The sequence below is a fragment of the Callithrix jacchus genome, chromosome 17 (assembly GCF_049354715.1).
Source record: "Callithrix jacchus isolate 240 chromosome 17, calJac240_pri, whole genome shotgun sequence".
NCBI lineage: Eukaryota > Metazoa > Chordata > Mammalia > Primates > Cebidae > Callithrix > Callithrix jacchus.
In genome coordinates, this window is record NC_133518.1 from 39,394,904 (window position 1) to 40,548,336 (window position 1,153,433).

Genomic DNA, 1,153,433 nt, shown 5'->3' on the forward strand with positions numbered 1-1,153,433 from the left:
CTTCTGCCTTCCTCAATGCCTCTTTCTTTGTTTTTGTGTTAAAACCAGGTATACAACACATCTGATGTTTTGTTGTTGTTTTTATGAAGGTGCTTTTTCATGTGGGTAGCTGTTCAGTTTGGTGTTCCTGCAGGGGGCCAATCAAGGAAACGTTCATTTTTTTTTTTTGAGATGGAGTTTTGCTTTTGTTACCCAGGTTGGAGTGCAATGGTGCAATCTTGGCTCACCGCAACCTCTGCCTCCTGGGTTCAGGCAATTCTCCTGCCTCAGCCTCCCGAGTAGCTGGGATTACAGGCACACAACACCATGCCCAGCTAATTTTTTGTATTTTTAGTAGAGACGGGGTTTAACCACGTTGACCAGGATGGTCTCGATCTCTTGACCTCATAATCCACCCACCTCTCAAAGTGCTGGGATTACAGGCTTGAGCCACCGCACCCGGCTAAGGAAAGGTTCTATGCAGCCATTTAGCTCTGCCTCCTCCCCTTTAGACTTAGAATCAAATTTCTTACTAATCAGCTATGTAAAATGTGGTAAATACCACACAAAACATGAGGAATGGAGAGCTACAGTTCTACTCTGATGTTTCTGGTAAAAATGGAATAAAAGAATGAAGCTGCTTCACATTTGGATTATGCTTTCTTAGAGAAAATGTTTGTTCCTTCTGTTGGAGAACTGCTTAGTGTGTAGTAGAAGGTATGCGGAAAATACAATACATATAATTTGACATAATTATTTGGTTCTCTTCTATATTTTCACTACTTAGGCCATATTATCAACTTATGCTGAGAAATGAATTATATGAAAATGCAGTTTAAGTTAGAATTCAAGTAACATTTTAACTGAAAGTTAGATATGATAATCTAAAATTATGAGTAACTTTATAATTCAGTTTGTATTCACATAAAACAAAAAGCATATTTTATCAAGAATAAATAGTTCTGATTTTCCAATGAAGTTGATAAAGTAATACAGAAATGAAATACTAGTAAGATTTTTATTGTAAGAGCATATCCAAAATACTTGCTTCAAGCCATTTTTCTTGATATGTATCTACATCTATCTACCTACCTTACCAAATTTATTAATTTTTATTAAAAATTATTTGGTTTTTAGTTGTTCATACTGAATAAGATTCAAATAATATTTTTTTTTCTTAAAAAATACTCCTAGTATAGTCAACTTATGGGAGAATATTATGTTTAAATATTTGAAAGTATAATAACATATCTTAAGACTTGTGACAATTGGTTGTTTAAACTAGTGAGCACTGCTTGCTATGATAATGCTCCATAATGCACTTAATTTGACTTATTATATGTCTGAAAATATATATTAATGTTACGTTGAGTTATTTAAACCTCTTAGCTTATACATCCTACCACTCTTCCCTGTCTCTATGAATCCAACATTTACCCAGTAGGATATGCTCTAATGTAATCCTTAGTCTTCAACCTCCTCTTCAGGATTTCTATGGGCTCTAGATTTTGTTTCTCTGCATTTGTGTCACTCTGATCTATCAACAAAATACATCAAATGAAATATAATCTAGATTTCACAATATATGCTACAAGGAAAGTTAAACCAGAAAATTTGTAATTTATACACCTTAGAACTGAAAAAAAATAACAGCACTTCTATTATTTTCTACTGCTTGTATGGATGAAATGAGAGGAGAAACTGTATTTGATAATTGATGGTAACAATTAGTTTTTTAGGTTAAACAATGTTTTTTGATTTAAAAGTTTCCAGACATAAGATTAAGCAATTTAAATTTAAAGCATTGCTAAAGTTGTTTATCCCACATTTTCCTACTTAAAATGACTTCTGGTTCACATGTCTTCATATTGCCTAAACACTGTTAAAAAGTGGCTCTAGAATTTGTTGATGGCCATAAGTTAACCTTCTGTTTCTTCTGTTTGCTTGTCATGGCTTATGTATTTTGTCAGCTCTCCTCCCTTGCCCCAGTGCTTGCCATTGCAAGAGGATGTGCCCCAATATCTTTGGTGATTTCTGACACGCAAGCTCTGAGACATCTTAGCTTGAAAGATTCATCTCATAATTTTTGCTTCCAGCTTGCGTTCTCCACAGCCGCTCATGGTTGTTCTGAAGATTTTCAGCTTTAAATACTACACATGTTTCCAAAAAAATAGAGAAGGAAGAAACACTTACAATTCGTCCTATAAGGTCAACATTGCCTTGAAAACAAGGCCAAATTAAGATAACACAAGCAAAGAAGTCTACAGATACAAATCCCTCATGAATATAGATGTAAAAATCAGGAAGAAAATATTAGCTTACTAAATCCAGCAATATGTAACAGGGATTATGCATTACAACCAACTAGGATTTACCTTAGGAATTTAAGTTTAGTTTAACCTTTGAATTCAGTTTAATACACCAGTAAATACAATGAAGGTCACAAATCACAATTGTCTAAATACAGAGAAAAAGTGCTTTACAACATTTAACATGCATTTATTAGAAAAACTCTCAACAAAATTGAACTAGAAAACGTTCTGACTTGATAAAGGACTCCGTGAGAAACTTACATCTCACTTAATGGTGAAAGACTAAAGGTATTCTGTTAATATCAAGAAGAAATCAAGAATGTCTACTGGTGTCATTCGTGTTCAACTTTGCACCACAAGTTCCAGCCAGTGCAATAAGCACTGATAATCATCAGCAGAATAAAGTATAGTCAGAGTGGAAATGAAATATAGAAAGATAAAAGAAGATTATCAGATAAATCTAGTTTGCATATTTTTGCTAATTGTTTCAGGTTATATAATAAAATATATTCAGTGCATAGAATATGGAAGACCAAACAGTAAATATGAAGGAAAAATATTTCATATTTAGAAGCCATAGAGTGAGTCAAATTTAACATTTTGGAAGACTTATGCAGAATCTTTTTGCATATTTAATATTGTACCATATGTGCAACTCTTTCATGTATATTAATAAAAATATATAGAAATAATCTACATGCCAATTTAATTCAAATATTTTCTATTGTTGAACACTTTAGCTTTCAGTGCTACTTCTATACATTATATAATTGATCCATTTTAAATACATTTCTCTCACTTTGGATTAATTCCTGAAGGATATTTCTATAATAGGAATGACTAGAAATATTGCTATTATAGGAATGACTATAATAGAAATGACTAAATAAATAACATTTCTTTCACTTTGAATTAATTCCTGAAGGATATTTCTATAATAGGAATGACTAGAAATAAAGCATATATGGCACTTATTATATTAAAATGCTATTGATTGTCTTATTTAATTTTTTTAATCTGTGTATCTACTAACACTATTTGATAGTACTGATACCATTATACAACATCCAGTATTATGTATGAATTAATTTTTAATAATTATACAACATTGATATTATGGTATTAATTTGTTGACTAATAAGGTCTAAGTTTTAAGATATATGTATCAGGGGACTTGGCGAAGATGGTGCTGTGAGAACAACCCAGGATTGGAGCTCTCGTTGAATCCGCAAACGGTGAGTCAGAGTTGCATTTCCAGACTGATCTTTGTTGCCCACAGAACGGGGAAACTCCCAAGTATAAAAAAGACACGGGACGCCAGGCAGTAGGTCTGCCTGGCGAAGCCGGCAGCCGGGGCGGCGGCGGCCGGCCCTACCCAGCAATCCCCACAGGGCGCGCTTGTCCAGGTGCCCTGTTGAACTGGCAACCTGAGACTTGAGAGGGCTGGACTTGAGACTGAACGAGACTTGGACAGTAGGCCAGCCCAGGGGATTGCAGGGACAGATCGTTTGGGACACCCAGTGGGACGAACAAAACCGTGATTTCAAACTATCCCGAGCAGACGCTCTGTGGGGGAGGGGCATCCACCACTACTGAGGCAACCCGCTCCAACTGAGATACACGCCCACTGCTGACGCAGCCAGCCATTGCCGAGGCAACCCGTCCCTACTGAGATACACGCCCACTGCTGACGCAGCCTGCCATTGCCGAGGCAACACACTACAACAAAGAGACTCCGCTGCAGGGCGTGGCGGAGACCACAGCAGAGGCTGCAGGAACAGGGCGAATCACACAACAGCAGGGTGGAGATTCGGCAGCCAAACAGTGGCTAGTCTGCCTTCTAGCTGGGCAGGACACCTCATCAGACATCGAAAAATAAAGCCCGAACCCCCCAACACAGAGCATTTGAGAAAAAAAGGGTTTTTTTTTAATGAGCTCTGTTGCAGCAGAATCAAACATAGCAGCCTAACAGCCCTGAATGAACAACAAAGCTCACAGCTCAGCAATTGACCTCCAAAAAAGTACAGACTGTCTCCTCAAGCAGCTCCCTGACCCCGCTATATCCAAAAGACTGACATTTGGCAGGCATCATCCTGGGACAAAGATAGCAGAAAAAGAAACGGGTAGCATCCCTCACTGTGCCACAGCTGCTAGAGGTGCACCCCAGACAAGCAGGGCCTGGAGTGGACCTCAGCAGTTGTACAGCAAAGGGGCTAGGCTGGTAGAAGGAAAACCAAGTAACAGAAATACTTCATCATCAACAATCTGGGTGTCCACTCAGAGACCCAATCAAAAAGTCAGCAACTACGCAGACGACAAGCGGATAAACCCACAAAGATGGGAAGAAACCAGCGAAAAAAGGAGGAAAACACCCGAAACCAGAACACCTCACCTCCTAGAAAGGACCAAAACTCCTCACCAGCAAGGGAACAAAGCTGGATGGAGAATGACAGTGACGAAATGACAGAATTAGACTTCAGAAGGTGGATAATGAGAAACTTTTGTGAGCTAAAAGAACATGTATTAAATCAATGCAAAGAAACTAAGGAACTTAAAAAAAGATATGAGGAAATGATAACAAGAATGGATAACATAGAGAGGAATATGAATGAATTAAAGGAGCTGAAAAACACAATACGAGAACTTCGCGAAGCATGCATAAGTTTCAATAGCCGAATTGACCAAGCAGAAGAAAGAATATCTGAAGTCAAAGACCAACTCAATGAAATAAAACGAGAAACCAAGATTAGAGAAAAAAGCGCAAAAAGGAATGAACAAAGTCTCCAAGAAATGTGGGACTATGTGAAAAGACCTAATCTACATTTGATAGGTGTACCAGAAGGGGACGAAGAGAATGAATCCAAGCTGGAAAATACTCTTCAGGACATCATCCAGGAAAACTTCCCCCACCTAGCAAGACAGGCCAACACTCAAATGCAGGAAATACAGAGAACACCACAAAGATATTCTGCAAGAAGAGCAACCCCAAGGCACATAATCATCAGATTCAACAAGGTTGAAATAAAGGAGAAAATACTAAGGGCAGCCAGAGAGAAAGGTCGAGTTCCCCACAAAGGGAAGCCCATCAGACTCACAGCAGATCTCTCGGCAGAAACACTACAAGCCAGAAGAGAGTGGGGGCCAATATTCAACATTCTTAAAGAAAAGAACTTTCAACCCAGAATTTCATATCCAGCCAAACTGAGCTTCAGAAGTGAAGAAAAAATAAAATCCTTTGCGAACAAGCAAGTACTCAGAGATTTTGTCACCACCAGGCCTGCTTTACAAGAGCTCCTAAAAGAGGCACTACACATAGAAAGGATCAACCAGTACCAGCCATTCCAAAATCACACTAAAAGTTAAAGAGCATCAACATAATGAAGATTCTACAACAACTAACAGGCAAAACAGCCACTTAGCATCAAAATGGCAGTATCAAATTCACACATAACAATATTAACCCTAAATATAAATGGACTAAATGCACCAATCAAAAGACACAGACTGGCAAATTGGATAGAAATCCAAAACCCATCAGTGTGCTGTATCCAGGAAACCCATCTCACATGCAAGGATACACAAAGGCTCAAAATAAAGGGATGGAGGAAGATTTACCAAGCAAATGGAGAGCAAAAAAAAGCAGGAGTTGCAATTCTCATCTCTGATAAAATAGACTTTAAAGCAACAAAGATCAAAAGAGACAAAGAAGGCCATTACATACTGGTAAAAGGATCGATAAAACAAGAAGAGCTAAAGATCCTAAACATATATGGACCCAATGCAGGAGGACCCAGATACATAAGGCAAGTTCTTAATGACTTACAAAGAGACTTAGACTCCCACTCAATAATAGTGGGAGACTTTAACACTCCACTGTCAATATTAGACAGATCAACCAGACAGAAAATCAACAAGGATATCCAGGGCTTGAACTCAGACCTGGAGCAAGCAAACCTGATAGACATTTACAGAACTCTCCACCCCAAATCCACAGAATATACATTCTTCTCAGCACCACATCACACCTACTCAAAAATTGACCACATAATTGGAAGTAAAGCACTGCTCAAAGAATGCAAAACAACTGAAATCATAACAAACAGCCTCTCAGACCATAGTGCAATCAAGTTAGAACTCAGAATACAGAAACCAACCCAGAACCGCGCAGCTTCATGGAAACTGAACAACTGGCTCTTGAATGTTGACTGGGTAAACAATGAAATGAAGTCAGAAATAAAGAAGTTCTTCGAAACCAATGAGAAGGAAGACACAACATGCCAGAACCTCTGGGACACATTTAAAGCAGTCTCTAGAGGAAAGTATATAGCAATAAGTGCCCATATGAGGAGAATGGAGAGATCCAAAATTGACACCCTATCGTCAAAATTGAAAGAGCTAGAGGAGCAAGATCAAAAAAACTCAAAACCCAGCAGAAGACAAGAAATAACTAAGATCAGAGCTGAACTGAAGGAGATTGAGATACGAAAAACCCTTTAAAAAATCAATAAATCCAAGAGCTGGTTTTTTGAAAAGATCAACAAAATAGACAGACCACTAGCCAGATTGATTAAAAATAAAATAAAAGAGAGAACAACCAAATAGATGCAATAAAAAATGATAAAGGGGAAATCACCACAGATTCCACAGAAATTCAAACCATCATCAGAGAATATTACAAACAACTCTATGCACATAAACTAGTAAACCTGGAAGAAATGGATAAATTCCTGGACTCCTGTGTCCTCCCAAGCCTAAACCAGGAGGAAGCTGAAACTATGAATAGACCAATAACAAGGTCAGAAGTCGAGGCAGCAATTAAGAGCCTACCACACAAAAAAGCCCAGGTCCAGACGGGTTCACAGCCAAATTCTACCAGACATACAAAGAGGAGCTGGTACCATTCCTTCTAAAACTATTTCAAACAATCCAAAAAGAGGGAATACTTCCCAAATCATTTTATGAGACCAACATCATCCTGATACCAAAACCCGGCAGAGACCCAACAAGAAAAGAAAACTTCAGGCCAATATCCATGATGAACATAGATGCAAAAATCTTCAATAAAATATTGGCAAGCCGAATGCAACAGCAAATCAAAAAACTTATTCACCATGATCAAGTAAGATTCATCCCTTGGATGCAAGGCTGGTTCAACATATGCAAATCTATCAACGTAATTCACCACATAAACAGAACCAAAAACAAAAACCACATGATTATCTCAATTGATGCAGAGAAGGCATTTGACAAAATTCAACAGCCCTTTATGCTAAAAACCCTCAATAAACTCGGTATCGATGGAACGTATCTCAAAGTAATAAAAGCTATTTATGACAAACCAACAGCCAATATCATACTGAATGGGCAAAAACTGGAAGCATTCCCTTTGAAATCTGGCACTAGACAAGGATGCCCTCTTTCACCACTCCTATTCAATATAGTTCTGGAAGTTCTAGCCAGAGCAATCAGGCAAGAAAAAGAAATAAAGGGTATTCAAATAGGAAAGGTGGAAGCCAAATTGTCTCTATTTGCAGACGACATGATAGTATACCTAGAAGACCCCATCACCTCAGTCCAAAAACTCCTGAAACTGATAAGCAACTTCAGCAAAGTCTCAGGATATAAAATCAATGTGCAAAAATCACAAGCATTCGTCTACACCAATAACAGACTTAAAGAAAGCCAAATCAAGAACGAACTGCCATTCACAATTGCTACAAAAAGAATAAAATACCTTGGAATACAACTCACAAGGAACGTAAGAGACCTCTTCAAGGAGAACTACAAACCACTGCTCAACGAAATCAGAGAGGACACAAACAGATGGAGAAACATTCCATGTTCATGGTTAGGAAGAATTAATATCGTGAAAATGGCTATACTGCCCAAAGTAATTTACAGAATCAATGCTATCCCCATCAAGCTATCATTGACTTTCTTCACAGAACTGGAAAAAACCACCATGAACTTCATATGGAACCAAAAGAGAGCCCGCATAGCCAAGTCAATTCTAAGCAAAAAGAACACAGCGGGGGGCATCACACTACTGGATTTCAAACTATACCACAAGGCTACAGTAATCAAAACAGCATGGTACTGGTACCAAAACAGAGATATAGACCAATGGAACAAAACAGAGGCACCGGAGGCAACACAACATATCTACAACTATACAATCTTTGATAAACCTGACAAAAACAAGCAAGGGGGAAAGGATTCCCTGTTTAACAAATGGTGTTGGGAAAACTGGCTATCCATGTGCAGAAAGCAGAAACTGGACCCCTTCCTGACACCTTACACTAAAATTAACTCCAGATGGATTAAAGACTTAAACATAAGACCTGGCACCATAAAAACCCTAGAAGGAAATCTAGGCAAAACTATCCAGGACATAGGAGTAGGCAAGGACTTTATGAACGAAACACCAAAAGCATTGGCAACAAAAGCCAAAATAGACAAATGGGACCCAATGAAACTCCACAGCTTCTGCACGGCAAAAGAAACAGTCACTAGAGTGGATCGGCAACCAACCGAATGGGAAAAAATTTTTGCAGTTTACCCATCTGACAAAGGGCTGATATCCAGAATTTACAAAGAACTCAAACGGATTTACAGGAAAAAAACAAACAAGCCCATTCAAAAGTGGGCAAAGGATATGAACAGACACTTTACGAAAGAAGACATATATGAGGCCAACAATCAAATGAAAAAATGCTCATCGTCACTGGTCATCAGAGAGATGCAAATCAAAACCACATTGAGATACCATCTCACGCCAGTTAGAATGGCGATCATTAAAAAATCTGGAGACAACAGATGCTGGAGAGGATGTGGAGAAAAAGGATCACTTTTACACTGTTGGTGGGAGTGTAAATTAGTTCAACCATTGTGGAAGACAGTGTGGCGATTCCTCAAGGCCTTAGAAATAGAAATTCCATTTGAGCCAGCAATCCCATTACTGGGTATATATCCAAAAGACTATAAATCGTTCTACTATAAGGACACATGTACACGAATGTTCATTGCAGCACTGTTTACAATAGCAAAGACCGGGAATCAACCCAAATGCCCATTGATAATAGACTGGATTGGAAAAACGTGGCACATATACACCATGGAATATTATGCAGCAATCAGAAATGATGAGTTTGTGTAGTTTGTAGGGACATGGATGAATCTGGAGAACGTCATCCTCAGCAAACTGACACAAGAACAGAAAATGAAACACCGCATATTCTCACTCATAGGCGGGTGATGAAAAATGAGAACACATGGACACAGAAAGGGGAGTACTAAACACTGGGGTCTATTGCGGGAAAAAGGGGAGGGCCAGTGGGAGGGGGAGGTGGGGAAGGATAGCCTGGGGAGAAATGCCAAATGTGGGTGAAGGGGAGAAGGAAAGAAAAGCACACTGCCATGTGTGTTCCTACGCAACTGTCTTACATGCTCTGCTCATGTACCCCAAAACCTAAAATCCAATGAAAAATTAAAAAAAAAAAGATATATGTATCAGGTATTTGTATATTTAAATTCTTTTTTATTATGAAATAACACAAATAGAGAGGTATGTAAAAGCAATTGTAATATTTAAGAAATTATAAATTAAACACCTATGTAACCATTATATGAGTCAGGTCAAGGTATATTACCAGCCATTAAGAACATTTTCACAAAAACTCCATCTCTACCACCTAAGAATAACAAATAAATTGGCTACTGTGGTAGTGAATTTTTTAAAACTTTTCTTTATTCTCTTACTATTGCATGTTGTGATATTAATCACGAAATCATTTTTTTGTATTTTTTTATGTTTTAGAGGGAACTCAATGCACTGAGACAGTATAGTATATAATGTTTTATATGTGAGCTTCTCTAATAATCATTGTTTGTGGAATTCATCCACGTGTGATGGTATAGTTTATTTTTATTTCTGTGTGTATTTGCCTATATGTATACATTATTTTATCTGTTTTTACTGTTTATGGGTCTCTTAACAGTTCCCAGCTCTTGATTTTTACAAATAATGATGCTATAATCATTATTTTAATGCCTCTCAGTGCATAAGCACACGCATTTTTGTTTATTATGTATCTAGATGTCGAGATTTGTAGTAGGAACAGCTGTATATGCTAATCTTCAGTAGATAATGCCAAATATTTCTACTGAGTGAGTGTATTGATTCTTCCTATCACCAACAATATGAAGGAGCTTCCCTTGTTCTACATTCTTGCTAAGCCTTACCTTGCCACTCTTTTATTTTTGGTTTTTTTAGCCATTCTTTGGATATTAATGCTATTACATTTTACTGTAATCTATATTTCATGGCCTTGTACTTATTGACCAGTGGCTATTATATTTGTCCCCTTTTATATTGAAATACCAATATGTCATTTTCCCACTTTTTTGTTGATTCGTAAGAGTTCTTATATGTACTAAATATATAATCTTTGTTTTATGTGATGTGAAGATCTTTTCCCATTCAGTGGCCTTTATTTTCTATTTCTGAATGATGTCTTTTGGTGTTAAAACACAGTCAAATGCACAAGACTTTGATGTTAGGATCTTTTTATTGCCTTCACTTAAAACATTTTTTTCATATAAGTACTTTCATTTAAATTGGAAAAGTCTTGTTGTCCTGTCATTCTTATTACATTAAGAATGTCTTTATTACACCAGGGATCTAGAGCTTAAATGCACTGATATAATTTTGAATTGCCTGATTTTGTACAAATATGTTTTACCTTCTGCTAGTCCATTTTTAGCAGCAATATATAATTACCTAAGTTTTGATTTCTCAACTAATTAGTCAGTTGAGACCCTCTGCAGTGACCCTTGTTGGTGGGGGTTATTTATATTTAGATTGGGGAAAGAAATTGAATTTTATTTGTGAAAATTTTTCTCAGGCTATCAGCACACATTGATACAAGTTAGACTACCTTGTTTGTGCTGCAGTCCCATGAAAGAATAAACCACTCAGTTACATTCACAACCTTGCTATATAATCAGTGCAATCTATAATGAGCACAGACAGCAGTGTAAATATCACACTGAAACATATGTCAAGGTAAACAATTCTTTAAAAAAACCACCCATTTCCTCTAATGTGTTACTATAGGAACTGAAATTGGATGTCACCCTGATGCCTGTAAATAGATTATTTTTGAATTCAAAGGTCTATGCCTGAAGAAGCCATTAGTTCTCAATCCTGGACAAATCATGCTGGATCATGAATAGTGGTCCATTGATAAATTGATCTGGTTATTGTATTGTAGTGTCTAAAAACTATTAAAACAACATTATCAGGTTTGTAATTAAACATCTCTTTATTCAAGCACATGGTGAAGAAGTCACCTTGGTTTTCAGTCAAGAACATGGATATGAATTAATTCATTTATTCATTCATCATCAAATATTCATTAATTGCCAAGTCAATACTCACTGCAGTTTCTATGCTGTACATGAGGGTTCCTTCCAAAAGCATCTAGTATTGCCTTTAAGAATCTGTTAGTTTGCTATGAATATGTCTTTTGTGCTGGAAAAGTCTATTCTCAATCACCTGCCAGCAATTTTGCATGTGCATGTGTGTGTGTACTTCCTGATGAGGTCTTGTCTGTGTGTGTCTCAAGATAACAACAAAGATTAAATTAATAATTGATGTTAAGTCTCTGGTGAACTTACATCATAAAACTCAGTATAGGAATTCATTTATTTTTAAAAGTAATTTTATAATATTTTCATTTTTCAAGTAAAACCACCAGCTATTTTACAAATCTGAAGGCATAGGATAACTATTAAATATTGTAAAGATATTAAACAAATTAAGTATTTAAAAACAAATCATGACATCTATTTCTAGGCAGGCACACTTATTATTTTATTTTTTCATAACATTATTATAATATCTATACCAGATGACTTTTTGATAATGTGCACTGTAAATTTTTGTAAATGTGTGTGTGTGTGGTAGTAGTACAAGCAATAGTAATAGCATTTAATCACTAATTGAAAGTAGAAAACCTTAAATTTAGATATTCATTCACATTATTGGGTTTTTTCCTTTCAAATACTGAAATTTTACTTTCCTTTAAAAATATTAACACAATCTAATATAAAATGCTAACAATTTTAAATCAAGAAGTGACAAGTTGATTAAAGGCAAATTTATGATGTATATTAGTATTAACAGAACTTGAGTTGTAATGTTGGCTCTGTAATTGTGTACCTTACCTCTGGCTGAAATAATATGTAGACAGGGATTATTTATGTCAGATGAGACTATAAGTATATGAAATGTTTGGGATTAACACAAAGTGAAACAAAACGCTATGGAAGAGGCCCATGGAAATGAGAAGCTGTGTAGTTTAACCTTTAATATCTTTATGGCAAGCCCTTGATTATAAGTAAACGCACAGGGAATTATAAGTCTGGAAAAACAAAATATTATTAATATTTTACTGAGATTTCTAAATATATAAAACAGAATTATTAAGAATTCATTCATTATATATTATCATACAAGCAAATGAGTGGCTGTTCAACTTCCAGGTATCTGTGAATAACCTAGGCTGTTTATTAAAACTGCTGTTTTGTCCCATGCATAAATGTTCTGATTCTATGAGTCTGCAGGAAAGCTTAAGAATCTACAGTATTGATAAGCAAACCATGTAATTGTTACAAAAAACAAGCAAGTTTTTTAAGACACTACTTTACCCAGGGGAAGTTAGAAGCTGTAAAACTCTAGTTTCAAAAGAGGCAGTAGGGACAGGCTAATAAATCCATTTATGAAGGACTTAGGTAGATTCTGCATTTCTAAATTTGTTGCCAACAACTTAGGAAATTTGGAAATGTCAACTTACAAGCTAAATCTTTAACATTAATATCAACTTACTCTAAAAACTGTTCACAATCAACATGAAATCATTCAAAATACTTTCCCTGAATACAAATAATGAACCTATGATCTAAGTTAAAAATTATTTTTCTTAGAAATTTTTACATCCAGTCAACTGCCCTATTACTGTATCTTACATCCCTTATAACATGAGCAAAGCCATCAACATACCTTGATTGAATTACTGAAATATCCTCCTGTACTTTTTGTCTTGTGTTTGCACTTGTTATAGTAAGTACCGTGAGCAGAGCAGGAGAGGGCTTCCCCCGACCAGGAATGTCAGGGGAACATCAGGTGATGGTCAGGCAGTTGTTAAGCTGTCTCTCTAAAATAATAATTGGTCACGGCTGGTGCCAGGGAAAGACAGTCTCCCCAGAGATAGAAAACCCTGAAACTAGTGATCAGCAGCTTCCTATTTAGAAGGCAAGGTTAATGGTACAGGGTAAGACTGGCTCATTCCAAAACCCCAAGGGTGAACAGTTGGCCCACTATTCACTCTGGTATGTCCTTTGTTCTCAAGTAGGTAATTGTGATGAGATGATAAGAAAGTTGAGAGTAAATGGTAAGACTGGTTTATTCCAGAACCCTAATTATGAATGACAGATGCCATATTCAAGAGAGTAGAAGAGTGAAAGGGGAGTTATTCTTTTTCCTTATTTTTCCCTCCTCTGTTCTCTCTTTGTAGATGGGTAATGACATGTCCACAGGACATGTACCTCAGATGCATACCCCAAAGCTGGGAAGTTTGATTCCTCCAAATCTTAAAACAAAAAGCTAGTTTTCCTTTGTAATACTGTTGGACTTAAAAAAGAATGGGGAGAAAACTACAGAAGTTGGCTTTAGAACCCAGTGAAAATCCTCAAATTAGCCTCTTCAGTCTCTTATAACTGAGATCAGCACAAAGAGACCAGGACTAAGAAAAAAAAAAATGAAGAGACAAGAGGCAGGCTCAACCATTGACAAGCTTTCCAGCTCCCAAGGACACTCTGCATGTGACAAGTAAACATAACTTTCCCTTTTGGGTTCAAGAGCTGTCTATCCTGTGCTAGTCTCCTTCTCTGAGCAATTCTCCTTCAACTCCTGTTCAGTAATGGGGACAAATATCACCTCCTCCAAGATGGGTGCCTACTTTACTCAACCTCTGAATTCATCTTTCCCTCTAGTCCTGTTTCTCCTGTGAAAGCTACTTAAGTCTTTAATGAATAACTTTAACCTGAACAGTGCTACCTCAGAGGCATAGAAATAGGATGTAACTAAAGTAGAATGTGGTTTTGGCAAAAGAGTATAAGAAGGCATGGGAATGTGAATTATTTTTGCCTAGTTTAGAATGTTAAAGTATTGTTTTAAGTTAGGATAAAGATAGAGGTTTAAACAATTTGTGAAAGGTTTGTGAAAAAATTAATTCTACAAAAAAATTCTGTGTCTCTTATAATTCTGATATGACTCAATATGTGTTATCAATAATAATTACAATTGTTATGTTAAATTATTGTACGTCACAGAGGTAACAAATTTCCTTTTAATCGTGTTTTTGGCTGTAGCTGATATAAGATGTTCTGTCATCAATAGACATTTCTTGTCTTATTTCAATCCTCTTTAAAAAGTGGTTTTATAATAAGTTATAGGACTCTAACAAGTGCTCTTAAAGGCATGTTCTTCTGATAACTCCAGAGGCTGGGTAGTGTGACATTAGAATAGGGGAAAATATTTTCAAGACTCTCATGGAGAGCTGAAAGTGTTCATGAATATTAAGCAGAACAGGTGTTAACTGTATTGGCTGAACTAGTAAAAGATTAAAATTATCCTCTTATGCCTTTTTGCTTAAAACATTGCTAATGTTTTGTTTGTTTTCCAAAGCCAAGAAAACTGTTCTTTTGTTCTTTTGAACTCTGTACAGCTTGTAACAATTTAGAAAAGTATACTCCTATAAATAAAATTTGAAGCATATTTCTACCAGATTTCTCAAAAATTTTGAAACTATGAATATTCCTAACTCATAGCAATAAAGTTACTTGCAGACGTGTAATAAGAATGTTTATTTTTTATTTTTATTTTTGCAACAGGGCACAATTAAAGAAACTGTTTATTTTACCAAGACGTTAACTTGAATGCTCTTCTTTTAAGAGCTCAGTTTCAACTTATAGAGCTAATAAAAGCCCCTTGGAAAAACTGGCCTCATAACTTGTCTACACAATCTCTTTACAGGATTTGTTCTTATGGCAAGTAAAGATGTCACTTTCTGACAGGCCCAGGAGCCTGTCAAAATCTGGATCAACGTAACAATCTGGATCAGTATTCTAAATCTGAGCACATATTGGAATCAGCTAGCAACCTTATGCACCCAAGTCTTAGCAGGCGTGACTATAGCCACTGTCTACCTGGGCATGTCAGCAGTCTTGAGATTTTTTTATCTTGGGACCTTGAAAGGAGAGATTTTTAATATCTTAGGACCTTGAGAGGAGAGAAATCTACCCAACTCATACAGATATTTGATGGCACAAACTCATGGCTAGGCTTAAGGTGTTAAAAAGGTCTTATCTGAGATTCCTTATGAAATGAAGTTTCATCAAAGCCAATTTAAAAAGAAATGTATATGGCAAATAATTACTATTGCTGTGGTTTGTGGAAATAATTGGGCCAAATATAGTAACTCTAAAGCTTGTTTTGCAAACAAATTTGTCCTATCATGATTTATTTTTAATAAAATTGGCAGGGGGAAAATTATATTTGAAGAACTATCATACTAATAACACTAATATACTAGAACTATTAGATTGTATACTTATCGTTTGTTTTTGAACTTCTGTCTGCAATTTAGATTAACCTTGCTTTTTCCTGTCAACTAATTAGTGACCTCTAGCTGCAGCTCAGAAGAAACAAGAGGGTGGATAATGTAACAATATGGATCAATATTCTAAATCTGAGCACACGTTGGAATCAGCTAGCTACCTTATGCACCCAAGTCTTAGCAGGCGTGACTATAGCCACTGTCTACCTGGGTATGTCAGCAGTCTTGAGATTTTTTTTTTTTTGAGCTGTCCTTACCACTTTATTTCATTTTGACATCTCTACTTATCTTAAAACCCAAGGGTCCGTCTATATTTGTGGCTCCTTATTATCTCCCCACTAACTGGATTGTAACTTGTACCATAGGCTATGTATCCCTAGATATTTTCATAGTCCCTAGCAATCTCTCTTTTCCAGTAGTGATTCTGTCTTGCTCATTGTGAAGAGTGCTATCCAACTAATTTTCCTTCTCATGGGATTTGGCATTATACTTGGTCCGGGAACGAGGATTGTTAGAATCACAAAATCCTCCTAAACCTGTAGCCAGCTCTCAAAGAAAATACTCAAAAACTTTGATGCCATGGCTAAAACCTTAACAACTGTGCAAGAACAAATGGACTCCTTAGCAAGTATAGCTCTCCAAAATCATTAAGGACCAGATATGTTAATGGCAGCACAGAGAAGAATTTGTTTATCCCGAGATGAAAAATATTGCCTTTGGGTAAATCAATCAGGAAAAGTACAAGACAATGTCAGATAACTCCCAAACTAAGTCACTTCTAGTTTATAGGAACAAGTCTTCCAGAATTAGTTAAATTGGGAAGGAAGCTGCAAATGGTTCTGCTGGGTTCTTCCCTTTTTAGGATCACTTGTTAGTCTCATCCTTTTGGTCTTTTTTGGTCCATGTCTTCTAAATCAAATAACCCAATTTGTCTCCTCTCACCTTCAGGCCATGAAGCTCTAGATGATCCTCAGTGTGAATATTGAGACTCTTGACTCTTAATATTCAAGAGTCATTCATCTACAAGGGACCCTAGACTGCCCATCATTGAGACATGGCAGGTGAAGTCCTGCCCCTGTCTCCTTTGGACCTGATCAGATACAGCTTTCATCAATCCATGGAGCAAACCCTGCCCTGACAGCTAGCAGGAGGCCAAGACCAAGAGTACAAGTGCAACCATGCTTCTGTCAGCAGGAGGCAGTAACAGTAGACACCTTCATCCATTTTCCCCAAAGAAGTGTGGTCTTTGACTCTTGAGGGGGAAAATGTTATAGTAGGTAGCTAGTCAAGCATAAGCAGGACAGGAGAGGGTGCCCCCTCACACCAGGAATGTCAGGTGATCATCCGGGGATGGTTAAGCAGTTGTTAAGCTGTCTCTCTAAAATAATAATTGATTACAGCCAGTTTCGGGAAAAGGCAGTCTCCCATCTCCCACTAGATAGGAAAACATGAAACTGGTGATAACTTTCCTGATGAGATCTCATGAACTGGATGAGTGGGTTTCAGCATAAGTGCTAAGATTTATGGCAGAGTTTAACTGGTATATGATCTTTCCCTAGGAATGTGACTGGTAAGAGAAGAACATCTCAAGTGAGCATGTGCAAAATTTTGGTAAGCACAAGACACATGTGGCCCCTGTGTGCTGACAAGCTACTGAGCTTGCAGACAGCCCATCCCAAAAGAAGAATCATGCACATTCCCTAAGACAGATACTATGTGAATTGTATTGCTCTTATCAGTGCTTCAATTCAGAGTTTCTTTCTAAAATACTTTCAGAAAATTCCGGGAGGAAATATTTCCTGCATATATAAAACATTTTTTGTGTTGTCCATCATTATATCTCCTCTCTCCTAAATACTTTCATGCTTCCTCACTGTTACTATCTATAAGAACTTTTGGTAATCCAAGAACTTATCACAAAAAAAGACACAATTTTTGGAAACACAAATATTGCAAGCTCTAAACAAACTCCTTCCTTTTAATTTTCTCAGTGACTCTACTTATATTTTACCTATTTTAAATATAATCTAAACAAAACCATTTGTTAATATATGCTACATTTCTCACATAGCTTTCAGTCTTGTGAGAGACATTGAATAATAAACAATTCTATTACAATATGATTCAGTGCTGTGATAAGCCAGCATTTTCTGAGGTCAGCATTTTATTTACTTAATACTTCCCAAATTCATCTACCAATTTCCCATCTTGATTATATGTTTTTAAGAAAGATCGCAGCCATCATGACTTATAGAAATGTGTTCAATTCATTTCTCATGGAGCAGCCAGAATGATCTATTTAATAGAAAGATACTTTAGTCCTTGCTTAAAATATTTCCTTGTGGTTATCCCATTAATACTGAAGTACTAATTTTTTAACATGATTTACTAGACCCATGCGATGTTTCCTTCACTATCCTATCTCTTTATCTTCACCTTATTTCCTACCTTCTATTTGTAATATGTAATCTACAGTCTAGCCATGCTACATCGTTTTGGATGAATTATGCTTCATATTCAGCAACAATGCACATGCCATTTCTCTGATTGAAACACACTTCTCATAATCAGCTTCCTCAGCATCTAGTTAACTTCTCTTTTCTTTGGCCTCAGAATTTTATGCACTGGTGGGAATAATAACCTTTCGTTGTGTTTATTGCATTTTTTAGCCAGGTTGGAGGCCAGGACCGTATAAAGCTAAATTCTGCATAGATGTATGACTTTAAATAGAAAGTCCTATGAATTAATAATTTAATGTCCATGCCGTTAAATAAAAAGTTCTTGGATGTGGGATCCCTCTGAAAGAAACACCCCAGCTTTACTTTTTAAAAAATTGTATTTGGTAATAATTACATTTCTGACTCTAGCAATACCCAAGGTATCTTTTTTTTTTTTTCCGGAAATCTCTTCAAAAGCAACTAAACCACGTTAATATCTTTTTCACTTTCATAGCAAATTTTATTGATTAGTAAGAGGCATTAGGTTTACTATTTAAATTTATAATTTCTGTTGTTTTTACTTCCATTTTCAAACCAAACTATACAAATTAAATTGTGGGATTCATGTAGCTAGCCCATGCTAAGTATCTGCCATCTACAACATGGAATTCTATTTATTCTGAATGCCTTACTCACATAAGCATCACCCTTGGATTTGAAATTCAGATTTCTAGACCGTCACTAACATTAATAGAGGTAGAGTTTAATAAAGAAAACATGAGAGCCCGGGCGCGGTGGCTCAAGCCTGTAATCCCAGCACGTTGGGAGGCCGAGGCGGATGGATCATGAGGTCAAGAGATCGAGACCATCCTGGTCAACATGGTGAAACCCCATCTCTACTAAAAATACAAAAAAAAATTTAGCTGGGCATGGTGGTGCGTGCCTGTAATCCCAGCTACTCAGGAGGCTGAGGCGGGAGAATTGCCTGAACCCAGGAGGCGAAGGTTGCGGTGAGCCGAGATCGCGCCATTGCACTCAAGCCTGGGTAACAAGAGCGAAACTCCGTCTTAAAAAAAAAAAAAAAAAAAAAAAAAAAGAAAAAAAGAAAAAGAAAAAGAAAATATGAGAAAATAACAGGAGTCTTAATTCTGAAGGCAGCATGCCTTCTCTTTTGATTCAGTAAAGACAAAAACATATTGAAGTTATTGCTAACCAAAAACTAAAAAAGGAATCTGAAACATGTGCACAGTGGAGTCTCTCTCTACAAATTGAATTTTCTTATGAAGTCAAATAATAATGGAATCTGCTTTAAAACACACTTATTTAGTTTTACCTTCATAATAGGAGAAGTGTAAGTAGCAAGGGCATAAAACAATTCTAAAGGAAAATATCCTAGTTAAACCAGAGGAAGACAGAGAATTCCTTAGCAGAACACTGAAGATCTTAGGGAACAGAGTAGATAGATATGAAAGAGAAAAATAAATGAACCTAGGTCTAGTTGCTTTTTGAGATATTTCCTAAAAAAGATGTCTTAGGCATTACAAGAGTGTAATTATTACCTAAAGAAAAATGTAAAAATGCAGGCTAGAGTGATTCTTTTAGAGGGGTCCTAGGTCCAATAAAGTATGTAGTATCATATTGTTAAGGTATAGATTGTACAGTGAGAGCAATTGGTGAACAAGCTCTTGAAGACTGAGATAGCTTTGCAATGTGTTTACATAAAAGTTGGACTGATTTAAGAGGCAAACAAATGAGAATATCAGAACAAGTGTTAAAATGTTTTCGAAGTGTTTCACCTGACACGATTACTGTGGTTGTTAATGCAGATACTGCCTGTGTTCTGAGAATATGTACAATAAAATTTTGAAAATGTAAATTAATAGGATGTGATATATACTAAATATAGAACATAAAATATACTAAAATTGATCTTGACATGGATGCTGTATTAGATTAGTTGTTAGCCTAACTGAAAAATGCCTCCTGTATGCTATTGTCTAACTTAGGGAAGTAAAGAAAGGCAAGATTATCTTTAAGCAGCAGATAATTTTTCACTTATAAGCAAATGAATTCATACCTATGACTGAGTTCACCCACAAGAAAAAAATGTAAATGATGTGCTGTGAAATCAATATTTTAGCCTGAAAGCAAAGGTTAAGTTAAAGGAAAACAGGAAGTACTGGTACACAAGCAAGAGGCCAACTTAACCAGGTTACATGGTAAAAAATGCAGATGATTGCCTTCTCAAAAGGAATACATCAGAGAAAAATAACACCCAGGTTACATATCTCACAACTGCACAAATAAGTTTGCCATCATATATAGTAACAAGTTTGTGTCATCCCCAAATAATTACAATAGTAATTTCAAAGATCACTAATCACAAATCACTGTGACAGATATATAAATAATGTAAAAATTTGAAATATTGCAACAGCTGCAAAATGTGGCACAGACACAAGGTGAGCACCTGCTCTTCGAAAACGTTCTCAATAGAGTTGCTCAAGGCAGGATCACCGTAAATCATCAACTTGTGAAAAATGCAATATCTGCAAAGTGCAAAACAGCGAAGTGCAATAAAACAAAACATATTTGTGTATCTTCAACATATTAAATAATGGCAGTTTTTCTAGATGCTTGTATCAGTTACATGCTGGTGCAAGTATCCTGACAGACACTCCCAATATTGGTCCTTAAATTCCTCATGCTACATGTTGTCACCAATACTTGAAAGTATCAAACATTATAAATTGTATCTATAGATTGCTTTGGGCAGTTCGATAACTTCCAGTGTATTGATTCTTCCAATCCATGAGTGTGGGATGTATTTCCATTTATTCATGTCATTTACAAATTCTTTCAGCAGTATTGTATTCTTCTTTTAGAGAACCTTCACCTCCTTTGTCAAGTATATTTCTAGGTTGTATTTGTTTTGTTTTTGTCTTTATGCAACTGTTTTTAAAAGGAATTGAGTATTTTATTTGATTCTCAGCTTGGTCATTGTTGATGTATAGCAGTGATACTGATTTGTATACATTGATTTTTTAATCTGTGACTTTACTGAATTTATTTATTAAATCTAGAAATCTTTTGGCAGAGTTCTTAGGATTTTCTAGGAATATGATCCTGTCTTTGATGAACAGTGATAATTTGACTATCTCATTTCCAATTTGGACAACATATCTTTCTCTTTCCTGATTAGTCTAGCTAGTACTTACAGTAGTATGTTGAATAGAATTGGTGAAAGTGAGCATCCTTGTCTTGTTCCAGTTCTCAGGGGAAATTTTCAGCTTTCCCTACTCAGTATGATGTTGACTATGGGTTTGCCATATGTGGCTTTAATTAATTGGGGTAAGTCTCTTCTATGCCTACTTTGTTGAGGGTATTTTTTTTTCAGAAAGGGAAGCTGGATTTTATTAAATGCTTCTTCTGCATCTATTGAGATGAATATATAGTTTTTTATTTTTAATTATGTGTATGTGATGTATTATGTTTATGTTTTTGAGACAGAGTCTCTCTCTGTCACCAGGCTGGCATGCAGTGGCACAATCTCAGCTCACTGCAACCTCTGCCTTTTGGGTTCAAGGGATTCTCCTGCCTCAGCCTCCCACGTAGCTGGGACTACAGGCACCTGCCACCACACCAAGCTAATTTTTGTATTTTTAATAGAGTTGGGGTCTCACCATGTTGGCCAGGATGGTCTCAATCTCTTGACCTTGTGATCCACCTGACTGGGCCTCCCAAAGTGATGGGATTATAGGCATGAGCCACCACACCCAACCAACTCCATGTTACTTTGTTGAACTTCTGTTGAAATCATCTGTTCATTAATTACAGTGGGATATTGAAGTCCACTAATATTTAGGTATTTTAGTCTATGTCTTTTTTAGTATTAAAGTTTGTTTTATATATGACATGTCGGATGCATATATATTCATAATTGTTGCATCCTGTTGCTGAACTGATTATCTTTATATACTGACCTTTTTTCCTCTCTTTTTACATGGTTATCTTATCTGTTATAAGTATAGCCACTTCTAATCTTTCTTGACTTCCATTTGCATGGCATATTTTGTTCCATTCCTTTACTTTTAGTCTACATGTGTCTTCATATGTGAAGTGGATATCTTGTACACGTATATAGGTCTTATTTTTCCATCCATTTGGCCACTCTGTCTTCTAATTGGAACTATTAGTCCACGTACATTTGATACTATTATTGATAGGAAACAATTTACATCCACCATTTGTTACTGGTTCTTCGGTTGTTTTGTAACTCTTCTGTTCCATTCTTCTCTTATTTCTGTCTTCCTTTGTGATTAAGTGATATTTCTCTGGCAATACGTCTTAAGTTTTTGCTTTTTAAATTTTATTCTATTATGGGATTTTACTTTGTGGTTACAACAAATCTTGGAAAAAAGAGTCTTATAGATAAAGCAAATTATTTTGAGCAGATGGTAAGATAAATCTGATTAGAAAAAAAGAACAAACAAAAGGAAGACTAAGAACTTTACATTAAAACCCAATCCTTCTCACATTTTGACTTTTTATTGTCTTAATTACCATCTTCTTATGTTGTTTATTTCTTAATAAGTTGTAGTTATGATTTTTTGTCAGATTTGTTTAATATTGATACTAGCGATATGAGTGGATTACACACCACAATTAGAGTATTGGAGTATTCGGTTTGTTGTTATACTTACCCTTTTCATTGAATTTTAAAGCTTCAAATGTTTTCTTTGTGTATGTTAGCAATTTTTTTCTTTCAGATTAAAGAACATGCTTTAATTTCTATGTAGACAAGTCTAGCAGTGATAAAAACCCTATATTTTTATTTGTCTGGGCAAGAGACACTATCTCTTCTTCATATTTGAAGAATGAGCTGATGGATACAGTAACCTTGGTTGACAGATTTTCTTCATTCAGCATTTTGAATATGTTGCCACATTGTCTCCTGGTCTATATATTTTATATTGAGAAGTCTTTTTCCAGGAAAATCAAAGCTCCTTTATATGTTATTTGTTCTGGATAAGGTGTCAGAACCCTGGCATCAGAAAGTGGTCAACTCATGTTTTGGGATGAAGAATTTACTAACAGTATAGGTTTGAAAAATGATAGTTCTATTAGAAAAAATAACACTTCAGAAGTGGACAGTGGGCCATCTCAGCAAGAAAGGACTGAGTGTACCATGGTGAATTTTTCCTTAGGGTTATTTAAGGACATTAAAGCAGGAGCTTAAGGTAATTTGGACAGTATTAGCCACATAGGTGATTACATTTGTAGAAATTTTCATGCCTTAATGACAGCACGGGTTGCACAATGTGTTTTGACATGCATGCATTCCAGAGATGCATAGTAATTCTAGTTACTTATAAATTTGGGAAAGAAATCTGGAACCAGATGCCATCTTAGATAATAGGACTCCAGTTACTTCTAAGTTCCTCAGATTTAGGAGTTTTGACTCTGGGTGGTCTGCTTCAGGTGACCTTTACTCATCTCATTTAGGTCCCCTGCCAACTTGCTACTTTATGGATCTCCTCTTTACCCTTCCTCTTTGAGACTTTGATTGTTACATACCTTGGAGTAGTTTCATTTGGATTAAATCTGTTCGGTGATCTCTGACCTCCTATACCTGTATATTTATAGATTTCTCTAGGTTTGGAACACTTTCTGTTAATATTTCTTTGAATATTTTTTTTTATCTTCCTCAAATCCCTCTTGAATGCCAATAACTTCTAAATTTTCTCTTTTAAGGTTATTCTGTGTATCTTTCAGGGGATTTTGTTTCTTCCCATATTTTAAAAATTTTTTTTATCTGGTTCTATTTTCCAGTATCCTGTCTTTGAGCTCATAAGAGTGTTCCTGTTTTTTTTTTTTTTTTTTTTTTTTTTTTTAACTGATGGAGTCTTGCTCTGTCACCAGGCTGGAGTGCAGTGGTATGATGTTGGCTCACTGCCACCTCTAACTCCCTTGTTCAAGCAATTCCTTTGCCTCAGCATCCCCAGTAGCTGGGATTACAGGCACGTGCCATCAAACACAGCTAATTTTTGTATTTTTAGTGGAGATGGGTTTTCACCATGGGTGTCCAGGAGAGCTCATTGATTGTTTCTTCTGCATGATCCATTATGCTGTTCAGAGCCTCTAATGCATTTTTCAGTTCAACAAATATCTTTCTCCTTTCTAGAAGTTATGTTTAGTTTTTAAAATTATATTAGTTCCTTTGTTATTGTGTGTGTGTGTGTGTGTGTGTGTGTGTGTGTATGTGTGTGTGTGTGTGATGGAGTCTTGCTTTGTCATGGCTCACTGCAACCTCTGCATTCTGGGTTCAAGCTATTCCCCTTCCTCAACCTCCCAGTAGCTGGGACTTCAAGCTCGTACCACCATGCCCAGCTAATTTTTTGTATTTTATTAGAGGTGGGATTTCACCATGTTGGCTAGGATGGTCTCAATCTCCTGACCTCATGATTCACATGCCTCAGCCTCCCAAAGTGCTGGAATTACAGGTGTGAGCCACCGGGCCCAGCCTCCTTTGTTAAATTTTTCTAAGGTTTTGAATTGATTTTCTTTGTTTCCTTAGAGTTTGCTGAGTTTTATTAGAATTGCTATTTTTAAATCTTTATTTGAAAGCTCATGCATTCAATCACTGGCTCTTGCTTTTTTCATTTGGAAAGGTCATTTTTCCCTATTTGCTATTGTTTCTGTTGGATCTCCATATATGGCTTCACATGAAGGATTATTTATTCCAGTCTTTAGTAAGGCTCGTTGTGGTTATTCTAGGGTATGTTTGCTTAGAAGAATTTTTCAGTTGCCTGTGGATGTTAAAATTACCAATCAAAATGAGGGACTTCTCTTCCTGGGTCGGTGAGGGGCATGGTTCAAAGGCAGGAGTTTCCTGGCTCCATACCTCCATCTGGGAACCACAGGAGTTTCAAATGTAAAGTTCTTTGTCTGGGTTTCCTGTGCACCTGCTAGGAAGAGAAAGACAGGTGAAGCTCTTTTGTCCCAAAAAATCCACAGAAAGCTCTGGGAGTAGGGGGCTCTGTAACTCAGAGTTGTGGACCAAACAGCCAATCTAGTATCAGAGTCAAAGATCAGTCATTCCAGAGGAATTTTGAAAGAACTCCTCTCCTTGGACAAGAACATGAATGGGGAGCGAATAACTCAAGGGTTAAAATTCCAGCTGCTCCTGGATTCCTTCTGTGGGTCTCCTCCCACAGCTTGGGAGCTGTCTCTTTCTCTCTCTCTCTCTGTCTCATAAATTGCTTTTCTGCAAAACTTTTTCGGTCCATGATATTTACTCCACAGCAAACTCACCAGGCCTCCAGGGTCCCTTTACCCATTGTTCTGGGTTAGCTAGACTAAGAACCTCTTCAGAACTGGGAGCTGGAGATGCTCACTCCCCCAGTTACAAAAGTAACTGGGAAGGAGTGGGATGTTAAAATAAATAAAAGCTGGCAACATTTTGCACTTGAGGAATTACAGGAGAAATGCTTTGAGTCAGATATGCAGTATAGTGGTGACCTTGAATGTTCTGTTCAGCTTGGAGTAGGATTCTGCTCATGGCTTGTGTTATAGCAGAGTATCCATCCTTAGGAATAAAATTGTAATGATATGAATAGAAATATGAGAGAACTAGTGTACAAAGGAATGAGATAGTGAGATAATCGAATACATGACTTTGACAAATAAAAAAGTGGATGCTGAAAAGACCATGACTTAATATGCAAGTACTTACATAGGGTTAGGCAAAGCTATGCATGTGAGGGGTAAAGCAGAAATACTTAGTACAAGCCCCCCAAGTTGTGGTGGTCATGGCAAGGAACTGAGGGAATCCTTTTCTGAAGAGACTAGAAAGTGACCTTGGAATTAAAATTATTGTTTTTTTTAATGCTAGTATAAAGAAAAGAGAGAGAAAATGTGCAACAATTTTGAAAAAGGATTGCATTTTAGGCAAACAGGTTAATGTGGTAGTGAATTAATCTTTAGGAAACTCATTTTTAGTAGATGTCCAGTCCATAATTATGTAAACTGCAACTTTTTTCTGGTCTTAATATTCTGTGGTTTAGAAATATTAGAAACAGCTAAAATAAATGGACTTTAACACCCACAAAAATACAGATAGCAAAGAATTAGAGAAATCAAAACTATCTTAAATGCTATTAATTAATTCTAAAAGTACCTAGCTTTCATTAAATTCTGCTTTCTGCTGCATTCTTAGGAGGATGGGACTGATTTGTGAGCAGCAAATCTGATACAGCCACAGTATTGTTTTTTCAACATGAGAAAGGAGGGAAATAACTTTTAAGACATCAAGTCTTTCAGAGGCACATTTGTGATTAAATTGAGCAATTTCAGCTCACTGTTTAAAAAAGGACTATATAATGCAAAAATTATGCACAGAGTGGATAATAAAAGATGTGACTGGAGAGATTAAAAGTTAAACAAACCTGCAGAAATCACAGCATGACAGCAAATTCCAGATGGCTGCATTCCCCGGGGTCCTTGAGGAACTTTGAAAGGGTAAGCTGCGTGTCATCCAACAGATTTTCATCTCTGAAAGCCTATAAATGAAGAAAGAAATGTTTCTGAAAATCCACCACTTCAAAGAACAGTTGTTTTGAACTCTGTGTGAGGACTTGGCCGAGTTCATGACTCAGTCACCCAAAAAGCCCATGCTCATGGGATTAGAATTGTTCTAACAAGAATTTGCTCCTATGCTCTGAATACTATTTATTTTGCAGATGTATCTGAAGACAATTCCAAAATCTTGTATTTTCTTTTCTATCTTCATTGAGGTATAATTGTTGAATAAAAATAGTATATGTTAAAGGTGTATAACGTAATGGCCTTATATATGTAAACACTGTGAAATTATTATAGCAATGGAGTTAATTAACATATCCATCACCTCACACAGTTATCTTTTTATTCGTGTGTGGTGAGAACACTTAATATCGACTCTCTATGCAAAGTTGAAATATGCAAGATAGTATTACTTACTATAGTTACTATACTGTACATTAGATCCCCTGAACTTATTTATATTGTACCCTTTGATCATTGTCTCCCCTGCCCAGTTTTTTTCTCCCTCCTCCAACCACTTCCCATCCCTTGAAACTGTTATTTTACTTACTGTCTCTATGAGTTTGACTTTTTTAGACTCCACATGTGAGATGATACAATATTTATCTTTCTATGTCTGGTTTATTTTATGGAGTACAGTGTCCTCTAGGTTTATTTATGTCATAAATGGTCAAAAGAATTTTCTTTTTTAAGGCTGAATAACAAACATTTAATTTTATATTTATCTCACATTTTCCTTATCCATTGTTCCAATGACAGACACTTAGATTGCCTTTATAGCTTGACTATTGTGAATAATGCTGCTATGAACATGAATACCAAAATCTCTTTGAGATACTTACTTCAATACTTTGAATATATACTCAGAAGTGGGATTGCTGGTTCTTATGAGGTTTTACTAAGACTTTAAGGTAACTTCATACTATTTTTATAATATCTACACAAATTTACGTTCTCACCAAAAGTATATAAAATTCTCATTTGTAAAACATCTCTGTGACACAGGTTTTACCTGTATAACAAACCTGCATAGCTTCCTTGAATCTAATATAAAAGTTTTAAAGAGTTCTCTTTCTTCCATATCCTCACAAACATTTCTTATTGATTGCTTTTCTGATAATAATCATCCTAACATATCTGAAGTGATATCTCACTGGGGTTTGATGTGAATTTACCTGATGGTTGGTAAGACTGAATACTTTTTCATACACCTGTTAGCTATTTGTATATCTTCTTCTAAAAAATGTCTATTAAGATCCTTTGCCTATTTGTAAATTGTGTTATTTGTGGAGGATTTTTGCTTTTGAGTTGAGTTCTTAAATGAGCTTTAGCCTTTATCAGACACATGGTTTTCAAATATTTTCTCCCATTTCACAGGTTCTATTTTTGTTATGTTGGTTGTTTCATTTACTGTGCAGAAACTTATTGGTTTGAAATAATCCCACTTTACTTTTGCATTTGTTGCCTTTGCTTTTGGTGTCATATATCATAAATCATTTTCAAGACCAGTCTCAGGAAATTTCCTCCTCCTATTTTGCTAGTGGTTTTGTGGCTTTATGCATCACATTTAAGCTTATAATTCATTTAAATTTTGCTTATGGTGAAAGATAAAAGTCCAATTTTATTCTTTTGCATATGGATATCAAGTTTTCCCTCTACCATTTATTGAAAAGACTATCATTTCTTCATTGTGGATTCTTGGCACCTTTGTCAAAGATTAGTTGACCATATATTCATAGTTTCATTTCTGGCCTAGCAATTCTGGTCCATTGTTCTATATGCTGTCTTTTGTGCTGGTATCATGCTGTTTTGATTACTAGAACTTTGTAATGTAGTTTGACATCAGGAAGTGTGATGCCTTCCTACTGAAGATTGCTTTGTTTATTTAGGGTCTCTTGTAGTTCCATATGGATTTTGAGATTTTTTTTTTAATTTTTGTTAAAAATGCCATTGAAATTTTGTTGGGATTGCACTGAATCTGTGGATCACTTTATGCAGTATGGATATTTTAATAGTGTTAATTATTCCAGTTCATGTAAAGAACATAGCTTTCTGGTTTTTTGTCTTCTTCAATTTCTTTCAGTTAACTTCCTTGGTTAAATCTATTTCCAAATATTGTATTCTTTTAGATGCTTTTTAAAATAAAATTTTTTCTCATTTCCTTTTCTGATAGTTTGTTATTAGTATATAGAAACACTATTGAATTTTGCTTGTTGATGTTGTGTCTTGCAATTTTACTAAATTTATTTGTTCTAATAGTTATTTTGTTGGATATTTAGGGTTTTGAATATGTCAGATTATGTCATGTCTAAATACAGAACAAAATCATTCTTCCTTTATAATATAGATGCTTTTTCTTTCTTTTTTCTGGTCTAACTGAATTTGGTGAGGACATCTAGTAGTATGTTGAACAAAAGTGGTAAGGTGGACAGCCTTGTATTATTCCTGATTTTGGAGAAAAATATATCAGCTTTTCACCAATAAATATGATGTAAGCTGTGGGCTTGTCACATATAGCCCTTATTAAGTTAAGGTTAATTCATTCTATAACTAATTTTTTGAGAGTTGTTTTATGATAAAGATGTGATAAGTGTTGTCAAAGGCTTTTATTGCATCTCAATATAAATTATATTTTTATCCTTGACTCTGTTAATATGGTGGATCACATGTACCAATTTGCATGTGTTTAACGATTCTTGCATGGAAAGGATAAATCCTTCTTGATCATGATGTACAATCCTATTACTATGCTATTGAATTTAATTTGCTAATATTTAGTTGACAATTTATGCATTTATGTTCATCATGGATATTGCCCTGCATATTTTTCTTTTTTCTGATGTTTTCATTTTCGGATGCATGTATCAGGGTAGTTCTAGTCTCATCTAATGAGTTTGGATTTTTTTTTCCATTTTTTTGAAGTGTTTGAGAGGAACTGGCATTCAATCTTCTTTAAATGCTTGGTAAAATTCACCTGCTAAGCCCGTTGGTGATTGACTTGTCTTTGTTAAGAGGTTTTTAATAACTGCTTCAATTGCTTTACTGTTTATTCTGCTGTTCAGGTTTTCTGTTTCTTTGTGATTTCATCTTGGTAAGTTGTATGTTACTAAGAATTTCTTAGTATATTTCTTCTAGTATATTAAATTTTTGGCATATAATTATACATAGTAGTTTTTGAACATTTGTATTTCTTTTGTATCAGTGATGTCTCCTCTTTCACTTATGATATTATTTGAGTGTCCATCTACAGGTTTATTTTTTTGTATCTTTTCAAAAAACAACTCTCAGTTTTATTGATTTTTAAAAATTGTCTTTGTGGGTCTATATTTCATTTATTCTGCTACGATATTATTATTTTCTTCTGTAATCTTCTATAATCATTACTTTCTTCTGCTTTGTGCTATTTGTTTTTTCGATTTCTTGAGGCATAAAGTTAGGATGTTTATTTGAGGTCTTTCTTATTTCTCCATATAGGCATTTATTGCTAAAAACTTTGGGAAATACTTTTGCTCCATCCGATAAATTTTGATATGTTGTCTCTATATTTGTGTTTATTTAAAGATATATTTAATTTATTTTTTTATTTTTCTTTGTCATATTGTATTTCTTTGAGTTCATATTTACCTTAACAGTGAGTTTTATATTTTCTTGTATAGTCATGTTCAGGATGATTTGTAAATTTCACATATTTGTGAAATTTCCAATTTTCCTCAAGGTATTTATTTCTATTTTTATAACAGTATGATCAAAAAAGAAATTTGATGTAATTTTAATCTTTGACAATATATTCAAACTTGTTTTGTGGCCTAAAATGTGATCTATCCTTGAGAATTCTCTATGCAAGCTAGAGAAGAATGTGTATTCTGTTGCTGTTATATGTAATATCATATATATGTCTGTAAGGTCTATTTATCTAAAGTGTAATTCATGTCCAAAGTTTTCTTATTGCTTTTCTATCTCCATGATCTATTCATAGCTAAAATTGGAATATGGATGTCACCTGCTGTTATTTTATTCTTATATATCCCTCCCTTGTGTTCTACCAATATTTACTTGATATGTTTAAGTTTTCTGATATCAGGTTATTGCAGATTTACAACTGTTAAATCTTTTTGATGGATTGAATCCTAATTATTGCAAAATGACTTCTTTTGTCTGTTTCTACAGTTTTTGACTTAAGTTCATTTTGTCTGATATAACTATTCCTGCTCTCTATTTGTTTCTATTTGCATAAAATATATTTTTAATTTCCTTTGCTTTCAGTCTCATGTGTGCCTTTAATGCTAAAACAAGCTCTTGGGTGGAGTATATTATTCTTTCATGTTTATTTTGAATTTTACCCATTCAGATACTCTGTACCTTTTGATTGAAAAATTTATTCAATTTACGTTTTTTTTTAACTATTTTGTAGTTCTTTGTTCCTTTCTTTCTCTCTTGCTTTCTGTGTTATTTACTTGCATTTTTGTTTGTATATTTAAATTTTTTTCTATTTATCTTCTGTGTATATACTGAAAAGTTTTTTCTTCATGGTTACCATGAAGCTTACATGAAAAAAAATCTTATAGTAATAGTCTACTGTATACATATATATATATACATATATATATATACATATATTTATATACATATACAATATATATATATTTAATTGTGTTTTTGGTTTTGGGGTACATGTGAAGAACATGCAAGATTGTTGCATAGGTACATACATGGCAATGTGGTTTCTTGCCTTCCTCCCCATCACCTATATCTGGCATTTCTCCCCATGTTATCCCTCCCCAACTTTCCACCCTCCACTCTCCCTCCCCTGTTCCCCCCCACAGACCCCAGTGTGTGATGCTCCCCTCCCTGTGTCCATGTGTTCTCATTGTTCAACACCTGCCTATGAGTAAGAACATGCAGTGTTTGATTTTCTGTTCTTGTGTCAGTTTGCTGAGAATGATGGTTTTCAAGGTTCATCCATGCCCCTACAAAGGACATGAACTCATAATTTTTTATGGCTGCATAGTATTCTATGGTGTATATGTGCCACATTTTCCCAGTCCAGTCTATCATTGATGGGCATTTTGGTTGCTCCCACGTCTTTGCTATTGTAAACAGTGCTGCAATGAACATTCGTGTGCATGGGTCCTTATAATAAAATAATTTATAATCCCTTGGATAAATACCCTGTAATGGGATTGCTGGGTAAAATGGAATTTCTATTTCTAGGTCCTTGAGGAATCACCACACTGTCTTCCATAATGGTTGAACTAATTTACACTCCCACCAACAGTGTAAAAGTGTTTCTATTTCTCCACATCCTCTCCAGCATCTGTTGTCTCCAGATTTTTTAATGATTGCCATTCTAACATAATAGTCTGTTTTAAGCTGATAACAACATAAGTTTAATCACATACAAAAACTTCACTTGTACTTGTCCCTACCACATATATGCTATTATTGTTACCATTTATATCTTTTAAAATTATGTATCTATTAACTAATTATTGTACCTATAGTTATTTTTAATAAATTTTTCTAACTTTTATACTATAATTAAAATAATTTACTTACTACCATTGTAATAGTAATCTGAATTTAACTCTATATCTACCTTTAACATCAAGCTTTATATTTTCTTATATGTTCATGTTAATACTTACTATTCTTTTATTTTAACTTGAAGAACTCCCTTTAGCATATTTTGGTAAGGCTGATCTAGCTGTAATTAGCTTCCTCAGATTTTGTTTCACTGGGATTTTTTTTTAACCTCTTTTTAATTTCGAAAAGATATAATTATTGGGTGTAGTAATCTTAGTCAACAGGTTTTTTTTTTAATTTAAATACTTTGAATATATAATTCCACTCCCTCCTTGCTGGCCAGCTGTCTGCTGAGAAGTCCACCAGTAGCCTTATGTGACAGCAGTTAATTTGTATGTGACCACACTCTTTTCTCTTGCTGCTTTAAAGATTCTCTTTATCGTTCACTTTTGACAATTTGTTGATAATTTATACTCTGGTGATGTTTGTATTGCTATTGCCTGAGATCCCTTGAGATTTGTGAGTCTGTATGTTATATCCCTCCCCAAATTTGGAAAGTCGTAGTCTTTCCCCCTCCCTGCTTCTCTCTTCTCTGAAATTCCAATAATGTGTATACTTTTTTTTTTGTATAATGGTATACCATTGGTCCTATATGGTTTCTTTACACTTTAATATTTTTTTTTTCTTCTAACTTGGCAATCCCTAGTCAACTGTTTTCAAGTTTGCCAGCTATTCTTCTGCATGATTGAGTCTGCTGTCAAAGCTCTTTACTGAATTTTTCAGTTCTGTTATTATATTCTTCCGCTTCAGGACATCTGACAATCCTTTTTTATGGTTTCTAAATGTTTATTAAGCTTCTCATTTTGTCCATATATTATCTTTGAGGTTTTATTTAGTTGTCTACATGTGTTCTCTTACATCTTCTTGACCTTCCTTTGGATGATTATTTTTAATAATTTCTCTGGAAATTTATAGATATTAATTTCTTTGGGATCATTTATTGAAGCCTTGTTAATTTCCATTGGTGGTGTCTTGTTTGCCCAGTTCTTTATGATCTATGTAGCCTTGTACTAATGTCTATGCATTAAAAGGAACAATCACCTCTTCTACTTTTTACAGACTGCTGTCAGCAGGCAATAAATAACCTCCTACTGTGTCCCTAAGGATTGCAGTCAATTAAGCATTGAAACCAAGTCATATAGCTGCTCCTTGGTCTGCAATGGGGTCCATGGTTCACATGTTACCAGGTGCTTGGGTGAGTGTGGATTCTGTCTGGTCTTCAGACAGACAGGAGTGTCTCATTTATCTTGGTCAGTGGTTCTGGTACTGGACAAGGGTTTACCTCATGATCTGCAATTGGATTCACAGATGGTAGGGTTTATTATCAAGTCTATGGGCAAGTGTAGCCTCCAGCAGGTCCTGGGAAATCTCCCACTGGGCAAGTGAGACTGTTCTGGTGGTATAGGTGATTGAAGCTAAAACTAAGTCATGTTGTCACTTCAGGATCTACAGTCATACTGAGGCTGGTAGCCTACCTTTGATAACACAAACAGGCATGTCTCCCACTAAGTTGCTGGGCAGGCAGGACTGCCCCTTGACCATGTCTGAGAGGGGCCAGAACTCAGTAACAGGCTCATTTTAGGATATGCAGCTGGACCAAGGTCAGTTGCCTGTCTTCATGGAAAAAGGTAGGCTTGTATTTCATTGGTCCATGCATGGCCAAGAAACATGTATGTTTCTGAACTTCTATGAGAGTCTGAGCCACATCACAGGCTGATCAGGGTCTACAGCTGGTCCTGAGGTCAGTAGGTCTTATGCCAGAGGCATGGCCAGGTGCGGCTCCTTCTAGATGCTGGGATAGATGGTGTTGGTGGCAGGACAAGTCCAAATGGGACTGTAACCAAGTCCACAGGGACACATGGTTGTTTCTGGGTCTGTAGCTGGGACTACAGCCAGTAAGCCTGGCACCTAGACACTGACCTACCTTCTCAAAACAATTTTATTTGGTCTTGGGCTTCACCAGGGTTTTTTCAGCCTCTTATCTGGATACCAAAGCTCTCACAAAGACACATTTGTCTCTGGTTTACTGCTAAAATACTGTTGTTGGAGGGATAAAAGTGGGAAAATTTTTATTCCTCCAACTTGCTGATGTTATTTCTAAGGATTTTGCATTTTGTTAACTCTATAATAGAGGTCACAGGAAAACATGGGATTAGGTAATACAGGAAAAACTTTGGAGCTCCCAAGTGAGACCTATGTACTTGATTTATGAGGTACCCTGGAATTTAGGAGAGGCTTGTTTCCAGAAAACTTTCCCTTCTAAAAATCCTTAACTCTTTTTTATGGAAAATAATTTTGCTTTGTATAATAGTTAAAAAGCATTCAGTCTTTGAAAGAAGACAAAACTGGTTTTGACTGTCGGACTTGCTGCTTTCTTGGCACTATGCTCCTTAATTAGCTTCAGTTTTTACATCCTTTTAAAAAAGGGGAATAACAATGCTTATTTCAAGAGTTGTGACTATAAATGGAACATGCTACTTAAAGCACCCTACACATTGTAAGGCACTCAATAAATGTATCAATGTCAGTTTTTCTTCCTTTCTAGTGCCTGTGTGTGGATGTGTGTGTTTTGGATTTCTAAATCACTGATCTCCTCACATGTTGTTTCTAAAATTTTACCCTAATTCACAATAATCTCCCATAAATAACATGAATATAATGCAATATGAATACAATGTTCCTGATAACCGAATCCTCTCTGTCTGTAAAACAGTGTGCAAATGTGCGCACACACACACACAGATACAAAAGCATATAACACAAAATAGTTACATTTTATATCCTCAGTGGCTCCATGTAACTACTGTTACATATTGGTATAGCAGTTTTAGAATTAAAATATGAATTTAAGCTTAGATGGGAAATAGATGTTTTGCTGTTAGCTCAGAAAAAATTCCTGATATTTTAATAGAAATTTTATATTGTGCTACTAGCAAATTTACTCTCCCCTATACCAAACCATGGTTTTCATATTGTTTCTTGCTTTCAACTTCTAGCACCACTTGCACCCATTTTTCAGCTGATGACCTTGCTTAGAAATTCAAAAAGAGATCAAATAATCAATATTTTACCTTTGCATCCTCCTACTATTGGTATGCACATACACATATGCATTCTGCCTCTCTTGAATTAAAAAAAAGATGAACTATCTTGCCATTATTTAAAATTAACTCATCAATTTGTAATGGGTTGTCCCACTTTATCAATGATTCTGCTGTTACATACAATTATCTCCCTTCTTTTCTTGAAATTATATATTTTAATTTTCTATGGGAATTCTTCTCACTAGCTACCAGACATGTTTATTAGTGCTCCTCTAAAATAAAATAATAATCACAAATACATTCATAATTACAGCCATAATTTGATATTCCCAATCACAGCCAAATTATTTTAATATTTAAATATTCTGCCCTACTCCACATTTAATTTATAATAAAATTCCATCAGGTTTCATTAAAAATATATATCCTGAGTCCATCAATTTCTGATCACTTAACTTTCTCCAGTGTTCTAATAGACCAATCCAACATTGCCCCTCTCTCCACAATTAAAAGAACCTCATGGTTACTCTCTTTGCTTTAACCCTAGCCCCTAGATGTTTTTTTTAAGTTAGCAATTAACCTAAATTTTTAATTACATCATATGAGTTTTCTAAACTCAACCATCTAAAGTTTTCTCATCAGAATTGGAATAATATTCAAAATTCCTGTAAATATCTAAATGTCACACTTGGCTTCATCTATGAAGTTGCCTATTATTTACTGCTCCAATCTTGTTTGATTATGAGAGAGATAATTTTATTGGGTACCTTTTTCCTTCCACTGGAATAGAAGCTTCATGAAGACAGTGACTCTTTTATAAACAATGTTATATTTCTAGTGCTCAGAATAATATTTTGCAAATGGTAGGTAGAAGAGGAGGAAAGTTTGTGCATATGTAAATTCTAGGCCTTGCTGGATTTGACATTTTTCTACCTGAGCAGTCTTATTTCTTAGCATACTCCCTTTTGATGCTTATACTCCCCCCACACTTACTTTTCCTTGTCTTCTGTCTCAGTAACTTTCTCACAGTTTCCTCTGCTCAGAATGCTCTTTCTGGTCTCCGTAACTCTGTACTCTTCTAGTTGTATACTTAGTGTCAATCCTCAAGATAGCTTTTGCCTCCTTAATTCAAAATATCTCTTCCCATCACCTTTACTTAAAATGTCAGCTTTCCTCCATAGCCCTTATAAAAATTGTGACTCAATTGTTATTTACATCGTTATTTGCTTTTTGTATTCCTCCCCCGCTAAACTGAAATCTTCATGAAGGAACGGCTTATGTTGTTTGGTTTTTGTTTTATCTTTCTATTCCTAAGATCATGCTTGGAATCTAATAAGTATTCAATATTACCCTAATTAAATCTGTGTCTCCTCTTAGTTGGTCACAAAATGATGCCATATTCAAAAGTAATGTTACAAGTAATGAATCCTGTAAAATACTTTAAGACTTCGTTTAGCATCTCTGGAAGAGGCACCATACGGGCAATTTTATTTCATGAAAATATTTGTCTCCTGAGTCATCATAGTCACTCCAAAATCTTATCTTACTCTGTATCTTTCTAGCTGTTTGTCTATCTATCTATCTGTCTATCTATCTATCTATCTAATATTTATCTGCTTCTTCCATGTTAAGATTAGCTCTTCAATTAATGGATAAATTTATTATTTTCAGGGTTATTTAAAACATCTCAATATTACCAACATGATAAACACTATCTAAAAGGCTTTCAGATAAATACAAAAACATTCTTATTAATTTTGTAGCAGGTGAATATTTAAATACTTATAGATGTTTGTCCATTTTAAAACTAAAAGAATAGATGATTGATTGATTGAACCATATTCTACATGTGACTTGATATACTGCAGTAGAGAAGCATGCATTTCAAGCCAGTCTGCCATGGCCTCAAACTCCTTCTGTGGCACTTATTAATGGCTGAACATTGATATGCTAATTAACCTCTCAAACTTTGTTCTGGTCTGCAAAATGGCTGTAAAACTTATCTATCATGTGTGCGGAAAAGTGAGCATCATATGCGTTACATAAAATGATACTAAATGACTAGCAGATGGTTTAGACTTGAAAGTATAGGAGAAGCTCAACAAATAAATGATGCTTATTTTGAATTCACATGATGTTAAAAGTACAGATGCTGCTCAACTTACAATGGGGTTATGTTCTGAGAAAGTCTTCGTAAGCTGAAAGTGTAAAAGTCATTTAACACGCCTAACCTCCCGCACATTACTGTTAGCCCAGACTACATTAAACATGCTCAGAACACTCACATTAGCCTACTGTTGGACAACGTCATCTACCACAAAGTCTGTCTTACAGTAAAGTGTCAAACATCTCATGGAATTTATTGATTACTGGACTGAAAATTAAAAGCAGAATGATTGTTCTCAATGTGCAGTTTCTCTGGATGATGCCTTTGCATGATTGTAAACTTGAAAATAAATAAAACAAATAAAAATAAAAACACAAATAACCCATACAAATTGTGCTTCTAGTTTTTGCCACTGGAATGATTTCATTTTTTTTTTCAGTTTCATTATAATCTTTTTTAATTTTTTATTTGATTATAGGTTTTGGGGTACATGAGCAGAGCATGCGAGACAGTTGCGTAGGTACACACATGGCAGTGTGCTTTGCTTTTCTTCTCCCCTTCACCCACATTTGGCATTTCTGATTTCATTTTTTATAGTTTTTCATATCAAATACCTCACAATAGCTTCAGAACACTATCCCTGGAAAACTGCATTTTTTTCTTCCTAGAAGTGCTGAGAATTATTAGATGTTTTCCATCACTGATCAGAAAGCAGTTAGCATCTCTTTATCAAAAACACACAAAAAATTGTATATATATTATAAAATTTCTGAGGAAAATGCATTTTAATTTAACTGTATGGATTTTTTTATGAAAGTGTTAAAGCCTTGTATCAGCCTTACAAGATACATTCTGTGATTTGATTTAAATGGCTGTTATTCATTTCCTTATTTTTAAATTTATTCTTTAGAGTCTGCAGAAAAAAATTATATAATAATATACTCAAATTGCATCCATCTTTGAAGCTGAGAACAGTTGGTCTCGGAGAGATGATTAGTACCCCTAGCAGGCTCAACATCACATAATTCAGTATCCTTTGAACCTGAATTGAGTGCTGATAGTGCTATTTATTCTGCATTTGAGATGATGGTTGATGGCTAATATTTTCTGTGGGAAAAACATATCCTTAAGAAACAAATTTGGAATGCTTAACAGTGAATTGTGGTACAACAACAATAGAGACCCACCTTATTTTTAAAATTCCAGCAGCAAAAACAAATAAAACATGTGATGTTATAAAGTACATACTATAATATTTGTTACATTGACAGAAAGTGAACTACATGTTATTGTGACAGAAAATCCAATTTACTGTCTGTTGCCTTCAATTTTGATTTGACAAATGCTCAGTCTTATGCTGTGTTTCAAGTCCTGTCATTTATCTTTTGCAGCATGTACTGTAATGTCTCCTTGAGGCAAATAAAACTATCTTTCCATTTAATTTACTAAAAATGCTTAGGTATATTTGAGTTTATTAGGTGCAAATATGTGAGAAACTAATTCTGTTGTTAAGATCTTTTTGGCATGTGAAATCCATCATGACTTCAAGTTTGAAACTATTGATTGCATCCTTATTTGTGTGACAAGCAGCATACACATGAAAACTATATTATCCTCGCATATATACCATGTAATTTTGTGATCCATATCAAACTCACTTAAACAACTTCATCAATTGTAAGTATTTAATTATTTACTTCAAATAGTTTAATTGGATATGAATGAAAGCTTTCCATAGGCTGTAATTATTTTACAGTATGCATTAAAGAAAAACCTTAACACTGTAAAATGTTAGTTTTCTTTATTCATTTACTATTAGGCAGCTATTCCAGAGAATGCAAAATGGTATGGAAGGAACATCTTAGAAACAAAATCTCACATTTTAAAAATAATTACAGCCAGGGGTGGTGGCTCATGCCTGTAATCCCTACACTCTGAGAGACTGAGGTGGGCAGATCACAAGGTCAGGAGATCGAGAACATCCTGGCTAACAGGGTGAAACCCCATCTTTATTAAAAAATACAAAACAATTAGCCGGGCTTGGTGGCATGTGCCTGTAGTCCCAGCTACTTGGGAGGCTGAGGCAGGAGAATCACTTGAACCTGGGAGGCAGAGGTTGTAGTGAGCCTAGATTACACTACTGCACTCCAGCCTGGGTGACAGAGCAAGACTCCATCTGAAAAAATAACAGTAATAATAACAACAATAATAATTACAAAGACTGCCAGTTCATGTTTTCATATGAAACATTATTTTGTCATCACTCTCTCCAAAAATTCCAACAAAAAGACAGTAAATAAATAAGAAGATATATATTCTGTAACATATAGAAAACACAGAGGAAAAGAAAGCAGGTGAAATACATCAACAATATTTTAGAAGATGGAAAGAGTATGAATGACTATACTACCATTTGCATAGTGGAAAAAGCTGAAATCCAGATGCTGTGTTAAGAGATAGCTAATCAAATTTAATTCAATGCATCACAAAAACAATCAAGGAAAGATTGAAACTGCAGGCAACTAGAGCCTCTTGTAGGGTTGCCAGGTAAAAGAGAAGACAAACAATTACATTTAAAAATCAAAGAACATTTTTTTAGTATACTATAATTGCATGGGTTGTACTTACACTGAAACACAATCAATCTATCTGAAATTCACATAGGACTGAGCATCCTCTAATTTTTATGCTAAATCTTGCAGCCTGCTATGAGGCTAGGTTGAAAAGTGGCACTGAAATTTGTATGAGGATTAGTTGAAAGTGGAAGTAATAAGCACTGTAATTACTATATCTCCCTCTCACCCAACTTGTAGTGAAGACTACCTCACTGCAGCCCAACAGGCAGTGGAATTTTACTCCCTGAAGAAAATGAACCAGAGATACTATATTTAGGGAAAGGCATTCTGTACAGCACATCAGGGTTGAGTCACCATCCTAAAAATACTGAAAGTAAAAGTCTGAATAATAGGAAGTAAGACCCTTTACCATATTGTCTTCACTCAGGGTTATAGATTCTAGGAGGCAGAATTACCTACCCCCACTCCCATTAAATCAGAGATTAAGAGACCCCTTTTGAGAACAGGCTCCCCCAACAAAAGTGCACAGAGGATTATGTTTGGGGGTCATCAAACCAAGTAGCCCAGCTCTCTCTCTTTTTGATCACTCCACAGCAAAACTGAGATGTTGACAGGGTCATCTCATGCTCATAGGAATTAGTTAAGATTTTCAGTATCTCCTTTTGAAATAAGAAAGATTGCCAAATATTCATCCATTTATTCATTCACCAGATATTCGTTGATCCAAGCACTGTTTTAGTAACTGGAGACACCTCAGTAAACAAAAGGTCAAGATATACTTAACAAAACTTCTAACATAAAAGGGAAAAACACAAAAATGTAAAATACAAAGAGATAATAAATCAATAGCAATAAAAATAGATGGTTAGTGGATTTGAAAAAATATATCCTGCACTAATACAAGAACAGCTTGTTTTTAAAGATTAAGATAATAAAAGGTATTTGGAAATGTAAAAAAATTATTGAATCAAAACTTTTTTAAATGAATTTGAGTAAAATATTACATTAAAAATAGCAAAAGACATTTAGAAAATAAGAGAAAAATAATAATTAATTAGATAATACAGCTAGGTCAACCAACATAAGTTACAGAAAGGGAATAAAGAGAAAATTGGAGAGTATAATTACATAAAGATAGAATTCCAGAATTAGAGAAAATAGGTTTTTACATTAAAATGTGGGTCAAATATTCAGAGCAATAAATGAGGAAACACACATACACACAAAGAACACACCATTTGTGAGATAGCAAAATAAGACGGATTTTTAAAAAATCTCCAAATATTCCAAAGTAAGAGTAAAATAATTCAACTTTGTATATGAAGGACTAGAATGAAAATGACATCAGAATTCTTCATAGCAGCAAAAAAGCTGAAAGTCTAATGAGTAATACCTTTTAAAAATCTAAGAAAACTGTATTTGTGATTGAAAAGTCTAAATCCAGCCACCCTACCAATCAAGTAGGAAGACAGAATGTTTTGAGATTTGTTTTCTGATTTTCAATATTTCAAAAACTTCTCTCCAGCCATCTTTTTTCAGCAAGAAATTTAAGGGAATTTAACCCTTCAATAGCAGAATACAGTAGGTCATTTATATAGGGTAAAATAAAGAAATAGCATTGTAAACTTATTTGGTAAGTTTATTTGGTAGCTGTGTTCATATCAAAATATTTAAATAACTGAAAATGGTTTCTTCTGGAGTTTGCAACGTGACCGTGTAGTTTAGCCTAGGATATTGTGTTTTATTGTTTGTTTGTTTCCTTTAGGCCCTAAAGTACTCTGCCTTCTAAAGCTACATATAAGCAATACTTTCATAAAAATAAAAATTTTTAAAAAATCCATAGAGAGCTACATGATTTAATTACCTCTATTCATAGAATAAGACACTCAAGTAAACACTATATCAATTGGAGCCACAGAATTCCAATTATCTCTTGAAATCAATTTATGCAATTTGGATAAAATGCTTGTTGAATTGTGACATTAATTACTTGAGCATAATAATATTAACAAATCAATCTAAGAAATGTCCAAAGATTCATACAATCTCTAAAGCAAAACATCAATAAAAACATATCTTCAGACAGTACACAATTTGTTATACTTCTAAAAATCATTCTATAGTCACTTAGTAACAGGGATACAATGAAGTGACACGTTACTTAATATCCTATATAGATCTACATTCTTTAGCTCCAAACATTACACTCTGGTGATGAAATTTTGTTAAGCACAGGCTTAATGATTAAAGTGAAAGTAACATCTAGTAAAATAGTAAAAATACAATCAATAATTGGTCCTACTAAGGAAATCAAGCCAAAAATTGCTGTCTATTTTTAAAATAAGAGCAAGATAAAAAGTGATAGTAAAAAACTGAGACAGTATTGTGCTACTCTAGTTACCTTAAAGCAGTAATTATTTGGAAAGTTATATAAATCTAAAGTGGACTCTGACTGATAAAAGAAGCAGATGTCTTCTTTCTCGCTTTTCAAAAAATCATTACTTAAATTATCCATACAATACAATAATTTACAAAGAGCATGCTTAAAGTGAGCTCCTTTACTTATACTAATTTAATTACCTTATACCAATTTAAGTATTTTTGGTAAGTATCAGAAATAATGGTACCTAATGAAACAAAATCTTGGCTAACTTCTTCAGCCTGGGAATGCAAATCATTTTTATTTTTCTACTATTTCTGATGACAGCCAAAGTCAAGCTAGCTTTAGTTTAGAAAGGACTCAAGACAGAGTCTATTTTAGCAAGCAAATGAACTGGCTTCATTGGTATGTGTTACACTGTCTTTCTTCTAAATGATTTTCCAAAACGGGTTCATTAACTTGTTTTTGGAAATTGTGTGCTGAATGATGTGATATCAATGACTTAGAACGACTTACTTGGTTCATTAGCATATCATTGGAGAAAGCGGAATTGTCTTAAATGAAACGTCTTTAGTCCAACTATCCTCAGGGTTCGGTATGTGCATATAAGTGTGTGTGTGCGTGAGAACAAACTCAAATTTTTGCTATAGTTAAAGTCAATGGTAATGACTTCCTTCTTATTTATGATTTTCATACAATATTTTTGTTTGTAGTGCTTCTAAAGGGGAGGAAAGATATAAATAGCAGCAATTTCTGGACTGTGAACTATGGTAGAAAGATGAAATGACTATGCAGGGGATGATTGAAAATGTTTAATAACATGCTTATGAAAGGACTCAAAATATTAAGGCCAGAACTGAATTATTTTTGATAAAAACCTTTGGGTTTATTCATTATGGGTTTAAATGAGAAAGTTTCCCTCAATATGATACATAAAGTTGAAATTTGCATTTGCATCAACTGTCTCTAGTAGTTCAACTTATACAAAATATGTTTGCTACAAAATAGGCTAAGCTAATAACAATTATGGTAAAGGTAAAAGGCAATGTCAACACCAGGAAAAAAAAAACTGGGGAGCAGAGAGGAAAAAGTTACCTCACCATTCTTCCTTCACTTATCCATAGAGGTTCACTGAACACTTATTAAATAACAGACACTGTGTCCAGAACAGGGATATTTTCTGTAACAGTTATACTCCATGGGATACATAGCCATAGAAAGAAAGTTACACCATGCCCTTTGCAGTAATATGGATGAAGCTGGAGGCCATTACCCTAAGTAAACTAATATAAGAACAGAAAACCAAATATAACATGTTCTCACTTAAAGTGGGACCTAAACATTGAATACACATGAATGTAAAGACGAAAACACAGACACTGGGAGTGTGGGCTGAGAACAACATATTGGGCACTGTGTTTACTGCTTGGATGATGGCATAGTTGGAACCCCAAGCTTCAGCATCACATGGTATATCCATGTAACAAACCTACATGAGTACCCCTTAATCTATGATAAAAGCTGAAATTGCAAAAAAAAATCATTTTTACTTTTAATTAATTTTTAAATTACTCAAACATCTACAAAGGGAAGTTTGCATAAGTAGCATAATGAGTTTTATAGAATTTTTTGTTCAATAGGACATCAAAAATCTTTCTAAAATAAATGTTTTGCTATTGTAATTTTTTAAATTCAATATGAATGATATAGATAAAATTTAAAAAATGAAACAATGCAAAAAATGCACCGAGACAAAATGTTGATGCAAACAACAAAAACTGCAGAAAGCAGTCTAATTTGTCGGGATGGTAGGACTTTCAAACTTTGAGAGGAGTAACAATTTATCATCAAACAAGATCAATAACTTTCTAATGAAATAACTCAGGATAGTATTTTCCTAATGATTTAATACCCCAGAAGCATTCTCAGGACCATAATGAGAGTAATGATGCTATATGAACTTAATAGAAACTGAAAGACTTTGGAGTGTGTAAACCAAAGTACCAAGGTATTGATTTATATCAATAATTTAAGTTACAGGACCATCTTAAATTGACATGAACATTCTTTGCTCAAGGAAAATTATTTGGGAAGTCAAATTATTAAATGATTGCATGGCCTGAAGAAATTCAGAGCAATCAATTGTGTAATTCAAAACTGTAATGGCATTCAACTGATTGGATTGCCTTCATCATATGATTTATACACATCAAAAATGAACAGATGTTTTCCTTGCAATATGGAGCATCATTGCTCTCGGGCAGAATTTAAACTAGCAATGATAGTGTTTCCCTATACAGTTGACTACTGTTATTTGTAACAGTCCCAAAAGTTTTGACTACCTTTTCTATATTCTGATCATGCTCCGCAGTGTGGAGATGCTACATTTTCAATGTGCTTTCACACAAACTCACTGCAAACTCACACTTTAACAAAATTATGTAGCTCTCTATGGATTTTTAAAAAATTTTAATTTTTACAAAAGTATTGCTTATATACAGCTTTAAAAGACAGAGTACTTTAGGGCCTAAAGGAAACAAGCAACAACAATAAAACACAATATCCCGGGCTAAACTACACCGTCATGTTTCAAACTCCAGAAGAAACCATTTTCAGTTATTTAAATGTTTTGATATGAACATAGCTACCAAATAAACTTACCAAACTCACACTTCCAAGAGTTCTTTGCTGCCAGGACACAGACACAGACAGGTTTTGTCAATAAAAAGACACATCCGTATAAATCTGAAAATGGATGACTCCATTTTTTGGGAAAGGTAAAGCTTACCTCTTATGTCAGTGGTAGAAATCTTGCTGCTTTTTCAGGTTAGTTATGCAATGATTCTGAGAATATCTCTAAGAAGTTCCAGTTTAATCTTATTTCACCCTTTACAAAGATATGTTACTAATACCTGGAAATAAATTCCTCCTACTTAATCTAGCTAAAGTTACCTCTGTTTTCCACACTGAAGAACCCTGCATGCCACAGTCTATCACCTTCATAGAGTGTTCTATTTCTGACTACTCCGCTTTGGTACCATAGTCTTTTGGGTGAATTTTAGCTCATTATATTTAGAAAACTATCACAACAGTCTTCAATGCCATTTACACCATGTACTAAGAAAAAGACCAGGATAGAAACTTTATTTCTATGAGTATAGAAAATGAGTCTCTTATTTTGAAATCACATTTCAAATGTGGATTCTTATGAAACAACTAAGATTTAAACCAGAGTTATTTTTTTTTACCACAAAGCCCCTACCTCATAACATGTTATATTAGAATAATTTGTATAAATATCTTACAATTCTGTATTATTTTCATAAAAATATATAAAGATATTTTGATCCAATGCATCAGTTGATCTCACAATATTTGTCATATTACTGCTACTATATTTTCAAATAATGATTATTCTTATTCTTATTTTGTTGTCTTTTATATGTGTACAAATAACTGAGAATATTTGTTAAAAGTACTAATGTGTATCAAAACCATTGTCTTGATATGCAATGGGAGAAGATATTTTATTAAAAATTGATTTATAAAGACAGCTATTGATTCCAAGGTATCTACTAAAAGATAAGCTTTAAGCAATCAAAATGTGGCTACAGGACAATGTATAAAGAAGAATGGGTAATGGATGATCCATTTTCATGAAAGTTCCATGTGTGTTTGGAAAGCAGGTGTACTCTGTATTTTTACAGTGTAGTGTTCTATATATATTAAAAAGATATACTTTATGTCTTTTAAGGATTTTACACTCCAAATAAGTTTTGTTTACTTGCCTGTCTCATGTGAGAATGAAGTGTCTTCTTCTCTTATCAGCACGTTCCTAATTATCATTGCATCCGCCCCAGTTTTTGTTTAATATAGATATTTATTATTTGTTTGACAAATAGGCTCAACAGCTATCTGCATTTTGGAAGGTGGCTTTTAACATTATGAAGTATACCTTTTCTGTTTCATTTAATGCTCTTTAGGTTGAAGTCTACTTTGATATCAGAACTGCAAATTCTGTTTTCTCTTTGTTTCATTTGTCGGGAAAATCTTTATGCATTTTCTTATTTTCCAGCTATATGAATCACTGCATTTTAATGTGTCTGTTAAAAGCAGCATAGAGTTAGATTTTGTTTTATGAGCCAATTTTAAAATCCTTTACTTTAAATAGACCCATTCCTACTGGTTATTATTCTCATGTTTGATCTCAATTCTGCTATATTATGTTGTAATTACTGTTTATATTATTTTATATTTACTGGGTTTCTTTTTTTATTTGATTATCTTTGTTTATATACCTCCAATTTCTTGGGGTTTTTAGAAAAGTGTGTCTTTCGATTCAGGTAGTTTTTGTGTATTAATGCTTTTTGCAGACCTTTCAAATCCCTTTTTCTTATTTAAACTTTTACTTCCCATCAATTTTAAATGGTATTCTTTGAATACAGTCTATTCTGTAGTGTAGTCAATTTTTCTACCATCTCTTTTGTATTTTTCTACCATCTCTTTTGTTTCTGCTTCCATCTTATTAGGTGCATTATTTCTTCTTCATCAATAACAGTATTGTCTTTTATTTACCTATGACCTGGAAGCCCCCCACTTCAAGTTTCAGCAAATCAAAATTGGGCACCTGTCATCAGGACCTCCTCAGATTGTGTCCTGGGTGAGTCTTTAACCTTGGCAAAATAAACTTAAATTGATTGAGACCTGTCTCAGATACTTAGGGTTCACAATGTCCCACCATGCCCAGCCAATTTTTGTATTTCTAGTAGAGAAGGATCTTCACCATGTTGGCCAGGCTGGTCTCGAACTCTTGACCTCATGATCCACCTGCCTCAGCCTCCCAAAATGCTGGCATTAAAGATGTGAGCCACTGTGCCTGGCCACATGTACGTTTCTTTGAAGTCTATAATTGGTCCAAATTTATCTTGATTGCAGAAGGAACCAAACAAAACATACAACATTTAAAAATAAATGTGACCTTACTGTTTAAAGCACAAAACAACATGCATGTATTATTCTGATTAATTTAACACTGACATTCTGTAGTATGGCAGTTTTTCTGCCTTTTTGTTTTCTTTCAAGCAAATTCATTATCACCGTGTAGTATCTGGGCACAGTGGAAAGCTTAAACAATTGTTTTTACTTTTAGTCTCAGCATAAACATACACACAAATTGACACACTGGATTCTAGAAAACACATGGAACTTTCTAGACATTATACTATGCAGATCAAACGTGAAGGTTGACAAATACTATAGGATGAGGTGATCTTAACCAGTAATAATGGTAGTTAACACTTAGAATAATATAAACTGGATATATATTATTTTCATATTTAATATATTTGTAGAAGTAGAGACAAGAGGACAAAAGTTTTAACATTATTATATATTTAATTTTATAAAATAACTCAATGGTTATTTAGCTCTTAAAAAACTGCTTTTGAAATACTTTTGTTGTTGACTTTATTGATTAATTAAATTTGTTAATTTCTCAGAAAATTTTCTTTAATAATCATGTACTTTGTGACTCTCATGTTTCCAAACTAAAATAATTGTTATACATTTAAGTCAGTGTCTCAAAATTACACGTGAATGCAATTAATTGTGAAAAAGGAACCTAAATATCTGTCTTTATTATCTATCCATAATGTCTGTCAATCTGCCTTCTATTCATCCAGACATACCCACACCTACACCTGAACACACACATGAAAACATATCCATACATACATTCTCTTTTTCCTGTTTTGAAAATTCTTATTAGTTGTTGTAAAACAGTTCAGTTTAGTAGCTGTGGAGCAGATTACAATGTGAATTTGTTAATTGTCTGAGAATATTCAATTCTAGCAAGAAAAAAATAAAAGAAACTCACAAGTTGTGGGGATCGCTCCTGCAAAGGGCCCTTGACAGGACCCTCGCCATCTTGAGCTTGAGCCCATACACATTTCTCCTCTCCTGGAGGCTGTTGAGCTAAGGGAAAGGAGAAAGTCTGGTTGCACTGATTTTATAAACATCAATCTTTGCCTCTGACATTTGCAACAGAATGGCTGAGCTCAGGCCTTGTGATCTAATGAGACATTGTATGATTAGACATTTTGTGCCTCCTAATTCCTTCTCTGCACAATAACTCTATGACTTTGTTTACCTCTGCTAACTCAATCATATTGTTTGCATATGATCCTATATGAATAGGCAAGGTTAGAATGACATTTGGAAAGGTCCAGCTATACCTTGTTAATGATCTTACTTGCTTGCTTAACTGATTTTAGAAAAACATGTTTAGATTTATGACCCCCTTTTTGCAAACTTTATTGTCCCTTTGCTGTACACCCTTTGATTAAGAGTCATCCTTTCTGTACCCCTTTCCTTGTGATTTTTTGTTCTTGATTTTCTTTCAAGATACAATGGAATGTATGTCACTCCTCAAGCACTGAAAGGTATATAACCTGTAGTTTGCACAAATAAACTTGCTCTCTTGGCACTTCTTGCTCCGACATTGCCTGGCAGTCCTCCAGACCCCGCTCTCTATCTATCTTTTCTTCCATACACTCCCTCTTCCAGGTTAAGAACACTTGAGTGGGGCTGAGGCTCTCCGCTGGTCGGAAGCCCCCTGGCAGATGTGCCGGACCCCCACAACGAGTCACATTAAGTACAGATAAGCAGTTAGTAATTAGAGCACATGTAGGTTAAACATAGAGAAGGATAGAAGGACCAAGAGTGCAGATTATTCATTAGGCATTAAATATTCATGAGGCCCCACAGGCAGGCATTGAGTATCCGAATATGGTAAATATGCATGAAACAGGAAGCACTCATTATTCATGGGTCTTAATTTAGACACCCATTGTTGACACCCATGTTGGCCTTGATAGTTCTATGCCTAGTAAACTCACATAAGACCTATGGCTGCCCAACAAGTTAATTGGCCAGCCATACCTGTTTGCCACACATATTTGTCCCTGTGTCTCTCTGTCATTTGTTGAGATGTCATTCACCCAGGGCACTTAATGCCACTGGGTCCCCCTGATTGAACCTCAGCTCTCATTCTGGTAACCAAATCACATTGGGAAGGCAGAGAGGGAGGACAATTGAACATTGTGTAACATGAATTCAGATAGCCTGGTCGTTCCAATGCACTCACACTCTATTTTAAATGGCTTAACTTACTTCATCTCTTTCAACTTGCTTCATTGAAGTTAGTATATTTAATAAACCATGTGATCTGAGCATTTAATTTGGTCTGTGAACCTGTCAGGTCCATGCCCACTATTGCATCAGGGTAAATTTCCACAGAAGAAGGATGCCAAGTCCTACTTCTTTAATCAAATACTGTCTTTATAAATATTACATTGGCAGAAAATCAACATTATTTTCAAGTAACTATATGCTGCAGTTATTAGTTCTTTTAATCCTTACAAAAATGTGTGTGTGTGTATATAAAATATAAGCAAAAGCAACTCATTCTTGAGAGGTAAACACACCCAAAGAAACAATAACTGACATGCTTGTTCATTGTGGCAAATCAGTAAATTTGTGTGTGTAGATAATCATAGCTAGCAGTTATTTACTGACATAAATTAATTATAATTACTCTTTTCAAATGATCTCTTGATGTTCAGTCAAACTGCAAGTGTTAGCTGGTTGACTCTAGACTAAAAAGATATTACAGTCTGTCAGGACATCCATGGTCATTCTATGTATTTTTCTCTCCACTGGTGATGAGTTCCTGCTGTGACATTAGCATTTTCACTGAGGCCCAATTGTGAGAGGCTTTTGGACTCCTCACCAGGAAGTTGACAGTTTTTAGTTTAAACCAACAAGCCAATCCGTTAAATCTATGACCTGGGCCTCTTGTGCAATGTGAAAACACTGGTTACTATAACTGCTGTTGAAAACTCTAAATTAAACTAAGACTGAAAGCAAGGCTCAACTTACAAAAAATTACTATTTTCGAACTAACTGAAAAGCCCATTAAAAATGCTATGTGGATTAAGCCTGCTATTCTTGAAAAGCTAGTTTGCAGATAAATTTTTTACCCTCCCTATAGCACTTGTTTTATAACTGTTTTGTGGTATTGTCTGAGTGTTACATACCGCCTGAGGCAAGATTATCTATATTTACATTTTCTCTTCAGAATCTTCTTTTGAAATGTAAACATTTTTCACAAATAATACAAACTGAAAATAAATGTTAATATTAAAAGAAATCAAACTGTTGAATAACAACTGTTATGTAGTGATAATTTAGGAAATACAATAATGTGCTTCTTAAATACACAATTTAAACTTCTCTGAGCCATAAACACATGTATTAGTCAGGGTTCTCTAGAGGGACAGAACTAATAGGATTTACTAAGGAGTATTAAACTTACACAATCACAAGGTCCTAAGATAGGCCACCTGCTAGCTGAGGAGCAAGGAAACCAGTCAGAATCCCAAAGCTGAAGAACATGAAGTCTAATGTTTGAGGGCAGGAAGCATCTAGCAAGGGAGAAAGATGTACACTGGGAGGCTAAGCCAGTATAGCCTTTTTACATTTTCCTGCCTGCTTTATATCCTGGCCTCTCTGGCAGCTGATTAGATGCTGTCCACCCTGATTTAGGGTAGGTCTGCCTTTCCCAGCCCACTGACTTAAATGAGTTAATCTCCTTTGGCAGCAGCCTCACAGATAAACCCAGGATCAATAATTTGCATCCTTCAATCCAATCAAGTTGAAAATATTAACTATCACAAGTCCACCCCTTGTCAACTTGAACCCATATGCATCTCCTGAGATTATACATAATCTTCAAATAAAGGTAATAATAAGGTCATAATTATGTCTAACATAATACAACTATCCTTCATACAACTGGAAACACACTAATCCCCAACCCAAATGCTATTACATAAAGTTAATGATAATTAAATGCTGATATAAAGTTAACAGATTTTATGTCACATGATAAAGGAAAAAGAAATAAAATGAAAATATATTCTTAGAATAAGTATATACATGCACAAACATGTTTTTAACAAAAGAGGGAGGAAACACTTATGACAATTACAATCCTTGTACCTGCAACTGGTCATGTGGTTATAGCTGGCATTGATGACTACCTTCTATTACCCATTCTGTATTCCTTTTGCCTTCACTAAGCATTTCAGCAGTCATGGTTTTATTTTGGTGAAGTGACCCAAACCTTAATTCCTTGAAGGTTCTGGGCCATTTGTAGTCCATCTGGATTGGGCTGTTGTAGTTTCTGATTGACCTTAATCACAGGGCATGATAATACTAAGAGACACCCTAATGAATCTCCTGTGTCCCATATGTACTCTTCCTTACCTCCATTGTGGAGTAGGACTGATTTCATCTTGTTAGTCTGGGTCAATTACCCCAGCCAACACTGTAACTGTCTTCTTAGCCTGTTGACTTAAACGTAGGAGGAGCCCAAAGTGTCCAGGTGTCAATCTTAACTTCCAGTTTAGCGGAATCCTTGTTATGTCTCCAGGTGGCAGCATTCCCAAATATTTTGCTAGTGGCAAATATAGAAGACCATGAATGGTCTTCTAGAGCTCTTTTCCCTGGCACTACAAAGTGTTGTCACCTAGTTGGTGGTGTAATTGTGACTTCAAAAGGCCATTCCACTGTTCTATAATTCAGCTGCTTAAGGATAATGGGAAACATGGTAAAACCAATGAATTCTATGATCATGAGTCCAACGCTTCACTTCTTTAATCATAAAATGAGTGCCGTGGTCAGAGACAATTCTGTGTGGAACACCATGACAGTGGATAAGATACTTAGTGATTCCACCGATGGTAGTCTTAGCAGACTTAGCATTTCTCCTTCCATGCAAAGGGCACAACCAGGTGCACTGCTTAAGTTCTGCCCCCTGTGAAGATTTTCCTTCACTGCTATCCTTCAGGGATGTCCTAAAAATGGGATGTAGTGCTGCAGCTGTCCTCTTTTGGATGATGCCTGCATATCATGCAGAGCCATCTGTGGATCAGGCCCTAGTCTTCTCTTCCTCTGTCAACTGATCATAGGGAACTCCCCATGGGGCCATCATTGTGTGCTGGGGGAGAGAAAATAGGGTGGCAGGAGTAGAGATCTTGAGCATTTGAAAAACTTTCTCATTTAACTAGTATCTTCAGGACCTGCTTGAGCCTAATTATATATATACCACTTCCATTCGATGATGGAATGCTATTGTGCATGACCCATTTAGTGGCTAGATGGGTCAGAAAGCATGCAGTTCCTGACAGGCAGTTCATGTTGCGTGGCGTCTTGATGACTGTATTTGCCTTGTATTAGTTCATTTTTATGCTGTTAATAAAGACAGGGCAGTTTGCAAAAGAGAGTTTTAATGGAGATTGCACAGTTCCACATGGCTAGGGAAGCTGCAAATTCATGGCAGAAAGCAAGGAGGAGCAAGTCACATTTTACATGGATGGTGGTAGGCAAAGAGAGAGCTTGTGCAGGCAAACTCCCATTTTTAAAGCCATTAGATGTCACTGATGAGAGTCTCACAGGAAAGACCCAACCCCATGATTCAATTATCTCATCTCCCACCACCTCCCTCCCACAACATGTGGGAATTACAGGAGTTACAAGATGAGATTTAGGTGGGGACACAGAGCCAAACCATATTATTCCACGAGTGGCCTCTCCCAAATCTCATGTCTTTATATTTCAAAACCAATTACACCTTTCCAACTGTTCCCCAAAGACTTAACTCATTTCAGCCTTAACTCAAAAGTCCACAGTTCAAAATCTCATCTGAGACAAGGAAAGTCCATTCTGCCTATGAGCCTGTAAAATTGAAAGCAAGCTAGTTACTTCCAAGATACAATAGGTATTGGGTAAATACAGCCATTCCAAATGGGTCAAAACAAAAGTTCTACAGGCCCCATGGAAGTCCAAAACGCAGTGGGGAAGTCAAATCTTAAAGCTCCAAAATTATCTCCTTGGACTCTGTGTCTTGCATTCAGGTAACATTGATGGAAAAGGGGGTTTCCATGGTTTTGGGCAGCTCTGCCACTGTGGCTTTGCAGAGTACAGCCTCCCTCCTGGTTGCTTTCATGAGATGGCACTGTGTCTGTAACTATTACAGGTGCACAGTGCAAGCTGTTGGTTGATCTACCATTCTGGGGTTTGAAGGATGGTGGACCTATTCTCACAGGTCCACTAGGAGGTTCCTCAGTAGGGACTCTGTGTGGAGGGTCTAACCCCACATTTCCCTTCTGCACTGCTCTAGCAGAGGTTCTCCATGAGATCCTGCCCTTGCAGCAAACTTCTGGGTGGGCAGGCAGGCATTTCTATACATCTGAAATCTAGGTGGAGGTTCCCAAACCTCAATTCTTGACTTTTGTGCACCTGCAGGCTCAACACCACATGGAAACTACCAAGGCTTGGGACTTCCACCTTCTGAAGCAACTTAGAGACTAAGGCAGTGCTCTAAAAGGGAAACAATAACTCTAGATATTTGAAAGTTCAACTTACCAAATAATGTGGGAAGATAGTCACCTTCTTTTATAATGAGGGGTTTTTTCCCCTCAATGGAAATTGTCTACTTTGGTGCCCTACAAGACATTGTTTCTAAAATACCTGTAAGCAGTTTAGTAGTTTGCATTGATTGTGGGATGGCCAGGACAGTGTTCCTACAGAGATGCAGAGAACGTTTTCAGCTTCAATGGAGGAAAATCAAAAGGCTTTTAGTAAAAGGAAACAGGCTAACAATCATTAACAAAGGATTTGCTTTGATGTGCTAGAGTCAAGCTTTCCCACTCCCTCCTTATACTCTTTCTCAGTAATATTCCTCATGCTCTATAGTCATTTGTAATAGGCAAAGTAACTCTTCTTCTGTCAAAGCTTAATTCAGTTCCTGAGGTGTTAAATAACACAGTGGGTCTCCTCTCCAAATTCACATAAAAATCGGAATATTTTCTTAATATCCATCTTTGCTTTTCTCTACTTTTAATATGTAAATTATCCATACTTATAAATTATCTCCATGATCAAATAGCAAATATCTATCTATTTCTCTAACCATCCATCCATTTGGTCTTCTTCTTACTGTAGAGAATGAAAAAATGTCTTTCTTCCACCTTCCTAAGTTCTTTGCCTGGGGTACAAATGAAATTGACATAAAACAGATTAACCAAAAAAAACATACTAATTACATGCTCACACATAGGAGTCCTACAAAAATGTGAAACTCAAAGAAGGACCACATGATTGAAGCTTATATAACATCTTGAGCTACAAAAAGGAACAAGAGTTTAGGGGTCCTGGTGGAGGCAAATTGTGGGAGGATGAAGGGCAGAAATGTATGGTGAGTAAAGGTTGCCTTGTTATGCAGATAAAAGTATCTCAGGAGATAAAAGTTTTCTGTGAGCAGCTCTCTTTCTGATACAGATCCCTTTTACTAATGAAAATTTTCTTTATACTTTGCCTTTACAAAAAGACAGGTTTTTAGAGGTACTCCTGTGTTTACAATTTCTTAATATAACCTGCTCAAAATATGCCAAAAATTTGTATTTTGTGGTGGTACATTCTGTTTTTCTACAGTCATATTTAGGGGGATGTGTTCTGACACCAGTTAGGGCTCAGATCCTCCAAATTGTGGCACTTTGGCATGCTGGGTACTTTGAGCTGAAGAACTTTGAAGGGGTCTCAGAAGCAAGAACTCTCTGACCATTAGTCCTCCTGTCTCCTGCCTCACTTTCTCCTCTAAAGTAAGTCATAGAAACCAGAATCCTTTTTATCCAAGGCAGGTCATAGAAACTAGCACTCCTCTCCCCAAAAAACTAGACAAATCCGGCTTCCTGTCCTCTCTTCCCCCTTTAATACCCTCATTCCAGAGAAGTCCTGTCCCCTACCAGTGGGAAGGAATGCTACACAAACAGGCCAAGAAGAATACAAACAGACAGACTTGTTGGGTTCCCTCCTCAGTCTACTATTAGTTTATAACTTTTATGCATTTGCATTTCTATATGGCTGTACATTTTTTCATCTAAAACAAGCAAAAGAACAGTTTTTCCTGGGTCTTCAAGGTTTCATTTCTGAAGACTGCTTCATTATATAAAATTTTAATTAAACTAATCTGTTATGCTTTTCTTCTGTTGATGTATCTCTTACTGTAAGAGTGTAGGCTGTGACCCTTATGATGGGTGAGGAAAAGTATCATGCATTTCAGCCCCTTCAGCACCAATTCTACCAACTTATTTGTTATAAAAACAATATTGATTATACCCTGTACCTTACTGCCAATTGATGAATAAAATACAATGATTATACCCTGTACCTTACTGCCAACTGATGAATAAAATGCAATGCTTTTATGACAGTTTCTCACTATGAAACTATACTGTTTAGAAAATATTGGAAAAATTTTCTGCAGCTGTCAGTGATGAAATTCAAGTAAATTTAAGACAAAAACTGAAAGCAAATGATATCTCCTTAAAATTGATACTTTAATTATTATCCATTACAATCTTATCATTCTAAACTCCTTTTATTAAAAATAAAAGTGTGTTTCAATAAATTCAGGAAAAAAATGTGCTCTGAAAGACAAAATAGTTAATGTTTCTATATATTTATTTTTCAAAATTTTAAATTTCATCCTTTTCTATTGACTCAAAACAAAGATGTAATGAATGCAAAATTATGCCGGTAAAATCTGATTTGAGTACATCTGCACATCTAAGTTTGCTCTTTTTTTACTACTGTTCTCCCTAGTTCTATGTGACTCTTTAGAGCATTTACGTCTCCAGTGAGTGTAATCTATAAGTAAAGTTTGCTTTACTCTTATCTCAAAATTCTCCTGCTAGGTGAGCAGGGTGGAGACACTATGTTGTTTAATTATTAGCTCTTGTACTCAATACTCTAACTTGTTCTTTTACTTAATTTCTAGAAGAAGAACCACAATATTATGCTACATTTTAGTGGAATGTAAAAAGTTAATTTTACAACTTTTAAGTATACCAACTTTCATAAACGCAGTAGGGCAAAGCAAGTCCTAACTGAGAACACAAAATCAAAACTACCAGGGAGGCTGCATGGAAGTACAATTGTCATTATATCTAATAAAATGAAATAAAATCTTTCTAATCTAAGTAGTATTTGGTGTTTTGTTTCCATTGTGCTAGTGGTGTATGTAGTAATAAAATTGTTTTAACTATCATGTAGTATCAAAATTATATCTCATATAAACTTAAAAAATAGCTGTTGAGTATAAGCAAGAAACAAATGACATAAATATGAGAAAAATAGCAAGATGTCAATATAAAAATCTTATCTGTATTTAAATTGTATGCAATTTGTGTAAACAATCTTATTAAAAGAGTCTATCTTATGGTCATTTTTAAAATTTAAATTGCCTTTATTGGCAAATATACAAGTAGGAAATGTGAAAATCAAATTGGCATTTAAAATACAAATAAAATGGGATTTGCCTGAGAAAAAAGGGAAACTAAAATGCAATTATACTAATTTAAGTAGTACTAAAGGGATGAGTTTCAAATGACTTAATCCTTCGGAAATTAGAAACTATACTGGAGCATTTTCCAATTATGTGTTTTACTATATTTTATGTCCTTCATAAGTTTAGAATACATTAGTTATAAATGTTCATTTTTTCATTTATTTACTCAGCAAATGTTTTTGAACATATATTATGTGCTTGACACTATATATATAACTACCATTGAAAAGTGAAATATATAAATAAATGCAAAACACACACACACACACACACACACACACACACACACACACACACAATAGAAGGGAGGCAGCAATCTTGCCATAATTTGGACTACATAGTCCTCAATGTGGTGGTTACATTTGAGCAGACTTGAAAAGGTGAGGGAATCAGTAAGGCAACTATCTTGAGCTTTTCAGCCAATATAAGTGTTCTAAGATGGGGGTGTACGTAATCTGATCTAGAAGGAGAAAAATGACCATTGTGGATTGAACAGAATGAAAAACAAAAAACATTTCTGGCTTTTATTCTTAGGAAAGAAAGAAGCTACTTCTCCACAATGAACATCTGGTCTTTCAAGTGTAGAGAAGCCTGTAGAGATTACAGTGCATTTTACTGACAAATATTTTATGCAATACATCTCACATACTGTCTTGACTATGTCATGGCATATTTTTCAGGGCACTTCTATATTTTTTTTCACATTTTAAAAATTCTGTAATCATCATTAATCTTTATAAACCTGGTATGTGATATGGAAATGGAGATTTAAAAAAGAAAATAGGTAATTTGGGCTTGTTAAAACATATTCTGTTTTGTGTCTGTGGTTATTATTGTTATATTTTGCTTTTGTTTTAGAAACTTGCTCTGTATGTGTATGTGCATATGTCTGTTTGACATAAAATATATGAAATATTAGATTAATAAATGATGTAATCTATTTCAACTTGATCACCAAATATGCAATGATAGTCTTTAACTCACATATCTTTTCTGTGTCCATTGCTTATTTTCTTGTCTGTAAAATAGAAGAAAGTGTCAATAAAGGAGAAAAAATCTCCTTAAGAACATTTAGGATTTTACTGGTACGGGAATTGAAGATCTTAGAAATTCACTGTATACCTGAAGAAATAAAAGAGAGTGATTTGCCTATAATAACACCAGAAGACATAAAGGCTACATTGCCTTTGACAATGGAGAAGAATCCAGACACAAACCTGTGTGTGTAAATACATTAATAACTGTCTATTGTAGAAATAAATTTCTCCATTATTTGTCCTAATGTTGTGATAAAATAAAAATAGGGCATAATTCTCAAAATATGATAGTTATAAATGCTATCAAATATTGTGATACTTTGCGTAGACACAGGATATAATTTACTATCCTAGAACTTACTTGTGCTTCGATGAGTAAAACATGGTTGAAAAAATGTACTTTGTACATTTTTGGCTGACAGCATTGAGCCTGAGCATAGTTTACCATGTGCATTTCTTCTCACTTTAGCAAGTACCCAAGCCCAGAGATTGCATCTGTTTAGCCTGGGCCCTTGGGTGAATGGCATAGTACAACCCCCAGCTGATCTATGATGGACATTTATTGTAAGTGAACTATTAATGTTTCTGTAAGCCACTGAGGATGTAAGCTTGTTTTAGCATATCACAGCCCCTCCTGACCGAGAGATACAGGTTTGCTTGCTTCCCGTATCTGCCCTGGAAAATGGAATATAAGATTTGAGGCATAGCTCTTATCAATCAATTATGCAGTGAAATTGTATGGGACCATGTTGGTTCACAGAACCTAGACGTTCTTATCATTTGTACCTGTAGATTCTTGGGCCTGCTGCCTAGGTGTAATGACACATTTGTCAATTTCACTCCTTGATTAGATTTATGTAATATCTTTTAGATTTAGATAATATTTTACCTTTTCTTATACATTTCATCAGGTTGCTTTTGTTTTTGTAGCTGATATTTTTTGTTAGTTGTGTTAGCAAACGTCAAGCAGAAATGGCCTGTTTGAAACCACCTAGGATTTTATTAAGAAATTAAGGCCCTTAAAGGCTCATTTTACAGATAAGGAAAATACATTTATTTTAGAAAGACTAAGAATAAAATAAGCCTTTGGGGGGTAAAAATATAAAAATATTTTTATTTTACTGTCACATCTGAGTGTTTTTGTCACTTATATAATTATAGGATCCATGATAGTTAACATTTTGGAGAAAAAAAGGCCTTATTTTTTCTATTAATTGGCATCAAATGTTATTAATGAGACATCTTAGGTCAATTTTATTTTGATGAATTTTAAAGTTTATTATTATTATCAAATACTTCTTTTTATTCTTTGTGAAGTATAAGTATGTATCTAGATATGTAATTTTAAAAATTATTTCCTGCTTCATCATTTGGTGAGCCATCTAAATGTGAAGACTAGTTTAAGTCAGGGATATTTTCATTTATTTACTGCCCTAAATTCTCTTTACTTTCTCCTGTTAGAACTCCTGTGATGCAGATGGTAGAAGTTTTAGCTTTGTGCTCTATATCTCTGAACTGCTCTATTATATTTTTATTTCTTTTACATGTAGCTGAACCTTTTGGGAAAAATTGTGAATTTTAAATTACTGGTCACTTATATGTGTGTCTTCTTTTCTGGATATTCTATTGAAGTTTTACTTATAGGAATTACATTTTAATTTACAATAACTTTATGTTCTCTGATTCTCTCCCTTATAGAGAAGTTCATACAATTTTCTGAATGGAAGATGCTCTTGATTCTATTCTATTGATTAGATAATATTGTGGTTTTATCCTCAGATCTATAGATCTAGTTTTGTTACTGAACCAATAGTTCTCAATGTTCATAGTAAAGATTTTCTTTTATGTAATCTATAGTTAAGAATTTTTTCTGTTGTTGTGCTTTTATGTTTGAGGGCAGCACTATGATAATTAGTCTATTTTCCTTGTAGTTGTACTAGTCTATTCCTCTGAATATGAGAGCTGTTGCTGAGGCTTCCTTTGAACAGGCATGGTCTCCTCAGCAGACTAAAAGGAGGATGAAGCCTAACCTGGAATGCATTAGGGTAATGCTACATTGTTGAATGGAAAAACAGATCATTTAGACTTCTGACATTTTTATCTGTATTCCTTACACAGATCTGTAGTAACACTTGGCTATATTCTGCTTTTCAACCCTATGATCTCCCATGTAAATAGTTTGCTGTGTTTAGGAAGTAATTCTCAAAGCTCGAAGCAAAGCTGCTCTCTATATTTCTAGGAAGGAGAGGTTCCAGGCCCAGTCTTGACAGGAGGTTCAGTATTTATTTAACTATGCTAGCAATTCTCAAACTCCTCTATCTGAGTACTCATTTCTATGCTTTTATTAGGTGAGTTATCTCTTTTGATTTTTGTCATATTAATAGTTAAAACCCCAAAATGTTTAAAACTGAAAAAAACACAAACACACATTCCATAGCCATTGAGCAATGATGTCATCATACGTAGAGTAGTCTCTGGGATGTATCCTACTGTACATTCTGAGAGAATGAGAATGAAGAGATTATGTAATATTAAGAGTTTTTATTATTAAAAATAGTTTTGAACGTGTAGACTGTCTGAAAAGATCTTAGGGTTTCTTAGCCATCTCCTAAACCTGAGTTTGGTTCTCAAACTGTGAAAAACACTAGAGACATGATTTTTTCTCTCTATGCTGCTTTGCTTTGTCCATGATCTGTGGGTGGATAGATACACTGCTCATTCCTGCACGTGTATTGGTTGGCTCTAAGTTTTAGTTCTATTGGGAAAATAACAGTTAATTCTGCAAGACCCTTCTTTGCTTGTGTTTGATTTTTCATCTCTCTATATGTTCCCACAGAGTTATCACACCTGCTTTCTGTGTTTCTTTCTGGTCAATCTCCTTTTCTCACTCCCAGTTCCTGGCAACCATGTATCTGCCATCACTATTGTTTTGCCATTTTAGAACTTAAAAATATAATTCTACAGTATGCAGTCATGTGTATCTTGTTTCTTTTACTTAGCATAATGCTTTTGGGTTTCCTTCATGGTGTATATATCAGTAGTTTGCTGCCTGTTATTATTCAGTAGTTGGATTCATTTTATTGCTTTTACATGGACATTTAGATTGTTTATCAATTTTTGCTTTTATGAATAAAGTTGTAATGAATGTGTTGTACCAGCCTTAATGTGGACAGATTTTCATTTAACTAATGTGTTTTTAATTATATTACTTCATTATTAATTTGATCTTGAAGTGATTTGCCATCTGCCACAAACATGTCATTGTTTTCATTTTAATAAGGGAACAGAAGATGAAATAGGCCTCTCAATTCAATTGATTTCAAAAAGAAAATTTTGGTATATGGTCAGTTACAATGGGAAAATTATAATTAAAGGAATTTTGGAACATTTCAATAGTATCTTAAATTTTTTTATTATCACAAGAAATTATAACAGCTAACAACTTTTAAATAAATTGGTTTGTTACAAAATACTTGTGACCCCAAATTGATGTTATACTACAATCAAACTTCATGACTGTAAAAAACCATAAATCTTAGGGAATATTTTTCCAGTTTACTACCTAGTATAGAATTATTCCCAAATGTTTTGGGGAATATTGGGCTCTATTCAGATTGGTAAATATCTTGATCTTTAAAAGACTTTTTTTTTTTTTTTTTAGTTTCATGGGCTTTCTCATCTTACAAATCATTTTACTTTATTTTAATCATTTAATAAATATTTACTGAAATCTAATATGTTTTAGGGCTATCATAAATTCAAATATCAGAGAGAAGAGATGAAAATATGCAAAGAACATTTCATAGCCAGTTCAAGACAAGGCTTCAACTTTGCCCTGAAACCATAGCTATAAAGACACACACACACACATACACACACACACACAAAGTTTCTGAGCAATGTTACATTGTTGAATGGAAAAATGGATCAATCCTTGATGGAACAATCCTTTATTCTACTAATTCTGCTTCCTAGACCGTTTTGGAGTTCTTCACCCTCTCCACTTGCCTCACCAGTGAAATTTCTTATATGTAATTTTGCTCTCTGAATGAAGTATTTCATTGTTTTTAAGATTGATTGAGAAAAGTTTCCATTAATGCTGATGAATCTGAACCCTGAAAGAGATTCTTCAGTCATAACCCCTCTTTTCTAAGTAGAGAGATCTTTTAACAACTGCTGACTTATTGAAAGCAATCTATCTACAAATTAAAATACTTGACCCAATTTATTGTGTTAGAGAAAGATCTATATTTTTGTATCCAATATACTAACCATAAATCTCTAAAAAATAGGAAGTTATTAGCAAATGTGGACTGAGTTAATGTATAAAAGAAAATACAAATAAATGACTGAAAATTAATTCTTATACTATGAGACAAATTGCTCTGTCCATTAATCCTACAGGTTTCTGTTTCCCCATTTAAAATGTTTTAATTATGTAAATGAAAAAAAATTAATAGAATAAAAGAAAATTTCAGAAAGCAATTTTAGTGACAGACTATTAAAAGAATCACAAAACAATATTAGTAACATATTCATTACCTCAGAATGATAGAATACTGTGGATATCCAAAAAAGCTGATGTTACTGGGTGGATAACAGGGAAGATTATTATTTGCTTAATAATTCAGAATCACCAAAAAAATAAATTTGAAAATTTCATGAGAATATTAGAAATAATTTCTCTGAATGAAATTTTTGGTACCAGGGAATTTACTTTTAAATTAGAGAAATTACTATTTCTTTTATAAATATCACTTAAAATAGTATCTTTATACATAGATATTTATACCTTTGTTCTTTTCATTGCTGAGTGATTTATATTTGTGTCCTAACTTGTAAACTTCTTTTAGGCTAGATCATTTATTTAATAAACTTCAGATGATTCAAAATATCTCTTTATTCTAAAGTTACACAATTCTGAAAGTACACAGTGGAAAGCCAGCCTTTAATTCTGGTCTTCATTGTAATTGTTCACTGTCTTAAAGAGTTTCTATCATAAACAAACAAAGAAACAAACAAAACAAAACAAAACAAAACAAAAAAGAAACTATTTTCTGTGAGGAATATCAGGTCATTTTATTTACTTATCTTTCGAAAAATTCTGGAAAGTAATTTTCATTCTTTTCCACAGTTGGGAGACGTGCAGACAATCTAGGGCTATGGGAGCCATTCCAGCAGCTTGCCAGTTACTACCACTTTAAAAAAAATTTCAATTTTGTGTGTACACAATTGATATATATATTTATGAGATACAAGGGATATTTTGATACAGGCATGCAATGCATAGTAATTACAACATGGAAAATAGGGTATCTATCCCCTCAAGCTTTTATCCTTTGTGTTACAAACAATCCAATTATACTTTGTTAGTTATTTTTAAGTTTGCAATTAAATTATTATTGACTATCGTCATCCTATTTTGCTATCAAATACTAGGTCTTATTCATTCTATTTTTTGTACCCATTAAACATCCCTACCTTCTCTATCCTGACTCCCCGACTGGACTCTGGTAAAACCATCCTTCTACTATCTATCTCCATGAGTTCAATTATTTTCATTTTGTTTTCTTCTTTTATTATACTTTAAATTCTGGGGTATATGTGTGGAACGTGCAGGTCTGTTACATAGTTATATGTGTGCCATGGTTGTTTGCTGTCATCTACAGTAGGTATTTCTCCTAATGCTAACCCATCCTAGCAATGGTAAGATACCAACCTATCCCTCATCAGTCATGGTGACCAAAGCAGTGATAAATGTTGAGCCAGGCTATTCTCACAACCAAAAGATTTATATGTATTTATATATACTTATATTTCAGAGTTACAAATGATTTGCAATAATGTTGAGAAAGTATCAGAGTAATGGAAGAGAGATTTCTGAGTTGTTATTTTGTCTTACTCTTTAGAAGAAAATGCCAACTAAGGGCATAACATCTAAGTTGTACTCAGACTGCTATAGTCATATGTTAAACATTGGCTTTATATTTTTTTATTAATAAAAATGTGTTGAGTGCATAAAATGTACAATTATTATGGTAATATAATATTAGCATAAGTTTTCTGAAAAACTCATGAATGTATGCTAATGTATTTATGCTAACATATCACACATATATCTGTATGTGATATATATTTAATATATATCCTATCTAATATCTAATATGCATCATATAAAATATGCTAATATATATTATATCTATCACATACAACTTGCTAATATATAATATAATTTGTATTATAATATATTAACATAGACATAATATATATTTGCATAAATACATTAGCACATATTTATAACAGCTTTTCAGAAAAAGTGCTATTAGTCACTTCATTTTATAAATAAGAAAACTGAAATGGGCAAAACCTGGAACCACTGCTCTTTAGAACTGGAACAAGATGAAGATGCCCACTGTCATCATTCCTATTCAACATGGTGCTTGAGAGCAATCAGTCAAGAGAAAGAAATAAAATATATCAAAATAGGAAGAAAGTCAAGCTATCTTTCTTCACAGATAATATGATTTTATACCTATAAAGCTCTTAGTTTCTGCCCAAAAGTTGCTGTATCTGATAAACAACTTCAGCATACAAAATCAATGTACAAAACTCAGTAGTATTTCTATACACCAACAGCATCCAAGCTGAGACAAATCAAGAACACAATCCCATTCACAATAGACACACACACACACACACACACACACACACACACACACACACACGTCTAGGAATACAGCCAACCAGGGAGGAGAAAGATCTCTACAAGAATGACAAAGCACTGCTGAAAGAAATCGTAGAGGACAAAAACAAATGGAAAAGCCTTCAGTGCTCATAGAATCAATTTGTTAAAACCGCCAAACTGCCTAAAGCAATGTAAAGATTCAATACTTATTATATCAAACTACCAATAACATTTTTCACAGAATTAGAAAAAAGCTATTCTAAAAGTCATATGGAACCAAAAAAAAAAAAAAAAAAAAAAAAAAAAAAAAGCCTAAATAGCCATGTGAATCCTAAGCAGAAAGAATCAAGCTGGAGACATCACTTTACCCAGCTTCAATCTATAGTACAAAACTACCATAACCAAAAGAGCCTAGTACTGGTATAAAAATCGATATATAATACAATGGAACAGTTTAGAGAACCCAGTAATAAAGTCGCACACATGCTGCCACCTGACCTTTGACAAAGTTGACAAAAAGAAGCAATGGGGAAGGAACTCCCTATTCAATAAATGGTGCTAGGATGACTGACTAGTCACATGCAGAAGATTGAAACTGGACCCCTTTATTTTACCATTTACAAACTTTAATGCAAGCTAAATCAAACACTTACATGTAAAACTTAAAGCTATTACACTACAGAAGCAAACCTAGGAAATACCACTGGGACATAGGCCTTGAAAAGATTTCATGACAAAGATGCTATAAGAAATTGTAACAACAACAAAAAATGACAAATCAGATTTATTTAAAGAGTTGCTGCACAGCAAAAGGAACTATCAACAGATTAAACAGACAACCAAAGGAGTAGGAGAAAATACTTGCAAAATGTACATCTGACAAAGATTTAAAATCTAGAATTTATAAGGAACTTAATTCAACAAGCAAATAATGATAATAATAATAATAACCCTGTGAAAAAATTGAACAAAGGACAGAGGCACTTCTGAAAAGAAGACATATATGTGGCCGAAAAGCATATGAAAAAATGCTCAATATCACTAATCATGAGATTTCAAGAGGAATAAAACCATGAATGTCAGCATCATAAGTGTTATGTCTTGCAAACATTTTCTTTTCTTTCCATTTTTTCATGAATATCCTTCTTTATTCAGTTATAAATATAGTCGACTATTTTGTTTTCTGTAAGCTAGATATCTCTTAAGAGAAACATACTTATGGGATGCAGATACCTTCTCCCAATTAGTGATGCATATAATGAGCCATTTACATGTAGCAAATTATGGTATGGCTTTTTAAAACACCAAAGAGTGATATAAGATTGGAATCCATATTCTTACAAAATTATCTCATATTGAGTTAGAGAACATGAAGGCAATGGAGGAACATTATGCAAGGAAATGTGTTATCAAAACACTAACAAACTATATACAGCATTTAAATAAAAGATATTTTTTAAGAGAGAATGCATATACCAAACATTTCAGCAATTTAAAGATGACATCTTTTTGTTGATCATATTGAATTATGAAAGGTTCAGTTCCTCATTTCCTATGAGGATTAGAGCATTCAGCAAGAAGAGGGATGGCACTTCACCTCAGAAATGTGTTTGGGCCATGGTAGCTGAAAATGCACACCATCTGGAATGTATCACGTGGGTTATATTTACGTTCTCCAGAGTAGAGAGACAGATGTCCACATTAAAAAATACTTGCCATGCTGTCATGCTTGTTTCTTAAGTGCAGGAAACATGCTTTCTGTTCAAAGAGGCTCACATGTGAATTTGTCCCTAGAATAATTTTCTTCACATTCCAATTAAAAATAGATTAAATGAATTTCAGGAAATTTTATACCAAGTTAAAATTAATTTAAAAACTTTTTTGGTACACTGCCATTATTTTTCACTGTTTAACAAATAGTTTAAAACTTGAATTGATTATGCATGCCTGTGTTCAATAAGTGAAACTTGTTTCTCAGTAGCATTAGAAAAGCAAATTATTTGCAGATTCCTAATAATTTTTTTCTTATTCTGTCTTCTCAGTCATTGGATAAAGCTTAATTTTAATTATATACAATAGTTTTCTATTGTATACTTTATATAGAGCAGAATGTTACATTGTATGTTTTATTAATGCTTTGCTTCAGATTAAAAAGAATGAACTTTGTTCATTTAGGTAGTAAGAGAGAAATAGGAAAAAAAGAAATTTTCTGAAATGGAGATATGGATTATAGTATTAGTCCTATATTTGAATATTAGACAAAAAATTTTTATTAAATCATCCTTATTTTATTTGTAAAATAATTATATTCCACTACATATTGTCGTATTTCCAAATACACAATTTTTATATACTTATATTTATGGTTTATTAATGCTCAGAATATTACTTTATTATTTCTTAAAGAAAATATTTCAATTTTCTCATATTTCTCAAATATATATTCAGAATTATGGTCAGTCAAAATGTTTTCAAAATAGACATTTCTATTTATGTGTCTGTGTTTATGCAGACTTTGAAATTGTACTCAGGAAAGTATTTAAACATATTTATTAAAAATATTTTATCTAAGTTACTTGTATATGAGATTTACAAAATAGCTTTAAAATTATAATTTTCAAAAACTAAAAAATAAAGATAATGGTATTAAGAATGAAATGCATCAAAACATTCTGCCTCTGTCATCCATTTCTAAATCTGCATCAGTTTTTCCATTTTGCTATGTGTATGCTAAGACTGCCATGTATATAAAATGAGTGATATAATTCTTCTCATGAGAAAATTAACAATTAGTATTTCACTGGTGTGTTGACCACACTAAAATAATGGTACGAAATTTCTTAAATGGATTATTTTGCATCTTCATTTCAAAGATAGTCATGCTTATCCATTTGTGAAGTATGCATGTGCTCTGTCAATGTGTGCAACAGCTGAGTAACAGAGTCAGTATAAGTCATTATACAAGTAGTATAAGTCATGGTTCATTGCTTTAAAAGACTTAAAATCTATTTGGAAAGATACAAGGGGGCAAAAAAAAGAAAAGATTTTAAAAATACTACAAACAACATGTGCCAGGTATATTGTAAGGGACTTCAGAGAATACTCAAGATTGATAAGAAAGAAACGAAGGAGTCAGAATAGAGATATCCCTAGGACTAGTAAATTTAAGAAAGATTATAAATAGAAGTAAGCAAAGAAATAAGCACTTGATAACACATGAAAATAAATCTAAATCATCAGCAATTTTAAGACAAGTCATTATGTGTTGATTGAAAATTAAATTCTACTGTATGGCAAAGTACAAAATGACATGTCACTAGTAAAGACTTTCAGTGGCATAGCTCCTAAGCAGTCACCTGTAAGATTCCATAGGCGAAGAGTTAACTGCACTGCAAATACTATTCAATGCAGTTTAAAGTTAATGGAATAGAATCAGGAAATGCTATTTGACCATCAGTAGCTGCCTATCTTCCCCACTCTTTCCTGCTGCCATCCTCCGGAAGTAGTTTTTCTGTAGTTTTGGGTAAGTGTAAATTAAGCTTAGTTAACTTGTATTAGAAAATCTTAAAGAAAAAACAAAACCTACAAGTTTGAAAACTACCTGTGCATGAAAGGAAAATAATTTTCATGGACTCCTTATTTCAGAACTCCTTCATGCAGTTTGCATATCTATCTATGGTTTTACAATATTTTTCTGTAGATTTTTTAGAAAAGTAAAGTTTGAGAACTATTAGTTTTATTTTTCATATTGCTAGAACGAATATAACCTATTCTTAGTGATTCAAAATTTTGAGGATATTAACTAGTGTTTGTAGTTGCATCTCTCTACATAAATGAACATGCTGCTTGGCTACTATTCCAAAAAGTAAATTGTGTGGGGTTCAAGATATAAAGGGAGCAAAATTATTTTAACTTAAACACTAAGAAATAGAATATATGATTAAACAATCTAAAATAATAAAACACAAAATGTTTATATAAATGTATACGTATACATGCATATATACACATTTAGAACCACATTTATCTATAAATTAAATTTAATGTTTTAAATCCCTAAAAACAAAAGGAATTTTAATTAAATGTGGCTTATTTTCTTAGGCATGGACCAGTGATTTAGTTCACAACAGATTGGGTCATGGTGAGAGGATTTTTCAAGGATATTCTGGTATCTCACAGAATCAGAGTAAATATTACAGTCAGTGTTCATGCAGAGGTCTAGAACCAGGAGCTGGGGATTCCTGTGAGTGGACCTGTCTCTGTTTTTCTCATCACCTCATCCCTGGTTGGACCTTTGTGTTTCTAAGGAGTAAATGGATTATCACACTATAAAACAGCCAGTAGCCAAAGCACCTTTCCTGCATGAAGCTCTTCTACTTTTCTCTGTGTGGTTGCTTTGTTCTTTTTTCTTTCTGTCTAGAAACGAATTGACTCCTATAGCACACGGCTAAATAACTTAAAAACTGGATGTCACATTTGTTTCCTACTTCATGCTATAGACAGGAGAAATACTTTAGCATGTATAACTATTGGGCTTGAAACAACATGAGGCAGGGCAGATGCAAAAATTGGCAGAAATAGACAAACATGAGAGAGAATTGCGATCCAATATTATTCACCTGAACTCACTGATACTAGAGAAAATTACAAAAATTATAGTCCAAGATATACTTTAAGAATAAGGAACTGGCGGCCGGGTGCGGTGGCTCAAGCCTGTAGTCCCAGCACTTTGGGAGGCCGAGGCGGGTGGATCACGAGGTCGGCAGATCAGACTATCCTGGTCAACATGGTGAAACCCCGTCTCTACTAAAAACTACAAAAAATTAGCTGGGCATGGTGGCGTGTGCCTGTAATCCCAGCTACTCAGGAGGCTGAGGCAGGAGAATTGCCTGAACCCAGGAGGCGGAGCTTGCGGTGAGCTGAGATCGCGCCATTGCACTCCAGCCTGGGTAACAAGAGCGAAACTCCGTCTCAAACACAAACAAACAACAACAACAACAAAAAAAAAACAAAAAAAAGAATAAGGAACTGGAAATTTGGGTTTTGTGGAATAACGATTATAAATTTAGGCCAGGTGTTGCAGACTTACTTTTAAATAGCCAGATAGTAATTATTTAAAATTTTGTATGCCACGTATAGTCTGTCATATATTTTTCTTTATTTTATTTTGCCATCTTTTCAAAATTTGAAAACTTTCTTAACTCTAGGGCAATACATAAACAAATTGCAGGTCCAATTAACCCACAGTTTTTCTATCTGTCCTTTCAGTATTCTGAGGTCTTAAAGACTAAATTGAATCAAAGGCAGAAATGGAGAAAACTGAGATGCCTGCTTCACTCCTGGGCTTCAGAAATTCCACCTGACAGTATGCTTTGCTGGTAGATGTTTAACAATTTGTTTTGCTTTTTTAAACAAACAAACAAACCATGACCAGGCACGATGGCTCATTCCTGGAATCCCAGCACTGATCACCTGAGGTCAACAGTTCAAGACCAGTTTGGCCAACATGGAGAAAATCTGTTTCTACAAAAAAAAAAAAAAAAAAAAAAGAAAAGAAAAAACTTAGCCGGGTATGGTGACAGGTGCCTCTAGTCCTGGCTAATCAGGAGACTGAGGCAAGAGAATCGCTTGAACCTGGGAGGCAGAGGTTGCAGTGAGCCAAGATAGTGCCACTGCACTCAAGCCTGGGCAATAGAGCAAGACTCTGTCTCAAAAAAAAAAATGACAATATTTGTCAATATCTCTGACTTCAAAAACTCAGTGACATACTAGAGCCAACTCCAACCAGCTCACCAGAAGAAAATGTTCAAAATTTTCAGTAGGTTTACAAAGTTGATTCAACCATGGTGGATACTTATGCCACAGCATTGATACGTGCTGTAAAGCAGGTCATTTTTCTTTTGGAGAACTGGTTGTTAAACATTCACCAGAACACCACTAAAACATTCTCACCATGGATGACTTCAGACTAACACCTCAAGATCATTGAATGTGGAGTTGGGAAGCTGTGCACAGAAGCATGTCATTATATAGTATTGTAAAAAGAATAACCTTAGACAAATTAAATTTCAAAGAGTTTTAGCAAAGAATGATCCATAAATCACACATCCCCCAAAAGCAGTAGAAGTTCAGAGAGACTCTAGAGCTGCCCTTTAGTCAAAGAAGATTTATGGACAGAAAATGAAATGGCTGAGAGATCTGCTGTGAGTCTGATGGGCTTCTCTTTGTGGGTGACCCGACCTTTTTCTCTGGCTGCCCTTAGCATTTTCTCCTTCATTTCAACCCTGGTGAATCTGACGATTATGTGCCTTAGGGTTGCTCTTCTTGCAGAATATCTTTGTGGTGTTATCTGTATTTCCTGGACTTGAATGTTGGCCTGCCTTGCTAGGTTGGGGAAATTTCCCTGGATAATATCCTGAAGAGTAATTTCCAGCTTGGATTCATTCTCTTCATCACGTTCAGGTACACCTATCAAACATAGATTAGGTCTCTTCACATAGTCCCATATTTCTTGGAGACTTTGTTCATTCCTTTTTGTGCTTTTTTCTCTAATCTTGGCTTCTCGTTTTATTTCATTGAGTTGATCTTCGACCTCTGATATCCTTTCTTCTGCTTGGTCAATTTCGCTGTTGAAACTTGTGCATGCTTTGCGAAGTTCTCGTGTTGTGTTTTTCAGCTGCATCAGTTCACTCATATTCCTCTCTAAGTTGTCCATTCTTATTATCATTTTATCAAATCTTTTTTAAGGTTCCTAGTTTCTTTGCATTGAGTTAGAACATGTTCTTTTAGCTCATGGAAGTTTCTCATTACCCACCTTCTGAAGTCTGATTCTGTCATTTCATCACACTCATTCTCCATCCAGCTTTGTTCCCTTGCTGGTGAGGAGATGTGGTCCCTTGTAGGAGGCGAGGTATTCTAGTTTTGGGTGTTTTCCTCCTTTTTGCGCTGGTTTCTTCCCATCTTTGTGGATTTATCCACCTGTCATCTGAGTAGTTGCTGATTTTCCAATTGGGTACCTGAGTGGACGTCCAGATTGTTGATGATGAAGTATTTCTCTTTCTTAGTTTTTCTTCTAACAGTCTGGCCCCTCTGCTGTAGGACTCCTGAGGTCCACTCCAGGCCCTGCTTGCCTGGGTACACCTGTAGCAGTTGCAGAACCGTGGGGGTTGCTACCCATTTCTTCTTCTGCTATCTTTGTCCCTGAGTGATGCCTGCCAAATGTCAGTCTGATCAGTCCTTTGTGAGGTGACTCTTTGGATATATGGGGGTTAGGGATCTGCTTGAGGAGACTGTCTGTACTTTATACTTGAGGAGACAGTCTGTACTTTATAGGAGCTCAAGTGCTGACCTGTGAGCTTCATTGTTCATTCAGGGCTGCTAGGCAGGTACATTTAAGTCTGCTGCAGCAGAACTCATAAAGCCCCCCTTTTTCCCTCAGGTGCTCTGACCCGGGGAGTTAGGGCTTTATTTATGAGTATCCGTTGCACTGTCCTGCCCAGCAAGGAGGCAGTCTATTCACTGCCTGCCTGTAGTGGCTATGCTGAGCTGCCGTGGGCTCTGCCCTGTTGCTGTGGGCTCCGCCCTATTGCCATGGGCTAGGCCCTGCTGTTGTGGGCTCTGCCCTGCTGCCATGTGTAATTCCCTGTAGTCCTGTTTATATGGGTGTGGTTAGAGCTGCCGTGGTGATGATGGCCTGCCTCTGTGGTGGCGGACTCTCTCTGTTATGGCAGGTTGCTTTGGCAATGGCAGGCTGAGTCAGCAATGGGAGGGTACCTCCATAGGGGTTGAGTGCCTTGGTAATGGTGATCTCTTGGCAGAAACCCTATAGGCCAGAAGAGAGTGGGGGCCAATATTCAACATCCTTAAAAAAAAGAACTTCTAACCCAGAATTTCATATCCAGCCAAACTGAGCTTCATAAGTGAAGGAAAAATAAAATCCTTTGCCGACAAGCAAGTACTCAGAGACTTTGTCACCACCAGGCCTGCTTTACAAGAGCTCCTGAAAGAGGCGCTACACATAGAAAGGAACAACCAGTACCAGCCTTTCCAAAAACATACCAAATGCTAAAGAGCATCAACAAAATGAAGAATCTGCATCAACTAACGGGCAAAACAGTCAGCTAGCATCAAAATGGCAGTATCAAATTCACACATAACATTATTAACCCTAAATGTAAATGGGCTAAATGCACCAATCAAAAGACACAGACTGGCAAATTGGATAAAAAGCCAGAACACATTGGTGTGCTGTATCCAGGAAACCTATCTCATATGCAAGGATACACAAAGGCTCAAAATAAAGGGATGGAGGAAGATTTACCAAGCAAATGGAGAGCAAAAAAAAGCAGGAGTTGCAATTCTCACCTCTGATAAAATAGACTTTAAAGCAACAAAGATCAAAAGAGACAAAGAAGGCCATTACATAATGGTAAAAGGATCGATACAACAAGAAGGGCTAATGATCCTAAATATACATGGACCCAATACAGGAGCACCCAGATATATAAGGCAAGTTCTTAATGACTTACAAAGAGACTTAGACTCCCACACAATAATAGTGGGAGACTTTAACACTCCACTGTCAATATTAGATCAACCAGACAGAAAATTAACAAAAATGTCCAGAACTTGAACTCAGACCTGGAACAAGCAAACCTGATAGACATTTACAGAACTCTCCACCCCAAATCCACAGAATATACATTTCTTCTCAGCACCACATCAAACCTGCTCTAAAATTGACCATATAATTGGAAGTAAATCACTCCTCAGCAAATGCAAAACAACTGAAATCATAACAAACAGTCTCTCAGACCATAGTGCAATCAAGTTAGAACTCAGAATTCAGAAACCAACTCAGAACCACACAGCTTCATGGAAACTGAACAACTGGCTCTTGAATGTCAACAGGATAAACAATGAAATGAAGGCAGAAATAAAAAAGTTCTTTGAAATCAAAGAGAATGAAGACACAACATACCAGAATCTCTGGAACACATGTAAAGCAGTCTCTAGAGGAAAATATATAGCAATAAGTGCCTACATGAGAAGAGTGGAGAGATCCAAAATTGACACCCTATCGTCAAAATTGAAAGAGCTAGAGGAGCAAGATCAAAAAACTCAAAACCTAGCAGAAGACAACAAATAACTAAGATCAGAGCAGAACTGAAGGAGATAGAGACACAAAAAACCCTTCAAAAATCAATAAATCCAAGAGCTGGTGTTTTCAGAAGATCAACAAAATAGACAGACCACTAGCCAGACTGATAAAAAAGAAAAGAGAGAACAACCAAATAGATGCAATAAAAAATGATAAAAGGGAAATTACGACAGATTCCACAGAAATTCAAACCATCATCAGAGAATATTACAAACAACTCTATGCACATAAACTAGTAAACCTGGAAGAAATGGATAAATTCCTGGACACTTGTGTCCTCCCAAGCCCAAACCAGGATGAAGTCAAAACTATGAATAGACCAATAACAAGGTCTGAAGTTGAGGCAGTAATTAAGAGCCTACCACACCAAAAAAGCCCAGGTCCAGATGGGTTAACAGCTGAATTCTACCAGACACACAAAGAGGAACTGGTACCATTCCTTCTGAAACTATTCCAAATAATCCAAAAAGAGGGAATCCTTCCCAAATCATTTTATGAGACCAACATCATCCTGATACCAGAACCTGGCAGACTCAACAAGAAAAGAAAACTTCAGGCCAATAGCCATGATGAACATAGACGCAAAAATCTTCAATAAAATACTGGCAAGCCGATTGCAACAGCACATCAAAAAGCTTATCCACCATGATCAAGTAGGATTCATACCAGGGATGCAAGGCTGGTTCAACATATGCAAGTCTATAAACGTAATTCACCACATAAACAGAACCAAAAACAAAAAACCACATGATTATCTCAATTGACAGAGAGAAGGCCTTTGACAAAATTCAACAGCCCTTTATACTAAAAACCCTCAATAAACTCTGTATTGATGAAATGTATCTCAAAATAATAAAAGCTATTTATGACAAACCAACAGCCAATATTATACCTAATGAGCAAAAACTGGAAGCATTCTTTTTGAAATCTGGCAATAGATAAGGATGCCCTCTCTCAACACTCCTATTCAATATAGTACTGGAAGTTCTAGCCCGAGCAATCAGGCAAGGAAAAGAAATAAAGGGTATACAAATAGGAAAGGAGGAAGCCAAATTGTCTCTATTTTTCAGACGACATGATAGTATATCTAGAAGACCCCATTGTCTCAGCCCAAAAACTCCTGAAACTGATAAGCAACTTCAGCAAAGTCTCAGGATACAAAATCAATGTGCAAAAATCACAAGCATTCCTATACACCAATAACAGACTTAAAGAGAGCCAAATCAAGAATGGACTGCCATTCACAATTGCTACAAAGAGAATAAAATACCTAGGAATACAACTAACAAGGAACGTAAAGGACCTCTTAAAGGAGAGCTACAAACCACTGCTCAACGAAATAAGAGAGAACACAAACAGATGGAGGAACATTCCATGTTCATGGTTAGGATGAATCAATATCGTGAAAATGGCCATACTGCCCAAAGTAATTTACAGACTCAATGCTATCCCCATCAAGCTACCATTGAGTTTCTTCACAGAACTGGAAAAAACCACCTAGAACTTCATATGGAACCAAAAGAGAGCCCACATAGCCTGGATTAATTTTCTTTGTCATATTCAGGTACACCTATCAAACGTAAATTAGGTCTTTTCACATAGTCCCATATTTCTTGGAGACTTTGCTCATTCCTTTTTATCCTTTTTTCTCTATTCTTGTCTTCTCGTTTTATTTCATTAAGTAGATCTTCGACCTCTGATATCCTTTCTTCTGCTTGATCAATTCGGCTATTTAAACTTGTGCATATTTTGCTAACTTTTTGTGTTGTGTTTTTTACATGAATCGAAGCTGGAAGATACTCTTTAGGATATTATTCAGGAAATCTTTCTGAATCTAGCAAAGCAGAACAATATTCAACCCCAGGTAATGCAGAGAGCACCACAAAGATATTCCTCAAGAAGAGCAACCCCAAGGCACATAATCGTTAGATTCAACAGGGTTGAAACGAAGGAAAAAATACTAAGAGTAGCCAGAGAGAAAGGTCAGGTTACCCACAAAGGGAAGCCTATTAGAATTACAGCAGATCTCTTGGCAGAAACCCTACAAGCCAGAAGAGAGTGGGGGCCGATATTCAACATCCTTAAAGAACAGAACTTTCAGCCCAGAATTTCATATCCTGCCAAACTAAGCTTCACAACTGAAGGAAAAATAAAATCTTTCATGAACAAGCAAGTACTCAGAGATTTTATTACCACCAGGCTGGCTTTACAAGAGTTTCTGAAAGAAGCATTATACATTGAAAGGAACAACCAGTATTAGCCTTTCTAAAAATACACCAAAAAGTAAAGAGCATCAACATAAAGAAGAATTTACATCAACGAATGGATAAAATAGCCAGTTAACATTAAATGGCAGCAACCCTAAATTTAAGTCGACTAAATCCCCCAATCAAAAGATACAGCCAAAACCTAATGGTATGCTACATCCAGACCCATTTCACATCCAAAGATATACACAGACTTAAAACAAAGGGTTGGAGAAAGATCTACCAACCAAATGGAGAGCAAAAATAAATAAATAAATAAAAAGCAGGAGTTGCAATTCTTGCATCTGATAAAATAGATTTCAAAGCAACAAAGATATAATTGTAAAAGGATCAATGCAACAATAAGAGCTAACTATCCTAACACCCAGATACATAAGACCCATAAAGAGATTTAGACTCAATGAGACAGAAAATTAATAAGGATATCCAGGACTTGAACTCAGATCCAGAACAAGTAAACTCAATAAATATTTATAGAGCTCTCCATTTTAAATACACAAAATATACATTCTCCACCTTAAATACACAAAATATTGATCGGCCATTATTAATACCCATTTTTAGAATAAATCTACATTCCCCTTCTCTCTCCCTCTTTTTCTTCCTCTTTCTTCCTCTCCTTCACTCCTTTTTTTTCTTAAAAAAAAAAAAAAGAGAGAGAACCCACATAGCCAAATCTATTCTAAGCAAAAAGGACACAGCAGGAGGCATCACACTACTGGACTTCAAACTATACTACATGCCTATAGTAATCAAAACAGCATGGTACTGGTACCAAAACAGAGACATAGACCAATGGAACAGAACAGAGGCATCGGATGCAACACAACATACCTACAACCATAAAATCTTGGATAAACCTGACAAAAACAAGTAATGGGGAAAGGACTCCCTGTTTAATAAATGGTGTTGGGAAAACTGGCGAGCCATGTGCTGAAAGGAGATACTGGACCCCATCCTGACACCTTACACTAAAATTAACTCCAGATGGATTAAAGACTTAAACATAAGACCTGGCACCGTAAAAACCCTAGAAGAAAATCTAGGCAAAACCATTCAGGACATAGGAATAGGCAAGGACTTCATGACCAAAACACCAAAAGCATTAGCAGCAAAAGCCAAAATAGACAAATAGGAACTAATCAAACTCCACAGCTTCTGCACGGCAAAAGAAACTGTCACTAGAGTGAATCAGCAACCAACAGAATGGGAAAAAATTTTTGCAGTTTACCCATCTGACAAAGGGCTGATATCCAGAATTTACAAAGAACTCAAACAGATTGACAAGAAAAAAACAAGCAAGCCCATTCAAAAATGGGCAAAGGATATGAACAGACACTTTACAAAAGAAGACATACATGAGGCCAACAAACATATGAAAAAATGCTCATCACTGGTCATCAGAGAAATGCAAATCAAAACTACATTGAGATACCATTTCACACCAGTTAGAATGGTGATCATTAAAAAATCTGGAGACAACAGATGCTGGAGAGGATGTGGAGAAATAGGAACACTTTTACACTGCTGGTGGGAGTGTAAATTAGTTCAACCATTGTGGAAGACAGTGTGGCGATTCCTCAAAGACCTAGAAATAGAAATTCCATTTGATGCAGCAATCCCATTACTGGGTATATATCCAAAGGACTATAAATCATTCTACTATAAGTACACATGCACACGAATGTTCATTGCAGCCCGGTTTACAATAGCAAAGACCTGGAACCAACTCAAATGCCCATTGATGATAGACTGGACTGGAAAAATGTGGCACATACATACCATGGAATATTATGCAGCAATAAAAAACGATGAGTTCGTGTCCTTTGTAGGGACATGGATGAATCTGGAGAACATCATTCTCAGCAAACTGACACAAGAACAGAAAATGAAATACCACATATTCTCACTCATAGGTGGGTGATGAACAATGAGAACACATGGACACAGGGAGGGGAGCACTACACACTGGGGTCTATTGGGGGTAATAGGAGAGGGACAGTGGCGGGGAGCTGGGGAGGGATAGCATGGGGGGAAATGCCAAATTTTGGTGAAGAGGAGGAAGACAGTAAATCACACTGCCATGTGTGTACCTATGCAACTATCTTGCATATTCTGCACATGTACCCCAAAACCTAAAATGCAATAAAAAAATAAATAAAAGTAAAAAAAGAAAAAGAAATGGCATACAGAATATGGAAGTGAGGTACTGAAACAGTTGGGTTGGTTACAGTTTCGTGTTTGTCTTATTTGAACACAGTTTGGATAATTGGCTATCTTGATTGGGCAAAACCCAATGACTGCTGCAAGAGAAGGTTACAACCTGTCTACACATTTACTTAGGTTATAGTTCACCATGTACAGAGAAATCTTTAGACTGACCTCATAGTATGTAAGGAGGCAGCTTTAGGCTAAATCTAAGAGTGTTTATGCCATATAGATGATACAGGCATAAATAACCTTAATAGGATGGATAATAGCACAATGTAGTTTCAACATGGTAAATTTTGAGAATTTATTGCTCATGTTTTTAATATAATTAATTTTATTATAGTTCATATGATTTAATTTCAATTAATAGTTGTGATTAATAGTTGGCTTTGCAAAAGTCTTGAAAATGTTATAATAGATTCTAGATAATTGGTATGCCCTGCTCCAGCAGATCACTGAATTTCTGTGGTCCACAGAGAGAATAAAGGAGATCTTTTTACCAAAGGTTTTATGAATTCTGAATTACAGGAAGAGTTGTTTGGGACACAGGATTCAAATATCTACAAAAGGAAAGCATGTCTTTAGCAGCACAAAAATGACTGAAAGGGATACTTGAGGGTAGGTAGCTACCAAGAAGATGAAACTGAAAAAAAAAGGAGGGTTTTCCTGAGAAATAATTGGAAGGGTGGAGTTGGGATGGGGTGTGGAAGGAGTGATATGGGAGTTGGAAGATTTTTCACTTGTGTAGATTGAGAAAATGATCAGCAATTTTAGTATTTAAATGCAAATATAACTTCATTACCATTACAAGCTGTGTAGGCCTGTAAATATTTGGATTCTATCTGAAGGATACTCTATATTTTAGAGAACAATTTCCCTTACATAGTTTTGGTTCTTATTTGCTAATTGAAAATACAGTTCAGAAATGTTAAGTGATTTGTGCATGCCAAGAAAGTGGTATCTTATGAGAAAAACCAACTTTCTGCCAACTTTCTTTTAACTAGTCTCCTTTGAAATTTAATTTGTGGGATGACAAATTTAAACTGATGTTATTGAAAGTCTCTCAAGGCAATTTCAGCATCTTGCTTTGGATTTTTTTATCCTTGTCGAGTCCATATCCCGAGTCCATCCTTGAAGCAAAGTTCCTTAATGAAACTGGATGCAGTCTGAAAAAAGATGAATACAATAGAGCTGCTCGGAAAGTAGAGATGTTTCTGCAGGCGCCATGCTGAATGCAGTCTGATTATTGCCACTGTCTGATTCAATTTGATAAGGGGAAAAGCTATAGCAGTGACATGTAGCAAGTAGCTGAAAAGGTGGCATCTAATGACTCCTCCTGCCTGATCATTTTTCCTATTAAAATCAGGTACAAATACCTATCAGATTTAAAGTGACCGAAGGCAGTATTTTCTGGAAAATTGGATATCAGGCAGTGGCTGAGACATGGAAACAAACATTAGAGATATTATGAATCAACTCTGTGACGTATGTATATATATGACATATGTATTTTAAAAACTCAACCAAGCAAACAAATAAAAAGCTGCAGTGGAAATGGATTCACTGTCTTTTAATAGCCAATTTTAGCATTTAACATATTATTTCCGTCGTCTGCTGTGTTCATGCCCAATAAAAACAGTGAAAACATTTGCTGGTTTAATGTGTATTCCTCCACTGGAAGCCTATTATTAACTGTCAAGCATGGCATTATTTGTAAATAATTCTATTTATGATAATGATGGCAGGTCTAACCAGAATTTCTTCAAAGCTCAAAAACTCCTGAACATATGCTTATATTTTTTTCTTATTGTGAAGAAATATCAGTTCTATCTATTTTTTAATATGTCCTGGCAATTTTTTTCTATAGCCTTCTTCCTAAATATGTAATACATGCAATACATATTCACATCTAATCATAGTTGTGTTTTATTAAAATATTATATTATGTTATAGTATCTTTATTATTTTTAATTACCAACCAAGTTCTTTAGATGACTTAGTTGTTAGATTTATTTAGTTTAAATATATTCTGAAAGATAAAAGTTATAGAGTAAACAAAGAATAACTGATACTTAAAAAAATTAACCTGCCACATTTTTAGGTGCTTGTGAAAGTGTAAAGAATTCAAAATGTTTAGTTCTTATAAAGAACTTTTCCATAGAATCCCTGGAGAATTGAACCAATTATATTTTAGTCTTTATATGGTGACATTATCTTTAAAATATTGACAGTTTTATTTAAAATTACTTTAAATTTGGATAAAGCTTCTGTGTAGCCAATGTGCAAAGTGGACAGAAAATTCCAGTATGTTGAAATCTCATACATTTAAATCTCTTATACACAGTAAGTCAAGTAGGAGAGAAAGTAAGGTATTTGTAAACATACAAGTCGTGTTTAATTTAATTGAGGGGGCTACGTAAATCTTACTAGGCAATCCTGTTTTTCAATGAATACATCTTATGTAATAATACAGATTAACCCTGCAAAACTGGGTGTTGTGCAGAAGCTGGGGCTAGTAAACCTAGTAGAGATGTAATAATCAAAATGTATTAGATATGAATAAAAGTATCATTTATTTAGAAAGGCATGTTTGTCTTTAAAAGCAAAGAGAGCTTTAATTATTTTGACCTTATTTTCCTCAGAAAAAAACAAATATTTAAACTAAGTATGCTCAAAATTAAATTTATGAGGTTAAAATCTCTTTAGCCTTTAGAAATGCTTTTATTTGAAGGCATTCATTCCATTTTGTTTACAGGCTTCTAGAAAATTCACAGATCCTAAAAATAGGTAATTTTAACAATTCAAAAACCCCCAAAGGTATCAAAACTCAATGTATTGCTTCAAATGTTCTTTAAAATATTAATCCTAAAGAAAGTTAAATGTCATAAAACATTTTTAATTTGGTGTTTCTGAAATCCTGACAGAGGACAGATTCATTTTACTACATTTAGAAACAAAGACCAAGCTATAATAAAGTATATAGGGAGCATCACATATGCTTATAAAACTATGCTGTTGGTTGTACCTAATTTTAATTATATAAATAGGTTTCCTAATACCAAGTAATTTACAAGATGGTTATGCTTTTTTTGTAAAGAGACAACTCTGCAAAACTAGATTTGTATAATAATGTTTCGTTTATATTTTAATCCTCAATTTCTAATAAATTATTGCTTTTATAAATGCTAAGCAATTTTATGAAATTTTAATTAGTATAAAATCAAATGCTGTTAGGTAAATAAGTCAATGAAGTAATTTTTTCATGTTAGTGAACATGAATAAAGTAGCTTTGTAAAGGACCTTTTCCTTAGGAAGCTTTTTCTCCCACAGAGAGGGAAAGTAGTATTTTCCCCTTTTGTGATTCTCAAAAACTAACAATCCTTACAAAACAAAGGTTTTTTATAATAATAATTTTATATCTTCCAATAGCCTTTGTAATTCTGAACAGTGTGGTTAATATTTCTGTTCTGTGGTTTTATTAAACCCTTCTACTAGGTACATGGGAAGTAGCGGCTGGAGTAGGGGACATGCCCAGCACTGAATCCAGTGATATGGTACATATGAATAAAAACATTAAAGCAAGGTCATGATTAAAGAGATAAATGTACAGATGAGAATAGGAATACACTTTATTAAACATCAGTGTATTGCCTGTCAGGTTTATGTTAGTCAGTGATATTGATTGATAGAGATGAAGGAAGTCAAGAAAGGTGTGTTGGAGGAATTGTGATTAAAGGTAATCCCCACAAAACAGGATAAATTTCTGAAGGGCAGAAGAGTAGGAAGACTTTCTTTGTGTGAGGTTAGGAATTGGTTAATAAGCAATTGTCCAATGGACTGCATATGAGATAAAACAGTGACTACGTTGAGTACTGAGGAGTTTTATTAAAGCAATGAAGTGTGTGTACCAATGCCTTGTATGGAGCCTGGAATTCAAATAGAGTTAAGATTTAAAGGCTTTATTCATTGAAGAATCACATCGGCCACTTGAAACACAAAATTATAGATGTTTTTTATAGTTAAGGATGTTAGAAGGCATTAACAACTCCTGAGCTCATGTTTTAAAACACTTCCCTGGGCCAATTTCACACCAGATTTTTGTATGATCCCTTTGGGAGTATTAAAGGAAATATAAATCTGTCGTCTTTCTAGTCTCAGTGTCCATGCCTGTAAAATAAAGGAGTTTGCTTAAATGGACTCTAAAATTCCTGACCTCTTACATGTTTAAGGTTTCAAAGAATTTTGGAAAGTATACGGCCGTTATTTATTTGACTGTTTTTCCTGCTCGCTTCTCTGTGTTCTATCCTGATACTTGTTTATATATGGTGTTGCACTTTCCTTGTCTTTGTATGTCTGGTTTTTATTGTTAAAAATGGAACATTTTAGGCAATATGTTACAGCAGCTCTGGGTGTGGATTTTCCCTCATACATAGTTGTAGTCACTGTCTTAGTAAAGTATTTTCTCCTGAAGTCTGTTGCCTCTGCAAGAGATTACTGCCTAAAAAGTGCACTCAAGAACAGTATTGGCTTTAGCAGGGCTCTCTTGGATTATCCCTTTATATAATATTTCTATTAAGTCAGCTGTCTTTACTGGTACCTCACCAAACTCTTAGCGTCTACTAATTGCTGGCTGATTGCTATTTTCTTTTCTACAACGACCTGGGTCATAAATTAACCCAGGGTCTTAGCCAATTAAATTGTATTCCCTTTCAGTGGTGATCTTGAGGCAAGTCTTTAAAGTTTATTCTGACTCCAGGAGGATTCTTCTTAGGTATCTTTTCTCTGGTTCACTCTGAGAGACAAAGTGGCCTAGTGTGTAGTCTATTGCCCTCATTTAGATACCAATCTCTCTTTTAGCAAAGAGATTGGCAGCATTTTGCCCCTGCCCTAGAGATTTGTGAAACTTTGAACTTGAGAGAAATGCTTTAGGGTATTTGCTGGTTTTGTAGGCTGGACCCAGGGACTCCATGCTGTGTGCAGCCTAGAGACTTTGTGCCCTGCAGCCCAGCCACTCCAGCTATGATTGAAAGAGGTCAATGCAGAGCTTGGGCTGTGGCTTCAGAGGGTACAAGCCTCAAGTCTTGGCAGCTTTCATGTGGTGCTGAGCCTATGAGTGCAAAAAAGTAGAAAACTGAGGTTTGGAAACCTCTGCCTAGATTTCAGAGGATGTATGAAAATGCCCGGATGTCCAGGCAGAAATTTGCTGCAGGGGCAGGGCTCTCATGGAGAACCTCTGCTAGGGGAGTGTGGGAGGGAAGTGTGGGGTTGGAACTCCTAAACAGAATTCCGAGTGTGGTACGAACTAGGGGAGCTGTGAGAAAAGGGCCACTGTCATCCAGACCCCAGAATGGTAGATTTACTGACAGTTTTCACTGTACCCCTGGAAAAGCCACAGACAAGCAATACCAGCCCATGATAGTAGCCAGGAGGGAGGACATACCTTGCCAAGCTCACAGAGGTGAATCAGCTGAAGACCATGGGAACCCACCTCTTGCATCAGTGTACCTGTATGTGAGACATGTAGCCAAAAAAGATCATTTTAGATCTTTGAGATTTTAGTGCCCCGCTGAATTGAGGACTTGCATGAGACGTGTAACACCTTGGTTTTCACCAGTTTCTCCCATTTAGGACAGGTGTATTGACCCAATGCCTTTACCCCTATTGTATTTAGGAAATAACTAACTTGCTTTTGATTTCACAGGCTTACAGGCAGAAGGAACTTGGCTTATCTCAGATGAGACATTGGACTATGGACATTTGAGTTAATACAGAAATGAATTAAGACTTTGGGGGACTGCTGAGAAGGCATGATTAGTTTTAAAATGCGAGGACATGAGATTTGGGAGGGTCCAGGATTGGAATGATATGGTTTGGCTGTGTATCTACCCAAATATCTTGAATTGCTACTCCCACAATTCCCATATGTTATGGGATGAACCTAGTGGGGGTGATTGAATCACTGTGCTTTTCTCGATATAGTGAATGAGTCGTCAAAGATCTGATGGTTTAAAAATGGTAGTTTTCCTGCACAAGCTCTCTTTTTGCTGCCACCATCCACAAAAATTGTGATTTGCTCCTCCTTGCCTTCTGAGGCCTCACCAGATATATGGAAATGTAAGTCCAAATAAGCATCTTCCCTTTGTAAATTGCCCAGTCTTGGGTATATCTTTATCAGCAGTGCAAAAACAGACTAATATATAAGATATTACATTTGAAACAAATAATGAGGTACAGAGATTTGTAAATGCTCAAGTTCATGGAATTAGCAAGGGGAGAATTTATTCCAGCATGACAACTGCATTACATTTTGACATAATTTAGTGAAGATTCTAAACAGTTACCAATAAATCCTTTATTGGCAAACAAAGTTTTCATCACTAATGTATGTTTAAAATTCAAACTTAAACATTAAAAAATGCTGTAGAAACCTCTTGCTATAGTTTGGTGACTGGTCAACTCACATTGAAATTTGATTTCCACTGTTGGAGGCGGCTCCTAGTGGGAGGTGTTGGGGTTACAAAGTAGATCCCTTATGAATGCACCGGCCATTCTCCAGGTAGGAAGTGAATTTTTACTTTATTAGTTCCCATGAGAGTTGGCTGTTAAAAAGAGCCTGGCGCCTACCCACCCTCTCTTTTGCTTCCTCTGTCACCATGTGATCTCTGCATATGCTGGCTCCACTTCACCTACCACAATGAGTGAAAGCAGCCTGAAGCCCTTACCAGAAGCAGATGCTGTCACCATGTTCATTGTACAGCATGCAGAATCTTCAGGAAGGGCATTCCTGAAAATATGACAGTACCACAAATTTCTAACAGAAATAATAATTCAAGGAGAAGCCTGAAAACTGCTTGAGTTCACTTTGAATACTTTGAAAAAGATTTCTTCCCTCTTGTAGATGAAAACTCTGTGGGATAGGCAGTTCACATAACCATGTGTGTGTGGTTAGTACACTTATGATCTCTCTTATCAAATTCAGACCAATAATAAGAGTATTATTAACTCTTTGCAATGTGCTGTTCATTAGATGCCAGAACTTATTCCTCTTATAACTGAAACTGTATTCTTTTGCCAACCACTCCCATTTTCCCCGTGACACCACCTCTGGCAACCACTGTTCTACTTTGCTTCTATGAGTTCAACTATTTCTATTACACAGATGAATGAGATCATATAGTATGTCTGTTTCTACATTATTTCACCAACCATAACATTTACCATGTTTTCCTGTTTTCACAGATGACAGCATTTATTTTTATGGCTAAATGGTATTGAATTGTGTCTACATGTTTATACATACATATATATGAACAAATTCTTTGTCCATTCATCCACTGACAGACACTTAGATTGTTACCATATCTTGGCTACTATCAATAATGCTGCAGTGAAAATGGGATGCAGATATCTCTTTGAGATACGGATTTCAAGTTCTTTGGATATATACCATAAGTGGGATTTCTAGATTGTATTTCAGTTTTTATACTTAGTTTTTTGAGGAAATTCTGTAGTGTTTTCCACAAATTCTGTACCAATTTACATTCCCATCAACAATTTGAAAGGATACTCTTTTCTCTACATACTCACCAACACTTGTTGTCTTGTCTTTTTACCAATAAGCATCCTAACACGTGTGAGGTGATATCCCATTGCGGTTTTGGTTGCATTTTTATGATTTATAATGCTGAGCACCTTATTTTATACCTGTCAGCCACTTATATGTCTTTTTTGGAATAATGTTCATTTGGGTTCTGTGCCCATTTGACATTCAGTGTTATCAGTTCTTCATATATTTTGCATGTTAACTCCTTTTAAGATATATGATTCGCAAATAGTTTCTCCTATTCTCTAGTCCTTTCATTCTGTTAAAATTATAACTATTTCTAATTTTAGGATAATATTATGAGGTAACATAATCATTCTTATGCTTCTATAAATGCTATAAAAATATCTAAAATATATTTATGATTTTAAGTAGACATACATGTGAAAAATGGCATTTGTGTTTCATTCATACAAAAAAGACCTGAAAAAGCCATATAATATAAATAATGGTATTTCAGTGGAAACATTATCTCTGAATGTGTTTGTTCTATAAAATATTAGTTAATATTTATTATTCTTTAAAAATTAATATTATCTTTCTCCTACCCTTATGATAAACATCCAGTGCTGCACATATCTTAGGTAACTCAGCCTGGACACAGTGGCTTTTGTAGACACTGTCAAAAATAAACTTTTAACATTTCCTCATTAGTGCAGTGCATACACACACACATACACACACACACATATATCCATGAGCTAACGTGTGTGTATATATATGATATATACATATATATCATATATATAATTAACAAGGGAGAAAGGGGATAGATAACTTTAATACTTTGTAAAGTCCTTCTGATAGCTCTTTATATATCCAGAAATTACATATTTTAATGTTTGTCTTAGAGAACAAGAAAACAAAACAAAACAAAGAAACACACAAACAAGTACTTTGATTGTTTCAAATTATGGTAAAAGAGAGAGTTCTAAAATTTTACCTCAGTTTTCTATCTTTCCCTCAAGGGAGAATAAAGGTAAGCCTGGAAGCCATTTAGCCATCTTGGCTGTTAACACTTACCTGGTCATACTAATAGATTTCAAGCCCAACCCACACCTTCCAGATGCTGTTCTCAAACAGTTTGGGATATATGGAACACAACGCCAATCATCAGTTCACTCTGATCAACCTGTCCCTGATGAGAATTTCATTTCTCGGTGGCAAATGTTCACAAAGCCTTCATGTGTTCAAATTCTTCCCTTTTATCTAATTTTAGAAAAAAATGAGTAGCCCCCATAGTAATAATCATGTACTACAACTGCCATCAGCCACCTCCAAAACTGAAGCTCTTGCCAGTTCCTTATAGCTACTGCACATGCAAAGTTTGTGTTCTCTGATAGTACAAAGTAATCTCCAACACCTCCCAATGCCAAAGAGATCAGGTAACTCCATGAGAATAGGACCCATGCTTCAGAACTAAGCAATACCTGCCCATAACTGTAAAGGCTTCACAGGGAAGTCACATTCCCAAAGGGGATGTGTTGTGCCTTTTGTTTTGTTTGAGAAACAGTCTCACTCTGTTGCCCAGGTTGGAGTGCAGTGGGGTGATCTCAGCTAACTGCAACCTCCGCCTCCTGGGTTCAGGAAATTCTCCTGCCTCAGCCTTATGAGTAGCCGCGATTACAGGCATGTGCCACCACACCGAGCTAATTTTTTTTTTCTATTTTTAGTAGAGACTGGATTTCACTATGTTGGCAAGGCTGGTCTGAACTCATGCCCGCAGGTGATTGGTCCACATCGGCCTCCTAAAGTGTTGGGATTACAGGCTTGAACCACCAAGTCCAGCCATCGTGCCTTTTACTGTGCTCCTTAAGGGTTCCTGGGGCCACTAGAAGTCTGCTCTAGATTTTTCCATGTAGTAATAAAAATGTCAAAAACGGCAAAGAAGGAGGAGGAGAAAGAGTAATTGGGAGAATAATTCTTAGAAAAACCAATTTGTGAAGATTTTAAGCTTTCTAAAAGCCAATGAAATTTAATATTTTTATCAGCAAAAATTATGCCAACAAGGAAGAAAACAAAGAGCCAAACATATTTAAAAAGAGGTTTCAGTCAACTGAGAAGACTTGCAAAAACCAGAATCCAAAAGAGAAAAAGCAGAAAATCCTTTAAAAAAAAAAAAAAAAAAAAAAAAAAGCATAGGCCGGGCGCGGTGGCTCAAGCCTGTAATCCCAGCACTTTGGGAGGCCGAGGCAGGTGGATCACGAGGTCAAGAGATCAAGACCATCCTGGTCAACATGGTGAAACCCCGTCTCTACTAAAAATAAAAAAAATTAGCTGGGCATGGTGGCGCGTGCCTGTAATCCGAGCTACTCGGGAGGCTGAGGCAGGAGAATTGCCTGAACCCAGGAGGCGGAGGTTACGGTGAGCCGAGATCGTGCCATTGCACTCCAGCCTGGGTAACAAGAGCGAAACTCCGTCTCAAAAAAAAAAAAAAAAAAAAAAAAAAAGCATAGCCTGAGTATCAGCTTTTAATTAAGCTGACTTCTGATGATAGATCTCTTTAAAATAAACATCTTTGAGAATCTCTTATCAAATTTTATCTAGACTTAGCTAGGTAAATCTAGGTCAATTTACCAAGATTTTAAATATTATTTTTAAACCCTCAAAACTTTGTATAATCAACAAATGGAAAAAGAAAGTCAAAGCCATCTGTGCAAAAGTATCAATAATAAATGGATATCCGCAAAAGTCAAGTGTCACACAGATAATTTCCAATGGTGTAATTATTTAAATAGTGGCTCAATCCAGTAACCTCTTTATGAAAAGCCCAGCAGGCAATTTTCCAGGTTTAGAATAAAATTTTATCATATAAGCAAGAGGTGTTTTCTGGAGAGGGAATAGAAGAGGAATTCCCTAGAGAGGGCATAGAAGAGGTAATTCCAACAATCCCCACCCAAAAAAGTTCACTTCCAGGGTTAGGATAAAATTTCAAGAGACTTGTTTTGTCACAGATGGTTAAAGATAATTGTATGTTTATGCAGACAGTGCCTCCGATATCCCACAGATTTGTGGGGGCCAACAATCATAGACTCAATCTATGACACTAGGTAGGCAGTCCTGGGATTAGACTTTCCTGCAACTAGCAAGGCAACAAGTGTTGAGATCACACAAGCTCCTTAAGGATGGGACTGCTTAAGATAAACTTCCCTGAGAATTTGACACCTTCAGAACAAGAAGTAAACTGCTTAAAATCTTGCATGTTTTAGGATTCCCAGTCTTTTCAGACTGGCCACCAGACATGGCTCAAAAATTATGCACCCTAGATGGTTAAAGTTGAGAGAGTGCTTCCACTTAGTTACAAGTTAATCTCTGAAGTACACAAATATTAGATGAGAGGGGAGTCTCATCCAGTTTGTATTAGGGGGACTCAGAGCAATGTTTGTCTAAGTAGACACTGGTCTGGCCAGAACTGCAAAACTGACCAGTCTGCAGCAGTTGCTTGAACAATTGGTTTGTGGGAGTTTTAGGCCAATATACTACTTTACGATACCTCTCTTTAAGACAGAACAAAACAGACAAAGACAAAGGAAAAGACTATTTCTAGGAGGAAAAGGATGAAATAATATTAATATTCATACTAAAACTATATCAGAGTTGCTATACCTAAGACTGATAACACAAATTCTTTTCTCTCAATAGTCAAAAGTTTTGAGGGGAAAAAGAGACAATATGTGATTTTTACCATCTGCTCAACCCGAGTCAGTAGAGAGCTTGGCTGGTAAGAATTTCTTACCCCTCTGCCAGCTTGTAAGGTACTGGCTTCCCTTGGCTGTGGCTTCTAAAAGAGCAGAGCATGTTTAGTGTCCTATGTGTGACTCTAAAACTGTATCTGCCAAGGGAAACCTTTCCCTTCACCTTCTGTAGGCTCTCTGAAAATCAACTGATGGAAGATAAATTAATAAGAAAAGAGATACAAATTTATTATTGTGCAAAGAGGGAAAATCAGAGTGATTACCCTATCATGTAATGGGTTATGAGTGGTTATTACATTTCTTCTTAGGGGTAAGGGAAGTGAAGGAAGTTGGATAATTTGGGGGAGCTAGTAAATAATTTAAGGGGGATTCAATGGACTTGAAGAGAGGACAATGATTTGTGACAAAACTCTATCTAGGTTTGTTGACAGACTTCAGTCTTTCTTTGTGTGATGTGAGTTTGGTTAATGAGAAACTCAGGGAAGGGAGCAGTTTTTTTTTGTGTGTGTGTATGTGTGTGTGTTTAAATAGGGACATTCAAAACCTTTATTCAACAACTATTTTAAAACATAGCAGTCCCAGCTTACTTGTAGTTTTGATTTCTGAGGTTTCAGTTATTCACCAGTCAGCCAAGGTGCAAACATATCAAATGGAAAATTCCAGAAATAAACAATGCATAAGTTTTAAATTGCACACGGTTTTGCATAATGTGATGAAATCATGGGCCATCCCACTGTATTCTGCCCAGGACATGAATCATCCATTTGTTTAGCAGATCCACACTGTTTACATGCATCACGTGTCTGTTGCTTACTTGGTAATTGGATTGACCATCATGGTATTGCAATGTTCAAACTCAAGAGTAGTGATGCTGGCATATTGTTGTGGTTCTATTTTGTTATTGCTGTTAATCTCTCTCTTTTTTTTAAATTTTACTTTAGGTTCTGGGGTACATGTGCAGGTCATGCAGCGTTGTTGCATAGGTGCATACATAACCAGGTTGTTTGCTGCCTCTATTCCCCCTGTGACTATATCTGGCATTTCTCCCCATTTTATCCCACCCCATGGCTGTCTTTCCCTTAGCTCCCCTACCAATTGCCCCCAGTGTGTGATGCTCCTCTCCCAGAATCCACATGTTCTCATTGTTCAACACCTGCCTATGAGTGAGAACATGCGGTGTTGGGTTTTCTGTTCTTGTGTCAGTTTGCTGAGAATGGTGGTTTCCAGATTGATCCAAGTCTCTACAAAGGACACAAACTCATTGTTTTTTATGGCTGCATAGTATTCCATGGTGTATATGTGCCACATTTTTTTGGTCCAGTCTATCATTGATGGGCATTTGGGTTGGTTCCAGGTCTTTGCTGTTGGGAGTAGTTTTAATTGTTTTCTTCAGCAAGTCTAGACTTTGGCAGTCAAGGGAATGTCAGAGAACTTCATTCTGTGTGTTGGGAGAGATAGATCTAGAGACAGGGCAGTGTGGTCAGGATCAGGGAGACCTAGAGGTTTCTTCTTCAGTTCAGCATGTCATTTTGCTTCAGCAAAGCACTACATTTTGAACATTAGTTTTGAAGCCCCAACATCAGAAATATGAAGGGCTCTGAAATCACGGTATTGAATAATCTTTACTTGCTACCTGATAATGTTAACCTGGAAATAGGAAGATCAACCAGGGAATAAGAGTATTATGTAAATATTGAGGGCTTGACATATGGAAAAATATATATACTTATTCTTTGTGTCTGTATAACATGAATTGGAACTAAGTGGGAAGAGACACAAAAAGGCAGAATTCAACAATGAACTTACTTTTCTTTTTTCTTAGACTATTAAAGACAAAATGAAATACAAAGTACAAAGAATAGGTAATAAGATAAATAAAAGCAATAAATTCTGCAGAAAGGCCAACTACAGTTCAGTGAAACTAAAATGTCTGAAACTTAAAGGGAATTGACCTTAGATAGAAAAGGCTATTTGTTTTACTTCTGCTTGCATCAGTGGCATTCTCTTTGTATTTTAATCCATTTCATGCTAAAGCTGAGACACAGAAGGACCTACTTATAGATAAAGATCCTTTTATTGTTTGACTCTGAAGGTTAAGTTTCCTCATTGCTTTACACTTGGAAATGCTGCAAATTATCCACGAAAAATGGAATTGTAAATAAGTTATCTTTGTTTGACTTGTGAATAATGTTCTTTATTTTCAGACATGCTAGTATTCCATGACCCCTGCTTAACAACTTAGAAACAGTGCCTTGGGGAAGTCTCAGATTTTGCAATTAAAGATATCTGTCTAGTCAAAAAACCCTCTGGCAAAATAATCTGCTTGTATCAGACTTTGTAAGTTTGCTTACAAAGTTTGCATTATATATACTGTGTACTATCCAGGAAAAAAATAATATAGAGAAAAACACATTATTTAGAGAGTAAACATTGTGTAAAATATTACATATGTTGGAGGTAAACCAACTGTACAATAGAGAATAAGTGCATTAAGCAGATAACACACTGCAGGCTTCCAATGCCCTTTCATGCTACTGACTAGAAAGGACAATGCTGAACACTAAGATTTCAGATTACATTATTTGTTAAATCTTCTAGTGAGAGTGATACTAAGACAGTGTTTGTTGATTTTTCTTTCCTTATGCGATGAAATAACAATGGGAATATAATTCCTGATTTTTGGTATAAATGAACATGTAATATTACATATATATCTTTCCATATTAGGGTGTAATACTAGGTATAGGTTTTTCCATAAAAAAGAATGCATCTTTTTGTAAATTTATATAAACATAATATTTCTTTTAATAAGTATGTATCAATCTGTAATCTGTAATAAATGTGTCTTTTTGTCTGTAGACAAATAAAAGTGAATGTAGGAAGTTGTGAACAAGTTAGGAAGTTCCAGAAAAAAATAAATTCTGAATTAGAAATGGAAAGAACTGAATAGCATTGGAAACACGCACAATAACCTGGTAGAAAATGGTCCAATTCTGAGTCCCTTAGGAGAAGAAATGCTGAGATTTTTCTCCCTGCTTCTGTGAATAAAGCCTCTCAATGATCTTGCCTGTAACAAAACTCTGATAAAATGTGATGAAGAAAATAAATTGTGTGTCATATTTCTCCTGAACAATGGCGGTAGAAATCAGGCGTAATGGAAAAGAAAATGAAGGTGAAGGGGAAAGAAGTAGCTGAAAAGTCGCTATTGGAGATAGGCAAAACCCAAAACTATATTGGAAACATTTGTCACACTGAAACTGGTTTCTGGTTTACAAAAAGGCAAGCCTTCTCTCACGACATGGACTCCGAATTTTAACTGGAGATGATGTTAGACCTTGTTTTGGTGACTGGAAAACTCCTCTGGAAAATTATATCTGTTGCTAACAATAGGGTCCATTTTAATGAAGAACTGATGGGCTAAAAGATTGTCAGAAGAGCTTTAAATTAAAAGAGATTCAAAGATGATGACTAAGTAAAGACCTACTTACACTTGCAAACATGGATAAGAACATTTCTGGGAAAATCATCCTAGACCAATGCAGTTTCATTTGTAGATATGCCTCAAATATAAGTGCATTTTGAAAATAGACTGTACTTTGTATTATTAATAAAAGATAAGAACTACATTATTTATCTATAAAATGATAAAATATGAGATTTCCCTTGTGATATATTTGTTTTGCAGTGTGCTTATTTCATTCATATTCATAAGCACACATAGACATACACACACATATATATATATATATACACATATACAAGGTCTGCCTATTTGAAAATGACATAACTTACACACACATATATATACACATATATACAAAGTCTGTCCATTTGAAAATGACATAACTAATTAATGCTTGTATAGTTTATACCCAACTTCTAAAAATGACTTAATAGTCTTATGACTTAAGTCTTAATAACCTAAGATAATTTGCCTGTAACCCACTCACCACTCCTCAGAGTCCCTGGTTCTGTACCACCAGAAAGCCTCAAGAGTATTTAGGAGATATGACACTCTTTAGGTCTTAATGACATAAATGACTTACTAATATCCTAATCATGAAATTTGTTAACATTTTCTCAAACATGGCAAGATAATCACCATTTTGACCAAATTGTCAGCACTGGATTTTTTTTCTCAGTATCTGTAAAAGTTAACAGATTCTAGTTCACTGATGTTTTAATAAGTTATTTTATTTTTCTGCTTATACATTAACTGAGTGAGAAAAATACTGGCACTACTATTAGTTCTCTTTATAATATGTTGGCATCGCTAATACTGAATGAACCCAAATGACTCATTTGCAGATATAGACATGAGCTTATTGGAAAATTTAATGATTTTCAATTGTTTGAGTGGAATTATGTTTGACATTCAATGGCTAGAAGTAAAAAAATTTTGCTATGAATTTCATAACCTTTTATAAATAATTTTCTGTATTACAGCCTCAGATTTAACACCAAAATACCTATAAAGACACAATTACTGTTAAGTTATGGTAGATAAGGTATGGAAAAATTGACCAGACTTTCGAAGAAAAAAAATGAAGGTGCACCCATGCTTGGCATAGTAAAAAATAAGTTTAATCTACTTAAAGAATAAAACCAAATTCTATGAAAAGAATATGACAAATACTGAGATAAAATAATTTACCTGTAACCCACTTACCAGTCTTCAGAGTCCCTGGTTCTGGACCACCAAAATGCCTCAGGAATATTCAGGAGAAATTACCCTATTCTTCATGTGCCATTTTTTAAAGGTACAATTTCAGAATCTATTTGGTCATGTTTTGTCTCCCTACTATACTCATATGCCCTAAGTTAATTTTCAAAAAATCCATTTTAACCTCAGAACATGAAGAAAAATGAAAAGAGAGAAAGGAAGCTGGTTGTACACACACACACACACACCTGTGGGTATCAAGAGAAAAATGTGCCATTGAATCAGCAAAATAAAGCAGCACTCTAAAGAATAAATGGATGGTTGAGTGCAGTGGCTCACACCAGTAATCCCAGCACTTTGGTAGGCTGAGATGGGTGGATCACTTGAGGTTGGGAGTTCAAGACCAGCCAGGCCAACATGGTGAAATCCTGCCTCTGCTAAAAATACAAAAATTAAGCAGCCATGGTGATAGGTGCCTAGTTCCCACTTCAGCTACTCAGGAGGTTGAGAGAGAAGAATTGCTTGAACCCAGGAGCCAGAGGCTGCAGTGTTTTGAGATCATGTCATTGCACTCCAGCCTGGGCAATAGAGTTAGACTTCGTCCCCTGCCCCCCCAAAAGTAAAAGGAACATGACTATAAATATATAGTGAGAAACAGAAGAATAATTTGAAAACAAATTATGCATTTCTTTTCTCTGTCTATTGTTACATAACAAAGCAGCCTAAATCTTAGTGGCTTAAAACACTGTTTTATGTTGTTTTATAGTTTCTTATTATATTAAACTGACTCGGAACAACTGCATAGTCTTCTCACTTTACGTACTGTTGTCTGGAACTGTGCTCACCTGGAGGATTGATTGGGGCTGAAACACTCAAGACAGCTGGCTGATACGCTGGCAGTTGTTGGTTGCAGGTGGGTGCTTGTCTGGGGATGAACAAACGACATGTCTTCGCTCCTCTCATATGGCCTTTTCCCAGTTTATTTGGGCTTTGGAGAGCATGGTGATTCCAAAAAGAAATATTTCAAGATGTGAAGGCAGAGCGTGCAGATCTTTTAGGACCCTGCCTCAGAATTACCACAGCATCTCTTCTGCTGTATTCTATCACTCAAAACCAATCACAGGACCATCCAGATCTAAGAGGAGGGGCAATAGTCTATATTGATAATTAGAATAAATGGCAAAGAATGGCAAAGAATATGTAGCTCCTTTCAATCTAACAAAGGTGTCTTCAAGAGGATGGAAGACGACGTCTTTTATAAAACTGATACAGAAAGAAATAAAAAAGATAAAAAAAAGAAATTAGAAGGAAACAAAATTAAGAATGGATTACAAAAATGCATTTTATAAAAGTTTCTGTCCATTTCATACTTTAAGTCATGACTTTTGACAATTTATCAGTGTGCAGTGTCTTTTTATGATACTTATAAGATATTGTGAATATTAATAATGAAATCTAAACTGATCAACAGTTTTCTGAATTTCTTGGTTTATTAGTGGTTTTTTTGTTGTTGTTTTTGATAACTTCTTAGCTGTGGATGTGGGTTGAATTGATTGAGTCAATCTCAATCAATCTTACATGAAAGAATATTTAAGTACTGTACACACTTCTGCTAAATTTCAAGTTTAAAAAATACTAACTTATTGGGCATGGTGGCTCATACCTGTAATCCCAGCACTTTGGGAGACCAAGGTGGGCAGATCATGAGGTCAGGAGTTCAAGAACAGCATGCCCAGTATGGTGAAACCCTGTCTCTACTAAAAATACAAAAAAATTAGCCAGGCATGGTGGTGTGTGCCTGTAGTTCCAGCTATTCAGGAGACTGAGGTAGGAGAATCGCTTAAACGTGGCAGGCAGAGGTTGCAGTCAGCTGAGATCACGCCCACTGCACTCCAGCCTGGGCAAAAGAACAAGCCTCCATCTCAAACAAACAAACAAAAAAGAATACTAACTTATGGTAAATACAAAACAACAACAACAAGAAAAACTAATCATTGAGCTAGTCTTTTTTCTGGAAGTCATAAGATATTTACCTATCCTTGACTGATCATGCCCACAGTCAGTCCATATTCAGTCCAAGAAAACTATTTCACCCTTCCCTCAAGAATAGAATGTTCAGTACAACATGGAAGAGCTGTCTATGTATAATTTATTATGGGTTTTTTTTTTATGTTGTATTTTAACTACTCGTTAAACTCTGTCTTTCAACCTAGCCTGTGGGCTTTCTTATTCTTGTAAAATCATCCTGAGGCTTGGAACAATTCCTATCACAGGGTTTGCTAAAAGGTTAATGAAAGGGCTTAAGCATTAAGTAAGAGGAAATTTAAAAGGTTCTTTCCATTCAGAGTTAATGGATCTTGTTTTATTTAGAATAAGTAGTGACTATTTCTGACTTTTTTTTATACTTAAGTATGTTACAAGAGAATTAATAGATACAGCCACTAGTTTGGAAAGGAAAATCCTACAACTTTGTATATATGATTTCAGTAATGTGTTATAAATAATTCCAATAATGGCTTTCATTATAACATCAGTTCTATAATAACAAAAACTGTTTCACTCAATATAAAGATTTTTCTCAAAAATACCTTAAAATATTAAAATTTAAAGAGACACAATGAACTTACATTTCTATACTAAGTTCCTTACTTAGATTTGGCATAACTTTGAAAATCTGGTATCTTTTAGTTCCATAGGTATATGTGTCAATTTAGTTCTGTTACTTGGTGCTATCTGGAAATTCTGTTGCAGTTTTGATCTATAAAAAGAAAAAGACATGGTTTCGGACATCAAGGAACATTGTCAATCAACCAGCCAACCAACCCATGTGACTGCTATATGAAATACATGTGTTTAATTGTGGAATATAAATACATTATGCGGCTTCAAAATGTTTTCAGTAGTAGTAAAAATGACAACTAACATTTATTGAGTGATACCTTTTTCTTTTTTTTAATTGTACTTTAGGTTCTGGGGTACATGTGCAGATCATGCAGGATTGTTGCATAGGTACACACATGGCAAGGTGGTTTGCTCCCTCCATCCCCTCATCACCTACATCTGGCATTCCTCTCAATGTTATCCCTCCCTGACCTCCTTACCCTCCCTCTGTCCCTCCCTTGGCCCCGCAACAGACCCCAGTGTGTGATGCTCGTCTCCATGTGTTCATGTGTTCTCATTGTTCAACACTGGCCTATGAGTGGGAACATGTGAAGAAACACCATGTTTCTATAGAAAAATATATTTCAAACTGAAATTCTATACAAAAAAAAAATTTTATCTGAATCAGAGATGCAGAATTCTAACGTAATTAAGCAACTTGCAGCAAAATTAGAATATTGCCATGAACCAAGTTAGGCAAAATTTCTTGTACAGGAAATATATTAAATGAACCATTAATGAAAAAATAACACTTCCATCTACAATATTATGTGTTTTTACAAATGAAAGGTAAAAGAAAAATAATAAAATTAAGAAAATGGACATGTCACTAGAAAAGACAATTTATAATAGATGACATAAAAATAACAAATAAGTGCACACACACACAGATTTTCAAGATCCTTAGCCATTTAGCCATCATGAAATCTACATTATGTTCACAGTAAGACCTATTTTGCACATGCCTTAATGGCAAAAAAAAAAAAAAAAAAAAAGACTGGCAACATTGAATACTGGGGAGAATTCGGAGTAGCTAGAACACTCATATTGCTGATTGAAATATAAAATATAAAATACACATCCACTTAGAAAAATATTTCACAACTTCTTATGAAATTGAGTTCTTTAAACATACGTAAGTAAAATTGCTGGCATTACTTTATTACACAAGGTAAAGAAATAAAATGACATATGCAAGATTGCTCTAGCAGTCTCGTTTATAGTAGTCTAAAATGGTAAACACTCAACTGTCCATCAACAAGAGAGCTGATAATTGTTTTATACTATTCATATCACGGAATAGTACCCATCAATAAAAGGCAGTAAACTATGTTGCACATGACAACATAGGTAAGCCTCAATGATATTATTTTGAGTAAACAATTTTGGATACAAGCAAGTACATATTGTATGATTCAACTTACATATATACAAAGAGTAGAAGATATCAGTGTGTAACATAGAAATCATAAAGTTGTTGCCTCTGCAGGTGGGGAAAATTGAATACAAGAGCTCAAAACAGAACTTTCTAAAGGAATGGATATATACATCCACAGATGTTCAAACTCATTAAAATGAATGAGCTAGCTGTACATTTTAATATATGCAAGTGATACTACAATTTTAAAAAGTAAATATTTGGAAGCTAAAACTCTCAGAATTCTCACCTTCCTTCAGGATCTCCTTATGAATATCTTTCTGCCTAAAGTTACTCCCCCAGAGCAATAAATACATAAGTAAATAAATAAAGCAATTTATTGGCTAACACACATTTATTTATCCAGAAACTGTCATGAATTATAATGAAAGTGAAAAAAATATGGAAAGAAAATTACATTGCAAAAAAAGCAGAATTTTCCTAAAAATATGAGGGGAAACAAATACGTATGTATAAGAGGGAAAACAAATATATATGTTAAAGAGGGAAAACGTGTGTGTGCATGTATGTCTTTTTCTTATTCCACTCCTATGCCATTTGCATACTTTATAATTATCTGGAAGTTAGAAAAGTATATTGAAGTCTGCTCCTCCTCATATTTACAGTGGCTTTGCTTTGAGTGTTATTGGTATATAATTCATTGTGAAGTGGAATTGCTAATGATACAACATGATCCTTCCCATCTTGTTGAATGATTTCTAAGGTACTCAAGGGACAAGGAAGTAAAACAAAGTGAACTACTCTGCCAACTAAGACACTTGGCCAATTTTTGACTAATTAGGTTATTGGCAAATATTGATTTAATGCTAATAAGTGTTAAAATACAAAACTCTAATTTCTCCCTATTGGATATTTGAAATGATGGTCTGACTTTTAAAGTCCTTCATTTAATTTAGATTAGGTCATTTGGAAGTCTCAGGTATTTAAAATTTGGGATTCTATAAAGCTACGTAATATGAATATGTACTTTTCAGCTATAGCTGTGTCTGCCCTTCCAGGATCCAGAAAGATGATTTGTATTAATACTGCTATGATGCTCAAGAAAACATGTATCATCTCACTAGCTCAGCAGATACATGCTGTTTAAGGAGATTTACATGGGTGAGTAAAGAAATGAAACCCTCACCAACATAAGTGCCTTCAAGTAGTACACGATAGTATAAAAACTTGTAATTATGGGGTCAGCTGTAGTCAGAAATATTTCAGGAAAGGACTGTTTTTAAAAAAGGCCTTTTAAAAAAAGCTATTATATTTGTTCAAATAATAACCAAAAATGCCACATTTAGTAAACATTTCTATTAATTGACATTCTCCTATTTATTCGAAAAAGCAATATAAAGCAATATAAATATAGCTGTACACTGATGTTCATTGTACCATTACTCAAAATAGCCAAAAGGTGAACTCAAATGTCCATAAATAGATGTGTAGATTAACAAAATTAAATATATATATATGGAATATTAATCAGCCTGAAAAAAATAATTTTATACATGTTACAACATGGATGACCTTTGAAAACATGCTAAGTGAAATAAGCCAAGCACAGAAGAACAAATATTCTATGATTTCAACTAAAAAGGTATCTAGAGTAGCTAAACTCTTAGAAACAGATGGTAGAATGGTGGTTGCTGTAGGCTGGAGGTGAGGGTAATGACAAGTTAGTGTTTATTTAATGGATACCCAATTTCGGTTTGTGGTAAAACAGTTCTGGAGAGGAATATTGGTGATGATTGCATAATAATGAATATGTACCTGATTTGCCACTGAATACTGCATTTAAATATATTTAAAATTATCAATTTCATGTTATGTGTATTTTACTATAACAACAAAAAGCAGTCACATATTTTAAGGCGACAGCGACACAACACTGTGTGTCTACAGACCATGTTAGAATTTTTCCATAGTAATGTCTTTAAAAGCAATCTTAGTGGTATTAATTTAAAAATAACCATTAAAGTAAGCATTAAAAACCTGAACAACATATAAGGCCTGTAATTAGAGGCTTAATTAGATCTGTCATCTTACTAATGTTCACAGTTATAATAGTAGTGCTTCAAATAAAAGACAAAAAGCACTAAACCTATTTATAAACCACATGAGCCCTCTTGACTTCTACCACAAATTTGGGACTCTAAATGAATACAAATAAATATGGAAACTATCTACACCACATACCCACTGACATTATAGGAGTAGGTTTAATCTATAAAGCTTTCATTTGGAAGATAAAAGTCCATTCAGCCCAGTTATCTGATGGAGAAAAATGTTAACTACATTGTGTCACTTAAAATTAATTAGCAGCTTCAAATCAAAGAAACAAAGTTAGAAAGGACTGTAATAATTCCATTTCTTCATGTTCTCAATGCCTGTTAGTTGATTTTCCCAGATATATTAAATATAATTGCTTTTATAAAATATTGACTTGATCTTATGTTTTATTGTTAAAAATTCTCATTTATCCTGTCTGGTATTTTCTGAACTTCTTGAATCTGTGCTTTGGTGTCTGTCAATAATTTGGAACTTTATTGATCTTGAGTGTTATTACTGCAGATACTGCTTCTCCATTCTTTATTTCTTCTCCTTCTAATATTCTATAATGCCTACCTTATACCTTTTGAAATTGCTCATGACACTAGGATGGTCTGTTCTGGTTTCTGCTCCTTCTCCTTTCTTCCTCCTTGTCCTTTTTCTTCTTCATTCTACTCCCTATTTTCTTTTTAGTATGGAAAGTTTCTGTTGATCTATTTTCAAGTTCAATAATTCTTGCCTCAGCCACTTCTAGTCTTCTGCTGAGGACCATCTAAATTATTCTTCATTATTGACATACTGCTTTTGATTACTAGACTTCTCTTTTGATTCATTCTTTTTTTTATTGCATTTTAGGTTTTGGGGAACATATGTAGAACATGCAAGATAGTTGCATAGGTACACACGTGGCAGTGTGTTTTGCTGCATTCCTCCCCTTCACCCACATTTGGCATTTCTCCCCATGCTATCCCTCCTCAGCTCCCCCCACCACTGTCCCTCCCCTATTCCCCCCAATAGATCCCAGTGTGTAGTGCTCCCTTCCCTGTGTCCATGTGTTCTCATTGTTCATCACCCGCCTATGAGTGAGAATATGCGGTATTTCATTTTCTGTTCTTGTGTCAGTTTGCTGAGAATGATGTTCTCCAGATTCATTCATGTCCCTACAAAAGACACAAACTCATCATTTTTTATTGCTGCATAATATTCCATGGTGTATATGTGCCACATTTTCCCAGTCCAGTCTATCATCGATGGGCATTTGGGTTGGTTCCAGGTCTTTGCTATTGTAAACAGTGCTGCAATGAACATTTGTGTGCATGGGTCCTTACAGTAGACCAATTTATAGTCCTTTGGATATATACCCAGTAATAGGATTGCTGGGTCAAATGGAATTTCTATTTCTAGGTCCTTGAGGAATCGCCACACTGTCTTCCACAATGGTTGAACTAATTTACACTCCCACCAGCAGTGTAGAAGTGTTCCTTTTTCTCCACATCCTCTCCAGCATCTGTTGTCTCCAGATTGTTTAATGATCGCCATTCTAACTGGCGTGAGATGGTATCTCAATGTGGTTTTGATTTGCATCTCTCTAATGACCAGTGATGATGAGCATTTTTTCATATGTTTGTTGGCCTCATGTATTTCTTCTTTTGTAAACTGTCTGTTCATATCCTTTGCCCATTTTTGAATGGGCTTGTTTGTTTATTTCTTGTAAATCTGTTTGAGTTCTTTGTAAATTCTGGATATCAGCCCTTTGTCAGATGGGTAAACTGCAAAGATTTTTTTCCCATTCTGTTGGTTGTCGATTCACTCTAGTGACTGTTTCTTTTGCCGTGCAGAAGGTGTGGAGTTTCTTTAGGTCCCATTTGTCTATTTTGGCTTTTGTTGCCAATGCTTTTGGTGTTTTGGTCATGAAGTCCTTGCCTACTCCTATGTCCTGAATGGTTTTGCCTAGATTTTCTTCTAGGGTTTTTATGGTGCCACGTTTTATGTTTAAGTCTTTAATTTATCTGGAGTTAATTTTAGTGTAAGGTGTCAGGAAGGGGTCCAGTTTCTGCTTTCTGCACATGGCTAGCCAGTTTTCCCAACACCATTTATTAAATAGGGAGTCCTTTCCCCATTGCTTGTTTTTGTCAGGTTTATCAAAGATTGTATGGTTGTAGATATGTTGTGTTGCCTCTGATGCCTCTGTTCTGTTCCATTGATCTATATATCTGCTTTGGTACAAGTACCATGCTGTTTTGATTACTGTAGCCTTGTAGTATAGTTTGAAGTTTGGTAGTGTGATGCCTCCTGCTGTGTTCTTTTTGCTTAAGAGTTTCTGTCTACTGTCTCTTTATGTGGTCCACCTTTTTATAAATTCTTTTATTTTGTCAACATTTTTTATTAAAGTCTTTCATTTTATTAACACAGTAATTTTAAATTATTTTTATTATATCAAAATAGCAATTAGTTTCCATCTCCCATGCCAACTCTAGTTACTTAGCTGTAGCTTTCTCGACCCCTCCTTTGGAACCAAAAATAGCAGGAATGTATTCACTCTGCTCAGAAAGAGGGACTGGCTCTGCTATGAATTTGCAATGTATCAAGTAATATCTTATAAAAATCAATATGACTGTTTCAAAGTCCAAGGCTTATGCCAAATAGCACCATGGCAAATAGCACAAAAGTTCCTACTGAACTTTTAGGAAAGAATGTGTTTCCAACACATCTTTGCTGTGTCCTGTAGTTAAAGTTACAGATTTCTAGCATTTGTCACTTTTGATAGCATTACTCCTAAATTCACTTGTAGCAACTCATTCAATAGGTCTAGGCAACTTGGGGAGTAATTTTTTTTAATTGATAGACTGGTCTTTATTTCTAGTCTCATTGCCTTTGACTATATTACACCAAAAGAGAAACCCTAGAGATCATTTCTGTGATACTGTGTTTTAAGTTAGTGTTAGTCTAACTCTGTTAGAAAAGGCAGCTTTACGTGGCTTAGGCATGGTGCACATAAATGATCTAGAACATTTTTCTTAAATTCTCATTGATGAAGTATAAGCTCATCTTTTCATATGTTCTCCTCACATGTTATGCATTGATACTTTTAAAATGCCATAAAAGTATGCAATTAGGGAAATGGTTATTGTAGCCAGGAATCCCGAATAACTAGAAGAGGCATCCACAAGGCCAGATCTTTAACTTTTTAGATTCAACTCTCATAAAATTTGTCTGTCAGATTGTAGCAAATTTCTAAAACATTCAACTTTTAATTACCGTATTTTAAATTTTCTCCCTTTCCTTTTAAATTCTTATTTCCCATAAAATACCAAAGTACCAGTTATTGTATTTATATCAATGAGATCGCGTAACAATTTTTATGGATCAGCAATAGCACATTTTGAGTATTATAGACTATTTTATTTAAAAATTAGCTTCTGCAGAATAAATAGAACAAACATATTCCAGCCCTGATAAGGTCCCGTACTGCACTAGACTCCAGGAATAAAGAGTTAATGGGCACTCTTTGTCTTTATGAAATTCTCGATCTAGTGGAGAATCCTGTCATGCTATTTCAATTACTGACGTGGTGGTAGTAAGACATTATTCATCATGGATAACATGGAAGTGTAGAGGATACTGAGAGAATCCAGGAATTGAAATTCCAAGATTGTGCCAGAAAAATTGCTCTGGTGTAGGAAATATCTGGCAACCTAGGGACAGCTTCCTTGCTAAAGAGAACTTCTTTGCCAGAAGCTTGCACGCTAGGAATATTTGTTAAATACACATGTTACTGAACTTATAAGATGGAGCCCATTCATCTGCATTTGCAGTACAACAATATAATTATTGGCCATGAACGCCACTTGAGTCGCTTATTCTCCTTTGATTAGACTCCATTCTATTTAAATGTATTCAAAGTTGAAGGTTATGTAAATAGTACAATGGCACCTGAACTTTTAGGAAAGAATGTGTTTCCAACACGTCTTTGCTATGTTCTGTAGTAGTACATCTGACACTGAAATCAGGGTTCGGTGCTCATGACAGGTGTGACACTTAAAGTGGCATTTTCTAGGAGTATTATAAAATGAAAATGTATGGTGTGTTTGTTTGCTTATATTTGTTTGTTTTTTGAAAGGGAATCTCCCTCTGTCACTCAAGCTGGAGAGCAAGTGGCATGGTCTCTGCTCACTGCAACCTCTGCCTCCCAGGTTCAAGTGATTCTCCTGACTTACCCTCCTGAGTAGCTGGAATTAAAGGCACATGCCACCATGTCCAGCTAATTTTTGTATTTTTAGTAGAGACTGGGTGTCATCATGTTGGCCAGGCTGGTCTCAAACTCCTGACCTCAGTTGATGACCTGCTTCGCCCTCCCAAAGAGCTGGGATTATAGGTGTGAGCACCATGCCTGGCTGTAAGTATTTTTAAACTTACAATTTTTTTCAAAACAGTGATCATTTCTCTACTGATTTATCATTTCTCTACTGATTTAACACTGACAGCTAGAATGAAATGTATGTACCTTTCTTGATTCCAGTTGCCTTTCCTTATCTTTAATAGCTATATTCTCGATTCATCTTTCTGACGACATATAATTTGAATTGCTAAACTACCATTCAGGCACATTTTCCTTGTAAAATATGTTGGTTTGAAATTACACATGTCTATAGAAGGGCTGAGAAAACCTTGAAAAATGTTTACTAGAGTGAGGATTTTGGAGGTTTAATACGGTTATTATAATTCTTCTACTTTGTAATTCTGAAGCAAATGCTTTTAATTACCATTGTGCAAAAGATTAATTAAACTTTAGCTTTAATGTGACAACTCATTCAGTAGGTTTAGGCGACTTGTGGAGTAAATTTTTTATTAATTGGTAGGCTGGTCTTTATTTCCATTCTCATTGCCTTTGACTACATCACACTAAAAGATGAATACTATTATACATAACAGGAGAGCATGTCATGAAAATAAAATAGAATTACATGTTAAGAGATCATTATTTAATTAATGTTGGAATGTGATTAAATAAATCATAGTCTGTTGTTTCTAATGCCAGATCAAATGTAAAAAAAAATATGTGAAAATCGAACATTATAATGATTCAGAAAATGTAGTCATCTGAATTACTGGGGATAAAAATGCAAATTGTTTATTCTTATTGCTTATCTAATTTTAGTCTGATTCTGCAGAACTATGAACATGAAAATGTAAAATATAAGGTATGTGTGTACTTATAGCATACTACATAGCACTATGAAATAGATCTCTCAAGCTATGAGTAGGTCACTTGTTCTCTCCCGAGAGTTTTTGCCCAGGTTCTGAGACTACTCTTAATCAAACATAGAAATAAATTAGAAGCTTTATGACAGTAAATGCGATATCACCTCTGGTGGCTAAGACATTACCTTAAAAAATTGAATACTAATGTTATTCAGTGTTGAGTGTTTGTTCTAATATCCCACCAACATACTTTTTGTCTTGTTGCTATGACAATGATGAATAGAATCTCAGCTGTGCCCTTTAGGTTTCATACTGAGACTTCATTTCATATCACCTGCTGCCAGGTTTCTCCAGGACCTGGCATGACAGACTTTGATTCTTGTTTTTAACATTAACCATCGCCTGTTAGTAACTTCTAACCATTTTGCTTTTTAACCTCTCACCTGGTCTTTAGGGAGCCCAGTTATCTTGTCATCTGCCCAAATTTTCAATGTCATTGTGTTGCAGCAGTGTGTGCAATTTCATCTGAAAAAGGTATCTTATCTCTTAACCTTAGTGGCTCTTTTACGTAATTATTTTCTTTTCTAAAGCTGTACCTTGGATCTGACACAGACAATTATTTTTCCACAATGACTTCCATATCATTTTTGCTCATCAGGTCTGTAGAACTGATCAATGTCCCAGTCTCTGTCTCCCAAAGCTAATTATTTTAACAGTAATTCAAATTGAATTAAATATGCTATCTCTCAGCACAAGCAACTAAAGAGGAAAACATTGTGAAATCTTCATCAATACTAGTATCTATAACATTAAAAAGAGGGAAAAAGCAAATTTTATAAAGTTAAATTTGAATTGTGGCATAGAAAACACACAGACATATACTACAAAAAAATAATACTTGATGATTCTTTTCCAAAACATAGTATTTTGGGTCCTATGATTCCTTCTGCCTAAAAAGTGACCTGCAGTGGTAGGCAGTATAAACTAATACCCTGATGTAAATCAAACATTCTTGGAGTTATTTATAGTTCTATCTATTACACGCTCAGAATGTTGGAATTATTTATTGGGAAACAACGCAGCTCTATTTGCCCTTATGCACTTTGGAAAAGTCATATGTCTTCACATGTTCTACTCCAGTCACAACTTTCTATACTCTAAGTCAATATTTATCAATGTGTGATTTATGGACTTTTTATTAAAAATAAGCCGGGCAGTTTGTACAAATTTAATCACCTGGTGTTAAAGTCCCACCCACCTCCCAATGATCTTGATTCAGCAGATCTAGAGTGGAGTGTTGAAGTGTGAGAACAGGTATTTTAAGGCATGCCAGAATATTTCTTACATCTATTGACATTTTAGTGCCATTGAATTACTAGACAATTCACTCAATTATTTGAGTTGTTTCCAAGCACAAAACATCTTAATGTGGTATTGAGATTAAATATTAGGACTTCTATTTGTTTTGTTTTGCTTATTTGTTTGTTTTCAACTACCAATAAAGAGAAACTCATAATTATTGAATGCATGGAATAGAATATGTGTACTTGGATGGTCACATGGCCAGTTAACCTGTGGCATAGCTTTAAAGAAGTGCTGGGTTTCCACAGGAAGAGTAGTTGCGAGGGCCATCTTCCCTCACTGTTTGTGCATTACAAGACTGTCTAGATGTTTCCACTTAAATTGATTTATAGACTCTGTTCTCTAATCTTAACTGAACCAATATTTAGAAAACATAAAATTGATCTAGTATTACTACAAAAAATTAGTAATTAAAATCTAATAACAAATATTTCAGAATGTGTTACCTATAAAAAGAAATGGCAATGCCAGTCTTTATCAAACAAAACCACTAAAGACAAAATTAAAACCTAATGACCATATTTCAGAAAAACAATAGTCTTTTTCATGTTTTTCACTCAGTAATAGAAGACAAAGGCCACAAACCATTGTTGAAATATTAACCCTTACAGAAGCATAAAATTAGGTAGAATAGTACACAGAAAGCAAAACAGAGACAAATAAAAATACATTATTTTTTTAGTATGCAATGTTGACACGTACTAGAATGTATTATTGATGATTTAAATTAAAAATTTTAGAAAAATTATTTATTGTGGGAGGTTTACTGTAAAAACCCCATGATAGCCCAGATGTTTCTAATGTCTCACTTCATTTTCTATGCTTTATTTTGCAAACTAATGCATCAAAACCGCTTTTTGAAAGCTACCAAAGAAAAGGTACACTGGAAATGCATGGCTTTTAAAAAGTAAATGACACTTTTGAATTAGTTTAGAAAAAAGCTAAGTGTTTTAAGCTAATAGTACAAAGAAGTTTCCATGCATGAATTTTACAATATCATTCAGAAGAAAGCATTTGTCCCATCACAGAAGTACTATAGAAGGCAGAGGTGTACATCTTATACATGATGACATTCATGCATTACTTTTGCAAAACAAGATCTTTAAAACATATACAGTAGAAGGAGATATTTTATAAGGATACAGTAGGAGGAGATGTTATATGAAGAGATGATGAAAAACTGAAAATCTTTTAACCACAGAGAAGTATGATGGTTCTCTTGTGGCAAAGGGCATAAACTAGTTGAACCAAAAATAAGGGGCATTTTTTTTAAGGACAATGTTATAAATTTGTCAGATTTCTTATGATAAATGTCTCTTAGTAGTACACTCCTGTCAGGTAATATTGAAAATATAATCTATTGTTGCAGTGCAAATGTCATGATTTGAAAGTGGGTATGAAAATAACGTTTTTGAAATAAATTTCTATTAATTAGAAACACTTTTGAGATATGAATATTTCCCAACATTTTAGGATTTTTTTTTTTTTTTTTGAGATGGAGTTTTGCTCTTGTTACCCAGGCTGAAGTGCAATGGCTTACTGCAACCACCGCCTCCTAGGTTCAGGAAATTCTCCTGCCTCAGCCCGGAGTAGCTGGGATTACAGGCACGCGCCACCATGCCCAGCTAATTTTTTGTATTTTTAGTAGATTACAGGCATTAGCCACCACGCCCGGCCACATTTTAGGATTTTATTAGCTAAAATTTGTATGAATTACAACAATACTTTTAAGTCTCTATTCTTAAAAAGTTGAAAACTTCTTATTTAAAATGTTTCAAAGTGAAGATTTACAATGTGCTTTGAAGACATTTTTTACTTATATAAAATGTACGTGTATTCAAAATTAGGTTACAAGAGCAAAATCAAAGAAGATGAAATTTTGAGCTCTCCGTTTTATCAAGTCTTTATATACTTGCTCATATAAATAGAAAAAGTAATACATTTATATTCAGCCAATACTCTTCTACCATTTTTATCTACATATCATTGTGTGACAGATAATATAACCAAATATCAATTTAAATGGATTTTATAAAAACCTACCAATGCATTTTAAAATAAACTGATTTTATAAAGTTTTAATCATAAATTTTTGTGGAATAAAGCAAATGTAAGTGTGTGGCTATATAAATTATTAAACTATTTATAATGTTTTAATAAAGACCAGAATATTTTGTAGAATTAATACATAAAGTAAAGCTACTTATTAAAATGTTATTTTGACACATTCTTATACATTTTGGGTTTTGTAATTTGCATATAAACCCCTCCAATTGTAATTAAATAAAAATACATGTTTTAGTGCATAGGCAACTTTTGTTTTAATTGACAGGTGCATGTTCTAAAGTTTGGAGGTCACCAACATAGCTTACTATGCTGATGAGAAATCCCTTTTGACAGCCACAATGTGCAATCTTAAGTCAAAATACAAATCAGTGATGTGCTGGTAATTATTTTAAAACATGATTGGGGTGAAAGAATGCTTTCATTGGTAGGGTTTGCTGATTTCCATTATGATTTTATAAAAATAATATATTCAATTAATAATAATTAATACACCTGCAAGAGTTAGTTTCATTGGGTAACTGCAAGAAGACAGTAACATTAATGCACTCAGTAACATTAATACTCTTCCAGGAGTTAATCTCAAATTACTAACAGGGCATCATGCAGAATTGGGAATTGATGTGAACAGTCAACTTCTGCACACTGTTCTAGCACACCGCTGGGTAAAATGTGTCCCATTGGCAAGAGATTGTTTCACTCCCATTTGTGAAAAATCATATGTTAGGGTCCAGCAAAGTAACTTTTGACTTGAATTTTTTATTTTTTTATATTTCCTCTGCACTATGTAATAAATACTCTGTACATGTTTCTTTCAGTATATGTCATATTTAAATTCTAATTATTTTCATATTCTTAACAATTTAAATAGAATCTATAGACACATTATGTTCTCTAAGCATGTTTTAATATAAAAAGAGGAAAGCTATGCAGATTGAAAAAGAAAAAGCAGAAAAATATTTCTGCAATAAAGTATTTTCATTCTATATAAAAATATTTTTAAACAGAATTGGCTTAGACAGCTGAATAAGAATCACTGAGGAAATTAAGTTTGGCATGCATAAACTTCCCATCAAGAAAATTTAAAAGGATGAATGTAAATATAACACCCCTGCACTAGACACATGCCCACTTACCCACAAACTCAATTAGAACATGAAAGTGTCTTGATTTGTTCCCTTAGAACAAATCAGACAGAAAGCACTTTACACTCATAGGGACTCATTTCTATTCCAGTGTTTTTTCACTTAGCAAATTATGATCTTTCCTTTCTCATTAAGATTAATTTAGAAAAGAACAGAGTGTTTGATTGCTGGTGGATTCCTCTTCAATACACTGCTCACATACAAGAATCAATTATGCTTGGCTCATCCAATTCTTAAAAACAGGTTTAGATTGCTTTATAACTCCCATCTATTTGTCAAATTATTCTGCCATTATCTCTTTGTTCACTAAAACTAGGACAAAATTGTGTTTAAACAACAGTTTACTTTAATATCCTAAAGTTCAAAAGAAGATAATTGAACAAACACCACACAAATATGCACTTAGAAATGAGCACCCTTGTTTACTTTATACTAGAATCTAATTCTACTTACCTATAAAATACCTTTATATGATGGGAATGGGTCAGAAATTATATTAATTTTTCTCAAATATTTTTAAAGGAAAGCTCTGCAATCTTAATCTTACTAACTGAACCTCTTGTCAGCATAGCTAATTAAATGATTATGCCAACCAACTTTGTTATGCCGCAGGAAAAAAAGGCAATAATTCGTAGATTTCTGCATAAATCTTGTAATTGAACTGTTTGCCTCTAAGCTCATTCTCCTCTACTCCATTGTCAAAGCTGCCATCAGGTTGATTTTCTTTTACATCAATTTATTTACTTCTTTATTCACTAAGCACATGGGCAGAATCTCTACCAAACTTCATGATCAGACTGTCAAGATTTTTCAAACTATGTCTTGAAATGGATCCTTTATTCAGTCATTCACGCACTTATTTAGAAATATTCGTAAGCGTTATTTACTAAAGATTTCTCAAATCATCATGATACAGAGAAAAGATACAATCCTTCTACCTAATGTGCTTGCCATTCTCTGCATTTGTCCTACCATCTTGGTAGATACTTCATCTGCCTGTTTACTTCTCAAGCACATCTTGCAGTCCACTATCTCCCAGCCTTTGTTTACACCTTTTATACGTTTTGATCTTCTTGGGATACTGCCTTTTCTTTTCCACAGATGCATCTTTCAATTCCAGCTAAGTTCTGATTTTCTCTTTAAAATGTTCTCAAACTTGCCTTAGTAATAGAAACATCTTTTACATTATGGTAACAGTCTTTTGTATTTTGTCCCATTATTCAACATATTTAAAAATTTTTCTTTACTGTGTCTCAGATATGTTGCTAGATCCTTAAGTATCTAAACAAAATCTACAATCACGTAACACAAAAAGCTTATTTCTCATTCATCTCATGATTTAATGCAGAATATAGGCTGGAGTGTGGCAAGATTTCAAAAAAAGGTTCTAAGTAGTCTTTTAGGGATATAAGCTTCACGTAGTGGAGCCTAATTCTAAAGCTTCACCATCCCTGGAGCCTCAGAGTTTGCCATTCCATCAGCCTCCAGTTGGCAGTTAAGGGAAGAGGGGAGGTATAGATGATTGTGTAGGAGGTTTTCAGGGCCAGGCATGAAGGTGGTACACATGGAATCTGTAGAATTGTATTGGCCAGAACTCAGTCATGTGGCTTCTTCTAACTGCAAGAGAGGCTAGGAAATGCAAGCTATTTTTTTGTGCCCAAGAAGAAAAGGAATTATAGTTTTGTAAAAACATTCACACTTTGCCATAGTCTGCCTGTCTCTGCCCATCTATCTCATACACTGTTCTCAGATTAGCATTCACTCATTCATTGAACAAATGTTTGTTGAAGGCCACAATCTGCAAGCCACTATGTGATGCACCGAGGATATAAAAATGCATGCATTCTAATTTTGGCTTTCTTGGAGTTCACTAGCTTGTGGGGCATGATAATAACTCAAAAAAAATCTCTATAATGAGTTATGTACCATGATGAATTAAGCAAAACACATACACACATATTTGAGGAAACTTATATATACACACATGTATGCATATATATATATATACACATCACACACATATATATACACATACACATATACGTACACACATATACACATATACACACACATATACAAATTTATATGCACACACATATATATATACACATTCACATATTCACATTCAATTGACACAAATAGTTTGTATTTATTGTGTACATGTTTGGATGTATGTATACATTGTGGATTGGTTAAATCAATCTAATTAATGTATGTATTACCTCACACTTTTTGTGATGAGAACAGTTAAAATCTACACTTTTAGAATTTTTGAAGTATGAAATACATTATTATTTCTCTTGTCTGACTAAAATTTTGTATCCTTTAATCAATATTTCTTTAATCTCCTTACCCTCCACCCCCAGGCCCCTGTAACCCCATTTGATTTTCTGCTTCTATGAATTGGACCTTTGTATATTCCACATGCAAATGATGTCATGTAGTATTTTTTTCCATGTCTGGTTTATTTAATTTAATATGATGTCTTCCAGGTTTATCCATGTTGTTGCAAATGACAAGATTTCCTTCCTTTTCAATGCTGGATAGTATTCTAACTGTCTATCTATCTATCATCTCCCTTGATGGACATTTAGGTTGATTCTATATGTTGGCTATTTTCTTTGGATATATATACCCAGTAGTGGGATTGCTATGTCATATAGTAATCCTATTTGAAGTGTTTGACTTACCTCCATACTGTTTTCCATGTTGTTTGTAATAATTCACTTTCCCACAAAGGATTCCTTTTCCCCAACATCTTTACCACAACTTTCTTATATTTTGTCTTTTGGATAATAGCCATTCTAACAGATGTGAGGCTATATCTCATTGTGTTTTGAATTTGCATTTTTCTAGAGTTATGTTAAGTATTTTCTGATATACCAGTTGATCATTTGTTTGTCTTCTCTTGAGAAATGTCTTTTCAGGTTCTTTGCTCATTTTCTAGTCAGGTTATTTGTTTTGCTGCTATTGAGTTGAGTTTCTTATATATTTTGGATATTAACCCCTTATCAGATATATAGTTTGAAAATATTTTCTTTTATTCCATTGAGTGTCTGTTGCCTCTTTCTGTTTCCTTTGTTGCTCGAAGCTTGTGGAGTTTTAAATAATCCCACTTGTGTATTTTTCCTTTGTTGCCTGTGCTCTTGGAATAATGTCTAAAAATCATTGTTCATATTAATGTCATGGAAAACTTCCCCTATATTTTCTTCTTGTAATTTTACAGATTGAAGTCTTATATTAGACTCTTTAATGCATTTTAGTTGATTTTTATATAGTGTGATATAAAGGTCAAATTTAATTCTTCTATAGGCAAATTTACAGTTTTCTCAACATAATTTATTAAAGAGTGTGTTTTTCTCCATTGTCTGTTCTTGGAACCTTTCAAAAATCAGTTGAGACTGGGAATGGTGTCTGACACCTGTAATCCCAGCACTTTGGGAGTCCAGGGCTGTTAGATTGTTTGGCCTCAGGAGTTCCAGACAAGCCTTGGCAACATGGCAAAACCATGTCTTTACCAAAATTACAAAGATTAGCTGGGTATGATGACATGTGCCTGCAGTCCCACCTACCCTGGAGGCTGAGGTCGGAGAATCATCTGCAGCCAGGAGGCTGCAGTGAGCCAAGATCACACTACTGCACTCCAGACTTGGCAACAGAGTAAGACCGTGTCTCAAACAAAACAAAACAAAACAAAACAAAGCAAAACACAACACAACACAACTAAGTGTAAATGTGTGTATTTATTTCTGCCTTTGTAATTTTGTTCCATTTATCTATGAGTCTGTCTTCATTTCAATACCATGCTGTTTTGTTTACCATAATTTTATAATAGCATATTTCAATGTTAGGTAGTATAATGCTCCCAACTTTGTTGTTTTTGCTCCAGATTGTTTTAACTATTTAGTGTCTTTTGTAGTTTCATATCAGTGTTAGAATTTTTTTCTCTTTCTGTGAAACATTTTATTAGAATTTCAGTAAGAATTTGCAAGAAAACTGTAGATCACTTTAGGTAGTATGAACACTTTAAAATATTAATTTTTCTGGCTGGGCACAGTGGCTCACGCCTGTAATCCCAGCACTTTGGGAGGCCTAGGCGGGTGGATCACGAGGTCAAGAGATCGAGACCATCCTGGTCAACATGGTGAAACCCCTTCTCTACTAAAAATACAAAAAAAATTAGCTGGGCATGGTGGTGCGTGCCTATAATCCCAGCTACTCAGGAGGCTGAGGCAGGAGAATTGCCTGAACCCAGGAGGCAGAGGTTGCGGTGAGCCAAGATCGCGCCATTGCACTCCAGACTTGGTAACAAGAGTGAAACTCTGTCTCAAAATGTATATAATTAATGTTTCTAATCCATGAAAATAGATCTCTCTCCATTTATTTGTATCTTTTTGTATTTCCTTTTATATTGTTTTATAATTTTAGTTTTTGATACCATTTGGGAAACTTGAAAGTGCCTAAGTAATTTCTAAGCGAAGATGTCTGAAAAGATACTCAGTAGACAATTATGGAACTAATTTGATAAATTTGGGCTAGGGAGATGAGTAGTCACCTACATTTTTAGCTAATTGAATGTATGTCAGATTACAATGATAAGAAACCTTGTACAGGCCTGTGGGAAACATAACGCTATTAAGAGAATTTTTAGGTAATTAGCTAAGTAGGAAATTGTGAAGCAAATGTAATCTAAATATGAGGATGAAATAAAACAGAAAACTGTATAAGTAACAAAAAGAAAGAATCTTAAATTGAGAGAAAATGCAGGTGTCATGGTTCTTTTTTAGATAGACCTGAAGATGGAAAAAGAAAACTGAGAAAATCAATGAAGACTAATCTTGAAAGACTTAACCAATTTTCTTTCTCTTACCAACATCATTGAATATTTTTCTTCATATCAGGAAATGCATAAAGAATACAACCTCCGTGAGTCAGAAGGGGGTCACCAGCTAGTCTTCACCAGCTTTATTTTCTCAGAGGGATGCATGCAAGCCAGCATTTTTAAGCTCTCCTCTGAGAAGAGGATATTATGTTTTGTTCCAAAATAAAGAGAAACATGTACCTTCATGAAGTATGGCAGCATCCATTCTATGATTGATTAAAATAGAAGAGGATGGATTTAGAGAAAGATCCTTATTGTATGCCAAAAAATAGCTTTGTCAGTATAATTATTTCCAATGAATGTAGAGTGATAAAAGGACTTATACCTATAAAATATGTGTATGTGATTTTGCTACATATTTCTTTTTTATTAAATGCAATAATAAATTAAGTGGGTCATTTATATAATAATAATAATAGAAAGTGATTAAAATCATTTAAATCCTAAATATTAAAAATTGTAAAGATTAAAAGAAATCTTTAATCCTTATTTTTCATTATTGTTATTCAGATATATTAAAGTATGTTCTTGAAGATGCATTAAAAAATGCATTGCTAATAAAGTCTAGGATCAACTTGTTGAGTTGGATTAGGAAAGTGATAAGAAAATTAGCCCCTTGATATTTTTTGTATCCAGATGCCTTGCCTTTTAATAAAATCTATTTTTCTTAGTCTTTTGCTTTTGGCAAAATTTCAGTAATTAAATATATTCTATGTGCTATGTCAGTTATAATGGAAAATGAAGAGTTTTCTTTCTGAAAGCACTAATAAAAATGTATTAGATTGTTGCTGAGCACACATTCAGTGCTAAAATTTTATAATTTGATGACTACATAAATTTAGTTCATCAAAGAATGCACACATGCACTTTAGGAAAGGCAGTAGTATTTTACCTTCAGTTTCCTTTCCAAAGACCTTTGTATCATGGAGCCCAATAATCATAGTACAGACATATAGTAAGTACCCACCTCTTGCTTGTCTGACTTTAATTCACCACTGAATTTGAGGAATGTTTTCAGAAAGAGAACAAATAAGCAGGTAATCTGGTAGAACTATTTAAAATTATCAAATAAATTAAGGAAATTTGAATTATGTGTTCTCTAAATGTTCATTATACTAATCAGGACAACTTTTGTGAAACTTGTACTACTTTTGTTTCAGGATTCAAAAGTTTTCCTAATATATGACAAACTTTTTAATGGAAACATACATAGGAGCCTCCTTTGATTAAAATTGCACCTGGCAGGCCTACACAAAGACTATACTCTTTTAATTAGTTTTTTTCTTCCAACTCTTTGAAAAATTGAAAAGACAAAAAAAGTGTGAAATGTCATTATTTTACTATGAAAATACATGAAGAGGTCTCTGTATTAAAAGATAAATTTCTATACATTTTAAATGACTTTGATTTCTTTCAGAAATAACTAGTGAATGTCCTCAATAATCCCACTAATCACACACACACACAAAGGCAATAATTGTCTGATAATTTTCTTGATCTTTAGAGTTTCATTTTTTATTTTGTGATTTATTCCAACAAACTTATTGATCTCAGATTTATCCTTTCACGTTTCAATTTTTATTTACCATTTTGTACTATTCTCAAGCTGAAAGGTGAGAGGAAACCTCTCCATTTTTTTAATCCTACTGCCCCAAATCATACCCTTCCCCAGTGCCCCGACTCATAAATCTTAGAGTTCTGAACAAAGATGGGAGAACAAAGCACCTATTTCATTTAGTTTTATTTGAGACTACAGCCTTACATCTTAAACAATTCTATGCTTTGCTTCTATTTTCCTCTCTAAACTAATTTAACAGGCAAAACAGGACTGAAGAGTACTCCATTGTGTACATTCCTTTATTCATTTATCTGTTGGTAGACACATAGGTTGATTCCAAAGCATAGCTATTGTTAATAGTGCTGCAATAAACATGGGAGTGCTGATATGTATTTGATATATGAATTTCCTCTCATTTCAGTGTATACCTAGCACCGAGGTTACCAAATCATACAGTAGTTATTTTTTTAAACCAAATCCAATAATGTATTTTGCAAGAATTATGGCAAGGTGAAGTAGCGTTATGACAGGATCACAGCATTAGAAAAATCTAGCTGTGTGATTCTCCATATTAACAATTAAAAAAAGTCAATTATTTTTAGGAATCTCCATACTGTTCTAGTGGTTGTACTAATTTACATTCCCATCAACAGTGCATAAGGGTTACTTTTCTCCATATTGTCACCAGCATTTGTTATTGCCTCTCTTTTGGATAAAAGCCATTTACACTGGAGTGAGGCCATCTCATTGTACTTCTAACTTGAATTTTTCTAATGATTAGTGATGCTGAGTACTGCTTTACATATCTGTTTGTCATTTATATGTCTTCTTTTGAAAAAAGTCTATTCATACCTTTTGCCCATATTTAAAAATTGATTATTAGATATTTTACCCAAGGGATTTTACCAAAGGGATTTAATTGAATCACAGTTCCTCATTCCTGGGAAGGCCTCAGGAGACTTATGATCATAGTGGAAAATGAAGCAGGCACATATTACATGGTGGCAGGAGAGGAAGTACAGGCAGGGGAAATGCCAGGTGCTTATAAAACCTCAGAACTCACTCACTATCCCCAGAACAGCATGGAGGAAGCTGCCTCCGTGATCTAATCACCTCCCACCAGACTCCTCTCTCAACACTTGAGGATTACAATTTAAGATGAGATTTGGGTGGGGACACAAAGCCTAACTGTATCAAGAGCTAATAATGTTTGCTTTATATATCTGGATATTCCAGTGTTAGGTGCATACATATTTTAATTGTTATATTCTTTTGCTTAGTTGAACTCTTTATGATTATATAGTAGTAACTGTTGTCTCTCTTCATAGTTTTTTCTTGAAATCCATTTTGTCTGATAGAAGTGTGGCTGCTCTTTCTCTTTTTGTTTTCCATTTTTGTGGAATATCATTTTCCAACCTTTAATTTTAGGCTGTTTGTTGTTATAGGTATAGTGCATTTCTCATAGAAAACAGATAATTGTTTCTTGTTTTATATCCATTCAGCCACTCTATGTCTTTTAACTGTAGTTAAAAGTGTATTTCATTTACATTCAGTGTTATGTATAAGTAAGGACTTACTCCTGCCATTTTGTTATTTGTTTCCTGCTCTTCTCCATCTTTTTTCCTTCTTTTCTGTCTTTTTGTTACTGGAAGTGACTTTCTCAGGTAATATGTTTTAATTTCTTTTTAAAAATTTTTTTGTGTATTCATTGCATGTTTTTTAATTTGAGGTAACCAGAAGGTTTGCAAATGGTATCTTATACACATTACTTTAAACCGATTACCACTTAACGTTGATTGCATAAATAAACAAGCAAAGAGAAAACTAATAAATACTGTATACTTTAACTTCATCTCCCTGCTTTTTAACTTTTCATTGTTTCTATTTTTATCTTATTATACTATGTCTTCAAAAGCTGTTATAGTTATTATTCTTGATAATTTCATCTTTTAGTCTTTCTATTCAATATATGAATGGTTACACACCACAATCACAGTGTTATAATTTTCTGTGTTTTTCTGTGTACTTCCTATTATCAGTGAGTTTTCTATTTTCTATGTCAGATGATTTCTTTTTGCTCATTAGCTATCTATCTATCTATCAGATATTTCTGATATAACGATCTATCAGATGATTTCTTGTTGCTCATTAGCATCCTTTTCTTTTGCCCTTTAACTCTGTGGTTCTTGCTGACTCATAGAGGTACTACCTTGGTGTTCTTGGGTAAGATCCAGCAGGATTCTTCCCTAGATTATTAGGTAGAGACTCTGGTCCTTTTCCCTTACTTTCCCCAAACAAACTGCATGTTTCCATGTTGAGCTGCCTAGAGGTGAGGGAGAGGAAACACAAGCACCTCTATAGTCACCACCATTGAAACTGTGCTGGGTCTCACCTGAAGCCAGTATAGCACTGAGTCTTGCTTATTTTCTGCAGTGACAACTGCCTGGCTGAAGCCTATGTTCACTGAAGGCAAGCGTTCTACAATTAGCAGGTCGTGAATCCAGCTGGGCTTGTATTCTATCCCTTCAGGATAGAGTGTTCCTTTGGGCTCTGCATAGATCTGGAGATGCCAGGTCCTGGAGCCACAGGTCCTCGAGCCAGGGACCTCAAAAATCTACCTGGTGCTCTATTCTACTGCTGCTGAACTGTGACCCAAGCCACAAGACAAAGTTATTCCCATGCTTCCCTCCCCTTTCACTAAAAAGAGGGCTTTTTCCCCATGGCCAACACCACCGAAGGCCCACTGCCAATACTGTCTTGTCACTGCCAATGTTCGCTCAAGCCCCATGGGCTCTTCAATTAGCTGTGATGGAAGCCATCAGTGCTGTGTCTCTCTCTTCATGGCAATGAGCTCCCCTTCATCTCAGGGCAGCTAATGAAATGTTGTCCAGTAGCATTTTAGTGTTTACCTTCTTTAGTGCCTCTTTCATATACATGATATTAAAATGGATACTGTGATGCTCATCTGATTTTTTGTTATTATGAAGGTGCCATTTTGTAGGGTTAGTTGTTTAGTTTGTTGCTCCTTCAGGAGGGACAATTGCTGGTGAAGAATTATATTTGGTCATTTTGTTGCACCTTGCCCATATTATCCTTCAGAATGTTCTCAAGTATGCATAAGTAATATCAAGGATAGACATGCAGTGTTCTGCAACTTGCTCTTTGATATCCAGAACATTTTCTTAAGATCTATGCAATATATAAATCTAATTCCATTCCTTTCTTACTACATGAAATAAACTAGCATCCTTTTTCTGCAAAATATTATAAAGCTACATAAAGTGTGCTGTAAGGAAACATGAATGCATACACAGTGGCATCATCAAATGGCAGGGTTATAAGTTGTTTATCACTTAACTGTATTTTATTATTTCTACTTTTATAATAAATATGTATTGCTTTCATAACCACAGAAATAGTTTTGTTAGATTTACCACGACCCAAATTTGTAGAAAATAAATTTTATTCAGATTTTTTCTACTTCAGGATTCTTATGCTGGACCATTGGAAAATGCCTACATTTGTTTTGTTTTCTTTTTTTTTTTGAGACGGAGTTTCGCTCTTGTTACCCAGGCTGGAGTGCAATGGCGCAATCTCGGCTCACCGCAACCTCCGCCTCCTGGGTTCAGGCAATTCTCCTGCCTCAGCCTCCTGAGCAGCTGTGATTACAGGCACGCACCACCATGCCCAGCTAATTTTTTGTATCTTTAGTAGAGACAGGGTTTCACCATGTTGACCAGGATGGTCCCGATATTTTGACCTCGTGATCTACCCGCCTTGGCCTCCCAAAGTACTGGGATTACGGGCATTAGCCACCGCGCCCGGCCACCTACATTTGTTTTCTATCATTAAATATCTAAAATAGCTACATCAAAACTTGAAATGAGGATCATAACATTGCAAAATTTGTTGTCTTATGCAAAGATGTGAATCACTGAAATAATTACACAAATAAGCCTACCACATTACCTATGCCTAATATGTTTGCAAATCATATTTATCTTAGGGTGATACTGAATTCAACATTTGTGCAAACTCAGTATTTGATGTACTTTGAACTAGATATACCCTGTTCCTAACAGGGAAAAAACAACCTTACAAATTCCTTAGAAGTTAGCTTCACTCTTTCTGTCCTGTATATTTCATGCCTGGTATATGACTCTCTGTTTAGCCAGACAGGAAATAAAAATATTAAACTTTTATTTCTGAGTATGTAAATATATTCCTTGTAATATTCCAAATAAACCAAAGCTGTTATTTTCTTTTTTTCAGACGGAGTTTCACTCTTGTTACCCAGGCTGGAGTGCAAGGCGCGATCTCGGCTCACAGCAACCTCCGCCTCCTGGGTTCAGGCAATTCTCCTGCCTCAGCCTCCTGAGTAGCTGGGATTACAAACTGTTATTTTCTTAAGGACCACATTTGGTATTCCTCTCAGCTTAGATCCTGAGCAGAGTTCATCTCTTTCCTAACCCACTATATTCATTATTTGTGGCACCAAATGCAATATAACTGTCACTCAGGCACTAGTCTCTTGGAAAATGACCTAGTGCCTTCTGCTTCTGCTGATATGCTCATGATATATTTAATGTATTTGGTATGCAATCTCATTATGTGGTTAGTTAGGGCATTATGAAAAAGAGGTCATGGCCGTGCCAACCCCACCACTGTAGCACTTCAGAAACTTTCTGATTTATAATCTTTCTGATTTATAATTCTCAATTTATAATCTCCAACTTATAATCTCAAAGAAACACAAATGGCATCTATTCACCAGAGATACTAGAAAACACAGGAAACCATAAACCCTCGGAATAAGACTAATTAGAACTGTGCTTTACATGGCAAAGATATGTGACTTTGTGTATTGCTGGTTAAGTTATAAATGACACATCAGAATTACAGTTGGCTGGAGCCCCTGGCTTTGTCAGCAAATGACCATTTGAAAGGAGGAAACTGCTATTAAATGGAGAATGCTACCCATTCTATGCCAGGAGATTTCACAGGAAAAGTTTCAGGTCCTCTGGCTGAGAATCAAATTCATGAAAACTCTTGGCTATATCTTAATACAGAGAAGGTTTCTGAGCAGATGACCATGACTCCTCAGTTTTGTGAATTTATTGCTTGTTTTACCAGTCGAAACCATTGAAAGTAGGGATGACTCTATTCACAAAAAGCATAGAGTCCTGAAATGACACAAATAAATGTGCTTGAGAAACAACAAAGAATTCGGCAGTTGACTCTGCTACTTGTTACAATTGCCACCATAGAACGTATCTGAAATTAATTCATCTGCATTTCCTTTGCTTTCACCCCAAAAGGCACAAGCCTTCAAAGTAGACGGACTCAGTTTGAAACTTTCCCTCCAATTTACTGAGAGTCACCTGCTACTAGTGGAAGGCTTGTGAATCAGCAGAAGTACCCCATAGATTTTTTAATCTTTTTTTTTTTTGATGTGAAAAAAATTTTATTTCCTTTTTTTTTTTTTTGTCTCTGCAGCTATTGTTTTTTTTTTTCCTTTTTTTTTATTGCATTTTAGGTTTTGGGGTACATGTGCAGAGCATGCAATACAGTTGCATAGGTACACACATGGCAGTGTGTTCTGTTTGCTTTCACCCCTTCACCCACATTTGGTGTTTCTCCCCAGGCTATCCCTCCCCACCTCCCCCTCCCACTGGCCCTCCCCTTTTCCCCCCAATAGACCCCAGTGTTTAGTACTCCCCTTTCTGTGTCCGTGTGTTCTCATTTTTCATCACCCGCCTATGAGTGAGAATATGCGGTGTTTCATTTTCTGTTCTTGTGTCAGTGTGCTGAGAATGATGTTCTCCAGATTCATCCATGTCCCTACAAACGACACGAACTCATCATTTCTGATTGCTGCATAATATTCCATGGTGTATATGTGCCACATTTTCCCAATCCAGTCTATCATCAATGGGCATTTGGGTTGATTCCAGGTCTTTGCTATTGTAAACAGTGCTGCAATGAACATTCGTGTGCATGTGTCCTTATAGTAGAATGATTTATAGTCCTTTGGGTATATACCCAGTAATGGGATTGCTGGGTCAAATGGAATTTCTATTTCTAAGGCCTTGAGGAATCGCCACACTGTCTTCCACAATGGTTGGACTAATTTACACTCCCACCAACAGTGTAAAAGTGTTCCTTTTTCTCCACATCCTCTCCAGCATCTGTTGTCTCCAGATTTTTTAATGATCGCCATTCTAACTGGCGTGAGATGGTATCTCAATGTGGTTTTGATTTGCATCTCTCTGATGACCAGTGACGATGAGCATTTTTTCATATGATTGTTGGCCTCATATATGTCTTCTTTCGTAAAGTGTCAGTTCATATTCTTTGCCCACTTTTGAATGGGCTTGTTTGTTTTTTTCTTGTAAACTCAAACAGATTTTCTAATCTTGACAAGTTTTCTCAAAAGTTCTGAGAGAATTAGTCAATCAAAAACACAGGCTCTATACATGAGGGAAAACATGAAGTGAAGCGAATTACACATCTTGTATACAGAGGAAATGACTTGCAGGCACATACTCTTTGCCAGGACGATAACGTTTACAAGTTAAAAGTTGATCTATTACGAGTTTTCTCAATTACATTCTATCATACTCTCTATAAGAGATTTTACTGTTGATGTTAATTCTCAACGATTTTAAGTAATAGTTTCTCTTTTCTTGTTTTTATTGAGAACTAAGGCTTTCATTATAATTTGCTCAGCATGGAAACATTGGCTTTGGAGGATGTAGATATTCTAATAAATATACAAATTCATTCTTATTAGATCCATTACTGAATGCTTTTTAATCCCCTGTGGTGGGCTGTAGGATGTAGAATCAGATGAGTAACATGTTTTACTATGTCAATGATAACATCCCTTTAGAAGTGGTTACACTACAGGAGCAAAGAGCTGTAATGACTGTTTCATTTTTCCTGCATACATACAGAACTTGCTTTGAATGGAGGGAAATATTCATACAGGGAGAATAATAATTTTAGAAATAAATCTAAATAAAAGCAAGTCGTTTTTATTGTTCTGCCTGTTACAATTTAGATTCAATTTGGCATTCACTTCCTTATTGATGTTAAAAATTTCTTAAATGAATATTTTTGGTAGTTCATTTTTAAAATAATACTAAGAATCCTGCTTATATTGAATCTACCGGCCATACACCACCATTGTATATCTCACTTTTAATCCCTCTTCCCCAACAAGCTGAATTAAATTTAAATTAAATATTTAATATCTGCTGCAAGGCATTAAATTGTTTTAAAATGATAATACAAGAACAGAAATGTTTTTGGCTGCCAGTCCAACTCAGTCAGTTTGAAATTTTCAGCCATATATCTGAGGCTCATGTAGAGAAAAGCATCATTAAGTGTATAAGATGTATTAAGTTTATCTTCCTCTTTCCTACAGAAAATTGTATAGCCTTGGATCACAAATAATGCAAAGATATTAAATGTTAAATGACTCCTCTGTGAGTTTTTCATGGGCTTTTTGTTCGATATGAAAATGATTTTATGGTAAATATTACTAATTTATCAGTTTTAAACATAATAAGAACTTTCCATGGAAATAATGAACACTTTTATAAATTGATATTAACATTTATAAAGGAAGCATACTCCCCAAAACAGGCAATTTTCCCTTCAAATTTTCATTTACTTCCATTGTGTCCATCTCAATTTTATATACTAGTCGATGATGAAGTGACAAGAAAATAATTAAAACTTTTATGTTTTCAAGGTAACCATCCTTAAGAAATAAATATTCACTGTAAATGGCTTGCATATCTTATGGTTTTCATGGTTTTTCCTGTTATATCAATTAGCTCCAAAAAATATAATCCATCGGGTGTTGTGTTAATTACTTTTTTCTCCCAGTATGCAAATTATATTGTTAAAAAATTTATGTTTAAAAAATAAAAAAAAAGTTGTTATAGACAAAGTTATTGAGGCACTGAGGAATAAAGTGAAGTAAAATCTATACAGTTTTGTGAGACTTGAGCTCATGGAGAGCAAATAAGTTAAAAGTACAATAGAGGGCCGGGCGCGGTGGCTCAAGCCTGTAATCCCAGCACTTTGGGAGGCCGAGGCGGGTGGATCACGAGATCAAGAGATCGAGACCATCCTGGTCAACATGGTGAAACCCCGTCTCTACTAAAAATTACAAAAAATTAGCTGGGCACAGTGGCGCGTGCCTGTAATCCCAGCTACTCAGGAGGCTGAGGCAGGAGAATTGCCTGAACCCAGGGGGCGGAGGTTGCGGTGAACCGAGATCACACCATTGCAACTCCAGCCTGGGTAACAAGAGCGAAACTCCGTCTCAAAAAAAAAAAAAAAAAAAAAGTAAAATAGAATTATGGAGAATTTTTGTGAAGCATTTTGTTTTGACTATGCTTTGGGTTGATTGAATTGATATTACCTGATCCAGATTTACACTTATCATTCTGAAAATTTAATAAGCAGAATGGCTTATAAATTCCTAAGGGCAAGAAATTTTTGAGACAGACACAAGAAAATAATCTTAAAAATAGTCACTTTAAGAATGACAATGGGTATTATAAAATTTCATTCATTTTGGGTACAGAGAAGATGCCAAAATGATAAGATTTTACTTTTATTTCTTCAAATATGAATACTTCAGATACAGACCTGTATATCCAAAGAGCAGTCTCTATCTTACCTGCATGATTGAATTTCCACTGAAGAAGACTTTCTGAAGCAATGAAAGAACATTTGCTTTATTCATTTACCTATTAATTCAGCAATGATTTTTGGCACACCTCACCTGCCAAATAAGTTTTATTAACTGTTTCTAATTTTGGTTGGTTTCCACTTATTCTCTAGGTATCTTCATCTTCTTTCATACATTTTACCTTTCTCTGAGTCCTTATCCATTAATTTGTTTACCCAAGGAAATAATGATTCTTAACATTGCCTATGTCCTAGACCTTGCCTTTACTCTTTCTGATCACATTAAATAAACCCAAATGTAGGACATTTGCTTTTTAAATTTTTTTTCCTTTTCTTTTATACTTTAAATTCTGGGGTACATGTGCAGATCATGCAGGTTTGTTACAGAGGTATACACATACCACAGTGGTCTGCTGCATCCATCCCCCTGTCATCTACATTAGATATTTCTCCTAATGTTATCCCTCCCCAATCCCCCAATCCCCTGCTATTCCTCCTGTAGCTTCCCCAGTCCCCAAAAGGCCCAGGCATGTGATGTCCCCCTCCCTGTGTCCTTCTGTTCTCATTGTTCAACTTCCACTTATGAGTGAGAACTTACGCAGTGTTTGGTTTTCTCTTCTCATGTCAGTTTGCTGAGAATGCTGGTTTCCAACTTCATCCATGTCCCTGAAAACGACATGAACTCATCCTTTTTTATGGCTACATAGTATTCCATGGTGTATATGTGCTACATTTTCTTTATCCTGTCTATCATTGATGGGTATTTGGGTTGGTTCCAAGTCTTTCCTATTGTAAACAGTGCCACTATAAACATATATGTGCATATGTCTTTATAATAGAAAGATTTCTAATCCTTTGGGTATATACCCAGTAATGGGATTGCTGGGTCAAATGGTATTTCTATTTCTAGATCCTTGAGGAATCGCCATACTGTCTTCCACAATGGTTGAACTAATTTATACTTCCACCAACAGTATAAAAGCATTCCTATTTCTCCACATCCTCTCCAGCATCTGTTGTCTCCAGATTTTTTAATGATTGCTATTCTAACTGGCATTAGATGGTATCTCAATGTGTTTGATTTGCATTTCTTTTATGACCAGTGATGATGAGCATTTTTTCATATGTTCGTTGGCCACATAAATGTCTTCTTTTGAAAAGTGTCTGTTCATATCCTTTGCCCATTTTTGAATGGGCTTGTTTGTTTTTTTCTTGTAAATTTGATTTAGTTCTTTGTAGATTCTGGATATCAGCCCTTTGTCAGATGGGTAGATCGCAAAACTTTTTCCCATTCTGTTGGTTGCTGGTTCACTCTAATGATGGTTTATTTTGCTGTGCAGAAGCTCTGGAATTTAATTAGATCCTATTTGTCTGTTTTGGCTTTTGTTGCCATTGCTTTGGTGTTCTGGTGATGAAGTCCTTGCCTCTGCCTATGTCCTGATTGATATTGTCTAGGTTTTCTTCTAGGGTTTTTATGGTGTTAGGTCTTATGTTTACATCTGTAATCCATCTAGTGTTAATGTTTAATTAAAATATCTTATTTGTCTTTAACTGACAGATAAAATTGTGTTTATGATGTACAGCATAGTATTTTGAAGTATATATATATATATATATATAGTTGAGTGATTAAATCTAGTTAATTAACATATGCATTATCTCACATAGTTGTCATTTTTGAGGTGAGAACACTTTGCATTCCCTCTCTTAGCCTTTTTCCATGCATTGTACTGATGAATGGAAAATTTGCTTTTAATCTTCAGCATGCTGAAGCAAGATTATTAAATCTGTTTTTATTCTCTTGGAAAGCTATTGTGACAAGGTTCCTTTTGGGATTTAGGGAGATGAATAACATTAAAATAGGTGGAAACCAGAATACTTGTGTGGATTACTCATAATGTTCAGGATTGGTCGATCTTTGAAATAAAACTGGTGTTACCTTAGAGTGCATTTTTCAGAGGTTCTGATCTGTTCTGTTCTACATTTTTAATACATCAGTGTAAATTTGGAATGTATGCTTAATAAATGTGAAAGAGAGATAACCTTTGGAATGTTAACATGTATTTGTAAAAGAATCTGAGAGAATCACATTTCAAAACTTCATTAGGAGTGTGAAATTGCAGATCAAATCTAAAACTACTAAATTAATTAGAATATGTAGCTTAGAGCCACAAAGAAAATCTACAAAGACAGCCAGGCGCGGTGGCTCAGGCCTGTAATCCCAGCACTCTGGGAGCCTGAGGTGGACAGATCACCAGGTCAAGAGTTTGAGAACAGCCTGGCCAACAGAGTGAAACCCCATCTCTATTAAAAATACAAAAATTAGTCAGGTATGGTGGCACATGCCTGTAGTCTCAGCTACTTGGGAGACTGAAGTGAAATTATTGCTTGAACCTGGGAGGCAGAGGAGGTTGCATTGAACCGAGACCATGACATTGCAGTCCAGCCTGGGTGACAGAATGAGACTTAAAAAAAAAATTACCAAGACAAGAGTTCAAGAGATAAGAGATGAGGGAGAAAGATTTAATTAGGGTGACTCATGCTTGTAATTCCAGCACTTTGGGAAAGCAAGGCAGACAGATCACTTGAGGCCAGGAGTTTGAGACCAGCCTGGCAAACATAATAAAATTCCATGTCTACAAAAAGTAAATAAATAAATAAATAAAATTGAAGGCCATTTTTTCTCAAACTTTTCAAAAAATTAATAAGATATAATTATTTCAAATTCATTATATGAAACCAGCATTATCTTGATACCAAAACCAGTTAAGGTCGCAACACAGAAAAGAAAAGTACATATAGGCCAATATCTCTGATAAACATAGATGCAAAACTCCTAAACAAAATACTAGCCAACCAAATGCAGCAGTACATCAAAAAGATTATATGCCATAATCAAGTGGGATTCATCTCAGGAGTGCAAGGATGATCCAACATATGCAAATCAACACACATCAACAGAATGAAGTAAAAAGCCATATGATTACCTTGATAGACTCAGAAAAACATTTGATAAATTTCCACAATGCTTCATGATAAGAACTCTCAAGAATTAGGTGCAGGCAGAAGGAACATACTTCAACCATAAAGGCTGCATTTGACCAACTCACAGCTGAAAAAAGCTGTCCGAATGAATTAAAAAAGCTGTAATCCTTTTCTCTAAGAAATAGAATAAGACAAAAATGCCCACTCTCTCCACTCTTATTAGACCTAACATGGCAATTCTCATCAGAACAATTTAACAAAATAAAGGGAATTCAAATTGGAAAAGAGAACGCCAAATTGTCCTTGTCTGCAGATGACATAATCTTATATATTAAATAACCTAAAGACTTCATTGAAAACTTCTTAGAACTAGTAAATTGAGTAAAGTTGCACAATACAGTATCAACATAGAAAAGTCATTCATGTTTGCATACACCAACATCAAACACTATTAAAAGAAAAGCAATCCCATTAACAATACCTATAAAAGAAACCTGGGAATAAATTTAAGCAAGGAGGTAAAAGATCTCTATATGAAAAAACTATGTAATAAATTTTAAAAGACACAAATGGAAGGGTTCTTTATGTGATTCATGGGTTACTGGAATTAATGTTGTTAAAATGACCACATTACCAAAAGCAATCTACAGATTCAATGCAGTCCATATCAAAATATCAATGACATTCTCACAGAAATAGAAACAGTAATCCTAAAATTTCTATGGAATCTTGAAAGAGCCTGACTATCCAAAGCAAGCTAAACAAACAAACAAACAAACAAACAAAAATGAGGCATCACATCATAGTACTGGCATAAAAACAAGCATAGATCAATGGAACAGAATAAATTCAGATAGAAATCTGTGTATTTACAGCCAACTGATTTTCAACGAAGGCACCAAAAGTATTCATTAGGGGAATGACAATGTCTTCAATAAATGGTGTTGGGAAAACTGGATATGCACATGCAGAAGAATGATATTAGACCCCTATCTCTTACCTTATATACAAAAATGAGCTCAAAATAGATTAGAGACTTAAGTATAAGACCAAAAACTACTAAACTACTAAAAATAACTTGGAACACTTGAAGACATTGGTCTGGGCAAAGATTTTAAGGAAAAGAGTTCAAAAGCATAGGAAACAAAAATAAACATTGATAAATGAAATTATCACATATACAAAAACTCAAAGAACTTAATAGTAAAATATAATAATCTGATTACAAATGGACAAATGACCTGAATAGACATTTCTTAAACTGAGAGAGACATACAAATGGCCAGTAAGTACATGAAAAATTGCTTAGCATCACTCATTATCAGGGAAATGCAAATCAAAAGCATAATAGAATATCGTCTAACTCCAGTTAGAATGGCTATTACCAAAAAGAGAAAAAATAAAAAATGCTGGTAAAGATGTGGAGAAAGCGGCCCTTCAATACGCTGTTGGTAAGAGTAAACAATTTGTCGTAATTATGGAAACAGTATTGAGATTCCCAATGAAACTAAAAATAAAGCTTTAATGTGATTCAGTAATATCACCATTGGGTATATGTCAGAAGGAAAGGAAATCAGTATGTCAAAGTTATATCTGTATCCTCATGTTTACTGCAGCACTCTTCACAGTAGTCAAGATATGACATCATCCTGGGTCTATCAACAGGTAAATGGATAAAGAAAATGTGGGGTATATATACACAATTCAGCTACGTAAAATAATGAAATTCTGTCATTTGCAGCAATATGGATGAGCCTGAAGGACATTACATTAAATGAAATAAACCAGGCCCAGAAAGATAAATACTACATGTTGTCGGTCATATGTAGAAGCTACAAAAAAGTTGACTTCACAGGAGTTCAAATAACGTCTCCACTCAAGGGAATCAAGTATAGAAATGCAATGTGACATGACAGCAAAGGAACAAATATTTGGTGAAATTCAATAATGACTACTAGATACAGTTTTGGTAAACATCATGATATGCTTGTGAGAACATAAGTAATTTAGCAACGATAAAAATTTGAACGCACTATAAAATGCCTGTAAAAAAAAAAAAACAGTCCATGCTTGATACTTATGTATGCTCAAAGTGAAAAAGAATACACTAAAATGGTAATGGAAATGCAGCTGTTCTTTATTTTTTCTCTTTTCCTTCACTGACATGACTGTCTGTTTTTAATGGGATGCTTCACTATTTTTTAATGGAATTACTCTTTTCAGTAGCTTGCTATTTCCCCTGAAAGAGAATAATAATAGATACAATCAAGACTACAGATGAGTTATAATAGCAGGAAATAAAAAAGATGAGATAAGAGATTGGAAAGTGGATAAAATTTTTCAAATGCCACTGTGACTTCCCTTTAAATGGCATAGAGAAAAAAAACAAAACCAATGGTTTAGTTTGAAGGCATAAATATGCCTGAGATAGTGCTGGCTTTTGTGTTAGCATCACTCAAAATACTCTGTAGACAGTGGTAGGTTTCTGATAAGAGAAGCTTTGCTTTAGGGGTTTAAAGTGAGAAAAATAAAGAATGAGAACCATTTCGAGATTAATTTAAAAATAACATCTAATAATAAAGAAATTTATTTATAGGTAGGTAAAATTATTTACTTACATAATTATTCTGCAAATTAAAGTCCTCATTAATACATACATTTTTATGGAATAAAGAAGGAGGCGAGAACGAGAGCAACAAAAATCTATTCATTTATGTTCATTGTTCTTAACAGTGACTCAAATTAACTCTAGATAAACTTGGTAGGTATGGGCATATTTTGATCTGTGGTTAATTTTAATTTACCTTAATTTACATTTTAAACTGTAAATAAACATCTCAGGATTATATATGTTTGTCTAAAGAGTTTTAGTCTTATATGATAAATTGAAATTTTTTAACACAAAAAAGTATTTGAAAATTCATTGTTTCAGACGATTTCGAAAGAAAAAGATGACAGTTTGCTTATTAAAAATTGTATCTTAAACTTTAATAGTTTTCTTACTTGGAATATTTACTATGAATATCATATTTACTGACACACTTGATTTTACATTTCATGTTTATATTATATGATTTCAATCACTTTAGTTTACAGATTATTATACAAATAGACTTGATTACATTTTATGTAAACATAATTTTACTGATATTTAAAGTGGCCTTTATTTAATAATCTTTGGCTAAATTATTATTTCTTAAAATAATACTTTAATTTTTACCTGTGCAAATGTCTTGCTGTAGCTATATGATTACATGCAATAAGACATAAAAATTAAATTATAATATTCTATGATTTACTTCTCTAGTATAGTCGGACAAATTTTATTAAAAAATAATACTGAATCTGGAATTCAGTATATTTTCACACAAAGAAAATAAGCTTTATTTTGTCTTTATTATTGAACAATTTGGTAGAAAAATTACTTATATATGTTTAATAATTATCTTAATATTAGACATTTTATCTTAATTCATAAATATTCAACATGAAATTTCAATTTTTACATGTTTAACATTATATATAAGTTTGAGAAAGAAAGGAAAATTATACATTTTTAAAAGATACATTTTTTCACAATCTGCTTCCTCTTTCTTTTCAAGCTCTCTTTTGCAGTTTTAGTTTTATTCAGATGTATTTACATACCATATAATTCACCGATTCATAGTGTATGATTCAGTTTATTTTACTGTATTCACAGGTTTGTGAAACTATCAGCAAAACAGAATTTTAGAACACTTATGTCCCTCCCCAAAGGAACACCTTGTACACATTAACAATTATATCACATTCTTTCCTCCTCAAAGCTCCTAGCAACCACTTACATATTCTCTGTCACTATAAATGTTCCTGCTGTGGACATTTTGTATAAGAGGAGTTGTACAACATGTGGCCTTTTGTAACTGGCTTATTTCAATTAGCATGTAATTTTCAAAGTTCATCCATGGTCAAACACGTATCAGTGCTTCATTTCTTTTTATTATCAGTAATATTCCATTGAGAGGATAGATCATAATCTATTATTCATTCACAGATTGGTGGCTATTTGAGTTTTTTCCATTTGGAGGATATTATAAAGAATGCTACCATGAACATTTGTGTATACGTTTTTATGTGGTGTATGTTTTCATTTCTCTTAGATATACCTATGGGAAGGAACTACTATGTAATATGGTAACTATTAAAATTTCAAAAACTGCTGAACAGATTTCCAAGTTTACTGAATTTGGGTTGTCTTTTTATTAATAAGTTTTAAGAGTTACTTACGTATCTGAATAAGTATCTTATCAAATATATGAATTTTAAATATTTTCTCCTATTCTGTGGGTTTTTACTTTTTTGGTGATGCTCTTTAAAGAACAAAAAATTTTACTTTGGATACAGCCCAATTTGTCTATCTATAGATCTGTTTTAATTTAAGAATATGTAAACCCAGCACGGTGGCTCACACCTGTAATCCAAGCACTTTGGGAGGCTGAGGCGGGCGGATCACGAGTTCAGGAGTTCAAGACCAGCCTGGCCAACATAGTGAAACTTTGTCTATATTTAAAAATAAAATTAAATAAATATGTAATTGACAAAGATTGCCATATATTTAAGGTACACAGTGTGATTATTTAATACATATATACATCATCTTACAACTACCATAATTAAAATAATTAGCACATTTGTTGCCACTCATGCTGTACATTAGATCTCCAGAACTTGTTCATCCTATAACTTAAAGTGTGTACCTCTGTAATTCCTTCAAGCCTCAGACTTTGGCAATCACTGTTCTACTTTCTGCTTCTATAAAATTTAAAATTTTCACATTTAAAAAATTCCACATATAAGCAAGATCATGCAATATTTGTTTTTCTGTGTCTGACTTACTGCATAATAATGTCCTCAGGGCTCATCTATGGTGTTGCAAATGGCAGAATGTTCTTTCTTCAACAGCTAAATAATGTTCCATTTTTTGTGTGCACGTGTGTGTGTATGAGTGTGGTGTGTGTGTGTGCGTGTGCGTGTGTGTGATTAACATTTCTTTATCCAATCATTCATTCATCCATTTATGGACACCAGGGAACCCTCATAAATCTTTGGTAGGTATGTATGTGAGTTGGCATTATGGAAAACAGTAAGGAGGTTCCTAAAAATAATAGAACTACTAGCAATCCCACTTTGGAGTATATAAACAAAGGAAATAAAATATCTCAAATAGATATCTGTACCCCCATATTTATTGCAACATTATCTGCAATAGCTAAAATGTGTAAAAATCATTATATCTGTATTTAAATTTGTCTTGTGTGCTTTTGGTGCCATATCCAAGAAACCATTCCCTAGTCAAAGCTCAAAAACTTTACTTATGTTTTCTTCTAAAAGTTTTATAGTTTTAGCTCTTATATTGAGGTTTATAGTCGTTTTGAGTTAATTTTTATGTATAGTAGTTGTCCAACTTCAATCTTTTGTATCTGGGTATACATGTCCCCACACACTTTCGCAAAGACTCTTCATTCTCCATTAAGTGGTTTTGCCAATTTTGTAAGAAATCAACTGATGGTAAACAAAAATGTTTATTTCTGGGCTTTCAATTCCATTCAATTTATCTGTATGTCTACATGTATACCAGTAACTTACTATAGTAATTATTTTACTTTTATATTAAGTTTTACATTAAGGAAGTATACATCTACATTAAAAAGTTTTGTATGCGTGCCTGCATGCATACAGTTATATACATACACATTGTATATTCATATATGTATATATACACACACACATACCAGTTGCATTAAGGTGATTAATTCTAATATTTTGTCAATGTGAATTATGTTAGGTTAAACAGATATAAGAAAATATCAAAATTTCTTTTTTGTTTTTCTAAGGCTTAATTTTAGATAAAAAATGTAAAGAATGATTATATGTTCTACATCTTCTACTATAATTGAAAGCTAATAACTTCTTTTATACTGTGAGCTAAGGTCTACAGAACTCAAATAAGGCATTTCTGGCATCTTTTTGTAGGTACAGAGTCAATTATAAAATGTGTTATATGACAGTGACATGTCAAATGATTCTATTGATACTTGATCTCACATTTCTAAGAGAACCATGATCTTGTCTCATTTCAATACAAATGGTTTTTGAACAAAGCAAATAAAAATTTAGAGTAAAATCTTTCTTATTCAGAGATAAAAGATTGTCTTGAAAGGTAACAGGACCAGCTCTAACAAATGCTGGCATAACACATGGACATTATTTAACAACACACAGAACTCCAATAGTAGAATATTTTTTCTCATGTTAGAAGAGTTGGATAGTTACAGTTGAGACTCCTGTAGTGAACTGCATTCAGCTGGACTCAGGCAATATTAGCATGAATTATCTGATACCCTGGAAAGCAAGCTCTTAAGATAAAGTATGAATCTTTTTGAATGGTTTTGTTTAAAAAGGTTGAAAATGATAAATCTTTGTATTTGTAGTTTTCCCATTGTAACACGGCACAAAGAATCCACAAATAAAGTAAGTAAAAATTTGAAGTATTTCTCAAATATATAAACCATCTAATTAGAAGTAAAAGCTATCTAATGAAATATAAATCACAATGTTTGTACACATCATACATCAGATAGACTATATCTCTGGCAAAAACTCCCCAAGCACCCTGATTTGGAGAAATTTTAAATTCCATGTTGTTGAATCATATAATAAAGATAATTTTGCAAATTTGCACATGTTAGGGAAACAAAATTGAATTCTTTTTTCCATAAGTGTGACACTTTAATAGTTTTATGTTTATTGTCAGATCCAGAACATCTAAAAGAGAATTAATTATATCTACTTTGGCCAGAAGCGTGATGTAGGTGCAGGGTCTGATTAATTTGTAGAGTTTGCAACAAACCAACTTTGCCAGTAAAATTTACCCTATTGAGACTTTTAAATGAAGCCCAATAAATATTTTAATACTAAATTCCACTATTATTTTTATGAAGCTAATAACCATGTGTTCCCATCTGTCAAATAATGACAGAAAATTAGATAACTGCTATCAATAAAACCCATAATTCAAAGAGGAGTTATTTATTATTGTGCACATAAATTATAATTGCTTCCTTTTGCTAGAGTATCCATCAACACACTTTACTAACCAAATTAGTGAAAAATACCTCAGACTTCCTAGTATAAACAATATAGAGCAGGGCATTCAATTCTACATGTTAATATGCTAGAAGGTAGGAACACAGGGCTCCTAAAACCAGTCATTCACTAAATATGTTTGTGACTTTGAACAAGTCACTTCATCCTTTATAAAAGCCGTAGGTTAAACTAATTAAATACAGACATGTTTTTACAGGGAAGCCTGTAGTTATCTTAGTAAAATGTAATTAATTACTAAAAGTCATTATTAAGGAAAACCTGTCTTATGTCATTCAGGCCAATGGGTTTGATGTTAGGAGTGAACCACAGATAAAAATCTGCTACTGCCTGAAATGTTCTTAAAGATTTGAAAAGGCAACCCCAAATAAGGAGTTGATCCCTCTATGCCATTCTTCCTCACTTAGCATAAATTAATAATTCCATCCAGTGAGAATGTCACACTATGTCTTGGATTTGGGCTCTCTACATGCCAAGAGTACAGTCTCAAGCTCGGGACTTTGAAAGTAACCAGCTTCAGAGGTGAAGTCACTGGACACTCAACAGTCCTAACTGGCAATGCAGCTTTGAAGTAGAATCTTGCATCCTCTTCTAACATGTAACATAAAACTTTTTTTAAAGTATTAAAACAACACCAATCATTGGAGGAAAATTACGACTGGCCATGTGATATGATTTGGCTGTGTTCCCACCCAAATGTCATCTTGAACTGTAGCTCCCATATCCCCACATGTTGTGGGAGGGATCCAGTGGGAGGAAATTGAATCATGGGGGCAATTTTTCCCATGCTGTTCTCATGATAGTCAATAAGTCTCATGAGATCTGATGGTTTTATAAAGAAGAGTTTCCACGCACATGCTAACTCTCGTGCCTGTGGCCATAAGAAATGACTTTGCTCCTCCTTTGTCTTCTGCTGTGATTGTGAGCAGAGCCATGTAAACTGTGAATCAATTAAACCTCTTTCCTTTATAAGTTACCCAGTCTCAGGTATGTCTGTATTAGTAGTGTGGAACTGACTAATACAACGTGAGTTCTTGCTTATTTGAAACAAATAAGTCATTTTTTCCATGATGGGAATGACTAATATGATTATACTATGTGCTTCTAGTAACTAAAGAAAAGAACCTTAGGAACTTCTGCCTTGTCTCACAAAGTCTTAAATAAGAAGGGTCAAATTTGTCCTTTGGTTAATCATTTAATGAATTTTGTCACTAAATCCATGTGAGGTCTGGGGCCCTGAAAAACTCGTATTTCATCATGTTCATTATGATGAAATAATTAACCTAGACATAGCTTCTCTACACCCAGGCCTGAGAATCTTTTAGTAGATACAAAGACAACAATCTGTGTTCTGCTGTGAATTGGAATTACTGTGCTTTGAGATCACACTAAAGGTGCATTTAATCTACATTTCAGTGGTTAGCAGAGGCTTTCTAGATGAAGTTTTATCTAAGCCAAAGCCTGCTTAGATTAGTAAAACTTAGGCAGGTTAAGACTGAAATTTCTAGAGCGCATAATTTGATAAAGGTAATTAACAAAACTGAGAGGTATGAGGTACCTGGTAATGCAGTTTTCCTGAGCATGAGATATATAACTGATGGAAGAGGCTATGAATGTCTTTGTATGTGCGTGTGCTCGCATATGCACGTATATTTGATATATTTAAGGTCAGAGCAGTGGCTGTGTAAGGAGAAGTAGGGCACGGTTTTTGCTACCAGAGAAGAGTCAATCTCTGTTTCCGGTCCCTTTAGCCTGCAATGCTCAGAAAGAGAAAGAAAAGGAAAGAAAGAAAGATTACATTCCCAGTCATTGTACCCTACCAGAGCAGGTGTAGGCCACCATCACAACAGATTATCCTTTCTGGGTCTGGGACAAGAAGCATAGAAGGGGCAAGTACTGGTGCATCTTCCTTCTTTGTTTACTATACCCAGCACACGGGCCTCGTTTATTTCTTTAAAATGTCTGATATAATGTGCCCATTTTGGTTCATACATGTGGATGAGTCAAGGAGACTAAAAGAGGCCCTATTGAATTCAGCTTTCTAATTCAGAAATCATTTTGCAACTATATTTGTGCTCTGTATCTGAAAATAACTATTTAAATAATATAATAAATTAACAAAGCCTATAAATAAAATTTATCATAGTTATTGACAAATAAGCATTGTTATAATTATTTAATCAAAGGTATATTTTTTAAAAAACTTCAAAATTAGGAAAATTTATGACACAATAAGGCAGACAAAAATATCTAAAGTGATTTAGAGTTGATTCACCAGTATTCAAGAATCAAAGAAAAAGCTTATTTTGCCACATTAGATAAGTTTATAGCAAGCTCCCATTATTTGGTATGTATTTAATACATAATTAATGAGAGACATGTAATCTTTTACTTGGAATCTCAAGTGATGGCAAGGAGGCCAAAAACTTTGAGCAGAAACTTCATTTTCTGCAGGCTCTTTGCAAAGAGATGCTTCCATCTGGATCTTGGTGAGGATACTTCCTTTTGAACCAAGAATTATTCCACCCATTAGCAAGGGCCAAGAATGCTTTCTCTCCCCATCCTACCCTGCCTTGTTTTTGTTTGATTTTGTGGGGTTTTGGTTTTTTGTTATGTTTGTTTTGGAGGAGTCTCACTCTGTCACCCAGGCTGGAGTGCAGTGGCACAATCTCGGCCCACTGCAACCTCCTCCTCAAAGGTTCAAGCAATTCTCCTGCCCCAGCCTCCCAAGTAGCTGGGACTACAGGTGCACACCACCATACCTAATTTTTTGTGTTTTAGTAGAGATGGGGTTTCACCATGTTGCCTAGGCTGGTCTTGAACTCTTGAGCTCAGGCAATTTGCCCAAAGTGCTAGGATTACAGGCATGAGCCACAGAGCCTGGCCATGTGCTTTGTTTTAATTGTTTATGTGTGTGCTTCATATCTTTGCTAAAGCCTGTAGTGCATCTAAATTAATCACCAACAGAAGTACTAATTGTACATCTAGCCAAACACATAGTCTGAGCTGAAGCTACTTTCATAGATGGCTATTATAGCAAATGGACTTCTGTCTACATAAATGTGAGATAGTAAATGTTTTTATGAATATTCCTGATATTCCTACTTAATCTCTTCTGTCAGCATAAAACCCAACACTATTTTGAGCTCCAAATATTGTTTCATTCCCATCAAGAAACATGATGATATCTAAATATATTTTGTCAAAATAGAAAGCAAGCAATTTTCATAAAATACAGGGTTTGTTGATAGAGCTGTAGGTTTCAACAAATCCAGTTATTCATCAAGTCATAAATTCAAGGGAGAGCAATTATTTAAGCAGTCTGATTTGCTACTGTAAAGGGCATTAATTCTATTAAAATGTCAATGGAAATTTCATCACTAAGAAGAAATATTATATCCATATTCATTTCATACATGTAGTCATGCTCACAAAAGATATTCTCTGAGACTAATAACTAGTGAGAAAAAAGGAAATACTGTTCGATATTGTGCTATTATTATTTATGTCCCCGAGTCTCTGGTATTACATGAGACACTGAAAATGATAGTATCTAATGCAAATAGAAATACTGGAAATACAGTTTTATGGCCAATTAGACACTTTGACATACTTCAGACTTACTTTCATAGCTAATAAACACCAACATTATTTCTTGCATATCATATAAAAATCAATTCATTATGCACAATAATTATAGTCATACTTTATATGCAAAGTAATTGAATATATGGACTTGGGGGAAAGTCCATCAAAGTAGACTTTTATGTAGAATTAGTAAGTTTTTCCCATCTCCCATGTTAAATGGACGTTGTCATTGCCAATTATGCATTGCAGCCTCATCTTCCTCTTTTTCCTTCCTTTATTCTGGGGATCTTTTTAAAAAAGAAAATTAAAGTGTATGAAAACACTTAAATCATATTTTTATTAACATATATTTTCCAAATATAGGATTAAAACCTATTATTATGGAAAATACATTAAAAGTTTGAAAACTAGAAGTTACGGTTTTAACACCAAGATATGATCACTGTCTAATTTTATTTCAAAACTACATTAAAGACATATATATATATGTATATATATGTGTGTGTATATATATATATATGTATATATATATATGAAAATATTTGATAGCATCGATAGGGACTCCAAATACTGGATTTTTGAAGTGGGACTTCTACATCACAGAAAATATTGATATATAGGGCCATATCTTCCAAATTAAGTTTCCAGAAAGGTTTTACCTATTTACATACCTACTAAATGTGTCTGAAAGTCACCTATCTCAACCTTGCTAATCTAAGCTTTGAATGTTATAGTTCTAATACTTGATGCAGTAGATAAGATATGCTATATCATTGATGAAAAGACCTATTTGTGCTACTATTAGTGAAGTTGAACTTTTTTTTTAACAATGAGTTTTTGCTTTTGTATATGACCTCTTCATTTTTTGTTTGCACTTGCTGGAGTTTTATTTTATATTTGTAAGTATTCTTTATGCACTAACATTACTAATATTTTCTAAAATTAACTTTAGATGTAAATAAGCTGTTTAATTTCATTATAAGTCAATCACATTTATTTAGGGTCAGCCATTTTTACAGCTAGTAAGTAGGAACAGAGAGGTGTCTATTTCAAAGAGCTTTTTTCTTTCAACTAGCCATATTTCTCAACAAAATGTTAGGAGAGCAGCAAAAATAAAATAAAGATGGGTGTTAGCTGTGTGTGCCTGTGTAAGTATGTGTTGAGAAAGTATCACTATAGGTGACACAAAATAATTCAATCGAGAGTAAGTAGAGATTTGAAAGATACAGTTGAGATAGAAGGAAACTAACTTGAATGAAGATAAAAATCCAATCATGGACATTTAAAATACATGATATACTTAGGAAACATATAGTCCAAATGTAAATGTAACAAAGGACATAAAAGAATAAAGCAAACTAACTATAGACAGCTAGATTGATTGAGTAAATATTTGGAACAATTTGAATGAAATGTAAATGGATTTGTAACTTTGTTAAATAAAGGCTAGTTTCTATCACCAATGCTTTTAATCAAATATAAAGGATCTATGCTTTGAAAGTAGTTAGGCTGGATTAGAAGCTACTAAGCTATTAATAACACCAGTAGTTTAAGATTCTATTTTAATATTTCAGATGAACAAATACACTCATAGAGAAATATTACAGAGATATAAATAGCCGAATTCAGTTCCTGATTTGGTAAAGAGTTGTATGAGTCGTGAAATTATTACTGTAACATTAATGTTTCTGGACCTAGTTGGCTGTGAGAAAGGTGATTTCATTATTTAGAAGAGAATACCAAGAGACTGGGAAGAGATGTTCTTTTTGGGTTTTGAACTCTTGGGATATCCTCCACTGATAATCAATTTTATTGACACCAGTCAAAAGTCACTAGAATAGAAATGACTTTTCCCAAAAGAATCGTCTCTTTAGAATCTGGCAAAAGATTCTACATTTTCTTTTTGAAAATAAAAATAATCCAAATACAAATTTCATGAGCAATTTTAAAATTATTTTTTATTTTTAGGTTATATAAGTGACATATTTACGAGCAATATAGCCAATTAAAGATTATAGTATCTGTCTTAGCACATTCTGTGTTACAATAAAGAAATATCTGAGGTTAGACAATTTATAGGGAAAAGAATCAATTTAGCTTTAGCTTACATGCTGTGTGCTGTACAATAGGCATGGTGACGGCACCTGCTTGACTTTCAGTGAGGGCTGTGGTGCTGCTTCAAAAGATGCAAAGAAAGCTAAAGTGGAAGTGAGGATGTGACAAGAGAAAGACCAAACTTGAGGGGCATCCTGGCCTTATAATAACCTACTCTCCCAGTAATCGATCCATTTTCCTAAGAATCAATCTTGTCTTGCAAGAGTGAGAACTCACTCACTACTGCTAAAATGGCATCAAGTCATTCATAAAGAATTTGCTTCCAAACATCTTTCATTACATCCCTCCTCCCAACACTGCCATACTGGAGATCTCATTTCAATATAAGATTTGGTGGGGACAAACATAAATCATATCCAAATCCTAGCAGTAGCTAAATAAACACCTTCATCAACAATTATCAGGGGAATCATTAAACTGGTATGACTAGATGTTTCTACTAATCACTGGAGCAGAAAAATGTAATTATTTTTCTATGGATATATGAATAAAGATAAAGTTGATTTTTTCCTTATCTAAATCTAATTTCTGCTATTCATCTTTAATCTTAAACCATAGTTGATTATCATTAGACACTTACATAAAATATATTTATCCTATTGATAAAAAATAATGTTTTATTTTAAAATTCTCAAATTTTATGGGTTAACTTCTCTAAATCCACCAAAGCATGTACAGATATGAAACGTATTTACAAAGAAAATGCATAGCCATGAACTTGGTACATAAATAATTCAAAAGACTATCTAAAACTTATCATTGCTCCATTTATTTGCTTCTGCAGAGTGAATGCATTTTAGAAAACCAGAATGCAGTATAATAACCAAGATGCCAGATGTTTACATCTATAAAGGCAAAAACCTGATTACAAACTATTCTAAGGTTCTAAGGGACAGAAAATCTATTTATGTTATAACTAGTTCTTACAAGCCATGCTGGAAATAAAAAGAAAGAAAGTTGTTGGGATGATGCTACATAGAACAGTCTTCTTCCATTTAATTTTACTTGATTCATGTGAACATAAAATATGATATTATACATTAAAGTGCCTGGCATAAAGTTTGACAGAAAATATACAATAAAAATACATTAACTTATTTTCTAATCCTCTGTATTGTACTAGTCAGTTTTACCTGTCTTTCCATAAATTTCATTTTACTTTAGGTTTACTGAATTATTTTCATATAACCTTAGAGAACTTTTTTTTTTCAAATTTTTATTGTTATCATTGATTTGTTTTTAAACTTGAATATCCCCTGGATTTTCCTCTTCTTATATGTTCTAAGCAAAAAGCGCAGACACAAACTGGAATTTTCCTAGCTGTTTTTCTTCTTCGTTGGTTCCAAGTCAACTAAAAGTGCTCAAAGCTTCCTAGGGTCCCATGTAGCAATAATCCAGTTCTTACTTTAATCCAATTTCAATGACTTTTCCTGCAGTTGACAGTAATATAGCCCTCATGATGGCCAATTAGGTATTTCACATAAAAGTCACAGCTGCTTCAGTGGAGAAAATGATTACTGTAACATCTGGTAGTGTACTGATAAGGTTATCAAACAGGAAACTAAATCTTGAAAATCAGCTGCTTTTTATTCCAACCTCTTTCAACTCATCCTGTATATTAATTCTAGGACATATACAGGATGAGTCAGCTCAAAGCAAAGAAAAATAACCAAGATGCACTATAGTAGTGCATCTTAAATGTATCTACAGTTCAGGCACAACATTATACAAACCTGAGTTACATGTTTTATACTTCCCAAGCAATATTGGATTAGTGAGAAATATTTATAGAAATAATGACATTAATCACTTTCCTTGGAATGCACTGTACAATATCATATATGAGTGGTATTTAATATATACTTGAAGAAATAATAAACACACCATCAAAAATAAATGAATATAATTAGGAACATATATGTGTGTGAACATATATGTATGTACATACACACACACACACATCTATCTTTCTGTCTCTCTATCTATTATCTATCTGTCTATCTAGCTATCTATTGAGTGTGGTGTTTTATCTCCTTGGAAAATCTTTTATTTATTTTTTTTGATTTTCAGAAACAAGATAAGTCCAATTATATTATTTTATAGACTAAAGTTAGATTCTATGTAATATAATATGAAGGAAAAATAGATATATAAATATGCTAATTCTAAAAACAATAAATCTGTAAAAATCTTACCAGAAAATATATATTCTCACATTCATGGAGAAGAGAAGGAATTCCTAAATGAGGATAATAAAACATGTACAAAAAATTTGGAAATCCTGATTATGCTAGATTATAATTGTACTTCCAAAGATGAGACAAAGTCAGTAGGTACTTGAAAAACCAAGACAACATGCAATATATTAATATTACAGGCTAAGGAATAGTGAGTTGATTTAATATCAAATTAATATAAATCATACAAAATAACAACGTATAGAGAAAGGAGATGTGTCAGCCATGCACAAAAATAGCATGTGAATAGCCACTGATTACACGAAAGGAAACTCATCCTGAGAAATAAGAGGTTTTAGAGACAAAAATTTCCCATCATACATGCACATTTTAAAAATGTTGAAATCAAGGTTTAAGGGATTATGATAAGATGGATACTTTTATATAAAGCTAATGATATTTTAAACTTTATAGCTCATTTGGAACAAATTTGACAGTGTTCTATAAAATTAAAATGTGAATGTCCAATATCCTAGCAATTCTATTCCTTTATGTCTTCCACAGATAAAATTCACACATTTGTTGACTTAAATGTCTTTTTAAGTAAGAGTGACTGAATAAGCTATATAGTACTCTCTCTCTCTCTGTGTGTGTGTGTGTGTGTGTGTGTTTGTGTGTGTGTGTGTATGCATATGTATGCGTGGTGGGGTGGGAGAGAGAGACAAAGATTGAGAGAGAGAGACTTAGCAATTTGGAACTTCACAGATTTTCTTAGGAAATCCTCCTGAGATAGCATTGAAGCTTTTAAGAAATTAAAGAATCTTAATATGGTATTTTATTTATGTTTAAACATGCACACAAAACACTATATATTTTCTATTGGAACATATAAACGTGGAAAAGCAACAAAATCTGGAATAATAACGACTTGTCTGACAACTGCTAGGTAATAAGAGGAGTTAGGTAGCAAGTTGTGATGTCAAGAACTGGGTGTTGGTCAAAGGGACATCAATTTTAGAATTAACAATTTAGATTAATACGGAGAATGCATCTGTTTAAACAGTATCACAGATATTCACCTACAATTCTTATGTAGTGCTGGAACCTTGAACAAAATCTGAGACAACTAATACCAGTGAAGGAATGTATTAAGGTGAGACAGTATCAACTAAACAATAACAAAGAAAGAAGAAAGAAAGAAAGAAAGTGAGAAAGAAAGGAAGAGGAAGAAAGAGAGAAAGGAAGGAAGGAAGGAAAAGAAAGAAAAGAAGGAAAAGAGAAAGCAAGCAAGCAAGCAAGCAAAGACATTGCAAGATTGCAAAGATTTTCTAATTTTATTATGTGTTATAAATTTGCACTTCCTTGCACCTATGGCAATAAAATTGCATCAACTTAGATAAATGTTATGGAAAGAAGTGGATTATTTTAGGTAATGTTTCTCATTCATAAACGAAACAATGGCATCTTTCTTTATGCATTTTTTTTTTAGTATACGGGATTAGCAAACATGGAGAATGTCTTCAAATGCAGTTTTATAAGAGCGAGAAATGTATATATCTACCCATGATACTATATTGACATGTAGGCTTTTCTAAAATATAATCACTATTGTGACATTTTAATTATTTAGGAAAAATATATGAATAGGCTAGGTAAAATTACATATAAATGTTCCTCAATTTACTATGGATTACATCTTCCAAAAGCATTAGAAGTTGAAAATTCTTTAATATGTTTAAATATATTCAACCAACCTAATATCATAGCTTAGCCCAGAATACCTTAAACATGCTCAGGACACTTACATTAATCTACACTTGGGCAAAATCATCCTAATGCAGAAAACTATTTTAAAATAATTTGTTGAATACATGCATATCCTTTAATTTATTGGACACTGAGATGAAAGTGAGAAACAGAACGACTTTTTGGTTACTAACCATTAGCATGTACAGCTGAAAGCACACTATACCTGAAAAATGTTTGAAGCACTGCACTAAAATTAATTACTGCATGGTGGGGCTGCTGCTGCAACAGCTTCATCAATTTTTCTTTATTCTGATGAAGCTTAAGAATAGCTGATAGAAGACACTAAGGAATATCCTCTTTTTGATAATTTAGTAGGCACAGTGCTCTTTAGGAAGATATCAAATTCTGATGTTGAGTTTGTTTCTTCTTTTTACTATATATTTTTCAACAACAAGCAAGAGCATCCTGTTTCTGTCTCCCAGCTCGTGAAACTCTCTTGTGATTGATGTCCATTTTTGCTAACGTTCATGTACTGTTGCTGAGAGTAGCAAATACCTTCACCAGTTTCTTCATTGTGAACTTCTTGATGCCTCTTCTTTCTCTGTCTCAACTTCTTTACCTTCTCCAGTTTTATCTTCTCCTCACTGGAAAACTCTTCAGCTTCAATGCCAACAAGTTCATGAATAATCTTTTCATTAATCTTCAATTCTGGCTGTTTCACATGCAATAATATCTTGTTACATACTATTTTATCAATAGCTGAATCTATGCTGAAGTCTCTGGATGTGTCCACATGTCTCAAAACTTTCTTCCAAGGGTCATTCATGCATTGCTGTGTGACTTATTTCCATGCTACTGCAATGTTTTGAACAACATTTAGATTGTTTAAAACCTTTCCGAAACTCTAAGAGTGTTCGGCCAGATTCAGTTGCTCCAACATTCTGTGTAAAGCATTTGGTGTAAATAGTATCCTTTGAACGTAGGCATTGTGCTGTGGTCATTGGTTAAATGAGTGTGGTGTATTCAGTTACAAGTACACAGCCTTTCTATCAGGATGCAAGTCACCTATATGCTGTGGATGCCCTGGGACATTGTTAAAATCAGAGAAATCTTGAAGATGTTGTTTTGCCTACAAAATTCCTTTGTCTATAGAATGAAACAGTTCAAAAACCACCCTTCAGACAAGCAGATGCCACCCAGGCTTTCTTGTTATGGCAATAATAAACAAGAAACATATGCTTGCTCATATTCTTGAATTCTCTAGAGTTCTCTGAGTTGTGGATTCAGAAATGCTTTTTTGAACCCTGCAACATTTCCACCCAAAAGTAGCTTCATATAGTCTGAATCCTGTCATGGTCTTAGACTCTTGATGAATGTAAGCACACTCCAGCATAAACTTTCAGAACAAGCTTGTTTCCTTAACGTTAAATTCTTGTTCAGGCAAATATTTCTCACCCACATCTATTTTATATAGCTCTCCCTAAAAGGTTCAGCACGTTTAGTATTGGCATTTGCTGCCTCATCGCTGATCTTCGCATTTTGAAAATTATGATGTGATGCCTTTGGAAGTGTTGGGATCATCTATGACTTTTTATAAACATATCTGCATGTGTAGGAGCACTGGCATGCTCATTTGCCATACAGAAAAGATTTCTTGACCTAGGTTAGACTATTAGTAAGCTAAGCAGCCTGAGGTTCTGTATCTGGTTCTCCTTCCACGTTGCAAGTAATTTTTTTCATATCATCAATTGACCCAACTCTTTTATTTGTGATGACAGTGGATTTAGCCAATGCTAACAATATCATTGCATCACGGATTTGCTTCTTCTCTCTTAACACAGTCGACATCGTGGACTAGGAAAAGTCCTAAACCACATGCAATGGCCATTGCTGGCTTGCTGCCTGCATGCTGAAAATTATCCTTAGTTTCATCTCAAAAGTAGTTGCCTTTCTCTTCTTCTTTCTTTTGGAAGCAAGAGGCACAGATGGTCAGTTTTGCAGACATGATGAGATGTAAAGACACAAAACAGAATATTCACAAAATTGCAGCAACACAGTACACTGTAGAGTTTTGGCTGTTTACCCTGTGATCGTTTGGCTGACTGGGAGCTGTGGCCACTTTCTGTGGCTGCCCAGCATAGAAAGTACTGTACTGCATATCGTTAGCTCAGGAAAAGATTAAAATCCAAAATTCAAAGTATAATTTCTACAACATAATTTTCCTTTTGCACCATCAATAAAGTTGAAAAATCGTAAGTTGGACCACTGTAGGTTGGAGACATTTGCATATGACATACACGGCAGACTGAGCTATGCCAGATGGTCTAGTTGAGTCTGGGCTAATATTGCCTTGCAGGCAATGTATGTTTGAGTTGCTAATTAAAAACACTCTATCATAGATTGTTTTAATAAAATGAAATTCGTTATTCAAGAGAAACAATTTTCCAGGCAGTCAACCAAAACTTGGAAATACAATATAGTTTGTAATAAAAAATAGAAGATCTCTATTTTCCAGCAAAATTTGGACAGGAGAAGCAAGTTTAGTTAAAACTCTGAAAGTGATATATTTAATTCCCTCAACTATTTGCCCAACTGTTTGAGGCTATATATTTTCTGTAGAAAACAACATGAAGGAAATAATATTTTAACTACTTGTTAATAGTTAAACTTCTTGTGCTAAAAAATTATCACAGAGAACAATAGTCTTCATACAGATTGATTGTTAGAGTATTTATGTGTTTTAATTAATATTACATGTATATGAATTGACAAACAAAAGTCAATGGAAAAAATATAATCCCACATAGCTAAGTAAGTTAACATAATGTTTCTCAGCCCTGAATAACCGTTATCATTAAATGGCAAGCTTTTTTTTTTTAAATTTTCTTTTTTGTTTTGAGATGGAGTTTCCCTCTAGGCTGGAGTGCAGTGGCCTGATCTCGGCTCACTGCAGCCTCCACCTCCTGGGTTCAAGCAATTTTCCTGCCTCAGTCTTCTGAGTAGCTGAGATTACAGATGTGTGCCACTATGTCCAGCTAATTTTTCTTTTTTTTATAGGGATGGGGTTTCACCATGTTGGTCAGGCTGGTCTCAAACTCCTGACCTCGTGATCCACCCACCTTAGCCTCCCAAAGTGCTGGGATTACAGGCATGAGCCACCAAATGACAAGCTTTTAAAATAAAATACTACCCTGCAAGTTGCATCATGAATAGTCAAAACATAATCTTTGTAGTTGGGTCAAGATGTCACTGTCTTTGCAGCTGGGTCAAGATGTCACTGTTTTTATAAGCTCTCTACTTGATTCTAGAGTACAGGCAGGTTGAGAACTGCTGCAATTTAACAGGTTGAATTTGATACTAATGTTTGAAATGTGAATTGGTGTCTAAATGATAAAAATGTTAAAAATAAAATATTCTAGCTTAAGAGAAAATCAGGCTGAGTACCTAGCTCTTCTGACAATAACAAAATAATAGATACAGATCAGAACAGCACTGTCATGGATGTATTATTGTCTGTATGAGACTGAAGCTAAGAGAGGTTTAATTATATGTTAAAGACTATGCCATCAACAACTAGAAAATCCAAACATGTCTGTAGTTGAGATCTATGCCACTATTTCTACAATATGCTATTTTTTATATCAATAATGTTTTATATTTAATAATACCCTATACTCAAACTTTCAAACACAATCATTACTTTCAAAATCAAAGTTGTTTTTAAGACCACTAAGGTGTTTGGCATTTTTTTAAGTCCTAGAAGTATTTCCTTTCTTTCCAATCTTAGATGGTTTATTAATTTTTCTGACTCTCAATAAATAATCATTCCATTCCTGTACTGGGAAAATTTTCTGAATTTCCTTAATGTACAACTCTTGCATTATTTGATTGAGTACCTAAATCCCTGTAATATAAAATATTTACTGTATTCTAAGCATGAACATATAAATATATGAGCCTTCCAGAACCCACTTTTCGCTCCTGGAAAGACATCTCTTGAGTGATAAGTCCCTTCCTGGTTTAAAAAGCTAATTATAGCATTTTTTTTTTATTTTTTATTGGATTATAGGTTTTGGGGTACATGAGCAGAGCATGCAAGACAGTTGCGTAGGTACACACATGGCAGTGTGCTTTGCTTTTCTTCTCCCCTTCACCCACATTTGGCATTTCTCCCCAGGCTATCCCTCCCTACCTCCCCCTCCCACTGGCCCTCCCCTTTTCCCCCCAATGGACCCCAGTATTTAGTACTCCCCTTTCTGTGTCCATGTGTTCTCATTTTTCATCACCCGCCTATGAGTGAGAATATGTGGTGTTTCATTTTCTGTTCTTGTGTCAGTTTGCTGAGGATGATGTTCTCCAGATTCAAGGCCTTAGAAATAGAAATTCCATTTGACCCAGCAATCCCATTACTGGGTATATATCCAAAAGACTATAAATCGTTCTACTATAAGGACACATGTACACGAATGTTCATTGCAGCATTTTTGTTTTTAAATTAAACTTTTCGTTTTGAGATTACTGTAAATCCCATATAACTGTGAAAGATAATACAAAAACTCCCATGTACTTGTTGCCCAGTTTGCCCAATAGTAACATCTTGTAAAATTATAGTACAGTATTATAATGAGTATATTGAAATTAATATCATCCAAATATAGGTTAGTTACATCACCGTAAGGATCCTTCATGTAGCCCCTTTATTGCCACCCTCACCTCCCTCCCACCACCCTTCTACTCCTTAGTCCAGATAACCACTAAATTGTTCTCCACTTTTGGCATTGTATGTTCTATGGTTCCTTGAGAAAGAAAAAAAGTCTATTTCTGTTGTTTTGTGAAGTGTTTATATGTGTCAATTCGAAATTGTTGATTGCCTGAGCTATTCAGATCTTCCATATCCTTGGTGATTTTTTTGGCTAGTAGTTGCATCAGTCACTAAGAGTGGACTGGTGAGGTCTTTATTATAAACTTGAATTGGTCTATGCATTCTTTCAGCTCTACTAATGTATGTTTTATGTATCTTGAGACTGTTTAATGCATATACTTTAAAAATTGGTATGTCTCCTGAATATCAATTGATTGAATCATTATATCATTATGTAACATTGTTCTTTTTGTCTGAAATCTACTTTTCGTAATTTTCTCTGAAATCTACTTTTCCCGACATTAACATAGCCACTCTTATGTCCTCGTTTAACTTTTTCACAACACATACTTTCCATCCTTTTACTTTCACCTTACTTATTTGATTGTATTTGAAGGGAGTTACTTGTAAAGAGCAAAGCTGCATTCTGTTTTTGGTTTTATTTTGTTATGTGTTATGTTATTACATCAATCTAAGCCATTAAAATAGTATATGTAGATCATGCAAATTTAAGGTAAGTGATACATTAATATTTGAGCTTGGCATTTAATTTGTCTTCTGTTACTTTTATATTTCTTGCGTCCATCTGGTTCCCTTATCTTGCCTTCCTGTGGATTTGGTCAGAAGTTGTATTTACTGGCCCCTTTTGCCCTTAAGGCTGCTGCCCTCTGTTGATAAGTCTGTGTGGCTTAGGAATGCTCTCAGGTCAGTAGTACCATCCTGATATAATTGCTTTTTAAATATCTTACCTATTAATTGTAACTATTCTAAGCATTGGTCATAAAATATTTATTTAAATATTTTGATCTTTGGACACTTCAAGGTTTTTCATACATTTTTTCCATGGTTTACTTAAGAATAATGCAATTAACAGTCTTGAAAACACAAAAATCTGTGCAGTAATTGAGGTCAGTGGACCTTGATCAAAATGTCTCCTCATGTAAATTTAGGGAGGATTTTTACACCATAAATCTAAGTTTCTTCAATTAAGAATGGAAATATTTTCTTCATAGGGCTCTTGTATTGCAAAATTAGATCATGTTTATATATGATATTTAATAAGCATGCAACAAATGATAAGGATGATAGTGTTATTTGCATAATATTGTTTTCATCATTTCAATCATCATCATCATTATTGTTACTAAGGATGATATTTTAGACATCTAAATTCACAGAACATAAATACATTTACATCTTCTGTAATATAATTATTTGTAAGAATGTTCGGGGAATTTACACTCCTATGTGAAGTGAGAAGAGGAAGAGGAAGGGAAAAATAACACTTTGCAGATTGAAATGAATGCCAACCAATATAATAATCTTATTACCAATATTACAATCAATATTGGTATTTTCCAGACTCTCCCAGTAACCATTATGTACTTTGCCATTATTCTACATAAGTAAAAATTTGTGTGCTATTTTTAATTAAATATGATGAAAGGGAAGTGGACTGGAGTCCCATTGTTTGTACTATTTCCTCTCTCTTTTTTTTTTTTTTTGAGAAGGAGTCTTGCTCTGTTGCCCAGGCTGGAGTGCAGTGATGGGATCTTTGCTCACTGCAACCTCTGCCTCTTGGGTTTAAGCAATTCTCCTGCCTCAACCTCCCAAGTAGCTGGAATTACCGGCAGGCACCACCACACCTAGCTAACTCTTGTATTTTTAGTAGAGATGCAGTTTCACCATGTTAACCAGGCTGGTCTCAAACTCCTGACCTCAGGTGATTCACCACCTGCCTCAGCCTCCCAAAGTGTTGGGATTGCAGGCATAAGCCACCACACCTGACCTACTTTTAATCTTGTTTGACAAGTTTTCAAATGTATATTTGGCTTTATGATTTCTTGTTTGAAATGTTACTTTTTAAAGACATGTACTCAATTGAAAGAAATTAATCATCATTTTTCATTGACTTTTTTGCTGTATATTAAGGGCATGGTAAACTGCTGTATATAATGTAGATGTATTTTTATATTTCTTTGCATTTTGCTAATTGTTGTTATTTAAACTAGCACTTAGGGCAGCAGGTACATTTTTATGAGTCCCTGATTTAATGAAATTTCACTAGTTACTATCTTGCTTCTGAATTAGCTCAGCTCTGAGAATCATGGCTATAATTTGAAATTGAAGGATATAGATAGATAAGAGCTGTAAGAAAAAAGAGACCCATTTTATTCCATCGGAGATCAATGATGATGGAGAATAATCTTAGAATAACAACTACAACCAGACAAAGACTAGTTGCTGAGGCTTCTACTTGCAGAGATGAGATATTCTCTATCCATTTTGCACATATTTTTACTATAAATAAAATGAATGGTCACATGATTACCCATGACTCCCAGTGTAGGTAAGATTTTGGGAATATTTAGATTTTTATATGAATTATGAAAAACTGACTTCTGTAAATGTATATGCCAATGCATTTTCCAACTTCACAAAACAATACTAAGATGGCAATCAGCTATTAATTGTCAACTGCAAGCCCAAACATTAACCTGGCATTCGACATGTATTTCATTAAATCAATCTAACATTCATTACTATGTTAGGAACTATTAATTACTAGTATTACTATGGGATCACTATTATTCATTTTTTTCAGCCAGGAAAAGCTAACACTGAGACCCCGAAAAAAGAAACCAAACAAACTAGTTTTCCATAGTCTTATGCAGTAGTGGCAGAGGCAGAACTTAAACCTGCTCTGGCTCCAGAACAAGAATTCTTTCAATCGCCTGATGCTGATTTTCAAAAACAAATAGTACTTAATTAATGCATACTTAACTCAGGCATCGTATATGTGACATTTTGACTAATTCTACATACCAGTATACTGAAAGTAGAACAAGTTCATGACTTTTCAGAGAGGTGTAGAGTCATATCCCATTTATTTCCCTAGAGGAGATCATCCTAATTCTCCTATCTCTTCCAAGAAAGAATTTATGAAAACTTCCAACCTGTATTTAGAGAATGAGATAATCAGACAATATGTCTAAATGTTTAATAACTATATAGACTGATTACTTTTAATACAATGTGTTGAAAAGTTTACTAAAGTGAGATAGTTTTCATCAACAAAAATGACAAACTCCAGGAATATAAACATGTTGATTATATATTTAATTGTAGCTATAAAATATCATGTTAAGTAAACTTTTAACTAATATTACATAAATAATTTATTGCTTCTTGGCTTCTTGGCTAAGATCAAGTATATAGAGGACATTTGTTTGAGAATCAGAGATCACTAGCCATCTATAGTTGGCACACGTGGTGACTAAGACCTAAAAATGTTCATCCATAATTTCCATAAAATATTAAAATGTGAGAGATAAAATAATATATTTTGCTTTCATAAAACACTTTTCATTTTACAAAATGCTTTTGTAAACTCAGAATAGTGTAGTGAAATGTAAACGATTTTTGGAGTTAGCAGATCTGAATTTGGGTTGGATTCTATTTACTTATTATCTCTGTCTTTGGATACATTATCTATACTTGCCAAGTTTTATTATACTCAACTGAAAAGAAAAAAACAAGGAAATTCTATCACTAACCTGCAGCGCTGGTTGTGGCAATTCTAAAGAAAATGCAAAATAAGTACAGAATAGTTAAAAAGTTCTCATATCTATATGTTACTTGGTATAAGTAAGTGTAAATAAATCCACAATACTCTTAACACCTAGCTCTGTTTAGATATTTCTGATCTCTTCACAGGACCTCTGCTAGTTTTCCATTATGTTCAAATTCTGTTTGAAAGGGGTTTTCTGACACTTCACCCATGCTCAGAGAAGCCTGGCAATTCTAATACTGCCCTGTATGTTGGATGTCTAGTGAGGCTCTTCAATGTTTGGTGAGCCTTGCCATGTGCTGCAGGACACAACCAAGCTTTCAAGTGTCAAATTGATTCCAGTCTAAACAGCAAGTGCTGTTGTCCTGATAACTATTAGTGGGTGAGTGCTCTGGGGACTCTTACATGCTTTAGGGTGGCAATATGGCAATGTATTTCCTCCAGACCTCAGTTTACACGTGTCTAGCTAATATTTAGAAGAAAGGAGGAATTTTTTTTTCTATTGCTGAGGCCAGTCTCAAACAAAAATTTTGACTGTTATCTCCAATTTTCTTTCTTTACCATCTGGCCACAATCACATGACATGTTTTAAACTTTTTTCTCCACAACCTTCCTACCTTTATGCAAATCACTACTATCCCAGCCATATCTATGAAGGGGCATAGGCAATACAACATCCCATTAAGAAAGAAAAAATATAAGATGCCATAATTATCCTTTTATGTCACACATTAAAGAGTAGTTTTTCTAGTTAAACTGTAAGTGCTTGTTACCTACTGTAGGTATAGTGCCTTTCCCAAATGTGGAATTTGTGTCCTCCTAGGAGAGAAATAATTGTTTTCATCATCAACATTGTAATTCCTGATATGGTTTGACTCTCTTCCCATTCCAAATCTCATCTTGAATTACAATCCCCATAATATCAACATGTCAAGGGAGAAACCAGGTGAGGTAATTGAATCATAAGGGTGGTTTACGCCATGTGGTTCTCATAATAGTGGTTGAGTTCTCATGAGATCTGATAATTTTATAAGTGGTAGTTCCTCCCGTGTTCATTCAGCTCGCTGTGGATAGACAGGAGACAGCTAAATGCCTCCCAGGTAATTGTGCACTGGGGACTTTCCTAAACATGGCTACAGTGAAAAATTCCATACCTTAACACATGTGCAATAAGAAAAATAAATCAATGTGGAGTACCTGAGACTACGGACCCACCTGCACACTGGGAGAATGAGGTAGAACCACTGGGAAGTCATATCTTATGCAGGGTGGAGGAACCTGGCCTCTTTATCTCATGTGTGGTGGCCTCGTATTCAGTCTCTGAGGTGGGAGCCTGTTGGCAGGACCCCACTCTTTTTTGCTGAGAGCTTTCTTTTAATAAATTCTGCTCTCCTCACCTTTCAGTGTGTCCCTGTGCCTAATTTTTCCTGGTCATGAGACAAGAACCTAAAGTTTAGCTGCACTAGGGAGCAAAAAATCCTGCACCATTTGATGTCCTGTTCAAGGATCTGAGAAAAGGTGAGTAAAATGCTTACCAAAAAATGTCTTGCCCTTTCATTTTTGAGCGTTTTCTTGTCATCAGACTTCTTCTAGGGGTAGAGGAAATTGCACCCACCCACCTGCCAAAATTCTCAGAAATTGGGAATGTCAGCAGTCAAACTCTGTCATTTCAATGGCATTTTTCTTCTTTTGGGGACTGTAATGACACCCATCTTATCTTTACCCTAATGGCTACAGGTACACACATGGGACAAATGGGTGAACAGCAGCTCCCTGCTGCCTTCCCTCCTAGCTGGGGCTGGGACACATGGCGCAAGGGCTCTGTACAGCAGGGTGGCCAGTGTTTCCTGTCACGAGTCCACTATGTCTTTCCCTTCCCCGGCCAAGGAGTTTGGCTGGACTGAGCCCTGGGAAAGAAACGAGAATTAAAATTTTCTCTCCCTGTTGGAAAAATCCATTTGCATAAGAATAAGAAGGTCTTTCCCAGACATCTTTCCAGCCCTGCACTTTCAGCTGTTTCTTCTTCTCTCCACCCTGTCAGCAGTTAACACAGCCCTGCATTTTCAGCTGTTTTTTTTTTTTTTTCTATTCCCCACCAGTAGTCAACTTTTCTGTGAGAGGCCTTTTTCTTTTTTCCTTTTAGAAGATGTTTCTCTAGGCCAGGACTCCAGCTATCACTGTTTATATTCTCTATAAAGTTTTAATTATGAAAAATGATTTGTGAGGTTGGCCTTAAGCTGTAGCCAATCTGGTGTACTTTATGTGTCTCTCTGTATGATTCTGTCAGAAAGAGGGGTACCATAGAATGGAATGTGGGCCTATGACTCCATAGACCTGCTGTTCAAGCCAGCCCGGCAAGCTGGTCAATGGCAAACTTTGCTGTAGGTCTCCATCTTGTTTTACTTCCCTGGAAGTGTGACCTGTAACAATGTGGCAGTGCTTTGATTTAGCCTTCGCCATTTTGTAACGGTGGCCCAGATTCAATCCTGGCTTAGGGAATGAATTCTTTCTGTTTTGATATCTGTGTGAACTTTACCATTTGTTGATGCTCTTCATCTCCATGAAACACCTTAATTTGTTCTTTCTCTGAGCACCTGGAAAGCTACCTTTGAGAAAGTTTGAAAGATAGAAATAGCAGCCAATTGGCATGGCTAAAGTCAAGTAATAAGGAATTTAAAAGGATTTTCTTAAAAAGCTCTCAGCTTACTTAAAAGTTGATATCTATCTGTATTAGTCTGTTCTCATAATGCTGATGAAGACATACTCCAGACTGGATAACTTATAAAGGAATGACATTTAATGGACTCACAGCTTCACATGGCTAGGGAGTCCTCACAATCGTGGAGGGAGATAAAAGAAGAGCAAAGGGACTTCCTTCATGATGATGGGCAGGAGAACTTGTGCAGGGGAACTCTCATTTATAAAACCAGCTGATACTCTGAGGCTTATTCACTATCATGAGAAGAGCATGGGGGAAAGCACCCCCAGGATTCAGTTATCTCCTCCTGGCCTTGCCCTTGATACATAGGGATTATTACAATTCAAGCTGAGATTTGGGTCGGGACACAGTCAAACCACATCAGTGGTCTCAAATACATGCCTGACATCTATATGGTCTTTGAAGGTTGGCTAAGTTAGAAATTCAGGGTTTCCTAGCAGTGTGTGAATGCAGAAGCTGTTCTATACCAAGTTTTCAAAAGCCTCGCCATCTGCATATGCATCTTAGAAACTGGACAGGAACCTAAGGAAAAAAACCTACAAAAGACTTTAGAACTTTCTGTCTGTACTGCTCTCCTCCTAGAAATCTTGGCATGTTTAAACTCTAATCTCCTTTTCTGCCAATATCAAAATTGCTTCTTTCTACTTTGACTCAACTTCTCTGTGATACACTTATGCAAATGTCTTAAGGTTTAAATTGGTAAAAATGTCTTAAGAGTAAAATTGGTAAAAGTGAGATTTGTGTTTATCATTTCTCAGTGAGCACAGTCCTATGTTTTTCACTGTCGAAGTCTGAAAATAGTTGTTTCATATGTATTGATCTTTATACATTTGTTTATTATGGTAGTGAAATCTGATACTAGCTATTCCATCATGTCCAGAACCTGAATGGCAAAGGTTAAATAAAAATTATATACATTCTAGGTATGACTATCTTCTAATACAGTGGATTATTGGTCTTTGCTGGACAGCTAGACTTGGGGTAATTGCTTTAATCCAACTAGCTATTGAGCTGATGTCTTAATTCTCTCTGAGTTTGAGTTAGTTTACCCTCAGTCCAGCTTGGGCCTGAATTTTTTACAAGACAAAGCCCTCTTAACATTTTAATGTGATAACTTGCTGAGTTCAGGGCTCCTTTACATAGAATCTGAATTCGATAGTTTTCTCCTTACCACAGTAAGAATTCTGAAAAGAATGTAAAATAATATATTAAAAAGTAGGAGAAACTAAGAAATTAGTAAGCAAAATAAAAATTCTGCACAAAATGGTTCCTGTAAAATTCGAAAGTTGTTTAGTGTTCTTTGGATGAAATGCAGACATAGCTTGAGTTCTTAAGAGGCTAAATGTTTCAGAATGTTCATAAAAACAGAAAATACATTTTTTCTAGTATGAAAAAAATTACTTTAATTGGAGACAAAAAAAAAAACTCTTTGGTCTGGAGTGAAAGGGCCTTTGATCTCAACTCAGAGCCAAATGAATCTCTACAGCTGTGCTTAGGTAAATTCACCAGCTTTAGCTAAGTAAACTCTGTTGCCTGAGATGTGGATCTCAAGGACTGTTAAAACACAGACATTTATTTTATTGGTTCCTGAGGTATTTTCATGTGGCAAACTTGCAATCTGGCCAAAAAAAAAATAATTTGCTGTCAACTTGGAACAAAATATTCTCCCCATTTATTAAGAAAAATAAATAAATAAGGAGGCAGAGAAAGATGGCAGAGTAGAAAGGTCCATCAATCATCCCTCCATCCCCAAAAAGAACACCAGGTTAACAACTATCTACATGGAAAAAAAATACCTTCATAACAACCAAAAATCAGGCAAGCACTTACAGTACCTGGTTTTAACTTCATATTGCTGAAAGAGACACTAAACAGATAGAAAAAAACGGTCCTGAATTGCTGCCACCACCTGCCTTTCACCCATGGCAGAAGAGACATGGTGCAGAGAGCTTCTCTGGTGCTTAGAAAGAGAGAACACACCAGTTGTGAGGCATTAAACTCAGTGTTGTTCTGGTAGAGCAGAACGGCAGGCTGGACCAAACTCAGCTGATGCACGCTCATGGAGGAAACATTTAAATCAGCCCTAATCAGAGAGGAATTGCCAATCCTAGCATTTTGAACTTGAGTGCCTTCAAACCTCACCAACCGAAGTGGTCTTGGTCTCTAAGTAAACTTGAAAGATAGTCTAGGCCATAAGAACTATAGCTCATAGGCAAGTCCTAGGTCTGAACTAGGCCCACTAGTAGGCCATAGAGGCTGTGGTCTAGGGTAGACACATGACATATTGAGACACCGGTTGGGGCAGCCAAGGGAGTGCTGGCATCATCCATCCTCTAACACCAGGCTGCATATCTTAGGGCTCCAAAAGAAACCCCTTCCTTCTGCTTGACGAGAAGGGAGAAGATTGGGGAGCACTGTGCCTTGCATTTTAGATAACAGCTCAACCACAGTAGGATAGGGCACTGATCAGAGTCAAGAGAAAGTAAGAGAAGAGAAAAAATGTCTATGCCTATTAACCCAAAGAATTCTCCTGGATTTTGTTAAAGACTATCAAGGTGGTACCTCTACAACTCTGCAAGAACCACAGTGTTACTAAGGCTCAGGTGCTCTCTAAAGCAGAAACAGCCTACATCTCAACACCCAAGTCCTTTCAAATATCTGGAAAGCCTTCCAAAGAATGACAGCTATGAATATTTCCAGAGAGTGAAAACTATATAAATACCTGACTCTTCAATGCCCACACACTGAAGAACATCCACTAGCAACAGCATCATCCAGGAAATGATGGCCTCATCAAATCAACTAAATTAAGCTTCTGGAGAATGAATCCTGGAGAAACAGAGATATGCGGGCTTTCAGACACAGAATTCAAAATAGCTGTGTTGATTAAACTAAAAAAATTCAAAATAACAGAGAGGAGAAATTCAGAATTATATCAAATACATTTAACAAAGAGATTGACATAATTAAAAAGAAGTAGAAATCCTGGAGTTTAAAAATACAATTGGCATATTAGAAACTGCATCAAAGTTTTTTATTAGCAGAATGGATTAAGCAAAATAAAACAAATAGTGAGCTTCAAGACAGGCCTTTTGAAATACAAAGTCAGAGGACACACACACTAAAAAAAGAATAAAAATAAAAAATGGGCCACCATGCCTGTAATCTCACTGAGGTGGGCAGATCACAAGGTCAGAAGATGGAGACCATCCTGGCTAACACAGTGAGACCCCATTTCTACTAAAAATATCAAAAATTAACCAGGCATGGTGGCATGCACTGATAATCCCAGCTACTCGGGAGGCTGAGGCAGGTGAATAATAAAATTTTAACCCAGAAGGCAGAGGTTGCAGTAAGCTGAGATTACACCACTGCACTTCACCCTGGGTAACAGAACAAGACTACATCTCAAAAAAAAAAAAAAAAAAAAAAAAAAAAAAAAAAAAAAAAAAAGCAGCAGCAAACCTATAGGATCTAGGAAATTACCTTAAAAGGACAACTCTTAAACAAAAAATTAGCCTGGCATAGAGATGGGTGCCTGTAGTCCCAGCTGCTCAGAAACCTGAGGCAGGAGAATTGCTTGAATCCAGGAAGCAGAGGTTGCAGTGAGCCAAAATTGTGCAACTGCACTCCAACCCTCCAGCCTGGGGTACAGAGTGAGACTCCATCTGAAAAAAAAAGTGGGGGGCAACTCTAAGAATTATAGGCCCTAAAGAGGAGGTAGAGACAGAGACAAGGTAGAAAGTTTATTCAAAGGGATAATAACAGAGAAATTCCCAAATTTAGAGATAGAAATAAATATCCAAATACAGGAATATAGAATGCTGAGCAGATTTAACCCAAAGAAGACTTCCTCAGGGTATTTAATAATAAAATTCCCAAAAATCAAAAATAAAGAAAGGGTCTTAAAAGCAGCAGAAAAGAAAAGAAATAAATAACATACAATGGAGCTTCAGTACGTTTGGTAGAAGACTCTCCAGTGGAAACTTTACGGGCCAAGAGAGTGGTATGGCATATTTAAAGTTCTGAAGGAAAAAGAAATTACCCTAGAATAGTATATGCAGCAAACATATGTTGTAAACAAGAAGGAGAAATAAAGAGTTTTCCAAGCAAAAGCTGAGGGATTTCACCAATATCAAACAGGCACTACAAAAAATGCTAAAGAGAGTACTTCAATCAGAAAGAAAAGGACTTTAGTCACATTAATTAACAATAAATAATTACCTGAAGGTATAAAACCTAACGTTAATGGTAAGCACAGAGAAGAACACAGAATATTATAACACTATGTCGTGTGTAAACTACTCTTATTCTAAGAAGAAAGACTAAATGATGAACCAATCAAAAATAGTGACTACATTAAGACATAGACACATTAAGACATATGATGTTAAGACATAGAAACAAAAAAAAGTTAAAAAGTGGGGAATAAAGTTGAGTTTCATTAATTTTCTTTTTGCTTGTTTGTTTGTGCAAATAGTGTTAAGTTGTTACCATGTTAAAATAATAAGTTATAAGGTAGTATTTGAAAGCTTCATGGAAACCTCAAACCAAAAAACATACAATGGATACAGAAAAATTAAAAAGCAAAAAACTAAATCATAGTACCAGAGAAAACCATCTCCATTCAAGGAAGACAGAATAAAAAAGAGAAAGAAGAGACTACCATAAAACAACCAGATAACCATTACAAAATGTCAGGGTTAAGTTCCTACTTATCAATAATAATATTGAATGTAAGTGGACTAAACCCTCCAGTCAAAAGACATAGACTGACTGACTGAATGAATGACAAAGGAAGACCCATTGACCTATTGCCTGCAAGAAACCCACTTCCCCTATAAAGACACATATATACTTAAAATAATGGAAAAATATATTCCATGCAAATAGAATAGGAGTCACCATACTTACATCAAACAAAATAGATATCAAGACCAAAACTATAAGAAGAGATAAAAAAAAGGTCACTATAGAATGTTAGAGGGGTAATTCAGCAAGGGGATATGATAATTTTAAATATACATACATGCAACACAGTAGTACCAAGATACATAAATAAATGTTATGAGAGCTAAAGAGAGAGATAAGCTCCAATACAATAATAGCTGGAGACTTCAACTCCCCACATTCAGCATTGGACAAACCTTTCAGACAGAAAATCAACAATTGAAGGTGAAATCTGGGTGGGGGCACAACCAAACCATATCGATATCCAAATTATAGGTATATTTAAAGGGCACTTATGGATTTTTCTTTTTGGATCTTGTTTTACTGAAAATAATATTTTCTTCTCTTTCTTGCATGGTTGTAAGTTTTCTGAATCCTTCCCAGTCTTGAGTAGTTCTTTATAGCAGCATGAGAATGGACTAATATACTAAATTATTACTGGAAGTGGGATGCTGCTATAAGGATACTTGAAAATGTGGAAGCAAATTTGGAACTGGGTAACAGGCAGAGGTTAAAATAGTTTGGAGGGCTCAGAAGAAGATGGAAAATACGGGAACATTGAAACTTTCAAGCAACTTGGAGGGTTTAGAAGACAGAAAGAGGTGTGAAAGTTTGGAGCTTCCTAGAGACCTGTTGAATGGCTTTGGCAAATATGCTGATAGCAATAAGAACGATCAAGTCCAGGCTAAGTTAGTCTCAAATAGAAATGAGTAACTTGTTAGAAACTTGAGTAAAGGATATTCTTGCAATGCAAAGAGACTGGTGACATTTTGCCCCTGCCCTAAAAATCTGTGTTACTTTCAACTTGAGAGCGATGATTTAAGGTTTCTGGAAGAAGGAATTGCTAAGTGGCAAAGTGTTTAAGAGGAAGAAGAGCATGGAAGTTTGAAAAACATGCAGCCAGTTGATGTGATAGAAAAGAAAAACCCATTTTCTGGGGAGAAATACAAGCCTGCTGCAGAAATTTGCATAAATAACCAGCAGCCAAATGTTAATTACCAAGGCAATGGTGAAAATGTCTCCAGGGCATGTTAGAGACCTTCATGGCAGCCTCTCCTATCACAACACTGGAGGCCTACGAGAGAAAAATGGTTTCCTGATCTGAGTCCAGAACACAGTAAGTGTGCAGCCTCAGGACTTGATTCCATGTTGGACTTGCATGGGGCCGGTAGCCCCTTTACTTTTGGTCAATTTCTCCCATTTGGAACTGGTGTGTTTACCCAATGCCTATACTCCCATTGAATCTAGGGAGTAACTAACTTGCTTTTGGTTTTACAGGCTCATTGGTGAAATATACTTTTCTGATATCAGATGAGACTTTGGACTTGGACTTTTGTGTTAGTGTTGGAATGAGCTATAAATTTGGAGAATGGTGGAAAGGCATGATTGTGTTTTGAAATGGGAGGACATGAGATTCTAAATTTTCCATGACTTTCTCTGAACTTTGCTTTTCATGACAATGATTCCATTGTTGAAATGACATTACTGTCTCACTCACTAAAACTCTCATCCTTAATGTTCCAGGACAAATATCTTTTCACTCATGAGACATTATTTTACTCCAGTTAGAATTATTTTTCTCTTTATTCATGCTCTTAAAATACTTCTTAAGTACTTTTTGTACCATCATGATCTGGAGTGTGAATCTAAAATATATCACAGAGTTAATAAATAATGTATTTGTTTTCATTTACTTCTAAATATGAACATCATAAACAGAATAGTCTATCACTCAATAAAAATAAATTTTTTAATGTAATGGGTAATATAGATACAAATAATCTTTCCCAGAATATTTACCTTAGGGAAATTCTTATCTTCATTCTCTGTTACTATAAATTATGTGTACAGAGATTTAAAAGAATAAAATTATGTCCTATAAATTAAAAATTATTTTATAATAGTGAATAAGGGAAATTGTGTGTGTATGTATATGTGTGTATATGTATATATGTAATAACTATGTAATATATACTTCTAGATATATACCAAAATAAGAATACAAACAATTTCTATTCTCATAATTTAAGCAAGCACAAATCTTCTGTTTTCAGCTACATGGAAATACACTAACAAGCAAAGTCAGAAGTGTGTACTCTATAAATGTACAACATGTTCAAGCATTAACTCTGTTATAAATAAATGATAGAGCAGCTTTTACAATTATAAGATATGAAGTGGTTAAATGCATGGGCTTTTCACTAGGTACCCTGGTTATATCTCAGCTCCTCCACTGGAAACTGACACAGTTTTGGACCACCTACTTTGAGAGCAACCTCACCAGACTGGCGTATATTAGAATTGAAGGGGAGTATGATACATAGCTAGTCACATGTATATACTTCAATAGATGTCTCAATTTTAATGCTCACATCTAGTGCTATTTGCAAGTAGAGAAATGACTATGTAGCACAGAGTAAGTGACAAGAAAGGCCTGAGGAATCTTTACAATTATGAGATACATAAGATAAAAATAAACATTAACAGCTACTAATTTCACTGACTATTTATACTGAGCATCATAAAATCTTTCCGTATATCAAAAATTTTGATTTTAATACAAATTTATGAATTAATATGATAATATCTAGTTTTACATACACCAGTTTACACAGATAGATAAAAGGCAGAGCATCAATTTGGACTCAAGCACACCCAATTCAAAGAATGATCTAATCACTGAAGTCTGTAAAGATTGTCTTAATGTCAGAGTTACTTTAGGCTTTCTGAGAAAGTTCTTCAAATATGGGGCTGTATACTCTTAATTTTAATGAAGATTGTCAATCTACAAATTTTGAATTTTTTATTAGAGGTTGTGTCCTGATTTCAATGCAAAGAGCATGGTTCTCAATTGTCCAAATAATATTGGGAAATAGTTAATCACCACTTACAGTTTTATTATCAAAAGATTTTTACTTTAAGCATAATATTTAAGTTCATGTTGTATATAATGGAACAATTATTACGGCCTCAGTTTTTACCCAAATAAAATTTTATTTTGAGAAAAACCAAAATTCTATTCACTTGCTAAGTAAACATTTGTTGGTCATCTATTAGAAAGATCTTTTTGCAGTCATTAACTCATCCATTTTTGAAATTGAATTTTCATTATGTATTAGGTACTGTAGCAGTCACTGTCAAGACAGAGGAAATGAAAAATATTGACCCTGCTTAATGAATATTGCATTCTAATATGGTCTATTATTAAAGATACTAAATAAATAAGTACTAAGAGAGACCTGATCTGTTTTAGAAAATTTAATGGCTCAGTGTTCTGAGACATTTCCAGGAAAAGGGAGGAGCATATTACAAAGACTGAGAGGCCAGAGAGATGAGTGAGAATCCGGTGCTCTAGAAGAACTAAATAACATTTTCATTGTAGTCTAAGCAGGAGAAGAGGCAGAATGGGAGGCAGCAGCTAGAAAAAAAGTTCAGGTAGGCAAATCGTAGGCCTTGGAGTAACTCAGGAAGCAAAATATTTTAGAATTGTATTAACCCCAAAGGGAAGATGGAAGGATTGTAACCTGCCTTGCCATGTGATGAGGTATGCATTAAAATTGCATTGCCAGCAGTGCAGCATATAGACTAGAGGAAGGCAGATTGAGCAAAAGGAAGTGAGTTGGAATGATTTTAAGAACAAGCTAGGTGAGAAACAGTGGTAGCTTTTCAATAGGATGGTGAAATGGATACTAAAAAATGTGGTAAAATTTAATTTCTGAAAAGTTTGGGCAAATATGTATTTATGTGTTATATATTTAACATAACTATAAATTTTTCATATTATATATGTACGTTAGATGTGAAAGGTGCATATGGGGAAGAGAAAAGGGTCAGGGATGATTTAGGATTTTGACTTGAGAAATTGAATACGTTAAAATAATGGTTTATATTTGATTGACCACATACTATTTGCCATGTAGTATTCTAAGTTTTTACATGTGCTAATTTATTTAATATTCACAAAAATCATTTGGGAGAGTTGTTATTATCCTCAATTTACATGTAGGAAATGTGAGGCATGGAGATTGTCCAGGACTACACAGTTAGTATACATAACAGAAGTTCCATACCTGGCTCCCTCAGAGTCCAGCCTTTTAATCGTTTTGCTCTTTTGCCTTGATTGATGTGATATTTACTGAGACTGAGACACTGGAGGAGGATACTATATGGATTTCAGAAAGAAAAATGAGTTCTGTTTTGGATTTGATTTTGAATAGCTGTGATATAGCCAAATGGAAATTTCAAGTGCATATCTGGGTTATATGGGTCTACAATTCAGGACACAACGGTGGTTGACATATTTAGATTAAAGAGTTTTCAGTAAACAGATGGATGCTGAAGTCATGGAAGTAAATGAAATTGTCAAAGTGAGAGGAGAATATAGAAGTTACATGCCATTTTTATATTTATGGGGTATAAGGGGAATATAAAGATGTAAAACAGAATCTCCTCACAGACTTCCACCTCATGGGAGAAATAGATGACTAAACAGACAACTACAATATGTAGTGATAAATGATAAATCAGAAGGCAGAGAAAGCACTGAAGATGATTTACTTCCTGTAAGAGAAGGCTGTGGTCCATGAAACTGCTTTTTGGAGGCTGTAATACCTGAGCTGAGTCTGGAATGATGGCTTGGAGTAAATCAGATGAGTAGGAAAGGTAAAGTTCACTTCAGACTGAAGTTCAGTTTGCTGGGGTAGCAGACAAATGTTTAGGCAGTGTAAGTGACCTCCAAAAAGGGAGTGACAATAGCCAAGTGGGTGTCACTTGGAGAAGTTATGGTTTCTGTGGCATGGTTGAAGTGTGGGTTTGTGGAAGGCAGGGGTTGGGAGGATGAGGGAGGTGGCAAAGAAACCAAAAACCTTGCAAGTTATCACTTCTGTCTATGCTTCATGTAGCAAGTGCCATGGCAGCACAAGGGAATTATCTATGGAAATGTAAATATCAGATCATTTCAGATAACCTCTCTATTTTTATTCCAGATGAGCTTGTCAACAAAAAGAGTTAAACTCTGTAAAATAGTTGAAGAAATTTATTTTGAGCCAAATATGAGTGACAATAGCTTGTGACACAGCCCTCAGGAGGTCCTGAGAACATGTGCCCAAGGTGGTCCAGGTGCAGCTTCGTTTTATACATTTTATGAAACATCAATCAAATACATTTAAAAAATACATTGTTTTGGTCTAGAAAGGTGGGACAACTCAAAGCAGGATGGGGGATGTGGGGCGGGGGCTCCCAGACTATAGGTAAGTTTAAACATTTTCTCCTTGACAATTGGTTGAGTTTGTCTAAAGGTCTGAGATTGATAGAAAAGAAAAGTTCAGATTAAGATGAGACTGAAAAGACCAAGGTTCTTTTGAAGTCCTACAATGGCTGCCCTTAGAGACAATAGATGACAAATGTTTTTCATTCAGAACTTCAAAAATTTCTAGACTTTTAGTTAATCTCTTTAGGATTGGGAGAGATTGGAATAAAAATATCTAGTATTTTAACAGAGATTATTTACAGATGCAAATTTCCCCCCACAAAGGACACCTTTGCAAGGCCTTTTCAAGATATGACAAAGAAACACATTTTGGGGTAAAATATTTGACTTTTTTTTTTTTATCTTATACTGTTATGCCAGAGTCAAGTTGGAAAGTAAGTCATAAAATATAGGGTTAAATAAAACCCACCTGATAAGAATTTATGGTTTGTAGGGCATGACTTCCCCCTTAAGTAGGAATTTGGCAAAACAAAAAAATCAGAGCTTAGTCCTCAAACTGGAGACTAAGTCACAATTTCATGTTCAGATAACCAAACAATAACAAAATGTCCTATTTTTCTTCTATATTTTAAGAACATTTTACTTGCTATCACTGAATTTTAGCACTTAAAAATGTTAAGGGCTGAAGAGTTAAACATGACATAACATGACATAAAGAGTTAAAAGACCATTGTGTTTAGAAACAAAATGTCAATCTCTTTTTCATCAAGTTGATATTGCCATACTTCTTGACATCTCAACTTCTAAGGCCTGTTATCGTAACATACTCTACTTGGTAATTGGAAATTCTGGAAAGCAGAAAAACTTTGCTCACATGTAAAATGGTGTACAGGAGTTCAGTCATAGCTACTTAATATCTTTCAGGTTAAATTCCAGATATTGACATATAATAATGATCTACATATGTTATTCTTTTCAAAAACGAATTTCTCAAAACTGTATTTTAACATATTTTTAGGCTCTTTCAAGACAGTCATACCCAAATGGTAGAGCTTACTTCCCTAATACCTGTAAAGAAAAGGATGTACTTATTTATTATTACATTTCGTCACATGAATGTAATATTCTAAAGTCATAATCAAGTCACATGTCTTTAAATTGGCATTGGCATTTGAACAAGTATATTTTAAAAGAAAATAAATATCTAGGTAGAGCACAAGAAAAAAGCATCTGTTTATTATAAGACTTTGGAAAATTATGAATGCTATTAGAAAGCATAATTTATGTGATTCTTTTTTATTTATGCTAATGTATTACTCAAAGTGTTTTCTAACATCTCACTTGGAATGCAATAGAGGATTTGAAATGATTGACACAGACTTTATTCTTCCTGTCACATCTAGTTGTTTTTCTCATGCACATGTGTGTTTTGTGGTATTCCTGTAGAGTTGTTAATGAGCCATCAATTTTATTTGTGCAAATTGTAAACAAATTAAAAATTTTCTTGCCCAAGGAATACATAAATTTGAATACTTAAAAATTGAGGGTGGAAATGTCTGATTTTCAACACAAATATATTAACCCTTGTGGAGAGACATATGCAAGTGTGAAACATTATTTTGTATTTTTAATTAGTGAATATAAGCTTTGTGGGTGGTCCCTTGCAATCAGCAATTAGGCTACATCAGCAATTATACTACCTTAGGGAGGTATAGTATTCATATACCACTGAGGCAAATGATCGATAATTCTGCATTGGTTACAATTCAATGTAATGGTTTGGAAAGTGATGTCAATTTTACAAAAAATTAGGTATTTGACATGCACATGATTGATAGAGAGTTTTGCCATAATATTTTTCTCAAAGTCAAAGGTGAGTAATCCCACAACATAAATATCAATTCCCATAACATAAATATCAATGAAGAGGAGACTTTCTTTCTGGAAGTCTTTCACTTTGAAATTTACCCATATATATGTTTTTTTCTACATGGCTCCTAGGAATTTTTTGTGGCGATATTAATAATATCATATAAAGGTTTCTAATTACTCCCTCTCTTTAACTTCCCACCTCTTCTAGAGGAGAGTCCAAACTTGCCAGAATTTGTTGCCCATTCAGAAGAAAAAGAGAATATAAGCAGACAGAAAAATGTGAAAAGAGGGACTGGTCTAGCTTCCCAGACTGCGCATTTCTCTAGTGCTGGATGCTTCCTGCCCTTGAACATCTATCTGACTCCAAGTGCTTCAGTTTTGGAACTTGGACTGGCTGTCCTTGCTCCTCAACCTACAGATGGCCTAATGTGGGACTTTGTGATCATGTGAGTTAAAACTTAATAAATTCCCATATATATATATATTCATATTCCATTAGTTCTGTGCCTCTAGAGAACCCTGACTAATACAGACTTTGGTATCAGGAGTGAACAGAATATTAAGGGTAGAGTTCTTTCACTGGTTTTGGGGTTTCTGGAGTTGGCTGCTTAATACAATTAGACCAAAAAATGCTAAGGGCTCTACTTATAATGGTATGGAGTTCACCAATAATCCTTGGTGTGAACTGTTTAGAGTTATGCAAAATGCATTTGACACTCCTGATTCATCACCCATGAGAGGAAAGGAGTTTGGTGATAATATACATAATATCTTTGACTATATGTAGAGAGCCAAGGAACATAATAAAGCTGGTTGTTTGCTCCTAAGTTCAGAGGACAAAGTGACAAAAGAAAATAATAAACTCAGGGATTCTGTTTCCTGGCTTCAGAAGCGGACACTGAGCCTCAAATCTGCTAAGATTGCCCTGAGTGGGAGTCTTATCTCCATAGAGAAAGAGCTGAAATTGTGGAAAAACAGACACAATATTTATGCATGTGACTGAACCACAACAAAATGAGCATACACAGCCTAGCCAGGTGTCTGCTGTTAAACTGAGGGCATTGATTGGTAAAGAATAAGGCCCTCCAACTTAGAATGAGGATGTGTCGGAGAACCCTGTTGAAACTGGGGACACTGAGTTTGTAAACTCCGATGAACCTTTGATGCCAGAAGAAACAGCTTCCTCATCCTCAGTAGTGGCAACATCCCCTCCCCAACCCATGGTGTCATCAGCCTTCCCACTTCTGTCTCAAGAGATAAACCCTGTACTACCTGAGGCAACAGTGATGGCCTCCCCTGAGGTAGTTGCCATGTGGAAAGATAATGTTGATTCTCCTCGGGAGCCACATGTGTCAGGGTCGCCCCATGTTAGAGCACCACTTTCAGGGTCACCACCTGCTGGGGTCTGTCCTGCAGACCCTGACTCAACGACAGGTGAATGAAGTACACTGACACACAGATATTATGCTTTGCCAGTTCAGCTGAGGGTGTCCAAGCAGCTTACCAGGACCCTGAGTGCTGTAAGCAGTTGCAACCGCTGGCCTCCATCAGCTGGAGGGACTTGCATTTACTTAGTAAAGTTTAATTGACAAAACTTCAGTCAACACTGCTAGAGTCTGAAAGAGTAAAGCATAGGATCCAATGCCCAAAGTAAATGCCTTTAGAAGATAATGTCCCTGGTTAACCTCCCTCTTGAGAGGGCCATGTGGTTCAAAGATTAGTTTTAAGACTACATGAGTAAGCAAGTTAGTTACGTAAACTCCCCCACACACTCTAGCCATTTGCTTTACTTATTAACTAAATGTAAAGGGGATTTAGGCTGCCTTTAGCCACAACTTCTACTGAAACTATGAAAAACTCCTTAGGCCTTCCAAAAAAGTTTGAGACTCTATTATCTGTTTGCTTGCAGTCCTATAACTAAGGTTCTGGCATGCCCCTAGAGGTGATATTGAGAGTGCAAACCATGAGTAGTACAATATAATTGATAAGAACTGCCTGGGTTTTCTAATTTATATAAACAAATCTGGAGAACAGGCATGGGAATGGATACTGAGTGTAGGCTAATGGTGGAAGGAACATAGAGTTGGATCAGGCTGAACTTACCGATTTGGGCCCACTAAGAAGAGACTCTGCATTTAATGTTGTAGTTTGTGGAGTGCAAAAAGTTTTAATAGTTTATTTGCTTTGTTAGCTGAAATAGGATTAAACGATGGCCCACTGTGCGCGAGCTGGAAATGTATGCCTGTCTCCCTTCATTTAATGTAGAGGAAAGGATCCAAAGACTTAGGGAGATTGAGATAGTTGAGTGGATTCGTCACTTTAGACCTACTCAGCCCAGCTGGAAGGGTCCAGAAGATATACCCTTGACCAATATCTTACAAAATAGATTTGTGAGGGCAGTACCTGTATCTTTGAAGAGCCCTGTAATTGCTCTTTTCTGTATGTGAGATCTAAGAGTGGGAACTGCAGTTACTCAACTACAAAATTGACAACCAATGGAAATAATTGGATCCCAAGGTGTCAGGGGCCAAGTGGTGGCACCCAGCCATCAAGGGCAAGGTGGGCATAATGGACAGCAGAAGCAAAGTGGCAATCAGAATAGTTTGACTTGTGTAGAGCTCTGGCATTTGACTAATTCATTACAGTATTCCTAGAAGTGAAATTGATGGGAAGTGTACTACATTTCTACTTAATTTATATAAGCAGAAAACATCTAGGGCAAATTCACAAAAGACTGGTTTGAATTGTAAAAACAGAGAATCACGGCCCCTCAATAAATTTCCAGACTTGAGCCAGTTTACAGACCTAGAACCTCTTAAATAAAGGGGAGGCCAGGTCCCTTTGAGGAAAGACGCCAATACATTACTGACAATTTATGCAGTGAATCTTTCTCGTGTCCTTTCCCAAGAAGACCTCCAGCCTTTTACCAGAATAACTGCACTGGAGAAACAGAAATGATCAGACATTTTGTGAACAACTGGACACTGGCTCTGAGCTGATGTTGACCCAAAACATTATTGTGATCCTCTGGTTAAAGTAAAGGCTTATGGAGGTCAGGTAATTAATTGAGTTTTAGCTCAGTTCTGACTTACATTGTCGGTCTAATCCTGTGGTCATTTCCACAGTGCCAGAAAGCATAATTTGCATAGATAAACTTAGCAGCTGGCAGAACCCCCTCATTGGCTCCATGACTTGTAGGGTGAGAGTTACAATCGTGGAAAATGAAAATGGTAAGAATTAGAGCTTCCTCTACCTAGAAAGATGTAAATCATAAACAGTATTGCATCCCAGAGGGATTACAGAGTTTAGTGCCACCATCAAAGACCTGGCCACTCTTTGTGGCCAAGAATAAGATGAGAATGTTTATATAAATTAAGTAACACTGAACAATAAATATTGACAATTCATTCATTGTTAAATTGAACATAAAATTTAAAACATTTACTTTTGAAAAGAAATTCCTAAGAAAAGTAGAAAGCATGTCTTATTAGACTGAGAACACATATTTGCAAATATATGTATATACTAAAATATTGCAACTGAATAAAAAAGAATATTTTTTAAATTAACAAATGATTAGATACTTCATAATATAAGACATATAAAGGACTATATAAGTTGCCAACACCACATGAAAATCACTCAATATCATTAATTATTATGTAAATGCCAATTAAAAAACCAATTATGCGCCTTTTCAGTCACTAGAATGCTAAAAATTTAAATAGATTGAAAATACCAATTGTTGAGAAGGATGTGAAGGAACTAGAACTCTCATACATTGTTTTGTACAACCCTTTTGAAAGCTCATTTGGCAATTTCATTTAAAGTTAAATATATGTTTGCCATATAACCTAGAAACTCCTCTTAGGTATTTACTTAAGAAAAATGAAAACATTTACAGTAGCAATTTTAGTAAGCTGTTTATAGCCATTTTTCTAATATTAGCCAAAAAGTTAGGAAAAAAACATGCGTATCAACAGGTAAATGGGTAAACAAATTGTGTATTACCCAAAGGCTGGAATACTATAGCAGTAAAAAGAACTGTGCTAATGATACAGCAACATGAATGAATCATAAAAAGTATTATGCTAAATGAAAGAAACAGACACAAAATACTGCATACTATCTGCTTCCGTCAGAAACACAGTTAGGATGATGTAAGTGTTCTATAGATTGGTAATGGTGCTATTTACATGATTGCATATATTTTATAAAACTAATCAAATCGTACTTTTTTGTTTGGTAAATTTTCTTTATGTAAATTATACCTCAAAAATTGATTTAATTATGTTTTAAAAATACATTCTAAGGTAATGCACAACAATAACAGTTATGTTATTCTTGTGTGATTAAAGTTTTTAACCTTTTAAAAATATTCTGAAGTTTTCTATCATGATTTTATGTTATCTCAGTTTTAAAAGTGGCTAATAATAATCAAATAATATAATTTAAATGAAAGTGATATATTGTACTCTAGAATACTTTATTCAGAAATTCCAAAATGTTTAATGTACTATATTGTTAGACGACAACCAGCAAAAAATTAAGTCATAAAGCCACTATAAGTGTGTACTTGATGAATGGCTATTCAATTTACTAAACACCCACATGCACATAAAGCTTTCTAGGCATATCACCTTGGGAAGAGATGTATGTTTGAGAGAATGGTGTACATTTTGTATTTATTAAACATTCTTCACTTTGCAGGATTATTTTAAAACACGCTAAGTGAATGAATCCCAATAATGTGACAAATGTGATTCCAATCCAGTCTTGGAAAAACATTAAACATTTAAACATTAAACACATTATTTTCTCCTTGACCTCTTATAAAAAAATAAAATTTTAAAATACAAGAAGAAAATGAAATAAGAAGTCTATCAATAACTTTGGTTTACTCTTTAAAATTTTTAGATATATACAAATTATGTATATGTCACATATGCATAAATTATGTGTAGATATATTTATGTAAATTGTGTATACATATATAAAAATATACATGTATTTCACGTTATATTATCTAGTTTCTTACAATATTCTATGTTTTAAGAAATACATTGAATGTCTTATATCAAAATATCATTTTAATAACTACATTATATTCCTTCAAATAAAGGCAACTTAATGCCACCACTGTCATATAGTTTTCAATTATAATTATTCTACCATAAACTATTTTTACACAAATATTTGCCTACATTTTTGAGGTAGCATTTCCTAAACCATGACTCCTATTTCATCCTCCAGTTCATTCCTGCTCTGGTGATCTTTCAAGAAAGTATGACCCTAAATAGAAGTGTATTGTCCAAATTTGTAAAATTTTAAAATAATGTGGAAAGAGTCAACTCTTGTCCTTGATAATGCTTATTATACTTTCATAGTCATTTCTATTTAGTGCCTCCAAATTAGAAGCAGTTTCTTAGTTTTATTTCATCTAATTTGTTCAATTGCACAATTTCCCTAGATTAATATGATCTAGACCAGTGGTTCTCAATCTACACTGCACATCAGAATCCTTGGGGAACATTTTAAATATTCAAATTCTTAGATCCTGACCACAAAGATGCTAACTTAATTGGTCTTGGGTGAGTCCCAGGCACTGGTAGTTTTTAAAGCCCTCTGGTGGATTCTGATAGCAACATGTAATCTGGGTTGAAAACCACTGCCACAGATGGTTCCCTATATTGAGACTAGAGCTCTATTTTCTTCTTCCAGCTGGTCCACCATTCTTGGACTATATTTAATCATTTCAATAGCTTTTATAGTTTTCCAAAATCACTCCAGTATCGTTGGTTGGGTTTCACAGAGAGTCTTATTTGTTGTTGACTAATAGATTTCTGTCCTTTCTCTTCTGCAGCCACAGATTGAATAACTGCAGGATTTTCATTGGGTCCTAGGAGAAGCAATTTTCTATTTTGCATTCATAGTGTCTCTGTATAGGGTCAATGTTCAAACTTTTGAGACCCGATAGCACACCAGTTTAAACTGGAGTACTCCCCAAAATACTTCGTGGGTACTGCCAATTTCAGAGGAATGGGTTGTCAGATCTTCTGCTTCTATATGAACTCACCCCGGGATTTTCTCTCTACCTTCCTTTCACAGCAGCACTCTTTCACTTTTCAAATGAAAAGAATAGTCTTCATTCTCCTGGTTTATGTCACATGTCCCTCTTGGTAAAACTTTCAGTGCTCTAAACTCTTGTGTTTTGTAAAGACTTCCTTAGTGAGTAATCAAAGTACCATATATCAAGACAGGGTCTCCTGTCTTTTAGGTTAGTAAATATATCTTCTAAGCATGAAACATGTCATACAAGTATTTCAGCTTATACTAGGAAGAACTGAAATCAAACATCTTATAGAGTATGGGCACTGGGATTAATAGAAATTTTCTTCTAACCACCTGACTTTTTCTGTCTCTTGACTATGATAAAGGAAAGTACACTGTTAAGGAGAGAGAGGAGGAAGATTTGTGTAACAGTGCTAAGAGATATGCTAAATAGGACTTTTCACTTAATTGAAACATAATTTGTGTCAGCTCTTCCAATATTCAATGTCAGGACTTGCTGAAAAGCAAGACATCTTCAGTAATCTGAAGAAATAGAGAGTAGAGACATGGATGACTATAAATATAACTAAAAAATTTTCTGGAATTAAAAATATTTTCAAGTAACATTGGATAGAATTCAAGCCCCAAAATAAAATGTTATGTAACTTCTTCAGACTAAGTGATCATTTAACTGTATTTAACTATATTTCATGAAATTGTATTATCATCTTGTTTTTATCTTACATATTTCAATGTTTTGAACCCTTTTTAAAAAGTGATAGGCTACCTACTGAATGCATTAGTTTAATCAGAGTGTACCTTCTTCTATTGAAAAATTGAAAGTGCTTGGTTATGATGTCTAAGGAAATCTATAATGTATAAATTGTTAAATATATGCATTCTTATTTATCCAGAAAAGCTGAATGGCAAATTTCAATAGACTCATGTACATACATTTACTAAAAAAAGAAGTATCATGTATTTTACTATATACCCGACTTCATGTAAAAGTGACAATTATGTTGACATAATTGTAATGTTTATTTGACCATTTTAGTGATATTTCTGACAAAGGTGCATTATTTATGAATTCACTGTTTTGTTAATAATATTCCTCAAAATGCATAGCAACACTTATTTCAACTGAAAAATAAACTTAGATTTTAGGAGATGGAAAAAAAACCCCTGTGATTTAACTGATTATATCAAAATGAAATCTGGTTTCATTAGTTACCTTTACAATATAAAAATGTGACAAAATTTTTTCCAAAATAATGTGTTGACAAATGTACTTAAATTAACATTTTCATTTTTCAAGCTCTTTCTGAATGTGCTGTCAAACATGTGTCAAGTTGAAAGAAAAAAGAAAAGAGCAGGAATAATTTATAATCATTTGGTAAGTCTTTTTAATTTTTTTTTGTTTTCTTATGCTTTTCAAAAATTGTCAAAGTAAACAATTGCAACCAAGTCACATGAAAGTCAGATGTTTTATCTTTTCTTTGATTTCCCTTTTTCCTTTAAAAACAATTTTTATAGATCACTAGATAACTTTTGGTTAAGAACGAATAAAAAAACTTCCAATGGAAATGAAAAACTTGATTGGCATTGCCGTAACTAAACTCATTTATTTCCATCTATGTATTTACTCAGCATTTACGTCTGAGTAAATAAAAATAGAGGATAAAATTGACACAATTTTGTCTCATTCTAGAAATAAATTATATTCATGTATCTTCAGAAGAGTGAATTATAATTTTCCAAATGTCATTGACTTCATTAAACAATAGATTTCCAATAGCATTTTAATTTTGCTTTAAAATTTTATTTTTTATAATTATTCATCAAATAATGTACTATGTATTGATTTTGTAAATTACATGTCAACAATATTTGTAATGAATAAGGGTACATTTAAAAATATATTTGTTCAAGGGTGCATGCAAGCAAAAAAACATGTAAAGTCTACTTCTGTAAGTCTATGTACAGGAAAATTATACAGCATCATAATTCTGACTGGAAATCAGAAGAGTATGTAAACGCTTTTTTCCTGTTTTTTTTTTTTTATGGCTAGTAAAGACCTCAACATATGAATACCAGTCATACACATACATTGAACCCACATACAAAACCTCAAGGCAGTCTATGCATAATAGCTGGACTCTAGCAGTATATCTCTGGCTCCTCTGATGTCCATCTTTCAGACATCGTATAATGTTTTAATTATGGTCCCAATGCCCTTTGTCCCATTCATGGCACAATGCTAGCTTACTGTCAACTTTAGAATTTTAGGTACTCAATGGTGTACCTAACAATGTTTTCAAATCCTGATTGTTGCCAGTTCCACTGCAGCTTAAAGGCTTCAGAGCCTCCTGGCTGGTCCGTTGAACGAGATCAGTGCCTGGAACTAGCCTACATTCACCTACCTCTCTCTTCAAGGGATATATTTATGATTTTGTGTGTATGTGTGGTTGCATTTACTGATGTCTTCCCTAGGAGACATTTTGGACTTCTTCAATCAGATGAGCTCAGATACTGTTGGCTGCATGTCAGTTTTACTGATAGAACATCCAGTTCTGTACCAGTCAGTCTTCCCAACAGTCTCATTTCACTCTCAGTGTGGTCCTATTAGGTTTCTAATGGATTCCCAGACAAGCTCCAGGAACCATTTTAGTTTGTGGTGTGTCAACTTTTATCTTTTCACACTGAAGTAATTATTGCAGCTGTTCTTTTAAAATCCACTTTTAGCTATAGGCTGAGGATTATCATCTGTTTCCTTAGATATATGTCCAGAAAAAGGCCACAGGACTAAAAAAGAGGGACATTTTTAAGTCTCTTGAACTGATGGACTGGTACAATTTGATCTGTTGGACTAAAGCTATAAAGAAAGGCCAGCCCAGCCTCATGGTTTCTGTGGAACCCATACTTGGCTGCATGCCAACACCATCCTCATCAGATTGTACTTGTGCATCTGAAAAATAGTATCTTTACTTCCATGTCCCTGGGGAAGGAAGCAGCTTTGTTATTTAGCAAAAAATTCTGGTACTGAACTATACACAGAATTGCTGAACTAACCTCCTGTTTTCTATCATGCTTTAGAAGTCTAAATCTCAGAAATAAGCTCACATTAGGTGAAGGGGGAAATGGGATTATTTCAGCTCTGAACAAACAGGATTTAAGCCTATTTCCTCAAGTGAAATGGCATGATCCTTAGTGAAGCTTTATCAGCCAACGAGCCCACAGAGCAACAATGTCTCCCAAGGGAGGCAAACATGCCAGCCACATAGTGCTCTGACTCCCCAAGGCCTTTGAAGACCATAGGCTAGGGATGCTGCATTTGCTCTAGAAATATCAGGATTGTGAAACATCAAAGACGTTATCTATGACTATGATAACATTGCTTTGCCTCCAGTTGCAATAAAAAAGGATGTTAAACAACACGTGCCTGCCTGCTTAAATATATAATACACAAAAACAGAAACATGATACCCATGCAACAATGCTGCCAAATTGTCAACGAAATTATTCACTAATCTCACATAATCAAACAGCTTGAAATCTCCTTTTTGTTAATGTTTGAAAACCTGAGAGGAATAACGTAGTAATTTATGACTGTTTTAGTATGCACTTGATTGCTAAGGAAATTGATCAGGATTTTATAGTCATTATTATATATTAGTATTATTTATCATTACATAATAGATTTTTTAGGTATTTTTAAAGCATTTATTGGACTTTTATAATTATTCTTTTGGTTAATTGGTTGTTATTTCTCTAATGTTTACTTGTATCTCTTGAACTTATTTAGTAGTTCTACATGTTCGTTTTCTTGTTTATTGATTTTTTTATTTTAAATTAGTAAATTAAGACTTTTCGAATTCTTAGGCTTATTTTGTTTTATTTATCAAAACATCTATGGCTTAATTTAGTAAAATTGTCATTAGACTCTATGATTTAATGATATAAATTAAGTGTGACTTTTTTCTCTAAATACTGTTTTTATGCTGCATTTAATATGTCTTCATATATATTATTTTATGGTAATGGTTTAGCTATTTCATAATTTGATTTTGTTGTTTCTTTTGTCCCAAATTAAGTGTGATTTTTCTGTTTATTTTACTTCCTGACATAACAATTTTTTAAATTCTGTGCTAAGTTTTTAATTTCATTAAACAGTGAATCGAAATATTGTAGTAGGAAGAAGAAACATAATTTATAAGTTAAATCCTTAAAAACAAAAAAATTAGTAAAACTAACAATATAGACAAAAGTAGAAAACAAATAGCTTATATATGGCTGGCAAACAAACATTATCAAGAAAAACTGAGAAAATACAAATACAAAAATATGAACCATTAAGAGAAAAGTAATCACAGTTACCAAAGATGCTGAGTAAATTAAAAGCTATTCAAGGCCGGGCGCGGTGGCTCACGCCTGTAATCCCAGCACTTTGGGAGGCTGAGGCGGGTGGATCAGAGGTCAAGAGATCGAGACCATCCTGGTCAACATGGTGAAACCCCGTCTCTACTAAAAATACAAAAAATTAGCTGGGCATGGTGGCGCGTACCTGTAATCCCAGCTACTCAGGAGGCTGAGGCAGGAGAATTGCCTGAACCCAGGAGGCAGAGGTTGCGGTGAGCCGAGATCATGCCATTTCACTCGAGCCTGGGTAACAAGAGTGAAACTCCGTCTTAAAAAAAAAAAAAACTATTCAACTCTATGCAGTTAAAATGAAAACTAGAGAAAAAAAAAACCTAGATTCTGTCAATTATATTTCATGAAAATGTGAAACCTCTAAAAACCTTCTGGGCTGGGTGCAGTGGCTCACGCCTGTAATCCCAGCACTTTGAGAGGCCGAGGTGGGCGGATCACAAGGTCAGGAGATCAAGACCATCCTGGCCAACATGGTGAAACCCTACCTCTACTAAAAATACAAAAAAATTATCCAGGTGTGGTGACACACGCATGTAGTCCCAGCTACTCGGGAGGCTGAAGCAGGAGAATTGCTTGAACCTGGAAGGCAGAGGCTGCAGTGAGCCAAGATCATGCCACTGCATTCCAGCCTCATGACACAGCAAGACTTGCTCTCAAAAAAAAGAAAAAATTGGCCAGGCATGGTGGTTCACACCTATAATATCAACACTTTGAGAGGTGGAGACACAAGAATCATTTGAAGCCTGGAGTTTGAGACGAGCCTGTGCAATACAGCAAGACCATGCCTCTATAAAAAATATACAAATAAAAAAGATTAAAGAAAACTTCTAATTATAATGGAAATGACAACTTATCTCTGTAGAATAAATACAGATTAGTGCCAAAGTATTCACTGTTCCCCCTGAAACATTTAGCCCAGACAATTCCGTAAAGGAAATGTGTCAAACTGAATGTTAGCGCTTTGCCTTATCCAGAGTATTGGTCATAATTTCTTCATTACGCATGAGTCAAATTCAATGGATAAATGGCCTGAGCATGTGCTTTCCTGCTAGTGGAGTGATCTTTCCAGGTTTATATTTATGTACAGGTGTGCATAATATCAATAAGCATGGCTATACAGATTTTTAAAATTAATTAATATACTCACTGTTTCAGTGATCAGAGATCTATATTAAGTAAAGTAAAAGATGTTTATGTGTAATTGCCAATTCAGCAGAGGATTATAGTTAATATAGTTATATATTAATATATATTACTTAATATAGTTATAATTATAACTATATAATTATATAGTTATATGTATGTTATATATATATAAGTTATAGAACATATAGAACATATATATAAGTTATATAACATATATATGTTATATATATCATATATAACTCTATAATTTATATAGTTATAATTATAGCTTTATTAACTAATCATAACTATATTATAACTATATAATCCTCTGCTGAATCGACAATTTTATTTTTGGTTTGAAAAACTAAAATAGAAGGTGCCATGGCTTTTATTTTAGAAAGGAGATAATCTATTTCCTCATTTTAATTCTCCTTCTGAGAAATAGAACAGCTGCCTTCATCATATTCACTGCATTTCTACCTTTCCAACCTCAGGGGGAAATAAAAATTTCTTTTTAAACTTTTAGATCCATCTGTTGTCTGTCTAAATTAGCATACACAGGGAGAAAATGTCTATAATTTTTTATCCCAAGTCAGTAGTTTTTGTCTATTGCATGCTTATTTGTTTTTGACTATTTTGTGGGCAACTGCATACCATTTTTATGTCATTCAGATGGGCGTATTTCATCTTAATTTTTATTTAAGTTACGTATGTATAAGGACTTAACTTCTGAACCAGGTGGCCATTCATTCATTCATTCATTCATTCATATAACAATATTATGTGGTAGATACTCTGCTAGGGAAGAGTTTACAGAGTAAATGAAAAAAAGACACAGTCTCTGCCTTCCTGAAGCTGGAGGATAACAAATTACAAACTGAGGTAGGAAGTATGAGAAGTGTGCCTTCTTTAGACAGTAGACAATGAATGATTCTCTTAAAAGGTAGCCTGTAAACTAAAACTTAAAGAAAAAGAAATGGTTTACCATTTGAAGATAAGGAAGACATGAGTAAAGATTATCCAAGAAGAGAGAAGGGAATGCACGAAGTCATGGAGGTAGAAAAAAATTGGGATATTAACAAATATAAAGAATAATTATAGCTGGGGTTTGATATCTTAGTAGAATATGGTGCCCAGTGAGGCTGGAAAAATGGGCAAGGCTCTGGTCATGGGAGGGCTTGTAGACAAAGACTGGGTATTTCATTTTAAGACAGAGACTGAGAATATTCAAATAAGTAATCTAATGTCTTTAGGAATATTAACTGTTTAAAACTCTACTTTTGCTTTAAATGGAGAATAGAATATTGGTTTGGGGGCAACAGTGGAAGAGGAGTTTTTACTCAAGAAGATAGTATGACCACCCACAAAAACAGCATGGACTCTTATTCAAAATTTGGTTTAGATATTAAAACTGATGACCACACCCCCAACCTCCCCCACCTGCACACACACGCAAACACACAGCCCAAGAGACTATGAAAGTCTTTAGCACTTACATAATGAGGCTTTCTGGGTGAACAGTGTAAATTCTAAGCGGGTCTAGAATATAGGTTGAGACAGCAGTGGGAAGAGTGACTTCGCATCTTTATGGTGGTTCAATGGTGAGGCCAGAATAAGTGTTCCTATATGTGGTTTAAACTATTTGAAGGTGCCCCAGGATATAGCATGCTGGGCTTTATATCAGCTGCCCAAAGGTGAGGCAAAAGAGGATGAGAAAATGGTGGGTTTAAGAACCATCAGGACCCAAGCAAAAAAAAAAAAAAAAAAAAAAAAAATGAAGTCAGACAAATTATATTACAAAGATAATATAATAATTTAGGCAAGAGATGGAAAGGTCCCAGCTGAAGAAGTTAGCTGGTAAAACAGAAGAGAAAATCACATTTGAGATGAACCTGGGACACAGAATAGATATAATGGATCATTGTACAAACAACAAAATGTTTGAGAAGAAATACTGAATGCCCTGTTTTCCCATGTGAATACTAACACTAACTGCTTTGAGTACCATGAACTGCCAATGGTTTTAACACTTACAGCAGAGATTGTCACTTAATGTTTGTGTTTTAACACTATATTTTTCAAAATTCTTCACCTTAAAATTACTTATTCACCCAAACAAAATAAGCTACAAAATACACACCAAATATTATAAGCATTATAATTTAATTCTATTCAAATAAAGAAAAAGAATGGGTATTATTTGCTGACATAGAGCTAAATCATGTATATTAACTTGGTATATGTTCCTTGAAAGAAAAAAGCTTTGAGTTTGAAAAGCCTGAATCATAACCCTGAATCTAGGTACTACTGCTTCTGGTCCATGGCAAAATTATACCTCTTTAGCTTCATGTTTCTTGTTCACAAAATGGAAGATATATAAATTTACCAGGGTATTGTAAAAATAATAATAATAATAATAATAATAGGTCTAGAATCTATGATCAAGTCTGGCCTATTTCAAACACACAATAAACATACTCTCCTGGTTTTACTCTGAGGACACAAAGTTAAATGAATTGTGACACAAAACTTAAAGAAGCTCTAATCTAGTGAAAGAGAAAAACATATAAAATGTGCTGAAAGATTCTATTAATGTTATTAAGAAGGACAGGTTAGCAGTTGTGCTGTAACTCACCATTCCTACAGCAAGGGCACTGTTGGAGAGAGAAGCAAAGGAAAGAGAAGACGAAAGAGGAGGATGTGACTTCTAATATATTCTCTTTTATATCTAAACTTTTATTTTCAGATGGTTATACCAACACTTAAAGAAAATATTCAGATCCCACAAAACTTAGATATGGGCTCCTCCATAACAGACAATAGCCAAGAGATGGTGAGATGAAGAATAGAGATGTGGAAGAGGCAGGTACCTACTTTTCAAATACATCACATATTGACAATGAGTTCTGTGTTCATCCAGTCAGGAGAAATGACAAGAGGACAATGTCGGTAAATGTGCTGCCACACAAAAGTAAGGGAGCAGATGGAATTTTCAATTGCAGTTTGGAATTAAGAAGTATAATTTCTTATTCACAGAATTTTACAAATCCTTTGAAGTTGATAATTCCAGTAGAACCAAATTAGTAAAATTGGCAGGAACAGAAGAGAGTACAATGAAAACAATAAATGGTGTTGATTGCAACCCAGAGAATCAGCAAACTTAAATCTTAAGCCTATGGTAGAAGAATTGAAGAATGGATTTCATGTTTTTATGTATGTGTGTCTTCTCTTAAATAGTCAGTAAGCAGCTGTTTTATTATACAGAAAGAAGCCAGACTCCAAATTTGACAAGAAAGTCAGCAAAAATAAATTCAAGAGTTGATTTTTATTGCTAAGTGCACACAAATCAAATGCTCTGCATTCTAGAACTAATAGTAGCAGGAATGCAGAACAATAAGTAACTTTGAGGGTTTAGTCAGCTTGTTTTCTGAGGTTTTCAAATGTACTTTCTTTTGCTATAAGTCCTGTTTACATTTCTTGATTTAGAAAAGGGGTGTAACATGAATTGGAAATGTATATACTGCCAACTGATACTGAGGCAATTCTGAGATTTTCAGCATCATCAAATATAACTTCTCACTCATAGGCGGGTGATGAAAAATGAGAACACATGGACACAGGGAAGGGAGTACTACACACTGGGGTCTATTGGGGGGAATAGGGGAGGGACAGTGGAGGGGGGAGCTGGGGAGGGATAGCCTGGGAGAAATGCCAATTGTGGGTGAAGGAGAGGAAGGCAGCAGAACACACTGCCATGTGTGTACCTATGCAACCATCTTGCATGATCTGCACATGTTCCCCAAAACCTAAAATGCAATAAAAAATTTCAAAGTATAAAAAAAAAGAATACTGTCAGCAACTCAAGACAAGCCATGACCACAGTAAAATGTCCTCTCATCTCAAAAATAGTATAATATGAATCATGTTTTCTTAATTTCATATTAAATAAAGAAGTGAATCTCTTTTTTCTTGTTCTCTCTCCTCCTGCTCTTTTCCTCTCTCTCCCTCTATACATACACGAACACACACACACACACATATGCACACATACATACACATAAGCATCTATACATACAAAGATATGTGACTGTGTGTATAATATATACCTTTAGATAAAAAGATCTTACCTTTACATAATTTTCTTAAATAGAATGTAAAAAATGGATTTGAAATCTATTAAAATTTATAAAAGTATACATATAAAAAAAGGATTGGATTTCCTGTAAAACTATAATTATTTCAAAAACTTAAAATATATATTTAATAAATTTTTAAAAGTATGACAGTTTCTTCTTGCTGCACATATAAAACAAGTTAAATAGAAAAGAGATTTTATTTTTATTCATCTATAGATATTCTACACTTTCTCATATCAATTTTGGTAATTTATATTTCTATAGAAAAATTATTTATTGAAAGATATAACTACATTTCTATGTTTTTAAATGAAATATGTTACTCTTTTCCTTTGAGAAAAATAAGGTATAAATTACCCTTAGAGTTGAAGTCAAGCTTTGAATCTTTGCCATATACAATATAATATAAAATGTAGTGAAATTAAATAAAGGTTAAAAGACTGCCAAAAAAGGTTATAAATATTACCACTCTACCCTTATTGGTAGAATCTGAATATGTATTAATTTCAATTTGACAGTAACTGAATCATATTCACACATATGTTTTCTAAGTGGTATTCACAAAGAGCATTTCTACATAGCTCATGGAAATTGTACTGTAGTTACTTGTACAAAAAGAGTGTCTCAAATAATATACTGATTTTAAAGAAACAGCAACTTTGTAATAGGACAACCTGCCATGTCAATTCTTTATATATATATATATATATATATATATATATATCTTATATCTTATATATATATATCTTATATCATATATATATATATATAGGAATTTTTACCCATTTGCCAACAGTTTCTGATTCATGTACAGCCTTTTCAGTATGAATAACCAATCACTGAAATAAGTATCAGTGCAATAGGCAATCTAGTTTTTTTGTATTATTAATATTTATTTTTGTAATTTTTTTCTTTTGTGTCTAGCAGGATCATAACTATTCATCATATTATTACTCTATTTTTCATTCTTTTCTCCTTTTTAGATTTGTAGAAAGTTTGTCGTATATTACAGATACTAACTATTTTTCTATGATGTATGTAAATATGTTCAGGTTGGTCTTTTAAACACTCAGTCTAAGAGTCTATATATCTTTTAATAAAGGTGTGTAACCTATTCATATGTTATGTAATTGCTGGTAGGTTTGTTTGTATTCTGTCTTCTTTTTGAATTTTATTATTATATGTTTTCACATTTCTCTTTTGGATTTCATGCTTTTTGTTATATTGCTAGTGTTTTCTTTGTCCTGTCTTTTTAATGATTCAGTAAGCAAGAATCTTGTTACTATTTTTCTGTAATTACCCTTAGGTGTTTTCAGACAATATTATGTTTGCCCTTTTCTGGAAACTTCAATATATTCAGAAACAACAAAAGGCAAACGCTGTACAAAAGTGTTGCCTGAAACTGGTGGGCCATATTTTGTTAATTTCTCTATCACTTCATTACCTCTCCATTAAAGCATAGAAAATTATTAGTTTTATATATTATGCTTTTTCTTTAGATATTCTTTCTTAAACTTGAGTGAAACTTACTGCAAAATTTTCAACACAGCTTAATTTATAATAATTTTGGTTTCTCCTTCATTTTCCTTTTGAATCACACAGATTCTCCCTTACAAATTTATTTCTATATGGAAAGATCCTAAAGTAATTTTTCCCTGAAATAATACACAGATGTGAGCTTTGGTACTTATTAGTTCAGTTTATCAAATAGTTTATGTTTCTACCTGTTCACATAACTGTGTATTCGCAACCCTTTGAAGTTAATTGTGGCCAAATGATTTTCTTTTGCTAGTGGAAACTGAATTTAAAATGGTATGTGTAACATTTTAATGGATTATTTTTAAGAGAAACTGAGCAATTTGTCACACAGTTTTTTCCTCCGCCAGGCTATGTTTCAGATGGTGGCTACTCTACATAGTTTCTGTTCTAGATTAAGAATGCTATGGAACACAGCTGCCAGCTGATCTCCAAACATATGGAAGTCGAGCAAAAAAAAAAAATAATAAGTTTTTATATATGACACTGTGTTATGGGAATGTTTATTTTTACAGCAGAACTTAGATAATGAGAGAGTAATTGGCAACTGCAAGGTAATTTTGCAAACATATATGCAAGATATTGTTTGGCTTGTTGTTTGGTAGGAAGTGAGGGAATTATCAGTGCTCAGGAAAATGAGAAACTGATTTTATGAAGTGACAAACCATTTAATAAAACTGTCACTTGTTTTAACTTGGAAAGCCTATCATGGGCCTCATTTTGAAAAAAAAAGATTTTAGGAAAAGTAGTTGCAGATTAGAATGTGGATACTCTTCTGATGGCTGTTTGATCAATGTAGTAAGGTATTATAAACAAGATCGGATTTCAGGACACAATTGGCTGATGTAATGAATGCTGTAACATTCTGATTTGTCCATCTGCTCCAACTTGCTTACTCTTCCTCCCTTTTACAGATATGGATCCAAAGGACACCCTAATGAATATCTTTCATGGTAACCTCCATTCAGAGTCTGATTCTGGGGACCTAGAGATTGTACTGCTGTATAATCCTCCATAATTTCTCCTGACTCTACAATTGTTTAAAAGAAATAGCTCAAAACATTTAAAAAACTTAAGACAGTTTTTCAGTGTATTTTGATTCTTTAGAAAGATTTGAGCTATTTTTACAAACATCAATAATAATAGCTTGCCATGAAGAGAGCTGCAATAAGAGAATAAGAATGTTTTAAATATACAATTATGATAGTTGATTTTTTAAATTCAATATATGAACTAAGTAAAAGACATTTATGGCAAAGGTAATCTGGAAGATAAAGTAATGACCTGCTTAATGAGTACAGTAAGGCAGAATGATAAAAGCATGAGAAGATAGAATTTACAGGAATCTAGCCCAGACACCCCACATATATGTAACAGATGTTCCAGAAGAAAGGAATAGATGTAGTAAAGGAGTGAACATCATCTCAGAACTGGAAAATCTATAAAACTTTGTATTGAAAGTACACAAATGATTAGCCTTACTTTTGTTTTTTAAATGATGTTGTAATTTAAGTTTAATATTCAGCCAACCAATCATTAAAATATAAATTTCTCCCTTGCTCTTTTTCTTTTTCATATGCATACACACACACACTCTCACACACACCCAGCATGCAGTGTCAGTAAAACAGACACAGGCTATGAGAGTAAATATTCTACATTCAGAAAGGGATATGCAGGAAGATACAGCAAACCGCAGTCACTGGTATATAGAAAGTAAGAAATTCTTACAGCCAGACTTTGTGAGAGTCAGCAATCATGGGAATTGAATGTATTCTTTGATTAGGCCTAACTCTGATCTCAGGGAGAGACTTTTAAATCCATTCTTCTTGATGGGCACTGTTTACATGTGCTTGAATGTCCTTAGTCACCAATAATATTCCTGGCCACATCTAAAGGGGACTTTGGATAATACACTTTTTCTGAAGATGAAGTAACTTTTGTAGTCTTTTCCCTTCCTGAGAGATTTGGGAGCCCATGGTTTGTTCTAAGTCTTGTATAGTCATTCTCTTCTTTAGTACAACTCTCCTGAACCCTGAGAAGGCTTATTATCTATTGAGTAGACATGTTCACATTTCCAAAAATATGTTTTAGATTTAATACATTGTTTGCCCTCCCTTTATTCTCTTCTTTCTTTCTATTCTTGCATATCTCTTTTTTTTTTTGAGACGGAGTTTCGCTCTTGTTACCCAGGCTGGAGTGCAATGGCGCGATCTCGGCTCACCACAACCTCCACCTCCTGGGTTCAGGCAATTCTCCTGCCTCAGCCTCCTGAGTAGCTGGGATTACAAGCCTGCACCACCATGCCCAGCTAATTTTTTGTATTTTTAGTAGAGACGGGGTTTCACCATGTTGACCAGAATGGTCTCGATCTGTTGACCTCGTGATCCACCCGCCTAGGCCTTCCAAAGTGCTGGGATTACAGGCTTGAGCCACCGCGCCCGGCCCTCTTTGTGTATATCTTAAGTAACGTGTGAGGGTCACACTTTGGAGTATATTTTTCTCTTATCCATTATAAAAAAATGTAGTAGTAGGGAATTATATAACACATGGCTGATATTTACCACAGTGATTTATCTTTACATTATAAAAAGATAAATATATTTTGCCCACTGGTGATATACAATAGGAAGTACACACCACTGCCTAAGCAGCATTTTTACCTAAAATGAACCTAATATAAGGAAGGCTGTAAATTTAACTACCATTGTACAGGAGATACAAGGGAAAGAAGAATAGATTCAATGGTGCTGTATAAAATAAAATCCAGAATCAAGCAAGTTTATAAAATCAATGACGTGATTTTTTTCAAAAATTATGCCATAAATACTAAAGGATTTAAACAATCTATTAATCAAGTGTAAGACACAGGGATTTTTTATCTGGACTTATCAAACATTGTAAAGTACCAAAAATGTATATTTGAGGAAATATAAAAAATAAATCAGTATCAGATTATGTTGTTTATAAAACCTAATCTTTAAAAAGGTACATTAATGATTACTCTTTATAGATGAAGTGACATAAGATTAATGTTTGTCCTAGGGTCAAGAGGGGACAAATACATGGTTGAGTATTTGAGGGTTATATATAAAAATGTGTTCATGTATTGATTAAAGCTGGGTAATAAGTAAAAAGAAGTATATTGCTTTAGTGTTTGTATTTGAAATAAGTTTTATAGTAAAATTTTAAAAACAAATTACTCAGAAAAATCAGGTTATTTGGAAGACAATGCTTAAAAAATACTCACCATATAAAATCTAAAGATGAACATCACTGCATGCACATACATAAAATTAGTATTACACAGAATAATGATTTGAATGTCGAAGGTAAAACATAAAATAAGAAAGTGCTTTTCTTATTTTAAAAGAAGGTCTTTTTTACCTATTGTCTGAAAATACTCTAAAATATTCAACAGTACTGACTAAAATAAAAGAGAAAGGTGGGCTGATGTATGTCTAATGAAAAGATTTCAATCCAAAGAAAAATATTTTAAATATTCTTAAAATGATTCTTTAAAGAATTCTTAAAAGGTTAATGATTGCATGATAATATTTACAATGTATAAATCTAGCAAAAAATTAAAATTTCTTGTAAACCAATAAGAAAAACATTATGAAATTTATTATTAATTAGCCAATGATGTTAATTAGGCAGTTTAGAGATGTAAAACATAAGTATAAACATAATGCAAATCAGAACAAATGTGAGCTATCATTTAGTGTTAGCCTAGACACAATTTTAAATAATAAGTGTTGGGGTGAATATAAAGTGAATAGAAAATATTTAAGATTTATAATAGGAAGCTGAAACTTGAAGACAGATTTGATTTTTGTTGTTTTTTTTTATTTATTGGTTTGTTTACAATCTCTAAAAATCTCTGACAGAAAGATCCTGTCTTAAAAAGAAAATAAATAAATAAATAAATAAATGTTAAAAAGTCAAAAGGGCACAAGAATTCTAATATGCTTAATCAGAATCTAATATGAACCAAGCCTATGTTATTAGAACTTTTTGCACTATGGGTGAACACCAGGATGACAGAGTTTTAGCAGTGTCTCAGACGAAAAAGCCAGAGTGGCTCTGTGGGATAACTGTAGTGGTTTAAGGGCTGTCTTTCAACGCAAGGATCTATATGAGAATGGACAAAGTTTCTGATATGCTTTAGTGTTGTTGGAAACATGAAACAGAGCATCTTGATATGAGTCTTGATAAATAATCTGTTGTGTAATCAATACACTTGTTTCTGGTAATGATTATCTCCCATAAATTAGTCAGAATAAATTTTTAAACCCAAACAGTGGTAGTATTTAGTAATGTATGATCTTATATTTATCTAGCAAATTATATTGGAAAAAACCTCTTAGATTAACACAGGATCTGTCTCCTTGACACAGATATTTTTGTTCTCATTTTATTTTTAAAAGTGTGTTGTCTTTCTTATACTAATGCTTCTTCCTGAAAAGGCAAGGAAATTTTCAGTAGGCCGTGAGTCAAACATAAAGGTATGGGAAAGGCAGTGAGAACTATTAATTCTATTTCCTTAATAGAGAGGTAACTGTCCATACAGTGTCTCTTAACTATTCAAAACCTTTAGTTAAGATTATTTTCCTTGGAAAATTTACACTGTAAAAAATTAACTTCCCTTAACAGAGAGGAATTAATTTTAATACTGCTCATGTTTTAATAGCTCTCTTTATAACCTTAATAGCAACAATATGCACACATGATGTTCAATACATTGAAAATATTAAATTAATATCTTTAGTAGACATGTTGATCTATGTTCTTAGCATCCAATTAGGCCTGAAATTGAAAATAAATGCGGTCTGGTTTGGTGGGTTCACACCTGTAATCTCAGCACTTTGGGAGGCCTAGGCAGGAAGATCACTGAAGCCCAAGAATTCTCCAGGAGCCTGAGCAACAACATAGTGAGACTCTGCCTCTAAAAAAAGTAAAGAAAACAAAATTACCAGTCATGGTGGTACACACTGCAGTCCCAGCCACTTGGGAGGCTGAGGTGGGAGGATCACTTGAGCCCAGGGGGTTAAGGCTGCAATGAGCTGAGATCATAGAACTTGCACTTTGGCCTGGGTAACAGAGAAAGAGCCTGTCTTAAAAATAAATAATAAATAAATAAATGTAAATAAATAGAAAGTCAAAAGTGTTCAAGAACTCTAATATGCTTAATCAGAATCTAATATGAACTAAACATGTGTATAAAAGCTGAGGTTTTGTTGGGGGAAACTAGAATATCAGAGTCTAGAGAAACTATATTCAAAGGGGTTTATAATTATGGATTTGAACTGATTGTGGATATTAATTAGCTGAGCTGTACTAGCAAAGAGACTTAAACTCTAAAATTTTGATAGCTGAGTGCAAATCACATGACCTTCATTATAAAGACAATTTGAATGTACGTCCTTCCACTTTCTCAATATGTCCATGTTTTGTCACAACATAAAAAGATTCACAATGTTATGTAGAAATGAGTGGCCACATAGGCTCTGCTTCAGTGCATGGACTGCAAAGGCAATACCCCTTATGCTTGCTGCACCCTTGTTTAAAGTTGTCGTTTCTGGTATCTCTTTGAAAGACCTGACAGATTGCAACATTTGACTTTTCTTAGCTTTTTCAGCATAACTGCTTTCCATGAACTACCTAATTAAATTTCACTGTAAAATAAATATGTATGAATCAATTTCAAATGCATTGTGATATCTAAAAAATAATTTTTGGTAATATAATCCACTACACTTTTGTTTAATAAAACTTTGGAATAGCATAACCTTGAAAATAATTTTTCCCTTTACTGCTCTTGTATAATTTTAGAAGTAGATTTCTAGGACTTTGTAATTTCTCTTCCTCTTGTAGTTCATCATCAATCATCATTTCTCCATTTCTATACTTCATGAATTTAAATGATATGTTAGAATTTACTTCTTACCTTGTCCCCAAAATTTAGTTTTCATTAGTAAGCACATATTTTTGAATAACAATACATATTTAAATGCTCATAAATCTAGATCTTAAACAGTCAAATTTAAGGTGAAATAAAACTTTGATTTAAGTAACAACGATTATATATGCATATGTGTCTATATGATGCTATGTGCATCATATTTTGTATGAATTTGCTTATATTCACCCTCTAACAGCAGAGTGAAAACAGATAGATTATTCTAAGATAACTCTGGAATAAGTATATGCATGTTTTTCAATAGGTTGCCAGGCATATTTAAAAAAATTCAAACTGGAGAAATGAATTATTAGACTAAACTTTATTCTGTATATTTATTCCTTCTCATTTTCATTTTTCTTCTACAGAAACAGAGATCCAACAGGCTTTTGCCTAACAAGTCACACATATTTTAAAATTCAGATTCAAATCTAAAGTATAACTTTGAGTTGACAGACATATTCTGCCTATTGAAATTTTATCTTTGGAGTGTAAAAACCTTAGCAATATAAAGAAGAAAGAAAAGAAAACTTCTTTTGCACAGAGAAAACATTTGAATACTGATAACCTGATACTTGAAAATTCAAAAAACTACATGATAAAAAATGCAAATATTTTTGCAAACATGACCTGAAGCTAAAGTATTTAACTACATTTACTTTTAAGGACTTACATAGTAAAACACACAATATTCACACTATTGGTATATTATTTCCACATAAATATAAACATGAATTTTCTATTTAAAAGTTTAAAAATTACAGCTTCTATAGAGATAACATAATTTGTTATAAATAACTTTAATAATGGCATTTTCTCAGGTATCAGAATATGACATTATTCATTAAACTTATAAACTACTGGCTTATTTATCTTTCTCTCAGACAGGTATTTGTGTCTGTATGGTTTATAGTATACTGTTAACTACTTAAGAAAAACATATTTACAAATGGTAATGAACCAAAATAGAAAATAAAAGTACTTTACTTGAAAGTTTCAGTGTGTTTCCATAGTATATAACAATACTTCACACTCAACTGAAATGTAAACTCAATAAAGATTTAAGTAACCTCTTTACTAACTTGTTTTTATTCTTGAGAAGAAACCTGTTAATTAAATTTCCAAGACTCAATAATATGTTAATTTCTTAAGTTTCAGATAGCATAAAGACTTCCTAACTTCCTAAAAAAGATCTTATTTTCCCTCAGTCCTCCTCAATCTCCCCATCCAACTGGCACCTATGCATCAAAAGTAAAGTAGAAATAATTACCATAAAAACAAAATGTTCATCACATTATTCATGGTAACTTGGTCTTCAGGAAATCTGTGAATATGGCTAATTTTTTTAAGAGGACAGACAGATGGGCGTAAAAATGGGAGTATTGCTTAATATTTATAATCAGATGAGATGAAGAATAGATGAGCAGAAGGCTCTATCTTCTCTAATGAAAATTTACAGTTCTTTGCTCAGTTTGAAAACATGTACAAATTCTTAGATTCAGAATACACCCATAAAAAGAGATACCCCAGCTACCCATAAAAATGGTCTCTGCCACACTACAGCAACTGAATATGGTAAAAATTACCCTACTTCTTCCAGAAAGGGACTTAAAGTGATTTGTGTTTATTATTCTATTTATTTTGGTAATCACACAGTGAGGAATAAGAAATACTCAGATCTTTTGAAATACATTGGATAAAGATGTGCGTTGATATACATTGCAGGTATTGCATACCTTTGCTTCTTACACTGTCTCAGCCAGCACTAATATGCAAGGACTAATACATCTCTTGAACTGCGATGAGTTTTTGAATAATATTACTTCATACTAAAGCAAGCAGGGCATTGGGAACAAAACATGGGAGTTACTGACTCTACTAAGTAATGCAGTATTGTAGAAGCTGCCAGCCTTATAATATGATGAGTAGCCTCTGGAAGATATACTTGAGGCAACAGGTTTAAAATAATACTGTGAACAAAATATGTTGAGGGTTTGGTAACGTCCTAAAAGAGTAGTCATGATATAATGCTGTGTTGGCAATAGGTAGGCTATAGGGAAGAGGAACCAAGAGGGAATTAGAAGTGGCCCCAGTGACTCTGGAGAAGCAAATGTGATTCCCATTTTTGCAATTTTTGGTGCATTGATCTACAGTCCCAGGTTTTCAGAGAAAGAAAGCTTATATCAAGGGTCAGAGAGAAGACATCCACAAAACAAACCTTGTGGCTGCCTGATCACATTTGGCTTCCCATGCCAGTAGGCCAAAAGTCAAAGCAATGGCCTACAGTCTGGCAGAAGTAAATTACCCTGATCATTAATAAAGAGTTTATATTGTGTTTGTATTGCTTCTACATTATGGGGCAGGTGGTATTATGTATGGCATTCAGGTAATCCCCCAAGGTATCTTTCATTCTTCCATAAACATATTATTAACAAGATAAATTAAACAAGATAAATTAAATTAACAAGAACAGATCCTGTAAATTGATAACTACATTCCAACTTTGTCTTTAAACACTCTGGGAATGAGGGTTTGGTCCAACTCAACAGAAAAGCCATCAAAATTGGCAAAGGTGCTAGCAAAGTGGAAGAGGGAATCAGAAAAAGTAGTAGAATAGGAAGGTAATGAATATCGGTTAAGGAATGTGGACCAACTGGAGAACTGAGATTCTACAACTATTCTCAGTAATCTTTCTCTTATAAGGACACCCAGAAGTTGTGAATAACTAGAGCCCTAAGGAGGCTTTAATCAAATGAAGTGAATCTAATATGAACAGTATTGTGTTTAGGTATGTTTCCTCTATACCCAGTTTTTGAGAGTTTTTGTTATGAAAGGATGCTGAATTTTATCCATTGATGTTTTAGCATCAATTGCAAAAATTGTGTGGGTTTTGTCATTCATTCTGTTGATACAATGTATCATATAGATCCATTAGTGTATGTTAAACCATCTTTGCATCCCTGGGATAAATCCCACTTATTCATGAGCAGTGATCTTTTTAAGGTGTTGTTGAATTCAGTTACCTAGTATTTTTGTTGAGGATTTTTGCATCAATGTTCATCAGAGATAATAGCTTATAGTGTTTTTGTTTTGTCTTGTTTGGTGTGTCATTGTCTGGTTTTGGTGTCAGGTGATGAGGCTCATACTGGCTCCATAAAATGAGTTTCTAGTATTCCCTCTTCCTCTACTTTTCAGAATATTTTGAGGAAGATTGGTATCAGTTCTTTAAATGTTTGGTAAAATTTATCAGTGAAGTCATCAGGTCCCAGGCTTTGCTTTTCTGGAAGACTTTTTATTATGATTTTGATCTCATGACTTGTTATTGGTCTATTTAGGTTTTGGATATCTTCATGGTTCAATCTTGGTAGTTTTCATGTGTCTGGATATGTCCATTTCTTCTAGGTTTTTAAATTTATTGACATATAGTTTCTCATAGTATTCTCTAAAAACCAATTGAATTGCTGTGGTATCAATTATAATGTCTCCTCTATCTTTTCTGATTTTACTTATCTTGATCTTATTTCTCTTCTGTTAGTCTGGCTAAAGGTTTTGTTAGTCTCTACTAAAGGTTTGTCAATTTGTTTATCTTTTCCAAAAAACCCACAAAATTTTGGCTGGCAGGATAGTTCATGCCTATAATCCTAGAACTTTGGGAGGCTAAGGCAGATGGATCAAGAGGTCAGGAGATGGAGACCATCCCAGCCAATGTGGGGAAACCCCTTCTCTACTAAAAATAAGAAAAATTAAAAAATTAGCTGGGCATGGTGGCACGCACCTTTAGTCCCAGCCACTCAGGAGGCTGAGGCAGGAGAACTGCTTGAACCTGGGAGGTGGAAGTGGCAATGAGTCAAGATCCTGCCACTGCACTCTAGTCTGGGCAACAGAGCAAGACTTCATCTCAAAAAAAAAAAAAAAGAAAAAAAGAAAAAAAGAAAAAATGTGTTTTGTTGATCTTTTGGGGTATTTTAAGTTTTAATTTCATTTATTTCTGCTGATATTTATTACTTCTTTTCTTCTACTAATTTTGTGTTTGACTTGCTCTTGCTTTTCTAGTTCTTTAAGATGCATCATTAGGTTATTTGTTATAACTATAAACTTCCTTCTTAGTACTGTTTTTGCTGTGTATGCTGTGTATGCTATCATTTGTGGTAAAATTTTTTTAAACAATATTCTTAATTTCTTTATTGAACAACAGGTTATTCAGGCGCATGTTTTTTATTTCCATGTGTTTGTATAGTTTCCAAAATTTCTCTTTTTATTGATGTGTAGTTTTATTCTATTGTGGTCAAAGAAGATATTTGATATTATTTCAATATATTTGAATATTTAAGACATCTTTTGTGGTCTAACATATGGTCTATCCATCAGAATATTCCACATGCTGAGAAGAATGTTTATTCTACAATCATTAGAAGAAAAGTTCTGTAATTATTTATTAGGTCCATTTTATCTACAGTGCAGTTTACGTCCACTGTTTCTTAGTTGACTTTCTGTTTGGATGATCTGCCAATGCTGAAAAATGGATGTTGAAGTCTCCAGCTATTTATGTACTGAGGTATATCTCTCTCTTTAGCTTTAATAATATTTGCTTTATATATCTGAGTGGTTGAGTGTTGAGTGGCTGTAAAATTGTTATAGTCCGTTGCTGAATTGACCCCTGTATTAATATATAATAACCTTCTTTGTCTCTTTTTATTGTTTTTGTCTTAAAAATTGATTTTACCTCATTTAAGTTAGCTACTCCTGCACTTTTTGGTGTCCATTTGCATGGAATATCTTTTTCCATCCATTTATCATTGGTTTCCATGTCCATTCAGCCAATCTGTGACTTTTGATTGTAGAGCTTAACCCATTTAAACTTAATGCAATTATTGGTAAGGATTTACTACTGCCATTCTATTATCTGTTTTCTGGTTGTTTAGGGTCTTCTCTTCCTTCTTTCCTTTCTGTCTTACTTTTTATGAAGATGATTTATTTTTCTGATGCCATATCTTAATTTTTCATTTTATCTTTTTATCTTTATCTCTTGTAGGTTTTTGATTTGAGGTTACCATGAGGTTTGCAAAATAGCTTATGGCCCTATATTGTAAGCTGATGTTAACATGGTAAAAAGAAACAAACAACAATTAGAAAAGTAATAAAAACTACTCCTGATTTTTAATTTTTGTGTCTATTCATCTTATAATACCATCGATATCTTGAAAAGTTGCCATAGTTTTTATTTTTGATAAATCTTCCTAATGAAAATATGAATAGTTTACACAACACAATTACAGTGTTGTCATATTCCCTACTTGTTAGTGTGCTTATTATTACTAGTGAGTTTTGTACCTACATGTGGTTTCTTATTGCTCATTAACATCCCTTACTTTCAGAGTGAAGAACTCTAACTCTTCTTAATATTTCTTGTGGGACTGTTCTAGTGTTGATCACATTCCTCCGTGTTTGTTTGTCTGAGAAAGTGTCTCTCCAAGTCTAAAGGTTATTTTCACTGCATATATATTCCAGAATTGAAAGGTTATCTTGTTGTGGCTTTTTTCTTCAGAACTAAATATGTTACGCCATTCTCTCCTTGCTTCTAAAGTTTCTACCCCTAAGTCTGCCGCCAGACATACTGGAGCTCTTTTGTTTTTTATTTGTTTCTTTTCTCTTGCTGTCTTAGGATCCTTTCCTTATTCTTGACATTTGGGAGTTCGATGATCAAAAATCTTGAGGTAGTCTACTTTGATTTAAATCTGCTTAGTGTCCTATAACCATCTTATACTGCAAGTTGGTATCTTTCTCTAGGCTTCCCTTTTAATACCTTTTACCATTATCTCTATCTTTACCTCCTCTTTAAGGCCAATAACTTAGATTTGCCCTTATGAGGCTATTTTCTAGATCTTATGCACGTATTTTATTCTTTTATTTTCTCTCTCCTCTAACAGTGTATTTTCAAATAACCTGTATTCAAGCTTACTAATTCATTCTTCGGTTTTATCAGTTCTGCTATTGAGAGACTCTGATGCATTCTTCAGTATGATAATTGCATCCTTCTGCTCTAGAATTTCTGCTTCATTTTTAAATTATTTTGATCTCTTTGTTAAATTTATCTGACAGACTCTGAATTCTTTCTCTGTGTTATCTTGAAGATCCCTGAGTTTCCTCAAGGCGGTTGTTTTGAATTCTCTGTATGAAAGTTTACATCTCTCTCTCATTCTGGGATTGGTCAGTGGTGCCTTATTTAGTTCTTTAATGAAGGTTTGTTTTTCTGGATGGTCTCAAGGCTTATGGATATTTGCTAATGTCGGGGCATTGAAGAGTTAGTTCGGTGTTTATCTTAATCTTCACAGTCTGGATTTGTCTGTACCTATACTTCTTGTGAGGGCTTTCCAAGTATTCAAAGAGAATTGAGTAATGTGATCTATTTGGTCACTGAAGCCGTAACTGCGTTAGGTGGGGAGAGATGACACAGCACCCCTGTGGCCACCACCACTGTGTCTGTTCTCAGTCAGACCTGAAGCCAGGATAATATGGAATCTGATCCAAGGCCTGTGTTGACTATTGCCTGGTTACTGCTGATGCTTATTCAAGGTCCAAGGGCTTTTTATTCTGCATGTGGTGAATCTAGCCCAGCTTGTGTCTTTTCCTTCATGGCAGCAGTTTCCCTTCTGGCCCAGGATGGGTCTAGAAATGCTGTCTGGCAGCTAGGTCCTGGAGTTAGAAACTTTAGAAATGACTTCTTGCTTTATTGTACTGTGGCTGAGCTGATATCTGAGTTGCAAGAAATCGCTCTTCACTTTCCCCTCCACTCTCCCCAAGTGGAAGGGAGGAGTCTCTCCCAGAAGCTTCAACCTGTGTTGCCTGTTGTTTGGGGAGGAGTGACATAAGCACTCCCTTGGCTGCCCCAGCTCATGTCTTAGTAGGTTATATGTACCCCAAGGCCACTGGCACTGATCCCAGAACAACCAGGACTTAATCAGCAAATGCAGTCTCAAGTTTATTTAAGATTCCAGAGCACTTTATCCCATAGGGCTATGGCTAACCAGAACTCAAGTTCCAACCGCTGTGATGAATGATTATTCTCTGGCTAACGCTAGTCTAAATTCTCACTCTATTAGTGCCACTTTGACTTTTTCCTGTGTTGCTTTCTGCTGTGACAGGGCAGCAGAACTCACTGTTCTGCTCCAATGCGAGGCCCTACAATCACATTCTCCCTCTCCCAGGCATGCCAGGCATGTGAATTCCCTCTCTGTGCAATGTGGCTGCTGTGGGGAGTTGAGTAGCGGGGTGGGAGGAAATGGAGGGGAAAGGTGGTGATGGCAATTCAAGACTGTTTTTTCTACCCTCTTCAGTGCCTCCTTCCTTGATATGATGCTAAAACCAGATCCTATGATCACCCCTTTTATTTTTGTTTGTTATGAAGGTGCTTTCTCTTGTAGACAGTGTTCACTTTGGTGTCCTGCTGTAGCAATGATTACTGAAGGGTTCCATTCAGTCATGTTGTTTTACTTCCCTAGGAGATCATGTTTAGTTGAAGAAATAGCTAAAATATTAAATGATGTTATTATTTTGTAAAAGCAAAAAACCTGAAATATTTATAATTTCCTTTAATACATTTTCCTTTGTTTTAGACTGGGAAGAAAATTTTATTTTGAGTTGCATCAATGTATCTCTAAAAATGTGCATTAGTTCACAGAAAGGTTTTCAAAAATATTTTAACTTAGCTTTTTTTTTTTTTTTTAGAAGAGAGCATTTCCATTCAAGTTGCTAATGCCACATGCTAACTTAGACAATAGTTTGACCACACAGTGGAACATAAAAGACTTTGAATAATCCTCCACCTTTGCTTGTTGTTGTTCTCCATTATTAGCAAGAAAAAAAAAAAAAACCAACTATAAATTTTACCCCATTTTTTACTTACCCAATTATCTCATCTTGTTTTGAATTTCCTTAAAATATGTATGAATAAACCACATAGGAGAGGAATATGGGCATTATTTGGGAAGTAAGAATTGGCAGAGAGCTTTTAGAAAGTAGCCTATAAATGAATTCTCCAAAAGAATGGTGTTAAGTAAAGAAGGTTTAGAGTGACAGGGGAGAATTAACATTAATGTATGTGACATTATGTAAAGGTAAACATTGGAAAAGAATGTATTTGGATGTCACCTATCTGTTGTTATCATATTCAGTTATTAGGCTTCATTATCAGTATATTTGAGTTATTACTGAATAAATTGTTATTAGATTTTTTTTTACATTGAAGAATGCTATATTAGAAAGGAAAACAAAAATAATCCCAAGAAAACTTGGTTATCTGATTTGCTTTCAAATTTTAATTAATAATTATATTTATAGAGTTTCTCAAAAAATAAAATAAAAAACAGAAAGCATCCTCCAGCATGAGCTCCATTCTTCTATATAATATTAAATTGCCTCAACTAAAGACCTGTATCAAATTCACTTTCCTTACTAATTAACGTGGTAGTTACTTATTACATTGAAATTTAAATGTAGTAATCAAATGTTTATTTTGTAATTGTATTACATTGCCCTGATTAAGGATGTATTTATTGCTTCAATGATTACATTAAAATGTAAATGCTACAACTGCTGATTGGCGGTAAATTATATCTATCAAGTGAAGCAATTACTAGTGAACTACAGAAGTCGATCCAAAGTCTTTTCTATGTTTGTGAATTCATGACCTCAGAAATAAGTGAATGTGTTGTTTTGAAAGGAAAGTTTCAACATGGAAAATTAGCATATTTTTAATTTACAAATTCTATTTCTCTTCCCTAACACAAGTCATTAAATAAAATACAAAAAAATATTTATTGGAAATGGACACAGACTATGAAACAAAAATGCAATTTTCAACACAAATATTTAGATCCTTTTTCTTTCTCAGTGAACAAGAGGGAAGTGTAATAATTATGAAGGCTTTGCAAAGGCAGTTTTGTATTAGTTAAGTGTATCTGGATGTTTGATAAAAGAAAGAACTTAAAAAAATACCTTTTAAATTACAACCAAAGAAATCTTATAATATCATTCTGGAAAAAAACTTTTACTATCTATCTAGTTAATTTATTTGGGTTATAGTGTAGACTTCCTTTTCTTTAACCTCATGTTTTTATCCAAACTAAATTTAGTTTAATCAAGTTGCCTATGAAATAAGAAAATAAGTCACATAAGTCTCATTTGTTCATTATTAAAACAATAAGAGTGTTCTCACTTATAAGTGGGAACTAAGCATTGAACACACATGGAAATAAACATAGGAACAACAATGGACACTGTGAACTACTAGATAGCAGAGGAAGAGGAAATGGGGTAGAAAAGTATCTACCAGATACTGTCTCACTACGAAGGTGATGATGGAATCCGTACTCAAAACCTCAGCATCCCACAATATTCTCATGTAACAAATCTGCACATGTACCCCTGTATCTAAAAATTGAAATGTAAAGTAAAACAAAGAAAAATAAAGAGAACAAAGCCTTTCAGTCTTAAATCAGAGCTAATTGTTTAAAATCTATTGATGACACATAGCTAAACATTTCTGAATCCAACCCTGGTCATTAGAAAACTGAAAAGATATTTCTCCTTTCTGGCACATTCTAGTCTTCTCTTTCTCCTTATTTGTTACTTCTTCCTCTGATAATGAGAAATCTTGCTCTCATCCATTACACATTTATTCATTTTTTAAAAACCCCTGCATATACTGATCAATTAACTTCAGAATTGCTAACTCTGTTAATTTTAACTGCTATTTTTTGGCCCTACTTCTTTGTAGTCAACCCTTTCCCTCTCTGTTCTCTACACCTAGTAAGGATTATTTTTTTCCATCCCTATATAAATTAGTCTTTATTGAAATAGTAGTGTTGAAGACTTCAAGTACTATTGTAGATTTGTCTATTTCTCATCTGAGTTTTATGAATTATTATGTAATTTGAAGAACTGTTAGTAAATACTTAGTTGTTTATTATTATTTTCTTAAAAAAGAGACTTTATCATTATGTTTATTCCTCTCATATATTGTTCCACTGATAATATTCTTTGTTCTGAAGTCTGTTGTGTCTGATATCAGTGTAGGTACTCTGACTTTCTTTTGGTTGGTGTTTGTGTAATATATCTTTCCCATCCCTTTGCTTCAAACTAATCTATGCATTTATAATTAAAGTAGATACTTAGTGTACAACATATAGTTGATTGTGGGTTTTATGGTCCATTCTGACAGTTCTCTTAATTTGTCTCTTTAGATCTTTCATATTTAACATAATAATTTATATATTTTGATTAAAATCTACCACATTGCTTGCTCCGTTCTGTTTATGTATCTGTTCATAGGTTATTTTCTCTCAATTTCTCCATTTTCTATTTTTATGACTCTATTTTATCTCATATGCATTTATTAATAACAAATTTTTAAATAATATTTACATATGCATTTTATTTATCAGAGCTACCTTCAAATAACATACCTCTCCACTTGTAGTGAAAATATTTCATAATATAGTCCTGTTTCCTCTTCCTCATTATTTCACTATTGTTTGTATACATTTTACTTTTACATATCCTACATAAATGCACATTATATTGTTGCTATTTGAAGAGCCCATTGAAAGCATTCTTCGTTATGTCTACTGTGTTTCATTCCTATCATTAATTACCATTTGATTCTTTCTGCTGAAATTGCTCATCTGCTCTTACATGTTGTTCACCTTTTTCATTACAGCCTTCAACATATTATCCAGTTATTTTATTTCTCCCATAGATAGCTTGTCTTTTGTTGTTGTTGTATATTTTGTTAAACACAGTAAAACAGAAGTAAGTAGGTTTATGGTTTAAAAAATGGTCTCATCTTTTCATCTGCTATGGCTTTAGTGTGAAGATTTGCATTATTCTTGTAAAGGAGTTGTGTTTTCTTTGAGGTTTAATGTCACGATTCTCACCCTCATTGTATCACAGGCTTCAAATTGCTCTAACAATACATTGTATTCATTGCTTGGCCAGAATATTTTCTCAATGTCTCTTTTTTCTTAGCATAAGGTCTTTCCTTTGTGTTATACTTCAGAGACAGTCTCTCTCTTGCCACTATCAGAGCAGTATTGTACTGTTACTTTCAGTTGATGCTTTCTTGACTGTTGGTAGAGGTGGGAGAGAGGTATATTTTGATTAAGCCTCAATTTTAAGCAGGTAATTTGTTCTACATTCTTGAAGGTGAAAACTTATCAAGTGCCTCTCATCCTCTTCCAACTCTGCATCTGGACCCAGCTAATATTCCTTTCATTTCCCCAGTGATAATGGGTTTTCCTTTGTTTTCATTTCTTAGCTACCATAAAGTCACCAATTTTTATTGTCATTTTCCCAGAAAACTGGGGCTTCTTTACTTTGAGGAGGTAAGTGATAAAGGACAGAGAGAAAGTTTTTTTCTCTTACTCAGCAGCTGCTATTCCCCTTTCCTAAGGCTGGCACTAAGTATGATGTAACTTTTTCAGGCTTTGCCTGTTATTCTTTGATGCAGTAATTGGGGAGAGCCTGAAAAAGAGTACTCATCTCTTCACATGCTCACCATAGCCTGCCTTCAAGCTTCACTAGTTATTCAATTATTTTATCTCAATTCTTATTATGAATGTCTAGCTGCAATATCTTGAGTAAACAAATACTTGCATCCCTCAGTCACTCTTGAGCCAGTCTCTCCAAGATTACAGGTTAGCTTACAGTTCAAAAAGAAAATGTTTACAATTTGTAGCTTATTTTCTTTCTTTTTTTATGACTGGTTGATGATCTTTCTAGCTCTTTGAATTCCCCAGTAGAAACTGGAAATTAGGTTGATTTTAAGATCCACATAATTCATTAGTTCAACAGAAGGACACTAACATTAACCGGCTCCTACAATATCAGTATATCAGAGAGGAGGCATGTTAAATAATTTGCATTTAGATCATGTTTAATTTTTCTAAAATTTCCACTGTTCAAATAGGACACTGAACCCTGTGAAGGTAAGTCACTGCTTAGACAGTAAAGAGGTATTATGTTTGGAGCCCTTATCTGCCTAACCAGAAAAGGCTATGTTGTATGCCAGTGTCCACAGCTGTTATTTTTTATGCATTAAAAATGGAGAAGATAAGAAAAGTCTTAATTCAAAATGAGGTTTAATTAAAATATTTACATATTGCCAAGAATATACTACTGCTAATTTTGTTAGGATATCATCTATTAAAATACTACTCATTAGAGTCTGAAATCATGTGGCAATCAGTAGAAGGTACAGACTTCTGTCTCAATTCTTAGACGCTCACAAAAAATCAGAAGTGAACAGCCCATGGCAGACTATTAATGTCATCTTTTTACATTTTGCCTCTCAAAACATACACAGTTATCAATTCTTTACCTACAAGAAAAAAACACAGAATACATGAATTAAATCTTGTATATTAGAGATATTTAGGCATTTCCATGGTATGACATTATACTGACCTTCGAGTTACTTCCATAGAAGTGTCAATGATGTTCACAAAATAAAATCAAAAAAAAATTTATTCTGAGTGCTTTATCTTTTGACTTTTACCTCTAATAGAGATGTTTACATAACATGTTTTTGAAAACACATTGCTAAAAAAAAGAAACACATTGCTAGACTTTCGACATTTGTGAAGTTAAATAATTCTAAGAGATTTTTCTCTAAATCGGATACAATTTTATAACATAACAGTTACAGTGTTTCTGTTCTAAAGATGGACAAATTTAGAAATGTTCCAGCTGTCCTCAAAGCTCAAATTGCTTATTGGAAAGAACTATGTGACTAGATGTTTCTTCAAATTCATATTCAGAGAATCAGACATTGAGATATCTTAGCATGTGAAGATTTTCACCATGCAGAAATATCTTGACAGTATGTTGAGTGCTAACATTAGGAATAAAATAAAAACTTCAATATTTTCCAGAATCATAAAGTTAACACATTTGTTTAATAGTAGTCTAGGCCTGGCGCAGTGGCTCACGCCTGTAATCCCAGCACTTCAAGAGGCTGAGGCAGGCAGATCACCTGAGGTCAGGAGTTTCATACCAGCCTGACTGACATGGAGAAAGCCTGTCTCTACAAAAAATACAAAATTAGCTGGGAGTGTTGGTGCATGCCTGTAATACCAGCTGATCAGGAGGCTGAGGCTGGAGAATCACTTGAACCCAGGAGGCAGAGGTTGTGGTGAGCCATGATTGTGCCATTGCACTCTAGCCTGGGCAACAAAAGCAAAACTCCCCCTCAAGAAAAAAAAAAAAGAGTCTAAGTTGAAAAGTCAAAAACTCTAAGAATTTTCTTCATCACTATTTGTGGTAGGATGAAAAATGATTCCCCTCCCCTGGCCCCAAATATTTATGTCTTAGGCTCTGGAATCTGTGTATGTTCCTTATAAGGCAAAGTGTTTGTGGACCTAACTAAAGATCTTCAAATGGGGTGGGTCTCCTGGATTGTCCAGATGGATTATGAATGCAATCACATTTATCTTTAAAAGAGGGAGGTATGGGGAGATTTGACAGGGTAAATAGATTTATAGATGCTCATTTGGAAGATTAGTATGATATAGCTGGAAGCCAAGAAATGCTGGCAGCCACCAGAAGACAGAAAAGGCAAAGAATGGCTTCTCCCCGAGTGTTTCTGGAGATATTGCAGCCCTGATACTTGATTTTTGTTCAGTATATAGATTGCCCCAGACCTAAGAGAAAATTAATTTCTGGGGCTTTAAGCCACATTTGTGGTGGTTTGTTACAGCAGTCAGAGGAAACTAATACACTATTTAAAAAATAACAGGTATTCAAAGCACAAGCATCTACAATCATTTCCAAAAACACCACTGTCCTGAATTAGCCTGAGATATTGGCCTGCTTTCATTCTGCTAAGAAGATTATATAAACTTAGAATACTGCTATAAGCATCCATATGGTTGAGAGGTAGTTGATGATTAGCTAGACAAAGTAATTGGATTTTACTTGGCTTGAGAACAGTCTTGAATTACATCTCAGATTAAAAAAAAGAAATCCTAATTGCCTTTAACAGTAGAACATTTGTTATATTGTCTTATTTTGCTTTATAGACGTTTTATTCTATTAAAAATTATTTTACACCTATCATTTTCTGTTTCCCTTCACAACTGGGATGTAAAATAAGTGTAAAATAATACTATGTTTCTTGCAGTGATTTTGTCACCTCAGATACAAAAACAACATAATAATATGTACTAAACACAGAGTACTATAAAGGCCCTGGTAATACAAAAATTTTCAGACAAATTTTAATGTTATCTATCCCTAAACTAATTATCAATATCTTAAAGATATAATTAGTGATCTTGAAAAGTGTGCAGAAAGTGTTGAACAAATCTATTTTATGTTTTTAAATTTCCTTCCAAATGAATAGAGGCAATTTTAAATGGGCTATTTCTCCTCTTGTCTGCTCAAGAATTGTTTTGCTTCACTTTTTATCACAAGAAATGCATATAAGCCAGTTTTTATTTATTAGAATGAATGATTATGGGCCATAATAAATAGCTCAATCAAGTGGTTAGATGTGTTAACCTAGGCGTTTACTGCTGCTACAGTAAAATTAATCTTGCTTGTATTTCAAGAAGGGCCAACAAAGCAAAAAATACACCGAGTCATGAAATTTTAAATGAATATTTACATTAAGAGACTTTAAAAATAATATGCTGTGCATTTTACACAGTATTGGGATCCAAATTAAACAAAGCCTTAGTAAAATGCATTTTTTAAAGATTACACATATAGTGCTCTGAATAAGAACACTTTTTAGAATTGTGAAACCATCACGAGAGATTCTAATTTTATAGTTAAGTGCTAAAAGGAAACAAAAATAAACTGAAATGACAGTAAATAGCTATGCAAATCAAATACAATAGAATGATAATATAATGGTATTAGGAAGCTAGAATGCAACAGAATTCTCTCCGAGTACCTTTTAGAGCAGTGCTGCTCAAACCTGAATGTGTACTCCTATCACCTGAGGATCCTGTTAAGATGCATTGGCTAAATCCATGAGACTTCAGTGAGGCCTAAGATTCTGCATTTCTAACACTCCCAGATGCTGCTGGTGCTGCTGGCCTGTGGCCCAGGCTTTGAGCAGAGAAGTGTTAAGAATATGAGAAAGAAGAGCCTTATTTATTCCTTGTTACCTCATGATCTAAATTCGGTATGCAAATATCCTTGTGCTTCAAATTAAATGAAGCCTCAAGTGGAACAGCACATAATCAACGCCCACAAAAGTATATAACTAGTGTTAATTGACTCCCAGTCCTCCTTATGTTAATTAAGATGCAGAGTGTTATTGGGTTTCAGGAGAACAGCTCTCCCTAAAATCTCTGAGTCCCCACAGCCTGAATTGAACTTTCAGGCATGTCCCAACTGGCATGCAGCTAAAGCAGCCTCATTAATCTCTCCAGGACCTTAAGAGTGTATGAAGAACTCTAAAAAAGTATCTGTCCATTGCAAACCACTGCATCCAAAGCGACTGTACCAAATTGTCATTTGTGTTCACATTGACTGTCATTTAAGCTTCCTAAACAAAAAGGGAAAAAGAAAGCTTTACTCAGTATAATACAATACAAAAATATGGATTACAGTTTTGACTTTTAAAAGAAACTATTCTGAATTTGGAGCAGATTTTACTTTTATGAAAAAAATAATGAAATTTACGGAACCAATAATATGACTTATTTTTAACATATTTTTTGAGGTTAGACTAGTGTCAAAGATATATTGAAAATTAACATCAAAGAACATTAAAGATAGTCCAGATTAAGAAATATTGGCCAGAGAGGCCAACTGATTCTTGCAAAGAAGACTATACAGGGAGTTGCAGAACTAAGATCAGGTCCCAGGGATTGTGCTAATTTATTTTGAGTATCTCACCTTTGAATTATACAAGAACTTCAAGCTTGACTCTTCACTAGTTTGAAAATTCTCAAAATGAGAACATGTCATACTTGCATATAAATCTGTAGTGGACGAAGATTTCTAAGCATCAATTCATCATGCTGCCCGATACACCACAAACTCACCATGCCATATGAAAACCTTAAATTAAAATTTAATAATCTATAAAGTGAAATTCAAAAAGTTTAAGTAGCTTTCTGCAAAGTTTATAAAGCTGAAATAAGAAAGAGGGATCTGAACTTAGGTCTGTCTGACAAAGAACTTTCCAATTTACTCTGCTGCTTTTACAAACAAAAAAAATGTTACGTAAAATAACATTTGTTTTATTCCATTGAAAAAACTACTCAGAAAAGCATAACACTATTAAATACATGTTTAATAAATTATTCTCTGAAATTGACACAATAATTCCATGATTATCTACCTGTACAGGTAAAGTCATTATACATACACATTTCGATCAACAATTAGAAATACGTATTATTGCTAAAAGGTTTTTTATACCATGAAATGTCTAAGCAATCAATGTTTTGATAATATACATACAGTACATATAGAAAATCAAGTACTAATTATATAAAACATGACTTCTTAATTACTTCATAAGATTTAAGTCTGTTGACTTATTTCGTTATATCTACTTGTTGGTGATTTGACATTTTTTTGAGTGCTAAAGGAAGTTTGTGTTTCACTTTTAATTTTTTGGTAAATTTTTTAGTAAATACCTACTGAGGAATTACTATAAATTAGATGATGGATTTTTAATTACTGTAAAAAGTATACTACTAATATCTACTTTTCTTGCAATTTGAAGTCCCTTTGGTCTGAAGCTTAAAATCACGATCCTTTTTATGAAAGAAAAGTTGGTTCACATCAGATTGCCAGGTTAAAAATAAAATATCTTGTGAGAAAGTTCCCCACTCTTGGCAGAGGATTTGAGGCTTTATTTGGAATTCTAGCAAATGTCTTTTAATCTGTATTTATTGATTCCACATGATTAAGGCCCTATGCAGTAATAATGCACTGGGATTACAGCTTCAAGAAAAAAAGCCTGCACTGATTTACACTTGAATATCTTTCCAGGTGAACTTTAGTTTGGCATTCAAGTAAATTTCTAAGTTTGTTTTGACCTTGCATATTTCTCATTCTCATCCATATGGATGGGTATGTATTCCAGTGTAGGCATTCACTGTCCCCAGTGAAAGTTTTGTATGAATGTTTTTATCTGTATAGAATATTTTATATTCACCTTTTAAGTAAAATATACTTTATTTTAAATTTCAATTTTAACATTTGAGGCCACATTAAAATATGAATTCTAATAGTACAATACTTGTGTATTTAACTTTGAATTATTTTAATTTTGCAATTCACCAATAAATAATGGCAAAAGATCCTGAGAATAAATGTATATTACTTTCACTTTTAACCATGTAAAATTAGTACGTTTTATTAATAAAAGATATTCATGAAAAATCATACATGTAGGACTAATGTTATTATGATATAAAAATAAACAAAAAATTCTAACCACCACTAGATTATAACAAAAGTTGCATAGTAAAAATAAATCATTCACTTATATTACTGCCAAAAACGTAATGGGCTCGGTTAGATTTCTGGAGAACTGAAAATAGTTAAAGTTTATACACTGTTGATCCTATTCCTGAAAGCCTCAGAAAGTACTAGAGACAGAGGCCAGGATTCTGTTTTACTGTGCTAAGTTGTGCTCATCCCTGATGAGCTGCAGGTTCCGTCATTGAGATCTGAGCACATATTAATAGAATGACACTAAGTTTTTGTTTGGGCTTTTGTGCTGGTTTTAACTATGCCCCAGTGCAAGTGGTGGTGGTGGTGGATGGAATTATGTCTAAAACAGGGAAAGAATGAGATAAAAACATAAATTATGAAATAGAGTAGTTTAGAGACAAGAGGTTTTCAGGAAGAGAAATCAAGGCTTCCAGTATCTGAATTTTGTACATTACATATGTACAATCAGTGTCTCAAGAAAATGTCCTGCTTTAATGAAATAGCCATAAATGTGTAAGGTAAACAGCATTTCAAACACACTGAATTAAAACGAATATATATTCCAAGATATATTCAAGAAAACCTCCTATCACATTGTGACCTCAAATCTTAGTGTCCTCAAAAATCTAAGCCACTGTTAACTTTAGAGCACTGCCTAATTTCTTAAAAAATTACAAAAGTTTTGATAGTAACAGATCTTTAGAGTGTAGTGAAATGCATAGTGCATAAGAGAATGTTATTTTACTGAATAAATTGATTTGACTTATAATTTTTATCACCAATGATCAATGAGAAACTGATCATAGTAATACATTTTTATTATGATTATCTTTGTTGGCATGTTTAAAAGCTAAATTATAAAAGTGGTTTTATTTGTAATGCTGGTTTATTGTAAAGCATTACTCATAAGTGATTGAAGTATAAGCTATTTAGCTGTCAAATGTACTCTATTGGAGAACAGTAAACAAGTCATGTTCATATTGAAAAGACTTCAGATTGGCCGTGTGCAGTGGCTCACGCCTGTAATCCCAGCACTTTGGGAGGCTGGGAGGATCACGAGGACAAGAGATCAAGACCATCCTGGTCAACATGGTGAAACCCCATCTCTACTAAAAATACAAAAAATTAGCTGCGCATGGTGGTGCATGCCTGTAATCCCAGCTACTCAGGAGGCTGAGGCAGGAGAATTGCCTGGACCCAGGAGGCTGAGGCTGCGGTGAGCCGAGATCGCGCCATTGCACTCCAGCCTGGGTAACAAGAGCGAAACTCCATATCAAAAAAAAAAAACAAACAAAAAACAAAAACAAAAAAACTTCAGATCTCTGAATTAAAGGTGTTAGATCAGATTAAATAAACAGTACATTGAAATGCAATTCTTAAAAGTTTAATATTTTATTCCTAAAAATTTTAGAATGATTGCATGCTAGTATGATTATAGTAAAGTGATATCTACACTCCTAATGTCCAGTTATTGATAAAATCCCTCACAGCTTGCTGTTGCAGTGTTTCCAAGTCTTTCTGTGTTGTCAGCACTTCACTGGAATTTTAAGGACTTGCAACATCCAGTGGCTATCTCTAGTCATTTGCTTCTCCTTCCTTTATCCCCCCTACCCAAGTAGACTATGATTAAACTTCTCCCTCTCTTCTTTTGCTCACATTGCTCCTCATGAAATACAAATTACTACATAAAACATTTAAATCCTGCCACAATTTCAAGGTTTAATCTCTGACACAAAAGTACTAATCACTCATCTCTTTAACTGAACTTCTCTATTATATCATTAAAATATTGTCTAATCAGCAGATGCTGGAGAGGATGTGGAGAAATAGGAACACTTGTACACTGTTGGTGGGAGTGTAAATTAGTTCAACCATTGTGGAAGACAGTGCTGCGATTCCTCAAGGATCTAGAAATGGAAATAACATTTGACCTAGCAATCCCATTACTGGGTATATACCCAGAGGATTATAAATCATTCTATTATAAAGACATATGCACACATATGTACATTGTGGCACTGTTTACAATAGCAAAGACTTGGAACCAACCAAATGCCCATCAATGATAGACTGCATAAAAAAAATGTGGCACATATACACCATGGAATACTATGCAGCCAGAAAAAGGATGGTTTCATGTCCTTTGTAGGGAGATGGATGAATCTGGAAAGCATCATTCTCAGCAAACTGACACAAGAACAGAAAACCAAACACCACATGTTCTCACTCATACGTGGGTGTTGAAAAATGAGAACACATGAAAACAGGGAGGGGAACATCACATACCAGGGCCTGTTGTGGGGTGGGGGAGTTATCAGAGGGTGAGGGGATTGGGGAGGGATAACATTAGGAGAAATACCTAATGTAGATGACGGGGGTTAGATGCAGCAAACCACCATGGCATGTGTATACCTGTGTAACAATCCTGCATGATCTGCATATGTACCCCAAAACTTAAAGCATAATAAAATAAAATAAAATACCTCATCACAAAAGGAAAATAAATAAATAAAATTAATTAAAATAAAAAAATTGTTTAATGCTATACTAACACTTCTTTTTCTTTTCACTTACATCCTTTTATAAATTAGAATTTAACTAGTTTTCTGTATTCTCCCATTGCTTGAGATTGTATATTATAGAAAGACGAAAACAGGTCCTTAAAGTCCACGATATCTGACTGAACAAAAAGATCTATACCTACAAGTTATTTAATTATTTATGCCACTGTTCAGTTGTTCAATTGTATACTTGAAACCATTTTTGAAAAGTATTTTGGGGAAAGAATTATAAAACACACTATTTGAGAAAATTAAATTTAGATAAATCCAGAAGCAGAAATACTAATGCAGTGATTAGTAGAGTTTGGACTATGTAGAAAACCAACATAAGCAATATAAAAACTATTTTACTTATTTATTTCTGGTGATAATAAATGATTTTAAATGTAAAAAAGAGATATGCCTATTATCATACACTCTCATTTTATTGCAAAATGAAAGTTCCCTGACTGAAGCACTTTAAACTGCATAAGAGAAATTGAGGATATGTTTAATGAATTAGACATTTATTAAATGTATAATTATGCAAAATTCCCTCTAATTATGGTACATGGAATATTACATTTTCTCTATATGCTAAGTGTTTATAGTCAAGATGACAAGGTTGACTTACACAGAGATGATACAAAATACTTTGAATAAGTAAGAGTACTAAACTAAAGATTAAATTCATGGTGACATGTAATTTTATTACATGTTGTTTGTCAACAGAACAAATTTGCATAAGACAGAGGAGAGGGTAGTAATACTGAAAACAGAGAAACATTATCTTTCAAAGTATGTTTGCTTTATTTTTAGAAGACAGAAAATAATTATTTTTGCTTAAACAATTCTTGGATACTAACTTTAATTTTAATAAGTTTGCATCCTCTGTCTTTTACTATACTGCATTGAGTAATTATTCCAATAAAATTTCATGGGTAATATTGACACTGAGTTTTCAGCTTAGAGCATTCTGCTTTCACAGATATATTCTGTCAACACTTTATAGCAAAATTGCATTGTCTTTTAATATGGAGTGTCACTGTGCATACATCCAAGACTTATCTAGTGTCTGACCTGGTAGAAGTGGAATGATGTATTCAGGCTCATGTCATTAAAAGTCTTTCTTTGTTCTTGAAATGAATTACTTAACAAAGCTGTGTCCCACTGGTAAGTTTACTGCATTAATTTTTTGATTGTATTATTTTCTTTGATACTACATGTGTAGGTTTTCACCTATTCAGAAAGTTTTTTTTTTTTTTCCTACACAAAACAAAATTACTTTCTTTGCTTTCCAGTCACATGCCCATCTACTGTGGATGCATAGTAGATAAAACAATGCTGGAATCTGGGTGACTCAGTTTGACTTCTAGCTACAGAATTTGAAAACTTCAAAGTAAATTATTTAAATTTTGTCTCAATTTTTTTGAATTATAAAATAAAAAAAAATCAGTGTTTTATAGTTGAGATTTTATGTGGATGAAATAAATTCATACATGTTTGATCAACTTTGAATAATCTAGACAAATATTAGGATCTTGGTTTTATGAAAAGTGAAAAGTGTTATTATTATGCTGACTTGCCTCTTCTATCACCTTTGTCTGTCCTCCATATTGATTACTGTCCACTACTAGTCATGTCTTTCTTTTCCTTCCTCTCATACCACTATTATTTTATGACTTTGCAGCAGGTCTGAGATTCATTTCTCAGCTCTTTTTTCTTTGTTTTCGCCATTACTTCTTACTTCTTCAGTGGTGTACTTAGGATATTCACTTTGTTTCTTTAGAGCTGCAACCTCATTCTGTGGTTTTAACATTTGATATTTGAATTATGCTTATTGAATCATTGTAATATTGTTGTTCAATAAAGTGATAAATTGATAAAGAATTTTCTTTGTTTTTTTGTGTGTGTTATATTTCATTTATAAATTGGTGCAATAACATTTGCTTCCTTCCTTACCTCACTCCCTCCCTCCTTCCTTCTCTTCTGAAGTGTGTTTGCACAGTTAAAATTTCATATATTTTTGTGTGAGATTTCTTCTTGTTGTTAACTGGTTATTTTATCTCACTTACGGTCATATGGTGTTTTGTTTTTTTTTTTTTTTAGAATTTCTGGTTGCACTAGTACCACATGGGTGGATTCTACGTGACTCTCCTCATTATCAAGATCTGTGGGCCTTCTATTTGATCTGTAGTCAATGGGCTAGGTAAAGTGCACAATCGACTTTTTAAGGGCAAGTATACAGGAGTTATTAGAGGAGTCAATAAAGACAAATTGGAGTAGGTTGGGCTGTTGTTTTGCTGGCAAACCTGGGCTTGGGCATTCTGGTAAAATCTTATTAAATATCTTCTAAAAGGAGTCACACCCATGTGGGTAGAATGCCCATAACATGCTTCCCTGTTTAGGTAGCATGTTTGGGTCATGAAGTATTTTCTCCTTTCTTGTTTTTTTGGTGCTGATATATAGATACGGATAATGTATAGATACAGACATCATATTTTTGCTCATACCTTCTTGTGATAGGGAAAAAAGTTTTTATATCTTGCCTTTGTTTTTTAACCAAGAAGACAATTGAATCTTTTCAAACTGCCCAATACCAGTTGACAACACATAATTAAAATTTATTAGCAACAAGCAAGTATATGGAATTTCTTTTATTATGATTCTATTTATTAATATGATTAAGAATCAATGCTAGAACTAATAGGTTTAAGACAGCACAATTATTATATAAAATGTATTTTTAAACAAATTATTATATATACTAACATTATTTTAGCTAGACTATTTGACATGGAAACAATAAAATGAAAATGTAAATAACTTAGCTCCTGTATATAAAAATAAGAAAACATATATGCACTATATACACACAGTATTTTAGTGGTAATGTTGCTTACTTTCTGTTAAGTTTGATTTATTTTAATTATTCTAGTTCTAAATATTGTTGAGTCTGCACAAATTACGAGGATTCATATGATATGTAACTCACATTTCTGATAACTGTTAAGATAGTGGTATTAGAAACTGGATATTTGGTATTCACAGAGTAAGTTTCAACTTGTCTGTATTAAATTATCCAATAACTTCTATTCTTTGCTTCAAATTAGAAATTTTTACATTCTTAAGCTAAATTCAAAGCTCTAATTAACTAAGATAAAGATTAATGAGATTTTAGAAAAAGATTACTCACAGCACAAATTATCTTCAGTATAATTATAGCTTAGTGTTTTGGTCACTGAAGAATTTTAAAGCAACAATTTTGCAGCAAATCATAATAACTTTTATTTTATTTTTTTTAGCTAGGGACGAGCTATAGAAACAGATTTCCAGTTTCAGAATGACAGGAACTTCCATGAGAAGAAAGCATATCGATTCATCACTGAACATCCTCATTATTTTAATCACTCCCTTGTGACTAGATTGGAAGTGTGGCCAGAGCTTCAAGCTGATACAAATGTTGTTGATTAGATGCAAAGTAATCAAAGTTAAATAGTGTGGCAGGTTGTCAGCACTTACTCTCTCTGCTTCCCAGTACTTACTCTACAAGGCCCCAGTTCCAACACAGCTTATATAATGCTTCCAGCATAATAATGATTTAGGTGAGGACACTCGCTCTCACATTGAGGCTTGATTTACTGCTTGAGCCGGAATAACTCCTTTTAGAATGTCTGGAACAGCAGGTTGTCCACTAATATGCATAGCAATGAGTTCTATTTTTAAAGTCTCTGCTTCTCAGCAAGTAATATGTTTCTCTAAAGATTCACAACTGGAAGCATTGTCCTGCGGAAAAATCCTTTACACATTTCTTTTCTATTAATTCACAAGCCAACTTAACTGTTAGATGCTAAAATGATCAGATTTTCTTCCAAAATGTATGACTATAGATTGAAAAGCTCCTACTGAAAATTAAGAATGCAAACAAACTGTGGTAACAAAATGAATGGTTGGTATATTTTCACTGCTAGGTACTGTGTAAATATCCACTAATTCAATTAAAAGTGAGGAAACCCTTTGGCTGTACTGTATAATGTGGTTTTACATTTTAAATGAGAGGGGAAAAGACATTATCTTGTAAACAGTGGATGAAACTTGTCCTTTTGGAAATGTTTTCTGTTATTAATATTTTCATGTCTAAAAATTATTTTTCTTTCTGGCTTGATAATGTTGTAAAACAAATTACTAATCAAAGAAACAGTATGTATGCAGTGCACGTGTGCACACAGACACACACACATAAAATCTCAAATATAGACAGATGAGTTAATCGTACTCTGCAGCTCATACATGACAAGTTTCCTTGTTCTGTACTAGAAAACGTCTTAGTTCTACTTTTTTTCTTCTCCAATTTATGTTTCATCCCCTTCATTCCTATATGAATCAACTTTCATTTGATAAACATATGTGAATGAATACACATCTATTATTGTGATCTAAGTAGGCTGGCATTGGTGTGTGTATGTTCAATGCACATAAATTGTAGTATTGCCCCTCTAGATTGTTTTATGTTTCTTAGATTTTATACTACAACGTTATATTCTAAAGGTCTGATCATTTTGTTACATATCAGGGATAATATTTCATATACTTAACAGTTCATGTCATGAGCACTATACGGTCGAATTGATGATTGAAATACACAATAGTTGAGACTATTTAATAGCCTACTGGCTGAATATTAGGCCTGCTGCATGAACATTATATAAATTCAATAAGGACTGCCATATTGCACTACAATGATTTGGTTTTATATGCTGCAACTATCTTATCTGAATTTTTAAACTATTTTTTCACTCTCTTAACCAACTGCTGTAGAATAGAATTTCTTTTTTCTTTTTATTTCTTCGAGACGGAGTTTCGCTCTTGTTACCCAGGCTGGCGTGCAATGGCATGATCTCGGCTTACCACAACCTCCACCTCCTGGGTTCAGGCAATTCTCCTGCCTCAGCCTCCTGAGTAGCTGGGATTACAGGCACGCACTACCATGCCCAGCTAATTTTTTGTATTTTTAGTAGAGACGGGGTTTCACCATGTTGACCATGATGATCTCGATCTCTCGACCTCGTGATCCACCCGTCTCGGCCTCCCAAAGTGCTGGGATTACAGGCAGAATAGAATTTCTTAATTGTTTGTAGTGTCATTTTTTTTTTTTTGCATCGCACTTAAAAGTATCTTTTTCAATCCTACAGTTGTAAATATACTACCCGTTTTTATTCTAAGATATTTGTAATGTTGTCTCTCACATTTAAATCTTCATTGATTATGAATTGATGTGTGTATATGATGTGAGAAAAGGGACTGAGTTCAGTATTTTTTCGTTATTCATTATTAGGTTAAAAACTCTACCCAGTGATTCGCAGTGCTACTTCAGTCATGGTTTCCGTTTGTATTCCCTTTATGTCTTTGCCTTGTTCTTCAAGAGAGAACACTACTGATATTCAACATTAAGTATAATACTTGCTGCTGAAGTTGTTGCTGCCGTTTAACTACTATAATTCTGTGTGGACATAAAAGTTCTCGCAATTCTTTTTTCCCCTTTTGTGAGCCCTCTTACTCTGTCATCCAAGCAGGAGTTCAGTGGCACATGCAGAGCTCACTGCTGCCTCAACCTCCTAAGCTCAAGCACATCTCCTGCCTATGCCCCTTGAGCAACTGGGACCACAGGTGTGCACCACCAAACCCAGCTAATATTTTTTTATAACTTTTTGTAGAGATGAGATCTCACTATGTTGCCCAAACTGGTCTCAAACTCTGGACTCAAATGATCCTTCCACCTCCATCTACCAAAGTGCTGGGATTACAGGTGTGAGCCACCATGCCTGGCCTCCATCCTTAATTTACTAGGAACTGTGGTTTTATCATGACTATTGAATTCAATCATATGTTCTCTTGGTCTCTATTGGCATGATAATATAAGTGTTACCTTTAATATATTACTGTAGTAAACTTTATTCAGTGCTTTTCTAATATTAAATCAACTTCTATCTCTGGGAACAAACTCATTTCTAACTTTGCCAAAATGCATTATTGTTTCTTAAAAATATATTGCTTATCTAGGTTTCCTAATTTTCAACTATATTTTTGCATCAATATAAGTTGATGAAACTTGCTTTTCATGTATAATCTTTTTTAAATTTTAATATCAAGTGTATGTAAACTCTATAAATGAGTTAGAATTTTTAATAATTCTATAACCTACTTTAATTTGGAGATAATTGGGATTATATTTTACTTGAAAATTTTATTGGTCACACTAGTAAAACTATCTAACAAGTTTCCATTGTAAAGAGGTTGGACACATGTTAGACCTGCTCATTTTTTGGTCCAAATTTCCTAAGCCCCCATTCATTTACCATTTTCTTGCTACGACTCTCTAAAGCCATTTTCTCCAAATCTACCTTCCTTGTTATTAAGCTATGTTTTTAAAAATCTGCCACTTAATGACATTCTTTTTATTTCAAACATTTTACTATTTTAATTTCTAAATTTGCTCTTAATTCTATTGTCTCCCACTCATATTTCATATTCCTATTGTACTTTTGTAATACATTAGAAGGAATGTATATATTGCTGTTCTGATAATTGCAATATATCTAAAGATTTTAAACCTAACTCTGCTTTAATTTCCTTAGCTGCAAAATGTAAATAAAAACACTGTATGTAATTTTGCAAAATAAGAAGCATAATATTACATATATTATAATAATTCAGTGTCTAACAATATTCATGTCAGTTACTTACAAATGTTTGGCTCTATTATAATTTTTCAAACCAACTGTAAAAAGTTAGCTTAGTTACTTAGAAACATTGCCAATGTTTCAAGTTATCCTCATATCATGAAAATAAGAACAACATAATTCATTGTAACCGATCATTTGCAAAACATTATTCACGGTACTAAAAATATAACACTACTCCCCACCCTCCATGATTCCACAATCTAGATGAAATATAGGGCATATATCCGTAAAGAGAGTAAGCCACAACCTAAATAAACTATGTTATCTGCCAAATTAACCAAGATGGTTTTAAGAACTACCATTGTTCAAAGGAAGCAGAAATACTATAGACTCTTATGGCTGAGGAAGAATTTAAGGGAAATATAACTCTCAGAAAACCTACTGTAGCAAAATTCTTACAGTGTTTGTAAAATACTGTAATATTACTTGGAGGTAAAAATGGGTAACCTAAAGATAACTTTTCATTCTCAAGAGAAACTATTAGGATACAATAGTTATAGCTAACCTTCAATATAGAAAAAAAGAAGTGTAAATAAAATACACAATACTGAACATAAGGCAGAAAAGGAAGAAGAAACAGCAAAGTTGGATAAATATAAAACAAGAATGTATGACAGATATGCAACCAAATATGTCTGTAATCACATGACATATAAAAATACTTAAATTGCATTCAGAGATTAAACAGAATAATAAAACAGTATTAACCGCATGCTGTTTAAATGTATACATATAATCTTTAGGTATAAAAATGTACTTAAATTTACATTGACTTTATAAAAAAAATTAAAAGCTAACAAAAGATACTCCCCTAATAAAAACAAATAGAATGTAATACTGTGTCTTTTGAGAGAAGATCTCACTATTGTAAAGATTTCGATTCTTAGTAAATAGATAAATTTAATTCTACCCTATGTTGAGTGCAAATTTCATGTGAAAATGGTTTTAAAATCAGAAGGAGATAATGCAGACTTTTGCTAATCAAAAGTTTACCTATTAAGAACTATGAAGAACCTGAGATTTTATTCTGCTTTAAAGCAAGAAGATAGTTTACCACAGCTTCAAGATGATGGCAGAAAGCACAAGAATCCTAGATCAGAAACAAAGGATGTTAACACACATAGTGGAAGCAGTTGCTGGATTACTTATGCTTCCTTGTTCCAGTTACTTGAGTTCTGGTCCCTAGACAGTGGCACAAAGAGGGCCAGATGATAAACACATAAGCAGTTGGTTGTATTACAGAAGGGAAACCCTGACTTAAGGGAACAAGAATATTTTATAACGGGCAGTATATTTGTCTACTCTTTGTTCTGGAGGGAGAAATTATCTTTTAGCAGAAAGCATGCCTACCCTTTGATGAATAAGAAGGTGCTAACTCCATTTTTCAAGGTTGTTTTATAAGCATCATTTAAAAATAGTCTGGAACATGAAGTCCATCTTTCACTCATATTGAAAACTTTTAATCTTGATATAATGTCAAAGTAACTCTCTTACACTTTCACTTTCACGTAGATTTACCAATTGTCAAATTCTTACATTTACCTTCTCTCTCTCTCATAATTTTTCTTGCTCTCTCTCCTTCTCCCACTCTCTGCATCTGTCTCTATTTCTATATATTTTCTCACCATTTAAAGGCATCTTAAAGACATAGTGCTACATTATCTCTTAGTACATAATATCCTGAATATAATTATATTTTACAATATGACTCCTGTCTTGAGCACTCTGACCCTTACACCACTTTCATTTTCCTAAAAATTTTATTCTTAGTTCAAGTAATTGCAATTCATACACATGTGTATGTATATATACATGAATATATGAAAAATATATAATATATAATTTGTATATAATATATAATTTTTATATATTAATTTATATATAATTTGTATATACTTGCATATTATATACAAATTATAAATATTAAATTCCCAAAATAATATTTGTAGTAATTTTAAAATGACTAATGTATTTACATCATTATATAGATGGTAACCAAGTTCTTATTAATCTTGAATTGCTTCAGAATAATGAAGATACTATAAACAATAAAAAATATATGAACAAAAAAGAATTAATCATACTCAATGAAACATAAATTATTTTCTTTGAAATATCTGCTAAAAAGATGGGGCACTATGTAATAAAATTTGTAACTAAGTGACTTTTATCTACAAAGTTTCAAAATATTCAAATTATATTGCGTATCAAATTACCAGCATAATACAAATCAGAATTATACAGTAGTACTGAGACAGAAACTTGAAAGGGCCACTTCTTAAATACATAATATTGTTTTACACTTTATAACAAAATAATCATCCTGCAATTTACCCATTGTACTGCCACAGGGAGAAGAAAATAAAATCTCTAATATGAAAACGGAGAGCAAAGTAAACATGGATTAAATTGTTTGTAATATTTATAAGTTAACTGAGTGTAGTATCTTTTCACCAGTGGTTGAGTGCAACTGCTCTGAATTTTCCAGGGAAATATTAAAATAAGTGTTATTTGAAGCTTTTCTATCATTAGAGAAAAAATATACACAAAAGTAAAAATGAAAAATAGATTTATTTTACTTTTCAGCAAATAAGTGTGGTAATTAGGGGAGCAGAAGCATATTTAACAATTTAAATGAAGCTTGGGGAAAATGAAGCACCATTTAGATATTTCTAAACTCTTTTGAGAATATATATTATTTTCTTCTACAAACATTGTGTAGACCATAAGAAGTAATACTATGGTGTGTTCTCAGTATGAACAGGGCAAAATGCAAACATTTTTCTTACATTTCAGACACTCCTCACCTTTCCAAGTAATACAGATGTTTGTATTAATATTTATATTCCTAATTAATTATGAGGCTTTGGAGACCAAGGAAGATATTTGCCCTCCGAAAAGCAAACATCAAGGTCTTTTTTTTTTTTTTTTTTGAGACGGAGTTTCGTTCTTGTTACCCAGGCTGGAGTGCAATGGCGCGATCTCGGCTCACTGCAACCTCCGCCTCCTGGGTTCAGGCAATTCTCCTGCCTCAGTCTCCTGAGTAGCTGGGATTACAGGCATGCGCCACTGTGCCCAGCTAATTTTTTGTATTTTTAGTAGAGATGGGGTTTCACCATGTTGACCAGAATGGTCTGGATCTCTTGACCTCGTGATCCACCCGCCTCGGTCTCCCAAAGTGCTGGGATAAGGCTTTCTTTATAAGATAGAATAGATACAGTGGCCTGATATTATACACCATATGAACAGCTATTTTTAAAAAGCTAGAGGCTTAAATTTATATTTGGGATATCAGCAATCAAACCTTGTTTATATAAGGCCAAATCTTATCATCTGTACAACGTCATGTTCTTTAATTCTAGGGAACTATTTTGTGAGATAAATTGGCTGATTAACATAAATGAGCCATCTGAAAATACTCTTTGAAGTATTTATAATGACTTATGACATTATGATTGATTAAAATTACCTTGTTTACCTGATTTTTTTCATGAAATCCAAGCATAGGAAACCTTAAAAAAATATGAACATGTATAGTTATAAATGAGGAGATAATTAAAACAATATACAGGGAAATAAAAGTTGACTGCACAAACAGAAATATAAACGATAGGTAGATAAATATGGAGACAGGCAGGTAAATAGATGATAGATAGATAGATAGATAGATGATAGATGATTCACATAGATAGATGAATAGAAGGGAGGGAAAGACAAAAAGAAAGAGAAAGGCAAAGAGAGGCTAAATAACCTGGGAGCACAGATATGTTGAATAAATACTACATGTTTAGAGTCCTACTTAAAGAAATTGTCAGTGCATTTTCACTGTGCCCTCTAACCCTATGTCCATATACTCTTCTACATCACGCAATCATTTAGTAAGTGTGTGTGTGTGTGTGTGTTTATTGGCAATTAGTCCATTGATTGGCGTGATGCCTTGCTTACAGTTGGAGCTCAGAAATATTTTTTGAGAAAAATAATAGGAAAATCCCCAAACATAGTTAACCATTACACTAAATTTTCCAGCCTCCTTTTCCTAACAGCCTTACTGGGAATGTGGCCCTTCACTGAGGAAAGACCTTTCTCCCACTCAATAACACCACCTTTCACTTGATGTTTTCAACAATGTATAGAACTCAAGACCTCTTTGTTGTAAATGATGTGGGGAAATTAGAAAGTCCCATCATAAAACATAGCCCATTGATTGACTATCACCCGCTGACCCCACTGATAAATTCTACACTTAAATTTTTCCTCTTCCCCAACCCTGTTCTCAGACTGCCAGAGTGAACACACCCTGCAATGCTAGTCATTCATAGCCCTGTCATTTCTCCAACTATGTGCCTGCTAGACCTTGGCATCACTGTGGTCATATTACCATCCATTATTGATCTACCTCTGTAATTTTAATGACTAGTATTGAACTCTGATCATGACATTATTTCATTGTTTTTTTTTTTTTTACTTTTTCAATGTGTTCTTTAATTCCACTTAGATATCTACACTATTGTATTGCTGTTTCCTTTTAGTACATCAGACCTCCTGATTGCAGCCTAATTTCATAACACCTTAGATCCCATCCTTGGTCATTAGGTTGCTCTCTCATAATTATCGTTTACTCTCTTCCATCTCTAAGCCTTGACATGTGCATTTACCAAAATAATGTTACTACCTTTTCAACAAATATCCTAACATTATCCCCCTCCTGTTTCATCTTTCTAAAGCTAAATATTGCTTCTGAATTTTTTTTGAAACATCACCAAGGTATGTTTCACTATTGTTTTTCTCTCTTCATAAAATGAAATTTCTACGTCTCTTACCTTAGTAAGTCCTACTTGTCTCTTTAGAGCAAACCAACATTCACTTTGTGCTATGAACTGAATTGTGTCTCTTCCAAAATTTGTAGGCTGAAGCCCTATCCCACGATGCTACTGTATTTGAAGACGGGGTCTTTAAGCAAATAACGAAGGTAAAATAAGGTCATATGGGTAAAGCCCTGATACAATAAAATTACTGTTCTTATTTTTTAAAAGATACAGGAGAGCTTGCTCTTGCACTCTCTCTCTCTCTCTGTCTCTCTCCCTGCACACACAAATAAGAGGTTATGTGAGGATACAGTGAAATGGTGGCTGCTACAAGCCATGAAGAGCATCCTCACCAGAAACCAATCATGCTAACACCTTGGCCTTAGATTTCTAGCTTTAAGAATTGTGAGAAAATAAATGTCTGTTGATTAAACAACCCAATCCATGATATTTTGTTATGGTAGCAGGAGTAAACTAAGATACCTTGTTCAGAAAGTCTCTCATGATCATATCTGAATGTGAAATATCCCTCATCTCTATGTTCATAAACATCCTTATTATTACATTATCTTATTTGCTTTCTCACAGAAGCAGATACACAAGAATTAGAGGGTAGGCTTTTTATTTTGAAATTAACCTCAGGAACATGATCACAGAGTAGGGAACTGAGACACACAAAAATGGAGTCCTTATGGGTTTATGAATTGTAAGTTACCACTGTAGGTGACTGAAGCTTAATTCTGCTTGGGGATCATGAGAGTCAATATAGAACATACTCTTGAAAATAATCAGTTCACACCAATTATGAGTAGAGTGTTGCAAGGTGAAGCTGTTAATTACCCAACACTTCTGACCTGTCCTTCTCCCAAGTAGAGCAAGCACCAGCAGCCAGAGAGAAACATTAGGTACAAGCTGGAAGTTACTCTATGGAAGTCAGGCAGGAAGAAAATGATAGACACTAGGGCTGGGCATGGTGGTTCATGCCTGTAATCCCAGCAGTTTGGGAGGCCGAGGTGGGCAGATCACGAGGTCAAGAGATCAAGAAAATGATAGAACTAAAGAAGATACGTGTGATGAATTAATGGTGTCTGCTCAATGCATTTAGGATGATGAATTTTAATTATTTCTGTGTGTGAGCATGTCCCCTAATTGAAAAAATATATATGTATTGGACATATATGTGTATATATACACACACATATATATGCACACACAAACATATGTTTTTAATCAGAAGACCAATATTTACCTATAGTAACTAGTTGTCATAAAATAAATATTTATTCAACAATTAAAAACAAAATGTCTATCTCCCATCTCCCTAGGGCTTCTTATGATGTTGGTACCAACAGTGCATTGAGTATGCCGGGTCATTATTTCAAGAAACATTTATTAATTAGAAATGCCTTTATATAACAAGCACAAATATATCTAAGTGACTGTATAAAAATAACTCTTGGAGACACTGAAAATTCACTTTTATATTTCAATAGGAAAACATATATAAGACTTTGATATGTTGATATTTTAAAAAGGAATATTTGTTGACTTCACATGTCACAGTGCTGCAAAACAGAAAAGTTTATATTTAAAAGAGTTTCATCTTAAGTTATTCTATTTGTGCAAAGGCTGTGGAGAAAGAAGCTTTGATTGTTAAAAATTCAAATAATATGAATAAAATCTACACTCCAAAATACGTGTTGGTATATTGTATAATTATGATGAAAGAATGATATGTTTAGAATATGTAAATTTGAATCTCTTTATCAGCTTACAATAAGAAAAGTGTCCATGTGGGATTCCAACAGGAGAAATGAAAACGCCTCTGCTGAATTTATCATGATCAATCTCTATATCATATCAATCAACAAAGTTTAAAACCTTGTACATGTATGTCAATTATTAAAATTGGAGAACAATTACTCTAGTATCAGAAATTTCTGACATTCTGTCAGTCAGATTCACATTTATGCAGCAAACTCAAGTATCTAATTCAGTCTAATATGTAAATTACAAAAAAAAAAAAGTTTGTAGAGCAAGTGAGGAGATTGGGGAAGGTAACCAAACATGCCCAATCTGACTGAGTAGTGTTCCAGGTATTAATTCATTTGCACCTATATATAGAGTGTAAATGTATACTGATTTATTATAGGAATAAAAGTATCTTGCATTTTGGAATGCTTGCTTATATTGGATCGTGAATTACTTAAACAAATGAATGAGGTGTCACAAAAACTACTGAAGAATGCCAGATGGCCCAGACTGATTTTCTCCCAGTAAATGCCTGTCAGTAACAAGAATAAAATAAATTATGGCCCTTAAAAAAGAAACTTATTCAACCTGAAAACTAAAGACAGATTCAGTGTTTATTGTACCCAAACAAATTTCCTGGCAAAGAAAAAACAATTTCATTTAGGTACATAATCGCAGTGGTAAGAGAGGCATATGCTCTTATGCGTTGGTGGAAATTTTGTATTAAAATGTCTCATTCATTAGCATCAAATATGAAACATGCAGAGGAGAGGTTTTATGTCCCTTTCGATTTTTTACTAAAAATTTTGAAGGTTTCAACTGAAAAGCATGACACTTTCCTTAATATTTTAATTAGGTCCATTCTTCCAATATGCTTCAATGATATGAATGTGGTCACTAATAAAACAAAAAGAAATAAAATCAGAGAAAAATCTACCTTTCCAAAATTGGTTTCAAAGTCCACATATCCACTAATAGCTACATGATTTTAAATAACAGGATATGTCCTGTCAGATATTCCTAGATCACTGGAACAGAAATGAACATTCAAAAATAGACCTGTGAGTAAATACAAACTTTGACATGGTAAAGATGCCTTTATATGTCAATGGTACATGGTGCTGGGAAAACAGGCTGACTATATTAAAAAAAAGTAATAGCGGCCGGGCGCGGTGGCTCAAGCCTGTTATCCCAGCACTTTGGGAGGCCGAGGCGGGTGGATCACGAGGTCAACAGATAGAGACCATTCTGGTCAACATGGTGAAACCCCGTCTCTACTAAAAATACAAAAAATTAGCTGGGCACGGTGGCACGTGCCTGTACTCCCAGCTACTCAGGAGGCTGAGGCAGGAGAATTGCCTGAACCCAGGAGGCGGAGGTTGCGGTGAGCTGAGATCACGCCATTGCACTCCAGCCTGGGTAACAAGAACGAAACTCCGTCTCGAAAAAAATAAAAAAAGTAATAGCTAACAAAGAACCCTGATAAATTAAAGACCTAAACGTAAGCAGTGAGACCTTAAAGAGAAGGAAACATCATTGTAAATTGAGTAGAGAAACAGGTTTTAACAGAATGCCAGTATCTCTCAACAGAAGGCAAAACATTATCATGTAAATTGCTCAGTAGTAAACGGATGTGTAGAGAATACACTTCCAATCATCCGACTTCAAAGATAGCCTTTAACTACTATATGATACTTGGTTTTGTGCCATTATGTAGCTTGGATTACAGAAGTACAGAGTATAATCAGTTATAAATCAATAATTTAATCTAAGCTGCTTCCCCAGGTGGGGAAGCACTTTCTTGGGGGAATTTCCTCTTCCACTGGCAATGGGCTGTATTCTCAACTTTAAACACCTCTTGTTCTTAATGCTAATCATAATTTTTGCCACTACTCTGATAGGTATATACATATATATTACTGTTGTTTTAATTTACTTTAATTAAATTAAAGTTAATTTTAAATGAGGCTCAACAATAATTTGGGCTGCCTCTTCTGCCAAATTTGTAGTCATCAACCTCTGCCATTTTAGTGATTTCTTAACATGTTCTTATGAATTTTAGAAGTTTCTGATTTATTCTAGATAATAATGTTTCATTAGTTTTAGTACTTTAACTATTTTCTCCAAGACTGCCATCAGTTTGTTACCTGCATCTGTGGTTATCTTTCATAAGTAAAAAAAATGTAATGTAGTCAAGTTAAGCAATGTTTTGCTTTTCATCAGACCTGACATAGCAAAATGTTCCTTGAACACTAATGCTGTCATGGGTCTAAAGATAAGTGAAAAAGGTATTTCTCTAGAGTGCTTATAAAAGTTCTTTCCATTAAACTTTGGGCTCAGAAATATAGTTTTTTAGATTGTGTGAATGTACCTGTCTATCTCTGTAAAAGATAATTCTGCAGACTGTAATATAAAGATCTCTGGTCTAGGATTGATAAGACATGGCACTTAGGCTTCACTCTTCAAGAGAATCTATATAGCCTTGGGCAGAACCTCAGATGTCCCAGAGTCTTTCTTCTAAACAAATATATGTTAATAATTTTTGTCATGTCTAAACCATTCATTTGTTCTTATTATTAAAGTAATTCATATGAAAATACTTTGGTTTATAAACAAAGAACACACAATTTTTACATAGCCGTTTTAGAAACTCCATTGAAATATATAAAAAGGGAGCAGGGATAACATATACCATGTTAATTTTTGCATTGACTAAATGTAACAAAGATGTCAGCTCTCCAAACACTAATCTATATATTCAAGGGAATTTCAATTATATTTAAATTGTTCTTTTTCTCTCATTTTGTCACACAAGTATTTTTTTATTCTTTTTGTTAAATTTTGTTTTCTTTTATTATACTTTAAGTTCTGGGATACAGGTTAGAACATGCAGGTTTGTTACATAGATGTACATGTGCCATGGTGGTTTGCTGCACCCATCAACCCATCATCTACATTAGATATTTCTCCTAATGCTATCCCTTTCCTTGTTCTCCACCCTCCAACAGGCCCCTGTATGTGATGTTTTTCTCCCTGTGCCCATATTCTCTCATTGTTCAACTCCCACTTATGAGAGTGGTATTTATATACCTTTTGTGTGTTTTAGCTTCTCCTTTCAAAAAATTAGAATAGTAACAAAATTTGCCTCATATTTTTTTAATGAAGTGAGTTTATATATGTAATGTATTTAGAAATAAACCAGATAGCATGTTATAATAAAAAAGAAAGTATAGACTAAGAAATATGAAAGAGTGTATCTATCAGGGTATACTAAGAAATATGGAAGAGTGTATCTATCAGGGTATACATATCAATCAATGATTGTTGAAGCAGGAAGGTGGAATTATCCTAGATGTCCATCATTAAGAGAATGAAAAAAATGTAGCTAATACATATTACAAAATATTAGTTGGTAGGATTGGTTATTTTGAGCAAAAAGAATAGATCTTAAATATTTAGAGTAACTTTAGTTTAATCAAAAACAAAAGCCAGATTTTCAGTTTTAGATTAGACATGTAAAGATCTTGGAAGTCACTGCTCTCCTCCTGATATTACCCACACAACAGGTGGGTTCAATTGCTTCACAAATTATGGTCCAATAACAACAACCAAGGAAGATTTAACAAGGGGGCCTTTATTACATGAAAAATAAAGAGGGCACTGGGGATAACTCCCCAAAGGATTAGCTCCCTGAATGAGAGTGAAAACAGGGCTTATCTTAGGCTGGTTGGCTGAATCATTGTATGTAGAGGTGGATTAAAGGCACTGCAGGTGCAATTGTTGATCATTCTTCTACCTATGTCACATGTATAAAACATGGTGAATAAGCTCCTTCCTTGGTGGGGTTTTTGGTATGTAGTCAGGAGAGGTTGTCCCGGCTCATCTCCAACTCAGGTGTACTTGGATCCAACCGATTTTTGTTTTACAGGGATTGGGCTTCTTCCTGGAACCTTTTGCAACAAAAACTCTAGGGACAACATTTGTAAGTGGGTACTTTTTCACACTGCATACTCCAAAACCCAGGGATCCTGAGTTAACCTTACATTAGTAATAATAATAATAAAAACCCTGAACAAATTGAAAGTCAAAAATTCTTCTTAGATCCCCTAGAGTATTGAGATTACAAGGCAAATCTCTGACCCCAAAACTAGACAGTGAGGCAGATACTGAGAATCACAGATTCCCAGGAGCAGAACCCTCCACTGAAGCCAGTACTGGTAGGACTATTATATAAAATATGCAAAGAACTCTTAAAACTCAACAATAAGAAAACAAAGAACCCTATTAAAGAGTGCACAAAAGACCCGAATGGGCATCTCACCAAAGAAGCTATACAAAAGGCAAATAAGTGGCTGAGCACAGTGATCCTGTAATCCTAGCACTTTGGGAGGCTGAGGCGGGCAGATCACAAGGTCAAGAGATCAAGACCATGCTGGCCAATATGAGGAAACCCTATCTCTACAAAAAAAAAAAAAATTACCCGGGAGGTATGGCACATGCCTGTAGTCCCCAGCTACTTGGGAGGCTGAGGAAGGAGAATTGCTTGAACCTGGAAGGCGGAGGTTGCAGTGAGCTGACATCGCGCCACTGCACTCCAGCCTGTTGACAGCAATACTTCATCAAAAGAAAAGAAAAAGACAAAGAAGCATATTAAAAATGCTTGACATCATATGTCATTAGCGAATTACAAAGTAAAACAACAATGGGATACTGCCAAATGTCTATTAGAATGGCCAAAATCCAAAACATTAACAACACCAAATGCTGGTGAGGAATTGAAATAACAGGAACAAATGTATTGCTAATAAGGATGATATATAGCCCCTCTGGAAGACAATACGGCAATTTCTTTAAAAAACTAAGCATGCTCATTATTGGATCCAGCAATCATATTTCCTGGTATTTCCTCAAAAAAGCTGAGCTTATGTACTCACAAAAATCTGCATGCAGATGTTTGTAGCAGTTTTATTCACAGTTGCCAAATCTTGGGAGCAATGCTGATGTCTTTCAATAGATAGATGTATAAATAAATTGTGGTGCATCCATTCACTAGGAAAAGGGAAGGATAAATAAGCAGAACACATGGGATGTTTAATTCAGTGAAACCATTCTGTGTGATATTACAGTGATGTTTACCTGACATTATGTGCACTTGTTAAAACCCATAGAACTTTACAATCCAAGGAGCTAATCTTAATGTAAACTATAAACTTTAGTTAATAATAATATGTTCATTATTTCTTCATTAATTATAATAAATATACCACATTTATTGCAAGATAATAATTAGAGGAAATGGGGTGGGGACTCATTTCTCTTTTCCTGTACAAGTTTTCTATAAAACTAAAACTGCTCTAAGAAATAACTTCCAATAAAGTTACTGAAATAGTTTGGATCTGTGTCCCTGCCCAAATCTCATGTTGAGCTGTGATCACCAATATTGGAGGTGGGACCTGGTGAGAGGTGATTGGATCATGGTGGCAGTGGCGGATCCCTCATAGCTTGATGCTGTCCTCACGATAGTAGGTGAGTTCTCACAAGAGCTGGTTGTGTAAAAGTGTGCAGCACCCCCCTTACTCTCTTGCTCCCTCTCTAGCCATGTGGCATGCCTGCTCCCACCTCACCTTCCACCATGAGTAAAATCTCACGGAGACCTCTCCCGAAGCTGACAGATGCTGGTGCCATGATTCCTGTACAGCCTGCAGAACTGTGAGCCAATTCAATTTATTTTCTTATTTAACTACCCATTCTCAGGTATTTCTTTATAGTTACACAAAAATGGCCTAACACAAATAACAACAAAAGAACACATATTATAGAAAATATATGTACTTCAGTAGGGCATATATCAAACTTGTTAAACTGAGGATATTAACAACTTACTTCTCTGCCTAAGAATTCACAAAGAAAAAAATCACTAAGGGTTACTTTTATGCTTAGAATATTGACAACTTGGTCATTAATTTCTTAAAAGCAAATTAAATATAGCTTGGAAAATAAGTGGTGGTATAAAGCGAAGCAAGAAGGCAGAGATGGGCAGATATGGAAGAAATAGGCTAAAATCTCCTGTCTCTATCTAAGGGCTTTATCTTTGCTAAATTTGTTAAACTGATGAAAGCATTACTGGCTTCAGCAGCCAGCTAAGTAGCATGTGGGATGACACAACACTGCTAATGGACATGATGCCTACAGTTTTCTTTAAATCACTTCAATATTGATGGTGGGATACAATGCATATGTCAATTACTCTCATCTGACTTCCAGTGGGATTCGGTTGAAGTAATCAAACGTACATAGTCTAGGGACACTCAACTGTCCTGATATCAAGAATGTACCTTCCAGGGAGGTCATCCAATATTGTCTAAGGCAGGTTTGTACTCCAGAGATGCCTGATGCTAGCTTTTCTGAAATCCCTATGTTAATCAACAATTAACACTATATGCAAATTGACATATAATAATAAAAGGAAGTGATTTTCATGAGGAATCTTAAAAATTGGTTCCCATTCATGAAATTGAAGGTAGCTAAGATATGTGTATTAGCTGAAATAATGTGGAGATTCTCACCACCTATAATCAACTATGTGTAAATACCCTACAATTCAACTCAGGGTTGGCACCTAAAACTGTATCCCAAAATGTCAATGTGTTGGGATATTGTGTTACATTGTTTACTGACATTAGCTTTTATTTCTTATTACATGTTTCTGATAATTAGGGTCCAGTATCTTGGCTCTGAAATGTTTCTGTCTACTTCGTGAAGGTATGATCAGAGTACTTGAAGAGATAGAGAGCTCATGGTTATCTTTAGACAGTACGGGATGTATGAACTACTTTGTACCCAGTTTGCTTATGAATACTTGTTTAATATGTATTTATATGTATGGCAGAATTGGACCTGAGGCTTTGCTCATTACAACCATACATAGCATGGTTGAGAGGAAGCATCAAATTGAAAAGGTGTAAGAGGACAGCTGTGATAAAATACCCCGAAATATCAAATATACTGTCAATTTAGTGTTCTTTGGATATAGCCATAGGAGAAGAAGAGTGATGTCATAGAAGGAATTTCAGAGTTGTAGAAAACTAAAACCCAAGGCCAGAAAGTGACAACAGAAAAGCAATTATCCTTTCAGAAAGTGTGAGGCAAAGAGGTTTGACCCTCCTGGGTGTTTATCCTACATTGCCTTGAATAAAGAGCTACCTGGGACATGGTGGCTCTTTTAGTGAAAAAAGCCGCATCCAATTTCAGCTGCCTATAGAAGCAGGAATTCACTCCCTCAAGCAGTGGAAGTCCCATGTGCCCTAAGGACCTCTTTAGGAGTGCTGAGCAGATGGCATTCCCATGCAATGCCTGTTAATAGACCATTATTCAAATCTACATACCTGAGGCAAAGTAGTTGATTTCTCTGCCGACAAAGTACTTTCTCCTGTGTGATAAGGATCAGTACAGGCCCACATACACTTAATTCTGGTAGGATGGAAGAATTAAGAGGCCCATGCTTTCTCTTTTCCTGTGATCTCTATCCATGTACAGTTTTGCTTTCAAAATCAGGTGAGATTTCCTCACCTGATTTTGAGAAGCTGAGGTGAGAAGTTACCTCAGACAATGCTGCAGAGTGGTTCAGCCATCTCCTACTCAACAGGCGACAACAGGGAAGTTTAAGAGAATGGGTATGAGGGTATAATGTGAGCAGTGTAAGAGGAAACTTGAGTCAAAGGAGATTTTACAACTGAGAGTGGTTCATGAGTAGTTTTATAGAGTAAAATAGATTTTAAAATATTTAAGTGTTAATTAAAGGTAGCCAAGAAAGTAGAAAATGTTCAAAAGCATCAAAAGCGGAAAATAATCAATAGAGACAAAATCCTTAAGAAAGACAAAAGGCACATCATCTAGGGCACAAATTGGAATAGATCAACAATTATGTGAAAATCAGTCCTAATGCATCAAGAGGTAAACCTGGTTTCCTCTGCTCTGCTTCGTCTATTTAATGATAAGAGTTTAAGGGAGACAATCTTTATCTTAAATTCTCAAACTATCTCTGATGACTTCTAGTACTCTCTCTGGTGGAGTCATGTGCTTCCCTGAAACCTAGTTATGTGGGCAAGGAACACCACTCACTGTCTCAGGCCTGACTTCCACAGCTATCCTTAAACCCATCTTTCTGGCAAGCGTAATGGACGGACATTTGATAAAAAAACAAACTTTTTAAAAACTCCTAAAAATATACTTAAAATTATTACATAATAATATTACGTACCACAGCTTTCTAAAAAGTAGAGATAATTTTAGATTCACAGTTGAATTCTCAAAAATTGAAAATAAAGAGAAATCAATAATGACTTATTGAAAACTTACTACATAAAAATGTCTTTAGTGCACTCTAGAGAAAGAAAAAGCAGGTTTATACATGAACAAGTCTTCAGTAAACTTTAGCTAAACTTGGGCTTAAAAAAATATGCTTGGAAATTTTTAAAAAAGAATCACTAAACTGACAAGAAACAGTATAAAACATACTTCTAATAAACTGAATATTGAAGCAAAAATGAGAGTGTATACAGGAATTCTACTGATCTAAATGAAGAAAAAATTTCCAGAGAAAACAAATGTTTATTGTACTACTTTGGAAGAATACTGAGGGAAAGTATAGTAAAAAGATATTTAGGCAAGAGTAAATTGATGACTTAATAAAATTTAATGTATTATCTGAGGTACAAATTAGCACTATTTAAAAAATCTTTACCATATTGTCATTACATCATTATATGAAATTTAGAAATAAAATTAGAATATTTCTGACATGAATTGAAAGGAAACAACTTAAATATTACATACTTAATATATATAAACATTAGTTCAATGACGAATAAGCATATTTTCAGTAACAATGACATCAGTAGAAATAATGCAAATTATTTCAGTGAGAGGGCACATTGACTTTAACCAGAATGTCATAGAGTAGGAGATATTTGAAACTAAGAAACAAGAAACAACAGTAATAACAGTAGTAATAATAACACTAAAAGAAAATAACATTCCTGACTACCCTCAGCCCAGAAGAAAACATTCACACTTCCTGAAAATAAAAATTCTACAGGACCCCTACTACAGAGAATACGAGGGATTGCCAAAGTATTTTTTCAAAAGGTTTCTACAAAGTGTCCTCTAATACATAAAATTTACACCTACAATAAACCCTTTATACACAGATTTTTACAAATAAAATCCTGGAATAATGTAGCTATAGCAATATAAAATCCAGCAAAGTATAACCTTTGAGCAATTGCAAACATAAATTTTGATGATTATAATGAGTGTATTAGCCTTGCTGTCACAGAACTACCAATGCACTATGGGTAGACTGGCAGAAATGGATGGCAAGAGCTGGTAACCTAGAACTGAGAGGATAAAAGAGAAGCAGAAAGTGAGTTGATAGGAAAATACTTTAGCAACTTCTGGAAAGTGGTTTGAAAATGTACTAAAAATAGAAATTTGTAGTTCCCTTGATAATAAAATTTTATTCATGCTGAACATTAGTTATGGCATATATTTATACTTTCTTCTGTCTTCGTCAGAATTAGTTTAACAATATAGCCTTACTAACTTAACTCCTACACTTTCTGAGAATTCTTTATAGTGCATTTCAGTAATCAATGACATTTTTGATATAAATTCTCACATCATAAATTGTCTCCAATATTTAATAATTGAAGTGGGCTTCCTTTTCTGAGGCATTGAAAGATATTTTTCCAGAAAGTGCCAGTTTTTTAATCCTGATATCTACAAAATGTTAAGAATCATGTTTAATATGTAGTCTCTGTATTATATCTATGAATACATCATCTTTAGGGTTTCCAAATATTTTCCCCATTTCTGGTATCAGTATTTGATTGCATACATAAATTTTTTATTTGTTTACCTTCTACTTTTTATAAGCAATGAACAAATGCTCTTTTGTTAAGGTTAATTTGCAATTTGTACATATTTAATTTATGATTATTCATTATTAAAAAATAAATCCCTTGTTTTTCTTCTAAAATTCTCCATTGGCAATCTTTTTCATTTCAGATCATGAAAACTTCATCCTAGTAGCTATTCAAGCTAATACTCTTGTAGTCAGCCTTGACTTACCCCTACCTCAGACTGCAATTCAACAAATCATCAGTCATATCTTCAAAATGTATCTAGCATCGAAATATATCCACTTTTACCAAGCCTGACTAACCCTTTATCATCTCTTGCTTGCAGCACTACAGAAGTCTCCTAAATTATTTGTTTCAAACCCTTGACCGCTACAGTTTTATTATCAAGAGTCTATCCTCACATTGAAAAACAGTAATCCTGTGATAAACTCTGGTCATGTTTGTACTCTGCACAAAACTCTCCACTGACTTCTCATCTCAGTCAAAGTAAAGGTTACAATTTCCTGCAATATCTGGTCCTCTTCTAGTTTCTGACTTATTCTACCATTCTCACCTTTACTTCTGCCTCTAGACTCACTGTATACTTATATTGCTTACTGCTTCTTTTTGTTTGTTTCATTTTTTGAAATGGAGTCTTGCTTCGTTGGCCAGGCTTGAGTGCAATGGCTCGACCTTGATTGACAGCAACCTCCACCTCCCGGGTTCAAGTGATTCTCCTGCCTCAGCCTCCCAAGTAGCTGGGATTACAGGTGCCTGCCACCATGCCCTGCTAATTTTTACGTTTTTTTTTTTTTTTTATGAGAGATGGGGTTTTACCATGTTGGTCAGGCTGGTCTAGAACTCCTGACCTCGTAATTTGCCTGCCTCAGCCTCCCAAAGTGCTGGGACTATAGTTGTGAGACACCACGTTTGGCCCCTGGACTTCTGAAAAAGTGGATATACAGTTATCCAAAGTGACGGTAAAACTTTGCACTCCCATAGTTATTAGATGAGCATTTCAGTTCCTCCACATCCTCCCCCACATTTGATATACCAGTATTTTGTTTTTAATTTTTAGCCATTCTAGTAGGTATGTGGTAGTATATCATTGTGGTTTAATTTGCATTTCTGAAACAACTAGTGATGATGGTTATCTTTCTCTTTGTATTTGCTTTGCTGATATCTGTGTATTATCTTCATGAACGTACATTCAACTATTTTATCAATTTTAAAACAATTGTATTATTGTATTTTAAAAGTGCTTTGTATATTAGGGATACAAGTTCTACATTACATATATGATGCACAAATACTTTCATGACAACTATGAAAAAAGTTTTACTTTGTTCTTTTGAATCTGTATGCCTATTATTTCTCTCTCTGTTTTATTTTATTATTATTATTATTATTTTTGCCTGATTGCCTTTACTGAGAGTTTTTGAGATAAAATGGATATCGGATTTTGTCAAACGATTTTTCTGAGTTGATGCATATAATCATAGCTATTTGTCTAATGCCAATTGTCTTGAAAACACTGTGTTTTGTTTGTTCTCTGGCTTGCTTATTGGTTTATCTGGTTTGATTTTTGTTTGTTTGTTCAGACAGGAGGGAAAATCTCATTCTTATCATTCCATCTTTCCCAGAAACATACATCTGATCTAATCATTTTAATAATTTAAGAAACATGCCCTTTCATCCTTCTGCAGAAAGTCCTCTAACATCCCATTGTTTTCAGGATAAATGCCAAGTACCTCACGATGACCCTCAAGGCTCCAAATGGATAGTACACACCTACCTCTTCCTCCTTATCTCCACTTACCTTCTCGATTATTATATCTCATATATATATATATATATATATATATATATATATATATATATATATATATATATTTGTTCTGTTCCTGGGAAACATCAAAACACCTAAAGTATCACAGCTTTTGCATTTGTTCCTTCTGTCTTGAGAGACCACATTTAAGTTCTTCAGGTGGCGACTAACTGGAATCCTTCAGGTTTAGCTTAAATGTGATCTCATTTAAGTGGCCCTTCTAAGTCACTATATTACATTACTTTTTTCTTCCCACCCTAATAGTATTTATTAGTATCTGAAGCTAATGTTTTATTTGCTTAACTATATTTTTGCTAAATCTTATCTTTATTTTCAATGGAATACATATTTTATAAGTATTTTTTCTGTTCACATTTGAAACCCTAACATATAGAGCTGTGCTGGACACCTGCAAGAAAATTAACAAATATTTACTAAATAAATTAATGACAAGAAACTACTATTTCTACTTGTCATCCGGACACTGACTGTATTCATATTCTGTCATCACTCTAGTGAGAAACATTTAATTATTCTATTATTTTATGTATGATTTGTAAATTGGCTGCCTTCCTGAAAGACTGTAGACTATAGGATCTTCCAAGAGTATGGGCCATTTTTGCTCCTGTTATCAGTCTCTTTATGTGCATTTAATATCATCTCATGTCACACATTTTGCCTTAAGCATTGTGAAGTAACAGAGAACATAGATATTGAGCCAGATAGCTTCCCCATCCCCTACATATGTGTTCTTCTCATAAGTTAGCATTTGGCACCTCAGTTTTTCAATCTATTATGGAGGGTTAAAAATAATATATTACCTCCAGAGTCACTGTAAAATTTATGTCTGGTTATATACATAAATAGCCCAGCACATAGTAAAAGTGCAGAATTTGCTCCTACTCTGTCTTTTATTTTAACCTTAATTCTAGATTTATTTTGTTTTGTATGTGTGCTACTATGATAATTTAGACCACTTTGTCTTCATCTCTGCAGAATTAGGCAAATGAGCACAATAAACTATGGTATGGAATAGAGTTGTAGAGAGAAAGACAGCTACAGTTGACAAAATCACTATTAATTCAAGAATTTGGTATAAAGTGTGCAGTGAGTCAATGCTTGTATGTATTAACTACTAACACAGAAAAAATCTAAGTTAAAAAAGATATTTCATTGACAAACATTTTACTCAAATGCTCTTTAAATAAATATTTAAGAAAATATTTATTAAATATTCCCTCATTTTTAGAAAAGTACGACTATGAATTTATTAAAGCAGCTGCAAATAAGTATCTATCCCTATTTTTCTCAGGATTAGGACAACAGAATTGTATACGAGGATAGAAACCTAGTAAACCATCACTCTCAGCTATTAACATCTACAGTGCCCTACTTCTATTTCCTTAATGCTGATCTTAGTTGGGGATTATTAACTTTTATTAACAGAATAATTAAACGACAAATTAAGCTGACATTTATATGACACTTTTTAACCTCCCTTAGATATTTATTAAATATTGCCAGTTAGCAATGCATATTCTGGAGTTACCTGTGACAATCTGGGAGACAAAAACAACAGCCATGTTTTATTTTTCTGGAATGACCTCTAGTGAGTTTATACAAAGTTTCACATTACATGATTTCAGAAACAACTACTTGGATAGAAGAAGAGTAATTTAGTATTAATCTATATTTTCAATGTTATCTAATTTATCTAGGCTTTGGAGTCAAATTCATAGAGCTTGACATTGTGCCTCACGCATAAACCATATGCACTGTATGAGGGTTAAAGTGTGACATCATGCTGTGTAGAGTGCTTCACTTAGAACCGAGGACTTATTTCTAAAATGTAATTTGTGTAATAATTTATCTATTTTTTTACAGTGGTATTTGTAGTTCATATTTTATTCTGAATTTTAAAATTTCATTTTAATTAGTGCCTTTCAATCAGTGTTTTGTAGACATACAAAAGAATTTATACTTTAAAGATATAGATAATATATTTTAAAATAAAAAAGAACATTCAATAATTTAAATGACCACAATCTCATTTATTATACTGGTTGGCATTTGTATTACGGCTTCTCGTGTTCATCAATAACTACTTAGAAGGTAAGATTGCTTTGCCTGTAGAATAAGTAAATGTTCCCTGTATTACTCATTCAGTGAGAAATAATCTTAAAATCAATATTAGTTTAAATTATATATATGAAATATGTAATCTCTATTTTATATATTTAAAATACATATTCTCTATATTGGTATAACCTACTATAGGAATTAATAATACCTTTACTTCTTTTAATTTTTTGTTGCTGCTTTCTATATAAATCAAATCTTTACCAGTTGGAGCAGATGAAGTATTTAAAGTGCTCAAGAGATGAGATATTTAGCATATTGCTAGGAGACCACATTCACATCCTCCATAATAACAGCATAATTATGTGCTTCCTGGTGCAGGGCATTAGAAACACTGTCAGTAATGTCTCAGCATGCCACAGAACTAATTCAAACAAGCTTGATCATCTATTTCAAGCAGCTCATCTGCCATGCTGACCTATACTGTAATCAAACTAAATTGTATATTTTTGCTACATTTGCATTTTATTTTCAATTTCCATATACACACTTCTCATTTATTCTCCAAAATAGCCCTGCTGTAAGTTTCAATAAATGAATTTTCTCCCTTCAATTTCCAGTTCAATAAAAGGTATTAAATATCTTAGAGATGAAAGTCACAGTAAACGTAAAATATTTTACTTTTTTATTTCAGCGAAATATCATATCTTCATAATCTATGTTTTCTAGAGTAAAGTTAATGAATGACTTTTCCCCCTCATCATTTACATTGTTTAAAGGAACTAGTACATTTTTACTAATCAATGTCAAGCCTTCAAAATTTTTTAATAATACAATTTAATATGAGAAGGTTAAACTCAATTTGGAATTTTAAGGCACTTAATGTCCTTTCAATCTATGGGTAGGTCAATTTTTGGAGACATATTCCCATTTTATTTCATAAAAATATTCAAACCCTCTTTACCTTATTGACTTTACTTATAAAATGAACATAATATATACCTCCAAGAGTTATTAAAGGTGATAATTTAATAAATATGAGAGAAGGACTTGTCAGTTTAAAGCACGTAAAGGGTCAATAAATGGTAATCATTACTATTCTATTTTTTTCTATTGAGAAACACCATATATATAAATAATCTCTAAACTCTCATCAGCTAGTGAATTTAAAATTAAATCCTGCCTTTGGAAAAATTGTGTATGTGGGTATGTGTGAAAATTATACATGTATGTGAATTTCAAAAAGTCTATAGTTTATTCATAGCATATATTTCCTTATAACTGACATGATACTGAGTTATTTAAGCAAATCTTTTAAAATTTGTAGAAGTTTTGTAGAATAGTTCTGACATTAATGTGTGAGATAAACCTTCATTCTGTTACTGATTTTAATCACTCTAAACAGCATATTAGACCTTGCTGTCAGGAAGACTCATAAAATGGCAGAAATCTCTCTTTTGTATAATTTCTGGGACCAGGTCATCTGAGGTTAAATGCCCAAAGGAAATAATAATATGGCTATACTTTATATAGTGTATTTATTTATTTATAAACAGAGTTTCACTCTTGTTGTCCAGGCTGGAGTGCAACGGTGCAATCTTGGCTCAACATAACCTCTGCCTCCCAGGTTCAAGTGATTCTCCTGTCTCAGCCTCCTGACTAGGAGTGATTACAGGTGCCCATCACTACACCTGGCTAATTTTTGGTATTTTTAGTAGAGATGGGGTTTCACCATGTTGACCAGGATGGTCTTGATATCTTGACCTCATGATTCACCCGCCTTGGCCTCCCAAAGTGCTGGGATTACAGGCCTGAGCCACTGCCCCTGCTGGCCTACAGTGCTTTTTTTTTTTTTTTTTTTTTAACCTAACAGTGTTAATATAGCCAGAGGCTGCTTATTGTCTGCTACAACATCTACCCTCTGTTCTGGTGCTAAAATATTTGATTTTTAGCTTATTCTGAAGTAATAACTGAAAATCCCAGGCTTCTGTGAAGTTAGCATGGCCTGATTAAGTTCTTCCCATTGCCGTGTAAATGAACATACTGCCCTGTATGTCAGCTTCTGGGACATTTTATAGAAGGTCATTTCCCTCTATTCCCTTTTCCATCTATCTATCTTGCGGAATGAAGAACTAATGAATGGAGCTTCATCCACCTCCTTGGCCTTTGACCATTGTTTTGAAGAGCAGAGCAGTGAGAAAAGAAGAATTAAGAAGATTAAATTTATGAGACTTGCAGAACCAACATACACTCTTAGTCTATTTGATTCTTTACCTATTTTTTGTTAGTCCAAAATAAGTTTTTCTTGCTTTAGCACCCCTTCATTGAGTTTTCTGTAACATGGAGGCAAACCTAACACACCTTCTATTTAGAAATATCTTTATTTTTAAGTAGTGTAGTTTCCATAGGGACTACCAGTAATTTTTAAAATTTTAATTGCATAATATTCATTTTACTAATAAAGAGGCAGGTTTTAAAACCTGCTTTCATTAGAAATTTTTTGTAAGAGGATACGTTACTTTTATTTAAAAAATGGCAAAATAAACAATATTTTAAATCAGTGCTAAAACTTCAAGGTATCCCTTTCCTACCATAATCTGATTATTGATACATCACTATTGATAATTAATTGCAGAAAATTAAATTACACTCATATTGTGTTCTCCACAAAAGGAATGGATACTTACCTTATCATATTAAGCTATATAAAGATAGTTTTTTAAAATACTTTAAACATTATTAATTGGTTGCATTTGTTGCATAGCAGAATTTGAGACCCTTGGATTACTTGGCATGTGTCAGAATTATAGAAAAAGGCAAATGAATAACATTTATGCTTTAGTGCTTTCTTAGACATGTATTTTTATCCAATTACTCCTCCTGTAGCTGTGAATGCAATTAACAACAGATTAAACACTGAAGAAGTAACTGAAGCCATATCAATTGAAATAGTCCAAAACGAAACAGGGATGCAAAAGACACTGCGGCAAATTGAGCATAACTTCAGTGAGCTGTGGGGAAAATTAAAGCAGGCAAGCATATGTGTAATTGGAGTCCCCAAAGGAGGAGAGAAAGAAGAAATAAAAATGGAAGAAATATTAGAGAACATTTTTCCAAATTGTCTGAAAAATTGGCAACTACAAATCTATGCAGCTCCAAGAAACATATGTAAACCACATTTAAAAACACATTACAATCCAATTACTTAAAACCCATAGTAAATTAAGCACCTTAAAAGAAGCCAGAGGAAAAAAAGTCCATTATGCACGGAAGAAAATAGGTAAGAATAGAAAATTCCTCACAGAAAACAGTGCAATGAAGACCTTGAGTTATTATTTGAAAACTGCTAGAAAAACAAAAAACCAAACTCAGTTAACACAATATTCTAAGGCAATTGTGGAAACTCTGTATCTTTTAAAGGACTGAACTTAACAAAACAAAAAACCTCCAGAACAAGATTATTTTAATAGTTATTTTGATACTACATCCAAAGTTCCAAAGCTGTTTCCAAAGTTCATTTGTAAATGAAATTCACCTAGCACAGCCAAGACCTCTCATAAACAGAGCATGTTAAAAGCCAACCACTGCTGGTTCAAGCCTTATCTATGGAAACAAAATAGACAAAATAGATGAATGAAATACAGTAGATGAGAAGGATATCTATACATACATGAACAGCTAATTTTTTATACTCATGCAAAGAAGATTCACTTCTGAGAAGAGAGGGCTTTAAATGAATGGTGCCAGAACGTTTGAGTTACCATATACACAAATAATTAACATTACTGGAAATTTAGCTTAAACTATATCACAGTCCTAAATGCAATATCAAAATCACTGAATCCTATATAATTCAATTTAGGAGAAATTGTGTGACTTTGTTTTATTCAAAAATGAAATTAATGAAAATGAGTAACATGAATGAAAAGACAGGCTTCAAATGAAGAGAAAATATTTTCAAATCATATATCTGATAAATAATTTATACACAGAATATATAGACATATATCTTATAACTTAACAGTACCACAAAAAAATAAGAATTAGTGTACTCTTCCCTTTCCAGTTACATTAATGATAACATGATGACATGTTACCTAAAAATAAACACATTATTTGTAAAAAAAAAAAAAAGTAGAAAAACACGTTATTTGTCAAATGTTTATATATCTATCTAAAATTGTTTTTCTTCTACATCAGCTTTTTCAAGGTTTGAGAGAGCACTAATTAGGCTTTTGACATAAGACTATTAACCTCCTGATAGCCAATAGTTAACTCTGATATTTTTTAAATCTTTCCATTATTTTATACATAGGGGAAAGGCAACAAAATGAACTCTGGGATCCTGTCAGTTCTCTAGACATTTAATATTCTAATAAATGTTTTCACTGATTGAAAAATCTGAATACACGGAAGTATGCAATATGTGTGAAAACCAAGCTCTTGTGTGTCCATGTGGCATTATCATGTAGAGAGACTGTGGCCACTTTCAGACCTCTGTTGCGGAAATAACCACATGCAGCCTTTCAGGTAACAGTTTCATATGATGCACAAGTGTTATGGGTTAAGATAAGCCAACTGCTAGCAATGTAATTTATATTGATTATCTCATGTAATCTTTATGTTTGAAACCATTCTCCTGAATTATACAGACTTTAAGAAAATACTTCCCTCTGTGGAAGAAACAAGGCCAGAACATTGCAAAAGCGGTTATTAGCAGAATCATGGGCTCCTACATGCACTCAGAACATTGACTAAGATAATAGAAAATGACAAAACTGTAATTAACTGAATAAAGTGTCGAAGAAAGCTCTACCTCTTTTAAATCCTCTTACATTATTAAAAAATGAAAGAATAGGCTCAATGATGCCCAATTTTCTTTTACTTTCAAAATTATATAATCCTGTTAGTGATGGACACAATGAAGGTTAGGCATGGTTGTGAAACCCACTGAAGTAAAGAGACAGAGACCTCTATGCAGGGAAGATGTGCTGTCTCAGTAAAGGCAGAAACTTAAGCCTCCTGAATGAATAAATTGATGTGTGTGATCTCTGCTCTACAGTTATGACTCCATTAGAAGGCATTAATGTGTCCTGGATACTGTCTTCCATGAGTCAATGATTGCGCTGCAGAATTTTTTCCCCAGTGATACTACATGTTATGAAGTAATTTGTTTCATGATACAATTTTTTATACAAAAATGAGTACTTCAGCCAGATGTGGTGGTTCACATCTGTAATCTCAGAACTTTGGGTGGCTGAAGCGTGTGGATCAACTAAGGTAGAGAGTTCGAGACCAAGCCAGACCAACGTGAAGAAACCTCATATCTATTAAAAATACAAAATTAGCCAGGTGTGGTGGCACATACCTGTAATCCCAGCTACTTGGGAGGCTGAGCCAGGAGAATCACTTGAACACAGGAGGCAGAGGTTACAGTGAGCTGAGAGGTGAGCTGAGAGGTGAGCTGAGGCTACACTCCAGCCTAAGCAACAAGAGCAAAACTCCCTCTAAAATAAAAAATAATAAAAAAGAAGAAGAAAATGAGTACACTTCACAGTACCTTTCAAACATTTTACAACATATGATTTATTTTTAATTAGAGGTCTTAGAGGTCATGTGTTGTAACTTAGGTTATTAATGCATTGGCTTTGATGACAGGGAGGTTGGGGAGGGAGAATATGGGGAGAAATGCCAGATACAGTTGACGGAGGGATGGAGGCAGCAAACCACATTGCCATGTATGTACCTATGTAACATTCCTGCATGATCTACACATGTACCCCAGAACCTAAAGAACAATAAAAAAAAAGAAAAAAGAAAAAAAACGGAAAATTCCCAGAGAAATCCTTTAACGCTTTTCAAAACAACATGGGTTAGTGACAAGAGAGATTAAACACTGGAACTCTAATCTCAACTGAATTCACCTACTGGGATGATTCTGGGCACTTAACCTCACTGATCCTTTGTCTGTAAATGTCGATTGGTGAAAACCTAGCTGTAGAAAACTGTAAATAAATGTAAATAGCTATATAGAGGATAAATTTCAAACTTCACTGGGTAAAAATCAAAATAATCTAACTGCTATTGTTTAGCGTGAAATAGCAATACTGAAGCAAGCAGTTAATAGAAGTACTATGAGTCATGGATCTCAGTGTGAGTGTTTGAAAGTCATTAATCTGACACAAAGCTGATGAATGAAATAAATACTACATTGATTAAAAACAGATCACAAAGAACAAGTGGAATTCAATATTAATATTGAACATAAATTTCCAAAACATCAAGAACACTGCACTCCAGAAACCATATCTATGCTTACACTGATACTCTACATATGACTTGATGCTTTGTGTGCTTAGCTGAGCTGAGGTGAATTAGTTTAGTGTATAAAATACATGACACCATTTGCAATATATGCCAATTTTATAGAAAAATAAATATATTTCCATTTCCCTGTAAAATAAACAAATGAAAAATATATATTACTTTAACATCACCCTTCATAATGAGTGTTGCACTCCCAACAGAATGGTGGGAATCTAGGGAATAAAGAGAGATGCAATCTAATCCAATGTATTTCTAAATAAAATGGCATAGCAGTGTCCACTTACTATAATATTCTTCCCACTCATTGCAGGTGTTTGTACTGTTTTGGGGGAATCCTGAATCTGAATTAGGTAATTTCTAGTAAATTTCAAAAACATAAAAGATTGGCTCAGTAAAAAAAAATTGCTCTGTATTTTTAGTGGTTTAAGTCATGACTAAGTTTCAACCTATTATTTTTTATGATGAGAATGTAACATTCTAATGAACACATGCAGTATAAGGAAGCCACAGGATTTAGTTGTAAGACAGCTATTAAAAGAAGAATAGGCATAGAAGGCCATCCATGCCTTCTTCCTGTCTACACTCTTCAAAAACATTCAGGAAATTGTGTTGTATATCAGGAGAAATTTGTCATTTCCCACAACTAAACATGTCAGAATTTATCCAACATAGTCTCAGTTCGCAAATGGTAAAATGCGTTAACTCTTTACTTTCATAATGTATACTTTCTTGATCTGCACATTTTTTGGAAAGATTTGTTTTAGGCAGTTTTCCTAATTATTACTTGTGTGAGAGAGAAAGACTAAAATGGATTAATAAAATTATATCAGCAATTGGGTCTCAGGCATGAACATTTTAACAGAATCTCTCTATGGCCATCCTTGGTGACGAAAACTGAAGTTCAAATCTGTGGCATGAGCATTCACATAATCATGTTAAAGACATAGTCAGGAATATATTGGAAATACACAATTCTAAGGGTGTGTAAGTCCTCTTTATTAGAAATATGTTTAATTTTGGACATTTAAAGGAATATAAAGTTATTAGCCAAATTAGAAATATAATTTAAGATGATTTCTTTAATGGAATGATAAAAGAAACCACACCACAGCAATACAAAATCAAGCAAAACAAAATATTATCTCATCTCAAATTCCGTATGAGATAGTTATAAAGCATAGTTGTTGACACAGCAGATATTTTTCCTTTTTCTATTGCACTTGAATTTATGAAAATATGCTCATGCAACTCATCTCTGTTTTTTATTTATTTATATTTATTGAACTATGTATTTTTCTTCTATAGTTTTTATTATTTTATAAGTTGAAAACAATATGAAATATCATAACTTTTTTGATATATTATGCATTTAAGGAAAAAATCTGCATCAACTTGATTTAGATAAAACTCAATTGTTTTGACTGATTATAATTACATGCCTAGTTTTTTTCCAAAGTAGCTTAAAATTCTATCTCTTTGTGGGGAAGAGCTAATAATTATCCTAATGAATTGTTTTTATTACATATAAACCCTGTAAACATTAATCTCTATTTATTAGATAATATAAACATAGACAGGGGTTCTGGGCGTTGCTTAGAGGTGGGTTCAAATCTCAGCCCTTCTGTATTTTCTTAGCAGTGATGTAGGATATCATGCTCAAACTACAGGATTTTTGTGGGAATTTAACATAAAATATGAATCACCTAGCCAAGAGCTAGCCACACAGAAGATATTGAATAAATATTAACTCATTTTTTTATAGTTAATACAGAAGTGGGTGGTTATTTAACGAGTTTTGCTTTGTTCTTGAGTGGGCTTCGAAAGCAGAAGAGGACATTCATACATGCAAGGTGTGCACTTTCTGTGTCTCTAGTCAGTCCAGACACAGGTATTTGTTAGCTAACTGGAAGTGGAAGTTTTTGAAAGACCCTGGAACCAAAATCCATTTCCAGGAGCACTTTGGATATTATCATTTCCTATTATATGGAGGAAGTCTTTAGAAAAAGACCATAAAGCTATTACAGAGAAAAGCATACACCCCTATGTGTGAATGTGTGTGTCTGACTGAATAAAGGATAAAACATCAATTATCCTGAATTTTTGAATCACTTTATCCCTGTCCTTCCAATAGTTTGATAATTCTTAATTTCCTACTTACCATTTTAGAGTCCACAAAAGCCTCAGTTTTTAACCTAAGTTAGTTCAAGTTGGGTTCCCACCACTTGTAAAGAAAACAAACATATATTTCCAATATATCTGTGACATATGAACTTGGAGAAGACTGACATTTGAGTACCAATTAAATATTTACCAGGTATCTAATACAGAAAAATTCACGGGCCGGCACAGTGGCTCATGCCTGTAATCCCAGAATTTTGGGAGGCTGAGGAGGGTGGATCACCTGAGGTCAGGAGTTCCAGACCAGCCTAACATGGTGAAACCCCATTTCTACTGAAAATGCAAAAAAAAAAAAAAAAAAAAAAAAAAAATTAGCTGGGCATGGTGGCGTGCCTGTATTCCCAGCTACTTAGGAGGCCAGGACAGGAAAATCACTTGAACCAAGAGGTTGCAGTGAGCTGAGATTTCACCATTGCACTGCAGCCTGGGCGACAGAGTGAGACTTTGTCTACAAATAAATAAATAAGATAAAAAGAAAAATTCACAACCTGTTGGAATCTCATATCTGTATCTATCAATTGGAAATAGTTACATCATAATACTGAGATTAGTCAAAATCAGGCACTTTTATTGTCATGATGTCTATTAATAATATTTTAAAATAACTCTCCTCTCTATTTACATGCACATAGCCAGGGAACTACAGTTTATATGCAGTGAAGAAAATGGTAAATACTGAGTTAACAGAGCAAAGGTCACTGAACTAATTCAAGGTTATGACTTAGGACCTCCTGGGTTCAAACTTTGGCTTCATTACGTTTTTGTAAGATCGCAAGTAAATAATTCAGTCTTTCTGTTTTCTCACAGAAGAGGAAAGCCATTTGATCATAACACTGATATAAAATGATTCATGAATGACTAAAATTGTTTGTTCATATTTACTATTTCTCTTGGCTGACTTTAAAATAGTTCAAGAATATTAAATTTACTTGCAATCATTGCTCACGAAAATAATATAAAATGCTTTCTTAGGTTTACTGTGGGATTTTTTTCTCCATTTATATTATTGACCTTTCTTATTTGTATGAATGAATGTCAAAACTTTTCAGCGATTCAAGATAAAAATAGGCTATTTTAAAACACCTTATCACCTGTCCTTGCAAATAACAAGCTATAGTCTAGATTTATTTAAGTATTTCTACTGTCTTTCAAAATAACTATGAAGTATTTTCAGCCCCACTTTCCTAATATAATTTGTATTGTTGGCAGCTACCAGGTAATTAATATGCAACTATTCTATTTAGGGTATCAAAAAAGAAACACATATTTGACAGCTTGCATTTTTCCAGTTCAGAGACTAATTATATTTTTTAAATGGAAAATAAATGGCTCAGCATTTAATTGAGAATAAACGTCTTTTTTTTATACCTGCACAATACACACACACAGACACAGACACATATGCTACACAACCTCACTATCAACAACTTGTTTAGGTATTAAGATTTATGATACCATAGCTATTCTGGGAACAGAGATTGGGACAGAAAAAAGACAATAGGCCATGATACCAAGCCCTGACCATAATATACTATTTGGCAACTTGTTAAATATAGAAGCCATCATTTAACTATCTGGATGTGGCTTTCATGATCTTTAAACCAAACATATGAGGCAAATTATTTTAGCATCACTTTAAGCAATATAATTTAAGCATTCTTTTTAGGTATCTTAATTACATTATGCAAGATTTACATGATTCCAAATATTAAATAGAACAAACTATATTAACTAGTACTTAACTTTTCACAGCATAATCTAATAGTTCAAGATTCAGAATTCCCTTAAGGATTCAAGTGTTGCTTTAAAGAACATTCCAAATATACTTGATCATAAGACTAAGGAAAATATATTGTTGGTTAATGAGGACAGTTGTGATTAATAAAAATAATCCTAAAACTTTTTAACTTTTTTTAAATTTTAATTTTTAATGTAGAGTTGCAGAAGTGAAACAATTTTTACATGAACACAAATTCATGCTTTCCTTAATGAACGTTTACTTTGTAAGTTTCTTGACCACAGCTTGATCTGCATGCTTGACTAAAAGGAAAATAATGTATTTCTCCCCACTTCACCATTTGCTGAGAGTCAATTGAAGAATAATCCTTTTATAGATGGTATTTACTCTAAGAGAGGCACAGAACCAAAAATTTCTGATAGGCATTGCACACCAGCTGTTTCTGCTAGCTGAGACCAAACACTAAGCTGAAAATAGTGATCCATTTAATTCTATGCTTGTGGAAAAAGAAAGTGGATGATAAACTGGAAACATATTGCACTTCACATTGTGCAGCATTTTAGTTCCCCTCCCCGTCTGCATTAGTTCTGGAAAATACTTTAAAATGTTTGTTCAGAAAAATGAGAGAAACTCTTTTGACATGGTGTTAGGGATTCTCTCTAATAATAGCCACCAAAAATATTAACCATGAAGAAAAGCAATGAAGAGTTATATTAATCAAAATATTTTATATCAAATACACATTGTTTAAAAAAAGAAGACAATAAATGGGTGACTAAAATAAGTACATAGATATATAATGATGTATTCTAAATCAATAAGGAGTCAGTAATAACTGCATCAATAAAAAGGGGAGACATATCAATTGACATTTAACCAAACAAAGAAAATGAATGGAAAATAAAAATATAAAAAGATGTTTGGCCTTGACTAATAATTAAATAAATAAAATGAAAAGTACCACGAGATACCTTTTTACAGTCACCAAATTGTCAAAAAGCCAGAACTCTGAGACTATTAAGCAGGGTAAACTGTGCAGAACATCAGTACTTGTGCCCTCTCACTCATACTTAAAATGATTCAGAGATGAAATAGGCAATAGTTAGTAAGGTAGATAACAATGAATGAGCAATCCTCTTGCTATACATTGTAGAAAAACCTGATGGGTTTATGAAAAGAGCTGTTCAGGAATGTAAATTTCAGCATTATTTGTACAAGAAAAGAAAGAAAATGGAAAAGGAATGAATAGAAACAGAGAAAGGAAGAAATTATAACCAATCAAAGTTCTTATCACTTGCTATATGTATATAAATGTATCTGTATAGTGAAATATCATAAAAAGTGAACTTAATAAATCATAAAATTATGCAGTTGTGCAACAATGCAACTTGTAGATACTTTTTACACTATAATGGCATTCACAAATAATTTATAAACAGAAAAAATAACATTACGTAGCATACTTTATACATTCATATTAAGTAAAATGTAATGTATATAGAAAGGATAATGACCAATGTAAGTTTTGTTTCTGAGAGTAGAGAATGCTCAACTAGTGAGGGTGAGGCTACAAGGTGGTTTGAATTTTATCCAAAATATTTACAATTTTAAGCTTTGTGATGTCTACAGAGATCTTTGTTATGCTACTAGTGACATACATTATATGCCTGAAATGTATGAAGATATTGGAAAAATATTTTAATTATAATTATATTTGTTAGACATATTAAGTTGTTAAAGTTCAAAACATGTAAATATAAACACATATAAAAACATACATACTAATAACTAGCAAAAGCATAAAATGGTAATTTTTTCACTTTAAAAAATTTTTAATATCTATAAATAAAACATGAAATATGCACATTACATAATGAAAATACCAAACTGAATGCATAAAATAAAATATATCATTGGAGAGATGTGACTTAAATGAGAACATTCAATACTGCAAAGGAATCAATTATAAAAATTGGCTTTGCACATTTAATGCACTTGTAACTCAAACCACAAAAAATTTTATTAAATTGAAATTATTTAAAATTCATCTCATAGAAAAAATAAAACAAGAAGATTTAAGAAATATAGAACAATGAAATAGTTTTCCATTGTGAATATGTATGTGACATTAGCTAATGTAGCAGACTAGAATATAAAACTCAACACCAAATGTGTATGTATCTATCTCTATGAAATCACTACTGATAAGGTGGTACAGGAACAATTTTTTATTTATAATGAAAAATTTAATAATTTAATCCTCTATTTTCCATCAATTATTATATTGGGAATGCTTTGAAGCTGTAAGCTAATATTTATCCCAGAAATTATAAATATTATGGAAAAAAAGAACATGGCTGATAAACTTTACAACAGAAATTTCATGAAAATTAAGGATTGAAACTACAATATTACAAGTTTTCATGCATTTATTAGAAAATATAATGCTAGCAATAATATATAATTAACTTAAAAAAATTATAAATCACTCAAATGTTAATTGTTCAACCAGTCTAATTTTTACAAACATATTAAATTATAATCATTTTTCCTACATCAAATAGAAAATACATTAAAATGTTATGGATTCAGAGGAATTCTCTATGGTGTATTTTCTGGTGGCAGATTAATCAATGCAATAATGCTGAAGGATTGTTTTACTCAGTATGTACCATTTATATCCTATAATTACAATCCCAGGATTTTATTATCTTTTATATTATAAATTTAATTTATAATATTTTATATTATAAATTTAATTTATAATTTATATTATAAAAATCCTAGGATTTTATATTAAGAAAAATCAGATTTATCACAAAGTTTTAGAGACAGCCTTGGTGCATTCTGAAGTAAGACAAGATTATAACTTTGAAGAATTTTTTTCTCTCAAAACATTCCACTTCTTTCCTTAAGATGCCAGCACTCTTTAAACTGTTTTTGCTTATTTTTATAGAAATTATATATTTGCCTATATATCTTATAGCATATTTTCTGATCTTACAAAAAGTTTCTAAAGTATACTCTAATGCAATTTTATCTATCATATATACAATACAATTTACTTCAAATGTCTAAAACCTTAATAAAATCTTACAGTTGATTTAACTAGTTCCAGTGTTTCCCAAAGGTAAGCATTTTAAAGTTTCCAGTTGTATAAGGTTATTGGCAAACTACAATGAGGATATACATCCATACAGACTTGTTTATAAATACTTGTTATGTATTATATTTCACAGTTTACAAGAACAATTGCAATTAATAATTTTGAATTATCCGCTGCTTGAAATGTTTTTCCCATTTTTATTACTAAACTCACATACAAATAACATCATTATTATTAAATAAATGGAGTAATATTTTGTCTAATGGAGATAAAAACATTTTTAATGAAGTTACCTTAAAGGCTGATGTATAAGAAAAGTGTCATGCATTTTATTGTAAAAACACAGCAATAAATAGTAATTAACTACAAATAAATTCACAGGTTATAAGCAATACTGTATCAACATTTCCATTATTTATTTAATAAGATTAATTTTAATTCAAAAAAAGGAAGAGAAAAAAATCTAAAATTAAAAATAAATCTTTTTAGAGGTCTTTTCCATGATGGAACCATAGAAAAATAAAAATAAATTCAGGTGAAGGCATGTTTGTGGTAATGTTTCTGATGTAAAGCATTAACATTTGAGCAGATTATGAATTTCTTAAATTCCTTTGCAGAGGGAAAGTTTCTACACTTGGTAATTGAAACATATACTCATTATGTGATATCCCTATAAAAAACTTTGTTTTTAGTTGTCATCATTTTATTCAGAAAACTACCACTTTTAGTATCTGAGAGTATGGGCTCTGACACTTGAATCAGAGCTCTTGTTGTTTATAGAAAAATGATTGGCTCTTCAAGCTTTCCTTACCTTATAGACAAGTTATGAGTATTTAAAATACGTTTGAAAATACATTGCATAGATGAAATAGGATCATGCATGTATAGCATTTAGCACAGTTCCTGACATAATAAAACATCCTATACAATATTATTATAATTGCATTTTTCTCTATTATAGCATTGATTTCACATAAATGCATTATAAATATAAAGTGAATTATTTCCGAAATAAATAGCCACCAAATTTGCATATAATATAAGGGTTCCATGTAACTTGCACTATGTGTTCACTTTCCAAGTATTGATTATTTAAGTAATGAGAGGGTGGTAAGAACTGCAGAGTGTTTAGAATATATGTCATACAGAGTGATTCCCATTCACTTAATATTGGATAGATATAATTTATCAAGGAGCTCAAAATTATGTTCTCTGAAAAGTTCCAAAACACTATGTGCTCATTTTTTATTAAAGATGAGGTTATGCACTTCATTTATCAACTAAGACAGAATTTGTTTTGAAATTCTGATGAAATTGAAAATCAATGTACATGACTAGAAAACCAACTTACTTCTCGATAGAAATAAGCTGAGGAGGCTGGGAGCAGTGGTTCACACCTGTAATCCCAGCACTTTGTGAGGCCGAGGTGGGTGGATCATTTGAGGTTAAGAGTTTAGACCAGCCTGGCCAACATGGTGAAACCTCACCTCTAGTAAAAATACAAAAAATAGCCTGGCGTGGTAGTGGGCACCTGTAATCCTAGCAACTTGGGAGGCTGAGGCAGGAGAATCTCTTGAACCTGGGAGGCAGAGGTTGTAGTGAGCAGACATCATGCCACTGCACTTCAGCCTGGGCGACAGAGGGAGACTCCATCTCAAAAAAAAAAAAAAGAAAGAAAAAAGAAATGAAAAGAAAGAAACTGAGAAAATAATCATACTCTGGGACCTTTGCAAACACTCAATAAATCCTTGTTCACTAGCATCAGTAGCATCCACATTCTGGTTGACAACTAGTGTTGAAAGGAAATTGATTGATGCTCAATGTTAGACTGAATAAAGATGCTTTGAGGCATGCCAAAGAACTCTAATTTGGCCCTGTCTATCATAATGAAAAATAATTTTAACACCTTTGCTGAGGGCACAAATATAATCAGATGGCCACCATGTGACTTACTGGATCTGAATTTTTTTAAATCAATGGATGAAAAATATTCAAATATGATTATTTGTTAATATTTTAGATACATAAAAATGAGGCTCTATAACCAGATTGTAAACAATTAGCTAGATGCATAAGGAGATCATTTGTCTTTATAGCATTCTTACATGAATTTTGTCTGCAAATTCATCATGAGTCATGAATGATATGGGCTGCTACAAAGTCTAATGCCATTTTTTGGCTATTGCAACAGAAATACAATATACAGTTCAAGGATATAGTGAGAGTTTATCAATGAGTTCTGCATCTTTTTTTATTCTGAACAGCATATTTTAAGACACACACAAGTTCTCAGTCTGAAACATATGCTGAGATTGATGAAAGTTCTATAACTATGTCATCTGAATAGCACTTGAAATAATAATGAGATTGACGCCACAATCAGAGCTCCTGGAGGAAGCAGTCTGGTAATCCAGGAACATTACTTGGGAATGGCGAAACACAGAGTAGAAAATCAGTCTGGTAAGTAGTCCTTACGGTAACAATCCATCATCATAAAAAAGGCAATTGTCTTTAATCTAAAGGCAGTGGGGCTGTCAAGAGAAGACAGTCTCACCTCTACAGAGACTGATTTTCAGAGTGGTCTGAAAGTAGTTTTCTGAGGCAGATGCTCAGGCATAATAAACAAAACAGACCCTGACAAAGACCAAATATTTAAGACTGGGTAGAAGCCTACAACTTTAAACTGAGGTACAAGATAGAGCTAGAGCATTATTAGCAAAGATAAATAGATGAGTTACTTACATCATTTTGTTCAAGCTTAGATAGAATTTATATCATTTATAGTAAATATGTGACAACTGAATTACAAATCCACTCTCTTGCATCTTTAGTAGAAATGATTATATACTCATTATACACTTACTGAAGAGACATGTGGTTTCAGAATCATTTTTATCTTCAATAAAACTTCAAAAAGTTTTCAGACAATACGATACCTGGGTACTGGGTAAGTTGAGATCAATGAAGACTGCAAAGTTTTGAAACAAGGTAGAGGTGTGAACAGGTGGGGAATCCATACAGCATATTCTTATTCTGGAAGGGAGCTCTAATCCAGCATTCATGAAAATGATTTCCTTCTCCAAAATGATAGAGTTAAAAACAGAAGTCAGAGTAAATAGGCTGGTGAAGAGCTGGACTCTGGAAGTGAGTAAAATCCTGGCTTAATCAATTACTACCTGTATGAATTTAGCACATTGCGCAACCTTTTTTTCCATTCATTATCTGTAAAACAATGTACAGATGTTGTGAGAAGTAATGGGTTAAACTATTTGAATCACTCTTAACAGTGCCCGGCACAAACTAAAAGCTTTGGAAATATCAGCTGTTACCATTATATATTTTAAAATATACTTTAACACAGTTCTATGCAAAGCAGGGTAGTAAAATATCACATGGCTGGCATGAGATTAATCTGTGTTTGTATTCTGGATCTGACATTTATCAGTGCAGGAATTTAAGCTCATTCAAGCTATAGTCTCTTCATTTATAAGAGGGGAATAATTCTACATACCTCTTAATTTGTCGTTCAGTTTAAACACAACAAATGCACATGCAAACACACACACATACAGAATTTACAGGAAAAAAACTGAAATAAAGTAGAATATTGATAATGAAAGCTACTGTTATCATTGCTGCTATTACAATTCATGAACTTCTGTCAGCTCACAATTTCATGGTTACAGAGTAAATGCACTATAATCTTGATAAAATAAAAATCATATTTAATATCAAATAAAGTTTATCTGAAGTTGAATTCCTTGCCGTATTTTCAAAGATGCCAAACTGCTGGCTTTGTCAATGGTAATTTTCATGTTTTCATGTACTTTACTCTTCATTCAAGGAGCAGAAAGTCACGTCTGAAAAATTGTAGCCCCAAATTTATATATATATGTAGTGTCAGTCAATAACTGCATTTCAAAATGTCTAGACAGCAGTTTCAAAGAAATAATTATAGAAAGTCTGTTACTATTACTTAGAAATGTCTATTCAGACGTATCTAAAACTTTGAGCTTTTTATGAATTTTCTACTGTAATACCCAAAGCTAAAAAGAAGTGAACAACACATGATGAAAGGAGTACTTTTAATTGCATTGCTCTGACTTTAGTAACTTGAAGCACAATTTAATAACCTCAAGCACTAGAGAAGTCTATCAAAATGTCAATGAAATCCCTATTAAAACAGAGATAAACAGATACCATACCAGATGTAGCCTGATTCTGGTAAGCAGTGATAAAATTTAAGTAGGTTCATTTATATTGAACTGTATCGAAAATCTTGGCAACTTTTATAAATATAAGTGTAGTTTTAAGTCATTATTTTGAGGATGTCTTGAAAGAACCAGCGTTTCATTTTTTCTGAACATGTGCGAAGTAAGAATAATCTACTTATACATCAAACATGTTGATTGGAAAGAAATAAAGTGTAGAACAACAAATTCAGAAATTATCCAAGAGAACAATTTTGCCAAAAATAGAATTTTGCCTGAGGATTTGTAGATAAAAGTCCTGAATTATACACCAGTTTTCTCAGAAGGTTAAGCTACGCTTTTACTTATAACAGCTATTGAAATAATTACAAAAAGGTTGTGCCTTACTTGACATATGGACTTGAAGACTGTAAAGCCACTTTGAGTCCCTTTGGAGCAATCGTTGTGTGACATTCATATAAAAATTGCAGGGATTTTCCTTTTTGTGTTGTGAATAGTTTGCCCCACCCTGTCCTTCTTCTATAACTCTTCCTCTGCTATCTTAAAGTATACTCTTTATGCACTCTTTAACACACTGCAAAATGATACTGTAAGACATCCTTTTCTCTGCAAGGTTCTGCTGCTGCCTCATGCATGTACAGCTAGATGATGATACAAACGAAACGTGATTTTAGTAATGGCCCCTAACTTCATTTTTCAGAATATTGGTTTTCATCATGCATGTTTTTATTATCATAGGTATGCTTTGGTAAATGTCTTTAATTTCAGTTATTTTTGTGAAATGGAGAGCACAAATTAAATGTTTCTTAGATTCTAGCCTAATATCTGCTTTCAATAAGCAGATATTAATGCACAACAACATGCAATTGTCTGACTTGATAAGAAGCGATTTTTTAAATTGCATTTTAGATTTTGGGGTACATGTGAAAAACATGTAAGATTGTTACATAGGTACACACATGGCAGTGTGGTTTGCTGCCTTCCTCCCCATCACCTATATCTGGCATTTCTCCCCATGTTATCCCTCCCCAACTCCCCACCCCACACTGTCCTTTTTTATGGTCGCATAGTATTCCATGGTTTATATATGCCACATTTTCCCTGTCCAGTCTATCATCGATGGGCATTTGGGTTGGTTCCAAGTTGATAAGAGATTTTTATGAGAAATATTGTTTTATGTTCCCTACATAATATCTACCCAATAATTATCTAGAAATCCATCTCCATCTCTCTATGTGTATTAGCCAGGATAAGCTACATTTTGCTACTATAAGATTTAGGCTCAATATCTTCAGCAACAAAGGTTTATTTCTTATTTACTCTATAGGCACAGCATCAGTTGACAGGGGAGGCCTCTGCTCATTGTTATAACTAATGAAACAAGGCTGTTCACATACCACATTCTGACACAGGCTTCAAAATACTTCAGTATGGAAAGGAAGGACCAGAGAATTGACCATCAAAAATAAAATGGCTTACCCAGAAGTGATACATTACAGTCCAGAATGAATCACATGACTATATACATCCTCAATGGAGAGGAAAGCATGCTTTTACTCAGAATATCAGCTAACATTAACAAGTTGTTTATATAACATTTATCCAATTCTACATCAATCTATTCATCTGTCTTTGCATACTGCATTGCATTGGATTTTTTTGCTTAATGTTGCTGGCAACATTGACAGTATTTTCCAAACCTGGGCTCAAGCAACACATGAGTGATTGAAACATCAAAATGCATTACAGGGATCATTAAACAAAGGAGAATTTTGAATATCAAAGTGGTTTTCACTATAGAAACATTAGAAGTTGTCAGTGGAGTAAGGACCCTGGAGTGCTATAACTCACAATCCATTCCCCAGAATTTCATGCCTATTGAACCAGAATTTAACAATAAAAAGAGGTCTAATTGCTCACACTAGAGATGTTTTCTAATTCTTAAGATCAATCATTCATGAGCTGAGGTTTATTTAAACATACCCTTGGCATGAGAGAGTCCATGCTCCTTCCTAAAAATGAGATGCTATATCTCAAAAACAAACATTAAGATGAGACATTCCTCGCCTTCTCAAAATTAACTGAAAAGTAACCAAAAAAGTTCATACTTCTACTTTATATTTCAAGTTTATAAGATTAAATCTTAACAGATTATTAAAATTGGGCTTCCTTTCTCATTTAAATATTATTTTAAAGATTATAATGAATAGGCATTCATTTTATACTATGTGGCTGAGTCATAGAGTACAAAGCAAACCCATGTCCTTGATATTGCAGTTTTAAACACAGAACATTGAGATGTGATCGATTTTGCCCCAATGGCAACCCACACTAAACATATTATCCTGAGAGAACTATCTCATAACACTTTCATCTATCATGCTTCAAAACACAGATTGAAGCATTCCAGAAATATAAAGGAAATCTCTGAAACAGTCATCTCTTACTTTCAGGAGAAGCGATATTTATTTTGGTTAGGTGCATAGGTCCTAGTTTACAGACAGATTTTGTTATAAAATTTTATTCATAGGTCTGTTAGTTGGGATAATAAACTTGTTTTCTCAAAGGTGCAATGCAATGTTATGTTTAGTAGCTACTTCCCACGAAATTCCATCTAACTGTATTGTAGCTGAGCTAAGTTACTGATATAGCTCTTCTGAATTTTTGGTCTGATTTAAAATTTACCAAAAGATTCATCAGGGAGAGAAGAGAAATGGAATTTCTGACTGTTTGTCTTCAGCTTGTTTCCACATAATTTCTCCTGCTCCTCCCCAAACTCCATGCGTTCCCAGCTCTGCTCCAGACACCTGTGTCATAACCTGGTATCTCTTGGCCACCTAGATCATAATTAGTACATTTAGCAGAAATATGTTTTTTCTCAAGTCCATAATTGAAGTAACTTTCCACATTGCTTCTGAACTTTGACTTCATGTAAATAAAGATATATTTAAAATAATCTGCAGTAGCATAAATATGATCAATAGACATATCTCAGTAAAAGGCTTTACAGATAGTTCTAAAATAAGAAAGAGTTCCAAGTGTTGTCTAGAGATATATTTGTGTCAACAGACATTCCCTGTGACTCTCTTGGGAGTTTGTGCCTTTCCTCACTTTGACTCATTCACCAAAGCTCTGAATAGTTTTATTATTTCACCTGCATATTAATTTATAAAACCTCCAACATTTATATATGTAAAAATTATAAATTTATTTTAGGAGTTCCATTTATAGCCCTCATATTATAAGTTAATAATGTAGAATTAAAATATTGTTTTGATAAACACACCAAAAAGTGTAACAGGAGGTTTATGAATTCTTATAAATTTTAAGTTTATTTTTATCATTTACTTTGTATTGTAACTGGAAAGAGAATTAAATCAAATGGTAAAATGTTACTGTTTTAAGAATTTATTACGGAAAGCAGTATGCTGATGCCTAAAGAAATTTAAAATAGAATTACCTTATGACCCAAGCAGCCGTCCTTTGAATATATGTCCAAAGGAAACAAAATCATCACTTTATAGAGGTATCTGTACTCCCATGCTCATTGCGACAATGTTCACAACAGTCAAAATATGGAAAAAGCCTAGAAGTTTTCAATAGATGAATATATATGTAAACTGTGATCTATATGTATGTGTATCTAGGTTTAATAAAATATCGTTTGACCTTAGGAAAGGGAAGGGGGAGTTCCTGCCCTTTGCCACAAAATGAATAGACTTAGAAGATATTATGCTAAATGAAATAAGCCAGGCAAAGAAATAAAAATATTGTATGAGCTCACTTATATTTGGAATCTGAAGAAAACAAATAAAAAGAGGTCAAATATGGAGAGATAAAAACCAAAACAGTAATGATCAGGGTCTAGCTAGGAGAGAGAAAATGGGGAAATGTAGGGCAAAGGATACAATCTAGCAAATATGTAGAATAAACTAGTTAAAAATATAGGCCAGGCACGATGGTTCACGCCTGTAATCCCAGCACTTTGGGAGGCCAAGGCGGGTGGATCACCTAAGGTCAGGAGTTCGAGAGCGGCCAGACAAACATGTTAAAAGTCTATCTCTACTACAAATACAAAAATTAGCCAGGTGTGGTGGAGCATGTCTGTAATTCCAGATAATTAGGAGGCAGAGACAGGAGAATTGTTTGAACTCAGGAGGCAGAGGTTGCAGTGTGCCAAGACTGTACCACTGCATTCTAGCCTGGGTGACAGTGAGACACTCCATCTCAAAAAAAAAAGTGTACATATATATATATATATATATATATATATATATATGTATATATATTATATATTAAATAAACAAAAAATATGTAAAATATAATATTTTATAATATGTAAAATATATTTTATAATATATAATATATATTTTATATTTTTTCATTTGTTTTACTAGAGTAGCCATTTTACCATGTATATGTATATTGTAACATCATATTGTATATCTTATGCATACAACAATAAAATTATTTCAATTTAAAAAACCATGTAAATGCAATACATTTAAAATTTATTAATAAACTTTAAAAACGGAAAATTTGAATTTACAAATTAAGCCATATGCAATTTTTAATACTATCTCAGAGTCCATATAATATTAATAATTTCAAAACTACCCTAAATTTACAATAAGTACTAAAATTCTATGTAGTGTGATATAATGGTGATGGCATGTATTGCACTTTTCTGCTGAACCATAAGCCAGGAGGAATGTGTACCCAATACAGACTCCAGCACATGCTCCTGACATAAACCAAGCATGAATCCTGTGTGCTACAGAAGTATAATCATATATGCAATTTACTATGAGTGGAAATGTTCATGCCCGATGTACTAAATGGATGTACATGCAGAAACATAAGAATAAAGGAAGCAGGACAAGCATTACAAGGTCTAATAAATAATTTACCTAGTTCCAAAAGTTAAAAAATTTTGTCATCATCCTTGTATTAAGTTTATTATACGCTATTTACATAAACCATTGCTTTGAAATTTTGACACTTTAAAAAATATATTGAAAACTAAAATGCAGATCTGTCTCATTTTGTAGTTTCTCAGAATACATTGAGAAAAGGCACTGCTTTAACTTATTTTCACTTTTACTTACCTTCCACTTTCTTTCCTGGGTTGGATATTTTTATTATGTTCAATTCTTCTATTGGATATATTTAAATTTGTTTAAATGTGAACACCTCTCTTTCTTCTTCTGCTTACATACAATACAATATTTGGAATCCACATTACATAAGATAAAAACATTAGCATCACTAAATTACTCATCATCTTTCTTTCTACCTCTTAAATCTCAGATGATGATATTTTCAGCTCCATTATTTCTTGTATATTTTCATTCAAAGTATGTTGCTATAAATTCTTTGGTTCTTATTCAATTTCTAATTAATGTCATTTCATGTTGAGAGAAAACAGAATCCCCTTTCAATAATATTTTAATAGTGGTAAAAGCATCAACTTGAATTGAATTGTTTTAGATTTAATTTTAATCTTTAGGTTTTTTCCCCATTATACTCAATTTGTATTATTGGATTTCTCTTGTTTTTTTTTTTTTCGGTTGGTTTTTATGTAGAGAAAGGGTCTCACTGTCACCCTATCTAGTATACAGTGGTGTGGCCATAGCTCACTGTAGCTTTCACCCACTGGGGTCAAACAATCTCCCCACTTCAGCCTCTTGAGTAGTTAGAACTGCAGGTGTATGCCATCATGCTCTGCTAATTTTATTATTAATTTATTTATTTCTATAGAGAAAAAGAGTCTCACTTTTTTGACCAGGCTGGTCTTGAACTCTTCGCCTTAAGCTATACTCCCACCTCAGCCTCCCAAAGTGCTGGGATTACTGACATGAGCCACTGTGGTAGGCCCCGGTTTTTAAATCATGTGTTTTATTCTTTTTAAATGTTCTTTTTATTATGCTCAAGTGCACCCACCAACAAATTTTTCAGAAAATGTCATGGTATTCCACATGCCTGAAATATCTCTGCCTTGCCTTCATATATATTAGATAATTTGGTTTGGCATTACAATTAGTTGCGAAATAATTGGGCTCAGAATTCTAAAAGGTTTGCAAGTACTCATGATTTGATATAGAAACACCAGATTGAATTTTTTAAATATAATCTATATACAATGAGAATCAAAAAAGGAACTTTAGTGAAGACACATATCATGTTCCAGAATGGAAGATCTAATAATTTAAAAAGCTTATCTTCAACTGAATATATTGCCTTAATACAATTGTAAACAAAATCTTAAAAGTCTGTATTGCAGTGGTGGTGATTTGTTTTTTGGGTACTTTTAAAAATTTGATGAAGAAATACTAAAGCCCACCTCCAGTTGGTGGGAAAACACTTATTAACAAGACTCCAAAGAAAATGAGAATAAAATACAAAATCTGAAAAAAGATATTGACAACACACAAGTAACAAGGAATAAGTACCAATAATTAATAAAGAACTACTATAATGAGAAAACTGGGCTGGCATGGTGGCTCATGCCTGTAATCCCAGCACTTTGGGTGGCTGAGGCGGGTGGATCACGAGGTCAGGAGTTCAAGACGAGCCTGGCCAACATGGTGAAACCCTGTCTCTACTAAAAATACAAAAATTAGCTGGGCATGGAGGCATGTGCCTGTAATTCTAGCTACTCAGGAGGCTGAGGCAGGAGAATTGGTTGAATCTGTACCCTGAAGGTGGAGGTTGCACTGAGCCGAGATCATGCCCCTGCACTTCAGCCTCAGCTACAAAGCGACTCTGTCTCAAAAAAAGAAAAGAAAACTGATAAAGAAATACTATGAATAAATGTGGACAAAATCAAGGACCATAAAGAACACTAGATAATTACTTTAGTTTTTTAAATACACTGAGAAATTTCTAAGGCTTTGAACCATAAAAATGAAATCATTTGGCCTATAAATTTAATCTATTTCCATTTGGCAAATATGACCGTTTTTCCCCAAAGGACATTTTCTAGGTAGCTTCCTGGTCTATCTGGACTGAGTGTTCTTCACTGCCTATTGCAATAACATAAATAGCGAACAGCTATACAATCAAACAAGCAGTAGTTAGGAAGAGCTTATATACCCTGAGGTCAAAATGTGTAAGAGAAGCAGGGAGGTAAGGAGGCTAGATTAGTAAGACAGACCATAGCTCAATACTAAGAAAATATTGGATAGGCCACTAAAGAGTCCTCTAGTCAAAGCCCTCTTTTATAGGAGTCCCACATCCTATAGGAACGGACATGCACTGTCAACAGCCAAAAACTACTAAGGAAAGTACGGCCTTAGGATAATCACCATGGTAGATCCAGGAAGGGTAGTCATGGGAGCCGTCAGTGAACTGTGCTCCTGAGAGTAGAAAATCTGAAGAGTATGTTTTCAAGGCCACCACAACCAGTACTATTAGTTAATATTTGCCTATAAGCTCAATATATACCTAAAATAACTAACAGAGCTGTTAATTTATAGAACTACTAACATAACTATTTTATGATGTTTTGATTTAAAAAAAAGATGCATTCATTGAATTACTGTATGACTTTTTTTCTTGAATGAACATAACTAAGTAAATAAAACAAATTATAAGTATTACAAAAATTTCAAAATATTTATAGTTTCCAATAACAGAAAATATAGTTAGTTTAATTAAAATTGAAAGAAGTTATATTTTAGGGAATGAAGCAAGAATTTTCTTTAGCATAGGCAATGGTTTGTCAGAATTTTAAGATACATTTGTGACTTGGAATAATTATAGCAAAATCAGGAACATAAAATATTTAAATGTATATTTAAGGAAGTTTCTTTGTAGATATTCATGGGTAAAAATAAAGATAATGATATAATTAGAAATCCCTAATTATAAAAATATGAAGCTATAAATTGATCACGCTTTCTTTAAGCTGAACTCATAAGATGATATTTAAGATAAGTGAATCTTAACATAAAAATTATTTGGAGTTTCTGGAGTTTTGACAATGTAAAGGGGATTATCACCTGCCTCAGGCACTACAGGTTTATGTGGATGCTTCCAAGCCTCTTCATCAATCTATCGTTTCTAAATGAAGTATGTTTCAGCAGCAGAAGGGTTTGAAAATTGCCCACATCCCTTGGAAACAGATCCGGCAATGATTAAATAAATGAACAGAACAGGAAAGTGACAAGAAAATGTTACCATAGACATATAGGTCAAAATGCATGTTTACTTCCTGTCTTTAACTGTCTGAAAACGTAATAAATCTACCTTCAAGTATCTAAAGTACTTGCCCCTTTAATTACATTATTTTCCATAAACAGTGGCATTCCATTAAGGAATAAGACCATAATTCACCCAGCCCTCACAGGTTTGGTTCCTGAAGCAGACTCTGAAACAAAGATTAAAACACAGGACATTTACGAGGGAATGCCCTTCCAATCAACACATACGAAAGGGTAGGAATACAAATATATTTGAGCACAGAGAGAAGCTGTCTGAATGGTAGAAAACTATGGGAAGAAAGTTTGTGTTCCCTCAAAATGGATATGTTGAAATTCTAGCCCCAAAGATGATAATATTAGAAAGAAGGGACCTTTGGGAGGCAATAAGGTCATGAGGGCAGAGTCCTTTTATAATGAATTCACCCTTATAAAAGAGACCCCAGAGAGCTAGCTAGCTCACTTCCACCATGTGTGAACACAACAAGAGGACCTGCCATCCATGAACCAGAAAATGGGCCCCCAGCAGACACTGAATCTGCCAGCACCTTGATATTGGATTTGACAGCAGCCAGAGTATAATAAATAAATTTCTGTTTTTCATAAGCTACTCAATCTATGGTCTCTTGTTACAGCAGCCTAAACTAAAGCAGGTTTTCATGCATTCTCAGCAAAAGCCTTAACCAAGGCCTCAGGGATCTTCTGAGTCATTGGGTCCCTCATCATTATCCTGAGTTGGGCAAAATTGCTTGCTTTCGTATTCTCACTGTGTTAATCATTCTTTGGATGTGGGCTACCTCAGAAAAAGCTCAGGTCCGTGTGCAAAGCTGCTGAGCCCAACCCCAAAGAAGGCTGACAGCTGAAGGTTCTCTACCTGCAACACTCCAAGCAGCTTTAAAAATAAGTCTTTTCATCCTGAAAGGGTAACTGATGTCCTGTCACAGCCTTCGTTAGACCTGCAAAGGAAATTTTTAGCGAAAACTATAAGACTGCAGAGAAATATACATCCACATAAATAACATAAGCTGATCTTTGATGAAGAACCAAATGAAGTATAATGGAACAAAAATGATCTTTTCAACAAATGGTGCTGGGAAAACTGGACATCCTCATGCCAAAAAAAAAAAAAAAAAAGAAAAAGAAAAGAAAAGAAAGAAAGAACCTACCCGTAGACTTTTCACCCTCTACAAAAACAAATTCAAAATAGATCACAGACATAACTATAAAATGCAAAACCATAAAATTCCTATAAGATAATGTAGGAGAAAATCTAGATGACCTTAGGTTTAGTAATGACTTTTTGGATACATCACCAGGGGCACTATTCATGATAAAATAATTGATAAGCTGGATTTCATTAAAATTAAGAACTTTTCTGCGAATGACACTAAAATGAGAATGAGAAGACAAGCCACAAACTGGGAGAAATTGTTTGCAAAACACACACAGGCATACTTTGTTTTATTGGGTTGGACTTTACTGTGCTTCACATGTATTGCACTTTTTAGAATTGGAAGGTTTGCAGCAATCCTGTTTTGAGTAAGTCTATCGGTACTATTTCTCCAAAAGCATGAGCTCACTTCATGTCTTGGTGTCACATGTTGGTAATTCTCACAATATTTCAAACGTATTCACTATTATTATACCTGTTTGTTAATCTGTAATCAGTAATCTTTGATGTTACTATTGTAATTGTTTTGTGATGTCACAATCCATATCTATATAAGATAAAAAATTAATTGATACATTTTGTTTCACTGAAACAAATGACTGTTTCACTGAAAAATATTCTTCCATCTCTATCCTTCTCTTTGGGTTTTCCTATTTCCTGAGACCAGCAATATAGAAATTAGGCCAATTAATAATTCAATAATGGCCTCTATGTCTCTCACTTTAAGTCAAAACTAGCTATGTTTAATCTCAATGAGGAAGGCATGTCACAAGCTGAGATAGGCCTAAAGCTAGATTTCTTGCACAAAACAGCCAAGTTGTGAATGTATAGGAAAAGTTCTTAGGAAAATTAAAAGTGCTTCTATAGTAAAAACACAAATGATTAGAAAGCAAAACAGACTTATTGTTGATAGGGGTGAAGTTTTAATGATGTGAATGGAAGATCAAACCAACCATAACATTCCCTTAAGCCCAAGCCTATTCTGGAGCAAAGCCCTACCTCTCTTCAATTCTGTGAAAGCTGAGAGAAGCGAGCAAGCTGCAGAAGAAAAATCGGAAACTAGAAGTGATTGGCTCATGAGGTTTAAGAAAAGATCCATCTCCATAACAAAACAAGGCAAGGTGAAGCAGCCAGTGCTGATGGACAAGCTGCAGGACGTTATCCGGAAAATCTAGATAAGATCATTAATGAAGGTGTCTACACTAAAAGACAGGTTTTCCATGGACGTAAAATAACCTTATATTGGAAGAAGATGTCATCTAGGACTTCACAGCTAAAGAAAAGCAAATGGCTGACTTTAAAATTTCAAAGGAGAAGCTAAAACTCCTAGTAGCTATTGAGGCTGGTGACTTTAAATTGAAACCAAAGATTATTTGCCATTCCAAATTTCTAAGACCCTTTAAAATATACTAAATTGACTCTGTGCTCTAAAAATAAGACAAGAAAGCCTGGATTTTAGCACATTTGTTTATATGATAGTTTACTGAATACTTTTAAGCCCACCATCAAGACCTACTGCTTGGCAAAATAAAATATTTTCAAAATATTACTGCCCATTTACAATGCACCTGATCATCCCAGAAATCTGATGGAGATGTTCAAAGAAATTAATGTGTTTTTAGGCCTGCTAACAAAATATCCATTCTGATCCATTGCCCATGGATCAATAATTTTTGCTTTCAAGTCTTCTTACTTAAGAAATACATTTCAGGCCAAGCACGGTGGCTCACACCTGTAATCCCAGAGTTTGACACCAGACTGGCCAACATGGCGAAACCTCATCTTATATTTTAGATATGCTTTCTACATTCATAATATTATATGTAAACATATTTTCTGTTTCATATCTTAATAGCAGTGTAAGCTTATAGTTAAGTCAAAAGTTAAATATGTTTAAAATGTTTATTTTAATGCATTTTAGTAAATTTTATATCTTAATATAAAGGGCAAATTTAATCCTTAGCATAATGTGTTAGAAAATGCTTATTGACATATACAGAGACATTAATAAAGGTTCAGTAAGAAAATAAGAAAGTATGAATAAATGCCAAGATACTTTTTATGTTTCAGAATAACTATGACAAAAAAAATTGATAATAAACCTCAATAGTTTTATCTGTAATCCCGTTCAGACAGACAAGTAAAAGGAGAGTATAGAATACATGGAATATACTGTGGGGAGGTCAAAAGTATATCTACTATATCTATTTTATCTCAAGAGATAAAATAGAATAGACAAGAGACAATAGGTGAAAAGAACGAAACCAATAGTCATCAAATCTAATTTTGGGAAAAGGTATTGAGTTAAAATACAGGACAATATGAACATAGGTTTGTTAGAACTCTTCATTTGGAACAAGAGAAGGATAAATAATACCTGTTGAAACAGCTGGGGTTTCACTAAATACTTAGACAGCATATTATACTCAAATAACTGGAAGTATAGAACTCCCTTTATTCTACAAAATAGAGAGTAAACCTGGCTAGATCTGAAGCCATCAAAAAATGTAATCAATTTATAAAAAGTAAGTCTACAGACAAGATTGGTTCACTAATGTTCTCTGACAAATAGTCTATAAATACTTTTCAATAATAAACTTAAAAACAGAGAGGGAGATTGAAGACCTGGAATCAACCCAAATGCCCATTGATAATAGACTGGATTGGGAAAATGTGGCACATATACACCAAGAAATATTATGCAGTAATCAGAAATGATGAGTTTGTGTCATTTGTAGGGACATGGATGAATCTGGAGAGCATCATTCTCAGCAAACCGACACAAGAACAGAAAATGAAATACCGCATATTCTCACTCATAGGTGGGTGATGAAAAATGAGAACACATGGACACAGGGAGGGGAGTACTACACACTGGGGTCTATTGGGGGGAAAAGGGGAGGGCCAGCGGGGGGAGGGAAGCTGGGGAGGGATAGCCTGGGGAGAGATGCCAAATGTGGGTGAAGGGGAGAAAGGAAGCAAAACACACTGCCATGTGTGTACCTAAGCAACTGTCTTGCATGTTCTGCACATGTACCCCAAAACCTAAAATGCAATAAAAATTAAAAAAAAAAAACATTTCCAAATTCATTACATGAGGCTTACATAACCATGGTAAATAAACTCTGATAAACCGAATAAAACAATTTACTATGGATTCTTATTGGTGAATCAAACTCAAAATTATTTCTTACTTCATATGCTATTATTAACTTAGGTCCTAAACTTAGAAGTGTGTTTAAGTCTAGAAAATGTAATTATGCAATTCAATGTATTAACTGAAGGAGAAATATCACATATGTATCTCAATATCTAAAAGAGTTTTTTACAAGACTATAGTAATTTTTTAAATGATTACATTAAAGTCTTTGATTATTTTACTTTTGATTGTAGTAATTAAAAAAAAATTCTCAGAGAATAATAGACGTCTTAACTTAGTAATGATTATATGTCAAAATCTCAAAGAAAATGTAATATCACACTTAATGTTGAACCTTACTTAAGATGATTGTGTTTTGAAATCAACAAGAAATGTTGCCTACTAAATATTTCACTATTTAACATAATCCTTCTTGCCTGGTAGATGGAATCAAGCAATGTAAAAATAAAAAGATGTGATCATTGTAATTAAAGAAATTAAGTTATTGCTAAATATAATATAATGACTAAGGAAAAAACATAGTTTATCAGAATGTACACAAAGTTGTCAATTACAAGTGTTTTCTATATACATCAGTGATAAATACTAGATAATGCGATTAAACTTAAGATACCATTCATGTACTAAAAAAAAAAAATAAAGACAAATAAGTCTACACATAAACTAAGACCACATAAGTCAACTGTTTAAAAAGAGGAATTTTAGAGACCAATTAAAAGACAAAATAATTTATCTAAATTAAAAGATTAATGGCAGAGAAGGTGGCAGAGTAGGAGATTCTCACCTTCATTCTCCAACAAAAACCAATAATTTGAATCTATCCACACATATAATAGCCCTCAGAGGACTCCAGAGTCCAAAAAAGAACCTGAAGCAATACAGTGAAGTATTACTGGAGAGATTCCCAGTACCTGAGATATCTGGAAACAGCTAGGAGCAAAAGACAGGGACAGGGGCTATCAGCATCAGCCATTCCACAGACGTTACCACAGTCCCCAGTGGCCAGTGTTGCAGAGTACTCCAGAAGCCTTTGCCGATGAGCTCTTCTGTACTTCCTGCAGCAGGCAAGGACTCCCAAACATTTTCACACTAGAGGGCCCCTTATTGTTCAGTAGCATAGACCCTCACTTCCTTATCTACAGAGGAGAAGGGCAGCTTTTGCCATTGAGATAACCAACAGCCATCACAGCTGTGAACCCAATGGAAAAGAAGAGGTTGCTAGGCTCTTTCACCCACAAAGGAGCCGTTGTTGTGCCACCCAGGACTGAGGTTGTTACCCTCCCAGGCCTGCACATGTTCTAGACCTCAGAACTTTGGCCATACAGCTTTACCTCTACTCCAGACCATGGCTCCACAGTCACATGAATGTCCATGCCTCAAACATCGCATACACCACCACTGTGGGTTAGCCAGAGCCCCGAATTTGGAGCCATGGTAGCTCTGCATGAACCTGCACTTTGGACCTGGCTCCACAGTCATGCTGTAAGGGCCCATTTCTTAGACATCATATCTACTTCACAAAGGGAACTCCTGAACCCTAGACCCTGGAGCTGTTGTAGCTCTGCATGTATCTTCACTGTAAACCTCAGCTGTTTCCATATTCACAAGCTGCACAATGTTGCCAACACTGAAAGAAGAATAAGTCGAATTTTAGTATTCTTACCACACACACACACACAAAAGGTAACCATATGAGTTGACAGGCATGTTAATTAGCTTGACTGAAGAGATATTACATGGATATATAGCACATAAAACCTCATTTTGTACCCTTTGATTATATAGAATGTTTGTCAATAATAGCTCAATAAAGTTGAATAAAGAAATAATATTCTATAATCTTTAATAGGGTATTTTAAAATTTAGAGATGTAAAATATCCTCAACTTAACCAATAAACTATTTTACAAGCCCATTTTACATACATTAGAATGACTAAAGTAAAGAGAAAAAAGACTAGCAGTGCTATGTCTAAGGATGTGAAACAGATGGAATACTTAAAAACTCTTATAGAGTTATATATATTTACCCTATGACTCAGAAACTTTACTCCTATTCAACCAAAAAAAAAAAAAAAGACTTGCTCAATCATGTTTTTAATATTATTTTTTCCAAAAAGCCCTAACCAAGCAATTCAAGTATCCTTTAACAGAAAATTGGATTAAGAAAAGTCTTGGCCGGGTGCGGTGGCTCACGCCTATAATCCCAGCACTTTGGGAGGCCAAGGTGGGTGGATCACGAGGTGAAGAGATCGAGACCATCCTGGTCAACAAGGTGAAACCCCGTCTCTACTAAATATACAAAAATTAGCTGCACATGGTGGTGCGCGCCTGTAATCCCAGCTACTCAGGAGGCTGAGGCAGGAGAATTGCTTGAACCCAGAAGGCGGAGGTTGCGGTGAGCCGAGATCGTCCATTACACTCCAGTCTGGGTAACAACAGTGAAACTCCGTCTCAAAAAAAAAAAGAAAAGTCTTTAGTTATACATCAGACTCCTTAGAATGATTTACTGTAGACATTCAGCGTCAAGAAAATGGAGAATAGAGAGAAAAGGATGGGAGGGAGGGAGGAAGAAAACAAAGGAGATAAGGTGCATGTTAGGAACAGTGATAAAAGGTTATTAATAAATATCATTCTGAAACTACAAATACCTGATGTGCAAAAAGTATACATGAATGAAAAAGTAAGTTGTGTTGGAAATAAACGATCTATGAATTTTTTCATATTTCTCTAAGGCCAAGGCTTTCTAAACTTAAATTACTGGCAATGTTATTATAAATAAGTGTTAGAGATATCAAATTTATAAGGAGAGATTTATGGAAATATTGCCTCTAAAACCATTTATTAACATTCTAAAAAATAATGAGTCTAGAAATATAGAGATTTGTTTTGTTTTTATTAAAGGATAACTTTCTGCTTCTCCAAAAAGGAGGCACAGCTGTGCATGCTACTGTATATAAGCTCTGGGATTTATAATTTCAGGGTTCCTCTCCTGTAATACAGATGTCCCTGGAGCTGCGGGTGACATTTGCTCTTATTATTTTGCCCAAGGGGCAAATAAAATAGAGGGAACCAGTGCTAAAATATTCTAAAATTAAATAATTGGTGTATCTCTGACCTCTAAATTGGATCCCTTATGTTTAGTACGTTTATTAAATATTTAAAAAGAGCTCATGCCTTTAATGATTTTACACTAAGGTAAAATATTTGCCAGATATTTCAATGAACAGAATATGGTGCTCAGAATACAGAATTACAAGATTAAAAATGTTGGAAAGTGTAGGAAATAAGGAGAAGAACAAAATTCAAAGTTAGGTGACTTTTATCTCTAAACAAAATATTTCTGTGCATTAGCAGCTTGTGCATCACATGGGAGCTTGTTAGAGTTGTGTAATCAAAGGCTACACCTCAAACAATAGATCCATATCTGTGCCATGTCCATGTTATTTGTATGTATACTAAAGTCTGAGAGGACTGAGAAATAGAGAACAAATCAAGCCCAAATGAAAAATATTAATGTTAAAGAAAAAGAAAAAAGAAAAACAATCCCAAAACTGAATTGGAGGAAAATGGGTTCCATGGATATTTAGTTGAATATAAAAAAAATCTCAGTTAGCAAGCTGGAATTATTACCCTAACAAAAGTTTAGATCAAGGATCCTCATGAGAAGCACACTATGGACGCTGCAGATACAATGTCAATAAGCCTAACATGGAATCCTTTTCGGAGTTCTGTTGAACTACAAAGTGACTGCAGGTACCACAGATTCTGATGAGAAAGAGCTGATAAAATCTATCAGAAATTAATTAATTTTCAAGTAGACCCAGTGATTATAGGTAAGAAAATGGATTAAGAGTTTCTTTGCGAGAGCAAATATATAAAGTTTTATGGTATTTGTAATTAAGAAAAGGACTTAAGAGATGAAACACACTAATACAGTACCGGGGGACTATTAATTAATCGATTCATGTCAACATAAAAAATAGAGACAAATTGCTAAGTAAAAAGATTTTCTTTGAGAATAATATAAAAGAAGTAGAATTGCAACCTGGGACATACATATAGACCAGGGTGACCTTCAGGATGTCAGGGGAACAAAGAAAAAGTTAGGTTTATTGAGGAAGGAGGAGATTACACAGTTTAGAGAGAAAGCTTATTGGTGCTAGCAGCATCTTAGAAATGCTGGTGAGTTTGATTGGAAAGCGTCAGCAGTTGCTAGGTAGGATTTGTAATCTTACAATTACAGTTAGGCCCTTGTAGTTTTCAGCTGGGCTCTTGAGATAGTTTTGAAACAGGCAAATATTCTTATACATTTGACTAGTTGTCCCTGAGCTGTTAGCTGCCCTTGTGTGACTTACGTAGTCAGCTGTGGTATGGAAAATTTCTTGTTAGAGTTCCTGTTATCTGGCAAATGGGCTTCTCTAGTTTCACTTGCCAGAATTCAGCCCAAGTGACTATTTTGAATGTTACAACATTCACACTTCAGATTTGCTTAGTTACCAGACTGATGTTTGGAAGATATGCTTTCAATGGAGGTGGAGGTAGGTAATATGTGTTTGAAAATAATAGATGCTTTGTAGAGCCATAAATAACTTAGTTCTTATTTCTCACAGCAGTGCACTTCACCCAAAAAAATAGTAATATATTAGACTACATGCATACGAAGAATAAAAGCACTCAGATAGTGAGGTTTCCTGATTGAAATTTTCAACAATAAGTTATTTTAAAGTAAAAATGAACACATAGAAGATATCATCATCATCATTGTCATCATCTTGGTTGTCATCATTAACCCAAAGACGCACGTTTACCAGAATTCTCCCTGACGCATACTTGTCTACTGTCACATCAGTGCCCTACTCCTGGGTGCTTCTTTCCGCTGTCTCCTTACCCCATCTTTATCAATTTCTTGTGGCTGTTGTAACACACTACCACAAATTGGGTGGCTTTAAACGGCAGAAATTTTTCCCTCACACAGTTCTGCATTCCAGAATTCCAAAAGCAGGGTATCAGGAAGGACACATTCCTTTTGGAGGCTCTAGGGAATAATCTTTCCTTGCCTTTTGCAGCTCCCGATGTCTGCCAGCATTCCTTGGTTTTCTTGGTTTATAGCCACATTACTACACTCCCTGCCTTCATCTTCACACATCACACTTCCTTTTCCTCTCTGCATCTTCTCCTTCCTGTCTCATATAAAGACACGTGTTATTAGAGTTAGGGCCCACCTATATAATCCAGAATTATCTCATCTTAAATCCTTGATTAGTTACATCTATAAACACCTATTTTTTTTCTTTCTAAAAAGGTTAATATTCATAGGTTCTGGGAATGAGAACACAGAACCTATGAATATTATTGGGGCGATTATGATTCAATCACTACATCACCTTTCTTCTGTGAACTTTCTATATGGAGATGTAGAAAGAAGTTTAAAAAGTTAAGAAAACCTTAAAGTAAAATATAAAATCCCCTCTTGTCATCTATAAACTTGGTATCTGTAGATATATAATGAAGGATGAACCAATACACCATGCCAAAATATTGCTATAATGTACCACAGGCATTTCCAATTAATCTCTGTTCTTCCATGCATCCCTTATCCCAGTAAGTTTATTTATCTCCCAAACTTGAAGGGCTTCTCTGATTCGTACGACAGAGTGTCAGTAGAGTATGACTTTAAAAATATTAACTGTCAACTATACATCAAAAAAAATTACTCAAAAATTCTTAAGAGGCATTGCCAAGTACTCTGAATTTTCAGTGCTGTGATTTTATGTTTGATATTTTCTTCACCACTACTTCAGCGGGAAATGAGAGGCCACATCAGGAGCTGTTTGCTAGAAGCTACTTTAAATAAGATTACTGAGTTTAACCTTCATAACTAGAAGGATGGGACATTTTTATTTATTATTCATGCTTTCTTCTGTATCTTCAATAATTTTAGATAACAAAAACATCATTTATATATTCAGAAAATGTAATAGTTAACAATACAAAAGAAACCATAAAAATGTATGTTACTCTTCAAGGTTAGTTTTATATTTTAAAAATTTAAATGCAAAATTTAAATTATTCTAGATTATTTTCCTATAATTTTAAGTATTCAGTAATGTCCTCATTTCATTAATAAATTTTCTTGGAAACCATGAGTTATATCATAGTATGAATGCATCAGCAATCAACAGTTTACTTCAATTATCATTAAGCATTTGTCTTCCTCCCGTTTCAGCATGTATAATTCTTAGTAAAGTAAAATAAAATAAAATGCATTTTCCTTTTCTTTTCTTATTTTGAAATAAACATGGCTGATGTCCCTGAATTTTGAATACATTCATTTTTTTTCTAATGCTTTCCCTAGGTCATAAAGTTGATGAAAAGAAAGCAGGAATAAAGTAATGCAGAGCTGAATACTGCCCACCTTTAATGCTTTGATGCCATTTTATGACTACATCTTCATTATATTTTAGAAGCATTATATGGAAAATGTAACTGCATATCCTAATACATCAAGTTTATGATCAGTTTAGCTCTATCAAAATGTTTCTATGCTTGCTGGCATTAGATATTCATTCCTTATTTTTAAACTGCTTAAGAATGGATGATTAAGTAAATAATAGAGTTTTCCAAAATTATTTTTTGTGCACATTTAGGACCTAATCTGAAATCATTCTTTGAGACTTTGCTTTTTATAGTGCTCATGGCTGCCATGGGAGTGTTTCTGGTAGCTATAATGCTACATAAAAATACAAAGAGAATTTGACTAAAACTGCATTCAAATGAATTAAGCTATCTGATTTATTTCTACAGAAGTAAAGAAAAAAAAATTCAGGTTATAGTGTTTCACTACATTGAGTGATACATACCAACAAACTCTCAATATGGTGACTAAATAAGTAAAGAAAATTACATTTCCACAAAATGCATGGTTTCAGAGATGCTAAAAGCAGCTCTAAACATACAAGGATATTCCTGAGAAAATGGAGATGGTGCCATAAATTTGATTCTTGTTGTTCCCATAGCAAACATCACGGCAGTCTGACATTCCCAGTTCTGCTGCCTCATCACTGCTGCATGAAGAGCCAGGGGTCCCCAGTTATCATTGTGTCCCTGGTAGCAAGTTAGGTACTTTGAGTTTCTAATATTATGCAGTTCAAGAAATAGAACTCTAGGGTCACGAAAGAGCCAATGCATCTCCAAGCAGTCTGTAACTTACTCCCCAAAGTATATTTGGTGTTCTGGAAAAGTCTAGCCTAATATTAGTCAAATACCACAGACCATATTAACTTTTGCTATATGTCATAAAGATTTCATTAGAGGTTGCTAATACTGTCTTTGCTAACACCAAGCTTGAACTAATAAAATGGCTTTATGAACATAAAATTTTCTATTCAAATTTCTCATGTTTTCTGCCTCTCCCTAGTTACATCTCCTCTAATTCAAAGTTGTCCATGTTACTGTATAAGGTTGAGGAGTCTGTGCCTTGCACAACAACACCTAGCAGAGAGGCCTGTGACAGCTAAAATCCACCTGAGATGCATCAGCTTGGAAGAAATACATGCGTTATAGATCCTAAAACATAGAGAAAAGAATTTCTGCCAATAGAAGTCCATTATTTAAAAAGTTTGCATCTATGAGGTGGAAGAATCGCTTGAACCCGGGAGGCAGAGGTTGCAGTGAGCCGTTATTGTGCCACTGCACTCCAGCCTGGTGACAGAGCAAGACTCCGTCTCAAAAAAAAAAAAAAAAGTTTGCATCTACATTATGAAAACATGTTTACAGTTTTACTTACATGGAATATTATTTCATGTCATTCCATAATTCAACTAAGTTTTGATAATAAAAGAAAATTCCATACTAGATATATGTGTAAGGCCTCTAAAATAAATATCAAGGAAGCAATACACATTTTTCTCCCTTTAAGAAGCTGAAGAATATAGCTTTAAAATGGTCTTGTTCTTCTGTTTCATTAGGATAGGGTGAAAATGTACTCAGATTTCCTTTTTTAGTCAACTAATTTAAGGTTAATTTAATTATTACATTTAAAAGAAAAGGCACTAATTTCACTGCTGCAGGAAAAGCAAGGTCTCCTGGACCTCAATGTGTGTGTTCCTGGTAGCAAGATAGGTACTTGGAGCTTCTAATATTATGCAATTCAAGAAATAGAACTTTAAGGTCATGAAAGAGCCAATGTATGATATGCAAATCAGAAAGACTTTAACAAAGGAAAACGATTGGCAAATAGGCAAATGAAACAATGCTCCATGTCATTATTCATTAGAGAAATGCGAACTAAAAAGTCAAAATGAGGTCACGATTTAAATGGCTAACAACAACAACTACTACAACAAATTTACAAGGCCAAGTACTGGTGGGCGTTGAAAATGCACACATTGCTCATGGGATGCAAAATGTTATCATTTGCATAAATATTTTGACAGTTTCTCATAAAATTAAACTTCATTAATATCTGGGTCAGCAATTTGACCCATGTGTATTGTTCAAGCGAAACAAAAACATGTTCACACCAAAAACCTGTAGCTGAGTATGTATAGTGACTTTTACTGACCTCAAACTAGAAACAAATATTTCTAGCTGAGGAATGGACAAAAAAATAGAAGTCTACCAAAAAAGAGAATACTAGTCAACAATAAAAAGGTACATATAGGACAGAATGATAAATTTCAAATGCATTATGTTAAGTGGAAGAAACTGGACGAAACAGCTTACATTTATATGATATTCTGAGTAGAGGAAAATCTGCAGGTACAGAAAACAGATTCTTTTGAGAAGTTCCTGTTAATATCCTTGGCCCACTTTGATGGCATTGTCTGTTTAGAACTAGAAATATCATTTGACCCAGCAATCCCATTACTAAGTATATACCTAAAGGATTATAAATCATTGTATTATAAAGACCCATGCACATGTATGTTCATTGCAGCACTGTCCCCAACAGCAAAGACTTAGAACTAACCAAAATGCCCATCAATGATAGACTGGATAAAGAAAATGTGGCACATATATACCATGGAATACTATGCAGCCATAAAAAAGGATGAGTTCATGTCCTTTTCAGGGACATGGATGTAGCTGGAAACCATCAGCAAACTGACACAAGAACAGAAAACAAAACACTGCATGTTCTCACTCATAAGTGTGTGTTGAGCAATGAGAACACATGGACACAGGGAGGGGCACATCACACACTTGGGCCTGTTGGGAATTGGGGGGCTAGGGGAGGGTTAGCAGGAGGTAGGGGGATAGGGGATGGATAGCATCAGGAGAAATACCTAATGTAGATGATGGATGATGGATGCAGCAAACCACCATGGCACGAGTATACCTATGTAGCAAACCTGCACATTCTGCACATGTACCCCAGAACTTAAAGTATAATTAAAAAAAAAAAAAACAAAAACAGATCCATGTGGCCAGGAGCTATGCTGGCAAGAGTGCTTGATTATAAAGGGGAGCAAGGTAAACAGGCAGGGTAATAGAATTGTTCTGTATCTTGATTGTGGTGGTAGTTATACTGTTAGAGAAATATGCCAAAACTTGCAGAGCTGCGTATAACAAAGGATAATTTTTACTGTATATAAAAAAATGATACTTCCTAAAATAAACTTCACTTGCCAAATACAATAATTTTTATTGCCCAACCTAATTAACAGTGGTATTTCATCAATGTTAATTAGACTGTACAAACTAGTTTGTGTCAGGCAAAATAACACCATAAAAACAAATTGAAAAGAATAGCAGGAAGATTTATAAAATTCAAAGCATTCTACTCAATGCTAATGTAGTGCATATTTGATTTTTCTTGTTTTCATTCTCCTGAAAACCCAGAAAAGAATCTCAATAAAAATTAAAACACTGCTGTTCTAAAACATGTTATTCTTACCCTCCATTATGGTTCATATGTGCTTCTGAAAAATACATTCAGTTAGCAATTCTAGTCTTCAAATGCAATTATCATGTCAAATTTATTTTCCCACTATGACTTTCAACAAAGTATTTCTAAATTATCTTCAATATTGCATTAATTTTAAAGTTTCAGAGTGATGATATTTTAAAACTGATCTCATCTTTATATATATTTAAAGATATACTCTCAGATTTTGTAACAAAATTTGTGGTTCAACTTCAAATTCTTACAAAGCCAATTGGGCTTTTATACAAAATAATTCTGACTAAGTTAAAGATAAAAGAAATCTATCGAAAGTGGATTGCTTAATTTACAAAACAAAACAAAAATACTGGAGAACTAGTATGAGACATTGGAATTTGGATCAACAATAGCACTCATGTCTACTATAAAAAATAGATCAGTCAGGGTGTCATTGCTTCCTTTATTCTACTATTGACACTATCCTGTAGGCAGCTTTGAGATTTCTGCCAACAGGTAGTGGATGTTTCCACTGCTGGATTTAACTCCAAAGCACGTAAGGGTTTCTCTGCAACACTTCCTTAAAATTCAGTGTTCTGGCCGGGCGCGGTGGCTCACGCCTGTAATCCCAGCACTTTGGGAGGCCGAGGCAGGTGGATCACGAGGTCAAGAGATCGAGACCATCCTGGTCAACATGGTGAAACCCCATCTCTACTAAAAATACAAAAAATTAGCTGGGCATGGTGGTGCGTGCCTGTAGTCCCAGCTACTCGGGAGGCTGAGGCAGGAGAATTGCCTGAACCCAGGAGGCGGAGGTTGCGGTGAGCCGAGATCGCGCCATTGCACTCCAGTCTGGGTAACAAGAGTGAAACTCCGTCTCAAAAAAAAAAAAAAAAAAAATCCAGTGTTCTAAAAGAGTATTTGATTAAATTATGTGCCTGCAAGTTATATTCTAAAGTCTTTCTGTTTTCAATCTACCAGATCCAAAAGGATCTCTCTTAAGTCAAACTGTGACTGCAGGAGTCCTATCATTAGAATATTTTATTAGTTTTGAACGTTCCACTAAATGGAGCACAGATGCCTTTGCATATCATTCAAGCACTTTCATGATGTGGTCACAGCCTAGGTCTTGTCTACTAAATGGTCCTTCACATCTCAAATTACCCTTAACTCCTTGCAATTACTTTAATGTGTTTTGATGTTTCACATCATACTTTCACCTATACTGTGTTTTCTACATGAAATGTCATGCTTTGACTCTCCAACCCCACCCGTTTTTATATCAATTGAAGTGTCAACTCAGTACGCATCTTGAAAGGTTTTTCAATTCACAACCAGAAAAATTCATCATCATTTTCTTCCTTTCTCTATATCTTGTAAATATTACTGTTTTTCTACACATTACACACTGTTTATCACTTCTGGCTAGCTTGATTTTCTTGAGAGTGAGTTTTTGTTTTATTTAAACCTGCATTCTTAGTACCTAATAAAACATTTGGCACATAATCGTGTCGCAAAAATACCCTGTTCTAATTTAAAAGTAGGATCCAAGAGAAAAACATATAAACATAGATAACTTTAGGTTTGATTGGAAACTTTACATTATTATAGAGTTACAGATAAAATTTTATGGGATTTCAGAGGCAGGAGAGATTAGTTCTGGCTTGGGGGAGAAATCTTCAAACAGATGTTCAAACTAGAAAACACAACATAAAGGATATGCTCAGATACTTTGAAAGAAGATGTATTAAAAAAACACAAAGTTATAGTTGTGTCTGATGGATTAAGCTGAATAAAATATATCTAGAGGGAAGAATGAAATTATTCATCATAACTTTGCAAAGGTGAAAAACAGAAATTCTTAGGAGTCAAAACTAAATAAATATTGATTTGGAATCAAGAAAGAGTGACTCGGAAAACAATAAGGTAACTGGAAAGTGATAATGACAGATGCATGTTATTGTTTTTGAAAAAACAGTAAATGTCAAAATTCCATAAGTAAGTCAAAAACAATTTTTTGGCATAATCTAGTAGGTTGTTTACTATATAAGGCATAAGCATCTTTAGACTAAGTTAATTTTTGATAGAACTTAGGGAGCATATTAAGATCAAGTATAAATTTTGCTAGATTTATTATGTAAATCTATCTTGTTTTAAAGAGTTAAAGCCTTCTAATCAAGTCAAATTTCACAGGCATTTAGTTTTATTTTTTATATATTCCCACCGATACTCCCTGAGATATTACTTAATGAGCTTAATAATGAGCAAGCTATATTTATCTTTCTTTAACTGGCATCTTGTCAGCTTCTGACACTATAGGGCATGGGGGGAAGAAGTTACTTTTTCCTGTTTTGTCATTTTTCTGTCAGCATATCACCTGCAAGAGGCTGTCAGTCACCTTAACAAAGACAATTGATTTGCTTCCAGTTGAACTCCCTGAACCATCTCCATGTACCTCCTCAAAGATAGCAGTATAACAACCCCCTTCTGAGATCTCCATGCTCCCTCTCTAAGCTTCTATGTTTAAAGAACCCAAACTTGTTTAATGTTTGTCCTAAAGCTCAAGCATTGGTTTGTGCTTTCTGCAGTTCCGTGTTATTTTTCTATTTTTCCTTTTTAATCCTCCAAAATGCCTTTAACCAATTCCTTTCTTTAATAAATTATCTCTCTTCGATGTGGTTTCTCTTTTCCTGAATGGCTCCAACCCAAAAATGATATCTTGTATCTTAATCAGTAAAATGTATGAAATGATTTAGGGTGTAAATTAAATTAAATGAGATGTGGTGAGTTTGGACACTTAGAAATGGGCTGAAAAACTTTATAAGAGATATAAATTAATGAATATTTAAAGAATTTAAATAATATTTTTAGGGTCATGACCTATACATTTATGACTATCTTTCTTATTTTTTTAACTTCCAATCTCATATTACTGGTTATTTTTAGTATTACCACTATAAATCAATAAGTAAAATTGGCACTGATTTCATAGTTACTGTTCATGTTAAACAGAAGCTCAAAACCATTGATCCAAAATATTTCAAAAAGATTTCTCTCTAGAATGGATAGTCAGCCTGGACCATTCATAAAGTCCAATTAAGCTTCTAAATTCCATGAACAATATAAACATGAATTTATTTTTCTTTTAGAGACCACATACTTTGCATTTAAATTTATGTTAAATATGCAGCTTAAATAATAAAATATGTAGCTCACTCGTTTTACATAATCTTAGAAAATAGTTGATATAAATCTTAATATTATAATTATGAAAATATATATAGTATACAAGAGTTGTTAAGTAATATATTAAGATTAGTGTTACAGTGGTGTGATTCTGTGTATTTTTTCTCCATTTTCCTCAACACAAACCTGAATAGAGTCCCCATTAAATTATCTAAAACATTAGCCCATTAGCCTTTCTGGAACTGCAGTCTACAGAAGAGAAATAAGACATCTATTTATGTTCCTATTAATACTTTCAATTTGAATATATTCCCATCATCCATAAAAGTCAACTTATTTCATGATTAAAACTGTCGAAATTTGTAAATATTTCAGAAATATTGTAACTGTTATAAATCTTTTATTTATTTTTTTCTTTCTTAAAATCAACATACTGCAATGGAACACTCAGCATCTCCATCTAATTTTGATCTTGTAGTATGGGTCTTACTCTGGGACTTGAAATCCCTGAATAGATATAGAAAGAAAGGAAGTGATGAATGGCAGGTGTGAGAGTGATTTTATATTTTGTCCTTGATTAAGGCAGCTTGTACATGCCAGAATTGCAGGGAGAGTTGGAATGTTTTACTTTTACAATCAGCCACAGTGTCCTCATTTGCAGGGCAGTGTATGAATAAGCATCATTGATGTTGCATTTTGACAACATTCACCTCAGTTCTAGAATGTAAGTGTGACAGATACAGCAAACTATTCAATAAAATTTATGCTCCCACATCATAATTAAAGAATTGGCAAGGAACTGAGCAGTCTGCATGTTTCAGCCTCCCTGGCATCAGGATGTAGTCACATGACTAGATTTTGTAAAAGTATATGAGGTAAAGTAGTATCTATTATTTCCCAAGGTGATGAAAAAGAGTAAGCACATCTTCCACCTTTAAAATTTTTTTTTTCTTCTTTCTGCTTAATTTATACAAAGTAGCACAGTGGCCTTGAATCTGTTGTGTTGGACATGGCCTAGGCGCAGGACGGAGAAAATCTGGTAGTCAGATATACCACTGCTTGAAGAGTGAGGCTGCCAATAAGAAACACCTGTCTGGGCCCTATACAAGTGAAAATTAGCTTTTCTTGTTCATGAGACATTAGACAATTTTTAGACTTGGGATTGTTAGTGTTATGCCAGCAGTATTGACTTTATACCCTTACATCACAAGGGCGATTTTTGCATATTTCATCTAACATTATTTTTAAATACACCTTCAGTGTTTTATGCATCTTCAGACACACGGACACAGGAAATTTAGAGAGGCCATGTGTAATCAATCTGATATTAATCTGGACCTAGTCTAAATATGAGCCCATAATCCCATAGTTACATTTCTGAAATCCGAACCCTGTGAAAACTATGCTTTTGCTTGTTTTGTTTTTCTTTTGAAACTCCTTTAGTGGAGAAAGCGGACTTGATATGAACAGTATTGTAACTAACCTTAACTGGTATTCCCTAAGAATGCTATTCCCTAGGAATGATCATAAGATTTTGCCATAGTAAGTTAATGTGTCACCCTATGAGGTGCATCCCCAGTCCATGCTGACAGTGTTACATAACAAGTTCTTTGTTTTTTAATAAACATTTTCATTCCAAAGCAATTCTAGGTCCAAGCATTTCAGGTAAGATTTTGTGGACATTCATTTCCTTGTTGCCTCATGACAATTTCAGAAGGACATGTGTCTCAAAACAGAAATAATGATAGATATGATAGACGGATGGATGGATAGACAGATAGATAGACAGATAGATATCCATTCCTAATTTCTAGAACCTGTGAATTCTGTAAAAATAACTTTTATTTGAAAAAAAAGTCTCTGCAGATGTGATTAAAAATCTTCCAAGATCATGAGGAATTATTGGAGTGAACCCTAAATCTAGTGACAAATATCCTTGTAAGAGACTTGGTGAAGAGAAGACAGACACAGAGAAAGTGATGTAAAGACCGAGAGAGAGATTGTAGTAATGTGTCTACAAGTCAGAGAATACCAAGTAGTGCCAAGACTCACCAAGATGCTGAAGGAACAAGCAACAGTTTCTCCCTAGAACCTTCAGAGGGAGCATGATGCTGCTGACAACTTCAGTTCAATTTGCTCGTTTCTTAGATGGATGAAATTAAACATTATTTAATAGGCTGGTATAGCCAAAAGTCTATAATTTACTCCTTTGTTTTCTATACTTGCTTTATAGCACACAATATAAGCAAAATCTATCTCCTGAAATAATTTCTGAAGGTAAGATGCTTTGTTTCCTTTTTGATTTATGACAAGTTTACATAGAAGGCAGCTTTTTGGCTTTTCTTAGAAATGTCTGCTATTATTTTAAGGCGTCTAGCTCTACAACTGAAGTGATGATTGCCTAAAGGTTCTTTTTAACCTGGCTAAAGTAGAGTAACATTTTCAAAAAAACCATCTCCAGAACTTTCATCTAGTAATTAGGAAGCAATTTTAATGTGAAATGAAACCTTAAGACAAATGCTCCAGTGTCATCATTTTTCAAAACAAGGGATCTGAGCATCCTTTGCATATTTTCCAGCTCTGTGCAGAACTTACAATTTTATATTACTCTCTCCTGTTTTAAATTTCAATGGGGATCCAAGTTTATATGGTTGCATATAACTCATATTACAAATTAACTTTATCCTAAATAAAGGTAACCATGTTACATTAAAGTGGCTTTCTATTTGTTTGGTTCTTATGAATGTTTGCAAAAAAATAATGTCTTATAGTTTCCATTTTTAAGTCACATATGCAGAATGATATAAGGATAAATAGTTGATGTTTAATAGAAAAAGTGGTAATTTTAGGGAGAGAATGTTAATACATACATATCAAAGATATTTAGCATATAACAATTTATGATAACATAATCTCCTAAAATTTTATTTAAGTTTCTTTATTGGATAAAGTTCTGACTGACTTCCTACACATTCTTAATAAAGTCAAATTTTGGCCAGCATAGTGGCTTACATCTGTAATCCCAGCACTTTGGGAGACTGAGGTGGGTAGATCACCTGAGGTCAGGAGTTTGAGACCAGCCTGACCAACATGGTGAATGAAACCCTGACTCTTCTAAAATTAGAAAAAACTATCCAGAGTCGATGATGGGTGCCTGTAATACCAGCTATTTGGGAGGCTGAGGCAGGAGAATCACTTGAGCCGAAATCATGCCATTGCACTCCATCCTGGGCAACAAGAGTAAAACTCTGTCTCAAAGAAAAGAAAAAGATTAAAAAAAGAAAGTAAAATAGAAAGTCAAATTTCTAATTTTAACTTGAGCTTAAATAATTCATTGAGTTTCTCTGAATAAACAATTGATTCTTCCAAGTCCATTTCCTTTCTACATAGCTTCCAGACAAGTCCAGATTGCATAGAAGGCTTAGTTGAACAAGTTTGTGAAGTATCCTCAAAGTTAGCACAAACAATGGTCTTAATTGCCCAGCTCCTGAGTTATGTAGGACTGACAGTTGATCCAATAAGTAGTATTCAATTAAATTTGATATTTACTCTGAAGAATATTCTGGTTTTTATTTGCTAAATGTTATTCAAACAAACTCCTAAAAAGCATTCCACTGGGATTACTACAATTATATTTAAACGTATAATTGATCCTTGAATTGTACATCTGTAGCAATAAAACCAAATCCAGGCTGACAAATAAGGTACCTAATGGACATATCAATTATATTTTGTGTACTTAGTAATGGCATATAATGCTCAAGGAACTTAAATAAATATAAGATGAGCCATAGCTATTATTTTTCAAGATGTTTGAAACACATTTTAGAACTAGTAATTATTCTTAATAGGTATGTCTCTAGTTTGCTGTGCATTCTTCAGTCCTGTCTTCTCTTAACTAAAGTAGAAGGGAGGGTTTCTATATGACGCAAAATAAAATCACCTAGAGGACTACCAGCATCAGCACCATCTGGTTAATTTGTTAGAAATTAAAATTCTCAAGTCTTGGCCAGACCTACTGAATCAGAAATTCAAGAGGCAGAGCCCAGCAATCTATGTTTTAGCAAGCCCTCCAAGTGATTCTGATCCATTTTCTGGTGGAAATTCAAGCAGGCTGCAGGAATTAGCATGTGTAACAGGGAGCCTAATGTTAATCGCCAAGACCATTGGAAAAATGTCTCCAAGCCATGTCAGAGAAATTCACAGCAGCCTCTCCAATCACTGGCAGGAAGGCCCAAGAGGAGAAAGTGGTTTTGTGGTTTGGGCCAAGGATCCCTGTGCTGTGTGAAGCCTAGAAACTTGGTGCCCTGCATCCCAGTCACTCCAGCCATGGCTAAAAGGATCTAACCTACATCTGGGCTGTGGCTTCAGAGGGTGGAAGCCCCAGGCCTTGGCAGCTTCCATGTTGTGTTGTGCTTTTGGGTGCACAGAAATAAAGAACTGATGTGTGGAAATGTCCACCTAGATTTTAGAGGATGTATGGAAATGCCTGGATGCCCTGGCAAAAGTTTGCTGCAGGGGTAGGGCCCTCGTGGAGAACCTCTTCCAGGGCAGTATGGAAGGGAAATGTGGGGTTGGAGCCTCCACACAGAGTCTCTACTGTGGCACTGCCTGGTGGAGCTATGAGAAAAGGGCTACCGTCCTCCAGACCACAGAACAGTAGATCCACCAACAGCTTGCACAGTGTGCCTGGAAAACCACAGACTCAACACCAGTCCATGAAAGCAGCCAGGAGAGAGACTGTACCCTGCAAAGCCAACTGGGGCGGAGTTGCCCAAGACCATGGGAGCCTCTTGCATCTGTGTGCCCTAAATGTGAGACCTGCAGTCAAAGGGGATCATTTTGGAGCTTTAAAATTTGACTGCCCCACTGGATTATGGACTTGCATGGGCCCTGTAACCCCTTTGTTTTAGCCATTTTTCCCATTTTGGACAGCAATATTTACTCAATATCTGTACCCACATTGTACCTAGAAAGTAACTAGCTTCCTTTTGATTTTACAGGCTCATAGGCAGAAGGGATTTGTCTTGTCTCAGATGAGACTTTGGATTGTGAACTTTTGGGTTAATGCTGAAATGAGTTAAGACTTGATGGGACTCTTGGGAAGGCATGATTAGTTTTGAAATGTAAGGATGTCAGTTTTGGAGGGGCCAGGGGCAGAATGATATGGTTTGGCTGTGTCCCAACCCAAATCTCAACTTGAATTATACCTCCCAGAATTTGCACATGTTGTGGGAGGGACCCGGGGGGAGGTAACTGAATCATGAGGGCAGGTATTTCTTGTGCTATTCTCGTTACAGTAAATAAGTCTCATGAGATCTGATGGGTTTATCAGGGATTTCGTTTTTGCTTCTTCCTCAATTTCTCTTGCTGCTGCCAAGTACGAAGAGCTGTTCACCTCCTGCCATGATTGCGAGGCCTCCCCAGCCATGTGGAATGGTAATTCCAATTAAACCTCTTTTTCTTCCCAGTATTGCGTCTGTTGTCAGCAGCATGAAAATGGGCTAATACATCATACAAAAGTGAAATGAAGAATGGAAGTGTCTTACATACTCTTCATGGAGTTTGCTTCTTTTTCCATTTGTCTAGGAAGAATATTTCCATGGGAAAGTGTTAAATATTGAAAATCAATAGCTGAAAGCATGGACATCAAATACACCTCATTTAAGATGCATTCTATTTCTAATGCCCTGTGAGTGTTTAAGAAATATGTAGTGCAAGAAGGGAAACATAAAAGAAAAACCAATCATCCCTACTCCCTACTCATTTTACCATATTAAGAAATCTACCTGATAAATCTTTATCTTCTATTGATTTTTCATGTATTATCTCCTCATAGGCAAATGAAACTGAGTTTCTGAGCTCATCATTGTGTATCGTACCACTACTTCAAATACTTGCTTATTTGCATATCCACATTCATGTAAACACAATGGATCTTGAAAGTCCCTACAACAAATAGAACTTAGCTTCAATACTTTTATTTCTGCCGTGGTAGCCAAAAACAAGGCTTTTCTTTTTTAAAAAAACACTACTAAAATTGATTTCCATGTGAAAGCATTTCCAACATTCCATAAAATTGCTAAGTTACAATTGATTATTTAATAAAACTATTTGGAAGATTCTGAGACAATTATTTCAAAGCACTCAGCTTTATGTGAGCGATTAAATCATGACGATAATGAGTAGGACACTGCAGTGATCATATCAGGAGTTGTGGCATTGCTTCAGTGACCAATTACGATTTGCTCGCAGGCACTGCAGCTCTTAGACCTGCAAAGATATTACTAAGCCATTTCATGAATGCACTGCATTTGGTTAAAAACAGACATTTCTAAATACTAATTATAACTTAAAGGGCTCTAGAAGCTTGTCTAATTTACTCATAAAGTTATCAAAAACCTTTTTCTTTAAACAAATGTTTATGATCAGTTTTGGTTGTTCTGTCATTTTCCCAGAGGTAAGATATGGAAAAATATATATTTCTCTTGGTTGACACTTTTTAAGGGTAAATAAGTTATCAGTCAGAAGTGGAATACATGTAGATTAATAAAGCAAAACATAAAAGAGCCATATTAGTGAGTCAATTTTCACAGAAAACCATAATTTTAGAGCCAGAGAGAAATGGCCGTTTCATGTTGCCAACCTAAATAACAGAGTCAGTGACTCTTTAAAAGAGAAAATGAGGTTTATTGGAAAACAGACATTGCAATGGGAATGCACATGTCATAGTAAACTATGTGAATATTCAGGGAGATAGAGGAAAACAAAGGTTTTAAATAGAAAGTGAAGAGGATGACATCATTGTTTTCAGATAATTGCCTTTAACTAAAGGATCAATAACAAGGGTGGCACCAGTCCAAAGCTGAACAGGCTGTTGCTGGCTAGATGTTCTTGCAGAAGTATTGTTTCTGTGTCAGATTGCAATGATTTTTGTGCAGGGCTGTCATTTTGTGATTTTTTTTGTAATATTTCTTATCAGGTATTTGCACATGAGAATTTTTCTTAATGACCTTCCCTGACTCAATCAGTCTGGGTTTTCATTACAAGTGAATTCGTTTTAATTCTGATAACTTTCACAATGTCCAGAATGCTGTCCCCTTTGCTCTACCAAGATCCACAAGAATAATGCCAATAGCCTATGACCTGCTCCCACAATTATACTCTGATTTAGTTAAACACTAAAAATTCAAACTGAACAAAAAAATAAATTAATTACAAGATTAATTAAAAATCTTGACACCAATCAATAGAATAGTATAATGTGTTCATGATGGGGTAAGACTGGAGTAAGTTAAGCAGGGCTTTAACTTCATGTCTTTATCATGCAAAAAAAAAAAAAAAAAAACAACACAAAACACCTAAATTCTAGTAGTAAGAATAAACTCATTGAATACAAATAGACTTTTTAATGAAATTCATAAATATGAGCTAGTCAGTTTATTTTTAAATGTTGGTATCTATATTAGATATATTGTGACATATCACTATATTATCAAGGTATTACAGAAAGCCAATGATATACTCTAACTAGGTATATAGCTCTATAATTTTTGAATATGTAATTTGGTTTAGGTATCTCACACGTGTTAAGATATTTCATTTTTATAAGAAGTCCTTGAAGAGCTGTCTAGTGTTGACTCTCCCACTGAATCTCCCACATTCATTCTTTTCCATTAGGTGACCACACAGAATATTCTCCGAGAAACCATCCTCTATTATTGACCATCTATCCTATTATTGACCATGTGGTTTGCATGGGATTGATCTTAGCTCCCACTGTAATAATAAGTCTAAAGTCAGTTTAATTTAGTCAGCTTGAACATTTTCTGGACATGAGGATTTTTTTTTTATTTTCAGAGAGATGATCAAAATTAATTAGATTAAAAGATGTACAATTATTAATACTGTGACTCTAAAAAGGGTGAAGATTACTCTATCCCTCATAACTTACTATCAAAACTGTGAAACTTGGTGCTATCACAAGGCAAGGTAGTTTAACAATAAAATTTAAAAAGTCAAGAAGTGTAGATTAAACAGATCCTGAATTAATCTCATTTGAATCTATTGGATCAAAGTACATTTGAAGGCAAGTCTGCATAAATATTATCAGTTTCATAAGCCAAGAAACTGTTTTTCTTTCCTACTTTCCTTCCTATTTTGTCTTTTCTAAAAATTAAATGTAGTTTAAGTATTTTGTCTCTTACAAATAAAAAAAGATGCCTAAAAATTACAAAATATTTAAAGTACATCTTTATCTCCATACTGAAATTTTAAAAAGTTTGTTACTTGGCAAATATTAGACAGACATTGGTAGAACTGATTTTAAAATCTTCAAAAAATGGCTCCAAAATCTAAGTTCATTCCTGTATAGCACAGGCACTTTTTGTTATTAATTAAGCCTCACTAGGGTCGATCAGGGGCAGAAACTTGTCTTCTGACAGATATTTAACGATTTTCACAATACCAAATATGATAAATAGATGCCATAAAAACTGACTAAATAGGAGCCACATAAGTAGCCAGTCTAACAGATGTTTACTTTTTATCTCTTTTTCTCCTACTATTTAGCATCTTTACGCTTTTGTTTATGTACATGGCCTGAAGATATCTCAGGGTTCTTTGATGTAATATAGTTTTTTAAAATAAAAATATGCCCACATTTAGCACATTAAAATTTCAAAGTAGATACTTAAAAAAGTTAGCCCCTATTGCCTTTTACATAAAGCATTCCATTAAAAAACCAACTCCATTTCCCTTTCTAATTATACAGAATTGAAATAAGAGATAGCGGTGATGTTTGGCAGAAGAGATTACCTCAAAATCATAAGCATTCATGATAATAATAAAGCAGAATTGATTTTTAAGCTTAAGGTACTAAAGAAGCAATTTTCCAAAGTTTATAATAATTAAGCTAGTTTCACTTCTTAAATACCTAATGTAGATGACGGGACAACGGATGCAGCAAACCACCATCATGGCACATGTATACCTATGTAGCAAACCTCCACAAACTGCATATGTACCCCAGAACTTAAAGTAAAATAAATAAATTTTTAAAAAAGACAGATCTGATTTGATTTAGAAAACTGCAAAAAAAATGTAGCTTTGTAATTAAACTCTGATGATTAAACATCTGCTACCTTAAAGACACCATTGCTTTAAAAATGTAGTGCATTATCTCTCACTTGTCATTTTTATTTATTTATTTTATATATAGATGGGGGTCTCACTTTGCCCAGTCTAAAGTGCAGTGGCATGATCATGGCTCACTGCGGTCTTAAACTGTTGAACTCAAGTGATCTTTCTAGGCTCAGCCTCCTCAGTAGCTGGGACTACATGAATGAGCCACCATGACTAACTTTTATGTATTTTTAACATAACCAATGTAGAACAAACACAGTGTTTCAGAATGACTTGGCCTATTTTTTGTTTTATTAATTAGTAACATGTAGTTGGTAAATTGGGCATCTTGTATTGCAAAGAATAACTAAAACCACCTTTGAGATAAATAAGTAAATAGCAAAAAAAAAAAAAAAAAATCCAGAGGAGAGATATATTTTAAGTTTAACTAATGTTATAAATCCATTCATGTACACAAATACAATAAACTTGAGGATTGAGCCAAGAGGGAAACAATCAATTTTACATTTATAGCCAGAAATATTTAAAAAAAAACTTTAAAAAAAAACAAACAACACACTAAAAAAAGACTATCTCTTCAGTCATTTTGTGATTAACAAAATATTCTTTCTCCCTAAATCCCAAAAGGTTCTTAAAACATCTTGACATGTGACACATTTATGGCATCAAGAATTCTTTGTCCCTTATTCTCTAAAATACCAAAAATACAATTAAAGAAGAATGTAAATAAGCTAAATATATTTTTTACATAAAACAGCTTATTTTTATTATGAAAACATTTGACTGGGCTTCTAGAATCTAGGTCATTTGTTACATGAAGAAAATATCTAAAAATTATTTTAAATGTGTATATTTAAATTTTTGTAATTGTTATCTTTAACCATGTTCTATATGATACCTGAACATATAACTTTTTACAGAAAAAATAGAAAATACAGTGTTATTATACACATGATTATTTTCTTCTGGCTTCTAGTTTTACAATAGTGAGTAATTTAAAAATTTGATCTCCATCAAAAGTTAAAATATTATATCTCTGTATATAAAAGAATCAAACCAAAAAATTTGAGGATTTCAATTGAAAATAACAAAAGCAATAGCAAAAATAATTGACACTGTTTATTGTTCTAAAAATTTGAAAAGTATTTCCTACAGTGTTACAGTGTCTTAGGGCATTCACAATAGCTTAAATGCTTAAACAGTTGGAATGATGTCTATGATTCAAATAATCATGGTTGATCACAGTAATTCCATACAATGTATATGTGAAAACATGGAAAAGTATTTACCTTTATTTGATTCATCAACAACTAGTTTAAATTATACTGCAGATAGATTATGTCAAATATTTTGTCAATCTGAGCAACTTTTACTTAGGAAAGGCCAGATTTCAAACCAGCATTTCGCTTACATCAGATCCAGTATACTCATAATTCATAGCTTACCAATATCACATATTAAAGTTTTATTCCAAGATGACATCTAACATCTTTTCAAATTTTTAGTTTTCCTTTACTTCATAACTGTTTATCCTTCTTTGTTACAGTAAGTAATTAAGAGTACTTTTTGTTTATGAGAAATTAGTCTAGGCATATCTGTTAAGACCAAAAAAAGGAGTGCTTTAAGTAAAGCCTGAAAATTTTGCTTCCATGATGACCTCACATTAAGAAAAAATATATTTCTTTTTCACAAAGGTGCTTCCATTTCTTCAGTCTAAGTTAAAGACTGAAGCTTTTGGCTAAGAAGTTGAGACAAGACAGAATTCAATTTTTTTTTTTTTTTTTTGAGATGGAGTCTCACTTTGTCGCCAGGCTGGAGTGCAGTGGATCAATCTCAGCTCACTGAAACCTCTGACTCCCTGGTTCAAGCAATTCTCCTGCCTCGGCTTCCCAAATAGCTGGGATTACAGGTATGTGCCACCACGCCCAGGTAATTTTTGTACTTTTAGTAGAAATGGAGTTTCGCTATGTTGGCCAGGGTAGTCTTGATCTCCTGACCTCAAGATCCGCCAGCCTCGGCCTCCCAAAGTGCTGGCTTACAGGCGTGAGCCACCGCACCCTGCCCACAATTCAAATATTACAGGTCTAACATTGTACTTACCTTGTCCTCAAAACCTGTGTCACCCACAGACTTCTTAGTTAATGACAACTCCATCTCTTCTAGGTGTTTTAAGTCCAGATGTTTTTTTGTCACAGCCCAAATGCAATTAATTAGACAACCCTGCTTCTCCTATCAAAGAAACATCCAGATTCTGATGGTGTGCACATTACCTACATGGACTATCCCCTAATGGTCCAAGCCCCAAGCCCAGGCTGTTGTACTAACCACCTGTAGGTTTCCTTGCTCCCACCAACCCCCTAGAAACCTAGTTTATTATGGGGAACTCAGGTCTCATAGTAAATTGGTTACCCATCATTAAGCATTTACTTCTTACTAAACCTTAGTAGCTAGCAAAAAGCTGTTTTTGAAGAGTAGCTTTCTGCAGAGAATGGCAAGACTTTGCTCCAAATAGCATCTATATCTGACTGGAACTTCAAGCAGCATTGGCTATACAAGATCTCATGGCCCAAGTGGCAGTGCAGCTTGCACAGCAGCCTGGAATGGCTGTAAAGCTTTATGATGCTCTAAACCTCACTCAAAACTGTAGCTTTTGAGTCACTCAGTAAATGAGCTGCAGTAAAGTACCCAAATATTGGCTCCAAAATCCAAGTAAGTCCACTTGGCGTTGTGACTTACTTGTGATTGTGGAATGGGCCAGATACAGTAACTTATTCTTCACCATGGAAGGGATATCTTAACATTCCCTATACCAATGAACCCTTAGATATGTCAGTGAGGTAGAAGACCCCTGAATTGTTTTCAGATTTGTTTCCCACCCTCTGATGTGTTAATGTCTTACCACTAAGTTTTAATCATTGCCACTTCTTGCTCACTAACACAAATCAGCATAATGTCATTAATACAATGTGCCAGTAAAATATCTGTGGAAAGTAAGGTGATCAAGGTCCTTGCAAACTAAGTGATGACACAGAACAGGAAAGTTGATACATTTCTGAGGCAAGGAAGTAAAAATGTATTGCCGGCTCTGACAGCTGAAAGCAACTACTTCTGGTGTTGCTTATGCACAGAGATAGAAAAAGATAAGACTTGCCAGATCAATAGCTATATATCAGCTACCAGAGAATGTTTTAATTTGTTGAAGCAATAAAACCATATCTAGTACAACAGTTACAATTAAAGTCACCAGAAATGGGTTAAACTTACAATGATTTACTCTCATTCTCCAAGATCGACCTATCGTCTGTGCAGGCCAAATATATTAGTCGAGTGAAATTATGGAGGGAATCACCATGCCTGCATCTTTCAAGTCTGTGATGATGCCACTAATCTTTGTAACCTCTCCAGGAATGTGGCATTGTTTTTCTTTAATATGTATTTGTTAATACAGGCAATTCTAGTGACTTCTACTTTGTCTTTCCCACTATAGTTGCCCTCACTCCACATTCATCCTTCCCAAAACTCGTTGAAAGGTAATTCCTAATGTGACGCTGAGAGCTCGAACGTTAAAAAAGTGATTGGGTTGGCCGGGCACGGTGGCTCGCACCTATAATACCACCACTTTGGGAGGCCAAGGTGGGTGAATCACCTGAGACTGGAAGTTTGAGAACAGCATGACTGACATGGAGAAACCCTGTCTCTACTAAAAATAGGAAATTAGTTGTGTGTAGTGTCAGGTGCCTGTATTCCCAGCTACTCAGGAAGCTGAGCCAGGAAAATTGCTTGAACTCGTGAGGCAGAGTTTGCAGTAAGCCAAGTTCATGCCATTGCACTTCAGTTTAGGCAACAAGAGCGAGACTACATCTAAAAATAAAAATAAAAATAAAAAAGTGATTGGGTCATGAGGGCTTTGCCCTCATGAATGAATTGATAAGTCCATAGATTAATGAACTATTAGGTTAATGGATTAGTAGGTTATCCTGGAAGTGAAACTAGTGGTTTTATTAAAAGAGAGAGAAAACTGAGCTAACACACTCAGCCCCCTCACCACGTGATGCCCTGTGACACCTTAGGATTCTGCTGAGGGTCTCCACTAGCAATAAGATCCTCACTAGATACAGCCCTGTGATGGTTAATACTGCGTGGCAACTTGATTGGATTGAAGGAAACAAAGTATTAATCCTGAGACTGCCTGTGAGGGTGTTGCCAAAAGAGATTAACATTTGAATCACTGGGCTTGGGAAGGCAGATCCACCCTTAATCTTGGGGCACAATCTAATCAGCTGCCAGTGAATATAAGGCAGGCAGAAAAACTAGAAAAGGAGAGATGAGCCTAGCCTCCCAACCTACATCTTTCTCCCATGCTGGATGCTTCCCGTCTTCACACATCAGACTCCATGTTTTTCAGTTTTGGGACTTGGACTGACTCTCCTTGCTCCTCAGCTTGCTGACAGCCTATTGTGGGACCTTGTGATCATATAGGTTAATACCTATAAACTCCACTTTATAGATAGAGGTATCTATCCTATTAGTTCTGTCCCTTTAAGGGAACTCTGACTCATAAGGGTCCATTGACTTTAGACTTCTCAGCCTATATAATTTTTAAAATAAGTTTATTTCCTTTATAAATTAACCAGTTTTAGATATTCTGTTATAAGCAACAGACAATGGACATAATGCCTGTTTAAGACCATATGTCCCTTTGGATAAAACTGAAAGAAAGATTAGCAGTATACTTTTAGGGCAGTTTACTTGGGTCCTCCCTCAAGGGGAACTGGTCACCCTTTCATTCAAACAGTTCTGAGGTCTGTAAACTATTTCAAGTCTAGGAATTGATTGAAGGGTCATGATTCTGGTGTTTTGCTTTTTCCTGTTGTTGTTTTTATTAAGGTTAGACTATTGTTCAATTGACTTACAGCTATTCTGCTTATATAGGCCTGGTAGTTATCTAGTAGGCTTCTTATCTATTTTATTTCTAGAAACACTGTAATCAAGGAGTCAGTACAATAAGTCTGCACAAGTCAGGGTATTCTGATGGTTGCTTTGACTCTTTTGCTCATTAGGGTCAGCACAGCCACCTTGCTTTTGGCGGCTGAGTGTCAGAACTTGACCCATGCAATCCGAAGATCCAATTATTCCCATTGAACTCAAGTTTATGAATTTAGTAAATGCAGGTGCAGCTGTAAGCTCTGGCCTATAAAAAGGGCCATCATTGAGCTCTTCAAAATGCCAGACATCCCTGTGTAAAGTTATTTCTCACAGTGTTGATGAAACATATATCTTTTCGGGGCTTCCAGTATGAGTAAATAGGTATTAAACGAAAAATCCACTCTGACTTTTCAACATACCTAAGCCTTGGATCCTTTCCTCTACATTATATAAAGGCAGGACTGACATTTAAAATATGCTCACTATAGGCTTACTTCTTGGTCCATAGTTCAGCCAACCAAACAACCCAACTGTTGGAGCACTTTCTGACTGCCTGTGATGCAACATTAAATTGAGAATCTGCTTAACGGGCCCAAATTAATACACTTAACTGATTCAGTTTTATGTTCCTTCCACCATTGCCCACACCCTTAATACTTATTGGCACACATATTCCCTGGATTTCTGTTTGTATAAATTAGAAAACAAAGTAATTCTTTCAAAGTGTAGCAAAATTCCTTATGGAGCACACTTTGTGCCTCACCTTTACAGGCCTAATTAGATTTGAATCTAGATAGGTGTATGGAAGCACAGAAAGGTAGTGGGGCTGGATCCTGAGAAGACTCGGCATTGTCTTTCATAGCAACTATAATTACAAAAGTTTCTTCAGGCATGGTTAATTCCTCAGATAGGAATGGAAAGACCTCTGTCATTGGGAGTGGAGAATCTGTTCCTCTGAGGCTGTAGAAGTCACTCAAATTGGGAATAGGGAGGTCTGTACCACAAACAAAAAAGACTCATCAGAATTTAGGGGTTCAAGGTGTCCAGCTTCATCAGAGTCTTCATACACATCTGTGTTCCCACTTTCAGGATCCCATTCCTTCCCAATCAACGTCCTCACTTTAACAGTAGATACTCATTAAGTACAGAAGTTCAACTTATATTGTAGTTCAGTCAGTCCTAGGATGAGATTCCTGGTTTGATTTTCAATAACCAGCCAGTGGCTATAGTAGATAAAGCTCTTCTTCAAAGCACACATAGATGTTTTCAAATCATTTATGTGAACTTTAAACTGGGAATTCAGATCCGTGAGCTCATCATTTTTCTTCTGCATTTTGATCAGTGACATTAAGAGCAATCAGACAATTTCATTATATTTATTAATTTGCCAAAAATGCAGAAGAATATTATATACACAAGCACATAGATTCTTGCTTTTTATAAGAGGACGATTGGGAGTATCAAATATTGATAACTTGCATATCTCTATTAACCATATTATAACATCAGTGTAATAGTGCTCGTTTTAGTACTAGAAATAAAGTAATTAGCATATTTAAGTAGAGTAAGATTATAGAGTAAATTTCAAAACCCCACAACCAATTCAAAAACCTCATCCTTGATATTTTGTTCCTCTAGAACTGTTCTTGATACCAAAATTTATATGAATCAAAGTTCTCAAAAGAAAGAAATAGGACAAATATATATGCGCTATATGTTCTATTACAATATTCTAAGATACTATTTATATTACATTATTTATTATTGATATTCTATTTATACACACACAGAGAGAAAGAGGTGGATAGTGTGGGGGGGTGAGAGAGAGAGAGAGAGAGAGAGAGAGAGAGAGAGAGAGAGAGAAAGAGAGAGAGAAGGAGAGAGAGAGAGACTATAAGAAACTGGCTCATGTGGTTATAGAATCTGAGACATCCCAAATCCTGTAGTTGGCAAGCTGTAGGCCCAGGAGAGCTGATAATGTGGTCCCAGTCTGGGTTCAAAGGCTGGAACAGGAAAGTTGATGATGTAAGTTCCAGTCTGAGGGCAGAAGATGTGCCCGATCTCAAGTAGCCAGGCTGGGGGAGCCCCCTCTTATTCAGCCTTTTCCTTTTTTAAAGGTCTACAATTGGTTAGATGAGGCCAGTCCACATAAGGAAGAGGCCATCTCATCTCCTTTACACAGTCTTCTGATTCAAACACTAATTTCATTCAGAAACACCCTCAAAGGCATTTTCAGAATAAAATTTCACCAGAAGTCTGGGCATCTCATGGCCCAGTAAAATTGGCACATAAAATTAACTATCAATTCCTTAATTCTCTAAATTAAGATTCATGGAATCTAAAGAGCATGAACATATTAAGATTTTAGCCTCAGTCATTTGTCAGATGCTGCCAGCGAATAATTCAGTCTTTTCATAAAAATTCTCATTAACATTGTCCAACCTCCTGAATCTCCTAACTCCACTGCTTCTCTGCACCATAAAACACATGATTCACATTCACACATTCTACCTTTTTCTCTTTCCATTATTAGAATAGTAGAATAAAATGTTTGAACAATAATCCAAGACACAAATTAGAGGAAACAAAATGTGCACAAAGTATTCAAATTCTTTGTTTTACTCCAGATGGTTAAATTGTAACCATTTGTGATCAGAGGATAGCTTTTAGAATGTACAATAATGCCTACCACCTGCCTTCATTGAATGCACCCACGCATGCGTGCACGCGCACGCACACACACACACACACACACACATAATTGCTATTTCCAAAACCTACAAAAAACAATGCCATTTCTATCCGCTATACAAAATTAACATACAATCTAAACAAGAATAGAATGTTTATTTGTAAATGCAACCTAAGACCCTCCTTTTATCAGAATGCTAAATTTCAATCCTTCTTTATTAGGTGTACTGGAGAATCCAGTGAACACAATATATGACAGCATCAATCTGACAGATTTTCTTTTAATAATCAGTTGGAAGATATACTTGAATTTATGTAGTTAGAAGTAAAATATATGATGCTTAATAGTAATGAAATTTATGTTATGTAATTATTTCTAATTGCATTCTTTTTAAATACTTTTTTTTAGTTTTGAATTTTCTAAGCTTAAGTGAAATTCTCTCTGTAGTAAATACACAGTGGTTGTGTTGCTGCTGATTCTATGAAGGCTGCTTGAAAGTTGAACAGAAAACCACATATGCATAAGGAAAATGTTCAATTTTAGCATCATTTGCCCAGCAGAGATAAAAACTGGTGGTTTGTTTTACTACAATTGTGTTGAAGAAGCTCAAGGTAATAGAGTCATGAAATCTGGGTGATCTTGACATCTTCAACTTAATGAAATGAAAATTCTATTCTGACCAGTGAATAATGGAACATATTTTACTAACTATGTACAGAAATATAGATTCATCTCATCTTATTAAGAACGTTTTCGGCCAGGTAAAGTGGCTCACATCTGTAATTCCAGCACATTTGGGCAGCTGAAGTGGGTGGATTACCTGAGGTCAGGAGTTTAAGACCAGCATAAACAACATGGTGAAACTTCATCTCTATTAAAAATACAAAAATTAGCTAGGTGTGAGGCACACCTGTAATTTCAGCCACTCTGGAGGCTGAGGCACAAGAATCTCTTGAACCCAGGAGGCAGAGGTTGCAGTAGCTGAGACAGGGCCACTGCACTCCAGCCTGGACAACAGAGTGAAACTCTGTCTCAAAAAAGAAAATCACTGGTCATTAAAGAAATGCAAATTGTGATACTCTCTCATGCCTGTTAGAATGATGATCATTAAAAAATCTGGAGACAACAGATGCTGGAGAGGATGTGGAGAAATAGGAATGCTTTTACACTGTTGGTGGGAATGTAAATTAGTTCAACCATAGTGGAAGACAGTGTGGCAGTTCCTCAAGGATCTAGAAATAGAAATGCCATTTGACCCAGCAATTCCATTACTGAGCCTATACCTAAAGGATTATAAATCATTCTGTTATAAAGACACATGCACATGTATGTTTACTGCCCTTATGTTAATGTAAGTATTAACATATGGACAGACTGATATTGATATTAAAAATTTAAAATTCTAATTAGCTGCTTTCTATGATTTTCCAGAAAAATATCATCTCACCTCAAGTTTAGTTAGCAATGAGTAGAGAACACAAATGAAGCTTATAGCCCATGTATGAGAAACTTATTGTTTTCCTTCCTTTTATTCTTTTTAAATAAAACACAAATAAGATATAAAGGAGGCTAAGGAAGGACCTCAAACCTAGTTGCTCATTCCCTGAAAACAAAAAACAAAAAAACTGAGTTGTGAGTAAATGGCAGACATCAGAAATGATTATTCCTCAATCAGAGACTTAAGTAGGTTTCCCAAATCGTTCCAGTTTAGGGTTGCTTGTTTATAGTTCTTAAATTGTTTTACTGATTTGATTCCTGATTTGGAAAGTGAAGCAAAATAAATAAATATTATTAGTACCAGAAGCCTCACCTGTTTCTCAAGGAAGGATTTTACTTCTATATGAAGTGACACCTACCCATTTTCCAAGTTTTTCAGAATGCTATCTTTTTAAATGATATTTATGTAGTATTTTAGTTATTTGTTAGCATTGTTCTGTCTAAAAGTTACTTTTAATGTCTCTAGTTTACACCTTCCTTTTCTATCATGTTAGGTAATTTACAAAGGGAAACAAACCTTTGCTAGATATGTAGATGATATATTATTATGTTTATATATTTATAAAAACAAACATAAAAAACACACATACATGTGTATGTGATATGATTAGGCTTTGTGTCCCCACCCAAATCTCATCTCGAACTGTAATTCCCAGGTGTTGAGGGAGAGACCTGGTGGGAGGTGATTGGATCATGGAGGCAGTTTTCCCCATGCTGTTCTTGTGATATTGAGTGCGTTCTCACAAGATATGATGGTTTATAAGCCAGTTTTCTCTGCTCTTGCTCATTCACTCTCACCTGCTGCCATGTAAGATGTGCCTGCTCCCCCTTCCACCATGGCTATAAGTTTCCTGAGGTCTCCCCTACCATGCAGAATGCTGAGTGAATGAAGCCTCTTTTCTTTATAAATTGCCAAGTCTGGGTAGTACCTTTATAGCAGTGTTAGAATGGACCAATACAGTACGCATATATACTGAATGATACAAATATTTTCCTACATCTTTTCTTCAAATATGATACTTCAAAATTATCAATGCCATTTCCCTATTAGGACAGAAGCATTAGCAAACTATGAAAATATATGAGCATTGGCAGTGTTGATAGATGATAATGGTAATATCCCCAGAACCATATATCAAACATATCTGAGCATTATGTTAATAGGTAAAGTGAACAAATATGTAGTATTTGTATGCATGGTTGTCATTTTATCACAGGAGCAAATATAGAAGAATTTTGTTTATTTTGTATATTTTTCTCAGGGTCATGGTTTTCACTGTAAGACTATAAAAATGATTTTAATCATTGAAATGAAACCATTAGAAAAACAAAGTCAATATGGTTTACATTATTTGTAAGCCATTTGAATTTGTAATTTACCATAATTCTCCAACAATACATTGCATTCAGTATATATCAAGTTCTGCTTTGAGAACATGGGTTGGAAAGTGACATTTTTTTGTATTTATGTACTTGAAAGAGGAATAAATATTTTTTCTATAAGAATATTCTTTTCTGAAACAACTGAAAATAATATCTAACATATATGACGTTATATAGAGTTTAAGGTCAACACCACAACATCATCTATTTATATATCTGGAAATTGTTTTAGCCAGATATGTAAAAACATATTGCTGTATAAATATTCTAGAACTGTACATGGCAGTATAAATATAATTACTTGAACTTCAGATTTAAAAAAAAATGAACCTGACCAGGTGAACCAGAAAGAATTACTAAATGCATTTTTCAAGTTAGAAGAATGTCCCTAATGAGCAAGCCAGCTTGCACTCAACAACCCATTAGAAAGGGAAGTTCTCACATGGGTGGAACCTGCTAATACTGTTCCCTGTCAAAGGCTTTATTCTATGAATGCCAAATTACTAAGAAAGTAGGTCAATGTGGTCAAGAATATCTGATTAAAACAATTGAATATGGCATTTTCTATTGATAGGATGAATGGTCTGTGTTTTGCTCTTAGAAAAATACAAGTCCTTGTTGATGCTTTAAACAATTTCCTGAGTTCCAACACTTATATCTCAACCTCTAGAAACACAGCAGACAAGGTCAATTATCAGACTCAAATAGTCCACATTGAACTGACTGCAATTCAGCTTGGAATTTGTTTAAATATTTTGAGTATTTTTCTTCACCTTCCATAATGATTATTATGAGAAAAATTGTTCAGCCATGCAGCTGGACTCTCTGATCTGCATAGAAAATAAGTAACAGAAACATCATGCTTATACCTATCTACTATATGCTTTGTGACCTTGACTCAAAGTAATTAACATGGGTTGGTGAGGTAAAGCGAAATAAAAAAGAGAATGGAAGGTGAAAATATTGATTTAAAATGTGCAGAAAACTTCAGTGAATTTATTTATGAAGATAAAGAATAGATTAATAAAAGGATAACAGCTGAAGATTTTTTGTTTTGTTGTAAGCTTTCAGAACATCAGAGCAGGTCTGTGTGCTTATGGGGATGAAAGGAAAGAAAGAGAAAAGGATACATAAGAATTCATCTGGCCAGTGGCTCACGCCTGTGATCCCAGCCGAGACGGGTGAATCATCTGATATCAGGTGTTCGAGACCAGCCTGGCCAACATGGTGAAAACTTGTCTTTACTAAAATTATAATCATTAGCCAGCTATGGTGGCATGTGCCTGCAATCACAGCTACTCAAGAGGCTGAGGCAGAAAAATAGCTTGAACCCAGGAGAAGGAGGTTGTAGTCACTGTACTCCAGCCTGAGCAAGAGTGAGATTCTATCTCAACAACAACAAATGAATTGCTGAAGAAAGTGGTCACTGTTAATTCTATTCCATTAAATAGTAAAAAAAAAGTGTTATAGGACATATAAATTTCAGATGACATTTTGTTAAAAACAAAAGTAATGTAAACCATTTATGATTTGAAGAAACACTACCATGTAGCTATACCAGTATTAAAATAAGAACAAAAAAAATGTAATTTTATGGTGACATTTTAAATTATATTTTCACAGTTTGAAAAATGAAAATCATGCAATGACTAAAATATTAATTTTAATATATTTAATAAATATTTATTCTTATCAAATAGATTGAATTAATTTATTATATTATATTTAGTATGTATTTATTCCTCTAAGTAGAAGTTAGTTAGAGGGTTAACATTATTAGTAGTTAAAGGGCTCTAACATTATACTGTTGAAGCTCTGGTAGAATAAACATTCTGGTGAAAATCAGGTTTTCAGGTAGATGCCTGTAGACATTGAGAGATTAAAAAGCTATTCAAATGTATGCACAATTCAAACTTTCTCCCTGAAGTACCTTCTCTAATTGACCAAATTATTATGCCTTTTTAGATAGCAATATTAGCATGGGTGATAAGTGCATCCAATTAGCAAAGGACATTTTGGAAAGAAAGTTGGCCTTGCATGCTGCTGATTTAGGAAGTTTCAGTTGAAATGATGAATAAGAAATTTTACATCTTAGATTTGCTCTAGAAGTATGCTGAGGAATAATTGTCATGATTATTTTCATAAATTACTGTATACAGTCCTGGCTTTTTGATCAAAGGGCAAAAGTTAAGGCATGATTGAATGGCAAATATGCCTTGGAAGTTAGTGAAAGTGAATTATTCTGGAAAGTTTTGGAGACTTGTCTCCCTCAGGACAATTTTCTCACATTCCATAATTGTGAAGCTTATAGAGATTACCCTCCCCCTCCTTTTGCCATCTCTGAGCATTAGCTTTTCCTAGTTTCTCTTATTCATTCATTCATTCACTCACTCATTCATTCTCCCTCTCAGCCCTTACCCCTCTCTCCATCTCTCCTCAAAGAGGACAAGGGGCAGATACCAACACCATATCTGAGTATGAGTCTCTTCATTTCAATATTGCTATACCGTGTTGCAACTTCATTGCACATGCTAGGTAACATGAGGCTCTCATACTCTATGAGGATTGGGGTTTAGGGAACTGACAATAAGATGCTCTGTGAATAATAAACCATCTGTCCTCTGGTCCAGAGACCTGGTCTTTCATGTTGAAATATGAATTGCAATGAACAATTAGTGGTTTGTTGGAAAAAGATGTCAGAGAAAGGGGATCAAAACTGTGGCTACAAACTTTTGGTCAATGAGGACATTTTCTCCAAAAGAAAACATTTTTTCATAAAAATTCCACGAATATTTTTACATTTTAGCTGATCTCCCTTTGTTTATACAATTATATAAAATAATTCTCCACCATTGAGCTACCTATCCACCATTATCTAATACTCATCTGGCTTAAATACTATTATGTTACTCTATTAATTCATTTCCAGGGATGGATATTACATGAATATATAGTCTTTTGTGATTTTGGTCTGAAACTAAAAAAATTAAATACCTCTGTTAGGTTTCCTTGGGTTTTGTGTAGATTATTATATATTGTATTTCATTTCCTATTCAAAGTTTTCTTCCTCCAAATGTTTCTTTCTACTTCTTTGTTTCTAGATTTGAAAACACTGACTCCTATATAATTTTTTCATTTTTATGTTTTACTGAGAAAATTTATTTCTACAATCCCCAATTATGCCACATTTTTGACAACAGTATTGACAAAACTTTCTTCAATACAGTTTTAACTGCTCAGAAGGAATTAGTATTTTGGGTGGTGAAGATCAAGAAAAAATGTACAAATAGCACAGAATGTGGTATTTCAATTACGATATTTTAAAATAAATTAATATTAGGTTTGCACCAAACTATAATAATATGTATTTTCATATTTAGAAGAAAATGGAAGTATTTAGTTATTTTAAGTAGGTAAAATTATTTTTACAGCAGCAATATTTATTTTAAATATTTATACTTATTTATGATTACAAGATTTTAAAGCTTATTAGCATTGTTCTCACATATTACTGGTTTCTTAAATCTTGATGGAACTTTAGAAATTAAAGATACTATTCATAGTATTATATTTACAAATTCTATTACTATTTGTGTTAGCAAAATTTGTTTATAAACCTAAAGAAATCTGACTCTTTCTAAAAATTCCATCTGTCTTAATATTATCTATAGCCCTTTCATAAGAAATATTTCAAACAATCATCTGCCACAAATGAGTAGATACAATTCATATTATGTTATCTGGGTTATTTTGTCTTACCATACTAGTTCATACATGGGGCAAAAAAAGCTTGGAACTTTGCTAAGAGTACAAATAGTGAGTCTGCAAATCTAATGACTGTACTCAACACTACAAATACAATAGAGGTAAATTATGTAATTATATTAATGAAATATATGAGGGATGACAAATAAAAGAAGTAAGACATATTATTGTATTGTAAACCGGTCAAGGCATGTTGTATTAGTCTATTTGCACACTGCTATAAAGAACTGCCCAAGTCTGAGTAATTCATAAATAAAAGAGTTTAACTGAATCAGTTCTGCATGGATGAGGGTGCCATAGGAAACTTACAATCATGGTGGAAGGGGAAGCAGGCATGTCTTACATGGCAGCAGGCAAAAGAAAGCATGTGAAATGGAAGTTGTCAAATACTTTTAAAACCATCAAATCTAGCGAGAACTCCCTCACCATCATGAGAACAGGTTGGGGGAAACCACCCCCCATAATTCAATCACTTCCCATCAGGGTGCTGCCTTGACCTGTGGGGATTATGGGGATTACAGTTTGAGATGAGATTTGGGTGGGGACACAGACCCAAACAATATCATATGTGTTGGGATTTAGGTTTCCATGGATGTAAACATTAATCTCACCTGTAATAAAAACAGTTTATTTTCATCCTAAAATGTCACACTTTACGATACTTTGGTATCTGTATGTCATAATGTGAAAGATATTGTATTTAAATGAAAAAGGTAAGATCACCACCACCTCAGATATAGGGTTTGAGAAGCATCAGGCTACTTTGTACCACATTTGAGGTCCAAGCTCTGGTCATTCTGATCAAAGTCAAATCATTATTTGTGGACTCAGGTAATTAGTGTGAAAGACAATTAAATAACTATTATAATAAAAGTCTCTTTCAAAACTTTTGTTATTACAAGATAAAAAGTTTGCCTTTATCATTAAACAAAACTATTTAAAAACATTTACACATATTAACTCATTTTATTCTTCTTTTTCCCTTACTTGTTTTTGGGGGCTGATACAATTACCTGTGTTATATGAATCAAGATTGGTGAGAATAATTCAGAATCATTAGTGATGGGACTAGAACCATCACTAAATCCTTCTAGTACCTTTAAAATATTAAACCAGTCTGAGCATTTAGAGAGAGTCTGTGAAAACCCTACATTCAAGCCAAGTCCTACATTCAAGTTAAGAGCCTGCTTGAAAAGAATTGGTACAGATTTGTTCCAGGTTATCAGGTTTGTTCCAGGATTATCAGTTTTCCCTTTTCTATGATATACAGCTCTATGATGATGCTTCTACTCCTGCCTCTTCTACTTCCTTGTTTTCAATCCTCCTTTCAGATATTACATTCACATTTACCTTAAAACTTCTGAAAACAGCAAACTAGAAGTAATGCAAAAGTCTTGGTGCAGTAAGTAGCATGGGAACAAATAAGGTTGTTGTGCTATGCTATGAAGAACAAGGAATAAAGTTGAGGATATAGGATGAATCAGGATGCATACATATGGACTTCTCTCCTGCAGTTAAGCAGTAATTTACTGTGTGTTATGGTTAAAGTTTAAAAGTATAAGCATTAAAGCAAGTGAGGCATGAGGCTGCTCAGTATGATCATATCAGTATATATCAAAAGAGCTTACCTGGAGGTAAGAAGGATGAACTTATCATTAAATGGAAACCCTGAATCAGAATTTAAGTTTGTCCTCTTTTCTTTAATGTCACATAAAGGCAATGGGCCAGATACTACTACTGGCAATTCAAAGATTCTTAAATAAACTTTCTTCAGCTGATTTTCTTCTCTATTAGGACTCACTGTTGTATCTACAGTGTCAATTAAAGGCAATATTTTTCATTCTTGGCCCTTCTGTACTAATACATCTGCTTTAAATGATACCTGTGACCCAGTTCCCTGTCTTTCATTTTTAGGGAAATCATATCATTCAGTTATTTCAACCTGTGAATTTATTTCCTCCAGAGATACAGTACTCAGGCTGTTACTTTATACTGAAAGAGGGTAATGGACTGATTCTGTGACTTTAAGTAGAGGAGAAGATAGAAGTTGGAGAGATGACAGTCCCAGGCATCATGGAACCACTAGACAGCCCTCCAGTTTGCTGATTCTTCTCTGGTCAGGATCTCAGTCTTAAAAACAGTATGTTGCAGATTCATAAATATTAAACCCTATCTGGCAATTAACAAATGTTGGTAGGAAAGGAAATTTGAGAAAGGGGAATTACTACTGAAGGATTTCAGCTCCTTTTCCATGAGGATATTGAGCTACCCTGTGGTTTGTCTATGGACTTCAGTATCAAGAGATGGCCAGGACTGTTGGCGTGATATGGTCATCTGAAGGTGCAAGTGACAATGGTCTCGAGGTAACAGAGAGTAAAAGAAAACATTGCTTTAAAGAACAGTTCCTCCAGTCTATCCAGCTTAGCCTGCTGAGAGATCAAGGCAGTCATCAGTCACCTTAGGGTTTTCTAGTATTTGTATCTTATTATTCTTAATTTGTGAAACGTGAACTAAAAGCAATTTCAAGGGCAATATCTTAAACCTTGACATTTCCCAGGGGTGCATAATTTTTTCAAAGACTTGCCCGTAACCATAGGAGTGGATACTCACCAGTATCCCAAAATTGTAAACCTAAAAAGAAGCAATGATACAGTCCCTTAATACTCCCATTTTCAGAATGAGGAAACTGAGGGTTGAAAAGGTCACATTAGTGATTTCTTAGTAGAAGCAGAACTATAACCTAATTTCTGAACCATAGTTGAGGATTTTATTTTCAAATCTGCTCTATAACTTAACTTCTTCATGGAATCAAGTCTGTGATAAATGTTTATGAAATTAAAAAGTAGTTTATAATTAAATACATCACCATCTTCTCTCTAAGAAGACAATATAATCTCATACATTTCTCGAAGCATGATACAATTTGGTAATAAGAATGGATAAGCAAACATAATACCAAATAATCTAATGCCAAATCAATAAAGGAATCATTTTCAGAAAAAAATACTTTTGCTTAATTTTTAATGTTTTTGTGATTTTCTTTCTTAACTCTGTAAAAAGTACTGGTCATTGCAGAAAAGATTAATAATGAGTTATATGAGGAAAGTGCCTTTGATTTATTATTCATAGAACTATAAGTACTTTTTAGATAAAATACAACTAACTTCATAAGTGACAGGCTCAAAACCTTATGGTTCTAAAGAGAATGAGTTATTTTAAATTTTACAATTTTCTAATTGCTAATTTCTAGAATCATCTGGGAACTTAAATAGCTATAGAATTTCAGACTATTGGAGAATTTAGATTCATACTCATGTAACCATATGTGACAAAATCTGCTACTTGCCTAATAATTATCCATTCATTCCTTCGTTAGGAAAGACCCTATTACTTGGCATGGTCCATTACTGCTTAGAATAAAAGTTTCATTTTTTACTCCCATTGCAGCCAAGTGTCCATTTCAGACAGGTCAATGAAAATGAGCTTTAAGAGAGATTATTTCTTCATTTATCAAATATGTGAGCCACCCAATCCTAGGATCTAATTTTGATGCTTATCGTCTGGGTCCAAGATGACTAATTACCAAAATATTCCTTGCAGGAAAAGCAGATGGTACATTCAAGGGGATATTTTCTTTCTTTTAATGTAATGGATGGAACAAAAGAATTCTTACAGAGGTGAGGTCAAGGTGAAAGAAACCAAAGAAGACATGATGAAGCACCCAGATCCAGCAAGAATAGAAAGTCATTACCTCTCCTTTGCTTGATGTGACAAAAAAAAATAAGACGATACCAGAACGTGATATGAAGCAAGAGCTATGATCACACAGATGGATCACTCAACAACATCGAAGTTACAAGAAGGGCACAGCTCTGCCAAGGCCAAGCAGGAAGATAAAAAGGGAAAATACTCAGGTTACATTTTTCTTTCAAACAATTTTTTCCATTCCTCTCACCCTTCCCTGTCTAGAAATCCCCACTGTTTCTTGTTCCCATCTTTATAAATATGTGTCTGCATGTTTAGCTCCTGTTTGCAATTGAGGAAAAACACCCATTGAGTATTATGCTCACCACTTGGGTGACAGGATCATTTGTATCTCAAACTTCAGTGTCACATAATATTCCTACAAACCTGCACATATACCCTTTTATCTAGAATAAAAGTTGAAATTATTGGCTGGGTGCTGGCTCATGCCTGTAATCCCAGAACTTTGGGAGGCCAAGGCAGGTAGATCACGAGGTTGGGAGTTCATGGCCACTAATATGGTGAAACCCTGTCTCCACTAAAAATACAAAAATAAGCCGGCTGTGGTCGTGCACGCCTGTAATCTAAGATCCTCAGGAGGTTGAGGCAGGTGAATTGCTTGAACCTAGGAGGCAGAGGTTCAGTGAGCAGAGACTGTGCCACTGTACTCCAGCCTAGGTGACAGAGTGAGACTGTCTAAAAGAAAAAAAAGTTGAAATTATTAAAAAATTAAAAAAAATACATTTTCTGGTTCCCCAGTGCATGTAAAAGTTACACTATATTTTCATCCACTAAGCAGGTAATAACACTATGTCTAAAATACAATGTATACACTTTAATTAAAAATACTTTATTGCTAAAAAAAAATTTGAACCACAATTTTCTGCCAGCATCTCTAATTAACTGGACCCAACTAAACTCTAGAGGGTAAAGGAGGTGGGGTGAAGCCGTATATAGAGGTCCACCTTCCTGGGCAAGGAGCATGAAGAAGATGGAAGAAAACATCTAATGAGCAAGCAAAATAATCAACAGAGTCACAATAAATTCTTTTCAGGCAGCTGAAAGCAATTCAAACTGACATCTCCTAACTGGCACAGTGGGATAAACACAGTGCTAAAGGCATGATCGAATTGCTAAGAGGGCAAGGAATCGTTTACTCAGTTTGTCAATTTGTGTTGGAGAATGTTCTAGAGAAAAAACACTATATAGAAACTTGAGGCTAAAAGAAGAAAAATTACTTGAAAACAGAGACAATCCGGTGATTATTAATCAATAACTGAGTTTGAGTTGAATATAAAATTATTATAATTAGGGAGTATTTAGAAAGGGCAACATCACAGGCTTTGCTGCCAAAAAGTATGTTGAAATTAGAGTTCAATGAATTTTCAATTTCTTTAGTATTAAGGGGAATAAATAAGAGGGTAGAGAGACCAGACATTATGAGATATTGTCATAATGTAGGATGTAATAAGCATGATCTCCAGCAAATGGAGCATTCTGATTCCTGAAAATATGTAAAATTAAACTCATTTTATTCATTTTTATATTCCTTCATATAGTGCAGTTTCTGTCACATGGTGGGTACTTAAATTATAATTGGAACAGGTATGAGTTCACATTTTGTGGAGTATGTATATAAGTTAGGTAACTATGTTTAGAAAATCAGAATACAAATTATGAAAACATTAGCTATCTGGCTTTAGAGGAGGTTATATAATTAAGTGGCCCTGAAGTTTAAGCCTCATTAGTTTCACAGTAAATCTGCCTCTGCTATGGATTAAATAAATGGACACTGTTATATGCATAGGCAATTACAATAAAAGTAAATTGCATAATGGAGAAAAAAATACTGTTTAAGCAAAAAAAGCATCTGGTACTTTATTTCATTATTAGAGAGGGGGGTAAGAAATAACTTGAAAATGTTAAGTAAATGGTAGGCTGTTATGTACTTCAATGATTCCAAGAAATATTTATGAGTGTATGTTCAAGCTAGAGCATATAGAGGGAAAAGATTTGGTCAATAATTTATGAATAACACATAAGAATGAGAGAAACAAGTAACTATAAGTTACATGCTGTCGTTGATAAATGAAAATGGTGCTAGAATGATACAGAGAAGGATTATCTACATTAGTCTTGGTTCTCTTTGGTTGGAAGCATGACACGGTATTAATGGAAGACAAAAGCCAGAGCTCTGTCATTAGGGAACTTAAGTGCTCACATTTTTGTTTTGAAAAATATCTCTAACTGCACAATAGAGGACAGATCAATGATAGTATAAATGGGGAAACTACTGCAGCAAATGGTTATGGGTAGGGTAGGAAAAGATTCATAGACATAACTAAAATATGAAAAATGGGTATTGCTGAGAGAAAATTTTAGTGGAATCAACAGAATTTAATTTAGTTTTGTTGTGTTTTGTTTATAAATATACTTTTTAAATTTTGTATTTTTACTTTTTGTGAGTCCATAATAGATACATATATATTTATGGCATACAAGAGATATTTTGATACCGGCATATAACGCATAATAATCACTTTAGGGTAAATGGGATACCCATAAACTCAAACATGTATTCTTTATTTGTATTGCAAACAATCCAATTATACTCTTTTAGTTATTTTAAAATGTATAATAAATTACTGTTGACTTGCAGTCACTCTGTTGTGCTATCAAATACTAGATCTCATTCATTCTATCTGACCACATTTTGTACCCATTACTACAGTCTTCCTCCCTCCTATCTACTAATCTTCTTAGCCTCTGGTAATCATTGGTCTACTCTATATCCATGAGTTCGATTGTTTTAATTTTTCCAAGCATGAGGGAGATCACTGAACAAAAGAGAGGTTACTTTCAGCTATAAATAAGAAAATCTAATAACAACGGCTTAAACATAATAATGTTGATTTGTTTTAACAATAAGGTTTAGAGCTATTCATCTCAGAGTTTGTATGACAACACTAATCAACAAAGTCTCCAGTAATCCAGTGTTTCAATTTATCTGACTCTGTAAAATATAATTCCAAAATTTAGTGATATAAATAAAAAATGTATTTTGTTCAGACTGTGAAGGTAAGAAATTTGAGTAGACACAGTGGGGACAATTTTTCTCCACTCCAAAATGTTGGGAAAGTCAACTGGAGGATTCAAAGGCTGGGGGCTGATTCATAAGATAGATTTAGACCTCATGTAAAACATCTCTTGGTGTTGTCCTTTCGTGTGTGCTTTGTCACAGCACGGAGGCTCAGTCTCAGGAGTAAAAGAGACCTGGAAGCTTTCCTTCCCTTTATAATCTACCCTCCAAAATCTTGCAATGTCACTTTTGCCACACTTTATTAGTTGAAGCCATCAAAAAATTTGACCCAGTTTCCATTGGAAAGGAAATCATTTTGCCTTTTTATGGGGAGTGACAACTGTCGTAGGCAATAAATTCTGGAAGAGTATTTGGGATCTGAAATATTCCTGCACCCTTTTTGGAAAATACAATTTTTATAGCTTGAATTTTTCCAATGTAATCGTTTATCTTCTATATGGTGTAATCCTTATACCCATTGTGCAAGGTTTCGTCTTCACTATAGGTGTCAGGATCCAGAAAGGATGTAGCTAGGGATCTCCTAAAAAAGTTCCCAGAAGTCTACACAGAAAAGATGCATTTATATTCCACTAGCCAGGAGGTAGTCATATCTTCAGATCTAGCTTCAAGACAACTGGGGAAATGTGTTATTCTCGGTGACCATTTTCAACAGATAAAAAGTAAAATATATGGATATATGGAAAGAGAAACAATTAGCAATCTCTAGAATAAATCTCTAGAGTATAAAATTAATAACTATATGAAAGTTGCTTTCCTACAACATATAATTTCAAAAAATTGCTACACGTTCAAGATGGTTACATACATTAAAAAAATAGCTTCAGCTTTTATTTTGATAAGAAATCAATTCTTTACAGACATATAGCTTCTATTATAATGTGTAGACTCATGAAAATTATGATATTCATCATTTTAAAACAAATTATTTTTCAGAATGTCAATTTCACTGTCTGCTAACTTGACTTCCCTGCTTCAGAATTCTGCTTATTTGGTTTGTTTGACATTGAATCAAATCAGCATTAAAGTGGGGATTGTTGACAGCAGCATAGGTCAATTTTGAAAAACCAATTTGAAACGAATAGATTAAAGAAAGAAGTTTACTGTCAAATATTCTTTACTCAGGGTTGGCATTGCCATCATTGATTCTGATGAGGGCTAAAAGCGCTATGCTCTTTTCCATATATAAATGTCTAAATTACAGATATTGGAACATTCAAAAAAGGTAAAATAAAATGGAATAATAAAACAGACTCACATCTCCCTAGCATTGAAAATGATGGACAAAATAATACTGAGAGACATTGCTGACTCTGTTTTCACCTCTGCATTATTATTCTACTTGTGTCCCTAGGAACCCTATTTCCTCAAGCTGTTAATATGCAACACTACAAAATAGAAACTAACGTTATATATTTTTGATATTGCACAATTTAATAGAACCTTGAAGATGCCAATAAATATAGTAAATATCCAATAAAAGATGCATTTTCAATATTTTCTAAATCAATTTGTTCACAGAATGCGTCACACAAAGCATTTTGAGATAAATAAATTTATCTTGATCCCTTTGGGAAAGAGAAAGATTTTCTACCCTATCCTTTCCTCTCTCTGTTTTCGTTATAAGTGTAATCCCAATCACAGGTAATTATATTCATATTCATAAAAGAATCATTCGCGTAAAAAATGTACTAAATAACAGGTGCTTGACAAGTGTGGAAATACACAAATTTATCTTCAGCCTATATCAAGAAACTCACTAAGGATAGGAGAGGCACATAAACACAGATAACTAGATATAATAAAGATAATTTTATGATAGGAAAATATGCAGGGAGCTATGAGGTAACAGAAGAACAGCACTTTGCCAAAAACAGGAATAGGTTGAGAAAAAGGCGTTGAAAGCTTCTTGGAGGAGCTCATGATTGATTTGGATTTTGGAAGATCAGCATGAGCTTAGTGATCAGCAGAATACAGGTGGAAGTGAGGAGGGAAAATACTTCACATATCAGAGCTAAGATATTTTAGATATCAAGAGAAAGAATCATTAAGTTGTAAAATGTCATGTGTCAGACACAATAGGAAATGATAGAAACCAAAGCTGAAGTTGTGTCATGTGTCATGGAGGAGCTTGGATATGATTTCAAAGAGCTAGGATTTTATCCCGGTGTGTGTGCCATGGAAGAAATTCAGCAGTGATGAGGTCTGACGGTTGAATTCGGCTTTTGGAAGATCACCCCAGTCAGAATGGAGAAAATACATATAATTCTGCATATTTCTGCCTAGATAACCAGCAAAAAAAATTGGTAAAAATATTAGTTCACAGAATCATTGCAATGTCCAGGAAAACAGGCTTGGGTTTAAATTTGCTGGAGAGATACTCCACACAACACCACAAACTCGGCTGACAGTTTGTGGCACTGATACTAATCAACTCAAGATGGCAAATAAAACAGACTTAAATTGAAAGCCATGCTGCATTCTACCACAACCTGTTATGGCAAAGCAGACACTTCACTTCTGACTTCAGAAGTGAAAACGCGATGTATATCTGTCTGATTGGTGAAATCTAGATAATATGGCTGCATCCTAGCTGAAAGGGAGAATAGGAAGTAGTAGTCTTCTGTCTTTTGAAGAAGAAACTTACAAAGTGAGATATAACAAAAAGATAAAATTATTTAATTTTGATGATGACAGGGAAGAATGGAAACTATAAAAAGGATACAAAAAATTACAGGTAGATAGAAGGAAGAGGTTCTAGGGTTCTATAGCACTATGGGATGACAAAGTCATAATTAGAAGAGAAATGATCATAACCAAAAGCAATGATAAACATGTGAGTGACTGATATGCTAAATATCCTGATTTGGTCATTACATATTGTATACATGTATCTAAATATATCACAGTGTATCACATAAATATATAATTATTTCAAGTCAATTAAAAATAAAATAGAAAATATGACTATTTAAAAAGCTGTAAGTGGATGATGCTATGAGAAAGAAGAAAAACAGTAGTCTAGGTAAGAAAAGTTGATGACCAGAATTAGCACAGTGAGTATCAGGATGCTTATGATGAAAAAAGGAAAAAGTCAAGAAGTATTAAAGATGTAAAATAGTCAGTAGGTTATGAATGATACATGTTAGAATACATGCTTGCCTTTTGATTTTAAAATTCCAAGGCATAGTAGACCTTACAAAAGTAAGGAATAGGAAAGAATTCAGCCTATGTGAGGCATATCGAAAGGAAATAACCTATATTCAATAGTATTTTTAGAACATAATAGTTCTCATATTTAACATAATATTAATGAAATTATATTATCTGTGAATGTCCAATAAAATGTCTATCCAACTGATAAATAAATTTACACTTGGACACATACAAGTTCGATACTTAGTAGAGCATTCAGGAATAAGAGAATATATTAAAATTCAAAAACATATGAGTGGAAGTTAAAACCCTAAAAATAAATGTAAAATCCTGATGAATGTGAAACGATTTATAATAATCAAATCTACCATAAATTTAAAAATTACAGGACCTACTGTATATGTATAGAGTTAAGCCAATGACCAGGTCAGGACATGTGGGCCTATAGGCTTAGTTAGGCAGCAAGTTAGTACCCTGAATCAAGGCAAATTTATTGCCTAACAGTTCTGGAGGTCAAATGTTATAACTGGTTGTAACTAGGCTGAAAGCTAGGTGTCAGTATTGCTGTGTTCCTTCTGGCACCTTTGGGCGGAATTGGTTCCTTGAATTTTCCAGTTTTCAGAGGCTGCTTCATTTCTTGACAACCTGCTGTCTTCTAAATCAGCAGAGCAGCATCTTTAGGTCTGTAGTCTCTGATTCTTCTGACTTGTTCTTCCACTCATAAAAACTACGGTGATTACATTGTGATCATAACATTTGATGTAATAACCTAGTAGTTACATTCTAACAATAACATTCCAATTATCCAGAAAAATCTCATTCTTTTGAGGTCATCTGATTCACATTTTAAATTACGTATGCAATGTTAATTCCCCTTGCCATAGTCATACAACATATTTACAGGTTCCAGGAATGAGCACACGGACATCTTTGGGGATTCAGGGACATTGTTCTGCCTGTCACAGATGGTAAAGGTTTAAATCTTCGGATAGTACCCTACTTTTGGTTTGCTTCTTTAGTCCTCTCATTTCTTCTGTGACCACATGCTTGCACCCAATCTCTCTCTGCTTGAATTATACAGAGGTTTCTGTATTACTGACTGAATACTAACTAAAATAAGGGATTGAGCCCTGGGTTTATCTGACCAACAAAAGAACCTTACAAGTAGACAAGAGTTGGGACAGTCTTTGAGGCTAGAGATGACGTGGTGTGTTCAAAGACATCCATGAAATGGGGTGGAGGAGTACAGTGCAGGGCAGATGAAAGCACAGGGAGGGACTTTGGGATTTAACCTGAAGGAGATGGAAAGCCATTGGAGGGTTTTGATAACACGAGAGACTTCAACTGAAAGCGCGTAGATCGAATTTTTTTAAGAAAATAGGTACTTAGATTATATGGAGATTAAACTGCAGTTGTATACGTGTTTCAAACTTCACAGTTCCTCCATCCCAATTTTTATAATACAGTTATAGCATGTAACTGTACTCGCTTTTACCGCAACAGCTTTTTCCACTCTCATTAGCATCAAAATTCTTTTAATATTTTATAATCTTTTTTGTTTGTTTTTTGTTTTTTTTTTCTTTTTTTTATTATACTTTAAGTTCTGGGGTACATGTGCAGAATGTGCTGGTTTGTAACATAGGTATAAACGTGCCATGGTGGTTTGCTGCATCCATCACCCCCATCATCTACATCAGGTATTTCTCCTAATGCTATCCTTCCCCTATCCCCCCACCACCTGCTATCTCTCCCCTATACCCCATCTCTTTCTATCCCTCCCCTAGCCCTTCACCCCTCAAGAGACCTCATTTTGATTTTCTAAATGTTCTTCTGGCTATCAAATGACACTGAAATTGAAAGCACAATATGTCTTGTACCTATCATGTATCTTTTCTTTTCCATATAAATGCAGCTAAGTTGTGCTAAAAAACACCCTTAAGTTCGTGTCATTTGTAGGGACATGGATGAATCTGGAGAACATCATTCTCAGCAAACTGACACAAGAACAGAAAATGAAACACTGCATATTCTCACTCATAGGCAGGTGATGAAAAATGAGAACACATGGACACAGAGAGGGGAGTACTAAACACTGGGGTCTATTGGGGGGAAAAGGGGAGGGCCAGTGGGAGGGGGAGGTGGGGAGGGATAGCCTGGGGAGAAATGCCAAATGTGGGTGAAGGGGAGAAAGCAAACAAAACACACTGCCATGTGTGTACCTATGCAACTGTATTGCATGCTCTGCACATGTACCCCCAAACCTAAAATAAAATAAAAAAATAAAAATATAATTAAAAAAAAAACACCCTTAAGTTACGATTTCTGCCTTGCTCCTCTTTCACTCGCTAAAGGTGTGAATACAAGTAAAAATACAACACCCTCGAGAAAGGCAGTGATTAGCATCTTTAAGCTTCCCAAGTGTTAACATTCTTAGTATAAAGTTAGGGTGATTGGTTCACCTTAAACAAAATTTTCATATCTTTTAAAAAATATTTTTGCTAATATATCTCTTCTAGGATAAAGTTTTTGTCACCAAAATTTTAGAATTTTTTCTTCCATAAAACATTGCTTACTTATTAAAATTTCATTAATTTTCTTGGAAAAATGTTTAAAAAGCTCAGATTTATATTAGAATAGGACACAAATGAATGCTCATTTAAAAATAAATTTATTACATTATATCTCTTTTTATTATCTCCGCTACTTCATTTTGTATACAGCATTGTATAGAAATTCAATTTAATAACTATATCCTAATATTTCTGTCTTCTTTTCAAGGCTGTTGCAAAATTTGATTCATTTGCACACTATATTTGAAATTGAAAGACTGAAATTAAAATTATGAATCAATTTTAATATGATGATACTGATGCAACATTAATAGATATCAAGGTATTTGAAAGGTTATAATTGCATTGTAAATGTTCTATATTGTTGATAGTAATTTTATAACAGTATTTGACAGATATTTGCTGCTCTATATTGAGAATGAGTTCCACAGAGTTACTTATGGATTTCCCCCACAACCATAAAGTCAGGGAAAGGTCGACATAGTTAGTCCCATCTTTTCTGGAAGGACAAACTATAAGAACTACTTTTCTCAAAGGGAAAATAAACTTGCCTCTAGAATTCAGTATGTTCATATGCTAGCTCCTGTCAGTCTATGCCTTCATCTTACAAATTCAATGTGAAGTCAGCTATTGGATTTGAACTATAATCACTGTTTGTACTCTGCAACACACTTCTTAAATGTAGATTTTTGTATGCTTTGAATTAATAACTAAATCTATACTATAACAACTATCTTAATAATATAAATGATATATTATGTAAGATGATATAACAGTATGCATAAAATTTTTCAGCAAAGGCCACAAATTAGCTCATTTTCCTCATATGTAACATAGGCATGGAGGCATTCTGGTTAATATAATTCTTGCAGTAGCACTTAATATGTAAATATAAATATTTATTCTTATATGAGATTTCATCAAAATCTCTATCAGTTTTCACTCAATATGGTATAATTACAATTTCTTATTTATGAATTATCTCATTTGCACTTAATGATTAAAAGGTTATAAAGAGAAATTTCTTTTCTCTCTTTTAAGGTCCAGTGCCATATAATTTGATGACTTTCAATTTCATGTTTAAATGCTTTATTTTTTTCCTTTTCTCAGTTATTATTATTGTGGTTGTTGCTGCTGGGTTTTGCCTAGAGTTTTAAGCCCGGGCACATGAACAATTAGATCATCAATGACAAAAATGTCTATTTAGTCACTTATAAAACACATCAATGTTTTCATAGAATAAATATAAAATGGTAATTTTTTCTAACCCAAAGTGTATCTATTTTATTACATTTAGTCCAACATCATATAAGACATTTTAAGAAGTGTTTTAAAGTGCGTTTAAGAGTATATTTGAAGTAATACAAAGAAAATGAGAGTCTGAATAAAATTAAGCAATATTGGGGTAGTTTTGGAAAATAAAAGTCATTAGCTCAATATACAAGCATTCTGATTAGTTGTAGTGCCTATAGAATCTTCTGCTTTAAAAGCACACTGCCATGTGTGTACCTACGCAACTGTCTTGCATGCTCTGCTCATGTACCCCAAAACCTATAATCCAATAAAAAATTAAAAAAAAAAAAAAAAGAATCTTCTGCTTTAATATTTTCTAAATGGCTGTTGCAAATTTTTTAATTGCAGTTACTTGTATACCTGGTAAATAGACTTAGCATAAGGCAGGTGCAGTATTTAGTCTAAGGCAAGAAAGGCCCTTTCATAAACTTTAAGGAATTCTGTATGCATAGAGAGTGGAGTTATTGTGGTCAAGAGTATGTGGCCACCTTGAGGCCATGCTCCCCCTGTAAACCACTGCCTCAGCTAGGAAGCCAAGCCTCACTGTACAAACAGCACTGAGTCTTCATCCAGAGCCTATAAGTGTCTCTTCAGCAGGTTCTTGCTAATGAGAGCCGATCATTGATCCAGTACCAGTTATACTCCCAAAGCCTAAAGAGATAGCCCGTGGGCATCTCTTGTTGCTGAGGGCTTGAGTGCAAACAGAACTGGAAAACTCAGTGTGGGATATCCAAACACTGCATGGAGCATTTAAGATGCCAGTTGGGGATGGATGACTCTATGGATTCTAAAATTCAATTATGCTTCTCGGCCTCATCTTACATTAGTAAACTTAAAATGACAGTGCAGGTGGGGTGGGGAGCTGATAAGTGTCATTGACGGGGAAGAGAATAGTTGCAGAAAAATCAAATTTGGGACCCAGACATTCTTTTTGTTTTTAGGAGTATACTCAGTGTGGAACATAACCAAATCAGAAGTTTAGATTTGTCTCTTATTGTTGCTTTAAAGTTAATTAAATGAGAGAGTTCTATGACCCCAGTATAAATACACTGTCTAAGAAAGGTCTTGTTTTCCTTGTTTTATTATGTTATTTTAGACATAAATAAGTCTTTTAGATGCAACACAGAGCCTCAGTTCGGTGATGTGTAGTTTCGAACATATTACTTAATTCATTGATCTTCACACTTTTTCCTATGCTTCCATATTCAGCACTAAGTGTTGTGACATTTCTGTGACCTTTTTAAACATTTATTTCAGTTTTGGTGGATACATTTGCAAGTTTGTTACACGAGGGTGTCATGTGATGCAGATATTGAGGGCCCAATTAATTCTGTCACACAGGGAGTAAGCATAGTACTCAATGGGTAGTTGATTTCAACTCTTGGCCACTCCCATCTCCCCTTGTCCAGTATTCTCCTGTGTGTATTGTTGTCATCTTCAAGTCCATGATTACTCAATATTTAGATATCACATGTAAGTGATAACATGCAGCAATTGATTTTCTGTTCCCACATTAATTTGTGTAGGAGAATGGCCTCCAGCTGCATTCGTGTTGCTGCAAAGGTCATAATTTTGTTCTTTCTCATACTGTAGAGTATCACATGGTGTATATAAGTATATACATTTTCTTATCCAATCCACTTTTGATTGGCAATAGCAAACACAGATCTTTGCTATTGTCAATAATGTTACAATGAACATGCAAGTGCATGTGTCTTTTTGGTAAAATGACTTTCTTTTCTTTTGGACATATAGGCAATAATGGAATTGCTGAGTTAAAAATGATAGCTCCGTTTTTAAGTGATTTAAGAAATATCTAAACTGCTTTTTACAGCGGCTGAACTTACAGGCCATAGCCTGTAAGTGTTCCCTTATCTCCACAGCCTCACCAACATCTGCTGCTTTTTGACTTTTTAGTAATAGCCATTCTGACCAGTGTGAGTTGATATCTCATTGTGATTTTGATTTGCATTTCTCTGATGATAAGTGATGAACATATTTTCATATGCCTGTTGGCTGCTTGTATGCCTTCTTTTGAGAAATATCTGTTTATGGTTTTTGCTCACTTTTTAATGGTTGTTTTTCTTATTGAATTGTTTAAGTTCTTATGGATGCTCAATATTAGACCTCGTTGGATGCATAGTCTGTGAACATTTTCTATTATTCTACAGGTTCTTTGTTTACTCTGAGGGTAGTTTATTTTTCTGTGCAGAAGCTCTTTAGTTTAATTAGGTCCCACTTATTCATTTTTGTTTTTGTTGCAATTGCTTTTTACTTAGTCAAAAATTATTTCCTAAAGCCAATGTCCAGAATGGGATTTCCTAGGTTTTCTCCTAGGATTTATATGGCTTGAACTTACACATATATATCTTTAATCCATCTTCTTACTTTTGTAGATGGTGAAAAATAGGGGTGCAGTTTTATTCTCCTACATTACCAGCCAGTTATCACAGCAGCATTTATCGAATAGAAAGGCCTTTCTCCAATGCTTACTTTTATTGACTTTGCTGATGATCAAATGACTGCACATGTGGCTTTATTCTGGGTTCTCCATTCTCTTCCATTGGTCTATGTGTTTGTTTTTGTTCCAGTGCCCTGCTATTTTCGTTATTGCAACCTTGTTGTAGAACGAAGTCAGGTAATGTCATGCTCTGGATGTTCTCTTTTTGCTTAGGATTGCTTTGATTACTCACACTCCTTTTTGGTTCCATATAAATTTTAGGATAGTTTTTTTTAAATTTTATGAAAAATGATGTTGGTTGTTTGACAGGAACAGCATTGAATCTGTACATTTCCTTGGGCTGTGTGGCCATTTTAACAATATTGATTTAGTTCTTCCAAATCCATGAGCATGGCATGATTTCTCCATGTGTTTCTGCCATTTATAATTAATTTCAGTAGTGTTTTGCAACTATCCTTGTTAAGGTCATTCACCTCCTTGATATGATGTATTTGTAGATATTAAATGTTTTGTGACTATTGTAAATAAGATTGTATTCTTGATTGGCTCTCACCTTGAACATTATTGGTGTATAGAAATGCTACTAATTTTTGTACATAGGGTTTGTATCCTGAAATTTTAAATAATTCATTATAAGTTCCATGAGACTTTTGACTGAATCTTTTAAAGTTTTCTAAGTACAAAATCATATTGTCAGAGAAGAGAGATAGTTTGACTTCTTTTCCTGTTTGGATGTCTTTTAATTCTTTCTTTTCCTGATTTTCCTGGTTAGGACTTCCAGTACTATGTTGAACAGGAGTAATGAGAGGGGGCATTCTCATCTTGTTCCAGCTCGCAAGGGGAAGGCTTCCAGCTATTGCCTGCTCAGTATGATGTTGGCTGTGAGTTTGTCATAGATGGCTATTATTATTCTGAAGAATGTTCTTTAGATGCTTAGTTTTCTGAAGGTTTTTATTAGGAAGCAATGTTGAATTTTATCAAAAGCTTTTTTATGTCTATTGAGTCATCATACGGTTTCTGTTTTTAATTCTGTGTATGTGGTAAATCACATTCATTGATTTATGTATGTTGTGTGTTGAACCTTGCATACCAGGAATGAAGCATATTTGATTGTGGCGAATGAACTCTTTGATGTGCTGCTGGATTCGTTTTGCTAGTATTTTGTTGAGCACTTTTGCATCTATGCTCATCAGGAATATTGGGCTGCAGTTTAATTGTGTCTTTGCCAGATTTTGGTATCAAAATGATACTGGCTTTGTAGAATGAATGATGAAAGAGTTCTGCCTCCTCTAATTTTTGGAACGATTTCAGTAAAACTAGTACTAGCTCTCCTTTATATGTTTGGTAAAATTTGTCTGTGAATCCATCTGGCCCAGGGCTTTATTTTGGTTCATACATTTCTTTTATTACTAATTGATTTTCAAAACTCTGTTCATGATTTTAATTTCTTCCTGATTTAATCTTGGGAGGTTGGAAGTTGTTTGTTTCAGGATTTTTTTTCTACCTCCTCTGGATTTTTTAGTTTGTATGCATAGAAGTGTTCATAGCAGTCTCTAAGGACCTTTTATTTTTCTGAGGAATTAATTGTAATGTTACCGTTGCCATTTCTGATTGTGCTTATTTGGATTTTATACCTCTCTCTTTTTGGCTAATCTAGCTAGTAGTCTATCAATCTTGTTAGTCCTTTCAGAAAAGCAAGTTTTGCATTTGTCGACCCTTTTTATGGATTTCTGGGTCTTCAAGTTGTTTGGTTCTGCTCTGATTTTAGTTATTTCTTTTCTTCTTCTAGTTCTGGGGTTAGTTTCTTCTTCTTTTTCTAGTTCGTCTAGGTGTGTTATTAGCTCATTGATTTGAGATCTAATTGCTTGACATAGGCCCTATAAACATTCTTCTTAATAATGCTTTTGTTGGATCCCAACAACTTTGGCATGTGTCTCTGTTTTAATTTTTTATTTTCAAGAATTTTTTTAAATGTCTGCCTTAGTTTCATTGTTTATTCAAAAGTTATTTTGGAGCAAGTTGTTTAATTTTCATGGAACTGTGTGGCTCTGAGATATTATCTTGTTATTGATTTCCATTTTTATTCCATGGTGATCCAAGAGTATGGTTGATATAATTTTTATTTTTTGAATTTAGTGAGACTTGCTTTATCACAAAGCGTGTTATCAATCTTAGAATATGTTCCATGTGGCAGTTAGAAGAATGTATATTCTGTGTTTGATGGGTGGAGGATTCTATAGACATCTATTAGGTCCAGTTAGTCAAGTGCTCTGTTTAAGTTCAGCATTTATTTGTTAGTTTTCTGTCTTAATGATCTGTTTAACATTGTTATTGTGTGATTGTACAAGTCTTTTCATAGGTCTAAAAGCACATGTTTTATAAATCTGGGTGCCTTAATATATGTTGCTTATATATGTAGAATAGTTAAATTTTCCTGTTGAACTGAATCCTTTTGTCATTTTATAATGCCTTTCTTTGTCCATTTAGGTTGTTCATTTAAAGTCTGTTTTACCTCTACCCTTTTTTTCTTTTTTCTATTTGCATGGTATATCTTTCTTCAACTCCTCACTTTGAATTTATGAGTGTCTTTACATATGAGATGGGGCTGAAGACAGCAAACAGTTGGGCATATATTTTTTTAAATACAAATTGCCATTGTGTTCCTTTTAAGTGGGGACTGGCTTTGGAAGGCTGAGGATTTGCTTTATATGAACTTTTTAAGATGTGGTCAGTATGCCTGAAAGGTTCATTCAAGCTGGCTGAGCAAACTATTTGAACTGTTTTCTGCTTGCTTGGCAATAAGCATATGATTAATAAATGCTGCCTGTGTGGCAGAAAATTTGTTTTGGAACTTGTTTTATCATAATCTGTTGAGCAGTTTGTGGGAAAGTAATTTCCACCCACCTCAAAAACATTTCTGAGGCTATAAATAGTTCGTTTTGAAAACACAAGTAAATCTTAGAACACTCAACCGTCTCTCCTTCAGATGGAGCATAATGAAAACCAATATGAAGGGATCTGAAGCAAAGATAAAGGTTAACTTAGTTAGAGCCTATGAATTTGATACTGTTATAGAGCATGGTTTTAAAAAGTATTTCCATAAAGATTTATTGGAACATGGGGGAAAAAGTTCATTTTTAGTTCCCATTTCCAAGTGAATTTTGAATGTCAAACCCTTCCATCTCCTCATGTTTCTCTGTCAGTTAGTTTAAGCTTATCTCATTTTCTTGATTTCCTCAGAAATCACAATCCAGACTCAGGCCTAACATCAACCGCCCAAGAACTTTGCCCCATGAGGTCAGATTTTCTAGTGTCACCACCAAGCATTAGGGGCTTGTCTTCTTGTCAAGAGGATATTTAGCTTGCTCTTTCTATCCAAGACAAGCAATCTGTTTCCTCCTAGAAGCCTGAGAGAGTGAGGAGGAAAATCCCAAAGGAAAAAGAAAATCATAATCTGGCTACATTATAATTATGGATTCTTTCAAAATATGGTTTTAAAAAAGAAAATATCCAAATAGAGTGAAAGATTATATATAATCTCTCATATATGTATATTAATTTAATTTTTTTAGAAAGAGAAGTAGAAAATGGGCAAAAAATATGTAAACAGACAGTTTTCAAGATTAAAAAAAATCCCATATGACAACTGCACATTTAAAAAATGCTGGCTAGTCTTTAGAAAAACACAAATTAAAATTACCATGTATACTACAGTAGCCTCATTAGATAGACTAGAAAACAAGGATATGTAGCAAGTGTAACTATTATATATTGCTAGTGAATGTAAATAGTTGAAAACACTTTGGGAAATAATTTAGCAATATCTACTAAGTCTAATGATGTGTATATCTTATGACCCAGAAATTCCAATACTTGATATGCTCAACAGAATTGTATACATATTCTCACCCAAGACATGCACAAGTCTACAGACAGAAGCATCGTAATATTAGTCAAAAACTGGATGCAAACCAAACATCATGCAACAAATAACTTTTAGTATTCCTAGATAGTAGTATTCAACAGATAACTTGCAGTATTCATTAAGTGAAATACTCTATCACAAAAAGAATGCTCAATTTCATGTTGCCACATGTAAAATCATGGATATACCTCACCATGATAATGTTAAGCAAAAAAAATCAGAAACAAACAAGTACAATATCATCTATGTAAGTATGAAAAATTTATAAGGGACAAATTTCTAGTGTTAGAAGTCAATGTAGAGTTTACTTTTGGGGGAATAGTGACTTGTAATGAGTATAAGGGAAGGTTCTTTGGTGAAGATAATGTTCATTTCTTGATCCAAACCTCACTTATATAAATGCATTTGTTTTGTGAAAATTCATTTATTCATAATCTATATACTTTTAGATAATATGCTGTAATTTACTAACATTTTCATATTAACAATTCTTTTTTTCTTTTAATTTTTTATTGGATTATAGGTTTTGGGGTACATGAGCAGAGCATGCAAGACAGTTGCGTAGGTACACACATGGCAGTGTGCTTTGCTTTTCTTCTCCCCTTCACCCACATTTGGCATTTCTCCCCAGGCTATCCCTCCCCACCTCCCCCTCCCGCTGGCCCTCCCCTTTTCCCCCCAATAGACCCCACTGTTTAGTACTCCCCTTTCTGTGTCCATGTGTTCTCATTTTTCATCACCCACCTATGAGTGAGAATATGCGGTGTTTCATTTTCTGTTCTTGTGTCAGTTTGCTGAGGATGATGTTTTCCAGATTCATCCATGTCCCTACAAACGACACAAACTCATCATTTCTGATTGCTGCATAATATTCCATGGTGTATATGTGCCACATTTTTCCAATCCAGTCTATTATCAATGGGCATTTGGGTTGATTCCAGGTCTTTGCTATTGTAAACAGTGCTGCAATGAACATTCGTGTACATGTGTCCTTATAGTAGAACGATTTATAGTCTTTTGGATATATACCCAGTAATGGGATTGCTGGGTCAAATGGAATTTCTATTTCTAAGGCCTTGAGGAATCACCACACTATCTTCCACAATGGTTGAACTAATTTACACTCCCACCAACAGTGTAAAAGTGTTCCTTTTTCTCCACATCCTTTCCAGCATCTGTTGTCTCCAGATTTTTTAATGATCGCCATTCTAACTGGCATGAGATGGTATCTCAATGTGGTTTTGATTTGCATCTCTCTGATGACCAGTGACGATGAGCATTTTTTCATATGATTGTTGGCCTCATATATGTCTTCTTTCGTAAAGTATCTGTTCATATCCTTTGCCCACTTTTGAATGGGCTTGTTTGTTTTTTTTTCCTGTAAATCTGTTTGAGTTCTTTGTAAATTCTGGATATCAGCCCTTTGTCAGATGGGTAGACTGTGAAAATTTTTTCCCATTCTGTTGGTTGCCGATCCACTCTAGTGACTGTTTCTTTTGCCGTGCAGAAGCTGTGGAGTTTGATTAGGTCCCATTTGTCTATTTTGGCTTTTGTTGCCAATGCTTTTGGTGTTTTGTTCATGAAGTCCTTGCCTACTCCTATGTCCTGGATGGTTTTGCCTAGATTTCCTTCTAGGGTTTTTATGGTGCCAGGTCTTATGTTTAAGTCTTTAATCCATCTGGAGTTAATTTTAGTGTAAGGTGTCAGGAAGGGGTCCAGTTTCTGCTTTCTGCACATGGCTAGCCAGTTTTCCCAACACCATTTGTTAAACATGGAATCCTTTCCCCATTGCTTGTTTTTTTTGGGTTTATCAAAGATTGTATAGTTGTATGTATGTTGTGTTGCCTCCGGTGCCTCTGTTTTGTTCCATTGGTCTATATCTCTGTTTTGGTACCAGTACCATGCTGTTTTGATTACTGTAGCCTTGTAGTATAGTTTGAAATCCAGTAGTGTGATGCCCCCCGGTGTGTTCTTTTTGCTTAGAATTGACTTGGCTATGCGGGCTCTCTTTTGGTTCCATATGAAGTTCATGGTGGTTTTTTCCAGTTCTGTGAAGAAAGTCAATGGTAGCTTGATGGGGATAGCATTGATTCTGTAAATTACTTTGGGCAGTATAGCCATTTTCACAATATTAATTCTTCCTAACCATGAACATGGAATGTTTCTCCATCTGTTTGTGTCCTCTCTGATTTCGTTGAGCAGTGGTTTGTAGTTCTCCTTGAAGAGGTCCCTTACATTCCTTGTGAGTTGTATTCCAAGGTATTTTATTCTTTTTGTAGCAATTGCGAATGGCAGTTCGCTCTTGATTTGGCTTTCTTTAAGTCTGTTATTGGTGTAGACGAATGCTTGTGATTTTTGCACATTGATTTTATATCCTGAGACTTTGCTGAAGTTGCATATCAGTTTCAGGAGTTTTTGGGCTGAGGCAATGGGGTCTTCTAGGTATACTATCATGTCATCTGCAAATAGAGACAATTTGGCTTCCACCTTTCCTATTTGAATACCCTTTATTTCTTTTTCTTGCCTGATTGCTCTGGCTAGAACTTCCAGTACTATATTGAATAGGAGTGGTGAGAGAGGGCATCCTTGTCTAGTGCCAGATTTTAAAGGGAATGCTTCCAGTTTTTGCCCATTCAGTATGATATTGGCTGTTGGTTTGTCATAAATAGCTTTTATTACTTTGAGATACGTTCCATCGATACCGAGTTTATTGAGGGTTTTTAGCATAAAGGGCTGTTGAATTTTGTCAAATGCCTTCTCTGTGTCAATTGAGATAATCATGTGGTTTTTGTTTTTGGTTCTGTTTATGTGGTGAATTACGTTGATAGACTTGCGTATGTTGAACCAGCCTTGCATCCCCGGGATGAATCCTACTTGATCATGATGAATAAGTTTTTTGATTTGCTGTTGCAATCGGCTTGCCAATATTTTATTGAAGATTTTTGCATCTATGTTCATCATGGATATTGGCCTGAAGTTTTCCTTTCTCGTTGGGTCTCTGCTGGGTTTTGGTATCAGGATGATGTTGGTCTCATAAAATGATTTGGGAAGGATTCCCTCTCTTTGGATTGTTTGAAATAGTTTTAGAAGGAATGGTACCAGCTCCTCCTTGTGTGTCTGGTAGAATTCGGCTGTGAACCCGTCTGGACCTGGGCTTTTTTTGTGTGGTAGGCTCTTAATTGCTGCCTCAACTTCAGACCTTGTTATTGGCCTATTCATAGTTTCAGCTTCCTCCTGGTTTAGGCTTGGGAGGACACAGGAGTCCAGGAATTTATCCATTTCTTCCAGGTTTACTAGTTTATGCACATAGAGTTGTTTGTAAAATTCTCTGATGATGATTTGAATTTCTGTGGAATCTGTGGTGATTTCCCCTTTATCATTTTTTATTGCATCTATTTGGTTGTTCTCTCTTTTCTTTTTAATCAATCTGGCTAGTGGTCTGTCTATTTTGTTGATCTTTTCAAAAAACCAGCTCTTGGATTTATTGATTTTTTGAAGGGTTTTTCGTGTCTCAATCTCCTTCAGCTCAGCTCTGATCTTAGTTATTTCTTGTCTTCTGCTGGGTTTTGAGTTTTGTTGATCTTGCTCCTCTAGCTCTTTCAATTTTGACGATAGGGTGTCAATTTTGGATCTCTCCATTCTCCTCATATGGGCACTTCTTGCTATATACTTTCCTCTAGAGACTGCTTTAAATGTGTCCCAGAGGTTCTGGCACGTTGTGTCTTCGTTCTCATTGGTTTAGAAGAACTTCTTTATTTCTGCCTTCATTTCGTTGTTTACCCAGTCAACATTCAAGAACCAGTTGTTCAGTTTTTATGAAGCTGTGTGGTTCTGGGTCGGTTTCTGAATTCTGAGTTCTAACTTGATTGCACTATGGTCTGAGAGGCTGTTTGTTATGATTTCAGTTGTTTTGCATTTGTTGAGCAGTGCTTTACTTCCAATTATGTGGTCAATTTTAGAGTAGGTGTGATGTGGTGCTGAGAAGAATGTGTATTCTGTGGATTTGGGGTGGAGAGTTCTGTAAATGTCTATCAGGTTTGCTTGTTCCAGGTCTGAGTTCAAGCCCTGCATATCCTTGTTGATTTTCTGTCTGGTTGATCTGTCTAGTATTGACAGTGGAGTGTTAAAGTCTCCCACTATTATTGTGTGGGAGTCTAAGTCCTTTTGTAAGTCCTTAAGAACTTGCCTTATGTATCTGGGTGCTCCTGCATTGGGTCCATATATGTTTAGGATCGTTAGCTCTTCTTGTTGTATTGATCCTTTTACCATTATGTAATGGCCTTCTTTGTCTCTTTTGATCTTTGTTGCTTTCAAGTCTATTTTATCAGAGATGAGAATTGCAACTCCTCCTTTTTTTTGCTTTCCATTAGCTTGGTAAATCTTCCTCCATCCCTTTATTTTGAGCCTTTGTGTATCCTTGCATGTGAGATGGGTTTCCTGGATACAGCACACTGATGGGTTTTGGATTTTTATCGAATTTGCCAGTCTGTGTCTTTTGATTGGTGCATTTAGTCCATTTACATTTAGGGTTAATATCGTTATGTGTGAATTTGATACTGCCATTTTGATGCTAAGTGGCTGTTTTGCCTGTTAGTTGTTGTAGATTCTTCATTATGTTGAAGCTCTTTAGCTTTTAGTGTGATTTTGGAATGGCTGGTACTGGTTGTTCCTTTCTATGTGTAGTGCCTCTTTTAGGTGCTCTTGTAAAGCAGGCCTGGTGGTGACAAAATCTCTGAGTACTTGCTTGTTCGCAAAGGATTTTATTTTTCCTTCACTTCTGAAGCTCAGTTTGGCTGGATATGAAATTCTGGGTTGAAAGTTCTTTTCTTTAAGAATGTTGAATATTGGCCCCCACTCTCTTCTGGCTTGTAGTGTTTCTGCCGAGAGATCTGCTGTGAGTCTGATGGGCTTCCCTTTGTGGGTGACCCGACCTTTCTCTCTGGCTGCCCTTAGTATTCTCTCCTTTATTTCAACCCTGTTGAATCTGACAATTATGTGCCTTGGGGTTGCTCTTCTTGCGGAATATCTTTGTGGTGTTCTCTGAATTTCCTGCAATTGATTGTTGGCCTGTCTTGCTAGGTGGGGGAAATTTTCCTGGATGATGTCCTGAAGAGTATTTTCCAGCTTGGATTCATTCTCTTCATCCCCTTCTGGTACACCTATCAAACGTAGGTTAGGTCTTTTCACATAGTCCCACATTTCTTGGAGACTTTGTTCATTCCTTTTTGTGCTTTTTTCTCTGATATTGGTTTCTCGTTTTATTTCATTGAGTTGGTCTTCGACTTCTGATATTCTTTCCTCTGCTTGGTCAATTCGGCTATTGAAACTTGTGTTTGCTTCGCGAATTTCTCGTATTGTGTTTTTCAGCTCCTTTAATTCATTCATATTCCTCTCTAAGTTATCCATTCTTGTTATCATTTCCTCAAATCTTTTTTCAAATCTTTTTTCAAGGTTCTTAGTTTCTTTGCATTGATTTAATACATGATCTTTTAGCTCACAAAAGTTTCTCATTATCCATCTTCTGAAGTCTAATTCCGTCATTTCCTCACAGTCATTCTCCGTCCAGCTTTGTTCCCTTGCTGGTGAGGAGTTTTGGTCCTTTCTAGGAGGCGAGGTGTTCTGGTTTTGGGTGTTTTCCTCCTTTTTGCGCTGGTTTCTTCCCATCTTTGTGGATTTGTCCGCTGGTCGTCTGCGTAGTTGCTGACTTTTCGATTGGGTCTCTGAGTGGACACCCGGAGTGTTGATGATGAAGTATTTCTGTTGCTTGGTTTTCCTTCTACCAGTCTAGCCCCTTCGCTGTACGACTGCTGAGGTCCGCTCCAGACCCTGCTTGTCTGGGGTGCACCTCTAGCAGCTGTGGCACAGCGAGGGATGCTACCAGTTTCTTTTTCTGCTATCTTTGTCCCTGGATGATGCCTGCCTAATGTCAGTCTCTTGGATATAGAGGAGTCAGGGAGCTGCTTGAGGAGACAGTTTGTACTTTATACGGGCTTAATTGCTGAGCTGTGCGCTCTGTTGTTCATTCAGGGCTGTTAGGCTGCTATGTTTGATTCTGCTGCAACACAGCTCATTAAAAAACCCTTTTTTTTTTTCTCAAATGCTCTGTGTTGAGGGGTTTGGGCTTTATTTTTGGATGTTCGATGAGGTGTCCTGCCCAGCTAGAAGGCAGACTAGCCACTGTTTGGCTGCCGAGGCTCCGCCCTGCTGTTCTGTGATTCGCCCTGTTCCTGCAGGCTCTGCTGTGGTCTCCGCCACGCCCTGCGGCGGAGTCTCTTCGTTGTAGCGTGTTGCCTCAGCAATGGCAGGCTGCGTCAGCAGTGGGCGTGTATCTCAGTAGGGACGGGTTGCCTCGGCAACGGCTGGCTGGGTCAGCAGTGGGCGTGTATCTCAGTTGGGGCGGGTTGCCTCGGCAACGGCTGGCTGCGTCAGCAGTGGGCATGTATCTCAGTTGGGGCGGGTTGCCTCAGCAATGGCTGGCTGCGTCAGCAGTGGGCGTGTATCTCAGTTGGGGCGGGTTGCCTCGGTAGTGGTGGACGCCCCTCCCCCACAGAGCGTCTCGGACTGTCTGCTCGGGATAGTTTGAAATCGCAGTTTTGTTCGTCCCACTGGGTATCCCAAATGATCTGTCCCTGCAATCCCCTGGGCTGGGCTACTGTTCAAGTCTCGTTCAGTCTCAAGTCCAGCCCTCTCAAGTCTCAGGTTGCCGGTTCAACAGGGCACCCGGACACACGTGCCCTGTGGGGATTGCTGGGTAGGACCGGCCGCCGCCGCCCCGGCTGCCGGCTTCACCAGGCAGACCTACTGCCTGGCGTCTTGTGTCTTTTTATATTTGGGAGTTTCCCCGTTCTGTGCGCAACAAAGATCAGTCTGTAAATGCAGCTCTGACTCACCGTTTGCGGATTCAACGCAAGCTCCAATCCTGGGTTGTTCTCACAGCGCCATCTTGAGTCCTCCCACCTAACAATTCTTATTTTAATAATCATTTGAGAAAACCTCATAGTTTTATTCCGATTTTTAAAGCAGCAATCATAGAATGTTTTCTGAAGTGAATTACAAAATATAATGATATAAAAACAACTTTAAGCACACTTTGAATTTCAAAGATTCATAAAACTATTCTTAAAATATCATTATCTGCTACCACCAGTATTAAAGGTCAAATAAGAAAGAAATATCTTTGTCTTCAACTATCTAACAATAAGTATAAAACCATTAAAAAATTTGATGTACCAAACTTTGGTGTTCCTCAGAAAATATTTTTCTAGCCGGAATTACTATTTATATCATACGTAAGGTGTTTTACATTACAATTTATCTGACTTTAGAGAATTCACTAATGAAGGTTGTTCTTCCTGTAATCTAGACTCATATTCAAACTCCTATATCTCACTGCATAGCAACATATTTAACAGATTCTGAAGTAAGAAAGTCCTGAAATACAGAGTGTCTTAGAGGTGGATGCGGTTTATTAAGAGTTTAATAGGAGTCAGGCATTCTATGATAAAAATAGATACTATCCCCGAACTCATGAAGTTTACAGTTTCTGCGTGATAATGAACACTAAACAAATTTATAAGCAATATATTTGTCCTGGAACATAGTTAAAAGTAGTATGGAAAAAAGAGAAAAAGAGAATAGCAGTGTCTAGTTATTTTTTAAGGCTGAACAATATTCCCTTGTGTGTGTATACATGTGCCATATCTCCTCTCTTCGTTCATCCACAGATGAGCACTATATCTTACAAATAATACTGAAATAAATGGGAGAGTGAAGCTATCTCTATAAAGTGCTGATTTCATTTTCTTTGCCTGTATATCCCAGTGGAAGAATTGTTGGGTCCTACGGTACTTCTAATTTTTTAAAGAAATATCTGTACTACTTCCAAAAATTACTGTACTAAATTACAGTACCACCAACAGTGTAAAAGAGTTCCCTGTCCTCCACACCCTTGCCAACACTTTTTTTTTTTTTGAGACAAAGTTTCACTCTGTTGCCAGACACCAGGCTGGAGTGCAGTGGTGTGATCTTCGCTCACTACAACTTCCACTTCCTGGGTTCAAGCAATTCTCCTGCCTTGGCCTCCTGAGTAGCTGGGACTACAGGCATGCACCACCATGCCCAGCTAATTTTTGTATTTTAGAAGAGACAGGGTTTCACCATTTTGGCCAGGATGGTCTCGGTCTCTTGATCTTGTAATCCGTCCGCCTTGGCCTCCCAAAGTGCTGGGATTACAGGCATGAGCCACCGTGCTTGGTCCCTTGCCAACTCTTCTGATTGCTTGTCTTATTAATAATAGCCATCTTAACAGATATAAGGTGATATCTCCTTGTGGTTTCAATTTACATTTCTCTGTTGATTAGTGATGTTGAACACTTTTTTTCTATACTGTACTAGTTGGCCGTTTGTATGTCTTCTTTGAAAAAATGTCTATTCAGGTCTTTTATCATTAAAAAAAAATCAGATTATTCATTTGCTTGATACTATGTTGTGTGAATCCCGAATATATTTTGGATAGTAACCCAGTATCAGATTTATGGTTAACAATATTGTCTTCTAATTTTTAGGCTGCCTTTTCATTATGTTGATTGTTTTGTTTGCTGTGCAGAAGCTTTTTCATTTGATGTAGTCCTACTTTTATATTTTTGCTTTTGTTGCCTGAGCTTTTGTTGAGCTATCCCAAAAAAAATCACTGCCAAAACCACTCAGTGTCAAGGAACATAACATTTCATATAATCCTACATACCTAAGTGTACAATTACCAAGCCATTTTCAATTAAACTCGTATATTGCATTAATACATGAAAAAAACAAATTCCATGTTTTAGGTATTTGTTTTCTTGCTCCAGCTGGTATGCGTGACTGTGCTTTTGCGTGTATGTGTGTGTTAAACTTTAGATCCCCTCTCATCTTAATCTAGCTATGCTAGGTTTTGCTATCCACTTATTAAATAAGTAAGTCTCAAAAGGCTTTTTTATATTGCTGATCAAATATAGGACAGCATTTTCTCAAGAACAGAGTCCCAAAAAGAAAGAGGTGGAAAGTGTCCTCTAGTACAAGAGTTGATAAACTTTTTCTGTAAAAGAATAGATGAGGATAATAAATATTTTAGACTTTGCATGTAACATATAAAATCTATTTTATATTTTTCTATCTTTCTTAAAACTGTTTAAAATGTAAAACACATCCTTAGCTTATTGGATACATAAAAATAAGCTACAAGCTGAATTTTTTCATAGTTTGCAACCCCTTCTCTAGATTATCAGATTTATTAATGTGTATGCCACAGAACATTTCAGATAGATCACCTATCTCTTCTCCCAATTTTAAAATCATGGAATTTATTCATTATTTTAATGCTATTAATATGTAGTACATATATTTCTTTATTTTTATTTTTAAATTGACATATATGTCCACATTTATGAAGTAAAATTTACTGTTTAAATTTTATTTATTTTTTATTAGTGTTTTAATAAATGTATACAAGAATAATCATCTAATCAAGGCATTTGGCATATCTCACCTCACACATTATTATTTCTTTGTGGTGAGAATATTTAAAAGTGTCTCTTCTAGCTACTTTGAAATATATAATACCTTACTGGTAACCATCATCATCCTACTTTGCAATAGAATACCAGAACTTATCCCATCCATCTATTTGTAACTTTGCACACATTAACTGACTTCTTTCAAACCTTCTGTCCCCTCTCCCCTTCCCAGACTCTGGTAACCACTGCTTTACTCTGGATATCTAGAACAAGCTGTCCCTGCCCTCACTCCCACCTTTTTTTCTTAAGATTCCAAAGACGAGTGAGATGATATGGTATTTGTATTCTTATACCTGGATAATTACACTTAACATGATGAAGTTCATTCATGTTGTTACAGTGATCAAATTTTATTATTTTGTGTAGCTAAATGGTATTCCATTATATATATATATATCACATTTTTGTTATCCATTCATTTGTTGGTGGACACTTATATTGATTCCATATCCAAGCTATTGTAAATAGTGCTGCCTACTAATATAGATTTGATTTGCATTCCCTTATGGTTAGTGATGTAGAACAGTTTTTAATTTACCTGTTGATGAATTTGTCTTCTTTTGGCAAGTGCCTATTAATGTCTTTTTTCCATTTTGATTAGGTTATTTGGGAATTTTTTCCCTGAGTTCTTCATATTTCCTGAGTATTAAGCAATTGTTAAACATATAGCTTGCAAACATTCTGTCATCATCTATAGATTCTCTCTTCACTTTTAAAGAGTTCCCTTGGCTGTACAAAGACTTATTCAGTTGGATGTGATCCCATTTGTCTGTCTTGCTTTTGTTGCCTGTGCTTTGTAAGTCTTACTTTAAAAATCATTGTCCAGCCCAATGTCCTAAAGCATGTCTCTTAATTTTTTTTCCTAAGAATTTCATAGTTTTTGGTCTTACATGTAAGTCTTTAATCCATTCTGAGATGCTGTTTTATATATGGTGAGTAGTAGTGGTCTAGTCTCATTCTCCTATATGTGGATAGTCAATAATTCCAGCACTGAGTTTCCTTAAGAGCATTATTTTAAATTCTCTTTCTAGCAATGTATAGAATTATTTTGTTGTTACTTTAGAATGATTGTTTACTTTGGTAGTGTCACATTTCCTGTGAAGATTAGGCGACTGTCCTGTGGAAATGACTTCTCGAGTCTGTGCCAGTGATTGGGACCACCTAGGGTGTTCACCTTAATTGTCCCCATTGAAAAAGTCCCCTGGCTCTATGTTGATTTTGGCAGCAGGGGGACAGTATGGCAGAGGTACCCTCTCTGTCATGCTATCTTGAGTTTTCATGTTCCACAGGGATTTTTTTTCCCCCTTATATGCTCCAGTGTATATCCTCAGTCACTGTAGTCAAAATATAGTTGTTTATTTGTTGTTTTTGTCCTTTTGTAGGGGTGGGAAGAAATGAGCTCCAGTCTACTCTAGTAGGCCATCTTGCGGTTGTCACTCTATAGTATATTTCAAAGGCTATGTTAGCAAATAAATTAAGCTGGTGGAATGCACTAGTCTAACAACATTAGCAAGGCTTAAAACCCTTGGTTATAGTCTGTCATAAGTAAATTCATTTAGATTCTCTTATAAAAGTGCTTCTGCATTTAAGTTTTCAACACCACTTCGTTTAATAATTGAAGAATCTGTACAATTGATTACATGCCTTCTACACTTATATTAGTAAATCAACTATTCACGTCTTCAAAAATATACCCACGCCTTTAGTCTTGGCACATCACTCCATGATTATATTTCATATTGTCTCCAGGACTTTAATCAATGATATGCGTGGGCCTGAATTGTCACTATTCAAATAGCATGCAAATTTCTTACTTTCAGGTTCCTCTTAGGTTCTCTTAAGGACTTCAATTTCCTCTTAACTTCAAACTTTAAAAAATGTTGTTGCTAAAATAAATTTGAGTAGACAGAAGAATATGGTTTACATTTATATTTTTCTCAACTATTGGGAATATTTCTTAAGTTAAAAGTTTATAAACATCTTAATTGGTTGCCTAATGTTTTGCACTATCCACAGTTTATTCTGGATTTTAGGCTTTTCCAGATTTTCTTACACACCTGTGCTTTGTTTTATGGTAAGTCCAGGAGTATTTTATAGAAAGAGACCAAAAAAACATTTTAGAGTAAAGAGGCTTTGAATATTAATGGCACAAGGTCATCAAGATAGCAGCCTGAATGAATCTTTTATTATTTTTCTTTCTGCCTAAAATTAAAATGATCTTTAAAATGTATTTTATCTGAGAGAAAATGGGCATTTGTAGATGTTTTTATAAAGCACCTTGGGTGAGTTTGCATATAAAGGATGCTGCTTATTCTGAATTCAGTGCTGCATGGACTTTTTTTTGCCAGGGCAATTAAGAAGAGAAATAGTGACAGTAATAGAAATACCATTGATAAAGTCTATGTACTTGAGGCAGAAAGTCATTACTTTAATAAATGAACAGAGAGCCACCGTCTAAAGAAAAGGAAATACAAAGATCTCTGCAGTAAGTAAATTACTTTCAACGTTGGGAAACAGCTATAGTGAGATGGGAGTTGGGCAATAAGGAAAATAGATCAGAACATGCAGATAAAAAGTATTAATAAATTGTCACAAGAAAAGAATAAGAGGGGACTCAAAGCAAGATCACATAGCCCTGACCTAGGTAAGGGACTGAGGGTTTGTTGATGAGAGCAATAATTAATAATTTCATCAACATTTTTTAAAATAGGGCTTATACGGTAACATCAAACACAAGTACTGTATTATTGCTTATAGTTGCATGGACTATAAGAAAACTCAATATAAAGTCAACCCACATGGTTTGCTCTAGTTAGTTTTTATAAAGTTGCAGGGAGCATTAATTAGCAAATACCTAATCATTGCCTTTAGGTAAAATACTGGGTTAGATTTTTGCCAGACAAATAATCAACTGACCAATATATTATTTTATGGGTGTTTCTGCTTAAAGATAACTTATTAAATATGTATTGTTGATTCATTAACACTGAACTTACAGCCAGCAGCACTATAACTCATACTGTCAGGAAACTTATCTAACCCACCTGTATTTTTCTCTCTAAGGCACATAACAGCTTTCTTGTGCTGAGGAACACTAGGCAGCATTTCAGCACTATGCTTTGGGCCAAGACCTTGAAAAAAAACAAACAACAACAAAACCACCTGTTTGCAGTATGATAGCTGAAGCAAGGAGGTAATCCATTACTTTGTTGGGCTAAAACTGAAAATATGGTTCTAGGTTCTGTAAAGGCATGTCTGTCAATGGCCTCAGAAGTGTCATGAGCATTGACTTTGGGATTACAAATGGATTTTAGCCAGTAGGTGAATTTGTCAATATGGAATCAGCAAATAACTAAGATTGAGTGGTCAATAATATGTGGGCTTAATTCTTAAAATAATACTATTATTTTAAGAATGCTGTAATGTTCCTAGGGAAAAGGTAACTGAACAGGATGAATGGCATTCCAGGATAAGTATTTTCATATGGAACTTTAGAACACTGACATTTTTGGCCAAGTGTGAGCTTACACAGTCCCAGAAATTTATACCACTAGAAAATGGGCTTTTTGTTTGTTTGTTTGTTTTGTTTTTTGTTTTTGAGATGGAGTGTTGCTCTGTCACCCAGGCTGGAATGCAATGGCACGATCTTGGCTCACTGCAACCTCCACCTCTCGAATTCAAGCAATTCTCCTGCCTCAGGTTCCTGAGTAGCTGGAATTACAGGTGCCCGCCACCACTCCAAGATGATTTTTATATTTTTAGTAGAGACGAAGTTTTGCCATATTGGCCAGGCTTGTCTGGAGCTCCTGACTTCAGGCGATCCACCTGTCTTGGCCTCCCAAAGTGCTGGGATTATAGGTATCAGCCAATGTGCCCAGCCGAAAGTGGGCTTCTTTAGAGCAGGCCTAATCTGTCTTGATTACAGTGATGTTGTGAGGCTTAGCACAGTCTCTGGCATAATCAAGCCTTCTAAAGGCAGTTGGTGAAAAATATGTTTATATAAATGTTACCCCTCTCAGAGGCATTTATGCTTTTATTGTCCACATTTTATTTTTAGTCTGCTTCCACCACTCTTCAGTATTCCTCTCTTCAAAATATCTGGAGTTGAAATAATCCTATCTTGACTTAACACTTTAATTTTGTTTTCCTAATCTATATTTTGATCCTTTTCTTTGACTATAATAGATTCTACCACGTCATGGTCATCATTGTCCAAGTTTTCAGTAACTTCCCATTTGTATTAGTCTGTTCTCACACTGCTATAAAGATACTACCTGAGACTGGGTAATTTATAAAGAAAGGAAGTTTAGTTGACTCATAGTTCTGCATGGCTGAGGAGGCCTCAGGAAACTTACAATCATGGCAGAAGGGGAAGAGGCACATCTTACATGGCAGTAGGCAAGAGAGCATGTGCAAGAGCAGGGGAGACTGCCTTATAAAAACATCAGATCTCATGAGAACTCACTGTCACGAGAACAGCATGGGGGAAATGGCCCCCATGATCTAATCACTTCCCACAAAGTCCTTCCCTTGATCTATGAGGATAATGGAGGTTAGAATTTGAGATGAGATTTGGTGGTGACACAGAGCCAAACCATATCACTGTCCCTCTTCTGGTGAGTATCAGGTTGAGTCTGTAGTTTGCATTGCTTTTTCAAGTTGTTAAAAGAAAATCAAGTTCCAAAGCAATTAAATAACATCTGTTTACACAGACACACATACACACACACGCATGCACACACACACACACAGAGAAATATCTACATATACCACACACAAATTTCTTTTGTTAATATAATAATAATTTGGGGTATTTAAAAGGCTGAACATCCCAAACTTTCCCCTGCCTAGGGATCACCTAAAAGTATTTTAAGGCATCATCTATATCCTCCAACTACTTAGAATGTATTAAGTAAATACCTGCAAGAATTACATCTCCTTCTGTTTTTTTTTTTTGCTTTTTTATTGTTCACTATTATTTATTACTTATTATCCATAAATGGTCTTATATTCATTGCTGTTGATTCTATAAGGCATAGAGGCAGAACATTATATGTCACATATATTTTCTCCAGCATTCCAGTTTTATTCTTTCTAAATACAGCCTTAGGTATTTCAGGTTCTGACTCCCATGGTAACCTAGATGCTGGAAATTCTGCTTCATTCCAATGAGTTATAACCTATTCTGAGAACACAGCTAAGGTTACTAAAATGTCACAGTAGAGTTGTGAATTTTATGTATTTTAAGTGTGGCAATGTGCACACTCAAATAATTTTTCTTGTTGAAAATACTAGAAACTTTCTCAAAAATTACTTGAGGAAACTTTATAATTTATTGGTAAGATAAAGCAGTAATGTCTTACTTAAGATGAAGAATGAGCACATATATTTATTTCCTCTACCTCCTGAGAACTCAGTATAAAGTATAATAAAAGAAGTTAAAAATAAAAAAGAGCATGTGGCCGGGTGTGGTGGCTCACACCTGTAATCCCAGCACTTCGGGATGCTGAGGTGGGCAGATAACAAGGTCAGGAGATTGAGATCAGACTGGCCAAAGTGGTGAAACCCTGTCTGTACTAAAATACAAAAAATTAGCTGGGAGTGGTGGTGCACACCTGCAGTCCCAGCTACTCGGGAGGCTGAGGCAGGATAATTGCTTGAACCCAGGAGGCAGATGTTGCAATGAGCCGAGATTATGCCACTGCATTCCTGGTGACAGGGCAAGACTGCATCTAAAAAAAAAAAGCTGGGAGAGCTAGTTAAACTAATTTATAAGAAAGTTAAAAAATATGAATATTATATTTCTGGTTTAAAAATGATGAAAAGCTAATCAGTTCATACAAGGCCTGGGATCCTGAGAAATTAATGTTTTCTGAACTCTTTTCTATATAAATGAGTTGCCCCAAATCAGCATGACAGTATCATCTGGGTGGCTCAATCTTTGTTGATCCTGTGGAAAAAAAGTAGCATGGCAGCCAGTAGAGTGATCTGCTTACCAGCCCATTTTCCTGGGACTGGAGCCAGCCACAGTGCCTAGAATGATCCACAGGAATGACATCCAGAGCTCCTCGAGGCATTTCTTTGATTTCACGTTTGGAGAAAAGAGTCAAAGAATTACCTGAGGAGGAGCACTGGGTATTAGGGCCCACATAGATATGTGTCTGGATGGGATGTCCACCATGGATAATACTGTGAACCTCAGCCACCCCCAGGCAGAAGACAAGCAGATAAAAAATTATCAAGGAATGCAATCAAATTATGAGATGCTAAAATGTCCATTGCCCAAGGCAATCTGAAGACAGAACTGGACACATAAAATAATGAGTTTCCTAGCTGTAGGCTCATTAACTTTTGTAATGAAAAACCCACTATAGACAAGGATATCATTAGCTCATATGGCACACTTTGGAAAACTAGGGGAAAATATTTTTTTTGAAGTGCTTTAGTAGTATTTATCAGAAGCCTGTAAGATATAGGTTTTGCTACAACATAACACTGTCTGCTATAACTATAGAAATTTAACACTTTCTCTTATATCACTCAACTTCATTATTGCTAACAGGAATCTTTGAAGGTTACATCACACTGTATTGCATGTACCTATAATAGTACATGACAGAGTTGCCAAAGGTTTTGTTGAATGAAGATACTAGATCTTAATTTCTGAATCAACAGTACGATCATATTGCTCCTGAAAATATTCAGTTATATATGGTACGTAAAATGGGTACAGGATTACAATTTTTATTATTTTATATATTAGATGTTTAAATTTCTGTATCCTTATGATTATATATATCATCGTATATTTATAGGATAATATATATATTATATATTACTCTTATAATTATGTATATACAGGATATAATTCTGTATCCTTAACATTTGTATTAAGTCAATAAAATACACTGCCCAGATAAAAAGAAAGATAACTGGGCAAAGTATTTTGCTGACTTCATACAAATGTTTCCAAAGGAAAGATATTTAGTTAGTGTTCATGCACACACACACATAAAGACATACACACACCCACACACACCTTTTTTTGTATTTTTTCTTTTGTCAGAAAAGTAAAGTTTTTAGAGAGGAAGAGAGAGAGAGAGAAACATTTCTACTGAACAAATATTAATGGAACTTTTTTCTTTGTTCTTGGACAAAGTTCACTTTTCAAGAAAACATCATTTTGACATCAATCAGTTCTTTGAAAAAAAAAAAATTTGGTTTAGCCCAGCTGAGACATGTTAAGTGATGTGCTAAACTAGGGCTTTTAAATTGTTCCCCTTCCTGTCTTGCACCAATTTCCTATACTACATTATACCCAGCACCTCATTTACTAGAGTTGGTCATTTTGGTTTAGAACCAAAAACAATACTTGCTTACTCTGTTATAACCAAAATAGTATTATTTGCAACTCAAGAAGATTCTGTTTACATCAGAGGCACACACTACTCAACTGAGTAAATACTTTTGTGGCTTCAGAATATAATTACTCTGATTTAAAAAAAATAACTTTGGCTAGTTTACTTTTACATTGAATTTATAATAGAGAAAAATTAAGTGTTGATCAGAGTATTATTGGATCACTCTTGGAAAGAACACTTAATACCAGCTATAACAAGGCAAGTTATTTCTTCTTGTGCCACTCCAGCGATATTTATTTAGTGCCAGAATTTAACATTTTGTATAGATTTGCAGATTTGTTTAAAATACATTGTCAAACACTGTTCAAAAAATAATGTTTAATTTTCCAGATTAATAAGGATATGAATTAAAAATATCAAAAATCTTAATTTGTATGTCTTTTAGAATTCCTGTTGTTTCAGAAATGTTACATGGAAAAGGCTGGGGGCGGTGGCTCACGCCTATAATCCCAGCACTTTGGGAGGCCAAGGCGGGTGGATCATGTGGTCAAGAGATCAAGACCATCCTGGTCAACGAGGTGAAACCCGTCTTTACCAAAAATACAAAAATTAGCTGGGGATGGTGGTGCGCGCCTGTAGTCCCAGCTACTCGGGAGGCTGAGGCAGGAGAATTGCTTGAACCCGGGAGGCTGAGGCAGCAGAATTGCTTGAACCCAGAAGGCTGAGGTTGCGGTGAGCCGAGATCTCGCCATTGCACTCCAGTCTGGGTAACAACAGTGAAACTCCGTCTCAAAAGAAAAAAAAAAAAAAAAGAAATGTTTCATGGAAAGACTTTCGTGATATTTTCCACCGAAGAAGTTATGAATGAGTTTCTAAAGTAAACTGCAAAGAAAACTGGTAGGTATTCTTAAGTGTAATTGGAAATATACATAGTTTGTAAACAATTGCAGTCTATGCTATCTAGGAGTTTAGCATTCACAATGGCGACTCACAAAGTAAAATCACAGAGTGATCAGCAAACTCCTGAAGAGGAACTAATACAGGCAGAAACTGGGATAAGAGCTATAAACGTAAGCATAGGAAAATAATGGTCCTTCCTTTAAGCTAACCACAATCTATAGGGCCTCTCACCTCAAGTGTGACACTAAGGCATCTTTACACTCCTTGGTATCCTCTTTTACCCTTTCAGAAGAAAAGTAAATTTTGTAAATTACCAAAACCTCCATAAATTACTATATCTTGACTGGTTGCTTTTCCCAAGACATGTATTTTTTTTTTCATTTAATTTTATCTAGTTTCAGAGAATTAAAATAACCTGTTCAGGGACATAAAGCATGTTTGTAACAGAACATGCCTTCAGATTCATGAATCTGAAGACATTCAGTTATGAATCTGAGATATCCTAGTTCTTGGCAGTGTTTTCCTAAAATCACCTCACTTGCCTAATGTTAGGCAGAAAATATTCAAAATGTTTCTACAAAATGTAGAAAAGGCAAATATTAGTAATAGCAAAAATATTAGTGATGTAAATGCATGCTTCATTAGGAGTCCAGAGAAAATAAAAACAATAAGTGAGCACATGATAATACTATATTCTAATAATGTGATTAATGGTTATTATTAATATAGACTGAAAAGTACAGTGTCCTGTTTATACATCTTAGAAGGATATTAACCGAACAGAAATTATGTTACTATTAATTAGCTTTTGGAAGCAGTGTGTCCTTCACAGCACTAACTTATTAACTTAGTTATAAAAATAATTACATCTGTTATAATAACTCTTCCTTTAAACTGACAAAGAGGTTGTTGCTGTAGAATTTCAAATGTGATACATGGTGCACAAGAATAAAAATATCATATGTAGGTTTCAAGCTATTCACTTTAAAGGTCCATGAAATCTGAACATAATGATGGGTCAGAACTCAAGCCCTCTCTAACTAACTTTTTTATAGTCAGTATCCTGTTGCTAATGACGTGAACAATGAGTGGGTTAAATTAATTATAGAAATTATGACTATAAGACATGGCCCAAGGACATTCAGAGAGGGAAAAAAGTATGTGCTAATTAGATCTGAGAAAAAGGCATTATAATAAAACTTAAAACTTAGTAAAAGTCAAAGATGTCATGCAAAATGTAGGAACACTAAATATCATGAAAAAGATATAATGATACTTTCCTCTTTATAAAATTGTCCTGTTATAAATGAGGAAATTTGTAAACAGTTATCATGTTGTCAGCTGTTCTCATTTTAAACATAATCAATCACTGTAAGGTGCAGCATAAACCTCTACCAGTGAAAATACGACAGTGGCTAATAAAAGCTAAGATGACAGAAGAGGGCTATCACTTGTTATTCTGGAATAAAATGGACAAATGAAGGTCAATACTGAAAATGAGATGGGAGGATAAAAACAGTAAATATTAACTGAGCAGAAGGGAACCTCCAATTCTCATATCATAAGTGAATGTTTCCAAAGAACAGAATTTATGTGATGAATGGCTATTAATTATATAGAGTCAGAATTAGAGTTATATTCAATCATTTGTGACCCTCTACCCCTTGCACAGTCAATGTGGCTAAATCTGAGCCATGTCACATAACAAATGGAAGGTTATTTGAAATAACATTGAAGAAATTATATCGATAAACACACACAAAATGATTTTCCTTTTAGATATTCTGTATTTCAAATTAAGTTTATTCTAGGACTCCTGTATGATTTTAAGTAAACATACAAGCAAGTAAGGTAACTTTATGAATCTAGGGTATGATATTTTCAATATGTTATGCCCCACAAAAAATAACCAATACTTATGAGGATGTGGAGAAAAATTAACTGTTATAAATTGTTAGTGGGAATATAAATTAGTACAGCCATTATGGAAAGCAGTATGGAAGTTCCTCAAGAAACTACATGTAGGGCCAGGCGCGATGGCTCAAGCCTGTAATCCCAGCACTTTGGGAGGCCGAGGCGGGTGGATCATGAGGTCAACAGATCGAGACCATCCTGGTCAACATGGTGAAACCCTGTCTCTACTAAAAATATAAAAAATTAGCTGGGCACGGTGGCGCGTGCCTGCAGTCCCAGCTACTCGGGAGGCTGAGGCAGGAGAATTGCCTGAACCCAGGAGGCGGAGGTTGCGTGAGCCGAGATCTCGCCATTGCACTCCAGCCTGGGTAACAAGGGCAAAACTCCGTGTCAAAAAAAAAAAAAAAAAAAGAAACTACACATAGAACTACCATAAAATCCAGCAATCTCACTACTGAGCATGATACCCAAAGGAAAGCAAATTCCCATTTCTAGGAGATATGTGCATTCCCACCTATGTTGCATCATTAGTCAAAATATGGAATCAACCTAATGTCCATCAACAAATGAATGGATAAAGAAAATGTGGTATCTATAAAATGGAGTAGTATTCAGCTACAAAATAATAATTTTCTAAAATCCTGTCATTTGTGTGACATGGATGAGCTTGGAGGAGATTATGTTAACTGAAATAAGCCAGGCACAGAAAGACAAATACTGTATTTTCTCACTCATATGTGAAAATTAAACAAGATGATTTCATAGAAATAAACAGTAGAGTGGTTACTAGACCCCAGGAAGGGTAATGGGGAGGGAATAGCCAGAGGATGGCTGTATGATTCCAGTTCCCCTTTGAGATACGTCTTATAAGCACTATCAACAGTTTAAAATATATTTTCAAGAGGCTGTTACTAATAGTTTGCTTTGAAACTTGTCATTTTCTAGTAATTGGCTGAGCTTTTTTCTCTACTTTGTTATTACCACATATAAATATTCTTTATTTTGAACCAATGCTATTCTTAAAATTAATGTAATAATTAATCTAAAACTTTAAATGAAAAATTCCACTTTAATCACATTAACAGTTAAATTTTTAGTTAATGCACTTAAAGGAATTTCACCAATGGCTTTTCTCTTAAACTGTAACATGCTCTAACAATGTATTTTTCATAGCTTATTGCTTCTGCACATACTGTGCCTTCTGTCTGGCATAGCACTCATCTTTCAGAATGAATTAAACATCGCATCCTCTGTTAAGGGTCTCTTGAACAATCTCTAATGGTCATATACTATTTTTATGGCATGTATCACCAATTAATAGATTTTTCTTAAGATCTATCTTCAAATTGTGAGCTCCTCCAGAGCAGAAACACTGTCTTCTTTTGTTGTTTCCAACTTTAGTATGGCACCTTTTACACAGTAGGTATTTATTATGTATTATTGAATGAATTTTTTCTTTTTTGAGACAAAGTCTCATTCTGTTGCTCAAGTCGGAGTGCAGTGGCACAATCTTGGCTCAGTAAAACCTCCACCTCTCCAGTTCAAGTGATTATCCTGCCTCAGCCTTCTGAGTAGCTGAGACTACAGGCCCACACCACCATGCACAGCTAGGGTTGTTGTTGTTGTTTTGTTTTGTTTTGTATTTTTAGTAGAAAAGGGGTTTCACTATGTTGGCCAGGCTGGTCTTGAACTCCTGACCTCGTGATTCACCTGTCTCAGCCTGTCAAAGTACTGAGATTACAGGCATGAGTAATCACGCCCAGCCATGAATATTGAGTAAATTAAAAACATTAAGTCAGAAAGTAGGTATATATTTTAAAAATAAGTGCTGGCCCTATTAATTATATGAGAGAAGAGTGGGCAAATTCTTATACATGTGTATATAGACATGAAACGCAATAGACAAAGATTTAAAAAATCAAGGAAAGACAATAATTTTACTATGTTATATACAAAATAGAAGTTTTCACAATTATTTTAATCTATATATGGGGAATAACTGTATGAAATATATTTCCCATTTATTTTTGTATTACCCTGTATTTACTTTTACATCATTTTGTAAATTTTCCCTCCAGAGAAGATCGAAGAGAACTATTTCCCGTAAAAGATTTGGCGATCATCTTGTACACAGCACTAAACGCAGAGAAGTTATTATAATAAATGCAGCATATCTATATTCCTACTGCACCCTAGTGCATATTTACATTATAATTGAATATGTATTTGTTGTGTGCAAATGTTTGCTGAGACTATAAGAGAGAGAGTCTCTGAAAGAAGAATAATTTTCTAATAGAATATTCTTTATGTTACTCTTTGTCATATCCAATGATAATAAGAAAATCTATCAGGAGATTCAATAATATGGTCAAAAAAAATGTAATTTGTCTTTGTTTAGTTTAAACCATGACATTGATCAGGATTAGGGGTTTCTAAATGCTGAATAAATTATTTGGTTTAGCTCTGTATACATGGGCAAATTTTATCGTGAATTGTTGTTTGGAAAAGCAGCAAAGGAGAAAGTACTTACAGAATGCCTACATAAATCGGTTATAAGTAACACATAAACAAGAAACAAAAAACTGCAGAAGGCCACAGAAGGCCTCTGAGGAGGAAGGCGTCTCCATGCCTCATGTTCCAGTGCAGGGTGACCTAGTCTCTGTTACCATAAACATTGTGCTCAAGGATGTAAAACCCCTTGGTAGCACTATGATGTAGCCAGACTTGCAGGCTCCTTGTAAGGCCTGAGTTCCACCAGCTGCACATAGATATTAAGCTAAGGATAACCATATGTTCTTGTTTTGTGAAACTCCCAAAATGCCCCTGTTATCAGTCCTTAGGATGACACACCAGTTCTGGCCACTGATTCACTCCACCATCACTCCACCCCTACCCTATAGATCAAAGTGATTATAATCAATAAATAGTGTGGATGATCAGAGCTCAGGGCTTTCACTGTCTCCTCCAAAATAATAAAGTGATGGAACCCTGGTCCCACTGTCTCTCTTAATCTGTCTTTTTCTCATTCCTTTGTCACCACCAAACTCAGGGCACCCATGGGTGATGTAAGGCTGGCTCCCTATGTTCTGATGCCCAATGTGGGGCTCATGTATCCTGCATTCTGACACCCAATGTGTGGGGTTCATGAATTCCCTACTTTCTGGTGCCCAACCTGGAGCTCATGTATCCTGCATTCTGGCACCCAATGTGTGGGGCTCATGAATTCCCTACAAATTGTAATTCCCATGTGTTAGAGGAAGGGCCTGGTGAGAGGTGACTGAATCATGGGGGCAGACATCCCCCTGGCTTTTCTGGTGCTTGTGAGTAAGTTCTCATGAGATCTGGTTGTTTAAAAGTGTGTGGCATTTTTGCCTTTTCTCTCTTTCTCTCTCTCTCTCTCTCTCTCTCTCCTGTTTCACCATGGTAAAAGATGCTTGCTTCTCCTTCCCCTTCAATCATGACTATAAGTTTCCTGAGGCCTCCCAGGCATGATCCATGTAAAGCCTGCGGACTCTGAGTCAATTAAACCTTTTTCTGCATAAATTGCCCAGTCTCAGGTAGTTCTTTACAGCAGTGTAAGAAAAGACAAATACACTAAGTACATCCCTAAAATAGACTCCTGCAAGTATGTTTTCTTATAAATATTTGATTATATAAAAAATATAAATTATTTTGATATGACTTTTACATATATGAAATCAAACACAGTATGTATAAACAGTGACCTTGAGTAATTGATAAAGACGAGACACCTCTCTAAAGAGAGAGAGTAGTGTACAGAGATGAATTGTTCAACCTGATCTTGATGAGTGATGTAGTTTGAAAGTTTTTCCCCTCCAAATCTCATGTTAAAACATAATCTCCAAGGTTCGAGGTGGGGCCTAATGGGGGGTGTTTGAGTCATGACGGTTGATTGCTCATGAACGGTTTTGTGCTGTTCTTGTGATAATGAAGAGTTCTTGCCCTGAGTTCACACAAGATCTGGTTGTTTAAAAGAGTTTTGCACCTTCCCCCCTCTCTCTTTTGCTCCTGTTTTAGCATGGGATGTGCCTTCTCTGGCTTCACCTTTCACTATGATTCCAAGCTTCCTAAGGACCTCACCAGAAGCCCAGCAGGTATTCGTGCCATGTATGTACAGCCTACAGATTAAATCATTTTTTCCATATAAAATACCCAGCCTCAGATATTTATGAATAATGATGCAAAAATGGACTAATACAGAAAATCTGTAACAATAGGGGGTGTTGCTATAAAGACATCTTAAGAAGCAGAAGCAGTCTTGGTACAGGGTAATAGATAGAGGTTAGGATAGTTTGCAGTGCTCTGAAAAAGATAAAAAGATGAGGGAAAGTTTGGAACTTCTTAGAGACTCTTTAAAATGTTGTGACCAAAATGCTGATAGAGATATGGATATTGTTGAAGTCCAGGCTGATGAGGTTTCATATGGAAATGAGGTGGTTATTGGGAACTGCAGTAAAGGTCACCTGTGTTACATTAGCAAATAACTTGGCTGCATTTTTTTCATGTCCTAGACATCTACAGAGGTTTGAACCTAAGAATTATAACATGGTGCCTGGAAGAAGAAATTTCTAACAGCAAAGCATTCAGGATAACTTTGGTTTGATTTTATAGGTTGACTGGTGGAAGGAACTTGGAAGAAATATGAGAGCAAATAAATGACTTAAAATTGGAACTCATATGTAAAAGAAAACCATAGAATCAACGTTTGGAAAATTTGCATCTTGGCCATGTGGCAGAGAAAATAAAAGCATTCTAGAACTAGAAATACCATTTGACCTAGCAATCCCGTTACTGGGTATACACCCAGAGGAATATAAGTCATGGTATTACAAAGATACATGCACATATATGTTCACTGCAAGACTATTCACAATCGTAAAGGCATGGAATCAACTCAAATGCCCATCAGTGATAGACTGGATAAAGAAAATGTACATATACACTGTGGGATACTATGCAGAGATAAAAGGGAATGAGAGCATGTCCTTTGCAGGGACATGGATAGAGCTGGAAGCCATTATCCCTGGCACATTTACACAGGAACAGAAAACCAGACACTGCATGTTCTCACTTATAAGTGGAAGCTGAGCAATGACAACACGTGTTCACAGGGAGGGGAACAACACACACTGGGGCCTATCAGGAGGTTGGGTGGGAGGAAGAAAGAGCATTAGAAAAATTAGCTAAGGTTTACCAGGCTTGCTACTTAGGTGATGGGTTGATAGGTGCAGCAAACCACCGTGGCACGTTTACTTTTGTAACAAACCTGTACATCCTACACATGTACCCCAGAACTATAAAAAAGAATCTGAGATCTCTGCTTCTGGTTATGGTAATAATGTATATTATGGGAGGGCAATGTAATTATTGCAGATAGACAGAAAATCCACATAAAACTTAAAATCATATATGATTGATGGCATAGGACAGCTACTGAATCAAGCAAGGGTTGAGGAGGAAAATTGTAAAGATGGGAAACAGTAGAGAGATTATAAGCTATTCTATTCCTTCTAGTGAACTCAGAACACTGAACTGTACTGGCAGCTGGACAAGAAGCTAAAAATCTACACAATAGGCCCAGGCCTAAAGGCCACTACTGGGTCAGAGGAACCAGCAAGTCTAATAAAAGTTCACTGTAAAACACAGGCTTGAAGGGTCAGAAACCTCTTTAGAGTAATAAGGTTGAAAACTTCTCCTGGGGGTATTGATATCTCACCTGGTAGGATCACCTGGTACTTCTGGCTTGCCATGTACCATGCACTGGCCTCCCAACAAACCCAGTAAAATTTTTCACAGGCACAAAAATGCCTATAGAGGCATTGGGAATTTGAGCAGCACCCACTGAAAGGCTGCGGGGACACAGAACCCTGACAGTGTCTGGTACAACAGGGAATATTTACACAGGATTCACACATCCCAAGCACTGCCATTTAATTTTAAAAACCTGATATATTGAGAACATAAATATAAAAATGAAACTTTTATTTAGAATAATGGAAGGAAAATCTTTATATCATCAGTATAGAAAAGCAAATGTAAAGCAAAATGCTAAAATTACAAGACATCAATCAGCAAAAGCACTGGTTAATTTTATTCCATTAAAGTCAAAACATTTTTAAGGTAAAGGATCAACAAAGTAAAGGCACACCTTGGGCTGGAAGAATATGCATATAACAAAGAATTCTTGTTCAAAATATAAAAATAAAGAGACAAGTTATCCCAAAAAAATATGTGCAAAGGCCATGGTCAGGTAGAGAAGCCTCTACTGAGTGGTATTCTATTGAGTGGTATTGAGTGGTATCTACTCAGTGGTGGAAATGGATTGAAGTCAAAACCTTCACAGAGTCCCTTGAGTAATACAAATAAAGCTTACTGATTCTACTGATCCTCCATGTGGCCTCATCTTGATGTGTGACAAAGGCCCTCTCACTAGGTCACATATATCTCTAAAGTACATAATATGAACATATCACATCAGTTTATTCACATGTGAACAGTGTCTTCAAACCTAACTTACAATTTCTTCAGGCTTGTTAAGCCTGGTCCATGTTTATTTCTGATTGTAATGCTGCCAAATAAGGTATTTCTGGGAGAACTGCTAAAATATCCTTGAATCAGTCCTTGAAGTTTGTGGGACATCATATTAAAGTTTGTAGAACAAAGCAGAGAAACAAACCATCATTGTCTTTGCTCACGTAATCTATTTTTGCTTCATTGTGATCTATTTTTATAAGTATTGTGTAGATTTTCTCTTATGGATATAATATAGGATTCTCAAGTGTTTATTTTTCTTGTCTTCTGGGTAAAACTGTCAATATTTTTATGCAAAGACGCTCTACTGGTAATCACAGAAAGGAAAATTAAAATAACCTCATTTTACACCTATGATCTTGGATGTCTATAATAATTATACAGTTGTAATTATTGAGTACTTTTTAATGTATGAATTCGTTAGATTCATAAAGCTCGATGAGTTGTAGGTTAAAATTCTTTTTTACATATCAGAAAACTGAGTTTCAATTCTATGTAAATATACGACAGATCATGGAATGAGTAAGTGATGGAACTGTAATTAAAACTCCTTGGACTGCAAGCTTGAGCTCTTAATTTCCTCACTGTATTGCCTGATAGCACCGCAAATAAAAGTGGTTAATCCATAATTAGCTCTTTTCCTTGCAAGCATTCTGCATTTATTAAATTATGTGATCTTCATAATAGCTCTATGAAGCAAGTTCTGTACTATCATCATTGTAAGATGAGGAAATTGGGGAACAGAGACTTCAGATTACTTGCTTTCCAGACTTTGCCTTATGTACCTCTTCATCTGGCTGTTCACTTTTGTTTTATGTAATGAACTGCTAAGTGTAACTAAAATGCTTTTCTGGGTTCTATGAGTCATTCTAGCAAATTATGAAATCGAGGAAAGGGTTATGGAAACTCCTGATTTATAACCAGTTGATTAGAATTACAGAAGGCCTGAGACTTGTGACTTGTGTCTCAAGTAGGAATAATCTTGTTGGCTGAGTCCATAACCTGTGGGTTCTGTTCTAGCTCTAGGTAGTTATTGTTAGAATTAAACTGAATTTTTGGAAACCAAGCTTGTGTTAGAGAATTGGTTGGTGTTAGAAAACACACCACATCATTCTTTCTAAGAAGTTTTCCTGAGATAAAGCAAAGGAAGAAGCAAAGGGAGTGTTTTCTTCTCTTTTATTCATAAACAGAATTGAAAATATTTATAGATTAAGGAGTAATTACAAGAGAAGATGTTGGTAACTAGGAAAAGTAACGAATACAGATTACTTAGAAGGTAAAAGTGAGGCAAAAGTCCTCAAGAATAGATTAGAAATGTGTAACCCGGAGGCCTGAATGAGAAAAAGGAGGAATGAAATTGTTGTTATTTTTGTTTTAAGTAGAAGAGACAAGTTGTCCGAGTGCATCCATGATGTCTTTATCATTCTGTATAAAGAAGGAAGTCAGCCCTTTCTTTGAAAACAGGATGTCCACAGCCAGTTTAGAGAAATTAAATTTATACAGATATTCAGAGAATAAGCGACAATGATGGTTAAAAATGATTGTGTGAATTACACTTTCTTCACGTCTTCCTCTAGCCAACACAATTGAATATAAGAATGCCTGAAAGAAATCAGAAACTTGTTTCACAGTAGGATATCTAGCAATGAAGTTTTCATTTTCATAAATGTACAGAAGTTTGAAAAGGGAGATAAATAACTGAGATGGATATAGTGGGAAAATGTCTTGCAAAATAGTTTTATTTTGCTCCAATAGAAATTTTAAATCTGTTGCTACTAAAGTGAAGTTTCTACTGAATTATAGTGTGTTTTAATTTGCACCTTTAGATTTTGCTGTGTTGAACTGATTTTGTTTTATTCCAGATTATTTTCCTATACAGAATGATATGCAGACTCTAATTGATATGCAGACTCTAATTGACTCTAATTTTATAATATATTATATAATTGATATATTATAGACTCTAATTGATATAATATATTAATACTCTGTTTTTATTACCATTCACAGTATAGATACTAATATATGTCTTTGGAGAATAAACAGTAATATGTACTGGTTAAATAAACAGGTGTATCTTTAATACATAGGAATGTATAAACACATATAAAGTTGTTCATCTGTATCTAATTTATCTTTTCATGTTACATAAATTTGAAATTTTGACTGTAAAAATGGCTTCCTGAAATTACATTATAAAATTATGTATTAGCATTGTTAGCATAATTATACCCATAGATTGTGATGACTTATGCTGAGAAGAGTGTGTACAATTTAATTTATCATAAAAATATCTCAGAAAATTTTATTGTAGAACAAAGTAGAAAAACAAGCCCCATTGTATTTGTTCCTTGAATTTGTAAATGATGTGCTTCACTGAGGTATATTTTTATACATATTGTGTACATTTTCTTTTATGTAAATTACACAGGATCCTCAGCTACGTTGGCTTTTTGCCACTTGTCTTCTGGATTAAAAAATAAATGAACCACAGCTCAAGAAATTCAAAGTCCAACATAAGAGTTGTGGTTTACTTACTGCTAAAAACCAATATTTCACAAAGGAGTACTGATTTGAGGTTGACCATTCATAATAATACAGAAAAATGGAAGAGGCCTATTGTTACACAAGACTATTAGGGTGCTGAAACATGAACCATCTGATGCTTATTCTTCGTCAGTACACAGGTCATCTGTGACCTAGGTCTCTCACTTCCCTTTGGAGAATACTTAAGAGTAAAATACATGTAGGGAAAAGGGTGGTCCTGAATAATTGGCAAAGTGGAGGAGCAATGACCAGCCTTTATCTCTACCCAGGGGACTCGGTCATCATACTCTACTAGCCTGACTGGCCTTCTTTCAGTTTTCTTGAAAGCGGGGTTGGAGATAAGCCACAGTAAAACTTCCTATTGAAAAAAATGAAACCCCAGAATAAAACAAAAACACTGGTGACAGTCCAACAGAAATTATAAACTGAAAATCTGAGTGCAATGAGTAATTAGCTAATGGTGTACAAACCAATACTGTCATAGGAAAATAAATAAACACATGCAGACATCTTTTGTAAGTGACCCTAAGAGCAAAAACTGAGGCAGCAGTCAGTTGCCTAACATGAAGGATAGACCTTAATGTTCTCACTTATAAGTGGGAGCTAAACAATGGGTACAAATGGAACAGGACCACGGAAATAAAAGGAAGGGGAGTGAGAGGAGTTAAGTCTGAAAAAGTACCTATTGTATACAATATTTTCTATTCAGGTGATAGGTACACTAGAAGCCCAAACTCTGCCATTATGCAAGCTACAGGTAACAAACCTGCACATACAAGCACATCCTGAATCTAATATAAAATCAAAGTATAAAAAAAAGAGTTAAGAGGTTTGCACAAATCCCAAAAGTATGCTGGGATTATTTGAAATGGAAATATAAGGTTCTCAGGTACCCTGAAGTGTAATCTAGAGGTGGAGTGTAACCCCTGATTGGGCAGGTAAAACCCTCTCTTTTTGCTAAAACACAGCTAGGGAAAATGTTTAGTGAAAAATTTTACGGTGTAGGGCATAATGTATCTTTCTTGCCCAAGTCTAAAATTGTTATTATACCAGATAATCACTCAGGAATGAAGAAAGCCTTGAGTTTTCAGATTGAGAAGGTCCATTAACTATGTTTCAACAAGGATAAGTAAAAGCAGTCTGCATGTAAATATATCACAGAAAAAGTCACATAATAAAAAATATAAACTTCAGATGAAAAAATAAGTTTTATTACCTAAAACAAAATAAGAATCCAAATGCCACCAGTCAAACAAAACATGAATAATTTCAACCTAAAGACCCTATTTTTATTGTTCCTCAGATATTTCCTCTGTTGGAATAGCTGACGTGCAGTTATTTCTGTAGATACAAACATAAGCATGCATCCTACTGATTTCAAGAAAAAGAAACTTCCTTAAGATGAGAAAGGGTATCTACCAAAAAAAAAAAGCAAAGATCATTTTCAGAGGTGACAATTTGAAACTTGCCTTCTAAATTCAGAAATGAGATATGATAGCTACTATTTCTGCCTCTATACTAGACTGTACTGAGGGTTGAGTCAGGACTATAAAAATATGATAATAAAAGAAAATATTGGCCGGGCACGGTGGCTCACGCCTGTAATTCCAGCACTTTGGGAGGCCGAGGCCGGTGAATCACAAGGTCAAGAGATCAAGACCATCCTGGGCAACATGGTGAAACCCCATCTCTACTAAAAATACAAAAAATTAGCTGGGAATGGTGATGCATGCCTGTAATCCCAGCTACTCAGGATGCTGTGGCAGGAGAATTGCCTGAACCCAAAGGCGGAGGTTGTGGTGAGCAGAGATTGCGCCATTGCACTCCAGCCTGGGTAACAAGAGCGAAACTCCATCTCAAAAAAAAAAAAAAAAAAGAAAAGAAAATATTTAAGGTTAAGTAAGAAACAGAGAAACAGAAGCGTCAGTAGTATCAGGTGATATGTCCTATGTCTTTATATAGATAAGCTCAGAAAAATCTACAAGTGAATTATAACTAATGAGAGAATCAGTAAATATAAATATAGAAGCAAAATATTACACAAGAGTGGAAAATAATTATGAATGATTCTTTCATAATACATATCATGTGGTTGAAATGAATGATATCTTATTCAAAATCAGTAGAAGAAGAAATAAAGAAATTGAATAGACATTGCTTTTAGTTTTAAATCAACTAAAATTATAGTAAAATATTTTCTTTTAAAAAATAAATTCTCAGATCCAGGTTGTTTTATAGACATGTTCTATCAAATTTCAAGGAAAAATTAATTATGTTTGCCAGATTAAAATATCTGTTGAAAACAAAATTAATCTACTCTTGCAAATAAAATAGTCCTTTATGCAAAGTTTATATTCATGAACTAAATACTGAAATAGACAGAGTGGCTAAGGAATTCCTAGAGAATTTTTCTTTAAATCTAAATTTAGTCTTCTATTGTCCACCTTACAGTTTACCCTGGACAACCTCATTTTCTTCAACTATTGTGGCAACTCACTTCTATGGTACTGAAGCATATCTATGAGTCTGATCTGAATCTCCTTTCTGATCTCCTCAGACATTAAAATACCCATGAGGATTTCCTCTAAGAATTCCTCCCAGACTTCTCAAGCAATACGCTATATGTTTACAATAATAACCATGCTCTTAAAAACCTATCTCTTCTCTAATCTATTCCACCTCAGGCACATCAGTGGCTCAAAAGAGAAACCAGGCATCGCCTTGATACCTTCAACTTCACCTCATTCTATATAACCATCATCCAATTCTATCACTCTGTCACAAAATGCACTGTAAACTCTATCCACCTGTATGTTCTGCTTTGAAGGATTGAGAGAGCCTCACCTTCACATTTATTTGCCAGATTCCCCTACTGTCACGTCTATTCTAATCTCCATATAGCAACCAGAATGATTAGTTTTAGAGTTGGCACATAATAATTGTACATGCCTATGGTGTACAGTGTGGTGTTTCAATGTTTGTATAACGATCAAATTAGAGGAAATACTATATTTATTACTTTAAATATTCATGATATCCTTTTGGTAATAACACTAAAACTTTCTTCTAACTTTCTTGAAATGTACACAACATTATTATTTCCTACAGTCACCTTACTGTGTAATAGATATTTTTGATGCGGCAAACATCTTATATCCTTCTCCTGCTTAAAACCATTCAGTAACTTTCTTTAGACTTAAAATAATATTCAAAAGCCTTGGCATGTCATGCAAAGCTTTGTTTATACCTCTCCCCTTCATGTTCATTATCCTGTAGCCACATCGACAGTCTTCCTGTATTTTGAAAGTCTGAGCACTTTCACAGTTACGACCTTTGCATCTTACAATACAGATTTTTCCTCTTCTTCACAAAAATAATTTGTCTTCACCTTTCTGATATCAATAAAAATGACAAGTTTTTTCCATAAAGTTATCTCTAACCTCTTAAAACCCAAAGATCACCAATTATTCTCCATTGCATCACTCTTTTTTCTCCTTTATAGCACTCATTAGGCACCGATATTTTTATTTGTTATAACTCATTAGAGATTATTCATGTTTTCGTTGGTTATAATTCATTCTTTCCCATGAACTTTTAATCTGTAACATTGGATCTCAAGTACATAGCACTATACTTAGTACACGGCAAGAAGTAAATAAATATTTTTTCTATTAATGGAAAAATAAAAACTATAATCTGTGTGAAACAGTAATTTTTATTTTTTCAAAAGTGTATACATGTTGTGCTAAGTAAAATAAGGATCTAATTTTTAAAAATTCAGCAATATCATAACATATTATATAACAATTTACCTAAAAATGTTTAATTTTTAATACTATATTTTGTTTTACTCTTACTTTAAATATTAAATAAACTTGGGTCCATTAATTCTTGATTTTACTACATTTTAAAATATTAAATGAATCATTTAACCTGAGAAAAAACTTCCTTATGGACATGACATGCAAGTCCCTGTAGATGGGTTGCAATATTTAAGCATTCATATTAAGTTAGGTATTTCAAAACATCAAAACTTAATTGGCATTTCACAATGCCCATGCACACTTTTGAAATATGAAAATGAAGCTTTAACATAATGAAGATTAGTCAGGAGCCATCTTGTGAGAAATAAATATGAGCTATTTAAGATGTTTAATCATAATATTTTTAGAGGCTATTTAAATCAGTGTTCTATTAAAAAATGAACCATTCAGGGGTTTTTTTAAAGGATATTTTAAATGAAAAACTAAAAACTACTAGAAATCATCAAATCTAAAATAATCTCTTGAAAGTGTGCATCATCTGTACATTTTCATGGCTGGACTAGTTTCTTTCTTTTTTAATGTTTTTTTCTCTTTAAGTATGTTTCAAAAGGACCCATGGCCTTCCTAGTCCTAATCAAATATGTCAGAAATTCAGTGTGAGGTTTCTTGTGTTAAAAATAAATCTAGTTATCATACTGGTAAAGTCTGTTTGTTATCAGTCAGTCTGCAGGCATTCTAGAGTATCGGAAACTTTGGCACCAGAAGAGCTCAGGATTAAAAAGCTTGAATGACCTCTGTTAAATGGTAAACCTGTCTTGTCTACATGGAAAGACTATGTCTTTTCCAATTCTATGTGTAAACCAAAAACTGCAAAGTGCTCTATACATATACACACATGCACATACATATATACATTTATAAACTATACATGTGTGCACACGTATTTGATTCATCTCATATATATATGTATACACACACACACACACATATATACACCATAAATATCGTACAGCATATAAATGAACATTTATGTGTGCTTGATTCACTAAAGAATGTGTCCCTGAGTACCAAATCTCTGGAATAAATGAAAAACTCTAGACTGTGTATTTCTTCATGAATAAACTACTTATAAAACAACATGGGTTGGGTGTGGTGGCTTATGCCTGTAATCCCAACACTTTGTGAGGACAGGCGGCTGATCACTTGAGGTCAGGAATTCAAGACCAGCCTGGCCAACATCGTGAAACCCCAACTCTACTAAAAATACAAAATTAGCCAATCTTTGTGGACACCTGTAACCCCAGCTACTGGGGAGGCTGAAGCATGAGAATCGCTTGAACCCGGGAGGCAGAGGTTGCAGTCAGATGAGATCACGCCATCACACTCCAGCCTGAGTGACGGAGGAAGAAAAACAAAACAAATCAACAAAGATCCAGTACTTTACTTGTCTGTCATAGAGACAAGAGAAAAATTTCTTAATGGTGGTATTTTACCCTCTGGTCTCTTAAGAAAGAAAGCTCAGTTAATTTTAAAATAAGATTTCTGAGCTTCTCTAGCTGAGTAATTTTAAAATCAGTGTTTGCATATAGGAATACATAAAGAATTTATTTTGAAATTGGCTTAGCCACCCTACTCCTCAAATAATGTTCCTAATCTCTTTCTAGAGACATGGGCTACATTTTCAGTTGCCCTTGCTATACCCATAAGTGGAGTTTAATATTTACAAATGTAAAAGTAATAAAATCTAAAAATATGGAAATTGTATTTAAAAAATCAAATAAAATAAATGAACATAAAATAAAAATGATTTAAAGCAGCAGTTTTCAAACTTTTTGAATTCATAATACATTTACACTCTTAAAATGATCAAGGAACCCAAAAAACTTTGTTTGTATGGGTTATATCCATTGATGTTTATTATCACTGAAATTAAAACAAATAAAGAATACATATCCATTTATTAATTCAAGGCAACAATCATAAAAAACCATTACAAGTTAACATAAATAAAATCTGTTGTAAAATATAATAACATAATATTTTATTCCCCAATTTAGTGACAAGAGTGGCATTGTTTTATATCTGATTTACTAGAAGATAATTCTAACATCTGCTTTTGAATTCAATCTTTTCCTATTTATTGCTTTAGTTGAAGCATATGAAGAAAATCCAACTACATATATGCAGTTGGAAAGTGAAGTATTTTAATAGACTTTTTAGATAATTGTGCATATTCTTTTTGGATACTATTCCAAAACTTGATGATCGATAATTTTTTTAAGATTAGTTAAAATATGTAATCTAAAATCAGATCAATGAACTTTTCATACCTTGTTACGGTAAAATCTCTTCTTCTATCTTGCAATTTGAATGATCTTTTACCCACAGACAATTTTGTAATATTACACATTAATTATCTGGATAATATTGTTTCACTGAGTTACGCAAATCTTTTCAAATGTCGGCAAATTTGGTTATACATTATTTTAAAACTTACATTGCTAACATTATCAACATTCTCATTAAATTTTAGCTCATGGTGGCTGACAAAAGTGTTTTATATGTCTAATTTTCACATAAAGCTTGTTATATCATTAAAAATTAAAAATGTCAGTTTTTTTCTTAAAGCAGTAGACTCAGTTCATATTTAATAAAGTATCAGCCAATTAGTGAAGTCTCCATAACCATGCTTTTTTGCTCACTCTTTCAACTTGTACATGAATAAAAGCAGTTAGTTTAGACAACAACTCAAAAACAATAATAGGATATTTGGCCCTATGGCGGTTGCATTAGTCAGCTGAGGGTGCCATAACAACATACCATGGAAAGGATGGCTAAAGCAACATTCATTTATTTTCCCCAGTTCTGGAAGGAAGCTGAAAATCTGAAATCAAAGTGCCAGCATGGTTAAGTTCTAGTGATGTTTCTCTGCTTGGCTTGCAGATGGCTGCCTTCTTTCTGTGTGATCACATGGGCTTTCTTCTGTGCATGTGCATATAGACAGAGAGGGAGGTTTCTCTCTCTTCCTTTTCTTATGAGGTCATCATTCCCTTTGCATTAAGGCTCCAACTTAATGAGGTTAAATGACTTTATTTATTTATTTATTTTTTGAGACATACTTTAACTCTTGTTGCCCAGGCTGGAGTGCAGTGGCACCATCTTGGCTCTCTGCAATCTCTGCCTCCCAGGCTCAAGCGATTCTGCTGCCTCAGCCTCCCAAGTATCTGGGATTACAGGTGTGTGCCACCAGTCCCAGCTAATGTTTTTATTTTTAGTAGAGACAGGGTTTCATCATGTTGGCCAGACTGGTTGAACTCCTGACCTCATGTAATCCACCCTCCTCAGTCTCCCAAAGTGCTGGGATTACAAGGGTGAGCCACCACACCCAGCCCATCATTTAATCTTAATTATATCCTAAACACCCTGTTTGCAAATACAGTCATATTGGGTGTTGGGATTTCAACTTACGTGAAGCTGATTTTTTGATTTTGAGAAGCGTGAAGAACACAATGATTGCTAGTGCAGTTTGTTGGGAGCCCTTGATTAGTGTTAAGATTCCAGGCATTATTTTCTACCATGGCATTTGCACTACCAAGGTAAATAAAAGGCAAAAAAGTAATAATTCTATGATAGTTTAGACTCTGAAATTCCACTGAAAAGGTCTAGAAATCTAGGGGCCCAAACCACTATTTGTTAGCCAAGGAGTTCGTAGGTTGCTGCAAATGTAACTGCAGTTAAAACTGCAGTTTTCAGCTCATGGTGGCTGAAATAAAAAACTGCGGGTTTTAACTGCAGCTATATTTGCATCAATGTAATAAATAGTTCAAACACAGCAAACTCAAAAAATAATGGGAACATGTTAAAAGGAAACAGAAGCGCTTGAAGGGGCTTCAGCTTGTTGAATCTGAGACATTTGGAGCACCAAAGTAAATAATTATATTAATAGATTACAATCTACTGAATAAAATATGAATTCATAAATCTACACTCATTAAATAAGTAAATAGATAACTGAAGGAGAAAAGACAGCTCTGCTTTACTATGGAAAGTCAAATAATAGCTACAGAAGGGATGACTGCATTCGAAAATCATTTGCCAACCATCACAAAAACAATTTTGGTAGCCAGAATCCAAGGTGGCCTCTAACTTTTCAATTTCCTGATTTTTAAACTTTTACATACTCCCCTTTCACATGGAAAAGGTTTGCCTGTGTAACTGGTAGGAAACAGTAGAAATGACAATGTGTGATTTCCATGCCTATGACATAAAACACATTGAAGCTTCTGCTTTACCCTTTCTTGGATCACTCACTCAAGGTCAAGTCATTTGCCATGTCGACAGCACACACAGCAGCCCCATGGAGAGTACACATTTGGGGAACTGAGACCATATGTCAGTCAGTGAGGAAGGGAAGCCTCCTCTAATAGCCATGAATGTTAGCTATCTTGAAAGGAAATTCTTCAGCTCCCATTAAGCCTTCATTATGATTATAGTCCAAAGGACATATTCACTGTTACCCTCTGAGAGACACTGAAGGACCACCTTATAAAGCAGCTTCTGAATTTCGGAACCACAGAAACTACGAAATAATAAGGGCCTATTGTTTTAAGATGCTGACTTTTAAGCAATAGATATTTTTTTCATGCAAGTTTATCAATTGATTCTAAAGTCACGCAAAAATCTGAAGAGTAAAAGAATATTTGCATGGTTACAATGTATCTTTCCACAAGCTGTATATTAATTATAAGGAAAAAATAAGTTTACAGAAGATACAGAGAGGGTGAAGAGAAAGAAGAAAAAATGAGAATGAGGAGGATGAGGAGGAAAAGGAATAAGGAGGAGGAGAAAAAGAAGGGGAAGGAGCAAGGGAAGAGAAAGAAGAAGGAAAAAATTAAAAAGGAATGGAGGGAGTTTTGCAATTTTCCATAAGACTGAAATGATACCAATTTTAAAAGTTAAAAAAAATTTCATGTATTCAGAGTATTAGTATATATCTACAGGTAGGCATTTTATGTAATTATACACATGTATACACTCACTTATAGTTTATAGAATAAAAAGAACCTCTTTCATAAAAGCATAACTTCTTGGGTAAGAAGAGAAATAAGTCAATTATAAACTAAAAAAATTATTTAAACAAAATGTTAGATTAAGATATCTTTATACCCAATAAATATGTAATTCACTAATAAAATTGATTATAATAATATTGATTATAATAATAAAAATGACTAAGAATGCAAAATCCAAACATGGGCATTTGTGAAGAGACAGAGCCACAGACATAAACCTATCTCTGGATGTCAAATACTTGGATTCAAACTGTAATGCTGGTTTTTTTTTGTTTGTTACTTTAAACTTACCAACTAAATAAATGACTATTGGCACCTTAAACGATTGCTCTGTGACTAAGATGAGAGAAGTCACAATAGTTACCTCATTGTCTTTCTGTGAGGATCAAATTAGTTAATATATGCAAAATGCTTAGAAGATTCCTAGTACATATATAAGTGACATATATCTACAAGGCTGGTTGTTTTGTTTTTCAAACTAATAGAAATAGTAATCAAATTTAGGCTAATGGGAAGAGCCATCCTGAACCTCAAGAGCTCACTGAAAGATCTGAAATGCCTAGCCAAAATGCTTAGTACAAGGTCTCAGTCCCAGTACTTGTTAGAACGCTTAACTTAGCAGCTTAGTTAAGGGTTCTAACAAGGCCTAATCAACCCCCTCCCGGCATCTGCCCAGGCTGACATCCCTTCTTAACAACTGGCATTTAAGAAAACATGGAATGCACTGTTCAAGCCTAGATATATTTATTAATAAATATAAAAACACTTTTACCTCAAACCTACACAGAAGAAGCAATGCTTTTAATCTTGTTTAGGCTTCAAAATAATTCCAAATATTACAAAAATTATAACAATTTATTATACATTCTACAGTTGGGATTGGAGGCTGCATGTTAAAGTCTTGTTTAGCAAGAATTAGCAAACATGTCTACTAACATAGAGCAATGGTTCTCTACTGGGGATAATTTTGCCCTCAGGAGATATTTGATAATGTCTGGAGACATTTCTGATAGTCATCACCTGGGATATTCTACCGATATTTAATGTGTAGAGGCCAGGAATGTTGCTAAAGAAACTAGAATGCACAAAATAACATTAGAAAAAGAATTGTTATCACGCCTGTAATCCCAGCACTTTGGGAGGCTGAGGCGGGTGGATCACTAGGTCAAAAGATCGAGACCATCCTGGTCAACATGGTGAAACCCCATCTTTACTAAAAATACAAAAATTATTAGCTGGGCATGGTGGCACATGCCTATAATTCCAGCTACTCCGGAGGCTGAGGCAGGAGAATTGCCTGAACCCAGGAGGCGGAGGTTGCCGTGAGCTGAGATCGCGCCATTGCACTCCAGCCTGGGTAACAAGCGCTAAACTCCGTCTCAAAAAAAAAAAAAAAGAAAAAAGAAAAAGAATTGTTAGCCCCAGATATCAATAGTGCTGTGGTTGGGACACCCTGATGCAGAATATACAATTATAAAACAATGTTTCTGTAACTCAGCCTAAAACACAGAAATAAAAAAAGTGCTGCATTAACGGAATTCTCTATATTCTACTCTTTTTACACACACACACACACACACACACACACACACACACACACACACACACACATATAATTCCTTAGTGATTGTAAGCTGCCCAGCACTTGTTTACATGGTTATTTTTAACACATTCCATTTTTTTTTTCATTTTCATCGCAAGCAGGAAGTATATCTAACAGTTTTTCAGGTGCTACATGTCTCAGAATAGAACTTTGTAGCCAGTAATTCTGGGTCTGCTCATAATGCGCAGAGCCCATCAACCTCTTCTCTTAAATGAGGGAAATCTTTCTGACAGGATTAGTAATTTCCAAAGTGATCCACGGAAACCCTTGTCACTGTGGTTTTAAAGTGTATCAGGAACAAGAAGCCTTAATGAGGGGTTCTGGATCCTCCATCCCTGCTTCTGCATGGGGAGTTGTTCTCTGCATGTCTGGCATCTATACTAGTTTCCTCTGCTAAGGGAAAACAGGGTTTCATAATCACTGTGTCACACTGTAATCAAATTCTCTTCAAATTTTAAAATAAGTTACAAATTCTTAAAGAAATATTTTTATAAATAAATGTCTTCAATATTCTTCAATATCATTATCATCCTTTGGAAATTCGTTTGCATTCAAAATTATCCTATACTTAGTGATGTGGTAATCTTTTTACTTTCACTGGTTAATTATTTCATGCATATTAGAAAGAAATATCCAGACCTAGAAGGAACTTAAACAAATTTACAAGAAAAAGAAACATCAAAAAGTGAGCAAAGGATATGAACACACATTTCTTAGAATAAAACATTTATGTGGTCAACAAACATATGAAAAAAAGCTCATCATCCCTGGTCCTTAGAGAAATTGAAATCAAAACCACAATGAGATACCATCTCACTGCAGTTAGAATGGTGATTATTAAAAAGTCAGGAAACAACAGGTGCTGGTGAGGCTATGGAGTAATAGGAATCCTTTTACACTGTTGGTGGGAATGGAAATTAGTTCTACCATTGTGGAAGACAGTGTGGCAATTCCTCAAGGATCTAGAACAAGAAATACTCTTGCACCCAACCATCCCATTACTGAGAATATCCCCAAAGGATTATAAATTTTTCTACTATAAAGATACCTACACACATATGTTTATTGCAGCACTATTCACAATAGCACAAACTTGGAACCAACCCAAATGCCCACCACTGATAGACTGGATAAAGAAGTGTGGCACATATGCACCATGGAATACTATGCAGCCATAAAAAAAGAATGAGTTCATGTCCTTTGCAGGGACATGGATGAAGCTAGAAGCCATTGTTCTCAGCAAACTAACATAGGAACAGAAAACCAAACATTGCATGTTCTCATTCATAAGTGGGAATTGAATGATGAGAACACATGGACACAGGTAGGGGAACATCACACACTGGGGCCTTTGGTAAGTGAGGAACTGGGAGAGGAAGAGCATCAGGACGAATACCTAATGCATGTCGAAATTAAAACCTAGATAATGGGTTGATAGGTGTAGCAGTCCACCATGGCACATGAATATCTATGTAACAAACCTGCACATTCTGCATATGCATCCCAAAACTTAAAGTAAAATTTTTAAAAAAAGAAAGCATGGGACTGTTATTAAGTTCTTTCTCTATATAAGGTCTTTGCAAAGGATAAAATATTATTTCTGCCATTAAGATGCTGACAGGAGTTAGGGAAAAGACATGTCTACAACACAACAATAAGTGATGTAAAAGTGAGCAGCATTTATAGAAATCAATGTAGCTTAAGGAAGACATCTGAAGGAGTTTAGGGGAAGTAGAGAATTCTGTTATTCAGCTTCAGCCTCTGACTGCCATGTGTAATGTGGAATCAAGATTGTCAGATGTCCCGATTATTTTTTCAAAGAAACTGAAAAACTAAACCTTTACATAAATGATTCCATTGTTATTAACTATGGATTAATATTAATTAATATTAATTTAAATATTGTTATCTTATTTAACAACATTTTTAAATACTGTGTAGGCCAAACTAAACAATTCTGTAGGCCACTGTTTGGTCCAAGACTGCCAGTTTGAAGCTTCTGAATACAAAATTATCTCTAATCAGTTGTAGTTAGATTCATGCTGTTGTAATATTCTGGGGCCAAACTCCCGATACATTTATTTAAATGATTTAATTATATCATGCCTATGAAGATTGGCAGGAGAAATACAGGATTGGAAAGAAATTTTCAAAACGGAAGCAAAATCCAAGGTAAGTTTTTTTGGTTTGTTTTTTCCTTTCCTTGAGAATTTTGACTAACAATGCACATCATTTTTTGCATCTGAGGCTAAGAAGTCATTACTATGAAGAATTATGATCTGACTGTATATCTACTTGTTCCAATGAACTGAGACACTTCTCTCATGAAGATTCTGTTTCCTTGGGGACTGCTCAGTGCCTACCAAAATGTGTTTTAGAATATAAGGTAAAATCTCTTAGCTATGAAAAACAAATTTTTTATTCATTTATATCCTTTGTTCAGCTTTCTAATTCTGAATTGTAGATTATAATAGCACATACAAAAAAAGTAATTCTATTCACAAGTAATGAATTGTGTTAAATCATCTAGATTGAGTTTTAATTTTTTTCTATAAAAGTAAAAAACAGAGCACAGTTTTAATATTCTAGCTGCATATGAGGCAGTCAAGGAACAATAGGTTAATCAATATATCCAGCAACTTTATCTAAAAAAAGAAAGTCTACCCATAATAATTACCCCTGGCGGACTGTTTAAGATATGAAATACAGCAGATAAGGTGTTGATTGATTGCTATGAATTTTTGGCAGCTGCAGCGTTTGAAGCATGAAATACATTAGCATTGTCTCCTAATGCCTTCAATAATTGTACTGACTTGATGTTTGTCTTCTGAAAAAGGTGCTTAGTTTATTCACAAAACAGTCAGTGGCTGAACAATGTATCATGTATAAATAAAATGACCTCTATTTTTTCAATGGACACTTAACCAAAGAACAATGTCAGAAATAACTTTCACCATACATAATTGATAAAGATGTAATTTAATGTTCATTGTTGAAATACTTTTGTCCTTTCCAAGTTATTAAATATTACAAGCTTCCAGTTAAATTTACTGCATCATTATGTTTTCAGTATAAAGTCTTCTATTATAAAAAATAATTGTCATATGGTTAAAGGAAAATAAAATAGTGTATTTTTAGGCATGGTATTTGGTTATAAGGTGAAACTTAAAAATTATTTTTCATCTTTTTTTAGTGATATTCAAAGAACAAGGACAAAAACTACAGAATGTATTTCATAGCAAGATAATTTTCTTTTAAACTAGAGTTTTTAAAACTACAACTAAATAAGATAAAAACAAACGGTTTATTTTCTCACAGAAAAGTTTAATTCAACACATTGTTTTGGATACCCGCTGTATGGTTCTGTTACTTTTCTCTTGTGCTATGAATAGAAAATCATCTAATTAGTCTATCACTGGATAAAATCCTGAAACTTTAGCACATTGCCTTTCTCAACCAATATCTGTTGTAGTAACAATACTTGAGGATTTTATTATTACATAAAATGCGAAGTATTTTCCCCAAAACACATTAACATCTATTATCTTAAACTTTTCAGATGGATACTATTGCCACCAAAAATGCAGTAACTTGGTGCCATAATCAGAACCCAGTCTTACTCTCAGTTTCCTTCTGTTTATGCTGCCTTCACATTTATGCGTTGTAATCTATGTTAATGGTTATCTACAAATTTGATATATGTGTGTGTGTGTGTGTGTGTTTTATATATATATGTATGTATATAACATACATTTCTGTTAGATCTTTTAGAGCATTGAAAATACTGAAATCTTTGTTCAGGTAATTTCAAGTTTACATGTATGTGTTTGGATGAGAGAGAGAGACTGAGAGACAGAGGACTTAGCAGAACCAAAAAGCACTATGCAAACCATCTGAAGACTATGACTGAGAAGCAAGTGGCAAACCCAGCAAGCTGCATAACTCAGGCATGAGACAATATCAACAGAAGGCCACGGAATGCCTTAGTGCATCTATGGCTCATCCTCATGTTTAATTGCTAATAATAAATTACAAAGCACTTTACACCTCTGAAGACTATGACTGAGAAGCAAGTGGCAAACCCAGCAAGCTGCATAACTCAGGCATGAGGGAATATCAACAGAAGGCCACAGAATGCCTTAGTGCATCTATGGCTCATCCTCATGTTTAATTGTTAATAATAAATTACAAACCAATGGCAAAATAACAACAAAAAAGGACCACATAAATAACTTTCAAGGAACATATTAATGGGCTCTCTAATGTGTGAGGCGGATGGCTCACCAATATATTCAATTCAATAAAAATGTTTTTTCATTGTTATCTTAGTCATAGGAAATCATGTCATATGCCCATAGTCACTCAGTAAGTTATAAAACAAAAACTACTACAATGTGAACCCAAGTATTTGACCTCCACAATTGATCTGTGCTCAGTCTCTCTTCTGAAATACGTGTTTGGATTTTTTATTCAAAGAACAGTGGTTTTATGTATGCACATTATGAGCTGGGATAGAACTAAGTAGTTATGCATACAGAAGGGCAGCAAATATCATTTCCTAAAAGAAATGCCTGTGTTACAGAAGAACAGCATGTACAAAGCTTCAGAGAAGGGAAAGGCAACAAATTTTTGCTTGCAGGTGAAAAAGATTGAAATGCCAAATGAAGATTTTTGACCTGCTGAGATAGGTTCAATTATATATACTCTCCTTTTCTTTAACTTCTCAAAATTTTCTGTGTAGTCTACATTGCACACTACTGTGTTTGTGTACATGTTTGCTACTTTTTGTGTGGGAGACAGAAAGAGACAGAGAAACATACGGAGAAAACTTCTTTTGAGTAAATGTTGATGATAATCTGTTTCTGAATAATGTGAAGTTGATGTCTATTAGCCATGCCACAAACATTTATTTAGGAACTTAAAGACTTTTTAAAAAACACTAATACTGAATCTATCTATCTATCTATCTATCTATCTATCTATCTATCTATCTATCTATCTAATCTGAATCTCTCTTACAATCCTAGAATCACAACAATGTTCTAGGCATTGTGCTAGTACTATTAAGTATGTACAAACATTAAATAATTTAGATAAATAGAACTATAGCTTGTTAATACTGGGTAATTTTTAATTGTGCTTAAAATAAAAATGTAAAGACGTGAAGCTCCCTTTTCTTTGGTGAGGAGTTATAAATTTTGTAGGAACTCAACTAGGATGACCATAACCTAAGACGAAAATAAAAAATTATTTGTAGTGCACACTGGTCTCTATTTACATCTGGAAGGGAATATAACTATTGAAATTGGAGTGTTATGTGATTTTCGTTTCACTTTATTAAAACTTACTAACAGCCCTCTGGAACTTGGATTGGTTTTTGTTTAGTGCTAAGAGCTCAAAATCCTTCTCAACTACATGTTGAATGAATTGTTTTAATTGTTTACAGAAAATAGCAACATACCATTCAATGAGTTGTTTTAATTGTTTAATTGTTGGTTTAATTATTAGATAAGATGGCATTTTTACAGTAGGATCTGGCACAAGCCAAGCATTAAGTAATTAGTAAATGTTCTATTAATAATGCTATTACTATTTCAGAGAAATAATTGCAAATATCTCTTTGGGAAAAAAAAGACACATGACTTTGTTAAACTTTGAGAGTCTGATTTATCTATAGGAACAAAACATATGGTCATATTATTTGTTGCTTCAACTCTGCCAGGATTTTATGCCGGAAAATAACTTTCCCTGAGAACAATCTGGTTATTTCTTTCTTGACCCATTCAGCAGCCAACTAAAAGTGGTCCCTTTTATTTAGATAAGCATATGCTTTATTGGATAATATGTTTTTGTTTTAAAAATCTGTCAATTTATTTCTATTGAATATTAGTGCTAGCAAAAATGATAATTTAAATAAAATCTGCCTACTTTTAAAATATTTAATTTTTAATGAAGATGTCTATTCAAGTAAAAACTATAGTTTAATAAAATTTTAGCAAATAAAAGCAACCTTTCCGTAACAGAATTTAAGAGCTTCAAGTAAAAATTTATACTAATTAGTTAAGACAGATATTGTCTGAATTCTATTTTCTAATCTAAACCTAAATAGGTTTAACAATCCTAAAAATCCTTTAAAAATCCTAAAAATCCTAAATTTCTAATAAGTTTTAGCCAATGAAAACAACCTTTCAGTAACAGAATTTAAGAGCTTCAAGTAAAAAATTATACTAATTACTTAAAAGAGATATTGTCTGAATTCCATTTTTGAATCCTAATATTTTATTTATCTATTTATAAGCAGCATAAAAACGATTTATAATGACCAAAATCAAAGCTTCAGGGACTCAAAGTTCTTGAACAGACACTTTTTGGATATTTAATGGTTATTTATGTCAAACTGTTTATGCATCACATCAAAGAACATAATTACAATATGTTTAATTCATGATTATCATTAGTATGACTCAGAAAAAAACAAAACCTTTATCATTATAGGCTTCAAGGCATGTAAAACTCAAGCCACAATGGTTCTAAAGTATTTATTGATAACTTCACTGTACTTTGAGCTGTAATTCTTAATTTGTATTATAACTAGGATCAGGGCAGTATGCCAAAATATATCAGATGGGATTGTACTTGAAATTTTCTTTTTTATTTATTTGTTTACTTATTTATTTATTTATTTATTTATTTTTTATTGGATTTTAGGTTTTAGGGTACATGAGCAGAGCATGCAAGACAGTTGCGTAGGTACACACATGGCAGCGTGCTTTGCTTTGCTTCTCCCCTTCACCCACATTTGGCATTTCTCCCCAGGCTATCCCTCCCCACCTACCCCTTCCACTGGCCCTCCCCTTTTCCCCCCAATAGACCCCAGTGTTTAGTACTCCCCTTTCTGTGTCCATGTGCTCTCATTTTTCATCACCCGCCTATGAGTGAGAATATGCGGTGTTTCATTTTCTGTTCTTGTGTCAGTTTGCTGAGGATGATGTTCTCCAGATTCATCCATGTCCCTACAAACGACACAAACTCATCATTTCTGATTGCTGCATAATATTCCATGGTGTATATGTGCCACATTTTTCCAATCCAGTCTATTATCAATGGGCATTTGGGTTGATTCCAGGTCTTTGCTATTGTAAACAGTGCTGCAATGAACATTCGTGTACATGTGTTCTTATAGTAGAACGATTTATAGTCTTTTGGATATATACCCAGTAATGGGATTGCTGGGTCAAATGGAATTTCTATTTCTAAGGCCTTGAGGAATCGCCACACTGTCTTCCACAATGGTTGAACTAATTTACACTCCCACCAACAGTGTAAAAGTGTTCCTTTTTCTCCACATCCTCTCCAGCATCTGTTGTCTCCAGATTTTTTAATGATCGCCATTCTAACTGGCGTGAGATGGTATCTCAGTGTGGTTTTGATTTGCATCTCTCTGATGACCAGTGACGATGAGCATTTTTTCATATGATTGTTGGCCTCATATATGTCTTCTTTCGTAAAGTGTCTGTTCATATCCTTTGCCCACTTTTGAATGGGCTTGTTTGTTTTTTTCCTGTAAATCTGTTTGAGTTCTTTGTAAATTCTGGATATCAGCCCTTTGTCAGATGGGTAAACTGCAAACATTTTTTCCCATTCTGTTGGTTGCCGATTCACTCTAGTGACTGTTTCTTTTGCCGTGCAGAAGCTGTGGAGTTTCATTAGGTCCCATTTGTCTATTTTGGCTTTTGTTGCCAATGCTTTTGGTGTTTTGTTCATGAAGTCCTTGCCTACTCCTATGTCCCGGATAGTTTTGCCTAGATTTCCTTCTAGGGTTTTTATGGTGCCAGGTCTTATGTTTAAGTCTTTAATCCATCTGGAGTTAATTTTAGTGTAAGGTGTCAGGAAGGGGTCCAGTTTCTGCTTTCTGCACATGGCTAGCCAGTTTTCCCAACACCATTTGTTAAACAGGGAATCCTTTCCCCATCGCTGGTTTTTGTCAGGTTTATCAAAGATTGTATAGTTGTAGATATGTTGTGTTGCCTCCGGTGTCTCTTGTTTTGTTCCATTGGTCTATATCTCTGTTTTGGTACCAATACCATGCTGTTTTGATTACTGTAGCCTTGTAGCATAGTTTGAAATCTGGTAGTGTGATGCCCCCGCTGTGTTCTTTTTGCTTAGAATTGACTTGGCTATGCGGGCTCTCTTTTGGTTCCATATGAAGTTCATGGTGGTTTTTGAAATTTTCTTAACAACAACAAAACATGTTACCTGTTTTTGCAAAATAAATTTTAGGTAAAGATGGACATGGCCATATATATTATATAAGTCCATATATAATATATATGTGTCCACCTTTGGACACATATATAATATACATAATATATAGACATGTGTCCATATATAATAAATATATGGCCAAAGATGAAAATGTATATAATACATCTTTACCCAAAATCCTTACGTAAAAATTATTTTGCAAACACAGGCAGCATGTTTTGTTGTTAAGAAAACTGAAGTTTTATATTTATATTTTATGTACAATATGTTTTGTGTGTATATATATTTAATATAATATATAAGTGTACATATTCAAACTTACACCTTGATATGATAGAATAAATAAAAGTTTGTACTTTCTGTTTGAAAATTCTGTTAAACACAGCATTGTATTATTGCACAGTGCTGTAAATAAAGCATTTTGAGTCAAATGACAGAAAAGCAGAACTGCATCCATTCTTGAACCTTCCCTCTCTCACCACTGTACTCATACATGGTAAATTCATTGTACACTCTGGAGTTTCCAGGAAAATACATTATAATTAAAATGTGTTTATTTATAAAATGAGCATTTACATTGAATCTAAGCATTAGCTTGTAATTTTTGACATGATGTATTAGATGTTTCCACATTCTGGGTCACATCACTGGAGATATTAAAATCTTACATTCATATTTAAGAATAAGAATTTATGCTTTGTCTATTTTTCTGCATTTGTTAAAAATACACTATGAATATTTAATAGTTATGAGCATTAGGTACAAAAGTCTGTAAGTTTCTACAAAATCATTAAAAGTTAGAATTTAGTTTTCAGAGATTCTCTTATTTCAAAGAAAAAAAGTCAAAATAGGAATTACTTCACACTGGTACATGGCTGCTATACGTACTCTTTTGCTATTTTATTTTTTTACTTTAGCAAATTATCTAATTAATACCTCTAATAGTCCATATTTCACATGTAATGTTACACTGGAATATGGAAATATGAGAATTCAACAGTTTGTATAGAGACACTTTATTTTAATCCAACTGCTTAAAAAAATCACAGTAAAATGAACTTTTTAAATTTGAAAATATCATAGAGAAGAATATTCTACAAAGTTCTTGAGCCATAAAAATAGACAAAAGAAAGGGGCTAATTCTCTTCTTTTAGCATTAAGTTTATCAGTGGTAGTAATTAAAATATATCTAATTCATTAAAATAAGTCAAAGCATAGTTTTATAATTTACTGAAAAATTAAGCATATACAACCATTCCCCAGCACACAAGGATATAATGAATCTTTACAAAATTAAATACATAAGAAGTCCAATAGACAAGTTGTCCGGTGGACAGGTGTATGTATTGAGATTATTAATTTTTTGTTCTTAATTGATTAAATCAAATATCTTCATTTTAATAAAAATAAGAACAAACGAGGTAGCCTCTGTATTTTGAATATTCTCTAGAAAACAATAGAATTATTAGTGACAGAGTAAATTTAAACATAAGGTTACTCGATGGTCATGACACTTATAAGATTATAATAATTCCTGTTTAAGGGCTGGGCACAGTGGCTCACACCTGTAATCCCAGCACTTTGGATGGCCGAGGTGGGCGGGGATCACCTGAGTCAGGAGTTCAAGGTCAACCTGGCCAACATGGTGAAACCCCATATCTACTAAAAAATAAAATAAAATAAAAAAACGACAACAAAAACCAAAATTAGCTGGGTGTGGTGTTGGGCACCTGTAATCCCAGCTAAGCGGAAGGCTGAGGCAGGAGAATCTCCAGAACCCAGGAGACGGATGTTGCAGTGAGCTGAGATTGCACCATTGTCCTCCAGCCTGGGCAACAAGACTGAAACTCTGTCTCAAAATAATAATAATACTAATAATTGTAGTTATATGTGTTTAAGAGAAATGCTGTGGGTGAATTGTGAGACACTGGCATCACAAGTTGTTGCAACACTTGTTTTAGAAATGTAGAAGATGTAGAGTGGTGCAGTTTATTCACTCAACTAATAGGAAGAAACTTTTGTTCCAAAGACTTCGGAAATAGAAATGCGAAACTAGCATAAATCTCATAATTGTTATGGATTTTAAAAAATATAGTCTGAAACTTTTGAGAAAAAAATGAGACTTTCTACTATAAAAAGGCAGACAGAAAGAGTTCCTTAATGAAATCTCAAAAGGCTCTTTGGGACTAAAATAAATAATTAAAATAGTTTTGGTAAGAGCTAACTCTAAGGGAATCAGAAACATATGGAATGGAGAAAAACTCCTTGAGGCCAAACTCATTAAAAGTTTTGCAAATGCAAAACATTTGAAAAACAGTGAATAAGCTAGCTGAATGTAAAGCAATTCTGATTTTTGCTAGAGTTAATTACCAAGAAAAACGAATCCATATTTGCTCCTTTATAACACCACCATTTACAAAACCTTTACAAAACCATATAAAATATCCATTAATTCATTCCAGAAACATTTATTATCTATTTTAAGGCATGATTGTTTAGACTTTAGATAGAGAATAAGGAGTTAGACAAAATACCTGCCTTGTGGATTTTGCATTCTCAGAAAATAAGGAAATAGCATGATGTCAACAAAGTATTATATAGAATTTAATACTAATGTGTGTATTGCTGTTCATATGGCTTAACCTACAGTCTGATATTATACTGAAATCTTCAATGGAAGAAACAAGGAGTCGGGGTGTGAGAAATCACACTGGCACCTGCAGTTTATTTGAGTATGACTTATGGTTTTCAACTAAATGTCTCTCTTAAGTAATTGAATATAATTTTTCATTTTTTCTTTGTTAATATCTGGTAATTCCTGCTCTTACTTTTAATTCTTGCACTTCAGAAAGGAAATTCTTTATTTTTTTTATTTTTTTATTTTTGGGACAAGGTTTCACTCCATCACCTGGACTGGAGTGCAGTGGCACAACCTAGGCTTACTGTAACCTCCACCTTCAGGGACCAAGAAATCCTTCCTTCTCAGCCTCCTAAGTAGCTGGGACTATGGATGTGCACAAACTTGCCCAGTTATGTTTTGTATTTTTTGTATATATGGGTTTTTGTCATGTTGCCCAGGCTGGTCTCAAACTTTTGGGCTCAAGGGATCCAACCACCTAGGTCTTCCAATATGCTATGATTACAGGTATGAACCACTACACACAGCCAAAAATGAAGTTATTTTAAATATTGAAAATTCATCAATGTTTCTGCACCTGGCAAAGACTGAGCAGCATCATTCCCTGTAACTGAACTGGCTGAACTAATGGTGAGTTGTGATACAGAGAGAATAGCAAAAATATAAGAAAGGAACTGAACAGCATTTGAGTTCCTCTTAGTCTGCCTGTGTTACATTGTTTGATTTGTAAGACACACTTATGCTCAAGGATAAGCATGAAATTTCATTTTAAAGGCAAATCTAAGCATTTTTAGGATTAGCACTTTTGGATGTCCTTGAAGTTCACGTAAAAGGGGTTGGAAATATATTAACATACTAGTCATCATATGCAATTGATTGATTGCATATGATGATTTTTTTAAGCTGATAATTAAAACAAGTATCAGACAAAATTAAATTCAATACATCTTTAATGACATTCTGTGTTACTACAACACGCCAGGTGCTATACAGAAAACACGAGAAACCTAAGTAGTGCACTCTTCTTTCCAGAAACTTTATGTCCTTCCAGGACGTACAGGAGGTAAAGCTAAAGAAATAGCACAAACAGAAGCTATTCTAGCCCTCCTTGCTTCCTGACAGGTACCTTATTGATGTGTATCTTGGGGCACACGTCATAGTTAATGAAATTCAAAGCTCATATCTCTCTCTATGAATATATACCAATTCTTCACAATGTGCAGACATCAGTAGGCACTGAATAAATTATTTTGAATACTAAAGACTGTATGTGCATAACTGTGTTAGTCTGCTCTCATACTGCTGTAAAGAATTGCCCAAGGCTGGGCGTGGTGGCTCATGCCTGTAATCTCAGAACTTCAGGAGGCCGAAGCATAAGAACTGCTTGACAAAGGAGGCAGAGTTTGCAGTGATGACTCCAGTCTGAGTGACAGGGCTAGACTCTGTCTTGAGGTTGAAAAAAAAACAGCCCTAATACTGGGTAATTTATAAAGAAAAGAGGTTTAATTGACTCCCAGATCCACATGGATGCCTGGAGAGGCCTCAGGAAACTTACAGTTATGACTGAAAGTGAAGTCAGCGTGTCTTACAAGGTGGCAGGTAAGAGATAGCGTGTAAAGGAGGAACTGTCAAACACATAAAACCATCCAATCTCATGAGAACTCACCCACTATCATGATAACAGCCTGGAGAAAAGCACACCTATGATCCAATCACCTCCCATCAGGTTCCTCCCTCTATACCTGAGGATTACAATTAGACATAAGATTTGGAAGAGGACCAGAGCAAAACCATATAAATAACTAATATAATAAAGAATAATTGGGGGATGATTTACAGGAGAAAAATTAACAACCACAAGAGAAAGTAGATATTAAAAGAGAAAATAAAAAGATGAGTCAACAGCAGAGATAGTGCCCCCAAAATTAGTGAGGGATATGAGTAAGATACATTCACAGCTTAGTAAGGACTCTATTTTGACAGAAGGCATGGGTAAGAAAAAGAGTTAAGAGATGTTTGGGTTTAGTAAGCAGGGATAAATGAAAGATAGCCTTGCTAGCCAATCTAAGGAACATTGACAATTTCTGGAAATAAAGTAATAGTGATGTCACTGAAGAACCTGACTGTGGAACATGAGAAGAATAAGGTTTACATTTAACAAACAATGTTTATATTAGAAAGACTTAGAAACAGTTTTATATAAAGACTTAATTGGGGAAAATTACAATGGAAGTGAAAGAACACAAAATCAACAGGTCAAAGTTTATAATCACAGATTTTGGAATAGTTAATGTTAAATAGGCTAATTCAGAAGATATTATGTTTTAAGATGGGAGAGTAGACATATCAGAAAGCAAAAGTATATGATGTAATCAAAGAAAATCCAGTATTCTGTTAGTAATGTAAGTAGCAGATCAGGAATCAGATGCTGACTTGAAGTCCTTGGCACTGAATGTTGATAAATCCATCCTTCTAGATCTAGGCTCAAAGACGAAAATGATAACTTGGCAGACAATTAGATAAAATCTAGAGCACACTCAGAAAGTCTGAGGAGCTCTAGAAAATGGCCAAATTAGATAATAATCACAGAAGTAAAGTCTTTCTGCTCCTGTCTTCATTGTTCATTCAGCACACAGTTTGGGTTAAAACAAGGGTTATTCTCAAGTTTCATTTATTCATCTAAGTTTCCATTAGGTAACAACCATTTTCAGGCACTATGCAGGCATGGAAAAGAGAAACTGATGGAACATAATCCTAGTTTTTTAAAATTCTACAATATGTTGAAAATTCCACAATATGTTTAAGAAACATGAGAAGTGGATTAAATGGATAAACAATCTCATTAAACTTTGAGCCAGTGGTCTTTGCTGATTCAATAATTATTTTATAAGTGGTTAATTTCCAGTGCAAAAATTATTTCTGTGATATAATGATTCTTCATATAGGGCCTGTAAACAAGTAAGTGTATGTCTGTGTGTGTTTATGTGAATGTATCTACGTGTATGTGTATTGACACATAGAAAGGACTAGAGATGGAGTTTTCTGAGCAGCATCTGGTGAGGATGATCTCATCACTGGTAGTCTTTAGTACTTCAGTCACTATTTAGCATAGACAGATAAATAAGAAAGAGTATGAGAAGTAGCTATTCCAGACCAGGGAGTGTAGAATGCTGCTTAAAGTGCTGGTCATGAGTTCAAGGTTTGACATAAAAGGGAAATCTGTTTCTATTGAGAACTCAAAGAAAAAATTTTTTATCATATATTTAAAGTAACAAACAAAATCATAGCTTTCAGAAAAAAAATGCTTACTTTTGGTGATAATTTACTTCCTACAGAGAATGATTATTATATGTAAGCAGAGTTGTAAGAAGCATTCATTCAGTCATTCATCAACTATGTATTGAATGGTAACTTCCAGGCATAGTTACAAAGAAAAATCAGAAAATATTTCTGATGACCAGACCTAAGGAAAATGCATATCCAATAGACAGCAGGGAAATTGTGCTTCTGAATGATAAACTATCTTGTGACCGACCGTATATCCTGGCAATGCCAATTTAAAAATTAGAAAGTAAGTATTTATAGTCCTGTTTGAGTGACTGGAGATAAACAAAGAAGCTGAGAACTAAGGGACCAAGATCCCACTTATAGATCTGTTTGTTTTTTGAGAAGTAGAGTAAGTGGTCTAAGTCTGTACCTCGGTCACCCTCACCTTCAGAAATCATACTGTCTAGGGGTCACCCTCACCTTCAGAAATCATACTGTCTAGGGGTCAGCAGACAAAGCTGAGAAGGACAAGGCAGAGTTTTTCTAGTAACATTGAATTGAAATCCAGTCTCTGAAAAAATTAAATGATACAATATTTTTATTTAATTTTTTATAGGCAAATAATATTGCTTTCTTATTAATGATTCCAGTGGGAAATAGCCTCCTGAAAAAAAAAAAGATCTTCAGAATCTAACAGAATAATAAAATGTGAAATAAGTATTCCCTTAGATATAATTGATAATATTATTAGTCCCTTGGTGAAAATAAATAAAAATTTTATAGCAAGATCCACTGTAGTATTTATAAACCATTAAGGCAGTGGGCTAAGGACTTTATTTGATCTCATTTAATTCCCATATGAGTGACACAGTATAGCAGAGCTAATGTTTGAGCACAAGTAGTCTCATGTGAATGTCTGCTTTCTTTACTACCATACTATAGCATGTATCCCAGTTTATGAGGTTATTATTTTTTTTACAAACAATTAGTTGTTATTCTTCATGCACAGGAATTCAAGTGGGGAATTTATGATAAACACATAGATACCTGGGCTGTGCAGATACTACCTACAGTGACAATGTTGTACCAGTACAAATAAAGTTGAATGTACATTATTTCAGAGAAAATGTTGTATCATAAAGGCTTTTTTATGCCAGTGTGGATAAACGTTACACAAAGAGAAACTCGGCAAAACCAAGGAAGAAAGATTCACTTATGGTACCTTAAAGAAAACTAAAACAGGTTCTGGTCAAGTTAGTAGTTCTCTATGTATGACTTGTATGGATCTGGTGGGAGCCTGGCTTTTACATTAGTGAATAACTAAAATATCTGCTTCGGGAGAAGATACAGTCTATCCAAAGTGCTAAGAAATCCTCTGGGCAAAGTAGCTGGTGCCAGCACATGCCCCACTGTGTTAATTTGACTCAGAAAATATTTCTCTTCAGTAAAGATATAATGATTGCTGCTTCCTAGTTTAAACCGATCAGATCTTTTTAAATAAAAGATTTTAAACAAATGCATTTACTTATATTTTGAGGAATGACAATGATGTTATTATCAATAAACTGTTAAATAGCTATTCTCTAAATGGTCACCCATTTACTATCAAGAAAGGTGACATACTGCTCCCATATTACATTTAGATATTTGTTTTCCATTAAATCATCAGCTGCAGAATTGCAGCAAGAGACGATTCCTAAGTGCACATTTTATAGTCCATTTATGAAGAGACAGACCAGCTCTACTGAAGCATTGGTTACAATATTCTCATCATCTGTGCAAGAGTGCTCATCTGGGACTGGAAGAAAGAGAAATGCCTGCATTAGAAACAGCTCAGTAATCTCCTTGCCAATCAGTGCTCTCATGATGTTAGGCTAGGATTATTTTTTAAACGCTTTTCTTTTTTAATTTTGAAGAGTCCAATCAATATGATTGAAACATATCTTCAATGAAGTATCTGAAGGGTGAAGGAATTAATAAAAACATCAGTTAAGTCTGAGGATTTGCTTCTATCTGCGGTTTCTGGAAAAAAATTTCTTACTTTCATCAGGAGCAGAATGACTCAGAAGACATTAATACACCAGAAAAGTTTACGCTGAAAATTCTTTAAAATTGCAATTTCATTTTTTTGGCTATTTATTCTATGATTATTAATAATTATTTTTCTGCTTTAATAATTGTACCTATTTGGAGTAAGATTATCTATCACTTCATGTGTCCAAACATGATAAATGTTACCATTGTTTACACCCTTACACCTGGAAACATTTTTGGTAAGGACATAGAAAGTAAGTTTTAATTCATAATGGAATAAGAGAAAGTTCACATTTCTTAAAAATATGAACACACACATAAAAACTCACGTGTGTGTGTGTGTGTGTGTATGTATATATATCTATCTCCTAGATTCTGTAAATAGAAACTAAGACTTTTGACCTTTGGTGTAGAAACAAGAGATTAGATTTTTTTCAACTCCAATTTGTCTTTGGAGCTGTATTAGCTCAGAAAAACTGGTCTTGAGAAACACCAAATTACATGCTGCTGTCTCTGTTATTAATGGAAAAAAATAACTGGTGCAGATCTGAAAATATCCAAAGCATAAAATGACTAGGGGATTTAATTTCAAACTTTATTTTCAATATGAATGATTCTTTCCCATAGCCTTTCATAGACATGGAAGAATGAAAGAGAATGACAGAATTTCTCAATTATTTCTTGAGAAAAGGAAAAAACAGACAATATAACTTTTTGAACAATTCTAAGATTCAGTCATAGACCTAAACTTTTTCACTATTATTTTCCTCTGAAATCATTCATTCATTCATTCAAACACATCCGGAGTCTACATGTGATAGAAACATGTAGGCACAGTGGACAGGACAGTGAACAGGTGCTGTTTTCAAAATCAAAGCAGGGATAAAAGCCATCACCTGGCTTCTCTGTTCACCGAACTCCTTTCTTCCCATCAATTTTATCCACACTTCATGGCAACAATGACATCATTATTTCCTCAATCTTCTCATTGCCTTTAATTGCCTCAACTCCAGAATCTCAATTTCAATCATATCACTCTTTGATTATCCTCATCTAAAATTCCAGATTACTTCTTATAATATCAATACTCCAACCAGTTTCAATGACATAAAGACCTCCCACGAAATGACTAACATCATTTCTACTGGGCCTTCATTCTATTCTTTTTCTAGCTTAGAGTTTGTGGTTTACTTCTATAAATCCCACGTTTATGAATCTTGTATCAGTCAGGATCAAAGAAGGAAATTGACAGCATACTCAAGGGTTTAACTCTAATGGTTTGGTGGCATGGACAGTTAAGAGAACCAACAATTCCAAGGTGCAACTAACAAAAACACACACAAAAACCAACCAAGAAGAAACACTGGAAAGTCACTACCCTCCTGCAGGTTCACAATGAGCTAGAATCTTGAAACAACTAGAGTTTTAGAAAAGAGGACATTCAAAATATCAATAGCCATAAAGAAGGTGGCTACTTCCTCAACTCAATGTAAGCTGGGGGAATGGTGGATTAATGTTAGAGCTCTGTTTTCCCACCATCTTACTTCCTAATGACTTTCACTGTCTAATTTCTATAAATGAGATAAGATAAAAGAGTTACAGGGACACAATGTGTAGAGCTCAATCTACAGGGAGTAGCACATGGTAGAGAAGAGCAGAAAATAGATTTGAGAAGAGGAAACAAATGAATAATGGTACACTCTCAACTCCCACTCTCTTCGCTTAACTAGCCTGACATCTCAATCCTGGTTAAATCCAACTATTCCCACATCCCCTGAATCCAAGAAGCTATAAATACTGGATGGGAAAAACAAAACAACAAAGTATGCCCATTACTATTTTCATAGTGACTTAAAATCATGACCCAAACCTCCAGTGGATGTGTCACAAGAGACTGTTTTTGTACTGTATTTGTTTGCATATTCTCATAGATGGCCAATTACAACTTATCTTCCCATTTGATTCCCCCAAAATGCCCTTCAAATCAATAGCTATTAGTGATGGCTTTGCTACTAATCATCCTGAGACAAGAATTTAATCAGAATAAAAATTTCTATCTCACCACCACCATCTTCACCAACCTACCTGCTTTTCTATCCATTTTTTCCATTGTTTCTCCACACTCCTTGAGAAAGTAGATGCATTTGCCTCCTGATTAGAAACTTCATGTACACTTGCATAAGGTATCCTCTTGGCCACTCAGACATTTCCTCCTGAACTTTTCCCATACATCATTTTTAAAAAGGTTTTTTCATTTCCATAGGTTCATGCACATAACATGAACCTCTTAAAAACAAACAATAGAATACCTGACCTCATAGTCTCCTTTAGCTGTTTTTCATTTGTTTAAAAAGCCTAATTAAAATACTCTTACCATACTTTTGTCTCTACTATAACACTAAATCCATACTTGTTCAGTCCAGAACAAAATTCTATCACATCAAAATTAGAGATTAATATTGAGTTTACTATTGCAATTTTTCTTAGAACTTCAGTAGAGTTATTTACTTCCCTTCTAGGGTGCCACACTTCCCTGGTTTGACTCCCTCTCAGTGGTCACTCCTTTCCAGTCTTTGAAATCTAAATGACCCCTTTTCTTCTTTTGTGCACTCATTTTTTAATGTAAAGAAATTATTTATTGCTGTGTCCTTATGCACTGTATATTCACTGGTGACTTCATGTTGTTCTATCCAGAATGAACTTCCTCCCCTGCACTTTCATACACATCCAAGTCCTTACATACATGTCAAAAGTAACATGCTCAAAATTCAACTCTTGACATTTCCTCCAGAATGTGCCTCTCTCCAAATTTTTGCCACAAGAGTAACTGATAATAATATTCCAGGTACATGAGGAAACAGAGGAAAGATAAGCATGAAAGCAGAAATATGGAAGACATAAATAATACCTAAATTGAATATATAGAATACAAAAAGCAAAATGTCTCTGAACAAATAACATAGAACACATTAACAGCAGATTATACAAGCATAATTTCAAGTGGCTTTTTTATATTTGTAATTAGGGACTGAAGTCAATGTGAGAGTAAAGGTGACGGGAAGGGAGGGAGAAAAAAATGGAGGAATTAATGGTCAAAATTTGACTAAAACTGCATCAATGAATGTAAAGGAATAAAAATATTAAGAAAACTACACCAAGACATGTGTAATTAAATTGCTTAAAGCCATGATGAAGAGAAAATCTCAAAAGCAGCTTAAAACCAGAAAATCCTAAAAAAGAAACAAAAATAAGTTTGATTGCCGACTTCTCACCAGGGATGAAGAAGCTCAGAGAGCAGTCAAGAAACATATTTAAACTATAACTACTATGAATTCTATGTTGGCATAGAATTTTATATTGGGAAAATATCAGACACATATGCAAAACAAAAATATTTCAGACAATAAAACTTTAGACAATTCATCACCAGCAGACCAACACTCAAAGAATTATTAAAGTAAGTCATTAGAAGAAAGTAAATAATATTTGAAAGAAATTTTGATCTACCTAACAGAAAAACAGCACCAGAAATTACCTTTCTAAAAATATAAGATTTTCTAATTGTTCAAATCTTCTTAGAACATAATTGACTATTTTGTATGGTGACTATCATTAATAATACTGTATCTCATACTTGAAATTTGCTGAGTCAACCTTAAATGGTCTCACCACACACACACACAAACACACACACACAAAAGTAACTATGTGAGGTTATGAATGTAGTAATTAGCTTGACCTTGATAATTATTTCACATTGTGTGCATATACACATACATCACATTGTAAACCTTAACTATAATTATTGTCAATTAATACTCAATAAAGCTTTAAAATATAAAGGTAAAAGACTTTATAATAAAAATAGTAATATATTTTGAGTTTTTTATATAAGTATGAAAATTTCAAAAGTAGGGGAGATCTGATCTAGCCCACCCACCTTTTGCCTTTAGCCTTCAAGTTTTTAATCTAGCTTTGGGAGACATTTCGTTTATGGTTTAAATAATAATAGCCCCCTACTCAACTGCACTCCAGCCTGAGCAACAAGCAAGACTCCATCTCAAAAAAAACCAATCATAATAATGTTAATAGACCTTCCTCAAACTCAATGGCCTTTGTAAAGCTAATGAGAGACTACCAGGATAGGGGAAGCAGAGGATCCTAGATTCGGCTAAGATGTAGACATATGCAATTGCCAGTCATTATTCCAAATGTCCTACAAATAACATAATGATTGTAGATTGGCCTTTAGAGATATTTTTCAAGGTTTTGCATGTCTGACACCCATGGCTTCACCTGGACTCACAGTTCAAAGGCTCTTGTGGCCCCACCCAGAGATGGCTCATAGGAGGACTATTTTTCACACCCCTATAATTGCACCCCAATAAGTCAGCAGCATGTACCTATTTTCTAGCCACCCCTACCCCATTTCCCAAACTTTCTTTTTTTTTTTTTTTTTGAGATGGAGTTTCGCTCTTGTTACCCAGGCTGGAGTGCAACAGCGCAATCTCGGCTCACCGCAACCTCCGCCTCCTGGGTTCAGGCAATTCTCCTGCCTCAGCCTCCTGAGTAGTTGGGACTACAGGCACATGCCACCCTGCCCAGCTGACTTTTTGTATTTTTAGTAGAGAGGGGGTTTCACCATGTTGACCAGGATGGTCTCGATCTCTTAACCTCGTGATCCACCCATCTTGGCCTCCCAAAGTGCTGGGATTACAGGCATGAGCCACCGTGCCCTGCCCCCATTTCCCAAACTTTCTTTTAAAAACCCCTAACCTACCAGCCTTGGGTAAGATTGATTTGAGTAATAACTCTTGTCTCCCACTTGGTATAGCCAGTCTTCTGTCTACTAAATACTTTCTTTACTACAAAAACAACAAAAGAAGAATATGAGGTAAATAGCACTACACCAGGAGAGGAAAAATGGAAATGTACTGTTGCAAGGTGCTTATAGTTTCCATCAAGTTATATAATATCACTTGAAGGTAAACTGTGATAAGTTACAAATGCATGCTCTGAGCACTAAGCAACCACTAAAGAAGGAAAGTAAATAACACAAAATCTCCAGTTATAGCTGAGACAATAAAGGAAACAACTGAATAACATACACTCGGTTAATGTTAAAAAGGTAATCAGTCTATTAAGTCTACTTTCAAAATACAAGATAATTTCATCTTCTTACCATCCCAACCACCTACTTTTGCCAACATCATCACAGGAGATAGGGGAAGATTGGCCAGTTAATAAATTTTTCTCTTATATTAAATTCCCATGCTTTTTGTCAGTCTTCTCACATCCAAAATCCATATTTCCAATCCCTTAAACCAGAGAGTTGTTCTTGAGATTTCTGTTGAGAAGGTTAAATAACTGCCTTTACATGCTAATGAGGACTAAGCACTGATTTTTTTATCTTGCCCAAATTTCATTTTTAGGGGTCTGGGGAGTCATGCCCTGTAAACCATAAATTCTCATTAGATGGGTTTTATTTAACCCTATATATTATAACTTACTTTTCCACCTGACTCTGGGATATTACAAGACAGGAGAGAAAATAAAAATATTTTACCCTCAAAACATGTTTCTTTGTCACACTGAAATGGTTCTTCAGGCTATCCTTTGTGGGATAAAATTCTCATCTGTAAAGAATCCCTGTTAACATATCTAGACCTTTTTCTCCCAGCCCTCTCCAATTTTGAATAGATTAACGGAGAGTCTAGTACTTTTTAAAGGGTCTGAAACATTTGTCATCTATTGTCTCATGGGGCAGCACTATAAGACTTCAAAAGAACCTTGGTCTCCACAATCTTTTATCTTAACCTGTACATTTTCTTTTTATAGATTCCAGGTCTTTAGACAATCTCAACCAATTGTCAACCAGAAAATGTTTAAATTTACCTATAGCCTTGAAGCCCCCCTCTTTGAGTTGTCCTGCCTTTCTGAACCAAACCAATGTATTTCTAAAATGTATTTAATTGGTGCTGCATGCCTCCCTAAAATGTCTAAAACCAAGCTGCTTCCTGACCACTTTGAGCGTATGTTTTCTGGACCTCCTGAGGGCTGTGTCATGGGCCATTGTCACTCATATCTGGCTCAGAATAAATCTCTTATTTTACAGACTTTGACTCTTGTTGACACTAATAAATAACTACATTATATAGCATCATTTAACCATAAACTTTAAAAAAACAATTTGAGGGGTTGTTCTCTTATTATTTCAAGCTATTTTATTTTATTATTGATATAGTTTTCATTCTTTTATCCTTGTTCTAAAAGAGAAAATGAACTGAAAGCTATGCAACATAATTACCAGTCCACATTTGGTCTACAAAAAATACCCCTCACTTGATTTAGTTTACAAATAGTGGAGAGTAAAAAATATCATTTAAGATATGAAGCTTGTTGATTCATTCCCAAACAAGTAGAATATATTACCATTAGTTTCTTAAAAACACATTTTCTGCCTTAAAATTTTCCTATAATACATGTTATTTGTCTAACAGAGAATTCATACTGCAACTTAGCTTTTATTTTTCTGGTTCCCATAGAGACAACACAGGATTATTTAACATCCCTAGTGGAAAAACATTTTTTAACATTTTCCCTTATTTCAGGACAAAAATAAATTTTCTTAATAATCATGAAAGGAAGCCATATGAAACACTGAAGGCATTACATATTTCAAAATAAATCTAGACATTGCTCCAGTCTTCTGCTTCTTTGCATTTTTTAATTTTTATTTTTTGGTATTTCTTTGCTAAGCTTCAATTGTTTGATTTTTTTTCATATTTGTATTGTTAGAGTAGATAATTCGTCAGACATGTGTGCATAGTGGTGACATGAGCAGAGCCCAGCAGGAATGTCAGGAGCTGATCAGGTAATGGTCAGATACTTGTCAAGCTACCACTCTAAAATAATAATTGGTTGCAGCTGGAACCAGGGAAAGGCAGTCTTCCAGTAGACAAAAACTCCTGAAATTGGTGATCAGTAGATTCCCAATAAGATCTCAAGAGCTAGACAAGTGAGCTCAAGCATTCATATTGATAGACAAAATAGTAGTGTTTAACTGGTATATGACCTTCTTCTAGGAACACTCAAGTGGTAAATGAAGAATGTTTCAAGTGAGCACATGTACAACTTCAGTGAACACACTGTGCATGTGGCCTCTCCCACTGCACATACAGAATGCAAATTTATTTATTTATTATACTTTAAGTTCTGGGGTACATACACAGATCGTGCAGGATTGTTACATAAGTATACACATGCCATGGTTGTTTGTTGCATCCATTCTCCTATCACCTATATTAGGTAATTCTCCTAATGTTATCCCTCCCCAATCTCGCCACTCCCTGCTATCCCGCCCCTAGTTCCCCTACCCCCAAACAGACCCCAGTGTGTGATGCTTCCCTCATTGTGTCCATGTGTTCTCATTGTTCAACACCCACTTATGAGTAAGAACATGTGGTGTTTGGTTTTCTGTTCTTGTGTCAATTGCTGAGAATGATGTTTTCCAGCTTCATCCATGTCCCTCCAAAGGACATTAACTCATCATTTTTTATTATTGCATAGTATTCCATGGTGTGTATGTGCCACATTTTCTTTATCCAGTCTATCATTGATGGGCATTTGGGTTGGTTACAAGTCTTTTTTATTGCAAACAATGCCACAATGAACATACTTGTTCATGTGTCTTTATAATAGAACAATTTATAATCCTTTGAATGTATACCCAGTAATGAGATTACTGAGTTAAATGGTATTTTTCTTTCTAGATCCTTGAGGAATTGCCACACTGTCTTCTACAATGTTTGAACTAATGTACACTCCCACCAACAGTGTAAAAGCATTCCTATTTCTCCACATCCTTTCTAGCATCTGCTGTCTCCAGATTTATTAATGATCGCCATTCCAACTGGCATTAGATGGTATCTCAATGTGTTTTTGATTTGCATTTCTCTAATGACCCGTGATGATTAATATTTTTTCATATGTTTCTTGGCTGCATAAATGTCTTCTTTAGAAAAGCATCTGTTCATATCCTTCACCCACTTTTTGATGGTTTTTTTCTTTGTAAATTTGTTTTAGTTCTTTGTTGATTCTGTATATTAGGCCTTTGTCAGATAGGTAGCTTGTGAAATTTTTTTCCCATGTGTTGGTTGCTGGTTTACTCTAATCTTTTACTTTGCAGAAGCTCTTGAGTTTAATTAGATCTCATTCATCTATTTTGGGTTTTCGTGCCATTGCTTTTGGTGTTTTAGTCATAAGTCTTTGCCTATGCCTATGCCCTGAATATTATTGCCTAGGTTTTCTTCCAGGATTTTTATGCTGTTAGGTATTATGTTTAAATCTTTAATCCATCTGGAGTTAATTTTTGTATAAGGTGTAAGGAAGGGGTCCAGTTTCAGCTTTCTGCATATGGCTAGCAGTTTTCCCAACACCATGTGTTAAACAGGGAATTCTTTCCCCATTGTTTGTTTTTGTCAGATTTGTCAAAGATCAGATGGTTGTACATGTGTGGCATTACTTTCAAGGCCTCTGTTCTGTTCCATTGGTCTATATCCCTGTTTTGGTACCAGTACTATGCTGTTTTCATCACTGTGGCTGTAGCAAAGTTTGAAGTCAGGTAGCATGATGCCTCCAGCTTTGTTCTTTCTGCTTAGGATTGTCTTGGCTATGCAGGATATTTTTTGGTTTCATATGAAGTTTAAGGTGGATTTTTCCAGTTTTGTGAAGAAGGTCAATGGTAGCAAATTTATAAAACTACAAGTCAAACGTAAAACTGAGAACTTAAATCTCTCAAGTTGCCCCCTTGGCCCTCTTCCAAATGTACTTCACTTCCTTTCATTCCTGCTCTAAAACACTTTAAGAAACTTTCTCCTTCTCTAAAATTTGCCTTAGTCTCTGACTCTGTCCTATGCCCCTAAGTCAAATTCTTTCTTCTGAGGAGGCAAAAATTGAGGTTGCTAGAGAAAAGTAAGTATTCAGCACTGCTAAAAGTATACCTCAGTTTAAATATCTCTATTAAATTCAGAATATTTATGAGCCTGTTATTATTTTCTCTAAACACACCTCCAATTTTTCTAAGTTCCTACAAGATAAGAAAGCAGAACTACTTAGAAGTCAAGTAATAGAATTGCCACATGTTTTGTAGTATTTCATTTAAAAGATATTTCATTTACATTTGTTGTAATTTTTCATTTTCTCAATTCTTTCTTTGATTTGAAAACAATTAGCAATTACCAAAATGAAATTTTAATTTAAATATATAATACAAATTCAATAATGTATTACATGTACTTTAATAAACAAAAATATTATACATTGGAATTCACACTCATTTTTAAATTCAAAGTTGCATATGCAAATAGATATTTTAATGTAATTTGTAATTTAAATTTTCTATTACAATAAAACAACATATTTTATATTAATCTGACTGGCTTTTAAAATACAATTAACATGTGGTAAAGTCATGTTAATGAATGCTAACTCTTCTCCCATACACAATATAGAAATGACAAACTATAAATTTTCTGAAGAGTTTGTTAATTTAAGCAGTGTGACATACAATTTTGTACTTTCTTTAATGCTTAAATCACAGTCACACTGGGAATCTTATAGTGTTGGAAAAATATTGAATGCCAAGTGTTTGACAAATTTATATAATTTATATCACATTTCAGGGCAGAAAATCAGAACTGCTGTCTTTGGTGCAGACTTATTTTCTAATAAGCATACCATGTTTTCTTCTTTGGTCTGTTGTTATGAAATAAAATAACAAAAAAATTACAACCTCATAGATAAATTCCTGCTAACTGCTAATCCACTCACCTTTAATAACTTGTAATACCTTTCTCCACTCTGTAGATATTTCCAATGCCTGTAGTACTATATAATCCTTCTGTCTTTGACACAGTGGATTTGAAATAAGTAAAGATAGTATAACATACATATTGTAAAAATTATAAGCCTTGGGATAATCCACTTTGATTATAGTTAATCTGGCCATTTTATAATTTTCAATGAAGATCACTCACTAGGTAGTAAAAGAGGATTTATTCTGAAAAGTTAGTAGACAGCATCAATCTCAATGACATATTAAAAACGGATATCTTTGGTAAATTAAATATTTTACTTACATGTAGTGAACAAAGGAGAGTTTTCTATCATTTTAGATAAGAGTAATTAGATTGTCTTTTGAGAATCTTAGGTCAATTTTGGAAGCATCAGCATCACATGGATGGGAGAGTGTGAGTGGGCCAGAAGTTAAGCAGTTAAGAGGCATATTGTCTATATAGAATTAAGAACTATAATAAAGTCCACCAAAGACAGTCTGCTTTTATTATTTTCATGTATTCATAATTCCAAACAATATCAGAAATAAAATTATTATCTGAAAAATCAAATATTTTTGACTCATATTCTAATGAGTATTATGATTACTGATGAATGTTAATAACACATATAGAGGTTTCAAGGTAGCACATTTTTATGGCTCATTCTCTAACATATATTGTATTCTATATAGAAGTTAATTTGGAAAACACTCAGTTATACTGTTGATTCCCAACACAGGCAACTGCTGAAATTTACTCTAGACTCTGTAAATATTTCCAATGCCTGTAGTACTATATAATCCTTCTGTCTTTGACACAGTGGATTTGAAATAAGTAAAGATAGTATAACATATATATTGTAAAAATTCTATAATTTTACCACTATCTTGAGAAATGGGGCCAGTTCTGGTAATTTATATACAATTCATTTTGTTTTATGGTACCATATTATTCCAAATGAGAGTGCGGCTGTGAAAGGTATATATGCCCACTATTCTTTTCTTTCCAATGACAATAAGGTCATATTTGGCATCATAATGCATGCTGCTCGATGTTATCTAAACACAAATATATCTGGTTGTTTAATATATTAGCATAATCTCTTCTAGAAATTTAAAAAAATTTGGCTAGGAAAGATTTAGGCCATCTCATTATCTCTAAATAATGTATCCCCCTATTTACATCTGCAATTCCAGGAGATAATGAAGAAAAATATTAATATCAAAAAAACTAGCCCATGAAGGCTTTCATTTGGTAAAAAACTTGCAGATATTTGAATATGATTTATTAATATAGCTCTTATGGAATTTTTTTATTTCACTTGCATTAGATCAAAAACAATTTTATTCACCAATGTTATTTGTGTCACTCATATATCTGATGCTCATTGTTTTATGTTTAAAAAATAATAAAAAAACTCCCAGTTTTGAAGTAAAGTTTTCTATTTTTAAGAAGGTTATATTAACACTCACCCCTTTAGAAAGAGTGTAAATAAAAATTCGAGTAACCTATAGCTAGTAGATGCTGGCCTCATTGCATGTTGCAGCAAATGTCTCTTCTCAAACAGCTTACAAAGGCTTAATAATAATTGCCTTACTTCTCTCAACTTTACAACACTCCATAAACCTGCCATACCATTGTACAAGGCTGAATAAGCCTGAAGTTGAATACAATGTGGAAATCATAGAAGAAACAAAAAATAATATACAATTACTGAGAGATTTATGGACACATTTAATATAAGACAGTGAATCTCCACAGAAAGAACGAAACAGTATTATGAAGCAGGCATTATAGTTGATACGTGAAAAACTGTTTTAATAGCAGTTAAGAAGACATGAACAAAAGCAGCAGTTTGGTCCAGCATGGGTAAAGCCCTGCATACACTATGCAGGGTTCCTCTCTTTCATGACAGAATAATATATTTGTCAGCCAGTTTGCCTCAAGATATTAGAAGACATAAAACAAGTCACAGTGGTATATTTTCTTTTATGATTAAAAAAAAATTGCACAACCATTGAAACAAAAAGGTCATTAGGTAAAAATCCATCCTGTTTAAACCAGTTGTTAGCCACCCTTTGAAATTGCAAGATGCAAATATTGAAATTTGTTTTAGTTATGGCTCTCCTGACACATTCAGTCAACAATGAAATTGCTAGTTAGTGTTGATGCAAAACTAAACATTTAAAAAAATTATAATAACGTGATAGTAATAAGTCATCATATGTTCTTGTTAAAACATATTTGATACAGTGATTTTAGTAGTTCATGTCAGAATGTTACAGGTAGTTAAATAGGCATAAGCCAGGCAGGAGGGAACTCTCCTCTTACCCACTAGAAATATAGGCTGATGATTCTGCAATTATTGCCTTGCTAGTCCAAAAATTATAATTTGGCAGCCAGGGAGAGGCAATCTCTTGGTGGTCCACACCTGTTCACATTAAAAGCGTTACTTGAATGCAGGCCCTAGGGAGAAACAGTTTACTGGGCATGTATATTGAGACAAAAATGGCAGAGTATGATCTTCTGGTTACATTTCACCAGAGAAAGGAAGAAAGCCTCAGATGGACATATGTTTAACTACCCTAAAGGCAATGCGTGTTCTCATTTCCCAAGGGCAAGGGAGGGCTCTGTGCATGTGGGCAACCCATTCTAAAGAAGAATTATGAAAAAGAGGTGAGCTTATAAAATTCCTAGGATCATGGTTAAACAAGGCAGTAGACCTCTCTTTAACCTTCACATGCCTTCTTGGGTCTCTTCCAAGTTCATCTTCCTTTCTTTCCTGTTCTTTGGGAGGCCAAGGTGGGTGGATCACGAGGTCAAGAGATCGAGACCATCCTGGTCAACATGGTGAAACCCCGTCTCTACTAAAAATACAAAAAATTAGCTGGGCATGGTGGCACGTGCCTGTAATCCCAGCTACTCGGGAGGCTGAGGCAGGAGAATTGCCTGAACCCAGGAGGTGGAGGTTGTGGTGAGCCAAGATTGCGCCATTGCACTCCAGCCTGGGTAACAAGAGCGAAACTCTGACTCAAAAATAATCATCATCATCATCATCATCTTCCATTCCTGCTCTGGAACTTGCCTCAGTTCCTTATACCTCTCAGTTAAATTCATTCTTCTGAGGAGGCAAGGACTGAAGTTGGGAATAAGTATGGGCTATAAATCACACAGAACATATTAATAAAACAGAGATACAGAGACATAAAGTCATAGACCTTTTAACAGAAAACAAAAGAGACAAACAATAGAATGAGATTTAACATATGTTGAAGTGGATTACAAAAGAGGTTGGGACAACTGGATAGTAGCAAGGTAGTTCTCTAAATAAATAAATCAGAAAAATAATCTCCCATATTGGCTAAATCCGTAAGTATTTAGCTATTGGAAGCAGAGTATTATTCATCATGCACAAGAACAAATAGAAGTATCACATAAAAAATTGCAGGAAACCAGGACAAACACTGTAAAGAAAAGTAAGATGACATATAAATATATCACAACTAGACTCTCACCAGACTTCTAATAAGCAATAGCAGACACCTGAAGATAAATTATTTTTTAGTGCCGAGGGAAAATAGCAATGAATGTAGAATTCTATATCTAACATATCTGTCAATCAATAGTTAAAGCAAAGTAAAATATTTTAGACAAAGATTAAGAGCTTATTTCAATCAGTCTTTTACTGAAGCAATTTCAAAAAATGCACTTTGGAAATTAAAGCTAAAGAAATTGAAATACTGAGCTAGAAAAGGGGTATTTAAATATTTAACCATAAATATATGCTTATTGAAAAAGAGGAAAAGGAGACTAAGTTTAAAAGAGATTACAAATGTAATGGAATAAAAGCTCTAGGAAACATTATTATGAAAAGAAGGATAAAGAGATTGGAGTTAAAATACTTTAATAACCTTGGATTATACAGCTGTAAGTGATACTATGCTTAGAAATTTGCTATATCAAATATGGATAATAGAAACTTTAAATATAACTACTAGAAGCACAAAAGTAGAATGTACAACTGACATACCAACATAGAGAAATGATTTATTAGAAAATTTAATTACTGTAGCTTAAATCAGAAAATACCAACAACAGAACAAACAAAAGGAAGCAAAAATAAAGCATGGCAAAGAAGGTGAAATATGTTTGATCGAGAAACATTTCAATAGAAGAGTGTCCCAAAGATTACAGTGTAGAAGATGCTTTAATTATTTAATCAACAGATGTTGATATTTTTAGGTATTTTAATAATGTGTTTTTTAGCAAGAAAAGTTTGGTTGATATGTTTGCTATAAAACAGATTAAATTACAAAAAAATTGAAGAAATCTTTGAAGTCTAATTTCATGTTATTATGGAGAGTTCTTATTAATGGCTTGTTGACTGCTAATCCCTTTTATTTTAACTTAGTCATGAACATTTGTAAACGTTTTGTTGAATAGATTATAGAAATTAAGATAATGAGAAGTTCAGTTATTTGCAAAGAACAGAAAGTTGAATTGAGTCTCAAATCCAGTTTCTTTAAATAAAGGCATTTTTAAATGGAAAAATATTAATTAAGATGTATGTATACAAAGAATGTTATATAATTCACTTCCAGGTTCAACTGCAACACACAAAGGGCTTGGCAAACATTAGTTCTGCTATGATCTATGTTTGTGTCCTTCCTTCACAAAAAAGTATTAAGTGTCTGATGAGGGTACATTTTGTGGCTTATCTACTCATAATATAGACTCGAAAGTGGCACCTACTTTTTGTGTTCTCACATGAAGAGAAACCCCATTTCTATGAAAACACAAAAATTAGCTGGGCATGGTGGCAAGAGCCTGTGATCCCAGCTACTTGGGAGGCTGAGGCAGGAGAATTACTTGAATTGCAGAAGCAGAGTTTGCAGTCTGGCCGGGACAACAAGGGGAAAACTGTCTCAAGAAAAAAGAAAAAAAAAAAAAAAAGAAAGGAGGACAGGTGAATAGATGAAGCAAAGGGGATTTTTAAATGCAGTTAAAATATTTTGTATGATGAGGTTAGTCGTGAATACATGCTGCTGTGCATTTTTCAAAATACATAGAACTTCACAGTGTAAATAGTGACCTTAAGGTATGCTATGTAAAAGAGAAATCATTTAGGAGATCAGATGACTCCAGGATGAAAAGGAGAATATGGTAAAAACAATACAACTCTACAATAAATATAAGAAGCAATCATGCTGAATGGGGTGAATGAAAAAATACTGACCTAAGTATTAACTATGGAAATGAGTGTCTGGAAGACTATAGGCTAAAGAAAGTAGATATAAGCATGATAATCAAGTTCATGAAATTTTCCCCATGAGGATATGAGTCAACAAATCTTAAATTACTATACATGTATAGTGGATTTGAACAGTTAAGTAAATGGATAGTGGATAGTGGAAGCCAGATTTCTCAATGTGTGAGTAAGAAGTTGTAGAGAAACAGGAGGAGCAGGCTAGGATGATTCATGTGGTAATGAATTGGCATTGGAGATTCAGTATAAGCTCATGATTAGCTTACGGAGACAGATAGTTATGTTACTATGATTTTAATATTATCATTTCTTCAAATTTCATATGTTGGAATCTAATCAACAATGTGATATAATTAGGAGGAAAGACATTTAAAGAGATAATGAAGTCATGGGGGCAGAAGTATTATAAAGTGCATTTGTGCCCTTATAAAACACACAGATACACATGCACGGAGCTTATTTACCCCAACCACCATATATGAACCAGGAAACAAGACTTCACCAGACAACAAATCTTCTTGTTCTCTGATCTTGGATTCCCAACATACAGAACTGTGAGAAATAAATGTCTGCTGTTTTTAAGCCACCCAGTAAATGTTTTTTGCCACAGCAGCCCAAACAGACTAAGACATATGTAGAAATATTTATAGATATAGCCCATAAAAGAAGGCCTAGAAGCAATAATACACCTGTAGCAATCAGCACACCTAGCACCCAAATATTAGTTTGTAATATTATTTTCCAATAAAAGGGCCCAGGAATCCTTGGATAAATGATGCTACTAAAGTTGGGCCACGATATATGCCAGGTGAGTCCAGAGCTTCTTTAGTGACAAAGGGTAAGAAAGTGCTGGGGAGGACTCAAGATGGCGCTGTGAGAACAACCCAGGATTGGAGTTCTCATTGTGTCCGCAGAGAGGTGAGTCTGAGCTGCATTTCCAGACTGATCTTTGTTGCCCACAGAACGGGGAAATTCCCAAGTGAAGACGAGACGCGGGATGCCAGGCAGATATTCCGCCTGGTGAAGCCAGCAGCCGGGGTGGCGGTGGCCGGCCCTACCCAGCACTCCCCACAGGGTGCGCTTGTCCAGGTGCCCCGTTGAACCAGCAACCAGAGACTTGAGAGGGCTGGACTTGAGACTTAGCTAGACTTGGACAGTGGGCCAGCCCAGGGGATTGCCGGGATGGAGCGTTAGGGTTGGCCCAGTGGGACGAACAAAACCACGATTTCAAACAAGCCCCGTGCAGACGGCCCGAGACGCTCTGAGGGGGAGGGGCGGCCACCATTACCGAGGCAACCCGCCCCAACAGAGATACACGCCCATTGCTGACGCAGCCAGCCGTTGCCGAGGCAACCCGTCCCTACTGAGATACACGCCCACTGCTGAGGCAGCCAGCCGTTGCCGAGGCAACCCATCCCTACTGAGATATACGCCCACTGCTGACGCAGCCTGCCATTGCCGAGGCAACCCGCTACAACAGAGAGACTCTGCCGCAGGGCGTGGCGGAGAACAGCAGAACAGCAGAGCCAGGGCGAGCCTCACAACAGCAGGGCGGAGCCTCGGCAGGTAAACAGTGGCTAGTCTGCGTCCTAGCTGGGCAGGACCTCAACGGACATCCAAAAATAAAGCCCAAACCCCTCAACACAGAGCATTTGAGAAAAAAAGGGTTTTTTTAATGAGCTCTGTTGCAGCAGAATCAAACATAGCAGCCTAACAGCCCTGAATGAACAACAGAGCACACAGCTCAGCAAGTAAGCCCCTATGAAGTACAAACTGTCTCCTCAAGCAGCTCTCTGACCCCTCTATATCCAAAAGACTGACATTAGGCAGCCATCATCCTGGGACAAAGATAGCAGAAAAAGAAACTGGTAGCATCCCTCGCTGTGCCACAGCTACTAGAGGTGCACCCCAGACAAGCAGGGTCTGGAGAGGACCTCAGCAGTCATACAGCAAAGGGGCTAGACTGGTAGAAGGAAAACCAAGCAACAGAAATACTTCATCATCAACATTCAGGGTGTCCACTCAGAGACCCAATCAAAAAGTCAGCAACTACGCAGACGACCAGCAGAAAAACCCACAAAGATGGGAAGAAACCAGCGCAAAAAGGAGGAAAACACCCGAAACCAGAACACCTCGCCTCCTAGAAAGGACCAAAACTCCTCACCAGCAAGGGAACAAAGCTGGACAGAGAATGACTGCGACGAAATGACGGAATTAGACTTCAGAAGATGGATAATGAGAAACTTTTGTGAGATAAAAGATCATGTATTAAATCAATGCAAAGAAACTAAGAACCTTGAAAAAAGATTTGAAAAAAGATTCGAGGAAATGATAACAAGAATGGATAACTCAGAGAGGAATATGAATGAATTAAAGGAGCTGAAAAACACAATACGAGAACGTCGCGAAGCATGCACAAGTTTCAATAGCCGAATTGACCAAGCAGAAGAAAGAATATCTGAACTCGAAGACCAACTCAATGAAATAAAATGAGAAACCAAGATTAGAGAAAAAAGCGCAAAAAGGAATGAACAAAGTCTCCAAGAAATGTGGGACTATGTGAAAAGACCTAACCTAGGTTTGATAGGTGTACCAGAAGGGGACGAAGAGAATGAATCCCAGCTGGAAAATACTCTTCAGGACATCATCCAGGAAAATTTCCCCACCTAGCAAGACAGGCCAACACTCAATTGCAGAAAATTCAGAGAACACCACAAAGATATTCCGCAAGAAGAGCAACCCCAAGGCACATAATCGTCAGATTCAACAAGGTTGAAATGAAGGAGAAAATACTAAGGGCAGCCAGAGAGAAAGGTCGGGTCACCCACAAAGGGAAGCCCATCAGACTCACAGCAGATCTCTCAGCAGAAACACTACAAGCCAGAAGAGAGTGGGGGCCAATATTCAACATTCTTAAAGAAAAGAACTTTCAACCCAGAATTTCATATCCAGCCAAACTGAGCTTCAGAAGTGAAGGAAAAATAAAATCCTTTGCGAACAAGCAAGTACTCAGAGATTTTGTCACCACCAGGTCTGCTTTACAAAAGCTCCTAAAAGAGGCACTACACATAGAAAGGATCAACCAGTACCAGCCATTCCAAAATCACACTGAATGCTAAAGAGCATCAACATAATGAAGAATCTACAACAACTAACAGGCAAAACAGCCACTCAGCATCAAAATGGCAGTATCAAATTCACACATAACAATATTAACCCTAAATGTAAATGGACTAAATGCACCAATCAAAAGACACAGACTGGCAAATTCGATAAAAATCCAAAACCCATCAGTGTGCTGTATACAGGAAACCCATCTCACATGCAAGGATACACAAAGGCTCAAAATAAAGGGATGGAGGAAGATTTACCAAGCAAATGGAAAGCAAAGAAAAGCAGGAGTTGCAATTCTCATCTCTGATAAAATAGACTTGAAAGCAACAAAGATCAAAAGAGACAAAGAAGGCCATTACATAATGGTAAAAGGATCGATACAACAAGAAGAGCTAACGATCCTAAACATATATGGACCCAATGCAGGAGTACCCAGATACATAAGGCAAGTTCTTAAGGACTTACAAAAGGACTTAGACTCCCACACAATAATAGTGGGAGACTTTAACACTCCACTGTCAATACTAGACAGATCAACCAGACAGAAAATCAACAAGGATATCCAGGGCTTGAACTCAGACCTGGAGCAAGCAAACCTGATAGACATTTACAGAACTCTCCACCCCAAATCCACAGAATACACATTCTTCTCAGCACCACATCACACCTACTCTAAAATTGACCACATACTTGGAAGTAAAGCACTGCTCAACAAATGCAAAACAACTGAAATCATAACAAACAGCCTCTCAGACCATAGTGCAATCAAGTTAGAACTCAAAATACAGAAACCAACCCAGAACCGCACAGCTTCATAAAAACTGAACAACTGGCTCTTGAATGTTGACTGGGTAAACAACGAAATGAAGGCAGAAAAAAAGAAGTTCTTCGAAACCAATGAGAATGAAGACACAACATGCCAGAACCTCTGGGAAACATTTAAAGCAGTCTCTAGAGGAAAGTATATAGCAATAAGTGCCCATATGAGGAGAATGGACAGATCCAAAATTGACACCCTATCATCAAAATTGAAAGAGCTAGAGGAGCAAGATCAAAAAAACTCAAAACCCAGCAGAAGACAAGAAATAACTAAGATCAGAGCTTAGCTGAAGGAGATTGAGACACGAAAAACCCTTCAAAAAATCAATAAATCCAAGAGGTGGTTTTTTGAAAAGATCAACAAAATAGACAGACCACTAGCCAGATTGATTAAAAATAGAAGAGAGAACAACCAAATAGATGCAATAAAAAATGATAAAGGGGAAATCACCACAGATTCCACAGAAATTCAAACCATCATCAGAGAATATTACAAACAACTCTATGTGCATAAACTAGTAAACCTGGAAGAAATGCATAAATTCCTGTGTCCTCCCAAGCCTAAACCAGGAGGAAGCTGAAACTATGAATAGACCAATAACAAGGTCTGAAGTTGAGGCAGCAATTAAGAGCCTACCACACAAAAAAAGCCCAGGTCCAGACGGGTTCACAGCCGAATTCTACCAGACACACAAGGTGGAGCTGGTACCATTTCTCCTAAAACTATTTCAAACAATCCAAAAAGAGGGAATCCTTCCCAAATCATTTTATGAGACCAACATCATTCTGATACCAAAACCCGGCAGAGACCCAACAAGAAAAGAAAACTTCAGGCCAATATCCATGATGAACATAGATGCAAAAATCTTCAATAAAATATTGGCAAGCCGATTGCAACAGCAAATCAAAAAACTTATTCATCATGATCAAGTAGGATTCATCCCGGGGATGCAAGGCTGGTTCAACATACGCAAGTCTAACAACGTAATTCACCACATAAACAGAACCAAAAACAAAAACCACATGATTATCTCAATTGACGCAGAGAAGGCATTTGACAAAATTCAACAGCCCCTTATGCTAAAAACCCTCAATAAACTCGGTATCGATGGAATGTATCTCAAAGTAATAAAAGCTATTTATGACAAACCAACAGCCAATATCATACTGAATGGGCAAAAACTGGAAGCATTCCCTTTGACATCTGGCACTAGACAAGGATGCCCTCTCTCACCACTCCTATTCAATATAGTACTGGAAGTTCTAGCCAGAGCAATCAGGCAAGAAAAAGAAATAAAGGGTATTCAAATAGGAAAGGTGGAAGCCAAATTGTCTCTATTTGCAGACGACATGATAGTATACCTAGAAGACCCCATTGCCTCAGCCCAAAAACTCCTGAAACTGATAAGCAACTTCAGCAAAGTCTCAGGATATAAAATCAATGTGCAAAAATCACAAGCATTTGTCTACACTAATAACAGACTTAAAGAAAGCCAAATCAAGAGCGAACTGCCATTCGCAATTGCTACAAAAAGAATAAAATACCTTGGAATACAACTCACAAGGAACGTAAGAGACCTCTTCAAGGAGAACTACAAACCACTGCTCAACGAAATCAGAGAGGACACAAACAGATGGAGAAACATTCCATGTTCATGGTTAGGAAGAATTAATATCGTGAAAATGGCTATACTGCTCAAAGTAATTTACAGAATCAACGCTATCCCCATCAAGCTACCATTGACTTTCTTCACAGAACTGGAAAAAACCACCATGAACTTCATGTGGAACCAAAAGAGAGCCCGCATAGCCAAGTCAATTCTAAGCAAAAAGAACACAGCGGGGGGCATCACACTACCGGATTTCAAACTATACTACAAGGCTACAGTAATCAAAACAGCATGGTACTGGTACCAAAACAGAGATATAGACCAATGGAACAAAACAGAGGCACCGGAGGCAACACAACATACATACAACTATACAATCTTTGATAAACATGACAAAAACAAGCAATGGGGAAAGGATTCCATGTTTAACAAATGGTGTTGGGAAAACTGGCTAGCCATGTGCAGAAAGCAGAAACTGGACCCCTTCCTGACACCTTACACTAAAATTAACTCCAGATGGATTAAAGACTTAAACATAAGACCTGGCACCATAAAAACCCTAGAGGAAAATCTAGGCAAAACTATCCAGGACATAGGAGTAGGCAAGGACTTTATGAACAAAACACCAAAAGCATTGGCAACAAAAGCCAAAATAGACAAATGGGACCTAATGAAACTCCACAGCTTCTGCATGGCAAAAGAAACAGTCACTAGAGTGGATCGGCAACCAACAGAATGGGAAAAAATTTTCGCAGTCTACCCATCTGACAAAGGGCTGATATCCAGAATTTACAAAGAACTCTAAGAGATTTACAGGAAAAAAACAAACAAGCCCATTCAAAAGTGGGCAAAGGATATGAACAGATACTTTACGAAAGAAGACATATATGAGGCCAACAATCATATGAAAAAATGCTCATCGTCACTGGTCATCAGAGAGATGCAAATCAAAACCACATTGAGATACCATCTCACGCCAGTTAGAATGGCGATCATTAAAAAATCTGAAGACAACAGATGCTGGAGAGGATGTGGAGAAAAAGGAACACTTTTACACTGCTGGTGGGAGTGTAAATTAGTTCAACCATTGTGGAAGACAGTGTGGCAATTCCTCAAGGCCTTAGAAATAGAAATTCCATTTGACCCAGCAATCCCATTACTGGGTATATATCCAAAAGACTATAAATCATTCTACTATAAGGACACATGTACACGAATGTTCATTGCAGCACTGTTTACAATAGCAAAGACCTGGAATCAACTGAAATGCCCATTGATGATAGACTGGATTGGAAAAATGTGGCACATATACACCATGGAATATTAGCAGCAATCAGAAATGATGAGTTTGTGTCGTTTGTAGGGACATGGATGAATCTGGAGAACATCATTCTCAGCAAACTGACACAAGAACAGAAAATGAAACACCGCATATTCTCACTCATAGGCGGGTGATGAAAAATGAGAACACATGGACACAGAAAGGGGAGTACTAAACACTGGGGTCTATTGGGGGGAAAAGGGGAGAGCCAGTGGGAGGGGTAGGTGGGGAGGGATAGCCTGGGGAGAAATGCCAAATGTGGGTGAAGGGGAGAAGAAAAGCAAAGCACACTGCCATGTGTGTACCTACGCAACTGTCTTGCATGCTCTGCTCATGTACCCCAAAACCTAAAATCCAATAAAAAAAAAAAAAAGAAAGTGCTAACACACACAAACACACACACAACGATGGGCTATGTTACAAGGGCTCACAAGCCAGTTGAAAGTGCTCCCAATTTTCAAACCTGGAATCATTTGAACAAAAAAACAAATAAGTTAATATTATGACTGAAAGTCTAAAAATTATATGAGTCTACTTACAAAAATACATGACTGAATAAATAAATGAGGTCAAAACTACATCTCTTGTGCAACAGAATGTTAAGTAATATGTTTAGATAATTTGCCTTTAAGTAACTGGAGCATAACTCTTTATTTCTTAATGTTAAGAGTTCACGTGTGAGCACAACTCCTCATTCTTTTATGTCATTATTTAGAGACTTCTATAAGTACTCCTCAAAACTCTCAAAGTCATCAAAAACAAGGAAAGTCCGAGAAACTGTCATAGCTAAGAGGCACCTAAGAACATGAGAACTAAACATAGTGTTATCCAGCATGTTTTTCTGGAACAGAAAAAAAAGTCATTTGTTAAAAACTAAAGAAATGTGAAGGATGTATGGATATTAGTTAATAATTTGTCAATATCTCATCATTAATTTTGACATATATATCATAATATGAGATGTTAATAATAGCAGAATCCTGATGTGGGTCTGGTAGGCAGAGTAACAATTTCCCACAAAGATGTCCAGGTCCTAGTCTCCAGAACCTGTGGATATGACTTTAAAGACCCCAAGATAAGGCAATTATATTAGATTACCTATGTGCGCCCAAGCTAATCACACAAATCTTGAAAAGCAGAGAACTTATCCTGATTGTGAGGAGAGAGGTGAGACAACAGAATAAAGAGAGGAATAATTTGAAGCATGAAAGTAACTCTATCAGCCAACAGTGTCTTTGAACATGGAGAAGAGGGACTGCGAACTATGGAATGTGGGTGTCCAATAGAAGGTGGAAATCAAGTCTCTCCTGGAATCTTCAGAAACACAGCTCCATGGATAACTTGATTTTAGTCCTGTGGGACCCTTCGACCCGTGTTCTACTTCTTACTTATAGAACTGTAATGATTAAATGCAGAGTGTGTGTGTGTGATGCTACATTTGTGGTAATTTATTACAGTAATAATAATAACAAAAGAAATAAAAGGTTATATGGGAACTCTGTGATACCTACACAATTTTTTTTTTTCTGTGAATCTACTTTAAAATAAGAAGCTTACTTAAGGCCGGGCGCGGTGGCTCAAGCCTGTAATCCCAGCACTTTGGGAGGCCGAGGCGGGTGGATCACGAGGTCAAAAGATCGAGACCATCCTGGTCAACATGGTGAAACCCCATCTCTACTAAAAATACCAAAAAAATTAGCTGGGCATGGTGGCACGTGCCTGTAATCCCAGCTACTCAGGAGGCTGAGACAGGAGAATTGCCTGAACCCAGGAGGCAGAGGTTGCAGTGAGCCAAGATCGCGCCATTGCACTCCAGCCTGGGTAAGGATAGCGAAACTCCATCTCAAAAAAAAAAAAAAAAAAAAAAAGAGGCTTACTTAAATATAATGTCAGTTATTGTTTTGAAGTTAAATGAAGAACGAACTTGAGAAGGAAGAATATATTATTTGCATATAATGTATCTGTGAGAAGATAGAGTAAATAAAGTGATTTCACTGAAGTGCTATAAAATATAAAACTTCATTGGTCCAATGACTTATCCCCCTAAATTCTTTTATCATATTGCCAACTTTATGTCCAAGAAATGTCTTATTATGAATGGTAACCTAGTGTACTTCCAGCTTGAATGGCACAATATTTTCCAACATTCTGTTTTACTTTTTGTAAAATAGCTAAATGCTCATTCTCTGAGTTTGGAGAAGGCCAGAGACATTTCACTTATCACCAAGGGCCTTCAGAGGAGGCCTGTCTTCAGATTTATCTCCTGTTACAGCCTCTACCTGGACTATCCTTCCACAACCTTCATCAGTCTCCCTCTTGCAGCTTCCTTCATATTTTTGTTCCCTCGATATCCCATGTTGGACAAAACTCTTCCTCATTTCAACCACAGCAAAGGTAGCATCATTTTGTTCTTTGTTTTGACCATGTAGTAGAAAGTAACTTTAATTTCATTGTGCCTGGCAATTGTCATCTATGCTCTGTCATACATGCCTTAGAAGCCAGCCTGGTATTCTAAGGCCACAACAATCAGATTATAAGATCTTCACCTTATATTTGTGCTGCATCTTTCTCCCTTTACTGCAGAGATGATTACAAAATCTCAAAGTTCTTCTTTCCATGTTAGTCAGAGGAATTCACTTATCCTCTTGTTTTTTACTCTATTTCAGAAGATTCCAAAAACGCAATGGTGTTCATTTTTTACAGTCAAATCCATTCATCAAGGTTGTTTACAAAATGAAGACATCTATTGTAACATGGATTCAACTGCTATAATAGTTTGCTTAAAGATCAGATACATATAAATATAATGACTACAAATATGAAAACAGCTCACTCATTCCTAAAATATTTTCCCCAGGTAACTAACATTAGTATTTAGTATCTATGTATAATAGATTTAAAACTATGTATAGTTATAGTCCCTGGGTTAGACCAATTTCTTTGATTTTTATTAGAAAACTAACCTTGTCTAATTTAAGCAAAAACAACATTTGTTGAAATTGTAGTGGAAAAATTCAAAGAATTAAAATGAGGTTATCAATAATCCTTAGAATACAGGCAAGTCTTGAGGCAAAAGATAGACAAGATTGGAGAAAAAAAAATGCAAAGGAATGAACAAAGTCCCTCCATAAATATGTAAATTCCCTCCACAAATATGGGACTATGTGAAAAGTCCAAACCTACATTTGATTGGTGTACTTGAAAGTGACAGGGAGAATGGAACCAAGTTGGAAAACAGACTTTAGGATATTATCCAGGAGAACTTCCCCAACCTAGCAAGAATTTTCAACCCGGAATTTCATATCCAGCCAAAGTAAGCTTCATAAACAAAAAATAAACAAAATCCTTTACAGACAAGCAAATGGTAAGGGATTTTGTCACCACCAGGCCTGCCTTACAAGAGCTCCTGAAGGAAGCACTAAATATGGAAAGGAGAAACAGATACCAACCACTGCAAAAACATACCAAAATGTAAAGGCTTCAACACTATGAAGAAACCGAATCAACTAATGGGCAAAATAACCAGCTAGCATAATTATGACCAGATACAATGAACACATAACAACATGAACCTTAAATGTAAATGGGCTAAATACCACAATTAAAAGACACAGACTGGCAAATCAGATAAAGAGTCAAGAACCATCAGCGTACTGTATTCAGGAGACCCATCTCATGTGCAGAGACACACACAGGCTCAAAATAAAGGGATGGAGAAATATTTACCAAGCAAATGGAAAGAAAAACAGAGCAGGGTTTGCAAACCTAGTCTCTGATAAAAGTCTTTAAACCAACAAAGATAAAAAAAGACAAAGAAGGGCATTGCATAATGGTAAAGGGATCAATGTAACAAGAAGAGCTAACTATCCTTAATATATATGCACCACCCAATGCAGGAGCACCCAGATTTGTAAAGCAAGTTTTTAGAGACCTACAAGATACTTAGCCTCCTATACAATAATATTTAGACACTTTAACACCCCACTGTCAATATTAGACAGATCAATGAGAGAGAAAATTAACAAGGATATTCATGACTTGAATTCAGCTCTAGACCAAGTGGACCTAATACACATCTACAGAACTTTCCACCACAAATAAACAGAATACACATTATTCTCAGCACCACATAGCAGTTATTATAAAATTCACCACATAACTGGAAGTAAAACACTCCTTAGCAAACACGAAAGAACAGAAATCATAACATACAGTCTCTCAGACCATGGTGCAATCAAATTATAACTCAGGATTAAGAAACTCATTCAAAACTACACAACTACATGGAAACTGAACAACCTGCTCCTGTATGACTACTGGGTATATAATGGAACGAAATAAAAAATAAATAAGTTTTTTGAAACCAATGAGAACAAAGACACAACATCCCAGAATCTCTGGGACACAGCTAAGGCAGTGTTTAGAGGGAAATTTATAGCATTAAATGCCCACAGGAGAAAGTGGGAAATATTTAAAATTGACACCCTAACATCACAATGAAAAGAACTAGAGAAGCAAGAGCAAACAAATTCAAAAGCTAGCAAAAGACCCAAAATAAAGATCAGAGCAGAACTGAAAGCGATAGAGATGTGAAAAAACCTTCAAAAAATCAATCAATCCAGGAGCTGGTTTTTGAAAAGAATAGCAAAATACATAGACTGCTAGCCAGACTAATAAAGAAGAAAAGCGAGAAGAATCAAACAGACACAATAAAAAGATAAAGCATATAACCACTGATCCCACAGAAATACAAACTACCATCATAAACAACTCTATGAAAATAAACTAGAAAATCTAGAAGAAATGGATAAATTCCTGAACACTTACACCCTCCAAACACTAAACCAGGAAGAAGTGAAATTCCTGAATAGACCAATAAAGAATTCTAAAATTGAGACAGTAATTAATAGCCTACCAACTACAAAAAGCCCAGGAGCAAATGGATTTACAGCCAAATTCTACGAGAGGTACAAAGAGGAGTTGGTACCATTCTTTCTGAAACTATTCCAAATAATATAAAGAGAAAGTCTCCTCTTTAACTCTTTTTATAAGGCCAGTATTAACCTGATAACAAAACCTGGCAGAGACACAACAATAACAACAAAATTTTAGGCCAATATCCTTGATGAACATCCACGTGAAAATCCTCAATAAAATACTGTTAAGCTTAATACAGTAGCACATTAAAAAGCCTATCCACTTTGGGAGGCCGAGGAGGGTGGATCACGAGGTCAAGAGATCGAGACCATCCTGGTCAACATGGTGAAACCCCGTCTCTACTAAAAATACAAAAAATTAGCTGGGCATGGTGGCACGTGCCTGTAATCCCAGCTATTCAGGAGGCTGAGGCAGGAGAATTGCCTGAACCCAGGAGGCGGAGGTTGCAGTGAGCTGAGATCGCACCATTGCACTCCAGCCTGGGTAACAAGAGTGAAACTTCGTCTCAAAAAAAAAAAAAAAAAAAAAGCCTATCCACTATGGTCAAGTTGGCCTTATTCCTGGGATGCAACGCTGCTTCAACATATGCAAATCAATATATGTAATCAATCACATAAACAGAACTAATGACAAAAATCACATGATTCTCTCAATAGATGCAGAGAAGGTCTTCAATAAAATTCAACATTCCTTTATGCAACAAACACTCAATGGATGAGGCATTGATGGAATCTATCTCAAAATAATAAGAGCTATTTATGACAAACCCACAGCCAATATCATACTAAATGGGCAAAAGCTGGCAGCATTCCCTTTGAAAACTGGCATAAGACAAAGATATCCTCACTCACCACTCTAGTCAACTTAGTACTGGAAGTTCTGGCCAGGCCAATCAGGCAAGAATAGATATAAAGAATATTCAGATAGAAATAGAGGAAGTCAGATTTTCCCTGTTTGCAGATGACATGATTGTATATTTAGAAAACCCATTGTCTCAACCCAAAAACTCCTTAAGCTAATAAGCAACTTCAGCTAAGTCTCAGGATACAAAATTAATGTGCAAAAATCACAGGCATTCCTATAAACAAATAATAGAAAAACAGAGCCAAGTCATAAGTGAACTCCCATTCACAATTGTGACAAAGAGAATTAAATACCTAGGAATACAACTTACGAGGGATGTAAAGGACCTCTTCGAGGAGAACTACAAACCACTGCTCAAGGAAACAAGAGAGAACACAAACAAATGAAGAAAACATTCCATGCTCATAGAGAGGAAGAATCAATATTGTGAAAATGGCCATACTGCCCAAAGTAATGTATATTTTCAATGCTATTCCCATTAATCTACCATTGACTATCTTTAGAGTTAGAAAAAACTACCTTAAATTACATATGGAACCAAAAAAGAGCCTGGATAGCTATGATGGTCAACAGCATGGTACTGGTAGCAAAACAGATATATAGACCAATGGAACAGGACAAACACCTTGAAAATAACACCACACATATACAACAATCTCAACAATCTCATCTTAGACAAACCTGACAAAAATATGCAATGGGGAAGGTAATCCCTATTTAGTAAAAGGCGTTGGGCAAACTGGTTAGCTATAGGCAGAAAACTGAAACTGGACCCCTTCCTTACACTTTATACAAAACTTGAGTTGGATTAAAGACTTAAACCTAAAACCTAAGACCATAAAAGCCCTAGAAGAAAATCTTGACAAAACCATTCAGGTCATAAGCATGGGCAAAAACTTCATGACTGAAACATGGAAAGCAATTGCAACAAAATCCAAAATTGACAAATGGGATCTAATTAACCTAAAGAGCTTCTGCACAGCAAAAGAAACTATCATCAGAGTGAACAGGCAACATACAGAATGGGAGAACATTTTTTGCAATCTGCTCATCTGACAAAGGGCTAATATCCAGAATCTACAAAGATCTTAAACAAATTTACAAGAAAAAAACACAACAATCCCTTCAAAAAGTTGGTGAAGGGTATGAACAGACACTTCTCAAAAGAAGACATTTATGCAGCCAAAAATCATATGAAAAAAAGTTCATCATCACTGATCATTAGAGAACTGCAAATCCAAATCACAATGAGATACCATCTCACACCAGTTGGAATAACAATTATTAAAAATTCAGGAAACAACAGATGTTGGAGAGGATGTGGAGAAATAGGAACACTTTTACTCTGTTGGTGGGTGTATAAATTTATTCAACCATTGTGGAAGACAGTGTGGTGATTCCTCAAGCATCTATAACCAATGGAACAGGACAAACACCTTGAAAATAACACCACACATCTAACCCAGCAATTAATTAATTTAATTAATATTATTTAACCCAGCAATCCTATTACTGGGTATGTAAAAGGATTATATATCATTCTACTATAAAGACACATGCACACATATGTTTATTGCAGCACTATTCACAAGAGCATAGAGTTGGAACCAACCCAAATACCCATCAATGATAGACAAAGAAAATATAGCACATATATACCTTGGAATTCTATGCAACCATACAATCAAATGAGTTTATATCCTTTATGTGGACATGGATGAAGCTGGAAACCATCATTCTCAGCAAATTAACACAGGAACAAAAAACCAAACACCGCATGTTCTCACTCACAAGTGGGAGTTAAACAATGAGAACACATGGACACAGGGAGAGGCACATCACACACCAGGACCTGTCAGGGACTGGGGGTCAAGGGTAGGGATAGTATTAGCAGAAATATGTAATGTAGATGATTGGTTGATGAGTGCAGCAAATCACCATGGGACATGTATACCTGTGTAACAAACCTGTACATTCTGCACATGTATCCCAGAATTTAAAGATAATAAAAATAAACACATAGAGAGACAGATACACACACATACAACGAGAGAGAAGGAGTGAGAGAGAGAGAAGCACGTGAGAGGATCAAACTGTTACCAATAACTTAATTTCATATCAAAATGAAGTTCAAGGATATTCATAGCAATATAAAATAACAGCACCAATGAAATAAGATTCACAAAGTCTGGCACACAATCAAAATTTAAAAGGCTTGCCAAATGGGCATAGAAATATGTCTTAAAATGAGCATGGAAATAATCAATAGAAAGCAACAGAAGAGATATTAGAATTAGCATACAAGATATTAAAAACACTTTTATAAACTGTATCCAATGTGTTCAAATTTTTAGCATAGAAATGAAAAACACAAAATATATTGAAGTTAAACTCACAGAGGAGGAGAACTACAATGCAAATGCTGAGACATGCACTGGATGGAATCAATAGCAGATTAGATATTGCATTGAAAAGATGAAGGACTTTGATAGCATAGCAATTAATATTATTGAAAATAAAACATGGAACAAAAGAGAATTAAAAGAAATAAGCACAGAATCAGCAAGCCGATAAGCACTTTTAGGCAGCCTAACCACATGCAACTGAAATCACCAAGGAAAGAGGAGAGAAGGGAACATAGAAAAATGATGTGAAGGAATAGTGTTTCATTATCTTCCAAGTGGATAATAACTATAAATCTATACATCTAAAAAGGTCAATGAATTCCAAGGAGAGGAAATGAAACAAATGAACTACACTAAGGTATGTCATAATTTGCTCAAAACCAGTGTTGGTAGAATCTCTTAGAAAGTGCTAGAGACAAAAAACATGTCATATAAAAAGAAATGAAGATAGCAGCATATTCGTTGTGAAAAACAATGTGAGAAGATGGTGAAGTAACATTTAATACACTATAAAATATATAGTCAACCTAGAACTAAGCATTCATTTAAATCATATTTCCAAAATAAAAGAGAAGTAAAGACTTTTGCACATGTGCAAAACCTAAAAATAGTCAAAGGAGGTACCTCAGGTTACAAGAAAATTTACTTCAGATAGAAAGTGGATCTTCACATAGAATAGACAAGTATTGGAAATAATAACTATATGGTTAAGTATATTGTGTTCTTATGTAAATCTCTTTAAAGCATGACTATTTAAACAATAAATAACAATATACAGTGTTTTATAATTTATGTAAAAATAATGTGTGATACACATTTAAGAGGGATGAAATTAATCTATGATCTTGAAAGTTTCTTACACAGTGAGTACCTCTTTTTACCTCATACAGTCTTTATGATGATCATCACAGAAGTGTCTTCTAAATAATAATTCTCTATATAAAATTTAGAGGGGAGTAATGAATAATATATATTTTAAAATTTCTTCCAATGTGCAAGTAAACACCAGAATTTAGAGCAAAAATTCTATGCTTATTGAAAGATGTACAATTTTAACCAAGCTGTGATGAATGTTTGATTTTAGCGTTCCTGTGTGGAGGGAAATAGATAAAATACATGCTTATAATTCCAAACATAAAAATTGCTATCACTTATTAGTATACCTTATATGCCAACCATTGTTGCCACTTTTAAGATTAACTTTATTTAAATCGTCAAGCAACAGTTATATATAAACATAATCATCCATTTTTTACAGATAATAAAACTTACACTTAAAATGTTTAGAAACTATCAAAGGCCACACAGTTATTAAATGGCTAAGCTAATAATCTACCCTAATATATGTGATACAAGCCCTGTGCTCTTCATCTTTCACAGTGATGCTTTTGAGATGACCAAGAACTTTGGAGGTGGAAATGTATACAGCACACTTAGAAAGCAGTTAGTAGATCAGCCTTAGAAAAGTAAAGGCTTGCATGATCAGAAAATAGGAAGTAAAAAAGGTAAAAATATTAAACAAAAGAATTATAATAGAGCTAACAAGGAGGAGGGAAAATAATTAGAAGAATGCATTTCACTAGATCTATGAGAGAAGAAAGCATCAATAAAGAAGGTCTTGTCAGAATCAAGGTTTCGCCAGAGCTGCCAGAGAGAACAGAAATACGTTCTTCCACCTAACAACGGGAAATCAATAAACTATTGCTAGGTACTAAGACTAATTCTTAGTTCCTAGGTAAGATTTCTGAAGCTAGTGAGGAGGAAAGATAAGAGACAAAAAAAAAAAAAAAAGAAAGAAAGAGAGCCAGAGAGAGAGAAAGTCTGCAAGGGAAATGGCTGCAGGGATTCTAAATTTCATTAAAACAGGAAAAAACAACAGAAGTTGGATGACTGCCCAAAAAGGCAGAGTGTTCAAATAAATTTCTTTTTGCTCCTTATTTCAGGAAGGAACAACATGTTGATAGATATAGGTAAAAACTACTAATAAAATTAAGAATGAACATGCTATAACAAAGTGGGGTAGTTGGGGTATGAGAGCTCCAGAGAAATGAAAAGGAAATGAGTTCATGATCAGTGATTGAAATTTTAGTTTTGAAAATCATAATTATATGTCTGCCTCTGCTGTCTGCCTCTATGCCTTGGAGGAAAAATAATAAATTGTCTCATTTGTCTTCACATCTCAAAAGTATATAATGAGTGGCAAAACAGACACTGGTGCTTCAGACAATGAATAAGAAAAATGTGGTCATTGGTTTCAGTGCTCATGGCTTAGTGGGCTGGAATTGTTAAGAAAAGTTTTTTCTTTCACACACTTAGCTGTGAAAGAAAAAAATATGCCCTTCATTTTGATATAACGGAAATTATCTTTCTTGTTAGCTCCTAACCTGACAAGAGATGGTGGTATACAGTGTTAAGGGGAATTAGGTGATTTCTAACCTCGTAATCTCACCTGGTCCAGTAATTTGGTATATCAATTTAGGAAGTTGGTACCTGCCCAGATGACTCAGTTAAATGCTCCTCCTTTCAGAAGTATTGCCAGGTCCACTTCTCTTTAAGATTCTAGTTGGACATACGAGGAAATGGTGGACATGCATGGATTGTAACTAACTGAAACTGAAGGAGGGAGTGGAGCTGATAACTCTTCAGCATTCTCCACAATTTGAAAGTCGCTACTAAGGTTTGATAGTGATAGGAACAAGAAGCAGAGAAATTCCAGGCAGAAAAGGGGAAGTCCCCAGTGGAACCCCACCCTTAAGCTGAAAAGCCCAAAACTGTGGCCTAAAGTAAGAAATTATATCACTGTTTTCCCACTCCAATATTGCCTGTCCCTCAACTGCCCATGGCCCTGCCTTGCCCCATCCTGTTCCTATAAAAACCCCAGACTCAGCCAGTAGATAGGACTATGGCTGGACATCAGAGAGACATGGCTTGACCTCAGAGGGACAGCTTGATGGTGCAAATTTGGGGAAGGCAGCCAAACTTCAGGGGAAGATTACCTTCCCGACCCGTCGCCTTTTCAGCTTTCCTTCCCACTGAGAGCCACTTTCATCAGCAATACAGTCTCTCTCATTTACCGTTCTTCAATTTGTTCATGCGACCTCATTTTTCCTGGATGCTGCACAAAAGCTTGTGAGCCACAAGTGTGGATACACAAGGCTGACACATTGGCACTTTACCCTCATTGGCAGAGGGCAGCTGCCTCATGGGAAAAGGCAGAGGGCCCACTGAGCTGTTAACTCTTAAGCCAATTATGGATGGCAGAGGTATAAGAACATTGTAACATGCCCTCTGGAGCTTCTGAAGTTGCAGGCACTCCCACCTGGATGCTGTGATGAAGGCTGCACAGAGTTCACTCCTGCTGGTACTAAAGCATCCTGATGGTTTCTGCGCCAACTGTCTGCTTCCTCCTGCAAGGGGTGGAATGCAGCAGGTCCCAGTGAGTGGAGTTTGATTCCATGGGTGCAGAAGGGGCTGGTCAATTCCAGCACTCTCATTCACTCCAGTTCCTGCACTCATTGGCTTGTGCACTGCTTCCTGTGAGGTGTTGAGAGTGCTGGCTCTGTAAAGGAGGCAACCATGTCTCAAGTGATGCAAAAAAGTCAGGAAACTATCCTTCTTCAATGGAACTAATTCCAGAGATTTCGTCTGGCTTTTACTACTCAAAGTTGATGCTAATGTAACACATACTGTATGTTCTAATTTAGACTATGCCCTTATTGAATCACCCATTTCCCTCTGCTGACTGATTCCACTGATACTCCTATTTGCCCCCAATTCCCCTTTAATATCAAGTCTATCAACCCTCAGCCCCAGTGGTATTAGAATGTCTCATAGCCACGTGGCCATCACCATCTACACACATACCCCTAGGATCATCAAGGAATTTATAGGTCATTTGCCACCAGTAGAAAGCCTAGGAAAGCTAAAAAGGGATAAATAGGTTCTTACCTCTCTGGTCCACAAAGCTGAGGCTGCTCTATAATGCAGGAGGATCACGTTCAAAAGGGACTTTTGTTAAAGTTCTAAATAGAAGGTGGGGTAAAAGACCTCCTCCCCTGGACAGTTCCTTCAAATACTAACACTCTACTCTGGAAATCAGGCCAGGAGTCAAAAGTGCAGTTCAATTACATGTTTATTCCCACCATTCATTTTAATGGAAGTTGGGAGATTTCCTTTCTTGTTCTTATGTTTCTGAGATACATATGTATATATGTATATTTAAATTAGCTACAATAAAGTTGATTGAACTGTCTCTAGACACATTTGAACAGGATAAGGAAGATATTTTTGAAATTTTTGTCTCTTTTAACTACACTTGGCTTTTATTACTATTGTCTAGTTAATCAAGAATAACAGCTTTGAGACTCAAAACTGATCAACAGCTAATTTGTTCTTGGTAGTTTCTACCTCCTTTCTTCCCTGGAGTAGTAAATCTCACTGCTTTGATTTGAAGATAGAGAATTCCAAGGAATATTAAAAGGATATTTAAAAACATTTTTGAAACATCAAAACTTCTTTGTATGTTTACCTCATCTGTGGAATTCAGTTAACAATAATTCCTACCTTAGAAAATAACCAAAATCAGTAACGGAGTACCTGGCAGTTAGTATTTATAACAATTAATATTTATGATAATACTCATTATTTATAATAATAGAATTTATAATGATAAACAAAGGAAATGAGGCTCTCTACTGAAATCTGGAATAAAGGATAGAGCATTGGGATTATTTGCTTGAAAAAAAGGGAAAATTCTGAAATTATTCCTGAACAAAATAGTAAAATATAAGAGACATGGAAAATTTAATGGTTGTATAATCTCGAGAAATCAGTTGAAATTTGACATTACGACTGTATCAAATGAACTCATTTTTTCTACTTTTTCCATCTCCTTTATATACTTTATATATGAGAAAGGGCAGAGAAATAATTTGCTAATGGTGGTCTAGATTTAGGAAGCAGACCACAATTACTTGCAAAATTGAGGTAGAGTGAAGGGCATTGGGTGTTATTGAAAAGGGAAGGAAATGGACCGATTCTAGAGTGAGAAAAAAAGTGAAGCCAGAAGGATCTTATGCTGTATTTTCACTCAGTCTATTTGGGGATTTGGGGACATTGAGGACAACTGGCCTTTGCCACTAATTTAACTGTATTTTATGAATGGTGGTGTGAGCTCGGAACAAAATCATTTAATCTTATGTTCCCTGCAGACTGCTTTATTTTGGAACCATGAGAACTGAATAATAACTTTAGAACTGAACAGCAACGTTATGCTTATAGCACTTCCCAGATTAAAACATGGATCAGAAAACTGCTGTGTTCCCTCCACCCCTTCTATTTGACTGTTGTCATTGATCGCAAATCAAGAAGGTGTTGTGTGTACACCGCCATATTTATAGAATAAACAGTCTTCAAAAGCTAACCTTATCACATGCTCTTTGTAGTTTAATTCCCTGTCAATATGTTGGATTCAAATGAATTTACAAAACACAGAATTTGGGTTCATGATCAGAAGTATTTTTCTGCTGATTTCTACATCACAGAGATGTCAGAAAATCAGCGTGTCACTCTTTATGCTACTATCTAAATGCTCAGTTTGTCAGATCTGCCCCACGTTCTTTCTCTGCACTCTTAGAACTATGAGCAATGAAGGAATGCTAATCTGAAAAGACTTTTAGAAACGTGTTGTTTTCTATCTTTTTAATAAAAATGCTTTATTAAAGTATAATTGATATACGAAGAACTACATGTATTTGATGCATTCCATTTGGAGAGCAGGACATATGTACACAGCCATTGTTATGACTGTTACAATCAAGGCAATAGACATTTCTAACACCTCCCAAAGTTTCCTTTTGTTCCTTTGTCATTGTTTTTGTGTTATTAGAAGAACATTCAACATGATATCTGCTCAACAAATTTTAAAGAGCATCATACCTTAATTTCAATTATGCTAGATGAGTAAATTCTAGAGATCTGCTATACAATATGTGCCTATAGATTTTTTTATTTAAGATCCATCTGCTCATAAAAGAAAAGAAAAATATATGAAGCAGCATAATGTATTTATAAAAAGCAAAAATAGCCACTTTAGTAGACATTTTGCTTACTAAAATCTATAAAATTCAAAGTTTTCATCACAACATTCTATTTAAGCATGTGAGTTAATTTGAAGAAGCTGCCAGACTTAGCCTCATTTTTACCAATATTTCAAGTTAAATTTAGAGATTCCTAGCAAACACCACGTTTAATGAGGTTCTTTTAAAACCAGTGTTTTTATATTTCTGGAAAGGTACTCCTGTTAAATTGCCTGTTCACAAAGGTAAGTCACTGTTTTAATTACAAGTATAGAAAACATTCTTTCAGTAACCTCGTGTTTCATAAGTAGTTGTCTCCCATATTTCTCATTTCAGAACGATAAATACATCCTGATATTCATAAAATGGAAACTGGTCATAAGTGCTTTTTCTGTAATTAACACTTGGTTTGAACCTAGAGCATCTTCCCAATCTATGCATTTTAAAAGGCTTGGCAAACATTGTCAAAGAAGATCCTTCCTTTGTTTTCAAGTGCTCAAATAAGGTTACTCAGGGCTGTTATGCTAGCCAATAACTGTTAAACATCTGTAAATTCCACCCTTTCCATTCACATTGGACATTTCATAAAAGTTGGATTATTAGTTTTGATATTCAAATCACAAATCTGTCTCTCTTTCTCTTCAGAACATCAGACTAAGTGATGTTTGTGTTTCAATCATCTGACAGTATGAAGATCAATAAAGGAACTAGGAGCCGGTGTGCTACGGCTGAACAGTTGAAATCTGTAGTGGGTGGAGGAAGGTGTCTATGGGAATACAATAGAATACATGGCCATTTCTACTCCCGTAGCAAGGAAAAAGGAGAATAGAGACATAGGCTTGAGGTGCAAGATGGCGGGTTCTTTCTTTACCTGAGGAAAAGCATGTGCAAAAGGTAGATGAAAATGTAGTTCAAAACTAAAAACATTTTATTTTGAAATGTTAAACTAATTGGTGTGAAAACAATTGTCCTAAAAAACAGTTTATTCATATATTCACTTTATCAAATTGGAGAAATTTTATGTAACTTATTTGGATACAAGACTGTGGTATTACAGATACTCACATTTTATGACTCCCTGCAACTTAAAGATAAGATTTAACCTTTTATTCTTTTAAGCATGGAAGATTCTTCATATTGTGGCCTTGTTTATCTGCTCAATATTGCTTTTCCTCAGCCTCCCATCACAAATCACACTCCCTCATTTCCAAAGGACATGGTGATACCTAAATGGGTCACATTTTCTAATAAGCCCTGCCTTTTGAATGTGTTACCTTCTTTCTTTGGGATGGTCTCCTGCCTTCTCTTATTCTCCTCTCCCAAACAAAATGTATTTACTTGGGGAAAAAAAAAACTCATCTTTTTTTTCTTTGTTCTAGTTTTTATTGATATGTAGTAGATGTACATATTTTTGTAGTACATTCTGTAATAAATTCACATAATTTGAAAAGATCAAATTTGTATAATTGAAGTATCCATCACTTAAATATTTATCTTTTGTTTATGCTAGAAACATAGAAATTATTTTCTTCCAGTTGTTTTGAAATACATAATAGATTATTGTAAACTATAGTCACTCTGCTGATCTATCAAGTACTAGGTCTTATTTCTTTTATCAAACTGTATATTTGTACTCATTAATCCCCCATCCCCAACCTTTTAAGTAGAGTCTTCAAGCATCAGTTTTAATACTGTATCTTTTATAAGGTTGTCACTGATTTGTCTTATTCTATTGGGTTCCCACTGCTTTTCAGGTATAACCTATAATATATGTTACCTCATGTCATCATACATGGCTGCCTATGTACCTACCACCTTAATAGTAGCATCTGTAGGGTTAGAGACTTTGCTTTTCATCTTTATGCCTCCTAGTAAATAGGCATTTAACATGCATTTGTTAAATTAACAAAGTGTTCTGAGTGGTAAAATGCTTACTGAATACTATTACAGAGCTAAAGGCAAATACTTATTACCAGAATCCTCATAGAGGTAATATTTCAATAGAACTTTAAAACACAAAAAAATGTGGGGGCCGGGCGCGGTGGCTCATGCCTGTAATCCCAGCACTTTGGGAGGCTCAGGCAGGTGGATCACGAGGTCAAGAGATCGAGACCATCCTGGTCAACATGGTGAAACCCCATCTCTACTAAAAATACAAAAAATTAGCTGGGCATGGTGGCGCATGCCTGTAATCCCAGCTACTCAGGAGGCTGAGGCAGGAGAATTGCCTGAACCCAGGAGGTGGAGGTTGCAGTGAGCCGAGATCACGCCATTGCACTCCAGCCTAGTTAACAACAGCGAAACTCCGTCTCGGAAAAAAACAAAACACAAAAAATGTGCAGAAAATTTGCTGTACCTTTACTATACTTCCATACCAGGCTCTATGACGTGAGAGGAGAAGCCTGCCTTCTTCTCCAACTCTTTCCTACTGCTGACCAAGAGGCAGGTTGCCCTTGTCACATAAACAGTGACTGAAACTAATCTACACAAATGACTAAGCACTGTAGCGTATTTTCCTCATCTACCATAAATATGTATTCCCATGTCCTTGCTGGGGATTACTGGGATTGAATAGCTAATTATGTTACTAACAAGATTCCTTGTCAATATGTTGGATTCAACTGAATTTACAAAACGCAGAATTTGGGTCTACAGTCCAAATAATAGATGTCTAGTACCATGTAAATATTTATAAGCCAGCTACTAGAAAAATATGCTAACTCAAGCATTACTTACATATAGATGACATTTTTAAAATGTTATGCTGTGTTCAGGCAGGAAAAAAAAACCTGATAAGTTTGGCCTCAAGGATATTCTTTTTTATTTTTTTCTGAGACTTCCAGAAGAAAAAAAATAAAGAAAGCATTCCCAAGATGGGAAAGCAAACTGTACTTCCATGTAAACTGTAGAAAGTAAATAAATCATTTTGCTCTTTTTCCTACTACCTTCTGTAGTCATAATTTAGACACTTGCTACTCAAAGTGTAGTCTGAAGACCAAAAGAATTGTTGTCCCATGGGAGCTCATTTAGAAATATGGACTTACAGGCCCCATCTGAGACCTACTGACTCAGAAACTACCTTTTAACAAGATCCCTAAGTGGTTCCTATACACATTAAAATTTCAAAGTATTGTCTTGATTGTCATTTTTCATATCTGCTAAACAATACAGGATATATTAAAGAATAACTCAGTCATCTGAATATTTTTTCCCTTTTTCAAATAAAGCCAAAAATACTGTAGTAGGAATAAGGCCTGTTGCTCAGGTAACAGACTTGTCTCTCTTTAAGAGTGTGTGTGTGTGTGTGTGTGTGTGAGTGTGTGTGAGTGAGGTATGAAAGTATCTAAAGGAAAAACTATACACATATAGGCTTTGATGTTAATCACGTGAGTTTATTCTACTTGATGCCTTATCACAGAAGTGGGAAGGAGAGTTTCTTAGACAAGAGTCTCACTCCACAGTTTCAGCCACTTGAAAATAGTCAGCAAACACTAATGGAGGAAAAGAGGAATAGGGCTATTCAGCAGCTTCAAGGTCTCTTTAAATTACAAACCCACTTTCCTTCTTCTGTCAGAGGATAGAGACTATTTCCATTAGGGACTTCCAACAGTGACATTAGGCAGCAGAGGCAAGAATGCATGACTAAGTTGTCGAGGAGAGGGCAGTTCCTCTCTTCCTAGGAGGGAATTGAGTGTGGCCGTCATTCTTATCAATTGACACCAGATGTGCTCAGCTGTTTCACTTTCCAGTTTGCCCCAACTAATCAATTAACCTTGGTCAAAAATCAAACAAACACTCAAGATATGCAACAAAGTTCTTACTTTAAAAAAAATTGTTTTGCTTAAGGCCTCTACTAATTTAGCTAATAGTCCTGGGATGCACTTAGGCAAGTATAATTTCATAAAAATAGCCTCAGAAATGTCTTAGCATTTCTTCTGGACACAGCCATGAACCCTTGAATGATTCCTTTGATTTTCTCCAATCTCAGTGTGCATGTATGTAAAATAAGAAAAATGCCCTACTCTCTGAGTATCAGATGAAAATGTATTTACAAATAATTTTTTTAAAAAATATCATATCATTGTAAAGCATATCTTAAAGAAATGTAAGGGAGATTAAAAGAAAATCAATTAATTGCAAATTTATTTCTCAAGCTGCCATTTGTCAAAACAAAATTGTTAATCCAAAATAAGCAATTTACTATAGCTTTTTCTGCATATTTGTAGGTAACTATTTTACTGATTACAGCAAATTTTAAAATAGAAGCCAAGGATTTGATCCCTGAATATGGGAGACAAGCTAACAGATGAAGCAATTTGTAGTAGTAAGAACTGATGGCATCCATGCACATGGTGCTTGTGAAGGTTGGAATCTGAGGTAGGCTTATGAGATTTTATAAATGTCTTTAGAAGATCAGGCAAATTATTCAATCAGATTTTCTAAACAGAGTGACATATAAATCACTGAAATGCAGCTTGTCATTATTGACATTTTAATACTTGATTTTTTTTGAATAGAAAATTACAGCAGGGGTAAACCCCAGTTAGAAACAAGATCATGACTCATTAGCTGTATTGATGGTATGTTTATAATCTACACTTTTGATTCTGATTCAGAATTAGCAAAAGTAGAAGAAACGACTGTAAATTTTATGTGTGCACAGCACACATATGCAGAATTCTGTAGAATAAATCATACTGTGCTGATTCTACCTTTCTTTGCAGAAATGTGGATAAACAGATATTAGAGAAGCACTTCAAAGTAATTTTACTGTGGAACTCTATTGCGGATGGCAATAGGTCTTACTCTTAACATTTTAGGGGTTCAAGTAAATTATATCGCTCTTGTCCCAGTCTGAAATAAATTGAGAGACAAAAGAAATATTCATGCAGAGATCAAATATCAGTTCCATTACTGACATAAGACCTAGTTTGTAGAATATATTTAAGGTGCGTAGCAAATAAGCTTCCTAATGGTCTCAGTTTCCCCATATTTTCCCATTAAGTCTAAACCTTCAACAGTTTACCTGAGCATATAAGCAATGCTTATAGCACATTAGTAGAAAAACTCTACCACATTGAGACTTGATGGTCACTCATATCTCCTCATGGGGTGAAATGAGTAAGGAGTGGAACAAGAGGCCAAGGCTAGTTACCTTGGTGGAGACCCCTGATATGTACAGATGAGGAGGGGGAAAAGTAAACTCCTACTCGGTAATGACACATTATCAACCCCAACATATACTCATGTTCATATCAGAGAAAACTGACTCTGTTGAGAAGTATTGAACCCATACGTTTTTATAATGCCTGTGTAAAGGAAAAAAGAAAAGAAATATAATAATTTCTTATGTTTATATAGCATTGTAAAACTGACAGAAGAATTCCACATCAATCTACTAAATAAATCTGAAATCTTTGAGAATTATGACATGGAGGGAAGACTTTCCACCCTTCAACAATTCCTTTATAATTGCTACTTTCAAACAGATCATTGGGCTGAGTAGAACATGAGATGTGCAGAATGACATTTCAAAGAGATCTTTGTAAATAGTATTTACAAATTGCAAGTGAACAATAGGCTGGATATACACTCTTTCTATTTTTGTTGCATTAATTCATGTCTCTAATTTTGTGAAATAATACTTTAAAGGGAACATGTCAAATTTTATTAAAGGTTTACTTCCTACTGAAGCAGGAAATTTCCTCGACTCCTTCGCAGGCGGGAACTAGAGTGCACGGATGCTAGGACTACCTGGTCGCTTTGGTGTCCGCAGGGGCAGACTCCACTCACTCTGTCCCAGGGCATTTCACCCCATGCAGAAGCCAGTGTGAGTGCTTTCACCCTGTGTGGCAGGAGAAAACTCTGTGTGGCCCTGTGGCAGCATCTGGGGGGTGCCTACAACCCCTGAACCCCCAGAAATAGTATTGCAGTCAATGCTCTTTTACCTTTGCTGTCCTCAGATAGCTAAAGTATTAACAGCTCAGTGGAGGGTCAGTGTGACAGCCTTTTGTTGAACCCACACGTGAGTTCTTGTCCGGTGTCCAGGAGGAATGCCGTTGCTCCAGAATTCCCCTGCCTCCTGTCCCTATCACTATATTTTTTTTTTAGCAATTAATATTTTGTGTAACTCCACTCCAAAATAAAACAAATAAAATCTAAAAATACACTTTTATAGTCTAAGAGCAAAGTCTAGAATCTCCACTATACACATCTGGGAATGTGAGGCCACCTCAATTGCAATTGATGAGCCTTGTTTTGCTAAGTGAATTCCACCATGAACTAAAGAAAAGCTGTATCACTGTGGAGATTCCGCCATCAGTTCAATCAACGCTAAATAAATGTTTGGGATATTGTATTGTATTTTCAAAAAGAATGGTAAAAATGTGCCATTGTCTTTTTTGTTGTTTAATTTATTGCAAAGCCACTGCAGAATTTGGTTGCTCATAGGCATGTCAGCTCTCAAGACTTACTAACTTCTATTTTTAGTTTATGATATATGTGTAAGAGCTGGAAAAATTTTCAAACTAATTTACATTAAAAAATATAGCAGATAAGGCATACCTTAAAAATAACTCAAGTGAATATTTTAAGGTATTATAATATAAACTTTTATATTGTATTATCTACTTTCTGGATTAGAAAGACTTCAGAAATATATTAGGTTTGGTTGTCCTGGATAATACCATAACAAGATATAGTGATTACTTCTATGTAATAAATTAGAATGCTCAGACTAGTTTTGTGCCAGCCTTAGTGTAATGAGTTATGATCTTAGGTCTCTGCTTTCTCTAATTTATGTGCATTCTCATGGTTGAATCAAGTTGATAAAATGCTGATTTTCTTAAAGCATAACAAACTAACATGAACCATTCTAGTCCTGCAAATATATTTAAGAAAACATATAAATCATTTTTTTCCAAATATAGAGGCTAATTTAAGATCACTAACTGGAAACATTTTAAAATTCCTTTTCCTTCTAACACTGCCAGTTAAATTAGGTGCCTTGTTAATAAAGTTTAACCTGTTATTGGAAATTCAAGGCTATAAAATGGTATATGTAACAGAAACTTTGAGGGTAAAGCATGGAATGGAGTTGTAACACCTTACTAATTATAAATATTGTGTTTATAATCCACAATGATACATTATCAAAAGATGACCTGTAATTGCTAATATGAAAGGTGTATAATTTGTTTAGCTTTCCTAAGGAGCCATTCAATATTCTGGATGTATAATTAATAAGTTTATGTAAACTCCAAAATGAAAACTATAGGTAAGCAGCAATCAATCAACTTTCTCTGTGAATGACATCAGATTTGTTATATATATTTTTCTCCCTATCTTCTTATTTTCTTTTAAGAAGCAACCTTTATTATTTCATATTGCATTATTCAACTGGACACCAAACATTTGGCTGTTTCACTGAACATTCAAAGAAACTTGACCCCTTGCTTAGTGTTTGTCCTTACTGTCCTCTAGCAGAATTAATCAGGTGTATCATAAAGACTTTATACAGCAGGGGTAAAAAAGTGTATTTGGTATCATCATTCATTTATTCATTAATTCACTGACCAATGCATTTATTATTCCAAGAAGCAAGCACATTGCTATTGCCACATGTCAGAATTTCTTGGAATGGCCAGTATTCTCATCCCAGTGGTATCTGTAGAGTAGCAGTCTCAAGGACTCTGGGTTCTCCATTTTAGTGGGGTTGTATTTGGCAATAGCAAGAGGGAAGTTGAATGATGAAACTCAGCTGATGAAATATCAACTGGGGACAAAATTTTAAATATTTATAAAATATATTCATTAATTATCATATATGTCATATGTATAAATATGCTTCTATAAACATTCAACTGCTTCAGGGATATTCAACATAGAAGTAATCATTCATTTTTGACTTATTCTTTCTTCATACATTATTGTGATATAAATTTCATGTCATGCTGTCCTTTACAGACACTAATGGGATCCCTTCAAAACGATTTCAGTGTCCTGCTAAATGCCTTCTTGTCCTGCTAAATGCCTTCTTCTACCTTAGTTCATTTGCTTTCTTCAAACCAATCCTCTCTAACCACACACACACACACACACACACACACACACACACACTGAAGTCATTTTAATAAAACATGAACTTCATCATATCAACTTGCTACTTAAAACCCCTCAGTGATTCCTCATTTCCTTATAAGCTAAAATGTAGATACTTTATCACCTTCACAGTTCCAACAAACCTCTCCATATGTATTCTTTTGACCCTCTGAACTTCTAACTTTGGCACATCTTCATTTTTATGTATGTTGTATATCACAGACATAGAAGTATTAGTATTCTCTATTAATACTAATATTTCTTGCCAATCTGAATATTACCCATATTTTAAGCTTTTTTAGGGGGAGAAAAAAATCTTCCTTTAAGTCCATAATTAAGAGTTTTTTAATGTCTTTCTAAAATAATGTATGGATTAATTAATTAAGCTAATCCATGAATTATGCACTTAATATCTATTTTTCATGTGCCTGCAATGTGTCAGGTACTGTCCTAAATTCTAGGGAAAAAAAGTGTTAGCAGTAAACAAAAGATATGAGGTCTCTGCCTTCTTGGAATTTAGAATATAATGGAGAAGAAAGGCCATAAACAAAATAGCAAATAAAAAGTTTACTAAAAATTGTAATTGAGAAGGAAAAAGACAAGATACAGAGACCAAAAAAAAAACAAAAAAAAAGGCAAGGGAAAGCCTACTTTTGATTGGGAGAGATAACCTGCATCATATGTTCATGCTGCACAAAACAAGAATGAATCCATTGAGAGAAGCCAGTTTAGCTGGATTATAATTTTGAAAGGGAAGAATGTCTGAGATAGGGATTTGGGGCAGTCAGGTCAGGCAGACAATATTAAAGAGTGAGGTTCTTACTCTGATGGTGACAGAAAGATCCTGTATGTTAGGAAGAGGAAGTAGATAATTACAAAAAAAAATGTCAGCCTGCCATATGGAAAATATGCTGTAAAGGGACAAAAATCACAGCAGTCAGGAGGCAAATGCAGTCCTGTAAGATACAGGAAATACTGACTTTGGCTAAGCAGGTTGATGGCAGCAGAGATGGAAAGACAGGACCAAAGTGAAACATTCATTAGCAATAGAAGTTTGCTGAATTGAACTGAATGCAGAGACTAGTAAACACACCAATTAAGTATATAGATCAAAACAAACTTAAGAGGAGATTGCCAAGTTCATTTTAAATATTTTTGAGTTTCACAGTGAAACATCTTTTGTGTGTATGTATGTTTGGACATAAAAGTCATAGGTACAAGCAGGGAAATCAGCCATGTTTTACCATATGAGTTAGGTTCAGTGTTTCATGTGCTGAGGAAACAAACTTACCTTTATGAGTTCTGGATCATTTACAAAGCATTCACTCCAACCACTCAGACAAGTAGGGTCACACATCTCCTAACTTTGAAAGGACGATGTGTTTTACCAGTAAGTTAAATTGGTAGAAAGCTTCATAACTCAACTAAGGACAGAAGTCGATAAATTGTTCAATCGAGAGAACTGCAGAAAAGACTATAATTTTAAGAGAAACCTATAATTTTAATGAAGTTGATCAAAGTATATCAAAGAACTTACTCAGAAACAGCCCTAAAATATCCCTATTAGATGCATATATGTTTAGGTTTATTTTAGATTAATTGTGTTGACCTTTGTTGCTTGGAAAAACAATAATTGTTAAGTAAATAAACTTAACTGCTTCACCCTGAGTTAGACTACTTGAAGAAGTTCACCTGAAAATTTCTTGAAGTTCATTTTCCACAACTTCAAAATGACTGGCTTTTTCTTGGTTCACATTGTCAAATAAATAAAGGATATCAGAACTAACTTAACTTCTGAAGCGTGACTGCATACGCAGTAAATTTTGTAGATATGGCCCCTATTTTAATTTAATCATATATATTTTGTTAATATGAATCCAAGTATTTTCTCCTGATGCTGATAGGCAAACAGAAGACCATTGCATGTATTTTTTACAACACATCTAAGCAAACAGATATATTAATTTACATTTTATTTGTAGTAATTGTATATTTTCTTAGAAAACAGGACTTTTCAATCACAAGTTTATACTCTAATAAGAGAGACTGCATAAATTCTAGTTGCTAAAATACAGTGCTAAACAACAGATCTAATTATGGAAAACAAGGAAACTATGAACTAGCATAATGTTATGTTCAATCCTGTCTTGCTACAAATGGCAAGATGTAAGTGTCCACAAGAAGATGAAAGCCTCTCCCTTTTAATTAACTGAGCCACCAGGATTAGGTTTAGTTTGCTCTTCACTATAGTATAAGAGAGACATGCAATCTCGTGAAATTTAGGGTAATTTATCCAGGTAGTGACAAACCAAAGCAAGTGAATGCTGCCACACTTGTAACTCAGCAGCCTCATCCCAAATATTTGCAGCCTCTGAGAGAACAGTACAAATGGAGGCCCACATACCATAGGCATAAATATTCAGAATTATAAACTCACCTAACAAAACACTTGATAATTCTGTTCTGTCCTCCGATTCCAACTATTCTATCATAACATCAAAATTTCAATTTTTCTTTTCACCTTTGGTTCTTTCCTAAGGTCCACTTTCTTAAAGTTTATTTCCATCAAATCCTTCAGCTTGTACTTCATTCTCAGTTATTTAAAGGATTAAAATGTAATTGTATTCCAAGCATAAGAATTAAAAAATATTTAATCACAAATAGATAACACAGTCAATAATAATTAATTGTACATTTAAAAATAAATGTATAATTTATTGTATAATGCACAAAAATAGCTAAAAGACTGCAATTGGATTGTCTGTAACACAAAGGATAAAGCCTTAAGGGGATGGATACCCCACTTTCTATGATATGATTCTTATACATTGCATGCCTGTATAAAAAAACTCCACAGCTTCTGCACGGCAAAAGAAACACTCACTAGAGTGAGTCGGCAACCAACAGAATGGGAAAAAATTTTTGCAGTTTACCCATCTGACAAAGGGCTGATATCCAGAATTTGCAAAGAACTCAAACAGATTTACAGGAAAAAAAACAAACAAGCCCATTCAAAACTGGGCAAAGGATATGAACAGACACTTTACGAAAGAAGACATATATGAGGCCAACAATCATATAAAAAAAAGCTCATCATCACTGGTCATCAGAGAGATGCAAATCAAAACCACATTGAGATACCATCTCACGCCAGTTAGAATGGCTATCATTAAAAACTCTGCAGACAACAGATGCTGGAGAGGATGTGGAGAAAAAGGAACACTTTTACACTGTTGGTGGGAGTGTAAATTAGTTCAACCATTGTGGAAGACAGTGTGGCGATTCCTCAAGGCCTTAGAAAGAGAAATTCCATTTGACCCCACAATCCCATTACTGGGTATATATCCAAAGGACTATAAATCGTTCTACTATAAGGACACATGCACACGAATGTTCACTGCAGCACTGTTTACAATAGCAAAGACCTGGAATCAACCCAAATGCCCATTGATGATAGACTGGATTGGGAAAATGTGGCACATATACATCATGGAATATTATGCAGCAATCAGAAATGATGAGTTTGTGTCGTTTGTAGGGACATGGATGAATCTGGAGAACATCATTCTCAGCAAACTGACACAAGAACAGAAAATGAAATACCGCATATTCTCACTCATTGGCGGGTGATGAAAAATGAGAACACATGGACACAGGGAGGGGAGTACTAAACACTGGGGTCTATTGGGGGGAAAAGGGGAGGGCCAGTGGGAGGGGGAGCTGGGGAGGGATACCTTGGGGAGAAATGCCAAATGTGGGTGAAGGGGAGAAAGGAAGCAAAACACACTGCCATGTGTGTACCTATGCAACTGTCTTGCATGTTCTGCACATGTACCCCAAACCCTAAAATGCAATAAAAAATTTAAAAAAAAATCTCATGTACCCAACAGATATATACACTTATTATGTACCCATAACAATTAAAAATTTTTAAAAATAGATACTAGGTTTAATACTAAAAAGTAAAAATTAAAATCATTTTTAATGTTTAAAACATTTTCCTCAAAAATATTCAAAATTTTCTATTAAATGTAATTGACAAATGAGACCCTAATTGAGGTAAATAAAAATTTTAAATTATTTATATAAAGTTAAAATCATTTTTTAAACTAAGTTAAATATGATTAAATATGTTTAAAATGAATATCTAGAGTTCTAACATTTATTCCATCTTTAGTTGCCAATATACAGTCAGTGACATGCTTCATTTACATTCAAGCCTTGCCAAACTATTTCTGTAAAGCACCAGAATTAAAATATTTTAGGGTTATGAGCCATATACTGCAATTTCTCAACTCAGTCACTGCTACACAGAAGCAGCTATATATGATATGCAAATAAATCAGTGTTGCTGTGTCACCAAAAAAAACTTTACTTCCAGAAATAGGCAGCAGGCCAGATTTTGCCTGTGAACCATAATTTGCTGACCCATGTGATGCAGAATATGTTCTTTGGAATCAGAAAGCCCTAACAACAACTCAACATTGCTTGTTCTGATTAAATGAATACACAGAGCTTGCATTTGAGCTAAAAAAATAAGAATTCAATACCTATTTGTTGAAGTAGCTATTTCCACTCCCCAATTCTGGTCCACTCTCCAATTCATCCTTTAAATAGCTAATGGATTAGCCTTTTCCAAACATCATGCTTTCAGATTAGTAGGGTGGAGAAGATAAACATAGACCATAACAGAAATTTACTTTCCCATATGAAATGTGATCAAGCTTACCTGACCTAAAAACAAGTTTTAGGATTTAGTTGTGTGGCATTTTATACACACTTCTTATTCTCTCTACTTTTACTGATGTCTGGATTCAAATCGCACTCCAAAATATCATGATCTTGGAGCTTCTATGGATAAAAAGCCACAGTAGTAAACACTCTAGGATAAGACATCACATAAGGAAAGAATGCCACAGCAATGGAAGTTTCTATTAAATACCAAAATATATGTAAAATCATTCAAACTTGTTCATGAGACAAAACTAAGTTTACGTAACAGTTCCTCAAAGATGGTGGATATCCAGATTAAGATTACCTTTAAAAGAGAAAGATCTCTCTGATGACCATGGTGGCTACGAGTTCCAGGAGACACCTCTGTCTTGATGTTTAAGGAATATCACCACATGCCAAATATCAAACTAGTTGTCACCTCATCCATTGCTAACAGCTATCTAGGATTATTAAATTAGAACAATATTTAGGTAAAGATATAAGAAATCCATCCAGCCTTGTTCAACTCAAAGCCTGTACTTCAAAATTTAGTACTATAAAGCAGTCAGCGAATGAGTCAATGAGATTGGGACGTAGTTGTAATCTTGGGCTACCACCAACGGTAGAGCCAACTTCTGTCTTACTGTGAATTAGTCAGAGATGTTTCCCAGTGCTCCCCACCTTCCATCTCTTACTGCTCTGTCCCTATCCCTGTGGCTCAATGGCTCCACCTAGTTTACCACTTGTTCCATTCAAACAGATCCAGATTCTCAGTTGACTTTCTAGATACAAAAGAATGTTCCACTAGACAATTAATGGCTTGCCATGCTGCTCCCTCCTGACATAAACACAACTATTATTTTTTTTCTGAGATCGGTTTTAAAAATATCTTTAAATATATTTTGAAATAATTTCTTTGAGATACAAAGAAACACATTACTAATAGTACAAAGGAAGAGTGACATAATATGGGGGTGAGACGTGTAAAAAGTGCAATTCCCTTTTATACCTATATTTATAATATGAACTGCACATACTTCTAGTAAGAAACCAAACTTAACCCCATAGGTTAAAAGGTGTTTTGAGTACAGAGAAAAGTTACCATTCTTGATATCTTTAGAAGCTTGGCATTTTTTAGCACTGTGCATTGCATATGTTCTCACTTTAAGATGTCTGTTTATCATTATTTATGACCTTTCCCACTGGAAATGGTGTAACTCTCCCAACATTGAGGTTACTCAAATTAAATAAATTTGGAAATTATTACAGTTATTGCAAGCAAGGTGAGCTGTAAATACTATACTTACAGTTTAAGAAGTCAAGTAGTAGCAATAAATAACTTTGCCCTTTTATTTCCCATATTAAGAAATAAAACTATGTTATCCATTGTTAGGTTTTAGATTTAATATCTATTAATTCCAAAAAAGACAGTACCATTGCCAAAACTGTTGATCAGATGGATATTATATGAACTTCTCTCAATTGTGCCTTTAAATTTGAGAAAGTATGGCCTCATGAGTGCCATTATAAAGGGCACCTTTAATTTCATTTCCCATACCTTCTTAGTATTTACATTAGTAACATTGCACCATAATTGTATTTTATAAAGCCCAAGACTCATTTAAATGCTAGAAAACTATGCCAAAGGGATTTCATTTACCTCTGGCTGTGCAGGGGATAGAGTTATACAACCCCTATTAATACTAATGGGATTTTATGAATAAAACCTCAAGAATACAAAGAAAAATGTATCCCAAGAAGGACATGAAATGAAGACAATAGGCTTACCAGAGCAAAACTAAATAGCAGTTTGATTTTCTGAGCTAATACCTCATGAAAATAGAAGTCACTTACACTTAAAATCACTTACAAACAGGGATTCTTTCAGTAAAAATTCACATATCTCTCAGGCAACTTAACTCATATAATTTGAACAAAAACAATTTTTATTATTGGCAATTACCAATGGATTTAAAATATGTAATAACCTGAAGACCAATTATATTGTAGTGTAGTGATTTATAGTTGTCATTGAATGAATATTTCAGTGATAAAATACATTTTTTAGAAATAAATCACCATGAATTATATATAGTTTTGATACAACACACTCAATTGTAATGTCTATGCAAACTTCCACAGATAGCAGAAGTTTGGACACCAAATCCTATGAACACTTCCATACAATTTATTGAAAAATGGAATACTTTTAAATATGGTGGCAATCTTTTTAAATTAAATATTAATTATACAGGTCTTGCATATCAGGTTCTGAAATTGTTAATGTTGAACCAGTTAAGATTTAAACTTTTTATATAGTTGATTTTATTTATGCTTTTCTCAATATAGAACTAAACTATTTTCATGAAACAATTGAGATAAGTTCCACAATAAATTTCAGTATTTCATTATTTTAAAGAGTAGTCTTTATACATACTAAAAATTGAAGTATAAATGCATTTAATCTCAAATATACGCATACTAGTATAATCATATTGCATTGAAAGGGAATTTATATAAATTTATGTAGCCTTTTTTGTAAATTATATTTTCAAAATATATCAATTAAAATGACATTTGAATATAGAATACTTTTTACTAAAAAAAGTTTGACTCAATTTCTTCTCAAATAATAGATAATTTAATATCTCAAATTTCTAGGAATATGTGCAGGAGTTTTTCCTATTCAATTTGCCTTTATGTGATAGGGATTCACTGCATAAAACACTTAACTTTTAAATATTCTAGTAAACAATTTGTTAAATGGGTCAAGTGCAGAAAAATTTTATTAAAATATATCTGTAAAGATGAAGTTTTAAAATCTCCTAAATGACAACAATAACAACAATAAGAAGTCAAAATATTTCAATTGCAAGAATATAATTACATACGTATCACATCTTAGGTTTGTATTTTTTGGTTATTGTTTGAACTTTTGAAGCATAAATGGAACTTAACACTAATGTCTAAATTGAGTTTGCTAAGATTCATTATAATACTTATTGATTTGCTTTTTAATATGAGGAAGCCAGTATGAGGAAGACCAGGATATCAGATGTCATCTGGAGCCACCATTCACAGAATGCTTGCATTTAAATCTCAAAATTTGATGACTCCAAGTCATTTCACACCCTAACTTTTCTTGGGCCAAACACAGGAATGGTACTACAAACTCAAGGGGAACAAAAAAGTTTCATCTATAAAATGTCATTCTTAAAACACATATTAATTGATACATCCAGTAGCTCAGTGAGAGGAGAACTGGTTTTAGCGTCAGACAGCTTAGATTTGATCTTAGATTTGGCACTTAGTTCTGTGTCACCTTAAGCAAATTACACTTGCTGAACTCCAGTTTCCTCATCTTGTATATTGAATAAATAGTATCTACCCTATAAGGTTATTATATAGAGAGCTTAATTGTTAAAATTCTTTTGCTTAGTAGGTGAGCAATACATAGCAATTATTCAAGCATGTGCTCATTGCACACAGTAGTTGATAGATGCTGGATATCTCAACTTCCCTTATGAGGTCAATACATAGCAAATTAAAATCAGTCCAATATAAATCTACCAAGTCTGATATATTTTACCTTTATTTGCTACCTCTAAACTACCATTGATTTCTTTGAAAAGATGAATACCTGATTCACCATCACCATACAAGGCAACCAATCCCTTTCTCTTTAAAGTTGTCTGGACCCGATTTCCCACCCTGGTTTAGAATGGCACCTCAGAAAACAAAAGGAATAGCCATTTATCCTAAAACTCCCTGGAGAGTACACCTGGTGTGACTGAGTGAAGTACTCATTACACCCAAGCTATTGAAAAAATGTCTATCAAGAGTATAATAGAAAAAAAAGAAAAACAAAAGAGTGAGATAGATTCTCTACTGCTTCAATACTTCTTACCCCACCTCCCCCAAGACAAAGATATCTCATTCTTGAACCCAAGACACCTTATCCTTTCACAGTCCAAGTGTGCTTGCTTGAAGTGAGAGTAGATAGTTATTCCCCTTGACCTTTGGCTTACCCACTGTTCAGTTACTTCAGTAGCTCTTTCCATGAGAGAAACCAGTACATTGGGTCTGCAATTAATATTGTTTAGATCAACAGATTGCACTCAGCAGCGGTCTCAGCCTTTTCCCAAGGCTGCATGCATACAAATCCAACCTCACTTAAGGTCATTGCCACTAATGTCAGTTGATGAACATAAGAACAACTCCCTGTATTTCTTGTATCAGCATTCCTAATCGGCTTGATAATTTCTAAGGCCATTTCATTATAATCAGGGAGGCTTTTTGTTGTTGTTTTGGTTCAACTGTTTTTTGAAGCCTTGTGTGGAACTCTGAAATAACAGAAGGAAATAAATAATGATATGTATAAAACTGTATCTGCTTTTCCTTCTGAAGAGAGTGCTTTACACACAAAATTCTCCAGCTTTCTCATGAGCCTTATTTTCCTTCTTTCCCAAGGACAGATAATCATAACAATATTCTTTAGGAACTCCCCACCATACTCTCTTTGATGTAGAAAACAGTCCAGCTGCAATTTATTCCCACTTCCTTTTATCTCCAGCGAAAAGAAAATGCTGGCTGGTTTACCCTAGTCCTAGCTTTTATCACAGAGGGGGGAAAAAAAGTACCCTAAAGAGTGCATAAGAATGCTGCATATGCTGAATGCTGATGCAAGAATCTGTCTGGGCCTTCCTTCTAAGTATTATACATGATATATTTATTTTACAGAAATCTGTAATAACCCTAAACTGGTTGTTGGATTCACTAGAGTCGGCGTATTTTCTTTACTGTGAAAATTGTAATGCAAAGAAGATGATAATGAGATCTGTTATCAAGTAGTCACTGTTTGCTTCACAGAGATCATTACTGCTTATAAAGGTATAGTCACTGGTAGCCTGAACCAGAGTCATACAAGCAAAGTTGTGAAAGGGGTAAACAGTTGCTGTGTGCATTAGCAGAGCAATGGATGACTCATGGTGGGAATATACAAGTCTTAGGCCAGTGGCATAGGTAGCCATAAGTGTAAGCAGTAATACAAATATAATAATCTGCTAGGTTATCATCTTTTCAATTTAGCAATCATTCTCAATGACATATTACAGATATAACTATTTTTCCTTTTTTATTTGTATTATCTCTAGTACAAGAGTATTGCACATGCTTCATCATAAATCCAATCAATATTGAAGGATATAACATGAAAATGAAAGTTTACTTCCCTTCTATTCAGACAGACCTTTTAAGACTCTCCTTTTAGGTTTTCAGATAATTACCTAAATAACTATAAATATTATATCTATATTATCTATTTATAAATTTTTGTGTACTAATCTACTCCTGCCAGTAAGTTGTTACTTACCTTATTACACTGCCATTCTTTCCTTTTACTCTTCCAAGTCCTTGCTAACAATATATATACATTTTCATTTTTATTCTATTTATAACACTTACATATGCATACAGAACACTGAAACTTCTATTTCTTTATTTAAATGTTAAGAGCATGTCTTGGCTTTTGAAAGAAACAAGGGAGAAGGAAGAAGCATTTTGAATTGATCTATTTTACCTATGCTTTATTAATACACTTGCTTCCTTATTTTCTTGTGTGCTCTCTAAGCAGCCACTTCAATTTATGCCTAATGTCCTCTCCCTACTTAGTTATACAGAACACATTTTAAAGACTTTTTTTTTTTTTTTAGAAATGCAAAGGATTTTTATTTCAATTTGTATCCATTGTATTTTAGGCCAGCTTCACCACTTAGTCTTTCTTTTACTTTTCTAGGTTAGGCCCTCTGTTTCTTGGATGCCTTGCACCCCTTAAAACAGCTACAATACTTTCTAAGATAATATGACAGAGAACGTCTGTGAATGAAACAATATCTGAGTCTTACCTGCCCGAATTAGGTTTGTTTTACTCTCAAGCTGATCAGTGATTTGCCTGATAATCCTATTGTTCTATGTTCAGCGTGTTCATTTGTTCATCTTGGCCCTCTTTTTTTTTGCTGTTTTTCATGTCTTTGGCTGTCAATTCAGGTTTATCAATGAAGGACTCTGATATTTAATATATATTGATAAGGTACGCAATGTATTTTATAATTATTAAGATTTGATATTTTCATATCCTCCATTTAGACACTCAGTAGCTTTCAAATCCTTATTTATATCAATATCTGTGGTTCATGATATGTTCTTTGTCATTGTAAGATACTGTAGAAACATCATATTGTTTTATAAAGGTTTGGACTATTGCGTTCTTTCCATTTCTTCGAGGCCTACACCCTGTTATCAATGTCCATCACTTTCTGCAGCGATTTCATAGTAGCCACTTCAATGGTTTCTTTGCCACTAGCCAGCATCAATTTATTTAAAATTAGAAGGTAGCCATTTTAGAAAATAATGGATTGAACCTGCCATGTCCGTTTCTGTAGTGAAGTAGAGGGAGCAGATCAGAAACGCCCTCTACTGTTCACATGTTAACTGAAGTACCTCTGGAATCCCTCTCACTACATTAGCAAAAACATCACCGAGGTTGATTGATCTGAGAAGAACATATCATTGTTTAAGACAATTTTCTGCCAACATGGTTATAATGGGGAAGTCTGACTTTAAAAATGAAAACCTGCTTATTGGGAAAGCTATTGTGTAGCTGCCTAGTAGCCGGTTGTTCTCCATTAAAAAGAACTGGAAAAAAACTAGATACTTAAGTAGCCTCTTAAATGAATTTGGTTCCTAGTTGCCTCAGGGGGGTGTTATAATTACCCTGTTTGGGGTGTTCCATTAGAGGACTATAGAATTTTACTTGGACCTATTTCCAAAGTAGATTTTGGAGTTTAGAAGTAGAATAACTCACTAAGTATTGTTCTCACTGGGAATTGTTCCAGTTCTACCTAAGCTTTCATGTAAGGAGAGATTTGGGAAAGACTGAATAAGATAATCTTTTTTAAATCTTCCTCTTGATTCGAAACAGTTCAATTTATTCCAGAGGTGTATTATTGTGAAAGAAATTCTAAATAAACTTTCTTATTGTGCCTTGTTTCTGAGATTTCTAAAAATATCTTAAAATTTTATATTTTGATATCTATTAGAACAATATAGGTAACATTAATCAATCCAACATCTTTTACATGCTCCTTCTTCCTGTAATGACACCTGATTTTCATGAGGGATCTGCTCTTCCCCACACCAGCAACATGGAGGGCTCCAATCTCGCAATCTCTTGGCCCCTGGTTGAGGTTGCATAAGCTGTTGAGAACATTCTTCCTCTCTGGAGCAGCATTCATTATGTGATCAGAATCTTTCCCTGGAGTTTTCCTAAATCCTCTTTGGTTACAGATTCACATGTCTCTGAGTACAAAGCATGTCAGTCCAAGAGACTGAAGATGGTACTCAGAGAGAAGAAACACAAGGTTAAAAGCTAATGTGCTGATGGTCAGCTGTTGCTAGGCCTCTCTGGTTCTCCAGTTCTTGAAGTCTCTGTACTTCCTGGTTCATTCCTAAGCTTCTCTTGCATGAATTATCCTTATATACCACCCATAAATCTTAAATTTTCTAAAACTGGTACCATTTTCAAATATAGACTCTTCTGATATGGTAATAATACTGCTATGGCTTTTCATATGGAAAGATGCAGCTTGATTAGAGAATAAAGAGCATGGTTTTAGGATGCAGATCTATATTGACGAATGCAGACTGCAGTCAATGTATACTGACTAGAATAGATTTATCTATTAAAAATCTGCTAACACTTACTTTAAAGAAAAATATATCTCAAAATACTTAGAACTAGAGGCTCCCAGAAACATCACTAACTATATATGTTGTAAGCAGTGTTGACGCAAACAACAAAAGCACTATTATGACTATTAAGATGATTACATTTAAAAGTCAAAGAAGTCAATGATTTTGATATAACCAGAGTGATGTGCAAAAATCATTGAGGCACTTGACTGAAACCTGAGGCCACGAAAATTAGAATTTTAATTCTATAGGATAAAGACTGTACCAGAGAGTAAATAGTATTACAGGTGCATACTGACATGAAGAACATGAAAACAGACACATGCACACACACATACATACACACACACACACACACACACACACGGGAAGAAAGACTACATACTATGGAAAAATAGGAGAAAACGTACCAATCATTAGCATTGATGTATCCCTGAGACATCAGATTATTTATTACATGTTACTCTTGGAGAAAAATTTTTTAGCCTTGAGTAGGGTATGTGAAAGTGAGTCCATAAACCTACTTGTGCCCAAAGCAGAAACAAAGACACTGCACTTATAAAATTAAATTAATTTATTTCAGCATTCTCATTTTATTTAGCAGATGGGAAATTACGTGTAATTCCCTAATTCCCAATCCTTGCTCAGTCTCTTGCCTTTACTTCAACCTTGAGTATACCTTGGTGTCTCCCAGTCTACCGGGTTCCTTCAGGCCACCTGGGTCTACATCTCTTGCACTGCATCATCTGCTGCATACCTGATACCTGTGAATCTTTGGGAGGACACTGTCCTGAGGTTCCACCATGTCTTCATGGCAATGCCAGTAAGATCTCTTGTCATGGATCCCCCAACTCACAACCCTACACACACTCTGGGAATCTCTCTTTATCTATCCAAGAAAAGCCTTTTATTTATTTTAAGCATGAAATCAGTCTTATACTAAAACCTACATTTACAAAAAAGTAATTTTAGTTTAAGAGAATACACTTGTTGTGTACTAGGTTCCACAATTCTTAGATGATCTGTGAAAAAGTAAGTATCATAACACATTGCTAGCATTTAAAATTTGTTTTAACAAATATTTATTGAGTGCCTACTGCTAAATTAAAATTATGAGAGGCCATTATTTTGGATGAGCTCCTACACTGAGCCCAATAGACCAAGCCAAACCAGAATAAAGTCACCTACACCAGGTGCCAAGTCATCAAACTGAACTTTAAAATGGGCTGGTTTAAAAAAAACAGAAACAAAAAACAGGAGATTCACAAAAACCAATAGAACGAGGCTTGTTAATCTGAACCAGCCTTATAAGTTAGCCCCCTCTGTTTTAACTCCATAAGGAAGAGGTACATTCACTTTTTGTCTTATTTCTGTTTCTTTAGCTCTGTTCTGGCTCTGAAGTTCACCTCCTCTGCTCTGCTCACCAGAGGCCTTTTCTAAATTTCTAAATCTTTTAATTAGATGCTGACCATTTAATTAATTACTAATGAAATGCAATTATATCTTTAAATTAAATGTTGAAATTTTGTTTCTTAACACTACTATTCTAACAGTAAAGATAGACAATAAACAAAGGAAAGAGTAAATAAATCATGCAGTGTGTTAAAATGCAGTAGGTGTTCTGACGAGAAATAGAGCATGTAAAGGGAAGTGGGTAGGTAGATTTCGACTTTAACAGAGCAGACATGATGAGCACAAATGACCAAAAACTTGAAAAAGGAAAGTCACAGGTTTACCTGGGGAAAGTAATTGCGAGGTGAGGAATCTACCAAAAAAGGGTCTAAGGAAGGAAAATTTTTGGTGTGTTTGAGGAGCAGCAAGAAACAGTGGCTGAGGCTGAATAAATTAAAGGAAGAGGAAGTAGCAGGTGAGATAAGAGATGTACTGAGGGCCAGATCATGAATCGCCTTGAAGGCCATTGTCGTAAGGATTTGGCATTTACTCTGAGTGAAATGGGAACCATTGGAAAGTGTGGATTATTTCTTAAAACCTTTGAAATACATAGTTAACATAGTGCCCCACCCAGTTTATTTGTACACACAGTTGCCCATTTCAGAAGGAAATAAAAGAGGAAAACGAGAAAGTATTTTAAAAGTTAACATAAATTCAAAGAAATCCTAAAAGGATTACATACTACCCAGTCCCTTTTTTTCTAAACTTAGAAGGTAAGGGAATACTACAGCACTTCTGAGCAACTCCAAGAGAGGAAGCTATATGTTGTCCCCAGACGGGATTTTCAAAGGGCTCCAGTGCAGGCTGAGTCCCTCTGCCAAACAGCACACTCATTGGGTTTCAGGTGTTTACCCTTAGCATCAGAATCAGCTGGCAAATGCAAATGAGACTCACTATATGTAGTACACTTAGTAGTGCTCTGTGCAATATCATCAAAATCATGGAATAAGATGTTAGCATTAAAGGGTTCAGAGTATTTGGAATATTTATAAAAACATGAATTAAGTAACAATCTGGAAATTATGTTCAACATATATATTTTTATTTCCAGGCCTGGTAAATGAGAAATAGCCATTTTAGAAGAAGAAGAATTATAATTAGTGGTTCATAGCCATTGCTTTGTGTTGTATCTGTATTTGCACAAAACGTATAAGGAATTTTAGCTAATTATAAAATAGTTATATGTTTAAAAATCTGCAGTTACCAAAGAAACTATGCTATTATTTGTTACTGCTGCTGTTGTTTTATTTGTAAAATTTAAAAGTTGAGAAAGAAAAAACATGTAAGCCATTTTGTCTAGCACTTGTTTTAGCAGTTCTTCATATATTGTATTTTAACAGAATTTAAATCATCTTATCTCCAACTAAATTGTAATGGCCTCAGAATAAGTTGTTTTAATAATTGTTTGTATCTAGAAAAATTTAAGAAAGTCTGGAACATAGACGTTTGGTAAATGTTTAAGTTTAATTTTAGTACTACACTTATGCTTTGGGAGTGTGTGAAGTATTTACTGCTTTTTCCTAGTATACTGCCATTTCCTAAGGATAGTATAAATCTGAGAAATCCACTATATATATATAGTTCTCTTCCACAGTAAGTCTTTCATGCCAAACAAGGGAATAGACTAATCTTATAGAGGGTAAAATTGCAAAAGGAAAATAAAAAATGTCAGTAAGAACTAAAAAGATCTGTGTTTTAAAAAAAAGCAAAATGGTTTAGAAAAGTATTGAAGATGTCTTCTAGATAAAAAAGGGTAAAGGGAAGTCAAATAACAAAGACAAGTGCAAAAGTAAAGAAAAGAGTACAAGTCAATTGCATTTTGCTGATAAACGTACAGAATTGTTGATGGTCACCTATTCATGGAAAAATTGACTTGAGTGGTTTCTGAAAAAAATTAATGTGTTAAGTGACTAATCTTTTATTTAGCAACCGAGGAAGGTAAAAATGAGTTCTATCTTGAATTTGAATGCAACATTTCTCTTATCTACTGAAATATGTTCTGTGAAGATTTCCAACCTCGAGTTGACAAACATATAACAATTATACAAAACATATTGGTGAGTGACACCTTATACAACTCTCTTTGCTTTTCTATACATTTTCCTTTTCATTGTATTTACTTTTCTTCCATAGAAAGTTATGAAGGTCATGATGGCAGCAACCACAATGGCTAAAACTTGCAAAGAACAATGGTGCTCTAGGTCACAGAGGAAAAGTGAGACGTAATGATCTGATAAACTAAGTAAGTTACAGTTTAGAATAAAGAAAGGAACCAGATGAGATCAAGTTGTTCCAGCTCACAGCTAAATCTTCCCAGAGCAGGTAACAGACACTATGTGAGTAAGCCTTCAGATAATTTCAGCTGCAGCATTTCAGCCATCCCAGTAGCATAGAGGAGTTAATCCTTGCCAAGGCCTGCAGAGTGCACATTCATGAGAAGAACAGATGCTGTTGGTGTTAGACCACTACGTTTTGGGGAGGTTTTATGCAACATTAGGTAATTAGAAAACAGAGAAACAGTGGTATGAATGACTGTAAACTTGGCTTCAGATATAATGAAGGCCTATTAGGTACTATGCCCACTACCTAGGTGATAGGATTATTCATAGTCCAGAGTTAGAGGTATCATACAATATGCCCATGTAACTAATCTGTACATGTATGCTCCAAATGTAAAATAAAATTTTAATTTTTTTAAAAATTATGATATATAAGGCATATTTAGATAAAAGAAAACTAATACATTATGTTTCCAGCAGAGCTTCACTATTATAAATAGTAAATATAATTCTTCAGACTGCAATAGGAACTCATATCTTTAGGAACTAATTAAAATCATTAAAAATTGGCTGAGTGCAGTGGCTCACACCTGTAATCCCAGCACTTTGGGAGACTGAGGTGGGCAGATCAGGATATCAGGAGTTAGAGACCAGCCTGGCCAAGATGCTGAAACCCTGCCTCTACTAAAAATACAAATATTAGCTGGGTATGGTGGCATGCACCTGTAGCCCCAGCTACTTGGGAGGCTGAGGCAGAAGAATCACTTGAACCTCGAGATGGAGGTTGCATCAGGCCACTGATCAGGCCACTACACTCAAGCAGCCTGGGCGACAGAGCGAGACTCTGTCAAAAATAAATAAATAAATAAAATTTAAATTTAAGTAAATTTGACTATAAATTTGAAATTATAATATTTTTTCATGGAATATGTATGCTTCATGAATACACCATCATTTACGGTAAAGTTATCAAAGGCATCATAATATATAATACGATGCCTTTGATATACACACACACACACACACACACACATATAATGTGTGTATTTGTATATATCACATTATATATACATTATATTGCCTTAGATAACTAATCTCAAAGATGATGTGAATAGACTAAATGTACTATAAAATTAGAATATTTTCTATGTTTTACATGAAGCATTGCAAGATTATATATAGATAGACTGTGGCAATTAAGGGATTTATAATAGAATCCTTTAATTGAAGAAAACAACAAAAGTCATGTGTGGCTAAAAATCTAATGAGTATATAAGATAGACTTCTACAAAATTAAATAATTCAAACAAAGTGAGGAAAGACACCAAAGGAATAACAGACTCAACAAATAGAATAAAAATAATAATGACATTTTAGGCTTGAATTCAGACATATAACTAACTATATCAATTATAAAAAAATTATTATTCTAGTTAAATGCAGAGATGGCCAGAATGGATAAACAAACAAGCCCAATTCTGTGTTGTTGACATTAACTTTAAATACAAAATCCCAGGTAAACCGAAAGTACATGATACATATGTGAAAAAAGTATATACAATCAATACTCTTCATTTGTAGATTCTGTTTTTGTAAATTCCAGATCAATACTTGTAACTACCAAATCAATACTGACAATGCTTTCATGATCATTAGCAGACATGTGCAAAGAAGCAAAAAATTGAGTTGCCTGATGCACATGTTCCCAGCTGAGGTCAAAACAAAGTGGCTCTCTGACTCCTTGTTTCAGCTTTCATAGCATAAGCAAGTGTTCTTTTGTGTTTCATTTAGTGCCACATTTTTTTTCTTTGCTTTTGTTAGTGATATTTCTGTTTAAAATTGCCCCTAGATGGGGTGCTGAATTGCTGTCTAGTGTTCTTAAGTGAAAGAAGGCTGTGATGTACCTTAAAGGAAATATATGTATGTTAGAAAAGCATGCAGGCATGAGTTGTAGTGCTGTGGGCCATGAGTTCAATGTTCAGGAAACAATAATGTATATTAAATATTATAGTTAAGCAAAATTAGTTAAATATGTATATTAGAGGTGTCTGTAACAGAAACAAACATCAGACAAGGCTATTATTAGTAGTGAATGAAAATTTTGCAACCACAGAACCCTAACCTTGTCTTTTCCCTAGAAGCAACAATGTTCCTTAATTTAGTGTACATGACAACTTTACAAAACATACTGCGATGTACCTTAAAGGAAATATATGTATGTTAGAAAAGCATGCAGGCATGAGCTGTAGTGCTGTGGGCCATGAGTTCAATGTTCAGGAAACAATGATGTATATTAAATATTATAGTTAAGCAAAATTAGTTAAATACGTATATTAGAGGTGTCTGTAACAGAAACAAACATCAGACAAGGCTATTATTAGTAGTGAAAGAAAATTTTGCAACCACAGAACCCTAACCTTATCTTTTCCCTAGAAGCAACAATGTTCCTTAATTTAGTGTACATGACAACTTTACAAAACATACTTGTGAAAGTTAGAACCAACTGTACCTTGAAAAGAATAGCTTAAGAATAATGTATTGAGCTTAATATTAAGGCAAGTTGACTTTAAGACAAGATTATTATCAGAGATAAAGGGGGATGCTTTATAATAAAAAATGTTAGCTCATTAGACTTAGAAAGTATAAATATTATGTGCCCAATAACATGGCCTTCAAATATATGCAGTTAAAATAAAGTTAATCAATTAAAAGGCAAAATAAAAAAAAATTTCTATGTCATTGTAGGAAATTTCACCAGCCCTTTCTCAGCAATTGACCGAACATTAACCAAAATATTACAAAAGACATGGATAATCATAACAATGATATAAACCACTTAGGCCAAATTGATTTTTATGGAATATATAACCCAATAACAGCAGGAGACATATTATTTCTAAATGAATGTACTCCACCAATATAGTCTATATGCCTAGCCACAAATAAATTTCCATAGGTTTTAAAATGCTGCTGTGATATACAGTTTACAATCTGAACAAAATGGAACTAAATTGAAAATAAGCAAGAAGATGTCAAGGAGTTACTAAATAATTAAAAAATAAACATCTAAATTATTCATGGTTCAGAAAAGAAATCATAAGAGATTTTAGAAGTATTTCAGACTGAATGATAATGAAAATACAGAATAGTTAAAACAGTATTTTAGAGAAAATTTATGACTGAAAATGCTTATTTTAGAATGAAAGAAAGTTCTAAAAGAAGGATTTAATGCATTCCTTTAAGCTGCTTTACAGTAATCAAGGAAGTGTGGTATTGGTAGGAAAATGTGTATGTGTGTGTGTGTGTGTGTGTGTGAGAGAGAGATACACATGTATATATACACAAACATACATTTATACACACACACACAAATATATATTAGATCGATGGATGGATAAAGAGATAAATAATTGAAATAAAATAGAGTCCAGAAACAGAAACCATATATTAGAGGTCAGTAATGGCAAAAAGGCAATTCGACAGAAAAATGTCCTTTCAATAAATGTTACTGAAAAAGCTGCATATCAAAAAAAAAAAAAGACATAAATCTTTGCAACCTTTGTAACAGGTATGGAATTTTTGTATAGGGCACAAAAAGATAAACCAGATAATAAAAATTGATAAGTTAAAATTAACCAAAATTAAAGACTTTTCCCTGAAAAATATTCTATTAAGAAAATTAAGAGGTAGTACACTGATCACAATAAAATACTTGTAACGCACATACCAGAAATAAATACTTGGTTCCTGAAGACATTAAAAGTCTAATATATCAATAACAATAAATTCGTAAACAAAATGTAAGAATATGCATGTCAAAAAAGATGATATATGCATAGTTAATAAGTAAATGAAAAGGTTCTCAACATTACTCAAACACATTAAAACCACTCTATATTCATAACACGGTTAACATTTTAAAAACTGACAATACCTAATGTTGACAAGGATATTGTAGGTTACATTGCTGATGGTAAGCTGAAATGGTACGTCTGCTTTGGAAAATGGTGGCTATTGCTTTATGAAATGATCCACTGTAATTATCAATGAGATATAAAAAAGTGTTGACAAATATTTATAGAAGCTTTATTCTTTTTTTCTTTTTAAATTATTATTATGTAACTTTTAAGTTCAAGGATAAATTTACAGTTTTGTTATACAGGAAAATTTGTTTCATGGGGGTTTGTTGTGTAGATTATTTTATCACCCAGGTATTAAGCCTGCTATTCATAAGTCATTTTTCTTGATCCTGTCCCTCCTCCCACCCTCCACCCTCCAATAGGCCTCAGTGTGTGTTGTTCCCCTCTATGTGCCCATGTGTTCTCATCATTTATCTCCCACTTAGAAGTGAGAACATGTGGTATTTAGTTTCATGTTCCTACATTATTTTGCTAAGGATAATAGCCTCTAGCTCTATCCATTTTCTGCAAAGGACATGAAAGGACATGATCTCATTCTTTTTATGGCTACATAGTATTCCATGATGCATATATGCCACATTTTCTTTATCCAGTCTATCATTGATGGGCATTTAGGTTGATTCGATGTATTTTCCATTGTGAATAGTGCTGCAATGAACATATCATTAAAATGGCCATATTAGCTAAAGCAATGTATAGATTCAGTGCTGTTCCTATTAAACTACCATTGACATTCTTCACAAAACTAGGATAAACTATTTTGAAATCCATATAGAAAGAAGAAAGCCCAGATAGCCAAGGCAATCCTAAGCAAAAAGAACAAAGCTGGAAGCATCATGCTACCCAACTTCAAACTACACTACAGGGCTACAGTAACTAAAAGAACATTGCTACTGGTATAAAAACAGACTATAAACAATAAAGTTTATTTAAAATGTATTCACAGTATAAATGCAATAGAATATTACTCAGGCTTAAAAAGAAAATTCTGACACATGCTGCAACATGGATGAAACTTGAGGATACAATGCTAAGCGAAATAAGTCACAAAAAGACAAATATTACATGATTTCATTTATATAAGGTAGTTACTGTAGTTGAAATCATGAAGAGAGAAAGTAGAGAGATGGTTGTCAGGAGCTGGGGAACATTGTGCAATGGACCAGTATTATTTAAAGCATATAGAGTTTCAGTTTTGTAAGATTAAGAAAAGTTCTGGAAATAAATAGTGGTGATGGTTGTACAACATTATGAATGTAACATTACTGACACTTAAAAATAGTTAAGATGACAAAGTTTACAGTATGTATTTTACCACAATAAAAAAAAAACAGTTGAAAGGGTTTATGTGCAGTGACATACACAGGGACAAAGTTATTACAATTGAATATTCAAAGTGTTGATTACTGCATTTTGGAGCATATTTCTGATGGGAGAATGCCATCCTGTGCATCAAGGACAAGTAACTCCTCTGCTTACTGTTTTATACATCTGCTTATTAACTATAATTTATAACTCCATGCATCTCAAGTTTGTTTCTTATCCACTGCCTGCATTGTTCCATTGCCAGGCAATGTGAAACATATTTTCATCTATGACACCTATTTTGTCATAATATTGCAAGTCATAGTAGGTGAAAATAGTATTTCTGGAAGTCATGCCTACATGTGATGAATTTTAATTACTCAACTATACAGGAAAGTGTCTGTGAACCTCGTAAGTATATCCTACCAAACCCAAACCAAATTATCCTCAACTTACTTTGCCTTTTGTTAGTGTTGACAACATCAGACAGCAGGAGTGGTGAAACAGAGGGGACACCGTAGTGGGGAACAAAATCAATCTTAGCCAATTATTGTTAAATATCCTAATTTACACTATTTATTTTTAAAATATCCTTATGAACATATTAACATTCTTGTAGTGCCCATCAACAATTTTTCAAAGGGGCCTTTTCATGCAAGAATTCTTAAAGCTTAAGCTTCATTAATTACACCCCCCTGCCCCAAATCCACTTCTTTTTTTTTTTTTTAATTTTTTATTGGATTATAGGTTTTGGGGTACATGAGCAGAGCATGCAAGACAGTTGCGTAGGTACACACATGGCAGTGTGCTTTCTTTTCTTCTCCCCTTCACCCACATTTGGCTTTTCTCCCCAGGCTATCCCTCCCCACCTCCCCCTCCCACTGGCCCTCCCCTTTTCCCCCCAATACACCCCAGTGTTTAGTATTCCCCTTTCTGTGTCCATGTGTTCTCATTTTTCATCACCCACCAATGAGTGAGAATATGCGGTGTTTCATTTTCTGTTCTTGTGTCAGTTTGCTGAGGATGATGTTCTCCAGATTCATCCATGTCCCTACAAACGACACAAACTCATCATTTCTGATTGCTGCATAATATTCCATGGTGTATATGTGCCACATTTTTCCAATCCAGTCTATTATCAATGGGCATTTGGGTTGATTCCAGGTCTTTGCTATTGTAAACAGTGCTGCAATGAACATTCGTGTACATGTGTCCTTATAGTAGAACGATTTATAGTCTTTTGGATATATACCCAGTAATGGGATTGCTGGGTCAAATGGAATTTCTATTTCTAAGGCCTTGAGGAATCGCCACACCGTCTTCCAAATCCACTTCTGATCTTGCAAAACTAGACAATTATTTCCATGCACTGTAAGATCATGAGAGCAAAATGCCATGGAATTCAAATATACAAAATAAGTGAAACTAGCCTGTTTGCTCTAAGAAATACCTTCTCCTAGAAGGTAAGACTGTGAACCAACTTAATAGCTTACTAATTGAAACTTATTCATTAAGAATCTTTTTAACACCCTTTTCTTACTATGCTCATGATCCTGAAACTAGTATATCAGAAAGTTTGCTCAATACAAACCCGTTTCTTACCTTGCAAGACCTGCCTAAAAACCATCCAGTCCAGAATTTGAAGCTCTACAATATTCTCCCTTGATTTCCCCTTTTGAGACATAGCCAAAAATTCTATCAAGGTGGTGTTGCCCCTTGCTGAAATGAAACTTTTAAGTTTGGTTTTGCTTGACCAGTAGGGTTTCCTGGTGGACTCTTGGGGAGCCTTAATCTATTCATGAAGGATTTTCCCTCATAACTCAAACACTTCTCCATAGGCCCCATCTCCACCACTAGGATGAATTTGAACATGAGGTTTGGAGGAGACAAACATCCAAACTATGGCATAGTATGAGACATAATTACAGTTTTTAAATCCTACTCAAATCTTAAAGAATCATTCAAAAGGTGTCTATATTAAAACTGAATTATGACTAAAAAATAATGTTCTTACTCTCAAAATAATGAAGTCACTTCATGCTTTGATGAAATGTAGCATCAATAAATACAGAAAAACGAGTTACCTGGAGTTATTTTTAAAGAGCTTAAGCCATTTTAATTAAACATTACATTTTTAGAGTTGGAGGCAATTAGTTTTGGTAAGTTGTTTGTATACCAAAAAATAGAATTCGCAAACTGAAATTCTTTAAAGGTCAAGCATAACAGGCATCAGTGTATAAATACTAATTAGTGTTTTACCAGTGACTGCATGAGAATATTTATGGATGCAAAATTTAATAGTAGAGATTAAAAATAAGAAGTGTGGGTAGATTTAATAATTTATTGCTCTCACGATAATCAGGATTTCTGACTCTTTCATCTCTCAAACACAATTAACCAGTCTTTCTTTCTTCCCTATTCTTCTTTACTTCTTTCCCCAGTGAATTAGACTGTTGACATAAGTTTTAATGAATTTATGTTAATAATTAAGTGGGAAATTATAACTGAAAGGGGAAATAATATTCAAGTTAAATTAAAATGACTTTTATGTGTTTATATACCACACATTATTTTTTGTCAATGAAGTACTTTGTTTCAGAACACAATAGGTTCTCTAAATACAGTTATTTTATTAGATTCATTATTTCACCAGGTCTTTCTTTCAGCATGACAGTTGCTTTTGTACTTAAGGTCATTTGCATATATAATTTTTAAAATTGAGATAATTGCAGTAGCTTCAAGAAGATTATCTTAAGATAATAAAATCCTTTAGGAAATGTTTCATTTGTGTAGCCCAATATGCTGACATCAATTTCATGATGTACAGATACAGTAGGTACAAACAGAAGCATAACACTCAGATACTGCTTTCTCCAAAGGATGGTAGAAATTGAGATTTCAGAGAAACTGTATCTAATTATAAAGGGTAAAGGTGCTTTGGAGGAAATGAAAGTAAGGCCAAAGGAGATTTTCTGATTTTTTTCTCTAGGGTGACTTGAAATAGAAGAAAAACTGTAGCCAAAGATTACCAGTTTTAATTATCTCCTTTAAGAATAGTTTTAAATGTGGAAAAAACAATGAGTAGACTGTACAGAAAGGTCTCATATACTGTACTGCCCCCAACACACAACTTTCTTATTATTAACATCTAACATAAATATGGTACATTTTTATAATTAATGAACCAAAATTAATATATTACTATTCAGTAAAATCCATAATTCACATTAACTATGAAGTTTAGTTAGTAATAATAAATTACTGTGTTGCATAATTCTGAGTTTCACAAATACATAGTATGATTTATTTATTCTTAAAGTATTATACAGAATAGTTTCATTGTTGTAATAATCCCCTATGTTTCACCCATTCATCCACTAACTCTCTCCAACTCTAGGCAACAACTAATCTTTTTAGTCTCTATAATTTACCTTTTCATACAGTTAGAATCATAGGGTATACATCCTTTTCAAACTGGCTTTTTTAGCAATATGATTTTAACGTTCCTTCAGGGTTGTTTTGTTTTTTGAGGGTTTATAGTTCATTTATTTTTATTGTCAAATAATATCCCATTCTATAGAGGCATCACAGTGCTTATTCATTCACCTATTGAGGGACATCATCCTAGTTGCTTCCAGTCTTAGAAATTATGAATAAAACTGCTACAAAAATTAGTGTGCAAGTTTTGGAGGGTCATTGTTTTCAACTCAATCAAGTAGGTTGTATGGAAATAAAGTAACAGGGATACATTCTAACAAACGTGTCTGATACGCTTTGGCTGCGTCCGCATTCAACTCTTAACTTGAATCATATCTCCCAGAACTCCCACATGTTGTGGGAGGGGGAGGTAATTGAATCATGGGGGCTGGTCTTTCTTATGCTGTGCTATACTCATCATAGTTAATAAGACTCACTAGATCTGATGGTTTATCAGAGGTTCCCGCTTTTCCTTCCCTCTCATTTTCTCTTGCTGCTGCCATGTAAGAAGTGCCTTTTGTCTCCTGCCATGATTCTGAGCTCCCCCCAGCCATGTGGAAATGTAAGTCTAATTAAACCTTTCTTTCTTTCCAGTCTTGGTTATGTCTTTGTCAGCAGCCTGAAAGTGGACTAATACAGTGTCATTAGAAAATTTTTCCATGACAGCAATATAGAGTGTAGTTACACAAATTTAGATGGCATAGTCTACTGCACAACCAGACTATATGCTACTCATTTGCTCTTAGGCTAAAAACTTGCCCAGCATGTTTCTGTACTGAATACTGTATGCAGCTATAATACAATGGAAAGCACTTGTGTCTCTAAATACATCTAAACCAAAAATAGGTATAGTATAATTTGATATTATAATCTTATCAAACTAACATAATACATGCTGTCTGTTTTTGACCAAAGTATTATGTGGTTCATGATTGCACTTCTAATAATAATTTAATTTTCTCTTGTGTCTAATACTAATCCCTCCTGTGGGTACAGTTTTGGTTTTCATGGCCTCCAAAATGCTACTCAACTAATAAGTAACTTCCATTAAATATCAAACCATGTTTGAATATTTTCAAATTTGAAAGACCATATATTCTTCTATAGAAGAAAACATCGAGGAGATGCATCAGACATTGTTTTGGGTAAAGATTTTTTTGAGTAACACATCAAAAACAAAAGGTATCCAAAGCAAAAAGGACAAATGGGATTACAACAAGTTAAAAAGCTTTTTTTATGGCAAAGAAAAAAATCAGGTGAAGAGACAACTAACAGAATGAAATAAAATATTTGCAAACTATTCATCTGGTAAGGGATTTATCTAGAATATATAAGGAACTCAATCAACTCAATAGCAAAAATACCAACAAATAATTTAATTAAAAAGCAACAAAAAGTCTGAATAGACGTTCCTCAAACAAAGAAATACAAATGGTCAACAGGTATATGTAAAAATTCTCAACATCACTAATCACTAGAGAAATGCAAATAAAAATCACAGAATATCATCTCACCCCAGTTAAAATTTCATCAAAATGAGTTAAAAATGAATGCTAATGAGAATGTGGGAAATGGGAAATGCTTGTACACTGTAGGGAAAATGCAAATTAGTGCAACCACTATGGAAAATACAATGGAGATTTCTCATAAAACTAAAAACAGAACTACCATATAATCTAGAAATCCATCTGCTGTGTATACATCCAAAAGAAAGGAAATCACTATATTAAAGAGATATCTGCATTCCCATATGTATTGCAGCAGTATTCACAATAATCACGATATGGAATCAACATCATCTGTATCCATCAACAGATGAATGGGAAAATAAAATGCATTACATACATACAATGGAATATTACTGAATCATGAAAAGCATGAAATTCTGTCATTTGCAACAACATGCCTTAGGAGAAATCCTGTCATCATGCTAACTGAAATAACTCATGCATAGCAATACAAATATTGAATGTTCTCTCCTATGTAAGAACTAAAAGAACAGATCTCATGGAAGTAGAGAGTAGAACGATGATTACCAGAGACTGGAAAGGATAGTAGGAGTGGAGGAATAAACAGAGGTTGGTTAATGGTTACAAAAATACAATTAGATAAAAGAAATAAGATCTAGTGCTCAGTAGTACAACAGGGTGACTATAGATAGCAATAATATGGTGTATATTTTTAAACAACTAGAGGAGTATTTTGGAATGTGTCCAACAAACACACATCTCACACACACACACACACACACACACACACACACACACACAATGATTCATGTTTGAGGTGATGAATATCTCAATTATCCTGTTTTGATCATTGTACATTTTTTGCTTGTATGAATATATCACATGTATTATATATTTACCACAATCATTTATGCATAAAAAATTAAAATAAAATACACATTTTCTGTTAACTTTATGGCAGCAGGTATCTGCCCAAGAGAGAATCATTTTAAAGGTGAATAAAGGAAAATAAAGGTTTCTCCCTTCCTCTGCACTCAGACAACACACTCAGTTTCACATAACGTGTATGTGGTTGACTCCAGTCAACACTTGTAAACAATTTTACAAATTGGTTATACAATGACAAATGACTTTTTACTCAAAACTTTAGAAAGATATAATGAAAATCTAAGCCTGGATCTTCTGGTTGCCTGTCCAGTTGACATGATTCTAGTTTGAAATGTTACAGTAACTTGAAAGAAAGTGACAAAGATCAGGAATGAGATAGTAATAGGTGAAGAAAGAGTAAAAATATTTAGAGAAAGGATCAGCAAGACTTGAATCACTGAATTAACCAGAGGCACATGACAAATGGAATTATAGGGATAGAAAGAATAACAAAAAGGAAGCCATATAAAAAAGATGCAGTATGGTAGAGGAAGGTGTTTCCTTTTGCTCCAGATTGTATTATAGTTAATCACACATAGAGCATGCTTCGGTCGATGAGTATTTTTCACATAACACAAATTTTTATAATTTATCATACATTATGAAGAATCATTAAAAATAACAAAATCACACCATCCCTACATAAAGTAAAGACCTTTTAAGTATGTAATTTTGTTAAAACTACTTTAATTCAGGAGAGGCTTTATGAATATAACAAGTACAAATCATAAAAGACTGTATTTCAAATACAACTATCAAAAAGAAGAATCTGTACATCACGTATTGCTTCACGATAAAATAGTTTGATTAAATGCAATCTTCAAATTTAGTTGAAAAGATACAGATACTGACTGGGTAGAGCTAGTGTAATTTGCTAAAGGTAGACTTCTTTTCTTCTCTAATTTACATTAATCTGCTCTAAAACTCTTTTGTTCTATGGAGGACACCATATTGTAAGCAATTCATCTTTCTTCTCCCTCAGTCTGATGATGTATTACATTAATACATCATTAAAGAGACAGCTTTCATAAATGATGTATTAGTATAACACATCACTGGAGAAATAGTGAAGATGCATAACTCATTACAGTTCATGCTAGTCCTTGAAGAAGGGGACTAATTTTCTTGAATGAGTTTCCTAAATGTGAAGAACCACAATAGTGGCACATCCGACCACTAATAAATTATCCCAAGTAGTTAAAAATTAAAACATACAAAAAATTTAGCAAAGTGTGATAAATAGAATTTTGTCTTTGATAGGAGTCAAAGATTATGGAAGGATTCTTCTTAACACTGAGGAATGAAGGCAATGAAACTGAAATAATTTTCAAATCTCTCTAATTTACTACCTGCCATTCTTTAATAGGTTTTAGATGAGGAAAACACTGCTTTACCAATTCTATTTCTTTAACCTCACTAATGTGGCATATTTGTAAATCTCAGGCCTTATGTAGAAATCCTTGACGTAAAGATAACATAACTTACAACTATTTGCATTACTAAGAAGTAAAATATAGCACTGTAGAAATAGCCTAGAAATGTAAATTATCTTAGCTTGACCTTTATAGAGTCAACAAGGCAAGGTTTTTTTTTTTTTTTTGACACTGGATATATAGTGGTTCAACACTAAAACACAAATTAACCAACAATTATAAGATTAAGTAAAAAAAAAATCAACAGCCAGAAAATGTTTTTAAAATTGTTTTCTTCATGTCCACATCTGTCCATGTGTATATTCCTTCTATTAAATGACTCTCATTTTCCTGTCCACTGGTCATCAAAGGCTTTTATGAACTGCTAAATTGCTGATTGCTTTTACATGGTCAAATGCAAAGAAAGCATAGGAGAATAAAACCACGATAGGCCCCCTTCTTCTCTGTTCAGTTACTGTCTCCCTTTCTCTGTCTCTCTCTTTCTCTCTCATGCTCATGCATGGATACCCTCTCATTATAATTCTCAATGATAAATTTTAACTTTAAAGTTGGATAGCAATTGTAAGTTATAGTTGAATTAGAAATATTTTTTTCTGAAATAAAGAATCCAATTTTACTTGGTTTAGTTTTACCTTGGCCAAAAATAAACATATATAGAACTTATCAAAGTTGGAATGACCAGTTTTGCTTGGTGGAATGTTTTAAAGCAACATTATAAATTAAATAAAAATTTAGATTCAAATAACCACTCCCTGTAATTGCTTTACAAACTATTATCTATCATGGTTCAAATGGAAAAATAATGTTTTATGACAAACAATCTATAGAAAAGTAATATTTACTCATATCACTGTTCTGCAATGATTACAAGACACCATTAGACCATATGATGTACATTAAGGCTCCAATGTGACCTACCTCATTCACATTTTATGAACTATGTAAGAAAATCACTTAATTGACAATTCTGAAACAGCCATAAAATTAGAGTTCAGTACAGTTAGTGCCATTATAAATATGCATGTTTCTAAGTATTTTATTTAATTTAAAAAAATGAGAGATTGATGGACTTCCATTACATTTTTTGAAAGCATTTCCTTTAGAGAAATGGATAGGAGAGAATTTTTGGTGTGCCTTAGAAAATCCTTGCTGGGCTCTTAAAACAAAATGTGCTTACAATCTCCCCTCCAAATTTTTTGAGATTTACCTCTTTTGAAGTGCCTTTTGGTGTGTACCCCTGTTGTGAACTGTTTCTTGCTTTAGCAGTTCACTTCTGGGTCCTCATGACATCTCTCTCTCTATGCTAAATCCCAAAGTTGGCCTCAGCTAAACCTCTCTTTTCTAGGAAGTCAACATTTCAACAAACTGTCACTGAATGAATCAAATATGGGAACATCTCCACAGAATGTATCAATTTCATAAAATTAAGAACTAGGTGTACAAATTAGAGATGAAAGGGATAATTTACTTATTCGAGAGAAAAAGGGGTAATTTACTTATTCAAGAGAAAAGATGTTTCCCTAAGTGCTTCACTAACAAACCCACATTTAACCAAGAATGTTTCAGGTAAATTATTTATTGTATAGATGTTATACAATTACTTGTTAACACTTGTATAAATTTTTATTTAAAAACTTGTACAAATGGTTTCACTAATTAGTCAAAAGTAGAAAATATTTTATAAGAAATGAATTTTATAATGTTTAATATGTGCAGTTAAAATGTGTATTTGGCTGAAAAATATATTTTAATTACTTGTGAATTAAATTTTTCCTGGTAGTATTTGTATAGTGTTTTCTTAACAGCATTATAACTTGTAGAATAATGGCATTTGCTCTAAATCTCTCTCTTTGATTTACTGACAAAAGGTAATAGCTTTCTAACTAGAGGAAATAAAATTCAACATATTACTTTGATTCTGTAGGTGATCGAAAGAGGTTTCTGCAATTTCTAATTCTTTTGGGATTATGATTCATGTTTGATTTCCCCTAAATCTACCCCTCCTTAGGATTAATGTGAATGAAAAGAGCTGATGGTGTCCCTGTAATGGACACTGCATAAACCTTATAATGGACACAATCAGCTTTTTTCATTCACATTAATTCTAAGATTCTGGATTCCATGGATCACATAAGTTGATTATTCAGATGAAAGTACCAGGTTTACCAGGAAGATGCATGCAACAACATGGAAAACCTCAAACTACTATTATGGGGAAAAGGATCAAAACGAGCATTAAGGAGTAAAGAAGGAAGAGTACTGGAGGAAGTGATGTTTGCCTATTGAATACATGGGAGTGAGAGGGCAAATGTGAGAATAACTTGAATAGCCTTGGCGTCTACCACAGCCCACTAGATTCATATTTATATCATGCTTTGTCAATCTCCAAATTGTAAATGTCTTCAGCTATCTATCCTTTGTCCTGGAATTTTGTATATACAAGTCTATGTTTCCTTTTTCCGACCATAACTGCCATTTATCCTGACCTACTCACATCTGTTTCCTGGTGCCCCGTGAAATCCCCCTTCCATAACAGGGAGCTCACTTCCTCCTTTATCATCAACCCTGTAGACTTTCTTACTTCCTCGTAACACTCCAGACGCTCTCCTGGAGACACCTATCTTCCCTGAGGGCACCATATCTTCTTTAGCACTTTGCACTGGATGCTCTTTATTATTTTCCAACCCATGAAAATAAAAATCACGCAGGAAATTATTACTTCTGAAAGTAGACCTGTTTTGACTGCTCTCACTTTTTGCTGTTTTCTGTCCCCACACTTTCAGCTCATTTGCTGGCCTCCCACTGTTCTCCTCATGTACTGAAGATCTCATTGCCTTCCTCTACTCTGGAACCATTACCCAAGCTATGGCTTGATCAGGAAGGTCTTCAACAGTTCAATGAACAACCATCCAATATCCTTACTCCTCAGGTTCATTTCCAGTGACTTGAACTTCCACTACACCTGTCACCTCTAATCCTGCCATGCCGGGAACACTGAAGCAGCAAAGTAGGATAGTCAAATCTGACACCCTCTAATACCAACCTCCAGACTTTGGGTTCACATTTTATCTGCCCTTCAGGAAACACTGAAGCTGTAAAGCAGGATAGTCAAATATGACACCCTCTGAGGGAATCTGTGGAGATCGCTCCCGTGTGAGGCCCCTGGGAAATGGGCCTCACCATATGGTGAGCTTGAGCCTGGACACAGATCCCCAGTTGGGGGAGTCGAGCTGAGGGAAAGCAGGAACCGAGAGAGGAACTATATGTTATTCAAAATAATTAACAGACATTACTTTATGGATATGAGGACTTGGAAGGCATTGTGTCCACTTTTGGCTTCTTATGTTTTATTGCTTGATTGTGTTCATTTTGGACCCTTGTTACCTTCATTGTAAAATATTAACTTAAGTATCTACACTTGGTAACTTACTTACCATAGCTTACAGAGCGTAACTGTAACTTACCATAGCTTACAGGGCATAACTGTAACTTGCTTACAATTGTTAAGTACTTACTGGGTGTAACTTACTTGCTGGGTGTAACCTACTTACTGGGCTTAACTTACTGGGCGCAACTTAGTGGGTATAACTTGCTTGCTGTAACTTAAGTACGTTGATCTGGCATAAACAACTTTGACTTCAGAAAAGCATATAATGAGACGTATTGCGAAAATAAAATGGCTGCTTGGACATAGCCTAAGCAAGCCCTCCAGACTCCGCTTTTCTCTTTTCTTTCACTTCCACGCACTCTCTCCCTCAGGTTGAACCAGACATCTACATTGGCGGTCTCAGGGACTCCCACAGGTCAGGAGCCCCCCCTGCAGACATGCCGGACCCCAACAACCCTCTAATATCAACCTCCAGACCTTTGGGTTCACAATATACCTGCCCTTCAACATCACTGGGACCTCTAGTCCCTTCACACTCCATGATCACTACAATCTCATCTAATTTTTTCATCTTTGTAATTTTTATCATAGATTCCCTTGTCCATTACCTAAACCACACCCTTGGTAATTTTTAAATTTCTCTACTTTTCTATCTTTCTGTGAACAGTTAAAGCAGCAAAGTCCAAATGCCTGCTTTCTTCTAGCCCAGTGATTTTCAAACATTTGTGTCTGAAAATGCTTTTAAACTTAAACATTATCAAGGACTACAAATAGCATTTTTTAATTGTTAGGTTATATCTATCAGTATTTATCATAGCAGAATTAAAACTGTAAAATTTAAAAATAAATATTAAAATAATAAGCAATAATAAACCCATTACATATTAGCAAAAACACAGAATAACTATCTTATCAAAAACAAAACACAATAATGGGAAGAATAGGCTCTTTCTATATTTTTGCAAGTTTCTTTAATGCCTAGCTAAATGGTGGGTAGATGACATGTGCCAATCTGACACATTATATTTGGCTGTTTTTCTACTTTATTAGCCACGTCTTTTTTCTCTTACCTAACCCAGCAGATTCCAAATGTTCTCTTTCAATTTTTTGACTCACCATTGCAGATGACTTTTTGAGCCAGGATTAACAAATTTAAATCAAAAGAAAATAAAAATGAACTCACTAATTTCCCTTTATCATACCCTCACAATTGTTTTTGTTTATCTTGGTTTATGATACTAAGTAATACATATTAGAAAAAGAGAAAATATTTTGTTGTTGTTGTTAAATTTAGCTCCGTGAACACAAAGCAAAACTCCATGTCCCAATCTCCTCTGTCTGGTCCCAATGTAGAAAAATCTCAAGACTGAATAGTTTTCTGGATAGGTATGAATGACATAAAATTTGATGTTGATGCTTCTTTTACAAATTGTGCTGACCTGAACTCTTGTTGTGATTATTTGGTATATTTTTAAGGCATAAAATAAAATAAGTGACATCTACAGCAGCTTCATCTACAACACATATTTATTCAACTGAAGGGCTAAGCCCTACTGGCCTTCTGTTAGAATTCCAGCTCCTCAAGAAGCCCATTCTCCTGAAAGATTGTTCGCAGGGATTATCACCATTATGGTGTTATTTTGTAACACTCAATTCGAATTATTTGACATCAAATTACTATAGACAGAAATTTTTTGTATTCCTTAAGGGAACAAATTTGACTCAGCAAATTCCCTTCATAGGGCCCCTCCCAACCTGGATGGGACAGTGTCACTTCTTGGTTACAATCAACTCATACTTCAAATGTAGTTTTGTCTTTCTTTCCTGCTCCTAGTGCATCAGTACCAATATCCAAGCAGTTTTACAGAGTATTTGAGCCCCCGGCATGGATTCTGTTAAAACTCTTCACTGAACCAGAAGACCTACTGTCTCAGTATATTTGGTGCTGCTATAAAGGAATACCTGAGGATGGATAATACATAAAGAAAAGAGATTTCTTTGGCTTACAGTTCTGAAGGCTATACAAGAAAGCAGGTGCCAACATCTGCTTCTTGTGAGGGTTTCAGGCAGCCTCAACTCATCGTGCAAGGTGAAGGAGAACCATTATTTGCAGAGATCACATGGTGATGGCAAAAGCAGAAGAGCAGGCAGGGAGGTGCCAGGCTCTTTTTTTTTTAATTTTAATTTTATTATTTAATTATACTTTAGGTTCTGGGGTTCATGTCCAGATCATGCAGGATTGTTGCATAGGTACATACATGGCAAGGTGGTTTGCTGCATTGATTTCCCCATCACCTATATCTGGTATTTCTCCCCACATTAGCCATCCCCACCCTCTTCTGTCCCTTCGCTAGCCCCCCACAACTGACCACAGTGTGTGATACTCCCCTCCCTGTGTCCACATGTTCTCATTGTTCCCACCTATGAGTGAAAACATGCGGTGTTTGGTTTTCTGTTCTTGTGTCAGTTTGCTGAGAATGATGGTTTCCAGATTCATCCATGTCCCTATGAAGGACACTAACTCATTGTTTTTTATGGCTGCATAGTATTCCATGGCATATATGTGCCACATTTTCTTTATCCAGTCTATTGTTGATGGACATTTGGGTTGGCTCTAAGCCTTTGCTATTGTAAATAGCGCCATAATGAACATACGTGTGCATGTGTCTTTATAATAGAATGATTTATAATCCTTTGGGTATATACCCAGTAATGGGATTGCTGGGTAAAATGGTATTTCCATTTCTAGGTCCTTTAGGAATCACCACACTGTCTTTCACAACAGTTATACTAATTTACAATCCCACTAACAGTGTAAAAGTGTTCATATTTCTCTGCATTCTCTCTAGCATCTTTTGTCTCCTGATTTTTTAATGATTGCCATTCTAACTGGCATGAGGTTCTCTTTTAATAGCCAGTCCTCATGAAAACTAATAGAGTGAGACTACTTTAAACCCCACCACCCTCCACAAGGAAGGACATTAATCTATTTTTGAGGAATCTGCCCCCATGACCCAGTTAATTCACACTAGGCCCCATCTCCTATATTGGGGATCAAATTTCAACATAAAATTTTGGGAGAAAACATACAAACTACACCATTTGGCTCTAGTCCTCCAAAATTAATGTCCTTCTCATATTGCAGAATACAATTATCCTTTTTCAATAGTCTCCAAGTGTCTGAACCTGTTTGTTCTAGTACCAACTAAAAAAGTTCAAAGTCCAAAATCTGAGACTCAAGGCAAATTATTTGCGGTTGTAAACATGTAAAATGAGAAACGTATTAGTTACTTCAAGATGTAATGGTTGTACAGGTATTGGGTAGACATTTCTATCCTAAAAGTGAGAAGTTGGCCAAATGAAAGAAGTAATAAGCCCCATGCAAGCCCCACACCCAGCAAGGCAGATGTTAAGTCTTAAAACTTCAAAATAACTTGCTTCCTGAGCTTCACTAGGCACCGCTGTAGTAGAGAATTTCTGAAGTGGCTCTTCTCTTGTAGCAAGCTACTGTTGTACCTATGCATTCCAATACATCCTGTGAAATCTCAGTGGAAGTTACCAAGCTTCCATCACTCCTGCATTCTGAGCAAATCTGGAGACACCACCATATGACTGCCAACGCTTACTGCTGGTGCTCTTTGATGCAGTGCCCAAAATGTACCTGGGGCTATTTGAGCCGAGGCTAAAGCCTGAGTGGTGAATATAAGGGGCAGCATCCTGAAGCAGAGCAGGGCAGCGGCACCTCAGTCCTGCCCCTGAAACCATTCTGTTGTTCTGGGCCAGAGAAGCTGTGATGGGAGAGAAAGAACTGAAGATTTCGGAAATGCTTTTGTAACCTTTTATCCATTATTTTGACTCTGAGCATCTGGCTGCCTTTTAGACAGGCAAATCTCTCTAGCAAGTGATTCCTCTGCAGCACCCTTGCATGAGACGAAGCTGCCTGAAGCCCTTACCAGAAGCAGATGCTGGCACCTGCTTCTTGTACACCTGACACCTGCATAACCGTAAACCAAATAAACCTATTTTACTTATACATTACCCAGACTCAGGTATTCATTTATGGCAACAATAAATTGACTAAAATTAACAACCTAGCCATGCAGTAGAAAAGAGAAAGATGTTCCTCCAGATATCTGAGGACATCACTCTTAAGTCCAGTCTTCCACAAAGGTCAAGGCAGTAAAGTTTTGCTTTGTTTTGTTTTATTTTGTTTTATTTCCTATAGCATAACAAAGATGAACTTTGCTCCAGATCCCAATAACTTTCTCCTTTCCATCTGCGACCTCAGCATGGTCTTTACTGTTAATATTTCTATCAGTATTTTGATCACAAAGACTTACCCAATCTCAAATGAGTTACAGACTTTCTCTCACCTGTTTTTCTTCTGAGTCCTCCAGCCATCCAAACTCTTCCAAACATTGCCACTTACTCAGTTCCAAAGCTACTTCTGCATTTTCAGATATCCTTACAGAAACATCCTAACTTTAGGTATTAATCTATTTAATGTTGTACTAACTTTAGGTCTTAGTCTATTTAATGTTGCTATAAAGAAATACTTGAGGCTGGATGATTTAAAAAGAAAAGAGATTTATTTGGTTCATAATCCTGAAGGCTGTGCAAGAAGGATGGAATCAACATCTGCTTCTGGTGAGGGCCTCAGAAAGCTTCTGTTCCTGGTGAAAGGAGAAGGAGAGCCAGCATGTGCAGAGATCACATAGCAAGAGTTCAGGAAGCAAGAGAGAGGAGAGAGGTGTCAGGTTCTTTTTAAAAATCAGCTCCCATAAAAACTACTATTAGTAGTGAATGAATGAGAATCAACCCCAGCCCCTGCCTCAGAGAGGGCATTAAACTATTCATGACAGATCCACCATCATTGCCAAAACACCCCCCTTAGGTCTCACCTCCAACACGGAGGATCAAACATGAGATTAGGGAAACAAACATTTTTAAAAATCCACCTATTTACAGCTAATTCAGCACAGCTGTGGATGTATGACAGTGAGTTCCACTGGTACTATCACATGCCACACTTCCCAGAAATTGTCAGAATAAGAGAGTGATTTAGTAGCTAATAATATCATAGCTAAGGTGACAGCTCACAAAGATTCCACGCTTTGAGTACTGAAGCACTCATTGCCAAGCAGCTGCTAGTGATGTTAATGGTTAACAGGTTTCAGCTGGGTTTGCACTTATCCTTAAGTTCTGCCTTCTTCATCCTATGATTGTCAAGATTATGTTTAGGCACAATCACCAATGTGCCTAAACATCTGTGTTCTCAGTTAGAAAACCTGGAATAATTATTGGAACTGGCACACTCGTCTATTACATATCTAAAACTTACAATTTTCATAGGCAGAGAGTTTGTTTTTCATCATGTCACTTCAATAATTGAGAAATAAAATATTCTATATATGATTTTTGAATAAATAAATGAAAATATGCTGATATTTTGTGTGTCCATATCCACATATGTATCTGTGGGGTTTTTCTAAAATTATAATTACCGGTTAAAAATGAAACCATTGTGATGACTATGAACACAATGGTGGGGAAGATGTTTTGCTATGTCCTCCAGAGAGATTTCTAAAACCAAGAGAAGAATTGATGCACTGATTCTATTGAAAAGGACCATCTTTTTAAAGCAAAACAAGGTGATTACTGTGTAATATGTTTCACCTGAAGTTATTCATGGCAGGATATGTGACATTGCTCCACATATTCAATCAGAGAAATATCAGTTAATTGTCAGGTTCACAGAGGCCTGTGATTCAATGAAAATGTTTCTTACCAAAGGTGATTCTGTTCAAACAGAATTTGCAACAAGAAGAGCAGTAATTTCATAAAGAAAAAGAATACAATCAGACTTTCAATCACATCCTAAGCCTATTTCCATATTCTTTGAAACCATTTTTCATCAACATTAACAAGAAACAATTTTTTCTGCAAGTAGAACTGAATAAAATATTGCATTGCATTATTCTAATAGAGTCTGCAAGACAAAAGTATAAAAGTAATATAAAAGTTTCAGAGCGTTTTTCAAGATGGCGCATTAAGAACAACTCGGGATCGCAGCTCTCAGAGAAAGCTCAGAGGGTGAGTTAAAGCCGCATTTCCAGACGGATCTTTGTTGCCCACAGAAAGGGGAAAGTCCCAGGTGTAGGAAAGACACGGGAGGCAAGTGCAGCCAGTTCGGCTGTTGCGGCCGCTTCAGCCGGGTGCCGTAGAGCAGGCACTCCCCAACAATCTACGCAAAACACACAGCCCGGGTGCCCTGCTAAACTGGCAATCTGAGATTTGAAAGGGCAGATTAGCATATCCATCTGATTGAACGGGACTGGGACAGTAAACCAGACCTTTCCTGGGAAGTGGGGTTTGAGCCAGCGCAGTGGCTAGCTGCACGGGAAATCACACAGATCCCAGTGCTCTAACAGCGGGCGACCGAAACACCTGGGTGAGAGCCATCCGTTCAACTTAAAAAAAAAATAAATAAATAAAAGAAAGGCTCTCTGAGGCAGGGAGCCAGGCGAGCGGGCTCGGCGGGTTTTACCCCCACAGGGACAAACAAAATGGCAAATCGAAATGCTCAGGGTGGAGATTTTCACTGCGAGCACAGCAAAACCAGGGACAGTGCAGTTCGGTGGGGAAGGGGCGTTCGCCATTACCGAGGACATCCGACCCTATGGAGGTACACTCCCATTGCTGAAGCACCCTGCCGTTGCCGAGACAACAGGCCATAACCAAGAGACTTCGCTGCAGGGCGGAGCTGGTGGCAATAGGGCGGAGCCTGCCACAGAGCCTGCAGCAAGAGGGCCCACACCACATCAGCAGGGTGGAGCCTCGGCAGGCAAACAGTGACTAGACTGCCTCCTAGCTGGGCAGGATAGTGCCACGGACACTCATAAAAAAAAAAGCCCCAACTCCCCCGAGACAGAGCATCTGAGAAAAAAAAAGGCATCCTAAGAGTTGTGCTGAAGCAGAATTAAACGCACCTGCCTAACAGCCCTGAATGAACAACGGAGCTCACAGCTAAGCACTTGAGCTCCCATAAAGTACAGACTGTCTCCTCAAGCAGCTCCCTGACCCCTGTATATCCAGAGTCACCTCAAAAAGGACTGATCAGACTAACATTAGGTGGGCACCATTCTGGGACAAAGATAGCAGAAGAAGAAACTGGTAGCATCACCCACTGTTCTGCAGCTACTACAGGCATACCCCAGACAAGCAGGGCCTGGAGTGGACCTCAACAATTGTTCAGCAGAGGAGCTAGACTGGTAGAAGGAAAACCAAGCAACAGAAAGACCTCATCATCAACAATCTGGGCATCCACTAAAAGACCCAATCAAAAAGTCAGCAAGTACTCAGACGACAGGTGGATAAATCCACAAAGATGGGAAGAAACCAGTGCAAAAAGGAGGAAAACACCCGAAACCAGAACACCTCACCTCCTAGAAAGGACCAAAATTCCTCACCAGCAAGGGAACAAAGCTGGACGGAGAAAGACTGTGACGAAATGACGGAATCAGACTTCAGAAGGTGGGTAATGAGAAACTTCTGTGAGCTAAAAGAACATGTTCTAAATCAATTCAAAGAAAATAAGAACCTTGAAAAAAGATTTGAGAAAAGATTCGAGGAAATGATAACAAGAATGGATAACTTAGAGAGGAACATGAATGAATTGAAGGAGCTGAAAAACACAACACGAGAACTTCACGAAGCATGCATAAGTTTCAACAGCCGAATCGATCAAGCAGAAGAAAGAATATCAGAAGTCGAAGATCAACTCAATGAAATAAAACGAGAAACCAAGATCAGAGAAAAAAGCGCAAAAAGGAATGAACAAAGTCTCCAAGAAATGTGGGACTATGTGAAGAGACCTAACCTACGTTTGATAGGTGTACCAGAAGGGGACGAAGAGAATGAATCCAAGCTGGAAAATACTCTTCAGGATATTATCCAGGAAAATTTCCCCCACCTAGAAAGGCAGGCCAACTCTCAAATTCAGGAAATACAGGGAACACCACAAACATACTCCGCAAGAAGAGCAACCCGAAGGCACATAATTGCCAGATTCAACAGGGTTGAAATAAAGGAGAAAATACTAAGGGCAGCCAGAGAAAAAGGTCGGGTCACCCACAAAGGGAAGCCCATCAGACTCACAGCAGATCTCTCGGCAGAAACTCTACAAGCCAGAAGAGAGTGGGGGCCAATATTCGAAATCCTTAAAGAAAAGAACTTTCAACCCAGAATTTCATATCCAGCCGAACTGAGCTTCATAAGTGAAGGAAAAATAAAATCCTTTGTGAACAAGCAAGTACTCAGAGATTTTGTCACCACCAGGCCTGCTTTACAAGAGCTCCTGAAAGAGACACTACACATAGAAAGGAACAACCAGTACCAGCCACTCCAAAAACATACCAAATGCTAAAGAGCATCAACAAAATGAAGAATCTGCATCAACTAACAGGCAAAACAGCCAGCTAGCATCAAAATGGCAGTATCAAATTCACACATAACAATACTAACCGTAAATGTAAATGGGCTAAATATACCAATCAAAATACACAGACTGGCAAATTGGAGAAAGAGCCAAAACCCATCGGTGTGCTGTATCCAGGAAACCCATCTCACATGCAAGGATACACAAAGGCTCAAAATAAAGGGATGGAAGAAGATTTACCAAGCAAATGGAGAGCAAAAAAAAAGCAGGAGTTGAAATTGTCATCTCTGATAAAATACAGTTTAAAGCAACAAAGATCAAAAGAGACAAAGAAGGTCATTACATAATGGTAAAAGGATCGATACAACAAGAAGAGCTAACGATCCTAAACATATATGGACCCAATGCAGGAGCACCCAGATACATAAGGCAAGTTCTCAATGACTTACAAAGAGACTTAGACTCCCACACAATTATAGTGGGAGACTTTAACACTCCACTGTCAATATTAGACAGATCAACCAGACAGAAAATCAACAAGGATATCCAGGGCTTGAACTCTGACCTGGAACAAGCAAACCTGATAAACATTTACAGAACTCTCCACCCCAAATCCACAGAATATACATTCTTCTCAGCACCACATCATACTTACTCTAAAATTGACCACATAATTGGAAGTAAAGCACTCCTCAGCAAATGCAAAACAACTGAAATCATAATGAACAGTCTCTCAGACCACTGTGCAATCAAGTTAGAACTCAGAATTCAGAAACCAACTCAGAACTGCACAGCTTCATGGAAACTGAACAACTGGCTCTTGAATGTTGACTGGATAAACAATGAAATGAAGACAGAAATAAAGAAGTTCTTTGAAACCAATAAGAACGAAGACACAACATGCCAGAATCTCTGGGACACATTTAAAGCAGTCTCTAGAGGAAAATATATAGCAATCAGTGCCCATATGAGGAGAATGGCGAGATCCAAAATTGACACCCTATCGTCAAAATTGAAAGAGCTAGAGGAGCAAGATCAAAAAAACTGAAAACCTAGCAGAAGACAAGAAATAACTAAGATCGAAGCAGAACTGAAAGAGATTGAGACACGAAAAACCCTTCAAAAAATCAATAAATCCAAGAGCTGGTTTTTTGAAAAGATCAACAAAATAGACAAACCACTAGCCAGACTGATAAAAAAGAAAAGAGAGCATAACTAAATAGATGCAATAAAAAATGATAAAGAGGAAATCACCACAGATTCCACAGAAATTCAAATCATCATCAGAGAATATTACAAACAACGCTATGCACATAAACTAGTAAACCTGGAAGAAATGGATGAATTCCTGGACTCCTGTGTCCTCCCAAGCCTAAACCAGGAGGAAGCTGAAACTATGAATAGACGAATAACAAGAGCAGAAGTCGAGGCAGCAATTAAGAACCTACCACACAAAAAAAGCCCAGGTCCAGACGGGTTCACAGCCGAATTCTACCAGACACACAAAGAGGAGCTGGTACCATTCCTTCTGAAACTATTCCAAATAATCCAAAAAGAAGGAATCCTTCCCAAATCATTCTGTGAGACCAATATCATCCTGATACCAAAACCCGGCAGAGACCCAACAAGAAAAGAAAACTTCAGGCCAATATCCATGATGAACATAGATGCAAAAATCTTCAATAAAATATTGGCATGCCGATTGCAACAGCAAATCAAAAAACTTATTCATCATGATCAAGTAGGATTCATCCTTGGGATACAAGGCTGGTTCAACATACACAAGTCTATCAACGTAATTCACCACCTAAACAGAACCAAAAACAAAAACCACATGATTATCTCAATTGATGCAGAGAAGGCAATCGACAACATTCAACAGCCCTTTATGCTAAAAACCCTCAATAAACTCGGTATTGATGGAACATATCTCAAAGTAATAAAAGCTATTTATGACAAACCAACAGCCAATATCATACTTAATGGGCAAAAACTGGAAGCATTCCCTTTGAAATCTGGCACTAGACAAGGATGCCCTCTTTCACCACTCCTATTCAATATAGTACTGGAAGTTCTAGCCAGAGCAATCTGGCAAGAAAAAGAAATAAAGGGTATTCAAATAGAAAAGGTGGAAGCCAAATTGTCTCTATTTGCAGACGACATGATAGTATACCTAGAACCCCATTGCCTCAGCCCAAAAACTCCTGAAACTAATAAGCAACTTTGCAAAGTCTCAGGATATAAAATCAATGTGCAAAAATCACAAGCCTTCCTCTACACCAATAACAGACTTAAAGAAAGCCAAATCAAGAATGAACTGCCATTCACAATTGCTACAAAAAGAATAAAATACCTTGGAATACAACTCACAAGGAACGTAAGGGACCTCTTCAAGAAAAACTACAAATCACTGCTCAATAAAATAAGAGAGGACACAAACAGATGGAGAAACATTCCATGTTCATGGTTAGGAAGAATTAATATCGTGAAAATGGCTATACTGCCCAAAGTAATTTACAGAATCAACGCTATCCCCATCAAGCTACCATTGACTTTCTTCACAGAACTGGAAAAAACCACCATGAACTTCAGATGGAACCAAAAGAGAGCCCGCATAGCCAAGTCAATTCTAAGCAAAAAGAACACAGCAGGGGGCATCACACTACCGGATTTCAAACTATACTACAAGGCTACAGTAATCAAAACAGCATGGTACTGGTACCAGAACAGAGATATAGACCAATGGAACAGAACAGAGGCATCGGAGGCAACACAACATATCTACAACCATACAATCTTTGATAAACCCGACAAAAACAAGCAATGGGGAAAGGATTCCCTGTTCAACAAATGGTGTTGGGAAAAATGGCTAGCCATGTTCAGAAATCAGAAACTGGACCCCTTCCTGACACCTTAAACCAAAATTAACTTCCGATGGATTAAACACTTAAACATAAGACCTGGCACCATAAAAACCCTAGAGGAAAATCTAGGCAAAACCATCCAGGACATAGGAGTAGGCAAGGACTTCATGAACAAAACACCAAAAGCATTGGCAACAAAGGCCAAAATAAACAAATGGGACCTAATCAAACTCCACAGCTTCTGCACGGCAATAGAAACAGTCACTAGAGTGAATCGGCAACCAACAGAACGGAAAAAAATTTTTGCAGTTTACACATCTGACAAAGGCTGATATCCAGAATTTACAAAGAACTCAAACAGATTTACAGGAAAAAAACAAACAAGCCCATTCAAAATTGGGCAAAGGATATGAACAGACACTTTACGAAAGGAGACATATATGAGGCCTACAATCATATGAAAAAAATGCTCATCGTCACTGGTCATCAGAGAGATGCAAATCAAAACCACATTGAGATACCATCTCACGCCAGTTAGAATGGCGATCATTAAAAAATCTGGAGACAACAGATGCTGGAGAGGATGTGGAGAAAAAGGAACACTTTTACACTGTTGGTGGGAGTGTAAATTAGTTCAACCATTGTGGAAGACAGTGTGGCAATTCCTCAAGGCCTTAGAAATAGAAATTCCATTTGACCCAGCAATCCCATTACTGGGTATATATCCAAAGGAGTATAAATCGTTCTACTATAAGGACACATGCACACGAATGTTCATTGCAGCACTGTTTACAATAGCAAAGACCTGGAATCAACCCAAATGCCCATCGATGATAGACTGGATTGGGAAAATGTGGCACATATACACTATGGAATATTATGCAGCAATCAGAAATGATGAGTTTGTGTCGTTTGTAGGGACATGGATGAATCTGGAGAACATCATTCTCAGCAAACTGACACAAGAACAGAAAATGAAACACCGCATATTCTCACTCATAGGCAGGTGATGAAAAATGAGAACACATGGACACAGGGAGGGGAGTACTAAACACTGGGGTCTATTGGGGAGAAAAGGGGAGGGCCAGCGGGAGGGGGAGGTGGGGAGGGATAGCCTGGGGAAGAATGCCAAATGTGGGTGAAGGGGAGAAAGAAAGCAAAACACACTGCCAGGTGTGTACCTATGCAACTGTCTTGTATGTTCTGCACATGTACCCCCAAACCTAAAATGCAATAAAAAATTAAAAAAAAAAAAGTTTCAGAGCTTGATGTTTTTACAAGTTATTTATGTATTAGCTACCCCTGCTTCTACTTTATGAAGATATCTCCAGTTTTATACAGGCACTTTTGTGGCCAGCCCCAGGGGATTTGTTACAATGGGTCCATCATCATCCCTTTCCTGAGGAATATACTCACTTGGAGTTAATGATGGTTATATGACAAGATTCCTGTCAGTATCATGTTGGGGCAGGACTACAAGGAGGGTGCCAGGAAAAAATTCTGCTTTTTACCTAAAGGGACAGGAGTGTAAAGGGGCCTACTGTACCATCTCTTCTTCCTTTTTATGTTTGAATACTGCTTTGAAAATGTAATATATGGAGATTATTTTGTCTTGCACGGGAGATAAAAATCACTGGGATGTCAATCGTTTACTCTGTTATCATTGAGCCGCAAAAGCAGCCCTGGAAATTCCTTTTCCTAGACTTCCTTTAGGTGACCATCAGACATCATAATGGGATAAATCAGAATTGTTAAAATTACTTTTGCTTGTCTCTGGAAACATCCATAATTTAAAATATTTATTGAGAGTTTGTCAAGCTCTATTATAAATTATTTGCATGTACTAATTAAATTAATCTTCAAGACCATTCTTTCAAATACTCATTATCTCTATGTTATGCCTGAAGAAAATTAGTCCTAGAAAAATTGACCAAGGTTCCATAGCTAGTAAGTGGCAGAAACAAAATTACGATAAGGTCAAACAAAAGTTTTGAGGCATGAAAAAGATAAGGAGCTGGATGCGGTTGCTGACGCGTGTAATCTCAGCACCTTGAGAAGTTGAGACACTTGAGGTCATAAGTTCAAGACCAGCCTGGCTTACATGGCAAAATCCCATCTCCACTAGAAATACAAAAAGTAGCCAGGCATTTTGGTGGATCCCTGTAATTTCAGCTAATCAGGAGGCTGAGGCAGGAGAATCATTTGAACCCAGGAGGCAGAGGTTACAGTGAGCCAAGACCTCACCACTGCACTCCAGACTGAGTGACGGAGCAAGACTATATCTCAAATAAACAAATAAATAAATAAAAATAAGATAAGGAATTCGTAACCAGTATCCCTGAATTTAAAAAAAAGAATGTTAAAAGAAATTCTTCAAGAAGACAGAAAATAACCCCAAATGGAAATCTAGATCTACACACACAAAAACCAAAAACACTAAAAATAAGCAAAATATTATTTTTTCTTAAAATATAACAAATGATTAAATAAAAATAATTTCAATATAGTGAGTTTATAACATATACAAGCAGCAATAATAGCACAATATGGTCAGGGTGAAGAAAATGAAAACATACTCTTATAAGACTCACATTTTACGTGAAACTGTATAAACTTCAAGTGAAGGTATATTGTGATAGGTTAAAGATGAATGCTATAAATATTCAATTGACCATTAAAATAATAAAGCAGGGTATTAGCTGAGAATTTAGCAATAAAACAATACATTATTATTACACACAATGATGTGAATGAATCTCAAAATATGCTGAGTCCAAGGCACTAATAAAAAAAGATTACATTATTACAAAATTCTAGAAATAGACTTCTATGATTACCAGTATATTATCATTTTTAAAATTTCAGTGGGAGTTGATTGAAGTAGAGATAGTAAGTGAAATCTCTTGAGGGATTCAATTATCAAGAGAAAGAGAAAAAATAAGTTACATTTGGGTAAATATAGAGTTGAAGGACATATGAATAACCATATCTATTTAGTTATAAGGATCCAGAAGAAATAATAAACTCAGAATATAAGAACTGGGGAAAATCCACGTATGATTGTCTCAGCAGCCAGGCAAGTATTGACTACAGTGAAAAGCATTAGGAAATTTTCTTGGACATCTAAATGAAGTTTACAGTGGATGTAGAGGTGTGCTCATGGATGGATGCAGTAAGTTGGATGAACTCATATTTGAACACTGTTATTGTCTGAATGTTTGTGTCTCTCCCAAAATCTACTGAATGCAGGTCCACACTGTACTTGAAGATGTGGGCTTTTGGAGCTACTTTGTCCTTTTCACTATGTGAGAATGAAGGGAAAAGATGTCAGCTATGAACGAAAAAATGAGCCCTTTTCTCCTTGTATCAAAGTAATTTCATCTTGCTTATTATGCTTAGTATACATGGTGTTTCAGTCATAATTTTCATAACTTCTGCAAATGACCAATCATTGCCCCATAGTACTTTTCAACTTAAATTATCTTTATGTGTTGCATTTAGATTTCTGTTTTAAGAATTTACATTTTCTATTTTTCTCTTGAGGCCACAAAACCCTCCAATTTTTTCCCTTTTTCTTGTCTTTTGTGCTGTTTTTTTAAAGTTTATCTTGCAGGGCACAGATTCTTCATTCCATTGTTTCTGCTTTTTTGATATCTCTACTGAGTTGTTAATTTTAATAACTTATGTTTTCATTTCTATTTGGTTATTTTGAAATCTGGTCATTTTTAAATAGTCTTTTTTTATTTAAATATTTCTAAAAACAACACTATGTATGTGAATGTTATGTCCTGTTTTTTAATATTTCAGTATCTAAAATTCTTTGAAGACTCTATCCTGATTGCTTCTATCATCATCATCATCATCATCATCATCATCATGATGACTACAGCTCAGTGAAATTTCTTTATTCTTGTGACTGGATTTTTTTTGGCTCCTGTTTTGCTAACCTATCTGATAGAAGTCTTAAGCAGACAAGAGTGCAGATTCAGTTGTCGTCTATATATATACTTGTATATATGTATATGTATACATGTATATATATATATATATATATATATATACTGTACTAATATAGTGTGCATATATAAACATAAATTTCAAAATCTGTGTAAACTAATATGGTGTGTTTATATATATGTATATAAATATATACATAGAAACATATATGTGTGTATATGTAATAAACATGTGTTATTACACACATATACACACACACTATATTAGACAGTACAATAAGACAAATTTCTGAAAACAATGCCAAAATCTTGTTAAGAGGCAAAATCCTTTAATGGTTAGAAGCAAAAATAGAATTAACATTTTGGGTCTTGTTCTATTCTTCAAAAATAAAATTTTTTAATCAAATAATCATTAAATATGTTCTTGATAGAATAAAAACAGCATCAAGTCTACAGTGACCATTTTCATTTTCTGTTTACATAGTTTATAATACTTAGGGTTATTAGATGCCATATATGTATATACATTTATATAGATATATGTATATGCATGCATGTATATGCATACATATGTATATGTATACTTATGTATACATACATGTAAATATATGTATATATACGTATGTATACATATACATGTGTATATATAGATACACACACACACACAAACACACACACACATATATATGTAGTACCTCTGTAAGGGAAGGCTGTGACCAATGCATTTTTACATCTATTTTGTTCATTATTTTCTCTTATTTGTCATGAATCCCTTGTACCTAGAACAGCAGTTTGTATACAGTAGAAGCTACATAATTACCGAACAAAGGACTTGAATCTTTGTATCCCTCACATTGTCTGGTATATTAATGCACTGTCCATAGAATAATCTCAAATATTAATTGATTTAAATTGATTTTCATAGTTCTAACTGGTCATATGGGTAGAGATGGATGTCAAAAACACTGCAACCATTTCTCATTATATAGCCAATTATTGTGTCCTAATTAGTAGTATTCATAATTAGTAGTATTCAAAACAGTGTTACTGCACATTAGCTTGCCATTTTATCAATGAGTATAAACTTTTCATCACATTCGTTAATAAAATTTTAGTTTAATTAATCAATATATGCATTTCCAACTTGGGAGACAGTGGAAAGAAGGAAATCAGAATTACATCACCTTCAAAAAGAACTTACCATAAATTATCATGGTACTTAAAATATAGCTGGCAAAATATAAAACCCATAAAGAAAGTTTTACCAAAAATAAAGAAGAGACAGATATTAAACACAATTATTTTTGTCCTGATATCACCAAATTACATATTTTACATAACAATGAATATTACAACTTTAAGAAAGTAAAAATAAGTTTTTAATATAAGTATTTTATTTCTGAAATGTATTTATATAGCACAATAAAGTTATACATCAGGTATGAAAATCTCAGAGGTAACATAAACAGGCTTCTTTGCAGTAGTTTTAAATTTAATCACTAAAAGTTGGAATGATTTTGTCATTTTTGTGAATCTTTCATTTAAATAGAAAGAGTAAGTATTGTATGACAAAGTGCATATTGATTGGATTAAGTCACACTGCTTAATTTTCATTTCAAAATGTGAATTTTACAACCTGTATCACAGGTTTCTGGAGCATGAGGATCCTTTCAATGCAAAACTCTGAACAACTTTTACTTAGCTCTCAGGCTTCTCAACTTGAAATTTTGTTTCATACAACCACTGTCAAAGCTTAAGAACGGATATTTGAAAGCACTGACCTAAGGGACATTATAACCATTTATTTCTATAGATTCTCTAAAATTCTACCTTTTGAAGAGAACAGACAGCCAACAAGACAGGTAGTCAGACTATTATTCTGCTTTTCATAGAAAACACCTTCACTGAACTAGGATTTAACATTTTGTCTTAGGTTTATAATTGGTTGACCTAAAAAAAGGTCATATAATGTTATGCATATCATATGTTATGGTCTTCCTTATGTTTTACAAATAGAGCCTGCCAGTAAATTTCCCTAAAGGTCAACATTAGGTTTATGTCACTGTTTTATTTTCTTTTCTTATTTTTTATTTTTCATTTCTGATAAACTGTGCTTCTTCATAGTAGACAATGTGAGCTACATTACTCAGTCTTTTTTTAAACATTCATTGATACAAAGAATAACACTGAGCTTAATATTCACTTATACTACTTTTTTCTTGCTTATAATGCTTCTATTTCTTTTAGAAATTACAGAAAATTTTAATTACTGTCAAACATAGTCTCTATTCAATCTAGTTTACTCAGATTTTGAAATTTATCTTTTAAATATAGCATACAACTATTTATAAATCTATTTTTGGCTTTAAAATATAGTAGATATAAATAACCACCTATATATTATAAGTACATTGCAACAAAAATCATACTTTACAAATATAATCAATAATAAGACTATCACCATGAGTATATTGTTTGACAAAGACTGAGCAAAGTTGTAGATTCATAAGATACAATTTATGTCCTGCATTCTCCACTTATTAAGTGAATTTTTCACCTTAAGTAACTGACCTAGCCCTCTAAGCCTTTCTTTCTTTACTTATAACAAATTAATAATAGCATCTAACAAACAATGCTATTAGCTATTCTACATATTAGAGATAAATTGCTTCCAATTTAGAATGGATAACTCTCTTTTCAATATTATCGACTATGCTCCATAAAGAGAAACTATCTTTCTTGTTTAAACTATGTTTTCAGCTAAACATTTGTCTTAGTCCGTTTGTACTGCTAAAACAAAATACCACAGCCTGGTAGCTTATAAACAATAGATTGTTTTGTTTTGTTTTGTTTTGTTTTTGAAGGAGGAAGGGAGGAAGGCAGGAAGGGAGGGAAGGGAAGGGAGGAATTCAAGCAATGAGAGAGACATTGCCGACCTAGATCTAGAGGTTTACAAGTTGATTTCTTTTTTTGAGAGAAGGAAAGAAAAAAAATGAGTAAAGGAGAGAAAGAAAGAGGAAGGGAGAGAGGGAGGGTGAACGGAAATATTGCTTTATTCTAAAAAAAATGGGTATTAATAATGGCCAATCAATGTTTCATTTAAACCTATGAGTAGGTGTGATGTGGTATTGACAAGAATGTATATTTTATGTATTTGAAGTGGAGAGCTCTATAAATATTTATTAAGTTTACTTGTTCCGGATCTGAGTTCGAGTCCTTGATATCCTTATTAATTTTCTGTCTCATTGAATCTAAGTCTCTATGTATCTGGGTGTTAGGATCGTTAGCTCTTGTTGTTGTATTGATCCTTTTACCACTATATCTTTGTTGCTTTAAAATCTATTTTATCCGCTATGAGTATTGCAACTCCTGCTTTTTATTTATTTATTTATTTATTTTTGCTCTCCATTTGGTTGGTAAATCTTTCTCCATTCCTTTGTTTTGAGTGTTTGTGTATCCTTGCATGTGAAACAGGTCTGGATGTAACATGCTGTTGGGTTTTGGCTGTGTCTTTTGATTGGGGGATTTAGTAGATTTAAATTTAGGGTTACTGCCATTTGATGTTAACTGGCTGTTTGTTCCATTTCCTGATGAAAATTCTTCTTTATGTTGGTGCTCTTTACTTTTTGGTATATTTTTAGTAAGGTAATACTGGTTGTTTCTTTCTGTGTGTAATGCCTCTTTCAGAAGCTCTTGTAAAGCAGACCTGGTGGTAATAAAATCTCTGAGTACTTGCTTGTTCATAAAAGAATTTATTTTTCCTTCAGTTGTGAAGCTTAGTTTGGCTGAATATGAAATTCTGGGCTGAAGGTTCTGTTCTTTCAGGATGTTGAATATTGGCCCCAACTCTCTTCTGGCTTGTAGAGTTTCTGCTGAGAGATCTGCTGTAAGTCGGATAGGCTTCCTTTGTGGGTAACCTGACCTTTCTCTCTGGCTGCCCTTAGTATTTTCTCCTTCATTTCAACCCTTGTGAATCTAATGATTATGTGCCTTGGGGTTGCTCTTCTTGAGGAATATCTTTGTGGTGTTCTCTGTATTACCTGGGGTTGAATATTGACCTGCTTTGCTAGTTCAGGAAAATTTTCCTGGATAATATCCTGAAGGGTATTTTCCAGCTTGGATTCATTCTCTCCGTCGCATTCAGGTACACCTATCAAACGTAAATTTGGTTTTTTCACATAGTCCCACATTTCTTGGAGATTTTGCTCATTCCTTTTTATCCTTTTATCTCTAATCTTGTCTTCTTGTTTTCTTTAATTAAGTTGGACTTTGACCTCTGTTATCCTTTCTTCTGCTTGAATAATTCGAGCGTTTAAACCTGTGCATACTTCTCGGATTTCCTTTATTGTATTCTTCAGTTCCATTAATTCACTTATATTCCTCTCTAAGTTGTCTATTCTCAATAGGATTTTGTCAAACCTTTTTTCAAGGTTCCTAGTTTCTTTACGTTGGGCTACAACATGTTCTGTTTTTTTTTTTTTGTTTTTTTTTTTTGTTTGTTTGTTTGTTTTTTTAATCGCAGTTCTGGAGGCTGGGAAGCCCAAGGTCAAGCACTGTCAAATCTGTTGTCTGGTGAAAGGCCACTTTCTGGTTCATAGATGGCACTGTTTCACTCATGACCTAATCACCTCCTAAAGGCCCTACCTCCAAATATCCTCACATTGAAATTAGGTTAAAAAACACATGAATTTTGGGTAGATACAAACATTCAGTTCATACCACCAACACTTAAAACAAATTTTAAAAATTAAGGTAGTCTCTTCCTTCTTGGAATCATGTAAATTCCTCAAAAAACATTTTATCATTCAAAAAAGAAAACAAAACAATTTCATTCTTATTACATAGTTCTGATCGTTGTGGATGCTTGTATTTCTGGATCAGTGATATAAGAATCATTCATTTTATTGCTTGATCAATCCATATTTTAGGTTCTTGGTGTTCTAATGTATCTGTCAGTCCATTATTAAATATGAAATTAAAACATGACAGGATGCTATTTAAATATGTAACACTGGTGAATATTTTTAAATATAAGTTTAACACAAATGACTTATGAATGTTTCTAGATGAAATTAGTCAATACTATACCCACAGAACTTCATTTCCCAATATGGAAAATTAATATATCACTAGGTTTCCAATATTTCTTTATAGCTACATGAAAACATGTTGACATCTGAAGAAAAGTACTTTGGGCATAATCCCGAATATAATATTAACAAATCAAATAAGTATATGTTGTTGAAAACTTATGAAGTTGGGCTATATTTTTATATTATTTACATTAATACTTAAAACAACCCTTTTAGGCTAATATTGTCTTCAGTTCAATATTCTAGATGAGAAAATTGAGGCAGAGTGTCATTGCCATTTGTCCAGAACTGCACAGAAAAGAACTTGGATAGGATCCATGTCTATCTCACTCAAAATTTTGTGCTCTGATGAACTAAGCTATAATACCACCAAAAGCTATGGATGTGTGCTAAAAATATCACTTAGTAAAAGGGTCTAGAGTGAGAATCTGAAGGCCTTACTTCTTACATGTCTCTGCTACTAACTTGTCCTTAGATAAGTCACCCCATTACTCAGAAACTAAAATTCGTACTTGTATATAATTATGAAATGAAATATAGGCTCCCTGTGTTTCTATCACAAAACCCTATGCATTAATATTTTTTTTTCTTTATAGAATGTCAACATTGGAATAAAACATGGGTACCAATAACTACAGTTTTTCTCTGGTTCTATCTCTATTCTCCATGTTGGGAACTCCAACCCCCCTTTAAGTCCTACAAACTATTTCTTAGAACTTAGGTTGATATCTCACTAATGATCAGAATCAAAGCCTCTTGTTGAACATGTATAATTAATAATTCCTTTCTTTTTTTACACTTTTTAATGATGTTTTCAGCTGGTCAGACTGATATGCAGTACTGAGCATACTATTCAAGGCCTCTGCCCAATCTTTGACCTCCATAAAATGTGTCTGTCAAAACCATTACATTCATCAACAGCAACATTGTATTATTATTCCCCAAAAAAGTGTAAGGATACAGGATTTTTTGGTGCTGTTTCTTGCTTTATATATATTTTGGTAGCTTCTTCTCTCTAGGACTTAGTCAAATATACATTAGGGAACTAGAGAACAATCTGAATGACAAAATTATCTTACTCTCTAATATAAGCAAATTGTTTATTAACTTGAATTTTGCATATTTTCTTTTCTTAGTGTAAATTCTTCCTCTAAATACCCAGGTCATCCCTGCAAATAATCCAAAACAAATTTCACTGGGCAAGTGCATTAGCCTGTCTATATCAGTGTTATATGTACCTTGCTTCTCAAGAGTTTCATAAGTTAACTGCTAATCTGCATTCTGTCACTCTTACATAGGGATTCTTAAATTGTTATTTGAATTTGTACAAATAAACACTAACACAAATCTAATCATGAAATGCATTTCAGATAATCAATGCTTCCTTTTATGTTTCATGCAGGCTCTCTCTTGGTTCCATATGAAGTTTAAAGTGGTCTTTTTCCAGTTCTGTGAAGAAGGTCATTGGTAGCTTGATGGGGATAGTGTTGAATTTCTAAATTATATTCATAATTGCAACCAAGAGAATAAAATACCTAGGAATACAACTAACAAAGGATGTAAAGGACCTCTTCAAGGAGAAGTACAAACCACTGCTCAAGGAAATAAGAGGACACAAAGGAATGGATGAAAAAACATTCTATGCTAATGGTTAGGAAGAATTAATATTATGAAAAGGCCATACAGCCCAAAGTAATTTATAGATTCAATGCTATTCCCATCAAGCTACCAATGACCTTCCTCACAGAACTGGAAAAAACCACTTCAAACTTCATATGGAACCAAAAGAGAGCCCACATAGCCAAGTCATACAGCCACTATAGGAAACAGTCTTGAGGTTTCTCAAAAAACTTAAAATAGATCTTTCATATGATCCATCAATTCCACTACTGGGTATGCAGTCAAAAGTAAGGAAATTAATACATCGAAGAGATATCTTCTTCATTCCCATGTGTACTGTAGCACGATTCACAATAACCATGACTTGGAATCAACCAAGGTGCCCATAAATGGATGAATGTATAAGGAAAATTTGGTGTGTATACACAATGGTATGCTATTAAACCATAAAAAAGAATGACATCCTGTAATTTGCAGCAACATGGATAAAACTGCAACTCATTATGTTATATGATATAAACCAAGCACAGTGAGACAAATATTGCAAATTCTCACTCGTATATGGGAGCTACCAAAGTATTCTCATGAAGATACACATTAGTTTGGTAGTTACCAGGAAAGGTAGTGGAGAGGGGGTGATAATGAGAGGTTGATGAATGAGCAAAATATAGTTAGTAGAAGAAATAAGACCTGGTGTTCGATGCATCAGTAAAGTGACTGTAGTTAACATTAATCTACTGTACATTTCAAAATAGATAGAAGAATACAATTTGGATGTTTCTAGCATAAAAAGATAAATATTTAAGGTGATGGATATCCCAATTATCCTGATACAATTACAGGAATTTATCAAATTATCACATGCACCTTGAAAATATGTACATCTATTATGAATCAATATGAAAAACTATAAGTACATTAGTCAGGGTTTAGCAAGGCAGAAAATACAGAAATCAGATTCCACACAAAAGTGTGAGGAGCAGGGAAAATTAAAGTCTGGAAGGGGAATTCTGAGAATCAAGGGAATTGCTAAGCCATTAATCAGTTCATCTGAAGAACTGGCATGAGTTAATAATTTGTAGTGTTCATGTTCTCCAGCCAAGGACCAACAGGATGATATCTGTAGTTTAACAATTTGGGTTTATTACTCATAAGACACCAAATGTCTCAGTAAAAGTTTGTTACAAAGGAATTACTGTACGATTTATGTTTATATTAGGTAATTTTGAAGAGAATTTATGCAAACAGTGCTTTAGTCTGGATGCAAGGATAATTCAATGATTTGATGTCTTAATAAATTTTATCTAAAAAGAGGAAAGAGACTAGTGCAATGCTAAAAATATTATCAGAAAGGAAGCAATTAACACTGATATAAGCCAAGATAGGATGTGTGGTTATTATGTAGATAGGACAATGTTCATATTTTATGTTCAGATAGAATTACAGTGTGGTTATGGTTTTATTTTGATCCATCAAGACTACTTTCCTCTGGTGTTGATGACTTGGGAAATTATTTATGGTCAAAAGGAGAATACTAAGATTTCATTGTGAGTACCAGGACAGCTCCAAGATGCCAAGAGCTGTCTTTCTCATTCGTTGTAGCTTGCAAAGAAGAACAAAGATCACAAATTGTGACCATGAAGAAAGGGTTCATAAATAGGTCTAGGGAAAATGTTGCCACTGTAGAACTATTGCCTCTGTGATCCTGGAAATAAGCATCTGGTGGCCAGCCTGTACCAAGGTAGGATGTCAGTGCTGGCAGGTGTTGGGCATAATGTAGAAGAAAGAAGGAGAACCTGGATTTGGCCAGGCTCCTCCGCTCTGAACTGGGAACTACTGATATCCTTATTTTACAGCCGAAGAAACTGAGTTACAGATTGCTTAAGTTACTTGCCCATTGTTACAAGAACACTAACTAGAGTTACTAACATTCAAAGCCAAGAAATTTGTCTTAATTTCCTAATATTAACCATTTGTTTCTGCTGAGTCCCAAAATGAACAAGAAATGTATAAAAAGATAATCAAAATCACTAGTGCTTAAGAAAATTCCAATCAATGCAAAACGAAAATGAAATTTAATCCCAAGCTATCAAAAGTTGAGAAAAACAATAATACGTTGCATACAAGATATTAGGAAGGAGGGCCTGCTGGTGCATTTCTGGTTTGACACTGAATTACAGTCAGTGTTGGGAGGTCATTTGTCAGTATCCCTCAAAGCAGTTCACATGATGCAACTCTACTTCTGCAAACTGATCGTGTAGAAATAAAAATATCAATATGCAATAAAAAAGACAAATACACATGTGAATACCTATAACAGCATTATTTATAATGACATAAAACAGGAAGCAACTTGAATGCCCATCAATACAGCAATGCAAGAATGCATTAATGGTACACACATTCTATCAGCTATTATAAAGCTGTACAAACAGAACTTTTACTCTGAACCTACAAGGATCTATAATAGATTCAGAGCTTTAAAAAACGATTTATACATTCCATGGTGTGATCTCATTTTTAAACTAAAAAAAAGCAACATATTTGTGTTTAGGTGGACATGAGCACAGAAAAAAATATTGAACATTCTATACTATAATGTCTCTGCTAACTTCAGGATAAAGTATGGTGAAAGCGGGGTGCACTAAAGAAGCATGATTTGCGATCATCTCGTTATGTTTTTGGATTGTTTTACTTATTTTGAGCATGTGTAATTTTTTGTTATTGAAAAATAAGTATAGAATGTTTCTTAGGACACTAAAGAAATTTATTATTCCTGAAGATTTTTTTAAAATTATTCAAATTAAAATGTGATATATTTCTTCAAAAATGGTTTTGATTTAAAAATCATCCAGAGGAGGAGGACTTAAGATGGCACTGTGAGAACAACCCAGGATTGGAGCTCGCATTGAATCCGCAAACGGTGAGTCTGAGCTGCATTTCCAGACTGATCTTTGTTGCCCACAGAACGGGGAAACTCCCAAGTATAAAAAAGACACAGGATGCCAGGCAGTAGGTCTGCCTGGCGAAGCTGGCAGACGGGGCGGCGGCGGCCGGCCCTACCCAGCAATCCCCACAGGGCGCACTTGTCTGGGTGCCTTGTTGAACCGGCAACCTGAGACTTGAGAGGGCTTGACTTGAGACTGAATGAGACTTGGACAGAAGCCCAGCCCAGGGTATTGTAGGAACAGATCGTTTGGGATACCCAGTGGGACAAACAAAACCGCAATTTCAAACTATCCCGAGCAGATGGCCCGAGACGCTCTGTGGGGGAGGGGCATCCACCACTACGGAGGCAACCCGCCCCAACTGAGATACACGCCCACTGCTGACGCAGCCAGCCGTTGCTGAGGCAACCCATCCCAACTGAGATACAAGCCCACTGCTGACACAGCCAGCCGTTGCCGAGGCAACCCATCCCTACTGAGATACATGCCCACTGCTGACGCAGCCTGCCGTTGCTGAGGCAACACGCTACAACGAAGAGACTCCGCCGCAGGGCGTGGTGGAGACCACAGCAGAGCCTGTAGGAACAGGGCAAATCACACAACAGCAGGGTGGCGCCTCGGCAGCCAAACAGTGGCTAGCCTGCCTTCTAGCTGGGCAGGACACCTCATCGAACATCCAAAAATAAAGCCCAAACCCCTCAACACAGAGCATTTGAGGGGAAAAAAAAGGGGTTTTTAAATGAGCTCTGTTGCAGCAGAATCAAACATAGCAGCCTAACAGCCCTGAAGGAACAACAGAGCGCACAGCTCAGCAATTAAACCCCTATAAAGTATAAACTGTCTCCTCAAGCAGCTCCCTGACCCCTCTATATCCAAAAGACTGACATTAGGCAGGCATCATCCTGGGACAAAGATAGCAGAAAAAGAAACTGGTAGCATCCCTCGCTGTGCCACAGCTGCTAGAGGTGCACCCCAGACAAGCAGGGTCTGGAGCGGACGTCAGCAGTCGTACAGCGAAGGGGCTAGACTGGTAGAAGGAAAACCAAGCAACAGAAATACTTCATCATCAACATTCTGGGTGTCCACTCAGAGACCCAATCGAAAAGTCAGCAACTACGCAGACGACCAGCGGACAAATCCACAAAGATGGGAAGAAACCAGCACAAAAAGGAGGAAAACACCCGAAACCAGAACACCTCGCCTCCTAGAAAGGACCAAAACTCCTCACCAGCAAGGGAACAAAGCTGGACGGAGAATGACTGTGATGAAATGATGGAATTAGACTTCAGAAGATGGATAATGAGAAACTTTTGTGAGCTAAAAGATCATGTATTAAATCAATGCAAAGGAACTAAGAACCTTGAAAAAAGATTTGAAAAAAGATTCGAGAAAATGATAACAAGAATGGATAACTTAGAGAGGAATATGAATGAATTAAAGGAGCTGAAAAACACAATACGAGAACGTCGCGAAGCAAACACAAGTTTCAATAGCCGAATTGACCAAGCAGAGGAAGGAATATCTGAAGTCGAAGATCAACTCAATGAAATAAAACGAGAAACCAAGATCAGAGAAAAAAGCACAAAAAGGAATGAACAAAGTCTCCAAGAAATGTGGGACTATGTGAAAAGACCTAACCTACGTTTGATAGGTGTACCAGAAGGGGACGAAGAGAATGAATCCAAGCTGGAAAATACTCTTCAGGACATCATCCAGGAAAATTTCCCCCCCCTAGCAAGACAGGCCAACACTCAATTGCAGGAAATACAGAGAACACCACAAAGATATTCCACAAGAAGAGCAACCCCAAGGCACATAATCATCAGATTCAACAGGGTTGAAATAAAGGAGAGAATACTAAGGGCAGCCAGAGAGAAAGGTCGGGTCACCCACAAAGGGAAGCCCATCAGACTCACAGAAGATCTCTCAGCAGAAACACTACAAGCCAGAAGAGAGTGGGGGCCAATATTCAACATTCTTAAAAAAAAGAACTTTCAACCCAGAATTTCATATCCAGCCAAACTGAGCTTCAGAAGTGAAGGAAAAATAAAATCCTTTGCGAACAAGCAAGTACTCAGAGATTTTGTCACCACCAGGCCTGCTTTACAAGAGCTCCTAAAAGAGGCACTACACATAGAAAGGATCAACCAGTACCAGCCATTCCAAAATCACACTGAATGCTAAAGAGCATCAACATAATGAAGAATCTACAACAACTAACAGGCAAAACAGCCACTCAGCATCAAAATGGCAGTATCAAATTCACATTTGACAAAATTCAACAGCCCTTTATGCTAAAAACCCTCAATAAACTCGGTATCAATGGAACGTATCTCAAAGTAATAAAAGCTATTTATGACAAACCAACAGCCAATATCATACTGAATGGGCAAAAACTGGAAGCATTCCCTTTAAAATCTGGCACTAGACAAGGATGCCCTCTGTCACCACTCCTATTCAATATAGTACTGGAAGTTCTAGCCAGAGCAATCAGGCAAGAAAAAGAAATAAAGGGTATTCAAATAGGAAAGGTGGAAGCCAAATTGTCTCTATTTGCAGACGACATGATAGTATACCTAGAAGACCCCATTGCCTCAGCCCAAAAACTCCTGAAACTGATAAGCAACTTCAGCAAAGTCTCAGGATATAAAATCAATGCGCAAAAATCACAAGCATTTGTCTACACCAATAACAGACTTAAAGAAAGCCAAACCAAGAGCAAACTGCCATTCGCAATTGCTACAAAAAGAATAAAATACCTTGGAATACAACTCACAAGGAATGTAAGAGACCTCTTCAAGGAGAACTACAAACCACTGCTCAACGAAATCAGAGAGGACACAAACAGATGGAGAAACATTCCATGTTCATGGTTAGGAAGAATTAATATCATGAAAATGGCTATACTGCCCAAAGTAATTTACAGAATCAACGCTATCCCCATCAAGCTACCATTGACTTTCTTCACAGAACTGGAAAAAACCACCATGAACTTCAGATGGAACCAAAAGAGAGCCTGCATAGCCAAGTCAATTCTAAGCAAAAAGAACACAGCGGGGGGCATCACACTACCGGATTTCAAACTATACTACAAGGCTACAGTAATCAAAACAGCATGGTACTGGTACCAAAACAGAGATATAGACCAATGGAACAAAACAGAGGCACCGGAGGCAACACAACTTACATACAACTATACAATCTTTGATAAACCTGACAAAAACAAGCAATGGGGAAAGGATTCCATGTTTAACAAATGGTGTTGGGAAAACTGGCTAGCCATGTGCAGAAAGCAGAAACTGGACCCCTTCCTGACAGCGTACACTAAAATTAACTCCAGATGGATTAAAGACTTAAACACAAGACCTGGCACCATAAAAACCCTAGAAGGAAATCTAGGCAAAACTATCCAGGACATAGGAGTAGGCAAGGACTTCATGAACAAAACACCAAAAGCATTGGCAACAAAAGCCAAAATAGACAAATGGGACCTAATCAAACTCCACAGCTTCTGCACGGCAAAAGAAACAGTCACTAGAGTGGATCGGCAACCAACAGAATGGGAAAAAATTTTTGCAGTTTACCCATCTGACAAAGGGCTGATATCCAGAATTTACAAAGAACTCAAACAGATTTATAGGAAAAAAACAAACAAGCCCATTCAAAAGTGGGCAAAGGATATGAACAGACACTTTACGAAAGGAGACATATATGAGGCCTACAATCATATGAAAAAAATGCTCATCGTCACTGGTCATCAGAGAGATGCAAATCAAAACCACATTGAGATACCATCTCACGCCAGTTAGAATGGCGATCATTAAAAAATCTGGAGACAACAGATGCTGGAGAGGATGTGGAGAAAAAGGAACACTTTTACACTGTTGGTGGGAGTGTAAATTAGTTCAACCATTGTGGAAGACAGTGTGGCGATTCCTCAAGGCCTTAGAAATAGAAATTCCATTTGACCCAGCAATCCCATTACTGGGTATATATCCAAAAGACTATAAATCGTTCTACTATAAGGACACATGTACACGAATGTTCATTGCAGCACTGTTTACAATAGCAAAGACCTGGAATCAACCCAAATGCCCATTGATGATAGACTGGATTGGAAAAATGTGGCACATATACACCATGGAATATTATGCAGCAATCAGAAATGATGAGTTCGTGTCGTTTGTAGGGACATGGATGTATCTGGAAAACATCATCCTCAGCAAACTGACACAAGAACAGAAAACGAAACACCGCATATCCTCACTCATAGGTGGGTGATGAAAAATAAGAACACATGGACACAGAAAGGGGAGTACTAAACACTGGGGTCTATTGGGGGGAAAAGGGGAGGGCCAGTGGGAGGGGGAGGTGGGGAGGGATAGCCTGGGGAGAAATGCCAAAGGTGGGTGAAGGGGAGAAGAAAAGCAAAGCACACTGCCATGTGTGTACCTACGCAACTGTCTTGCATGCTCTGCACATGTACCCCAAAACCTAAAATCCAATAAAAAATTAAAAAAAAATCATCCAGATTAATAAAAGCAGTTTCATGATATAATTGAAATACTATAAAAGATTCTAAAATCAGTTGATAATGTGAAATTAGTAATCAAGATTTGGTTCTGACTGTGAAAATATTTATTCTTGTCTCCATTTCACAAAGAGCGTCCTTATATGAGAGATCTTCAGCATTTACAAAGACAAAATAATTTATATAAAAACAAACAGTGTAAGAGCACTGTAAATAGTTATCTGCTCAATATAAACATGTCTTCAGATACAGATACTTTTTGCTTTTTTGTTTCGTTTCTGTTCCAACAACTACAAATTTTATGTTGACTCATCGGGCTCTATAACAGAACATGTGACTTTAATGATGACTAGGATTTAAATATACTTAAATCAGAAATTTCTTAGACATGTCTATTAATAAAGCATAGAAATATCCTTATTTTTATGCAATATTTGTATTTGTGACATAATTTCCTCATGAAAATAACATATAAGAAGTTGCATTGGTTCATTCATGGTCTGTTCTTTAGGTTATTGACTTTCTTTGTAAAGAATATTGTATACATATTTACATGCATATCATCTATATAAGTGTGTGCATGTATTATGTACATATATACACACACTTGCAGAGCAAGTGCAATTGGATACAAGTGTTAGCTGTTATGTGTGGGTGTTAATATATATGTGTTTATATATTTATATGTGTAGGTGTTAATACAGTAATGAGTCACTTAACAAGGGGGACACATTCTGAGAAATGCATCATTTGGCAATTTTGCCATGTGAACATCATAGGATGCACTTACACTCACCTAGACTATATGGTATTACCTATTGTTTCTGGGTTACCAACCTACAAGCATGTTATTGTACTGAATACTGTAGGCAGTTGTAACACAATAGTAAATATTTGTGTATCTAAACATTGAAGTGGTACTGTAAAAATTTGGTGTTGTAATTTTATAGAATCACCCTCATATAGGTGGTCCATCTCTGACAGAAACATGTTGTCGGTTGGTATATGCCTATATATGTGCGGACACAAACATAACCTCCATTTTACTTAAATATAATTTATCTTATTAATCAACATATTTGGTTAAAGTGATCATGAATTTGGATGAAATGAACTAAGTAAGGTGACAATGATTTATGCTGAAAGCTCCTTATAGCAATTTTATATTTATTGTCATCCTACTGCTAAGCCACATAAAAAAGTTTTGAAAAGATTCAAATATAATTAATATATACTAGCAATTATAAATTGACATTGCATGCATGCATATTTTTCTCTCATTTATACTTTACAATCTCCTTCTATAAAGAGTATCAATTTCTAAAGTTATATAAGTACTTTTTCTAGAAAAGCTATCTAGCATCACTTATCAAAAAATAGAATTTTTATAATTTGACAAAAATAACCAATATAAGAAATAATAATTGAAAGACAATCTTGTCTCTTAAAGCTATGAACAGGTACAAAATGTAATACTGTAGTTAATATATCGAAAAGAAATAAAGGTCGACTGTTAGAGTCTAATCTATTATAGAGCTGTTGTAATTACAGTAGCAGAAGTACATTTGAAAAATATATCTACTGAGAGTAATTTAATGTCAAGTGTCAACGATGCCATACTGTTAAGATCTTGAGGTAACCTTGTCACACCTGAAACACAAATACTCTCAGATCTCGTGTTCCATTCATTATACTTCTTGAGCTATGTTACAAGCTATAGCCAATGAAAATTATCTAGTAACCTGCTTTTTAAAAAATCATCCATAATTAATGTCTGCAGATATATAGTATTCACATTTTGACAAGGAGCATCAGTACCAATAACTCTTCTACCCAGACAGTTTTATGTGTCTTCTCTTCACTAATTATCACTTTGGAATGCTTTCAAGTGATAGGTCTTATTACGGCAGAATAGTTTTCTGATAAAGTCTAATACATGTGTCCTTATTTAAGGTGAGTCCTAAGATGGCTAGGTCAAAGTTAACAAAGTCAAGTGTATAAATTATTAAGCACCCACTTGAAAGACTCCACTTTGTTGAAATATACCTGAAAGCTAGAAACCCAGTACATATGGAAACAATTTGTTTCTGTAGACTTTGCCATTAAAAGTCAAATTATCCTAAATAGGCATGAACACATTATTTAACTTTAAGATATCTTATTCTTTTGATATTCAGTTCTAGTAGTCTCTCTTCATGTGCTTGATTTTTATAACCATACCAAAATGGCTACTTGTGTAAAAAGAAGTAGTGGCATAACATTACAATTAAATGAAGATTGAAGGAAATGTTTAACCAGTCATCTTTTTGTCAACTCTTGGGAAACAAAATGCCTTTCAGACATTAATAAGAAAAATGCTTAATTTTGTTCAAACTTTTACAAGACATGACTTGTCTCTTTATAGCACTTCCTCTTACCCTACCTCTTCAAATTTATGCCCTTTTTAAAATTTTAACTTTTTACCAACTAATTTATCAAACAAATCTGATATGAAGAAATAAGATTTTAGCATATCTCATTCTTTTAAATGGCAGTTACATCGTGCTGCAACAGGGAATGCCTAGATCAGATTCATTGGTAATGGTCCATTTCTGTTTCTCTAATATCCTCAGGCCCCTACTGAACTGTATTGTATAATGTATCTATTTGTAATCTAACAATTAATAGGATGTAGAGATCTTTGGCAACTATACTGAATTCAGCCACCTGGGTACCACTTAATGATATGTCATAAACTGCTTCATGATTTAATGAGATCATTTCTTGTTTTATTTAATCATAAGGATATATCATAACAATTTATGTTAGATCATTAAGAGTGTTGCAACAAATTCAACTTTAAATCTCAAGTCCTTCAAAATATCACTTGATAAAAAGAATAAGCTGGCAGGTCTTCTTTTTAAAAAAACAACCTGAAATGTGGACTGTCAAGTCAGTCAAACAATAGTTTGATTGTTATGAAGGCCAACTGTATCTTAAGAAACAGTCAAATATATTCAAATATATTTTAAAAATTATTATACTTTTTAAACTGATACAACTTCTGACAGGTGTCACAGATAAATAATTTTATCAGTGGATAAAGTCTTTAGAAATGTTTATGGCAACATTTTAAATAACTGTGAATTATTTTTATGTCTTATCAAAACATTTCTCTATATTTCTTTTTTTCTTTTTTTTTTTTTTTTTTTTGAAGATAGAGTCTTGCTCTGTCACCCAGGTTGGAGTGCAGTTGCATGACTGTGGCTCACTGTAACCTCTGCCTCCTGGGTTCAAGTGATTCTTGTGCCTCAGGTTCCTGAGTAGCTAGAACTACAGGCGTCTGCCACCACACCTGGCTAATTTTTGTATTTTTAGTAGAGATGGGGTTTCACCACATTGGCCAGGCTGGTCTTGAACTCCTGATCTCATGATCTGCCCACCTCAGCCTCCCCAAGTGCTGGGATTACAGGCATGAGCCATCACACCAGGTCTCTATGCTTCTTAAATGCTTCTAATCCACATACATAGACATGTGTATCAGAACCTACACAGAAAACAATAACAGTACCACTTTCATTGACACTTCTTTTGACTTCTATATGCAGTTAATGATATCTTATTTTAAGATATATATTATATGTGTTCCATAGGACTGAAACTAACATGAGGCATGTGAGGCACTCACACTGGACACAAATTTTAAGGGAGTGCAAAAACTTAAGTCATCAAGATAAAAATTATACTTCTGTAATATGTAAATATATATTTAACATTATATTTGAAGTCCAAATTATTTTAAACATTCATACTGAATAAAATAACAAAATATTAAAGACAGAAATAGTATGTTATGAACCTTACTGAGATACTGAGCACAAGGGAATCAATTGATTACAGGGTGAGAACCACAGAGGATGAAAGTTCTGAGAACTCAGGTAGACATTTTCAAGGAGCTTGCAGACTGGCAAACATAATGGTCAATTTTGTGTATCAAACTTGATTGGACTAATGGATGCTGAGATAGCTGATAAAACATTATTTCTGAATGTGTCTATGATGGTGTTTCTGGAAGTAGTCAGTATTTGAATTTGTAGACTGAGTAAAGGAGAGCCAACCTCACTAATATGGATGGGCATCATTCAATCCATTGAGCTAGAAAAAAGACAACCTTGCTCTCTGGCGGAGGTGGAAAATTCACCTTTTCCTGCCCTCAGACACTGGCACTACTGATTATCTGGCCTTCAGACTGGGATTAGACTTACACCACCCTTAGGCTTTTGGACCTGGACTCATTTTCACCACTAGCTTTCCTGGTTCTCCACCTTGTAGACAGCACATCAGGGGACTTCTCAGCCTTGAAAATCACATGAGTCAATTCATATAATGTCTGTCTGTCTGTCTTTCTCTGTCTCTGTCTCTCTCTCTCTCTCTCATATATATATATATATACAATGATATATATTACATATATAATTATATAGATTACATATAATATATAATTATATAAAGATTACATATCATATATAATTATATATTGATATTTATATCCCTGTATATATACATTCATATGTATAGCTATGTATATAGAGAGACATCTGTCTATCTGCCTAGGTATCTATCTTATATACTATTGATTTTGCTTCTCTGGAGAACTGTGACCAATACAGGAAATATTCTGTGCTTGCTGGCAGAAATTTAGAGACATTTATAAATTCTTTTTTTCTGCAGAAAGAAAAAGACACGTGTTTTTGTTAGAGGCAGATGTAATAGGAATGTTTCATAAACTTGAAGTCAGGTGCCTTCTGCTTGCATAAACTCAGTAGGAATTTTGTAAAACCAAGTAAGAATTTATCTAATAAGACTTTCAAAAAATGCAGTCAATATAGGCTGTTTAATAAAAGAAACAACTTTAAAAAATCTAAAATGAGGATAATTCAATTAAAATTGTAAAAAGCTGAAAAGGTATACAATGTATTATCTGTTTTTATTCACATAAATTATTAAATGATGCTTCAAAAACCAAAATAATAATTACACATCGTGGAGGAAAAAAAGGAAGTGTTATGCAGATGTGTTTGTGTTTGTGTGTGTGTGTGTGTGTTTAGAAGTATGCACATATATTCTTAAGTTTCATATGTGTGTGTGTACTTTATGATTTATTCCCTGAAAATAATTATTTACATGTGTTGTTCAACTCTAAGCATTTCTGCTAATTAACTGTAGAACACACTACTTTAGAATACATTCTTTGGGATGGCTGATATTATAATAATTGATATGTCTTGATTTCATAGCAAAAAGTAAGACTTTAAATTCCTATGCTGTATCTCTCAACAAAAAAAACATGAATATCTAACAATTAATTTCTACATATAAGAAAAATACTTTAGTAAAAATACATATTGCCATCAGAAGTATGCCAATTTACTGTATTTTTTATTTCTAATGTATCCTAAATTACTCAATGTTACTGAAAAATTAAATTATGTGTGTTTCCTTTGTGTGTATGCATAAACGTATATATATATATATATATATATACACACACACACATAGTAACTACTGTGAAATACTGGAATTCTTCTGTTCATCTTCAATCTTTTGAAAACTATGACTATAGAATTGTTTTAACAACTTAAAAAATAATAAAAGACTGAATTAAAAAGATAGAATGAAGAAATATTGTTAAAACGGCCAGGAAACTGAAGCACTTCTATATCTCCACATTCTTGTGTTAAATTCTTCCCTAATCAAGTGGATCAATTAATATAAAATGTTATACAACCACAGCCTAATAAACATATAGAACATGAACTTGCTTAGAAAGCATTTTGAGATTTTCAAGTTAAAGGTGGTTAAAAAATTAAATCATATATATTCACTTCATTTGGGGAAATTCTCCTCTCTTCCCATTAGACTTCCATTACGGGTCCTTACTCAGTTAAGGGAGGAATACTCTGAAGTTCCATACTGATATTTCTAGCTGAATCAAAATTTCTAATTCCTTTTATAAGTGGAAAATACCTCCAAAAGAAATACCAAACTATCTTAGTAAAACCTAAAACAGCTAAAAGAATATACTCCATCCATTGAGATTTATACACCATGCTATTTGTTCATTATTCATCTCATTTAGTCTTACAGGCTAGTTATTCTTACTAATCCATATGCATATTACGGATAAAAGAAACAGGCACAGGCAATTTTATTAATTTATACAAGGACCTCACACAATGAAATAGAGGCAAGTTCTGAATTTCAACCCAAGTCTGTTGACTCAGAAGTCCATGGTTTTAATGACTAAGGTTTTCTTACTCTCCAGTAGCAAAACACAAAAATTTTGATTTATTAACCTTATCTTTTTATTTGCAGATTTTTTTTTTTTTTTTTTTTTTTTTTTGAGAAGGGGTTTTGCTGTTGTTGCACAGGCTGGAGAGCAATGGAGCCGTCTCGGCTCACTGCAACCTGTCTCCCAGGTTCAAGCACTACTCATGCCTCATCCTCCTAAGTGGCTGGGGATTAAAGGTGCCCACCAGAACACACAGCTAATTTTTATATTTTCAGTAGAAACGGGGTTTCACCATGGTGGCCAGGCTGGTCTCTAACTCCTGACCTCAGATGATCTGCCCTCCTCAGCCTCCCAAAATGCTGGGATTGCAGGTGTGAGCCTCCATGTCGAGCCTAATGCTGGATTTTTACCTTGAAATGCTTTTTATCCAAAACTGGATAATTATGGACAGAATTGCATTTTTACATACAGTCTAGAAAGTACAAAAATATATCTTAATTTCATTTATTTTTGTATTTTGATAAAGTATTCCAATATGAAATAATGCATTATTAATTGACAGAATTATACTAATTGTCATTCTTTTAAAACTAGTATCTATTTCCTAAATTGTAGTGCATGTGGATACACTGGTTTCCAAGTATTCACTAGCTGGTATAATTCACTTACATTGCGCATTCCTAACATCAGTGGTTTGAATACCAGTGGAACATTTATTCCCCGAGAATAATTACTTACATGTGTTGTTGAACTCTAAGCATTTCTGCAAATTAACTGTAGAATAAAAAAAATTTCGGAGAAATTTCTAGAAAACTATGTGGCTTTTAGACATAGAAGTATAAAAATTTTTTTTCTTTTTACCAAGACTTTCTCAGTGCTGTCTTATATCTGCTGCACAATTTCTGTTTTCTGTCCTTAAAGTGAGACCTTATCAATCTCCCTTCAAAAATTTATACGGCTGCTTATACCACATTATACTGCTGCTCCTGTAATGTGGTTTTCATCTTCTATCCTTTCAAAATTCTCAAATCATATGATTGACTTTTATTCAACCACATCTTAAGATCATGAGGATACCAAAAGGCATTGTGGCAATCAACGCAATTCTACTTCCTCTCGCAACCACAGTGGTATGAGTTCATAATATATTCCTCATTAAAGACTTGGTATGCCAGAACAGGATTATCTTCTTAAAGCAGGCATATGTTCACCTCTGCTAGGCTTTGGGTTTATCCACAATATGAGGATATTCAGTTGTTTAACATTTGACAGTTACAAAGAGCTTCCCTACACGTGCTCTCACTGCATTATTTTCTGGAACAAGATGCAATATCACAAATGAAATAAACAAGATTTGTTTTTTATTTTACCTTTGCAGTAACCCTGGTAAAAATGCAGGGAAGGTATTAATATTTCCAATGAACACATGAGAAACTTGAGGCTCAAATATGTTATACAAATTGCCTCGAGGTCTTATAGTTAGTAAGCATTGGAGCTCAGATAAGTCTATCTCTGAGCCAACAGGAATGCCCCCAGCCTCTCTTTGCTTTGCTTTCCCTGTACAGAGAGACACTGTTTTGAAGGGTTTAAATGTTTCTTGAGTCAAAACACCTGGATTCTTGTTCTGATCCTGCTGGACTTTTCTGGCTGTGTTAATTTGGAGAAATCACTTAACTACTCTTTGAATTTTTCTCTTAAGTAAAATGAAGATAATAGATAATAATTTTATTGACCTTTTTGGGTTTTAGTGAGGTTTTTACAGTTTTTATTTTACCTCTTTTTTCTTTCTGAATTTTGAAAAGGGGGTATCACTACATTGCAAGGCTGGAGCTATTTACAGGTCTGATCATAGCACACTGCAGTCTTGAACTCCTGGGCTCAAGTGATCCTTCTACCTCAGCCTCTCAGGTAGTTGAGATGACAGGCATCTCAACTGGGCATCAGAACTGCCCAGTCAGTTTTGAGTTCCATGTTACTATCCTTGGTTTATCATGGGCATTCCATTAATTTGGTGATTGTTGAGTTTATATATAAATTAATAATAATAAATACCAACCCATCTGTTTTAAGAGTGTTCATTTTCTACATCAAATTAGACAATATATAGCAGGGCAATGAACATCTGGGTTGCTTTAAAGGTGGTAAAGCCTGAGAAAAGATGAATGTCTTGACAGCCATAGACTATCTATTGATCAAGGCAGGAGAGAGAGTCTCCAGAGACTGGGGAAAGGGAAGGAAAATGTCTCAGAGAAAAAGGAAAAAGGTGAGGTAGGCATTGGACATCTTAGAAACTCTCTCTTTCTGTCAAAGCAGCCTGCTTGTCAGCACCAGTGAGCAGACGGAGAAATAAGAGAGTCACAGTGAATACATAGAGATCAACTTTCTCAGAGATAAACAAGGTCTAGTGCATAGACCTTCCACAAAGCTCAATAAATATTATCATCATTGGTAGCACATATGAGTTCCCAGATGACTTTTTACAATGAACGACAGACATCAAGAATGGCCACAAGCAGCTCCTGGTTGGCTCATTAGACAGTCAACTTTAGGGTGATGTTCAAATTCTGCCACTGAGTTCCTCCTACCTTCTTCATAAGAACTTTTATCTCTTTACTATTCTTACATTTTCAAAAATACCTCTTACTTTTTTCTTTCACTTGTGCTCATGCTATTTCCAGTGCCTGGAAGGTCTTTTGTTCCCCTTCTTTTATCTACTCCCTTCTCTTCCTTAGGCCTGTTCAAATACTATCTCTGCAGTAAAAATTGTCCAGTCTCCTATTCAGTCTTCCTGCTACATTACTGGAGCCTTTAATGTACCTCTTTTTAAAACACATTATTTATTATTTTATTATAATTAGTTGTTTATGTGTCTATCTCATCACATATTTTGCAAAAACTATGTATGAGATCTGAGATGAACAAATGAATAAATCAATGAATGAGTAATTTCTACAAAGTGTGAATGGAAATTTACTAGCAAAGACATATTTGAAAATTATTATAATGTGCTAGTCATTTGTCATGGTTGACTTGTAAAGAAATAGAGGTAATGACATCAAATTCCTGTATTTTTCATGATTGTGTTCAGAGATGACCTCTTTCATGAATTCTTTCCTCTGCCAAAAGAATATACTTTGTTCTCTTTATAAATTATGTTGTCTTTTCAGAAACAATTTTTCAACAATATAATTTTCTACATACAAACATATATATTATGATTTCTTTTTTTTTTATTGTATATTGCAAATTTCTTGAGGTCTTTTTAGTTTTGATCCCAAGGACCTAACTCACCATTCACCTCCTGTTGTCAAATAGGTAATGCTGAGAGCAGCTTTCTTTCTCTCACCATCTCTTTCTCTTTCTGTTATATACACAAAACTCTCCTCTGATAAACTCTTTACTACCCATAAGTAATACTGAGAGTCTGGCTACCACCTTTAAAAAAGTTTCATATCTCATTTCGTTCCTAACACCTTGGTATAATCATCCCTTATTCCTATAAAATAGCCATCTATGACTTCAGGAGGGATTTGAATTATTGGACAGAAAAAAAGAATCATCTGTAAGAATAAAGAGTGGTAGGGATGATAGAGTTAATAGAGGAGTAGTGAGAAAAGGGGAAGCTGAAATAGATAATACACTATTTTGTTTAGTGAAAGTACTAACAGAAAATATTATTTATGTCAAAAATTTCCAAGTATCAACCAGTCATGTGGGTCATTCTCAGAATAACTTAAAAGCAATTTTAAAAAAATGCTTTCTCTCAAACTCATAGTTCTTATGATAAATTTCCCTGGCCTAAATTCTGCATTCAGTGCAACAGCCATCCTCCTGAATTAATGAGTCATCATGTGAAAGAAGCAATGTGTGTGTATAATTTCTGACTCCTGCAAAGAGAAAAAATTGTGCATGTCTCATATTGGCAAAGGTTGATGAATGTTTACATGTCCCTTAAACGACTGCAATTGTTAGCTAGCTTTCTGCAGAATATAATCCTAAGGATTTCCGAGACAATGTTTTCCCATCAAATGCTATGCAAATTATAGTGAATTATGATAATTGATTTCAAATGCAGACTTTGTGCTGAAAAAAATTGTATTCAAACAAATGTGTTTTCCATACCATTAGAATTACAAGTTATAGACATGTCTAGTAATTCATTAAGAGCCATTTATTTGGATTCAAGTATTTGAACACCAGCTGGGTGTCAGAAAGATTTATCAAATTCTTTCTATAGAAAATCATAAAAAGTTTTAGGGCTGCTTTTAATGTATCAGTAAATATTCATTATTATCTGAATAAGCAAATCTATGTCACTGAGAAATTGGAACACTGGGATCTAAAGTCTGTAAATAAAATATGACTTTCTTAATAGAATAATAAATCACATTCCTCACACAGCCCTTGCAATGTCTTACAGCTAAAAATCCATGTGAGGGGATTTTTGTTTCAGCCAGACTCTCTATATGCCCAGGCATAAAGACAATCTTTTTTCCCCTTTGTTTGGATGATATCTTGACTAAGCTTTTGCAGTTTTTACGTCATTTTTTTAGGCTGCCATCATGTACCATTTAATAAATACACAATCTTAGAAGTCATTCTTAGAAGAAAGTGGTAAAGATTTATTATAGAAACAGATGTAGCACAAGACTCAAAACCTTCATGAGTTTAAGTAATTAAAATGGATTTTATCATTTATGTATCAGGATGCATATTTACATCTACTTCAATTTCTTAGAAAATGTTCTTAGTATGGTTCTCACAGGCACATAAAAGAATATTTTGTGCATGTTTTCTAGTTTGCTACCTGATATTGTGTAATACTGAGACATATTTATTTCAGTTTGATATATACAGAAATGTAAGTTCTTTATAGCACGTAATATAAAACCATTAAACACTAATTAGCTCTAGCTTCAGTTATTTTTGGATTAAAATGTACAAAATAATAAAAACACAATGAATATGGCATCATACAAATTCACATGAACTTAGTAACTATAACAGATGCTTACTGATTTCATATGAATGTACTTATTTACACTAAAGATTCACTAAACAAAGTTTTTTCTTAATCTTGTTTCATTGGAGAAAAATAAATGGTTAAGAATAAAATGGAATTTGTCATCCCCTAATATAACAGTTTGGTTTTTAAACTTGCTTAAAGCAAAGCAACAACAATAGAGCATACGAATACTAAGATAATCTGTCAAATGACTTTTGGGCAAAAGTGAAGAATAAAACATTTCAAAATAATTGTTAAAATATGAGCAATAGCTGGAGGCCATTATCCTAAGCAAAAACACGCAGGAAAAGACAACCAAACACCAAATGTTCTTACTTGTAAGTGGGAGCTGATCAATGAGAACACATGGACACAGGGAAAGGAACAACACATACTGGGGGTTTTGGGTAGGCAGAAGAGGGCAGAGTATCAGGATAAATAGCTAATGCATGCTAGACTTAATACCCAGGTTATGGGTTGATAGAGGCAGCAAACCACCATGGCACATATTTACCTATGTAACAAACCTGCATATTCTGCACATGTATCCAGGAACTTAAAATTAAATTAAATTTTTAAAAAATGAGTAATTTATTTAGCAACAAATATAAGCTTAAATAATTCATGAAAAAAATAGTGTTTTACATACTTTTTAAAGCTTACAAATGAAAGAATAATATATCATACCATTTTCCTGAGCTGGTCTTGATAAACAATTTTCAGAGAATATCCTTTGAACATATGTGGGCTAAAACGACAAGAAAATGGTGAACTTACATTTCAGTAGTGGAGGAATGATAAATGTACCAAAGTCATCATGCAAGTAGAGAATGACAGCTGCCATAACAGAATCCAGAATACATTTCTATGGAACATGAAGGATGAAGAGATTATACTCTATCTATGGAATCCAGGGTCTTCTCAGAAATAGCTGTATTGATGCTGTACTTTGAAGGATGGGTTAAATTAAAGCAGGTAGAAAGATAAGGAATTTCATGAGCAGACAAATAAGAGCAAAGGCCAAGATACTGAACTTTACAGATCATGCTTACAAAAGAACATGAAGAATATGTTTGGATAAAATGCAGGGTCTACGAAGGGAGTGGTTGGCAAATAGACTAGAATGAGATGCAGGAGTCATATTCAGAAACTCCTTAAATCCTTTGCAGAGTTGTTTGCATTTAATTCACTCAGGATTAAATGTCTTAAAGCAGGGAAATAGCATGTCCCAATCTTTAACAGGAAGTCAAAATCAGCAATTAATTATATTGATGCACCCCTTCTTCCAGTCTCAAGATGAAAATCAGAATATGATTAGAGAAGTAAGCATATAAATACCATAATACTATTGTGTCAGTAATGTACATTTAAAATTATTTTTCCAAAGGAAAATGAGCCATTCTATTAAAAAGACACATGCACTCATATATTCATCACAGCACTATTCAAAAGAGAAAAGACTTGAAATCAATTTAGGTGCTTATCAACAGTGGACTTGATAAAGAATGCAGTACATATGCACCATGGAATATCATGCAGTCATAGAAAAGAACAAAATGGTGTTCTTTGCAACCACATCGATGTACCTGGAGGCCATCCTTCAAAGCAAATTAACTCAGTAAGAGAAAACCTATACTGCATGTATTCACTTTAAGTGGGAGCTAAACATTAGTACACATGGACACAAGGATGAGAAGAATAGACACTAGGGACCCCAAAAGGCAAAAGAAGGGAGGAAGCAAGGGCTAAAACCTACTGATTAGGTCCTATGCTCTCATAGCATCAGTTGTACCCCAAACATGAGCATCATGCAATCTACCCATGTAACAAATTTGCACATGTACTTACAGAGCCTAAAAATTGAAATTATAAAGAATAAATAAAATAAAATATTTTTATTTGAAACATACTTTTAATGCATTTATCTGGTCGTTTTATCCAGGAGAAGGAACAACATATTTTTGAAATATTTATTGAGGTTCCTAAATATTTAACATTTCTGAATTTGAGCTATTGCTTCAGGAAGAACAAGCTTTTACCTCAGGAAAAAAATAAGAAAAAATTAACTGGGACTGTAATCTTTAAGTCATTGAATTTTCTGTGTGAAAGACAGAATCTACAAAATTTAAATTCACTTATATCAAAATGTTTGAAAATGCAAGTTTCAAAGAATAGTTTCATTAACTCTGCCTCCTCAATGAGAGTAAACTTTGAGTTATAGTACAAAGAACTGAAGAATGTATAAAAGCAAAATGCTGACATGGAGTTTGTGTCTTCCAAATTAAAATTAAAATGTCAGATAATTTACATCACTTAAATAAAATGTACTGATATTTATATTGTAAACTACAAAGTAAAAAACCAAGTAGGTATATTATTAATGTTTTCAAATATGAGCAAAAGATGAAAATATATGATTTGAATTATATGCATACATATGTATATAAATATGGAAAGAGATTGTGTTTGTGTGAGAGAGAGGGAGAGAAGCTTCATTTCTTAATAAATGCATAAACAACTAGGCTTATAATATAATATTTATTGAATGACTCTATATACTATTGAATAATATAAGAACTGCTAATAAATAATTAAATTATTTCTACCAAGAGCTAATTATATTATTACACAGTCTATTTCCTCTGAATGTTGTATATTCTGGCCCTAAATTAAAATGTCTCACAAATACTAAGTTCTTTAGGGCTTAGCTTTCTCCTCCTGAGAGAAGATTTTGTTGGCGGCCTCTCTACAGTGGGTCTCAGTTATGCTCCATCACAGGGCTCCGCCTTTCATAATGGTAGTCATAGTGTAATCCTTTCACTTATATGTTGACCATCTCTCCCCGTAGACTATATTCTCCTTAAGGTCAAGGACCTTCAATAATATGCTCTGTTACATTTCTAGTGCCCAGAGCAGTATCTTGAACTCACCAACACATAATACACATCTGTTGAACAAAAATGTAATTCTTTAGAAATTCAATAATTTCAGAGGAGAACAATTTGGATTAATCACTTGAAACTCCGTATTTTGCCAAGTGAACATTTGTAATGACTTCTTATTAATAAAACTACTTGTTGTATCTAAATAATAGGGCATTTTATATACTATTAGGAAAACTGGAAGAAAGAAATAATTTATATTTAAATTGATTATTTGTTGAAAATCAAAATTTGAAACATAAAACTTAAACTTTGCTTTCATTTGTTCTTTAATTTTTATTGAATTCATATTCTGTACAAGGCACTATATTATCTCTTATGAGAGATACAGAGAAAAATGAGACAGTTCTTCCCTGAAGGAATGAAAATCTTCCTGAAGATATAAAATAGATAGGGATACTGTAAGTCAAGTGAGAAGGTGACAACTGGCATTAGAGATCTGCTGCAGCAGTGTTTCTCAAACTTCTTTTTGCTTCAACTCACAGTAATAAATTAGTCTTATGCTGTGTGTAACAAACACGTAACAGAACAATATTTTACCTTTACTATATGCAATACACTTTAATATTTTCCATTCTATCATATCCTCTTTTTGCTTAATCTTGGGTATTCATTTATTAAACTATTTTCACAACACAATAAAAATCAATGCACTGTTCAAAAACACTGAGCTCTTTGAAGAATCAGCTTCTTCAGTGAGATGGTATTTATGTCAAATGTTGAATAAAAGACTATAATAGGTATACACGTAAATTTGAGGAAAAGGTATCATTTCAGACAGAAGAAACTACATAAATAATATTGTTTAGAACATGAGAGAGCATGAACAAATGAGACCAAGTAGTTCAGTTTAGCTGCCGTGGTAGACAGAAATTTTAAGATGACCCTCCAGGTTTCTACATCCTGATATATACACTATGTGTAATAAGCAATCCTTGAGTATGGCAGAACCTGTGACTATGAGAATATGTCATTTCCACAATTTTGTTATTTTTGCTGGCAAAAGGAATTTTTGCAGATGTAACTAAGTCTCTAATACATTATGTTAATAGAAAGGAAACTGTCCTGGGTAGCCCTGATCTAATCAGGTGACTTCTTAAAAGGAAAATTCAGAGATACCCTTTCTTGCTGGATATGCAGATTCAGCTATCAAGGGTTCTATAGCCTCAAGGAAATGAATTCTACTAACAACATGTGAGACAACCCAGCAACATCTTGGGATTGCTGAACTTAGAGCACAGCAGAGCCCACCAGACTTCTTACCAACAGAAAGATGAGATTATAGATGTATGTTGTCTTTAATATATTACTCAATAATAGAAAACAACTGTAGTGTGGGTGCACAAAGAAAAACCGTGTAAGAGATTTCTGCAAAGGTAACTGAAATTCTGAGTATGGAGTGCCATGAGAGATTGGAGAACTGTTATATTAACCATAATTTTAAAAATCTAACCTAATTTTTATATTAAGTTTATAAAGGACATATAGTTTATACTATATGTGAACAATTATATTACACTGTGATTTCTAATAATGCCTATATTATTACTAATTTTTTAGATTTTGAATATTTAAAAAATTAGTATATCAAACAAATACATTCAAGTGTCTGCCTTTTGTTCAGAAGGCAAAAATTGGTTCTTGTAAGTTTCTTCCACTAATAATTTACTGCTTTGACATAAGACCATGACATTCATAATTCATTTTTTTAATATAAGTAATATTCATCAGTCCACCATAAGAATATGATATTTTGATAATTACAAAATAATTGAATTTGATAGTCTTGTAACATAGGAACCCTAAGATTTGAGAAAGCCAGGTGGGGACTGGAACAGCCGAACAGTCACTTCCACACATCCACTTTCAGGTCCATTTATGCCTCAGTGACATATACCTCTTATTTTCTCTGTGTCTTATGATGTGGAATGCTTAGAAAACCCTGCCTTAGGGATTATTTTGCCTTTAGAAATAGACTTATATTTTCCATATCCCTCAGTGAGCAGCTTAAAGCAGGTGACATTTTCTGAATTCTGTCAGTCAGGAAACTAGTATACCAACTATGTGATTCATACTTTCACTGTGTGCACTGAGCCAAAAGATTTCCTAAAATGCAGAGAATGACTTCAAAAGCAACTGCTTCTCTGGGTATACTAATGTGGTGCATCTCATTCTTTGAGAAGATTTGCAGACTTCTTGATAATTTCTTGATAAAATTTAGTATGTAAATTTTATTAATTTAAAATAGATAATTTATGTCTGAACTGTAGAAAAAGGAACGATTACCTAAGTATTCCACAACATTAGATACTATAGAACCGTAATTAAAATGCACAGATGTGGCTAGAATGCAAACACATTGCATTGTTCATAAGTGCAGTGAACTAAAATGTAACATTAGTTAAAATGCAGATACATAATTCTCCCCCTCACATACTACTATTCTGATTTTCTTACAATGAGAAACAGCACCATATAGGAAAAAAAAGGAAGCATATACTAGGGTGGTTTTTTTTTTAACCTTCTCTGAGGTCTGAAAAAGATGTCATTTTTATATATGTCCTTTTTCAATGAGACAGAACTAGTTTCAGTAGCTAGAGAAAGAAAGCAAAAGTATCAACCAAATGATGGCTCCTGCCTATTTTATAGCATAAACGCTCTGACCTTTTCAAACAGATTGTATTAGTGACTTCAGTACCTCCTTCAGAGAATCTTAAATTTGCTAATTTAGAACAGTGAAATTAAACCTTTCTTCTCTTTCTAAGGGTCATAGGAAGACCTTCCCCTTGTTAACCACAGGCAATTTTTGCAATGGGTCAAAGATTCTCTATCTAAAAATGAAATCATATAATTTGTGTGTGTAGAGAAACTAGGGTTTGGGGATTGCAAAGCATGTGAGATGGTGAGCATGCCCTTTTTTCCTTTTTGCAATGCAATGCTCAGTAATGGCTTGATACATTTTAAATTTTCAGTATGTGATCTTAATAGCATATATATTTCCACTGCCTATAATCATGTTTAAAGTATGGTCAATTTCAAATGAATTAATGTGATATACATTTAAAATTGTAGACGACTTCCATAAAACTTTAAGGGGCAAAGCTGGAAGTAATTTGTGTAATTTTACAAATTTAATACAATTAAAAAGTTGGCAATACTCTTGTTTGACATGTTGAAAATATCAGCTATATATCTCTAATGTTGTTACTAATAGCAGGTCTTATGTGTCTTACTTAATAACATCAATCTCAGCCAGCCAAGAAAATGTTTTGTTTACTTTTGTGGGTCAAAATCCACTTAAGACTCCCTAATCCAAACCAGAGTAATGGGGGTGTGTATGGGGTTGCCCGTGTATGTGTGTGTGTGTGGTGCAGAATTGTATACAAGACATTTCAGATTCTAAACAAGAAATTTTGTAACCATCTTTCACTGTTCCTTGTTTTACGTATTTAATCTGTCACTAAGCCTTATTCTTTCTTTGAAATTTTTCTCAAATCTCTATTTTTTACATCATTTCTCCTGTGAGCACCCTAACTCAAGCTGTTGTCTCCTAAACATCTAGGAGCTAAATATCTATTAGCTGAATTGACTAGTAGGTTTCCTAAGTCATAGTCATTACTAATCTTCTAAAATATAGCTTGTACCAACATGCGAGAACTGATGTAGCAAACCACATAATAATTTACATTGCCCATGATGGCAAATATCAAATTCATAATCTATATTTTCAGAATCTCTATGCTATGAACATCTTACTTACTAGGTTCTTTATACCAGTATTCCTAAAAATGAACTCCAATCCTGTTGGACTGAATTCTAACTATGATTCCTAACGATGACAAATATACCCATAAGGATTTTTTAAGTAATCAGTGAAAGGCTGCTGATAATGAAATTAAAGCATCACAGTTTGAGATAGAGCACGGGCTCAAATTATTAAATTAAACTCAAAAGAACAGATACATCTCTTAGTCCCAAACTTTACTAACAATTCAGATGATATAAATAATAGGAAGAAAGAGGTAAAAGAGAAGTCAGAAACTATCAACATAGACCGTGATATGTTTCCTCACCATATTAGGAGTCACTTTGGTCCCTATGCAGAAAGTGAGTTCAAAATAATACATTTGAAACTCATTTGCACAAAGGGAACTACTTCAGTCAGGAAACATCCCTGTTTTATACGCCAATAAAAGTATATCGAATATATGATGTTTTCTATCAGGTCATGCCCCATAAATGCATAAATTCCAGTTATATTCACTATGAGCAAGCTAAGTAGCCCTGCCATATCTGTTAAATGTATTTCATAGATGAGGATTATTTATTATCTTTATTATTCCAAATATAATCAGAGATTTAACTTGGCCATTTCTTCTTTTACTTCTGGGTATATTAATTCCCTGAATAGCAGGTTAGGTTGCAGCCAGCTGCTAAAACTTGTGGTTCCAATTTGCAAGTTATTTTGCTGGATTAAGTTTAGTTGATCCTCATATTTCAGTACAGTCTTTTAGGTGGAAGAGAAAGAAGCAATGTTTCAGGATGAACACCTGGGAACAGTGAGTAACTCTAAATTCAACCATTACTTGTATGTGCAGATCCGTTCACATAATCTACTGGATGTTTATGGTCCTCAGGGAAAAATACGCGCACACACACACACAGACACACACACACACCCCTGACAACTGACAGTTCTTTAAAAGTGGTTGCAGATTTTCATGTGTTCTGAAACTGTGCATTTACTGAAAATATACGAAATTTACAAATATAAGATAATAGGAACTGGTGGACTATGAAATTCACTGGAGAGTTAATGCTGTTTCTCTTAATTATTAATTTGTCCGTATTTTTAATTATTTAATTTGTCTGCAGGTTGCTCAATATATTTAGGTATAATATTTTGTTATTGAGTCAATAAATTACCATTCCAACAAAAGAACACCTTTTCCTTGACTATAGCCTTCATTAATTAAAAAGCAATTTATCGGCTGGGCGCGGTGGCTAACGCCTGTAATCCCAGCACTTTGGGAGGCTGAGGCGGGTGGATCTCGAGGTCAGTAGATCGAGACCCATCCTGGTCAACAACGTGAAACCCCATCTCTACTAAACACACACACACACACACACACACACACACACACACACACACACAAAATTAGCCGGGTGTGGCGGCATGCGCCTGTGGTCCTCTACAGCTACACGGGAGGCTGAGGCGGAAGAATCTCTTGAACCCAGAAGAGGTTGCAGTGAGCCAAGATTGCGACACTGCACTCCAGCCTGGTGACAGAGCAAGACTCCATCTCCAAAACAAACAAACAAACAAACAAAAAATTATCAGGGGAGGCGCCAAGATGGTCAAATAAAACAGCTCCTGTCTGCAGCTTCCAGCAAACCAGCACCAAAGGCAGGCGACTTCTGCACTTCCAAGTGAGGTACCCAGTTAATTTCATGGGGACTGGTTAGGGAATGGATACAACTCACAGAGAGTGAACGGAAGCAGGGTGGGACATCACTTCACCCGGGAACTGCAAGGAGTGGGGGGACCTCCCTGCCTCAGCCAAGGGAAGCAGTGAGGGATTGTGCTACTCACCCTGTGTGCTATGCTTTTCCCGTGGAGTTTTGCAATCCAAAGATCAGGAGATTCCTTCATGAGCCTACATCACCAGGGTCCTGGATTTCAAGCACAAAGCTGGGCGGCTGATTGGGAAGGCACAGAGCTGGCTGCAAGAGTGTTTTCCTACTCTAGCATTGCCTGGAACCCCAGTTAAACAGAATAGTCCACTCCCCTGGAAAGGGGGCTAAAGCCAGGGATACAAATGGTCTTGCTCAGAGGGTCCCACTCCCAAGGTGCCCAGCAAGCTAAGAACCATTCGTTTGAAATTCTCACTGCCAGCACAGCAGTCTGGTGTTGACCTAGGATGACTGAGGTTGGGGGGAGAAGCAGCTGTTATTACTGAGGCTTTAATAGGCAGTTTTCCCTTGATGGGGCTAAGGTTTAGACTGGGTGGAATTCAGCACAGCACAGGAAAGTGACTGTGGCCAGACTGCTTCTCTAGATTCCTTCTTACTGGGCAGAGTACCTCTGAAGGGAATGTAGCAGCCCCAGACAGAGGATTAGTGATAACACTCTGGTCTCCCAGAGACAGAGCACCTGGGCAGGGGGAGCAGGTGCAGGTGCAGCTTCAGCGGACTTAATCTTTCCTGCCTGCTAGCTCTGAAGAGAACAGCTGATCCTGATGAGGGGTATTCTAGCCCAGGGAAGCAGCTCTGCTAAGGGACAGACTCCTTCTCAAATGGGTTCATGACCCGTGTGCCTCCTGTAACTAGAAGAGACCTCCCAACAGGGGTAGACAGACATCTCATACAGGAAAGGTCTGGCTGGCATCAGTCCAGTTCCCCTTTGGGACGAAGCTTCCAGAGGAAGGAGCATGCAGCAATCTGCTTATTATGCAGCCTCTACTGGTGATACCCAGGTGAGCAGGATCTGGGGTGGACTTCCAGCAAACTGCAGCAGACTGCAGAAGAGGGGCCTGTTGGAAGAAAAACTAAGAAAAGGAAAGCAACACCACCACAACATCAGCAAAAGAGACCCACACAAAAACCCCATCAAAACATCATCAATTTCAGAGCTCAAAGGTAGATAAATCCATGAAGATGAGGAAAAACTGGTGCAAAAACACTTAAAATTCCAAAAACCAGAATGCCTCTTCTCCTCCAAATGACTAAAAAACCTCTCCAGCAAAGGCATAAAACTGGACAGAAATGTGATTGACAAACTGACAGAAGTAGGCTTGAGAAAATGGGTAATAACAAATTCCTCTGAACCTAAGGAGCATGTTCTAACTCAATGCAAGGAAGCTAAGAACCTTGATAAAAGGTTACAGGAACTACTAACTAGAATAACCAGTTTAGAGAGGAAGATAAATGACCTGATGGAGCTGAGAAACAAAGCACAAGAACTTCATGAAGCATACACAAGTATCAATAGATAAATCAATCCAGTGAAAGAAAGAATATCAGAGATTGAAGACCACCTTGCTGAAATAGGCATGCAGATAAGATTAGAGAAAAAGAATGCAAATGAAAGTCACCAGGAAATATGAGACTATGTGAAAACACCAAACCTACAATTGATTGGTGTACTTGAAAGTGACCAGGAGAATGGAACCAAGTTGGAAAACACACTTCAGGATATTACCCAGGAGAACTTCCCCAAACTAGCAACACAGGCTAACATTCAATATCAGGAAATACAGAGAATACCACTAGATATTCCACAAGAAAATCAATCACAAGACACATAACTATCAGATTTTCCAAGGTTGAAATGAAGAAAAATGTGTTAAGGGCAGCCAAAGAGAAGGTCAAGTCACCTACAAATAGAAGCCCATCAGACAAACAGCAGATCTCTCTGCAGAAATCCTACAAGCCAGAAGAGAATGGGGGCCAATATTTAACATTGTTAAAATAATTCTCAACCCAGAATTTCATATTCAGACAAACTAAGCTTCATAAGCAAAGAGAAATAAAATTCTTTCCAGACAAGCAAATGCTGATGGATTTTGTTACCACCAGGCCTGCCTTACAAGAGCTCCTGAAGAAAGCACTAAACATGAAAAGGTAAAATCAGTACCATCCACTGCAAAAACACACCAAAATATAAAGACCAAAGACTCTATGAAGAAACTGTATCAACTAATGTGCAAAATAAACAGCTAGCATCATTATGGCAGGATCAAATTCACACATAACAATATTAACATTAAATTTAAATGGGCTAAATGCCCCCAGTTAAAAGAAACACACTGACAAATTGGATAAAGAGTCAAGACACACTGGCATGCTGTATTCAGGAGATGAACCTCATGTACAAAGATATACATATGCTCAAAATAAAGGGATGGAGGAATATTTACCAAGAAAATGGAAGGAAAAAAAGCAGAGGTTGCAATCCTAGTCTCTGATAGAACAGACTTTAAACCAACAAAGGTAAAAAAAAAAGACAAAGAAGAGCATTACATAATGGTAAAAGTATCAATGCAACAAGAAGAGCTAACTATCCTAAATATATAGGCACCCAATACAGGTGGTGTCATAAAGGATCTCCTATTCAATAAATGATGCTGGGAAAACAGGCAAGCCATATGCAGAAACTAAAACTGGACCCCTTTCTTATACCTCATACAAAAATTAACTCAAGATAGGTTAAAGACTTATATGTAAAACCCCAAACCATAAAAACCCTAGAAGTAAACATAACTAAGATCAGAGCAGAATTGAAGGAGAAAGCGACATGAAAACGCCTCTAAAAAATTAATTAATCCAGAAGCTGATTCTTTGAACAAAATCAACATAATGGACTGTTAGCTAGACTAATAAAGAAGAAAAGAGAGAAGAATCAAATAGACACAATAAAAAATGATAAAGGGGATATCACCCCTGACTCCACAGAAATGCAAACTACCACCAGAGAATATTATAAATACCTTCACCTAAGTAAACTAGAAAATGTAGAAGAAATGGATGAATCTGGGACATATATGCCCTCCAAAGACTAAACCAGGAAGAAGTCAAATCCCTGAACAGAGCAATAACAAGTTCTGAAATTGAGACAGTAATTAATAACCTACCAAACAAAAAAAAAGCCCAGGACCAGATAGATTCACAGCTGAAGTACACCAAAGGTACAAAGAAAAGCTCAAATTCCAATAATTGAAAAGGAGGGACTCCTCCTTAACTCATTTTATGAAACCAGCATCATCCTGATACTGAAACCTGGAAGAGATAAAACAACAAAGAAAAAGAATACTGCAGACCAATAACTCTGGTAACATTGATGTGAAAGTCATCAATAAAATACTGGCAAACCAAATCCAGAAGCACATCTAAAAGCTTATTTACCACAATCAAGTCAGCTTCATCCCTGGAAAACAAGTCCAGTAAAACATACAGAAATCAATAAATGCAGTCCATCATATAAACAGAACCAAAGACAAAAACCACATGATTATCTCGATAGATGCAAAAAAGACCTTTGACAAAATTCAACATCCCTTCATGTTAAAAACTCTAAACTAATTTACACTCCCACATACAGTGTAAAAGTGTTCCTATTTCTCCACATCTTTGAAAGCTTAAGTTTTTTAAGAACGTTGAATATTGGCCCCCAATCTCTCCAGCATCTGTTGTCTCCAGATTTTTTAATGATCGCCATTCTAACTGGCGTGAGATGGTATCTCGATGTAGTTTTGATTTGCATTTCTCTAATGACCAGTGATGATGAGCATTTTTTCATATGTTTGTTGGCCTCATATATGTCTTTTTTTGTAAAGTGTCTAAACGCTACCTGACTTCGAACTATACTACAAGGCTACAACAACTCAAAACATCATGGCACTTGTTCCAACACAGACATATAGACAAAGGAACAGAACAGAGACCTCAGAAATAACACCATGCATCTACAACCATCTATCTTTAACAAGCCTGACAAGAACAAACAATGGGAAAGGGATCTTCTGTTCAAAAAATGGTGCTGGGAAACCTGGCTAGTCATGTGCAGAAAACAGAAACTGGATTCCTTCCTTACACCTTCTACAAATATGAACTCAAATGGATTAAAGGCTTAAATGTAAAAGCCTAGAAGAAACCTAGGCAATACCATTGGACACAGGCATGATCAAAGACTTCATGACACAAATGCCAAAAGCAATTGCAACAAAAGCCAAAATTGACAGATGGAATCTAATTTAACTAAGAAGCTTCTGTAAAGCAAAAGAAACTAGCATCAGAGTGAACAGGCAACCTACAGAATCAGGGGGAAACTTTGGCAATCCACCCATCTGACAAAGGTCTAATATCCAGAATCTACAAGGAACTTAAACAAATTAACAAGATAAGAGAAACAACCTCATCAAAAGGTGGGCAAAGGATATGAACATACGCTTCTGAAAAGAAGATATTCATTGGCCAATGAACACATGAAAAAAACCTCAACATTACTGATCATTAGAGAAATGCAAACCCAAACCACAATGAGATACCATCTCATGCAAGTCAGAATAGCAATTATTAAAAAGTCAAGAAACAACAGATGCAAGTGAGGTTTCAGAGAAATAGGAATGCTTTTACACTGTTGGTGGGAGTGTAAATTAGTTAAACCATTGTGGAAGACAGTGTGGTGATTCCTCAAGGATCTAGAAATAGAATTACCATTTGACACAGCTATCCTATTACTGGGTATATACACAAAGGAATACAAATTATTCTACTATAAAGACACACACACATGTATGTTATGGCAGCATTATTTACAATGGCAAAGTCATGGAACCAACCCAAATGCCCATCAATGATAGACTGGATAAAGAAAATGTGGTACATATATACCATGCAATACAATGCAGCCATAAAAATTTCATGTCCTTTTCAGGGACAAGGATGAAGCTGGAAGCCATCATCCTCAGCAAACTAACACAGGAACGGAAAACCAAATACCACATGTTCTCACTCATAAGTGGGAGTTGACCAGTGAGAACACATGGACATAGGGAGGGGAACATCACAAACTGGGGCCTGTTGTCGGGTGGGGGTGAGGGAAGGGAACTTAGAGGATGGGTCAGTAGTTGTAGCAAACCACCATGGCACACGTATTCCTATGTAACAAACCTGCACGTTGTGCACATCTATCCCGGAACTTAAAGTAAAACAAAAATTTTTAAAAAGATGTTCGATATTCTCCATATGAAACACAAATACAATACTGTAAGATTTAATTATTTTAATTATGATGGATTATTTAAAGAAAACAATAATGTTAAATAACTTAGAAGACAATGGCAATGTCAATAGCTGATGAAAAAGAAGTGTCAGATGTACAATACCTATTTTGATTTTTTCTTCATTAAATAAAACCAGTTCTCTGTGTTCTGAATGATAGAATAGCTGTCATAAAATAAGCACATCTGTGAAAGTCATTGTGTTAAGCTCAAGCTCAGCACAATATAAGCTCAAATCAGATGTGACTCTCCATTTAAGTAACTTATAGTCTAGTCAGAGACACAATAACATGCAAAATTCACCCTTGTACAAAGGATAAGTGCTGTAATAAAGCTATAAAAATGTCATCAACTGAGGAAAAAGGATTTTTTTCTGGTTTATTCATGCTTACCTTTGCTTGGTTTGTGACTACATTGCCTGAATCAGTACTTCTCATCGCTGACTGCATAGTACAATCACCTGGGGATAATTTTTTTAAAAAGGCATATGCCCCCAACTAACATTGTAAGGCAGTTGTAAGGAATCAGCATAGGTATTTTTAAAAACTTTCCAAGTGATTCTACCATGCGGCTAAGATTAAAACCATTGAAATTCTTACATTTATCAAGCACCAAACTGAGTGAATATACACCAAATAACAGAGTAAGAATACCAACATACAGTTTCATTTTAATATAAAAATGAAGATAAAGAAATTGGTATGATCATTACTGGTTAGTGAAACCACATACTGCAAAGTATATGAAGGCAGATAGCCCTGTTTTTAATATAACAACATGTCAAAACATAATGTCATGTCTTTTTTGAGGCTTGCAAAGAAAACTTTAACAGAATAGACCTCCTATCCTAACTCTTGATTACCTACCAGAAGAATTAAGATTAAATTCAATCTTTTAGTTAGCTATATTTTTAATCCTATAGACCACATGGTATGATATTTTCCTTAATGGTCTTGCTCAAAGCAAGTTTAACTATTTTAAGTCAACTGTTATTTAAGCAGAATGTTTTATGGCCTTAAACAAAAGTGTTTATAGTAATATCAGAATATTTCATTTTTCATTTGCCATAAATATCCAGTTTTGAGTTGACTATTTGGAGCTATTCAAAATTTGTATTAAGAGTTGCACTAAAAACTAGTTCGACATAGTATCTCTGCAAAGCAGTCTAGACAGATTAAAATATAGGTGTCTGCTGACAACAGCACTTCAAGGTCTATCTGTTGTGTATATCCAGGAATCGAAGAAGCACAGATTACCCTGAACTAACTGTACTCTTCCTCAAATGGTTCTTTACTTACTTTTTATTTATGCTAAACCTTTCTTCCTCTAAATCCTTACCTCTAAACCTTCTCCCCTACCTTTCTAGAAGTCAAGGTCCCACATGAGAAAAATCCCTCTATTCATAAACTTTTCATTGAACATTGTTTCCTCCAATTTCATCTCTAACATAAACCCAATTCTCATCTAATGACAGTGTTTCCTATGAAATCACTCTCAAGAGGTGACTATTAATTTTTAATACACCCTCTTCATTAAGCCTGTAGTGAGAGTGTTGTCCTTCTTTTAGTTGCTTCCTTCTCTCTTAAAAAAACCTTACAACTTTAATGTGACTACAACCTATCCTTGTTGCAGTCATCAACTGATTCTTTTGGTCATTTCTCATTCCTTGAAGAGCTTCACATCGGCATCACTAATTCTGTCTCTCCAATACAACCTCTGCCATAATTATTTATGATTCTATATCTATATAGATGATCTTTTTAATAATCCAGACTCTCCTTCCTTTATCTTTCCCTCCTCCTACTTCAGCTAACCATTGTACATAGTCACACTTTAGACTTTGTCACTATCAATAACCATATACACACCTTAATCTTATTTTCAATTTCCATACTCTCTAACCAACACCTACTGTAGTTTCATGAAGCACTTTCTTATGCCATATCATAATTCCAACATTTTTTTCCAGTAGAATTGTAAGTCCATTGTTCTTTCACAAGTTTCTTCTCAACTGGATTAAATTACATGTTCTATCATAATCAATCTTTTCATAGACCCTTAAGTGTCTTACCTTTTGGTCATTTTATGGTACTCATCTAGCAAAATATTTATTTCGTGTAAATCCAACTTTCTGCCTACAACCAGACAAGTAACGGCTGAAGAAAACCATATAACCTTACAAACTGGTTCCACCACGCAGTGATGATTATTGACCAGAAGTGAAACCATAATAATGTTTCTATACATTTCTCAAATACATTTGGGTCTCCCATAATTTACATAACTATTATATCTTCTCTTTTCCCATCAGAACTCCAATTCCTCTCCACTTTCTTAGTCTGAGCTATTGATCTTTTTTCTATTCATTGAAAAAATACAGAACAATAAGTGTTTCCAAAAGTTTCCATCACATCTTCTCAATTGCCTACACAAATAAATACCAATTAGTTTTGCTTTCCCTTCTGATAAAATTAACTCTTCATAATTCCACTTAAAACCAATAATCCCTGCATTCAATCATGTAATCTCTTGCCAGTTTAAATGTCTTAGTAATTGTTTTTCCATTCTAAACAATCATTTTCCCCTCATGTGCATAATTCTTCCTGAAATATTCTAATACTTTCTTAGTAAAAAACATTTCCCTTGAACCTACAGCCCCTTGAGCTACCACCATATTTATTTACTCCTATTCACAAAAAAAGGTTTGAATGACTTTTATATGTTCATATCTCCAGTTTTTCTCCCCTAGTTTTTTCTTGAATGTACCTATAATTGAATGCAAGATATTTATGCTCATTACTCCACTGAAACAATTGTCAGCATAAATCTCATCTAGCAGTTACTCTCCTCATATTGCCTGACCCTATAATGCCTGTCATGGTTCACATGTGATGAATTTTATTTTTAGTCTCATCAATACTAAACTATATGTTTAGGATGAGAAGCTAGCACTCTTTCCCTTGGTGATGCAAGACCACAAACTTAATCTGATGGCTTCACCTTCTTGAGCACATGGCTTCCAGGGTCACTATGATTATACATCTCAGTCAACCAGGAAAATGCAGAATGATCAAACCTGGGAGATTTTTATAGGGTAGAGTTGGACATGAAATGTGTCATGTTTTTTCACATTTTATTGGTTTTAACTCAATCACAAGGCCATATCTGATGACATAGAAAATGGAGAAATGTAGTCTTTGTTGCTAGGCAGAGAAGAAATCTACTTTGGTACAGAGTTAAACAGTCTGAAACAAAAGTATCCAAGGCCTTACAAGATCTGCCTTACTCTCAATTCTCTAACCTAATTTTCTACCATTCTCCCTTTTGGACACTCAGCTGTGCCACACTGGACTCCTTTTTTTCCTTAAATGATCTGAGTATACGTGTATCATGCCATTAGTTTGGTGCGTCCTCCACCTTGACTGTCCATCTTTTATAGAGCCACATGCCACTCTCCCTCAAGTCTCTCTGCACAATGCTTAGATGTGACCTAGTCAGCAAGGCCTTTTCTTGTTCTCTGTTTAATATAAAATAGAAATTACAATCACAGGTACTCCATAATACTTCTTATTATGTTTCATTTTTCTGTATAGAACTCACATCTACTTATATATTTATTGTTTGTTCTGCTCCCTACTGCCTCATGCACAGATCCTTAAGCATCTAGTAACCATTTCTAAATTTTTATCAAGATTATGAATAAAATAATGAATTAATAAATGTGTCCATTACTCCATTATGCCAACCTCAATACTTTGGTGTGGATCTCAATATTCTAGTTACTGCAGAAATCAAGATGTATCTTCAAATGGCTTCTGCCTCCATATATCCATTGATCAAACTGATAGCTTCCTCTTCAGTTGCTGCTATAACCGCTAGAAGGTGACAAGAATAGCTTAATTGTGAATCAATCCAAAATGGCTTAGAGTTAAGGAGAGGTCAATAGATCTGAGATTAAGCATAGTAAATGTATGACCGTAGGATCAGTTCTTCATTTTCATTTAGGGCTCTCCCCATATGTTTTAGTCTCGGATACATTTTGGTTGATTTCAAAGCCTTTTTTCTACAGCTAACATCCCTTGGTAATCCAAAAAGTACACATAAAGTCCCCTAATGTGTGATACTTGTGTCTGTGTGAAGCATATTATGGTAAAAAGGTGGATTTGTATTCTTCTGATGGTTTGTCTAATGTACATTGAAATGAACTTCTTAAATGATACAAATGTATTATACAAATTCACATTATTGATGTCACATGGCAAAATTAATATGTTGAAGGGAAATTAATATATATTAAATTAATATATCTTTTAGCTCTGATTTAATATTACCCAGTGAAATTAGAGATTAGTGAATGACAGAGTACCAGCAAATCATGATTTCTAACATTTGTTGTATTCTGGGAGAATTCACTTGAAAACCATTACTTCTCACAACTGTAATACATTACATTTTTATTTTTATATTTCCTTTTAATTGCATCTGTTCACCTGTTTCCCTCATTTCTCAAACAGTCAACTTCTAGTACTTCTATTGCTATAGTAATATGTAATAATAACTGAATAATATTCCCTCTTTGTCTTCACTGACAGAACCCATAAAAATATCTTGATCTTGACTCAGAAATAAGCTATTTGAAGAGCCCTTAGCAAATTATATTTTGTGTATTGTAAAATTTTGAATATCTCATTTTTACTTTATTGGTTTATTTGTTATCTCTTTAGTCTTGATTTAAAATGCTTCGTAAGCAGTTGCATATGTCTGTGGTTTGTTTGGGACGATACAAAGAAAGTCTTGAAGGATCTTTATCACTATTTTTTTATTTAGTCATCAAACCTTTCAAAAACTGTGATAAGCTAATGAGAAGTCATTGAAAATTTTTAAGAAAAAAAGTTGCATTTGCAGACTTATGTTTCGGATTTTTTTTTTCTTTCTGAAAAAGGTTAACTGTAGGGAAGAAAGTTGAGAGTCAATTAAAGCACTGGGGGTGGGCACTGAAATAATCTAGGAGTTTCCCACACTATTTTCATTGCAAGGGACATTGAGAAGTGAGTGAAATTATAAGCTACATGGTAGTACAAAAAAATACTTGGTGATTAATTGGAGAAGGAAGGAAAGAAAAAAATCAAGTGAGTCATATAGTCAACATACTGTTGTTCAAATCTCAGTTCTGTTATATGGTAGCTCTTTGGATTATTGAAAAGTACTGGACTTCTCTAAGTTTCAGGCTCCCCAGTCATAAAAGAAGTTAAATACACATTAGATAAAGAAATTTATAGAAAATAAATGCCTACTACAATATCTGGCATATAATAAATGGGACAGACTGAGGGATTCTTCAGCAGTATTCAGTGCTCTTTTGTGTAAAGTCATAGTCCTCTGCTCTGCTTCGGTCAAAGAAATGTAGGCATAAGTGATACACAACTTCAGGACAGAAGTTATGTGCCAATACATCTTTACTTTGCTCTATTTTCTTCCTTTCCAGAATGATTGGCAACATTTCCTATAACGAAAGCTCTGTTAGCCTATAATCTAGATTAAGGAAACATATAAGAACAATACCTAACCCAAGAGGGAAAAAAACGTAACATGAGTAAGACAACAGTTTTTGTTTTTAAAAGTAATTCAGATTTTCAAGTTGTTAACTATTGAAGCATAACCCAGCCCATCCTGAGACGGTATGAGATCAATTATTAGTAAATATTTTTGTGTATTAGACAAATGGAAGTGTTTCCTGAACCAGGAAGTGGTCTAGAGAACAGATGAGAAGGTTAGTCTTTTAAAAAAGGGATACTAGGCCAGGCATGGCTGCTGATGACTGTAATCCCAGCACTTTGGGAGGCTGAGGTGGGCAGATCACCTGAGGTCAGGAGTTCAATTCCAGCCTGGCCAACATGGTGAAACCCCATCTCTACTAACAATATAAAAATTAGATGGTTGTGGTAGGTGTCTGTAATTCCTGGGTGCCTGAACCCAGGAGGAAGAGGTTGCAGTGAACTGAGATGATTTCACCACTGCACTCCAGCCTGGGCAACAGGGCAAGACTCAGTCTCAAAAAAAAAAAAAAAAAAAAAAAAAAAAAAAAAAAAAAAGGCGAGAATATTAAAAGTAAAAGATTAAAATGGGTGCATTTCCCCACATACACCATGTAGGATTTGCTTAGTAGACAAAATATGCAACTAAATCCTTCCATCAGATTAAACACTACACTGCACACTATGATAAAGTTAATTGGGTTGAAAGCTATGATAAGCAGCTATGTTGCTTGTAATTTCAAACAGATTGATTAAAAAGAAACAAATGAAATTTCCGAGGTAAGAATGAGTTTTATGACCAAGAAGAAGAAAAAGTAGCCTCAGGGCTCTCTGAAGCCACTGTTCAGATGCCTTTTATCTGGGTTGCCAGGGATGTGACTCTGTTTTAACAACTCCTAATTATGGTGACCTTTTTGTTCCAAAGTTTAAATTTCTGAACGATTATCTGATGGCTCCAGCTAATATAGAAGGCTAGAGCTTTGCCCAAGCAAGGGGGAGTCCTCATTTACATTTTGAGTCATTCCCAGAGAGAAAAATTGCTGAGAGCAGAACAGCGTTCCTCAATTTCCTCATCAGGGAATGGCAGAGGCAGGTCACATGACATAGAAAAATTGGGTAAATATATATCTGAAAGCATTGGTTTTTATTTGAATTCTAAAATCTACTTAAATCTAAACTTAAATTGTTTCAGAAAGAAAAGGGTTATGAACATTTTGGATTAGTTAATTGAATTGCAGCCTATTTTGGATATATTTTAAAGTAGAAAATAAGGGTTTTTTTGGTATCTGTCACTGAGAAAGATAATGTTCTCTTTTTTTCATAAATAACTATTGAAGAGTATGTTTCAATTGGAACATGCCTTCATTGCAGTGAAAGCTGTAGACTTACTTTAATACACATATTATTATGGCATGAAAATCCACCATCTTAATCTTTGGAAATTAAACTATTTCTCTTCAAATTGCCTATTCCTCTACAGGATCCTGCTTCATGGGCACAGTGGAAAGATTCTACTTCATCCCTTTAAATTGTAATCTGCCTGTTGTTTCCTAATGAACACTTCTAAAACTATCCATCCACTGGATATGGCTTTCTTCTCATGTTTCTCCTAGGACTGCTCATTCCTACTCACTTATTCTGAGGACCCTACCTAATTTTCTATGTCACAACTGAATAAGTCCACACTTTTAAACAATTTTTCAATGAATAATTCAAAATAATAGGATAGAAAGAAAAGAATAATTTCCAAGAGCTATGAGAAGTGACTACTTCTATGTTTTAATATTTGCTTAAATAATATGACCTCTAAATCTCTTAAAAGTTGCTGTGATAACTGCCTAGTTCCTAGTCAGCATTCATGTGGCAGAATTACTCAAAATACATCTATGCTGTTCCTCTCAGGCACAATTTACCCAAAGGTACAGAAAGAAAAGAAAGTATTTTTCCTTATTTGGTGTAAGAGTTACTTTATTTCCTATTACTCATTGACCTTTCTTTTTTTGATTTGACAGTGGAAACATTCCTTATCTTCAAGGCAAATGCTACCCAGTCACATTTAAAAAAACAACAAAACAAAACAAAAATATTGAAGTCTCATAGTCTACGGGATAAAGATAATCAGATTACTTGACCATATGGTTCCAAGAGTATGGATTGTTAAGTTTCAACAGTATGTGTCCCACAGCAACAATCAAGTCCAAGCAGTGCCATTCCATGCTCAGTGCAGTTGTTTTCCATTCTTTATATTGGCAAGAGATGAAAAGATACTCTAGCTTGCACAAAATTTCAACTACTACACGGTCTCTACTTTTTTTTTTTTTTTTTTTTGAGACGAAGTTTCGCTCTTGTTACCCAGGCTGGAGTGCAATGGTGTGATCTCGGCTCACCACAACCTCCACCTCCTGGGTTCAGGCAATTCTCCTGCCTCAGTCTCCTGAGTAGCTGGGATTACAGGCATGCACCACCATGCCCAGCTAATTTTTTTTTTTTTTTTTTTTTTTTTTAGTAGAGATGGGGTTTCACCACATTGACCAGGATGGTCTTGATCTCTTGACCTCGTGATCCACCTGCCTCAGCCTCCCAAAGTGCTGGGATTACAGGCTTGAGCCAATGTGCCCGGCCACATGGTCTCTACTTTTACTCTCCTGTGACCGAATGCTTAGACCAGCATTCACAGCCACATATATAAAAAGGAAAACATAATTTTCAAGTTAATATTGGTCTAAATCCTTATGTAGAAGAGGGAAAGGGATTTTCTATGTTTATGGTGGGTAATTTTGTTAAAAAAAACAAATTCATATTCACACTCTAAAGGTACCATAATTGAATCTAAAGTAACTACATTTGCATTATATCTGACTCAAATCTTGAGTGAAGACTTCCACAAAATAGTGGCATTTCTGCCTTATATGGTCATATTAAATATATTATATAATGCTAAGAGTGGTTTGCCCTAAATGTAAAGTATATAACTTTTTTCTATATATTTACATATAGCTATATATTTCACATTTATAAGCCTGACTCCCAGAGGCAGAACATGCTCCTTCCTTCCTTCCTTTTTTCCTTCTCTCCCTTTCTCTCTCTTTCTTTTGAGATGGAGTTTTGCTCTTGTTCCCCAGGCTGGAGTACAATGGCATGATCTCTACTCATGGCAACCTTGGCCTTAGGGTTCAAGTGATTCTCCTGCCTCAGCCTCCCAAGTAGCTGGGATTACAGGTATGTACCACCACACCCGGCTAATTTTGTGCTTTTAGTAGTGATGGGGTTTCTCCATGTTGGTCAGGCTGCTCTTGAATTCCGAACCTCAGGTGATTCGCCTGTCTCAGCCTCCCAAAGTGCTGGGATTACAGGTGTGAGCCACTGTGCCTGGTCATGCTCATTTCTTTCAAAATGGCCATTTCAGTCCCAGTCTTCACCAAGCACGCCATTATATTTATTAAAACATTCAATTTGTTTTCCAAAATTGAGAGCCATTAATAGAATCCATGCTACCCACCAGACATATACTCACTCATAAATCAAAAATTGCTTGTGGTGGTAGTATGTGTGAATCCTGTTTTCTTTTTAGGCATCCAAAGAAATGAGGATCATTTATTTTGTTCGTTTCCTTAACATATTAATAGTTAGAAACTCCTGTTAAGTCTACTCTGCCTATTTCTCAAATCAGTCTTTTTTCATTCTTGATGTCACTAGTCTAGATCATAGCTTTGTTAGTTTTTCAACAAATGGAACCCACACTCTTAAGTTGGCCTCCTACCTAGCCGACTTCAAGTCAAATTTTTTAGTAGCCTTACCTACCTCTACACTGCTGTGTGAGTTATCTACGTAAAAGCAGTTGAGATCATGTCAAGTCCACGTCCTCCAAACCCATTTTACAGAATGATTTTCAGAGTCTTCACTACAGATGTAAAGATGCCTGTTGGGTCCCAGTCAAGGTACACCAGAGGAGTGACACAGCTTGGTGTCAGACAAGAGGCAGAGGGAGAGACAATGAGCGGTAAAAGTCATGGACCAATATTTCAATAATTTGAATATTTAAAAAACATTATTTGGCTTACATTAAGCAATCAAAAGACTAAGTACAGGACATGGACCTTAAGTTTGTATCTCTGGACTGAGAAAATCTGGTTAAATTTCTTTTTCCAGTCAACCTTCAAGAGCCAGTTGTTCAGTTTCCATGAAGCTGTGTGGTTCTGAGTTAGTTTCTGAATTCTGAGTTCTAGCTTGATTGCACTGTGGTCTGAGAGACTGTTTGTTATGATTTCAGTTCTTTTGCATTAGCTGAGGAGTGATTTACTTCCAATTATGTGGTCAATTTTCGAGTAGGTGTGATGTGGTGCTGAGAAGAACGTATATTCTGTGGATTTGGGGTGGAGAGTTCTGTAAATGTCTATCAGCTTTGCTTGTTCCAGGTCTGAGTTCAAGCCCTGGATATCCTTGTTAATTTTCTGTTTAGTTGATCTGTCTAATATTGACAATGGAGTGTTAAAGTCTCCCACTCTTATTGTGTGGGAGTCTAAGTCTCTTTGTAAGTCATTAAGAACTTGCCTTATATATCTGGGTGCTCCTGTATTGGGTCCATATATATTTAGGATCATTAGTTCTTCTTGTTGTATCGATCATTTTACCATTATGTAATGGCCTTCTTTGTCTCTTTTGATCTTTGTTGCTTTCAAGTCTATTTTATCAGAGATGAGAATTGCAACTCCTGCTTCTTTTTGCTCTCCATTTGCTTGGTAAATCTTCCTCCATCCCTTTATTTTGAGCCTTTGTGTATACTTGCTTGTGAGATGGGTTTCCTGGATACAGCACACTGCTGGGTTTTGGCTTTTTATCCAATTTGCCAGTCTGTGTCTTTTGATTGGTGCGTTTAGTCCATTTACATTCAGGGTTAATATTGTTATGTGTGAATTTGATCCTGCCATTTTGATGCTAGCTGGCTGTTTTGCCCGTTAGTTGATGCAGATTCTTCATTTTGTTGATGCTCTTACCATTTGGTTTGTTTTTGGAGTGGCTGGTACTGGTTGTTCCTTTCTATGTGTAATACCTCTTTCAGGAGCTCTTGTAAAGCAGGCCTGGTGGTGACAAAATCTCTGAGTACTTGCTTGTTTGCAAAGGATTTTATTTTTCCTTCACTTATGAAGCTTAATTTGGCTGGATAAGAAATTCTCAGTTGAAGGTTCTTTCCTTTAAGGATGTTGAATATTGGTCCCCACTCTCTTCTGGCTTGTAGGGTTTCTGCCAAGAGATCTGCTGTGAGTCTGACGGGCTTCCCTTTGTGGGTGACCCGACCTTTCTCTCTGGCTGCCCTTAGCATTTTCTCCTTCATTTCAACCCTGGTGAATCTGACGATTATGTGCCTTGGGGTTGCTCTTTTTGTGGAATATCTTTGTGGTGTTCTCTGTATTTCCTGGACTTGAATATTGGCCTGCCTTGCTAGGTTGGGGAAGTTTTTCTGGATAATATCCTGAAGAGTATTTTCCAGCTTGGATTCATTCTCTTTGTCACATTCAGGTACACCTATCAAACATAGATTAGGTCTCTTCACATACTCCCACATTTCTTGAAGACTTTGTTCATTCCTTTTTGCACTTTTTTCTCTAATCTTGCTTTCTCATTTTATTTCACTGTGTTGATCTTCGACCTCTGATATCCTTTCTTCTGCTTGGTCAATTTGGCTGTTGAAACTTATGCATGCTTCATGAAGTTCTCCTGTTGTGTTTTTTAGCTCCATCAATTCACTCATATTCCCCTCTAAGTTGTCCATTCTTGTTATCATTTTATCAAATCTTTTTTCAAGGTTCTTAGTTTCTTTGCATTGAGTTAGAACATGTTCTTTTAGCTCATGGAAGTTTCTCATTACCCACCTTCTGAAGTCTGATTCTGTCATTTCATCACACTCATTCTCCATCCAGCTTTGTTCCCTTGCTGGTGAGGAGTTGTGATCCCTTGTAGGAGGCAAGGTGTTCTGGTTTTGGGTGTTTTACTCCTTTTTGCACTGGTTTCTTCCCATCTTTGTGGATTTATCCACCTGTCATCTGTGTAGTTGCTGATTTTCTGATTGGGTCTCTGAGTGGACGCCCAGATTGTTGATGATGAAGTTATTTCTGTTTTTTTGTTTTCCTTCTAACAGTCTGGCCCCTCTGCTTTAGGACTGCTGAGGTCCACTCCAGGCCCTGCTTGCCTGAGGTTCACCTGCAGCAGCTGCAGAACAGTAAGGGTTGCTACCAGTTTCTTCTTCTGCAATCTTTGTCCCAGAATGATGCCCACCAAATGTCAGTCTGATCAGTCCCTTGTGAGGTGACTCTTTGGATTTATGGGGGTCAGGGAGCTGCTTGAGGAGACAGTCTGTTCTTTATAGGAGCTCAAGTGCTGAGCTGTGAGCTCTGTTGTTCACTCAGAGCTGCTAGGCAGGTACATTTAAGTCTGCTGCAGCAGAACTTATAAACCCCCTTTTTTTTCCTAGGTGCTCTGTCCTGGGGAGTTAGTGCTTTATTTATGAGTATCCATCGCATTGCTGCCTTTTTTTTTTTCAAGGCTGTCCTGCCCAGCAAGGAGGCAGCCTAGTCACTGCCTGCAGAGGCTTTGCTGAGCTGCTGTGGGTTCTGCCCTGATACTGGGTCTGCCCTGCTGCAATGTGTATTTCCCTGTAGTCCTGTTTATATGGGTGTGGTTAGAACTGCCTCGGCAATGTTGGCCTGACTCTGTAATGGAAGACACACTCTGTTATGGCGGGTTGCCTCGGCAATGGCAGGCTGCATCAGCAATGACAGACTACCTCCGTAGGGGTGGAGTGCCTCGGTAATGGCAGACGCCCCTCCTCCACAGAGCTGGACCATCCTGGGTTTAGCTGTGCTTGCCATGAAACTCTCAACCCCAAGCATTTCCAATTGCTGTTTTTTGTTTGTTTGTTTGTTTTTGTGGGCGTGGGATCCGCCAAGCCTTATCACCTGGCTCCATTCCTCAGAGCCCTTTTTTTAATAAGTTGAACAGTTGACTCTCTCCCAGGTGTTCCAGTCGCCTGCTGAAAGGGCGCTGGGATCTGTGTGATTTCCCATGCGGTGACCCACTGTGCCGGCTGAAACAACATCACTGCCTGGGAATCTCTGGCCTGGCTTTATGTTTCAGTCCTGTTTAATCAGATAAATGGGCTAATCTGCCTTCCCGGATCTCCAATTGCCAGTTTAACAGGGCAACCAGACCAGTTTATTTTGTATGGAGAGCCGCTGCACTGCAGCGCCAGCCAAAACAGCTGTGCCAGCCAAAACAGCTGCGCCAGCCAAAACAGCTGCGCCGGCCAAAACAGCCATGCTGGCGACCTGTCGAGCTCCTCCACCTGGGAATCTCCTGGTCTGTGGGCAATAAAGATCCATCTGGAAATGCAGCATCCACTCATCCTCTGCGCTTTCACTGGGAGCTGCAATCCTGAGCTGCTCCTACAGCACCATCTTGAATCTTCTCCTGGTGGGCAGATACAAAGGCTTCCTACTCCATTTTCTTACTAGAGATAAATTGCTCCTGGCTTTCAGGAAATATATTTCATGATTTTCTGTAACTCTCACTCTTTGAATATAGCAAGCCCTAAGTAAATGTTTCTGAAAGTAAATTTGTGAAAGAGAAGCCTTAAAGTGGATTAAATGCATAACCTTTCAAAGAAATTTGGGCTTCATTTATAAGAGTCTGCTTATTAGCTGGATGAACCTGATCCATTATCAAAATATCCTGAGTCTCAATTTGTTCAGCTATTAAATAAAGATAATAAGGCAGCCTTCACCAAGTTGATATAAGGATTAGTCATAAACTATTACATATAAATCCCTTGGCATGTAATATGTGCCTAATAAATAGTGGCTTTATTACTATTATTGACCTATTCCTATGTAAAATAAGTTTTCTTCTAGATTTTTATGTTTTGTCTCTTCAAAACTCATCTTGATTGGATGGCTCATATTAAGTTTTTACTAATTTGACATAAATTAAGCTACTGTTGTTTCAAAAATACTTCTTCAAATGAAGCACTCTAAGAATTGAGCATTGCATATTATTGGAAGACTGTCTAGCAGTGACTATAGTTGGATGAAAACTAACAGTGAAAAGGAAACAACTCCCAACTCTGTAATAACTACAGATTTATGTGATAAGCCAGGGAATATTTTATGAACTTTCAATTGTTTTATAATTTAAGATAGTTAAAGTAGCAAAAAATTCAGCTGACCCTGATTTTAATAATCGAGAAGACTTAGTCCAGTGCCAGGGTAAGCTCTAAGCATGCTTTAATCAGGCACCAGATTTATTTTTTGGCAGTTTTATATGTTTTGCTATTTTCTGTTTATCAGCTCTCTATTCTAGTAAGCAAAGAGCTTGAGAGCATTTTATTTTTTACCTACAACATGCATTTTAAAAGAGAAGATGAAAGCACCACCCACTACCACCACAGTTGAATGAAGTTTCTGGCCTTTATTCTGTTTGGGTCAACATAGGTGATAAGCCCACCTCCTGAACCAATCAATGGGGTTTCCATTAGCTAATTGGCTTAGGCGAACCAGTGCCAGCCCAGCAACTGGATTTGGGTCAATTATCAAAATAAATGGTTTCTACACAGTGAAATGAGTAAAGTGGAGGATTCTGAAGACATAGTTACCACAATATAAACATGTGTGTGTGTGTTTCAAGACTGTCATTTAATTTTTCATTAATTTTCTGAGTTTGGTTTAGTTGTAACTGTGAAGCAGGTTCACTGTGCAATGGTTACCAACTTGTCTGAATCCAGTGAGACTCATTACATAAGTCTCTGAAAATGTAGCCAGATATGGTGATAGGGGTGGTCTGCATGGTCATCAGCATGTGTCTCATAGTTGGATGTAGTTCAGTTCATTGGACACAACATCTGCACAACATCTGTATCCAATCTCATTCAAAAGATAGCATTCATGGCCAGATGGTGGCCCCAGTCCAATAGACCCAACCTGCTTCTGGTTTTGCAGAGACATTAGTAAACCATTCTGTGTCATTAATAGTTATAACTCTTTGTCTGTTCATGAAACCTACTGGTCTCTTGGGGGTACCAGATACCAGTCATGCCCCATTGTTTTTTCTTTTTTATTTTGAGACATACTCTCGCACTGTCACCTGGGCTGGACTGCAATGGCACAATCTCAGCTCACTGCAACCTCCAACTCCCAGGTTGAAGCAATTCTCCTGCCTCAGCCTCCCAAGCAGCTGGGACTGCAGGCGCCAGTTACCATGCCTGGCTAATTTTTTACATTATTAGTAGAGACAGGGTTTCACTATGTTGGCCATGCTGGTCTCGAAGTCCTGACCTTGTGATCTGCCAGCCTCAGCCTCCCAAAGTGCTGTGATTACCCGTGTGAGCCACCACACTGGGTGCCCCATCTTAAATGTACCATTTCCACATGATAATTGAGCTCTGTTGAGCCTATCCAATTTTATTGGTGGGGTTGTAATGAGCAGTACATGTGGTGCTCTGGCCACGAGACACTCAGTCTCTACCAGTGCCAAGTAATCAAGGAGTTGCCATTCAAAAGAGATATATCCAATAGATGCCTCAGGCAACTATATTGTCAAAACTCAGAGGCTGGTGCACCCCAGTGGCGATTTTTGTTACTATAGTCTCCAGCCAGCAACTGTGGAGGTTGCAGACACCTGTAATTCTATCAGGTTAGCACACTCTAAAGGCTTTTTGACAGTGCCTGGGCCACAGCTTTTTCAATGTCCTCCAAGGTTTGCTGCCTCAAAGGGTTCTATTCAAAGTCAGCAGCTTTGCTAGTCACCTTGTCTCAGGAGAACAAAATAATTCTCTTTTTAAAAATTATAATTCTAGTTTTTATAGATGTACTTTTGAATTATTTTATTTATCCTCTGGGCATGGTGGCTCATGACTATAGTCCCAGCAATTTGGGAGGCCAAGATGGGCTGATCACATGAGGTCAGGAGTTCGAGACCAGCTTGGCCAACATGGTGAAACCCATCTCTATTAAAATGCAAAAAATTAGCCTGGAGTTGTGGCAGGCACCTGTAATCCCAACTACTCGGGAGGTTGAGGCAGGAGAATTGCTTGAACCCAGGAGGTGGAGATTGCAGTGAGTGGAGATTGATCGTGCCATTGCACTCCAGCCTGGGTGACAAGAGCAAAATCCGTCTCAAAAAAAATTTATGCATCTAAATTGTTTCTTTAGTGTTTTGTGCTTTTAAATTAATAGATATTATGGACTTTACAACTAATATCTCATTGGAGAAATAAGCACCTACTGGCCACTTATAAAACGAAGGTGTAACAAATTTTACTTTTCTGAATACCAACATGCTAAGAAAACAGACCCAAGTAATTGGTTCCCAAAGTCCTTTTGCTGAAAATTGCTAATTTCTTCAGTCAACTTAGAATGCTTGAGGAAAAAAGAATGAGATGTCTTTTCATCATATTAATATATTTAAACAGTGAAAAATCTAAGATTCAGATACATGACAATATAATGAATCAGAATATGAAGAACAAGAAATATCTTCTTATTTGTTTAAACAAGTGGTGCCCTTTAAGTAAATAAGTTGTTGCTTATTCACAAGTTTTCTTTTCTTCATTCATGCTCTCCACTTTTCTGACAGAATATAGGTAGATCAACGTCAGTTTTAAACGTAGTATTATAGGCGCCAACACAGCACGTATTTCCACAATGGTGTTGTAATGATAGGTAAATGAGAATTAAGCAACTTAGCACCACTGCTTGCCTACATTAAACCAAGATTCCAATCAATCTATGAATGTTTTGACACATTGGCAGAAATATTGTCAATTACTGTCATTTCTGACAAATATGCTGGTTCTATTCTTTTTCCCAATGAATTATAGAGACTTTTTGACCTTGAGTATATAGACTTCAGAAGTTAATCTCTGCCAGCATCTTTTCCTAAAAAGATTACCACCATCAGTTCCAACGTGATATATGTGTGTATAAAGAATATAGTTTCAAGTGCAAGGAAGAACACCAAAACATCAAGTACAGAGAACAGTGGGAGAATCACTGTCCCCTGTTCAGAGCACGAAAGACTGTTCATGGTGCCACAGAGACCATGATGTTCTTCCAGGGTAAATAAAAAACTGTTCAAATATGTTTTCTCCTGCTCAAGTAACAACTTGTGATTTTAGTGCTGAATTGCCTTAAGGAATATATAGTTTCCAAACTTTTCAAATTCATGAATGTTAATTAAACTAACACTCTAAGGCCATTTTAAATCAAGCCTCTCTTGATATAAGATTAAAGTATTAAATATTTCAGTGGTTATATAAATCAGAGTATATTTAGAATTCTATTTAATCATCTGAAATTTAATAAAAATAATGTTTTTGTGAGATAGTTGATGAATATGGAGAAATCTGATTGTTAAGTCAGCTACAAAAGATCTTCATATTTTTTCAGATAAAAACAGAAGTCCCAGAAGCCATTGACATGGTATCAATTCATTAAGGTATATATTGACAGGTCTTCTCTAGAGAAAGAGAATTAGCAGGATTGATGAAACACATTGAAATTGAAGAGAGAGATTTGGAAATAAATAAGTTCACTGTACTTTATATAAAAGCTCTTTGCTCATCTATTTTTGGCAGAAATCTTGGGAAGGTATTGTGTGTGTGCATGCATGTGTGAGTGCAATTATCAAAAGATTATTCTTGGAATCTTTTGTCCAAGATAGACTGACTAATCATTCACTCTACCACTCTGAACAATTTACATGACATTTTTTTAGTAAACCCAAAGTAAAATAATACAGTGATATGACACTCCATGGGAGGCAAAGTAGGTCATTAACTGCTGCTCTGGCAATTTCTGTTTAACAAGCTCCATTAGTATTATGTTTCTTATTTTTCTCCAATGAGTAAAACAAACCACAACATTTCTTTCTACTTGTACTAATTTCAACGGAGTGTACAAAGTCCACATATGGTTCTATGAATAGATGAAATCAGCAAAATTTGGGGCTTATTTAGTATTAGCCAGGCAGGAGAATAATTATCGATTTATCAATTGTTGGTCATTTATTTTATGCACAGTTATTGTGACCTTATTTTGTGTCTAATGTCCTAAATGTGTAGGTAAGAAACCAGCTAACAGCAAAACCTTCACTTCTAGGTGGAGATGAAGAGAATGTGCTTAAAAATGCTGCACAGGAAGCTTCAAAGGCTCAGAAATTTACGTGAAGTAAAAAACAAATTATCAAGCAGTGTTCAAACTGGACAGCCTCTTTTTCTGAAAGCTAGAATTATATACAGTGAAAAATGTTTTTATTCAGCGTACAAATTGGAAATAGTTTTGCTATCACAAGGTGCAGATTTGTACAATCTCACTTTATACCACTACCTTCACTCCTATTACCACAGCATTTCTCTTTCTCTTCTCTGCTCCTCTATATCTCAGTGAGGTATAGACAAGGAGGGAGATATAGCCAAAATCAACAGTGAAAGCTAAGCACAGAAGAAACATAGGGCATTTCCTAGGTCACAGGAAACACGTTGCTTGGAACATGTATCAGAAGAAAATGAAGCTTCTTAAATTTCAGCATCTCATGTATCAAAGTCATTAGGGATGAGAAAAAACAGAGACAAAAATAATGCTGAAGAATCTCCACTTGACTAAATTCAGATGTGTGAGTAATTACATGTCAAAATTATGTTCTTTGCAATCTGGAGAAAACAATACAAGGAAACTGCCATTTGACACACATGGGAATGAAGGATGGAAGGGTTTGGACATTTTAAACAATTTTATAAGAGATCATCAGGAAAGAAGTAAAAATTAAGGAAGAAGGATATTATGGAAACTTGAAGATCACTCTCCCTTCTTGCATACACCCATTTCTTGGAGAAAAAGGGAAAATTTTTGCTGAAGGAGAAAGAACAGGGCAGTCAATAAAGTAGGAAATCAACCAGGACAATCCTGTGTCTCTGACACCAAGAAAAGTTGGTTTTGGTAAGGACAGTGAGGTCAGATGTAAAAGATAGTTCAAGTACATTGAGATGTGAATAACCTCAAGGTCTAGGACTAGGCAAGGAGGCCAGCTGAGAAACAATTAGATAAGTAGTAGGTCTTAGAGGGTGAATGATTAATTCAGCCACAGATTGACCAAAACATTTTCATCACAAGTACCCAAAGGAGACTTTTTACTCATAGAGTATCATGCCTCTTTTAGGACAGCAGGGGTCACTAAGGTACACTGGTCATTCATCCTGGACAAGTAGACCCTAAGAATGTTCATGAATGCAGACATACGCAGATACTGCTAGGACTCTCATATTTCAATACTTCTTGAACCATAATTTGAATAATAAAACATATTTGGTTTTCACAAGATGAATGGTTTAGTCATTTAGTGTCTCTGAAATTTATTTATCAGAAACCACAAAAAATTGTCAGATAGTATAAATCCTTCTGAAGTACTGCTAAGTGGTGACTAATGTGGATTGCATTACCAAGCCATTTGATCATAAATCATGCTGCATTATATGATCCAGAACATTCTTCTTACATACCATAGCTATCTAAATATAGTACATTGCACCACTGGGCAAACAATGATGTAAATCGAGATCAAATAGGTAATGGCTTCTCTTCATTGTCTTGGGCTACTTTTTAGATGTGCTATAATAACAAGCAGACTCTAGGCAGCTGATAGACAGGACAGCTGGGCAGGCGAGTTAGAAATTCTGGCACTATCATATTGCAGGTGCAGGAATAAAATTCTCTAATACTTGAGAACAGTTGCGTATAGGACAGCTATGAACTTGACCTCATTTCAGATAACAGCTTTTCCTTTTCACCCACAGCACAGCTGAAGTTTAGAATAGAATTTATTTAGCTCAAATTTCAAAAAGAAATTGATTCAAAGCCTACTTTCCTAAGATTCCTTTGAAGAGAAAATGTCATGAGTGTTTTTTGTTGGTGTTCAAAAGGTTTATGAAGAACAAATTATCTAGATGGTTCTTTAGCCAATGAGAATAAAGTCGATGCTTTTGTTCCTAATATAGTCTTTGTATATTTCAGATACTTACATGCTTCATGGTAATTTTCGCTTGAGCACTTTAAAAATTTTGATAAGTTGTAGCTCTGGCATTAATGAATGATTTTATGTCTTTGACAATTCCAATCATATTTTAGTAGAAGTGTATTTTGTCCTGATAGTTTTTTCTACTCAGGGAATAATTACATTAAATAATTTTGCCTCAAGGCAATACAAAATTTTATTGAGTCGTTACCTTTCCAAAATTAGAAATAAAATAAATATTATCCATATATTTGAGAAACCTGAATAAACTGAATGTCACTTAACTCTGAAGAATAGCATTGCCTTAAAAATATTTTACTCTAAATTGGTGCAAATAAATAGTTGATGATTGTTAAATCAAAGACTTTACATAATTTACAGAATAAAAATAATAATACCAGTATGAGCTAGTCAGTTTGCTTCCTGATTAAACTGTGTTGAATGGGGATGGCAACAGGAAAACTGATGGCTTGGTAAAACATGGCATGACTACTATGGCACTATGAAATGAAAGTAACATTCCAATAAAAGGCATTTTGACTATTCTGTATCTTGTCTTTCCTAACCCTTAGTAAATTGCATGAAGAACACTGACTATTCTAGATAAGAGAGCCCTCAACATTTTACTTTTTATTTCTAATTGGTATAGCATCCTTTATTTATGCACTTGCTAATACCTATGTCCATATACTTACACAGTGAGCCCACCTTACTTGACAACCCCCCAAAACACACTTGTACCTTTTATCACTACACATAAATGTCTCATACTGAATCGAGTCATGCTCAAAGTATAAGCACTTAATTTTGGAAAAATTAATCTAGTGAATATTTTTAGCCCCCAACTTGTGCAAAGAACTGGGCAAAGATTTGTTGATGACATGAGAAATAACTACTAAGCATAATCCTTGTTTTTAAAGAGATATTCAGCCAAAAAGAATGTGACACAGGTGCAGGTTACATATCAAGTACAAACTGTTTAAAGAAGTAATGGAATGGGGTTAGGAAAGATCATGATTCTGAGATGTCATAATACAGAATTTCCATGTGACCTGGCTCTAAGTGGCTGGAAGGAACTGCCAGATAGGGTTTGAGATTGAGGTGAAAGGATGATCATTTCAAAGACATGATCAAAGAAAACAATAGGATGAAAGCCACGAAATTGGAAGAGACTAGGAAATCAATATGTATAAAAATAGGGGAACCTTTGTGACTGGAAGTTTCTACTTCTGGTATCTTTCTCCACATCCTATTGATTCTCCAAGACTTTGCTTATAAATACCTCCTCAAAGAAAGACACCACCAAGCCAAATAAATATTTCTATCATAATATATTTCTGTTATACACTCTATCACATTACAATCTACCTGAGAACATATTTTATTTAGTAATTAAACTGCAAACATCAAAAGGACCGAGGTTGCTACCTCGTCATCCCTGTATCATGAACCTATAATCCAGTGTATGGTAATTTGTAAATATTTGTTGAACAAATGAATGATCGAATGCTCAAATACTTAATATTATGATGCATTTTGATGTGCATAATCTCATTTAGTTCTTACAGCGTTTTTTGAGATTTTTTTATGTCATATTCAGTCTTTTGAAAAACACTTTGTTCAAAAGAAGTCTGTGCTCTCAAAGATAGTGCAAATGAATCCAAATGAAATGGCTTGTATAGGCATGCTTTTCGATGATAGTATATAAACTTTAAAAAAAAACTGACCTTTATATTGGAAATTTTATTTCTAAGTAACAATGCTCCATATCGAGGCCACATTAGAGTTTTCTTATCCATCTATTCTGCATCTGAAATTCTGGATGTAGAAATACCTTTTACCAAATACCACCTATAAGACTATAATAACAGTAACTGATATCAAGAATAACAAAACAGAATGCAATATCTTGAAAATACATGCGTGATTAAAATTATATGTAAAAGTGTAAATAGCTAATTTATTAGCTATATACAACCCTTTTTTTTAAGTCTAAACAGATAGTTAAATTTTCTATAATGTCAATGTCTTTTATTCTTTTTTTTTTTTAGATGGAGTTTCGCTCTTGTTACCCAGGCTGGAGTGCAATGGCGCCATCTCGGCTCACTGCAACCTCCGCCTCCTGGGTTTAGGCAACTGTCCTGCCTCAGCCTCCTGAGTAGCTGGGATTACAGGCACGCGCCACCATGCCCAGCTAATTTTTTGTATTTTTAGTAGAGACAGGGTTTCACCATGTTGACCAAGATGGTCTCGATCTGTTGACCTCGTGACCCACCCGCCTCGGCCTCCCAAAGTGCTGGGATTACAGGCTTGAGCCACCGCGCCCGGCCAATGCCTTTTATCCTTAACTGCAAGGATTAGGGACATTGTTTTTCCTTAGAGTTAGAGTGACTTGAATCTAACTGATGACTCAACCCCCTAAATTTCAATTTTTTTGCCTTTTATTTTTAATCTTGCTCATTTTGCTTTAACTTTTAATTATATAATATTGTTTACTCATGTACTCTAATATTATTTAACCAATACAGAAATAGTAAATTATTAATTACAACTTTATTTCAATTCAGTCTCTTCTATACAACCATTAATATATTTTTTATGTGTATCAATCTAGATTTTTAAAAAACGTTTTACATGTCTACATAGTCCCCATAGAACATAGGTTTATGTTTGTTAGTGTAGTTTAGATGGATGACATCATACTGTAGCTGTCAATCTACCTTTGATTGTTTTTTATTTAACGTCTTCGAACTCTTCCTATCAGTTCACAAAGATCTATAATTTTTCTTTTTATTCCTACTTAGTACTTCACAGTGTGGCTATGCCAAATGTGGCACAGCATTCCTGTATAATAGATATTCCCATTATTTTCATAAATGATTACATTTTATGTTTACATATTCCAGATTATCATTTGAATACTTTACCAGTTTATAATATCCCACTTGACAGTTTATGAAAATATATTTATCTTCCACCTCACTCACATTTGTTATTATGCATCTTTTTAACATTTTCCAATGCTATCACCTGACATACCGTTTAAATTTTTGTTTTCCCGTTTACTAGTAAATCTGAGAATTTTGACATATTGTATACTTTTTACATAGTCTTAAGTTTTACACCTTTGTTTACATTGCCAGTTTTTCTATATTATAATGTTTTTATTTCTAATAAATCGATATCAGTATTTTATATATTCAAATATTAATGTTCTCTTATAAGTATTACAAGTATCTTCTCACATACTTATATGGCCTTTTGTATTTTATCCTATCATTTTCAAATTTATGCAATGGAAATAATTTTTTTTTCATTTTGCATTGGTTTTTCATATTTAAGAAGGCTCTGAAACTCCTGAGACTTACTCCCAGTTCTATAGTCTTACTGATTTATTTCAATACATTTATGATTTATTCAATTTGAAATTTACTTTTAAAAATATGTTCAATTAGTGATCTAATCTCTTTTTTATAAAAGGATAATTTACTACAAATGATACATATAGTAGCCTGTTATTTCCTTTATCATGTGAAATCCTTATTGCAATTGATAATGAAACAAAGCATAGCCTGATAATTATATCTTAAATGTAGAAAGTTGACATGAAATATCCCTCATTGTAGCAATTTGGTTTTCCCTTGAGTTCTCTTTTGGATGGTATCTGTTGTCTATTTCACATACACACACACACACACACACTCACAATCCCCCTCTTTTCCCAAACTTCCTAAGTAAAGAATTTTTGGGGTGTGTGTGTGTGTATGTGTTTTGGTGGATGAAGTTTTTATTTATTATCATACTTTAAGTTCTGGGGTACATGTGCAGATCATGTAGGTTTGTTCCAAAGTATACACGTGTCATGGTGGTGGTTTGCTGCATCCACCGCCCCAACATCTATATTAGGTATTTCTCCTACTTCTATCCCACCCCAATCCCCCTACTCCCTGCTATTCCTCCCCCAGCCCCCCACCCCCTAAGCCCTGGTGTGTGATGTTCCCTTCCCTGTGTCCATGTGTTCTTATTGTTCAACACCCACTTATGAGTGAGAACATGTGGTCTTTGGTTTTCTATTCTCATGTCAGTTTGCTGAGAATGATGGTTTCCAGGTTCATCCATGTCCCTGCAAAGGACATGAACTCAACCTTTTCTTATGGCTGCATACTATTTCATCGTGTATATGTGCCACATTTTCTTTACCCAATCTATCATTGATGGGCATTTGGGTGGGTTCTGAGTCTTTTCTATTGTTTATTGTGAACAATGCCATAATAAACATACATGTGCATATGTCTTAATAATAGAATGATTTAAAATTTTTTGGGTATATACCCAGTAATGGATTGCTGGATCAAGTGGTATTTCTATTTCTAGATCTTTGAGGAGTCACCGTACTGTCTTCCACAATGGTTGAATTAATTAAACTCCCACCAACAGTGTAAAAGTGTTCCTATTTATCCTCTTTAGCATCTGTTGTCCCCTGATTTTTTAATCATCACCAATCTAACTGATGTGAGATGGTATCTCAATGTGGTTTTGATTTGCATTTTTCTAATGGCCAGTGATGATGAGCTTTTTTCATATGTTTGTTGGCTGCATAAATGCCTTCTTTTGAAAAGTGTCTGTTCATATCCTTTGCCCACTTTTTGATTTTTTTTTCTTGTAAATTTGTGTAAGTTCTCCATAGATTCTGGATAGTAGCCCTTTGTCAGATGGGTAGCTTGCAAAAATTTTTTCCCATTCTGTTGGTTCCCAGTTCCTCTATTGATAGTTTCTTTTGCTGGGCAGAAGCTCTTAAGTTTTATTAGATCCAATTTGTCTATTTAGGCTTTTGTTGTCATTGCTTTTGGTGTTTTAGTCATGAAGTCCTTGCCCATGCCCATGTCTTAAATTGTATTGCCTAGGTTTTCTTCTAGAGTTTTTATGGTGTTACGCCTCGTGGCCATACTGCCTAAAGTGATTTATACATTCAGTGCTACCCCCATCAAGATACCTATGACTTTCTTCACAGAATTGGAAAAAAAACTACCTTAAGCTTCATATAGAACCAAAAAAGAGCCTGCATAGCCAAGACAAAAACAAACAAACAAAAAAACAAGCAGGAGGCATCACACTACCTGATTTCAAGCTATATTACAAGGCTACAGTAATCAAAACAGCATGATACTGGTACCAAAACAGAGATATAGACCAATGGAACAGAACTGAGGCCTCAGAAAGAACACCACACAACTATAATCGTCTTATCTTTGACAAACCTGACAAAACAAGCAATGGAAAAAGGATTCCCTGTTTAATAAATGCTGTTGGCAAAACTGGCTAGCCATATGCAGCTGTATCCCCCCTTCCTTACACCTTACACAAAAATTAACTCTAGATGGATTAAAGATTTAAACCTGTTGTGTTTGTTTTTAACATCTCTTTGAAAACAACAGTGATGGTTTTCAGCCTGTTCCAGGAAGCTAACACTAGGTTGTCATTCTTATATACTGTGACTATTCATCTGCTCAGACTTAATCTTTCATTTTATTCTATGTGTTCTACTAATAAGTAGATTAAGTTTCTCAAAAATTTAACACAAAACTTAGATCCACATCTTCTCTCTATCCTAGAGTTACCTCCCCAAAACAAGATGAGAATATTAGCACTCTTTTACCTGCCTTCTCCTTCTTCTCAAATGTTGTAAACCCTGTTCAGTTCCAGAAAACACCTTATTATTATTTCTTCTGCTATTTTACTTTAAGATTACTGTTAAGTTTCAATTTGTTAATGATAAAAGTATATTTTAGAATAGTTACTTTTAAATTAAATTTATTTAAGAGGGTTTATATAGCATTACTCCTTCTATATTTATACCACATTACCTGTTTTTTTTTTTTTATTTTTATTTTGCTAAAGTATGTCCTTTAGAAAAAGTGAGCAGGAACATTTTTTTCTCAGAAGTTTTGCTATGTTTTATCTAGTATTGCCAATAAGATGTATGATGACAATCTAATTTTAGATTGTTATATATATATGTGTGTGTGTGTGTGTGTGTGTGTGTATGACATTCACTCCTAAGCCTTTCCAACAGACGTACGAGTAAATATATATAAAGTCTCACTGGAAGGGGTTAGGAGGGAATGCTTAATAATTAATACTCTGAAATTTGCTACAATCTATGTCCAAAGGTGACTGTCTTTTAAATTTATTCTATTCCGTGCTTGGTAGATCATTTCAATCTAAGAATGTTGGCTTGTTCTCAGGTTTTTAAGAGGTTGTTACTATTTTTTTAATGTTTCCCTCTTGGCTCTTTTGGTTATTTTAAGTACCTTCTCTTTGACAAATAATGATTCCTCTCTATTATTCTGTGATTTAAATTTTATTTTATTTTTCTCATCTGAGCTCACTATTTCAACTTACTAATTTGTTTCTAAGCTCTTTCTTTTATGATTCCTTTAAGCTTTTAAAATCAGGCTGCTTAATGATTTATCATGCTTAATGTTTGCCTCATTCTAGCAGGTTGGTATATTTTAGTGACTATAGCCTCTCCAAGTGTGTCACACCCTACTGTCAATAACTAAATCATTATACTACTAAATTCTGCTGCACAAACTTGATTTTTTTTATTCCACTTCCCTGTTTTTTATGAAAACAACATTTACAGGCAGAATCTAAAAGGAAAGTGAGACAATCATGCTCCCATTACATGAGTTATATTTCATATTCAGATTTTAATCCTATTCAGCTCAATGGTGACCTTTTGAAAATTCTAGACAGTTGTGAGAACTTTTCAGAAGTGTTCAGAGAGTATTTGAAAAAAGTGTCATGAAATTCAAAATGCAGGTGACAGCAAGTGACAGAAATTGGAAAGAATATTTGATTGCACTTGAGCTAATGGTGATATTGATTTCATGCTCCAATAGACCCTAAAGAACAAGGCAGCGTAATGGTATTTTATTTCCATTTAACATTAGGGGTATAATACAAGACAAGGTATGTTTGCTTTTAATGCTTTATTTTAAAGAAGGGTGAATCGAAGATTTAGAAAAAAATCACACACATAAATCATTTTTACTTGAGGTGCATGATTGCTTTTCCAAAGAAGTGCTATATAAATTCACTATCATTATTACTAAAAATGCTTCATAAAATAACTTCTCAATCAACTTGATGCAAATTTAAAAAGGGAATATGGACAAAGATAAACAGATATGCAGGCATTAAATAAGAATAGGATTAAAAAGCCTAGATATTCTGGAGCTCCTTACATTAGCAGAAGTATGAACAAAATATTTATTTAGGCTTCCATGCTCTGGGCACTGCAGGTGAGTGAAAGGGAAACAGTCACTCTTCTCAGGGAGTCTACAGAAAGAGACACTATTCAGATAATCACACCAAAAAGACACACAAAATAAGATGGAGAAGAGTATTATAAAGGAAGGGACCATTGCAGATGACAGTTTTTAACTAGAAAACCTAAATACACAGGAGCACCGCAGCAAGCTTTCCTACATAAGATGTGTTTGAGCCAGTATTGAGGGAATGTATAAGAGATAGGCAGGATGGGAACGCTCAAGGCAAAGTGCAGCATGTGTAGGCTCCCTGTGGCAGAGGACACTGAAAGCAAACCTGAGACATTGAGACAGCAAGAGAAAGGGGTGCAAAAGGAGACTAGTGGCCAGCCAAGCGTCCTGTACTAAGTACTTTAGACTTTCTTCTAAAAACAGGGGGAAACCAATTAAATAATTTCAATAAATTTGGTGGGGGACATGACAATGTCAGAAGGGACATTACAGTCTGAAGAGCAGATCTAAAAGGAGCCAGAGTGGACTCTAGGAGACTGAACCAGGGGATGGTTGCAGTAGTCCAGATGGGAGTAGTCTAGTTGCTCGACCTAGGGGGCTAGTGGCAGAGAAGTAGATAAAGAAGAAATGTATTGAAGACATACATGTTTAGAACTTGATGATAGAGTAAGTATGTGAGGAGAGAGAAGCCAGTAGCCAGTGTTGATGAAAATTCCTAAGCTTTGGACTTGTATATCCCAATAGAAGATGGTGAAACTTATCAAGACATGACATTCTCGATTAAAAGCAAGGAATGATACTGGATAATGACTTGTTATTTATTTTATTTTAGGAGAAAGTTATTTGCAATGTCAGTTTAGTCTTGGGTATATCAAATTTAAGATGAGAAAGAAACATTCAAGAGTAGTTTGTGATATATGTGTATACACACACACACACACACACACACACCTATATCAGGCTCCAAAGAAATAAATCTTATCTGGTTATGTACATTGATGAGTTGAACTATTATTATATGGATGATAAATAATAATATAAAAAAGATGAAATTACCACAGAGGAGAGAACAAAATGAAAAGAAAGAAAGAGAGAGAGAGAGAAAGAAAAAGAGAGAAAAGAGAGAAAGAAAGAGAATAAGAAAAAGAAAAAGAGAATGAAAGAAAGAGAAAGGAAGGAAGGAGGAAGAAAGCGGGAAGGAAGGAAGGAAGGAAGGAAGGAAGGAAGGAAGGAAGGAAGGAAGGAAGGAAGGAAGGAAGGAAGGAAGGAAGGAAGGGTGAGCCTCAGGTAACTCCATTTATTGCCTAGATCGATGATAATGACTTTTGAGACTGAGATGGGTGACTTATGAAGCAGAGGAAAAATAGGGAAAGTATGGTGTTATGTTTGCTAATGGAAGAGCATTTTGTGAAGGAAGAAATAAAATCAAATACTGCTAAGAGGTCAAATTTCAGAAGAAGATTTTAAAATACTTTTAGATATACAGACATAAAGATTATTATTCTCCTTAGCATGTGCTGTTTTGATAAAATGCCCAAAGAAATTTATTAAAAATGCAGTAAAGAACACTTTGATCAGTACTCTAAACAAATTTTATAGCAAATTTTATTTCCTGCCATTTGATTGTTGCAGAACAAAGATTTAAAGATATATTTTGCTTGGGTTTCTGTATCTAGTGTCTAAATCAGTTTTTAAATCCATAGTCTTTCATTCAATGTATTCCACATACAAACTTCCTACACAAGTAATAAAGATGGATTTTAAAATTATAAGAAAAAACACACAATGGGAAAAGTTATCATATGTCCAGGTTGACTGTGGTCAGTCCTCTGTGATCCATCCATTGTAGATGTAGAACTATGAGTAATATTTTTTCCTCCTTTTCTATACATCTTTTCTATTGTTTCTTCACCTGGTTATTTCTAAATGAAAGTAGGCTCTACAATTCTTCTACTGATAATTAGACTAAGGAAAACAAACTCTTTCAACTGCTATCTCCACGTTTCCTGAAGAAGGAAGAATATTGAAGACAGCAATTGAGATACTGGCTTACTGGAAGAATGATTCCAGCAAGACAAAAACAAAGTGAACTCAAGCTAATAATGTTTTAAAAAGAGAAAATAGTTACCTAAATAACAAAAGTATAACCCTTTTTTTTTTATTTTTGAGACGGAGTTTCGCTCTTGTTACCCAGGCTGGAGTGCAATGGCGCGATCTCGGCTCACCACAACCTCCAGCTCCTGGGTTCAGGCAATTCTCCTGCCTCAGCCTCCCGAGTAGCTGGGATTACAGGCACGCACCACCATGCCCAGCTAATTTTTTGTATTTTTAGTAGAGATGGGGTTTCACCATGTTGACCAGGATGGTCTCGATCTCTTGTCCTCGTGATCCCCCCACCTCAGCCTCCCAAAGTGCTGGGATTACAGGCATGAGCCGCAGCGCCCGGCCCATAACCCTCTTTTTGAGAAGACCTCAGTTAACTCAGCATTTTTTCATATTTGTAGTTCACCTCCAGCCAGTTTACCTGCTGAAACAGCATTTGTGCAGACCTCAACTATGCCAGGTACATTCTGATTATCACAATTAATATAGATAATAATAGAAATATGTAAGAATTACTTGTATCCTTTTATAGTCCCATAACAAATATGTGCTTATGAGCCATACTACTTGCTGAATCAGCAAACTTCCAACATATACACTAATAATACTATATAGAAAAAATCTGTATGCTTCATTTCAATTCAAATACCTTGGGGATAAATGGTGCTTCATATTGGACAAAGTATTATCATATATGTTTTAATGAGTAACCTTTGTCCAGCAATTTGCAATTGGCATTTGCATTGTCCAATTTAAGCATTATAACATCCATATGTAGTCAGTATTAGTATCCTTATTTTGCTAATAAAGAAATTGTGACTTGGAGATGTTAAATGACTTGCTGCTTTAACTCAGCTAGCTCTTAGACGAAGCTATGACATGACTAGACTACAAAGTTAGAGAAATTTCCCCATGCAATAATTGCCTGGAGAACTCTTGCTTATCTTAATTATTTCATCATATATGGTTTTATTATTTTCAACGTTTTTCAAGATTTAGTTAAATGAGAGTAGATTGTTCATTTTTCTTGTGGAGTTCCCCAAATAACCAAGGCACTTAACATAATTGTCATGTGCTTCTATATCCAGTTTATGCAACAGATATTGCTAATTTTATAATCACCATATACTTAGCACATCTCTGTCATAGCTCAGGATCCAGGCTGTAAATTTCTTCTCAGGCATATTCTACATATGCGTTGATAGAAAATAAGCATACTGGAAAGCATCCAGTATTTTTAAAATTCAAAATAAACACAGTCCTGGTTTTTGCTGATATTTGAAGTTAACAGTTAATATAAAACCATAAAACTCAAAGATTATACTGTTGGATAGGAATAATTTAATTCTACTATAAATGATTTTTTTAATGAAATGCTTGATAAGAAGTGAGGACCAGAAAGATAAGAATAAATGTACATCATTGAATGGGTTTTCAAGGACAAAGATTTTATTACAGTTTCACAATGTGGAGAAACAACTTTTAAGAGCGTATTTAATCAAATGAGCACTAAAAAGATAAAAGTAAATGAACATTATGAAATGGGGTTTCAAAGACTAAAATGTTATTACAATTTCACAATGTGGAGAAGCAACTAAGAGCGTATTTAATCAAATTCTGGTTTCTATCAATGTTTTGAGGTTCATTGTAGCAATTGGGATAAATATATTATTTCAAACTGTGATGAACACCGTAAGATTGTCACAACTGTCTTGGTAGAGGTTCTCTTCCTTGCCATCTAGCATGAAGGAAGCAGTCATGTTGTAAGTAGTCAGTAAGTCCATGTGGCAACGCAGTGAAGGTGGCCTCTGGTCAACAACCAGTCAGAAACTGAGAGCAGCCTCTGGCTGACAGCCAAGAAGAGGCTGAGACCTCACTCTCATTGTCGGTAAGAGATTGAATTCCACATCAATCATGTAAGTTTGGAAGCAGTTAATCTTTGAGACGAGACTGCAACCATACTGGTGTCTCAATTGCTGCTTTCAGAGGAGACCCCGAAGCAGGGAACACACCAAAGCCATGCCCAGACTCCTGATCTGAAGAAACTGCCTAAACATATGTTGTTTTAAGCCACTCAGTTTCTGGTAATTTCTTACATATTATCAGATAGTTAACAGTAATAGATAATAAAGAATGAGTATTTAGAAGACATTATAATGGTGCGAGTGGAAGGAAAGCATTGACTTGTTTAGGAGCACCTTTCAGATCTGCAGTCTTGGACAATAAATGCATCTTATCTCCTCTACTTTAGAATTTACAGGGCAATAATTATCACAGACATTTCATATATGCAACAGACACTTGAATTGTTGATCTGGTTTCTGAGTAAGTTTGGCTATTTGAGGTGAATATCAATATGTTTTACTTAGGATTAAATTTGGTTGTATACACAAAATATACCAAAAGACTTTGCTCCAACACAAACGCTAATACTTGTAGAAACAAATCCAGACAGGGACACTTAAGGACTGGTTCCTGGGTTTTGATGTAAGTAGCCACCACTCAAAACAGCCCATCGCAGTCAAAGATGACTGCTGAAGCTCAAGGCACCAAGTCATAGAAATGAGAAGAAGAGGAGAATTAGTGGAAGTGACGAACAGTACTTTTTCCTGCGTTTAATAGGGTAAAACTTACGTAACTACAACTAGCTTCCGGAAAGCCATGGAAATCTATTCTTTTAGTAGGCCTCATTTTTATCCTAAATAATATGATAGTCTTTTTATTAAGAAAGAAAAGGAGGCTGGGCTTTAAGGAGTCAATTAGCAATCTAACAATATTACTTAATTTTTAAAATTATTAAATCTTGAATAATGCTTAAAAATTAGATATAAAATTCGGTTATATAGAAAAGTGTTCCCAAATTATATTTATAGTTATCCAACCCTAGCATGAATTAATGATAAAGCAAGATAAGCAGTAAGTGACATTAAATTTATGATAATTATAATAATTCATAACCATACTCAAACCTCTGCTTTTAAGCTGTTAGACATGCAAAAATACTATTATAATGCCAAAAAAAAATCAATACTAACTACTCAAGATTTATAGATGGGTTGCAGATAACCTGATATGAGAAAAGGTAGATTATACTTTGAAAATATAAACATGACTTTAATGTGACAAGTTTTAAGTAAATTATTATTAGTAACTGAGTCTATTACTTAGTTTTTCTTTCTACTTTTGAACTTATTAACTTTTAACAACAAAAACGGGAAGAAAAAATAGAACGTAGCTGATAAAAAATTCAGTTAGATACGAATGTTTTTCCAGGAGACTAAATTTTTTTTTTTTTTTTTTTTTTTGGAGACGGAGTTTCGCTCTTGTTACCCAGGCTGGAGTGCAGTGGCACGATCTCGGCTCACCGCAACCTCCACCTCCTGGGTTCAGGCAATTCTCCTGCCTCAGCCTCCCGAGTAGCTGGGACTACAGGCACGCGCCACCATGCCCAGCTAATTTTTTGTATTTTTAGTAGAGACGGGGTTTCACCATGTTGACCAGGATGGTCTCGATCTCTCGACCTCGTGATCCACCCGTCTCGGCCTCCCAAAGTGCTGGGATTACAGGCCAGGAGACTAAATTAAATCAATGGATGAATGATCCTTCATTAAATATTTTATTTATTTCTAAAAGATATTCTGTTACATTCTATTACTGTTTTAGATGTTGATAGTCTTAAAATGTAAATATCTTTATACATAGCCATTCTATTTCTAGGTATTTATTTTATTAGGTACAAAGTATGATATTTTATCATAGCAGCATGCATATATAGCATAAAAATATCAGCAAGGTAGATGTTCAGCTATAGAGAATTAATAACTACTTTCTGGTGTGGTATATAATAAACTTTATTCAGATATTAAAGATGAGGTGGAAAATCTATTAAGTTTTGTTCAACATTTATTAGTAGTTTAAATGTATTTATCAAGTATTTCAGCTCTAGATATCTTCAGGAAAATCTCCCATAATGAAACTTAAAACACTCAATGTCTAACATTTAAATATAACAGCCTATGAGCTTCAGACTCTTGGACCCAACAATTTACTATTTTATTTACATTTTAATTTAGGAATAATGCATACATAAACACACATAGAAAATCACATCAATTATAGATGTATAAATCAATGAATTATTATTGAACACACTTGTGTACTTCCCAGATCAAGAAACGAAACATTACTTAAACATCTTGTAATCCTTATTAATGCTCGTTATAGTCACAGCCTGATCACTCTTCACAAGTTGGCAGTATTTACTTTTTTTCTTACACCAATGGCCAAAAAGTCATCTCAGATGGTCACAGAGTTAGCAAGTGCTAGAAGCTGAAATTTAAATCTAGTTTTGTCTATGGATAAAATCCATGTTCTTTCCATGATATCATCATCCTTTACATGTGTTGGGGGCTCTGTAATGTGCAAAATTCCATCGCAACAGAATATATAAAACATGCTTGATATTCTAAGTAAATAATTGGTGTCTGAAATTGGATTTTTGATATTATTCGGTGAATGAATACATGGACCGCAAGTCAATAAATATTATTGAGCATTTCCTAATCAGACATGAGTTCAGATGCAATATGTAAAATGGTGAAGGAAAGAGGCAAAGTATCGCCCTCAGAAACTTGCATTTTACCAGGCACAGGAAGAAAATGAACACACAGTAAGTAGAAAGTAACATCATCTCAGCACTTTGGGAGGCCGAGGTGGGTAGATCACGAGGTCAAGAGATCGAGACCATCCTGGTCAACATGGTGAAACCCTGTCTCTACTAAAAATGCAAAAAATTAGCTGGGCACAGTGGCATGTGCCTATAATCCCAGCTACTCAGGAGGCTGAGGCGGGAGAATTGCCTGAACCCAGGAGGCAGAGGTTGCGGTGAGCCGAGATCACGCCATTGCACTCCAGCCTGGGTAACAAGAGGGAAACTCCGCCTCAAAAAAAAAAAAAAGAAAGTAACATCAGTCTTGGCTGAATGTCTATAAAGGAAGTAAACATGGTTATGTAATGGGAAGTAATGAAGAGAATCAGTGGAGACAGGGGTGGTAAATAGGCTATTCAGGTAAAGGTGCTAAGTCAGAAAAAGTCTCTGTGTTTTTTGTTACAGAACAGAGCTGTGCAGCTGAAGCCCAGCAAGCCAAGAATAGAAGGCTCAGAGTGATGTGCTGGAACTGGCCATGCAAAGACTTACAACACTTGGAGAGACACCTGGGTGTAATTCTACGGTTTTGTTTAACAGTGCATACTCTGATATAGACGATCATTCTTACCGCTGTGTGAAGAACGGACCATAGCCAATTGAGAATGGAAGCAAGGAACTCAGGGAGGAGAATGTTACAGCGGCCTAGGCAAGAGATGTAGTGGCTAGAACTGAGAAGGGTGGTCCTGGAGGTGGCAAGTTCAGTGTTGAAGATAGGGCTAACAGCCTGGCCAATGGGCTGGGAGGAATTAAGGTTGTTTTCAGGGGTCTGGGCTAGAGCAAGTGTATGCATCCCTCTCTGAGCAACATTGTCATCGAGGGAAGTTTACACAATCATAAGAAATGCTGCCAAAGATAAAAGCTACAATCTTCAAATAATATCTATAATTCTACTCTTTATATGTTAGGCAGTCATTGGGCTTTTGCTATGGACACCATGACTTATATATTAATGCTGATGTGCATTTTTAAGTGAAAGAGTTTAAAAACAGCACAGAGAATGCCTTACAGGTGTGAATACCACTCAATTGTGTGTGTGTGCGTGTGTGTGTGTGTGTGTGTGTGTGAGAGAGAGAGAGAGAGAGAGAGAGAGAGACAGAGAGAGGTTGTAAAGACTGTGTTTGGGGGCAAGGCAAGGTTGCTAGAAGCAGCTGGCCGAGAAATATCAAACAGTGATTTCAGGGATTTCGAAGTTTGGGCCTCATTCAAAAACAGTTTTTTTAGATGAAGTAATTTATAAATTTGATTTGAAATATAGTTTGTTGTGAAGCAAAAGCATAATTCAGTTTCACCACAGTATTATGACTAATGTTTGAGGGCTTATTCTAAAGTTAAGAATAATAGTTATGGTCTAGAATAGAAACTATAGTTTGATGAAAGCTTCTATTTATATAAAAATTGAAGATTGAAGTTATAGACTGCCCTTTGTGATTATTTTAAGTTTTCACAAGATGTTGCCATTTCAAAAGGTCGTAAAAGCAGCAAAATCAGGAAAACAGCTTGAGGACATTGGTATCTGAGACAGTCAAAGTTCAGGGTATTACTAAAACTGAAATAAATGTCGAGGAAGTTGACAAAACCTGAAACTTATTCTCGGTAGTACTCAAATCTGACACCAAACAGTAATATCTGCTAGAAAACAATTCAAACGAAGGTTTTCTTGGGTAACAACCTAATAACAAATTTGATTCATTTTAAAATTGATATACAAACATAAACCATAAGAACTATCTTAAACATAGTTTAGTCCAAGACTCTTCACAAATACAGAGGTACAATAAGATTCCATTTTTTCAGAATAAGTTATTTATCTTGCTGAAAGTAAATAGTTTCAGCAGGGATTCTCTAAGACTACTTGAGTCTCTTTTCATCTGTTTTCCCAAGACATCAAAATTATTATCTGACTTTATCAATCCAGCAAAACAGTTTTTTTATAATTTTTTCAAACTTCTCACTAAGTCAAATTGACCAGTTAATTCACTAAAATATTCACTCTTTCTCACCCTGAGAAAGTCACAGATAGAACATGAATTAAATTTAGCCAAAGATAGCATCTCAAATAACCGACAAGTCCTTGCCCTTCCTCATTTAATAAGCCCAATGTAATTAAAAGAACACACACACACACACACACACCAGTAACTAAATGGCAAATGGTACTGTACTGCAGAAAACTTCAGTATCCTATAAAAAGCCAAATAGAAATCCTTTGAAAATGACTAATCAAAAAAAAAAAGGTAGGAGGACCTGCACCAGGTTCCTAAGAATGTTGATTTTTCTCCTGCTAGTTTTGAAGTTAAGCCTCGTCTGTCTAGTATGACAGAGATTGGCTGATAATTATCACAAACCTCATAGTGCTGGAGCTAAAAGCCAGTTTAATTAGCATTTTTATCTGCCCACTTGGACCTTTACTATTCTAGAAAAATATTTGAAACAGCAGTGAATTCTAGAAGCTTAAAAAGAAATGCTTTTATTCATTCTGCACATCAGTAAATTGTTCTCTTTGCTTTTGGTTTTTCTCTTCTAAATGTACATCCAACACCCAACACAGTAGTTTATTCGAAAAAAAGAGTTTTGTTTGGCGGTTTTATTTTTTACATTCTCTAATGTAGAAGACCAGGAAAAACAAAACTGTATAAAAAGACTAGATTCACTTTAGGCTTGTTTTACGTGACTGTCAAGAATTAGCTTAATAGAGAAACAAAGAAGCATCTGGCCTGGAATATAGGCCCTGGCTTCTAATTGGAAGCTTTGTGATGTTATTTTAGGTGGGCAAGAAAGCATCATCTAGTGGTTTTCTTTCCAGCTAATGAGAGTTCCATCAGTGGCTGTCCATAATCAGCACCAAGGAATTGCTTCTCAGGATAATTTTCAAATAAAATGACTTCTGTCCTATTTTCTCTACTAATACCCTCTCTCTGATTTTACTCATTCCTTTGGATCAATTATAATTTCCATATAAAAGGCTCTTAATATGCAATTTTAGGTTTAGTGTTTCACACACATTGCCAATTCTATAGACCAAACTGCCTAAAAGACTTAGATATAAAATTGTAATAAAACTCAACATATATTACAATAAACTCATTTCCCCAAAGTCAATTCTTTATAATCTACCTCATTCTGGCTGCGCACCATTCTTTTTGGAACCTAAGCTTGATGTAGAAATGTCATCTTTCTTTTCTTTGATTTTTTAAAATATATAAAAGTCCTTTTACAATGAACTGGATGGTTGCCCCACCTTAAGTTCCCAGGTTGACAGTCTAATGCCCAAGGTTGTCATATTAGGAGGTGGGGCCTTTGGAAGATGATTAAGACAGTAAGTGCTTATTGCCCTTACAAAAGAGGCTCCAGAGAAATTTATCACCCTTCTTTGAAGTTAAAATGAGAAAAATGGTTTTCATCAGGCCCAGAATATGCTAGCAACCTCATCTAGGGCTTGCCTGCCTTCAGAACGGTGAGATACACATTTCTATTGTTTATAAGCCACCCAGTATATGATATTCATTTAGTAGAAGCATTAACAAACAAACTCACCAATCTTCTAGAAAAGGCATTTATCCCCTTTTTTGAAAATCACCTTTACCATTGCTTGCTTGAACCACGAGGTTCCAACTACAGGCTCTGTTCTCTCAGCCTGTGTGAGTAGGAGTGGGCTGGGCAGGGAAAAGTTTAGAGCTGCTCAGGTGGCTCCCAAATGGTTTGATACACATCATTCTACTATCTTCTACATTCTTATTAAATAAGTTACAGAAAACAAAGAAAATAAAGTCATTTGGTGACTGCTTAAGACAAAAATTAAGAGGGAAAATCCACCTACTAAATTACAAGAGACAATGACCAAAGAGTCAGGATACAGAGAAAAATTAAATGACACATAATCTGAAAAAGCACAATTTCCAGATGCAGATTTAAATGGCTAACTCTATCTATATAGAACGAATTAGCTTAATATAAATCTGTAGTAGTACTCCTTTATAGCTTCAAATGCTAATATATACATACTCAGCAGAATGTTCGTATCGAGTGTCAGTGGTCCTATTAAGTTATGAATTAATTAGCTCCCTCTGGAGAATTCCTGGCACAACACTGCCCTTTTAAAGAACGTCTACAAATAAATGGCACCCAAAAGAAGATAATTTGAATGCTCAGAGATTGGAAAGAGGGCATCATATAGACTGGTCAAGTTAATTAGGCATGCTTATTCTGGAACCTAAGGATAATATGGAAAAGGCCTGTCAGATAGTTTTTTAATGTTTTTAAAGAGTGGCCATATTTACATGGAGGTTAAGAACAGGGGTGGATATTATAAGATAGCCTATTTTACCTCATTATTAGGCAGATAATATTAATATTTAAACCTTTCAAACACGAAATGGATTTCTGTACCATGAATAAGTTTTTTGAAAAGGAAATTTGAGGCTGACAATTACATATCAGAAATGCTATAGATCTGGGTCTTGAAATAGTCTTGTTTCTAAGGTCCCTATACATTCTTAAGATTTTTTCTGAAGCATGAGCAGAAGCCATTTTAATCTTCTCCATTATTCTACTTTTAGTTAATGCGTAGCTGGAACATCCATTATTCTGAGTCTATAATTAGCCCAATTATTTTATTAATGTTATTTGCCATGGAGATATTTTTTGGACTATAGGAAAGTAGAGATAACAGAGGAAAAAAATATGAATGCTTCAAATTTGTGCTTCACAGAGATGATAATGTTGATTATGGAATCTCCATGCAATTTCATTTAGTAGTTAGGGGACTACAGAATGGGTGCTAATCCCAAACGTATACCTCTTCATTTCCCCCTTACTGTTCAGTTTTGTAAGAGCAAGTTGCAGGCTTCACTACTCTACCTCTAAAATATTCTCACTCATCTACTAAAATAAAATTGCTTTAAAACCTAATATCTGTGAAACACAGCCAAAATTATAAAGAGCAGCACATTCTGTATTATATTTCTTTCATCTTTACAGCAAGAATATATTTTAAAATCTTTCTACCTCTTACCTTTCAGTTTGCTGCAAAATGTCACCAATGTTGATAAGGCCAGCTGCTGCTTGCAAAATTGCTTCTTTTTTTGCACTAAAGGACAACAGTGTAGAAGGTTATCTTATCTAAACCACTTCATGGGCAGCAGGGTTATAAAAGCAATACAACTTTTAATGGATTTTAAATATTTATATGGATATGGTATAGGGCTTTTTAAAAAAGCTATTCATAGTGAGTGTCTAGCTACATGCCATTTTATAAATATCTAGTGACTGAATCTATAAGAAAACTGAGGTATTTTGCTTTTCCTTTAAATTTGAGTATCCATACTACAACAAAACTATATACAAGTCCACAAAGATTCTACTGTTATGTTTTTTTTAATTTCTAGAAAAAAGATTTTTAAATAACATGTATATATACACATACACACAGCCATGATTTCTTAATCTGTTCTCTATTATAGAAGTTAAACTATTCTTGAATTCAGTTATAATTTTTATATTTGTTAGGTATGTATATTATGAACGCTTTCTGTAATGAAAATAAACAGAGGCTATCTAGAGCTTGCTGTAACAAGGGAGACAGCTTCATCACTTGCATTTGACAATGCAAGGCAGTCAGAGTAATGGGAAAGCTTCGTAGTAAATAGAAGGAAAAACTTCAGTTAAAGCCTAATTGGAGGTTGTTGGCAAGAAGCTGGGGGTAGGCTAACTTAAACCAAGGCATCGTATGTGATTAGTTTGGGGAACATATTTGGCCTTTCTAGTTGAAACTTAGTCAGAAGCCAGGAGAAAAACAGATAAGCTGGCAGTCATTGAACAAATGTTAACTGTTTTGGGCTGATTTATGCAGAGATGATATTTTAGCTTCTGATTTCGGTTGCTGCAAAAGCTGTATATCAGAAAGGGTTCTGTTTTCATGTATGATCTGGCCATTGTCCACTCATATAATCAGTCTCTCAAACACTATATCTAAAATAATAAAACTGTCTTAGTAAATAATATTTTTGCCTACTAGGCACCATAAAAATATATCTCTATATTGTTGGGAGACAATTCTCCATGGTTCTCTCACGTTTCCGCATATCTTTTGCTCCAGATGCCTTTTCAAGGATTTCTGTACAGGGAACAGCTTTGGAAGATAGAGATAGTGGCTCCTTCCTGAGAAAAGGGCAGGTGTGTTTACTGCACAGTATGACAAAGATGATGTGTCCCTCTAGGGAAAAGCTTGGGCAGACTTCCTTTATGAAACATTCCAGTAACCTAAGCTTAAGTTTAAATCAGCTATGATGCAAAATGACTGTGTATGCAATGTCCATCTGAGTTATTCCATATTCCCTCTCAGACTTAGAGGCAAAGGAAACTAAAGCAACAGGGAGCATGCACTATGTCGTTGTTCTATAAAAAAAGTTCTCTGTCTCTGACTCCGGAACATGATGGTTTTTACCAATATCCATGAAACTATGGCAGGATAACTTAGCTTAAATATAGGGTAAAATATTAGATCATTCAGCTCTTGACAAGCATTAAATATTAATGCCTAAATAATCAATTATATAAATGAATACTATCTGTTACTTTCTCTGATTTAGAAATATAACCAGGATTACAAAACGAATATAGAAAAATATAAAAGGCACCTTGAAAAAAACTCATGCAAATTAGTTCAGATTGTTTTTGGTAAATGAAAATTAATTGTGTGCTTAAGGACAGGTGGGCTAATAAAATAAGCCTTCTGATTTTGTTTGTCAGAAGATAGACATGATACTATTCCCCAGGTGGTTAATATTTTTAATAGGGCCAATAATCAAAACTGTGTAAGAATAAAAAAGATTACAGAAAGTGCTCCGATTTAATTTCTGTTTAATACTTATACTTCATCTTTCTACAAATCCCATAAAATTAATTGCAGCAAAGGTATCAAACTTCTCTACCTGATGACTAAATACAAGCATACCTGGCAGATCTAAATCATATGTTTATAAACTACCAACATTTTAATCTCAATGAAAATAGACCTAAGTAGAAAAAACATATATGCTTAAAATGCATATAAATAATTACCCATGGATTGAAAAAATAGGTATATTTTTCAAAATGTATTTTATTGAGTAAGAGAGATTTTAAGTCTCTGCAATACAATTGGAACCATTATGAGTACACAGCATTTTGCAGAGTGCTATTATGTACAACAATGCATCCTTCTGTAAGTCAGGCTCACATTGTTATTTATAGGGGTGCTTCTTAGTCTAATATTTTGCTGTCTGAGAATTTTAAAAAATTATTCTATTTTTTTTATAATAAAGCATGGGACTGCATATATTACATACTTTTGAAAGAATGACTCAGGGCTTGAATTAGAATAATCAGCTTCAAGAGTTTACCAAGTGACAATAAGCCACAGAGGCAAGGACATCTCTAAATCTGCCAGAGCACTATATTTTATTTTTAAGAATTAATACACTTTAAACTTCAAGGCAAGCTACTTTGGGAAATGAAAACTAGATACATGAAAAAAGAATAAATTTCTTTGAAAGTGGTCATAGCATATCATTTTGTCTTATTTAGAGAATGAACTATGTTATCTGTGCAATAGGGATTATTATGTTTATCTTCAGGAACTGGGAACAATTTGTGACACATCTAACCTCCTGAAAGCGTAATGGACAACAATTACATATCCAAAGGGGAGGTTATAACTATATTGGCATCCAAATATCTCCTTTATCTAACCAAGGGGACAAGGGTGTGACACTACATATTCAAATGCATGAATTAACAATTGTGCTGTTTATGGCATTTTTGAATCAGTTTTAATGGAATTCTGAATGAGAAACTAAAAAGATGGAAAATGAAATTCCTGATGTTGCTCACATGATAATTAAAATGGCTTGACCTAAAATACTAATTGCAGTTATTCATCAAGAACACTTTTAATATAAATCAGAATGAGTTATCCATATCCTGTAATTTGATTAAATACTTTGGCACACCCAGCAGTCCATGTTCTAGTTTATGGTCATATCACTACCTTCAGATTTGTTCTTTAGTCTCCTGAGTGGCAGAGTGAACCACCCTTTGTAGACCTACTTCTTTAGCAAGATAACCTAATAATATTTCATTTTTGTCCATTATATTACTATATGTTCATCTTCCAGAATCTGAAAAATTCTATAAAAATGACATAATTATTTTTCTCAACCTGAAAAAATGAGGACCAGATCCTGGACCATGGTGGAAGATGCTAGCTGAACCAGATCACCTGTTCCTGGTTCCTGGCTTAGTGGGATTTCAGATGAAGTCTTGTATAGAAAATAGTCAATACTTTATTTTGAAACACAGAAGAGGAAGTGGCAGTTATAACAAAAATACTAGCTAAAAAGATATCCCTTCTATTGAGTAGGAGTGACTGTAAACCGAAAACAAGCATGTTTAAAGGAGACTAATGACTTTGAAATTGAACTCCAGACCAGCTCTAATTTCAAGAGGAGATGTGATGGACAAAATCAAATAAGAAAGAAAAGGACAGGCTTGGTTGCAAATTCAAGAACACAGTAGTATGCAATAGAGAGAGAGACCACATCCTGAAGAAAATCTCCAAGAGGTGAAAAGTCCTAAGATCATCATTCAACTCCAGACAAAGATTGGAGGAAAGACCCTGCCATGTGGCTGAATGCATGGCTGTTCAATCAATGTCATATACACAGAAAACTGGCCTGATGGCAGATTCCCTACCACTTCATGAAAGCAAATGGTTACCTTGAGGTGAAAATCTAAATCTCAAGACTTTTTTTGTCTTGCAAGCTTACATTTTGGTGTATTTTGTTTTGTTTTGTTTTCCAGTCCTTTAAACTAAGACATAAAGTTCATTTTAAATCACGTTTTCTCTGTAAAGTCTACATCATTATAACAGGCAGTAAAGAGTCTGACACAGAACCTAGATGATATAGGGGAACAGATAGATACTTGAAGGCAGTTCCAGCACTATTAATATGTGTCAAGTAAGCAGGTAGGACATATTCTGAAGCACGAAATTAGGGCAAGACTTTGATATCTTCAGAGAATTTTAGCAAGGGTTATTTGTGAATGTCATTAGAGGGTAAAAAATTAAAGTAGAATCTTGAAGGAGGAAATATTGGGCAGTTGGGAAATGGCTGCCATTAAAGAAAGCAATTGCAGTTAATTATTGGGATAAATGTCACTGGAGCCCCAGTCCTATAATTCTAACCTCCTGAGGGACTGGCAATAGGCCATGTAGCCTCAACTTAAAAGAACTGAAATTACAGATAGATTCAAGACAAGGTTCATGCTCAACACTGTTTACAAAATCCAGCCAAACCTTTCAATATTTGTTTCTATCTGTGGTCAGAAAAATTGAATAAAACATGGTCATATCTGTTCATATATCTGCTGCCTCACAACTTGTTCCTTCACTTTTCTGCTTGTTGACCACACTGGCAACCTTTCAACTTCTTGCTTTCCACCCAGTGTAGTTTCTCTTGTTTACAAGAAATAACTCTAGCATTTATAAATTCAAGTTTGATTTCCTGATCATGTTAGCCTCTCCAGTGACCATACTGTATTTGGCAACCTGTGCTATTTGTGTGCTGCCTGACTCATACTCTAGATTCCTTAGTTTAGCCTTGTGATGTCTGATCCTGAGCCCTAACACATCAACATAGCCCTGCCTCTTCTGAGAGGAAATTTGCTTTATTTGCTCTCCTGGATTACAAAGTAACCAGGGTTTATCTTCACTCAACTCCTGCTCACTAACAAAAAGTTCACATATAAAAGACAATAGGTTTCTAGACTTTGAATAGAAGCCTAAATATAAATGAGTTAGTTACCATGGCATACATAAATTTCACTGGCTTATAATACCCATTGATTTAACTTCAGGATTCTGAATGCCTTGCATTTTCTGTTCTCTGTATATTTTTCTGGGAGGCTCTCAAAGGATGACTTTAGGGTATTTAACTCCCAAAGGTGCCTACATTCATGTATCACGTATTGAAGCTCTTCCCAAATAGTCCACTGAATACTTTTCTGCCAGGAGCCATGCCATTTGAGCTGATCATGGTGGGCATATCCATTATACTGTGCCATTCTGCTATAGGGTTTTGTTCAGTTGTTCTACATTTTATGGAGAGTATAGGAGTTCTTCCACAAGTTTCCAGATATTCAAATAAGAATTTGGGAGGTAAAGTAGGAAACTGTAACTTATCATAAAACAGATAATGTATTTCTCCCCATTAGGTTACAGAATTTTCAACAGGTTCTAAAGCAGGGGTTGCCATGTTCCAAGAGGAAGCAACATAGTTTTCCTTGCTTCTTTGCTGTTTTCATTTTTTATTTTTACAGCCTGTTCCTTTCCCACTACTTGAAGGACTAGCCTGAGAATAAGATCCGTTTATAGGCACCATGCTATGTCCAGGATTCCCAGTCTTCTCAGGAAAATGAGAATTAGTTAGAAAAAGTCAGTGTGCTGACTCTGAACTGTAGAATGTGCTCAATCAGGCAAAGCCACACATTTGCTACTCATTCTCTGAATCTCTTAACTGGTGGCTTGAGAAAGCAGGTGCCCAATTCTTGGAATTTGGGTTACCTTGTAACACAGTAAGGTTGCCATGTTGGTAGGCTGATGATTTGAATAAATAGGCAGATATTTCTCGTATGTATCATATGAAGGAGCTCTTCAGGCTGAGTTATACACCAGAATCACCCACAAAATTAAACAAACATGGGAGCCAGAGTCTGGTGAGGCCAACATAAAGGGTCATACATATAGGTCAGCATACAGGGCAATGAAGTGACCTGTAGAAAGGGGACTATTTAAATCATTGATAACATTTCTTGGTCTTTTCAGTGATGAATATTTATTATTGTCCAAATTTACTTTTAGTAAATACATTCTAAACTCGAGACAATTTTTCTTGTTTTGAAAGACTGTAAGTCTGCATTAGGACTGACTTTAAGGAATTTATAGACTTGTTGGGGGCAAAAAATCCTTTATGTATACATAAGCAAATGAACCCCACCCAAGGCTTGTGTTCAGGTCAAGGGTGAAGATTTAGGCTAATATGGATTGAGGCCACCAGGGAAATAGAGTGGATGTAAAACGTTAGTTGGGCGTCTGTTTATTCACAACTCAGAATTTGAAAACGTTTCAAAGCTGCTACATAGAAACATTTTCAATAACTTTTAATGGAAAATTTATGTGACTGTGCACTCTAACCTGCAAAGATACTCGTTTCAAGGTGGTCAACACCGGTTTTTAGTAAAAATTTTAATGTTATTAACTTCCTATGGAATATACATTATTTACTTTCTGTTCTTCAGAAATGAAACAAGTTATTTTCGTATATTTCATGGAAGAAGAAAATCAAAGCTTAATTTGTGGGGCAAAGGTTATTACAAATGTACCTAAAATTTAGTGTGATTAAAGCACAAGTAACATTACTTTGTAACATGCATAATTTCCCATCATAAAATAACTATATGAAAATCCCTTTATAATTTTGGATCCTGACTTAAGGTTTCACAGACAGTTTTAAATTTTTAATATAAATTGAGAAATAAGGGTCATTTTATCACAATTTTACAACCAACATAGAGAAACCCTGTCTCTACTAAAATTACAAAATTAGCCAGGCATGGTGGCAGATGCCTGTAATCCCAGCTATTCCGGAGGCTGAGGAAATAGAATTGCTTGAACCTGGGATGTGGAGGTTGCGCTTAGCCAAGATTGTGCCACTGCACTCCAGCCTGGGCAACAAGAGCGAAACGTCGTCTCAATATATGTATATTTATATACATATATATATACGTATATATCTTTTTATATAACAAGTTTATATTTACACAATTAGATCATAATTACTCAGTTAAAGATTACAGTTAAAAATGACACCAAGGGAGTTTACACAATTTCTGCAAAGTCACATAATAAGAAATAATAGTTTGAAAAGGGATTTAAACTGGAATTTATTTAGGTTTCAAGTGCATGCTTTTTCTACAGTGCTACACTACTACTTTGTAACATTTTTTTTTCCTACTAACAATACATATACTTTAGATAAAGAAAAAAGAAACAGAAGTAACTGTAAACTTGTCAGATTTTTTTTCCATTTTGGAAATTGTATCATTCGAAATGTTTCCTGCGGGACATGATATCTGAACATCATGAGAACATGTTACTATTATATAATACATATTTATAAATGTAAATTATGAACATAAAAAGTAGACCTTAAAAATATAAATTTGATTTTGATAATTTATCATAAATATGGCATCTAGATTGATGGAAAGTTCAGAAGATTAAATTGCATATAGTTTGATCTTACTCTGTTGATGAAGTTCATTGCTTTTGATGGGCGAGAAGAAAATGTAAGCAGAGGTAGCTGTGTGACACGGAGCACTTCATAGGAGTGTAACTGAATTTTTCACCTGATTGGACTGTGTAAATTCCTAGATCACTCCATTAGAGACTCTCCCAATGGAGATTCCACTAACTTCCAATTAACCTTAATAAGAGAGCCAAGATTCTGAAATTGCATGGGTAATGCATGTCCAGAAAATGTTCATTGGTTTGGGGATTTTAGTGTTTGGGTCCCAGATAGCCACTTAGTACTACCTTTCCCTTCTTCCTTGTAACAAAACCCAGATTCCTCTATAGTTAGAAAAGTACATAAACAACTACCTATTCCAATCTCCCATGCAACCAGAGGTGGCTAATCAAAAGTGAAAGGCAGATATTTATTCTATGTATCATACTAAGGAGGTCCTCAAGCCTAGCTGTACACCAGAATCACTCACATAATTGAACAAACAGATACATAGGATTTGAAGAAAGCTCATTTAAAAGCAAGCAGAGATCTGGTTTACACCTGGTCCCTAATTCCTGTTTCCTCTCTGAAGCATAGATACGATGACTGGAGTTCTATCAGCCGTCTAGGATCTGGAAGTGATCCTAAAGATGCAAGAACCACACAAAGAACAGTAAAATGAAAAAAGAGGCAATCTACATTCTTGATTGACGTCATTACATGACAGTCAAAATAGCTATGGATGCATTTTTCTATTTTTTTTTTTCTGTATGAGAGAGAGATGTAAACCTCTATCGTGTTTAAGTCACAGTTATTTCTGGCCTTTTGTTAAGGGCCAAATGCAATTCTAAGCCAATTCCATTCTGTCCAGAGCTGACCAGTGTTCAGTGAAAAATAGGTCATCTAAGCAGTGGTTCTAACAGTATGCCTGGAAACTTGAGATCTTCATTCTAAACTATTTATTTTTTGTCTCTTTTGTGGCAAGCGTTTATTCCTGAAAGGTTGTATTATTATTTCCCAAATGAGACTAATTTGTTTCAATAAGACAAATTGAGTTTAAGGTGATATTGGCAGTCAGCATGGTACAAGGAAAAGAGCTTAAAATTTAGCATCAGTGAGTTAAAATTGAGAATCTTAATTTCAAATTCAACTCTAAAACTTAGCCACATGTCTGATATACAAGTTAGTTGATTTTCCTATGAGTAAAATTAACATAATGGGAGCCACCTCACAGAGTAGTTGTTTAGCATAATGCTAAACAGGGTCATGTTACTCAATAACGATGTATAATATTATTTTATTATTTAATTTGTGTAATAAAGTCTATACATATCATAGCGAGAGACTGTTATGGCCTCAATAAAGTTCTCAAGCATTATTGTTAATCTGATTAAACCATTATTTCTATCAATCTTAAGTACTTATTGCCATTTATATTTTTATGTGTGCTTGGATTTTCATAAAGATTCTAAGTTCTTTATTACCCAATCACTACCAGAAGCCCTTTTAAATGGTGACTGGTCAAGGAGCATTTGAGGTGGCTTTTGTAAAGATATTTGTTCTTGAAAATGGGACAAAACATATCAGGAAAGGGAATGAGGTTGATTAGAGCAATAAAAATTTATTTACTTATTTGACACCAAAGCTCTGTAAGCAACAAGGAAGGTCAGTTTTAATCATTTGTATCATTTGAAAAGAACTTATCCATATGTATCAGTTCCTCTGCTTCTCTCTTGGCTTTTAAGAGTTTATGTGATTAGATGGGACCCACCAGGAGATTCCAGGATAATACCCCCATCTGAAGGTTTGTAACTTTAATCATATCACAAAGTCCCCTTTACCAAGTAAGGTAACACTTTTTGGTTTCTGGAGATTAGGATATGGACCTCTTTGAAGGATCATTATTCTGCCTTTCACGGCAATAATAATAGAAAATACTATTTAGACACTTGCTATATACTAGCAACTTTTAAAGTATTTTACATATGTGAATTAATGTAATCCTTGCATTAACTATGAGGAAGGTATTATTATTGTCTCCATTTTATATAAGAGTAAAATGAGATAGGGACATAATTTAACTTGCCAAATGAAATGCACTCATCTAGAAAGTCAAATAAACTTTCTATAGTCATACAGTTATAAGCCTAGTATTCAAATCTAGATATCCAAGCCCATGAATAGATCTTTCCCTTTTATTTTTGGCCTTGCCTTACAGGAAGTCAAGCCATAGCTGTAGGTAGAAGCAGTTAAAGTAGAAGGTATTAAACTACTTATATAATAATTAATCCCAGTATCTTGGCTGAAATCAAAGTGGGACTTACTAGTTCAGATTCTTACATATGTTCTGTTCCCATAAAACAAATGGGGTTTTGTCATTTCACATTTTCAAGCAGATTCTCCATTATTACCTAAGAACCACCACTTTGTCTCATTCCAAAGCTCTTTAAATATTGAGATATTTAATCATGGAGGAGGCTGAATGAGGAGAATCAACTTTCAGCAACTAGATGTCAGCTTAAAGTTGTAGAAACCTCCTAGTAATCATTCTTTTTCAAGTGGCTGTGGCCATAGAAGGCAAGAATGGTGAAATAATTCAATATTTGCTGGGGATTTTGCAGGTGGAATGTATGTGTGTAAATTTGTGAATGTTGATACGTGCATGTTAAATCAATGATGGAATTTTAAACAGGACATGTTACAGGGCAAAAAGTAACATTTATTATTAAAACACATAAAAAGTATTTATCTTTTGTTTTAAAGGACTCTTGAAATAAGTCCTGAAATAGAGGATTCATAATGTCTTATGTGTGCTGAGTAAATATTATAACCACACAGACATATTTAAATAATGGATGGTTGAAATACCAGCCAGTAAAACCCAATAGTCTCAAGGTTAATGGTGACACATTCTACTTTTAGCTTCTACTATTACAGAAAGAAAAAAATGCCCTAAGGTATTTTAGCTGTTTACGTGTAAATTGCAATAAAAACTCCATTACACAGAACAGTGTATATCCTTATGAAAATCAATGAAGTCAATACAACTTTAAAAATAATCTTGTTTACAAATCCACTTACATCACAGTGTATGAATCCTATATTCTCAGTGGTGTATGACTAGATTGTAGTTAGTATGTTGCCAACAGAATAGTTTACAGATGAATATATTTGCAACCATGAAATCTTTCATTATTTTCTTAAATAAAATAATTATTGTTTCTTTATTCCTTTCTCCTTTTGTTTGCTCTGGAAATGTACTGGCAGCAAATACACCATTCTTTTTTTTTTTTTTTTGAGATGGAGTTTCGCTCTTGTTACCCAGACTGGAGTGCAATGGCGCGATCTCGTCTCACCACAACCTCCGCCTCCTGGGTTCAGGCAATTCTCCCGCCTCAGCCTCCTGAGTAGCTGGGATTACAGGCACGTGCCACCATGCCCAGCTAACTTTTTGTATTTTTAGTAGAGACGGGGTTTCACCATGTTGACCAGTATGGTCTCAATCTCTTGACCTCGTGATCCACCCGCCTCGGCCTCCCAAAGTGCTGGGATTACAGGCTTGAGCCACTGCGCCCGGCCACCATTCTTGAACAGTTAAATAATTAGGAGTAAAGAAATGGGGTTGGATTAAAAAAGGAAGTGAGAAAAGAAGAAAAATAAATCACTAATATTTTGCATTTTAAGAATGGCAAATCGCACTGCCTATTGGCAAACATGTCTCTTTCTTTTAAACACATTACCTTCCATATTTGTTTCTGAAAAGGAAAAAAAATCTGCATGTTGTCTTGTTTTGTTCCCAAGAAACTTTCTTTCCAAGAATTAGACAAACATTTTAAATATTAGTATAAAATATTTGGAAAAGTATTTTATTATTTAAAAAATGATTTCATCACAAATAGCTTTCAGGTCTATAAAATTAGATTATTATTGTGTAAATAATGATGGCCATTATCCCCTATGCCATTTGTTAAGATTATTCCAACCATGTCTTCCTTACTCTATTATTTTAAAAATCGATTTGCTTTGAACAATTTTTTTTTTTTTAAACAGAGTTTCACTCTTGTTGCCCAGGCTGGAGTGCAGTGGCACAATCTTGGCTCACCACAAACTTCGCCTCCCAGGTTCAAGCGATTCTCCTGCCTCAGCCTCCTGAATAGCTGAGATTACAGGGATACACTACCATGCTCAGCTAATTTTGTATTTTTGGTAGATACAGGGTTTCTTCGTGTTGGTCAGGATGGTCTCAAACACCTGACCTCAGATGATCCACCTGCCTCTGCCTCCCATAGTGCTGGGATTACAGACATGAGCCACCACACCTGGCAAATATTTTTATTTTTTAATTTAGTCATTATTTGCCTAAAATAAACAATATATGCTTTGTAGTATTGAACACAAAAAGCAAAATGAACTTCGTTAGGCTTTGTAACTGTATGCCATGGTAGTAAATTAGCCAGAATTTCTAACTAACTGAAGAACATAAACCTCTTGATATTTTCTTTTTTTCTTTCTTTCTTAAGGAAATCTCTTATGCTATCAATATGAGCATCACTGAATGGAAAGGTCAAGTTATTAGCAAAAGCTGTGCTGTGTAATGTTACTTTGTCTCAGAAGAAAACTGAAATGGCCCTATGATATGACTCTGAGGAGGATGTAGTGTATCAAAGAGTGAAGAAACAGAAATGGAAAGGTCAGAATGTCTTTGGGGATGGCGAAAAAAACAACATGGTGTAAGGGAGTCATCATATTCCTCTACTCAGGCTTCACCTTGCTTATAAACACAGTTCCCTAAAGGCAAGGCTAATTCATTATCAGAACCAAAAAGGACCTTTTAAAACATACTTCAAGTCCTGAGTACTCATTGTAAGAATACTTTGGGATTCAAGACAAAGGGGCAAATCCCAAGTTCGTAAATCGATTTGTATAGACATGGACAATTTGCTTATTTGGGGGGCCTCAGCTTCATAGAAAATGAGAGATTGGCATCGCTGAGTGTTCCTGAACAAACAGATTTTTCTATCTTCTTTTGTTTATGTCTAAAATGCGTAATTTACATGGCTTACTCATACAAACTATAATTTCTTTAGAAATTCTAAGCCAGCTTCTGGATAAAACCTCTCCCAGCTTTCACCCCATTCATGTTAAGCCACATAACATAATGGGGTGAACATCTCCCCAGTCCATATATTTTACTATTTTAGTTTCCAATAATCATGAATCAGGTACCTTCTGTCCTTCCGAGAATTATGCAACAGATTTGCTAAGACACACAAAACTATGTAATACACAACCCTCCCTAAGAAGAATTGAGTTTGGTAAGTGGAGGAATACACAGGAGTGTGTAATAAAGAATTTCAGGTGTACTCAGAGACCTGTTAAATTAGAATTAGGGAAATGTGGAAAAAATCCAGTTTTACCTGGGGCAGTGAAATGATTAGTCCAGAAATATCGTATTTTGAGAAAATTATATTTGATATTTTTGTAAAAATCGCAAAGGGTGGGTCAACTGTTCAGAATAAAATTGCTTCAGACAAAAATAATACAATAGCAAAAGCAGAAGGTTTCCAGAAACAGCTGGGCATGGTCAGAGTAATAATTAACAACTCAGTAGGTTTGAGCATAGAATATGAGGGTAGATGCAGCAAAATAAAATGATGGTGAGGTAGGCAGAAGTTACATTTTCTGGACCAGAATTATTTCACAAAAGGTTTGTGTTTTGTGCAGTAGGCAAAAAGATTTAAGGCAACAGCAATGTGGATAAAGCACCATGATTTGGTTGTAGAGGAAGCCGTTTAAGGAGGTAGAACACTAAGAAGGTATTACTAATGTGCTGTGTGGATTTAGGGCTGTTAAAGTATAATTTTTCCAGTGAAAAGTTATAAAGCTCATGTAAAAACATAAAATGAAATTAAAAATATATTTTATTCACCTAAGTAATTTATGTAGAAAACAGTAACAGTTGAGCAACTAGTTATGTATAAGCAATAGACAATTCAATAAAAGAATGCCAAGATTGCTAGATTAGCTTAAAAACTGGTTCATTTCCAAAAGAGCAGTAAACTAACGTTGATATACTTCTTTCAGATGCAAATTATTTAGATATCTATTTCAGAAAAATCAATAAAGAACCATTTAACTTTACTAAATCAGAGTCAGTGTTTTAATCAATAGTATGCGGACAATTGAAAATTATATTTTCCTAAACTTTGGGTGGGCCCATCCTCCAGTATCGATAGGAAATACGTGCCAGCTATCTTTTTGCCCTCTTTCCAACTTTTAGATGTTTTTTCTTACTTGGGAAAGTACATAATCAGTATTTTATTATGCACCATCCCTTCTGCTGAGTTTATGTACCATGTAATTGAATAGTTTAAAATATGCATACATAAGTTCTACTGTACCCTATAATAGTGTATAAATCATTAGACATTTTCAAACTGAACATACCACTTGAGAAATATTTCTTCCCTCTAGAAATATTTATGGACAGCATTGACAGTGGACTCAATAATTTTCATTTCAACCTGTTTTAGGTATATCTGTTTTGTCCAACACAATATCATACTTTTTTTAATAAGGCAATTATTTGTTCCTTTGTTATAACCAATTTGCTCATTATGCACATTTTCCAGTAGATAAATTACAATACTGGGCTTCTAAGGCCAGTGTTCCACAAAAGAAGCAGGTGACATAGTTAGGCATAACTATTTCATCATAACATTGTTCTGTTTCTCAGTTAACTCTGAGATTATTCTGAAAGCAACAAAGGGGACTTGCGGCCTTTAGTGGGTCTTTTTAAGTTATGGACTCTGTGGCCAGGACCTAATATGTGCCATGGTGAATGCACTCACTATAATCTCTGGTTATAGATGCTCATCCTGAACTTGTTTCACAAAACCAACTTTGAGAAATCAGAATCTTAACAATATCTAATAGGAAACTGACAATATTTTGTAGGAGTAGCTGAACACTTGATGCCTGGGATTTATAATCATATCCCCTTTGTAGGAAATATGAGAAACAATCCTCTTGTATACTTAAATAGTGTTACTCTCATAAGTCAGAACTATATGACCTTATCCAATGTAATAATAAATAGTCTATTAAATATGATGCAAAAGAAAGTCCAGAAATCAACTACTCTAAACAATATATAACTATATTTTTGGCAGATGTCTTTAAAGATTTAACTGGTTCATATCTAAAGACATTATGTGACAAGTGAATATATTCTTGTTTCTGGGGGGGGTTATTTCCTAATGAATTTGTCTTAAAGGGAGGACTTGTATTACATAGATGAAAGTTAATTTTGTTCATTGTTGCACCAAATATTTTTTACATCTCTCTAAATTCTAGGAATCCGACAGTCAAAATCCCATATTTTCAAACCTCTTACACTGAAGTAGAGGGAGTAAGATTGCAAGTGAATATATTTGTATATAAATAAGCAAGAAAATTTCTGCGGTGACAAGTGCTTTGCAGAGAAAGGCTCATATGCTAGTGATTGAGGAGCTTTCTAGGATAGGAGGTCAAGCTAATATCTCTCTGAAGAAGTTAAGTTGACTACGAAAGCTGAGTTATGAAAGGAAATTCACCAAGAGAAAATAAAGTGGAGAAACATTCAAGACCAATGAACACGCAAGACAAAGAGGAGAGTTGATGTGCATGCTTAAAAAACTAGTAGAAAGCCAGTGTGGATGGAACAGGTGCTGAAGTGAATAGGTTATGAGATGTTATATGTCATAAATGCCACCCTGAGATTTTGGTTAATTACAAAAATGAACATTTGGTTTCAGCTTCAAAGTAACACTATTTTAACCATGTTCTATGTCATGTAATTTCATAACTTACTTGCCCATTTCTGTTATATTAAAACCCAAATTTAGTCATTGTAAAATACTGTAAAGCTATTTAAGATATGCAATATATTACTGCAGATAAGTTGGCTTAACTTTTACCTAAGCAAATATGTCATCCAATGTTTCTATTTTAGTTAAAGGGGCAATTAATAGTAGTTCTTATATCAGCTGTTGGGAGAAACTATTTATAGGGGCTCACTCAAAAGATCTGTTTTCCCATTCTTGTTCTATGCAAAGGCCTATTCTTGAATCTGCCTCTTCTTCACAGTTGAGTACCTGCCTTGTCACCAAGTACTTGTCACCACCTTTCTTTCCATAATCGATGTGTATCTGTATCAATCTATTGACCTAAAATTGGAAAGCATTATAAACACACTTCTGTTGAAAAAGTGTATGACCTGTAGAAAAGTGATTTAGTCTTGTTCTGGATGTTTTGGAAAAAAGGTTTAGCTAATATTGAAAGTACTAAGCTGAAGAAAAACTTTCTCCCAGATCTTTCTAGGAGGACTTCACCTCACAAAAGAAATAAGAAGCTACTCCTAGAGATGAAGAAGGAAGAGAAATTGATTTTTTGTGGAAACAGTTTTGAATTCAGTGAGATCACTCTTCTCAGACTGGGAAGGAAAAACAATATTGTACTACAGTTGATTCGGTGTCCATGACTGCAAAAAATAAAAGCAGCTCTCGTTAAATAAAGTGAGGGAGAAATGTTTGGAACAATTTTGGAGGCTCACAGCCTTTATAAGAAGTTAGCAGACCAGGTTCAGAATTAGTAGGAAATTGATATGATTTTATATAAACCAGAGAACAAGGGGAAAAAAATAAGGGAGTGCCTCAACTCATAATAAGAACTACCTGGTCAAGAGGCAGCTGCTGATCTTACTAATGCAGTTGAACGTCCTTGGCTGCAATGAGAATGCCACATGCTTATGTGCAATTTTTGTCAGTGTGAATATGTGTGCTGTGTTTTGCTAAGATTTGCTATGTTCAGCATAAGTAAAGATAACGATAAATGTACCTTCTATATTGCTAATTATTATTTCCTAGAATTCTAAAATATCTATGAGACACACTCTTTATGTTTATCTTATTAGAGTAATCCACAGATATATAAGTAATCAAATGGTGCCAAAATTTATGACTTAAAAAGTCCAAGACCAGTATTTTTAAAAATATTTTTGAAAGGGAAATAAAACTAATAAATTTTCATTCCTTTTTAAGGAATGTAAGCAATCCAAAATCCTGCAAACCTAAAATAACATTATAACAGTCATTTTTTTTGCATGCCTAACACAGGGAAGATACTTTTATCAGATGAAAAAGTATTTTTATTTGATATTAATAAAATTGAAAACTGAAGAAATTGCTAGTATTTAAATATTTCTTCACCAATATATATAATTCTTAAAAGACATTTATAAAATTGAGAAAATATATTTTATATTATGATATTAAAGTCATTAGGTTTGAAGTATTAATTTTAATTATAGATAGTAATTGTTAACTTCCTCCTGTGAAAGCGTAGCTTCTTACTTTGTGTTATACTATGATTTTATAAAATCCAGTTTATAATATTTACATCCTATGGTGACCCAGGATTCACAGGACTAATCAAAATTTCTTCTACATCCTAGAAAATTAAATAGTCTATACACACCTTTTTAATGTAGTATTTCTTTTTATATTTTTAAGATTTGTGGGTACATAGTAGGTGTATATATGCATGGGGTATGTGAGATACTGTGATACAGGTATACAATGCATAATAATCACATGATAATTTTTCAGCTTTTCTTTTTTTTGAGATGAATTCTTGCTCTGTCACCAGACCAGAGTGCAGTGTCACAATCTTGGCTCACTGCAACTTCCGCCTCCCAGGTTTAAGCGGTTCTCCTGTCTCAGCCTCCTGAGGCTGCTGGGACTACAGGCGCATGCCACCACACCCAGCTAGTTTTTGTGTTTTTAGTAGAGACAGGGTTTCACCATATTGACCAGGATGGCCTCGCTCTCTGGACCTCGTGACCCATCTGCCTCGGCCTTCCAAAGTGCTGGGGATTATAGGCGTGAGCCACCACGCCTAGCCCTAGATTTTTTAATAAGGTGTTTTCCTATTTCAACAAAGCATGGCTACTCTGAATTCTTTCACTTTTGCCTCATAATTGAACTGTACTCTGTTTGCTATATATCATTTTTTCTTTCTTGTGTAAGCTTTTCTTCTAGGAAATGAAGAATGCATACTAGCTAAGTTTAGCATTATTTCTTTCTTGTGAAAGAAAGATTGTTACTCTAATGCATTGGGCATTGAATGTTGCTTCTGGTTTTACTATTTTCAAATAAATATTTTCTCTACATAAATATCCAAAATACTGTTTCTTCATAAATTTTAACAAATTTTTATAAAATATGTTACATATAAGAATTTTTTCTAGAACTAGATCTGCTTTTCCAAACTACAGATGAGTTCTTCACTGAAGAGAAATTTGCTTCTATTTCTAGGTTTTTGATACATGTCTTTTGGTTTCTATTCTTGAGAAGTCAATGATGCTTCTGTTGTATAGACTTTTGTTTCTTCCTTATGATTCTGCTTCTTGCTGATAGCTTTAATCTGTGTTTTTTATGTATAATCAACATTATCTTGAGTCTTTATTCAATATAAGTAATTTAATTTTCAGATTTCAATGTAAGTCATTTCAATTTTTTCAGCATTTTTGTAATAATGTGCTTTGGTCATAAATGTGTTTTCTTATATTTTAAATATGTATTTTCTTCTATTTCTATTTTAGCTACATATTTTTTCATGTTTTTTCTATTGAACTCATATTCATATTTCATTTCACGTCACAAAAAAAGTCTGAAATATTTACTTTTTTTGTATTTTTATGTATTTGAGGTGGATTTTTTGCTTTATGATAATATAGATTTCTCTTTCATTTTTAAAAAATCTTCACATTTTAAATAATCTTGTTCATTTATTTCTCTTTTATCTAATATAGTTAGTGAATTCTTCTGTTCCTTATCACAGAATTACAGACTAGCTCCCCACAACCAAGACACAGTTTGAAGACCTGTGATTCTCTGTCTCCTCTTCTTTTCTGTTTTCTCTGTCCATCACCACAGAAGGGGAAGGGGAGCCCAGTCAAGGCAGAGTGTCCTTGACTGTAGCTTGCCTTATATTTCATGTCACAGACTTCGGTAAATGTCCTTCATTGGCCGGGCATGGTGGCTCACACCAGTAATCCTAGCACTTAGTGAGGATGAGGTGGATGGATCATCTGAGGTCAGGAGTTTGAGGCCAGTCTGGCTGACATGGTGAAACCCCGTCTCTACTAAAAATACAAAAAAAAAATTAGCAGGGTGTGGTGGTGGAGGCCTGTAACCCCAGCTACTCTGGAGGCTGGGGCAGAAGAATTGCTTGAACCTGGGAGGCAGAGGTTGCAGTAAGCGAAGAACACACCATTGCATTCCAGACTGGGCAACAGAGGGAGACTGTCTACAAAAATAAAAAATAAAAAAAAAATGTCCTGCATTATGCTCCCAACATCTAGTTTGTGAAGTTCCATTCCTATGGAAAGACATTTTTGGAATTCCAATTTTTACTATCTTCAGAAACTTTTCTTTTTTTGAGAGAACAAAATACTGTACATTTGCTTCCTCTGCTTCTCTCCTGTAACTATTTTACTACTACCTCATCACCAGAGATAAAATACAGGGATATCTATTCAGCTTGCTTCTCATATTTGTAAAATTCAATAAGAATTAACAGGCTTTTGTTAATTCATTAGCATGGCTTCTGAGGAATAAAGGTGGACTTATAGACATTGTGCCATTACTCCAAAGTGTTTCTTTCTTCAAAATCAATGAACTGGTGCTGCAAAGCCTCTGTTAAATGTTTCTACAATAAACATCTTCTTAGTAAATGGATGTTTCCCTGTAGAAATTAATTATTAATAAAGAGAAATATGAAAGTTAGGTGACTATGAAAATGGAAATCACCAGATATTTGAAATTGGCAGTAAATAACCTTGTTTTATCAAGAGAACATTTCTCTTAAAAATTACTTTCCACCCAGATGAGGTGGCTCATGCCTGTCAGCCCAGCACTTTGGGAGGCTGAGGTGGGCGATCACTTAAGTTTAGGAGATAGAGACCAGCCTGAACGACATGGCAAACCCCATCTCTACTAAAAATATAAAAAAATTAGCTGGCATGGTGGCACGTGCCTGTAATCCCAGCTATTCTGGAAGCTGAGGCAGGAGAATCACTTGAACCCAGGAGGCAGAGGTTGCAGTGAGCCGAGATCATGCCACTGCACAGCATTCCAGTCTGGAGACAGAGCAAGACTCCATCTCAATAAATAAATAAATAAATAAATAAATAAATAAATAAATAAATAATCACTTTACATTTTCTGCCAAGATTCAGGATCTGTTCTTAATTCATCTCTTGATTTCAATTTAAAACAGTAGTTTTCAACCCTATTGCACATAAGAAATAACTAAGAAGATTTTTTAAAGTGTTTCTGCTTGGACTCAAATCTAGACAAAATGAAAAAAATTTTTAGAGTGAGGCCCAGACATCCATAGGTAATTCTTGTGAAAAATTAGTGTTGAAAACCATCAAGAGTATGCCAGCATTAAAGCTGTTGATTCACTTTTAAAGACAAATACCTTAAAATATTGTTTTGTTATACCCAAACTGTTTTATTAAGTACTAATAGCTATCCATTATTATCAATATCTTTTGCAAAGATAATGTAAGCTTTTCTTCTAGGAAGTCAAGAAAATATACTAGCTAAGCTTAGCAGAATTTCTACAAAAAGTTACTATTCTGTGACAAAAATAAAGTTCTTTCAAGGATTAAACATGTGATGTTGGACATTTCCTTTATAGTTATGCAGTTATCTTATGTCATATACTATCTAGATTGTTACAAGAAGAATCCACTGAATCTCATTAATCTCCCATCTCTTCTAAATCAAATCAATATTGTGTGAGAATACTGAAGGACCTTTTCACTAAGGAAATAAAATCTTAAAGTCCTACCTCCACCTACACTAGCAAATCAATTTGTATTTTAATAGGTTCCACAAATAATGTTATTCTCTCTTAGACCTTTATTTAGCAAAAAAAGAAAAACCTTTAATGTGCTTCAGAGTATTCACCAGCACAATATATTGCACAATTTTCATCTGAATATTGTATATGAATGTAATTTAAATTTTCAGGAAATATGCAGGGAGTATATTCTATCAGTTGCTTCTATTGTATCACTTGCAGCTTTAAAATTGTGTAATAAAATTACTTAGCATAGGGTTAGCCAGGATGTAGATTTTAATTGTAAGTAGTAGAAGAAACTTACTGTCATAGACAAAAATTAAATATTAGCTGAAAAGAAATGAAATTATATTTGCTATTTGGATCAATGACCAGTATCTTTCCTATTCTAAGGTACATGAAAAGTGTCTCTTTCCATATCACCAAACTGATGTGTTTAAATATTAGCACTGATCATTGCATGGATAGAAAAATCAATGGTGTTAAAATGCTCACAATACCCAAAGCAATTTACACATTCAATGCTATTCCTATCAAACTACCAATGAAATTTTTCACAGAATTAGAAAAAAAGTTATTCTAAAATATATTTGTAAACAAAAAGAACCCAAATAGCCCAATAACTTTTAAGCAAGAAACAAATAAATGAAAACACCAAACGTGGAGACATTACACTACTCAAGTTATACTACAAGGCTATAGTAACTAAAACAACATGATACTAGTATAAAAACAACACATAGACCAATGGAGCATGTTAGAGAACCCAGAAAGAAAGACACACACCTACACAGCTAAAATAATCCGATCTTTGACAAAGCCAGTAATAACAAGTATTGAGGGAAGGACTTCCTATTCAATAAATGGTGCTGGAATAACTGACTATCCATATGCAGAAGTAGAAACTGGACCACTACCTTTCACCGTATATAAAAATGAACTCAAGATGGATTAAAGAGTTAACTATAAAACCTGCATCTATAAAAACCCTAGAAGAAAATCTAGAAAATAGCATTCTGGACATCAGATATGCCAAACATTTTGTAAGGAAAAATTCTGAAACAATTGCAAGAAAAACATAGATAAGTGGGACCTAATCAAACTAAAGAACTTCTGCACAGCAAAATAAACTATCAACAAAGTAAACAAACAACCTACAAAATGGGAGAAAGTATTTGCAAATTATGCATCTGACAAAGGTCTAATATCTAGAACCTATAAAGAAATTGAACAAGTATATGAGCAGAAACCAAACAACGCTATTTAAAAAATGGGCAAAGTTCATGATACTTCTAAAAAGGCATATGCATAGCCAAGAAGCATAAGAAAAACTGCTCACTATCACTAATTATTAGGGAATACAAACCAAAACCACAGTAAGATAGCATCTCACACCACTCAGAATAATTATTATGAAAAAGTAAAAAATAATAATAGATACTGTGAGGTGTCAGAGAAAAGGAAATTTTATACACTGCTGATGAAAATGTAAATTAGTTCAGCCACTGTGGAAACAATGTGGAGATTTCTCAAAGAACTTGAAATAGAACTACATTCGACCCAGTAATTCCATTACTGGGTATATACCCAAAGGAATATAAATTGTTCTACCATAAAGACACATGCACATGTGCATTTATCTCAGTACTATTCACAATAGCAAAGACGTGGAATCAACCTACATGTCCATTAATGGTGGACTGGAAAAAGGAAATATGGTACAGACATACCACGGAATACTACACAGCCATGAAAAAGATCATGTCTTTTGCAGCCACATAGGAAAAGCTAGAGGCCATTATCCTAAGTGAATTAATGTGTGAACAGAAAATCAAATACTTGCATGCTTTCACATATAAGTAGAAGCTGAAAATAGAGTACTCATGGAAATAAAGGAGAGAACAATACATACTGGAGCCTACTTGAGGGTGGAAGGTAGGAAGATGGTGAGGAATAAATAACTACCTATCAGTGATGATGCTGATTACCTGGATGGCAAAATTATCCATACACCAACCACCCATGATGCAGAATTTACCCATGTAACAAACCTGCACACGTACCCCATTAACCTCAAACAAAAATTGGAAAGGAAACAACAACAACAAAAAAGAAATAGAGCATCCATAAAACACGTAGTGATGAGTAAACCAATGAAATATCATAGTTTAATTCTACCAGGACTCTCATAATCAAATATTTAAAATTTATTAAGGGATTATGACAATTGCAGTTTATGAATCATAAGGACCTGCATACCACTCTTGAAAATAGAAGACATTATTTCATAACTTTTTTCTTCATGAATTTTTAGAGGGTTTTAACTGTTCTAATACTGAAATCTCATTTGGATGCTCTTGTAAGTGTCTAGCAACTGTAATAACATAGGATTTGGCACCAGTCTTATTTGGAGTTAGATATTGAATCAAATACTTATTCATAGTTCAACAATGGATAACTTACTTCTTTCAAGCCTAGTGTACCTATCTGTAAAATTATGAAGATAAAAATATCTTCTCGCAGCTATGTTTGAGCTACCTGTTTTTGAGATAATCTATACTTGCATGGAAGATATTATCTAGCACACAGAATTCACAGAGTACATTCATAAATAAGAATAAAAACAATATTAACAACATTAATAATTACAATAAAATTGTCCTTGGGGTCTACAAGGTCCCTACAATAGAATTTATGTTCATTAATCAAAAACTTCAAAAGTGGTCTGCTGGAAAGATAACTTTATAATAGAAAGGGAAGTTTCTTATTTAAAAAGCAGGCATCCTTTTGAGAAATGTGCACATTCAAACAGGCACAATATTTGGAATTCTGTGTGGCTATTCATCTTTTCGGAATTTTATTAGTATCTTTCCTTTTGATTTTCATCAAGTCTAACACTTCATATGGTTAGTCTGGAAAACTCTCACCATTATAGATCAAATTTAGGAAGAATACATGCCAGTATTTTGAATTGGGTCAATTTTAGTATGCACTGGGCAGTCTTTATTAGTCTCCTTTGCCATATACTGTAAGCGTTCCTTAGAGTCTATGATGAAAATACCACTGTTATAAAATCTTCCAAAATATCTACATAAGTCAATATTTATCTTTTTCTGCAGGGATGCTAACATTTTTCTAAACAGAAAATCTCATTAAAGATTCACTAGCTACTCTTTGCTGCTATTAGTATTTTTAAATGCCTTTTACACAATATTTTTTTTCCAGTTAAGTAGCTTCAAGTGAGGAGGAATCAATGCAGCTATTTAAGACTCGCTTTGGTAAATAAAAATTATTGTTTGGCAAGAAAGTGAACCTCATTGCCACATGTTTAGTGACTGAAAGGAAAAAACCTTTAATTGTGGTAAAGCACCAGAAAATCTATGAAATACAAACTCTACTTAGGTTTATTTTTTGTTTTTAAGTTGCAGTTTTTATGTTCTACTAGCATTGTTTTTCTTCTACGTATAGCTTCATTTAATGGCCATGAAGCATGTTCAAAATAAAGTTAAAGACAATAAATTTTGATGATAGGAACAGATTTTAAAAAATTAAACAGTTCTTTTTAGGTCAGATGTGCTTTTAAAAATGTATTATTAGAAGAAATAAGTAAATCTCTAAGAAGTTTTAGAGGCTTAATTTATATGGATATCACTGGAATTAGAGCCTTACAGACATTCAAATACTTCATTGAACTTTCACAGTTAAGACTATATAGCTTCTTTTCATGTTTGTAACACAAAGCAGCCCTCATAAAGAACACATCTGGAGGAGAGACCTTCCACAGCGCTTCTGCACTCAGAGGGACAGTGCTTCTATAATGGGTTAGTCTAGGGTAGGGGATTGGTTCTTTTTGAGTTTAGGGCTACCATTAAGATTAAATAAATAATACGGAATACACAAAAAGGCATTACAATTATTTTTTCCAGGCACATCAACATTTTGTTTGCATTGGGTTACTACTAGAAAGCATCATCCTGGACCTTAAGGGCAGCTATGAATACGGCAGCACATGCTGTGCTAGGTGGGCAGGACACTGCAGCCTGGTAGCTCCCATCAGCATTGGTGGTAGCCACACATGTACACATCACTGTTACATAATGAGACAATCCAGAATATGGCAAGGTGACAACTGTCATTGCTTCTTCCTCTATAGACTGTACATCCTTTGGGTTAAGTGTTAAACCTTGTAAGTATTTATATCCTCACAGGCTAGCAAAGAGACTAGTGTATAAATAACTTTATTATTCTGTTTAATAACCAAATGTTAAACAGAAATGAAAATTTTCTGTTTAGGTACATGTAGTTGTGTGTGTGTTTACATACAAGAGAGACAAAAAGACTAACAAGAGTAGTAAAAAAGAATAAATCCATAATTGCAGGTTTGCTGTTTTTATTTTGAATCATTCTATTTTGTATTTTTTTCTGGAAAAACCTATAAGGTCTTATTGTTGAAAAGAAATTGTGAAAAAATGTCACTAAGACAAATTTTTTGAACTATTATTTTATAAATCAGTAGTCTTCAAAATTGGATACCTAAGTATCTGATGATACATAAAGTTTCTAGGAGGTACCTGGGCATACACACAAACAGCTTTTTAAAAACTCAAGTTCCGGATCTACAACTTCAATATATGTCTTTTCCTAAAAAAAAAAAAAAAATTGCCATTGACACCTGTAATCTGCCAAATCATTTTTTCTGTCTCTCTTTTCAAAACTGTCCTTTTACCACTCACTATACAAAAGAAGAGAGTGCATCTCATTCATCCCACTTAATGTAGTATGTTCCCACAGGGTAAAAATGCAGTCAAACACCAAACGATTATTCTATGTACATTGCTTTTGAGAAGAACAATGTAAGGGTAAAATAAAGAGAACAATATTTAAGAAGGAGCATCCTAATTTATTCATATGAAAAAGAAGGGTGGGCCTTTCTATAAATTATCTAACTTATATAGTTATCTTGGAATTCAGTAGTGAGATTTCAGTCATGGCAATAAAAAACAATTATGTTTAACTATAAATTAAAAATGAAGGCAGATATTTTCATGAAAATTCAGTCTGATTTTGGCTGATAAGAACCGCCTTTGCCATTTAGGTCATGTGATTGACATTTCTCATAATTTGAAAAGACTACGTCTGAAGACTCTTGGTCTCAATAAAAAATGTAAGTGAAGTTCAACATTGAATCTAACACTCTAAGTGAAGTTCAAATATTTAAACTCTACTAAATCCAAAGCTGAATTACGGTCAACTTAATTAAATAACCACAGTGAAGCTGCTGTGAAGTATGGAAACCAATGACACTATATCTGAATGTGTGCTACCAATGGGTTTTATTTTCTATTTAAGGTAGCATTGAATAAAAACATGCTAAAACCTTTAAAATTAACTGTAAAAATAATTGTTTTAAATTATAATATTGCTGTCAAGTTTAAAATGTGTGAAGGCATAGAGAATTTTCAAAATTCTTTCAAAATAAAATGCTTTCAAATGAAAACACTTAGATACAACAGCAGAGATCTCAGACTGGTTTCCAGTTTTATTCTTATATTTGTGTAATAGCATTATTGTGACCATTTGTATTGTATGGAAAATCATTACTTATTTAAAACATTGTCTTGGCCTCTTCTTTCTTACTTCTCTTTATCTTCCAGAATCCAAGCAAAGAGTAGAGTAGGGAGACTTGCATTTAAAATAGGAGTTTTAGTTCTGGTTCATAATGCTGGGCAGAGCACATGAGTTTACCTACTTACTCTTCTGACCCAATTAAATTAACAATCCAAAAAACAAAGCAGAATGCATAATCACCATATGTCTTAGTCATTTTGAGCTACTGTAGCTAAGTAGCACAAACTAGATGGCTTATAAACGGAAATGCATTTCTCTCAATTCTGGTGGCTGGAAGTCCTAATCAAGATTAGGGTGTTAGCATGGCGCAGTTCTGGTGCAGATGCTTTTGGCAGTCAGCAGTCTTATATCGTATCCTTATATGGAAGAAAGAGGGTAAGATAACTCTTGGAGTCCCCTTTATAAGAGTACTAATCCTATTTGTGAGGGCTCCTAATATCATCACATTGGGGGCTAGGATTTCAACATATGAATTTGGGAGGAAATGAAACAAAGATATTAAGTCCACTGCATTACATAACAATGTCCCATTCAGCACTTATCTTTGGAAAATAAATTTTTTAAAATATTTTTTCCAATAGCATTATATGGAGATTTGTAAAATCCTATTTCTTGGTTTTATGTATTTACAGTTAGCCTCAGTTTTCCTCAAATTTCACACTTCATAAATATGTCGAGGCTTACTTTATTCCAGTCTTCATTCACACAAGAATTCGTCAACTCTTTAAGGATGGAAGAGAGTAATTATTTACTATACTCTTTTTAAAGCCAAAAAGAAAACCTGTCCTAATTTTTACTTGCCTACTGATTTTTATCTTCTCATTTTACAACATGTCATTGAAACAAGTCTATAATCTTATACTTCCTCAGAACTGTAGAAGAGTTCCAATTGCTTTACATCCTTGCCAATATTTATTGTTCTCATTTTAATGTTAGCTATCTCAGAAGATGTACCATATTGTGGTTTTAATTTGTATTTCTCTGATAAGAAGTGATATTAATGACTTTCTTACTTACACACTGGCCATCTCTATGGCCTTCTTGAGAAGTGCTTATTTATATAGTTTGGCCAGTTTTTAAAGGGTTGTCATGTTTTTACTATCCAATTTATAAGAATTTCTGATATATTCTGTTTATAAATCCCTTGTTTGTCATATGTAGTATAAATGCTTTTCTCAGTTCATGATATTTATTTCCTTAATGGTATATAGTAAATCTTTCCATTTTCTTTCAAAAATATTTGCATACTTCAAAGAAATAAATTTTCACTAAATTGTCTTTTAATAACTGTAAAGTTAGCTTTCTCTTCATGTCTATATTTTATCTTTAAGAGAAAGGGCAAATATTATGTTTTTAATATGTTTCTCTAGTTTTTCTAGCTCCATTTGCTGTAGAAAAATTTATCATTTTTTACAGCACTTTTTCAAACATCAATTGAATTTATAAGTGAGAATCTACTACTCGATTATCTGTGCTATTATGCTTTTGATCTGCTTTTCTATTCTTGTCCATTAGCATATCATATTGATTATTATAAGTTTATGGTAAGTTTTGATAATAGTTAATATGTGTCCTACAACAATGACCTTAGTTGGAGACAGTTTTGACTATTCCAAGTTCTTTGCATTTTCATATGAGTACTTCTAAAAATATATAAACCTTTTCCAAGGAAGCCCATTGGCATTTTTACTAAATTTGCACAAAATGTATGGAACAATGTACAAAAATTGACACTTTGACAATGTTGAATTTTCAAATTAATGAAGATGGTTTCTTTCTCCATTTATCTAGGTCTTCATAATATTTGGCAATTTTTATTTATTTACTTTTCTGAGACAAAGTCTTGCTGTCTCCCAGACTGTAGTGCAGTGGTGTGATCTGGGCTCTCGGCAACCTCTGCCTTTCAGGCTCAAACAATCCTCCCACTTCAGCCTCCCAAGTAGCTGGGATTACAGGTGTATGCCACCATGTTTGGCTAGTTTGTTTGTTTGTTTATTTACTTATTGTCCAGATAAGGTCTCACTATATAGCTCAGGCTATCAGGGTCTTCTCAAACTCCTGGGCTCAAGCAATCTTCCCATCTAGGCCTCACAAAGTGCTGGGATTACAGGAATGAATCATAATGACAGGTCTTTTTCCACTTTTCAGTGTAGAAATCTTGAACATTTTTTATTCATTCCTAAAAATTTACTTTGTTTACTTTTGAAAAATGTTTTTGACTGTAAACTGATTTTTAAAATTCATTTTTCTGATGTCCACTTTGTTAAGAGGCCATATCTTATTTCTTTTTTTATTATCTCACTGAATCTCCTCTGGTCTTAATTATTTTCCTTCTATTTACTTTGATTTCACCTGCTCTGTGTTTTCTGAATTTTATGGGAAAATTTAGATGATAGATTTTTAAATATTTTTATTTAAATATAGTCTTTCAAAGTTTTAAATTTCCTTCTAAACACTGCTTAGCTACACCCCCAAAAGTGGTCAGTTTTATATAATTTATCATTTTATTTTTGACCCAGGGGCTCTTTAGAAATGTGTTTTTTTAATTCTAAAAATGCAGCAATTTTCTAATAGTTGCATTGCTACAAAGTCCTAATTTTTTTCACTGTGGTTAAAGAACATAATCTGAATGTTCAATCATTATATGTTGTATTTGTCCGTATTAGGCTGCTATGACAAAATACCCAAGGTTGGGTAATTTATAAAGAAAAGACGTTTAATTGACTCACAGTCCTGTATGCTGGGGAGGCCTCAGGAAACTTACAATCATGACAGGAGGCACCTCCTCACAGGGCAGCAGGAGAGAAAAAGAGTGCCAAGCAAAGGGGAGCACCCCTTATAAAAACCATCATATCTCATGGGAATTTACTGTCACGAGAACAGCATGGGCAAACTGCCCCCATGATTTAGTTTTCTCCACTTGGTCCCACCTTTGACACATGAGGATTATTACATTTCAAGGTGAGACTTGGGTGGGGATGCAGAGCCAAACCCTATCACATGTGTACTGGAAAGGAAAGTTAATTTTTTTTTGTAGTAGATTGCAGTATTTAATATGTCAATTAAGTGAGTTTGGTTGATAGTGTTTGGATATGCTCTGTATTTTGTGACATTTGTATTTAATTATTCTAAATATTACTGTGTGAATAATGATAAAGAGCTCTAAATGTGATTACAGATCTGCTGATATCTCCTTATAGGTTGATCACTCTATGCTTCATATATTTTGAAATTCAATTAGGTAAATATACATATTTTATGTCCTCCTTCCAAATGTCCCTTAATCATCATAATATATCTCAATTTCTAAATGTTAACATTCTTTATATAACACCTTTTTTGGTCTTATATTAATATAGATGCTCCAGAATTACATTTAATGTTTTTATTTTTATCATTTTACATTCATTTTATATTTTATCTTTCCTTATTTTAATTTAAATTATGTATCCTATATATATCATACAGTTTTATTTTTTATCCCACTGACAATCTCTGCCTATTAAATGGAGTACCTAATTTATTTACATTTAATATCATTATTTATACAGTGAAGTTTAATTCTGTCTTATTATTTGCTTTCCAGTTGCCACATCTTTTCGTTGTTTTTTTTTTTTCTCCTACCTCTCCATTTAAGCCTTCTTTTGGGTAAGCTCATTAGCTTTCACATGCTAATTTAAGTTCCTCTATGCTAGCTTTTTAGAATCTCTTTGTATAACTCTTTAAATGGGTGTTCTAGGAAAGCATTCCCAATATTTTCACAGTTGCTATTTAAGCCTGAATAATTGTTTTTTTTCTTTTTTTGTGAGGGGCTGTCCTGTGTATTGCAGTATGTTTATCAGCATCCTTGGCCTCTGTTCTCTAGGTTCCAGGACTTCTCTTCCAGTTGTGACAACCAAAAATGTTTCCAGATATTTTGGAACATTTCTTCTATGAAAGAAAACAACCACACCTTGTTTAGAATAAGCGCTCAAGGAGTAAAATTTGTAATAACACGTTATCACTGTTGACTTAAGGACAATATTGTACCACTTCATGTAACATATAAGAACCTGAGATCAGTAAAATTATTTTATTTCCTCATTATGTGAAACTATTATGTATGTATATACATATATATATTTATATATGTGAAAGATTATCTTTTAGATTTATCCACACATTCAGCATTTCTGTTATTCTTCATGTTTCTTGAAAATAAAGCTTCCATCAGCCGTCACTTTCCTAAAGAACTTCATTCAAATTTCTTTGATATGCTAATAATATTTTATCTCCATTATTTTGAAATCTGAAAATGTCTTGAATGCATTGGTGGTAATAAAAAGTCAGTCATCATTTGTATGTTTTATCCCAAATATTTAATATGTTGAGTTTTTTCTTGCTATTTGTAAGATTTCTCCTAATCTTTATTATTGAGCAGTGTGACTGTAATCTGTTAAGGTGTGTCTTTGATTTTATTCTGCTTAGAAATTTGCTAAGTCTCTTATATTTTTCACCAATATTAGGACATTTTTAACGATGACCTTTTCAAATTTGTTTCTCCCCTATTCTCTCTAACCTTGTCCTTTGGGATGCATGTATGTGTGTGTGTGTGTGTATATATATATATACACACACACACACTCATATATAATATATATGGGAATAATGATTATATTCATTTCATAGAAATTTGGAGAGATCAATGTGGTATTAGCTATCCTCCTTATCCTTATTATCCACATTTTGATTGAAATATATATGTGTAATATGTGGATAATTATAAGGATAAGTAGGATGGCTAATATGTTTTTAGTGCTTGCTATGTGCCAGACATTTCCCTGTATTAACTATATTGATCTCCACAAAAATTCTATGAAATGAGTATAATCATTATTCCCAATCTCAAGTAAAGCAAGACCATGAGAGGTTTAACAATTTTCTCAATTACAAAGCTGGAATCACCATAAATCTTTTATTCTTACAAAATAATATACTTTTATTTTTTATTCTGTACTCTTTTGAATTTTTTAAAATATGTTTTAAGAATTTGTGAACTAATTTCCTGACTCAACAAGCTATTGTTTTTATGGTTAACACCTTGTTAACTGTGGACAGGTGCTTCCCAGTGGGCGCCTGAGCTCCAACCAGGTGTTAATGAAAAAACAACATAGAAAGTTGGGTTAATAATACAAGCAAAATTGCCATGTATTTGGAATAGGGCTGTAAATAGTTGTTATATTAAGAGAGATATATCATCTTTTAAAATCACTTCTAGTTTTTTTATATAAATTGCCAAGAGCCTTTTGTATTTATTTGATTTTGATTTTAGTTTGCTAACATAAAATTTGCTGATCTTATTAGAGTAAATATAGTTTTGATAATTGATCTTCATATCATAATGAGTGCTTTATGAACCCTTCTCTGAATATTCTTTGCTAAATAGTACACTTTATAATTAAAACATTAGAATAAGCGTAACCATGGTAGAAGTCACATGTACTAACAATGGTTGTGACAGAAATAACTTTTTTACATGCCAAACATAGTCTGTCATTTTTTTTTGCTTTATGCAGTAATTGAATTAGATAATAGATCATGACCTGCAGTCATATATTAAATGTCAAAATTCATATAATATGCAGGCTTTTGTGAATAATTATATTGATATTTCTTTGATCTACACAAATACAATTGTATATGTTAGAATGAAACTCTTAGGCATGTTTTCACAAAGATGGTTAGAGAAAGAAGGTATAATACTTCTCCAAAATCAATTTAGATTAAGAGTTGAAATATAATGACCAGAATGCCTAATTTAAAATAGAAATAATAAAATAACAGTTTATGACTATAAGGTAAATAAACATGAAAAGTATTCATCAATTCTGGTGAGAATGAATTGAGTGATGTTATTATTATTATTTCCTAATATATATATATATATAATGTATATATATAAAAATATTCTTTCCTGTATATATAAATAAATTGCTAAAATAAACCAAGGGATGTGTAAAACAATATGGAAAAGTGTGTAGAAATGCCTTAATCTGTATGAAGAGATAAATAAAATTATACTTTTATATTAACTATTTTATTACATGCATGTATGCTACTGAAATAATCAGAAATGTTTAAACATTTTCATTTTAACATAATTGCAAGATGAGTGCTATAGAAATGAAGTAAGGGGTGTTTGTAATTTTAGATAGAGTGTTCACGGTAGAGCTCACTGAAAACATAATACTTGAAGAATGACTTGCATGAGGTAGATATTTTTAGTGATTAGGCTTTTTAAACTCTTAGATCTTAAATCTGTTTGAAATTCAAAAGTGCTTGGAGAGTAGATTCTGTTTTCTCTCCCCAAAATAGATGGCCAGTACTGTTAAACTCAAACCGGTTTCATTAACTGTGTTGCTATGTCAACATTATCACATGCCAATTACTCATATATTAATGAGCTTATTTCTGGGATATTTAAAAATGCCATTGGTGTACGTTTTTAAAATGCATGACAGCAAAACATATGGTTTAGTTTAAAAGTTATAATTTATATGTGAATATGATATATGACATATTTGTATTATAACAATAGTATAATTATATTTTGAGATCTGATGAGTATTCTTTCTTTTGCTTGTATTTTTAAGCTTTGTTCTGTATTTTAGGCTTTGTTTAGATTTATATTTTCCTGTAGTCATCAGAAACACCTGGTAAAGTTATAGAAATATCTATAGGGATAGTGATTTTTATCATACTGAATTTATAAATAATTTTGGGAGAACTGTTGTTTTACTAATTGAAATACATGATATACTTAACCATTTAATCTGGTTTATTTTAACACATAACTTTATCAAAGTTTCATTCATTTTTTTTCTAAGTTTATTTTTTGCCACTACTTAATTTTTGTTTCTGTTATAAATTAAATATTTTGTATTACTTTTTACATTATTGCAAATATATTTTATGTGGATTGATGCTGCATATAGCCATATTGCTAAAACTTCTTATTAATTATAATAATTTAGCCATTAACTTCCTTTGATTTCCTGGAGACACTTTATTACTGCTAATAAATAATGACAGACCTCTCTTTCTTTTTCTATTTTAAAAATATTTTTGGGCTGACTAAAAACTCTGCAACTATTTTGAAATTTTGCTTTATACTTGCTTTTAATATTTTTCTAGGTTTAATTTTTAAGTATGATCATTGTAAGTCTATACTTAAAAGTTTTAATCAAACTTCACATTACTTCATAGTTTGCTAAGATATATTAGATATATATAGTTCTAATAGACTATGTAGAATAGAATTTATAGATTAAAATATGTGTAGAATAGAATTTATAGAATAAAATATATGTGTAGAATTTTGTTTTCTTCAATATTTTTAATAATGTAAAGTACATTAATAGATTTGGTTAATGTTGCAAAATCTTTTAATTTCTAGTTGGTTACTATGTATTTTTATCCAATGCTAAATACATGTTGTAATATTTATACAAAGTATTTTTGCCTTTATATTTATAAGATTTTCCCTCTGTTGCATCCTACTGTTATTTCTTAAAGTACATTTAGTAGTTTTTCAGTTTTTCATTACATTCTAACTATTTTACAATTTGAGAAATATCTATCCTTTGAAAGTCAGTAGAATTTGTCAATAAAATCTGGGATTGGCATCTAATTGTGAAATTAAATACCAATTTAAAAATGTATGGTTATTGGTGACTTTAGATTTTCTAGTTCTTGGAGTGCATTTGGTAATAATATTTTTCTGTAAGTTTGTTCATTTTATCCTGTTTTCATAGGTGCTGTTTTAAACGTATATGTATTCACATAAATTTCAATTTCATCCTTACCTTTAATCAAACTCAACTTTCAGATATATATATTGCTTAAACACTTTTACTTTACATTTTTGTCCACACTTGTTAAAACCATATGTACTTGAAAATCACATTCAAAGACCGACTCAAGATGGCGCGGTGAGAACAACCCAGGATTGAAGCTCTCGGTGAACACGCGGAGGGGGAGTCAGGGCCACATTTCCAGATGGATATTTGTTGCCCACAGAACGGGGAAATTCCCAGGTTTAAAAGAGATATGGAACACCAGCGAAGCGGTTTTGGCTGGTGCAGCCAGTGGCCGGTGCAGCCGGCGGTCGGCACTGCAGCACAGAAGCACTCCACAGCACTCTGCACAAAGCGCACTGGTCCGGGTGCCCTGTTGAACTGGCAATCTGAGACTTGAGAAGGCAGACTGGCATATCCATCTGATTGAACAAAACTTGGACAGTGAGCCAGGCCAGGAGATTCCAGGGAAATGGCGTTTGGGCCAGGGCAGTGGGACAAACAAAATGGCGATTCCAAACGCTCCGGGTAGAGAGTTTCACTGCGGGCACAGCTGAACCAAGGACTGTGCAGCCCGGTGGGGGAGGGGCGTTTGCCATTACCGAGGCAACCAGCCCCTATTGAGGTACACTCCCATTGCTGACACAGCCTGCTGTTGCCGAGGGAACCTGCCACAAAAGAGAGACTCTGCCGCAGGGCAGAGCCGGTAGCAACAGGGCAGGCCTCACACCAGCAGGGTGGAGCCTCGGCAAGCAAATAGTAAGGACAGCATAATGGACACATAAAGAAAACCCCAAAACCCCAAGACAGAGCATCTGAGAAAAAAAAGGGTTTTTTTTATGAGTTCTGCTGCAGCAGAATTAAATGTAGCAGCCTAACAGCCCTAAATGAACAACAGAGCTCACAGATCAGCAATTGAGCTCCTATAAAGTACAGACTGTCTCCTCAAGCAGCACCCTGACCCCTCTATATCCAGAAGACTGACATTTGGCAGGCATCATTCTGGGACAAAGATAGCAGAAAAAGAAACTGGTAGCATCCCTCACTGTTCCGCAGCTGCTACAGGTGCACCCCAGACAAGCAAGGCCTGGAGTGGACCTCAGCAGTCGTACAGTGGAGGGGCTAGACTGATAGAAGGAAAACAAAGTAACAAAAATACTTCATCATCAACAATCTGGGCGTCCACTCAGAGACCCAATAAAAGTCAGCAACTACTCAGATGACAGGTGGATAAACCCACAAAGATAAGTAGAAACCAGAGCAAAAAGGAGAAAACTCCTGAAACCAGAACACCACATCTCCTACAAAGGACGAAAACTCCTCACCAGCAAGGGTACAAAGCTGGATGGAGAATGACTGTGACGAAATGATGGAATTAGACTTCAGAAGGTGGATAATGAGAAACTTTTGTGAGCTAAAAGAACATGTTTTAAATCAATGCAAAGAAACTAAGAGCCTTGAAATAAGATTCGAGGAAATGAAAACAAGAATGGATAACTTAGAGAGGAATATGAATGAATTGAAGGAGCTGAAAAACACAATACGAGAACTTCGCGAAGCATGCACAAGTTTCAACAGCCAAATTGACCAAGCAGAAGAAAGAATATCAGAAGTCAAAGGTCAACTCAATGAAATAAAACGAGAAACCAAGATTAGAGAAAAAAGTGCAAAAAGGAGTGAACAAAGTCTCAAAGAAATGTGGGACTATGTGAAAAGACCTAACCTACGTTTGATAGGTGTATCTGAATGTGATGAAAAGAATGAATCCAAGCTAAAAAATACTCTTCAGGATATTATCCAGGAAAATTTCCCCCACCTAGCAAGGCAGACCAACACTCAAATGCAGGAAATACAGAGAACACCACAAAGATATTCCGCAAGAAGAGCAACCCCAAGGCACATAATCGTCAGATTCAACAGGGTTGAAATAAAGGAGAAAATACTAAGGGCAGCCAGTGACAAAGGTCGGGTCACCCACAAAGGGAAGCCCATGAGACTCACAGCAGATCTCTCGGCAGAAACTCTACAAGCCAGAAGAGAGTGGGGGCCAATATTCAACATTCTTAAAGAAAAGAACTTTCAACCCAGAATTTCATATCCAGCCAAACTAAGCTTCGTAAGTGAAGGAAAAATAAAATTCTTTGCAAACAAGCAAGTACTCAGAGATTTTGTCACCACCAGGCCTGCTTTACAAGAGCTCCTGAAAGAGGCACTACACATAGAAAGGAACAACCAGTACCAGCCATTCCAAAAACATACCAAATGCTAAAGAGCTCAACAAAATGAAGAATCTGCATCAACTAACAGGCTAAACAGCAAGCTAGCTTCAAAATGGCAGTATCAAATTCACACATAACAATATTAACCCTAAATGTAAATGGACTAAACGCATCAATCAAAAGACACAGACTGGCAAATTGGATCAAAAACGAAAACCCATCAGTGTGCTGTATCCAGGAAACCCGTCTCACATGCAAGGATACACAAAGGCTCAAAATAAAGGGAAGGAGGAAGATTTACCAAGCAAATGGAGAGCAAAAAAAAAAGCTGGAGTTGCAATTCTCATCTCTGATAAAATAGACTTTAAAGCAACAAAGATAAAAAGAGACAAAAAAAGGCCATTACATAATGGTAAAAGGATAGATACAGCAAGAAGAGCTAACAATCCTAAACATATATGGACCCAATACAGAAGCACCCAGATACGTAAGTCAAGTTCTTAATGACTTACAAAGAGACTTAGACTCCCACACGATAAAAGTGGGAGACTTTAACACCCCACTGTCAATATTAGACAGATCAACCAGACAGAAAATCAACAAGGATATCCAGGGCTTGAACTCTGACCTGGAACAAGCAAACCTGATAGACATTTACAGAACTCTCCACCCCAAATCCACAGAATATACATTCTTCTCAGCACCACATCACACCTACTCTAAAATTGACCACATAATTGGAAGTAAAGCACTCCTCAGCAAATGCAAAACAACGGAAATCATAACAAACAGTCTCTCAGACCATAGGGCAATCAAGTAAGAACTCAGAATTCAGAAACCAACTGAGAACCGCACAGCTTCATGGAAACTGAACAACTGGCTCTTGAATGCTGACTGGATAAACAATGAAATGAAGGCAGAAATAAAGAAGTTCTTTGAAACCAATGAGAATGAAGACACAACATGCCAGAATCTCTGGGACACATTTAAAGCAGTCTCTAGAGGAAAATATATAGCAATAAGTACCCACAGGAGAAGAGTGGAGAGACCCAAAATTGAGACCCTATCATCAAAATTGAAAGAGCTAGAGGAGCAAGATCAAAAAAACTCAAAACCTAGCAGAAGACAAGAAATAACTAAGATCAGAACTAAACTGAAGGAGATAGAGACATGAAAAACCCTTCAAAAAATCAATCAATGCAAGAGGTGGTTTTTTGAAAAGATTAACAAATAGACGAACCACTAGCCACATTGATAAAAAAGAAAAGAGAGAACAACCAAATAGATGCAATAAAAAATGATAAAGGGGAAATCACCACAGATTCCACAGAAATTCAAACCATCATCAGAAAATATTACAAACAACTCTATGAACATAAACTAGTAAACCTGGAAGAAATGGATAAATTCCTGGACTCATGTGTCCTCCCAAGCCTAAACCAGGAGGAAGCTGAAACTATGAATAGACCAATAACAAGGTCAGAAGTCGAGGCAGCAATTAAGAGCCTCCCACACACAAAAAGCCCAGGTCCAGATGGATTCACAGCCGAATTCTACCAGACACACAAAGAAGAGCTGGTACCATTCCTTCTAAAACTATTCCAAATAATCCAAAAAGAGGGAATACTTCCCAAATCATTTTATGAGACCAACATCATCCTGATACCAAAACACGGCAGAGACCCAACAAAAAAGAAAACTTCAGGCCAATATCCATGATGAACATAGATGCAAAAATCTTCAATAAAATATTGGCAAGCCGAATGCAACAGCACATCAAAAAACTTATCCATCATGATCAAGTAGGATTCATCCTGGGGATGCAAGGCTGGTTCAACATACACAAGTCTATCAACGTAATTCACCACATAAACAGGACCAAAAAGAAAAACCACATGATTATCTCAATTGATGCAGAGAAAGCATTTGACAAAATTCAACAGCCATTTATGCTAAAAACCCTCAATAAACTCGGTATTGATGGAACGTATCTCAAAGTAATAAGAGCTATTTATGACAAACCAACAGTCAATATCATATTGAATGGGCAAAAACTGGAAGCATTCCCTTTGAAATCCAGCACTAGAAAAGGATGCTCTCTTTCACCATTCCTATTCAATATAGTACTGGTAGTTCTAGCCAGAGCAATCAGGCAAGAAAAAGAAATAAAGGGTATTCAAATAGGAAAGGTGGAAGCAAAATTGTCTCTATTTGCAGATGACATGATAGTATACCTAGAAGACCCCATCGCCTCAGCCCAAAAATTCCTGCAACTGATAAGCAACTTCAGCAAAGTCCCAGGATATAAAATCAATGTGCAAAAATCGCAAGCATTCCTCTACACCAACAACAGACTTAAAGAAAGTCAAATCAAGAACAAACTGCCATTCACAATTGCTACAAAAAGAATAAAATACCTAGGAATACAACTCACAAGGAACGTAAGGGACCTCTTCAAGGAAAACTACAAACCACTGCTCAACGAAATAAGAGAGGACACAAACAGATGGAGAAACATTCCATGTTCATGGTTAGGAAGAATTAATATCATGAAAATGTCTATATTGCCCAAAGTAATTTACAGAATCAACACTATCCCCATCAAGCTACCATTGAGTTTCTTCACAGAACTGGAAAAAACTGCCATGAACTTCATATGGAACCAAAAGAGAGCCTGCATAGCCAAGTCAATTCTAAGCAAAAAGAATACAGCGGGGGCATCACACTACCGAATTTCAAGCTATACTGCAAGGCTACAGTAATCAAAACAGCATGGTACTGGTTTCAAAACAGAGATATAGACCAATGGAACAGAACAGAGGCACTGGAGGCAACATAACATATCTACAACCATACAATCTTTGATAAACCTGACAAAAACAAGCAATGGGGAAAGGATTCCCTGTTTAATAAATGGTGTTGGGAAAACTGGCTAGCCATGTTCAGAAAGCAGAAACTGGACCCCTTCCTGACACCTTACACTAATATTAACTCCAGATGGATTAAAGACTTAAACATAAGACCTGGCAGCATAAAAACCCTAGAAGGAAATCTAGGCAAAAAAATCCAGGACATAGGAGTAGGCAAGGACTTCATGAACAAAAAACCAAAAGCATTGGCAACAAAAGCCAAAATAGACAAATGGGACCTAATCAAACTCCACAGTTTCTGCACGGCAAAAGAAACTGTCACTAGAGTGAATTGGCAACCAACAGAATGGGAGCAAATTTTTGCAGTTTACCCATCTGACAAAGGGCTGATATCCAGAATTTACAAAGAACTCAAACAGATTTACAGAAAAAAAACAAGCAAGCCCATTCAAAAATGTGCAAAGGATATGAAGAGACACTTTACAAAAGAAGACATATATGAGGCCAACAATCATATGAAAAAATGCTCATCATCACTGGTCATTAGAGAGATGCAAATCAAAACCACATTGAGATACCATCTCACGCCAGTTAGAATGGCGATCATTAAAAAATCTGGAGACAACAGATGCTGGAGAGGATGTGGAGAAAAAGGAACACTTTTACACTGTTGGTGGGAGTGTAAATTAGTTCAACCATTGTGGAAGACAGTGTGGCGATTCCTCAAGGCCTTAGAAATAGAAATTCCATTTGACCCAGCAATCCCATTACTGGGTATATATCCAAAGGACTAAAATCGTTCTACTATAAGGACACATGCACACGAATGTTCATTGCAGCATTGTTTACAATAGCAAAGACCTGGAACCAACCCAAATGCCCATCAATGATAGACTGGATTGAGAAAATGTGGCACATATACATCATGGAATATTATGCAGCAATCAGAAATGTTGAGTTTGTGTCATTTGTAGGGACATGGATGAATCTGGAGAACATCATTCTCAGCAAACTGACACAAGAACAGAAAATGAAATACCGCATATTCTCACTCATAGGCAGGTGATGAAAAATGAGAACACATGGACACAGGGAGGGGAGCACTAAACACTGGGGTCTATTGGGGGGAAAAGGGGAGGGCCAGCGGGGGGGGGAGCTGGCGAGGGATAGCCTGGGGAGAAATGCCAAATGTGGGTGAAGGGGAAAAAGGAAGCAAAACACACTGCCATGTGTGTACCTATGCAACTGTCTTGCATGTTCTGCACACGTACCCCAAAACCTAAAATGCAATAAAAAATTTTAAAAAAAACCATATGTACTTTACTAATTTTTTTCTTTAATAAAAAAGATTTGGAGACTATTGACAACTCTATTTTGTTCTTTTTTTATAAAAAAAATGATGTCTCCTTAGTTAGCTTTTTTTTCTCGTTGCTAAGCAAATTCAAAGAGATAAAAAGAGAAATTTTAGCCACATATCTAAGATCCAAATAGTGCAAAGATTTAAAAAAAAAAAAGTCTTGGGTCCAAAGGTATCATAAGGGCCATAGATTCCTTATGGTGAACCATGATGAAACATGAATAAAAGATTAGTAAGAACCAGGATTGAGGCTTAATTCAGTAGTTATTGCTGTGTCTGAACTGATGGATTTGGTCATTTCCCACATTGTGTTGTCCACTGTCTCTCCTGAATGAGCAATGCCCATGTCAGAAGGATTTGATAAACATTTTTATTATCACCTCTGCTCACAAGACTGACACAGTGAAGACAATGGCATTGTAAATGCAGGGATTATATTTGTAAATGGGTAGAAAAAATTTTTAAGTTTAAATATATTTAAATGAATGTATTTTTTTTGAACTTTCACTTAATCTGGGCACAGGCTTGTGAGTAGATCTTTGATGTTCGGTAGAAAAATAAACCATTTGAATCCAATTACCATATTGAAAATATTCTTCTAATGTTTTAATTCCCTGTCATTTCTTCTCCATTTGTCTGAAGTTGCTATTCAGAATTTTAAATATTTCATTTACATAAGAATCCTTTCCTTAACTCCAGACACTTTCAATATTTTTTATGCAGATTAAAGTGTACTCATATAAAATCTTCAGGAAAAACCAAAACAAAGAAAGCAAAATCCCAGAAGCCAAAATCAGATTATAGATCTAATAAGCTCTGTGAATTCATATGTGCAACCCCTGCTGCAGAAATGTGAAAATGTCACTAGGTAAAATGCAATTTAGATAAGATATCTATTGTGTATGTGTTTATTATTTTCTTTATCCTGGCATAAGAATTTAATATTTTATACATCTCTCAATTATTATGCATTGTGTAAAATTTGTAAGATCAGATTGTACAAATGTAACTGTATAGAAATACGGATTATCAAGTGTAGTAAAAAGCAAGATGATTTTTTCCCCCAAAATCCCAGTACTCGAATTTAAGAAAAAAAGTATAATAAATTTGAAAACAAGAGACTAACATATTCTACTCCCTTAAGCACTTTAAATTTTCTAATGAAGGAAGCATCTCCTGCTGAGCTTCTCATTGGAAAACCCAATAAAGTTTTTATTAAAATGAAGAGTAACAGAAAAGGCAAGTTTAAAGTCGATTTTCTTTGTTGTTTCATAAGAACATTTTTCACAAAAAGCACTGAAGTCCTTTATTAAAAAAATAAGTAAGACTCAAAAATGTAGTTTAGAAAAATAGCTATTAATTAAGCTTTGAAGAATACTGTATGATTGGAAAAAAATTATGTAAAAGTAAAATGAAAATAGTGCCTTCTAAAAACAACTTATAAAAAAATGATGGCTTCATTATGTAGTTAAACAGAAAACTATGAACTGAATACACAGAACCAAAAAGTTATCAAGCACCTATGCATGAGCAACTTCCTCAAGTCACCTAGCCTTGCTTGAGCCCAAAATTCTTCAGTAGGAGTGAAGGCTCTTTCACTATGACAAATATCATATTAAGAGGCCATCTTGATGTTGAATAAACCGAACATCATCCTTAGTATTAAAACAAAAGAATCATGTCTACAAGTGTTGAAATGAAATATACTTAGAGCCCCACATCACACTGTCCATGGGAATGTGGAGAACATTTCCACTTCCTTTTGTCAGTAAAACAGAAAAGCTTTGTTATTTGTAACCCTGAAAAAAGCTATTAGCAGTAAGTAGTATTTTGCCTTAAAAAATGCTAATCAGGTCAACTAGCTGGATAAACATGGATAATTTATTTCTATGCGTCTTGATGTTGGAGGACACTTGATAAAAAAATTCTTCCATTAATTGTATTTTTAGATACTATACTTTTTAAAATACATAAACGATTTTCATGAGCTATGAGTGAAGTATAAGTATCTTCTTAAATAAACAATTTTTACTCATGACCCAATAATAAATTTTCAAATTAGATTTCGGCTTTTGTATTTCAAAAGTCATTTACCACAAGTAAAATATATTTTTCAATCACCTGCAGTGAGATACTGTCTCACACTTCCCTTGGACTTTTTTACAAAGTGCCCTGGCATGATCCTTAATGGCTCTATTGATCTTATCTTGAATGCATTAAATGCTTACAAGGTCTCCTTTTTGACTTTTCTTCCCACAATAATTTATCTTTAAACTAGGGGAAGGGAAGATACACAAATAATATCAACACATAATATGCAGTTCACAGTCACTAAAAGACACACACTGAGAAATCCCTTTTTATTCCCTTTTCACAGCATTAAATCAATTATTTTGTCTTAAGATTTTTGAGTCTAAAAAATGTTCAATGCACAACCCAGACTACTTCCCATGCCTGCTTTTCCCTCAGCCTTAGTCATTTGCATAATGACTCAAAACTTAGACAAAAAAAATTAACATTTTTTTCTCCCTCTTCTTGTCTCCAACAACGTCCTGAAATGTCTCCTGTTTTTTTTTTTTTTTTTTTTTTTTTTGCTAAGAAGGACTTTTTGACTGCAAGATAGTACTCCTTTCATCTTCTCTTCCTTTGAAAATTTTGACATAGATTTCCTGTTTGATTTAGGATGCCTGAGCAAAACAATCCTGAAATTCGACCTTCTGACAAATTAATGGGAAAATAATGGACAATTTATTGTTGAAAAGGAACACTAGGCCTTAGCAACCCTGATTCTTCCATATAAGGAAATCCATTGTTCAACATGGTCAGAAGGTCTTACACCTTTTCAGGGCAGAAAGGACTTAGAATACAGGTGTAACTTCAACCAAAGAGCTTTCTAAACAGCATGATTTTATAAAGTGAAGGATCAATGAAAACATACATTTATTTTTTTTCTATCTTTTACAATAGAAACTAATTTTTTGATGATTTTGTTAAAGTATTTCTTGATAAATAAACTCTTCCTCAAATAATTTGATTATTTTTCTACTGTGGTCTTAACACTATTCAGTTACTAGTAATATTGAAAGGATTTTCCATTTTGAACAAACAAGCAAACGGATAGCAGATAATAGACAAATGAATAGATTGATAGATAAGCAGACAGACTTATTGAAATTATGATGCCACTTTATTTCACATTTATCTTCTCCTATTTATATACAGAGCCTCTTTCAAAATTGCAACTAATGTTTTATGTAGCCAGCTTTTTGGGAGAGAAATGCCACTGAGAAGAATATTACCCTACCAATTTCACAAAGACCAGTTCCAACATTTTAAATGGAAGAAGCCAGTTATTTCTCTTTACTTTTGACAGCAGAAGGTAAATTTGGAAGTAATCATATTAGTCACTTTTACTTTCTTCCTACACAATGAAAATATCTATGTGGAAAAGTTCAATCAATTGTATTAATAAATCTATGATTTTCTGAAGTCTTTTATAGTAAAATTTGTATCTCATAGTAAATTATTGTATGGATACTTATTTTTCATTGTATAATCTCCAAGAAAAAGAATGTAGTTATGTTAATCTACATATAAAGGAAAACCACTGAATTTTGCCTACTTTAAGAACTTAATACATATGATTCAAAATTATTCTCTGTAATAGTTAGGAATATATATAACAAAAAAGAAATCAGCTGAATGCAGTGGCTCATGCCTGTAATTCTAGCACTCTGGAAGGCTGAGGTGGGTGGATTGCCTGAGCTCAGGAGTTTGAGACCAGCCTGGTCAACACAATGAAACCCCATCTCTACTAAAATACAAAAAATTATCTGGGCATGGTGGCCTGTGGATATAGTCCCAGCTACTTGGCAGGCTGAGGCAAAAGAATTGCTTGAACCTGGGAGGTAGAGTTTGCAGTGAGCTGAGATTCCATCTCCAAAAAAAAAAAAAAAAAAAAGGAAGAAAGAAAAAAAAAGAAATCAAATTTACCCTAAGAAGATTTTATCTTTTTCATGCATTGAATAGCTTAAAATGAGCATAGGTACAATGTGTCCAAAATATAAAAGCCTGAGCATCTTTGATTGTCTAGACCTTCTCTAGTAAATGCAAAATGGCTGACTCAAAAATCACCAACGAGCTCCTTGCAGGAGGAAGAATCGTGGACTAAATATCAGTTACCAGATGATTTCCTCTTTCCTGAAAGCTTTCATGAAAATAATACTAAACAATTTATAATGGCCGTACACCATCCAGACTATATGTAATAGACATCCCTTTGCATTAAGGAAGATTGAGAAAAATAACTTTGTAGCTTGATGCTTGGTTTTCCCTAATAAAGTTGAGAGCGGTCAGTTAAGAAGGAGAGACTGGCAGCTAGACAGCCAACATGAATCTACCAAATTTCCTACTAACTTTAAACCCAGTTAAAGAGAAGGTGAGAGTGAAGAACAAATCATTTTCAGGCATTACAGAATTTTTTAATGAAGACAGAAATCAGTAAAACTTATAACCAAAAGCAAATATTTAATGCTAGCAAAAAATTATTAGAACAAACAACAAATAAAACCCTAGATAAACCCTTAATGAGAGATTTGGTTGGGAATCTGAAAGGGGATGTGAAAATATGTTGCTGTTTTATATTATGAAACTATGGTGTATATAAAGAAGACATTGACAGCAAAAAACCTGAATATGTGAACATAAAACATAAGCATTAGCTCCTAGAACAATAAAATTATACACCTATATTATATATATTACATATATCTTACAACATACTTGATTAAAAATAAAATTAAAAATTACAATTATTTCTCATGAGAAGTCCCAATTATTTCCGAACAATTCATATTTGAGTGAAAAGTGAAACAAGTAATATGTAAAATAAGTAAGTAAAAATGGCCAGGCGTTTAAACTTATCAATCAATATAGTAAGTATAATTGTTACTTTTTGCCGGGCGCGGTGGCTCAAGCCTGTAATCCCAGCACTTTGGGAGGCCGAGGCGGGTGGATCACGAGGTCAAGAAATCGAGACCATCCTGGTCAACATGGTGAAACCCCATATCTACTAAAAATACAAAAAAATTAGCTGGGCATGGTGGGGCGTGCCTGTAATCCCAGCTACTCAGGAGGCTGAGGCAGGAGAATTGCCTGACCCCAGGAGGCGGAGGTTGCGGTGAGCTGAGATCCCGCCATTGCACTCCAGCCTGGGTAACAAGAGCGAAAATCCGTCTCAAAAAAAAAAAAAAGTTGTCAAGTTTTCTAAAAAATAACATATAGACAAAGGTCACATCTGACAAAAGCTAAAGAAACAAACCAAATATGTGAAAGTTTTAAATGAAAATAATTTAAGTTAAAGAGCATTTAAATAGGAAGAGCACCAAATGATAAAATAAATCATGAACCCTCATGCATTTAACAACATAGTGTTGAACCATGGAAAGTATAAGTTAAGAAACATGTATGTGTTGTAGAAAATAGCATTTGAGGTAATAATCACACTACGTCAGAGTATAATAAGTAATAATGTATAAATCAAGGTTGTTTTATAAATAAGTGCAATTTTATGTGTAGGTTGTATCAGTTAGGTTTTCCTGTATTAAAAAATGCATAAAAGCTTAATGGCTTATAAAATGACTACTTAGCTCTTGAGACTGTGGTTTCTTCCAGGTGGGTTACTTCTGCACCTGCAGTCAGCTGCCAATAGATTAGACAATGCTGCTATTATGAATTGGTTGACTGTCTGCTTGTGCAATGGTAGCAACTGAACCATATGCCACCATTATCCAACAAGCTGTCCTGGCTTGTTTATAGGATGGTGGAGGATTTCCAAGATCTGCAAGTGACAGCACTTTACAGGTCTTTGCTTGCATTTGATCTTGTCCCATTGTTCAGCCCAAAGTGTGTCTATTGCGATTATTCTCTTCCACATTACCACTATATTTGAGAAGAATAGATATAATACATACACCTATTAAAAATGAGTAAGAATGGGAGGCACATTGCAATCACTGTTCACAGCAATTTTGAAATCCAGAGAGCAAGTGCAGATGCCCTTACTTCAAGGACAGCATATTTTTCTATTAGGACTATGTTCTGCTCCCTAGGAGTAAATTATCACTATAACACCCTCTAGTGCTCTCCTGGAGCCATCATGACTCTGGGACCTTAGCAAGGCTCTCTTGGACATTCATCACCTTCCATAAAAATTATCCCATGTTTGCATCTGATAGCTTCATCATCTGGTCCCTGGCCATAAGAGTCTGGGTATCCAGAGTCTCTTTTCATTTTGAGCAATCTCTGTAAATTTTAGTCCACACTAGCAGTGTTTTTGCCAATAAAACTCTCTGAAATACTATTTTGAGTTTTTATGCATCTCTTATATGTGTTCTCTTCATGCCCCAAAAAAAGCAACCATAGTTTTTTTTTCTTTTTTCTATTTTTTAAAATAATGAAACAGGCCTTTCTATAATTTGGGCATATAGCTTTCATGAGATGATAACGACCTTAAGTTCCATAGAAGCACTTTGATCAAACTGAGAAGGTATAGTAGGCATTAATTCTTTCAGAGATTTTAACAAAAGGACTTATATTTAACAAATTGTTATATTTAACAAAAGGAGCATCAGCTATGCAGTTGAGTTAATTTTTACTCTGAGGTCATTTTTTTACTTTAAGAATCTTTTCATGGCTGAGAATCTGGAATTGAAGAGCAGTTTTATTTTCTAACACAGCAAAATTTGGTCCCTCTGTAGTCCCTCTAGATTCTGCATGCAAATTAAACTGTTCTTTCTTTAGCTCATCTCTCTCTTCTTGTTTTCTTATCACACACAGCTAAAAGAATCCAACTGACATTTTAAACATTATGCCTGGAAATCATCTTCACTACCAAATGCAGTAGGTTTATTTTCTTTTCATTTACTGCAGGCAATTTTTGTTCTATCTCAAAACATGGGTTGCCATTTTTTCAACCTACTATAGCAACTTCATCTCGGCTGTTACAGCTTCCACTACCAGCTATGGCCAGGACTAAGATAAATCAAGCAAGACACCTATGGTGAAAAATTTAAGATAGGTAATCACACACAATGTTGTGCTTGTATTACATCCATAACTTTTATACCCTAGATGTCTTACTCTTAAGGATGCTTTTGTAATTTTAAAGACTTTATTATAATTTATTCACCATTTTTCCTGCCTGCTAAAGACAGTGCCACATATTCTAGGCTTTTGTAATGGCAGCACCCCACTCCAAGGACCAATGTCTGTATCAGTTAGCTTTTTTGTATGACAAACTATTCCAAAATTTAGTGATTTATGTAACAGTCATTTATGTGGCCCATGATTTTTTGGATCTGCAATTTAGGATACATTCAGCTAATCTGAGCCTGTTAAGTCCAGCTTGGATCATTCATATATCTATAGTCAGTTGTCAAACATCTAAGTGACTTTTCCCCGGAGAGACTGAATGGCTAACAGCTGAGAAGCTGGATGATGCTTCTAGCCTGCAGCAGTCTAATAGTCAGCTGGACCCACATATCGATTAGCCTGCAAATTGACTGTAACTAGTTGGAATATGATGCACTCACCTGGAACAGGGGCTTCACTGTCTTTTATTCTAGATTTCTCCATGTGGTAATTATGGAGTACCAAGTACAGTAAGAATGGAATCTATGAGATCTCTTTATGCTTATGCGTGAAACTGGCACAATAGTACCTATCAGGCAGGAATCCATCTTTCACATGGCCTCCTTAAGCCTTTACTCCTACCAGGACCCAAAGTAGCATTTTGAGTTTTCTGGTATGAATATTAAGCCATACTCTGTATTCATCAGCTCTCCAAGGGTTGTACTTTTAGACTGGAAATTGGCCATAGGTAACTTTGTCATTTCATTTGCCAATTGGATAATTGAGTAGTGATTATCTTATGTATAAATCTGCTCCTATTTAACTATTTGAAGGGTTCTTCCTTAAGGAGTCCTTTCTTAAAAAGTTAAATTTATGGATTCCGAGAGTGGGAATTAGAACTCAGAAGAGGAGAGCAATATTTTCCACTGTGATGGCTGATATTGGCCTTCTGCTTGCCAACTCACGTTTTCTGGTGCCATAGTTCAATAAACATAGTCTGTCTCCTCATCCACCTTGTTTCTAAGAGTACTATGGTGTTTCAGCCATGATACAGACCCCAGCAGGTTAAAGGAGATTGGAGGCAACACTAAGTTTGCTGCCCACTAGAGTAATTATATCTTCTTTGTCATTGATGTTTAATGGACTCCACCTGGCTTCTGTCTTAGCCATCTCAGGCTACCATAACAAAATACAATAAAATGGGCAGCTTATAAACAACAGAAAGATTTATCACAGCTCTGGAAGTTGAAAACACAAAATCAAGGTGCTGGAATATATATATAATTATAACTATATAAATATATAATAAATATATTTATTATATATAATAATATATATAAATGATATATATATTACATATATATATATAATTTTATTTATTTATTTTTGAGACAGAGTCTTGCTCTGTTACCCAGGCTGGAGTGCAGTGGTGTGATCTTGGATCACTGCAACATCTGTCTCCTAGGTTCAAGCAATTCTCCGGCTTTGGCTTCCCAAGTTGCTAGGGTTACAGGTGTGCATCACCATCCTCTGGATAATTTTTGTATTTTTAGTAGATATAATTTCACCCTATTGGTCAGGCTGGTCTCGAACTCCCAACCTCAGGTGATCCATCTGCCTCTGCCTCCCAAAGTGCTGGAATTACAGGCATGAGCCACCACGTGGTCTGGACGTTTTAGTGCCTGACGATTGCTTCCTGGTTCACAGATGGCAGCCTTTTCTCTATGTCTTCATATGATAAAAAGGGTGAAAAAGCCCTCTGGGCTCTCTTTTATAATGGCAGTAATCCCAGTCATGACCCACTGAACTCCGAAAGGCCTCACCTCCAAATACCATCACAATGGGGAGTAGTTTATAACATTTAAATTTGGGGCATATGTAAAAAGTCAGTCTATACCAGTCTTCAGGTCGGGCATGATGGCTCACTCCTGTAATCCCAATAACTTGGGAGGTTGAAGCAGTCCTATCACTTGAGCTCAGGAGTTTGAGAACAGCTGGGCAACATGGAAAACCTTGTCTTTACCAAAAATGAAAAAAAAAATAGCCAGACATAGTGCTGTGTGCCTTTCGTCCCAGCTACTTGGGAGGCTGAGGTGGGAGGCTTGCTTGAGCCCAGAAGGCAGAAGTTGCAGTGAGCCAAGATTGCACCACTGTACTCCAGCCTGGGTGACACAGTGAAAACCTATCTAAACAAACAAAAACAGAAAACAAAATACAGTCTCTTGTATTATAAAATTTCACCAACCTCATTGATGCTAAGCAATCTAGTTCTATATCAACACCTCTCAACCCTGATCTATAGTCCATGCCTCCATTAATATTCCTAAATATGTGGTTCGCTTTTATTGAATAGGGTCTATTCTGACTTTTTTTCTGGCAGGTTTATGCAAGGTGTAGATTATTTGGTCTAAAATAAGAAAATCGTTACAACATTGCCCCAATTCTGAGTCAAATTCATTCTGGTATCTCTGCTATAGGCCATTGATATCCAAGCTTCAAGGAGTGATTCCAGCAGCATATTACAACTGGTGACAGGAGTCCATGACAGGAATTTCAACTCTGACTCATGGTACAGTGCTCTCACGTCAAAACTTTTTTCTCACTTATAGCCTTTTATTAAGCCCCTTCTTATCTAGTATCCACAATAGCCACCCATACTTGTATTTCCAAGTTACTAGCATATGTGCAGTGAGATCATATAATTCTTTCTGACTGAAAACTATTTCCAGAGAAGAGTCCACATTTCTCTGCTAAAGTTGTGCTATAATTTCTCTCTAGGTATTACTGGGAGTCAGTGAGGGGTGGGAAGCACCTGCAGTGAAGAGGGACAGCGCCACTTTATAAGAAAACTTTCTACATTGAAGTTTCCAATGTTTCAGGCTAAGAGAAGATTACTTTTCACTTGCTGAAGGAAGGAAGGTTTTCTACCTGCCTGGACTGTTCACATACTGGAGATTCTCAAACTCATCAATAAAAAGGCCTAGAAAATCACAGGGAATCACCCTTTCCTGTCAGTTCTGTAATTTTGGCATATGAGATACAGATACTGCTAATAATTCTCTTCTGTGGCTTTTTCTACCCTTAAAATTAGGTTATTAATCTGATTTTCAGTATCGTTAGACTGGAAGCTAGGGAGATCATTTAAATTGTCACATTGCAGTCTTTTGGTTTTTACAGTGGACTTGGAGGTGGTAATGACTGAGTTTATGATGATCAAATACACATACATTAATTTACCCAAAGACTCAAATATTTAATTTCCATTGATCAATTCTTGAGAAGATACAGGAGAATATGCTCCACAAATGAGGGAATAAAATGAAAATAATGATGCGATGGGGTCCTAGAAACATGAGAACCAACATGGAAGAGAAAGAATTCTTTCCAGTAATGGCAAAGGGATGTCCCAGGAGAAGTGCTCTGAAGCAGGCCTGGAAGACAAATCCAGTTGGGAGGAGGGTGGAGAATTCCATTTATTCATATTAGATTAGGCAGACACAATAATTGTGGCAGGCAATAGGGATATATATATATATTTATATATGATAATTACACTGCTATTTAAATAAAAATTTAGCAAGAATTGACTTCAAAATAAAAAAACCTGTTACTAGTTTAAAATTATAAAACTTAACTTTAGTACACAGGTGACTGAGCTGTGAACAATGTTTACATACTTAATGCAAACACTGAATATTTATAAAGGCAAAAATTATGGTATAACTATATTAGAATTATGAGAGACATCTACATTTTCTAAGGTAGTAATACAGACAATTATTGTTATATTTTACAAAGAAAATGAATAGAAAATATTTACGATCAAAAATAAAAAAAGGATCAGAAAAGTTATGTCACCTAGATACAGGAATTTAAAATATCAGAAGAGTAAGATTAAAAATATAAAATATATTGAACTCTAAAAGTAGGTATCTGCTGAGGATTGAGGCAGAGAAGACAGTTACTTAGTCTCTTAAACCTTAGTTTCCTCATTTGTAAAGAAGGGTCACAGAACTGGAATGAGGATTTAATGAAATGATCCACTGAAAACATCCCCCACTCTTCCTGACAACTGCTACATACAAAAAGATAAATATTGTGCTGATTAATTGTATGTGTCAATTTGCTTGAGCTAATAGACACTCAAATACCGGTAAATCATTATTCCTAGCTGTGTCTGTGAAGGGGGTATCAGAAGAGATTAGCATTTGAATCACAGACTGATTAAAAAGAGCCACCCTTACCAATGGACAAGCATCCTACAATTCCACTGAGGGCCCAAATAGAACAAAAAGGCAGAAGAAAGGAGAATTGTCACCTTTCTTGAGCTGTGACATCCATCTTCTTCTGCCCACAGTCATAGAGCCTTGGTACCCCTAGGGGATTCCTTCCCCCTCCAACCCTCCCACCCTTGCTATATAGGCCTTTCACCTCAGGCCTCAGACTGAATCATACTATTGTCTTTACTATGTCCTTTTCCAGATCCTGGGAATTTTCAGCCTCCATAAGTGCATAAGCTAATTGCCATTATATATCTCCTCTTATATATCCACGTATATTCTATTGATTCTGCTTCTCTGCAGAACCCTAATGCAGACATAATTTAAGCTTTAGCATTCAGATTTTTAAGTTGTCAGAATATCAGTGAAGTTACTATGCTCATTGTATTCACTGAATTATAACTAGTAAAAAAATCACAAATACAAATAACTATGTGAGGTTGTCTCTTCCTATGATTCCCTAAACTGATACCAACGTTTAGGCAGTTTGACACTTTCAGCTAAGTAAGTCCTATATATGACTGAATAATGTGAGAAGGTATGAGACTAATAACTCATTTGTGCAAATAACTGAATAACAAATGCAATTATTTTGGATAATTATTCTAAAAATATTTTAAAATCTAGTAAATTATTTCAGGTCATTAAAAAGACAGAATAGCTAAAGATTTTCCTAAGCAAATTGTTGTTTCCTTTGTGCTCAATGTCACTCTATATGGGTATTATATGCCAATGTTCAGCAAGTGTCAAAGAGAAATACAGTTGTGGGCTTTGGTCTTCTTCAATGCAAGCTAGAGATAAGCAGAGGAAAAATGCATTCAATGTCAGTGCTTCAGTGTAAGTTAGAAGCTAGAAAACATGAAAATGCTACTGGGAAATGTAATATATGGAAATTAGTTTGCATAATCCTACTTTCTGACAAAGAATGATGATTTCCCTGCATTTATCTATTTGATATCATAAACTGCTTATCTCAGCTGCAGGGCTGATACCACTTTCCATGAAGCAGACAGTGAATCATAGCTAAATCAAACACTGCAGCTAAATGTAAGGATGTGCAGTTTGTCTGTCTCCCAATGAGAACACTACAACAAATGCATGTTTTTTCCTGAAAAAACTGAGTGAAGCTATTTTAAAATCTGTTTAGTTGAGGACAGATTTTTATTATTTCTTTATCAGACTGTTCTCTATTATGCCAATCCAAAGAGAAAAATGTACCTTAGTTACACACAAAGTAACTAATTGGCCAATTATACTTAACATTTACCAAATCTACCATCTTAAAAAGCATCAAAATATGTCTTAATAATATTTTCATTGACAACTATTGAAAAGAATACATTGTGTTTTAAGAAAAACTATTTCTATTCATTGTTATACATCATCTAAATAATTTCTTCAAATTATGAATATCATCTTGAGACATACTGTAGAAATAAAGATGGATATTAAAAGCAATTATTGTTAGTTTAGAGAATCTTGATTTTTTAAAAGAATTTAAACAAGAAATACATATGCCAAGTTAAAAAAAAATCACTGAAAACAAACGAAAAACAAGATTTTTGGTAAGTGATATACATAAATATTGAGGATATCAATGTGGAAAAACAACTCTCAGAATTAGCTAGTTCTTGAAATGAGATTGTTCAACAGTTCAACAAATGAGACTGGTCAAATTGAATATAATCAAATTTTTTTCTATAAATGTATTCAAAAAGAGATTTAAATCACTAAGAATGTGGCATTGTTAGTGAAAAATATTTTTTTAATTTTAAATTACCAGTCTATCATTTACTATCTGTTTGATTGGGTCATGTATGTAACATATTATCTGTAACATGTTGATGATTTAACTCACATCTCAGGGGATTGTTTGGTTATAAAAGATAATTTATATAAGGAAAAATAACATATCTTGCACAATCATATTTTCTTGACTTTTCTCACTTTTATTACCTCTTCAAAATACCTTAAGAAAGTGTGTATTCTATGTATTTAAAAATGCTTTCAGAGTATTTTAAATAAGGGAAAGGGAAGGCCATGTTAGCAAACAGATCTGTGCTATGTCAGCTTTCTACCTGTCAATGGTTTGCCACCCAAGATAGTTCATCCCAGGAGAATATGGAAATTACTGGACACATTTTTGGTTATCACACTGTGGAGTTGCTACTAGCCTCTAAGAGGATAGTCACACTGCTGAGCATTTTGAAACACTCAAAATATACAGAAGAGCTCTCCTTAGGCAGAGAATTATCCAGCAAAATAAATTAATGCTGCTCAGAATTTCTCTCATTCTTATAAGAGAAATGCAGCACGTAGCAGCAAAATAAATAAATAAATAAAATGATTTTATTAACTGAAAGACCTAGGTTTGCATAACTGACTCCAACAAGTGAAATCTATGAGGAAAATGCGTAAGTTATCCCATTGTCTCTGAGGATCAGTTTCCTTTGCTAAAAAATACGAATAATAATGCCTTTCTTTCAGGGTTATGAAAATAAAATAAAATCACAAATATAACACTTCTAGCAAAATGTATGGCACTAAATAGAAGTCCCCCAAATGGCTTTAATTATAGAGATGCACTGCCAAGAAAAAAACTTACTCTGAGATAAACTTATTTTCTTGACCAAAGTGATTTTATTTTAAATTTTAAACTGGAAGTTTGCATACTGACTTTGGAAGCCAAATGCTTACACGTCTTTCTGTTAGATCAAAGGGCAAGGCATCCATATGGCTAACCACTCTAAATATCTCATTGTCAACTACCAAACACTGCTGGCATTTTTCTACAGCTATTTTCAGTTCATGTAACCAACCCTCCAAAATTTTGAGAATAATGCCATGTAAAATCTTTAGCATATTTTTATTATTCTGAGTTTCCTTACTATACTCATATAAAAACTAACTACACTTTTGCTTGTTTTCTATTAAAATATTGATTTAAAAATCAGTTAAGGGTTATAAGAAGAATTCATTAGAGAACATCAGAGCATTAAAAAAATTTCTAAAAACTCTGATCACAGTAGCCACAAACTGATTAAAATAATTAAAATATATTTATAAAGTATATTATATTATATACTAATAGTATATTATATATATTACACATATACATACAATACTTAAAATATATATAATATGAAGATTGTAATTTATTATTTCAGCATCTTTGAAGTTTCAAGTAGTTTTCATGAAATACAAGTCAAACCATATACTTAACCCTAAGAAATGCAATGGAATTGAGAGCTCTAAAGTACATTATAGAGAATTAACAATGATACTTCACTTCTAATTAGTAACAAACATGGACAACTGCTACTTCTGAATTCAAGTATTCATCAAAATGCTGTGTTATTATGCTTTTGTATTAATATTATCTTGTATGTCTGATAATAGATACATTATGAGATCTTAAAAAACAAACAAAGCAACAAAGAATAAAAATAGAATTTATTCCTCCTATGTTTTTGTGAAACTTTAGAACTTACGTTTGAATTGAATAGACAGAATTTGTCAGTTGTCGAAAACCTACCAGCATACACATATGGGTGCACAGTGGAATATTCCATTGGCTTGAAATAAAACTTCAATAGAATTATAAAGTATTAAGAGCTTGGAATTCTTGCAATCTTTGATACAATAAAAGTAAAATTTTGCTCCACTCTAAAAATAACTAGAAACTACAGTGGAAAATGTAGCACATGGAAATATACAATATTGCTTTAACGAAATGTTTCCTTGTTAAATATTGAATGCTAATAGATTTCTGAAAAAAGAAAAGGGTCTCTACTAGATAAACTGTAAAGTATATACATTTGTTTTTTATTTTTTAATGTTCATCACTTATAAATGTCTATAGGCAGACAATAACTTACTCTTCTACCTGACAGTCAACATTAATAGATAAATTGGAACAGATTGTGTCAAATCTTGCTAGAATATAGAGTTTATTAATGGAACATCTCAAAGAAGTAAAAAATGAGGCCAGAAGACAGAAGATATTTAAAACAAAGAGAATAAGTATAACGTTCAACTTTGTCTTCAAGTACTTATTATATTGATAGTAGTGTTCATAGTTCTGAGAGACTGATTTCATGTAAAATTATTTATCTAGCCAAAGCATCAATTAATCTTAAAAGCAAGATATTCCATCTTAGAAATAGAATAACTTAAAGATTTACACCCTTTCAGGTAAAACGAAAACATTTGAAGGTAGGTTGTAGCAAAGCAAATACAACAAAAGCAAGTAAATAACAAAAAGAAGTAGACGTGGGATGAAAGAAACAGAGAGGAAGAAAAATAAACACAAATGATTTGAATTTTCTAAACTTTTAATTAAAGATTAAAAATTGTTTCACATTGAGCAAAAGAACTTCTATATTACAGCATGATGTAAGACAATATAAAACTAACAAAAAGTAGACAACGAAAATAACTCTCCATAATCTTCTAAATGTGTTTTATGTACCCCTAAACAAGAAACAGGGCTTCTACCGAGGAATGACCATGTGAAGGCACAGGAAGATGGCAGCCACCTACAAGCCAAGGAGAGAGGCCTCAGAAGAAACCTGCTGACACTTTGATCTTGTACTTCTAGTTTCCAGAACTGAGAAAAAATAATTCATAATGCTTGAGTCACCTAGTCTGTGGTATTTTGTTAAGGTGGCCCTAGCAAACAAACACAAAGAGAAGGAGTAAAAGAACAGAAAGGAAAAAGATATATCTCCAACAAATTATCTATATAATAACAGTGACAAATTTAAAAACAGCTACCTTAATAAAGAAAGATACTCTGTTGATTAACTTGAAGCTATTATCAAGAGGTAAAGTCTATCTAGTTTGATCTATAGATTCAGCAGTCTCAATCATCACATAGTAGTATTTTACCTGTATTAACAAGAAGATTCTAAAATTATTATGGGAAAGCAAAAGCAACTAAAATAATCAATGTAATGTTAAAAAATAAGAATGAAGTTGGTGAATTCCAGTACCTGATTTCAAGATTTACAGAGATAAATGAATTACAATACAGAGTTCAGAAACACACACACTCAATAATAACCAAATAATGTTTTTAATGAATATTAAAAGAAATTGAAAGAAAGAATAGGTTTTCAACAAAAGTTTTTGGGAAATGTAAACATTTGTATGCAAAAAAATCAATCTGGACATGTCACATGTTATATAAAAATTAACTCAAATTCATAATAGACCTAAATATGTAAAACATAAAGTTCTAGAAAAAAAAAACTGCATGACATTGGCTTAGGCAAATCATTTTTTAATACAACACTAAGAGTACAATCCATTAAAAAATTGGCAAATTAGACTTAATCAATATTAAAACATTTTGCCCTGTGAAAGATAGTGATCAGCAAAAGAAAACTCTCTGTAAATGGGGAGTTAATATTTGTATATCATTTCCTCATAAAGGAATTTTATCTGGAAATTATAAGTAACTCACAAAACTCAACAATTAAAAAAGAAGACTCAAAAAAGAAATACAAATGAAATGGAGAATCCAGTTTGAAAAAAATCAGGCAAAAGGCTTCAACAGATATTTCAGCAAAGATATGAAGATGTATGGATGACAAAAACACATACACACAGAAACATTCTTAATATTTGTAGTCATTTGGGAAATACAAAGTAAATCACAATGAGATACTACTAACCACCTACTAAAATGTTTTCGAAAATGGTAATAGTGCTATGAGGATGCAGAGCAACTGGAACTCTCCCATAATTTGTGGTGGGAGTACAAAAATGTAGCCATTTTGGAAAAAAAGTGAATCCAAATGACTACATGTTGTATCATTTGACTGATACATTACTAGGAAAAGGCACACTTATAAGGAGGAAAATCGAACAGTAGTTACCAGAGGTTGGGAAAGAATAGCAATGGAGAATATATGGGGTGATAGAGCAGTTCTGTTTCTAATCACGTTTGGAGATACATGTCAAAATCCACAGAATCCAACATTGCCAAAAATGAATTTTACTGTATACTCATTAAAAATATATGATAGAAGCTAGAATGAAGAGCTTGATAAAAAAGTGTAACTGACAAACAAATGAATCACTTAACCAAAGAAAATGTATGATTATGAAAGGACCTAATCTAACTTTGGAGGACAGTGCTTTGGCAGCACAGCACACTGTGGTTAATGACAATAAAAACTGCCCATGGATATGATACTCTAGATACAAAATTTGCTTCTCAAAAGAGTATTCCTTAGGAATTCTGTAAGTACCATTCTGAATATTAATTTAGGATATATAAATTAATATATTATAGACAGTGAGAGCCAAAATTTTTACTGTCATTTTTTAAAGTTCCGTATAAGGAAATGAAGAAAGAATGACATCTGTGGTGCTCATTGGAGTTGAAGTGTCAATACAGAGTTGTATGAATAAATACAGAAATCAGTAGGTACAGAAATATATTTAAGTGTTTATATCCATGGCTTAAGTTAGGCTACATTTTGTTGGTATATATCTTAGCTCCCCTAAGAAGCACTACTAGAAATTGCGACACTCCATGAGCAATGAGTCTACTAAGAACTCAGGATGTTTGTTTCTAAATACTGTTCTGTAACAGGAAACAGAGTTCCTTGGAGAAGCACTCGATTCCAGGACTGGATATGAATACTGCTGGAGCATCTTTTGTTCTTCTGATACCAGGAAGTAAGGAAAAGCTTAAAAAAATGTGTGGCATATTCAAAAGTCTTAGGAGCCGATGTGAAAGAGCTCACAATGGACAATGCTATAAAAACCAGGGCAAAAAGATAAATGAATCTGAGGTAAACTAGATGAACTTCAGTTTAAAACTAAAATTATATATAACCTTAGCGTTGGGTTATAAGTCAAAGAATAAAGTAAGTATTCATGAGTCCATACTGATATAATAACTGAGTCAATAAATAGAATAGGAAATAATATCTCTTTCTCACAAAAGGAGTCCGATTAATAAATGTAGAAAACAAAAGAAATGGAAAAATCATTATTAGAATATGACAATAATAAATTGCTAACGGCAAGATTTCACTAATGAATTCAGAAATTAGAGGGAGAAAGCTTAAGCAAAACCAAGATATTTATTTAGTTTCAAAGTATCTCCTCCAAAACATTCATTCATTACAAAGATTGAAAAGAAAAAATACTGTAGAGAATCCTGACATATCCCATCTACTACAGTTTGAATGTTTGTCTCCTTTCCAAACTTCAGTTGAAAGTTAAACCCCAATGAGATAGTACGATTACAATAAGAGGTGGGCTCTTTAGGAGGTGATAAAGTCATGAGGGTGGATTTATCAACTTTATAAAAGAAATGGAGGAAATTAGCTACATCCTCTTTGTCCTGTTCCTTTCACCATGGGAAGACACAATATTTGTCTCCTCTGGAGGATACAACAAGAATGCTCCGTTTTGGAAGCAGAGTAGTAGCTTTTACCAGACATTGAATGTGCTAGTATCTTGATATTCAACTGCCCTGCCTCCAGAGCTATGAGATATATGTTTTTGTTGTTTATGAATTACCCAGTTTCAGACATTTTATAACAGCAGCACAAATGGACTACACTGCCTTATTCAAGTGATCAGGACCACCAGGAATAGCTAGTTATTTCATGCAACTCCAGATCTAATGTACATGGCCTTTTTTGCATTCTTCCCAATAATTCAACATCTCAATCTAAGGAGGAGAAAATATGAGGCACACCCAAATTGAGGGACATTCTACAAAATAATTGACCAATAGTCTCCAGTAATATCAAGGCCTGCAACAATGTGGACAGAATGAGAAACTGCTTCAGATTGGAGGAAGCTAAGACATGACAGCTAAATGTAAAGTATGATTCTAAATTGGATTTTGGAAAAGATAAAAGACATTAGTGCCAACACTCATAAAATCAAAATGAGCTCTCTACTTTAGTTAATATATTGCAGCAAAGTCAGCTTCACAGTTTTGATAAGCATTCTAGAGTTACAGAAGACACTGCCATAGGAGAAGCTGGTTAACAGTCCATGGGAACTCCCTGCAATATTTCTGGAACTCTTCTTTAAAACTAAAATAATTCATATTTTTTTTAAAAAAGAAGTAGATATGTGTTCTTCGTTTTCTTGTTCCCTTCTTTTCTCCTTTGAGGGTGACTGCATGACCAGAGTGAAGGCGTCAGCCGAGCCTAAGAGGTAGTGATGCTGAGGAGAGGGTAGCCGGGATACTTCAAAGGTGGGGTAAAGCCAACAAGGCCAGCACTTTCCTGATTTTTTCTGGCCTCTAGTGATGACTTACCATTCTTTAAATTCAGAAGCTTTTCTGATTTTAGCTCTCTAATTTGAGTGTGGGACACCTGCAGAATCCATCTGCTATTGAAAATTTCCAAACATAAGCCTCAAATTGGGATTCACAGAATTCACAAAAGATTCAAATCCTCTTCCTCTGACAGATAACTAAGAAAGTGTATGGGAACCTCTACTTACTCTTCTCCAACCTCCAGAACTTTGATCTTAAACCTGGACTTTTAACTTTTCACTTTACACTCGGAAAATGAAGTTGCATTTACTCCTCTATTCTTAACAAGTAGAATATGGTCGGAAAATGAAAGTTCTAACAGAGACTTCATAAAAATGATATCAGACACAGAAATGGCAGGTGGCCCTACAGGGCTAGAGGGAAACGGGTGGACAAGAATGAGTTGGACAATGATTTAAGTTTTACTTACACTGTGTTAGTAAATATTTCAAAAGAGCAAATATGAGTATTTGTGAAAAGAGTTGCTGAAGGAGTGACTGGTATAAAAGAGGAATGCCTGCTCCTCACAATAAGCACATAAAGGAGTACCCTGGAGAGAACCTGATATGTGCCAGTGTAACTGAGGGGAAGAGTGCACTGGCCTCTGCTATAAGAGATGTGGGGATGAGTATTCCTTGTGGACCAGATGTGGGCCAAGTATGAGAAAGAACCACAGTGGAGTCACCTTAGTTCCAAAAGAGCCACCTGAAGAGTTGAAGAGTCATCAGCAGAGAGAAGTGGAGGTATTTATAACATAGAATTCTAGCAACTACAAAATGTGTAAGTGGCCAGCTATGGGAAAGATGCTTTTGTCTCAAAGAAGCTGCAGGTGGAAGATCCCAGTGAAGAGAGATTTCTGAATAACACTCTTCTGAGAGGTAATTCTAACTACTAGCCAGATGAAGAGAATGAAATTCCAGCACCCAAGAACGACCATATGTAATAATTTTCTACCTCCTCCCCTTTCATGTTCTCCAAATTTTATTACCTTATCTGAGGGCTTTGAAAACACACTTAAAAAGCTGGAGAATATGGGCAAAAAGTGATAGGCCTATGTAGGGATGGATAAAAGAAGAAACTACATATGTCCCAATTCTCATTATAATCTCCCTATGTATGACAGGCCCTACATGGTGGAGAGAATAAGACCATTTTAAACCAAGAGTTATGTCTAATATACAGGACTGGACATTTTAATTCCTGACTAGAGAAGCTTATAGCAACTGAAAATGACCAAAAAGACATGGGATTTACTGTAACTTCTAATCAAGGCAGAGAAAACCTTTCTCACTGAATGACTTTAAGAGTTCAGTGGAGATGAAAATAAAGAGGTTTAATTATTTGTGCTGTGAGGTGGGCTTGTTAAAATGATCAGTAATTTGGCCATTTAGTATGTGCATTTATACAAATGTTATGTATGGCATTGAAATAAAGAAAAAAATAAATAATAGTTATTGCTTATACAGATTGAATGTGCACTATCCAAAATGCTTGGGACCAAAAGTGTTTGCTTTTGGATTATTTTAGGATTCTGTAATATTTGTATATACATTAAGAGATAGTTTGGAGATGAGACCCAAATCTAGAAACAAAGTTTATTTATGTTTCACATATAAAACATATAGCCTGAAGGTAATTCTATATAATATTTTATATCATTTTGTTCATGAGATAAAGTTTATGTTAGGTATTTATGTGTAGAATTTTATACTTGTGGCATGATAGTAGTGTTATAGATTTCAGTAAAGTTTCAGATTTTGGAACATTTGGGATTTCAGATTTTTGGATGAGAGATACTCAGCTTTTTATAGAAAATGAAATGTAAAAATTTAAATACATTTGATAGAAAAACATAGGTTTTGAAAATGTTACATGGAACACCAAAATAAACTTAGTAATAAATCATTCCACAAGTAAAGTGGCTTCCTAACTCCCAGAGTTTATGTGGAATTAAAAAATTTGTCTTTTACTTGATGTACTGAATATCACAAATATTATGTATATGAGAGTAACAAAGGGAACTAATTTGTAATTACAGTTAGCTGCTCGTAATAGAAAATGACTATTGTTGAAATGAACTGAGTAGGAAGCATTGGATTATTAATACAGAATGGTATAACCTATACCTGTTTCAATAGCATGAATTACTGCCTAAATAATAAATTATTTTAGTGTCTTCAAAAATATGATAACCACATAGTCATAATTTGGAATGTTAAAACTTATTTACTGGATGAAAATTGTTTCTCCACAATCAGATATTATTAGGAAGGAAGGAATTCCTAGAAAGTAATTAAAAATTATTTTAAATTAAACTAACAATATTTTTTATTTCCTACCAAAGTCTGTTTTGCAAAGAAAGACGAACACTAAATTTTCACTAGAATATTGGATGAGTTGTTTTTTTTTTTTTTAAAAAACACTTTTATTTAACCCTCAAAATATTTTTCTTCCAAATTTTTATGTAAGCTAAAGCATTTAAGGGCACATGGTTAATTGTTGTCATTATAATGAATGAAAGTTCAAATAAGTCACTTCTGCAACAAGAGGAAAACGGAATTAAAACTCTTCATATTTCAAGTCAGATTGAGAACTTAGATCCAGGATAACAGAATTATTATTACTGGAAGCAACATTAACACTCAACTCATTCTTGTGTTTTCCTTGAGTTAATTTAAGTTTCTGAAAATGTTTCTTTGGAGATCATGTGTGAGCTCTGAATTGCCAACTCCAATGACCTTTTCTGACTTTCCTCTGCTTGATCTTTCAGCTGAACCTGACCTTCTTGACATTCTCACATTTGACTTGTGCTAACTGCTTTTTCTGAGTTTCCTTTCTTAATCTTCCTTTTTCCTTCTTCCTTTTATCAAGGACGTGTATGCTAGTATTTCCCCAGATTTCCACATTTAACCCTCCACCTTTTACAGCCACATCACATTGTGATTAATGATAGCTATTTGAATTGCTTTGTTTGTAACCAATGCCCATTTATAACAACAACAAAAAGCAAAGTCTCCAATTTTTTTTGACAATTTTACCCTCTTGAAATATATGATAGTTTATTGACCTTGACTGCATTCAGTCTCTATTTTCACCTTAATCCAGTATGTCTGTGAATATCCCTTTAATGCTTAGTTGTCTTCTAAAATAGATATAATTATTTCATCCCATTATTCCTGGCACTTTTCAAAATGCTCACTTTTTGAAGACCAGTCCTTTCTGCTTCCCTTTCCCAGCCTTATCCTACTCAATTATTTTCCAGTCCCCAATTATCTTTTGTGTATGGCATCCTTGTAAAACTTCTTCCTTGGTCTTGTCCTGGTATTCTATTTTCTTCTTTCTCTACTTTCACAGGGGTTACAAAGGAGGAAACCAAATTAATCTTTCTTATGGAGATGCAGGTTAACTTTAGGAGGAATTCCTTGATTCCTTCTCAGTATTTTTAAAGGTAGTTTGTTCACTTAATAAGCAATGCCTTTATCAAATTCCATTATGCATAACAGATGTTATTCTTATAATCCTAACTTCTGGCCATGTCTGGCCAATGGCAGAGGTATGTTATTTTATTATTATTATTTTTTTAGAGACCTCATCTCGCTCTGTCACCTAGGCTAGAGTGCAATGCTAGGAAAAATATATGTTTATATGTGACTTCATATCCTTACTTCATATTCTGGTTTTGATCCACAAAACTGTTGAAACTATGTAAATATAACCCAAAGATAAAAGCTGCTACCTAAATATGATTACTTTTAGCTTTACAATAAGTTTTATTAGTTTAAATTTTAAATCACTTGAGTTCTTTTAAACATTTTAATATAAAACATTTTTAATATTTTAATGTATCTATACATAGAACAAACATTGAAGATGTTTTTATAATATGTTTGAGCCACTGCTACATAACAGAAAGAATGTAAAATTGGTTTAAAAAACATCTGTCTCCACAGTTAAATGGCTACATGATCTCTAGGAATTTTTTTACAATTTCTGAGTGCTTCTGTGTTATTCTGTAAAATGCAGATAACAGGTTTTTTTTCTGATGTATAACTTAGGACTGTGTTAAGAATAAAAATAAGATATTACTTAAACGTGTTTTACAAATGCCAAAGAATGATATAAATTCTAATAATTTTTATTATTCCAGCCTGATTCTTTAACCCAAATCCAGCACATGGTTTTTTAAAATAAAATAAATGTACCTAATACTTGGGAATTTCTTGAAATATATAGCTGCAAACCAGAGAGTAAGCAGGAATCCATTCAGAAGTTAAACTCCAAAATAAATACTTTAGAAAGAAAGGATTTTATATTATTTTTGACACTTATTTTTATGATAATATGTAATTATCTTTAGACTTTGTCAAAAATGTATGAGAAATAAATATAGGAAGCAATCTACCATTGCCATTCAGTCATCAGAATAAAATAATCCTGGAAATTTAAGCCATTTAATGGAGTCATAATCAAGGGCTACTTCAAAAACATGTCTAATGGCTATGCCTAGATTTAAAATGTAGTCTACGGTCGGGTGCGGTGGCTCACGCCTGTAATCCCAGCACTTTGGGAGGCCGAGGCAGGTGAATCACGAGGTCAAGAGATCGAGACCATCCTGGTCAACATGGTGAAACCCCGTCTCTACTAAAAATACAAAAAATTTAGCTGGGCATAGTGGCGCGTGCCTGTAATCCCAGCTACTCGGGAGGCTGAGGCAGGAGAATTGCCTGAACCCAGGAGGCGGAGGTAGCGGTGAGCCGGGATCGCGCCATTGCACTCCAGCCTGGGTAACAAGAGCAAAACTCCGTCTCAAAAAAAAAAAAAAAAATATATATATATATAGTCTAAACCCTAATTCTGCACTATTTGAAACATAGGTCAATTAACAGGTAAAATTTGTCTGACAAGATTTTTTTCCAACCTACACAATGTTTATAAAATGTTTTAATTAATTGGCAACATTTACAATTTTTCAAACATTAAATAAACTTATAGGTTTTTTTGTATTTATCTTGAAAAATTGGAAGGTACAGCACTGTCACACTGAGGCTGCCGGAGGTGAGAAGAGAAGGCTTGTGTTGTCAAGTCCAAGACTTGGACTTCCTCACCAGTCATGTTTGTTCCTTTATTTTACCCATCTGGATAGTGTAGAAAGTTTGCTTGCAATCTCTGATGAAAATACATTTATATTTTACTCTCAATCCACTTGTATCCTTGAAATTTACTCCTGCTTCAAGTTGAGTGAGAATTTGTAGTTTAAAAGTCTCTGAGAAAATATATATTTAAGCTTAATAAATGCTACTGCATTTAAATTTTACCCAGGTTCTACCCTTATCACAAATCCTATAATAAATGTCTTTTCCTTCGTTTGGCAAGATGTCCCTGAGTTCCAATGTACAACCTTTTCTGCTGCAGCATGTTAATGAACCTATATTTAATTGAGTTCCATGAGTGCTTATTTAAGAGCTTATTCACCAAGTGCATGATAAGATGCTGGAAGAAGTTAATGGGCTGCAATCAAGACAAATAAATTTACTACTAGACTATCTCAATATATGGAGAAAGAAAAATTACTTGAGGGTAACAGTAAAGGCAACTGACAGATTTTAATCATAAAATTGGCAGGGTGTGGTGGCTCATGCCTGTAATCCTAGCACCTTGGGATCACAAGGTCAAGAGATCAACATCATCCTGGTCAACATGGTGAAATCCCAACTCTACTAAAAATACAAAAATTAGCTAGGCGTGGTGGCACATGCCTGTAGTCCCAGCTACTCGGGAGGCTGAGTCAGGAGAATCATTTGAACCCAGGAGGCGGAGGTTGCAGTGAGCTGAGATCGAGCCACTGCACTCCAGCCTGGCAACAGAGCAAGACTCTGTCTCAAAAAAATAAAAAATAAATTAAAATTTCCTCCATTGCAACAGACTTAATCTATCTGCCACTGCTATCTGTAGCTTAGTCGACAAAAATGTTCCATTTGAAATTTTTATTGTAAATATTCTGCTGCAATGGTAGTAGACAATTCAAATCATCATAATTTTCCTGATATTGAAGGGTCTAGTACATATCTTAAAGTTTTTATCACAAATCTCAATTTCCTGTGATTAAATGAACTCATTATTAAGAGTTTTTATTCAAAGTTGGTACATTCCCCTAGGGGTATTTAGAAAAATATAGAGCATTTTAGTGATTAAGAAGCATGGATACATAATGAATGCAATCAGTGGGACAGCAAGAAATAAAGAAGCATGCTGCCCAAATACCAAAATGCATGGTCATCCAAAAACACTGAGCTCCAAGGTACACGCTTGGTTTCTGACACCAGTTTCACAACTTAGCAAGTCGTATTCTAAGTCTTAGCTTTTTTTTTTCCCCTCTGATGATACTGAGTAATAGAATCATTTCTAAGCTTTCATTCTGCTTTTATGGTATGATTGTTTTATCTAGAAAAAGTTGATATCCTCCTTTTCTAAAGGTTTATAACAATAACAGATATAGCAACACAGCATAACATTTTAATATATCTTATGCTTTTGCTCTGTATTTTCTTTTGCATAAATTATATATCCAAAATTAGATTTTCAACATCTTGAAGACAAAAACTTGGATATACAAGGGTATAGTTATCTATATCAATATTTATATCTGTCTACCTAAATATTTCAATCATACAATACAAGCAAAAAGTTTTGGCCATTGCTAAGTGCTTAAATAGCCATGTCATCTTCTACATATACATTCTCCTGCTTATTCACCTATAAGTACAACCTGCTCTTTCAATGGAGAATATATATATATAATATATATATATATAACTGTATGCATATATAGTTTTCCAAAAATCACATTTCCATTACTTCATCATAGTTTTTCTATATATTAAAATATATTTTAATATATATTTTCTATATATAAAAATAATTATTAATTGGAAAATAGTTTGTGGTTATAAATATGTTGTTTTCATAGACAATAATGTATTGGTAATAGCTGGTTTATTAATTCACTGGAACACTGTGGATTCACTCTTCCAAGAGTTGTACTAAACGGTAATTATTTTAAAACTGTGTTATCATTACTTTGTTGGAGTAAAACGTTAAAAAGTTATTCCCTTCTACAATTCATGTAAGTGTGAAACCCATTTAGTCAATCTTTTAGTTCAATCTTATTATACAATTCTCATTTTGAAAAGATACTTTCATATTGGTTAGATCAGTTGATATAAGCTCTTCTTAAACTTCTGCTATCTGATTAAATTTAAAGTCTTCTTTTCTCATAACTTACACTTAGGCATACTCTGAGTTTATGAAACTATCCGTAAGCAAGTCAGAATAAAATACCACTTAGATTTGTTAATAGTTAAAAAAATATATGCTTTTTCAACAAACTCCTAAGTTTGGTGCCTAATCATTTGTTGTTTTTTTCTTTTTTCTCCATTAAGATTTTCTACTGCTAAATATAACAGCATTCTCAAATCATTCTACACTCTTCCTAACAAACCCATTAAAATACCTTTCCATTCAAGAAGTATTAAACAATTAATACTCAGTTATTTGCTTTTGGCCTGCCATTCAGAAGAATGCTAAAGTTGTCTAAAACAATGTTTATTTATTATTTAGCCTTCTGCCAAATTTGAGCAAAGAACTGTGTAACAAACTTTTAGAAATAGAGAGCAAATAAGTAACTTCTGATAAATTTATTTTAACATGTTCTTTAATTGTTAATTGGAAATCACTGGACAGCACAGATGGTTATTATTACTTTTGCTTTTCATTTTCATAATATCTCTTTTTTTCTTGAATGGCTTGTCTGAGATCATAATATTCAAGCCAAGGAAAAAGAAGTACTAATATTTGGGGTTGCTGCAATGTTGAATTGTGAATCATTTCAGGAGCATTATAAGCTGCTGAGTGCAGAGATTCCTCTAAAAGCAATTCACTAATGACTACTTGTAGAAAAATGCATTTAACAGATTCTTTTTTTTTCCTCCTTAAGAAATAAATACATTAAAAGCAGCAATTATTGGAAGCATTACTTTAACTGAATGGTTACTATCAGAAATATTAGCTTCATAAAGGCCACCAGACAAGAAAAGTACTTATTCTTTTAGTCAGCAAACAATAAATAGAAAATACTTCATTAATGTCCATGATTTTAAAGGATACCATCCTATCATGAACCATGAACCCAAGCATAAAAGCACATCAGAGACTAAAGACCATCATATTGACAATTACTATAGAAGCTTTGTGTCTCAATTTTATTGGACCACACTGCTCTAGCTAACATCTGGGATAAAGCCTGTCTGATGAATCCTACCAAGGGGTTACCTGTAAGGTCTTATGATATTATGCCAATATGCATTAAATACAATCTAAATGCAAAAGAGCTCATTTTGTCCTGGAAACAACCCTTGAAATAGTTTCTAGTCCTATTTTATAGGTGAAAAAGGGATACCACAAAGAAAGCATGTGATATTGATCAAGGAAACCAAGCATTTGTTTGTTGAAGAATTAATTATTTATTTACTTCATGAATGCAGGCACAGTCAAATTGACTGGTAAGGTGAGCACAACTGCCTATCACTGTGCATTAGTGCTGAGTGAATGAGCTGTCCAATCTCCATGTAGTAGTTTACAAATGATGCCTTGGTCAGGTGAACTAAAAGGTAATATACCCATAGTGGATTCTAATGATTCAAACGAATATTCTACTTTAATATCAAATTAGAAATGTGTCCAACAAGTTAAGATTAATGATAAATGTCAATAATAAGCTTTTTGAAATTAGGGGAGTATAAACTTGAATTGTGGTTGAAAAAAATCACTCAAACATTGGATATTTGGTATTTAACAGGGTATTCTTCACACTATTTTTTTTTAGATGGAATTTTGCTCTTAAAGCCCAGGCTGGAGTGCAGTGGCATCATCTCAGCTTACTACTACCTCCACCTCCTTGGTTCAAGCGATTCTCCCACCTCATCCTCCCAAGTAGCTGGGATTACAGGCATGCACCACCACCCTCAGCTAATTTTGTATTTTTAGTAGAGACAGAATTTCTTCATGTTGGTCAGGCTGGTCTCAAACTCCCGACCTCAGATGATCTCCCCACCTTGGCCTCCCAAAGTGCTGCTGGTATTACAAGCATGAGCCACCATGCCCGGCTCACATTTTATAATTTTACATGACTCCAGAATAATAATCAGAAGACAAATGGGGTAATTTAATAACGTTCAGAAGTATCTTGATAATTAACTAATAACATATTTTTACAGTCTATTGAGAATTGAATTACCAGATTTATTTCGCAAAGCCCTCTGTGGGTAACTTAACAACTTTAATCAGTCTGGACAGAACTGGATTAATCTGCACTCTCTGAAGCAAGATAAAAGGAAAGAAAAGAAATCAGAAGCAACAATAAAGCAAGGCTTCAACCCAAGTAAGTTGAAAAGATGTCAGGTTAAATAGCCCAAAATTATGCAACCATGTGCAACTGTTTAGCATGATGGTTTGGTTTGTGAAAATCTCTCCCTCAGGAAAACCCTTTAAATATCTAAGGTTCAAATATAAGTAGGGATAAGCAAGATTTAAAGCATTACTATACAACCTAACATAATGAAGAAATGTTTATATCTTATTTATCTCCATTTCCCTTTTGTCTGACTTACATTAAAAAATACTACTTAACAGTAATTACAGAGGATGTTTCTTTGATATTTTTAATCACTAATATTCCCTCTTTTTTAATGCAAGTTTAAAGAATCTCAAATTGTTGCTTTCTGGTGACAGTATTTAACTTTGCTTTTGATGAATCGTTTTTTACATTAGTTAGTACTGCATAAACTTTCAAAATTGGAAGGTAACATCAGGAAAATTGGGAAAGAAACTTCTTTAACATTTGTAAAGTGTCAACTACTAAAACTGTGCTAAGTACTAGAGGAGCACAAATAAAGCAGACATTACAGGAAGACTTCAATCTGGCCGCTAAGTGATGCATTGGATTTCAGTCATGCATGGATTCTGTACTGAAGTAGCCTAGAAGAGATTGTAATCAGCTTCACATGTTAAGGTAAAGAAAGACTTCAGAGGTGATAACAAGAAAGCTTTGATTTTGACCTTGAAATGGAAGTTTTCAGAGGAACAGTGGGGGTTCCAGTAATGTGAAAAGACAGCACATGCTTGGTTAATGATGACTAAGTTGTAAATACCATCCCAAATTTTGATATTACTAATGAGGCTGGCTCTGAACTGCTCTATTTCTCTATATTCATCTGCTGTTATGACTAACTAGACTTTCTCCTCTCCATTTAGTCTGCTTTTCTCAGTCTTCTTCATGTGCTATACTCTTTCGCATTTCTAGGCCTTTACCTACTCTGCTTTCTCAGACTGGAATGCTTTCTGCTCCAGGTCGACATGGTGAACTACTTAGCATATTTCAGGACTCAGCTTAAAAGAAGCAATTCTGACACATTTCCTTTGCCTGGTCCGTACAACTTATGAGTTGAAAACAATTTATTTTATGATCTTACTGAATCTTATCCTTAAGTATTCACTCAGACATTCATTTATTCATCCAATTATCTACTCATCTATTTATTCACTCACTCACTTGTGCAAGACCTATTTGTTAACCCTTTATTATTTGCCAAGCACAATGCTAAGAACAGGAGATACACTTAGTAAAAGCAAGAGAAAGAAGTTTTGATGTTAAGCTTAACTGAACACTACAATAGCTGAAAGTAATTGAAAATATGAGAGATTTCCTAGAACATCAATTAGGGACAGATAGGGAAATTTGATAGAGCAAGTTGAAGGCCCCAGTTCAAGAAAAATAAACCATTTATTTCTGGGTAAACATGAAAAATGTAAGAAGAGCTATGAAGTAAACTCAGAGATGATGCAATAAAGAGTAACTCTAGTGGGAGGGGATTGCTTTTTAGGAAGCATAGTCAGATATATTTTTCTGAGTCAGATATTTGGAAATGACATCTAAGCTGCTATATTAAGGATATAAAAGAGTAGAGAAGAGCATTTCAGTTAAGGAAAAAACCAAATAATAATGATCAGAAGTGGCAACGTGCTTAGAAAGTTTAGTAGCAGAAATTAAATCCATGATGTAGGAATTTTGTTCTGCCATTGTATTCCTGATGTCTAAAAAAATGCTTAACATTAAATTATTAACTATAGTCACTCTCCTGTGTTATTAGACACTTAAAACATATTCCTTCTATATAACTGTATGTTTTCAGTCATCAACCAACCTTTCCTCATCACCACCTGCCACCCTTCATAACCTCTGTCCACTTTTTTATTCTGTATTTCAAAATAGCTAGAAGAGATGATTCTAAATGTTCCCAAAATGAAAAAAAAGATAATTGTTTGAGGTGATAGTTTACATACCTTGATTTAAATATTACACATAGTATGCATGTAGCTGATGTTTGCAGACAGAACAATCAGTGGTTTTAATTGTTTCTTTTTTAAATAGATTTTAGGGTTATAAGTGCAGTTTTATTGCATGTATATATTGTGTAGTAGTGAGTTTTCAGTGTAATCATCACCCAAATAGTGCATATTGTACTCATTAGATAATTTCTCATTTCTCACCTTTCATCAACCCTTCCACCATTCCAAGTTTCCAATTGCTTTATTTTGAAAAATCCCCAAAGTAAAACCCCGAGAAACTGATATTTGCAGAAATGCAACCAAAATAAACACATTAGTTTTTAAAAAAGTACTGAGACAGAAAAAAAGTGATTATGACTTCAAAATAGAAAGTCAAATAGCTTCTATTAGAAAAGTCAGAATTTTTAATGTAGTATTTTATAGTCAATTGCTATATATTTCGTATTTTGTAATTAAAATAAAAGTAGATACACTCAGTTCTCATGTAACTTTAAGCCCTTGACTAAATATTAAGTGATTTATTATTTGCTGAATAAAGTATAAGCATGCATAATTGACTTAAGTTTTAAAGAGAAAAGCAACAAAAAGACACGTGTACAACAATAATTTTATGTAAACGAAGGTAAGTTTGCATACATATACAAATTGAGCAAAACATTTAGATAGCAAATTATAATTTCAGAGGCATATGGTCGTATTCTGTCATGTTAATACATAAATTAATTTGCTAAATATTTATAAAAGTATAGTGTATTTAAATAATTAAGAAAAATAATAAAATACACAGTCATATAGGTATAAAGCTGAAAATTACCATAAAATCTATTAACATATGTGACAGAAAGATAAATAAGTTGGAGAGTTTGTTCTTTAGGAATTCACATTCTACTCAGTCAGGCAGAAAGCAAATAGATTATTACAAAACAACACAAGACTTTGAAAAATTGTGGCAAGATAAGGTACTGAGAGGAGAACAGAGAAAATAACCATGACCTGGGAAACAATATTTTCTAATAATTATTCTTTAATGATTCTGAAAATTATAAAATCTAAATGACTTTTCCATGATCCTGAATATTCCCTGTGAAAGCTAGGTAGGACTGGAAGCAAATCTTTCCTTGTACAACCTGGGTTATTTTTCTTTATTTTCAATATACCATATGAATTTAAAAGCAGACATTTTCTAGTATGATATATCATGAAATACAGTATTTTATTCTAAAAAATAAACAATCACACACACACACACACACACACACACACACACACTACACACACACCCTGAGGCCAATATAAAAAAGCATAGCTTGAAGTGAAGTATTTAATAATAAAGGAATTCCTAAAGAACTTCTGCATATTCAGCATATCTCCATCTAAGTTGTCAATGAGGTGGAAAATAAAAATAAGTAACAGCACATGGGTCTTGTAATATTTTTCAGTTCCTTTAGCCCTTTAGTGCTTTCTTTCTGTTATTCTTGTTGGACAATATTCACAATAAATTTTGGTATAAACACTTATCATTGTACTAGTGAAAGAGTATAAATTTCTACTGATTTCTTAGATCACCAACCTGAGAAGATTTATAGAAATTTATTTTTCCTTTCATATCCTTTTATTGAAGTCTTCAAATCTGAGTAAAAGAAACAAACATACTTTTTTATTTTTTCCATTTTATTTATTTATTTTTTGCCTACACTGAGTGCTCTCTATAGGCTTTTATCTCCGTATCAGATCAATAAGGAGAAATGAGGCAGCCCAATGTGAACAAGTTAAGGAGAAATTAAGTCACAGTGAAAATATGAAAATAAAGAAATCTCAGGAAGTACAGTTTAAAGACTTAAGTGTTTTCTGCTAAACTTAATCTTTCCAAAACTACTATGTTGCAGTAAATTCCCAGGCCACGTCAATAAGTGAAGCCCTGTAAGTGGTTAGATTTAGCAAACTCAAACATAAATGTCTGCTGCAAAGCTGTACTTACAACACAGCATGTTTTGAATAGATGATGATGATGCTTCAAAATATAAAGTCAAATGGCTTGCTTTAGCAAACTGAGAAGTTTTAATGCAGTATTTTTAATGCAGTCCTATTGAAGATTAGGCATACCTGGAATCAGATTTTTAGAGTCATTAAACAAGCATTACATTTTTATTTCTTAGTTGGCTACCTTTCCAACATTACAATTGCCTAAGTAGTTCATGTAACCCAGAAGAGATAATCATAAAAATCTGTTACATAGAGTAGCAACATTTAAATAATAAAATTGGTTTATAAAAATAGAAGAAGAAAAGTTATCTTTAAAATCTTAACAGATTGTTTCTTAATTTCCACTGCAGAGCTAAATCCAGAAAACCAGAAACACATATGCCCTTTCAATTTAATTTATGACCCCAAATTCAACAAACACTAAAACGTAGTTGATAAAGTGTGATGCTGTATATTCTAGGCTGTTTAACAATGGTGTGCCCATAGTTCCCAGTTCCTGAGTGTTTGGGTAATACTCAGGAACAGGGTAAATCTAAGAGAGCTAAAGTTTGGCATTTAGATTTTTGTTTTATTTAACAATAATTCTGAAATGGTCATAAGCTAATACAGTACTTATTCTTCCTTTTATTTCTCACCTGGAACTCAGGGAGTTTTATCATAATCTTTTTTCATGATCCACTCTCATTCATGCATGATCATCATTTCATTTCTATATCTTTCCTGCCCAAGATTACCATTATTCCAAATTCTATTTGTATTGTTTTCTACATTCTTTTGTATATAGTGTATATTCCAATGTTTTTTGAAATTGTAATTGTTTTTAATTTAAAAAGAACATTATGTTTTATATTATCTTTTAAGACTTAACTTTGACAACTTACATACATATTCTATTTGATATGCACCTCATATTGATGAAGCAAGGGCCTCTAAAAATCTATGCCTCCATAAAGGAATGGAAACACTAGCAATTTTTTCAGAATTAATATTTTCAGAACTCTGGAAATTAACAAAAAGTTTAGAACAGTCCACAGTATTATTTATTTTTTTTTTCCAAGAAAAAGGCCTGAATCTTGGTAAAAAGGGGTGAGGTCCGTGGCATTTAAATTAGCATTGAAATTGAACAGTACCCTCACCCCACAAATTTGGTTGTCTTGAAAACAGTAATCTTACAACCGTGGTAGCTGTGGAAAACAGTAGTCCAGTATATGCAGGAGGGAGAATGTGTTTGGTGCTTTCCAAAACCCTGTCCATAAGGAATTTTCACTACTGCACTTGAAATGAGTGTTCCCTAGAAAAACCCCATTTACAGAGCTTGTGTTCATGTCATTTGATTCAGAGATCACTCAGGGCATTTGCCAAAACCAATCAGCAGCAATTGTTTACCATTGTAGATGTCAGAAGTGGCAATACCAATTGAAGTAAATAGGAGGGTGGCATGAAAACTTGAAAATAAATATGAGGAACAAGAATACTTTAAGAGTCCATCATTTTCCTGAGATTATATGAAGTTCTACATAGGAGCAGAGCTGTGTACCTACACAGAAGAATCCTTAGAAGGCCCTCGGCTTTCATCTCTGGCTAATTTTGAGGCTCTGCAAAAACACTAAACGAAGCTTAAGGCAGAGTTGTAAACTGTCATACGATTGAATGAAAGTCCCAGTATATAAATACACACACACACACACACACACACACACATACACACACACACACTCACACACACTTTCTCAGCAGAAGAGGTTCAAGTTATAGAAGAAAATCTCTGTCCAACCCTTAGTTGACAACTAAGCTAAGCAATGAGACTTCAGTGGTTGCAAAAGACAAACAAAAAAACAAACCAACGTTAAAAAATTAATATTTAAAAGCCCCTAAAAACTCCAGCAAAACAATATCAAAAACTACAAAGTTTAAGAAAGAAGAACAATACTGTTATCAATATATGCATTTTAAATGTCCAGTTTTCAATAAGAAATTAAAAGACAAACACAGAAACTAAAAATAGTATTCATGCGCAGAAGAAAATCAATTGAAACTGTTCCTAAGGAAGTCTAGATCTTAAACATGCTAGACAAAGCTTTTAAACCAGTTATTATAAATATGTTTAAAGAATTAAGGAAAAATACATCTGAGGAATGGAAGAAAAGATTGAAAATGATTTCTCATTAAGTAGAGACTATCAATAAAAAGAAAGAAATTATAAAAACAAACTAGTAATTCTGAAGTTAAAAATTATACTAATTGAAATTTAAAAAATTTATTTGAGGTTCTCTGTAACAGATTTAAGCTAGTAGAAAAAAAATCAAGCAATGTAAAGATAAATCAATCAAGGTTGTCCAATCTCAGTAACAGAAGGAATGTTGAAAAATAAATGGTGCCTCAGAGAGCCCATAAAGAAGGCATACTAATTAGAAACATATATGCCAACTCTGAGGATTAAAAGCAGTCTGAAATTAAAATGTAAAAACTGACATAACTGAAGTGAGAAATGCAGGGTATGAAAATGACAGTGGAAGACTTCAATATCCCTTCATTTAAGACTGGATAGAACAATCTGATAAAATATTGTTTATAAGTAGGAGACTTACAAATATCACTGTATATATCCTCCTGCTAAAAGACATCCATAGAAGAACCCACTCAACAACAGCAAAATACATACTTTTTAATTGCAAAGGGAATGTTTTCCAATATATAGTACATTTTAAGCCACAAAACAAACCTCAACAAATTTTAAAGCATTTTAAAACATAATATTGTAAAAACAGTTTTTTAGATTAAATTAGAAATTAATTGTAAAGGAAACCTTGGCAAATTCACAAATATACTGATACTAAATAACACACCCCTGAATAAAGTGTCAAAGAAGAAATCACAAGGAAATTAATAATTTGAGATAAATACATATACATATATAAAGTGTATGTAGAGTCAACGATAGATATGTCTATACATGTATATTAATTGTGTGTAGAATTAATAGTCAGGAAGTAATATCTTACATTTACTGTCAATTGTTTTTCAACAAGGGTACCAAGACCATCAAATGGGGAAACACACTTTTTCAACAAATGGTGCTGGGACAACTAAACATGCACAGTCAAATGAATGAAGTTCAACCCCCACACCATACACTAAAATTAATGTAATATGAATCACAAATGTAAGTGTAAGAGATATCACGATAGAACTATTAGAAGAAAATATAGAAATAACTCTCTGATACTTTAGGAGATGTTCCACATCAGTGGAACAAACCACATACACACAAAATAGAGGGAGTGGACTTCATCAATATCAAACATTTTTATGCTTCAAATGATACCATTAAGAATGTGACAAGACCAACCACATAATGGGGAAAATATTTGCAAACAATATATCTGCTATCTGACAAGGGACTTGTATCTTGATTTTTTTAAAAAAAACTCCGAATTCAACAATTAAAAGCAAAATGACAATTTTTAAATCAGCAAAAGTCTTGAACAAACATTTTTCAAAGATGGTGTAACAATGACCAATGAACCCATGAAAAGATGGTTTACATCATTAGCTATTAGTGTTATGCAAATCAAAATCATAAGAGATCCCAATGCACACCCAAGAAGATGGCCAAAATTAAAAAGACAGACAAGGCTTGGTAAGATATAAAGAAACTGAAAATCTTTACATTGCTGGATAATTGTGAGAGGTGCAACCACTGAGGAAAAAAGTATGTCAATTCCTCAAAATGTTAAATGGAGAGATATCAGATGACTCAGTTATTTCACAAGTAATTCTACATCTCATATAAATTAAAGCTTACATCTACACTAAAGCAAATACATGAATGTTCATACCAGCAGTATTCATTATAGACAAAAAAGTGGAAACAACCCAATCACCATAGGACAAATGAGCAAATAAACAAAATGTGACAAATCTATGCAATAGAGCATTACATGGCAATAAAAAGGAATAATAGGCTGAGACATGCTGCAATATGGATAAACATTGAAAACATTATGTTAAGAGAAAGAAGCTAGTCATGAAAAAACATATGTTGCATGATGTGATTCATCTAAAATGTCCAAAATAGGCAAATCTATAGAAGCTGAAAGTAGGTTAGTGGTTGTCTTAGGCTGGAGTTGGGATGGAATCAAGAGAAATTACTAAAGGATATAGGCTTTATTTGAGGGGTGATGTCAATGATCTAAAATAGGATTAATGAGTGTATAATACATCTTTGTGAATATATTTTTAAATACTGAAATGTATACTTTAAACAATGAATTTTATTTATTAAAGATATTAAAAATACATTGCTGTTATTCATCAATATTGCTGCATGCAAATATATTTACTTATTTAATAGATATACTGACTGTATTTTTATCACACCACTGATAACAGGCATTTGAACTATCTACAAGTCTTTGGTAATGTTAACACTGCTGCAATGAGCATTATTGTGTCTATCCTCAGCTACAAATCCACAAGAATTTATCTCTTTGCTATGTCAGTTAAGACAGCATACAAACAGAAAAAAAAAAATGAAACAGCTTAAGTTGTGTGTTATTTCTTTTTATTTGTTTGTTTTACCAAGTTTGAAATGATTGGAGCAGAAAGGAACTAGGTAAAGTTAAATACAATTTAATTATTGCAGAAGCTTTTACATTTCCTGAAAGAGCAAAAGGACGGTGCTACCCAGAGCCCAAGGTCACTAAACACTAAGTTAGCTCTCCTGGTGACTTGGGTAACTAAGAAAGAATCCAGAAGCCCACATTCATTGGCTGCTGCTGCTTTCTCGATTACCACCATCCCTGTCACCGGGGAGCTGTCACTATCACTACTGCCACCATGGTTTCTATCACAACGGTTTCTATCACCACTACTATTGCTGATAATAACGTCACTGCTATGTCCTTGCTACAGCAACACTGGCAGCCTGAAAGTAGGAATCACAGAAAAGTAGAATTCTTTTCTGGCCAATCATTGGATCATTGACAGAATAGCTCAGTAAACCAGCTGCTAAGGGCATCTGGGAAATGTAGTTTACAGACCTCTGACATGGCAAGACCTAGGAAAGTACTGAGATCAAGTGTGGAAATGAGAGGCACCTAATGCTTTCCAGCACAGTCTAAACTCTTGAACATATAACATCCCTATAGTTACGCCTACCCATGTCTAATCTTCTATATTATAACAATAAAAACCATATTTTATGTTTTAATAACAGAAAGCCACTAGACTTCATACAGATGTACTCTTCAAAAATTGCACCGAGTCCATGAATTCATCTCTAGAAATGTTCATTGCTCCACTAACAGAGTCATGAGACATCTAAATAGTCTGCAGCATGAAGACAAAATCCTAAAGCTAACCAAGGACAGCTTTTACAATGTCAGTTAATAAGGAAAAGGAAAATAATAAAATGCCTAATATATTAAAAATGTACATAATGCACTAAGTAAAAAAGATCCTTCAGCTACTATAGTCCTTGTTTTTATAACTGGTCTCAAGGCCATAGTTTCTATTTGTCTCTTTCATATTCATTCTCTATTCTACATTTTCTTCTCCCTCACTTGACATCTCAGCTGGTCAAGATTCCTAATTAGATGAATCAAACTTTCTTTGCTGAAGGATAAGAATTACTGGCAGAATTAGGTGTCAGATTTAATTTTCTTCCCTCAGTTGTGTATGAATTGGGGTCAATTAATCTAGACAATGTAGTAGCTTTCTTGTATACCTGTTTATTAAATGGCAAGAGGAACCCCTAATTTTAGTTCTAAGGAACAATATTTTTCATCTAGTGAAAATAACTTTTTGTGGGAACTAATACCTTAGAGACCCAAAATTTTTAGAGAAAAATATTTACAACTGAGTATTTCAGTGCAAATAATGAGACTAGCCACTCTTTTATCTATTTTCTGATTGCCAGATATAAGCATTCAGCCCTCAAAGAAGAAGAGACATTTAGAGAACATTCCTTGTATTATAGAAGAAGCTCAAAGATTTGGAAAAAAGAAGTACCGGAAAGGAAGCTGTATTAATAAGTCCCTATAATTTTTACTTTGCTCTATGCTTCCTTCTCAGAGTAGGACTTCTTGCTTGCAAGGTTTTATTCCTGAGGATCCCTAAATTGCAACTAATTACCACTAAGCCAATGCCGGTTGGTAAACAGAAGATCTCTTAAAGTTCCTTTCCAACTTAATTATCCTACAGATGTAATAGACCTGCTTCCAGCAAAAGCAAATCCCCACCTCAATGGCTTCACACGCACTAATTTATAATAATGATTTTTCAAATCATCCAGTGGGTTCTAAGGTTTTTTCCAATTTGCTGTTTTCTCTGTTGTTCCTTTGGAGTTTATCTTCTGTAAGGCTGTGCCAGTGCAGCATCTTGCTAGTAACTGAACAAAAAAAGCATGCAGAACTGTGTAACAAGTGTGCAGAAACTGTTACATCATTGGTTCATGATTTATTTTCTTGCTGATATTCAATAGATAAGGAGGTATTTAAATTACTTTGCTAAATATTGTATGAATCAAATTCTAGAAGGAATAAAATTCCACATATCCTTATGTTACCACACTTAAAAGTATAACACCTTCTTGGAAATTTACTCCAGGGACAATTTGAATATCACAAATAAAAGCAGATTACTTTATAATTGCATCTTGTTTTTAGCCAAAAGAGTTGTTACCCTAGGTTGAATGCTTGCTTTATTCACTAGACGTGAGATTTACTTATTCAAAATTGTTTGCAAAACCAAATCTACACTCAAACCATGGACACTTGATTGCTTGAAACATGAAATCACCGATAATAGACCAGAAGAAAAAATGCAAAAGAAAAAATTTTAAAAAATAAAAATTGATTCATGGAAATCTACACTAAAATAGGAATTTCCAAAAAGGATTTCCAAATAATTTATCTTGAAATATATATACAAAATTTTAAAGTCACTTCAAAATAGTCAGCGATCTTTTAGTTATATTGTTTGTGATTTTCTTGGAATGCGTTAATTAAGTATTTTATTGTAAGATAACTGCAGATTCACACAGAGTTGTAAGAAATAATATAGAGCATCCCCCTATGCTCTTTATAATATCTAGTTTCCCCTGATGGAAGGTATCTTGCAAAACAATAATGAAATAAAACAGCCAGGATATTGACATTGGTACAGGCAAGATGCAAAATACTTTTATCACCACAAAAATACCTCAACTTAACCCTTTATACTTATATTCATTTTTCTCCTACCTCCTCTCCACCACTCTTTCCTCAGCACTGGGAAACCATTAATGTGTTCTTTATTTGTATAATTTTGTCACTTCAAGAATGGTGTATAAATGGAATGTAACCTTTTGGAGTTGGCAGTTTTTCATTCAGCATTATTCTCTAGGAATCCATCAGGTTTCTGTGCATTAAGAGTCCCTTCCTGTTCATCGCAGTGTGCTATTCCATGGTGTGCATCCACCACAGTTTGTTTTTCCATCCACCTACTGAAGGACATCTGGGCCGATTCTAGTTTCAAGTTATTACAAATAAAACTGTTATGATCATGTGTGCCCAGGTTTTAGTAGAAATATGTTTTCATTTCTCTGGGATGAATTTCAGGACTGCAATGGCAGGGTCATATGGTAATTGCATGTTTAGTTTCAGAAGACACTGCCAAAACATCTTCCAGAGTGGGTGTCTCACTTTTATGTTTCCACCAGCACTGCAAAAGTCATCTACTTTTCAACAGCATTTGTTGTTCTTGTTTTTGTTGTGACATTTTAAATTTGCATTCTTTCACTAACATTTTGTGAATTTTCAGCCTACAAGTCTCCTGTGACTATTCTGAACTCACTTATTAATAAAGTTCCAGTTATCTCATAAATTTCTTAGACTTCTTTAGGTAGACAGTCGTGTCTTTTGCAAATATAGATTTCTTCATTTCCGATCTATATTTACTTTTGTTGCTCTCACTGGTAAGAACTTCCAGTATTATGCTGAAGAAAAGTGAGAGGGACCATCTTTGTCTTGTTTCTTCTCTTGAGAGAAAGGTGTTCAGCCATTCACCATTTAGTAAAGCATTAGCTATAGATTTTAGAGGCTCATTTTGAAGGTTAGGAAGTTTCCCTTTATTCCTACTGTGTGGAGAGATCTTAGAAATGAGTGTTGAATTTTGTCAAATGGTTTTTCTGCATTAATTGATATAATCATTATTTTTCTTCTTAGCCTATTAATGTAGACTACTATAATGAATTTTTAAATATTAAATTGCCTTACATCCCTAGAATAAATCTCACTTAATTTTGATGTCTAATTCTTTTAATGTACTGCTAAATTCTGTTTGCTCATATTTTGGTAAGAATTTCTACATTATATTCATAATATTTGTGTTTAGTTTTTCTCTTTTTAAACACTGTTTTCCAGTTTTGTAGTGGCCGCAAAAACATTTGGAAGTATAAGTTCATAATTGCTTATTTAAGCACCTTATTATGACTGGTTCAAACTTGTTTTTGGATAACACTAAGATCACTGTTATCTTAGTGCTGGCATTTATTGATTGTCTATTCATCCATGATGATAATATCTAGGACATTGGTATGTTCATTATTATGAAATTCTGGATATTATGAGTATTATATTATCAGACACTGAACCTTATTTAAACCTTTCATAGTGAGCTTCCTCTGACACTGCTCCAGCAGGGAATGGGTAACTATCATCTCACTATTACCAGGTTAGAGGAGTTGCCCAGTTTCTGCACTCGGCCTCCCCAGCACATGATGAGAGTAGGCACTTGCTATGGTCTGAATGCTGGTGACCCACCTGAAACTTCTTTCTTATTATACTTTAAGTTCTAGGGTACATGTGCAGATTGTGCAGGTTTGTTACATAGGAGTACACGTGCCATGGTGGTGGTGTGCTGCATCTATTGCTCCATCATCTACATTAGGTATTTCTCCTAATGTTATCCCTCCCCAATCCCCCTACCCCCTGCTATTCCTCCCCTAGCCCCTCACCCCCAAGGCCCCAGTGTGTGATGTTCCCTTCCTTGTGTCCATGTGTTCTCATTACTCAACACCCATTTATGAGTGAGAGCAGGTAGTCATTGGTTTTCTGTTCTTGTGTCAGTTTGCTGAGAATGATGGTTTCCAGTTTCATCCATGTCCTGGCAAAGGGCATGAACTCATCCTTTTTTAATCATTTATCCTTTATTATGGCTGCATAGTATTCCATGAAACTTCTATGTAAGAACCTAATACCTGTCAAGAGGTTATTAAGAGGTGGGGCCTTTGAGGAAATGAGTAAGTGTCAAGGATGGAGGCTTCATGAATGGGATTAGTGTCTTCTTCATGAATGAAAGAAGGGTACTGCATTCGTTTGTTTTCATGCTGCTAATAAAGACATATCTGAGACTGGGAAGAAAAAAGGTTTAATGTGAACTTACAGTTCCACATGGCTAAGGAGGCCCCAAAATCATGGCAGGTGGTGAAAGGCACTTCTTACATGGCAGCAGTAAGAGAGAATGAGAAAGAAGCAAAAGCAGAACCCCTGATAAACCCATCAAATCTCATGAGACATATGAGACATATTCATTACCACGAGAATAGCACAGAAAAGACCAACTCCAATGACTCAATTACCTCCCCCTAGGTCCCTCCCACATTATGGGGGAATTTTGAAAGATACAATTCAAATTGGGATTTGGGTGGGGACACAGTCAAATCGTCTTTCTTCTGCCCCTGACCCCTTCAAATCTCATGCCCTCATATTTCAAAACTAATCATGCCTTCCCAACAGACCCCCAAAGCCTTATCTCATTTCAGCATTAATCCGAAAGTCTATAGTCCAAAGTCTCATCTGAGAAAAGGCAATACCTTCCACCTATGAGTCTGTAAAATCAAAAGCAACCTAATTACTTCCTAGATACAATGGGGATACAGGCAATGGGTAAATACAGGCATACCAAATAGGAGAGACTGGCTAAAACAGAGGGGTTACAGGACCCATGCAAGTCTGAAATACAGTGGGGCAGTTAAATTTTAAAGCTTCGAAACGATCTCTTTTGACTTTATGACTCACATCCAGGTCACACTGATGCAAGAGGTCCATTCCCATGGTCTTGGGCAGCTTTGCCCCTGTGGATTTGCAGGGTACAGAATAACTGCAGGCTGCTATCATGGACTGGCCTTGAGTGACTGCAGTTTTCCAGGTGCAGAGTGTAAGCTGTCAATGGATCTACCGCTCTGTGGTCTGGAGGGTGGGAGCCCTCTTTCACAGCTCCACTAGGCAGTGCCCCAGTAGCGACTCTGTGTGGGGGCTCAAATCCCACATTTCCCTACCACACTGACATAGCACAGGTTCTCCATGAGGCCCCCACCCCTGCATCAATCTTTTGCCGGGCATTGAGGCATTTTCATACATCTGAAATCTAGCCAGAGATTCCCAAACCTCAATTCTTAACTTCTGTGCACCCACAGGCTCAACACCATGTGGGAGCTGCCAAAGCTTGGGGCTTCCACCCTCTGAAGCCACAGCCCAAACTGCATGTTGTCGCCTTTCAACCACAGCTGGAGCTGCTGGGACACAGGGAACCAAGTCTCTAGGCTGCATATAGCATGGGGACCCTGGGTCCAGCCCACAAAACCACTTTGTCCTTTGACTTCCAGGCCTGTGATTAGAGGGGCTGTCATGAAGGTCTCTGGCATGACCTGAAGACATTTTCCCCATGGTCTTGAGGATTAACATTAGGCTCCTTGCTACCTATGCAAATTTCTACAGACAGCTTGAATTTCTTCTCAAAAAAATGAGTTTTTCTTTTCTACTGCATTGTCAGACTGCAAATTTTCTAAACTTTTATGCTGTATCCCTTTTAAAAAGGAATTCTTTTACCAGCACCCAAGACCTTTTGGATGCTTTGCTGCTTAGAAATTTCTTTTGCCAGATAACTTAAATCATCTAAGGTTCAAAGTTCCACAAATGTCTAGGACAGGGACAAAAAGCTGCTAATATTTTTGCTAAAACATAACAAGAATCACTTTGCTCCAGTTAACAACAAGTTCCTCATCTCCATCAGAGACCACCTAAGCCTGGACCTTATTATTCATACCACTATCAGTGTTTCTGTCAAAGCCATTGAACAAGTCTCTAGGAAGTTCCGAAGCTTTCCACATTTCCTATCTTCTTCTGAGGCCTCCAAACTCTTCCCAGTTTCTCTGCCTATTACCCATTGCCAAAATCACTTCCACATTTTGGGTATCTTTTCAGTACTGCCCCACTCTACTGGTACCAATTTACCATATTAGTCCATTTTCACACTGCTGATAAAGACATATCCGAGACTGGGAAGAAAAAGAGGTTTAATTGGACTTACAGTTCCACACGGCTAAGGAGGCCTCAGAATCATGGCAGGAGGTGAAAGGCACTTCTTACATGGCAGCAGCAAGAAAGAATGAGGAAGAAACAAAACCCCTAATAAACTGGAAAGCCTCCTAAAATATAGGGGAATTCTGGGAGATACAATTCAAGTTGAGATTTGAGTGGGGACACAGTCAAACCATATCACATACACATACTTCGTACAACATGAGCACACACAGAAGGCACCGTCTATGAGAAACAGGCCTTCACCAGACACTGAGGCTGCCTGTATCCTCATCAGAAGACCAACATGGATCTCTCTAGGCTAAAATCATGGAGTTAACTGAGCTGCATTCCTTTTTGGCAGCTCTAGAGTCAAAACCCTTCCTTGTCTTCCCCATTTCCCAGAGGCTGCTCACATTTTTTGAAGAACTATTGTTCTTCAAAACCAAGTATATTGGTTCACTTCTTATTTAGGTTTCCATTTATCTGATGCTCTTCTGCCTCCTTCTTATTTTAAAAACCTTTGTAGTTATATTGGGCACATCTGAATAATCCAGGATAACCTCGCTATTTTAAGATCAGCTGATTTACAATTTTAATTCTGTCTTCAAATACAATTCCCCTTTGCCATGCAATGTAACAGATTTACAAGTTATGAAGACTAAGACATGGACGTTATTGGAAGGCCTATCATTCTGCCTATTCCACTCAGAATAATTTTCATCATTTTTGCAATACATTTCTTAAAGGTCAGAAAAATCCATATGTGAATTATATGTTCAGAGTTTGGCAAGATAGTCTTGTGGGTTAACCCTAAACATCATTCAACCTTCCTCATAAATTCTAACTGTTTACTTCTTGCTTGCTAGTGGTGAGGAATTGGGATAAAAGTGCCTTAGGCTTGAATTATAAAGCTCTAATCAAGGTGAATTATATTTTTCTTATGTGAAAGCATTTTATCACTAAATCAAGGGGAAAAAATAGAAATAATTGTAGCAAGAATATGATTTATCCACCTCTTTCCTACACTTTTACATGCTGAGGTCAGGAACAGAATATAAAAGGGGAAGGAGAGACTCAAACACCACCTCACTTTGTTCCTCCAGGCTGTACAAACCTGCAGATGTCCTGACAACGATAGATCTCATTCTGGGCAGTTAGATCATCAACAGGTGAGCGCAGGAGAGGTGATCTGATAATATTGAGAAGAAGGTAGGTTATGATGTTGTTCCCTCATGAGGTGACTGGCTTGAGGTTTTAACCTTAGTTTTGCAAATTAGGATCTGGCAACTATCTGAATTAGCTGGACGGTTGGTACTTGAATTTCCATCACCAGGGATGGGTTTAAGTGCCCAATCCATTTTCGCAATGGTTTAGAAAATGTTTTCTAATTACCATTACAAATCATATGATTCTGGAAACTACCCTACATTAACATAGTTAGCTAAAATATTTAGTAAAATTATTCCTATATATAACAGATCTACATAATATTGAATGTTTTTGGACCAATAAGTATAAATTTTTACTTTATAATGTTTATATTTTAAAATATCCACATAGGTGTTATTTTGACAGAATCATGAAAAAATAAATTAGCATTATATTTATATATAGTCAAGGAAGAAAAATAAAGACAAGAAATACAGTCTAGAATAGATTATCCAAACACATAGATGATATAAAGTACACTGTATCAAAGAGGAAGGTAAATACAAACAGCAAGATTTGACAGAGTACAATGAAAGTTAAAGAAAATATTTGGGCCTCAGTTTGGTGCTTGCAGGATTTAACCATTAACACCATTAGTGCCATCTTAGAAGTCAATAAACTTTCTACCAGTTCACACACACAAAAGAAACACTACTTTTTTGTTGTTGTTCAATAGAAAGTTCATTTTATATATGAAAAAATTGACAGAAAGTATGTCATGTAATTAATTAAGGATATCAAGAGACCTTGCTGAAGCAGAATCCAGGAGCACTGCAGGGAGTAATTTAAGTAACAATGATCCTATACATCTCACTTTGTCAACGTAACTTCAACAGACCTTGACAGCTGATAATACATAAGTGTGGCATTTCTCTCTCTTCTTTTAATTTAAACAGTAACATTAAAGAAATACATGAATCAATGAAGCACCACTGGCACATAAAATTTAAAATCAGCATACCTTAGGTTTTTTATTATAAACATGAGAATTTAGAGAATCATATATATAAATTATTTCCATTAAAAACATTAGAACCTAAAAGCTTAGTAGATAAAGTATGAATAATTGTTCTCTTTCTATTTTCTCCTTGTGAGCCATTATGATAACAGTGGAAGTGACAATGAGAAACACTTCCAATGATTTCATGCCTGTTGAGATATGGCCTTAATGGTGCCAGAATGTTTCTATCTTTTGACACTTAAGTTTATTATTAAAAGTCAGTGAAGTGTCTCCCAAGAGTGGCTCCTTCACTAGCTTTGTACTGTTACTCTCTTCACAATAAACCATTTATTCTTGGTGTTCTTTCATACATGACACAGGAATTCACAAAGATGTCAAAAAAAAAAAGGTAAAAAGACTCTATGATGAAATAAGTTTGAAGGATAAAGTGCAAAACTGTTTGCTTCCCACAAAATATCATAGAGAAATCAAAGTAACTATTGAATATAAATCATGTAATTATGTTAAAATAAATATAGAATATAAATAATAAAGTATCAAGTATAAGTTTTGCTATGTAATATTAAATAATTAGGCAGAGAATGGTGGAAGGGAATGTTTGTGGACAGGCCCTGAGAAAAGTAAGTCTGAATCCCCCCAAAATTTTATTGTAGGATATGAAATTGGGAGACTCTCTTACTTAAAAGGTTTAAATAACAAAGGATGTTTCAGAATTGAAAGAAAAAAGAAAAAGACAGCATATACAAGCAATAGCAAAATGTAATAAGAAATAATTCAAGGCAACAATAGCAAGAAAACAGTATTTTTATAAATATATGATATAGTATAAAATGAAGTATCAATATTACATTTGGCTCTTTGCCATAAAAAATAACCAAGTACATGTAAAACTGTTTAGCTCAGTATTTCCTACAATTAAAGAGCTTGATAATATCAACTATTATTTGATAGAAGCCATATGAATGAAATTTCTTAATTTTCAGCCACTAGATCTGTAAGATTAATCTGTAATCTTCCTTCCTTTCACAATACAAGAAATGTACCTATGGAGTCCTCCTTCCTGTCTTGTAAAGCATAGCTATTTTCTTCTCTAGCCCTAACTCTAATTCTAATTTAAACTTCAGTTCTACCTATCAGTTTCCTGTATTATCAATCATTCGTGTTCTACTGAACCTTTGACATCTTGTATAATACTCAGTCATATCAAAGTAAGGTGCCAGGGAAAGGTGTTAGAGCTCTGATAGAGTAATGTTTCCTCTAAAAATTCCAGGACAACTGTTGACATGAGACTTTTAGGACTCCCAGGAAGAGTAGATATGAAGGTTTGAAAGGAGAGGAGTTTAGGAAGATATAAGTAGTGTGAATGGAATTCATCCATTTCTCTCCCCTGAATCCATTTTGTAGGGCTCACTGACAATTGACAGCGTCAGACTGAGGGGAAGTGAACCACAAGGAGGTAGGACAAACAGCTCTTTGATCACATCAGCCCCCTGCAAAGGCTTGGAGAGATGAGGAAAGATTACCAATAGCATGGAAGCATCTTAGAGGAAGATATTCTAAAGTCAGAACAGGGAACTAGCTGCCTCAAATGGAATTCATAGATTCTTTAGATGGGATAATAAAAGCAGGAACAATCAGAGTCCTGAGAACTCCTGGAGCCTAGTATAGACTGGAAGACTGCAAATTTGCACGTGGAAATAGGTGACAGCAAGCATCTTAGGTATAATAAAGTAGCTAACATATTCTGAAACTCTCACGAATGTAGCTTTCCTGGGGAGAAAAAAAAAGCAGTATATCAGAAAGAAAAATGATAAAATTTTGTCTTTTTTAACAGTAACTCTGCTCTAACATGAAAAAAATTGTTTTTATAGACTTCTTCTTAGAAAAAATAGTTACCTTGGAGATTTATGAGTCCTGCAAGGAACTGAGTTACAAAAAAAAAGATACTTAGAGGACAAGAGCTTAGGAATTATTTTCTATTTGGAATAATCACCCTGTATGTATGAATGGTAAAAATGCTTGAGTGAATTTTTCATTGGTAAAATATTAAAAGAAAATTTCATTTTGAAGCCTCTTTTAAATAGATTTATTGAAGTATAATTTAAATAATACAAATTGAAACTATTCTGTAAATGCACCTGGTACAATGACTTTCAGTAGATTTGTAATGTTGTGCAATAATCATCATTGTCGAGATTTAGAATATTTTCAATATACCTGAAAAGTTTCCTAACATCATAAGTTAATTGCAGGCAATGATTGGGCAAAGATTGGGCTTAATCACTTGAGCCCATGATACCTCCTTATAAAGATTAATCTGTGTGTGTAGGTTAGGAAACACATTCAAAATTTAGGAAATGTTAATGTCAGTTTCAGATTGTACGTTCTTCCCGAGTCTCTGGTCCTCCATTACATATTTTCATAGCTTCAAAGTCAGACAAAGATGTACCAAGAAGTTTCCAGACCTCATATGGCTCCTTCACTTCCAGGAGCTCCCCATAAGTTTTCCATCTGGTCTTTCACTTGCCTCAAAGAATACAGCAACTTCAAACTCGCTAAACTCTGGCTCTCCTTGTTTTGCTATCGAAGTAGTTATTCTTACTGGGCATGAATGTTTTCCCTCCGCTCCAAAGCAATTCAGTTACCTCATGAAGCAAATCTCCTGATATTCATGCTCAACCCTGTTTTGATAAAATCACCTTACCAATGGAGCTGGGGACTGTACCGGGCAAGAAACTGCCACTTCTTACATAGAGTTTACAAATAAACACTTCTCAATTTGTGGTTATTCAGTTCCCAGTTTTATGCTTGTTTTTGTAGGGAAGATTTGCCAATTATTTAATTCCTCTGTAAGTTCCCCAAATTTCTACTTTTAAGAAGTAGATATTATATATGGGACCTTGCCTAAAGAATAAATGCATAATCTAACATATAAAAAAACTAACAACTAGATCTCTTTAAAGAAGTATATATAATATGTATATATATTAATTTTTACATTGCAGTCATAATTTTAGGATTTGAAATAGTATGTTTTCTCTACTGTGTTTTTTGGGAATAAGTTATTAGACTTTACTGACTGGCATACCTCACAAACTAGCTCTCAAATAACTATAACCAGTCTTCTATTCTCCAGGCAAAAGTTTGGAGGTTTACTTTCCAGGGACTGTGGAGCCACAAATAAACAGATTCTGACATTTTGGGATCCACAAGAGGTTTGAGCTATGATTTTTGCCACTGACCTGAACATGAGGTGTTCAGGTCACTTGTAGTAAAGCCCAGTACACAAAGAAACCTTCCCATCAGCATTTTAGTTCCTCCATTTTAAATATTTAGATTTCAATACTGTAGTCAATGAACAAGTGGAAAAGAAGTATAGAAGATTTTTTAAGGCTCCAAGCCTATTTTATTAAAGACCAAAATACACAATGGAAAAGAAAAACAAAGTAAACAAGGAGACCCAGGCATCTAGGATCACCTCCCCCTCGAGCTCCACACTGCATTTCAATAGAAGAAAAGGCTGGTGGCACCTCCTGAATCCACTTCCTATAAGAGAGCAGGCATGGTACGGTGGGCTCTCTCCTGAAGACATTGTTTTTACTTAAACAAGATCAAACTCTCACCCCACTCCTCTATCCAGAGACCAGAACCCTTTCATATGTAATTTCTAAACCTGTAAACCCAAGACCATTTCATATGTGATTTCTAAAGCTGTAAACACAATACCCTTTCACTTGTAACTTCTAAGGCTGTAAACCTAAGATCCTCTCATATATATTATCTAGAGTGTAGGCCTATATAAAGGCAGAGCTTCTCTTTGTAAGGGGAGGTTGGCCATTTGGGCTCAACATAAAGCCTTGCTCCTGGGCCATAATAATAAAACCCCTTTCTTTCTAGTTTAGTGTCCAAGAGGTCTGTTTCTCACAGCAGCTCCTGCTTAAAAAGCACAAAAACAATCAACCAAAATATAATAATAATTGGGAATATGCAGACACATAAGGCTGAAAGAAGAACAAAATGTTAACTCAATAATTATAATTAATAGCCTCAGAATGATAAAAGAATGCATTGTATCTATGTAACTGGAAAAAAAATGCATAAAAGGAACAAAAAATAAATCTTGGAAATACAAAAGTATGATAGCATAAATTAATAATTCAATAGGACAGCTGAAAGATTAATCTCAGAGATATCCTTGGCAGCTGAAAAATGAGGATGGCAAATGTGAAAGCAAAGAAAATTTGGGAATTAATGTAGAAGATTCAACATCCAACTATGAGGAATTCCATAAATGGGAAAATATAATTAGATAGATATTATACACATATATGTATAAAATTAGGAAGAAAATTATGAATTGAGTGTGGGAGGCAACAATAGACAATGAAAACATAAAATGGGGAAATATTCCATGAGAGAAAAGAAAAAGGAAGACAAATGTAGAAAGAAAGATGCTACAATGACACAAAATATAGAGAAAACAACACATAGTTTCTACAACTGAAACAGACGACATGCTTCAGAAGGAACAGAAGATAAGGTGAAAGGGTGTCAGGGATCCACAAACAATGAGCCTCACTTGCTAAACTAAGGAATTTCCACCTTGTTCCAAAATCTTGGATTGATGAAATTAGAAGAACAGCTGTTAATTTTCTTAAAAGTTTCTCATCCTTTAATACAGCTTCAAAGTTATTGAGTCTACCGAAGAGAAACTATCAATGTATGAACTTGCAGTTGTTTAACATTTTGAGGCAAGGAAGGTGGATTAAGACTTGAGCAGGCAACAGGCAGCTGAGTCATAGCAGCTCCAAGAAGAGCAAGAAACTGAACGTTCTCGGGATGCACCAAGCACATGGATGATTTCGGTATTCTCAACAATGAAGATCTCCTCAAATTAAGTGAAAGAACTAGGAGACATGGGGAATGATTCCAATTTGCTGAAAACATATGAAGCAAACTACTCTTCCTAATATATATACACACACACACATACATATGTATTTCTAGCCATTTAAAATGAAACATGTACATTTCAGCTACAAGCTAGCTTCAAGAATTGGCATTGGTGAGTTCACAGGAAAGAATTGGTCTTGCATGCATGCCATGTGCTGGGGCTTTTCCAGGGCTCCTCATTGATGCTCATGTATTACTGAGTCATTCTGTAGGGAGCCCACACAGGCTGTTTGAAGGGGAATCTTTACCAATGCCAAGCTCACTCCTGTTAATCTGACTATTATTGTTAAACCAAGGTATGCTACCAGACTACCAGCATTGTTGACTCATATTTCTTCTGTGTTGCCTCCATCTTTGTTCCAGCTCTTAGGAGGCCCTAGCTCTTTTTGTTGTGTTTTTGTTTTTGTTTTTGTTTGTTTTAACCATATGATGCATTTCATTTTCCCTCTTCTTTTCTTTTTTAAAGTTTTTTTTTTTTTCTGTGAAGTTCTTTTAGCCAAGAAGGAAATGAAAGTTGATATTACTGAATAAAAGGGACAGTTTCCTTAGTATTAATATATTTCTCACTAAACGGGAGACCATTTGACATTTATAAGAGATGTCTGTTATTGTTTGTTATTACATTTTCTACTTAGTACAAATCAAAACAGGTTAATATGTTTGTACTTGTTTACTTGGTGGAGATGTTACCATTAATATTTGAGCTATGTTAATCCTACATTTAACTCTGCTCCTCCCATCCAAATTCATAGTTAAAAACCAACTCAAAATTGTGATGTTATTGGGAGGTGTAGCCTTTGAACTCTGAGAAGTAATATGATCATGAGAAAGGAGCCTTCATGAATAGCCTTAGTACCTTTATAAAGGGTACCCCTGGGGGCTCTCTCACCTTCTTTTTGTTCCCTAAAATGTTCCGATGTAAAAACTTACTTAACTGTTACAGCCTTTTATCAAAGACCTCCAATATGTTTAACCAGAGACTAGGTCTTTCAAAGAAAGTCAGTAAAACCAACCTGTCTTCTGAGCCTATAAGTCCAAGTGAAGCATTGCCATGGTAAACAAATTTCTTCCCATTTCATTAAGCATAGTTTCATTCAGTAAAATTCTGTACTTAAAAATAAAACAAATCCTTGTAACAATGAATGTGGACAACTGAAATGTATGAACTTGTACACACACACACATTCAAACATTACTGTGGCACTAAAATAGACATAATAATCCAAATATTCTGCTAGGAACAAGCTGTGCTTCAGTTTATTTCTGAATTTAATAAGATTAATCTATCATTCCCTCTTGAATTGACTTATGACTCCCACTGACTTCATAGATGACCCTGAAAAAACATTTAACTTCTTTTTCTTTTAACTTTAGTTTCCCTTACATTTAAAACAGGGCTTATAAACTTTGCTAACACCACAGAGACATTTTCATTTACTACAAGAAATATTTTACTCTTAATTTAAAAGTTCTTAGCACTTAAATTTCAGCTGTGACTATAATGAAAATACGGAAAGGATTTATTACAGTTCCCTATCAAAGTTGACTTTAAAATAAAAATTAATAAGAACAATTTGAAAACATGCAGTATTATCTAATAGACATATACATATGCTTTACTTTTAGATGGAGAATTAAACCCTTTTTTGTTTGTGAAGTATGTTTCTCTGGATTTTCCATGCTTTATAGGGATGCATTAAACATTACACATGCTGGAATGTTTTACCATTTGGCATTCTGTTTTGACAATACACTAAACCACAGATAAAATTTATTGTGTACTTTGAGGCCCCCTGGTTGTGAACCAGTTCCTTAAAATTTGTCATATTCTTCAGAAGTTCTTGGGAAATAGACAAGTACAAATATTAATGCAGAGCCTGATTTATGATAGTGATATGTGGGGTTTCCTATAGTTTCACAGGTTTAGATTTATAGATTTCACTTACAAGAAGATTTTCTATCACTTCAAGTATTTGAACCTGTGATTTGGTAGACTATTGCTGATTTTCTCATTTTACATGGTTATACATATATAATTTTATCCATATTTGAAACCAGCAATTCTTAAATACTAATACATAAAAATAATCTAGGGTCTGGGTAAAGCAGCTTATGCCTGTAATCCAAGCTCACAATACTTTGGATGACTTGAGGCTAGGAATTAGAGACCAGCCTGAGCAATGTAGTGAGACTCTATCTCTCCAAAAAAATTAGAAATTCATCTGTGTGTGGTGGCATGCACCTGTAGTCCTAGCTCTTTAGAGGCTGAAGCAATAGGATTGCCTGAATTCAGTTTGAGCCTACTGTGAGCTATGATTATGCCACTGCACTCCAGCTTGGATAACAGAATGAAACCCTGTCACTATTAAAAAATATAAGAAAAAAGTAAAAACCCTACAAAGGCCCCAAAATGCAAATTCTTGGGCATCAACCTGAGATTTTTTTGAATGTGTCTGGTTGGGGCTCAGAAATATGCGTTTTGTCAACTGCTTGATAAGTTTAAAGTATATATACCACGTTTCACAAACCAAGAACTACCACATATGATATACACAAAATTACTAGTGAAAATTATTAGCATGAAAAAATATTTTCATTAGGACAACTTATAATGATTAATGAATAAAATAATTTATAGTGTCAAGTAATGATGCACCTAAGTAAAACTCAATACCTTTCTGACTAATTTTTGTGATCATTCAGTCACAATTCCACGGGTTCATACACTAAACTGACCCTGATTTATCTACCAATTTTTATTATAATGTTCTATAAGTAACACTTCATTAGGGTAACCCATACATCTGGGTCTTCATCCTATTTGTCATGAAATCCTTAAAGGCTTCTCACTGGTACTTTCATGTACTCAGGTGAAGGAATCTGCCCCATGATTTTCTTTCTTTCTTTATTTTTTGAGACAGAGTCTCACTCCCTCACCAGGCGCCAGGCTGGAGTGCTATGGTGCAACCTCGGCTCACTGCAACCTCCGTCTCCTGGGTTCAAGCAATTCTCCTGCCTCCGCCTCCCGAGTAGCTGAGACTACAGGTGCACACTACCACGCCCAGCTAATTTTTTTGTATTTTTAGTAGAGACGGGGTTTCACCATGTTGGCCAGGATGGTCTCAATCTCTTGACCCCATGATCCACCCTCCTCAGCCTCCCAAAGTGCTGGGATTACAGGCGTGAGCCACCAAGTCCGGCCCCACGATTTTCTTATTAGCTGTTTGTGGCATCGTCCTTACAAGTGTTTTTTCCATCAAGAGTTAATAGGGGCATCACTCCACCACCAGTAGACTCAGATTCGCAAAATTTGCTGTGATTTCCTCCAGGTGTAGGGTTGTCCTCATTCAGCTATACTTGAGAATTTTGTTAGCTTCTTTTTTCTAGTCTCAAAACAAAAAATGATAACTCTCTGTCTCTGCTTCTAGAAGTGCATCCACCTGCGATTTCTTTCTTTTTCTTTTTTTTTTTTTTTTGAGACAGAGTCTCACTTTGTCAACAGGCACCAGGCTGGAGTGCAGTGGCACAATCTTGGCTCACTGCAACCTCCACCTCCCGGGTTCAAGCAATTCTCCTGCCTCAGCCTCCTGAGTAGCTGGGACTACAGGCGCATGCCACCACGCCCGGCTAATTTTTGTAATTTTAGTAGAGACGGGGTTTCACCATGTTGGCCAGATGGTCTTGATCTCTTGACCTCGTGATCCGCCTGCCTCGGCCTCCCAAAGTGCTGGGATTACAGGCTTGAGCCACCATACCCGGCCTCTACCTGCTATTGAATTTCCATTTAGACAGTCCGGGTAATTCCCTCACCCCTTCAATAGGGGCTGCAGTTTTCCACTCTGTTTATAATTCATCCCCAAATCCTTACTCACAACATAGTGTTGTATATTACAGAATATGATAATACTTCAGTAAATCTTAAACAATCCAAATGTTTCATAAACATCCCATCTAAACATTTCCCATCTAAACATCTTTACAATATTTAAGTACAAGTTAGATTACTGAATTACTACTGAACATAATCTTTTCAATTAAATGCCAAATTTTTAACTTTTAAAATGGTGTCAGAGCATTAAGAACAATAAATTTTATTTAGAAATAAAATAACTTTTTACCCAATATGGTTCTAGGATTAAAAATATAAATAAAATAAATATCTTGTTTTAAAATAAGAGAAATATACAGCAGTTTTGTACAATTACAGATCTGATTCAGTTCAACTGTGAAAACAAGGTTGTAATTTGCTATTGGCTTCAAACAGAAAAAAAGAAACATGATGATTTCAAATTAAAAGTATAAGGTTTTTTAAGATTTGTAAGCTTACATTCATAGTCTAATTATTTATTATTAACCAAGACCATAAAACTTTTCTCTTTATAACTCTTCTGCCTTACAAAAAGTGGCTTAAACAGTTGTGATAAAATATGAGTTAAACATAATTGTTACTTTTCATAAAATATTTTTATATGAAGTCTTCTGATGTATGTGAGGCCACTCACTTACTTCACATTAATTCTGGAGCAATGTGTCTATTTATAGAAAATAAGATAAATCTATTTAAAGTATAACATATGAAAACAATGCATAATCAAACTATAAATAAACTAGAAGACCAACTAGTACAGAAACACTTCTACAATATAAAATATTGTTTTATAAGAAAGAAAAGATTAACTTAGGGATTCCAAAACTCACACTTTACAAGCAAGGTGGTAAAAATCAGAAATACCCACCTGAAAAGTTACTTTCATTTAGTGAGTGAAAACAGCTTCACATAAAAAAAAATGTTCTGAGGAGCTTAAAAACAGATGTGTAACAGCAAAAAATTTAGGCAACATATGGCATGCTACTAATGGCACCAAATCCTTAACTTGCAAATAAGAAATATCTTGAACCATTTTAAAAACTCTTTTCAATAAATCTTCTTAAAATCTTACTCAGATAGTAATATATGTTGTTATTATCATTGTTTCATACTCACTTTTTTTTAATCATTGAACTTTACTGATTTCAGAGATGAAAACTGAATTTGGTATATTTTTAAAAGCATGGATCAACTGCATAGTAGATCTGACACAGTTACTTATGATTAGATAAATCAAGCACAAAAACTAGTTTGTGGGAAAAGATGGAATACCTCAAAACCAATTCAGAATAAAAGATAAATATTATTTGAACTTTAAATGTGGGGATTTTTCCTCTATATAACATAGTTCATTTGCTCAAAAGTTGTCTCAGGATCTGCTCCTGATTGAGTCTGAACTGCTCTTAGGACTTGTATGGCACCCCTCTATACCACATGACTTCCACCATCATAGTCATCATCTCCTCACCATGGAAAGTCACATGATTAAGAACTTTGTGCCTGTCACAGGGGTGATCACTTTAAATACATTGTTTCCCCATTGATGAATGGAAGATACTCACTATTACTGACATTGTCTCTGTTCTACCGTGACAGAAACCAAAGTCATTAGAGACTGGTCTAAGGTCAGAAGCTGCTTAGGTAAAGAAGTAAAACCTCAACACGACCAAGAGACCCTGCATCATTGGGCATGGTACAGTGCAACTTTATACTAACTCTGCTTTTTATTATACTGGATTTTATTTCAGATTACAAAATGTTCTCATGCACATCTGTGAGTTAGCTATTATTTCAAAAGAAAATAAGCTTCATAAAATTAGGTGACTGTGAAATATGTTGAGTCTTCTTTTATTAATCCTATTCCATGATGCAAAACTTAAAATCATATGCGTAAAACCACTAAATGAATATATATCAGAAACTTTCACTGTTATTGTATGTATTTAACAAACTTCTTTCTATTGTTAATTAAGCCTGTTTATGTGTCAGTTGTCTTTGTTTTTAATTTATTCACTTTACTTATTTAGCAAATGTCTCTTCGCTCCCTTTCGAAGCAAACCTCCCTCTTATTTGAATTTTCTCTCATGTCACTTCGTATATGGGCAACATGACAGCACAAACTACACAGAATGCTCTAAAGTTTTAATAGCTCATCAATTTTAATCTTTTTTAATTATCTGTTTATTTTGTTCAGTTCTACTGATTTTTATCTTAATTGTCTGTAGCAAAATAAGTCAAAGCTCAGATCTATGTTTCTTTCTAGTTTATTAGCTTTCTATTACAAAAGTTACTTCTTAGATACGCATTGCCCCACTACTCCACCCAGCCAGCCATCTTGACAATTCTGTGTGTCTCTAAAAGGCATGGCAAATGTGCAACTGTATCAGGTAAATAATTAATATCATCAGCAATTGTTGAATTATAGTACATTTCTGCACACTACAACTATAGTTTTTAAAACACAGTACACAGTACTCGCTCCTCCTGCAGGTTCTCTGTACCTTTAGGATTATGTAAATATACTATCCCTTATCTGCAATTCTACAACCAAAATGCTCTGAAAATAAAGTTTTTGTTAAGCTACAAAATCATTTGAGAGAAAAACCTGATCTAATCAGTATGAAGCTAGTAACCTTGGAGATAGGAGAATAATTATTTAGTTATTGTTACTGTTGAAAGGCATATGCTTATAGTTTTCCCACTAGAGTGATGAACTGGTTGATCAGGCTAAGAGAGTTTGTTAGTGCTATTTATTTTGTAATCAGTTGTTATTCTTAAACATGTTTCAGAATCTACTGTAATGATCATATAATTTTTATCTTTAATCTGTCACTGTGGCATAATAGATAGATTAAATTTTCTAATATTCAAATATATTTGACTTGCTTTCAAGGATACCATTTAGGCCGGGTGCTATGGCTCACGCATGTAATCCCACCACTTTTGGAGGTCGAGGTGGGCTGATCACTTGAAGACAGGAGTTCAAGAGGAGCCTGGACAACATAGCATAGTGACTTTGTAGTCAAAATGACAATAACTTATGGAAAATTTATTGTAATTAAAAAATCATAGCCACCATTTGAATAACCTTTTAGTCCATGAAGGATCACAGATCAAATATTTTACCTAAAAGAAATTAAGAATTTAAAATTTATAATTAATTTTGCTGGTATAAGAGAAAGGGTTTTTTACTTCAACTTCTAATTTTAAAAGCTATCAAACCAGCAGAAAGAATGATTCAATACATACCAATTCCTCTTCAACTTAATTCACCAGCTGTTTATATTTTGTCATGTTTGATTTAACTCTTTCAACACATGTATGATTTTTTGGAATTATATTTGGCACTGTATGAATATTGTTTGGCAATAACCTTTCACCCAATGATCTCATCATCCACCGATGATGCATCCATAACTGTGTTACATGAAGAGTTGAATTTTGTCTAAATTTTACCCTTAAAAGAGCTATAACGTTTAGATTCCTTTCCTCCTGATAGATAAGAAAATGTGTGGCCCAATCCAAAGACAGGTGACTGTCTAAAGGACTTAGCTATTATTCTATGATTTTAGATCCAATATAAGTATAGTTAAAATGAAAATTAGTGATGATACCAAATGCTGGTGCCTATGCCAAAAAACTGGAACACCCTACAATACTGGTAAGAGTGTAAAATGGTAGATCCACTCTGTAAGATATTTTGGCAATCTTTTATAAAACTAAACAAGTTATTACCCTATGAACCAGCAGTTGCATTCCTGGGCAGTTATTCCAGATAAATCAGAATTCACATTAACACAAAAACATGAACATGAATGTTTATAGAAGCTGTACTTTCAATAGCAAAATACTAGAATTAGCCCAGATATCTTTAAACAGAGGACTGGCTAAACAATTCTGGAACATAAATACTATTGAATACTATTCAACAATTAAAGGGAACAGAGTATTGATACATAAAACCACACATTGATACATGGATAACTTTCATATTCATAAAACAATTAATGATATAGGTATACAAATATGTAAGTGACTGTATGAGGATAAAGAAACATTCAGAATCTCCAGATTATGAATCTGCAGATAATTATGCTGAATGAAAACAATTAATCCTAAAGAGTTTCATATGAATCATCATATGATTCTACTTATATAACATTGTTAAAAGACAAAATTTTAGAAAAGACTAGAAACAGGTTAGTGATTTCAAAGACTTTAAGAAGGGAATAGGTGTGAGGGGAGGTAGATGAGATTATAAAAGGACAAGAGAGATGACTGTCATGATGGAACAGTTCTGATCGTGGTGGTGGTGGATGCACAAAACTGCATAGATGATAAAATGTCACTGAAATAAATACATACATGCATATGTACACACATAAATGGGGACAAATAAAACAAAGGAAATTTGAATAAGATTGATGGATTATTTCTTTGTTAATATCCTAACATTAGACTATAGTTTTATAAAATATTTGCATTGGGAAAACTGTATAAATACTATATGATATTTCTATTTATTCATTTTATAACCACAGATGACTGTATAATTATCTTAAATAAAAATTTATATTAAAAATATTGTTAAGGGAAAAAAAATCTGAATGTCCTCCAAAGATGGAAATGGTATAAATTGATGTCTATCTATACCATGGATTATTATGCTGCAAGTAAAAAGAATGCATTATTTTTTTCAAACTGATTTAATGAATTTCATAATCCATTGTCAAGTGTACAATTTTAAATCTAAAGTAATAGATATAACAATTTCATATTCATAAAACAATGATCTATGTATACAAATATATAAGTGACTTATGAAAGTCAAGAAATATTCAGAAGAATACATCAGATGGTTAACACTTCTAACATTTCAGAGGTGATGAAGAGAACAAAAAATGGATTCAAAAAATTTTAAAACAGCATGTATAATATGATTGCCTCTATAAAAACCTATAAATGTATAGAGTGTGTATGTGTGAAAGATGCATAAAATTATGGCTGCCACAACTTTAATGGCACCTCTTTTGGGTTACTATTTTTAAAGGCAATGTTTTTACATCTGGTACTTTTATTGAATTACTGAAAATTCATTTCACTCTTCAAATTTTTAAATGGTCATTCTTTTGGTCAACATTTTCTATATAATGTAATGGTGTCACAAATGTGTTTCTGCTGTATAGTCAGTGTACAATTTTGTCTCAGCCTTTTTGGTTTTGCAGGGAGAGTTGTTGGTTCTGGGTGTTGTTAGAGGTCAAAGCTTTTCCTATTATGCAAGCCTGGACTACGTGACTCGCAGTTTTGGCTCTTTTCTGCCTACGGAAATGCAAACACACTGTATTTATTAAGGTTTATCTTCTACATAGCAAGAGTTCTGTAGGTAGGCAGTTCAGGGATGATACCGAATTTGAAGGAATTCAGTGGTGAGGTAATCGATGTCCTGTAATTCTATCCTCCACCACTTTACCTTGCAATTTGCTTCTTCATGATTACAAAATGGTCGTTTCAATTCCAGGTATCACATCCACACTCCAGACAGGAATGTAAAAGCAAAAACTGTGCATCAATTGAGTTTGCCTTTTGTTCACCCAGAAAAGTAATAAATTTCCCAGAAACTCACGCAGAAGAGAATCTCCTGCACCTCACTTGTTGGAACAGCATCATATTGTAACTGCAGGGGCAGTCCAAACTGGACCTGCCTTGTTTATAACAGAATGTCAAGTTCTCTTGCAGGCAGAAAAGGACCAAAACTGCAAGTCATGTAGTCCAGGCATTCACAATAGAAAAAGTGTCGACCTCTAACAACATCCAGAACCAACAAATCTCCCTGCAAAACCAAGACTGGGAAATAACCCAAACCTGACCACCGGAACACTTACAAAAGTGAGAAGTCTATTGGCCAGGAAGATCCAGGATTAAAATCCACCTCAATATAACTTGCAATGAATGGTCAAATTGCAGCCCTCCAATCAGATCCCTCCAAGTCAACATTCCTAGATCCTTTCCCTGGCCCTCTGCTGATCTCTTAAAACTTGACCCAGATCCCAAATAGGAGAGACAGTTTGAGCTGCGTCTTCTATTGCCTTTCTTGTGGGCTTTGCAATAAACCTTTCCTTTGTCAAAATGCGGGGGGGTGGGGGGGGAGCTGGGGAGGGATAGCCTGGGGAGAAATGCCAAATGTGAGTGAAGGGGAGGAAGGCAGCAAAACACACTGCCATGTGTGTACCTATGCAACTATCTTGCATGTTCTGCACATGTACCCCAAAACCTAAAATACAATTTAAAAAAAAAGCCAATGCCATTTTACTGGCTTCTCTGTGCACTGGGAAGTGAGCTCATTTGCTGAATAACAATTCTGGTACCCAACGTGGGACAAAGGCTTGCCCAAGGCACTATAGCCTCTCCGTGGGATCCTAAGACTCTTTGCATCCGAGTGACATCACCAAGATTGGTTTGTCTGTCTAAAACCTCGGCTAGGTTGTCCTTGTTTCTCCACTGGGGTGCTCCTCTAGCACTACTTTCTCTTTTGAGGAAAGAACTGCTTCTTGATCAGATGCCTTTTGGGAGAGCACCTTGTTAATATGTGCTTACACCTTAAACTGTCTTTTGTTTAGGATTGTGGGTTGAATTTCTATATTTGTCTGGGATCATAGGTTCAAGTATTACCCTAGGGAGATCTTGGACAGGCTCAACTTCCAGCCTTGGGGTAATATACCAAAGACTAAGGGCAAGATCAATACTTAAAAGCTGTAACCCCTGGAGTACTCAATCTAGTCTGGTTTGTGTGTGTGTGTGTGTGTGTGTGTGTGTGTGTGTGTGTGTGTGTGGGTGTGTGTGTGTGTCTGTATTTTTGGTCTGTGTAACAACAGTTTGCTCAATAGAGGTTAAAGACTATTACAGTTGCAGCAAAAGCCTTACAACCTTTCTATCTCTTTGCTGGTGGGCCTTGCAAAAAAGTCATATTTTTCTCAAAAGCTGGTGCCACACCACTGACTTCCATGCATGGAGGGGAGCGAGTCCATTTGCTTTTATAACAATTTAGTCACCTATAGCTTCTGGAAAGTTATTTTTTTTTTTTTTGGATGAAGTCTCACTCTGTCGCATAGGCTGGAGTGCAGTGGCGTGATCTCAGCTCACTGCAACCTCCGCTCTCAGGTTCAGGCAATTCTCCTGCCTCAGCCTCGTGAGTAGCTGGGATTACAGGCATGTGCCAACATGCCCAGCTAATTTTTGTACTTTTAGTAGAGACAAGGTTTCACCCTGTTGGTCAGGCTGGTCTTAAACTCCTAACCTCGTGATCCACCCACCTCAGCCTCCCAAAGTGCTGGTATTACAGGCGTGAGCCTGGAAAGTCAATTTTTAACTGGACATATTACCATGCCATCTAAAATTAGGATTATATGAGTTTCTAAAAATGAAATCATATAAATTAAGTAAATATCTGGTAGTGTCTAACAGTATAATCAACATATATAATAAGTAATAGATATCATTGTACTATATACTAAGCATAAAATGATAATCTGAGTTTTGTTAAAAGATGAACTTTAGGCAAATTAAATGCAAAACCACTTACATGAGCAGAAAAGATAGATTCAGGACCAAAATGAAAAAATTCAAAGCAAAATGTATGGTAGGTAAGAATTTAACACATGACAGAGTGTAAACTGTTTGTATTCCAGAAATATAAGAGGATGCATTGTATTTTGTATTGCTTTAAAACATTTAATTATCTTACAAGACTGTTGGGACATTTTAGTGAGGCAATGCAAATAAGCCACTTAATACTCTGAGTGGCATATGAAAACAGCCTAGTTTTTCCCATCATTTATAATTTGAAAATTAATTAATTTAGATAATTACTTTACACCTCATACTTCTTGTCTAAAAATAAAATTCTAAGTATATAATTAATAATCTTTGTCCTTTTAAAAAAACTAGATGTTCTCTTCAGCATAATAATGAACAAGCTTTGCCTTTTCTCAAAACTAATTAAGAGTCACATTACAAGGATTCAGATTATGCTTGAGTTTTATTTGAGGTGACATTGCATGTCCTTAAAGTGTGTTTTTAATAATGCAATCCTGAAATACCAACAAATTAAAAGTAATGCTTGTTATTGACTAATCTAAGAAATGTTCCTATTAAGAATATTTCTCAATTCCATGCTGAAGATATGAAAACAAAGAAAAAAAAAACCAAGAATTGCTTTAGTTATCCTAGAATACAAGCAGTTCTTATAGATAGAAAGAACACACATTGTATTTTTAACTGAAGTCAGGGGATAAGTGTTAAGATTTTTAAAAGAAACTGTGCAAGAAGCCAAGCCATAAAGATGTGGAGATGGCAGCTTGCTGTAAATTTTTCTGGCAGTTATGTCCGTAATCCTAAATCCGAGTTACTGAAACCCTGTAATACAATAATAATAAAAGCAATGCAGCGTGAGCACAAGGCCTGTCAGATTTATGATGAGCTGGTGTCTTCCATGAAAGGAGCACACCAAATCAAATTAGTGGAGGAGAGATTAATAGAATTTCATCAGTTTCTAGGATGGAGACTATGAGCAGCATCATAAATTTTCTGTGTCCTGAAAGGCAATAGCTTCAAGGCTTTTGAAGCCAAGCACCTAAATGACCACCACAAGTGGCCTTAGCTATTGTGAGGCAGGGTCCTAGATAGTTAAGTGCAGGGGACTGAGTTTCAAAGACAGCACTAGTACTCTACCTTAAGAAGCAGTGTATCATAGTGTTGTTATGCTTGAAGCCTAGGGCCAGTTTGCTAAGGTTGAAATTCTGCATCCACTGCCTACTAACTCAATGACCTTGGGAAAATTTCTTAGCATATCTGTGCCTCATTTTTAATTTGTGGATTAATATCAATCTAATAGAGTTGTGGTGAGTATTAATATGGTAAATACATATAAACTACTTAGGAGAGGGTCATAGTGAGCTACGTTACCAGCAATTACTCTTCCACACCTTGAATTCCTATCTGAATGAACGTGATGTAAAGAAAGCAAAGGCAAATGGAAAAATAGAAAGCAGAAGAGGCTTTAAAGTGCAGACTCATCTGCCAGGGAAAGGAAAGGACACACCATTCCTCCCGAAAGAAATAATTTTCTATCACTTTGCTATGGTAAGTGTGACTGCAGGAAAATTTTGAGTTTCCTACAATTATGATTCAGGCAAAAGTTGCTTGACTCCTTATAGGGATGATGGGAGCATTGAAGACTGGCCTAAAGAGTTTTTGTCTCCTTCAAACCCAAGGGTTATAATTGTTATAAAATTTCTATTTAAAAAATGAAAGGGGTATTGTGAACCATTAACTGTTAATCCTTTTAATAGCAAATCTCAACTCTTCTGGACTCTTAACACCCTATGACTATTTGTTTGATGTTACCCTGTCTTCAAAGGCATGAAATCTTGTTTGAGTTTTGTTTTATTATGAAATTTAAAATTTTATATTTTAAATTTAAAAATTTTAAATTGAAAATTGAATATTATGAAATTTTTCAAATTCATTTGCCATGAGAATTTTGTAACCAATTTGAAGTAATTTGAAAACCCATGGGATATTCAGAGATATCACCGCATCATATATCTGCAGATCATTTGCCTAAAACTATCTATCTTGAAAATTGCTATAATATTTCTGATGTTTCTCCATTTAAGGGAGAAGAAAAGATGCTGACTTTTCCCATGCAAAGGGGAGGAAGACAGAGGTATAGCCATAGGTAAAGACATTATCTATAATGTCTAAAGAAGTTAACAGCCCTAAGAAGACCTACCACAGATGTCAACTCTTGAAAGCCATATTGTCTTAGCCTATTATTTTTCATATAAGATTATGATTGCTTAAGGGTACAGATTGTATGTCACATTTATGTGCCTCACACGGTGCCTCGTACAGTACTTTGCTTCTCTTCTTTACCTGCATTCACACAGCCAGTCAAATTTGTAAAAGGCATTTGTTTGATTAAAATATTTCTATCTTTATTCCTCTCCTACCTTGTAAGTCTTATATATCTTGCTTCCTATCCATTTAGTGTGATTATCTGATATGCCTCAGTGCATGCTCAAGTAAATTCTTGACTTTAATTTCTATTTCTGTAGTTTACACTATAGGCCACTGTAGTTGGTGCTCCAACCCAAAGCCCCTGGGATTCCTTAACCTCTTTCTTATTCTGTCTCTCAGCTTCAACATTCTTTGAGCTTGTACCTGTTAGAGTCTGTCTTAGCTTGGGATGCTATTAAATAATACCACAGACTAAGTGGCTTAACCATCAAACATTTATTTTCTCATAGTTGTGGAAGCTAGGAAGTTTGCAATGAAGAGGCCAGCTGCTTCGGTTCACGGTAAAGGCCCTCTTCCTTGCTTGCAGATGGCCAGCTTCTTCCTGGGTCCTCACATAGCGAAGAGAGAAATTTTTTTTTTCCTCCTCTAATAAAGCCACTAATCTTATGAGGTCCCAGATCTCACCCTCATGAGATTTAATTATTTTCTAACCCTTATTTAATCTAACCCTAATTATGTTCCAAATACCATTAAACTTAGAGTTAGGACTTTAACACATGAATTTTGAAAGGGACACAATTGAGTTCTAGTACCTTCTAAAGAAGATAACCCTTGGGCTACTGGAGCTACTTAGAAGTCACAATGAACTGAAGTGCTTAAGAATTTAAATTGGCTCCCCTGATTGTCAGCTCATACCCAAACTGACTTAAGAGAAGAAAAGCTCTGAGATGAATTTACGCTCTAGAATTCCTTATGAATCAGGTGTAGTCTGGGACTTTATCATGGCATCCTTGCTCAGCCTTCTTCCCCTCCTTTTTATACTTCCCCACTCTCTTAGTCTCTCTTGGAAATATTTTCTTATTAAATTATTTGCAAGCAAATCCTAGTTTCAGAAATTGGTTCTAAGCTTAGATACCCCAACAACTTTTTTTTAGTCTCTCAAATGCTCCTCCTCCGGCACTTCTTGATCAATAGTACTACAATTACATCATGTTCTCAGCCATCAAACCTTGTCATCACTCTTGATTCCTCTTTTCTCTTCATCTTATGTCTCACCTACCAGTAGTGCTGCTGACTCTTTCTTTAAAATTTCCCCACAGACCCTTTGCATAACCTTCATTGTTACTCTCTTAGAGGACCATAAAAGGTAATGGCCTCTCCCTGAGGGTGAATGGGGATGCTACTAATAATTATACAGTAACGACAGGTAGAAAAACAAGGATCTTTTCCAGCACACGGGGATGTAGGGTACCTAATCTTGGTCCCATCTATTATACTGTCCACTTCATTCTTGACCTAGACCTATTCTTGGCACAGTAGAAAAGGTGCAAATCAGGTTATGCCACCAACTGCTCACAAAATCTCCAATGGCTTTACATCACAGTAGAATAAAAGCCTAACTCTTTATCAGTCCCTAAAATGCTCTGTATGATTTGCCATCTAACAATTTCTCTGACCTGAATTTCCATTATTCCCCCATTGACTCAGTGAGCTGCAACCACACTGAAATCTTTGATGTTTCTTCAGTACTCCAGGCCATTCTCAACTCAGGACCTTGTATCTGCTGCTTTTTCTGCCTGCCTGAAATAACATGCCCCAAAATACAGCCCTGTCTCACTCATTTCATTCATGTTTCTGCTATCCTACATGTATAAAGTACAAACATCTTTTCAGTCCCTTCATGCTCTGATCCTCTTCCCTGTTCAATATTCTTTTGTAGCAATTATAGCAGCCTATCACCCATCTTTGTGTATTGTTATTAATATCATTGCTCTAAGACACAAACTCCCTAAAGGAAAGTTCAGTTCAAAGGGCTGCAACTGGTTCTAAAATCAGCCCACAAATACATGTACTGAGTTCTAATAAGTTCTCAATGAGTGCTAAATTCCCCTTTAAAATTATTTGTGAATGTGGGTGCATGTGGTGCATGTGCATTCCTTTATGAAAGGCTCTTTTAAATTTTGTAACAAATAAAATACCAAAATGCATTTCCACTCTCTAATCCCTTATTTTTGACTTATTTATTGAATTTAATTTGTCATGTGTTTCACAGTTTAGAATCATAAGGAATTATTCACTCTTAAATTAATTGTGAGAATTAGTATCTGAGAATGAAGGCTTAAATATGTATAATATTTGATGAAAACACATTGTAATTTCTTACGCACAATCTAGAAATATGCTCTTTACCTTTGAAAATCTCTCCATCTTGCCATCTCTTTTAGAATCACAATCTGAATAGGTGGTTCTTTTACTTATAATAAGCATTCATGTAACAGCAAATATATTTTAAATACTAGGTCCTGGAGTATAGTTTTAGAAAACGAATTCTGGAAATCTAGCCCAAAGCATCCCCTGCACAAATCTTGAGGATGTATAGAAAATATTAAGTGTTGCTTTTATATATTCCCCATTTATCCAGTCCTTCCTAGCTCTTCAAGACTTTTCTGCCACAACTGAAAAGACGATTTCCTTTAAATTTCAGCTTTGATCAAGTAAGGAGACATCATCACATAAAAAAATAAAGCTTTCTCCTTTCCAAGATATTGCTTTTAGACACCAGCCTTTGTATGTTTACTTTTTAATATTTCAAAAGATGGAAGTGGAATCCCTGAAGTTTGTTAGAGACTGAGGTGGGTACACCCACCTCACAGTTTGATGCTATATTCTGCTGAGATGTGATCTACTTGCTAAGCATTCATTCCCATCTTGGTAATTTTTCTACTTTAAATTTAAGTAATACATGAATATAATTATATAAGGAATATAAATATATTCTCACTTAAGTGAAAAAATGTAGATACTTAGAGTAAAATATGAAAATCTTTATAGCCAAAACTCCCAACACTCTCTCTGAAGAAGAAGCCCCTGTTAATAGTTTGGTGTGTATCTTTATTGTCTTTTTCATATGGAGGGGTGTGTGTGTGTGTGTGTGTGTGTGTGTGTGTGCATTCACATCAGTTTACTTAAATGATCACACATTTGTTTATCTATGACTTTTTATGCCACTATAGATTTCCTTTTTTATTGTAATGGCTAAATATATATCATAGCATATATGGATTATCATTTGCCCTGTCCATTTTTATTGACTTCAAGTGATTTCTAATTTACAAGTATTTTTAAGATTTATTACAAATATCTCTGTAGATAAACCTTTGGCACGTGTGTGTCTGCATGCTTATAGGTAAGATTAATAACAGAATAAGTTGAGTGAAATGCTATGCTCAATTCTTATTTAGATATATTCTGCCAAGTTGATGCTCCAAATAGATTGTTCCAATTTACACTACCTTTAAGAGTGCATGAGAAGAACACATTTCTTCCCACCAGCACTAATATTATATACTACCATATTTTATATTCTTACTAAGTTAATATGCTTAAAAAAGTCTTACAGTCATTATTTTTGTTACTTAAAGTTATTAGTCTACATCTTTAAATAGAAAAGTATCACCCATTGATATTATTGCAATTCTAACATATTTGAATATTTTTTTCTTGTTTATTTAACTTACCTTGTTTTCTTTACTTTCTCTCTGATCCTTTCTTGTTTATTGTAGTTTTGAAAGTATTCTCTTGCTTCAATTTTCAAATTGTAGATATATGATATCTAATCTTACTAAACCCTTAGGTCTTATTATACAGATGTACACTTGATTTTTTTCTTACAATGCCCAGAATTAATCAGAAAGTATTATATTTTCCCATATAAAATGAAGCTCTTAATCTACTATTTCCCCTTAGTAAAATCATCTAAGTGTGAAATTGATTTATTTTAAGGGAGGTAGAAAGGTATTTTCTATGTTGAGGTAAAATTTACAAACAGATAAATAAGATCTTAGACCTACCATTTAATGTTTTAAGAAATGCAAACATCTAAAGTTACCACCTTTAGATTTTTTTTTATCACTTTCTGCAGTGATAAAAATGCAGTAGAACATTTTTATCACTGCAGAAAGTTTTCTTATATTCTATTCCAGTCCACCACACAATGCATAAGCAATCGCTATTCTAGTTTGTCTCCACAGATTAGTTTTTTCTGTTGTTGAACTTCATATGAATAAAATTATAGTGTGTACTATTTCTTATGTATCATTTAAGTCAACCTATGTTTCTGAGATTCATCTATATTATTCTTTATATTAGTAGTTTGTTTTTTCATTGCTGAGAAGTATTCCACTGTATAGCTATATCATATTTTCATTCATTCTGTTGATGGACATTTGTTTCCAGTTATTGTTCATTATTAATCAAGCTGCTACAAGAATACAAGTGTAACTTTCTAGGGTATATGTCTTCATTTCTCTTAAATAAATACCTAGAAAAAATACTGACATATTATGGATGGATATGTGTTTAACTGTGTAAAAAAGAAAAAATGCTGTTTTCTAAAAATAACTCGCAATTTTGTACTCTGAGAAATGCTTCAGATACCAATTGCTGTGTATCTTCACTGACTTTTTTTAGTCTTTTTACTTTTAGACATTCAAGTGAGTGTAAAATAAATTTCATTTTTATTTGCCATTTTAACGATGACAGTGAGAAACCTTGGAGTAATTTTGGCTATTCATATATTTCACATTGTTAACGCTCAGTCAAGTTTTTTGCCCACTTATAATTGGGCTGCTTGTCTTTAATTGCTTTATCAGAGTCTTTTATATATTGTTAAAATACAACTTTTTCTCACATACATGCATGCAAATATTTCTCCCAATCTAATATAATTTGTCCTTTTATTGTCTTTTTTTTTTTTACAGTCTAGAGGTCTTTTATTTTTTTTTAACACCTATTATGCCATAATTCATAGGGAATAGGTTCCAGCAGCTCAGGCTCCTTCCCATTGGTTCTCACAAAGTCTGCTTCTCTGGGTGGAGCAGGCTGTCGCTTCAGCTGGATCCAGGTACCTTTCTGTTTGGCTTCCTTCTTTTTCTGATCATTTTCTTTCACATGTTTTAGGAAGCTATCTCGGCTCTTAGAGTGCTTGATGTGCTCAATATGCACATTAATTCTCTTGGCAAAAATCTTGCCCTTAACTTGTTTGTTTACAACAATGCCAACAGCATGCTGGGTAACACTGTAGTCTCTTCCAGTTTTGCCATGGTAACATTTGTGGGGCATTCCTTTTTGAACAGTACCCATTCCCTTCATGTCTACAATATCACCTTTCTTATAGATTCGCATATACGTGGCCAAAGGAACAACTCCATGTTTTCTAAAAGGCCTAGAGAACATGTATCGAGCGCCTCTCCTCTTTCCCTTTGTGTTCCTCATTTTGGGGAATTACTGGAAGATGTCGGTTCCACCCTTTTATTGTCTTAATGGTAACTTTGGAAGGGCAGAATTTCATCTTAATGAGATTCAATTTAACATTTTTCTAACACTTATTTTCTTTCATGCATAATGTTTTGTTGTGCCCTCTCAAAGAAATCTTGCCTACCCGAAGTTACAAATATATTTCGCGTTTTTCACTAGAAGCTTTATAGTTTTGGTCTAAATCCAGCTCAAATTAAATTTTGTGTATAGTGTGAAATGGATATCAACGTTTATTTTTACTTACATGGATATCTAGTTTTTCTGGCATAATTAGGATTTATTTATTTATTTATATTTATATTTTGAGATGGAGTCTCACTCTGTTACCCAGGCTGGAGTGCGGTAGTGCGATCTTGGCTCACTGCAACTTCCATGTCCCATGTTGAAGTGATTCTGGTGCGTCAGTCTCCCAAGTAGGTGGGACTACAGGCATGCACTGCCACATCTGGCTAAGTATTTTTAATAGAGACAGGGATCACCATGTTGGTCATGCTGGACTTGAACTCCTGACTTCAGGTTATCCACCCACCTCAGCCTCCCAAAGTGCTGGGATTACAGTCCTGAGCCATCATGCTCAGCCAGGATTCATTTTTAACTTTCAAGTTTGACATGAAGATTAAGAGTGCATATTTTGGGCTCAATCAACTTACATTTAAATCCTGCCTCTACTACTACCTATCTATATGACCCTGAACACTGTATCCAATTTCCTGACTCCTACATTGTTCTCCCTCTCGCTTCTCCCAGCCAAGCACATACCAAGTCCAGCTGAAGCCACACCCTTAACACCCATTCACTTTTCTCCATTCCCTTTACCATTTTCCTTTTTGACACCAGAACAATTTCCTGTGAGATAATGGAACAGGTTCATGCCTAGTTTTCCAGATTCTAGTCTTTTTGTAGCCAATTCATTCTCTAGACCACTACTCAAGTAAACTTTCAAACATGTACCTAAGTTCCTGCTTAAAACCCTTAAATGGAAAACTCCATCTTTCCTTAACATAAATTGTGAGGGCTTTATTTATTCAAACTTATCTCCCCACACAATAACTTTTGTCCTGAGCTAGCTCTAAGTTTCAGTCCTAGAAAACTCTTCTAATTCTCTGGGAGACACAAACATTCTCATCTCAGGCTTTTTCTCTAACTTTACCTGGGCAGGTATTTGTCCCTTTCTTCTCCACTTTAAACAACATATATTGATCTTCCAGGTTAATCTTCCAAGAAAATGTCCCTTTATCTTACGAATGGTCTGTGTGTATCCCATAAATGTCCCCATCACACCAATACATTTTAGTTCTAACAGTAAAGTCTTTATTATACTAAATTCCAATGTTATTTAGTTCCCTGTCTCCATCTACAAGAATGTCATCTACTCAAGGGCATCTAAGATGTTATCGTTATAATATTTCTTGAATGAATCAATGAGTGCTTCCAGAATCACTGCAAATTCTGCCTTTCCCTGAGGACCACCTTTTTACTTTGATCCATGTGGATCTTCTTCTTAACTAAGGGCCTGATTATCTTGTTTTCTAATGTAGCTCTTACCTTCTCCTGCATAATATCATGTAGTTTATTTGTTTATTCTAGTCTCTATAATGCCCTTCAATTCATGCTACAAACTAGATACCTCTTCTAGAAACAAAAATTCAGGTATGTCTTGTCTCTATTTAAAAATACTCTATTCCCACCCCATATCCACCTAGCCCTAGTTTAGAGAAAGAGAAATAACACTTAAAATTTTCACCTGACTTATATCACATAGTTAAACCTTACCTGAGTCTCTAGACTTGTTTCTCCACATTACTCTTTGTCAATTGTTATCCTGCTTTGAGGCTCAGCTCAGATTCCACCTCCTAAAGAAGTGTCTTCAGATTTCCCTGTTCACAAATCTTCCTTCCCTCCCACTTCAATAAGAATTCTCAGGCTTTCTTCCATGAGAATTAGTTATTCTTTTCCTCCACTAAAACAAGAATTAGTTATTCTTTTCCTCTACATGATCATATGCAGTCTCTCTCTGTAGAGTGGAGCAATAGATTATTTATTGTGTCCTCAAAAACCCTAATACAGAGACTTCATATATTATAGGTACTTAGGCAATGCTTGTTGATAGAAAATGGAAGTTTTCATCTCTTCTTTCATTCAAGTCAGGCATTATTTCATTCTCATTTGTACAACCACAATGAGAAACTGTGGAAAGCTAAGCATATTGATTGTTTATTTAAAGAAGATTATTCAGTGAGGCAAATTTTGAAGAAAAGACAAGCCACTTTAGTAAGAATCCAATATGAAATGTCTTAAATTACCTGATCTTTTACAACTACAGTTTTATAAAATCTGAGATAGAGAAAATACTGCTCAATTGCCAGAACTTGAAAATACATGTGATATCTTAAATACTATTTATTTACAATAAATAAATATTATTTTTATATGCAATTCATAATATATATAATTTATATTTATTTATGCTAAAACAATCAATCATTATGAGGCCCTAAATAGGTGATAAAATAGTGCTAAATTTATAAATAATAAGATTAATTATAGTTTATTCCATTTTATCTAGGGGGGTCACCAGAACAAATAAAACTTTTTCTCTTTGGTCATCATATTTTTCTGAAAATTATTTGAAAACTGTATATTTTAATAATTTAAAAAATAGTGACAACTTGGTTACAGTACAACAGATCCAATTAGAAGCCAATATTATGATTTAAATGCAAGGGCATAATTGGCTTTTGGGGCACTATGTTTTAGATTTGTTTGGGTAGCCCACCTTTAAGATTCTTGGGTGGTCTCCATGGATGTTAGGACTAAATTCAATTGACATAGTAAAAACAAAGGGCTAGCCTTCTGCCCCAGGATGACCCTCTCTGTTTAAGATACTGTTTTATGCTTCTCCTTTGCCTGCACAAGGAAGAACAAAGTTCACATAAGGGCCAGGTGACTGTCACCCACTTTCTGCCATCGGAATGCACAGGATCCTGATTGGATTCGTGAGAAACAATTATTCTTGGCTTTGGCTCAGGACACTCTAGCTTTTTCTAAACCCATGTGGTCTATGAAGGAAAGATGGTGGGAATAATGCTTGTTGATATTTCATCTTTACCTTTGAGACTTTGAGTTTCTCTGTGTTAAGGCTTAATCATATTGGTGGAGAAAACCTGCCTGTAGCTCTACTTTATTAAATTAGAATCTTTAATCAGGCCCTAAACAGCTTAATTCAAGGATAGAGATACCTTTTTAAGGTAAAGTTTAATGCAAAACTGGCTTCTTATTTTACACACACAAACATCCTTTGCTATGTAATGATTACATTATATTAATATCTCAGGAAAGGGAATCTCAAAATGGATTTAATAACGGGTCAAATAACACATAATGTAGAAATCTTTTCTCTTTTTTTTATCCTAAGTGTTGCTCTCCTATTATCACAGAACTGTCATGTAAGCAGCACATTATTTCTAAATTATCTTCCTTCTTTGTAAACTCAGCGGGATAGATGTGGAATCAGAGGTCTTTCATCAAGGATCTAGAAAACAACCAGTTGGTACAGGTCACATAAACTTCATCTTTTTATCATCTTCATGATTTTGCTGATTTCTCAAAATTATAAAAATACATTACAATTGAGTTAAATAGACATTTTGTCCACATAGCTATAATTTTGTATTCAATAATAATGGCCCTCTGTGTTTCACTGTTCTACTAAATGAATTCTCCACCAATAAATTTGTATTCAAATTTTCTTCAGATTTAAAAAATAAAGTACTATTTTTCTTTAACTTTTAAACATGTATATTTAAGTGCATTTTTAAACTAAATAATGCCTATATTTTACTTTATTAATATTAATTTGCCTTAGAATTATGTTCTCCAATTCTGTCAGCTTGCTGCTAATGCCATTATTTCATTCCTCTTTTTGACTGAGTAGTATTCCATCGTGTGTATATAGCACATTTTCTTTATCCACTCGGTCAATGGGCATTTAGGGCAGTTTCACAGTTTTGCAATTGCAAATTGTGTTGCTATAAACATGCATATCAAGTGACTTTTCAATATAATGACTTCTTTTCTTCTAGGTAGATGCCCAGTGGTGGGATTGCTGGATAAAATGGTAGTCCTACTCTTAGTTTCTTATAGAATCTTCATACTCTTTTCCATAGCAGTTGTACTAGTTTACATTCACACCAGCAGTATAAAAGAGCTCTCTTTTCTCCACATCATGCCAACATCTGTTATTTTTTGATTTTCTAATTATGGCCATTTTCACAGGAGTAAGGTGGCAATATGATTTAGCTCTGTTTCCCCACTCAAATATCATCTCAAATTGTAATCCCCCAGTGTCAATTCAAGGACCTAGTGGGAAGTTATTGAATCATGGAGGCAGTGTCCCCCATACGGTTCTCAGAGTAGTGAGGGAATGCTCATAAATTCTGGTGCTTCTAAAAGTGGCAGTTTCCCCTGCATGCCCTCTCTCTGTCCTGTCACTTTATGAAGACTTGCCTTGCTTCCCTTTCACCTTCCACAATGATTATAAGTTTCCTGAGGTCTCCCCAGCCACGTGGAACTGTTAGTCAGTTAAACCTCTTTTCTTTACACATTACCCAGTCTCAGGTAATATCTTTTTTTGTTTTGTTTTGTTTTGTTTTGTTTTCAAAGGGAGTCTCACTTTCTTGCCCAGGCTGGAGTGCAGTGGCATGATCTCAGCCCACTGCAACCTCCACCTCCTGGTTCAAGCAATTCTCCTGCCTCAGCCTCTCAAGTAGCTGACAATACAGAGGCACTTGCCACCATACTTGGATTTTTTTTTTTTTAGTAGAGATGGGGTTTCACCCTGTTGGTAAGGCTGGTCTGGAGCTCTTGACCTCAAGTGATTAACCCACCTCCACCTCCCAAAGTGCTGGGATTACAGGCATGAGTCACTGCACCTCACCCGACCTCATATGGTATCTTTATAGCAGTGTTAGAAGAGGCTGACACAGGTGGTATCTCATTGTGATTTTAATTTGTATTTGTTTGATAATTAGTGATGTTGAGCATTTTCTTCATTTTTTTTCCATTTGTATGTCTTCTGTAGAGTATTGTCTATTCATGTTCTTTACTCACTTTTTGATATGATTTTTTGTTTTTTTCTTGGTGGTTTGAGTTCCAGATAGATTCTGAATATTAGTTATTTGTCAGATGAATAGTTCACAAATATTTTCTCCTATTCTCTGGGTTGTCTGTTTGCTGATTACTTACTTTGTTGTGGAGAAGCTCTTCAGTTTACTTAGGTCCTATGTATTTATTGTTGTTTTCACTGCTTTGGGGTTCTTTGTTTTTGGGTTCTTGCTCATGAACTCTTTGCTTAAGGCAACATCTAAAAGAGTTTTACTGATACTATCTTCTAGAATTTTTATGGTTTCAGGTCTTACATTTAAGTCTTTGATACATATTGAGTTTTTTTTGCATAAGGTGAAATATGAGGCTCCGGTTTCATTTTTCTACATGTGGCTTCCCAGTTATCCCAGCTTATTTTTTAATAGGATGTCCTTCCCTGCTTTATGTTTTTACTCTGTCGAAGATTTGTTGGCTATAAGTATTTATGTTTAGTTCTTGGTTTCCCTATTCTATTCCATTGGCCTATGGGCTTATTTTTATACCCGTGCCATGTTGTTTTGGTAACTATAGCCTTGTAGTATAAAGTCAGGTATTGTGATGTCTCCATATTTGTTTATTTTGCTTAGTCTTGCTTTAGTTATGCAGGATCTTTTTTGATTTTGCATGAATTTAAAGATTTTGTTCCTATTTCTGTGAAAAATGATGATGGTACTTTGATTGAAATTGCACTGAATCTGTCCATTGTTTTTGGTGGTATTGCCATTTTTGCTATATTGATTCTATCCATCCATGAGCATGGGATGTGTTTTAATTTGTGGGTATTAATTTTGTATCCTGAAACTTTACTGAATTCATTTAACAGATCTAGGAACCTTTTGGATTAGTCTTTGGGGTTTTCTAGGTATACAATCATATCATCAGCAAACAGTGACAGTTGGACTTCCTCTTTACCAGTTTGGATGTCCTTAATTTCTTTTTCTTGTCTGATTGCTCAGCTAGGTCTTCTAGTACTATGTTGAATAGAAGAGGTGAAACTGGGCATCCTTGTCTTGTTCCAGTTCTCAGGGGAAATGCTTTCAACTTCTCCCCATTCAGTATAATGTTGGCTGTGGTTTGTCATACATGACATTCATTAACTTGAATTATGTCCCTTTTATGCCAGTTTTGCTGGTGATAATCATAAAGTGATGCTGAATTCTGTCAAAAGCTTTTTCTGCACCTATTGAGATGATCATATGATTTTTGTTTTTAATTCTGTTCATGTAATGTATCACATTTATTGATTTGTGTATGTTAATCCATCCCTGCATCCTTGGTATAAAACCCACTTGATCATAGTGTATTATCTTTTTTGATAAGCTATTGGATTCACTTAGAGAGTATTTTGTCGAGGATTTCTGCATCGGTGTTCATCAAGAATATTGGTCTGTAGTTTTCTTTCTTTGGCTATATCCTTTTCTGGTTTTGGAATTAAGATGATACTGTCTTCATAGAATGATTCCTTGTTCTAAGTGAAGTAACTTAGGAATGGAAAACCAAATATCTCATGTTCCCACTTATAAGTGGGAGCTAAGGTATGAGGATGCAAAGGTATAAAAATGATATAATGGACATTGGAGAGGTGGGGGGATGGGGAGAAGAAGCAAGAGATAAAAAACTACACACTTGGTGTAGTGTACACTGCTCTGGTGATGGATACACCAAAATCATAGTAATTACCCATAGAGAACTTATCCATGTAACCAAAAACCACCTGTTCACCGAAAGCTATTGAAATTAAATAATATTAATTTTCCAAAGAAATATAATAATAGTAACTAACATTTGTTGAATGCTTACAATATTCAATCTTCTACTAAAATAATTCCATTTACCTCTTTAAGATAGGATTAAGATCATTCGATTTTTTAATAGGGAGGAGTTAAGTAAGATAAGTAACTTTAGTATCTTATCCAACATAACACAACTGTTGAGAATATGCACATACATTTACATAATCATGCTTTTATATAGAAAAATACAGTTTAATAAACTCATATCTTATCTCAAATTACAGTCTTAAAAATAATCTAACTATATCTCTAAAAATAAACCATAAAATATGATCTTAATTTAACCCATTTCTGGAGACTACTTAAAATGTAATAGAAACAGCAATATGATAATCAGGGGACTTTCAGTATATTTTGACTTTCAACATACAGATGTAAGCCCTTTATACTTACATATTTCTGTTTAAAAGAATAGTGTAGGCTATCGATTCATGTGGGCTTTTAGTTTAAATTGTACATAAATCAATTGAAGGAAGAAACATATTAATTAGTGATGTTTTAAACAAATCTAACAATCAGGTAACATTAGGGATTCTAAAGACCAAAATGGCAAAAAAGATCAGAGTTTTTGAATCTGCTTTAACTATTCCACCCTCAACAAATTTTATTTGGAGCAAAAAAAAAAAATATTATCTGGCTACTAAACGCATAGAACATTAGAAATAAGACTACGTTTCCTGAATACTTTAGACAGCAGACTTGAGGTTTTCTTGGATTGAAATGATATGTAAAAAGTCAAAATGATTTGCGCAGAAACCAGTTGATGTTTGGACTCTGAATGAATGAATACTCAATGCCATTCTCTCTAGGGATGATTGAAAGTCTAAGGAACCCACAACACCTGCTGAGGACTTCAGATATGAAACTTGCATTGAGAGGTAAAGGAAGTTATTCAGAAACTGTCTATAAACTTCTGGAACAACCTAGTTTTTCATCAGTGCAAGTTACATTGGAAATTCTGGGGAATTATATATAATAACTCCAAAATCTAGACGAATTCAATTTTATCAATGTGGTGGCAATTGAAAAGGAGACAAGACACTACAGACCTCGTTTCTATTTTTCCCTGAAACAAAGCAAGACAGTCTATCTTCATTTATTTTCCCTTATTTTAATTCACTGTTGCGTTAGATTATGTTTTTAGAAGAGAAAGTATTCTATATTCCAGAGGCAGAGACTGCATTCATGCAAGATTGTGTAGACATAATTTTGGAAGCTGATAAAAACAAAATGGATTAAATATTTCATAGCTTTAGCAAGAATTTTGGGAAATTGATATTTTAAAAACTTATTTGAAAGGGAGTGCATGCATGTATGTACGTATGGGAGCCAAAGGTAGATGAGATTTTGAGGTCAGACTTGTATGAGTCTTAATTCTCCACTCACATGTGGGCTTTTTATTTTTAATTCTCCACTCACACGTGGGCAAGAAGGAAGCTGTACATAGTTCTGTGACAACAGAAACTATTTATGTTTGAACAATTTATTTGTGAACTATTTATCTGTGATTTGTAGTGATCTCATATTTTTGTATCATATCCAAAAGCAGCATGATTTAGAAATGAGCCATTGTCCATCACATGTCCTTTCCATATTTGGAGAATTGGAGAAGGCTGTAATGAGAGGCACAGAGCAGGAGAAAAGACATAGTCCAGCTGCAGTCATTCAAAAGCCTGGAGTTGACACTAATCTCTAATGTAATTTTAATGAAAGCAAGGTTCTTCGTAGTACATCAACAGTCATTGCATTCTCAAAAGGCATCGCTTAAGCCCTCCTTTTTGCTGTCTTACTATGCAGCACAGACTAAGGTTGATATAGACACTTCTGTCTCCAACTCAGAATACATTATTTATTAACTCAATATCATATTATATACATATATATATATTGCAGGCACATACACACATTAGTATATATGTGTAAAATTAACACTTCTTCATGCTGTTAATTTCTAAGCAGATTACAAACCAAGAGAGATCTTCCTTATGCTTTTCTTAGTTGGGATAATTAGTCTGATTTTCTGATATCACCATATTTATATAAACTTGCCATTGCTTTTTAAACCATATTTCCCCCCACTTCCTCACAATTTTAAAGATGAAAATTTTTTAAAATAAGAATTTTTTTGTCTTTATTTCTGCATCTGGCCACTTTAAATAATCATGACATTGTGTAAAGATTTCACATTGGAAATTTTTAAAAATAAATACATTCCAAGTTTTGGTATTTTCTCTGCTTCTATTACTTGTGTTATTGTTAGTATATCAGTACTTATTTGGGTTACAGAATCCTTGTGTGTAAAATGAGGAATAAACGCCTAAGGTCATTTTCAGCACAAATTCTATGAAACCTGTAATTATTTCTATTTCATGGTGGTTCATGAAGTGCCTCCATTTTGTTTTGTTCTGTTTCTAACAATACAGGCTTACATTCTTCCAAACAATTTTTAATAGCTCTACTTCTCCCAAGGAAGGGAAAATAATAGCAAATGAACAGATTATTTCCTCCCCATGGTACAGTATCTTTGAAAATTTCAAAGGCTGTGACAATATGCTTGCATTCCTATCTTTCATGCTAACCAATGGCTTTACATTAACGCATCATTCCTTTTCTCTAAGTTGAATATTTTTCTGGAGATAAAATCACTACATTGTTAACCTAAGTAGTAACTTACAAAACATACACCCAAAGAAAAAAAAAAAGTAACTACCTTTCATCCACTATCCCAGAGACTCATTACCAAAATCTGTTTCTCCAGGCCTTTCTATCTGTGTGCGTGCATGTGTACCTAGGTGTGTATGTGTAATGTTGTACTCTCAGTGCCTTTGTCTGCCTTCACCTCATATAAATATTGTGAACATTTGTCCATGTTAGTGAAGATAGAACCTATACCATTTTAATCGCTACTAGTTATTTCAATGTTTAACGACACCATACTTAATTAACCAAACGGTAGACTGTTGGAGAATTTATCTATTTATAACATTTTGAATATAAGAAATCTTAATAAACATTCTTTATCGTCAAACATTTATCTGATTATTTTCTTGCATATTGTATTCATAAGATTTATATACTTTAGTTTGCTGTTGTTGAGAGCCAATTTACAAAAGTATTTTCACCTACTCTGGTCCTACGTAAATACCTTCTTGACCCTGTGATTCTCCTCTTGGGCTCTCACTTCCCAAGTCACCACTCCTTGGAACTTCAACATCCACCAGTTACTGCATCCACATCTCTGCCTGTCTCAAGGGCACATGTATGGTTCTCAGTTTCAGTGTTGCCCCAGTAGCATGGTAACTGCTTTGGCTTTTAATTATCTTTTTATTTCCTTCCTACTTGTTTAAATCATGCTACCAAAATTTATATTTTAGGCTATATATCTTTTTCATTCCCAGTGAAATATTTGGGATAAAATTTATGTATCCTTATGTGGTTTACATATCTTTTTATTTACTCTATTCTCTTGGGTATCAAATAGATTTGGTTTATATAATTAATATGTGGATTTTATACACTTTATGTGTTTATATTATATTTATGTGTAAAACTAGTATAGCTGATCTTTTAATCCCTTGATTTTGTTCTTAGTCGATATACACTTAAAGGATTAATATCATAATTCAGGGATATGAATTATAGCAAGCAACAAAATCCTTTCATATGATATTCATGACTAGGTTTGAGCAAAGATGCATAAACTTTTTGTAGTTTTGAGATATCTAAAGAAGAAATATATAAATAGACTTTTCTGCTACTCAGTGGATTCTACAGTGTCTCAAGTACATCTTAATTTAATCTTTGATCCATCCTACATAAAAATAACTATTGTACTGTTCTTGCAAGTACAAGCTCATAGTTGTAAAAATACAGAAACAGTAATCTTCTTATCTAATATAGAAATAGCTTATTTTTGTTCTAGGGTATGCCAACCAAAAAAATCAAAGAGAAATATCTCCAAATATGTTTAATTTATTCAGGAATAAGAAAAGTGGATTATAACCCCATATGCAGATCTATGGCAAGCCACATATACATCTAAAAAGGGGAGAGAGGGAAACTTTATTGGCCAAGGAGAAGTTCCTCTAAGCTGCTTGGAAACAGAGTTCTTGATTTTAGAGACTGAAAGCAATAATTGGCATCAGTTCATTGGCAGAGATGCCATTAGTGGGCAGGTGCTCTTTCAAGAGCATCTTATCTGAATTGCTGTGGGCCTAAAGAAAGAAATTCTTATTTTAGAAAGTCCTTGAGACAGTCTTTATTTCAGATATGCAAGCATGAACCCTCCTCCTTTGTGATCTCCCAGCTCTACGTTGTATGGAACTGGGGGGAAAAAAAGTGACTTCATCCTGGTATCTGCAACTCTCACAGGTAGAATTCAACAGTCAGGGTCCATATGGTTCCTATGCCCAGACAATGAACCCAGAGGGCTAAGGTTGGCATGTGTTTACCCTTGCTGGAACTTGAAAGTATAAACATCCAGAGGTGGATTTCAATATAGGTGCCTTATGTAGGCAACATGAAGCTATTCTGGACCATAATCTTGGGAGCATGATTAGCAACCTTTCAGAATTTTAGGAAGACTAAAGAGAAATAGAGCAAATATCTGAAGACCAAATAGAATGATCCATCCCGAGCCATCATAAAATCTCTGGAAGGAGGATAGACAGGATGATAGTGAGGGACCCCAGTAATTGTAAATAAGAGCAGGTTATGGAAAGGAAGAAAGGCAGAGTTAACCAATGCCTGCAACCAAGGAGCTGAAGGAAAAGAACAAAGAGAAGTGGGTAAGATCAAAATTACCAAAGATAGGCAAGAAAAGGCAAGTCAAGAGGCAGATGTGAACCATCGATCTTCGGTTATGGCCAGTAGTTATTAAACACAATACTGCTTCTCCCAGATCCCCAGGGTAACGGTTAAACTGTGCAGAGTAAGTTCAGCAGGTTGAGCCGAGGTGCTTAGATGTTGCTAGTGTGGCCCTTCTGGCTCAAGAGTGCATACACACACATATATATATGCACACAGCACCCCACACCACTGGCTTGTGAAGTGTGTGGTCACTTTTCTTTTTCACATTCAGGAGAAACAGAGTGGATACTGGAAACAAAAAGCAGAGAAAAAAAGAACAGGGATGAAGCTGATGAGCTGAGAGGGGTTAAATCCAGAAACTAATAGTTATATATAATAAAACTATTAGTTATATATAATAAAACTATTAGTTATATATACCACTATTGGACAGGCTGGTCTCAAACTTCTGACCTAATATCACTATTAAAGACAGGGTTCCACCATGTTGGCCAGGCTGGTCTCGAACTCCTGACCTTGTGATCCACCACCTCAGCTTCCCAAATTGCCAGGCTTACATGTGTGAGCCACCGCTCCTGGCCCTAATAGTGATATATTTATAAAATATCATGAAGTGTTAGGATACCGCTAAAGTCTTAAGGAACTGTTTCCAGGAGTGTCACTCTGAGTCACTGTCGCCATGTGGTAAAATAAGACATTCTCCCATTGGACTGATCTCAACAGCTCCTTTCTACATGAAGAACTGGAGGTTAGTAGGAGATGGCAGCCCGTGGCGTAAACAAAGATGCTCATTGTGGGTCACCTTCAGTAGAGAGTCCAATAAGTTTCCTTGTAACAGCTTTGTGAGTAACTGAGCTTACTTAGAAGGAGCAGCCACATTAGAAAAGACAGACTTGGCAGGTACTTGTGTGATAATTACATCTGACTCACTGGCATAAAGGACACATCCTTGGGGAATTTCCTGATATAAGTCGAGTTTATTCTGAAAAAATGAAATATCTTGCCTCAGGAATGTTGAGTATGGAGCTATTGTAATGTGGTATAAATCTATATAGTCCTATTTGTAGCTACAGGCATAGCAAGGTTGGATGATCTCATGGTTACATATAATAATATGTATATATTTCACACCTGTAATCCCAGTACTTTAGGAGGCTGAGGTGGGTGGATCACAAGGTCAGGAGATTGAGACCACCGAGGCTATATGGTGAAACCCTGTCTCTACTAAAAATACAAAAATAAAAAAAAAAAATTAGCAGGGGGTGGTGACACATGCCTGTAGTCCCAGCTACTCAAGTCCCAGCTAATCAGGATGCTGAGGCAGGAGAATCACTTGAACCTGGGAATCGGAGAGTGCAGTGAGCTTGAGATTGTGCCACTGCATTCCAGCCAGGGCAACAGAGTGAGCCAAAAGTGCTTCAAATATCGTGTAAATTTTATTTATGGCTCTGGAGAATTTTCCCTTTTGGAAGTTACCTGATGGTTTAGATCTATTTGAAGTCCCCTGAATGACTTCATATGGAAAATACCAGGTAGTCCGAGGAAGCCAGCCAGGAACCCTCTGGTTTCAACCACCAAACTGGGATCGTAAAATAAGTCAATACTTGTTCATAAATTCCTGAGAGAGCCTTAGAGAGGGAGCAAAGTCAATATCAGTCAGATAAAATTTTCCCATGTCATGCAAATCTAGACCCTGGAGCTCTGAACAGGGCCTGCTGTCTCTCTGATGGGATAAAATAACATAAAACGACCTCATCTGGAATAAACAATGTTTCCCATAATCAGCATTTGGAACATAACGAACTGTCTCCACATTAAACTTATGATGAAGAAAGAAAAGCTGCTATTTTGGTTCTTTAAATACTAATTTGCTGGTGCCTTATAAGAAATTTTCTCCATAGGCAGAGTCTGGAAGCTAAAAGTGAGAGAAAAGAGGACAAAGAAACAGCAATGTCAAGGGCCATAGTCCTAAAGGCAGTATCACTTTTAACGCTGCCTGCTCCCAGAGTGAAAGTCATAATTGATCTTAAACTCATTTGATCTTAAACTGATACCATTTTTTCTTTGAGATACATATTTTTTAAGAATGCATGTGTTTGAGTGTTTGCACATATATGAATGTGTTTTTTGTCTAAGAGTAATTTACTAGCCAGAGAGAATAACAGAATACCAAACTTGGATGGGAGTGGGAGAGGAACAGGGGCCCTGAAACCCTTTTATTCTATTTTATTTTATTTATTTGAGAGAGAGTATCTCTCTGTTGCCTAGGCTGGAGTACAGTGACGCCATCACTGCTCACTGGAACCTCAATCTCCCCGGGCTTAGGTGACTCTCCCACTTCAGCCTTCCCCTTAGCTGTTACTACAGTCACTCACCACTACTCCTGGCTAATTTTCTGTATTTTTTTAAATAGACACAGGGCTTATCCATATTGCCTGGGCTGGTCTTGAACTCCTGAGCTTAAGTGATCTGCCTGCCTTGGCTGCCCAAATTGTTGGGATTACAGGCATGAGCTACCACACCTGGCCTTGACACCCATGTTAAACATTTGTTTGCTGTGAAGCAGTTCATCCAGCTCCCCCTCTTTTCCTCAAACTACTACTAAAACCTGCATGGTGTTATTCCAGATGACATAACTCAGATATTGCAAATAGATAGCCAAGGTGTATTATCCTGGTGGAAAGATAATGCCTGGCAGGAATGTCCTGAGGAAGTATATAGACAGTGGGATTTTCCTAAAGAGGTACACATTTTCACTGTGAATGGCAGAAAGTGGGATCTCTTAGGATGACTACAAGAAAAGAAATCAAAGTCAGGAACTGGGGTATTCTCTAGAGGGAAACCAAAAGATGAAGGCTGAGCTTCTTTCATTTTTTATTCTTAGAATCTAGAAATATCATCTTAACATCTCATTTCCAGATCTACTCTCCTCGTATTGTTGTAATTCCCTGTGGTTATGCTCAAAACTTCCATTAATTATGTTATGCATTTAAATCCAGTATTAGAAGTTAATGTAGTGGCAAAAGTACTGTTGAAGGACAATGCTGATTCTAGTTCGAGGCAGAAACCATAGAGTGATCACTAGGAGCCTGGAGTCAGGGGAGAACAGATTGCAGCACACCATACTCCAGATCAGGAGGGAGACAGGCCCCATTTAGACCAAATGTTATAGAGGAAAGCTGCCCTTGTCCAAGGAAGGAGCAGGTAGGGGCTGAGAAAAGCAAGTAACATCTCATCATTTGGTGGATAGGGGCTATCTAGTCCATAGATATTTGGGTTACAGAACAAACAGTGGATACATAAAAATTTCTATTTAAAAGACAACCTGTAGCAAGTACCTGCATATTTCAGTAAACATCCAAAGCAACTAGATATTAATTTGAAAAACAAGGCATTTGAAATATGCTTCTAAAATCTTTAGCCTGGAAAACGCATTTTGATGCAATTATATTAAAGTTGACATTTATCATACAATTTAATATTACTCTGTAACAGTCCCAAGAGTTTCTTTTCCCAGACCCCAAACCAAATTGTAAGTGTCATTGCTCAGAGCTATTGCAAAATTCTATGGCTGCGATTTGCTGCTGCCCATATTCAAATGACCTCCCTTAGTGGGACATCAACAAGAACCCAGTCTTCAGATAATTACGTTAGAAATGAGTCACCCTAGCTTTCTCATTGTGGTGACGCCAATGCTTGCTTTATTTTTAACATCAGTGTTCGTTTTGTGGTAGAACCTTAAGTACTTCATAACATGGGACTACTCAGCAGGTCTCAAAATGTCCTCAGTTCATACAACCTGGTTACAGTAGCCTCCATGAATTTTTCTTTTACGTGACTTTAGAGTTCTAAAGTTCACCTTTAAAGCTAGATGCTCCCTACACATAACAGTCACAGAGTCTGCTAAATCCTCCATTTTCCTAATATGGGACCTTAAAATGGTTATCATTTATTACCCCTCTTCCTGTATCAGTGGAGAAATTATGGAGTTTGTAAGAAAAAAATAAGGTAAGTAAACATTTGGTTATATGAGACTGAGAATGTAAGATTTTGAGGTCTTTGGGCTTTAAACACATACTCCTAAAAATAAATTTCTGATTTTTGTATCTGTTCTCTCTAACCCAGAAAGAATTCATGTAATTATTTGGTTCTCCCATTGTATCCATAACAGTGTTAGTTTTATACCAGTTCTCAGCAGATAGAAATTTTATTGACAGAGACTTGTAACAGAATTTAATCTCTGGATATCAAGATTCAGATTCCTTTGTAAACTTCTCCACGAAACACAAAGTTCAATTATTCCTGGTTGCCAAGGAAACAACAGGAGACCACAAGACACTGACTAACGGTCATTGTTGTCAAGGCTGACCACCCTCTGTAAGCATATAGTGTCAGAAACCTAGGTTCAAAGATAGAAGTAATTGCATTTGCCATTCTAAGCTTTATATAGTTCCATTTGATGAAATTAAATTAAAGTTAGAGTAATTGGAATAAAGGCCAAAAGTATCATCTTTAGCCTTCCAGAATTTAATGATATAAAGCCTAGTGTATTAAGATTTTTACTCAGACAAGTTTTAATATGGTTTGTCAATCAAATATGAACAAAATGCAACACCACTGTTATTTGCTCACAATGAGAAATCTATAGTCTATTGAAAATTAATTAAGTAATCAATTAAGTCTTCTGAACTTAACTCCCTCATTTCTACTTTAAGTCATCCCTGAGGATGGCCACATAATCAGGAATATTTAGGCACCTGATTTTGATGATATAATAAATTTCATATTCTGTATGAAAAGAAGTGATTGTTTCTTCCTCCCCACACCATTGTTTCATCCCGCCATTCTCTCACCCTCATCCCTGTCACCATAAATGAGCACTACAGCCACATGGGTTGGACAACTGTCCCTGTTACAAACACACATCTTTAAAGTGAAGGTAGATAGGCTCGTTTTCCTGGCAACATGATCAGTGAAAAGTTCTCATGTGATTTACCTTTTCAAGAGACAGTTAATAGGCAGAACCCATATTTAAAGGTAGTTATCTGATTCAGAAGGCAACTTGCTAAGTCTCATCTGATAAGTAGACTGAATCTGAACTCTGCCTAGACAAACTCCAAATGATGTTTTGGTTAGTGAAGGATACAGAGAACATTAGATGCAAATATTCTGCATCTTATTTAGCCATGGCAGTTATTAGACCACACAGATTTAAATATTTATTTATGTTTCCAACTGTTTGAATTTAAAATTAAAGTGTTCTTTGCCTGTCTCTTTGTGTGGCTGACTCTTCTTTTTAGGCCAAATGCCACCTTCTAAGAAGGTCTTCCTCAGTGTACATCTTGACCCCCCTCATCTCATAACCAACACATTTTTCTGTAATTGCAATCTTTTCACTCGTGTTACAATGTGTACTATAGTTTATGATTATACATGTCTTTTTTACCATTTACCCTCTTTATCAGTAGATTGTGATTTTAGGCTCTCAAAATATATGTGTTGAATGAATGAGATATGAACTACAATTATTCATCTAAGCAGAATAAAAAGATAGTAAAATATACATGTTCTTTTTATAATTTTAAGCCCTTTTGTTTAACAATACCATCAATATTTACATAACCCAACTACTACTTTAACAAAATCAGAGAAAACTTATAAAATAAAATCACTAATAAATAAAGATATGTAAGTATGTTCCACACATTTACATTATAGAAAAAAAATGGCCACATACTTCTTACATATTTTCTAGTGAATCATAATGTGCATTTGCTATATTAGTTGCAAATATTCAGTTCTATACAACACAAAACAAATGGAATGGATAAATCTCAAACATGTTTTAAGCAAAAAAAAAAATGAGATGTTAGGACAAGGTTGACATAGATAAAGTAAAGCAGAATAGCTGAGTGCTAAAGATAAAGGGCCCAATGGTGGGGTCTAAGGAAGTATCCAGGAGACATCTGAGGCTCTTTGTCCGCAAGAGGTCTTAAACTTGACACCCATTGGTGAAACTCATTCTGACCACACATATCAAAACGCCAGGCTTATTGGCAATTTTTATCTGTGGGTCAGGAGTGCTTGTTCCTTCATGTATCTGATTACACTGCATGTTGTGAAGGTCCCCGTCCTATCTGGAAACATCTATCCATTTCCTTCTTTGATATGGCAATTTTGTCTAAGTTCTAAAGGACCATTTTCCCACATCTTGCCATACTGTAAGCAGGAGACAAAAAGAAAGAACAAGGTTTAAAATAAGTAAGGAAATATAAAGCGTCATTGTGAAGTCCAGCTCATAACTGCTGAAGTTCAGAAGAAATGAATAAGCAACAGGGGAACAAAGGGCAGAAAGTTCCATTTATATTTTCCAACTCTCTCCACTATAGGCAAGAGAGATGAGCCCTAACCAACAGGGCTAGAATAGTGAGTCCCTTCTTACGTGAATCTTTCCATCCTCACTTTTGCCTATTTTCCTATTGGTATTACCTGGGGAAAGGGTAAATAAAACAAAAACTGCAAACAACCTTTTGGCTCTTAGCCCAGACTTCCTGTCACTGTTTATAGGGATGGTCAGGAACTCTCACACATACACAACAGTGTAGGCAAGCTTAAGGAGGACATATATATTGTTTAGTCACAAGCCACCCTTTTGAATTCCTTGCCATAGGAATTAAATTAGCTGATAATCGGATATCCTAAAAGAAAGAAGACTTCTGTGTCTCCTCTGTTTGAGATACCTGGTTTGGGCTGGGGGTCGGGGGTGTGGAATCCCAAGAATTATCATATACATGAAGGCAGGAATTAAACAGGTAACACAACAAAGAACTATTCTTCCTAACAACTATAAGTAGTCACAAAGTTTTACTTCATTTCTCAAAGTTCCTTCCTTAAAGATGTGCATTCCTAAAAGACATACATAAAAGGACTTCCCTCAACTTTATTTAAATACTCTTCCTTTTTACCTCCATCTCAAATTCTACGTAGTCAAATTTCACACTGTGCAAACATTAGTGATCAATTTTGTACAAACCCCTACTTTATCCATGTACAGTTAAATAATGTAGGCTTATTATCTTTTTGTTATATCTAAATATATCTGCTTTCTAGATTATTCTGTTGAATCAGGGATGTGTATTTTTATTTGTGATATAGCAAAGAAAGAAGTGTTTAGAAAATAACCATGTTGCCACAAATGCACTTGCAAACATGTTATAATTACTTACAGAACTTTGTAACATCTTGGAATAAGCCTTGCCTTGGTCCATGAAGAAAACTCAAGGCTAATTATATGCTTTCTCATTCTTTTTAAAAGCTTTACATGCCCCAAACTTTAAATATGTGCTTGGATCTGGAGAGACTCCATAAAAAGCCAAAGTACTTTTTGTGAAAATAGTCAAAACCCAATGGGAGCCCTTATATGGCTACTCTGTGCATGACTAGTCAGAAATCTGTTAACAGGAGAAAAATAGCCCTAATATTAAACTTGTTTGTAACTTACTTCAGTGCTTGGTAATAATTGCATCAAAATTAGAAACATCATATTGCTTTAGAATGGCAAGGAAATTTGGTCATAATTTGTTCAAACACTTTTTTCTACTGCTCTGCAAATAGAGGAACAGCCAAAGACTACATGATATACTCATAGGCCCATAAACATTTAAGCCTCTGAGTCATGGTTTTTTATTTATTGACAAAGACTGACAACCAGAGTAAATTCTTCTCTAATTCCAGGAGCTGAGAGCAGCCACTGAGTGGATGGATGGGCAGGAAGGGTAAAGAGAGGTTTGGTGCCCAGTTTACTCAGGACTGTCTTGGTTTTAGTACTAAAGATCATTATGAGAATCCTACCAGTCACAGGCAAACCACGATAGTCAGTCATTCCTGTTTTGAGTAAATAACTCCGGTTAATATGGGAGTTTAAGTTTTCACCTATAGCTCTGTCATCACCTGGAGTATGGGTAAAAAGGGTACAATAAGGCTGTAAGCATTCTGGTTTTGTTTGAAGGCTAAGGAAGGATGGCCTTGAGAAGGGGATTCCTTAGCCCAGCAATTCAACATGGTAGCAATTCAACATTAAAGGAATAAAAAATTATTAATGAGACCAGAAATAAGGTGAAAAATTGTCTTGATGCAATGGTAGCTTCCAGATACATTGTTCAGGAAGTTACGTGGTAGAGAAATGAATAATGGCGTCCCAAAATGTCAATATCCAAATCCATGTTCAGATATTATATATGTTACATGGCAAGGGAGAATTATGCTTGCAAATAGAATTGAGGTTGCAAATTTCTTGTTTTAAAGAGATTATACTCTATTATCCAAGTGGGCTCAATGTAATCACAAGGGTGATTAAATGGGGAAGATGGAGAGAGAAAGGTCAGAACCAGAGAGAGTGTTCTGAGAAAGACTTAATCTGCTATTAATGGTTTTGAAAATGTAGGTGGCTACTAGCCAAGGAAGGAGAGCAGGCTGTGGAAGCTGGACAAGGTAAGAAAAGAGATGTTTCCCTAAAGCTGCCAGAAAATAACACATCCCTGTTGATATCTCAACTTTAGGCCGGTGAGATCCATTTTGGGACTCTGACTTTTAGAGCTTTAAAATAACAATTCTATATTGTTTTAAACCTCTAAAATATGTGGTAATCTGATACAGTAGCAATAGAACTAATGTAGCATTCTAGAAGTAAAGGAGTAGAAAATCCCATAGACCAAGTTAAAATGTTCAAATCACATGGTTTATTAAAGAAATTTGAAACACTCGATAAGAAGCAAAAGATGACATAAGCAAAGGGAGACAAAGTAAGTGAACGCAGTTAAGATAGGGTGCAAACATATTACGTGAATCCTGAGCACTGAACATTATGTTCATATTTTCTGTCCTTCACTCCCAGATCAGCCTCCCAATCACCCCATCTGTGTGGTCAAGAAAATCAGCGTTGAAATACTAAGTAAAACTGTTCAGGAATTATAGGTGTCTTGGACCAATGATACACATTGGCAAGACAAAGGGACAAGTACACCTGGCCATAGCTGTAGCTCGCCAATTAACCTAATGAATAGCCATGGGTTTTGAGTTTCCTTAGTAGAGGACACATGGAACCAAAATAATGTCACCAACCCATGTGCTAAATTAAGAACTCTTGCATACTGAGTGCTAATGTATACTTACTGTACCCAGAAAAGTGTTTCTTTTATGTTTTGCATATCATGAATACTTAGTGCTCAGGTGCCTCATGTATAATTCACAGTGATTCATGATTATCAGTCCTCTTGGCGCTCTATTCACTACTTATTTATACTTAACACATTTTATGAGTTTCATCCAGCCCATGTTTTCTTGTCTTCTACAACATAATTAAATATTCTCAAACAATAAAATAAATGCTTGTTACACCTGTGAGGATGGTGAACAAAAATTGAGAGGTGTTTTAAGGCCGACTCAATGCAATGAGATTCTAAGGGTTGGCTTCAGGTCTTATAAACAAGCCTATTTCTGTCACTTGTCTGTATTCCTCAAAAAGGAAATTTACAGAAAAACAATTTTTAAAAGAAAGATAAAAAAAATATTTCCTTCTCCAAACCTAAAAAAATTCAACTGATTTTTTCCCATGAAAACTATTAATTTAGGATGTACTTTTACCTTTCATCAGTGGAAGCTCTTTATGTTATTCTTCATAAAGAAACAAGTGCTTTAGTATTGTACCTTGTCTTTTGAGGGGAATTGTGAGATAGTACAAAAGGGAATATTCTGGATTTAGGAAGATGGACCCTTGTCACCCTTCTACCACTAAGTATCTCTGTGATAACAGGCCATTCACCTCACTATCTTGAGCTCCAGATTTCCTCATGTGTAAGATTGGGGAACCAGACTTGAGGATTTCTAAGACCACATTTGACCATACAAACGAACTGCCATCCCCCACGCCTGTCCCCGGATTTGACTAAATGTCGGCAGTTTGGGCAGCTTTGGCTTTTTCTAGGTGCCTTAAAAATCATGAAATAAAATTCATAACCCAAAGTAAGTCTCACTATCTTATACAACATTTAGCATACACACATACACAAATTATACAAACATTTTATAGAATGTTATTGCATTGGTTCAGCCTTCTAACATCTCTCAATTTTTGTTCATCCTTATCACAGGTGTAACATGCACTATGAGTGTATGAGAATACTTAATTCTGCTATAGGAGACAAGAAAATGTGGGCTGGATGAAATTCACTAAGGAAACTCACTAAAATGTAGTTAATTTAGCCTTTTTAGTTTGTAACACCATGACTTGGATCACAGTGCAAGTAGCTAGCAGAACTTCTGTATTCTACAGAAGAATATCAACAAACGAAAAATGTCCAAAAATTAGCCCCAACCTGTAATATAGAGACAGGTTCAAAAGGTCTTAAAGGGTCAGCAAGTGAACTTTTTAAATAAATAAATATCACATTACGTCCACTACAGGGGCAATTATGCCTAAGCTTTGTTTCTGCCTGTGTTTATCCTTGCTGTTAGATCATTCTCATTCAAAGTTTCTATGCTGCACTTTAAAACTAGTTCCAGTTGTCTTGTATCTAAGAATATCTGCTTACTGAGCCCCTGTAGAAATAACTCAATCAAGTCTCTATTCAAATTACTTTTCTTGAAACGAAAACATCCTCTTATTTTTCTTCTTAAGAGACTGTATTTTATAATCCTTCAATCTGTTATTTTATTTTTCATCTCTGAATAAGATCGCTAAAGTGAAGGCCAGAATTGGACTACTCTCCAGTGAGAACTGGTAAGTATGAGACCAATGAAAAGTTTCTCAGAATCCTACAGATTCTCACAGAGTCAGATAGCTGCCTGGTCTCAGGCTGGGCAAGTCAGAGAGTAAAGAATGTGAGATCTGATATCATGCCTGACAGGATCCTGCTCTTTTTCTTCGCCTAACTCAGAACTCAGACTGACTTATTCTTCAGAAAGACTGAAAGCCCTGAATTTATTTAAATTTCAACTTATAAAATGTTCTTATGAATAAATATACTACCTAACTCGATTACCTTCTCTGAAAGGCAGAAAAGGAAAAAAAAAATCCAAATGACATTACAAAAACAAAACAAAAATAAACAAACAAAAAAAAAACAGTGCTGTTTCCAACTTACCTCATTGCCAGCTACATCTGTTGTGTTAAAGTGGGTATAATATATCCAACTGTTATTCTTTGTTATTTCTAAGACCCTCAGTAACAATTTTAATTATTGAAAGAAATTGTGGAAGGGTTTTCTTTACATAAAACATATTTTGTCTGCTTCTATAAAAACTTGACACTTTGACCAAAAAAGACAGCACTTGCTCCTTCGAAAGTTTGCAAAAGCTACAATTTCCAACTCTTGTCTTTTAAAAGTAGTTTCTACATTGTATAATATTTCCTTCTCCGCCTCCACATTATATTCCAGTTTTAAAGTTTTCACCAGTAGAAATATAGACATGACATCAGAAATGCACAACACATATGCAATCATATGAAAAGTAAGCTCATATTGCATGTGTTTCTGCAGTTGGTGGCTGTCACTTTCACCAGGGTAAAGGTTTTTATTGCTTCTGATACTTCTGTCTTGGAATTGCAAAGTTAAAAATGAGCAAACACCACAAATACACTTTGCCTTTTAAGATTTTCCTGGCATAAGATCAAAGAAAAAAGAAGAAAAGCCCAAGATAAGGCTTAAAACTATGAAGCTTGCACAAAAGCATGAGAATTGAAAAGTCTGTTTGTAGTTGAAATAACTCTGACAACAACTGCTGCATCCATAGAAACAAGGCCTCGGGTCTAGTTTGAATTTCAGCAATAAAAGGGAAGAACAGATGTCTCAGGTACTGCAAATGTATTTAGGAACTAAACTCTCCTCATCTTCCTGAGAACTGGCATTGAAAGAATCCACATTGTTCTCAGCTACTCAGGAGGCTGAGGCAAGAGAATCGCTTGAGCCTGGGAGGCGGAGGTTGCAGTGAGCCAAGATCCCATCATTGCACTACAGTGTGGGCGACAGAGTGAGACTCTGTCACCCCGCCCCCGCCCCCCAAAAATGAATCCACATTGTTACACATTTTATTTGAAGTAGGTAAACAAAGCTGAAGAAAGGAGACCTAGTCCCTGAAGTGCCTATTGGAATCACTTTTGCAATAAATAGAAAAGAGGAAAATTACTTAGGTTAATATATAAATCATGTACTACTTAAAAAGAAGTATGATTTTAGGCTCTGCTAGATAATTAAAAAAGAAAATTCATTCTTTTTTTCCAGGAGCTGCTTTATAAACAAAATGTGAGCTTACTCAGCATGACCCAGGAACCAGGTATCTGTCCTTTCACAAACTTCCCTTCAGTAACTCATCCAAACAGCACCATCCTCTCCAGTTCACAAGGACAATGAGTTCACAGTGGTGATCTGCTCCAGTGTCTGGAAAAAGATTTCACTGCCCCAAAGTCTGAACAGTAATTACAATTTATCTATGAGTGATTTTTCTTCCTAAATAGTACCGTTAAGAATTGGCAATAGGAGTCTACAAATGATAGAGTTTATAAGGCTTTAAATGTAAATCATGGTAATGTAACACTAAAGTTGTCTGTGTATATGGTACATCTTTTGGGTTCATAACTTTAACTTTAATATTTAAATTAAGAATTAGCTTACCTTTTAAAACACATAGAGTGAGTTTCTGGTGTTTCTAAAGTGAGTAATCCCAGTACTACCTCACAGTAGCCAGGAGGGTCCTGGGACGATCAGCGATCCCAGCTTGAAATCCCTAACATGGGGAGAAATGCCAGATATAGTATGCACCTAAAGTAAAATAAATAAATAATTTTAAAAAAAGAAAGAAAGAAAAGAAATCCCTAGACTAGAGAGCTGCTTCATCATTTTACCTCAGTAGGGTTTTCTTCATACAATGAAAAGAAGTAAAATAAGGATGAAAACCACTGCTTAATTCATTTAATTCTCATAATATCCTTACCAGGCATGTATTATTAGTATTGCATTTTATAAACATATAGCTTGAAACTGAAGTATGTATTAATATATGGTTAAGGCTGGGCGCGGTGGCTCACGCCTGTAATCCCAGCAGTTTGGGAGGCCGAGGCGGGTGGATCACAAGGTCAAGAGATCGAGACCATCCTGGTCAACATGGTGAAACTCCGTCTCTACTAAAAATACAAAAAATTAGCTGGGCGTGGTGGCGTACACCTGTAATCCCAGCAACTCAGGAGGCTGAGGTAGGAGAATTGCCTGAACCCAGGAGGCAGAGGTTGCAGTGAGCCGAGATCACGCCATTGCACTCCAGCCTGGGTAACAAGAGTGAAACTCCGTCTCAAAAAAAAAAAAATTTATATATATATGGTTAAGTTATGTATTTTGGAAAGATAACTTCCATGAAAATATTTTGAAAGAAGGTAAAATTATCACATGCATTATCTTTAATAATCAATATATTATGTCAACATAAAAGCATTTTTAAAGCACAATCAAATAGAGACAGTTAAGCTTTCACCAATGTTTGTTAAGCTGAGTGATATAAATATTATATGACCACCATTTTTGAAGGGCTAGAATTGTTAACTTATTTAATGTCTCTTGAAGTCCTTTGTATTATTGAAATCAGATTGACCATAACCTAGCCAATATGGTGATTCCTCCATAGAGATGGTAATTCTGTTTTAAGTTGTAAAATCATCAAACTGCTTTCTACAATGGCTAAACCAATTTAGATTCCCACCAGCAGTGTATAAGCATTTCCCTTTCTATGCAACCTTACCAGTGTGTTATCTTTCGTCTTTTTAATAATAGCCATTCTGACTGGTGTGAGATGGTATCTCATTGTGGTTTTGATTTTCAATTCTCTAGTGATTTAGTGAGCATTTTTCATGTGTTTGTTGGCTATGTGTACATCTTCTTTTGAAAAGTATCTGTGCATGTCCTTTGTCTACTTTTTAATGGGGTTGTTTGGGTTTTTGCTTGTAAATTTGTGTGAGTTCCTTATAGATTCTGAATATTAGACCTTTGTTGAATGCATAGTTTACAATTGTTTTCTCCCATTTTGTAGGTTGTCTATTTAGCCTGCTGATAGTTTATTCTACTCTATAGAAACACTTTATTTATTTTTTATTTATTTGGAGAAAGAGTCTCACTCTGTTGCCCAGGCTGGAGTGCAATGGCATGACCCCGGCTCACTGCCATCTCTGCCTCCCAGGTTCAAGCAATTCTCCAGCCTCAGTCTCCTAAGTAGCTGGGATTACAGGTGCATGTTACCACACCTAGCTAATTTTCGTATTTTTAGTAGAGATGGGGTTCCACCACGTTGGCCAGGCTGGTCTTCAACTCCTAACCTCAGGTGATCTGCTTATCTTGGCCTCCCAAAGTGCTGGGATTAAAGGTGTGAGCCAGCACACCCAGCCACTTTAATTAGATCCCATTTGTCAATTTTTACTTTTCTTGCAATTGCTTTTGGCATCTTCACCAGGTCCTATGTTCAGAATGGCATTTCCTAGGTTCTCTTCCAGGGTTTTTACAATTTTAGGTTTTACATTTAAATCTTTAATCTGTCTGGAGTTGGTTTTTGCATATGATATAAAGAAGGAGTCTTATTTCAGCATTCTGCATATAGCTAGCCAGTTATCCCAGCACCATTTATCAAATAAGGAGTACATTCCCCATTGCTTATTTCTGTCAATTTTGTTAAAGATGAGTGTAGGTGTGTGCTGTTACTTATCAGCTCTTCATTCTGTTCCATTGGTCTAGTTGTCTGTTTGTTTGTTTGTTGTTTTTTTATCAGTACAAGTACAAACATCAGTACTATGCTGTTTTAGTTACTGTGGCCTTATAGTATAGTTTGAAATCAGGTAGTGTTATAATCTAGACTTGTGCCTTTTACTTAGGATTGCCTTAGTTATTAGGGCTTTTTTGTTGTTGCTTTATATGAATTTTAAGATAGCTTTTTAGAATTCTGTAAAAATGTCATTGGTAGTTTGATGGGAATAGCATTGAAAAGTTAAACTGCTTTGGGCAGTATGGCCATAATAATATTGATTCTTCCTGTCCATGAGCATGGAAAGCTTTTTCATATGTTTGTGACATCTCTGATTTCTTTGAGCAGTGTTTTGTAAATGTCTATTTCTGGGTATTTTATTCTTTTTGTGGATATTGTGAATGAGATTGCATCCTTGAATTAACTCTTAGGTTGAATATTATTATTGTATAAAAATGCTACTTATTTTGTACACTGATTTTGTATCCTGAAAACTTTGCTGAAGTTGTGTTTCAGGTCAAGGAGCTTTTGGGCAGAGACTATGGTGTTTTCTAGGTATAGAATTATATTGTCTGCAAACAGGGATGATTTGACATCCTTTCTTGCTATTTGGATGCATTTTTCCCTTCTTCAGGCCTACTGCTCTGGCTAAGACTTCCAGTACTGTGTTGAATATAGTTGGTTAGTGAAGTCATCCTTGTCTTGTTCTGGTTTTCAAGGAGAATGATTCCAGCTTGTGCTCATTTATTATGATGTTGGTGGTAGGCTTTATGTGGATGGTTCTTGTTATTTTGAGGTATATGCCTTCATTGCCTAGTTTTGTTGAAAGTTTTTAACATGAAGGGATGTTGAATGCTAATAAAAAAAGTCTTTTCTGCATCTACTGAGATGAGCATGTGGCTTTTGTTTTTAGTTCTGCATATATAGTGAGTTACTGTACTCATTTAGGTATTTTGAACCAACCTTATATCCCAAGGATAAAGCCTACCTGATTGTGGTGGATTTGCTTTTTGGCGTGCTGCTGGATTCAGTTTGCTTATATTTTGTTGAGAATTTTTGCATCTATGTTCATCAAGGATATTGACCTGAGGTTTTCTTTTGTTGTACTTCTGCCAGGTTTTGGTATCAGGAAAATGTTGGCCTCATAGAATGAGTTATGGAGGAGTCTCTCTTCCTTGAGTTTATGGAATAGTTGCAGTAGGAATGGTACTAGCTCTTTCTTATATACCTGGTAGAATTTGACTGTGAATCTGTCTGGTTTGAGGCTTTTTCTGGTTGATAGACTATTTATTACTGATTCAATTTTGGGACTCATTATTGATTCGTTCAGGAATTCAATGTTTTTCTGGTTCAATCTTGGGACAGTGTATGTTTCCAGGAATTTATCCATTTCTTCTGAGTTTCTTGGTGTGTGTGCACAAAGGTGTTCATAATAACCTGGGGGATTTTTGTATTTCTATGGGTCAGTGGTAATACCCCCTTTGTCATTTCTGATTGTGTTACTTTGGATCTTCTCTCTTTTTTCTCTATTAGCTTAGCTAGCAGTATATCTGTCTTATTAATTCTTTCAGAGGACCAGCTCCTAGATTCACTGATCTTTTGTATAATTTTTCACAACTCAATTTCCTTCATTTCAGCTCTGATTTTGATTATGTATTGTCTTCTGCTACCCTTGGGGTTGGTTTGCTCTTGTTTTCTAGTTCCACTAATTGTGATGCTAGGTTGTTAATTTGAGATCTTTCTAATTTTTTAATGGGGTCATTGAGTGCTATCACCTTTCCTTTTAACACTATATTTGCTGTGTCCTAGCAATTCTAGTATATGGTGTATTTGTTCTCATTAATTTCAAAACATTTCTTGATTTCTGCCTTAATTTCATTATTTACCCAGAAGTCATTCAGGAGCAGGTTAATTTCCATGTTATTGTACAATTTTGAGTGATCTTAAATATAAAGAAGCTGAAGATGAGGTGAAATTATCCATTTCTTCTGAGTTTGAAATTATGATGTAGTGTGGTGTGTGTGGGAAAGTATAGTTTTACTATCACAAAAATATGGGGAAAGAGAATCAAACTAGAGGTCAGGTGGGAGGACAAAGTTAACAGGATTAGGAAAGCCTTCCCAGAGTAAGTTATATTTGAATCATCAAATAGAAGTTAGCTAGTTGGAGAAGTAAGAGAAGAAAGGAAGAACAGCAGGCAAAGAACTGCATCTTGGAGAGACTAAACACCTTTAGATAAAAAAAAAAAAAAACAGTTCAGTATAAAGTATGGAGGATGGGGCTGGGGAGATAGGTGTGATGTGAGTAGAGCAAGACATAGGACACCATGAACAAGAGTTTGAACACTTGGGATAGGGACACAATCACACATTTAGATTTTGGAAAGATATTGCTGTATAGTGTGGGAAACTGAAGGTAGGAAGAATCACGGTTAAGTTCTCATAAGACAGCAATTTTATACTGAATTAGGGCTAGTGAACAGGCTTGACATCTATTTGGGAAGAATAATCAGCACATCTTCCTAACTGATTTGTTCTGAGAAGGAGGGTCAAGGAATGCTAAGAGTATTGTACAATTCTCAAATTTCTGGCTTAGGCATCTGGGTAGATGGCAATCCTCTATCATAAATATATATTTCAGAAGAAGTAGGTTTTTCACAGTACATGGTAAGTTCAGTTTTGGATGAGTTGATTTGAAAGTACCAATATTATGTGCAATTATAAATGCCTGAAAAGTAGATGGCTACAGAGGTCTGGAGCTAAGGAGATAAATCTCCAAGACATGTACAGATTTGGGAGATATTGCCATTCATTTTGCTTTTGAAGCCATGGGAGTCACTCAGTCACTTTTTAAGGAGAAATGAGAGGACAAGAGAGCCTAGAACATTTAAGATACAAGTCACACTGTTGGTACCTGTGCAGAGACTGAGAAGGAACAGCCAGAACAACAGACCAAAGTCCAGGCAAGTATATTTCCCCAAGCGAGTTAACACTATTCCAACTAATGAGCAGAGGAACTGTCAACACGAAGACTGTCCCTTATACATTATTCAGTATAACTTATAAACAATAATTCAATGCTACTTATATAAACACTGGGAGTAAGCTCATTATTTTATTCTCTGTCAAAAAAAATTAACTAAAATTAGAAGACTATATAAGGAATATATATATATCCTTTTTCAAAGGATGATAAATACCATAAATAAAATGGAATGAGTTAAGCATGTTCAAAGTATTTGTCATTTTATCCTTCCTACTGTTAAGTGCTAAAATGTAGGGCAGAATACCTTCTTTGGTGTTGCTGAGGAAAAATCTGGTGCTAATTTGGAGAGGACAGTTAAATTTGCTAAGTGTGAAATAAAGACATTTAGTGTTCTCTCCACATTCTTTTTTTCTTTTCTTTGCCCTTACTGGGTTTATCACGTAAGAATGTGTTAAGTAGTATTATGTGAGCGTGAGTTTGCACTCACAGCTTCTTTGTAAATTCTGAAGATATAAACATTCTGCTTCTGACTCCAACTGAACTTACCAAATGATGAGAAAGTTATCACCATATCATTATTTTGAGGTTTTATCTTTACAGGCAGAACACTGGTTTTACAAATTTGCAATTCCTTTTTCAGCCTGAAAAAATGGTCTTGTGCATGTTTTGTTCAATTAAGAGAATTAATGTCATGGTTTACATATGTAAATGTTATGTCTTTATTCAAGATTACAAAAGCATTTCTTAGTGTTCTGAATTTAAATACTCCTCAATTTTTATAATCTACATATAGGTAATGAACATAAAATTTCAGAATTACTTGGAGAGAGTTTGTAATGAAGATTTTCCTGGAACTATGAGAATTAATAAAAATAGAGTTGTTAAATACTGCCAGTCTCCAGAAGGTTTTGCCAGTCACAAATATGGAGAAGTGTGATAACATCACACTCATCTTTGGGTTATACACTTCTCATGTCAAACTCTAATTGTAAGAAATAGGAGACTTTAAAAGTCTTCACAAAGAGTTTTTTCTCAAAAAACTTCTTTTCACCCTTTGGAACACTAGAATCCTGGAGGAAATCCACTTGGCCTTAATGTATACCCCAATCCATGCAACCAAGTTACAAGTAAGAAGCCTGGATAAGTTGCAGGGTGTCCTGTAACTCACCAGAAACAGTAAAGGTGGTTCTATGGCATCCCATATTTGGTGTTCTCAATACCACAAGGCCAATATTCAGGAAGTATGGAGCCACCTAAAATTTTCCTAGACCAGGGGAAAATGCTTTCATCTAACATAAAAAAGACCATTCTCCCGGTGAATAACAAAATAACCCATTTCAAGGTTTCCTTCTTCCTTTCTTTCCTGCTTTTCTTCTTTCACACACACATTAGCCAGTGTTCCCTCCTACTGACAGTCATTTTGCTCTTTCTTTCATCTCCAAATAAACCTGATAATTGTGTCTGACACTACTTATTTATATTTGAATGTCAGTTTGAGTTCACAGGGAAACTTTCCCAAGACTTTGGCAATTTAGGCACAACTTCCAATAGTGAATGTATCTGACAAGGCTCAGCAGTGTCTTGATTCCTTTTTAGAGGTGAAAGCTTACGTGCTGATCTGGTTTGCTCTGTGTCCCTACACAAAACTTATCTCAAATTGTATCCCCATAATCCCCAGGTGCTGAGGGAGGAACCCAGTGGGAAGTTATTGGAACATAGAAGTGGTTTCCCCATGCTGTTTCTGTGATAGTGAGTTCTCAGGAGATCTGATGATTTATAGGGGGCTCTTCCCCCTTCACTGTTCACACTTGTCTCTCACGCCGCTTGGTGAAGAAAGACAAGTTTGCTCCCTCTTCTGCTATGATTGTAAGTTTCCTGAGGCCTCACAGCCACGTGGAACTATGAGTCAGTTACATCTATTTACTTTATAAATTACCTAGTCTCAGGTATTTCTTTAAAGCATTAAAATGGACTAATAATACACATGCCCTGCTGCTTCAGCTTTCAGCTCTCTTCAGAAATCGCATTATTAAAAGGCATCATATTGTCCAATATCTCAGCTACTTCCCAAGGTGGCTTATCAACACAATGTTATAAAGGCACAGCCCCTTTGCCCCAACTAGAAACAACTTTCAACTTTCATTCCAGTTTGAGAGCTCTCGGAAGGGTTCTGAGAGGTCTTGGTTAATGTTGCATTATATCCAAATTTTCCATCTATTCAGGGTTCTTCCCTTCCTTAGGTGTTTCTCTCCAGAATATTTCCTAATATATGTTTTGTACACTAATCTTTTCAGAGCCTACTTTCTGAGCAGCAACAAAGAGATTCTGTTTTATCATAATTTCTCACATGAATACAAACAAATAACAAATGAAAATAAAAATGTGCCTGTCACTTAGTAAATGATCAATAACTATGCACTGGATGAAAGAAAGATTCCAGGCTTTGCTAAGAGCTTCAGGTGTCAAAGAGAAAATTCTTTTGCAGAGGGGTTGGGAAGGTAGGCCTGGAAATTTTCCCAGTGCCTCTAAAATAACTTTACTTGGACAGCCATAAACAACAGGTTTTTTTTTTTTTAGTGACTTTAAGCCACTTAAAATTTTTAAGTGTTTTTTTTTAAGTTTCTAACCCTACATAAAATACATTAGAAAATATTTAAGCAGCATTTGATAGTATCTCAGTGATTTAAGAGTAACAGGATCTAAAATAAATGAGTAAAATGTGAATCAATACAACTCAATTCTTACAAAATAGGGTATGTGCTTCTTCCGAAGCTCAAACAATATGAAATAGAGAAAAGCCATTATCTCACCTGATCATCCTCAAGTTGTATATTATTCAAGCAATGGGGCTTCCATCATTCCCACCAAGATTATTGCTCTATACTAAGGATAAAAGCCTGTTCGAACATTTACCAGAGTCTATTTTCCCAGGCTCATTTGTTCACTCTAGTTACAATTTTTTGAACAATTCAATTTTTTGTGATGCTTTTGCCTTTAAAAAATATGAAAAGTTACACCATCTCAACTTAGAATGAGGTACTTCTGGCACAATTCTTGCATGTAAAAAGTTCTATAGCAGAACTGTTTCGTTCATGTCTTAGACTTACAACACCACTCATACACACTGACGTAGTCCTTGATTTTCCTCTAACCCTCTTGAATTAGTGAATACAATGAGCAGCTGCATCTGCTAAGTCGCCTGTATAACCCTGGGCCAATTATGCAATCTCTCTGTGCCTCAGTTTCCTCAACCATTAAATGAAGGTAATAATAAATACCTACACTACTATGTGGTCATTTTGATGTTTAGACCAGTTAACACATCTAAAGGGCTTAGAAAAATATCAGGTAAAGAGTGCTAAATAAATGTTAATTATAATAATTATAAAAGTATTAATATCCTTCCTATTTTTTTTCTCTACCTCTTTTCTTATAAATCTGAGAAGACTGTAAAGGTGTTAGTTTTGTGGTCTTATGGCATAAGATATGCCTGATGAATGAAGAGAAAATTATGTCCTCCCAGACTTGTTCAAGCAGTGGTAGTTGGGTCTTTTCCTTGTTTCTCCTCTTCACCAGCGTCTCCAGCCCTTGCTTTTTACTCTCTTCCCTCCTCTCACTTTCCAGCCTTGGGTTAAGCTCTTTATAAATTTTCAGCTGGCAGCTGAAACTGGCAGAATTAAATGAGGAAAAAGAAAAAGGACACCTGTTCAGCTATTTCCTCCCGCATGCTTCCTATTCTCTGTCCCTTTATTCCTATCATCCTAGCTTTTTCCTAACATCCTGGTATCAATTTCATCTTAGTAAGAAAGGAGGGAGGAAAGGGCAAGAGAAACCTGTTTTCCTTCTCAGAGGGCTGCTAGGACTGCTGCTTCTCCCTTTCTACCTACTTCTAGAGGTGCTCCCAGCCACACACAAGGCTCACTGAGTAGTAGTATCAAGAAAGGTGAGCTCCACCCAGCCATTGTTCCATGCTGTGGCCTACCTCTCTGGTCTCCTTCCTCTTAAAATCTCAGGACTGAATCCTACCTCTTACTCTTTCATACTATTCCAGATTCTCCACCCTGATTCTTGAGCTCTCTGCTCTGGTCAGAAAGCATCACCTCAGGGAAGCTGGAGCTCTTAAAAGCCTTCCGATTGCCATCAGTGAGAGCCAGAGTAAAGAGATGACCTCCCTCGCCCATCTTTATTATGGCAATGTAGAGAGCGAGGTGCTGTCCTAGCATTCCATAGCGGAACTGAGAAATACTTTTCTTCCACTGAAACATGGCTAATATATGCTCAGACCTTCAGATTTATTAGCATTTTTCTTTATAGAAATGTGAATATCTGTTCTTGAGTTATATAGAGAATTGTAATGGAATTAGACCACCTGTGCAAAATTGATTCTACAAGGGAAAAATACATTTCATGTTCCAAGCCACTGAAGTATAAATTACCTTTGGGAGAAAGCCCAATTTTAGGATGAGAACTGTCTGTATGTACAAAGCACAGGATATATTATGACCCTCCTCTTAGGGTTCATAACTTAAGATTGTATAATACAAAAGCTTCTGGCCTAGTGGAGTTTTTTGTTTCCTTTTTTTACTATTTTAACAATGATTTCATGGATTTCAAGATGCACATACAGATACTGAGTTCACCTTAAATAGGTTGACAACTTTTTAAAAAGTAATCCAATTTCCTCCCAAAAATTCCAATTGTACAAAATGTGTATAAAATAAAAAGTCCTTCTCCGCCTGCAAACCTCCCTACTTCCAGAAATAACCGCTGCTAATAGTTTATTTTCCAGAGGACTCCTTTAATAACTTTCACAACAAATATCAATATCTCTAATAGTTTCAGGAGGGTCTTTTAGAGATGCCTAAGTACATTTGCCACTAGTAGCTCCCAAAAGTTTCTCTAGAAAACATAACTTTTCAGTTTATTTGGTTATCTCTAATCAGTATAACCCTGAGCAAAATACTGCCTACTATCGAAGTTTCTGTGAGAGTGTGGGGCTCAGTTATGTCAATTAGGGTCTTTGGCCTTTTTCTCTAAGTCCCTGGCATAGGTCTTTCCATGACCCAAATTATTGTCAGGCTTATCAGCAGTGAATAGCATTGTGCTGATACAGCAATGCTTCTGATAATCTCTTTCAGTTGTCTTATGGGGGCACTTTAAAAGAAAGGTCATCTGCACACAGCAGTAGCTGAATGACATTTGAGAATTTTCAGGATAGTGGAGTTAAAGGAGTTAGACATTAGAGAACAAGCATATTTAACTCTGGCTCAATCCTAAACACGCCTTGGTATGGCAGTTTGCCTGAGACAAACCCTGTAACGGTGCATTTTCTGTCTAGTTGGTAGAGAATTCAGTAAAATCAAGTTGGTAAATAAGCAGATGATCATATCACAAGCTCAGGATCTAAATTAATTTCTAGCCAGATTGTCCTTAGTGTCTGCTGACAGGTCAGGTGCAATATAAATCCTTCACAGTTATATTTTTCATCCTTTGCCCACCTTTGTAAGGCATCTGAGGCTTCTGCGCTTTGCTAATATTTTTCTATCCTTTGAAGATAAAATTTTACATATCTCTTCATTCTACAAATATGATTTTAATAGCTATTATGTATTCAGTGCTATTCTAGGTACTTGGGGCACATCTGTACCCCAACTAACAAAGATCTCCACAGAATACACACCTTTTTAGGGGGAGACCAACAGTAAATGGTAAACATAAGAAATAAGTAAATTATGCATTATGTTCAAAGTTGACATATGCTTTAGAAAATATCTTAAAAGTAGACCAAGGTAAGGGCCTTACATAGCGGCAGATAGGGGTTTAAAAAGGGTAGCATGGGTGTGTCTCCGTGAAAATGAAGTATGTAAATAAAATCTTGAAAGAGGCAAGGACTTAGCCATGAAGGTACCTGGATAAGAGCTGTGCGACAACAGATGAAACGAATATATAAAATGTTTCTGAAGAACAGCAAGGGGCCTACAGTGAGCAGGAGGAAATGTAGCAGGAGATGAAGTCAGAGGTAACAGGTAGCAGATCACACAGGGCTGCACAGGGTATGGCACAGACTCAGGCTTTAAAAATGAGGGAAGTAAGGAGCTGTGGGAGATTTTTGAGCACAGGAGATCCACAAGGATTGTTCTTGTTTTGGGCTAATATTACAGAGGCATAAAAGTCAAACATTTAGAATGTTACACTAATAATCCAGGGAGACATGGAGTTTGCTACCCTTCTCAAGTATATTTTAATTTTACCAGATAATGCCTCTCCTTCCTGAAAAATGATTGTTTAATTAAAAACAAACAGAAGAAAGAGACAGAAGAAAAGAATAAGAGGGGGGATCACTAATAGTTTAGTTTTAAGCATTGCTGAAGAAGAAATTTCACATGAAGCTACTCATGGGCCTCTCAAGTTATTCCACAGCATAATTTCATTGACGTACAAAATAATGTTTGCATCAGATGATTTTAGAAATTGTGAGGACAAGAAATATAGAACAGGGATGTATTTAATGCTTTCTGTTCACTCATTCATTCATGCCTCAAGTATTCCTTAACACTTGTGAGTCAGAAACTCTTCTTGACAGTGTGAACACAGCTGTGAATAAAATAAACAAATGTCCAAGGCTTTATATTACTTTTATTCTAGAAAAAGTTATAAAAGTAAAAATAAACTATTTAGCATATCATACAATGATGAGAGTGCCACTGGAATAACATAGAGTTGAATTACAGGGCTCAGAGTATGTAGCAGGTGGAAGATATTTCAGTTTTATTTAGAGTGCTCAGGGTAGGACTCAATAATGAGGAGAAAGAATGAAAAGATGTGAGTACCACACTGAGATTTCAAGAACTGATAATAGAGCCCCTATGGCTTCCAAAAGAAGTTAAAAATTGATATCTTATTACACCTCTGATTCAAAAGGACTTTGACCAGGAATTTGGTAATGATTGAACAACAGGAAAATACTGTATCAATTGTAGTCTTTTTATCATGATGATTTTTAGTGTAAATCTCATGTAGTACTGTATTTGAAATATATAATTCATTGTCAAATGAAAGAGCAAGTATCATATGATTTCTGAAACAGTCAATTACAATTATTACATTTTCTTTCTTTTCTCAGCAGTACGTATATTTAGAAAATTGCAAAAAATATATAAATGAGAATAAATGTTTTAATTCCAAAATAGCTTTCTATCTGCCTTACGTCAGTTTCTAAAATAAAAGTTAAATTGTTTTTAAATGTAGAAATGCTTTGATAATTAGAGAAATGATGCTACTTTCCAAAATATGGCTTGGCACTCTGGTATTGGAGTTAAGCCAAAATCTGACTGGACTCTTTGACAATTGTGTGATGAACTTCACGTTTCCGGCTGACTTTAGCCTCATGTCCATCATCCAGAACAGCAGTCATCTTCAATATGTCAAAATCTGAACAGCTATGACATTCATGCCCAAAGTTCAGCAAAATATATTAACAAGGCTTAGGATTTATGAAGAAAGAGGCTGTCTCGGTAATAATGAGAGGTTTATTTTCCATTTTCTCAATCTAGGAACCAAACTCAAAGACCACAAAGCATTTAAATTTTATCACTAACCTGTGGCCTAGAATGTTCCTTTAGGTGATATTGCATGGCAGGATTTTTAAAACTATTAATATATTCCTCAAAATAGGAGTTTATTAGGAAATATGGTATCCATGAATAAATAAAATTGAGGGACCCCATTTTTAAATACCATTACCAGGTTCCTTACTGAAAGATTTCTCAGTGATTTTAACAAAATGTAGCCCCAAGAGATTGATATAATTAGCAATGCTCTTCAACTAGCTATTTCTCATGAAATCATTCACTTGGAAGAAAAGCCTATTTATGAGGAGCACTGCTGGGGGAACCCCTTATGTAGAGGGTGGAAGTAGGATTGATTATAAACACTTAAACACTATATCAGGTGCTAGCCACTTCACTCACTATGTTCTCTTCAACTCCATGTATTTTTCAGAACTCTTTTATATCCAAATGCAGAAACCCAATTTACATTGGCTTAAGCCTCCCAAAATAGTTTCCTGTGAAATGAAAGTGAAAATACAGGGCTAGAGCTGGCTTTGAGTATGGCTATATCCAGGGATTCAATCAGGCTGCTATTCAGCCTCTGACTCTCCTAGGCCTGTTGTCCTGGTTCCAATCCCTCTTAGTCAGCTTCTTTTCAGAAGGTGACCACCCATCAAAGTCAGATTTAATTCTTCTGAGCCTCGTAGTTTAGCAGAACAATGCCTGCTCCTTCCACATTGTGCAACGAATTTCCTTAATTAAGTCTCATTGGCTTGGCTCTGGGGATGCGCCTATTCTCATTCCAGGCTCATTTTTCAAGCGGATGGGCTTTACTCACCCAAGTCTGCCACGCATGCTCAATTCAAAACTAGCACAGGGACCAAGTCAAGCTCACCCCTCCCCATGGTCTGAAAGTGGGAAGACAGTTCCTCAAAATGTACTTAGGTGCTGTACTTGTGGAAGAAGAGATGAGAGATTGTCAACAAGAAAAAAACAAACAAAAAACAAATGGACACAAATCAAAATTGTTAAATTAGCTGAGGAAGAAGTAAACGCTAACTCTTTTTGAAGTTTCTTTTAAAAAGAAAGGTCATGTTCTTAAAATATTGTATACTTCTTTAGCATATAACTTCATTAAAGTATTTAATAAGCTGCACTGATTTGCACAATAGGTTATTTCCTCCATTTGACTCTTGACTCCCTAAACATATATATCCCATTGCACCCAAGATTATTCTGTGGAATTCTATGCATCTGTTTGTAGCTGCCTTCCTCATCTCTGGAGTGCTCCTCAAAGATCAGGGTCTTGTATATTCTGTGAACACAGTGCCTGGCACATTGTAGGCATCTCATGCTTGTTGAACAAAACAGTATTCTTGAGGCAGGGAATATGTCTTATTTACCTTCTTTCCCTAGACTATATAGCCATACAAATAGAGATGTTCACTGAGTAAGCAAACAAAGGTTTAAGAAAATAGAAGATAGTACTTTAGAAATATACTCGGCACTCTAGCTGGGAAATAAATTGTATTTCTTTTGAGCATTCAAAATCATAACTCAGACATTATTATAATGAGTGACTACTGTTGAAAGAGCAGGAAATCCACAATGTTTAGGCTCACAGAAGAAATGGACTGTCAATATCTATATGAAATTATAATCTTAATTCTGTACTGCTCAGTAAGTGGATCAAGTAACAAAATCAAATAAATTTTGATATTAAGTTTTAAAACTTACAACCCAAATATATTGTTCAAAATTATAAAATTGTTTGGAAAACCAAATACCGGTGGCTCAGATGATTGTGACAGAGGCTGCTGGTTGTCCTTTCAAGGTTGTGTTCCCCTCTTTTTCAGTCATAGGAACCCCAAATTTTAGCTGGGCACCTGACAATATCAAACAAAAACTCACTTTCTATCTGACCATTCAGCTAAGGGTATCCAGATAACTACATTCTGGAAACGCTATGTATACCTAAATAGGTCACATCTTGGGAAAAGCCTTTAAAGGATATGGCCAATCCCTTTCCTGCTCACCTTCCTATTGTCAGAAATAGTTTTTGTGACTAGAGTTGAAACAGCCATGTGAGACCATGTAATCCTTGGATATAGAGACCACACATGGCCAGCAGCAAGATAGATGAAGCCTGCTCCCCTAACATCATGGACCATCATCTTCATATCAGCCCCGGACTTCCCCTCTGGACATTTGTGAGAGGAAAATAAACTTCTATTGTGCCTACCCACTTTTATTTTGAGTTTATTGTCATTTGTGATCAAACTTAGTCCTAACTAAAGCAATGACTATTTATATCTACATAATATTTTCATTCCATTAACAGGAATAACAGAAACTTGCTATGTTCTGACCTACGAATCTCTTGGTTAGCCTTTCACTTTTTTTCTGGTCCGTTTTTGTTCTGAGCCTTTGTATGTTACAGGCAATAAGGTCAACAATAGCACTTTGCCAAGAGTCAAAATTTCTCTCCAGGGAGCCCATAGCAACACTGACAGGATATCAGCCTTTAACATCCAAACCACATGACTCAGATTAATTGATTTCTTCTTTCCCCCACTGAAAGGATTTTAAATAGTTCTGTCATGCCGATATCAACCCGCCACCTTATCTGACATGTGTCCCTTCTGAAAGATCCATTCAAGCTCTACTCCTCTTTTTCTCAGCCCAGCCCTGGGTGACCTGAGCCATTCTTCTTATTCTCTTTGCTGCTTATTTGGCACATGATATTTTTTATAGGGAGAAGTGAGACTGCCTCCTTCCCTTTTCTACCTTCAACCCTGTAGAAACCACTGATTTGGCTATTTATTTTTTAGTTTTCAAAATACTTAGATCAAGAGAGGAAGGCTTTTCATATTATGTTTTTTGACTACAAAACAGAACATTTAAAAACTTTCTTGATCCAGCTGAAGTCAATTTAGTCAACAGAATATCATGGTCTTTCTGGCAATGCTGCAGCCCTTTATTTTAAGAACTTGAACGATTTAATATTTGCCAAACTCGCTGCCATTGCAATAAGACTAGTACAGGTTTAGAATCCAGCATCACATCTCTTACACAGATATGTTCCAAAGTATTTCTTAGCAATACACTATCAGATAAATATATAAGAGAAATTAAACATGAAAGGTACTTTAACCTCTTTGAATTAATAGAATGACAGAACATTATTTCCAGTCATTTTTACTAACCTCATAAAACGTTGTCTTGAAACAGATGAAGGAATGGAGACTCACACAATTTCCTCATCATCTCCCTAGATGATAACAGCAGAGTAAGACCAAGAGCCCATAGCTCTGTGTCGCCGCTCCTGGACAGAGCAGTCTCAGCAACAAGTCACAAAGTCCGCACAATTGCAGAGCCCTGGTCACCACCAACTCTTATCTTCTCCCACCATGGCTTGTCTCTGCCTGCTCTGGGATAAGGGCCACACACTGTCATGGCATCTGTCCATCATACCCAGAGAAACAGGCACTTATCAGCGCTACTGCCCATGTCTGACTTAACCTGTCACACTGAGGCTATGGTTTTCAAGTGCCTGCCTGGAGGGGTCAGACAGGACAATTTAGACATGGGGAGGAGAGAACACCCCATCATGAGAAGTTTGGCCAGTGAAAGACAGCAGGTGGCAAGAAGGTTACAGAGAAATTGTTCCTGTTTTGCCAGTTTTGGATTCTCCCCTGATTATAGAACCAGCTGTGTTTTCTTCTTAAGCTGTGGATGAATCAGAAACAAATGTACATTTGTTTCCCCCCTCACTTTCCCTTTTACTCTCACTCCACTGAATAAAAAATTAGTACCTACATTTGTCTAGACCTCAGCTTTCTAAAAAACCTAGACCTCCCAGTTTGTGGTCCAATTAGGATACTCAAATATCAGGCAATCAATTACTACATCTGCAATCCAAGCAATAGTACAACAGTAAGCAGGACGAGAGAGAATACAGCTTCTCATTAATCAGACAGTTTCCCAGAAATTATAAACAAAATTTCTGCCTAATTCTCCCTTGAAAAAAGAGTCATACCTAGCTAAAAAGAAGGCCTAAATGTTCCAGAAGATAATGTGTTAATCTAAAATTTGTAAAACCATAATAGAGGAAGAAGGAGAGGATAATTTTGAGGGTAAACAATCAGTGATATTTCATACAGTACTCACAGTTTGGAGCTCAAACAGTCCTTCTCCTAAGTCACTGTTGCATTCATTTTTCTCTATCTGCAAACCTCCAGCACACCTTTTCCCATTTTTGTTTTCAGTTAAGAACCTTGGTTCTTTTCTCAATAAAAAAATGAAGCAATGGAAGAATAATTCTACAAGCTCCTATTGTAGTATCTACCCACCTGCCTGCACGAACTATGTCCATATTCTTTGTGTGTATCTTTGCTCCTAGTCAAGGCCATTTCTTTCAGGTATAAATTACATCTCCTTCTCACTCATTCATATACATCACTCCACTTATTCTATTCATCTCTTGATAGAATGTTTTAAGCATACAAAAGCTTACAAAAGCATGTTGTAATTTCTCCTGTCTCCAAAAAGACTTTTTTCGTCCTCTTCATCTTCCAGTTACTGTCCTATTTCTCTCATTATTTACAGCAAAACTCCATAAATGTATCATTTATATTTGCTCTATTTTTTCTCATAAATTCTTGAATTCAATAGAGTAATCCATTTGTCCCTCTATCACTTCACCAAACTCCTCTCATCGAAGTCACAACAAAGTCCATGCTGCTGAAGACAATCATCAATCCTCATTCCTCATCTTAACTGACTTATCGGTACTTGCCACAATTAATCACTCTTTCCCCTTTGATGCAGTTATCTCACTTAGCTTAAATCACAACATATTTGGCTGTTGGGTTTTGTTTGTTTGTTTGTTTGTTTATCTTTCTGGTCCCTGCATCTGACTCTTCTTGCTGAATCATCCTCTTCCTCCTCAGTGCTAAATGTTAGAATGCTCCAAGTCTCAGTATTTTATTCTCTTCTCTGTGCTATCAGTGCTCACGTGCAGGTGATCTTTTCCAATTTCATGGTTTTGAATACCATCTACATTCTCATAACTCCCACATCTATGCATCTTCTGTGGTCCTTGCCTTTTACACTCAACAACCACCAACTCAGTATCTCTTCTTGATTTCTAGCAGGTACTCTTTAAAAACGATATCCAAAACTGAGCTCCTGATTCAAACTGGCTTCTTCCCCATATTCACCACCTAAGTAAATGGGAACTTCATCTTTCTAGATGTTTAGACTGAAAGCACTGATGTCATTACTGACTCCTCTGTTTCTTTTATATCCCACACTAATCCAGTCAGCAAACCTTTCCCACTCTACCTTCAGAACAGATCCAGATTGTACCACTTTCCACCACCCTCATCTTTTACCTGAGTCAGTGCTACTTATTCTTTTATCTAGCCTCAACCCAGAACCAAAAGAATGCAGTTAAACCCAAGTCACATCATTTCACTACTCTGCTGAAAACTCTTCTGCTGCTTTCCATCTTATTTAGACTGAAAGTAAAGATTATTACTAGGATCTAAAACTCATTGTATGACCTGTCTCTCTCTCTCTATTACCTCTCTTACTTATCCACCTCTTGATGATGCTCTTCTCTTCAGTAGATGATGCATCCTACCTGGAACCTCAGCCCATGCCACTACTTCTTATCTCCTTGCCCTGCCTTCTTGATCTCCTTAGTCTTTAACACCATATGACACAGTAAATAATTTCCTTAGATCATCTATTATCAGTCTCTTTTGCTAAAACATAGGATAAATAAAGTCAAAATTTTCTTTCTAGTAGTTCTTGTTGTCTGTATTACAATATCTAATATACTGTGGATACTTACAGTATCTCAGTTTCTAGAGTAGTCCCTGGCACATAATAAGTATTCAGTAAATCTTTGAGAAGGAAATAAATGACAGGTTCCCTGTGGTCTTACCATGGCTTAGCACATACCACATTCATATTGTCCAAAAAAGGCTCACACCTGTTCTTGGATGTGCCCCAAGAACACCTGAACTTAAATTTCCTGAGACACTTTCTAAAAACTGGCTCCCTGGGGTATGCACTACCAAATTGCTGCATGTGGAAAATCCTATTGTAAGAACAACAGTAGCTAAACAGAATGTGGAAATGAATTCAATTACAACAAATGAAAAAACTGAGACAGCCATAAGAAAAAATATTATATGAAGCACACAAACCAAGACCTAAATGAATGGAAGGACAGCCTATGTGTTAATACTAAGTAAAAATGTAAGTATATAAAAGTTAATATACAATCTAAGAAAACTTCAATCAAAATTTCAGTGAGTTTTTTTGAAGTTGCTAATATTATTTCAAATTGTATGTGGGAGAAGGAATCTGCCAAGATTTCCAAAGAAATATGAAAAGTAATAGAGAATAGAGACTGCCAAACAAATACAAAAACAGTACAGTATAAAAGCAACAATATAACAGTGGCTTCCATAGAGACCCCAGTCCTTGGGGATTCTTGACTTCCAATGCCCTCAACGTGGCAGTCCCTAGGAAGGAACCCAGTGACTTGATTTTAATCACTGAGAGACTTAATGTTTCCCATCAGATGTATGAGATAGCATTGATGACAACACTTCCATCAGGTCCATTCACACATGGCCTAAATCTGGTTCAAAGGAAGCTCATGTCTCCTACCCCAATGTACTGAAAGCGCAGACCCAATTCACTGTAGTAATTTTGAAAATCTCTTTCTTTTAACTGAATTGGTTAAAAAAGTTTTTAAAAATCACCTATATGCTTTAAACATTGCTTAAATATATTTCCCAAATAGAGAAAAAAGTAATGAATTCTACCCAATCCAGTTTCTATGGCTAGTATGAAAGATTCAAACTGTATGAGAATAATTCTCAATGTGAATGTAAACTTTTTAAGACAATTCTACTTATGAATATGAATGTAAAAACTTCTTATAATTTGTCACCTTAAAATGTACTTATTTATATTTAATTTTGACAAATAGAATTATGAGAATTTGAAATTACTTAACATTAGAAAACTGTATCAATGAATTTATCTATGTTAACACATAAACTGAGAAAAATCATAACATCATGTCATTAGATGCAGAAATATTAGATGCAAAAATCTAACATCCATTTAGGACAAAAATTAAGAATAGGAGAGAATTTTCTTGACTTTAGTAAAAGAGATATTTTTTAAAATTGGCAAACATATGTAATAATTAAATGTTAAAGTAATTTCACTTAAAGGTGAAATAAAACATCGTTTCCCATGCTCATTGTTTTTAACCAATATTTTAGTGAAAGTTCTAAGTCAGTGCAATGAAGCAAGAAAATTAAAAATTATATATACATTTGTATCATTTCAGCAGCAAAAATAAAAGCTTGTTGTGAACTGATTGGAACTGATTGGAACTAATTGATTTACTCTATTGGAAATTTTGAATATTCACTGAAAAATTGGAAAGACTACAATAATAATATTTTAATCTTTGACTCCTCAGTTAAAAGAACTAAAATTATGTTTGGTTGAGGAGGTAAGGAACCAGAGGCATTAGAGAGAAAGATCATTAAAATTAGAGATATTAATTCATGTCACTTTGACTCCAAATTGTTATTTAGGAACAGCACCTAAACTTCAAAGCTCTCAGGTATCCTCCTTTCTCCTGAAAGGGTCCTGGTCTACTCCATGTTTATTATTCTCCCAGTTCTATCCCTTCTATAGTCTGTGCAGTCTGCACCACCCCTGATCTTGTTGCTTTTCTCGCTGTGTTCTTGCCCACATAGAAAAAGACTAGCTCTCTCAGATTGCGAAAGCTTCTGCATTAAATAATGTAAATCTCATTTTACTGATTAGAGGGATTACTAATAAAAAGACATAAATCCCATTTTTTCCTTCAGCCGTAGATATAATGGATCTTTGAATGGTGCCATGTAGATTGCATTCAAAAATGTTTCTCTTCACCAAGCATTTTATTCTCTCCTCCCCAAGATGAGCTTCCTGATTTCTTGGGATAGACAGATCCTTGCAACACCTTTTTCTCTAGTCTTTTCCTTCTGCCAATCCCAGAATGCTAGTGTCCTATCTGTAAAATACCATTATTATTTCTTCTCTCAGAGATAAGATTTATTGACTTCCATCTTGATATTGTGGGATTACTGAAGTGAATTGACAGAATAGTATTCCAACTTCTTCCAAAACTTACAAAATTTCCTACTTCTTAAAAACACACAAACCAACAGACACCCATAAATATAAACACCTCTCACTTAAGATTTATATAGCCATGCACTCTCTCTTCAGATGATCTGACATCCACTTGAGACACTGTTATAGTTATTTAAGTGAGGGTGTCTGCATTAGTGGTATAATAATTTAAGTAATAGGTGCAATAGTGATTGATATCATGAGGTAATTAAACATCATAATCACGCCACAACCAACATTAGTAGTTAAAAGCAGTGAAAATATTAAACCAAAATTTTCTAATTATTTAACGTGGCTCTCTGACATTAACTTGCATAAATATTTGTACGCTTTAGTGAATTTATTAACAAAATATTCATGAAAGAACACAATCATATTACCATGGTAATATTTCCTTTAACAATTTAAAAATCAATTGTAAAAAGCCAAGCTGACAAAAAGCACACAAAGAACTTAACTCTTAACTCTTCAGGGTGCTTAGGCTGCACTCAACTGCACCCTAAACTCCTAAAGTGTAAACATCAAACACTTCCTCGTGCTCAAATCTTCACCTGATGTCTTCAATTTACTTCTTTCCATTAATGCAACTGCAAATCATTTTCAGTTTGTGAAAATCCCATAAAAACATAATTATTTAAACTTATGGTCAGGAAAATACATAAAACCAATTTAATAAATGGCTCTGAATCCATTAAACCACTACTGCAGCCCAAGTCTATATTCATAAATAATGATAAATATGTATATGTGTGGGTATCATTACTCTTCTGATTGCAATCTCTAGTTAATAGACATATTGCATAGTGCATTGCCCTGTAGAAGCTTCAAATAATTATCTGCCTCTCTTCATCTCTTTTGCAGTGATGTTGAAAAATTAAGGAATTTATTTGTAGGGCCTCCACATGGACAGCACCGATTCAAGAAGGCGAGCATTACAATTGAGAGGTAGTGGTAATAGCCAAAAAGCCAGAGGTAATAAGTGGCAGAGAGAAAATTAGTATTCAGCAGACCAGTTCTCATCTCTTTCTCCCCAATACATTTCAGGTGTGTCTCATTCAAGGTCAACAGGGATTTGTGTGCAGAAAAATAATGGGAAAGCCAAAGGGTTTCTCCTCTTGAGTCCCCTGGGCTTCAAAACTTGGCTCATCCTCTCAGAACTAACCTCTGTCATACGCTGACACTATTAAAAGGTTGTAAACACACTCAGCAGCTAATTTGAAGATCTCATTATTAGAAGAATTTTGCACTTTAGGAATGTCAATCAAATTGTCTAGTAACTAGATTAAAATAAAATGGTACATATACCAAACCAGCTAGCTTCTTTAAGTTACTTCTCATTCATTTTTGACATTTCAAAATCCCCATATTGCTATCGTTCAAAGCAGTATGGTCCCTCTGAGGCTATTTGGCAACTTAAGGATTTTAGCCAATTTTTGTGACTGGAACATAAGCCCTTCACATCGTCAGTATGATACGACAGTCCTGCTGAGTAACTTAAATTAAAAAGCACTTGTCAGAATTCTGGCTCAATTTAGTGGAAATACCCTAATTAAATCCACCAGCAGTTCTGGTTTCCAAATTTCTGAGAGACAAGTACATTTGCCTCTAATACTAGTTTTCTAAGACAGGGCAAAAACCTCACATGAGTTGCTATTATTTCAAAGGGAATTTGAGTTTCTTTATTTTTTAAGTGACAGTAAGAACAAGAAAATCACACCCTCAAATATTTGCTTTATCTCCTAGAACTGTGAGTAAACATTCTTGTTACTATCTATTTAAGTTTATAGTTTAAAGAGTAGTTTTTCTATCTTTAGGTGATGTATAAACATTTCACTATAAAAAATGTTCTGGCTTAATCAAAATGAATCAGAAAGAGGTTTAGCCCAGGAATTTTCCAACCTTCATCAAAAGTAGTGCTGTCAAGGTTGAAAGAAAGCACTAATAATCTAATCTTCTGTTCTCAGTTCTCAGGCTTTTCTCCCTGAAGTCTGAATGTTTATGTCAGTTTGAGCCCTCTTGCAATGAAATGCCTGTGAGGAGAGTATGAGGCATTTAAGACAAGTGATTAAATGCCAGCCATGACTTTGATTCAAATGGAAACTTTGGAAGAAGCAAAGTCTGTTTATTTTTTAGCACTTAAGCAGACAAAAATGTGCAACGAAATTTTAAAAAGATATACTGATGTACACAAATCGGATGGAAAATTGGTAAAGGTTTGCTCTTGCTCGAATATAGGCATGTTTGAGATTGGTCATCATTTTCATTACTTTTACTGTCATAAAGATTGAAAGAGCAAAGTCTGTCATTTAAAACCAAAGTATTCATATGATTTCTGATGATTTTGTTTTGTTCAATAGTAGTAATCTGACAGGCATGCCAGGTTCCCAGCAACAGCCTTTGCTTATTAAGTAATAAGAAACCTAGCAAATCTAGTTGGCAAACCCTCTAGTTCTGAGTCTCTTCAAGGGTTGCAGCCTGGGCATTTACTTGATGTTCTAAGACATGTTGGTGACAGTCTAGATAATATTTCTGTCTATAATTTCCTTATCCTCAACAAAGAAATGCATGCCCATTGTCAGGAATAAACCATGTGGTGGAAGTAATTAGAAGAGTTAGAGCTGGGGCAAACAGGATTGAGAAGAAACTGGAAAATTCTGAAGGCATTTTTAGAGAATGTATATATCAATATCAAAACATGGCCCCATTTAAAATCAAATGATATTTTCCTTCTTATGGTCCTGAAAAGTTCTACAGGGATTTTTAACTAAAACTTTGTATTTTTTACTTTGAAAATATAAATTCTTTTCACAACTTATGCTGAGAAGCCTGTTATGTGCTAAATTCCTTTTATGGATTTGCCAATATTCTATTCAGGTACAGGCACGTACACATGATTCCTAGATTTTACTCCCATGTAACAATTGTAGAATATGCAGTTCTTACTGTGTCTAATCCAAAATAAAGACTGTTAAAAATATGTGATTTCTCACAAAAGATATTCTCTGTTAGAAGTAAAGTAAAGGTGGCTTTTAAGAAATAGATTAAATTGTCTCTCCTCATACTCAATTTAGGACGAAATCCAATATAAAGATTTTACGTTTTTCCCTCTGCTTTCCTCTCTTAATTTCTTCCTTTTTCCACAAATGTTTATTGAGTACCACTATGTTCTAATTATTCTGGAAATCTGAAAAATCAACAAAACACAAGAAAATTCCTATTTAGATGAAGATTAAATCCTTCCAGAGGAAACCAGCAAAAAACAAGGTAAGTAAAACAGGAAAAATGGGGGACAAACAAAGAAAATAAGTAGAAAGCATTAGAGGCGAGTTGAATTTTGAACTGAGTGGCCATGGAAGGTCTTACTCAGTAGGTCCTGTTTACGTAACAATCTGAAGAATGAGAGTAAAGGGATGTATCTTAAAAATAACGTATATGGGGAAGGGCAACAGTAAGTGGCAAAGCCCCAAAGCTGTGAACATACCAGGCTTTTCTCTCTCTCTCTCCCTCCCTCCCTCCCTCCTTCCTTCCCTCCCTCCCTCTTTTCTTTCTTTCTTTTCTCTTTCTCTCTTTCTCTCTTTCCTTTCTTTCCTTTCTTTCCTTTCTTTCCTTTCTTTCGATGGAGTCTCACTCTGTTGCCCTGGCTGGAGTGCAGTGGCCTGATCTCGGCAATCTCTGCTTCCCAGGTTTAAGCAATTCTCTGCCTCAGCTTCCCAAGCAGCTGAGATTACAAACACATACCACCAAAACAGACTAATTTTTCTATTTTTAGTAGAGATAGGGTTTCACCATCTTGGCCAGGCTGGTCTTGAACTCCTGACCTCATGATCCACCCACCTCGGTCTCCCAAAGTGCTGGGATTACAGGTGTGAGCCATTGCGCCTGGCCACATACCAAGCTTTCTTAATGCAAAGTGTAGAGGTCAGATGACTAGAGCAAAATAAACAAGGCAGTGGTATAAGAGACAAAGTCAGAGAAATAAGTGAGATCATGTTGGCTTATAAGTCATTGTAGTGATTTAATCTTTCCTTTTGAAAAGCAAAATAGGCACCATTGTAGGGTTGTGAGCCAAGAAGTGATACGATCTGCCTTATAATTTAGCAGGATCACCCTAGCTGCTTGTTGAGGAGAGAATGAAATGGGCCAAAAACAGAGTAGAGAGACCATTGGGAAATCTATTATTAGATTAGTACAGAAAGAGGACAATCATGGTTTGAATAAGGGAGCTGGCAATGAATATGGCAAGATGTTTGAACACTGTGTGGAACCTAAAGGTAAAACTAAAGGGATTTGTTACTGGATGGGGCATGAGATGTAAGGCAAAATGAGGCCAGAAGTATTTGAAGATTTGTGGGCAAAATAAAACAATGAAATTTCCATTTACTGCAATTGGGAAGGCCACAGGAAGAAGATTTATGGGGATGATATATCAGAAGGACAATTTTAGATTTGTTAAATGTATTGTCCAATATGAAATGGAAAAATCAAATTGTAGAGTTCAAGGGAGAGAATGGGACTTGGCCCAACGTGATTTGATCATTAAGAAGATATATGGAGATTTTAAGTATCATGACCTCCAGTGGAAGAGAAAACTATTTGGAAATTATAAAAATGGTAGATCACTCTTTGGATGTCAGCAGTCTTTAAAACCAGTGGCAACATTCTTTTATTTGCTTCAATATCTTAAAAATTATTATCCACATGTGATCCTAGGAAGCAGATTGGCTGACAGAAAATTTCCAGTATGTGTAATTTAGGCATAGTACTCTAAAGAATATTCACTGTTAAGTGTCAAGTGCAGGTGAAATTTAATTACATACCATTAGTTTAGAATAGAGAGCAAATTTGAACTATTTTTGTTCATCTCTCTTCGTAACTGGACTGAATAACCTTTTAAATAATTTTTATCAGGCTGGTAGTAATCATCCCTTTGGTTAATGTCCACCAGGCCAAAATTTCAGGTTCTAGCTTTATTATAAATCACAAGACCACTAAGCTACAAGAAACAAAGAAATAGGCCGGGCATGATGGCTCATACCTGTAATCCCAGCCCTTCGGGAGGCCAAGGCAGGCGATCACCTGAGGTTGGGAGTTCAGGACCAGCCTGGCCAACATGGAGAAACTCCATCTCTAGTAAAAATACAAAATGAGCTGGGCATGGTGGCATATGCCTATAATCTCAGGTACTTCGGAGGCTGAGGCAGGAGAATGACTTGAACCTGGGAGATGGAGGTTGCAGTGTTCCAAGATTGCACCATTGCTCTCCAAACTGGGCTACAAGAATAAAACTCCATCTCAAACAAACAAAGGATAAAAAATAAATAAACAAAGGAGAAAAAATACTATTCCAGAACTACATATTCTTCTATTTGGAAAAAAAAAAACTCTGATCCAGCAATGTAAAAAATGTATTGTCAGGGCATATCTTCTGTACCATGTAATACTAATCTTCTCTTCAGTCCAAATAGTGAAATAGTTCAGAGAAGAATTTAAAAAAAAACTGCTCTGAGACTTTTGGACCAAAATGACAAACTGAGTATGAGTACATGAGGTTTTCTCTTATTTTTCCCTGAATTAAGTGAAAAAAATTAAGGAAATAAAGACGGAAATAAACCTAAGAAATAGATGCAAATTGAGGATAGGCCATTAGTGACAAATAATTTAGATTAATGTCAGAAGATGAAAAGTAAACGTGTATAAACTGAGGCATCTATTAAAATGTAGAAAGTTGCAGCAAAAAAAGAATTCTGTGTGAAAACTTCTTGCTCACAGAACCCCACACATACCTGAGGTTTGATATGGTTAGATATGAAAACAAGGCCAATGTGTGAAATAGTACTTAGCGTATCATGTATGATGAATGAATGAATACCCACATTGAAAACATCCTTCTGAAATTTCACATGGAAAAATGTTCAAAGAGCTCTCAAAGCTCACCTTCAAAGGGAACTAGATACATGTATTTATGCCTTGCCATATGATGGGGATACATCCTGAAAAATGGTCCTTAGGCAATTTTGTTGTTGTGTGAACATCACTTAGAGTGTACTCACATGAACCTACATGATATATCCTATTACACACCAAAGTTATATGGCATAGCCTATTGCTTTGTACAAAATAATGTAGGCAACCAAAACCCAAATGGTAAGTATTTATCTATGTATACATATATAAACATAAAAATGATACAGTAAAAATATAATATTATAATCCTATGGGACTACCATCATTTATGCAGTCCATTGTTGAAAAAAAGTCATTATGTGGTATGTAACTGTACATATATATGTATGTATGTATGTATGAGTGTATATATATATACACATATACATGTGTATATATGTGCGCACACATACATGCAAACATGGCTATAGTATTTATATACATGCATGCACACACATATATGTATTTATATGTGGGTGTATACATATGTATACCCACGTATAAACATATATGTATACACCTATATATATACCCTTTTATAGCATCATCAGATAGAATAATTTAAAATCCTGAAAGAAGGTAATTTTAAGTTTAAATTCTACACTCAGCTGGACAGTCACTTCTGTGAACAGGTAAACGATCATTTAAAAATTGGTAAGGTCTTGGAAAATTTTGTGCCCCCACATGCCTTCTTGACAAAGCAGAAGAGAAATACAGAGATAAGAAAGAAATGGTGGACCTAACCCAGTTGTTCATTTCAAAGAGCATTCAAAAAATTATCTAAGCAGAAAGCTATTGATTCATATCAGTACAGAAATCAGAGGGTTTCCTGAAAAAAATCTTTATAAAGACAGTCAAGTCCACTCAACAAGAAATTTAATTTAAAACTTAAAAGTTGTATGTGTAAAATTAAGATAGCATATGTAATGATTATGTTGAACAAGCATGGCATGGTTTGTGACAACAAGCAAATGTATTTTATTTCCACCATCTTTTTAACCTTTTTTCTGTAGGTAAAACTCTGGAAGGCCCATAACTTCTTTGCTTCACCAGGTAAGCTATTCTAGCTGTATGTAATGCTGTATAATTGTGATGTATTAATTACATATAATTGTAATAATTATCTGAATTCTTCTTTGCAATAAGTAATTTCACCTCAGCTAACTAGGTTCTAATACAAGATGGTAGCCCATGAGAAGGAGGGGAACTTGTGACTTCTTTTCTTTCTCGACCTTCTTTGCTAGTTGCTGTATTGACACTAGTAGAGTCTAAGCAGGAGAGAGGAGAGATAGGGGAATATACAAGTTATGAGTAATATTGTACAGATAGAAGCTAGCTTTTTCTCTGCACCAGAAGGAGATAAAACTGATTTTTTTTTCTCTTTAAGCCACTTCTGAAAACTTCCAAGAGGTTCCTGCTGAATTCCTCTCTCCTGCTACTCTATTGCTCTGGCTTAATGTATGTCTATTACTGGTGGTCTCTTGCCCTTTAGCATCTTGCAACACTTCTCCTGATGTTTTTCTGCTGAGTTATATTCACTTTACCTGGAAACTTTATTGGACACAACTCAAGAAAACCTCATTATTTTCCTAATTTTTTCATTTTTCAAACAAATATTCTATAGGATTCACATCTCCTGTTCCAACAGTTTTTAAATGCATGAGAGATGCATTCAAAATTTTAGAGTGATCTCCTCCAAATCTTCCCCTAAAAACAGATACTTTGCACTACTTATCTTTCTCCTCATGCCCTGCCCCTGCCTCCTAGAGTGCACTGCACATGCCCAGAACAGAGGAGACACACAGCAGATTTCATTCACTCAAAAAATTGCCTATATGGTACATTATCAATCTAAAAAATCACACATTGTTGCAATTCTGCAAAAATATTTGGCAACTGATTTTATTAGCAGAATTTGCCCATCCTGTTCCCTCTCCAGCTGAGAGCCATTTCCGTCACTAAATAAAATTCTCCATCTCTACCATCCATCAAGTGGTCCATGTGACCTAATTTTTGTTTAACATCAGACAAGAGCTCAGGACCCACTGAGTGCAGGTACCCAAAAAAGACTGTCACACTGACCCTTTGTCCTTTCTGGTGGAGAGCAGCTGCCCACACCACAAGACAAGGGGCCACTAAGCTGATAACACACTGCTGTCCGTGGACAGCAGAGATAAGAGAGCACTGTAACGTGTTCTCTGGGGCTTTAGGAGCTGCAGACACCCCCACTTGGGTTTGCTGCGAGGGCTGCATGGAGCACGTTCCTGCCACCCAAAGCAGCTAACTGGATACCTCACTTTTTCACTCACGCCTCGTTTGGCCATGGGGTCTGCACAAAGGCTGCTTCTGCCAGTGCCCAAAGTGTCTGGCTGAATCCTGCACTTACTCACTTATGGGCTCCCTTCTGCAAGAGGCTGCAAGAGGTTAAGCACCGTGGGCCCAGTAAACAGGGCCCCCCATCACAAATGAAATGAAAGAGTCAAGGAAACTCCTGCATCATTTTTGCAGTTCTTTAAATGTGTATCTAAGATTGTTTTTAAGGTGAAAGAAAAACCGTTAAGTATAATTATTAGGAATTCCTTGCCCATTTCTCTGCCAGTAAAATAATGCTGGATAGTACCTATTTCATTAGGTAATTTTTAAAGATTAAGTGTCTATGCATGAAAAGAGCATAGCACAGTGAATAACACTCAATAGACATTGGTTTTTCCCATTCTTGAAACAGTCAGACAGGAACCCAGTTCTGAAATATGGGATTAGTACCATGTCACTAAATTCACAGAAATTCATAAAAAGACAGTTCCCAGTATCACCGTTCTGAACATGTTCCCCCAGGCCTATTAAAGTGCAAGTTCCTCAACTTTCCATACTATTGTCTTTTCCATGACATTTGATCTTACTCTCATATACACAAGGACCTAAAGTGAAGAGAAATATCTTGCCTGTTAATGTGTTAATTACTGGAGCTTCCTTCATTATCATCCTGGTCTTTAGTAAAAGAAGACCAGTCTGAGGACTCTTCGGCTTGAGCTAATTACCAAATATTTTTCACTGGGTTCTTGCTCAGAGGAGGGCAATAATCAAGACTGAGCATTGGCTTTTCCTTGGCAGCCATGTCAGACACTAATTGGCAGGCCTGAGGCTGGGAGGGAAGAGATTTTACCTGACTAGTTGAGCTGAGAGCCTCAGGACTTCTTTCTTAAAAGCAATCTCATGCTGTGATTTCTTACAGAAAGTCAGAGATTTAACCAAAATGCTAGCGATTGTCACTCACAGGGGCTGTAAAAAGGTTCAGGGCACTGGGAATTTTCCACTTTGTTGCCTGTGCGAGTGACAGTGTTCTGGGCTGCCCACAGTTTACTATGCTGATAATTAACATTTCAGCTACAGTCAATTTTAAGAATCAATGAGAAAATGAAAAACTGATTAGCATGACGCAAGTAGATCAACCTGCTTATGAGGAAACAATTTGGTTTACTGTTTTCAGATGAAGTGATGAAAACATTCCCAGCCTTCAAAACTGCACTAGAAACAACACATGCACATGAAAGTATAAGAATCCACAATGATAATTTGCATTTTACACACTTTCACACAAATGTCCCAAAGGCCTCCCAAAACTCAAATTAAATTTCACAGATCTCCTCTAAGGACACATTTATTGTTGTTTATGAAAACAGAGTGGGAAATTGAGACATAAATCGGGAGTGAGCCAAAAATTAGTCAGGTTGACAGAATACATAAAAGAACTGAGTTTCAAGTTCTAAGCACTAAACCATGTAACTTCTTATCCACCAGTGAAGATGAAAAGGAAAAAGATATTACATTCATTTTTCTGTTCTTTATAAGGTGCAAGCCTACATTTCAAAGCTTGTCATGCTGAAGATTTACAATTTATAAAACAAAAGCAAGCAGAAAAATATTTCTTATAACAGTATAATAATGTTTTTATCCAATTATCTTACCTTTTCAGCAGATATCGATTGAGCCATCACCATACATAAGGCACTGCTCTGTGATGATGAAGAGTATAAAACACAACACATTCTCTTGCAGACTTTGCCATCCATTTGTACAGAACAGCACTGAAACCTGGAAAGTAAGACAACTCCATATCAGACTGTGATTAAATGTGACATGATTAGTGTCATGATTATTCAAAAGAGGGAAAGCTGCCTGTGGCCGAAGGCATTTCAGGAAGGCTTTTTGAAGAAAGGAATAACTGAACAAGCCTGCTACAACATGAGAAAAGACAAAAAGATAAAGAGTGACGAGAACATTCCAGAGAAGGCAAGAACCCCAGGAGAAGGTAGAAATGAATGATGACTCTTCATGAGAAACAGGAAGACCAGTATGGAAAGTCTGTAAATTTGGCTAAGCAATTTGGAATCTAATTAATAGAAGCCTACAATGTCAGAAACTTGAGTTTTATATTATAAAATATATTTTTCCAATTGCCAAATTTCCAGTGGTATTGTAGTCAGGCAGAAGGAGCAGAGGCCTCCCGAAGACGCTTTCAGTTCCCCGGATAGGAAGTGCCTAGGTAGTTAACCTCTCTTACCCCAAGAATGGGGGAAGGGGCCATTTGAATAAATATCGTGGACCCAAAGAGTTTAGCAAAGATGCAGCTAGGCAGAGAGAGGGAAAAAGAGAAAGCACGAGAGCTCTCACATCGTCATGGGAGGGGATCCGAGGAAGGAAGCGGTATAGGTAAGGAGCATCCGGGTTTTAACCCTGAAGTTATTCCCGCCCCATTCATGGTCTCATCCAATGAGAGGAGTTCTTTCAAACTTCTGTTGGAGTGATTGATCTTTGACTTGGATACTGGATTGGCTACAAAGCCCCTTCCTCCCAGAGCTTTCAGTGGGCTTTATTGAACAAAGAGGCTCACCGGAATTTATACCTATCCTGCATCACAGGAAAGTCAGACAAGGAACTTTATTTCCAGATGGAAGGTGTGGATGGAGGCATGGTGCTGGGAAGTTCCTGCCTTTGAAACCACACCTCTTGTGGACTCCGGAAGAGAAGTTTTTTGTTCCTTAACACAGTCTCTCAGTATAGAACGCATTCTGGCTTTTATCATTTTATTCAAATATAATAGCATCAATGGTCAAATTTATCTTTTGACTATTTTCATCAAAAACAGAATATTTCAAATGAATTGTTTTCATCACCTGTTTGTGTATTTTAATAGTGAGATAAGGTCATTTCATTGTTCACTTTCTAGCTCATTCAAAAAAGTGAGGAAAACTCATTACAACTTCGGTGATCTAAGAAATTAAATCCAATCACGTACACATAAATGTTCATAATGCATGTTTTTACAAATTGTAGCCCTAGCTAGTCCACAAACCCAGAGGTAGCCCTTCAAAGAGATTAAGAACTAGGATCCCAGATCACTCACACTTGATGTGACTCTATGCTGCCAATCATTAGCTATATAATCTCATACAAATTACTTAGCCTTTTTAAGCCTCATTGTCATCATCTGCAAAATGGGGATATAATGTTCTCTCATTGTTAGCATTGTTATTAATTTATCTTTTCAACAAGTATTTATAAAGCACCTACTGTTTGCAAGGAGTTCTTCCAGGTACTGAGGATACAGTAGTGAACAAGACAGACAAGCAACAAGCATGTTTGGAAGGTTTAAAAAAGACAGTACCTATAATGCATTTGGCAATATACCTAGTGAATAATGAATGATCAATAATTGTTAACTATTATACTTATTATGAACACCTTACCACACACTTTATGACTTTGAGCAAGTCCCTTTACTGCTCTGAGTCTCAGGTTTCTTATTTTAAAAATAAGAAAATAAATACATAGGGATCCTAAAACCCTTTCCATCTTCTACATGCTACGCTTTTATGACTGACAAGCTTTTTCAAATTTTGAGGGAGACACCAGAAAAGCAAAGAGAAAAAGGAAACAATCCTATTGATTCACAGAAACAGAAAGGTAGAAAAAACTAGTGTTAGAGTTTTCCATACCTATTACTTTATATATCAGCTAAAGAAGCATTCCTATTAAATCAGAATTCAGTGTCTACAAATATTGAGAGTGATATATACTGCAGACAATACAATCACATTTGTAGGGTTTATTACTATTATTACTTATATTTTTGTTTTAAAATTTGAGTGAACATAGAATAATTTCTTGGAGGTATCCGTATGACAGAGATAACCAGACTGAGACAGTTGGTCTAATGGTGAGCACTATAAAATAGCAGCCAATTCATATCCAATCAATTTACAAATATTGCTGATGGTACTGAGATACAATATAGACATTTTGATGATCTCATATAAAGACTGTCTTTCTGTGAAGTTCCAAGCACAACTATACTTAGTAAAGATTGTTATTTTGTTCCGCAAATAGAGATTTAGTGAAACACTTAAAAAATCTGTTTCAAGCCAACCAGTTAATTGATTTGTCACCTGACAAAAATTTGTTGTCATTCTGTGAGCACTGGACCTTGAATCAATGACACGACCATTAATTTATGATTCTGAAAAATAAAGAATAAAGAGGACTTCATACATGACTCACCTTGTTTTAAAAATGCAAAGTAAGTGTGATAATAAAAGTGGTAGTAATAATATAGAAGCTACTATATTCCAAGGGAATGCTAAGCCAGGAGATACATTATTTCGTTTAATTCTTACAGTAACCCAAGGAGCTGAGTATTATCCTTTTTATATTTTGGGTAAGGAAATGACTCAGAGAGTTTCAGGAACTTTTTCAAGGTCACACAGCTAGCAAGCAGCAGCAGAAGCCTGAAAATTGTCACTCCTCTTTGTTAATGACAGGTGCCAGATGACTATGCTAGAAACTCTTTAGGTATAAAAGCAATTCAAGAGAATATAAATGAGTCATTCCTGGACTTCTTAGCAAAGAGACCTTCGTTTTCTGCATTTACATTTCAAAAGACTATATGATAAAGAAATCATTTGCTATTCCTAGATAAGTGCTCCTTCAAGCAAGAAATTTAAAACTCATTTTTAAAAAATAGGCAAAAAAGAAAGAAAGAAAAAATACCAGCTTTAATTTCCTCTCTATATTAGACAACCACAAAAGACACTTGAAGTTCTGTCATTAAAAGCAGACTGCCCAGAATGACTGCAATCTCTAAGAGTTTGCATTTTAAATGAAACAGTTGCCTCTGTTACATAAATGAAGATATTCCATACATTTATGAAACTGGAAGCCTGTTTTATTTGTGTTCATATTCTTAACAACCTTCTGGCATATTCTGGAATGTATCTATTTCTTTTCATTAATTTCCCAGCAGAGTTTCTCTCTACTGGTATGGGGGTTTTTGTCTTTTTTATTCAGTATCCTCAGCACTTATAAGAGGATCTGAAATAGTAGGTATTCACTATATATTTGTTAGTTAATAACTTAATAAATCAATTAATATGATAGAAAATATATTGAAGAAAAATGCTATCAAATTTTTTTGTGTGTCTTGAAATTGTTACACAACTCAGGAGCCAAGTTTCTCTGAACCTGTCATTTGCGTATCTGAGAAGTTACATTTTCATAATACCCAGGACAAATAGAAAACTGTTCCAAGTATTTTTTTTCTTATAAAATCAGATGGGCTGGATGTCTAAAAGGATTATTAACATCTAGACTACATCAAGAAGAAAACTTCTCCAATTCCAATGTTATCCCATTTCAAAGCCTACTCTTTGTAGGTTTGTATGGAAAATATGCTCTGCCTTCTTTCAAAAACAAGTGGCAAAAGCTTAGCACCCAAATACCTTAATCAATCCCTGGAATGATTTTTTTATGTTTCAACTCATTCTATTGCTTTATCCTGAGGAGCCTTAAAAATGGTCTTAGAACTGCTGGAATTCCCTTAAACTAAACTCTTAAGGCAACTCTGAGGAAGATTTATGTGGCAACCTGCTTACTTGTCTGCCTGTCATCCAAAGGGCTGAACTTTAACTGCTAAATTAACTTAGCCCCTTTGGCATTCGGGGACTTGCTATAAGGGGAGTTATATATTTTTTCTCTCCTTATGTCTATTTCAGCCTATTTGATAAGAACTTCTATCCCACTAGAAATATTAGAAAGAAAACCTCAGCCCTTTTTTGGACCCCTTTCTCTTTCCCTTCTACCCTAGAGAAGAACAGTAACCATGTAAATTAAGGTAATGCTAGCTGCCGTAAGAAATCTTCAACTTTCAATGGCTTAGCTTAGCACAACAGAGATTTTTCACTCACATGACAGTTCCATGACCTTACATTTAGCTGTCTTTCATAAAGTGGTTTAAGAATGTAGACTCCTCCCATGAATTGCTTCACCATTTGTTAAGGTCTTGGAAATGTGTAGGTCTAAGTAGCCAATGACAAAAAGATGAAGAATAAGGTGCATCACATTTCAGAACTGATATACATACTTTCCATTAATATTCCATCAGTGAAAAAATAGTCATATGCTCACACCTGGAGGCAAGGGGTGGACTGGAACACATAGACTTTGACTGGGAACCTGCCTTCCAGGGAAAACTCCAAAATGAGGAAAGGGCACACAATTCTTTTATAAAATATTTGGTGGTTCGCATGCCCTCTTCCAAAGTGAGACTGGAATCTCGCCCTCCACTGGGGAAGTTGGATAGTTGGGTTGGATAAGTCTGTTTGCAGATGCCTTATGTCTCTTCCTCTTTGGTGCTTTGCTATTGAAATGGCCCACCTGGAGTTATCATCTCTGTTTTGTTAGCCCTCCAGGGGAGACTAGGAGAACCTGCAGAGGAGGCTTGCATTTGTCAGTTTCCTAATTGGAGACTCAGAGAGTTAAGTTCAACTCACAGGGAAAGTGGAATAAAAAGCCCATGTTGGGCTCAAATTCAAGTTCATTGTATCATCTAGCCTTACCAACAATACATCTGATTTCTTTTTTTTTTTTTTTGATACAAGGTTTCACTTGGTCGCCCAGGCTGGAGTGCAGTGATAAAATCTTGGTTCACTGCAACCTCTAACCCCCTGGGCTCAAGTAATCCTGCCACTTCAGCCTTCTGAGTAGTTGGGACTACAGAAACGCACCACCATGCCCATTCCTTTTTTTTTTTTTAACAGATGGGTTTTTGCTAAGTTACCTAGGCTGATCTGGAATGCCTGAGCTTAAGTAATTTGCCTGCTTTGGGATTACAGGCAACAGCCAACACATCTGGCTCACATCTGATATTTTTCTAAGTTTCTATTAGATAGAGAGATATAGATAGACAGATAGCTAGCTAGCTAACTAAAAAGATAATAGATAGATAGATAGCAAATTGGCTCAAAACTATAGGAGAAAAAAATCAGAGCTCCATAATTAAGTTGAAGAATACCCAAATTTAATTATTAAAAAAAATAATTACTACTCTTGTTTGAGCTGGCTAAAATGGCTTAAAGAAATGAACCACCAAAACTATTGTAAACACTTTAAAAAACAAAAAATAATACTAAATCCTTAACATTCCAAATTATCTGAATTCTTAACATTTAAATAGGTTTCCCAAGATAAACCTAAAGGCTCAAATAGGAAATAAGTGTTTAATGGAAGCATACTTTGATTCCTTTGAACTTGTTGCCAGCTATTGTTCAGCCTCCTTGTTGAGTTTAGGTCTGCAGGTTTTTGCCTACGCTCTTCAAATTTCAGACCTGCTTCTTCAGAGTGGCATTAGCCTCTACCTACGTGTGAACCAGACACAACTTTTTTTTTACCATGCCACAATACTGTAGTCAGTTCTGGGTGGTTTTTTAAAGTGTTCTGTGTGGAATTTCAAGGGGGAGAAGGCAAAGCTCTCCAAGGAAGTACTTGGGCACTCTAGCATTGAAGACGCAGATGGACTGCAGAGAGAACCAAGCAACCAATATTTCCTGGTGATCCATTTAAATACAGCCACAACTTTAGTACAATAAGCCTTAGCTACAGTGGCACAGGGAGTCGGACTCTGCCCTCTGGCAGCTGGCACACAAGCTACATTGAATTTGCAGAGGAGGAGTTGGCTTGCTCACAGCCCAAAAATGAATAAGGTACTAAGTGTGAGTTAGAAAAAAAACATTTAAAGACATGTGTGGCCTCTTTACTTTCCTGGCTGTTTTAGAGTCAGTGTTTGATTTATGGAAGCAGAACCATAAGTAAAACCTTATTGGGTTCTAACTTCTGGATCAATATGAAGCAATTTTGGGCATGATCATGTAGCAGCTATTTTCTTCCCTTTACTTTTCTGCAATAACAATGCTTTAAACACATTAAATATAGATTTGAATAAAGTCCTACTCTGGTTACTTTCTGGCAGGAGAATTCTCAAACATAGTTTGGAAGTGATGTCTATACACATAAAGTTAACTAGACAAATATATGTGTGTGTGTGTGTGTGTGTGTGTGTGTGTGTGTGTATAAAACAACAAATACTGGGTTTATAAAAAAAATTAATAGAAACAGGTCCTGATAATGGTTGTTTAAACAGTAAGACACCAGTGAAGAAAGATAAAAAGAAGATATATAATGGATTGCCTGTTAACTTTCATTTTATTATAATTTATAAATTTCAAATAAAGAATCTAAACAACACGACAGCTGACTAGGTAATTATTTATGTTAAGTATTCATTTCCAATAAAATTAGTAGATTACTGCATGAAAACAGACTGTCGAAATAGTCTTCCAAGTCCGTTAATTTTGAAACAGCGGTTAAGCGTTTGTTTTGTTATTTTAAAGACACTCTTTTCAGGTTTATAAATGCCTATCTAACAGATTCATGTGAGAGATCATGTAGGTTTTTCTTTATTTTCTAGAGTTGGCTGTTAAAGTCTACTGCTGAGAAAAATGAGAGGAATACTTATGCCTGTTTCATCTTTGTATTTTGGAGTCAGATACCTTGTTTCCTACCAGAGTCTCACTCTTACCTGACTTACATGATACAGAAGGTGAGATTTCAGACTTTCTTCAGTTAGTTACGCATGGATGAGATTTTGGATTAGAGGCTGAGGCTAGAATGGGTTAAGACTTTGGGGATGTGGGATGGAGGTGAATGCATTTTGTACATTGCAAGAATATCGTTTCACTGGACCAGAGAGTAAATGGATTGAATAGTGCGGACTGAATAGTGTCACCCAGCAAGTCTTGTTCAGCTGGATCCTCAGAATGTGGCCTTATTTGGGAATCAGGTCTCTGCAGAGATAGTTAGTTAAGAGGAGTCATAATGGATTAGATTGAGCCCTAAATTCAATATGAATGGTTTTCTTGTAAGACAGAGACGCAGAGGAACACTAGGAAGAAGACTATGTGAAGACACAGGAAGGAACTGGAGTGATGCAGCTTTGTAGCTGAAATGCCAGGGACTGCTGGCAACAGAAGCTAAAAAAAGTAAGGAAGAATTCCTCTCTAGAGCCTTCAGAGGAGGGTCCTACTGACAACTTGATTTCCAGCTTCTAGCCCCCAGAACTATGACAAAATACCTTTCTGTTATTTAAAGCAGAGGTCCCCAACCCCCAGGCCACAGACCTCATAGTATTCTCATAGGAGCATGAACCCTATTATGAACTGTGCATGTGAGGGATCCAGGTTGTGCAGGCTCATCCCACTCAGTGGAAAAATTGTCTTCCAAGCAACCAGTCCTTGATACCAAAAAGATTGGGGACCGTTGGTTCAAAGAGAAAAAAAAAGGAATAAGAAAAATCTCTATGAAAAGATATAAAAGTAGTTCTACTTTGGGGGCAAAAATGGATATATATATATATATATATATACACACACACACACACACACACACATGCATATATATATATATATATATAATTGTACATTTATAGCTATACATACATAAACACTAGAAAAGGAAACCATAAACTAAAGAAGGGATGACATTTAAAGAGTTCATAAAAGTGGGCAAAAAGAATAGAAATGTGAGTGATGTTTTTATGAGTATTTGGATATTTAAACTCTATATTAAAAATTAGAAAATAATTAAATATAAAGGATGAAAAATAAAATTCTGAAATACAGGATAAATAGAAATAGTGAATCCAATTATATATTAAAATGACTGATAAACTAGGCAGAAAAATAATTTATACAATTTTGGACATAATGTCTGACTATATATTCAAAATAAATTACATGGCCAGTTTAGAGAATTTAAATATGACTTGTATATAAGATCTTATTATGGAATGATTTTTAATTTTCCACATTTCCAAAAAATTTCCTAAATTTCTATAAATATTTCCAAAAAAATATTGTTTATTTGTTTGAGAGTGGCAATGGTATGTGGTATTCCTTTTTTTTTGTTTTTTAGAGACAGGATCTTGCTCTCTTGTCCAGGTTAAACTGGTCTTCCTGCTTCAGCCTTCCAAGTAGCTGGGACTACAGATACATGGCAGCATGCCCCGCTAATTTTAATTTTTGTTTTTCTTGATAGGGATGGGGTTTCACTGTGTTGCCTAGGCTCATCTTGAACTCCTAGCCTCAAGGGATCCTTCCAACTTGGCCTTCCAAAGTGCTGGGACTACAGGTATGAGGCATTATACCTGGCTGGTATTGTTATTCTTAAAAGATGCATTTTATATATTTGAAAAAAACATTGCAATAATGCCTACAACTTACTTTTAAATAGCTTATACACATAGTTAACAATAATGTATACTGGTATCCATAATTGTATACCTGAAATTTGCTATGATATTAGATCTTAAGTGTTCTTGCCACACGCAAAAATGTTACTATATGGAGTGATTTCTATGTTAATGAATTTGATTGTGGTAATCATTTCAAAGTGTACAGGTAGGTCATATCATCATCACATTGTATATTTTTAAATACATACAATCCTTATTTGTCAATCATACCTCAATAAAGTCAGAAAATATGCAATATAGGGGAACATATAAATATATATAATTTTTAACTTTTGAGCTTGGCTTTGTTGCCAAATCTCATCAGTCATGCTAAGAAAATACCACTATAATATAATGATCAAGAACATAATTTCTATTATAAAGACATGTGTTCATATAAGCACATGTATGTTCATAGCGGCATTGTTTACAATAGCAAAGACCTGGAACCAACCCAAATGCCCATCAACGATAGACTGGACAAAAAAAATGTGGCACATATACACCATGGAATACTATGCAGCCATAAAAAACAATGAGTTTGTGTCCTTTGTAGGGACATGGATGAATCTGGAAACCATCATTCTCAGCAAACTGACAAGAACAGAAAATCAAATACCGCATGTTTTCACTCACAGGTGGATGTTGAACAATGAGAACACATTAGGGAAGGGAGCATCACACACTGGGGTCTGTTGGGGGGGACCAAGGGAAGGGGTAGTAGGGTGGTGGGAAGGTTGGGGATGGATAACATGGGGAGAAATGCAAGATGTAGGTGACAGGGGGATGGAGGCAGCAAACCACATTGCCATGTGTGTACCTATGCAACAATCCTGCATGATCTGCACATGTACCCCAGAACCTAAAGTACAACTAAAAAAAAAGAAATTGTGTTCTTTCGAGGAGTGAGAGGGATAAGCATTAGGAGAAATACCTTATGTAGATGATGTGTTGATGAGTGCAGCAAACCACCATGGCACATGTATACCTATGTAAAAAACCTGCATATTGTGCACATGTATCCCAGAACTTAAAGTATGGGCAATAAATAAATAAAAACATAAAATAATTTCTGGAGCTAGAAAATCTAGGTTTAATACCAGCTTTAGCTTTATAATCTCAGGTAAGTTATTTATCTTCTCTGTGCTCAGCTTCCTCAACTGCAAAATGATGGTAACAATAGTACATAGCTCATATGGAATTAAACACACAGAAATGGAGGAAACTGTGCACATTTATATATAAATAATACCAGGTGTATGGCAATGACTGTATTCTTCTTTATGCTTTCTATAGGCTTGAACATTTTCAAGATAGCTGGAGAAAAACTAATCAGCAAATTTTTAGAACTTGGAATGTGACTGTTTGATAATAGAAAGTTACTGAATAATTTTGAAATCAGGTAGAGATAAAAAATAAAGCCAGATATTTAGAGGAAAAAACGGTTTCTACTGGACATGGTTTGTAGCAGTTATTAAAAACCAATTAAACCAATTTATGTTTGTACCCCCAAAGAGTGGGCTGTTCACCATATTTATTATACAGGGACCACAATCCCAAAAAGGGGCTGCTTTTAAAATTTTTATTGCTATTTCCTATAGTATATTCCTCCCTGAAACCTTCACAGCAGCTAAGTCTAACTCTTCTTGTTAGTAGAGGAAAAAACAATTCAGTGTCACTAAACAGTTTAAAACTTCCATTAGAACTCATTCTCTGATGAAGGCAATATAATGGAAATGAATTGTCAAGGAGAATAGAAACAAAGAAAATCAAAGGAAAATCTTCCAATGATGGAGCACTATCTTTTTACTCTTACCCTTCTCTGCACTGTAACTCAGAGGTTTGTGGGGTTGGAGTGTTTGTGGGGTCGGGAGGAAGACTGATGTCTGCAGGCTGCCTTTCAATCCTCTGTTGCCTAGGCTCATCTTTTGCCAGGTTCCAATGACAACTGGCTTGCAGCTGGTTTTTGCCAAAGGAAGACTCAAAAAGGAAGTGAAGGGTAGAAGGGATGCAGAGAGAGGCCAGGATATTTATCTCCCTCCTCTGGCTGAATGACTTCTTCCACAGCATCAGAGTTTCTCGCTCCAGCCTCCCCCAGATAGGCCTTACATAATTCCAGCTTCTACTGCATAAGCATAGGTGGGCTCTGGTAACAACTTACCTTATTCCCGTGAGCTTAGGGGCTTCTGTTGCCTCTTACAGCTGCCAATTTCAGGACTTCCTCTCCATCTGCTGCTGGCATCTCATCTTTTCTATTTCCTGTCTAAATAATCCCTTTATAGATTCCTCATGTTTCAAATATGAGAATTATTTTTTCCTGATTCTTGATGTGACTGGGAAATGAATTTCAGAACAGTCATGTATGAAGACATACAAAATAAAGAGACAATGGCAAATATTCTGATAGAATATTAACCAATATGTTATTCTCTAATAAAGAGACTTTAACCTATGATTTTTAACTTTTAAATTTGGTTTTGTTGCTACATCTCATCAATCATCCTATCACAACAGCAATATAGCATAATGGTTAAAAACATAATTTTTGAAGTTGTACAATCTAGGTTTAATCTCAGTTTTAGCCTTGTAACCCTAGGTAAATTATTTAATCTGTCAATCTTCGTTTCCTCATCTGCAAAATGAGGGTAGTAATGGTACCTATGTCATATGGAATTAAGCTATGTAAAAAGGAAGCTTTCAGTAAATGTTATTTAATGCATGGGTTTACTTATTTTATTTTACATAGTAAACTTATAAACAAACTAATATTGTTAATGCTACCTTTTCCATATAATTATTTTTATTTCAGATCACAGCTTTTAAAGTACTTTTAGACACATGACTTCACTCAATGATTTAGTTGAGGTAAAATAGGTTTTATTATCCCAATACGGATGTTAAAACTTAATCTGGAGGAGATCACCAACAAGAGAGATACAAGCAAGATTAGACTGTTAATCCCTAGTTCAGAACTTTTCTGTGACATCATTAGTGAGTTATTTTTGGGATTCTACCATATTCACCTTCAACGCATTCTCTTAACATCATTCGTCCAAAATAATCTGTAAAGAGTAAAAATAGTTGATAGCCCATGATTAAATACAATCCCATAGGTGGTTTTATTACATTTAATAATTAAAATTTAAAAAAAATCATCACATATTTACAATATCAATAAAACAAAAACAAATTGGAGGGCGTAATCAATAATGAAACTAACAAACTAGTTAATATAGAATTAAGAGATGGGTTCTCTACAATTTGAAAGCATGTCATTAACCCTGAGTTGTAATAATCTGTAGGGAAAGTAGACAACTTCAGAGCTAATATACTGAAAAGACCTAGGAGAAAAGAGAGACATGTAGGTGGGATATAATTCATAAGCTCTATTACCTCAAGTTAATTCAGTGTAATGAGTTATTTTATTCATCATTGTTTCCAAGGAAACAATAGTTAACTCATCTCATGGTTTAGTATCTTGCAATCACATATACCATTTTATACATGACATGAACATAATGGTTCTTACTCTACAATTCATCTATGTATTTAAAACTCCCACGTACAGTGCACATTGAGAGCAGTTAAACAGTGAATGTAACCTGAATCATTACATAGTACTTTTAGCATTTTCTCACTATGTTCGATGATCTAATGATCTAATGTTAAAAATAGACCACTATACTCACATTTATTCAATCAGCCAGATTATATTTCTTTGCCTTTTATTATTATATTAATATAAAATGTCTTTAAAGATACGTATATTCTTTAAAAATTAATTTTGAATCATGAGTTATTACTTCATGCCCGTCTTTTCAAATAGTTTTCTTATAAAACTCTCATGATAAAAACATAAACATAGCACGCATACATGCAAGAAAAAGAACCAACTTTGAAGGTTTCCAAACAGGGCCACATGAAAACAACATTTTTTTCATATTTGTCACAAATGCATCAAAATGTTTGAGTAAAAGTTTTCTAAACTTTTAATATTTGAAACCTTGTAAAAGCTTACATTTATGGTGTTCAGTAATTCATTCACACATTTGATATTTTGGATAGACACTATTAAATGAATAGGAAAGCATATTATCTGGAAAGAATGACATCATAAAATTGATTAGCATCAGGACAAAAATATAGCATTAATGAGTTCAGTCCTGATAATGAGGACATATAGGTTGCTAAGTAAACTTAGAGGTACTCCACACACAACACTGGCAGAAAAGAAGGACTATGAAAGAAAATATGATACAGTACAATATGACTGCAAAAATAGAAAAGGATGTCACTTGCAAGATTTCAGGAAGATGCTGAAAGACTTTTAGAACATTGCAGAAAAAATAAACACTTAAGGACAGAATTCATAAACTACACCTTGAGAGCATATATACGTAAATCATGGAAATTTCCAAAAATTATTAATAAGCATTCTGATGCAAAGAGTTGACCATTCTAGTGGATCTCAATTTAGGATGAGAATCTTGAGTCATACTTATGCAGAAAAGATCAGTAAAACTGAATTATTCAATAAGCAAATTTTTCCCTAGACCAGAACAGATGAAATTCTCAAACTCTATTAGCTAAGGATGTTTACAGTTCCTGAGAGGTGGAAATGGAAATATTTTTAGAGCACTGGCTTTGTTGATAACTACATCCGTTTATCCCTACTTAGCTACTTTTTGCTTTAAGTATATTTTAAATATCCTAAACAAAATATTAGAAAATTGAATATAACATATTTAACATTTTATTAAGAATATTCTTATAGAAATAATAATACACCATGAACAAGTGGGATTTATTTCATGTATGCAAGGCTGGTTCAACATTTAAAAATGAATTAATGTTATCCATCACATCAACAGGATAAAAAGGAAAAGTCATACATTCATATTAATAAATAAAGAAAAAGCAGTTGAAAAAAATTCAACATTCAAGATTTTAAAACAACAAATTAGAAGAGGACTTCTTCAATTTCTTAAGGAACATCTACAAAAAAAACCTAGCTAACATCACGCTTAACAGTGAGAAACCCAAATCTCTTACACTAAAATCAGGGAAAAAGCAAGGCTGTTCTCTGTCCCAACAACTTTTCAACATTATATAAGAAATTCAAGCTAATACAATTTTTAAAAAGGAAAAGAAAAGATAGATAAATAGGAAAACAAGAAAGTGAACTGTCTTTGTTTTCAGGTGATATATTTACCTATCGAGAATATGCAAAGAAACTGACAAGAAAAAAAAAAAAAAGAAAGAAAGCCGAAAATAATAAGTAATTATAGCAAGATTTCCCAATACATGATTAATGTACAAAAGACAATTACTTTTTTATGTACCATCAATTAAAAATAAGATTTGAGGGCTGGGCGTGGTGGCTCATGCCTGTAATCCCAGCACTTTGGGAGGCCAAGGTGGGTGGATCACAAGGTCAAGAGATGGAGACTATCCTGGTCAATGTGGCGAAACTCTGTCTCTACTAAAAATACAAAAAATTAGCTGGGCATGGTGGCGCGTGTCTGTAATCCCAGCTACTCAGGAGGCTGAGGCAGGAGAATTGCTTGAACCCAGGAGGCGGAGGTTGAGATGAGCTGAGATCGCACCATTGCGCTCCAGCCTGGGTAGCAAGAGTGAAACTCTGTCTCAAAAAATAATAATAATAAATAAATAAATAATAAGATTTGAATGGTAAAACACAATATTACTCATATTAGCACCTGAAAATGAAAAACTATAAAAATCTGATAAAATATATCTAAGAAGAACTAAATAAATGGAGAGAGTCCATATTCATGGATAGAAAGACTAAATATTGTCAAGTTGTCAGTTCCTCCCCACTTGATCTACAGACTCAACATAATTTCCATCAAAATCTCAGCAAGTTATTTTGTATACAGCAACAAACTGATTCCAAAGTTTATATGGTGAGACAAAAGATGCAAAATAGCTAACACAATACTAAAAAAGAGCAAATCTGAGTACTTACACTATACACTTTCAAGCCTCACAGCAAAGTCACAGTAAGCAAGAAGGTGTGATATTGCCAAAAGAATAGACAAATGGATCAATAGAACAGAAATAGGTACACATAAATGTAATCAACCAATTTTTTACAGAGAATCAAAGCCAAAACATTAAACAAAGAGAGTTGCTTCAACAAGTTCTTCTGGAACAAATGGATAGCCACATGCCAAATTTCAAAATAGAAGAATTTCAAAATAGACTTTTATACCCTTTACAAAAATTAATTCAAAATAAAAGCTAGACCTAAATGTAAAGTACACATCACATCTACAAAATTCCTAGGAGATAGCAAAAGAACAACTAATCAAATTTGTGTATGTTATTGATCTTTTACATAAAACACCAAAGGAGCAATCCATGAAAAAAATTGATAAGCTGGAATTTATTGAAATTAAAAACTTTTGCTGTGAAAAACAATGTCAATAGAATGAGAAGATAAGCCACCAATTAGAATAAAATATTTAAAAGACACATCTAATTAAAAGGACTATTATCCAAAATATACAAAGAATTCTTAAAACTCACCAAAGAAGAGCTTTCATATGCTTTGCATATAAGTAAAATGTTCAACATCACATGTTATTAGGGTATTACAAATTGAGACAATGAGATACCACTCCATACCCATCAGCATGGCTAAAATCTAGAACGCTGACAACATCAAATTCTAGTGAGGATGTGAAACAACAGGAACTCTGATTCATTGCATTTGGAAATCCAAAATGATGTAGCCACTTTGAAAGACAATTGGCAGTTTCCAAAACTAAACACATTCGTACTGTATTATCCAGAAGTCAGGCTCCTCAGTATTTACCTAAAGGAATTAAAAACTAAGTAACTCACAAAAACCAGCAAGAGGATGTCTTAACAGCTTTATTTATATTTGCCAAAACTGGGAAGTAACCAAGATGATCTTCTTTAGGAATGGGTAAATAAACTGAAGTAATCCAGAAAATAGCATATTATTCAGCACTAAAAAGAAATGTACCATCAAAACACGAGAAGACATAGAGGAAGCTTAAATGCTTGTTACCAAGTAAACCAATCTGAATACTGTGTTATTCCAATTATGTAACATTCTGGGAAAAGCAAAACTACAGAGATAGTAAAAGAATCAGTGATGACCAGAGGTTAGGAGGAAGAGAGAAACGAATAGGTAGAGCACCGAGGAATTTTAGGGGAGTGAGGTTTGTTATGATACTACATTGGTGAATACATACCGTTATATTTGTCAAAACCCATAGGATGTACAATACTAAAAGTGAACCCTAATGTAAACTATGACTTTGGTGATAATTGTCACTGTAGGTTCACCAAGTTTAACAAATGTCCAAATAAACATAAATATCAAAAGTATAAATCTAAATCAAAACATGTCAACAACCACATTAAATGTAAATGGCCTAGTCACCTGATTCCAAAGGAAGATTGCCAGATTGGATTAAAATATGAGATCTAACTATATGCTACCTGTCAGAAACACAATATTAATATGATGAAAAATAAATTAAAAGTAAAAGGAGGTGGGTGGCTGGCAAGTTGGTGGAATAAGAACAGCTCCAGTTAGCAGCTCCCAGTGAGTTCAATGCAGAGGGTGGGTGATTTCTGCATTTCCAACTGTTGTACCCAGCTCATCTCACTGGGACTGGTTAGACAGTGGGTGCAGCCCACAGAGGGCAAGCTGAGGCAGGGTGGGGTTTCACCTCACCAGGGAAGCACAAGGGGTCAGAGAACTAACTTCTAGCTAAGGGAAGCTGTCAGGGACCATGCTATAAGGAACAGTGCATTCTGGCCCAGATGCTACGCTTTTCCCATGGTCTTTGCAATAGCAAAGACTTGGAACCATCCCAAATGCCCATCAAGGATAGACTGGGTAAAGAAAATATGGCACATATACACCATGGAATACTACACAGCCATAAAAAGGAAGAGTTCATGTCCTTTGCAGGTACATGGATAAAGCTGGAAACCATTATTCTCAGCAAACTAACACAAGAACAGAAAACCAAACACCATGTGTTCTCTCTGATAAGTGGGAGTTGAACAATGAGAACACATGGACACAGGGAAGGGAGCATCACACACAGGGCCTTTCAGGGGAAGGAAGCCTAGTGGAGGGATAGCATTAGGAGAAATATCCAATGTAGATGACAGGTTGATGGGTGCAGTAAACCGCCATGGCATATGTATACCTATGTAACAAACCTGTACATTCTGCGCATATATTCCAGAACTCAAAGTAAAAAATAATAATAAGTAAAAGGATAGGAAAAGGCATACCATGCTAATGCTATTCAAAACAAAGGAGATTTGGTGCCTTCACCACAGTGTGGGTTTGACTACTTAAGATTATTTCTTTCAGAGAAAGGGTGTCATTCTTGCTCAGATTGGAGTGCCATGTTGTGATAATCTTAGCTCACTGGACCCTTAAACAACTGGGCTCAAGCAATTCTTCTACCTCTGCCTACCAAGTAGGTAGCATTATAGGCACTCACCACCATGCCTGGCTAATATTTTAATATACTTTTGGTATAAATTGGGTCTCACTATGAGAAAAAACTATGTTAAATTTCATATGGGACCAAGAAAGAGCCCGCATAACCAGACAAGCCTAGACTTGAACCTATGTTCCAGGTTGGTCTCAAACTATGTTGCCCAGGTTGGTCTCAAACTCCTAGTCTCAAGCAATCCTCCCACTTTGGCCTCCCAATATGTGCCCATGTTCTCAGCCAACAAAGTAAATTTTAAAGCATAAAATATTACTAGGGATAAAAGGGTTATTTATTTATTCTGTGGGCAGGATAATAATAATAAACTGGCCAGTTTGTTAGGAGCCATAATAACTCAAATTTTTATGCTCTTGATATCAAGCTTCAAAGTATATCAAGAGAAAAAAAAACAGAGAAGTACAAAAAAATAATTCCACATATATAATCTAGGCTTTCAACATCACTGTATCAGTCATTGATAGAATAAGAAAAGAGGCAGTCAGTAACTTAGAAGACTTGAAATTAACTATCAACTAACATATTCTAATTTACACTTGTAGAACACTCTAAGAATAGAGCAATACTTCTTTTGTTTAAGGAAAAAACAGAACATATATCAAGATAAAGCATGTGGTAGGCCATCAAATGGGCTTCAATAAATCTTTAAAGATTCTGTTTTCTGACTCAAATGAGAAATTAGAAATCAATAACAAAACTTTATCTGGAACTTCCTAAATATTTGGAATCTGAATGATATACTTCAAGATAACCCATGGGTCAAAGATGAAATCAGAAGGCAAATTAGAAAGTATTTTGAAATGGAATGAAAATGAAAAGAAAACACATCTAAATTATGGGATTAATCTTAAACCATTCTTACAGCAATATTTATGTAAATATATATTAAAAGAGAATAAATGATTCAAATCGATGACCTTATCTTGTATCTTAAAATAAAAAGTAATAAGAGAAAATGAAGCCCAAGGTTAACAGAGGAGAGCAAACAATAAGTCTGAGCAATAATAAATGAAACAGAAAAAATAATGGAGAAAATAATATAACCAAATATGGTTCTTTGAAAATATAAAATTGATAAACTAGCCAAACTGAAAATATAAAATTGATAAACTAGCCAAATTTTCTAGCCAAACTGAAAATTTAAAAAGAGAGGATAAAAAGACACAAATTTTCAATATCAGGAATACAAGAGGTTATATCCTCAAAGATGCTACACACAAAAAAACATAAGGGAAGAGGATGTACTACCCTATGCCAATATGTTGACAACATATGAAATAAACAGATGGCCTGAAAGACAAAATAACAAAGGTTACTGATGAAGAAATGGTGGAATAGCCTATCAATATTAAATAATTTGGACTGAATTTGTAGTTTGAAATCCTACCAAAAGTAAACTCTGTTCACAAATGGCATGGTTGTATATGTGGAAAATCTAATGCTATCTTCATAAAGGTAACTAGATGAATGAATTAAGCAAGGTTTTGAAATAAAAAAAATCAGTATGCAAAAATTGTGTTCCTATATACTGTTAATAGTAATGGAAATCAGAAGTTAAAATTTTAAATAGTATTTAAAATAACATCAAGGAAAATGAATTATTTATGATATATTTAACTAAAATGAGTAATAATTTTACATAAAATCTATTAGAAAATTGAAAGAAGACTTAAATAAATGAAGAACTATATAATGTTCCTAGATTAATACATTGTTAATGTGGTTTAGGTATCAGTCCTTCTCAAATTAATATATAGATTTAATGCAATCTCAACTAAAATTATTGGGCTTTTCTTTAGAAAATAATAAGCAAATTCCAAAATTTACATGGAAATGTAAAGACCATAGTATACCAAAGCATTTTTTTAAAAACTGAGGGGAGGCAGAACTTACTCTGCCTGATTTGTAGACTTATTTTAAAGATACAGTAAATAAGATTGTATAGCATTAGCGGTAAGGCAGACAGGTGGATCAAAAAAAGATATTAGAAAGTGCAAAAGTAGATTCATGTATATATAGTCAAAGTATATCTGTTGGGCAGTAGCAGACTTTTCAAACAACAGGGAAAGGACAATTGAATACTTATATCCAAATAAGAAAAAAAACCTTAATCCATCCTTACACATATAACAATATTAATGTAAAATGATTTATAGATCTAAATGTAAACCTTGAAATTTTAAAAATTCTAGAAGAGAGCATAGGATGAAATGATTGTAACTCTGTGTTAGGGGCAAAGAGTTAGTAGATACTCCACCAAAAGTTTGATCCACAAAAGAAAAAATAAATTTAACTTCATCAAAATTAACAATTAGGCTGGGCACGGTGGCTCATGCCTGTAATCCCAGCACTTTGGGAGGCCAAGGCAGGCAGATCATTTGAGGTCAGGAATTCGAGACTAGCATGGCCAACATGATAAAACACCACCTCTACTAAAAATACAAAAATTTGCTGGGCATGCTGGCACATGCCGGTAATCCCAGCTCCTCCAGAGGAGGCAGAGGCAGGAGAATCACTTGAACCTAGGAGGCGAAGATTGCAGTGAGCCAAGATCGTGCCATTGTACTCCAGCCTGGGAGACAAAGCAAGACTCTGTCTCAAAAATAAAAAATAAATAAAAATTAACAATTAAAGACACTGTAAGGAACATTAAAAAAAAAGCAACAGACAATAATAATTACAAATATATTTACACATTATTATTCTGATAAAGAATGTGTATCCAGACTATATAAAATTCTCAAAACTCTATAGTAAAATTTTATCAGCCATAAAAAGTAATAAAAAACTGTCACATGCTACAATTTGGATGAACCTTGAAAATATGCCAAATGGAAAGAAGCCATACCAGAAATTACCACTATTGCACGAATTCGTTTATATGAAATTTTCAGAGTATGCAAATCTAGGGAAACAGAGAGTAGATTTGTGGGTTGCCAGAGATGAGTGGAGGAAAAGATTAGGAATGATTGCTGATAGGTATGGGATGTCTTTATGGATTAGTGGAATTATTCTGGAATAAATAGTCACAATTGTTGTACAACATTGTGTAGATATATTAAAAACCACTGACAAATACGCTTCAACATGGTGAATTTTGTCATGTGACTTATATTTAAATATTAAACATTATATAATGAAACAAAATTCATTAATAATCATTTTTAATAAAGTTTTACACATAATAAACTAGCATAGAAACAGTTTCTGAACATTGTAAGTAATTAGGGAAGTACGAGTTAAAAACAGAAATGCTAGTGCAGACACCAATAAGAGTGGCTAAAATATAGAAATACGGACCTTACCAAGTACTGTAAATGTCAGACAACTGGAACTCTCATGTATTACAGGTAGGAATGTAAAATCTGACAGTTGCTTTTGAACAAAAGTGTGGTAATAGTTTCTTAAGAAGTTAAACATACACCTCCCATTTGACTCTGTCTCGCTATTTTTAGGTCTTCATCAAATTAAAACATGTATGTTTGTACATAGACTTGTACATAAATGCTCATAGTAACATCATTAACATTAACAGTAATGACTCAAGACTAGGAACAACCCAAATGTCCCAGATGTCCAACTGCCTAATTGTGAATGGAGAAACAGTCTGTGGCATATCTGTAAAAATACAATACTTCCGAGCAGTTAAAAAGGCATGAAATAATGATACACCCATTAATATGGGTGAATGTTAAAACAGTTGTATTAATGGAAGAAATGAGGCAAACATATGATTCACTTATATAAAATTATGTGAAATTCAGTTATCCACAGTGATAACTGTGATAAAGGATTGCCAGAGAGGAATCCAGAGAGGTGAGAGCTGGAAGCAAGAGGTTGGAAAAGGGCATGAGGAAAGTTTTAAGGGTAATGTACATATTCATTATCTTCATTAGGGTTGTGGTTTTACTGGTGTCCAAATAGATTATGTTTTACCAAATTATACTTTTAGATATTAGCCATTTATAGTACGTCAATTATACCTCCATACGCTGTACAAATAAATTAATTTTTACAACTAAATCAAATAAACTGATTTAGTCTAAGGAGATATAGTATATAATTAGGGTCAGCATTCATGCCATTTTAACTACATACCATATGTAAACAAACTTCACTTCCAAAATGAAAATCTTAGAACTGGCGCCTTTCATGCCTTTTTAACTACAATAATTGTTTACATGAAAATGCAAATTATTGTGTAAACAAAAACTGTTTACACATGGTATGTAGATAAAAAGGCATGAAGGGTGCCAGTTCTAAGATTTTCATTTTAAAGTGAGGCTGCAGCAAAGAAAAGTAAAGCAATATGCAGAAATATATGCACGATAACTCATCTACAAAATAAAAGAGAAAGAATGGATCCCTAGTTATTTTGGTTCAACTGTTGCCAAGCTAAACTTTGTTTCCTGAGACTCTCTTTTTTTCACTGGAGTTTCTATGGGTTCTTTTCATCTTTTAAAACCAAACTATCCATCATTTGAGCAGTACTTTCATTCATTCATTTATTTATTTGTTTATAGGCATAGGTCCTTGCTATGTTGCCCAGGCTGGTCACAAACTCCTGGTCACACTTGATCCCTGCCTCTCAAAGTGTTGGGATTACAGGTGTGAGCCACCACATTTGACCTTTCCTTTCAAGCCTGGAGCAAAATAAAACAACCAAACAAACAAAAAGTTTGGTGATGTTTCTATCAATTAATAAGTAGGTAACTAAATTGGCAAATAACCTAGGCTATTTTGACCAAGATTTTGTTGACCAATACCTTAGTTTGAGGTCTCCTTAGAAAGAGACCCTGAAGCAAGAATTCAAGTAAAAATAACTTATTTAGAAGGTAATCCTACACTTAATACTAACACACAGAAACTCTACACCAATAATAACAAAGGTGATATACTCAGGGCACAGATGCATCTGCTATTCCCGAGTAAGGGAAACCAGGCAAAACATCACTGCTTACAGAATTTTATTTAAGAATAGTTACTTCCAGCTGGCAATGCTGCATTTTATACCTTCCCTTGTTTTCTTCCCTTATCTAACCTGGCCCCGTGTTGCCGATAACAAACAAAATATGTGCTATGGCGCAACAGGGACCTCATTAGCTAGCCTTCACCTACTTCACCAGTGTCATCTCCTACATGATCCTGCCGTAGATAACACACTGAACTACTTGAAGTTCTGCAAATGAAGCACAGTTTTGCATTAACAGTATGACTTGAAACATGCAGCTCCCAGCAACCAGAAATATCCTTCCTCTGTTTACTTATGTTTCAATATGCAACATATTGAATGTTTCTATGAAACAAACTTTTACCTGAATACACCAAATGCCTGTCTCCTCTGTGTCTCTGTGCATATTTCATAGACAGCATTTATATTGCATTATATTGATTAATTCATTGCTCTATTCTACTAGATCAGAAACTTCCTAGTGGCAGAGATTATTATATTCATCTTCTTAGCTCCAGTGGTTGGCAAAATGTTGTACAGATTGAAAATGCCCAGTAATATTTATTGGATTGTTTATGATTTTAATAATTGAAAACAGCAGCAATAAATTAGCTAAATAAGTGAAAATGCACTTAAAGATAGTCTGTTATGCAGCTTTTAAAAAGAATTAAGTAGTAGTACACATACTGATATGCAAAGATAATGAAAATATATAAGAAAAGTTTAAACATAATGTTAATTAAAAATAGCAAGTTACAGAAAGCTATATATAGTGTAATCAAATTTTTGTTATATTTTGGTAAAATACAAGCATATATATAGTATTCATAGCTAAATACATATATTCTGTGAAAAGTCTGGAAAAATCATATAGTCATGCATCACTTGATGATGGGATTACATTCTGAGAAATGTGTCATTAGGATATTTTTTCTTTATGCAAATATCAGGCAGTATATTTACACAAACCTAGATGATGTAGCCTACTACACAGTGAGGATATAATGGTATAGCCCACTGCTCCTAGGGTGTAAACCTGTACAGAATAGTGCTGTACCGAAAACTGTAGGCAATTAGAACACAATGGTAAGTATCTGTGTATCTACACATATCTAATCACAGAAAAGATACAGTAAAAATGCCACATAAAAGATTAAAAATGATATACCTGTATAGCATGCTTACCATGAATGGAGCTGACAGGACTGGATGTTGCCCTGGCTGAGCCAATGATTGGGTGGTTACAGAATGTGAAAGCCTAAGACATCACACTTCTGGAGACTTCATCAGCACTCTACACTTAGGATACACTAAGTTTATATAAAAGTTATTTCCTTCAATAATAAATTAATATTAGCTTATTGTAACTTTTTGCTTACAAAGTTTTTAATTTTTCAAAGTTTTTGACTTTTCTGTAATAACACTTAGCTTAAAACACAAATATATTGTACAGCTAGCTATATAAGAATATTCTTTATATTCTTATTCTCAAGTTTTTTTCTATTTTAACATTTTTGAACTTTAACTTTGCTTTTTAAACTACTTTGTTACATACTAAGACATAAACACACAAGTTATAAGAAGCCTACACTTTGTTGGGAGCATTAATATCACTGTCTTCCACCTCCACATCTTGTCTTGAAGGTCTTCAGGGGCAATAACACAAATGAAACTGTCATCTCCTATGATAACAAGACCTCCTAAAAATGCCTACCTGAGGATGTCTTAAGGTTAACATTTTTATAAGTAGGCACACACTCTAAAATAATAACAGAAAGTATAGTATAGTAAGTACATAAACCAGTATCATACTGACTTATGATGATTATCAAGTATAATGTAATGTAAATAATTGCATGTGCTAGGCTTTTGTAACTGGTTGTATAGTAGGTTTGTTTACACTAGCATCACCACAAATATGTAAATAATGCATTGCACTACAATATTATGATGACCACGACCTCACTAGGTGATAGAAATTTTTCAGCTCCATTATAATCTTATGGGATCACCATAGTATATGCAGTCCTTCTTTGACAAAATTGTTGTCATGTGGTACACCGTACATGATGGTATACAAAACTATTAACAATGGCAATGCCTGGAAGCTGGAATTATGAAGCATGTACATTATGTTTGAAACTCTATGTTGTTTTCATTAATATAATAATGTAGTTTTATAGAATAAAAATAACCATAATGACAGAGAATTAGATTTTATTATAATAAAACCTAATTTAGAAACAGTAATGGGAGAATCTAATTAATTCCATTTAAATTAGCCAGTTCTAGAAGTTTGAGTTCCATTTAATATAGTATCCTCGAAGTGAATAAAGAGAGATGGTAGAGAAAAGCATAATGAAATGCTATGAAGGAAATTGAAAGCATTTTGTACATTTTAAACTGAGACAGAAGACTTGATCAGGAGCATAAGCTGTCTTCAAATTCTTGAAGACTATTATTTCATGAAAGAGATCTTAAATATATTCTATTTTGCCCTTGGGATTTTACTAAGATCAGTGTGTGAAACATGTAGAGAAAGTTTTAGATTTAGTGTAAAAAGAGACCTTTTGCATGGTCATCATTCTACAAAGATAGAAAGAACAGGCTCCATGGCTTCCTCATTTTCACAATGCCTGAAGTTATCCAAATGAAATCTGGAAAAACACATGTCAGAAAAATTGAGCAGTAACTCCCTGTCTGGTTAGAAGGGAGGGTTAAATGCCCTCTCTAGGCTCCCTTCCAGCCATGAGGTTATGATATTGTGAGATCAGAAGTTTCCAAAACAGCTTTATAATTTTTAGGACATGGAAAGCATTTCTATAAAAAAGTGATTCTTTTTATTAAATTTGGTTTACATTACACAGTTAAAAGCAAAATGAAGTCTGGAGACACAGTTCTGTTCCAAACTTTCTAATAAATTCATTCATTCATAAATTCAAAATTTATTAAGTGCCTGCTATGTGTCAGGAACTTCACAAGAAGAAAATAAAGGGAAAAAAAACAGGCATAGTCCAAGTGGTTTGTACTTGAATAGATTAGGAAAAATCTTAAGCAAACTATTACTATGCAATAGTTGAATCAATAGAGGAACATACACTGTTCAGTAGCAACAGAAAAGAAGAGCCAAGAGATGTCTGAGTAGGGACATGCAGAAGCATGCAAATGTGTGAAAAAGGACACAGATCTGAGAAGCGTAGATGTTTCACTATTACTAGAGCTTAGAACCTCTATACTTTAAGAGTATAAGACTAAAGAGGCAAAGCCAAGTTAAAGAGTATTTTGAGTACCATTCTAAGAAATGCAGGCTTTTCTTTGAAGGTAATTGGAAGCCACAGGAAATACTTTAATAATTTATTTAAAAAGAAGACCAAGTATGCACTTTATAAAGTTTGCACCTGTCAGCTACATGAAGGAAGAGATAGTGAAAATTTAGATAAGAAAAGGAAAGCCGGTTAATACAATTTAATTGGCTTTTCAAACTGTGGCCAAAGAAATGGAGAGACAAGCAAAAGAAAGGAGGGCCAATAAGAAGGTAGAATCATCAGGATTTAGTGATTAATTGAATGTGGATATTAAAGAAAGTAGTAAAATTCACTAGGCCTGCGGTAAGTCTGCTTTTTGAAACTAGGTAGATTATTTGAGACAAGGAATGCAGAAAGAGGAACTCTGGGAAAAATAATAAATAAATACAAAACAGTAAGCAATAGCATCAACACAAAATATTCTCCTGTTGATGTTATTAACAGGACTGAATAAAGATGTCTTGGACACCCTGGAAGGGATGATCTGGAGCTGAATTACAAGATCTGAGCTAGAGACACATAACTGGAAGTCCTTATGAACATAGATATTTGAAAAACTTATGGATATGGATAATATTGCTGGAAAGGAGAGAAAAACAAGAAAAAGGAAAACTGACATATTTACATGTCATATCTTTAAGAGAAAGCAGCAAAGGTAAGACAACAACTAACTGGTTAGATATCATGCTTGATCATCTGACTTGAAAGCAACCTAAAATGCTAGATAAATTTTTTAAAGCTTTTTTTTTTAACTTTTTTGGGATACATGTGCAGAATGTGCAGTTTTGTTATATAGGTATACATGTGCCACGGTGGTTTGCTGCACCTATCAACCCGTAATTTAGGTTTTAAGCCCTGCATGCATTAAGTATTTGTCCTAATGCTCTCCCTCCCCTTGCTCCCTACCCTTGACAGGCCCCAGTGTGTGATATTCCCCTCCCTGTGTCCATGTGTTCTCATTGTTCAACTCCTAATTCTGAGTGAGAACATGCATTGTTTTGTTTTCTGTTCCTGTGTTGGTTTGCTGAGAGTAATGGTTTCCAGGTTCATCCATGTCCCTGCAAAGGATATGAACTCATTCTTTTTATGGCTGCATAGTATTTCATGTTGTATATGTGCCATTGAATACCATTTGAAATAGCTACAGGTGAAATAAAATACCTAGGAATATACCTAATCAAAGAAGTGAAATATATCTACAATAAGAACTATAAAACATTAATTCAGGAAACTGAAGAGGACACACAAAAATTGGAAAGATAGTCCATGTTCATGAATTGAAAGATTCAATATGGTTAAAATTTCCATACTACTAAAGACAATCCATAGATTCAATATAATCCCTATTAGAATACCATCGCATTCTTCACAGGCATATAATAAACAATCTTACATTTTATATGGAACCACAAAAGACCCAGAATAACCAAAGCTAGACAAAGAACAAAACTGGAGGAATCATATTACCTGAGTTCAAATTATACTACAGAGCTATCTATTATAATTAAAACAGCTTGTTACTGGCATAAAAATACACACAGACCAATGAAATAGAATAGAGATCCCAGAAACAAATACACACAGACCAATGAAATAGAATAGAGATCCCAGAAACAAATTCATACATCTACAGTGAACTCATTTTTGACAAAGTTGCCAGGAACATATATTGGAGAAAGAACAGTCTCTTCAATAAATCTAGGAAAACTGGATATCCACATGCAGAGAATGAAGCTAGACTCCTATTTCTTACCATATACAAAAGTCAAATAAAAATATATTAAAAATTTAAATCTAAGACTCCAAACTATACAAGAAATCATTACAAGAAAGCATTGGGGAAAATCTTCAGGACATTGTCTGGGCAAAAATTTCTTGAGCAATAACTTATAAGCATAGGTAGCCAAAGAAAAAAATAGATAAATGGGATCAACTTGAGTTAATAAAGCTTCTGCACAGCAAAGGAAATAAGCAACAAAGTGAAGAAGCCCCTCCTACTCCCCCATCAAAAACTCTGCCTCTCTTAATCGAACTGGCTCTAAGAATGCTGTCAATTAGGCCTTTACCCTCCAGAGAAATCTGGAAATATGACATCCTCAAATGAAAGATCTAAGATTCTGCTATCAGAAATTTGCCAAATGAAAGCTCCAGCCACTTCATCCTACAATGAAGCTTATAGTCAACAGGCCTCATAGGATTCCATTACTCTTAAACATGTGCAGACAACCGGAAATGAGCACACATCTAGGGAAAACCTCTAATAAAAGAAAGAGAGATAAAAGAAAATGTATAAAAACAAGCACTTTGCAGGCTAAAGAATACATGGAAAGAAAACTCTTTAATACAATAATTAGTACCTTTAAAGAAAAAAGGAAAGATGGCAAACCATGAAGTAAGAATACAGTGCTATAAAAGGGAATACTTAAGGGAATGAAAAGATCTCAGTAATTAAAAATATAATAGCAGTAATAAAAAACTTTGGAGAAGTCCTAAAAGACAAAGAAAATGTTCCAGAAAATAAAGCAAAACATTGTAACTGTAAAAAGTATTAGAAAAAAAATGCTAGAGATGTAACTTCCAGATAGAGGTTCTATAAAGGGAAAACAGAGAAAATTGAAAGAAGGTAATCATTGAAATAATTTCAGAATAGTGCCCACAACTGAAGGTTATGAGTTTCCACATTACAAAGATACTTTAATAACTAAATTTTTAACTGTTTTAAAATTCAAAACAGTTAGGAAGTCAGTAAATGATACCTAAAACTGACCAATAATAAAAATGTATTATACTCCTATTATTTAGAAATACAGAGACAAATGCCAAAACAATCAATAAAAGAATAAAAAAATTATTCCTCAGGAAGAAATAAAAGGAGATAGCTTCTAAGAACAGCTGTTTTTCATAGTTTGTAGAATCATTTGATTCTTTATGCACATTTATTAATTAGATAAAAATAAAAACTAAAGTTATAAGTAATCCTGAATAGATTTAATGGTAGATTCAACCAATATGGATGAAAAAATACCTAATTACCTAGAAGACACTTCTGAGGAAATTAATTAGAATGTAGCACAGAGGCATAGGAGATAGAAAATATGAGAAGTGGGCAAAGAGAAGGAGAGCGTGTCGGGAGGCCTAGTGTGTAACTAACTGGAGTCCCAGAAGGAGAGGGAGACAATAAAGGGGAGGCAATATTTAAAGCAATAGTGATTGAGTGTTCAAGAACCAATGGAAGACATCAATGCTTAGCCTTAGAAATTCCAAAAGAAGGGTGAACAATAAACCAGGAAGAACTGGATCCGTAATTCTGGTTATTTTTCTGTCATCGATTGTTAACTAAAATATATAAACTTACTTGCTTATGCATTTAAAGGATTTATTTGCTATGTACAAAATATTTCAATTTGAGCAAATCAGATACACACGTGTAGACACATAGCATGTAAACTATGTAGGAGGTCTTTACTAGTAATCTCAACCAAAATGATCAAACCAATTTGACTTTGGATATAGACTTTGGCTCATAACCAAAGAGAAAATAATTTTTCCCTTAGACAGTCTCCCTAGGAAATGTGGCCTGAGATACAAAGGTACAGTAGCTGGAAACATATGTTAAGTGTTGTCTCCATAATGCCACAAACAACTAGAGGCAGAACGAACATATCAGGGAATCTGGTCTTTGTTTAGCTTACCTGAGAAAACCCAGTCTAATTGATTCAAAATATTAAATTAGTTATTTTGGCATTATGTAGAAAAAACTTTAACTAATTAGGGAGTCAATTTCCTGTTTCCTTTGCTTAGCAACCTGGTTTCCATCTGTTTATTATCCAATCATTATTAGTTTCTACTTGAATGACCAGCTATGATTTAGGCAGTATAAGTATCATTTCAAAATGGTTAACCCTGCATCATATTATAATAAAATTCTTTTGCTCATAAAACTTTATATGATTTTGAAAGTGAGCATGTCAATTGGAATTTCATGAAAGGCACAGGCAATGAAAACCATTTTTTTAATGGATATATTTATTTGTTAATTTAGGACATTTCTCTAGTGGCAGCCACATGTGAATAAAGCATTGACTTAATTGACAGTAAAAAATTTCTTGTATAAACTAGCACAAACTGTGGATAAATGCAAAACATGTGAATACCTGTACTGATGTGTTTATGGAAAGGTAAAGTCGGAAGTGGGCAATAAGGCCTGTGAACAAGTGACAAGGCTTTCTTGGAAAGAGTTTGGTAATTAAACACATTAACACTGTTCCTTGGCAGTATGTTAGTTAAGCTAAAGCTACCTTAGAGGATGTTTTACAGAGTACAGGAGTTCATATGCAGCCTTTATTTTACAACTTTTAGGTCATCACAACTAGGTTATAAAATAATAGAATCTTCACTTACAAGACAGTATCACGATCAACTTTGTTTTGTAAATGTTCTTCCTGGCCGACTTACATAGTGACTTATTTAATGCAAATATTTCCTGTGATATTTTTTAACAAAAAAGGATCTCTTCATAGCTAAATTTTTAACTTTTATTCTAGGAAGTAAGTAAATAATACCTAAAACTGACCAATAGTAAAAATGTATTATAGTTCCACTATTTAGAAATGCAGAGACAAAACGCAAAATAATCAGAAAAAAGTAATTATATATTATATATTTTGAGTTTTGGCTTCTTTTTAGTTGCTGAAACAAACTCACAATTTCCTCCTGCCGTCTCTTTGCTTATTTCTTATACTTCAAATAAATAATTTACATGTAAATGGAAGAAAATTATTATTATTTTTACCTCAGCTAGGTTCTTCTATGACACAGAATTGTTGAATAAATTGTTCTAAAGCTCAAAGTAAGAAACACAGCACTCTGTCTGGAGAAAACTGTGTTGTATACCCCCAGGAAATGACAATAGGCAGTTGAAATAAAGGCTGTTAATGAATTTTGCTACTTATCTTTGTTTTGTTTTGGTCCAAGTCAATGAAGACAGAGTCATGATGGTGAGCAGTGGGTCTTGGCTGATTCAACTGAAAATCTAATTAAAAGATTCTTCTCATCTTAGGTTATATTGGAATTCTAAAACACAAAGGATGCTGTCACTAGTTAGAACAACCATAATTCAAAACACCACAAAGAAAAGAAGTGGTGTTTAATTGCTTGTCAATCGGCTATTGTTTAATGTTATTCACCTCAGATCAAACTTGCTCAAAGACAAATGTTCATGCGTTTATTAGCTATAGTCTGTGGCATGACATTCAAATAAACTAAGGACTAATACGTCAAAGTGTAGGAATTCAAACCACAGTATTTATTCTTTCTGGGCATCAATGATATACAAATGATTGATTTGCATTAAAATTCTCAATAAATAAAATAATATTGCTTGAAGCCATGAAATTAAGTTTGCCATGACTCTGAACACACCACCATTTTTGGTACTTCTTTTGGATGTGGAAAATTGGAAACACTCTTTAATAATTAATTTCCAGTGTTTAAATATATGTCTGTCAAACAAACCCCCCCTTTAAACAGAGATTGTTCTTCATTTAATTTGCATTTTCATTCAATACCAAGGGTTAAAACAAAGCAATGACTTCCTAATGTATAGAGACTGGGTAAGTGAGTGAATGAATGAATACGAATGGGTGGAAATTTCGGAGGTTTGTCTTTCAGTGTCAGAAAGTCAGTTTAAGCAGACCAGCATCTTTCCGTGGGCTCTGACATAGCATCTCACTTTAATTCTTATTTTCCCTTTTGTTTTGATGTTCCTTCACCTCCTAATTTCTTCAGGCAAACAAGAATTTATGAAGCACCTTTTCAGTGCAAGGCAATTTAGGTATATGCTAATTATACTCATGATTTGTTCATTCAATAAGATTTCTCTTTAGTATGGAAGATAAGACGACAAATAAGAATAACTTAAAAGGTTATATATCCTAAGAGTAAAGCAAATAAAGTTCTATGGCAATCTCCATTCTTCTAATGACACCATTAATTTACCACATTTCCTTCATCCTAAAACAGTATTGATTTTCGAGGCATATTGTCAAATTAAGAATAGCATTTTGAGGAAAGACATTAAAATGCACATATTTAAAAACTACTTATCCGTAATGTTCATTTATCTATAAAATTGTATGTCACTTTCTTCACCAATATCAGCATCTAAGCCATGACACAGTCAAGTCTAAAAATTCTTCTGACAAATTTGACCATCAGTGGGTATCATCACAGTGATCAACAGTCCTCATGATACTGATTTCTCCAGCAATTTTAGGAGCAACAGTATCATTTAGAAACAAATCAGGAAATACCAGATTTTTTTTCTCCATTTACTGTTTGGCTAAATTCTAGTTAAGTTGGTTTTGTTTATGGCTGTTAATTAAATTAGTAGTCCCCCAAGAATCAAAAGTTGGTCACAGTATCTAGTTTTGAAAAATCTACAGTAAATTCCAAAAAATTTGGCAATACTACAACCTTCATTATGCTAGAGGGCAAAAAGTAGACGATCGCCTAGCTTCACAGTAACTTTTAGTTCTAATGCTCCCTAAGGGTGCTTTTGTGGACATTTTAAATGACAAATGCAGATCCAAATATAAAATTCAATCACTGCTGATTGTATTAAGGCAAATAACCCTTCTCAAGTAGTAGCCCAATGGTTTCAGATGAAGATACCTTTAATTCTTGACCATGTTACCATAAACTCAGAAATTACAAAGACTTTATAATTTACTTCACTGCATACAAGATTTTTTTACATCAATTATGTTTACAAATTTTAGAAACATTAACATTAAAAGTATATTGAATTTCTTAGAATTGAATTTATTAGAATATTTCTGTTTGAATGTGATCCATAACTTCTGATAATTTAGTAAAACCACATTCCCTATTTTTATGTTTGCTTAACATGCTGGACACTTTACACTTTTGTAATGCACTCAGGATGTTGCTATATTCTGACCAGTAGTGTTGCACCTCTAATTTCTATTGTTACTACATGGAGATAAATCCCCTCACTAAAATCACAGAAAATCAACATAAAAGAGCTCTTAGGGCAATGAGGGAGGCTTAGTCTGAGTTGCTTGTTCATATAAATCAGAAGTGTACAAAAACAAGTAGAAATGTAAAGCACCCAATGAACTAAACTTGTCACTGATAGCAACTTTCCAATCTACCTCAAGGTCTAAGTATAAAAGAAGGAAATAAATAAAAGATGAATCAAACATAGGTACATAAAGTGTGGGGATGTCACTGAAAAACAAACAGATCAACAACAACAACAACAAAAATTACAAGAGAAATTCAGTCCCAGAGGAAGACAATAAATCTAAATTCAAATTTGTTGTTTTCAGGTAATAAAATAATATCAAAGGAAAAAAAATTACATTGGTTATTTGGAAATGGTAAAAGTTCTGCAATTAAAGAAGTAAACTGTTGGTAACTGTTTGGAATAGACTCTGTAACTGAAGCCACAAATAACTAATTGCTATCAAGAAATAATGATAAAACATAAATTAGTACTTCTGTTCAAACTTAATGAATATTTTAATGTAACCATCAACTTCTATAACATACATAAGTTCCTTGAATGTAGCTTATATGATGAGGTCCACTGAATCCTATATTGGGAAACTTAGACCACACTAGAGTGAGTTTCTAATACCCTGGCATTGCTCTGAACTGCCAGATCCTAACCTACCTTAAATCCCACAGTGTTTTTTTCTCACCTCTACAGATTCTTACCACAGGGTTTCTCTCCAAACCTCATTTATGACCCTACTTTTGCCTTCAGACTGTAATATAAATACACTCCTATGTTCTTGCTTTCCATGATAGGTACACCTTATCATTATTTTGTCTGTAGCTGTACAGTCTTCTGTAGCCCTAGGTGAAGACCTGCACAACAGGACCAACACTCAGGATTTTCTGTCTCATTGCAGCCTCCCCGAGTGTTGTCCTCTTCTGTTTTAGAATGGATCCCTCTAATGAGACCCACAGCTATTTACTTAATTGTAGACCACTAGTTTCTACAAAGACTACAAAGAGCATTAAAAACAAAGAGTATGTTTCTTGAGGGGAGCTCTAAAAACAAACTGAAAGAACAAATTTAACATAATAGGAAAATCCTTAGGATAAAAATAAGTTGGTCTTAAAATTTTATGTTTGCTCAATAGTTTCTAAAGTACCATTTCATCATTAAAGATTAACTTCTGCAAATTCTAAAAGCATAAAAATTGCCAGGTTATGAAAGATCTATTCAATTAACTCACATGTACATAATCTGCCACCATCAAATTTACAAAATCCATGAACTCCACAAAGCAATTTATAACAAAATATTAAATCATACATTAAAAAAACAAAATTAATGTTTAGCTACTTATGTATACACACACATATATATTAATATGACTATGTATATTAGATAGATTAACCTAGTATGCACAAACAAGTAAAATAAATATGTGTCAACAATTAGAAAAAGTATATTCTTACAGAGCAAATCCTACGTAAATTTGGTAAAAATTTAACTGTTAAAGTTTTAAATTATTAGAATAAAACAGGTTTCTTTTTCCTAAAAACATTTTTTTTGAACTTCCAGTATAAGTAATAATCAACCCCAACAGTTTTCAAACACTACTTTTGTTTGAGTCCTGGACTTCCAAGTTAAAAAATGGCAAAATAAATCTCCAGTAGAGAAAATTATCTTCATTTTTGAAACTTTTATATTACAAATGCTACTTGAACAATATTAATGTTAATCATAGATTTTAATTTCATTAAAAATGTTAAAAGCGATATTTGTGAAAAATGCAAATGTGTGTTAAGAAACAACTGTGGGGGTCGCCCCTGCGAGAGGCTAACAACTTGGCCTCCGCCATTAGGTGAGCTTGACTCCTTACACATTTTCCCTGGCTGGAGGCTGTTGAGCTATGAGTGAGAGGAAATTAAGAAGAGAATGAAAGAGGAAATTGAGAATGATCAAGCAGGACACTATCCTCAGCCTTCTTGGCCGAGGAGATAATGGCCAGGTGAACACTGAAGTGAGTTAATTGGGTATTGTGTTCCCCTTTCTGGCTCCTGATCTAATACTTTGTTTACTAGGCATTGTTTCAGCCTAGCGACCTCCTTGTCTCTCGCAGATGCACGGTTTACTGCTGAGCTTGTGACTTCTAGTTAATTAAAGATTGTTATCCAAGTTACTGATTGTTCTGACAATATCGATAATCAGCATCACCTATTTCCCATTGATCTTTTACATTAGTATTTGTTCCCTTTGACAGTTCCTCAGAATCATCCCCCAAGGAATTTTCTGTTCCTTTTATGTTTGAGTAATGATCTGCATTGAGGTAATGACGTTAAAGAAAAAAGTATATAAGGAAACCTACTGCACATAAAATCGTTGTATGGGCGTAGCCCATCCAGTCCTCCAGACCCCTCCTCTCTCTGTCTCTTTCCGCACACGCGGAAAGGTTTGGGACCCTCTTCCAGGTTTGAGACCCTCTCGCTGGACGAGATTCCTGGGCTCGCGTTCAGTTCACAACAAACAACCTGGATTATAGTTTGGGCAAGATTAACAGAAATAGAGTTGAATATTTTGCTCTGATCTCAAATTCATCTCACAGAAAGTAAAATGAACTTCAAATAAAATCAGGACGTTTTCACAGGTTCAGAGAAACTGAATTCTGCCACTAGTATTACCTATCACTAGTGACCAAGCATCCAGATGGATCCTCTGTTAAACATGGCTTATTCTGAGCTATTAGTGCCAGCCACCAGATCACTGAATATTCTGACAGATAATCAGCCATTTATTGAGAACCTTGGGCACATACTGTGGCTTAATGACGCAAAGAAGAAATACATATTTCCAAATATCATCTCATAAGTATTTAGTAGCAGGCCTGGAACCACTTGATTACCTTTTAATTGAGTAAAGTGTTCTTACCAAAATGACCACAGTTCAAAAGAGGGAAGCACCTACCATCCTTCTTTTTCTCAGATTTGTTTCCCATCATATGCTTGGCAAATCCAAAAATAGAACCTGGAATTTTGCTGTATTTTAAACCAATAGATTCATAACTTGTTACTGTAGGTTGAAAGGTTGGCAAAGGGGAAAAACATATATACATATAAAATTACTTTAATGGTCTTAAATCTCAGAGGAAAGGAAGTAGAAAGGGAAGTGAAATTTTATTCATTTGAACAGATCAAAAGGATTATAAAGATATGTATTATAAATAGATCTACGGGGTAATTGAGATTTTAGCAGGCTAAGAAGAATGAAATGGCATGTTTATCAAGGGATCAACGAGCTAAAGAGGCTTATGTTTAGGAAATAGCCATCCAGATGCAGGAGGGAAACAATAGCTCTCTTTGATGTTTGAGGATTGAGTGCCAGGCATAGCCAATAGTATATACAGGTAGAACTAATGACTGTGATCTAATTCTCCAATAAGGTTATGAGAGTAGTAGTATCAAATTATCACCATTGTACAGAGGAAGACATTAAGGTACAAAGTGTTCATATAACTACTTCCAAGAGCACAATTGACAAGTATGGGAGTTATGATTGTAAACCGAGGTGAAGTGACTGTCAAGCCAGTATTCCTAATCACTAGGCTATACTATATTTTGAGGACACAGGAGAAAGTGAACTGGTTAAGTAAAATAAGACTATGTTGTGGGGGCCTTGCCTGACTCCTAGACTAAAGAATTTGTTTAGGCATGTCTCCTACTGTGTGAGTTTTTGAGATATGAATTAGAGAGAATACAATTGAATAATTAAAGGGAAAGATTTCCACTACTCCAGCAGCTGTTGGATATAATATAATGTTATTGTGACTGGGAAGAAGCACCTTGTTCAGTGGAAAAATGCTATTGAGTAAACAGAGTAGGAACTCGCACCTGCTTGTTGTGCAATAAATGGATGCTCAGGTGGTGTTCTTTCTTCTGTTTCCTGCTGGAAGTTGTAAACAACACTAGAATTCATATTGACTGTACAAAGTTTATTGATTCTTGTCTGATCTTACATGCTCTTCAGTAACTTCCTGGGAACGTTTTGGTTTATTTTTGTTGGTTTTGTTTATTGTTTGTAGCTCTCACAAAATACTACCATACCCAGTTTGAATAATAATTTCATCAAAGAAATTTTTTAATAGAATATAACTTGGTTATTGTTGTCTGGTATTATTTTAGTCCCTTCCTTACTTTCTCTTAACACATACACATTGAAAGAATTGAGTTTATAATACAATTGTTGAAAATGTGAATTTTCTTAGTAATATTGGTATCATTAATAGCAAAAAAAGGGTTTAACTTAAAACACAGTATGCAATGGTGAATCATTGGTGGTTTCTGAGAAGGTAAACGTTATACAAAGAACCATGAATTAGATACATAGATACCGGATACATGGTTTGAAATAAGGGAGAGAGAAAATAACAGGAGAAAATAAAGATGAGTCAAAGATGACTGCATTTTAAACCACGTGTCTGAGAGAAGAGTAGTAATATTAATAACCTCAGCCATAAAGACATAAGGACAAAACTAATAAAACAAATCTCAACTGACATGTTTTGGAAATACACATTTTATAGGCATAATTCTCCTGTTATGCAATTTAGTTATCTGTAACAAATACAAATGTCATATTAAAACCATTTGTTTCCTTAAAGGCACACACCCCTGCCTAAGATGTTACTTACAAGAAACAATTAAAATCAACCCCTTAATATTTTACATTTTCCTATATATGCCTCAATTTCTCTGTGTTTTTGAAAAGGCTGCACCTAATATATGAGTAGACAATTATGTGCAATGCCTATTATAAAGTGTTTCATGGTTAAACTAACATACTGCTTGCTGAGTTACCATGGAATTTAACTCTTAGTAACAAAGCATAAATGCACTCCCCAAACTGAACTTAAAACCCATCTACTTATTAGGAGTCTCTTTATTTCTTCTACTGATATTAGTCTCCACACATATATTTTCAGTAATCAAAATAATAATTTATTCAACAGCTGGAGGTCAGTTATTAATTCTAAATCATTTTCTCACAGACTCAGGCTTTGAAAATTAAAATTAATTATCCAGTTACAGTAGGAACAAATCAAAGTTAAATTCTTACATTATCACAAGGGGACCTTCCTCATAAGATCTAATTATTGATCTATTTTCTGGAGCAAAGAAGCATACCTACGTATGCATAAATGTGCTTTTATAGTTTTTCAGTGGGATTGACAAATCATGGATTAGCCTCACCTCACCTTCCTTAGATCAAGAAATATTTGGAAATCCTCCAAATGCAATAATCAGTTGAAACATGTCTGATTAGTCTGACATTATCTCTTGACAAATGCCTTCATTCTCTTCTGAATCAGCACGATATACGCCACTTCAGTCTGTGTCTGTAGCAGACATTTCCTGTGAGGTGAAAACAGATTGCAGCATGAATACATTGTCTCAATTTATTTTGAATTCTTCACCTAAATTCTTAAATCTTAAAAAAATATTATGTTTGGTAAGGTTTATTTTATCATTTTCCAAGGCAGGAGTAAATTGGGTTCTTCTTAAATACCTCAATGAAAGGTTAAAAACTGAAAGTATTTAATAACATTTTAACAAGTAATCTGAATAAATGTGTGGGTAGTATTTTAACATGAGCACAAGCATTTCATTGAACAACTGAAAAATCAATAACCATGTTCACGTTTATTAATTTTTTTTTACGGTTCTTTCTGTTGTATCCAAATTGTTATTTGTGTTGGGAAAGTAGATGTAAATGCTTAAACACATTCCTTCCCTCTTTTCTGTGAATAGACCTGCCATAAAACTGACATTTTCTTCTGTGGTTTCATATGTTTCTATAAGAGATCTATAGGAATATAGCAATACCACATACATCACAATGAAGGTGGCTCTGTTTCCTGAAGATGAAAAAGCTGGTGGGAGGGATGGGGAAAGGAGCAATGCATTTGAAAATACCATACCAAAAGATAGCTTACAAATGGTCTTTACTAGAAAATATGACTCTGCCATGGTAAGAAGTCGGTGTGGCCCTGGGGAATTACCTATCAATTGTAGAGAAACAGAGTTAATCTGATAAAGGGTTATTCAAAGCAAATGGACCCTGGAGCACTTGTAGCCTGTGTGACAAAGCTGACTAGTCTGGTCCTCTGGGCCACCACTAAGCCTCCGCTTTCAAACAACACCTGATAAACACACTCACCTACCTATTATGCCCCTTTCCCTTAAACAAAACTTTACCCTATAATACAATGACTTTTTTTCCTACCTCAGATGCATATTAAATGCCTAGGAAGCTTTGAATACAGGCCTTGGTCTGTGACTTATCCAAGACCTATAAAATCAAGATGCAGTTTGGAGCAGAATTTGTTTAGTAAGAGATCTTCATGGTTGAGAATCAATGCCTTAAGCGATCAGCCTATGTGAATCTTCTTCCGCTGGTCACAATCACTTTTCCAAGAGCTCAATTCTGCTCTAGGTGAATGCCCACGATCAACTCAAATCACATGCTGCTTGAGGCCCACATATTAAGCTCCCCATACCTATCATGGAGTAATGTTCCTGAGATACTGGGGCTGAGTCTTGTGTGTTAGATATATGCATGCTAAAATCAACCCAGAAAGGAAAATTTTGTAGAAGAATTAAAACATAGTCACAGCATAGGACTGGAAACAAATCAGTCTGAAACAAAGAAAGCAAATAAATGCTAGAGACTTCATGTATAATGTCATACAACAGAAATAAGCCTTAAGGCAGCATACTGTACAGAATTTAGAAACCAAAATCTTTCCCAGTCATGGGTAGGGCTCCCTCCATCTATAACAATCCTTGAAAAGGCTATATAATGCAAGATCTAAAAAAAGACAGAGATTAATTGACAGTGATTGAGTGTGTTCAATGGGATAAGCATAATAGAGTTTGCTTCAGAGAGGCACACAAACTATACACGCAATATAAATTTGCTATTAACTGTCATTTTTACTTCTCCAACTAATACTCTCACAAAAGACTTTAACCCCATGAAAGCAAAGTAGTTGCTTCTCATGGGCCAAAACTTATAGGTAGATTAAAAATGGCAGTCTCAAGTATATAGCCAAGGAGGATTGTTGAGGCTTGAGATTAGCAGGAAAAAAAAATGCCCTATTGAAATAGCAATGCCTGCTGTGGATGCAAGGTTGTGTAGGCTGGCACACTTGAAATATGCAAACTCACCTGCCCTAGTCATGCTCCTCATCTGCTCCTTCTGTATTTTCTTCCCTTCACCCTCTTAACTGGTTCTACTTAAATTTCTGGTCTTTTTCTATATTCAAGAGTTTGAACACTTCAACATTCTCTGACAAGGAGCAGGTATTTACTCACAGCTGATATTTTATAATAATTACAAAAATTAGTTTTATATTAATTACAAAAAAAATCGTTTCATCTTCTTATTGCTAAGAGTTTGCATGTGTGTCCTTAATGACTGATTTTTTGCAGGGAAGGGTGGAGAAAGAAGGGGTTGTCTTCCAAGGATCTCTGCTCTTAAAACACCTAAAGAGTTTCTCTCTCTCTCTTTTAAAAAATATGTTCTGGAAAATGACTGTCACCAATAACATATTTTCCAGAAATAGCCTTGTTTTATTTCTGTATAATGCTGTCTTTCTCTCTTTCTCAATCTCTACTTGGAGCTGACCTGCTGTGGTGGGAAGGGATTTCTATTCTGCTCTGGGTCTGAGTGGGAAAAAGCAACCTCCATTTCACGTTTAAGTGAAAAACACGCCTCCACTAGAAGCCAGGGACCCTGTGTGGCTTTATGTCTGAAGCAAAAAAGAACTTCCCTTTTGATGCTTTCATAACCACTTTTACTTAGACTAAAGTAAAATTATTGTAGGAATCATGACCTAGATTCCTCCAACATGTTTATTCAGCTATTTCATAAGTAATAGTTTCATATAACATAATTTCTTGTCTGCATTAGCATATTTCTCAGCCCCACACATAAAATGAGATGGAAAGCTTGATTAAAAATATAATAGAATGGATGAATTTCAGAAAATGTCTGTAAATTCAGCGTATAACCGAAAATGAAAGCCAGGCCATAATAGTTGGTATTTAAATATTCTATATCCTGTTTCCTATAGGATTTTTTGACTAATGTTTTTAAACTAACACTGTCCAAGTAAAGAATTCCAAGTCTTCCATATTCTGGATAAAATTTAGAAGAGTTTTGAATAAATTAGTGATGTAGGATAAAGTCTCTCTTGATTAACCAAGATGCTACAATGATGGAAATATATTAAAGATCTGAACCTGTTAAGAAAATAGACAAAATTGTGACAATATTTGGCAAGTGAAAAAGATACAATGGGCAAAATGAAACACAGGAAGAAAAAAGAGTTCATGACTATAAATTGAGTAAAGTTTTTTTTTAATTATAATATAGTAGAAAGAGCAACTTTATGCCAAAAAGTTTTAATTAGATTAAAGAGATGATATCCTGGTAAATTACAACTCTGAACATAGACACAAGAAGAAAGAGAAAAATCTGAATTAACCCAGATCCTTTCAAATTTCCTAAACATTTATTTATCATGAATTTCTGTTTAATAGAAGGCACCATTAAAAGCATACAAATACAAGCCATAGAAAACAAAAGTGAAAATGCAAGCCACACACTAGAAGATATTTGTATTAATATATCCATAAAGACCTCAAACTGAAGTGTATATGTATGTATGTGTGTGTGCATCTGTAGATGATAGATATTCTTACAATTCTTTGACAGAGAAAAAATAATGGAAAATACTTGAACAAGAAATTCACAAGATATCTACACAGTCAATAAACATATAAAAATATTTTTTATTTCACTAGTGATGAGGAAAATGCAAATTAAAACCTCAATGAGATACCACTATGCATTCACTGAGATGGCTAAGATTAAATGACTGACAACAATAAATATTGACAAGAATGTGAAGCAACTGGAGCTAATTTCCTGCTGGTAGGATTGTAAATTTGTTTGACTCCTAGGGAAAACTGGCAGTGTGCACTAAAGCTCTCATATGCCCTCCCTATGACTCAACAATTCTATTCCCAGACATATTCCCAAGTGTTTGTGTGTGTGTGTTTTTATGTATGATACAAAAATATTAGAAGGAAGTTCATAGTAGATTAGGTGTAAGAAAAAAATATTGAAACAATCCAAGTATTTATTAACAATAACATAAATGAATAAATTATATTCGCATGAGAGAACACTATAATTAGAATGAATGTATGCTCATTTATGCAGTTACAAATATAAGTCTCATAAATGTAATATTGAGCAAAAGAAGCCAAACACTGAACAGCACATACTGCATGATTTCACTATTACAGAGTTCAAACTAATCTATTGTTTTTTTTTTTTTTTAAATTGTTTATTAGATTTTAGGTTTTGGGGTACATGAGCAGAGCATGCAAGACAGTTGCGTAGGTACACACATGGCAGTGTGCTTTGCTTTCCTTTTCCCCTTCACCCACGTTTGGCATTTCCCAGGCTATCCCTCGCCACCTCCCCCTCCCACTGGCCCCCCCCTTTGCCCCCCAATAGACCCCAGTGTTTAGTACTCCCCTTTCTGTGTCCATGTGCTCTCATTTTTCATTACCGGCCTATGAGTGAGAATATGCGGTGTTTCAATTTCTGTTCTTGTGTCAGCTTGCTGAGGATGATGTTCTCCAGATTCATCCATGTCCCTACATACGACACAAACTCATCATTTCTGATTGCTGCATAATATTCCATGGTGTATATGTGCCACATTTTTCCAATCCACTCTATTATCAGTGGGCATTTGGGTTGATTCCAGGTCTTTGCTATTGTAAACAGTGCTGCAATGAACATTCGTGTACATGTGTCCTTATAGTAGAACGATTTATAGTCTTTCGGATATATACCCAGTAATGGGATTGCTGGGTCAAATGGAATTTCTATTTCTAAGGCCTTGAGGAATCGCCACACTGTCTTCCACAATGGTTGAACTAATTTACACTCCCACCAACAGTGTAAAAGTGTCCTTTTTCTCCACATCCTCTCCAGTATCTGTTGTCTCCAGATTTTTTAATGATCGCCATTCTAACTGGCGTGAGATGGTATCTCAATGTGGTTTTGATTTGCATCTCTCTGATGACCAGTGACGATGAGCATTTTTTCATATGATTGTTGGCCTCATATATGTCTTCTTTCGTAAAGTGTCTGTTCATATCCTTTGCCCACTTTTGAATGGGCTTGTTTGTTTTTTTTCTGTAAATCTGTTTGAGTTCTTTGTAAATTCTGGATATCAGCCCTTTGTCAGATGGGTAAACTGAAAAATTTTTTCCCATTCTGTTGGTTGCCGATCCACTCTAGTGACTGTTTCTTTTGCCGTGCAGAAGCTGTGGAGTTTCATTAGGTCCCATTTCTCTATTTTGGCTTTTGTTGCCATTGCTTTTGGTGTTTTGTTCATGAAGTCCTTGCCTACTCCTATGTCCTGGATAGTTTTGCCTAGATTTTCTTCTAGGGTTTTTATGGTGCCAGGTCTTATGTTTAAGCCTTTAATCCATCTGGAGTTAATTTTAGTGTAAGGTGTCAGGAAGGGGTCCAGTTTCTGCTTTCTGCACATGGCTAGCCAGTTTTCCCAACACCATTTGTTAAACAGGGAATCCTTTCCCCATTGCTTGTTTTTGTCAGGTTTATCCAAGATTGTATAGTTGTAGATATGTTGTGTTGCCTCCGGTGCCTCTGTTTTGTTCCATTGGTCTATATCTCTGTTCTGGTACCAGTACCATGCTGTTTTGATTACTGTAGCCTTGTAGTATAGTTTGAAATCCGGTAGTGTGATGCCCCCTGCTGTGTTCTTTTTGCTTAGAATTGACTTGGCTATGCGGGCTCTCTTTTGGTTCCATATGAAGTTCATGGTGGTTTTTTCCAGTTCAGTGAAGAAAGTCAATGGTAGCTTGATGGGGATAGCGTTGATTCTGTAAATTACTTTGGGCAGTATAGCCATTTTCATGATATTAATTCTTCCTAACCATGAACATGGAATATTTCTCCATCTGTTTGTGTCCTCTCAGATTTCGTTGAGCAGTGCTTTGTAGTTCTCCTTGAAGAGGTCCCTTACGTTCCTTTTGAGTTGTATTCCAAGGTATTTTATTCCTTTTGTAGCAATTGTGAATGGCAGTTCGTTCTTGATTTGGCGTTCTTTAAGTCTGTTATTGGTGTAGAGGAATGCTTGTGATTTTTGCACATTGATTTTATATCCTGAGACTTTGCTGAAGTTGCTTATCAGTTTCAGGAGCTTTTGGGCTGAGGCAATGGGGTCTTCTAGGTATACTATCATGTCGTCTGCAAATAGAGACAGTATGGCTTCCACCTTTCCAATTTGAATACCCTTTATTTCTTTTTCTTGCCTGAATGCTCTGGCTAGGACTTCCAGTACTATATTGAATAGGAGTGGTGAAAGAGGGCATCCTTGTCTAGTGCCAGATTTCAAAGGGAATGCTTCCAGTTTTTGCTCATTCAGTATGATATTGGCTGTTGGTTTGTCATAAATAGCTTTTATTACGTTGAGATACGTTCCATCGATACCGAGTTTATTGAGGGTTTTTAGCATAAAGGGCTGTTGAATTTTGTCAAATGCCTTCTCTGCGTCAATTGAGATAATCATGTGGTTTTTGTTTTTGGTTCTGTTTATGTGGTGAATTACGTTGATAGACTTGCGTATGTTGAACCAGCCTTGCATCCCCGGGATGAATCCTACTTGATCATGATGAATAAGTTTTTTGATTTGCTGTTGCAATCGGCTTGCCAATATTTTATTGAAGATTTTTGCATCTATGTTCATCATGGATATTGGCCTGAAGTTTTCTTTTCTCGTTGGGTCTCTGCCGGGTTTTGGTATCAGAATGATGTTGGTCTTGTAAAATGATTTGGGAAGGATTCTCTCTTTTTGGATTGTTTGAAATAGTTTTAGAAGGAATGGTACCAGCTCCTCTTTGTGTGTCTGGTAGAATTTGTCTGTGAACCCGTCTGGACCTGGGCTTTTTTTGAGTGGTAAGCTCTTAATTGCTGCCTCGACTTCTGACCTTGTTATTGGTCTATTCATAGTTTTAGCTTCCTCCTTGTTTAGGCTTGGGAGGACACAGGAGTCCAGGAATTTATCCATTTCTTCCAGGTTTACTAATTTATGTGCATAGAGTTGTTTGTAATATTCTCTGATGATGGTTTGAATTTCTGTGGAATCTGTGGTGATTTCCCCTTTATCATTTTTTATTGCATCTATTTGGTTGTTCTCTCTTTTATTTTTAATCAATCTGGCTAGTGGTCTGTCTATTTTGTTGATCTTTTCAAAAAACCAGCTCTTGGATTTATTGATTTTTTGAAGGGTTTTTCGTGTCTCAGTCTCCTTCAGTTCAGCTCTGATCTTAGTTATTTCTTGTCGTCTGCTGGGTTTTGAGTTATTTTGATCTTGCTCCTCTAGCTTTTTCAGTTTTGACAATAGGGTGTCAATTTTGGATCTCTCCATTCTCCTCATATGGGCACTTATTGCTATATACTTTCCTCTAGACACTGCTTTAAATGTGTCCAGAGGTTCTGGAATGTTGTGTCTTAATTTTCATTGGTTTTGAAGAACTTCTTTATTTCTGTCTTCATTTCATTGTTTACCCAGTCAACATTCAAGAGCCAGTTGTTCAGTTGCCATGAAGCTGTGCGGTTCTGGGTTGGTTTCTGTATTCTGAGTTCTAACTTGATTGCACTATGGTCTGAGAGGCTGTTTGTTATGATTTCAGTTGTTTTGCATTTGTTGAGCAGTGCTTTACTTCGAATTATGTGGTCAATTTTAGAGTTGGTGTGATGTGGTGCTGAGAAGAATGTACTCTGTTTTGGAGTATATACACCAACTCAATATGCTCTCTCATGTAAAATACTGAAATTCTAATTTTTTATGGCTGCATAGGATTCCATGGTGTATATGGTGAAAATGTGGCACATATACACCATGGAATACTATGCAGCCATAAAAAATGATGAGTTCGTATTCTGTGGTTTTGGGGTGGAGAGTTCTGTAAATGTCTATCAGCTTTGCTTGCTCCAGATCTGAGTTAAAACCCTGGATATCCTTGTTGATTATCTGTCTGGTTGATCTGTCTAATATTGACAGTGGAGTGTTAAAGTCTCCCACTATTATTGTGTGGGAGTCTAAGTCTCTTTGTAAGTCATTAAGAAATTGCCTTATGTATCTGGGTGCTCCTGTGTTGGGTCCATATATGTTCAGGATCGTTAGCTCTTCTTGTTGTATTGATCCTTTTACCATTATGTAATGGCCTTCTTTGTCTCATTTGATCTTTGTTGCTTTAAAGTCTATTTTATCAGAGATGAGAATTGCAACTCTTGCTTTTTTTTTGCTCTCCATTTGCTTGGTAAATCTTCCTCCATCCCTTTATTTTGAGCCTTTGTGTATCCTTGCATGTGAGATGGGTTTCCTGGATACAGCACACTGATGGGTTTTGGCTTTTTATCCAATTTGCCAGTCTGTGTCTTTTGATTGGTGCATTTAGTCCATTTACATTTAGGGTAAATATTGTTATGTGTGAATTTGATACTGCCATTTTGATGCTAAGTGACTGTTTTGCCTGTTAGTTGTTGTAGATTCTTCATTATGTTGATGCTCTTTAGCATTCAGTGTGATTTTGTGATGGCTGGTACTGGTTGTTCCTTCCTATGTGTCGTGCCTCTTTTAGGAGATCTTGTAAAGCAGGCCTGGTGGTGACAAACTCTCTGAGTACTTGCTTGTTCGCAAAGGATTTTATTTTTCCTTCATTTCTGAAGCTCAGTTTGGCTGGATATGAAATTCTGGGTTGAAAGTTCTTTTCTTTAAGGATGTTGAATATTGGCCCCCACTCTCTTCTGGCTTGTAGTGTTTCTGCCGAGAGATCTGCTGTGAGTCTGATGGGCTTCCCTTTGTGGGTGACCCGACCTTTCTCTCTGGCTGCCCTTAGTATTTTCTCCTTTATTTCAGCCTTGGTGAATCTGACGATTATGTGTCTTGGGGTTGCTCTTCTTGCGGAATATCTTTGTGGTGTTCTCTATTTCCTGCATTTGAGTGTTGGCCTGTCTTGCTAGGTGGGGGAAATTTTCCTGGATGATGTCCTGAAGAGTATTTTCCAGCTGGGATTCATTCTCTTCGTCCCCTTCTGGTACACCTATCAAACGTAGGTTAGGTCTTTTCACATAGTCCCACATTTCTTGGAGACTTTGTTCATTCCTTTTTGCGCTTTTTTCTCTAATCTTGATTTCTCATTTTATTTCATTGAGTTGGTCTTCGACTTCAGATATTCTTTCTTCTGCTTGGTCAATTTGGCTATTGAAACTTGTGCATGCTTCGCAAAGTTCTCGTATTGTGTTTTTCAGCTCCTTTAATTCATTCATATTCCTCTCTAAGTTATCCATTCTTGTTATCATTTCCTCATGTCTTTTTTCAAGTTCCTTAGTTTCTTTGCATTGATTTAATACATATTCTTTTAGCTCACAAAAATTTTTCATTATCCACCTTCTGAAGTCTAATTCTGTTATTTCATCACAGTCATTCTCCGTCCAGCTTTGTTCCCTTGCTGGTGAGGAGTTTTGGTCCTTTCTAGGAGGCGAGGTCTTCTGGTTTTGGGTGTTTTCCTCCTTTTTTCACTGGTTTCTTCCCATCTTTGTTGATTTGTTCGCTTGTCGTCTGTGTAGTTGCTGACTTTTCGATTGGGTCTCTGAGTGGACATCCAGATTGTTGATGATGAAGTATTTCTGTTACTTGGTTTTCCTTCAACCAGTCTAGCTCCTTTGCTGTATGACTGCTGAGGTCCACTCCAGGCCCTGCTTGTCTGGGGTGCACCTCTAGCAGCTGTGGCACAGTGAGGGATGCTACCAGTTTCTTTTTATGCTATCTTTGTCCCAGGATGATGCCTGCCACATGTCAGTCTTTTGGATATAGAGGGGTCAGGGAGCTGCTTGAGGAGACAGTCTGTACTTTATAGGAGCTCAATTGCTGAGCTGTGAGCTCTGTTGTTCATATAGGGCGGTTAGGCTGCTATGTTTGATTCTGCTGCAACAGAGCTCATTAAAAAAACCCTTTTTTTCTCAAATGCTCTGTGTTGGGGGGTTCGGGCTTTAAATTTGGATGTCTGTTGAGGTGTCCTGCCCAGCTAGGAGGCAGACTAACCACTGTTTGCCTGCCGAGGCTCCGCCCTGCTGTTGTGAGGTTCGCCCTATTGCTGCAGACTCTGCTGTTCTGCTGTGGTCTCCGCCATGCCCTGCGGCGGAGTCTCTCTGTTGTAGCGGGTTGCCTCGGCAACGGCTGGCTGCATCAGCAGTTGACGTGTATCTCAGTTGTGGCGGGTTGCCTCAGTAATGGTGGACGCCGCTCCCCCGCAGAGCATCTCGGACCATCTGCTTGGGATCATTTGAAATCGCAGTTTTGTTCGTCCCACTGGGCTATCCCAAACGCTCTGTCCCTGCAATCCCCTGGGCTGGCCCACTGTCCAAGTCTCGTTCAGTCTCAAGTCCAGCCCTCTCAAGTCTCAGGATGCCGGTTCAACAGGACACTCAGACAAGCGCGCCCTGTGGGGAGTGCTGGGTAGGGCCAGCCACCACCACCCTGGCTGCTGGCTTCTCCAGGCAGAGGTACTGCCTGGCATCCCGCATCTCCTTTATTCTTGGGAATTTTCCTGTTCTGTGGGCAACAAAGATCAGTCTGGAAATGCAGCTCCAACTCACCTCTCCACGGATTCAATGAGAGCTCCAATCCTGGGTTGTTCTCACAGCGCTGTCTTGAGTCCTCCCCCCCAATCTATTGTTTTAAAGAAATGTTTTGCTCGACTTTGAGCATGCATGCACAGTTGTGTATCCTGAACAATTTAAGCTCTCTGGAATTTTACACAACCCAGTTTTGACTTGATTAAAATCAGGCTTTCAGTTAGCAATGAAGTGAACCTTGATAGTGGCCCCTGACAACGAAGAATCTACCATCCACCCTGTAAACCAGCCAGAGACCTGAACTCAAAAAGCTGCCTAATTTTATAAACTTTCTCCTTTTTTGATCTACATCAAGCTCTTCCATTTCTAGATAAAGAGAAACTGAATTTGTACTTGAACAATGCTGCGCTTCCTTGCCAGGCATGCTAATAAATTCAGCCTCATTTTAGATTGTTATTTATTAGCCTTTATTTCTTTTCACTAAGAAGTTGGTAGATGTTAGGATATTGGAGGCACTTACAAGGAGACGCTATAAGGTGTGCTTGTGGGATGCTATTCTCTCTTCATTTGCGGTAGTGACATAGCTGTGTTTGTTCTGTGAAAGTTTGTTGACATCTACCTTTATGAGTTTATAGTGTATACTGCAACAAAATTCACTGGAAACATTTTTAAAAAGTGTTGCTGATAAAAATATTTCAAACAAAACAAAACAAACAAAAAAACCCCAAAAAAGTGAAACAAACAAAAGCCCCCCAAAAGCATATTAGACTAAGATGAGTTTACAGGCATCTTGTTCTGGAGAACATAGATACAAATATTATGTCCTTGCTCATTTTTTTAGTTAATGTAACCTTGATGGCAAAAACTAGACTGTACAAGAAAAGAAAATTATAGGCCAATCACTAATATAACTCCACAATCTTTTTATAAATCAAAATTTAGAAAAGAAACTAGCAAACAAGGAACACAGATGTATTAGAGAAGTAAAACAAATGGTAAATAAAATTCAGGTAGCCCAAATTAGAATTTAGAATCAGTACATTTTATAGGTAGACCCTGTGTAAAGCTTCAAATAATTTAGATATTCAGGCTGGTCATATTCAGCTCTCAGAAATAACTATAGACCAGCAAATCTTATAGAGCTTGTTATAAAGAAAGATTCAATTTCCCCATTATCCAATTAACCTTTTTCCTAAAAAGCAGGGAGGAGAAAGAACATGGAGGGAATGTTACAGGTTTGGTTAGATTCCATTTTATCTATTCACAATACCCCTGTAGAAGGCAAAGTGCGTCAATGAAGCTGGCTGTTCCAACTCAGAAAACACAAGCTTCTGCCCAGGCGCAGTGGTTATCAAGGTGTGGGCTCAGACTAGTGTCATCAGCAGCACCTGGGAACTTCGTAGAAATAAATATTTTCGTTTTTCTTTGTTTTGTTTTGTTTTTGAGACGGAGTCTTTCTCTGTTACCAGGTTGGAGTGCAGTGGCATGAGCTCAACTCACTGCAACCTCCACCTCCTGGGTTCAAGGGATTCTTCTGCCTCAGCCTCCAAGTAGTTGGGCCTACAGGCATGTGCCACCACGCCCAGCTAATGTTTTGTATTTTTAGTAGAGATGGGGTTTAACCATGTTGGCCAAGATGGTCTCCATCTGTTGACCTTGTGATCTGCCCACCTCGGCCTCCCAAAGTGTAGAAATGAATATTTTAACGCCCCACACTGAATCTCTAAATCAGGAACTCTAGGGGTAGAGCCAAAGACACTGTGTTTCCATAAGTTCTCCAGGTGCCATGAACTTTAAAGTCTGAGAACTGCTGTCTTGGGGTAGAAGATTCTGTTGCAAATGGGCAAATGCTGTATATTATGCTACATTCTTCTTTCTTTCTATTTACTCCAAGAGTCAAAACACAACAAAAAGATGAGAAAAGAATGTTCTGAAAGGAAATGTAACCCTCAACCAAATCAAAGTGACATTTAAGCACACAGAAATGGGAAGAACTGAAACCTACCCTTTAGCTTTTCTAAATATGTGAGAATATTGTGAGTATTAAAAACAACTTATGAAAAGTTATTGTTACTTGATGAGTTTTTTTGATATCAACTTTACTATATTTTAAATACAGAGTAATTGTAGAAAAATAAGACTGCAGATAAGCACAAAAAATGAAAAAAACAAACTTGTAATTGCATTATCCACAGATAATGTTTTAAAGGATTTATAAATTAGTTTAATAATATCTTTTGATAACTGGTAGGACCCATTACTCATTTGTTTCATGATTTTCCTAACTATACTTGTGATAATATATTTGCACATAGTCTTACAGATTTTAAATAAACAGTTTCATACAGTACATATAATTTTATAACCTGTATGTCATACAAAAAACCATAATGGAACTGTCTACATCTCTTTGTATATAAACATATTTTCTTCTACAGTGTTTAAATGTGGCATATCATTTTATTGTTCAAATGTGTCATAATTTACTCAATCTGCTATTGTCAAACAAGCAATATTCCTGATCGCTTACTGTTATAAAAACTCTATAATAAGCATTTTTGTAGGAAATACTGCTCATATACTAAAAGCAGAAATTTAATGAAGGTTTTTAGTTATTATTACTACTCTTTCCCCTCTTCACTCTCTCTTCCTCTTTTTCTCTCTTAAAAACACACACACACACACACACACACACACACACACACACACACAAGATTGCTGTTCTATTTTCGTGTATATATATTACCAGAATTATTTGTATATTTGGGCCACTCAACCATGAGTGATCTTTTCCAAGTTGATATAAAATAGAATGTAATAAAATGTTGTGTTCTGTTTACGTAAATGTAAGTATGGTCGAACACTTTTAATGTATTCCTTAGCTCTTTTTCTTCATTTGTAACTTATTAACATACTATATTTATTTCCATATCTTTTAAACATTGTATTTGTTCACATTGTAAACAAACATGTATATAGATTCCTGCTTTTCTAAAGGGCAAACCAATAGCAGATATAAAATGAAAGTCCCCTTAATGCTCCTATGCCAACTTTAATCTCATTTTCTTCCCCAGAGATACCAATTATTTATACTCCAGTTATGTTTTTCAAATACTTTAGTCATTTACACACACACACACACACACACACATACATTTATATATATATATACACACACACATATAGGTTAACAAAATTTTAGCCACATTATACACAGAGTTATCTTAATTGCTTATTTTTTCTTTCTTTTTATATTTTGGGAAATTTTTCATATCAATATACATAAATTATTTTTCTATGGCTTTATTTTTTCAGTGGAATATATGTACGATAATTTTAAAAATAATTCTTTTAAAAATAGATGTTACAGCTGTTTTCAGTTGTTCAATGTCATAAATAATGTCCCAATAATGTTTTACATATAATTTTGTAATGTAACGAATATGTTACATCAAGACTCAGTAAAATCAGAACATTTCTTTCTGTCAATTAACTGTACAATCCCCTTCTGATTTCACCCTACCTCTGGATAAAATCTCTATAAGCCCTTTAATATTATCACTTGGACATTTAGTAAGTCTTCTAGTCATGTGAGTTACCATAATAGTGCCCCAACATGCATTCATGCATAGCATGGACCAGGCAGCGTGCTAAGGACTTTGCATGTATAGTTGTTCAATTATCATAACAGGCCCGTTTCTGTGGCTCACATCTGTAATCCCAGCACTTTGGGAGGCTGAGGCAGGTGGATCACTAATGTCGGGAGTTCAAGACCAGCCTAGCCAACACAGTGAAACCCCTTCTCTACTAAAAATATGACAATTAGCCGGGCATGGTGGCACTTGCCTGTAATCCCCAGTTACTCGGGAGGCTGATGCAGGAGAATTGCTTGAACCTGGGAGGTGGAGGTTACAGTGAGCTGAGATCATGCCATTGCACTCCAGCTTGGGCGACAGAGCAAGACTCTTCATAACAACCAAAGAAAGTAGGCATCTTAGATGAGGAAACATAGGAACTTGGCTTACAGAGGGCACACATAGCTATTTCAGTGTAAATAGCAGAATCGGTTATTATTCACACAATAAAACCAATTGTATGAGAAGAATTTATTTAAAAAAACAGATGTCTGCAGTGATATGTTGCTTCTTTCAAAGATAAATACTGGCCCGTGGTGGTTGTATTATTGTATGTTGACTTTAATTCTTGTACATTGACTTTAATTCTTCCCTATGATTACTCAGGAGACTACATGCATTTATGAACATTTGTGCACTTCTCTCCCACTGTGAATGCATTTAGCTTCAGTGTTAAGCACTGCTATTTTAACCTAAAGCACTGTCTAAGAAGTCTTAATTCTTAGTCCATAATTACAATACTTGGACTTCATCCACCCTTATACTGATATAGTATTCACTAGTAATATTATTCTGAACAACACAGAAAATGAAACGAAACAAAACAAAAAAGGTCCTCTATCCTTTAGCTTGTATTGATTAACTAGGAGGAACATTTTCATTTCCACGGTAGGCAGACAAGCAACATCTCTCTTGCATAATAATGTTTTTAGTCTACAAAGATTTAGCTGGCCCATAGCCCTAGACTGCATGAAGACACCTAATTAGTCCATCAAATGCTACAACTCAAGGCAGCTCTGCATGTTCTTCTGTATAAATAACATATATCATTCCTTAAATTCCACCTTCCAGCCCTCCACCTTCCAAAATGTTTAAAATCTTACCAAAAAGTCTGGAAGGGGAAAGAGAATTAAATCTGTCTCAAGCTTATTAACTTTTAAAGTTTACACTAAAATAACAGAATGACCTGTCAAATAGTCAAAGGAACACTTTGGCTTTCTCGGACACTAATTAGGTTAATCCTCTGACAGCAGAAACTTAAAAATGCTTCCTCACTTTTGTCAGTCTAGTTCTACTATCGTTAGAAGAGGTCATTTTTTAAAATTGTATGAGTTTATTGATTAGGAGAGAATTCACTCATCTTAAGATAATTATCCGTATTTCTCGTCTCAGACAGTTATGTCTTTTGGATCAGGAAAAAAATGAAAGGATGCATATTTTCCCTGTTGATACTGTAATTGCAAAAATATAAAACAATATTTCTAACAAAATTACAAAGATGTTCAGTTTCAGACTTCACGGCTCTCCTATCTCTGTGGTCCTTCCTGTTTACTATTTTTCTTCCTTTCTTTTTTTTTTTTTTAAGATGGAGTCCCACTCTATTGCCCAAGCTGGAGTACAGTGATGCAATCTCAGCTCACTGCAACCCCTGCTTTAGAGTTCAAGCCTTTCTCCTTCCTCAGCCTCTCCAGTAACTGGGATTACAAGCACCCGCCACCACACCTACCTTATTTTTATATTTTTTGTATTTTTAGAAGAGACAAGGTTTCATCATCTTGGGCAGGCTGATCTTGAACTCCTGACCTCAAGTAATCTGCCTGCCTCAGCCTCCCAAAGTGCTGCTGGGATTACAGGCATGAACCACTGCATCTGGCCTCTTTCTTCATTTTTAAACATCAGTTTCACAACTCAGGTCCGGCTCTTTTTCTCTTCATTTCCTTCCTCTCTAACTGCCTTTAGCCACCCTTAGAATCAGTTTAAATCCCTCACATTTATCTCCGGGCCAGATGCCTTATTTGGGTATGCAGACGCTTCACTCACACGCATATGTAACTCATAAGGGATTGTCCTTCATTGACAGCCCCTAGCACTCAACCCCTTTATGCCTAACACCAAATTCCTGCTTTGGCTGTGCTCAGCTTGTTTCCTCAAAGCTTTTCCGTCTTAGCAAGGAACTGGAAGTCATCCTTAATAGGTCTGCTTCTCTCTCTGTATAAGTTAAGGTACATCCTAAAACATTCTCAAGTCTTTCCATGTATCTCCACCAACAACGCACCACCCCAGGCCAAGGAATTTTGTCTCTTTCGGGAAGAATTCTAAAGTGAAACCCTCCTGTTTCCCCGTGTGAGTATGCCATTATTGCACACACTGCAGCCTTGTTGATATTTTGATATGTGAATCTGATCTTGTCACCTCAAGCCTTATCTACTAATCACCTTTGTGGCTTCCTATTGTTCTTAGAATAAAGATAGAGTATACTTAGGCTTCCTATAACCTGCCCTCTGCTCTTATTGGTCTTATTTTGAACCACTCTCCTTTTTTATCATCTGTGTTACTTTTCTTTCATTTTCAAGAATATTTTAATCACCATCCCACCTCAGGGCTTTCATACGTGTCATCACCTTGGTCTGACACTGTTTTTACCTCACACTCCCTTATTTGCTGACTCCTATGGTGACACGAAGATCTGCCACTCAAATCCTCCCTCAGGAAAGATGTGATGTCCCAGCTGCTGGGTATACTACTGATACACAACTTCAACTGTAAGTCCCTTCAAGGACTGCCTCAGCTGCAGGGATCCACCCACCTTGCCCAAAAGCATACCCTTCTTGGAGAGACCCACATCCAACGACTGAGTGGAGTGTCTTCCAGCAACTTGAATGGACCATTGTAGCTGCAGAGCTCCCCACGGGGTCCCCTGAGGCTGGCATCACAGTTTGACTTCTCCCTCTGCTGAATACTATTTCTTCCCCTTCCTTTCACAAATGTAGCTCCTAATGGTTCTCTCTAATAAACATTCTGCCCACTAAATTGTCTCAGAATCCACTTCCAATATATTCCTTTTCCAGAGGTTGGCTTAGATGTCACTTCCTGAAGGAAGCTGTGCATTAGTTTCCCAGGGCTGTCAAAAAAAAAAAAAAGAAAAAAAGAAATACTCACAAACTTGGTGACTTATAACAACAGAAATTTATTATCTCACACTTATGGAGGCAAGAAATCTGAATCTTAAATCAGGGTGTCAGCAGGGCTGTACTGTCTCTGAATGCTCTAGGGAGGGATCATTTCCTGCCTTTTATAGTTTCTAGTGTTACCAGCAATCAGCAATCCTTGGTGTCCCTTGGCCTAGAGATGCATCACTCCAATCTCTGCTTCCATCTTCAATAAGGCTTTGCCCTGTGTGTTAATGTCTCCATTTCAAGTTTTTTCTCTTCATGTAAGGACACTTATATTGAACTTAGGGCCCATCCTCACCCAGTAAGACATCATATTAACTCAATTATATTTGCAGAGACCCTTGTTTTGGTCTGTTTTACACTGTAGATAAAGACATATCTGAGGTTGGGTAATTTATAAAGAAACAGAACTTTAATGGAATCACAGTTCCACGTGGCTGTGGAGGCTTCACAATCATGGCAGAAAGTGAAAAGTACATCTTTCATTGCAGCAGACAAGAGAGAATGAGAGCCAAGCAAAGGGGCAACCCCTTATAAAATCATCATATCTTGCGAGACTTATTCACTACCAGGAGAACAGTATAGGGAAACCACCGCCATGATTAAATTGTCTCTCACTGGGTCCCTCCTACAACACATGAGAATTATGGGAGCTACAATTCAAGATGAGATTTGGGTGGGAACACAGCCAAACCATGTCAATCCTATTTCTAAATAAAGTTACATTCACAGGTTTCAACATATCCTTTTTAGAGGCACACTTCAAACCATGAGCTATATGACTGAGGACATATTTAGCTGTAAGTAACATAAGTTATAATAGATATCTGTCATTCTTTTCAGTGATTAAACATCTTTAAACTTTTTTTCTGCTATTTAGAGATTTTCCTAAATCTCGCCATAAAAGTCCAACAGCTGTTTTCCCAGCCTCATTTACAGTAAGGATAAAGCACTTAACTTTCATCATCAGAAGCATTTCTGCCAAACACTGAATTCTAAGTTAATGGTGCCAAAAATGCATACACTGTAAAGAATCTATTTGGGGAAGAAAGGTGACAGTGACATCTAACTTCCAGAGGCAGGGGTGTCAGAGTTCAGGTACTATCAACTACCAACTCATAATATTTATACTCAAGAGTGGTGGCTAAGTTGTCTTCAGCAGACCAGTTATGTTGTGTGATTTGGGGTACCAATACTGGAAAACAGTTTCTAAGCAGGGCTCTCTGAAAATTTAGTAAGGTTAATGTACTTTCAAACTGCTTTCTTAAGATAGTCAGTTAGTATTTATTATCTGCAACTAAGCCCATAAGTTATACATAAATCTAACATTTCAAAATTACTTAAAAGAAGAAATGAGGATGAAGTAAATCACTGTACTAGTTTGAACCTCTGTAAAGATGCAGAGGTAGAGTTAGAATCTGGGACTCAAATGCTATTAGGACTTCCTATTGACTTCAGCTCATCACATCTCCGCTTTTCTCTGTGTGACAAATTCATTCTTTCAGGCTGATTATCCCCGCTGGAACCAGGATCAGCAGCAGCCCCTATTCTCTCATCCTGGTTTTTGAGAGAACAAAGAAAAAGACTTCTCTTTGCCAGTCAGGGTTTTAAAAATTCAGACAAAATCCTTTGATTAGCGATCTTGAGTCAAAATGCTCACTCCATGGATGAATTAGTATCATCAGGAAATTGAGTTACTGTAAGTTAATTCTAGCTGCTGTGGCCAGAGAAGCAAGTTGTCGAAATCTCTTTAAGAATACCAACCAGAGCAGAGAGAAGAAAGAAATGAGCAGATTCCCCATAAGGGGAAAGGTTTAGGGGTAGAAAGAGAGTGGGTGGCATATATATGGCCAAAGGAAAAAATGACTGTGAGCCTGGCAACTACCTTAATTTGTGTACACTGTGGTGAACATTTTCTTCCTTCTACCCTTCCCTCCCCTCCCCTCCCCTCCCCTCCCCTCCTCTGCCCTCCCCTCTCCTCCCACTTTCCCCCTTCCCCCTTCCCCCTTCCCCCTTCCCCCCTCCTCCTTTCCCCCTCCCCCTTTTCCCCCGTCCCCCTCCCCCTCCTCCCTTCCCCCTCCCCTCTTCCCCCCTTCCCCCCTCCCCCTTTCCCTCTTCCCCTCTTCCTCCATCCCCTCCCTTCCCCTCCCTTCCCCTCCCTTCCTTCCTTCCTTCTTTCCTTCCTTCTTCTCTTTTCTTTCTTTCCTTTTCTTTTTTCTTTTTCCAACTCTTGCCCTGTTGCCCAGGATGGAGTGCAGTGGCACAATCTCATATTGTCTCTCTGCAGCCTCCAGTTCCCAGGTCCAAGCAATTCTTGTGCCTCAGCCTTGCAAGTAGCTGGGATTACAAGCATGCGCCACGACGCCCAGCTAATTTTTGTATTTTTAGTAGAGACGGGGTTTCACCATGTTGGCCAAGCTGCTCTAGAACTCCTGACCTCAGGTGATCATCTACCTCGGCCTCCCAAAATGCTGGGATTACAGGCGTGAGCCATTGCACCAAACCACTGTGAATATTTTCTATTCTTATAGATAAACTTTAATCTGTGTCTACAAATAGTATGAAGTACTAACTCTTTAGAACTTAAAATAATTAAATGGACCTTACATACATGAATTTGAATATGTTTCATGTATACACAAATTCTGCCAAACACCACTATATTCCCAGTGTCCTAGGGATATAGCAGATAGAATAGGAGACATTGGCATTTATTATGAAATAGCCAAATTAAGTAAGGAATTACCTGATTCAGTGAATGAATCTAAACCAGATATTAGAGTAACCAAGGGGTAGCACGTGTTAAAAAAAAAAGGTTTGTGCCTTTTACCCAATCTACTTCATATTTTATTTCATTTCATATTAAGAAATAATTGGATAAATTACAGGATCAAAGTGATTCTACTCTTTAATAGATTTAAATAAGTTACTTAAGTTCTCTAAGATTAGAATTCCTCATCTATCCAAAGAGAATAATATTGGGACTAATGTCTTAGGATCCTTGCAACAAATGTGATATGAAGTGGAACAGGGTTTCCACTCAACACAAGTTTACTTCTGTTATTGTATCCATCAGCTACAAGTGACTCCTAAGTGATTTTACTACCTTACTCCCATGATCACATCTATAAGGCTCTGCCTGCATTGACTCTCTATCCCAATGCTTTTGATTTGTTCCAGTATATCTACACTCTCTTGAATAAAACTTAGTATCTTCTTTAAAAAATAGAAAAGAAAGTAATATTCCAAAACAAAGACAATAAACAAAAGAAATATTTCTCTAACTCCATCTCACTTTGAGGTTGGAAGTGGAAAACAATGAAATGATTTCTTCAATGAATAAACTTGTCTTTTTAGAGTAATTTCCTTCCTTACAGCTTCCTTATAGCTCCCAATGAGTCTCAGGTGTAGCTCTCATAACAGCAGAAGGTAGAAGAAGATCACTGGGACTGAGAGTAAGGGAGAAAAAACATAGGCATAGTCCTCCACTTCGTCAATAAAACAGATACAATCTCCAAAAATATGAAATCCCCCAAATATTTCCATGACAACTAAATTTACAGATATAATTAGCCTATATATAATCATTATTCATTATTATGTATCATAATCAGCAGACAGCTCTTGCCAAGCTAATGTGTCCTCACTCAGAGAAAGAACTAACCATGAACAAAGAGGTTGACTATTAGTCTCAGATTTGAGGATATGATTAATGTAAAGCAACCAGTGAGCTTTCTCAGGCATAGACACATTGATCCCTGGAAGATCCATTTATTTTTTTCTCCTTACTGATTTAAGGAAAGAAAACAAAACAAGCAAACAACAACCAAAAAAAAAAAAAAAAACCAACAGGTCAGAAAACAAAAGCAAAAGACCCGAGAAGTCTTGCCCAGAATTTTCCTGTTTTTCTCTGAAAGGGACAGTTTGGGTGAACCTAAGTATATTTACAAAAGAAATAAACATACAGGAAATGTGTAATTAGTTTGTGATTTTATAATTAGTGTGTTTATGATATTTTCCCTCTGAAGGAGGGAAAATTAATAGACTTACAAGGCTAGAAATTTGAGTTATTTTTGAACTATTATTTTAAGAGTCTAAAAGAGGCTTTAGGGTTCATCTAAAAGTGGTACCATCTGTTCTTATTATTATCTCTCTCCACTGAAGACTATATTGTTTTATATAATAGTACAATCTTGTCAGAGAATGAGTTATAAAATGTTAATTTCCAATCTAGCTCTCATTTTATTATGTAATTCTATCTTTAAGCCAAATATATAACAAACAAATTACTTCACAAAATGAAGATTGCCTTATCAAATTACTATTTTATGGGCATGAAAAAGAAAAGCAGAATACATTTGTCTTGTTGAATATTTTTTTAAGATAGATACATCTGTAAACTTCTTTGGAAAGGTGAAAAACATAGTTATCCACCCATCATCTAAATATGTACTTACTTCTTACTGCAACGTTAAGTTTATGACCATAAAATAGCTTTCACTCTTGATTTTTAGAAGCTTTAGTTCTGCCATCAGAAAAAATCATTTATTCATCCATCCATCTATTTTTTGATTAATTCTGAAGTATAATTTTATCATCAGTGGTACTATATGCTAGGTATCAGCATGGTCATGTGAACAAGCTGATTCTCCATTATAACATCCAGTCTTGTACCAATTTCTTTAACTTTCTTTCCTCGCTATCTAGATCTTGTCCTGACAGTTATTAGTATGCCTGGTCTGTCCTTGTCATAGAGTTCTCAGTTGAAATTTCATCTCCCCAAGGTATACCATTGGTCATAATATCAAAGGTGGTACATTCCCAATCTGTCATCTTTACCTTATTGATACTACTAGGGAAATTACCATCAGAATCTACAATATTCTTTTATTTGTTTATATAATTATTGTCCATATCTGTCAGCAAGAATATAAATTCCATGAGAGCAAGAGGCCTAGCATATATTGATCAGTGCTTGGTCTCCAACACCTTGAAGAAAAAAAATTAGTGAGTAAATAAATAAATCCTAGTTGGAAATGGATGTAGACATTTATCAAATGATAATAAATAAATTAAAAGCTCAACAATATTAAGTTCTACAAGAGAGTTGAAAATGGTTTTGTGAGTGTGTGTTATAGGAAAATTTAACCATGTCAAAGCCAATTTGAAAAACAGTGAAGTAACCTAGGTATATGAAGGACTCTACCCTCATCTAAAAAGCCCAAGAAAAGACTAGTTTAAATATATGTTGTTGAGCCAAAAAGTTAATTCGGTTATAGTGTGAAACTAGTTTAGGATGCGGATATATATGAAGATAAGAGCATGCAACATACAACTCATCAGTCCTAAACAACTGCATGGATGGTGGTGACACTCAGGGAAGTGGAAGACTCTGGAAAAGACAAAACTTAGTGGGTGAACAGATATGCCATGCTGAGTTAGAGGCATCCTTGAGATTTCTGAGTAGTGATTTTGAATAAGCAGTTGAGTATATACATCTCCAGTTCAAAGGGAAAGTCGGAACTGGAGAGCTCAACTTTGGAATTATCTATAATGGAAATCACAAATGACGGTGATATCACCTGGAAAAAAATGAGTGATTTTACTTCCTTTCTCATCCAATTTAGATGGCATTCTCTGCCATTATAACCATTCTTGTACTTTTTTAAAAAAAACTTGCCTCTCTTTCTATGATGACTGCAGAGGGAATTCTGAACAAATTCATCTGTTTCCCTTCTTCACTCCTAAATAATACTGGAGAAAATCAACGACCTTGCAGATTGGACTTTCCTTTCCCAGTGTGGAAGGCTGGTTATGATGGTCTGGGTCTATGGGCTTTGGATCTCACAGAAACATTGACGAAATCATTTTGGCTTATGATGCTTCATTTAAAAAGGCCTCTTTAGAAAACATAGACCCAGTTTGAGTGCCTGAACTCTGTTTTTCCTTAGAGCAACAGCTTTTTCTCTGATCATTCAGGTAGATCAGGTTGTCAACTGCAAATACGCTTTTCCAAAAGTATAAACAGTACATCTTCATATTTAACTGTACTCAAAAGAGGAGAAATATTTCTTAAGAATTATATATGTAAAGAGGTATTCTCACCTGTCATAAACAGATTTAAGTACATCATATTATTGCAAAAAGCCATTTTTTTTTGTTTCTTATGGAAAAGTTAGAGACAGTTGAAAAATAAAGCTTCAAGTGGGGCCCAAATTTTGGGTGGTAGCCCAGAATGGCAGAAGAGGCAAGTTTGGAAACACAGCAGGCAGAGACACAGATAATCATCATCAGAACAGGCAAGTGCAGATATAACCTGAAGCTAATGATGCTTAAACTATGGAGCCCTCCTATCTGACTGCTGAGAGTCAGGGAGTTTCTGGAAATTGTGGAAGATTCTAGGTAGACAGAGTAAACAACTTTGGAAGCAACTCAGATAAATAACCTTGAAATATCTGGGATGAAACTAATCTCCATCTCCAACTTTAAAAAAAATCAAAAACATGATACAGGATATGAAAGAAAAAAAATCTTCAGTGAAATAGCAGAAGTAAAAGACAACCACAACTTCTGGAAATCAAGGATACACTTAGAGAAATGTAAAATGCACTGTAAAGTTTCAGCAATAGAATCAAACAAGCAGAAGAAAGAACTTCAGAGCTCAAAGAGAAGACTTTCAAATTAACCCAATCCATCAAAAACATAGAAAAAAAATTTTTTTAATAAACAAAGCCTCTAAGAAGTTTGGAACTATATTAAGTGTCCAAACCTAAGAATAATTGGTTTCCCAAGGAGAAGAGAAATCTAAGTTTGGAAAACATATTTGAGGGAATAATTGAGGAAAACTTCCCTGGCATTGCTAGAGATCTGGACACCAAAATACAAGAAGCTCAAAGAACACCTAGGAGATTCATCACAAAAAGATCATCACCTAGGCATATAGTCATCAGGCATCAGGTTATCTAAAGTAAAGGAGGTGGTGGGGGACGGGGGATGGTGGTGGGGAAGTATCTTAAAAGCTGAGAGGCAAAGCGTCAGGTAATCTATAGAAACAAACAAACTGACAAACACCCTATCAGAGTAACAACAGATTTGTCAGCAGTAACCAAGCTAGAAGGGATTGGGGTCCTATTTTTAGCCTTCTTAAACAAAATAATTTTCAGCCAAGAATTTTGTATCCAGTGAAAGTAAACTTCATAAATGAAGGAAAGATATAATCTTCCAGACAAATAAATGCTGAGAAAATTTACCACTACCAAGCTAGAACGACAAGAACCACTGAAAGGAGCTCAGAATCTTAAAACAAATCCTCAAGGTACACCAAAATAGAGCCTCCATAAAGCATACATCTCATAGGACCTATGTAACAATAACACAATTTAAAGAAAAGGTATTCAGACAACAAATAGCACAATGAATAGAATAGTACCTCACATCTCAACACTAACATTGAATGTAAAGGGCCTAAATGCTCCCTTAAAAAATAAAGAATTGCAGAATGAATAAGAATTTACCAACCAAGTTTCTGCCGTCTTCAGGAGACTCACCTAACACAAGGACTCAGATAAACTTAAGGTAAAGAGGTGGACAAAGATATTCCATGCAAATGGACACCAAAAGCAAACAAAAGCAGCTATTCTTACATCAGACAAAAAACAAACTTAAAAACAACAGAAGTTTAAAAAGACAAAGAGGGACATTACATAATGATCAAAGGACTATCCAAGACAAAAATATCACAATTCTAAATATGTATGCACCTAACACTGGAGCTCCCAAATTTATAAAGAATTACTACTATACCTAATAAATGAGATAGATGGCAACACAATAACAGTGGGGGATTTTAATACAATCATCCCTTGGTATCCATGGAGGATTGTTTGCAGTACCTCCCTCAGATACCAAAATTTGTGAATGCACAAATCACCGACATAAAATGATGTAGTATTGGCATGTAGGATGCACAACCTCCCATATACTTTAAATTACTTCTAGATTATTTGTAATAGCTAATACAATGTGAAAGCTATATAAATAGTTGTATACTATATTGTTTGGGGAATCATAACAAGAAAAAGTCTACATATTCAGTACAGGTGCAATTAAAAAAATTTTCAATATGAGATTGGTTGAATTCATTGCTACAGAACACACGGATATGCAGGAACAGCTGTATTCTCTTCTGAGTTGCTCTTATATTGGTCACTACTTTAATTTCATTCCCACAATGACTGGATATTACTTATGAGAGTATTTCTTAATTTCAAATTAGGCAATATTATTTTTTGTTTTCAAAAAGTAACCTTTTAATAATTTATTTCTATTTCTTAATTATGATCATATATGAATTAGATCAATACTACGTCCATTATTTGTAGTCCATAAGTGTCTCTCTTTATTGATATTTCCTATGCATTCATATATATAATGAAATGTGTTGAATACATGATTTAGTTACCTTATATTTTATCTATTTTTTGCTTATGATATCTATCTTATCGTAAAAGAAATGTATTAAAATATTTTAATTTTTAAGGTTTTTTTGCATTATTAGTAGTATGGACTTTGAATATATTCATCTGTTATTTATTTATTTTGGTGCTTAGGAATTTTTATTATAGTATTTCTCTCTTAACTTGGAGTTCTTTATTAAATTCTGCAACTCAATGTTCTTTATTGCCATTAACCTAAAATTCAAGTCTACATTATTTAAATTGCCACTTTCATTTTGCTTTCCTCGTCTGGTCTCTCTTTGATCATATCTTCATTTTCAACTTTTTTAATGTGCAGTTTTAAGTGTGTCTTAAAAACAGGGAAGAGCTAGGTTTGAAGTTTTATTCCAATCTTGTGATCATGGTTTTTTAGAACCATTGAGCATGTTCCCATTTAATGTAGAAACTTACTTATTTCATTTTATTATTTTGTTCTATTAATGTGTTCAATTTATTTTGCTTTATTATTTCATCTGTTTTTGTAGGTACTTATGCTATTTTACCCCTTCTTAACTTGGATGTTTGTATATATAATCACCTTTCCTTTCCCCAAATTCATATATTTTCCCCATCAAGAGGCTCTGCTTTCTTAATGCACAGCCTCCTGAAAATTTTAGAATACATATTTCTCTTCCTCCTCCTGTCACAAGTGTTGCTGAGTTCATTTAGGGATGACTTTTTTTGGTATTTAAAAAATTTTTATTTTATTTTATTTTACATTCTGGAACACATGTGCAGGATTTGCTAGTTTGTTACATAAGTAAATGTGTGCCATGGTGGTTTGCTACACAGATCAACGCATCACCTAAGTATTAAGCCCTATGTGAATTAGCTATTTATCCTGATGCTGTCCCTCCCCCCCTCCACCCCCAACAGACCCCAGTGTATGTTGTTCCCCTCCCTGCATCCATGTGTTCTCACTGTTTTCACTTACAAGTGAGAACATGTGATGTTTGGTTCTCTGTTCCTGCATTAGTTTGCTGAGGACAATGGCTTCCAGCTCAGTCTGTGTCCCTGCAAAGGAAATTACCTCATTCCTTTTTATGGCTGCATAGTATTCCATGGTGTATTATGTACCACATTTTCTTTATCCAGTCTGTTATTGACAGGCATTTGAGTTGATTCCAAGTCTTTGCTGTTGTGAATAGTGATACAATTAACATATGCATGCATATATCTTTATAATAGAATGATTTCTATTTCTTTGGGTATGCACCCAGTAATTGGATTGCTGGGTCAAATGGTATCTCTAGTTCTAGTTATTTGGGGAATCACCACATTGTCTACCACAGTGACTGAACTAATTTACATTCCCACCAACAGTGTAAAAGCATTCCTATTTCTCCACAGCCTCACCAGCATCTATTTTTTCTTGACTTTTAGTTCCAGTTTTCTCCTTGCAGTACCTGCCTTCTATGTCAATCTTTATTTATCTCTTAACCTCCACATTCCCACTTAGGCTATCATTTTTCTTTTACAATTAACTCTATATATTGCAAGATTTTTTTGCTTACCATGGTCTCCTTTTCACTTCATCTTCTGCTATTTGGTGTTCATGTTCTGATTCATTTGGTTTGAAGAGTTCTTTTCTAATATTTTACTTAAAAGTGGTCCTTGCCTCGCCTCAATTTTTTTCCCATGATGATGATGAATGATACTCTGGAAGCATAGAGTCTTTGCACTGTCATTATGGCAGTGGTCTGCATTACACTATCTTCTAGTTTGGTAAGTCCAAAGCCACCAGTTATGCTCTTGTGACTCTATCTCATACAAATAAAAACACCAGTTGATAAATACATATGTATAAATATATCTACTGTGGAATCATTTATGGAAGTAAAAAACAACTGCTGGTAAAAACTGTATAGAATGATAATGGATTTAGTAAATTATTGTGGTACAAGGATACTTTGACTATTATTTGGAATTTTTAAAGAATGAATTAAGGCTCTATTAGTGCACTTGAAAGAATTTATGTGAGTATGGGTTAAATTTTTGAAGCCAGAGAGGAGAAGTAATATGGGATCACTTTTGCATAACAATGACAGCAAAGTCTTATATATGAATGACTGTGTGTTTTGTGGTTCAATTGTTAAACATAGAGAAGAGTATGGGAAAATGTGCAAAAGGTTATTGATATTGCATAGATGAGGTAAGGGGAATTTGGAAAAGAGAAGGAAAGTTTTATTAAGTAAAATAATAAAAGGTGTGATAAAAGCAGTGTATGAGGTATGATTGTGCATATGTAAATATTCATATGTCAGTGTGTGGGTGCCTGCATGTTTGTTAATATATTTGAAGGGAGAATCACCAAACCATTCATGGTGGTTTCCACAGGGCGTTGAGATTAAAGGTGGTCTTTATTCTCTTCCTTATAATGGTAGATTCTTTGGTATATACATTTAGAATTATGTATTAGTCAAACTAGTAAAGGAAAGCTGCTTTCATTTTGTTAAATAAAGAAAAAATGTCACAAAAATAGTGAAAACATCTTATACATTTATATTAATCATGGCATTTATATAAATCCAACACCTCTGATCATAAAAGTATAAAACTGAATTAATATAATCATCCATCCATCTATCCACCCAGAAAATAATTCCAATGGACCATCGGGAATAAATAATAGAATGAATAATTTATATAGTATCACAACCACAAAGTTAGATATCTATACAATGTATACATTTTTGATATTTTATGAATCTATTGATTTACTCAAATATTATTAACAAAGCACATGCTATGTTTTGTATGAACAAAAATATTTATCAGAATTTTTTATGAGTGTATTTCTTCTGTTTTAATGTATTCCTATTTAAACATTCTATAATTACCCTCTTCAAATATTTCAGCTACACTCTCCAAAGGTAGAATTCTGCCATTATATTTTAACACAGACCCTTAATATTTACAGTTTTATATGTCTTTGCTTTCATTTTCTAGAATAGTGTCTGCTTATATTCTACATTAATAAATCTAGCTCGGGCATGCTTTTCTTTAGGTGCTAACCTGAACTTCCTTTTAGAGTAGTCAGATGATTTGTAAATTCTAGAGGAGAGAACACTCAATGTTGCTGGATTGGAGTGAACAATAGAAAAGGTAACAGGGTGTGAAGCAGAGAAAAAAATAGAAATTTTAATCATAGAAGATGTTTAAGGTAATTTTCAGGACTTTGTTTTTTACTTGATTAGAATGAGGCACCATCACAGCATTTTGCATAGAATAGCGACATGATCTGACATAGATTTTAAAGGATCGCTACTCTGTGTAGTAAAAAGTGTAGAAGGCAAAGATAGGAGCAGGGAGAATATTTGTGAGACTCTGACAATGATCCAAGTAATAACTAATAATGGCTATACCAGTATGGCAGCAGAGGAGGGAATGAGAAGTAGATGGAGTCTGGATAGACTTTGAAAGGATATATGAATGGAATTCCTAAGAGGTTTAATCTGAGATTGAAAGATGGTGGGAAAAGCAAAATTGTCTCGGAGAATGAGTGATCAGGACTTGTTCATGACTTGTTTGGGACTTGTTGTGTTTAAGATATATATTACTTTTGAAAGTTAAGACACATAAGACTTTTAAGATATATATATATATATATATATATATATATATATATATATATATATATATATGTGACTTTTGAATTTTATGCATAAGTGTTTTTAATCACCACAAGAAAATTCTTAGGTACTCAGATCTCTTTAATTCTACATTAGAATCTAGCTTCATACTGCTTAAATCACCTGGAATAATTATTTTCTAGGTAAACTTCATAGTGGCTACTTGGCAGCCATTTTCTGCTGCTCTTCTGCAGTGTCTTTTGGATAACTATGACATACCTTATGGTCTCATGGCAGACAAACTTAGAAAATGTTTCACTCTTACAACATTTTTCTATTTTTCACGGTTGCCGAGAGCAAACAGTCTCACTTCTAGTATGAGTAGACATTGTAGTTTATATTTCCTCACATTTTCAAATTATATCATTTTTGTAATGTCACTTGTGTAAGCTCTGTCTCATCCTGATTTCCATCAGTGTCTCATCTCATGTCTTACGGAAAGAATAGCCACTGTCACCTACTCTTCTCTGAATACATTTCCCTTCACAAAATATCTATTTTTTTTTTCTTTTGAAATGCTTTCCTGTAGATTCAGGGAAATTACAGCCAGAATCTTGTTGTGAAAAAGCATCATTTTCTAAATCAAAGAAAAAAAAATAGTCCTGGAAACAAAATGGAAGATTTCCTCATCCAGAATGAGTGCTACTGCAGTGAGAGAGATAATTTTGAACTCTACAAACAGTAGGGACTTTGCCTCCTTGGAAGCTCCAGTTTTTCAGAGGCAGTTCTGGTGCTGTAGTCTACAAAGAAAGGACTGAATGTCTTCATAAGGATCCATAAATGTCACGTGTAATCATTCCATCAACCCTAAGCTCACAGGCATCTGAATGACTGACAAGAACAGTAAAAACTCTTCAAGCCAATGATGATCCCTTAAATTAGGAAAAGTTTTGAATATTATTTTCTAGTTAATCATGGTTCAAGACATTTTCTCTACAGAATATTAATTCTAAGCAATGGAAAGAATACTGATACAAATAGTGATAGACAATAGATAGATTCCATTTATTGAGCCCAATTAACTGCTAGAAACTCTCTTAAGTGATGTTTAATTAATCCTGAAAGTAATCTATGAGTAGGATTTTTATTTACATTTTACAGATAAATAAAATGAGACTTAGAGAAGAAAAGTAATGATAGATCTTGGGCCAACTGCATGTTTTATTTCAAATCAAATACTCATGAACACCACACAACACTGTCTATTGTTTATTGAGCTGGTGCTGATGATATTTAATCCTAATAAGTACTATTATTCCCATTTATAAATGTGAACAGTTGACCTTGAGGAGATTTTAAAAATTGAGTTAATAAATTACAGAACCAGGATTCAAACACACAGTGGTCTGACCCCAGTGTCAGTGTCCTTTTCACTGTGCTATACTCCTGAGTATCACCAAGACCCTCCAAGATTTTATGAGTTAATCTGATAAAATCAGTTCATAAAAGATGCAATAAAACGAAAGGGGAAAACACCCTAGTGAGGGACTATGTTAAACTTCTTTTCCCCGGTCCGCTAGGGGAGGAATTTCCTGGCTCCATGCCTCCATCCGGAGACCAGAGGGGTTTCAAATGCGAAATTTTTTGTCTGGTTTTTCCCCACGCGGGCCAGGTAGGGAAAGTCAGGTGAAGCTCTTTTGTCCCAAATTCCCACCCAAAGCTCTGGGAGGAGGGTGCTCTGTAACTCAGGTTGTAGAATAAGTAGCCAATCTGGTATCAGAGTCAAAGATCAATCACTCCAGAGGAAGTTTGAAAGACCTCCTCTCATTGGATGAGAACATGAATGGGGCGGGAATAACTCAAGGGTTAAAAACTTCAGCTGCTCTTATCCGAAGGGATTTCCAGCTCTGGGTTCCCCTCCCACAACAGCATGGGAGCTGTCTTTGTCTGTCTGTCTGTCTGTCTGTCTGTCTGTCTGTCTGTCTGTCTGTCTGTCTGTCTCTCTCTCTCCCTTTTCCCACCCCCCCCCCCCTGTCTAATGAATCCCTCTTCTGCAAAACTCCTTGGATCCACAATATTTACTTGAACGGTAAGCTCACCGTGCCTCCAGGGCCCCTTTTCCAATTCTTCATGGTTAGAGAGGCCAAGAACTTATGAGCTCTGGGAACTGGGTACACTCCCCATGGTTACACTGGGAAGCAGAATAGCTTCCAGTTTACAAACTGGCTACCATGCAAAATGTTAGTGGTATCAATACATCAAGCTCAACCATGTAGCTCCATGGCAGCCAAGTCCTAATGATGACAGCAGATGTATTGGGTTATTATAAATTGGCACTGTAGCTATTTCCATCGTGCCACAAGCTCCTCTTGTTTTGACTCACTGCTCACCAAGCAACATCCTGATTTTAATTTGGTTTCCTTTGTGGCTTTCTACAGCAACACTAGCTCTTCTGGTGTCTATGACAATTATATTTCTCATTTTAATTTCATGACTAGGCTACTTAGGGAAAAGATCATTTCCCTTTTGAAATTGGTAACATAAGTCTCCTAGAGACACTTAGTAACTAGCTGACCAACTTCTGGTGATGAACTGAAGTGATCAGACCCTGAACTGCAAGGATTTACTCAGGTATTAGGTGAATCACTCTGGGCTACACCTCAGTCACTGACTGTGAACCCATTATCTCACTGTGATCCTAAAACTATAGCAAAGAAAAGATCCATTTAGCAATCCATTATTGGTCACTGTGTATATACATACATGAATAAATATGTTTTTCCAATTTCTTTAACTACAGTTTGTTTCAGTGTCCCAATGCCAATAAATAACTATTATGTTTGGATTCCCAAAGATAAGTTGCCTTTTCAATATTTACATATTAATAACTAGCACGTGTGTGGCTTAATATAATTCATAAGCTATTTCTCTCCTTTATGTTAGCTTGAATTAGATGTATTTTTATATTGTGGTACATGTTTTATGGTTAGTGTTTTAACTATAGTATATATTATTTTCTCCTATTTCATTCTGAAAATTGAAGAAAATGAGGATTCTGTTTGGCTTCATTAGCCTTTTTGGAAATATAGCACAACTATATAGAGTGTTAAAGAATTCGATTAGATTGTAGCACAAGAAAATTTATTTAATCAAGACCGAGTTACTAAGGAATGCAAAAATCCCTGCCCACTTGTTCCAAACTATCAAATGAAAAAGGATTAATTTTTAATCAAAAGACATATCAGTCCGTATTATTATTAGGTGAAATAATTTTATTCTGCACTCACTGGTGCTTCCTTTATAAACCAGGAAAATATTAATTTGATGCTCCACTAAGTGTTTTGAATTATTAAAAATATTTGCCAACTTCATCTTTCTGAAGCTAATTCATTAAGAGCCTGAATATTTTCCAACTAACAGAAAATATGCTTATAAAAAGATAACATTCAAACCATAACCTGAAAATGCCAATTCATTAGAAGTATATTCAAAAGTACCGTCTACATTTTTAGGCTTGCATTTTTTTTAATTTTTATAAGAAATGAGGTCCTATGTATTAGTAGAAATGTACCAAATATAGCTTCAAGAATTATACTGTCCAATGAAGCCATTCTGACTTGTAAAATGCTGTAAAAAATACTCTTTAATATTCAAGAAACATAGGCTTTTTAAGGATAATTGAAACTATGTTATGAATACTTTATATGAAGTCACCATATGTGACTGTGGCAGGTGAAATTTTAACTTGATAAAAATGAGAAATAAAAAAGATTTGAAGTAGATATTTTTAAAAACTTTAAAAAATTGTTTGCATTGTCTAAAAATTATATAAACTCCTTTCCCTAGCCCCAGCAATGTTAGAATTTGATATATATCACAGAAAAATAATAGCAATTACAAAAAAATGCATAAATTATAACAATACAGAAAAATATCAAAATTTTGTCTCTTGTTCAATGTGGAAACTCTTACTCTACACCTTCTTGTTTGAGCAGTGCTTCTAGGCATTCTTGGAGTTTACACAGATAGTAGAATTCCATATGCTTTTCCAAGTAAAGGTTAGTATTTTTGAAAAAAGCAAAAAAAAAAAACTCTACATTGGTCTTTCCATTCCTCCACACCTCGAGCAAAGTTTCTATGGCAGTTTCAAATGTTGCTTGGGAGTAACACTTAGCAGACAAGATCTTTTTCTATGTGTAAAGAAGGTCACAACGTTGAGCACGTCAACTCTTAAAGCCTTCTCAGCAGTGTATGATGTGCAAGTGGTACCTCCAGACTGTTTTAAAGAGCAACTCAATCAACAGACAAAACATATTTTTAAAAGAGTGAAGACATTTTTCTCTCCCCACTTCACAGGGATTTGGAGTTATAGACTGTAAACTAAATCCCTGAAGAAATGCTTTCCATTGCATTATGCATTCCAGATTCCTCAGTATCTTCCGAAGACACTGCAGTTTGCCAATACCTTTTTACAGTGGCCTCCCATCTGATTCAATGATCCAACAGTCTGATCCACACAGTGTAGTGACTTGTGTGCTTGCTCTATTAACTTATTCAGAAACACAGTTGCTCTTGACAACTACATGACCTACTGGCTCCTAGAGACCTTACAGCCAGGTAAACCTTCCACGTCTTAGCTAGAATCATTGCTAAGCTGGTGAAATCAACTTTGAGCTACCTTAGGAAAATAAGCAAATAAAAGAGTGAAACTACTGCCCATTGTCCATCAGTGTTAGTAGCGCTGTAAAAATTAAAACACCCTGAATAATCAAAGTGGAGAGGCACAATTGAGTCCAGAATTGTGAATTCCCAGTATAGTCATTATGTGCAAATATACTCTGAAGCTACTGTTTTACTAGGTTTATGCCTTAATGGCAGTAAGAAAATTAACCTAGCTGGCTACAGTAAGATGTTTTTAGAGATAAAAGACATCTCAAAAGGAAGTTTCTGCTATCATTTATAAGGTTGGGTACCATTAAGCATATAAACACATGGAACAAACAAAAACTGGGATCTTTTATTCTTTCTGCTTTTGTTCAAGAAAGTGATGGAAGGAAAAGGAAGAGAGTAACTAAGACTGCCGTGTTTCAGTGAGATAAAAAAGAAAAGCCTGTTTTATGTGTCAACATATTGATTATTTTAAAGAAAATGTAACAATTTCAAAATAATTGTATCACTCTCACAGCACAGAAGTATATTGATTATCTGTGTGAATAGAAAAGACAGAACATAAAAACTGAAAACACTAGACATTGGTAATGTGAATTCAGTATTCACACAGTCATTTCTCTGAGTGAGGCCCAGATCCTCTCCCAAGTTGTTTATAAAAGCTGGGCAGTATAAAGTGTGGTCATGTATGATTCAGTGATTTTTCAGCTTATGAAAAAAATGTAAAGGATAAAACATGATTAAGGTATGGAAATTTAGATATATATTCTCTTTTATTGACTTATCAAATCAAAATTAATATTGATTTTCTAATGAGAATTTTTTATGTTGTTGTTGCTGTTTTTTTTTTCTTTCTTTACTTAAAGGTTTGTTTCTTCTTTGTTTTCTCTCTCAAATCATGGGATGTTTCTTCTTGTTAAAAAGATGAAAATTATAGTCTTAATTCATCAAGTAAGGAGACTATATTGCTTGTTAATAAAATGAAATATCTAACTTTACCAAACTTGACAGATCTTTTGTAGTGTAAAACTCTATGAATCTGAAGCAAAGAGATCTATGTATTTTGATTTTTCTGAAATTCTAGAGTTTCAGGAATCCAGAAAATGGGCAAAATGTTTTAAAATTAAGATGAACTGAGAATAACAGTGACAGGGTTAGGAAGTAATAAAGACCTCTCTATCTATGAAATTCAGCACAGTAAAAATCATCTGGTTTATAATTTTCCACCCAATGTTTTCTATGTGATTCCTGGTACAAACTTCATTCTTATTAGTGGACTGGCAGCCCCTCTATTTATAAATAGACTATGACTCAAAACTCATTTATCCCTTAAAAACTGCTACAAATGGTTAGGTTTCTTGGTTATTTCACAAAATATATTTAACCAGGTAGCGGAATTACTGCAGCTTTCCAATTTTAAAATGGATTCATATGCAGCTGTAATAATAAAACTAAATAAAACCAAAAATGCAAGGTTTTAGTAGCAGCTTTGAAAAATATTTTCAACATCAGTGCTAGCAGAGAGGTTTGAAGAGAAGAGGAGGAAAATGTGAAGTTGAAACATCTCAGGACTGTCAAAGGTACCATCTATGACTTTCAAAGCTATTAGGAGAAAGTGACATTGCTTTTCTGTTATACGTAATTTCTCTTTGTATGTTGGTCAAAGGTATTAGGAGAAAGTGACATTGCTTTTTCGTTATATGTAATTTCTCTTTGTATGTTGGGATATGCTAGTTCACCTATTATCTATGACTTTCAAAGGTATTAGGAGAAAGTGATTTTTTTTGTTATATGTAATTTCACTTTGTATCTCAGGATATGCTAGTATCACCTAATGATGTTTAGACTATTATTGCATTCTAAATATCATTAAGGCATTTTGTGTGCTTTTGTTAGGGAGGGGATGTTTAGTAAGTCTCAGCTAAGAAATTGAATGATATAAAGAAACCTGGAATGGATCATTCTTTTAAACGGTAAAATACAAAGATGGTTATTAGGAAGTCACAGGGGAAAAGAAGAAGGAGAATGAAGAGATAAGGTAAATAATGACAAATTAAACTGGTTCCTGAAGAACAGCTGTGGGTTCAGCTTTCACAAGTTGATCCCATTTTTGTTCCTGTAGATGCTATAATATGAACTCAGGTTTCATTTCTGAAAAGTCATTTCATACAAACCAAGAGATACCAAAAACGATTATAAAATCAATGGAACAAAAATAAAAACAAATACATATTCTACAGACATGCAATATAGCCACCTGACATGCTACAAAAGGTATGTTATGATTTTTGATTTTTAGTACAGACCAGACAAGCTGAGGCTTCTTAAATATTTATGTACTTATTCAGTGAGTATTTATTGAGCACCTATTCCACATTGAGCACTAGTATAGGCACTTGGAATACATTAGAGAACAAAAATGACATCTCTTTCTTGAGACTCTTTTCATGATCCCATGATCTTGCTTTCAATAAAACATTCACTACTAACTCCTGTTTAAAAAAAAAAAAAAAAAAAAGATCCTATACATCTGCTCTGTAACCAGCAGCATGCCTTTCCCTCCTTAAGAATGCAATACTGCCAGTGTACTGGCTTTCTCAAAAGTCTTGTTTCATCAGCTTTAAATATAAATTGCAAATGCCTACCTTCCCTTTTAATTATCCAAACAAAATTTTCTGAAAATGTCTTGGCTACTTCTACAGCCATGCTTCAAGTTTTTCTTGAAATGTTGGTGCTAGGCCAACAATTTCTTTTTTGGAAAAGAAGAATCAAACCATTCATTCCTGTGTCTCAAGCACCTTTCCTCAAATTCATAGTTTGGTTTAGACTTTAAATTTTATCAGCATATGCATTCTCTGAACATGCATTCACAGAGTTGCACATGTTCCCGCCTCATCATTCAGCCAATGCATTTTCATGCCACCACTGATTGAATTGATATAACACTTTTTTCCTTCAAACACTTTTCGTTGTTCTAACAAATTATACTCAGATCCAAATGAGACAATTTCAACTTGGAAGTTAGTTCATTCAGCTTAATTCCAGCCTCTGAATCTGAAGTGAGGCTTTTCTTTACTTTTGTGTGATTTGCCATTCTGTGCATCATATCTCCTTTTCTAAGACATAAAGTGGAGGAATTTTATTTTAAAAATTAAAGAAATTACAGAAGTGAAGAGCAGCATCAAAAAACATACTTACACTGAGTGCAACCACACACCCAGTCAGCTGACTCACTACTGCTGGCAGCCAGCTCCTCAGTGCCTGCACTGGATCTGCTGAGCCATCAGAGAGAAGTGGGGGCTGGCAGGCAGCTTGAATGCAGAGCCATCGGCGTTCATAAACTGCACTGGGGGCATGGGGAAGAGAGGTTGTTTGGTAGTGCTCTCATAACTCCAGGGCCATCTGTATTTATAATAAGATGCTAGTTTCTACAGTGGTAGAAACTGTAAGTGGTAGTGCTATAAGAAGTGATCGGCAGACGAAACAAAGGTGAAATAAAGAGGAAGCCCACAGTGGTATTTTGGAAGTGACGTTTTTATATCTCTGACATGAAGGACTGACTACTTGCATATCTTTCTCATCAATTGTACCTAATTATCAAACATCAGTAGTAGGTCTCTAAAACATACATGAGACTAAAGGGATAATAAAAGAACACAGTTGGAAACACACCAACTTGCAATCATTTAGATCAGCTGTCCCATAAATCTAAGAGTGGTTACTACAGACTACTTTCATTAGTATTTAAATGCATTTGGAACTTCTTTTAACCATGAGTGATTCAAGTTTGTAAAACGGATATGTCAGTTAAAAGCATATAACTATATTTATTTGTATAAGTATCAGGTTTATGGATTGCACTTAGAGGCAGCAAATTTCACATGTTTTACAAATTACAGTAGTAAAGGCTGCTACTTTTTGGTTTTATCTTTTTCTTCTTTTTTTTTTCTATTTCTTATAAATGCCCAATCTCTCAGAAGTTAGTCATTCAACAATGCCTACTGCATAGCTAGAATTCATCAAGATATTTCCAATTGTTGTTTTTGTTATTAAGTGTTTTAAAATACTAGCATTAGTTTGCAAATAGATGTGCAGAACCTTTCAAGATGATTGAAGTTTGAGCCTTCTATCATTATCTCATCCCACACAGAACTATTCGTCTTCCCTGGGAGGTGCCAGGATGTTAGAAATACATAAATTCTCAAGGAAAAATGTTCACATAAGCAAACATAAAATATAATTTTTAATACTTTGTATAGAGAAAGGGGTCCACAAAAGCCAAAATGCCTAAGGTCCAAGAAAGTCACCCAACAGCCCTACCTGTACACGTGATTTTATTGTTTCCAAGTGTGTTGAGATGGGTCTCCTAGACAGATAACGAGGTACAGATGTGTTGTTACCTTAGCTCTGAGCTGCCCCAGCAACTCTGAGACTGTCTTTAGGTGATGTTAGTTTCCCAAATTGCCTAATGCTCCAGTTGCTATGAATTCCACTGCTTTGTCAAGTCAAACAGCTTATGTGTGATATCGATTTATGTCTGTGCAGAAACATTCTTCTCAAAGACTTGATTCTGTGAAAAGTGTCTTCTAAATTTGTTCTGTCCGATATGATAGCCACTAGCCATATGTGACTATTTAAATGTAATTAAAATTAAATACATTATAAAAATTCAGTTCTTCTGTCATACTAGCCATATTTCAAACACTCAGTAACTACCTATGGTGACTACTGCATTGGGAAATACAGAATAATGAATATCTCTGGCTTTCTAGAAAGTTCTGTTAGACAGTTCTTTTCTAAAAGCTTTTACATCAGCTTCTTTCTCTGTCTTGTCTCAAGATAGTTTAGTTAGGGTTTTCCAGTGTAACAGAAATATTGGGGATTCATTCTTCATTGCAAAGAACACCATGAAATTCAAATAACCAATGTCCTGTAGATATTTAGTATTACCTTTTAATTAAGATAATAAATAAAATTGGTATTGTGGCTGCAAAATTATGATGTGGTAACCCCCTTATCAGGGCCATAAAGTTGGAAAGCAACAAAATACCAAAGAAATAGATTATTATAATACTTGACCTAGAGGGGTGTTCATGATGTATTATTAAGAAAAGCATATGACAAAATGACATCTCAGAATATAATTTTTGAAAAACAAGCAAACATAAATTGATAGTTTTAATGGATTTATAGAAATTTAATAATCCCAATAAAAGTATATTATAATACACATCGAGTTATTAACAGGTTATTTCAAGCAGATGATGGCAGTTGATTAACTTTCTCTTTTGCATCTCTATATTTTTTCACTTCAACAGTAAGAATATGTGCTTCAATAATTAAAAATTAGCAAAGAAAAATGGCAATGTGATAAGAACTCAAACAGATATAAATATCAAAGTCTATGTGCATGAAGGTGGGACCAAATTTCTGGGCCCAGAGTGTCTCTAAAAGGCCTCTCAGCCAGGATCACATGGGAGCTGGATCTTGAACTCCAAGTGGCTAAAGGGAGATGGCTCAGATTCAGAATAACTCCAAATCAGGAGGATATACTTGATGGCATCTGTTCTTGTTGCTAAAGGAATCCCATGAATATCAGTTGCACACTATTTATCTCATGATGTTTTCAAGCAATATCAGACTGATATTGGCAAATAATAGATAAATATTTGCCTAATGTTTGCAAATAACAAAATTAATAACTTTAAACATTTAATTCTTAAGCCTGTTTTTCTCATTTAACAATACATTATGAATGCTCTAGGATAATGGCTATACATTTAACATATTCTTTTTCACAAAGTCCTAAGTGTTTAGAAATATCATTCATAAATAAAAGGAAAATCAATGAGCTAAGCTTTCAATTGAATAAATTGAAAAGAAGCAAAAATTTTTAAAAACAAGGGAAAATAAATTTAAAAAAATTAATAAATTGATTAAATCTGAGATGAGTGGCAAAATTAATAGAAGAATTTGTAAAACTTTATATACAAACATTTAAAATTCAGGTAAAGTAGAATATTTTTAGAAAAACACAAATTACTGAAATGGATCCCAGTAGAGAAAAGTGAAATAAATCAATTTCCATGAAGTAAATTGAGAAATGTAACAAAGTGAATAAAACTCATGATACGTCAAGTGCTCAGAAGTCACAAGTGTTATTAAAAATGGGGGCCAGACACAGCGGCTCACATCTGTAATCCCTAAACTTTGGGAGGCAGAGGCTGGAGGGTGGCTTGAGCCCAGGAATTTGAGGTTGCATGGAGCAAGGATTGTGTCACTGCACTCCAGTCTGAGTGACAGAGCAAGATCCTATCTCTGAAAGCAATAAATAAATATAATAATAAAAATGAGAAGATGAGGACTGACATCAGCAAGAGGGCTGACTACAGCTGCCTCGCATTTGCCTCCCCAACAACAATAATAAAAGACCAAGGCAACTAATATACAGCTAAAATTGGACCAGAGTATTGAAGAGAAAGTGCTGGAGTACAGTTGGGAAGTGGAGACACACCTGTAGTAACTGGAAGTCTAGGAGGCAGGATGGTGATCTCTGGCTTCTGCAACCCCATCCACTCATCTAGATTCATCTGCCTGGAGTCCGGAGGAATTTTCCATTGCAGGGAAAAACGTAAACAGAAGATCCCCACTAGCCACTATTGCCGCCATAACTATCTATAGTCTTTATAACAGGAGAATCCCATAGTCCTCATAAGTTCTGAGCCCCGTTTGGAGAATTGCTGGAAACTCATGTAGCTGCTTTGGCTCAAATTAGGAGCACAAAATATTCACTTCCCACCCCTATCCTCAGTGAGCAAGGTTGCCGCAGCCCAGTGCAATCTTGAGACCAGAGCCATCTCTGAAGTGTGCCTTCCTCTGCAGTCAGAAGCCACTGCCCTTCTCCATCACTAGGGCTCCATCTCCATTCCACCAAGCCCACACGGGTGGCTGAATGCCACAGCCCCAGCTGTGTGGATCCTGGACTCAGGATCAGCTATGACTCTGGTCCTGCACAGAAGGAAACCCAGCCCCACTCCTCATCCACCCAATGCACTTCTAACCAGAAGAACAGTCTGGCGGTCCCACCCTGATCAAACTGCTGCAAACCCCCACAAAGTGGGAGAGACACCTGAGCAGCGGTACACCTCCAGGCCAGTAGAAGGGCTACCTGCCAATACTCAGGACCTAAGAAACAGCCCTGAAGCACCCCTTCCCCCACAGATATGACCACACATGAGCCTGCACAACAACCCTGTTTCTACAATCAGGGACTAAGAAATAGCCCTGCAGGCCATTCTTGACAGGGATGCCCAGAGGACCGACAAGCATTGAAAAGCCCATGTCCCAGACCTGAGCAACAGTCCTGTTTCTCAGTAGGCCACACTTGACGGACACATTCCCAGGCCAGATGAGGAGCCTTGCACCTTAATCCTGGGCCTGAAAAACAGCCCCATTGGCCCTTCCAGCAAATATGCCCCCAAGCCAGCCAAGAAGCCTCATTCTAGCATTCGAAGCCTAAGAAGCATGGCTGTGGGCTGCCCATAGAATACATGCCCTTTAGCCAGCTGAACAACCATGTGCCTATGCTCCAGGCCACAGTAGTAGCCTTGAGACCCCAACCTCACAAGCTAGGCCCTATGTTGGTGAACCTACCATGTACACACACATGCCCCTGACCTGAGAAATAACCCAGTGAGCCTACCCTCAGCAAGACCATACTACTACTGCTACAAGCTCTCTCAGCCTATCCCACTGAGAAACTCTCAAATGCCATTAATATGTATTACAGATGAAAAATAAATGAAGACTACACTACTGTACCCACCTGGAAGCAAAGTCAATTTCTCCTACCAAATAGACACCCCAAGACCCATTCATATAAGTAAGTCTTTCCCTATTAAACCCTCTCCATAAAATTAGAAGAGGGAACTTTTCCAACAGATGCATAGAAATCAAAGCAGGACACCTTTAACATGAAAAAACAAGGAAGCATGAGACCTTTAAAAGAAAACACTAATTCTCTAGTGACAGACCTCAATCATAACAAAGTATGTGAAATGCCAGAAAAATAGTTGGAGATAATAATCTTAGTGAAACTCAATGAGATGTAAGAGAATACATATAAACAATTCCATGGAATTGGGAAAACAATTCATGATTTGAATGGGAAATTAAACAAAGAGTTCCCATAAAAATAAAAAACTAAACAGAAATCCTAGAGCTAAAGAATTCAATGAATGAAATTAAAAAAAAAATACAATCAAAGGACTCAACAACAGACTAGGCCAAGCAGAAGAAAAAAATTCTGAACTTGAAGATCAGTCTTTCACAGGAAAATAAAAGAAAAAGAACAAAGAATACAAATGGCAAAAGAAAGCCTTCAGGATTTATGGGACACTATTAAGCAGAGAAATGCACTATAAACCAAAGAGCCCTAAGATGCATTTATAGGATATTTCCCCCAACAGCTGCAGAATACACATTATTTTCATCAGCACATGGAACATTCTCCAGGATTGATCACATGTTAGGAGAAACAGCAAGTCTCAAATGAAAGTTTTTCATCCAAGAACTGGAATAAGACAAAGATGCCCCTTCTCACCATTCTTATTAAACATAGTATCTGTAGTCCTAACCACATAAATTAAGAAAGATAAAGAAATAAAGAGAATCCTTGTTAGAAAGGGAGAAGTTGAATTGTCCCTATTAGAGATGATATAATTAATGATGTTATGCAAAAACACTTAAAACACATAAAGTTGCACAATACAAAATCAATATACAAAACCAGTAACATTTCTATACACAAACAACAAACTATTTGAGAAGTAAATTAACAAAGGAGTTTCATATACAATAGCTATAAAAATTAATACCTCAGAATAAATTTAGCCAAGGAGCTGAAAGACCTCTACAAGGGAAACTATAAAACACTGATGAAATATATTGAAGAAAGATACAAAGAAACAGAAAGACATCCCATGCTCATAAGTCTAAAGAATTAATATTGTTAAAATGGCAATACTACCTAAAACAATATACAGATTCAATGTAATGCCTTTTAAAATATAAACATTCTTCACAGAAATAGAAAGAAAAATCTTAAAAATTTGTATGGAACCACAAAAACCCCAGAATAGCAGAAAGTCCTGAGCAAAAAGAACAAAGCTAGAGACATCACACCACTAGACTTCAAAATATACTACAAAGCTGTAATAACAAAAACTGCCTGGTACCAGTCTAAAGAAAGACAAATAAACCAATGTCAACAAGCTAAGAAAGCAGAAATTAACACATGTATTTATAGCTAACTGATTTCTGATAAAGGTGACAAAAACACTCATTAGGGAAATGGCAGTTTCTTCAATAAATGGTGCTGGAAAAACTAAATATCCATATGCTCAAGAATGAAACTCGACCCTTATTTCTCATATTACACAAAAATCAATTCAAAAGGAAACAAAGACATAAATGTAAGACCCAAAACTATAAAACTTCTAGAAGGAAACACAAGGGAAAAGCATTGGAACACCGGTCTGAGAAAAGGTTTTATAAAGAAGACCTCAAAAGCACAGGCAACAAAAACAAAAAGAACCAAACTGCAAAGTTTCTGCACAGCAAAGAAAATAATCAGCAGGATGAAAAGATAACCTACAGAACTGGAGAAAATATTTGCAAATTTCTCATAGAATAGGGGATTAATGTCCAGAATATACATGAATCAAACACCACAACAGCAACAAGAGCAAATATCTGATTAAAATGACTAAATGATCTAAACAAACATTTCTCAAAAGAAGGCATACAAGTTGCCAATAAATACATTTTAAAATGCTCAACATCACTAATCATCAGGGAAATGCAAATCAAAACCACAATGAAGTATCATCTCACACCAGTTAGGATGGCTATTAACAAAAAATAAATGCTTACAAAGATATGGAGTAAAGAACACTCTTATATAGTGTTGGTGGGAATGCAGCTTAGTACAGCTATTATGGAAAACAGTATGAGAGTTCCTCAAAAAAAAAAAAAAAATGCTACCATAGAGCCATCATGTGATCCAGCAGTCCCAGTACTGGGCATTTACCCAAATGAAAGGAATCAACATCTTGAAGAGACATCTGCATCCCTTGTTTATGGCAGCACTATTCAAAATAGCCAAGATATGGAATCAACCTAGGTGCCCAACAACAAATGAATGGGGAAAGAAACTACAGTATATATACACAATACAATTCTGTTCAGCTATTAATAAAATCCTGTCATTCATGGCAACATGGATGGCATGATGATAAGTGAAATAAACCAGGAATGCGAAATTAAACACTGCATGTTCTCACTTATATGTGGAAACCAAAAAAAAAAAGTTATTTTCATAGATGTAAAAAGTGGAACAGAAGATAGAAGGCACTGGAAAAGGTAGGCGGAAAGGAGGATAGAAAGAGATGTATTAAAGAACACAAAATTACAGCTAGATAGAATGAATAAATTTTAGTGTTCTACACTACAGTAGGATGACTATAACTAATAATAATATATTATTTAATATATAGTTTCAAATAGCTCAAAGGAGGATATTGAATTGTTCCCAATACAAAGAAATAATAAATGTTTGAGATTATGGATATGTTACTTACCCCGATCTGATTCCTATACATTTTATGTATCAAAACATCATTAATTTCATCATGAATATATATAGTTATTGTTTGTCAATTTAAAAAATTAAATTAGAATAAAATGAAATAAATGGGAAGATGAGATTCACGTAAAAACAGATAAATTACCAAGGATCCCAGACTCTAGCTTTTGAGGTTTTTTGGGTTGTGTGGTGACCACTGACCTGGAAAAAGGCATTTGTAATCCTAAGTATGTGTTTAGATGGAAAGGGAACAGAGAAAAGTGTTCTCTCCTGTTCTCAATCATCTACGCCAATTTTATTAGATAGACTGAGAAAAGTACCCACATTGCAAAAAGAACCCTAGGCAGCTCCTCATATTGGTGATGTTTTGTCTCATGTGATCTTCCCATTACTGATGGAACCAAGGATGGATCCTTTACCTGAGTAAAGGATAGAGAACATATAATCTGATCAATAGCCAACAAAATTTTATCAGCCAATCACAAACCCTTTGAACACTTTACTGGTAGCAAATGTAAAAATTGTTATTCAGTGAATCACAGAAGCTGCAGCAGATAAAGCATAGCCAAGTCATGTTAATAGCTGTTTCGTATTAGTACTATAGAAATATTCTTTTAAAAAATCCACAAACTCAGTTGCTTGGTGGCAACATGATAATCCAGCTACAGTGGCTCTGGATCTGAATAGCCTTTCAGTAGCCATCCCCCACAAGCTTGGGTTGACTAGAATTCTTATCCTTCTAATGAGGTCCAGTGGATTGCCTTCCTTCATTTCCCACTAGGCTTAACTGCATGGTTGGAATGAATTCCTGGCCTCTTCATTTCCATTCACATTGGACAACACATTTTTCTCATTTAGTTGAGAAAGTTCTGTTCTAAGCTCTAGCCTAAGACGCAAACCATCCTCAGAAAACATTTTGAATTCCTGCTGGTGGAATAAATGAAGTTTTGATCTAGCATTTTTGAAAGATTAAAGGAATTGGTCTTTTCTAAGGTTGTGAGGAAATTTATTAATGGCATTCAAGAAAATGATAGATTCTTACATAGGCGATACTGACCAGCTGTTCTTCATCTCTACTGAGAGCAGAACAAGGAAAATGGTGTTAAATTGCAAAATTAGGGATTGTGTCAATTTAATAAATCACCCAGTCCTTATTCTTTCATCTCCCACTCCCTGTCCCAGTTGCTAACCTTTTCAGCTAAGTGTTCATTACTAGGCATTTCATTTTCAATTCCATTTATTCCTAAATAGGAGGATTTGGGCAGCCCAGTTCTTTGATTTATGGAAGTACAGCATACTGCACAAGTCCTCTTCAAATCTACTTCCATGATGAAGCATTGCCTGTCAGAAGCAATATGCTGAGCAGCAGAATGAGGACAAATGCTGACACACTTTTCAATTCTGATCACAGTGAGCCTCTGATGCCAACCACACAGAGACATATGATTTCTCACCGTTGTGTTGTCTATTTCCTTCCAAGCATACATATAGTCATGGGACATTTTGCTATCAGTTCCAGGGCAGTCCTGACAGCTAGAATTTTTAATATTGTAAGGAGACATTAATTCTATGAAATTAATTAAGGGAAGTAAACAGGCTTAGCAGAGTCTAGGAGCCAAGAAACAAACAGAGGAGATAGGGAACCTGGCCACAAAGAATCGATAGGGCTTACCAGGAATGGTAACACTGACAATAGTTAAGACATGTCAGTGACATCAAGTACAGTTGTGTTGAGGATTTTAATGCTCACTTCCCCAATACCTGCCCCTAAATACCCCGACAACAGCCTTCTTTGGAGACTGGGGAGAGCTGTGGTCTGCTAATATCCCCAGTGCAACCAAACAGAAAGCCCAAGTGTGTTCCACCCAGAAGAACCAAAAAGCACAATAAGAATTTAAAGGGGGCACACTGGAATTTTTAAAAATGTGTTTATATAGAAAGAGAATTTCATGGAATATTCCATTACTAAAGCATGAGAATAAATGCTAATCCATTTCATAATGACTTTACACCACACCAAAGTACAGAGAAGCTGCTTACATGAAGCTTCTAATTTTCTCCGTTTAATTATTCTCATAGGATAAAAACTACCCTCAATGAAGAGATATTAATCTTCCAGTGGCCGTGACATCAAATTACTGCCCACACATTATTGAAAACAAAAAAAAAGTTTGTGTTTTTACAAACACCATCAATATCCCAATACCACCCAGTTCATTGGCTTTGATTTTGTCATTTTCTCAGACTGTGAAAAGCAAAATAGTCCTATGGATTTATGGCTCTGACACTACTATTTTCAGTAAATAAGCACATTCCATGAAGACACAAACACAGAAGGGGAAAGAGTCAATGTGAGGGAAGCAGCTCTCTTAATAGTACTTAAAGTCTACTGGAATTTAACTACTAAGTAGTTTAACTGTTACTTAGTAGTTTAATTTGTAAACTGCTAAGCTTACAACACCATAAGCCTAACAGTTTAACACTGACTTTTGAATGTGAGAGGATCAGAATGAAAAACCACAAAGAAAGCCTTAGACCGTAGACTCTAAGTACATCTTTCTCTTACCATGTTTAGCTACTTAATTAAAGATGAAAATGATCAAGTAATTTAACAATTTTATTATTTAAACCTATATCCATTTCCTTATATATATGAAATATATATATAAATATCTGTGTGTGTGTATATATACACACACATATATGCACATATATAAAAAAGTATTGCTTCATTTTGACTTTTTAAATCAACATTTGATTCCATCCTCTGCTACAGAGCTATATGTGCAAGGTATCTGAGTAGAGGATAGGGTTAAATACTGACTTACAAAGTCAAAATAAAGTAAGAAGTCTGATTCTAGAAAACACAGATATCTCTCATTTATTGCCTGTTATAGTAAATGCTAGTGGGAAAATCGAAATATATGAAAGACAGTTTTGAACCTTTAAGCTCTAAAATTTAGGTAAAAGACAAACTGGGCATACAACCTGTGGTTAATTTGAAATATGCCCATGCTGAGAACTGAACAGTGCCTACACACTACATGCCCATCTCACTCTGAAACTGCTCGACAGCCTTAGCGGAACATTCTGGTCAAACTTTCCTATATTTTAAAATTATCAGATAAATGTTTTAGGACTTATATAAGAAATGTCCATATTTTCTGGGCCATGAAACTAACATTGTCTTCAAGAGCTCATAAATTATTCCTCAGAGCCTTTAAAAGTGACAGGTTGTAAATTTGCTTACTTTGTCCTACACTTACCTCCAGCCTCATAGCAACGTTTTCAATGCGGCAAATTATCTTTTGCCAGCCATTAGAGTTGACAGGTAGGCAAAAGGGGATGAGAAGTTCTGGCCGCCTAATTATCCCAGTGACCTAACTGCTAAAACTCTGGAGTCTGATAAGAGAGAATATAAATGCAAGACATTCTCCTTGCTTATGAGGAGGAATGTCATTATATCCTCTAGAAGTACACTTAATGAGATAGTTTAAATACTTTTGAAAGAAAGGGGCTTGATTACTAAAACAGTTGACATAGTTAAGAGAACATTTATAGTGGTTTTATATATCTAAAATGCACTTGTTGTACATAAGAATGGAAATCTACTGACTGATAAAGTCTTTTAAAATGAAGATTCTATCATCTACTTAAAATCCCTTGGAGGATACTGAGTGTTCCACATGATAACTATTATAATTATAAGCATTTGTCAAGATGGTTTAAAACACTCTTATCACAAAAAGCTTGATTATAACAGTGGGCTGAGGTGGTTAGCAGCCCTTTCATAGTGCTTGTGTATAACAGCCTACATAGTGCATTTATGAAATGGAAGAATGGTTTTTGTGTTAAATGCTAAAAGTCTAAAAAAGCTTCATTTGCGATTTAAGCACTCTGAGGAAGGATAGAGAAAGCATAGACATAGGCTTGAGGCAAAGGCTGACTCTTCATGATTAGGGTTTCACTGGATTCATAATATATCTGTGCATTGAAAAAGGTAGCAAAGGGCGGGGTGAGGTGAAATACAAAAAAATTAGCTGGGTTTAGTGGCATGCGTCTGTAGTCCCAGCTGCTCGGGAGACTGAGACAGGAAAATTGCTAGAACCCAGGAGGCAGAGGTGGCAGTGAGCCAAGATAGCACCACTGCACTCCTGTCTGGGTGATAGAGGGAGACTCTGTCTTTAAAAAAAAAAAAAAGGAAAAGAAAAATGTAGTGATGGAGTTTAACATTGTTCTCAATGGCTGACACCACAGATTTTGAGGAGTTTGAGAACAGATCAACATGTCTGGGTGTTATTTCCATCAAAATGTGATGCACTAATGAAGTGTAATTTATTACATTTTAAATAGTTACATATTCACTTTAATCTTCAGTGAGTCAATAAGCTAAATGAGCTTCTAGGCCAAGTTTCAAGTTCAATTGTTACAATCACTTCAGAAGATCCTTTCATCTATTTTAATTCAACTCTAAATCACAATTAAAACTCTTTGGAATCTAATGAAAGTTTCGTGGAACAGTTGTACTGGAGCAGTACCACTGGATTTCACAAACAGCCATTTTATTTAACCTTCCAGATTCTTCCTTGAACTAAAAACAAAGAGCAAAACAATAGAAACATATAGATTTAACAAAGTGCTTATCTACAAAAAATTAAAACATAATGCTATTTGATAGACAAGTAAATTTGTGGAGAAAAATTGTAATTTCACAGGAAAACACACAGTTTTAGGAGATATAAAATGATCACTTTTTGCATAAAAGTATTGGAAGCTTCCCAGATGACTATAGCTTATACTTCTGGAAGCAGAAGAAAGTAAATAATTGGAAGAGCATGATATCACTTCAGGAACTGCCCAAATTCAACTTAATGAGAAGCTATATCACCTCTCCATGTCCACTTCTTACCCAGAGGGGGAAATGGTACAGAGACACATCATTACACTGTCATCTGTTCTCTGACTACTGTATATTTAAAGTTCATCAGTTGATGAAATATGATGGAAAATGTCTCATATCATCTTGCCTGGAAAAGTAAGTCGTTACAGAAAAAAACAAATAAGAAAGCTTACAGTTCAAACTCTAAAAGAATTTTTAGGTTTGAAGCTCTAAAGAGTATCAATTCTTTCAGCTTCATGAAGAGTACTTACTTTTAAAATGTCACCTAGGCCGGGCGCGGTGGCTCACACCTGTAATCCCAGCACTTTGGTAGGCCGAGGCGGGTGAATCACAAGGTCAAGAGATCAAGACCATCCTAGTCAACATGGTGAAACCCCATCTCTACTAAAAATACAAAAAATTAGCTGGGCACGGTGGCACGTGCCTGTAATCCCAGCTACTCAGGAGGCTGAGGCAGGAGAATTGCCTGAACCCAGGAGGCGGAGGTTGCGGTGAGCCGAAATCGCGCCATTGCACTCCAGCCTGGGTAACAAGAGTGAAACTCCGTCTCAAAAAAAAAATATATATATATATAAATGTTACCTAAACTATCTCCTTGGTATTTTTTATTACCTTATATTTTCTCATTACATAATTATAGTATATTGTTATTATTACTATTATCTTTATTTGTCTAACTTGTCTCCAGGACTAGTGAACTCCAAAATCTTCCACAGAACATATGTAGAATTTACAGTCCATATGCACCTCACACAGGTGTAAGTGGAAAAGGTTGCTTGGGCTGTCCTGAGATCTAGGGCAGGTCTCCAGCTCAGCTCGCCTATGACCCATTCCTGAATCACTTGAGAAACTCTTCACTAGATTCTGAGGTCATTGAAATCAGGGTATTTGTCTTCATGTACACAGCTCCTTAAAAAAGTGTCCTCAATAAGCAGATAATAAAGAAAAAATAAATAAATTCTATTAGGTGGATTACAAAGCTTTTCACAGCCTTGGCTGTCAGCCAAGCCCTGTATCTAGTCAGCTCTATCTTCAGCTCCTCATTGTCATTTGTACCTCATCCTGGGCTCTGAAGCATTTACAAGTTTATGTCATAGCCCTGCACTTACTAACTTGGAACATTCAACAAAGAATTCTGAGAAAGTTATCTCCAGCAGAAAAATGCCAGGATATTGCTGTCACAGATCCTCCCACATATACTACCAGGGATCAGAATTAACACAACCTCTTTGCTCTCCTGCCCCAACATCTGGTCAAATGCCATGTCCTATCATCTCATCTCCTAATATCTCTCCAATCCGTCTATTTCTCTCCATTTCCAGGATCACCATACCACATAAGGTTTTCATCATCTCTCACTTAGATGATTTTCATACGCTCCAAATGTCTCTTGAACTAATCACCCACCTTTCTTCTCACAGCATCCTAAATGAGCTATTAAACATACAAATATGATAACCTCAACTAAAATTTCTTCATCAGTGATTGATGCTTAGAATTTAAAAAAAAGTAACATGACCTTCAGTGCATGATCTCACTGCCAGCTGATCTCACCATGTTTATCTTGCAACCTTACTTCCTTCCCTGCTTATTTCACAGCTATACCACTTTCTGTTAGGTCCCTGAATACAACAAGCTTACTGTCACATTAGGACAAACAAGTACTATTAGTTTTATATGATTTACACACCCTCCTTTCTTAAACTAGTTAATTTTGACTTATTCAAATATAGATAGAAAGTGAACATCTCCAGAGAAGTTTAACTGACATGTATTAAGCACCTAATGTATGTTCTCCTCTGCCCTGGATTTTGGAAGCAAAGGGGTAAACAAGATAGAGAAGGTTCTTGCTTTCATGTAGGCTAGTAAGCAAGATTTCATTTGGCGACAAGCAACTAAATTCCTATTACAATGACTTAAGTATGTAGTATTTATTTCACATGCACGAGAAGACCATCGGCAAGCCCTACACTGATACAATACAGCATCTAGACAATGTCATCAGTGACCAAGGCTCTTTGCCTATTTTTACTTCCTATGCTTAATACAGAAACCTTGATGTATTCATTCCTATCATTCTCAGTTATAAGGTGATTGTATTTTTTGTAGACTCTAAAGCAATACTGCAGAGAGAAAGGGGTAACATTTATTACCAGGAAAGCAAAATTTCTGGAAGAAACATTCCATGGTGTTTCCCTTATAACTCATTAGTTGGAAGTGCCACATCATGCCTCTGTACTGCCGTGGAGACCAGGACCTTGGATTTTATTAGCTGGGCAATTGTCATATTAAATAAAACCAAGATGGTGGTATTTGAAAGGTAAGAGTTCTCCTGAATAGAACTTCTAGGCCCAGGGAAGGAGACAGTCACTTTGGTGAACAGAATAATGGCTTTCCAATGATGTCCACATCCAATTCCCCAGAATCTGTGAACATGTTAGTTCCGTGGCAAGTGGGAATTAAGGTTGCAGATGGAAATAATTTTGCTAATCAGCTGACCTTAAAATAAGGAGTTTATCCTAGGTTATTTACATGGGTCAGTACAATCACAAGGGTCCTTGAACATGGATAAGACAACCAGATAAATAAAAATAAATAACAAAGTGGCAGGAGTATGTGTCTGCTTATCAATAATAACATTAAATGTAAATAGACTGAATTATCCAATAAAAAGACATAGGATGGCCGAATGGAAGAAAAAAACAAGACCTAATGATCTGTGTTTACAGCACACTTCTTGGAAGTAGGTTTCTCCCTGTAAAGATACACATAGACTGAAAATAATGAGATGGAGAAGGAGATTCCACACCAGCAGAAACCCTAAAAGAGTGGAAGTAGCTAAGTTTATCAGATAATATAGCTTTCAAGACAAAAACTGTAAAAAGAGATAAAGAAGGTATAATGAAAATATAATGAAACATATTATTGTATAGTGATAAAGGAGTCAATTCAGCAAGAGAATATAATGATTGTCAATATACATTTATATATATTCCTGCAACACTGGAGCACCCAGATAAATAAAGCAAATGTTGTTATCGCTAGAGAGAGAGATAGGCATCAATACAATAATAGCTGGAAACTTCAACACTCCACATTCAGCATTAGGCACATCTCCCAGAGAAACAATGAACAAAGGAACATCAGGCTTAATCTACACTGTGGAAAAAAGGGCCTAATAGATATTTACACATTTAATCCGACAGCTGCAATATACACATTCTTCTTCTCAGCTCATGAATTAAAATAGACCATATTTTAGGTCACAGAACAAGTCTGACAACATTCAAAAATGCAAAAATATCAAGCATCTTCTCTGACCACAATAGAACAGAGCTAGAAATCAGTAACAGGAATTTTGGAAGAAATTTTTTAAAGAAATGAAAATGAAACCATATGCTTTTGAATTCTGGTAGGTCAATAAATAAAGAAGGAAGTTAAAAGCTGGATGTAGTGGCTCTCACGTGTAATCCCAGCAATTTGGGAGGCCAAGTCAGGCAGATAACTTGAAGTCAAGAGTTAGAGACCATCCTGGCCAACATGTTGAAACACTGTCTCTATTAAAAATACAAAAAATTAGCCAGATGTAATGGTGCATGGATGTAGTCCCAGCTACTTGGGAGGTTGAGGCAGGAGAATTGCTTGAACCTGGGAGGCAGAGGTTGCAGAGAGCCAAGATTGTGCCACTGCACTCCAGTCTGGCAGAGAGAGAGCAACTCCATCTCAAAAAGAAAGAAAGAAAAAAAGAAAGAAAGAAAAGACACTGAAATATTTCTTGAAACATATGATAATAGACACACAACTTACCGAAAGATATGGGATACAGTGAAAGCAGTACTAAGAGAAAAATGTATAGTTATAACTGCCTACATCCAAAAAGAAGAAAAACTTCATACATATAAAACCTAATAACTCATCTTAAAGAATGACAAAGGAGCAAATCAAATCCAAAATCAGAAGAGAAAATAATAAAGATTAGAGAGGAAATAAATGAATTTTAAATGAAGAAAATAATACAAAAGCTCAATGAAACAAAAAGTTGGGGGTTTTTTGGCAAAAATAAACAGAATTGATTCTTTTCCAGACTAACAAAGAAAAGAATGGGAGAGGCCTCAAATAAATAAAATTGGAGATGAAAAGGAAGACATTATAACTGATACTGCATAATTTCAAAGAATTATTAGAGGCTACTATGAGAAACTATTAATACATGCCAGTAAATTGAAAAACCCAGAGGAAATGGATAAATTCCTAGACACATACAGCCTACCAATATTGAACCAGAAAGAAAACCTGAACAGACCAATAACAAGTAATGAGACCAAAGCCATAGTAAGTAATCATCCAATAGAGAAAAGCCTGGGACCTGATGGCTTTACTGCTAAATTCTATCAAACACTTAAAAAAACAAATACAAATTCTACTCAAATGATTTTTTTTAAAAAGGAGAAGGGAGTACTTATAAATATATTTTATGAGGTCAGTTTTACCCTGATACAGAAATCAGACAAAGACACCTCAAAAAAAGAAGACTATAGGTGACTATCTTCATAAATATTGATGCAAAAATCCTAAACAAAGTACTAGCAAACTGAATTTAACAATCCATTAAAAAGATCATTCCTTGTGACCAAGTGGGATTTATCCCAGGGATGCAAGGATGGTTCAACATATGCAAATCAATCAGTAAGATACATCAGCATCAAGAGAATGAAGGACAAAAACCATAGAATCATTTCAATTGATGCTGGAAGAGCATTTGATAAAATTTAACATTGCTTTATGACAAAATTCTTTTTTTATTTTATTTATTTATTTATTTATTTTTTAATTGCATTTTAGGTTTTGGGGTACATGTGCAGAACATGCAATACAGTTGCATAGGTACACACATGGCAGTGTGTTTTGCTGCCTTCTTCCCCTTCACCCACATTTGGCATTTCTCCCCAGGCTATCCCTCCCCAGATCCCCCCCCAACTGTCACTCCCCTCTTCCCCCCAATAGACCCCAGTGTCCAGTACTCCCTTCCCTGTGTCCATGTGTTCTCATTTTTCATCACCCACCTATGAGTGAGAATATGCTGTATTTCATTTTCTGTTCTTGTGTCAGTTTGCTGAGAATGATGTTCTCCAGATTCATCCATGTCCCTACAAACGACAAGAACTAATCATTTTTGATTGCTGCATAATATTCCATGGTGTATATGTGCCACATTTTCCCAGTCCAGTCTATCATCGATGGGCATCTGGGTTGGCTCCAGGTCTTTTCTAATGTAAACAGTGCTGCAATGAACATTCATGTGCATGTGTCCTTATAGTAGAATGATTTATAGTCCTTTGGATATATACCCAGTAATGGGATTGCTGGGTCAATTGGAATTTCTATTTCTAAGGCCTTGAGGAATCGCCATACTGTCTTCCACAATGGTTGAACTAGTTTACACTCCCACCAACAGTGTAAGTGTTCCTATTTCTCCACATCCTCTCGAGCATCTGCTGTCTCCAGATTTTTTAATGATCGCCATTCTAACTGGCGTGAGATGGTATACAAAATTCTATAAAAATATATAGAGGAAACATAGCTCAACATGACAAATGCCATATATGACAAAAATATAACTTGTATCATATTGATTGGGGAAAAGCAGAAAGGTTTTCCTTTCAGGTCTGGAACATGACAAGGATGCCCACTTTCACCACTGTCATTCAACATAGTACTGGAAGTCCTAGCTAGAGAAATCAGATAAGAGAAAGAAATACACGGCATCCAAATTGGAATGGAAGTGGTCAAATTATCATTGCTTAAAAATAATATAATCTTATATTTAGAAAAACCTGAGGACTCTATCAAAAAACTGTTAGAACTAACAAACAAAGCAGAAAATATGCAGGATAAAAAATCAATATATGCTAACAGTGAACAATCTGAGACAGAAACATTAAAAGTAATCCTATTTATAATAGCCATATGTAAAATTAAATACCTAGGATTATCTTAACCAAAGAAGGGAAATATCTCTACAATGAAAACTATAAAACATTCATGAAAGAAATTAAATAGGACACAAGAGATGGAAAGATATTCCATGTTCATAGATTGAAAGAATCAACATTATTAAAATATCAATACTACTCAAAGCAATCTACAGATTTAATGCAATCCCAACCAAAATAACATGACATTAATCACAGAAATGGGAAAAAAATAATTGTAAATTTGTATGGAACCACAAAAGACCCAGGTTAGCTAAAAATATTGTAGCAAAAAGAACTGGAAAAATCATATTACCTGATTTCAAAGTTTACTACAAAACTATAGTAACTAAAATGGCTGGGTACTGGCATAAAATGAGAAAAATAGATCAACAGAACAGAATACAGAACCCAGAAACAAATCTACATAACTAGAGTGAATTCATTTTTGACAAAAGTGCCAGGAAGATGCACTGGGGAAAACACAGTATTTTTAAAAAACAATTCTGGGAAAACTGGATATTCATATGCAGAAAATTGAAACAAGACTCCTATCTGTCATCATATACAAAAATCAAATTAAAATGGGTTAAGGACGTAAATCTAAGACCACAAACTGTGAAGCTACTACAAGAAAACATCAAGGAAATGCTCTAGAACACTGGACTCAGCAAAGATTTCTTGAATAATACTCTACAAGCAAAGGAAATGAAGCAAAAATAGACAAACAGGATCACATCAAGTTAAAAAGCTTATGTACAGTACGAACAAAAACACTGAAGAAATAACCCACAGAATTTAAGAAATATTAACAAACTATCCATCTGACAAGAGATTAATAAATAGAATAAGGAGCTCAAACAACTCAATAGGAAAAAAATCTAATAATCCAATTAAAAAATGCAAAATAGTTGAATGGACATTTCTCAAAAGAAGACATACAAATGGCTAAAAGGTATATGAAAAGATACTTGACATCATTAATTATCAGAGAAATGCAAATGAAAACAACAATGAAACATCTCACCTCATTTAAAATGGCCCTTATCCAAAAGACAGGCAATAACAAATGCTGGCGAGGATGTGGAGCAAAGGGAACCCCGGTATGCTGCTGGTGAGAATGTAAATGAGTACAGCCACTATGGTGAACAATTAAGAGGTTCTTCACAAAAACTAAAAATAGAGCTACCATATAATCCAGCAATTCCAGTGTTGGATATACACCCAAAAGAAAGGAAATTGATATATTGAAAAGATATTATGTTTGTTGCAGCACTGTTCACAATGTCCAAGATTTGAAAGCAACCTAAATGTTCATCAAGAGAGGAATGGATAAAGATAATGTGGTGCATATACACAATGAAGTACTATTCAGCCGTAAAAAAGAATGAGATTCTGTCATTTGCAACATGGATATAGCTGGTGGTCATTATGTTAAGTGAAATAAGCCAGGCAAGAAAGACAAATCTCATATGTTCTCACTTATTTGTGATAGGTAAAAATTAAAACAGTTGAAGATGATAGAGATAGAGAGTAGAAAGATGGTTACCAGGGCCAGGCGCGGTGGCTCAAGTCTGTAATCCCAGCACTTTGGGAGGCCGAGGCGGGTGGATCACGAGGTCAAGAGATCGAGACCATCCTGGTCAACATGGTGAAACCCCGTCTCTACTAAAAATACAAAAAATTAGCTGGGCATGGTGGTGCGCGCCTGTAATCCCAGCTACTCAGAAGACTGAGGCAGGAGAATTGCCTGAACCCAAGAGGCGGAGGTTGCAGTGAGCCAGATCCTGCCATTGCACTCCAGCCTGGGTAACAAGAGTGAAACTCCGTCTCAAAAAAAAAAAAAAAAAAAGATGGTTACCAGATGCTGGGAAGACCAGCAAGGGAGTAGTGGGTTTGGGGGAAGATGGAAATGGCTAATGGGTACAAAAGTAATAGAAATAATTAATAATATCTAGTATTTGATAGCACCAAGTGGCAACTACAGTTAATAATAATTGAATGGCATGTTCTTAAATAACTAAAAGAGTACAACTGGGTTGTTCATAACACAAAGGATATATTCTTGATGGAATAGATAACCCGTTTTTCATGATGTGATGATTACCCATTGTAGGCCTTTATCAAAATATGTCATGCACCCTGTAGATATATGTACCTAGTATGTACTCCCAAAAAATGAAAAGTGGAAAGCTAAAAAAAAAAAGTCTTATTCTTATTTCTCCTCCTTTAAATATCTAAAAGGAAGCTCTCCTATCCTCTTAACAGGAAGATAAAGTCCCTTCTCCCCTGACCTTTGGTAGTAACCTTTGGTAGGGCAGTTGTACCACTTCTCCTTGCCCACAGCACTTCTCTCTGTTTCACACTTTTGGATTCACATATTTTAGGCCAAATACAAATTCCATTTGGTACCAAGTCTCAGGTTATCGCTTCTCCTTTAAAGGGCATTGCAAACCAGTGTCTACAATTTCAATGTTCTTTCTGCTCTACAAAGCAGAAGTTGATTTAGGTCAGCCACTGAAGAGAAGTCTGTGGGTACCAGTACTGTATTTGCATATCATCAATTCTCTGCCACCAGTTAGATTTGCCTGGAGTTTGCATTAACATTGCCAAAGCTGTCAATCGACCCCCAGCCATTTGGCACTCTAGAGACAAGCCAGAAGACTCAAGGGTGAGAGAAGGAAATGGTCAATTCTATTTTTCTATGGACTCAGAGGATCAGCATAAAATAAAAATAATTGTGGAGACATCTTACAAGCCATAAATTCATGGGCAATAACCTTAATAAAATAGTCATAATGCAGGCCTATGCATAAGGTGTCATTATAATCAAGACTAATTGAGGATCATTTTTAACTAAAGATATATCTGGAGAGGATGGATGCAGTAACAAATATGTAAAAATTTATTTCTGTCTCTACCACTTTATGTCTTACTTATAGACAGTAAGGATTAGTTGTAATTTCCTTGATATGTTACATAATTTAAAACATCTTGCAGGCCATCATAGCATAGATAATATGTGACATTGTAGTATGGTGCTGATTACACCCCAAATAAAATAATATTTAATTGAAGTACTTCTTCAATTTCATGGAGAAATGTGGTTGAGGCACATTTTAGAAACTATCACTATTACAGTATCTAGTATAAACTTGTCTAAAGTGTTTTTGTTTTTATTTGATCTGAAAGAGAAAGCCGAGCCTGAAGTCTTCACCATACAATCGAAGAGTTGAGATTCTTTAGGTTTTGTGGTGAGCCATATTTTTAAATATTTGGGGCTAATCTTTTTCTGGGATAAAAATATTAATAACTGGCAGGCAGACAGCGCCTACCTTTAACTCCAGCACTTTGAGAGGCCAAGACAGGAGGTTTGCTTGAGCTCAGCAGTTCAAAACCAACCCGGGCAACACAGGGAGATCCCATTTCTACAAAAAGAAAAATAAATAAAAATAAAAATGTAAATAACTGGTGGAAATAAATTTCAGTACAAATATATTAGGCTAAATCAATTGGTTTTGTTGTTAGTCAAGGAGAAAAGAGCACAGACTTTCTCCCAAATACTGCTTGATTGTGCAAAAACACAGTGATGTCAATGGCTGTCCACAACCCTACAGGATTATAATGCTAAGACTGACACACATTCTCCTCCCATCAACATTCACATCTCTTTATTGGCTATTGTTCTCTCAACGCTTTGTTTTTCATCTGCACATAAAGCCTTTAGGTCTTGTTCTTATTCATACTGGTAACTTTCATGAATATATCACCCACTGTGTCCTGCTTTCTTGCCATTTGTTATGGGTTGAATTGTGTCTCCTCAAACTCCATATGTTGAAGTCCCAATACTCAGTATCCTGGAATCACCTGATTTGGAAATGGGGTCATTGCAAATATAATTAGTTTAGATAAGGTCAATAGGGAGGGCCCTGGTTCACTATGACTGGTGTCCTAATAGAAACAGAAATCTGGACACAGAGACAAACACGTACAGAGGGGAGACTTTGTGAAGAGACACAAGAAGAAAATGTGTTTCTATAATCCAAAGAAGTAACATCTCCTTTCCTTGTCGTCTTCAAAAGGAACCACTCCTGCAGATATCTTGACTTTGAACTTCTAGCCTCTAAAACTGTGACACAATAAATTTCTGTTTAAGCCATTGAAACTGTGGTACTTTGTTAAGGCAGCATTAGCAAAGTAATATATCATTTTTAAGTATCATGGTATTTCCTAATTAAATCTAGAGTTCTAGAACTTTATTCAAGCCATATTATGTTCAGTATTCAAATCATTTTTCCAGGATCAAGGATTCCTACTTTTTTTTTTTTTTTTTTTTTTGAGACGGAGTTTCGCTCGTTACCCAGGCTGGAGTGCAATGGCGCGATCTCGGCTCACCGCAACCTCTGCCTCCTGGGTTCAGGCAATTCTCCTGCCTCAGCCTCCTGAGTAGCTGGGATTACAGGCACGTACCACCGTGCCCAGCTAATTTTTTGTATTTTTAGTAGAGACGGGTTTTCACCATGTTGACCAGGATGGTCTCAATCTCTTGACCTCGTGATTCACCCGCCTCGGCCTCCCAAAGTGCTGGGATTACAGGTGTGAGCCACCGCGCCCGGCGGGATTCCTACTTTTTTTAAAAGGGTAAAGTATATGCTTTTCTAAAAAATCTCTTCCCCTCTTTAGTTCTTGTCCTTAGTTTAAATGTCCATTTCTGAACATTTTTCAATGTCATCCTTCTTTAGGTACAGCAACCGGAACTAATTGCAGAGTCCTATGCTTTACTGCAAGGATAAATCACTTCCTAACTCTCACTTTCCTGATTTGTAAATGCACTAGAAATGATCCTACAGTATTGTTTTGAGAATTAAACAAAGTAACACATATGAGAGTGTGTGAACTGCTGCTGTTTCTGCTTCATTTGCAGCAGCATCTCTGTGATTCACAGAATTAATGGTAACTGTGTTCGCCACCATAGACTTCAGGTGGAGCCCTCCAGGAAGAAAGGATAACGACTCACAAATCTTTATTCTGTGTAATCACTGGTGCTCAAGAGTCATCATCATATAAATATGGTTATTTTTTCTTAACCTACCATATTCACACACCCGTAGGGGTGTTCGTCTTCTGTGTCCTGACCTCACACACAAGCAGGAAAGATTTTTCTGCAGTTTATTCTTATCAGCTTGACATTTAATTACCCAGAGAAGCTTAGTGTCATCTGTGAACTTGAAGATTTTACTGAGCACTTCATCTTTCAGGTTTCTTATAGAAACTTTAAATGAAGCTAGTCCTGGCAATAATCCCTAACGCATAGCATCCAGATCTGAGTGTTGGGAATGGGTTACAGATGTGCCTTGACACAGATATTCTCAGCTCTTGGAGTAACAGGTGTCTCCATCCATAAAAATCTTTTCTATGTACATGAATTGTTGATAGCATTATCATTTAGTGGAAGAAAAATCAGGAAGTGAGGTTGTAAAGATACCTTCTGTTAAAATCCTTTTATTCATAAAAGTAGTTGGTTGTTCCCTTGCATTTTCCCATCAATAAACCAGGTGTTTAGCCATGACACCACATTCTCTTGAATTTTTAGGCAATTTGCTGTGTGTGTGTGTGAGCGAGTGTGTTTTCTATAGCTGTTTTAGTAGAATTCAACATAGAGCATTTTCAGATGTGTTGCAATTGTGACAACTAAGGATCATGGGAAAGACGGAATCCAAAATGATGTGCAGAATCAGTCACAGTAATAAATAATTCAGAAGTAAAGGTCAAAGGGCTTCTGTGAGTTATTGCCACCAGATTTGAAAAGACAAAATTGTTTTGTGCTTACTATGTGAAACTGCATTGATACAGAATCTATATACATTGAGAAACCATCTAAATATTACTTTTATTAAATTTACTAGATATTCCTTGCTGCCATTCCTAAAGGTCATCACAGTTAATAAGTATTTTGTTTTACTTAATCCCGGGCAATGTAAAGCTTTCTGAAGATAAGGAGTTCCTTCGCCCATAGAGGACCCTTGGGAAAAAAAGAGAAATGGTAGTGGGGCGAGTTGTTTAGTGGGAGGATGGGAATTTCTAGAGTATGGGTGAGAGGGGAGACACCTAAGCAAGGCTGGAAGAGCTGGTAGAAATCTAATAGGCTGAACAGAGAAGTGGCAATCTTGTTCCTTGATTTGGAATCTAAACTTCCCATAGGAAGGGGTGGCCTAATAAATAACTCAGAAACAAAAAGGAAAATAAAGGAGCAATAGTAAGAGAGGAAAATAAGAACCAAAATGAGTGTGATAGCAAAAGCAAGAGATAATGAAAGAGAACCTTAGTCTAGGCAAGGCAACCCAGCTTATGCTGTGTCATTACTTTTGTGTTTTTACATTGTATAATTAGCAACACATTCAAGTATGTGACCTCTCTAAGACAGGACTCAAGGAGAGAGCTTAAAGAGAAACAGCAATATTGAATCATTTGTGAAATAATGTTCCTGTCCAGTGAGACTGGCCAAGGCCCCAACCAGATTTTTTTTACTATCTGCTTTTATGGGAGTCTTGCAGATACCTTCGCTGTAGCCTCCTACTGTATACCTGTAATGCACAGAGTGCCTGACTGATTATAATACTCGGAATCCACAAACTGTCAGGCCCTTGATAGACTATGTCACCCAAGAATTGTTTTGGATCAATTTCCTTTCAAAATGCTTACAGGAAGGCTCCCTGTAGCCTAGGTAGGTTGAGATGAGGGCTGTCTTTTGACTCTTTCCACTAAAGTATAGCAGGAATCCATTCTCCTCCTACTCCTGGAAGAAAGAACAGACAACTGTCCCCCACATTCTCTAAATGAAGTCTCCTCCATTAATTTTCTTCCTCTATGCTTTTATGATTGGAGGTGGGTGACCGCTGCAGGCAGAATCAATGTAGGCATCTCTTAAACTGTGCTGGTTAAAACATCGAACACCTTTCTTGGAAAGTTTTGGGATAATTGACATCTGTTGCATTAGTCCCAGTCTTGAGGGCTTCGGACACAAATGAGACAAAATGGATTCTAATTATTATTAGGTTGCTCAATTTTAAATGGGTACATTTGAGGTTAAATTTGATCTATATCAGCAATTTCATATGGCTCAATCTAATGAATTCTAATGCATCAGGTTTTCCCTTCATCCTATTACCATGCAGTTTTGTCAGAATGTAACTTGTTAGGCAGCTATTCTTTGTCACATCCAGCAATTTTTTAGTGACCCATGAAAAAATATATAGTCAACTCTTGCCTATAAGCTGAAATAGTATTTCTTCAAACAAATAAACAAAACACATACTTCACGCAATGTTCTCAAAATTACAAGCTTCCAAGGTCTCTTTTATTGTAAAACAACAAAACAAATAGTTATTCACTGCCCAGCTTGAAAGTATCCCACTAGATGCCCTGGGGAGAAACAAATTTTTTGTTGGTGTTTACTAAAGGAGATGTGACTTTCCTGACAGTCTGAAGGAACTCTACTTAGAAAAACCATCATGGGGCTAAATAATGACAGTCATAGCTGCCAGCCTGTGACTTTTACCTAAGCTTAACTACCTTCAAAAAGTGTCTTTGCTACTCTGATCTTCTGTAAATTTCATTTGTTCCTCTCATTTGCTAAAAATGAAAGACATAAATATGTCGTTTTCTCTTTTTGACTGGTATTACAATTGAACTATCATGTTGATTTGGTTTTGTCTTCTGATTTCTGTATATCCCATGCTTTTGTAACAAGGTGACCTGTAGTACATTGGGGATCAGTTCTGTATTTCTTCTCTGGCCTTTACATAGTGAAGAAACTCAGTATATGCATGTTACATGAGACAGGGTGCTACTGCTCTTGAATGCAGCATTTTCAATGTTTGCATTATTCTATTTTAGCCTTAAGATCAGTTTTTGATATCATTCAAATCAATCTATCAGAATAGATGGAAAAGCCAACTTTTCACATTGCTGGAAAAGCAGTATGTGTTATGTTTAACTTGAGTAGGAGTTTTTTGATTTATTGTTCTGATCTTTTAATTTCTTGCAAAAATTTGAACCTTTCGAAATATTCATCTTAGGGTAAAAACAACAAGAGAATTTGCCTAATATTTAAGCTCAAAGAAAATGGAAGTCTTATATAGAGCTAAGTATGATCATCTAAAGATTTATTTGTAAGCCCAACATATATTAAACGTTGAATAATCATATCACAATACCAAAGAAAAAATAAGTACGTGATTATATTACAACTTCTGCAAGATAAACTATTCCAAGATGTGGAGGAACCATTGTTTGTTCTCTTCTTTTTAGCTGTTATGAAAGGAGCAATTTAAAAAGCAAATAATACATTGGTAAATTCCAACAGTTTATATCATACTCAAAATAATTTGTCCATTTAGAATCAAACCACATTTAAAAAAAATGAATAATCACAACTTAGTAATAGAGACAATCTTATAAAAAGATTAGATTAAAAATAAAATATTCATGGTAGATAGTAATTTTTTTTATAGCTGTTCATTTTCCTCTGAAACACAAAGACAAATTGCCTTATCTGTGTGTTTTTAAGTGGAATTTACTGATGGAGTTGATGATGGTATTTTCAGGAATCAATGAGCATTTTGACGATGTAAACTTCAGCATCTTCTTGGCAAAAACTCTAAACATTTTTATAATTCTTTACAGAGCATCTGTGCTAAGTGAAAATAAATTATGAAGGGAAAAAATAAAAGAAACATAAAGCAAATATTCACAGATGGATGATTTTTTATAACTGGCAAGTGCTTCACCTGACTATTAGAAATTTACTTACATTAAAAAAAAAAGCTATCAAGAAAATTGAACATATGACCATTGTCTTTATTACGCAGGCAACACCTAACCATTGTCAGTAAGTGGATGTTCAGATAAGATAAGTCAGAAGTCTGGAAATAAGAAAATAGATTGTCTTGGGGGAGTCTCACTGCCAAATTCACTCAGAGGAGATTAAGCAGAGATAGGCAATGTTACATAAAACAAACAGAAGTTTTTTTCAGACTCATAAGCCCTATTATAATCAAGTTGAAGACATGAACAAATATATATATGTGTATATATGTGTATGTCTGTGTGTGTGTTTATTTATTTAATTTTGAGACAGAGTCTTGCTCTGTCACCAGCTGGAATGCAGTGGTGCCATTTCGGCTCACAGCAACCTCCCCCTCCCAGGTTCAAGCAATTCTCCTGCCTCAGTCTCCCAAGTAGCTGGGACTGCAGGCAAGCACCACCACACTCAGCTAAATTTTTGTATTTTTAGGAGAGATGGGGTTTCACCATGTTGGCCAGGATGGTCTTGATCTCTTGACCTCATGATCCACCCACCTTGGCCTCCCAAAGTGCTGGTATTACAGGTGTGAGCCACCATGCCTGGCCTGACGTGAACATATTTTTAAAATGTAGATGTCGATCAAAATGAAGCTGGTAGTAGCACAAAAGAGAAGCATGAAGGCAAACATTCAAAGTGAAAATTAAGTAAATTGCTTTCCAGTATGCAAGGCAACAGTATTTTTATTATTATGCAAATAAAATATTTGGATTAGCTTTAAGCAATTACACATTTAAGTCATCCAACAAACTGTCCTTATTCTAATTCTATGTCTACAAAGAAATCTACTTTCTGTTTGTTTGTTGTTGCCCAGAATGAGGTGGTTCTTCTATCAATATTGTGGTCCGTGCTACAAGTAATTTGCTTATTACAAACAAATCAACTGATTTTCAGTGGTTATTTACCAGTTTCTTGTGGTTATTTACCACAAGGATTCTGGTGAATTCACCAATATAGTATCTGCTCCTTGAAAACCAGGCAGCAGCCTTCTCCTGGTTTTTGCAAGCCTTTCTAATATCTTATGAGAAAACCCAAGTCTTTTAGACATTTACAGTTCTACATCTGTGTTAGTCTAATCAATCAAAACCCACAATCAGTTATCTATATAAAGTGAAAGTAATTATAATCAATTAATTATTCTAGTATCCCAAATTCTTTGTAGGTATTATTTTAGAGCTCTTGAACCATCATGCACCATTTTCAGAATCTTAAGACTGGCACTAAATGAAAACATGAACTAACTAAAATGTATCATCTGATCTGTGAACATGTTTTATATGGTGGGAGAAGAATGTCAAGAACAATTCAAATTAATGTGTCTGTTACACATTAACAAGAAAAATACTTTTGCAGACTATATGTGCATGTTGTCAACAAAGCACGTATAAAATTGGAGAACCTTTAGTGTTTATTATAACTTAGAATAAAAATTCATAAAAGATGAGGAGACTGCTAGGTATGTGTTCCCCAAAACAACCAACTGGTAAAAGATATTCATGAAGTAGAAATTATTATTTTTATTGAAAGTCAAATTTCATTCCTATGAGAAAAAAATTGAAGAAAACTTAAAGTTCAGTTATGTAATATTTGGCACAATTTTAAAAAGTATCACATAATTGACAGTAAAAGGCTCATATTTGCCTAGGTGTGGTGGTTTATGCCTACAATCCTAGCACTTTGAGAGCCCAGGCTTGAGGGTAGCTTGAGCCCAAGAGTTCAAGACCAGCCTGTGAAATATGGCAAATTTCTGTCTGCCAAATATACAAAAATTAGTCAGGTGAGGTAGCACATACCTGTGGTCCCAGGTACTCAGAAGGCTGAGGTGGCAGGATTTCCTGAGTTTAGAGAGGTCAAGTCTGCAGTAAGCCATAATTGTGACACTGGGCTCCAGCCTGGGTGACAGAGTGAAACCCTGTCCCAAAACAAAAAACTACCATTCAAATATTGTAAGTCTCCGTTCTGTCCCTGCAAATTGCATGTACTAGGGAAGACTACTGAAATGGCAGAATGATTTTGACAAGGTAGAAGGAATCTCAAAACTGTTCTGACCATGGATAAATCAGGATAGCTGGGATATGCTACAATAACAATTTCGAAACATCAGCACAGGGATACTTTTTATGCTACATCTATTGTAAGTTGACTGGACTATGTTCTACATAACTGCCTCCTTCTTTACTCTGTGGTTCAGGCTGATGGAGCTTCTATTCCCAGTTGGTATCACAGAAGGAAAAGGGCACATAGTGAAGTATTCACTGATGGAAAAGTAAAATTCTACCCTGTTCCCAGAAGGGGAGAAGACAATAAATTAACAACATTTGCTACCAACTTTAATGACTACTAAAAGTAATAATGATAGTTACAATTATATATAGCAATTTCAACAGGAGTCTTTTAAATTGAATGGGAAAACTAGAAAAGCAGAAAGAGCACTATTGTTTAAATAGAAATAAAATGAAAATGATGTTTTTCTTGATGTAAAACAACTTGTGAAGTTAAAATTTTATATTAGGTAAAAGTAGAAAAAGGAAAAACAGCAGACTGTATATGTGTCTTCAGGTCTGCTGAATTAACATCTATATTCTATGTCCAAGATTACCCTTTGATCTATTTTAATTGCAGTAAGGAATAACTTCTAGGATATCAAGAGACTGCTGCATGGTTTCCTTATTCTTTCATTTCCTAACACGTAAAAGGCGAGCATATTCTCCTTTCTGCTGAAAGCTTTCATCTAAGGTGGTATTCACTGATCTTCATAACTTGGTCCTGGGTATGTACCTTGCTGGAGATGGAGAACACATGAGGATATTGTCTGACATCCTAAAACAAGCCACTTCCAGATCAACCTTTCCAGAAATGGAGGACAGCAGGTGTTCTGACCCTTATTTTTCTTTCTGTCAGAACTGAAATAAGTGGCTTATAATTAGGATCCAATCATATTTTATTTTCTGTCTTTATTTGAGATACAAAGGGACTTGTGTCTCACCAATTCTTTAGGGGGAATAAAGCAAACAAACATGATTTCTAGACAAAGGGAACTCACAGATGTTACATATCCTGTAAAGGACTTATAGATGTTACATATTCTGTTATGCAAACACATAGCTTATCTCTGGAAAGGAGCACATAGACTTTTACATACCTAGCTAAGGTAATAGACAATACCCAAAGTTGAAATGTGTCATCTGCTTCCTACAGAAAAAATAACAATTGTTATATGATAATATTAAGTCTCAAATCTCATTTATAGAATTTTTTCCAAGAGTCTTTCTTAAGGCAGTTCTGGTAAATATATTCAGCTATAAATGGAAGACCTCAAAAATATTCAAAAGATGGCCAAAGACTGCTATGTTGACACTGTCCATAAGTCAGCTGCATTATTTGGAAAATGAGATTATTTTCTATAAGAGATAATATACCCCTTATAGGGGGAGTTTCTATATTTTCTATAAGGAATATTATACAATCATAGAACATTTGCTGTGTGTCCTTGTTTGCATTTTAATTGTACATTTCTCTTGAGTATGTACCTGGATGTGGGATTTCTGTGGTATAAAGCATACATGCACATGATCTACTCAATAGTGTTGTTATAGCACAGCAGTATTAATATATCTCCTTCCAGTAACAAGAGTTTCCATTATTCTACATACTCATGTACATTTGGTATTTTTGTATTTACAATACTCAAGGAGTCCAGTGCTACCTACAGTATACAGAATTCTAAAATGGTCCCATAATATCAGCCCTGGTGTTGCTCCTATAACACATGATCAAAAGTATCTGGCAGATGTAATGAAAGTTACTAATCAGTTGTCCTTAAAATAAGATTAGTGACCTCCCAGTCCAAGGAATCTAAGGAATACAATAAAATAATAGAAGAAAAAAAAAGATTAGTGACCTGACTTAACCCTGAACTAATCATATCAGCCCTTTAAAATCAGACAGTTTTTCCTAGGTGGTTGTAAAAGAGAAATCCAGAGAGATTAAAACAAGGATTTGGGCATAGTGATTCACATCTGTAATCTCAGCACTTTGAGAGGCTGAGGCAGGTGGATCATCTGAAGTTAGGAGTTTGAGACCAGCCTGGCCAACATGGCAAAAACCCATCTCTACTAAAAATACAAAATTAGCTGGGCACAGTGCCAGATGTCTGTAATCCCAGCTACTCGGGAGGTTGGGCCAGGAGAATTGGTTGAACCCGGGAGTCAGAAGTTGCAGTGAGCAGTACATTGAGATTGTGCCATTGCATTCCAGCATGGGAGACCGAGTGAGACTCTGTCTAAAAAAAAAATAGTAAGGATTCAACATGACAGATATTCCATTGTTGGTTCTGAAAATGGAGGAGACATGAAGAAAGGAGCTAAGAAAGGCCCACAATTACTGAGAATGTTCCCCAACTAGGAAATGGGAACCTCAATTCTATGACCACAAGGAACAGAATTCTGCCAACAATCTGGGTGAGTTTGGAAGCAGATTCTTCCCTGGAGTCTTTAGGTAAGAGCCCAGCCTAATTGATACTTTTATTGTGGTCCTGTGAGGCCCTTAGCTGAGATGCCACCCATGAAGTAGAGAACAAATTACTAAACATTTTTGACCTATGGAACTGTAAGCTAATAAATAGGTATTGTTTTAAGTTGCTATATTTATGGTAATTTGTTATGTATTAATAGAAAACCAATACATGATCTTTGACTAACCAGGTAGTACAGAGTCCATCTGAATGGACCAGTCTCTACTCAGCTCTAATTGGTTGTTGTCAGAGGAATGGGTGGTCACCATTGCACCATGTTTCATCTTTTATAAGATGCTGGAAATTGATATTTTTACATTGGATTTCCAATATTTTAAAATTGCCAACGACTTCAATTTTATGAAAAATTAGAAAATTTAATTTCAAGCAGAAAATAAATCACTTTGCAGGACCAATAAATAACAACTGAGGGCAATCAGGTTGAATTTCTGGCCTAGATAATGATTAATTCAGTCCTTTTCAATTCCAGTGTTCCATGGATCTAATAAATAAATATTATAAAGCCTTTTCCTTTTTGTTTTAAATAATAAATATTGTAAATGTTGTAATATTCTTAATAGCTTCCAACACTTTTAGATGAAAGATTTACAACTAATGCACTATTTTTAACTATTCTATGAGATTTCTTCTTATGGAGGGAATTACAGGAATTGAAGTGCACATTGAAACTTTGCTATGGTAAATCATCAGACAAATAATTTTAACATATGAAATATTTACTTTGATATATGATCTTTTTTCTTTTATTAAAAATGTGTAAATACTGTTTAAGAAGAAATAACTATTTTTCCTCCTACCCACAGAGATAGTAATTAAGAGTTTCACCCTAGACAAGTTGTAAGAACTTGGACAAGTTTCTAAATCTCTATTTGTCTATATTTCTTGATTTTTAATGTGAGTTTATAGTAGTAAGTGATTCACAGGGTTTTGGTAAGGATAATGAGTCAGTACAATTGCAGCACTCAGATTGGTGACTAGAACAGAGGGTTCAACAACGGTTAATGGTTTGCAGACAGAGGCATGGGAACTCTACAGCGTAGGGATCACGCCTTGGCTACGGCCAGGAATACTCAGTAGCTTACTGTTGCTTCCATCCTGATTTGTACGGCTTTCAATCCAGCCCAAGTACACATTTCAGGTGTCTTGTCTGCTTAAGTTCAACTTTACTTTATAGTCCAACCGCCTGGCTGCCCATTTTCTAACCTCATGATACACATTCCTTCTTTTTAGATCTCACAGTCTGGAATAACAAGAGTCCTACTTTCCTTTGTTTGTCCATCCTGAAAGACACACCTGTAGATTACTCTCTCACAAAACATCCCCAGATCCTGCCAGAGAAGCTTAACTGCTTGTTACCACAGTCACTGTTTAAACTTCGGGTACTTGGCTGATACCTCGCATTAAAGATATTTACATATTTATCTATATCATTTGTGGATAATTAATTTCTTACAAATAGGAAATTTATTTAGTTGTGCCCCTACAGAGCTTTGTATAATGACTTTTATATTTTAGAAACTCAATAAACATTAACTGCATTGAATTTAAAATTTAAAAGTAGCAGAAACAATGCTAAGCAATAAATGTAGAAAAAGATTTCTCTATCATTAATATTTAAATATTATAAAATTTATAAATTTAAACAGGCTTTGGTCTGCCATTTTTTAGAGTTCTGTTTTTGTTTTAGTGTGTGTCTGTATGTGTGTGTTTACTTGAATATTAGCTTTTTAAGCTTAAAAGCAAAACAGCTGTTAGGATGAGAGGCATGTCAGAAATAGGCCATTCCAAACAACCTAATTATGTTTATATTGTCTCGAATATAGAAAAGTTTTCTATTCTTAAATAAGGTAGATTTCTATCACAACACAATAGCCTAGGGCTCCATTTGTAAAACACACATAGGCCTTTGACAACAGGAGGGCCCAAAGGGAAAATTACAGTGATGAGTGAAAGGAAGCATGCCCATTTATTTAAAAGCATGGTTTCTGTTACAATGCAAAATGATGCATGTATTGACAACAGATCAAACTAGGATGGCTTTCTTTATCATGTAGACCAACTACCTAGGTAGATTCCAAATTCTAGATAAAAAAGAGTCTTAGAAAAAAGGATTTAAGTGGAAGTTTTCTTTCTACCTTTCTCAAAGGCAAACCCATCAATCTTTATTTAACTTGGGATTCTAATATACCATTTCATTTGGCAAATAACTACTATTTCTGACTGTCTGCAAATCAATCAGATGGCTAGACAGTCTGATAATTTCGGCACTAGTGGTTCACATACAAATTCTCTCTTCTCTCTATCCACTCTAGACACTGAAATATTTAGATTCTCAGGCCTCACTTCCAGCTAACGCATTCCACTAAATGTGTAAGGCAGGGCATGTCAAGAGAACTCATCACAAGTCTGCTGGGCTTCTGGGAATGATTTTCATATCCAATAAATAAGACTTATTTCTGCTCTTGTATGTGTTGTGTGAGGATATGCATGTTGCTCAGTGGTTATTTTGTAGCTCTAAGAATGAAAGAGGGAAAATACAGAAAAACACCCTGGTCCTAAATAACACCTTGACAGAAGTTAAAACTCAAACCAACCAACTCTGTACTTCTTATATCAGGTAATAAACCCTTTTTATGTAAGTCACTTTCAATTAGGTATTCTTTTACTTGCAGCTGTAAACATTCTAACAGATACATAATCTGTCTTTGTATAGTCTATATCCCAGTCAGTTTCAGCTGCTATACCAAACTACCATAGATTGGGTAGCTTACACAACAAACACTTAATTCTCTCAGTTTTGGAGACTAGAAGTCTGAGATCAGGCTGCCAGCATGGTCAGGTTCATGGTGAGGGCCCTCTTCCTAGTTTATGGATGGCTGCCTTCTTACTGTATCCTAACATGATATATAAAGAGAGATCTTGTGTCTCATCCTCTTTTCATAAGGGCATTAATCCCATCATGAAAGCTCCACCCTCATCACTTCTAACTCTAATTACCTTCCAATGTCCAAATCTCCAAATTAGAATTCTTTTTTCTTTCTTCCTTTCCTTTTCTTTCCTTCCTTTCTTTCTTTCTTTCTTTCTTTCTTTCTTTCTTTCTTTCTTTCTTTCTTTCTTTCCTTCCTTCCTTCCTTCTTTCCTTCCTTCCTTCCTTCTTTCTCTGTCTCTCTTCCTTTTCTCTCTCTCTTTCCTCTCCAAATTAGGATTTTTTTTCTTTCCTTTTCTTTTTCTTTCTTTCCTTCCTTCCTTCCCTCCTTCCTTCCTTCTTTCTTTCTCTTTCTCTCTTCCTTTTCTCTCTCTCTTTCCCTCCATCCCTTGTTTCCTTCCTCCCTTCTCGCTCTCTCTCTCTTCTTTTTGACAGGGTCTCACTCTGTTGCATCTGTCACCCAGGCTGGAGTGCAGTGACACAGTCTCTCCTCACTGCAACCTCTGCCTCCTGAGTTCAAGCAATTCTCGTGCCTCAGCCTCCTAAGTAGCTGAGACTGAGAGTGCATGCCACCATGACTGGCTAATTTTAGTATTTTTAGTAGAGATGGGGTTTCATCATTTTGGCCACTTTAGTCTTTTTTTTTTTTTTTTTTTTTGAGTTTTACTCATTGCACAGGCTGGAGTGCAATGGAACCATCTCTGCTCACCACAACCTCCACCTCCTGGTTTCAAGGGATTCTCCTGCCTCAGCCTCCCAAGTAGCTGGGATTACAGGCATCTGCCACCACAACTGACTAATTTTGTATTTTTAATAGAGACTGGGTTTCTCCATGTTGGTCCGGCTGGTCTCAAACTCATGACCTGAGGTGATCCACCCACCTCGGCCTCCCAAAGTGCTGGGATTACAGGTGTAAGCCACCACACCAGGCCACTAGTATTGAACTCTTGACCTCAGGTTATCTGCCCACCTTAGTCTCCCAAAGTGCTGGGATTACAGGCATGAGACACTGCGCCCAGCCAGTATTAGAGTTTTCAATATAAAAATTTGGAGGAACATGAGCATTTAATCTATATCAGTCTAGATCTTGCAATGAGAATACTAAGTCCCAAGAACTTCCTGAATGATATATTATTCAACATATCACAGCAGACTAAGACTTTTGTAATTCTGATTGGACTTTTTTTCTATAAAGTCCCAGTTAACAGCAAGATTCACTTATAATAAAATGATGACTTAAGGGACATTTAAACTGAAATTATGTGACTGTCTTTATAAACTGTAATACTTGGAAAGATAAAATTAATGGTAATCTTGTGCAGTTAAACATTAATATCTTGCTAATCCTGGATGTCTCCAGTGATTTACAGCTTAATGAATACTGCTGATAAATATTCAAGTCTAATGCATGTGGATAATACTTCCTGTGTGAGAAGGACTGTATCAGCTTACTTCCCAATGAAATAGCAAGACATTTGAGCTAGAAATCTTTTAACTTTCCTATGACAAAGAAATTAAAGACATTTCTATTTCAAAACTCAATTGATGTATATTGCTTAATTTTGGATTGTTTGCCCTGAAGACTTATCCAGTCAGTCTAGAAGTATGTAGGCCATGTCTTATGTATAGAGTCATGCCTATACATTCCTATTGACTTCAGGTGAATTAGCAAGCCTCTTAACCTTCACATTCCTATAAACTAGGACAGATACCACCTTCCTATACCAACACAAAGCACTAGAATAGAAGAAAAAAACCAGAATATAGATCTGGTTTAAGTAACAGAAAATGGATGTTTTTTAAGATGCATACATACTTAGCAGTTTCAGAGCTTGCTATTTGTCTGTTTTATCTATCATCAGACCTTTCCTTTTTGTAATGAAAGTTATATAATGCTTGGTTTTGGTACAATGGGGGCAAACAGTGGCTAACCATATATTATAGAGTAAGTGAGACGTATGGAGTTTATCTCTTTTTTTTGGAAGAGATGGAAATGAAAAATGTAATTTCCTACTTGGTAAAAGATTAGAACTCCTGTGATTTTACGTGACAGAAATCTCAACTTAGACTGGCCCAGGCCAAAAAAGGAAACCTATTGGCTCAGGTGTCTGTAGAGATGAGAGCAAGTTGTGGTACAGTCTGATCCAAGGACTTGTTCAATGCCATCTAAACTTGGTTTCTTTCCATCTCTGCTTATATTCTCAGGCTCCTCTTATTGTCTCCAGTAGTTCCAGGCTCACATCCTCTCATTACTGACATGATCAGGAGAGAAGAGTCATGCCTTTCTTTCAATAGTATAACATTGTATGTACTTGCTGTGGAATAAGTGTGGTAGAAATAGAAATTTTAAAGAGAATTAAGGATTAAGCTGGATCTTAAAGTAGTGTCAAGATTTAATATGATGAAATCAAAAGGTATCTAGGCTCAAAGAACACAATCTCCTTAAAAACACAAACCAAAACAACAATGAATAAAGTAAAACTAAATTTTAGCAAAACAACAACGATGCCAGTTTCATAAAAACAGAATAATAAGTCAGAAAGTTCTACATCAGAAAACCATAGAGTCCTTAACAACAGGGAAAAGATTGGTAGAACATCACGAAGATGTGTGTTCTGGAATTACACAGACCCGACGGTGAGTCCCAGCTTTGCCATTTACTAAGTATGTGATCTGGGGCTGATTAATAGATCTTTCTGTGCCTCGGTCTCCTTATCTGTTAATGAAGATTAATGAAACCTACTTGAAAAGATTGTGAGAACTAAATGAGTCAACGTATTTGAACTTAGCACAGTATCTGATAGATGGGGTACAAGTAGTAATTGTCAGTAGTTGTTATAGTTAAAGCATCCTTAATCAAAACATCTAAAATCCAAAATTCTCCAAAATCTAAAACTCTTTGAGAGCTTGCATGATGCCATAAGTGGAAAATTTTATGTCTGAGCTCATGTGATATGTGATGCTCAAAAGGCATAAAACAGTTTACTCCATGTGATGGTTTATATTGAGTGTCAAGTTGATTGGATTGAAGGATGCAAATTACTGTTCCTGGGTGTGTCTGGTGAGGTTGTTGCCAAAAGCGATTAACATTTGAGTCAGTGGACTGGGAAAGACAGACCCACCCTCAATCTAGGTGGGTACAATCTAATCAGCTGCCTCATGGCCAGAATAAAAGCAGATAGAAAAATATGAAAAGACTAGACTGCTTAAGTCTTCTGGCCTACATCTTTCTCCCATGCTATATGCTTCCTGCCCTTGAACATCAGACTCCAAGTTCTTCAGTTTTGGGACTTAGACTGGCATCCTTGCTCCTCAGCTTGCAGATGGCCTATTGTGGGACCTCACCTTGTGACCATGTGAGTCAATACTCCTTAATAAACTCCCCTTTATATATACATCTATCCTATTAGTTCTGTCCCTCTTGAGAACGCTGTAAAATTTTAAAGAGTTGTGATAAACATCCACTGATCATAAAGCAGCAAAGAAATGTATTGACAAGTTTGCCAAGGTTACCACTGATAAAAATTTGAAGCTGAACAGTTCTATAATGCTTATGAAACCACATGCTAGGGATGGTGCAAATTTTGGTGCCACTGCCACAGAAAGACAATGATGGCAGTTCATGAGACAGCCCCTAAGTATTAAGGATGCAAAGGACAGAATAAGCTGTAGTGGGATGTGCTAATGCAGCAGGCACACATAAGTGTAAACTTTCTGTGATAGGTAAAAGCTTCCAATTTTGCCATTTTCAAGGAGTTACTCAAGTTCATTATTATACTACCAAAAACGCATGGACCACCAGGGACATCTTTTCAGATTTATTTCACAAATATTTTGTATGAGTGGCTTATGCTCACTGCAGGGAAGCTGAGCTAGATAACAGCAAGATTTTGGTTTTCCGTGACGATAGTTATGCTCATCCTCCAGCTGAAATTCTCTCATAGAAAATAACGTTTATGCTACATACTTTCCCTCAAACATAACTTCATTAATTCCACCAGTTTACCAGCGTATCTTGTGATCAATGAAGACTAACATACAAACATTTTCTTGAATAGCATACTAGCAACAGTGAACACAGGCATGAGTGCGGAAGGTTTTCAAATGGTTAGCATGAAAGATGTCACAGGTGATGTTGCCAATGTTTGTAACACAGTGACTAAAGATACAGTTGTGAGTGCCTTGCACAACTTCTTGCCTGTGACTATGTTCAGTGATAATGATGGACGGAGCTTTGAAGGGTCCATATGTCAAGTGAGGAAAAAAAAATTGATGTCTGACCTCCTTATATATGCAAAATACATATCTTCAGAATCCATCAGTAAGCTGAAAGAAGTAAATATCAAAAAAGCTTTTAATCTCAATAATGAGGCTGCAGTTGTTTACTCATTGACTGATGGGAAAATAGAGAAAATGATTCTGAATCAGGGTGATCATGATATCATTGATGATGAGGATGATGCTAACACTGCAGAAAAAGTGGTGCTGATGATGACATGGTAAAAATGTGTGATGGGCTAATTGAAGGATTAGAGCACTATGTACTCATAAGAGAATAAGAAATTATGTCAGTCTAGAAAATCAAAGAGAAACTTCTAAGACCAAAAAAAATTGTTAATAAAGGAAATGACTATAGAGAAAACATTTTAAAGTGCCATTCAGCAGAATGCTTCTTCATCCCTAGAGAACCCATTTCCTGGTTCCTCAACCACTTCTGATGGTACGTTTTCACCTAAGAAAAATAAATGCAGTGTATGCATCAACATGTGGAAAGCATCCAAAAGAAGAATGTTTGTATAAATAAGGCAGATAAGCAAGGAAGCTATTATATTTATTCCTGTATGATGTTTAAAGATCTGAACCGGGACTAAAGGAGTGGGACTTGATGGAACTGGACCTGAAATATCGCAACAACACTAAGACAACTTGATAAATGACCAGTCATGTGGTAAATAATCATTTTGGCAGAGTAGCTAAGAATGCATACTCAGTTGCTTTGGAGTCTGAAAAAAAATATAGTTTTATGTTCCCATTTTGCCATTTATTAACTGTGTGACAAGAAGAAGTTGTTTATCCACTTCAAACTTTAGTTTCTTCACCTATAAAACAGGGTTATTCACAGCAGCAGCTACACAGTGTCGATGTGAGAAGTGGATTATATCATGCCTGTGAAATGTTGAGCATAGAATGTCACTTAGTAAATACTTAGTGCATGTTACCTGACTTTAATAACTCTATAAGACGAGTGTGAGAACACCATGAGGAATAGATTGAATCCACTGAATCCATGAAAAAGAGAGGCCTCAGGAGGGAAATTGATCTGAAGGCATCAGAGATTGGGTTCTGTTATGGAGGTGTTGGGTGGTCTGTAGTACAAAATAATCTCCAGCTGGAAAGGCCATAAAAGCACTTAATGCATGGAAGGTTGTTAACTTGGAAGAAGATAAAAGACAGAACAAGAGAATGACATCTAGGAAGTGAAAACGATGAGGCTGAAAGAGCACAGGTGTGCTCGCTAGAGAAAACAGCAAGGTAACCAGCAAGAAGAGACCTCAGCTTGCCCCCAGCTAGAGATAAAAGAGAAAATATGCTAAGAAAATAGAGACGTCTTTGTGAGAAGTTCCCATGGTTCATTTGTAGAAACATGCAATTTAATATAATTTGAACTGTTTAACATTGTATTTGTTATTGGCCTATTATCTCATTGCAAAAATATAATACTCTGGAGTTAGCTAAAAATTTCAATAAAATGATTTTAATTCACAGAAAGTGTTCTGTAAACAATTCCCTTCAAAATAAATCATACACAAATGATGTTTCTTGAGCACTGCTCAAGTATTGCAAATAAGAATACTTAAGGAAATATAAAATGGTGATAAATATTTTTAATTTACTTACTTCTATATTTTGTGTCATGCAATAGCATAACAGAAAATGTAATTAATTCTCATTGGAATCTATCAGTAATTCTTTAATATTTGGTAAAGAGCATTGCCTTCCACCTAGCTTCTTTTGTTCCCTCTTTCTTTAACTTTCATTTTAGGTTCAAAGGACACACGTGCAAGTTTGTTACATGGATAAATTGCATGTCACTGACACTTGGTGTATGAATGATCCCATCATGAAGGTAGTGAGCACAGTACCTGATAGGTAGCTTTCTAACCCATGCGTCCCTCCCACCCTTCCTCATCAAGCAGTCCCTACCATCCATTGTTCCCATCTTTGTGCCCATGTGTATCCAATGTTTAGCTCCCACTTATAAATGAGAAAACATGGCATTCATTTGTCCCTGTGTTAATTCGCTTAGGGTAATAGCCTCCAACTCCATTCATGTTGCTGCAAAGTATCTCATTCCTTTATATGGCTGCATAGTATTCCATGGTATATATACATATACCACATTTTATTTATCCAAGATATCATTAATGGGCATTTGGGGTGATTCCATGTCTTTGCTATTGTGAATAGCTCTGCAATGAACATACACATGCATGTATCTTTATAGTAGAATGATTTATATTCCTTTAGGTATATACCCATTAATGAGATTTCTGGGTCAAATGGTATTTCTGCCTCTAGATCTTCCAGGACTCACCACACTGTCTTTCACACTCAAGCTGTGGCTGAAAGGGGCTAACATAGAGCTCAGGTCATGGCTTCAGATGTTGTAAGCCCCAAGCTTTGGCAACTTTCAAATGGTGTTGAGCCTGAAGGTACACAGAAGTAAAGAATTGAGTTTTGAGAACCTCTGCCTAGATTTCAGAAGATATATGGAAATGCCTGAATGCCCAGGCAGAAGTTTGCAACAGGGGCAGAATCCTCATAAAGGACCTCTGCTAGGGCAGTGCAGAAGGGAAATGTGGGTTCAGAGCTCCCACACAGAGTCCCTACTGGGGCACCACCAACTGGAGCTCTGAAAAGGGGGCCACCACCCTCCAGACCCCAAGATGGTAGATCCACTAAGAGCTTGTACTATGTACCTGGAAAAGCCACAGACACTCAACACTGCCCATGAAAGCAGGGGTGGAGCTGCACAAGACCACAGGAACCCACCTGTTGCATCATTGTGACCTGGATGTGAGACATGGAGTCAAAGGAGATCAGCTTTAAGATTTGACTCGCCAACTGGATTTTGGACTTGCATGGGTCCTGCAACCCCTTTGTTTTGACCAATTTCTCCCATTTGGAACAGTTGTGTTTACCTAACGTCTATACCCCCACTGTATCTAGAAAATAACTAGCTTGCTCTTGATTTTATGAGCTCATAGGCAGAAAGTACTTACTTTGTCTCAGATGAGATTTTGGACTGTGGACTTTTGAGTTAATGCTGAAATGAGTTAAGATTCTGAGGGAGTGTTGGGAAGACATTATTGGTTTTGAAATATGAGGTCATAAGATTTGGCTGGAGCCAGGGATGGAATGATATGGTTTGGCTCCGTGTCTCTACACAAATCTCATTTTGAAATGTGCTCCCATGATTCCCAGTTGTTGTGGGAGGGACCCGGTAGGAAGATAATTGAATCATGGGGGCAGTTTCCCCATACTGTTTTCATGGTAGTGAATAAGTCTTACAGGATCTGATGGTTTTATCAGGGTTTCTGCTTTTGCATCTTCCTCACTCTCTTTGCCTGAGACCACCCATATAAAACAGGACTTGCTCCTCCTTGCCTTCTGCCATGATTGTGAGGCTCCCCCAGCCTCACAAATTAAGCTTCTTTCTTTTGTAAGTTGCCTAGTCTCAGGTATGTCTTTATCAGCAGTGTGAAAATGGACTAATACACCTTTCATGCCTGAAATTTGATCTCCTCCAGACCAGCAAGAGTGCAGGATCCTATTACAGTCTGCTCAGGGTTGCCACGCTTATGCTTACCCTCCAGGAGCTTGGTGTACCCTGCCCCTTCCCTCTACCTTTCCTCCTTAACTTAAGCTACAAACCTAATTTTCCTTTATTCTCAATGATTCCATCCAATAAACACACATACCACATATACACCAACACACAATTAACACCAAGACTCATTGCTTCGATCACTTAACACTTAACTATCTCTCAGAACTGCCCACACTTCCGTATTAATTACCACTGTCATTTCCCTAATCCAAGTGATGTTGCTATGTAGCATATGTGACATATACTAGAAAGCTATGACATACACTACATCTCCCTCAGGTCCACTGTCATGGCCTATAAACCAATACAAACATTTCCACTCTTGTTCTCCCCCAGTCCTTATCTGTGCTATTATCCACAGATCCCACATGAAAGATAAATATAATCACGAACATTCACAACTTAAAACTCAACAATTGCTTCTCATAGGCCTTAGATAAAATCAAATCTCTCTGACACAACTTACATGGCCCTACATGTCCGGCTTTCCACTAATTCTAAAACTGTATTTTCCGTTGCTCTCTAGTTGGTGTTATGCCCCAGCCACTTTGGACTCATTTCAGTTTGTAGCTCATTCCTAATGATCTTCCTTACCACCTGGCCTTAGACACACATAAAGACAACTTTAGGCATTCTTCAAGTATAAGCTTTTAAAGTTTCCTTTCTTCAGGAAGCCCGGAACTTCTAATTAAGATATATTTTCAATGCTATTCATTCCACCTTATTTTCGCTTTTTATGACACCTGTCATATTTGTGATTACTTTCTTAATGTCAATCATTCTCATTAAGCTGCATATTCATTGAAGTCTGGGACCATCTCAGTTTTGTTTGCAGCGAAAGCTGTCATAGTAAATAGTTAAATCTATTGTATAGAAGGAACATAATAGATATTTATTGGATAAATTAAAGTTTTGAAAGACTATCAAAACAAACAGTAGTAATCATTTAATTTGTTGAGTAATTCTATAAATCATTTCAATTATTCATCTATAAAGTCCATTATATTATATAATATGATATATACTACAAAACATAAAGGGCTTTTATATACATACACTTCAAATCAGGTAATAAATATTTATATTCTTCAAAGTGCAGACATATCTTTGTAAGATTGTGTATGCTCATTATCTTCATAATCCTTCATATAATTTTAGAAATATGCAAAACTGTTTTCCATAAATATATCCTCTTTCTTACTGTTTTCTTAGCAAGACAGAATCTGGGATTTCCTCTGGATTCTTTTCCCAAATTTTTCTATGATCCAAATTCTCTATTTTCATTTAATTAATATGATTTTTGTCACTATAGAAGTAATTTCCTAGGAGGAAGCATTAACTATGAGATATTGTGCTTGGACACTCCCACTAAAGCTCATGAAACGGAAATGGCAGGAGAACATCAAAAACGCAAAGAATGCTTTATTATTAGATATGCGCCAACTGGTATGGTATGAAAAGCATGAGTGTTTGAAGCTCAGAAATACAGGGATTTTCAAGGAAATACATACCCCAGATATTCAAAGATCATTCCAATGCAATTCTAAAATAATAGAGCCTAAATTATTAAGTAGAATCTGTCCCAGACACCCAGAATTAAACTAGAAGCCAATTAAGTGCTTAATGCTATTGGGTATCATGAACTAATTCTCCCAGACTCGAGGGACAAGTTTCATTCCAATCTGGTTCTAAAAATAAGAAGCTAGAGACAGCCTCAGAATATTTTACTTCATCTCAGGTTATTTATTGACTTGAGACCTGTCCTTATGTGGGGTTGAGGGCAGTGGAATATATTCTAAAGTGAAAATGTATTTACAATTAAAATTATCATTCATGCAGCTAATTGTAGAGGGTATTTTAGAATGTTTACCTCAAAAATTAAAGCTGAGTAAATTTTCTTCATTGGTGTTAGAAAAAAAGAGAGAGAGACAGAGAGAGAGAGAGAGAGAGAGAGAGAGAGAGAGAGAGAGAGAGAGAGAGAGAGAGAGAGAGAGACTCCGTTTTCTCTACTTTATGACCATTGTCACCATGGGCCAGTAGCAGGAACACCAGAAAGTTAGGTATTCCAGTCAGCAAGGTTTTCAGATTTGCACTACAGTAAATTTCTCAGATTTAATCCAAGGTTAACCCTAAACATCCTGCAGAGTGGCAGACCAAGTCATCATCTAAGAATAGAGAACCTATATAATCTTTATCCCAGTTTTGGACTCATGTTAGGTAAGGAATCACCACATCTCACCCTTGCTCATTAGAATAAAATTTTTAAAAAATAGAAAATGATCATTATTGTTTTACTTCAGAGCACCTGGCTCTGATGCACCCAAGTGTTGTTTCGTTTTGTTTTTTTTCCTGTTATCAACTTTAGGTCCAACTGTCAGGTCCTCACACCTTTCCTCATTGTGATTCAAGGACTGTGGTGTTTTAATGCCTTATGTTAACTCTGTGGTATTGTTCGCTCTGCCTGCTGAAGATGCCTGTCTTACTCGTCCCTTCATCTCTCTTCCTAGTATTTCCATTCCACCACCTTTTTTCTAAGACAAAAACATAGGCAGGGCATGGTGGCTCATGCCTGTAATTCCAGCACTCTGGGATTTCAAGGTGGGCTGATAACCTGAGGTCAGGAGTTCAAGACCAACCTGGCAAACATGGTGAAACCCCATTTCTATTAAAAATACAACAAATTAGCTGGGCATGGTGGTGGGTACCTGTAATCCCTGCAACTCAGGAGGCTGAGGCAGGAGAATCACTAGAACACAGGAGGTGGAGGTTGCAGAGAGCCGAGGTCATGCCATTGCACTCCGGCCTGGGCAACAAGAGCAAAATTACATTTCAAAAAAATAAATAAATAAAAATAAAAGGAAACATATTCTCTCTCCTTAACAATGTAAGTTCTCTCTTTACTTTGTTCAGCTGGTAACTTCACATGAAAGCTGAAATCCAGCAAAAGCAGAGAAAAACTGGCACCCTCTTCTAAAAGCAGGTGGGCAGGGTGGGTCTGCTATCAGTGCTGGCCAGGGATTCCAGAAAAAAACTATCCTCCCTATATTCCAGAAACTGTTCTTACTAAGGCTTACAATGATTCCCTAACATCAAAACCAAAAGGTTCCTCTGGGCTTTCATCTTCCCATCACTCAGCACTGATGACCGGCACCTTCCTCCTTTGGTCTTCTTGACCATACACTCTTCTGGTTCTCCTTTTGCCTCACAACACAATGGATCACTTATTCTCTGTTGCTTGTAAAGATGCTTCCTTTCTGTCTTGCCCATAAATGATCCTGAAGCATTATACTGGCTTATCCTCTGTTTTTAACTAATTTACTGTCCCTTCACATATGTTACCAGTTTCCAAAAATAGCTAAAGACTTCCTCATCTCTATTTTCAGTCAGACCTCCTTCTAATGTTCCGTGCATCTATACCCAACTGCCTATTCAATCTATCTGCATTCCAACTGTGCTACCGGAAATTTAAGCTATTAACATGTCCAAGACAAAGTGTACTTCCTTCCACGCTTTCCACCTTAAGAATGGTACCACCTTCTACCACCAAGATATCAAAAAGATGATTAGTATATCCTCTTAAAAAAATCAAATCCCATAGATTTCACCTCCTTATATATCCTTGTGACTTCTCCTCTCTCTTCTTACTAGTATTGCACTTGGGAATGTCTTCATGGTCTCTTGATGATGTATCCCTGAATGGTCTCCCTTTCTCTCATCTTTTTTTCCTTTTAATCAAACTTTGCTAAGATAATATCTTAAAAGACAAACAACATATTATTACTCAGCTTAATGTCATTTTGTGGTTTCTCTTAGCCTAGCAGTTCTTAAGCCTTAGTATGTATTAAACCACCTCAAAGCCAGGTTGAAACACACATTGTTGGGCGCCCCCTTCCTAGAATGTCTGAATCAGTTGGTTGGGGGTGGACCTGAGAATGGGCATTTCTAAGATGTTCCCAGATGGTTCCCAGGCGTTAATGCTGCTAAAGTGAGACCACACTTTAAGAACCACTGTGTAGCCTACAGACATATTTATTTATTTATTTACTTTTGAAAAAAAATGTCAGTTTAATAGTTAAGCTAAATCTATATATATACATATAAAATTGCATTTTAGGTTTTGGGGTACATGTGAAGAACATGCAAGATTGTTGCATAGGTACACACATGGCAGTGTGATTTGCTGCCTTCTTCCCCATCACCTATATCTGGCATTTCTCCCCATGTTATCCCTTCCCAAACCCCACTCCCCGTTGTCCCTCCCATAGTTCCCCACAACAGACCCCTCCCTGTGTCTATACAGTACATATTTAAAACTCCACAGCATGGTGTAAAAGACATTGTCAACCCATCTCTCCAGACATATCTCCTGCTCTCTAGATCTCATAAATGAGATCCAGATGAATCAAAGTGCCTCACTCCTCCTCGCCTCTGTGTTTTGCTTTGCTATTACTCCTTTCTCTTTTTTATTTGCCTGCCTATTTAACATCCGTCATGTTTCAAGCTCCAGCTCAAGTGTCACCATCTCATTATGGTCTTTTCCAACACAGCCTCCTCTCCCCCACTACGTCCACACATATGCTGGTAGAACTGGCTACTTCCTTCCATATGAACTGAGCCTACTCTTGTCACAATATGCTAACTTCATAACACTTCCTGTTTTCCCATTTAAACTCTAAGGTCTTGTGGGTAGAAACACTTACTAGTATGTACATTTCCAGTATGTGATAGACATTTAAAATTTCATTGTTGACCGAAAACAGATAAATTTGTGTTAAGTCTTTTTAAAAGTCTGTCTTATTGTTCCACATACATAATTTTGTTAAACTTTGTGTGAGGGAAACATGAATCTGAAAAAAAATGCAAGAGTATTTTACCATTTTAGTATAAGATAAAAAGTGGACAAGATTAACAGAGAGGATTAAACCTTCTTTTTCTTTTACATAATGAATTTAAACACTGAGAATAACTTGGCTCATGGAATATCAGGTCCTATAATTGACTACATAGCAATTCAATAAGAAAAAAGGTTCTGGTCAAATTCTGGTCAAATAGGTGGACTGTAGATTGGAGAGGCCTCAAATGCCTGGCCAGCTGGCCCTCTGCCTGAGGTCACAGTCACAGCATGGTTTGGAGCTAGGGAGGGGCCGTCAGCCTGGAGGTTAGGAAACTCATTCTGGGATCTAGTTTGGGTCAAGCCGACTTCAGGGAGAGGCTGAGTCAGGGATGGAGTCAGAGGAGCAGATCAGTATGTGGGGTACGGTGCACAGAACTCCATTACCAGCTTGGGAAGTGAGAAGGAAGGGGAGGCAGGGAGGCTGCCCAGCCTACTGCTAACTGATGGGCCCCATGGATGGTGGCTTTCCAGCTTCAGTGCTGCACTGAAGGGGTGTGTGGTTGAGTGAGCGCCCCTGTTAATTGATATGTGATTGGCCTTGGTTGGGGACATAGCCATGAGTGCCCCTCGTGGGTGGGCCCTAGTCTGTCATTGACCTTATTGTCTAGCACCTTCCCCACAAGGAGGCTGACCCTGCCCTGCCAGCTGAGACTGGGAGACGGAGTGGGTCGTGATCCCAGGGCCTCCATGAGGCTCTGGCATTGGAGCAGAAGCACGTTCTAGGACTTAGGGCCCTCACGTGGTGCACTCCTCCTTTGGTTCCTGTGCGTGTGGAAAGGGTAGGGCCGCATCACCTGTGGAAGAGGGTTCAGGGAGCTCTGAGGACCTGGCTGGTGGTGTTTCACTGCTGGATACGGAGCCATTTTTCTTATCTTTGCCCTTTCTATTTTTCTTCTCCTTTTCTTTCTTTCCTGTACCACTGTCACTATTCTCAGGTGGGTTTTTGAGGATGAATGTGCAGAGTTTATGATGTGTGTCAAGCATGCCTCAATAGCCACAGGCTTTACAAGAATTACCTATTGTTTGCTTCTTTGGATTGACATGCAGATCTGTTTCAGGATTCTCACATTCAGGACAGAGAACAAATTTCTTAATGAATGCCTTTTAGATAAAGATTCGTCCTTGGAGAATGGTGCTCATGCTTGCAACTGGGAAGTGAATGGACGTCTAGAAAACAGGGTCCCAAGTAAGAGGTGGATTTTTGTTCTCTGGTAATGTAATAAGCATGATGGTGCCTTCCATTAATATATCATTCCAGTCTTGCTGGTAATTTTGTACAGCATATGAATTGCTGTGCTGCAAAGCCAAACAGCTGCAAAATGTTGAAAAATCATCGAAATGTATAATAATTGCAGTATCTTTAAAATCAGTAAATGGACTAGCATATTATTTAAAAAAAAAGAAAAAAGAGACTCTAGTAATTCTACTGCATTCTTGGCTACATTGAGCAAGGCCAGCATTAATTTATGATGCATGCACCATGCTTAAATAAAAAGGATCTAGGCCATCTTTAAAATGAAGAGAAACAATTCACTCTAAATAGGGCATGGAGTGGGTGGAAGGTTTAGCTCTGAATATAAATTATTTAACTGCCAACCAAAGAAAAATTTATATTCCTACTTGGCCAGACATACAGATCCCTGGATGTTTCACAGCATATTACCAAATGTTTTATATAGTTCATTTATTTATGTCTTTATTATTTTTAAAATATGACACACAGTATAATAGCCAAAAATGATAGTGTAAGATATTGTGCTAAGTACAGTTGAGAATTCAAAGAAGAGGTTGACTTCGCTTCTGTTGTATATCTCAACAGGGACAGTATTGGTATTTGGGTAGGACAATTCTTATAGCCCAACGCATTTCAGGATGATTAGTACTCCTGTTATTCACCCACCAAATGCTGATAGCATCCCCTAGGCAATGTGACCAAATGCCTCTACATATTCTCAAACACTTTCTAGGGATTGTACCAGCCACAGATTACTAGAGCTACCATGATGAAGGGACCCATTGCAAAAAAAAAGAAAAAAGTGACTCTCAGGACATCCTACCTCATTTTTAAGGGAGTAAGGAGCAATAGAGAAGGAATACTTCAAATTTTCCTTGTTATAGTTTACACTCATGTGTTATTCATGTACCCCACTAATTAATAAGCTTATACGTGAATGGCAATGGTAATATCTGGTAATGAGTTATTTCTTGAATTGATGTCAACTCCTGTAAATTGGAGAATAAATCATTATCTGGTCTAGAATCAAACAACAGGCACACAAGAGAATGTTTAATTTTCTATCAGTGCATAAGATATTCAAATATGCTATGGCTGTAGATAACAAGTTTACATTTATTATGTAAACAAACTAGAAAACATGAGTAGGCTTTGCCTCCTGGTTTGGGTTATTTATTGTGTGATAGAAAATTTATTTTTCTCAGTATATTATACAATTAAAACTTAACTTGTTTAATCAAAACAATATGAAATATGTTGATAAACCAGAATGTCAATTTGTTAATTGACAATGCAGCCTAGATTTGTGTTTATGTCTTCTCCTCAGGACCATTAATAAGCCAAAGTCATAATTAAAAGGCTCCATCTCTACTGCTTCCGTCATTGGCCTAGTCTAGCCTGCTGTGATTGCATCTTAATCTGGTTCCCTGCATCTTGTTGGCCCATCTTCAATCTGTGCTTAACTATGTATCCCTGTGATGAGTGACCTTAAACAAATCAAATTATGATTTTACTTCCTTGTTTGAAGTCCTTTAATGCTAGTTTATTGCTCCTACTGTAAAAGGCCATAAAGATTTTTTTCCTGAACATAAACCTAAAAGACTTAGTAGCTACCAGACCAGAACTCTAAAAACTTCTAAGTTTTCAGACTGCAAAGAAATGATAACAAATAGAAACTGAAAGCAATATGAGGAGATAAAGAATACTGAAAATAGTATGTGAGTAAATCTAAAATCCAATTTTTTTTTGTTTAAAAGATATTTAATTTTTAAAGCAAAATAGAATATTACATTTTGTGGTTTTTATAACACATATGTAAGCAAATCATAGAATAAGGAGGTAAATGGTATTGTACTTTTACAATATTACTTGAATCTACATCATGTGGTACAATATTAAATTCAATTAAACAGTATTTTTCATAGAGCAAGCAATTGAAAAATAAGTACAAATTGCTATAACTGAAAAACTGACAAAGAATTAAAAACTAATGATAAAATAATGTTTACATAATTTAAAAAAGAGAAAACAGAAAAATTAACCAAATAAGTGAAACAGAGAAACAGTAGAAACTATAGACTAAAATGTATCATATCAATAGTTACCGTAAATCAAGATGGAGAAAATAATTATGAGTCAAAATTTGTCAGACTGAATACAAACAGTAAGAGACAAGTATATTGCTATCTATCAGATTGCAGACGTGGATAAGTTAAAGTAAATGAGTAAAATTATAAACCATCAAACAATAAGAAAGATAGTACAGTTATAGAAATATCAAATAATACAGATTTCAATAAAGAGATCTTACAAAAAATAAGTGAGATAATTCATCAGTAATAGTCCCAAAAGTGGGGCACTTAATTATAATTCAAAGTACACAAAACAAAATTTGACCAAACTAAAGGAAGAAATATGTAAATCCAAATAAACAATAATAGATACTTATAAACCCTCTCTCATTAACTTTTGGAACAAGTACTTATATAGTAATAATAAGGCTACAGAAGGATTGAACAACACCATCAACTATGTGGACCTAATTGACATTTATAGAATATCACTCCTATTCACTGAAAAATAACAAAAATAAGTAACAAAATTTGTGGGTTGCAGCTAAGTAGAGGAAAACTTTTAGCTTTAAATGCTTGTTGTGAGAAAGATAGGCAAAATCAAAGATCTAAGCCTCCATCTTAAGAAAATCATAAAAAGTAAGTAAATTATGAGAAAAAAGAACAGATATCCATGAAGTATAAAAGTAATAATAGAGAAAATTAACGATAGTAGGCAGAATGATGTCCTCAAATGTATCTATCCCCTAATCCCAAACATCTGTGATTCTATGACTTTATATGGTAAAAGTGACTTTGCAGATATAATTACAATAGAACCTTAGAATAATGAAATTATCTTGGGTATTCCAGGTCTAATTTAATCCATGAGACCTTAAAAACAGAAATATTTCCAACTGGAGTCAGAGAAATGTGGCAAAGGGGAAGCCAAAGAGACTAGAAGCCTGAGAAGGACTTCTCACATTACTGCTGATTTGAGATGGGCAATTTGACATGGAATACAGGCACCCTTTGGAAATTAGACAGTTCTTCAGTAACAGCCAGTAAATAATAGAGGATCTAGGCTAGATAACCACAAGGAACTAAATTCTGCCAAAAAGCTGAGTAAGCTTGGTAATGAATTCTTTCCCAGAGTCTCTAGAGCAAAACACGGTCCAGTCAATCCATATATTGGAGCCCTCGTGGGACCAAGCTGTGAACCAAGTCAGCCATGCTGTTCCCTGATTTGTGATCCATGGAAACATGGAGAAAATAAATGAGTGGTTAGGCTGTTATGCTTGTAGTAATTTATTATGGCAGCAATAATAAAGTAATGTGTGAGATGAAAATAAAATTTGTTTTTTATAGCTGTTATCATACAAATGAGAAACATCTAATAAGACTGACCAAGATAAAAAAATAGAAAACACAAAAATGCCAATAGTAAATATAAAAAGGGGACATTCATGTAAACTCTATGAACTTCATATAATAAAATTCTTTATAAATAAAATAACAATAAAAATATTATGCCAAGAAATTTTAAAACTTAAGTGGCAAGCATGAATACCTTGGAAAGGACAACTTGGCAAAACTAATGTAAAATATATCTGTGTGTACACACATATATCCCTATTTCCACTAAAGGAATTGAACTTGTAACTAAACCCTTCCAATAAAAAACTCACAGCCAAGATAATTTCACTGCTGAATTATAGTGAACATTTGAAAAATAAAAACAATCTTACTTGAACCCTTTTAGAAAATAGAGAAGGAAATAATACTCTTCAACTGATTTTGTGAAATAAGCGTCAACCTGAAACAAAAGACTGACAAAAAACAAGTCAAGGAAAAATATTATTAACCTCTACTTTTTCATATAGATAGAAAAATCTTAACACGGTATTAGCAAAGAAGATTTGGAAATTTAAATATATCATGTACACAATGACAAGGTGGGGTTTCTCTCAGGAAGGCAAGGTGAATTAACATTCAAAAATCAATAGGTGATTTACCGTATTAGCAGAGATTAATAAAAAAAGAAAAACCATGTTACCACTTTTATGCATGCAGAAGGGTTTGAAAAAATTTCAGGATGCATTCACAGTAAAACTCTCAAGCAATTAGGAATCAAAATCCTTTAAACTGATAAAGAGCATCCCTGAGTAACCTACATCTAAAATCATAGTTACTGATTAATAATTGGGCACTCCACCCCTAAGACTGAGACAAGAATATTTGCTCTTACCACTTTTATTCAACAAAGTACTAAAGCTCCATCCTGTTTTTAGTCAGAAATAACATGAGTATGTACAAATTCCAAATAATGGAAGAAAAATATATGAGTACCAATAAGCAAATTTAGTGGTTACACTATAAAGTGCCAATAAATAAAAACCTATATTTCAATAAGCTAATAACAGCTTAAAATGAAATCAACAAAATAATCAAATAATAAAAATAAACAATAAATTACAGGTAAGATCTATACCTGTAATAGAACCACCAACAACTCCAAAACATTGCTGAGACAAATTTTAAAATACTGAAACATATGGAGTGTTCTATCAAGTTCATGGATCAGAGGAATCGATATTTAATATGTCATTTTTTCTGAAATTGGTCTACAGGTGCAATGCAAACAAAATTCCAATTACTTTTTTTAATCTGTAAGCTGACTATGTGGAACTCAAAAGATTTAGATGAGCAAAAAATTTTTTTAATTTAATAAATAATGAAATTGGAGAAATGCTACTACCTGATTTCAATGTACGCTATAAACTACAGTAATAAAGACAATGCAGTGTGGATATGAGAATAGACAGACAGACCAATGAAACAGAAAAGTGAGTTTAGAGATTGACTCCATACATGCTGTTATTTAAAAAAAAAACTGAGACATTTCAGTGAAATAAAGGAAAGTCTTTTTTAAACAAATTTTGGTGGAACAAGTAGATATATGCATAAGGGAAAGAACAAATTTCCCTAATGTTACATCATACTCCAAATTAATGTTAAGATGATCATTTAATAATGAGCAATATAAAAGTTAAAAGGATCTTGGCATAGGCAAAACTTTCTTAGTAAGGATATAAAACACTAAAGATAAGTGAAAAATATAATCTGGATTTCATCATATTAAAAACTTCTGTTTATCAAACGACACAAAAATGAAAAGTAAGGTGCAAATTAGGAGAAAATACTCTCAGCATAAGTGACAAGTGAAGTACTTGCATCCAGAATACACTAAAGACCACTCACAAAGGAACAAGAAAACAATTTAGAGATAGGTAAAATATTTGAACAGACATTTTACAAAGTAAAATATATAACTAGCCAAGCACAGTGGCTCATGCCTGTAATCCTAGCACTTTGGAAGGCCGAGGTGAGAGGATTGCTTGACCCCAGGAATTCAAGACCAGCCTGGGCAACATGGCAAAAACTTGACTCTCCAAAAAACATCAAAATTAGCTGGGTATGGTGGCTCAAGTCTGTAGTCCAAGCTAATCAGGAGGCTGAGGTGGGAAGATCACCTGAGTTTGGTTGGGGAGGTTAGTTAGCCATGATTATGGCACTGCACTACAGCTTGGGTGACAAAGTGAGGCCCCCTCTCTCTTTCTCTCTCTCTCTCTCTGGCTATGTATATATTATCAGAGAGAGATGTCAATATGCTAACTAGGCACAATGAAATTGATGACTATATTCTTTTGATGGACTAGTCCTTTTGGGTACAGCTAATGTGTATTATCTTATAAGGTCTATTTGAAAACAAAAATAATTACCATTCCTTAAAAAGGAACATATTATCTATTTATGTACTTATTGAACATTTACACACATGTAAATATGTAATGTAATATCTAATACATAAACATGTAATATAAATATAAATATGTCAATGTATAATGTTTACATGTATGTAATATTGGACATTACACATATTGAATATTACATATATGTCATTCACATATATGTAGCATTAATATTAAATATTTGTATATTCTATATTTACATGTATGTAAATATTTACATATATATGCAAGTATTCAATAAGCACATAAGCAGATAATGCATTTATTATTAGGAGAATAAAAATTAAATTCACATTGATAATCTACTTTACACAGTATAAACATCAAATATTCACAAAGATGTGAAATAAGTGGAATGTTAACTCATGCAAGTGAGAGTGTAATATGATTTAACCAACTTGGGAAACTGTAAATTTTTTATAATGTTAAACATATATTCAACATATAACCTGAAAATTCCAATCTGAAATATTTATATGAAAAGATTTGTAAAAGAACCTTTAAAGCACCTTTAGTCATAATAGCCAAAAACTGAAAAAAAATAATAGCCTAAAACTGGAAAAATCCATCAACAGGAGAATGGATATACAAATATATAGTATATTTATTCAATGGAATGTTTTACAGCAATAAAATAATCAAATTTTGATATATGCAATAACATGCTTGACTATCACAAATTATTACATAAAATGAGTCAAAAGAAAGACTGCATATTTTATGATTCCACTACATGAAGTTCAAGAACAGGCAAAAATAATTTATAGCTATAGAAATCATAACTGTGGCTGCCTATGGGAGTAGGGATCACAACCGGAGATGGAGAAAGTAATGGAACCACTCTGTGTCTTGATTGGGATGGTGGTTACCTCTGTTGGAACTCATTATTATACACTTAAGATTCATACATTACAAAACATTTACCTCATTAAAAATACGTTCCTTTGGAAAATCCAAAAAGGAGCATGAGGAGTTATCTTGTGAAATGTAGTAAAATTGAGAGACAATGTTTAAGGTCTATTTGAAAACAAAGAAAATAAATGTTTAGCTGCACTCCAAAGGAATAGTGCATCAAAAGAATATAGGTATGAATTTCATTGTGCCTAATTAGCATTTGACATCTCAGCTGACTCTGCAAATAAAATATGTAACCTGTTAGGGTGTTTACATTTCTGTGACTGATATGCCATGACTTACAAATTAGTATATGAATCAAATAATTTATAAAGTAATATATATATCAAATAATTTATAATCTATTTTTGAATTAGTTTACTAGTCTTATAAGAGTTTAGGACCGACTCAAGATGGCGTGGTGAGAACAACCCAGGATTGAAGCTCTCGGTGAACGTGTGGAGGGTGAGTCAGGGCCACATTTCCCGATGGATCTTTGTTGCCCACAGAACGGGGAAATTCCCAGGTATAAAAGAGACATGGGACGCCAGCAAAGCAGTTTTGGCTGGTGCAGCCAGCGGCCAGTGCAGCCAGCGGCCGGTGCTGCAGCGCAGCAGCACTCCACAGCACTCCGCACAAAGCACACTGGTCTGGGTGCCCTGTTGAATTGGCAATCTGAGACTTGAGAGGGCAGATTGGCATATCCATCTGATTGAACGGGACTTGGACAGTGAGCCAGGCTAGGAGATTCCAGGGAAAGGGCGTTTGGGCCAGGGGGTGGGACAAACAAAATGGCGATTCCAAACGCTCCGGGTGGAGAGTTTCACTGTGGGCACAGCTGAACCCAGGACGGTGCAGCTCAGTGGGGGAGGGGCGTTTGCCATTACTGAGGCAACCCGCCCCTACTGAGGTACACTCCCATTGCTGACGCAGCCTGCCATTGCCAAGGCAACGTGCCACAACAGAGAGACTCCGCTGCAGGGCGTATCCCGGGGCAGCGGGGCGGAGCCACAGCAGCAGGGCAGAGCCTGCAGCAACAGGTGGACCTCACACCAGCAGGGCAGAGCCTCTGCAGGCAAATAGTGACTAGACTGCCTCCTAGCTGGGCAGGACAACATAATGGACACATAAAGAAAACCCCAACCCCCCGAGACAGAGCATCTGAGAAAAAAGGGTTTTTTTTTTTTCTATGAGTTCTGCTGCAGCAGAATTAAATGTAGCAGCCTAACAGCCCTGAATGAACAACAGAGCTCACAGATCAGCACTTGAGCTCCTATAAAGTCCAGACTGTCTCCTCAAGCAGCTCCCTGACCCCTCTATATCCAGAAGACTGACATCTGGCATGCATCATTCTGGGACAAAGATAGCAGAAAAAAAAAAACTGGTAGCATCCCTCACTGTTCCACAGCTGCTATAGGTGCACCCCAGAAAAGTAGGGCCTGGAGTGGAACTCAGCAGTCGTACAGTGGAGGGGCTAGACTGGTAGAAGGAAAACCAAGTAACAGAAATACTTCATCATCAACAATCTGGGCATCCACTCAGAGACCCAATAGAAAAGTCAGCAACTATTCAGATGACAGGTGGATAAATCTACAAAGATGGGAAGAAACCAGCGCAAAAAGGAGGAAAACACCTGAAACCAGAACACCTCGCCTCCTAGAAAGGACCAAAACTCCTCACCAGCAAGGGAACAAAGCTGGACGGAGAATGACTGTGACAAAATGACGGAATCAGACTTCAGAAGGTGGGTAATGAGAAACTTTTGTGAGCTAAAAGAACATGTTTTAAATCAATGCAAAGAAACTAAGAACCATGAAAAAGGATTTGAAAAAAGATTTGAGGAAATGATAACAAGAATGGATAACTTAGAGAGGAATATCAATGAATTGAAGGAGCTGAAAAACACAGTACGAGAACTTCGTGAAGCATGCACAAATTTCAACAGCCGAATTGACTAAGCAGAAGAAAGAATATCAGAAGTCAAAGATCAACTCAATGAAATAAAATGAGAAACCAAGATTAGAGAAAAAAGTGCAAAAAGGAATGAACAAAATCTCCAAGAAATGTGGGACTATGTGAAGAGACCTAACCTACGTTTGATAGGTGTACCTGAATGTGACGAAGAGAATGAATCCAAGCTGGAAAATACTCTTCAGGACATTATCCAGGAAAATTTCCCCCACATAGCAAGGCAGGCCAACACTCAAATGCAGGAAATACAGAGAACACCACAAAGATATTCTGCAAGAGGAGCAAGCCCAAGGCACATAATCGTCAGATTCACCAGGGTTGAAATAAAGGAGAAAATACTAAGGGCAGCCAGAGAGAAAGGTCGAGTCACCCACAGAGGGAAGCCCATCAGACTCAAAGCAGATCTCTTGGCAGAAACTCTACAAGCCAGAAGAGAGTGGGGGCCAATATTCAACATCCTTAAAGAAAAGAACTTTCAACCCAGAATTTCATATCCAGCCAAACTGAGCTTCAGAAGTGAAGGAAAAATAAAATCCTTTGCGAACAAGCAAGTACTCAGAGATTTTGTCACCACCAGGCCTGCTTTACAAGAGCTCCTGAAAGAGGCACTGCACATAGAAAGGAACAACCAGTACCAGCCATTCCAAAATCACACTAAATGCTAAAGAGCATCAACATAATAAAGAATCTACATCAACTAAAGGGCAAAACAGCCAGCTAGCATCAAAATGGCAGGATCAAGTTCACACATAACAATATTAACCCTAAATGTAAATGGACTAAATGCACCAATCAAAAGACACAGACTGGCAAATTGGATAAAAATCCAAAGCCCATCAGTGTGCTGTATCCAGGAAACCCATCTCACATGCAAGGATACACAAAGGCTCAAAATAAAAGGATGGAAGAAGATTTACCATGCAAATGGAGAGCAAAAAAAAAAGCCTGAGTTACAATTCTCATATCTAATAAAATAGACTTTAAAGCAACAAAGCTCAAAAGAGACAAAGAAGGCCATTACATAATGGTAAAAGGATCGATACAACAAGAGCTAACAATCCTAAACATATATGGACGCAATACAGGAGCACCCAGATACATAAGGCAAGTTCTTAATGACTTACAAAGAGACTTAGACTCCCACACAATAATAGTGGGAGACTTTAACACCCCACTGTCAATAATAGACAGATCAACCAGACAGAAAATCAACAAGGATATCCAGGGCTTCAACTCAGACATGGAACAAGCAAGCCTGATAGACATTTACAGAACTCTCCATCCCAAATCCACAGAATATACATTCTTCTCAGCACCACATCATACCTACTCTAAAATTGACCACATAATTGGAAGTAAAGCACTCCTCAGCAAATGCAAAACAACTGAAATCATAAAAACAGTCTCTCAGACCATAGTGCAATCAAGTTAGAACTCAGAATTCAGAAACCAACCCAGAACCACACAGCTTCATGAAAACTGAACAACTGGCTCTTGAATGTTGACTGGATAAACAATGAAATGAAGGCAGAAATAAAGAAGTTCTTCGAAACCAATGAGAATGAAGACACAACATGCCAGAATCTCTGGGACACATTTAAAGCAGTCTCCAGAGGAAAATATATAGCAATAAGTGCACATATGAGGAGAATGGAGAGATCCAAAATTGACACCCTATCATCAAAATTAAAAGAGCTAGAGGAGGAAGATCAAAAAAACTCAAAACCCAGCAGAAAAAAAGAAATAACTAAGATCAGAGCTGAACTGAAGGAGATTGAGACACGAAAAACCCTTCAAAAAATCAATAAATCCAAGAGCTGGTTTTTTGAAAAGATCAACAAAATAGACCACTAGCCAGATTGATAAAAAAGAATAGAGAGAACAACCAAATAGATGCAATAAAAAATAATAAAGGGGAAATCACCACAGATTCCACAGAAATTCAAACCATCATCAGAGAATATTACAAACAACTCTATGCACATAAACTACTAAACCTGGAAGAAATGGATAAATTCCTGGACTCATGTGCCCTCCCAAGCCGAAACCAGGAGGAAGCTGAAACTATGAATAGACCAATAACAAGAGCAGAAGTCGAGGCAGCAATTAAGAGCCTACCACAAAAAAAAAGCCCAGGTCCAGATGGGTTCACAGCCGAATTCTACCAGACACACAAAGAGGAGCTGGTACCATTCCTTCTGAAACTATTCCAAATAATCCAAAAAGAGGGAATCCTTCCCAAATCATTTCATGAGACCAACATCATCCAGATACCAAAACCCAGCAGAGACCCAACAAGAAAAGAAAACTTCAGGCCAATATACATGATGAACATAGATGCAAAAATCTTCAATAAAATATTGGCACACCGATTGCAACAGCAAATCAAAAAACTTATCCATCATGATCAAGTAGGATTCATCCCGGGAATGCAAGGCTGGTTCAACATATGCAAATCTATAAACGTAATTCACCACATAAACAGAACCAAAAATAAAAAGCACATGATTATCTCAATTGACGCAGAGAAGGCATTTGACAAAACTCGACAGCCCTTTGTGCTAAAAACCCTCAACAAACTCGGTATCGATGGAACGTATCTCAACGTAATAAAAGCTATTTATGACAAACCAACAGCCAATATCATACTGAATGGGCCAAAACTGGAAGCATTCCCTTTGAAATCCAACACTAGACAAGGATGCCCTCTCTCGCCACTTCTATTCAATATAGTACTGGAAGTTCTAGCCAGAGCAATCATGCAAGAAAAAGAAATAAAGGGTATTCAAATAGAAAATGTGGAAGCCAAATTGTCTCTTTTTGCAGACGACATGATGGTATACCTAGAAGACCCCATCACCTCAGCCCAAAAACTCCTGAAACTGATAAGCAACTTCAGCAAAGTCTCAGGACATAAAATCAATGTGCAAAAATCACAAGCATTCCTCTACACCAATAACAGACTTAAAGAATCCAAATCAAGAACGAACCGCCATTCACAATTGCTACAAAAAGAATAAAATACCTAGGAATACAACTCACGAGGAATGTAAGGGACCTCTTCAAGGAAAACTACAAACCACTGCTCAACAAAATAAGAGAGGACACAAACAGATGTAGAAACATTCCATGTTCATGGTTAAGAAGAATCAATATCGTGCAAATGGCTATATTGCCCAAAGTAATTTACAGAATCAACGCTATCCCCATCAAGCTACCATTGACTTTCTTCACAGAACTGGAAAAAACCACCATGAACTTCATATGGAACCAAAAGAGAGTCCGCATAGCCAAGTCAATTCTAAGCAAAAAGAACACAGTGGGGGGGCATCACACTACCGGATTTCAAACTATACTACAAGGCTACAGTAATAAAAACAGCATGGTACTGGTACCAAAACAGAGATATAGACCAATGGAACAAAACAGAGGCATCGGAGGCAACACAACATATCTACAACCATACAATCTTTGATAAACCTGACAAAAACAAGCAATGGGGAAAGGATTCCCTATTTAATAAATGGTGTTGGGAAAACTGGCTAGCCATGTGCAGAAAGCAGAAACTGGACCCCTTCCTGACACCTTACACTAAAATTAACTCCAGATGGATTAAAGACTGGCACCATAAAAACCTGAGAAGAAAATCTAGGCAAAACTATCCAGGACATAGGAGTAGGCAAGGACTTCATGAACAAAAAACTAAAAACATTGGCAACAAAAGCCAAAATTGACAAATGGGACCTAATGAAACTCCACAGCTTCTGCACGGCAAAAGAAACAGTCACTAGAGTGAATCGGCAACCAACAGAATGGGAAAATGTTTTTGCAGTTTACCCATCTGACAAAGGGCTGATATCCAGAATTTACAAAGAACTCAAACAGATTTACAGAAAAAAAAAACAAACAAGGCCATTCAAAAATGGGCAAAGGATATGAAGAGACACTTTACAAAAGAAGACATATATGAGGCCAACAATCATATGAAAAGATGCTCATCATCACTGGTCATTAGAGAGATGCAAACCAAAACCACATTGAAATGGCAATCATTAAAAAATCTGGAGACAACAGATGCTGGAGAGGATGTGGAGAAAAAGGAACACTTTTACCCTGTTGGTGGGAGTGTAAACTAGTTCAACCATTGTGGAAGGCAGTGTGGCGATTCCTCAAGGCCTTAGAAATAGAAATTCCATTTGACCCAGCAATCCCATTGCTGGGTATATATCCAAAGGACTATAAATCGTTCTACTATAAGGACACATGCACACGAATGTTCATTGCAGCACTGTTTACAATAGCAAAGACCTGGAACCAACCCAAATGCCCATTGATGATAGACTGGATTGGGAAAATGCGGCACATATACACTATGGAATATTATGCAGCAATCAGAAATGATGAGTTCGTGTCCATTGTAGGGACATGGATGAATCTGGAGAACATCATTCTCAGCAAACTGACACAAGAACAGAAAATGAAATACCGCATATTCTCACTCATAGGCGGGTGATGAAAAATGAGAACACATGGACACAGGGAGGGGAGTACTAAACACTGGGGTCTATTGGGGGGAATAGGGAAGGGCCAGCGGGGGGGAGCTGGGGAGGGATAGCCTGGGGAGAAATGCCAAATGTGGGTGAAGGGGAGAAGGGAAGCAAAACACACTGCCATGTGTGTACCTATGCAACTGTCTTGCATGTTCTGCACATGTACCCCAAAACCTAAAATGCAATAAAAAATTTAAATAAATAAATAAATTAAAAAAAAGAGTTTAGATAACAGTTTAATACAATCCTAAATGCCAAAGTCTGTCAATAGTTTGTTAATGTTTCTACTCAAATATATTTCTAACATTTAAATCTACTATTGGTATTGCTCTTATATATTCAGAGAAATCCGGAAAAATATTGTGTCATATACTAATCTATAAAATATAATTCATGTTGTAAGTTATTGTGCAGCTCCACTTGCAAATCATTTGAAATATTTCACAACATTCTTCTAATGTAGCATGGGTCATAAGAATAAGCTTAACAGTGTTATTTATCTTAATATATAGTAACCCAAGATTTTCTATTTCTTAATATGACAGGTTAAGATAAAGAGATGTATGCTTTTGATCTGAAAGATTATATCCATGAGAAACCTTTCAGGTGCTGATTTATTGGACACATAAGAGTGAGAAACAGCTGTACTGGAAGTAGTGAATCATGCAAAAAAGTGTTATATAAAGGGTTAACATCCTGCATAGGAAGACAAAAAGTTAAATTATGATCATCAGAACCAAGACTGGATGAACTTTCACTGTGGATGGGATCACCTGAAGCACAGTTGCCATGGTTCATTAAGATCAAAATCTGCTTTTTCTCTCTAAAATCTCATTTACAATGTATTACATGGTGGTAGACCTTTCGGAGAACGGTATAAAATAACATTTTTTTCCCGAATCCTCTAGACAAGCCCTTTTTTTTCCAGCTCAGAAATTCATATTTGGGAAAATTTCAATTTGGGTATCTGCAGGCTGACAAAGTAATGGTTTCATTCTTTAGAACTAGGCCCATGTTCTCCTTTATATCACGAGGATATTAATTTTGCTTTGTAAAAGAGTAAGCAAATTGAAGAGAGTGCATATGGTCCCTCTGAAGTGATAGCTACTCCTCAGTAGGGATGTCACTTGCGTTTACTTTGAGAAAATGACTTACATATTCTGGGTTTTATTTTTCTCCTCTGAAAAGCAGCATCATTGGAATAGGATGGCTTTTCTCAAAGTAGATTCTGTGGATGCCTGCCAGCCCTGTGTGGTGGTGTAGAAAAACCTGCTGCATTGTCAGAATTTTTAAAAAGATGTTGCCATTTATAAGACTTTATCACAGAGTAAAAAAGGATAGTGTTTTTTCATCCAAAAGTTGGAGATTCTATGCTCCAGTTCCCTAACATATCAGAATAAGGATTTCTTGCATATGTGAGTATGACCTTAAATCTTTGCTTTGTGGTCAGCTGGGAGGTGGGAACTCAACTCTGAGCAGCAAAAGGGAAGATGGATTTTGTAATCATAAGTCAGCAAACTACAAAAGCCTATTTGGAAAGAGTTTTGCCAATATACATGTGAAACAGGGCCTAGTCTTTATACAGTAAAATATTAATCAGCACGTGATGTGTTTCTAGGGAAAAATAACCTCTTTGTTAGTTGAGATTTTAATGTTTTGAATACGTGACATGAAGTTCTGTTGATTTTGGAAACCGCTTATCTCTCCAGTGATTCTTTAAGCATGAAGGGTCCAGGGTCAAATAATTCTGGCAGACAGTGATTTGTACCCTTGAGAGATTCACAGTGCATGTAAGCACATTGAAGTTTCTCTGTGAACTGTTGAACTCCATGTTTCCCAAACATGTTTGACCATGCAACCTATGACATGTACTTGCATTCCAGGAAAATAATTTCCTTAGAACAGTCTTTGCGATACACCACTGATGATTTCTAAAATCTAATGTGTGTGTGTGTGTGTGTGTGTGTGTGTGTGTATCAGAGTATATTCACGTTTAGTCTCTTGCAAGAGTATATCTAATATATATTTATACATTATATATTATGTATATTAGATGTATAAATATTAATATATAATAGATATATTCTTGCAAGAGACTAAACCTGAATGTACTTTGATTTGTAGCCTTCCAAACTCATGTGAATATATCTGAACAGTATTTCAATGGTTTCTTACAGTTTTCATAATATTTTCTCAAACATGTTTCAATTAATCATCACAACTCCGTGGTAGTATTTTATAACTGAGTTTTACAGTTCCAACTTGACACCAGAAAGCCAAAACATTCCAAAGACTTCTGCAAGTGATTTCAGTGAAAAGTCACCTGACACCAGAAAAATAGTCATAACTGCTCAATTAGCAAGACCTTTTCTGGCCACCACCACCTCTCTGCTCTCATGTCCCCAAGATTTCCATTCTTTGAAAGCTGAAATCCAAAATGCCCAATGTTTCCTATTCAGGTCTTATGCAATAACTACCCATGACTTCAAATAACTCTTGTTTAATTCACGTTTTCAAGACATTAAAGAAATGTTGCATTATGGAAAGAACACTGGTTAGAGTTAGACACTCTGGGTTCCAATTCTGGCTTTGACAGTCATCAGTTTGAGGGCTTATGCAAGTTGCTTTCTGTAATTTTATTAGTTTTCTTCAAAAGGGAATGATGACTCCTATTATCCAGGGATAATAGTGACGATACAGACACACTCAGTACAAATTATTTTCCCTTTACACCTCCCTTTCATTTTCACTCCTATTACCAGAATTGTGAACAATTAAACATTTACATTATTTAGGTGTGTATTGATATATAATTTGAGTAAAACAAAAGATTCATAGCCTAAGGGAAAAAGCAATCATCTCAGTGCAACCAATACTCTCATCCCTTTCTGCAGGATGCGATCTTCACTCTAGGACACAAAAGCAGTGTTTCCCAAGATTCTGAAGGGCTTTTGTGTCTACAAGGGGTAAAGCAGTTTGCAGCGGAGTCTCATTTGTCAGACAGAGAAGTCTTAGGACCTCACTTGAAAAGGAGTTGGTAAATGAAGAGAAAGCCAAAAACCCACACCACTTCTTAATGAAGCCCAGTAGCGTTGCATGGTAGCATTTTGAAAAATAAAGGTACTCATTCAGTCATTCATTCATTCATCTTATTTATTGACCATTTACCAGGAGTTGGGAGAATGAAGAAAATTGTGGTTTGTTCATCTTTATCCTTCAGTTACTGCTAGTTCAGGAGTTTGCCTTCCTGTGTTACGGGGAACAATGGAGTTTGCAGTGAAAAGCTGCTCATGGTAGCAGCCAGAACACCAGAGGAGCATGTAGGCAGGCGTGGATATGAGAAAACCTCCTTCCTTACTGAATAAACTAGAGGGTTAATTATTCTCTCATAAATGGGGGCTTATTAATCCAAATGGATTTCAAAACAGAGAGTCTGTGGCGATTAATGTTTAAGTAACACTCATGAACTGTACATTATTTAGCAATGTGTGACCACATTTTTATATATTGGATATATATTGGAAAGGATATATAATCTTGGATATATGTTACACATAGGTTTAAAAAGTAAACAAGAAAATTATGTGGCATAGCACTGCATATTAAATGTCAGAGAAGCAGAACTGTATGTATTATTTTCTCAAACGTATTTGTCACCAAAGCCAATTTCTGACATAAAAGATTCATGGTTGTTTCTTTTGAAGTTGCGCAGAAATAACCTCTCCCAAAATTATGGGTGGCTTAGTGTGTAGGCAGTGTAGTCATCAGTGCTGTAATATATGGTTTGTTTTGCAAAGAGTTTTTAACATTTAAAAGGAATGTTCATGCATTTCTAAATGCTATGTTTGCTGTAGCAAGACACTCAGAATAATCATTACCTCCAGCTGTGATTTCCATCTTCCCCACCACTGCCCTCCATGTGTGCTTCTTTGAAAGTTGACAGACATTCTGCATTTTTAACCTCTCTGACAATAATTACGTAGTTGGTGAGCAGCAACCGTTCAGCTTAGGTGCATTTAGTTTCTACTTACTCCCAATTATATGATCAAGAAGCACTTCAAGGGGTAATACAAAGTAAAGCATTATGACAATATAAAACTGAGAATTTAAGTGCAAAAGGGGAAAAAGTTATTTTGGGTGAAATAGAAGATAAAGCACATCTTTTTATGAAGGTTCTTTTTCAAATAATAAAGTTCCTTGGAACAAATTATTCAAAATAATTTTTAACATTCCCATTAGAAGGTATATATAAGCCATAGCAAAACCTTGTAAAATGTTAACATCTTCTTAATATTTTCTTCCTTAGCTATTAAAATGTTTTAACAATGTCACCCCCAAAGAGTTACTGCCTAGAAACTCCATGAAGACTTTTTCTTCTCTAAGAACTCAGAGCGCAAATTATCCCATTTTAAGGCACCATCCAACATATCATTTACAATAGTTTATTTTTTTTTTCAGGTATAAAACAAAAGTTAACAATTTGGAATTTGATAATTTTTTAAAAAAGTACTACCTATTGTTTTCTTACTAAGGTTTTTCTAGAAATAATAATTAATAATGTCAGTTATGTGTAGTTCAGATAAATGCAAGCTCAAAGGAAGTTTGACTTCATTATATAGACTACAGGTTTCATATAATTCAGTTGCCAACCAGATCAAGTCAATGTGTATTTGCGTGTGTGTGTGTATGTGTGTGTGTGTGTGTGTGTGTGTTATTTTGTAGACATTAGGATTACAAAGACACAGCTTCAAAAAAGGATAGAAAATAGAAAACAATATCATGATATCTTGGCAGTTTGAAGTTGTAGAATATATATATGTATTCTATTTTTAGAATATTAGAATTAAATATATAGATTTAATTTCAGGTTAAGACCAGGTCAGAATACAAAATGAAAAAAAAACTGCTTTTTTTTGCCTCATTAGTATTGTACAGGAAAGACCTAAACTTGACAATGAGTCTCTTCATAATTAAGTTAAATAGAAAAGTATATTACCTGGTCAAGATATTATCACATATATGAGAAATATGAAACTTCTAGATTAAAAAACTCATTATTTTCTGGGCACTTTCCCAACCACACTGCTGTTGAATTTTCCTGAGCCTCTTCTCAACGGCTACAAGGGAACTGAACACATAGAAAGATAATAGGAGAAGCCAAAATGAGATCAAATAATTACTGAACCTCTGTTTTTTCTTTTCTTTTCTTTCCTTCTTTTTGTTTGAGACGGAGTCTGGCTCTGTCGCCCAGGCTGGAGTGTGCAGTGGCGTGATCTCAGCTCACTGCAACCTCCCTTCCTGGAATGAGCCATTTTCCAAGAGCAGCCAGTATGTTATCCTTGATAACTTTCTCCTCGATCCATGTTGGAGATCTTTTCAGATCAACAATCCCTACTAACCTTTATTATGTAAAATGTAATCCCAGCACTTTGGGAGGCCGAGGTGGGTGGATCACGAGGTCAAGAGATTGAGACCATCCTGGTCAACATGGTGAAACCCCGTCTCTACTAAAAATACAAAAAAAAATTAGTTGGGCATGGTGGCGCGTGCCTGTAATCCCAGCTACTCGGGAGGCTGAGGCAGGAGAATTGCCTGAACCCAGGAGGCGGAGGTTGCGGTGAGCCGAGATCGTGCCATTGCACTCCAGCCTGGGTAACAAGAGTGAAACTCCGTCTCAAAAAAAAAAAAAAAAAAATGTGTTTATTTAAAACTAAATATTTAATCATTCAAATGAGGAGGACAGGCACTAAAACATACTTGTGGGATATAGGTTCCATTTCTTTCAATTTTAGAATGGAAACTCTTACTTTCAATAAAGTACCAAAAGACTATGGAGCAGTTCTTGTATTTAAACCCTCTTAACCAGGCTTTCAGAGAAATAATAGATCTGAATGCTGACTCTTATCAGTAAAAAACATTTCGTGGTCAATTCAGAAAGAAAGCATTGAGAGGAACAGATATATGCTCTTTAAGGACCACTTATTCCACCAATCCTATTAAAAATAATAATGCAGCTTCTCTCTCTTTATAATATTTTGCTCCTGCTTTTGCTATACATCATTCTATAAGTCAATACTTTACATGAAAATCCATTCCCAGGAAAATCCTACTGGGATGCTGTACTACAGTAAACTCTAATCTCTGGAAGAGAGGGCAGTCTACATTTTAAATAGGGGTTGCTGTTTTCTTTTGTGGTTAGCACAAGAAATGAAGGAATAAAGAAAAAGAGCACTTTCAAAAGACTTATTGAGAACTAAAGAAAATACTAAAAAGAATGATAATTCCCCTAAATAGAAAAATCAAACCACCCAAGCTCAGGTTGGTGAAAACTGATGTTATTTTATTCAGTGGAATAAATAAACTCTAAACACAAATATGGCACGTAATGAAGATGGAATTATAGTCTTTAAAAATATTTCAATTTAAGGTAGGTAGTTTATAAAATAAGGGTATATATATTTACGCAATGCAATTATTTGTCAGCACTTGTACAAATAATTGTATAGCTTACACACACACACACACACTCACATTCACAGGGCGTAGATAAATGAGGAACCACTTCAAAGGAAAAAACCCTGTTATAAACGGTGGTAAATGTTGTTTTTTTCTTCCCCACTATCTTTCCCACTCCAACTCTTTTAAAAAGGATAAACAAACAAAACCCTTTATAGAAAATAGGGGCCCAGTCCTGCAGGATACAGGATGTGCACATGTACCCCAGAGACCAAAGTACAATAAATAAAAGAAAAAAAGAAACTAGGGGCCCAAGAGGAAATTTCACTCACTCTGCATGTCTCCTTCTTTGTCTCAATTGTTCATTCAGTGAATACTTACTGATCAAACACTATGCCCAGCAAGCTGCTAGGGAATGGAGATACAGTAATGAGCATAACACAGTTCCTCCCTTCAAGGAAATGATCAGCCAGGGAAAAGAGAAATCTGCAATATATACAGCACACCAAACTCTCCCCTCTGAATACTGCATTTTCTGATGGCAATTCAAAATGCTAAGAATGCCTGGAATTTGAAAAGCCACAAGAGATTTGTGTGGAAAGGGAGATAGGGTTGGCATAAAGGTGAATTTCATACACCATTTTAGATCAGGAGATGGATCAAGATATTCTACAACTACTTGTCTCTCAGTGTCTTGTCTCCATTCCTACATTTCTCACACCCATCCCTTCTACTCAACCTCATTTCTTTGTGTTTTGGAGATTGTCCTTTAAAAATAAGCAGATAAAATCGTTGGGGAAATTTTGGCTACAGCATGTCTGCAAGGTAGCATTTCCAAGAGCCTCCTCATCACCTTAAACAAGTATCACAGGCTATTAAGTAAAAGTTTCATCTGAGACATTAGGGTACATAGACATCAGGTCAAGACAAAATGCCATACCAACAAATATATTTTCAAAGGAAATTGGCAAGCAAAATATAAGCTTAAAAGTGTGTTTTACTTATACCCACATTGAGAATCTGAAAGAATCAGGAGGGAATACTGTGGGATAATTCATAAGAAAGATTTCTTTTTTAAATATAAGTTCTGGGATACCTATGCAGAATGTGCAGGTTTGTTACATAAGTATACATGTGCCATGGTGGTTTGCTGTACCTGCCAACCTGTCATCTGCATTAGGTATTTCTCCTAATGAAAGATTTCTACAGTGAAAGAAATTCTACAGGACTCTTCCACACCCAGAGAGGGAGATAGAAGACTAATTCCTCTTCAAGTCAAACGATATGAGATTCAAAGGGATCACACCTTACAGCAAACTGATCCAGTGGACTAATACCTGCCTTCCATCTAGGAGGCTTAGTTAACCAGAGAGAGAGGGTAGGGAACTGCTTTGGTGGTGGAGAGACTGAGAGTTGCTTCTGTATTGGAACTGGGCTGCCTTCCAGAGTTTGAACAGGCAACGAGTGCAGGAGGGTTTCCTGTTGATCAGATGTGGGCTCATACAAAAGAGAACTCCAACTTGGAAGTATGTAAAATTGCTCAAAAGAAGTAGACTGAGAGATACCATCTGGGAAGGCATTCAAACTCCAACAGAGAGAATCTGGGTAGAAGAGACTTCTGAAACACCAAAACTTAGGGGGGCAACAGTAAACAAGATGAAAAAGCAGCACTTGCATCAGGGAAAGGATGACCATACACACACAGTGGGGGCCTCTGGAAACCCAGAAAGGAATCTTTCAAAGAGTCAACTTTGAAGAGTTGCCAAGCCCACAGAGTGCATGCCAGCTTTTGACACTACCAATCAAGTGAAAATTTCCTAACTTCCTCCTCTTCTTTCTTCAGTCTGCAGAGTCAGAAACCAAATAGAGCAAAATAAGGAGAAGAGGAATAAGTAAAAATTCTGGAGTCTGGCCAGTGGCTCATACCTGTAATCACAATGCTTTGGGAGGCAGAGGCAGATGGATCACCTAAAGTCAGTAGTTCGAGACCAGCCTGCCCAACATGGTGAAACCCTGTCTCTACTAAAAATACAAAAAAAAAAAAAAATTAGCCAGGTGTGGTGGCGGGAACCTGTAATCCCAGCTACTTGGGAGGCTGAGGCAGGAGAATCACTTGAACTCGGGAGGTGGAGGTTGCAGTAAGTCACGATTGCTCCCTTGCACTCCAGCCTAGGCAACAAGAGTGAGACTCCTTAAAAAAAAAAAAAAAAAAAAACTTGAAAAAAAGATGCTAAGAAAAATATTTCAAAATTTAGAAAACAGAGCAAAAAATGACTGCATGTCCTTTCAGTGTTATTCTGGACCATTGTCTAAAATGTTTACTCATGAGGAATGAATCTTTATTTGACTTAACTATCACTCCTGATTAGGGCTCAAACTCTGGATTTGAAATTAACTTATAGATTTCTGTCCAGGAAAAAAATATAACCACAAAGGGTAGAGTTCAATCAAGAACAACAACCTCTTAGGAATTTAGAAAACTAAATTCAACTTTCTTTACTTAAATGAACATATCTATTCCTCAAATATTGTTAAACCAGCTTTATCAATCCATTGACTCTCTCACTAATAAGTTACATACTGTTTTGAAATGTGAGGACTTTATAATTGCGTAAGAGCCATGTTTTAAACTTTGAACAAAATAATTGGACACAGAGGCAATCTTTCTCTGTTTCTCATTGCCGACCATCAGCTTGCAGCGCAAACCAGCCAAGGGAAAGGAGAGGATCGGTGATCATCCAGTTCCAAAGTGTTCATTACTACATGTGACTGTCCTTCTAATTGCTGAACTGCTAATTTAATGAGCAACAGAAAGCAACTTTAAAAGTTTTAGTTACCTGAGACTAATCACAAATGTCATGAATCTGTTGAACTTATCCTTCTAGAGATGGAGGAATACTTCCTTAAAAGTATTATTTTTTAACTAAAGAAGCAAGAGGAGATTTAACAAAACAATGTTACTGTTGATTTGAAAAATCTCATTAGTTCTGTTTCTTCTACGTATATTTAATTCCTTGTCTCCTAAACTAAACAAGAATGATAGAGAAGTTTACGTGATTCACTGAGAACAAACCAGAATAGACATTTCTTTGTTTTTAGTGATGTTTTGTCTCAGTGAAAAAAAAGGTTTTTATGTAATTGATATAGTTTTCTATCAAATATAGTATATTTAAATTCACAAGCACTATACAAGCTAGAAGAGAGATTGAATCTATTCATAACATGTAAAAATCAAGTTCCAAAAGGAATAATTTACATCAGTATAATTTCCTTTGAATTCTACTTCATTCAAGTGATACCAATAATGCATATTTCTTGAGCAATTATAAAAGCAGATGGGATTTTATTATATATTTCAGCATATCAACAAAGTAAGATGATAACCAAAGTTGATATAACCTATAAAAGCAGGCACAGGTTATGCTATGAAAGATGTTAACATTTTAATGCCGCAAACAGAAAAAGTCAAATAAAATAAAAGACAGAACTATAAAACAATGAAATTTGATAAGATATCCTTTCATTAAATATAATCTTTGACTATTACACAAAACATTAAGACATTTAATTTGATAAAAGTCATAACATGTAGGTACTTTATGATACAAGTGATTTGAAGTTCACAAAGGAGGAAGTATAATCCTTAGAATCTAGTCAGAAATTTGGGGTCATGTAGAAGACACATAGAGATTCAAATTCTATAACTGTGGAATTTGGAAGATAAAAATTACTTACATTATGTTAGCCTCCATCATAATACCTATTGCAATGATTTTTGAGTATGTAAAGTTCTTTATATGCTTCTAAATACTGTGCTCATGGTAATAATTATTTAAGTTTCTGTTTTACACATATTTTTTCTTCTTGGGGAAGACGTGTCAGAGTAATATAGAGCATTTTTCTGGAGACTGTAATTGAAACTGAGACTTTGAACTGCAGAAATGAAGAAGAAACTGGAGAACTATAAATGGAGGGCTCACTGCTGCTACTTCTGTACACAGCTTCTGCTCATTTCTGGCCAGTGAAATGAGAACACGAGGAACACAGATCACTCCCAAGACAAGAAAGAGCCAAGTGCAGTGGTTTTCATCAACCATGAGCATTGGCTCCCAGCAATACACTCTCTGGGTCCAAAGCAGGCGACTGCTCAGAGTTCTGGACCTCATGGAAATCCCTTCTTTTCTCCTCCTTTGTTTTCCTGAACCTACTGTAATCCAATGACAGAAGAAGCAGAAATTTAGAGATTGAAGGCTCATCATTCCACAGGATCAAAGTTGCTGACATAGTAGCCTTTGCTAATATTTAGCTCAAAATGGCTGATGAGAACAAATAGATAACATCTTACTTTTTCAAACTGTGGCTTCTTTGAGTTAAGTAGAGCACACAAAACAAAAGGAGAAAGAAGCTAAAAATCAGAAAGAGACAAACAAGGAACACATGTTTCCAAAGATTTTAAGAATATATCTTGTTTTATGGAGATACAGTTTAGAAAAAAATGATTTGAATTCAAATGTTTCATTGCATAAGAAGATATTCTGTAGCTTCTTGCATAAAAACTGGACAGCAAAAAAGAACAAAAACCAACAAATGTAATATTATGAGCAGCAAATATTTTTTTTTACCAGTAAGTGACTCAGTGTGTTAAACTAGTTTCTCAGACTGTTCCTGTACAGTCCTAAGAACTATAATATCCTGAAAGATAAATCCCAAATAAGGTATCAGATAATAAGCACATTGCAGATTTATAACTGCTGCAAATAGAGCAAAAGAAGGAGAAGAGGAACAAATAAAAATTCTGGAGGCCGGGCAGTGGCTCATTCCTGTAATCTCAGCACTTTGGGAGGCTGAGGCGGTTGGATCATCTGAGATCAGGGGTTCAAGACCAGCCTAGCCAACCTGATAAAACGCCATCTCTACGAAATACAAAAAAAATTAGCTGGGCATGGTGCCACGTGCCTGTAATCCCAGCTACTGGGGAGACTGAGGCAGGAGAATCACTTGAAACCAAGAGAAGGAGGTTGCAGTGAGCCAAGAATGCTCCATTGCACTCTATCCTGGGCAACACAACTGGAAAGCCACCTCAAAAAAAAAAAAAAAAAGCTGCTGCTTATACTTTTGGAAAACAGTGAACGTGACCACTTACTCAAATGTCTGTACTGAGGTATCCAAGGTGCTAGCTCTATGCTATGGAGCAAGCTTTTCAGCTTTGGAGGATGACTATGCAAATTATTTAAAGAGCAGCTAATCCACATTTAAAAAAAATTTCCGCATAGTATCTAGCAGTTTCTACATTTTTGACATAAAACAAAGTAATATGAAAGCGATAAATTCCAGCCTGTAGAGTCTGTACTGGTAAAGTTGCCAATGATCAGGTTCTACCTAAATATAGGCATATGGATTTCTGTTACAATTATATTTACCTGGCTGGTATCCATTATATTAAGAATTAAAGGGCATTTCTTCACACCTCTACAAAAAATAACCAGGGTAACTTTTGTTTTTAACAAACCCTCATGTGTATTAAAGATGCCTCAGAACAGCATTAGGATTTTAGCAATTTAAATAGACAGCTTCTGGATCCTGACTTGAATGTGTCCTCCAAACTCAACTGAGAAAACAAAGGTTTTTACTGCACAGCTAAATTAATGTAGGATTTTATTTTTCACAATCTTGATGATCAATGTTTTTAAAAAATGATATGTTTGACCAAACATTTGTGTATACTAATATTCATAAACCTAAAGCAAACTTCGGTTTCTCTTTTTCAAATAATGACACTTTGTATTTATAATGACATCTCCTTTTCTTATGTAGGAATGAAGTTTAGAATGAAACATCCTGAAGACAATCACAATAAAAATAGCTACAGGATGCGGAAATTTAGACTCCATTTTGCAGGCAGTTAAAGCATCTATAAAACATAACAAGGTAGTAAGAGCAATGAGCTGGGTCAGAACGTCAGCTCTGCCAGCAAGGAGTGGCCTGACCTGCTGTGTCACTTGATGCTTGAAACCTGTGTTTAGTGACCTGGTAATATATTTTGGATGTTTGTCCTACCCAAATCTCATGTGGAAATGTGATCTCCAATGTTGGAGGTGCTGCCTAGTGGCAGGTGCTTGGTTTCATGAGGGTAAATTTCTCATGAATGAATTGGTGTCACTCTCTTGCTGATGAGTGAGTGCTCACTCAGTTAGTTCACATGGGAGCTCGTTGTTTAAAGGAACCTGACATCTCTCCTATTCCCTCTCTGGCCATATGATATGTCTTCTGTCCCTTCTCTGCCTGCCATGATTGTACGCTTCCTGCGGCCTCACCAGAAGCAGATGCTGGCCCTACATCTCTTGTACAGTCTACACAACCATAAGTCAAAGTAAATCTCTATTCTTTATAAATTACTCAGCATCTGGCATGCCTTTACAGCAATGCAAAATGGACAAACACACTCAGAATCTGAGGTAGTTAAAAGAGGTAATTACAAAAGTCTTTTTAGTTCTAAAGTCTTTTGTTTTAGTATGGAGAATGTTAAGTTATAAGTTGCAAAGTAGCAACAACTCCACTTCCTCCAAAAATCGAAACCTTTACAACCGGTGACCTCTCTCCCAGTAACTCACCTTCAAAAACAAGAAGGCTGTACATATAAAAACAAACAACAAAAAAAATCCTATAAGCTTTCATTACATACAAATTTATAACATATGCATAAGAAAAATTTTAAATTTACATTAAAACTACATAGTAATTGGACATATGTGCATATATAATTTGTTATTTATGTGTATATACATTATGTGTAACCATCCTATGCTATTGGTGCATTTTTTCATTTCTCCTAGATGTGAACCCAAAGTCAGATGTTAAAATTGAATGCATGTTTATCTAATGAAGAATAGATGGCTGCTAGGTGTATATTTCATGTTGCAGAATATTGTATCCAATGTAGTGATCCACAACTATTTCAAAACATTTTCTATTCAGACATGATGCAAATACCTACTCTTGTTCACAGGACCTACCATCTTATTATGAGTTGTAAACTTGTAATATTTAATGTCTAAGTTGCCTGCATTTAAATAGAAGGCACAATCAGAATAACTAAGTGCATCAACCATATTAATTTGCAATGCTGGTAGGAACTATAAACTCAGAGGAAAGTAATCAATTCACCAAGGAAATAATGTTGATCTCTTAGCCTTATATCATTTTCACCCTGGAATTATTCCACTGCCATCAATCAGAAGGAGAAATACAGCATATGAGGCAGCAGAAACCACCAACCATTCATAAATAGAATAATCTCTGCATATGGTTTTCTAGAAATAATATATTAAGGTCCTGAACAGTAAGAGTCACTACAATCAAATGCAGTAAGTGAGTAAGTTACTACACAATGTGCTTCCCAGTTCAGCAAATGGAATAAAAGTTTTATCTTGGTCTCTCACTCTCTCAGAAAAAGAAAGGTTACCTGTGATACTCTATAAATTACTAGAAGAAAGACCATTTCCTTTGTCCATGAAATGGAACTGGGGACTCACCTGGTTGCTGCATCATTCTCCCCTCCTCCGCTGAGACCATCAATGAACTGAAGCATCAGTTTCACATTTTTGCATTTATAGGAATATTGTGCTTAGTGACTGTGGGGCAAGTGTGCTGCTGGAGGGAGTTGGGAACATTGGGAAATGATAGAATCCACTGTAATAATGTAACATGAGGGGTTTACAGCCTTCCCATGAGAAGCAGGAGAGGAATCAACCTCACCTAATCCCTTTTTAATTGCATTCCCTTTGAGGATTTCTCTGAACAATGGCTTTCAGGACACCATACCACATATTCTCCAATATACAGCAGCATCTTTAACAGGAATCTGGAGATATTTATCCTTCAGAAAGTATGTATAGGCTTGACAAACTTAAGTTGAGCTCTAAGAAAACAACAACAATATTCCAAAACAAATTTAATAATTAGTAAATGGGATCTGTGATATGGACTAATTATTGAAAAGGAGGAAAAAAAAGATCAACAAATGATCAAGACACATTTCTCAACATTTGACTTATTTTTAAAAGATGAAGGTGGAGACCAAATAACTTTGTGTTTCTACTTAACTATATTATAAAGAAGACATAACAGTTATTGATGCCGGGCATGGTGGCTCACACCTGTAATCCCAGCACTTTGGGAGGCTGAGGCTGTTGAATCATCTGAGGTCGGGAGTTTGAGACCAGCCTGGCCAACATAGAGAAACCCCGTCTCTACTAAAAAAAAAAAAAAAAACAAAAATTAGCTGGGTGTGGTGGTAAGCGTCTGTAATCCCAGCTACTGGGGAAGCTGAGGCAGGAGAATTGCTTGAACCCCAGGAGGTGGAGGTTGCAGTGAGCTGAGATTTGGCCATTGTACTACAGCCTGGGAGACAGGGCATTGCCCTGTCTCCAAAAAAAAAAAAAAAAAGGTTATATTGGATGCTGCTGTAGACAGCACAAAATTCAAGATTCAGTTTACCTTAAATTCTTCAGGTATATGCCTAATAATCTATATATTGAAGGTTTAGAACAGTGTAATGATGCACTTGATTAGATTTTGACTAAATCAGCTATTCACTTATTTTCAATTTAAGCAGTTCAGTTAATATGAAGCATGAGGTGAAGGAGGGAGAAGGAGAAGGAGAGGGAGGGAGGGAAGAGAGAGAAAAAAAGAGAGAGAGGGAGCTGTGCTCTTTTTAAATTTATGGTTTATAAAAGATTTGGGATGCCTGGATCCTACAAAATGCATGGCTATGTGAAGAAATATCACCCAATATATCTGAGAGGGAGACACAGAAAGACTTTTCCTTCACTAAAATTATCAGTAATTATCCAATCCGTTAATGAAAGAGCTGCCTAGAAGCAGAGAGAGAATGCAATCAATCTACTTTGGCTTAAGATTCAGGCTTTATCATTTTCTTTTTCTTGTGCCAGTTGTTTCTGGTCATGACTAATGAATGATGTTGACACGATGCTAAGAATTAGGGTTGAGGTTAGAATTTGAGTTCAGGATCAGAATAGTGGTAAGAAACTTACCTTAAACATATCTACAAGTTCCTAAAGGACATTTTCCTGTGGATATTATTCCACCACCTCAGCATTCTCACAGCCTACCTCATGATCTTCCCAAAACACAGACCCTTCTTCCCAACTTTACATAAGAATTTCACCATTACCTTGTCTTCCAACCCATGAACACCAGTTGTCTTACATCCCACCAAAATGTGTATCTCTAAATCCTGTAGTTTGTCTGGAAATCTCTCAGTCATATCTGTACCATCAATTTTTTTTTTTTTGAGAAAAAACCTCATTCTGTCACCCAGGCTGGCGTGCAGTGGTGTGATCAGGGCTCACTGCAGCCTCTACCTCTGGGGCTCTGGTGATCCTCCCACCTCAGCTTCCTGAGTAGCTGGGACCACAGGTGTGTGTCACCATGCCCAGCTAATTTTTGTATATTTTTTGTAGAGACAAGGTCTCACTGTGTTGCCCAGGCTGGTCTTAAACTCCTGGGCTCAAGTGATTCTCCCACCTCAACCTCCCAAAGTGCTAGATTTATAGGTATGAGCCTAGCCTCTTTCTTATTTTTAAGGTCTTCCTCAGCTCATCCCCAGGACAACTAAATACACACTTGCAATATTCACAACATGCATTGCATCAAAAGCTACTAAACAATCTTTGCCTTTCTTGCCCAATTTGTGTTACACATGGTCAGTAAACAAAAGGTCTCATTTACATCACATTTCGTTCATAAACCCATGCCACATCCATGCTGGTTTTGAACCAAAGTTAAACCTCACTTGGTTTTTAAGCTCTTAGATACAAGTGCTCTCACATCTTTGTCATCTAAATGCATCCTAGGCTCAAGAAAAACAACCTCATCTTAGCACAACCACGTACCTGTTGATATCTGTGCTTTGACTTATGCCATTCCTTACCTGTAAAAGCTTACTCTTTATGCCACCTAGTACACCCAACTCATTCATCAAGCTTCTGCTTAAGTCATCTTGCATCTATTGTTTTCTTAGATTATCATTACTTCTTAGAGTCTCTCTCTTTACTGGGATTCAACTGTAATTACAGTCTTAACCTGCACACTTAGCACTGAATAAACTGTGTTCTTACTATAATTGTTGCCTGTATATTGATATCCATCCACACAGTAGCCAGTTCAATATGCAGAAGCCACTAAATCTATGCTTAAATCATTAATCTATTAATACCAAAAGTGCTCTAATATATACTAAAGTCTAGACCTGAAATACAGGTAGAAATGAAGATTGATGAGTGTTTACAATGCTGAAGTTCTTTTGAAATTGAAGCAAAGATCACTTCCATGTTTTCTATTGTACTTTGACTGAGTACTTAGTATGTGTAAGAAACACACTGAGTCGATGGTCACACACTGATCAAATGGTAACAGTGTCTCCTATTTAATCCTCACAACAACCGTGCGAGGTAGATAACTGACTAGCGACATTTGAGAGCAAAGAAAATGACTTCAAGAAAAGCTATCTGACTTGCCCAAGACTGTCCCCTGGTAGATGGTAGGACCAAGATGCATCTCAAGGTTTGAGGTTTGTCTGATTCTAAGCATGGTGTTATTTTTTCTGCCAAATTAGATGGGATTTAGAAATATAGAACATAATACATTTTTTTAAAATGGAGAATGTATATAAAAATTACAGAATGAAATACTAGCCTCTGTTACCTTTTTTGGGTATGAAAGAAAACCAGCCATGATCTTTCTCAAGCACAAAGACTTTCACCCTGTCACCTACCACTCCAGGATTTAGGCCTAGACAAAAGGAAATGTGGCTTCCCAGCTGCCAGCTGATGACTACTTCTCGAGGAGAACAGCAGCAGCTACTTGGAGAAATGACATCTCTGCTCTTTCCAAATCAGTACCCCTTCTAAAGATGTAGACAATTTTTTCTTTCTTATTAAGGATTTCTTATCATTTTTAAAGAGAAAGTCCACATATGGATGAAAGGTCCCCAATTCCTAACATTCTATATCATCTACCCTATACTCAGGCTGGCTCTAGGAAGTGAAGAAGAAAATGCCACAGAGATGACAGGGAACTAGGTAGGTGAAAGACCAGGAGGGGGAGGTTTTGGAGAGAATGTGTGGCTTTTTAAGCCCAGGCTGAACAGTCTGGAATTTGTTTGATAGGCAACCAGGAAATATCCAATTTATGCTGCAGGATGGTAACATTATCCTAAAGGGACACGACAATTCTCCAGGTAGCCACGAATAAAAATAAATTGTCTATTCTTGTTGCAATCCAATATTCTAGTTGAATAGCAAATTAGATTAAAACTTTACATTTAAAAACATCATATTTCATGCTATTTAACATAAGGCAGGACACTTAAATAAGATGCTGATATTCACATTTCTCCAACTTAAACATGCACACACTCAAACGCACATACACAAATAAATGACAAAATCTATCTCCACTTTCTAGGAGGTAAAATGCGGAAACTCTATGAAATAAGATATGCAAAAATATATGTAAAATGAGTTCATAAGCAGTGAGACTCCACGGAAGGGTGTTCTGTACTCCATTTTTATTATGGGCCAAATGGAAACAAACACTACTAAAAAGTAAAAAAATAAAATCTCAAATATTTAGAAATACTGTGAATCACTATCCTTGATATTCAAAGATGTTTACAGTAGCTTTATTCTCACAACTAGAAGGGTCCTCCTTACATCTACCTTTTCTAATGCTACAGTTTTTATCCACTTTCCAATTTTTTCACTTCCAACAAGTTGCAAATGGTTATCATTTTCTGTATAATAAGCTATCTCATTTTTGAATAATTTTATTAATAACCTTGTGCTTCACAGTCTCAATTATTCTAGTCTCTTTAGTTTTTTCTCATAATGCAATAGTCTACTGTCTATATAATTTGCCTAATCAAAACTCAGGTTTAAAAAAACATTTTTGGTTTCTTGATCACTATTAAAAATAACATAGAGAAAATTGGAGATCTCACTAACACATGCACATGTTGATTAAATGAAGATGAAGCCTATGGTATTTATTCTAATTAATAGTGAATAGAATTAATATATTACATGGTGATTTTATACAACCACCAATATTTTAATATTCTGTGTGGGCTTTTTAATGATTTCAGTGCTGAAGGGAAGACAGCAACACTAAGGGGACAAAGAGCACTCAGCTGAATCTAGAGGATGTCTTGCTGAAGTTGCATGCATTGTCAGAGTGACACCCTCACTCATAGGCTGCAGCACAGAATCTGTAATGAGCTTCATCTACTTTTCAACCAAGTTTTTAATTTGATTGTGCCTTAGGATAATGTGTCCAATTCTTTTTTAGGTTTTGCTCTCTGTTATTCCTCTCTCTCCTTCCAAATTCTGCCGTTAGCTTTAAAACTTATTTGCCTACAAATGTGCCCATTACTTTGTCCTAAATTTCTGTTTTCTGTGTGCACCACAGAATTGCAATTTAGGTTGCTTTCCCTTTTAAATGTTGATAACTGCTTTTAAAGTTGAAAATAAGAGTGCCACTAATCCCTGTCCAGAATCAAGGTGTCTAGGCTCAGTCAACTGATCTCAACCAAGAGGAAAGATGTTCCGCTTATCACTAAGAAGCCAGATCACCAATCCATTTTCCTTTGATTTATTGGTGCCCTTGAAATGATTAAGCAGTAAGCAGATAGGAACTGGGCCAAGTTAAAATGTCTGTGTAGTGGAATGCTAATAAAAATGGCCCCAATTCTTCTCCCCACTTAAACTGGCTCTTAATTTTGCAGTTCTTCCCATCAAGTGGCATCAATTTCTCCACTTACTGAATCTGGGTTGACCTTCTGAGTTGCTTCAACCAAGAGAATATGACAGAATTGGCAGTGTCTCAAATTGGAGTTTGGACCTCAAAATGCCTTGTGCACTTCCTATTTTTCAGCTTCATAATACTGCCATGAATATGAGCATGGGTTAGCCTGCTAGAAGATGAGAGACTACATGGAAAAGATCTGATTCATCAAAGCCGAGGTCACTCTAGATAAGCCATCCCTCAGTTGACCAATAACCCACTGCAAGTGCATGAAGAAGCCCAGCAGAAAACCAAAGCTCAGCCAACCTACACACTCCTGAAAAATAATAAACAATGGTGGTGGTAGATCATCAAGTTTGGGGACTGTCTGTCAGGCAGCACTATCGCAGCAGTAGCTAAATAATGTAGTATGGATGGGTAGCCTTCATGCTGGAAATTCAGGAAGCACAGTGCTGTATGCTAAGTGAAGTTTTTAATGAACAATAATAAGAAGGGCTCAAACTCTGGAAAGTGTTTGCTTTAGTGAAGGCTAGGAATCTGGAGGTTATGTCTCAGTCCCACCAAGCTGTAGGGAACTTAAACAATATATCCAAGATTTTTCTTCCCAAAGCTCATCCAACGAATTTTCCTTGGGTCCCTTTCCTATCTTGGAAGCTCCTTGAAAAACAGCTCCCAGGAATGCAGGGTCCACCTAGTTAATCTCTCTTTCCTATGACTTCTATGTAGAACATTATTTCCCTATCTTTCCTTGAGAAAGTAGTTCTTTCTTTCTTTTTTCTTAGGTCCATTCTTTTCTAGTTCATTCACAGCAGGAGTTGATAGCCCAATAATACCAGAACCCAAATTACTGGCAACTCAAAAGGGCAGGGAGGTACAATCTCCAGATATTGGGGCTTTATCTAGCACAGCAAAGAGAGGAAAGAGAAGCTTTTATATTAAAATGTTTAATGTTCCTATTCTGCACTTGGTATTAAAAGTTGTCCCTCACATTGTACATCAAATAACTCTAAGATAACGCCACAAAAGTCAGTCTTCGTAACTTTGCTTGGCATACACCTGCCTTTAAGATCTGAATATTCCTGATAACATTTCTTCAGGATAACTCTGAATCACACAAGATAAACATACTAAATGTTCACTGTTATCCTGAGACATTTGGTTTATACTTCTATTGCACTCTTATCTTCTTTTATCATCATGAAACATGCCAGTTTATTTATCCCTTGCTAGTCTGTAAACAGGTCAGCTTTAATCTGTTTGGACATCCTTAGTGTTTAGTGTGTACTTAGAACACATAGTTGCACAAAGGTGAACTTCTGTTTAATGAATATGTGAATTTGAAGAAGTCTTAAATTTCTGGTACTGACCCTTGTCAAATTCGTTCTCCAGTAGCCCACTTATTTGATGAGTTTTGATTGTCCCTCTCTACTATCTTGCATGATACCATACTTTTTTTCTCCATAATTTCTAATAACTAGATATGTTTTTGTTTTTCCTCTGTACTTACAATCAGATTCAACTTACCTTTCCTTCTCATTTTGATCATTCCTACTACAATCATTCTTTCTTATGGACTCTGTCAAAGTTCGTTTCACTGAAAGAATTTTATGCAGTGTCTTATAAACCTATTGGGACTGAGAAACGCACATTTTGGACAAAAATAATATGTTTTCAAAACCACTGATAAATGTTATCTTTGTTAAAGGACTTTGCAGATTCTTCATTTAAATTCATATTGTGAATCTTCCAAAGGAGAACAAAGCATGTACACTTTACCAAATTATGAATAACAGAACTCCTGTTATGCAAATCTTTCTTCTTCAGAATGAATTCTAAGTTTCACTGACCTTAACAGTTAATTTGATTTGTTGTCTTAAAGTTAGATTAACAACTCCAATAACAATATATTTTTTTCATAAACATATACCCCGCACATTTCTTTGTATCTCTGCTGTGCCCTTCCCAGCTGCTGGTCCCTATGTTCGTGAGTTCAATTGGTTTGATTTTTAGAACCCACAAATAAGTGAGAACATGTGAAGTTTGTATTTCTGTGCTTGGCTTATTTCAATTAACCTAATGATCTCCAGTTCCATCCCTGTTGTTGCAAATAACAACATCTCATTCTTTTTTCTGGCTGAATAACACTCCATTGTGTACATGTACTACATTTTCTTTATCCATTTATCTGTAGATGGACACGAGGTTGTTTCCAAATCTTAGCTATTGAGAATAGTGTTGCAACAAACATGGGAGTGCAGATATCTCTTCAATATACTAATATCCTTCCTTGTGGCTATGTACTCAGCCATTAGATTGCTGGATCATATAGTGGCTGTATCTTTCATATTTTGAGGAACCACCAAACTGTTCTCCATAGTGGTTGTACTAATTTACATTCCATTAAACAGTGTATGAAGGTTCCCTTTTCTCCACATCCTCACAAGCATTTGTTATTGCTTGTCTTTTGGATACAAGTCATTTTAACTGGGATGAGATGATATCTCATTGTAGTTCTGATTTCATTTTGTCTGACGATCAATGATGTTGAGCATGTTTTCATATGCATGTTTTCCATTTGTATGTCTTCTTTTGACAAATTTCGGTCAAAGTTTCTGCTCATTTTTTAATTGAATTATTAGATTTTTTTCCCTGTAGAGTTGTTTGAGCCACTCATACATCCTGGTTATTATTCCCTTCTCAGACAGACAGTTTACAAATATTTACTCCCATTCTGCAAATTGTCTCTTCACTTTGTTGATTGTCTCCTTTGCTATTCAGAAGCCTCTTAACATGATGTGATCCCATTTGTCCATTTTATATTATTTTTTGAGGGTTTTCATCATGAAGTTATGTTAAATTTTATCAAATGCTTTTTCAGCATCAGTTAAAATGATTATATGATTTTATCACTAATTATGTTGATATAATGTATCACATTGATTGATTTGTGTATGTTGAAGCATCCTTGCATCTGAGGAATACATCTCACTTGGTCATGTTGTATGATCACTCTAATGTATTGCTAAATTCAGTCTGCTAGGAATTTTTTGAGGATTTTTGCATCAGTATTCATCAGAGATATTGGCATATAGTTTTCCTTTTCCTGATGTGTCTTTGATTTCAGTAGCAGGGTGATATTGAACTCATATAACAAATTTGAAAGTATTCCCTCTTTCTCTGTTTTTTTTAGAATAGTAGGATTACTGTTTGCTGTTCCTTAAAGGTTTTGTAGAATTCAGCAGTAAAGCCATTGGGCTGCAGGCTTTTCTTTACTGGAAGACTTTTTATTATGGCTTTGATCTCATAATTTGTTATTGGTCTATGCAAGTTTTGGACTTCTTTCTGGTTCAGTCTCTGTAGGTTGTATGTGTTTAGTAATTTGTTTACTCTAGGTTTTCCAGTTTATTGGCATATCATTTCTTACAGTAGCTCTAGTATTCCTTTAAATTTGTACATTACCAGTTGTGCCTTGTTTTATTATTACTGTTTTTATTTGTTTGTATCTTCTCTTTTCTTAATTAGTCTGGCCAAAGGTTTTTCAATTTTATTTAACTTTTCAATCCACTGTTTTTTTTGTGTGTGTGTGTTGTTGTCTTCGTTTTAATTGTACTTATTTTTGCTTTGATCTGTATTATTTATTTTCTTCTACTAATTTTGGGTTTGGTTTGCTCTAGGTTTTCTCGGTGTTTAGGATTCATCATTCAAATGCTTATTTGGTTTTTCCACCTTTTTGATGTAGGCACTTGTAGCTATAATTTTCTTTCTTAGTACTATTCTGCTGTTTCCCATAGGTTTTGGTATGCTGTGTTTCCATTATCATTTGTTTTAAGAAATTTTAGAATTTTCTTCTTAATTTCCTCATTGATCTACTGGTCATTCAGGAGCATATTGTTTAATTAATTTTCATGTTTTTTTATATTTTCCAAAATTCCTCATAATTTCTAGTTTTATTCCATTATGTTCAAAGAAGATACTTTTTATTACTTCAATTTTTTGCAATGATTTAAGACTTGTTTTGTAACCTTACATCCCTTTTATCTTCCGGAATAATCCATGTGTTGAGAAAAAGAATGTGTATTCCGTGGCTGTTGGATGAAATGTTCTGTAAATACCTATTAGATCCCATTGGTCTATATTGCAGATTAAGCCTGATGTTTCTTTGTTCGTTTTCTGTCTAGAAGATCTGTCCAATGCTAAAAGTGGAGTGTTGAAGCTTCCAGCTATTATTGTATTGAACATACAATATTGTATTGTATCGAACACTGTAGCTCTAATTATATTTGCTTTATATATCTGGGTGCTCCAGAGTTGGGTGCATATATATTTACTGGGTGGACATAAATTGCTAAATTGACCACTTTATAATTATACGGTGAACTTGCTTGTCTCTTCTTATAGTTTTTGTCTTGAAATCTATTTCAAGTGAAAGAAGGGATCTCTTTGGGAGCTGCATTCTGTGTAGCCTGGCATTAGAGGAGGGGTGATGCCAGCAGTCTCTTAGCCACCCCAGCTAGTACCTCAGTAGGTCACATGCTCCATCCTATCTACTGTCTTCCGGGCCCAGTTCAGCCCTAGGACTTGCCTGTGAGTTGCAGTCCGTATGGCCTGTATTCAGAGTTATTTAGAGCACAGATCACTATAGACCATGGTGACAAGGTTTGTGGAAACTACAGTTCAGATTGCTGGCACTGGTGATTCCCCCCGTGACTAGGGCTAGTTTAAACGCTCTCTCCATGAATAGGCATCAGCTGAGTTAGGTCTGGTTTTCCTTTCAGCTCTAAGAGGATAGCACTGAGTTCAGTGCCTCACAATTTCTGTGTTCTGCCTTCCCGAGAGCGCAGAGATGTCTCTGTAACCTGCCACCTTTGCCAGCGGGTGCTAAGGGTGATGTCAGCAATTCAAGACCATTTCATCTACCTCTTCAGTGCCTCTTTCAGAGATACAAAGTTAAAACCAAGTACTATGAGGGCTCACCTGACTTTTGGTTCTAATAAAGGTTTTGTGTGTGTGTGTGTGTGTGTTTTTTTTCCTATATGGGTACTTGTTAAATTGGTGTACTTGTGGGAGTGTGGGGAGAAGATTGGTGGAGACTTCCATTCTGCCATCTTGCTCTGCTTTCCAAAAAATTAAGAGTGTTTTGAAATATAAGATAAACTGCAACGAAGATTATTCAAAATTTTAATCAATTATTTTTCTTATCATCTTTCATTGTGTTTTTTTCTTTTTATCTAAATAAAATACCTGTTTTTTCATTGGTGCATACCAATATTGAGTTAGAAATCTGCCATCAGTCATTTTTTGTCTTACTAATATATTTTTTCAATCTTACTAGTAATGAATGTGTTATTTATGGTACAATATACATTGTTAGAATCCACAGAGACTGACAGTTTCTGAAGACTAATATTAATTTTCAAGAAACTCATCACAAATGTGTAGAAAGAGTGGCATTTTGCAAATAATATACTGCCCTCCTTAATACAGAAATGACCTCTATATACCCAATGGTCTCAGTTCTTCAAATAAGCTTCTCTCCATGTTTGAGAGCTGGGCATTTTATCAAATTAACCAGGAAGTTGATTTAATCTATTTTTAAATTGCCCCAAATTTTTATCTACCAGCTCTGTTTTTATTTTTAAGTACTTGAAAGATAATTTTATTTCTTTTTTTCTTTTGAAAAGGACTGATACTTCATAGTTCCTGTGCATTTGTAAGTAATTACTTTTACATGACACCTATATTCCTGAACACCCTATCAAAAAATCAGTATAGTCTAATAGCTAAGCCATAATTGGTTTATCTTAGAGTGACCAATTTTATAATATGTTTAATTTTTTAAAATAGGTTGATTTGCTATTAGATTCAATTTATAAAACATTTCAGAAAATTAATATTGATCCTCATGTTACTGGGTTGGCATCAGTACCTGCCATTAACTGTCTACATTTTTGTCTCATTCCAATAATGCATAAACTGCTTTAGGAGGACTTAATGGACTTCAAAGATTTTTGAGCTTTCACTTCATGTTGCTTTTATTACAAAAAAGTATTTTCTTCCTGCTATAATATCCTTATACTAGTTTGTTTGTTTGTTTCATGGGCATTTTTAAGTCATGCCTCTGTGTTCTAAACAACTTTAAAATGCTTAAAAGTTACTTTCTACTTCAAGGACAAGTATACTTCACCAAACCATTTATTTAAAGTGTAAAGTAGCCAGTAGCAGCAGTTAGCAAAAGAACTAAATGAACAGCCTCACACTGCCACCAAGTTCAGAAACCAGACCAGTGAGAAGACAGGAGAGACCACAGAGTCAAGGACATATAAGGAAGGCAGTAGTCCTCACTTACATGGTTGGGCAAGGAGAAGTTTTATCGTGGCATGAAAATAATATCTTAATACCTAGTCTCTTGTCCCTGAAAGTTCTCTTTCACAGGCTTTGGCATCCCACAAATTTGTGGTGAGATTATTTTTTTCTCTCTCTTTAAAAAAAAATAATAACAGGCTGGGCACAGTGGCTCAAGCCTGTAATCCCAGAACTTTGGGAGGCTGAGGTGGTTGGATCATGAGGTCAAGAGACTGAGACCATCCTGGTCAACATAGTGAAACCCTGTCTCTACTTAAAAAAAAAGAAAGAAAAAAAAAGCCAAAAATTAGCTGGGCATGGTGGCGTGCACCTGTAGTCCCAGCTACTCGGGAGGCTGAGGCAGGAGAATTGGTTGAACCTAGGAGGTGGAAGTTGCAGTGAGCCGAGATTGTGCTACTGCACTCCAGCCTGGTGCCTGGCGACAGAGTGAGACTCTGTCCTCCCCCCAAAAATGAGCTCTTTGTCACCCAGACTGGAATGCAGTACCACGATCATAGTAAAGCAGCCTTGTTGTCTGGGTGACATCTGAAGTTCATTGTCTTATGGCCAGGAAGATCAAGGACACAGACATACAAAGAGTGCGGTTAAGAGCAGAAGTTTAATAAGTGAAAGAAAGAGAATAGCTCAGGGCTACAGAAAGGGGTCTTGGAAAAATGATTGCCAATCTGCAGTGATATGCAGGGGGCTTTATAGATGAGCTGGTGGGGAAGCAGTGTCTGATCTACACATGGAATGAAAAACTAGTTAGAATCAGGTATGTCATTTGCATAGGGAGAGAATTTCTGGCAGCCGCCACCACAGTCTTTTATTATACAGGCGGGTTTTCAGCCTGAGCTGTGCCATGTTGCCCATTTCTTTCTTACTATACATGTGCCAATGAAAAAGGGAAGATGGAGCTTCTATGGTAGACATGCCTGGCCCCCAGGCAATGCTTTTCTATTGGCGCAGCTGCCAACATTCCCTGTGCAAGATTCCAGCTTCTTTATCTATGTTTGCAGCTCAATATTTCAAGATACTTTTTGCTAGGAAAAAAATGATTTTGGGGGGACTGCCTTTTGTTAGAATGGAAGTTGTGCTGAGGAATGTTTTACCCTCACTATCTGCCTAAATAACTTCTTTCTATCTCCTGTATCAATAGCTCACTGCAGTCTCGACCTCCTGGGCTCAAGTGATCCTCTCATCTCAGCCTCTCAAGTAGCTGGGACTATAGGCATGCACCACCATGTCCAGGTAATTTTAAAATTTCTTGTGGGCTGGACGCGGTGGCTCAAGCCTGTAATCCCAGCGCTTTGGGAGGCCGAGGCGGGTGGATCACGAGGTTAAGAGATCGAGACCATCCTGGTCAACATGGTGAAACCCTGTCTCTACTAAAAATACAAAAAAATTAGCTGGGCATGGTGGCGCGTGCCTGTAATCCCAGCTATTCAGGAGGCTGAGGCGGGAGAATTGCCTGAACCCAGGAGGCAGAGGTTGCAGTGAGCTGAGATCACGCCATTGCACTCCAGCCTGGGCAACAAGAGCGAAACTCTGTCTTAAAAAAAAAAAAAATTTCTTGCTATGTTGCCTAGGCCCATCTCAAACTCCTGACCTCAAGCAATCCTCCTGCCTCAGTCTCTTAAACCACTGAAACTTTGGGCATGAGCCACCATGCTCAACCTGTGAAGAGATATTAATAAAAGAAAAGATTCGTTAATCCAGGAAAAATCTTTAGGCCACTCAGATGAGTCATTCTGAACTATACAGAATTTAAATTTAAATTTAACAAAGTCTTTTTGGTCTCTCAGTAACAATAGTGAAGGCACTTTTCATATCTGGGGGACAAAAAGCTTTCTATCTATGTAAGTAAACTAATTTCATTTAAAAGTTGAGGACCTAAAACTATTCTTATAAAACTCAATTAAAAAACACACTGATTTTCAATCTGAGGCTGTCTTTTTGTGAAGGTTTGTGGGGTGGGGGCCAGGAAGGTTGCCTAAGCTGCAGAATACAAAGCGCAAAGGAAAATAAATTAGGCCTGTGTAAAGAAACTAAGAACAGAAAAGAGAGACTGGGACCATTTTAGCATAACCACCCTTAGCAATGCTAAGAAAAACTGGCATTAAAACTAGCAGTTAAATGTAGGATTGTCTTGGAGACAGCAGACTTTGAGGTTATACTCCTAAAGGGAGGTTCCCTCAAAATATCTTCTCCAAATGAGAGCATTAGGAGCTCTCTCTAGAAGAAGAAGGAGGCTATAGAGGGGAAGAACACAAACTGATAGGACAGAATTTGTTCTAAAGGAGGAAAGAAGACATCGGCACTCTTTGAGAAGACATTGGGGCAGTGGATGGGATGAAGAAGTCCTGAACCTAAAATAACAATTTTTGAAGATTTATGCTGAATGTAAATGAACTTAGACTGAAAAATGACCCACCCCAGGTGTACTTCGGATACATATTTGTTATTAAATTAAGAACAGCTTCGCTGCATGTTGATTGGCTAAAAGTAAGACCGGCTTTTTAGATCATTAACTAGTCCTTTCTCTTTAATCCAGAGCACTTGATAAGGATGTTACTTGTTGCATTATGTGAAAATGACCTCAGATTCACCATGAGAAGCTAAACAAGTGTAGAGTTTAGAATGCTAAACTTGCTAAGCGTTATCCCTTGGTTTCCCTGATCCATCAGAGATTACTACAATTATCTGACCTAGTCTTGTCTTTCCCCTTACTCAGAATCACATATTAACACCAGTCGCGTGCCCATACATTTGGGTTACTTGGGGTGGGGACGTGTGCACACGTGCGCATTTCCTATAATAAAGCTGGGATGCTGAGGTGGCTACAAGGTCCAAATAGTCTTAATCATACAGCTGAAAATTGATGCTGGCCACCAGGTGAGCGCTCAGTTAGGGCTGTCAGCCAAAGCACCCAGTTCTTTTCCATGTAGATCTATCCATACAAACTATTAGGGCTTGCTTCCTCACAGCCAGGCAATTGGGTTCCTAAAGGGAATACTCCAAAAATAAGGAATAGGAAGCTCTCTGTCCTCTTAAAGCCTCTAGAATGCTATTTCCACCACACTCTTAATTAGAAAAGTAACAGAGCCAGTTCAGAACAGCAAGGGAGAATAATTCAGCTGTACCTTTGGAAGGAGAAGTGGCTTTCATGCACAGATACAGAGAAAAGTGATGACAGCCATCTTTGGAGGCTCCCACCCAGGCTTAATTTCATTCCACTTCTCAACACGTTAAGAAAAAACAAAAAAGCTTTCAGAATTTCTCTACACTATGATAGTCCTGTAAATTCCAAATCAACACATCTCTTTGTGCAATTTGTGTGTGTATGTCTTAAGCAGTCTTTTCACTTAGCTCTTAAAACTAAAAAGCATTGCACATTTAACTGTATTATTTTGTGGCAAATAAATCATTTAAAACATTACCAAGTGAAATGTTAGTTACTACTTTTATTCTTAATGTTACTGTATCACCCACCAATAATATGTTGAGCAAAAATAATTTTTAAAGATTTATGCTGAACGTAAATAAACTTAGATGAGAAATGAATCTTTAAGGGCAACAGAAGTTGCCTGAAATGTTGACTCTGAAAGAGAAACATTTACATATTACCATAGTCAATAAATGATTATCAAAAATTGCAGCTTAATATTTTATGTTTTAGTCATACTTTGAGACTGAAAGAAATGTCAATGCAGTGCAAAAAGCAAGAAGAAAGAACTACTAAGTAAAAGGCTAGCAGGAAAAAAGTGAGGCCAAAATTGAAAAATACAGCATTTCAGAGAGAATCATACGCGTCAAAAAATAATTGAAGACTGTTTATTCATTAGCAAATCCCTGTTTTATTTACCCAAAATGAAATATGGATATTACATATGTCAACTCCCAAATCCATTGAGTTAAATATGCTCAAAAATCTACTTAAGAAATTACAAAGATGCTGAACTATTTGTCTTATTTATTAGTTTTACAGTTTGAAATGGCACATCTCCAACTGGAAGAAAATTAAAAACCCACTTACCAAGGTGCCAGACTGAGAAACATATGGAACTTCCCAATAACTACCGCCTGGTTATTTGTAGGTGGGAAAAATCTATTTGGGAGACTCCTTATATCTTGATGAGGAAAAAAAAAAAAAAACATTGTATGTTTACTTTTAGGAATTTTCAGTAAGAAGAAATTTTAGATTTATTTACAGCATAGAGGAAAATGTATTACCTTTATTTATAAAATGTGAGCATCATATGGAGACTGGAGGGAATTCTTTTAATACATTTTTTTTAGAATGGGTTGGCAGCTCAGAGAGAAAACTTTGTGGGGCTTTTAAATATTTAATATCCCACTGCTGCTTTACAGCTTAAGGAAAACTTGTGCTTCTTTATTGGCAAATATTTCAGAGCTTATCTCAACATGTGTAGAATTTTAAAAAAGTCTTTAATATTCCTAAACTCTAAAGCTAGGTGGAAAAAAAAATGCTTAGGGTAAAAAGATAGTTCTTTCCTTGCAAAATTAAAAAAACCTGATATTAAAATTTTAATATCAGAAAACTGTACAGCTATATAAAAATGTTCTTGTTATTGGGGGTTTCATTGCCTTCTAAATGATAGTTATTGATTCTTATTGTATATGAATTATTTGGATTGAAGAGTTTGGGTGAGTCAATTATGTGGCCTCTGTAGTGAATAATTGTGTAGATAAACAACGCTGTTAGCTAAAAGATACAGTGATAGGCCTAATGGGGAATTCAGCATTATACAAGGATGGAGACAGAGAGAATTACACTGGGTTGATTGTAGAAATGTTAAAAAAATGCTGGGAAGTCTCTCTTAATGACTTTACCACACAATTTGAATAACGTATATTATTAACTTCATTAAGTTAGGTCACTAATAGTAAGTATTTCCTGGAAGATGAAGCATATTATTTACTTTACATCCTATAATATATATGTTATATGTCAAATTATTTATACTGTAATCCCCATCTACTATCAAAAAAAAGATTATCCAAACAACACGTGATAAAAAGCATAACGTAAGGATATTTCTAAGTTATAATGTAATTTTTAAGATTAAATATTTTGTTCCATAAATTTAATAATGGCAGTGGCTATAGACTATTTGGAATTGCATTCTTCTTCTTCTAGTTCTTAATAGCTGTGTCTGTTAGGCCTTTGTCAATTTAACTTAACTCACCATGGCTCAAATTTCTCTTCTTTGAAGTAAAGATATACCATATTTTATCTACCGTGCCTTTGATTGTAAGATATATTATTATTTGATCTACTGCTGCGACAGAAAAATCACCAAAAACAGAGTTAAAAAGCAAACCCTTTGTAAAATAGATATACCAAAGGGCTATGACTTCAAGGCAAAGAAAATAGGAAAACAACTGACCCACAGAAAAGTTTACCAGAAAACTTTTAGGCCTCCACTTTGGCCCAGAGTCAAGAAAGGGAAAAGTTATCTTCCCAGACAACATCACCAACAGCCAGTAGCCATGCAGTTCTGCAGGCTAGATTAACACTGCCAGTATGGTCTGAAAAATCACAAAAGAAAACTGGGGTTGGTTATGCTACAGGTAACTGGTGAAAGCAAATCCCAATTGTCTCTGGAAGAATTTCATGAAAATCCAGGCTGAAGCCACTCTAAGACACTATGAATTTAAGACCAATTTTAGAGATGCTACAATGGGAGGAAAAAAGGTGTGTGGTAGATTAATTGTAATCATGGCCCCAGTTCTTCCTTCCCCTCAATCTACAGATTTTGCAAGATGATTTGCTGCTCCTCCCATCAAGACATCTACTTCTCCAACACTTGAATCTCTGCTTGTTTCACGACTTTTTTGTGACAATACAATGTGACAGACTTCACTGTGTACCCATTCCAAAACTAGGTTTAAGGTCTTTCACAGTTCCGCTTGGTGTCTTAGAACTCTACTGCCTTCAGGAAGATAAGCCCCAGCTAATTTGCTGGAAAGATGAGAGACCATATGGAACAGAGCCAATTAACCAAGGTCTTGCTAGATCACCTATTCCACAGCCCACAGGTAGCTAATCACAGTTGTATGATCAAGTTCATCTACGAACACCTGAGCCTACCCAGATCAACAGAATCACCCTCTAGCCTCATGGAGAGAATAAATTCTTATTATTTTAGGATACTACGTTTGAGGGAATTTTATATGTAACAGTAGGTTACTGGAATAAGATATATCTTTAAATAAATGAAATACAGTAGTAATATCTACCTTACGGGGCTACAGTGGGGAATTAATACCTGCAAGGCCCTTAAACTTGTGCCTCACATAGTAAGCTTATAGAAATGCTATATAAATTATTGAAACTGTATCGTATTCAACAGAGATTCTATTGTTTTCAACTTGGTTCATACGTGAGAGTCCTTTGTGTATGTACGAAAGGAGAGATTCCATACATGAAATGCAGAATGATTATAAAGATTAAATGAACATGGAAATGTTTTACAACTATAAGATAAATGAAATGTGATTATAACTACAATTACACATGAACATATATCAAAGTACAATGACTCATAAAAGAGGTATAAGCGGCCGGGCGCGGTGGCTCAAGCCTGTAATCCCAGCACTTTGGGAGGCCGAGGCGGGTGGTTCACGAGGTCAAGAGATCGAGACCATCCTGGTCAACACGGTGAAACCCCGTCTCTACTAAAAATACAAAAAATTAGCTGGGCATGGTGGCGCGTGCCTGTAATCCCAGCTACGCAGGAGGCTGAGGCAGGAGAATTGCCTGAGCCCAGGAGGCGGAGGTTGCGGTGAGCCGAGATCGCCATTGCACTCCAGCCCGGGTAACAAGAGCGAAACTCCGTCTCAGAAAAAAAAAAAAAAAAAAAAGAGGTATAAGCCATGTTAGCCAGTGCAACAAAGCAAAGTCAAATGATTGTATCTAAGAGACCCAAGAAGGATTTCTTTATCGAAAAGATGGCATCTGAATTGAATACAGAAGAACAGGAAGGATTTAATAAAGTAACAGGTTGTTGTAAAGAAGAAGGTGGAAAGCATTCTAGGTTAAAAAGAACTACATGTGCAAAGGTCCAAATATATGTCATATGTCATATGTTATGTGTCATATGTCGTATGTCATATGACACATGTCATCTGCCATATGTCACTCTTTCTAACTGTCTGATATGACTAGGAAAAGGGAAAAATGGCCAAATGTAAAGCTAGAAAATAGGTAGTGTATCTTGTTAAGCAAGAAAGTCTTTCTTAAAGCAATAAATGTCACCAGAGGTATCTAAGAAGGCTAGTATTTTAGAAATAAAATTCTGTGTTTTAGAAATATATTCTGGTAATAATAAAGGAAAGATTGAAAGGAGAGAAGCAAACAACCATCAAGGTAAAAACATAATTAGGGTCTGATCTAAGTTCGCTGGAATTCAAAGAGCTAGAGACTCATTTGGAAGACAACTAAAATTCTTAAGAGCCCTGCTATGTGGCAAGACCTGAGCTAATTGATCTTACAAGCATTATTGCATGTAATTCTTCCAGATGTTTTATGAGTAGCACACTGTCCATGATAACACAGCTAGAGGTCAAAACTTAGGTCAGCCTGACTCCAAAGCCCAAAGGTTTTTACTCTTAGGTCTTGCTTACCAATTTACAGAACAATAAAAACAAAAATAAAATATTTCAAAAGCCTAAAGTAATATGTTTTTGTAACTGTTTATTCAGCTTATTTCTTGTTACCAAATGAAACCTCCATAAAGCATAAATAACTTGAGGTAATTTATCAAATTTTCATGGAAATGAGTTTTAACAAGTGTATCACAGTCAGATAAAGCTTCATTTGATAAAGTTTAAAGAATCACTACTCTCATATATTAAAGATTCACAAACTGCTAAAAAGTTTTGTGAGTAGCGTAAGGATAGCGGGAGGAAAGTTTTGAGAAGAAAATGTTGGTAGTCCAGGAGACAAGGTATCTGGATGAGGAATGTTTAGCCCTAAGAAGAGAAAGAATGGAAAGCAAACTTCAAAATATATAAAGAGCTGCCACCAATCCAACATTCTGAAGTAGTTGTGAGGTGTTGCAGAATTTGGTACAAGGAATAATGAGTAGAAATAAGAGAATGGCAGCTTTTGACTTACCAGAAGAAAATATATTCTATTATCTAGAACTATTCAACTATGAATTGAGTTTATTCATAGAGTTCTGATTCCTAACTCTGAAAATATGCAAATATTTTCATTAAAAAAGGTTAATTGAGCAACTAAATTGTCCTAAATTCATGTTAGGCATTGAGGAACAACTGTGAACAAGATAATCTCTCAGAAACAATTTCAGAAGGGGACTCTGCATTCTTTATTTAATAGACCCTTATGCAGTGCTTACTATTTTCTAGGCACTGGTGAAATTTTTGAATATTAATTTATGTAATACCTATAACAACCTTACAAATGGGGAAACTGAAGGAAAAAGGTAACGTGCTCAAAAGCACACAAGTAGCGAGGATCAGCACTGAGATGTAAATCCACATGGTCCAGGCAGAAGGTCTGTGCTCTGGGCCACTATGGCTACAGCCTGCTCCTGCCCCCATTGGGTGGGGCTGGGCTATCTGGCTAATAAGGTGCTTAATAGGACCTCACTCTCAGAAGACTCAAGAAGACCCATTAACTAGCAGAAGACACTGAAGCCAACTTTTGACAAATTTAACATGTTCCCTGTGACTAGCCTTGATTAGGTCTTGTTGTCTTCTTATTTCTTTCAAATATGGGCAAACACATCAGCAAAACACATTGTAACATTATTGCAAAATTATTTTTTGTTTTACTTATTCCTCAGATAGAAGGAAGTCTGGGTGTCTATGGGAAAGAAGCTTTGAAAATTGATTTTGTTTTACAGAATATATTTTAAAGAATCGAAATAAACCTGAGTGTTATTACTTCTGAATATAAGATGGGGAAGATGAGAATGGGGGTACAAAGTTAATGTTTACCTTTTAGAATTCTGTACTGTTTTCTTTCATATGAGCATGTTTTATTTTCTTAAATGTTTGCATGAGATTTGTGTAAATAAAAAGTTAATTACAAGACAATGAAAAGAATGTCTCTTATCTTCTACTCATCTAGTAATGAAAGCAGAAACTTGGAATTGTGGACAAATTTCATGAAACTGACTAATTCACGTAATTAGAGAATGTAGGACTAGTAGTCTGAAAAAACGTATTATGTCACCACCCTATTTTACAAGTTTCATAGCTCATCTGACTCTATGAAACTTGCATGGAATCAGAAAGTAAACTAATTAAAATGCACTGGAAAGCCACTGAAACTCTAAAGCACTGTACAAATGCAAGCTTTGATGTGACTGATGCCACAGCTAAAGCTATAACTGATTAAGAGGTTGGTTCCTTGGAAGCTGATTAGGCCATGAGGTGGGTCCCTTATGAATGAGATTAGTGGCCTTACAATAGGACTTTAGGATATAGATTTAGTTCCTTTCACTCATTCACTGCCTCTGCCATATGATGACACAGCCAAAAAAATCAAAATTCTGAAGCAGAGAGCAAGCCCTTCTAATCAAATGGCAAATCTGCTGGAGTCTTTATCTCAGACTTCCAAGTCTACAGAATTGTCAAATATAAATTTCTGTTGCTTATAAATAACCTAGCCTAATTAATTTTGTTAAAGCAGATCACCTGAACTGACTATGGCGTACCATTGTAACTTACTGCGTATTAGAGTAAAGGGGAATGGAGCCCTGAGTAACTTACTTAATCTTTCTGAGTCTCACTTTCCACATCTGTAAAATGCTAATAAAAACATCTATATCATGCTGTTGTTCAGAAGATTAAATGAGGAAAAGCATGTGAAGCACATGGCCTGGAATAGAGGCAGCATACAGTAAATGTTCTTGTGATTATTACTTTTATTATCAGTAGTTACCAATCACTTAACATGCAGCTGGCTTCTCACAGCAAAATTATGTTTTCCTTTCATCAGAGTAGTTATATATTTTTCAAGTGTCCTGGTGACCTTCACATGATAGAGTTGAGAACACGACAGACTTTGAAATGAGGTAGATATGAACACAAATGTCACTGCTACCAAATATTAACTGAGGGATCTTGAGCAAACTATTTAAACTGCTAAGGTTCACTTTTCTCAGCGAAAAATAGTAGTATCTGCCTTGTGGAGTTGTTTCGTGGTTTAAAGGAGAATGCATGGAAAAACATTAGTCTACTGGCACTTATTAAAATCTTCAGTAAATGACAGCAATCAAGATTATTTATTACATCTTGTAAGTTCCGAATGGTGTTTAGTTCATGTAAACTGCAGGGTATAGAGAAAGAGCCCCAATGCCAGCAAGATTGTTTCCTCTGAGCAATAGATGTTTCATTTATTTCCATATATTTTCTTTCTATGTAGCTATTTGACTAACAGGGAGTGTGGGGAGGAAGGTACTAAAGGGATAGGTCAATAAATAATATTCTTTCCCTGGGAAAGAAGGTGTATGTTCACCCAGGGGGCTCCATCTAGTTCATTGGTCAATCCCAACCCATGTGTTACAGTCAAGAGGAAGAAATAGGAAATGTCCAGGTGTCTTATCCACTATTATATAAAAATGTTAGATTTTGACCTTAAAGAGTGTTTCTGGGTAAACCTAGGATAATTATTCTCAAAGAAATCATTATGAGGATGTGGGATTAAAAAACACTGGGGAATCCCAACCATGTAGCCAAAGGGGTAGATGAATGCATGTTGTGAAGGGATGGAGAAAGAATCTATGAAGAACTAAGGTGGCAACAAAATGGATGAGATGAGGTTTTGATGTCTTGCTCATATATATGCTTAAGGACACCACTATTTATTTAAACTGGTTGAACTGAGTGAGTACAAAAAAGATAAATGGCCAGATGCAGTGGTTCATGCCTATAATCCCAGCACTTTGAGAAGCCAAAGCTGGAGGATTGTTTGAGCTCAGGAGTTTGAGACCAGCCTGGGCAACATAGATATACCCTGCCTCTACAAGAACCAAAAAAAAAAAAAAAATGCTGGGCATAGTAATGCACACTTGTGGTCCCAGCTACTTGATTGAATTGGGATGATTGTTTGAGCCCAGGTGGTCAAGGCTGTAGTGAGCCATGATCATGCCCGTGCACTCCAGCTTGGGCAACAGAGTAAGAATCTGAAAAGGAAGGAAGGAAGGAAGGAAGGAAGGAAGGAAGGAAGGAAGGAAGGAAGGAAGGAAGGAAGGAGGGAGGGAGGGAGGGAGGGAGGGAGGGAGGGAGGGAGGGAGGGAGGGAGGGAGGGAGGGAGGGAGGGAGGGAGGGAAGGAAGGAAGGATATATTCTATGAAATATAAAAATGAAAGATTAAGATAAGAATAATTTTAATTCATTCATTGCTTCATTTGACTTAAGCAGATCTCAAAGTTTTATCTACCCACCAGCAATATCAGTTCACCTGGGACCTTGATAGAAATGCAAATTATCTGCTCACTCCAGACTACTGAATCAGAAACCCTGGGGTTTGGGGGACAGTAGGGGTGGCTTTAGCAATCTGTCTCCTCCAAGTGACATTGTTGCATATAAACTGTGAGAATCACCAAATCAGAGAAATTTTCTCATCATCCTTTTACTTTTTATTACAATTTACAATGTCTTTTCATATCCCCCATTGAACCAAAAAATAAAGAAAGGTGGGGCACAAGGGCTAGAAGACTAAGACAGACCTATTTAAATAATTTGCAACTCTGGGATTAACTAATTTATAGTAAAGGTGAAGGTTAATTTTTATTCACAGTCATTTTAATTCCATGCATGAAATTCACAGAAGAATAGTCATATTAAGTCCAATGGAATAAATCATAAGATTAGAACAATACAGAACAGTATTTGTTAAGTGGAGAGAAAATGGCACTTGATGGGTTGCAGAATGAACTGGGAATGAGATGTCCTAGATAAAATCTGCCATATCACCACTAGCTCCTGCCAGATCTTTTCCACCCACATCACTGAATGATACTGTTTGCCAAAGCCCAGTTAATCACAGGCAAACAGGGCAATGCAGTGTAAAGGGTGAGGTTTTGTCACAGCTCTAATTCCTACAGAAGACTAGCATTATTAGAAAAGTTCTGTAGAGGAAGCAAATTTAAAAACAAAGCAAATCAACAAAAGCCTGAGAATTATCTTGTAAGAAAAGACACTGCTAGAAGGGCATTGGAGTGAATTTTTCTGCATATCTTGCCTCACTCATTACCACCTGACAAATCTTGCATTATTGGTATAAAGCCTGTCTTTATTCACTTTAATCAGTAGCATGCTCTTCACATGTTCCCTAAGTTGACTCTTGAACAACACGTTTGAACTGTATGGGCCCACTACATGTGACTTTTTTCAATCAAACATGGATGGAAAATACAGAAGTCACAGATACAAAACCCAAATATACATGAGTTCCACAGGACCGACTGTGGGACTTGAGTGTGTGTGGAATTTGGTAAATACGGGCAATCCCAGAAGCAATCCTTCACATATACTGAGAGAAACTGTACTTAAAACTTATGGAATTCAAAATGGGCATTTTAAAATTATTTTATGAATTACTGAGTATCCCATTTCATATAGTTATCAAAGCCCTTGGTAAGGTGCTAACGAGAAGTGCCAGCTTGGACACGCAAAATTTCTAATCATGCTGCATTTTTTGTGTGTCCCAGAAAGCCCTACAGAATCATCAGATTCAAAGCCATCTGAAAATGTAAAGTAATATTGTTGCATTCTGATATTACAAGATATATTTCCTGTCATTCACATTTATGGTACTTTAAAAAATTAGTCTATAACAATTTCATGGCAGCTTCAAAGCACTCAAGTCCAGGTAATGGAATGAAATGGCTTGAAATGTAAAATAGTTGTTGAAATTATGCCGATGGCACAACTAAAATTTAGAGCAAAGAGCTAAGAATCAAAGAGGAAAAATACTTTTAAAAAGTTGCTGTAACCATCTCTTTAAGTATAATGGCAGTGATCCAATGTTCTATTAAACACATGTCAGTCCTGATATGCAAATCCACGTGTAACCAGGGAGGGCATAGAAATTTTCTCAGGGTTGGAATGACTTTTCCTTGGACCCTTTCTGCTAATAGCTGATGATTTTTAATAGAATGGGAGGCAGATTTGCCTTAAGCAGTTCCCAGTTTGAAGGGCCCCGAGACATCTTCCTGTAACAGCTGTTATCTTCTTGGTCAAGATCAGGGATTACTTGGCACAGGGGTTCCCACGTTCTCTAGGGTAAGCTGGAGCAAAGAGTAAACAGGTTGAAAGCTTTTAGCTGAGGAGGAAAATAGCAATCAGTCTTGTGGCTGAGGCAGATTTGGTTTTGGGAGAAAGAAAAATTAGAATCTGAGAGAAAGGAGTCTGAAGAGGAAAGGAAAAGAAGAAAGTGAAGCTATCTGGCCACCAACAGTGCTCGAATAGAAAAGAATTCAGTTCCTCTGCTGGTAAACTCGCTGGCCCCCTACTGGAATGACAACCCCAGGAACCACAACATCAAACAAACGTGGTTTATTTGATAGGAAGTAGAATCAGCAGACTCCAGAGCTGCCAAGGTCTGCACGTCTCCCAGATCCCACCCAAAGCCTATGTTTGTAACATGTGTGTTGACTCTAGGGCAAGGAATCCATATTTTGAGAGAATAGGTGAGACATAGGTGAAATGTCAGTATACATTAACTTTGAAACTTCTTCCAGACTCTTCTTTTTCTCAAGCATGGTTTTCTTTGATGATAGAAAGATACTCTAATACATATTTTTCCACAAAAAAAGCTTTGAATGCTTAGAAGATTTTCTAGGCATTTGTTTTAAAGACTCACTACAGCTGTTTAAAGCAAGAAGGACAAAATGCATGACTTTGAATGCCCAATCTGCCAGCTATTGTAAAGTTACTTTGCTAAGTAAATTAACCTCTTTGACTCAGTCTCCTGGCTTTAAAATAGAAATATTATCGAGCTCATAGTCTTGTTCTGTTAAGCAACAGACCTACGTATTCAAGCCTTTCTTTGACATCACAACTTAAAGAGGCCTCAGGCCACTCAAACCATGTTTTCTTAACAGATGTCACCGTCCTTCTCCAAACTTGCAGTCTTCTACAGGTTGATGGTGCTACCGCAACCCCCTATCCTTCAAGCCAGAAGATGAAAATCTTGCTGGATTTCTCCTAGTCACTTAGCTAAGAACTTCTGCTTCATTAGTATTTCTCAAGACTGCTCCCTCCTCATTCCTACTGACCCGGTCCTCATTGAGGTTCTCATCACTTCTTACCTGTGTTATTATAACCACAATCAGTTCTTAATTGACCACCCTGACTCCAGTCTTGCATTCTTCCCTCTCCCAAGAAAGAAAATGTTATCTTTTTAAATACTCATTGGAGGGGAGAAACTAGAAAGAGACAGAAAAATAAGCAAGCAGAGGTGATTAGATATTGAAGGCAGGAAATGAAAATAAAGTTGGTGTGGGAATTTGTTCTTTTAGTTTAAATTCATTCCTTCGTGTGAATGATTACTGCAGAAAGAATGTTATTAAAGACCAGAAAAAGAAAACAAGCTTTCTTAATTCATCCCAAAATATCTATCACTTTATTTGTCAGTCACTATCAAGAATAAGACAGTTACTCTTTTTGTTTTGTTTTCTTAAACTCAGATATATTTCTGGTTGTGCATAAAATGTTGCTCTGTCTCACACTTGAATGTCAGTACACAGAAACTTTAAAAGCAACAAAACCACTCTCTGTTTTGCAGAGGTGGTGAAATGCAATCTTTCTCTCTTCATTTTGAACTCAGCTGGCACACACAGTGATCTCATAAACAAATGTGTAGCAATTCTATTATACATGTCACTTGTCTCAGTAAACTAAGCTATGAACTCACAAAAACTACCTGGCTCTGAATGGGAGACTCAACACTGCCAGCCCTTAAGCCTAAAGCACTGAAAATTTTCTGAGAATGTGTGCCCTCAAATAAGGACAAAAGACAAACTAAGACCTTATTTGGCCTAATTCACCAAAAAAATTTAAAAAGTGACTAACGATGCAGCTAACTCTCAGTATCTGCATTGGTGGTTCAACCAACTGTGGATCCAAAATATTTCACATTTTATTAAGTATTATAAATAATCTAAAGATAATTTAAAGTATATAGGAGGATGTGCATAGTTTACATGCAAATACTACACCATTTTATATGAGGAAGCTGGTCATTCATGGATTTTGGTACCTACAGGGCGTCCTGAAACCAATTTCTCTTGTGGATACCATAGGACAACTGTAGATGGTTTCTCAGTTCAGCAAGAAATGAGTGGCTTCTGCCTATGTGAAGATCTAAAATACTGTAGGCCTGATCCCTAAAATAGAACCATGAAACAGGAGATAAAAAGCACATTAGAAAAGCAACCTCCTGGCTAGGCGAGGTGGCTCATGCCTGTAATCCCAGCACTTTGGGAGGCCAAGGTGTGTAGATCACAGGTCAAGAGATCGAGACCATCCTGGTCAACATGGTGAAACCCTGTCTCTACTAAAAATACAAAAATTAGCTGGGAGTGGTGGCATGCACCTGTAGTACCAGCTACTCAGGAGGCTGAGACAGGAGAATCACTTGAACCCAAGAGGTGGAGGCAGAGGATACAGTGAGCCAAGATTATGCCACTGGACTCCAGCCAGGCAACAGAGCAACAGAAGGAGACTCCGTCTCAAAAAAAAAAAAAAAAAAAGAAAAGCAGCCTCCTCATTTTAGTATAATACCATGTTGAAGCTCAGAAAGCTGGAGTGATTTGCTAAAGGGCACTCAGCTGAGAGTGAAGCAGATGTGAGGTTAGAACCCAGAATTTCTTATGTACAGTAGATAAGTCATTTGCTTATTTCATAAGCAGCATACACTGAGAAGTTCATTCCTTTTCTAATTCATGACAGATGCTGCATTCTCTCAGCTTCCCAAACGTGAGCCACTTTAAGGAGATGCTAAGACTACTAGTTAAAACACATAGAAGATGCACCACTGAACATGTCTTACCTCTAACACAATCCTGTGTCTAGTGGCAGAGGCAGGCATATCTCAGTCTAAAACAGGACATGATAGAGACTGATGGTAGTCATAAAGTTATACCATCAAAACATTTAAGAAATATTACAAGGGTGCTCCATCTTACCACTTCTACAATTATAGAATAAGAAGTACTAGCCAGAGCAATTAGACAAGAAAACTAAGCAAAAGACATCCAAATCAGAAAGAAAATAGTAAAAACATCCTGCTTACAGATTACATGATCTTAGAAATCATAGAAAACCCTAAAGATTTCTCCCCAAAATTGTTAGAACTAAAAAACTATTTTAGTGAAATCATAAGATATAAAATTAACATTCAAAAATCAGTAGCATTTCTGTACAATAACAGCCAACTATCCAAAAAAGAAATCAAGAAAACAAACCCATTTATATTGGCATCAGAAAATAAATGAAATACTAAAGAAAAAAATTAAAAGTAAAATATCTATACACTGAAAATTATAAAACATGGATGAAATAAATTGAAGATGACACAAATGAAAAGATATCAGAATGTTGTTTAAAAATCCATACTACCCAAAGCAGCACATAGAGTCAAAGTAATCTCCACCTAAATTCCACTGGCATTTTTCACAGAAATAGAAAAAAATTTTATTTGTATACAACCATAAAAGATCACAAAGATTAGAAGCAGCAGAACAATCTTGAGCACAAAGAACAGAGCTGGAGTGATGCCAGCAAGTTGAAATAGGAGGTAACCTGCTTATATTTCCCCACAACAAGAATTTTACACCCATTAAAAGTCTCTCTATGGGAGCTTCAGGATTCAGGTGTGAAACCTAAGTGAAGCCCAAGACCTATGAAGGACAGTATCCACCTAGCAGACCCACTAATAATTCTTCCAGGCTCAAACCCAGACACAGTCCTATTTCCAAAATACCTTGGCTACAACCTCATTTGGCTTGAAGCCTGTAATCAAAACCATCTGCCAAGGGGTCCAGCAGTAATCACAAATACACAGTGCCTCAGTGGAGAGCTTCAAGTGCCTGCTGACATTTGTCTCAGCAGTGAACCTGAAAGTTTTTCTGCAGCATAGCTCAAGACCTCTCAGTTGAGGTCCCAGCTTAGAATTGCTTGCAAAAGTACCCATAGATAGACTTGCCAGTATCTCAGTGCCTGAGGGTCTGAATGTCTGTCAAAGGCTCATCACATGTCTCCATTCCATAGCATTATCCTTAGGGGATCTAATTTCAGCTCTGGCCAGTCTTACTGCAGTCAGAGACCTGCCCCAACTGTGGAGGGACCTACTGAAAGATGTGCACCCATTTGAGCAAGGGGATGGGTTCATTAACCTCTGTCCCAGAGCAGTTCTTGAGGGGGCCCAGTCATAGTTCCAGCTCTTCATGCTACAGTCAGAGACCTAACCTGCCTGTACAGAAACATGCTGGATGTGGCACTCCCATTTGAGCTAATGAGATAGGCTCACCAGTGTCCATTCTACAATACATCCCAAGATGCCCAGTCCCAGCTCTGGCCCCTCTCACTGTAGTTGAGAATATATACCTCTTATGTACAGACCTGCTAAGAGACAAGTACCTGCTGAACCAATGAGACAGGATCACCAGCCTCTATCCCACAGAACATCCTGAGAGAGCCAGGTCTCAGCTCTCCCCATTCTCACTGCAGTCAGGAAACTATTCTCCATGTACAGGGACCTATAGGGAGATGTCTACCCAGCAAAACAAATGAGACAGACTAATCAGCTTCTGTCTCATAGCAGAGAGGGGGCCAGTCTTGTCTCCAGCCCTTCTTGTTGCAATTGAAGAACCATGCAGTTTGTGATACGGTTTGGCTGTATCCCCATCCAAATATTATCTTGAATGCCCACATGTTGTGGGAGGCACCCAGTAAGAGGTAATTGAATCACGGGGGTAAGTCTTTCCCATGCTGTCCTCATGATAGTGAATAAGTCTCACGAGATCTGATGGTATTATAAAGAGAAGGGTCCCTGCACAAGCTCTCTTTCTCTCTCTTTGCCTCCTGCCATCCATGTAAGACATGACTTGCTCCTCCTTGCCTTCCACCATGGTTGTGAGGCCTCCCCAGCCATGTGGAACTGTAAGTCCATTAAACCTCTTTCTTTTGTAAATTTCCCAGTCTTGGGTATGTCTTTATCAGAGGTGTGACAATGTGTCACACCCAATACAGTACTCAAGACATACCCAATACAGTAAAATGGCACAAGAAGAGTGGGGTGCTTCTGAAAAGATACCCAAAAGAGTAGAAGCAACTTTGGAACTGGGTAACAGGCAGGGATTGAAACAGTTTGGAGGGTTCAGAATAAGACAGGAAAATGTGGGAAAGTCTGAAACTTCCTAGAGACTTGTAGAATGGCTTTCCCAAAAATGCTCATATTGTGATATGGACAATGAAATCCAGGTTGAGGTTGTCCCAGATGAAGATGATGAACTTGTTGGGAACTAGAGCAAAGGTGACTCTTGCTATGTTTTACCAAAGAGGATGGTGGCATTTTGCCCCTGCCCTAGAGATTTGTGGAACTTTGAACTTGAGAGAGATGATTTAGGGTATCTGGTGGAAGAAATTTCTAAGCAGCAAAGGATTCAAGATATGACTTGGGTGCTGTTAAAGGCCTTCAGCTTTATAAGGGAAGCAGAGCATAAAAGATTGGATAATTTGAAACTTAACAATGCAATAGAAAAGAAAATCCCATTTTCTGATAAGAAATGTAAGCCGGCTGCAGAAATTTGTGTAAGTAACAAGGAACTGAATATTAATCCCCAAGAAAATGGGAAAAATTCTTCAGGGCATGTCAAGGTCTTCATGGCAGCCCCTCCCATCACAGGTCTGGAGGCCTAGAAGGAAAAGATGGCCCAGGGCTCCACTGCTGTGTGCAGCTTAAGGACTTGGTGCCCTGCATCTCAGCTGCTCCATCGACGGCTAAAAGGGGCCAAGGGATAGCTCAGGCTGTGGCTTCAGAGGGTGAAAACTCCAAGCCTTGGCAGGTTCCACATGGTGTTGAGCCTACAGGTATGCAGAAGTCAAGAACTGAGGTTTGGGAACCTTTACCTGGATTTAAGCGGATGTATGGAAACACTTGGATGTTCAGGCTGGAGTTTGCTGCAGGGGTGGGGCTCTCGTGGAGAACCTCTGCTAGGGCCGTATGTAAGGGAGACCACCAAATTTATAGTGAATCTTGGGTGGAAGAATGGTGAAATCACTGATGCTTTACAAATAGTTTATGGGGAAAATGCCTAAAGAAATTAGTAGCTTACAGATAGACAGCTTGCTTTAAGAAAAAAAAAATGAGATAATGTTAAAAATGAAGCCTGCAGTGGTAGACCAATTAGGAATACAACATAGTTTTAACCATACAAATGAGCCAAGGCAAGTAGATATTACTCTTTCCTTCCAGTGGGTGACAGTTTGGTTGGGCACTGAACTAAGCCCCACATTTTCTGCCAGTTAGAACACAAAGAATAGCATGTTGAACTGCATTCTTTTCATTATCTGACAAACAAAAGTACACAGATTTGTCTTTGCAGTCAGTGTTACTTCCTGGAACTAAACTCGAGCAGGAATTTATGACAGGAAAACATGCAGAAGGCACACCAGAACACATCACTTCAATTATGTGATTAAGAAAACACAAAAATTCCACTAAGACCACCCTTTATAAAAACAGCAAACACAAGGTTAAAGCAACATTTAATGAAAGCAGTTGGTTGGGGAAAGTAAGACAAGGTGGTCTAAAGATTCATATTCACAGGATCTGAATTAAGACAACACCATCGAGGAGGAGGACTTTGATGAGGGCCTCCCCGAGGAAGAGGAGGGCATCACCTACTACATCTGCTACTGCCCCAAGGACAACAGCTATCTGGAGGGCATGGACTGCAACAGGGATGAGTACCTGGTCCATGTCATGCACCCATGGACACCGACGAGCGCCAGGAGCATCCACACAACATGCCTCGTAACTGGACCAGTGAAGAGCTCAGCCCCCATTAGAACTGCAAGGCACCCAGTCCCTCTCACCGACTTGCTTCAGCATCTGCGGGGGCTATACCAGGAGGTCCCTTGCTCTCAGCCCCGTCTGCTCCCTTCCCTGGGACAGGAGAGAGTGACTGGACTCGGCAGGCCTGCACCCCTACGGCGGTTGTGCTGAGGGCATCCAGGACTACCCGGACTGCCACCTGCCCATCCTGGAGGAGGAGCCCTCTGTCCTGGAGGCCCACGACCAGGAAGTAGGTGGCCACTGCTGTCCCAGCATAGAGGGCTTCCAGGACTGCTACCCCACAGAGGCCAATGGGAACACCGGCACCTCCCACTACCACCTGAGGCATGGGGACGGGGACCTGGAGGACCAGAAGGAGGACATCGACCCGATTGTGGCCGAGATCAAGAGGAGACTGAGCATGACCAGCATCACCAGTGCCAGCGAGGCCAGCAGAACAATAAAATGTTGCACAGGAGTGACGAACTCTAAATTCAGAGGAGTGGGTACCTCTAGGGACAGGTAGAGGTATAAGCCTGTCGAGGGAGGTTCTGGGGGTTTTATTTCATATATAAGTTTTAGTTCATGTAACAAAAAGTCTGAAGCAAGTACCATTATATATGAGTATGTTCTGATAGCCCCAGAGAGTAGTACCCAGGGGTTTGGCATATGGGCTCCTTCAGATTTATGTAAGTTTGAAATACTTTGAAAAAAAATAAGCAATATACTTAATATACAAAAAAAAAGATAGGAATCATTTTAAATAGTGAGATTCTCTCAAATGCCAGATTCCTTAGGCTACACTGACAGAGGCTAAATTTTTGTCAGTTCCTGATTAAACTCTCACAAGAAACTGCAGTATAAATATTCTGAGTTGTCAGTTAAAATGAAACCACCTTGCTTTAGTTATTAGTCAGGACTTGTCACTTTTGTCAACTGCATTTGTTCTCATCACAAACAAGTGGTCTTACTGCAGGAAAGATGCCAGCCTAAGAAAACTGTTTTCTATAATTGGCCCAGTGCAGGTTCTCAGAGAAGACTCTATCATCTGCAACTTCTAATGCAGGGAAAAGAATTTTAGAATTCTTCAAAGAATTCTTCAAAGAATTTTTTTTTTTTTTTTTTAATACAGAGTCTTGCTCTGTCGCCAGGCGCCAGGCTGGAGTACAGTGGCGCAATCTCGGCTCACTGCAATCTCCACCTCCTGGGTTCAAGCAATTCTCCTGCTTCAGCCTCCCTAGTAGCTGGGACTACAGGCGCATGCCACCATGTCCAGCTAATTTTTGTATTTTTTAGTAGAGATTGGGTTTCACCATGTTGGCTAGGATGGTCTTGATCTCTTGACCTCCTGATCTGCCCACCTTGGCCTCCTAAAGTGCTGAAATTACAGGTGTGAGCCACCGTGCCTGGCCAAGAATGTTTTTTAGGCATAAATGATTTGTGGTTTTTGTGTAGGTGTGATTGGTTATTCTCATCCATGGAAGGGCTTTAATGTAATGTCTCTTAAAGATTAAATATTAAAATTTTACCTTTTAATATATGTAATTATGTGAGAACATTTGACTTCACCAAAATATGTTTTGATACTCACTCTCTCTGCTCTCTGAGTAGAGGGTAAATAGGTCATATTTCTCTGACGGCCTACTGAAAATATTTTTTTATGGAACCAAAATTGGAATTCGTACAAACCAGTAATACTGAGAATTACCACACTGTCACTGAGAAGTGACAGAATGGAAAGATGGCCTGTGTAAGGAGAACAAAACCAGTTTTACCAGCATCACAATTTTTTTGAGAAGGATAAAGGGGCATTACTTCATTTTACAAGAGGCCCAGATCCCAGTTAGCCTTGTATCTGTTTAATTTCAGATGAATTATTAAGCAAACATTTTTAAGTGAATTAATTATTAAACACTATTCATTTCATCTAGTGATAAATGTAAAATTGTCATTAAAATTTTAGGGTCATTTTAACTATTTTAAGCTGTATATTTCTTTAATGCTGCTTACTATCTTATAAACAAATCAATAAATTTCTCAATTTCAATGTAAAAAAGATTAAATATTAATAATAACACCAACCCAAAGACAGTATTAATATAATTGAGCTGAAAAATGTACCCTTATGCAGCTACCTAAGCTCTACCTATTAGTTGGGTTAATCTTGATTCTTTAAATATTGATGAGCATACAACAGATTATTTCAACTTATATCAATATTTAATTGATGATGAGTTTTTTCTTTATGTAAAAATTAGCTGTAATCTATCTTTTAATATCCTTTCTGATTACAATAGTTAAATGATCAGTCTAGAACTATGAGAAGATTTTCATTTTCTTAGAACTATGAGAAGATTTCATATAACAGAACATGCACCAAGAACTCCTAACAAGTGTCCAAATACAATAAATATCCACTAAACATGAACGAAATGAACAGTATTGTGACATAACTTGTCTACCTTTTACTTTAGGAATAAATCTGTTAGATTTCCACTTCTGGCCACAAGGTAGTAATTCAAATTAGCTTGCTTCCCCCAAAAAACAACTAAAAATTTAGAAAAAATTATACCAAGTAACCCTAGAGATATTAGAAAACATACAAGATAGGCCTGTTATTCCTGAGAGAAGGAAAAAAAATGAGGTTTTACCTGGCAGCACTGTCTGACTGCAGTTTGGGAGGGGTTATTTCAAATGAAGCACAGTAGGGATTTTCCAGTTCACGGTAAATATGAATTCTAATAGCTGCAATCACTATTTCATGCCAAAAGTTAAGTTGTTAACCTTTAATATGATCTAGTGGAACTCCGAATTTTTCAGATGATGTGTTGTGGCAGAAGAATTTGAACTTGATAAGACTTTCAAATATAAGTAGGCTTACAAGTAGAAAATCTATTAGAAACAACAAAACATTTTTTTAAATAAAGCAATTGATCAATTTAGCACATACAGAAATAACTTTTTTAAATTTTCAAATAAACTTTTATTTTGACAAACTAGACATCAAGAACTTAGCAAAGTGGAAATAGGAAGTAATTATAGAATATGATAAAGAACATCGAAATCCACTAGTCAATACTATACCAATAATAAAGCACTATAGGTCTTCTCATTAAAAGCAATAATAAAATACAAATGCTTCTATCACATTTGTTACTTAATGTTATTCTAGGATGAATAAGATGCCTGATAATAGGAAATTGGTTAAAATGTATGTATTTGTATATATATGACAAAACCATCTAAAATGGTGTTTTAAATAATTAAAAAGGAAGTATCTGCATGAACTTTTAATACTTCACGATATTCCATTTTAAAGATGCAATATCATGTATATTGTTCTATTCAACATTTCTTGAACATAAAAGGTTAATTATGAAAAAAATACAGAAAATTTTAACAGTGATTATTTCTTAGAATGTTTTACTTTACATTTTCCAAAATAAGCATAAATTATTTTCATGATTATGATATTATTGCATTTTATATTTTAAAAGCAAAATACCTACATCTGTTTAAATACTCTTTTATAAACATAGAAAATATGGAAGACACACATGGATTGTTAATATTGGTTATATTTTGAGTTGGTGGCATGGAAGTATGTGGGTGGGCCAGCGACCTCTACATTATTTGAATTGTTATAGGTACATGCAAAAAATATGATGAAATAAATTCATTCAAAGAACTATCATAAATAAAAGGGAAATAATGACACACCATTTGCCAAATATTATGTATTACATTTTTAAACTACAGTGAGCAGAGATAATAACAAAAATGAAAGATGCGAACAAAAGTATAAAAAATGACAAAATCAGTATCATACTGAATAGGCTAAAGCTGGAAGTTTCTCCCTGAAAACTGGTACAAGATAAGGATGCACTCTCCCACTACTTCTATTTAACATAGTATGGAAATTCTGCCCAGGGTAATCAGGCAAGAGAAACAAATAAAGGGTATTCAAACAGGAAGAGAAGAAGTAAAATTATCTTTGTTTGCCAATGACATAATCCGGTATCTAGAAAACTACATCATCTCAACCCAAAAGGTTCTTAAGCTAATAATGCACTTCAGCAAAGTGGTTGCAGCCGTTTACCAACTTATCATGGGGATATGAAATGTGCTATTTCTTCCCATTTTCTTAAATATCTAATATTATCTAACTTCTAATTTTTATAAATCTAATGAGACAAAGAAGAATTTATTCTTATGCTTTAATTTCTCCAAAGTGTAAAGTAAATCTGAACTTTTTTTTCACACACTTAGGTTTCTCTTTCAGCAACGGTCAAGAGCAAGTGGAAGGCCTAAGTGAGTCCCGGGCACTAAGAACATGCATGTCAAGGCCTCCTACCCTTCTCCTGTGGGAGGTGAAAGGAAGGCCAGTGTGTCTAGAGCAATGCCCATCTCCTAGCCATCTTTACCTCTTGGTATGCCCACTAAGTCTAATCTTCTTATATTCTTATTTCCAGTTAGGCCTGACTCTAATTCCCAGTGGCTCCGTGATTGTGTTTTCATCTCCCATCCTGCATCAGGACCTGAAATTCTTACTCTTTGATCTCGAGAATTCACAGCAGATCATCGAAAAATTCCTGTGTCTGTGTTAAACCTCTTCTCTCAGTGTGTTGCTCATCTTCTGGCTATAAGTGAACCCTGAATTCCTTCAGAAGACATGACTTCCCCTTTAGCTCTCACAACATTCCTTCATGTTAAAAACCCTCAACAAACTATCATTGAAGGAACATCCTTTAAAATAATGAGAGCCAATCTATGACAAACTCACGGCCAACATCATACTAAATGGGCAAAGGCTAGAAGAATTCCTTTTGAGAATTAAAATAGTACAAGAATGCCTGGCCGGGCGCGGTGGCTCACGCCTGTAATTCCAACACTTTGGGAGCCCGAGGCGGGTGGATCACGAGGTCAAGAGATCGAGACCATCCTGGTCAACATGGTGAAACCCCGTCTCTACTAAAAAAATACAAAAAATTAGCTGGGCATGGTGGCGCGTGCCTGTAATCCCAGCTACTCAGGAGGCTGAGGCAGAAGAATTGCCTGAACCCAGGAGGCGGAGGTTGCTGTGAGCCGAGATGGCGCCATTGCACTCCAGCCTGGGTAACAAGAGTGAAACTCCGTCTTAAAAAACAAAATGAAACAAAACAAGAAAACCAAGAATGCCCACTCTCACCACTCCTATTCAACATAGTACTGAAAGTCCTGATAGCCGGAGCAATCAGGCAAGAGAAAGAAATAAAAGGCATCAAAATAGGGAGAGAGGAATTCAAACTATCTCTTTGCAGACAATATGATTCTATACCTAGAAAACCCCATAGTTTCTGCCCCAAAGCTCCTAGATCTGATAAACAACTTCAGCAAAGTTTCAGGATACAAAATTAATAGGCAAAAATCATTAGCATTTCTATACACCAACATCAAAGCTGAGAGACAAATCAAGAATGCAATCCTATTCACAATAGCCACACAAAGAATAAAATACCTAGGAATACCCTTAGCAGGGAGGTAAAAGATCTCTGCAATGAAAGTTACAAAACACTGCTGGATCATTCTTGAAAAATATGCTTATGTTATTATTTCCCGTGTTAATTTTGAAATAAAAATTCCCTGAATAATTTCTGTCTCTAGCTGCTGCCCTATTTCTCTATTTTTGGTTATAGCAAAACTCCTTGGAATAGCTGTCTGCACTTGCCATCTTTAATTCGTCCCCCTCCTATTCTCTCCAGGCAGATTTGCCCCACCACCACCCCAAGGCTTTTCTTGTCAAGGCCAAAATGGCTCCCGTGTTGCCGTTGGTCAATTTTTAGTCCTCACCTTTTTACAACTATCAGCAACATTTTACACACTGGAGCACTTCCTAAAATGACTTCCTTCCTTTGGATTCCTGAATACCACTCTCTTGGTCTCTCTTAATTCAAGACCCTTTCTCAGATTTTTAGCTGTCTTCTCCTAACATCCCTGGACACTGCAGTTACTTAATCTCTCTGAGCCTGTTTGTCATCTACCATGCATAGATATTATGAGGATGGAACTAAATAACATGTATAAAGAACCAAAAATTAAGCTTAGAAGACAGACATTCAATGAATTGCAGTTATTACCTTTAGTAATAGCAAACATGATATTGTGAAACAATTAGAATTTTCATTGAAAGAATAACAAAGATAATGCCTGCAGAGATTCCTAGTTATGTTTTCCAGGAGTGAGTAAAAAATAACAGGTCACAAGTTTAAACTTTAAAAAAAATATACACCAATAAAATAATAACCATTTTATTTATCAATATGAAAATGCCCTAGTTACAGCACTTAATCAGAAAACTGAAATGCTAAATGTCACTTTAAATAGAAGATTCTAAACACACAAATTTTAAGAATATCAATGTTATATTAAATCAATTTATAAAACAAAAAGTTGTTAAAGGCAGTTATACAGTTTTAGAATGTTCATTATGAAATTTTGAGATTTCCGACGGGGGAAAAAGATATTAGAAAAGTGTTATTAGCTACAATGGGCTAATTTATGCTACAGTTATAAACAATCCAAAAATTTCAAAGGCCTACAACATCAGTTTGTGACGATTTTTCCTCACCCACGTCGCATGTCATCACACATGTGGCTTGCCTCATGCCTTTTTGACTCTAGGACACAGGCTGATGAAGGAGCCACTCTCTGGAATAGTGCCCATCACTCTCATGGGAGCTAGGGTGGGAAATACAGTGAAGCACATAATGGCTCCTTAAAACTGCCCCCTGGAAGTGATAACTGTCACTTTCTTCACATATCAAAGGTTAACACGAGTTGTTTAGTCACATATAATTGCAATTGGATGATATCCTGTAGCCCTTTCATATGCTGGGAAGAGGAGAGAAATTGAATATTTATAAACAGCTCTGGGAGCTATCACTCTTGAGATCCATCTTCAGAGTTCGGTACCTGGTTTCTTTGACTCCTTTTTTTTAAAAAAAACAACATATATTTTATTGTACTTTAGGTTCTGGGGTACATGTGCAGAACATGCAGGATTGTTGCATAGGTACGTACATGGCAGTGTGGTTTGCTGCCTCCATTCCCCCCGCCCCCCATCACCTCTATCTTTGACTCCTTAACTGGGAAGAATCCCTTAACCCTCAATGGTCCTTATAAAATAGGCAGGCAAGAACTTTCCTAGAATTAGAAGACACATCCATACTTTCAGTAGCAAATCTGAATTTAGATCTGCAAAAGAGACAGATTCCTTTGAGGGAGCAAACTATAAATAGTTGGTGCTTGTATCAACAAGTTTGATACAAGTACCAAGCTAGGAATTGGTATTCCTGTCTAGGCTTTACGCCTGATATCTTCTATGGCCTAAGGCAAGTTTAATAACACCATCCTTCAAGAGAATAGGGAGACGTAATGAGTGATTGATGGTGGAACATTTCTGAGCAGAGTGAGGATATGATTGAGATTAATAGTGAAATCTTCCCATCAGATGGAAGCCTGAACTGCTCAGTGACTGACACTGAAGAAGCAAAACACTGACATGCAAAGTGCTTCACATCCTATGTGATGGGCTGTCTATACTGTAAAGAGTTATTATATACGAGTAAGTCATATTTCCTTCTTGGTTTCACGTTGATGGAAAATGAAAACCCATACACTCAAATCTGGCTCTGAATTTTCCCTGTGGTAAAAATGGCATTATCAGGAACTAGCTACATAATATTATATTTATTACATATCCCAATGTGAATGTTTGCATTACCTAGTAAAGAGTCCCAAGCGAAGGAAGTAGAAATAATTCCTGTAGAGACAAACTATTTCCTATGAAAAGGTTGTAAATAATGACACACTGAAGCACACCTTGCTAGTAATAAGATGCAATGCTTTCAGTGATCACAACTCAAACGCTACCAGATCAAAATATTTGAACAATTATAATTTTTTTAAAAAGCATTTCAAAACACAGGCATTACGCAGCACATTACAATATGTATTTTAAAAATTATTTTCTCCATTTTCTGTTCTCTTTTTTCAACTACACAAGTAATTTACAAGTAGTTTCTCAATGTAACAGTTCAAGGAATAGAAAAATTTATAGGACAATACCTCATCATTCCTCTTCATTCACCCTATCCCCACAGGGGTGTGACCTCTAAGTTGACAAAAATCATTAGATTTACGTGATAATATGCACACACACCTCATTAATTTTTTAACATGAATGAGATGAAAATCTATAAACTAAAACACTTGTACAGAACAGTTACCCATAGTTATTTACTTAATATTTCCCGTTAACAGTTGTTTAGGCCATTTTTAACATCTTTATTATTAAACCTATGGTACGATCTTTTTTTTAAAAAAAATAAAAAGGTGAAAATGGCTTTTATCGAAAATACAGGCAATAACAAATGCTGGTGAGGATGTGGAGAAAAGGGACCCCTCATACACTGTTGGTGGGAATGTAAATTAGTGCAACTAATAGGAACAGTTTGATGATTCCTCAAAAAACTAAGACTAGAGCCGCTATGTGATCCAGCAATCCCATTGCTAGGCACATATGTAAAATAAAGAAAATCATATATTGAAGAGATACCTGCACTCCCATATTTGTTGCAGTACTGTTCACAATAACTTAGATTCGGAAGCAACTTAAGTGTCCATCAGTAGATGAATGGATAAAGAAAATCTGGTACATACACACATGGAGTACTATTTAACCAGAAAAAAGAATGAGATCCTGTCATATGCAACAAGATGGATGGAACTGGAGGTCATTAGGTTAAGCGAAATAAGCCAGGCACAGAAAGACAAACATTATACATTCTCATGTATTTATGGGATCCAAAAATCAAAGCAATTGAACTCACAGAGATAAATAATAAAGGGGTGGTTATTAGTCTGGGAAGGGTCATGGGGTGTTGGGAGGGTGGTGAGGAATGGTTAATTGATACAAAAACATAGTTTCTGAATGAATAAATAAGAACTGGCATTTTAGCACATAGAGTGACTGTAATCAATAATAATTTAATTGTACATTTAAAAATAACTAAAAGAGTATAATTGGAGTGTTTGTAATATGAAGGATAAATGCCTGAGGTTAGAGATATTCAATTATCCATGATGTGATTATTATGCACTGGATGCCTACATCAAAGTATCTCAAATACCCTACAAAGATATTCAGCTACTATGTACACACAAAAGTCAAAAATAAAAACATCTATAGGGTTAAATTTTGGTAGTGAGCTTGTTAAATGTTAAACCTTTGATTATGCTAAACTTTAATACTTAACGCTAAACTTTTGATAGATATTGTAAAATCGCTTTCCTAACAGGCTCCACTGTATTGCTCCTACAGAGTGTATGAGAGAGTCTACTTGCTTGGCGACATCAACAGCTTGTGCTAATCTAATGTGGAAAGATAGCTCATCTTTAATTTACTTTTTCCAGTTAACTATATTAGCTTGTTTTTAATCTACTTTGATGAACTAAAATGTATATTTTTATACATTTCTCAACTGTATAATTTTTATTTTTCTTACTATTTTATAGCAACTGTGGATATTCTAGATAGCAACCTATTGGCAGTTGAATATATTATCAGTATTTTTCTAGCATAATAAAACATATTAACTTCATATTTAGTGTATTTTATAATACAGGAGGTTAAATATTACATATTCAAATCTGGACTTTTTCTATATGGCTGCTATCTTTGTGTCTTGCTTAGGAAGGAATTGCTCCTCTCCAAGCTCACTCAATTATTATCTTACTCTTTCTTCAAATCCTATCTTTTGAAGCCAAGTTAATGAAGTATTATTTACAAGAAGTAAAATTTATGTTTTTAGTTCACACGTTTGGACAAATGCATGCAGTCATGGTACCACTACAATAACCAAGATCCAGAATGGTTCCATCACCATGGAAAACATCTCTCATCTCTTTTCATAGTCAACCTTTGCCCCAGAAATACTGATCTTTACTTCTGTTTCAATCGTTTTGCCTCCTCTGTAGAGTCATATAAATGGAATTACACTATGTAGCCTTTAGAGGCTGGCATCTTTCACTTTGCATGAGGTATTTGAGATTCATCTATTTGCGGTTAAAGGTACTAGACATGGATCCTTTTTTATTGCTGAGTAGTATTCTGTTACATGGATGCATTACAGTTTACCTGTTGAAAGACATTTGAGTTGTTTTCACTACGGATGATAAATAAAACTTCTAAGAATATTGACTATAAGATTTTTGTGTAAATATAACTTTTTATCTTAGGTAAATATCTAGGAGTTGAAATGTTAAATTATATGGTAAATGTACATTTAACTGGTTTTTAAAATGCTAAACTGTTTTTCAAAGGGGATGTACTAGCTTGCATCCTCCCAGCAGCTTATGAAAGTTCCAGTAACTCTGCGTCTTTGTCAGCACTTGGAATTGCTGATTTGGTTTTTTGATTTGTTTTGTTTCTTTGGTCATTCTAATAAGGGCATAATGATATGACATTGTGGTTTTAATTTGCATTCCCTTTGTGGCTAACGATGTTAAGCATGTTTTATGTGTTTATTTGTCATTCACATATCTCCTTGAGTAAAGTATTTGTTGAAATAATTTGTCAATTTTCATTGGCTTTTTCATTTGGGTTTGAAAATTATTTCCGTATTCTGGATACAGTTCTCTATCAGATGTGTGTGTGTATTTTCTCCAGTCTGTGGCTTACCTGTACATTTTCTCAACAGTTTCTACCAAAGACCTCACAGGTTCTTAACTTTATTAAGTTCAATTTATCAATATGTTCTTTTATGATTATGCTTTTGGTGTCTCATCTAAGAAATTTTTGCCTAACCCAGAATCATATATATTTTCTTTTAGAAGTTCTATAGTATAGGCTTTATGTTTAGGTTTATATTTTAAATTATGAATTACATTAGCTTGCTACGGCTGCCACAACAAAATACCATAGACTAGATGGGCTTTAATAACAGAAATGTATTTTCTCACAGCCTCGCAGGCTGGAAGTCAGGATCAAAGTGTTGGCAGGGTGTTTTTTCTCTAAGGCCTGTCCTCTGGGCTTACAGATGGCCATCTTCTCACCACGTGGGAAGATGTTCTTTCCTCTGTGTACACATATCCCTGGTGTCTCTGAATGGTCTAACTTTTTAAAATTGTCTTTGTTTGCCTGTTTGTTTTCTGACTTACATTCTGAGTCTTGAGGATGAGGTTTTCTAAGTGATCTTCTTTCCCTAGTGATAGAATATTTCAAGGCCCAAGGCATTTTTCTGCCTCTCCCTAAAAGCAGAAGGATTAATAATAATCATCATTATTATTCCCAAATAACAGTGAGATTTCACTTGTGTTTGGGGTCATCTTTGTTTGCCACCCTTTCCTAGGGGCTTAAGACTTTTGTTCCTTAGGAGAAAAGGACAATGACTTGCTTCACGCTTTTCTCACAGCAGCAGCCACTCCCTTTTTACAAACCTGCCCCCCTAAACTAAGCTTTCGCAAGTCTCCTACCCTAGGAGTACTGTTCCTCTTGAACACCCCATGAAATACTCTAAGAAGAGCCTCCAAGTGCATGCAAACTCAAACTTGACGTTTGGGAATTTTTTTAAAAGCTTAGCTGAAAACATCTTACCTACTTTTTATGATGGACCTGTTTTCCTTGTTCTGCAAGTGAGAGAGTGGTGACATCTTGACGTTCCCTGGAGATGCCTTTCTTTCCTTAGATTTCTGGCTTGCTAGCTATCCTGAAATCTCATTTGGGTCTCATTCTTGAACTTCTGTTTTTGAGAAAAATTATGGTTTTGTAGATTTTCTGACATTTTCTTGTTCTTATGATGAGAGAGACTTTTTCTAGCTTTCCATATCTTTTCAAAATTCTGTAATAGTATTTTAATTTTTCTACTTATGTACATGTTACTTATGAATTCAGATTTTCTTTTATATAACTCAGTAAAGTTTCATTTTTAAAATTACATTCTTAAATATATTTTAAAAGATTTATTTCTTGGTAGTTTAGAATTTTTATTATTGTTATTTTGTGTTCTTAGCTGTGTTTTATTTTCTTATAGCTTTCAGTTGTTATCACTGGTGTATAAGAAAATGAATGATTTTTGTAAACCGACCCTGTAAACTTATCGCATTTTTAATCTAAGCATTTCAGTTGAACTCTTGAATGTTCTAGTCTAATGATGATAATTACCATAAGTAGTGACAATTTTTTCTCTTTTCAATATCAATAATTAACGTTTTTACATTAATGACAAATTGTTACATAATTTCTAATATTAGCAGTAATAGCAGGCATCGTTATCCTGTTTCAAGCTTTTCGCAGATATATTCTCTATATCAGATGAAGATGATTTCTTTCTATTCCCAGGGAATTGATGTTTGTTGTTTTCGTTTTTCAATCCGGAATGAGTATTTAATCTTATTTGTCACATAATATAATAATGATATTTATTTTCCTTTATTAATCTATCAGAAGAAGAGATTAACAGAATTTAGAATAATGAACTATATCTTTGCATTCCTGAAACACAACCTAATTAGTCATGTTCAATTCTTCTTTAATATAACTTTGAATTTGTTCTGCTAATATTTAAGGTGTTCCATTAGTGCTATTGCTTCACAGCATTTGTATGTGTACACGAGGGAAGGATGATAATTAGATTTTGGTATTTGGGTAATGCTAGCCTCATTGAGTTGGAAAGGTTTCTGTATATTACTATGCTCTATAACAATGGCCCCCAGCCTTTTTGCCACCAGGGACTCGTTTGGTGAAAGACAGTTGTTCCATGGACTGTAGAGGGGGCGGTTTGAGCATGAAACTGTCCCCCTCAGATCGTCAGGCATTAGTTAGATTCTCATAAGAAGTGCACATTCTAGGTCCCTGCATGCACAGTTCACAGTAGGGCTCCTGCTCCTATGAGAATCAAATGGCACTGCTGATGTGTCAGGAGGCAGAGCTACAGTGGTAATGCTCACTTGCCTGCCGCTCACCTCTTGCTGGTTCCCATCAGGGCAGAGATGGTTACAGATCTGTGGCCCAGGGGTTGGGGACCCCTGCTCTAGAACATTTTCTCAGAAATAGAAATTGTGTTCCTTAAAGTTTGATAGACTTTGATAGTAAATTCATGTTGCACTGATACAGTTATTAGGAGTACAGTTTTGACTATGAGTAAAACTGTTCTAAATAGTATTGATTCAGTCAGGCATTCCACTACTTCAATTATTTTTGGTAATTTATATTTTCTTAGGAAAGTAGCCATTTTATGCAGATTTTCAAGAGTCCTTGCACACAGTTATACTTAGAATTATGTAATAATTTTAATCACCTCAGTTAATTTAAGTTTCGTTCCATTCTTTAAGTTGCTTAAGTCTTCTTTTTGTTGTTTAACCAACTCTATTCTGAAGTAAAAATTCCCACTGAGACAGTTGGAAAGGGAGATGACACACAGTAGTTATTAGCAGATAGGCAGGCATTTTGAAAACTCTATATTCTGGTAGTATTTCATTGATTAGAACCCGATTCTCCTCTTATCCATTACTGCATGTGACCCCTAGCTCCACCGTGCACAAGTTTCTTTATTGTTCATTATTTTCCATGCATATAGTGGACATTGTGGAACATGATCTCATTACATGCTGTACAGGTATCACTGCACAACTCTTTCTAATGTAAGTTTGAGTTCGTAAGGCTGTTTTACAATCCCCTCAAATATTGTGAATCTAGCCAATTCTATGTAACTGTAACTATATTCAAATGTTTTTCTGAGGCATAATTTACAAATTTATTCTCTTTATCCTTTTTTTAGGTCTTTCTCAACAAAATGGCAGCTCCCTAAATGTCCTCTAAATAACAGATTTGGAAGGGCAGGAAGCTATATTAATTTATATCATAGTTTACTTGTTTAACTGCGAATTTCTATTTTTTTAATTTAAACTTTTATATTTAATTTCTTTCTAACTCCCTTGAATTTATTTTGCTGTTTTAACTTCTTGAGCACTTTTTGTTCATTTTCTTAATATGTATGTTAAGAATCTCTGTAGATTCTCTGTAATCTCTTCTCACACATTTTATGCTTACCTTATCATCATTTATTTCTAAATTATTTAAGAACTGTGTTAATAAGATAAGAACTGACTAGTGGTGGCAGCTGATGGCATTTGTATGTGTGTGCTTCCTTTGCTACTTTTTTAACTTTTATAAAACAGTTTACATGGCTTCTGCTTTTTACATCTTTTTATTCATTAAAAATTTCTTTGAAAAATATTCAAACTGATAACATCTTATGTATTTAAAAATAGAACGTGGATTAGATGCAAATATCTCTTAGAGTCACTAGATGCAAAAAACAGGTAGGCAACACCAAAAACAAAAATAATCTTGATTGATATTCTTATGACAGAAAAGTTAGGATAATCTCATGGGAAGTCAAACAGTATAAACAATGAGAAATCAGAAGTGCCTGAAAGGCATTTTCAATGTTTTGTTATTGTAGCCTCCACCCTTTTCAAATAAATGTGAACAGGATTCTTGTGGTTTCTCTTTTATTATTATTTGTGGTATTTAATTTTTTTTAATTTTGTCTTTGTAGATGAAAACTCACATGATCTTACTTCTTGCCATATATTCTAGGTCTGGTGGCACAGGAAACATTAGAAAAGTGGACATTTTGGCACAGAAGACAGAATCCATGCAATTTGGGGTATCATATAGAATATGTGTGGATCATATGACATTTCTTTGGAAAACAATGTCCATTATTTGGTAGCACATAGTTATCATCAAATATTTTCCCAAAATAGGATAGAGAAGGCTTTATAGTGGGTTGGTGATTTTTCTTCTTTACTCACTAATATATTTATACCAGCAGTATTAATTAAATAAGGAGGAAAATCAATTACTTTGAATTATACAAAGAAGTTATTTCCATTTTCTCAGGCCACACAAGCTTGAAGGCAGGAAAAGAGTGTCAGGATCAGTAACAACCAGCATTATTCTGTCTTTCAGTCCCCTGCCCTGTGAGGATACCTTTCATGACTCAGTCACTTGCTTTACTTCCAAATCTCTAAGGACCAGCACAAAATGGCTTACAGTCCGTTATTTCAGTAGTCACTAATTCTTCAGGCCTTAGCTCCTCCTAGTGTTCAAGAAATAGCCTCACCTGCTATTCAGGAAGGAGGAAGGGCAGTAGGTAACACTAAAGGCTGAGTTCCTCTCATCCCTTCAAGTCCCCGATTTCCTCCCAATACTGATCTGATGTGGCTAAGAGCCTCTGCCACCACTGTTGTGCTGGAGTCCTCACTGCACCTCACATGGGTTATGTGGAGCTTCAGTTCACCCAAGCCAAAGCGTTCTTCTTGCCAAAGTGGAGGGTTTGTCTCCCTCAACCTTTACTGCTATGTCTATTATCCTAACCCTAAAGACAAGATGCCTTTTGCTCCTAACATGCCACAGAGATTTTGTGTAAAAATATACTTGTTTCTTGTTTTATTTATGATGCTATTTCCCCACTAAAACTCAACAGTGGGTACATGACCATTGGACTAACATTACACACACTAATGTGCTAGTTACATCTTCTATCTGATGGCAGAGACATAGCTATGAATTAGACCAAGCCCATGTACTCAATTATCTCTTGCCAGGTTGAAGTTTTCTTATAAGGATCCTCAATTCCTAATGCAAAGAGATCCTTGGCAGCCATCTCATTCTTCTGGTGGTGCCTGGATAGTTCTTAATCTATGGATTTGCAGCTCAGACAACTGAGGCCTTCCTTACAAAATATAGACTACATTTAATCTTCTGGAAAATTAGCAAAGAAAATATGTAATACGTAATAATGCTATTTGATAAGGATTCAGTAGAAATTTATATACCACAAGGATATAATGGTGCACAAAGCAGTGATTCATTTGCAAGGCTGGCTGATGTCATAAACCAGAAGAGGCGAGGAGGAGAAGTTTATGGGCAGTAGCAGGTCCTCTGAGTAAATTATGGCTGTGTATTCATTCTGGGACGTTTACTACTTTCTCCCATAAATACAATTAATGTGCTGAATTTATTTTCAAAGCAAAAAGCAGAGTTATAACTTATCTTAAAGTTTTTCAGTGGAGAAGCATATAAAACAACTTCAAAGGAAATTCTTTAGGGCTGGCTTATTGAAAATTTAACCAACATCTTCATTTTCCTTTTGGAGACTGTGGCACATAGAAACAGAATTTTCTTTCAGGATGTGGCACATTTTCAAAAGCAACAGACAGAAATTGGAGGCTCAATTCCTCTCTTCCCTTTATCATTCCTGTGTTTCCTCAAAAATCTGAATTTGACTTAAAATCAGTGCTTTTATTTTTGAAGAAGCTTGTCATCATGAATAAAACATGTTTATAAGTAACCAGAAGCCATGAAAATTTACTTCAATTAGTTTTCAATTATCTAAAAATACACACTTGAAAGGGAACATTCACAGTTTACCTGAAGTCTGCAATAATTTTCCAAGTTTATCTGAAACACTAGATATCCACTAAAGTGTCTAACTTGCATGAATTTTATATTCTATTTTTTTAAAATAAAAACTGTGAATCTTTTTATTAATTGAAAAGGTAAGAATACAGGGAAAAGAATGTCTCGCAGATTCAGTCTCCCTTTCCCATCACACATTCTCCTTCCTTTGGTCTTTCACACAAAGTGTTCATTTCCATTGTTTCAACCAAGGGGCCGGGGGTGGGGAGGAAATGGCGCAGGTGGGGAATGGGTCCATCAGGCAGGCAATGGAGCATGCAAGCAGGCCACAGACCAAGTACTTAAGCATCCACACAAAACCACATGGCTGTAAATTACTGTCATTACTTTCCAAAAGTTCCCTGGATTGTACAGGATTGCCCATGCAATCATAATTACAAAGCAAGCTGTAGTAATCATTAAGCAAACACTGCAATTTCTGCAGTCTTAAGCAAAATACTTGTTTTCCTACCTAATGATCATGTACAGTATAGAAATACCAAGTGGGAGGCAACAGCTCACATTTGGTTCTTAGGATTCAGAGGGCATCGTGCTCTATCCACCTCATCTTTCTCAGCAATGACATTGCATGGTCATATCTCACCAAAGTGTTGAAACAAAAAAGTAATCAAAGTAGCTTTGGGGGACTATCTAGTAAAAATATCCAAAGCACATGGCAAGAGTTATCCATAGGATAAAATCTTTACTCGGCAGACTACTTGCAGGTGACATTTTTAACTTGGTTTTCATGGAAGAAAGTCGAGTTTAAAACCTGACATTAATGAATGCTTATCATTGACAGGGTGCAGAGCTTTGTTCATACCTTCTTCAAATCTTCACAACCCTATACAACAGCTTAATGGTCTCATTTTAGAGAAGATAAAACCAAGGCTCAGTGTAGGGCAATGATTTGCCATTTTCTATCACAAGTAAGTGCTAGAACCATGACTCAGTCCCAGGACTGTCTTTGAAGTCAGTGCTGCTTTCACCTGTCCTGTGCTGAGGACAGAAAATCTAGGAGAGAGCCAAAGGAAAATAAAATGTCAACCATTTTTTGTTTTAAGATTTCATTTTGGAGACAAGGTAGTTGGCACAAATTCAATAAAACTACAACTATTATACAAACAAAAGACAATCAATCTAGCTACCACCTGGAAGAACACAGATGCAGAAGTCTGCCACAGGCAAAGGCTAAACTTTAAACATGACATTTATTTACATGTCTTTATTGAACTGATTTGAAAAACACTCTTAAATATTGGTGAAAGGAAGATGAGTTTGAGTTCGGTGGATAGTGGAAAACAACCGGCCGGGCACGGTGGCGCAAGCCTGTAATCCCAGCACTTTGGGAGGCCGAGGCGGGTGGATCACGAGGATCGAGACCATCCTGGTCAACATGGTGAAACCCCGTCTCTACTAATAATACAAAAAAAATTAGCTGGGCATGGTGGCGCGTGCTTGTAATCCCAGCTACTCAGAAGGCTGAGGCAGGAGAATTGCCTGAACCCAGGGGGCGGAGGTTGCTGTGAGCCGAGATCGCACCATTGCACTCCAGCCTGGATAACGAGAGCGAAACTCCGTCTCAGAAAAAAAAAGAACCAAAGCAGAGAAAAATGTAATTGGTGCTATAGTATTCAGTTTCTTAAGAAGAACTCTTCACCTGCACTCCTCATGCCCTGCTCCCCAAAAGGTGAACAAGCAGGCACAGTACCCTTTTGAAAATGGTCAAGCTGTAAGAGATGGTGACAATCTCATTTTCAAGCTTCTGGGTGGATCTAAAGCAGTGTGAGAGAGGAGAAGGATGCAAAGAACAAGCTGGTAATGAAGCTCATCTTCAAAAATGTGGTATTGGCTGCCAGCCTGCAACAATAGGAAACTGCCCCTTGGAGTCAAATCTCTATTTATTCCTTCCCCAACCAGCCCAGAAAGCAATTCCTGATCCATATGCTGTGAATCCCAGTTGGAGAAATGACTTTTGGCTTACCTAAAGTATAAACCTAGCCACTTTCAGCTCATGCATAAGCCCTCACTTTGTGGTAATATGTCTCCTGGATGCTTGGCCAACCTCCAGCCCTTCGCTAACCACCATGTGCCCCAGTGCCTGCAATACTAACCTCCTGCATTCCCCAGAGAGCACTTTACATACTGCTATCTACCTCATGTACTCCTAGACCCGTCTGTTTCCATCTCAGTGTTAAAAATGCATCTCCAGCTTTAACAAGGCTGTATTAATTCCTCTAGGGGAGTCTAGGTGCATCTGTGTTATTTTATTCATGATTTTCTTCAAAACACATTTACAAACACTGAGGACTCAGTACTGCACAAGGCAGACAGCTTATTTGTTTATATCACAAATATACAGAAAAAATAATTGCAGACACTACTCCTAATAGACAAATAAAACAAGGTGACATAATCCAAGGTTTAAAATGTGGAGGGAAAAAAATGGAGGGCAAGGGGTAGTGGTGGCTTGTTTGTCCTAGAGTACTTCTCTGGGAAATAAAAATTAAGTTGAGTTGTGAACCACAGGACTCTTCCCTCCACCCTACCACCCCCCTCAAAAAAATCAATGGAAAGTTGGTTTTCAAACAATAGAAAAAGCAAGTTCAAATGCTCTATTACAACGTTTCTCAAACAGCACTCTAACTGCCTCCCTAATTAAAGTCTGAATTTTTTGTGGGGATGGCCCATGTCTTATTCATCTTTGCATCACCAGCATATACCCTAGAACCTTGTAAACTGACATTCAGATAATGTTTGCTAAATGAAAAATGACAAAAACATTCCTAGCCTGAAGAAAAACTTTACATGAATGTCTATATGTGAAACATTGAAATGGGCATACAATATTCGAATTCTACAAATGAACAGAGTATGGGATATCTTGGCAGGACAGAGTCTGTAATGGCTTTTGGTGCCCCAAGTTAGATATATTCATCCTACATTTCCCACATTTACATCTACTGTCATTTGGATGATTGCATCGACTGATGTGCATTGGGGATGGGAAAACCTTCTGGAGAAAAAAAAAAAAAAGCTTTCCACCACAAACACCGCAGATGTTCAGATACCAGCCAATCCAATTGGCCAGAAGGGCCCAACCTAAGCCAGACTGTAGACAAAAACCATGAGAGCTTTGAAAGAGAACTTACTCTAAGAGAAAAAGAAATATGGCTCCCAGTACCCAGCCAAGGCATGCATGTTCAAGGGAAGTGGTGGTTTGCAGCCATGAAAATCTGTCATCGCCAGCAGCTCTAAGGACACATAAGAGGCAGTGTTGTACATATGAACTGAAAGGATTCTTTCACTGAGTTCTGCATTTTTGTAACCAAAACACTCAGATATGGCAAATCCTAACAGTGTAATACAGAGAGGGGAAAATTTTTCTCTGCATTTATGAAAGTTAGGGAAGCTGAAACAGTATTATAAAGATTAAGAACAACAGTGGGCCACAGTGACACTCTGGTAGAACCAGAAGTAGCTTAGTTAGTTCAAACTGAGCTCCAGTCCACCCGCGATGGCAACTCTGCCATCAGGCATTGGCTATGGAGACCTGGCTTGCCGGGTGCCACAGCAAGTAACAGGAGTATTGAATTTGTAAAGATACGTTTGAGTCTTTTAAAAATTCCCAGAAATTCAAGGAGGGAGAAAACTGTGCAAAGCATATTTTTATATCCAAGTACATAGAGATTTGTGAAAATCAAAGATAATATTCACATTGAAGATAACCTTTTCACAGTTCTGTGAAGGAGACTGATAGAAGGAAAAGTCAGTTTAACATAATATAGTCATTCCTAGGCTATAATATATAACTAGATATTTTTTCTGTTCCAGCTTAATAGAGATTTGAAATTTGTTGAATCTCGTAGTTTAAATGATTTTGACTTCTTAAACTGGTATTTCTCAATGAATGACAAATCGATGCAGATATATCTAAATCACTTAGGAAGCTTTTTCAAAATACATTTTCTCAGTCCCCCTTTTGTCTACAATTCTCAAACCTTATGATTCCATTATACTTCTCTTCCCAAAGAGCTGAGATAGGATATTTGTGTTTGTAATATCTCCATAGGTGATTCTAACTATACATTTACCCCAACATTACCCATTTCCTTAATTGAGAACTGCCCTAATTGTTTTCTTTCTTTCTTTTTTCTGAGAGGAAGTCTCGCTCTCTTTCCCAGGCTGGAGTACAGTGACACAGTCTCGGTTCAATGCAACCTCTTCCTCCTGGATTCAAGTAATTCTCCTGCCTCAGCCACCCAAGTAGCTGAGATTACAGGCACCTGCCACCACATCTGGCTTTTTTTTTTTTTTGGTATTATTATTGTGATCATTATTATTCTTAGTAGAGACGGAGTTTCATGATGTTGGCCAGTTTGGTTTTAAACTCCTGACCTCAAGTGATCCACCCTCCTCAGCCTCTCAAAGTGCTAGGATTACAGGCATGAGCCACAACGACAGGTCATTAATTGCTTTGTAACATCAGTTGCCTCAGTCCAAGCTTTGAATAAAACCACATAGTAAATCCGAATTGGTACCATTAGTACACACCTGAAGGGCAGGTGAGTTGAGCGTGTTCCTGGCTGCAAGTAACAGAAAGCAAAATTGAAAATACCTTAAAATCAAAGCATATTAACTATTGTACATAAAAATAAATCTGAAGATAAAGTGACTCTAGGCCAACATCAAGAATTCAGACTCTTAACCTTCTTCATCTAAGCCAACCATAGCACATCAACTCATCTTCATGGTTTCGAGGCAACTGTGAGAGTTGCAGGTACCACATGCAAATGTAATATCATCCTAAGGAAGCAAATTATTTCTTCTTATGGACTATTTGAGAAACGTCACTAAGAAAAATCTTTCAACAAGCCCTCTACCACATGTGCCTTAATGTCACATTAAGCATTATAGCACCAGCACAGCCCAAGTCACTGATAAGGGAAGAGCACCCATGACTGGTACAGCCAACCCTGACTCAAATGCCAATCACCAGAGATTCTGATTTAGTTAAAATAGCATGGGGCTTGAGTTCTAGATGTGCCTAAATTCCCCAAATGACCCTAGTCTGTAGTTAGTGAGAATCAATCATGATTAACCTCTGGAACTAAAGCTTGTGATACTGCAACACCTGCCCACATAGAGAAAGTAAAAGAATAAAAGCAAAGTTGTATTAAGAAAGAGGAAGGAAAAAAATGGCTATTAGGTGGGGCACACGAAGTACCGAAGGCATTCTGAGTTGTTCCTTGTAAAAAGCCCATGAGAGAGATGAGAAATTGACTTTTTTTTTTTAATTCTAAAAGATAAAGAATTTTTTTTGCATTCAATTTAAAGTCTTTTACATTTCTAATTACTGAAAGATCAGCCATCATAAAATGAGTGTCGTCTCCTCAATGAAGACTTCTTTCAAATAAAAATATTGGACCAATCACAGTGGCTCATTCCTGTAATCCCAGCACTTTTGGAGGCCAAGGCAGTCAGATCACAAGGTCATGAGTTTGAGACTATCCTGACCAACATGGTGAAACCCTGTCTCTATTAAAAATACAAAAATTAGCCAGGTGTGGCAGCATGTACCTGTAGTCCCAGCTACTTGGGAGGCTGAAGCAGAAGAATTGCTTGAACCCAGGAGGTGGGGGTGGCAGTAAGCCAAGATCACGCCACTGCACTCCAGCCTGGGCAACAGAGAGAGACTTGGTCTCCAAAAAAAAAAAAATTCTAATATGCCCTTCCCCCCAAATAAAATCAAAGTTTTAAATATTTAACAATATTTTTGATATCTGCTTTTGGCAACACTAGTAGATGACCTTATGGCCAGCATTTTTGGGATCTGTATGGTTGCTCAAGTGTCGCCTTCACTTTCCCTGTCATGCCCAGGGAAAACTCATGCCTTAAAAAGGTGTCAAATTGAAGGAGAGGTAGAGGGTATTGAATTTTTGGTGCTAACAGAAATAGTTTAAGCTTAGGACAGTGTGGAGGTGGTTTCTCTAAAAGCTTTAATTTCATCAGCTATAAAAATACGGATAGTAACAATAGCCTTATTGGATTATAATGAGGATTAATTTAGATCAGTGGTTTTTCAAACAGAGCACACATAAGGATCTCCTGAAGGAATAGTTGAACCACTGATTGCTGGGTCCCACTTCTAGAGTTTCTGATGCAAGAGGGCTGTGGGTGGGCCCAAGGATTTGTATCTTTACCAGTTTCCCACGTGATGCAGATGCTACTGGTCTAAAAAACAGACTTTGATAACCACTGATTAAGATAACACAAGCATGTTACTTAGCATAATTCTTTTTAAACAGAAGAATTTACTTGGGAATCAAAAAACTTTACTTGAAAATAGAAGTACTAGGAAGCAAGCAGTGAATATATTTTAGCTGTTATAATTAAGCTACATTTTCACCTATTCTTAATGCGAAAATATTAATTATATTTTAGTTTTCTAATAAAGCATCTATTATATCATCTTTATTTCTGGCAGAGGGTGTGCCCTGAAGTTAGCCAGTTCTCTTTCACAATGTAATCATAGCTCCATGCCAAGGCATGTAGGAGGTTTCACTGATAAGAGTTTTCTCCTATGACATATTTATTCAATAGTATATGAGTAAGTTGCTAAATCTATATGTAGGGAATTCTTAACTTGACTTTTTCCTTGCTCTGATTATTTTTGTATTAAAAAAACTAAACTTTGACTATACTGTTAGCCAACAGTAACAGATATTAAACAACTGGACTCTTCAGTATCTGCCTCAAAAACTGATCTGGTGTTCTGTGAAGAATCTGGGAAGTGGTAGTTCTGCAGAAAATGAACTACAAAAGAATCATATTATTTTGTCTGTTCAATAATAATTTATCCCTCTCTTCAGCAGGGTTAATTGCTCTTCTAGATTAATTAGTTTCAAATGATACTTATACAATCTTCAAATTACTTTCACATCCATTATTTTATGTAATCCATACAGTCTCATGGCTTTATTGTCACTGTAGCCATCTCACAGCTAAGAAAACCAACAATTGAACTGCTTGTGATTTTATAATAAAATCTTGTTCACCAGTCAGTTGTAGAACCAAGGATGAAACTTAGATCTCTGAAAGCTAATACGTACGTACAATGTGTGCTCAGAGAGAGTGTTTCTCAGGACTTTTAAAAACCAAACATCAGATTCGGTCTCTTTGAGCATTTCATTTTTCATTTGACAGCTTAGTTAAAACTCAAAAAGCAATACCTATTATTGGAAAAATAAATATTGTTATTGAAAAACAAAATTAAAACCACACCCAATCTTATTCATCCAAAGAAGACCACCATAACATCTGGGGGAATAATCAATGCCTTAAATTCCCCTCTCCACCCCACTACATGAAACTAAACATTTCTTAATTTGAAGTTGTACTTATTTACCAAGATATTATGATCATGTTTCCATGTTAAAAATATACTTTTTACCCCAGCATAGTGGTTCATTGTTTGAAAGCACAACCAACTGAGTGTTAGGTAATTTCCAAATTTTACTTTTTCAAAGAGTGCTTCAGTGAGTATTCTTGGAGCACAGTCTTTCCCACATCCTTAGTTAAGTCCTCAGAAAAAATACCCAAAAGTGAAATTACTATGTCAGAAAGCATGCAAATTTTAAGTCTTTTGATGTATTTTGCCAAATTGGCCTCAAGAAAGGTTGTACTAAATTACTCACTGGTCTTCAACTCATGAGGACACCACTTCCCCTTTTATTGTTATTGCATGTTATTTATTTGGCTACTGGTAGATTTTCCTTGGCCAAAGCATTTGTATTCTGTACTTACACAGAAGAAGCCTTGAGTAGCTCAACAAGGGTGCCTAAAAATCTCTTCCCATGAATAAGATTGGGGGATTGTGCAAATATAATTGGTAGGGTTCTTTCATTTAACGCCATCAGATGATTGGCTTATCAGATTGGCTCCACCAATACCTTCCACCTACACATTCCCACTGATAACAGTCAAACTTTACAATGGGCTACACACTATTCTAAGTCCTTTATGTGTGTCAAATTCTGTAACCCTATAGTAACCTTTTAAGAAGAGATCCTATTATCTTTCCCTTGGTACAGATGAGAAAATGGAGGCACATCTTTGCCCGAGAACAAATAGAAAGTAGGAGAATTGAAATTTGAACTGAGGTTTTCAGTCATCATAATAACAAAAATAAGAAGAAAATGGAGCAAGGAAGAGCAAGAAGGCAGAGTATGAGGGGAAACAGAGTTGCTGTTCCCAAATGCACAATGAACAATCCTGGTAGTACCAAATGAGATAATCAAAGTATGTTTTGTATTTATTGTTCTTATAAAGATTTAAAGAAAATTAAAATAACATGGTCCAAACTGGAACTGAAAGCACTGCTAAACCAGTTTCTAAAGCATTATTCATCAGTCTTGTAAGAAAGAAAACCAGGGCTACTGGAACTCAAGACCTTTTCATCAGATTGAATCATTTCAGGAGCCCTGGCCTACAAGGGGACCAGTTTCATTTCTCTGTCTCCACCAATTTATGGCTCAAATGGGCAAACTAAATCATTTAAAGCTCTGATGGACAAAACTTATTTTCTTGACCAGTCATATGCTTTTCAGGTCAGGAAACAGAACGAAATAAGGCATGATTTTAAAAACAGCAAACAAGTTATTATGTCTGCGTTCAAATTCCTGGAAGGGCTTGCACAACACTGCTCATTATTGTGGGGCTGAAATTATATAAATTGTGCTAAGCCAAACATAGCTAACTTTAGGGAACTTGAGTGCATTCCTGAGTAGAGGCACTTCTTGAATGAAAATAAATAAGTAATGTACCCCATTGTTGAGATTTTATTGAGTTGTGTGCTGCTCAAGATTTGAGTAAATGAATAGTATGACTCATTAAAGCAATTCAGAGCATTATCAGGTCCTTTGCAAAAAGAGAATTTTGTCCAGAAATAGCAGATGCTACAGATTTTCTCCTTGTCATGGTTTGATTCTTCTGGCCCTCACCCTGTCTCAACACACTTTTTGCTTTAAAAGTACTGTTTTCCACTCACTTATCTCCCCCAGACCTATGCCTTCTAAATTGGAAATGAGTTTCTAGTACTTCCTAATATCACAACACCACAGCAATAAGTAGATTTGGGGAAGATTAGAAAGGTAAAAGGCGAAGTAAGTAAGAAGATTTTTTAAAGTAGTAAACATCCTTTTCTGGTTTTTTTTTTTTTCTTAAACTTAAATATGCCTCAGGTTTCTCCAGATCATCCTCTCTTCTTCTTAGGGCTAACTAAAGAAGGCAGTGAAACAGTAACATACCAGAACAGGTGTGGCTGAGAAAACAGAAGGTGTTTGTCCTGATGGCTTCATTCCGATGCCAGAGAATGGCACATGTGTGGGCCCTGCCCCCTGAAGAACATGTTGCTTATATGCATAGGTTCCTTTGGGGAGGGGAGAGTTAGACTTTATCTCCTTGAAAGAAGTAGGTCATTCTAGTTTCTGCTCTTGTTGCAGCCTCATTATTCCTCCTTAGTCTCATTCCGAAACAGCCTTTCTAATTTTTTATTCGTGGTTTAATTTTCTGCCATGTTTTCAAGAGCCAGTAACATTCTGAAATGCACAGAAAATGTAAACCAGATGTCTGTTTAAGGCTACAGGCAGAAACATACAGTAAACTCTATTTTTTTGCTATTTATTTTCTTTCTCTCTTTTTTCTTTTTCCTTTTTTTAAGCAGCTACAGACAACAAACTCAAACAATAGCAATGAGAACGATGGAACAGATGACAGAATGGTATAATATTCTTCCTTTCTTTTACTTGAAGAATTATTCCAGCTAGTTTTATAAATCTTTGCCCCAAATGAGAAAATGAGTAAAAGCTAAACTTCAGGTAAGCCTTTCTAGGATAGTCAGTAAAACGCCTTAGAATATAAAATAAACAAATATTGAAAACATGCTAAAGTGTTGTGTTAAATGGTTGTGTATCCATTGTCAGCTTTCCAAAGGAACCACACTGTTTAATACAAGCCTGTCATTTCCTAGGATCATATTATTTGTTGTTTTACCAAAACTTCTTAAATAAATTGTGCTATTATTAACAGCTGTTTACCAAAATGTTTCAAGAGTAATCCTTCAATGATAACTAAACAGCTGAGGAATCGGGTTCTACTAATGTTTGACTTGGACCAGATACTCAAGCTTCTTGAGTACCTCTGAAATGTCTAGGAGCTTCATTATGAAATACAGTAAGACCTCAGTAATTCACATTATTTGTGGAAAGGCTAATGTATTTAAGTTATAAAGTTTTACTGAAATTTAGGTTTGTTATCATGAGACATGATATATGCATGAATAGTTATCACCATGTCAAAATATTACCAGCTTTTATGAGTTCTTTTTTAACTGTGCAATTATTTATGGGGGTCAGTTTGGGTTCTCCCTTTTTTAGGTCTCATTTTCACTCAGGGAATAAAATCTATGTTTTAGCCTGAGCAACACAGAAAGTTGTCATTTTATAGGAAAAAGATTAAAAAATAAAAATGCTATAATGTCATGGCTTCTAGCCAAAAGACCAACTTCACATCCATAACTTCTTCTCTCATGATTATTACCTGGAGAAAATAAATCAGCAATAAACGTATAAGATGATTCCCCACCTCTTCGATGCAAAAGCTTTGAGGGGTAGGCAGTTAGGGTCTCATATCATTACCTTTATTATTACACCAGTGGATTGAGAAGAAAGATACAGCCTAAGTAGCTTTAGAATTCCAAAAAATTGTAATCACTTCAAGAAGTGGTTATCACTCAAGAACTTCAAAAGCTTAAAGTGAATTTTCATAAGCAGGAATTTGGACATCAAGCATCATCACCAAACCAAGTCTGAGTCAAAAATACTTCTTTGTCACATTCATGTGCATGTGTCCTTATAGTAGAAGGATTTATAATACTTTGGATATATACCCAGTAATGGGATTGCTGGGTCAAATGGAATTTCTATTTCTAGGCCCTTGAAGAATCACCACACTGTGTTCCACAATGGTTGAACTAATTTACACTCTCACCAGCAGTGTAAAAGTGTTCCTATTCCAATGTCTTAAGAGAAATCTTGCTCATTCAGAAAGGACCAGCCAGGTACAAAAGAGCCAGCCTGAACTGGCAGGAAGGATGTTTGCGTTCTGGGATAGCCAAAAAATAATTATATTCTCAAACAATTTTATAGCTAAATGAAACTTTTTCAAACGTCTTATTATCTTTGTCCTATTACTTTAACTTCATTTTTCCCTTGTCACTGGTCAAAGATCAATCATTACTGCCTTGAGAAGAATTTGGAATCTGCAACTGGGCTCAATATTTGGAAAAGAAATTATATGGGCAAAGGAGTCAAGAGAAATGTAATAGAGAAAATGCTCACCAGTTTGGCTTCTGCCTCACAGAACTTCCTGGCTTGTGTTTTAGACTGAAAACCCACATGCAAGGTATGATTGTCTCTCTTCTAAAGCCTAGTTTATCTTCCCAATCATATGACCCCGAAAGATTTCCAAAGTTCTTAGCCCCAGAAAGAAGAAAAATTGTTTTAAAGAGAACAAATGTAATATTTAATGTAAACAACTTCTCCCCCAAGGATATATATTCTTGTAAAGACACAGGAAGTCATGCATATATGTAGCAAATCCTTATTTACTCAACATTAAGAGGTAATCTGTCATATTTCTTACAATAAGCACCGATCCTTTTTTTAGTCATGTAAACATATTACACTCTTTCCTGCCTTCTAAAACACCATTTTTTTTTGTTTTACTTTTTTAAGATCTTTGTCATCAATTTTTCTACATTGACAAGTTAGAGGCCATTGAAGAGTATAGAATTAGATGTCTTTACACTATATGTCCCTGAAAAACAATGTTGTTTTAAGGACTTTTGCACTAAAAACTGCACAACTACATGGAAACTGAGCAACCTGCTCCTGAATGACTATGGAGCAAATAATGAAATTAAGGCAGAAATAAATAAGTTCTTTGAAACCAATGAGGACAAAGACACAATGTGTCAGAATCTCTAGGACACAGCTAAAGTAGTGTTCAGAGGGAAATTCATAGCACTAAATGCCCACAGGAAAAAGCGGGAAAGATCTAAAATCAAAACTCTAACATCACGATTAAAAGAATTAGAGAAGGGGCCGGGTGCGGTGGCTCACGCCTATAATCCCAGCACTTTGGGAGGCTGAGGCAGGTGGATCACAAGGTCAAGAGATCGAGAGCATCCTGGTCAACAAGGTGAAACCCTGTCTCTACTAAAAATAAAAAAAAATTAGCTGGGCATGGTGGTGTGCACCTGTAGTCCCAGCTACTCAGGAAGCTGAGGCAGGAGAATTGCTTGAACCCAGGAGTCAGAGGTTGTGGTGAGCCGAGATCATGAGCCTGGGTAACAACAGTGAAACTTCATCTCAAAAAAAAAAAAATAGCATTAGGGAAGCAAGAGCAAACAATTTCAAAAGCTAGCAGAAGACAAGAAATAACTAATATCAGAGCAGAAGTGAAGGAGACAGAGACACAAAAAAACCTCAAAAATTCCAGGAGTTGGGTTTTTTTTAAGATTAACAAAATAGATATACTGCTAGCTAGACTAATAAAGAAGAAAAGAGAAAAGAATCAAATAGACACAATAAAAAAATGGCAAAGGGTATATCACCTCTGATCCCACACAAACAACCATCAGAGAATACTATAAATACCTCTATGCAAATAAATTAGAAAACGCAGAAGAAACAGATAAACTCCTGGACACATACACTCTCCCAAGACTAAACCAGGAAGAAGCCAAATCCCTGAATAGACCAATAACAAGTTCTGAAATGAGGCAGTAATTAATAGCCTACCAACCAAAAAAATTCCCAGGATTCACAGCTGAATTCTACCAGAGGTACCATTACTTCTGAAACTATTCCAAACAATAGAAAAAGAGGGACGCCTCCCTAACTCATTTTCTGAGGCCAGCTTAATCCTGATAACAAAACTTGGCAGAGACACAATATAAAAAGAAAATTTCAGATCTTCTCTAATAGTTTTATTTTTTTTTCAAATTGCCATACAGGCCAAGTTGTAGTATTTCCACTGCTATATGGGCATCTTCCTTGACTCTGTTAAGGTATAACAAACCATTTTCTTTCTAATTGGTTACTTTTGATCTGATGTAACCTCAGAAACCAGATTTAATTTTTAAAAACCTGGTAAAGGTAAACTTAAACAAAGAATAAATAGATGCTAGGTAAGAAGGTTTTTTGTCAATTAGATTTTTGTTTTGCCAAAGACCATAATATTTTGGTTGATCAGGAGGCTTTGTAAGCCTTATTTTAGATTATCGACTATTTCTTAACCAGTAGAATATGTTATTTAAGCAACTTTGATACAAGTGAAATGTTGTGAGGTCTGCATGCCTACATGTGAGTTGTATTGTTACTTGAACCAATTTTCATTCCAGCAATTTTTATTCTTAAAGAAATTTAGCAGCAGATCTTTCCAATCATGTTGCACATATATTTCTGACTTCAATGACCTTCTATCAACAGACTAGATTAACTCAAAACAGAACACATATATTAGAGATGTAGAGAATGAGCTCACACATTCAAAATAAGTCAATGTCAATGTTTAGCTTCAGGTTATACTCTGAATTGAGGTGTGATAATCCTGTGCAAGTTGAGCACATGAACACACTCACACCATATGTACCCACTCATGAATGTACTGACCCTCAGAGGCCTGTGTGGTTTGTTATCCTAGCAACTAAATCCAGTTTCCTCTCCTAACCTGAGTACATGCAAGACTGATTCTCTTCACTTTCAACATTCTGTGTATAATATGTTGTCTAGACATTGCTCTGTTGTTGGATGTTATTATGAAAAGCAGAAGACTCCTGAGGCTAACAAACAGGTGATTGTCTCAAAGCATTTGGCCAAAATGAAGAATGCAAAACAGAACAGTGTTTTAGACCAAAAAAAAACCCGTATCTATGGCTCCCTTGAAGAAAATTCAAAATGTTGCTTTCAGAATATAGTTTTACTCCACTCCTAATTATAAACTGCTCCCTGTTCACATTTTTGCCTTTCTTCTTCCTTGATTCTTTTTTAAAAAATCTTTATTTTTAACCATTAGAGCATCCCGATGCCTTCCAGCCAATACTAAAAGTAATTTCAGGTCATGGGATGATTAGAGACTACATCATTACTCCAGGGAAAAAGTGGAAAACATTTCACTGGCCATTACTATCACGCCAAAAAAAGGAAAGAACAAACTTAAGAAACTGCTGAGTTAGGCCATAATCTTTATTGCCCAGCGGCTGTCCAAGCAGTGATCTCCTCATCTACTTATCTTTCAATATATGTTAAAAGCTTAGTTTCTCTTTCATTTCCAAAGATTATATCTAATCAGTAACCATCTTGGAGCACAGAAGAAAGGTACAATGCATCTCACATGCTTATAATTAGGCTGGGATTGGTTTTCTTCTATTCCAAACTACTGTTATGTACCTCTGAGATGAGAAGGAGGCATTACCTCCACTGATGAGAGAACAAATTGATTTCAAAGCCCTGAAATACTGGGAACTGTATAGAACTAACTCTGTGTTACTCATAAACATTTTAAAACTGTCAGAGATTTCATACACTAAGAGATGTGACATCTGCATGTAGACACAGAAACATTCTTGGTACTTTTCACATCTCTCCTCTCTCCCCATTTCTACCTCTTCACTCACCTACTAATATGACTAAGACATAGATACCAAATTTGAAGGCTTAAGTTTTAAACCTGAATTTAGAGAATATCAATTTTTTCTGATGCTCCATTCTTCATCAAAAATTTATTAACCCCAAAGCGTACAAACTCAAGAAAATGGTTTGGAGATGTTGTACGCTCTGCAGTAAAAGGCAGGAATGACCCAAAAATGGGATCAACGTCGGAAAAAGTTTCAAAATAGGCAATTTTCCCTTCTGTAGTCTCCTCTTCTTATCCATTTTTTAAATATATTGCCCACTCTTCACCAAATACTTATTTTTCCTGTCTTACCAAATGTTTTCCCTAAAGCTTTTGCCTGATATTTAACTTTGTTAGACCCAGATGCTATGCTCACCAACCGCCTCTTCTCTTGCTTCCTGCTGCTCTTTCTTAACTTTCCACTTCTTTGTCCTTCCATTCTTTCCCACTCACTGTTTCTTCCCTTGGTATCTGTCTCTCTCTTTTGTTCTGTTAAATCTCTATTCCTTTTACATTTTTGGTAGCGAGACAGAGTATCAGCATAGTGAGAAACTATTGAAGACTTTTGGAAGAAAGAAGGAGAAAGAAGGAGGAGAAAATAAGCTCAAACTTAACCTGAATTCTTCAGCCCAGGATGTCTTTTTTCCGAGACCCTTTGCTTCCAGCCCAGCTAAGATGCAAGACATGAAGAATAGAAAGAATGATATATCAGGAAGGTGAAAGTATTGAGAACACAGTTTTTGTGATATTGTCTTTTTCTGCTCTTTTTGGGTTTAGGAAGTAGAAGACAGACGTCATGATTTTATGATGGGGCTTGTTTTGTAAATTCGAGCTTGGAATGGAAAGGGACTAGCTCCCATCATCTTGGAACTAATTAACCCTTTGATATCCATTTATGTGAGGTCATCACTCATCATATTCATCAATTATTTGAGTTCAGATTCCTCCACAGTGACTGTATATTCCTTTGTTTTCTATTTTGCAAAGAGCTGCCTTTCATTTATAAGGGCCGCTGAAGTTCTTTCTTCTAGATTCTGTTCTCTGTGGCCAGATCCCTACTGATAACTTACAGCGCAGGTCCCTGCTGTACTGCCTTGGCCTGACAATGAATGATCCTTCAGCATCCAAGTTCTATTAATCCTATTTCCCCTTCCCCACTTTCCTTTTCTTTGAAATTTGACAGTTGTTTTGAGTCAAAAAAGAAGCTCCTTTTACAGCTAATTGTGTTAATATACCCCACAGGACTAAGGAAATCACACAGTATGCTTCATCATCTCAGAAACAAAAATTGCTAAGTTGTGAGATAAATTAATAGAGTTAATAGTCACCATAGCTTTGATTAAGCACATTCACTAAGAGAGGCATCTCCTTCTGCTTAATCATATTTTCTTTTCACTAGTATGTTATTTCTGGCAGGAAACCCAAGAATTAAGTTGCTGTATTTCCCTGCTTTGTTTCTTAAGTATTTCCACCTGGACCAGATTTTTGAAGATCAGTACAAAAAAAGTAAAAAAATCTTGACTCTCAACAAAACATTTGGGTCAAAGAATAAACTGAATTTCTGAATACAACATTAGAGAAACTGAAAGTATCAGCACAATATTTTTAGAGCCATGTTCATTTTAATCTTCTGTAAGTCTAGCTACTAGAAAGACATTGAAAACCAGCTCACCAGTCTTCCCCAGTGCCAGTGTAACTTAGAACCGGTTCTACTAAATTGCAAGTCACTCTACTTTATCAGGAGGAGATACAAGGGAAACTGTTTTACTGCTTAACTCCAAAAAGAAAAATCATTTATCAAAGAGATGGTCAACTTAGGTGAGAAATTACTAAGGCCTATCATAATTTTTTTCTCCTATTGCTAATAATGGTGGGTATTTATTAACTATAATACTGTTGTCAATTGCTAATGAAACAAAGATTTGCCTTCTTAAATTTGCTGTGCAGCATTCTAAAATATTGTTTGAGGATTTGAAATATTTCTTAAGTTCTAAAATTAGAAGTTACTCTGATTTGAAAAGAGAACAGTTCTGTTTAGTACAATAGTAATTCTTTATATTGAACTATATTTCTGTTAGTGTCCTAAAAGAAACCTTAATTAAAGAGTAGTCAAAATAATCCAGAATCTTAAAAGAAGAAAGATAGACAAACAAGGATACTATCTGTAACCACAATCTTCTATATCTCTGAACATTACAGAAATACGAAAAGAGAAGGTAACGATTAAGGTGGCTGACTGGGCCTATTCGAGTTCCTCTGAATATATGACTCACTAGATATTTAAATAAGCTTGTATTTTGAAAATCCATAACAGCATGACTAAACAAGAAATATTGTCAATAGTGAAGCAGAAATTTGGATAAATCTCTGAAAACTAGAAAATAAGATAAAGTTGAAGAAAGAAACCATGGCTCAAACCACATGCAGATGGGGACTGTGAGGCTGGCTTCAAGGATATCTCAGACTTTGCAGTACTATTGTCAGGTATCTGAAGAGGGCTGCAGGACAATTATTGGAAATGAGAAGTATAGAAGCCAATGTGCTGCTTGGCATCTCTCTCCCTCCACATTTGTGTTGAGCAACAGGTAGCAAAAGCACATGTTCAAAAGCAAGGCAGTAAGAATGAGAGTGTCCTACTTAGTTTTAAACTACCAGAAGGCAAGCTATGGGTAAAAGCTATACATCACAGCCCTCACCCCACAAACACCACATTCAATGTAGGCAACCACTGGGAATCAGAAGAGCTTCCAGCAAAGTAGGAATAGAGGGTCTCAAATACAAAGAGAAACAGGTAATTGAGAGTCACCAAGGGGCTCAGGAAAAATAACACAAAGAAAGACAAGCATGAACAAAATAGCAGACAAAAGAATACTTCTCCCTGAAAAGTAGAAAAGATACTTAACAACAGAATTCTTTTTAAAAAGGGTCAATTGATATCTTCAGAGAGAGTGAGAAGATAGTGTACTCAAGAAAAGAGAACAATTAGAAATGCTAAAATTTTAAAATATATTTATCAAAAGTAAAATTAGCAAATGGACTAGAGAGCAAAATAGAACAAAATCATCAATGAAAAGGTAAAGAATGTATTTAAAAAGTTTAAGAAATATGAAGGTTGAAATAGTAGAGCAAAGAGGATAGATAAAATAAACATTCAAAAATATTTTTAAAAATATCCCAAAGCTCTAGAGAAACATAAGTCTTCAGTTTAAAATAACCCATCAAGTAGCAACCAGAATCTTTGACAAGACACCCTACCTCCCCAAATATCACTGTTAACTTTCAGAGGACAATAAGAAACTAACAAATCAACTTTTGTAAGGGAGGACTTCAACATAGTTTTCATAGAGACCAGCAAAGTAAGATAATAGAACAAGATTCTCTGCCTGGTAATCAAGATAATTCTTGCAGATCTTATCCATAACCACCAAGGTAGTGCCCCTACAAGGCTGCAATAGCCACAGTGTTATTGTCTTGGGGTGCCCTGTAATGCAGATACAGCTGCAGTGACCAAAACTGTAGATCTCAACACTCAAGTCCCTTGAAATACCCAGAAAGTCTTCCCAAGAAGGAAGCCCAGACTGTGAAGGCTACGATGTATGTCTAAGTCTTCAAAGCTCAGAAATGGAAGAACATCCACAAATATCAAGATCCTTCAGGGAAACATGACCAAATAAACTAGATAAAGCAGCAGTGACAAATCCCAGAGACAGAGATGGGTAACCTTTCAGAGAAAGTAAAATAGCTCTTTGAGAAAGCTCAACAAAATCCAAGAAAGCACAGAGAAGAAATACAGAATCCTATCTTAAATGTAATTATTTAAAGACATTGAAATAATTTAAATAATAAAGCAGAAATTCTGGATCTGGAAAAATTCAATTCATGCACTAAAAAATGCATCAGTCTCTTAAAGGGGAGAAATGATCAGCCGGAAGTAACAATTAATGAACTTGACGACAGGCTATTTAAAAAATACACAGAGCGGGAGAAAAGGATTTAAAAAAAACTAAGCATACCTACAATATCTAGAAAATAGCCTCAAAAGAAAAATTTAAGAGTTATTGGGTTGAAAGAGGAAATAGAGAGAGAGCACAGCAGAAAGTTTATTGAAAGGGATAATAACAGAAAACTTCCCAAACCTAGAGAAAGACATCAATATTCAAACGCAAGAAGATTACAGAAAACCAAGCAGACTCAATCTAAAGAAGACTACCTCAAGACATGTAATAATCAAACTCTCAAAGTTCAAGAATAAATAAAGGATCCTAAAAGCATCAAGAGAAAAGAAAGAAACAAACAACATTCAATGGAGTTCCAGTGGGTCTGGCCACAGCCTTCTCAACAGAAAGCTTACAGGCCAGAAGAGAGTGGCATGACACCTCTAAAGTGCTAAAGGACAAATTCTTTTATGATAGAATAGCATATCCAGCAAAATACACTTCAGATATGATGGAGAAATAAAGACTTTCACAGACAAAAAAATAAAAAGAAAAACCTGAGGGATTTTATCAACACTAGATCTATCCTACAAGAAATGATAAAGGGAGTTATTCAGTATGAAAGAAAGGATCTTAATGTGTGACAGGAAATCACACATTTGTACCTTTGAAGGTACAAAACTTACTGGCAATCAAAAGTACACAAAAAATACAAAATATAATAGAGCTTCAATTATGATATATAAACTCATATCTTGAGTATAACTAATAAGAGATGAATCTATCAAAAATAATAACTATAGCAACTTATCAAGACAGACAGTATAATAAGATATAAATAGAAACAACAAACAGTTGGGTAAAGTTTCTATTAGGTTTCTCTTTGCTTATTAGTTATATATAATCAGTGTTAAGCTGTTTTTTAAACTGTATTTTAGGTTCTGGGGTACATGTGCAGATCATGCAGGATTGTTGCATAGGTAAACACATGGCAATGTGGTTTGCTGCCTCCATCCCCCTGTCACCTACATCTGGCATTTCTCCCCATGTTATCCCTCCCTGACCTCCCCATCTCCCTGCTGTCCCTCCCATGGCCCCCCCACAACAGACCCCAGTGTGCGATGCTCCCCTCCCTGTGTCCATGTGTTCTCATTGCTCATCAACCACCTGTGAGTGAGAACATGTGGTATTTGATTTTCTGTTCTTGTGTCAGTTTGCTGAAAATGATGGTTTCCAGATTTATCCATGTCCCTACAAAGGACACAAACTCATCATTTTTCATGGCTGCATAGTATTCTATGGTGTGTATGTGCCACATTTTCCTTGTTTAGTCTGTCATTGATGGGCATTTCGGTTGGTTCCAGATCTTTGCTAAAGCTGTTGTATTAGTCTGTTCTCACACTGCTAATAAAGACAAATCCCAAACTGGGTAATTTATAAAGGAAAGAGGTTTAATTGGCTCACAGGTCCACATGGCTGGGGAAGCCTCACCATCATGGCTGAAGATGAATGAAGAGCAAAGGCTTACATTGCAGCACACAAGACAGAAGAATCAGTGCCCAGTGAAGGGGGAAATCCCTTATAAAACCATCAGATCTCATGGGAACTAACTCACTATCATGAGAACAGAATGAAGGAAACTTCCCCTATGCTTCAATTATCTCCACCTGGTCCCTTCCATGACACATGGGAATTATGGGAACTACAATTCAAGATGAGATTTGGGTGGGAACACAGTCAAACCATATTATTCTATCCCAGGCCCCTCCCAAATCTCATGTCCTCACAATTTAAAACACAATCATGCCCTTCCAATGGTGCCCGAAACTGTTAAGTTACTCCAGCATTAACTCAAAACTTCAAGTCCAAAGTCTCATCTAAGAAAAGGCAAGTTCCTTCTGCCTATGTGCCTGTAAAATCATAAACAAGTTCATTACTTCCTAGATACAACGGGGGTACAGGTATTAGGCAAATACACCCATTACTAATGGGAGAAATTGGCCAAAACAAAGGTGCTACAGATCCCACGCAAGTTCAAAATCCCCTATGGCAGCCATTAAAACTTAAAGTTCCAAAATGATCTCCTTTGACTTCGCATCTCACACTGATGCAAGAGATGGGCGTCCATGGCCTTGAGTAGCTCTACCCCTGTGGCTTTGCAGGGTACAACCCTTTTCCTGGCTGCTTTCTTGGGCTGGCATTGAGTGTCTGTGGCTTTTCCAGGTGCATGGTTGCAAATTATTGGTGGATCTACCACTCTAGGGTCTGGAGAACAGTGGCCCTCTTCTCTCAGCTTCACTAAGCAGTGTCCCAGTAGGGACTCTGTGTGAGTCTTCTAATGTTAACATTTCTCTTCTGCACTGCTGTAGCAGAGATTCTCCACAAGGGCCCTGTCCCTGCAGCAAACTTCTGCCTGGACATCCAGGCATTTCCATAATTCTCTGAAATCTAGGTAGAAGTTCCCAAACCTCCGTTCTTGTCTTCTGTGCTCTGCAGGCTCAACACCATGTGGAAGCTGCCAAGGTTTGGGGATTGTATCCTCTGAAGCCATGGCCTGAGCTATATCTTGGCCTCGCTTTAGCCAAGGCTGGAGTAGCTGGACCACAGGCACCAAGTCCCTAAGCTGCACACAGTAGGACGGCCCTGGGCCTGGTCCATGAAACCATTTTTCCCTACTATGACTCCAGGACTGTGATGGGAGGGACTGCCATGAAGGTCTCTGACATGCCCTGGAGACATTTTCTTCATTGTCTTCTTGATTAACGCTTGGCTCCTTGTTACTTATGCAAATTTCTGTAGCCAGCTTGAGTATCTCCCTAGAAAATGAAGTTTTCTTTTCTATCACATCATCAGCCTATGCAATGTTCAAACTTCTATGCCCTGCTTTCTCTTGAATGCTTCCCTGTTTAGAAATTCTTCCCCCAGATACCTTAAATTATCTCTCTGAAGTTCAAAGATCCACAGATCTCTAGGGCAGGGGCAAAAGCTTCCAGTCTCTTTGCATAGCAAGAGTGACCTTTACTCCAGTAGCCAACAGCTTCCTCATCTACATCTGTGATCTCCTCATCCTGAACCTTATTGTCCATTATCACTATCAGCATTTTGGTCAAAGTCACTCAAAAAGTCTCTAGGAAGTTCCAAACTTTCCCACATCTTCCTGTCTTCTGTGTCCTCCAATTCTCTAGGATGTTCCAAACTTTTCCATGTTTTTCTGTCTTCTTCAGAGCCCTCAGAACTGTTTCAACTTCTGTCCATTACCCAGTTACAAAGTCATTTCCATATTTTTGAGTATCTTTACAGCAGTGCCCCACTCCCAGAACCAATTTATTTTATTAGTCTCTTCTCATACTGCTAATAAAGACAGCCAGACTAATTACAAAAAAAAGAGGGAAGAATCAAATAAATGAAATCAGAGATGAAAAAGGAGACATTATAATTGATACTGCACAAAATCGAAGTAACATTGAAGGCTACTTTGAGGAGCTATATGCCAATGAATTAAAAAACAAAAAGAAATGAATAAATTCCTGGACACATACAACCTACCAAGATGGAACCATGAAGAAATTCAAAATCTGAACAAATCAATAACAAGTAACTGGATCAAAGCAAAATTCCTACAAAAACCAGGTATAGAAGGAACATGTCTCCACATAATAAAAGGCATATATGACAGACCCACCACTAGTATCATACAAAATGAGAAAAAACTGAAAGCATTTCCTCTAAGATCTGAAACATGACAAGGACTTCCACCACTGTTATTTAACATAGTATTGGAAGTCTTAGCTACAGCAATCAGAAAAGAGAAAGATATAAAGGTCATCCAAGTTAGAAAGCGAGAAGTCAAAATACTATTATTTGCAGATCACTTGATATTACATCTGAAAAAACCTAAAGACTTCACCAAAATCTATTAGAGCTGATAAACAAATTGATTAAAGTTTCAGATAAAAAAATCAACATACAAAAATCAGTATCATTTCTATATGACAATAGCAAACATTCTGAAAAATCAAAAAGTAATTCCATTTACAGTAGCTATAAATAAAATTAAATACCAAATATTAATTTAATCAAACAAGTGGAAGATTCCCACAATAAAATTATAAAACATTGATGAAAATAAATTTTAAAGGACACAAAAAATTGGCAGTTATTTCATGTTCATGGATTGGAAGAATTAATATTGTTAGAATTTCCATACTGTAGAAAGTAAGCTACAGATTCAATGTAGTCTCTAGCAAAATGCCAATAACATTCTTTCTAGAAATTAAAACAAAATCTGAAAATTTATATGGAGCCACAAAAGTCCCAGAATAGCCAAAGCTATCCTCAGCAAGAAGAACAAAACTGAAGGAATCAAATTACTTGACTTCAAATTATATTACAGAGCTGTGGTAACCAAAATGAAATGATGCCAGCATAAAAGCAGGCACATAGACACATTGAACAGAGTAGAGAACCCAGAAACAGATCTATAAATCTACAATGAACTCATTTTCCACAAAATAAACATAAACTGGAGAAAGGGCAGTCTTTTCGAAAAGCGGTGCTGAGAAAAAAATTGATATGTATATGCAGAAGAATGAACCTAGATTCCTATCAACATATGCAAAAAGTAAAATCAAAATGTATTAATGAATTAAATGTAAGACCTGAAACTATGAAACTACTACAAGAAAACATTGGATAAACTCTCTAGAGCATTGAACTGGGCAAAGACTTTTTTTGTGTAATAACCCACAAGCACAGGCAACCACAGCAAAAATGAACAAAAGGGATCACATCAAGTTTAAAAGCTTCTGCATAGCAAAGGAACAATCAACAAAGTAAAGAGATAGCCCACAGAATGGGAGAAAATATTTGCACACTATGCATCTAACAAAGGAATCATAACCTGAATATATAAGCTCGAACAACTCAGTAAGAAAAAAAGTCTAACAATCAAATGGAAAAAAATATGTAGAAGGTCTGAATAGACATTTCTCAACAGAAGACAGACAAATGGCAAGCAGGTATTTGAAAAGGTGCTGATCACTGCTCAGTGATCACCAAAGAAATGCAAATCAAAACTACAATGAGATACAATCTCACTCAGCTAAAATGACTTTTATCCTGAAGACAATAACTAGTGTAGCTGAAGATGCGGAGAAAAGCAAACTCTCATACACTCTCGGTGGGAATCTACACTAGCAAAACTTTTATGGAGAACACTTTGGAGGTGCCTCGAAAAACTAAAAGTAGAACTACCATGTAATTTAACAATACCAGGGCTGAGTATATATCCAAAAGAAAGGAAACCAGTATGTTGGAAAGTTATCTGAACTCCCATGTTATTACAGCACTGTTCACATCCTTTTATCTCAGTCAGCCATTTAGTAACAAATGTATTACACAGATCACATTCTACTACGTAAAAGGCAACGAATCATCCATATTAACTGGAATCCATACATATTTTGAGTATGGGTTTGCGTTTTCTTCCCTCAAGGCTTCATTCAGCATCACTACCTAAAGCTTAAAATATTTGGTTCATTGACCTGGGACTCACACATATCACCTCAGAATAGGGAACCAGTTCTATAGCAAAGGACGTGTAGCAATAGATGCAATATCAGGGAACCTACTGCTACCACCTAGAAACTGTCAGTCTGATAGAGCAATGGAACAGCCTGTTGAAAGCATAACTAAGGTACATATTGGGGAAAAAAAATTCTGGCTCCCAGTGGAGTAACATTTTCACCAGAAACACTGTAAAAGAACATTAAAGTTTTAACTACAGCTTTTGCTCTGTCATTTCAAGTACCTTGTGCCAAGAGACCAGCAGGCAATGAAAAGAGCTCCTTACTGGCAAGAGTAGCTAATTCTAATGATCAGAAGGGGTTAGAGCTGCTATAATAGGATCAGAAAGCCATATTTGGCACCACAGATTCACTGGAGAGTCTCTGTACTCTCTTCTGAAATTTTGACAGTAAAGTGCAAGAACCATGACTTAAAAGCAGCATGATAACTAAGGACTCAAAGATAAGGGTCTAGATTACCCCACCCAGTAAGTCACCTAGAAGAGCAGAAGTATTAGCTGATAGTAGAAAAGGATGGCAATGGGCCTGAAGTTTAATTTTCTAACCTCCTTCTTGTAAGTTTCCCCTGGGTAAAAGATTCATACCCCATTGTCCTGAAGGAGCTCTTCCCATTCTGTTCCCACTAATTACCCCCCAAAACTGCAAGAAAGATTGCTCGCAAACTAGATTTCTTTTGAACTTTGCCCTGGGCTGAAAAGAGCCACTTCATGAATAATTGCACCTCTGCTTCTAGGCCTACATCCTCTACCTGGCTGATGTCAGGTTACAAGGGCCCAGTCTCATCGTCCCAATTCAGGATAACCCGGGTACATCCATTCCTCCTGCAGAGCTGTGGAATCATCTGAGAGCTTTGATGTATCTACCTTGAAGCTTATCTTCTCATGCTGTCAATCCTGCTTCCTTCATCTTCCACAAGTATTGTTTTTGAGCTCACTCCCTGTTAAACTTCCTGCACACAATTCTCCACCTCACAATCTCTTTCTCATGAGAACAAAAACACAGATTTACAAACTTCCAGGTATTATTTTACCCACTGTTTACTATAAAACACAGATATATCAATGTCAAGAAACCCTTCATATCTGATGTTCTTACAAGCCTATGTATCTAATTAAAAGTTATGTTTCAAAAGCATAATACTCTTGATATACCAGGACACTTTAAATCACTTGGGAGTGTTCAAATTTAAAGGAATAATGAACTGCAATTATAGTTTAAAAATTAATGAGATCATTTACATCTGAGCTTAACTCCCTTTATCAGCTTAACCACATGTCTAAACACATACAGTACTGTATAAAACATAGCACCTGGTAAGGTTTTTCAAAAAACCTGATCATCTATCTGTGAAAACATTGCATCAGAGAATATGAAGTTTCTGACTTTATTTAAATGATGGAACCATTTTGAGTTTTTAAGAGTGTAAAAAATCTAATATTTTCTTTGTTTTTCTCTGGGCAATAACAATCTTCCCTGAAATCTGAAAGCTTGGAGAATTAACATATTTTCAATTCGAACCTTGAAAACATCCATTTATGTCTCAGTGATAGGAATATACTGTGGCAAAAAAAATTCCTCCACTATCAAACACACTTTTTATAACCAAAGGAAAAAGTCTTAAGCATATATCAAAACCTCACGCAGTTCACCAAAATTAATACATTTACATTTTATTACTAACCAGGTATACTTTAATAAGACCTTAAATAGGCTATGGTTATCAAAAATACTTTGTCTTTTTGTAACTTCATTCTCCTTGAGGGCTCAAATAATTTTTTGCAAGATTAAAAAATTTACAAAGCTTTTAATACAGGTTTTTTTTTTCTTCAGGGACAAAATACCATTTTAATATGCAATTCTTTGATATATTATTGATGTCTTTGATATGTTACATTGTGGTTGATGCTATGAATACCATTTAAAATTACTATTTTCCTTCTAGCATTTCACAGGATAAGGGGTCTAATTAATATTTCATTACCCTGAATGTGAACACAAACCTATAGGAACTAAAGTATTATCAACTTTAAGTATATCTGCCCCTCATCATAATAGATCAATGGTCAACAAATTTATTTCCTGTACCAAGTGTCCAAAACAATAGAACACCCTAAGTCAGGATAATAATGACAATTTAATGGGGGACATTATTTAAATTTTCCATATCTGAAATTGGTTAAAGCTAGGTATTATAAGAAGAATACTTGAAGATTGTTCTGAATTCTTTAAAAGCCTTTTTATCTGGAAAGCATATTAACAAATTAAATCCAATGATTGAAATGTTGGGCCGGGCGCTGTGGCTCACACCTATATAATCCCAGCACTTTGGGAGGGTGAGGCAGGTAGATCGCGAGGTCAAGAGATCGAGACCATCCTGGTCAACAAGGTGAAACCCCATCTCTACTAAAAATACAAAAATTAGCTGGGCATGGTGGTGCACACCTGTAGTCCCAGCTACTTGGGAAGCTGAGGCAGGAGAATTGCTTGAACCCAGAAGGCGGAGGTTGTGGTGAGCTGAGATCATGCCATTGCACTCCAGTCTGGGTAATAACAGTAAAATCCCATCTCAAAAAAAAAAAAAAAAAAGAAACGTTGATGCACTCAGCCATTTAGCTGAAAGCAAGGCAGTTATTGGTAGTGAAAGCTTCATCACAGCTTTGCAGTTTCCTGGCCTTTAAGCCTGAACCTCGATCAGTTTCTGAATGAGGTGACATTTTAATAGTTATGGGTTCACTTAAATATCATCGAATCAATTGTGATCATTGCCTGCCAAGTTGTTCTATTCTCCTTCCCCATCACAGAGTTCTTTTGACAATTGGTCTGGATCTTTTCTCCGGTTGAGAAAAACACTGCTCTTGGCAAGACATGGATCTCTCCACTACCATTCTCATCTCTTTGTCCTTTTCCTATTTGGATTGCTTTTTCCAAGGTAGAATTCAGGTGATAATCTTGCTTTATCCTGACACTGCTCTGACTTATACTTCACAAAAGACCAGCAGTTAATTGCCATGATCAAGACAGAAAATATAGAGCATACACTTGCCTCTACACTAGTAAAACATTGGTTCTTGCGACAGGAACTCAACAGGAACCTCTGTGTGATGAATCTTTTAACAAATGAGAGATCTGTAAACTGTAGATACAATTACCTAATTTAAGTCATTATAAATAAGAATATATTTCAAGGGAGCTGAAGTCTGAACCTCTCTCATAATGATCCAATATACCAAGATTTAATGTCTGCAATACCTGTGAAATATTATTTCAATATTTGAGCATTTGCTGGTTATACAGTTTGCATGCTTTTCTACTAAAACACGGGGAAAGTCCTCTCCCATGAGAGAGGCATTCTCTACCCTTCTAGATCAAGGAAACAGTGTATGAACTTGGTCTACTCTCCCCTCAATTTTCATGTAACACCACAACTCATTTTCTATCCTACCATATTTAAAGAAAAATAAAATGAGTGGAGAGCCTATTATTTCTCTTCAGCCTCTCCAGAAAAGCAACCATTGCCAACTGTTTCACTGACTTGAAGCATTCCTTTATTTCTCTTGTCAGATTTACTGTTTTTATACAACAGTTTCCAGAGCATGTTATGAAGCCTTGGAGGCTCATGCTCAGATGGAACAGCTGCTCCTGCTGAAAAGAATCTCTTATTCTCAACATTTCTGCCATTGCTCCTGGGCAGAGTATCAGACAGTGAGCATAACCTTCTGCACATCCATGGAGTTGGAGCTTCCTCTGGCCAACAGAACACACTACTGACGAAACTCACTTGTGCTAAAGTTTAGCACTATTCTTCAACTTCACAATCATCTTCCACTCAATTTCTTTTATTTTAAGAATAAAAATGTTTATTTTACAAAGTTTGAGAGGCACAGCTAAGAATAAAAATAAAAGTCGCTAATAGCTTGCTACCACAAGATAACCTCTGGGGTTCATAACCGCAGGTTTATCCTTCCAGAAATGAAATATACATAGTCTCTTTTTTGTTTTCAAAATTGATATCATACTATACCAGAGTTTTGAAAATTGCTTTTGTTGATTTAATACATTTTTATATTTGTCCATGAAGTTTTAGTGGTCATTTTATGTTTCATTGTAATGATGGTCAATTTTACCTTAAAATCTCCCCTTATTTTAGAACATATGGGTTTTTGTTAAATTGTTTGCTGTCATAGACAAAGCAGAAATTACGTTGCCATTGGGAAGTCCACCAGCAGGGATGGAAGGTTTCTGCCACTCATTCTTTGATAATATGAGGATTTATAACTTTGAAGATAATTTTTGCCAAATTGATTGGTGGTGGATGAGACTTTTAGCTCTGTTTGCCTGTACTCTCAATCTTGGTCACATAGGCCTTTGGGGAAAGAAGAAGAGGTAGAAGAGTGTTTTCTCTGTACCGAGTTCTGCTAAAAGCCTTTTATACATTAACTTATTTAACCTCTGCAATAACCCTTGACCTTCTATTTTTAATTATGCCACTTTAAAGGTAATAAATTTGAGAAAATATAGGTTATTAGCACATATTGTACATAGCTTGAAGGCTTTTATAGCAAAAGCTGTACATAATCTTGGGAAATTTGTTTTACTTCTCTGAGACTTGACTTTCTCATTTTTGAAATGAGATATTCAGATCTCTCACTTCAAAGAGCTTATAATTCTAGGTTTAACAATAAGAGATGCCAGTATCTGGCAGTAGATAGCAGGTTTCTCCACATTCCAAAAATATAAGGGTACTAGACCATTTATGAAAGACTTGAAAAAGGAGAGGCCAAAAACACGCTCTGCAGTTGCCAGCCAAAACACACCTTGAGGGTTTGCAAGAGGACATGAGAGACTCAGTGGAGAAAATCATCAGTGTGCTGCAGCAGTTATGCTCACATACCCCTTCCCCTCTACCTGTATCACTGCCCAGTTTGTGGCGGGAATAAGATGGGAAGAGAATGGAATCTTTTTCTCTGACCTCAGTCACATGAGAAGAGGCGTTTCTTGGGGACTACTCAACATAGCCCTTTGGAATTTAGGTTTTACAGTAAAATGGCATCTCACTTTTGAAATAGTACTAGCTAAAACCCCTTTGTGACAATAATAAAGAGGCAGTAACTGGGAACTGTAGGAGTGGAAGTAAAGCTTCTCCTTTTCCCTTAAAAGATTTGCTGAAAAATCAACTCATGAAGGCAGATTAATTATTTTTTAAAAAGGCATAAAAATTATCATTAATGGTGTACAGGAGCCTTCAAAATGAAGTCTCGAAGATACAGGGTAAATTGTCCATTTTTATGCTTAGGTTCAACAAAGTATGAATAGCCATGTAGAAATATAACTGGATAAAAAGAATTTGATCTAACAGATTGAGTGGGGAAATCCAGCAAGGCCTGTCTGGCTAGATTCTTCTTGGCCTCTCTAAACAGTATTCCTTCTTTCTGGGAATGGGGTAGCAAGCTCTCTGGAATGAGGGTCTTGGGACCTAAATTCAAACAAGGTAAGTTAGATAATTTTCTTTATGGCCAGTTTTTCCACAGAAAGGTAGAAGGAAGATCCAAGATGGCTGATCATAACAGCTCGGGATTGTAGCTCCCAGTGAAAGCTCAGAGAACAAGACAACGCCACACTTTTAGACGAATTTTCATCACTCACGGATCAGCTGATTCCCAGTGGAGGAGCCCGACGGGTCGCCAGTGTGACTCTTGTGGCCGCCGCAGCAGTTGTGCCGGCGTCTCGGCGCAGCAGCTCTTCATGCAGAGCCAACGGGACTGCTTCCCCTACTGACCGGAGTTTGGAGCTCCGGGAAGTCAGAGCTGCTTGTTGCGGACTCAAGAGGGAAGCCAGACCAGATATTCCCGGGCAGAAGAGCACCATCAGTCTTATCGCTGCTATTTAGGCCGCCACAGTGGGTTGCTCGGATCCCAGCACCGGGAATCAATAAGTCGGACTTCGACTCAGAAACCTAATTAGAAAGGCGGTTCATCTACAATGAAGGGAAAAAAACAGCCTAAGAAGGCCGAGTATACTCAAAATCAGAACCCATCAGCAACGGAACAAGCCCTGATGGAAAAGGACTCATCAGCAACCGAACAAGCCCTGATGGAAAAGGACTCATCAGCAACGGAACAAGCCCTGATGGAAAAGGACTCATCAGCAGCGGAACAAGCCCTGATGGAAAAGGACTCATCAGTAACAGAACAAGCCCTGATGGAAAAGGACTGTGTTCCATTATCTGAAGTAGGCTTTAAAAGGTGGATGATAAGAAACTTCTGGGAGTTAAAGGAACTTGTTCTAACCCAATGTAAAGAAACTAAGAACTTTGAAAAAAGGTTCGATGAAATGATGAAAAGAATAGACAATATAGAGAGGAATACAAATGAACTTATGGAGTTGAAAAATACAACACGAGAACTTAGTGAAATATGTACAAGCTTAAACAGCCAAATGGATCAAGCAGAAGAAAGGATATCAGAGGTCGAAGATCAACTTAATGAAATAAAATGACAAGACAAGAATAGAGAAAAAAGGATAAAATGGAATGAGCAAAGTCTCCAAGAAATATGGGACTATGTGAAAAGACGTAATATACGTTTGATTGCTGTACCTGAATGTGATGGAGAGAATGAATTCAAGCTGGAAAATATTCTTCAGGATATTATCCAGGAAAATTTTCCTAACTTAGCAAAGCAGGACACTATTCAACCCCAGGCAATACAGAGAACACCACAAAGATATTCCTCAAGAAGACCAACCCCAAGGCACATAATCGTTAGATTCACCAGGATCGAAATGATGGAGAAAATATTAAGGGCAGCCAGAGGGAAAGATCGGGTTACCCATAAAGGGAAGCCTATTAGGTTTACAGCAGATCTCTCAGCGGAAACCCTACAAGCTAGAAGAGAGTGGGGGCCAATATTCAATATACTTAAAGAACAGAACTTTCAGCCCAGAATTTCATATCCTGCCAATTTAAGCTTTACAATTGAAAGAAAAATAAAATCTTTTAGGAACAAGCAAGTACTCAGAGATTTTATTACCACCAGGCTGCTTTACAAGAACTTCTAAAAGAAGCATTATACATAGAAAGGAACAACCAGTATGAGCCTTTCTAAAAATACACCAAAAAGTAAAGAGCATTAACATAAAGAAGAATTTACATCAAACGAAAGGATAAAATAGCCAGTTAATATCAAATGGCAGTAACCCTAAATTTCAATCGACTAAATCCCACAATCAAAAGATACAGACAAAATCTAACGGTATATCTAAAGATACACAAAGACTCAAAATAAAGGGTTGGAAAAAAACTTACCAATTAAATGGAGAGCAAAAATAAATAAATAAAAAGCAGAAGTTGCAATTCTCACAATTAATAAAATAGATTTCAAAGCTACAAGGATACAAGGGTAAAAGGATTAATGTAATAATAAGAGATCTTAACACCCAGATACATAAGACCCATAATGAGATTTAGATTCAACGAGACAGAGAAAGTTAGGGTAATATTTGTAGGTTTTATGACTGATTTGGGGGAAAAGGAGTTCTAGTTTCTCTGACCAGCCTTGAAGAAGACAGTTTCTAGTTTCCACAACTCGTTTCAGGGGAGAATGGGACTGAGAAACAGATGGATAGAAGAAGGTCAGAGAAATATTTTGCTTCTGAGACTGCTTCTGAGGCCCTCATCTTGGGGTATTATTTTCTGATTTCCAACAAAACACTGACAGCAGATCAAAGGAGTGTATATGTGTGTGTCTAAATCCAAATGTGAAACCCACTGAAGGGCTGGCTGCCTGGGACCCAAGCCAAGAGTAGGGCTATTTCGGCAGAAGGAACACTGGGCATGAATATAAACAGCCATTTGCAGGAGAGGTTCCTACCGTGTTAGGGATTTGCAGTTTGGGCATCGAGGAAAGATGCCCACAGGTGCTCCCACAAGACAAAATTTCAGCTTTAAATATCTGCCAAGGCCAAGAGAAACCAATACCAGATTTCCTTGGTACCAGCCAAAAATAAACTTTCTCAGCCCTTACCTCTTCTCCCTTCCTGCTTCCAACCTAGAGGAAAGAGTGGAAAAGAAGCAGAGAGAAAACGAAGTTGCTTTACAATTGTACAGTATGGAGTCTCACCTCTTTCCATAAATAGATTGATTTAGAATGTATCAAAGGGACCCAAAACTTTCCCTTCTTGAGCCTAAATATGCCTATTGCTATTTCAAACTGTTGGGGCATGTCTGGTTAACTGGTGAGGTGGCCCTGCTGTGGTCTTTGCTAGGATGCTCTCAGGAAGAGAAAACATGTCAAAGGGAGAGGAAAAACTCCAGGCACGGTGGCTCAGCCTGTAATCCCAGCATTTTGAGAGGCCGAGGCAGGCAGATCACTTGAGGCCAGGAGTTTGAGGCCAACATGGCGAAACCCCATCTCAAAAAAAAAAAAAATTAGGCAGGCATGGTGGCCACACCTGTAATCCCAGCTACTTGGGAGGGTGGGGCACTAGAATCGCTTGAACTCAGGAAGCAGAGGTTGCAGTGAGCTGAAATCGTGCCACATCACTCCAACCTGGGTGATAAAGCAAGACTCCATCTCAAAAAATATAATCATAAAGGTTGAGGAAAAATTGATCTGAAGCATTAACAAAGCTTTTGCTCATAGTAAAGAGGTAATTCTAATATGGTGTTTATCAAAGGGATTTTCTCCTACCTTCTCTAGACTCATGTAGTATATAAAAAGAAGACATAGAAATGAAAGATTTGTCTCCAAAATTAATTTTTCCCTGTCCTTGCCATGGCTATGACTAGAATATACACTTCTTGGCCATGTACGCATGAGTTGCAGTGCATTCTGAAGTCTTAAGGGGTGTTATCTGTTTCCACTCAGTGCTCCTGAGCTTCTGCCATTTCTGTCAGAAGCACCTACCCCAAGTAACTGCTGAATCTGAAGCAGATGATTTATGGAGTAATGTGAATGCAAACTGCAACCTACAAGCTCAGTCCAGCCACCCGAGTCCAGTAGAGTCATAGCCAATCCATGAATCCATAAGTCAAAATTCAATGCTGATTTTTGTAAAACACACATATGTTGATATTGTTTGTGGGACAGCATTATCACAATGAAAAAGAAAAACTAATACAAGCAGCTTCTACAAAAATACGGTCACATGAGAGGGTACACAAAACACTGAAATTAGGAGATATTCTCCCTCTACTTTCCTACTGAACCTTGGCACCCTGAGTGATTCAGGGAAATAGCAGTAGCAGGAGAGCCTGGAAGAGACCAGAGCACAGGAAAATTAGAGGCTTCAGCCACAGCAATATCCAGGCCTGAAGCCTGGAAACAGATGGCAGTGGTTATGCTCTTGGGAGTACTGAGTGACAGAAGAAGTGAGAATCTGTGTATGTGGATGCTTAAAAGACACATACAGGTGGGAAGCTGGGAGGACAACTCCACAGATGCCACATGGTGCCTGACTATGCATGTGTATGATCAGATCTGATATATATCCTGCAGTCTTCCCAAAAGGCATGTGGTCCTACAATGCCAGCCAGAGCCAGAAGCAAAGAAAGTGTAACAAGTCCATAACTGAGAGGAACTGTTACCTTAAGAAACAAAGCCTTGGATAGAGACAAAAGGTAAACCTAATGCATTTATAAATGGCTCAACTAATGGTGGAAAAGCTGATATTTTTGATAATGAGATTGAAATTCTGAATTTCAAAAGGGTGAAAAGATGGGATAAAATCAACAAAACGAAATCTATAAACTTAAAATTTTGCATTTAGATTCAGGAAATCAGATAACCAAATGCAAACGAAGGAATTTAAGAGTATAAAAACAAGGTTAGGAGACATTACACTATAAGTCAATGTGATTTATAATAAAGCTAATACAATCTTATGTTGTATTAATAAAACTGTAATGTCCAGATGAAAGATAGACCCAGCACTGGATATAGTATGATGCTTGGTTAAATTAAATTCTGTCAGCATTTATCCATCTATTTTGTACGAGTTGTTCTGCTAGATAAGGCACTTTGAGAGTGTACAGTGACGAAATGGAATGACTCCAAAGTACGACAGTAGGGAAAGTAAGGGGTCTGGACGATACTAAATAAAAGGAATTGTTGAAGAAACAAAAGATATGTAGCCTGAGAAAAGATGACTTTATGGAGAAATTGGGAGAATTGTTTTCAAATATTTGAAAGGCTGTTCTTTGAAAGAATGAATAAACTTACTTTGTAAGACTCCAGAGAATAGACCCCAAGCATTCAATGAGTGGGTGCTATAGAGTCAAATTTTGATAAGACTATTGAAAAATTAAGTGGGCTCTCTAACAATAAAATAAGCTTACATTGTTATAGTATGTAAAGAAAACGTAAGAAAATGGCCATGTTATAAAGGGATGCCTTTCTTGGCTCCTCTCTCTTGCTCTGTCTCCAGACTCTATCGTTCTGTGAAGTCTTCTGACAATTTACGGCCTCCCCAGCATAAAACAATTTTCATAGAATCCCTCTTCTTTATCATCCAGAGGAGCATGTGTGGGAAGCAACACATACGAGACTTTTCCCACGTTTACAAGGAAGCCTAACTTGCCCACGTCATATTTTCTTATGTGCTTTCTGGAGATGGGAGCTCAGGAACAGCCAAGGAATGGTTTAAGTGTATGTGAGCTTGCCCTTGTTCATACATATAGTAATACTCTGTATATGGATGAGTGGTTTGAAAAATAGAGAGGTGAAGAGAGCGAGGAGAGAGAAGAGAGAAAGATAAAGATGAAAACATCTGTAGCCAAGAAGACAAAAATTGCCATTTAAAGCTGCACCCGACTACAGTCCCCAACTCCTGGGAGAATGACATGTTTTTCTCCTTCTGACACGCTGTGGGTTTAGAAAAACTGTTTTCTGAATACAAAAGGTGAAGCATTCAGGCACAGTCCATCAGTCAGATAAGTCAGTCAAAGAGAATTGAAGGATTCAGCAGAATACGTAAGAAGTTCAAGCTTCAAGGGCAGGGGCACAACAAAGGGTCTAGGCAAGAGAAGCAGAGGAAAATGCCCTGCAAAGTAACTGAGTGCCACAGCCCTCTGTGGGTGGAGCTGGGCATCTGTAGGTGGGCAGGGTACTGGGATGTGCCAAATTCAATCGAGGCAGTTATAAAACAATTATTCTTGGATTCCTCCCAAAACACCAGTAAAAGTTGGCTGATCATGCAGTCTTGTGAGGATGGTCCTTTGGAGGTGAAACAATCTGGACAGGCTCCAGTATGGAACAATGGTAGGCAGCAAAATAACAGCATGCCCAAGAGTGGGGAGCTCAGTAGACACAGAGAAGTAGAGCAAGAGGAGATGATAATGAATTTGAATCCCACAAAGATCCCCTGAAATATTGAGATGGAAAAGAATTTCTCACAGGGTTTTCTAGTGTTTCATTATAGGAGTTGAAGCAACTTTATTTAAATCCAAATGATCAAAGTCATCTCCGCAGGCTAGAGGACTTGGAACAAGTAAACAATTGAGAACTCCATTTAAGTGTAGAAAAAGCAAGAAGTACCAGTATTTGTAAGTAGGCTGCTGAGTCGATCAGTCTTCTTGAAACCAAATGAGTAGATAAATGAGAAACACAATAGTCAGCATTGTGTTTGAAGGACTTTGAAACACTTTTCAATACTAAATTGATTGTTAATGCATTATTAATTAGAGCTATAATTAAATGGAGGAAATCCAGTAAACACCTTTTATATTTTTGAGGACTTTCCTGGGTAAGAGAATTACAAAAAAATAAATGAACATAATTATCTTATGGATAACTCTATTTTTCTCAGTTATGGACAGAATAAGCAAATATTTAAAATTATTTTGATTGTTCTTGACTATTTCTTAGCTAATGAACAATACTATAGTTAAAAATTTGTATGTTATGTGACTGTATTATTTTTTAAAAACCAAATAACAGTTTAAAAAGTAAACATTTATAGACTATAATTTTGCTTTTAAAAGGACTTTAACATATATTATTTTTTAAATTATAGCTTATTTTATTGATGGTTCTTATGATAATCTTATGTTGTTCACTTTATTATTTCTTTTTATTGGTCATAACTTCTTCAATTTATTTTGCTGTGTTTTCAGTAATCAAATCTGCATATTTTTAAATTTTATTGCATTGGTTAAGTTCTAAAATACAATGCTAAACAAAAGTGATGCTAGCCTTTCTATATCACTATATTTATACTTCACTGAATTTTTTTCATTTGTGAATGTGAGACTGTCTCTGCTAGAACATAAACCCCATTTAGATTTATTTTCATAAATATTTGCTTTTCTCGGTTTAACCTATTTTATTTTGTAAGCTCGCTCACATTTTTTTTTGTTCCAGCCTTTTAGTTTTTGCATTTTGTATGATGCACATCTTTAAAAATTATTCTTTTATTCTTTTGTTCTCTATACTATATTTACTTTTTTAAAAATCTTCTGATCATTTGGAGTGCATAGGCTGGTTTTATATTATATATATATATGTGTATATATATATGTGTGTGTATATATACATATAATTGCATTTTAGGTTCTGGAGTACATGTGAAGAACATGCAAGGTGGTTGCATAGATACATACATGGCAATGCGGTTTGCTGTCTTCCTCCCCATCACCTATATCTGGCATTTCTCCCCATGTTATCCCTCTCCAACTTTATCGTGGAGGCAAGATATAAAATATAAAACAATTTGGGGTTTCAAATAATAAGTCAGTAGATAATCTTTGTTTTCAATGTCTTTTTTATAGTGAAATATTATGTTGGAGTTTCAAATACTCCAGAAAAAATGGGGCACAGGTGGAAACAAATGGCAAGGTGTTGTTAATCAATGAAGTTAGTTAACAGGTACTCAGCTGCATGGCATTAGTCTCTCAACTTTTGAGTATGTTTGGAATTTTCCATAAAACACCTTTTTAAAATAGAAAAATAAGTATCGGTTTATATGACATAGACTCTTCCTCTGTAGTTTTTAGATAACTGAAAACTAATTAGGAGTTTACATTAACAAATAAATCAAAATGTATGTTTCTGACATTCACCATCTTATACCACTTCCACTATTTGAAACCTCTAAGGATAGGAGATTTTGTTGAACATTTCTTTGTAGCTCTAATAATCTATTACAGATAAAAATTATTTAGAAACGAGGAATCTGATTTTTGTTTAAAAGCTATTCAAAACCAGTAACAGAAATCCCTGCAACAGCTTCAGATCTTTGAGAGCCCAAAGAAAGAGGCACTTTTGAGTCACATAGTTTATAAAATGTGATTAGTTTTCAGATGCTCACTCAAGTATGAGAACAGATAATATTGGTACCTCTGTTTGAGAGAAGGGTCCTTTACAGACTTTCTTAAGCCAAAACTTTCTCTCCATTTGCAACACTTGACCATCCTTCCCTACATCTGGCATTTGTCTTACTCATAATCCCTACATCCTGTCATAAGCAAGAGACACATTTTATAGACAAAGCTTGCACGCCAATACGTGCTTCACCAGAAAGTTGAAGATACTTGTCTTTGTGGTCTCATTCATGGGATTTTGTGATAAATACCAGATGATTTATTTCCTATTAGTCTTCAGCAAGATACACAAAGATTAATTCAGGAATTTTGCTTTAAAAAGACTGTTATACATGATCCCCTCAAAATTTCAATTTGTGAATTTGAGTTAGGGTCTGATATTGTGATTTGTTTTTCTTTCTTTCAACTTTTCACATGATCTACTCTGCAAACCATCTTGGAGATAATTCATTTATAGCCTTCACCAAAACCATGAGAAGATTTCTGAAGACCCAGGCTCTCTAGATGTTTTAGAGCCAAGAGTGTCTCGTGGAATTTCTCTAAAGATCAAAACCAAAATTAAACAGTCTACATCTATTTTAGGGGGAAAACGAAAGCCAAACACTTTGAGACAAAAGGGAACAGGTTAACACTGATGGCTCTGTGTAAGAGATAAATAAATGTGTTAGAGGACTCCAGTAGGTCATAATCTAGGAAAAAAACATAAAATGACAAAGTAGCCAGGAGAGACATGACTTTAGAATCTAAAGTCTAAAAAGGGAATGCAATCTAATTTCCCTTTTACTCCCCTAAAAAGTTTACTCCCCTAAAAGGTAAATACAATCTAATTACAACTTAATATCCCATTTAAGTTTCCTTCAACAATATATTTGAAAATGCTTCATAAAACATACTAGTGTCTTCTGTAAAGCCCATTTATTTTCTAGGAGGAGCTGAGAGTGTGAGAGGTTCCCCTGCCTGCCCCCACCTGCCGTTAAGGTCATCCAAGGAGGAAGTGGCTTTAGAAATTGGTAACTTAATATTCTGCAAATGGTAAACAGAATAATTCATGAAAAACCAATGTGGACTTTGGGGCTTCACAGCAGTTGTTTTCTTTTTTCCTTTCTCTTTTCTTTCCTCCCCTCCTCCCTCCTCCCTACCTCAACTATAAAATAATGCATACTTGACAAATATTCAAACAATAAAGAAGTATATGCTGGACAAGGGAGAATGTATCCCTCTTCCCACCTCATCTCACAGATAGTCATGCAATAGAGTCTATCTGGAATCTTATATTGTCTTCGTCAGCTAAGGCTGCTACTGAAAAACCTATGGACTGGGGAGCTTCAACAGCAGTCATTTATTTCTCACAGTTCTGACAGCAGGGTGCCAGCATGGTTGAATTCTGATGCAGGCTCTCTTCCTGGCTTGCAGAAGCCTGCCTTCTTGCTTCCGTCACATGACGGAGAGAGAGAGAGCTCTAGTCTCTTCCTCTTCTTATAAGGGCCCTAATCCCATCATGAGGCCCCATCCTCATGATCCCATTTAACCCTAATTGTCTCCCAAAACGGGGTTAGGGCCTCAACATTTAAATTTTGGAGAGACACAAAGATTCACTCAGTTCATAACAGATGACTTGTATGCATTTACAGATTTAACTATATATATATATATATATATATATATGGGGGTGTCTTTAACAAAAACATAGGAATATGCTCTACATACCATTCTAAAATAAGGGTGTGTTTTTTTAACTGAAAAAGTTGGCCATGAACATTTTTCCACATCAGTCCTTACGGATCTGTCTCATGTTTTAAAATAGTTCTGTGATGTTTCATAGTATGGCATTTCCAAAATGCATGTAACAGTTTTCCTATTTATCAACATTTAGGTTGCTTTTGATTTTTATTCATTACAAATAATCTTACAATTAGCATATACAGCTTTATGTATATATGGCAATATTTCTATAGCATAGATAGAATGGAGTTCTAGTAAAGCAACAAGGAAGGAGGGAGTCGTTACAGGGCACATGCATTTAAGATGCTGATAACACCAACAAATGGCCCTTCTGAGAGGGCTGTACCATTTTTATTCTCACCCACAAGCTCTTCCATTTACATCTTTGTATTAATCTTTTACATTTAAAATGTTTATCCCATTAGCTGACACATTATAGATACTCAACCAGTAGTATTTTATAATAAAAATGTAATATAAAGATTTAATCTATAATACATTATGCTAGTCAATATTTTACTTTATAATTAGCCATAATGGTCCTCTGTTAAATGACTGGTCTCATAAGTTTTTATTAGAATGTTACTGAAACCACTGGAGGAATTTCTAAAATTCCCAGGAACATCAGGAAGAATGAGAAAGCCAAGTAGAGCTGAAGGTTACCTGTTAGGTCTTCACGCTTCAGAACACACCAGAACTCAAGTCTTTTCACACATTCCTCACATCTTATGGAGTCAACAGAGGGAATTCATTCCCAAGGCCAAAACTGAGTATCACCTGGTGAATAAAATGGGTAAAAAATATTAGCATGAAGTAACATCTGCTGCCATCACAGTGAAAGACTGGCACATAGACCATCTTAAAGTGACATAATACCCAGAACAATGAAACTAATGTGTGGACGGAAGCTCTTGAGTAACTGCCTCTATGTTCCTGTGCCCTCTTTAGCTGCTTGCTGAAGATTCTTAGCCCAGACCTGTGAATCACTGGAATTGCTGCAAAAATTGCCAAAGTAACCTCTGAGAAAGCAGATGGTTATGAAGGCTTCTGTCCAGATGCCAGAACCCCGTATGCTTGCCAATATGTGTTTCCAGCATGCACCATTATACTTGAAATTATGTTTTTCCTTTTCCTGCCCATGTTCATTCTACCATAATTAACAAGGTTCTAATACTTTTCCAGAAAAAAAAAATCACAGCCTATTTGCCTTCTCTTAATAAAAAGAAAGACTAAAAAGGCAGTGTCAGACACCTTCACACCTTCAACCTAAGCTACAACTCCAGCATTTGGTGCCTAAGTAAGTGATTGTCATCAGTCTTTCTGCAGTTTTTTATTTCAAATGTGCCATTGTCTTGTCTGGGCATGTCAGTGCCGAGAGAACCACTCTCTGATTTCCTTTCCAAGTCTGCTGGAAGAGAAAGAATATATATATATAATATATAATACATATTATATATTATATATATATAAACTATATGTATATAAACTATAGATGGATAGATAGTTTCTTTCCAGAAACTAGTCACACTTATTTTTTCCAGAGCGAGATGAGAAAATGATAAACAAGCAGCTTCTCTACTACAGAGCAATAGATTTCTCAAGCCAGCAATGCCAACTAATATACCCCACACATCATAACAGCAAAACTTTTGGCATCCTCCCAGATTTGAACTTCTAGATATAAACAACAACAGCCTTTGAGTGATCAACACCCAAAATTACATGTCACCAGGAGGATTGAAGTGTTTGTCAAACTTGGGTTGTTGACGCTCTTGGGAACTCAGAGATGTCATGGTTCAGGGGTCAGTCTTTCTAATCATTGCTTTTTCTATTGACTTGTTTACTTTGACGTGGCCCAGAATTCCCACCCCCTCCAGGGTCTGGCACCAATGGATATGGAAAATGTCCAAAGCGTCACAAGTTGTATATTTCTCCAAAGTCAATTTGGCATTATGTTCCAATGTAGGCTCTGAATGCCACCAATCATCATAAACAGCATTCTCTCACATGCCTTGCCCTATTTTCTCATGATCTGAGTTCCATATCTGCATGCAATATTGGAAAAGAAATACCCTTAAACAGGCAATCGCCCCACAACAATGACAAAAATTAAATTGCTTTCAATGCATATTTTGGAGTTGTAGAATAGTATGTTGATTGTATTAGTTAATGTAAAACAATGTGCGCTTTTTTTGGGGGGGTTTGGTATAGAGAAGCATGATGCTTACAAAAGATTTCATTGATAAGTGTGGATTTCAATCAGCAATTTAAAAGTACACACTACGGCACTTAAATTACATCTTAATGATTAAACCTCAAAAATGATGCTGACTTAATTCAAAATAAGTTTTGAAGGTGTTTTTCTTGCCTGGTAGGAAGGAAATGGAAAAAGAGAATAAAAAGAGGTGTTTCACATAAAAGTGGAATTTTTGTTGTTAATTTTTTGATTAAAAAACATTTGTAAGTATTTATAAGGCAAATGTAATATTTTTATACAAACATACCATGTGTGATAATCAAATCAGAATAATCAGAGTATCCTAATCACTAACCATGTATAATTTCCTTGTGTTAGGAATATCTCAAGCATGTATTATTTCTCTGTGTTAGGAACATTCCAATTCCACTTTTCTAGTTATTTTGAAATATACAATAAATTATTATTTTTAACTATAGCCACCTTAACCATAGTCACCTTATTATAAAATACTAAATTTTATTCCTTCTATCTAACTATATTTTTGTACCATTAACCAAACTCTCTCTTTCCCTTCTGCCCAGTTCTCTTTCCCAGCTTCTCGTAAATATGCCTGTATTTTTGAGGTGTTAAGCAACAAATCTCTGCCCAAACTAATCACCTGAAGTGCTTATCCAAAGTTTTCTTCTAGTATTTTCAGTTTCAGGTCTTAGATTTAAGACTTTAATCCATTTTCACTTAACTTTTGCATATGGTGAGAGAGAGGGATGTAGTTTTGTTCTTCTACAGATGAACAACCAATTTTTCCTGTACCATTTATTGAATAGACTGTCCTTTCCACCAGTGTATGTTCTTGAGGCCTTTGTGAAAATGAGTTGACTATAAGTGCCTAGATTTATTTCTGGGTGTTTATTATTTTGAATTAGTGTTCATAATCATAATTGAAAGATCTAATCATAATTAAGCAACATTTTGACATGTTTCAGCACACAGGACACTGTATTTGCCTTAAAAAAGTCAACATTGAAGATGAAAAAGTTAGTAATAAAAACTGTAATATATACAATCTGTCAGCATGTATGCACTACCTCCCACTATCACATAATCTTGTGTTTAAGTTCTGCTTGGGAAAAGAGAGAGAGAGAGAGAGAGAGAGAGAGAGAGAGAGAGAGAGAGAGAGAGAGAGAGAGAGAGAAGTTTTAAAAGAGTTTTCTTATCAGAAAATTAAAACAGAAATTTGGGAATAGTAGATCCAAATACTGAGATCTCAGTGCATTTTTTTCCCCTCAGTATTTCTTCTTCCCAGAAGAAAGATGAAAACTACAGAAATATAAATGATAATGTTTACTTTAAAAAGCTAATAATAATGAGTAAAAGTAAAAGGCTTCTTAAAACACTGTACTTAAATATACTGGCCTATACAAAATAAAAAAGGGCAAAACTAGGTCCTGGTATAGATTATCTAAAACAAATCATAATAAGTAAATGTCATGCTTCTATTGGAGAGTCGTATTTTAATTATGGTATTTTTTTCATTGATTTTGTTATGGACTTTCTAATAATGTTTGTAATCTTTTTCCTAAACTTAAACTTTTAACTATACTAAAAATTCTGAATTTCCCAAACCACATTGCTCATGCCTCTGGGTCTTTGTACATGCTGTTTCTTCTGTGAATTCAATGGGGACTATGAATTCAATGAGATGTCCAGGTGATTCTGATGCCCACTCAAGTTTCCAAGATTATTTGCATTCCTTACAATACTTGGCAGAAAAAAGATTGGCCAATAATGAAATTTCTTGTTTAGATACCTGCCCAGCATAATATTTTATATTATGAAGGCAGCAATTCAAATCATTATGCTAATTATTTAGTCCATAAATAGTATTTGAAGAATTTGCTATTTATTTGGAAAATAAATAAAATTAGATTCCTGCTTCCTGCCTTATTCAAACCTAGATTCCAGAAGATTAGTGATACAAATATGTAAAATAAAACTATACAAGTGTTAGAATACTATTTAGGAAAACAATTGTTATAATCAATAGGTACAATGAGGAAATTTATGGATGAAGAGCAAATAACTAATAAATGTGATGAAAACCTCAATATTAATCAAATGAATATAAATTGAAATATCTGTTCTATATCATATTATATTATATTCATATAATAAGATATATGATACATCATGTATTATATTAACTGCTGAGAAAGTGAAAAAAATTATTCTTGATGCTGTATAAAAATTCACTCTCAATATTGTTGGTGAGACTGGTAAAAGGATTTCAAAAGACAACTAGAACAATAACCCAAAATTTCAAACATGCATGTGTACATATTAACCCAGAAATTTTAGCTTTGAGGAATCCATCTTATAAAAATATTCCCACAGGTTTACACACATATTCACACACACACAAACACATACACACATGAACACACACACAGACACACACGTGCTCATTGCAATATCATTTGCTAGAGTAGCAAAATGGAGACAGTAGAAGCCCATTAACAGGATATTGGTTAAATCAATTTGAATCTAATCATGGAAAAGATAATCAGATCGCCATTAAAATAAACAAAGTACATCTGTATGTGCCAAAATGGACAAATGCTCAGGATAAAATTTTAAGTCAAAAAAGAAAGTTTCAGAAAAATATGTATTGAATGCCTTCATATACAATTACATAACATTATTGTTTGAAAATTTCACATGTATAGCTATGTGTAATTACACATGTATGTTTCAACCTGCTCATGTGTCACCTTTTGTTTTGATTCTTTCTCAGAGTCCCTGTGAATATGATCTCCACCTCTTAATATATTTCAATACTTTATGTATATAACTGTAATTCCATTTCCATCACACCCTTGTAGTTTGTAATCTAATAAAGATTTAAAACTTTTTTAGTAGACATAAGTGCTAAACTTTCAGAAATGCCTGCTAATCTGCCATACCACAAATGCCAAACCCATGTTGGAAAAAAATCAGAGGCAACCTTCCAAAAAAATACTTAGAGCCTCAACTATTTACCTAACTTGTCTCCAGATAACAGGAGATGTAGGGATAAGGCACTAGAGGCAGGTGGCATGGCCACAATCAGGGCATTGAGAGCAGCCACTGAGACTTCTGGGGGGAGAGAGGGAAACTCCTCTACTAAAGAACCTGCCCCTTATAATGCTCCATGATATTTAAATCTCTCATCAAGGGCAGTCAAGTGGGAGATGAAGAAGGAGAAAGAGTATGAGCCCTTGTATGAGCTGAAGCAAGGAATAGTGAGCAGCTCACATAGAGGCTTCACAGCTATTCACCTAATGTCTGCTCCTGACAACCCAGTTGCCAGTTAGGGTTTTATACATATTAGCATTATGCTATTGACTAGAAGCTTAAAATTCTGTTTAGGTTGAGGAGAACTGATTAGAAAGTATGTAATCTGAAGTATAGGAAACAAAACATATACATGAGTCAACCCAAAGTAACTATTCACATATACATGCAGTTTTATATTTTTACAATATCATCAATCTCAGAGATTAGAATAACTCAATGCTGAAGCACTTTCATAAAAGGACAGAATTGTTCAAGATATTTGATATTTTAAGATCTCCTATGATTTTTGTTTACTATTTTTTTCTGCAAAAGATTATGTATGAGTCACTAAGGTCAATTTAAGAAAACTATGATATTAAATTCTTAGAGATTTTCCTTCAGCTTTTAGAAGCTTTTCCAAACCACCATCCTCAACTTACAATTTAAAATAACTAAAATATTTACTTTAATGGAATTCAAACAAATCCAGCATAAAGTCATATTTTGATAGATGATAGAGATGTATATGTAATTAAATAGATTAGACATATAGATGCTACATCATTATAAAAACATATATTTTAGATACATGTTATGCATGTTGGTTGACATGTGTATATAACCAAAATGAGTGTGAAAATAATTTCACACAGCATCTTGTAGTGATATTACAAAATGTTAAGGTCATTTTTTCTGATGAGCTTCAAAAGAAAAAATTAAAATCTTAGCCCAATAGGAATCTAAAATAAGGCAAAAAATATTTTAAAACATTTTGACATTATCTAATGCAATGGTTCTCAAAAATGGGGTCCCAAGACAGCAGCATGAGTATCACGTAGGAAGTTGTTAGAAATTCTGAGGGTGGAGTGCAGGACTATGAATTCAATGAGGTGTCCAGGTGATTCTGATGCCTGCCCAAGTTTCCAAATCACTGTTAATGTTAAGTATAACTAATGAGTTATAGTTTTGTGGGCTCTGATAAGCTCAACTTGAAGTGCACTGACCATTTGTTTTACCCAAGGTTTCTGTGTTAGTCCATTTTCACACTGCTGATAAAGACATACCTGAGACTTGGCAATTTATGAGAAAGAGGTTTAATAAACTTATAATTCCACATGACTGGGATGGTCTCACAATCATGGTGGAAGGACGGAGGAGCAAGTCATGTCTTACATGGATGGCAGCAGGCATAAAGAGAGCTTGTGTGGGAAAACTCTTTTTTATAAAACCATCAGATCTCGTGAGACTTATGCACAATCATGAGAACAGCACAGGAAAGACCGCCTAAATGATTCAAGTATCTCTCACCAGATCTCTCCCACAGCATGTGGAAATTATGGGAGCTACAAGATGAGATTTGGGTAGGGACACAGAACCAAACCATCAGTCTTTTTTCACAGAACATTTACATTTGGCTTATTGGGTGAATCCTCAATAGCTAAGAGTTAATCCCTTGGTCATTTTAGATGCTCACATATATTTTTAATAAGCAAGTGTTTGCATATAAGACATTTTAACAATGAAACATATGATCTATTTTTTATTTCTAAATGCTTAAATTATAAATGTAAACTATTATAAAACTATGATTACTGGAACCATTGATGTATAGGTAACAAATCATCTCTATTAGGGAGAAAAAAAGCAACAATTGGGCCTGTCCCAATATATTCCAATAATCTTATCTAAAGGAAAAGCTTAGCAATTTCTATAATTATTATAAAAGAAAGTCATTCATAATGTTTCTTCCTTAATCTCAACTCTACTCCTACCACTCATTCTTTCTATCAGAGTAGATAAATCTCTTGATGCCTTCAAGTTATAACAATTCATGTGTAGATTGAAAATTAAGTTTATGATGCAGACTAAAACCCAGCACCTTCTTCTTGCAGGTATGGTGGGAGATAACAGTCGTCTACTTCCCATCACAATATAGTGTGAGCTTTCAAAGTCTTCGAACTTCTTAATCCTGAATGAATTTTCTATGAAACAACAGTATAAAGTCAATGCTCACATATATTCCTCAAATAGTTTAAACATGATTAATCAAGAAGATGAAAGGCATTAAAATGTATGTGTATAAGATGAGCATTTGTCACTGAGTCTAACTGAATTGAAATCACAAATGACACAAGTGAAGGGAACACAATAACCCTGATTAGAGAAGAAACTATTTTTATTTTATTATTTCCAAATATTTTAACAGAAACACTAATTATATTGTAACTTAATTGAAATGGGTTAGAAGTTCAGATGATGGTGTAGAGGAACAAATAAAAACAAGAAATTCACAAAAGTTTTCTATAATTACCAGAGTGCATGGGACACAATGGACATAATTCTTATTGCTGATTTATCTTAAATCCCCACATTAATGTGCCTAAGATTAAGACCATGTAATGTGACACTCATTGACTTAGCTGTCTATATTTTAACTTGCTCTTTATTATGTCTCTTCAATTTAGTCTTATTAGCACAATACATATAAAATAAGCCATAAGTATTATAAGCTATTGGGTTAAATCTCCATTTTATTCTTATATAATAGGCCTTTAAAGATTAAACTAATAAAAATTTTCATATTCAAAATGAAATAACTTAGCCATTTCAATTAAAAGTTCTTACTATCACATAGCAGTTAATATCTCAATTTAAATATCAAAGCAAAAGTAATATGAATCTTTAGGAAAAGGTAACACAAATTTGAATGTTTTACATATTGGGGATTACACAGATATTCCAATTACTCAACCTCAAAAGGAAAAATATGATCTGTACCCTATGAATATACATCTCAATTTTTTTCTGAGTAAATAATTTTAAAAATATTATTTAATGCCTTTCTTATTGGCATTGGTATGTCTCTGCCTCTTTCTCATTCAGCAGCACCAACCCAGGGAGACTGATAGCAGTAAGAAGGGAAAAGCTGCCTTTGCAGTTTGTTTCCCCTCCTGGCTCCTCCAGCTCTACCTCCTGTTTCCTTGCCCCTGAGCCTGAAATAAGTTGCAGTTGTCACCAGCAGCTCAGTAACAGACAGAAACCCCCACCTGTTCTGAAACCTTGCCAAGAGCAGCAATTGTTCAACACCGGTAGGTGCAGGAGTGTGCCTGGCACCACCATCCACAGCATTCTGAGTTGAAAGAAAAACCTCTATTAATGGTGCATACTAATGATCTTTACATTTTAATTAGAAGTGCTTGAGTTAAGATCACTCGCTGAAACATTAATGAGGAAGGAAAGGTTTACCTTCTGTTTCTGCTTTTTGACTACAAGAAAGAAGCTGACCTGAATCGGGTCAGAGCAAATATCAAGAATACTCATTAGAATTCTGTGATTTTGTCCAAACTGGAAACACCAGATATTTCCATTTCAAAGACAAGAAAACATAAGGTTAGCAAAGAGAATCGTCCTTGGAGTATCATGAAGTAGAAATCATTCATGTCTCTACCTATTTCTCTCCCTCCACTCACACACATGCGTACATTTATATTATTTTTTCATAACCAGATAACTATACTGTTAGAGAGTCCAATGCCTTCAATATGAGGAAATCAAAAGTCACATGCCTATACAAATGTTTTAAGGACTCTACCATGTTTGAATAGGTCTCTATGCAATTTGAAGGTTTTGTTTGCTTTATTTATCTAAAGGCATCAAATATCATCATAAATGAACCCAGAAAGGTTCCTTTCATATTGTAACAACCAACCATAATAGATTCAACTTTTGTGGAAAATATTTCTGAAAAAAATCTCCTTAAACTGAGATTAATGTGGCCTTTTGAAAATAGAGAAACAGACAAAGTCTAAGGGACTTTATTTGGAAAAAGATCCCATGAGGGACTTGACCAGCAACCCAATGATTTCTAAAGCACCATCGTCATCATGGATGTTTTCACACTTTGATACCATATAAAGGGATATGGATAAACCCGGAAACTGTCATTCTCAGCAAACTGACACAGGAGCAGAAAACCAAACACCACATGTTCTCACTCACAAGCAGATGTGAACAATAAGAACACATGAACAGAGGGATAGGAACATCACACACTGGGGCCTGTGAGGGGGTAGGAAGCTAGGGGAGGGATAGCATTAGGAGAAATACCTAATGTAGGTGATGGAGGAGAATGCACCACCATGGCACTTGTATACCTATGTAACAAACCTGAACGTTCTGCACATGTACCCCAGGACGTAAAGTATAATAAATAAATAAAGCCACAAATATTAAATGTAGAAGAAAGTATCAAGTCCAGGCTCAGTGCTAGGATATGGCTTTGAGCATCTACTCAGAAATACATGGGATCGGCATGGTGGCTCACACCTATAATCTCATCACTGTGGGAGGCTGAGGTGGGCAGGTCACTTGAGGTCAGGAACTGGAGACCAGCCTGGCCAACATGGTGAAACCCCAATTTTACTAAAAATACAAAAACTAGCTGGGCATGGTGGTGGGTTTCTGTAATTCCTGCTACTCAGGAGGCTGAGGCACAAGAATTGCTTGTACCCAGGAGGCAGAGGTTACAGTGAGCCAAGACTGTGTCACTGCCACATGCCTGTAATCCCAGCTGCTCAGGAGGCTGAGGCAAAGAGAATCACTTAAACCCAGGTGGCAGAGGTTGGGATGAGCCAGGACTGTGGCATTGTACTCCAGCCTGGGCAACAAAAGAAAAACTCTGTCTCAAAAAACAAACAAACAAGATTGTGCCACTGCGCTCTACCCTGAGAAAGACTCTATATCCAAAAATTATATATATGTGCATGAAGACAGGACAGTATTGAGGGACTTCCCTTAGCTATTTCACTTCAGTGTAATTTTAACCCAAATACTGCCTCGATTCTCCTTCCTCAATATGTGTTATAGATCAGAGTTTTCTCAAGTGACATTTATAGACATCTGGTGGTCCATAGTGGTCATTCAATGTGTCTGCAAAGAACATGGAAACTTCAAAAGAAAAAGTCAATGAAGTGATTATGTTAACAAACATTTCGAAAACGTATGATGTGAAATGATGTAACTTGCATGGAAACCTTTTACACGTCTAATAATCATTGCCATTTGAAAAGTTGTTGCGCGCCATTCTTCTTGCCTATTCTTCGGTTAACATAATGTGTTTTCATCTCTCCTGATGAATTTGTCACCATTTGCAATATACTTTTTATAATTGTGAATTTAGTATTTTCTTTTTTTCTCTCTTGGGGGGGGAGGAAGGCAGGAAGGAAGGGAATAAGGACGGTAGGGAGGAAGGAAGGGATGAAGGAAGGAAGGAAGGGAGGAAGCGGGGAGGGAGGGAGGGAGGGAAGGGAAGGGAAGAAAGGAAATCAAGCAATGAAAGAGACATTGCCGACCTGGATCTAGAGGTTTACAAGTTGATTTCTTTTTTTTTTTTTTTGAGAGAAGGAAAGAAAAAAAAATAATAAGTAAAGGAAAGGAAGAAAGAGGAAGAGAAAGAGGGAGAGTAAATGGAAATATTGCTTTATTTTGAAAAAAACTGGGTATTAATAATGGCCAATCAATGTTTCATTTAAACTAATGGGTAGGTGTGATGTGGTATTGACAAGAATGTATATTTTGTGTATTTGAAGTGGAGAGCTCTATAAATATTTATTAAGTTTACTTGTTCTGGATCTGAGTTCGAGTCCTTGATATCCTTATTAATTTTCTGTCTCATTGAATCTAAGTCTCCTATCTGGGTGTTAGGATCGTTAGCTCTTGTTGTTGCATTGATCCTTTTACCACTATATCTTTGTTGCTTTAAAATCTATTTTATCTGATACAAGAATTGCAACTCCTGCTTTTTATTTATTTATTATTTATTTTTGCTCTCCATTTGGTTGGTAAATCTTTCTCCATCCCTTTGTTTTGAGTCTTTGTGTATCCTTGCATGTGAAACAGGTCTGGATGTAACATGCTGTTGGGTTTTGGCTGTGTCTTTTGATTAGGAATTCAGTCAATTTAAATTTAGGGTTACTGCCATTTGACGTTGACTGGCTGTTTTATCCATTTGTTGGTGTAAATTCTTCTTTATGTTGGTGCTCTTTACTTTTTGGTGTATTTTTAGAAAGGCTAATACTGGTTATTTCTTTCTGTGTGTAATGCTTCTTTCAGAAGCTCTTGTAAAGCAGGCCTGGTGGTAATAAAATCTCTGAGTTCTTGCTTGTTCATAAAAGATTTTATTTTTCCTTCAGTTGTGAAGCTTAGTTTGGCTGGATATGAAAATCTGGGCGGAAGGTTCTGTTCTTTGAGGATGTTGAATATTGGCCCCCACTCTCTTCTGGCCTGTAGAGTTTCTGCCGAGAGATCTGCTGTAAGTCTGATAGGCTTGCCTTTGTGGGTAATCTGACCTTTCTCTCTGGCTGCCCTTAGTATCCTCTCCTTCGTTTCAACCCTGGTGAATCTAACGATTATGTGCCTTGGGGTTGCACTTCTTGAGGAATATCTTTGTGGTGTTCTCTGTATTACCTGGGGTTGAATGTTGACCTGCTTTGCTAGTTTAGGAAAATTTTCCTGAATAATATCCTGAAGGGTATTTTCCAGCTTGGATTCATTCTCTCCGTCGCATTCAAGTACACCTATCAAACGTAAATTTGGTCTTTTCACATAGTCCCACATTTCTTGGAGACTTTGCTCATTCCTTTTTATCCTTTTTTCTCTAATCTTTTCTTCACGTTTTATTTCATTAAGTTGGACTTTGACCTCTGATATCCCTTCTTCTGCTTGAACAATTCGAGTGTTTAAACCTGTGCATACTTCTCGGAGTTCCTGTATTGTATTCTTCAGTTCCATTAATTCACTCATACTCCTCTCTAAGTTGTCTATTCTCAATAGGATTTCATCAAACCTTTTTTCAAAGTTCCTAGTTTCTTTACGTTGGGCTACAACATGTTCTTTTAACTCACCGAAGTTTGTTGTTATCCATTCCTTGAAGAGTGATTCTGTCATCAGGAGGCGCTCGTTCTCCATCAAGCCTTGTTCCATTGTTGATGTGGAACTGTGATCATCTTTAGAGGGAGAGGCATTCTGACTTTGAGTATTCTCAGCTTTTTTACACTGGTTTCTTCCCGTCCTTGTAAATTTATCCTCCTGTCGTCTTTGAAATTACCAACTTTCAGATTAGGTCTCTTGAGTGGATGTCCAGGTTGTTAGTTCTCAGGGCCAGAGCAGCGGCGTTAAGACTGATGGTGCTTTTCTGCCCAGGATTCTCCTGTCGGGCTTCCTTCTTGTGTCCGTAGTAGGCGACTCTGCCTTCCCGGGGCTCCAAACCTCAGTCAGAAGGGGAACCGGTCCGGTTTACTCTGCGCTGAGCGCTGCCGGGTCGAGGTGCTGGCAGAACCGCTGCGCCGACCACGAGAGTCGCGCTAGTGAGTCGTGTGTTTCCACCACTGGGGGATCTTCTGCTCCGTGAGGGACCAGACTTTGTCTGAAAGTGTGGCGTCCTCTAGTTCTCCGCGCCTTCCCTGAGAGCTGCAATCCCGGGATGTTAGCGATCGGCCATGTTGGATCGTTCCACCGAATTTAGTATTTTCTACTTTAAGTGTCATGCTGAGTTAATGCACCTCTTTACAAATTTGGATCAATGGCTCAAAAAGGGTGCAACGATGCATGAAGGTAATGAAAACAACAAAATAATTTTCAGTAACCCCTAAGGTCATACAAATAAAAAGAAAATTAAACTCCATTGTAAATATAGAATATAAATTGTTATGTATTTGAACATGTGAATCTGCTGGTGTTATGATTTTACATAAGAAAATGAAAAGGGAAGTGGATATCTGAAAATGGATGTCTGGGGGAACAGCAAATCTATTGGCTCCCAGCCCAATTCTATTTTCTATAATGACACTTCTTCCAAATAATGACATAAACCCATAGAAGCTTTATTTCTAAAGAAAACAAGAAGCTTTATTTCTATGGAACAGCCAGGCAATATAAAATTATTATTTTCCACATGGATAAGAAGAGACTAAAACTAGAGTGCCATCATTCACAGTGGCCCTTCTCATAAAACTAAGTATTTCTAATAGTTTGCTTAAATCTCTTGGTCTTAAAGACTTGTTCATTAAATTCCATGATTTTTCCATTTATATCATCTTGTTATCTATGAATAACGACAGATACGTCTTCATTGCCAACAATTCTTTCTTTTTCCTCATCAAATGTATTGCTTGGACTTAGTTATTTAGCACAGTGTTAAACATTTGCTGTAATAATTAGCATTTTGTTAACCCTGACTGAGAAAAAGAGAGATGGGGAAGGAAAAGAAGGAAGGTAAGGAGCAGAGGCAAAGGTGTAGGAAAGGGAGGAAGGAAAAGAATAAGAATCTTAGGACCATTTAGTAATGAATTAAAAGTCCCGTTTTTTATATATATCCCGAAGCTATCACTTGTTCTCATAGCACAAAAAAATAGTTGATGTTTAAAAGAATTATTTTAACTAATCAAGAGTGGGATCAATTATGATCAGAAAATAAGAATACTAATGAGAATTCCTATTTAAAATGAAGCCAACCAAAATGTGATGTAAACATTTTAAAAATTGTGTTCCCAGAAAATTTCAGATAGCTCTGATTCTCTATCACCTGAAGAAATATTCTTGACAGTTACAAAAATATTCAAGAGGAAACTTTCCAATTTACTGTTTCTAGGTTTCTATAAGATAATAAATTTTTAAAATTTGTATGAAAACAACACTTGCAGATGTACTGATTAATCCTTAGACACAATTATTGGAATCACTTCTGAAATTTATTTTAAGCAATTTGTTCACACTTTCTTACACTGAACGTAGGAGGCGCTTTTCCTTGTAATATTTTTTAAGATAATCATAAACTTAGAAACACTTTGGAAGTACTGCACAAAATCTTTTATCTCCCTAAACCACTTGAGAATAAATTGCTAATACCATCTTATTGTCCCTCAATCGCAAATTCTGTGTTTCCTGAAAAAAAAAAAAACTTTATTTTGTATAACCATATAACTATCAACATCAGGAAATTAACACTAATAAAATTATCTAATCAGTAGACAACAATCAGGTTTCTCCAGTTGTCCCACTAATGCCCTTATAGCAAAATGAGCTAAGCATTCAGATTCACCTGCTGTGTTTACCTGTAAAAATTTCTAGTAAAAGGTTGCAAGAGGTTTTTACTTTCTCCTTGACTTAGAGGACCTTGATACATTGCCAATTGCAGACCAGCTATTTGACAATGTTCTCCAATCTGTGTTTACCTGATCTTATACACACTTCTGGTATTACAATTGGGACATAATTTTAATTGGTCCCACTGATAATAGTGTTTACTTTGATCGCTAGATTAACATGAGACCTTCCATCCATCCTTCTCTACTGTGAAATTGCTTTATAACTATTTTTTTTGTGATGAGGTACTTCTAAACTATTTAAATATCCTGTTTCTTATCAAACTTTTGGTTTATTCATTTACTTCATTATATCACCATGGACTCATGCTGTTTTATTTTATCGGTGGGCTATAATCTGTTAAAACCATAATTATTTTAATGTACAAATATAACATGGCTCAGCCAGTGGAAATACCTCCAAGAAGGTCTGAGTTATTTATTTCACCACAAGATGACCCAGACCCACCAAACTTCCCCTGCTCCAGACTTGAAAGCAGTGTTTCTCAAAGAACCCTTGGATCCATTCTTGTGGGAATAGTTATTCCAAACTTTCTCAGTGGGCAGAGCAAGTAAATATATGTGTGTATGTATATAACACACACAGAGACACACATACACCAATGTTCAGAGTATTTATAAACACACAACTATATTTCTATATCTATCTATTTATATAAAAACCCATGACTTCACACCAATAGTGTTGAATCCAATCTTCAGGGTTCATTCTAATCTTCTGCTTTGCTATATTTACAACCCCTTTTATAACAGTAAGAAACTGACTCCCATTCTCTTTCATTTATTTATTTATTTAATCAATGCTTCTGTATGTAGCCAGATTCCCATCTCTGCCATCACCTATTCCCCATCCAAGGACTCGAAAGCCAGTTTGTATGTCCCCCTTACCCTACTCTAACTTTTCATCTTAGCCCCTACCCCACATGAACTTCCTCCTTAACTTGCTCAGAAAATGACACCCCACCAAGGCCATCCATCCACATGGACCTCTCCCTTACCATGCTCAGGTTCTGCCTCACCATTCAGAGTCACCCTTATAGGTAGATGTCCTCCTCATCCTGCTAGACTTCTGATCGCCAATTCACACCAGAATCACAGTGACATGAACACTACCATTATCAACCACATCTGATTTATTAGGAACAAAAAGAAAGCAGAAAAACTGTACTGTATGGTATGCTATAGTACATTGAGCTTTTATAAGCATTATTAAAAACCCAAGAACAGTTTTGCAAGAACAGTATTTATTTGTTCATATCCATTAATCAACAAGCATTTATTGAACACCTGCTATGTGCTCAGTGATGTCAGAGAAGAATGGAGTTTTCTGTAATGTAGCTACTGGAAATTAGGTTGTAAATTAAGGAAAAGGTGGAATAGTAAAAGTTCACTATATTTTCTATAACAATAGAAACATAAAAAGAAAGATAACTATTACAGTCTCAAATGATCATAACAGTTTCCTTTGAGATAACCTTTCTACACATGATGTTTATGCCTTTCCTTCCAATTCCACTGAAGCTCACTCAGCATTGAGCTTTCTATTAATGATTCAGAATGGATGATGCTAAGCTTCACTCTGTTAAATTACTGGAGCATACACTATCATTATTTTGGTATGACTGTCATCAGAATTAACATATAATACTCTCACAGTGTAATGTAAAAAAATCAGTTAAAAATAAAAGAAGAAAAAACTATTGCAGAGGAAAATTTTTAAAGAGTTTGCCATTGGTCAGTCTGACTCAGGAATGCAATTTATATTTTAAACATAATTTTCATAAATGTCTACATTTAACTTTAAATGTATAAAGCACAAAGCATGCCTTCATGTTCTGAATCAGAGTGTGGATGTTATGACTGTGGAGTCATGAAGGTCCCTACAGGAATACTAAAAACCAGAACAAGTACCCATGGGAAGAAGAAAAGTCCAGGAGCCAATGGTAACCCAAGCAGACAACAGTTCTGTTGGGAAGCCCTATAGGAGTGGAGAAAAAGGGAGGTAGCTGCTGCCAGTTGCTGCTGTCGCCACAATTGTCATCATTCTTGATGGCTCAAGAGGAACGAAAAATCATTTGTATCCAAAAAAGCGTTAGCAATGGCTTAGTATTAATGTCATAGCTGAAGGGTAAATACTTTCTAATGTGCACAGCAAGAAATATCAACTATTGTTAAAATCAGTAATTGCTGTTTTCAGATACTTCTTTTATTAATTCCTTTGATTGCATAAGTGTGTTTGAACTTCATTCTTTTGCCTTCTACAAGAGTGATTGAGAGTCAGTACTTCTATGCAATGTAATTTATGATCAAGACACAGCCTTCATTAGGGTACAAAATATTTCCTTCTATAACCTAAGAAATAAAACCTAAGTAGTGAATGTCCTGGTTGTTCTCTACATTGCAAATGTGGTCCTATATTCCAGGGGTCCCCATCCCTCAGGACACAGGCTGGTACCAGTCCATGTCCTGTTAGGAACTGTGTCACACAGCAGGAGGTGAACAGCAGGTGAACAAGTGAAGCTTCATCTGTATTTATAACTGCTCCCCATTGCTTGCATTACCACCGGAGCTCTACCTTTTGTCAGATTAGCCACAACGTTGGATTCTCATAGGGATGTGAACCCTACTGTAAACTGCACATGCAAGGGATCTAGGTTGCATGCCCCTTATGAGAATCTAATGCTGATGACCTGAGGTGGAGCTGAGGGGGTGTTGCTAGCCCTGTGAAGCAGCTGCAAATACTGATTAACATTAGCAGAGAGGTCTGACTGCACAGAAACCATAATAAATAAATTGCTTGCAGACTCATCAAAATCCTATCAGTGAGTAGCAAGTGACAAGCTGCATCTGGTGACAGGTTTTACATGGCAAATGAGTTGCTATACTTCAATTACACAGCTGTATCCAGTGGCAGGCTTTAGGTCAGAATCTGATACAATTTAGTCCCTGCATGGCCCACCCATTATTATATTTACCATTTCCATCCACACATCATTCCCATACTGCATACTTGTCTCAGTTACAGTTTTGGTAAGCCTACAAGCTAACCCTAGCCAAAACCAGTAAAAACGAAACATCACTGGAGAGCTTCTTCAAAAAGACGGAAAGACCCAATGATGAGACATCAGAAGACTCTAAGAATTCCAATAAAAATAAAACTGCATTTAAAAGAAATGCCAGGTGTCCTACTTAAATTACAGGTTCATTGCAGAAGTTGATTCACATTTTCCAATCTTGTTTGTATAATATGTGTCAACCAGCTATCCATCAAAGCCATGAAACCTTCAAAACTGCTTCACCACTAAGAGACCAAGCATGCTGCATTAAAATACAAGCCTTTGGAGTTTATCAAAAGAAAGCAATGTGAACATGAAGAACAGATATAATTATTGAAGAGCACCACTTCACTAAATGTGTCTGCATGGAGAGCATCATTCTTGGAGGATAACTGCATTGCTATAGCTAAGAAGCCTTTTACTATTGGTGAAGAGTTGATTCTGTCTGCTGCTAAGGACATTTGTCATGAACTTACAGGAGATGCTGAAGTCTGCAGTTCAAAAGGTGGCACATATTTCTTTCAACTAGCACCACAACTAGATGAATTGATAAAATAGCAGAGGATACTGAGGCACAATTGTTAGAGAGGATTAATGAGTCGCCATGGTACACAATCCAGGTTGATGAGTATTAGGTTAGTCCGACTCAGGAATGCAACTTACATTTTAAGCATAATTTAAAATGATGGAAGCAAGGCAACAATGCTTGCTTTTCTGCAATGTACTTTTCAGAAGGACATGCACAAGGATATGTAACGTGCACTTTTGTTGACAACCAACACCGCAGCTGCAAAACTGCTCAAATATTTGAATGATTACATAACAGAAAAACTGAATTGGTCGTTTTGTGTCAGTGTATGCATGGACAGAGTGGCTGCCATGACTGGACAGCTTTTTGCCCAGGTCAAAGACAAGTTAGGTCAAAGAGGTCACTGTGAGTCTATGCACTGTGTCATTTATAAAGAAATGCTGGCTAGCCAAAAAATGTCATGTGAGGTTAACAATATCTTGCAGGATGTGATTTAAATTGTCAATCACATTAAAGTACATACTCTTCACTTGGGTCTGTTCTTGCAGCTCTGTGAGGAGATGAACACAGCACACACGTCTTCTCTCATACATAGAAGTGAGGCAGCTTTCTAAAGATAGATCACTGGCCAGAGTTTTACAGTTATGAGGGCTGATCAAAAGACTTCTTTTAGAACACCATTCACCACTGGCAGTACATTTCAGTGACATAGATGAGTCTCAAAACTTGCTTGTGTGACATATTCAATCCCCTCAATAAACTCAATTTGTCACTTCAGGGGATAAGGGCAACTGTGTTCAAGTTGGCAGATAAAGTGGCTGCATTCAAAGCCAAACTGAAATTATGGGAGCAGAAAGTGAACTCTGGAATTTTTTGACATGATTTAAATATTAGCAGAGATTTTAAAAGTGATATGGTTTGGCTCTGTGTCCCCACCCAAATCTCATCTTGAATTGTACTCTCATAATTTCTGCGTGTTATGGGAGGGACCTAGTGGGAGATAATTTAAATCATGGAAGTGGTTTCCCCCATACTGTTCTCATGGTACTGAATAAGTTTCATGAGAGCTGATGGTTTTATCAGGGGTTTCCGCCTTTGCATCTTCCTCATTCTCTCTTACTTCTACCATGTAAGAAGTGCCTTTCACCTTCCACCATGATTCTGAGGCCTCCCCAACCATGTGGAAGTGTAAGTTTAATTAAACCTCTTTTTCTTCCCAGTCTCATATCTGTCTTTATCAGCAATGTGAAAGTGGCCTAATATAATAAATCAGTACCAGTAGAGCGGGGTGTTGCTGAAAGCATACCCGAAAATGTGGAAGTGACTTTGGAACAGGATAACAGGGGGAGGTTGGAACAATTTGGATTGGAGTTTCATAAGAAGACAGGAAAATGTGGGGACGAATAGGACCTCCTAGAGATTTGTTGAATGGCTTTGACAAAAATGCTGATAGTGATACTTACAATAAGGGTTCAGCTGAGATGGTCTCAGATGGAGATGAGGAACTTGTTGGGAACTGGAGCAAAGGTGACTCTTGTTACATTTTAGCAAAAGACTGGTGGCATTTTGCCCCTGCTCTAGAGATTTGTGGAAATTTGAACTTGAGAGAGATGATTTAGGGTATCTGGCAAAAGAAATTTCTAAGTAGCAGGTACTCAAGAGATGACTTGGGTGATGTTTAAAGTATTCCATTTTAAAATGGAAACAGCATAAAAGTAATACAGAAAGAGACTGAGCCGGGGCCTTTTTCTCTCAGCTCTCCTTGCTCCTCAGCCTACAGACAGCCTATTATAGGACCTTGTGATTGTGTGAGTTAATACTGAATAAACCTGTGTGTGTGTGTGTGTGTGTGTGTGTATGTGTGTGTCTGTACATGTCTGTGTGTGTGTATAAATATATATATGTAAGTTTTTACATATATATAAATTCTGTAGTTCTGTCCCTCTAGAGACCCTTGCCTAATACAGTGCATAAAGATTCATCTTTTGTTTGAGAAACCGTGAGAAACCAATTAGGAAAATCTTGACTTATTAAAATTTGTTAGAAGCTTGATCTATCTGGAAAGACATGTAAGGGATTCCTGACTTAAGACATAACAGATAGCTGAAGTACAAGGATCACTTGAGCCCAGGAGTTTGAGACCAGTTTGGAAGACATAATGAGCATCTGTCTCAAATAAAAATTACATATATATATATATATCAGATAATAAACACTTTAATCATAATGCTAAGCTTTTATTTCAAGTGCTGCTCAAATAAAAAAATCTAAAGATAAGATATAAAATGAAGAAACTGAAGCTAGGAGTTATAGGATCAGAGACACAGAAAATATACTTATAGGCTTAAAAACTAAAACCTGTTATTGTTGCTATTGTCAGGAGTCTACCATGGGTTCAACCAGGAGTTGAATAGTTTCATGCTGTCTTGGGCTAACCAGCTGAAATTTGTATTTTGAAAATGATCTAGGAATTGCCCAGTTTCTGGCTTTTGGTCAGAGGCTACACTTCCCAACTTGTCACAATGGCCATCCTGCAGGCTACAAACCTTTATGAGAAATAAAGCTTTCCTTTCCAAATTTATGACCCTTATCATTCTTCAGTTGTTATGATTGGTCTATGAGGACAGGATACATGGAGAACCCCACATTCCATGGCATGATCAGAAGTCAATGCACCAAGATCCACAGCTCAACTGTTTCGCCAACCACACTGGGAGGAAGACAAGACTGACTTCGGAACTGTGAAGAGCTCCTGAATTTTGGAGTGCCAGATAAACAGCTCTCACTTTACTGTCAAAGAGCTGTTTGATTTGTAGATGCCAGTTCCAAGGTAAAAGGACGACATCCTATTTGAAAGGCTGTTACTCTGATTTTAAGGTACACTTTTGTAAGCAGAATTTACCATTTTCTCTATCTGAGTTCTCCAAAACTTGGGAATGGTTCATGAGAATTCTTACTTTATGGTAATATAATTATTTGCATAAGTTGAGTAAGAATCTGTTTTCTTTTATAACAGGACACAAAGACACAATTGGAGAGCTGATTAGTTTACCAAGGTTTTGACTAGAGTAACATAATTTAAAATTAAGTTCTAGCAAAGCCAACTTAAAAGAAGCCACTGTGGCCAATCTCCTTGCTGCACTTTATGGAAAAATCTGGCCAAATATAATAAGACTAAAACTTATTTTGCACACAAATTGGCCTTGCTATAACTTCTCCTTAGTAGAAAAGGGGGGACTACAGAGATAGAAATTATGTTTCAAAGTAAAATTATAATATGACTATTACTAGAATCCAGTCCTGACCTTTGTTTTTAAATTCCCTAATGGAATAGGTTCTTATTTCCATTCTGACACACAAGTTCTCTTTTGACTGTCCAATTATTAATGATATTTATCTCTTGCTGCTTTACTTCTTCCAAGAAAGTCAGAATCATGGTATTCTGAAAACTAGAGATGATTTGAAAATTCTGCAAATGTTCCTCAGTTGGATCCCATTGAGTCCAATCTGCTTTTCGTTGCCAACACTCTGCTAAAACTACACAAGCCCCCACCCTCTAGGCCCAGGGACTCTCTTGAAAGAGGAGGGCATGTGAAATTGTAAGGGCTGGTTTTGAGGGATAGAATTAGTTCAGACCCTCCAAATCAAAGATGGACAGAGAAATGCTTAAACAGCTGGCAAACTGAGGGTCTTCGCCTTCTGAGCCATTATTTAGCCCTCTTCCATCTATCCCAACCATGGAAAAATTCCAGATTCCTATAGAATTAAAAGAGAATTACTGAAGGGACATCAAGATATCTGGTGACAGAGTCTTCTGGGTATAGTTGTCTTGTGCTTGCGATCAGATATATCCAAAGTAACCCATCTCATTGGTATGCCACATGATCAGCATATGTCTGTATCAGCAGCACACTATGGTTCTTAACCTTTCTAGAGTCATAGACTCTCTGAGAATACAAGCAAACAGAAACACATAGAGAAATAATTTCTTTTGGTAGAGCATAGCATGTGCAAACTCGATCCATAATTGAGATAGGTTTTAGCACATCCTTATTTTCACCAATATTTCATATACATCTGTGCAAAATTAAAAGGTTTTTAATAAATAAAATAATCCATTAGCTTTTTCTTAAAACCCTTAGTTGCTTACAAATTGTATATTAAAACATTTTTTCCATCAGGTAGAAGTGGTTCTTGTCCCGACATGAAACAAATTAACTCAAAAATCATTTATAGTTGTTGTCCAAAGAGCTCTTACACTTCTCTCCTTTTCCTGGAAGATTTATATTTAGCAAACTACATTTCTTCTTGCCAGTGTATGTGTGACAATATGCTACAAGGGGAAACATAACTAAAACTGTCAAAACTAAGCTACTGACAGCACAACTGCACAACAGGGCAAATCAAGGTTGACATACTGTGATAACAAAAGCAACCCAGTCAAAGGGCCACAGGGCAGTACTCTAGTACTCTAATATCATGTAGTAAGCAGCACAAGGCAATTCTTACATGTCAAAATGAATCCATGGTTTTTAATGGGAGATTATGCGATGGTCTTATGTTGCCATTTCTCATGTGTATTTATTTAAAGGATATCTTTAATCGTATAAAATAAGAAGGGGAAGAACAGCAAGAGGTGAGGAGAGCACAATTCTATGTCAAAAAAAACTGGAAAGACTAGGTTAAAATATTCAGGGCAAAGACATTTGCTCTTCAATCATCTCACACAGTCCTCCAAAGCCTTCCCTCCCACTTTAGGCACAGGAAGCAGACAGCCACATCTGCAAGCAAAATCAGTTTATGTGCCAGCAAACTCCTTGCCCAGGAGCTTCGTGTTTAGTCATTATCATTAGTTTTGTTTTGGAAACCTTGGTGAAACAACACATATAATCTTATCTGCTGGGAATCAGTGCAATTTCTCCCTGTTTAGCACCTTCACTAGGGCAGCTGGCTTTGATCTTCTGTCTTAATGAAAAAATAATTCTTAATCAGCAAACTTTAGAGAAATTGATTATTAAACTATTTGAAGGCAGATATGAAGAACTGCCAGTTTTTACAGAGAATTTGTGTGGTAACATATTTATGATATACCCTCATGAAGAAGAAACTCCAGTCCAGCCAATCCCAGATTGGAACAAGATGAAAACATGACCTTACGACAAAGTCCTGTGAGACCTACTGTTCTCCTGTCAGCTTGGCTGTTACCTTCTGCCCCTAAGGAGGCAAACTGGGAGCCAAGGGTGTTCCAGGGTCTGTCAAGGCCTGACTAACCCAGATGAGGGAATAAAATGATTTGCCCATTGTCAAAGCTGCTATCAGTGTCACTAGGTTATATGGAAATCCCCTACCCATCATTCTGAACCCAAGACTCATCAGGCATAAATGAAAAAACACTTCATGACAATCTACTATTTATATGTGTGGGGTTTCTCCAAGTTTATCACTGGAGTCACCAGATGTTTACTAAGCCCTCTTATCTCTGAGCACTTCCACAAGGAAAGGGTTGACCAGCTAGTAACATAAAGTATATAATCACCATTCCAAGCCTCTGACAACCAGACTTCCAGCCATCAGTCACGGAAAATAGCTCTATACCTGTATAAAACAATAAGAAGTTTATAAATGAAGAAAAGACTTAATTTCTTTCTATATGGGAGATGTAGTGAAGCTATTATAAATGTTCCTTTGATTAGAAATGATTGATTTAATATTGTGCATTAAATTAGGGTTATTGATTTAAGAAGTTAGAAGTTTTTTCTAAGCACTCCTATCTATCCACCCTAACAGAGAAGCACACATTGGAAATGGCAAAGGCTGACTGAAGCAGAACCAATTGAAGTAGGAAAAAATGTTATCTGAGAATGAGAGGCAAGAAGATAAAACTCAAGCTTAGTAGATAAGAGTGTAGGGTCCAGAACCAAACTTCCTGGGTTCAAATCTGACTTTGCTGTTGCTGCTTTATCAATTGCACAAGATATTTAACTTCTCTGTAAGTTTACTTAGCTATAAACAGGATTATGGTGGTATGTGCCTCACTGGGTTGTTCTGAATGACTTTAAGTGAGTTCATACCTGTGAAGAGCACAGAATTACATTAAGCACAGAGAAATCTCTTAGTTATTATTTTTCATTAGTAAAGGTAATATGAGGGAATAACAGTGAGTAGCAGTATTTGAGTAAAAGCAAATGATCTTATATGTTAGATTAGGCCATGAGAAGATCACTTAGTTATAGTCTGTGACATATAATAGTTTCTTATATATATTAGGGGCCCTGATATTTTTTGTTTAAAATAAGGTAACAAGCTGATAGTGTTGTGTGTAATCTTTTATAATCTGTGTTCTTAACTTACTGTTTACTGAACATTTTTCCATATAACTAAACACGTAATTCATCACATGGAAATGTCTTTTATTTGTTAAATTTCTTATAGTCACACATTTAAGTTCTTTTTTATTTTTTTGCTATTAGTAGACATAGCAAAAAGAAAAATATTGGTATTGAAATTTTTAAAAAGTAACTGGAGCTACATTTACATATGTTAGTGAAGGTAGTTTTTTATTTAGGAAACTATTGGAAAAGATTCTTTGGACATGAAAAGTAAGAGTTCATGTGTGATTTGAAATAAGAGGAAATTAAAAAGAGAAAGGTGAACTTCCCTGCACAGTAAAGTGAAAGGAATTTTGTTTTTCCCTAGGTTGCCCAAGTATAGTACGTGAAGCCATGGGAATGGAGAGAAGAGGGAGAAGAGAGGCCCTGGGTTAGAATGACATGACATGTGTTGAGGCTTTAAAAAGGACATGCCAGTAGGAAATCTGCTAAATAATTTTCTAGCCATGGTAAAGTTTGACATCAACATTAAAACTGTTTCTAATGCCATACTATGCTTTCCGTTAATGATTACACTTAATTATCTCCAAACAAAAACTTTGCACCAATGATAACTTAAGAAAATGGAGGAAGATATGTGTCTAGTGTGAAGAAAAACGGGTCACCAAAAATGACCAACACATAGTGAAGCCAAAGCTAATCGTAAATACACCACCTCAGGTAGCAAGGATGAAGCAAGCTCCAACCATTGAGGAGATCATACATCTTTTCCAGCAATAAGATCTTGAGAAAGTACCAAAACACTCTGAGCCTCAGTTTTCATCTAAGAAATGGCAGTAATGTTGTCATTATCTTATATAGTTGTAATGGAGATTAAGTGAGTGAATCATTGTAAAGTTTAAGTATTTAGAAACAGCTGGCAGTAGAATATGCTCCATAAACATATTAACTATTCAAGTCTATACCCATGAATCTTCTACACATCCATGACTGAAGGGAGTCCCAGAGACAATTACCAAAACAATTTCAAATCCAATAAAATCAGTATTGTAATGTTCTGCAGATAGAAGCTGAAATGGAGGGTCAGGAACACAAGCTATACTCGCTGCAGGCCTTGGGTTGGACTCAGAGCCTGGCTGGCTTCAGGTGTGACCCAGCACATTCCCAGCTGTGGTAGCTATGGGAAGAGACAACTTCTACTTCAGGAAAGAAGATGGATGAGTAAAGGTGACTTTGTATTGAAGCCTGGGTAACAGCTGGGCCACAGTAGGGTAAAGTAACAAGGGGGCTCCTGGGGTTCCTGATTCCAGACCTAGGCTCAAGGGCAGCATTCCTGTAGACCTGCCCTGGAACAGAGGGAAGCAAACTGCCCTGAAGGGAGAGATTCAGGAGTAGTAGCATTCACCATAACCTGACTGAAGAGCACTTGGACCTTTAGCAAAGATCAGTGATAGCCAGGAAGTGTTCACCATGAGCCTGGGGTGGGTGAAAGCTATGGGGAGAGACTCCTCTGCTTAAGGAAAACGGAAAAAAGAATAGGAAAGACTTTGTCTCGTGGCTTGGGTACCAGCTCAGTTGCAGTAGAAGAGTACTAGGTAAATTTCTAAGCTTTCAGACTCCAGTATCTGGCTCCTAGACAAATCTCCAGACCTGCCTGAGGCCAAGGAGAACCTGCCTTGAAGGGAAAGAGACAAATCTGTATGGATTGGCCACCAACTGATTGTAGAGTCCTTGGGCCTTGAGTGAACATAAGTAATAGTCAGGCAGTTGTCAAAATGGGCTTGGGGTGAAATCCAGTGCTGTGCTAGCTGCAGCCCTGACCCAGTGCAGTATCAGTGGTGGTAGCCACAGGGGTACTAATATCACTCCTCCTCCAACTCCAGAGAGCTCATCACAGAAAGAAAGATTCCATTTGTTTGGGGAAAAGTAAGGGAAGAGAATAAGTCTCTGCCTCATAATCCAACCAAAGACTAGATCACAAGACTCAAGTTCCTTTGAATACGTGGAAAGCCTTTTCAAGAAGGACAAGTACAAACAAACCTAGACTGTGAAGTCTGCAATAAATATCTAACTCTTTGATGCTCAAACACCAAGGACATCCACAAGCATTAAGATCATCAGGAAAGCATGACACCACCAAATGAACTAAATAAGGCAGCAGTGACCAATCCTGAAGACAGAGATATAAGTTCAGACAAAGAATTTAAAATAACTTTTCTGAGCAAGCTCAACAAAATCCAAGATAACACAGAGAAGAAATTCAGAATCTGATCAAATAAATTTAATGAAGAAACTGAAATAATTTAAAAGAATTAAGCAGAAATTCTGATGCTAAAAAAGGGAACTTACATACTGAAAAATGTGTAATTATCTTAAATAGCAGAAACAATCAAGCAGAAGTAATAATCAGTGAGCATGAAGACAGGCTATTTGAGAATACACAGAGAAAAAAGAAAAAAAATTTAAGCACTCCTATAGGATCTAGAATATAGCCTCAAAAAGACAAAATTAAGAGTTATTGGCATGAAAGAGGAGTGGGGGTGGGGAGAGAAAGAGATTGAGAGAGAGACCGACAGACAGAAAGATTAGGGTAGAAAGTTTATTGAAAGGGGTACTAACAGAGAACTTCCTAAACCTAGAGAAAGATATCAGTATTCAAGTACAAGAAGATTATAGAAAACCAAGCAGATTTAACACAAAGAAGACTACCTCAAGACATGTGATAATCAAACTCCCAAAGTTCAAGAATAAAGAAAAGATTCTAAAAGCAACAAGAAAAAAGAAACAAACAACATTCGATGGAGCTCCGATGCATCTGGCCATAGGTTTCTCAGAGGAAATCTCACAGGCCGGAAGAGAGTGGCATGACATAGTCAAAGCACTAAAGGAATAAAGTGTTGAAGTGCTGAAGTGCTGCTGTATAACCAACAAAAATATCCTTCAAATATTAAGGAGAAATAAAGACTTTCCCACACATAAAAAAAAAAAAACCTAAGGGATTTCATCAACACCACCAACACCAGACCAGTCCTACAAGAAAGGCTAAAGGGAATTATTTAACATGAAAGAAAGGATTTTAATGTGCAGGAGGAAATCATCTGAAGGTACTAAACTCACTGGCAAAAGAAAGTACACAAAAAATACAGAATGTGTATTGTGGTGTCTCTACTCATATTTCGAGTAGAAAGCCTAAGAGATGAACCTATGAAAAATAATGATTACAACTTTTCAAGACATAGTATAATAAAACATAAATAGAAATAACAAAAAGTTAAAATGCAAGGGGTATGAAGTTAAAGTGTAGAGTTTTTATTAGTTTTCTCTTTACTCATCAGTTACTTTGTTTATGTAATCAGTGTTGTCATCAGTTTAATACAATAGGTTATAAGATATTATTCAAAGGCCTCATAGTAACCTCAAATTAAGAAACATGCAACAAATACCCTGCAAATACAATATAGGAAACATTGCAACCAATACACTGCAAATACAGATACAACCAATACAAAGCAAGTAATTGAAATATACCACCTGAGAAAATCACCTTCACTAAAAGGAAGTACAAAAGAAAGGAAAGAAAGAAGAAATGAGCACAAAATGGCAAGAAAACAAGTAACAAAATGTCAGGAGTAAATTCTTATTTGTCAAACATAGCATTAAATGTAAATGGATTAAACTCTCCAATCACAAGTCATAAAGCAGCTAAATGAATGTAAAAACAAGGCTGATGATACATTGCCTACCAAAAAGCACACTGAAACCTATAAAGACACACATAGAGTGAAAATAAAGGGATGGAAAGAGACATTCCATGCAAATAGACACCAATAAAGGAGCAGCAGTAGATATACTTAGAGCAGACAAAATAAATTTCAAGACAAAAATTACAGAGACAAAGAAAGTCATTGCATGATGATAAAGTGATAAATTCTGCAAAAGAAAACAATAATGGTAAAAATATATGCACCTGACACTGGAGCATTCAGAACTATAAAGCAAATATTGTTTCAGGTAAAGAAAGAGATTGATCCCAATACAATAATAGTTGCAAACTTTAACACCCTACTTTCAACATTGAACAGATCATCCAACACAAAAGCCACAGATAATTGTCAGACTTAATCTGTGCTGTAGACCAAATGAATATTTACTGAATATTTCATCCAATGGCTGCAGAATGTACATTATTCTCCTCAGCACATGGATTATTCTCAAGGATAGACCACATGTTAGGTCAAAAAACAAGTCTAACAAACATTCAAGAAACATGAAATAATACCAAGCATCTTCTGTTATCAAAATGGAATAAAACAAGAAATTAATAACCAGGAATTTTGAAGACGATATAAATACATGGAAATTAAATGATACCTTCCTGACAGACCAATGGATCAATAAGGAATTTAAAAAGAAATTTTAAAAATTCTCACAAAAAATGATATGAAAACACAACATACCAAAACATATGGGATACAGTGAAAGCAGGTCTAAGAGGAAAGTTTATAGCAATAAGTACCTACCTCAAAAAAGGAAAAAAAAGATCTTCAAATAAGCAATCTAATGATGCCTCTTAAAGAACTAGGTAAGCAAGAGCAAACCAAACCAAAACTTACAAGTAAAGAAATAATAAAGATCAGAGTAGACATTCAAACAAAAACCCAGAAAATTAATGAAACAAAAAGTTTGTTTGTTGAAAGCTAAACAAAATTGACAAAGCTTTAGCCAGACAAAGAAAAAAAGACAATATCACTGAAATAAGTAAAATAAGAAATGAACAAGGAGACATTACAAGTGATACTGTAGAAATTCAACAGATCATTAGTGGCTACTATGAGCAACTATATGCCAGTAAATTGGAAAACCTAGAAAATATAGATATATTCCTAGACACATACAACCTACCAAGATTTGGAATTTCCTACCATGAGGAAATCCAAAACCTGAGCAGACCAATAACAAGTAATGAGATCAAAGCTGTAATTAAAAGTTTCACAGTGAAGAAAATCCAGAACACAATGGCTTTACTACTGAATTTCACCAAACATTTAAAGAAGAACTAATACCAATTTTACTCAAACTTGAAAAATAGAAGAGGAGGGAACACTTTCAAACTAATTTTAAGACCATAATATCAAAACTAGACAATGACACATCAAAAAAGAAAACTATGGACCAATATGCCTGATGACCATTGATGCAAAAATCCTCAACCAAATACTAGCAAATTGAATTCAACAACACATCAAAAAATTATTCATCGTGACCAAGTGGAAGTTATCCCAGTAATGCAAGGAAGGTTCAACATACACAAATCAATGAGTGTGATACATCATATCAACAGAATGAAAGGCAAAAACCGTATGATCATTTGAACTGATATTGAAAAAGCATCTGATAAAATTCAGCATTCGTTCATGATAAAAAAAAAAAACCCTCAAGAAACTGGTTAAACAAAGAATATACCTCAACAGAATAAAAGAATATACAATAGACCCACAGTATCACTGAATAGGGAATATCTAAAAGCCTTTCTTCTAAGATCTGGAACAAGACAAAGATACCCACTCTCACTACTGTTTTCCAATAATACTGGATGTTTTAGTCAGAGCAACCAGACAAGAGAAAGAAATTGTAAAGGAAGAATTCAAATTATCCTTGTTGGCACATGGTATAATCTTACATTTGCAAAGACATAAAGACTCCACAAGAAAACTGTTAGAACTGTTAAACAAATTCATTAAAGATGCATATCAAAATTACTAGCATGTTTATAGGGCAACAGCAAACAGTATGAAAAAGAAAAAGACACCTGATAGAATACCACAAATACAACAAATAAAATAAAAATAAAAAGATACCAAATACAATACCACAAATAAAATGAAATACTAAAATATTTAGGGATACACTTTACCAAAGAAGTGGAAGAGTACCACAGTGAAACTATAAAACATTGATGCAAGAGGACACAAAAAAATGAAAACGAATTTCATGTTCAAGGATCAAATCAATATTGTTAAAATTTCCATACTACACAAAACAATTTACACATTGAGTGTAATCTTTATCAAAATACCAGTGGCATTCTTTCCAGAAATAGAAAAAACTATCCTATAATTTGTATGGAATCACAAAAGACTCAGAACAGACACAGTTACCCTAACCAAAAAAAAAAAAAAAAAAAAGTGGATGAATCATGTCACTCGACTTCAAATTATACTACATAGCCATAGTAAGCAAAACAGCATGATACTGGCATAAAAACATGCACATAAACCAATGGGTCGAAGAACTCAGAAGTAAATTCACACATCTGCAGTGATCTCATTTTTGATAATGATGCCAAAAACGTACATTAAGGAAAGGACAGTCACTTAAATAAATGTTCATAGGAAAACTACATCTTTTTATGCAGAAGAATAAAACTAGACCCCTATCTCTCACCATATACAAAGATCAAATCAAAATGGATTAAAAACTTAAATCTAAGTCCCCCAACTCTTAAACTGCTAAAAGATAACATTGGGAATCTTCAGGACATTCAAATGGGCAGAGATTTCTTGAGTAATATTGCACAAGCATTGGCAACCAAAGCAAAAATGGAAAAAGGGAATCATGCTAAGTTAAAAAGCTTCTGCACAGCAAAGTAAAGTAAAGGGACAACCCACAGTCTGGAAGAAGATATGTGCAAACTACTCATCTGACAAGAGATTAATATCCAGAATATACAAGGAGATCAAACATCTCAATAGGAATAAAACAAATAATCCAATTTAAAAATTGGCAAAAGATCTAAATAGACATTTCTCAATAGAAAATATACATATGAAAAATAGGTATATGAAAATGTGCTCAAATATCATCAATCATCAGTGAAATGCAAATCAAAACACATGAAATATCATCTCACCCTAGTTAAAATGTCTTTTATCCAAAAGACAGGCAATAACAAATGCTGGAGAGGATGTAGGGAAAAGGGAACCCCTATATTGTTGGTGGGAATGCAAATTAATACAATTACTATGGAGAATAGTTTGGACGTTTCCCAAAAATCTAAAAATAGAGCTACCATATGATCCACCACCCCACTGCTAGGCTTATATTCAGAAAAAAAGAAATCAGTATGTGGAAGAGATATCTGCACTCTCATGTTTATTGCAGCACTATTCACAATTGCCAATATTTAAAAGTAACCTACTGTCAATCAACAGATAAGTAGATGAAGAAAATGTGGTACATATACGAAATGGAGTACTACTCAGACATAATAAAAAGAATGAGATCTTGTCCTTTGCAACAACATGGATGGAACTGGAGGTCATTATGTTAAATGAAGTAAGCCAAGTTAAGAAAGATAAATTTCACATATTCTCAGTCATTTGTGGGAACTAAAAAATTTAAAATAATTCAACTAACAGAGGTAGATGGTTACAAAGGCTGGAAAGGTAGTGGTGGGGTGGGGCAACAGAAACAGGGACGCTAATAGATATGAACATATAGTCGGAATGAATAAGATCTAATATTTGGTAGAAAAAAGGATGACTGCAAAATAATTAAATAATTATTGTACACTTTAAATTAATTAAAAGAGCATAATTGGATTATTTGCAACACAAAGAAAGGATAAATGTTGAGATAATGGATACCCCAATTACCCTCTTATGATTATTACACATTGTATGCCTGTATCAAAATATTTCATGTACCTTATAAATACATACACTATGTATCCACAAAAATTAAAAAGAAATAGAATTCAATGTTAACACAAACTCTAGAACAGATATTTGATTAAATATAGTATGTAATCTTTCCAAATTTCCTTCTTTAAGGAGGTATCCATGGGAGATAAATATTGGGGAAATAGAAAGGGAGAGAATCCTACCAAGGACCATTAACATTCTATATATTTTGTGTCTGTGTCTCTTCATTACACATGTTATTTTTGTAGCCAAGCAAAAATTACTAAGAATAAGACCCCTAAAATTTCTAGATCTATATCTCCTTTTAATCATTTTTAAAATAGTGTTTTTACTTATAAGTATTCAGGACAAGGTTAAATTATGTATAATATATAACTCAGATAAGTAAGGCAACTTTTTAAACAGAGGTTATTCAAAAAACAAATTATGCTTTGAAGAATACGCTTCACTTTTTTAGAAAATGTGGTTGTCTGGAATAAACTATCCCTTCTAAATGCCAGCCAACTTATGTTGTTGTTTATCGCTGTTCTAATATTTCTGCACATTATTAAACATGAAAAAACTTGTAAAAAGTTTTTTCAGCCATTTATTCTTTCATCAACTAAAACTACTCATGTATCCATTCATCATGGGGTCAAGAAACATTTATTGTATACTACTATGTGCAAGGGACTGGGCACTGTGTAGAATATGTTCTGGTTTCAGAATGTTTTGTTTGACAGAACATGAGACTACATATATAACCTGCCATCTTTTGGACATAGAGGGTGTGTTCCTTTTTGTATGTCAGCTGTCATGAAGAAGGGCTTGAAAAGATTTCCATAACTTCACACAGAATGGACTGAGGAAAAGGCTTTATTGAGGAAACTTACAAGCCAAGCCTGGGGTGACAAGAAGAGAAAAGCCATAGGCTCTCTATCCTTTCATCTTCACACAGACTGATGTGTCCAGGCCAAGGCTCTCTGCTGGACACACCATGCATGATGGTTCCAGAGGAGAGTCTCTGCTGGACACACCATGCATGATGGTTCCAGAGGAGAGAGTCTCTGCCCTTCTGTTTATCAACCTTCTTATAAGGCAAATATGCCTTATAAGAACATGGCAAAAAATCATGTCAGAGTGTGTGTGTGTGTGTGTGTGTGTGTGTGTGTGTGTGTGTGTGAAAGAGAGAGAGAGAGAGAAGAGGGGATAGGGAAAGACAAAGGAGATTTTGGCAGAAGTAAAGGTATGGTGATCATCAGAATACTGGGAATCAAGCAAACCAGGTTAAGTTTTAGAGGTTTCTGCAATAATCTGGGAAACCAGTTGTGCAGCTCTTAGAGCTCATGAGTAATTTCCTTCAAGTATAGCCCCTCCTGTCTGCAGGACGAAACCCCCAGTGTTGTGGAATGCTAACCTTAGGTGTAGGCATGCCTATGGAGAGAAGTCATCCCTTCTCCAATCTGAGTCCTTTTTCAAGTAAACAAGAAATGAGAAACAAGTAAACAAGGTCATTGTGTTAAATATTATCTGAGCATAATACCAGGGCTGTTTATTAATATAATGCACAAGAGATCATTTTAATTTATTTTAATATGTAATGAAGCAATATAGTGCATTACGTTTTTGTCAATATTGCTTTTAATAATGCTAAACAGCATAAGTTTTTTAAAAGCTGAGGGAAAGAGCATTGCTTGTTAAAACATTATGCAAATAATAATACCAATAGAATCCACATGTAAGATTTATAAAACATCCTCATATGGTATGTAAATAACTATAGTTCAGGAAACATCACTCCCTGACACTGAATCCTCACAAAATCCTGTGAGGTAGGCAGTAATATATATTACTGTCAGAAAGTGGACTGAGAAAAGTCTAGAATAGGCCCTCAGGACCTAAAGAATGAGCTGCCTGGCTCCACAGCTCATATTCTTTCTATGGTCCCTCACTGACATCAGAAACACCAACAATCATCAAAAATGCTAATTCATTTAGGACTTTCTCAAATGCTAACCTAACATAATCAACTCTCTATCCCACAGAGCAATCTGAAGCCATCATGCTCTGCATGATGAAATAAGTTGCAAATACAAACACAACTCTTTATTTTTCTCTCCATGTATCCATAGCTCAGTTTTAGTAGCATTTCCTCTGCCTCTGTCTTTGCAACCCAGAAACTTGAAGTTATCTCAAAATTCAGGAAAACGTCTACTGATAATACGTTACCCTATGAAGAAGTTTTCCAAAAAGGAAAAATCAAAGAGAATAGGAACTAACTGTGGACTGAGAAAAAACTGCTGAGCTGGTTTCTACCGTGAAAGTCATTAACCAAGTTGGATTAGCAAGCCCTTCCAAAGCCACATCTGCCCTATTAAAACTTTAAGGGCCATATGCCAAAGTGAAAATTAAATAAAGCAACAAAAAGACTGTGCCCAAATGAATTTGGTTTTATTTTTACTACACAGAGTGAGGCTCTGCACTATAAAACAACCGCAGAGAGACCTTGCCAAGTTGTGGTGGTTTCCCAGAATGCATTAAACACTCAGGAAGTCCCCACCATCTCTACTAACGATGTTTGCTACTGGATCATAAAATGACTTCATTTCTGACTTTTAGGGAAAAGCCCAATTGGTGAAAATTTCATCAAGCAATGTAAAATTTACCCATCAATTTCAGTACAGTTTTTTAGGTATGGCTTAAAATTCTGGAACAATAAAGGTTTTCAAATGCCTGTTGTGATCAAAAAGCTTTATCCCTGTTTTAATTGCCCCTTTTCCTTCAAATATTACTGTTTCATCATATACCAAAATAAGATAGCTTAGCATTGAATTTAGGAAAGGACAAAGGACACACCTCCATGAAATTAGATGATATATTCTAATGCTATTATGATTGCAAAGGACTGTTTCTATTCTGTTCATTGGAAGCAGGAGGCAACATTGGAAAAAATGTTAGCATAAAATAAATTTTAACAGCTGTCTTAGGCCACTTGCTATTGCTTATAACAGACAACCTGAAACTGGGTAACTTAAAAAGGAAAGAAATTTTTTTTACAGTTATGAAAACTAAGTCCAAGGTCAAGGGGTCACATCTGGTGAGGGCCTTCTTGCTGAGACGGACTTTGCATGATTTGGAGGCAGTGCAGGGCACCACATGGCAGAGGGGATTGAACGTGCTAGCTCAGGACTCTCTTCTTCCTTTTACAAGGCTAGCAGTCCTGTCATCATGATAACTCATTAATCCATTAGTCCATTAATTCATGAATGGATTAAGCCATCCATGAGGACATAGCCCTCATGACCCAATCACCTCTTCAAGCCTCTCCTCTCACTACTGCCACATTGGGGATCAAATTTTAACATGAGTTTTGAAGGGAACAAATATTCAAACCACAGCACTAGCCAAGTTGTTTCAGGCATTGCAGTTTAAATCATTTTAAAATTATTTTCCTGTCTATGGCAATACCACCCTGAATGTACTCAATCTTGTCTAATCTCAGAGTCTGGCCTGGTTGTTACTTAGATGAGAGATCACCTTGGGTATTGAGGGCTGCAGGCTTAATAAATAAAATTATTTTCTTGGTATAACTAAAACTTTGTATATCTTCAGTGATTTGGACAGGTGATAAATCTGAATTATGGAATATTTGCTTTGCCTTGCTTAGTTTATTGCATGCTGATATTTTTCTTTCAAGTATATGCAATAACTGAAATCAGACCAAAAATATTTCTAACAATCTATTTCAATAAATAAGAATAATAAAGTTAATTTCTAATTTGTATAACAAATATATTTATTCTCAATTGCCTGAAATGGGTTGTTTACTGGATTACAAGGCATTTTTAAAACAAGTCAGCTTTCCTAATTCTTTTTTAAATAATCCATAAAAAAACCAAACTGGTAGACTATTACACTAAAAACTTCTAACATTTAGAATACTAGATAAAATATAACAAATTTGGTTTTTGACACATAATTTAACCTGAGAAGAAGATGGGCACAGGGAGAGACCTCAGATGCTAAACATCAAGAGGGTTTTGAAAACCAATATTACGTGTATATGAAAGAACACTGAAGGTACTCAGGGAGAAAGAATCAGTACTATTAATCTAGAGATTTGGGTTTTAATGTTCATGTAGGGACAGAAAAGTAGTAATGGAATCTTACCACTTGAGACCCAAAAAAAATTCTATAGTACGTGAATGGCTGTGCCTAAGGAGAGACTTGATTACAGCTCATGCCACACAAGACTAATAGAGAAAGCAAACCATGCTAAAAGTTAGTTTGCAATCAAAGTTAACAAAATATATGGAAAAAAAGATGGCTCTACATAAGATTTTAGGAGGCATGACAAACAAGAGTACTTGATTCTGTAGAATTTTATGTAATAGGACAATAACCTAATTCTAGGTAAGCCGGAGTAGTAATTTATGGCAGACTAATATTCCTTGTGAAGACAATAGGGAAAGCTGGATAAAAACAAGAATTACATGTTTGGAAGTGTTACCGGAGAACAACAGAGGCAGTAAAATTCAGGGATCTGGATTTTGGAGACAGTGGAACCAGAAGCTGGCTTCTTGCAGTTACTTCCTTCTTTCTTTCCTTCTTTCTCTCTTTCTTTCTTTTTATTTATTATTTATTTATTTATTGCATTTTAGGATTTGGGGTACATGTGCAGAACATGCAAGACAGTTGCAAAGGTACACACGTGGCAGTGTGATTTGCTGTCTTCCTCCACTTCACCCACATCTGGCATTTCTCCCCATGCTATCCCTCCCCAGCTCCCCCTCCAGCTGTCCCTCCCCTATTCCCCCCAAAAGACCCCAGTGTGTAATGCTCCCCTCCCTGTGTCCAGGTGTTCTCATTGTTCATCACCTCCCTATGAGTGAGAACATGTGGTATTTCATTTTCTGTTCTTGTGTCAGTTGGCTGAGAATGATGTTCTCCTACAAAGGACAAAAACTCATCATTTTTGATTACTGCATAATATTCCATGGTGTATATGTGCACATTTTCCCTGTCCAGTTTATCATGTATGGGCATTTGGGTTAGTTCCAGGTCTTTGCTATTGTAAACAGTGCTGCAATGAACATTCGTGTGCATGTGTCCTTATAGTAGAACGATTTATAGTCCTTCGGATATATACCCAGTGATGGGATTGCTGGGTCAAATGGAATTTCTATTTCTAGGTCCTTGAGGAATTGCCACACTGTCTTCCACAATGGTTGATCTACTTTATACTCCCACCAGCAGTGTAAAAGTGTTCCTATTTATCCACATCCTCTCCAGCATCTTTTGTCTCCAGATTTTTTTAATGATTGCCATTCTAACGGGCATGAGATAGTATCTCAATGTAGTTTTGATTTGCATTTCTCTGATGACCAGTGATGATGAGCATTTTTTCATGACTGTTGGCCTCATGTATGTCTTCTTTTGTAAAGTGTTTGTTCATATCCTTTGCCCGTTTTTGAATGGGCTTGTTTGTTTTTTTTTTTTTTCTTGTAAATCTGTTTGAGTTCTTTGTAAATTCTGGATATTAGCCCTTTGTCAGATGGGTAAACTGCAAACATTTTTTCCCATTCTGTTGGTTGCCGATTCACTCTAGTGACTGTTTCTTTTGCCATGCAGAAGCTGTGGAGTTTGATTAGGCCCCATTTGTCTATTTTGGTTTTTGCTGCCAATGCTTTTGGTGTTTTGGTCATGAAGTCCTTGCCTACTCCTATGTCCTGAATGGTTTTGCCTAGATTTTCTTCTAGGGTTTTTATGGTGCCAGGTCTTGTGTTTAAGTCTTTAGTCCATCTGGAGTTAATTTTAGTGTAAGGTGTCAGGAAGTGTTCCAGTTTCTTCTTTCTGCACATGGCTAGCCAGTTTTCCCAACACCATTTATTAAACAGGGAATCCTTTCCCCATTGCTTGTTTTTGTCAGGTTTATCAAAGATTGTATGGTTGTAGATATGTTGTGTTGCCTCCGATGCCTTTATTCTGTTCCATTGGTCTATATCTCTGTTTTGGTACCAGTACCATGCTGTTTTGATTACTGTAGCCTTGTAGTATAGTTTGAAATCCGGTAGTGTGATGCCCCACACTGTGTTCTTTTTGCTTAGAATTGACTTGGCTATGTGGGCTCTCTTTTGGTTCCATATGAAGTTCAAGGTGGATTTTTCCAGTTATGTGAAGAAAGTCAAGGTAGCTTGATGGGGATAGCGTTGATTCTGTAAATAACTTTGGGCAGTATGGCCATTTTCACGATATTGATTCTTCCTAACCATGAACATGGAATCTTTCTCCATCTGTTGGCGTCCTCTCTGATTTCGTTGAGCAGTGGTTTGTAGTTCTCCTAGAAGAGGTCCCTTACATTCCTTGTTAGTTGTATTCCTACATATTTTTTTCTCTTTGTAGCAATTGTGAATGGCAATTCGTTCTTGGTTTGGCTCTCTTTAAGTCTGTTATTGGTGTATAGGAATGCTTGTGATTTTGCACATTTATTTTATATCCTGAAACTTTGCAGAAGTTGCTTATCAGTTTCAGGAGTTTTTGGGCTGAGACGATGGGGTCTTCTAGATATACTATCATATCGTCTGCAAATAGAGACAATCTGGCTTCCTCCTTTCCTATTTGAATGCCCTTTATTTCTTTTTCTTGCCTGATTGCTCTGGCTAGAACTTCCAGTACTATATTGAATAGGAGTGGTGAGAGAGGGCATCCTTGTCTAGTGCCAGATTTCAAAGGGAATGCTTCCAATTTTTGCCCATTCAGTATGATATTGCCTGTTGGTTTGTCATAAATAGCTTTCAGTATTTTGAGATACGTTCCGTCAGTACCGAGTTTATTGAGGGTTTTTAGCATAAAGGGCTGTTGAATTTTGTCAAAGGCCTTCTCTGCATCAAGTGAGCTAATCATGTGGTTTTGTTTTTGGTTCTGTTTATGTGGAGAATAACGTTTATAGACTTGCATATATTCAACCAGCCTTGTGTCCCCAGGATAAATTTTACTTGATCATGGTGGATAAGCTTTTTGATGTGCTGTTGCAATCAGCTTGCCAGTATTTTATTAGATTTTTGCATCTGTGTTCATCATGGATATTGGCCTGAGGTTTTCTTTTCTTGTTGAGTCTCTGCCGGGTTTTGGTATCAGGACGATGTTTGTCTCATAAAATGATTTGGAAAGGATTCCCTCTTTTTGGATTATTTGGAATAGTTTCAGAAGGAATGGTAACAGTCCCTCTTTGTGTGTCTGGTAGAATTTGGCTGTGAACCCATCTGGACCTGGGCTTTTTTTGTGTGGTAGGCTCTTAATTGCTGCCTCAACTTCAGACCTTGTTATTGGTCTATTCATAGTTTCGACTTCCTTCTGGTTTAGGCTTAAGAGGACACAAGTGTCCAGGAATTTATCCATTTCTTCCAGGTTTACTAGTTTATGTGCATAGAGATGTTTGTAATATTCTCTGAAGATGGTTTGAATTTCTGTGGGATCTGTGATGATTTCCCCTTTATTGTTTTTTATTGCATCTATTTCATTATTCTCTCTTTTATTTTTTATTAATCTGGTTAGTGGTCTGTCTATTTTGTTGATTTTTTCAAAAAAACTGCTCTTGGATTTATTGATTTTTTTGAAGGGTTTTTCGTGTCTCTATCTCCTTCAGTTCTGCTCTGATCTTAGTTATTTCTTGCCTTCTGCTAGGTTTTGAGTTTTTTTGATCTTGCTCCTCTGGCCCTTTCAATTTTGATGTTAAGGTGTCAATTTTGGATCTCTCCACTCGTCTCATGTGGGCACTTATTGCTATATATTTTCCTCTATAGACTGCTTTAAATGTGGCCCAGAGATTCTGGTATGTTGTGTATTTATTCTCGTTGGTTTCGAAGAACTTCTTTATTTCTGCCTTCATTTCATTGTTTACCAGTCAACATTCAAGAGCTAGTTGTTCAGTTTCCATGAAGCTGTGCGGTTCTGGGTTGGTTTCTGAATTCTGAGTTCTAACTTGATTGCACTATGGTCTGAGAGACTGTTTGTTATGATTTCAGTTGTTTTGCATTTGCTGAGTAGTGATTTACTTCCAATTACATGGTCAGTTTTTGAGTAGGTGTGATGTGGTGCTGAGAAGAATGTATATTCTGTGGATTTGGGGTGGAGAGTTCTGTAAATGTCTATCAGGTTTGCTTGTTCCAGGTCTGAGTTCAAGTCCTGGATATCCTTGTTAATTTTCTGTCTTGTTGATCTGTCTAATATTGACAGTAGAGTGTTAAAGTCTCCCACTATTATTGTTTGGGAGTGTAAGTCTCTTTGTAAGTCTTTAAGAACTTGCCTTATATATCTGGGTGCTCCTGTATTGGGTCCATATATATTTAGGATTGTTAGCTCTTCTTGTTGTATCAATCCTTTTACCATTACGTAATGACCTTCTTTGTCTCTTTTTATCTTTGTTGCTTTAAAGTCTATTTTATCAGAGATGAGAATTGCAACTCCTGCTTTTTTTTGCTCTCCATTTTCTTGGTAAATCTTCCTTCATCCCTTTATTTTGAGCCTTTGTGTATCCTTGCATGTGAGATGGGTTTCCCGGATACAGCACATTGATGGGTTTTGGCTTTTTATCCAATTTGCCAGTCTGTGTCCTTTGATTGGTGCGTTTAGCCCATTTACATTTAGGGTTAATATTGTTATGTGTGAATTTGATCCTGCCATTTTGATGCTCGCTGACTGTTTTGCCTGTTAGTTGTTGTAGATTCTTCATTTTGTTGATGCTCTTTAGCATTTGGTATGTTTTTGGAATGGCTGGTACTGGCTATTCCTTTCTGTGTGTAGTGCCTCTTTCAGGAGCTCTTGTAAAGCAGGCCTGGTGGTGACAAAATCTCTGAGTACTCACTTGTTCACAAAAGATTTTATTTTTCCTTCACTTATGAAGCTCAGTTTGGCTGGATATGAAATTCTGGGTTGAAAGTTCTTTTCTTTAAGGATGTTGAATATTGGCCACCACTCTCTTCTGGCTTGTAGGGTTTCTGCCGAGAGATCTGCTGTGAGTCTGATGGCCTTCCCTTTGTGGGTGACCCGACCTTTCTCTCTGGCTGCCCTTAGTATTTTCTCCTTCATTTCAACCCTGGTGAATCTGATGATTATGCGCCTGTGGTTGCTCTTCTTGCGGAATATCTTTGTGGTGTTCTCCCTATTTCCTGGACTTGAATATTGGCCTGCCTTGCTAGGTTGGGGAAACTTTCCTGGATAATGTCCTGAATAGTATTTTCCAGCTTGGATTCATTCTCTTCGTCACATTCAGGTACACCTATCAAACATAGATTAGGTCTCTTCACATAGTTCCACATTTCTTGGAGACTTTGTTCATTCCTTTTTGCGCTTTTTTCTCTAATCTTGGCTTCTCATTTTATTTCACTGAATTGATCTCCAACTTCTGATATCCTATCTTCTGCTTGGCTAATTTGGCTGTTGAATCGTGTGCATGCTTCGTGAAGTTCCCCTGTTTTGTTTTTCAGCTCCTTCAATTCATTCATATTCCTCTATAAGTTGTCCATTCTTGTTATCATTTCCTCAAATCTTTTTTCAAGGTTCTTAGTTTTTTGCATTGAGTTAGAACATGTTCTTTTAGTTCACAGAAGTTTCTCATTACCCACCTTCTGAAGTCTGATTCTGTTATTTCATCACACTCATTCTCTGTCCAGCTTTGTTTCCTTGCTGGTGAGGAGTTGTGGTCCCTTGTAGGAGGTGAGGTGTTTTGGTTTCAGGTTTTTCCTCCTTTTTGCACTGGTTTCTTCCCATCTTTGTGGATTTATCCACCAGTCGTCTGAGTAGTTGCTGACTTTTCAATTGGGTCTCTTAGTGGACGTGCAAGTTGTTTATGATGAAGTATTTGTGTTACCTAGTTTTCCTTCTAACAGTCTATCTACTCTGCTGTACGACTGCTGAGGTCCACTTCAGACCCTGCTTGTCTGGGGTACACCTGTAGCAACTGCAGAACCGTGAGGGTTGCTACCAGTTTCTTCTTCTGCTATCTTTGTCCCTGAATGATGCTTGCCTAATGTCAGTCTGATCAGTCCTTTGTGAGGTGACTCTTTGGATATACGGGAGTCAGGGAGCTGCTTGAGGAGACTGTCCATACTTTATACTTGAGGAGACAGTCTGTACTTTATAGGAGCTCAAGTGCTGAGCAGTGAGCTCTGTTGTTCATTCAGGGCTGCTAGGCGGGTACATTTAAGTCTGCTGCAGCAGAACTCACAGAGCCCCTTTTTTCCTCAGGTGCTCTGTCCCAGGGAGTTAGGGCTTTATTTATGAGTATCCGTTGCACTCTCCTGCCCAGCAAGGAGGCAGTTCAATCATTGCCTGCCTGTAGTGGTTATGCTGAGCTTCTGTGGGCTCCACCTTGTTGCCATGGGCTCTGCCCTGCTGCCATGGGCTCTGCCCTGCTGTCATGGGCTCTGCCCTGCTGCTGTGTGTAATTCCCTGTAGTCCTGTTTATATGGGTGTGGTTAGAGCTGCCATGGTGATGGTGGCCCACCTCTGTAGTGGTGGACTCTCTCTGTTATGGTGCGTTGCCTTGGCAATGGTGGGTTGCCTTGGCAACGGCAGGCTGCATCAGCAATGGCAGTGTACCTCCATAGGGGTCGAGTGCCTCAGTAATGGCAGATGCCCCTCCCCTTCTGAGCTGCACCATCCTGGGTTCAGCTGTGCTTGCCATGAAACTCTCAACCCCTAGTGTTTCCAATTGCTGTTTTGTTTTTGTGGGGGTGGGACCTGCTGAGCCTGATCACCTGGCTCCCTGCTTCAGAGCCCTTTTTTTGTTTTTTAAGTTGAACGATTGACTCTCTCCCAGTTGTTCCAGTCGCCTGCTGAAAGGGCGTCAGGATCTGTGTGATTTCCTGTGCAGCAACCCACTGCGCCGGCTGTTACAACATTGCTGACCCAGAATCTCCTAGCCTGGCTTTCTGTTTAAGTCCCATTTAATCAGATGAGTGTGCTAATCTGCCTTCCGAAATCTCCAATTGCCGGTTTAACAGGGCAACCAAACCAGTGTATTTTGTATGGAGTGCTGCTGCGCTGCGGCCCCAGCTCAAACAGCCGCACTGGCCCAAACAGCCTCACTGGTGGCCCGTGGGGCTCCTACACCTGGGAATCTCCTGGTCTGTGGGCAATAAAGATCCATCTGGAAATGAGGCATCCACTCACCATCTGTGCTTTCACTGGGAGCTGCAATCCTGAGTTGGTCCTACAGTGCCATCTTCTCCCCTCTCCTTTCTCTCTTTCTTTCATGACAAGGTCTCACTCTGTTGAGCAGGCTGGTCTCAAACTCCTACCTTTAAATAATTCTCCTGCCTTAGCCTCATAAAATGCTGGGAGTATAGGCATGAGCCACTGTACCCAGCATGTAGCTGCTTTCTTCTTAGTCTAATTGCTGATTTGTGAAACAGAGCAAAAGGCTAAGAATTGGTATTTTTACATGGAAAGAAAAATCCTTCTAAGAATAGAAAATCTAGCATAAATTTTGGTGGTCTAAAAAGATGTAGAAATAAAACTGAAGGCATAATGTTTCTGTAGTTGTGTTTCAGGGCTAACACGTTCATATGCCCACTGAGTCATAACAGACCAATATACTGAGACAGCAGGATTTGCAGCAGAATGTTTAATGATCACAGGGCACTGGGAGAAGAGATGGGAGGAGACCCTCAAATCTATCTCCCTGAGAAGTTCTAGGCTAGAATTTTTTAAAGGATCATAAAGGGGCTGGGAAACTGGGTGATTGATTGGTTGGGGTAAAGTGAATGAAATCATCAGGATGTAGAAACTGCATTCTTTAGTGAGTCAGCTTCTCTTGGGGTCCTTCAGACCAGCTGACATAAGTAGTTTCACTGGTATACATCACCTAAAAGACTAAAACTTAACATTTCACGACATTCAAGTTATTGTCTATAGAGCAGGTAAGGAGTGACATGGCCTATATGATTCTGGAGCAGGAGCAGTGTACAACTATGAGGAAGCAGATCAGAGAGTAACATAACCTAATGATTAATCCTGAACATGCTGTACGCTTTGTTGATTTTCATTTCTCCCCTTCCTTGCTTCCCTGATTCATTTTATAATGTTTATAGGAATGGTTTTAGCCTAAAACTTGATGGTTTTCTCCCCAAGACATTTGCAAAGTTCTGAAGCTGTGCAGGCAAAGAGGCTAAAGGTCTGCCAAGTGAGGAAATGGGGGACTCAGAAAAGCAGAGCAAAATTTTCTGGAAACCACCACACCAAGAAGACCAGGACTAGAGTTCTGATCAGATTAACATTCTTCACCTCAACTGATTCACACAGGAGTAACCCTCTCTGGAGGAATAGAATATCATCTGACCTCTACAATTTAATATACATGATGTCCACCATTCTATAAAAAATAATTACTTTTCCAGCTTTTAGAGGCTGGCCTCATTCCTTGGTTTGTGGTCCTTCTTCATGTTTGTAACAAGCAGTTGAATCATTCTCACATCTGCTTCTGTCATCACACCTCCTCTGACTCTTTTACCTCTGTCTTCCATTTTACAAGGATCCGTGATTTTACTGGGATCCCTTAGATGATCCAGAATAATGTTCCTATTTGAAAATTTTTAATCATATCTGCAAAGTACATTTTGTAATGTAAGATAATATTTTTACAGGTTCCTGAAATTAGAATATGGACATTGTCTAGGAACCATTGGTCTGCCTGTCACTGGAGTAAAATAAAATGTAAAATGAAAAAATGCTATTATACAACAAATTAGAACAACATGTATATGTCAGTTATCAGCAAGTGTTAGTGAAAATATAGTGGAAAGGAAATTTTTACACTCTTCTGATGAACATGTAGCATTTTACAGTTACTTTGGAGACTAGTAGACAATACCATTTATTGGTATCCACTGTAGAGATAATATCACATGTAACAAGTTTGAAGCTGATACTACAACAGTTAGTAATAGTGGAAAAGGGAACTGCCTATTTCTTAGTTGTTAGAGAAAGATAAATAACCATAGTTTTTTATGTAATGAAATCTCATACAATTAGTATAATGAGTGAACTAGATACATGTATTATAGATAAACCTCAACAGAAAATACAGGAGAAATATTATTGTTAATTTATAGGTAAGTTTATCGACAATGGTTGTAGTCAGGAAGATGGAAGTAGCACTCAGCTCTGGATTTATATTTGCAAACAGGGATGTCTATATTCAAGTATACATACTAATATAACGTATTTATATCGATACATATTATAGGAAATAATACCTTAAAATGCCAGGTTAGTGTTCTCAGCAGAGGGAGTGTGCTGAAGGAATACAGAAATAGCATTAGATATATATGTCATATTTTAAAAATCTGGAATAATTAATGAAATATTAATTTCTTTAATCTTAAATGAAATGTGCATGTTTTATTATTTTTCTAAGATTCTTTATATTTACATTTTACATAAAGGTATGTCTTAATAATAACTCTCATTCTATTTCATCTCTAGATTATCATAACTCTAAAATAAAAGGAATCACATTAATGATCAACAGAAGAAGCTGAATTGTATGTATATTCATAAATAGGCAATAAAGTTAAATATAACAGCACAAGTGATAAGAAAATAGTCCTAAGAAAAGGAGTTATCTAATCTGACTATGTCTCACAATGCTCAATGTTTTTATTTGAAATATTGCTGGAAGTTTATGGCACTTCTGCAGAAAAAGTATCTAAAAATGAGGGTGCAAAAGTTTCACAGATCTTTATATCCATAATAAGTTAATGATTCCTCTAGAATATAGCAAAATAAGTTTGAAATCTATCATGCTATTCTACCCCCATAATTTGTAATGAGTATATTTTTGTTTTTTCTTGTTTTTTTGGCTGTCAGAGAGCCATGAGCTCACTCGCTCTCTCTGATGATCCTCTCATAGCCCTGTGCCTGATACTTTATTTGCACAATTTTTTGTCTATGGCAAAAGATGTGAAGGAAAATTTATTGACAAATTAATTCTAGAATATCCATGCCAATGAAATTGCTTCTTACAATCAATTGGGTCTCACAATACTGTCCTGGATCACACACAAGATCAATACACTCTTTGAGCCTGCCTCAACTGTCAGACTGTCTCCATTCTAAGATGTGTTTCTAAAGTTGGTTGATTTTTCTTCAAACTCAACTGTGTGAGTGTTAAGTCCTGATCTGGTGCCAGCTTCTTTTTCCTCAATACAGGATTGTCTAGAAATTTACCCAAAAACAGACAATAGATATACTAGTTTCTTTGTGCTGCTCTAACATAATACCACAGCCTGAGTAATTTATAAAGAACATACATTTATTTTCTCACAGTTCTGGAGGCTGAGAATTCTGAGTTCAAGGCACCAGCACATTTGGTGCCTGGTGAGAGTTGCTTTCTGCCTCCTCCAGAGAGGACATATGCTGTATCCTCACATGGCAGGAAAGAGCAGAATAGAGCACACCCATGTCCTGAAGTGAGTTTTACAAAGACCATAATCCCATTCCTGAGGGCTCCACTGTGATGACTTAATCACCTCCTAAGGGCTCCACCTTTTAATACTATGGCATTGGCATTTAAGTTTCAACACATTAATGTGGGGAGATATTCAGTCCATAGGAATAGTAAATTGAATAACATTCTTGTCGACAAAAAGAGTCAAAACATTCCAAGAGATTTATTCTGAGCCAAATATGAGTGACCATGGCCCATGACACAGCCCTCGGGAGGTCCTGAGAACATGTGCCCAAGGTGGTCGAGATACAGCTTGGTTTTATATGTTTTAGGGAGGCAGGTGACATCAATCAAATAGATTTAATAAATACATTGATTTGGTTCAGAAACATGTGGCAGCTCAAAGCAGGGGCTTCCAGGCTATAGGTACATTTAAACATTTTCTGGTTGACAACTGGTTGAGTTTATCTGAAGACCTGGGATTAATGGAAAGGATTGTTCAGCTTAAGACAAAGGATTTTGGAAACCAAGTTTCATTGTGCAGAGGAATCTCTCAGACAGCAGACTTCAGAGAGACAGCAGGTTTAAAAATGTTTCTTATTAGACTTAAAAGGGTGCCTGGCTTTTAGTTGATTATCTACTGGACCTGGAAAGAAAGGAAGGAAAACAAAGGGGAAGGGAATTCTCTATAGAATGTGGATTTTTTCCCGCAAAAGATTTTGCTAGGCAATTTTGATATATGGCAAGAAAATATATTTTGGGGTTAAATATGTTTTCATTGTGTCATAATGTTATGCCAGAGTCAGACTGAAAAGTAAGTCACAATATATAGGGTTGAATAAAACCCATCTGAGAAAAACTTATGGTTTATAGGGCATGACTCTCTAGACCTCTTAGTTGGGAATTTGGGCAAGATAAAAAAAAATCAGAGTTTAGTCCTCACTCTCAATTGTAATATATGTTACTTCCAATATCCAAGTTACAGTAACTTTTCCTTTACCTTTGCAGAGATTTTACTTGGAAGCCTCTTACTACTAAAACTCAAATTTCAATAAGGAAGCAAGCTCTTCTGTTTCCATGAAATTGATCTCCTGTCTTTTGACATGCATTTTGTTTGTCTTACTGATATAACTTGGTAAGAAATTTGCTTTTGGTTTTCAGTGTTAGTGAAAGGGGAAACTTGAGAAACTTCTACATGTTCCTGTTATTGTTGTTTTTATATCATAATATCTCTCACTCAAAGACTTAGGAAGAAAGTCACTGTAAAAATTCGACCATTTGCTAAGTATATTAACTGTATATAGAGAGGAACTTGGAATATAGCCAGATAAAATGGTTTTACAGTGTCAGTGACCTACCCATGACATCGAATTGGGTCAAATCCCTTTCATTGAGCTACATAAGCATTTGATTAGGAGATATAGGTAATGTTCTAGGACTAAGGATTTATGTCTGTTCAAAGCAATTTTCAATAATTTCTTTTCAATAGTTCTCTTAAAACTAGTACCTAGTCGCTCTGGTAAATGGCCACATAATTTTCAGAAGAGACTTAAGTGGTTTTCCGTACATGCTTGTGAGATTTTTCACCTGATCTTTCCTCAAAAAAAAGTCTTCCCACTTTTCAGTAACTCTAGATATGGAAATAGATGAAGTTTTGAGAATTAAATACAAAGCTAAGACTCTCAGGTCAGACTTCAGTTCATCAGAATTTTTTTTTTTAATTATAACAATCAAGTATGATCCCAGTGGATCTCTCATCTTTTTATGGCCTAGGAAGCAATGATCAATTACCCATAAACATAAATACCTGTGAGTTAAACCATTCTAATGCCACACCTACCCTTTTACTAATTGCCGCACTTATGTCCAAGCCTTTGCATTTAAGGACTGCTCTTGGGAATTGACCATTCCAGCACCTGGTTTTTGCATTTATAAATGAAACATCCCATTTCGATAGCAGGGTCTCCTGCCAGAATCCCAAATGAACAGAGAACAGTTGTACAGCACTTTTCAAAGATGATGGGGCTGCTATCATCTAAGCATTATTGAAGAGAGTTTTTTTGAGGGCCCTTTTGGGAAACACAGGGAGTAAATGAACATGCTATACATGAGCAATCAATTTCAAGTTCATATGTCCCTAAATCTAGATTCTTCCCAAAGTTCTAACTTTCACATAAAAGACCTGACAAGGCTGTGAAATAGTGGCAGTTGCAGGATCAAAGTTGGAATTTTTAATGCATTTTAGCTCTATGACACAATTGAGCTAATATTTTTTTAGCATAGAGCAATTCTATGGCTTTCTTCCTATATATTGAACCAAGAACTTCAGAGTGTGAGTTTGTGATTCTTTTTAAGTTCCTAAATGTCATTAGAAGTAAGCATTCACTCTATAGTCTGAATTTCTTATGTCTCTACATAGGGCTCTCCGGCTGTGGCCTTGTTTTCCTGAAATACTTGCCTTGTGGATTCATTGCAGGTGACCACAGATGAAAATTAGAGGGCTGTTTCACATTGCTTGCCAAGAGGCTTTATATCGGTTAGATTTCAGAGCCTTCAGCCTGAATCAGACCAGATAATCAATTCCAGATACCTCCTATTTCCCTGAGGTTCTGTTTTCCACAGTGACTTCTGGAACCAGTGTTACAGATATCAATCAGACAGTTAGCAACAAAAGAAGCTAAGTTTGATAATTTGAGCAGAAAATGAGCTTATTATAAAGATATGGAGGGCTAGAAAACTTTTGAGTGGGACGGAGGAACAGGCTAAATGTTAAGATTTCAGAAATAATGCCCATAAGCACATCACAGTACTGGCCCAATGAGGGAGTAGTCATTGCTACCAACACTGAGCAGTTTGGAGTAGAATTTACAGGACTGTCAGTAGTAAGACTTCATTTGCATCTAATACTGATAACAGTTCTGTGCCAGGAATTCAGTCCGGAAGGCAATCCACCCCTGATAGCCAAGGGTTTAAGTAGTATACTGGCTAGCATGGTTAATAAAATGGATTCTTCATGGAGCCTCCTTTCCAATACTGTTCACTTCTGAACCACAGTCTGGCACCAATGAGTTTAATCAATTTTGCCTAAGTCATGCTTGTGTCTTAACTGCAAGAGACATTGGCAAAAATGGAAGTTTTTACTTTTTACTTTGAGGAAGCCAAACACGTAAGTAGGAATTTCTCCAAGCATAAAAAAGTTTTCAAAAATGATAATAAGAAAATATAACAGATATTCACCATTCCTGATGCGTATTCCTTTATTTTTAATCTTTCCGTGTGAATCACTTTTGTCTTAGGTGTGTTGGCTGCAAACAGCATGGTTTCCTTTTGTTGTTGTTCTTCTTCTTACTTTTTTTTTCTTACTTGTTTGCTTTTTTGCTTTATTTCTCTTTTCTAATATTTTTATATGACTCAGGTTGTCTCAGCATATTTTTCTCAGGTGACCCACCTGCCTTGGACTCCCAAAGTGCTGGAATGACAGGCACGAGCCACAGTGCCCAGCCCGCATTCCCTTTTACAGTTGCGTAACACCCTACTTTGTGGACGCACCCACACTTATTTTCAGTGTTTACCTTTAAGTTAAATTAACATTTTAAGTTGAGCTTTTATTTCTCTAGTAAAATAAAAAATGGAAAAGAAAGTCTTGAATTTCCTATCACTAGGATAAGAAATTTAGCTTATGTGTGTTTTCTTCTTTCATTCCACATTCAATTCATGGTTTTTGTGTTCTAATTGTGTTCTTTCTTTAAAATTAACATTTACCACATATTTCATAATTATTTTTGCTACTCAATTTTCTTATGTAATGTAGATATTTATCTGGCTTCATTTATTAAGTAGCTAGAGAAGATTTGCTAGCAATTTTTCAGGAAGGCTATTTTGTTTGTCTACTTTCCAAATTATTGCCTGTCTAAAATTTATTTATAAAGCTTTAATAAATATAATTACATAGATTATAGATAGCTTTAGTGGCAATAATCTTCTTAAAATTTTGAAAAAAAAAACCATCCCAATGTCTCCTGTATTTAATGTTACTGAGAATCTTTAGTAGCCGTGTGTGTGTGTGTGTGTGTGTGTGTGTGTGTGTGTGTGTGTGTTTCCTAACTCCCTAGTAGGTAACCTGTTTTAGATTGGTAAGTCCAAGAGGACGGAAGTTTCGCTACCTGCAAGAAATGTGTGTAGATTTTCTTTTTGTCCTAAAAATTCAAGTTTTGCCAAGATATATTCTAGATGTGTCATGGTTGTTAGTTTTGCCTGCTATTAAAATCTGAAACTTTGACAAAATTATCTATCAATGAGGCAGATGGGAAACTAGGCTCTCTTATATATTGCTCATATTAATACCTAATACATAACATCTATGGCAGGTAATTCATTCCTATCTAGTGAAATTATTTATACATTACCTTTTAACCAGCAATTCACTTCTAAGAATTTTCCCAAAGATATGCTGGCAAAAATATGAAGTCATTTACACAAAGCTATTTGCTGCTAGATTATTACCTGGTAGAAACCCAAATGTCCTTCAGTTGAGCTAATTATATTAACTGTGGGTACATCCACAAAGTAGAGTGCTATGCAGCTTTAAAATGGAATGAGGGCAATGCATGGTGGCTCACGCCCATAATCCCAGCACTTTGGGAGGCCCAATCACTTCCAGCTGGCAAAGCATCGCTGAAGGACTTCTGTATCGGAAAGTACCAATGCAAACATATGATGAATTTTCCTTTAAAAAATAAAAGTATTTCCAAACCCTGAATACTAAAAAAGCCAGAAAAAAAATGACCAACCCATTCATAACATACACTCTTAGCATCCAGCTGGTGGTCACCACATACTATTCTCCACTGAAAGGAGTCAGAGGTCCTGGAGAAATGGCTGGTTTCAGGTGTGGGGAAGAAAATATATAAGGTGATCCAGTATACTTTCCCATACCATGTAGCATGGAAACTCTCTAATACTACTAGGGTTCAAACGAACTTAGAAGTCAACCCAAAGAGGTAGAAATTTTGAGCATTAAGAAGATAGAAATCAGTGATAGAAATTTTGAGCATTAATAAGATAATGAAGTGATTTAAAATACATCATAAATGCTTAGATCTATAAGTCTGTATGATATAAAAATATGTATATGGAATATTAGTGAACCAACTCATAATTTTAAAAACTAGTAAAAAGGGGAAAGAATCATACATCTACCCTGCATTTCCTATATAACTATACCACAAGGTAACCAGATAATAATGAAGGAAATTTTCTTTTAGAGGAGTATTCTAGCTAATAAGGAATGAATGATAGAATCTGACTACCACCATTTTTCAAACCATCATGATTCTAGTCATTGATGATTAATTGCATTTTATATCACAAAAAGACAAAAACCCAGACATTGTATGCTTCCTAATGGAGCATTTATGAAGCAGCATTGGCAAAACAAACAAACAAACAAAAAGGCATCAACCTTTTTCTGGTCAAGGCTTCAGGTCCATATTAGCCTCTAAAAAATACAAAGACTAGAAGATCTTTTTATTCAAAACATCAGGGAGGCAATTCACAGACTTCATAATAAAAACTCCAGAATAAAAAAGCACAGTTTCTCCAACAAATAATTGTAAAAACAAAGAAATGGAGAGGAAACCTATAAAAGACACTTAAGACACGTATCAACCAATTTCTATGCAAGGGTCTTATTTGGATCTTGATTCAAACATATCTTGAAAGAAAATTATAACATTGATGAGATCATTAGCAATTCAAGCAAGAGACAATATTTATTTGATGGTATGAAGGAGTATTATCATTTCAGTTTTTTGCAAATCATAATGGTTATGCTTTTTAATGCTTTTATTTTTCTTAGAAATAAAAACTAAAATATATAGAGAGGAAAAAATGGGTTATCTGGAGTTTACTTCAAAATAATTTGGGAGAATGAAATTGGTTAAGATGTAGATCAGATTGCTCAAAGGCTAATATTATAGCTGGATGTACTCCCAGCTATATAGTACATAGTACATAGTACATGAGGACTCAATAACCTGTTTTGTCTACCTTTATTTAGGTTTATTTTTTATAATAAAAAGTTGAAAAAAGAATCTGCAACTTAATCAGTTCTACAATTCTGAAGATTCAAATTTATATTTGAGGTCAACTAATCTGTTACATGTTTATTTTTTCCTATTCTGTCATCATAGTTATTGCCTTTTGGAATTCCTATTTCCAGCATATTGGACCTACTGTATCTGTCTTTGTAATCTTTTTGACATAGAATCCAACTTTCTTCAACTCCCACTGACTCCTCTGGCAGCTAATATATATTCCACCACTAAAACTCCATACAATTGCTTTTCTTGAGGTCATCAATTTCCCGTGTATTGCCAAATCCAATACTTAAATTTCTTTCTTCATAATTCTCAAACTTTTTGCAGTATTTAACATAACCAATCACGTATTTGTTCATAAACACTCTGTTCTCTTGCCCCATGACTTCATACTTTGCATTCCTTTCCCCTTACCTCTCTGGCCATTTAATCTTACTCTCTTCTGCAATTTCTTCTTTTCCATCTAATCTATAAATACACGAATTTCCCATGACTTACACATGAGATTATTTCTAACTTTTGTAAAGCAATTTCTAATTAGATTATTTCATGCTTTTTCAATATTCTTAGACAGCTTCTAGATGCTGAAAACTCACGAGTTTATGTCTGAGCCTAAACGCCTCTTTTGAACACCATGTTCTTATCTGACATACCTACTTGACTATGTTCACAGGCAAATTTTTCATTTCTGCTGTTGGTTCCTTATTTAATTCTAACAGCCATTCCTTGGAGATGCAAAGTAAGGGAAATCTCCCGATGACCCTATTTCACATCATTTTCTTTTACTGTATTTGCAACATTTAAAAAATCTGAAGTAACCTTCATTTTTTAAATTTACTTGCATTTTGTTTATTTTCTATGTGACCACTAGCATAAGCTTTATGAGAGTAGAAATTCTGTTCTGTTTACTGTTTTATCTTTAGAACCTGAAATACTGCCAGACACAGAATAATAATTTAATAAATGTTTGTTGGATTAAAGAATAAATACTGTCTTTGATTGGTTTTCTGAAAAACAAGCTGAAATATACTCAAAGGTCCATTAATTATTAATAGTAATTGCTCACTAACTTATGCTGCTTTACATTTCACAAATATTTTCATTTAAAAAATCTTATTTAATGATCATAGCAACACGGGGGTAGGGATTATTTTTCTCATTATAAAAGTAAAGAACGTTGTGGCTGAGAGGCCTTGTTGTAAATAATAAATATTGTGAAGCTGAGCTTTCACTCCAGGTTTCCTAACTTCCACACTGATGTTTCTATCATACTGCTATATCCATCATTTTTGCCTTAATAAGCCAATAGGTGAAGGTAATTTAAAAATGCATTCTTTGGAGTAGAAGAAGTTCCACTGTAATCAATCTGCTACCAGAAGGCTGAATGGTCACAGAGGTATAAAACCATACGCCCTAGGTTAGTAGCTGCTTTCTGGTAAATCGGAGTCTCAGTAGAAATAGTGAAGCATTGGCGAGAAGTGTGTGTTCTTGAGCCTAGATAAAGTATTTCCCACAAATATAACCACTTTCTTTAAGAAGTCCTTTGAAAACCACTAGGATGGCCTCAGTAAATGACTACAAAATCAGAGTAAGCATGCATTTCATTATTAAGAATAGTCTTTAACAATGGCTAAGGTGAGCATTGGGGGACTAAGTGTGAGAGATTCATCTAGATGTCTATTCTAGATCTTCTTGCCACTATTCCCTCATTAATACTTCTTTCAGTTTTACAAACATGTGGCAAAACCATTAACTATTGCCCAATATTTCTATAAATTTCTACCTTATGCCATCATTCCTTCCAAGAAAAGTAGAGTACTGTGATGCTGGTTGCTTAAGAAGAACTGTTCCATGATAAGCTGGTTATTTCTGGGAAGAGATGGCTGTTAGGCAGCCATGAGGGCCAAAGGGTTGTGATAAGCATTTGCTGAGCTTTTTTTTTTCTTTCTGTATTTAATTCTCTTTCTAGTATCACCCCAACAATCTCTTTGAGGAAGTAGTTCCAATTGAATTATTTGAAATACATTTTAAAAAAATAGATTTTAAAGTGAAAGAGCAAGAAAGATGTGGCAGCAGCCTTGCAATTTTCTATTTCCCACCTAAATTGTTTTGGAAAAGAGTGCATGGGAATTTGATGGAGAAGCTCAAATCAGAAATGAAGAGTGTGTATTTGACTACAGCATCTCCTGTAGTTTACTAAGAAATTCAAGAATAGCAATTGGCAATTGTACCACATCTACTTTACAAAAATAACCTTAAATTAGACAAAATCGGAAGAATGGAACTCTAAACTTTGAGAATTGCTAACAACCAGATACCAAAATAACTGCCCTTTCTACAGTATGATGTTGATTCTTAACTATCTTTGTCTACTATTTTGCATATATATATATGTGTGTGTGTGTGTGTGTGCGTGTGTGTGTATTTTTTTTTTTTTTTTTTTTGCTATATCACTTTATTTTTGTGAAGATGGGAATAAAAAGTCTTGAATTCCAGCCTGGGTGACAGAGTGAGACCTCATCTCGAAAAAAAAGTTTTGAAAATTGCACAATTCTCATAGTTTTAATATATTTCCAGAAATTTATGCATAAATTTATATTCTTCTTTGACACTCAACTAAATTATGTTTCTAATTGTTCTAAGAGCACTACCATGTTTCTATATTAGTAAGAGTGTTAGTGAACTTTTAGTTTCTATTTCCAACAGTGTACTTGAGAGTAAAAGTTTCTTGGGGAAGATGTATGATTAAACTTTCATAAAATATGCATTGCCTTCTAAATCATGATTACCAATGACAGTGTATTATTAATCCTGTATAAAAGATGCAGCAATTATTATGGCTACTGTGCATTCAATCCTTTCTCTAAGAATGTAGTTGAAATTTCCAAATCATAGGTGTGATTATAATCTTTCAGTCTAATGAACAGATTTTTGTTGCTGTCATTTTTATATTTATCCTCACCTTTTATAATTATGCAATATTATCTTTCTTCTGGCATTAAACCATCTACCTTAAAGTTAGTTTTACACTATAAAAATCTTGCAATGACTGTCTTTATTATATATTGCTAGAACTGCTAAAAAGAAATTATATTTTCACTCCTTTTCCTTTTAAGATTTGACCTGTTTCTAGAAAGGTGAACCATTTTCGAATTCTCAGTAATTTAGATTTATTCCATCATTCTTAAATAGCTGTGGGTAATGAAAATGGAGAAATTTTTAAATCTGCAAAATAGTAGCATTTAACCCTGAAGAACTTTTAGCATGCATGAACATCTGATTTTGTACATGAATATTGACAATTTAAAATTTTCAAATAGGCTCAAATTAGTAAATGGCCAACCTTCATATCTCCCTTTTTAAATTAAGATTAATTTCCATTTTCATGAGAGTGATAGAAGTTGTCAGGTTAAGAAACAAAGAATATATCAGATTCATAATGAAAATAAATGTTGTCTTCTCTCTTATTTCTTTTCTCTCCCAGTCTGCCAACAATGGATTCTCATTTGTAAGAAGTAACCACTGGGCCAGACGTGGTGGCTCATATCTGTAATCCCAGCACTCTGGGAGGCAGAGACTGGTAGATCACCTGAGGTCAGGAGTTAGAGACCAGACTCGACAATGTGGTGAAACCCCATCTCTACTAAAAGTACAAAAAAAAAAAAAAATTGCCAAGTGTGGTGGCAGGCACCTGTAATCCAAGCTACTCAGAGAATCACTTGAACCTGGGAGACGGAGGTTTCAGTGAGCCAACATCGTTTCATTGCACTCCAGCCTGGCAGCAAGAGTGAAACTCTGTCTCAAAATCAAAAAAAGAAGAAGAAGGAAGAGGAAGAAGAGGAGGAGGAGGAAGAGAAGAGGGAGAAGGAAAAGAAGCAGCAGCAGCAGCAATCACTGCTTCTTATTAGTGTTAATCCATCTTGCATTGCTACAAAGGAATTCCTGAGGCTGGGTGATTTATAAAGAAAAGATATTTACTTGGCTAGCAGCTCGGCAGGCTGCACAGAAAACATGTGCTGGCATCTGCTTAGCTTCTGGTGTGGCCTCAGGAAACATTTACTCATGGTGGAAGGCAAGGAGAGCCAGCCTGCCACATGGAGAGAAAAGGAGCAAGAGAAGTATTTCTTAGAGTATTCACATTTGTATGTCATAATAACATAATTAAATTGCTATTCATTCTCACATCAAAGAGGAAGATTAGCTGCTGTATGTGCTGTTCCCCATACACAAACACACACATAACTGTACATACATCCTTATCCCCATCTTCCAAATGTGGCTATACCATCTTTTGGGAGGCCAGGTAATATTGTTTCCAGTTAATTCACCAAGTATGCTCTCCTATTTTCTCTCTTATATAAACCTTTGCTTCTCTGATGGTATACTTGCCTTCTATTTTGCATTTGATTTAAAATGTGTGTGTACCTAAGTCATCCCAAGGGCTTCAACTGCACTCTGAACATATTTATCAACTATTCTAGCAATATTATTTATTCATCAGAATATCCCTACTAAACCTTCCATCTGCTGGCTTCAAATTATACTGTTTGCTCTACAGATTTCATCTGGAAATTTGCTTTACTCAATTTCCCTGCAAATTGTCTTCAACTTTTTTAGCTTTATGAGAAATGATGTTCAAGAAGTACGTATGCACAATTTTACATGTCTGAAAAGGCCATTATTCTACATTCATAATTAATTTTTAATGTGGGTGGTAATAAATTATCAGTTATAAACCATATGTTCTTATAATTTTGAAAGCATCACTCGGTTACCTTCTCATTTAGGAAATGGCAATTTTTTTTTCTATAAAGAGGGAGATATCAAATTTTTAGGCTTTGTGAGCCAGCTGCTCAACTCTGCTGTTTTGGCTCCAAAGCAACCATAGACAACTTGTGAACAAATAAGTGTGGCTTTTTTTCAGTAAAACTTTATTGACAGACAGTTTCCCAATCCTTGCTCTAGGTTCTCACATTACTATAATGATGTTATGATTTAGAATTCATTTATATGCTACCTTTTTTCATTTTAGAATCTTTTTTAATGTTATTCACTTTGACCATGACATTCTGAAATATCCAGATGACATACATCATTAGGAACTTAATGTTTCTAGAGAGAATATTGGTGAGATCTTCAAACTGGGAAATGTTCTTATAATTTGATAATTTCCTCTCCTTTCCTTTTTCTGTTCTTGCTTTCTGGAACTAACATTAGTTGAAAGTTGGGCCTTATGATTTTATGGTTTTAACTTGTACTTTTTGGAAGGTCTTTTACAATTTGTCTTATCTATTTTAATTGATGTTAACTTTTTCTTTTTTAATTTTGAAGAGCTCATGTTATCCAACTGCTCTTTATTTTATGGTCCCCGATTTTTACTGTATGTGTTCAATCTCTATCAGGACTTTAATTACCATACGTGTGGGAGGGATATCTGTGTGTACAGGTATCTATATGTCTGTGTATGTGGTTTGGCCTGCTATCTAATTACCTGTTTCATCTGACTTTTCTCTCCTTCTCTCTCTCTCCCTCCCTCTTCTCTCTCTCTTGCTCCTTTCTGCCTTTCTTTCTTACAGAGGTTTCCCTGATATGTGATTCTTAACTATCCCTTAACATTTTAAGAACAGGGCATGGAAATGATGACTAGAAGCTCTATATACAGAACATGATTGAGCTTGACAATTGGTAAGCTTTACTATAACATAATCTTATTAAAACCTAGGGCCAGGATCAGTGGCTCAGGCCTGTAATCCCAGCACTTTGGGAGGCCGGGCAGGCAGATCACAAGGTAAGGAGTTCAAGGCCAGCCCAGCCAACATAGTAAAACCACGTCTCCACTAAAAATACACAAATTAGCTGGGCTTGGTGGCGCATGCCTGTAGTCCAGCTACTCAGGAGACTGAAGCAGGAGAAGCACTTGAACCTTGGAGGTAGAGGCTGCAGTGAGCCGAGATCTCACCACTGCACTCTAGCCTGGGTGACATAGCGAGACTCTGTCTAAAAATAAAGGAAAAAACCTAGGCATTTTATTGGGGATTCCAAACTTAGTATGTAGAAATTTTGTTAGGCTAGTTTCCCCCAAAAAAGCAATTTTCCATTTAATTTCTAGAGACACCACACAGCTGAGAACATTCTAAGGACCAAACAGGGAAAAGATGGTACAAGGATCTCACAGTTTAATATGTAGCCTTTCACTTAATTCCTGTGGTTGGCAGCTCATCACAGCAGCCCTTCAAACCAGAGGTGTGCTCAGTATTCTCCAACCAGAACTTGTCTGATTTGACACCCATAGAGAGAAAACTTGACTTCAGTCTTCTTAATGGGTTGGAGAAAGAAAATCACAGGGATTAAGGGAGGGGATTTAGTGGTCTGACACTTTCAAGACTTTTAACTGATGTTCCTGCTTTCAGTCCAATCCTATGTTCTTCATCCTGAGGTACCTGGTACCACCAACTCCTCAGCCTGTTTAGACATCCCTAGGACAGACTGGCTTGGTTTTTGGCTCTCGTATCAGCAGGCTTCGATGTAAGAGTGACATAATCTGATACGTCAATTACGACCTATCCACTACCTTTCCAGCACTTAAAAAAATGGTTTATGTTTTTAGTCTACTGTAATCTTTATACTTTCTTTTCTGTGGATTTCTAAATTTATAAAGTTCCTTTGCTGTAATTTTAGTAGGGTTTAAGGAAGGACAAAAAATTAATGAACATATTTCATCTAACACATTTCATCTAGATGCATCCCCAGTTTTAGAAAACTCATACCTACACCAGCTAGTTTAGAACTCCAAGTGATTTACTTCGCAAGGAGAACTGATGCTTCTTCCGACAGGCAGGGCTATCAACTCCTTAATTGCCCAGACTATGAATAATTCATCTCTTTGTCTGCAACATATAGCCTTCTACTTGGTTCAATGTGGATTCATGTTTAATCTTTGTTTAATAATTAAGTGATATTAATGAATAGGTTTTAAGAATTAGCTTCTAGTTAAAACTTTACCCCAATATTGATAAGATATTTTTAAGCAGCTAAATAAAAAAGATTTTTCAGAAAAATAAGTTTATTATTTGGCAATGAAAAGTAGATTGTAACAAAATAGAAAAAATTGATTCGTGTAATACATATTTAAATGGAAAGGTCACAGAAATGTCATCCCCATAGCAGCTAGAAATCATGCCATACTGTCCTGAATCCCACCACCATGTCAGTTTACTCCTTGGCAAAGATTATTAAATTGGCATATTTAGGGAAACAGCCTATTTCCTTAAATGTCATTGGGAATTTTTTTTTAGAGACCCCTCACTCTTTTGCCCAGGCTGAAGTACAGTGGTGTAATTCTACTGCACTGCAGCTATGAATGCTTGGGTTTGGGCTACTCTCCTGCCACAGCCTCCCAAGTAGCTAGGACTATAGGTACACCACCATTGCCAGGCTAATTTTTAAAAATTTTGTAGAGACAGGGCCTCACTCTTTTGCCCAGGCTGGTCCTGAACTTCTGGCCTCAAGAAATCCTCCTGCCCCAGCATCCCAAAATACTTGGGTTACAGGTGTAAGACAACATGCCCAGCCTCATAAGGGTAATTTTAAGTAAATAAGTGGATTATCTTTTTATGCTCAATAACAGTTAGGAATGGAAAGAGTTGAGACCAAAAGACCTTTAAAAAAAAAAGTGGTATTTACAATACAGGAGTAGATTCCTCTAAGCTATCACTTCACAGGAAAATAACACTGGGAAAAAAACTTGTCTCTGTTTTCAACTCTCTGTCATTTATCAGCCAGTTCATTACCTCTGGTTGGCGAAGCATCAACAATCCCTCTGGGTATATCTAGCTCATTTACATAGGCCCGTTGTCCCAGACTCAATGGTCTCATGTTAAAACAGCAAATAGCTAGAAAAAATGAATCCCTTTCAACACATATAGTTCAGAGCCATATTTTTCTGATGTTGATGACTTAGAGAGAGCAAGGCTTTCCAATTTTGTACTAGATGCCTAATGTTATGCAGCAGCAGTCAGATCACATTATACTGAGTTACAGAGCAGGTCAGCACAAATGGCCATGTTCAAAGAAGTCTCTGACTTTTTGCCAAGTTGTTTGGCAACAATCAAGTTGTCATCAATTTGAGTTACTTCTAGATCATTTCAGGAGATATTAAGATAATTACTGGCTGTTTTCATAATAGTAGAAAGCCAGGAAAGCACTCACTGAACCTCTGTATCCATCTATAAATTGAGAAACAGACACTTTATACCTCAAAACAATATAATTCATGTCATATTAATGTATTCATCATTTCAGTTTATATTCTATTATCCTACTCTTTGATTATACACTTGGGTAATTTATCCACTTGATATTAGAATATATTCAACCTTGTTGTATCTGAGATGTTTTCTCTCAGTGATTTGCTGCATTTTTTCACAGAATAATTTATTAAATAACATATTGCCCCTGATAATGTTATATTAAAGAACAAATTACGCTTCAAAAATTGCCTTTAATATAAATATATATATACACACATATGATAACTGATATTACTGAAATATCATTTATATTTAAAGTGAATTGTATTCCAAAGTTATTCAAAGGCTGCTTGCCTAAAATGCTTTTTCACATAGAAACAAAATAACTGTGGACCCCATAATCACATAGAAACAACATAATTGTGGACTCCACAATCCAGTGATGGTTCAATACTGTATTGATAACCATGTCTTATTTCCAATGTTGGTGCTATGAAGAAAGTAATGCTATGCTAGAAAAAGCTCCAAGACCTCATCTCCTGGCATGATGTTCTAACATTAAAAATATTCCATCTCTATACCTTCTTCATTGACTTCTGAAGGTGCCAGGAGCATTACAGAGAGTAAAGAATCTCAGTTATCCCAAGAAACTCGTGGTAAATACAAATAAGATTGAGATTAGCTACTAGTAAAGGTAATTCATATCCAAAGTCAGTGATCATTACATGAAAAATGGAAATGGCACATAACTACTTAATTCATCTCTCATATTTACACTTATTTCAGTTTCCCACTCTATCCCCTTAACATGGTTTGGCTTTGTGTCCCCACCCAAATCTCATTTCTAATTGTAATCCCTACATGTTTAGGTGGGGACCTGGTGGAGGTGATCAGATCATGGTGGTGGTTTACTCCCTTGCTGTTCTCATGATATTTAGTGAGTTATCATGAGAACTAATGGTTTTAAAGTGTAGCACTTTCTCCTTCTCTCTTTCTCTCTCTCTCTCTCTCTCTCTCTCTCTCTCTCCTCTCTCTCTCTCTCTCTCTCTCTCCTTCTCTCCCCCCCTTCCCTCCCTCCCTCCTCTCCTCCTCCTTTCCCTCTCTCTCCTGCTGCCATGAAAAGCTTGCTTCCCCTTTGCCTTCTGCCATGGTTGTAAATTTCCTAAGGCCTCCCCAGCCATGCAGAAGTGTGAGTCAATTAAACATTTTTCTTTATAAATTAACCAGTTTCAGGTAGTTCTTTATAGCAAATACACCCCTTGAGCCTCATCCTCCAATCTTTGTTGAGTACCCATTTTAGGTTATCAAGGAGAGGCTGTACTGAGGTTAAAAGCACAGACTAACATCAAACCATCTGAGCTCAAATTATGCCCCATGCTGGAAAACATTCTCCATGGATCTCTCACATTTCTATAGAACCTGCCAGCAGAAGCACATATAGCCTTTAATTTGGATTATCCTGCCAATGATATTTGTATAGTGAAAAATCTTGGACAACAGAAATAATCCAAGAGGGCATGTTGATTTGCTGTCTAGTATAATAAAGATAATGTCTCCATCCAAGACAAATGTTTTACAAGTTTGAACATAGCTCATTAAAAGACTGAAATTTTCTATGCTTGGGGTTTGTCTTAGCCCATTTGTGCTTCTATAAGGGAATGCCACAGGGCGGATAATTTTAAAGAACAGAAATGTATTTCTCAAAGTTCTGGAGGCTACAAAGTCCAAGATCAAAGCACCAGAACCCGAGGATCTTCTTGCTGCATCTTCCACAGTAAGAGGTAGAAGGACAAAAGGAAGCAACTACTCTTCATCAAGCCATTTTATAAGGGGACCTGATCCCATTCATAAGGGAGGAGTCCACATGGCCTAATCACCCCTTAAATATCTCAATTTTCAATACTATCACATTGACAACACCGGAATTTTGGAAGGGACACATCCAACCCACAGGTTGCAATTTCCTAAGCTTGGGGTTGCTCAGCCATGATGCAAACCCCACTGCATGCACAGCATCCACCTGGATCTGCCTCTAATTTACTGCCTTGACAGTTTTGAGGCAGGAGTAACAACAGGAACACGAAACTCGGGCTACCTGTTGTGTCTTTTGACACCTTTGGGTCCAGGAGTTTTATGTATTTTTCCAGCATTCATAAACCTGGAAGAAGCTAACATGTTAGCTTATGAGTGGGGTAAAATCTCAAACTTGACACCCTGCCATTTAATAAGTATATGACTTTAAAAATAAATGAATCTCAGTATAACTTTAGTGTTCACATCTAACAACTGAGGTTATAATCTTTACCTCACAAAATCGTGAAGTTTAAATAAGAGAATGCAGAAGAAATGTAGCACTCAAAATCAAGTGAATTGTTGAGGTTTTGTTGGTGTTGGTTAAACATTTCTGGCCTTTAAAAATTTTTCTGTTCCTGTTATCTGTACAATCGTCTTTTTGGAAGTACTTACTCATCTTTTTCTTTTGTTTTAATCATGTGAGCTTTTGTATGGAAGTGGAAAGTAAAAGTATTAAATAAAATACAACAAAAGCTGGGAAGTGTATATCTAAACACCAGCCAGAAATTTGCAGAGGCGAGAAAAGGAGTTTACTGTCTTTGGTCTGGGGTATCAAAGCTGTGGGTTTAGCTGTATATATGAATTACAGGGAAATTGCTATCTAATAGGGAAAAATTCCAAGCCAATGAAATCAGAGGACCTTAGGGCTGGACTCTGAGCACTGATAGTGTCCCCAGGTGACAGTAACATTCAGCTGGGTGAAACTACTGTTCTGACCAAAAAGATTTGTCTTTTTTATTCTGAGGAAGATGTTGAACCATGACTGAAAGCACTTGGAGAGATTTAAAACAATACCAGTGCCTGTGCCCACTCCCAGAAGTTGTACTTTATTTGTTCTAAGTGAAGATTGGGTATCAGAGAAGTAAAAACTCTCCTGGTGAATTCCATCTGCAGTCAATGTTCTAAGAAAAAGAACAGGAAAGAGCTAAAGCCTTCTTTTAAATATTCCAGGGAAATAGGGCAATAATAAAACCGCAGAAAATCAAGAGGCTAAATCAACACTTTCTCACACTTCAATGTTTTCAATGTCCAAAATCAAGTTGAAGACTTTCAAAATCATGAGTCTAAATCAACTGGTTTTGCTTTTAATGAGGTCAGAGTGGTCCTGCAATTCTTTCCCAAACACAAAAATTAGATTATGGCACATTGTGAAGTCAGCTTTGTATATGTGTATGTTGATGATTCAAACAATTTCTGTGGCCGAATGTGCTACAGACATTAGTCAGGCAGGTTGTATAGACAAGTCTGTGGTTGATCCTTCTGATTCGGAAAGGCTATGTTTGTTTTGCATGAAAGCCCCTTTGTTTTTTACATAAGCATGCTTCACTCATATGTTTGTAAAACCTGATACTATTCAGGGTATGAAAGTCAAAACAGGATTGTTACTGAATTATCTGCAAAATAAACAGTTTCATTTGAAACAGTCAGTTTTAGGCCACACACGAGCAATAACTTTCCATGGATCCTTCAAACTAAACATGAATGTTTAAGCTATAATTTAAAACCAAGTGCCATTTTTAAAATAGCAACAAATTGTGGGAACAATTGAGAAGAAATATTATCTAAAACTTTGGTGAACAAATTCTCAATCATCTCTACAAAAATAAAAATGTAGTGATCGAGATAAATATTTCATTTTATTCCTTAAATAAACATCATTTAAGTGATATTGAAGGGAAGGATATTAGCAACTGAACAGATTCTTCTACATATGTGAGACATTTTGCTGACATGATTTTATTTTCATGCACACAGAAGCCCCATCAGATGCTATTAAAATTGAGGCTCATGGTGGTTAAATTGCCCAGTAGCTCAACCCCCATATGGTGAAGGTATGAGTAGATCTTGTCAGTCTGGTATAGAAAGTTTACTACTTCCCATTACATCACTCAGCATTAACAATGGAATTACCACACAAATGGGCCCTAATGAAAAGAAGTGGCTCTGTAATTCATTTCTAATCTAGCCTATATATGTCTGGAATCATGGATCGCTGAATAGTGAAAAAATGCCTGGACTGGGATTTGGAAGATCTAATACTTTCTGCTCAGCATAACAGTAATTGTGGGCATACCAAAAGCTCTTTGAGCCCCAGAGTCCTCGATTCTGCTATCTTCTTGATCTACTCCTCTAAGTTATAATGGAGACAGAAGTACAGATGTTTTATAAACACTTTTATAAAGTGTTTCCCTACACTTTATAAACAAGTGTAGGGAAATAGTATCAGCAATATACTGACAGCTACCTAGAAAATACCAATTTCTTTTAAACAGGCAAGAAAAATATTTATGGTATCAAGACATTGGGTAGAAATGAAATCTACTCAGAATAGATGTTTGAAATAGATTTCTACTCAGAATAGATTTCAAATGGCCTGTCCTAGCATATAAAATTTAAATTTCACTGTCAAGTGATGACTCCCTAGATAGACTCAGGAGACTTCCCATGGTTTCCTGATTGAGCAGCTGTACGTGTACAAAGTTACAGTCCCTCATTATATATCACCAGATTTCACATTCCCTTATTAGTCTTCCACTCAAGGGAATTCTCCTCCAACTGCAGCATATTTTAGTGTTTTGTTTCTTTTTTCTAAGTGCCTGAGAATCAAAGATCTTCATTCTTATTCTAGGCCAACCACTCATTCTAACTGTGGATACAGGCATGTTCAACCTCTGCGGATACTAGCTTCTTCATCTAGAAAGTGGGTTTGGCAATATTTAGGGTTGCCAGATAAAACACAGGCAACCCAGCAAAATTTGAATTTCAGATGAACAAAATTTCTATAGTATAAATATTTTCTGTATTTTTATCTGAGAAATTTGGCAATGCTAGCTGAGTGAATTCTCAGGCCCCTCAGTCTCAGCATGCTCTTACTTCAGAAGATACAACTTACAATAACAATAACAATAGATGATTTATTTAAAATTTACTCTTTGCCATGCACTATTATCAGTGCCCTAACATATATTACCTAAGTTAATCTTCTACAAAGCCCTACAAGATAGCATGAATTTAGAAATCAGTTAATACTGTTTAGTTCTGTGACCCCACCCAAATCTCACCTTGAATTGTAATATCCATAAACCCCACCTGTCAGGGGCAGGACAAGGTGGAGGTATTTGAATCGTGGGGCAGTGTCCCCATGCTGTTCTTATGATAATGAGTGAGTCTCATTTGATCTGATGGTTTTATAAGCATGTGGCATTTCCCCTGCTTATGCTCACTCTGTCCTGCTGCTCTGTAAAGAAGGTCCCTGCTTCTTCTTTGCCTTCTTCTATGATTGTAAGATTCCTAGGCCTCCCCAGCCATGTGGAACTTAGTCAATTAAACCTTTTCCCTTATAAATTACCTAGTCTCAGGTAATTCTTCATAGCACTGTGAGAATGGACTAATACAACAGTTCACAACACTGCTCTCATCTCTGATAGCAACAGGTCCTCAAGACTGCCCTTAATATCACCAATTCACCAGAAGGACTCACAGAACTAACTGAAAATTGTTACACTTACAGTTACAGTTTTTAATCTTATTATACAGTTTAATCTGTATAAACCAGCCAAGGGAAGAGGCAGTGTCATGGACAGTGTTAATCCTGGCAATCATGTGTGACAAATACATAAAAAGCATTGCTGGATGGGGAAGCTCACCTAAGCTCTGGTGTCCAGAGTCTTTTTCTGGGCTCCATTGTCAACTATCCATGCAATTGATCTCAATTTCCAACTCCTCTATAAAGGTCAAGCTAATACCAAATAACTCAAAGACTCCACCATAAATCACATTGTTAGACTTTCTGACATGGTCAATACCCCAGGTAAACAAAGACACTCTTACCAGGCAGCACATTGCAAGGGCCTAGAGATAATCTCCAGTAGTTTTTGGGCAAGGTTAAATAATTTATTGCACAGATAGATCACAGTAGTTGTTCTCATTTTAAAGTTGAAAACAACCTTGAGGTACAAATTCAAATGACTCCTCCATGGTTATATAACTAGTCAGTAGCGGAGCTGAGATTCAAATTCAGAGCCTGTGCTTTTAATCACTGAATGATGCTAGATTTGATTTACAAAGCGATTTAGGACTGAGTCACAACATTCATTGATTCTCCAGCTACTGTGACTCTCAAGCCAAGCCATCAGCTCCTGTCAAACAAAGTCTTATTTAACTCGGGTTATTACAATATAATCCTTCATTTCAATTTTTTAATTCCCTAATTAGGGAAACAGTCAAAGATGATTAGTTTTTAACTGAAAAGGTACAGCACCCAGGTTTGTCAATTGCCACTATAAATGTTGAGCATCCACTCTGCATCAGGCACATGCAGAAGATATTACATTGCACACTGTACCAATGTCATTATCAGACCCAGGTAAAGGTCAGTAATGAAAGACATTAAGATTGTTCCTTTCCACTATAATTTCTGAATGGTCAATGGGTAGTAGTGTTGTCAGATTCTTGATCTCTCTTTCTCTCTCTCCTCTCAGTCCCCCTCCCTCCCTTCCTCCTTCTCTCTCTCCTACTGGCTCACTGAGGCAGGTGGCCCAGCTGCTGAGTGTTTCCTGGGTTTCTCTTTTAGTCCCTATCCTAAGCTCTATTGGGTAAGAAAAGGGAATGCTTAGTAGAAAAACAGGCAAAGTCAGCTCTGGTTTAAAATTCCTTGGACCTATTACATGTTAAAACAAAACAAAAAAGGAGAAAAAAGAAGGAGTCTTTCTCAGGAGTCAGCTGGATTCTCAGAAGAGCTGTCTAAATTTGGGGACCAAAGCCATCGTGAATTTTATCTGTGTTGCTATTTTATTCTTGGTTTACATTCTGTTTGTTTCAAATAGTAAGCTATTTGAAATAGGAGAGAAAATGGTTTAGATGTAAGAATTCCTATACCTTCAGCCAAAATAACATTATTATTAAAACCCAATAGTGATCATTTACACACACCATACTGCCAAAGGAAAACTGAGGACCAGGCAAGTTACATGGGGAGGCCAGAGTCACACAGAAAGTTAACAGCCAAGTCAGAAGTGAAACCAATTTCTCCTAATATAGAACTCAGCAAAGACTATGTTATCTCCTCCATGGACAGTCAGAGAAAGAGAGAGTATGGGGAGGAAAGAAGGGAAGGAAGAAATGAAGGAAAAGATAGAAGGGAAGAAAGAAAGTCTTTCCTCTAAAAACAGAAGATCAACCAATAGGTAACATGCAAAGGATGACACTGCCCTGACAGCCAAACATATGAGTAACTAAAAGTTGAACAGCTTAGGGAATATTTTCTGAAAACAACAGATTTTTTGTTTTTTTCTATTGTTGTTTGTTTACATTTTACAGTTGTCTTTAGACAAATATAAATACAATGATCACCAAAAGAATTTTGTTGTTTGAATTGGATTTTCTGGTATTATTTGTTTTTGGTGTTGGCTTATTTATTTGTTTGTTTGTTGAAGATATATTTAAAAAGTAGGAGGAGCAGAATCTGAGGTAGAAGAAGTTAGAAAATGAAGAGGCTACTCTGTTCTTTTGTTTTCCTAGTCTTAAAATAGTCTCACAACCTACAACTACCTAAGGATAATATTAACAAATGTTTAATTACTAATACAACAAGGACACTAAATTGCCCAGACATCAATCAGTCCAGATGCTAGTCACAGGTCACGGGCTATTATAAATGAGATACTGGTCACAGTGCCCGACTGTATTTTATGACTCATTAGTTCCAATATTTGAATTGATCACTATTTTATAAGCATATTATTATTCTTAGTCCTTCTAACATTTCATTTTACAGATGAGAAAACTGAGGCCTAAGAAGTTCAAATGGCTTCACAATATTTCACAGCTAGTAACTGGCAAAGTTAGAACTTTAGCCCAAGTCTGGAACTTCAGAACCAATAATATTAATTATAAAACATTGTCTTATATTTGGTGACAAAATAAGATATATTGGCCATTGATAAGAATGTCATTTTTGTTTTGATGATTTGGCTTGGTTTGTGTGGGTCTGATTGAATTTAGTTTCATTTTAAGCCAACAGTCCTACCCCAAAATTTTGGTAATCATAATTGTGACTTAAATCAACTATGTTTTACATGAAAGCAAAGATGTTTCAGCATACTTAACTTGTCAACAGCAATTTTATTGATAAAATTTCACATAAACTGTAAACATATTTTAATAAATTATAATTAGCAATGTATTCATTTTCTCAGACCTCTGTAATTATTTTTACAGGCAGTTGATAAGTAAACTCAAGAGTGGAGATAATGGTCCTGGGAGATCTACGCTTCATGGAAGCAGCCATCCCCAAATTATAATATATCCTTGTGTACCCAGTTTGCTGTGCAGAGGGGAAATGCCATGTTTGTCTTCTCTCTTACCCTAAGTTCACCTGGACTCAGACTCATAAGAAGGTAGACACATTGTTGCACTTCCTTCAAATGGATTAAGGGAATCCAATACTCAGGGAAGTAATAATTTAAACGTGGGTAAATGTGAAGAATAAACATCACTGAAATGAAAAGAATCACTGTAAATAAAAGGCAGAAATTAACACTGAAACTAAATATGAAAGCAGCTTAAAAGATTGCTAAAAAAAGAGAGAGAGAATTTAAAGACAAATAAGTTATTTAGTAGGAGGACAAATAAATCAGCATTTCTTTTTTAGTTAGACCTACACAGCCTATGCCACGTGTGGGTTGACTACGCTCAAGTCATTACAGAAGAAAAGAAATGCTGAGAGTTAGAAGTAGATGAAAGAAAATAATCAAGAGCAGTGAGAACGCCATGAAAACAATTCTGTGTGTTGATAAAAATCAAGTGTTTGAAGGAATCTGAAATATTTTCTTTTCCAGTGTTAGTACAGTTAATCATTTACCTGCAACCCAATAATTAAAAGAATAGAATAACAGTACATTATCATCTGTGCATATCTAAGTCAGGTATCTGTGCCTTAGCATTTAGCAGTGGGAGATCAAATAAAAAGTCACCACACATAAAAGATCCCAAACAGTTGGACACATTAAGGAGTCATTATCAATCACGCTTTTAACATCCATGTTTGCACATGTGGTATGGTAGGTTGACTTGTAGTGGATATCCAAATCCAAAATTAATGAACCATCAATGTAACTGCTCTCACAGATAAATTGTGTTCTCATATAAAATCACCCTATGAGTCTGTTCATCATCGGCTGAGCTGCAAAGCCATTCACCCAAGAGTGACTAGACCCAGGTTCCATGATAATATCAACAACGTTCATTCCAGAGACATATATTGGCCATTTTCAGTGTTTCTACAACATCTGAGGGAATCTAGAATATTTCCTTCACATCACAATGAAATCAAACCAAATATTATGAAACAATAGCTAATATATAGCTATTTTAAGCAAAGGGGCCACCTATAATTTCTTTGAAAAATATTCTAACTCAGAATCCAGTCCAGTAATTAGTACAAAATTGGTCCAGAGAAGTATGATTGTAGTGAAGGTTCACAAAATAAATAGCAGTGGTTAAAATTCGATACCAACTTGCTACTTATATTTGCATATAAAAAATAAATAGATTTAGAGCTGTAGGGTTGAGGATAAGTGAGCCTCCTCATTTAGGAAGCAGAAATCACACCAACCATGTTGCCCAAACATCAACTCCAGGCTGTTATATCAACCTTAAGCCAACCAGAAAGTTTAATCCCATCAGGACTCCAAGATTGAAGCCTATGTATACAAGTAAACATCACCATGGGATGGAGACACCTAGAGTTTGAATAATTCATTTTGGAAATGGCAGATTGGTTTTGAAAAGAGAATTATTTTTATCATTTGCTCACTACATATTAAGATATTTAGGCAGATTTTTTTTTTACTATTAATGTGTTAACTGCTGTGTATTTTATAGATTGCATGCAAGTTGTTCTGCTGTATTTTAAAGTACTAGTTTTTGAGGTTTTTTTAAAAACTTCTATTTGAAGTTCAGGGGTACACATGCAGGTTTGTTATATAGGTAAACGTGTGTCATGGCGTTTTTTTTTGTAAAGATGATTTAATCACACAGGTATTATGCCTAGTACCCACTAGTTAGTTTTCCTGATCCTCTCCTTCTTTCTATCCTCCACCCTCCAATAGGTCCCAGTGTGTGTTGTTCCCCTCTATGTTTCCACATGTTCTCATCATTTAGCTCTCACTTATAAGTGAGAACATGTGGTATTTGGTTTCACCTTCCTGCACTAGTTTGCTAAGAATAACGACCTCCAGCTGCGTTTCTGTGAAGGCCAGGGTCTTGTTCATTTTTATGGCTGCATAGTATTCCATGGTGTATATGTATCACATTTTCTTTATCCAGTCTATCATTGATGAGCATTTAGTTTGATTCCATGTGTTTGCCATCATAAATAGTGCTGCAGTGAACATAGGCATGCATGTATGTTTATAACAGAATGATTTGTATTCCTTTGGGTATATACCCAGTCATGACTGCTGGGTCAAATGGTATTTCTGCTTTAAGGAATTGCCGCACTGTCTTCCCAATCGTTGAACTAATTTACACTCCCACCAACAGTGTAAAAGCATTCCCTTTTCTCCAGGATCTTGCCAGAATGTTATTGTTTTGACTTTTAAATAATAGTCATTCTGACTGGTGTAAGATAGTATCTCATTGTGATTTTTATTTGCATTTCTTTAATGATCAGTGACGTTGAGCTTTTTGTCATGTGATTGTTGGATGCATGTATGTCTTCTTTTGAAAAGTATCTGTTCACATCCTTTGCACACTTTTAATGGTTTTTTTCTTGTAAATCTGTTTAAGTTCCTTATAGCAGATATTAGACCTCTGCCAGATTTATAGCTTGCAAAAATATTCTCCCATTCTGTAGGTTGTCTGTTTACTCTACTGATGGTTGCCTTTGCTGTGCAGAAGCTCTTCAGTTTAATTAAATCCAATTTGTCATTTTTTTGCTTTTGTTGCAATTGTTTTTGGCATCTTTGTCATGAATCTTTGCCTCTTCCTATGTCCTAAATGGTATTGCCTAGGTTTTCTTCCAGGGTTTTTATAGTTTGGGGTTTTACATTTAAGTCTAAAGTACTGTTTTAAACGACATGTGTGGCATGAGTCCTAATTAATCAGGGATGGCTTAAAGGCTGCAGCAGTAGCTGATATTAAAGCTGCCATTTAGTTAAATAGCACAAACCTACAGGGAGAGATTGTGGCATTGGGAAGGCCACAGAATTCCTGCAGCTGCGTTATTGAGAGTAGAGGCAGGTGGTAGTGGAAGAAGGGCAGAATGTAGACATCCGAAAGACTTAATGTTAAAAATTAGCCCATGTCAATATTATTGAAATTCCTTAATTTTGAGAGTTTATATATATATATAAATATATATATATATTCCATAATTTAATTTTAATTTGTAAGGTGACATAAAATTTGTTTTTTAAAAATAAATAATATTGCATTCTAAAATTTAAACTTAAATGAGAATTTCTGCTAAATTTCAGTACTAAATATCTGAAGGGATTTTACATTGGTACATAATTTCTTTTGCTGGAGTATTTTTGTTTCCCTTTTCTTTTACTCAGCTCACCTTTCCCCATTTCTATCCCAATATTTAGGTAAATAATATTAGCAGACTGAAGTTAATTATTTTATATTTCTCACTATACATTGTTTATAAAATATAAAACAATAATATACAGAAATATTAAAAAATGTTAAAAAGACAAATTGTTAAAATGATTTACTTTTTTCCCTCAGTTAAAAATAATCTTTTTCTGTTTTAAAAAATTTATAAAATTTTTTATAAATTTAAAAAAAAATAAAATTTCCACAACTGCACATTTGATGACAATTATACTAATATTTTAGAACATTTCTTTCTTAAAAAATATATAATATTATATATATTATATATATAGTACATACTAATGTATTAGTATAGAATATATAGTATATTATGTATATAATATATAATATACTAATACAATATACTATTGTATGTATTATATATTATATACTATTATAATGTAGTATAATAGTATATATAATTATAATATTGTATAATAGTATGTATATCAATTTTATAAATTTAAAAACTTATTATTTTTAGTGAAATTAAAAATAAATTTTAAGGAAACTTACACATATCTGTATAATATTCTACCTAATGAATATATCGTTGATGTGGTAGAATATTAATCTCAGTTCCAGTATCATTCAAAATGCTGTCTCAGGAATGAGGCTGCTGTCACACCAGTAACCACTATTACCAAAGAATTACAAACCAAATGAAACAAAAAAAGTAGAACATTTGGCTACCTAGGCAAGATAGAAATTGATACAAGATATCTGTAGGATTGACAGGTTGTTTCAAGGCAAAATCTACTGAGACAACAAGACTTGCTGAAGTGGAGACAACTAGTTGATGGTAGAGTGCAAAATTCTGAGACTTGTTGCCTCAAAAAGTCAATTCAATTAACATGCTCACTGCCCAGTGTATGCCAGGAACTTCATGCTTTATCCCATTCAGTCTTTAAGATCATTCTCATTCTTTAGGGTAATGCATGATCACCATCTAACATATAAGAAAGCTAAACTTCAGGGGGATGAAAAGATATTTCTATGCCTGGTAAGTAACATAACTGAGAGAACTAAGTTTGCTCCAACTGAGACTTCTGGATGCAGAAACAGCTTTCTTTCCTGTACACTTCATTAAATAGACAGTACAAATACCTGCCAGTTATACACCCCCAAACTAATTCACCAGCCTCAACGAGGCTGTATTAACACTCACCATCCAAATCTCTCCATTCCTTGGCCCTTTTCTGCTCGGGTTGGACACTGTCCACTGGAAAAGGAGCAAAATTTTCTTGGAGACATGCTCTGGAAAATTTCTCCTCCTACCTGGACACAAATTGTAATGTGTTCTTTCCTGCCAGGATTCTACTCCACACCATCAAGTCCAACAAACACCACCCGTTTCTCATACCCAGATTCTTCCTCCATTGAGGCTCCCCATGGAAAAGGGCCTTCTGGGCATCCCACCCCACCAGTGTTTATCAGGTGTGTCCCAGTCTCATCTGAGTCCAGTCCCAAGATAACACCATGGGACAATAAAGAGGGCTGACTGTTTGTTGAGCTCCTGCTATAGGCAAGCTCTGTGTCAAGTGTTGTGTTTATATTATTTATTCTTATAAGCCTGCAGGCAGGTATTGTTATCTTCATTTTCATATGAGGAAATGGAGTCTGAGAACCTTTAATCTAAGACTATGCCAATGAAAACTAAATTATCATTATTTTGTCACAGGTCTTCAGTGTCTGACCCTTACTCTTCCCTTTAGACGTGTGTGTGTGTGTGTGTGTGCGCGCGCGCGCGCGTGTGTGTGTGCGTGTGTGTGTGCGTGCGTGTGTGCGTGTGTGCGTGTGCGTGCGTGTGTGTGTGCGTGTGTGTGTGTGTGTGCGTGTGTGTGTGCACGCGCGCACATGCCTGTGTGTAAAGTGGTTCCTAGGCCATTTTATTCTCCCCAAAAATATTGATTTATACATATGTCCCCTCTGCTGTGTTTGGAAATGTAACGGGAAAAAGCAGACATAGTCTTCACCCTCACGGAGCTAGTAGTCCTGTGGGAAAGGTAAACAGAAATGGTCATGTACATGTAGAATTTTATGATTACTGATGTCAGGCTCCCTCACCCCCACGTCCGTTGAGAATGTCTATAGAAGTCCAAAAGTAAATCATAAATGCAGATCAGGATTTGTTTTCCCTAAATATTTCTCATTCCCTAGGTTAATTAATGAATGCATATGAGTATTCATTAAAGAAGAGCAGGGTTCACTGAAACCCACTTGGATCCAGGTCTCAGGGTAAATCTGAACCCTGTGAAGTAGCAATTAGTTTCAAAATGAAAATCACTCTGGGAGATGCAATGCATGACTGTACAATCATCAAAAGATATAAAATCCTACAGCCGACATCGAGGGAGAGAGAAATTTTGAAAACAGGGTATGAGTAAATATTTCCTACAATATCATTTGCTTCACACCAGTATTGGAAGAGAATTGTGACTTCAGAAATTAAATATGAATTTAAAGTCTTACTAAGGTAATTTTACTTACATTTTATAAACCTTGTATATATTATAGGCAGTTTCAACTGCCTTGGGAAAAAATATTATAAATGGAAGATTGGAACATTTCCTTTGAAGAACTCTCTTGTTATTAGTCTGTCTGGGGAAAGGTTACTTATGGCCAAATGATTAGGAGGATTTTAGGATAATTGCTGCTCAGTGCTCCAGTTTAGAATTTGAGGTTGAGGTTTGAAAGGGCAGAGTTGGCAGAAACTTTATGACATCTTAAATAAATTATAAGAGAGCACTTTCACCATATTTAAAAGAGCATTGTTTCTCAGAACCAGTGAAAATCTCTCTTGAGTACACTCTATGCCTTTAACAGCCGTAGTGTGAAACAGATAACCTCATTTCTGAGTCACCTTCAAAGAAGGGAAGTGGCTGCTGGTTTGGGTCCCTAATATCTCTAAAGAAGAAGAATAGAGGTTTTGATTAGGTAGGTCATAGAGGCTTGACTGACACCGGGTCACATGTAATGAGTAGCCTGTGGTTTGGATGAAGTAATCTTTCTTTTCCATGAGCTGTGATTCTGTTTCCAAAGGAAGACTGGGGATGAAGTTGAAAAGAATGTGGCTCAATGCTCTGAAGCTGTCTTCTATGACTTGGAATAGCCAAACATGCAGAGATTTGAAGAAGAAAGTGATTTCCTTATAACTGAGGAGGAAATGATGGCATGCTGGATACAGTGCTTACGTCACAGTGATTCAACTTGCACTAAGCAGTTCCTGAGTACGTAGAACCAATTACCTGCATCAGTTAACCAGTGGCAGAAGGAAGAGCACTATCACAGAGTAGAAGACTTATGAAAACAGTGAAACCTACAAGTCTAATCGTGCCATACCCCTGTTCAAAATCCTTCCATGGTCTCCTGATGCCCATCACATAAAACCCAAACTCCTGTTCATGTCATACTATTATCTAAGCAGCCTTCTATGTATCATTCCCTCTTTCCATATTGGGTGCTTTAGGACACCACCATGCTCCAGTACCGCCTCTTCCCACCAGCCTTTAAGTATCTGTTTGTCTTTCAAATTGTGACTCCAATGTGAAATGACCTTCCTTGCCTGAAGGTGCTCTTTCTCTGCCAGGCAGAGTGACTTGCCACCACCCTGCATCCCACCTTTGCAGTACTTTTCATCAGTATGCATGGTCATTGTTTGTCTTGTTGCCGACTGCAAGGTCCCTGAGAATGTGGCACACATTGTAGTCTTCTAACTTACTAGTGTGTGAATCTGGGCAAATGACTTAATCACTTTGTACCTCAGTTTCCCCACAGGAAGGCAGCTACTTAGGGCATATTTCCTTTTGCTTTGGAAAATAAAGGGCTGGAGCTACCATTCCACATGGTGTTGTTGAGTGGAAACAGACTGCACGTGAAATTTACAGCAGAAAAGGGACAGTTCAGAAGTGAGGACTGAAAGCTAAAGTGACTCAAGCAAAAGTAAGCTCAGACTTTGGAGGTGTTCAGAAGGGCAACAGCCTTGGAATTCAAAAAGGTCTTATTAAAATCTTGAAGAGTAAGTTTGTCTCGAGAGGCATAAAGATTTAAAGTGGGCAGGGCATGGTGGCTCAGGCCTGTAATCTTAGCACTGTGGAGGCCAAAGAAGGTGGATCACTTGAGCTAAAAAATTGGAGACCAGCCTGGGCAACATGGCAAAAACCCATCTCTACTAAAAATACAAAAAAAAAAAAAAAAAAAAAAGAAAATTGCCTGACGTGATGGCACATACCTATAGTCCCAGCTACTTTGGGGGCTGAGGCAGGAGGATCACTTGAACCAGGGAAGTCAAGGTTTCAGTGAGCCAGGATTGTGCCACTGAACCCCAGGCTGGGTGACAGAGTTAGGCCCTGTCTCAAACAAAACAAACAAAAAAAGATTTAAGGTCATCATCCAACTATCGATTATGTGCTGATGGTTCCAATTTTCAAGCCATGTCCTAGGAATTAACTAACTTGTTTCATGCCCTCAGCAAGATTATGTCAGTAGCTGTAAGACAGATAGAAAGAGAGAGAGAGAGAGAGAATCTTTCATAAAGCCCCCCTGAGTAAATGCAAGTGACTTAGTATTAATTCATTCAGACAACAAACTCTGTAGGGTATGCACCAAGCATTGGGTCTGCCCCAGTACTTCAGGTACACAGAGAAATGAAAGGGTCTCCCTCAGTCTTCAGACTATAGCCTAAAAACCTTAAAGGACTAGGAACAGTGAACCCCAGTCTCCTTCAGCTCCTATAATACGTCTATACCTTAATCTGGCAAGATCAAAAGTACATATTCTATTCTGAGGTGGTAAAAATGGTATTTCCACATCCATGAAGTTAATTCTACTTCAGCAACTGCAGTGTTCTAAGGATTATTCTTACTCTCATTTTGTAGTTTCTGAAACATCCTTAGGAGGTCTTACAGTCAAAATATCAACCCTTGAAACCTGTGAATGAAAGGGATAGTGATAATGCTGTTGTTCAGCCAGTCTCACAAAAGAACATCACAAGTGAGGAAGAGATCACTGTCACCTTTATAGTGGCCCTCTATGACCTTAACTATAATGGCACAACCTCCTTTCAATGTGTAAAGAACAGATATAGACACAGTAACACCATAATACATCCTTAGCAATATGAAATATCTTTTTCTAGAACAGAATGGAGACAGCTCACTAAAGTGTTCAATGTTAACCCATCACTCACTCAGCAAGCCTTTAATGAAAGACACAGCACATCTGTTGGCCCAAATCCTCTGAACACTGGCTTTTGGTTTCCCTATAAAGTCCCCATGTTTCTTAAGTTCCACAAGAAATGCAAACCATTTAGAAATGAAAAAAGAAAATTTTTTTTTTCCAAAATAGTCTTTTAAAATCAATAATGATTCTTCACCATTTTCTCGAACAACTTGGAAATTTGGTTCCTGCTCTGGGTTTGAAGGTCTGAGAATGCTATTGTTCAGCCAGTCTCACAAAAGAACGTCACAAATGAGGAAGAGATCACTGTCACCTTTTCCATACCGTGTGACATTGCTTCCACAACTGGCAGGAGACAGAAAATGCTTTCCAAGAGTTTGTCGAATCCCAAAAACAGATTTTTATGCTACTGGAATAAACAAACTTCTTTCTCATTGGCAAAAATGTGTTGATTGTAATTTTTGATTAACAAGGATGTGTTTGAGCCTAGTTATACTGATTTAAAATTCATGGTCCAAAACCACAATTACTTTTGCACCAACCTAATACTTATTTCACCTGTAAAAAAATGTAGATTCTGTGAGTAAAGCAGAAGTAGAGAATGAGGATTATTTGGTAAGCAGTATTTTTTCCACAAGATGACAGCATGTATGAATCAGAATGTCAAGTTGTTAATTTACAGCAAGAAATATTGCGGCCTTACATTGAAGAGTAGAAACAATTGAGATGAAAAATCAAGTTACCGCCTTCAGTAAAACCTATCTGCAGGTATGCAGATGGAAGTTTCCAAGAATACTATAAACCTAATCAAAGCAGGTAACCACAGTTATAGAAGAAAGACAAAGCACAAGTCAAAAGCCAATAAATAGAAGAGGACAAATAAGAAAATAAACATCAGTATAACAGTATAGCAAGGAAGTCAGAACAAGACAAGCAAACCAGAACAAAACTCAAAGGATGTATAAAGGAAATACTTGCAGAGCTAAAAGTTCTGCATAACAGGGTCTCTCATCTTCAGCACTATTGATGTTTTAGACTAAATAATTATTTGTTGTGGAGGGCTGTCCTACATTGTGGGATGGTAGCTGTGTCCCTGCTATCCACGAATCTTAGTTATATGTTCCTCAGTTGTGACAACGACATGTTTCCAGATATTGCCTAATGTCCCTTAGCTTGAAGCAAAGTTACTCATGGTTGAGGACCACTGTTCCTCAAGCTTTGTTGATGTTCCAGCAGGTTTTACAGTTCCAACTCTGAGAATGCCTTAAAAGCATTGAGAAGCATCTAAGAAAAATGGTAGGACTAGAAACCAACAGCCCGGATGGACATGGTGGCTCAAGCTTGTAATCTCAGCACATAAGGAGGTGGAGACAGATAAATTACTTTTAGATCAGGAGTTCAAGACCAGCCTGGGCAATATGGCAAAACCCTATCTCTATAAATCATATAAAAATTAGCTAGGTATTGGTGGCTCATGCTCGTAGTCTCAGATAGTCGGGAAACCGAGGCCGGAGAATCGCTTGAGCCTAGGAAGTAAAGGGTGCAGTGAGGCAAGATCATGCCACTGCAATCCAGTCTGGGTGACTAAATAAGAACTTTCTCAAAAAAAATAAAAATAAAAGGAAAGAAATAAAGAAATCAGTAACCCAGAGGGGCTTGAAGCTTTCATATTGATAATTTTTGCTTATATTTCCTGTGTCTTGGCAGGTGATGTGACTGTCAAAAGTATTCATGGTGGCATCAGGGAGTTGGAGGCAACCTAAGAGCTCAACAGGGAAGGAGTCAGTAAAGCAGAGTTGTTGAATGCTATGGACTCCAAGGCAACAGTCAGAAATGAAGAACTAGATGGATGTACAGCAACATGAGTATAACTAGATCCACAGAGTTATGTCTAAAGAAATTCAAAATACATTCATACACAAAAAAACTACATATTTTACAAGAATTCAGACCTGTTGAAAGATATTTATCAAACATACTAAAGTAAATTTTATATGTGGGAGAAGAATGGGATTGGGGATAACAGAGGGAAAATAAAATCAAATTAAGATTGAAGCCTTGTATGTTCCAATGGGTTAGTATGCCAAGAAGAGGATAATTAAATTAACTCTCAGCACTTGCTGTTCAATAATTGAAAAAACAAAGATATAATGGCATTGGATATATTCAATTCACATTTTCACTGGACAGTTGATGTATTGTCATGTTGGAGGTTTTCTCAGCACTGAGCAAGCTCATCATTTGTAAATAAATGGTGCAGCATTTTTCTGATGACTTTCTAATTATGATACAACTCCTAAGCTTTAAGTTATAAATAATCAAGAACTTATGACAGGTGGTAAGCTAACCTCTACAAGAGTAATCAAGCTCCATTTAGAACATTTCAAATAACCAAGGTATTTTGCCACCATTTTTCATGTAGAATCTACATTTTTCCTCCCTGAAGGTAAACATAGAGCATTGGCGTATCATACGTCAGGCTGGAACAATTATTGGCACTGAACCTGCTCTCAGATATGGGCATGTGCACAACTCAACTGTTTGCTGGCTTTGTCCTCTTTTGTGTTAGTGTATGATAGTGGAGATGACGTTTTAAACACAGATGACTCTGTACTGAGGCTCCTTCTTCTTGATCCTAAAATGATGTCATCTAGCTCCTTGAGCCAGTCATTAAAATGACCAATGTGATTGAGTCAAGAGACCTTGTTAAATGACTCTATCACAAACTGGATATGCAAGATAAACAAAATGAGGAAAATCTCCAAGAATTTCAGTCTTAACACAAAGGTATGATTTTACAATAGTGAATGAACACCCATGAGATACATCCTTGATAATCATGGAAGTTACATTCCAGTTATGGAATTGCCTGTGTTTGAAAGAAAGGGAAATAAATTACTATTCAGCCACATTAGCAGGGGGCTTCTGCCACTTCCAGCTTAATCTAATCCTAATCAATCCAGGGTCACAATCTCAAAAAGATTAATAACCATGATGCTTTCTTAAATAGATCTAATTTATAAACTTCTTGAAGTCAGGACTATCTCTTACTCACACTGTAAAACAGTACCATGCATCTAGTTAGAATTCAATATTCATATTATTTTTTCTTAAACTCATCCATAGCTGATCAATATATATTTTGATCTTAAAATATGTATGGTAAATGTTGGGCCCCACATATTGTTTGCAGCTGCACTTTTCTGCTCAAGTATTTCCATTTAATTTGTTTTCAAATTGAATGAAAGCCTCTCAGGCTGTAAATCCCAGGAGGTGAGCTTTTGTCATTACACTGTTGAAATGTCCCAAGATATCTGTTTCAGCATCAGAATCTGATCTGACCCCAATATGATTTCAGGGTTGATTTAAACTGTATACAATTATCTGGCCTTTAAAAATGGAATTGCCTTTTTGTAACAGAAACGATGCTCCCTTTATTGAATCCCAGTGAAACAACTAGGCAGATGACAAGCAGTCTGTCCCAAGATGGGGCTTTGGCTGGGTAATTACTACACATTAATGAAGGACCCCTTTTTCTACTCCAGCCAAATCACAGCATCTAGGAATCCAAGGGCTAAAATAAGAGAATTGAAAGTTGGTATATGACAATCACAAAAAGGAATATTTCAAAGCTTTTTTTCAAGTTTTGCTCTCCAACCAAAATTTATTCTCAATTTCACTATCCTACTAAATACCATTCTAGGTTACATCTGAGAAATAAAACCTCTCAGTTTTCTGCTGTTGAATCCTCCTATGTCATTAAGATAAAACAAGCACAGTTTGAACCAAAAGTATCTGCCTAGTTTTGTATGTTACAGGGAAAATCCGAAATTTGAGTACAGCAATCATTTCAGTGATGGCTTTGGAAATGAGTAGTTTTCCTTTTATGGCAACTTGTTCCAGTGACTTCTCTGTTCTCTGGCAAGTCTAGACAACAACTTAAACACTTTTGTACTTTGTTCAAATCTTGGATCAGGAAAGTTATTCAAGGACATAGATTAATGCGTGAAGTTCCATCACTTTGCCCAGCATAAATTACAACCTCTGCAAGACGCAGAGAAAGTTACAACCCCTGACGTCTTGCTGAGAGGGAGTCTTTACTTCCTTCCTTGCCACCCTGGCCCCCACAGAAGCCTCTTGAGGCTAGCACGCTGTGTCAGCAAAGTAACACAAGCCTCCATCTCTATGACTCTGCCTGGTGATTCTGCTAAGGCAAGAGTCCCAGGCCTTCCTCAGTTGTGTCATGTTTGATTGTGGTGGGTCCTGTGCTGACTCAGCTGTGCCAGTGTTGGCTTCTTGAAGTGCCACAAGGTAATTGTGACCAAATGGAAGCCCTGCACTTCAGCAATGACAGAGAAGAGAGAGAGAGAGAAAGAGAGAGACCAGGGTGAGTCTGGAAGCTAGGGAAGGAAAGGGAAGAGGGAGGAAAGGAGGGAGAGGGAGAAAGAGAGAGAGAGAGAGAGAGAGAGGCAGAGAGAGATTGCCCAGAACTCCTTACATAGTCTACACCTGTGGACAAGCAGTGGGAGCCAGGCTGAGTGGGTTTGAATCCCAGCCCTGCCATTGTGTCGCTGTGTGATCTGCAGTAAGTTACTTGTCTCTTCATGTCTTGCTTCCCTATCTGTAAACTGAGGATAAGACAACCTAATTCTTAGGCTTATCATGAAAACTAAGAGTAAAAATTTGTAAAGGACTTGGAACAATGCCTGGCACATGGTGAGATCTACATAAATGTTTGTTAAGTACATTTTTGCTTAGGTTTTATCCAACAGAGGATTCACCCAAGTCCTAGTTTCTTACATAAAAATGGGCTTTTAAATGCAAGTATAGCTTCTCCCAAGAATTTAGTACTATTTCTATTTTCCAATTCTGTAGTCCTCACTTTCCCACAGCTTCACTTTCCATGGTTTCAGTTACCTGAAATCAACTGTGGTCTGAAAATATTACATGGAAAATTCCAGAAATAAACAATTCGTGGTTTTAAATTGCTTGCTGTTCTGAGTCACATGATGAAATCTCACACCATCCTACCCCATCCTGCCAGGCACATAAACCATTCCTTTGTTCAGTGTATCCACATTGTACATGCTTAGTATTTGTCTGGGTTATCATACCAAATATCATGGTATCTCAAAGCTTGTATTCAAGTAACACTTCTTTTACTTAATTGTTCTTATTTTATTGTTAGTTATTATTGTTAATAGTTTACTGTTCCTAATTTATAAATTAAACTTTATCAAAGACACATGTGTACGGAAAAAATAAACATAGTATATATAGGGTTCGGTGCTTTGCACAGTTTCAGGAATCTTTGGCAGTCTTGGAACACATCTCTGCAGATAGAGGGGGACTACTGTATAAAACGTATCCCACAGCAAGTATCAGTTTGGCTCATGTCAGCTGATTTACACAGCACCATAAATGAACAAGGCGCTGGGCTATGCATCGCTGAGTGTGGCATGGCATGTTAGTAGAGGGAATGAGAAACCATGTGCTCTCAGGCAAGCCACTTACCCTCTCTGGGCTGTGTATTTCCCAGTCTAACTAATTAATCTTAGAGGAGGTGTCTTCCAGCTTTAACAATCTGTAACTCAAATAATGTATAAGTATATACATGCAATGAACTAAAGACAAATTTTTTTAGTATTTTTGTGTGTGTGTTGCTTCTACCTGGAGGATCCCCCTCCCTTAGAGCATTCTCAGGCTACATGGTCCTGCACAGGTACACTCTTGTGTCTTCAAGGGGTCAGGCTGTGTCATTGGTAAAGCACGATGGGAGGAAAACAGCTCTCCTAGTTATGTTAAAAATCACTGGGATGAAGCTGGGCATGGTGGCTCAAACCTGTAATCCCAGCACTCTGAAAGGCCCAAGCAGGTGGATCACCTGAGGTCAGAGGTTCAAGATCAGCCTGGCCAACATAGTGAAATCCCATCTCTACTAAAAATACAAAAAATTAGCCAGGGATGGTGGTACCCACCTGTAGCCCCATCTACTCAGGAGGCTGAGGTAGGAGGATCACTTAGACCCAGGAGGTAATGGTTGCAGTAAGCCAAGATCGCAGCGCTGCATTCCAGCTTGGGTGACAGAGCAAGACTCCATCTCAAAAAAAAAAAAAAAAAAGAAAAAAGAAAAATCACTGGAAGGGTTCTTAAAAGCAGCATTGTTGGTCCAAAAATATTACTTTTTGCTAATAGTCTTTTGAGTGTTAGTTACACATTATACTTCCTCCCAAGAACCCAAATGTGCTATCAGTGGTTAAGTGACAACCACCACACTATACCAGCTGCACCACTCCCTTCAGGGAGAAAGCCCTCATCCTCAGGCTCTGATGACCTCAGCAGGCTTCCTGCCTTAGGATGAGAGTTCCCTAGCAGAGCTCTTCTCCCTGCCTGCAGTCCTTTGTCAGGACATTTACCAGTGTCCACACATGCCTAGAGGCCTCTTAAAGCCGGCAGTGGACACAGCAGAGAACACACAGATGTCCTCTCCCAGACATCTCCTCCATCCTAAAAAAAATAAGGTTGGAATAATATTGCTCGAACATTAAGGGAAACTCTGTGATATAAACCAAATCTTTAGGTTAACATATAGAGAAGTGGCTAGCCAGAAACAGGAGAGGAAAAGTGTGTAAAATAATTGTGACACACTGCTAGTTTTTTCTCCAAAATCCATTCCCACTCCCCTTTTTCTGAAATATGAGAGTCTAACTAGGCATTTGGTTGTCCTGGTAGGACTATGTTGCCCAGCCTCTCTTGTACTCAGGAGTCACTTTGCAGCTGAATCCTCATGAAAAGAATGAGTGAAAGTGATCTGAGCAACTCTTGTTCCATTTGCTTAAAATGAATTCTATGCTTCCTCTTTCCCCACTTCCCACTGACACTACCCAAGCTTCATATAGAAGAAGACACCGAAGGGATAAAAAGCTAAACTTGGGAAAAACCTGAAACCTTGAGTGGTCACGTAGGGCAAAGGCACTCCTACATGCTGGCCATTCCCTTCAACACACAAGAGGAAAGAGACTTCCCTTTCATGTAAGCCATGTGATTTGAGGCCTCCTTGTTACAGTGGCACAACTGTACCCTAACTCATACTGGAGAGGCTTACTCTTGGGGCTTCTCCCTAATATAAGGGTCATTACCTCAAGGAATAGCGTTACAGGAGAACAAAAGTGTTTTAAAAAAAAGGGTATTACAAAGAACTCATGGATACTATGTTTAGAATAGTATTTAAGAAAAGACTCTTTCTTCCCTCTCTGTCCACAAGATTAGAAAGGGATTCTAATTCAAGGATGTGATGAGTAAGAAAAGTCACAGAGAAGGCTTTAATGGTCTAGGTGCTCTGTGAGCTCTGAAGATGGTGCCCTCTTCCTGAGCACCCAACCCAACCCCACTCCTAGGCTAAGAAAGAGGGAGAGTGCATTGGACACTCAAATAGGTTTGTAAAACCCCAGAGAAGAGGGAATTCTTCCAGGTAGAGCCCTAGGGAGGTGATAAGTACCCAGAGAAAAAATGGCTGTGCCATGTACATGGGTAGGAGAATGTCTGACAACAGTCCCCATGTCCCATCATGATTCAAGAACAGCAGGATTCTGCTGTATCCCAGAGTGCCATAGAAGACAGAAGGAGCCAATGGACCGAAGGGAGATCTTTGAAAAAGAATTAAGATGGACAGAGCAGCAGCCTGCGTACGTCGATACCTGAGGAGCAACTTGTGGACATCTCAGCCAATACCAGCAGAAAAAGATGACAGTGGAAAGCTGGAGCACGCCAACAGAAACACTGGCACCAGGTAAGCCCCTAGAATCTATACATGATGGCATGAGAAGTGGAGATGATCTTTAACAGTCTGATTAAGTTTATGACTTACTAGACAGCTTTAACCTGGTGTCTAGAACTTAGAAGGGGGACAAACAATATATTCATTTCCAATAACTTCTGAATGATATTTGGTATCCTTTTCAATTGCAAAACAAGTCTGCAGAACAAGTAGTTAGGCAAAATCTGTCACTAATAGAAGTCACATTTTTATGTGACATCAGACTTGTTGCTGATATCTCAGAATATTATTTATGCTCATCATTATGCCAATATTTAGAACCCCTAGGTCTTATTTTTAATAAATTAAAAAATATGTATCCATTTTTCTAATACAATTGGAGATCTTACTATTGGAAGTAGATTTTAAAATTTTCAGTCACTATTTATGATTTGCCAATGATCTTACTATTGGAAGTAGATTTTAAAATTTTCAGTCAATATTTATGATTTGCCAATGTTTAGAAACCCTAGGTCTTATTTTTAATAAATTTAAAAATATGTATCCATTTCTCTAATACAATTGGAGTTCTTACTATTGGAAGTAGATTTTAAAATTTTCAGTCAATATTTATGATTTAATTAATGCATTTTCGTTATATTTCTAAGTATTGCATTTTTGTCCATTTAAAAAAGTATTTCAAAAAGGGCCCCTGCACTTTGCCAGACTGCCAGAGGATTCCATAGCACAAAAAAATTAAAAACTAATTTTCCACAGGGATGAGAGCTCATAATAAACCTTGAACTGAGTTGGACCGAAAGAGAGCAAAGCGGGGAAGGAAGGGAGAAGGGGAGGGAAGGAAGTGAAGAGAGATTTGATTTCTTACTCATCAGTTTAGGGACTGAGATGAATACCTATTACAATTGCTTGTTAAGAGACAATGATGTAGTCACAAGTTAGTTAGGTCACTATAAATGTAAGTGATGTAAATTTCTTCTCTTCAGAGACGGAAACCTTTTATCCCTCAAAGCCAAAGTCCATGCTAGGGGTTGTCAAACTTCAGTGTGAGTGTGAATTACCTGATGATAATTACCTGATGAGGCTGCTGATAATATACATCCAAAGCTCCATCCCTGCAGCTCTGACTTCAGTCAGTCTTTGGTGGAGGTCCAAGGACCACATTTTTTAAATGTGCTCGCAGCAGCAGCCACAGCAGCACCATCAAACACCCAGATATGTTTGCAATGGCTGGATGAATCCAGAGCAAAGTGGAATCAGAAGATAGTAGAAAACTATAAAAAGCCTCAGGAAATAACAGGCTTATTTATTATCTTCTAGCCAAAGATAACACTCATCTTTGGATGCTCATCTGAGTAAAAAACATTTTCTATGTTTCCTGTAAAATTATTTTCTACATGGTATGAATTATTATTTCAGTCCTTCTATTATCTTCTTGCTTATAAGTTCTTATATTCACTACAAAGAAACTCCATTGATAATCTTTACAAAGTATTCTACATTGCCAATCATAGAAATCTAAATTAATAAGATTTCCTCTATTTCCCTACCTAAATTACTCTATCATTCATGGAAAATAAAATTGGTGTTTAGAAACCTTTTCATTTTAGTCTTTTTTAGAATCACAGGCTTTGTGCCTTTAGTCCCAGCTACTTGAAAGGCTAAGAAATGGAAGGATTTCTTGAGCTGAGGAGGTCAAGGCTGCAGTGAGCCATGATCGCACCATTGCATTCCAGCATGGGCAACAGAGTGAGTGGGTCTCAAAAAAACATTCAGTGTCTTCACAAATTACGAACTTCTCGTCTGACCACTTATTTGATACAAACTGTTTATAAGTTGTTAATAAGATGGTCTGCCAATTCAGTACTTGGGCCAACTTCCAAAGTTTATGGAAGAGTAGATTTAAATGATCACCTACCCAGGGAAGCGTCCTGCAAGTTACCTGGACCAGTGGTTCTCAAAGTGTGACACCCAGACCAGCAATGTCAGCATCAGCATACCCTAAGAATTTGTTGGAAATGCAAACAAGTTCCCAGCCAAGGATTACTAGGAGTCTTTCTGGTGGTTCTGTTGCTTGTTAAGAGTTTGAGAGCCACTACCCTAAGCTTCTCTCTCTCTCTCTTTCTCTTTCTTTCTCTCGTGTATTTTCTAAGCAATAAGCACAGCCTAGTGTCATAACTATTATGACTCCTATCAGTTCCCTTCTTTCTCATATCCCAGTCCAATTCTTTGTCATATTTTATCCATGCTATGAAAGAAGCCTCTGTATGGCTTCCATGTCTCTAATCTTGCTCCTTCCACATCCAACCTCCTCAGGGAGCTCAGAGTTATCCTTCTGTGTGCTAATTTACTCATGACTTTTTCCTAATTGAAATCCTTCAAATGCCTGCAGGATGTAATCCAAAGGCCCCAAATTCTTGTCATGAAAGCGTTTTATTAGCTGGCCTTTCTTCAAGGTTTTATGTCTTGATAAGCAATACAGCTTCCCTTATTCTGATGTCTCTTGGCCTTTGCATATGCTGATCCTTCTGCCTGAAATGAATTATTAAACCAGAACTTTGACATATAAAATAAAATCAATCTCATCTGTTGTCTAAAGCAGATCTACTTTTCCTTAATCTTCCCCTCTCTGACAACTGCCCTCCATTTCACTCACACTCTATAAAGCAAAAGCAAAATCCTCCCCCTATTCTTTTTGGTATAAATTCAGTGAAGTCTCATTTCTCTGAGCAGCCTCCCATAATCACTCCTTGAAGATAAGTTGCTTTGTCCTTTGTGGTTCAATGCACTCTGCAAGAGAGCTATTTTCAGGCCTTTCATGTACTACTACAATTTATAAATATGATATTCTTTCTATTAAGGGCAGGACTGTGTCTTGTTCCATTCTGAAGTCTTTATAACCCCAACACCTAGCACACTACCTGGTCCAAAGTTGATTGGTAAAATCATTGTTTGAATGAAAGAGTAAATGAATGTCAGGTAACATGTTTTAAAGAAAAAAGCTTGGACCAAGAAGTCAGTTGCAAAATGGGCTTCTGTTTTCTGCTGCATTACTTTCCAGGTTATAAGCCAGTGGCCAGAAATCAAATACTCTCCATGCATATCTCTTATTTTGTTAGCATGGTATTTTACATTTTTAAAAATATGTTTAGCGGGGACATGTACCCTCTCTCCAGTTGCCAGTCCCTTCTATCCATTTTTATCTTGCTTCCAACAGATTCACACATTCCTGTCACCTTTTGGTTCAAGAAGGCACATGAGTTTACCACCAGCTTTATCTGCTCTTCTGGACTCTGATCTTTGGCTCCTGTTTCTAAGCCATAGCTCTTGTCCTCTGTCACAGTTGCTTCCCACGTCCTCCCCTCGCACCCCCTTACACACATTCATAGATACATACATGCACATTCTAGAGCTCTCAGCATTCTCATTGGCACTCACGTGGGGCCTCTCTGGCTGCATGTGAAATCTGCTGCTTCTCTAGCTTGGTGCCTTCTTATGTTCCCCATTCAGGGTTTTCCTAACCCCCAAGGCTTGGAGGGTAATGTTTAGGATACAATCGCCAACTCTGACACATTAAAACTGTTTGACGTTGGAAGAGTTTCTGTTTCTAAGCCCCAGTTTCCTCATCTGTAAATGGAGCATTATATCTTCTTTGTAGATTTATTGGAAGATTTAAATGAGAATAAGTTAAAACATACCATATAATGTTGTTAAACCACGAGAACGTTATTAAATTCTATCTTACTGAAGTTGGTGAAGGCAACACAGCTTCATTAATGTAACCAAAAAGAGCTACAGGTTTAGTATCTCTAATTTGAATACCTGAAATCTGAAACATTTTGAGCACTGACATGATATTTAAACAAAAGCTTATTGGAACATTTCAGATTTCAGATTTTTAGACTAGGGATGCTCAATCAGTATAATGCAAACATCCCAAAATCTGAAAAAACCAAAATCCAAAGCATTTATGATCAAACTGTGTTTATTAGTGAGCTTCTACTATATTAGTCTACTCAAATACATCATTCAACACATTTTTACAAAATAATAACTACAAACTGTGAGTTAAGTACTGTCATTTCTATTGTACGGAAAAGGGAATTGAAGCTCAGAAAAGTCAAAATGTTTGCACATGATAGTAAACACAACAGAAAGGAGTGCCTGTGGCTACAAGCAATGAAAGCATCTTTTCAAAATCATCTGAATAGGAATCAGAAAGCTGGTAACCCCAGGACTGGGCTAGTGATTCAACAAGGTAGAGGCCCTAGGTCAAGGTCACTGGTATCATCTTGTCCTCACCCTCTTGGACCTAAGACGACTGTGGCCATTTTATCAACGTGCAGATCCAACACAAAAGGGAGTAAGGGTGGTGGGGAAAAAAAGAATTACTTTCTCCTCATGTTCTCTCTCTTTAATGAAAAGATTTCCTAGAAATGCCCTGACAGCATCCCCTTACAGTTTATTGGACAGAACTGAGTCACACAGCTTCCTTGGAAAGGATGCTGGGGAAGATCGAATCTTAATTTCTCAACCTCTCATAAACAAAGAGAAGGAGGCTGGGAATGGGTGTTAGATTAGCCAAACAACTGTCTGCTACAGGTAGACTCGGGAGAACAGGAATTCTTCCACAAGTTGTTTGATTATGAAGGCCACATCCATTTTTATTACTCTATATTTCCTCTTTTGTTGTAGGAATGTAAATTATTTTATAGAAATTTAACATATTAGTAAAAAATCTAAAAGGTTTTCATTACCATTATAAACTCTTTCAAATAAAATCTGATTTCTGTCTCCAGTGACCTATGATAGAAATGGCATGTTATAAATAAACCATTGTGTTTATGAAATAGGGATATTAACTCTCTTGGAAAGATGTTTTGCCTTCAATATAAAAAATACGAGTGGCATTATAAAGCAGGAGTCATCAAATTGGCAACAGATTTCAGATATATTTAAATTGGAGGGGGGTGGATTATATGCTTTAAAAGATCCATTTGATATTTTGATCATAAATTCATGTAACCTAGGTAACATGTTTCCACTACATCTTTCAACCAAATATGTCTTCAACATTTTCCAATTTCAAGCCAGAATCCTGTTCCAAAGCTTTTTGTGTTTGCTTAAAGACTAGGGTTGAATTTCAATTTATTTTAGCAATCCACAGATAGTTATCAAGATGTATATATATAAAATCTTAGTATATTTTAATTTAATTTTTAAAAGATTTTAAGTATTTACTTACTAATTCAATTTAATTATTAAAAAGCAAATCAGATTCAAGTTTTATTCCAAGGTTAAAATTGCCAGTCATTCAGTATTTGGGGTTTCTTTGTTTGTTTAAATAGAGATGGGATCTTGTCATCTTGTCCAGGCTGGTCTCGAACTGGTGGACTTAAGCAATCTTCTCACACTGGCCCCCACAAAGTGCTGGGATACAAGTAGCATATTCATCCCCACCCAAATCTTATGCTGAAATGTAATCCTGCACCAGGTGAGGCCTGTGGGAGGTGTTTGAATCATGGGGACAGATCCCTCATGAATGGCTTAGGCCATCCTCTTGGAGATAAGTGAGCTCTTCTCAGAGTTCACAGGAGACCTGGTCATTTGAAAGTGTGTAGCACCTTGTATCTCCCACTCTCTCTTTCTCTCTCTTCCTTCTGCTCTTGCCATGTGACATGTCTCTTCCCCCTTTTACCTTCCACCTGGATTTTAATCTTCCTGTGGCCTGCCTAGAAGCCAAATAGATGCCAGCACTATGCTTCCTATAAAGCCAATTAAACCACTTTTTGAAATAAATTACCCAGTTTTAGGGTTTAGGTATTTCTTTATAGCAGTACAAAAACAGCCTAATATAATAGGCATGAGCCACCATAACAGCTACTTTCACAAGCAATAACTGTATTTGCCTCTTAAAGGCAAAAAGAAATGAGAGTCTCCTTATCTAAAAATTAGCAAGGTTTTTTAGGGCATAAGAAAACAAACCCCTCTTTTAGTCTGAAAAAAATCACCACAATTAACTACACTAGTTGTCAATAATGGAGCAGTTTCCCCAATTTAATACTTCCTTTTTGATTTCAGAATCACCTTCTATTTTCAATATAAAAGGAAAGGATAAATTATACATACGGTTCTCAGATTTGCCAGCTGAAAACAAGAGATTTATAAAAGAACATTAAAGGAATATTATCTGCAGGGATGCAAAAAAAATCTCCCATTCAAAGAAATAAAAAACCTTCAAGTATCTAATAGGGACAGTGCTTTTAACAACAGATGGGTACAAAATAGTAATTGAAAGCTAAGCATGAGTACTGATCTCAGAACTGCCTGATGAGCAGCGCTAGTTTAAGGCTGCCTTCATTAGAACAGCCTTCAGCTGTTTGCAACAGTAAACAACAAAGAGTAGCTTCACTGTGTAAGCGTTTATTGTTTCACACAGCAAGAAGCTGAGAAAAGGCAGTCCAAGGGAGGGATGGCACCTAAATGATGTGATCGGGGCCAGTTCCACAATCTGAACTGGGCCAGCCTTTATCCTCACACTAGTTGCCTCCTAGTTACAAGATAGCTGCTGCATTGCCAGATAATCCGTCTCCTTCCACGTGGGAGAAAGAAGGAAGGGAGGTGTGAAGTTTAGCCATTTGCCCTAAATAACTGTCACATTTTATGATACAATTTAAAAGCATTGATTCTAGTCTCTCATTTTTGACTAAAAAATAACTAAAACATTGTGACGTCAACTGGCTTGCCCCAGGTGGCTCAACTAGTTACAGTTTGCTCAAGTCCTCTTAGTCCTTGGGCTGATGTCATTTCCACTGTGCTCACCACTTTCAGGCAGCTGGGTAGACTTCCTCTGGAGTGTCAGTAAGGATAGCACTGGGACTCCTCCATATTCCAAAGAAGAGGCTGGGAAAAGGTTGAGTCTCTGCTTCATAAGCACCTTTACAGCATGAATACCTACCGAGGAGGGCATACTTCTCTATCATCCTTAGTCTCTTGGCTCCTTGGCAATAAAAAGCCAGAGCTTAAAGAAATCCTGGTGGAGAGAACCATGGTCACAGTTGTGATGACTGTGGCAGTGAAGGTGGGGATGGAAGGGAGTGGGAGGTAAAGGTGGAGGAAAGAGAATTCAATTTCTTTAGAATGTGGAGGTTCTCGGTATCTATTTTTCTCAAATTTGCAGACCACATCAAAGCAGGGAGACAAACATAAAGGTCTTATGTGACATCCTAATTACTGCATAAATAGAAAAGAAAGCTTGTAATTACCATGGAAATTGTATAGATGGCATAGTGCTTTAACCACCACCAAAAAGATTAAGCAGTTCTGGTTTAACCGAGATGAGTACTAAGTTTCTGTTATCAAAATAACTGGGTCCTGCAGCTCAATAGGATGACTATCGACTAAGAGTGGCGTCATGTAGTTCATCTACTTGGGAAAGCTGAAACACACCCTGCTATGTGTAACGGCAGATGGCCCCAGCATGCCTTCATGCTTGGTCAGACGTTATTAATCTATGACCAAAGGAGCAGGTGGCAAGCAGAGACCGCACGATTTCCTTCAAAAGTCACCAGATCCACAGCAAAGTATGAATTGTCTCAACATTTTGCAATCTCCATAGTGATTATTTTTAATAGTTGTACTTTTTAAGCAAATGGAAATGAGGAACTCACATTTTATCTTCATTTTCCTAGTGTCTATGAACAACTCCATAGAATATTTGAGTAATCACTCACTTAAACACTCACTGGACAAAAGTAATTCTAAAACTGAACATTAACTCCACATTTAAAGAAAAATTCATTAAGCCAGAATAGTTCATTACCATGAAATGCATTTGATTATATTTTATAGTAGGAATAAAAGTTTCCCCAGAATAAAGCATTCAACCAAATTTGTTACAGATCAAGATGCATTTGGAATGTAAATTATTTTAAGCCAAAAACGGTTTCCTTTCTGGTTCTCTTCTGTACAGCCCTTGGACATTACCCTAGGACCAGATGGATCAATACCTCTGTGAGCCTCCTGAAGGAAGGGTCCCAACAAGCATCATTAGTACACATTGGTATACTTCGGTAAAGCAGTTAAATTACTACCATAGGCAATTAAAACCGTAAATGTATTACCTACAGTTATTAAAATGCCATGGTCAGTTGCTATTCAACATTACTCAAATAGCTGTATTTTCACATTATTATTTGTATTAGTGGAAGCCATTTAAAAAAATGAAATCCCATTTTAATATCTCTTTTTATTTAGATTGTTGTTCTTGCCTAAGAAGGAGAAAAATAATCTCTTTACAAACGAAAATTGCTTTCTTGTGTTCTGAACTAATTTAATCTAAATTGTTAAGTCTGTGGAAGGTGGGTTCAGAAGGGAGAAATCTCATCCCAAGGGCTAGAAGGAGAACAGGTTTATCTTGCTTATGCATCTGGTCCCCTAATTCATAAGGGCTTAAACTCTGGATTGCTACTCGTAGCTCACAGCCAGCAGCGGGCCCTTTTATGCAGTAAATTCTGCAGTGGCAACGCAATAAGTTAATAAGCTCAACCCAGGGGAATGTCCAAGATAAATACACAGCTACAGCATAAACCTTTAGGAATTGGAAAGGAACAGCTGTTGAATTATCATGGGAAACTGCCTGGAGGTGATGTTTGGAAGGCAGGGGGAAGGGGGCATAGAAAGACAACACCCTCACTTCACTCAGCTTACAAAGGGAAAATGCAGCCCTCCAAAGCAAACAGCTTTGACTCACAAGTGTGAAGTCTGTTTTTTCCTATGCAAATGATCACCAAAATCTGCTTGTGCTTTGGACTCACCTCTGCAAAAATAAATATGTAGCTGTGAAAGGTTTACATTTGGGGTAAAATACTGAATGCTCTTAGAAAACCTGCCTGCGATCTGTTTATTCATGTTTTATGTCAACAGAAAGCCCCCCACATCTCTAGGTTACTTCTACTCCACGCTACATGTAAAGCAGCATTATATCTGGGATTCAGAAACTAGACCCTGACAAGCGTTTTAAATAGCATCAACACATCTTTTGTCTGTGGGGAATTAGTTTCTTGCCACTCTTCCTTTTTAGGCTTAGCCCATGACACAGACAATTAGAAAACTCTATTTAACCAGATGGTGGTAAAAAGATTTCATTGTAATGTGCTTTCTAATTTCAATTGAAGGGGGACACGTGAAGGTCGTGGCTAATATTTCTCCAAGACTAGACCTTAAATGAAGTGTCTTAGGCAAGTGTATTCCTGCCTGAATGTTTCATTACCCTTGCAAAACTTCTGTCAAAGTAAAGCTGTTGGACAGGTTCATGTTTAAGAGCCTTAGGAAGCTCCATCTTAGCAGCAATTGCAGCACCTACTAAAAATAATTTACAGAGACACGCGGGAAGTGTGCATGAAGGTGAACAGTTTGAATGTTTCTGTCTCCTATAGGCAAGATAAACAACTTATCATTGTGGTTGATTAATTCAACAAAACGACAACACTTGATTAACTCTGAAGAAGCTTGGATATGAAATAAGGATATGTGATGTGCTGTGTTCACTAGGGCTTCTTTCCATTTTATTTCAAGAAGTCTACACGTCTACATTCACCCATGAATTCAGTGCAGTCAGGACTAGAGGACATTGCCTAGAATCATGTCCTCACTTTGTCCAGTCATGGCAAGTTTATATTAAAGGTGTTTCAGCAGAAAATAAGGAGCTTGAGCAGATCCCATCTGGGTCCAATACACTCTGGAAAGCAGAATATGTTCACCTGGTAACGCAGGGTCAGTGCGGTGGTGATACACCGTGACTTGGCTGCTGAAAAACGGTGATTGTTGAAGAATCTGCTACTTGCTAGTTTGTTATCTTGGACAAGTTTTTAACTCTCTGTCATAGTTTTCTCATCTGTGAAATGTGGGCAACACCTTATGAAATTGTTGCCAGGAGTGAATAAGCTAACAGACAAAAATATGCCACGCAGTGTCTGCTTCATAAAGGGAGCTTTACAAATCTTACCTCCCTATTCTAACAAGATAACTCTCCCTGCCTGCGGCAGGCTGAAGAATGAACCCTTCAAAATATGTCCACATCCGAATCCCTGGAACCTGAAAATGTTAACATATTTGCTAAAAGTCTTCTTGAAAATATGATTAAGTTAGGGACTTCGAGATGAGATTATTCTGAATTATTTGGGTAGGTTCTAAGTCCAATTGCAAATATTCTTACACGACAGAGTGTTAAGGACTGAATTTTGTGATCCCCTGAAATTCGTGTATGAAATCCTAATCCCCAAGTGATGGCATTAGGAGGTGGGGCCTTTGGAAGGTAATTACATCATGGTGTGCAGCCCTCTAAAATAGAATTAGTATCCTCAGAATAAGAAACACAAGAGAGATTATTTTTCTCTAAGCCACGTGAGGATATATTGAGAGGACAGCTATCACCATACTAGGAAGTGAGCTCTTACCAGACACCAGGTCGGCTAGCTCCTTGATCTTAGACTTCTCAGTGCTATCAGAGATAAGTGTTGTTTAAGTCATCTAGTATGTGGCTTAAATTTGTTATAGTGCCAACTTAGTCCCAACTTACCATGACAGAGGCAGAAGGAGACTACACACACAGTATGGGAGGTTGCAATGACCATAGAGGCAGAGACTACAATAATACAGCCAGAAGCCAAGGGATACGGACAACCACCAGAAGCTGAAAGAGTCAAGGAGTGGATACTCCCCTAGAGCCTCTGAAGGGAGCACGGCCCACTGGAGACCTAGATTTTGGCCCACTGAAATCTAGGTGCCCACATTGGACTCCAGAGTTGTGAGAAAACAAATATCTGTTGTATTAAGCCAATACATCTGTGGCAATTTGTATAGAACTCACAGGAAATTAATATACTCCCTAACTTTATCAGTGCCACACATTGCAGTACCAGATATTGATTAACCTTTCAAAGCCATTTGGCAATGTTTTTCAGTGTCCACAAAGACAACCATCTTATCTATGTCAATAAATGTACTGTGGTTGGAGCACCCAAATGAGAAGTGCCTGTTTTCCCCTTTAATTGCATGTCTTTTTATCTCAAAATCAAAAGAAAATGCTGAGGAGTTTGTGATATACTCCATCCTGGATTGTGTTGGTTGGGAGGCAGTAGGGTGCCCTACATGGCTGGATTCCAATTGAAAGTCCACCATTTGTTTGCTCCAAAGCCCTCCATCACTTGAGTAGTTTCAGCAACGTTCCAGAGCCCCCAGCTGGGTGAGGAAGCCAGTTGTCTTAGGGAAAATAAATGTATAGTTTCTCCTTAACCAGTATTTCCATTCTCAGAAAAATTTACTCAGATAATTTTAAGTAATATACATCACCTTCACAATTGTCTTTCAAATATATTTACATCAAGGAAAAAGTCTAAATTAGTACTAATTAGTTCTTTAACACTTTTTAGAAACTGGCTGATCTCCCTTCATAAAAAACAGAGGCCAGGCTGCAAGTTCAGAGCCTCATGCAGGGACGCAATGGCAGTTAAATAGATTTTATACTACTATTTTGCTTTTATTTCTGTATTTATATTGATTATGACCTCATATTTATGGCAAAGATTTCTTTTTCTTAATCATTGATGATAATCATACAAATTTACATACTCTAACAAATGTATTTATGTTGACTGGTGAATCAATTTTTAAAAATATATATTAAACAAATGCCACTGGTATTCATAGTTAAGATCATCCTGAAATGTGTAAGCTTTGGGACATTCTACCCTAAGAAGATAGAAACCTCTAGGAAGTCCATGAAAGATTTTATCCAACCCCCATATTTCCCAGAACATAAATCATATAACATCAAAACTTTGATTCTGGACTTCTTTAGATCCCAAACTACCCTCAAGCAGTTCGGGTAGATTCTGCTTGAGAATCCTGGTGTGTGATTGAGGGCCTCTGTCAACCCAAGAAGCACTCAAAAAACAAGACATTCACACTATCCTGCTGAGGCAGGCTCTGGAACATCTGAACCACACTATCCACCCACTCCCTGGACCCTCTCCATCCGAACAGTCAAGAAAGTCTTTGTGAAGGGCAAATATATATAATTCTTAAATTAAGCAACTTTCCCATATGATGTTACTATTCTCTACCCTTCTGGAAATAAAAAGGTAATTGGCTCCTATATTAACCACCAGCATAAATTGTGTGGGGCTGAAGGGACTTGTGTTCTAATTGTTCTTTACCAAAAAAAAAAAAAAAAAAAAATGCAGTTAAGTAATCTTGAATAATTCAGAAGTCATGGAATAATAGTTTTCATGTAGAAATTGTTTTTACCTAGAAAACAAAACAAAAATACTTAGATACTTTTGGTTAACTTATACTTCACTCTGGTTTGCAGAAAATGATAATGATACATCAAAGGTTAATTTTGTCTCCCTATGGATGATGACAAAACTGTACTGTAGTAACTTTAGTGCACAAAAAAAAAGAAAATAATTTCCAGTCTTTTGGATCCTGATGATGGAACACTCAGATATCTAAAGAAAATGTTGCTCCCTTAAGTTGTCTATAACAGATTCAGGTTTCTTCCTGAGCCCCACCCATAGGGTGGCAGAGACACAAAACTATTTTTTAGCCAACAGGAAATGCTCACTCCAAACCCATCATTTGAACTATTAATTAGGTCACACAGTCTTACTGTGATAAAACTGCCATTGAAGTCTTGACCATCTCATTCTCTCCCTTTCTTCCTCAAGTTAGCAGTGGGGATAGATGGAGAATAACAAGCTCATGGTGCAGCAGATGAAGAGGGTGGCTTATATATATTTCTGTTCTATCACTTGCTCTTAAATAGTATAGTTCCTCATTTCTCTACCTCTTCATTCAATCAAGATTCCACAGCCCTCTCTAGCTAACTCTTGCCACTGCTATAGGCATCCTAGATCTGGCCAAGGCAGTTTGCCCTGCAGCCCTGGTTTATATATAGGTCACTTCCCTCTTAACATTGGTTATCTCTTAGATTCTGACATCAAACTGTGTGTTTTCAAATCACCACTTACTATCGGTGACCTTGGGTGAGATATTAAAATCCCTCTGACTGGGTTTCCTCATCTGCAAAATCAAGAGAGGGTAATAATAATAGTATGTACCTCTCAGAGTTGCTATAAGGATTAATTCATCAACATAAAGTACTTGAAGCAGCGTCTGTCACATGTAAGCACTAAGTATTGATTACAATTGTTATTGTTGCATTAGGAAGGTGAGCAGCCAGATAACCAGCTAACCTCGACACCTGCCACAGGAGCTTGTAAGAGTGTCTGGATTCTATTCAGATCACACACCAGCCCAATGAAGCTCAGAGACCCAAACTTAGATCTCTCTCTCAGGCTATGCCATGAAGTTTCTCAGCTGTGATTTGTTCAGGTTAATAGGAGAGCAGGCTGCAAGACAGTCTTCTCATAGCATCCAAAAACAAAAACAAAACAAAAACCCAAAGAAGAGTCAAGGGAGGACTCTGTCCACAGCAATCCTTAAGTCTGCATAATCACCATTCACAGGCCAAAACCAGATAAAGGAAATGGGACTTTCTCTGTACACCCTTGTCTCTCTCTCCTCTCACTCTTCCTCCTTCCCCGATCCTACCAAAGCTGCTATAAGGAGCTTTTCTTTACTTTTTTTTCCACTGTCTTCCTTTTCTTATATAAAATCTTTATCAGACTTAGCTTTGTTGGCTGTGCCACAAATGATGGACAAGGTAGAGGAGAATTTACCAACAAGAAAACTTAAATTAGAAAGCTTTCAAAACTATCACACTCATTGCACTAGTTTATACTCCAAAACAGCAAGAACCATCTTCAAGTACTCAGTGATGGAAGGAAAAAAGTAAAAACAACTATGTTGGTTTGGAGTGTGGCGGGGAAAGCTGGAATTCAGGGAAGTAACAGGATTCCAGTATATTTCAGCTCAAGGCAGTGATTTCCTGGAGAAATGATCCAGACCCTCTCCCAGTGAGACTGGAAAAGGCAGTAACATTTTAACTAGAAATAAATTGCTGATTGTAGGTCATTATAAACTAAACTTTTCTGGGAAAATTGGCTATAAGATGAATCTTTCTAAACTATAATGAACAAAACAGGAAGCACAGCACCTGAATGAGAAACAGCCTGGAGTCACTGTTCCTTACAGACATTTTCTGCAGGAAATGTCAGTTTCTAGAGGTCATGATCAATAAGTATTTTTCATTAAATGATGTAAAAAAAAGGCAAAAAAGAAAATCACTTGGATCCTTGGAGAGGCTTCCTGTAATAGCAAGGTAGGTCAAACACTCACACAAATTCAAGATCTTTCTCTTCAACACTGCCAATACTACGAGGCAAAACCTACTGTTCTGGTACAAGGGAAATGCTTTGAGACTTTCTCAGGCTATTCTCTCTAAAATATTAATATAAAAATAGACAGTATTCCATAGAATACATAAATTTAGAAATCAGACATCTCTAAACTCAATAGCTATACCCCACCATAAGAACTACCTGTCAACAAACCGAAGTGTCTCTTCGTCACTGCTGATGGCTTCAGGTATAAACTGCAGTATCTCTTATATTAACAATATAGCCACAAGAACATTATTTTATATTCCTGAGGTTCTGTATGTGTGTCCATGCACATGATGAAAATATTCAATAGACTCAGAGTCAGGAAAAAAACTATGGTAATTCCAATTGTGCTGCACATATCTGTCTGCAAGGTCATTCATTAGCTGTTATTTCATGAAAGTGGCAGGCTTAACTCATTAAAGCTATTTTTTTTATGGAAATGGTTTATAACAGTTTAACAGGAAAATAACAGCCCTGGGGGCATGCAGAAGTTTCTTCATTAAAAGAAAATTAACCCTGAATTTGTAGTACTGTAGCTTAATAAGCAATGGTAATGCTTGCCCAAAACATGCAAGATCAAAACCCGTTCCATAAAAAGGCTTGATTATATGCAGCAATCGGGATAGAATGGGAAAGTAATGGAACCATAGAATTTTAGATCTGAAAAGCTTGCAACAGATATTTCGTCCAATCTGTCTGGTTTTTACTTCCCAACCATCTCTATCCCTCTCCCAATATATATTTTTAAAATGAGGCAACTAAGTCCAAGAAAAATTATTTTCTCTATGTTACATATTTAATATTATAATTGAAAGCACTTTGAAGCACTGAAAATGACAAAAAAAATGCTAGTGCAAACAACAAAATACAACACAAATTTGCATTATATAAGATGAAGGAACTAATATCTTTAACATATAAAGAATTTCTTACTAATTAATAAATATATTTAAGCATACCAAAGACAAAATTGGGGAAAAAACACTTACTTACAGTTTTTAAAAGAATACATAGGAATTCTACATAAATGTTCATTCTTAATAGAAAGCAAATAAATATAAATTGAGACAAAATTTCCATGTCCCTGTTTGGCCAGGCATGGTGGCTCACACCTGTAATCCCAGCACTTTGGTGGGTGGATCACAAGGTCAGGAGCTCGAGAGACCAGCCTGGCCTACATGGTAAAACCCCGTACTAAAAATACAAAAATTAGCTGGGCGTGGTGGCGGGTGCCTGTAATCCCAGCTACTTGGTAGGCTGAGGCAGGAGAATCGTTTGAATCCGGGAAGATCGCGCCATTGCACTACAGCCTGGGGGATACAGAGAGACTCCATCTCAAAAAAAAAAAAAAAAAGAAAATTCCATGTTTATTTATCTACTGATCAAGACTTGTTAAAAGATTAATATTCAGCATTGCTGAGGGTTAGGAAAAGGAGTGCTTTTACATGCAGCTCAGCCAGTCCCGGTGGCTTACACCTGTAAGCCCAGCACTTTGGGAGGCTGAGGCAGGTAGGTCACTTAAGGTCAGGATTTTGAGACCAGCCTGGTCAACACGGTGAAACCCAGTCTCTACTAAAAATACAAAAATTAGCTAGAGGTGGTGGTGGGTGCCTGTAATCACAGCTGCTCAAAAGTCTGAAGCAAGAGAAACAGTTGAACCCAGGAGGCGGAGGTTACAGTGAGCAGAAACCAGCCACCGCACTCCAGCCTGGGTGACAAAGTGAGACTCCACCTCAGAAATGAATAAATAAATAATAAAAATGAATATGCAACTGATATTCACATAAACCAGTACATCTTTCTGAACAACAATTTAGCAATGTGCCAAAAGCCTTAAAAATATATATTTCCTTTGACTCAATATCTAACTACTTACACTAAGGAATTAATTAGAGTTGTACACCAATATTTATATAAAAAAGATGTTTACTAAAACGTTAAGAAGTGAAGAATTGGAGTTGATCTAAATATTCAATTGTAGAGATTGAGTAAATATGTTTTTATGCATGTATTTAACTGAATACTACCCAGTAATAAGTCATGTGAAAAAACAAATTCCATATAACAAAAATGTTTGTAAATATATTAGGTTATAAAAGGAAGGTACACTGTGATGTAATAAGTTAATCTATCAATAAAACAATAAAGCATATGGAAGATAGATATCAAAATGTAAGTCAGTAGTAGCATTATGAAAAATTTCTTTATTATTTTCTATGTTTTTTAAAACTTTACCAAAGAATATATATTACCTAAAGACAGAACCTAAACCATTTAAAAGACAATGGAACATTGATTAAAATAAACCTGACTTGCTTATCAATGTGGAGGTGGGATTTTATAATCTCCAGGAACCTTCCCAAGGATATCTATCTACTCTGTAGTTCAAATCTGAGCCTTCAGATAGCTGCACTCTCTCTGTTGAATTCTGCTTGTATAAATATAAGACAAATAACTAAAAAACAAAACAAAACAAACCTAATAGAATTATTTTAATACTGTGTTTAATTTTTTTTGAGGGCGTTGGAAATGGACCCAGTGTTTCTTTAAATCTTAAGCATCACTTTATTACTTCGATCTCTGAAACAGGGTCACTTGTTTAAATGCCTTTAGCACTTGATTAATTAGTAATCAGGACAGAGTTGATGGTTTTTTCTGCTTCAGAGCTGGTAATTATCATTCCTGACACTGAATTCAACTTTCTGTAGGCAGCAGGCACCCTGCTGTCACTATTATACTCTGCTCCATGCTCCAAATTTATATTAAGATTTTGTTTGGAAAGAATCCTCGTGAACAGTTTACCCATAGCAGCCTCTTCCTGGAGTCACTTTTTCTATCATTGCCTCCCTATATTCACAGATGATATAACTGACTATTTGATGAAAGCAAAGAACTTGTAGAACAATAGTATGTAGCCCAGGGAGATATTAAACATTTAAAAAACTCAGTCATGATTATAAAGCAGGAAGGTGGGGAGGACTTGAAAAGAGTATTTTGTTGTAAGAAAGAGCCCCAAAGTAGCATGAATAAAATCAGAAAAGTTGACTTTCCTCTTTTCATCTTTGAGCATTTTGCCTGCAATCAAACTAAAGCTATGGTTTACCTAGGGCCTATTAATTAAGGACGCTATTGAAAAAAACACCTGTAATAAATCAATTGATGTTTACATTTGGAGATTAGGTAACCAAATAACAACTATAAATTCATATTTCCACTCTCATTGTTGAAGACTGCCAAAAAAAAAAGATAATGACACCACAAACTCCCCGTTACAAATCCTGTTAATAAAAGGGTGGTCACAGATGATACAGCACAATTTGTGAATTAAAAAAAGAAGAAGAAGAAGAAAAAAAAAGAAACCAGATAGACCCAGTGCAACAACACTCCTAGTGTGGGAATGTTGTATGCTATGGATGGTCCTTTCCCACCTGGAGTAAAGTCCTATTCTGATTATAGCATCATACCTTTTGTGCCCCACTGGCATTTGCTTCCTTCTACTCATTACTAGAATCCTAGTATTTGGGGAGCCAGGTTCAAAAGATATTTTTAAAAGTAATATAAGCAATTTTATGATTCTATGATCCAAAGCTTTTTTGCAACAGTCCAAATTGTTAGACCCAGAAAACAACTCTTCCTATTTGTATTAGTTCGTTTTCACATTGCTGATAAACACATATCTGAGACTGAGACGAAAAGAGGTTTAATTGAACTTACAATTCCACATGGCTGAGGAGGCCTCAGAATCGTGGTGGTAGGTGAAAGGCACTTCTTACTTGGTAGCAGTAAGAGAAAATGAGGAGGAAGCAAAAGCAGAAACCCCTAATAAAGCCATCAGATCTCGTGAGACTTATTCACTACCACGAGAACAGTATGGGGGAAATTGCCCCCGTGATTCAAATTATCTCCCACTGTGTCCCTCCCACAACACATGGGAATTATGGGAGAACAATTCAAGATTTGAGAGTCAAGCCATATCACTATTCCTTTGGATGCTGTGCCCTTAAGAGAATAAAGGAAGTGAGTGTAATGCAGAAGTGATGGTTTGACACTCAGAAGAGAAAAGCAAGTCCCAGGTTAGAATTGCAGGACAGGGTGGCAGTGACACCACAGGAGTCAGACAACAGTCAGAACATGGTAATGCTACAGCACCATGACCTCATGCCTTTGAACGGGAGCTTTAGACCAAGTTAGGATAAAATATAAGCTGTCTTGGATTCTAGCATGATACTAATAAAAATTACTCCTGAAAATACTAAGAAAGTTGTTAGAACTGTTGGAAGTCAAGTTATCATGAAAATGAAGATATCAGGGGCATACTGAGGGAGTCAGCATAGCTTGCCAAGTATGTCCAGTTTTCCATCTTCTTGGAAACTGAAGGCATCCCCATGACTGACCCCACGTAACTATTCCTGTTCAATGAGCTGCAAAGTTCAAATGAAGTGTTTCTGGAGCATTTAATTACCAGCAGGAGACATTCCAGCTTTTTCTGCTCTTTCTGACATGGTGACTGGCCACATTCAATATGGGTACTCTGTCAACCTGGGTTCCCAAAATGTTACGATAAGCCCAACCCCTAGTGGACCCACAATACATATTACTAAATTCAAAATAAAACTTGGTGATTTGAGGCCACAGATATTGGGAGTTGTTTGTTACCTCAATATAATCCAATATTCTAACTGATACATATGGTGACTTCCAAATGAATACAGCCTAATGATAGTTTCTGTTAGTCATTCAGGAAATCACTTAAGAATTATAAAAGTCAAAAAAAGGCACAAAAATTATTTTAAGAATCCTAGAATAGTTAGAAGTGAACAATGCAAAAAGAAAAGCATCCTAAAACTCATGCATTTCAATGGAAAAAATCTGCTGGAAGAAGAAAGGAGTGAATCAAGAGCTATAAGCATAAACTCAATAAATAGAAACTTCCTTATGTTTTCTATAGTATCTTAAGCAAGGTAAAAATAGTTTATAGAATAATTTATAGGCGCATCAGTGTAAGTTCCTTATTTTTGACACGTTGTTCTATTCATAAAATGTATTGTTCTATTTTGCTAACACTGCTGTCATTATTCAGTTTGAATTACCAATTGAAAACTATGGGATCATAGTTTTATTATAAAAACCAAAAAAAGATTTTGAGAGGAAACTTGGTGCTGCTTTAACTTTGTGTATTTAGCATAAAAGTACATTAGAACTATGGTACTCTGATTTCATAAATGAAGAAAGAGAGGCCCAGAATGAAGCCAACTAACATGTATTTAGGGGTCTATATTTTAGATTTACTCAGTTTCTAACATTAACATTCTTTCATTCATTCATTCAACAACTATGTAATAAGCCTCTACCATGTAGCAGACACTGGGCTAAGTCAACAAGACATACTGTGACGGAGAAGGTAATACTCAATGAATAATCAAAAATCGGAATAGTAAGCCCTAGGCTTGACATCTAGGGAGGGAGCTGTGAGGGCACAGAAAGGGCCACATAGCCCAGCTCTAAGGGAACAAGAGAAGGATTCCCAAAAGGGATGTCTTAAAGGAGACCAGACTAAAGAGCACCAAGGACAAGAACTCTCCAATAAAAAGAAAAAAAAGAGACTTTTAAAAAGGCCTATCACCTCATATATTTATCATTTCTTTGTGGTGAGAATATTTAAAATCCTGTCTTCTAGCTAGCTTGAGTAGGTAAGGCTGGCAGGTTAGAGTCCACAAGGCAAACTAACTGAGCATGCCCAGAGATGAAACCAAAGAGTTAAATTTGACAGCATTCACATCTTGAAGTTCCTTTGAGATGATACAACGGGACTTGTATTTTCAGCTGAAAATCAGGAAGGCATTGAAGTATTTTAAGCAGAGAGATTGATGTGATTAGATTTGAGCTTCAAGGAGGTCACAGTGACCATGATCTAGAAATGGTCTGGATGGAGAAAGCCTGGAAGCAGAGTGGCTGACTGGGGACCATTTTAAGTAAACTTGGTGACAGATAAGTATCCTCCTAACTAGGATAGTGGCAGCAAAGTACACAAAATTGGACAGATTTGAGAGAAGAAAAACACAGTAAAAAGGATGCTTATTGGTCAGAGAATGGGGATAATGGTCAATAACATCCCGCATCCAGCAGCTCTCAGGTCACTGCCTTCATCTATGTGTACTGCTATAACAGAATACGACACACAGGGTAATTTATAAGGAACAGAAATTTATTTCTTTCAATTCTGGAGGTGGAAAAGTCTAAGATCAAGGAAATGGCATCTGATGTCCACTGAGGACCTTCTTGCTGCATGCACACATGATACAAAGCACAAAGGCAAGCAGGAATAGACATTGTAGCCTCATGTTGCAGAAGAGAGAAAGCCCACTCCCACAAGCCCTTTCTACAGCGCCATTAATCCATTCATAAGGGCAGAGCCCTCATGACCCAAATATCTCCCAAAAGGCCCCCTGCTAACACTGCTGAGTTGGAGAATAAATTTCCAACACAAGAATTCTAAAAGACACATTCAAAGCATTGCAGTCACTTATGGCTTGGGATCCTGGCTCCAGCACCTAATGCGTGACCTTGAAGGACTTTCTCAAACTCTTTTTCTTTTATCCCTATTTGTGTAACAAATAGGTTGTTTTGAGATTAGCATTTTGATTAAGGCCTGACACATAATAAGCTCTCAATAAATATTAGCTATCAGGTTGCAAAGAAAATTAAGTAAAATTGAGTAGGTTTATGATTATAAATTGTCCATTCATTTAGTGACTTTGGAAAATAACTCTGTCATTGCAGGGTGACAACTGAAGTCATATCACAGTAATCTGAGGAGTTAAAGACATAAAGGAGAGATGGCAGATATACATATGTGGTTAAAAAAGGAGTTAAAGAGACAAGATAGTTCTCAGAGGAAAATATTGGACCAAAGAACTTGTTTCTTCTTTACTTTAAGGATGTGATGTTACTCGTGCTGCAAGGAAACAGAAATGGGGATCCAGAGTGCAGCCGCAGAAGCGAGCCAAGAGGAAAGACAAGGGCAGCTCGCTCTCAGATTCTGGAAATGCCTGTTCTATACGCTTTTCTAGACAAATTGTGCATTTTCGACCAATGGAATATTTTTGCTCAACCTTATCATAGAAAAGAGGACCTAAGACACATGATGCGTATGACTTAACTAAAAAAAACACATAAATGTGAGCACAGTGAATGAGCTAGGATTGTAATTTATTTTATGCCCCTCGCTGTAAGCCTGCACCCTACTCCTCTGGATGTCACTGACAGAGCCACTTTAGGCCACTGCTCAAAGAGTTCTGTGTAGTCAGGAAGCGGGGACTGGGGTGGGGGCAATGATAGATTATTGTTAGCAACCAGGATGACTCAGCAGAAATTTAGCATATCTACCGGACAAAAAAATATATATATGTCTAGAAATTAAACTCAGAAAGCAAGGATTTGCACTATAAAGATAATGCATTTAGATACAATGAAAGACTAGGACAAGGTCCAAAGTGGATTCTTATAAAAATATTTACCTATATGAAATATTTAAATTATATTTTCTCAAAAAATATTTTTCCAGGCTCTGCTACAAAATCAAAGCTCTTAGTAGGCCTAGGCTTATAATGCCATCTAGGATCAACATCTATCAGAGAAGATATTAACTGAATCTTAGGTGTGGTCACTTATAAAGCTGTGTATGATGGAGCAATGCATGAGTCAATGGTATACAATTGATTTTCAAGACAACAGTAGACATATGTCAAACCTTATGCATGATTACTTCTAACTTCTCCATCAGGCAACGTATTAAAAATCAACTTGAATAAGCTAGATATCTAATTTTCAAAAATTTTTTAAAGGACTATGTTCTGAATATGAGGGAACATGAAAAAGATCTTTTAAAATTATAATAGCATAAAAACATTAATAGTGCCTGAATTTTAAAAGATCAGTAAGATATGTCATTAGAATAACAGATATCACAGGCAATTTTTTCAATATATCACATATTTATAATGTTAAATTTGTAAATCAAGTAATCATATGCTGAGGTATTTAGTAATGAAATATACTAACATCTGTACCCTGTTTTGAAATGCATACAAAAATAAGATGCTTCGATGACAGATGAAAAGATGGATAAATGAGATATGTGATAAAGCAAGACTAAGAAATGTAGCAAAGTGTTGATGGGTAGGATTTAGGTGGCATGTACATGATTGCTACCTTCACAATTCTTCAACTTTTCTGCATATAATAAACTTTCCATAATAAAATGGAACAAAAATACTTATGGGTAGTCATTCCACTCAAGTTCTTGGTTTCATCATCTACCATCCACATAAGAGTGTGATTTTATCCACCTTTATTTGTGTATTATACCACTTTCTCACTTTCTCAGTAGTGGCTCTTTTCTCCTTTTAGCAATTTTAATAGTGTGTGTGTGTGTGTGTGTGTGTGTGTGTGTGTTCTGTTCAAACAAAAAGGTATTCCAATGAGGTTTAAAGAAGAAAGGTTTGTACTACTCACAATTTGCAAGTTAAAGAAACCTAACTCAATCTGACTCAAGAAAAGTGGTGAATTTAGTCACTTAACTCAAAAGTCTGGCTTCACAGTGGAGGATCTAGAAGCTTCCGGCATGATTAGATTCAGAAGCTCAAATGACTATCAATAATCTACTTTTCTCCATCTCTCTGCCATTTTTCTAACATGTTGGTGTCCTTTAAGGCATGATAAGATATGTGTGAGGGGGAGGATTGCAGTGCTGTCTGTCATGTCCATTAGGGAATCCTCTCCTATTCTGGAAAAATTCTTACTCTTGGATCTATCTTCCATTCTGGTTATCACCATATCACTTGCCAAATGTTTTAGAATTTTTATCTACACCCATTTTTCTTCTTCCTCACCCTCAAAGCCATTCATAGTTTCCTGCAATCTGAGCAATCTGGATTCTCCTCCTACAGCCTCATAGAAACTGCTTTTATAAAAATAACTCATGGCTTTCAGGAAGCCAGGGGAGACTCTCAAGTTGTTATCTGACTGGGCTTCTGTGTGGTGTTTGGCTCTGCTGACTACTTCCTTCGTTTCTTATTTTGGATTCTCCCACTAGCAGACCCTGAGACAAGGACCTGAGTCTAAGTAATTGATTTGAAAGATAATAAAAAACTGAAGTGAAGAAGTAGAAAAAAATGGGAAAGGAAATAGAAAAATACTAATAGAAGGCATTAATTTCAAAAATGCCCTTACCAGCTTTCATCTGGATTGTTACAACAATTTCCTAATAGGTCATCTTGCCTGGGTTTTATCTCTCTAAATCCATTCCTCAACATGGATCAAGAAAAATCTACACAAATATGATACCTCTCTCAGCAAAGTCTTTTCAGGTTTGCAACCCCTACCAAATAAAATCCAGCCTCCTTAGCATTTAGCATAAAGCCTCCCACCACTTACGCCTCCCACCACTTACGCCTCCCACCACTTACGCCTCCCACCACTTACGCCTCCCACCACTTACGCCTCCTTTGCCTTTCTTATCACTTTTGCCCTCATTTCCACCTGCAGTTTTAGGTTCTAGTAATCAACTACTGCGGTGCTCTCAACAAGCCATTCTCTTGCATAACCTCTTCTCTTTGCCAAAATTGCCTGCCCCCACCTGGAGCAGTCTTCCCATCCTCTCTGCCTGAAATGTCTTACACATCCTTCACAACTGGATCAGGTAGCCTTTCTCCATGTTTCATTGCACCTTGAGCAAACCTTTACATTGGCACCACTTAATGCTATTATGTCAACATAATCTGTTCCCTTTTCCCATCTTCCATACTGAACCATAAGGATCTCAAAAGCAAAGATCATTTATTATTCAGTTGGCACTTAATAAACACCAAACTGAACTGTAAAAACACTAATAATACCATTACTGACATCTCCCAACTCAAGCATACAAAATTGATTATAATTTCCTTTGGATGGAAAGTTATAAGAGCTATTTATTATGGGAGGGAAGGAAGGAGGGACAGAGAAGCAAAGAGGTCTGTTTTGCTCTGCATACCAGTATGTTAAAGCTAGCCAAATGCCTGTGGCATAAGTTGCTGAAGCTGGTGAAGAGGAGGAGGCAATAATCCCACTCTGTGCTCCTTGGCACTCTCTCTGGCAAATTTGCTAGGGCTTCCAAGATCTGGAATTGGCTCCAACCCCCAGGCTGAAGATTTGCTTTTATAAAAAGGTACTGAGAATTTAAGCTGCTATTTATCTTACCTACCGTAACTAGATGTAAATTTCCACCATAAAAACAGGTGATTTGGTCTCACTTGTTGAGATTCTCAGAATAGTCTGTTAGCGGAGACTATTTAGTCAATATTTATTGTTCATCCATTCAATTGATACTTGTTTTAAATAGTTTTTGGATTATAAAACATGTACATACTATAAATATTAAACAGTAAAAAAGCATGTGGATCAGTGCTGTCTAAAACATTATTCGGCAATGAAGGAAATGTTCTATAGCTGTGCTTTTCAATGTGGCAGCCCTATCTATACATGTGGTTATTAAGCCTTGAAATGTAGCTAATGATATTGAAAACTGAATTTTTAATCTAATTTAATTTGAATTAGTTTAATTTAAATAGCCACATATGGCTAGTAGCAAACATAATAGATAGTGCAGGATAGACTGTAAAACTTCTCTTGCCCTTGTTTTCTCTCAGCCACCAAGTTCCTGTCCTCAGAAGTAACCATTATTATCAGATTCTTGAACATATTTTATTTCCAGTGATATTATATACGTTTGCAAACATATTAATGTGTGAATGTGCACACAAAAAGTAGCATCCAAATTGCAGAGATCACTTTTAACCTTGTTTAATTCTCTTATAAAGATATGTGTTTAATATTTTTATATCAATATGTAGGCTTGCCTCATAGGAGTATGATATAGTATTGCTTTTAGTGGATGTCTCATAATTTGTCCTCTATAGGTGGACAGTTTGCTTGTCTAAGTTTTGGAGGGGAAAAAACAATGACAATGAATGTTTCCAGGCTCTCCAAGACTGTTCACAAATTCCATGATTCCTTAGAAGAACTAACAGCCTCAGAATATAGTTGTACTAACTGCTAAGGTTTATTACAGCAATGGAGACATAGCATGAGCGCAAGGGGAAAAGTTCCAAGAGGAATCTGGAGAAATTCATGCAGAGGCTTCCTATGTTGTCTTTCTCCCATGAGATGATGCACTGAGTGTGTTCCTTCCTTCAGCAGAAAAAAAAAAAGTGTAGTAACGTGCAAAATTTGTCCAAGAAAGCGCATTAGAGGCTCAGTGCCAACATTTTCACTGGGGACTGGTCACATAGATACCCCCTGCCTACCAACTACAAACACTCCAAATTTCCAGCAGAAACGCAGATGTTCAGTCCTCAAGTGAGTAAAGCAGCTTTATCAGTTAGGGAAAGTTTTGTGTCAATGAAGGGAATTGTTTACCAGCCAGATCCCAGTTGCCAGCCAAGAACCAACCCTCAGGCTTGCCATGTTAACTCTTTTCTGTATAAGAAATATTGTATATACCTATTTTTTCACATGTGCAAGTATATCTGCAGAATACCTAGATGTAGAAATGCTGCATCAAAGGCCATAAACATTTCTATTATTAACAGATATTGCCAATGCATATACCAGCAAGGTATGAGAGTGTTCTGCTAAATTCCAGCAGAGTAAGACGAATGTTTGTAAACGTTTACTCTATACAAGGCAATGCCGTAGGCACTGCCGATACAGCATTAAACAAGAAAGAGGTCCCTACTTACACTCCATGCAAAGGAAGGCAGCAATAAAATAAATGAGTAAGCAAACAAAACAATTTCGGATAATGGCTAATCATATGAAGAAGGTAGATTTAGATCACATAATATGTAGGGGCAAAGGGGGTTATTTTGGATTCAGTTGTTGAGGAAGTTCTCTCTGATGAAATATCTTTGAAATAGGATTACAATTACAATAAGGAGACAACTATCCAAGTCTGGCGGCAGAGACCTACCAGAAAAGTTTGAGGGAATCATTCAGAGGCCTTAGTGCAGGAACAGAGGTAAGACCTCTATGAAAAGAGCACCGTACTGGACCAAAGCAGAGAATAATTCAAGCTGAAGTCAGAGACAACAGTAAGGGCCAGACTATGCAGAGGCCTTCTATGCCAATGTAGAAGTTTCAGTTTTATTCTGCATACTGTTGGGAAAGGCAGTCGTGGGCTAGAAAGCTTTCAATCCCCTCTTGGCTGCATAAGAATGGGCATTGAACCATAATTATTATTATGTCACACATTCTGTCCAATCCCAACCTGTTTCTTGCTTTGTAAGAACTGCCATAAAATCACTAGTCCAGGCTCTAAAACCTTGTAAATATCCTCCCAGATTTCTCCTTCTGAAACACTGCTAAATATTAAGGCAATTTTTTTTCCTTTACCCACAAAAGGTTGAACAACAGATTTTCTTTGCTGTCTTTTGCAGAGTTGATCATGTTGGAAGAGTGTGTAGGAAGATATCGAGAGAGAAACAAAGAGTCTTCTGGAAATTACTACCCTACCTCCGTTACCCTAAAACTTTCAGAATCTTAGTATGAGATCCTGGCAGAATGAACTCTGAATTAAAATTCAAAAACTTGATCTCTGGCAAACCCATTAACTTAAACCTCCCTGTGCCTCAAGCTCTACTAAATAATGTAAAAGCCAAAAGTTAAACTCTGGTCCACCTTCAAAAAATATGAACTAATATATGTAAAACATTGAGTAACTTTAGGGAAAATTTGAACTGTATGAAGTAAAAGAACTACATTATTTTCTGATTGGAGTGGAACTTTTAACTCACAGACATTCAACCATCTCTCCCTTTGAAGTACAAGATGAAGAGGTTTTTCTGATTCCTCAGGAAGTGCCTTGAAACCAACCTAATTATGTTTTTTTGTTTTTTTGTTTGTTTGAGGAGTTTTGCTCTTGTTGCCCAGTCTGGAGTGCAAAGGCCTGATCTCCGCCCACCACAACCTCCACCTCCAAGGTTCAAATGATTCTCCTGCCTCAGCCTCCCAAGTAGCTGGGATTACTGGGAAGCACCACCACACCCAGCTAATTTTGTGTTTTTAGTAGAGATGGGGTTTCTCCATGTTGGTCAGGCTGGTCTTGAACTCCCGACCTCAGGTGATCTGCCTGCCTTGGCCTCCCAAAGTACTGGGATTACAGGCATGAGCTATTGCACCTGCCCCCTGATTATGTTTTACATGAATTTAGACTCTGTCAAAATAGGTGACAGAACTAGAATCTGGGTGTTTGTTAATTTTTCTTTAAATAGTTGGAAATAAAAAATAATCCCAGAGCCAGCAGGGCCTTCAAAATAAACAAAATCCTAAATTACACAGAACAAAGATAAAAAGCAAGGCATTCAAACATTGGCTCATAAACCTATAACGTTTGCTCAGGTAATGCAAAATTGATTTCAAAATAGCACTTTTCTCAAAATCTGTGGTTGCTATCATAAATATATTAAAGTTTTGCTGACTTACAAACGTATGGAAATCTTTGTTCACAAAGACAGAAAAATAGCTATACTCTTCTCTGGGTTTACATTTTTTTCAGTGGGTATCTTCACTATTTAAGATTTTCTTATATATTGTACGGACCAGATGGTACAACAAATCAGTATAAATCTTTTCAATGAAACACTTATAATTTCTCAGAAAATGAGGATCTATAAACAGTGTGTTGTGGCATGCCATCTTGCAAAATCTAAATATAGTTCTGGGTCAATTCCTTTAGGTCACTAAATAGAACTGCTGGCAAATGCAGACAATAACTTTTTGTATTTTTCTCCTGAACATTTTCACCACCTGTCTTCATGCCTGACCTCTCCAATTTCAGCAGATCACAAAGGGAGGAGAAAAAAACCCTGGCAAGCCCATATGCCAAACTAGATCATATCCAGGAGACCAAATGCCTTTTAAATTCAAGAAATGGTTATTTATAGACCTGTAATTAGTGATTAAAACCCCAGGGGTATTTGTTTTCCTTTTAACCTTAAACTCCTCTCAGCTTCTGTGCATTCTCATGGTTAACATGATGCTGTACAGCTCTGCTATTATAAAAAAACAACCCAGTAATTATTGTGGGAAATGTGCTTCTCACTGTAGGTTTATCTTTGCTTTGCATGTTTAGTGGTCAATTATTACAGAAAATAAGATCACAGTCTAATTTTTCCTGGTCAACCATCAGAAAACTCAGAAAAATTTCACCATTTAGAAATTAGGATATATATTCAATATGAAATACTTACTATGTTACCATCAATTTAGTAACTAAGAATTAAGTATTTTAACATTAGGTTAAAAATATGCCTATCAACTATCAGTGGCTCTGAATGTCTAACAAGGAATACATATTTGCTTAATTAAAATTTGCCCAGTATAAACAGGTACTTCATTTCTAGCACGGAAAAATAGATATAAGAAAACAAAAAATTGACTAAAGACCCCAGGCAATAAATTTTAAATAATTTATGTAGACACTTCACCCTCAAAAAGGGGAACACAACTAGTTAAGTGTGGGCCGCACATCATGACTTCCTTCCAAAAAGTCAGTGTGGAAATGGGGAAAAGAGGTGACTTTTACAGTGAAGAAACCACACACATAATATCTTAGCCAGATAATTAAGATCAATATCAATAGTCATAAATCATGTTGACAGTATGGACCCTTGACATGGTGTGATAAGAATGGCGCTTCATCTCTGGACATTCTTATCTAAAACCCATAACCACAGCCTAATCATGAGAAAAACACCAAATTCCAACAGAAGGGCATTCTACCAAATGCCTGACCAGTAGTCGTCAAAACTATTAAGTTCATCAAAACAATAAAAGTCTGAGAAACTGTCATAGCCAATAAGACCCTAAAGAGAAATGACAACTAAATGTAATGTAGTATTCTGGATGGAATCCTAGAACAGAGAAAGAATATTAAGTAAAAACTAAAGAAATCAGAGTAAATTATGGACTTTAGTTAATAAAATATTAATATTCATACATTTTATTAATTGTAATGAATATACCATACTAATATAATATGTTAATACTAGGAGCAAATATGGGGTATATGGGTTCTCTCTAGGCTACTTTTTTTGATTTTGCTGCAAATCTGTAATGTTGTAAAGAATAAGGCATATAAATAATATTGATAATAACAATGATACATGTGAGCACACCTAGAACCCGGATTTTGGTTTCTAACACCAAAGATTCCTGGGAAAAAATGCTCATTCTTGGATTAGGGCAGGAAATGAAAGCTGGAGCATCCTGTAGTGTCAGAAAGTAAGAATGTGCTCAAAAAAAGAAAAAAGTCCACAATGATGGGTATATATCAAAGGTATACAAGAACCAACTAAAAGATGTCTCAATTTTGAAAGCTGAAAAAAACTGGTTAGCTTTTGCCACTGACACAATAGGAAGATAAAGGAAGGGGCAAAGCAACTAATATTGACCGCAGGCTGTTTATCCACCCAGCACTGTATTACATGCCAGGCATTCATGCCACATTTAATCTGTGAAACCACCCTGTGAGGTAGAGGTGATTATCTCAGCTTCACAAATGAGGAAGGTAAAGGCCATCAAGTTTAGTTACCTTGCCCAAGGTCACACAGGTCTCAAGCCAGGTTAGAAGCCTTGGACTGCCTAGGTCCTGAGTCCTTACATTTACCCAACGCTGCCTCTAATTCAAGTTCATTCCTACTCTGCTAATAAATCCTAGTCCTAAATTTCCTGAATTTTTCTAGCAAATACCCATTAAATAATTTAAAAATTAAATGGAGAGAGGAGGCTTACATTAGAGTTTATTATTTCTTTAGTGGTTATAATGGAAACATCACAAGCCAAAACAGCTGCAAAGCTGAGGAAATGATAAATACATTGTTTCCAATCAAGGTACCTACAGCTGAACTATTTCTAGAACTTTAATTGGAATCCCAGCAACAATGATATTTTATCTGCCCCATAAAAAGTGGACTGTTGCTGCTTCATGTTCACTTAGCTTCCAGGAGAACCAGTTTCTATTCCAAGTTAATAAGTAAACAGCTGAAAGAACTTTGGTGTGACCTCATCAAAGTAAAGAACTGGAACATAGCTCACAAGGCTGTTGTGAACAAGCTGCCACACTGGAAACACCAAAAGACATTTAAACAAAGCATTTCAGTGTGCACCAAGAAATGGCTTGATGTGCAATAGACACAAGCCAGCATAGCACATACACTGCCCATATGAGGGCTAATTACCTTACACACATCCCCACTCCCACCTCCCCAGTATTTTCCCACTAGTCACATCGCATGGTTCTGGGTTACCTTGTCACCCAAAAACCTAATTATCCAGTCACTGGTCACCTTTGTCTTTAAACAATACTCCTCCATATGGCTTTTAGTGAAGTTATTCTACTTCTTGGATAAATAACTCATGTTGGTGTTTTTGAACTGTAGGAATTTTATTTAAATATATATTCTTTTCCTTTAGCCTCTTTACCTGGTCTTCTGTTATAATCATGCTTTTATGTCTTGATCTGAGCATTGTGTTGGGAATCATATAGCCTGGACAATTTCACTGTGTATTCTGGAAAGTTTAATGATCAGCTCTATGAGATATCTCATGCTATTTTTTTCACTGTGAGATTGCATTCTTTCAGATTCCATTTTTTCCACAAATAACTTGTTTGGTCATTATTCAATTTGTCATTTTTATGTGTAGATATTTTTCATTATTTCCATGTAAACAAGTACTGTATAGTATATAAGCTAATTTTTAAGTCTTCCTATAATACGCTTTTTTTACTTTATCTCCATATACAAACTCCAACTCATTGAAGGATAGAGTAAGAGGTTGAAAAATATCTGGCATAAATATAGGTAAAAATAGCCTTAGTACACTGAGTGGGCACACAAGACCCAGCCAATTAGAATCCCAGATTCTGGGAAAGTCTTCTGAGGCCACAGTTCATGGCCAAAGTTTACTGATATGTGGTAAACCAACTCAAGTGTACACATCAAAGAAGAAGGTCTGCTATTCAGCATGACGACTTGTGGGAAGGATTAATTTATAAACATTGCTAATTTTTCTGCAAATAAATTATGAAACTATTTTAAGCATTTTTTTACTAAAAAATGGTGCAGCTTATTTTTAAATAAAATGTATATTTTGCCTGCCTTAAGAAAGTTAACAATATAAATAATAGAATTTTAAGCAGCATTTGAAAAATATTATTTCTAATTCTTTCCCACAGTAACAGTCTAGAGAACATTTTTTCTTGTATTAGATAACCAAGAAACTAACCCCGTATAATATCCTGGCAATTTGCCTCTCTGGACAAGGGTGAGAAAAGCAAGTATTTAAACTCTGGGAAAAGCCATCTCCAAGGAAACCCCCATGTTTACCCTTCTTTGGGGAAAATGTGTGAGTACAAGTCTCGATCCATGTCTGGGCAGGTGACAAGCAGAAAGAACTTTGAGAGAGTCTCCAAAGCCCCTCCTGAGTGAATGCCTCAGGCAGTCATTATTAGCTTATTAGACTTCTCTGGTAATTGGATGTCTGTGTAACTGCCCAAAGCCACATGCTACCATAAGAAATAAAGTGCCTGGGAATTCAGCCCCTGGATTTAATCACTGACAGAGAAAAATGGCCAAAAAGAAAAAGGGGTTTGAGGAAAGGGTAGAACGAGTCACAGACAGAATGGGACAGAGCTTCTCTCACAAAAAGGAAAAATAAATTGAATTTTAGCATCCAGCATTTCTAATTAAATTTGGATTATTTAAAAGCCATCCTCTTTCCTGTCACAAGCTGTTTTTTGAAAACATTAAGTAGGATGCTAAAAAAGAGATTTGGGGTTCACAAATCATTCAACAAATAGCATGCTTTTTATACAATGGATCAAATATGAGCCTGACTCCCAGTGTGGAAAAAGTCTGAGAAATGTACATACTGGGTTTAACCATAGTCAATATCAGATTTTATTAAATTAAGGGCAGAAGACAGAGCCAACAATACCACAACTATAACTGTATACTTGAGTCCCACTTAAGAAATCTGCTGTATGCTCTCATAGCACCAATTTGAAAGGATTAAAGAAAAAAATTAAGATTCAGCCATTTATCATTAAGGAATATGTTGTTTGGTAGGGTAATAAAGACAGCACATTCCATCACCACAGCAGTAATGGGGACTCAGGGAAGGATGGAGCGTGTGTGGTTGGGAGTGGGTTGAAGAAAGCTTTATGAATGAAGTACATTTGGAACAAGCTATGGAGGAGAAAGAGTACTAAGCTTCGTTAGATAAGGCTGGTAAGAAATGGCCGGGCGCGGTGGCTCAAGCCTGTAATCCCAGCACTTTGGGAGGCTGAGGTGGGTGGATCACGAGAGATCGAGACCATCCTGGTCAACATGGTGAAACCCCCTCTCTACTAAAAATACAAAAAATTAGCTGGGCATGGTGGCGCGTGCCTGTAATCCCAGCTACTCAGGTGGCTGAGGCAGGAGAATTGCCTGAACCCAGGAGGCGGAGGTTGCGGTGAGCCGAGATCGCGCCATTGCACTCCAGTCTGAGTAACAAGAGCGAAACTCCATCTAAAAAAAAAAAAAAAGAAATGGTATCCAGGAAAAGCAATAATGACTAACAATAATAATGATAATAAGAGGTGAGTTGTTGGTACAGGGAGTTGGTGATTTGTCCAGGGCAGTGGTTATCAAAGCGTTGGCCCTGGACCAGCAGTGTCAGCACCATCTGGAAACTTACTAGAAATATAAACTCTCAGGCCCCACCCCACACCTGCTGAACCAGAAACTCTAAGGATAGGGTCAGTAACCTAGATTTTAAAAACCTCTTCAGGTAAATTGGATACTCAGTCAACTAAAGAACAACTGGCTGATGGCTTGGGGATAGTGTAGAGAAGGAAAAGAATTCCTACTCTAGCAAATGGGAGAATATGGAGGAACACTTGGACATCTGGCAGTCTTCTGTTGGCTTCTATAGCAGAGACAGAGTCAGAATTTTCCTAAACCCACTCCCATTTTAAATCAAAGTTTGTTCTCTCAGAAATCTTCCCTAAGGGCTTGAGCTGTAAACGTCTGCACTATGTGTAGAATAAACACAGAGTGTTAAGCCATTTGCTGAAGTCTCAAAAAGCAGGTTAGGTTTTACTCACCACTGTACAATTCCCACCACTATGACTCTCACCTTTATTTAATAAAAGAATGCATCCTTAAAATAGGTATATTATAAGATGTCAGCATTCAATGTTAACAATAGCATCTAAAGTAATATCCAACATTATTCTGTTATCAAATCACACAAGCAAAGAACTCAACATTTGGAGAGAAATTTTCAAGATAAAGCAAATAAATCAGCACTGTGCTTTAAAGCAGCATTTTAAAAGAAATTATGCCCTTTATTTGAATAGTTCTTATGTTATGCATTACAAAACACTGTCCCATGCTTACCTCATCTGATTATTTTTTTTTTCTTCTTGAGATAGAGTCTCACTCTGTTGCCCAGGTTGGAGTATGATGGCATGATCTCCACTCACTGCAACTTCTGCCTCCCAGGTTCAAGTGATTCTCCTGACTCAGCCTCCCAAGTAGCTAGAATTACAGGCATGTGCCACCATGCCCAGCTAATTTTTTGTATTTTTAGTAGAGATGGGGTTTCACCATCTTAGCCAGGATGGTCTCAATCTCCTGACCTTGTGATCCACCCATTTCGGCCTCCAAAACTGCTGGGATTACAGACTTGAGCCCCTGTGCCTGGCCTAATCTATTTTTATCTTACAGATATTAACATCTTGAAGCTGAAGCTCATAGAAGGGAAATAAAAAAAATATTTAACACTGAATCCAGCGTTTACAGTACGCCAAGCACTGGTCTTGGTTGTTAGGCATGTGAAATCATTCAACGCTCACAGCAACACTAGAAGGAAGGTAAAGTTATTACCCAGTGAGGTCATGGGGCACTGAGAGGTCTCATTGCCTAGTCAAGATCTCACAAGCAGACAAGAAGGCAGTAGAAAAGTGGGGATACAAACCCAGCCAGCCCAGAGCCACAGCACATGGGCTTGTCCTCTGGGATCATCTACTTCCCTCTACATGTGGCAGAAGCAGAACTGAAAAGCCCTTCTGTAGATCCCAGGACTTTCCTACCATCCTGTTAGTCCAGATTATGACAGCTATAAGTGATGGTGTTGACGGGGTGGAAGTAATTGAGTTTTAATAAAAGTAGATAATTTTCATTCTTGTCTTTCTGGACTTTCATATTCCAAAACCAAGTGTGAACACACATACACAAGCATTTTACTTGTGTGAATTTATGACAGAGTTTTATTTTTTGATTACTGAAATAAAACATGTAATAATTACTCTTTGATGAGCCACTGTATTAGTTTGTTTTTACATTGCTGTAAACAACTGTCCAAGACCGAGTAATTTATGAAGGAAAGAGGTTTAATAGATTCACAGTTTCACATGGCTGGGGAGGTCACAGGAAACTTACAATCATGGCAGAAGGCACCTCTTCACAGGGCGGCTGGAGAGAGAAGAAATGAGGAGTGAAAAGGGAACATCCCCTTATAAAACCATCAGATCTCATGAGAACTCACTCACTATCACAAAAACAGCATGGGGGAAACCACCCTCATGATCAAATCACCTCCCACCAGGTTTCTCTCTAGACATGTGGGGATTATGGGGGTCATAAATCAAGATGAGATCTGGCTGGAGACATAGCCAAATCATATCAAAGACGGTATTGTTTGTCTTCCTAACTTCCTTTAAAACAGGCTTCCTGAAGGTGATAAAGAGCATGCCACCTGAATAGAGTGGCTGTACAGGTGTAGCGTAAAAGGGTGGGATCCTTAATTAAGTAAAGACATCAAGACATGCTCGCTTTGTTTCTATTAACAAACAAGTGTCTAGAGTGTCTAACTCTAGTCACTATAAGAAAAAAAGGTAATTTTTTTCAAAGAGGTTGTACTGTCCAAAAAAAGCCTTACATATATAATATACATAAAATAATTAGAGAATACCGCTAACACAGTGTTAAAGTGTGTAGCATAGGCAAGTAGTTTCAATCCCACCTGGGTATGGGGATCCAGGTCTAAGTACAGTTTACTGTGCACAAGCTGTGTAGTTACATATGGAAGCCCTGTAGGATTATTTTTAAATAGTACATATATATGTTTTAAAAGTTTTAAATATCTATATACTACACACACACACACACACACACACACATCTATGATATATATACATATACACACATACACACACAAGACAAAGCAGGCGAAGGTATCTTGCTATAATTATACATTTAATTTCTATTGATTGAGATCATACATATATGTATTGATGGATTGAAAATCCATTGGGATCAGAATGCAACTCGCTGTGGGTGTAGAATCTGCATGCTTTAAGGAAAAACAGAAAAATGAATTAGGAAAGATGGAAGATTGTGGGACTTTGGATGGGCAAAAAAAACTAGGAGAATGTGGATTGAAAGAGGAGGATGAGACCCTTCAAAGCACATGGAGTTAAGACTCAGATGCAGGCACAAAGTTTGAATTTGGGGGTCCCGTCAGGAGTAATGCCTGTTGAACCTCTACTGTTTCCATGGTTCATACTTTCATAATCTAGCACAGTCATGCAAATATCTGCTTGAAATTGAATTGCTCCTCCTAATTTCTTGGCCAAAGTTATCATGAAAGTTATTTTAAATTGCTATTTTTTCCACCACAATGTTCTAGTCCTTAGGTAATTCACAGTAGATATGTATGGATTAAGCCAGACCATCTGTAACACATGCTTTGATTCTTACTAGTAGAGAAATTCTAAAGTGAAAATTATTAAATGCCACACGTTGATTTTAATAACTACTCATAACAAAAACTACACACACACATACATACATACACACAAAAGGTCCTTTGTAGCATGATCTGGTTAAAAGAATCCTGACATGTTTGGAGTGGTTAGCCCTCTGGAAGGGCACAAAGGTAGCACTCCACAGAACCGCAAAGAACCACTATAAGTATCTATTTATTGTACCATGTGTCCTGAGAAGTACCAGTGATTACTTCTGCTTCTCCAAAAAACATGAAACAAGAGTGAAAGTGTCACAGGATCCTTGCTCTGTGGCTGGTGTCACCTTCTGCCTTAGAATTGCTCACACCCACTGGGCACATTCTGCCCACTCAGCCTGGCAGATTGTGCTCAGCTTGCGCTATGGGCCCAGATCCCACACCTGCCAATGGCAACCCAGGCACAGAGTGAAAAGGGGTGTGTGGTCAACCAAACCTGGTGTCTGGCCACTGTGCACAACCAGGCACTCTGGCTCTGTGGTGAAACAGGCAGCTCCAGGCATCTCCACAGGTGCCAACTCCATGCAAAACTGTGGCTGGACCAGACATACCATACATGGCTTATGCTCTGGGCACCTGCATCTGGATAAGGGGAATGCAGTGGTGCCCAGAAGCTTGGAGATGCCAGGAACCACAGGGCCCCAAAGAGGGTATCACAGCCCTGGCTCGGGGACCTCCTAGATCTGAGCTTCCTGAAAGGCCGCAGCCTTTTCTCCTCTCATCACCTGCAATGTGGTGAACAAGGGGGTGTTTTTCACCCCTGCTTCTGTTACAGCTCTTTCAGTCCTGCCATTTGGCAGGTCCCAAGTCCTTGTCTCGTGTCCCGAAAGAATGAGGTATATGGAAAACTAGAGGGTAAGCAGGTGGAGATGAGCTTCACTGAGCAACAGAGCAGTTCTCAGGAGACACAAAGTTGGTCCTTTCTGCAGGCAGGTCATTCTGATAAGCGTCCAGCTCTCAGCAGAGAGGAGACTGGCAGTGGGTAGCCCTTTCCCGCAGCTGGTGTTCTGGCATCTGTCTGAGTCAGGAATTTTTATGTGAGCAGAAGGGAGGAAGTGCATGTTGATTGGTCCATGGGTGGCCATTGGGGCCCAGAAAAAGCACCATGAGTTCTCACTCTGGACTGTGGACTTCACCCAGAACTGACAGCCCAGGCCAAGACTTCAGGCTGTCCCTGGCTTGAAGGTGGAGTTTCACTGAGGACCTGCCCCAGAAATTGTCTTCCTCCCACTGCCATCAAAATGTCATTTATGGCACCCATTCTGTTTTCATCAAGGGGTGCCTGCAGGACTGCCCTGAGCCACCCTCAGCCCCACTTGGCCTCCCTCCCTGAGTTCATCAGTGCCAAAGTTTTACAGGGGTCTGTCATGTCAGTGCTGCCTTAATGATGCACATACCTGGCCAGGTGGTGACACCACTGGGCTTGGCTTCAACTTCACTCCAAAATTGGAGTGGGCACTGGGAGCAGGGAGAAGCCAGGGAGTGAGAGCAGGCACTTCTGAGTCTGTGGGGACAGAAGGGCTTCTTAGGCTCCCAGGAATTCCAGGATGCCCAGGTCCAGAGCTGTGGCTCGGCAGCTGCAGCTGCTCCTGGGTGCACAAGGCTCCTGCCTCACCAACACAGTAGGGGTCGGGGCTCCTGCCTTTTCCTAGCCCCTGCCAGCTCTGCAGAGCAAGCAACCCTGGATAAGCCTCCCCTGCTACAGCTGACATCCCTACAGTGGCTGCTCCAGACGGGCCACCACCACCATCAACAAAAATGATTAAATTCTTCTCAGAGCACCAAGCCACATTTTCAGCTTTATAACTTGACGTCTGAGATCACACACAGACAACATTCAGTTTCCTATATCCGTAGGCTCACCATATTTTACATCCTAAAATAGATTGTGTTGTTTCCCAGCTGTAACTTCAAGGCAGAGGTCCTAAAGAGAAAAAGAGATATGAGACTCTTTTTTGTGACCCAAGTGATCCAGAGAAATGGAGGCAGGGCCAAAGTTGAAGAAATTGTGTTGCTTCTCATAAGAAAGTAGAACTTGAGAGAAGGATGGTATATTCGCCAGCTATTGAGGCAATTATGCTGCATAACAAAGTACCCCAAAACTCAGGGAATTGCAATATACGTATAATTTTTTCTTTAGCTTGACTGGAGTAAATGCTTCTTTCAGGCTGTGTGTTGGCTCCAAAATGCAAGTTGGAGTCAGATTCTCCCCAGATGTCATTCAAAGTCCTTGAACAGGCAGCTTCCTGGAGCAAAGTTCTTACTGACACCCAGCAACCTGGACCATGACAACAAACCAAGAATCAAATGGGAGAAAAAAATTTGGAGTTTCTTAAGAAGCTCTTGAAATCTAGGAAAAAGGAAAAATATGCATATATAATTTGTGACCTGGGAAACATGGTTCTCTATGTACAGAATTCCTGAACTAATGCCCAGTGCTCCTCCTTTCCATGTACACTTTTCAATGGTAATCTAAATTTTTTCTATTCCTTTGAAGTCTACTGATGCATGGTTAAATAAAGAACTCCAAAAATATGGGACAGTAAAGGAAGAAAAGAAACGGAGACAGAGGCCACACTGAAAGCAAACAGAAGATTCCACTATAAAGCGGAATTTATAAAAATTACACATTCTCTCTGAACCTCATTCTCTGTGGCAAAATGGGAATTTTTGATTATAGACTAGAAGATATAAAACACAGTTACAGTGTCATGAGTGCTTTCCTCACATAAATGCTGGAATTAGACAAATTCAGCAATATCTTCTCCTCAAAAAACAATCACCACCAAGAAATTTCTGAAGGCCAAAGCTGAACCCAAAATAAATAGGTCAATAGATGCTTATGCAGGAAAATTGCCTTGAGAAAGAGGATTCACACTGCACCCAAATTTCTTTTCTGGGAAGAAGGTCAGGGTAGGGAGAGCTATCAGAAACAGAAAAGACTAAGGTTAGAAATAATTTATAGGATGCCATTTTTTTTCTTGAAATAGGCAGAGGCACCTTTAGAACTCCATTTCTCACCCCTTCCTGCCTTTTGATATCTGTCTCCCCTACTCTCAGCAGGGCTGGGCCCTATGCAAATGAGTAGACAGCAGATCAGAGGGAGTAAACCAGCAAAATCCACTTAGGCCTGCTAGAAGCACTGGGCTCCACTGGGGTTGTGGCCAGTGGCCAGATGCTGCATTCTGCCCTCTACAGAGCTACCTCCTTTGTAAAACAAACAAGCTGCTGTGAGTTTCCTCTGCCAACTAACTGCTTTACCACAGGTAGTGAACAGCAGGATATGTCAGTGGAGACCCTAGTCCCCACCCCTTTCCCCATTTCTGCTTTGATTTTTTTGGAAGCATTTTTATGTCATGGCCGGCTCAGGGCAAGTGTCTCTAACTGCAGGACAGAACATTCTATTAATCACCAGAGAATCCTGCCAACTGCTGGAGGAAGAGGAACTTCATGGACTGGAAAAATCAGTTTCCTGAAAGGCACCTATAAGGTGAGCAAAAATATGTCCTATTCCTTTGGTAACGCCCTGCAGGATGGAGAAGATGGCAGGTTCACAAGCCCAGGGGAAAGCAAGGAAGGGGAGGATCATAAAGCTGCCACCTGGATGGTTTCTGTGCTTTGTGTTTTTTCTTAGTTTGCTTTTCTCATGTTCTCCCTCAGTGTTGACTAAATTATATTTTTTGTTTCCTGCCAGCCTAACCCGAGAATAAAACTTTCCAGAGAAAAGAGGATTCCCCCAACCCAGAGCAGCCTGTGGTGGCAGCCATCACTCCCAAGGAGAGAGAGACTCAGGGTAGATACAGTCACTGCTGCTTAGTTAGGGTGGTTTTCCACCAGGAAGACAGTAAATCTTAATTTTAGTCGGTGAATATTCCTCTCAAAAAAGATAGCAAGTTGTTTGCTGTATTGGGAAGAAGTTCCCTTGGGGACCAAGAATGTGGTCTCTAGAATTAGACCTAGGAGTGAATTTGCAGCACCTAAGAGTAAGCTTCTTACTCATCTAAACCACAGTTTGCTCATCTATAAAATGGAGGTAATAATTTTAACTTACAAAGTCGTTGTAAGGGTTAAATAAAGTAATGCATGTAAAGTTCTTGGCACAGAGTCAGGAAGAATTTAGTACATATTTATCATTATCAGTATTATGTTCATAATTATTACTCCTAATGTTTTCTGGAAATGTGGAGAACAATGATAATACTCTTACTTAACAAAAGGTAGGATGGAAGGAATTACTAATTCCACTTTCTCTCTCCTCTCATAAGTGGATTGCTGACTCCAAACACATAGACAGACCAAACATTCCAGGGTGGAAGGGAACCATTACTGGAAGTTAGTGAAGCTTTTTTTTAAGGCAAGTTGGCTTCTGAGAGCAGAAAGAAACCAAATGCTTCTCATGAGCATAATAGTGACTTGTGCCTCCTAGGGCTGAACTGAGGCCTTAATATTGACTAAATTCTCAGGAAAAAAAAAGAAAAGAAAAGAAAACCAAATGACCCACTCACCAACATTAAAGTTTACTTTCAGAGGATAAGCTTTATTAGGTACGTAATGTAAGAGCCTGTGATTCACAGCTCATGAGGAACTATCAGAAGGAACACTTAAACTAGAAAAGCTGCATCTCCATTCATGGGACTAAAACCTCTCCTCTCCCTTACTTGAGACAGCAAGATTCGCTAAATGAGAGAAGAGAGAAATGATCCAGGGGCCAGAGCTCTTCCTTTGAGACAGTGTTTTCAGATGAGAAGAAAAGGACAGGGATGCCTGGGAATGGGAATGGAGAATGTGAGGGCAGGGAGATTTGAAGTTGAAGTGCAAGACTAGCGCTGGCTCACTCTCTGTTAGGTCAGGTGAAAAAAGAACTGTCACCAGGAACTTTCCCTGAAATATGTTGTAAAGTCCCTTGGACTTTACTAGGATTTCCCTGAGACCCAGTAGAAAGTTCAGAATAGCTAGACTAGCCTTCCAGTAAGGAAATCTACTTGTACCAGCCCATTGTGGAGTGCCAGTCTTGGTGGGATTAAGGACACAGAGTGAAAGGGGAAGAAAGGGAGCCTGCTTGGTCCTCTCCTTTCCCAGGCACAGTGCAGAGGCAGCTTCAAATATGCATCATGCATCATGTCTCGGTTCCACTGCATCTTGTAGTTATAGATGCAGATCAGCACTTCAGGTTAGAGGTGTCAGCAAACCCAGAAATGGCAGCACAGACACACTGGGATGAGAGGTCAGGGAAGGGAGCTAGACTTAGTGAGGAAAGCTGAGATCAAACAATACCATTAAAAAAAAAGGAATAAGTGAGATAAAATTTCCCCAACCAAAAGACACTAGACTGAGACATAGGCAGTTCCACCAAAACTTCAAGTAACTATTAATTTTACAGAAATTATTTCAGTAACCTGAAAAGGTGAGAAAAGATGAGAAAGCTACTTAACTCACTTTGGAATGTCAATATAACCTAGAGACCACAACTGGATAATAACAGTACTATAAAAGAAAATTTATATCTGTGTTGGTTATAAACATAGATTCAAAAGACTAAATGATAATATTACATCAAATTCAATAGCATACTTTAAAAAATGATTGAGAAGGTTTATCTCAGCCTTAATGTTTTGGGTAATTGTCAAAAGAGAACAACTATAAATTCTTAAAATCAGAAGAAAACTGAGTTTTTGCAAAACTACCTTGAAGTTCCATACCATGAAGTTAAGATCCAGAAAATGCATACAGTGCATTTAAAGAGGACCTTAAAATCATTTGCCTAATGCTTCAGTTACCATGTAGTTATTCTAGCCAATAAGAAGAAAGAATGGTGGAAGAAAAGCATCACCCCTCCCTTCAGGGACACTTCCTCACAGCCGCACAGAACACATTCACTTCCATACCATTGACCCACTGTCTGGAACATAGTGAACTATCTCCTTCTTGTTTTAAGCTCAACTAGGAAATGTGGTTTTTGTTCCAGACAACCATGTTCCCAATTAAAGTTAGCAGATCTCATGCTAAATAAATAAAGAATGGCTATCTCAATTTTAATTTAAAAAAATTCTTAATAACCATACTATGTGATCTGTTATATGGGAACAAATCTAAAAAACAGCAACCAAAAGACAAAGAATATGTGATAAAAGATGGATAAAATTATGAAAGATGACTAAAAAACATTGTAATATAAGGTCTTAATAATATAATAGCAGATCTGAATCAGAATAAGGGATATAGCATGCACATGGGTAAAAAGACAGTAGTATTACTTTATTTTCATCATAGTAATCAGTAGACTCAAAGCAATTTCAATAAAAATCTCAGCTGGGCTTTTAATGAAATTGTAAAGCTAATCATAAAATTCACAAGAGATCAATAATTAAGTTTGAAGAAGAATCAAGCAGCAAGACTTACCCTACCAGATATTAAATAATAATTAAGTAGGAAAGGTATTGGCATAGGAGTAGAAAAACAGACAAATCAAACAAAATAGAGGCATAAAAATAGCCAAGCATACAGAGAAACTTGATATCTGACAATGAGAAAAATATGTAGCGCATCATCCATTTCATGCTGCTGATAAAGACATACCCAAGACTGGGCAATTTTCAAAAGAAAGGGGTTTATTGAACTTACATTTCCACATGGCTGGGGAGGCCTCACAATCACAGGGAAGGTGAAAGGCCCATCTCACATGATAGCAGACAAGAGAAGAGCCCTTGTTCAAGGATACTCCTGTGTTTAAAACCATCATATCTCATGACACTCATTCGCTATCATGAGGACAGTGCAGGAAAGACCTGCCCCCATAATGCAAATCACCTCCCATCAGGTTCCTCCTATCACATGTGGGAATTGTGGGAGTTACAATTCAAGATGAGGTTTGGTTAGGGACACAGCTGAACCATATCGTGTAGCATACAAATCAATGGGTGTGTTAGGGCTCTATCTATCTATCTATCTATCTATCTATCTATCTATCTCTATAAATAGAATTTGCTTACACAGATGTAAAGGCTGGCAAGTTCAAAATCTGCAGGATAATCAGTGGACCAAAGACCCAGGGAAGAGTTAAAGCTGCAGCATAAGTCAGAAGGAAATCTTGGTAGAATGGCCCCTTCTTCAGGGGAAGTCAGTCTTTTATTCAGGCCTTCAACTAACTGGATAAGGCCTACCCACATTGTGGAAGATCATCAGCTTTAATTAAATTCTAATGACTTAAACGTTAATCCCATTCAAAAAAAAATCTTCATGTAAACATCTAAAATACTATTTGACTAAATATCTGAATGTCATGGCTCTCAGATATTTGTAATGCTGGGACAAACAATTATCCATGTACAAAAAAGTAAGAGATTCACAGTCACTTCACTTCAAAATCAATTCTAGATGAATTAAAGTTTCAATGTGAAATGTAACTTTCAAACATTTAGAAAAGAATGCAGGCCATTTTTGTTGTCTCAGAGTAAAATATGGGTTTATTAAACACAACAAAAACACAAACTATAAAGGAAAATTGATAAATTCTGTTACCTAAAGGTAGAAATTGTTCCTTCAAAAAGAAACTATAATCAAAGTCCCTAGACACAATGACAAACTAGAAAAATATTTGTAATGAAAGTAACAAAGTCATAGTATCCATATTTTTTAAATGTCTTCAAATTGGCAACAAAAAGACAAATAAGCAAATGAAAATGTAGGCAAAAAGCATCAGAAGGCAATTCACAGAAGAGGAAACTTGGATGGCCAATTAAAATGTAAAACTTGTTCTATCTCTTTAAAAATCAGGAAAAAAAGGTAAGACAATGTTTTGCTATTTCACATTCATTCTATTAGAAAGAAAGAAGTCCAATAATTCCATTTTGTGGTAACAAGAATGTGAAAAAATGTAATTCATGCCCTGCATAAAGAAACTACCTTGAAGAAATATTTGGTTGGTATGATTTAGTTAACTTAAATACACACATGCACTTCAAATCAGCAGTTGATTCTTGATATATTTCCTTGAGAAACTCTCCTACCTATAACAAGAAACAAGAAGGAATGAACATGGTGGTATCATCTGTAGTAAAAGTTAAAACTTTTTCTGAAATTGCTTTGAATATGATAAGAGAAGTATAATGGGTATCAGATGTTCCTTGTATTATTCACTGTACTTGTCTGTTGTGGTTTAATGTTTCAAATAAAAATTCAAGTAATATTTCAAAATATAAAATACTAAGAGTTCACTAGTAATCTGTAATTTTTAAACTGACTTTGTCACATAAAGCCCAATATCTATTCCAAAAACATAATTTTTAACAGATTATTGAAAATGTTAAGTGATTTCCTGACTTGGTTTCATTCAACATACTCTAAAGAACTTTATTTTTTTTTTATTTTTATGGTGAGTTGAGTGGTACAATTACAGGTTTGTTACATAGGTACACCTACGTCATAGGGGCTTGTTGTAGAGATTATTTCATCACCCAGATATTAAGCCTAGTACCCATCAGTTATTTTTCCTGATCCTCTTTCTCCTCCCACCCTCCATCCCCCGAAAGGCCCCAGTATGTGTTGTTTCCCTCTATACACAACATCCTCAATATCCACTAGGTATAAATTCTGTTTAACACCACACTTATAGATTCTTAGGAAACTTTTCCATTGATATTAAAGACCCATTGGTGAACAGAAATATAGTAAAGTGTTAAAGGAAAATATAAATATCTAAAGTGTTAATCCAAACAGAAGAAAAACATATAACTAGTTCCTTTAACAAAAATTCATAATATGCATTCATTATATTTGTATTCACATTATTCTACTTGGTATGATATATAATGAAACCTTGCTTATATTCTTTGGTTAAATCCTATGTATTAGAAATTAAAGATTGCCTGTGAGCTAAAAGAACATGTTCTAAATCAATGCAAAGAAACTAAGAACCTTGAGAAAATATTCGAGGAAATGATAACAAGAATGGATAACATAGAGAGGAATATGAATGAATTGAAGGAGCTGAAAAACACAATACAAGAACTTCACAAAGCATGCACAAGTTTCAACAGCCGAATTGACCAAGAAGAAGAAAGAATATCAGAAGTTGAAGATCAACTCAATGAAATAAAATGAGAAACCAAGATTAGAGAAAAAAGCGCAAAAAGAAATGAACAAAGTCTGCAAGAAATGTGGGACTATGTGAAGAGACCTAACCTACGTTTGATAGGTGTACCAGAATGTGACGAAGAGAATGAATCCAAGCTGGAAAATACTCTTCATGATATTATCCAGGAAAATTTCCCCCACCTAGCAAGACAGGCCAACACTCAAATGCAGGAAATACAGAGAACATCACAAAGATATTCCGCAAGAAGAGCAACCCCAAGGCACTAATCGTCAGATTCACCAGGGTTGAAATAAAGGAGAAAATACTAAGGGCAGCCAGAAGGAAAGGTCAGGTCACCCACAAAGGGAAGCCCATCAGACTCACAGCAGATCTCTCGGCAGAAACTCTACAAGCCAGAAGAGAGTGGGGGCCAATATTCAACATCCTTAAAAAAAAGAACTTCCAACCCAGAATTTCATATCCAGCCAAACTGACCTTAATAAGTGACGGAAAAATAAAATCTTTTGCGAACAAGCAAGTACTCAGAGATTTGGTCACCACCAGGCCTGCTATACAAGAGCTCCTGAAAGAGACACTACACATAGAAAGGAACAACCAGTAAAAGCCATTCCAAAATCACACTAAAAGTGAAAGAGCATCAACATAATGAAGAATCTACGTCAACTAACGGGCAAAACAGCCAGTTAGCATCAAAATGGCAGGATCAAATTCACACATAACAATATTAACCCTAAATGTAAATGGACTAAATGCACCAATCAAAAGACACAGACTGGCAAATTGGATAAAAAACCAAAACCCATCAGTGTGCTGTATCCAGGAAACCCATCTCACATGCAAGGATACACAAAGGCTCAAAATAAAGGGATGGAGGAAGATTTACCAAGCAAATGGAGAGCAAAAAAAAGCAGGAGTTGCAATTCTCATCTCTGATAAAATAGACTTTAAAGCAACAAAGATCAAAAAAGACAAAGAAGGCCACTACATAATGGTAAAAGGATCGATACAACAAGAAGAGCTAACAATCCTAAATGTATATGGACCCAATACAGGAGCATCCAGATACATAAGACAAGTTCTTAATGACTTAAAAAGAGACTTAGACTCCCACACAATAATAGTGGGAGACTTTAACACTCCACTGTCAATAATAGACAGATCAACCAGACAGAAAATCAACAAGGATATCCAGGGCTTCAACTCAGACCTGGAACAAGCAAACCTAATAGACATTTACAGAACTCTCCACCCCAAATCCACAGAATATACATTCTTCTCAGCACCACATCACACCTACTCTAAAATTGACCACAGAATTGGAAGTAAAGCACTTCTCAGCAAATGCAAAACAACTGAAATAATAACAAACAGTCTCTCAGACCATAGTGCAATCAAGTGCAACTCAGAATTCAGAAACCAACTCAGAACCGCACAGCTTCATGGAAACTGAACAACTGGCTCTTGAAGGTTGACTGGATAAACAATGAAATTAAGGCAGAAATAAAGAAGTTCTTCAAAACCAATGAGAATGAAGACACAACATGCCAGAATCTCTGGGCCACATTTAAAGCAGTCTCTAGAGGAAAATATATAGCAATAAGTGCATATATGAAGAGAATGGAGAGATCCAAAATTGACACCCTATCGTCAAAATTGAAAGAGCTAGAGGAGCAAGATAAAGAAAAACCTCAAAACCTAGCAGAAGACAAGAAATAACTAAGATCAGAGCAGAACTGAAGGAGATAGAGACACGAAAAGCCCTTCAAAAAAATCAATAAATCCAAGAGCGGTTTTTTGAAAAGATCAACAAAATAGACAAACCACTACCCAGATTGATAAAAAAGAAAAGAGAGAACAACCAAACAGAGGCAATAAAAAATGACAAAGGGGAAATCACCACAGATTCCACAGAAATTCAAACCATCATCAGAGAATATTACAAACAACTGTATGCACATAAACTAGTAAACCTGGAAGAAATGGATAAATACCTGGACTCCTGTGTCCTCCCAAGCCTAAACCTGGAGGAAGCTGAAACTATGAATAGACCAATAACAAGGTCAGAAGTCGAGGCAGCAATTAAGAGCCTACCACACAAAAAAAAGCCCAGGTCCAGATGGGTTCACAGCCGAATTCTACCAGACACGCAAAGAGGAGCTAATACCATTCCTTCTGAAACTATTCCAAATAATCCAAAAAGAGGGAATACTTCCCAAATCATCTTATGAGACCAACATCATCCTGATACCGGCAGAGACCCAACAAGAAAGGAAAACTTCAGGCCAATGTCCATGATGAACATAGATGCAAAAATCTTCAATAAAATATTGGCAAGCCGATTGCAACAGCAAATCAAAAAACTTATCAATCATGATCAAGAAGGCTTCATCCTGGGGATGCAAGACTGGTTCAACATACGCAAGTCTATAAACGTAATTCACCACATAAACAGAACCAAAAACAAAAACCACATGATTATCTCAATTGATGCAGAGAAGGCATTTGACAAAATTCAACAGCCCATTATGCTAAAAACCCTCAATAAACTCGGTATCGATGGAACATATCTCAAAGTAATAAAAGCTATTTATGACAAACCAACAGCCAATATCATACTGAATGGGCAAGAATTGAAAGCATTCCCTTTGAAATCCAGCACTAGACAAGGATGCCCTCTTTCACCACTCCTATTCAATAAAGTACTGTAAGTTCTAGCCAGAGCAATCAGGCAAGAAAAAGAAATAAAGGGTATTCAAATAGGAAAGGTGGAAGCCAAATTGTCTCTATTTGCAGACGACATGATAGTATACCTAGAAGACCCGATCGCCTCAGCCCAAAAACTCCTGAAACTGATAAGCAACTTCAGCAAAGTCTCAGGATATAAAAATCAATGTGCAAAAATCACAAGCATTCCTCTACACCAATAACAGACTTAAAGAAAGCCAAATCAAGAACAAACTGCCATTCACAATTGCTACAAAAAGAATAAAATACCTAGGAATACAACTCACAAGGAACGTAAGGGACCTCTTCAAGGAAAACTACAAAACACTGCTCAACAAAATAAGAGAGGACACAAACAGATGGAGAAACATTCCACGTTCATGGTTAGGAAGAATTAATATCATGAAAATGGCTATACTGCCCAAAGTAATTTACAGAATCAACGCTATCCCCATCAAGCGACCATTGACTTTTTTCACAGAACTGGAAAACCCACCATGAATTTCAGATGGAACCAAAAGAGAGCCTGCATAGCCAAGTCAATTATAAGCAAAACAACACAGCGGGGGGCATCACACTACTGGATTTCAAACTATACTACAAGGCTACAGTAATCAAAACAGCATGGTACTGGTACCAAAACAGAGATATAGACCAATGGAACAAAACAGAGGCATCGGAGGCAACACAACATATCTACAACCATACAATCTTTGATAAACCTGACAAAAACAAGCAATGGGGAAAGGATTCCCTGTTTAATAAATGGTGTTGGGAAAACTGGCTAGTCATGTACAGAAAGCAGAAACTGGACCCCTTCCTGACACCTTACACTAATATTAACTCCAGATGGATTAAAGACTTAAACATAAGACCTGGCACCATAAAAACCCTACAAGAAAATCTAGGCAAAACCATCCAGGACATAGAAGTAGGCAAGGACTTTCTGAACAAAACACCAAAAGCATTGGCAACAAAAGCCAAAATAGACAAATGGGACCTAATGAAACTCCACAGTTTCTGCACAGCAAAAGAAACAGTCACTAGAGTGAATCGGCAACCAACAGAATGGGAAAAAATTTTTGCAGTTTACCCATCTGACAAAGGGCTGATATCCAGAATTTACAAAGAACTCAAACAGATTTACAGGAGAAAAACAAACAAGCCCATTCAAAATTGGGCAAAGGATATGAACAGACACTTTACGAAAGAAGACATATATGAGGCCAACAATCATATGAAAAAATGCTCATCGTCACTGGTCATTAGAGAGATGCAAATCAAAACCACATTGAGATACCATCTCACGCCAGTTAGAATGGCGATCATTAAAAAATCTGGAGACAACAGATGCTGGAGAGGATGTGGAGAAAAAGGAACACTTTTACACTGTTGGTGGGAGTGTAAATTAGTTCAACCATTGTGGATGACAGTGTGGCGATTCCTCAAGGCCTTAGAAATAGAAATTCCATTTGACCCAGTAATCCCATTACTGGGTATATATCCAAAGGACTATAAATCGTTCTACTATAAGGACACATGCACACGAATGTTCATTGCAGCACTGTTTACAATAGCAAAGACCTGGAATCAACCCAAATGCCCATCGATGATAGACTGGACTGGGAAAATGTGGCACATATACACCATGTAATATTATGCAGTAATCAGAAATGATGAGTTCGTGTCGTTTGTAGGGACATGGATGAATCTGGAGAACATCCTCAGCAAACTGACACAAGAACAGAAAATGAAATACCACATATTCTCACTCATAGGTGGGTGATGAAAAATGAGAACACATGGACACAGGGAGGGGAGTACTAAACACTGGGGTCTACTGGGGGGAAAAGGGTAGGGCCAGCTGGGGGTGGAGCTGAGGAGGGATAGCCTGGGGAGAAATGCCAAATGTGGGTGAAGGGGAGAAAGGAAGCAAAACACACTGCCATGTGTGTACCTATGCAACTGTTTTGCATGTTCTGCACATGTACCCCAAAACCTAAAATGCAATAAAAAATTAAAAAAAAAGAAATTAAAGATTGCTACCTTTAACTTTAGAATATTTGAAACTACACAGTATTAAAGAAAGGTGCAACAAAACTCCACTCTCCCTGCTTCCTTTCTTGCATGGACCTTAAGTTGTATCCTCTGTATATAATTAGTCGTGTGAAAACCATGTGGCATCTTGGCCAATGGAAAAACCACAGGTTGAGGAGTAAGAGAAACTTGGTTCCATCACAAGTTTTGCTACTTTCTAAATGTGTGACTTCACTTGAGAGCTTTCCCCATATTGAGCTTCAGCTTCTTTGCCTATAAAATTTACGTAATATTACCTACCTTTCAGGTTGAAAGCTCAATGAATACACTCATACATAAAATGTAAACAGCAATCATACAATACATGCCAGCAAGTTGGAGCTGTTATTACCAGCTTTTAGATAAGTGAGTATGCATTTCATCTCCTGTTTGAATTTAGGAATAGCTTCAATCAAATTCCATAATGGTGCAGTCCAAACAAAAATTATTCAGTCATTCAATGTCAATGATTTGCGATCAAACTTGAAAGGTACTTGGAAATCTTGGGGATAATACATCATCACCTATGCTAATTTTTGGATTTTCAGCAATACCTGCTATGGTTTGAATGTTTGTGCCCCTTTAAAATTCATGTTGAAACTTAAACCCCAAGATGATGGTAATAAGAGGTGGAGCCTTTTGGGGGAGAATTAAGTCATGAAGCCTCTACCCTCATGAATGGCATCAGTGTTCTTATAAAAGAGGGGTTAAAGATGTGCCTGGCACTTCCACCTCTTCTGCCATGCAAAGACTAAATCTTTGTCCCATTCTGCTCTCCCACCTTTCCCACCATGTCAGGATGCTGGAAGAAAATGCCATCCATAGAACAGGACCTCACCAGAGACAAATCTGCCTGACAACATGATCATGGACTTTCCAGCCTCAAGAATACTGAGGAATAAATTTCTACTGTTTATAACACCCAGCCTGTGGAATTTTGTTACAGCAGCAGGAATCGTCTAAGGCAATATTTATTCATAGAAAGATATTCTCATCTATAAATAGGCCATAGCATATACATTGATAGAAGCACAGAAAAAAAAACTGCTTTAATTTTATACACATTTTGTTAAACACAGTTCTACTCTTTACACGTTCATATGTTATATCATGCTTGTTGTGGCAGCCATGGAGTGGAGCTGCTTGGCTTTTCTTTCAAGAAGGAACTTACTGCAAGAAGTTTAGTTAGCTGATGGCACCCTAATGCAGTACCTTTTCGACCTGGTACAGTCTTTAAGGTACCGTTGCTCTCACTGGGAAGTTTCCAGTCAATGAATAAGTGTGATGGGAGTGCTAGGGCTCAGCCATTTCTGCAAAACATACACCTTCGCTATGGGACATCTTTGCACCAGAGTCTCTCATTCATTTAAGAGCAAGACTTGCAGCTGCACCATAGCCTAAGACTCTTCCCACTCAGTCCCTGCTCCTACCCACTGTCCAGTCACAGTACTTGCTCTAGAAGTAGTACATCCTGATTTGAAGGCTTTCCTTCCTACTCTTGCCATTGCTACCCTTCATCTTCCACAAGTGTAACCCCCTAGCAAATCTCCAGCACTTGCTACTATCTTAACTTCTATTTCTTGGAGGATCTGAATTGACACCAGGTAAATAAATATTCTTGCCCAAAAGGAACTTAGAATCTAGGATTGAATATAAATTGTAATATAGTATAATCTTTAATAGAAATTAATTATATTACTATGACAGCAGATACATTTTAAACATGTTATGATCGGTCCATGGAAAAGCAAAATAATTGTAAACCTACCTTCCAATCTAAAAGCTAATGAGATTCAGTGACTTTATAGATATGTATATATATGTTCTGTTGTAATCTCCAAGGAACAAATGGGACAGATGTAGGGCAATGGTTCAGAAGAAAATTTCACCTTTAACTATTGGATTACACTCTGGCTAACAAGAATGGTAGCTGTGCTTGCTCCAACCAACATTACCCGACACTACTGAAACCTCTTCTTGAGGCATTGTGGAGAGGGATTGATTCCTTGCTTCTGAACTCTGAGGAACCATTCTTTACTCTTATTCATGGAAGTTGAATTGATACATACACATACACGTAGAAAAGTAGTATTTGAGGAGATATAATATATATAACATATTTACTTATTTTACAAATATTGGCTATGCCCTATGGGAAAACCCCACTGAAAGTGTCTAGCACTATTGGAAAGTTATAACATTGAAAGAAATATGAATAGTCTTTCAAGGAACTTAGAGTCTAGGCAAGGAATTTGAGATTGTTCGGATATTTCTATTTTTTAAGCCATAATGGCAAATTTAGGAATGTTTGAAAATCAGGCGAAAGTAGTCAAAAGAAAAGCAGATTAAAAAATAAAGATAAATACATGGCATGCTAAAACAAGATGCCATGGCAGTCCAGAATAACCTTTCCTGGGTTGAGAACAGAGAAAGGGGATATTACAGAAGATTTCACAAAGGAGATGGAATTAGAAATCAGAGGGATGGGATTTAGACTCAAGCACAGGCTTGAAGCTGTGCCCTGCACAGGAAAGAAAGTAACAAGGAGAGGAGAGCACAGTGGCAAAGATAAGTGAGAAGGTCGAGGGGAGGAGGGGCATCACCTCAGGTTTGCTGTCACAAAGCATAAATCAAGAGACATATGAGAAATATTGTTTGAGAGTTAAGTTGAGCTGGATTTGGAGGGCTTTGAGTGCTACACAGAGAGGTCTTATTTTATATACCCCATATGAAAATCAATCGACGTCTATACTGTATTACAGATGAAGGGAAAAAATCATCATCTCAACTGAGGCAGAAATAAAAAAGCATTTGAAAAAATTCAACACCTTTTTATGATTAGAGAAACAATAAACAAACTGGGAATAGAAGGATATTATGTAAACAAAAATGCCATATATGAAAAACCCACAGTGAACACATACTCAATGATAAAATGCTAAAGCATTTTCTTTAAGATCAGGTAAAAGGCAAGAATATCTGCTTTCCTACTTCCATTCAACATTGGACTGAATAGGTAACTACAGCAATTAGGCAAAATAAGTAAATAAAATGCATCTTAACTGGAAAGAAAGAAGTAAAATTATCTCTGTTTGAAGATAACATAATCTCATATATAGAAAACCCTAAAGACACACACACACACAAACACACACACACCCTGTTAGAATTAATAAATGAATTCAGGGAGGTTCAGAAAAGAACAAGAGACTGATGAAAAATGCACAGGTATGCTCTTTAACAGTATGTGAGCACTCAATTAAAACAGAACCATGTTTGACTTCAAGGTCACAAATACCTCTGACAAACAAGCAAAACTTTTCTACACATTTGAAAAATAATTACAATAAAGAACCACTGACTTAGTCAACCTGAAGAGAGATCATGGGAAAGCACTTAGCATTTCCTTTAACTTCTTAAATATGTATTTCTATACTTGATACTGCTTTTATACTGAAACAAAAAGTTTTTCAGTACATTTCACCATCAAAATAAGTAATAAGTATCTGAAATTTATGTGCAAAGAACATGGCATATTGAAAACATCACTTGGATGGAAAAGGAGATTTAAGTTCTGGCTTGTGTCAGAAAGCTTTAAGCTCCAAGTGATAGAAACATCAACTAAACTAGCTAAAATAATGAAGAATTATCATCTCCTATAACTGGAAATCCAGGCCAGGAAGTTTCCAAAATTCCTCAATTCAGCAGCTCAACATTAACAAGAACCCCAGTTATTTCTACCTTTCCACTCTGCCACCCTTATCATCCCGGTTTCCCTTCAGGCTAGTGCCCCTCATGGTGACAAGGTGGCTGTCTCAGCTTAAGATATCAAATCCCAAAGGAATGTGCAGACAAAAGAAAAGAGGGTGTCTGTTCTGTGTGGTGTGTCTGTTTTCATGAGCCAGAGACCCTACAGAAGCAACCCTTCAGCATATATTCCCTCCAGTTTCCTTAGTCAGTTACTACCACCAATTAACATACTTCTTAAACTGATCACTGGGGAAGGGATTGGGGTTGCATGGTTGGCTGAAGCCAATTAAGATTAGCTCTGGGTCAATGACATGTGGTGGACACCTGAAAATTTAAGTGGAATGGCCTTAGGTTGGTGATAACAATACTAGCTGCATAATATCCTACCATTGTGTATGACTGTGTATGACATTTAACATCTATGAGCCATAATGTCCTCATCTGTTAAATAAGAAATTACATAAATTTTGTCATTTTTAACTTTCTATTAATTATTCTTTATAAAAATGTATCATTTTCTTCCAATTTTTCTTCCCTTTAATTGAATTTCTTGTTTTTATATTGACTAAAATTTAGAAAGGTGGTGGTTTAAAATTGCAGTGTTTCAGATGAAATAAACAGAACAAAAACTAGCAAAAAAAACCAGATGTGGAGGGATTTGAATTGCTAGCTAAAGCTTTGGGTGTTTACTTGGCACACACCAAGAAAGCTTTGGAGAAGAGATAACGGTATTGAAGGAACTCTAGGAGTTAGGACACCTGGGTTCTAGTGCTACTTACACTTATTTAATTTTGGGGAAATTACTCAGTCTCTCTAAGCCTCATTTTCCTTCTCAGATGAAAGCTTTCTTCACCCACTGCTGATATTCCACAGTTCTTCAAGGACTTTTCAGCCTGCCTTGGTTTAAATTGGAATATCATTATGTAAAATACGATGATATAAAATAAATACATTTTATTTATTAAAAATAAATAAAAGAATATCACTATAATCCCAAGGAGGATTATGGTTGCCTAAACTAGTGAGGTAACAGTGGAAGGTGGAAGTGGTGTCCACAGTAACGGAATAAGTACCGCTCTGATAGAAACTGTACCTTATAGGTTTGTCCAAAGGCAATTGTGAAGAAAGATGAAATGATTGAGATTGGCGAGATCATACCACTGGGGCATAATGAGCAATTAGAAACAGTGGGTAAAGGAGTTAGAAAAATGCAAGATAATTTTAAAATTGTTTAACTACATTACCTGAAGAATTTCAGTACCGTTAACAGAGTGATTGGGATATTAAAAGAAAAATAATCCAGAAGGAGGTGAGAACAGTTTAGGACCTATAAATTTTAAGTGGGTGGAAGAAGACTGTCAAGGTCAAAGTGCCCAGCAAGGAGTTGAAACCCTAAGACTAAGTTTGAGCATCATCCTTTAAGAAGGGAAAATTAAAGATTAAACACTAATAAGTGTTTTCCAAAAGTTTATAAAGACATAGGAAAACACTTTGGAAATATTTTCAGGTAGAAACACAATAAGATGTGTGTGTGTGTGTGTGTGTGTGTGTGGTGTCATAATACACATAGATATATGTCACAAATTATGCATCTATATATTCATAGAAAAAAGTAAGAAAATAATCAAAATTTCACTTATTCAGTCTACATTGTGACTATGAACAAATGAATCTTTATACTGTATATATTCTTTCAGTTTTCTATAAGCATGCATAACTTTTTTTAACAGAGAATATAACATATAACTTTAATTATTTATTTTTAGCACATTAATTTTATTTTACCTTTTAAGTTCAGAGGTACATGTGCAGGATGTGCAGGTTTATTACACAGTTAAACTTATGCCACGATGTTTCGCTGCACAGATCATCCCATCACCTAGGTATTAAGTCCAGCATCCATTAGTTATTTTTCCTGATGCTCTCACTCTCCCTACACCCTGTTTCAACAGGCCCCAGAGTTCCCTCTCTGTGTCTACGTGTTCTCATCACACAGCTCCCAGTTATAAGTGACAATGTGTGGTGTTTGGTTTTCTGTTCCTACATTAGGAACAGAATTGCTGAGGATAGTGGCTTTTGACTCCATCCATGTCCCCTGCAAAGAGCATGCTCTCATTCCTTTTAGTGACTGCATGGTATTCCATGGGGCATATGTACCACATTTTCTTTATCCAGTTTATCATTGATGGGCATTTGGATTGATTCCATGTCTTTGCTATTGTGAATAGTGTTGGAATGAACATAGGCATGCATGTATCTTTATAATAGAATGATTTATATTCATTTGGGCATATACCCAGTAATGAGATTGCTGGGCCAAATGGTATTTTTGCTTTTAGGTCTTTGAGGAATTGCCACACTGTCTTCCACAATGGTTGAACTAATTTACACCCTACCAACAATGTAAAAGCCTTCCTTTTTTTCTGCAACCTTGCCAGCATCTGTTGTTTTTTGACATTGTAATAATAGCCATTCTGATTAGCATGTGATAGTACTTCATTGTGGTTTTGATTTGTGTTTTTCTAATGATCAGTGATATTGATCTTTTTTCATCTTTGTTGGCCACATGTAGGTCTTCTTTTGAGAAGTGTCTGCTCATGTCCTTTGCCCACTTTTTAATGGGGTTGTTTGTTTGTTTTCTTGTAAATTTGTTCAAGTTTTCCTGTAGACTAGATATTAGACCTTTGTCAGATGGGGAGATTGCAAAAAATTTCTCCCATTTTGTACAGTGTCTGTTCATTCTGATGACAGTTTCTCTAGCTGTGTGGACACTCTTTAATTCAATCCCATTTGTCCATTTTTGCTTTTGTTGCAATTGCTTTTGGTATGTCCGTCATGACATCTTTGTCCATGCTTATGTCCTGAATGGTATCACCTAGATTTTTCTTTTAGGATTTTTATAGTTTTAGGTTTTACACTTAAGTCTTTAATCCATCTTGTGCTGATTTTTATATATTGTGCAAGGAAGAGGCATTGTCTCAGCCCAAAAGCTTCTTAAGCTGATAAGCAACTTCAGCAAAATATCAGGATACAAAATCTATGTGCAAACACTGCTAGTATTCCTTTACATCAACAACAGGAGAGCACAGGGCCAAATCATGAATAAATTCCCATTCATAATTGCTACAAAAAGAATAAAATACTTAGGAATACATCTAACAATGGATGTGAAGGACCTCTTCAAGAACTATTAACCACTGCTCAAAGAAATCAGAGAGGACACAAACAAATGGAAAAACATTCCACGCTCATGGATAGGAAGAATCAATATTGTGAAAATAGCCATACTGCCCAAAGTAATTTATAGATTCAATGCTATTCCTGTTAAACTACCATTGGCATTCTTCACAGAATTAGAAAAAATCTATTTTAAAATCCATATGGAAACAAAAAGAGCCCAAATATCTAAGACAATCCTAAGCAAAAAGAACAAAGTTAGAGGCATCATGCTACCTGACTTCAAACTACAGTACAAGGCTACAGTAACCAAAACAACATGGTACTGTTTGGCACCATTATATATGCCTGGCATAAGAACAGATATATATATCAATTGAACAGAATAGAGAACTCAGAAATAAGACTGAACACCTACAACCATCTGATCTTCAACAAATCTGACCAAAAAAAAAAAAAGCATGTATTAAATAGAGAAAGGATTCCCTATTTAATAAGTGCTGGGAGAACTGGCTAGTCATATGCAAAAAATTGAGTTCAGGGTAACTTTTATAAGTAGAAATAAACACAGTAAAAAGGAAATACAAAAATAAATTGGTAACAAAAAGTTGCTATTAAACCTTGATAAGGCTTTTTTAACATAAATCTCTCTATAAACCAGGTATGTTTCAGAAGTCCTTATACTAAAAAAAATCACAACTCACAAAACATCATGAGGTACAATGCAAGAATTAACTATTTCAAGTCTATGTAGTTCCAGATACAAACATTTAGACACTTGTTCTCGCATTCCTGGTTGAAACAAGCATATTCTACCTCTTTTCTTCCATAAAATGTTTCTGTATACTTAAAGAAGATAGGGAAATATATTTGGACGTGGAAAAAATCTTCAAGGGGGAAAAGATAAGTGTCAAGATAGAAAACGTGAGCTTCAACAATATAGGACTACTCTATTTAATTAACTCTATCACTAAGCATTAGAATTGAGATTTCAAGTTTATACTGTTTTAATACATGTTGGCAGTATCTTATTTCTTAACCCCTGGGAAAAAAAAAAAAGAAAAGCTGTAGCAAATATAAGAGAAGTCTAATGGGAGAAAAGACACTTTTTATTAAATCTAGAATTAAGCAAACTAATTTTTCAAGTCAAATGTAACTAAAATATAAAGAGAAAATAAGTAAATTGGTTGTGTCTGTGAGACTCTTATCAATGCTAAAATTAACTATAAATAGACTGGATCAAAATATAGTGAATAATCAACCAAATAAAAGATCGCAGGATTCCACTGTAATTGGTTAATATTTTTCCTTCCCAGCTACTTGGAAAGAAGCTGCTTGGGTTACACCAAGTGACCTGAGACATTCATTCCTAGTGAGAACCCTCTCAGAGCTGCCTGAATATAATAAAAACATAAGTAACCCATGTTGTGTTAAGACACAGAGGATACAGTCATAGGGACAAAGGAAAGATCTATCTTGTATGACATTTGTGTGGGAAGAAGCTGAGGCATCTATATATTTTTTAACCCAATTATAATAGTTACTGTATCAGCTTAGACTGCTGGCCTGATATCTGTAGCACCAATAAGTGATATCTAGCTTGATACTAAAACTACTTTAGAACAATTCTTCAAAAAGAACCATTGCACCATAGTAGATTTTCTAATCTTTCTTTGTGATTTCTCATGCATTCTGGAAGGCACGTAGCATATTGGACAGAACACAGGTTTTGGAACTAGACGGGGTGGGATTTAAACCCTAGTGCTACCATGTATTATCACCACACAACGTTAGACTAATCATTGAATTTCTTAGAATCTGAGTTTTGCATCTGTTAAAGAGGAGGAAAATAGCACAAGGAAAATGTTACAGGGGATAATTTTGAAAATTAAGTGATATAACAGCATACAAATATTGTAAATATATCAACTCAATCTTAATGTAGCAAATTGCTATGTAATAAAAAAAGTATTTCAATAGTTTCTTCAGAGAAACAGAACCAACAGGGGGTGTGTGTGTGTGTGTGTGTGTGTGTGTGTGTAGACATGGAGATTTAATTATAAGGGATTGGCTCACACAATTATAAAGGCTGAAGGTCCCAGAATTCTCAAGCAACAAGCTGAAAACCCAGGAGACCCAATGATCTAAGTTCTTGTTCAAGACCTGGTAGGTTTGAGACCTCAAAAGAGCCCATGTTTCACTTCAAGTAGAAAGGCCTGAAAACACTACTGTCTTAGTTCCAGCACTCGTATGAGTGGATCTAGGGGTTTCTATCTCACTCATTGGAAGGTCCGCCTTTTTGTTCTATTCAGGCTTTCAACTGAATGGGTGTAGGTCACCCACATTAGGGAGGGAAATCAGCTTTACTCAGTCTCCTGACTCAAATGTTAATCTCATTCAAAAGCACCCTCACAAACACACCCAGAATGTTTGGCCAACTATCTGGGCACCCTGTGGCCAAGTCAAGTGGACACACACAATTAACCATCACAGCTACAAAACTTCAGTGCTTTGCAGGACCATTCATCCTCCTTAGGCCACTGGCTAGCTGAAGCACGATCTCACACAAATTGCACAAACACGAGATCATGCCCAACTGCATAAGCCCATTTCAAGCATCTGCTCACGTCATGACTGCTAACATCAAATTAGCTAAAGCAAGCCACATGGCACTCTCAACATTGATAAAGCATGGGAATATACCCACCTATAATAGGAGAAACCAAAAAGTCATAGAACAAAGGGCTTGGATATGGAAAATGGCAACAATTAGGAATAATAATGCAATTCACTATGGTAATCAGTGGCTGGCACAGTTTAGATATTCAACACATTTTGTTTGTGTGCTTTCCCCAACTCCAGTTCCACTTGCTATTTTCCAAGGATTTTTCCATTTTTCTTTCGTATATTCCACATGGAATATAAATATAACATTTTTAAGACTTAAGATAATGCTTTAAAGAAGTGCTCTTTCATTCCATCAAAGGTCTTATGTACCAGACAAGCTGCTATTTTAACTAATCCACCATACCTGTTAGTTCATTTGCCTAAGAGTTTTACAATTAATTAGACACATATAATGTGTTTAAGAAATTTAAATCATGTTCTTCCATGTGCCCTGCTTGATACTGCCTACATTGAATTTCAACTGCTATTATTTTTCTCAATTGACTGTTTGTTCCACAATTATCTATTTATTATGTTCTAAGAGTCTTTGAAGAGCCTTTCTCATCTTTTCCCTGACTACATAATTTGTCCTCGAATACATTAACTGACATGCCATTCAGCCCTGCTTGTCAGAGGGTTCTTTGAAAACATGAACATTTCAAGTCCCAATGGAGAAGGTGAAGATGTTGTACAATCAATTTCTTTTCATGCTGTGACCTACCTTTTCTTCCTTGCTATACTGATCTTTCAGCTCATTTTTAAATCTATAATAGAATTTTACATCTTACCACAATGGCGCCAGCCACTTTGTGTACTTCTTTATGGAACCAATATATGAAGATCTTATCATGATGGTAACCGTGACAGTTAATACCTTGAGGCAATGTGAAAGACATTCATAGAGAACTGAAAGGGTCATATGGAATTTTAATCCTTAGAAGCCAATGTTTAATGTTAGGATATGGTTTCAACTCTAAAGATGTCTTATTTCAAGAGAAGAACACTAATATTTTTTGCCTTTTCTGGACAACACCACTGCTTTATAGATGAAGGATCTGAGATCAATGAATTTAAAGAACTTGACCACCATTACCAGGAACCAAAAAATAGAGCAAAGATATGAACCTTCTAATGGTTGATAACAAAATATATCCCATAGCAATATTAAGAATTATATCACATTTCAAAAATGAATTAAAGCAGTAGGACAAAATACCACTTGTTTTCAAACAATACTCTCTTTTCTTAAATTAAAACAATATTCCCTAAGTTGAGGGGGGTTCCCTCTCATTTTGAGACTCAATCTTTTATAACATTAAAATTAGTTGAAGAAAAATAGTTCCTCCACACAGGTGTTCAAAGTCAGTCAGCTTATTTATTTCTCTCACTATACAGTATCATTGAATGTTTTTGATTACACATCCCTATTAGTAAAAATTTTTGCATATGTATCTCTAATGTAAGTATATTGATTTATAAATCATTTACATGGAGTACTTTGATCTGTAAGCTAAATTTCTCATAAAGCTAATGTTGTTTTTATTTCTTAGGAAACAAACAAAATCAGAAGTTTTCATATCTTTTCTTCCACCTCAGTGTGGGGAGAAAAATAGTTAGTGCTAAATTATAAGCCCCTGGAAGTCCTCAACAATGTCTTGTGTGACTCTCAAAGACCTAGCAGAGAGCTGGAACTGTTAGACACGTAAATTTGGCTTATTAGACAGATCATGAATAAATCATAAATGTGACTTTTTTAGAAAAATTCAAAGTCAAACTTTTGTTGTATTTCTTTAACTCCAGAATAATATCTTTTTCAAGGACACAAGAGAATTTACATACCAGATCCAAATAACATGAATTTTCCCATTAAATGAATCTACCTTCATGCCACAATTCTCAAATCCCAGCTCTCAGGTGAAATGGTTCATAGGAAAGAGCACTGAAGTCAGGTCTCCTGATTCGAATTTCAGCACTGTCCCTGACTAGCTTCATGCCCTTGTGCAAGTTACTGCAGCTCTTTCAGCACGTTTCTTATCATCTGTTAGATAAGGTTTGGATACATCATTATGAATATCCCTTCAACTATCCCAGTCTAAAGAAGAGAATGCTTATAATTTTTTCTTTAAACGTTTATATTTTATATCTTCTAAGATTTATATATACATCTTGGAGAAAAATAATTGAGCCAGTCCAATATCATGCTGAGGGAAAACAATTTCTACTTCATGTTCCTGAGTAAATAATCAAAGGATGTCGAAGTGAGTAAGGATTCAGCTTGGTGTGATGTTCTGTTGGATCCAAGCATAGTAAGCTTTGTAAGGCAATTATTCTTTAGTTACTCTCACATGACCCCAAGCCTAGAAATTCCAAACTCTGTGGCCCTATGAAACCTACCCTTTTCGTGGAACATAAGGAGGGATAAAGGCAAGTAAATTAAGACCAATAAGGACAACAGTCATACAGCTACTTGCACTGGCCTGTTACTTTCTGTTCAGGAAATGGTTGCAACTTTATTAAGTCTGTAGAAATGCTATTACAGGAAAAGACAAAGAAAGAGGGTGAGGGTCGGGGTGGAGAGACTTTCTTAGAATAGCTGAACATTTTCATTTTAGAAAACTTAACATTTGTTTATACAATTATATATACCACATATAAATCATTCTTCCAGGCATACATTGTATCTAAAAATTATCTCTTGGGATATTTTTAAATTTTGATGTTTCAAAGACCACACTAATGTGAATGACTGAAATAAGTTATGTCACATAAACAAAAACTTCCGCCATCAAATGGCAATTTTCCATCAGATATCTGCCTTTTATCTCTTGAGTTAGAATTATTTGTCTTTCTGGAAATAAGCATTCTTATCAGTTATTGAAGCAGTCACAATACAAGAGAGAAAGTTTAAATACTCTAGAGTTTCATAAAGCAAGCTTCTAATCTCTTTATATTTCTGGCTTTGAGGAAAGTAAAATCCAGTACAGAATACAGACAAAATCAAAGAGGGTAAATTTTAATGTACATTCAGCAGAACTAAAATAGAACCCTTAATTTTTTCCTCTCCTTGAAATGGTTTCCTTAAGGAAATTCCACAATCAAATGTTCTATGTGAGAAGTGCTGTTATCTGAACAACCTCCTGGAGAATAAAGTGGATTAGAATAAGTTTCCCCTGGTTTAAATGTTGCATCATTCACAGAAAGTTCAACTACTTTTTTTTCTCATTCTAGTAAAGTGCTTCTCCCCCCAGACATAGGGCCTAGAGCAATGAGTCCCCAAATCTAACATTTCAACAAATGCTGTCAGTATGTCAGTTGAGTGTGGGTAGAGTAGTGTCTTAGTCTGTTTTCTGTTGTTTATCACAGAATATATGAAACTGGATAATTTATAAAGAAAAATATATATTTCTTACAGTTCTAGAGGCAGGGAAGTCCAAGGTCAAAGGTCCACATCTGGTGAGGACCTTCTTGCTACGAGGACTCCCTGCAGAGTCCTGAGGTGGCGCAGAGCATCACATGGCAAGAGGGCTGAGTGTGCTAGCTCAAGTCTCTCTTCCTTTTCTTACAAAGCCACCAGTCCCATTCCAATGATAATGCATTAGTCCATTAACTCATCAGTGTATTAATTTATTCCAATCCAAAGCCCTCATGAGCCAACCACCTTTTAAAGACCCTACCTCTCAATACTGCCACATAGGGATTAAGCTTCCACATGAGGTTTGGAGAGGAAAAACATTCAAACCATAGCAGATAGTTATTATCCCTTAAAAAACAAAACTGAAGAAATTGAGGCCCAGGAAATTTAAATGATTTGCAAAACCAGACACCTGGCAAATGGCAGAGTTCAGTTTATACCAAGGCTGACTATACCATGTTAATAGCAGTTTGTTAATGAACAAACCGCTAATGTTCCAGTGTGGTTTTCACCTCAGCAATGGTGGAATAAGATACATATTATTCCAGCTACTCTTGTTATCTTATACGAGTAACTCCTACTATTAACTTGACTTTATAGTGTGAGCATTTTTTAATATTTAAAATTGAACATGTTTTTTTCTCTAAAAACAAATCTAATGTAGCCACAATTCCTTAACTAAACATGTACATTTGTAAAATTTAAAACCAGGAAAAATGAGGCACCCAGAATTATAAAGAAACCTACTATAGTAACAGCATTCTCCTTACAATTTTGTGTTTTCATATCTTTGATCTCAATCCTTACAACATCTTTCTATAAAATCTAATTGCCACACCTCATGATTAGTCATAGGCTCCAAAGACTGCCATTTCTAAACTAGTTCATCTAAAGAAGGTACAAGAGAAAGGAAAGATTAATGCCATTGTCTTAGCTAAGGCAATGTTTTTTTCTAAATAAAAACAAAACTGAAGTGAGGACAGAAAGTGTATGTTCTAGTAAGAACAATTCTAACCTGTACCTGCAATCTAGTGACTTTTCATTAAGAAACGACTCTTTTCAGTCTGAAATTGCCTGCTCACCCCTTGCCCCTCACTTTCCTCAAAGAAAACTGGGACAGAGTTTAGAATTATAATCAAGTGAATTTCTCCATCATCCCCATGGTATACAGTGCATATACATGTGTGTGCACATACATGTCTATTTATTGATCTACTTATTTATTAGAAAAGCTAAAATAATATGTCTTTCCTTACTTAAGCCAGATGATTATGCAAGCCCAGGCATGAAGAATTTGTGTAATTTTCTATGAAATTTTCCAAGCTTTGAATTTCTCACAACTTTCTTTTCTTAAAAACTAGTGAGTAAAGCAATACTTTAGAATTATGCATAAAAAATACAGGTCTTTAAACATAAATAGACTGGTAATTAGACTCCAAATTTGATAATGAAATTAGCCTCAGGAGGTTTCACATACACTCGTCTCACTCAAAATGTCCTTTCCCAGCTCAAGCATGAATTTTCATGGCATTTGGAGAATGATGCCACATTTTATGAAGTAAGCTATTGATCTTGATCATCACCAAATTTTAATAAGAGGCTGGTGCAATCACAGGAGAACCGAAGACCATAAGGAATCAGTTTCTCCCCTCAAGAGCTAACCAATCTAATAGAGAAACTGGACACAAACACAAGATATATAGCAGTACGATGTGCTTTTGACAGATTGTAATATAAAATTTTGTAAGTCAAATTACATTCTTCCATTTCCTTTTTAATTATGTATTTACCAGTGCAAACAAATTGGAATTGTTTGAGAAAGCACAGCAGCAAATCTCACCTGTGACTTAATAAGGGTGAGTAGAGGCCAAGTACAAATAGAATATCCACCTGGAAATTGCTTTTGTGTATTATAGGCTAGTATCAGAGTTCAGTGTACAATAATATATTAACAGGACTTTTATGTCTGGTTTTCTTGCTCAGGATGCTAATTGGTATATTTGTACTAGTAGGTAATGCAACTCCCAGCTGTCACATAGGTTGTTTTATTTTGTTTTCACAACCTTAAGAGATATATTGCAAATTTTGAAGTGAGGATGCAGAAACCCAGGTTACCTTAGCTGGCCTGCCCAAGGTCACACCACAACTTGGCAGTAAACACAGGACATGATCTTGAGTTATTTCTTCTTATCCACACTGATCTGCCTGTCATAAAACCAAGGTAAGCAATGCAATCCTTGAGTGAGTAAGTTTACTTTGTGCAGTTTTTCAGTCAATCTGCACATGAGCCAGGAATCTGTCTCATAAATGTGTTTTGTGGGGCACAAGCCTATTAGTGAAAGAGTGTGGGTGAATCAGTAGAAACAACTCAAAATGAATGTTCTACCAGTTCTGGTCTAGAGCTATCTACGTATCTTCTTCCATGAAAAATATGCTTATAAATTACATTACAGACAGCCAACTTAAAAACTGGCATTCTTTGGAACTATCTCTGTCCCCAGAGCCTTGATATGAAGTTTACAAATCTGTTGCCATGGTTTTATGCATTCCCACAATAAGTTCCAATTTGCATGGGTCTTTTCACTGTAGACTGTAAAAAGGCACAGAACCAGGACAGTTGTTACAGAGGAGGGATAGAAATGTAATAGGACAGTCTTTAGAGTGGTTGAGCTGTCATGCTGGTGACTCTCAAAGCAGAGTGGTCATGGTCCTAGGGAGAAATCAGAACCATCTGGTGTGGTAGATTATATCTCAAAATGATAGCAACAAGCCCTAGCATCTCCATATCTTTTCACTCTTATTAAGTCATGGGTGAGATTTGCTGCTGTGGTTGCTCAAACAAGTCCAGTTGTTTGCACTGGTAAATACATAATTAAAATAAAAAGAAAATGGAGGAATGTAATTTGACTTACAAAATTTTACCTTACAATCTGTCACAAGCACATTGTGTTTGTGACTGCACTTTCCTTTCATCAAGAGGTTATATACACTTCCCCTCTATTAGAAGCTGAGTTGGCTCTGTGCCTTACTTTAACTGGTGCTATTTGAGTTTTGGACCTAGATCTTAAGAGTTTCAAAGCTTCTGTTTGTATTCCCTTGGAAGGCAGCAATCATGTAGAGAATCTGGGGCTAGACTACTGAATGATGAATGATCATCATTCTGGGACGGAGAATGCTCCCATCCTTCCAGACATAGCCATTAAGGACCCGACATGTGGCTGTAGATGGGGCTATCTTGAACCTTCCTGCTCAGCCCAGCTGCTAGATGACTGCAACTTCCTGGTTGAACCAGGAAAGACCAGAAAAAGAAATCCTGTTCCAACCCAAAGAATCAGAAGAAAATAAACGGTTGTTGTTTTAAACCACTAAGTCTGGGGTAGTTAATTACACAGAGAAAGATACCCAAAATGTCTGAGAGCTTTTCTGAAATACCCATACACACCTAATTTCTTCCCTTGGACTCTGACACCCTGCCTATCTTCTCAAGGATTTATGAGGGAAGAACCCACAAGATGACCTTTTCCTACCCTGCAGTTGTTCAAGTGGAGACAATTAATCATAGTACCAGCCAGCTTATGGTAAGTACCATAATGAAGGAGCATGAAAATGTTGTACTTTATCAGAAAACCACTCCACTCTTGACGTCGGAAAAAACTGAGAATTATTTATTTAAAGAACTGATAAAAGTAATTTTCATTAAGCAACAACACCAAAAATAAAACCCAATGAAAAAATGAACAAATGACTTCAATAGAAATATCTCCAAAATTCTGGAGAAATTTTTATTGGCCAATAAGCACATGAAACAGTATTTAACATCACTAATCACTAAGGAAATACATCAAAACCATAATGAAATACTACCTGACATCTATTGGAATGACTACTATAAATAATAGATAATACTAAGTAGTATTGCAAGGATGTTAAAAAAAAATTTAACCCTTGGCCACCGTTGGTAGGAATGTGAAGTGCGGCAGCGCCTGTAGAAAGGTATACTGGTTTCTCAAAAATTACAGGTAAAACAACCATGTCATGCATCAATTTCACCTGTCAGTATACACTCAAAGAAACTGAAATCAGGGACTTTAAACAGTGTTTGTGCACCAGTATTCATAGCAGTGTTATTTGCAATAGCCAAAAGCTAAAACATTGCAAATATTTGTCATTAGGTGAATAGATAAACCCAATATGGAACATGCATACAGTGCGATATTATTCAGCCTTAAAAAGAAAAGAAATGCTGACACGTGCTGCCATATAGATGAAACTTGAAGGCAAAAATGAAACAAGCTGGACATAAAAGGACAAATAGTGTATCATTCCACTTCTGCAAGGTACCTAAAATAGTGAAACTCATAGAGACAGAAAGTAGAACGATGGTTACAAAGGGGCGTGGTGGAAGAGGGAATGGGATGTTATTGTTTAATAGGTGCAGAGTTCAGTCTGGGAAGGTGAATGTGTTCTGGAGATGGATAGCAGTAAAGATTACACAATGATGTGAGTTGAGTGTACTTAATGCCAGTGAACTGTATTTTTTAAAATGGTTAAAATTGTAAATATGTTAGGTATATTTTACTACAATAAAATATTAACTTTAAAAATGATTCTCAACCTAGTTGCACATTCCAGAAACCTGAGGAAAGTTTTAAGAATCCTAGTGTCTGCTGAGCGTGGTGGCTCACACCTGTAATCCCAGCACTTTGGGAGGCCAAAGTGGGTGGATCACGAGGTAGGAGTTTGAGACCAGTCTGACTGAAACCCTATCTCTAGAAAAAGCACAAAAAATATTAGTCGGGCGTGGTGGTACATACCTGTAATCCCAGTTACTCAGGAGGCTGAGGCAGGATAATCACTTGAACCCAAGAGGCAGAGGTTGCAGTGAGCTGAGATCATGCCACTGCACTCCAGTCTGGGTGACAGAGCGAGACTAATCTCAAAAATTGATTAATTAATTAATAATAATAAAATAAAAATTCCAGTATCTACCCATGACATATAATCACCATGTGGACATTCATAAGAGTTAAATCAGTCTACCCATTCCAGACAAAGTCAATCAAAATTCTTAGGGATGGGACACAGCCATAAATCTTTTCTCTCATTTTCCAGGTAATTCAAATGTGCAGCCAGTGTTAAGAGTCACTACTTTAAAATACTGGAATCATTCTATCTACTTTATGCACTTAGATTAGCACACACCCAACACTAAAATGTATGCGATCGGCCGGGCGCGGTGGCTCACGCCTGTAATCCCAGCACTTTGGGAGGCTGAGCGGGCAGATCACAAGGTCAGGAGATCGAGACCATCCTGGCCAACATGGTGTAACCTCGTCTCTACTAAAAATACAACAAAAAAAAAAAAATTAGCTGGGCATGGTGGCGTGAGCCTGTCATCCTAGCTACTCAGGAGGCTGAGGCAGGAGAATTGCTTGAACCCAGGAGGCGGAGGTTACAGTGAGCCAAGATTGCACCACTGCACTTCAGTCTGGTGCCTGGTGACAGAGCAAGACTCTGTCTCAAAAAAATAAATAAAATAAAATAAAATATAAATAAATAAATAAAATGTATGCCATCAATTAAGATGTGGAGAGGATCACCATAATTACAAAATCACATTTACATTCTTAAAAGCTTTTTTTTTTTTTTGAGACAGAGTCTCCTTCTTTTGCCTAGGCTGGAGTGCAGTGGCACAAACTTGGCTCACTGCAACCTCTGCCTTCTGGGTTCAAGAGATTCTCATGCCTTAGCCTCCTTAGTAGCTGAGATTACAGGCACATGTCACTATGCCAGGCTAATTTTTGTATTTTTAGTAGAGACAGGATTTTGCAGTGTTGGCAAGGCTGGTATTGAACTCCTGACCTCAGGGTGATCCACCCACTTTGGCCTTCCAAAGTACTGGGATAACAGGCCTGAGCCACCACACCCAACCCTTAAGAACTGTTTTTGGTAAGTCATATAATAGTTTGATTGAGGCTATATACAAATGCTGGTGCTAACTAAAGATCATCCAATCATTTGTTCATTCAGTTGGGGTAGGTATGATTTTTAGGAATGGAGTTTTATATAAATTTGGTGCCATTACACAGCTGTATATATAACTAATGGCACCTTCACACCCCGTCGCCACAATTGTGTCCCCAGTTCTGAATTGCCTCCTCTTTCCCATCAGTTCTGTTTATGTTCAATTCCAGTGCCGCCTCAGCAGACTAGATTCTGGCCACCTGCTTCTGCACACTGGAAAAAGAGTCCTTTAGTATCACTTTTAGTTACCCACTTGGCCATCAGTGTATCTCATCTCCATCACTCTCCAGTCTGAGCCACAGTCTATCATTGTGCTGGCCATTACTCCATGATTCTATTTACATGATATTTTAAAAAAGGGAAAACTCTAGGGACAGATTCATGGTTTTCAGTGGCTGGGGCTGAAGGTGAAGTAAGCGACAAAGGAGACGAGGAAATGTTAGTGGGAGAAAGTGATAGAATTGTTCTGTATCTCGATTGTGGTGTTGATTACATGACAGCTGCTTTTTTTAAAATTCTTGTAACTGTATACTAAAAAGGAATAAATTTTATCTTATACAAATTAAACCTGAATAACCTGACTTTTTTAAAAATCAAGACCCTCCAAATTAAAAATAAAATCATATCAGAGACAATTGGCTTTGTATTTCTGATACTTATCAACATGACTAATACACAGCAGATGCTCAAGTAAAATACAGATTCCCTGGCACTGTACCGGGATTTTTCACTGGTCACCTGTCTCAGCAAGCTCCAACTGTCTGTTGTGTTGCCCTGTCCCTTCTCTTTCCTTTCTCTCCCTTTCTACTCTTTGTTTCATAGGCTGAGCAGTTTACATTTAATTATTATCACGCTAACTTTAACAGTGTCTGACACAGAGGAAGAAGTTAAGAAATATTTTTGAAGAAAGGGAGGTAGAAAGGAAGGAAAAAGGAAGTAAGGAAGAAAAGAAGGAGGGAGGTTCTCCTCTAGCCTTTGCCCTCAGGACTAGTATATAATTCCAAATATCTTATAAAAGGTTTTTTGGCCTCCAAACTAATTTCTATTCCAAAGAAGAACACGTGTGTTACTATTAAAATAACCTCTACACACAGACACACACACACACACACACATTTGTTTTGTTAGTGTTTGTTTTTGGTATTGTTGTTGTTTTCTTTTTTTGGCAGGGGTTGGGGGAGAGAGTCTCCCTGTGTCACCCAGACTGCAGTGCAGTAGTGGCACCATCCTGGCTCACTGCAACCTCTGCCTCCTGGGTTCAAGTGATTCTCCTGCCTCAGCCTCCTGAATAGCTGGGATTACAGGTGTGTGCCACCATGCCCAACTAATTTTTGTATTTTTAGCAGTAACAGGTTTTCACCATGTCAGCCAGGCTTGTCTCAAACTCCTGACCTGAAGGGATCCAACTGTCTCAGCCTCCCACAGTGCTGGGATCAGAAGCATGAGCCACCACACCCAGTCCACCCCACATTTTTGTGTATCTTAAATGGGTGTGTTTATGTATAGAATTTCATTGTATTATTTATTTGTTAAAGAGCCTGTAAGAGGAACCAGAAGTGACAAGTTTTGGCCTTCTGAAGTTAGAAAGACAGGACCTTGAAAGACAACTGTAGAACAACAAACAAAATAGCTTATCAATATTTGCACATCTAAGAAGAAGACACCCTTGTTTTCTAGAGGTACTAACAATGCAAATTACAGAATAAGAGAATGTGAGAAGAGAATAAGAGAAGTAAGTCTGGTAAATGTCTCAATTTCCCTGGTGCACATGAGATCACATTAGGAAAGCAGTAATGACAAGACTCAGAAACACACAGAAGATCTTAATTGTGTATGATGTGCCTTTCGACATAGCTCATCAAGCATTGTGACCAGGAAGGTTCCTGCCAAAAATGAACTTGCTGTTATGGCTTCGTATCAGTTTATTCTCAATCACATTGGAGAAATGAGATCAAGGTAGAAGTGAAGAATGAGTAAATAGCCAAGTTCTACCCTTAAGGCTCTCAAACTTTATAAAAGAATTATGCAACAAGTGGTGACTGCCTGATATAGTGGGGGGACAGTGATATGCAGGGAATGCCATGAGAAGACAAGAAAGGGAGCTGACCCAGAGCATCAGTGAAGACCTAGGAGAAATGATATCTGGGTTTTATTTACTTTTTTATTATTTATTAATTTATTTATGAGAGAGAAGATCTCACTCTGTTTCCCAGGTTTCTGTTATTAAAATCAGGTTTGAGATCTAACCCCTACAAACTGTACTAAACTGTACGAAACTACCCTTTTAAATACAAAAATCGTGCACACCCAACAGTCACTAACACTGAAAAGATATTTAAATAAAATGTAAATTCTCAAAAGAGAAAATTTAAGGACAGTATGATGTCTGTGCCTGAGATACATTTCAGTTCCCTCCCACCTACTCCCACTTATTTTGGAGTTGTGGGTTATTTTTTTTAATTATTCTTGGACTTTTACATAAAACTCCATCCCCTCACCCTTGTTCTGTTTTGCCCATTGCAAAAAAGTCAGATGTGGCATGAGCGTGTACCTAAAAGATAAAACATAAAGAACATTACAGTTTTATTATTTGGAGATTTCATTTTGCTTGCTTCATTATGTCTGCAGCAAGCTAGTCTTTCAACATTTGTGCCATTCGATTTCTCAACCAGAAGCCAGTCAAGAATAAAATACAATTCTTTATAACTCTTGCCAGCACCCAGAACAGCCGTTCAAATAGAACTCCAGATTAAAATACTCACTAGCTATTAAAAAAACGAAGATGACTATTCAAGAAGTTTGACGTAAAAAGGCATTAAAGTATAAAAAATAATAGCATGATTAGAAATATGGAATCGTTTTCCTTCATTTGAGAAGACTAATTTCAATTTTTAGAAGGCTATATTGTAATTTTAAGTACAGAGTTCAGAGCCAAAACCTCCAGCTTTAATCTCTAACCATAATAAACTTTGAGCCAAGATTGGTGAGTTCAGGTAGCTCTCAGTAAATGTTGAAAGGCAACTGATTTTTAGATAATTTATTTTGCAAAATACAGTTGGAAAATATTGGGTCTATTTTGGAGTAATCAATGTAATTCTGTATGCCTTGCTATGAATTTGATACAGTGCTCTCAATCTCAAATTAATATATATACTTTTAAAAGTAAATGCTTCAATACACAAAACCAACAGGACTTGAAATATAAGCAATCTCATTTCACAATACAGAGCAACAACAACAAAAACAAAGTTCTATCTTAATTACTCCCATTTACCAAAAGGATATTGGACTGAGAATTTTAAAAGGCCAGATTCTAATAACACTCTCTATAAGCTGTGCTAATTAGAGCAAGCAGAATAAACTCTCTTGAATGTTTCTTTCTCTACAAAATGGGTTTAATAATACCTGCTATACCAACCTCAAGAAATTATTTGAGTTTTGAATTAAAAGGGGGCATAAAAGTGTTTTGAATGTCACAAGGCATTACTCAAAATAGAGATGATATTCTCTTCCAACTCCAGTCAATTATGAATGTAAAGCATGTGAAAAAAGTGATAACGTAGATTCATATCACATCAGCAATGGCTGATAGTATATAATAGGGACCCTAGGACAGAAAGAGCAAGCCATGATTGAAGGCTGCCCCCCACCACTCCACCCCTGGTCAAAGACGGCTGTGTGTAACAACTCTGATGATAAAAGGAAGAGGAATACTTAAAAGCAAATTAAAGATATTTTTTAACTCATTAAAGAAAAAAATTCAAGCATGTTATGTTCTTCATATTTAATATTAATTTGAGATAAAATATTCCTTTATTCTCAAATATATATGAGAAAAATTATAAACCTATTCGTACCATTGACCAAAATAAAATCTACATGATAAAAAGAGTAGAAAATATATATACCTTTACTTAAATATATACATTTTGAACTTACACCAGGGAGAAAGAAATAGATGAGTAAACTTATACAAAGAGTAAAACTTTGTATGCAAAAAAGCAAAGGTAAAATATAAAATAAATGATTGATGTAATTGAATAATAAATATTAAAACTTTATGTATATCAGAATGCTATTATAAAAAAATTTTAAAGTAGATGACAAAATAGGGAAATATCTGTAACTATAACCTGTTAAAGAGAAAATTATTCTTGTTACTTGTTAAAGAACAGTAAGGCACACTCTAAGCATAGCCCTCCCCACTACAATGGAGTTTTGTGGCAGGAAAGAGAGATCAAAATCAACTCCAAATTCAACAAAGACAACTGGAGATTTACAGGCAAGGAGAAGGCTGAGGGTAAGTAGATGGAAATTACTAAGAGGAAACACTGAGGGTAGGAAGGAATCTGGCTAAACCAACCTAACAGAGTTATTGCTAATGGCAGGTAAGGGCATAAGATATTGAGGGTAGAGGGATAAGAAGTTTCCTAAGATATCAAGGGTGGGAGATATTTGCTAAACTGACTCAGCAGAATTTTTTCTTAAACTGGACTAAGTGGACAAAACAGCTAGACTGTGGACAGAACCTAAGGTTGGGGCAAAGTCAGAGAGAGGAGTCAGAAGAACCTGACTCAAGTTAGTTAAAGGAGAGAGTCTTCATTACTTATTAACAAGAGATTAATGCTCTTAACGTATGAATAACTCAAAATATGAGGTAAACATTCCAATCAGAAATTTAATGTAAGACAGTTCATAAAAGAATAAAAATAGTCAGTAAGCATATTTTTGAAATGTAAATTTTTGGGAGACTGAGGCGGGCAGATCATGAGGTCAAGAGATCGAGACCATCCTGGCCAACATAGTGAGACCCCATCTCTACTAAAAATACAAAAATTAGGTGGGTGTGGTGGCATGTGCCTATAGTCCTAGCTACTCAGGAAGCCGAGACAGGAAAATTGCTTGAACCTGGGAGGTGGAGGTTGCAGTGAGCCAAGATCACGCCACTGCACTCCAGCCTGGTGGCTAGCGACAGAGTGAGACTGTCTCAAAAAAAAAAAAAAAAGAAAAAAAGAAAATGGTAAATTGACATGGAACAAAACCATTTTTCTCCTACCAACTTGGTGAAGGTTGCAGGAAGACTGACAAAACTTTAATGGCAAATGAGAGTGTAAGTTACTACACCGTTGCTGAAGGGTCATTTGGCAGTATCAATTATTTCACTTATTTAAGATAAATTTGGTGAGTGTCAATAAAAATTGGATACTGTGCTACAGGCTGGGGAGAAAGCAAGACATACAAAATCCCACACATCAAAACGCTTACAATCTGCTATGAAAAATAAGCATTACATTGTTTTCCGAATAGCTATACAATCACTTGTGGTTTTAAGCACTATAGTGAAAACGTGTAGCTTGCATTAAGGGAAAAAATGAGTGGCTCTAATCTAATAATGGGGTAGTGAAGATGGGTTCAGAGAAATAACATCTAAACTGACTACTGAAGGATGAGGACAAGTGGCCAGATAAAGTCGGGGAGAAGGGGCAAGAAAGAGGCTCCAGAGATAAAAAACACCGGGAAGAGTGGGAAGTGGGAAGTCTGGCAATTCAAGGTCTACAATAGAGAACTGTGGCAAAAACATCATAAGGTTATGGTAGGGCATGTTAAGAAATTTGTGTCTTGGAATAAAGAAGTCATTGAGTTTTAAACAGGATAATAATTTGGTCCTCTTTAAAATGATCCCTTTGACATTGCATGGAAAATTAATTATTTGGGGACCAAAGGAGTTTCAGGAAGATCAACTAGAAGGCTGTTGATAATATGGAATTTGGCCTCAGCCTTGTACCCCAGGAAAATGACAACAAAATCTCAAACTTTTGTGTTCCAGGAAATGGTTTACTACTAATAACTACCCTTCCCCATATGAGTTAAACATAAATCCCTACTACTCTTGTTCATGACTCTTGCAAGATTAGTAGATGACTCTCTCCCATATTTGTGACAAGGTCAACCACACGCCCTCCGCATTTAGCCCCTCCAACTTCCCATTCTTCTTCCCATGAATTATGAGTTGATATTAGAATGCTTTGTTTTATTTCAACAGCCTGATTAAAACCAATCTTCTCTTTTGTTCAGTTTCTGCCTTTGACACAATTAAAATAGTAATGTTATAAGATGATAAACTGAAAGTGGGAGATAAACTTGAAATCTACTTTGGAGACAGAAGTCCTAGAACTGGATGTGAGGTACTGCTAACAAGAACAGGTTCCTACCATGAGCAACTGACCACCTGGGCAACTGGGTAGATGGTGGTATCATCCATTGAAGGGGGCAAACTTCAGAGGCAGAACAGGCTGGAAGGGAACAAACAAGAAGATTGGATCTGAAGACAATGGATGTGATATACCTGTGAGACATCCCAAGTGAAGATGTCAGAAAACAGGTCAGAAAAGCAATCTGTGTGGGAAATAGAAATTAGTGAAAATTGAGTTTATATTTTAAGCCATGGTCATATATAACATAGGCTGGTAACAGAGAATAGAGGGGGATAAAAGGATGTTGCTATTGAAATTGCCAAATTGTGGGTTTGAGAACATTGTTGTGGTCAAACACGTCTAAGAAGCCAGGCAATGTAAGAATGAAAGTGTCCTTGGACTTCTGCAAGCTGGAGGTCATTGGTACGTGACTAAAAACAGTTTCAGTCACTCAATTTCTAGAAACCTATTCTAAGAAAATAATGAGAAAGGTACAGAAAACATTAAGAAAAAAAGATGCAACAGAATTATTTGTAATAGGAAAATAATGGAAACAGTCTAAATGAAACTAGGTGATTAACTTGTTTTCTCCTTAAATAAAATGCTATTCAGCCATTTAAATTTTTTAAAAAATGTATAAGTAGACAGGAAATGTTTCATGAAAAAATGTTTAATTTTAAAAAGCAGGATATAAAAACATATAATGTGATCTCAAATTTTGAAAAAAAACCCACACAAATATAGAACACCACAAACAATATACTTGGGGAAACCATATCAAATTTATTTCTGTGTAAACTTATGAATGATTTCTATTTACTTAAGTTTTTTAAACTTTTCCCAATATTTCTACCATGACTGTATTGCCTGATAGAGAAGAAACTATATATTAAATATTTCTTTTCTTTCTTTTCCTTTTAGAGAAAGGGTCCTGCTCTGTTGCCCAGACTGGAGTGCATTTGTGTGATCATTGCTCACTACAGCCTGCAATGACTGCACTCAAGCAATCCTCCCACCTCAGTCTCCTGATACATATTTTAATAACAGGCTACCCATGCACCTCTGAGTTCCCTAAAGTTTTAGTGACATTAAAATCAATTTTTACAACTTAAATATATTCCAAATGATGTGTTTGATGAGCCCGATATTTTTAATAAAATATATGGAAAATATTAATCTAAAAGTTTTTACATAAAATAAACAAGTTGTGAGGAAGAGATAGGAGAGAATAAATAACCCATGTGACAATTTAGGAGGAAACTAGAAAACAAATGATCTCCAAGGCTTATGAGTATCAAATTCTAGGCTCCGGAAAGCCTGCCCCTCTATAGTCTCTGAATCCCTTAGGAAGAATGACAGGATTAAAGAGTGATTGGACAGCTCTCTTCTTCTGAAGTCAAGACGCCTGCATCTCCATTTTTTTAGCTGATTCTGCTGCTGAAACTGCTAGCTGGACCAAAAAAAACACACTTTCAAAAGTTAAATTTCTGTGTTTCTTTCTTCCTAAGGCGGTCTAAATGAAACTAATAAACTCAGAAAGAAAAGGACAAAGTTGACCTAGGCTCCTGGATTCAGAACCCAATGCTCAAATCCATTATCTATCAAAAATAACACTTTAAGCAGAAGGCTAAGATCTAGCTAATAGCTTCCAGCTAAAAAACAAAAAGAGCAATAGATTTTGAATGGGTCACTGAGTTTCTAGCCTATGACAAGCCACAGCCTTAAAAAACAAACAAAAAATACAAAACTGCTCTAAGTGTTGCTATGCTTCAGAACCAGGATTGGGAAGTTTGTCATAAAATACAATGTCTACTTGCCAAAAAAAAGATAGAGAATAGTAAAATAGAAATCTTCATTGAACTACCACCATCCCCCAGCACCGCCCTCACCACTACCCCCAATACACACACACACAAACACACATACACACACACTCCTCAAAAAGATGCTTGCCTGGACTGAAGAAACATTGAAAACCTGGTGCCAAAAGTTATTGCAGGCTACAAAAATATGTTAAAATGAGAAACCAATCTTTTGTTTCTGGGATTAATAATTATCAATATCAGTGAAGATGAACAAACACCACACATTCTGATCATATTCAAATGCATATTTCTCTGCTACCTCCAGTCATATACCCTCAAACCTTCTCTAGCACTAATTATCACAACATTTAAAAACAATCTGCTTCATTTGCATCAAAAGCAATTCCTTAACGAAACAAGAAATTGAAACAATTCACAGTTAAATGTTTGTTTGTTTTGTAATCTCCTTAATCATCAGGGCTAAGAAGGAAACTCACCTTTATGAAATGACATGCCTTGAGGGGCATCCAAGATGTCCAAGTAGGAGCAGCTCTGGATTACAGCTCCCAGCGAGGGCGCGCAGGGCGAGTGGTCGCTGCATTTCCAGGCAGACTTATTGCTCACAGGCCAGGAGATTCCCGGGCTGAGGAGCACCACGGGTCTAGCGCAGCTGTTTGGGCCTACAGGGCTTCTCTGCTCAAAAACCTGACACAGGTCCAGGCACCCTTTCAGCTGGTGACTGCAGCGCCAGGGAGACAGTCACCCGTTCGACTGATAAAAAGGGGACTGAAACGGAGACAGGCCAGGAGATTCCCAGGAGAAAAAGTGTCATGAGCCTCCAGCGTGGCTGTTTCAATCGGCCCAGCAGGTTTCCTCACAAGAACTCACACAAATCCGGGTGCTGTTTCCACTGGTGACTGGAACGCCTGGGAGACAAATCGCCCATTCAACTGAAAAAACCGGGGTCTGAGGCAGGAAGCCAGGTGATCAGGCACAGCTGGTCCCACCCCCACAATGACCAGCAATCTGAAACGCTCTGGATTGAGAGTTTCTCAGCAAGCACAACTGAACCGGGTCAGCCCAGGTCTGAGGTGGAGGGGTGTCCTCCATTACCGAGATAGTCCACCACTACCCAGGTAGTTTGCCATTGCTGAGATGGTCTGCCATTACCGAGGCAGCTTGCTATTGCTGAGGCAGTCTGCCATTACAGAGAGAGTCTGCCATTAAATAGGTGGGCTGCCATTGCTGAGGCAGTTCTAACTATACCCCTATAAACAGGACTGCAGGGAAGTTCACAAGGCAGCTGGGCAGAGCCCACAGAAGCTCAGCAAAGCCTCGGCAAGCAGACTGTGACTAGGCTGCCTCCTCTCTGGGCAGGGCACCCCTGAAAAAAGGCAGCATCAGGACAGAAACATAAATAAAGCCCTACCTTCCTGGGACAGAGCACCTGGGGAAAAAAAAGGCTGTTATGAGTTCTGCTGCAGTAGACTTAAACGTACCTACCCAGCAGCCTGAATGGAACAGTCAGACCCCTCTGTTGTAGGACTGCTGGAGGTCCACTCCAGACCCTGCTTGCCTGGGGCTCACCTGCAGGGGCTGCAGAACAGTGAGGGTTTCGGCCTGTTTCTTCTTCTGCTATCTTTGTCCCAGAAAAATACCCACCAGATGTCAGTCTGTGCTATCCTTTATGAGGTGACTCTCTGGATATACGGGGGTCAGGGAGCTGCTTGAGGAGACAGTCTGTCTTTTATAGGAGCTCAAGTGCTGAGTTGTGAGCAGAGGGGTCTGACTGTTAGAAGGAAAACTAAGAAACAGAAAAAAATAACTTCATCATCAACAAACAGGACATCCACTCAGAGACCCCACCTGAAAGTCACCAACTACAAAGACCACAGGTAAGTAAATCCACAAAGATGGGAAGAAACCAGTGCAAAAAGGATGAAAACACCAAAAACCAGAATGCCTCTCCTCCTCCAAGGGATCACAACTCCTCACCAGCAAGGGAACAAGGCTGGATGGAGGATGAGTCTGATGAAATGATAGAAACAGGCTTCAGATGGTGGGTAATAAGAAACTTCTCTGAGCTAAAAGAACATGTTCTAACCCAATGCAAAGAAACTAAGAACCTTGAAAAAAGGTTTGACGAAATGCTAACCAGAATAAACAGCTTAGATAACGATAAAGGGGATATCACTACTGACTCCACAGAAATACAAATTACCATCAGAGATTACAACAAACAACTCTATGCACATAAACCAGTAAACCTGGAAGAAATGAATAAATTCCTGGACATTACATCCTCCCAAGCCTAAACCAGGAAGAAGTTGAAACCCTGAAGAGACCAATAATAAGGGCTGAAGTTGAGGCAGCAATTAACAGCCTACCCACCAAAAAAAGCCCAGGCCCAGATGGGTTCACAGCCAAATTCTACCAGACATACAAAGAGGAGCTGGTACCATTTCTTCTGAAACTATTCCAAACAATACAAAAAGAGGAAATCCTTCCCAAATCATTTTATGAGACCAATATCATCCTGATACCAAAACCCAGCAGAGACTCAAAAAAAAAGGAAACTTCAGGCCAATATCCATGATTAACATAAAGGCAAAAATCTTCAATAAAATACTGTCAAACTGATTGCAACAGCACATCAAAAAGCTTATCCATCACAATCAATTAGGCTTCATCGCAGGGATGCAAGGCTTGTTCAACATATGCAAGTCTATGAACGTAATTCACCACATAAACAGGACCAAACACAAAAACTACATGATTATCTCAACAGATGCAGGGAAGGCCTTTGACAAAATTCAACAGCCCTTTATGCTAAAAACTCTCAATAAACTAGGTATTGATGGAATGTATCTCAAAATAATAAAAGCTATTTATGACAAACCCACAGCCAATATCATACTGAATGGGAAAAACCTGAAAGTATTCCCTTTGAAATCTGGCACTAGACAAGGTTGCCCTCTCTCACCACTCCTATTCAATATAGTATAGGAAGTTCCGGCCAGAGCAGTCAGGCAAGAAAAAGAAATAAAGGTTATTCAAATAGGAAAGGAGGAAGTCAAATTGTCTCTATTTGCAGATGACATGACTGTATATTTAGAAGATCCCATCATCCGTCTCAGCCCCAAATCTCCTGAAACTGATAAGCAACTTCAGCAAAGTCTCAGGATACAAAATCAATGTGCAAAAATCACAAGCATTCCTATACACCAACAACAGACTTAAAGAAAGCCAAATCAAGAATGAATTGCCATTCACAATTGCTACAAAGAGAATAAAATACCTAGGAATACAACTAACAAAGAATGTAAAGGACCTCTTCAAGGAGAAATACAAACCACTGCTCAATGAAATAAGAGAGGACACAAACAGATGGAGAAACATTCTATGCTCATGGTTAGGAAAAATCAAATAGTGAAAATGGCCATACTGCTCAAAGTAATGTATAGATTCAACACTATCCCCATTAAAATACCAATGACCTTCTTCACAGAACTGGAAAAAAACCACCTTAAACTTCATATGGAACCAAAAGAGAGCCTGCATAGCCAAGTCAATTCTAAGCAAAAAGAACAAAGCTAGAGGCATCACACTACCTGACTTCAAACTATATTACAAAGCTACAGTAATCAAAACTGCATGGTACTAGTACCAAAACAGAGATATAGACTAATGGAATAGAACAGAGGCCTCAGAGGCAGTTCTCTGATCTTTGACAAATCTGACAAAAACAAGCAATGGGGAAAGGATTCCCTGTTTAATAAATGGTGTTGGAAAAACTGGCTAGTCATGTGCAGAAAGCAGAAACTAGACCCCTTCCTGACACCTTACACTAAAATTAACTCCAGATGGATTAAAGACTTAAACATAAGACCTAACACCATAAAAACCCTAGAAGAAAACCTAGGCAAAACCCTCCAGGACATAGGCACAGGCAAGGACTTCATGAGTAAAACACCAAAAGCATTGGCAACAAAAACCAAAATAGACAAATAGGACCGAATCAAACTCCACAGCTTCTGCACAGCAAAAGAGGCTATCATTAGAGTGAATCCGCAAGCAACAGAATGGGAAAAACTTTTTGCAATCTACCCATCCGACAAAGGGCTAATATCCAGAATCTTACAAAGAACTAAAACAGATTTGCAAGAAAAAAACAAACAAGCACATTCAAAAGTGGGCAAAGGATATGAGCAGACACTTTTCAAAAGAAGACATTTATGAGGCCAACAAACATATGAAAAAATGCTCTTCATCACTGGTCATTAGAGAAATGCAAATCAAAAGTACACTGATATACAATCTTATGCCAGTTAGAATGGCGATCATTAAAAAATCTGGAGACAACGGATGCTGGAGAGGATGTGGAGAAATAGGCAACACTTTTACATGTTGGTGGGAGTGTTAATTAGTTCAACCATTGTGGAAGACAGTGTGGCAATTCCTCAAGGACCTAGAAACAGAAATTCCATTTGACCCAGCAATCCCATTACTGGGTGTATATTCAAAGGATTATAAATCATTCTTTTATAAGGATACATGCACACAAATATTTATTGCAGCACTGTTTGCAATAGCAAAGACTTGGAACCAAACCAAATGACCATCGATGACAGACTGGACAGGGAAAATGTGGCGCATATACACCATGGAATACTATGTAGCCATAAAAAATGATGAGTTGGTGTTCATTGTAGTGACATGGATGAACTGGAAACTATCATTCTCAGCAAACTGACACAAGAACAGAAAATCAAACACCACATGTTCTCACTCATAGGCAGGTGTTGAACAATGAGAACACATGAATACAGGGAGGGGAGCATCACACACTGGAGTCTGTGGGGGGGAAATACGGGAGGGACAGCAGGAGGTGAGGACTAGGGGAGGGATAACATGGGGAGAAATGTCAGATATAGGTGATGGGGAGGAAGGCAGCAAACTGCATTGCCATGTATGTATCTATGCAACAATCTTGCATGATCTTCACATGTACCCCAAAACCTAAAATGCAATAAAAAAAAAAAAAATATATATATATATATATATATATAAAGAAATGACATGCAAGTATGTTTACACCTCTAATGGAAAGTCTAAATTAGCACAGCTAAGTTTGTAACATATTAGAATATCTTGCTTACTAATCCTACTGATTCCACTAATTTTTTCAAAGCCTATGATTTTTTAGTTATATTTGACTTTCTGCCTTAATTTTTAACAGAAAATAAATATATCCATTTCATTTTGACAGATTTTAATATCGCTAAATGCCACTTCCAACTTTTAGATTTCCAAAAGTTTTATTAGAGTGGATTGTAAGCAGAAGCTTTTTAAAGATAATTTACTCAGCATCTTCTTTTATTACTATGAATTTAATTTCCAATAGGCCTCTAAAATATATCAACAAAGTAATGATAATTCTTCTCAGCAGACAACCCACTTAGTTTCTTATATTATGGTCAATTTTAACCATAGTAATGCAAGGACTTATGTGTGACTTTGAAAAACTGCCAACTTGTGAAATCCAAGAGAATTTTTATATTCTTGAAGAATATATTCTTAAATTTTATATATTTAAAATTTATATTCTTAAATTTTATATATTTAAAGTTGTCTTTTGACATCAAAGAGGCAAAATATTTAATTCTCTCTTTGATTTTTCTTGTTCCCTAAATCTGGGCAAAACCCCAACACAGAGTGACTAAATCAGAATTTCCAAGTGCAAATGCCCATTAGTGTCAGGAAAGTTAAGAAGACAAGAAAAGTACCACCCCAGTACACATTCCTCCAGTACACATTCCTCCAGTACACATTCCTCCAGTACACAGTCCTCCAGTACACAGTCCTCCAGTACACAGTCCTCCAGTACACATTCCTCCAGTACACAGTCCTCCAGTACACAGTCCTCCAGTACACAGTCCTCCAGTACACATTCCTCCAGTACACAGTCCTCCAGTACACATTCCTCCAGTACACATTCCTCCAGTACACAGTCCTCCAGTACACAGTCCTCCAGTACACATTCCTCCAGTACACATTCCTCCAGTACACAGTCCTCCAGTACACATTCCTCCAGTACACAGTCCTGCAGTACACAGTCCTCCAGTACACAGTCCTCCAGTACACAGTCCTCCAGTACACATTCCTCCAGTACACATTCCTCCAGTACACAGTCCTCCAGTACACATTCCTCCAGTACACAGTCCTCCAGTACACATTCCTCCAGTACACAGTCCTCCAGTACACATTCCTCCAGTACACAGTCCTCCAGTACACATTCCTCCAGTACACAGTCCTCCAGTACACATTCCTCCAGTACACAGTCCTCCAGTACACAGTCCTCCAGTACACATTCCTCCAGTACACATTCCTCCAGTACACAGTCCTCCAGTACACATTCCTCCAGTACACATTCCTCCAGTACACAGTCCTCCAGTACACATTCCTCCAGTACACAGTCCTCCAGTACACATTCCTCCAGTACACAGTCCTCCAGTACACAGTCCAAGAATATGGCCCATCCAAGAAGGTAGCTGCCACACGGCACAACTCAACTCTTCCTGAGAGAGAAGGTGGACCAAGCGAAACCATCAAGAGAACCAAAAATTTGGATTTTAGGACATGATTTGCAAATGTACATATTAGCACACAGGGTTTAGACAGTTAAAACAAACAAAAACTGCTTGTGACCCCTATCCAACAACCATTTTGCTGATTCTGAGATAAGAAATCCATAAAGTAACTTGCTGAAGGCCTTTCGGTGTGCCTGAAATTACCACCATAGTTTCTCCTTAAACAATGCTATTTAAGCATAATTATGCTATTGGGAAGATAAAAACAATAGCAGTTATCATAGTATCTTAGTTTATAAAATCAGAAAATAATTAATCTGAAACTAACAGAAATGAAACACAAACACTACGTTATTAGGAGATGAAAGAGAAAGCCTGATTGAGAAAACCACAGTTTTCTCAAAACTACAGCATTTCTCAAAACCACAGCATATAGCATGAGAAAGTCTAGATGTAAAGGAAGCAATAATCAGGGATTTTTCACCTGATCAGGGATTTAATACCTGACCTTGGGAGGCTTTGAGGACTCAGAGGCATCTTAAGCAACCCAAGTAATAGGGATGAAGCCATAAAGCTTTGTTTATTTCTTCAAGTTGCCAGAGGCCACCCAGCTCTCCAATGCCTACTTCTATTGGCAATTTAGTTTAATAGGGCTCAGTCAATTAATCAGCTAAGTACTGCATGGGGGAGAGTTTTTAACTTTTATTTTTACCAATCATGTTAAAATTGAACAGTATGTACCACATTTAAGAATCACATTACTAAACCACCACCAAGTCTTGGCAACCAAGATACAACAAGGAATCAAAGTGAAAGAGGAATTTTAATAGTAAAGCTGGTGTTTTTTGCAAGCCAAATTGTTTATAGGCATTGGTTAGCAGACTGGAGAGTTCTTATAGCCCTCGAAAGAGGACCGAATACCGAGACAAGTGCATTGCCAGTTTCCAAATTGCGTTTCTCAAGTACCACAAGGTCAAAATGCCCCCCACCTCCACCCCTCAACTACCTCTATTCTCCCTGTCCACTTCACTCTTTTGTTTATTTTGATAAAGAACAAAATTTTCTTGGGAGGTTCAGGATGTTAAAAAAAAAATCATGCTTCTTCATTATGGCACTTACCACAAGCTGGCTTGTACTACGGTTAATTGTCTTCACTTGAACAATTGGAGAGCAGGACAAGGTCATGATTTTATCACTAACATCTAGCAGGGAACCTGATAGAAAATACCACCCCAAAACTCTGACATGAATCTGATTGATGCAGGCATTTCCCTAATGCTTACTGGGTTCTCTCTTTTCTTTATCTATTCCTAAGTAAATATTTGCTTTGCCTTCTTATCTGGCTCTCCTGCCAGACCTATCAAGAACAGTCTGATTTCTCCCATCAGAATCTGTCATCCTGAACTTGTTTACAAAGTTTACTTTTCATATTGCACTTAAGCTGGCTCTAACTCTGTGTCTTGGTATTGAAAATGATCTTTAAAAAACTAGTTTCTCCTTCACATTTAAAAAAATTATTCCTGATACAAAATTCTTCTAATCTCCTATAAAACCCAAAAACCATCCAAACTGCCCTAGTATAGACAATAAACTTTGTAAGGCTTTATAATGATAAAGACTTCAGCTCCGACATCCACCTCTAAATTTTCTAGTATTGCAAATTCCTGCCTCTCCATAACCATTAACTCTCGCATAGGACAGGATTTGGTTCCTAACAGGTATTCTTCTTTTCAGCAGTTCAGACACCCTTATCCATAGCAATAGACAAGATTTAATTTCCTTTCTCTCTGCTAAAATAGCTGATAAGAGAAATGAAGTTGCTGAAATGTGAATCCGATTTTCCATTTGGCTTATGAATCTGCGTGTTCAAGAATGCATCCTGAGCATCTATCAGTGACCTCGAGAGAACACAGAACCTGGCAAAAGAAGCACACAAGACTGGTACTTCTCAACTTTAGAGTGCATATGAATTACATGAGGATATTGTGAAATGCCCATTCTGATTCAGCGGGTCTGAGTCTCACATTTCTAACATGCTCCCAGCTGCTATGGATACTGCTCATCCAGAAAGATCACTCTTTAAATATTTAGGATCCAGACCACCTGCATTTTAAACTCTTCCCCTTGAAATTTTTTCAGTTATTCTTTTCTCCAAAGCACCCACCCATTTACCACTCCTATCCTGCCCACTGCAGTAACCTGCTCAAACCTCCATCTCATGTAAATCTACCTCAGTACCTCATTATCTATTTATCTTTTGGATGTATGTAGGAACCTGCTCATATAGAATGGATGTAGGCTGCAACACTGCAAAAGAAAGCTAGTCCACTGACTCACATGAAGCATTAATAACTGCTTTGTGAGCCTTGCTTTATTTTATGAATCTCTAACTGACCTAAGGGCAGTGAGGGAACAATTCTGAGATCCTTACACATTAAAACTCCCTAATTCACTTGTGTCTCCTGATTCACTTTTGCTCTTGAATGTTATTATACTGGAAATTTCCATTAGTTGGCACTTCTCAAGTTCACCTCCCTTCAGTGACTATGATTCTCCTCATTTTCTCCTAACTCCCAGGTTGAGATGCTGTGACAGCTTACTCAGAAACTGGGACTGTTAAAAATGTTGAAGTGCTTCTGCAATTCTATCAGACTTGACAATATTACAGGGATGAATCAGACACAAAGGAATGTTCAACTTTCAGCTGAAATGAGAATGTCTTTATCTAAATTCCATTAAACCTGGCACCTTTCAGAGAGTTCTCTGACTAAAACAAAACTCAAACACAGTGACTGCAAGCCTGCCAAGCTCCCTTTATCAGAATAACCTTCAATTAGGTCTGGCCTATATCATTGACTTTAGAAAATTACCTGTCATTCCATTTTGCTTCTTGTGTAATTTAGGTTTTGTTATTGTCAAGTATCATTTACAACATAACATTAAGATTCTCTTTATGGTCAATATTTTAACCTCCATTAACACACATGTTCATGGATGAGAATGAGAAGAGATTCTGAAGTTGACTGTCTTAAAGATTGCCTGATGAACTGTGGCTGTATCAACCTCAGTGAACCCTCAGCCCCCAAATATGGATGCATTTGTTCCTGGGAAATGCGTGGGGAAGTACAGCTGAAGGTTTCATGCTCAATAAGCTGAAGAGGGGTACCTAATCTCTTTCAGAGGTTAAACTTCAATAGAAATGGAAAGAACAGGTTCAGTCAACAAAAAGTGATCCATATCATTAGGCAAAGAAAAATAAGATACTTCAGTGGGAATCAGAGAAAAAGAGAATATTTGTCTAGAATTTTCTTCTTAACCCACTAGCAGGATTCCAATTATAGCTCTAAACTTATCTTCTTTAAACAAAAATTACCTTAATTATCCTCATGATTATTTTTTAACTTAGGTTACTTAGAAAAGCATTGCCTTATTTTCCCAATTCGGCAAACAAAAATAGGATCTGATTTTGCAACACTGACTGGATGAACTCAGTCACATCTCAGGGTTAGCAAAGCAGTGTATTGACAATCACAGACTCAAAGCCTCTGCTCTGAATGTCTAAAGGCACATGAAGTATTTCCTAGCATTTCATATTTTGGAACTCACCATTTCCTTTGCCATGAGTACAAGAAAAAGCCAAGATTAAAAATCTCAGGCTTAAATTTGAAACCTCTGTATTAAACAGCATATAATGGGCAAGATAAAGGAATGTGAAGGTGCTTCTGCAACTCTGAATTGTGAATCTAAAACTGACCAGTCTTTTTTTTTTTTTTCCAACAGTCTCACTCTGTTGCCCAGGCTAGAGTGCAGTGGCGCCATCTCGGCTCACTGCAACTTCCTCCCTCTGGGTTCAAGAGATTCTTGTGCTTCAGCCTCCTTAGTAGCTGGAATTACAGGCACCCACCACCTTACCTGACTAATTTTTGTATTTTTAGTAGAGACGGGGTTTCACCATGTTGGCCAGGCTGGTTTTGAACTTCCAACCTCAAGTGATCCATCTGCCTCAGCTTCCCAAAGTGCTGGGATTACAGGCATGAGCCACCACACCCAGCCTAAAACTGACCAGTCTCAAAAGGAGGTATAGTCAGTCTCCCAAAACCTTGGTCATCTATAAGACTTTGAATTAATCAAGATAATCCCCAGACAACTCCAAGGCTCTGGCTTGAAAAGATCAGGCTGGAAATAATTAGTTATGGAACATCACACAGTAAGCATGCGCTGCAAGCTATATATACTCAACTAACTCCTGAAATCCCAGATTTAGAACTGGAATCCTAGGATGGTGTCATGGTCTCCCACCAGCATCCTTTGTGAAGTATGGAAAAAGGAAGAATGGAGAAACTAATGAAAGTTCAAATTCTACTGGTGACCTTGGAAGCTGCAGAGACAGCTCTGGCGGAGAGCTTTGGAAGCCTTCACTCAGTGATTGCCCAGCAGCTAGGAAACAATCTGGAGTCATGGAGCTGCCTCTCCTGAGCATCAGTTGCCCTGAAGTGCCCTCCATCATCCTCAATAAGTGTGTGCTAGGTTTCTCTCTTGTTCAGGTTTATGATCAAATAGAAAGAAAGATGAGTATGGAGAGATCGTTTCCTTATTATCCTCTTTTTTACTTTATCTATAAACACCACTCAATCCTTTGGCCCCACAGAAACTCTGGGTGAGCATCTGTTGAGAAGGCACACAGCCCAGAACACAGAATGGGAGCATTTCAACAGATTAAAGGACAAGAGCCAACAGAATCACTTATGAATTTTTTAAAAATTAAAAGAAAGAATTGTAGACAGAGGTTGGCTTAGTGAGTTTGAAAACTAATCAAGCTCCAGTCAGTATTAGCTGGATTTTAAAGACATGGCATTTTCAAATATTTCCTCCTCTTAAATAACATAATGCCTAAGGTTTTCCTTTCTGAAAATGGCCAGCTCATGAAAATAATGTTTTTATGCAATATTTGAAAACAAATTTCTCCTCTATTTTTTCACTAACATGAAATCTGGTCTTTTCTGTTCCAAAAAAAAACACACTTACCAAAATGCAACTTTACAAATATTACCAAATATTTATTGCCTTACATCACTTCACCGGAAAGTGGGCTGAGAGTAAAATGACAGAAGTATTCTTTACTCCTCACTCAGCAAGAGCCGTTATAATGCCCAAGGCAAGCAATTATTTGCCAGACTGAACTATTAAAATATCTTGTGACTCAGAACCAGTTGTCAACATAATACAAATATTGTAGAAAGCTTGTTTACATAAGAGTAACTGATGAATGAAAATCTCAAAGTATATTTATTTAATAAATATTTATGTTGATCAATAAAATATTAAAGCTAGATTATGTTTTTAAAAGTATTTCCATCACAAAACACAAAAATAGCTATTACTAGGATAGGTTATTTTTCTGCTTAATGTCTTCTATTTATTAGTAAAGTAGAATATTACTCCAGTACCTAAAAAGCCATACCCTTTTATAGGTAAAGCCAAGGTCAACACACTTTTTTCTCTTAGAAGGCATATAGTAAATATTTTAGGCCTTGTGGGTCATATGGCTTCTACTCAACTGGCTAAAACTACTCAATGGCCATAACTACTCACTCTGCATTTGTAGCACAAAAGCAACAACACGTGATACATTTAAAAAATGAACACAGCTGTGAGCCAATAAAACTTTATTAACTCAAACAGATGACAGGCCAGATTTGATTTATGGGCCATAGTTTATCAACCCTTGAGTAAAGCCAAACCTTAGTATAGAAATCACGTCCAACAGTGTTGTCAAGACTTACTTTAAAACTTCAGGGATTTTAGGATCCAAGATGGCCGACCACTAACAGCTCAGGATTGAGCTCCCAGTGAAAGCCCAGAGAACGAGACGACGCCACACTTTTAGACGAATTTTCGTCACTCACCGATCAGCCGATTCCCAGTGAAGGAGCCCCACGGGTCGCCAGCGTGACTCTTGTGGCCGCCACAGCGGTTTTGCCGGCGTCTCGGCGCAGCAGCTCTTCATGCAGAGCCAACAGGACTGCTTCCCCTACTGACCAGAGTTTGGAGCTCCGGGAAGTCAGAGCTGCTTGTTGCGGACTCAAGAGGGAAGCCAGACCAGAGATTCCCGGGCAGAAGAGCACCATCAGTTTTATCGCTGCTATTTAGGCCGCCACAGTGGGTTGCTTGGATCCCAGCACTGGGAATCAATAAGTTGGACGTCGACTCAGAAACCTAATTAGAAAGGCGGTTCATCTACAATGAAGGGAAAAAAACAGCCTAAGAAGGCCGAGTATACTCAAAATCAGAACCCATCAGCAACGGAACAAGCCCTGATGGAAAAGGACTCATCAGCAACCGAACAAGCCCTGATGGAAAAGGACTCATCAGTAACAGAACAAGCCCTGATGGAAAAGGACTGTGTTCCATTATCTGAAGTAGGCTTTAAAAGGTGGATGATAAGAAACTTCTGGGAGTTAAAGGAACTTGTTCTAACCCAATGTAAAGAAACTAAGAACTTGGAAAAAAGGTTCGATGAATTGTTGAAAAGAATAGACAATATAGAGAGGAATACAAATGAACTTATGGAGTTGAAAAATACAACACGAGAACTTAGTGAAATATGTACAAGCTTAAACAGCCGAATGGATCAAGCAGAAGAAAGGGTATCAGAGGTCGAAGATCAACTTAATGAAACAAAACAACAAGACAAGAATAGAGAAAAAAGGATAAAAAGGAATGAGCAAAGTCTCCAAGCAATATGGGACTATGTGAAAAGACCTAATATACGCTTGATTGGTGTACCTGAATGTGACGGAGAGAATGAATTCAAGCTGGAAAATACTCTTCAGGACATTATCCAGGAAAATTTTCCAAATTTAGCAAAGCAGGACACTATTCAACCCCAGGTAATACAGAGAACACCACAAAGATATTCCTCAAGAAGACCAACCCCATAATCGTTAGATTCACCAAGATCGAAACGAAGGAGAAAATATTAAGGGCAGCCAGAGAGAAAGATCAAGTTACCCATAAAGGTAAGCCTATTAGGCTTATAGCAGATCTCTCAACGGAAACCCTACAAGCTAGAAGAGAGTGGGGGCCAATATTCAATATACTTAATCAACAGAACTTTCAGCCCAGAATTTCATATCCTGCCAATTTAAGCTTTACATTTGAAGGAAAAATAAAATCTTTTAGGAACAAGCAAGTACTCAGAGATTTTATTACTACCAGGCCTGCTTTACAAGAACTTCTAAAAGAAGCATTATACACAGAAAGGAACAACCAGTATGACCCTTTCTAAAAATACACCAAAAAGTAAAGAGCATTAACATAAAGAAGAATTTTTATCAACGAAAGGACAAAATAGCCAGTTAATATCAAACGGCAGCAACCCTAAATTTAAATTGACCAAATCTCCCAATCAAAAGATACAGACAAAATCTAACGGTATATCCAAAGATACACATAGACTCAAAATAAAGGGTTGGAAAAAAAAAAAAGTACCAACCAAATGGAGAGCAAAAATAAATAAATAAAAAGCAGGAGTTGCAATTTTCACATTTGACAAAATAGATTTCAAAGCTACAAGGATACAAGGGTAAAAGGATTAATGTAATAATAAGAGATCTTAACACCCAGATACATAAGACCCATAATGAGATTTAGATTCAACGAGACAGAAAATTGATAAGGATATCCGGGACTGGAACTAAGATCCAGAACAAATAAACTCAATAGAGCTCTCCATTTTAAACACACAAAATATACATTATCCACAAAATCTAACGATATATCTAAAGATAGACAAAGACTCAAAACAAGGGGATGGAAAAAAACTCACCAACCCAATGGAGAGCAAAAATAAATAAATAAAAAGCAGGAGTTGCAATTCTCACACTTAATAAAATAGATTTCAAAGCTACAAGGATGCAAAGGTAAAAGGATTAATGCAACAATAAGAGATCTTAACACCCAGATACACAAGACACATAATGAGATTTAGATTCAACAAGACAACAAATTGATAACGATATCCAGGACTTGAACTCAGAGCCAGAACAAATAAACACAATAGAGGTCTCCATTTTAAACACATAAAATATGCATTATCCACAAAATCTAACGATATATCTAAAGATAGACAAAGACTCAAAACAAGGGGATGGAAAAAAACTCACCAACCCAATGGAGAGCAAAAATAAATAAATAAAAAGCAGGAGTTGCAATTCTCACACTTAATAAAATAGATTTCAAAGCTACAAGGATGCAAAGGTAAAAGGATTAATGCAACAATAAGAGATCTTAACACCCAGATACACAAGACACATAATGAGATTTAGATTCAACAAGACAACAAATTGATAACGATATCCAGGACTTGAACTCAGAGCCAGAACAAATAAACACAATAGAGGTCTCCATTTTAAACACATAAAATATGCATTAACCACTTTAAGCACTCAAAATATTGATCGGCCATTATTGAAACCCATTTCAGGAATGAAGTAATATTCCTTTTTCCCTCTTTTTCTTTTTTTCCCCTTCTTTTTCTCTTTAAAAAAAAATAAAAAAAAGAAAAAACTTCAATATTTGGGTTTTATTTCTATTGCATTTTGTAATTACATTAAACTAATATTTTCATAAATATGTAGGAAATTTAAAAATTCTTATATAATCAGGTTAACAGTCTTTTCAATTAACAAGCATTCATTAAACTATAATTTGTCATATAATACTGTGCTATTAGATTACGCAGAAAATTCTATTAAAAGCTAATAATATTCTGCTAAAACATCATAAGCAAAGCACATTTCAGGATCTTAAAGTAGTACTGAAATACAAATATAAACAACTGTAATATTGTTTCAATATTGTTAAAATATAATTTTCCAAAAGCCAAATTATAGCAAAATAGAATGAACACATGTTAAAGAATTTATTTAATTCATGATTTAATGAGAGAACTGGTTAGATGCCAAAACTGTCCCAAAGAGCATTTGAAAAGATAGGTGATTTAAGGAAGTAATGTTAGAATAAGATTACTGGGTTAGATTTACACTGGTTAAGGCCTGCCAGGGCCATAAACTGTGGTTATCTGTTCCACTGGACAGAAATCACTTAAATCTCTACTTGACAAAAACCTGCAAGTTAACCTTTGTCCTATTGAGTTGTATATGTCTCAGTCAGTAGAAGCCCAGCACTGCACTGAAAGAACACCCTGAAATCTCTTTGACCTATTACCCAGTTTCAAATAATTTTTCTGACAATATTAGAGATTAGTCTATGTCTGTCCTGCATCTCTGACACACTTGAAAGATACAAAATTAAATATCACCTTGCTGTCCTGTATTTTTTCACATAAAAGTAGAGAATATAATTAGGAAACAAGTGACATTCCCTGCATCATAGCACAATAGAGACTCAAAAAGAGCAATGATAACAAACAACCTTCTCCCAAGTTCTTCTGCACTAAGCCTTTGGTTGTGAAGGCTGCACACCTGTGTCCTTGGGCGTTAGTGTTCTGAAATTCTATATTAATATAGTCAACAATGGACAGCTGAATGTGTGGTGGTCCATTAGCAGCATGGAATATCTGCAGCTGTTGCCATTATGTTGCAGAAACATATTTATTGGCATGAAAATAGTTTTCCAATATATTTATAAGTGAAAAAATAAGGTGCTAAATAATATATACAGCCATTGGTTTTCTATGTGCACATTTTCCTGAGTTTTGGCATTACTTTTACAGTTTTTAAAGTTTAAGATTTCCTCCCTATTTCTTAAATGTGTGGGCTGAGTTTAATGACTTCATTCCAAAGAGTACAGTATGGAAAAGAGGTGGGGGATGGGAAGTAGAGAAACCTGAAAAACACTACTACCTCAGCCAGGAGATGAAGGTCAACATCCTCAGTGATGACATGTTAATAGCATGTGTCCTTGATTGCTGTGATGAAAAAGGCAATTTATCTCTGTAGACTTCCTCTCAAAAATCCATAACACCAATCTAGTCATGAGAAAAACATCAAAGAAATTTCAATTAAGGGGCATTCTACAAAAGACCTAACCTGTAGTCCTCAAAATTATCAACGTTATCCACAGCAAGGAAAGTCACAAGACAGTCACATCCAAGAGAAGCCTAAAGACACATGACAACTAAATGTAATGTTGTATCCTGGAACAGGAAAGGGACATTAGGTTAAAAACAAATTCTGAATCAAGTATGGACTTTTGTTGAAATAAAGTATTAAAACTGGTTTATTATCATAAAAATATATCATGATAGTGTAACATGTTAATAATGGGCTAAACTGGGTGTGGGTATATTAGAACTCTTCTCTGAAATTTTTCTGTAAATCTAGAATTGGTTTAAAGTAACATTTATCAAAATGTTCTTAGGTTTAAGATTCTCTATTTTTTCACATCAATTTCTTCAAAAGTTTTCATTCATTTATGTTTCACCTTCATAAAGTGTTTTAAGTAAGGAAGGCATATTCTGTGAATTTATGCTTCTATATTTTCAAAACTGCGTTCTTAAGTCTCAAATTCTCCTTTCTCAAGAAAAATAATATGTATCAAGCCACAATTTTCTTCAATGTGTTCTTAGCAGTCCCCTTTAAGAGATTTCTCTGCACAGATATTAAAAATTGTAGCTTTGATATAATGAAATTTAAAATTCTTTATAGGGCTCAAATGATTGATCTCCTATCACACAAACTATCTTCTGCAATAATATTTTACTTTATGAATACCACCCTGATGGCTAAGTTAAATCAATGCAGCTTTTCCAATCAATCTTGATAAAGAGAAAAATGATAAAAATATTATACAGACCCTGCATTATAAACATTACAGTAGAGTCTGGTGTAACAGAGGAATCTAACAAGTAATCCTGGGATCATAATTGATTTTGATCCTAAACTTCCCTCTACATGTACTAAGAGGTCAAATTATCTGTGTGGTAATTTACTTCAAATATAAACAGTGTGATATGTAAATGTAAATTTATTTAAATTTTTATCTCAGTGGTGGCTTATTAGTGGTTGAAAGGCCCAGTAAGAAATCTACACTTCAGAGATACCTAATAAGCACTTTAAATGCCATTCTTGACATCTACACAGGAATATTTGCTAATCAACATAGGAGATGTTTAGAAATAACTTTCATTGGTGAAAAAATGTTGTTCAGTGATGGTTTACCTAGACTAAAATTATTATATAGACTCCACCACCCTTGAATGAACTAAGCAGTAAAAAGTCAACAAGCCGAACAGTCTAAGCCTTCGCTTCCCTGGACTCTGAGTCCTCTGTCATCTGACTGCATTAGAGGGTAGGCTGGTTCACCAGAGTGGAGAACACCATTTGTGTCCACATCAGAGGGAAACTTTAAATTGTAAGATCTAACATTTACTGATCTTTAGTGTGTTTCAGGCACTGTGCTAAGCCCCAGACACATAGAAGCTAATGCTTTCTCTCTTGATTCCATAAGAAACTCAAAGCTATATATTACATGTGAAGAAACTGAGTCTCAGAGAGGTCACTAAATTTGCTGATAATGAAATAAGCTCTCCTTAACCCACAGAACTTGATTATGTCCTGTGTTCTAACATTCCAACAACAAAAATAACCTCCATTTGTACTGCCTTTAATAAACTTCATAAAACAACTCCTTCAATGTCATAGTCTCCTTTGTTCTTCTAGGTTTCAAATGTTTGCTGTGACACCCTTGTTTTTCAAATGTTTATTTAAATGTCTTTTCAAATGTGTATTTGACTTTTTCACTGCTGCTTCCTAAATTTGTGAAATAAACATTTCCACTGATTTTAAATTAGTGTGTTAAAAACAATTTGTCATAGCCACTGGACTCTGGCTGGTGGTGGTCCCTCCCATCAATTCCTCCCCCAAAGTGACAAATGCTATGCTTCACCTTTGCACACTACACATTGGTGTAGTCTTGGCATAGCCTGAAAAAGAGCAGGTCCTGAAAAACTAGAGGTAGGTGACAAGACATAGACCATCTAGCAGGTGGAAAAATTCATAATGTCTTACTCTCCTGAAAACCTTCCCTGAACGGTTTCCAGTTCATATGCTTTTATTATTTTAGGTAGAATCATACCAAGTCATCCTCTGTGCTTGCTTGTTCTTCTGACTTGCTTGTTTTCTGTTATCTCTCTCCACCACTTGACACAATTTCTGTGAAGTTTCATAAATAATTTTTTTCTAAGCAGCCTATTTTCATCCTTACTCAAGATCCACCTTTTATGGGTGTTACCCTGTCCAACAATCAAAAAGATAAGGTGTTCTTTCCCTGTGCAGTTACTTTCAATCAAGTGGACCCCATTCTACGTTAATTTGATGTACCAGGAATAAGCCAACGTATTCTCTTGATGGCTTTTAGAACCATCATGACCTGAATCAGCTAAGAGAATTTTTTTTCTTCCTAATAGAAAAATTCCATTATGGCCAAATGGAGCCTGGTATCTATGGAAAAAAGCATACAAAAGAAAGCCAATTCATAACTGACTCCCACTCAGATGACCCGGAGAGACTGCAAGCCTCCCTAAGTATAGAGTGAAACAGAAAAACAGAGACAGAATTAGATAAAGAAAAAGAGAGAGAGAAAATTTATACACAAACTTGAAAAAGTATCTGAAAAGCCCTCAGGAGTAAAAGTCCTAATCCTCATATCTTGGAGGAGGTGCAGTTCCCTTCACTAGACTATGTTCGAGAAAGTAGACACCTGTGAAACACTTGGCGTTGATAAATGACTGCCCAGCAACCTCAGTAACCTTTGAGCTTTGTTTCTAGACTTATAACCACCCTTGCGGTAAGTCCCTGCAAGCTTCCAGATTTCCCGCCTCAGGGATGCCAAGATAGGTTCTGTGAAATCATCTCAATATAAGATTAAATATTCAAAACATAATTATTGAGGTTTCTAAACCCTAAGGGGTTCACTCCCTTAGAAATAATAACCAGGGTGGGCCACCCCACTTATAGTAAATAAAACAAAGACTGATCCCCAGGAAAAGTCTGTTTTTCAGAAATTAAATTATCTGCTGCCCATTCTTTCACTTTTAAATAATTAGAAGTAAATAAAGATAACGTCTCTCCTCGAGTAAGCCTAAATTACAAAGGACAGTGGAATAGAAAAATGGTTAGTGTAGCAGAAAACAGTGAGTACATTCTTAAATCCAAACAGGCGTAATTGTGAGCAGCATTGCTTCTGGTTGTAAGGTAATATCTCTTCTATATTGAGGAAAGACTGTATTATCCTAAAAAATAAAATGAAGAACCTACTTGAATAATTATAAACATATTATAAACCTGTTGAATTACAGATGCTATCGAGAATTTCTTAAGACTTTTATGAATTGTCTAGAAAGTGGTGCTCCAAATTCATTACCATATAAAATTTCTGTTTTAAAAATGTATATAGTTTAAAAGTGTTGAATGTGTTGAATCTTACAAAATACTTCATTTGACTGTAACAGTTGTTTCTTTTTTTTTTTCTTTTTTTTTTTTTTTTCAGAGATGAGGTTTCTCCATGTTGGTCAGGCTGGTCTCAAACTCCAGACCTCAAGTGATCCTCCAACCTTGGCCTCCCAAAGTGCTGGGATTACAGGCATGAGCCACCGCGCCCGGCCAACAATTGTTTCTTAAACTGCAAATACACTGAAAGTCTGTGTAGGAAACGAAAAAATTTATAAAATAATTCTCATTTGTTTCCTAGCAGTCTTAGGCCAAAAACAAAAGAAAGAAAGAAAAGAAAAAAAAGTTACTATCTTTGTCTGATAAAACTCAGCTACAGTTAAGGAATTGATTATAGATGAGAGCCTGAGGTCAGGCTCTGAAAGTGAGTAAAAAGGAGGAGGGAGGGAAAACTTCAGTTCTAGAAAACTGGGGAAGGAGGCAATTTAATTACCTTCTTCTTTAATAAAATATTTATATTTTATCTTATTTTATTCACAAAACATCCACTGCAATTGTGAGGAGTTTGTGTCTTGGTTTAGTTAAACGACTTCCTTAGAAAAACTTTATCTAGACGGCACAGTGGCTTACGCCTGTAATCCCAGCACTTTGGGAGGTCGAGGCCAGTGGGTCACCAGAGGTCAGAAGTTCAAGACCAGCCTGGCCAACATGGTGAAATCCCATCTCTACAAAAATACAGAAATTAGACAGGCACAGTGATGGGTGCCTGTAATCCCAGCTACAAAGGAGACTGAGGCAGAAGAATCACTTGATTGAGGTTGTAGTGAACCAAGATTTTACCATTGCACTCCAGCCTGGGCAACAAAGTGAGACTCCATCTCAAAAAAAAAAAGAAAAGTAAAAATGTATCCAATACATAGAAGTAAAGCAAAAGGATGGCTGTGTGTTCTTTCACTGTCATACTGGAATGAAATTCTAAAACGTCATAGAGGCTGGCACAGTGGCTCATGCCTGGCAATTCCAACACTTTGTAAGGCTAAGGTGAGGGGATGTTCTGAGTCCAGGAGTTCGAGACTAGTCTGGGCAACATGTCGAAACTCCATCTCCAGGAAAAAAAAAAAAAAAATTAGCTGGGTGTGGTGGTGCATGCCTGTAGTATCAGCTACTTGGAGGCTGAGGAGGGAGGATCACTTCAGTCCGGGAGGTCAGGGCTGTAGTGAGCAGAAATCAGCCACTGTACTCCAGCAAGGGTGATGGAGATCTTGTCTCAAAAAATTAAATTAAATTATATTAAAATAAAATAAAAATTTAAAAGTCAGCTGACTTGGGGAATGTACTTTTGTTGACTATTTACTATTGATTAAAGTTCAGACTTTGTAAAGCTAGTTATTAACTTGTAGACAATTGATAAGTTGCAAATGACTTTTGTTTGATAGGGATGTAAATAATTTCTGCCTTGTAGAAAACATAAACCTAAAAGTTAAGACTTTATTTTCCTGTTTTTCACCTAATTTAGTGCTCTTATTTCAGCATTGTTTTCTGAATCTTCCTTTGGCCCCAGCCTTGTCATCCCGCTGGCTCCCTCACTGAGGAATTAAATTAATCTTTGACTCACTACATATGTATGTAAGAATTATGTTAACGATTTAAGTATTATATTTTGACATCATTAAATTTCAAATGATTTTAAAAAATAGTAAGAATAAAATTTCTACTGGTCTACATTAATTTTAAAGAATATAATTTTACATTGCACGCTATAGTTACAAATGTAATTACTACAGGATATGAAATGAGAAATCTCAGGCAGAGCATATGTGTTTCCAGACAAGAATTTGAACTTCTGTACCAAAACTAAAGAGCCAATTAATGCTTTATGACAATATCATGTAAAACACGACATTTCCTTTTCTTTGAAATGAATTGCAACTGAAATATGTTATAATTGTAAATGTGGGTGTCCTTTACAAATAGCTTTGTAGCACGTCCCAGATAATCTAAAAATTGCATTAATCCATAGAAATGTTTCCACTTGAATTTCTCAAGTATAAAATCTTGCACATTTTCCAGTTATTCTTAAACCAATTGCATTCTATTTTGATATGCCTTTGATATGTCTTATAATATTCTTAGGTTTTAGAAGTCTGAATTCATTAGTCCTAAGGTAATAAGGTATCTATTGTGTTTATCAAAAAGCTTCTGAAAAAATAGCATTGTACATTAGAACTTTCATTAAACGAAAGATAGCAATAATATATATGCAGTAGGTTTGTTTTTGACCTGTAATTCTAGGCAAATCTAAGTACCTATATATGCGTCTTTTGTTCTTTGATAATTATATGAATTGTAATATATGAAGTATTGGCTCAATATCCCAGAGGACAAATTAAAGATTTCCTAAAAATTTAGCTTAGGAAAGGAAACAAATTTAAAAGCTTGGAAGATACAGATACTATTTGGCAGAGTTTAAAATATATTTAATTGAATGTATAAAACACACAGATTCTGATATTACTAAAAAGTCAGTAATACTTATATGTTAAGATATAATGTATATGCAGTCATAATTATATGTTTTTATTAAATATACTGGTGTTATTATAGAAAATGTACAAAATTTTGAGACCAACTATTTGCATTTTATTTTACCACATGGCAGAGCAATTTCTTCTCTCCCCTAGTAATTGATGATAATCACCAAGAAAAGACTAGCAGCTAACTACTTTTACTCTCTTAGAATTTATATAATTAGCTGTAACAATGCCAAGGCCCTCAAATTGAAAGCTAATGAAAATAAGCGAACCAAACTATCTATCACTAAGTAATTATGTAGCCACACAAAGACTCTATACTGTCTGAACAAAGTAATTTGATTGCAAATCCTTAGAGTAATGCAGTTTATAAACAAAAGGAAATACACAGAAATGTTTGGACTTCACTCTAGTAGTTTTATTGTTTGTATTAATGTTGTATTTTTATCTTAGCACTATGGTGTATTAGTATATATTAATAATTATTATTACACATTTGGTAAAAATTTATATTGACTTTGTTAGAAAGCTAGAGCCCCATAAGCAATATAATATACTATATATCATATAGAAGAAAACAAAGAAGCTAATATTTTAAAATCAAGAATTAAAATTGGAACTGATAGAATGAGGTTAGAAATTTCCCATAAGAAATATGTTTATGAAGCAAGATTATCTCATGTCTTTACAGAGAATCTTAAAAAACAAAGCAAAGCAAAACCTTTTTATTTTTTAGCTTTCTTGGCTGAATGTCCCAGAAATAATGCCACTCTCACAAAGCATCCTTGTACCAGGTTCTGGTCTCTAATAATTTTTTTTCCAGGCCTCTGGAAGCCTGATTATGAAGATAATCTTATGAAGCAAGATTATCTCATGTCTTTACAAAGAATCTTGAAAAACAAAACAAAACATTTTTATTTTTTAGCTTTCTAGGCTGAATATCCCAGAAATAATGCCACTCTCACAAAGCAGCCCTGTACCGGGTTCTGGTCTCTAATAATTTTTTTCCAGGCTTCTTAGACACCTGACTAATGCTGTATTTGAGGCAAAAAGGTATAAAGTGAATGGAGATGACTTTATTGTGCCAAAAAGCTAGAAAGCTTTCAAAGTCTGTGGGATCATGTCAAAATTACAACAAAGCCAATCTAAACGGGGCTTCCATTAGCCAAAGTTGTGATAATCTGAGCATCAAAAAGACAAAACTGTCTGGAGTCAACTGCCATACACCATATCTGAAAAGCCACAAATCCACAATTATACATGGAAAAGTAAAAGCTAACATAAAATCAACTAAGAAGGAAGAACAAAAAAAAATTTCTATTTTGTATTAAATAAAGATGATATTACTGAATCATTTATTATGATAAATATGCAAATAGGTAAATATAAATACATCAATTAGAAGTCATTTTCTGATTCAAAGGAAATATCATTAGAAAGATTTCATAAGGTATAACCTGGAGTCAGACAAAGCCACATAAAATATACGAAATTTAATTAAAATAAAAAGTATTTTAAAAGAATCATATGATCCGAAGAATATAGAAGAATGCAAGGTTCCATCAGATCCCCAGACCACATTTCTCAGGAATTAGGACAAGATTAATTTATGTGGAAACTGCAGACTTCTACAAGTAATAAAAAGAAGTAGGCTATAAAAATAATGAAATATCAGGGCCATAGGTTCCATCACTCTCTTGAAGTTACAGAATAATTGGCATAATAACTGCAAATGGGAGTCAGCACATTTCTGAACAGAGCATATGGGTAGTGTGCAACAGTATACAATACAACATGGAAGTCTGGAAGAACTGCATGGAGGCACAGGACAAATAACCTCAGGACTCTGGCATAAATTGGAAAAAACATTAGGTTAACAGAGGCTGTAGGATTTATTCCATCTGTACCTCACTTGCCATGTCATTTGCCGCTGCCTACCAAACAGATCCCCCTTACCCACTCCTCATGCTCATTTTCTCCAGTGTCTCTTATAGTGAACAATGATAGTGCTTTAAAAGGCAGAGATAAGGCTAAAAAAAAATCAATATAAATGTGCATATTTTCATAACTAATGAAGAAATAATATGATGATAAGATTAGTCCCACTTTGTCAAAATAAAGTTGCAATATATGTTCTAAAATATAAAATCTCTGTTAATTTTTTAAAATCTTTTACTCCACGTAACACGATTCATGAGCCCTTCAATATCATATTGCTCTTTGTTCTTCCAAATAATAACAACTCTAATTGTTTTCAAAGTAGATCTACATTTATTTTGACATCTATATTTACTTTATGGTCTCTCCCTGGGTTTTGAATGTATATTTTAATTTTTAAAAAATCATATTTGATCTAATGTATTAATACTCTCATTTTCAAAATATTTACTTGAACCACTTTGAAACTGATGTCCTAAGAACTAAAGTGTCTGACTTCTAACTGATATATGCTCCCTTCTTTCTTTCCTCCTGCATGAAGATTTTAAATAAATAATAGGAGCCATGCTTCCAAAAGCCAAAAGATTCCAAATGTAATCTATACTTGTATCCATGGAAGAGTCTGAGAATAAAACCTAGTATCCCATTGAACAAATGTTTGAAGACAGAGAGTAGAGCATTTCCCTTTGACCTAATAGGTTCCATGGTATCTCTTTGCTGATAAGTAATGGTTCACTTGGTAGAATTTGGCATACATGTTCCTTCCATTGTAACATACCCCTGGTACAAAAGTGTGAATAATCAAAAGGCCTTGATATTTATCGAAAGAACAATTGCTGAACAGCTGTACTCATAGCACAAGGTTATTTCACTATGCTAAATATTAATATTCTTATGGACTAGATCAAAATTAATAATCGGAACTCAGACTTTGCACTTTGCACAACAAAGTTGGACAAAATGCTTCCTTAACTACCTTTGTATGCATTTTTAAAATAAGCAGGCTAAATTTTGTCATTTTGTCAATAAAATATTTTTAAACTTCACCATGGGTTAAAATTATAATCATGTAATATAACTTTTAAAAAATGCATATGCCCCTGGAGAGCCAAGGGACCCTTGTGTGACTTCTCTCAGTGCTGTAAATATCTGTAGTACCTGGGCAAGTCATTCTGATGTTAACACTTTTAACTCTCATTCATTTTCCTCTGAGTATTGTGGTAAGATCAAACAAGAAAATATATATGACAGTGCTTTAAAAGTTAAAAACTAATAAGGCTACACTTCTCAACATTTTTTCTCTACCAAAGTTTATGTAACAGATGACATTAATGTACACGGTCCACTCCTATGGGAATGTTTACGTATTCTATGAACACGGCACTTAGTATGTTCCAGACGCTGTTCTTAGCACTTGGTAAATAACAATTCATTTAATCCACAACTCCCTGTGAAATATCTATCATTATAATTCCTATTTTACAGATATGAAACTGAGACACAAAGAGGTCACATGGCTTGTCCAAGGTCATACAGCTAGTTGAGATGCAGATCTAAAATTCAAATCTAGCACCATGGCTCCACAGCTACCACAAGAAACTGTCTCTCATGAAAATTAAGTGAATTATTGTTGCGGTTTCACCCAACTACTTGAGGACTCCAAAGTATGATTTTTCATGGACACAAAGGAGCTATCTTTAAAGTTTAAACCTTTTCTTAAATTGCAGGAGTTTCAGTCAGCTCCCCTTCAGATAATAATAATAAAACAATCACTTGAGAGGCACATGATATAGGGGCAAAGAAGAAAGATTCTGGAGTTAAAATTCACAACAATTTAGCACTAACATTTTCGAAAGATCTTGTAATTGTTGGTCATGAGTATTAACATCAAAGAATAATTTTTGTGATTTTCCTCGTTCAAGACCTGCTGCTGAATCATTTCCCACAGGTTCAAGTTCCCTAGAGCACCTCATCTATCTGTTTCCACAAGAGAGAAAAAGAAAAAATAGGCAGAGAGCAGAGTTACGCTTCTCAGTTGATAAAATTCCTGTGGCTTATTTCCCCTTCTTCTTCTTAATCAGAAAGCAGTAACTTTTCACTCATAAAAAATAAAAAGAATCCCTTGTTCCCAGGCAGCAGTTCTAGTGGTACCTGCCGGTCAGATGTTTAGCGAAATTTAGTACCAATGGATTTCCTCTTCAGCTAGAACTGCCTCTAGCAGCAATTTCATTTTATGCATATTTCAGCAAGGTAATTTTTCAGAAATGATACTTCAATAGACTTGCATCCTTAACAGAAGCAGGAGTTTTAAATACTGCAGCAAAAACAAAGCATAATTTCACAGTTATTATTACACAACAAACATGAGTGTAAGTGAATGCCTACTATGTGCCAGGCCGTGCACTCATCGGGAGAGGCCATGACAAGCCAAAGACCCTAAAAGAGGTTTCACAGCAGCAGTGGAAACAGTCATAGGAGTAAATAACGACAGAACAATGTGATTCGTGGGCTGACATGGTCATAAAAAATACTGTTGAAACACTGCAGATGAACAGCTCCATCGTCCTGAGGAATCACTGATGAGATGACCTTTACTTTTGCCTTGAAGGGCAGTAGAATTTTAATAGGTGGAGAAGGGTGGCATAAGGTGTCGATATTTCAAGGAGGAAGAACAGCACAAGAAAGGGAAGAGTGAATGAAAGGCAATAATTTGTTTGTGGAATTGATGATAATTCTTAGTGGCTGAAGAACAGCACCCATGGGAAGAGGCTGGTGAGGAATGAGACCCAAGAGGTGTGTGTAGACGACTCATGAAGAACCTTGTGAGGCATTTTAAGAAGTTTATATTTTATCCCATAGGAAAACAGGAGCTGTTGTTGTTGTGAATATATGTGTATGTTTTTAAGTTTAAAAGCAACCCAAATAATATAAAAGTTTATAGTTTTACAATATCACTCTTGTTGCAGTGTGAAGGTTAGAGTAAAAGAATAAAGTAGAGACAGGAAAGGTTGTTAGGCAAGTGTTATACAATAGTTCTAGTGGAAGGTAATGAGGGAGTAGCCAAGGACATCAAGAAGGTAGATTTAGGAACTCTTCGTGATGTAGAATCAATAGAAGTCAGTGGCCATTAGGTTAGTTGAGATGAGAAAAAGGATGACTCACAGGTTTGTGGTTTGGATAATTGATACCACTAGTTAAGCTAGGGAGTATAAAAATAGATAGATTTACTCAGAAAGCAAACACTGAAAAAAAGCATTCCTGATACCCATGCTCTGCAAGAAGAAAAACAGAATAACTGAAGCAGAGTCTCTAAAGGGGGCCAAAGGGAGTGTTTGAGTGCAAAGTGAACAAGGAGACAGGAGTAGGTAGCAGGATCAGAAGCGGAATCTCAAAGTGAGAGCAGTGAGAAGGAGCTATGATCCTGCAGAAGTCATGAGGTGTTAGGAGCCACAGGGGATCAAAAACCATGACAAAAGGAGAATGAAGAGAAGTCCACTGGGCCAAGGCAAGAAGAGAGGCAGACATGATGCTCAGTGGGTCACTCTTTGTGGAGCCCCTCCAAAGTCAGGATGCTGGCTCCAGCGGGTACAGCTTCTAGAGTGGCTGCTGGGTTGGCAGGAGTACTGTTGGTTAACTGCAAGACAACTGCTGTTCCCCAGCGAGTCCTGACCACACGGCTGTTCCAGGTATTCCGGACTGTGCAGAGAGCCTTCCATTCCTCCGCTCTTTCCTGTGTATCCTGACAACAAACCCAAATAACTTGAATCAGCATGAGCACATCCCTGTTTCTTAAAAAACAAACAGTGAACAAGAGAAAACTGTGTAATGCCTTTGAGAGCTTCAGAGCAATTATACTTTTCAAATACCAATTTACTTATTTTCTGTTGCATATTTTTCACTGCCTTATTTGGTATTTCTACAAGCTTGCCACAAAAGAAGACATTTAAACCCTGCATATCATTTATTTTCAGCCCATGGCATTGAATAATTTACATGGCAAGCAGCTCTAGAAATTTGACATAGTGGTATAGCATATGTTATACATTCAAAGGATAGACTCTCTTAAAAATTAATTTCTGAAAAACCTCCTGTATTTGTGTTGAAAATTAATCATATGTGTATGATTTTAATGCCAAAGAAATTTCAATATAAAAAGCTATTCTTCAGACACTGTACATTCCTAATTATATCTGTCCACAATTTCTAACATGTTTTTATCTCATGTTAAGTCAGAGGTAGGTGTAATTCTTGAGGTTTTATCTGAATCAAAATTAATAAAGAATTTGCTATGGGAACGTACAGAACAGATTATGTGATTTCTTCAACAATTAAATAACAAAGAAAAAAAGTAAAAAGGTATGAAACCCATAATTGAAAAAGGCTTTTTAAAATCATATCAATTATAAAATCGTATTAATCATTATGTGTGCACCCAATTCAAATAATTTAAGTAAATTCAAATGAAATTTTAAATAAACATTAAAAACTGTGATTTAGGAGACACTTGGAAATTTAAACACTAACTGGATTTTGATGACAAGGAGGAATCTTATTAATTATATTTATTTTTGGTATGCTTTTGGTTATGTTTTTAAGAAAACAATTCTTATCTTTTGGAAACACATACTGGGATTTGTTTCGAAATAAATGAGGTGAAAGAATGGGTGAGAACACAAATGAAAGAAGATAGGCTGTGAGATGCTAGCTGCTGGAGATGGGCAAGGGATTCTTAAAACAATTGTGATTACTTCTGCATATATTTTGAAATTTTTCATCGTAAAAACTTTTTAACATCAATGCAGAGCCTGAGCACTTGCGTTTTCTGAACCTTGATATTACATAAGTGGGAGAATTTTGGCATCAGACTTCTTCCTCCATGTATGCGTGTGTGTGTGTGTGTGTGTGTCTGTATGTGTGTGTGATGTGTGAAACTATGATTAGAAGCAAAATGCCAACATAGTAGTGATATATGAGGGTGGTGTAATTCTAAGAACATTTTTTAAAACTTTTCTACTTATCTAGATTATATTTTCTATTCTTTCCCACACTGGATATTTATGATACTGTAATCATATTTTTTCTTTCATTTTGCACAAATATTCATTATGCCTGTGATGATAGATGAGATTACAGTGCTGAAATTATGTTGTACAAATTGATGGATTTCCTTGAACTGAAATATGTGTATGTTGAGAGTTACTGAGACAATCAGACCCTGACAGCACAAATACTTTCATTCCTAGTTCTTCCTTATTTCTTGACTCTCACATTGAACATGGTATTGTTTCAACTGCTTTGAAGTTTATACTTTCTTCATGATTTACTTTCACACATTTTCATAAGTCAAAATATAAATTTTCTGCCAAAAAACATTTTTTTCTCCTTCCTCATGTTTAACTTGTCTAGTTAATTCTTTTGACAAGATGCATTTCCTGACATCTATAACTTTAAAGACATTTATTGAGCATCAACTAAGGAGTAAATCTGCAAGCAGATAGGAACTGTTTAAAATCTCCCCTATCTTTAATACACTTACAGGAACTTGAGATTTACTGTAAAACCTGAGGACTTTTAAGGTTCAAATATGTGCATTTAGAAGTTCCTTTTATTTTTTCATTTAATCTAACTCAGAGAGTTTCAAACTCGGTATGCCTAAGAATTAGCATACAGTTCTATACATACAAAGCTATATATGCATTATTTTATGGACATTTAAAGGATGTTGAAAGGCGGTTTTGGCTGAAATGTTGCCTTTTTGCTGATTTTAGAACTTAATTTCTTTGTCAGATACAATAATACTGTACCAGGAAGATAATTCAGCCAAAAAATTAAATTTTACTTTGTTGCATTTGTATTAGTGTCATAATGACTTCTAAATGTAATTATGTATTTAATGGCAGCAATCCATACTGTTGAAAATTTTATTCAAGTGGATCCCTCAGAACCCTTAGGGCCAAAACTCTGACTGGCTCAGTTCTCCACTAAAAGTGATGTTGTAGATAGAATGCTTGGAAATGCTTACGTACTTGGGAAGAAGGTAAAATAAGAAGGAAAACTGAATTCATTAAAAGAACACCCCTTGAACTTCCATCCAGATTTTTGCTTAAAGCTCACACTATTCCTGTCCCTCATCCAGTGCCCTCTCTCTGGTGGCTCACTCTTCCCTGATCTCTCAGTTTACATTCCAGTCCCTGCACTTATCTGGCAAGCATCAAGACGTACTTCACTAACTAAGCATTTGTCTCTAAGGTCACATGAGAAAGAAATATTCTCCCTCTCTGGACTTTATTTTTATACCACCAACACCCCAAGAAATATTTGATAGTACCACAAGCCCCACATGGGATAAAATGAAAAGCACCATAGAGGATTCTGCCTTGATGAGAGCTGAAGAAATGCACCAGGATCGGTCCCTGTCAACATCCACTGTTCAGCCAGCAGGCCCAACTTGAGGCCAAATGGTGGTGCCCAGAGTGAGAACTTTATGACCAACAGGTTTCTAGTGTAAGAAATGTCACAAAGCAGCCTCTGGTAGCAGCTATACGACTGTGAATAAAACAATAAGACCCAAATGTCAAGCGTAAGAAATGCATTTTTCTTACTTTACTCTTAAAGAATGCACTAGGGAGAAATTCAGCAAATAAAACCTATTGAAAATATGAGCATTCCTGCAGGCTTATTTCCAGTGGGACATTAACACTCACTTGCCATAATACTTCTATTAATGAAGAGACTGTGACATGCTTATCCATCAGGCATTTCATAAGCAAGACAGGAAAAATACAAAAGATTGAGGTGTTAGCCTCAGAACTTCATGTAGGGGAGTAAAACACATGACATATGGCATGAAAACATGACGCAATACTAAAGGAAATAGCATCAAATCTGTGGGAAAACATAAAATAGGCCTCAAGATTTAGCATAGAAGTAAATGAGGAGAAATCACACTAAAGGACATTGGGGAAGAAATACAATATTAACTCTACAGTCAAGACAGGTGGAAGGTTTGAATAGTGGTTGGTTGGAGAAGGCTCACCAACCGACCTGCTGGAGGGAAGGGTGGCATAAGTTTCAGTAAGACCCTCAAATGATGGCATAGTTTGATGTAGTTCCAGCCACTCCTATAATTGCCAACAGGAACTCAGGAATGGAGGGTGTGTTGGAGGAATATGCTGGGGGAAAAAAACTGACGCATCATCTCTCCCCTCTCATTTTTAATAGCAGTAACTCAATTTCACTTTCCCGTCCTTGAGAGCTTCTCTTATACACTTCCTTCCCAAGGTCTGATATTATTTTAAGAGAAAACCTAATCTTTCCCTTCACAATGGAAATGAACAGGTATAAAACTGAAGTTTGTAAGACATAGTGCTATTCAGGGTGACACATTTATTAAACACACTCAAGGGTCAAAAAAGCTCACTCAACAGTCAAAAACTCAAATGCTCCAGGGGCTAACCAGCGACAGAAATGAGTGGAGCTACTGAGGAGGGGGGAAAGGAAGAGATGGGTAACTGCAGACAACATGCTTTTTCTGTAGTGGCCAGTTCATTACCCAGCTTCAGCTGAGGGTGGCCACGGAAAAGTCTGGATCATTACAAAAACGGCAGGAGCTTCTTATATTTCAAAACAGATGTTGATCTCAATTTTTAGGTAAGAAACTTTTTTTTCAAATGTTAATAACTATTTTATTAAAACAAGCAAACAAAGAAACAAGGTGTGAGCAAAGAAAACAATTTTGCTGTCCAAACACAGCAAATGCAAGGCATGGATTAAGACTGTGACCTGCTCACCAAAGAGTATTCTCTCTCCTAGCAGTCAACTAGGAGTTGCTAGAATCTCTTCTAGCAGAAGAGAATAGGGAGGCACTAGCTTAAGGTGGGTAAGGCAAAAAGAGGTGAGGTATATTTTGAAAGTTTCACAATTTTGCTCCTTGCAGCCCTATTTAAGCAGAACAAGTAGAAGCTGTGTAGAGACACTTGTCAAGCCTAGCCACATACAAAGCTTGGCTTTCCACAGTTTTAACACTGCCAACTTCATTATAAAGGAGATTAATTACCAGAGTTTTCACTAACCAAGGTAACATGCTATATGTTTTTTGGCATAAAGCATATTTATGAATCACATTAAGTTCTATCTATATGAAATGGTTCTTCCTAGATGAAGCAGACTGCGGCTTTGGATTCTGTAGCCCAAACATCAACAAGGACCTCAGAATGTTGTGTGTTTTTTTTAAGAAGTTAAACGTAATCTGCAATGCAGCAATAAATTACTGCAGAGCTTTGAGCAACAAGCCTTCTGCACACTGGCAGTCGGAAATGTGAAGAAATCAGCTATCAAGGTCACCAAAAAACACCACAGAAATTTCTTTTACTGTTCTTAGATGGTGAAATGTATAAATCACTTAACTGGTACATAGGACTTACTTTAAGCAAGGAAAAATTTAACATTTCCCATTTATTTGAAGGTAGGCAGCAAGCTAATGAATAGTTCTGAGGATAATAAGAATGCTACAGGGTTAATTAGATGGCAGGAAACACCCACTGGGAAGCTCATGTCCCTATGAGTTTGGAACATACATGTGTTTATAGGTATGTGCCTGAAGAATTTATAGTGTATATGCAGAAAGTGTTCTCTTGGAGAAACTAGAAATATTCATATGGTTTCATGATGAATTTTTAAAAGCTGGTACTGCTTGCTTGCATGCTTTTTGCACTCTGTTGTAAATTTATTTTTTATATAAATAAATATTATCTCATTACCAGCCACCTCCATTAGAATCTAGCAGACCATGAAATAGGCTTTGGAAGATCAAGCAATGCACTTAAGCCCAGAAAAACATTGTTTTAGCTTCTAGCTTAAGACCTCATGGAAAAATAAAACTTTACATAACAGTTTGGAGAACATACACTGTATCATCTTTTCTAGTCAAAGGCGGCAACTAAAAATGAAAGCAGATTACTCATAACTGTGAAAAATTAGGGAGTTTCTATTTCTACCTACTCCTTTGTCCACCTTTTTAGTATTTCTAACTCTTGCATTTTTTCAGTAATATATCTTTAAAAGAGCATATTTTCTCTAATACAAAAATAAAAGAAGAACACGTATCCTGAGATTTACATCTACTAAGTTAAACACTAACTACGTGATTGATCCACTCTCCCGCTTACTCTAAGTATATAACAATTTCCAAGAATAATGTCACTAAAAGTATTATAAAATTCAAGAGCCACATTCTAGATTCCATTCTGAAATGTTGCTAAACTACAAGTGAATCTAGTGTATATTCCATTAAAGAGGCAAATGATGCCCAATGACAAACACAGCAAACTCAGTCAATTTTGATTAAAATCATTTATTTACATCTTTATTTAAATTGCATAAATTATATCAGCTTTTATAAACACGTATCAGAAAGTCCATGTGCCCAGAGTCCAGAATTCAAAAGAAATGTTTAAGTACCCTCCCAAAGAAACATTAAAGAGTAATGCATTTGTCCAGAATTTAAAAAATGAGCAGGAAGTGTAACAACATGAATTTTGTAACACAAGTCCTAGTGCCAGGTTTAGGAACTGGCAAAGCCCAGGAATCGATGCAAGAGCCTGGCACAGCAGGATCCCAGAAACCGATGTGAGAGCCTGGCATGGCAAAAGTGACTACCGGTCGGTATTGACTGGCAGAAGGCACAGTTTGAGAAGCGCAGCAAAGCACACAAAGCACACTTGTGTCCCGTGTCCTGAGAGCCCCAGAAAAGAGACACTGTAAGGACCTCTGAGTGCCTACACAGCAAAAGCTATCATAGTTTTTGCAGCATGAATGAAACGTCAGTATTTATATTTAGTTGAACACAAAAGAAAGGTTTAAAATAATTTTGAGTTTATACTTCAGGAAAAATTAATTTGTTAAAGTGATTAGTCTAAAACAGTGTTCTGTTACTCACTACAGAAAGTTGATGTTAGATGGCCATATTTCAAAGTCAAGAACTTTTTTTCACATACTCTAGGGGCTTTTCAAAATTAAGTATATTTAAATACGAGCTTATATAAAGATGTCTATTTTCAAAAAGAGTAGTCATTCTTAAAATCTAGCTACTGAGTGGTGCTACAGCATCGCTGTAGAGACTGTTGGTTGGAGGGGAAGAACGTGGCTTTGAGAAGCATCTGGCTGGGACCACCTTGACTCGAGTCAGTCATGGCATAACAGTGGAGAGACAGCCAGACATCATGAATCTCGGAAGAGCATACAACACAAGGTGGGAGACATTACTTATAAAGCATTAACCCCACAAATATTCAACCTGAATATAATCACTCTTAAAGACTGAGCTTCTGGTTTATAGAAAAACATGAAAGGACAAGTAAAAGAAACAGCACTAGAAAACAAATTCAAACAGCAGTCTTCTACAACACAATTGGCTCAGTCACATCGACAAGTTATTAAGATGAAAAAAAGAGGAAGGGAGAAAAAAATGAATGTTCTAAATTAAAACGTACAAGAGACATCACAAATAAAGGCAATGTGTGTCCCTCATGAGGATCCTGGTTCCAGTAACTATAACTGTAGAAGGCATTTTGAATGAGATGGAAAATTTGACTATGAGCTCAGTAGATAGAATAAGGTAATTACTATTATATTTTTAACTGTGATAATAGAATTATAGTTATTTGGAAAACTGTCCTTATTTTTTAAGAGATATATGCTGAAGAATTTAGAGATAAATGTCATGATGTCCATAATTTATTTTTTAAAATTTCAGAAAAAATAAAAGAAGCAAATATGACAATAGTTGTAATAATTATAAATATAACTGGAAGGTATATGGGAGTTTTTTTGTAGTATTCCTTCAACTTTTTATGTTTTAAATTTTTAATAATATAAACAATACAAATCTGATCAATTTTTAAAGTTGTTTCTATTACATCCTTTTCAAACTTCAGT

At 35.6% G+C, this 1,153,433-nt stretch overlaps 2 long non-coding RNA genes and 1 pseudogene across 6 annotated transcripts; all 3 read right to left on the reverse strand.

Moving 5' to 3' along the window:
- Positions 1 to 22,720: 22,720 nt before the first annotated feature.
- Positions 22,721 to 45,704, reverse strand: LOC103788795 (uncharacterized). Of its 2 annotated transcripts, none has more exons than XR_013528898.1 (3): positions 45,470 to 45,704; positions 26,856 to 26,969; positions 22,721 to 25,373 (listed from the first exon to the last, which is right to left on the reverse strand). It is a non-coding gene; the product is annotated as an uncharacterized LOC103788795 (long non-coding RNA). The 2 variants fall into 2 exon arrangements; XR_614821.5 differs by having other exon boundaries at positions 22,721 to 25,376.
- A 402,091-nt stretch (positions 45,705 to 447,795) lies between these two features.
- On the reverse strand, positions 447,796 to 956,184 carry LOC128929968 (uncharacterized). Of its 3 annotated transcripts, none has more exons than XR_013528585.1 (5): positions 955,833 to 956,184; positions 813,394 to 813,486; positions 754,503 to 754,659; positions 716,787 to 716,913; positions 447,796 to 447,921 (listed from the first exon to the last, which is right to left on the reverse strand). It is a non-coding gene; the product is annotated as an uncharacterized LOC128929968 (long non-coding RNA). The 3 variants fall into 3 exon arrangements; XR_013528583.1 differs by lacking the exon at positions 447,796 to 447,921 and adding an exon at positions 492,620 to 499,037; XR_013528584.1 differs by lacking the exon at positions 447,796 to 447,921 and adding an exon at positions 664,103 to 686,163.
- On the reverse strand, positions 651,127 to 663,907 carry LOC108588815 (large ribosomal subunit protein eL21 pseudogene; annotated as a pseudogene). Its single transcript, XR_013528899.1, has one exon. The product of XR_013528899.1 is annotated as a large ribosomal subunit protein eL21 pseudogene (transcript).
- Positions 956,185 to 1,153,433: the final 197,249 nt, after the last annotated feature.